The sequence below is a fragment of the Macaca nemestrina genome, chromosome 17, assembly GCF_043159975.1.
Source record: "Macaca nemestrina isolate mMacNem1 chromosome 17, mMacNem.hap1, whole genome shotgun sequence".
Lineage (NCBI taxonomy): Eukaryota > Metazoa > Chordata > Mammalia > Primates > Cercopithecidae > Macaca > Macaca nemestrina.
In genome coordinates, this window is record NC_092141.1 from 1,001,589 (window position 1) to 2,025,756 (window position 1,024,168).

At 52.7% G+C, this 1,024,168-nt stretch overlaps 22 protein-coding genes, 7 long non-coding RNA genes, 1 other non-coding gene and 1 pseudogene across 67 annotated transcripts; 13 read left to right on the forward strand and 18 right to left on the reverse strand.

Moving 5' to 3' along the window:
- The first annotated feature begins 2,302 nt into the window (after positions 1–2,302).
- On the forward strand, positions 2,303–11,820 carry TLCD3A (TLC domain containing 3A). Its single transcript, XM_071082076.1, has 5 exons — positions 2,303–2,493; positions 2,822–2,905; positions 7,466–7,667; positions 10,149–10,244; positions 10,753–11,820. Exons 1-5 carry the CDS (start codon positions 2,372–2,374, stop codon positions 11,020–11,022), a joined length of 774 nt encoding a protein of 257 aa, XP_070938177.1. The 5' UTR covers positions 2,303–2,371; the 3' UTR covers positions 11,023–11,820.
- A 2,530-nt stretch (positions 11,821–14,350) lies between these two features.
- On the reverse strand, positions 14,351–21,226 carry LOC105471526 (gem nuclear organelle associated protein 4). Its single transcript, XM_011724026.2, has 2 exons — positions 21,098–21,226; positions 14,351–17,767 (listed from the first exon to the last, which is right to left on the reverse strand). Exons 1-2 carry the CDS (start codon positions 21,105–21,107, stop codon positions 14,601–14,603), a joined length of 3,177 nt encoding a protein of 1,058 aa, XP_011722328.1. The 5' UTR covers positions 21,108–21,226; the 3' UTR covers positions 14,351–14,600.
- Positions 21,227–21,241: 15 nt separating this feature from the next.
- On the forward strand, positions 21,242–22,398 carry LOC105471531 (diazepam-binding inhibitor-like 5). Of its 2 annotated transcripts, none has more exons than XM_011724037.2 (2): positions 21,242–21,339; positions 21,668–22,398. In XM_011724037.2, exon 2 carries the CDS (start codon positions 21,856–21,858, stop codon positions 22,294–22,296), a length of 441 nt encoding a protein of 146 aa, XP_011722339.1. In that variant the 5' UTR covers positions 21,242–21,339; positions 21,668–21,855; the 3' UTR covers positions 22,297–22,398. The 2 variants fall into 2 exon arrangements, with proteins under 2 accessions (XP_011722339.1, XP_070938178.1); XM_071082077.1 differs by having other exon boundaries at positions 21,274–21,339; positions 21,824–22,398.
- A 909-nt stretch (positions 22,399–23,307) lies between these two features.
- Positions 23,308–48,940, reverse strand: LOC105471540 (glyoxalase domain containing 4). 4 transcript variants are annotated; one of them, XM_071082072.1, is made up of 9 exons: positions 48,807–48,940; positions 45,111–45,160; positions 43,409–43,529; positions 42,305–42,449; positions 37,865–38,001; positions 36,661–36,747; positions 36,283–36,396; positions 36,108–36,194; positions 23,308–29,000 (listed from the first exon to the last, which is right to left on the reverse strand). In XM_071082072.1, exons 1-9 carry the CDS (start codon positions 48,894–48,896, stop codon positions 28,935–28,937), a joined length of 897 nt encoding a protein of 298 aa, XP_070938173.1. In that variant the 5' UTR covers positions 48,897–48,940; the 3' UTR covers positions 23,308–28,934. The 4 variants fall into 4 exon arrangements, with proteins under 4 accessions (XP_070938173.1, XP_070938175.1, XP_070938174.1 ...); XM_071082074.1 differs by lacking the exon at positions 45,111–45,160 and adding an exon at positions 45,038–45,077 and having other exon boundaries at positions 48,807–48,933; XM_071082073.1 differs by having other exon boundaries at positions 45,038–45,160; positions 48,807–48,920.
- A 52-nt stretch (positions 48,941–48,992) lies between these two features.
- Positions 48,993–59,985, forward strand: LOC105471536 (mitochondrial rRNA methyltransferase 3). 2 transcript variants are annotated; one of them, XM_071082071.1, is made up of 4 exons: positions 48,993–49,332; positions 49,719–49,963; positions 54,256–54,423; positions 57,748–59,985. In XM_071082071.1, exons 1-4 carry the CDS (start codon positions 49,019–49,021, stop codon positions 58,281–58,283), a joined length of 1,263 nt encoding a protein of 420 aa, XP_070938172.1. In that variant the 5' UTR covers positions 48,993–49,018; the 3' UTR covers positions 58,284–59,985. The 2 variants fall into 2 exon arrangements, with proteins under 2 accessions (XP_070938172.1, XP_024645566.1); XM_024789798.2 differs by lacking the exon at positions 49,719–49,963.
- Positions 59,986–66,847: 6,862 nt separating this feature from the next.
- LOC105474269 (nucleoredoxin) lies at positions 66,848–239,933 on the reverse strand. Of its 5 annotated transcripts, XM_071082082.1 has the most exons (9): positions 127,014–127,201; positions 126,824–126,860; positions 90,114–90,231; positions 86,843–86,976; positions 85,230–85,330; positions 83,074–83,180; positions 71,857–72,036; positions 70,374–70,498; positions 66,848–67,213 (listed from the first exon to the last, which is right to left on the reverse strand). In XM_071082082.1, exons 1-9 carry the CDS (start codon positions 127,034–127,036, stop codon positions 67,031–67,033), a joined length of 1,008 nt encoding a protein of 335 aa, XP_070938183.1. In that variant the 5' UTR covers positions 127,037–127,201; the 3' UTR covers positions 66,848–67,030. The 5 variants fall into 5 exon arrangements, with proteins under 5 accessions (XP_070938183.1, XP_070938181.1, XP_070938186.1 ...); XM_071082080.1 differs by lacking the exons at positions 126,824–126,860; positions 127,014–127,201 and adding an exon at positions 239,510–239,933; XM_071082085.1 differs by lacking the exons at positions 126,824–126,860; positions 127,014–127,201 and adding an exon at positions 140,902–140,989.
- LOC139359413 (uncharacterized) lies at positions 130,748–140,952 on the forward strand. The gene is made up of 3 exons (XR_011615307.1): positions 130,748–131,201; positions 131,666–131,920; positions 140,870–140,952. It is a non-coding gene; the product is annotated as an uncharacterized lncRNA (long non-coding RNA).
- A 15,323-nt stretch (positions 239,934–255,256) lies between the features above and the next one.
- On the forward strand, positions 255,257–262,466 carry LOC105471548 (translocase of inner mitochondrial membrane 22). The gene is made up of 4 exons (XM_011724068.3): positions 255,257–255,741; positions 258,777–258,973; positions 259,853–259,925; positions 261,383–262,466. The coding sequence occupies exons 1-4, from the start codon at positions 255,504–255,506 to the stop codon at positions 261,457–261,459; spliced, it is 585 nt and encodes a 194-aa protein (XP_011722370.1). The 5' UTR covers positions 255,257–255,503; the 3' UTR covers positions 261,460–262,466.
- Positions 262,467–263,871: 1,405 nt separating this feature from the next.
- Positions 263,872–494,967, reverse strand: LOC105471552 (ABR activator of RhoGEF and GTPase). 8 transcript variants are annotated; one of them, XM_011724082.3, is made up of 23 exons: positions 494,068–494,959; positions 386,182–386,366; positions 361,005–361,103; positions 352,508–352,693; positions 344,325–344,432; positions 339,940–340,000; positions 334,327–334,379; positions 333,217–333,357; positions 330,050–330,171; positions 323,687–323,852; positions 318,326–318,448; positions 317,262–317,337; positions 316,315–316,419; positions 315,290–315,364; positions 309,663–309,760; positions 309,089–309,220; positions 273,226–273,285; positions 272,815–272,924; positions 272,028–272,167; positions 270,946–271,080; positions 269,896–270,001; positions 267,505–267,652; positions 263,872–266,712 (listed from the first exon to the last, which is right to left on the reverse strand). In XM_011724082.3, exons 1-23 carry the CDS (start codon positions 494,942–494,944, stop codon positions 266,623–266,625), a joined length of 3,396 nt encoding a protein of 1,131 aa, XP_011722384.3. In that variant the 5' UTR covers positions 494,945–494,959; the 3' UTR covers positions 263,872–266,622. The 8 variants fall into 8 exon arrangements, with proteins under 8 accessions (XP_011722384.3, XP_011722404.1, XP_011722386.1 ...); XM_011724102.3 differs by lacking the exon at positions 494,068–494,959 and adding an exon at positions 450,356–450,808; XM_011724084.3 differs by lacking the exon at positions 494,068–494,959 and adding an exon at positions 442,467–442,744.
- Positions 341,367–342,556, forward strand: LOC139359412 (uncharacterized). Its single transcript, XR_011615306.1, has 3 exons — positions 341,367–341,489; positions 341,797–342,044; positions 342,436–342,556. It is a non-coding gene; the product is annotated as an uncharacterized lncRNA (long non-coding RNA).
- A 16,674-nt stretch (positions 494,968–511,641) lies between the features above and the next one.
- On the reverse strand, positions 511,642–523,972 carry LOC139359312 (uncharacterized). The gene is made up of 3 exons (XR_011615241.1): positions 523,668–523,972; positions 521,543–521,839; positions 511,642–512,324 (listed from the first exon to the last, which is right to left on the reverse strand). It is a non-coding gene; the product is annotated as an uncharacterized lncRNA (long non-coding RNA).
- Positions 523,973–526,970: 2,998 nt separating this feature from the next.
- LOC105471593 (uncharacterized) lies at positions 526,971–566,827 on the reverse strand. Of its 2 annotated transcripts, XR_011615308.1 has the most exons (4): positions 566,730–566,827; positions 558,290–558,393; positions 529,499–529,634; positions 526,971–527,481 (listed from the first exon to the last, which is right to left on the reverse strand). It is a non-coding gene; the product is annotated as an uncharacterized lncRNA (long non-coding RNA). The 2 variants fall into 2 exon arrangements; XR_981243.2 differs by lacking the exon at positions 566,730–566,827 and having other exon boundaries at positions 558,290–558,486.
- LOC105471589 (basic helix-loop-helix family member a9) lies at positions 534,626–536,248 on the forward strand. The gene has a single exon (XM_011724137.2). It carries the CDS (start codon positions 534,806–534,808, stop codon positions 535,511–535,513), a length of 708 nt encoding a protein of 235 aa, XP_011722439.1. The 5' UTR covers positions 534,626–534,805; the 3' UTR covers positions 535,514–536,248.
- LOC139359313 (small ribosomal subunit protein uS8-like) lies at positions 538,022–538,469 on the forward strand (annotated as a pseudogene).
- Positions 544,783–565,073, forward strand: TRARG1 (trafficking regulator of GLUT4 (SLC2A4) 1). Its single transcript, XM_011724129.2, has 3 exons — positions 544,783–545,546; positions 561,301–561,433; positions 562,398–565,073. Exons 1-3 carry the CDS (start codon positions 545,160–545,162, stop codon positions 562,409–562,411), a joined length of 534 nt encoding a protein of 177 aa, XP_011722431.1. The 5' UTR covers positions 544,783–545,159; the 3' UTR covers positions 562,412–565,073.
- Positions 566,828–600,534: 33,707 nt separating the features above from the next.
- LOC105471598 (tyrosine 3-monooxygenase/tryptophan 5-monooxygenase activation protein epsilon) lies at positions 600,535–659,192 on the reverse strand. Of its 3 annotated transcripts, none has more exons than XM_011724154.2 (7): positions 659,016–659,192; positions 624,887–624,919; positions 620,625–620,824; positions 616,368–616,474; positions 615,441–615,647; positions 610,228–610,364; positions 600,535–601,510 (listed from the first exon to the last, which is right to left on the reverse strand). In XM_011724154.2, exons 3-7 carry the CDS (start codon positions 620,820–620,822, stop codon positions 601,458–601,460), a joined length of 702 nt encoding a protein of 233 aa, XP_011722456.1. In that variant the 5' UTR covers positions 620,823–620,824; positions 624,887–624,919; positions 659,016–659,192; the 3' UTR covers positions 600,535–601,457. The 3 variants fall into 3 exon arrangements, with proteins under 3 accessions (XP_011722456.1, XP_011722448.1, XP_011722449.1); XM_011724147.3 differs by lacking the exon at positions 624,887–624,919 and adding an exon at positions 604,307–604,353 and having other exon boundaries at positions 601,364–601,510; XM_011724146.2 differs by lacking the exon at positions 624,887–624,919.
- A 21,488-nt stretch (positions 659,193–680,680) lies between these two features.
- Positions 680,681–715,474, reverse strand: LOC105471621 (CRK proto-oncogene, adaptor protein). Of its 2 annotated transcripts, none has more exons than XM_011724203.3 (3): positions 715,118–715,474; positions 697,151–697,516; positions 680,681–683,465 (listed from the first exon to the last, which is right to left on the reverse strand). In XM_011724203.3, exons 1-3 carry the CDS (start codon positions 715,356–715,358, stop codon positions 683,458–683,460), a joined length of 615 nt encoding a protein of 204 aa, XP_011722505.1. In that variant the 5' UTR covers positions 715,359–715,474; the 3' UTR covers positions 680,681–683,457. The 2 variants fall into 2 exon arrangements, with proteins under 2 accessions (XP_011722505.1, XP_011722495.1); XM_011724193.3 differs by having other exon boundaries at positions 696,981–697,516.
- On the reverse strand, positions 705,154–715,105 carry LOC139359414 (uncharacterized). Its single transcript, XR_011615309.1, has 2 exons — positions 714,598–715,105; positions 705,154–712,530 (listed from the first exon to the last, which is right to left on the reverse strand). It is a non-coding gene; the product is annotated as an uncharacterized lncRNA (long non-coding RNA).
- A 9,280-nt stretch (positions 715,475–724,754) lies between the features above and the next one.
- Positions 724,755–757,014, reverse strand: LOC105471616 (myosin IC). Of its 4 annotated transcripts, XR_011615310.1 has the most exons (34): positions 756,913–757,014; positions 756,207–756,528; positions 747,917–748,072; positions 747,382–747,497; positions 746,623–746,821; positions 746,292–746,372; positions 744,265–744,444; positions 744,087–744,185; positions 743,129–743,242; positions 742,967–743,038; positions 742,334–742,453; positions 742,131–742,213; positions 741,812–741,917; positions 741,618–741,698; positions 741,233–741,324; positions 737,723–737,817; positions 737,599–737,645; positions 737,398–737,478; positions 734,316–734,421; positions 734,100–734,217; positions 733,412–733,525; positions 733,260–733,336; positions 732,811–732,879; positions 732,625–732,709; positions 732,366–732,525; positions 731,699–731,782; positions 729,579–729,672; positions 729,429–729,484; positions 729,119–729,254; positions 728,970–729,040; positions 728,549–728,646; positions 727,996–728,095; positions 725,560–726,429; positions 724,755–725,347 (listed from the first exon to the last, which is right to left on the reverse strand). XR_011615310.1 is itself a non-coding variant. In XM_071082086.1 (33 exons), exons 2-33 carry the CDS (start codon positions 756,279–756,281, stop codon positions 726,403–726,405), a joined length of 3,192 nt encoding a protein of 1,063 aa, XP_070938187.1. In that variant the 5' UTR covers positions 756,282–756,528; positions 756,913–757,014; the 3' UTR covers positions 724,755–726,402. The 4 variants fall into 4 exon arrangements, 3 of the variants coding, with proteins under 3 accessions (XP_070938187.1, XP_070938189.1, XP_070938188.1); XM_071082086.1 differs by having other exon boundaries at positions 724,755–726,429; XM_071082088.1 differs by lacking the exons at positions 756,207–756,528; positions 756,913–757,014 and adding an exon at positions 755,409–755,485 and having other exon boundaries at positions 724,755–726,429.
- Positions 757,015–757,187: 173 nt separating this feature from the next.
- LOC139359415 (uncharacterized) lies at positions 757,188–762,397 on the forward strand. The gene is made up of 2 exons (XR_011615311.1): positions 757,188–757,402; positions 757,783–762,397. It is a non-coding gene; the product is annotated as an uncharacterized lncRNA (long non-coding RNA).
- On the reverse strand, positions 758,350–781,334 carry LOC105471610 (inositol polyphosphate-5-phosphatase K). Of its 2 annotated transcripts, XM_011724164.3 has the most exons (12): positions 780,866–781,334; positions 777,915–778,022; positions 777,496–777,604; positions 772,817–772,933; positions 772,260–772,435; positions 771,599–771,710; positions 770,761–770,870; positions 761,730–761,916; positions 760,462–760,599; positions 760,119–760,202; positions 759,805–759,909; positions 758,350–759,628 (listed from the first exon to the last, which is right to left on the reverse strand). In XM_011724164.3, the coding sequence occupies exons 1-12, from the start codon at positions 780,907–780,909 to the stop codon at positions 759,572–759,574; spliced, it is 1,347 nt and encodes a 448-aa protein (XP_011722466.2). In that variant the 5' UTR covers positions 780,910–781,334; the 3' UTR covers positions 758,350–759,571. The 2 variants fall into 2 exon arrangements, with proteins under 2 accessions (XP_011722466.2, XP_011722476.2); XM_011724174.3 differs by lacking the exon at positions 780,866–781,334 and having other exon boundaries at positions 777,496–777,597.
- A 1-nt stretch (position 781,335) lies between these two features.
- LOC105471636 (uncharacterized) lies at positions 781,336–789,364 on the forward strand. The gene is made up of 2 exons (XR_981302.3): positions 781,336–781,496; positions 782,097–789,364. It is a non-coding gene; the product is annotated as an uncharacterized lncRNA (long non-coding RNA).
- LOC105471629 (phosphatidylinositol transfer protein alpha) lies at positions 784,577–825,926 on the reverse strand. Its single transcript, XM_071082089.1, has 12 exons — positions 825,772–825,926; positions 821,774–821,804; positions 815,977–816,122; positions 811,600–811,691; positions 805,866–805,873; positions 804,377–804,451; positions 802,018–802,101; positions 800,147–800,224; positions 799,891–800,001; positions 798,974–799,096; positions 786,225–786,292; positions 784,577–784,900 (listed from the first exon to the last, which is right to left on the reverse strand). Exons 1-11 carry the CDS (start codon positions 825,789–825,791, stop codon positions 786,248–786,250), a joined length of 813 nt encoding a protein of 270 aa, XP_070938190.1. The 5' UTR covers positions 825,792–825,926; the 3' UTR covers positions 784,577–784,900; positions 786,225–786,247.
- A 13,202-nt stretch (positions 825,927–839,128) lies between these two features.
- LOC105471638 (solute carrier family 43 member 2) lies at positions 839,129–896,323 on the reverse strand. Of its 4 annotated transcripts, XM_071082091.1 has the most exons (15): positions 896,111–896,323; positions 895,711–895,917; positions 884,598–884,805; positions 882,934–882,989; positions 881,120–881,196; positions 860,419–860,511; positions 858,662–858,795; positions 858,371–858,573; positions 857,896–858,042; positions 853,472–853,483; positions 850,875–851,013; positions 847,092–847,224; positions 843,003–843,076; positions 841,358–841,481; positions 839,129–840,514 (listed from the first exon to the last, which is right to left on the reverse strand). In XM_071082091.1, exons 2-15 carry the CDS (start codon positions 895,868–895,870, stop codon positions 840,353–840,355), a joined length of 1,722 nt encoding a protein of 573 aa, XP_070938192.1. In that variant the 5' UTR covers positions 895,871–895,917; positions 896,111–896,323; the 3' UTR covers positions 839,129–840,352. The 4 variants fall into 4 exon arrangements, with proteins under 4 accessions (XP_070938192.1, XP_070938193.1, XP_070938195.1 ...); XM_071082092.1 differs by lacking the exon at positions 853,472–853,483; XM_071082094.1 differs by lacking the exons at positions 895,711–895,917; positions 896,111–896,323 and adding an exon at positions 889,416–889,967.
- LOC112425336 (small nucleolar RNA U13) lies at positions 884,225–884,328 on the reverse strand. The gene has a single exon (XR_003016405.1). It is a non-coding gene; the product is annotated as a small nucleolar RNA U13 (small nucleolar RNA).
- Positions 896,324–902,294: 5,971 nt separating the features above from the next.
- Positions 902,295–915,139, reverse strand: LOC105471654 (scavenger receptor class F member 1). Of its 2 annotated transcripts, none has more exons than XM_011724238.3 (11): positions 914,922–915,139; positions 914,537–914,598; positions 914,195–914,296; positions 912,813–913,338; positions 910,491–910,709; positions 909,954–910,082; positions 909,683–909,786; positions 908,834–908,954; positions 906,864–906,985; positions 906,632–906,778; positions 902,295–905,179 (listed from the first exon to the last, which is right to left on the reverse strand). In XM_011724238.3, exons 1-11 carry the CDS (start codon positions 915,137–915,139, stop codon positions 904,320–904,322), a joined length of 2,610 nt encoding a protein of 869 aa, XP_011722540.2. In that variant the 3' UTR covers positions 902,295–904,319. The 2 variants fall into 2 exon arrangements, with proteins under 2 accessions (XP_011722540.2, XP_070938191.1); XM_071082090.1 differs by having other exon boundaries at positions 904,937–905,179; positions 906,632–906,741.
- Positions 915,140–915,762: 623 nt separating this feature from the next.
- RIL (Rab interacting lysosomal protein) lies at positions 915,763–919,333 on the reverse strand. Its single transcript, XM_011724224.3, has 8 exons — positions 918,840–919,333; positions 918,675–918,768; positions 918,465–918,571; positions 918,099–918,335; positions 917,648–917,790; positions 917,152–917,274; positions 916,234–916,317; positions 915,763–915,947 (listed from the first exon to the last, which is right to left on the reverse strand). The coding sequence occupies exons 1-8, from the start codon at positions 919,059–919,061 to the stop codon at positions 915,770–915,772; spliced, it is 1,188 nt and encodes a 395-aa protein (XP_011722526.1). The 5' UTR covers positions 919,062–919,333; the 3' UTR covers positions 915,763–915,769.
- A 611-nt stretch (positions 919,334–919,944) lies between these two features.
- On the reverse strand, positions 919,945–957,159 carry LOC105471666 (pre-mRNA processing factor 8). Its single transcript, XM_011724309.2, has 43 exons — positions 957,071–957,159; positions 956,761–956,871; positions 955,838–956,006; positions 954,408–954,572; positions 954,102–954,320; positions 953,760–953,972; positions 953,219–953,344; positions 953,016–953,121; positions 951,901–952,091; positions 951,591–951,710; positions 951,318–951,507; positions 951,054–951,173; positions 950,810–950,944; positions 949,524–949,653; positions 948,934–949,130; positions 948,465–948,671; positions 948,167–948,330; positions 947,889–948,015; positions 947,583–947,775; positions 947,116–947,303; positions 946,407–946,645; positions 946,025–946,171; positions 945,637–945,847; positions 945,324–945,440; positions 931,961–932,208; positions 931,667–931,846; positions 931,324–931,459; positions 931,054–931,223; positions 930,759–930,888; positions 930,489–930,635; positions 930,147–930,307; positions 929,669–929,860; positions 928,866–929,103; positions 928,598–928,726; positions 926,884–926,997; positions 926,631–926,804; positions 925,271–925,464; positions 923,380–923,619; positions 923,143–923,284; positions 920,970–921,110; positions 920,731–920,870; positions 920,425–920,627; positions 919,945–920,273 (listed from the first exon to the last, which is right to left on the reverse strand). The coding sequence occupies exons 2-43, from the start codon at positions 956,858–956,860 to the stop codon at positions 920,119–920,121; spliced, it is 7,008 nt and encodes a 2,335-aa protein (XP_011722611.1). The 5' UTR covers positions 956,861–956,871; positions 957,071–957,159; the 3' UTR covers positions 919,945–920,118.
- Positions 957,160–968,017: 10,858 nt separating this feature from the next.
- On the reverse strand, positions 968,018–979,255 carry LOC105471656 (TLC domain containing 2). 5 transcript variants are annotated; one of them, XM_071082095.1, is made up of 8 exons: positions 979,125–979,255; positions 978,195–978,337; positions 976,419–976,501; positions 975,904–976,062; positions 972,149–974,975; positions 971,891–971,973; positions 971,571–971,653; positions 968,018–970,356 (listed from the first exon to the last, which is right to left on the reverse strand). In XM_071082095.1, the coding sequence occupies exons 5-8, from the start codon at positions 972,322–972,324 to the stop codon at positions 969,751–969,753; spliced, it is 948 nt and encodes a 315-aa protein (XP_070938196.1). In that variant the 5' UTR covers positions 972,325–974,975; positions 975,904–976,062; positions 976,419–976,501; positions 978,195–978,337; positions 979,125–979,255; the 3' UTR covers positions 968,018–969,750. The 5 variants fall into 5 exon arrangements, with proteins under 5 accessions (XP_070938196.1, XP_011722574.1, XP_011722564.1 ...); XM_011724272.3 differs by having other exon boundaries at positions 972,149–975,122; positions 979,125–979,254; XM_011724262.3 differs by having other exon boundaries at positions 972,149–975,538; positions 979,125–979,254.
- Positions 979,256–988,304: 9,049 nt separating this feature from the next.
- LOC105471668 (WD repeat domain 81) lies at positions 988,305–1,003,614 on the forward strand. Of its 5 annotated transcripts, XM_071082098.1 has the most exons (11): positions 990,393–990,600; positions 991,599–992,235; positions 993,680–993,787; positions 994,058–994,248; positions 994,371–994,561; positions 995,291–995,456; positions 995,824–995,989; positions 996,682–997,371; positions 1,000,190–1,000,335; positions 1,000,657–1,000,836; positions 1,002,393–1,003,614. In XM_071082098.1, the coding sequence occupies exons 1-11, from the start codon at positions 990,544–990,546 to the stop codon at positions 1,002,711–1,002,713; spliced, it is 2,853 nt and encodes a 950-aa protein (XP_070938199.1). In that variant the 5' UTR covers positions 990,393–990,543; the 3' UTR covers positions 1,002,714–1,003,614. The 5 variants fall into 5 exon arrangements, 4 of the variants coding, with proteins under 4 accessions (XP_070938197.1, XP_070938198.1, XP_011722627.2 ...); XM_071082096.1 differs by having other exon boundaries at positions 988,305–992,235; XR_011615312.1 differs by lacking the exon at positions 1,002,393–1,003,614 and having other exon boundaries at positions 988,305–992,235; positions 996,682–997,385; positions 1,000,657–1,000,788.
- Positions 1,003,615–1,005,100: 1,486 nt separating this feature from the next.
- Positions 1,005,101–1,018,633, forward strand: LOC105471679 (serpin family F member 2). Of its 2 annotated transcripts, XM_011724347.3 has the most exons (11): positions 1,005,177–1,005,204; positions 1,005,315–1,005,374; positions 1,007,234–1,007,300; positions 1,007,416–1,007,454; positions 1,007,572–1,007,634; positions 1,007,944–1,008,145; positions 1,009,273–1,009,416; positions 1,009,563–1,009,766; positions 1,010,620–1,010,762; positions 1,015,314–1,015,518; positions 1,017,487–1,018,633. In XM_011724347.3, exons 2-11 carry the CDS (start codon positions 1,005,367–1,005,369, stop codon positions 1,017,897–1,017,899), a joined length of 1,488 nt encoding a protein of 495 aa, XP_011722649.1. In that variant the 5' UTR covers positions 1,005,177–1,005,204; positions 1,005,315–1,005,366; the 3' UTR covers positions 1,017,900–1,018,633. The 2 variants fall into 2 exon arrangements, with proteins under 2 accessions (XP_011722660.1, XP_011722649.1); XM_011724358.3 differs by lacking the exon at positions 1,005,315–1,005,374 and having other exon boundaries at positions 1,005,101–1,005,204.
- Positions 1,018,634–1,024,168: the final 5,535 nt, after the last annotated feature.

Here is a 1,024,168-nt window from a genome sequence, read left to right on the forward strand (position 1 = left end):
TTAGTAGAGATGGGGTTTCACTGTGTTAGCCAGGATGGTCTCGATCTCCTGACCTTGTGATCCGACTGCCTTGGCCTCCCAAAGTGCTGGATTACAGGAGTCAGCTACCGCACCCGGCCTTTACTTGCTATTTTCTATACATGAAACACGTGTTTTGTTTTCAATTCATAAAGATGCCTTACAAGCTGTACAAACAACTTCTTGTGTGGGGGGAGACTGGTTCCCACCACTTCAAAGTGTGAAAATACTCAGTGCCAAGGTGCTGCTCCCTTTAAGGAGGGAAGGCAGGGAGGACTTGTAACCACCTGTCACTCTCTGGAAACGCTGGCACTGGAGGTCACTGTGATAAACGCTTAAGAAAGAGACAGTGGACTTCATAGGGTCGTTTTCCTGGAGAGAATGGAGAGTTCACAGGTAGCTGGTTTCGTCCACAAGCAAAGTGAAAATATGGAGAGCGCTGCATTTGTCAGGTACCTTGGGACCAAACTGAAGTGGCTTTCTCCTTTCTCTGAGCATGTCAGCAGTGAATCTGGGAGTTAGAGATGTTGCCCTAAGTGGATGAAGTTTGAGGCTTTTCTTGAGGCTGTCTGCCACCTTCCCGTTGGCTAAGTCCCTTTTCTTAACCACATATGGGAAGATGTTAGAGGCTACATTCATTCCAAAAGGTCACAACCTAATAACCGATACTACCGCTAAAGGAAAACTGTCTTTTAAACCTGAGAAACCTCTTCAGACTCCATAACAAATGAACCCAAATTGAAAAAAAAACAAGTGCTCACTCTACACCAGTTCCTGCATCACTAACTGCCATGTTAAAGTAATTTAACTGGCATCTAACAGAAATCATCTGCCACTGTGTAAAAGTCCTAGACTGGTAAGAATCTAGAGCTTTAAAGAGCTCGTAATCCAACCTCCCTGTCATTTCACAGACCAGCAAATCGTGGCCTAGAGAGCCGAGGCCAGCTGTTCCGAAGTCCTCGTATGGGATTTTGGTCAGCATTTTGCATGACGGTGATCTGAGGAGACCCGTCACACCTCTTCATTTGTAGTAACATAAATGAACTGTATTTCCCACCCCCTACATTTGTTAGCTGAGGAAGATACAGACCAAAGCAAAATAAAGCTGGAAGTTCCTAAAGGAGAGAAGCCAATGATACTGAAATTACTGTCCTCATCCATGTGATTGGTGCTTGGCACGAATGAAATATATTACAATTCATTCAAGTTTAGACGCCTGTCCCGATAACTTATTTTTATTTTTATTTCTATTTTTTTGATACAAGAGTCCTGCTCTGTCGCCCAGGCTGGAGTGCAGTGGCCTGATCTCGGCTCACTGCAAGCTCCGCCTCCCGGGTTCAAGTGATTCTCCTGCCTCAGCCTCCTGCATAGCTGGGACTACAGACGTGCACCACCACGCCCGGCTAATTTTGTACTTTTAGCAGAGACGGGGTTTCACCATGTTGGTCAGGCTGGTCTCGAACTCCTGACGTCAAGTTATCCGCCTGCCTCAGCCTCTCCAAGTGCTGGGGTTACAGGCGTGAGCCACCGCGCCCGGCCCCGATCCTTTTAAAAAATGACACGTTGAGAACAACAGCACAGCCACTGAGTCTCTGGATGGTGTCTCCGGAGAGATCCACGGCCGAGGGGCAGTAGAAGCCGCAGCCTCCGCAGTCGGCCTCCTGGTGCAGGTGGAGAGGGGGCTGCAGGCCCTGGACCTCCGGCTTTCTGAGACCCCCCGGGGCAGCTGCGGCCGCTGGAGGGGCCGGGAAAGGAATCGTGGCGGGACGGGAAGAGGCCACATCCTGAAGACTCCCCCCGAGAAGCACCAGGGCTTGGCGGACGAGGCCGCCTCCCTCCCTCCTTTCCCGAGGGCTCGCCCCACCCCGGCGGGGGCTCCTACCTGGCTTCCTCGGCCGCGCGCCCACCCCGCCCCTCCGCCCGGGGCCGGCCAGGAGAGCAGGTCGGGGAGGGGCGCGTCGGGTGACGGAACAGAAGCCGGGGAGCCGCGGCCCTTCCCGCCTCCGCCTCGGCCCCGCGGCCGCTCGGGAGGGAGCGGCGGACTCGGAACTCGCGCGCGCCGCGGCCCCGGCCGGAGCCACCGCCTCGGTCCCGCCCCCGCCTCCGCCTCCGCCTCCGCCCGCCGGGGACGCCGGGGAACCCTCGGGGCCCAGGGACAGCGAGAGACCCCGCCCCGCCCTATCGCGGCCGCCAGGCCTGGTCACGCGCAGAGCCGCGCCGCGGGATCGGGGCCAGCGCCGGGCGGAGGCGGGACGGGGACGGGGCGGAGGGTAGAAACGCGCGGCCGGGCCGGGGCGCGCCGAGCCGAACCCAGCCACGCGGCGCCAGCGAGGCGGCCGGACCCGCAGCCCCGATGCTGCTGACGCTGGCCTGGGGCGCGCTCTTCTTCCCGGGGCTCTTCGCGCTCTGCACCTGGGCGCTGCGCCGCTCCCGGCCCGGATGGAGCCGCACCGACTGCGTGATGATCAGCACCAGGTACCGGCGCCGCCGAGACGCCCCCGAGGCCCGGGCCGCTGCCCGCCCCGCCCCGCCCGGCTGCGGGGCCCAGGGCGGAAAAGGGGGGCGGCAGGAAGCCGGGGGGCTGCTCCCTCCGGGGCGCGGCGGCCCGAGCTACCGAAGCCCCTCCGCGTCCTCCCCTGGCGGGAGCGGGGCCGGGGCGGGCGGGAGTGGCCGGTGAGTCTCTGGAGCCCGCTCCCCACGTCTGCCGGCGGCGGGGGAGAGTCAGGGCGAGGGGCTGGGCTGGGCTCTCGGCGGTCCTCGGACGGGACTGAGCGCGCGCTGTTTTCCTCTCCGCCCGCGCTAGGCTGGTTTCCTCGGTGCACGCCGTGCTGGCCACCGGCTCGGGGATCGTCATCATTCGCTCCTGCGACGACGTGATCACCGGCAGGTAAGAGCCCGGGCCAGGGGCTTGTTGCAAATGTCACCTTTCAGTGGCTCTTTCTCACACGCGCGCTTAGATAGCTGACTAATGGGAAAAGCTGGCTGCACAATGGGCTCCTTCTTCCTCTCCGGAGTCTTCGAGCACCCCCAGCTTAGGAGAAAGTCCGCGGAAATGAGAGAGGACGACAGAGGCGGAGTCTGATTTCAGGTGGTGTGAGCGGACAGCGTGGGCCAGGGATCCAGGTCCTTCACGAAAGAGAGAAGCGTGGAAGCATTTGCGACTTGGGAGTATGGCTTCTGATTCTTGTGGCTGGTTTCACTGGGTTCCCACTCTGAAGCATCATTGGCTAATACACGTCCAGGGTGGTTAGCAGAGCCCCCCCATGGACAGGAACAAACCCACCTCCCCTTTCCATGCAAACGCCGCTCTCGTTTTTCCTGCAAATTTGCTAAAGGGTATCGAGAGGCTCCCAGCGCTTAGAACACGGGTATGTCTGTTAGAGCTCAGTCCACAGGCAGGTCAGGAAATGTGCACCTAGTTGCAGTTCCAGTGAAACAAATCATAAATTAAGACCAGAATAGTCTGCTTTGTACAATATTTAGACCTGGGCAATGGTGGTGCTTTTATTTTTTTATTTTAATTCTTTTTTCCCCCACCGGTCTTGCTAGAATCACACTCACTTTCTCCCAAGTTAAAGGACCACAGTCGGACGTGCAGGAAAGTTGAACGGCCTTTCCAGGCCCTGCTCTCCTGTGGGCTGTGCCAAGTCCTGCTTCTCATCTGCTGAGACTGGACTGCGAGGGGCCTGAGCAGGCCGTCTGTTTCATTCTAGCCTGCAGTCTTACTTGGGATCAATCCTGCTGTCATGATTTTTGTGCTTTTCTTCTGCCTTTTTCTTTTTTTTTTTTTGAGACGGAGTCTTACTCTGTCACCCAGGCTGGAGTGCAGTGGCGCAATCTGGGCTCACTGCAAGCTCCGCCTCCCAGGTTCACCCCATTCTCCTGCCTCAGCCTCCCGAGTAGCTGGGACTACAGGCACCCGCCGCCACACCCGGCTAATTTTTTTGTATTTTTAGTACAGACGGGGTTTCACCATGTTAGCCAGGATGGTCTCGATCTCCTGACCTCGTGATCCGGCTGTCTCGGCCTCCCACAGTGCTGGGATTACAGGCGTGAACCACTGCGCGCCACCTCTTCTGCCTTTTTAAAACAAAACTGGCTATTGGTGATGAATAGTAGATGCAAAGAGAAGATAGACCAAGTGAGGTTGATTGTAGACACCAGAGGTTAATATTTGCGTGGCTGGGTTCAACTTTTTTTTTTTTTTTTTTTTTAAAGACAGGGTCTCACTATGTTGCCCAGGCTGGTCTTGAACTCCTGGGCTCAAGTCATTTTTCTGCCTCACCCTCACAAAGTGCTGGGGTTACAGGCGTGAGCCACCACACCCAGCACGTTTTTATTTTTTTCCCGTGGAGACAGGGTCTCTGTTGCCCAGGCTGAGGTGCAGTGGCATGATCATAGCTGACCGTAGTCTTGAACTCCTGGGTTCAAGCCACCCTTTTTCCTTAGCCTCCCAAGCTTGGACTACAGGTACACACTACTATGCCTGGCTTTTTTTTTTTTTTTTTTTTTTTTTGTAGACAGGGGTCTCCCTATGTTGCCCAGGCTGGTCTTGAACTCCTGGCCTCCAAAGATCCTCCTGCCTGGGCTGCCCAAAGTGTTGGGATTATAGGCGTGAGCCACTGCGCCCGGCCAGAAAAGCCCTTTCAGGGTTCATATACCATACACTAAATATTTTTCTATTATGTGCCTTCTCATTTTATGTCTTCATATAGAATGTGATTAGATAGGAGGAGTTATCTATAAATTCCCCCAAATTATAGGCAGAATGTGGTATGGGGCCAAGGATTTAGTCAGATTCTTAAAGGGGTTCAGACCCCTAAAATGGCTAGGTCACAGCTCCAGGTTGTTTTCTCAATTTAAGTACTTAATTCAGATAGTACTTTGTTGTTTTTAGATGGGGTCTCGCTCTGTCACCCAGGCTGGTCTGGAACTCCTGGGTTCAAGCCGTTCTCACACTTAGGCCTCCCAAAGTGCAGGGATCATAGGTGTGAGCCACCATGCCCAGCCTGTATAGTACCTTTTAACATTTAAAAGGACTCCCCCTCCCCTGCTTTTTTTTTTTTTAATTGAGATGGAGTCTCTGTCACTCAGGCTGGAGTGCAGGGGCACACCCTTGGTTCACTGCAAACTCCACCTCCTAGGTTCAAGCAATTCTCCTGCCTCAGCCTCCTGAGTAGCTAGGATTACAGGCATGTGCCACCATGTCTGGTTAATTTTTGTATATTTAGTAAAGCCATGTTGGCCAGGCTGGTCTCGAACTCCTGATCTCAGATGATCCGCCCGCCTTGGCCTCCCAAAATGCTGGGATTACTGGCATGAGCCACGGTGCCTGGCCGACTTTCCCACATTTAATTATGTAATCTTCACTGCAACTTTGACAGGTAAAGACAAGGATTATCATCTTCATTTTACAAAGAAAGTTAAATCACAGGCTGGTGGTGGTTAAGATTATAATCTAGATCTCTTGCTCATAAATCTTCAGAGGAGTCTACCCATGAGTCACAGTTCCAGATCTCATCTCTGAATTGGTGAAAATATGAAAACCTTAGGTTCCCTTCAAGGGGAGAGGCCAGTTATATTTCAGCTAAAATTTTAGTAGCTGTTTGTAGGTATTTTACTTGAAACAGCTTCAAGAAAACACCTGAGACCATAGATGGGCACTGGAATAAGTACTGCATCTTTTTAGTCACATGGAACCTGGCTAGGTCAGGTGCAGTGGCTCATGCCTGTAATCCCAACAATTTGGGAGGCTGAGGCGTCAGGAGCTTGAGACCAGCCCAGCCAACATGGTGAATCCCCCATCTCTACTTAAAAATAAAAAAAAAAAAGAAACTAGCCGGATGTGGTGGCAGGTGCCTCTAATCCCAACTACTCATTTGAACCCGCAAGTCGGAGGTTGCAGTGAGCTGAGATTGCGCCACTACATCCAGCCTGGGCAACAGAGCGAGATTTTGTCTCAAAAAAACAAACAAACAAAAAAGGAGCCTGGCTAATAAATTCACCTACAAGTGTGTCATACTTGCCATTACTTGCTTGCCTGATTTGTTTATGCATTATTTACGCTGTGGTAAGTGTGGAGTTGCTCGAGCAGAAATTCAGATGGTGCCTCTGTGGACTGTATTTCCAATGTTGCAGTTCAGTGGACTGGCTCTGTCCGAAATCAGAGACAAAGTTAATACAGATTTGAGGGCCCTTGGCTTACAATTTAGAATCTCTGGGGACTGGAGCTCTTAACAAGCACTGCAGGTGATTCTGATGTTCAGGTAGCTTGAGAACCATACAACTGAATGATCTTCTACCTAACCCGTGGATGTGCATCAAACATTCGCTGACCAAGTGAATGGAATCCTTGGATAGTACGTGATTTCGTTTAGATGTTTCTTCACAGAAAACATCTGTGGAATGCTTCTTTATCATTGGGAACCACGTGGTATGAATTGTAGAGACTTCCCTTCTAATCTGCTCTAGGACAGTGATCAACTATTATTTCCATTCAGCAAATAATGATTCAGCCCCTTTGGACAAGTAAATGGGAAAACTGTCTTTTGACCTAGCCTCTCTCCTGGTACCTAACTGCCATAATGTGGCCCTTGAGCTTCAGGCTTATTTCCAGACCTGCTTTTTTTGGTTTTGTTTTTTGAGACAGCGTCTCACTCTGTTGCCCAGGCTAGAGTGCAGGGGCACGATCTCAGCTCACTGCAACCTCTGCCTCCCAGGTTCAAGCGATTTTCCTGCCTCAGCCTCCTGAGTAGCTGGGATTACAGGTGCGTGTCACCATGCCTGGCTAATTTTTGTATTTTTAGTAGAGACGGGGTTTCACCATGTTGGTCAGGTGGGTCTTGAACTGCTGACCTCGTGATCCACCCGCCTCAGCCTCCCAAAGTGCTGGGATTACAGGTTTGAGCCACCGCGCCCGGCTAGCTCTAGAATTGTAAAGAAAATGGCCAGGGTTGCCTCCCAGAAACTCCGTAGAGTGGGGTTACATGCAGACACAAAACTCACAGGTTCCAGGATTTAAGTCAGTAAACCCCCAACTGTTGAGCAACTAAGGAGTTAAACCAGAAATATTGGATTTGTGATTTGGGACACTTTCCAAACCAGCTTCTTGCGGGGGCTATTGATTTATTTGTATATCTATCTATATCAAAATCAGTTTTATCACAAAATGCCAGAGCATGTATTACAAATTAGTAGCTAAGTCAGGCAAGTAGTGACAGCAAGCTGCTTAAACAGGTGGGCTGAGTGAATGCCTGCTTTTTGCCTTTGACACTCATGAATCAGCCCTGAAACGGAAAGTGGTCTGCTCTCCGTGTTTATCAGTTGCAACATCTTCACTGTAAAGTATTTGGAGTAATAATAGCTGATCAAGCACCAAGCTTGGCTGTGAGCCTTCGTAATGGATATCCACAATGATTTCACGGGCCATTCATATGCTTTCTTTCAGGCACTGGCTTGCCCGGGAGTATGTGTGGTTTCTGATTCCATACATGATCTATGACTCATACGCCATGTACCTCTGTGATTGGTGCCGAACCAGAGACCAGAACCGTGGGCCCTCCCTCACGCTTCGAAACTTCCTAAGTCGAAACCGCCTCATGATCACACATCATGCGGTCATTCTCTTTGTCCTTGTGCCAGTCGCACAGGTATGGCCTTCCAGGACAGCAGACCAGCAGCTGGGTTGAGCTGGATGTCTTTATTTATTTATTTATTTATTTATTTATTTATTTTTGAGACGGAGTCTCACTCTGTTGCCCAGGCTGGAGTGCAGTGGCACTGTCTCGGCTCACTGCAACCTCCACCTCCCAGGTTCAAGTGATTCTCCTGCCTCAGCCTCCTGAGTAGCTGGGATTACAGGTGCCCACCACCATGCCCGGCTTTTTGTATTTTTAGTAGAGATGGGGTTTTGCCATATTGGCCAGGCTGGTTTCAAACTCCTAACCTCAAATGATCCACCCACCTCAGCCTCCCAAAGTTCTGGGATTACAGGCATGAGCCACCACGCCTGGCCTGAGCTGGACATCTTGACCGTTACTTAGGAGTCGGGATTGCCCCTCTTTTCTTTCCCACTCATAGGCACCCATTCTCCTTGTGCCTGCTGCTTCAGCAGCCACCTCCCCCAGGTGAACAGTGGAGGAACACCATTATGTGTGAAACGCTCGTGATCCTCCTCACCAACATCAACATCCTTTTTGTTTTTCTGAGACAGGGTTTCACTCTGTCACCCAGGGTGGGGTGCAGTTGTGCGATCACAGCTCACTGTAGCCTCAAACTACTGGCCTCAAGTGATCCTCGTACCTCTGCTTCCCAGGTAGCTGAGAACACAGGCACACGCCACCATGTCCAGCTAATTCCTGTAATTTCTGTAGGGGTTTCTCCATGTTGCCCAGGCTGGTCTCAAACTCTGGGGACTCAATTGATCCTCCTGCCTTGGCCTCCCAAAGTGCTGGGATTACAGGCATGAGCCACTGCCCCTGGCCCCAGCATTCTTTTTAACAAACCCCCAGCCCTCTGTGATGCCCTAGTGTTTGTCAGAGGTTCTATCCTTAGTTCAATACAAGATAAAAATGACATAAAATACAAATATAATACAAAGCAACACAACAGTGCCAGAGAGCACTGTGTGGATTATTCTGACGTCACAAAACACAGATTCTCAAAACAAATATCCTACTAATTTCTCCCCAGATCCATTTCCCCATAAAAGCCCACCCAACAAGGAAAAGCAATGGGAAAGCTGAGGGGAAACTCCTGGTTCTTGAATGCCTGCCAGGGGGAAGGCATGCGTTTTATTTTTTATTATTTATTCATTTATTTATTTATTCATTTTTTGAGATGGCATTTTGCTCTTGTTGCCCAGGCTGGAGCAAGATTGCAATGGTGCAATCTTGGCTCACTGAAACCTCTGCCTCCCGGGTTCAAGTGATTCTCCTGCCTCGGCCTTTTGAGTAGCTGGGTTTACAGGTGCACGCCGCCATGCCTAGCTAATTTTTTTAGTTTTAGTAGAGACAGGGTTTCACCATGTTGGTCAGGCTGGTTTCGAACTCCTGACCTCAAGTGATCCACCCGCCTCAGCCTCCCAAAGTGGCTGGGATTACAGGCGTGAGCAACTACTCCTGGCCGGCATGTTTTATTTATTTATTATTTTTTAAATAAAGAGATGGGGTCTCCTTATGATGCCCGGGCTGATCTGGAACTCCTGGGCTCAAGGGATCCTCCCATCTCGGTCTCCCAAAGTGCTGGGATTATAGGCATGAGCCACTGCACCCTGCCAGGCATGTGATTTAAAAGTTCATAGCTTGCTAAATATTAGAAACTATTAGCTATAGATGAAGAAATGGGGGCTCTAAGAGTATTCTTATATCACTCAGTGGTACTAAGTGGCAGAGCTGATATTTTACCATGCTTATTGCTTTCTTGAAAAAGGAGGCTGGGCGAGGTGGCTCACGCCTGTAATCCCAGTCAGAAGTTTGAGACCAGCCTGGCCAACATGGTGAAACCCCATCTCTACTAAAAATACAAAAATTAGCCGGGCATGATGATGTGCATCTGTAGTTCCAAGTACTCAGGAGGCTGAAGTGGGAGAATCATTTGAACCCAGGAGGCAGAGGTTGCAGTGAGCTGAGATCATACCATTGCACTCCAGCCTGGGCAACAAGAGCAAAACTCTGTCTCAAAAATAAACAAACAAACAAATACATAAAAAGAAAGAGGTAACGTGCACTAAATTCTTTAAGAAGTCTCTGGGACCTACCATCTAGGAACCAGAACATCTAGGGTGCTTTCAGACCCTAACATCTAGCCCAGGACCTGGCACATTTTGTTGAACCGAACAGGCTGAGTGTCTTGGCATGACTCAGTTCGATACACAAAAGTAGGCTGCAGCGTTCCTTCCGGCTGTCATCAAAATTCAGAGCTTGGTGTGTGATGCCATCATCCTGTCTGAATTTGCCTCTGGATCCTAGGGCTTGGACCATCAAAGTGCTGGTGCCACGGAAGCCGCGGGACAGTAACTGGGTCTGCCCTTGCCCTTCACGGTTACCCTTTTCAATAGCCCCCGCTGGAATTTTCCTTCTGGTGGTTTCTTAACCTCCACTTACTTCCCCTTTTCGTTTTGTCATCTGCAGAGCCTTCGGGGAGACCTCGGGGATTTCTTTGTTGGCTGCATCTTCATGGCAGAACTGAGCACTCCATTTGTGTCACTGGGCAGGGTTCTGATTCAGGCATGTATGAATGAAATGGCAGGAGTGTGGGAGGGAGTGGATTCTGCTTTTCCTTCAGAGATGGTAGGTGTGGAGAAATCCCTAATGCCAGGAAGAGTGGGATGGGAGATCCTTCAACAGCCTTACAGGTCGGCTGGTCATCTCAGCCAATGGGGATGAAATTGTAGGTTTGATCTAAGTTTGATACAGTTCATTCTATCTTTTCCCTGGTCACATACTTCAATCCATGGTTTCTATACTCCTGTTAGCTGGGTGGCCTGGGTCAAATTCAACATCACTATTGGGGAAAATGAGGTTATCTGTACATATCAGTATGATAGTGTTCAAGAATGTCTTCTCCAAGTGTTAGAAAACTAGACAAACATCTGGGCGCCAGGGAATCTGACAGCCGAGGTCTTGATGAGCACCTGCACCTGCATGGCTTTCACTGTGGTGGGACTTGGACCAGTCGCTCCCTGATGCCCAGCTTCTTAGGGACCTTACCTTTTTCCTTCCTCTTCTTTTGCAGCTAAAGCAGCAGCACACCCTTCTGTACAAGGTGAATGGAATCCTCACACTGGCCACCTTCTTTTGCTGTCGGATCCTTCTCTTCCCCTTCATGTACTGGTCCTATGGCCGCCAGCAGGGACTAAGCCTGCTCCAAGTACCCTTCAGCATCCCCTTCTACTGCAACATGGCCAATGCCTTCCTCATAGCTCCTCAGCTCTACTGGTTCTGTCTGCTGTGCAGGAAGGCAGTCCGGCTCTTTGACACTCCCCAAGCCAAAAAGGATGGCTAAATGCTCCTGGGAGTCGGGCGCAGCCTCACACCAGCTGCCTCCTCCACTCAGCATTCCATGGACCGAATTGTGCCCTGGGTGGCCTCAGACTTTTGGGTACTGATAAGCAGATGGATTTGAGTTTTTCTAAAGAATATTCGTATTACCTCCTTCTTCTAACTTGCCCTATTTGCAAAAGCACTTTTGTAGTAACAACTATTGAGTCCTGTCAGACCTCCACGGACAGCAAAGTGGTTTTAATGCAAGCCCAAGGATCCTTTGGGTCTTATCTCAAGAGCTCTGGGAGGTGGAAGCATGGGGTGTGATCGGTGGACCAGGGTGATAAGCGTCTGCGCATCTGCCTGTCCCTATATCGGCAGCTACCTACCTTTCCAACCACTCAGGGCAGTACCCACGGCACTGGGCCCACAGAAGCAAGTAATGTCTTCTTGTGACATTGGCCTGGGACAATCACTGTGGGTAGGTAGTTTTTGATCGTTTACTAGATAACCCATTGGTTCTTTGCATCATCCTCTCATCCATGGGTCAGAGTTGACCGACTTCCAATCAGAAGTCTCACGGGTGGGGCTGGGGGTGGGGGCAGGCAGGAGGCAAGGATGGGAGCCTGAGTAGATAGTGTGGCCAAAAGGCCAGCACAACCTTTGCAAGCTGACTTGGTAAGTCTGACAGTGTCAAACTTGTGAGCTTACTGCAGTCAGTCACAGATACTGTTCTTTTTAACACACTCCTTCATGCCCAGCTTTCCCCATATCCACATGCAGAGGACATGCTCATAAAAACTACACGGGCAACATGAAATGAAGGCTCTGGTAGATGTTTACTGGGTAACCCCACTCTATGACACCGTCCTTTTCATGTGATGTGAAAACCAACTTCTGTACTCCAAACCACAAAATGTGTCATCTAGACTGCAGAATACTTGAGTACTCAGCCTCCTGATACGCCAGAGCTTGTGGTCCAAGGCCCATTCCTGTGTGAGTGTCCTGCCATTTAGCCACAGAAGGCTGCAGAGCGAGAGGGCAGCCAGCCTGGCCAGAGGCTGTCCTGTGGACCGACACCTGCACCCCCTTCTGCAAGCAGGATTTTCTGGTGCCAACACTCATCATTCCCTATCAACTAGGATGGGTTTGAGACTGTGCTACCATGTGTTCTCAAGTGGTAGTTTAAAAAGTGGATTTTTAAAGTGCCTTTTAATTAGTTGTGAATGTCTAAAGGACTGAATGATCTGTCTCATTTTGACTGTTTAGTCTTTAATGGGTGCCATTTAAAGAACAAAACGCTTATTTTTTAATTGTCTTTTTTTTGTTTTTTAAACTATCAGTGTATCTTTAAGTCACCCTTATGGTGATTAAATTGCACTAACATTCCCAACTTATTCTCATTTGTGAAATACATCGATATCAGTTTCCTGTAAGAATCATCCTGTGACCCAACCTGACCGGCTGCTGTGTGCTGTAGCTCCATGTCTATGTCCATGTAACTAGCAGAGGGGTGTGTTGTGAGTGCTGTCAGCCTCCAGAAAGGTCTAGCTCACACCTTACGCAAACCTATTTGTGTGGTTCATGGTCCCAATAATACACTGAAGGTTCCCAGAGTTCAAGCGTATAGTGGTCACATGTAACTTGAGACCCTTTCTTCCTAAGAATTGGGAGAGTGGAAGCCCGATTATTGGTCAAGGAGCCAAGCCTACTTTACCTGAGGAGAGAACCTGAGTGATGCCCCACTGGGAAGGAGGGTGTGGATATGAAGGTAGTGATGGGACATACTCTTTTCCCCCTGTTCATCTCACACAATAAAAATTTCCCTAGCCAATTCTGTTTCCTCATACCTCAAACACCTTAAACTCATTTTTTTTTTTTTCTTTTTGTAGAGACAGGTTATCTTGGTTGCCCAGGCTGGTCTCAAGCTCCTGGCAAGTGATCCTCGGGCCTCAGCCTCCCAAAACACTGGGATTATTATAGGTGTGAGTGACCATGTCTAGCCCACTCTCAATTTTTTTTTTTTTTTGAGACAGGGTCTCACTCTGTCACCAAGGCTGGCATGCAGTGGTGTGATCTCAGCTTACTGCAGCCTCTACCTCCCAGGATCAAGTGATCCTCCTGCTTTAGCCTCCTGAGAAGCTGGGACTACAGTTGTGTGTCACCACACCCAGCTAATTTTTGTTTTTGTTTTTTTTTTTGAAGAGACAGGGCCTTCATATGTTGGCTGGTCTCAAGTGATCCTCCCACCTCAGCCTCCCAGTGTTGGGATTACAGGTGTGAGCCAACGCACCCGGCCCAAACTCATTTTTTACATTCCTGCACACGTCATTCCCTTATCCAAACCATTCATTCATCCAAACTTCGACAGCCCCTCCTAAGGCAGAAGCTAATGTGACTCATCCATTCAGCACATCTCCGCTGGGTTTGCCAGGTCTCGTCTTCACAGTAGCCCCTTTGCGGGTGACTGAATAGATGGAGTCAAGACTTGGCCGGGCGCGGTGGCTCAAGCCTGTAATCCCAGCACTTTGGGAGGCCGAGACGGGCGGATCACGAGGTCAGGAGTTCGAGACCATCCTGGCTAACACGGTGAAACCCTGTCTCTACTAAAAAATACAAAAAACTAGCCGGGCGAGGTGGCGGGCGCCTGTAGTCCCGGCTACTCGGGAGGCTGAGGCAGGAGAATGGCGTAAAAACCCGGGAGGCAGAGCTTGCAGTGAGCTGAGATCCGGCCACTGCACTCCAGCCTGGGCGACACAGCGAAACTCCGTCTCAAAAAAAAAAAAAAAAAAAAGAGATATATAAAAAAAAGACTGTATGGGAGGTGAGTGGGAGTGCTTATTGTCCCAGCTACTCAGGAGGCTGAGGTGGGAGATCACTTGAGGCCAGGGGTTCAAAGCCAGCCTGAGCAACAGACTGTACACACTCCTCAATTCAGAGGGGACCCATTTTCTTGAGGTCATTAACCTAGCCCCTCGCTGCTGAGTTTATCTTGGTCCTCCAATCCTCTCACTTTAGAATTGTGCAGGCCTCTCGGGCACAGCAATCTCATGGCCAGAGGCAGAACCAGGGCTGGACTGGATTATTTTCCAAGCTGCTGTCTTTTCCAAGATACCTCAAGAAAAAACATTAAAAGACGAAAGAACTCTTGAAGGAGGTTATACGTACCCTGTACTGCTTTTTCCACTCACATGGTTTCAACTTTGGGCTTATTTGCCAAAATCTAGCATGGAAAAGTCCAGTTATGAACATGTTCCTCCTGGCTGCATTTGATCTTGAAGACACTAAACCCAATTTCAGAGCATACTTAATCCTGGGCTATTGCTGAGGCCGACTTAGAAGAGACAAAGTGAGATGCAAAAGAGGAGAATTTTTATGATAGTTTGTACGTTATAAATACCCAACAAACTATTTTCTGTACACCATTATTGCCATGACTTTTTGGGGACAGTTTCACGTAACCGTCAAGTCCAGGCTGCTCGAGTCTGGCCTCTGCAGACCCGCCATGTTGAGGCCCAGATTTTCTGCTCCCCCTGTGCAGGTGAGAAGCTATTGATCTTCTGCAGACCCGCCATGTTGGGGCCCAGCTCCCCTCGCAGGTCAGAAGCTGTTCATCTTCTGCAACAGGGTTTGGCGCCGTTCTTCCGGGCTGATGCCCTCAGCAATGGACTTTAAGAAGCGCTGCTCGTGCGCCCTCTGGAGCAAGGAGCTGACAGAAGGGTTGGTCTTGCTCAGAGTCTCATAGCAGGTGAGGGTTTCCAAGGCTAAAACGTAGAGTGGCTCACAGACCTCCGGGTGGAGCATGGCCATGATATGCAGAGCATGGCAGAACACCTGGGTGTAAACGAACAGGGCTTCCTGGGTCAGGTCCTGCTCTGGTCCTTGGGCCCAAGGGCCAGCTGACTGTATCAGCCTGACTGAGTCCAGCAGGCGGGTCAGACTGCCACAGAGGAGTTTGACCACATGGTTCCAGCCCTCCAGAGGAAGCCAATTATGACAGCTCTGGCTGCAGAGAAACTGGAAAGTCCTCAGGAAGAGTACGGAGAGTTGCAGCTCCTGGGCAAACGGCTTCAGGTTGAGCAGGGGAACAAACTGAATATATTCCAGGCTATACGGGACATGGAGAAGCTGCTTCTCCAGCAGTCTCCTGGTCAGCTGGTGAAGGCGCTGCCACTCCTGAGGGCTGCACCAAGGCATGACTTGTACCAGGGCCACCAGAAAGCCTTTGCTGAACAGTCTGACCTCCTCAGGATTGCCCACGTCCACCACCAAGAGAGACAGCATCCTCTCTGAGATGCCACTGGAGACACAGCAGCACTCCATCCAGGCCAGGAGCCCCGTGCCGGCTCCGTAGCCTGAGTGGGCCTGGGAGGTCCACTCATCTTCCGAAAGCTTACAGATCTCAAAAAGTGTGGCTGGCACTTCACACTTGAAGTGCCCCTCAAAGAAGTTCTTCAGCCTCAGGCCCACAGTCCAGTCCAGCTGTTCTAACTTGCGGTGGAGCCAGGACAGGGACTTCACCCAGGCGTCCGGGGAGAAGGTCTCGGCATTGGCTGATACGATTTCACACAGGAGCTCCAGGATATGGATTGCCAGATCCTTCCTATCCAAAGAGAGGCACCGCTTCTCCTTGGGGAGCTGCCAGTATTTGCTGAAGCCATCCAAGAGCTGGCACAAGCTGAAGAGGAGTGGAAACGGGGAGCAGGTCTGGAGCCAGTACTCCTCTCGGCACGTGTCTGCTTCTAGAGTCTGGATGAAGATCTTCAGACTGAGGTCTACTTCTTCAACATCTAACCTCAAGAAAGGCAGGACAAACTCCCTCAGCACCTCCTCTGGCTCAAGAAGAGCAGCTACTGGAATCCCCTGGGGCTTCACGGGATGCATCAGGCAGTTCAGGAGCTCTAAAAATTGCTTTTCTTCCTTGGGTGTAGAGAACTTCATCCAGACGGTTTCTTTGAGGCATGACACCATGAACGTGGCAGATGAATTGGGACTCTGCTCTTCCACGAACCGAAGGGCAGGGAAGGCAGTGAGAATCTGGGCCAGGAACTTGTGGGCGCCAAGATTGACCACAGCCAGGCTGCACATTTTCTTCACCGTGACTTCCGGGTGCACTATGATCAGGCGGGCCACGGAGGCCACAGCTTTCGCCAAGCCCTGTTCGGAGGCACTCTGAGTGAGCTGGTTAAAAGTCGTATTGAGGTCTTCCTGAAAACCTTCCACATAAGCCAGCAACTTTTCAGAGAGGCCCTTTCGCCCCCAGGAATGCAGGATACCTGCAAGGACTTTATTTTTATCTGGCAGGGAGAGGTCTGCGTAACATTCCAGGACCAGGTGGATCACCTGCCGGATCTGAGACTCGGGGACGGCCCTGTCAGTTGTGCTGACGTCTATCACTGTTTCCAGCAGCCTCAACACCAAGTCTGGCTCTCGGAAGAGGGCCCTGTTACTCCCCAGGCAGGCTACCCACTCCTCTGAGAAGGCCCACTTCTTCTCAGAAGCAAAAATGTGGCACACTTCCATATGACGGTCCATCTTCTGCTGGATGACGGCCATGGCAATGGAAGCTGTGATGTCCTCCAAGGCCCTGTTCTTCAGCACCGTGCTCGTTTTCCTCAGGAAGTCCCTGACACACTCCGCCAGCTCAGAGACCACCTGCCTCTCCTCCTTGGACAGGCTGGTGCGGTTCAGGTAGAGCGTTGCGTTCTGGCTGAAGGAAGTTAGACTGTCGCATAGCCTGTAGCTGTCATAACTTGTCCCCTGGCTGCTTCGGAGCACGGCCTGCAGCTCCTCCCCCCACTCCCGCAGCAGGCGGTGCAGGAACTCGCAGCCCACGAAAATGGTTTCACTGGGGAGTTTGGCCAGTGAGGTCAGGCTGACATCCCGTTCTGCCTCCTTCACCTTCTCTGCCAGCGCCTGCTGGTGGTAGGGGTTCTGGGTGTCCGAGTTCCACACGGAGATCACGGTGGCCAGTTTGTCCAGATACATGGTTGCAGACACCTCCTGGGGGTCGTCCTCCATCAGCGCAAACACGGTCAGCATGTCAGCCAGGTTGGCCAGCGCACAGCACCTTCTCCCCGGGCCCAGGATCTGACTTTGGATCTGCGTCAGCCCGCGGAGCAGCATGGACAACAGGGGCATGGTGGGGCACACGTCTGGGTCTGACCTAAGCCTCTTTGGAGGATGGGGAAACTCATCTAAGGCAGGCAGGTACTTATGGGCCATTGAACTAAACTGGGAGAGCAGGGGGTCCTGCGGGTGACCCTTGTGCTTCATCATCTCCCACCAGACGTCCAGGAAGAAGGCCACGTCTTCAGAAGAAGTGTCAACGGTCACGTGCTCCAGAAAGCGCTCTAGTTCTGCATGGCGGATGGTGGTGGGCAGGGCCATCAGGAGCTGGATAAAGAGTCCAGAAGCTTCCAGGGATTTGAGCAGCTCAAAGAGGACAGTGTGGTTGATGGTGGGGATCATGTTGCCCACCGAGAAGAACAGGTCTTCCTGCCACCGTGTCTCCGTGTCGGAGGGGGTCACAGGGTGCGGCTGCAGAACCTTGGCCCAGATGATAATCAGGGCTTTCTTCTTCCAGGCAAAGGGCTGGGAGTGTGCTGCGGCCGAGGAGATCTCCCTTAAGGCCTCCACGATGGGGCGTCCAACACGTTCCCAGTCAGACTTTGTCAATTCTGCCAGTGCCTTGGGGCGGAACAGCTGCTCGGCCAGCAAGAAGCCTCCATGCAGAATAGTCATTTCTTCACAGATGTTCAAGGGCCCTGCACGTAGACAAGCCAAATAAGACAGTGTAGTGAAAATGTTTCCAGATGGCCACTGCTGTTAGTAGGTGGTCATGGTTAGAGATGACAAGGGTTTTAAATGACATCAGCGGAAGGGGAGAAGGGATGGCTACAAGAGCCACTGCAGAGCTGGAGTCAGAAGGACCTGGCCGAGGAATCCAGAATGGCTTCCGAGCTCTCCAGCCTGGGAACCGGGTGGCGTCACATATAGGGAATGCTGGAGAATCAGAACAGGTGTGAGGAAAGATGAGTTCAGCTTTGGTTATCGAGGTACAGACGTCCTCCAGCAATGGAAATGCTGGGTGGAAGTTCAGGAGGGAAGTCAGCTGGGAAATGTGATTCTGAGAGTTATCTGCCCAGAGGGATCACTGGAACCAAGACGTGAATGAGATCCTTCAGGAAAAGTGTGTGAAAAGAAAAAGCTGGGCTGCTGAGGCCAGACCCTCCAGCAAAGGGTGGGCCAGCAGAGGATGTGGGGAGAGGGGTTTAGAAATAGCAGGAAGGCAAACTACAGGGGCCACTGAGCATGTACCATAGGACATGACAGCTGAGCTTCTCATGACAGATGAAGGGGGCATAGCCACAGGGTAATGGGCACACAAGCAATCACACAGTCACAGGGTAATGGGCACAGAAGCAATCACACAGCCACAGGGTAATGGGCACAGAAGCAATCACACAGCCACAGGGTAATGGGCACAGAAGCAGTCATACAGCCACAGGGTAAAGGGCACAGAGCAATCACACAGCCACAGGGTAACGGGCACAGAAGCAATCACACAGCCACAGGGTAACGGGCACACAAGCAATCAGACAGCCACGGGCACACAGCAATCACACAGCCACAGAGTAATGGGCACAGAGCAATCACACAGCCACAGGGTAATGGGCACAGAGCAATCACACAGCCACAGGGTAATGGGCACAGAGCAATCACACAGCCATGGAGTAATGGGCACAGAAGGAATCAGACAAGCCCTGCCTTCACCCTTTACAACCTTGCCTTGGGAACAGGCCTCAAACATTCTTCTACCTTTCAGGGAAACAGTCCACCCCACAGCTCCTTCTGGTCAAAAACAAGCTACTCATGGCCCTGCTCTGTGGGAGAAACCAGGGAGTAGATACAGAAAATACTGTGCTAGATTAAGCCTTCCTTCAGGGAACTAACGATTGACACAGACTTACCATGGAAAGCATCTTGGGATGTTTAATCAGACATGGGTTTAAATCCTAGCTCAGCCATTTAAAAACAATGTGATTCTGGCCACGTGCAGTGGCTAGCACTTGTAATCCCAGCTACTTGGCGGGGCTGAGGCAGGTGGATCCCTGAGGCCAGGAGTTCAAGACTAGCTGGGGTAACATAATGAGACCCTCCCTCCATCTCCAAAAAAAAAAAAAAAAAAAAAGGATGTGATCTTGGTCAAGTTGCTTCTCCAAGCCTTCCTTCTGCATATGTGGGGATAATACAGACTTCATGTTATAACTTTGAGGATCATGTGATACATACCAGTCAAGCCCTTTCTAGTGGGTTGGTATTGCTATCTCCTGACCCCATCTCCCCAGGACGCTATGATAGATAAATACAGCTACAATAAGAATCGGGTTACAGAGTCTAGTTAGGTACTCAGTAAATGTTGGTTTCCCCAAACCTTTTCATAGTTGGCAGGACCAGAATCTTGTCACTATTCTTTGCCTCCCCCAGCTCAGAAACATCAAAGGATGTAGGCCTTTATCAGGCATGTTTCCTTTGGCCTAGAAACTAAAACGAGGGTACAAATACTGCTTCCTATTCCTCATTCCTGAGGCCTCTCCCCTCTCCTAGGATTGAGAGATGCTACTCCCTCCTCAGTCTCTCATGCCCACGAGAGCTCATATTCCCCATTTTCCCAGGCCAGACACCAGCAGAGAAAACACTGACTCCAGGAAACTAAGGACCATCTTACCCTTCCCACCATTTATGAGAGCAGCAGCAGGACAAGGGTTCAGCACTATGTAACCCACTTGTGGAGGCAATCCATCTCAGCTCACAGTGGCTGAGTCTGACTCCCAGGGAAGGTCAGACTGCAGAGGGGACCTCTCTGGGGGTTACGGCCCTTCTTTCTGGCTCAGGAGGCTCTCACAGGGTCCCAAAATATGGTCCCTCCTGACGCTGTAAATTTTATTTTATTGCATTATTGGATTAGCTGAGCAGATGTTTGGCCCTCAACACCTGCCTTCCAGGCGCAGTAAGTACCCACAGTTTGAAGTAGTAAGTCAGTTACTAGCTGGAAAACACTCCGGTGCTTCATCACGGATGGTTAACTAGTGCTTACCAGAGCCCGCTTCTAAGGTTTATTATGCGCCTACTCCATGCCAGGCACGGTGCTAGGTGGTGCACATGTAAGATCTCTTCGATTCACAACCACCTTTTGAGGACTATTATTCCCGTTTTAGAGAAGAAGACACTGAGGCGCAGAAACGATTTGCTGAGGGTGCCCCCGCCTGAATGTGGTGGGGCTGGGAAGCAATTACGGCTAAGGGGCTCCAAGCCCTAAGAGCTCTGCCATACCGCTCCTGAAGAGCTCTCTGGGGGCGGGGAACAGACCATTTCCCCCCAGCCTACTACTGCTGACACATCTCGGGGTGCCTCACCCCCAGCTCTCCCAGAACAGCCTCCTGGTCTTAGCAGCCTGTGTCGAGGCTTAGCAGGGAGCTCCTAGTTCCAGGGTTCCCCCCTCCCAGACCTTGCAAGATTCTGAATCAGGACGCACGCAGGTTCAGAAAGTGACACCTCAGGAACACAGCCGCCCCAACCGCGGTGTGACCCGCGCAGCCCTGCACGGGACACTGTACCTCGGCGATCTCCATGAAAAGTCGCCCAACACTCAGTGGGGAGACACACTGCCATTCCCCCAGCTCTGTCGATGAGGAAACCTGATGAGCGTAAGACACTTGGAGCGTAAGACGCTTGCTCAAGAACGCAGTTGCCGTTCAGGAAATGAGGCCGCCGGGGCACCCGGGGGTGCTCGGAGAAAGCCCGTTTCTCAAAGCACGTGCGCTAGCCCCGGGCCCCGGGCGTTTCCAGGGGCTCTCACTTTACGTCTGCTCGGTGTTTTCCCGCGGAGTGGGCAAGACACGGCCCAACGCGCAGCGGGACCCGGACCACCCCCGTCAAGGCCACCCGGGGACCCCCAGACCCGCCCCGACGTGGTGGACGCTTTGGCCCGGGCCCAAGCGAGCGTGCGCGGCAGGAGGAGACGCGACGGGGCGGCACCGTCCCGGTGGCGCATCGCGGGACGCAGCCCGGGGCTGAGGAGACGCGACACCCACCTAGGTCCATGGCGGCGACGCCGGCGGCCGAGCGGGGCTAACGCCCCCTCTACTCCGAGAACGCGAACGCGGCGCGGGACGCACAGCACAATGGACGGCGCAGGCGCCACGGCGGCGGCGCTCAGGCCCCGCCCACAACCCCGCCCCGCCCACAGTCTCCCCTGCGCACGCGCAGTCCTCACGAACGAGCGCGCCAAGCGCACAGCGCCGCCCTCCGGCAGAGGCCTCCCACCCACCCTCAGGTACCAGGCGTCGCTCCCCAGACCCTTCCGCACCGTCCCCTGCCCGGGCCCGCTTCCGGGGTCTCAGCGGGTCCGGCTCGCGAGTCCCCGGCCCCGCATTCACCCTCACCCGGTAACCCCGGGCGTGCCCCGCACACAGCTCACCGCCACCGAGCGCCTCCCGCGGGCCGCCCACTACCCAGCGCGGCCGCACCGCGCGAGGCTTGCACTCCCACGCGTCCCGTCCGCCCCCCACACAGTCCCTCAACGCGCTCCTGCCGCGCGGCGCCGCCCCCTTCAGACAGCAGCGGCCGGATCCTAGACGCTTTTGACGGCTGTTCCTCCCCAGAAAATGCACCGTGTGAGCCCAAACGTGGTGGGGTGGCGCCAGTACGCGGGACCCCGAGCTTGCAGCCTGTGCTTGAGGAAACACAAACATCGTGTGCCTGCCTGCGTTCCCCCCTGAGATCGAGTAGTAACCGCCATGCCAACTCTCCACCTCCAGCTTCGAGCACCAGGCACCGCCTCCACCCCCTCATGTGCCAAGTGGAGTTCGAGCTGGCGCGCGCGGCCCTCAAGCAGCTGAAGGGTCCTGTGAGCGATCCGGAGAAGCTGCTGATCTACGGCCTCTACAAACAGGCCACCCAGGGCGACTGCGGCATCCCCGCCCCTCCGGCCTCAGACGTGAAGGCCAGGGCCAAGTGGGAGGCTTGGAGCGCGAACAAAGGGGTGTCCAAGATGGACGCCATGAGGAGCTACGCGGCCAAAGTGGAGGAGCTGAAGAAGAAGGAAGTGGGGGGCAGGGAGCGCGAACAAAGGGGTGTCCAAGATGGACGCCGTGAGGAGCTAGGCGGCCAGAGTGAGGAGCTGAAGAAGGAAGTGGGCGGCATGGAGCGCGAACAAAGGGGTGTCCAAGATGGACGCCATGAGGGGCTACGCGGCCAGAGTGAGGAGGTGAAGGAGGAGGAGGCTGGCTGAGGGCTCCTCGGGAATGGAAAGGGCTTCTTAGACCTTGATGGCTGAAACGTCCTGAAACTGTCGCAAGCTTAGCCGAGACATCAATAAATCACTTAAACTGCGTGAGAGTGACCGACTGCTGTTGGAACAGAGGAACTGGAGGAACTCGGTGACTGAGTGCTGGGGAGGCGTCCAAATACACAGACTGGCTTTTTGTATGGTTTTGGGTGGAGTTCCCAGCCCTCCTATTACAAGAGCGTATGTAGGTATTTGGCAGGAGAGAGGGGCACAGTGTGCTGTGGAAACGCCCAAGATCTGAGGGCAGGAGACCATTCTCCAGTGACGGCCTCTTGGGAGGCTGAGGCCCCAGCCCCTTTTCTCTTCAAGACGGATTCACTAATACCCCAACACCACAGAGGGGAGCGGGACTCTGTCCTAAACACTAAAGTCCAAAAGCCCCCACTGGAACACAGGGCCTACCAAGTTCATGTTTTGAGGGAGACCAAGCTTTCCGTGATGATAGTGCGGTGAAACAATTGATGGGTCAGAACACAGCAGCTGAGAAACAATGGAGCAGATGCTGTCAAAATCCCAGCCCCAGAAAGGCTCACCTAAGGCCGGGCAACCCAAATGTTCTCGGGACTGTTCGTACTTAACCCTGGTTTCTGCTTAGGGGATGTTGGTGGGACAATATGCATATGGATGTCTATGTGAGATTTGCTGCAAGAGCACAACACAGCCCTTGACCTATGCAAGTGCCAGAGTGTCTGAACCCAGCTTCTACTCCTGTTAATGATCACGGGGGCCTCAAGGCACAACCATTGTGCATGGCAGCTGGAGTATGGAATAGTGAATGGTATCCAGAGAGGCAGGTCTACAGTGGCATATGGGATTTCCTGGTACTTCTTCCTTAATAGAAACTATTTTCACAGATCATGACATCAGGTCAGCTCCAGTTCTCATTGGGACCAATAAAACAATAGAAGCAACAACCATAAAGACTTAAGAGGACAAAGGAAACAGACCTCACTGTGTGTCTTCAAGATCTGTTCACATAGTTGCAGGAAGTTGTTATAGACAAAGTACATTACTAAAAAATGAAGCCCACCCAGGACATCACAGCGATGAAAGAACTATTTCTGGTAACTGGACCAGGCGAGAGCTACACTGGAGAAGAGCAGTGCTGCCCTCTCTTCTTTGGTGAATGTTATGAAGACGTTCTGATGCACTTCAGATCATGATTCATGTTAAATGTAAATAGTAAAAATAATACATCATGTTCCAAAATGTGGTGACAATTTAGAAGCTGTCTTTATAGCCAGAACACTCTGTAAATCACAGAACCTAGAAAGTAAAAATGTGCCATAATTAGGATAGCAGAAAGTAACAGTAAGATAAAGTTTTTAAAAAGAGAGAAAAATAAGGATTTATCTAGTTGTATTTGCTTACGAAGGGGTTACCTATAGGATGCAGGGAAAATGGGATTGATGGGCATGGGGTATACTGTGAAAGGAAAATAAAATCTTGGGACCAAATTCACTAAGCCAAAGGGAAAAGTTAAGGTTGGAAATTGAGTCATGGAACATGCAAAAAACTTTTCCTTTTGTTCCTAAACAGATAAGCTATAAGACAGAAGGCCACATATCTCCCCAGGTGGTCTCCCTCACCCGACAATATAAATTAACAGCTTATCTTCATAGGTAAGGGACAAAGACAACACCAGAAACCATCCCTCACCAGCCCTGAGACAAAACGTAGATGTACTGAGCTGAATGCCTAACTGTTCCTCTGCCCGCTGCTTTCACTGTAACATGTAGATTTGGTGAGCGCTAAATATAGATTTACTGAGCTGAATGCATAACTGACTGTTCCTCTGCCTGCTCCTTTCACTGTAACACATAGATTTGGTGAGCACTAAATGTAGATTCACTGAGCTGAATGCATAAATGACTGTTCCTCTGCCCACTCCTTTCACTGTAACATGTAGAGTTGGTGAGTGCTAAATGTAGATTCACTGAGCTGAATGCATAACTGTTCCTCTGCCTGCTCCTTTCACTGTAACATGTAGATTTGGTGAGTGCTAAATGTAGATTCACTGAGTTGAATGCATAACTGTTCCTCTGCCCACTCCTTTCACTGTAACATGTAGATTTGGTGAGTGCTAAATGTAGATTCACTGAGCTGAATGCATAACTGTTCCTCTGCCCACTCCTTTCACTGTGACGTAGATTTGGTGAGCGCTAAATGTAGATTCACTGAGCTGAATGCATAAGTGTTCCTCTACCCCCTCCTTTCACTATGACATGTAGATTTGGTGAGCGCTAATCAAAGCCTCACAAGAATGTAACCACTTATCTCCCTACCTACCCTCCTTTATTTTTCCTTTCCCTCTTCCCTCCCTTCCTGCTCTTTCCCTTTTAAATACTTGTTAGGAATAACGCTCAAAATCCTAAGGAAATTGAACAGTCAAACAAAGGATTCTTAGCAAAGCAATTTTACTTCTGCGCAGAGGGGTGCCTCGTTGGCCAGTTGCCATGAGAGCACACCTGAACAAAGGGGCACGAGAGCCTTTATTCCTGACACAAGTCCTGCCCCTGTACCTTTTTCCATTGGCTGGGGTCGGGTCGTACAATCTAAACTAATCCCACTTGGCTAAACACTTGATTTTTTTAGATAGGGTGGGCACGTAAAAGAAAGTGGAAAGGAAGGGGAAGGGGTGTCTGTAATGAGCTAGAAAGTTAGTCCTCTTTCCAAATAAGGAAAGGAATGTGAGCTGGCACTGATAACACTTGGTACTGTGGCATGCCTGGGCATCTAACAAAGGAAAAAAGGATAAAAATGGGGGGTACTAAGAATTAAAGAATAAAATATTGATCAGATTATTTGAAGAAAAACCTCATCATATCCCACATACTAAAGCCCTAAAAATCTTCTTTGGAAAGAGTGTGGGCCACAGATCTGTTGTTGTGTCTCCTTCTCAGGCACATCTTCAACCTTGGCAAAATAAACCTCTAAATGGGCAAGACTTGTCTCAGACACTTATCTGGTTTAAAATACCTTTTCATATTGTTTTGATTTTTGAACCATGTGACTCTATTGCTTTATATAAAGAGGATGAAGCAAGGGCACTTCTTTATTGATCATTAAAGTCAGAGTAAATTTACTATTGATTTCGCCTAAGGTAAGGGTAAGACCTCTTAGAACAAACAGGGAAACTTCTCAACTCTTACCCTGAATTTCAACAGACACATTGGAGGTCTCCGGAAAACTCTGGCTGCTAAATCACAGCGGCACTGAGTGGCAGGTGAGATAGCCAGAAAGTCACATGAAGGAGCACTGAACATCCCTGGGTTAATTCCGGTAACATGTCAGACAGACATGGACTTCAGACACTCCTGCAGGCTAACTAGGAGAGCTCTGGCAACACAGCCATTCTAAATCTTTCTGGAGATTTAACTCAAGGTACACTTGTATTTACATGTAAGCTCCATAACCCCACAATTCAAAAAAACAACTCTGGAGAAGCTGAAGAACTTTCCAGCTTCATCTGTTTAAAACACCAGCTTGCAGCCTGAGCAACACAGTGAGAGTGTCTCCACAAAAAATCAAACAATTAGCTGGGTGTGGTAGCACGTGGCTGTGGTCCCAGCTATTCAGGAGGCTGAGGTGGGAGGATCTCTTGAGCCTGAGAGGTCAAGGCTGCAGACAGCCATGATGAAGCCACTGCATTCCACCCTGGGTGACAGAGCAATGTCTCAAAACCAAAAACAAAACACCAGCTTGGGCAAAGCTATCTTTCTTATATCCTCATTTTCTAATTGATCACATCCCCCAGATGTGGGAAAGTAATAACTTTAGTTTAAAATTAGTTTTTGCAGATCTAATGAATATCTAAATAATATACATATATTTTTGAAACGGAGTCTTGCTCTTGTTCCCCAGGCTGGAGTGCAATGGTGTGATCTCGGCTCACCACAACCTCCACCTCCCGGGTTCAAGGGATTCTCCTGCCTTGGTCTGCTGAGTAGCTGAGATTACAGGCGTGCGCCACCACACCTCATTTTGTATTTTTAGTAGAGATGGGGTTTCTCCATGTTGGTCAGGCTGGTCTCGAGCTCCCATCTAATTTTGTACTTTTAGTAGAGATGGGGTTTCTCCATGTTGGTCAGGCTGGTCTCGAGCTCCCAACCTCAGGTGATCCACCTGCCTCAGCCTCCCAAAGTGCTGGAATTACAGGCATGAGCCACTGCACCTGGCCTAAATAATAATTTTTAAAAATTACTGTTTTTTGGTTTAGAATTACTTAGCTGAACTGTGCAGAAGCAAGCTTCTGGATTCCTTGATAAAAAGCCAAAGTTGTAGGCTCAAGAGCTTTAGGATGAATAAAATGTTTGAAAAAAACACAACAGGACGAGGCAGGCTGATCACCTGAGGTCAGAAGTTCAAGACCAGCCTGACGAACATGGAGAAACCCCGTCTCTACTAAAAATACAAAAATTAGCCAGGCGTGGTGGCACATGCCTGTAATCCCAGCTACTCAGGACGCTGAGGCAGGAGAATCGCTTGAACCCAGGAGGCGGAGGTTGCGGTGAGCCGAGGTTGTGCCACTGCACTCCAGCCTGGGTGACGAGTGAAACTCTGTCTCAAAAATAAAGAAAAACAAAAACAAAATGCAACAACGCAAAAGACATGACAAGCGATGAAATAAATAAAAGGAGGCAGATCTCCTAAAGCGAAAATGTCCCGTGCAGACACACAGCGCTATCTTGCACCCTGCATGGTGCCCACTATCATGCACAGTTGTATATTTAGGAGAAAAATGTTTTGGTACGCAAAATACAAGATAAGCAGATAAAAGGGAAACCAGTGTCTGTCATTCAGTCATTCAGTACTTACATAAATCACTTCTTTTACTACAACAAACTTCGAGGGCCACATTATAGCGGTCCAATACACTGGGAAAAGGCGTTGCTTTTCACGAGGACAATATTACTAGAGATGAACATTAAAAATTACTTAATCTAATAGGAAATAGGAAAATTAACATACATTCTAAAGAGAAGCAGAAGTTTATCTGGTTATTCAAAGTTCATATAATAATTTCCACATGTATTAAAAAAAAAAAGCCGGGCACAGTGGCTCACGCCTGTAATCCCAGCACTTTGGGAGGCTGAAGTGGGTGGATCACCTGAGGTCGGGAGTTCGAGACCAGCCTAACCAACGTGGAGAAACCCCGTCTCTACTAAAAATACAAAATTAACCAGACGTGGCGGCGCATGCCTGTAGTCCCAGCTACTTGGGAGGCTGAGGCAGGAGAATCAATCGAACTCAGGAGGCGGAGGTTGCAGTGAGCCAAGATTGCGCCATTGCACTGCAGCCTGGGCAACAAGAGTGAAACTCTGTCTCAAAAAAAAAAAAAAGAACCAATTACCTAGAGGAGGGCCATATATAACTTGGTTTGCTTTGAAACTCAAGATTGCTTCCCCAGGATACAGAATTTAAGCTGAATGAAAAGCTGTAGAGCTGGATGATAATTTCTTTCTCTCAGTGAAGGTATAATAGTATCACACCTATAAGAAGATAAGCTGAAACGCAACCAAAATTTCCATGCCCCGCGCCCTGCCAGTAAGGGAGGACAGCAGAGGTTATGATTTACAAGTAATTCTATGTATGTTCTTTTGGAACCAGGATCCTCTGAGGCAATTCCTTCCAATCTCCTAAGTTTATTTTTAAAAATCCGAACCTGGCCACCACTTTAAATGATGAGACTTAGGGACTGGTGTAACAGCTTGATTTTGGAAGCTTACTTTAAAAAAAAAAAAATTTAATTATTCGATGAATACCCAATATAATTCCATTTCGAGTGATTAAAACCTATTTGTTACATAGAACCAAACAAAACTACAAGAAAACATTTTTAAAACCTTTTTTTCAGGCTGATGAAATTGTTTAATCTATTTTAAAGAAATCTCACATGATGTTCTGTGGGGATTAAAAATATACACAAAAAAATAAAACAAAACAAAAAATATATATATACAGAAAGAAACTTGCACAGAGCCAGGTGTGCAGCAACGTCACACACTCATTCCTTTCTGTTTCCTCTGGATGCTCAAAATGTAAAAGCAAGAAAGATGGGGATGTTAACCAAACCTTTTGGCCCAAGGAATAAAATTTCTTTAAAAAATTTAAAATGTCAAAACCTGCCAGAGATAGCAGAACAGCCTATCATTATCAGGTGCTGGGAATGGCACCATGACAAGCCATTAATTTGGACTGACTTGAACAGCTGCTCTCATAAAATCCGCATGATTCAGAGTTAACCCTAACCATCTGCAATCCCAACCAAAGTCATGTTTCATGCTGCTGTCCTAGTCTGGACAATCATCTGTCACTAATCGAACACAGTTATATACAGAATGTGCAGTCCCAGCAATACTGTAGATTATAGCAGGCGTTCTCTACCTGCACTCATGATTGGATTTCATTTCTAAAATACATCAGAGCTTTCAAAGGTTGAAATACACAGATCTGCACTACCCAAGCCTCCTTGCCTCTAGGGGAAACAAATCAGAAGAACATTTATCAGGAACTGACACGTCAGGCCTCACAGGTGCTGGGCAGGAATCACAGAGGCTTGCTCTGCATCACGTCTTCCATTAACCTGAAGCTTTGGGTTTATTGTGTTTAGCAAACCACTCATCACTTTTATCTGCTGCCATTGCCTGTAAAATAGAAAGAGAATAAACATTGACTCCAAGTCTGAAAAACAAAAGATATAGCCCACTTTATACCTCACTGTACTGACCACAGTAAAAAAATTAACATTAAAAAAAAGGACCCAACCCAACCCCCCGCTCCAAAAAAAAGAAAAGAGAAATAAAATTTTTTGTTAACATTTAAAGAGTATTAATCCAGTACAGAGTATTATGTTCAGTGAGGCAAGAGATACTGGTGAGTAATGAGCCACTGGGGACCCTCACTCTGCCAAGTCAAGGGCAAAGCCTGTAGCTAGGAAGTGTGGCTGGAGGGCCAACTAGACCAGGGACCCTCAGGCCAGGCAGTAGGATCTCTGGTAAAAGAGAAAGTGCTGCCTCTCCACTCACAGCATCTGGGCAGATACTCAGGAATCTTTAGTATCACGAAACTCAGTCTGATAGTGAGGTCAAACATGAAACTCTATGTGATGTTTTAGTGATGAAGCGTGGAATGATTCCTTTTTCATAAGTCTCCTCCCAGCCTACTCTTCTGATGTTGGTTCTGTTTAGTTTGGGCATCTTAATTAAAAAGGAAGCCTTGAGCCGTGCCCAGTGGTCACACCTATAGTCATAGCCACTTGGAGGCTGAGGCCAGAGGATCACTTGAGTTCAGAAATTCGAGTTCAGCCTGGGTAACAGAGTGAGACCCTGTCTCATATATATACATAAAGACACAAATAAAAATACGTAAGTAAGTAGAAAGCCTTAACAATTTTTGGTTCCACAAGCATCCCTTTAGTTGTTTAGCAAGAACAAACATTCATTTACTTAGTCAAAAAGAGCTAGGTACCATGCTGGGTTCAGGGGTGTCAGCAGAGACAGCTGGAAGCTTCGAGGAGTGTACAGAACAGCTGAGAACTCAGATATGGAAACAAGTATTTTGCATGACAGAGTGTGTGTACACATGTGTGTGTCCTGAAGCATCTGCTATAATATCTACCTCAGCAGGAAGTCACAAGATGAGTGGGCAATTGAAAATGAAGAAACAAATATATTTATTATTTAGAAACAGTAAAGGTGAAAGTGGCTGTCCTAGGAAGCCTAACTCAGAGATGGACCGTTTCATTTCTAAAATATCTTAGTACTATCTGATTTATTATCTTAATGAAAGTAAGTATTTAAAAATCAAATATACGCTTTAAAAAACCACAGCTCACAAATATGCACGTTTCTGTCTTTTAGGAGCCATAAAAAGTGGGAGGAAAGAACAACTAAATGATTTGGAGAACCTAAGAAAGCTTTTTTTTTTTTTTTTTTTTGAGACGGAGTTTCGGTCTTATCACCCAGGCTGGAGTGCAATGGTGCAATCTTGGCTCACTGCAACCTCCGCCTTCTGGGTTCAAGCGATTCTCCTGCCTCAGCCTCCCAAGTAGCTGGGATTACAGGCATACGCCACCATGCCCGGCTAATTTTTTGTATTTAGTAGAGACAGGATTTCACCATATTGGTCAGGCTGGTCTGGGACCCCTGACCTCAGGTGAGCCACCCGCCTTGGTCCCCCAAAGTGCTGGGATTGCAGGCGTGAGTCACCACACCTGGCCGAACCTAAGAAAGCTTTTAAGTACTGAAGGACAATTAAAAGGAGGGGGGAAAAACCCTTTGGCTTGGATGCAAGAAGATGTATCTTAGCTAATGCAACAGTTCAGTGGGACTGGAATGGGGATGGGTTAGGGGACTTAGGGAGGGAGGCAGGACAGAAGGTCAGAGGGTAGAGAATGTCCAAGTATGTCACATGCTCTGTCACAGAGTTTGAAATTTATCTGAGGCAAGAGAGAGCTATCAGATTAAACAGTTTTAAAAATGACTGGATATTTGCTTTGGGACAGACCGTAAGGTGACAACAAGGCCTTTCAAAGGGAAAGCTGAAAGGCAGAAGAAATTTCAGAGGTAGAACTCACAGCTCTTGGTGACTAACAGCTAAAGTAATTTAAGGATGAGGAGAAATAATGTTCAAAAGTGACTGTCTGTAAATCTAAAACGTCTATTAAATGTTAAAAAACAAAACATAACAAAATAACACCAAAACCGGCTCCGAGGATTCCAGTGGGAACAAGCAGGATCACAGATATGCTGTCTTGTCCAGGGAGGGAGCAGGGCAGAGAGGAAGAAAAAGGACTGACGGTAAAGCCTGAAAGGCATCCGTCCAGGCCCTGCCTGCTCCCACTCAGTGTGTGGTCCTCAGGGGTGAGGGGGAATGACTTCATCACCATCCAAGCCCTTACCTGCCACTTGGTGTATGGTATTCAAGGGTGAGGGCCAATGACTTAATCATGTTTAGTCTCGGTTTCCTCATTTGCAAAGGCTGATGCTATCAACCTTGCAGGTTATGGTATGAATCAGAGCATGTATATAAAGCACTTAAGGCTGGGTGTAATCCCAGCACTTTGGGAGGCAGGCGGGCAGATCACCTGAGGTCAAGAGTTCGAGACCAGCTTGGCCAACATGGTGAAACGCTCTCTCTACTAAAAATACAAAAACTAGCTGGACATGGTGGCGCACGCATGTAATCCCAGCTACTTGGGAATCCCAGCTACTCTCCTGAGGCAGGAGAATCACCTGAACCCGGGAGGCGGAGGCTGCAGTGAGCTGAGATCACGCCACTGCACTCTAGCCTGGGCAACAGGTGAGACTCCGTCTCAAAATAAATAAATAAATAAAAACAAGGCACTTAAGAATGTATTGATAGGCCGGGCGCGGTGGCTCAAGCCTGTAATCCCAGCACTTTGGGAGGCCGAGATGGGCGGATCACGAGGTCAGGAGATCGAGACCATGCTGGCTAACACGGTGAAACCCCGTCTCTACTAAAAAATACAAAAAATTAGCCGGGCGAGGTGGCGGGCGCCTGTAGTCCCAGCTACTTGGGAGGCTGAGGCAGGAGAATGGCGTGAACCCAGGAGGCGGAGCTTGCAGTGAGCTGAGATCCGGCCACTGCACTCCAGCCTGGGTGACACAGCGAGACTCCATCTCAAAAAAAAAAAAAAAGAATGTATTGATATAGTAGCATTTATTTCTTTTTATTTTTATTTATTTATATATTTTTACTATAAATAGAGAGTTTATCTGGGCCAACCTTGAAGACGGCAACCCAGGAACATAGATTGAGGTTTCCAGAATCTACACTCCCAAGTAGCCTTTATTTAATATTACTGGAAGAGGAATGGATTTGAGGTAAGATGAGTTATAGACACGCTGAGTTTGATACATGGTGGGTTTCCTAAGTGAAGAGCTTCTCGGGATGTAACGTTGGTCTGGACAGAAAAAGTACTACACATAAGAAAAAAAGTTCATAAGCTGGACTTCACCAAAACAAAAAATTCCTGGTCTTCAAAAACTCAATTAATGGCTGGGAAAAATACTTGCATTTGCAAGTGATGAAGGAACGATGAGAAACTACGGTACAGAGTGGAGGTAAGAGTCACGTAAGGGTCGGCCATACTCTCTTCGGTTGTGCATATTTGGAATTTTTCAAAGGAATGACTCTTCTTCATCGAGGTAAGAGTCACATAAGGATCTGTTGTACTCTCTTCGGTTCTGCATATTTGGAACTTTTCATCGTGAAATATTAAGTTATTTAAAAATGGACAAAAGACTTGAACATAAAATTCACAAAAAGAAGTAAATGGCTAATAAGCACATGAAAAGCTGCTCAACATCATTGAAATATCCCTGCAGTCATCAGGGAAATAAAAATTAAACCTTTGTGGGGCTGAGCTGGAAGGATCACTGGAGTCCAGCCTGGGCAACACAGCAAGAATCTGTCTCTACAAACATAAAAAACATTAGCTGGGCATAGTGGTGCACCTGTAGCCCTAGCTATGTGGGTGGCTGAGGCGGAAGGATCACTTGATTGCACCAATTAAACCATTTCACATGTGCTAGAACAGGTAAAAAAAACCACAAAAAGCAAAATAAGTGTTGGTGAGAATGAAGAACAACTGGACCTATCAGACAAACGATGGTCCTATTACTTTCAATGACTGACTGACACTTTCTTATAAGGTAAAAGCAATTCTACTCCCAGATATTTACTCAAGAGAAATGAAACATTTATCTATCTACAACAAGATTTACACAAGAATGTTCATGGCAGTCTTCCTTAGATAAAAAATCTAGAAATAAACCGAATGTCCACCACTGGAAGAATGAATGAGCAAACTGTTATATTCATAAAATTGAGTATCCATCAGCAATAAAAAAAAAAAAAAAAAAAAAAAAAAAACACAAAAAACGGCACCAAGCTGTGATATGCAGTTACACGGCAGAATCTCAAAACCACGTTGAGCAAAAGAAGCCAGGCACAAGAGAATACCGAATGATCCCATTTGTATGAAGTCCAAGAACGAGCTCACCTACAGTGACAGAAGTCAGAATAGTGGCTGATCTGGGAGATGAGGGTGCCAACTCACTGGAAGTGGGCATGAGGGAACTTCCTGGGAAAATGGTGTGTATTTTGAGTAATGGTTGTATGAGTAAACACAACTGTCAAAACACATTGAAATTCTACCTAAATTATGCCTCATCAACAACCACCACTTGTCTGAGCTCAGGAAGGAGTTAAAAACTAGAAGTGAGGAAGCTGGAGCAAGGATGACGGTTAAGTTCAGAGCAGGGGTAAGCAGAGTCGCAGGTAAGCCCTCACCAGAGCAGAGGAAGAATGCAGAGTGGGAAAAATGGCACAGCAGGGCTACAGGTAAAAAACACTTTGGGATGAGACACAGAAAGAGGTGCCCGTGTCTGAGGAGAAACTGTCAGGGAGATGAAAACGGCAGGATGGCTGGGTGCAGTGGCTCACGCCTGTAATCCCAGTCCTTTGGGAGGCCGAGGCGGGCGGATCACCTGAGGTCAGGAGTTCAAGACCAGCCTGACCAACATTGTGAAACCCCATCTCTACTAAAAATACAAAAATTAACCAGGCGTGGTGGTGCGTGCCTGTAGTCCCAGCTACCAGTTACTCAGGAGGCTGAGGCAGGAGAATTGCTTGAATCTGGGAGGCAGAGGTTGCAGTGAGCTGAGATCGCGTCACTGCACTCCACCCTGGGCGACAGAGCAAGACTCCGTCTCAAAAAAAAAGAAAAAGAAAATGTCAGGATCGCCAGGGAGCAGGAGTTCATCAGTGCTATGGAAGAGTGAGCAGAGGCTGGGCGCGGTGGCTCACATCTGTAATCCCAGCACTTTGGGAGGCCAAGATGGATCAATCGATTGAGCCCAAGAAGTTCGAAACCAGCCTGGGCAACATGGTGAAACCCCATCTCTACAAAAAATACAAAAATTAGCTAAGCGTGCTGGCACACGCCTGTGGTTCCAGCTACGCGGGAGGCTGAGGTGGGAGGATCACTTGAGCGTAGGAGGCGGAGGCTGCAGTGAGCTGAGATCGTGCCACCGCACTACAGCCTGGGTGACAGAGACCCCGTTTTAAAAAAATAAAATGGGCCCAGGTGCAGTGGCTCACGCCTGTAATCCCAGCACTTTGGGAGGCCAAGGCAGGCGGATCGCCTGAGGTTAGGAGTTCGAGACCATCCCGGCCAACACGTTGAAGCCTCGTCTCTACTAAAAATACAAAAATTAGCCAGGTGTGGTGGCATGTGCCTGTAATCCCAGCTACTCGGGAGGCTGAGACAGGAGAATCGCTTGATCCCAGGAGGTGGAGGTTGCAGTGAGCCAAGATCGCACCACTACACTCCAGTCTAGGTGACAGAGCAAGAATCCATCTCAAAAAACAAAATGAAATGGGCTAGGCGCAGTGTCTCACACCTGTAATCCCAGCACTTAAGGAGGCTGAGGTGGGTGGATCACTTGAGGCTACGAGTTTGAGACCAGCCTGGCCAACCTGGCAAAACCCTGTCTCTACTAATACAAAAATTAGCCAGCATGATGGCGGGCGCCTGTAGTTCCAGCTCCTCGGGAGGCCGAGGCAGGAGACTCGCTTGACCCTGGGAGGTGGAGGTTGCAGTGAGCTGAGACTGCGCCATTGCATTCCAGCCTGGGCGACAGAGCTAGACTCCATCTCAAAAAATTTAATTAATTAATTAAATTAAATTAAGAGCGAGGAGAAAGAGTCTGGCAAATTTGTCAGCTGAGAGGATGACTGAGATTCTATCTTCCTTCAGAATAAAATGTATAAAGACTATTTTCTATACATTTCCTGCTTTAACGTTAATTGTGCATCTACTATTATGTAATTTGCCAAGCTCTATAAACTATAACAAGCTGATGAGATAGACACTCTTATTTTCTGAAATTTTTGGATGAGAAGACTAAAGTTCAAAGAATTTAAGTAAACTGTTTAAGGTCAGTCACATAGTTCTATGACCGAACCAAGAAAGACAGATCTGTTCCTTTAATCATTCAACAAAGTATTTGCAGAACGTCTAGTACACGCCAGGTATGTGCTAGGAGCCAGGATCCGAAAACTACTTGGAATGCTTCTGAATTACTGAGTTTGATGAGAATCTAAAAGTAGTTGCTATATTTGGCAAGAAACAAAAGCACTTCACCAAGTAACGAGAGCCAGTGCACAACAGACTGAAGTGAAAACGGGAGGCGAGAAAGAGAAACAGTGCGCACTCATAGTTTCAGAAGAAGAAATCTGGAGAGGACGTAGAAAAGGGAAACAGTGCGCACTCAGGTTTTCAGAAGAATCTGGAGAGGAGATATTGGGTCAGTAAAAGGTTTTTAAAGGATGGGAGCTTTCAGCGCCTGTTTGCATGCTGGCGAGAATAACTCACTAGAAAAAAGAGACGGACGCTGCAGAATGGAGAAGAGATGATCAAAGGAGCTGCAGAGCTGAGGGGGATGGGATGGAGGCATCTCCATGCAGAGAGCAGAATAAGGACGGATCCAGCAGCACTGCTTCCAGGGCAGTCTGAGGTTGTGGCAAGGCACAAATGCCGAGTCTAGACGAGCGGTCTCCACAGGTGACAGTGAAGACATCAGTCCTTGGCTCAGGTCAACCCAACAGTGAAAGGACGTGGTTCTGACAGTAAGAACCTGGACCCTGTTGCGTAGGCCCTCCCACACACACTTAATGCCACCCCCTCAGGCCCATGGTGACACAAATGTGGAAATGACACTCACATCATCCAACAATTTGCTTCCCTCTGGATCCACCTTAGAAAGTTCTCGAAATGCTTCATCCCCAACAAAGCAAATTTCATGTCCGTCCTACACCAATAAAGAGAAAAGACACCTGCCAAAGACATCCTTGAAGAAACCCCTGGTCCAGCCTGCCCCCTGCCTGAGGAATACTTACAGGGTCGGCCAGAATGACCACCTGTACTGTTGCTTTCCCTGGGGTGTCCAGGCTCACCAGGGGAGTCAGAATCTTCTGGTTCTCCCTTTTCATCAAGTCTTCTAAGTCTGGCAACTTGAGGAAAACAAAGGGGCAACGTGAGCCAGGGGTCACACACTACTCAGGACACGGCCCTCGTCAGCCCTAGAGGAGTATCAGACACCAGAAAGAACCAAGGCGCCGTGTGTTTGAATTTACTATCTCAGCTGCTCTTCAAACAACTGCTGACCTTGATACTAAAGCCACAGTCAAAAGGACCTCGAGAAGGGAAGGCCAAGGTTCTTAGCTGGGCTGAACGAGCTAGTCGCAGAGCTCAAACAATCTGGTATCAAGCATTACCTCTTTCTGGGGGCAAGAGAAGGCAATTCTTCCAAAAGCTGCTGCGTGCTCCACCGCACCCTTGACGCCCTGGAGCTCCAGCTTACACTGAAATAGGAAAGGGGGTTATTTTTTGGAACAGGTTCTACATTACATGTACGTGGTAGAAAAATTCAAACAGTATATACAAAAGGAATAAAGTAATAACTAAGGCTCTAGCCTACTCTCACCCCGGAGACAACTAGTAAGCAGTTTCCTGTGTATCCTTCTAGAAGCACTGCATGTGCACGCACCTATCTTTTTTTTACACAAATGGTAGCATAATTTACAAATTATTCTGTTCCTTGTTTTTCTCCACTTAATGTCACCATATCGATACATAAAGATTTGCCTCAATCTCTTTGCTAGCTACGTAGTAATCCATTCCACGAATGAACCATAAATTACTGAAGTATGTCTCTAATCTATAGGACACTGAAATTCTTACGTGTTGTGATTACAAACAATGCTGCAACAGACAACCGTGCACACACTTCTGTGTGCCTCTGTGTGCTGAGAACATGTGTAAATAATTCCTAGGAGTAGAATTGCAGGGTCAAAGGGCAAGAACTACATCGTGCTCAAATGCTGGGTTATTAGCAAAAGAAGATGAAAAAGATCTTGTATTAAATCCATTCAAAGGGCCGGGCGCGGTGGCTCACACCTGTAATCCCAGCACTTTGGGAGACTGAGGAGGGCGGATCACGAGGTCAGGAGATCGAGACCATCCTGGCTAACACGGTGAAACCCCGTCTCTACTAAAAATACAAAAAACTAGCCGGGCGAGGTGGCGGGCGCCTGTAGTCCCAGCTACTCGGGAGGCTGAGGCAGGAGAATGGCGTGAACCCGGGAGGCGGAGCTTGCAGTGAGCCGAGATCGCGCCGGGCGACAGAGCGAGACTCCATCTCAAAAAAAAAAAAAAAAAATCCATTCAATCTCTTTGATTAAGCAATTCCACTTCTGAAGAGATATATCCCCAAATATAAACAAGGTAATATCTGGGTGGTGAGGTTATCACTTATTTTCATTTTCTGCTTATCTATCTAAATATTGAATCACTGTGAAGAAACTATGGGAACAACCTTCATGTTAACCTCATTCATATAGGTTATAAGCCATTTATAAGCTTCATTTATAAGCCAAATTCAAAGTAACAGGTTAGTTATTCTTCTCCAAGATTGTTCACCTGGTTATCAGCATAGCCCAGCAAAGCCCTTTGCTTTTCTTCATCTTTTTCATAAATTTTCATTCCCAGTAGATCACACCAGTAGTTCAAGGACTTGTGAAGATCAGACACTGCTAGAGTTACTTTTAATACAGGATCTGTTGGGTGATAAAGCAGGAACAGACAGATCAATTTAATGGAATAAAACAGAAAGACCAAAACATGCTCATGAATACATACAAATTCAGTTTATGTTAAGAAAGGGATTTTAAGCCAGTATGAAGTCAGGTGCGGTGGCCCATGCCTGTAATCCCAGCACTTTGGAAGACTGAGGCAGGAGGACTGCACGAGCCTAGGAATTCAAGACCAGCCCAGGCAACACAGTGAGACCTCACCTGGACGAAAAATTTTTAAAAATTGGCTGGGCGCAGTGGCTCAGCTCACGCCTGTAATCCCAGCACTTTGGGAGGCCAAGGCAGGTGGATCCCCTGAGGTCAGGAGTTCGACACCAGCCTGGCCAACATGGCGAAACCCTGTCTCTACTGAAAATACAAAAAAAAATTAGCTGGGTGTAGTGGCGCATGCCTGTAATCCCACCTGCTTGGGAGGCTGAGACAGGAGAATCGCTTGAACCTGGGAGGCAGAGGTTGCAGTGAGCCGAGATGGCACCACTGCACTCCAGTCTGGGAGACAAGAGCAAAGTTCTGTCTCAAAAAAAAAAAAAAAAAAAAAAAAAATTAGGCTTGGTGGCTCATGTCTGTATTCCCAGCCACTTGAAAGGCTAAAGCAGGAGGATCACTTGAGCCCAGGAGGTCGAGGCTGCAGTGAGCCAAGACTGCACTACTGCACTCCAGCCTGGGCGACAGAGTGAGATCCTGTCTCCAAAAACAAAAAAAAAGACACTATGAAAAGCCTAATTATTCAATGGATGGCACTAAGAAGACTGGCTAGTCATTTGGTAAGAAAAACTTACAATCTTTGAAATAAATGACAAAATACATTCCTGATGGGTTAAAAAAATAAGTTTAAAAAACGAAATCATGAAAATACTAGATATAGATGATTATTTATACAATTTTGAGTAGAGGAAGATTTTTCTTTAAACCTGACACCAAAGATAGAAAAACTATGATGAAAAAAATTCTGCTACGCAAATTACACAAAATGGAAAACTAGACAACAAACAAAAAAAGGAATTACAATCAAAACCAGAGTACATAACACAGTAGGGGGAAAAACTGCAATAGATTGGACAAAAAGTCCTTAATATGTAAATCACCTGTAAATATTAATAGGAAAAGAATGAACATGCTAGAAAAATAGGCAAAAGGCACAAAGCAATAATCCACAGAAGAAGGAATTAGAATGCTCAATTAACATATGAAAAAATATTCAACCTGACCCCCCTAAAAAACAAAGACATTAGAATTCACATAAAATCTTTTGTTATCTAATGTGCAAATAATGTTAAAAGTTGGCAGTGTTAACTCTATTAGTGTAGAGGGGAAAATCACAATCTTACAATACTAGTAAAGTGTAAATTAGTACATTTCTGGGCAATAATTTGTCAGACTGTACCAAAAGCTTTAAAAAATGTTCCTTGCTTTTGAAAGAACAAGTCAATTTTCAGCCACTCAAAGGTAATTGTGGATGTATGACGGGCTTTTACCACCAAGACATTCATCAGTATTGCTTAGAACGACAAAACACTAGGAACGACATAAATATCCAACAACAGAGAATTGTTTATCTTCCTACAATGTAATAATACAATGGAATTCCTATAAAAGGATATGAAGAAATGTATACACTTAATTATATATATGTATTTTTGACGAAAGATTAGAAAGATATACTCTAAAACGTCAGCCGTGGTTCTCTCTGGATATATGGGTGTGTGTGTTTTTTTCGGCTTATCTGCTTGTCGAAGGAAGAAACTTGATTATTTTGTAAAAAGAATAAAAGTCATATTGAAACACCTACTGTTATTGGAAACTTTTCACATTTAAAGTGACTTTCTAAAGAGCTGTTCCATGTCTCCATCTGACTATGATACATTCATTACATTTTTCTTTCGTTTTTCACCTCCTTAGTCCTGTTTGTTAGAACAGCAATACTGTGACTAAGACGCTGTTTCTCACAAGTGCCTCCGCCTGGCAGGCTCCATTTTTCTCCTTTCCATTTACTTCAAAATCAACAAATCCCAGTTGACTTGGAGCCTGAAGGGACGCAGGACAGGAAGTTAACAAGTGGATGAAGCTGCACAGAAGTAATTCAGAGGAAAGATGAATGCCAGCCAGACAGAAGGTCTGACCACAACCAACCAGAAACGCCCAAAGGGATTTCCATTCCAAAGGACAAAAGCATCTTAGCACCGTGGAGCTCTCTATTATTTTAAGTACTGACATATCACTAAGGCTGGAGAAAAAAAATGGATGGTGGAGCTAGTTGCAAGAGTTAAGTTTTAAAGTCAGCAAAGGATCAATCACCTATCAACAAAAAAACACCATAAACACCCTTTAAATCACCAGTGAAGTAGAGAAACACCATCTCTCCACAAGTCCCACGCAGCCAAGTCTAGCCTCCCACACTGAACGGACTGATCTTTCTTTTGCTGAGCACCAGATGATAAACAAGGAGCATTCAACATCCTACGCAGACTCAGCAGGGGGGCACCGGGGACAGGAGGCCGACCAGTGGAAGAAGAATTTCCAGGACTCCTTTCTAAGGCCCACTTGCGGTCATACGTTCACCAAGTGAGACAGTGGGCACAAGTGCCTTTGCCATTCGCCAGCATTTTCCCCGTTTTTGCTTTTGTTTTGGCAGGGCAGGTAGGTGAATTTGCAGGCATTAAATACAAAATGAAACACTGATGAGGCTGTCTCTGCAGCCAACAAAACAAACCCTGCAAAGTTTCCTTCTTGTTCTGTGTGGCAGTCAGCGAGGGGGATCCTCACTTCCACGCCATCCCTCGCCGAGCACCGACCCTAAAGTTTGGGACCTCAGCTCCAGAGGCTAAATGGTTTGGGGATGATCCTATTTCTCTTGCCAGTGATTGGTTTCGGAGCAGGCACAGTATATCAGATCTGACCAGGAAGTTTGCTGGAAGATTCTAGGAAAGTTTTTCTTCTACTCTTAAAAAGAAAGCAAGCCAGGCGCGGTGGCTCACGCCTGTAATCCCAGCACTTTGGGAGGCCAAGGCGGGTGGATCACGAGGTCAGGAGATTGAGAGTATCCTGGCCAACACGGTGAAACCCCGTCTCTACTAAAAATACAAAAAATTAGCCGGGCGTGGTGGTGAGCGCCTGTAGTACCAGCTACTCGGGAGGCTGAGGCAGGAGAATCACTTGAACCTGGGAGGCGGAGGTTGCAGTGAGCCGAGATTGCGCCACTGCACTCCAGCCTGCGCGACAGAGCAAGACTCCATCTCAAAAAAAAAAAAAAAAAGAAGAAAGCAAAAAGGGCCGGGCATGGTGGCTCACGCCTGTCACCCCAACATTTTGGGAAGCTGAGGCAGACGGATCAAGTGAGGTCAGAAGTTCGAGACCAGCCTGGTCAACATGGTGAAACCTTGTCTCTACTAAAAATACAAAAATTAGCTGGGCGTGGTGGCGTTTGCCTGTAATCTCAGCTACTGGAAAGGCTGAGGCAGGAGAATCGCTTGAACCTGGGAGGTAGAGGTTGCAGTGAGCCGAGATTGTGCCACTGCACCCCAGCCTGGGCACTTGGCGACAGAGCAAGATTCTGTCTCAAAAAAAATAATAATTTTTAAAAAGTAATAAAAATACAAAAAAAAAAAAAAAAAAAAAAAAGCTGGGCGTAGTGGCAGGCGCCTGTAATCCCAGCTACTTGGGAGGCTGAGGAAGGAGAACTGCTTGAACCCAGAGGGCAGAGGTTGCAGTGAGCAGAGATCATGCCACTGCACTCCAGCCAGAGCGACAGAGTCTCAAAAAAAAAAAAAAAAAAGCAAAAAGAAGTCAGCATCTCCTCTCCTACCAGATAGGCATGTGGGAGCATGTGGCCCTGCCTGCTCCTGGCAGCCCTCCTGCAACCTTGAGGGGACCAGCTCTAGGAGAGGCACCTGCAGAGAACAACAGAACGTAGAAAGAGAAAAATGTGGCGAGCTGGCGAATCATCTAACCTTGAAATCTTCCCCAGCTATAGAACGCCTGCTCTGTGAGCTAAAACATTCCATAACTGTTCAATGTAGTTGGGTTTTCTGTTATTTACAGATGAAAGACTCACAAATCAATAAATTACCAGTAGAACAGAACCAGTCTAGATCCCCTATTGCTATGTATTAAAGTTCTGATATGAGAATATAATTTCTCCGGTAACAGGTAAAAGCATTGGCTGGGGAAGACACGTCACGTGAACACAGAAAAAAGACAGGCGGCCCTCACTCTCCTTTCCTCAAAGATGCCTTTAGACAGAGGCTTTTTCTGGTTCTGGTATAATTACCTGACTGAGGCAGACTGCGATTCTGCAAATAGAACTTATATCCTCCTGGGGCCTCGGTTTCAAAAACACCTTCTGCGACTTCCGTCAGGGGCCACTCCAGCTTCCTGGCGTTGCTGACAGCCTGGCTAGAAGCGAGCGTGATTCCCTAAAACAAACCACAGTACATCCAAGTACATGATCACAACAGATATTTTACAGAACAAGACAATGAGCCCAACCCCTACTGCCTACTGCCTTTAGGTAAAATCACCTAAGATTAACTGGCATCCAACATTTTATTCTAGCGATTTAAAAACAGGTTTTCAATGTTTTATCCCACAAACATTCAGATCTTCATGAATAATAGGACAGAAATTGAAATGCCAGTGAAGTCGGATTCATTTAACACCAAAGATAACCTCTTCTAATTCTAAAGATCTAGCCAGAGAAATCTTGATGCTACCTGGGTCTGCCAGCTAGCTACCTATTTAAGGTGAACTGTTCTTGCTTTTTTAACAAACAAACAAACAAAACAAAAATAAGCAAACTCTCAAGGTTTCCTTACATTTAATCAAAGTGTCTAGAAATGGACACCTATGCTTTCTGATAAGACCAGCCTTGTTTCTAGCTTCGATTATTATAATGGCCTCTCTGCCTCCAGTCTTGTAAATCCATTATCCACTCTGCAGCCAAAGTAAACTTTCCAAAACGCATCCTACAGTCTACCCCCAGAGAGCAGCCAGCCTTGTTTTCCCTTTGCTCAAAGTCCTCCAATGGCTCATTTCTCTCGGATGACTTATGGTCTAGGAGGCCCCCTACAGTCTTACCCCATGGCACTGCTGACCCCATTCTTACCACGTCCCCTCTCATTCTCTGTTCCAGCCACACTGGCTTCCTTATACCTCCTTGAACACTCCAGATGTTACCTGAGGGCTCTTGCACAGGCTATTCGCTGCCTGGAATGCTCGTCCCCCGGATACCCACATGGCTAACTCCCTGACCTCTTTTGAGCCTCTGCTCAAATGTTATCTCTTCACTCACACGCACCCTCAACACCCTACTCAAATTTACAACCAGCTACCTACCCCCAGCCAAAAATCCACTAGAAAAAAAAACAGTATTTACCATAAAGTCATTGCCAAGCTTGTAGTCTCTGATGCCGTAATTGTAAGTCAGTTCTGCAACAAAATGATCGTCCTCAGGCCCAAATCCCACCATTGTTTTACTCCATTTCCCATCATAAGGCCTAGAAAATAAAAGTAAATGAACTAAGTGACCACAGACAAATCGGCCTCAGGCCACCCCCAGAGAACTACTGGGCACAGAGAAATGAGCAGTCCTGTCTGGTCCTAAAAGTTCTCTTAAGGATGAGATGACTTCAGATGGTGCAGAAAGCAGCTGTGGGCAGTACTCATGGGACCCTACAACAAGCTCCTAAGACTATCTATTCAGCATCTACTTGAAGGAAAGATTTGTTCACCTTTTCTGTAAAGCAAGGAACAGAATCCTAAAGACAGTTCTCCAACTGACCTGTTATTTCCTTGACTATCAATCAACAAGTATGGACTTGGACTGTTCCAACTTGTCATGGTACTAAGATTAAGAGATGGCCAGGCGCAGTGGCTCAGGCCTGTAATCCCAGCACTTTGGGAGGCCGAGGCAGGAGGATCACCTGAGATCAGGAGTTCAAGAGCAGCCTGGCCAACATGGTGAAACCCCATCTCTACTAAAAATACAAAAATTAGCTGGGTATGGTGGCACGTGCCTGCAGTCCCACGTACTAGGGAGGCTGAGGGAGGAGAACTGCTTGAACCCGGGAGACAGAGGTTGCAGTGAGCCAGGATAATGACCCTGTACTCTCACCTGGGTGACAGAGTAAGACTGTCTCAAAAAAAACAAAGACATTAGAAGCTGCTGCTTCATCCAGAGCATGTATTTGCATTTGTGGCATAATATGCAACATATCTGGTCACTGTCCCCGGTTCCTCTGGAATTTCCTGACGGGAACATATTTTGTTATTCACAATGAGCCCCTTTCGGTCACACCTGAGTTTATGCTAATGAGGAGACTTAGAGTGGGACCTCTACATAGACTCAGGATGGGGCTGGTCACCAGAAAGACAAATGATTAGAGGACTGGAACTTTCAGTCCCACCCACCAACCTCTGGGAAGGAAAGGGATGGAGACTGGGCTCTATTAGGCTTGAACAACGAGACTTGATGAGCTTCGGGGATGCTGAACGCATGCAGGTGCTGGATCGGAGCCTGCCCCGGAACAGCACGGAAGCGCCGCGGCCCCGGAACAGCACGGAAGCGCCACCGCCCCAGAACAGCACAGAAGCGCTGCGGCCGCTCCCCATGCCCTGTCCTGTGTATCTCTTCTGTCCAGTCGTTTCTAACTCGTACCCTTTATAATAAACCAGTAAATGCAAGTGTTTCCAGCGTTTCCCTTCGTTCCATGGGCCACTGCAGTAGATTATCAATCGGATTAAATAACAGGACAGCCGGCTGGTATTAAGAGAACTGGAGAATTGCTTCACGTGCCACAAGTGTTGTATGAGAGTGCAGAGAAAACAGAATATGTGTTCCCGACATTCCTAAAGTCGCCTCCACAATTTATTGCCTCCTGAATTAATTCCACTGCTTTATACTCACTATGAGGGTGCAGAGAAACAGAGTATGTGTTCCCCATGTTCCTGGAGTTGCCTCCGCAACTTACTGCCTCCTTAATTAATTCCACTGCTTTATACTCACGTTGAGAAACTGTCTTCTGTTATCCGGGTGTAGTCAGAACCTAAAGAAGATTTTAAGAAACAAGGTATCATACCCATTGCAGGCGGCTTTGCAGCCTTCTTCAAATTCCTCATGCCGCAAGACCTGGTGTGAGATTTAGAATAAATTGTGAAGTGTTACTCGTACTGTTCACAGCATCTTTAGCACAAACTAAAATGTCAAAACACAGATATTATCATTTGTAAGCTTTACCTGTAAAAGAACAAAAGCAAATGAGCTTTATACTTCTCCCAGGATAGAAGCAGTAGAAGCAAGAACAGTTTGACACCAAGGGTCGGGCTACCAAATCAGTTGTGAAATCTATTCAGATTGGTAAGCAGTGCTATGCAGTGGGAAAAAGTGCAGCCTTCAGCATTAAAGAAGTCTGATTTGGACCAGGCACAGTGGCTTACATCTGTAATACCAGCACTTTCAGAGATCAAGGCAGGTGGATCGCCTGAGGTCAGGAGTTCAAGATCAACCTGGCAAACATGGTGAAACCCCATCTCAACTGAAAATACAAAAATTAGCCAGGCGAGGTGGCATGTGCCTGTGATCCCAGCTATTCAGGAGGCTGAGGCAGGAGAATCACTTGGACCCATGAGGCGGAGGTTGCAGTGAGCAGAGATCACGCCACTGCACTCCAGCCTGGGTGATGAACAAAACTCCATTTCAAAATGAATTTAAAAAAAGGACGGGCTCTGTGGCTCATGCCTGTCATCCCAGCACTTTGGAAGGCTGAGGTGGGCGGATCACCTGAGTTGGGAGTTCGAGACCAGCCTGGCCAACACAGTGAAACCCCGTCTCTACTAAAAATACAAAATTAGCCAGGCATGGTCGTGGGCGTTTGTAATCCCAGCTACTCAGGAGGCTCAGGTAGAAGAATTGCTTGAACACGGGAGGCAGAGATTGCAGTGAGCTGAGACTGCACCATTACACTCCAGCCTGGGTGACAAGAGCAAAACTCAATCTCAAAAAAAAAAAAAAGCAAAGAGTCTGATTTGGAATTCCGTCATTTAGTAGTTGTGTAACTCTGAGCAAGTTAGAATCTGAGTCTCAGTCTCCTAACATGTGATGGGAATGGAAGTTATTAAAGCATCTCACAGAACCCTGCACACAGCAGGCTCTCGATGTGTTGGCTTTAGTCTTCCTTTTTGATTTCCACAGCTCCTGCCAGTTCAAGTTCCCAATGCTCTGCTCAGACTATTAAAAATCATCCTTATTGATATCCTTCCTTAATACCACCATAAAAGTACACATCTAAAGCACACAGCTCTGATCCCATCACTGCCCTGTTTAAGAACGTAAGTGAGGCCGGGCGCGGTGGCTCAAGCCTGTAATCCCAGCACTTTGGGAGGCCGAGACGGGCAGATCACGAGGTCAGGAGATCGAGACCATCCTGGCTAACATGGTGAAACCCTGTCTCTACTAAAAAATACAAAAAACTAGCCGGGCGAGGTGGCGGCGCCTGTAGTCCCAGCTACTCGGGAGGCTGAGGCAGGAGAATGGCGTAAACCCGGAAGGCGGAGCTTGCAGTGAGCTGAGATCCAGCCACTGCACTCCAGCCTGGGCGACAGAGCAAGACTCTGCCTCAAAAAAAAAAAAAAAAAAAAAAAAAGAATGTAAGTGAGCTCCCTTCTTACTGAAGCATAAAATCCAAATTCTTTAGCATAGCATTCAAGATACTATTAGAAGCAATGCCGACCTGTCCATCCTGATATCCCATCTCCTCAACTTCAACTAAGCAACCTCAACTAAAGGCACATAAAACCAGTGGCTTCGCAAACATGTAACATCACTGCACTGGCTCTTTAGTGTTACTATGTAGCTCCCCCTCTAATCTATCTGTGGATATCCCAACTTTAGAAGTCAACTCGAATCCTGGCTAACATGGTGAAACCCCGTCTCTACTAAAAATACGAAAAAAAAAAAAATGAGCCAGGAGTGGTGGCGGCCGCCTGTGGTCCCACCTACTGGGGAGGCTGAGGCAGGAGAATGGCATGAACTCCGGAGGCAGAGATCGCGCCACTACACTCCAGCCTGGGTGGCAGAGCGAGACTCTGTCTCAAAAAAAAAAAAGTCAACTCAAATACAAGGTCTACAGGAATTATTTCCTCATCACCCAGGTTGGAAAAACCTCTCCTTTTGTATTTTCATAATAGTTGCTAATACTTACATAATGTACTATCATCTATATGTTAAATACTATACATATAATAAGGTGTTTAATCTTTTTTTTTTGAGAGGGAGTTTTGCTTTTGTCGCCCAGGCTGGAATACAATGGCGCGATCTCGGCTCACTGCAACCTCTGCCTCCCAGGTACAAGCAATTCTCCTGCCTCAGCCTCCTGAGTAGCTGGGATTACAGGTGTGCGCCACCACGCTCGGGTAATTTTTGTATTTTTAGTAGAGACAAGGTTTCACCATGTTGGCCACGCTGGTGTCCAACTCCTGACCTCCAGCGATGCGCGCCTCGGCCTCCCAAAGTGCTGGGATTACAGGTGTGAGGCACCGCGCCGGGCACATGTTTAGTCTTTACAGCAACCTTTTGATCAACGAAGAAATACTAACAAGGGACAGCTCTGTGGTTTCTGCTATCGAAAGTTTTGTGGTTTTTCACTATCAAATTCTGACTTCCATTACCATCACCTACGTACAAATCCAGTTCCAACTCCCACCCCAACCCAGGCCATGAGCTCTAATGGAGAGTATCCATCAGGGTCATTTGAACCTTTGTTGCCAAAACTCAATGTAGTACCCTAAAAATAGCAGATGGAGTCTCGCTCTGTCACCCAGGCTGGAGTGCAGTGGCGCGATCTCGGCTCACTGCAAGCTCCGTCTCCAGGGTTCACGCCATTCTCCTGCCTCAGCCTCCCGAGTAGCTGGGACTACAGGCACCCACCACCTTGCCCGGCTAATGTTTTGTATTTTTAGTAGAGACAGGGTTTCACCGTGTTAGCCAGGATGGTCTCAATCCCCTGACCTTGTGATCCGCCCGCCTCAGCCTCCCAAAGTGCTGGGATTACAGGCGTGAGCCACTGCGCCCGGCAAAACAGCAGATATTTTAAAAATGATCTGACGAATTCAGACCCCCGTCTGCCGCACCGTCTCCACACTAAACCGCGCTCTTGCACCTTTCAAGTCTTCCTTACTGGTGTGCTCCCTACCTCCCCGGCTTATCGAAAGAGGTCCCCCAAACCCCGTTCCCCAACCGAGTCCTGCAGTAACAGCTTCTCAGGACCGGGGAGAGACTGCTTCTAGGTGCTGTTGCAAAGGGGATGGGTTGCGAGTTGGAGCCCAGATTCAGAGACTGAGTACCCGAGTGGAGCCACTCCGACCAGCCCTGACAGAAGCAGAACTCTGAATATGCTGGTTTTACCTACATCAAAGGCTCCAAACCGGAAAAGACAAATATTAACTGGAAAGCATTATATGTCATTTTGTGTATTTACCGTCTTTTCCGGTAGACAGTAAGCTCCACAAGGGCGGGGCTCAATAAACATCTACGAGTGACTTAAACGAAAGGACGTGCTGGGCACACCGCGGGGACTAATCGCGTTAGGCCCCTCCCCAAGGCCTATGATCCCCACCGGCAACTCGCCGCTCCCGAAGCTGAATTCCGCGCAGGGCCCAAGGTCGGGCACCCTCCGGCTGAGGTTCACGACACACCCATCTTCCCCTCCCTCCGCCAGGGCCGGCTCGGGGGCCCGTTCCCGCCTCGCGCGCCAGCCCCAGTCGAACCCGGCCTGCACCTTCATCCCCAGGACGTCCCGATAGAAACGCGCCGTCTGGAAGCGGTTTCCCACTTTGAACACGAAGTGCAGAGCTCTGCGAGCAGCCATGACTCCCGCGCACGCAGCCGTCACGCGCACGGTACCGCCCCGCCCACGACGGGCGCCCCGGGCCGTGACGTCACTGGCCGCCGACGGCGCGCCTTGGTGACGCAGCCCGGGTCTCAGAGAAGATGGCGGCGCTGGTGAGACGCTCGAGGTTTGTCGTGCGGCCGCTGCTGCAGGTGGTGCAGGCTTGGGACCTTGACGCGAGGCGCTGGGTCCGGGCGCTGCGGCGGAGCGCAGTGAAAGTGGTGTTTCCTTCCGGAGAGATGGTGGAACGGAAGCGCGCTCCCGGGAAGCAGCCACGCAAGGCAGCATCTGAGGCCAGTGCCCAGGAGCAACGAGAGAAATCACCGCTTGAGGAGTCCACATCCCACGCTCCCAGCACCTGGGAAGAGTCTGGGCTTCGCTACGATAAAGCTTATCCCGGGGACAGGAGGCTGAGGTGATGTGGGTCTTGAAGCCTGTCGAATGTTCTCGTTTCCCTTCCCGCCTCACAGCGGAGCCTTAACCTCCTCCGGATGGAGGACTTCTTCCAGTACAGCCCGCTGGCTTTTGTATTATGCACAGAGGGCCGAATAGTGCCTTTGGAATTAGCTTCTGTTTCCCCTCAGCTCTTTGTTGTTGTTTTTGTTTCACCATGTTGGTCAGCCTGGTCTCGAACTCCTGACCTCAGGTGATCCGCCCGCCTCGGCCTCCCAAAGTGCTGGAATGACAGGCGTGAGCCACCGCGCCCGGCCCTCTCCTTGGCTCTTTATTTCTGTTACAACTAAGCGTGTCTTAGTAACAAGGATGTTGATAGTTACCTGTTTTTTTTATTTCCATCTACAGCAGTGTAATGACAATAGTAAAGTCCAGGCCGTTTCGGGAAAAACAAGGGAAGATCCTGCTGGAAGGTCGCAGGCTCATTACGGACGCTCTCAAGGCTGGAGCTGTGCCAAAAATGTTCTTCTTTAGCCGTCTAGAATACCTAAAGGCGCTGCCAGTCGATAAGCTGAAAGGTGTCAGCCTCATTAAGGTGAAATTTGAGGATATCAAGGATTGGTCCAACCTCGTAACACCACAAGGAATAATGGGTCAGTGATTATTACACAGTGTATCTTTTTTTTTTTTTTGTCTTGCTCTGTCACCCAGGCTGGAGTGCAATGGCGCAATCTCGGCCCACTGCAACCTTCGCCTCTCAGGTTCAAGGGATTCTCCTGCCTCAGCCTCCCGAGTAGCTGAGACTACGGGCATGCACCACCACGCCTGGCTAATTTTTGTATTTTTAGTAGAGATGGGGTTTCACCATGTTGGCCAGGCTGGTGTCGAACTCCTGACCTCAGGTGATCCTCCTGCCTCTGCCTCCTAAAGTGCTGGCATTAAAGCATGAGCCACTGTGCCCAGCCTTACACAGTGTATCTTAAGGTGTGGAGACCTAGGATTAATTTCTCATACTTGTCTTAGGACAGCAGATTTCATTGAAATGAAATTCAAAATGTTACAATTAGAAAAACATAATTCTCAAACCTGTGTATCTCAGAATATTTTCAATGGAAATTGAAACCCGTTTTTCACTATCATTTGTGTTGTGGCTCTTTATAATCTCTAGGAAGAACCACTATTCCTCAAACCTTGTATTTTTTAGATTACGTCTTCAACTTTTTATGTCAGATTAAAACTTAAGAAAATGTTTACTAAAAGAGTTAGCCCTTCATTTCTGCAAAAACTCTGCTGATGTGGTGATCACTGTTAATAAATTCCTTATTCTAGAAGCAGATCTAAGAAGTGAGGTATAAGCCATAATATACTGCCCTGTTTAGCCCAATAAACGGAGAACCTTGTCTTCTAGTCTGTTTCTTCATTTGGCTGAATCTAACTTAATCTTACTTAATGTCGATTAGCAATTACAAAGTATTTGGTCTAAATATGAGAAGATAAGTTTTTCATACGTTTTTGACATTGGAGTTTTATTTAAGATATGAAAACTGAATCCTTGAACTGGGGACCATCTCTTGTTTCTGTAATCCAGTGAGTCACAGGGATCTGTGCCTCTACAATCAGAACTCTTAGATCCTAGGATGGGGACTTGGATTACTAAAGTACCTGGAATTACTCATGCTAAGTAACCATATTCTCACTAGAAACAGCCCTCTAATCCACACTCGATGCTTCAGTGAACATGTCATTCATTTTTACTGAGCTTGTCACTTTGGGCACGTGTGCTAACAGTGGCCATCCCATCTTGAACTTCATCATTATACCTGCTTTCATCATTTCCTGGCTTTATAATTTTTATATTATTTAGCTTATCCTTATGTTACTATATTTTAGATTTGAGGGCAAGGAATAAGGGAGAAATGGATAGGAACTGGCAGCACCTGTCAGGCTTTAGACAGACACTCTGCAGAATCCAGTGACGTAAGTAGGGTCTCTGTATGGTGGGTTCTTATCACCACAGACATTCAAGTAGAAGTAAAGGACTTCTAAGATCCCCTGCCCTACTGAATGGCTTGTGGCCATCTGTGACTCGGAAGTGGAGGCTCTCTCACAGCACACAGACGCCTAATACCCTTCCGTTGCCTTCAGTGGTGGGTAGGCTTTTTACCTGCACTGTCTTTAGAAAGAATCCTAAATCTTTGATTGTATCATGTTTCAGTACAAGTACTACTTCATCTCCTGACTTCAGTCAGTAGCCCATTTATTGGAGCAATTATATATGACAAAATACTAGTAAGATTCAAAAAATCTGTACAGTCCCTTGGGAGCTGACTACAAAGGGTTTGAATATTTGGTAATGATACATAAAGAGTTTAAGGTAGTGCTTGGCCTAAAAAAAAATGTTTACTAAAAGATTTATCTTTTACTAAATGTTTACTAAAAGGTTATCATTATCACCTCTACCAGGAAACATGGTGATTCAAAAAGAAACCTGTGGATATGTGATACATCCATGTGAATACTTTCGTCTATACCACAGAAATCTCATGTGCTCTAAAGCCATTTTAATACTGTTATTAGCCCTTTTCCAGTTTTTCTCTTTTCCCATAAATTCTTTCCATAAAACTTTAGAGATTATTATAATGTAGAGATTATTATAATGCAGATTAGATAATGTAGATTATTATATAATGTATATATAATTTTATAATATGGAGATTAAATAGAGAATTTTCCACTAAGAAGGCCACTTGGGGTTTTCATTTTCCCAGATAGTCCCAGACTCCATTTTACTCTTTTGTATCAGACTGAGGACAGAGAGGTCACGGGTAAGTGGCTGTACCCATTCTAAAGCTCCCAGGCTTCTGTACCTCCAGCGTGAGGCCTTACAAGTGACTCAAGCGTTCACTGCACCCACAGCCCCTTTGTTTTGCAGAGTATGTCCCTAAGACAGTGCTTCCAAGCCAGTGTATTTGAAAAAGGGGTCGTTACTTTGATGCGTTCAAGTTTTGAAATTCAGATTTTTTCCTAGGAATGTACTTTTAATTTTAAAATGTGTGATAAAGGTCGGATAAATCAGAGTATAGCAGGCTAATAATTGTTTTTTAAATATTTAAGTTAAACCTACAAACTGTTTCTTAAAAGCCTACCTGGTAGGAAGATGGGCACAGGTTATAGAAACGAGACAGTTAAGGGAGCACAGGAACTCACTGAAGAAGGTCGCAATAGGTCAGTAAGGTGTTTAGCTTCTCTAGTAATCAGGGAAAAGGCAAGTTAAAATAATGGCATGCCGTTTTTCCTGTCACACTGGGAAAAATGGAAACAAGTGATAGATCCTCTGTTGAGAAGGGTTTGGGCTGGAAAACAGGTTTTGTTTTGTTTTTCGTTTTTGTATTTTTATTAGAGACGGGGGTTTCACCATGTTGTTCAGGCTGGTCTCGAACTCCTGACCTTGTGATCCGCCCACCTCAGCTTCCCAAAGTGCTGGGATTTTAGGCGTGAGCCACTGCGCCCGGCCAGAAGCAGATATTTATGAGTTCCTGATGTGAATAAACGGAAAGAGCCCGTGTGAACGTTCAGAGTGCACACACATCATTTGTCCATTTCACTCAAGGTATTTATGCTAGAGAAATTTTTAGACACATGGACAGACAGTCCTACGGGGATGCCCATTGCAGCATTATTTGTAACAGAGAAAAATTCAAATAATTTAACAGTCCATAGGGGAAGAGCAAAATGAACTGAGGTACATTCATACTACAAAACAGAGGCCGGGTGCGGTAGCTCACCCTGTCATCCCAGCAGTTCGGGAGGCTGAGGCGGGCGGATCACCTGAGGTCAGGATTTTGAGACCAGCCTGGCCAACATGGCGAAACCCCGTCTCTATTAAAAATACAAAAAATCAGCCGGGTGTGGTTGCGGGTCTCTGTAATCCAGCTACTTGGGAGGCTGAGAGGCAGGAGAATTGCTTAATTCTCCAGGAGGCACAGGTTGCAGTGAGCCAACATTACACCATTGTATTCCAGCCTGGGTGACAGAGTGAGAGAATGAGACTCTGTCTCAAAAAAAAAAAAAAAGCCTACAGCAGTTAAAGGAAAAAAGTAGCGTCAAACATACTGACGTGGTAAGTTCAAGATATGTTGTTACGTAAAATAGGTTACAGAATAATACAGAGTATGACACCTAATGTAAAAGAAATACATTTATATATGGACAGGTGTGCGTATATATAGGTAGATGCATAGAACAAGTTCTAAAAGGATGCACTCCAGTATAATTGAGGGGAGGAGAGTGGTAATGGTAGAATTTTATGTTGTTTGAATTTTGCCAATCAGAATGTATTGGTGTTTTTATTTTTTTTAGAGGGAGTCTCAGTGTGTTGCCCTCAGCCTCCCAAGTAGCTGGGACTAGAGGCACGCGCCACCACGCTCGGCTAATCTTTGTATTTTTATTAGAGACAAGGTTTTGCCATGTTGGCCAGGCTGGTCTCGAACTCCTGACCTCAGGTGATCCACCTGCCTTGGCCTCCCAAAGTGTTGGGATTATAGGCGTGAGCCACTGCACCTGGCCCGTAGTCATGTATTTTTATGTAACTAAGACCATATAAAGATTGATAAGTAAATGAAAAGTCAGACTATTCCCCGTGCCCACACCAGGCAAGTAAACCATCTGTTTTGTCTCCTCAGGGATTTTTGCCAAGCCGGACCATGTCCATGTTAAGTTGGCATCTGTCTCAGGAATTTTTGCCAAACCTGACCATGTTAAGGTGGCATCTGTTTTGTCTCCTCAGGGATTTTTGCCAAGCCGGACCATGTTAAGATGGCATCTGTTTTGTCTCCTCAGGGATTTTTGCCAAACCTGACCATGTTAAGGTGGCATCTGTTTTGTCTCCTCAGGGATTTTTGCCAAGCCGGACCATGTTAAGATGGCATCTGTTTTGTCTCCTCAGGGATTTTTGCCAAGCCGGACCATGTTAAGATGGCATATCCAAAGACTCAGCTTCAGCATTCACTGCCTTTATCATTGATTTGTGACAATCTCCGTGACCCTGGGAACCTGGGGACAATTCTGAGATCCGCAGCTGGGGCAGGCTGCAGCAAAGTGCTACTCACCAAAGGTAAGAGCATCCAAGGCTGGGCGCGGTGGCTCCCACCTGTAATCCAGCCCTTTGGGAGGCCGAGGCAGGAGGGTCACTCGAGCCCAGGAGTTCAGGACCATCCTGGGCAACAGAGTGAGACCTCGTCTCTACAAAAAAAAATTAAAATTGGCTGGGTGTGGTGGGGTGTGCCTGTAGTCCCAGCAACTTGGGAGGCTGAGGTGGGAGGATTGCTTGAGCCTGGGATGTCGAGGCTGCAGCGAGCTCACCACTACACTCCAGCCTGGGCGACACAGTGAGACTCCCTCTCAAAAAAAAAAAAAAAAAAAAAAACAGGTGGATTAGTAGGTCTTTTTTTTTTTTTTTTTTTTTGAGACGGAGTCTTGCTCTGTCACCCAGGCTGGAGTGCAGTGGCCGGATCTCAGCTCACTGCAAGCTCTGCCTCCCGGGTTTACGCCATTCTCCTGCCTCAGCCTCCCGAGTAGCTGGGACTACAGGCGCCCGCCACCGCGCCCGGCTAGTTTTTTGTATTTTTAGTAGAGACGGGGTTTCACCGTGTTAGCCAGGATGGTCTCGATCTCCTGACCTCGTGATCCGCCTGCCTCGGCCTCCCAAAGTGCTGGGATTACAGGCTTGAGCCACCGCGCCCGGCCAGTAGGTCTTTTTTTTAAAAGAAATGGGGTCTCACTATGTTGCCTGGGCTGGTGTTGAACTGGCTGTGGCTCAAGCAGTCCTCGTGCCTCAGTCTCCCAAAGCACTGGAATTACAGGCATGAGCAACCATGCCCAGCCAGGTTCGGCCATTGTTAGGTGAGCTAGGGCTCTGGGCAGGCAGACACGGGTTGGATCTTGGTCTGCCTTCACTAGCTCTGGTCCCTGAGCAGTAGTCCCTGAAGTTCAGCTTCCTCATTGGTGAAGTGGGAGGAATAACAATCTCCCTGGTCATTGTGAGGATTGAGTGAGATGATGCACATAAGGTACTTCAACCTTACCTGGCACACAAGTAATTCAGTAAATGTTGATTCTGTTTTTAAAAAATTATGTTTTTTGTAGAGACAGGGTCTTGCTCTGCTGCCCAGGCTGATCTCAAACTCCTAAGCTCAAGGGATCCTCCTGCCTCAGACTCGCAAAGTGCTGAGATTATAGGCGTGAGCTGCCATACCCAGCCAATGTTTATTATCTTTTAAAATTATCATGAAACCTGCTAGGAATGAGGTCAGAAGCTCTGAATCCTAATGTCATCGTGATCCGTTTCCCTTAGTTTCCCTTAGCCTCAGCGTGGGTCACATGCCCCACACACAAATCCACCTCGTTACACTTCTGTCTCTCATCATCAGAAATGGGGATTAATCGGCTTGGCTCTAAACAGACTTGCCTGACAGCTGGGGCATGCCTAAAATGTCTGTTACACCTTGGGGGCGAGAGGACAGAGAGTACCATTCATCAGAAACACTCCAGCCACCATTAAAAGTAAACTAATAGTGGCACCCGTTGTTGAGACTTGCCTGAATTGCTGCTCGCACCTCTTTCTCATCACGCCTTGCTAGAGTACGTTTCTGTGCCATGTGAGAGCTACGTGCTGGGGTTCCGTGACGAGTACCCTGCTTACTCGCCCCGTTATTTAGTGCTCTGATAGCTATTGTGGGATTTGGAAATAAATCTAAATAATCCAAGCAGTGTGGTTTTCACACTGACACTGATGGCTGGTGTGTAAGAAATGGGGAAAGAAAGGAAATACTTGGTGTGGTGCCCGTATCCAGGACATGAGGATGACGGGAGGAGCCTCGCCTTTCCCTTCTCCCCTCCAGGTAGAGGGGTCAGCCTGGGCCGCTCCTCTCACACATGTGGGCCCATCTCTGGTTTCCTGCAGGGAGAGGGAAAGGAAAGCCGTGGTTGGGGGTGCAGGCGCTGTTACATCCTCTGTGTCTTATTCTCCTTTTAAAATCTGGTTTGCCTGGTTCGTCTATCCTGAGGTTTGACAAATGAACTTTTAAAATAACTCGTCAGGAGAAGACTTGCGCTAACAAATTGTGCGGGGGAGGGTGGGAGGTGATGCAGTCCCTGTGAGGCCCCACCCTGGGCTGCTCTCCAGCCCGCCTGTGGTGAGGGGCAGGCCCTGGCAAAGGCCAGGCTGAGGCTGCTGCCGGGGTGGCCTCTTGCCTCATTTCCTCTCTAGGGCTTTCCCTGCTCCAGTGCAGACTGAACGTTGAAGCCCGGTGGGTCTTGATGAAACACAGATCTGATTCTGGCACTGCTTTGCTTAAGATACCCCAATGGCATGATACTGTCTTCAGATAAAATGCCAAACTCCTCAGCTTCCCATAGGCGGCCTCCTCCGTGTTGGCCAGCCCACCTCCCACCTCCTGTGCTGCCACAGCCCCAGCGCTGATTGGCCAGCTCACTGGACACCACACCCCCCACCCACTGATTGGCCCGCTCACCTCCTGTGCCGCCACACCCCCCACCCACTGATTGGCCCGCTCACCTCCTGTGCCGCCCCAGCCCCAGCACTGATTGGCCGGCTCACCTCCTGTGCCACCACACCCCTACCCACTGATTGGCCGGCTCACCTCCTGTGCCGCCACAGCCCCACCCACTGATTGGCCAGCTCACCTCCTGTGCCACCACACCCCCCACCCGCTGATTGGCCCGCTCACCTCCTGTGCCGCCACAGCCCCAGCACTGATTGGCCGGCTCACCTCCTGCGCCACCACACCCCCACCCACTGATTGGCCAGTTCACCTCCTGCACTGCCACAGCCCCAGCGCTCATTGGCCGGCTCACCTCCTGTGCCACCAAAGCCCCATTGCTGATTGGCAGACTCACCTTGCTCACAGTCCTTAGGCTGCGCCACTCTCCCACTTCTTCTAGCCCTGTCATCTGCCTGGGCCTTTCTCTTCGTGTCATAGTCTTTTAGATGGTTTTTCTCATTGCCCTGCTTTGTCCATGGGTTTTCTATGACTGTGTTGGTGCTTCTTTTACATCAGTTACTGATACTGTAGTCATCTGTTTAAGATACTCACCCAGGGCCACCACCCACTACACTGTGTGTTCCTTGGGGTTGGGGACTTTAATTCTCTCTGCATCTTCTGTGCAGTGTCTGGCACGTGTGTATGGGAGATGTTGAAAGGATAGAGAAAATATTTTCAGCACTAGCAGGAATGACTCCTGTAGTCACTTTGCTGGATGCTGTCACAGTCAGAGAGGCAGAAGGTCCCAGCTCTCAAGAAAGCTATCGTAGAATAACTTCATCTCCTGATCCAAAATTAATCTGACTTACTGCACAGTCCCCTGGTCTGGGAAGATTTGTAACATCTTGATTGTATCCTGTCTTTTTATTTTCCAGGCTGTGTGGATCCCTGGGAGCCCAAAGTGCTCCGGGCGGGTATGGGCGCACATTTCCAGGTGCCCATTATCAATAATCTGGAGTGGGAAACCGTGCCCAATTACCTGCCCCCTGACACCCGGGTCTATGTGGCTGACAACTGTGGCCTTTATGCCCAGGCTCAGATGTCTAATAAAGCCAGTGACCACGGCTGGGTGTCTAACCAACGGTTGCTGAAGTTTCAGAAGTATGAAGAAGAGGAAGATGTAGAAACGGGAGCCAGTCAAGATTGGCTGCCTGATGTTGAGGTTCAGAGTTACGACTCGGACTGGACAGAGGCGCCGGCAGCTGTGGTGATTGGCGGGGAGACCGACGGCGTGAGCCTGGAGTCCCTGCAGCTGGCCGAGAGCACTGGTGGCAAGAGGCTGCTGATCCCCGTTGTGCCTGGTGTGGACAGCCTCAACTCGGCCATGGCGGCAAGCATCCTGCTTTTCGAAGGGAAACGACAGCTGCGGGGGAGGGCGGAGCACTTGAGCAGGGACAGGAGTCACCACTGAGAAGGACGCAGAAGTGACTCCTGCTTCAGGACGTCTCCAGCTCCTGCTACACCAGCACACGGGTTGGAGGCTGGCAGAGTCAGTGACTATGGCCCCCATGTTCAGGGGGCAGGTGTGATGTGTCACACAGTTACGGGAAAAATAAGAACTTCCTCAGAAAGAACAGGTCCAAATTCTTCCCATCGCGTCACTAATTTCAAGGTTCTATCTTTTTTCTCTTGGTGACCCACGTGGCTCTGTGTGTTTTTAAAAATTGTCCACCAGGAAGCACTTCGTGCCCAGAAAGTTCCTGAAGCATCAACCTGGGCAGGGAGGCGTCCACTCCACCAGCTGGTGGGTGTTTGCGATCATCAAGCACCAGTTACAGGTCATAGCCACGTCACTCACAGATGATTGTTGGTCGGTGGAAAATAAACTATGAGCAGCGGATTACGTTAAACAGTTGTTTTGTGTGGTTGGTGTGTCACAGTACCTGTCACGTTTGGCCTGGTAACGAGGACGTGGCTAAGGGAATACCAGGAAGCTGAGGGCTAAACTGTTGGCATCCAGTAGCTCTGCTCTGGGCTCAGATGATCTGTCTTTGAGATTGTTCATGCCTTCACTGAGCCACTGTTTATGTATCCATAGAAATGGCTTAATTTAACAGGCTGTGTCAGACCTTGGCACCTCTGCAGATATCTTTTTGAGGATTTTTGCAGAGACGGAAGTCTATGCAGAAAACTGAATTTCAAAATCTGCAGCCTTACCCTGCATTTGTCATGAAAGTGTCACTGTTTCCTGGTTCCCTGTGTTAGCACTACTTACGTCTCACCCCCCGATGTTTAGAGGCCAAGGTTCTGAGGATGAACGCCCACAACACAGCGGCAGGACCCTTCTGTTCTCTCAGCCCCTCCAGGGACCAGGGCAAGCTGCATCTTTACCTACCAGCGGCCAAACCAGGATGAAGCCAGGGCAGGTGCTTCAGGGCAGGTGCTGATGCTGGTCACTGTATCTATATGGAACTGTGGGGACGGGGTGGGTGGGGGGAGTATGGGACTCACTTTAAGCACTGCTTTTGCGGCCACACACAACATGGTTGGAGTTGAGACCACCACCAGACGTGCTTCTCCACACCCTTCTGCCCAGCGGCTCCCGTAACGGTTTGGATTCTTTGGGAGCCCCTCAGCTGCTCACTCCAGGGAGGTCAAGTGTGTCGCTGGTGTGCCCAGGAGAAACCATGCCCCCCACCCCTTCTTTTCTACTCCCCCAACTTCCTGGTAAAACTTCCTCATGGGAGAACCAAATGACTAAGCATGGTTCACGTGCCAGGGGGGCAGGGTGGGATGCTCTGGCATGTTCCAGGGGACGGTGTTTGCAGGGACAGCGTCCTCCCAGGCTGACATTTGAATATTTGAGCATCTGCTCTGGGGCCCCGCTGTGGTCTGGGCCTCCCCAGAGCTGCACATGCAAGTGGCTGCCCGCAACACTGCTCACAAAGGCTAGAGCAGAGGACAGGCGGACAGGCGGCCTGGAGAACGCAAATTCATCCCATTCCAGTCTCCCCAGACACCTCAGGAAAGTGCTCAAGAAGCAGGAGTCAGGAAAAGGAAGCTCACATCTTTCTAGCCTAAAACCAATCTCCTGGGATTTGTTCCCTGGGTTATACTCCCGCTGACTCTTGTTACAAAATAACAGTGAAAGAATAAACCATGTATTTACCTTGTCCTTGTTTAGAAAAAGCAATGTAAACACTGGAAAGTAATTTTTTTTTTTTTGAGACGGAGTCTCGCTCTGTCGCCCAGGCTGGAGTGCAGTGGCACGATCTCAGCTCACTGTAAGCTCTGCCCCTCAGGTTCACGCCGTTCTCCTGCCTCAGCCTCCCGAGTAGCTGGGACTACAGGCACCTGCCACCTCGCCCGGCTAATTTTTTGTACTTTTAAGTAATGAAAGCGTTTCACCATGTTGGCCAGGATGGTCTTGATCTCCTGACCTCGTGATCCACCCGCCTCAGCCTTCCAAAGTGCTGGGATTACAGGCGTGAGCCGCCGCGCCCGGCCTACACTGACAAGTAATTCGAAGCCCGTTTTATCCTGGGTGTAAGAGGGAAAGAAATTTACATCCCATTGCTTTAGAGTCCGTGGCTTATATGCAGTGCCTTAAGTTCACTTCATATACGCATGGGTATAATTTAGGAGGGACAAGGGAGGGTGCAGGAGGGAGGCAAATTGTCCTTTCTTCAGTGAATCCAGAGGAGCAGATGGTGGTTATTTGCTGAGTGATTTTGGAAAATCACTACCTTGAATCCTCAGTTTTGAGGCCGACATTCGTTCTGTCACCATTTCCCCAGTAAACGGGAATAAAAAACGAGCAACATTTCACAAGAAAAACACTGCTTGGCCGAGAGACAAACATCGTCGGGATGTTGGCCGCGCTCCCGCGCCATTGTGTGGCCGCGAAGCTGCCACAGTGGCGTCTGCCAGGAGGTGGCAGGCGAAGCCTCCAAAACCACCCCAGTGCTGAAGGGCGGGGCTGCGATTTTTTTCCTGGATTTCAGTGGTTGAAAAGGGAGGAAAGGACGATGGAGTGAAGTCTCCCTCCACCAGAGAGCATTTTGCTGTGCGTGCTCCCGGGTGTTAAAGGTGGAGACCCATCCGGATTGTCCCACATGACTCAGAAGAAAGAACCTGGAGTACAGGAAGACATGGAACAAAAACGGAGGCCAAAGAGGACCAACGGGAAACAGCAGGAAAAACCAGCACAACTTTCCTCTGACTGGAGCCTCTGAGAAAGCAACTCTGGGCAAAGCGCAGATGTCCAGATGTGCCTGGAGCTCACGCTGGGCGCCCCCCGGCTGGCCCTGCAGTTCCTGCTTCGGGGCAGAGGGTGCTGAAATCACTCCCCTCGCCCCAGCCGCTGGCTCCTGGCTGGGAGCCTGGTCATGAAGGTCCAGAGGAGAAACAGACCTCGGGGGACCCCCCCACCGCTTGCCCCGGGGTTGGCAGCAACCCCAGATGTCCGCACCAGCCACGCCGGGCCAGACTTAGCCCCACTTTTGCCATTCTGCCGCACACAGCCCAGACACACACCCCATCCAAGGCTCCAGAGCTTTGCACTGAAAATCACCAGCTGCACTGCAGGGCCTGGGGCCGCCCTCTTGACCAAGCCACCTCTCCCTCAGGAGCAGACCTGACAGGCTCACCTGCTTTTAAGAAAACACGTTGCCACCTTAAAAATTCCATGATTGTGCTTCCTCTATTTTCTTTCTTTCCTTTTTTTTTTCAGATGGGGTTTTGCCATGTTGCCTAGGCTAGTCTTGAACTCCCGGCCTCAAGCTGTCCTTCTGCTTCAGCCTCCAAAGTGCTGGGAGGACAGGCGTGAGCCACTGCACCGGCCCCGCTTCCTGTTTTCATCAGTGCAGTGAGTGCACACACGTAATAAGCTAGGGGCCAAGTTAATGGATGGGCTGGTTTATTGCTCAGGATGACTGAAGTCTCTGAACAACGGAACCACGTTACATTCGAGCAGCTGAGACAGAGGCTGAAGCCAAGTCCTCCCGATGCTCAGGAAGCCTGGCTGATGCTCTGCGGCTGAGTGACGGAGAATCCGGAATGGCTGATGGATGGGTCAGTTCTGTTCTCACCACACCCCCAAGTATCTGGCTTCCTGGACTGCTGTGTAGGGAACACCCACTTCTTTCCGTTGAAGCCTGAGTTGTTATGGGCCATAACCAAGGGTGCTGCTTCCTCAAAATGCAAGAAGTGGGCTGGACGCGGTGGCTCACGCCTGTAATCCCAGCACTTTGGGAGACCAAGGCGGGCAGATCACGAGGTCAGAAGTTCGAGACCATCTTGGCTAACGCAGTGACACCCCGTCTCTACTAAAAATACAAGAAAATTAGCCGGGCGTGGTGGCGGGTGCCTGTAATCCCAGCTACTCGGGAGGATGAGGCAGGAGAATTGCTTGAACGCGGGAGGCGGAGGTTGCAGTGAGCCAGATCACACCACTGCACTCCAGCCCGGGTGACAAGAGTAAAACTCTTGTCTCAAAAAAAAAAAAAAAAAAAAAATTGCAGGAAGGGAACAGGGAACACGGTTGGGGACGGAGGAGCCTCAGCCTCCCTTCCCTGCTCCTCTGAGACGCCAAGGGCGGGGTGTGCTGACTACAAGCTGAGTGGCTCTTCCCTGACGGGGACAGGATTTCCACGTCCTCTGACATTCGAGATTGATTTTTTTGGCCCTCCCTACTGTATCCTAGTTCTAGCACACGTGGGTGGCTTCCTCATGTGTGTGAGGCCTGAGCACCCAGGAATCCAGACTGCCATCTCTGCCTCTGGACTGCACACTGGCCTGCAGACCTGGGACAGAGGCTTTCGCGAGTTGTGTGTTATTTAACAGAAACCCAGCAGTTCCACCCAAAACTCCAAACACATTCTCAGGCTTGGGAAGTATCTCAAAGCACCAAGGGGGTGAGACACATGCCTAGAAAAATGACAGTAAGCATACTTACCTGTCTTCATGCGCCCACATACAAGGTGCACCTAGAATAGCCTTGTTATGTTCCCAACACCAACGAAGCTAATGATCAACAGCTATTTGTTCCCAAATAATTTTCCCTTGAGCAGCCGCAGCCTGGAGGAAGCAGGTGTGTGCTCTCGTCTGTCGGCGGCAGCAGTGAGGGGTGGCGCTAAGTGCCCACTTCTCTCATTCAGCTGCTTCGGGGAAAACTGGAAAGATCCTTTGAGCTCATGGCCCCCTGCTCAGTCCTTGGGTCCCAAAGCTGCCCCCAGAGAGAAGCTGCAGGAGGCATCCTGAACCTACGGGCCTGTGTGCCCAGCCACCCACAGCGTGTACAACAGCGGCCTTCTAGTCCTAGCAGGCACCATTCATGGGCCTGCCCGGGGCAAGGGCACTGTGAACAGCGTGTGCCCTCACTCAGGGCCCTCCCGGCACCACGCTTCCCGGCGTGCAGGGTCCCGACGCGTGTGCCCTCACTCAAGGTCGTCCCAGCACCACGCTTCCCAGTGTGCAGGGTTCCTACGCGTGTGCCCTCACTCAAGGCCCTCCCGGCACCACACTTCCTGGTGTGCAGGGTCCCGACACCTGTGCCCTCTCACACATTGCGTTTTCTCCCTAAGCTGCACCGTGCAGCACCGTGTTAGGTCCCGCGGATCTGCTCCTGGGCCACATCTGGCTCCGTCTGTATTGTTGCTGAATTCAGTTTGCTGTCCTAGAACAAGGCAGCAGGAGGGGAGAACAGCTTTTCAGTGTCTTTAATTAGGCAATAGGAAAAAACAAAGTCTGGCTGAAAATTACTATTAGAAGCTTGGCCGACGCCAACACAGTACTGTCTCCCTGTATTCTGGTAAGTGATGGCCGATGATTTCAAGGACGTACCAAGGGGCGAAAAGCAAGAGCGGGAGGTCACCGCTCTCTGGAAAAGAAGCTGGTTTTCATCTGCCATGCCTGCCCGTCCCAAACATGCCCTTTTCCCTTTTTTAAATTTTGTTTTTCCCAATCAGGAATTCAATGTGGAAAACATACCCTTTTTCTTAAACAGATCTTTAATGCTGGGAGACAGGTTAAAAAAAAAACAGGTCATGTGCAGTGGCTCAGGCCTGTAATCCCAGCACTTTGGGAGGCTGAGGCGGGCGGATCACGAGGGCAGGAAATCGAGACCATCCTGGCTAACATGGTGAAACCCCATCTCTACTAAAAATACAAAAAACTAGCCGGGCGAGGTGGCGGGCACCTGTAGTCCCAGCTACTCGGGAGGCTGAGGCAGGAGAATCGCTTGAACCCGGGAGGCAGAGCTTGCAGTGAGCTGAGATCCGGCCACTGCACTCCAGCCTGGGCGACAGAGTGAGACTCCGTCTCAATAATAAAAAAAAAAACCACCCTCATCTCTGTTGTGAGAACGAGCAGATGGGATCTGGAAGTCACTGTGGTGAACACACACTTGGGAACCCCAGGGTGGCGTTTTCACAGCCCCCGGCCTCTACCTGCAGGGCCTGGTTTTCCTGGCTGCTGGAGGAAGCCCTTGAATATGCCACAGCTGGTGCTGAACCTGCTTCCAATTAACAGCGGGAGTCTGGCGGGACTGTGGAGCCGCCTGGTGGGGATTATCACGCCCCCGCTTCGCCGGAACCAGTGACCTTTACGACCTCTCCCTGTCCATCCGACACTCAGAAGCGATTCTTCCCGAACGTTTCCCGCAGAGTCGTCACCGTATAAACCTGAACCTTTGGAGTAAAACTTCCCCGGGGATCTTAAGGAAGCTACAAATCCACTCTAAAAGGGGAATTCTGGTGTCGAGAATCCAGGTGCAATGACTAAGGGCAACCCCCTCGCTGGACTTGGTTCCTTCTGCCCTAAAGGTAGAAGGAACTAAGAGAACCTACCTTTCCTCCGAGGCCATCACGATACAGGGCACGGACAGAAATCCTGCCATCTCCCACATTCAGGTCAGCCACATTCATCCCACCCACCCCGACCTCTAAGGGAGACACTGGCAGGGTTCCCAGAGAAGCCCTGAGCCCTGGGACGAGCTGGGATTAAGGGGCTCCCACACTTGCCCCATTCTTCACAAGGAGACCTGTGCATGATTCCTCCTGATTTCCCAACCAGCTTTCTCAGACTTCAGAGGACTCGGCTCCCCTGGAGGGAGGAAATGGGCAAGAATGTTCACAACAAGGTACATGATCTGAGGATTCGCCCTCCGTCCAGGGCCAAGTCGAACCAGGAGAGACGGTGGCCAGCGCTCCAGGAGGGACCTGCCTCTGCCACTGTCACCCAGATGAGCTTCCCAGTCAAACCAGGAGCGATGGTGGCCAGGGCCCCAGGAGGGACCTGCCTCTGCCCCTGTCACTCAGATGAGCTTCCTGGCTGCTGGAAACCAGGAAGATGCGATGGATGCTACATCCTGGGGGTCTCAGAACTCCTGGGACACAGCTCCCAGCTACCAGGTGTCCTCCGCTGCCCACCCCGATAGACCACAGCACAAAAAACTTTTGTTATTAAGGACAGCAAAGGCCCAGCGGTGGGTAAGGTCCAGAGATGCCTGCTTTATTTCCTACTGGGTGATCGCATTTCAGGCTGGTAACGTCACATAACGTCTAATCGCCAACTCGCTGTACGTCTCTGAACTACAAATCAACAATCCAATTCAGCAAGGAACAACAGTGTCAACAGCTCATGAGGGGGTGGGGACTGGGTTTTCCACATCAGTGGTCTTGGTTGGCAGAGTGCCGAGTGGGGCCAAGGGTAAGGCCCAGGGCGGTTTCAAGTCCCTGACACCTGAGTGAGCCAGGCTCAAAGGCTCGGCCGAAGCCGTCCGTCCCCAGTCCTGAGAACAGAGTTGTTTGTTTCTCTCTCGGTGGTCAAGTCAGCCCAAGTAAGAGGCCAACAACCTACCTGGGCCTAGCAAAGGCGATACAAGGTCCACTCGTGGCTGACACGCCCTCCACCCTCACTCCACCCTAGGGCACAGCTCTTTCTGCTGGTGCTTAGGAAAAGGCGAGGCTTCTGGTAATTTCTCATCTTTGTAGTTCTGCTTTGAAAAGCGGGCTGGGTGCAGTGGCTCACGCCTGTAATCCCAGCACTTTGGGAGGCCAAGGCGGGTGGATCACCTGAGGTCAGGAGTTTGAGACCAGCCTGACCAACATGGTGAAACCCCGTCTCTACTAAAAATACAAAAATTAGCCAGGTCCAGTGGCGCTCGCCTGTGATCCCAGGTACTCCAGAGACTGAGGCAGAAGAATCACTCGAACCTTGGGGGCGGAGGTTGCAGTGAGCCGAGATCATGCCACTGCCCTCCAGCCTGGGCGACAGAGCAAGACTCCATCTCAAAAGAAAAAAGGCAATGGCAGGCGTGATCAAATGTGGGCGTGGGCACCTCACCAGAGATCGGGGCCTCGGGCACAGAGCTGGGTGGAGTCAGAGGTCTGTGCTGGTTCAGAGGTGCTCCTCCTAGGACTCAGGGCTAAGTTTCTTGGGAAGATGCCCAAAGAGAAGGATTCGTTATCAGAATTCCAAGATGGTGGGAGCTCTTTGTATGAGCAGGCAGAGCTTCAAGGTCAAGGAAGAAAAGAATGAGGAGCTCTCATCAGGAGGCGGGAGCTCCATAAAAATTAGCCGTTACTATACGAACCATTACCTTCGCTACATTTTTTTTTCTCACCCAAAAAACCTCCACAAGCTTCCTTTTGCGTTTGGAGATCCCCTGCCCAAGAACACACGAGTGGGCTGCTTTTCTCTCAGACCGAGAAAGACCGTGTCGCTTAGAAAAGGATGTTCTCACCGCAGCTCTAAGCTGAGGCCCACTGAGGCTCAGGCCCTTTCTCAGCTCTGCCTCCACACAGGTGTCCCCCGGAGGTTCCCCTCTGGCCGTCCGGGGCTCTGTGGGTGCCGATGCCCGAGTCCCAGCCCGAGCGGGGGCCACTGGCCCTCCACGCTCACTCTGCCCTGGAACACCCTGGCAAATCTTTCACCAAAAGCAAGTGACTTTGCGAGAGTGACGCAGCCCCCACTCTGGCCGGGCCATGCCCCCAGCCACCCCACGCTCCCAAACACGGTGGATTCTGCCGCTGCTGGATTCCGCACCCCAGGGCGCTGGCTGAGGAGTTTAATGCAGAAACAAGGCACCACAGAGAGGCTGGACACTTGGGTGGTGTGATTCGGGGCACGCTGGGTAAGTCCGAGGGCGGAGGGAAGGAGGGGGAGGAGGAGGAGAAGGCTGAGTTTTAAATAACGTCTCAGGAGGCCGGAGCCACGCTAGATGGGCTCCGGTTTGAGCTTCTCTGCTAGGAAGTCATTCACAAAGGCCTCCACGATGGCGGGGGTGATCTCCTCCACGTCCATCACGTACTTGGCCCGGGCCGACATGTCCAGGATGGTGAGCAAAGGGGCTGCTTCAGGCAGGTTGGTGTAATCTCGCAGGGAGTCAGTCATGTCATCCTGAAGTCGTCAGGAGGGAGAGAAAACCAAGACGGTTTAAAGAAAGGAGCGGGAGGGGTCCCTGGGCCCAGTCTCCCCAGGTGTGGTAGCTCCGGGGGCTCCCGGCACGGACATGGGAAGCAGGGAACCCTGCCCTGCCTTCGGGAGGAACGAGCTGCTTTGTAAAATTCTCTCTTGGCATCCGCCCCCCGAAACCACTAGGTACGTAATCTGTATTTAATCATTTATGTATTTATTACCGTGAACGCCATTTTCACACGTCCTCAGCATTTTAGAAATGTCATGTCCTTTTTTTGTTTTTAAGATGAAGTCTGGCTGGGCGCGGTGGCTCAAGCCTGTAATCCCAGCACTTTGGGAGGCCGAGACGGGCGGATCATGAGGTCAGGAGATCGAGACCATCCTGGCTAATACGGTGAAACCCCGTCTCTACTAAAAAATACAAAAAACTAGCCGGGCGAAGTGGCGGGCGCCTGTAGTCCCAGCTACTCGGGAGGCTGAGGCAGGAGAATGGCGTGAACCCGAGAGGAGGAGCTTGCAGTGAGCTGAGATCTGGCCACTGCACTCCAGCCTGGGTGACAGAGCAAGACTCCGTCTCAAAAAAAAAAAAAAAAAAAAAAAAAAAAGAAGTCTTCCTCTGTCGCCCAGACTGGAGTGCAGTGGCCAGATCTCAGCTCACTGCAACCTCCACTTCCTGGGTTTAAGCGATTCTCCTGCCTTGGCCTCCTGAGTAGCTGGGACTACAAGCACCCACCACCACGCCCGGCTAATTTTTTACATTTTTAGTAGAGATGGGGTTTCACCATGTTGGCCAGGCTGGTCTCGAACTCCTGACCTCAGGTGATCCACCCACCTTGGCCTCCCAAAGTGCTGGGATTATAGGCATGAGCCACCGCACCCGGCCTAGAAATGCCATAGCCTCCGATTGTTTATTCTTGTAACCAACTGTCAATGATTTGCGGCCCCACTGTGGGTTATCTGAGGCCAATCTGGACTTCAGCTCTGGAATGTGTTTTTTTTTTTTTTTTTTTTTGAGACGGAGTCTCGCTCTGTCACCCAGGCTGGAGTGCCGTGGCCGGATCTCAGCTCACTGCAAGCTCCGCCTCCCGGGTTCACGCCATTCTCCTGCCTCAGCCTCCCGAGTAGCTGGGACTACAGGCGCCCGCCACCTCGCCCGGCTAGTTTTTTGTATTTTTTAGTAGAGACGGGGTTTCACCGTGTTAGCCAGGATGGTCTCGATCTCCTGACCTCGTGATCCACCCGTCTCGGCCTCCCAAAGTGCTGGGATTACAGGCTTGAGCCACCGCGCCCGGCCTGGAATGTTTTTGAACAGAGACAGCTCACTGTGCTCCCACCGCCCGCCCCCGCCGTGGTTTTGGGCAGGATGCACAGCCAGCCAGTTCACAAGACAGGGCCACCTGAACCCTGTGGAAGCTGACACTGCCTCACTGCTTATCTGAGAAGGAAGCTGGTACTCGATCCTACATTCCCAGCAGCTGTCCTGGTGAATTTCCCTTATGTCAGATACAGCCTCACGCAGATACCAAGGCGAACACAGAAATCCAAAGACAAGGAGAAACGATTTGTAAGGGAGCTACTTTTTTTTTTTTGGGAGCTAGAATCTCTTTCTGTCGCCCCAGCTGGAGTGCAGTGAGGCAATCGTAGCTCACTGCAGCCTCCATCTCCTGGGCTCAAGCGATCCTCCCTCCTCAGCCTCCTGAGTAGCTGGGACTCCAAGCAGGCAGCACCATGCCGGGCTAATTTGTATATATTTTTTGGAGACACAAAGCCCAGCCCAGCCAGGCGTGAGCCAGCGAACAGCCTCGGAGGAGCCCCTGGTCCACTCTGAACCTCGCCTCCCTCCCCTGTGAAACAGGACGGCGACTGTGTTCCCAGCCAGAGAGCCAGGGCCTAAGGAGACAGCCCAGGTGAAATACGCGGACCGGCCTGGTGTACAGAAACCTGCAGATGCTCCTTCCAGGCCTGACGCCTCTCAAGGCCGCCCCGCCCGTGCCGGGCCCTTGCAGTGCTGCAGCCATCTTTTCTCAGAGCCATTCTGCAGGGCTCAGAGTTCCCGCGTGTGGCGCAGCCTCCGGGGTTGGGCTTGGTGTGCAGTGGCTGCGGCCGCCCCAGGCAGAGCCTGCGAGCCTCTTTGTTCCCCTCCACCCCCGGGGCTGAGCAGGTGACCGGAGCCGCCTGGGAGGGACGCAGGGGCTGGGCAGGGCCAGCTGCTGAGTCTGGCGATGATGGGTGGTGCAGGGTGTCTGGCGGCCGCTGCCGCCTGCCTCCTCCGTGCCTCTCCTGGGATCCGAACACAGCGTGAAATCAGCACAGGGCTCTGACCAACCGGAGGTACAGATGGGTGGACAGAGGGCAGGGGGTGAGGGCGGCCTCCAAAAGTGTTTGTCGGTCGGTGGGTGCGGTGGGAGGGGAGGCGGCGGCGCAGGGGTGAGGTGCGGAGGGGAGGGGAGGGGAAGGGAGGCAGCAGCGCAGGCGTGGAGGAGACTCCCGGCTGGAGGAACTCAAGAACGAGAGCCTGCACCTGCGCTGAGTCGCGGAGACGCCTGTCTGCAGGGTGCAGGGCGCAGGGTCCCACGCCCCGGATAATGGGGCACCTGCGGGAGGGCGCTCTGCTGAGAGCCCCACTTTCTCAGCCTGTGAAGTCTCCTGCTCGGTCCAGCCCTGCGGGAGACCTCGAAGGGGCAGCCTCGGTGAAACAGACGGGGCGCGGCAGCGATTTCCAACCTCAGCACTGACCGGCCGGCTGGGTGACCGCAGGTGCACGTGGTAGCCCCAGCCAGGACCCCCCTGATGAGATCGGCCCACTGCGGCCGGCGCGGAGGCAGGAACCCAGCGTTTTGTAAAGCCGCAAGGGCCTGGTCGTGACCCAGCCCCGAGGGAGTGGGTGGGGATCGCTCCGGCCCCGGCCCCTCTCCCTGGAAGCAGCTCCCGGCTCTTCCCCTGCGGACCTGAGGCTGCGGAGCGAGGACAAGAGGAAGCAGCAGGGGAGGAAACGGTTTCCCACGGCGAATGGCCACCTCTTCTTGCCACGTTTGTCTGTGGCCTGTCTCAGGAGCACAGGCAGCCCTGGGGCCAGGATCCCTCATGCGCCCGAAGTCCCAGCTGATCCAGCCCTGGGGGCCCAGCCTCTCCCCGCACTCACCTCCCCAGCGACGAAGAACAGAAGCGGCGCCTCCTCCTCTTTGGCTTTGTACTTGGCAATGATTTTCTCGGCTATTGGCTGAATCAGCTGCTTGGCTGCCTCGGACTCTCCGTCATCCTCAGAATCTGTGATTGGCATCGGGGGGAGAAAGAGATGGGGAGGAACACTGGCTTGTCAAATAGAGCGGCACCCGCTGAGGGGGCCTGAGCTGCAGAAACGCCCACCTGAGCGGCCCCTGAATGGAAATGAACTTCCTGCACACACGTCCCAGCAGCAAAGCTCCCAGAGCTCTCCTGCACCAGGCTCGCCCACCCCACCCAGTAGCTCTGGGGCCCCAGACAAGAGAGTCTCGCCTGCACCAGGCTCACCACGGGGAACCCACCCCACCGAGTAGCTCTGGGGCCCCAGGCAGACACTTTCCACTGAATTCCTCACAAACCCGCCCGCGAGGCTGAGCTTCCCCTAAGCCAGGACCTGAGGCGCCTGCTAGTTTCTCTCAGCCACAGAATGAGAAGCCACAACCTCGGACCTCCGACTTCCTAGTGAAACTGGTGGTGAGGGGGAGGGGGTGAGGACTGTGGTCTGGCGGTCAGTGGCTTTTTTGTTGTTGTTTTTTTGAGACAGAGCCTCTCTCTGTTGCCCAGGCTGGAGTGCAGTGGTGCCATATGGGCTCACTACAACCTCTGTGTCCCGGGTTCAAGTGATTCTCCTGCCTCAGCCTCCCAAGTAGCTGGGATTACAGACACGTGCCACTGCGCCTGGCTAATTTTTGTATTTTTAGTAGAGACAGGGTTTCACCATTTTGGTCAGCCTGGTCTTGAACTCCTGACCCCAGGTGATCCACCCACCTTGACCTCCCAAAATGCTGGGATTACAGGCGTGAGCCACCACACCCAGCCTCATACGGTAATTCTGAGTTGTTGGAGGGGAGCCCTAAGTCCAAGGCAGAGGACCAGGTTTTGCAAAAGGAACCAGGGCCATCCCACCAGACTGCAGGGAGCCTGTTTCCTCCTGGCCCAGCTGGGCATTCACCCTCGGAGCACAGATTGGGTGAGACGGGAGATCGGGAGGTGCAGGCGAGGACAGAGGAGCCAGGGCAGCCACGGGGTGGGAGCAGCTCACCCGAGCACACAGCACCGGCAGAAGCAGCCTCGGTGAGCCTCGGCCAGAGGGGCCAGCCCCCGGCAGCTGTGTGTGCGCGACCCGCCCCTTTCCAACAATGGGTCTGCGCATGGGGTCCCCAGGGCATCCTCCGCCTGACCTGTTCTGCCCAGCCGGCAGCTGGGGAGCAGCTAGGAGGGAAAGTGCAGCTGCAGCTCCCACAAGGCCATGAATAAATCATCGGGGTCAAAAGCAAGGCTCCGGGGAGAGACAAAGGCCCAGGCTTGCACTGCTAGTGACAGAGAAGCTGCAGGGACAGGCTCCTCCCAAGTGAGGCCTCTCCTGTCCCGCCCCCACCCGGGCCCCCCCGTGAGCTTCATACCTACAAAAAGGACGAGGCAGGGGCCCTCGTTGAGCTGCGTGGCGTTGGAGTCGGAGAGCTCCAGCACGGGTTTGGGGTGCCAGGGGAACTCCCGGCAGTCCTCGTCGTTCAGCACCTCCACCCGCCCCTGCCGCGTGATCACCTCGCCCTGCGGGTCCAGCACGATGAGCGTGGGGATGCCTGAGGGGAAGAGGGGGTGCTTGGCCACTGGCCTGGGAGATGCAGGCCCTGCCTGGCAGGAGGCTTGCGGAGTCCAGCCGGGGTCCCACCCACCACGGAGGAGCCCACCAAGGACCTGGTACAGGCTCACAATGAGGAGTCCAGGTCTGAAGTCACAAAACCTGGGGAGAATCCAGGCCTGGCCAGGGGGAGCCATGGAGCCCGCTCGGGTGGGCCTGTAACCTGTCACCTTCACATTTCGGGGCCTCAGCGTCCTCAGCTGCAACCTGATGAGGGTGGTGTTGTTCCTACCTTATTTCTGCTATGGAAAGATCAATGAGTTCACGCGGTTAAAGATCTTACACAGTTTGGGAGGCTGAGGTGGACGGATCACTTGAGGTCAGGAGTTCGAGACCATCCTGGCCAACATGGTGAAACCCCGTCTCTACTAAAAATACAAAAACTAGCTGGGCGTGGTGGTGCGCGCCTGTCATCCCAGCCACTCGGGAGGCTGAGGCAGGAGAATTGCTCGAACTTGGGAGGCAGAGGTTGCAGTGAGCCAAGATTGCAACACTGCCCTCCAGCCTGGGTGACAGAGCGAGACTCCGTCTCTAAATAAATAAATAAGAACTTAGCACAGGGTCTTGGCACATCGGAGCGATCGCTCACTGCTGGCCTCCCAAAGACACAGAAGAACCTCCCCGGCCGCAGGGGGTCAAACGCGGAACAGGCGGTGCAGTGACCACACGGTGCACGTGCTGTGGCCACCGATGCGATGCGAGAGGAGGGGCCCTCGCCCGGCCACAGTGAGCGCAGGGCCAGTGAGGGAAGGAACCTGAGGCTGGCTGCACAGAGAGGACGACAGCTGACTGCAGCCTCTGCCGTCTGCACCCCAGCCCCCCTCCCTCCCCAGGGCTGGGGAAGAAAAGTCACGGAAAGCTTTCCTGCAAACCACAGGCAACCCCAACCAAAAAGCCTTCAACGAAAACTCAGAGAAATCCCCATGGTGGTCACAGCTGCACGTGGGTTTTCTGCGTCTCGGTTCTTTCCAGCCCACTCCCCGCAGCCTGTCCTCCAGCCAGGGCTGTGCACCCCCAGCCGCGGCCCACAGAGTCGGCCTGGGCCCCACCCTTCGGGCCCTTTGTCTCTCCATTGGCAGCCGCTCCCCCCACACACCCTGCAAGTTCCAGACGCCTCTCCTCCTGGGCTGCCCAGAGCCTGAATTTTATGTGAAAGCCAGAGCAATTTAATATTTATAGATTCCCAAGTATTCGGTCAGTAATTTGCTCCGCTGACATTTTCCTTCCCTGTCGGGGGGATGCGGAGGTACCAGACACACGGCCCTCGTGTTTCGTACCCTGCTGCGGCCACCGGCACAACGGGCGTGCCTGCCTCCGAAAGGAATCAATGAATCCATTATGTTCACACCTATGAGACGAAGTGGCTAATGTTTCAGGGAGCAGGTCCACAGAGAATGGGCTCTCGAGGACGGCCACTCCGACGTCTCACACACACACACACACACACACACGCAAGCACAAGCACGCGCACACACACGCACACACACAAAGCACAAGCACGCGCACACACACGCAGTCGGCTCTCGCTGGGGCTCCTTGGATGTGCTCAGCGTGGACAGCGCCCCTGAGGAGCTGCGTGTGCTGCCACACAAGAGACCCGGGCATTTCCAGCCACGTCCTCACGGCTGCATTTTATCCCCCGAGGCCGGGGTCCACACCAGCTGTGTCCATCCACGAGGCTCGGGGGCTGGTCTCGAGACAGCGGCCCAGAAGAAACCGGGTCCGGGGGCCGCCACAGGGACAGCTGGCTGCACAGGAGCCCCTCCCGTCACCACACGCCCTTCCCAAAGTCCCCCCAGCAAGGTCCTTCCCCAGAGTTGGTGTTTCTGAGATCGGGCAGTGACGAGCACGGGGTAAACCAGAGCCCCTGCTGCCGCGATAAGCCCCGCGGCCGGCCCGCGTGTGCCCCGGCGTGGGACCCCTGCTGCCACAACAAGCCCCGCGGCCGGCCCGCGTGTGCCCCAGCGTGGGATGCTGAGTGGGTCTGTGGAAGAGAAGCAGGCATGGGGGATGGAGAGGGAGGAGAAGCCAGTCTGAAGGCAAAGCTGCGCACTTCCCGGCCCAGCGCCTGGGGCTCTCCGAGGGCCTCCTCCAAGGGGCCTTCTTCGTGACCCTGGCTGCAGCCTCTTCTGAGTCCATGCCTGTGGGGCCCAGGACGGCAGGGCGAGGACACGGAGCCCCGACCTGGCTGCTGAGGGGCACTCAGCGGCTTCCCCCGAGGAACGGTTCCACCAGATCACGCCTAAGAGCCTAAGACGAAGTGTGCAGGGACGGACCGTGTTGGCCTGTGTGACTGCATAAGCAGAAACCAGCTTGGGCCCAAGGACCACTCGTTCTTGGCACCTGCACGGGGGAAACCATCCGCATCTGCTGTGCCAGGCCGCCTCCCCCTCCACTGGTCCTGATGAGCTTGGCCTACAGCCCCGACGAGTACGTACCCTCCAAAGATGAACCAGGGGCGGGAAACGGAACTGGCTTCTGCGGCGCGTCTGCCCGGTGCTGGCACGGCGCAGACAGCTACTCCTCATCACAGACGAGGCGGGCAGTACCGGGATCCCCCTTACAGATGGTCAGGTGCCCCCCAAGGTCACCCAGCCAGGCAGTGGTTACACTGGGGACAGGAACCCCGATCTACCTGTTGCAGAAGCTGCTGCTCTTTGCCAGGCCATGGACGCTGCTGGGGTTCTCACAGCACCTGGGATGGGGACTGTCTTCACCAGGGCAGGGGAAGGCCTGTGCCTGCAGCTTTCTGCACCGCCCACCTCCCTGTGCTCCTGGGGGAGAAGGCTGAGACCACAGTCACCTCTTTCCTTTCTCCCCCTTCACACACTCTCTGTTCCACCAGCCCTTGAAGCATGTTCTCCGAAATACAGGTTGTTTGTTTGTTTGTTTGTTTGTTAGACGGAGTCTCGCTCTGTTGCCCAGGCTGGAGTGCAATGGCGCAATCTCAGCTCACTGCAGCCTCCACCTCCCACGTTCAGGCAATTCTCCTGCCTCAGCCTCCCGAGTAGCTGGGACTACAGGTGCGCACCCCAACACGCGGCTAATTTTTAGTAGAGATGGGGTTTCGCCATGTTGGCCAGGATGGTCTCAAACTCACCACCTTAGGTGACCCATCTGCCTCGGCCTCCCGAAGTGCTGGGATTACAGGCGTGAGCCGCCGCGCCCGGCCCGAAATACAGACTTCCAACGAGACAGCACAGTGAAGCTTCTAATGGACTGAATTTCAGTGCTGGGATTACAGGCGTCAGCCGCCGCGCCCGGCCCGAAACACAGACTTCCAAGGAGAAAGCAGGGCGAAGCCTCTAACCGGAGATTCACAGGGAACCAGGCCCACAGGGCGCCTCCGGAGGGAACCAAAAAGGAACAGCTCGTCGCTGCTTTGCCTGAACTTGTTTCCCTGCGTGGGTGGCTGGGGCGCTTGGGGGAAAGTACAGCTGGGACTCCAGGGAGGATCCAGGCAACTCAATTCCCTGTTTTATTTTTTATTTATTTATTTTTTTTGAGACAGAGTCTCGCTCTGTTGCCCGGGCTGGAGTGCAGTGGCATGATCTTGGCTCACTGCAAGCTCCGCCCCCCGGGTTCAAGTGATTCTCCTGCCTCAGCCTTCCAAATAGCTGGGACTACAGGCGCACGCCACCACGCCGGGCTAATTTTTTCTATTTTCAGTAGAGATGGGGTTTCACCATATTGTCCAGGCTGGTCTCAAACTCCTGACCTCAGGTGATCCGCCCACCTCAGCCTAACTGCTGGGATAACAGGCATGAACCACCGTGTCCAGCCGCTGTAAAATACTTTTTAGCAGAGTACCTGGTGTATTGATATTGTAAGTATTCCATAAGTATTGGCTATTATTATAAATCAGTTTTGTATACTGATTTCGCCATGGTTTCGAAACATGGTTTCGCCATGTTGGCCAGGCTGGTCTCAAACTCCTGACCAAGTGATCCGCCCGCCTTGGCCTCCCAAAGTGCTGGGATTACAGGCGTGAACCACCACGCCCGGCCATTATATTCTTTTAATCATCCCTAAACTGATTATTTGGCTCGTGAGAAGGCAGAGGTATGGAAAACTGGGCGCTTGCTCTAGTGAGACCAAGAGTCCTCTGTGCCGGGCTGGAGGAAGTTATAGCTAAAGCAGCCGAGAGCAGAGACGCCGTCAAGACCGCAGTGAGGGCTGCGGCAACAGTGTGGTGTCTGCCAAGGGTGGGGCTGGCGCACTTTTGCATCCCCCACCCCAAGCTACACTCCTGGGCTTGGAACACGGACTCTAGGTTCCTAGAGAGGGCTCGGCCCCGAGTCCCCAGCTCTGCGACATGAGCAGAGCCCACAGACCCCTTTCACCATCTCCCTCAAAACACACAGAGGGGTAAACTGCAGACTCTCCTCTCTGAGGAGGAGCCGACTTGCAAGTATTTAAAACTATCTCAAAGCCAGGTGCACCGAGACTGTCCCACGGTTTAGCCTGGTGCCTTTTCCGCTGCCAATGGGACAGGGAGTTTGGAAGGAGGTGGGGGCTGGGGCAAGGAAGCTGAAGGGGTCCAGGACCCTGGGAGGCAGAGAGGAGCGGGCAGGGCTGAGACGCAGCCTTCTCTGCATCTGGATGACAACGTGACCGGAGGCAGCCAGGACGAATGCCCGAAAGATTGCCAGGAGCTGGGAGGAGCAGTGGAAGGAAAAGCAGGTCCTAGAACAGAAAGAGCTGGTGAGGACGCACCAGCAGGCAAACTATTAAGTGATCATGAAAACGGTCCTTACGAAGACCGCAGCGACGTGGCAAATGTTTGCGCCACACTGTTTAGTAAACACCGCGGAGTGCACAGTGCCGTGTGTACGTTACGAGTCTGTGAGTGCGTACGCAGGTGGGCAGGAACCAAAGCAGACTCAGAAGTGAGAACGGCTGTGCTGCTGAGGCAGGAATGTAGGTGGGACGACAGCGAGATATCTATGGCTAGTTAGGGTTTCTTTAACGGCATCCTATTTAGCGCATTAATATCAAATGAAAATCAGAACTGAAGGGCCGTGGGGGTGAGGGGGGATGACAAACACCAACCAATGCCTGGGATCTATTGCTCGGACCCTTCCGTTCCTCCCTCCTCCTGGCTCCCCAAAAACATTCCCCTGCTTAGAGAGTTAAGGAAAGGAGCCGGGCGCGGTGGCTCCCGCCTGTAATCCCAGCACTTTGGGAGGCCGAGGCGGGCGGATCACCTGAGGTCAGGAGTTCGAGACCAGCCTGACCAACACGATGAAATCCCATCTCTACTAAAAATACAAAAATTAGCCAGGTGTGGTGGTGCATGCCTGTAATTCCAGCTACTCGGGAGGCTGAGACAGGAGAATCGCTTGAACCCGGGAGGCGGAGGTTGCAGTGAGCCGAGATCGCGCCATTGCACTCCAGCCTGGGCGACACAGCGAGACTCTGTCTCAAAAAAAAAAAAAAAAAAATTAAGCAAAACACATAAGAAAGAACAGCAAAGCCGCTCTGCAGGTCATGAGGTAGCCCCTCTTCTCATTGAAACATACAGTCTCCAAATGTTTCATTTTTATATAAACAGATTCTGCCTCAAATCCATTTTTTTGAAAGGGACAAAGGAAGAGAGTCCAGAAGGGAATGGGATGAAGAAGGAGGGAAGCGGAAGAGGAAGAAAGCAAAGGAGGGGGAGAAGTCGGAACGGGAGGAGGCGGCACAGGAGGGAAGGAGGAAAACAGAGGAGAGGATTCGAGGCTGGAGGAGAAAAGGGCTCTCACCCCCGCCGCCCGCCAGCCACCTCTGGCTGCTCCCGCGTCTGCTCCAGGCCCTGCACAGCCCTCAGGCCGTCTGCCCTCCCCGAAGGTCGGGGCAAGGGAGCCAAACCAGCCAGCACCCCTGGCCTAAGAGAGAAAGGGCTGTAAGTCTCCCTGCAAAGAGTGCCGTGCTCTCTCGCGGCCGAGGATTCCTCAGACAACTGCTAACAGGGTCTGTCTTTTGCAAGGTGTGTCGACAACGCTCTCCTTAGAAAAGGAATTTTCAGCAGCGCCCACGGCTACACATTCCCCAGGCCGCGTAAAGCTCTGGGAGGGGAGGACCCAACACTCTGGAAGCCAGTTATTCCCACGAGACGAGGAGGTAGGGGGACGCCGAATGCCAGGTCCTTGGTGAGCTCGGTGGTCCTGTGGAGACGGGTCACACAGCCCAGCTCAGCCTGGGGCACCGAAGGCAGCCAGCAGCCAGCCTGTTGGCAGCAGGGGGACTTTTGGCCAGGCCGGCCTGGGGGGCAAACTCATCATCAAGGCCACGGCAGAGGCTGCCACCCTGTGAGACGGGCAGCTCAAGGGTACAGCATCGAGGCCCCAATTCCCCCACCCGTACCGCCCCCCAGATGCCTCAAAACACTGGCAGCATTTGGCAGGCCTCCTTCACTCAGCAGGTGATTCTTAAAACCCCAAGATGCTTGCAGGACCTCGGGTTGCTGGGTTGCCCATTTCTGCTTTTTTTTATTTTGGAGACAGAGTCTCGCTCTGTCGCCCAGGCTGGAGTGCAATGGCACGATCTCGGCTCACTGCAAGCTCCGCCTCCCGGGTTCAAGCGTTTCTCCTGCCTCAGCCTCCCGAGTAGCTGGAATTACAGGTGCCTGCCACTGTGCCCGGCTAATTTTTGTATTTTTAGTAGAGATGGGGTTTCATCATGTTCACCAGACTAGTCTTGAACTCCTGACCTCGTGATCCACCCGCCTCGGCCTCCCGAAGTGCTGGGATTACAGGCGTGAGCCACCACGCGTGGCCTGGGTTGCCCATTTTCACCAGAGCCTGTCAGGAGAACACTCTGCCCTTATGTGACTCAATCCACAAAATGACCAGCAGTTTAAGCCACTGCCCCAGTGTGAGTCCAAGGACGGGCCAGGCGGAGGCAGCTCCCTTTGGTGATGGCAGGGGAGGCACCTGGCACTGCTCTGTGGAAGCAGCTTCATCCAGACTCTTCAGAGGGAGAGAAACAAGTGAGACAGGACTGAGACCCCAGGGCACAGAGTCTAAGAGGGAGCAGGACGTCCCCAGAGATGGCCCCACAGGATGTGCAGACCAGACACTCCAACAGCCAGGACCCTGCAGAGCGAGTGTGAGTGTGTGCGAGTCTGTGTGTGCGAGTGTGCATGTGTGTGAGCGTGGGGGGTGTGTGTGTAGGTGTGTGTGTGCATGTGTAGGTGTGTGAGTATAGGTGTGTGTGTGTGCCCGTGTGAGTGTAGGTATGTGAGAGTATGAGTGTGTGTGAATGTGTGAGCGTGTGTGTGTGCATGTACGGGTGTTCACATACCTAGAACACGTCCATTGAATGAGACTGGAAGCCGTAACCACGGAATCATACAAAAGCTCAGAAGTACTCAGAATTCAATAAAAAATACTGGTCACAGTTTTGTGATGCTACGAAGCTTATGAAGGAACGCACAGTTCCTTCAAGTTCAAAGGTGTTTCGGCCCAGTCTGGCCACATTTAAATATCCTCAGAGGCAAAGAAAGGCCAACTCCCATCGAGGGATGGTGCGGTCTCGGGAGGGCTGCCGGCTGCTGAGACCAGAGAGAAAGGGACGGTGTGGTCTCGGGAAGGCTGCTGGCTGCTGAGACCAGAAAGAAGCCAGAACGGATATACCAGTGAAACCAGGGCTGAGCGAGAGGCTCTGAAGGAGAAACAGCCCCCGGCTTGGAGGGCAAGGACAGGGCACCACAAACAGGCCATCGACGCAGACTGAATGCCGGATGTGGGGCTCAGCCCAACCTCAAGGCACTGAGAAGACGCTTCCTAAATGATAACCCTGGAATGATATAATGATTTCCTTCATACGTGAGCATCTTTCAAACCTAGGAAGATCTGGAATTAAGTTTAGAAATATGAATCAAACTCGTGCCACTGACGTTTTGTGTGTCAGTAAGTGCAATTTGAATAAAACCAAATTCACTTGGGAGGCTGAGGCAGGAGAATGGCGTGAACCCGGGAGGCGGAGCTTGCAGTGAGCCGAGATCACGCCACTGCACTCCAGCCTGGGAGACACAGCGAGACTCCGTCTCAAAAAAAAAAAAAAAAAAAAAAAAACAAATTCAGTATTTGTTTTTGTTTAAGAGGCTATGGCCGGCCGGGCGCGGTGGCTCACGCCTGTAATCCCAGCACTTTGGGAGGCTGAGGCAGGCGGATCACCTGAGGTCAGGAGTTTGAGACCAGCCTGCCCAACATGGTGAAACCCCGTCTCTACTAAAAATACAAAAATTAGCCAGGTGTGGTGGCAGGTACTTGTAATCCCAGATACTTGGGAGGCTGAGGCAAGAGGATCGCTTGAACTCGGGAGGCAGAGGTTACAGTGAGCAGAGATTGTGCCAATGTACTCCAGCCTCCAGGTGACAGCAAGACTCTATCTCAAAAAAAAAAAAAAAAAAAAAGCTGGGCACAGTGGCTCACGCCTATCATCGCAGCACTTTGGGAGGCTCAGATGGGTGGATCACCTGAGGTCAGGAGTTCGAGACCAGCCTGGACAACATGGTAAAACCCCATCTCTACTAAAAATACAAAAATCAGCCCAACGTGGTAGCATGCACCTGTAATCCCAGCTACTCAGGAGGCTGAGGCAGGAGAATCGCTAAAACCCGGGAGGCAGAGGTTGCAGTAAGCTGAGGTCGTACCACTGCATTCCAGCCTGGGCAACAGAGCAAGACTCCGTCTCAAAAAACAAAAGGACAGGACCTTAGAAAGCAGGGATCTTGGGGCCGGGTGCTGTGGCTTATGCCTGTAATCCCAGCACTTTGGGAGGCCGAGGCGGGCGGATCATGAGGCGGGCAGATCACGAGGTCAGGAGATCAAGACCATCCTGGCTAACTCAGTGAAACCCCGTCTCTACTAAAAATACACACAAAAAAAATTAGCTGGGCGTGGTGGCGGGCACTGTAGTCCCAGCTACTCGGGAGGCTGAGGCAGAAGAATGGCATGAACCTGGGAGGCGGAGCTTGCAGTGAGCCGAGATCGCGCCACTGCACTCCAGCCTGGGCAACAGAGCGAGACTCTGTCTCAAAAAAAAAAAAGAAAAAGAAAGTAGGGATCTTGGAAGGCCAAGGCAGGAGGATTGCTTAGGCCAGGAGTGCGAGATCAGCCTATGCAACACAGTGAGACCCTGTCACTACAAAGTCTTTAAAAATCAGCTGGCGTGGTAGAAGGCTGAGGTGGGAGGATGGCTTGAGCCCAGGAGTTGGAGGTTGCAGTGAGCCGTGATTGCGCCATTGCACTCCATCCTGGGTGACGACTGAGACCAAAAGGGAAAAAACGTAGAGATGATACCGCTACCAAGAAAGAGGAACCGGGGCGGGAGACACACAGACTTCCTGAGTTATGGAACCCAAGGATGAAAGAGGGATGCTTCAGGGCAGAAGAGCGGCACTGAGGGAATTCGGGGCAGCCGTCGTGTTCCCTCTAACGCAGGCCTGCTGAGGAGAGAGGCTGGAAGAGGAGCAGGGAAAAAGGATGAGAAGCCAATAGTGAGGGGTGCGATGGTCATGGGACCTCTGCCAGCCCCACCTCCACATCCCCCAACAGCTCTGCTCCCGGGGGGCCACAAAGGCCTATTCTTGGCGATTCTGCCCCAGAACAGGCTTTGGGTTTTCTTCTGTTTTGGCGGTTGGAGGCAGTGGGATGCAGTGACTCTGCCCGAACTTGTACTTGTGAGAACAGTGCTGCTGACCGGTGAGATCAACACGAAACGCTGCCCAGGAAGTAACAACTCCAGAAACCAGACTCCTCCGGCACGCGGGCCGCACACTCCCCGTCACCCAGAAATGACAGTGAGCAGGCGACAGTCAGGGACAGGGACAGTGCGGGGGTGGGAGGGGCAGAAGCTGCCCAGACCACATCCTCTCCCACAGGCAGGGCCATCTGAGGCCTGACATCGCGGCCATCTGAGGCCTGACATCGGGCAGTGCAGCCCCAAGCCCGTCTGCGGCCCTGACACGGCGCGTGCTCAATGTGTACATCAGAAGTATCAGTGAACAGGCCGGGTGCGGCGGCTCACGCCTGTAATCCCAGCACTTTGGGAGGCTGAGGCAGGAGGATCACCTGAGGTCAGGAGTTCAAGACCAGCCTGACCAATTTGGTGAAACTTTATCTCTACTAAAAATACAAAAATTAGCCAGGTGTGGTGGCAGATGCCTGTAATCCTAGTTACTGGGGAGGTCGAGGCAGGAGAATCGCTTGAACCTGGGAAGGCGGAGGCTGCAGTGAGCCGAGATCACGCCATTGCACTACAGCCTAGGCAACAGAGCAAGACTCTGTCTCAAAAAAAAAAAAAAAAAAAAAAAAATTTAAAGAAGTACCAGTGAATGACCTGCCTCTGGGATTTCTCTTTCAGTCTAGCTTACATGTCACTACCGCATTGATCTCCCCTTAATCAAATGGCCACGTCATTTGGGAGGCTGTGCTCTGTGTCCCAATCATATCAGAATCCACACGCTGGGCAGTGAGAAGCAGCTGTCTTACTAAGACAGTATTTAGTATGATTATTATTTTTTGAGATGGAGTCTCCCTCTGTCGCCCAGGCAGGAGTGCAATGATGTGATCTCGGCTCTCTGCAACCTCCACCTCCCGGGTTCAAGCGATTCTCCTGCCTCCGCCTCCCGAGTAGCTGGGACTACAGGCACCCACCACCACGCCCGGCTAATTTTTGTATTTTTAGTAGAGACGGGGTTTCTCCATGTTGTCCAGACTGGTCTCGAATTCCTGACCTCAGGTGATCTGCCTGCCTCAGCCTCCCAAAGTGCTGGGATTACAGGTGTGAGCTGCCGCGCCCAGACTGGCAATACTTATTTTTAAAAAATGGATTAGAATTCACACCAGGAAAATTCTACGCTGCGGAGAAACATGAGAGGAACATGACTATTCATGGAAATAATGATGCCTTTCTTCTTAAACGAAAGCCAAAGACATGGTGGGCCCGGGCGAGCAGGTTTCCAGGAGCCGGGGCCTAGAGCACCTACCTTGGATTCCGTACAGCCGGTTGAGGCGTGACCGCCGGGCCTCGTCAGTGTAGGGGACGGCGAGCCAGGGCATCTCACTGAAGTACTGTTTGAAGGACTCCTCCGACCTGCAGAGAGACATACGCGGTGAGCACAGCTCAGCGTCCCCACTGCACCGCCGCCAAATCCTCCCACCTCTGCCGAGTTCTGCCCAGGGATTCGGCGGAAGCTGGGGTTTCCAGCCACTGTGCTTCTCAGGCAACTGGCTGTGGGAGTGTGTTATTCTGCCCAGGCTGGGGTCCGCCAAGAAGCAAATGCCTCCACACAGCAGGCGGGTCCCAGCTCAGACGCCAGCCCACTTCGGCTGCTCCCATCTGAGCAACGTAACTCAAGTCCAGCTTTCCATTTCTCAGCACAGACAGGTCTTTCCTGCCTCAGGAGCTTCGGTGTGCACAGTCACTGCACACCTGTGGGAGTTCTAACCTGTGCACAGAACAGTGACTTCTACGGGGCCACAAATTTAAACCAACCATATACCTTTGATTCCACATGTAAAAAACTCTAGGAAAGGCACATCTACTCAAGCGGCAGAAATGGATCAGGGGTTTCCTGGGGCTGGGTTTATGGGAGGAGACGGACCCAAGGAACCTACAGAGTGATGAAAACGTTTTGGGTGTTGTCTGTGGTGATGGTGGTTACATGGTACGTACATTGGTCAGCTGAACTGTGTACCTTAAATGCATGCATTTTATAATGTATACATTACGCTTCAATAAAGTCGATGCTTAAAAATTTTTTAAAGTAATTGTGGCCAGGCACAGTGGCTCACACCTGCAATTCCAGCACTTTGGGAGGCCAAGGCGGGCAGATCACGAAGTCAGGAGATCGAGACCATCCTGACTAACATGGTGAAACACCAGCTGTACTAAAAATATAAAAAAATTAGCCGGGCATGGTGGCGGGCGCCTGTAGTCCCAGCTGCTCGGGAGGCTGAGACAGGAGAATGGCGGGAACCCGGGAGGCGGAGCTTGCAGTGAGCCAAGATCGCGCCACTGCACTCCAGCCTGGGCGACAGAGCGAGACTCCGTCTCAAAAAAAAAAAAAAAAAAAAAAAAAGACTGTGGCCGGGCACAGTGGCTCACACCCGTAATCCCAGCACTTTGGGAGGCCGAGGCGGGCGGATTACTTAAGCTCTAGAGTTCATGACCAGCCTGGGCAACATGGCAAAAGCCCATCTCTACGAAAAACACAAAAATTAGCCCGGTGTGGTGGCGGGTGCCTGTCATCCCAGCTGCTCAGGGGTTGAGGTGGGAGGATCACTTGAACCCGGGAGGAGGAGCTTGCAGTGAGCTGAGATCCGGCCACTGCACTCCAGCCTGGGTGACAGAGCGAGACTCCGTCTCAAAAACAACAAAAAATCCCTGGCTGCTGCCCCTGGAACGGCTTCATGCTGAGATGGGGACTGTGACACGGCAGGTACAACAGTGTGCGAAGCGCCCTCCGTGTGCCGGCATCTCGGATCCTTTTGTGGACACGAACGTAAGCGGCAGAGGCCCCTGGTGACTCAGTCTCAACTGGGGCGGGAGTTTCGAGGTGAAGGAGGTTCCCTGATAAGTGAGGCCTTAGAGAAGGTAAGAAGCAGAGGAACCTGAAGCTCAGAGGAGCTGACTGACTCCGGGGAGAATGTCTGTTTTGTGATTCCTTATCCGTGTGCATCCGTGTGTATCCGTGTGCATTCAAATAGCACCAGACACAGCGCATGGCCAGAGCTGAGAAAACAGCCATCCGGCCCGGGGCGGTGGCTCACGCCTGTAATCCCAGCACTTTGGGAGGCCGAGGTGGGCAGATCACGAGGTCAAGAGTTTGAGACCATCCTGGCCAACATGATGAAATCCCATCTCTACTAAAAATACAAAAATTAGCCGGGCATGGTGGCGGGCGCCTGTAGTCCCAGCTACTTGAAAGGCTGAGGCCGGAGAACCACTCGATCCTATTTGGGAGGATGAGGCAGGAGAATCGCTTGAACCCAGGAGGTGGAGGTTGCAGGAAGTCGAGATCCAGCCACTGTACTCCAGCCTGGGTGACAGAGTGAGACTCCATCTCAGGAAAAAAAAAAAAAAAAAAAGGATGTCAGCTACCTACAGAAAAGGGGCCCAGCACTTCACGGCACAACTGACCTGTCTGCACTAACGAAGATGATCTCGAAGCTCTGGCCGGCCTCCTTGATCTTCCGGTAGGACTCCACCAGGACCCGGGTGAGGCTTCGGCAGGGCGGACACTGAAAGACAGGACAGCAAGACCTGCTGGGTGACGCTGCTTCTCCACTACCCAGTCACTCACCCTCCGAGGCCGGGTTAGCAGGACTCAAGCAGGATTGGGACAGCAAAATCCTGTTCATGAAACGGGTGGAAATGAGTTGGGTGTGGTGGCTACTGGGGAGGCTGAGGCCGGTAGATCGCGTGAGCCCAGGAATTTGAGGCCAGCCTGGGCAACACAGCAAGACCTAGTCCCCTGAATGAATGAGGCAAAACTAAATTTGCCTTTTTTTTTTTTTTTTTTTTGAGACGGAGTCTCGCTCTGTCGCCCAGGCTGGAGTGCAGTGGCCGGATCTTGGCTCACTGCAAGCTCCGCCTCCCGGGTTCACGCCATTCTCCTGCCTCAGCCTCCCGAGTAGCTGGGACTACAGGCGCCCGCCACCTCACCCGGCTAGTTTTTTTGTATTTTTTAGTAGAGGCGGGGTTTCATCATGTTAGCCAGGATGGTCTTGATCTCCTGACCTCGTGATCCGCCCATCTCTGCCTCCCAAAGTGCTGGAATTACAAGCTTGAGCCACCGCGCCCGGCCTAAATTTGCCTTTCTTAAGGGTGAGCATCCGGCACAAGCACCCGCATCGTCCCTATGCAGGGCGCACGCAGGTAGCATGAACTCATCCGCGTGGATTGAGAGAAATATCCAGGCCGGGTGCTGTGGCTCATGCCCGCACTTTGGGAGGCCAAGGTGGGCGGATCACCTGAGGTCAGGAGTTCGAGACCAGCCTGACCAACATGGAGAAACTCCGTCTCTACTAAAAAAAAAAAATTAGCCGGGCATGGTGGTGCATGCCTGTAATCCCAGCTACTTGAAAGGCCGAAGCCGGAGAATCACTTGAATCTGGGAGGCGGAAGGTACAGTGAGCTGCACTCCAGTGGTACACCACTGCACTCCAGCCTGGGCGACAGAGCAAGACACTGTCTCCAAAAAACAAAACAAAACAAAACAAAAAAAAACAGAGGGCCAGGCATGATGGTTCACACCTGTAATCCCAGCACTTTGGGAGGCCGAGGTGGGAAGATCACCTGAGGTCAGGAGTTCGAGACCAGCCTGACCAACATGGCAAAACCCTGTCTCTATTAAAAATACAAAAATTAGCCAGGTGTGGTGGCGCATGCCTGTAATCCCAGCGACTTGGGACGCTGAGGCAGGAGAATCGCTTGAATCCAGGAGGCGGGAGGTTGCAGTGAACCAAGATCGCGCCACTGCACTCCAGCCTGGGCAACAGAGCAAAACTCTGTCTCAGGAAGAAAAAAAAAAAAAAAAGAGGACTATCGTTATAGATCAAAGAAGTCATTTCTTGCTGCTTTTTCCATTCATAATCACAAGCACTATTCAAGCAGGCCTCGCGCACAGGGAAAGACCACAGGGCCGGGAAATTCCTGCCTGGGCATCTCACCCCCAGACGCCAACCACAGCTGGGCTTGCTGGGCACGTCCCTGCTTCCTTCTGTCTGAGCCACAGGGGCCCAAACACTCACCCAGTGTGCGGAGAAGTAGACGCCCACGTGAGACCCCTCCAGGCTGCTGCTCTCCAGGGACTGCCCGTTATTTCGAAGTAAGGGCCCTGCAATGACTTCCCGGAAGGGTTTAGGCCCCCAGGGGAACTCCAGACCTGAAACAGACGGTAAAAGAGGGTTAAGACTCTTCTTGACGGCCTGGGACCCAGGAGGCCTCAGAGCGGCAGGCGTGACAACTTAATCATCAAACAGTGCTTGTAAACACACCCACAGCATCTGCAGGAAACACAGGAATCAAAGTACAACCAGTACCTGCCCTCCAGGCAATGGTTCCCAAACCTGGATGGTCACAAGGTCTGTCTTTCAGGGGCTTTTGAAACGTACGAATGCCCAGGCCACGTCCTGAGGCTGGAGACCGAGGAGCAACGCAAAGATGTACACGCAAAACGAACAGGTGCCCCAGGTAACTCTGACGAGGGGCTCATCGCCTTGGGGCCTCGGGAATCAATACCCAGGGTTGTGGATTATCCTGGGAATGATACCCAGGATTGTGGATTCAATCCCAGCCACCACATCCCAGTGGTCAGCTCTGACTGCATTTGGATGATTCAATCCCAGCCGCCATATCCCAGTGGCTGTCCGGTCTGATTGTATTTGGATGATTCAATCCCAGTCGCCACATCCCAGTGGTCAGCTCTGACTGCATTTGGATGATTCAATCCCAGCCGCCACATCCCAGTGGCTGTCAGGTCTGATTGTATTTGGATGATTCAATCCCAGCTGCCATATCCCAGTGGTCAGCTCTGACTGTATTTGGATGATTCAATCCCAGCCGCCACATCCCAGTGGCTGTCAGGTCTGATTGTATTTGGATGATTCAATCCCAGCCGCCATATCCCAGTGGTCTGCTCTGACTGTATTTGGATGATTCAATCCCAGCCGCCACATCCCAGTGGCTGTCAGGTCTGATTGTATTTGGATGATTCAATCCCAGCTGCCATATCCCAGTGGTCAGCTCTGACTGTATTTGGATGATTCAATCCCAGCCGCCATATCCCAGTGGTCAGCTCTGACTGTATTTGGATGATTCAATCCCAGCCGCCACATCCCAGTGGCTGTCAGGTCTGATTGTATTTGGATGATTCAATCCCAGCTGCCATATCCCAGTGGTCAGCTCTGACTGTATTTGGATGGATTCAATCCCAGCCGCCATATCCCAGTGGTCAGCTCTGACTGTATTTGGATGGATTCAATCCCAGCCGCCATATCCCAGTGGTCAGCTCTGACTGTATTTGGATGATTCAATCCCAGCCGCCACATCCCAGTGGCTGTCAGGTCTGATTGTATTTGGATGATTCAATCCCAGTCGCCATATCCCAGTGGTCAGCTCTGACTGTATTTGGATGATTCAATCCCAGCTGCCACATCCCAGTGGTCAGCTCTGACTGCATTTGGATGATTCAATCCCAGCCGCCACATCCCAGTGGCTGTCCGGTCTGATTGTATTTGGATGATTCAATCCCAGTCGCCATATCCCAGTGGTCAGCTCTGACTGTATTTGGATGATTCAATCCCAGCTGCCACATCCCAGTGGTCAGCTCTGACTGCATTTGGATGATTCAATCCCAGCCGCCACATCCCAGTGGCTGTCCGGTCTGATTGTATTTGGATGATTCAATCCCAGTCGCCATATCCCAGTGGTCAGCTCTGACTGCATTTGGATGATTCAATCCCAGCCGCCACATCCCAGTGGCTGTCAGCTCTGACTGTATTTGGATGATTCAATCCCAGCTGCCATATCCCAGTGGTCAGCTCTGACTGTATTTGGATGGATTCAATCCCAGCCGCCATATCCCAGTGGTCAGCTCTGACTGTATTTGGATGATTCAATCCCAGCCGCCACATCCCAGTGGCTGTCAGGTCTGATTGTATTCGGAATCAGCTTGGGAATTTAAAAATATCATGCTCCTGAGCCCCACGCCCAGAGATTCTGATTCGATGGCCCTTGATGGGCTCAGAGAACCAAGTGAGAATTTAAGTCTAATAAAAGGGTAAAACCCACCCAGCCCAGATGGTCCACGTTCTGAAGACACCTGAGCTCCGGGTAGGGGGAGTTGATAATATGCTTCCCGCTCAACTGCGGTGTTTTCTCACAGGGCGGTCCATGGACCCGCTGCCTCAAAGTCACCTGGCGGCCAGGGGCTGGGAAGGAGGAGCACAGGCTGGTTGAAAACGCAGGTGGTTGGGCCTCCCCGGAAACAAGAGGGATCCACAATGCTCTGGAGGTCGGGCTCAGGAATCCGCACGGGGGCCAGGCTCCACAGCTCAGCCCAGCGATCCCTGCACTTTGGGAGGCTGAGGTGGGCGGACTGCTTGAGCTCAAAAGTTTGAGACCAGCCTGGGCTGCCTAGAGAGACCCCATCTCTACAAATAATAAAACATTAGCTGGGTGTGACGGTGCACGTCCGTAGTCCCAGCTACGTGGGAGGGTGAGTTGAACTCAGGAGGTCGAGGCTGCAGTGAACCATGATCATGCCACAGCACTCGGCCTGGGCGAGAGAACAAGATACTGTCTCAAAAAAACAAGAAAAAAAAAGGAAAAGCTTCGCACTTGGTCCCACCATGCCCTGGTTTTTACTGAGGGCGATTCTTTGAAGGAGGTGGCGTGTCCACTGGGAAAACGTGTGAGCAGGGGCTGAATCGTCTCACTGGACGAAGTGAAGGGAGGAGATCTCCGGCCTGTTCTCACTGCCAGAGGGAAGGAGGCCACGGCGACGGCTCTGAGAGGGGGCCTGGAGGAGCACGGCCCACACGTGGCCAGCAAGACCAAGGCCTGCAGGGCGTGGCAGCTCCAAGCAACCAGGTGCACTCACCGCCAAGGCCAGGAGAGTGACGCGGGGGGCTGGGACTTCGCTATGTCATATTTTAAAGAGGAAAAACCCCACTCGGCCTGCCTCTCACCGTGAAGGGGCAGCTGCCACGGACGCAGCTCTAGAAGCCGGGGTCTGAGCTCTTCCTGCTTTCCCACAGCCTCCGCGGCCCTCCAGGCAGGGCTTCTTTTGGCCCATGAATGAAAGCTCCTAGGAGGGACATTCAGATCCCCGTAAAAATCTTAAAACCATATCCCAGGGAATACTATGATTTCACCAAGACGACATTCTCTAGCCACGTAAACCCACGTGTATCTATTTCACGAGGACTCTCTCTACCAGTGGGACGGCGATGAGGGTAGGGGCATGGAGGAGGAGGGGCTGGGTAATAAGAGGACCATATGCACGTGCTGAGGTTTTACCTTCTGGGTCATCTCGGATCACCAGCAGCCCGTTCCTGCACACAACCTTCCCGGTGGTGGCGTCGAGGAATATTAGCGATGGAATGTTGGAAATTCGGTATTTGTTCCAAAGTTTGAGCTGTATGAAGAAAAGTAAAAGAAGGTGGTTAAGTCCAGACCAGATTCATTGCAGAGTTCTTCTTGCAGAGTTCTTTTGAGCCCCTTAGGCCTGGAGGCTGGATGAACTGGCAAGCATTCAAGACACAGAAAAGAACAATGGATCCCAAGCAGGGCTGCTGGGCAAAGGGGCACGTTAACTACAATCCCACTGGCCCCCAGGGTCCGCACAGCGCAGGGGACTCTGAGGTGGAGGCTGACGGAAGACCACACTCATCCTGGAGCGTACGACCCTTTTACGTCTCTAAAAATCACGAAGATGAAGATGGATGTCGCATCTTCACGACACAATCAGACCACCAGGTGGTTAAGGAAGGAAGGGAAGATTTTCATGAGAGCCTCGCCACCCTGGCAGCAGGCAACAGTAGCCGCTCCCCGTGGCCCCTTCCCACCAAGAGAGAAGAGACGGGTTTTCCAATAGAAGGCCACGTAGTTACAATCTGCCCCCTCAGCCCTTCACCAGGTCCCTGCACTTGAAATATCACAGTCGTCGTTATGTTCCCTGCAAAGCACGAGGGAAGCAATGCCCAGAGTCAGCCCCAACCCTTGGCTCTCGGTGCCGCATAAAACCTGCTTCAGTCTATGGCAGATTCTTGAGGTTGGCTGTGCACACGGTCGGACATCCATGGTCTAAGACGAATGAAGCTGAGAACATGGAATGCAAAGCGCAGGACTGGAAGCCGAGTGTGGGTGGCCTCCTCTGTTCGCTCACTGCCGTCGGGGTGAACGCCATATGGGCAGGTGACTGGGTGCTCTAGAACTTCCCCGCCAAGCCCCAAAACCAACATAATTAAATGCGATGTTGGGGCTGGGCGCAGTGGCTCACGCCTGTAATCCCAGCACTTTGGGAGGCCAAGGCAGGAGGATCACCTGAGGTCAGGAGTTCAAGACCAACCTGGGCAACATGGTGAAACCCTGCCTCTACTTAAAATACAAAAATTAGCTGGGCGTGGTGGTGGGCGCCTGTAATCCCAGCTACTCAGGAAGATGAGGCGGGAGAATCGTTTGAACCTCGGAGGTGGAGGTTGCAGGGAGTTGAGATCGCGCCACTGCACTCCAGCCTGGGTGACAGAGCGAGACTCCGTCTCAAAAAAAGTAAATAAATGCATTGTTGAGCTAGCAATGTACCTCTAGAAAAGACAGAAACAGGGAAGCTGCAGGGTGCCCCACTGTTTAGGCCACTCAGCTGTGAGCTTCCCTGCTTGGGGCCTTGAGGGTCTCTGGAGGAAGCCTGGGCCTGTGGGCAGAACAGGGCAAGGATGTGTTGCAGGAAGGCAGGCGTGAGAAGGCAGCAGCAGAGAGAAGAACAGAGAGAAGAGGGCAGTCCGTGGCGGGACAAGGACTGTCCCGAGTCCCAGCCCAGGCAGTGAGGGGAGGGCAATGCTGGGCTTCCTTGTCTGTGGAGACCTGTATCTTGGCAGGAAGGGCTGTGGGACCCCACCCACCTCAAACTACCCTCAGTCTGCATGTTTTTCCCAGCCCCACCTTTCTGGGGGCTCACAGAACCAGCCCAGGACCTCACAACAAGAACAGTTCTGCACATTGTTTTTGCTTTTGTTTTTAAATGGAGTCTTGCTCTTCGCCCAGGCTGGAGTGCAATGGTTCTATCTCGGCTCACTGTAACCTCCACCTCCCGGGTTCAAGCGATTCTCCTGCCTCAGCCTCCTGAGTAGCTCGGATTATAGGCGTCCACTACCACGTCTGACTAGTTTTTGTATTTTTAGTAGAGACGGGTTTCGCCATGTTGGCCTGGCTGGTCTGGAACTCCTGACCTCAGGTGATCCTCCCGCCTTGGCCTCCCAAAGTGCTGAGATTACAGGTGTGAGCCACCGCGCCCAGACCCGGTTTTTGTTTTTTGTTTTTGTTTTTTTTTTTGAGACGGAGTCTCGCTCTGTCGCCCAGGCTGGAGTGCAGTGGCATGATCTCCACTCACTGCAAGCTCCGCCTCCCAGGTTCAAGCCATTCTCCTGCCTTAGCCTCCGGTATAGCTGGGACTACAGGTGTCTGCCACCGCGCCCGGCTAATTTTTGTATTTTTTTAGTAGAGACGGGGTTTCACCGTGTTAGCCAGGATGGTCTCGATCTCCTGACCTTGTGATCCACCCGTCTCGGCCTCCCAAAGTGCTGGGATTACAGGCGTGAGCCACCGCGCCCAGCCCAGACCCAGTTTTTAATGACCACAATTGCATCATGCCAGAGAAACTTGGTACAGAATTCAGATTAAACATCCTTAAGAGGTTCAACAACAGAACCAGACCATCCTGCCGCCGGGATCTGCTTCATAAGTTTGCTGTGCAAGGATTGAGCCAGGTTAATTTTTTTTTAAAAGGAAGATTAAAATGATGAGTTTTTCTGGTTTAAAAAGTAATTCTTGGAGGAAAAAAAATCATTGGAAAAAAGTTGGGAAACATAGCAAACCGCAAAAATTGAGATTAAAAATTACCCATGACTCACCACGTAGGAAAGCTTAGACCGTTTTATATTTCCACCAGTGGCAAATGAAGGAGCCCATGTCCTAGTGCCTTCACCAACATTATCACTGTCATCACTTTTTCCAGTCTGCTAGGGGGAAAAATGATGCCTCATTTTTGTTGCTTATCTGTTTTTTTTTGTTTTTTTGGCGGCGGGGGCAGGGGAGCAGACAGAGTCTCACTCTGTGGCCCAGGCTGGAGTACAGTGGTGAGATCTCAGCTCACTGCAACCGCCGCCTCCCAGGTTCAACCAATTCTCTGCCTCAGCCTCCCGAGCAGCTGGGATTACAGGCACCCGCCACCAGCCCGGCTAACTTTTCTGTTTTTAGTAGAGATGGGGTTTCACCACATTGGCCAGGCTGGTCTTGAACTCCTGACCTCAGGTGATCCGCCTGCCTCGGCCTCCCAAAGTGCTGGGATTACAGGCGTGAGCCACCACACTCAAGACGTTTTTTTTTTTTTGAGTTCTGGGATACACGTGCAGAATGTGCAGGTTTGTTACACAGGAAAACATGTGCCATGGCGGTTTTCTGCACACATCAACCCGTCATCTACATTAGGTATTTCTCCTAATGCTCTCCCTCCCCTTGCCCCCCACCTGCCAACAGGCCCCGGTGTGTGATGTTCCCCTCCCGGTGTCCATGTGTTCTCACTGTTCAACTCCCACTTATGAGTGAGAACATGCACTGTTTGGTTTTCTGTTCCTGTGTTAGTTTGCTGAGGATGATGGTTTCCAGCTTCATCCATGTCCCTTCAAAGGATACGAACTCATTCTTTCTTATGGCTGCATAATATTCCATGGTGTCTATATTCTTTCTTATGGTTGCATAGTATTCCATGCTGTCTATATTCTTTTTTATGGCTGCGTAGTATTCCATGGTGTATATGTGCCACATTTTCTTTATCCAGTCTATCATTAATGGGCATTTGGGTTGGTTCCAGGTCTTTGCTATTGTATATTTACTGCAATAAACATAAATGTGTATGTGTCTTTACAGAAGAGTGATTTATGATCCTTTGGGTATACACCCAGTAATGGGATTGTTGGCTCCAATGGTATTTCTGGTTCTAGATTCCTGGGGAATCACCACACTGTCTTCCGCAATGGTTGAACTAATTTACACTCCCATCGACAGTGTAAATGTTGCTTATCTTTGACTTACTGATGTGTAGGAGATATGCTGTTGTCAGCACATTGTGTTTTACCCCGCTATGTTTTATAGCTGGTAAGAGCTGAAAGTCATTCAAAAGAAAGCAACTGAGTACCTACTGTGTGCCAGGCTTGTTCTAAGCACAAGAGATTCAGGAAAGAGATGAGGCTGCTGCCCTGGTGGACTTCCTCCTCCAGTGGGAGAGACAGACAATAAATAAGAATATAAATAGGAACCTAATTTCAGACACTGGCAAGTAACAGAAAGACAACAGGGCGGGTAAGATCACGGCTGCGACTGGGAAGCTGGGACGGCGGCGTGGATTCTAGACGGGCATCTGGGAGGAATGACATTTGGGCACAGACCTCAGCAAGGAAACGGAACGAGCCACGGGCACGCTGCGGGAGGCCACCTGAGGCCCAGGAACCCGTGTGGAGGCTGGGGACTGACTGCGAAGGCCAGAGTAGACGGAGCCAGAGAGAACCAGGGGTGGCGGCTGTGATGAGGTCAGAGATCATCTTAAGATTTGTGAACCAGATCGTCAAGGCCCCGTGGATGATGGCAAAAGTAACAGGTCACAGGGAGTGAGGTGACCTGATTTACGGTTTAAAAGGCCATTTGGGGCTGGGTGCCGTGGCTCACGCCAGTAATCCCAACACTTTGGGAGGCTGAGGTGGGCAGGTCATTTGAGGTCAGGAGTTCGAGACCAGCCTGGTCAACATGGTGAAACCCGTCTCTACTAAAAATATAAAATTAGCCAGGTATGGTGGCGGGCACCTGTAATCCCAGCTACTCAGGAGCTGAGGCAGGAGAATCACTTGAACCCCGGAGGCGGAGGTTGCTGTGAGCCGAGATCGCGCCATTGCACTCCAGCCTGGGCGACAAGAGCAAAACCCCGTCTCAAAAAAAAAAAAACAAAACAAAGATCCTCTAATCTATGCTGATTGGGTTAATCCAGAAAAGAAACCTGAGAGAGAAACAGGAAAAAGGGTGAGACCTAGATCACAAACAGAAAAGGGCCAGGTTATAAAAACAGCCGACTTTTCAATGTAGTTACCCCTCGGCTGGGTGCAGTGGGTCACACCTGTAATCCCAGCACTTAGGGAGGCAGAGAGGGGTGGATCACCTGAGCTGAGGACTTCAAGACCAGCCTGGGCAACACAGTGAGACCCAGTTCTCCATTAAAAAAAACTCCACAAGTCTACAGTATGCAAGAGGATGTACACAGGTGATATGCAAAAACTATGCCATTTTATATCAGGGACTTGAGTATCAGTGTTGGGGGGAGGGTCCTGGAACCAGTCCTCCACAGATACTAAGGGACAACTTTATTTATTAATTATTATTATTATTGAGATGGAGTCTCGCTGTGTCATGCAGGCTGGAGCGCACTGGCACGATCTCGGCTCACTGCAACCTCCACCTTCCAGGTTCAAGTGATTCTCATGCTTCAGGCTCCTGAGTAGCTGGGATTACAGGCATGTGCCACCATGTCTGGCTAATTTTTGTATTTTTATTAGATAACACGTTTTACCCTGTTGGCCAGGCTGGTCTCAACTCCTGACCTCAGGTGATTCACCCGCCTCGGCCTCCCAAACTGCTGACCTACTGCACCTGGCCTTCCATAACTTTTTGACCAAAATTTTATCAGGAATGGATGGCTACTGATTATTCTTTGAACCTGTTATTTTTCATGAGTGTCCAGTCTAAGATTAAACTACCCTTGCCTTCTTAGAAGAAATCGTCCTTACATGTATTATTAAGGGATCACCAGGATCTTATGTTCCGTGGGGCTTGGGGCTCCCACAAGCAAATGCCACCTTGTAGCAGGAGTCTCTCTGTGGGTAGCTGGACTGTTGCCTGAAGTAAATTTCAGCCTGTGACCCTCAAATGTAAAGCTAGCAGATGAAACATGATTATAAGAGTGGTTTGCATTTAGGCACCTCTGTTACCCTTCAAATGTAAGCATGTGCTTTGCTCTTAGCCAGGAATTTTTTTTTTGAGACGGAGTCTCGCTCTGTTGCCCAGGCTGGAGTGCAGTGGTGCAATCTCAGCTCACTGCAAGCTCCACCTCCCGGGTTCACACCATTCTCCTGCCTCAGGCTCCCAAGTAGCTGGGACTACAGGAGCCCGCCACCACACCCAGCTACTTTTTTGTATTTTTTTTTTTTTTTTTTTTTTTTTTTTAGTAGAGACGGGGTTTCACCGTGTTAGCCAAGATGGTCACAATCTCTTGACCTCGTGATCCACCCGCCTCGGCCTCCCAAAGTGCTGGGATTACAGGCTTGAGCCACCGTGCCTGGCCTCAGGCAGGAATTTTTAAGGAAATGGTGGTGGGGTTTTGGCACCTGAACAGCCTCAACCCTCTAAATGCTCAGTGGAAATGATGCCATCTCCCAAACCCTGCCAGCTAAGGAAGAACCAGTTTCTTCTGAAACCCTTACGTGAGCCGAAGAGTTGTAACACCTCTCCCCGCCGCCCCGGTCTCCACAGACATGTCTTTTCTCTCTGGATGGTAAGAAACCGTATCTTCCCTCCCTCCCTAAGGATTCCCGTTCTCTTCTCACTGCATCTCAGGAGCATGGGGTCTCGGCTCGTGTTGGATCCTCTCATTGTTGGATCTTTGTTTCCACATAAAGACCCACACTGGGTTAGTGGGAAAAAAAAAATTTTTTTTCTAGACTCACATCTGACACCAAACAGTTATTTCTTTTCCTTTGTTTTTTTTGTTTGTTTGTTTGTTTGTTTTTTTGAGATGAAGTCTCGCTCTGTCTCCCAGGCTGGAGGGCAGTGGCTTGATCTCGGCTCACTGCAAGCTCCGCCTCCCAGGTTCACACCATTCTCCTGCCTCAGCCTCCTGAGTAGCTGGGACTACAGGTGCCCGCCACCACGCCCGGCTAATTTTTTGTATTTTTAGTAGTGATGGGATTTCACCGTGTTAGCCAGGATGGTCTCGATCTCCTGACCTCGTGATCCAGCTGCCTCGGCCTCCCAAAGTGAAGGGATTACAGGCGTGAGTCACCGCGTCCGGCTGAAAAGTTATTTCGTTTACAGACTAAGCCACCGTGGTCTAATTCTGTGGTGGTGATTTATTTAGCAACCCATGTCATTCATCAGTGAGCTGCATCTGTGGATGCTTCAGGCCACCCAAAGCACGAAGGTTACTCGGCTCTGAAACAGTGCGGTCGGCACAGGAGTCATCGTTCCGAAAACACGCGGATCAGAACGCGACCCTTCTGTCAGAGGCGTCGTCTAGGAGTGATTTATGGATTCTCTGACACGTCCCGGAAACTAAAAAAAGCTTCAGCTGAAAGAAATGATCACCAAGATGCAGGTCTGCACCCTTTCAAGTGTGAGGCTTGGCTCAAGGCCACCAAAGGTTTTCAAACAGGCCTCTGAAAACACTGGTTTCATAGTCATTTCTGGGTCACAGGTAGTTTTGAGGACAAAAGCTACAGATCTTTCAGCAGAGAAAAATGCACATCCACCAAAAAGTCAGTGTGTAATTTCAGACTCCACGAATCCCCCTGAAGCCTGTGAGTGGAACCTGTCTGATCACAGGAGGTCTACAGACCCCATATAGAGACCTCCCTGTGTTAAGAGTTCATGTCAGTGCACGTCTTGACTTTGATCAACTGAGAGAGATAAAATCCTGCTCCATCCGTATCCTGCTGCAAACATTTCCTCCAATGCAGTCAACATCTGCCGAAAACCTAAGATGACGTAACAGTGACTGGGTGATTAAAAACAAAAAAAATCTCACTCTCCCACTGCCATTGTGTTCCTAAACTCGGGCAGAGCTCACGCCTTCAGGATGGTGAACATCAGCGCCACCCAGGACCGAGAGAGCACATTGTCCTTTCTAAAAAAGCATTTCCCAGGGCCGGGCGCAGTGGCTCATGCCTGGAATCCCAGCACTTTGGCAGGCCGAGGCGGGCGGATCCCCTGAGGTCAGGAGCTCGAGACCAGCCTGGCCAACATGGTGAAACCCTGTTTCTACTAAAAACACAACAATTAGCTGGGCGTGGTGGCGGGCGTCGTAATCCCAGCTACTCTGGAGGCTGAGGCAGGAGAATCGCTTGAACCCAGGAGGTGGAGGTTGCAGTGAGTCGACAGCCTGGGCGACAGAGTGAGACTCTGTCTCAAAATATAAAAATAAAAAAATTAAAAAGCATTTCCCAGGGACGGGAGTGGTAGCTGACGCCTGTAATCCCAGCACTTTGGGAGGCCAGGGCAGGTGGATCACTTGAGGTCAGGAGTTCAAGACCAGCCTGACCAACACGGTAAAACCCGTCTCTACTAAAAATACAAAACTTAGCCGGGCGTGGTGGTGGCGGGCGCCTGTAATCCTAGCTACTCTACTTGGGAGTCTGAGGCAGGAGAATTGCTTGAACCCGGGAGGTTCCAGTGAGCCGAGATAACGCCGCTGCACTCCAGAGTGGGCGACAGAATAAGACTCTGTCTCAAAAAAAAAAAAAAAAAAAAAAGGAAGCAGGCTTCTAGCAGCTGGGCTTCCATCCTTGGCCCTGACGCCTGCTTAGATGTCAGTGGGTGACAGTCTCAGACTCTGGGCGGGTCATGCCCCTTCTCCAAGCCCAGCTCATCTCATAGGACGACTCCAAGGCTCACATGAAGCAGGGTCTGTGGGGGCTCTAACCTCTAAAACGCTGCACGCATGGAATATTTGGGTTCAATCTATCCTTATTTTTCCCCCTGTATCTCCTGAGTATCCACTTTGAAAATCATTTTCCTGGCCAGGTGCGGTGGCTCAAGCCTGTAATTCCAGCCCTTTGGGAGGTCAAGGCAGGCGGATCACAAAGTCAGGAGATCGAGACCATCCTGGCCAACATGGTGAAACCCCATCTCTACTTAAAAAAAAAAAAAAAATACAAAAAGTAGCTGGGTGCCTGTACTCCCAGACACTCGGGAGGCTGAGGCAGGAGAATGGTGTGAACCCGGGAGGCGGAGCTTGCAGTGAGCCAAGATCGCGCCGCTGCACTCCAGCCTGGGTGACAGAGCGAGACTCTGTTTTAAAAAAAAAGAAAAGAAAGAAAAAAGAAAGTCATTTTCCTGTCAACTTCATTTTAAAGTTAATCAATCAGCTGTATATCTAGATAGCAGGCTGTGTCGGAAACTACTTGGAGAAAGGAGGTTTTTCTTTCCATGGCACGTGGTATTCTTGCCATAAGCACCTGCTGCAAAACAGACAAGTTTTCTGGCCTGTTTCTATGTGATCTGTTTGCCTCCTCATCTCCATTTTCCCAGATTTTAAAGGGGCCTCTGGATTTTTTTTTTAACAGACTCTATGGATTTTGCTTTTGGTCTCTAAGAGAACTCTGACACCACATCTGATTCCGAAAGGAATTTCTACTTCATTTCACCTCCGGGCTTGGAAGGCTGCAGTGTGAAATACAGCAGAGCCTAGTATGAAAGACTGTGGAAGGGAGAAGGGGCTGAGTCAGGCAGTTCCCAGCAGCCTTTGAATCAGGAGGCAGGAGTGAGGGCAAGAGCTCACATTCCGCTGGACACTGGAGAAAAAAAGGCCAGTGGAGACTTATGCCCTTCAAAAGGGTTGTGCTGGGTGGGGCACAGTGGCTCACGCCTGTAATCCCAGCACTTTGGGGGGCCGAGGCGGGTAGATCGCTTGAGCCCAGGAGTTCAAGGCCAGCCTGGGCAACACAGCGAAACCCTGTCACTCCACAAAAAAATACAAAAATTAGCTGGGCGTGGTGGCCACTCCTGTAGCTCCAGCTACTTGAGAGGCTGAGGTAAGAGGATGCCTTGAGCACAGGAGGTTGAGGCTACATTGAGCTGTGATCATGTCACTGCTGCTCAGGATGAGTGATGGGGCGAGACCCTGTCTCAAAAGGGCTGCGCTATCCGGTATTGCAGCAGCTGGGAAAGAACAGATGACTTTACACCCAGTGTTCGTTCTGTCTAGAGATCATCCTGGCAACATATCCACCCAGGGTGCATTTTGTTAGTCTTGGTCTGTTGCCCGGGCTGGAGTGCAGTGCTGCGATCTCGGCTCACGGCAACCTCCACCTCCCGGGTTCAAACGATTGTCCTGCCCCAGCCTCCTGAGTAGCTGGGATTACAGGCACCCACCACCATGTCCGGCTAATTTTTGTATTTTTAGTAGAGACTTGAACCTCCTGACCTTGTGATCCACCCGCCTCGGCCTCCCAAAGTGCTGGGACTACAGGCGTTACAGGTGCCCGCCACCGCACATGGCCTAATTTTGTATTTTTAGTAGTGATGGGGTTTCACCATGTTGGCCAGGCTGGACTTGAACCTCCTGATCTCAAGTGACCTGCCTGCCTTGGCCTCCCAAAGTGCTGGGATTACAGGCTTGAGCCACCGTGCCTGGCTGATTTTTGTACTTTTAGTAGAGACAGGGTTTCACCATGTTGGCCAGGCTGGTCTTGAACTCCTGACCTCAGCCTCCCAAAGATCTGGGATGACAGGCGTGAGCACCGCGCCCAGCCCCGCGGTGCATTCTGATGGTCCCTGCTGAATGGTCTTCTACCACAGCCACCCAAAGGCCATGCAACACCAGTAGAAAACATCACAACAGGCTGGGCGCGGTGGCTCAAGCCTGTAATCCCAGCACTTTGGGAGGCCGAGGCTGGCAGATCACAAGGTCAGGAGATCAAGACCATCCTGGCTAACACGGTGAAACCCAGTCTCTACTAAAAAATAAAAAAAAAACTAGCCAGGCGAGGTGGCGGGCGCCTGTAGTCCCAGCTACTCAGGAGGCTGAGGCAGGAGAATGGCGTAAACCCAGGAGGCGGAGCTTGCAGTGAGCTGAGATCCGGCCACTGCACTCCAGCCTGGGGACAGAGCGAGACTCCGTCTCAAAAAAAAAAAAAAAGAAAAGAAAAGAAAACGTCACAACAAACCCCCAACGCCTACGACTCCACTGTTTATGATGAGTTCATCAAATTCAGAAGCCAGGCCACAGAGAACAAAGAAAAAAAAGAAAGAGGAGACAACATTAGCTCAACTTGGCAAAAATGGAAACGGATGACAAAGCGGGTTATCCAGTTACTTGAAAGTTCCCGCTGCTCCGCCTGGCAGTGGGTTCTGACGAAAAACTCCAAGGCTGTGGTTGGAACGATCCCAGGAATGCAGAGGCCAGAAACGCTTTTACAGTGACCCACAGAACAATGAAGCACGTATCAAAAGGGAACCGGGAAATGGTACAAATGCCAACGAGAAAGCCCAGCAAATCGGAAACACCAGTGGGATTCGTCAGCACCCACAGAGGCTGCAGGGAAGTGCAGCCTCGTGATTTCCGAGCAGTCCTGGTTCCTGAGAGCAGCACGGAATCTGCCCCTCGTGCTAAGGACTGGGTCTTGCTCCTGACTGGGGTCTCAGCTTTTCTTTCCAACAGCTGCTGCAAATCTGTGGGATCAAGGCAAAGCCAGAGCAGATGTAGGATCCATCAGCAAACTCCTTGGCCGGGTCAGCCAAGCCTTCTCGGCAGACGTCACCCCTGCCCTCCAGCTAAATGCCGACCACAATCAGAACCACCCTTTCTGTGGAGCTGCATTTGAAAACAGAGTCTGAAGTGTGCTCCCACCTTTCTCACCCCAGACGACCAAAGACCGGGATATACGCTGAGAGCAGGAATCCCCTTATCCCAGCCTCCGATGTCACACCAGGACAAACACTAGGGGTTCCTCAGCGCAGGCTCTGGCTCCAGCCACTCATCAGTGGGTGACTCTGGTCAGGAATCTCACCTTCTCTTGGTTTCCTCAGTTGCAAAATGCAGATAACAGAACCTACACCTCACTGAACGGTTGTGAAGATGAGTTACAGAGAGTGCTTAGCCTGGCCAAGATTAGGTATGAAATAAGTGTTCATTGCTTTCTGCGAAGGAACTGACACAGAGAATGGGTCTCATTCTGCTGCCCAGGCTGGAATGCAGTGGCGCAATCATGGCTCACTACGGCCTCCACTTCCCGGGCTCAAGCGATCCTCCCACCTCAGCCTCCCAGACTGTTGGGATTACAAGCGTGAGCCACCACACCTAGCTTAGCTGCTATTATTATTTTCTTGAGACAGAGTCTTGCTCCGTCGCCCAGGCTGGAGTGAGGCGGCACAATCATGGCTCACTGCAGCCTCCACCTCCCAGGCTCACGTGATCCTCCCACCTCAGCCTCCGAGTAGCTGGGACTATGGTCGCACACCACCGTGCCTCACTAATCTTTTGATGTTTTGTTGCAACAGGGTCTCGCTATGTGTCCCAGGCTGGTCTCAAACTCCTGAGCTCAAGCATTCTTCCCGTCTCAGCCTCCCACAGTGCTGGGGTTACAGGTGGAAGCTGCCTCACTCAGCCCCCACACCATCTTCTAAGTGCTCCAGCAGGACCTTGTCCTCATCCCCAGAGTTAAGGCCCAATCTTGGATCCCCTTGCTCCTGAGGCATGATTCCCAGTGTGTGATCTGGCCCATGACTGCAATTCTCGGAGCCGAGTATACCTGCTGGCCAAGAGCAGTGCTTGGGCACGTTACGTGTCCAATAAATGACAGAGGAACAACAAACGAACAGAAGGAAGGGAGAGAGGAACCACCGTCCTAGGGCAGCCAGACCGGATGCCTTCTAAGCAGTCAAGCTCAGCTACTTAAATGGCTTTTTCATGACCAAGGCTCCCCCTCATTCCTGGGGGGCCCAGAATGCTCCTGAAATGGCAGAGAAATGATTCGAATCCAGTGCTGGTGGGATGAGAGCTTCTCTCGCTTTGCCCGATGGTGCCTTAGATCCTACACCCTCCCCACCTCCTCATCCCACCTTCACCTGGAGCTGAGGCAGAGAACAGACCCGCCTGTGCCACTGAGGGAAAGGGGCAGGGGGTCCGGGCCAGGCTGACCCGAACCGTCACCAACCTATGAGAATTGCAAACCCTCCTGGCGGATCTGCCATTTTGAAGCTACGTTTTCAGCTGGTTTGCAGAGAGGACCCACGTATGCCCCATGGGTCGCAAGAGCGTGAGGTTCACAAAATAACGTATCCAATCTGCTCCCTGCAGACAAAGCCACAAGCACAGTATTTGCTGCACACCTTCTTTCTGGACTTCTCTGCCAAGCCAGGCGGCATTAAAATAAAAAGACTGGGTAGAAGCGGATTTAAAATTTATTCATTTCTCTAAATCTCAGAACAGTGAATTTTCTTTTTTTTTTTTTTTTTTGAGATGGATTCTCGCTCTGTCACCCAGGCTGGAGTGCAATGGCACCATCTCAGCTCACTGCAAGCTCTGCCTCTCGGGTTCAAGTGATTCTCCTGCCTCAGTCTCCCGAGCAGCTGGGATTACAGGCACCCGCCACCACGCCCAACTAATTTTTGTATTTTCAGTAGAGACGGGGTTTCACCATGTTGGCCAGGTTGGTCTCGAACTCCTGACCTCAGGTGATCCACCCAACTCGGCCTCCCCAAGTGCTGGGATTACAGGCATGAGCCACCACGCCTGGCCGTATCAGTGAGTTTTCTAACCAATTTACAGATGACCTAGCTGGGTTTTGCAACCCAACAGAGCTGAATCAGCTGTGACTTACAACCCTCTAATCGAAGTGCCACAGGGAAATGAAGGTGGTGAGACGCTGAGCGTGCTTTCGAAAACCTTACAGTTTAGAAGTGGAAAATGGTGAAAATGGTAAACGTTATGTTACATATATTTGGCCACAATATAAAAATAAGAACCTACAACTACATATGGCAGATCAGGCCAACTGCCAGGAGAAATGAGCAAAAAAAGGCCCAGGAGGAAGACTGGCTGCATTCGAGTTTACTAGAGCTGCCGGGAGGGCCCTGGATCTGCAGACATACTGAACTATCTCAAACATCCGCTCTGCAGTTACTTTCCTTCCAAATGGGGGCCGCTCCAAGAACTGACCATTCAGCGTTGACTTTGGTCCTCACCGGTCAGTGAAATCTTCAGTCCATACCTGTGTTTGCTGGAGGCCGCATGGGATAGAACAAATGGTGGAGAATGTGGTTCTGCAGCCAGACTGCCTGGGTTCAAATCCCCGCTCTGCTGTAAACCACGGGGGAACTCCGGCCTGCCACACCACCTCTCAGGGTGCCAGTCTCCCGCTGAGTAAAACGAGGACATTAACAACACTGCTTCATCCTGGTGCCGTGAGAACGAACTGGATTAAAGCACGTGCAGCACGGACAACACCGCTCGGTTCATAGTGAGTGTCGGGCCGGGTGCTGGGGCTCACGCCTGGAATCCCAGAACTTTGGGAGACCGAGGAGGGTGGGTCACCTGAGATCAGGAGTTCAAGACCAGTCTGGCCAACATGGTGAAACCCCATTTCTACTAATAATACAAAAATTAGCTGGGCATGGTGGTGGGCACCTGTAATCCCAGCTGCTCGGGGGCTGAGGCAGGAGAACTGCTTGAACCAGGGAAGCAGAGGTTGCAATGAGCCGAGATCACGCCACTGCACCCCAGCCTGGGCAACAAGAGTGAAACTCTGTCTCAAAAACTAAAAATAAAATAAAATAAAACACAGGAAGTGTTCAAATACATGCTAGAAATAATGAGGAGGTGTCTGAAAAGAATACTGCCAGTTGCACACCGTGGCTTACGCCTGTAACTTTCGCAGTTTGGGAGGCCAAGGAGGGCGGGTCACTTAAGCTCAGGAGTTCGAGACCCCTGGGCAACACAGTGAAACCCCATCTCTAAAAAATATTAGCCTGGCATGGTGGCACACGTCTGTAGTCCCAGCTACTCGGGAGGCTGAGGGAGGAGGATCACCTGAACCTGGTGTGGTTGAGGCTGCAGTGAACCATGATGGAGCCATCGCACTCCAGCCTGGCGACAGAGAGACCTTGTTTGGAAAAAAAAAAAAACAAAAAAAAACAAAAAAAAAACCCGGCTGGGCACGGTGGCTCACGCCTGTAATCCCAGCACTTTGGGAAGCCAAGGCTGGCGGATCACCTGAGGTCAGGAGTTTGAGACCAGCCTGGCCAACATGGTGAAACCCTGTCTCTACTAAAAATACAACAATTAGCTGGGCAAGAAGGCAGGTGCCTGTAATCCCAGCTACTCTGGAGGCTGAGGCAGGAGAATCACTTGAACCCGGGAGGCAGAGGTTGCAGTGAGCCGAGATCACGCCATTGGACTCCAGCCTGGGCTATAGAGCGAGACTCTGTCTCAAAAAAAAAAAAGAAAAAAGAGACAGAGAGAATACTACCATTTCTACTGGGCCATAAATGGAAAAGTATGATGTCCCCTGTAACCGCCATTTAGCATCCATGCCAGCAGCAGGCTCCCATTCTGGTGGAGGGAGAACGGGGAAGTGACTTACTGGGCCTCCTATCAATTTGGGAAACCTCCAGATAGAGGGACCAGGGGACGACCGTTCACAGGAAACGCCAGTTACTCTCAGCCTGGTGTGCAGACACTTCTTAAGTCTTAAAAGCCTCACTTCACCGGCAAGATACTCTTTTACGACAGAAATCGCTTTGCTGCTAGTGTGACAGGCAGAGGATCCCATCGGCTGCGTCCTCCTTTTCTCTCTCTCTCTAAGACATGTGTATCCATGGCAAGCCTGCTTCCATCTTAACCTGTTGCTCCAAAGTGCTGTCAAACACACAGACGACTCCCAGGATAAAGGACGGCACACCAGGCTTCTCTTACGTTGAATACAAAACAGCCACTGCCCCCTGCCCCAAGCCTTTCTCCAAGGGGACTGCTGTGCTCTGGCAGCCCCCACTCCTCCACGGCACGGCGGCGAGACGCACAGTGTGGGGTGAGAGCACGGGCACAGGAGCAGATGGCTTGGGTTTGAATCCCGGCTCTGCCACTTTGGGCAAATGACTAGTCTCCTCACACCTCACTCTCTTCAGCTGCAAAATGGTCTGGGGGGCACCTCCCTGCTAGTAACTGTGTGGACAGACGGTATGTGTGAAGGGCGTGGAAACATCCCTGGCTCACAGCACTCACACGTGAATACTTCTCACATGTGCCCTTCCAGATGCCATTTCAGAAAGTCCATGCCAGGGCAACGGGCCCCACGCGCGGCCCTCACACTGCAGGAGCGTCAAAGAGGCAGCACTGGACTAGACGGCGATGAGATCACCCTGGCGCCGCCAACCCTGCCAGGGCCGGGACCCAGAGCAGCCCAAGTACACACAGCACATCTCACACCGGCGAGCAGGTCCACCCTGACAAAGGAGAGGAAAAGCCCACAAGTGTCCATGTCCCAGCAGCGGCTCTGAGGGGGGCAAAGACAAACTGGATAAAAGCAGCAATCCTTCTGATTAAATCTGTTCTACATCCTTCCAATTACACCTGCTCTAGGCCACGTGCAACAGCTCACGTCTGTAATCCCAGCACTTTGGGGGCCCGAGGCGGGCGGATCACCTGAGGTCAGGAGTTCGAGGCCAGCCTGGCCAATGTGGTGAAACCCCGTCTCTACCAAAAAGGCGAAAATGAGCCAGGCGTGACGGCACACACCTGCAATCCCAGCTACTCAGGAGGCTGTGGCAGGAGAATTGCTTGAACCTGGGAGGCAGAGGTTGCAGTGAGCCGAGACCCGCCATTGCACTCCAGCCTGGGCAACAGAGTGAGGCTCCCTCTCAAAAACAAAACAAAAAACCTGCTCGACATCCTTCCAGTTAAACCCACCACTTCATCAAGGAGAGAAAGACATTTTCCAGGCTAGCACTGGTCTTTTTCAAAATGGGAGATGGCAGAATTTTATACAGAAACAGTCACTAGTTCTAACCAGAAAGCCCAGAGACAGGGGAGCCGCTGGTGTCCACGCAGGTGGAGCATGAGAGGCTAAGAAATGGAAACGCAGCGCTGCGCGTGGCCGGGAACCAGGTCCGGCTGTGGGCTGCAGTTCCGTGGTCCCGGGCGGGGGCGGGGGGGAGGTCACGTGGGTTACTGGGGAGGATGAAGGATGAATACGGGAAAGAGGCCACGTTTCACATGCAACCCACCTTCGAAGACACCAACCAGAGGCACAGACAGCACATCCCAAGACGCAGAGGCAGGGAAAGGGGGCCCATCTCCTCCTCCTTTCCAGGAGTCACTCTCCAGGCAACTTGGCTACTAAACAGGCAACTTGGCTACTAAACTTCCATTCAGAAAGCTGCACTTTCGGGCAGGGTGCAGTGGCTCACGCCGGTAATCCAGCACTTTGGGAGGCCGAGGAGGGTGGATCATTTGAGGTCAGGAGTTCGAGACCAGCCTGACAAACACGGAGAAACCCCGTCTCTACTAAAAATACAAAAATTAGCTGAGCGTGGTTACGCGCACCTGTAATCCCAGATATCTGGAAGGCTGGGGCAGGAGAACTGCTTGAACCTGGGAGGCGGAGGTTGCAGTGAGCCGAGATCGTGCCATTGCACTCCAGCCTGGTCAACAAGAGCAAAACTCCGTCTCAAAAGCTGCACCTTCAGACTGAATTCAATGAACAACAAATGAGTGAGGTAAAAATAACGGCCACAAACGAAGAGACAAACACACCGATGTTTACTTCCCACCCTTTGAAACATGCCCAACGCAAAATATTTAATGACGCGAGTCGGCTGCCGGCGTGGGGAGTCCAGCTCCCCGACACGGCGAACGCGATCTCATCTGTAACACCAATTAAGGAGGTTCATTTACTGTGCCGTTCGACTTCCTGCCGTCGTGGCTCCGCGAGCCAGAAGATGAGCAGTTAGCTGGGAGCACAAACGGCATATGGCTGCCAGGCTCTTTCTGGCCGGCACCACAGACGAGGGACAGGCTGTTTCCCCACGCTGCAGCTCCCGCAAGCTGACAGAAGGGATTTCCTGAAGCCCCATCTGGTATGAAACCCTCCACTGGGCAGAGTGGTTTGGAACAGCAAGCGGGTGGCTGGTAATAGCAGGCGAGGGCCATATGCTCTCAGGAGAGGAGATCTTAGGAAGCGGCTGGGAGTTTGCACAGGAGGGGGACGAGGAGCCAGCGTGGGTCTGGAGTCAGAGCGACCCCTGTCCCAGCGGCAGTCACTTCTAGTGGGCGATAGGGTTTCCTGGGCCTTGTGGATCTCTCTGCTGACATTACCAGGAAAGAGCTCAGACGTGCCACGCTCACTCTCAGTGGCACCTTTCGACGTGAATGTCGGGACCCTGACCTGCAGCCGTGTCTTTGGGAGATGCGCCAACACACCGGTGTCAACCCAGAATGTTAAGTTCATTCACAAAGAGAAACAAATCTGAACGTTTTCACTCCAGATCTTTCCAGAACCCGCGAGAAAGAGCAAGGAAGAAAGGAGGCAAAGGAATGAGGACTCTGTGGAGGGACAAGTGTCATTCCCTGTCGCTTTGGGAATCTGCTGCACAAACACACCTGTCCAGGCCATCGTGCATCCCGTCCTGCCCCTCCTTAGCTGGAAGGTGGCAGATGTCACCAGTTCACCCCAACCCCAGCCCATCCACTCCTGTGGCTCAGTACAAGCTCTGAGGCGATCGTGTGTGAAGGCCAATGAAAGGACTTTGCAATAGATACAAAAATATGGTAGGTTTCCACATACAAGGCTTCTTTTTTCTTTTTTTCTTTTTTTTTTTTTGAGATGGAGTCTTCTTCTGTCACCCAGGCTGGAGTGCGGTGGTGCGATCTTGACTCATGACAACCTCTGACTCCCAGGTGCAAGCGATTCTCCTGCCTCAGCCTCCTGAGGAGCTGGGATTACAGGCACCTGCCACCACGCACGGCTAATTTTGGTATTTTTAGTAGAGATGGGGTTTCACCATGTTGCCCAGGCTGATCTCAAACTCTTGACATTGGGATCCGCCTGCCTCAGGCTTCGAAAGTGCTGGCATTACAGGCGTGAACCACCGCACCCGGCCTGTTTTCTTTAAATTAAAAAATCCATGCCAAGATGCCATCTTTTAAATTGAAACAAAAATCCATGCCAAGAGGCCTGAAAACAGACCTGCCCCCAGGAGACAGGGTCAGTGCAGGTGCCCGAGGATAGGACACCAGGGCTCACCCCAGGACCCCAGAGCTCCAGGCTCTGATTTTCTAGTAATTTCCAACATAGCACTTGACTGACATGTCCAGGATGGACTCACTGCACGTGAGAGAACTCCTAGGACCAGCTGCTACAGTGAGAAGCTCCAGTGAGAAACGTGGATTCCATAAACTGTGGGAACACGGGAGGTGATCCACCAAATTGAGAGAGAGAGAGAATCCCACCGTTCTAGAATCCTACCGTCATCCTTACGGACTCAACATCTGAGAGAGAATTCCACCCTTCCATAATCCTACCGTCATCCTTATGGACTCAACAACTGAGAGAGAATTCCACCGTTCTAGAATCCTACCATCATCATCCTTACGGACTCAACATCTGAGAGAGAATTCCACCCTTCCAGAATCAAGGGACTCAACATCTGAGAAAGAATTCCACCCTTCTAGAATCCTACTGTCATCCTTATGGACTCAGCATCTGAGAGAGAATTCCCTGCTTCCAGAATCAAGAGACTCAACATGTGAGAGAGAATTCCACCCTTCCAGAATCCCACCATCATCCTTATGGGCTCAACATCTGAGAGAGAATTCCCCCCTTCTAGAATCCCACCGTCATCATCCTTAGGGACTCAGCATCCAAACACCATCTCACCTCTCCCTCATCAGACGAGGCCCTGCAGGGCCTCCATCTTAGGCCACGTTGTACCTTCAGGGCCTCACACGCGGCAGATACTCAGAAACTGGGGATGCTGATGACACTCAGCACTCAGGCCAATCAGATGGATGCCGACATGTGCTACCAGCTCCTCACATGTGACCTGGAGACACAGCATGAGCCACAGGCAGGCCGATATTCCACTTTCACACATTCGTCATGGCTCCTCAGCAGAAAAGAAACCAGGAAAATAGGCTCGGTGTGGCGTCTCCCGCCCGTCATCCCAGCACTTTGGGAGGCCGAGGAGGGCAGATCACCTGAGGTCAGAAGTTCGAGACCAGCCTGGCCAATGCGGCAAAACCCCATCTCTACTAAAAATACAAAAATTAGCCGGGTGTGGTGGCGCATGCCTGTAGTCCCAGCTACTTGGGAGGCTGAAGCAGGAGAATAGCTTGGAGGTGGGAGAATCGCTTGAAGCTGGGAGGCAGAGGTTGCAGTGAGCCGAGATCACACCACTGCACTCCAGCCTGGGCGACAGAGCGAGACTGCATCTCAAAAATAAATAAATAAATAAAGTTTTAAAAATTAGGTGTTAGGAATAACGCTCAAAATTTCAAGGAAATTGCCGGGCACAGTGGCTCATGCCTGTAATCCCAGCACTTTGGGAGGCCAAGGCGGGCGGATCACAAGGTCAGGAGTTCGAGACCAGCCTGGCCAAGACAGTGAAACTTCGTCTCTACTAAAATTACTAAAATAAGCCGGGTGTGGTGGCGGGCACCTATAATCCCAGCTACTTGGGAGGCTGAGGTAGGGAATTACTGAACGCGGGAGGCAGAGGTTGCAGTGAGCCAAGATCGTACCTCTGCCTGGCAACAGAGAGAAACTCTGTCTCAAAACAATAAAGATAAAAAATAAGGAAATTGAACACATGAACAAAGGATTTTCAGCAAAGCAAGTGTGTTTTTGCACAGAGGGGCGCCTCCTTGGCCAGTCGCCACAAGAGCGCACCTGAACAAAAAGGGGCACGAGAGCCTTTACTGTTGACGCAAGTCCTGCCTCTGTGCCCTTGTTTCATTGGCCAGTGTCGGGTCGTATAATATAAACTAATCCCAGTTGGCTAAACATTTGACTCTTTTTAGATAGGGTGGGCACATAAAAGAAAGTGGAGGGAAAGGGGAAGGGGTGTCTATAATGAGCCAGAAAGTTAAGTCTTTTTTTAAAATAAGGAGAGGAATGTGAGCTGGTATTAATAGCGCCTGGTACTGTGGCGTGCCTGGGTGTTTAACAAAGGCGAGAAGGGAAAAGGAGAAAAGTGGGGGGCGGGGGGAGGAAGGACTGTGAATTAAAGAATAAAAGATTGATCTGATTATTTGAAGAGAAACCTCATCATAGCCCACATAGGCAAATCGTCTCGAAACTTTCTGCGGCTTCTGGTAGACGAGGAATGTGACTGCGCAGCGCCTACCACCCCAAACGCTGTTATAAATCACAAGTCAGCAGGGTGAGCTTTTCCACATCCGCGCTGCACAATGAACAGAAGAGCAGGAAGTGTGGTTGGTGAGAACCACGGAGATGTTTATCATTTCGGCACCATCCGTACCTGTCCCCCCGCAGAGCCATCAGCACTGGGCACAGCTCCTGTCTCAATTTCCTATTTGATTGTTATTTCACCACGGCTTTCTTTTTCCCTTCTCGGCTGCATGGAAACCTCTGTTTCTTGGCAGAACTTTCTGAGTGCCCAGTTATAAACCCCTTGTTGACCATGTTCCTGCTTCAGGAAGTCCCCACTGAGCCCGGCCAAACGACAAGGAGAGGAAAGGAAACATTTACAATGATGTGAACAACTCCCAGCCTGGAAACAGAGATCAAAGGAAACAGTCAGAAGGGATGGTTCTGCATGGGGCCTGGCGCGTGAAGCCTCTCTCTAAATTAGCCCGGACTGGTCCACAGCCGTAACATCACCTCACCGGGAATCCGGCAAGCCAGGCACGTCCGCAGCTCGGCAAACAGCCTCAGCCCCACTGCCGCAGACCAGCCGCGTCCACAGCAAAAGGAATCGTGTCCAACACTAAGAAACTATGACCACCGGGTACCAAGATGCCTTTACACAGAAACAGACTGTGGCTCGCATTCATTCCCTCCACCAGCTCCTGAAATGAAAGGGTTCCGTTGCCCAGGGAAATAAGTAACAGCAGGGAGAGAGAGAGGGGGAGGTAAATTGTTTGGAAAGTAGAAGACAGGGTGGAAAAGATGAAATTCAAGACAGATGTGTGAGACCCACAGACATATGTCTTTGAATTTATGCATCCAAGTGATTCATGTAGAATAAGAAAAAACAGCTACAAGCCCAATATAGAAATAAATATAGGAGTAAATACAGAACAAAGTATCACCTTCCCCTCCTCTTCCAGACCACTGTCAATTCCCATCTCTCTTTCTGCTACATAAAGTTGTTACAAAACCAGCGAGTGAAGGATCGAAGATGAAACACTATTAATTAAGCAGAGTTTCTCTCTGGTCCCTGTCACCCTCAGGAGGATGTCAACCCCTGACAATTCATTTCCAGTTACTGAACGTTGATTTTCCTTTTTTTTTTTTTTTGAGATGGAATCCTGCCGTGTTGGCCAGGCTGGATTGCAATGGCACGATCTCCACTCACTGCAACCTCTGCCTCCTGGCTTCAAGCAGTTCTCCTACCTCAGCCTCCTGAGTATCTGGGATCATAGGCACCCATCACCACGCCTGGCTAATTTTTTTGTATTTTTAGTAGAGACAGGGTTTCTCCATGTTGGCCAGGCTGGTCTCGAACTCCTGACCTCAGGTGATCCGCCCACCTCAGCCTCCCAAAGTGTTGGCATTACGGGCGTGAGCCACTGCGCCTGGCTGATTTCTTGCCAATAAAAGGTACTGCTGCGACTCAAGACAAGCAGGATTTAAAAAACAGTGGCACTTGTAATGCCTGGCCATTCAGAAAAAATAAACCAGGAAATTTAGATGGGTGTTTCCATCAAAACACAAAAGTCCAAGGCTCTGGCCGGAAAGCCATTTTTACAACGCGGTATTCGTGTGTGTTGTTTTACTTCCAAACAACGAACTCCAAGGAGCCACCACACGACGGGTTCCAAATGCCGCCTACTGAGAGAAACGCAGGCGGCTCGCCTCCCCGGCCACTTTCTCTGTTTGAGGCTTCAGAAGCTAGTAAGAAAGTGGACAGCGGCAGGAACGGTCCTAGACGTCAGTCGCGTCAGACAGAGAGGCTGAAGCGTGGTCTGAGGACGATGGCCGGGGGTGCTGGAGATGACGGAGGTTTTCTGGATAGGCCAAGTGCCAGGTTTCAGCAGGATGTCTGTACCACTCATGTGCCTGGTCATTTTTCTTTTTTTTGTTTTTTGTTTTTTGGTTTTTTTTTTGAGACGGAGTCTCGCTCTGTCGCCCAGGCTGGAGTGCAGTGGCGCTATCTCGGCTCACTGCAAGCTCCGCCTCCTGGGTTCACGCCATTCTCCTGCCTCAGCCTCCCGAGTAGCTAGGACTATAGGCGCCCGCCACCTCGCCCGGCTAATTTTTTGTATTTTTAGTAGAGACGGGGTTTCATTGTGGTCTCGATCTCCTGACCTTGTGATCCGCCCGCCTCGGCCTCCCAAAGTGCTGGGATTACAGGCGTGAGCCACCGCGCCCGGCCTCATTTTTCATCAATAAACATGTATTGATCATCTCAAACCTACCAGGTATTTGTGCCAGACAGTATGGGGTCAGATCAAGACTAAGGTCTTCGCCTTTGAGAAAGGAAAGGAGCCTGTCTGGGTATGTAACAGGCCCCGGCTTCCTCTCTAGACCCTCCCCTGGGATGGCAGTCCCCGGCCCGCCCACACCCTTTGTTCCACGGGCTTCTGCCTTGGGCCACAGGTAATCGGGGTGGGTGTACACCCTTGATCTAACACCAATCACGCTCTCTCCTGGGAATTCAGAAACTGGACACAAAGATGGATTTACTAAGATCGGAGCTTCCCAGCTGGGCGCAGTAATCCAGCACTTTGGGAGGCTGAGACAGGTGGGTCACCTGAGGTCAGGAGTTCGAGACCAGCCTGGCCAACATGGTGAAATCCCATCTCTACTAAAAATACAAAATTAGCTGGGCGTGGTGGCACATGCCTGTAATCCCAGCTACTCAGGAGGCTGAGGCAGGAGAATCCCTTGAACCTGGGAGGCAGAGGATGCAGTGAGCTGGGATCACACTACTGCACTCCAGCCTGGGGGACAGAATGAGACTCCGTCTCAAAAAAAAAAAAAGATGGGAGCCTCCCAACCAGTGTGCTATGAGCAGGCTCCAGGAGGGCACCGCACTGACCCTCTCAGCCTCAGGGGCTGCTGGACTCCCTCCTCCTTCCCTCCACGTCCTCGTCCTCTGGCGGCCAGCTGCCTCGTCCCTTTATCTCCACAGACAAGCAATCATCATTTCCTAAAGGTGGCAGGATGCAGGGAAGGTAGAGGAGTGCTGAAGAGTTGACAATGGAGGTGAGAACCATAAACTCACATCAAGGGCAGGCAGGGGTCGCCTTGCTGGGCCAGGGACAGCAGACAGAAATGGAGCTGATACACAGGAGGACAGACGAGGGGCAGGAAAGACGCCAGAGTCAGAGAGAAGCGAACGAGAGAAGCTGCAGAGCCCCCAGGAGCCCAAGAGCGACCTGCTCCTGAACCCAGGCTGGTCCCCCACATCCCAGCTGGGTGCCGTCCTGCATCCGGACGCCCCTGCAATGAACAACTGTGTTCGGAGAGTCCAACCCAAACCACATAAGGCAGCTGGAGTCCATTTCTGCTCCTCGTAAACGACTCCTAACTAAGACAGGTACGTAGGTCTGTGTGTGTGGAGAGTCTGAGCACATCACTAAATCCTCACTGCTTAGGATGCCAGAAAAAGAAAAGCAGAATCACCCGACAGACGCGCTCAGCCCTTTCAAATCCCTTTCTCACGGATCATTCTTCTGTCTTCCCCCAGGAGCCCCGGGGCCCGAGGAGGAGACACCTGCTCCTGCTCCCATGAGATACGCAGAGGAAGGAGCAAGATGACGGCTTCAGACAAGAGAGCAGATGAGTTTCCTGGACCTCTTGCTCCCTGCAGCCAGCAGCCCATTTCTTAAGTGGGAGCCTAAGATACACAAAGGTCTCACATGTGTGTGGACACCAGAAAAGTCAGTCCACCGCTCCGACCTGTGGGTCCAAGGAAGTGGCCATGAGCAAACTCACAAACTTGCCAAGAAATGCCATTTTGTGAGTTCCCAAAGTAGGGCTCTTCCTCCAGGAAGGTTGTGCGAGCTCGCTGTCTCCAGCGGGCTTTGGGGGGGGGGAACCGGGACCTGAGTCAGGAGGGACGAAGGCGGGAGGTCTCCTCTGCAGACAAGATGAACGGCCACACGTCCCTCAGAGCACACTCCCGACACAGAATCACACACACGATATTCATAAGCAGGCACAGTATGTCCCCCAACTTTAGTTTTCAAAGGCAGTTCAGTGAGGGCCGTCGGCGGGCACTCCCCGGCCAGGTGTGTGGGCACCTTCCCATGCGCTGGTTGCAGACACCGCTGGTGCCACAGAACCAAGACGGGCAGAGGGTGGAGTTCCTGAGGCTGCAACGAGACTTGACTTTCTCCTCCAGAGCAGAAACATCCCAGTGAGTCAGACCCAGACGATGCCACGAAAATCACTTGCTTAGGAAACTTAAAACTGCTGAGGCCTTCGGAACAGAAACCACACACAAACAGCTTCTCCATCAGGAGCACGGCTTCCTGGGACAGGCTGACCGATTTATAGAGCACGATAATCCCGTCAACTTTCAGCAGAACCGAACTGCTAAACATCAACAAGTTCCAACCTGGTCTCCAGACCACCCAGAGGAAGGTCTGTGTCCAACGCTGGGGGATGCGGAGGGAAGCCGGGGTCCAGCAAGCCTGAGCTCCACTTTTCACTTGGCTACGGCTCCACCCAAAGTTCCCCGGTTGAAATGAAGATGCCAGGACAAAGAGCAGCACAAGCCTGCCTGCTCCCGGGGGCAGCCTTGGGCTGCAGAAGGGAGAGAAGATGCTTAGATAGCATGGGGGTGGGGGGGATGTGGAGGGGCTGAGGGGCTACAGAATGAATCTGAGGTCACTGTGTCCCCCGGTCACAAGAAAGGGCAGGTGGAAAGAGCAGGGTGGCAAAGTCAGCCAGGCTGGGAATGTCCCTTCACCTCTCCGAGAAGCTACTTCCGCTGTACACTGGGAGAAATCCTTGTGCTTGCCTCATGGGCTTGCTGTGAAGATGAAGCCAGATGTGAAACCCAGATGGCTGCTCCCAGCACCCAGTTTCCAAGCTCCAGCATCCACATGTATCATTTACAACGTGTGCCCTCCTCACCCAGACGCTTATTCACTTATTTTGCTTTGAGTAGACTCCTTTAAAAAAAAATCTATTTTGAAAGGAAACTTTATATTGCGATTGTAAGTAGAGAACCAGTACCACTCACCATAAATAGAGGCTAAGTGTCAAAATGAAAAGAACAAAGAACAAGCCACGATTACATGTGATCTGACTCACGCTGCCTGCGGAACGCTGAGGTCGGCTTTCTCTATGGAGGGAGATTAGCAGGTTTGCCAGTGGTTTAAAGATGGCGCCACAGCCAGACTTTCTCCTGATCTAACCAGAGACTTGAAATGGAGAGTGGAAAAAGTTGGAAAACGCTGTAGCTCAATTAGGGGCGCCAGTCTCAGGAACGGCCCTGCCACTGTAAGCCCTTAGGTCCTGTGCCAACGGAGGCAGCGGCGAGAAAAGGGATCAGGAATCCTGTGGCCCTGGCTTATCCCTGAATGCCGGCCAAGGCCCCGCAGCCTCTAGAAGGCTCTTGGCCAAGCAGCAATCCCTGCTGGCTTAGTCCCAGCTCTTCTGCCATCCAGGGGCATCCCGACGACACCTCCTCACAAGTCCCATCAACGAGAACCTGCCTTAGCCACAGCCTCAGTCTCAGCCACAGTCAGGGGCGTCTCCAGCAGGGAAACTCATCAAACCCCCCACTGACCAGGACGTGGGCCACAGGCTCCCTGGGACCCCTCGTGCCCACAGCTGGCGTCTTGCTCCCCAAACTCAACCCTGTTTTCTCTCTCCTTTCTACCTCCAGAAAAAGTCAGGACAGATTATGTAGACAGACTTGCCTCTGAATGTCCATACTGACATCTAGAAAATGTCAGGGGAGGGAAAAAAGAAACCCCAACACTTCCTTTCCTTTCCAGCTCCCAGAGCTCCGAGTTGGTGTCGGATTTGGATATGGGGCTCCTGGAAGCAGATGTCAAGCAGAAAGTAGGGTTGGGTGGGTGGAGCAGGGAGGCAGGACCCCTGTCTGCTCTCTGACTGGGTCCAGGTCTCCCTGCACGGTTGGGGTTATGCGTATGCCAAGCCTAACAAAGGAGGCCTAGAATTCCCTCCAGCACACGTTGCAAACTGGGAGGAAAGAGCTCCATCAGAAGTGTTTAATGCAGCATTTCCCCAGGACGCCCGTTTGCCCAGGATGCCTCAGAGTCTCAGGGAGTCATGCAGATTTCCAGGCCCCACCTCTGACCCACTGGATCTGACTCCCAGGGGGTGAGACCTAAAGTGGAAATTTTTTCTTTTTTTTTTTTTTTGAGACGGAGTTTCGCTCTGTCACCCAGGCTGGGGTGCAGTGACGCTATCTCGGCTCACTGCAAGCTCCGCCTCCCGGGTACCAGCGATTCTCCTGCCTCAGCCTCCTGAGTAGCTGGGACTACAGAAGCCCGCTACCACGCTGGGCTAAAAGTGTAAATGTTAAGAAAGTTCCCGGCCAGGCGCGGTGCCTCACGCCTGTAATCCCAGCACTTTGGGAGTCCGTGGATCACCTGAGGTCAGGAGTTTGAGACCAGCCTGGCCAACATGGCAAAACTCCATCCCTACTAAAAATACACAAATTAGCCAGGCGTGGTGGCGCACACCTGTAGTCCCAGCTACTCGGGAGGCTGAGGCAGGAGAATGGCGTGAACCCGGGAGGCGGAGGTTGCAGTGAGCCGAGATTGCGCCACTGCACTCCAGCCTGGGCGACAGAGCGAGACTCTGTCTAAAAAAAAAAAGAAAAGGAAAAAAGAGAAAAAGCTCCCAGGTAACTCAGGCCCACTGATGTCTCTTTCCCACGAGGTGTCCCCGTCTTTACTGTGTGTCCCTCGCCCTGGCTAACTCTTCCTCGCCCCGCAGACATCAGGTCAAACATCACGTCTTCGGGAGCCTTCTCTGCGCACTGCCTCCCTCCCAAGTTCGGACCAGGTGCCCTGTTACATGTCCAAGCCCTAGTACTCTTCCATTACAGTACTTCTCACTATTTTTATTACATATTTTTTAATTTTTTTTTCTTTTTTTTTTTTTGAGACGGAGTCTCGCTCTGCCGCCCAGGCTGGAGTGCAGTGGCCGGATCTCGGCTCACTGCAAGCTCCGCCTCCCGGGTTCACGCCATTCTCCTGCCTCAGCCTCCCAAGTAGCTGGGACTACAGGCGCCCGCCACCTCGCCCGGCTAAGTTTTTTGTATTTTTTAGTAGAGACGGGGTTTCACCGTGTTAGCCAGGATGGTCTCGATCTCCTGACCTCGTGATCCGCCCGTCTCGGCCTCCCAAAGTGCTGGGATTACAGGCTTGAGCCACCGCGCCCGGCCAATTTTTTTTTTTTCAAGACAGAGTCTTGCTCTGTAGCCCAGGCTGGAGGGCAGTGGCACGATCTCGGCTCACTGCAACCTCCACCTCCCGGGTTCAAGTGATTCTCCTGCCTCAGCCTCCCAAGTAGCTGGGATTACAGGCGCGTGCTACCACACCCGGCTAATTTTTGTATTTTTAGCAGACACGGGGTTTCACAATGTTGGCCAGGATGGTCTCCAACTCCTGACTTCGTGATCCGTGCGCCTCAGCCTCCCAAAGTGCTGGGATGACAGGCGTGGGCCCGAGCGCCCGGCCCATTTTCATTCTATAGTTGTGTGACTTGTTGAATCAGATGTGCCCCCCCCCGCCACTGGACTACAGAGCTTCATGAGGCCAGGGAGATACTTAGCTCACCCCGCTTCTGGCATCGTGCATGGCACAAAGTAGGCTTGCAGTAAAAATATCTGTGGATTAAACGAATGAATCTGGAATAGCTGTTTCTGATTCTCCCTTCCCACTGTACTTGCTCTTCTCTCTCAGGTTTTTTGGACACTTGAAAGCAGGTACTTCGGAGGAAAGATCCTGCCACTAGAATATTTTTTAGTTAGACAGATTTAAAATGATCCCACCTGCTCATTCGAGTGGAGTTTTAACAGTTTAAAATTTAGGCCGGGTGCGGCAGCTCACGCCCATAATCCCAGCACTTTGGGAGGCCGAGGCGGGTGGATCACGAGGTCAGGAGATCACAGACCATCCTGGCTAACACGGAGAAACCCCGTCTCTACTAAAAGATACAAAAAAAATTAGCCAAGTGTGCCGGCAGGCGTCTGTAGTCCCTGCTACTTGGGAGATCGCACCACTGCACTCCAGCCTGGGCGACAGAGCGAGACTCCGTCCCAAAAAAAAAAATTGGCGGCCGGGTGCGGTGGCTCACGCCTGTAATCCCACCACTTTGGGAGGCCAAGGAGGATGGATCACCTGAGGTCAGGAGTTCGAGACTATCCTGGTCAACATGGTGAAACCCCATCTCTACTAAAAATACAAAAATTAGCCAGGTGTGGTGGCTCATGCCTGTAATCCCAGCTACTCGGGAGGCTCAGGCAGGAGAATTGCTTGAAGCCGGGAGGCGGAGGTTGCAGTGAGCCAAGATTGTACCACCGTACTCCAGCCTGGGTGACAGAGCGAGACTCCGTCTCAGAAAGAGTTTAAAATTTTGCATATGGAAGCTGGGTGCATAGGCTCACACCTATCACACCTATGATCACACCTGTCACATCTGTCACACCTATAACCACAAGTGCTTTGGGAGGCCAAGGTGGGAGGGTCAACTAAGCACAAGAGTTTGAGACCAGCCTGGGCAACATAGTAAGACCCCATCTCTACAAAAAGGAAAACATTAGCTTGGTGTGGTGGAGCAAACCGGTGGTCCCAGATAACTCAGAGGCTGAGATAGGAGGATCACCTGAGCCCAGGAGTTTTTGAGGCTGCCGTGAGCTCTGATCATGCCACTGCATTCCAGCTTGAGTAACAGAGCAAGACATGATCTCAAATACATAAATAATTTTCATAGACTAACACAGAAGAAGAGAGGCGGCCTTTGAACCCCCCGGGTCTGAGAGAGCCCTAAGGGGTTCCAGGACAGCTTCGCTCAGGGTTACAAGCAGAAGGAAGTAAACATTTTCCACCCCGTCCAAGATATCTTCTTTGTGGCTAGTAAAAACTTGACTGCTCCCCAGGATCAAAGTGTGGGTAAAATTTCCCCCAGATTTTTCTCTTACCTTCTATTCATGAATAGGTTTGTTGAAAAGTTTTGTTTGAAATTCACAGAACTCTCTCTGAAAATATGCCCCAGAAGGAAGCAGCCCTCCCATTCTCCAGCAAGGACAGGCAAGGCCCCATCTGATCCACCAGTTCTGGCAGCCAAATACCCACACATGTTTAGCTCTGCCATGGGATATGTAGAATAAATTAAGTTTAGGGGAAAAAATCATAAAACAAGCCTCTGAGTCTAAAGACTCTGTGTACCTTGGCAGGAGGAATGTGTGCGTTACAACAAACCCCGTCCAGTGTGCCAGAGAACTCAATCAAAACCAGCAGAAAATGATTCCTGTCGTATGAGACGGCAAGTCCACAGCCGGTCCCTGTGGGAGATGAAGATAAGAGGGTCTAATCTAGGCCGGGCGCAGTGGCTCACACCTGTAATCCCAGCACTTTGGGAGGCCTAGGCAGGCAGACCACAAGGTCAAGAGATCAAGACCATCCTGGCTAACATGGTGAAACCCCGTCTCTACTAAAAATACAAAAATTAGCCGGGCATGGTGGCGGGCTCCTGTAACCCCAGCTACTCGGGAGGCTGAGGCAAGAGAATCGCTTGAACCTGGGAGGTGGAGGTTGCAGTGAGCCGAGGTCGCGCCATTGCACTCCAGCCTGGCAACAAAGTGAGACACCATCTCAAAAAAAAGAGGGTCCAATCTCTCCTTGCATTTGCCAAAATTCTTTTGCTTCATGGCTGAGGACAGAAAAAGCCTACAACTCTGAGTAAGAGGAGACGGACGTTCTAAAGTCAAAGCCTCTGCAAACACAGAACAAACTCCACAGGAAAAGCTGCCTACTGAGGTCTTTACCTCTGGGACTCCGGCTGGATGCTTCTGCGAGGAGATGAGTGTTAAGTCACTGCAGGGCATGCTTTAGAACGGGAGTCTGTGGGTAAAGTAGTCTTTATCCTGGTCTTTATCACTGGTCTTGCTAAGTACTTGTCTTTTTTTTTTTTTTTTTTTTTTTTTTTTGTTGAGACAGAGTCTCGCTTTGTCGCCCAGACTGGAGTGCAGTGGCCGGATCTCAGCTCACTGCAAGCTCCGCCTCCCGGGTTCACGCCATTCTCCTGCCTCAGCCTCCCGAGTAGCTGGGACTACAGACGCCCGCCACCTCGCCCGGCTAGGTTTTTGTATTTTTTTAGTAGAGACGGGGTTTCACCGTGTTAGCCAGGATGGTCTCGATCTCCTGACCTTGTGATCCGCCCGTCTCGGCCTCCCAAAGTGCTGGGATTACAGGCTTGAGCCACCGCGCCCGGCCTCTTTTTTTCTTTTCTTTTTTTTTTTTCTTCTTTGAGACAAGAGTCTCCCTCTGTCACCCAGGCTGGAGTGCAGTGGTGTGATCTCGGCTCACCGCAACCTCCGCCTCCCGGGTTCAAGTGAGTCTCCTGCCTCTGTCTCCTGAGTAGCTGAGATTACAGGTGCCTGCCACCACGCCCAGCTAATTTCCTATTTTTAGTAGAGACGGGGTTTCTCCATGTTGGCCAGGCTGGTCTCGAACTCCTGACCTCACATGATCCTCCCACCTCAGCCTCCCAAACTGCTGGGATTACAGGCATGAGCCACCACATCTAGCCTAAATCTGAATTTTTAAAATGAATATATTTAAAGAAAAATGTAAGTGAATGGCAGTATAGCTGGTATTCTGACATGAAAGAACCACAAAGGTGATACTGAATGGCTGAGTTATAGAAAACAGCCCTATGGTGAAAAGCCCAGGCTTCTCTTTCTATCCCACAGCTAGCCAAGGGCAGGCAGGGGCCAATTTTCTGGGTTTCTTGACTCTACTTTGAAGGCTCTCTGGCCTGATAAGAATGGATTCCATCCACCAAGGAGGAACTGACAAAATGATTTACTATTGGAAGGATCTGGTTCAAAGGCCATGGCACCTCCAGTGTCTGGGAGAGTATCTTTACCAAAAAAACTTGCCACTCAAGAAACGGAGCAAGTTATTCCAGGAAATACTTTCAGATCCAGTTTCCCGTCCAGCTATGGTTTGAAAATGAGGCCTCCTCAGTCGGAGCCCACAACCATATTTCACGGACCCCCGGAGATGTGTTTATCCACGTTGACCAAGAGTTCAAAGCGGTCGTTTGGAAGTGGAATAAAGAGTCTCTCTCTAAATTCACCAAAGGAGTTACGACCAGAAACGCTGGAGAGGTTCCGACTGAGGTCATCCGGAGTTTAGGGAAATTTTTGGTTTGGGTTTTCTCCTAGTTTTAATTGCTTATAAAAGCTCCTTAATGTCAAGTAAAGAACAACAACAACAAATGTGAAAAGTTAACTTCCCCAAGATGTTTATTCAAAAGAAAAAAAAATGGTTTCCAGCAACCCTTATGCAGGAGGAAGGGGATTAAGACTAGATAATCTTGTATGAAAAGGAAAGGGAAACGCAAACTACTCAAATACAAAACAGCAGCTGCACGGACGGGCGGGCCTGCCAGAGAACCAACTCATCTCCTCCGTCACGATCCCTTGCACGGATCCCAGATCTGCTCGGGGGACACCACCGTCAGCTCCACTCATTAGCTCCACTCCCGTCAAACGCCATTCAATGGCCCATCCAAACCTAACTCAGGCTGCTTCCTCCTCTCTGAAAGGCCTGGCCCTCAGATCGTTCGTTGCAAACACCCCTTCCCTTTCCTCCTCTCTGAAAGGCCTGGCCCTCAGGTCGTTCCAGACACCCCTTCCCTATCCTCCACGGGGTACTTTGCCTTTTCACAGATGACTAAACGACAGACAAAACTGAGCAAATTAACAGAGTGAAGGACGAGCAGGACTTCAATCTGTTCTAACATGTTTCCTCTGGTCACAGCTGATCCTGAGAACCAGAACCTCAGACCCTTCCTGTGTAAGCATCAAGAGAAGGGCCCAAGACAGAGAGATGTGGATCACTTTTGCAGTAAGGAAGTTAGAAAGGGTGAGTCAGAAACTAAGGAACACACTCACTTCTGGCGATGAAAGTGAGCCTTCTCTTTGTATATTATTTTATATGGTTTTAAGTTTAAAAAAATATTTATTATTATTATTCTTTAAGACAGAGTCTTGCTCTGTTGCCTAAGCTGGAGGGCAGTGGCCTGATCTCATCTCACTGCAACCTCCGCCTCCCAGGTTCAAGCGATTCTCCTGCCTCAACCTCCTGAGTAGCTGGGATTACAGGCGCACGCCACCACGCCCGGCTAATTTTTCATAAAGACGAGGTTTCGCCATCTTGGCCAGGCTGGTCTGGAACTCCCGACCTCAGGTGATCCGCCCACCTTGGCCTCCCAAAGTGCTGGGAACACAGGCATGAGCCACTGCACCAGGCCTATATATTTTTGACTTTTGAACCTCGTAAACATTTACTGACTAAAAGAATAAAATCAAGTAAAAAGTAGGAGCAAACAGCAAATCCTAAAGTTTAATAGGAACAGAAACATGTGACCCTAACTCTAATAATAATTATTAGCTACCTAGAGAAAAAGGCAAATAATTCCAGTGGCCTTTGGATCTAGCTCTCTGACTACTCCTCCTTACTTGGATGTGGTCTAAGGACAAAAAGAACTGAAAAGAAAGTTTGAACCTGACTCGTTAGGATGACTGCTGGCCATGATTATGGAGGCTGCAAATCTGTAAACCAGGTTATCAATCACGGTGGGACGAGAGGAACACAGACACAGACTGGGGAAGTAAGGAAGGGCCCTGGGTGGCTGCCTCTGAGTGCGACGTATCAGTATCAACTCAAGATTTGAAAACACATTTAAATTTCTCAGTTTTTTGTTTTGGTTTGTTTTTGTTTCAGACACAGTTTCACTCTGTCACCTAGGCTGGAATGCAGTGGCACCATCTCGGCTCACTGCAACCTCCACAGCCTGGGTTCAAGTGATTTGTGTGGCTTGGCCTCCTGAGTAGCTGGGGTTACAAACAAGTGTCACTATGCTCAGCTAATTTTTGTATTTTTAGTAGAGACGGGGTTTCACCATGTTGGCCAGGCTGGTCTTGAACTCCTGTACTCAGGTGATCCGCCCACCTCAGCCTCCCAAAGTGTTGGGATTACAGGCGTGAGCCTCCGTGCCTGACCGTTCTTTGCTCTTTAGCAGTGAGAGGCCCAGCAAGGAACGTACTTCATGCCCAGATGTTGGTGTCTAAGGACCATCCCTCCACCAAAGGGAAGGAGGGTTTCTCAGAGGAAGAGCTGATTCCAAGACTAGGGGAGGGAGAGGCCAAGCTGAGCCTGAACGTCTCACTGAGTGCCAGAAAAGCAAGCAAATGCTTACAGGATGCTGGGAACATGTTGAAAGACTCAAGAACCATCTTGAAAAGACTCCCACTTACCAAATTTGGGATACAGTAAAAAATAGTGAAATTAATAAGCTACAGTTATAGAATTTTTTTTTTAAAATCCATGAGTCTGAAATAATACTAAAAAATGGAGTGGGAGAACATGAGAGGCTCTTTTTTGTTTGTTTGTTTTAAACTGAGATAGAGTCTTGCTCTGTCGCCCAGGCTGGAGTGCAGTGGCACAATCTCAGCTCACTGCAACCTCTGCCTCCTGGGCTCAAGCAGTTCTCTCACCTCAGCCTCCCAAGTAGCTGGGATTACAGGCGTGAACCACCATGCTTGGCTAGTTTTTTGTATTTTTGGTGGAGACGGGGTTTCACCATGTTTCCCAGGCTGGTCTTGAACTCCAGAGCTCAAGCGATCCACCAGCTTCCCAAAGTGCTGGGATTACAGGCGTGAGCCATGGTGCTCATGCAATGAGGGGCTCTTCGTCAAGGAATGTGAGGTAATAAATGTAGAAGAAGTGACAATTTAAAGCCCAGAATTCTGCAATAATCAGTGTAAAAACAGATTCAGGAGGCCAGGCACGGTGGCTCACACCTGTAATCCCAGTGCTTTGGGAGGCCGGGGTGGGAGGCTCCCTTGAGACCAGGAATTCAGGATCAGCTTCAGCAATATGGTAAGACTCCATCTCAAAAACACAAAAATAAAAATAAAACTTAGCTGGGTGTGGTGGCACATGCCTGTAGTCCCAGCTACTCAGGAAGCTGAGGAAGGAGGATCGCCTGAATCCAGGAGTTAGAGGCTACAGTGAGCTATGATTGTGCCACTGCAACCCAGTTTGGGTGATGGGGTGAGACCCTGTCCCTTAAAACAAATAAAACAGCCGGGAGCGGTGGCTCACGCCTGTAATCCCAGCACTTTGGGAGGCCGAGATGGGCGGATCAACAAAACCCCATCTCTACTAAAAATACAAAATTAGCCAGGCGTGGTGCCGGGCGCCTGTAATCCCAGCTACTCGGGAGGCTGAGGCAGGGGAATCACTTGAACCCAGGAGGCGGAGGTTGCAGTGGGCCAAGAACGCACCACTGTACTCCAGCCTGGGCAACAGAGAAAAACTCCATCTCAAAAAAAAAAAAAAAAAAAAAAAAAAACAAACCAGATTCATGAAAGAATCATCACCTATCAGTGGACATGAAGCCACTGGGTGACAAGTTGCTGGGAAGAGAACATTCCTACGGTCCTAAAGTCTCACACACTTACTGCTCGTTAGTTACAAAGGAGAAAATACCTGCACAAAGTCGAGCGATCTGGCAGACATCAGCTCGACCCAATGCTTAACCTCAGCATCATCAACAGGACGGAACTATTATGTGGCTCCTGCTGAGATGCAATAGGAGCTCTGCAGCATTCCTGCCAGAAATGTTTGGCCTGGATCTAATCACGAGGGAACCATTTGACAAATTCAGACTCTGGAAAATTCTGCAGGACAGTGGACCTATGCTCCTCACGTATCAACGCTACATTTCTTGGGTATGATAAGAGTATTGTTGCTATGAAGGCAACACCCTTGTTTTTAGGAGATAATGAAGGTTTAGGAATGAAATATGATAAATATAATCTATTTTCAAATACAGTTACCCCATGTATACTCGGGGGATTGGTTCCGGGACCCACACGTATTCCAAAATCTGCACGTACTGAAGTCCCACAGTCAGCCCTGCAGAACCTGAGTGTAGGAAAAACCAGCCTCTGCATACATAAGTTTCACATCCTACGAATACTGTTCTGTTTTGCTTTGTTTTTTTTGAGACAGAGTCTCGCTCTGTTGCCCAGGCTGGAGAGCAGTGGCGCAATCTCTGCTAACTGCAAGCTCCGCCTCCCGGGTTCAAGCGGTTCTCCTGCCTCAGCCTCCGGAGTAGCTGGGACTACAGGCACCTGCCGCCACGCCCAGACAATTTTTTGTATTTTTAGTAGAGACGGGGTTTCACCGTATGAGCCAGGGTGGTCTCGATCTCCTGACCTCGTGATCCGCCTGCCTCGGCCTCCAAAAGTGCTAGGATTCCAGCACTGTGCTCGGCCATGTTTTGTTTTCAGACAGGGTCTCGCTCTGTCCCTCCGGATGGAGAGCAGTGGTACAATCACATCTCACTGCCGCCTCGACCTCCCTGGCTCAAGCGATCCTCCGGACTCAGCCTCCCGAGTAGCTGGGACCACAGGTGCAGGCCTCCATGCCCAGCTAATTTTCAATATTATTTGTAGAGATGGGGGTCTCTCTATGTTGCCCACACAGGTCTTAAACTCCGAGGCTGACGCAATCCTCCTGCCTCAGCCTCCCAAAGAGCTGGGATTACAGGCGTGAGCCTCTGCACCTGGCTGACACTGTATTTTTGATTCACGATTGGTTGAAAAACGCCTACATAGACGCTGACCCGTGCAGTTCAAACCCATGTCAATCAAGGGTCAACTGTCCTTCAGGGAAAAACTACACCCGCTGTTTACCCAGAGGCAGAGGTTCCGCCAGGCTCGGACCGTGTGTTCCCCAGTCAGCGGCGGCGAAGCCTGGGAACCGAGGGAGGCGGCGTGGTTACCGTCGTTCGGTTCCGGGGAAGGGACGCGTCCACCGTTGCTTGGTTCCGGTTCCGGTTGCTCAGTTCCGGTGAACGGACATGTGGATCGTTGCTCGGTTCCGGTTGCTCGGTTCCGGTGAAGGGACGCGTCCACCGTTGCTGGGTTCCGGTTCCGGTTGCTCGGTTCCCGTGAAGGGATGCGGTTACTGTCGCTCGGTTCCGGTGAACGGACATGTTTACCCTCGCTCGGCTCTGGTTCCTCGGTTCCGGTGAAGGGACGCGGTTCCGTTTCCTCGGTCCCGGTGAAGGGACGCGGTTACCCTCGCTGGGTTGCGGTGAACAGACATGTTGACCGTTGCTCGGTTCCGGTTGCTCAGTTCCGGTGAACAGACATGTTGACCGTCGCTCGGTTCCGGTTCCGGTCGCTCAGTTCCGGTGAAGGGCACAGGATGGGCGTCGTGCTGCTTGTCCTCCACTTTTCTGTAGGTCTGGAATTCCCCACGATGAAAAGCGGGGAGTGGGGAGAGTAAGTCTGAATCCATCTCCGCCTGAGGGAGTCAAAACCAGGGCGCTTCCAAGTGTTGACTCTTAGATTTGCCGAAGCGTGGGGGGCGCCAGCTTAGACCCCTCTGTGTTCCCGAGGTCCGTGTACCCCCGGACGAGACACCAGCCCTAATGGTGTCACGTCAGGAGGGCGGACTGTACGGAAAGAAACAGAATCCAGGAACAAAGTGGGCTCTGCCCGTGACAGGCTGTTTCTCCCCATAAACATCGGTGAGACCAACATGAGTGTGAGGCTTTGCAGGAACTTGCCCTGCATTCCCCTTCCCTCCCCAGATAATTCTCTGGTCTAACATCTCAGAAGGCTTTTGACCAGACTTCCACCCTGAGATCCTTTCCAACCTGATTATAACAGAAACCATCATGCCCCGTCGCTCGCGCTGAGGCTCCTCTAATTAACAGACCTCTAAGGCATGTGTTCGGCATTAAAGGGGCAGAGGATGGTAAAGTTAAGGAAGCTGCTTCAAATCTCCTGAAAACGGAGGCTATCCGGGCGCTGTTCCGTCAGTCTGCTGCCCAGGGAAGGGCCGGATGCCCCGAACCCTTCTCTCTCATTCGACATGGATGAAAAGATAATCCAGAAACGAAAGGGTGCATTCTGGAATTGACCGCCTGCTTAAGCTATCCTGGAGGTTGGGCTCCTGGATCTTGAAACTTGAACCACGCCTGGTTTTACGTAAAATTAGGAGATGGGACTAAACAGATCATCTCCTCCACATTGATTGAATAGAGGAGAAAAGCACAGCTCCCGGAAGTCATCTTTCTTGCTCGATATCGTCCCTCTCCCTGTACTCCCTCAGTGGCAATGCATTGACTGATATCCTCTGTATTAGGCAGCAATGTTTTCTGGGCAAGGGAAACTACTGGTATTTCAGGCTGGCTGTCAAAAGCTGGAGTTACACTTTTTCCTTTTTTTTTTTTTTTTTGAGACAGAGTCTCCCTCTGTCACCCAGGCTGGAGTGCAATGGTGTGATCTTGGCTGACTGCAACCTCCGCCTTCAGGCCATTCAAGCAATTCTCCTGCCTCAGCCTCCTGAGTAGCTGGGATTACAGGCATACACCACCACTCCCAACTAATTTTGTATTTTTAGTAGAGACGGAATTTCTCCATGTTGGTCAGGCTGATCTCGAACTCCTCACCTCAGGTGATCTGCCCGCCTCAGCCTCCCAAAAGTGCTGGGATTACAGGCATGAGTCACCACGCCCGGCTGAGTTACACATTTTCTATAAAGCAATGACACTCTCTCCCCTACAAGAAGGACCTTGGCAATGTCTACAGAAGTTAATAATGTCTGTTATTCTTTGGCTTAGCAATTCCAATTCACAGATATGCATGTGTGAAGTGTGCAAAGACAGATGTGCAGCAATGTTGCTGGGCGCGGTGGCTCACGCCTGTAATCCCAACACTTAGGGAGGCCAAGGTGGGCAGATCACGAGGTCAGGATTTTGAGACCAGCCTGACCAACATGGAGAAACCCCATCTCTACTAATACTACGAAATTGGCCGGGCGTGGTGGCACATGCCTGTAATCCCAGCTACTCGGGAGGCTGAGGCAGGAGACTCGCTTGAACCCGTGAGGCGGAGCTTGCAGTGAGCCGAGACACGTGCCACTGTACTCCAGCCTGGGCGACAGAGCAAGACTCTAGCTCAAAAAAAAAAAAAAAAAAAAAGTATGTGCAACAATGTTTATCATAGTATTATTATTTGCAACAGCAAAAGAAGGAAGGAGTGAAATACCCATTTATTGGGCAGTGGGCAAGTAAATTACCCTCTATACAGTAGAATACAATGCTGTTACTGCAACAATTAAAGCAGGTCGGCCTATGCCGATAGGAAAAGACTGGCAAGATATTAGATGTTTTTTTTAAATCAAAGGTTTCTTTTGTAAATAGGACAGACAATACCGGTCACATACATGTATAAATGCATAGAGGATATTTCAGAGGGATGTATATAAGAAACTTAAAGCTGGGCACAGTGGCTCACGCCTATAATCCCAGCACTTTGAGAGGCCAAGGCAGGAGTATCACCTACACTCAGGAGTTCAAGATCAGCCTAGGCAACATGGTGAAACGCCATCTCTACAAAAAATATAAAAGTTGGTGGTGGGCGTCTGTAGTCCCAGGTACTCGGGAGGCTGAGGTAGGAGAACCCTTGTACCCAGGAGACGGAGTACGCAGTGGCTGACAGAGACCCTGTCTCGACAGATAAATGAAACTTAAGACAGATTACAGCTGAGTTGTCCCTCAGTCATATCCTTCAGTGCCACGTAACTGTTTTAAGTCCGTGCGTGGAATTCTGGTTTTATAATGAAAGAAAAAGTCCTGGCCACCTCTGACATTGTTCAGTTTCAGCCCAGACCCTAGCGAGCAAAGCCTTTTTAACTGAATCGGCAATTAAACGGCTAGATGTGAACTAATCTGGTTTGCGATCTGAAAATACATATTCTTAGTGAAACAAATGATTTGAGTATGGGTCAGGGCAAGGCCAATATTCAAATACTGCAAACCCTCCGCTGGTGCCAGCCTCAGGCTGGAGTCAGAATGTGTGAGTGGAAACAGCTCCCAGGAAAGAAAACTGATGCCAGCGTGGTCAGCACGTTCTCGGGGTTCTCCAGGGAATTCTTGCCAGTCCCTTAAGGTTATGCTCTGAGTAGGGCTTCCCCAGCTACCAAAACATGCTTGCCTGTTGTTGAAGGAGAAGTTCAGCAAAACTGTGCAGCTAAATGACACGAAAAGATTTTTCTCAGAGCCTGGGAGAACAGTAGTTTGGCCCTCCGAAGAATCCCAAACTTGTGGTTAATAAGAGTAAAATAGTTGAACACGTGGAGGATTGAAAAGTCTAAACAGGCCGGGCGCAGTGGCTCACACCTGTAATCCCAGCACTTTTGGGGGCCAAGGCAGGTGGACACCTGAGGTCAGGAGTTTGAGACCAGCCTGGCCAACATGGCAAGACCCCATCTCTACTAAAAAATACAAAAATTAGCCAGGTGTGGTGGTGGGAGCCTGTAATCGCAGCTACTCGGGAGGCTGAGGCACAAGAATTGCTTGAAGCCAGTAGGTGGAGGCTACAGTAAGCCCCCAGAGTGAGACTCCGTCTCAAAAAAATAAAGTCTAAACAAATGACTTAGCAGGCAATTACCTTGCAAAGTACGTACACAAGCTGCTCAGATGTAAGTGGGGGTCCTGTGTGGTTGATTTGCCTTGTTATTAATGACCTTCAGAGTGACAGGAGTACGACCTCTTCTGGGGACACAGTGGGGACGTGTGTTGTGCTCTGGCAGAGCTTGTGCGGCGTCCCATGCATCATCTCCTGGCTGGACACCGGCAAGAGCTCCAGAGTCATCTCCCTCCCTCCATTCTTGAGGCTGCTTCCCTGGAAACCATTCCCCGGAATTCACCTCTCCTCCAGCCTTCGCATGTGGGATTCCCTCTATCCGATCCGTCCTTCCCCGGAATTCACCTCTCCTCCGGCCTTCACACGTGGGATTCCCTCTATCCGATCTGTCCTTCCCAGCAATGTTTATCTGACGCCAGCTCCTTGATGAGACTTGATGAGAATCACTGGGAAACTCCCTGACCGTATCTCCCTTGAACTCTCATCCAGCCAGCAGGGTGAGGGAGCTCCTCCTCGGCTCTCACCGGCGGACTTAACGCCTTCGCCGTCCCCAGGCGCAGAAACTACCTTCTCTACATCATGATCACCCCAGTGCCAGCACTGACCCCGGGCCGGACCTGCCATCCCGCCTGTGTCTGTACGACAAGGAAATGAGCAGAGAAAGGAAAATGTCCAGATGCACAAAAAGGAAACCTCGGAAATCACTGCAGCCAGAGAAAGGTAGGAAAACACGGAGGCCGAGTGCTGGAGCTTCCCAGGGCCCAGGGTGGAAGGTCTCCCAGGATTTCTGTCACTGCAGACGCCAGGCAGCGGCTGGCGAGGATTCCGCCCGAGCCTCCTGCCTTTATTAAGTCCCACCCTCCACACAGACGAACCTCTAGACCTGGGTGAACCCCATCGACCAGACAGTTCCTTCTCTCTCATCTCATATCCTGCCTCCTGTTCGTTACTTCCCAGCACAGATCTGTTTCTCTGTAAAGGGCAGGCAGCCTTACACACCCCGGGTTACATCAAAGGCCAGAACGGCTTAAGAGGGCCGTCCAGAACAGGCTGCTGACACCGACCCGAGAGTGATCCAGCTTCTGACTCACCAGGCCCCAGCTCATGCTCTCTGATCCAGGCGCTCAGGCAGGCGACTTTAGGTCTCAGGGGGCTGCCTGACACATCTCTGCTCCGACCAACAGGGGCAGGAACCTGCACAGATTCCGAGGTGGAAGAAGGAAGGTCTCTAAGGTTCCTGAGCTGCAAACGGGACCATTTTGGCAAAAGCTCCTGCGTCCCTGTTCACATCCACATACTTTAAGTATTACTTCTGCAGCATTTAGACTTAATACTTGAGAAAGACACTGTAAGACTCGTTGGCATGTGTAGCTTTCGATGAGATCACCTAGGGAGCCCTCCCCACCAGGGAAAGACTCCTCATTACAGAGTCCAGCTCGGTAAGTTCCCCAGAGAAGTGAGTGGGGGGAGGGGGATGTGGTCAGTCGTAAAATCTTGACGCTCGTCCCCTACTCTTCTGTGTTCCATGGACAGTTAATGGCTACGTCCTGCCAATTCTCCTCCAGGCCTCTCTGGAAACCAGTTCTTCGCCTCTGATCTCAGTTAAGAACCACTGACCTGGCCGGGCGCGGTTGCTCACGCCTGTAATCCCAGCACTTTGGGAGGCCGAGGCAGGCGGATCACGAGGTCAGGAGATCGAGACCATCCTGGCTAACACGGTGAAACCCCGTCTCTACTAAAAATACAAAAAAATTAGTCGGGCGTGGTGGCGGCGCCTGTGGTCCCAGCTACTCGGGAGGCTGAGGCAGGAGAATGGCGTGAACCCGGGAGGCGGAGCTTGCAGTGAGCTGAGATCCAGCCACTGCACTCCAGCCTGGGTGACAAAGCAAGACTCTGTCTCAAAAAAAAAAAAAAAAAAAAAGACCCGCTGACCTGCTGCCCAGAGGGACAGGTGGCCTGCAGGAGCTCTCCTGGTTAGGAAGGAAGGGATGGTGCCGGGGGCTTGCTTTTGCCTTAAGCCAGTAGAGTTTTCAACTAGGGAGTGGTTGTGCTTCCCAGGGGCCATTTAGCAATGCCTGGGGATGCCCTTGGCTGTCACACTGGGGAGTGGAGTGTTGCAGAAGCCAGGATGCTGTTCACATTCTACCATGCACAGAACAGCTCCTCCCGCAGCAAAGAAGTACCTGGCTCAGAATGTCAACAGGGCCAAGAAAGCCCACACTAAGCTGCTCCCGGAATTATTCCAGTCTCCATTTGGCCCCCAGTCACTTTCTGATTCCAGTTCTCCAACCCAGGCACGGAGGTAGTGGATTAGAGAAGCAAAGGGAAAGTTAATCCAGCAAGATTCTGGTTCTGTGTGTTACTAATGGGGAAAGCACCTTGAATGTACCGTGTGACGCAGAAGATTCATGAGCCTGAATCGTCTCACCGTTATTACGTGATCAGAGTGAGGAGGCCTAAGGGAACATCACAGGATGGGAAGGGCCAGGTTGAATGAAAAATCCTGGCTGAGTTCAGTGGCTCAGGCCTGTAATCCTAGCACAGCCAAGGAGGGAGGATTGCTTGAGTCCAGGAGTTCGAGACCAGCCTGGACAATGTACCGAGACCCTTTTACAAAAAAAAACAAAAATAAAAAAAATAATAATAATTAGCCAGGTGTGGGGACACGTGCCTGTAGTCCCAGCTACGTGAGAGGCTAAGGTGGGAAGACTGCTTGAGCCTGGAAGGCAGAGGTTCCAGTGAGCCCAGATTGTGCTACTGCATTCAAGCCTGGGCAACACAGTGAGACTCTGTCTGAAAAAAAAAAAAAAAAGAATCTTATCCACCCCACCCAGTCTTTCTTTCTGAGCAAATGGTTTGGAATCTCTCACATTTCTGGTGCTATATGCTTTTATTTATTTATTTTTATTATTTTTTTTTTTTTGAGACAGAGTCTCGCTCTATTGCCCAGGCTGGAGTGCAGTGGCGCGATCTCGGCTCACTGCAAGCTCCGCCTCCCGGGTTCACGCCATTCTCCTGCCTCAGCCTCCGGAGTAGCTGGGACTACAGGCGCCGCCATCACACCCAGCTGATTTTTGTATTTTTAGTAGAGACGGGGTTTCACCATGTTCACCAGGATGGTCTCGATCTCCTGACCTCATGATCTGCCCGCCTCGGCCTCCCGAAGTGCTGGGACTATAGGTGTGAGCCACCGCACCCAACTAATTTTTGTATTTTTAGTAGAGACGGGGTTTCACCATGTTGGCCAGGCTGGTCTCGAACTCCTGACCTCATGATATGCCTGCCTTGGCCTCCCAAAGTGCTGGGTACAGGTGTGAGTCACCGCACCCGGCTGCATTTGCTTTTGATAAGTTTCCCTGAATGGAAAATGTTGATGTCACACTAGCTAATTGGGAATGACATGTTTTATCCAGCCCTGATCCAGCTATGCTGTTATGATGAACACTTACTAGTGGCTCCCAAGCTTGTAAAATGCTTTCATGAACCACATTATCACAAAGCATCTGTAGCACTATTTGCTTTATTTCCTAGGAAGCTTGGGGGTGAGGGATTGGGGGAGGAATTATCAACATTTGGACAAGCCCAGAGAAGTATGTTATGCGTGGAATTTCAGACACCATGTGTCCTGTGGCAAAAATAAAAATAAAAAATGAAAAAGTTGAGGACTGTGGTTCTGAAACAGGATGAGGAAGAAGGACCTGAAGCCATAAATGGAAGAACCAGGGATGATGGAGAGTTCCCGCACTGAGTCCCGGCCTTTCTGCCAAGCTGCCAAATGCTCAGTGGCTGGGATGCTGAACACGTGAATCAAAGGTGGGAGGAGGGAGGGGGTGGGGGGAGAGAGAAGGAGAGACATCAAAGACAAGGGGGGGAGAGAGAGAGGGAGAGAGACAGACATCAAAGACAATGGGGGGGAGAGAGAGACAGACATCAAAGACAAGGAGAGAGAGAGAGAGAGAAACACATCAAAGACAAGGAGAGAAAGAAACACATCATTCAAAGACAAGGAGAGAGAGAGAGAGAGAAACACATCAAAGACAAGGAGAGAAAGAAACACATCATTCAAAGACAAGGAGAGAGAGAGACAGAGAGAAACACATCAAAGACAGAGGAGGAACATGTCAATCAAAGACAAGGAGAGGGAGAAGAAGAGGGAGAGGGAGAAGAAGAGGAGACCAGTCTCATTTTGTTGCTCAGGGGGTCTCAAACTCCCGGCTTCAAGCTGTCCTCCTGCCCCAGCCTCCCAAAGTGCTGGGATTACAGGTGTTGGCTACTTTTAAAAACTTTTTAGGCCGGGTGAGGTGGCTCACGCTTGTGATCCCAGCACTTTGGGAGGTCGAGGTGGGTGGATCACGAGGTCAGGAGATCAAGACCATCCTGGCTATCAGGCTGAAACCCCGTCTCTACTAAAAATACAAAATTAGCCATGCATGGCGGCATGCACCTGTAATCCCACCTACCTGGGAGACTGAGGCTGGAGAATCGCTTGAACCCGGGGGGCAGAGGTTGCAGTGAGCCAAGACCGCGCCACTGCACTCCAGCCTGGGCGACAGAGCGAGAATCCATCTCAAAAAAAAAAAGAAAAAGAAAAAAAGGAAGGAAAGAAGGAGGGAAGGAGGGAGGGAGGGAGGGAGGGTGGGAGGGAGGGAGGGAGGGAGGGAGGGAGGAAGGAAGGAAGGAAGGAAGGAAGGAAGGAAGGAAGGAAGGAAGGAAGGAAGGAAGGAAGGAAGGAGAAGGAAGGAAGGAAGGGGAAGGAAGGAAAAGGAAGGAAATACAGGTGCCCAGAAAGAAAGGCAGGCTCCCAAAGTGAATACTAAGACACTCAATATCACACGTTGTCAAAAAATCTATTGAAATTTTCAGGTGACAGAGGGACTTAAGAACAACGGTGCTCAAGGAAGTCAACACAGGCCACGACGCACAGGACTCCCAATTTGGCTCAGGATCACATCCCTATCAGGGTCATTTAGAACACGCCAGGCATCCTTTGCTCTAAGCGTGTTTCATGTACGTCTCCCCATCAATGAAGAAAGCACCTGGAGAGTAGGAAGCAAGAGTTATGGACTCTGAAATTCTGTCTTAAGCCCAGGAATCAATCTCAGTGGGCTGGGAACTCAGTAGCACCGACTGTTAGTATCATTTGCTGGTAACTACTTTCACACCACAATAGCATCTTCATTCCTCATTTATACGGAAAACTCCTTGTGGTTCCCTTTGTGGCACCAGCTCCCAGCACATTCTGTGTCATCCAAATTAATTCTTGGCCAGGTATAGTATCTCACGCCTGTAATCCCAGCACATTGGGAGGCCGAGGTGGGTGGATCACCTGAGGTCAAGAGTTCCAGACCAGCCTGGCCAATATGTTGAAACCCCGTCTCTATCAAAAATACAAAAAATTAGCTGGGCATGGTGGCGGGCACCTGTAGTTCCAGCTGCTTGGGAGGCTGAGGCAGGAGAACTGCTTGAACCTGGGAGAAGGAGGTTGCAGTGAGCTGAGATTGCGCCACTGCACTCCAGCCTGGGTGACAAAGTGAAACTCCATCTCGAAAACAAACAAAAAAGTAATTCTTAATATATTAAACAAACATGCACTAAACAACTATGTGAACAGCGACTGTGTTTTTCAAACAGCTGCATTTACCAGCCATTACTGGATTCCTTCTGTGTGTGAAGCCCTGTGCTAAACTCTGGGAACAGAAAGACAACTGATACATGAGTCTTTCTTTCCTTTAAGGAAGCCCCAGTCCCATACGGAAGACAGACACGTACATAAACTATTAGGATGCAGGAAAATACAAGTGCGATAATACTGGCACATATAGGAAATCGGTGAAGATGCTTAGAACAATGTCTGGGGCACACACTCAGTGCTTTATAATAGAGGAAATCGGCGAAGATGTTAGAACAACGTCTGGGGCACACACTCAGTGCTTTATAACAGAGGAAATCGGCGAAGATGTTAGAACAACGTCTGGGGCACACACTCAGTGCTTTATAACAGAGGAAATCGGCGAAGATGTTAGAACAACGTCTGGGGCACACACTCAGTGCTTTATAACAGAGGAAATCGGCGAAGATGTTAGAACAACGTCTGGGGCACACACTCAGTGCTTTATAACAGAGGAAATCGGCGAAGATGTTAGAACAACGTCTGGGGCACACACTCAGTGCTTTATAACAGAGGAAATCGGCGAAGATGTTAGAACAACGTCTGGGGCACACACTCAGTGCTTTATAACAGAGGAAATCGGCGAAGATGTTAGAACAACGTCTGGGGCACACACTCAGTGCTTTATAACAGAGGAAATCGGCGAAGATGTTAGAACAACGTCTGGGGCACACACTCAGTGCTTTATAATAGAGGAAATCGGCGAAGATGTTAGAACAATGTCTGGGGCACACACTCAGTGCTTTATAATAGAGGAAATCGGCGAAGATGTTAGAACAATGTCTGGGGCACACACTCAGTGCTTTATAATAGAGGAAATCGGCGAAGATGTTAGAACAATGTCTGGGGCACACACTCAGTGCTTTATAATAGAGGAAATCGGTGAAGATGTTAGAACAATGTCTGGGGCACACACTCATGCTTTATAACCTTGCGAGTTAGAGCGACTGAAGAGGAAGGAAACCACAGCATCTGAGCTGCTCTGTGAGGAATGAACTGGATTTCACCGGGCAGGCCAGGAGTGGGATGGGGGAGGCATCCAAGAAAACAGCAAGAGACAGGCAGAGCCCAGTACAAGTTTTTCCACTCGGTCAACTACAAAGCTCTGAGGGCTGCTAGGGAGAGCACGGGAGCTGTGGGAGAGGGTGAGGCTGGAGCCCTGTGGGCTAACAAATAGGGCTCTAACTCCTGACATTGTGGCCACAAACTATTAGAAATGAGGCCAGACCTGGAAGCCCTGGGGACACAGTCTGGAAGGGGAAACAGACAAGAGCTAACCAGAATACAGGCAATGGCACCAAACAGAGATCTGCAGTGACCACTCACAGTGCGGTGGAAGGCTTCTTAGAGGAGGTAACATTTTGAAAAGACAACGTGTACAGCTTACATTAGTACACAACCTCATCGGAGAGAGAAGAAGGGAAGGGAACCCCAGGAGCAGGAGCCATCATGCTCAAAGGTTCCAAGGTTTGGCGATGGGCGATGTCTTTGGGGACCCTGGGAGTCGAGCAGTGTGGCTAAGCAAAGCCTGCAAAGGTGAAGGTGCTAGAAGGCCAGGTGGGGATTGGGGGCGGGGCTTGGGTGGGGCTTGGGGCGGGGGTGGCCTTGAAGCCCACCCCAGGGAGTTTGGGTTGGATCCACCCGTAATGACGGCTGGCCCACACGGCAGTGACGTGAACAACTGGTACCGTAGATAGGTTGTTCTGGGAGCCGTGGAGACAGGGTGAGCCTGGAAATTGGTGGACTCATTAAGGGGCTAGTGAAACAACAGTGCCCCACCTGATTAAATCCAGTGAATGGGGGAATGAGAATGCCAAGGCTGCAGCTTGAACAGATGCGTCATTGAGACCCTATTCACAACCAGAGCCTAAAACAACATGTAGAGCCAGTTAAAAGCTCTCATATGTGTTTAAAGAACACATTAATGAAAGAATGGGTAGACGGGCGGGGTGCGGTGGCTCACGCCCGTAATCCCAGTACTTTGGGAGGCCGAGGTGGGTGGATCATGAATGAGGTCAGGAGTTCGAGATCAGCTTGGCCCACATGATGAAACCCCATCTCAACTAAAAATAACAAAATTAGCCGGGCGTGGTGGCGGGGTGCCTGTAATCCCAGCTACTGGGGAGGCTGAGGCAGGACAATCACTTGAACCTGGGAGGTGGAGGTTGCAGTGAGCCAAGATCGCACCATTGCACTCCAGCCTGGGCAACAAGAGAGAAACTCTGTCTCAAAAAAAAAAAAAGAAAAAGAAAAAAGTAGACAGAAAGAGAAAGAGAAGGAGAGAACAAAGAGGAAGAAAAACTGGTGAAAAGTAGGGAAAGGAATCTCAGCTTTTTTGTTTTGGTTTTTTTTTTTTTTTTTTGAGACAGAGTCTCACTCTATCACCCAGCCTGGAGTGCAGTGGCATGATCTCGGCTCACTGCAGCCTCCGTCTCCCAGGTTCAAGCGATTCTCCTGCCTCAGTCTCCCAAGTAGCTCAGATTATAGGCGTCCACCACGCCAGGCTAATTTTTCAAGTTTTAGAAAAGACAGGGTCTCACCATGTTGGCCAGGCTGGTCTTGAACTCCTGACCTCAAATGATCCACTCACCTCAGCCTCCCAAAGTGCTGGGATTACAGGCGTGAGCCACTGCGTCCGACCAGAGTCTGGTTTTAAACCTGTGGAGCTACAGTTCTCTGGCAAGCAGGGAAAGGACAACTCGTGGACTGATGAGTAGGAGGGTCTAACACGAAGGCCTCTTGGGGACCCGCTGGGGGTTGGCGGGCGTCACCTTTCTGCATCCTGGGAGGAGAGCTGGTGGGAGGAGCTTTTCGGCAGGTGTCTCTTTCTAGCCTACGGCAAGGGGCAGCAACAAAAGACAGTTCAGAAGAGAGAACGTGGCTAAGTATGTGCGTTTCAAGCCAAAGGATTCTAGAAACTTCTGTCACAGGTATGGAATCCAACCACAGGGCCCACAGGTACGGAATCCAACCACAATGCCCATGTGGTGAAGCCACTGCGCTGGTTCAAGCAGAAAGAGACGAACAAAATGACACTGAGCCCAGTTCATCCTGAAAGCAGAACCTCTGAGCCGTGTGGTTAAGAATGGAAATTCCAATTTTAGTCCAAGCAAATCTTCTGATGTATCAAGTTCGAGGGTGAGGTTTCATTAAAGGAATTTAAAATAAAAAAGTGAGATCACAGCAAATTTTTTAAAATGATTGTTTCAGTAAAGGGAAAAAAGGTCTTTATCCTTATTCAGGGCATAATTCCTGATCCTGGTCCCTGGAGACAACACCCACCCTTGGGCAAATCATTCCTGGGGACGGAGGAGGGAGGGAACGTCTCTTTATTTCCTTGTATATAAAATACAAGAACTAAATAACTTGGATTAACGACCAGGGCTGGGGTTTATGATAAGACTGTGATTAGGACCACATAAAAGGAGAAAACGTCTTAATAAGAACTGCTTTGTGGCCGGTTTGAGCCTTTCTTAGTAAACTAATGTTACAATTTTCCTGGAGAGAAAATCTTGGAAATGACCCATTTCCCCAACAGGACATCATTTCCTGTAATTCACATGTGGTCAAGTTAAAAAAGATCGTTTGAACCTAGCTTAGCCAGACCAGGGAGAACATTAAAAATAAGTGTTTATTTTTCTGATTAAAGCCAAACAATGAGACTCAAAACAGGCCACAGAAAACCCACAGAACCTTCCAAGTTCCCCTGAGCTGACACATCGAAGGACATCTACTCACAGGGGAAAGCAGCAGGGGTACCGGCCTTCTCCTACGGGGCAGGGCTGGAGATCTGTCAGTCAAATTCCTTGTCCATATTTAGGAGCAGAGCTTCCTTTCGGCCAAAAGAGTAAGTTGACTGTGAAGGACAGATACTTCCAGGCAGACACTAAATACAGCAGTTGGTGTGATAACAGGACAGATGAAAATGGAAGGTCTCCTCTGAGAATCCCACAGCCTGGGCCAGGGCTCCAAGGGGCTGACTGGCTCCTGTGGTTCAAATCTCTGCAAACGTCTTCCTCCCTCCTACCCCATCTACGGCAGATAGCTGAGCCCTGGCCAGGGCCCCGGGAGCGGACACTCAACAAGCAGATATGAACAGACACTTCCAGAAAGTAGACAGGTGGACAGCCAATAAGAATATGCAAAGGTGTCATCAAGGAAATGTAAATCAAAACTATTTCACACTGACTAGAATGGCAAAAGTGAAGAAAGACCCACAATATTAAATGCTGGTGAGGACATGGAGCAAGGGTGACTCTCGCACACCGCTGCTGGGGACGTAAATGGTGCAAAACTTTGTTGTTCTTGTTGTTTGAGACAGGGTCTCACTGTTACCCAGACTGGAGTGCAGTGGTGCGATCTCAGCTTGCTGCAGCCTCAACACCCCAGCTTCCCGGGTAGAGCTGGGATTACAGACACACACCACCACACTCTAAAATTTTCTGTTGAGATGGGGTTTCCCCTTGTTGCTCAGGCTAGTCTCAAGCTCCTGGGCTCAAGCAATCTGCCTGCCTTGGCCTCCCAAAGTGCTGGGATTACAGGCGTGAGCCACCGTGCCTGGTCAGTATAACCACTTTGAAGAACTGTTTGGTCCGTCTTATGAAGGTGAAAGTACATTTACCCGATAATCTCCTCAGTATTCTACTGCCCAGTATTCCTACTTATCAGTATTTACCCAAGATAATTTTTTTAAGTCCATAAAAATGTTTGTTTATAACAGCCTTCCCGCACCCCAAACTGACAACAACTCACATCCATCGTTGGAAGAACGGAAACACTGTGACAAGATGCTCATCCAAGAGGACACTTCTCAGCAATAAGAAGGAACAAACTGATCTACGCAGAAACAAGGATAAGCCTCACAATGATGCTGAGCAAATGAAGCCTGACACCGAATAACACTGACTGTGTGATTCCATTTCCATGACGTTCTACAGGCAACACTAAATTACAGCCACAGAAAACCAAGGCGACGGGTGGGAGGGGGAGTTCCCGGAGAGGCCCAGCAGGGAGACTCTGCAGGGAGATGGAAACGTTCTGGGTCTTGTTTGGATAATTGCTCATATCGGTATAACAGTTGTTCAAACACATTGAGCTGGGTACTTAAGAGCCATGAATTTTATTGTATTAAATTAAACCTAAAAAAAACAAACCTCATATCAAAAAGAGAGAGAAAAAACATAATTTGTCTTCATCTCCTCTAGAGCCAGGTAACCAAGAATTCCACCGTGAGCACAGGGTGCTGCCTCCTGAGCACGGCCACCTTCCCACAAGTGACCACCTCCCCTCCCTCCCTCCCTGCCTTTCTCTGCCATGGTTCCCTGTCACCATGAATGGAACCAACTGCCCTCCACTCAGTGTCCCAAAATCAGAAACCTGGCAGCCCTTTCACATGCTTCTCTCTTCCTCACGTCTGCTCAGTTCCTAGACAGTTCCTGAATGAGGCGGAGTCCTTCCCGGTCTCCACCCCAACTGCCTCAATGGCAGGGGTTTCTTTTGTTTGTTTTGTTTTGGTTTTGAGACGCAGTCTCTCTCTGTTGCCCAGGCTGGAGTGCAGTGGCGTGATCTCATCTCACTGCAACCTCTGTCTCCTGGGTTCAAGCAATTCTCCTGCTTGGGCCATCCAAGTAGCTGGGATTACAGACGTGAGCCACCATGCCTGGCTAATTTTTGTATTTTTAGTGGACACGGGGTTTCACCATGTTGGCCAGGCTGGTCTGGAACTCCTGACCTCAGGTGATCTGTTCACCTCGGCCTCCCAAAGTGCTGGGATTACAGGCGTGAGCCCCTATCTCTACTAAAAGATAAAAATAAAACTTGGGGCCGGGCATGGTGGCTCACGCCTGTAATCCCAGCACTTTGGGAGGCCGAGGCGGGTAGATCACGAGGTCAGGAGTTCAAGACCAGACTGGCCAACATAGTGAAACCTTGTCTCTACTAAAAATACAGAAATTAGCTGGGCATGGTGGCGGGTGCCTGTAATTCCAGCTATTCAGGAAGCTGAGGCAGGAGAATTGCTTGAAGCTGGGAGGCGGAGGTTGCAGTGAGACGAGATCTCGCTACTGCACTCCAGCCTGGGTGACAGAGCCAAGACTCCATCTCAAAAATAAATAAATAAATAAATAAATAAATAAATAAATAAAAATAAATAAAACTTGGCTGTGTAGGCCGGGCACAGTGGCTCACGCCTGTAATCCCAGCACTTTGGGAGGCCAAGGGGGGTGGATCACGAGGTCAGGAGATCGACACCATCCTGGCTAACACGGTGAAACCCCGTCTCTACTAAAAATACAAAAAACTAGCCGGGCGAGGTGGCGGGCGCCTGTGGTCCCAGCAACTTGGGAGGCTGAGGCAGGAGAACGGCGTGAACCCGGGAGGCGGAGCTTGCAGTGAGCTGAGATCGCGCCACCGCACTCCAGCCTGGGTGACAGAGCGAGACTCCGTCTCAAAAAAAAAAACAAAAAAAACTTGGCTGTGTGTAGTGGCGTGCACCTGGAGGCCTGGCTACTTGGGAGGCTACACCTGGCCAACTTCGTATTTTTGAATAGTAAGGAAAAAAAAAACACACCAGGGCCTTGTTTCCTATGTCTCCTGCCCATTCCTTCTCTCTCCACAACAACTAACTCGGAGCAACAGGGTCAATCAGGCCAGGAAGGGAACGGCGGGGGGAAGACGATGCTGACGCTCTCTTACTAAATCTTAGTTTCTGAGACATGGAAACCCCTGTTCACAGAGGCCCCTCTTTTCTCCCCCCACCCCGCCCCCGTCGAGAACCCCCAGCAGAAGCTGCTCACTGGCTGTTGTCAAAGTAGCCCTTTGTTCTTGGAGTTGAACCAGCACAGGCCTCAAATTTCCATCCACAGCTCCAAACCCCTCCCACATCACCTCCACGACCTCAGGCTAAGGAAAGAAAGAAGCTGGCCAAAAACATCCCAGGCTAAGAAGCCAAAGCTCCTCCCAAGAGAGATGACCTCGGAGCCTCCGGTCTCCTCTCCATGAAGCCAGGTTGGTGCTGGGAGGGCAGAAATGCCCAGAAAGAAAAGCACCGAGGAAGGCTCACAGGACAAGGACTTCAAGGGTCACGGTCCCATATCGTACAGAAGTGGGGGGCAGCAAAGACGCAAGATCTAAAGACAGACTTGCAGGCCCAGGCATGGTGCTCACGCCTGTAATCCCAATCAGTGTGGGAGGCCCAGGTGTGCGGATGACCAGAGGTCAGCAGTTTGAAGCCAGCCTGAGCAACATATGCAGCCCCTTCTCTACCAAAAGATAAAAAAACGTGGCTGTGTGTAGTGGGCCGTGTGCAGCGGGCCCTCTGTAGTGGGCCCTGTGTGGGCTGTGGGTAGCGGGCCCTGTGCAGCGGGCCCTGTGCAGCGGGCCGTGTGTAGCGGGCTCTGTGTAGCTGGCCATGAGTAGCGGGCCGTGGGCAGCAGGCCGTGTGCAGCGGGCCCTGTGTAGCGGGAGGTGTGCAGCGGGCTCTGTGTAGCGGGCCATGTGTAGTGGGCTCTGCTCTGTGTAGGGGGCCTGGGCAGCCGGCCGTGTGTAGTGGGCTCTGCTCTGTGTAGGGGGCCGTGTGCAGCGGGCTCTGTGTAGCGGGCCATGTGTAGTGGGCTCTGCTCTGTGTAGCGGCCGTGTATAGCGGGCGGTGTGTAGCAGGCTCTGTGCAGTGGGCCCTGTGTAGTGGGCCCTGTGTAGTGGCGTGCACTTGGAGTCCTAGCTACTTGGGGGGCTGAAGTGGGAGGATCCCTTGAACACAGAAGTTTGAGGTGACAGTGAGCTATGATTGCACCACTGGACTCCAGCCTGGGCAACACAGCGAGACCCTGTCTCTAAAAAACAATAATAATGTCAAAAAACAGAGAGATCAGGGGAACTGCGGATGATGATGGCAAGGCATCGCCAGAGCGAGTCAGGGAAGCGTGTCTGGCACTGTCCAGGGGAAGGACAACACTCTGATGGCCACAGGAGAAGGGCAGCTGGGCTGGGGACAGGCTGGGACGGATCCTCCTCCATTCTCTCCCCATCCACCTGACTTTCTAGAACACCTTCTGGGCCCTCGTTTGCTTCTCTAGCCACCCAGCAGGGAAGTGCCGTGTCTTGAATGGGGAACCCAAATGTTCAGAAACTAGAACAGGGATGGATGGTCCCTCAGGAATTAATAAGCAAACTGGAGCTGAAGACTGATCCCAAGTGTCTCAACAGCTTTGGATGTCCCAATAAAACATGTTTCTAGAATGTGAACAGTTTTGAAACATCTGTATTCCAATCACCAATCCAGAACTTGGGGGCCAAAGAAAGTGTGGGTTTTCTCCCAAACAAAGATTTAGCTGAGGACACAGCAGAATGACTCAGGTGTGAATGAAAGAAGAGTCTGGCCTGAGGCATCCTGTGACCCTGCCATCTCTCTTAGGGAGAAGAGGGACATCTAAGGCCAAGCGGAGCTGAGTCAGGCCTCCTGGGTGGGATGAGACGGTATGAGAGAGAGGTCCAGGAAAGGGTCTCGTTCAGACTGACATGTCCCATCATCGGTCAAGGTTTGGATGGAGACTAATAAGACTTAAGATGCGTGGCCGGGCACGGTGGCTCACACCTGTCATCCCAGCACTTTGGGAGGCCGAGGCGGGCAGATCACAAGGTCAGAAGTTCGAGACCAGCCTGGTCAACACGGTGAAACCCCATCTCTACTAAAAATATAAAAATTAGCTGGGCGTGGTGCAGGCACCTGTCATCCCAGCTACTCGGGAGGCTGAGGCAGGAGAATCACTTGAATCCGGGAGGCGGAGTTTGCAATGAGCTGAGATTGCACCACTGCACTCCAGCTTGGGCGACAAGAGTGAGACGCTGTCTCAAAAAAAAAAAAAGAAAAAAGAAAAAAAGAATCAGAAGAGTTCAGGATTTCATCGTCCGTCTCCTACGTCTAGTCTTTCATTTCTCACAATCGTTTCTTAGCCAGGAATCACTTCTTCAAGTAAATGGCTGCTTCCTTTTCTTTGTGCACATGCACCCCTCTAAAGAAAGGCTCCATGCCCACCTGGGGCTGTGCTACTCGCTTTTAATGCTCCTTAGAAAATTCTCTACAAAGGCTCCAAACGCAGCTCAAAACCCTGGCATGGAACCACAAGAAAGGCACAGAGAGGCAGGGGCGAGGTGGGGCCCATCAGAAACCGAAGGCTGTGTGTTAGGATCCACCCCATTCTGACCGCGGTGCCGGGTCCCCCACCGAAGCAGCTCTCAGGTCCCAAGTGTTAGCAGCATGGATTTCAGTCAGGAAAACTACGCAAGGATATGTTCTTAGACAGAATCTCTCCAACATTATTCTTGGCTCTGCTGACATAGTTTTGGCTTTAAAAAATCAATAAATTAAGCAAGCAGAAGGTTCTCTAACATCCAGGCTGGACTAAAGGGTTTTGCTCTTACTGAGCCAAAGGGAATACTTAGTCCAAGAGACGTAAGACAAATTCTGCTGGATACCTGACACTCGCTCATGATTCTTCCCTGCAAGGCCAGCAGCACACAGCGAGGCTTCCCTCCATTAGAGCCAACACTGTCGGCCGGTGCGGGGGCTCACGCGGGGAATCCCAGCACTTTGGGAGGCTGAGGCAGGTGGATCACTTGAGGTCAGGAGTTCGAGACCAGCCTGGTCAATATGGTGAAACCCCGTCTTTACTAAACATACAACAATTAGCCAGGTGTCGTAGCACACGCCTGTAATCCCAGCTACTTGGGAGGCTGAGGCAGGAGAACTGCATGAGTCCAGGACTTCAAGACCAGTCTGGGCAGCACAGTAAGAACCCGTCTCTATAAAATAAAATTTAAAAGGTCAGGCACGGTGGCTCACACCTATAATCTCAGCACTTCAGGAGGCCAAGGCAGGTGGATCACCTGAGCTCAGGAGTTCGAGGCCAGCCTGGCCAACATGGTAAAACCCTGTCTTTATTAAAAGTACAAAATTAGCCAGGTGTGGTGGCGCACGCCTGTAACCCAGCTACTCGGGAGGCTGAGGCAGGAGAATCATTTGAGTCCAGGACTTCAAGACCAGTCTGGGCAACATAGCAAGAATGCGTCTCTATAAAATAAAATTTAAAAGGCCGGGCACAGTGGCTCACGCCTGTAATCCCAGCACTTTGGGAGGCTGAGCAGGTGGATCACCTGAGGTCAGGAGTTTGAGACCAGCCTGGCCAACATGGTGAAACCCTGTCTCCACTAAAAATACAAAAATTAGCCAGGCATGGTGGTACACACCTATAATCTCAGCTACTTGGGAGGCTGAGGCAGGAGAATCCCTTGAACCCGGGAGGTGGAGGTTGCAGTGAGCCAAGATCGTGTCACTGCACTTCAGCCTGGGCGAGAGAGCGAGACTCCGTCTCTAAAAAATATATATATAATAACAATAATACCTCTCACTGGATGGTTGGAATTCCAACCTAACGCAAAAAGAGGAAGGCTTTGATCTCATTCTATTGTTTATCCTAACATTTTTGCCTGACAATCTGGATAAAACAAACTTTTATTTTATTTTTTATTTATTTATTTTTTCAGACCCAGGCTGGAGTGCATTGGTGCGATCATGGCTGCGCCTCAACCTCCCGGGCTCAAGCAATCCGCCCACCTCTGCCTCCCAAGTAGCTGGGATTACAAGGCATGCACCACCACACTTGGCTAATTTTTGTAATTTTTTTTTTTCTGTAGAGATGGGGTCTCGCCATGTTGCCCAGGCTGGTCTCAAACTCCTGGCCTCAACCAATCCACCCGCCTCAACCTTCCAAAGTGCTGGGATTACAGGCGTGAGCCGCCGCGCCCGGCCTCCATCTTTTATCTGGTGGGAGCTCCGTAAATCCATGCTAGCTGACCGGCCAGTCCTCTCCCAGGCAAGTGGCCACAGCGACGAAGGTTTGATGGAGGTGCAGGGGGAGGATGTGTGGACAACGTACAGTCACAAGGCAGTGTCCGATTCCGTGAGCATGACTGGGGAAGCTGCCGTTCAAAAGCTCTTGTCACCAAAGTCAAGAATACCTTCTTCTGCACCACATTCTCGGAGACTTTGCAAATCCCGGGCACTTTCAGGCCTTCGCTCCCTCCTCTAAAACCCCACAGCTTACTCCGCCCCAGAGGCCAAGAAAAGAATCCATTTTATTTGTCAGAACTAGCCATAAGGTAAACAAATACAAAGAAAGCGTGTACTCGCCAATTAGACAGGAACGCAGGCTTCTGGCGGCGGCATGACCCCGTTTTTCTGCTCACTCCACGCCAGTGAACCACCGCCACTGAGCTGGCCCCTGTGGCTTGAGGGGGAAAAAAGAAAAAGGCTTTCCACGTGTTTCTACACGCCTTTCCACCTCCTTTTTCCTAAGAAAAAAGCAGAATTCCATTTCACCCAATTCCCATTCGATGGAAAAGAAGAACAGAGCGGCGAGGACGTGGGTTTCAGTGTCACAGAGGCCTGAGTTTCAACCCTTGGTTCCATGACAAGCCATTAGCCATGAGGTTCATCAAGTCCACCGGACCTCTCCAAGCCTCAGCTCCCTCGTGTGTAGAACAGAGAGGTCTGGAACTGCCACACAGGTCACGGATGAGAAGCGTGCCCGGTACAGCACACGCTCAGGAGTGTTCCTGTTCCTCAACTTGGGTTCCTACAACACGGAGGGAGTGCAGGTACCACACAGGGTACAGAGAGGGACAGACGCCAGGGTTTAAGGCACTTCTAATGCAATAAAAAGGAAAATCTGTATCTTACAGCAGGACTAAGTTCCACAAAATTAGTTTTAATGTATAATCCTTATTTCTTTGAGACAGGATCTGGCTCTGTTACTCAGGCTGGAGTGCAGTGGTGTAAGCACAGCTCACTGCAGACTTGACATCCTGGGTTCAAGCGATCCTTCCACCTCAGCCTCCTGAGTAGCTGGGACCACAGGCGTGCACCACAAAATTACCACTCCCGGCTAATTTTAAAAATTATTCTGTAGAGATGGGATCTCACTGTGTTACCCAGTCTGGCAGAGAAATCCTAGGCTCAAAGGATCTGGCCACCTTGGCCTCCCAAAGTCCTGGGATGACAGACATGAGCCACCACACCTGGTCTCAGCAAGGTTTTTTTTTTCTCCTTTTTTTTTTTTATTATTATACTTTATGTTCTAGGGTACATGTGCACAATGTGCAGGTTTGTTACATATGTCTACATGTGCCATGCTGGTGTGCTGTACCCATTAACTCATCATTTACATTAGGTATCTCTCCTAATGCTCTCCTTCCCAAGGTTTTTTGACTTCAAGAAAACGAGGGTGCTCTTAGGTCTTCAGACAACTGCTATTATCAATCACAGCAAAAAATAAAATTAAAAAAAAATACAGCTGGGATGTGAGAGGACTTTCTAGATGCATCGGAACTTACATAAAGATTGACAGAGGACAGACACCGTGGCTCGCACCTGTAATCCCAGCACTTTGGGAGGCCAAGGCAGGTGGATCACCTGAAGTCAGAAGTTCAAGACCAGCCTGGCCAACATGGAGAAACCCCGAATCTACTAAAAATACAAAAATTAGCTGGACATGGTGGCGGGCACCTGTAATCCCAACTGCCCAGGAGGCTGAGGCAGGAGAATTGCTTGAACCCGGGAGGTGGAGGTTGCTGTGAGCTGAGCTCGCACCACTGCACCCCAGCCTGGGCGACGAGAGCAAAACTCCATCTCAAAAAAAAAAAAAAAAAAAAAAAGATTGATGGAGCCACTTGAAACATCTGACTCAGAAGAAACAAGAAGCAGAATGCTGGGGGTTCTAAGCCTCAGTGCACAAAGAGAAAGAGACTAAGGTTTGTGGTTAACAGATGGATTGTGGTTAGGCAACAGGTTCAAATCTCAGCTTCACCACCTGCCAGCTATGTGACACTTGGCTTCTCAGGAGGATTAAATGAGAAGATAGAGCAGGAAGCCCAGCGCCTGCACATGCCATGTGCTTAATAAGTGACGAAGTTACTTTTGTTGCAACATACTGAAAAGCTCTAAGCCCTGATACATGTAGTGATTCTGCATGGGAGCCAAAAAGAGCATAGGAAGGTAGAAATGAATGAGAAATGCAGAGAGACTGGCCGGTCATGGTGGTTCACACCTTTCATCCTAGCACTTTGGGAAGCCAAGGCAGGTGGATCACCTGAGGTCAGGAGTTCAAGACCAGCCTGGCCAACATGGCAAAACCCTGTCTCCACTAAAATACAAACAATTAGCCAGGAGTAGTGGCGTGCGCCTGTAATCCCAGCTACTTGAGAGGCTGAGGCAGGAGAATCGCTTGAACCCAGGAGGTGGAAGTTGCAGTGAGTCCAGATTGTGCCACTGCACTCCAGCCTGAGCAACACAGCAAGACTGTGAAAAGAAAGAAAAGAGAAAGAGAGAGAGAGAGAGAGAGAGAGAGAGAGAGAGAGAGAGAGAGTGAGAGAGAGAGAGAAAGAAGGAGAAGGAGAAGGAGAAGAGAAGGCAAGGGAAGGGAAAAGCAAGGAAAGAAAGAAAGAAAAATGCAGACAGATTAATTCTTGGCTGCTGCAGAATGCAAAATGAGGATAGACACCCAAGTTTCAAGTTTAAGGCTGTGGGTATTTTGGAGCCTGGTGAAAAGCAAAGCACTGCCACGTTTTCCCTTCGCTCCCCTGACCTGCCATAGATCACGTACCCCCACTCACAAAGAGCACACACCCAGTGTCCCATCCCTCTCACCGGGATGGAGAAAGACGCCCAAATCCCAAGGTCCAAACTTCTGAAAAAACTGAATTCAACACAACAAAAGCCAACACTTCATGGGTAAAGGATCTTAATTAAACAGTGTCAAGCATGCCAACGTGAACTCTGTGTTTGGACCTACTCATTATGAAATAAACTTAAGAACAAATCCCATCTAAGAACAGGAAAAAAACCCAGCAACTCTCATGCACATCAAATGCTGTTCTCAATGATCCTTTTCCCTCCGAACGTCACAAAGTGCCAGCAGGTGGGAGATAATTAAAGTTTGAATAAAATTTGTTTTACATGCCTCAGTTTGAACACTGTTGCTCCGCAAAGCTTTCCCGCTCCAGCCCAAACATGCACCCACAAAGAAAGAGTTTTTTCTTTTTTTTTTTTTTTCTTTTCTTTTTTTTTTTAGACGGCGTCTTGCTCTGCCACCCAGGCTGGAGTGCGGTGGCGTGATCTCGGCTCACTGCAAGCTCCGCCTCCCGGGTTCACACCATTCTCCTGCCTCAGTCTCCTGAGTAGCTGGGATTACAGGCGCCGCCACCACGCCCGGCTAATTTTTTGTATTTTTAGTAGATACGGGGTTTCACCGTGTTGGCCAGGATGGTTTTGATCTCCTGACCTCATGATCTGCCCGCCTCAGCCTCCCAAAGTGCTGGGATTACAGGCGTGAGCCACGGCGCCTAGACAAGAGTTTTTTCAAAATAATATCTTTTCTGGATTTTTCTGGTTACATCTGGGGCTTTATGACTTCAGACAGATAGGGTGGAGGAGGTAATTTATGAAAAGGAACATCGCTCTTGATCCATATTTACATTCCATAAGGGAGTGAATTTGGCTTTTGGATTCTCCTCCCAGGCCTCTCAGGGGAATAGAATCCTTGCTCCTATTTGATGAGATTTATGGGGCAATGAGGTCTGTGGGGCTGATGCTACGCCACCTGCTTCACGAATACGGCCCCTCCATTTGCAAAGTGCTGACTTGGAACATTTGTATTTTTCCCTTACAAATCTATCTATCTATCTGTCTGTCTATCTGTCTGTCTGTCCATCCATCCATCTCACTCTGTTGCCCAGGCTGTTACGCAGTGACACGATCACAGCTCACTGCAACCTTGACTTCCTGAGCTCAGGCGATCCTCCTCAGCCTCCCGAATGGCTGGGAACACAGCTGTGTGCCACCATGCCCAGTTAATTTTTTGTAGAAATGAGGTCTCATTGTATTGCTGAGGCTGGTCTCAAACTCCTGAGCTCAAGCGATCCTCCCACCTTGGCCTCCCAAAGCGCTGGGATTACAGGCATGAGCCACTGCGTCCGGCCTCAATCTCTCATCTTTATAAGGAGTCATCTTATGGCTTTCCATCCCATTCACACACACTTAGCATCCATATCTGCCTTTAATAAAAGGTCATAATACAGCCCTGGCATCACAAAAGCTAACCAGAGAACACTGAGGAGATCAGCTCATGAAGATGCTCTGTCTACAATGAGACTAGGACAACTGTCTTCAGAAAAGGAAACTGAGGCAGTGAGCGGCTACGATGCTTCGACACAGGGGACCTCAATCCAAGACTTGGCACTTTTAGTTCCATCACAGGTGCATCAGGGACCGCACTTAGTTAGGGAGTAACCTAAGCTAACCCCACCATGCACACCCCAACAAGGAGCCTAAGCTAACCCCACCATGCACAGCCCAACAAGGAGCCTAACCTAACCCCACCACGCACAGCCCAACAAGGAGCCTAAGCTAACCCCACCATGCACAGCCCAACAAGGAACCTAAGCTAACCCCACCATACACAGCCCAACAAGGAGCCTAAGCTAACCCCACTATGCACAACCCAGCAAAGATCCTGACCTAACCCCACCATGCACAACCCAACAACGAGCCTAAGCTAACCCCACCATGCACAGCCCAACAAGGAACCTAAGCTAACCCCACCACACACAGCCCAACAAGGAGCCTAAGCTAACCCTACCATGCACAACCCAACAAGGAACCTAAGCTAACCCCACCATGCACAACCCAACAAGGAACCTAAGCTAACCCCACCATGCACAACCCAACAAGGAGCCTAAGCTAACCCCACCATGCACAGCCCAACAACGAGCCTAAGCTAACCCCACCATGCACAGCCCAACAAGGAACCTAAGCTAACCCCACCACACACAGCCCAACAAGGAGCCTAAGCTAACCCTACCATGCACAACCCAACAAGGAACCTAAGCTAACCCCACCATGCACAACCCAACAAGGAACCTAAGCTAACCCCACCATGCACAACCCAACAAGGAGCCTAAGCTAACCCCACCATGCACAGCCCAACAACGAGCCTAAGCTAACCCCACCATGCACAGCCCAACAAGGAACCTAAGCTAACCCCACCACGCACAGCCCAACAAGGAACGGAAGCAAACCCCACCACGCACAGCCCAACAAGGAACCTAAGCTAACCCCACCATGCACAACCCAACAAGGAACGGAAGCAAACCCCACCACGCACAGCCCAACAAGGAACCTAAGCTAACCCCACCATGCACAGCCTAACAATTAGAATTTAGGGCATTTTAATTGGACTGAGACCTCAGGGTTTGAATTTAAGAAGGTGAGAGTTACAGGAATGTGTGTGTAGGGATTATGGCTGGAACGCCGCCTCTCACTTACAGTTGACCGTCTTCTCAGGACTCTCCAAATCCACCTGGTATCTCTCTCCTCCTGCACTGCCACGTCACCCTCATCCAAACACCAGCTCTCCAGCACTGGAGCCTCACAAGCTCCATTCCCACCCACAAGACACTCACAAACGCACCTGGCAAGTCAGTGTCTGTATAGCAGGTCTCACGGTCTCACCACTGCTGACACTTTGCTGGGAAGGGGCGGGTCGGGGGGGGCTGTTTTGCACATTGTAGAATGTTCATTGGTGTCCCAGGAAATGCCAGTAATGCCCGCTTAGTGACGATCGAAAACGGTGCCAGAAGCCCAGGAGACTTTGAGAGCAGTGAAACGACTCTGTCTGATCCCATTCTGAGGGATGCCTGTCATTCATTATGCATTCACCAAAATAGTGTCCAACATGTGGATGCATGTCATTCGTGATGCATTCATCAAAACAAACAGTGCCCAACACAGCAATAAACCCTAAGATAAGCTATGAACTTCAGTTAATAACAATGTATCCATACCAGCCCCGCAGTTGTAACGAATGTAGTGCACGAATGCAAGATGGTAACAACAGCAGGAATACCCGGAGGGCAACGGAGGGGTATCTGTGAACTCTGTACTTCCTACTCAGTTTTTCTGAAAACCTAAAACTGTTCTATGAAACAAAGTCTATCAATTAAAAATTAAAAGTCTCCAGACATTTGCCTATGTCCCTAAAGGGCAAAGCTGTTCGCTTGGCTGCTGCAGAGGGGAGGAATACACCGATGCAGCCCAAGTCCCCAGCAGGGCAACACTCTGGTTACTTTCACGAGTCAATCAGTGCAGTTGTGTCAGGCCACGTTCCTGGAGGGAGGCTGGAAAAGGTGAGCTTTCTGAGCCTGCGTGCGTGGGTTATGGAGACTCCTCTGGCGGATAATCTTACTAGGGGAGAAAGCATGGAACCCAGTCTCAGGAAACCCCAGGCAGAGGCTAGAGAGAGGGGCCTAATCCTTCCGTCCCAGCTTCAAAGACAGCACCTTGGTCGCTATATTCAGTCTGGTAAGAACGCCCTCCTTGGTTTTTCGTTTTTCAAAAATTATCTCCATCGCTCAGTAGCCTGAGATAGCAATGGAAAGAAGGCCTGGCCTTCAAAAAAGCCAGAAGCAGCATCTCAACGCCCGGAACCTGGGGGTCCTGCCGGGGGCAGCCTCTGCAGCTCTGCTGCTGGTGTCTGCAGGCACGGGCGGAGACATGATGGAGGTGCCCCGGTCCCGAGCTTTGCTAAGCTGGCTGCTAAAATACCTACTTCCAGCTGAATGCATAATTGAGATGTGACTGCGTCAGGTTTAAATCCACCTGGCTTTAGCCATTTGCACGGCCGAAACGTGGGTACACCCAGGTCCCCGCCGGCGGCCATCGCAATTTCCCTGGAATCCTGGCTCTCCCTGATTGCCTTTCTCTCTCATCCCTTCCTTTCACCCCTTCTCTCTCTTTTTTTTTTTTTTTGAGACTGAGTCTCGCTCTGTCACCCAGGCTGGAGTGCAGTGGCGCAATCTCGGCTCACTGCAATCTCCACCTCCCAAGTTCAAGTGATTCTCCTGCCTTAGCCTCCTAAGTAGCTGAGATTACAGGCACCTGCTACCATGCCCAGTTAATTTTTGTATTTTTAGTAGAGACAGGGTTTCGCCATGTTGCTCAGGCTGGTCTCGAACTCCTGACCTCAAGTGATCTGCCTGCCTCAGCCTCCCAACGTGCTAGGACTACAGGCGTGAACCATTGCACCCGGCCCACCCCTTCTCTTTACAGTTCATCTTCTCTAATGGAGAGAGGAAGAAAAGAGGGAACCCAAAGAAGCAAGAAAATGAGAGATGATCACACATAAACGACCATGGGGACTGGGGCCATGGTAAAGCTAGGTATGGGGACAAACAGAATTCAGTAACCTTCTAAAGCTGCTACAATAATACTTTCCAGGTTAAAAAGACCTAATCTTTCCCAACATCGTAAATTCTTCTCAATAATGTAATATCTTCCAAGGTGAATCTTATAATAAAATGGGCTTTACAAAGCGTTGACGGGCTGGGGGCAGTGGCTCACACCTGTAATCCCAATGCTTTGGGAGGCTGAGGTGGGGAGGATTATTTGAGGCCAAGAGTTCAAGACCAGCCTGGGCAACATAGCAAGGCTCTATCTCTACGAAAAAATTAAACAGGCTGGGCACAGTGGCTCATGCCTGTAATCCCAGCACTTTGGGAGGCTGAGGCAGGTGGATCACCTGAGGTCGGGAATTAAAGACCAGCCTGACCAACAAGGAGAAACCCTGTCCCTACTAAAAATACAAAAAATTAGCCGGGTATGGTGGCGCATGCCTGTAATTCTAGCTACTTGGGAGGCTGAGGCAGGAGAATCACTTGAACCCAGGAGGCGGAGGTTGCGGTGAGCCGAGATTGTGTCGTTGCACTCCAGCCTGGGCAACAAGAGCGAAACTCCGTCTCTAAATAAATAAATACATACATAAATACATAAATAAATAAATAAGCAAGGCATGGTGGCGTGTGCCTGTCGTCCTAACTACTTGGGAGGCAGAGGTGGATTATTTTGAGTGCAGGAGTTTGAAGTGACAATGAGCTATGATCATGCCACGGCACACCAGCCTGGGCAACACAGCAAGACCCTGTGTCTAAAAGACAAGAATAATAATTTTTTTAAAAAGTAGAACTGTTCCCATACCTCTCCGTGTTCGTGGGAGGATTAAGCTGGCTCATGTATATACGGCACTTAACATGTTGCCTCACACACCGTACAAACTTACCAGACGTTTTTAACTATTGTATTTGTGTTTCCACTTCACTTTAAACTAAAATATAAACACTTATTAAACTATCCAGCTCTCCCACTTCTCATCTTGCTAACCCCAGCCCAGGGAAGTTTTTGTGGAATTGACAGACGACATCTGTTTTTCCAGAGTTGTTTCTGGTAATAGAACCTTCTCCTCGAGTTCAAAACTTCCCTGAATTCTCCACCAAGAGACACTTGAGCCTCTGTAGCTCTCAAAGATGCTAAAATGGACCACGCGGTCCTGACCACCCACCTCTGGCCACTCAACAAACTCACCCTACTTCTCAGTTCCTATCACACACAATATTCTTTTTCTTCTTTTTTCCCAAGCCAGTCCCCTCCTAGGCCTGTTTCGACGACGCCTCTCCTAGGAAAGGCCCTGCGGCAGATACCGGTTCTGTAATGGAAACTCCGGCGTGCCTAACAATAGTGCCACCGTCACACACACGTGAGCTTTCATGACCGCCAGGGACTAGCAACCCACGGCTGCCGTGCCCAGGAAATACTTTTTCCTGGGGTGAAAGAAAACGACGTTCAGCTCCTGGCAGGTCCCAGGCAAGTCCGAGCCAGGCTCACGGGGATGGAGAATGCTCTGTCCTGGGAAAGGGAGGCAGAGGTAAGGGCTGCTCCCACCCTCCAGCGACCCAGATGGGAAAGGCAGTTGGGTGAGAATCAACACGACAGCGGAGACGCGAGGCTTCTTCCCAGCGTCGCTGAAACAAAGCCACTGCAGCTGCCCCTCACTGCTTACAGGACAATCAATTAGTAAGACGGATCTCATGATTAATAGAAAACTCAATTTCTTCTTGAAAGCCTGTTCTAGGGTGGGGTGCATCCTTATCACATCAGTCAGATGTCAAAAGGCAATCACGTAAATTGAACAAGGGAAGGAAAATGCCAGACGGCCTCATTGACGTCCGGCATCTTCCGCTATTATTGAAAGGAAATTGAGAAATTACAGACAGTACCGCCTATTAGCTTCAATGCCCTGTCCCAGGGCGATCCGCAAAGATTTCCTCGCTGTGCTGTCAAGTCTGGGTTAATTGAATTCTCAGTCCAGCAGTTTTTTTTTTTTTCTTTTCTTTTCTTTTTGAGATGGAATCTCGCTCTGCTGCCCAGGCTGGAGCGCACTGGCGTGATCTTGGCTCACTGCAACCTCTGCCTCCCGGGTTCACGCAATTCTCCACAATGTCTCACACCTGTAATCCCAGCACCCTGCCTGGAACACCTTTGATTCCATCTTCACCTACTAACTCCTACTCTGCTGTCAGGAACTCGTCCGGACGCCACCTCCTCGGAGAAACTCCTCTGAGGCCAGGCGCAATGTCTCACACCTGTAATCCCAGCACTTTGGGAGGCCAAGGTGGGAGGATCACTTGAGGCCAGGAGTTCAAGACCAGGCTAGGTAAGATGGAGAAATCTCATCTTTACAAAAACACAAAAATTAGCCAGGCCGGTACTACATGCCTGTAGTTCCAAGCTGAGGTGGGAGGATTGCTTGAACCCGGGAGGTCGAGGCTGCAGTGAGCCATGATGGGGTCCAGCCTGGGTGACACAACAGACCCTGTCTCAAAAAAACAAAACAAAAAAACTACCCCAGAGTCATTTCCTCCTATCCCCTCTCCCCAGAAAAGGACAGGGCTGGGATTCTGCCTCTGGGCATGCTTTTCTTTTCCTTTTCTTTTCTTTTTTTTTTTTTTTTTGAGACAGAGTCTCGTTCTGTGGCCCAGGCTGGAGTGCAACGGCACGATCTCAGTTCACTGCAAGCTCCGCCTCCTGGGTTCAAGCGATTCTCCTGCCTCAGCCTCCCAAGTAGCTGGAACTACAGGCACCTGCCACCACGCCCGGATAATTTTTGTATTTTCAGTAGAGATGGGGTTTCACCATGTTGCTCAGGCTAGTCTCAAACTCCTGACCTCAGGTGATCCAGCCGCCTCAGCCTCCCAAAGTGCTGGGATTACAGGCCTCAGTGAGCCACGGCGCCTGGCCTGTGCATGCTTTTCTTACAGCACCTTCTATGTTAACAGTATTGGAACTGTCTCCTTACTTCGCTTAATACTCCATCTATCCATCCATTAATTCCACAAATATTGACATGCTGGGTACAAAAAATAAGACCCTGAGAGAGACACCTGGATGCCTGCTCTCCTGGGCTCATATTCTCGTGAGGGTGGACGATCAATAAGCAACAAAAATCAACAAAAGATCGCAGATATTAGTGAGAGTTGCAAAGAAGACACAGCTTGCTTCTCTCTCCCGCAAGGAGACTTAGCTCCTTGAGGGCAAAGCCTGATTCATTCATGACTGTATCTTCAGGAATTGGCACTGAGCCTTAAAAAACAAAACCAAGGATTCCACACTTTTCTCCTTTCTCTCCTCTCTGTTACGGAGATTTAAGTACAGCCTTTCTTTCCTGGGAGATAATAAAATAAGCTTCCTGAAGGGAGGATCTTGCCCAGCTGATAAATTTTACAAGCCGGGGGCAGTGGTGCACACATGTAGTCCCAGCTACTAGGGAGGACGAGGCAGGAGGATCACTTGAGCCCAGGAGTTCGAGGCTGCAGTGAGCCGTGATCATGTCATCGCAACCCAGTCTGAGTAACAGAGCGAGACTCTGTCTCTAAATTAATTATTTTTACAAAAGAAGTCAAAGGGCTTTGTTAAAGTAAATGATATCCTCAAGCTACAGAGTGTAACACTAAAACTTTTCTGAGGGCCAGGCGAGCCTGTAATCCCAGCACTGTGGGAGGCTGAGGCGGGCAGATCACCTGAGGTCAGGAGTTCGAGACCAGCCTGACCAACATGGAGAAATCCAGTCTCTACTAAAAATACAAAAATTAGCCAGGCGTGGTGGCTGGTGCCTGTAATCCCAGCTACTCAGGAGGCTGAGGCAGGAGAATCACTTGAACCTAGAGGCAGAGGTTGCAGTGAGCCAAGATTGTGCCATTGTACTCCATCCTGGGCAACAGAGCAAAACTCCGTCTCAAAACAAAAAAACAAAACAAAACAAAAAAACCCAGAAACTTTTCTGAAGATATAGCCAAAAAGCTTGTGAAGAGAGAGAGTATTTTATAGATGGAGAAATGGAGGCCTGGAAATGGTGACGTGCCCAAGGCCACAATGCCAGGAACCTGGAGCTGACCATCTGGCTTCGGAGCCCACTCTCTTCGCCACCAGACTCCCAGCTCTCGCAGGAACAGAGGGGCACAAGGCAGGTACAAATGTCAGGAGGAAATCTCTTCCCTCCCAGGAGGCTGGTGGCAAACCATGGCTGGCATCAGGACCCTCCCTGGGTGGGAAGGGAGGGTGGTGAGTTTATTTACAAGCAAAATGAATCTGCTGGTTCAAGGAGAAGAAACATGAATGATATTAGTTTTTCAAATTCTTACCACTGGGACCGGCCCTAAACTTTAGCACTTTATTGGAAAGCCAAAAACCACTCAAAAGCTAATGCCTACAGAGAAGACGGCCAAAAAAAATGTACCTTTTTTTCTCTCTTCATGAAAAGAAAGTTTTTTAATATTTAAAAGCTCAGGATTATTCTGCAGAGATGTTAAAAATGACCCAGTCTGCAGGGCTGGAAGCATCTTCTGGGAGGTAGGAGAGTTTTGAGAGAAAAGTGTGGACTTTATGAAAAGAGAGATCTGCATTCTTTTTTTTTTTTTGATGGAGTTTAGCTGTTGTTGCCCAGGCTGGAGTGCAGTGGCGCCATCTCAGCTCACTGCAACTTCCGCTTCCCGGGTTCAAGCGATACTCCTGCCTCAGCCTCCCGAGTACCTGGGATTACAGGTGCACACCACCATGCCTGGCTAATTTTTGTATATTTAGCAAAAACGGGGTTTCACTATGTTGGCCAAGCTGGTCTCGAACTCCTGACCTCAAGTGATCCATCCACCGCGGCCTCCCAAAGTGCTGGGATTACAGGCATGAGCCACCGCACCTGGCCCTAATTTTTGCATTTTTAGTAGCGACAGGGTTTCACTATGTTGGCCAGGCTGGTCTCGAACTCCTGGCCTTGTGATCTGTGCACCTTGGCCTCCCGAAGTGCTGGGATTATAGGAGTGAGCCATGGTGCCTGGCCTGACATTTCTGCATTCTCATTTGTATCCGGTAAACCCCTCTGAGCCTGGACATCACCCTCTGCAACATGTAGGGATCTGTGGGGGGGACACAATCTCTACATGAAATGGAGTAACAGTATCTGGCACAAAGGCGGACACTGAATCAATGCCAGCTCCTTTCCTCTCCGCAGTTTATTCCGGGGAAGAACCTTGGCCTGGGAAACAGCAGACCTGGTCCAACTCCCGGGCTCTGCCCAGACCCCAAGTGACTCAAATGCTTCAGCTGCCCTGACCTCTGCTTCCTCGTTAGTCAAATGAAAAGCACGGGAGTCATGGAATTCAAGGACGCCTCCCACATGAAAACCAGGGCAGTGAATTCAAACAAAGCACTCAATCGAAATCTAAATTGATGGCATTCTGTCCCAAAAACACAGCCTGAAAGTCTCCCCTCAGCTTGCTGTCTTGTTTTTTTTTTTTTGTTTTGTTTTTTGTTTTTTGTTTTTGGAGACAGGGTCTCGCTCTGTCGTCCAAGTTGGAGTGCAGTGGCGCAATCTCGGCTCACTGTAACCTCCACTTCCCGGGTTCAAGCTATTCTCCTGCCTCAGCCTCCTGAGTAGCTGGGATTACAGGCGCCCACCATCACACCTGGCTAATTTTTGTATTTTTAGTAGAGATGGGGTTCACCATGTTGGCCAGGCTGGTCTCCAACTCCTGACCTCAGGTGATCCACCCGCCTCGGCCTCCCGAAGTACTGGGATTGCAGGTGTGAGCCACCGCGCCCGGCCTCAGCTTGCTGTTTAAACGTGGTCTCATGCAGAGCCATCTGCCTATGAGCTGGACAACGACACGGTCCAGGGTTCCAGCCCTCCAGGGTCATCTCCCAAAAATACCCTCGGGTGTTTGTCCCCGCTGGTGAGTCAGGACTGAACCTGATACCAGGGAACATTGTTGCTACTATCTGGGCATCTCTCACCAGTTCCATTATTCACTGCTCCCACTTACACCCGGGACCCACATCCACAGTCCACTCCAGACATAAGCCAACACTCACTCTGGCATTCTTAGAAACTGTTCAGGTAACAGAAAAAAACTTTTTAACTTCCAGTGTCAACCTCTGAGATCGGTGAGGTTGATACTTCGAGCAGAAGGCATGAGAATGTCTTTCTGAACCTGAAAATCACGGTGAAGGTCCTCGGGATATCTACATCGAGGCAGAAACAGATTTATTAGGGAGAATGCAGTGCAAAAAAAATACAGCACAAGAAAAGATGCTGCCTCACTGGGCTGTCCTGCCCTGTCCCCTCCTACAAAGGGCGAGCAGAGAAAGCTATTTAAAGGCAACTGTCACTCAGTGGCAATGCCACTGGCTTTTCCAGGACTTGTTTTCTTCCCTCCAAACCTGTTTACAAAGGAGACGTGAGGAAGAGGGAAGAGTCACAGGGAAGAAGCACCAGTACAGCCCCTCGCATCACTCCATCCACCACCCTGGCACCCGCAAAATTTTATCACAGTGTCACCCTCCCATCATTCCATCCACCACTCTGGTACCCACACTATTTTAACACAATAGCCCCTCCCATCATTCTTTTTTTTTTTTCTTTTTTTTTTAAAAAAAAAAAAAAGATCGACTTTCGCTCTTGTTATCCAGGCTAGAGGGCAATGGCGCGATCTCGGCTCACTGCAACCTCCGCCTCCCGGGTTCAAGTGATTCTCCTGCCTCAGCTTCTCGAGTCGCTGGGATACACCAGCACGCCTGGCTAATTTTTTATAATTTTAGTAGAGACGGGTTTTCTCCATGTTGAGGATGGTCTCGAACTCCCAACCTCAGGTGATCTGCCCGCCTCGGCCTCCCAAAGTGCTGGGATTACAGGCGTGAGCCACTGCACCTGGCCTCCCCTCCCATCATTTCATCAAAAACCCTGGTACCCACAGTATTTGAACACAATGTATAACTAATAACAACAACAATAAAAGCAGCAAACAGGTATGAGGTGCTTACCTCTTCAGCTCTGCTACAAGCTTTTTTGTTTTTGTTTTTGTGACAGAGTCTCACTCTGTCACCCAGGCTGGAGTGCAGTGGTGCAGTCTCGGCTCAATGCAACCTCCGCCTCCTGTGTTCAAGCGATTCTCCTGCCTCAGCCTCCCGAGTAGCTGGGACTACAGGCGCCTGCCACCACGCCGTCTTTGTTTTTTGATCTATGCTTTCGTTTTTCTTTTTTTGAGACAGGGTCTCGCTCTGTCGCCCAGGCTGGAGTGCAGTGGTATGATCACAGCTCACCACAAGCTCTGCTTCCCAGGCTCAAGCAGATCCTCCCACCTCAGCCTCCTGAGTAGCTGGGACTACAGGCGTGGGCCACCACGCCCAGCTAATTTTAAAATTTTTTGTAAAGACAGTGTTTTGCCTTGTTGCACAGGCTGGCCTCAGACTCCTGGGCTCAAGTGATCCTCCTGCCTCAGCCTCCCAAAGTGCTGGGATTACAGGCGTGAGCCAGCCCACCCAGCCTCTGCTACAAGTTCTGCACACACTGGCTCACTTAGTACCCACGAGAACTCTTTGAGTTATTATTATCCCCATTTTCCAGATAGAAGACTGAGGTTCAGAGAGGCTAAGGAGCCTGCCGGAAGTCATACAACCTACCACAGCCAAAGGGCCTAACGTCTGCCTTCATTCAGGGTAGACCAAATCCCCCCTGGGATGACCCCCTCCGAAGCCAGCCTCACCCCCCACGGAGAGATTCCTAAGAAAATTCACACTCCTTTGTCTGTGGCAAAAAGTCACTAGTCTGTGGACAAGGAGGAGTTAAGGCTACCTTTGTAGACTTAGAACCAAGTTTTCTCAGTTTTGTGGGCTGAAGTCAGACTTGTAGCATTAACTTTACTGTAAGTTTTTTTGGAGGTGATTCATGTAGAATTCCTGCCAAGAATTTTAATAATTAGACTGAATTAGGCCAAACTCTGTCTGTACACGCCTCACAGCATCGACTGCACTGAGTTACCCTGCAGCCCCAGCAGAGCCTGGGGAAGGACAGGCCCAGCTGGACTTCCAAACCTCTCAGGTTATAAGCGGGGCTTGTTGTGAAGAGCGGGACCTGCGGGCTACCCGGGACATCGGCCTCCATCTGACTGACCGGCCCCAGTTTTACGGTGCCCCGTGGCCACTAAGGACAAAAGGAAGAGACGCACACGTTGGAAAAAGCTTATAAAAGAAGAGCCTTTGCCAGCGGTTTCCTTTCCGAGGGCTGTAAAGTCTCTCTCTGATGTGATTGTCAGCCTTTCCCCCCCAGCCCCGCTCTGACCCAACACATTCCCATCCGTAACAGGAACTCACCCACCTGGCAGTAATTTTTCGTTTGTTTGTTTATTTTTGAGACAGAGCCTCCCTCCGTCTCCCGGGCTGCAGCGCAGGCTGGAGTGCAGGGGCACGATCTCAGCTCACTGCAACCTCTCCCTCCCGGGTTCGAGCAATTCTCCTGCCTCAGCCTCCTCAGTAGCTGGGATTACAGGTACGCGCAACCACACCCAGCTCATCTTTGTATTTTTAGTAAAGATGGGGTTTCACCATGTTGGCCAGGCTGGTCTCGAACTCCTGACCTCAGGTGATCCGCCCACCTCAGCCTCCCAAAGTGCTGGGATCACAGGCATGAGCCACCGTGCCCAGCTCGTGGCAGTATTTTTTATGGGTAAGAGAAGAACACACATCTTTACTCCTCACCCTTAGAGAAGCAGAATCTGTATGGCGGGGGGACATGTGGGGTTCGGAAAAGCCCCCTGAAAGGTGTGTTTCCCGTCCTCCTCTCCTCTTCACACACGAGTGCGCATGCCACATTCACACTCCACACCCACAACCACGGATCTAACACACAGTCCCCAAACATACACTCTGCCAGTGAATCAAGACTTCCCTGGAAGGCTATGTCATTAAAATCACAGGAATTATATTGAAATTCTATGATAGGCCAGGTGTGGTGGCTCACACCTGTAATCCCAGCATTTTAGAAGGCCGAAGCAGGAAGACTGCTTGAGCCCCAGAGTTCGAGACCAGCTGGGCGACACAGCAAGACCCTGTCTCTAAACGTGTGTGTGTGTGTGTGTGTATATATATATGCCAGGCATGGTAATACACACACATAGTTCCAGCTACTCAGGAGATCCCTCGAGCCCAAGAGTTAAGACGCTGCAGTGAGCTACGAACGCACCACCGCACTCCAGTCCAGGTGACAGAACGAGACCCTGTCAGTTAAAAATTTAAAAAGTGAAATAAAGAATGTATAAGTTTCTTAAAGCAGTCTTCAAAACAGAAAGGGAAGTTTAAGGCAACTTGCTCCCCCAAAATGGAGGGGTGCCCTCACAGGCTAGAACGTAGTAAAATATGAGACATGTTACTGATACAAGACAGAAATCATGCTATTGCAAACCACAGAAAATAGTTCTAGGCCAGTGCTATTCAACAGAAATACAATGTGAGCCACATGTATCATCTTAAATTTCTTCACAGTAAAAGGTAAAAAGGGCTGGGCGTGGTGGCTCACACTTGTCATCCCAGCACTTTGAGAGGCTGAGGCGGGAGGACTACTTGAGCCCAGGAGTTTGAGACCAGCCTGGGCAACAAAGCGAGACCCCATCTCCACAAAAAAAATTTAAAAATTAGCTGGGCATGGTGGCATGTGCCTGTGGTCCCAGCTACTCAGGAGGCTGAGTTGGGAGGATCACGGGAGTCCAGGAGGCAGAAGCTGCAGTGAGCCACGATTGTGCCATTGTACTCCAGCCTGGGCTACAGAGTGAGACCTTGTCTCAAAAAAAAAAAAAAAAAAAAAGGTAAAAAGGTACAGGTGGAGTTAATCTTAATGTATTTTAACCCAATACATCTGAAATATGATCATTTTGACATGTAATCAATATAAACGAATAATCGGACATATTACATTCCTTTCATCGTATCTGGGTCTCGGGGGCCTGGTGCACTTTATACCTTCAGCACCTCTCAGTGCAGACTTGCCTCGTTCTCAGGTACCTGCTTCGAAGCGTGAGAAGCTAGCGGCAGCCCCTGGGCCACACAGCTCTGGGAAGTGATACTGTACAGTTAAGAAGGGTCCAGAGTTCTACTTACTTCTAAACTGTGTATTTTTGAAGGACTGGCCTGGAATTAATAAATATTATGTTTTTTTTAATTTTTTTTTAAAGAAAAATGTTTTCAGTTCCCACCTGCCTGTTTCCTACTTAAACAGCTCTGGGCACGTCACTTAACCTTCTTGAGCTTGAGCATCACAAAACTCAAACGAAGGTGAAAAACCTCCAAACAACTTCCCACAGGGCCGTTTCGAGGCTCATGTATTATAATGCAGATGGAGAGTTTTGGGGTTTTTTAGTTTTTGTTGTTTTTTTCTTTTGAGAGAGAGTCTCACTCTGTTGCCCAGGCTGGAGTGCAGTGGTGCAATCTTGGCTTACTGCAAGCTCTGCCTCCCGGGTTCAAGCGATTCTCCTGCCTCAGCCTCCCTAGTAGCTGGGGCTGCAGGCACCCGCCACCACCCCCAGCCAACTTTTTTTTTTTTTTAAGTGGAAATGGGGTTTCATTATGTTGGCCAGGCTGGTCTCGAACTCCTGACCTCAGGTGATCCGCCTGCCTCAGCCTCCCAACGTGCTGGGATTACAGGTGTGAGCCACCGCGCCTGGCCAGCAAGTATTCTGTGTACTCCTATGCAAACGCCAATTATTGCTATTCCAGTTACTTTAAGAGACTAGATCATCCTCAAACATGAGTAGCATTCTTTTCTTTGGTCTATAAACATTTTGCAGACACCTGTCCGTCCTTCCCAGAGGCACAAAAACGTGAGAAACACACATCAACAATCCCCTAGTACAGTTACCATATCGGAAGCTGTAAACCCACTTTACAAGAAAAATCTCATCCCAATTTCCACGTGATTTTTTTTTGGAGGGTTATCTCCAAGATAATTAATTAGACTAGTAAACAAAGATGGAGAAAAACATCTGTCCTCACCCAACCCAACTTACCTTGTTCCCTTTCCTGTAGCCTCTGCGAATTTAGGTGATCGCTTCCTGCAATATTTTAGGATTGTGAAGAGAAGTGATGTCTCAATACTACTTTTTTTTTTTTTTTTTTTTTTGAGACGGAGTCTCGCTCTGTCGCCCAGGCTGGAGTGCAGTGGCCGGATCTCAGCTCACTGCAAGCTCCGCCTCCCGGGTTCACGCCATTCTCCTGCCTCAGCCTCCCGAGTAGCTGGGACTACAGGCGCCCGCCACCTCGCCCGCCTAGTTTTTTGTATTTTTTTTCAGTAGAGACGGGGTTTCACCGTGTTAGCCAGGATGGTCTCGATCTCCTGACCTCGTGATCCGCCCGTCTCGGCCTCCCAAAGTGCTGGGATTACAGGCTTGAGCCACCGCACCTGGCCAATTTTTGTATTTTTAATAGAGACGGGGTTTCACCGTGTTGGCCAGGCTGGTCTTGAACTCCTGACCTGAGGTGATCCTCCCGCCTCAGCCTCCCAAAGTGCTGACATTATAGGTGTGAAACCACTGTGCCCGGCCTGGAATACGGTCAGATTTGGTGGGCCCGGCCTGGAATATGGTGATGTTTAGCGGGCGATTTATCCACGGATTGGTCCTTTTTTCAGATGTCAGATCTGCAGGATTCTCAGGTGGACATGGGCATGTCTTCAGACACTGCAACTTTCATAAACGGCCACAAAATCTAACAGATGGCAGAAAACGAGGGAAGTGCGTTCTGTCCTCTCAAAACCACTTGTATCTGTCTTTGTTGGCTTCACGCATGAACTGCCAAACTGGACACTCGGTGGCCCAGGCTCGCGGCCGAACCATGTAACGGGCTCAGCAGCGCTGTCCCTGAACCTGGGAGCTCTCAGTTCGATCTCCCACAGTACCCCCAAGTCTCCCTCTCTAGAGACACCTGTGGTCCTGTTCAGAGGCATTCCCGCTTTCGGACCTAAAGGTTCCAAGAAAGAAAGAGTCCCAATGTTCTGAAGCAGAACAGAACAGAACCATAATAACCTTTTCTGTCTTAACGGGGTGTTCCCCAGAGACGGTGCGCAGGAGGGGTGTGCTCTAAAGGAACAACAATTTCCTCAATCCTGACCCCTGATTTTTCTCCTCTAGTCTCTAATTGGGTTACTTCAAAAACCCATGTTCTGGTGGAGCGTGGTGACTCACGCCTGTAATCCCGGCACTTTGGGAGGCCAAGGCAGGCGGATCACAAGGTCAGGAGTTCAAGACCAGCCTGGCCAACACGGTGAAACCCTGTCTCTATTAAAAATACAAAAATTAGCCAGGCGTGGTGGCGGGCGCCTGAAATCCCAGCTGCTCGGGAGGCTGTGGCAAGGAAATCCCTCGAACCCGGGAGGCCGAGCTTGCAGTGAGCTGAGATCCGGCCACTGCACACCAGCCTGGGCGACAGAGCGAGACTCCGTCTCAAAGGAAACAAAAGAAAAAACCCATGTTCTACTTTTTTGGACTGAAGCCACTATGGTTACACCACATAGTCCACGGCAGTGGTTCCCAAACACGTACCAAAGGCCCCCTGAAGAGCGCTTCAGGGTTTCCTCAAAGGTCCTTCCATCCAATGAGCACCAACAACTGTCCTCAGACCAAAACTTCAGAACTACAGGTGCCATTAGGTGTAGGATCCATGAAACCTTTGCCTCATGTTTTAAACACCAAAAACCACAACCAGCACTTTTAATAACACACTCCCTGCCAGCAATCTGCCCTAGTGAAACGAGAAGAACACATCTCAAAATCTTCCTTTAAGTGACAGAATAATGAAGATTAAACGAGAAACATCTTTGGTTTTGTTTTTCACTTTTAATCTCCTAAGGCATTGCAAAATCTGAAATTACAAACGCTTATAAATTTAAACATTACACAACCACTGCTCGGCAAGAAAGAGATTTTATATTTACTCTTCAGTGGTACCAAACAGAGGAATAGCATACCCTTAGAATAAAGTGTCAGTGTCACATTTGGACAGACCTGCCCTGATGAGAAAAACAAGCCGCCAAAAACCTGGTCTGACATGAGACTCTTCACAAAAGACAGCACTTCTTTACTTCTGCTGGAGTTTTGCAAGGGATGAAAAATAGACCTTTGATGAGCTTGTGTTCCAAAGGAAACGAATCTTTTTCTTTTTCTTTCTTTTTTTTTTTTTTTTGAGATGTAGTCTCACACTGCCGCCCAGGCTGGAGTGCAGTGGCGCGATCTCGGCTCACTGCAAGCTCCACCTCCCGGGTTCATGCCATTCTCCTGCTTCAGCCTCCCAAGTAGCTGGGACTACAGGCGCCGGCCACCGCGCCCGGCTAATTTTTTGTATTTTTAGTAGAGACGGGGTTTTACCATGTTAGGCAGGATAGTCTCGATCTCCCGACCTCGTGATCTGCTCGCCTCGGCCTTGGTCCCAAAGTGCTGGGATGACAGGCGTGAGCCACCGCGCCCGGCCGGGAAATTAATCTTAAGCAACTAATGTGAGTGATGCCTCCGAAGTGGACTAATGGGAAACAGCGTGCGATAGAGGACACGTATCTTAAAAAACATTGGCGAGCGATACCCCCTTTCATATCTACATCTATCCACTATGGATCTCACGAAAGAATCATGAAATACTTCTAACATAAAGGCAGTTTATTTGCCAAGAGAACAATCTTAAATCTCCTAAAAGTTCCATCCAGTTCTAGGTGGAAACAACATGCTACACCTTCTAAATCCAATAACATATGACTCAAATTCTAATCTTGGCCGGGCCCGGCAGCTCATGCCTGTAATCCCAGCACTTTGGGAGGCTGAGGCAGGCAGATCACCTGAGGCCAGGAGTTGGAGACCAGCTCGGCCAACATGGCGAAACGCCATCTACTAAAAATACAAAAATCAGCCAGGCATGGTGGTGTGCGCCTGTAATACCCGCTACTCAGGAGGCTGAGGCAGGAGAATCGCTTGAACCCGGGAGGTGGAGGTTGCAGTGAGCCAAGATCGTGCCACTGCACTCCAGCCTGGGCAACAAGAGCGAAACTCCATCTCAAAAAATAAATAAATAAATAAATTCTGATCTTTATAAGTGGCATAGACAGATAAAATGTTTTCCAAATGCTGTAGGATATATATTTTCTAAAGCTCTCAATGCATAATATTGTCTGGAGCGGTTTTTTTTTTTATTTGTTTTTTAAAAGAATTTATCATCCGTTCCAAGTTAGAGTTCACTTGCGCTGAGAACTGATGATGTTTTTAAAAAAAACAACATACTTTCTACACACAGCATTATTGCTCCAGTGAGTTAATGCCAACAAATGTGCTCAGTATCGTTTCCAGATTCTTCAAGTAACCGTACTCCCCGGAGTGGTCAACCCAGTCCCATCTGTCCTTGATTACTGAATTTGCAGTCACTGGCGAGTTCAAAATGACTTTTCCACAGCGAAGATGGAAGCACACCTGGGCGGCGGAATGCGGGATGTGGGCTCAGCTCACAGACCTTCTCACGCAGGGATCTGACAGGCAGCAGCAGAAAGGAATTCCCTCCCCGCGAGGAGGCTTGGGAAGGACAGTCTCCATATTCTGGGAGACTCTGGACTTTAAGGAAGATTCCTTCCTGCTCTAGCTTATCTGTTTTTAGCTTTTTTTTTTTTTTTAAGTATCTTTTGCTGATTAACTCCACTCTGCCTATTCTCTCAAAGGACTCCAAGTTCCCACAGTACATATGTATCCAATTTTATTGCTTTGCACTTGATATATGGCTTTGTAACTGCTCAAGGCATATTTTTGTGAACATTATGTTTCTGTCTCCCATACTCTACTCTAAGCTTCTTAACAACAAAAATCATGCCCTGCCCTCCTTGGGATTTTTAACTATGACTGCATTAAATCTATAAATTAATTTGTTTTAAATGACATCTTTACAATATTTCATATTTCTAGCCAGGAACAGTCTGTTTCTCCATCAATGTAGGTCTTTTTGTGAGAGGGAGTCACGCTCTGTCGCCCAGGCTGGAGTGCAGTGGTGCGATCTCGGTTCACGGCAAGCTCCACCTCCCAGGTTCAAGCGATTTTCCTGCCTCAGCCTCCCGAGTAGCTGAGACTACAGACACCCAACCAGGCCCCGATAATTTTTTTTGTAGTTTCAGTACAGACGGGATTTCACCGTGTTAGCCAGGATGGTCTAGATCTCCTGACTTTGTGATTCACTTGCCTCGGCCTCCCAAAGTGCTGGGATTACAGGCGCCGCCACCACGCCCGGCTAATTTTTGTATTTTTAGTAGAGATGAGGTTTCACCGTGTTAGCCAGGATGGTCTTGATCTCCTGACCTCGTGATCCGCCCACCTCAGCCTCCCAAAGTGCTAGGGTTACAGGTGTGACTCACTGGGCCTGGCCTTTTTTTAATGTCTAACCAAAGTTTCATAGTTTTCTCCAACTATAAAAACAAAATATGCACATGATAACAAATTTCACGAGTCTTCCTCCCCAGATCCCAGTCTGGCCTCTCAGGTAATCCCCTCAGTTAAGTAACTTCCAGATGATATTCATGCATATACTTTTTTTGTTTGTTTGTTTCGCTCTGTTGCCCAGGCTGGAGTGCAGTGACATGATCTCGGCTCACTGCAACCTCCACCTCCTGTGTCAGGCTGGTCTCAAACCTCAAGTGATCTGCCCGCCTCTGCGTCCCAAAGTGCTGGGATTACAGGCGTGAGCCACCGGGTCCGGCCCAAATACGTATTTATATAAACATGAATATCATCCTCCCCCATGCCCCGTTTTTAAAAAGCTGGGCAGGTTATTAATTTATTGCCTCTCAGCTGGCAAAGGAAAAACAGTTAAGGGGTGCAGGTTCATTTTCACAGATCAGGCAACAAAGGTTGAATATGAAACCAAGGGACAAACTGATAACCAGCACAGAAGCTAAATAAAAGCACAACACACACAGTACAAACCAGAAATCTGTGAAATGACTGCACAGGATTCCATGGGATAGATATACCGTAATTTACCAACCTGTCTTCCACTCAGACACTTTGACATGGTAACTGTAAATATTGCTACAGTGCACATCTCCATACAGACATCTTGGTTCACACAGTCATCCCTCAGTGTCGGCCTGGGCTTGGCATTGGTTCCAGGAACTCCCTTGCAGATGCAAGTCCCACCGTCAGCCCTGAGGAACCCAGTATATGAAACATCAGTCCTCGGTTAGGCGCGGTGGCTCACGCCTGTGATCCCAGCACTTTGGAGGCTGAGGCGGGAGGACGGCTTGAGCCCAGGACTTTGACACCAGCCGAGGCAATAATGTAGTGACAGCTCATCTCTACAAAAACTAAAAAAATTAGCCAGGCCTGGTGGTGTGCACCTGTAGTCCCAGCTATCTGGGAGGCTGAGGCAAGAAGATCACTTAAACTCAGGAGATGGAGGCTGCAGTGAGCCGAGAACATGCCACTGAACTCCAGCTGGGGCAACAGAGTGAGACCCTACCTCAAAAAAAAAAAAAAAAAGGAAAAAAGAAAAGTCAACCCTCTGTATAGGGTTCCACATCCTGCAAATACTGGCTTTTGTTTTTTGTGTGTTTCTGAGATGGAGTCCCACTCTGTCGCCCAGGCTGGAGTGCAGTGGTATGATCTCAGCTCACTGCAAGCTCCGCCTCCTGGGTTCACGCCATTCTCCTGCCTCAGCCTCCCAAGTAGCTGGGATTACAGGCACCTGCCACCACGCCCGGCTAATTTTTTTATTTTTAGCAGAGATGAGGTTTTGCTGTGTTGGCCAGGCTGGTCTCAAACTCCTAACATCAGGTGATCCGCCCGCCTCAGCCTCCCAAAGTGCTGGGATTATAAGCGTGAGCCACCGTGCCTGGCCCAATACTCTATTTTTTATTCACATTTGGTTGAAAAATATCTGTGTACAAATGGATCAGTGTAGTTCAAGCCCATGTTGTTTGAGGGTCAACTGTATTTGTAAGATCTGTTGAGAAATTCCTAGAAATTGGACTGACAGGTCAAAGAGTACACACATTTTTAACTCTGAGTGGCATTGCTGAAGACATCACATCAGTTTACACTCCCCTAACCAGGCGGGAGAGCCCCGTCCACACCCTTGCCAACACTGTACGTTATTAAATGTTCCTTTCGCCCGTCTAATAATCACGTATTTCATCAGTTGTACTTCTTTAATTGCAGGTGGAATCAGGCATCTTTTCATGTTTATATTTCTTTCTCTGTTCAAATTCTTTACCCAAATTGATTTTAAAAGCTCTTTATGCATTAAGAAAAAAAACAGGCCAGTGAGTGGCGGCTCACACCTGTAATCCCAGCATTAAGATTACATTTGGGAGGCTGAGGTGGGTGTATCACCTGAGGTCAGGAGTTCAAGACCAGCCTGGCCAACACAGTGTAACACCACCTCTACTAAAAATACAAAAATTAGTCGGGTGTGGTGGTGCACGCCTGTAATCCCAGCTACTCAGGAGGCTGAGGCAGGAGAATTGCTTGAACCCAGGAGGCGGAGGCGGCAGTGAGCCAAGATGGCGCCACTGCGCTCCAGCCTGGGTGACAGAGGGAGAAAAGGACGGAAAAAAGAAAGAAAGAAAAGAAAAATAGCCCTTTTCTCTGTCATATATGTTGGAAATATCTTTTCTCAGCCTAGGGTTTATCATTTGATCGGGTGTCTGGTATTTTGGACCATATAGAAGTTTTATATTACAGTCATCTCTTTTATAGTCACCAATAAAATCTAGATTAATTCTCTGAACATAAATAGAAACTAACTTCCCATCAGGAAAAGTAAAATTGATCAGAAAAATTCATGAGTCACAAAAAATCCTTCCCCTGATTTTGTAAAATCTGGAAAAGCAAACAGCTGATCACCAAACCACTGCCAACTCCCAAAAGACGGAACTCATCCACAGGGCACCCACACAGCCCGGGATGGCCCATTTTCTCCTTGAGTCTGAAAACACCATTCGCTGGTCAGTTTTCCAGAGTCTGGAAACCCTCTTTGCCTCTAGCAAGCGATGCACTGGCTTAGCTGTTTCAACACAGAAGCGATCACAGATGAAGACGCCGGCCCTGCCCACAGCAGAGATTCCTCAACACAACAGCCAGTGCGTGCGACAGGCTGAGAAAGGAGAGTCGGTCAGTTTCCCAGAGACATCACCGCGCAACAGAGACTAAAACAGGATAAGAAGGCAGGTTCTCCACCTACCCCCCACGTCCCCAGGCAATGCAGAGACCAGGAATGTTCTCAGAGGACTTTTCTCTCCTGGCACCTGTTCATTCTTATCCTTGCAGTAAAAGAGCAGACAAAAATGAAGCAGAAAAAAAAAATGTTTAAACAATTGCCCTTTCCACCTACACTGGCAGAAAGTCACTTACTTAAGCGCAAGGACATTCATGTAATGCCGTGTCCTCCCAAACTCGGGGAAGATTTTTATTTTATTATTTATTTTTATTTTTATTTTTGAGACAGAGTCTTGCCCTATGGCCTAGGCTAGAGTGCGGTAGCACAATCTCAGTTCACTGCAAGCTCCGCCTCCTGGGTTCAAGTGATTCTCCAGCCTCAGCCTCCCAAGTAGCTGGACTACAGGTGCCCGCCACCACACCTGGCTAATTTCTGTATCTTTAATAGAGACGGGGTTTCACCATGTTGGCCAGGCTGGTCTCAAACTCCTGACCTCAGGTGATCCACCTGCCTCAGCCTCTCAAAGTGCTAGGATTACAGACGCCTGTCACCACGCCTGGCTAATTTTTGTATTTTTAATAGAGACGGGGTTACGCCATGTTGGCCAGGCTGGTCCTGAACTCCTGACCTCAGGTGATTCGCCTGCCTCAGCCTCCCAAAGTGCTGGGATTACAGGTGCCCGCCACCACGCCCAGCTAATTTTTGTATTTTTTTAGTAGAAACAGGGTTTTACCATGTTGGCTAGGCTGGTCTCGAACTCCTGATCTCAGGTGATCCACCCACCTCAGCCTCCCAAAGGGCTGGGATTACAGGCACGAGCTGCCACACCAGGCCAGAAGGAAGATTTTTTTAAGGCGAGAAGTATGCAATGAGACAGTAGAGGCAAGGTCAAAGGCAAACACCGAGGTTTGTCATTGGTAGCGCAAGCGAGGTTCCTAGAGGAGACAGGAATATACACAATTCAAACAACATATACAAAATGCTACCTTGTGCTAAGCATCGAACCAAGTGGAGACAAAGATGAGCAGCAGAGACTTGCTTCTGACCTTTAAGGAGCCCACAGTCCACTGAGTGAGGTAATTAACTCAGCAAGCGATTTAATAGAGAGAGAACCATGATGTGGGAAGCAAGACTGTTCAGTGTCAGGGAGGCGAAGCCAGATTTGGGGAACCAGGGCTTCCTGGAGGATCTGATGAGTGCATGGAATCAACAGCACAGGCAGAAAAAAAGAAAGCGAGATGAGTTTTCCTAAAATATTAAAGGGAGTGAAATCGCAGAAAGAACCTTGTACTGGAAAAATTTCAGAGTTGATTTTTTTTTTTTTTGGACAAAGTCTCACTCAGCCGCCAGGCTGGAGTGCAGCGGTGCAATCTCGGCTCACGGCAACCTCCGCCTCTCGATTCAAGAGATTCTCCTGCCTCAGCCTCCCAAGTAGCTGGGAATACAGGTGCCTGCCACTATACCCAGCTAATTTTTTGTATTTTTAGTAGAGACGGGGTTTCACCATGTTGACCAGGCTGGCCTCGAACTTCTGACCTCGTGATTTGCCCACCTCGGCCTCCCAAAGTGCTGGGATTACAGGCGTAAGCCGCCGCGCTCGGCCAGTTGAGAATAAGTGGGATTATGATTAGGACGGCCTCTAGGAATTCTTTCTCTCTTTCTTTCTGAGACAGAGTCTCACTCTGTCGCCCCGGCTGGAGTCATCTCGGCTCACTGCACCCTCCACCTCCTGGGCTCAGACAATCCTTCTGCCTCAGCCTCCCAAGTAGCTGGGACTACAGGAGTGTGCCATCACACCCAGCTAATTTTTTTTTTTTTTTTTGAGACGGAGTCTCACGCTGTTGCCCAGGCTGGAGTGCAGTGGCGCGATCTCGGCTCACTGCAAGCTCCGCCTCCTGGGTTCACGCCATTCTCCTGCCTCAGCCTCCTGAGTAGCTGGGACTACAGGCGCCCGCCACCGCGCCCGGCTAATTTTTTGTATTTTTAGTAGAGACGGGGTTTCACTGTGGTCTCGATCTCCTGACCTTGTGATCCGCCCACCTCGGCCTCCCAAAGTGCTGGGATTACAGGCTTGAGCCACCGCGCCCGGCCACACCCAGCTAATTTTTGTATTTTTTTTGTAAAGACTAGGTTTTGCCATGTTGCCCAGACTGGTCTCAAATTCTTGGGCTCAGGCAATCAACCTGCCTCAGTCTCCCAAAGTGCTGGGATTACAGGCATGAGCCACCACACCTGGCCTCTAGGAAATTATTTCTAAGAAAGGAATAAAAGTGAGAATGAATGAGTACATAGTGTAAGGCTTCCTAGCTCTGGTGCAGGAGGAGAGAAAGTAAATAACAAGGATACCCTAGGGCTGGAAACTTGGCATGGCAATAAACCAACAAGGCAGAGACCAGTTAGTGCACAACCACTTATGGGGTCAGAGCTGGAGCTTCCAGGTGAAGCGTCCCCTAAAATGGGCGGCCACTTACACGGTCAGAGCAGGAACTTGCAGCTGCTCCCCCTCTCCCAGTTCTTTGTCCTTATCCCTAGAGTTTTGGTCTCCCAGCAATCGGGTCTGTGTTATTCGTATGCTCAATTTTAAGCCACATTTGGAAAAGGCACTTCTTGAAAGCAAAGATAGAGAGAAAAACACTGGAGCTCTTAAGAGCGCCTGTCTGGCTGCCAAGCCATTGTTCTAGTCAAATGTCGACTGAAAAGGGAGACGCAGAAGGATGACTGTATTTGAACTGCTTCCAAGGAAAAGCAACCTCCAGCAAAACTCCAGGCCCACTTTGCTAGAAATCCTGGCACGTCGGCAACAGAAATGGAAGCAGAAAACTGCGTCTTTCAGAAAGCAGAGTATCAAGCAGGAAAAGCCACAAGGAGTGAGGTGCTGTGAGGTTCCCGTGGTGCAGGATCCATTTTATCCTTTCTACTTCTTCCTGCGGAAAATGAAATTATTTAAAACACAATTTTCCCTTGCAGGGGGGCCTTCTGGAAAAGAGTCAAGGTCAAACCCCTTGTTTTTTATTTTATTTTATTGAACTTTAAGTTCTAGGGTACATGTGCACAATGTACAGGTTTGTTACACATGTATACATGTGCCATGTTGGTGTGCTGCACCCATTAACTCGTCATTTACATTAGGTGTATCTCCTAATGCTCTCCCTCCCCCCTCAAACCCTTGTTTTACGTAAAATTAATATATGACATTTCAAAGTTACCGAACTAAAAAAAGGAAAATAAATATAAATACATTCCAAAACTTTAAAATTAAGGAGATTTCAGACAGTCCCTCCTGGTAAAATGTGAAATTGCACCCCAGCTGCAGTAGCTACTGTAAATATCCAAGGAACCAAAGTTTTAAGTGTTTGAGGATCCCAGGGATCCCTGCAAAGTACTCAGGATTTTAACATTAAGCTCACAAATTACAGCAGCTGGCTGGGCACGGGGGCCCACACCTGTAATCCAAGCACTTTGGGAGGCCAAGGTGGATGGATCACCTGAGGTCTCTACTAAAAATACAAAAAACTAGCCAGGCGTGGTGGTGCACGCCTGTAATCCCAGCTAGTTGGGAGGATGAGGCAGGGGAATCGCTTGAACCCGGGAGGTGGAGGTTGCAGTGAGCCGAGGTCAAGCCATTGCACTCCAGCCTGGGCAACAGAGTGAAACTTCATCTCGAAAAAAAATTACAGCAGCCAACAGGCCTCTAGGTCGGTCACCGCCCTAACCTCTTCCTTGTACATTTTCAAACCACATTGAAGGTGGGTATTTTTGGTCTTTATCTTCATTCATTAATCACATTATCAGACACTCCCTGCGTGTCCTGTTCTGTTATACATGTTGGAGCTACAAAACAAACGTCAGCTTTGCCTCCGACAAGATTCCCTGTTCCTACGTGAACCAAGGAATGAGATGTTCCACGCCTGGGCTCCTATCTTTTTTTTTTTTTTCTTTTTTTGAGATGGCGTCTCGCTCTGTTGCCCAGGCTGGAGTGCAGTGGCACGATCTCGGCTTCCTGCAAGCTCTGCCTCCCGGGTTCAAGCGATTCTCCTGCCTCAGCCTCCCGAGAAGCTGGGACTACAGGCATCCACTACCACACTCGGCTAATTTTTTGTATTTTTAGTAGAGATGGGATTTCACCATGTTGGCCAGGCTGGTCTTGATCTCTTGACCTCGTGATCCACCCACCTTGGCCTCTGAAAGTGCTGGGATTACAGGTGTGAGCCGCTGCTCACATCTTCACTCATGAACCTAAACTCACACCACAGTACCACGCTGTCATCTGTGGCAACCGCGCCAGCTCCTCCTGTTCCTTCTGGACCTGTTGTCCCCACCCTTTGATCACGCCACCGTCTCATTTCTGACCTGTCTTCACTTCCCATGTTTTATCTCCACCCACTCTTTGAACTTAGCACTAGTGTCTACGGGCTCAACTCCCAGCTCTCCCACAAGGACGTGGCTCAGACACACGTCACCATCTCAACCCAATTTAGGCCACCCACTGCAGGCGAGCTTCCCCACCCAATCCGAGCTCCTAGACGGACACCCCAGGTTCCAGCCCTACAAGAGGTGCGTACAATCTCATCACTGGCACAACAGGCGGGCGTGGCTCCCACTGCCCAGGAAGGCCTCGCAGAGGAGGGGACAACAAGGGCGTCTCGGAGGAAAAGCGGACGGGAGAAGGGGGGACTCCCGTTCCAAACAAAGGGGACGGCGTGCTGGTGAAGAATGTGGTCTGTATTCAGTTTTGTTGACAAGAACCCCTAATGGATAATAATAAAATGTTTACTGAGCTCCTACTTTATGGAAGACACATGGCCCAGGGCCGGGCCTGGCATATCACAAGGCCTCAGTCCGTATTTGCGGCATAAAAGGAAATCTCAGTTTCATTTTTAAAAGTTGTGTGTCTAAGTCAGAAAATAACTCGTAACACGATCCTACTAGGAAGATGGGCTAAAAACAAACAAACAAACCAAAGAAACACCAGAACACTCAGTATCGCCTCTCCCAGAACAAGAACTTTTTCCTCCTGCAATCAAACAATCACAAGGAAGGCTGTGCCGGGCCTGGCCATTGTGCCAGAAACAGCCTCAGAACCCTGGGCCCAAAGGGGTCTGGTCTTGATTAAAGTTATTTTCCTTTGTAATGTTCAGTTTGGAGGGAAAAGGAGGGAGGGTCAGAAGGAAACGGGAGGAGGGCACAATCCATCAGCGAGTTTCATCTCCTTCGTGAAGTGGATTCAGGGAGCCCGTCACTCCCATTCCCATTCGGCTCCTGAGCCAAGAACTCACTTCCATTCCAGCTACGTTTTGTCTTAATTTCTTGACTTAAAAAGGGTTTGGTTGAGGCCGGGCGCGGTGGCTCATGCCTGTAATCCCAGAAACTGAGGCTGAGGCAGGCGGTCACCTGAGGTCAAGAGTTCGGGGCCAGCCTGGCCAACACGGTGAAACCGTCTTCTACTAAAAATACAAAAAATGGCCGGGCGCGGTGGCTCAAGCCTGTAATCCCAGCACTTTGGGAGGCCGAGGCGGGTGGATCACCTGAGCTCAGGAGTTCGAGACTAGCCTGGCCAACATGGTGAAACCCCGTCTCTACTAAAAATACAAAAATTAGCTGGGCATGGTGGCAGGCGCCTGTAATCCCAGCTACTCGGGAGGCTGAGACAGGAGAGCTGCTTGAACCCGGGAGGCGGGGGTTGCAGTGAGCTGAGATCATGCCCCTGCACTCCAGCCTGGATGACAGAGCAAGAATCCATCTCAAAAAAAAAAAAAAAAATTCTGATACAATTATTCCAATTAAACAGCTTTTATCACAAGGCTCTGTCAATGCAGAGTGATCCTTCCTTAATTTAAGATGCTAGTAAACATGCTATTGTGACATGATGAAAAAGCCAGCACAACCAGAAAATAAAGTGGCAATATTGTGAGGACGCAGTCAAATCGCTTCCTACAGCGCCAACTCATATCGTGGGTTACGGAACCTACGTCACCCTGGAATCCCTGCATGCATCCCATTTAGCCCTCAGATGCTGGCTCTGGTTCGAGGTGGGGAGAGAGGGACAACATCAGTCAACACTTACCAGGCAGTCCGTGGCTTCGGAGCAACAACTGGAAAGTAATACTGGAACGCAATCCAGAAAAGACAACTGGGGCAGAGCAGTCTGGGCACAAAACACCTGGAAATGCTGTCCCTTAGATCATTCACTCTTGGCCGACCACGCTGGTACGCGACCTTCTCTGGCTACACTTCCCTCTCGTCACCTTACACACTGGTACTCACTAACTCCCAGACCATGGCAGAAAATGTACCTTCCATCTCTCTCTGCCTCAGCCCTCATCACCCGTCCAGAGCAACGACCCAATTCCCCGGCCTCCTCCACGTGAGGACCTCCACCTCCTCAACTCTCTTCGAGCCACCACGCCTCGCAAACGTTTGTATTTTTGGTAGAGATAAGGATTCGCCATGTTGCCCAGGCTGGTTTTGAACTCCCAGGCTCAAGCAATCAGCCCGTCTCAGCCTCCCAAAGTGCTGGGATGACAAGCAGGAGCCATCACGCCCGGCTAACATTCTGAATCTTTAACACCCAAACACCCCCAAATCCAACATTACAAACTTATCAATGCTGCCTCCTGTCATCTCCCCCTGCCCCCAGTTCCACTTTGACCGGGAGGAATCTGGCAATGTCAACATCATGTGGTTGTTCAAATTCAGCCAAGGGGACCGACGACGTGCCCATGTGGCTGTCCTCCCAGCCCAGAGCACCTGGGGATACCTGGGCCCTCCTGTCACCCCACAAGGCCACACTGGCCTTGGGGATGCCGAGCCTGCCTGGAAGGTATCCTACACGCTGACCCTAATTCCTCCAGCGCTCCTCTCCCAGGGTTCCGCTCCCTCCCCGAGTGACCAGCCCTCACCAGCTCACTCCAGCTCTGCAGCGTTCTCCCAGGCTCTGGACCCTGACCCAGGTTCACTCATCATCCATAGGCCCTAGCCCAGGGTCGGGCTCATCAACTGTACCCTCGCTGGCAGCACCCAGGACGTTCTCAATGAGGTCTTGATTTATACCGCCTTGCCAATCACCCTCAAAAGCACCGGAAGATTCCACCGTTCAGAAAGCCTTTTTTTTTTTTTTTTTTTTTTAAACTTTGAGACAGAGTCTCGCTCTGTCACCCAGGCTGGGGCGCAATGGTGGGATCTCGGCTCACTGCAACCTCCACCTCCTGGGTTCAAGTGATTCTCCTGCCTCAGCCTCCCGAGTAGCTGGGACTACAGGCGCCCGCCACCACTCCCGGCTAATTTTTGTAATTTTAGTAGAGACGGGGTTTTGCCACGTTAGCCAGGCTGGTCTCGAACTCCTGACCTCAAGTGATCCTCCCACCTTGGCCCCCAAAAGTGCTGGGATCATAGGTGTGAGCCACCGCGCCCGGCCTGTGTGTGACCTTTATATGTTTCTTAAACTCGTTGTGACTCAGTTTTCTCATTTGTAAAATAAAGATAAGAGCACCTATACCACAGATTTGTAGTGAGAGTTAGACAGGACGGCATTTGGAGCAGCGCCTGCCACACACACAGGAGCCCTTTCCTTCGCTCACTCCTTCCTCTTCCTCTTCCTCCACCTCCAGGGTCAAATCTTTACCACTCAAAAGATAACTGTTTATCCCCAGGCAACCACTGTGTTCCTCTGGCTCAGCCCCAAGCTCCCTGACTCACCACAGCCGCCTCCTCCCCTGGCTCACTCTCCACACTCACAAGCCGGCTCTCAGCAGGGCCACCAGACACCCAGGAGAACCTGCCGTCTTGTTCCAGTCCACACCACCCCTGAAACTGCCGCTTTCCATCTCTTCCTCGAAACGCTTCCCGCACCTCCCCTGGGCCCTTGGCATCTGTGGCTTGTCCTCAGTCCCCTACGCCAGCCCCTCTGCCTGCCCCTAAGTGCTGGGGGTGCTGGTTCCACTCTTGGCTTTCTCCTCCTCTCCCCAAGATGAGACCATCTGCTCCGGCACGCGGGACAACGCCTGGGAGGCCAGGTTCTCTCCTTCACTGCCCACCGGCCGCTCTTCTGGGCTGTATCTGCCCGCGGTCTCACCTGTATCCCAAGGGAACCTCAAACTCAACATTTCTAAAATTGAGGTTACTGCCTTCCTCCAACATGCTTCTCCCTCTGTATTTCTTATACAGCCTGAAGACATGGCTGTCGACCCAGCTCCCCACATCTACTCTTTGGTGGTAGACTGGATAAGGGACATCATTCTAAGAAACACTTTTCAGCGGGTATCTGTGACTCTGTCGGTCAACAGATATGGGTTAGCCCTGTATTCAGGGACATGGCTTAAGAGCGTTAAGAATCGGCTGGGCGCCGTGGCTCATGTCTGTAATCCCAACGCTCTGGGAGGCTGAGGCAGGAGGATCACTTGAGGTCAGGAGTTTGAGACCAGCCTGACCAACATGGTAAAACCCCGTCTCTAAAAATACAAAAATTAGCCAGGCGTGGTGGGGGGCACCTGTAGTCCCAGCTACTTGGGAGGCTGAGGCAGGAGGATTGCTTGAACCTGGGAGGCAGAGGTTGCAGTGAGCTGAGATTGTGCCACTGCACTCCAGCCTGGGTGACAAGAGCAAAACTCCATCTCAAAAAAAGAAAAAAAAAAAAGTGTAAGAACCATTAGTTGGAAATAGGATGGGGCCACAAATTAAATCTAAGGGTACATTCCAAAATCGAGAGCTTAACAAAAGACCCAGTTAGCTTGAGATATAGAACCAGGAGGTGCTCAAATCTGGGGCTGAGAGCCAGAAAGACGTCAGAAGGCGAGAAGGGCCCAGCCAGGACTCCACTCTGTGTTCTCACAAGGTGCTGTGTGTGGCTCCCAGTGCCTGAGCCGGGAGCCTGAAAAGTCTTCATCTCCTCCCTACTTCTCACTTCAACTCGACTTACTCACCTCCCAAGTTCTCCCAGACTCTGTCTCCTGTCTCACCTTCCTTCACAGCATTATCCACGAGTTCAGGACTTCTCTCTGCCTTAGGAACCACAACGCGGCCGGGGCAGTGGCTCACACCTGGAATCCCAAGACTTTGGGAGGCCAAGGCAGGAGGATGGCTTGAGCCCAGGAGTTTGAGACCAGCCTGGGCAACATGACGAGACCCCCACTCTACAAAGAAAAAATCAGCCAGGCGCAGTGGCGTGTGCCTGTAGTCCTAGCTACTCAGGAGGCTGAGGGGGGAGGATCACCTGAGCCAGGAGGTGGAGCCTGCAGTGAGCCGAGATGGTACCAGTGCACTCCAGCCTAGGTGACAGAGTAAGACCCTGTCGCAAAAACAGAAACAAAAAACCCCACAGGAACCACAACCCTGAGTCTCTCATCATTAATCTTTCTAAACCACAGCTGCAACCATTTATCTGCTCTAGACCTTCCGATGGCTCCTGGCTACTATCAGGAACCAGTTTAAGCTCTTCTGGCTTCAACATCTAGCCCCCGCCTACCTTTCCAGCTTCTGTCTGACATCACTCGGCTACAGCAAACGACATCACTCGGCCAACGCAGATGACATCACTCAGCCACAGCAGACGGCATCACTCGGCCACGACAGATGACATCACTCGGCCACGACAGATGACATCACTCAGCCACAGCAGACGGCATCACTCGGCCACGACAGATGACATCACTCGGCCACCGGAGATGACGTCACTCGGCCCCAACAGATGGCATCACTCGGCCACAACAAATCACCAGGACTCTGCCCACCTGCCACGCTCTGGCCCTCACCCACCACACAGGCTATGTCTTCTGTCCGGACCCTTCTTGCTTGCCTGGCCCCCCCTGCAGCCAACTGTGACCACCCCTTGCCTTACGATGCAGGCGAATGTCTCATCAGCGGTGGGGCTTCCTCCTCAGGAGAGGACTGTTCCTTTCTCCAGGCATTAGTCTTTACTACAACACCTCCAGGCAGGGCCCTTGTCTTATTCATTCTGTTTATATCCGCCGGGGTGCCACTCCAGTGTTTCGCACAGGAAAATAACCACGTGGTGAGTGCTCAGCCCTCCCAGGCACCATCTCATTTAACCACAAGAACTCTGAGACAGGTGCCAATGATCTCCCCCTAACCGCTGGCTGAGTCTGGTCCGTCCCTCAAAACGTATTTCTGTTTTTGTTGTTTGACAGAGTCTCGCTCTGTCGCCCAGGCTGGAGTGCAGTGGCTCAATGTCGGCTCCCTGCAACCTCCGCCTGCCAGATCCAAGCAATTCTGATGCCTCAGCTTCCCAAGTAGCTGGGATTACAGGTCCATACCATCACGCCCAGCTGATTTTTTTATTTTTAGTAGAGAAAGGGTTTCACCATGTTGGCCAGGCTGGTCTTGCACTCCTGAGCTCAGGTGATCCACCCGCCTCGGCCTCCCAAAGTGCTGGGATGACAGGCATGAGCCACCGCGCCAGGCCTCAATATATATTTCTGAATACACTGGTGCTTTCCTTTGTGAATGGTTGTAGCTCTTCAGCCTTGCAGGAGACTCTCGAAAAGGCCAGGGCTGTTAAAGAGACAAGAGAGCCTGGTCGTTCCCAAGCATAAACCCTTGAAATACCTCAGAAGCTCCTCCCAAGAGGTTCTCGGGTTTCTGTATGGAGAAGCTTAATACATCCCAAGCCTCTGCTGCCACCACCCAGAAGGCAGGTGTCTTCATTACTGGGGCCTACAATGCGAATGAATCCTTCATAGTCTGGTTAAGGCAGAGAACTCTGCTCACAAAATCCTCAGAATTCCACCAATTAAAAGCTCATCTGGGGCCGGGCATGGAGGCTCATACCTGTAATCTCAGCACTTTGGGAGGCTGATGCGGGTGGATCACTTGAGGTCAGGAGTTTGAGTCCAGCCTGGCCATGGTGAAACCCCGTCTCCACAAAAACACAAAAATTAGCCGGGCGTGGTGGCAGGCACCTGTAGTCCCAGCTACTCGGGAGGCTGAGGCAGGAGAATCACTTGAAGCTAGGAGGCAGAGGTTGCAGCGGGCTGAGATCGCACCACTGCACTCCAGCCTGGGTGACAGAGTGAGACTCCATCTCAAGAAAAAAAAGGAGGAAAAAAAAAAGGTAAAAACCGCAATTACTTGTGCACCAACTTAAAGCAAGACCCCACTCTACACAAAAAAATTTTTAGATTAGTCAGGTGTGTTGGCACATTCCTGTGGTCCTGGCTACCCTGGAGGCTGAGACGGGAGGACTGCTTGAGCACGTCTAGGCTGCAGTGAGCTGTGATTATAGCACTGCACTCCAGCCTGGGCAACATAGCGAGACTGTGTCTCAAAAACAAAAAATTTTTTTGAATTAATTGTTAAAATAAGGGCCATCCCTTCTAAGCAAAAATCGGAAAACGTAATGTTCAACAACATATCCATGTATTCACTGTCTGCAGACCTGCCACGTGCCGGACACCGCTTCCAGCGTCGGGACAGGTCCTCACGGTGTTTACGCTCTTGTAAGAAAAGAGACATCAAATATCCCCAAAACATATATAATGAGAAACTTTGAGAAGCAGCATAAAAGAAATAGATGGGATACAATGAGAGTGCGTTTGATACCAGAAGGACGACCTCATATGGGTCAGGAATGATGAAACATCAAGCAATAGCGAAAATGAAACACTCGGTGATATTTGACGAGGGAGGAGAATATTCGTGAGACAGTTACAATCGGTATAGCTAAACCCCACTTTTGTATTTTTTTAAGTATATTTTACAGAGAAAAGGAAAGACATACAAATAAAGTGTAAAATGTTAGCAACGGGGAGATTTCTGATTTCTATATTCTTGTTCTTCTCTGTAGTTTTCAAATTCTCAAAAAGATTTTTTTTTTTGAGACAGGTCTCACTCTGTTGTCCAGGCTGCCATGTGGTGGCGTGATTCTGGGCTCAAGGGATCTTCCCACCTCCGTCTCCTGAGTAGCTGGCAACACAGGTGTGTATCACCAAATCCAACTAACTTTTTATTTTATTTATTTGGGACAGCTATTTATTTATTTAAGACAGAGTCTCGCTCTGTCGCCCAGGCTGGAGTGCAGTGGTGCAATCTCCATTCACTGCAACCTCCACCTCCTGGGTTCAAGCGATTCTCCTGCCTCAGCCTCCCAAGTAACTGGGATTACAGGCACACACCACCATACTCAGCTAATTTCTATATTTTTAGTAGAGACGGGGTTTCACCGTGTTAGCCAGGTTGGTCTCGAACTCCTGACCTCAGGTGATTCAGCTGCCTCGGCCTCCCAAGGTGCTAGAATTACAGACGTGAGCCACCCGCTTGGCCTCATTTTTGCTCTTTGGTAGAGACGAGGTCTCACTTTGTTACCCAGGCTGGTCTCCGACTCCTAGGCTCAAGTGTTCCTCTGGCCTCAGCCTCCCAAAATGCTGGGATTCCAGGGGTGAGCCACTGAGCTATGTCCATGTAAAACATCTAATGTTACTTGTGTAATAATCTTTGCGTCGGTGAAAGCCTCGCTTGATTTTTTTTTTTTTTTTTTTTTTTTGAGATGGAGTCTCACTCTTATGGCCCAGGTTGGAGTGCAGTGGTGCGATCTCAGCTCCCCACAACCTCCGCCTCCTGGGTTCAAGTGATTCTCCTGCCTCAGCCTCCCGAGTAGCTGGGATGACAGGCGTGAGCCACCACGCCCGGCTAATTTTGTATTTTTAGTAGAGACGGGGTTTCACCATGTTGGCCAGGCTGGCCTTCGACTCCCAACCTCAGGTGATCCACCCACCTAGGCCTCCCAAAGTGCTGGGATTACAGGCATGAGCCACTGCGCCCGGCTGATTTTCGATTTTTTATGTGATAGAATATACATAACAGAAAATGTACATTTCAAGTGTGCTCCGGTGGACTGTCCCACGGCATTAGACGCACCCACACTGTTCTGCAACCATCGCCACCATCTGTCTCCAGAACTTTTCATCTTCCCAAACTGAAATCCCGTCCTCGTTAAAGACTAACTCCGTTCCGTTCCCCTGCTCCCCACCTCCAGCCCTTGCCAGCACCAAGCCTCATTTGATTTTAAAATGCAAACATTCAAAGACCAAGCCCCATTCACACCTTCGGTGTAAATTACTTTCATCTGCGAAACTCCCCTCACTCAGAAAGGAATGCCCAGGTACAGGCAGGAAGTACAGTTAGACGGAGCTGGAGACGGGCCTGGGTGGCAATTTGGGATGGGGGTTGGGGAGAAGAGATTTTACAAGCCAGATGGGAAGGCAAAGTAACTATTTGCTTTGAGGTTTTTGGCCCAGGGCCTTGGGAGCAGCCAGTGGATTCAGGTGAAAGAACGAGCCACCAAAAGCCTCTGCGTCTCTCTCGGTTCAAGGCTGATTGTCTCAGGCTGCTCAGAGGCACCAAAGGAGGGGGCAGGGAGGAAGAAGGAAGGGTGGTAAGAAGGAGATACAGAGATTTGTCAAGAATGAGGCCTCCCAGAAAGCAAACCTAGGAATACTCTTGATGGCTGGTCACACTGCACCTGCCTGAACAAGTCCAGTGACGGGTACAAGGAAGCCCCAACATTCTGGAGAAGTATATCCAGGCAGCTTCGGAAACCCCCAACCCAGGAACACAGAGGAGGCTGGAGAGGTTTCTGGCTTTTTCCTGACTGATTGATTGACTGAGACAGAGTTTGGCTCTTATCGCCTGGGCTGGAGTGCAATGGCATGATCTTGGCTCACTGTGACCTCCACCTCCCGGGTTCAAGCGATTCTCCTGCCTCAGCCTCCCGAGTAGTTGGGATTCCAGGCACACGCCACCACACCCGGCTAATTTTATATTTTTAGTAGAGATGGGGTTTCGCTATGTTGGCCGAGATGCTCTCAAACTCCTGACCTCAGGTGATCTGCCCACCTCAGTCTCCCAAAGTGCTGGGATGACAGTAGTAAGCCACTGCGCCCAGCTCCGATTATTTTGGTTGTTGTTATTGTTAACGTTTCTACAACCCCCCGTTCAACTTTCTCTAAAACCGTCTCACTCATACAAACGTCGTCCTGGTTCAAGCAACTGCTAAGACGCTCGTGAACGTCCCAGTTCCCCAAGAAGTACATGGTGGCTTCCTCCCAGCACAGCAAAAAGTCATCATTCTAGTCTTTGGTTTATCCAAAACTCCCTTTCTCTGGCTAACAGCTATCACTTCTTTAGATAATCTTTGCTTTTTCTTCCCTGATACCATGAATAGTAGCAGCTGACGCTCTTTGCAAAAGAGCCATTTTTCACAAAGAAAGTTTTAATGACTTCAGAGTTGCAACTGGGCTGCAATTCAAATCCATGTCTTAGCAAAATTATGACCTGTCAGGAACCTTTGGGGTGGATGAAAGCTCTCAAGACTCAAGACGATGTTAGATCTGCACATTCTCAGCGTCTACTGTCTCTGTCTCGATTTTTCTCCTCCTTCCCTCTTTTAAGAGATGGGTCTCAGGCCGGGCGCGGTGGCTCAAGCCTGTAATCCCAGCACTTTGGGAGGCCGAGACGGGCGGATCACGAGGTCAGGAGATCGAGACCATCCTGGCTAACACGGTGAAACCCCGTCTCTACTAAAAAATACAAAAAACTAGCCAGGCGAGGTGGCGGGCGCCTGTAGTCCCAGCTACTCAGGAGGCTGAGGCAGGAGAATGGCGTAAACCCGGAAGGTGGGGCTTGCGGTGAGCTGAGATCCGGCCACTGTACTCCAGCCTGGGCGACACAGCGAGACTCCGTCTCAAAAAAAAAAAAAAAAAAAAAAGAGAGATGGGTCTCACTGTCACCCAGGCGGTAAGGCAGTGACTGTCAATGACTCACTGCAGCCTCAACCTCCTGGGCTCAAGCAATCCTCCCACTCTAGCCCTCCAAGTAGCCAGGACTACAGGCGTGCACCACTACACCCGGCTAATTTTTTTTATTTTTTTGTAAAGACAGGGTCTTGTCATGTTGCCCAGGCTGGTCTCGAACTCCTGGGCTCAAGCGATCCTCCCGCCTCAGCCTCCCAACGCTAGGATTACAGGCATGAGCCACTGTGCCCGGCTCTCCTTCTGTCGTTATTAACAGGAGTATCCTACATAGTCTTTTTTCTTTCTTTCTTTCTTTTTTTTTTTTTGAGACAAGGTCTGGCTCTGTCACCCAGGCTGGAGTGCAGTGGTGCAATCTCGATTCACCGCAGCCTCGGCTTCCCGGGCTAAAACCATCCTCCCAGTTCAGCCTTCCGAGTAGCTGAGACCACAGGCGTGCATCACCACGTCGGCTCATTTTTGTGTGTTTTGTAGAGATAGGGTTTCGTCATGTTGCCCAGGCTGCTCCAACTCCTGAGCTCAAGTGATCTGCCCGCCTTGGCCTCCCAAAGAGCTGGGATTCCAGGCGTGAGCCAACGTGTCTGGCCATCCCACACATTCTTGGGATTTGTAGAACAAGGTTCTAGGTAATGAAAGAGTCTGGGGATAAACATTTTTGCCCATCTCCCATCCAACGCAGCCAAGAAAACTGTTTATAACAACCCTAGGAGGTGAGTTGGTGATCCGATGGGAGGCTGGAAGGAGGATAGAAAAGGGAGGTAAAAGAAGCAAAAGTAAGGCCGGGTGCGGTGGCTCACACCTGTAATCCCAGCAATTTGGGAGGCCAAGGCGGGCAGATCACGAGGTCAGGAGATTGAGACCATCCTGGCTAACATGGTGAAACCCCGTCTCTACTAAAAGTACAAAAAATTAGCCGGGTGTGGTGGTGGGCGCCTGTAGTCCCAGCTACTTGTGAAGCTGAGGCAGGAGAATCTCTTGAACCCGGGAGGCAGAGCTTGCAGTGAGCCAAGATCGTGCCACTGCACTCTAGCCTGGGCAACAGAGCGAGACTCTGTCTCAGAAAAAAAAAAAAAGAAAAGAAAGGGGAGGTAAAAGAAGCAAAATTAGGACCCAGCGCGGTGGCTCACACCTGGAATCCCAGCACTTTGGGAGGCCAGGGCAGGCAGATCACTTGAGCCCAGGAGTTCCAGACCAGCCTGGGCAACAAGGTGAAACCCCATCTCCACAAAAAATAAAATAGCCAGGCGTGGTGGTGCACACCTGTGGTCCCAGCTACTCAGGAGACTGAGGCAGGGGGTTGCAGTGAGCCCAGATGGCACCACTGCACTCCAGCCTGGGTGACGGAAGTAAAACCTTGTCTCAAAAAAAGAACAGGAAGCAAAAGTAGCCAGGATGGTTTGAGGGAGGAGCAGGAGGAGGCGGGCTCCGTGGGAGACAGCATAACCAGTCAGACAGCACTGGCTCTCAGAGGCAGAGAACAAAAGGGACGGGCTTAGAGGGAGAAGTGAAGCCCATTTCAAAAGAACTCCTAGAGACAGCCGTGCCCACTCGCCCCCTCACCAGCTTTTCTTTAATTACCAAGTCTGCACGTCATGTTCCTCATGCCACCTGGACTCTCACCAACCCCAGCTGCTTGTGTTAACAAAGTCCACATCTCTGAGAATCTGGGCTGGTGGTCATTAGCAAAGAGAGGCGAGGATAAACATCCTAGATAAAGGGAAACCACAGACTGTAAACTTGAAGAGGACTCTGGCCAAGAATCTGGAGGAGTTACTTAATCCACAGGGTTGTGGTCAGGGACTAATGAGAATGCAGATGAAGGTGTTTTGCAAAGAAAGTGAGTCATTACGAAAGCTGATGGATGAGCAGAGTCTGCAAAGCCGGGGTCTCAGCCACAGCACCACCTCTTTCAAAAGCGACATCCAGCTAACTTCACGTCTCATTCCAAAGGGTGGCAGTTTGGGAAGCGTGCTCTGCCAAGAACATCTGACTTCATCACAAAAGTATTCAATCAGATTCCTATGAAGTCCTTGTGGACAAGACCGAGATTCACAGGCTGGATAAAGTGAACTGGTAACTGGCCACGACCACACCCCTGAAGCTTGGATTACCGGATACTACGAACCTAGAGGGAAGTTTCTCACTGCGTTCTAAAAGGATCCATTCCGGCTACGTTCATCTCAACATTATCTTTAATTCTCTTGAAAAAGTACTGGAAGGCCGGGCGCAGTGGCTCACGCCTGTAATCCCAGCACTTTGGGAAGTTGAGGCAGGCGGACCACCTAAGGTCAGGAGTTCGAGACCAGCCTGGACAACATGGTGAAACCCCATCTCTACTAAAAAGACAAAAATTAGCTGGGGGTGGTGGCAGGCGCCTGTAAACCCAGCTACTTGGGAGGCTGAGGCAGGAGAAATGCTTGAACCCGGGAGGCGGAGGTTGCAGTGAGCTGAGATCACACCACTGCGCTCCAGCCTGGGTGACGGAGTAAGACTCTGTCTCAAAAAATAATTAAGTAAATAAAAGATATTGAAGAATATCGCTCACATGTGCAGATATCAAGAAGACTAGGAGATGAGCAAATGGCCTGAATGCTAACATCAGCTGTATAAATGCAATACTCATCATAACTTTTAGGAACTGTTTGCAATTCACACTTAATTCCCAGAGTAAAGCAGAGGCCTTAAATTGGTGAACGGCTTATGTGCTTTGGCTTCCCCAATGTTAAGAAAAATTTTAACTGGCTAACAGCATGTAAAACTTAACTGGCTTCACATAAAAACCCAGATTGTTAGCTTGAAAAGTCAGAAAAGCTGGCAACGTTGGCCCTCATTACAGCAACAAGCAGCTGGAGGTGAGCCCTGGCTTTCCTCGAGGGCTGGCTGCAGCCCTCCACTCTGTCCCCCACCGCCACCTGGCCCGGGCCACTCACTTCACCTGCCTGGCCCTCTATCGGCATTTAAGTTGGTGACTCCTGCAGGAAAATTCTGGTTCAAGTTATTAAATGTGTCCAATTAGTTACACATTTCATTTGACTGTGCACAAAACTGCAGCTCAGTCTTCACTTACAGCTTTTGCAAGTTTAGCTCCTGTAGCAAGATCCAACATTGGATCACAGCTTCACAACGACAATCTGTCTATAAAGAACATTCCAGTTTTCCAGTGTGCCCTCCTACCTTCTGGTTTATTCCATCTTCCCAATGTTCCAGGAAGGTTGGGCTTATTGTACATAATAGAAGGGAGATCAACCAGCTAGCAGGAACCAAAAGCAGGATTTCAACCCGGGACTTGGGTTCAATCTGAGTCTAGCGTTTCCCACCATACATACCACGCGTCCCCCAATCCCTGGAGGCGGCTCTGATTCCAGACTGACCCAACCGGAGGAGGTTCAAATCCAGACTGCAAAGCAGCTGGGCTGCTCTGGAAAGAGAGTTTGGAATCCTTGCTTCACTTCCGTTTTTAATCTTCTTTAAAAAATTGTGGAGTAGGGCCGGGCGCGGTGGCTCAAGCCTGTAATCCCAGCACTTTGGGAGGCCGAGACGGGTGGATCACGAGGTCAGGATATTGAGACCATCCTGGCTAACATGGTGAAACCCCGTCTCTACTAAAAAATACAAAAAACTAGCCAGGCAAGGTGGCGGGCGCCTGTAGTCCCAGCTACTCGGGAGGCTGAGGCAGGAGAATGGCATAAACCCGGGAAGCGGAGCTTGCAGTGAGCTGAGATCCGGCCACTGCACTCCAGCCTGGGTGACAGAGCGAGACTCCGTCTCAAAAAAAAAAAAAAAAAAAAAAAAAAATACTGGAGTAGCGTTTAATCCAAAAACAGCTGATTCCCATTTACACGTAACCTGTGTTGAACTCACATACTAAATTTTAAAGCTCTGCTCTTGAAAATGCAGTTTGCCCTTTAAGATCTCCTTGGTAACACATCTAACTGGTATCTGAGCTATAGAAAAAAAAAAAAAAAAAAAAAAACTTTGGAACCAATCAATGATCGGGGTTAGAATAGAATCCAACTCAGGAAAGTACCGAAGGAAAGTTCCAGAACAACAGCTGGGTACCCAACCCAGAGAACCACCTGTCTGGAATGGAGGAGGACGGGTAAATCCCAGGAAAGGGGACTCTCCAAGTTAAAAAGAGGACTCAGGCCGGGTGCAGTGGCTCACACCTGTAATCCTAGCACTCTGGGAGACTGAGGCAGGCAGATCACCGTGAGGTCAAGAGTTTGAAACCAGCCTGGCCAACATGGTGAAAGCCCATTTTACTAACAATACTAAAATTAGCCGGTGTGATGGCGGGTACCTCTAATCCCAGCTAGGGCAGGAGAATCACTTGAACCCGTGAGGCGAGGTTGCAGTGAGTTGAGATCGTGCCTTTACACTCCAGCCTGGGTGACAGAGCAAAAAAAAACTTTCCATCTCAAAAAAAAAAAAAAAAAAGGGAGGGACTCAATAAACTACCCAATTGGATTGAGACTTCTGGGGACTGAGATAACACAAGGAGGAAAAAGGGAGTTAGAAACGTCAGGAATAAATGAAAAGCTGTGAAAAAATGTCATCATAACATACCACCTGAACTCGCTGCAAACAGTATTTCCAGACACAACAATGCCCCTATTGATCTTCAACCACACACAAAGCATGAATCGCGGTGACACAACACAATGTACATACGAACAACCTTGACAAAGCAAAAGGTACAAAAAATAGGAAGGGAGTGCAGGAGACATGATGGGCAGGATAGAGAGACACCAACATTCCCAAAGTCTTACGGAAGGACAAAGATTAAAGGCATAAACATGTTATTAAATGCTAAAAGTGCAACCAGGAAAACTGTAAATGGTGATATATCAAGAGGACAAAAAAAACTGAGTTTGCTTTTTTTTTTTTGAGATGGAGCCTCGCTCTGTCGCCCAGGTTGGAGTGCAGGGGCATGATCTCAGCTCACTGCAACCTCCACCTCCCAGGTTCACGCCATTCTCCTGTCTTAGCCTCCCCAGTAGCTGGGATTACAGGTGTGCACCACCACGCCCAGCTAATTTTGTATTTTTAGTAAAGATGGGGTTTCACCATGTTGGTCAGGCTGGTCTCGAACTCCTGACCTCAGGTGATCCGCCTGCCTAGGCCTCCCAAAGTGCTGGGATTACAGGCATGAGCCACTGAGACTGGCTGGTGAGTTTGCTTTTAAGGGAGCTAAATCGATCTGTAGCCTAGCAGAAAAGCAACACATAATGTTGAAGTTTGCTGGGTGTGGTGTTGTGCGGCTGTAGTCCCAATGACACAGGAGGCTGAGGTGGGAGAATTGCTTGAGCCTAGGAAGTCGAGGCTGCAATGAGCTGAGATGACACCACTGCACTCCAGCTTGGGCAACAGAGGGAGACTCCATCTCAAAAAAAAAAAAAAAATTAGCCAGGTATGGTGGTGGGTGCCTGTAATCCCAGCTACTGGAGAGGCTGAGGCAGAAGAATTGTTTGAACCCGGGAGACGGAGGTTGTAGTGAGCCAAAATTGCACCATTGCACTCCAGCTTGGTGACAGAGCGAGGCCCTCTCTCCAAAAAAAAGAAAAAAGAAAGATAACTTCATATAATAAGCTTATGTATACTACTTTTGTTTTAGCCATAAGCATATGTTATTTACTTAAAAAAATATTTTCGGGCCGGGCGCGGTGGCTCAAGCCTGTAATCCCAGCACTTTGGGAGGCCGAGACGGGCGGATCACGAGGTCAGGAGATCGAGACCATCCTGGCGAACACGGTGAAACCCCGTCTCTACTAAAAAAAAAATACAAAAAACTAGCCGGGCGAGGTGGCGGGCGCCTGTAGTCCCAGCTACACAGGAGGCTGAGGCAGGAGAATGGCGTAAACCCGGGAGGCGGAGCTTGCAGTGAGCTGAGATCCGGCCACTGCGCTCCAGCCCCGGCGACAGAGCGAGACTCCGTCTCAAAAAAAAAAAAAAAAATTTTCTGCTGGGCACGGTGGCTCACGCCTGTAATCCCAGCACTTTGGGGGTCCGAGGCAGGCGGATCACTTGAGGCCAGGAGATCAAGACCATCCTGGCCAACATGATGAAACCCCGTCTCTACTAAAAATACAAAAATTAGCCAGGTGTGGTGGTGGGTGTCTGTAATCCCACCTACTGGGGAGGCTGAGGCAGGAGAATCGCTTGAACCTGGGAGACGGAGGTTGTAATGAGCTGAGATTGCGCCACTGCACTCCAGCCTGGGTGACACAGTGAGAACCTGTCTCAAAAATAAAATAAAATGAACAATTTTAAAAATGTTTAATTATCTGGAAGCCTGGAAAAAACGTTAAGGCAAAGTTGATCTGAAAAGTCTGTCTACCTGCCCAGCTACCCCAAACCGGTCTTGTTTTGGTCCTGGGCAGAGGTTCTTCAGCTCTGATCCCTGGACATACGGTTTCTGGGTCGCCTGGGAACGTTGCTGGAACTGCAATCTACTGGGCCCCAGCCTGGACCTACCAAGTCAAAAGTTCTGGGATGGGGCCCAGGAACCTGCATTTAACAAGCCATCCAGGTTATTCTCCAGTTTGGAAACCACAGGTCTTCAGCAAAACAAAACTCTGATGCAGCTTTTGGTGCTGTCATCCTGTCCTCAGCTAGAACATTAAGGCAGCTTCAGGTGAAGGCCTGAGCCCCTCCCAAGAAAACACGGGCATTTTAAAGGATCTCCAGGGCTAGTGTCCTCAGGTTCTGGGCCCCCGGCCTGTGTGAGCTCTAGTGGGGTGAGCAGCAAGGACCCATCATAGGAAGAGGCTTCTGAGAGGCATCGACTTGCCATCAGTGGGCAGCGAGTGGGCCGTGTGATCCCTGGACAAGCAGCTGAGTGGGTGGGGAGTGTCTTGTGGCAGCCGGCTTTGCATAAGTCATCTGTGTCCGCTACCACGCCCGGCTAATTTCTGTATTTTTAGTAGAGATGAGGTTTCTCCATGTTGGCCAGGCTGGTCTGGAATTCCTGACCTCAGGTAATCCGCCCGCCTCGGCCTCCCACAGTGCTGGGATTCCAGGCGTGAGCCCCCGCGCCCAGCCCAGACCAGCCCGTCCTCTTGAACCTGCTCAGTTTCAGTCTTCATGACCACTTGTAATATCCCTTCCCACTAACATCAAAGGTTGCGGCCTGAAGCTCCTAAGTGGGCGGAAAAAGTCCCAAAAGGTTCCAGGATGCAAGATCGTTCTGGTGCCACGAGGACCAAGAAACGATACAATCAACCACAGAATGGAAAACTCTTGTTTTTCTGATGTGATTCTGTACTCCAGATTTGCAGTCACCACTTACAGACGCCAACGTCCGCCTCTAAAACACAGAACCATCTAACTGGTGCCAGGCAGCTGAAGACGAAGGTGAGGACTTTGGGAAAAGAGCGTGGCCAAAAGAGAAAATCTGATTAGTAGAAAGATATGCAGCCAAGAAGTCAATTAAATGAACGTTCACAGAGAAAGCACTCGAGACAGGAGGGGGAGAGACTCCGGGCGCACATCGCGACAGGGACAGAAAAGCTCTCAGATGGGGATGGGGGAAGGGGAAGAACTGGTTTTCTAATATTAGATTCACCACATGTTCGCTTCCCAAATCCCAGCCAAAACCAGGGCCCCTTGACTCTGTTGAGTCCAGGCCGCCTTCTGCTTGGATACACACTTTCCGCACCAGGACTCTGCGAGGCAAATCCCACCCCTCTCAACTCCCCACTACAACACCAAAGGACTCCCACGGCTTATCTTGAAACTACCCCTTTCATCTTTGGCCTCCCACTAACTTAAAACAAGGCATTAAAAACACACTCAAGACCCCTCCAGTAAATCCATACCCGTATTATTCACGAAGCACTAACTAGAAAGCTGTTTATCCTGAAATCTACGTGGTCAGCTTTAGAAAATGTGCCTTCGTTGAAGCTGGTTTTTATAAAATAAATAAAAAGCCTCCACAAATACCAGAACACTTTATCAATTTGGACTGAATTCACAGATTCCAATACAAGCAGCCAAGGTCCTCAAGCCTCAAGCACAAACATCCCTTGCCTTTTATTAATTGAAAAACAAACAGGAGGGGAAACGGGTGGCATGCCTCGCAACGTGGTTTAAAACAAATGACGTGATGTTCTCCAACTTCAGTTAATTTTTAAAAAGGCATTTTATTTTTCACTTTATGATTACAAAAGTCATACATTCAGATTATGGGGAAATTTAGAAAGTACAATAAGAAGAAAACTTACTTCTGGAAGAGAAGTATAGAAAGGCACTTCTGGAAAAGACACTGAATTGGTGACTTAACAGTCAAGAAAATCCCAAGTCTGGCCAAATTCCAAACCAAATTCTCGGCCGGACACGGTGGCTCACGCCTGTCATCCTAGCACTTTGGGAGGCCGAGGCGGGCAGATCACCTGAGGTCAGGAGTTCGAGACCAGCCTGGCCAACATAGTGAAACCCCATCTCTACTAAAAATACAAAAATTAGCCGGGCGTGGTGATGCAAGCCTGTAATCCCAGCACTTCGGGGGGCCAAGGTGGGCGGATCGCCTGAGGTCAGGAGTTCGAGACCAGCCTGGTCAACATGGCAAAACCCTGTCTCTACAAAAAATACAAAAATTAGCCGGGCATGGTGGCGTGTGCCTGTAATCCCAGCTACTCAGGAGGCTGAGGCAGGAGAATCACTTGAACCCGGGAGGCGGAGGCTGCAGTGAGCCGAGATCGCGCCATTTCACTCCAGCCTGGGCGACAGAACAAGATACCATCTCAAAAAAAAAAAAAAGAAAGAAAGAAAGAACATTCTTTTAGCCCAATCCCAAGAGGACTGTCTGGACAGAGCCTTCACTTGCTGTGACCCATCACTGCATCATTTTGCTCTTCATTTATTTATTTATTTTATTGCTTTTTGAGGTGGAGTCTCACCCTGTCTCCCAGGCTGGAGTGCAATGGCGCGATCTTGGCTCACTGCAGCCTCCACCTCCCAGGTTCAAGTGATTCTCCTGCCTCAGCCTCCTGAGTAGCTGGGATCACAGGTGCACACCACCACGTCTGGCTAACTTTTTGTAATTTTAGTGGAGACGGGTTTTCACCATGTTGGTCAGGCTGGCCTTGAACTCCTAGCCTCAGGTGATCCACTCACTTTGGCTTCCCGAAGTGCTGGGATGATAGGCGTGAGTCCCGCACCTGGTCTTGCTATGCTTTTTAAACAGCCACAGGACTCTGCTCCAATTCCTTTGTATCCGGGAATCCTCTGGCACAAAACCCCCACCTCCCATATCAGGCGGTCTGTGAGAGCCAGAAATCCCCCCCACTGAAGAACACTGGGCAGCGGGAGGTTTCCACCGGGTCACGGCCCGCGGGGCAAGGAGATGCTGAAAGGTCTGGCAAGACACTTCAGGATCCAGCTTTAGGATGTGTTGCCGGCTGCAACAAACAAGCGCTCTGATCGATGAGCTCTGAGCTCACTCATTCCACATGTTTACCGAGCGCCTACTGTGCCTGAGCTCCGCAGAACACGCCCAGGAATAACAGAAGGAGCTTGCTCTGAGAGCTGGGAGAGCCTGCTCTTCATGGGGGTATTGACTGTTGCCGTCCTGCAAAACAAAGCCACCTTTCATAACACGCCACTAGATACCGTGCCAGCCACATTCTCGCCTGGAACAAAACCTGCAGCCTAGGCTGGGCGTGGTGGCTCACGCCTGTAATCTCAGCACTTTGGGAGGCTGAGATGGGTGGATCGCCTGAGGTCGGGAATTCAAGATCAGCCTGACCAACATGGTGAAATCTCATCTCTACTGAAAATACCAAATTAGCCGGGCGTGGTGGCGCATGCCTGTAATCCCAGCTAACTCAGGAGGCTGAGGCAGGAGAATCGCTTGAAACCGGGAGGCAGAGGTTGCAGTGAGCCGAGATCACGCCACTGCCCTCCAGCCTGGGTGACAGATTGAGACTCCATCTCAAAAACAAACAAACAAAACACCTGCAGCTCTTGCTGGTGCTTTCATCGATTGTCCTCCAAAGGATGGCTGGAGTGTGTCCCTCTCACCAACAGGCCACTCGATTCAAGCTACGGACTCAAGACACGCCGTCAGGCTCTACATGTACAGCCTGGAGGAAACAACTGCTGTCGTTAGACCAGAAATGTCCCCTGAGACAAAGCCTTCGGTTTTGCTTTGTGTTCTTCTCCCACGGGGGTAGAAGGGCTGCCCTCCCTGTGGGGCACTGCAGCGACAGGTGCCCTGGTGAGTGAGCAGGGTGAGGTGGTGAGTGTGCACGATGCACAACCCGGCCAACATCTGCCCAGGTCAAGCCCCTCCTGTGAGTGCACAGGCCGCGTGCTGCCACCGCCCGGCTCAACGATGCCCTCCTTCCACACCTTCTGGTCCCCAGAAGTGACCTGAAAGCAGGGTTCTGCTGTGGAAAAACTGGATGTGGAGGAAGTGCAGGAGAGAAGGGCGAGGTGTGTCGGCCTGCCTCAGGTCTGGGGTGCCCAATTCTGGCTGTGCAAACAGTGAGGATAAAAAGGATGCTACGGGGCCGGGTGCGGTGGCTCAAGCCTGTAATCCCAGCACTTTGGGAGGCCGAGACGGGCGGATCACGAGGTCAGGAGATCGAGACCATCCTGGCTAACACGGTGAAACCCCGTCTCTACTAAAAAATACAAAAAAAAAAAAAAAACTAGCCGGGCGAGGTGGCGGGCGCCTGTAGTCCCAGCTACTCGGGAGGCTGAGGCAGGAGAATGGTGTAAACCCGGGAGGCGGAGCTTGCAGTGAGCTGAGATCCGGCCACTGCACTCCAGCCTGGGCGACAGAGCCAGACTCCGTCTCAAAAAAAAAAAAAAGGATGCTACGGGCCAGGCGCAGTGGTTCACGCCTGTAATCCCAGCACTTTGGGAGGCCGAGACGGGCGGATCACGAGGTCAGGAGATCGAGACCGTCTTGGCTAACCTGGTGAAACCCCGTCTCTACTAAAAAATACAAAAAATTAGCCGGGCGAGGTGGCGGGCGCCTGTGGTCCCAGCTACTCGGGAGGCTGAGGCAGGAGAATGGTGTAAACCTGGGAGGTGGAGCTTGCGGGGAGCTGAGATCCGGCCACTGCACTCCAGCCTGGGAGACAGTGAGACTCCGTCTCAAAAGACGTCTGGCTAAAATGGGGCATCAGAGCTGTCGGCTGCACCAGTTTTCAGAATCCGTGGATTTTAACGGATTTCTTTCTAACTTGCAGATACATACGAGATACTTTACAAAGGCATTACAGTTAAGTCGTGTTTCCCCACAGAAACTCACCCTTACAGAAAAAGTTAAAATGACATAAAACTGGGAGTGTCCCAGAAAAGGCAGGGCTGTATTCACCATCACACCTACTGATAGAAAAGAGACAGAAAGGCCAGGTACGGTGGCTCACGCCTATAACCCCAGCACTTTGGGAGGCTGAGGCGGGAGGATCAGCTTGAACCCAGGAGGAGGAGGTTGCAGTGGGCCAAGACTGCACAACTGCCTTCCAGCCTGGATGACACAGTGAGACTTTGCTGCAGCCTTTGCCTCCCGGGCTCAAGCGATCCTCCCACCTCAGTGTCCTGAGTAGCTGGGATTACAGGCGCCCACAACAATGCCCGGCTGATTTTTTGTATTTTTAGTAGAGACAGGGTTTCACCATGTTGGCCAGGCTGGTCTCAAACTCCTGACCTCAGGTGATCCACCTGCCTCAGCCTCCCGAAGTGCTGGGTGCATTTTTTCTTAAGGAAGAGAAAGGAGGGCAGGGGGCAAGGTGCAGGGCAAAAAAGAAGAGCCCAGGTGTCCAAGAGGGAAGCAGCCAGAGGAAACGGAAGGAATCAGCTTCCAACAGGGACCCACAAGCTTGCTTGAGAACTCAGGACACAAGGAACATGCTGGAGAACTCAGGACATAAGGAACACACCTGGAGAACTCAGGACATAAGGAACACGCCTGGAGAACTCAGGACACAAGGAACATGTTGGAGAACTCAGGACACGAGGAACACACCTGGAAAACTCAGGACACAAGGAACACAGCTGGAGAACTCAGGACAGAAGGAACATACCTGGAGAACTCAGGACACAAGGAACATGCTGGGGAACTCGGGACACAAGGAACACACCTGGAGAACTCAGGACAGAAGGAACACACCTGGAGAACTCAGGACACAAGGAACACACCTGGAGAACTCAGGACACAAGGAACACACCTGGAGAACTCAGGACAGAAGGAACATACCTGGAGAACTCAGGACACAAGGAACATGCTGGGGAACTCGGGACACAAGGAACACACCTGGAGAACTCAGGACACGAGGAACATGCTGGAGAACTCAGGACATGAGGAACATGCTGGAGAACTCAGGACACAAGGAACACACCTGGAGAACTCAGGACATGAGGAACATGCTGGAGAACTCAGGACACAAGGAACACACCTGGAGAACTCAGGACACAAGGAACACACCTGGAGAACTCAGGACATGAGGAACATGCTGGAGAACTCAGGACACAAGAAACACACCTGGAGAACTCAGGACACAAGGAACACACCTGGAGAACTCAGGACATAAGGAACATGCTGGAGAACTCAGGACACAAGGAACATGCTGGAGAACTCAGGACACAAGGAACACACCTGGAGAACTCAGGACATGAGGAACATGCTGGAGAACTCAGGACACAAGAAACACACCTGGAGAACTCAGGACACGAGGAACATGCTGGAGAACTCAGGACACAAGCAACACACCTGGAGAAGTCAGGACACGAGGAACACACCTGGAGAACTCAGGACATGAGGAACACACCTGGAGAAATGGCTCTGCAGTGATCACTCCACAGTGAGAACCAAAGGGGCAGCTTCAGGGAAAACAGGTGGGGAGGGCGAAAAGGGTGGAAAAGTCGAAACTCTCCATTGTGGAGAGGAACGCACACTTCTCCAGGACTACTGCTGGTTCAAGCTCATTTCCTTCAGAACACACCCCCAAAGTTCCTGGGGTCCCCCCACCACCCTCCCTAACACATACACACTCCAATTTCACTCTTCTCTGAGCAGATTCCAGGGAGTATCCTGGAGACAGACATCAAAGGCATTCGAGCCGGCAGCTCACAACAGGTCACGCTGTCTGGGGGACGCTGGGAACCACGTGAAAAGCGGAGAATTCACGGGGCGTTCGATTATTACTATTTTTTAAGGCGCTCAGAAATGTCCTTCGTTTCAGTTTTACTTTAAGGACAGCTACGTCTGGGGGAATGGCTTTGAAGTCACGTAGCCCAGAGCAGCGCTCAACAGCCACGAGGGAAGAAAAACGCTGCACCCAGCGGAAAGGCCTCCGGAGCCACGGGACACAGGGGCCGTCACTAAAGAAGAACTCAGAAGGTTTCTGACGGTACAAGGACGGGAAGGGAAAGGGTGGCTGCAGCTGGGACCACATTTGAAAACCCACCAAGGCCAGCCTTGCAATGGCCTCCTGCACAGCAGCAGCAAACACACAGAGGTTAAGGGTCAGAGGCCCCGGGAGAACCCCGTGAACCCCTATTGGGAGGGGCCGGGGCCAGAGGACAAAAGAGGCCGGAGAGGAATAAGCCTTTCACTTGGGCTGTTTTGCTGCTCCAGAAAGCAGTTTTTGAAAAGCATGGGATGATGGAAAGGCCCAGGGCTGCGGTGAGATCTAGAGCAGGAGGCAAGAGCTTGCCCCGAGGTGACGTGCGGGTGAGCTGGCCACAAACACACCTCACAGCTACTGCGAAGGCCCAGCCAAAGAAAGGTCCCGAGCCTGGCTGGGCACGGTGGCTCACACCTGTAATCCCAACGCTTTGGGAGGCCGAGGTAGGCGGATCACGAGGTCAGGAGTTCGAGACCAGCCTGGCCAACATGGCAAAACCCAGTCTCTACTAATTACATACAAAAATTAGCCGGGCGTGGTGGCGGGTGCCTGTAATCCCAGCTACTTGGGAGGCTGAGGCAGGACAATCACTTGAACCCGTGAGATGGAGGCTGCAGTGAGCTGAGATCGCACCATAGCACTCCAGCCCAAGGTGACAGAGTGAGATGCTGTCTCAAAAAACAAAACAAAACAAAAAAGAAAAAGAAAAGAAAGAAAACAGACAAAATTAAAAGAAAAATGATGAAAAAGAAGATAAAATTAAGAATAGAACAGGCCAAGCCAGGCATGGTGGCTCATGTCTGTAATCCCAGCACTTTGGAAGGCTGAGGCGGATGGATCAGTTGAGGTCAGGGGTTCAAGACGAGCCATGGCCAACATGGCGAAACCCTGTCTCTACTAAAATTAGCTGGGTGTGGTGGCGGGCGCTTGTAATCCCAGCTCCATGGGAGGCTGAGGCAGGAGAATTCCTTGAGCCTGGGAGGCAGAGGCTGCAGTAAGCCAAGATCTCACCACTGCACTCCAGCCTAGGCAACAAGGGTGAGACTCCATCTCAAAAAATAAGAAAGAAAGAAAAGAACAGATGAAAGGAAAATAAGAGCTAAAAATATAACAGAATATTTGAGCTAGCAATTCTTCCTCTAGGAATTTACCCTAAGAGAACACCAAAGATGTGCAGAGACATGAATATAAAAACAAGTTTATAACAGCACTGGTTATTCCAGCAAAATTTGGAAATATGATTTCCCATCATAGGAAACTATTAAGTATGGTACATATACACATAGAGACAGACAGACAGACAGACACACAGATAGATGTAGATATAGCAAAATACCACATAGCTATTAGAAATCAGCTTTTTTGTTTTGTTTTGTTTTGTTTTGTTTGAGACGGAGTTTCACTCTGTCACCCAGGCTGGAGTGCAATGGCACAATCTTGGCTCACTGCAATCTCTGCCTCCCAGGTTCAAGTGATTCTCCTGCCTCAGCCTCCCGAGTAGCTGGGATTACAGGTGCACGCCACCACACCCGGCTAATTTTTGTATTTTTAGTAGAGATGGGGTTTCACCATATCGCCCAGGCTGGTCTCAAACTCCTGACCTCAGGTGATCCACCCGCCTCGGCCTCCCAAAGTGCTGGGATGACAGGTGTGAGCCACCATGCCTGGCCATAGATCATCTTTTTAAAGAATACCTTCTTACATGAGAATACACTCAAAATACATCCTAATTGTGTAAGACACACATGTACGTGACTATATAGAAAAAGATAAGGCTGCCTGGTGATGTCAGAAATCGATGCTTCTAGCTAGGGGGTCTGCAGGAGACTGACCCCCCAATGCTTTTTTTGTATTCAATGATCCAATATTATTTTTTTAAAAATACAATTTGTAGGCATGAGTACCACGTCACGGGTCCTGCAGTGGGGAAGGCAGAGTACATTCAACTCCCACTTCCAGTATTACCTTTCTTTTTCTTACTTTTTTTGCTGTCGTCTAGGCTGGAGTGCAGTGGCATGATTATAGCTCACTGTGGCCTCAAACTCCTGGGATCGAGTGATCCTCCCACCTCAGCCTCCTGAGTAGCCGGGACCACAGGCACAGGCCACCACGCCCAGCTAATTTTTGTATTTTTTTGGTAGAGATGGTGGGCAGAGGCTTACTATGTTCCCCAGGCTGGTCTCAAACTCCTGGCCTCAAGTGATCCTCTCACCTCTGCCTCCCAAAGTGCTGGGATTATAGGCATGAGCCACTGTGCCCAGCTTCAATATTACTTTTTTTTTCTTTTTTTGTCTCTTTTCCCCCCTTTTTGTGGATTATAGGGTCTCACTATGTTGCCTAGGCAGGTCTCAAACTCCTGGGCTCAAGCTATCTTCCCATCTCTGTCTCCTTAAGTGCTGGGATTATGGGCGTGAGCCATCGCACCTGGCCTCAATATTACTTTTAAAAGAGGAAACTATCCCAATAGATGTTTTGGTAAAAAGAAGGAAAAAGTGCCTTGGGCAACTTCAAAATGCAAGGTCTCTGTTAAAAATCAATTCCACTGAGGTCAGAAGCCCCTAACGAAGACATCACCCAGACCCTTTCACCACTCAGGACCAGGTATCGACAGCTTGCCTCATTTCACAACAGCCCAGCGGGCTTTGCAGGATCCTTAAAAACAAGATTCCAGGGCACAGCCATGAATTTGTGGCATACCTCCCTGGATTTACCGTGGGGTGACCAAGCACTAGACCCTCCTCCCTTCCCTGCACCAACATACTTCATCGTTTTAAAACAACCGTCAGTTTCCTAAGGTAAATATTAAGGTTAGCTCCTGGGCAGGCATCATCATTCTCTCTCTGGACTAAGATGTTTGTGAACTTTAAATCTATCAACTGAGGTGCTTGTCCTGCATGAAGTTACCCAGTGAACAACCGACTCCCAGCTCTGTATGAACTACCCAAATTCAAGGGCCTCCAGAGAAAGGTCACCAACAGGGAAAGGAGGCTCCACGGAGATCGACTGGCCAGAGGATTCTAAGATCACAGAGGGAAGCCGCAAAGGAAGCCCAGAGAGGCCCTCAGTGATGACCTCAAGCACGTCCTTTCCCCACATGCTGTAACTTTCTAAGTTACTCGGCCCAGTCTCAAGATACTGAAAATAAGTAATACCTGGTCAGTAAGTCACATCCTTCTTCAAAAGAATATTACTGGGCCGGGCACAGTGGCTCAAGCCTGTAATCCCAGCAGTTCGGGAGGCTGAGGTGGATGGATCACTTGAGGCCAGGAGTTCAAGACCAGCCTGGCCAACATGGTGAAACCCTGTCTCTACTAAAACTATAAAAGTTAGCCGGGCATGGTGGTGCATGCCTGTAATCCCAGCTGCCACTCGGGCGGCTGAGACAGGAGAATTGCTTGAACCTAGGAGGTGGAGGCTGCAGTGAGCCGAGGTCATGCCACTGAACTCCAGCCTGAGTGACAGAGCACGACTCCGTCCCTAAAAAATAAAAAAAATAAAAAAAATGGTTAAGAGAGTAAATTATGTTACATATATTCTACCACAATTTTTTAAATAATGTTTTTTACAAGTTGTTTAACTCAACAATCCTTCTCCTAAAAAAAAAAATAATAATAATTGGCCAGGCATGGTGGCTCACACCTGTAATCTCAGCACTTTGGGAGGTGGAGGTGGAGGCGGGTGGATCACGAGGTCAGGAGTTCAAGACCAGCCTGGCCAACATGATGAAACCCCATCTCTACTAAAAACACAAAAAATTAGCTGGTGGTGGTGGTGGGCGCCTATAATCCCAGCTACTCGGGAGACTGAGACAGGAGAATTGTTTGAATCCAGGAGGCAGAGGTTGCAGTGAGCTGAGATCACGCCATTGCACTCCAGCCTGGGCCATAAGAGTGAAACTCTGTCTCGGAAAAAAAAGAAAAAAGAAAAAAGAAATTGCCAGCTATGTAGCCTGTTTATTAAGCTTCCATAATGAAAGCTTCCAATCCAGGTGACTCGTGTTCCTCTCTCGTCCATACTGGCCCCCAACTCCAAGATCAAACACACTTCTCTGACTTCAAAGCTGCAGGTTTCTGCAGGTCTATACCCCCGTCCTAGGACTGTCTCCAGCTGGAGCTGTTTTCCCAGTGGGCTGCAGAGGCCTCACGCTGTGTTCGCCAAGCGTGAGGCTCCCTCTCACCTGCTCACTTTCGGGTTCGGAGTCACAGGAGGACTCTCTCAGCGGAGCAGATGGCAAAGGGGCAAATGTACGGTAGATTCTGTTTGTTTATTTGCGGCAAATAGCTCTGAAGGACCAGCCCTTTTTTTCTCTCATCTCTGGCAAATCATTCAGTTCCGAAAAAGTTCCTCGGCCAGCAAGCCAGCCGGTAGGAGGAGGGCGGGGAGAGAACCGGAAAGGGAAGGAAACCCCTTCCTCATCTCCACCTCAGAAACACTGAGCTTTGTTTTGGGATTCCAGTGAGTTTGTATCCCTCACTCTTGGAAATTAAACCGGTAAAAAAAATCCAGAAAAACTTGGGCAGAGGTCAAAAACGGTTAAACTGCGGCCAGTGGGGTCAGTGTTTTCTTTCCAGCAAGGGCTGCACTGGGGAAAATTTAAAAACCAAAAATAACAAACCCCCTACCAACGGTGAAACACACTGAGAGGAGAAAATTGAGTACGTCGTGGAAATGGATTTTTCTAAAATGGGGTCAGATGCCCAAAGGGCTCCACAGGGGAGAATTCTCACAGGGCTGCCTCGGTCAACAACAACACGCCAGGCAAACGCATGGAAGATGGTGGAAAGCAAGTATTTCTCTTTTCTTATTTTTTATTTTTGAGATAGAGTCTCGCTGTGTCACCCAGGCTGGAGTGCAGTGGTGTGATCTCGGCTCACTGCGACCTCCGCCTCCTGGGTTCAAGCGATTCTCCTGCCTCAGCCTCCCGAGTGGCTGGGATGACAGGCACCTGCCACCACACCCAGCTTATTCTTGTATATTTAGTAGAGACGAGGCTTCACCATGTTGGCCGGGCTGGTCTGGAACTCCAGACCTCAAGTGCCCTGCCTCAGCCTCTCAAAGTGCTGGGATTACAGGTGTGAGCCACCGTGCCCGGCCCATTTAGCTGACTTTGCACAGTTATGGACGACGGGGCTCTGGGCCCACAGGTTCTAGATCTGTGGGTCTGACTAACTGCACGTCCACTGAGTTCACACCGGGAACCTCCCCAAAATGCTCCTTCTCTCCTCCACTGCGGGCCCCGAGGCAAGTCCTCCCCACCCCTCGCAGACCTTCTCCGGGAGTCCGCGGTTCACCTCGAGACATCTTCTATGCCCACCTGCACAGCCAAAACACCCGCACAGCCAAACACATCTCTTTCCTCTTCTTCATTGCTTCCCTGACCCAGGTAGGGCCTTTTCTCTGTAAGCAGGACTGTAGACTCCCAGAAAACCACAGGCTCCACACTCCCCAATGCTCCTGGTGCCTCCCTGTGCAAAACCTCCACAGCTGCCCCACAGACCACCAGGTACAAACAGAGCACAGTGTTGGAAGATGCTGCCCTAGTGGTAGCCGTTAAAGCCAAAATCACCAGCCGATGCGGTGGCTCATACCTGTAACCCCAGCACTGTGGGAGGCCGAGGCAGGCAGATCACCTGAGGTCGGGAGTTCAAGACCAGCCTGGCCAACATGGTGAAACGCCATCTCTACAAAACTTATCCTGGCATGACAGCGGGCGCCTGTAATCCCAGCTACTCAGAGGCTGAGGTTGGGAGAATGGCGTGAACCCGGGAGGCAGAGCTTGCTGTGAGCTGAGATCGCGCCACTGCACTCCAGCCTGGGTGAGAGAGCGAGACTCCATCTCAAAAAAAAAAGGCAAAATCACCAAGATGGCTAAGGGACAAATGTAGGGTAGATTTTGTCTTTGGTCAAACAGCCCAAAGGCCAAAGTGGGTTCTTCAACGGTCATTTGGCTCACACAATGTTTCCATCCTGATGAGCTGACAACACTTAGAAAAGAGATTTCACATCTTGTAAAACTGTGGACGGTTTCGACCCAGGGCGTATCTGGCTGTGCACCCCAGCCTGGCTGCTCCCTTGAGAGGAAGGACCCCTCGCCGGTTTGCCCCAGGCCCACCACTCCCCACGACCTCCCGAACCACACCCACACCAGAGTATGGCCTCCAAGTGGGTCTTAAAAACAACCTTGGGGAACAGATAAGAGCTTCCCAGATGACAGAGTTAGATGTTAAACATCGCAAAGTCGGCCGGGCACGGTGGCTCAAGCCTGTAATCCCAGCACTTTGGGAGGCCGAGACGGGCGGATCACGAGGTCAGGAGATCGAGACCATCCTGGCTAACACAGCGAAACCCCGTCTCTACTAAAAAATACAAAAAACTAGCCGAGCGAAGTGGCGGGCGCCTGTAGTCCCAGCTACTCGGGAAGGCTGAGGCAGGAGAATGGCGTAAACCCGGGAGGCAGAGCTTGCAGTGAGCTGAGATCCGGCCACTGCACTCCAGCCTGGGCGACAGAGCGAGACTCCGTCTCAAAAAAAAAAAAAAAAAAAAAATCGCAAAGTCAAAGTCAGTAGATATTAAATGTATGATTGTTTTCATATCTTTAGCCCCAAAATAATACATGTTCCGTGGAAAGGCCTAAAGGCAGGCCCAATGCCTGGGGAGCTTCCACTGCTTCTCTCTCTCCTGAATCCAGAGTATTCTGCCCTTCACAGAAATACGGATCGTTCAGAGATAACCAGCCAATCAGGCGTGCGTTTAGGTTAGGCCCCAGCAAACCACAGGCTGCCAGCAAACCACAGGCTGGAAACTGGGAATGTCCTCAGGGTCCTGGGACCTTGGCTGTTTTCACCCTGTTGGCCACACAAAGGCTCTTTCTTGGCTGCCAGAGACCCTCCCTGGGGTAGAGAGGGCGAGGGAGGGAGGGAGACAGAGAGAGAGAGAGAGAGTTGGGGGAGCTGGGTAACTAAAAGACAAGGAGTTGATGTATTCCAGGCACTTGAAAGTTCAGAAGGCTATCTCTGCTCTTTTTTTTTTTTTTTTTTTTTGAGACAGAGTCTCGTTTAGTCGCCCAGGCTGGAGTGCAATGGCGTGATCTCAGCTCACTGCAAGCTCCACCTCCCGGGTTCAGGCGATTCTCCTGCCTCAGCCTCCCGAGTAGCTGGGACTACAGGCGCCCGCTACCACGCCTGGTTAATTTTTTGTATTTTTAGTAGAGACGGGGTTTCACCGTGTTAGCCAGGATGGTCTCGATCTCCTGATCTCGTGATCCGCCCACCTCGGCCTCCCAAAGTGCTAGGATTACAGGCGTGAGCCACCGCGCCCGGCCAAAGGCTGTCTCTTCTAATTACTGAGGTTTTAGAACCATTTTCCTAAACTCTCCCTCTTGCAAGAGCCTGTAGTCAAGTGTGCTGAAGGCCTGAGTCCGAGTTATCATCTCCACTAACGCCCTGGCTGAGAAGTTCCCACCAAAAGACAGCAGCGACATATGCTTCCCAAACGTCTGAACACCACACTCCCCGCCAGCCTCAGCGCCTTGCAGGGAAAAAGAATCAGCTCTGGAGGGATGATCCCCGCGGCGAACTTGGCCAGCACATCTCCGCATCGCTGGGCCTCAGTGTCCTCACCTGGAAAAAGGGGGTGATCACGCCAACGTCACAGGGTCCTTGGGAGAATGAAATGAGGCAATGCCTAGAAGGTGTCTCCACGGCAGTCCCCGGCACGGGGAAGTCGCAGCCTTCTGTGGCAGCCTTGGCTGGTTATCAGGCAGTTCAGCACAGCTCCAGGGCCAGAGCACAGATCCTGGTTCAGCCACATATCAGCAGCACAACCGGGACAGCCAGTTGGCCCCATGGTGCGTCCTCCAGGGGCCGTGTGAGGAAAGACGGTACACACCAGGTACACACCAGCACTCGGGGCCCAGCACGGGCCCCCCACTCAGTGAAAACCATCCTCTCGCTCTCAGGCTTGTCATGATCATGCACTGGCAGCGTCCCCCTCAGTGATGAACCCCGTTCCAGATGACAAAGTACCAGTGACCCACGGGCAGCCATGGCTGAAAAACAGTCACAGGAATCACCATCAGGCCCCTCGAGGTCACAGGCTGATGGGGACACGCAGACGCTGATGTGAGATGGGCTCCGTGTGAATGAGGCTAAGACATTCACTTTCCTAAACATCACGGGCAGACATAATGGGGATACACAGGCATTGAGCTGATTTTACAGTTACGCACAACGGGCCCTCTGTACCCACAGGTTCTACATCCACGGATTCGACCAACCCCAAATCAAAACTATTCAGGGCTGGGCGTGGTGGGTCACACCTGTAATCCCAGCAATGCAGGAGGCCGAGGCGGGCAGATCACTTGAGGCCAGGAGTTCAAGACCAGACTGGCCACCAAGGGGAAACCCCATCTCAACTAAAAATACAAAAATTAGCCAGGTGTGCTGGTGTGTGCCTGTAATCCAAGCCACTCAGGAGGCTGAGGCAGGGAAATCACTTGAACCCAGGAGGCAGAGCTTGCAGTGAGCCGACATGCTGCCACTGCACTCCAGCCAGGGCAACAGAGTGAGGCTCCCTCTCAAAAAAAAAAAAAAAAAAAGGGGGCCGGGCATGGCGGCTCATGCCTGTAACCCCAGCACTTTGGGAGGCCAAGGCGAGCAGACTGCCTGAGCTCAGGAGTTCGAGACCAGTCTGGGCAACACAGTGAAACTCCCTTGCTACTGAAATACAAAAGAAAGAAAAAAAATAGCCAGATGTGGCAGCATGCGTCTATAGTCCCAGCTACTTGGGAGGCTCGGTGCCCTTCTCCCTCCCCTCACGGACTCGGCGCCCTTCTCCGTCCCCTCAGAGAACTCGGCGCCCTTCTCCCTCCCCTCAGAGAACTCGGTGCCCTTCTCCGTCCCCTCACAGACTCTGCTCCGTCCCCTCACAGATTGGGGCCCTTATCCATCCCCTCAGAGACTCCGCGCCCTTCTCCCTCCCCTCAGAGAACTCGGCGCCCCGCTCCGTCCCCTCAGAGACTGGGGCCCTGTGAATCCACACCCATGGGTCACAGCAGGGAATCTTTTAACCAGCACAAGAGCAAGAGAAGGAATTCAGAGCAGTAAAGCTGGTGCCTGTTCACCCTTTCCCCTCCAGGCAGGAAAGAATCAAGGAAGAATTTCAGAATCTTTTTCTACAAGAAAGGGATTCTGTGGAGGAAGGGAGTGGGACAGAGATGAAGAAGTTTAGGGTTTGCTATTTTAAGCTCAAAATAAATCCTGATGAGAAAGGATGTGAAGGCTTGGTTTTATTTTTACGATCTTATCCAAGGCAAGGAACTATATCTGGTGTTCAGGGGTGGGTGGGGTGTAAACGGCCAGGCTAACAATCATTTCATCCCCGCTCCGTTCCCAAAAGCAAAGCCAGAGCTCGGCATGTGCTTCTAGAACCTTCTATATCTGGCATTCAGGGGTGGGTGGGGTGCAAAATGGCCAGACTAGCAAAGTCATTTCCTCCCCTGTCCGTTCCCCAAAAGCAAAGCCAGAGCTCAGCACGTGCTTCTAGAATTTTACAATCTTGAATTACGGCTTCCAAAGAACTCAGATTCCACTATAAGGAGGCTCAGAGGACACCACTGAGTGGACGGACGTGAGCAGGACCACAAAGACAAACCAGCGGGACACACGACACCGTTCCCAAGATGTTAGCAGGGGAAAGAGTCGGACGAAATGGTGAAGCATTTGGCACAAGACGACCAACAAACGACACACCAAACCAGCAAAGACAGCTCGGTAAGAAAGACACCTTCCTTCCCAAATCTACTTTAGGACCTATTGCTGTCAACTCTGACTTTCTGGAAGTCTAACTGGTACGAGGTCCAATCCTCACTCGCTTACGAAACAAAATCAGACAAAACCAGGTAGAACCCTGTACTGTGCATAATAAAAAGCACTTCCTTGAGACAGCCAAAGAAGTCCCTTAAAAAATCGTTACCTGGGCCGGGCGCGGTGACTCACGCCTGTAATCCCAGCACTTTGGGAGGCCGAGGTGGATGGGTCAGGAGATAGAGACCATCCTGGCTAACACGGTGAAACCCGGTCTCTACTAAAAATACACAAAACTAGCCGGGCGTGGTGGCGGGCGCCTGTAGTCCCAGCTACTCGGGAGGCTGAGGCAGGAGAATGGCGTGAACCCGGGAGGCGGAGCTTGCAGTGAGCTGAGATCGCGCCACTGCACTCCAACCTGGGCAACAGAGTAAGACTCCATCTGAAAAAAAAAAAAAAAAAAACAACCACCTCCTCTCCTCCAAGAAGCCTCTTTACCTATTCTAAGATTTACTTGGCCAGGCGCAGTGGCTCACACCTGTAATCTCAGCACTTTGGGAGACCGAGGTGGGAGGACGATCTGAGGTTCAGAGTTGGAGACCAGCCTGACCAACATGGTGAAACCCCATCTCTACTTAAAAAAAAAAAAAATTAGCTGGGTGTGGTAGCAGGCGCCTGTAGTCCCAGCTACTCGTGAGGCCGAGGCACAAGAATTGCTTGAACCCGGGAGGCGGAGGTTGCAGTGAGCCGAGATTACACCACTGCACTCCAGCCTGGATGACAGAGCCAGACTCTGTCTCAAAAAAAAAAACTGAACAGCTTATCTTTAGAACTTTCTTTTTTTTTTTTTTTTTTTTGAGACGGAGTCTCGCTGTGTCGCCCAGGTTGGAGTACAGTGGCCGGATCTCGGCTCACTGCAAGCTCCGCCTCCCGGGTTCACGCCATTCTCCTGCCTCAGCCTCCGAGTAGCTGGGACTACAGGCGCCCGCCACCACGCCCAGCTAGTTTTTTGTATTTTTAGTAGAGACGGGGTTTCACCATATTAGCCAGGATGGTCTCGATCTCCTGACCTCGTGATCCGCCCGTCTCGGCCTCCCAAAGTGCTGGGATTACAGGCGTGAGCCACCGCGCCCGGCCATCTTTAGAACTTTCTAACACACCCACAGCTGGAGGCCAGTGTTGTAACCATCTCAGGAGGCACTAGATGGCAATTCTGCTGCCTGTTCTCTGTTGAGACGCTGATGCTCTTTCTGCAGACACGAGGTGGTTAAAGCCAGGGTCTTTTTCGATCAATACATTTTAAAAATGTGAACGGGGGTGGGGCGGGGGGCGGGAGGGTCTGTCAGCTGTGGGGAGATAAACCTCCTGCTCCAGGCGCTCTCTGGCAGAGGCTGGCAAGCCCCACTTCCATGTATGGAAGTGAATGAAAGCCGTAAAACCTCAGGCATGAGTCTGGGCAGGGCTGGAGGTGGGGGCCGGCATTCCTCCCAGCAGGGCCAGCCCCAGAGTGGCAGGCGGCAGAAACCTTTGCCTGGGGTCCCATGGGTATTTCCCTGGGAGAGCCACAGGGGCAGAGGGGACGGGAGGCAGGAAAGCAATGGGCACGGCACACTCAGTAGATGGAAGGCACCCGGGAAGCGGAGCTCAGCCTCCCCGAAAATGCACCAGAGCCTGAGTCCTGGAAACCAGGGCCACGCAGCCCCGGCCTGCCCTGACCTCAGTCCCCTGGAATGCAGAATTCTCCACAGTCCACCATCCATCACCACCGCTCCCTCATGGCCAGCGCTGAAAGAAGGGGCGTTTCCATTTTGTGGGGGGGGGGTGGTTGTGGTTTTTGTGGTCTGAGAAACTCATGAGTTACCCACCTCCTGCCAGGGCAAGGCCAGGGGTTGCAAACAATTTAGGTCACACTGTGGGGGCTGGAGTCAGACAGACCAAGGTTGGAACCCAGCAGGTACCACGGACGACAGGTCCCTGCTGCCCTTGTGGCTCTCCCACCGAAATACCCACAGAACCCCAGGCGAAGGTTCCTGCTGCCCGTCCCTCTGGGAGGAATGCGGCCAGCAGAGCCAGGACCTACTTCTCCTTCATGGAAGATACAATGAGATAAGACATGAAAAATGCCTAACAAGGTGGTCCTAGATGGGTCCTAGGCACCCCGTTTTACAGATGTGAATACTGAGGCCAGAGCCATGAAGACCACTTCAAGGTGGTCCCTGGAATCCAGTGAGGGGCTCAGCCCACAGAATTCATGACTGATGATCATTATAATGGAACCCTCCAGCTCAGGGAATGTCTGAGTAGCTCCCTGAAGTCCAAACGGAAGACTATGATCCTTGGGAGGCCGAGGTGGGTGGATCACCTGAGGTCAGGAGTTCGAAACCTGCCTGGCTAACACGGCAAAACCCTATCTCTACTAAAAACACAAACATTAGCCAGTCGTGGTGGTGGGTGTCTGTAATCCCAGCTACTCGGGAGGCTGAGGCAGGAGAATCGCTTGAACCTGGGAGGTGGAGTTTGCAGTGAGCTGAGATCGCGCCACTGCATTCCTGCCTGGGTGACAGAGCAGGACTCCGTCTCCAAAACGAAAGAAATGCTTCCCACTCCTAAGTTTCGGAATACCTAAATTATCTCTCAAGTCAGGTGGCAGGTCTGACACAGCAGCCTCCCTTCCAAATTCTCCAGGCTTAGGCCAAGCACGTGTCCGGGGATGTCTTGCACCAACTTTTTGTTTTTCTTCTACTCCAGCATATTTGACCTCCCTGCTCAGGTTCCAGTGACTTCCTCAAAGCAATAGGCCCGATTCCCATGACCCTAGGCCCCAGGGCTGAGTGCCAGGGGCTCAGGTCACAGCTGTCCCTCAACACCACTCGGGAAGGGGGCTAACTGCCTGGACAGGCCCCAGGATAACGAGCCTCCTCTCCTTCCCTGATGGCCCAACAGGAAAAAATACTGTGACTGCCAAGTCATCCGAATGGAATTGCTCTTCACCAGTCAGGGGCCGCAGCAGCCTAGACTCCCAGATTGAAGCACCTGGCCCTATGTAAATTCCTTTCTTTACATTGCACATATTTCAGCGCTGGTAATCCCCCTCTTAAGAGCTCTGAGCTGTTGTCCAGTGAGGTAACATGTTTGTTTTTTCAGCCCTGAGTTACAGCCACTTGAGGCTTTCCACATAGGAGGTCTGTCCCGCGTCCCAGGCCTGACCCCAGCCCTTCCACAGGGAAATGGTTCTGCTGTCAGGAACGAGCTCCCGGGATGGAGAATGTTTTCTTCTAGAGGCTGGGATACGTAAACTTACACGGGAAAGATGGGCCTGTGGTATTTCCCTCTTTTCAGCACGCTCATCTCTTTTCTTCTTTTTTTTCTTTTCTTTTTTCCTGAGACAGAGTCTCGCTCTGCCACCCAGGCTAGAATGCAGTGCCACGATCTTGGCTCACTGCAAGCTCCACCTCCCAGGTTCAAGCCATTCTCCTGCCTCAGCCTCCTGAGCAGCTGGGATTACAGGTGCCCATCACCACACCTGGCTAATTTTTTATTTTTTAGTAGAGGCGGGGTTTCATCATGTTGGCCAGGTTGGTCTCGAACTCCTGACCTCAGGTGATTCGCCCGCCTGGGCCTCCCAAAGTGCTGGGATTACAGGCGTGAGCCACTGCGCCTGGCCTCATCTCTTTTCTAAGAGCAAAACTTGGCAATGTCTGACAGGCACTGGTGGAACTTCTTTTAAAGGCTACCAGGAAAACTGCCAAGAAATATGACTGGCCCAGCCGAGCATGGTGGCTCACGCCTGTAATCCCAGCACTTTGGGAGGCCGAGGAAGGGGAATCACAAGGTCAGGAGATTGAGACCATCCTGGCTAACATGGTGAAACCCTGTCTCTACTAAAAAATACAAAACAGTTAGCTGGGCATGGTGGCAGGCGCCTGTAGTCCTAGCTACTCGGAAGGCTGAGGCAGGAGAATGGCGTGAACCCGGGAGGCGGAGATTGCAGTGAGCGGAGATTGCGCCACTGCACTCCAGCCTGGGTGACAGAGCGAGACTCCGTCTCAAAAAAAAAAAAAAAAAGACTGGCCCAGCCATATGGAGGCTGAGAATCTGGAGGCTGGTCCACCATCTGACCGCCCCCTCCCTAGGCCTCAGTTTCCCCATCTGTCAAAGAAGACGGTGGCCACATAATCCACCCCCAACCCCGTCCTTTCCAGGGTATCATTCAGTGACCGCGTTGCTCAATATTTTGTAATAAGGGCATTTAACTATGATAACAGCACCAACAAACACTGAGACTCACCTTTCTGCTTTGGAGTTCCAAACCTCTTCCCGCCGGAATCCCGCCAAGCCTTCAACTCTCCGTCCAAACCATTCATTCCTTCTTTCAATAAACACGGTGCCAAGTGTGTACCGATAAGAGGTGCCAAATGTGTTAAGTATGAAGGACACGAGAGGAAAGACAGCTTCTCTGCCCTCAGGAAACCGTCGGGTCTCATGGAAAAGAACAGTGGTCACCATCTTCTGGCCTTTTCCTCTGTGCCCAGTGCTATGTTAAGGGCTTTTCATTTTCATTTATTTATTTTGAGATGGAGTTTCACTCTTGTCGCCCAGGCTGGAGGGCAACGGCGTGACCTCGGCTCACCGCAACCTCCACCTCCCGGGTTCCAGCCATTCTCCTGCCTCAGCCTCCAGAGTAGCTGGGATTACAGGCACCCACCACCACGCCTGGCTAATTTTTTGTATGTTTAGTAGAGACGGGGTTTCACCGTGTTGGCCAGGCTGGTCTCAAACTCCTGACCTCCAGTGATCCACCCGCCTCAGGCTCCCACAGTGCTGGGATGACAGGCCCGACCAAGGGCTTTTTATATCAGTCATCGTCTTAAACCTCCACTGCCACCCGACAAGGTGGGCACTGCTATCGTTCCCGCCTTACAGATGAGGAAGCGGAGGTTAAAGTAACTTGCCTAAGGTCTCAAAGCTGGAGAGTGGATCGGAACCAGGTCATCTAGGAAAGACACTGGCCCCTCCATTCTCAGAGCTCCCGGGGGCAACTCCAGCCCCTTTCAGAACCAACCCCATGGTCATCACCCAGAAAAAACTCTAAATTTATATGTATATATATTTCATGCCTTATCGCTCCAGCTAAATTATAAATGCCTTTGAGAGAAGGGACTCAGTCATTTATTTCTCTGCATCCTGTCACTGCCCGAGGCCAGTGAGATGCTCAGAAAACATGTGATTGGCAGAGGCCTGGCGGAGCCGAGACGAGGCAACAAACGTGCAAAGGAGATTCGTAATATGAGCACAGACTACCTAAAACAAGCGTCCTCATCCCTGTCACCACTCCCCTCCCCCAACACTACACCATGTGGAAAACGCCTAGAGGAATTTCTTCCTCTATTTAACAAACAGAAACCAGGAACCCCCGAGATCTTCTTTGCGCTCTAAGGAAGCTTACAGAAATACAGAAAATGCATTTCTGGGCCTGGAGCGGTGGCTCACTCCTGTCATCCCAGCACTTTGGGAGGCCGAAGCAGGTGGATCACGAGGTCAGGAATACAAGACCAGCCTGGCCAAGATGGTGAAACATCGTCTCTACTAAAAATACAAAAATTACCTGGGGGTGGTGGCACATGCCTGTAATCCCAGCTACTCAGGAGGCTGAGGCTGGAGAATTGCTTGAACACGGGAGGTGGAGGTTGCAGTGAGCCGAGAACAAGCCATTTCCCTCCAGCCTGGGCGACAGAGCGAGACTCCATCTCAAAAAAAAAAAAAAAAAAGCATTTCTGCAAGCTGGCCCAGCAGAAGCTTCTTTGGTTTGAACGTGGCCTCCTTGGTCAAAAGAACCTGTCTCCTATCCTGTCAAGGTCAAATCTCCTTGATACACCTGTTTCCTGTCTTGTGGCATGTCTGGAACCCAGACTCTCTTTCTCATGCCAAGCCCAGACCCGAGAGGCAGCTCTCACCTTGCAAACAGCTCACTGCAGGCAGCGTCTCAGTCTTCACACAGAAATCGTACCCCCACCTCAGCATCGCCTAGAATGTATGTTCCTGAGGATCTGCCCAGGGAACCTTTGTTTTCCTCACAGAATGTGAAAATGTTTCCACGGACCACGGGCAGCCTCCATCACTCGTCCGTTTCCAAACATGCATCTTCTTGTTCCATCCTATACTTAGACGCCTCGGCGGGATCAAATGAGCCCTCCCCGTCTCAACTTTCCCCTTCCTTCCCACACGGTTATTTATATCTGGAGGATCTCTCTTTCTTAGTCCACTGGACTACCCTCCCCCTCGTTTGAAAAGGTCACTTGCACGTTCTTCTTTCCAGAAGGCTTTTCTTGCAGGAGGTGGCTGCCAGCTGGTCCTTTCCCTGGGTGCCTCTGCCCAACAAGACACGAGGGTGAGCAAGGTGACTCGTCCACCGAAAATGCGAATGTGCTGACGGGGGCAGACCCTACACTAAAGCACGGCCTTCAAAACCTCACTGCAGCCAGGCGTGGGGGCTCACGCCTGTCATCCCAGTGCTTGGGGAGGCTGAAACAGGAGGATGGCTTGAGGCCAGGCGTTCAAAACCAGCCTGGGCAACACAGCAAGACTCCATCTCTACAAAAATTATTCTTAAAAATCAGCTGGGGAGTGCCGGGCATGGTGGCTCACCAACATGGTGAAACCCCATCTCTACTAAAACTACAAAAATTAGCCGGGCGTGGTGGTGCATGTCTGTAGTTCCAGCTACTCGGGAGGCTGAGGCGGCAGAATCGCTTGAATCTGGGAGGCAGAGGTTGCGGTGAGCTGAGATTGCACCACTGCACTCCATCCCAGGCAACAAAGCGAGACTCCCTCTCAAAAAAAAAAAAAATTAGCTGGGGAGGTGGTGAGCTCCTGTAGTCTCAGCTTCTCAGGGTGCTGAGGTGGGAGGATCGCTTGAGCCCAGGAGGTCAAGGATGCGGTGAGTCATGATCACACTACGGTGCTCCAGCCTAGGTAACAGCCGGAGACCCTGTCTTTAAAAAAGAAACACACACACACACACACACACACACACACACACACACACACACACACGATACGAGTTCTTTCATCTTGCAAGAAAGAATAATGTGGACACGCACGGAGCCGAGGGGCATGGTGGCCGCGGTGTGGTCGCGGATGAGGTTCATCAAGGGAGGTGTGGCTGGAGGCGCTGTCTACCTGATACAGGACCAGGAGCTGCTGGGGCCCAGCAACGAGAGCCGGGCACCCCACAGAAGGCTGGAGAGGTGGTTCCCCCACCACGCTCCAGTTAAGCCAGTATGTGAGTCAGCAGACAGGCCTGCGGATACCTCAGCTCCCAGCCCCTCCGAAGACTTCCTTTCCCCTCCGTGACTCCTGGAATGCAGGCATCAGCACAGCGACTTCAGCTCTGTCAGCCCCTCTGAGCCCGCGAGTAATGCCAGCACTTTGGGAGGCTGAGGCAGGTGGATCACCTGAGATCAGAAGTTCCAGACCAGCCTGGCCAATGTGGTAAAACCCCTTCTCTACTAAAAATACAAAAATTAGCCAGGTGTAGTGGCGCGTGCCTGCCACTCGGGAGGCTTGAGCCCGGGAGGCGGAGCTTGCAGTGAGCTGAGATCATGCCATTGCACTCCAGCCTGGGCAACAGAGTGAGACTCCGTCTCAAGAAGAAAAGAAAGGAAAGAAAGAAAGAGAGAGAGAGAAAGAGAGAGAGGCCGGGTGCGGTGGCTCAAGCCTGTAATCCCAGCACTTTGGGAGGCCGAGACGGGCGGATCACGAGGTCAGGAGATCGAGACCATCCTGGCTAACCCGGTGAAACCCCGCCTCTACTAAAAAATACAAAAAACTAGCCAGGCGACGTGGTGGGCACCTGTAGTCCCAGCTACTCGGGAGGCTGAGGCAGGAGAATGGCGTAAACCCGGGAGGCGGCGCTTGCAGTGAGCTGAGATGCGGCCACTGTGCTCCAGGCTGGGCGACAGAGCGAGACACCGTCTCAAAAAAAAAAAAGAGAGAGAGAGAGAAAGAGAGAAAGAAAGGAAGAAAGGAAGAAGGAAAGAAGGAAAGAAAGAAAGAAAGCTATTCAACAAGATAGTAAGTATTGTAATTTACTTAACCCTTCCATGATTATTAACATTTAGGGGATTTCCAGGGTCTCACTAGGATACGCAGCTGTAAGGAATCCCTTCAGGAGGGCAAGGTAAAATGAGGTAAGCATCTTAACAGTTCTGTCCTAACCTACAGGATGTACATTTAATCTGCATTTATGACTAATTCGATCATATTCTCACTTCTGAACTGACATTAATTCCCTTTCCCTTCTTAAATAAAGTCCTCTCTTGGCCGGGCGCGGTGGCTCACGCCTGTAATCCCAGCACTTTGGGAGGCCGAGGCGGGCGGATCACAAGGTCAGGAGATCGAGACCACGGTGAAACCCCGTCTCTACTAAAAATACAAAAAATTAGCCGGGCGCGGTGGCGGGCGCCTGTAGTCCCAGCTACTCAGGAGGCTGAGGCAGGAGAATGGCGTAAACCCAGGAGGCGGAGCTTGCAGTGAGCCGAGATCGCGCCACTGCACTCCAGCCTGGGCGACAGAGCGAGACTCCGTCTCAAAAATAAATAAATAAATAAATAAAGTCCTCTCTTAAGGCTCACTGAATCTTTGAAAGTTTACCTTTCATAATTTGTACTATTTATTTATCTAATTAATTAACATCCCCGTAGCAACCCTTTGACTTTTCTTAAGCCACTTGCTTACATGAACTTATAACCCAGCGAATTATAAATTTTCTCAGTGGCCTCATAAAGAAGAAAATAAGGAACATTAGCCAGGCGCAGTGGCTCACGCCTGTCATCCCACCACTTCGGGAGGCCGAGGCGGGTGGATCACCTGAGGTCAGGAGTTCAAGACCTTCCCGACCAACGTGGTGAAACCCTGTCTCTACTAAAAATACAAAAATTAGCCGGGCCTGGTGGCACGTGCCTGTAATCCCAGATACTCGCGAGGCTGAGGCAGGAGAATTTCTTGAATCCGGGAGGCAGAGGCTGCAGTGAGCCGAGATCATGTCATTGCACTCCAGCCTGGACAACGAAGCAAGACTCTGTCTCAAAAACAAAACAAAAAAAAAAAAAAAAGAAGAAGAAGAAGGAACATTCAGGAAAAGGGGGAAAAGTTGTGTGTAATATTAGGTGAGAAGACTTTTGACATCATATTTATACACCCTTCTCAAAGTAATAAATGCATTCCTGAGACACCGCAGGTGAGTTTTCCAAAGCAGAGGCAATCACAGGTTGAACGCCCCTTAGGAGCTCACAATCTAAAACAACTAGGCATATTGCCTAATAAAATGAAGATCCTTCTGCAATAAAAAGAATATTCCCAGCCGGGCACGGTGACTCATGCCTGTAATCCCAAGACTTGGAAGGTAGAAGCAGGTGGATCACTTGAGCCCAGGAGTTCGGAGATCAAGCTGGACAACATGGTAAAACCCTGTCTCTACCAAAAATACAAAAATTAGCCAGTCTCATAACCCCGTCTCAAAATAAATAAATAAATATTAGATTTTTAAAATTTTAATTAGGCCGGGTGCGGTGGGTAATCCCAGCACTTTGGGAGGCCAAGGCGGGTGGATCATGAGGTCAGGAGATCGAGATCATCCTGGCTAACATGGTGAAACCCCGTCTCTACTAAAAAAAAAAAAAATACAAAAAATTCACCACCCGGGCGTGGTGGCGGCGCCTGTAGTCTCAGCTACTCAGGAGGCTGAGACAGGAGAATGGCGTGAACCTGGGAGGCGGAGCTTGCAGTGAGCAGAGATTGCACCACTGCACTCCAGCCTGGGCAACAGAGCAAGACTCCATCTCAAAAAAAAAAAAAATTTTTTTTAATTGTCCCTGAATTTACCTATTTCATAACTTTGGATTTAAGGTGTGGTGGGTTTTCTAAAAATACAGTAAGTAAAATACTGAAGTAAGTAAAAAAATCTATATTAAACATGAGTTGCCTAATACTAGTCCCCCACAAAAGCCACAGCATAATACAAGTGCCTAGTGTAGGGGCTTTTGTCCCCATATACATCTGAATACGCTTGGAAGCGAAGACTGACAGCCTCAGAGAATGAGCCTCTCCGTTTATCCAAACGGCCAAACGGCAGAGCCCAGTGGGGGGGGGTCTCACAGACACCTTCTCACTGCTTTCCATCAGTCCTCGAGGGGCCCCTCTCTAAGGACGGGGAAGCGGCTTTCAAAGGCCTCCTTCGCCTGCTGTATTTAGGGGGCACATCAGCCTGAGACATTTTCCTTCTAAGGAGAGCGGTGGTTTGAGGGATTCGTTCCTTGTCTCTAACTGCGTTGGGTTCATTAAACAAAGGCAGACATCATACAAGGTTATCAGACAGGCATGCACGGACACTTTTAGCCTCTACTCACCTGACACAGAAAAGCAGCACCTGTCAGGTTAGCCAAGGATGTAAGCAAGGCCCATTTAAAAGGCTTGATTTAAAAAAAAAAAAAAAGGTACAGGTACTGGGACACACACACACCTTTCATTATATTTGAATTTTTTTTTTTTTTAACGTACTGCCCTTCTAGAAAATAACAGTTAATTTAAAATGATAAATCTGGGCTGGGCGCAGTGGCTCACATATGTAATCCCACCACTTCGGGAGGCTGAAGCAGGCGGATCGCTTGAGGACAGGAGTTTGAGACCAGCTTGGGCAAAATAGTGAAACCCACCTCTACAAAAAATAAAAACATTAGCCAGGTGTGGGGGGACACACCCGGAGTTCCCACTACTTGCTACTCAGGAGGCTGAGGTGGGAGGGTCGCTTGAAACAGAAGGCGGAGGCTGCAGTGAGCGAAGATCGCACCACTGCACTCCAGCCTGGGTAACAGAACAAGACTCTGTCTCAGGGAAAAAAGAACAAAAAGGAAAAAATAAAAATAAAAATAAAATGCTAAATCGATGTGTGCAAAAAACCGTTTAAGCATATGTCTTTTCGAATGCAGTATATGCCTATTCTTTTTCTGGAAAAACATACAAGACGCCACTAACAGTGATATTATCTTTGGAAAGAGGATTATTGCTACAGTTAAAAAACAAAATGCTGGGCCAGGCGCGGTGGCTCACGCCTGTCATCCCAGCACTTCGGGAGGCCGAGGCGGGCGGATCACGAGGTCAGGAGATCGAGACCATCCTGGCTAACACGGTGAAACCCCGTCTCTACTAAAAAATACAAAAAATTAGCCGGGTGAGGCGGCGGGCGCCTGTAGTCCCAGCTACTCGGGAGGCTGAGGCAGGAGAATGGCCTGAACCCGGGAGGCAGAGCTTGCAGTGAGCTGAGATGGTGCCGCTGCACTCCAGCCTGGGCGACAGAGCGAGACTCCGTCTCAAACAAAAACAACAAAAACAAAAACTGCTGGCTCTCCCTTGCAGATGGAAAACAGTGAATACGGAGAAACACGGGGTATGCAGCCATGCTGAGCAGAGGAATATAAATGGCTTTTTAATGTAAACAGTCAGCAGGAAAGCCATAATTTGTGCTGTACATACAGAGACAGATAAATCCCCGTCTCCTCATGAACACATACTGTGTTTTGTTCTAGGGATCTCTGTTTGCCTGGTAACTATTGGCTCAGCCGCAGAACAGATTCAGACGATCTCAGAAAAAAATGTCACTAATTTATTCACGGGAAAGAAGGGCTTCAAAAAGCGCTAATTGAAATGACGAGTGAATGGGGGCAGCACACCAGCATGGCACATGTATACGTATGTAACAAACCTGCACGTTGTGCACATGTCCCCTAGAACATAAAGTATAATAATAATTTAAAAAAGAAAAAAAAAAGTGCTTCAGAAAGAGAGTATTCCACCTCAGTCTCTGCCAATTAATACTTTCTGCAAATCCAAACGAGAGAGAATATGTCCATGTATTAAGTAGTATTTTATTCATAAGAACATTTGTAAAAAGCTGAAAACGACGCATCCAAGGGTTAAAGCCAGGGACTTTCTGCAAAGTTAGGAAACTGATTTCCCCCCAGGAAAATGTTGGAAGGCATTTAATTCCAATTCACCCTCACGCCTACATTTGAAATGTTAGAATCCTTAGGTGCCAAACTGCAATGTATAGAACAGATTTGTGTGTAACTTCAGGTGGCCAGATACACTCGTGTACGAAAACAAATCTATTTCCAAGTAAGGTAAAATTCGCAAAATAAACGGACTGATTCACCCTAAAATATTAAGAAAAACAAATCTGTCTGCACAAGGACACTGGGCTGCTTTGTAGCTAGTGGCTGTCTGTGGATAATTTTGAAACAAAATGCCACACTTAATTAGCCAGCGGGATTCGCATCCTGTGTGTGATGGAGAGAATGGCATTAAGAAAAAGACTCCCTCAGGCTCCATTAGCGCCCTGATGAGATGATGGGGGAAGAGGGGTGGTAGGAAGAGGGCAGGGTACTCAGGATTAACACACGGCCTTCAGCAAGTGCAAGCTCTGGGCCATTTGGACAAATGGGGGATCTCAACTGCACACTGACTACTGGGCGTATCTAGTCCGCTATTCCCACAGGGTCCTTCCTCTGCAGGAAACAATTGCACTCACACTCCACACATACCCAGCGGATAGAGCAGTTCTCAGATTACATCCAAGAGGGAGAACATGTCCATGATTTCTTGACCAGCAACCCACCGATGGAGGCAGTCTCGATTTTCGAAAGGGCAAAAGCGGGAGATTCTGCAGATGGCAGAGAGCTGAACTCGACATCAGCCCTTCCACAGACCTTCCAGCTTCCTTTAGTTATCACACACACACTTAGGAAAAGAAGGGATCTGTTAGAAGCAAGCACGCATTCACCAAACACGCGTCATTTCAGACTATCTTTCCTTGAAAACTATCGATAGGAACGATCTAAGTGGTAACAAGCTGTCTGTGACGGCCTCCTACCACAGCACACTGACCACACAGAGGAGTGTGGGCTGAATCAAAATCCAATCAGGGCAAGTTTGGAATCGGCTGGATTTGAAGACGGTTGAGCCACTGATTAACAGACTCCTACCAGTCTGGAGAAGGTGTCTAGCGGCGTAGCCCCCGACTCTATCCCCAGACTCAGGCTAATCAACACTTTTTTTTTTTTTTTTTGAGACGGAGTCTCACTCTGTCGCCTAGGCTGGAGTGCAGTGGCGCAATCTTGGCTCGTAGCAAGCTCCGCCTCCCGGGTTCATGCCATTCTCCTGCCTCAGCCTCCCAAGTAGCTGGGACTACAGGCGCCAGCAACCTCACCAGGCTAGTTTTTTGTACTTTTAGTAGAGATGGGTTTTCTCCGTGTTAGCCAGGATGGTCTCCATCTCATGACCACGTGATCCGCCCGACTTGGCCTCCCAAAGTGCTGGGATTACAGGCTTGAGCCACCGCACCCAGCCCTAATCAACATTTTTATCAACTGCTTGTATAAATAAGGGTCTAGCAGGGAACATATAACACAAAGCTAGGAAGGGGCTCTGATTACTGTGGGTGACCACATCAGCATAAAAAAGACTTCGACAGACTATAAAAACTGATCAAATCTAAAAAACTGATTCTTAAAAATGATGGATAAAAGACTGTGGATTCTATTCTTGTCCATTCAGGGATACAATGGTTAAAAATAAAAAAATAAAAAAAAGACCTTGGTGTTCTGGTTGACAAAAAGATCAGTGAGATGCGCTTGTCAGAAAAGCAAATGCAGGCTGGGCGCAGTGGCTCACAGCTGTAATCCCAGCACTTTGGGAGGCTGAGGCAGGTGCATCACCTGAGGTCAGGAGTTCGAGGCCAGCCTAACCAACACGGGAAACCCCGTCTCTACTAAAAATACAAAAATTAGCAGGGCATGGTGGCGGGCGCCTGTAATCCCAGCTACTCAGGAGGCTGAGGCAGGAGAATCACTTGAACCCAGGAGGCAGAGGTTGCAGTGAGCCAAGACTGTGCCACTGCACTCCAGCCTGGGTGACAAGAGCAAAACTCCATCTCAAAAAACAAAGAGGCTGGGCGCGGTGACTCATGCCTGCAATCCCAGCACTTTGGGAGGCCGAGACAGGCAGATCGCAAGGTCAGGAGATTGAGACCATCCTGGTTAACATGGTGAAACCCCGTCTCTACTAAAAATACAAAAAATTAGCCGGGCGCGGTTGTGGGCGCCTGTAGTCCCAGCTACTCAGGAGGCTGAGGCAGGAGAATGGCGGGAACCCGGGAGGCGGAGCTTGCAGTGAGCCGAGATCGCGCCACTGCACTCCAGCCTGGGCGACAGAGCGAGACTCCGTCTCAAAAAAAAAAAAAGGAAAGCGAATGCGACGAGATCTCGCGGCGTGGTAACAGAGGTCTAGAGAAGACCCAGACAAGCCTGTCTCACCCGCAGCATGCGGGACGCACGTGGCCCAGGACGGCTCTGAATGGGACCCAAAACAAATTTGCAAACTTTTTTTTTTTTTTTTTTTTTTTTTTTGAGACAGAGTCTTGCTCTGTGCTCCAGGCTGGAGTGCAGTGGCGCGATCTCGGCTCACTGCAAGCTCCGCCCCCCCGGGTTCACGCCATTCTCCCGCCTCAGCCTCCCGAGTAGCTGGGACTACAGGCGCCCACCACCTCGCCCGGCTAATTTTCTTGTATTTTTAGTAGAGACGGGGTTTCACCGTGTTAGCCAGGATGGTCTCGATCTCCTGACCTCGTGATCCGCCCGTCTCGGCCTCCCAAAGTGCTGGGATTACAGGCTTGAGCCACCGCGCCCGGCCTGCAAACTTTCTTAAAACATTATGAGATTTTTTTGCTATTTGTTTGTTTAGCTCATCAGCTGTTACTAGTGTTAGCATTTCTTTTTTTTTTTTCTTTTGAGACAGAGTTTTGCTCTTGTCGCCCAGGCTGGAGTGCAGTGGTGCGATCTCAGCTCACTGCAACCTCCGCCTCCCAGGTTCAAGTGATTCTCCTGCCTCAGGCTCCCGAGTAGCTGGGATTACAGGCATGCACCACCACGCCCAGCTCATTTTGTATTTTTAGTAAAGATGGGGCTTCTCCATGTTGGCCAGGCTGGTCTCGAACTCCTGACCTCAGGTGATCCGTCCACCTTGGCCTCCCAAAGTGCTGGGATGACAGGCGTGAGCCACCGCGCCCGGCAGGTGTTCGCATATTTTATGTGTGGCCCAAGACAATTCCTCTTCTTCCAACGTGACCCACGGAAACCAAAAGATTGGGCAACAAAGGAGGTGGGGCAACCAGCTGGAGTCTGCGTTCAGGTGGGGGGATGACTGTTGAGGGCAGTGGGGGGGGCAGACAAACTTGGAGGGTGCTTGGATATGAATGGCCTGGGTCGGGGGGGAATGTGAACCCATGTCGCAGGAGAAATGCTCCAAGGACCAGGGGACTCTCACTGGGGAGACAGAAGAGTTGTCTGCAGTTCTTCAGGGCCCAGAAGTCCCCTGGGAGAGGACGGCTGACGTCAGAACGGACTTCCTCAGGAGACGGTGTGTTAGGGTCACCGGAAACACCCCACATGGAGAGGGTGACCGCGGGCGGCCCCACAGAGAGGGTGACCGGGGGCGGGCCCCACACAGAGAAAGTGACCGGGGGCGGCCCCGCAGAGAGGGTGACCGGGGGCGGCCCCACAGAGAGGGTGACCGGGGGCGGCCCCCGCAGAGAGGGTGACCGGGGGCGGGCCACGCAGAGAGGGTGACCGGGGGCGGCCCACGCAGAGAGGGTGACCGGGGGCGGGCCCACAGAGAGGGTGACCGGGGGCGGCCCCACAGAGAGGGTGACCGGGGGCAGCCCACAGAGAGGGTGACCGGGGGCGGCCCACACAGAGAGAGTGACCGGGGGCGGGCCCACAGAGAGGGTGACCGGGGGCGGCCCCACAGAGAGGGTGACCGGGGGCGGCCCACACAGAGAGGGTGACCGGGGGCGGGCCCACAGAGAGGGTGACCGGGGGCGGCCCCACAGAGAGGGTGACCGGGGGCGGCCCACAGAGAGGGTGACCGGGGATGACCACACAGAGAAGGTGACAGTGGGAACCACACTCCCTCAGTAACACACTCTGATTTTTCTTGATGAGCCCCCCACAGTCCCCGGACCTGAGGCTCAGTCCACCTGGCTTGGGACCCCAGCCTCCGGCTACACAAGTGTGGACACAAGTCAGGCTTGGCCCTTTAGTATTTACACATCCCGGCCATAGTGACCAGTTACGGGATCAAGGGCGTCCATGCCGGACTCCTGCTGCTGGGAGTCTGGGAGGACAGGAAGCCGACTCAGAACTGCGGGCGGCCCTCAGGCCACTAGAAGATAAGGAGCAGCCTGCCAGAGGCCAGGGCCCAGAGACAATCGGGGCTGGGAGAGGGGGAGGGCCCACAGACAATCAGGGCTGGGAGAGGGGCCCCAAGACGGCTTCTGTGCCACCCGGGCCTAAAGCTGACTTATATCTGGGCCTCTCACCCACAGGAAACTGGACCCTTCTGAACCCAGGGGTCGATATTCTACACACCTAGATAAGGCAGAAAACAGGGCTCAGAAAAGTTTAGGAATGTGGCAAGGAGGTAGATCCAGGGACAGAAGAAATTTAAATGGGTAAGAACAACAAATAAATTACAAGGAAAAGCAGGGAAGGGAAACTATAGGTTAAAAGAGGCTTAAGGGATACAGCTACCAAATGTAATGGGCAGACTTTTTTTGGATTCAAACAAACCAACTGTAATCCCAGCACTTTGGGAGGCCGAGGCAGGCGGATCACGAGGTCAGGAGATCGAGACCATCCTGGCTAACACCGTGAAAGCCCGTCTCTACCAAAAATACAAAAAGAAATCAGCCGGGCGTGGTCGTGGGTGCCTATAGTCCCAGCTATTCTGGAGGCTAAGCCAGGAGAATGGCATGAACCTAGGAGGCGGAGCTTGCAGTGAGCCATGATCATGCCACTGCACTCCAGCCTGGGCGACAGAGTAAGACTCCGTCTCAAAAAAAAAAAAAACCAATTAGGAGACAATCAGGAAAATGTGAATACTAACCAGATATCTGCTGAAACTAAAGAACTGCTGGATTTCTTAGGTGTGATATTGTGGCTATGTTTTTTAAGGGTTACTTAGTGAAATGCTTATGAAGGAAATGAGATGATGGCTGGGACTGTCTTCAAGATCATTGAGGGGGTTGGGGGAGCAGCGGTTGTCCATGCGTTGACGACTGTTGAACAGGGGAGGACATGTGGGGATTCACTGTACTGCTTTCTCTACCTGCGTGATACTTAAAGTTTTCCAAAATAAATAATAGCAAGAGACATATGCACAGACCAGTATCTCCCCCTGGCCTCTCCCAGCTCAAAAGAGTACGGGATCCATTCAGTAAAACTGAACACCTGATCAAAGAGATGGTCTAGAATTACACCCATATGCAAAGACAGGCAAATGCAGCGGGGCGTGGTGGTACACACCTGCAGTCCCAGCTATGCAGGAGGCTGAGGTGGGAGGATTGCCTGGGCCCAGAAGGTCAAGGCTGCAGCAAGCTCTGACTGTGCCACTGCACTCCAGCCTGGGCAACAGAGCAAGACCGCTCTCATACAAACAAGCAAACAATCAAAGACACAGATGTCACCAAATCAACAACTGACAGATAATTATTGTCCTAGTAGGAAAACAAAGAGAGGCCAGGCACGGTGGCTCACGCCTGTAATCCCAGCACTCTGAGAGGCTGAGGCAGATGGATCACTTGAGGTCAGGATTTCAAGACCAGCCTGGTCAAGATGGTGAAACCCTGTCTCTACTAAAAATACAAAACTAGCCAGGCGTGGTGGTAGGCACCTGTAATCCCAGCTACTCAGGAGGCTGAGGCAGAAGAATCACTCGAACCTAAGAGGCAGAGGTCGCAGTGAGCTGAGATCGTGCCTCTGCACTCCAGCCTGGGCCACAGAGGGAGACACGGTATCCAAAAAAAAAAAGGAAAAAAGAAAAAAAATAAGAAAAGAAAAGTAAAAGAAAAGAGAAGAAAGAAAAGACACAAAAAAATGAAGAGAAACCAGGTTCTGCTATAGTCTCTAGATACAAATAAATAACTAGGTGCTTTGGAATGGGGGAGGGGTACAAAGAGGTAACAAGGCTGAATTCCTCTCTCCTATAATCCAAATAATCATAAAATGTGGAATGAATCCCAAAGTGCCTGGGGTAAACATTTAAACGGCACCGCTATGCACCAGGCACTATCCTGAGTACTCTCCGATATTACCTCATTCAGTACGATATTACCTCATTCAGTACTTAACAACCACCCTAAGAGGCTGGTACCATTATCTCCATTTTACTCACCAGGAAACCAGAGACACAGAAATTCTGTAACTGGCCCCAAAGTCACACTCCCGGAAAGAGCCAAGTTGCAAACCCAGGAAACCTGGATCTGGATTTCCAGTCTCTATTCTCCATCTACCATGCAACAGACCTTTAATACTCACCTATCATAACGGAGTATTTTTGAAGGATCATGGCTATAAACAATTTTTACGATTGCAATCAAGAACATGCCCAGAGCTAGAAAACACTGCACTCACAGCAACAGTCGTGCCTGTTCGGGACACAGTGTGATTTTTCCCTATAGCACGAGGTCCCACCTGATCTTCAGATTTCACATCAAAACCTGAAAAATGAGTAACAGATGAGGCAGCTGTGCCGTGAGCCACCACGATCAAAGGAAAACCGTCTTGACCTGATCACGTTTAACGAGAGAAAGAGCAACGCCTTCTGATTTTAAACAGACTAAAACCATTCAGATTTTTATCTGATTTTAAACAGACTAAATCCATTCAGATATTGACCAAAAAAAGACACAGAAAAAAACTGTAGAACTGATGCATCTGCATGAAATTCTCCCCCCAGGAAAACAAAGAGAAAACCCTATCCCTAGGACAGCAGAACTCACCACACCCTGTTTCGTGACTCTTCAACAAGGATCTGAGATAAAACCGTCCTTAACTGTAGAAACAGTATCTGAATTTACCTGTCATTGGTGCCTGTACTGAAAGACCCTGGGGAGCAGGGGGAGAGGCTGACGGGTTTGACAGAAGGGAGCGACGAAGTTAAGCTTACACTGTTTTTTTTTTTTTTTTTTTTTTTTGAGACGGAGTCTGGCTCTGTCGCCCAGGCTGGAGTGCAGTGGCCGGATCTCAGCTCACTGCAAGCTCCGCCTCCCGGGTTCACGCCATTCTCCTGCCTCAGCCTCCCGAGTAGCTGGGACTACAGGCGCCCGCCACCTCGCCCGGCTAGTTTTTTGTATTTTTAGTAGAGACGGGGTTTCACCATATTAGCCAGGATGGTCTCGATCTCCTGACCTCGTGATCCGCCCGTCTCGGCCTCCCAAAGTGCTGGGATTACAGGCTTGAGCCACCGCGCCCGGCCCTACACTGTTTTTTTTTTTTTAAAGGATTTTCTGATGTCGTTCACACAAAAATACATTGTGTATCTGGTCCGAGAGTTATGACCGGCAAGCCGCAGAAAATTTACGTTTGCTTTTAATCACGGAGGCCCCAGAACAAAAGTTTCCATGACGGGTTTCACTCCCGGGTAACGGCAGTGGGGCTTCTGCCTGGTCGTGGAGCAGAAAGCACATGTTTGAGATTTCACTGGAAGTTGGAACAGCAGTTTCTGCAAACCTCATAAAAGAGAGGACTGATTTAGTCCTAGGATCTCGGCAGGATACCTGAAGTTCAATTTTGTCTCTGAACAAAAAGCACTAGACCAGCCCGTAGGCTTTGCATGGGATGAAGGGGGAGTTGGGGGCACTTTACTGGCGCAACTAAAAAAAAAAAAAAAAAAGTCCAAATCGTTAAAAAGGCCCTTAGAAAAAAAAAACACCACCATGGAAAAAGGCAGCAAGAGAGCAGAGGTTCTCGCTCTCCTGACTTCCAAGCAACCAGCGAATGTTTCAAGCCGTTCAACTACCTCTATCTTATTTCAGAGCGGTCCCTGCACACCTAGAGGAAGAAAAAGCCATCTGAAGAGAGCTTGCAGCTCCTCCTCCTCCATGCAGAACGTTTGATGTCAATATTTTTTAAGGTACAATTTCATGAACAGAAAGGACCAAGTTGAATTTAAGGGAGTTCAGCCAAGTTCTTTCATCCAACACTGCGACCCTGATCTAATAATCGGTTCTCTTTGCTTCGATTCTCCAACTCTAACGTACTTTGAAAAGTCAAAACGGTGAATATCTATTAATTCCTAGTTGCTGGAAGATGTAATATGCATGCATTCTGAGTTCTTTGGAAGAAAGATGCTAGAGAAATGCAAACGATGAAATATTAAAGCGTGGCATGATAGGTCTGCAGATAAGAGACTTTTTTTTTTTTGAGATGGAGTTTCGCTCTTGTTCCCCAGGCTGGAGTGCAGTGGTGTGATCTCAGCTCAACACAACCTCCGCCTGCCGGGTTCAAGTGATTCTCCTGCCTCAGTCTCCTGAGTAGCTGGGATTATAGGCATGCACCACCACACCCGGCTAATTTTGTATTTTTAGTAGAGACGGGGTTTCTCCATGTTGGTCAGGCTGTTCTCGAACTCCCAACCTCAGGTGATCCGCCCACCTCGGCTTCCCACAGTGCTGGGATTACAGGCGTGAGCCACTGCGACAGGCCGAGCCTCTTTTAATGGGCTCAGATATTTGACATTTCCAAAATGAAGAGTCAAGCTTCTTCCTATTTTTGAGCACGGCATCACAGGGCAATCCAGCTGCACAAGAGGCTGCTGGGATTCGCCCAGCTGGGACATCCATTTGCTCATTTAAGTCCTCTTTAAAACACTCATTAAGAAACAAAAACAGACAAGGCACGTTGGCTCACATCTGTAATCCCAGCACTTTGGGAGGCCGAGGCGGGCGGATCACGAGGTCAGGAGATCAAGACCATCCTGGCTAACACGGTGAAACCCCGTGTCTACTAAAAATACAAAAAAACTAGCCGGGCGAGGTGGCGGCGCCTGTAGTCCCAGCTACTCGGGAGGCTGAGGCAGGAGAATGGCGTGAACCCAGGAGGCGGAGCTTGCAGTGAGCTGAGATCGAACCACTGCACTCCAGCCTGGGCGACAGAGCGAGACCCCATTTAAAAAAAAAAAATTTAAAAATATAGAGAAACGCGATCTTACTGTGTTGCCTAAGCTGGTCTCAAAGTACTGGGCTCAAGCCATCTTCCCGCCTCCAAAAAGAAAAGCGGTATTTCAGAAATGTGTGCACAGGCTCTGCCGAAGCTCCTAGAAGCATCCCACTTAGAGCGAAAAGAGAGACTGGAAAGTTCCCAGAGCAGGGACACCAGGATGGCAGGGAGAAGCTCCACACTCAGGAGGGAAGACAGAACATGTAAGTCCCAGAAATGCGAGTCCAGATGAGGCTGCAGGAGGGGCAGGGACTGGGCTCTAGGTTAGGACAAGACCACAAAGCTGTGAAGGACCCACTCAATGATTCTCCCACTGGAGAAAGGCATGGTGAGGGTTGCGTTTCTGAGCTTGTCATTCCTTTCTGGAAACAGTCTGTGCTGCTCAAGGTGGAGTCTGAAGGCTGGTGCCCCACAGGACAGCGGCAGCCAAGCTTGTGATCGACAGGTTCATCGTGTTGACCAGGACAGAGACCAGTCTGTCGGGTGTCCACTCACATGGCTCAAGGAGCATATCAGTCAAATGCAGCAGAGCCACGTATCCATGTGGGACCAGTTAGAAATTAAACAAACAGCCAGGCGCAGTGGCTCACGCCTGTAATCCCAGCACTTTGGGAGGCCGAGGCGGGCAGATCATGAGGTCAAGAGTTCGAGACCAGCCTGGCCAATATGGTGAAAACCTGTCTCTAATAAAACTATAAACATTGGCCAGGCACGGTGGCTCACGCCTGTAATCCCAGCACTGTGGGAGGCCAAGGCAGGCAGATCACCTGAGATAGGGAGTTGGAGACCAGCCTGACCAACATGGAGAAACCCTGTCTCTACTAAAAACACAAAATTAGCCAGGCATGGGGGCAGGCACCTGTATTCCCAGCTAGTCAGGAGGCTGAGGCAGGAGAATCACTTGAACCCAGAAGGTGGAGGTTGCAGTGGGCTGAGATGGTGCCATTGCACTCCAGCCTGGGCAACAAGAGCAAAACTCCATCTCAAAAAATAAATAAATAAAAATTAGCCGGGCATGGTGGCAGGCGCCTGTAATCCCAGCTACTCGGGAGGCTGAGGCAGGAGAATCACTTGAACCCGGGAGGCGGAGGTTGCGGTGAGCTGAGATTGACTGCACTCCAGCCTGGCAGAGTGAGACTCCGTCTGGAAAAAAAAAAAGAAAAAAAGAAAAGAAAACACATCCTATGCCAAGCCTGTGCTCTCCTGGCCAAAATGAAATCAGGCAGGAAGGATCCCACCTAGTTCAGAACAGCAGGAGCTGGAGCCCTGGAACCCTGATCCCCATCAGGAAAAAGGAAGGAAGATCCCCAAGGGACTTGTTCAGCCCCGACCCCAGCTGTGCACAAAGCCTGCTTTCTCAAACATGTCCACACATGATGACAAGCCTTCCCAACAAAAGGTAGGAGTTGTTTAAAAAGTAGAATAAAATCAGTGACCCTAACTTCTAGGGCTTGCCTCTGTGCTTTGGCTCACATTCCAACCTGGATCAGAAGACAAATCGATTAGCAGGAGCTGTGGACGGCTACTCAGAGGCAGGCCTGAGCTGCTCACTGGGAGATGAGTAGTAAACCTGCAATGCCTACATGTCTGAGCAAACCTATCCTGCAGCATTCCAGAGCTGGGACGGGAGGCAGGCCCATGCTAGAGGTGGGGCTTCTGCGGCTCCAGAGACGGGTACCCTCCATTTCCCACGCGAAACAGCAGTCTTTCAACCTCTATGTAGCCCAGAGTTAAGCACACAGGGTCAGCGGAAGACATACCTAACAGCTTTGGGAAACCACAAAATGATTGCTTTGTACATAATTTCTCTCAAGAAGAGTGCCTGATCATCTTTAGGTTACAAGGGTAACTTAATAGTAACTTAAATCTTTCCCAGGGTCAGACGTGGTGGCTCATGCCTGAAATCCCAGCACTTTGGGAGGCCGAGGTGGGCGGATCACGAGGTCAGGAGATCGAGACCATCCTGGCTAACATGGTGAAACCCCGTCTGTACTAAAAATACAAAAAATTAGCCGGGCGTGGTGGCGGGCGCCTGCAGTCCCAGCTACTCAGGAGGTTGAGGCAGGAGAACGGCGTGAACCCGGGAGGCGGAACTTGCAGTGAGCCGAGATCACACCACTGCACTCCAGCCTGGGGGACTCCGTCTCAAAAAAAAATCTTTCCCAGGCTCCGCTGCTCAGCGGCAACCTGGAACATCATTGGCCGATATAAATACAGAGTTCAGTAAGTGTCAGTAACTTCCCAGGACTTATTATTCCACATCATTTGCTTTTGTTGTTTCAATCTTCTAGGTCTTTCTTCCCAGTTATAATCTCTTGTGGGGCAATTTTTTTTATTTAATTTTTTTTTTCTTCCAAGACGGAGTCTCGCTCTGTCACCCAGGCTGGAGTGCAGTGGCGCCATCTCAGCTCGCTGCAAACTCCACCTCCCGGGTTCAAGCGATTCTCCTGCCTCAGCCTCCAGAGTAGCTGGGACAACAGGCACCCGCCACCACGCCCGGCTAATTTTTTGTATTTTTAGTAGCGTTGGGAGTTACACCATGTTGGCCAGGCTGGTCTTGAACTCCTGACCTCAACTGACCCACCCACCTCAGCCTCCCGAAGTGCTGGGATGACAGGTGTGAGCCACGGTGCCCGGCCATTGTAGGGCAATTTTTTTGACTCCTTCATCAAATCCCCCTGTATGCTTGTAAAAGTCATTGGTTTGAAAAGTTTAAAAATACACCTCCTAACAGTTTAGCAGTTCTGTAATGTGATAGATTCCAAAGGCTCAAGCTATGAAATGAATGACTAAACTTCATGATCATTTATCTAAAAACAACAATAGTTAGCATGTATTGAGCACTCACTCTACGCCAGGCATGTGTGTGTCATCTCACAGAGCCTTTACAACAATAAGGCAGGTGCTATTATCCTGTCCCTTTTACAAACGGAAAAGGAACCTGGGGCACAGAGATGTACAGCACCTTGCACAAGGACACACAGCTAATACACGGCAGAGCCAGGGCGTGAACTCAAGCAGAAGAATAAAATAATCTATATTTTTAGTCATATATTAGACTGCCTTATTATACAGAAAAAAATGAGATTTAAAAATATATTACAAATAATGGAACAAGAAAAAGCCTCTCAAGGAACACTGCTCTTATTACTTTATTTTTATTTATTTATTTAAGACACGGTCTTGCTCTGTTGTCCAGGCTGGAGCGTAGTGACACAAACATGGCTCACTGCAGCCTCTGCCTCCTGGGTTTAAGCAATCCTCCTGCCTCAGTCTCCTGAGTAGCTGGGACCACAGGTACACACCACCATGACCAGCTGATTGTTATTTTTTGTAGAGACAATGTTTCACCATGTTGCCCAAGCTGGTCTCAAACTCCTAGGCTCAAATGATCCCCCCACCTTGGCCTCCCACAGTGCTGGATTACAGGTGCGAGCCATCACACCTGGCTTGTTCCTTAATTGGACTCTTGTCCTTTATTACCAATAGATTGGCTCAAGTCCTAGAAACACAGTCACCAGTGGGAGCCTATCCTGTCTGGTCCGGGCTTCTGATGAAGAAGGCAGAAAATCCCCATTTTCAAAACTGTACCTTTTTGCCATCTTTTCCCACCTTGAAAGTGAATACAAAGAGAAGATACAGTGTGTCATAGAAACTGTTCTCTTCCTGGCTGCAGTGTTTGGATTCAAGGAAGAGTGGCAGAACTGGAGTTCTAAGACTGTTGAGGTTGCTACCAAATCCTGTCCCACCCATAGGGTCAAAGGGATTCAGGTCAGTTCTCAGCCAAGCTTCTCATTTAGTCTGAACTGAAAGAAGCAGAGCACCAGAGACTCCACTTCTCCTGGCTGGAGCAGGCTGACCAGGGATACTGGACCAGGGTCCCTGACTCTGCAGGCTTTCTCCTCCCCATCGCCATGCAGGAAGTCCTGGGGCCACACCAGAGCCTCACAAAACTGTCCAGAGGAAGCCAGTGGTCTGCACCCTTGGATGTCAGTGCACCCACACTGACCGTATGTTTATGATCAGGCATCCAGCTCAGACAAAGCTGAGCTCTGCGGCTTTAAACCCAAAACCAGTGCTCACTTCTACAAGGCCAGAGTGGGTCCCAGAGACGGACCTCTCCAGTCTTGACGAGTGAGTAACATACTAATCCAAAGGGACAGACCAAATCCCCAAAGTCCAAATTTCACCACCTCCCGACTATCGATCACATTCTTTCTCCCTAGAAATCTGAAAAACATCTACCAACCTTCTTATTAAAACAAGTCCAACTGCCTTAACTTCAGGATTATAGATTTGCTGATAAAATTGTTTGTATAAATGCAAAGTTCTATTACCATCTAATTACAATTTCTGCACAGATATATAATACTGTGTGTTTTGGAAGCTGAAATAGTATGTGTTTTGGAAGCCAAAAAAATTAAGCTTCAGGCTGGGAGCAGTGGCTCACGCCTGCAATCCCAGCACTTTGGAAGGCCGAGGCGGGCAGACCACGAGGTCAGGAGACCGAGACCATCCTGGCTAACACAGTGAAACCGCGTCTCTACTAAAAATACAAAAAAAATTAGCCAGGCGTGGTGGCGGGTGCCTGTAGTCCCAGCTACTCGGGAGGCTGAGGCAGGAGAATGGCATAAACCCGGGAGGCAGAGGTTGCAGTGAGCCTAGATTGAGCCACTGCAGTCCAGCCTGGGCGACAGAGCGAGACTCTGTCTCAAAATAAATAAATAAATAAATAAATAAGCTTCAATTACTTTTGTGCCTACCACAACAACAGGCAGAAACAGGAAAATTCTGTATAAAGAATTTTTTTTTAATTTTTTCCTTTTTTTTTTTTTTTTTTTGGTGTTTTCTCACAGTTCCAGTCAACGTGAGAGGAACCAGGCAAAATGCAGGCTTAACATATATGGTCATCCCCGGGCTTTTTTACTATATAAAGGAGAAATTAATAAAAGAAGAAAAGAAATACCACACAGCATTTTCTTTCCCCACCACAATTTTTCAATTTTCTTTAGAGAAATGCCAGCCAATAACTAATCAGAACCATACCCTTTGTTATCCCAATGGGAAGAAGTATACGCATGGGTTTAAAGAACAAATGTTAATGAGAACTTTAAAAAAAATTAGCAATCTGGAACTTCGGTTTCCCTTCAGTGTAAAACAAAATTCCCTTCTCTAGATCTATTTTTATAGTTGGTGAAACAACGTGGACAGGGTCCATCAAGAAGACGTGTTCACCCATCCAGTACCCTCGGCTGGCAGAACTCTGGCTCTTCACTTGTTCTGATGGTGAAATTAGCATCATTAGCTCACAGGCTTCTGAGCACCCTAACTTCAAATGAGACAAAAACTCAGTTACAGAAAAGGTATTTGTTCCACATCTCTTTGGTTTCAAGAGGGAAAATAATTCCTTTTTTTTTTTTTTTTTTGGCTCACGCTGGGGTGCAATGGCACGAACTCAGCTCACCACAACCTCCACCTCCCGGGTTCAAGCGATTCTCCTGCCTCACCCTCCCTAGTAGCTGGGATTACAGGCAGGAGCCACCACGCCCGGCTAATTTTGTATTTTTGGTAGAGACGGGGTTTCTCCATGTTGGTCAGGCTGGTCTCAAACTCCCGACCTCAGGTGATCCACCCGCCTGGGTCTCCCAAAGTGCTGGGATAACAGGCGTGAGCCACCCGGCCCGGCAATAATTCCTTTTAAAGTCAGTACGTAGCTTTTGTAATTTCCTAGAGTATGTTTTCCATAAGAAGGACAGCTGCAGTCTTTTTACCTGGTATATATTCCTGAGAATAAGAATGTTTCTGGGGTCAGATCTTGAGTGGTTTGTTCATGACCAAGGGCAGAAACTGCTTCCTTGAAAACTGGACTGGATTTAGAGAATAAAGTACAGGATGTAAGTCAGAAAAACTCTGGGCAAAAAAATAAATGTTTAAGATGCTAACGCACCAGGGTTTGGGCATGTCCAGCACTCTGAACTGTATTTTCAAATGAGTCTGTCCTGTGTCATCCAGGTTCGGAGGAATCAGCAGGTCCAGGCTGGGGCCGCAGAATACTTTTTGTCACTCAAAGAGCCTGTCCAGGGTACAAGAGAGCCACCCATGGCCCGTGTCTATCAAATATTCTCCTTTCTCGGAAAAAGCTCCAAGCATTTGCAAAACATCTGTTTGCCCCATATTTTTACTATCCAAAAAATGTATTTCCTCTTCAGTAAAAAACACAACAATAGGCTGTTAAGCCGGTAACATTTTACCATAATTCTATGTTTTCAAAAGCTAGAAATCATTTGTATTGCCGGATAAGGACATTATTTTAAGTAGACTTTAGTCTACAACAGAAACTTGCCATAACAATGAACATCTTTTTTGGTAAATCACTTTCCGAACATTATTTCTCCACGAACGTATCACAAAAACCACCACCAAGGAAAACAAAGGATTCTTGTATTTTGAATCAAAAAGTACTGGCCATGCATATTCATACTATATCAAGCATGTCAATCAAAATGGGCAAAATAACCTAAAAAGCGGTAAAAATGCCAACTCTTGCCTCTGAGTGGTTAGTGAACCTATGTTTTCCCAACGTTAAATTTACAAACTGCATCGCATCAACTGTATTTCATACTTTAAATCCCAAATCTCTACCTCACACCGCTTTGGGATGGATGATTTACTCAAGACATTTGGGGTCACAGTATAAGCCTTTTGCTCCCACCAAACCTAAATCATGCTTCTCAACAAGATTCTGTACATATAAAAGGAACACGTGGCACGCCTCGCCATGCTCCCCAGAGGAAACTAAACGCCCCCAGAATAGCCCTTCTGTCCACTCCAGAAGCAGGCTTTCCTCAAAAAAGGGAAGGGGGCTGGATTCACACGTTGCATCAGATCCACTCACGAAGCAACAGCGCTCCAAAACTTTTTCTGACTCCATTCATTAGAAAATGTCCTGGATGTGCCGTATTATAAGAGACAGACATCCTCACCCAAGGGACACACTCAGAAACCCAAACTCATCTCGACAGCAAACTGGGAGGCACGAGAAGTTGACAGCAAAGTATCCATTTCCCCAAGTCCTCCTTCCAGTCAATGTGCATCGACGGGGTCAGCTCAGCCCTCAATTCGAAGATCGCCGGGACCACAGGGGCCACCACGCAGCTGAGCTCTGCACGGCCCGGGCTGTTCCCGCGCCCGGGAGGCGTCTGGGGAGGAGGCTGGACCACCAGACAATGCAGAGCTCCCCGGTGGCCGCGAACTCGGCCTGGGGCGGGGGAGACGGAGCCGTGAGCGCCCTTCTCGGCCACAGCCACGGCCACGGTCACCGGCCGCCTCTCCTGACCTGGGCCTCGGCCCCCAGGTCCCCGGTCCCCGGGGAAAGCAGGTTTCTCCCGGAAAGAAAGGAAACGTGCTGGTTTGGGCACCACAGGCGGGGGGCGCGCGCCCTCCCCTCCCCTCCCCACTGTGGGAATCCACGGGGGTCGGCGGCGGAAGCAGGAAGGGGCCCCTCCCGGCGCCTCCGCTCGGGGGTGAAGGGGTCGCAGCCGCCCCCACCCGAGGCTCCCGGCGCGTAAGGACGGAGGGGCTCGAGCCGGGGTCCCAGGGGCCGAGGCGGGTCCAACTTTCCAGGCCGGGCGCAGCGCAGCACCCGAGCCAGAGAGAGGTCCTGGGATGGGGGTGCGGGCTCAGCGCGGAGCGGGAGGGGCAGAGGAGGGGACGGCGGGGTGGGGGGGGGCAGTGGGGTGGGGGGTGGGGAGAGGACAGTGGGTTGGGGGACGGGGGTGCAGGAGTCAGTGGGGCGGGGGGCGGGCAGGGGGACAACGGGTTTGGGGGAGGGCAGGGTAAGGGGGTGGGGGGGGCAGGGGTAAGGGGGTGTGGGCGGGCAGGGGCCGGCGACGCCCGCGCCGCTCACCTTCCTGTGCTTCTCCTTGTAGGGCAGCGCCAGCCACGGCATGTCCCGCACGAAGTCCTGCCACTGCCGCTGGTCCTGGTCCGAGGACACGAAGACGATCTCCAGGCGCCGCCGCGGCTCGGGCTCCGCCGCCGCCCCGGCCCCCGCCCCCGGCCCCGGCCCGGCCGCCGCGTCCCCCCGCAGGCGCCCGTAGAAGGCGGCCAGGCTGGCGCTGAGCTGCGCGCAGGGGGCGCTGAGGCTGCAGCCGAAGTAGAGACCCAGCAGCGAGATGCCGCGGGCGCCCAGCGAGTGCACGTCCACCTCCTCGCCGCCGCCCGTCACCAGCTTCTCGCCGAGCAGCTCCTCCAGGAAGCCCGACATCCTGGCCCACCGCAGGGCGGTCGGGCGGCTGCGACCCCGCTCCACGGTCCGCGCGGAGGCAGCAGGCGGCGGCGGCGGCGGCGGCGAGCGCTGGAGGAGCGGAGCCCCGCCCACCAGGGCCGCCCACGCCACGCCCCCCCGCCCGCGCCACGCCCCCTCAGAGGCCCTCGTCACGCCCCCTCCGCCCGCTCTCGCCACGCCCCCTCCGCCCGCTCTCGCCACGCCCCCTCCGCCCGCTCTCGCCGCGCCCCTCCACGCTCGCCACGCCCCCTTTGCGGCCGGCCGGGCCCGAGCTCTCTGCCTAGGCGGGGTCCGCAGCTGCCGGCCGCGGTGTGCGGGGTCACCGCTTGGGTGAGAAGCCGGACCCGAAACGCTGCACTCTCCCTGGAAAGCCCGGAGCTGAAGTGAAGAAAGGAGAAGGACCCGCTGAGCCAGCGCTTTCCCGGGCTGCAGCCCGGCCCGCATTTTCTCTCCACTCCCGGATTCTAAATTCCCTCCAGACCTTCTCCAGGGATCCCGCCCCCTCCCCGCGGAGCTCCTCACCCCCTTCCTGTTCCTCCCGGGCCTTTCCCCACTCCTCTCCCTGCACGAAGCCTGACCCTTAGGCCGCTCCGGGCCCCACTGACCCTAAGATGCTTCTAGAACCCGCCGTGCTCACTGCATCAGGTCGGGCCTGGCTGGACACTGACTCTTCTGTGTGTTTCAAGCTGTTCTAAGGGGGCCGAGGACGCTTCTGGTGGGGTCCGGTTAGGGTGCCAGGTCGCAGTGTGGGATTTCCGTCCAGGGGTCGCCAGGGCCACTGCCCCCAGCGAATCTGTCTTCCAGCCCCACAAATGGATGCAGAGGACGCCACGGGGCCTCCAGACCCACGCTGGCCGCGCTCCTGAATCCGCTCCATCCTTATGGCAAGTCTATGGATAGTTGAGAACATTTCGAGAGATTTTTTTTTCCCTGCCAGCTGGCAGGATACTCCCCGATGCTTAGGGAGAAACTGGATTAAACAGGTGGTCTGGGCCGGGCGCGGTGTAATCCCAGCACTTTGGGAGGCCAAGGTGGGTGGATCACAAGGTCAGGAGTTCGAGACTAGCCTAGCCAATATGGTGAAATCCCCGCCTCTACTAAAAATACAAAAAATAGCCGGGCGTGGTGGCGCACACCTGTAATCCCAGCTACTCGGGAGGCTGAGGCAGGAGAATCGCTTGAACCCGGGAGGCGGAGGCCGCAGTGAGCTGAGATGGCGCCACTGCACTCCAGCCTGGAGGACAGATGGAGACTCCGTCTCAAAACAAAGCAAAACAAAACAAACAAACAAAAAACAGGTGGTCCGTGGCGAGTCCTCGGGCCACCCAGCGCCTCCCCCCAACCCAATCCACAGGCGAACGAAGCAGGTGCAGATCCGAGCCCATCCACAATAACAGGCCGCCAGTGTGGATCAGCTACTAACGACTCAGCGAAAGCAAAATAATAAAAGCTGAAAACCCGCCCCTCAGAGCTTCCACCGCGCTTTAGAGAGTATTTCCCGGGTATCCATCGCCACCTAATGGAAAGAGTGAAAAATGAGGCCGAACAAACTCCATCTGTGAAAAGACACTGCCGGGACACCAGGCACAATGCTTTTATTTTACAGCAGCTCTCCACATATACAAATGGCAGGACGCTTTGCGGGAGCTAATTTAAACCTCAGAATATAACTTCAAGCTTTTGGCACAAAACATACGCGTTCACATCGAAGGTTCTCCGTTTTTCTAGGGTAGAAGAAGGAATGGTGCAGGGTTGCAGCTCGGTGAAATGTTACCATATAAAACAGGTGGGAGAGGTGCAGATGAGAGCAGAAAGTGGATTGGTGTCTCTACCAGTTATATCCACTTCCTTAGTCACCTGATAGTATTGCTCATGACACAGGTAAGATCTTTTAGATGGAGCACCGCCTTCCAGCACGCTAGAATCCTACTGTAAAGTCGAATTCCACCTTAATTCTTAGGAGACTGTCATGCTGAAAGTACGTGCCACTCTAGGGACAATATTATTCTAAAACACAGCATCACTTTTTAGTGAAATCTTTTTTTTTTTTTTTTTTTTTGAGACAGAGTCTTACTCTGCTGCCCAGGCTGGCGTGCAGTGGCACGATCTCAGCTTACTGCAACCTCCACCTACCGGATTCAAGTGATTCTCCTGCCTCAGCCTCCCAAGTAGCTGGGATTACAGGCATGCACCACCTCCCAAGTAGCTCTGATTACCGGCATGCACCGACTAATTTTTTGTATTTTTAATAGAGACGGGGTTTTCACCATATTGGCCAGGCTGGTCTCAAACTCCTGGCCTGAAGTGATCCGCCCGCCTCAGCCTCCCAAAGTTCTGGGATTACAGGCATAAGCCACCGCCCAGCCTTGGTGAAAACATTTAAAGCTACTCGTATCATATATATTAAGTTATTAGGCCGGGCGCGGTGGCTCACGCCTGTAATCCCAGCACTCTGGGAGGCCGAGGTGGGCAGATCACGAGGTCAGGAGATCGAGACCATCCTGGCTAACACGGTGAAACCCTGTCTCTACTAAAAATACAAAAAATTAGCCGGGCATGGTAGCGGGCGCCTGTAGTCCCAGCTACTCAGGAAGCTGAGGCAGGAGAATGGCGTGAACCCAGGAGGTGGAGTTTGCAGTGAGTGGAAATCACGCCACTGCACTCCAGCTGGGAAACGGAGCAAGACTCCGTCTAACATATATATGTTTTATATATATTTATATATTTGTTATATATTTATATATATTTGTATATATTTATATTTTTATATATTTATATATTTTTAATATATTTATATATATATATAAAGTTACTAGACATCATTTAAAATCCTGTAAATGGTTACAGTGTTTTATCATCTTATCCAAATCCTATCTGAAAAGCCTATACATTGGGTACATGGGTTAGGCACTACTGAAAGAGTGTTAGAGTCCTACACTCCGACACTTTCAAAATTATGAAAACTAAAGAAATATAAAAGGGTTATCAGCATTTACATGCCATGGCAGCCAAAGGGCAAGGTATTTGGTACGGAAGCCGGTGAAGAGGGAATTTGGAGGACTGCAAATATTGCAACTATTAGAGTATTAACTTTGGTATACTTGGTGCAAGTCTGACATAAAGGGGAGGTTTGTTCCGTTTTTTACTTTTCTTATTTTACAGGAAAGCACTTTCCACTGGACTGTGTCCAAACCAGCATCTGGCACCTGGGGAAGGGAGGGTTCAAACACACTGCACATGAAATATAAATAAAAGTTAGAGAATTGTGGATGCGGCAGGCCTTGGTTAGAAGCCAAATATCACAGCTGCCTTTTAAAGGGGTGTGGAAAGAGGGGATTTGCAATGGAAACGATCCCAGAATCATAATTGTAGTGGGTGTTACAAGAAGCCCAAGGAGAGTCATTTGGCATCCTATGAAGAATTAGCCAGTGTGCTCTCGGTTACAAAAATCTCTCTCTGTGTATGTGGTTCACTTAAGGAGAATGTCCCCACTGGTGTTTAGCTAGCGATGTTACATGAATTGACTTGGCTATTCTGAAAACGATTGTTTTAAAATATGTATAAATGAGCCTCAACATGTATCGCACTCTGCAGAACATATTACAGAGTTTTCTCTTCAGAAATTGCATTAGAAGGCACAGGAAGTCACACAAAATACACACAGCACAAATATATACTTGTCACTTTTAAGATGCATAAATCACAGTCTTTGCTCTTTAGAAACAGTAGCACACGTGATGTAGGCCGGGTGCGGTGGCTCACACCTGTAATGCCAGCACTTTGGGAGGCCGAGGGGGGGGGTGGATCACCTGAGGTCGGGAGTTCGAGACCAGCCTGAGCAACATGGCGAAACCCCATCTCTACTAAAAATAAAAAAATTAGCTGGGTATGGTTGCATGCACCCATGGTCCCAGCTACTCAGGAGGCTGAGGTGGGAGGATCACCTAAGCCCGGGAGGTCAAGGCTTTCAGTGAGCTGTGACTGTGTCACTGTACTCCAGATTGGGTGACAGAGTAAGACCCTGTCTCAAAAAAAAAAAAAAGAAAAATTAGCTGGCATGGTGGCATATGCCTGTAGTCCTAGCTACTCAGGAGGCTGAGGTGGGAGAATCGATTGAGCCCAGGAGGTTGAGGCTGCAGTGAGCCGTGATTGTGCCACTTCACTCCAGCTTGGGCGACAGAGTAAGACCCTGTTTTTTAAAAAAAATACTACTACTAATAATAATAATTGGCCAGGTGTGGTGGCTCACGCCTGGAATCCCAGCACTTTGGGAGGCTGAGGCGAGTGGATCACAAGGTCAGGAGACTGAGACCATCCTGGCTAACACGGTGAAACCGCGTCTCTACTAAAAATACAAAAAACCAGGCATGGTAGTGGGCGCCTGTAGTCCCAGCTACTTGGGAGGCTGAGGCAGGAGAATGGCGTGAACCCGGGAGGCGGAGCTTGCAGTGAGCTGAGCTATTCTCCTGCCTCAGCCTCATGAGTAGCTGGGACTACAGGTGCCCGCCACCACGCCCAGCTAATTTTTTGTATTTTTAGTAGAGACGGGGTTTCACCATGTTGGCCAGGCTAGTCTCAAACTCCTGACCTCAGGTGATCCACTCGCCTAAGCCTCCCAAAGTGCTGGGATTCCAGGCGTGAGCCACCGCGCCCGGCCTGAGATACCAGTTTTATTGCTGTAGTCTAGAACCAAACTTGCAATGTCTTGAGGTATGCCTGTATATAAACACACAGAAACGTATTCATAACCAAACAAGTAGGAAATATTCATGAACATTCTAGCCCGTGTTTTTGTAACTGGCCATGGGTTGTGGCTGGTATTTAAAATGACCTTTCACTATCCATTCTGTATTCCCTTTGCTTTCAGAAAGCACCTCAGCTGGCTGGGGGTCTTTTCCTGGTGGGTGACCCAAACCTTCATTCCCGAAAGGTCTGGGCCCTTGGTAGTCCTGCCTGGATTGAATCATTGTGGTTTTTCCATTACCCTAAATCACAGACCATGGTCTACTAGGACACCCTGAGGGGCCTCCTCTATTCCAGACGTATTCTTGCTCCCCTCAATTGTGGACTTGTGGTCCAATCTAGGATCAGTCACCCCAGCCAGCACAGTAACTCTCTTATCTGCCTGCTGATTCAGAGGCTGTGGGAGGCCAAACAGGCCCAGCAGAAGTCCTCACTTCGAGTTCAGTGCCACCATTGTTGGGTCTCCTGGGGAAAACATTCCTCCATTTGGAAATACGACTCCTAGGCCAGCAGAGCACGAGGTCATGGGAACAGGAAGCAAACGTCTTGCTGCGAGGTCACTAGGGGTACTAGGGACTGGTGCCACTCTCATTGCCACCCCTTGATTCCCAGACCCATGAATCCTAGCTGTGGGAGAAACAGTACCCTACACTCAGTTCTGACTCGGAGCATATACTGCCTCCTGGAGAATTCTGGCCCAGCCCTGCAAGGCACTGCCCCCGAGCTGGTGCTGTACTGGAGTCTTCAAAAGGCCATTCCACCATCCTATCAAACCAGCTGCTTCAAGATGGTCGGCAACATGGTCGTACCGGTGAATTCCACGAGCACGGGCTCGTTACCATACTCTCTTTGCCGTGAAGTGAGTTCCTTGGTCAGAAGCAGTGCAGTGTGGCATACCGTGACAGTGGATACGGCATTCTGTGAGTCCACGGACGCTAGTTTTGGCAGGAACGTGACGTGCAGGGAAGGCTAATTCCAATCTAGAGTAAGTGTCTATTCCAGTGAGGACAAAATGCTGCCCCTTCCGTGATAGAAGTGATGCAGTGTCATCAACCTGTCACCAGGTTGCTGGCTGATCACCCCAGGGAATGGGGTCACCAGGTCGGTGGCCAATCTCACCCCAGGGAATCGGGTCACCGGGTTGCTGGCTGATCACCCCAGGGATCAATGGCCCCATGTCGGGGGCTCAGGGTTGGTCTCTGTTGCTGGCAGATGGGGCATTCAGCAGTGGCTGTAGCCAGGATGGCCACAGTGAGTCAAAGTCTGTGCTGTGAGCCCATGAATAACTTTTATCCCTGCCCTCATGGCCACTTTGTTCATGAGCCCACTGGGCACCACCCATGGTGTCGGGGGCGAGAGGCGGAGCAGCACCCGGAGCACGGGTCATCCTGTCGCTTGATGATTCAGACCCTTCCCTGGTGAGGCCACCCTTTGACAAGCATTTACACGGGACACAAGTATCTTCATGGTTTGTGCCCACATACCTCTTCTCTCAGTTCCCTGGGTTTCCTTGTCACCAAATTTCCAGTCATGTTCCTTCCAAGTCCCTGACTCTCCAGGCAAATCATTGGCTACAGTCCGTGAATCGGTGTATGCTCTCACGTCCGGCCATTTCTCCTTCCAAGCACAACTAACAACCAGGTGCACTGCACCAACATCTGCCCACCAGGAGGATCTGCCTCTGCCACTGCCCTTCAGGGACATCCAAGGAAGAGGCTGGAGGGCAGCTGCTCAGTTTTGGGCGGAGCCTGCACGTGGTATAGAACCATCCACAGACTGGGACGTGAGTCTTCACTTTCTCTGTCATGGGGGACTCTCCATGACGCTAGAGGTGCTGGGACAGGGGAGGCAGGGTGGAGTTGCGGGAGTGGGAACCAAAGGCCTTTGAAGCTGCTTCTTCATCTAACTTCCCGGTGCCTTCAGGGCCTGCTTGGGCCCGGTCACGTGTATACCATCTTCATTAGATGGTGAAGCACCCTGCCGCTGCACACACCCAACCTTACGGCTTGATGGGTCAGAGAACCTCCAGTTCACGACGGGCAGCTCAGGCCACATGGTAACTCCGTGGCCCGTGGCTAAGCATCAGTCTCCCAGAAGGCCCAGGAGCAGACCAGAAGCTGTGTCTCAAAAGGAGAGCACTGTCCACAGGATGACAGAGCTTTGTTCCAAAATCCTATAGGCTTGATCTGATTCACCTGTAGGGCCTGCCAAAGGCTGCAGACAGCATCCCTGTCTGCCACGGTCTCGTCAAGCACCACTGGACCGGCTGGATCACGTGGCCCACGTGGAGAGCAGCTTGCATCGCAGTTAGAACCTGCTGCAATGCCGTCTCTCGCTCTGGTCCCTCTTAAAGCTCACTCTGTATCAGGTCACTCTATAACTAGGTCAGGCTAACACACCCAAATGAGGATTGTGTTGTCTTTAAATATCTGGATACTCAATGGCCCAGTCAAGTTGACACATACAGTTACCCATCACACACACTGACATGAGGTATCTTTTTTTTTTTTTTTTTTTTTTTTTTTTTTGTGAGACGGAGTCTTGCTCTGTCACCCAGGCTGGAGTGCAGTGGCCGGATCTCAGCTCACTGCAAGCTCCGCCTCCCGGGTTCACGCCATTCTCCTGCCTCAGCCTCCCGAGTAGCTGGGACTACAGGCGCCACCACCTCGCCCGGCTAGTTTTTTGTATTTTTTAGTAGAGACGGGGTTTCACCGTGTTAGCCAGGATGGTCTCGATCTCCTGACCTCGTGATCCGCCTGTCTCGGCCTCCCAAAGTGCTGGGATTACAGGCTTGAGCCACTGCGCCCGGCCGACATGAGGTATCTTTAAGATGTAGCACAAGAGAAAGAAAGGTGCAGAAGAGGTAGGAAATACTAAGCTATGACTTGTCTGTTTTTTTTTTTTTTAAGAAACAGGGTCTTAGGCCGGGCACGGTGGCTCAAGCCTGTAATCCCAGCACTTTGGGAGGCCAAGACGGGCGGATCACGAGGTCAAGAGATCAAGACCATCCTGGCTGACACGGTGAAACCCCGTCTCTACTAAAAAATACAAAAAACTAGCCGGGCAAGGTGGCGGGCGCCTGTAGTCCCAGCTACTCGGGAGGCTGAGGCAGGAGAATGGCGTGAATCCGGGAGGCGGAGCTTGAGATCCGGCCACTGCACTCCCGCCTGGGCGGCAGAGCGAGACTCGTCTCAAAAAAAAAAACAAAAAACAAAGAAAACAAACAAACAAACAAAAAAAAGAAACAGGGTCTTGGCCAGGCACAGTGGCTCACGCCTATAATCCTAGCACTTTGGGAGGCCGAGGCGGGCGGATCACGAGGTCAAGAGATCAAGACCATCCTGGCCAACATGGTGAAACCCTATCTCTATTAAAAATACAAAAATTAGCCGGGTGTGGTGGTGGACGCCTGTAATTCCAGCTACTCAGGAGACTGAGGCAGGAGAATCGCTTGAAGCCGGGAGGCAGATGTTGCAGTGAGCCAAGATCTCGCCACTGCACTCCAGCCTGGCGACACAGTGAGACTCCATCTTAAAAAAAAAAAAGGGGGGGGGGGAAGAAATGGGGTCTTACTCTATCTCCCAGGCTGGGGTATAGTGATATGATCATGGCTCACTGCAGCCTCCAACTCCTGGGCTCAAGTGATCCTCTCACCTCAGCCTCCCGGGTAGCTGGAACTACAGGTGCACTTCACCATGCCTGGATAATTTTTTTTTTTTTTTTTTTAGAGACAGAGGTCTCACTATGCTGCCCAGGCTGGTCTTGAACTCCTGGCTTCAAGTGATCCTCCCAGCTTGGCCTTCTGAAGTGCAGGGATCACAGGCATGAGCCACTGCACCCGGCCCCATTTGTAATTCTTTTAAGTGGTGAAAAACATGTGTACACACACACACGCACACACACAAATATAATGCTTACATATGCATGAAATAGATCTGGAAAGACATTGAAGGAATAGTAGCAGGTTGCTTGGGGAAGGGAATTGGAAGACTAGAAATAGATGCGAGAAAAATATGGAAGGTATGATTTTAGTCCAAAACTAGTTTTTGAATTTTTGAATAAGAACTTATTCAAAGGATAAGCTACTGTAAGTGCAGAACGAAATATTTAAAATACAGCAGGACAACTCTGAATGAAAGAGAAAAATTATCTCACACAGGAAAAATCAAATTCCATCATAACAAAGCTGTTATTTCTACAAAATGTTAGCAGAAAACGAACATTTGGATGATAGACGTTTTCTCAGTCCAGTTCATTCAGGAAATAATTGATTCCACAAAATCTGAATCAAAATGGATGCAAACGAAAAATTTATCCCATTTACTTGGGAGTTGCCTGTAAAAGATTTCACTTGCAGATTAATGCTGTATTAACAATTTTTTTTTTTTTTTTTTTTTTTTTTTTTTTGAGACGGAGTCTCACTCTGCCACCCAGGTTGGAGTGCAGTGGCACGATCTCGGCTCACTACAACCTCTGCCTCCCGCATTCAAGCGATTCTCCTGCCTTTCTAGTAGCTGGGATTACAGGTGTGTACCGCCACGCCTGGCTAATTTTTGCATTTTTAGTAGAGACAGGGTTTCACCATGTTGGCCAGGCTGGTCTTGAACTCCTGACCTCAGGTGATCCGCCTACCTCGGCCTCCCAAAGTGCTGGAATTACAGGCGTGAGCCACTGCGCCCGGCCTGTATTACAAGTTTTAATGTCTGTTTTATATTTTCCTTTTTAAAAAGTTCGTATTTTGTGACAGATCCACTAATAAAGGAAATTACTTGATAGAGAAGTACATAAAGCAGAATATGGAGGTGAGATCTGACAAGGATCAAGATGAAGAAAGAGCTATGGCAGACGTGTGGTGCAGATCTTTCTGGCACCAACTTGACCTGTAACTGTGGGAAGCCACCATTATTTATTATTCTTTCTATTATTCCTTTTATCCCTTAGCAAAGCAGGACAAGTCTGGTGTCTGGGTTTTTTTTTTTTTCTTTTTCGAGATAGTTCTCACTCTGTCACCCAGGCTGGAGTGCAATGGTACGATGATGGCTCACTGAAGCCTCGAGCTCCTGGGCTCAAACAATCCTCCCACCTCAGCCTCCCAAGTAGCTGGGACTACAGGCACCTGTCACCATGCCCAGCTAATTTTTTTTTTTTTTTTTCTTTTTGAGATGGAGTCTCGCTCTGTCTCCCAGGCTGGAGTGCAGTGGCCGGATCTCAGCTCACTGCAAGCTCCACCTCCCGGGACACGCCATTCTCCGGCCTCAGCCTCCCGAGTAGCTGGGACTACAGGCGCCCGCCACCACGCCCAGCTAATTTTTTGTATTTTTTAGTAGAGACAGGGTTTCACCGTGTTAGCCAGGATGGTCTCGATCTTCTGACCTCATGATCTGCTCCCCTTGGCCTCCCAAAGTGCTGGGATTACAGGTGTGAGCCACCGCGCCCGGCCTAATTTTTGTATTTTTTTGTAGAGACACAGTCTCACTATGTGACCAAGGCTGGTCTCGAACTCCTGGGTTCAAGTGATCCTCCTGCCTTACCTTCCAAAGTGCTGGGATTACAGGCATGAGCCACCATGCCTGGCCATTAGTCTCCACTTCCTAAACAAGTTTCCTAACTCTTTTCTGACTTCCTTGTAGAAGCGTAAGGTGCTAGAGAAAACATTATGCATTTTTCTATCTGCTTCCAACACTTTTCAGATCAGATCTGAGGATTATAACTTGTTCCTACGTGGGGCACGGTGGCTCACGCCAGTAATCCCAGTACTTTGGGAGGCCGAGACAGGCAGATCACTTGAGGTCAGGAGTTCAAGACCATCCTGGCCAACATGGTGAAACCCTGTCTCTACTAAAAATACAAAAATTAGCCAAGCCTGCTGGCACATGCCTGTAATCCCAGCTACTTGGGAGGCTGAGGCAGGAGAATTGCTTGAACCCGGGAGGCAGAGTTTGCAGTGAGCCGAGATCTCACCATTGCACTACAGCTTCAGTGAAGAAGCAAGACTCTGTCTCAAAAAAAACAAAACAAAAACAAAAACAAAAACCCGCTAAACTTGGACAGAAGCACCTATGTCTTCCTGGGCACAAGTTGTAAAAGCAACACATTGAGTTCAGATTTTCTCCTGGCATGAAGCAAAATTCAGAGCAGGGAGCACGATCACAGTCCTGTGTGGGAAGATCATTCTGTGAATCGTTTGGAGAAGAGCAAGGTAAGAGTCCCAAAACCAGTTAAGAGCCTATTAATTAAAAGGCCGGGTGCAGTGGCTCACGCCTGTAATCCCAGCACTTTGGGAGGCTGAGGTGGCAGGATTGCTTGAGCCCAGGAGTTTAAGACCAGTCTGGGCAATAGAGTAAGAACTAGTTTCTATAAAAAAGGGTTTTAAAAATTAGCCTAGCATGGTAGCACACGCCCATGGTCCCAGCTACTTGGGGGAGCTGAGGTAGGAGGATTCCTTGAGCCCAGGAGGTCGAGGCTGCAGTGAGCCGTGATGGTGCCACTGCACTCCAGTTTGGGCCGTAAAGACCTTGTCTCAGAAAAAAAGAGGCTCACAGAAGACATTACTTCCAATTAGATTAATCAGAAAAGGTAAGTTTTGAAGGGCAGGAATCTTTTAAAGACAGAACTGAGGGGCATGGGTAGAGTGTTGTGAGAAGAAAAAAGAATTACTAGCAAAAGTTCACAAGGGTCTGAGCGCAGTGGCTCACGCCTGTAATCCCAGCACTTTGGGAGGCTGCGGCGGGCAGATCACCTGAGGTCAGGAGTTCAAGAGCAGCCCGGCCAACAGGGTGAAACTCTGTCTCTACTAAAAATATAAAAAATTAGCTGGGCATGGTGGCTCACGCCCGTAGCTGGGGTTGGGAGCCTGAGGCAGGAGAATCACTTAAAGCTGGGAGGTGGAGGTTGCAGTGAGCCGAGATCACACCATTGCACTCCAGCCTGGGCGACAGAGCGAGAGTCCATCTCAGAAAAAAGAAAAAAAAAAAATGTGGTCCCCAACCAGCAGTAGCATCACCTGGGAAATCCAAAATGTACACACCCACCTCAGACCTTAGTCAGAAACTAACTCTGCACTCAGCAGCTTAACCACCTGGTTCTCAGTGATGGTTTGGGGCAGTCTCAGGGACCTGCAGGAAGCCCAGCCCTCGCCTGGCCAATACTCTATTTATGAAGATGAACAGACGATGCTGTTACATGACCTTCACTGTGGAGACAGAAGGCGGGGACCGATGGTGCTCAGGGCTGGGCCTGGGGGACTCCATCCGGAGCCTAGGGTGCTGTTTATCGCTGGCTGCCCATGGGACCCCACGACTCATGGCTGGAGGCCCCACGCCCCCTGCCTTGTTTCCATCTGCTGCAGCCAGCAGCGTCAAGCCTTATCCCATCTGTCACACCAGCCCAGACAATAAATGTCCTCTTGTGGGGAAAGTGACTTCAGAGAGAAAAGCTAAGAGCCACTCCACCCCCACATGAGCCTGTGCAGCTGTCTGGTCTCCATTGTTGCCGGGTGGGGTATTCCATCCTGATCTAGGGCAACGTGTCCCAAAAGTATGGCTTCCAGTAAGGCTCATTAGGTCCCACCCATTTCTTCTCTAGGTACCCAAAGACCCCCCCCCCCCCAACTTTTTTTTTTTGAGATGGAGTCTCGCTCTGTCTCCAGGCTGGAGTGCAGTGGTGCCATCTCGGCTCACTGCAGCCTCCGCCTCGTGGGTTCAAGCGATTCTCCTCCCTCAGCCTCCCGAGTAGCTGGGACTACAGGTGTGCGGCCACCATGCCCAGCTAATTTTTGTATTTTTAGTAGAGATGGGGTTTCACCATGTTGGCCAGGCTGGTCTCTATCTTTTGACCTTGTGACCCGCCCGCTTCAGCCTCCCAAAGTGCTGGAATGACAGGCGTGAGCCCCCACGCCCGGCCGATGTCCTTAAGAGGACACTTCACTTCCTCTTACAACTCACACATATCTGTGAGGCTCCTGGGCTACAGAAGACCCCAGTCCTTTCGCAGCTCTTGATGGAAATTGTGTTTCAGCCCTCTGAATAAAACGACCACTGTTTACTTAGAGGAATCTTTTTTTTCTTTTGGACAGGGTCTGGTTCCATTACCATGCTGGAGTACAGTGGCACGATCATGACCCACTGCAGTCCCAACCTTCCAGACTCAAGCAATTTTCCTGCCTCAGCCTCCCGAAGTGCTGGGATTACAGGTGGGAGCCACCATGCCCAGCAAAGGAATCTTTTTTGATCAACATCTTCTGAGAGCCCGTGGCCCAAGTAAGCAGATGCTTGCTACGGCACTGCCTTCGGGCCATTAGCAAAAAGTGGGCTTAAATGCCCAGAGGTGTTCTCAGGCCACATTTTGTTCATACCAGGAGTGCACAATGATGCCAAAGTGTTAGCATTCTTGGGACTGAAAACCTCCCTCCAACGTCCCCTAGGATTTTCCTGGATACGACCAGAAATCCATTCCCAATTTCCCTGCCTCCAGGCCCCGATTCTGGATTCCTCAAAGAGGAGAACGTGTTCTTGGTTCCCAAAATATGCTTGCAGTGCAGTGGTATAACGGCAAATGTTTAACAACAATAACAAAAAGGCCCTAACTGGCCAGGAGCGGTGACTCTCGCCTGCAATCCCAGCACTTTGGGAGGCCAAGGTGGGTGGATCACCTGAGATCAGGAGTTCAAGACCAGCCTGACCAACATGGTGAAACCCCGTCTCTACTAAAAATACAAAAATTAGCCAGACATGGTGGCGCGTGCCTGTAATCCCCGCTACTCAGTAGGCTGAGGCAGGAGAATCGCTCAAATCTGGGAGGTGAAGGTTGCAGTGAGCCGAGATTGCACCACGGCACTCCAACCTGGGTGACAAGAGCAAGACTGTGTCTCAAAAGAATAATTTTAAAAATTAAGGCAATACGGCCGGGCGCGGTGGCTCAAGCCTGTAATCCCAGCACTTTGGGAGGCCGAGACGGGCGGATCACGAGGTCAGGAGATCGAGACCATCCTGGCTAATACAGTGAAACCCCGTCTCTACTAAAAAAATACAAAAAAAACTAGCCGGGCGAGGTGGCGGGCGCCTGTAGTCCCAGCTACTCGGGAGGCTGAGGCAGGAGAATGGCGTGAACCCGGGAGGCGGAGCTTGCAGTGAGCTGAGATCCCGCCACTGCACTCCAGCCTGGGCGACAGAGCGAGACTTCGTCTCAAAAAAAAAAAAAAAAAAATTAAGGCAATACATTATCAGGAGTTTTTGAGCTGGTTAAGTACAGTTATTATTAAACATTACATTCTTGGCTCATGCCTGTTGTCCCAGCACTTTGGGAGGCCGAGGGGGGTGGATCATGAGGTCAGGAGTTCAAGACCAGCCTGGCAAACATGGTGAAATCCCATCTCTACTAAAAATATAAAAATTAGCCGGGTGTGGTGGCAGGTCCCTGTAATCCCAGCTACTGGGGAGCCTGAGGCAGAGAACTGTTTGAACCCAGGAGGTGGAGGTTGCAGTGAGCCGAGATTGTGCCACGGCACTCCAGCCTGGGTGACAGAGCAAGACTCTGTCTCAAAAGAATAATTTTTAAAAGTAAGGCAATAAATTATCAGTTTTTTAGCTGATTGTTAAGCATAGTTGTTATTAAAAATTACATTTTATACATTTATAATCAAATTACACTAAAAACAGGTAATGTGTGCTCAAAACTCACCACCTCCTAAAAGTTTTACTACACCGTACTCCTATCTATGCTGTTGAGGTTATTTCCATAGATTGTATCTGTGTGATAGAAACATTGTCTAACCACATACTGCTGTGAGTCTTCCCAATTCTGACTGATGACCTCGCTTGGTAGTTTGAAATCAGCCACTATGGGGATATTGACACCACTCAAGTCAGCAAATGCTATAAGTTAGGATTTTTTTTTTTTTTTTTTTAGACCGAGTCTTGCTCTTGTCGCCCAGGCTGGAGCAGGACGGCGCGATCTTGGCTCACTGCAACCTCCACCTCCCGGGTTTAAGTGATTCTCCTGTCTCAGCCTCCCAAGTAACTGAGATTACAGGCGCCTGCCACCATCTGGCTAATTTTTGTATTTTTAGTAGAGACGGGGTCTCCTGCCTCAGCCTCTCAAGTAGCTGGGAATACAGGCGTGCACCACCATGCCCAGCTAATTTTTTTTTTTTTTTTTTTTTTTTTAGTAGAGACGGGGTTTCACCATGTTGGTCAGGCTGGTCTCGAACTCCTGACCTCATGATCCACCGCTCTCGGCTCCCAAAGTGCTGGAAGACAGGCGTGAGCCCCCGCGCCCGGTCCAAGCATTTCCAGCACACGTTCACGCGTGTCTACAAAGCGTCCAGCCCTCACCGCACCTTCCGGGACCACAGGATTTAACGCCTCCTCGCCCGATGACAGCAGGAGGCGGAAAGAGCAGCGAGAATGCTCGCGCGCCCCCTCCCGGCGATCCGGAGCACGGCAGCCCCGGAGCGCGCGGCCGCTCCTCGCTCCCCTCAGCAGCGCGTAGGAGCCCCGCGCGGGGCCGAGACGCGAGAGCACGCGCAACGCTTCCTGGGAAATGTAGTTGGATGTCGGATTGGAACTACAAATCTCTGTACTCACCGCGCTGCAGCCCCGACCGTGTGGGCGCTTTCTGGTGAATCTGAATCTCGTTTGTCTGTGACATGGGGAAAGCTGTTCAAGCCCAATTCCATTTTCACAAGAGGCTTTCTTTTTGGAAACACGATAGCGCTGTCGCTGATGCGCGCACGACGTCTCTTGCGGCCGCGGCTTCCTCTTGCTGCGAATCTGCCGTTACAGACGGTGGCTAGTGTCAGGGCTCGCAGCGTGACGCTTGTCGAATCTGCTGCGGGGGAAAGGACGCGAGGGTTGCTTGGGCAGCGACTGTCATGGCGGCGGCCGCCTCCAATCCCGGGGCTTCGGCCCCTGAGGCAGCGGGTTCCGCCGAAGCTCCGCTGCAGTACAGCCTTCTCCTGCAGTACCTGGTGGGTGACAAGCGTCAGCCCCGGCTCCTGGAGCCTGGGAGCCTGGGCGGGATCCCAAGTCCAGCCAAGAGTGAGGAGCAGAAGATGATCGAGAAGGTGATGGAAAGCTGTGCCTTCAAGGCTGCGCTGGCCTGCGTGGGAGGTGAGGCCGGGCGAGTGGGATGCTTGGGAGGCTGAGGGCCTGGACGGCAGTGGGGATCTCTGCAGAGAAGACCACGCGCCTGGGAGGCGAGGGACTGCGGGCCTTGACCTTGACCACACCCCCACCTCGTTCCGTGAACGTCACCTCTCCTGCCCCCTCAGCTCAGCTTTCTTGATGAAAATTGCATCAGAAAATTGCTGTGGTTGGGGCCTAAAAGTTATTACATGACATCCTGGCTCACACGGTGAAACCCTGTTTCTACTAAAAATATAAAAAATTAGGCCGGGCGCGGTGGCTCAAGCCTGTAATCCCAGCACTTTGGGAGGCCGAGACGGGCGGATCACGAGGTCAGGAGATCGAGACCATCCTGGTTAACACGGTGAAACCCCGTCTCTACTAAAAAATACAAAAAACCAGCCGGCCGAGGTGGCGGACGCCTGTAGTCCCAGCTACTCGGGAGGTGGAGGCAGGAGAATGGCGTGAACCCGGGAGGCGGAGCTTGCAGTGAGCTGAGATCCGGCCACTGCACTCCAGCCTGGGTGACAGCGCGAGACTCCGTCTCAAAAAAAAAAAAAAATTAGCCGGGCATGGTGGTGGGCGCCTGTAGTCCCAGCTATTCGGGAGGCTGAGGCAGGAGAATCGCTTGAGCCCAGGAGGCGGAAGTGGCAGTGAGCCGAGATCGCGCCATTGCACTCCAGCGTGGGCGACAGAGCGAGACTCCATCTCGAAAAGAAAAAAGTGATTACATGGGTGACTTCATTCATCCGTTCATTCCCTTGAATTCGCTCATTCTCTTAAATCCTTCAACAAATCGTTCCTAAGCAACTATCACGTGCCAGGAGAGAGAGACAAGAGCCTGGTCTTCACGGGGCCTATGTGGAGAAGAATGTCGAGCAGGAACTCTGCAGAGGAATGATGCAGACATATGGAAATGCACATGCAGACGGCGCTAGGGCAGCGGTTGCTTGAGGTTTGGAAAACTGAAAGACCACTGTGACTAGACAGCAGCCAGCAAGGAGAGACGAAGTCTGCACTTGTCCTTCTACGTTTCCCTTAAGCTTTTTGGAGATTTGAGAATGTACGGTATTCCTTCTGTGTGCAGGGTAAATAGGTTGGCTACATTTGCAGATGAGTTTAAGTCTCACTGAGAATGAAAGACATTTAAGAAATGAATGTAGTGAGAATGTCAATGAAAACAAGTGAAGTAGGAAGAAAGGTCTTTTGTTGTTGTTGAGTAAGACCATAGGTGAGACTGGAGCTGCGTCTTGAAGGATTGAGAAAATACAGGTAGGCAGAGTGGGTGCGGTGGCTCATTCCTGTATAATCCCAGCTCTTTGGGAGGCTGAGGCAGGTGGATCGCTTGATCCCAGGAGTTCAAGACCAGCCTGGCCAATATAGCGAAACCCCATCTCTACGAAAAATACAAAAATTAGCTGGTATGCACCTGAGAGCCCAGCTACTCGGGAGCCTGAGGCAGGAGGATCTCTTGAGCCCAGATGGTTGAGGCTGCAGTGAGCTGTGATTGAGTTACCGCACTCCAGCCTGGGTGACAGAGCAAGATCCTGTCTCAAAAAAAAAAAAAAAAAAAAAAAGGACTGGGCACATGGCTCATGCCTGTAATCCCAACACTTTGGGAGGCCAAGGCAGCCGGATCATGAGGTCAAGAGGTCAAGACCATCCTAGCCAACATGGTGAAACCCCGTCTCTACTAAAAATACAAAAATTAGCTGGGCATGGTGGTGTGTGCCTGTAATCCCAGCTACTCGGGAGGCTGAGGCAGAAGAATGGCTTGAAACCAGGAGGTGGAGGTTGCAGTGAGCCGAGATCACGCCATTGCACTCCAGCCTGGCAACAGAGACTCCATCTCAAAAAAAAAAGGAAGAAAATACACTTAGGCAAAGGAGAAATGTTATTTCAAGTTTGGGGTTGAGTCGGGAGGAGATTTGGGCGTTTCGCTTACAGGCATTAGGACAGTAGTTGATGTTTTTTTACAAAGAGTAACAAGAGGTAATGAACATGGTGAATTAGGATAGAGTCTGGTGAAGGCAAGAAAAATCTGTAGATGAGAAGGCCAGAGAGGAAGTTTGCGAGACTGAAGCTTCATGAGGGCATGGACTGGGTGTTTGCTCCTCACTCCGCCTGACCCTAATAAATCACTGATAGAGTTGTTGAAAGGATGAATGGGGTCTTCATAGTGCTCCACAGTTGAAGTGATGAAGGCCCCGGACTGGGGTGGTAATTGTGGACGTAGGCAGGGATGGACTTGACTTGCAAAAGTAGGATGAAAGATTTTGCCGTGTTTCATGACTGACTGGTTATAGGAGGAAGTAAAGAAGCCGTCAGAGGTGCTCCTAGTGTTTGGAGATGGCATGACTGGAAGGAAGGAGCTGTAGGCAGGAAAGTCTGGAGGGGAGGTGCCCCTGATTGTATTGAACTCATATTGACCATGAAGCCATGAGAGGGCATCCACATGGACATGTCCAGCAGGCTCAGGAAGGTCAGATGTGGAAAACAGTGTGGGATTTGCCATTAGGTAGCTGTGTGGCCTTGGGAGAAGTTGCTTAACCTCTCTGAGCCTCAGTTTATCTATAGAAAGGAGAGGCTAATAGCATCTGTCTCACTGGATTATTGTGAAGAATGAATGAAGCTGTGGCGTATCTGGCATGTGGTGCTCAGTAAAGCATTACTGTGAATGTCACAGTGGCCAAGAGAGTGATTTGCAAAGTGGATAGCTGAACTTGAGGGTGACTAGTTTACATATGAGAGTGTAGAGAGAATAAGAGGGTTAAAGATGGAATCTTGAGAAATGTTAGGGAAGGGAAGAAGAAATCCTAGAGGAGACAGAGAAGATGATGTCAGTCAGACAGACCCTGGATTGTGCAAAACTCTCCACCAGGCAAGTGGAGAGTTTGAGTGGCAAGAGGGGGGTGTCCTTTGCACCAGTGGTTATCCAAAAGTATGGCCCTTCCAGGATGATCCCAATACAGTAATCCAGAAAACATGCCAAAGACACCTTCATCTGTGTTTGCTTCTAGGATTTGTCTTAGGAGGTGCATTTGGGGTGTTTACCGCTGGCATCGATACGAACGTGGGCTTTGACCCGAAGGATCCTTACCGTACACCGACTGCGAAAGAAGTTCTGAAAGACATGGGGCAGAGAGGAATGTCCTATGCCAAAAATTTTGCCATTGTGGGAGCCATGTTTTCTTGTACTGAGTGTTTGGTAGAATCTGTAAGTGTCTCTGCCTTCTGAGAAATCCTTGCTGGGGCCACCATTTCATGACTTTTAAAGAGAAACTGCTCTTTAAAAGTTATTTGAAAGTTGTTACTAGAAAGCAGATCAGAAGCATCAGATACGTTCTAGGTTGAACTTCCATAAAATAGTCTCTAATGCAGACTTTGTGTGTGTTTACAGTATGGGCTTGCATTATATTTTACTTTTTGTAGGCTAGAAGGTAGCTAATGATTTTTTTTTTTTTTTTTTTTTTTTTTTTGAGTCGGAGTCTCCCTCTGCCGCCCAGGCTGGAGTGCAGTGGCCGGATCTCAGCTCACTGCAAGCTCCGCCTCCCGGGTTCACGCCATTCTCCTGCCTCAGCCTCCTGAGTAGCTGGGACTACAGGCGTCTGCCACTGCGCCCGGCTAGTTTTTTGTATTTTTTAGTAGAGACGGGGTTTCACCGTGTTAGCCAGGATGGTCTCGATCTCCTGACCTCGTGATCCGCCCGTCTCGGCCTCCCAAAGTGCTGGGATTACAGGCTTGAGCCACCGCGCCCGGCCGCTAATGATTTTAAACATGAGACTTACTGGAGAGCCCCTTGAAGAAATTTTGATTACATTTCAAATGCTGGACTTGGTTTCAGCACTCCGGTGCCACCTGCAGGAAGCATCTATGAACACATACTATATATATACACACGTATATATACACACAGTATGTATATATACATATATACACACACACACGCTGTATACTTATGAACTGTATCTTTGAGAAAGATTAGGTTTCCTTTGGGTAGGGACTGAATGAGCTAACTAGCAACCCTGGGTATTCTTCCTTAATGGTCCCGCTTGGCTTGTTTCTTTGGCTCTAACATGTACTTCTCCGCCCACAGTACCGGGGAAAATCGGATTGGAAGAACAGTGTCATTAGTGGCTGCATCACTGGAGGAGCCATTGGTTTCAGAGGTTAGTAAACGGCTCTCGAATGCTTTTCCTTTGTGGCCTTGGACAACGTGCTGAGGTTGTCATTTCCAAACACACGAGTGTTCCAGGGACACTTGATCTTCTTCCCCTCTGACAAATAAATCATGTTTGTTTCTGTGTTAACTCGGGTTTGGAAACTCGCTAGGATCTAGATTAGGGTTTCTCATTGTTGGCACTATTGACATTTTCGACCAGATGAGTCTTTGCTGGGATTGGGTCTGTTTTGTGCATTCTGAGATGTTTAGCAGTACCCCCGGCCTCTACCCACGAGATGCAAGCAGCATCCCTGTCAGTTGTAACTTTTTTTTTTTAAAGAGACCGAATCTCACTCTGTTGCCCAGGCTGGAGTGCAGTGGCATGATGTTGGCTCACTGCAACCTCCACCTCCTGGGTTCAGGTGATTCCCCTACCTCAGCCTTCCAGGTAGCTGGGATTACAGGCACCTGCCACCACGCTCGGCTAATGTTTTTTTTTTTTTTTTGGTATTTTTTTAGTAGAGACCGGATTTCACCTGGTCTCAAACTCCTGACCTCGTGATCTGCCTGCCTCAGCCTCCCAAAGTGCTGGGATTACAGGCGTGAGCCACCACATGTGGCCAACATTTTTCTCAATAATTCTAGACAATTGTCTGTTTTAATTCTAGATAGAAATTATAACAGTAATATCTTTCTGCCCTCAGGGATTCTGATTTTTACCCATTGAATGCTAAGTACAGATATTCTAGAAATATTAGATTATCAGCTCTAAAAAAAAAAAAAAAAGAGGAAAAAAAAAACAATTTGCTGCCACTTCTCCCTGTTGGCATGTCCGTTCAGAGTGTGGGGGAGGGCCTTGGTGACTTGACTTTCCTAGAAGCATCAGTGTTTTATCACTGGGCCACTTTCCATCTGTCATGCCCTGACTTACCCAGAGCAAAAAGCTGGTTTTCTCATCTTCTGAGGGACAGGATGATTTGCTGTCATGAAACTGGTTTTGCTCCTCAGGCACCATTAATGACTGACCAAGTAACTTCTCTGCCGGTCGTCCCATGGCTCAGCTATGCCAGGGCCTCTCTGAGAAGCTCTGCTGTCTCAAGGACTGCTTTGATCACCTTCCCAGGAACTTATTCCATAAACAAACCAGGGTCAAGGCCATATGCTTTCATTTGATTCCAAGGGCTGCTTCTCTTAACCAGTTTCCTGCCTGTGAGGGGCTGTTTCCCTAAGACTAGAAATACCCTTTGAAGGAGAAAAGCTAAACAAATGTAGTTAGATAAAGCACACTGGGTTAGATCACATACACTGCTTCACTGATGTCTTCCGGAGCGGTGATCGCTTGAATGACTCGCGGTGCTTAAGCTTGTTTCATGGCACCTGAGGGTGTGCAGACTTTCCGCGAGTGCCTCCTCAGCCAGCAGGTGTCACTCACCACAGGTCGTGTTCTTTCTGTTTGTTTGACAGCTGGCTTAAAGGCTGGGGCCATTGGTTGTGGAGGTTTTGCTGCTTTCTCTGCTGCGATTGATTATTACCTCCGGTGAGAATAACTGCCCGTGGGGAAGGACGATGCCAGCTCTCCAGAGTGAGCCCAGGCTGCTCTCTGGAGGACAGTGTCCGGACCACACCAGGGCCTGGCTTCAGGGCCTGAAGACATTCGTTTCCCCTCGTGTCACTGGTATTCTGAGGGAGCTGCCTGGCTTCTCTGCCTCCAGCCTTCGGGGAGCCACACTTGGCTGCTCCTGGACTCCAGCCAACCTTCACAGAGGACGTCCCATGCCGGATTCTCTCAGAGCAGATCGGGAGACAGGATGTTGACATATAGGAATTCAGCTCCACAAAGCTTCAGGCCTGACCACAGCTGGCCCTCTAGGTTGTTTGGTGTTGTGGGCACAGAGGTGGCAGTGTCTCTACAGGCACCCGGGAAGCTGTTCTACTTTGGAACTCCGTGCAACTATCCGTCTCGAATACCAGGGCAGGGCAAGGCGGACGGATGCCGTCCAACCAATTATCTCGTTTTGTGTTCTGCCATCCTTTTTTTAAAAAAAATACACCCCCACCCCCCGCCACACACACCTTACAGTTCAAAAGGTTGGTTTATTTCTATTTTCAAATTCCCTAATTCTAAAAACAGTGCCAGGTGGCCCAGAGATACCATCTGAAGGGAAAGAATGGCAAAGCTCCGAGGAGGCTGGGGATGGGGAGGCTGAGGCAGGGTTGCTAGAGAACTGTCACCCTCACCAAGATTGTTACATCTGCCAGGGCCTGCCTCAAGAAGCCCAGCCCAGCCTCTTCCTGGGATGCACTGAAATCCCATCCATGAACTCGTTGGGCCTCCTGTGCTGGCCAAGAGGCACGCACTGGCTTCACAGCGTGACTGCTGGACCAGGCTGAGCTCGAGGTCACACGTGAAGGGCCCTGCTGTGGTCATCTTGGTGACTCGGTCACAGCAGCTACTGGCCAAGATCAGACGTCGCTGAGGGGCAGTTCACCACCACCCTCGTTCTCCAGTGTCAGGGACGTGTTTTAACATGTCGTGTTTTCCACTTGACCTTGTGGTATTTTTCTTGGACTAGTTGTGTGCCATGGGTTTAAAAACAAAAAAAAAAAAGCCGTCTACAGTTGGGCTTCAGCACTGCTGCTGCTTTACCCTGGTGCTCTGCGGGGGAGATGGCACTGATGGAGTCAGGCCTTTGCTCTTGGGAGAGGCACAGGCAGGTAGCCTGGTGGGGGCCACACAATTCTGGGCCCCTTCAGCCAGTGGTAACGAGTCTCCTTTTTCCTATAATACAGTTAATTCCTCTGCCCTTTCTTTTTCTGCCTCCTTCCTCATCTGCCCCGTCTTCTAGCCCACACACTCTTAACCAGAGTTCAGACTCAGCTTACATGGCCTGGTGGCCCGAGTGTGTGTGTGTACACATGAGTGATGTCAAACCCAGCTGGTAACACCTTCCTTGGGTCATGTTTGCCATTTCCTTGGAATATGAGCTCCTGCTCAAGGCTCATGTCCTTTTACGGTGAATTCTATATGATGCCCCTCCCAGTCTCCCAGCTAGGAGGCTTCATCACTACGAGGCCAGTTGGAGCATTCCCTAGAGCTCAGAACAAACTGTTTCCTCTACTGTCCCTGAATACAGGACACCTGCAGGCACTCTGAAGCAAGGGCAGACACTTCTACCTGGTACCTGTCAAAGTCCTAGGAGGCCTGGGATCTTCCATCTTTCAGTCTAGCACATGGGAGCAAATGCAAGAAATGCTGCCTGGAAAGATGAGCTCCAGGGCTGTCAGTAGCCATCGGTTCCGTAAGCCGAGCACTGTCCACACCGCCTATTCGCTCGAGAGATGAATCGTTTCCTGTTTTAGATGGCTGGGGAGCCAGTATGAGCTCATAAACCAAACAGCAATTTTCAGAGACATCTGTTCCTGATCTTCAGAATAAACTCAGTGTCCAGTTGCTTCGGCTGGTGGGAGCCGATATTCATGCCACTGGTTCACCCAAAGGGAGGGTAGGCCCTCGGAGACCCAGCTTCTCTGACAAGCAGATCAGACCAAAAGGCTGCCTCAAAGATGTGCCACTTGGAAGGAAAGTGTAGAGAAGCGTTTACATCAAAGAAGATGCTTCCTCTCCAGTGGACAACGTCATGCCACTTTCAAGGCACACCAATGGCCAGGTCCCGGGTGGGACATTTGTACTGTAGCAGCACATGGCAAAGGTGAGCCAGAAGCAGCCTGGATGCTGGCCGATCCGGAGGCCTTTCTGAAGAGCAAGGAGAGGGCTCAAGCCCACCTCCCCGCAGCTCTGCCCCAGCCCCCATGGGCCACAGGGAGGCTCAAGGGGAGTGAATTAGGTAAACAGATTCCTGGAAACTCGCATCTGGATGCAGCTGGAAGAGTTAAATATTTAGATTGGTGGCTTCCCTGGACCACTGCGAACACAAACATCCACACACCAGGGCTGAGTTTTGTGCAAATGTTGGGGCTTTGCCTTTTTTATTAACATTTTCCTCTCACGTGGTTTACATCAATTTATAATAATCTACATAAGTTGAAACAGAACATAGACAAAAAAATATATCCTTACCAACTTATTAAAGTCAGATATTCATGACAGGTCCCATCCTACCTGTGTATCAGCAGAAACTGGCAGCCATCAGCCATTGCCCAGCAAGGACAGGCAGACCGGGGTTCCTTAGCCTGACTCCTGCTGGGCACAGTGACTGGAGCTTCCAGGCTGCACAGTCCCTGCTCACAGGAGAACCCTTAGCGTGACTCCTGCCAGATGCAGTGACTGGAGGTCCCGGGCTGCACGGTCCCGGCTCCTGACTCCTGCGAGGTGCAGTGACTGGAGGTCCCGGGCTGCACGGTCCCGGCTCCTGACTCCTGCGAGGTGCAGTGACTGGAGGTCCCGGGCTGCACGGTCCCTGGCTCCTGACTCCTGCGAGGTGCAGTGACTGGAGGTCCCGGGCTGCACGGTCCCGGCTCACAGGAGACCCCGCTGGGTGTTTGCTTGGTGCAGTTTAGTACAGGTCGGGCACCTGACCCTCCCCGCTCTGGGGGTGGGATTTATAAATATGAGCCTTTGCGTTTCTCAGCCTTTGCAGCCTTCCCGTAGCCTGTTCTCATATTGCCTCAGCAAGCTTGGGGCCATGGGGCTCCCTGAGGCTGAGATGCAAAGGTGCCCACTCCGGGCCGTGACTCACTCTGCCCCTTCCTGTCCATCGCTTTGGAAGCAAGCAGGAGCCTTCTGTGCCACACACCGACACTCGGATGCCAGGCAGGGACCTCAGGAAGGGCCAGGCGCTGGGTCTTTAGACTCAAGTTCGCTGCCTGTTCCACGGAGCACGGGCTCCTTACAGGCAGCTGATGATCAGGACTTCTTCCTCTTGGGCATGTCTCCTCCGTGCACAGAATATTTACTGTTCTGCCCAAGGCAACAGGAGTAAATGGGATCCAAAAGGGCTGTGCCCCTCACTGAGCAAGTGCTACAGTGTTAGGGCCAGCACACCCTTCTTTCAGACTCAGCCCTGAGCACAAGAATGGGAACTGAGCTCCCCAGTCCTGAGGGCCCAGAAACGACGCTCTGCCACACAGAAGAGCCAGCAGCTTAACTGTGGCTGTAACTCAAGCCCCTGGAGCCAAGTGTGCTCTCCTAGGCTGAAGGCCCGAGGCTGGCAGCCACAGCTCGTATGGGAAACTGCCGTGGGAACACACCTCACTCCTTCCTAGGAAGTCTCCAAGTTGGGAATGGAAGCTTCGGGTCCCTACTCCCTGGTGGGTGCCTACAGCACCAACAAGGAGGCCCCAGCAGAACCCAGCCCCGAGAGGCAGCTGTCTGACTCCCCACAACTTCTGGAGTTCCCAGCGTTTACCCAAAAGGCTGCGTCCAGAAGCTGGGGTGGCAGCACAATGGCTGGCCACCGCGGGCCTGTGCCTTTCCTTCCCAGGTCCTGAAGGACCCGTGGCAGTGCTTGGCTGTGGAGAGTGTGTAAAATCTAAGGCAAGAGTACCACGAGGTCCTGCGGTGCCAGGGACCTCCTGGCTGCAACCTGCCTGCCTGGACACCTGCTTCAGCCACATCAGTCACCCTCCAGGAAGCCTGGCCCCACTCGAAAAGCCCCCACAACTTGCTCCTAAGAGCTGTCCCGCCCGCGACCCGGGACACGCTGCGTGTGCATTCCTCCCCCGTTCAGCCCGTCCCCACCTGAGACCCGGGACACCCAGCGCTGCTTGTGCATTCCTCCCCACTTGAGCCCTTGGTGTTTTCTCAGCAGGCTGACTGCCTCCTCCCCCACTCTCTCCTGACCCTCTGGCTATCTCAATAGCAGGTCACTTGTGAGTCTTTACACTCAAAGGAAATAGAACAGCAGGGAAGGGAACTGAAAAGCAGTAGAAGAAACAGTCAGAGATGCCTCACTGATAGGCAGGAGGCTGAACAGGTAAACCCCAGAAGTGGAGATTCCCAAACGGAAAATTCCAGAAATGGGTGCTCCAGCTCTGTGCTAAGCTGGGGACGAGTGTGAGTGTATGTCCTTGTCCAGCATTTGCACAGGCAGCAAGGCAAAGCAGGTGTGCTCCCAAAAGCGGAGGTCGAGGAGAGGCCGGCAGCGGCAAACGGCAGCACCCAACAGGCCACCGCTGTCCCCGCCACCCGGGGCCTCTTCAGAGCTTTCAAGGTGATGGAGCGAAGACCGAGGGTGCACATGCATGCAGGCAGGCCAGGAAGGAAGAGCGGGTGGAGGAAGACAGGGGAGGCTGCCAGGAGACCGCCATCTGGGAGCAGGGCCAAGAGAGAAGCTGGCAGCAGTTACACAGCGCAAAATAAAAGGCCTTGGGCTGGACTCAGGAGGAAAGAAAGTACTGGAGGAAATGAAGGAACAAAGCAGGCTGTCTGTGTGCCCACGCCGGGCCGGTCACTACCTTTTCCGCATGACAAGTGTACATGAAACAATTCCCGAACAGCACGGAGCATCAGACACAACTAGAGGTACGGAGGGCAGGAGGTGGGAGGCGGTGGTGAGGCTGGGGCTGGGCAGCCGGCTTTGTACAAGGTGGCACAAAAGACGACGCATTCCAGTTCTTGGAAGCTGGCTTCCCTCGAGTCTGGAGCGCTGGGTTTGGGAGTTTTCTATTGCAGTCTTTCAAGTCTGGGCTGGGCCCCGGGCTGGAGGGGCTGGCTCCACCCCTCCCCGCAGCCACCCTGCCTCGGGCTACACGTCGGTGGAGAAGTACAGCGTGTTCCGCTTGAGTTCTGCGAAGGAAATGGGGGGGTGCTGCAGGTAGTAGAGGAGGACCTGGACCTGTGGGGAGACAGGAAGGCAGAGGCTGGGCTCCCTGGCCTCGGCCGTGCGCGAAGACGTGGTCCTTGCTGGCTCCAGCCTGTGTTGCCCCTCCCACTCCCTAGACTGGCTCCGGCCACCCCCCCTTCCTGGGCAGTCCAGGTGTTTGCCTTTCTGCAGCCGTGGAAGGCGCTACAGGACAGAGGGTTGCGGGGACCCGGGGCCGCTTCCCCAACCTGGCCATAGGCTTCCGCTCTGTCCTGAGGCGGCCACAGTCTGACCCCCGCTCTGGGTCTTGCAGGAATCCCAGGGAGGCCTCCTGCCCTTGGAAGCAACCTCAGAGCTTCCATGTGTGAGGACAAGGACCCAGCATCTCCCCCACCCCCGGGCTTGCTTTCTGAGACCGAGGCCCTCCTGAGAATGCAGCCGGCATCTGGGACAGACATTCTCTGGGCCCTGGTCTAGGTTCACGCATTTGTTTTGGCCTGGGAGGGGCAGAAGTGTCTGCAGTCCTGCCTCCCTGGTGACACCCCACAGCCCATCAACCGAGCTTCCCATGAGGGAAGAGGCGTGGAGACTGAGCTGTTCTCTCTCCTCCTGAGGGGGCTTGTCTCACCCTCTGCCAGCCATGGGCCTGGGCGGTGCTGGGGGGCCGGGGTACCTATGCCATGACGTCATGGGACCAGAGTCACCCTCTGCCAGCCACGGGCCTGGGCGGTGCTGGGGGGCCGGGGTACCTGTGCCATGACGTCGTGAGACCAGAGTCACCCTCTGCCAGCCACGGGCCTGGGCGGTGCTGGGGGGCCAGGGTACCTGTGCCATGACGTCGTGAGACCAGATGTCGGCAGCCGAGGTGACGTGTGCTTTGCTCTCCACTTCTGAGGGTCTCAGTAACGTGGGTCCAAACACGGTAGCCAGGTTGTGAAGTGACATTTTGTTGATGGGCTCCTTCTCGGCAACCCTAAAAAGGAGATTTCGGGGAAGAAAGAAGCCCTTTCTCCGCGGCCACTCGGACGCCGGGACACTCGGCCCTCGCTGTAGGAGCTCCTGAACGACTCCTGGACGGGGGTCACCATCTCCCTCTCCTAGGAGTGGGGACCTCCCCCGGGGGAAGGGGACTCATCCAGGAGAGCAGGGCCCAGCCAGGTGCCGGGTTCTGTGCTGACATCTCCAGCTGCTGGGCCCTCCCGAACTGACGGTGAACTGCCAGAGCCAGGGAGCCACAGAGGCCAACCCCAGCTCCCTGGCCTGAGAGCAAGTGCTGCTCTAAAAACTTCCCCTGTACCAGCTCACACTCGAGGCAGTCCTTTGAGGTGAGTACGATTATCATTATCCCCATTGTTTAGATGAAGAAACCCAAGTAAGGAGGGGGTAAGTGACTTGCCCAAGGTCACACAGCTAGCAAGTGGTAGAGCTGGGATCTGAACGCAGGTGGCTGCCTCCAGGACCTATGCTCTTAACCGCTCTGTCACTTACTCCTGTGCTAAGTGGTCCAAAGGAAGAGTCAACCTGGGTGAGGCAGGGGAGAAAGGTAGGCAGGGCCTGGAGCCCAGCAGGAGTCCTTAGCTAGACCTGGGGCTCTGCCAGCTGTGCTGGGCCAGGAGCAACCCTACTTCCAGATGAGCCAGGGACTGCCCCCATGCCTTTCCGGTCCATCTCGTGGGACCCAGGGCTGCCCCGTGCCTCTCCGGAAGGAAGGGTCTGCCTTGTGGGACCCAGGGCTGCCCCCTGTGCCTCTCCGTCTGCATCGTGGGACTCAGGGCTGTCCTCCCTCCGGATCCCCCCCTGCTTCTCTTGCTCAACAGGCCAGATGCTCTGCGATGCTTCCCTGGGGTAACAGCAGGAGCTGCCATCAGGGCTGGTGTCCAGGCAGGCCCAGGGTCAGCAAACACATCAGAAGGGCTCTGGTTCTCCTTCAGTCTCAGAAAATGTTTCTGGGCTGAGACCCACCCAGCCTAAGCAGCGCCTCTCACCCCTCTCCATACCATCATTCCCACCCTCCAGGCAGGAGCTGTGGCCGCGCCTGCTTTGGAAACAGGCAAACAAACACTGTGATGCCAACAGGCAGCTGTGCAGCGGGGCCAGCCCCTCACCACACACGCGCACACGGCCCAGCCAGGGGCCCAGATGTGGGAACAGACTGTGCCCAGTTCCCAGGGTGGAAGTCGAATGAATTTTCCCTTCTCACTCCTCCCCACAAGGCTTGCCAAACGCTTTCGGAATTGGTCAGGGCTCTAGTCCTGGCCAAACCAGAGGAAAAATGTTTCATGATGGGAAAAACAAGACACCAGCCCCGGGCGCATCCAGGTCTCCGCTGGCTCTCCCGAGCCTGGCCCGGCTGAGCTGCAGCAGGGGGCCTGGCCCTGAGTTGGGGCTGAGCTCAGGGAGGAACTGTTCTGCAGAGCAGTCTGAGGGGCTCCCTGGTCCTGGCGTGCAGGTGGGTTAAAGGGATGCCCAGGGACCACCTCCCCACACAAGCCTGAGGACCTCTTCAGGGCCACTTTCAGTTCTAAACTTTGCTATGGGTACAACCAACTTTAGCCACTCTTGGTTGGACCTGTCTAGAAAGGGTGGTGGGAGGGCAAGAAAGGTCTGAATTTAGGATCTGGAAGTTGAGGGCTCTAAGGACAGATCTGCTACTAACCCAAGCAAGTCTCCGCCTGGTGTGGGGACTCAGTTTCCCTATGTCAAGTGAGGTGTGGGCCAAGACCAGTGCGTTTCACCTGTTTTGACTGTGGCCCACAATACAGCCCGTTGTAACAGTCCACACGCCTCCAGGTAACTGAACAGCAGCACCTGCACTCAAGGCTTGCAGTGTATCCTACTGCTGTCCGTTCCCCACTTCATTCAGAAAAGGCTACACCGGTTAAATGAACCACCAGTAGGTCAGGACTCACTGATTATAAAACCTGCCTACAGTCCTAATACTATCTGTTCTCCATTCACTTACAGAAGGCTGAATGGACTCAGTGAACCACTGGTAGGTCAAGGACCCACTGATTATAAAACCTGCCTGCAGTCCTGAGCATTCTGTGGTCAATATTTGAGGTTACTACTCGTTACGGGACCCAAATATTTCTCAACACAGAAAAACGTGAGTGCAAGAACTTGGAGAGCAAACTCTCACCCCCCACAGACAGCCCAACAGAGGCAGCGCCCACGCGGAGGGACTGAGGAGGTGGGGCCGGGGCCCCTCCCTGTTACCTTTTCAAGTGTTCCAGCAGGAAGAGGAAGGTGATGAGGTTGGGGTCGGGCAGGGAACGGAGCAAGTGCATCATGCAGTTTTCCTTGGCAGCAGGGTCTGACAGGGCTGCGGGAGAGAAGGGCCAGTGTGGCGTTCAGCTCCAGGGGCTTCCCACCAGAGCCCCTGTGGTCATGAGGCTGTGGGCCCCTGCAGGAGACCCCAGGCTTCCAGGCGTTTGGGAAGCAGATCCCACAGGGGAGGGCCTCGTGTCTGGGTGGGCTATTAGCAGCTGCTTCCTTCAGGAGGCCTCACCATGACTGGTGACTCAGCCAGGAGGCCGGCTGGTGGGAGCAGACCCCCTTCCTGCAGCCGACTGCATGGGCCTGGGCGCTGGGGCATCCCGGGTCTCCTAATAGGACACCCCCTGGTCTGTGTGGCTAAAGATGAAGCCAGTAGGCACATATCCTGCCAGTGGTGGATTCTGTTTCTCAGCCCTCTCTGCTGCTGGCGTGTGGGTGTGAGCAACCTTCTGCTGGGGGCTGAAGCTCTGGTCTGCCCCAGGAGAAGAAAAGGCTGAAGGGATGCCCTTGGGGCTGGGTTTGGCCCAGGTGGGTGGAGGCAGAAGGCCTGCTGGCCGGGGCCCTCAGCAGAGGTGACAGGACGGTGTGTGGTCTCGCTGGAAGGCTCAGCACAACCAGTCTCAAGTACCCTCTGGCTTGAACCAGCCTCCTCCTCGGCTCTGGAATGCCAGCCTCTGGCCACTCGCCTCAGGGCAGTCTGCCCTGGATGCTCGAGCTTTCGAGCAAGAGGCCAATGTCCAAATAGGAAGCAGAGGGGGCTGCCCATGGGGACATCAGGGGCAAGAGGCAGGCCAGAAAGGGCCCGGTGTCTGCACCAGGTCCTAGCAGGCCACACCTCACCCTCGGGCCCCTCAGCCACAGGCCCCAGTGCACTGGAAAGGTCAGCCAGCAGAGGAAGCCACAGCTATTTCTCCTGCTGATTACTTCTCCGGGCAGGGAGTCCTGGCTCAGTCCGGCCCAGCCGAGCCCTAGGAGCCCTCGGGGCCTCACCGATGCCCTCCATGAAGGCTGGGTAGAGTCGGTCCGTGAGGAGGGGCTCAGGCAGTTCCCGGAAGTAGAGCTTGAGCGTGCCGGCGATGGCATTGATGTCCATGTCGCTCAGCATCAGCAGGATGTCCTTGTTATCTGCAGGGGTGGGGCCGAGGTCAGGCAGCCTTAGCTGGGCCGGCGGCCCTGTTCCATGCCCCCACCCACTCCATCTCTGGTTCTGGTCTGCCCCGGAAAGGCAGGACATAGAGAATGCCCACAGGTGTCTGTGGGTCGGGGTCGGGGGAACGGGGAGACAGCCTGGGGCCATCTGCTGTGGCTGCTCGGGAGAGGGTGTCTGGGGAGTGAAATTCATCACCCAGAGTTCACAGCCACATTCATACCGTGCGGCCTGCACCTGCCTTCCAACGGGAACCTCCCCATCGCTAAGCCCGTCTGGAAGGCACTGCACGCTTTCCACACGTAAAAGCACGTTCCCACAAAGCCTCAGTTTCTAGGCTGCACAGAGGAGCCAAGGCCAGCAAGTTCCCAGGCCCCAGCCGGTCCCCCACTCCAGGCTCCCCACAGATTCATCCCGCCTGGTCAGCGCAGGTTTCTTGACAATTGGGTGTGTGGTTGCTGCAGCATGAACCAGCAGGAGCAGGAAGGAGAAACCAGAAAGGTCAGGCCTCACCATGGTGGACTATGCAGAGGCAGAGCTGCCCCGGCGGGGACTTGGGGCCCTGGGGACAGCAGTGCAGGCTCAAAGCTCTTTCCCCGCGATTCACTAGGCACCCAGGAACTAGCAAGAAAGCCAGCCACGCAGACTCTGGTTAGATCTGAGTTTAAGTCCAGAACCAAAACCCACAAGCTGGGTCATCCTGGGCAAGCAAGTCGGCCCTTCTGAGTTTCTGCAGTTCCTTCCCTGCAGCAACGGACAAGAGATTCGCAGGGAGCGGATTACGTGAGAAAACGCAGAAAAAGCACCTGCCACAGGGACTCTGAAGCAGACCAAGGCTCCTCTCCAGGAAGGCTCCTGGTTCTCCCGAGCTCTCCCGTCCATCCCACCAGCCTGCACCCACCCCGGCTGGGCCTTCCAGACTCACTGGCATCGAAGACGGCCTTGAGCGCCTGGATGTCCGTGGCCACGCCTGATATCCGGTAGATGCCAACCTCCTCGATGCCCCTCTTCTCCACCTCCTCCACGCACTGCCGGACGATGTAGGGCACCTTGGAGCGTTCCCGCCTGGGGTGGGGCGTGAGGATGGGTGGAGGGCGGCCCCCATGACAGCTCTCCCGTAGCAACCCCCACCCAGCACACCCGCCCCCGGAGAGCTTCTAGCATTTGGAATGGAGAGACAGGGCAGGGGGGCGGGGAGGGCAAGAAAAGGGCAGAGAAAGAGGCCACCGCACCCCACCCTAGCCTGCCCACCCGCGGCCTGCCTGCGGAGGGGCCGCGAATGACGTGGGCAGGAGAAGGTTTGGGAACTTGAGACGGTCAGGCCGAGACTCTAGGGAAAGAACGCCCCCCAGATTCAGACGCTTGTAGGAGGCCCGGAAGGCAGCCCACACGAGGAGGTGGGTCAGGCCTGAGACAAGGGGTTGGGGTGGCGATGAACTGGGGGATGCATGCCCTTTCCCGAGGGGCAGCCAGTCCCCGTTGGTGCCGAGCCCAAACGTGGGCCCCCGGCTGACAGAGCTTCCCGCTTATTACGAGGAACAGACGATCTGGGATCTCACAAGACACCTTCCAGCATTTCAGTGCCGGCTCACGTGCTTCTAAAGCGACTGATTAGGTGCCAGGATGGGCCTAGGCGGGGAGGGCCGGGGGCCCAGGTTGGTGGGGACCAGGGGCACCGACGCCAGGACTGGGAGACCGGAGGCAGCACCTACTTGGTCACCACGCTGATCTTCACACCGAAGACACCGGTCTGCTTTTTGGACGGGGTCCTCTTCAGGCTCATATCTCGGCTGGTGAATTTCATGGAAAATTCCACTTTGATCTGGTTGGGGGGTGAGGCACGTACAAGTTCCCCAGGGCGTGAGTGCCCAAGGAATGCCCCCAAAACACAGGGGTCCCCTCCCCAAGACTGCAAGCGAGGGCTGGCTCACACCCAGGGCTCCCTCAACACCTGCAGGACGGCAGCGGGCAGGGTGTGGGCAGGAGGGGAGGGGGGCTGGGCTGCAGGGAGGTCCAGGCGGCACAGCAGCCCCAGGAGCGGCCAGAGGGCCGGGCTGCCCACCCGCTGCACAGATGTTCCACCTCCCGGCTCACCCGGTTGATGGTTCCCATCCCCGGCTCACCCCGTTCATCTCAATCACGTCTGTGTGCCAGTTCTTGGTCTCCACAGTTTGTGGGTCCAGCTACAGAGAGAGAATGTGGGTGAGGGAGGTGCCCACTCGGAGGCCAAGCCAGAGCTCTCCCCGTGGGTCAGCACTGCTAAGAGCCAGCGACACAGTCAGGAAGGCGATGTGAGCAGCTGGGATAAGCTGATGTTTACCTGGAAATCAACCCTTCGGGGGGCCCTAGCCCCCAGGCCCCTGTGGCCGCTGTGAGGGAGGCGGGGCACACCGTTAGGCACTCCTGCCCGTAACACCTTATTCACTCGTGACTGCCAGCCCGGGATATGCGTATTATTACCCCATTTCACAGATGCAGAAACTGAGGTGCACAAAAGGTAAGCACCTGATTAGGAGGTGCTGGAGCCCATCAGGAGGGAACCGGCCTATCCGAGTCAGGAGCCCATGCTCAGGAGGCCGCCTGGGTTTGAATCCCGGCAAGTTTTAAACTAAGCCTCAGTTTTTCCATCTGCACACGGGAGCCAGCAACAGAACCTGCCTCCCTGGGATTGCTGTGAAGATTCAGGGAGGCAACTTGGGTCGAGCCGTCAGCTCCCAAATAAGCAAATCCTCCACAGGGGAAGTCCCCAGGCTTGGGCTGGAGCCCAGGGAGGTGCGGACCCTCCCTGGGTCAGGGGAGGTCAGAGGCACCCCTCACACAGGACTGTTTCACGTTCTGTTTCTGTAACTCGGGGACTGCCTTCAAGCCTGTCTGCCTGTGCACCTGTGAACTAATTCTGAGCAAATATGCACCCTGGCACATTCTAAAGTCAACATCTGAACATTTCCAAGTTTAAATAGTTGCAAAGAGTATGATTTCCAGAATCATGTCAATATTGCCATCCTAAAATAAAAGTGTTACATCGTTCCTTCCCATGGATTCAGTGGGATCTAAATACCCCAGCGACGTGATACCCGCACTCATCCATTTAAAAACTACACAAGGCCAGGTGCAGTGGCTCATGCCTGTAATCCCAGCACTTTGGGAGGCTGAGGCAGGCAGATCACGAGGTCAGGAGATCGAGACCATCCTGGCTAACACAGTGAAACCCCGTCTCTACTAAAAATACAAAAAATTAGCCGGCGTGGTGGAGGAGGCCTGTAATCTCAGCTTTTCGGGAAGCTGAGGCAGGAGAATGGCGTGAACCCGGGAGGTGGGGCTTGCAGTGAGCAGAGATCCGGCCACTGCACTCCAGCCTTGGGCGATAGAGCGAGACTCCGTCTCAAAAAAAAAAAAAAAAAAAAAAAAACCTACATGAACAAGCTCTTCTTTCCCTCACAGAGCTCCTGGATCTTCTCTCCTTGAATTTGTTTCCATTCCACTTCTCCTAAAGAATGTTGTCCTAGTTTATATTTTTATATTTTCAAGTCCTTTATTCACCATTATATTTTACTTCCACAAAAAAATCTGTATACATTGAAAACAAAAATTTCCAGAGATCACAAGGTTCCAAATATTCAAAATATATTCAGGATTAGTTAGTACCATGATTGGCAGTAGACAATCAAAAAGATGGCCAGGCATGGTGGCTCACGCCTGTAATCCCAGCACTTTGGGAGGCTGAGGTGGGTGGATCACCTGAGCTCAGGAGTTCGAGACCAGTCTGGCCAACATGGCAAAACCCTGTCTCTACTAAAAGTACAATAATTAGCCAGGTGTGGTGGCAGGCACTGTAGTCCAAGCTACTACTTGGGAGGCTGAGATGGGAGAATCGCTTGAACCCGGGAGATGGAGGTTGCAGTGAGCCAAGATCGAACCACTGCACTCCAGCCTGGGTGGCAGAGTGAGACCCTGTCTCAAAAAATAAAATAAAATAAAATAAGCCTACACATTATACATTTTATTTATTTTTTTCAGACAGAGTTTTGCTCTTGTTGCCCAGGCTGAAGTGCAATGGCGTGATCTCGGCTCACAGCAACCTCTGCCTCCCAGGTTCAAGCGATTCTCCTGCCTCAGCCTCCCAAGTAGCTGGAATTACAGGTGCCTGCCACCACGCCTGGCTAAATTTTTTGTCTTTTTAGCAGAGACAGGGTTTCTCCATATTGGTCAGGATGATCTCGAACTCCTGACCTCAGGTGATTCACCCGCCTTGGCCTCCCAAAGTGCTGGGATTACAGGCGTGAACCACCGCGCCCGGCCTAATTATACATTTTCATAAATATTAAGTAGTAAAGTAACTTTTTGGTGGAATTCTCTCTCAATGAGATGGGCGGAACATTTTTTGTTTTAGTTCACGTATCTATATGTTATTTTTTGCTAGAGTGAAATGAGGTTCAGCATCAATTCTGTTCATGTTTCTGGTTTTGTTGTAAAACATGCAGGTGCAGTGGCTTCCAGCTACAGGATCGCTTGAGCCCAGGAGTTCGAGACCAACCTGGGCAACGTAGGACCATGTCTCTAAAATGAGCAAAAAAGATGTGAACAATGAAACATTTTGTTCACATAAAGAAGTAGATGAGGTCAAAAAGAGTCTTATCACAGCCATGTTACACCATTCTTTAACCTCTTTCCATGCTATCCGCCTTAAATCGCATATATATCTATCACTGAAAACTACTTGAAATGATCTCTCAGTTGAAAATGAAGTCCTCCATCAGTTTTGTGGAAGGCAAAGAACTGGATACCACCTGACTTTTGAAAAGTTGTAAGTGGCCACTAGAGTCTTTTACTTTCTAAGCACCAACCCCAGCGTTTTTTTTGTTTTGTTTTGTTTTGTTTTTTTTTTTTTTTTTGAGAGAGTCTTGCTCTGTCTCCCAGGCTGGAGTGCAGTGGTGCAGTCTTAGCTCACTGCAACCTCTGCCTCCGGGGTTCAAGCGATTCTCCTGCCTCAGCCTCCCGAGTAGCTGGGATTACAGGTGCACGCCACCACACCCGGCTAATTTTGTATATGTAGTGGAGATGGGGTTTCACCATGTTGGCCAGGCTGGTCTTGAGCTGCTGACCTCAGGTGATCTGCCCGCCTCGGCCTCCCAAAGTGCTGGGATTATGCTGTGACCCGCTGTGCCTGGCCACTACCCCAACATTTCTAAAAGCCCCTCTGTTCCTCACCCAGGAGGTCTGGGCACCCTGGGCCCAGCCCCCACAGCGAGCCTCGGCCTCTTCTCTGCAGAGGACAGGATGGCGAGATGCCGGCTCTCGGGCAGATGGGCTTTCTGGCAACAGCACCTATGTGGCAGCTGAGGATCTGCAAACTGATTTCCTTAAAACTCTCCTGCCCACGTCACCCTCAGAACGTCTCTGTGCACTCTGAGGTGTGTGCGTGCCACGGTTTCAACACTGTTGCTATAACAGGCCACTGTCATCACGGAAAGGAAACTGGATCTGGGTCAGCCTTGGGCTTCCTGCCGCTCGATGTAGGTCCTTCCCACATCTTCTATCACCCACACACCGGCTGGGGACAGGTGGTACCCAAGCCTCCGACGGGGTCTGGGTCTGCACTTGGCTTGCCCTGAGCCCTGCATTTGGGGCCAGCGGTGGCCCAGGCCCGGTCTTTGGCTGTTCCCTGCCCAGAGGAGAGATGGACCCAGAACAGGAGACAGAAAAAGTCAGGCACGTGCAGAGAACCAAGCGCCCCTCGGGGAGAACCACTGCTCCGAGCACCTCTTCACACACGGGAGGTGTGAGGCCGCCACCTGTCCGGCTGGAGGCAAGGGTCCTACAGGGTCTCAAAAGAAGCCCCAGTTCTGGCCTCGCTTTCCCAAAACCTCTCTCCCCTCTACACTGCTTTTGTTCTTTGCAGACCCTCCTGGAGCACACAGGCTGTCCTCGTAGTTCCTTCATCTCATCTGGACACGGGGCCGGGCCTGGGTCTGTCCCCAGCTCTGTCCCCCAGCAGTGGCCACACAGGGTGGAGGGATCAAATGCTCTTTGTCAACTGAGATGCTACCCTTAAGAGAAACATTCTGGAACGGCCATGCCCTCTTACATTTCTTTCTTTTTTGAGACGGAGTTTCGCTCTTGTTGCCCAGGCTGGAGTGCAATGGTGCGATCTTGGCTCACCGCAACCTCTCAGGTTCAACCAATTCTTCTGCCTCAGCCTCCCAAGTAGCTGGGACTATAGGCGCGCACCACCACACCAGGCTAATTTTTGTATTTTTTAGTAGAGACAGGGTTTCGCCATGTTGGCCGGGCTGGTTGCAGACTCCTGACCTCAATGATCCACCCACCTTGGCCTCCCAAAGTGCTGGGATTACAGGCACCTGCCACCACGCCTGGCCAATTTTTGTATTTTTAGTAGAGATGGGGTTTCACCATGTTGCCCAGGCTGGTCCTGAACTCCTGACCTCAGGTGGTCCGCCCGCCTTGGCCTCCCAAAGTGCTGGGATGACAGGTGTGAGCCACTGCGCCCGGCCTGTATTTATTTATTTTTCTAGAGATGTGGTCTCGCTATGTCGTCCAGGCTGCTATCTTGTCCGGGGCTCGAGTGACCCTCCTGCCTCGGCCTCCTGAAGAGCTGGCATTACAGGCGTGCACCACTGTGCAGGTTCTCATTTTTTAATTGGCACGTTAAAGTTTTACGTATTTGTGGGGCACAGTTTGACGTTTTGGGACCACCCCTTCTGGAGGCAGGTCTCTCCACACATCAGCATAAGCCTCAGGCCAATTCCAGGGCACCTGGTCGGATTCACCCAGAGCCCCTCCTCGGCCCCAGCTTCCCACGACCGGGTGCTTCCTGGCAGCTTCTGCAGGAAGCTGAGCCAAGGGTCCTTCCCGAGTCTCAGAGGGGGACCTGGACACAGCCTGGTGGAGGCAGTGTGCAGCATTCAGAGGCTGATCCGAGTCTTCCATTCAACCGTGTGCACTCGGGCAAGGCCTTTCACCTCCGTGAACTTCGATTTCCTCGTGGAGGCGTCCACACCTGCCTCACAGGGTTGTTACGGAAAAGAGTGAGAGCAACGGACGTATCTTGAGCCTTTCCTGCAAGTCTGACACTGACGAATCCTCTACACACAGCATCTCCGTTCATCATCATAGCAAACGTGTGCGGTTTAAGCTCTCGTGGCTGCTCCCGTCTCACAGATGAGGACGCTGCGGCTTAACGAGAGCAAGGAATTTACCCAGAGAACATCTAGGAAGTGAGAGCTGGGGTTCAAAATCAAGGCCCCCAGCATCCTCTCTGCTGAAACTGCAGTGTGTGTGAAGTCCATGACTGGCAGCTGCTGAAACTGCTGCTTCCTCAGAAAGCGACATCGGGCCTCCCGGTGTGTGTCCCGACCTGGTGGGCAAGACCTGGGTGCTGGGAGGGCACCTCCAGTACAGCCCTCCCACCGCCTCACGCCTGTCACTCCCGCTCCAGCTGCCAGGTTCAACCCTGTGTTCTCCTGGGAGCATCTGACCCAGGACTGCAACTCCTGATGCTAAGGCCCAGTTCTTGCCTCACCTCCTCCAGAGAGCCTTCTTGGAGAGCCCCAGGTCACGGTGGGAACCTCTGGGTCCTCTCTGCCTTCCTGCTCCGCTAAGATCTGCCCCTCTGCAGCCTCCCGGGCTATACCTGCTGCTGTCTCACACACTCCAGCCCCTTCTGAGGCCAGGCCTGGGTCACGGGCACTTTCCTAAGCTGCAAACCCCTGAACCCCAGCCATCTTCCCAGTGCCTGCTGCAGGAGTGGCCCTGGTATCCTCTCAGAGAGGCCTGCCTGGCCCCACGGCACCCTGACCACGACACTCTGTCTCCCGGGAGGCCATCAGCCTCCAGAAACCAAGTCTATTTCAGGATATCATTTAAACACAGAGGGAGAGAGGCAGAGGGACAGGGTACATTTTCCAGAGAAATGCTGCTGCCCAAAACTGCGCCGGCTATTTATAACTCCTGGGAAATGTGGACTCTGCTATTTCCTGATGAGATTAGCACCAGGGTGGAGGGGCTGGCCCCTGGGACGTTGGTGGATGGGACACCTGACTGCTCACCCTCTGGTCCCAGCAGTCACCATGTGCCATCCATGGGCCCAGGGGAGCAGGTACCTGGGGGATGTCCGATCACCTGAAGCAGGGAGACAGAGGGAGCTTGTGAAGGGCTAGGCTGGGAAGACCACCAAGGGCACATGAGCACTGGGGCCTCCCCAAGGTGGGCCACAGGAGGGAGACAGAAATAGGCCGCAAAACATCATGGAGCCAAAGGCCGGACGAACGACTGGGCCGGGGCAGACGAGGGAGCCAGGGGTGGATGGCTTAGGGGTAGATGAATGGGCCATGGGCAGATGGCCAGGCAAGGGGTAGACAACTGAGCCAGGGGCGGACGACTGGGCCAGGGGCAGACAAGTAGGCCAGGCGCAGACAACTGGGCCGCACATGGTCACTGAGAGCAGCTCAACTATTTTCTTCTTTTTTTTTTTTTTGAGACGGAGTCTCACTCTGTTGCCCAGGCTGGAGTGCAGTGGCGCGATCTCGGCTCACTGCAACTTCTACCTCTGGGTTTGAGCGATTCTCCTTCCTCAGCCTCCCGAGTAGCTGGGACTACAGTCACGAGCCACCACACCCGGCTAATTTTTGTATTTTTAGTAGAGACGGGGTTTCACCATGTTAGCCAGGCTGGTCTCCAACTCCTAACCTCAGGTGATCCGCCCACCTCAGCCTCCCAAAGTGCTGGGACTCCAGGCGTGAGCCGCCACGTCTGGCCAACTATTTTCTTTTTGTCTGGGCACTTAGCCATGGTCAAATCATGACTGCGCATTCAGACCTCTCCCAAAGAGAAACGCTGACCCTGGGGACTCATGTCCAGGAGACCACCGGGTCCCCTGTGATAAACACCCAGCAGGCAGGGGCACCAGGTTGAAGTGGGGCTCCGTCACCTCCGAGGGGCAGGAGTGAAGACCTGAAGGTGGGCGTGGATTCTCCACCAAGAATCCCAGAGGTGGCTGGGGGAGGTCACCTCGCCTTTCTGGACTGAAACGACCTCACGTTTGGGGCAGGAATCAGCAAAGTGGCCTCGCAGCAGGGAGCGGATTCAAGGCTCCAGGGCAGAGGGTGCTCTACGCACACCTGAGTGTCGTCCAGAGCTGAGTTTCAGGAACATCCTGGGGATGCCCCTGAGGGTCTCAGCCCTTCCCCCTGGCCCACCTCTCACCCCCTGGGGCAGGTGACCCCATTTCTCCCGCCACTGCCTGGAGGGTTGCTCCCGGCCAGCGCCATTCTCGGATTCAGGGGCAGGCTCCCTCCAGTCTCCACTCCTACTCCCTCGGAGGTGGCGGAGGCCCCATTCCAACCCGGTGCCCCTGCCTGCCGGGCCATGCTCTCCACTCCAGCAGGCAGCTCGCCCCAAAGTCTTTGGTAGGTTTCCGCCACCTCCCCTCCCCCAAGCCCTCACCCAGAGCCCTTTAATCCGCAGCGAGAGGCTCTACCCAAGGCAGGTGGAACTTAGAACTGGCCACGGGGGGGTCTCAGTGGAGGAGGAGGCAGAGGTCCCAAGCGGCCTTCAGTAGACGTCACTCGGGATGTGATTCAGGGGCTCACTGGACGATGGGAACCTGAAGACCACATTCGCCAGGGCCCCAAGGGCTCCCAGACCTCCACCTCCTTCCTGAAAGCTGCTTCCCTCAGGAGCCCACTCAGTCACTCCCACCGCCCAGGGTCAACCCCCCGAGGAGCCCTGCTTCCTGGGCACAACCCTGCCCTTCCTCTCACAGCTGGCGCTCCTCTACCCTCCGCCCTCTGAGCCCTGGCATCCCAGAAGGTGGGAGGGCTTCCCTCAGAGGGGGTTGCAGAGGTTCATAAAAAAAAGTGCTTCTTCGGCCAGGTGCAGTGGCTCACGCCTGTAATCCCAGCACTTTGGGAGGCCGAGGCGGGCCTCGCCTGAGGTCAGGAGTTCGAGACCAGCCTGGCAAACATGGTGAAATACCATCTCTACTAAAAATACAAATATTAGCTGGGCGTGGAGGCAGGCACCTGTAATCTCAGCTACTTGGGAGGCTGAGGCAGGAGAGTGGCGTGAACCTGGGAGCTGGAGGTTGCAGTGAGCCACGATCGCGCCACTGCACTCCAGCCGGGGTGACAGCGAGACTTTGTCTCGGGGGGAAAAAAGAAATGCTTCTTTACAACAAAGGTGGGTGAATCTGCTTCTCGTGAGAGGTGGGACAGGAACGCTAGAAAATTATCCCCGCCGGGCGCGGTGGCTCACGCCTGTGATCCCAGCACTGTGGGAGGCCGAGGCGGGCAGATCACCTGAGGTCAGGAGTTCGAGACCAGCCTGGCCAACATGGCGAAACCCCGTCTCTACTAAAAATACAAAATTAGCCAGAAATCGCTTGAACCCGGGAGGCAGAGGGTGCAGTGAGCCAAGATAGTGCAACTGCACTCTAGCCTGGGCAACAGAGCAAGACTCTGTCTCAAAAAAAAAAAAAAAAAAAAGAAAAGAAAAGGATTCCCGAAGGACCTCAGTGAAAGACGTACCCAGACCAGGAACCACGTGGAAGGTGGAACTGTGGCATTTCACGCCTGCCCTGGAGGGGCTGTGGAACCCAGGCCCTGAGCCAGACATCGGGTCTGAGGGTGGGCACGTTTCCTGTGGCTCCCAGGCCAGCGGCCACGGTGGCAGCCCGGGCTGGCTTTCCCCTGCCCTCCCCCAAGGGCAGCCCCACACTCAGGGCTGGGTCCCCTTGGGACACCGAAGCCGGCCTGTCATTGGGGCAGACCACAGGCGTGAGAGGCACGGCAGGGCTGGCAAGCTGGCAACGGGGGAGACGGGAGCTGCCAAAAGCCTGGCTCTCCTCCCTCGAGGAGGCGCCGGAGGATTCCGTCAACGTGGCTGCTCCGAGAGAGGGGCAGGGCAGAGAGGGAGGGGCTGCCGTGACCTACCCCTGGCTTCCAGCTCAGCAGCTGGGTGGGGGACACCGGGTCGGGCTCCAGAAACTCTCCCCACATCTTCCCATGGCCTGGCATCCCCACTACTAGGCCAGGCAGGCTCCGCCTCTCCAGCCCTCACCCTGCAGGGCCAGCCAGGCTCCCTTGCAGCCAAGGTGCCCTGCAGCCAAGGTGTGGCCGCCTGCCACACCCAGGCCAGCCACAGATAGGCGAGGGCTGACACTGTGTCCCAGGGCCTCCGCTTGCCTCCCCTCCGACACCCCAGAACATCTAAGTTCCCCGAGCCTCATGGAAGGAAGGGGTTTAGCAGCTCTGAACGAGGCTTTTGTTGAAGCCAGGTTAGCCTCTCAGCACCCGCGGCAACCTGCCTTCGCCACCGTCCACTCCAGCGCCTCTGCCTGCCCCACGTCCACCCAGGACCTCTGCCTTCACCAGCGTCCACTCCAGCGCCTCTGCCTGCCCCACGTCCACCCAGGACCTCTACCTTTCCTGGTGCCCCTCCAGCACCTCTGCCTGCCCCAGTACCCACTTCGCTTTCAGCCCCCAGGCTGGGCATGGCTGACCTTGAGGAGAAGCAGAAAAAACCCAAACCTGGGCTGCTCTTGGAGGCCCCACAGCCAGGCACATCTCCCCCGGCAGCCTGGGGCTCTGTCTTCCTCAGGGCCAGCCTACCCCACCACGGCCTCCCCACACAGGCAGGCTGGAGGTTTCAGCTCAGAACTGGGCTGCAAATACCAACCAGGAAGCTGGCCCTGCCCCCGCCCAGGGCAGGCCGGGGATGCCAGGGTAGCAAGGGTAGGGGCAGCGGGGCCCTCTTGAGAAAAGGAACAGACCAGGGCGAAAGCAATACAGAGGCGGCCTCAGCAGCCCCTCCTGAAAGGAAAGGGGCTCCCTCAGAGGTCAAAGTCCAAGATGAAAGGCCTGCTGTGGTCCTGACCAGGAAGATTCATGCTGGCGGCCATGGGAAGGCCGAGGACCTGTCAGACCTCCACGGGCTCCAAAGCCTAGCGCTGGACCTGGGGTGGTTAAGAAGCATCAACAGGGCGGGGCGCGGCGGTTCACACCTGTAATCCCATCACTGTGGGAGGCCGAGGCGGGAGGATCACCTGAGGTCAGGAGTTCGAGACCAGCCTGACCAACGTGGAGAAACCCTGTCTCTACTAAAAATACAAAATTAGCTGGGTGTGGTGACACACACCTGTAATCCCAGCTACTCGGGAGGCTGAGGCAGGAGAATTGCTTGAACCCGGGAGGCAGAGGTTGCAGTGAGCCGAGATTGTGCCATTGTATCCAGCCTGGGCGACAGAGCGAGACTCCATCTCAAAAAAAAAAAAAAAAAAAAAAAAAGAGCATCAACTGCCTTCTCTGAAACCGGCTTCACCCTCCCTGCCCAGGCCAGGTGGGCGTGGAGCTTACTGCCAGGGACATGAGGGTCACCAGCAATTCCAGGGCCCAGGCGGGCTCTGAGCGGCCCCTCCCAGGCCTCGCTTTGCTCCGAGTCTCACGTTCAGTGGCATCATCGAGAAGAACTGCTGTGCCTGTTGCTATGCACACATGCCAGGCTGGGCACCACACTGATGCCTGATGGGCAGGAGCCCAGCATCTCCAGACTCCCCCATTCAGGGCATGTAGCCCAACCCCAACCGGCCACGGAAAGGAGGACACCACGGGTGAGAGCTTGCGCTGGGGCTGAGCTGCTGGGTCTGAGTGCTGTCCCTCGGCTAAGCCACTCATGTGACCTCATCTGGGTCACTCTCTGAGCCTCATTCCTCACATATAAAACAGTCCGGGCCAGGTACGGTGGCTCCTGCCTGTAATCCAGCACTGTGGGAGGCTGAGGCAGGTGGATCCATTGAAGCCAGAAGTTCACCATCAGCCTGCACAACATGGTGAAACCTCGTCTTTAGAAAAAAATACAAAAACTAGCCAGTCATGTTGGTACATGCCTGTAGACCCGGGTACCTGGGAGGCTGAGGTGGGAGGATTGCTTGAGCTCGGGAGATGGAGGCTGCAGTGAGCTGAGATGGTGCCACTGCACTCCAGCCTGAGCGAGAGAGTGAGACTCCCTCTAAAAAAACAAAAAAATTAAAAATGTAAAAATTCGAAACACATTTAGGCCGGGTGCGGTGGCTCATGTCTGTGATCCCAGCACTTTGGGAGGCCAAGGCAGGTGGATCACCTGAGGTCAGGAATTTGAGACCAGCCTGGCCAACATGGTGAAACCTCGACTCTACTAAAAATACAAAAATCAGCCGGCTATGGTGGCGTGTGCCTGTAATCCCAGCTACTCAGGAGGCTGAGGCAGGAGAATCGCTTGAACTCAGGAGCCAGAGGTTGCAATGAGCTGAGATTGCGCCACTGCCCTCCAGCCTGGCAACAGAGCAAGACTCTGTCTCAAAACAACAACAACAAAGAACCCAAACAAACAAACAAACAAAACAGTGTGGATAATAACAGCACCTCGTAGGCGTCACCTCACTTGCGTCACAGGCTAAGAATGATGCCTCGTACTCAGTACATGTTCAAAACATATCATCGCCACAAAACATATCACCACCACAAAACATACCATCGCCACAAAACTGTGCTTGAACTCCCCGTGGCTTCCCGCCGCATTCGGATTAAAGGCCGAGCTCCCTGTCCTGAACCGCAGGGCCCCACATCGCCTGGCTGCCGTCCCCTGACCCTGCGTAATGCCCTACGCTGTCCCCGCTGCTCCCTTCTGCCTCTGAACACACCTGTCTCGGGGTGTGCACCTTGCTGGTTCTTTGGCCTGAAATGCACTGTCCCCAGTTTTTACAGCTGAATTCTTCTTGTCATTTAAATCTTCGTTCAAAAGTGGTCATCTCAAGCCAGGCGTCCCCCTGTCACTCTCTACTGTGTTACCCAGTTGTGTTTATTTTCTTCACAGCACTCGTCTGACCTGCAAGGATCTCACTTGCTGATGGACTCCTCCTGCAGACCGGGTCTCGTCTGTCTCGGGTGCCTGTGTCCCTAGCTCCTGCAGGCCCAGCACGTGGGAGGTGCTCCAGCAACACTCACAGGCCAGAGGAACCACCTGGGGCTTGGGGGAAGGAGGTGACAATGGCTCCCTGCCAGGGTTGCTTCAGGACAGGGGTCCGGAAGCCCTGCGTTCCCACTAAACCCCCTGCTCCTGTGTTCATTGAATGGCTGGCGTTGGCCCAGGGGCAGCCCTGTGACAGACTCTCCCAGGGTGCTCAGGGTTTAAGGTTTAGGACTAGGAATCTTGAGACATGGCCAAGATCATCACATGAACTGGATTCTAGGAGATCACCCTGTTCTGCTCCTTCACTGAGCTGATAGCAGAGAACCAGAGAGGTAAAGGGATGTACTCACGGGCACACAGCAGTTAAGTAGCAGACCAAGACAAGAAAAATGGAAAACCGTGACTCCCACCAGCCTGGCCGCCCTGTCTTCTCTGGCACCTTGTGCCACAGGAGCCTGAGGGCTGGGGACCCCGGAGGCCTCCCCGAGCACAGCCACGGCGTCCAGGCATCGGATGGGAAGGGTGCTGCGGATGTCACGGCTCTGGCTGTGTCCGTCATCGGTGCCAGCCCCGGCTGGGGTCACGGTTCAGGATAGAGATCCCTCCAGATTCCCGCTCAGGAGCTAGTTCCACTGTCTTGAAGCGGGGCCATGGGGATCCTGGGGCCTCCTGGCCTCTCTGCAGAAGCCCTAGAGCAGCTCCATGGGCCCTTCCCGCCTCTCTAGGGCCCATCCTGGAGGGCCCAGTGTCTTCGGCTCACTGGATCCAGGGCTGATGCTGGGTTTCTCCCGGGGGTGGGGCAGGCAGGTCACAGGCACAGGGGACTGTCTGTTCCTCGAAGGTGCCAGGGGGCCGTCAGGACACAAACATCTTCCTGCCCCAGCATGATTTCACAGGGGAAAGGAGGCCAAAAAATAGCACCTGTCGACCACTTCCCAACCACCTGGGCAGTCAGCGAGGCCACTCAGCAGAGAGCCAGGTCTTTCCAGCATCAATACCCTGTGACACCCGGCAGCTCCCCCAAACCCACAGCTGCAGCTCCCCCAAACCCACAGCTGCAGCTCCCCCAAACCCACAGCTGCAGCTCCCCCAAACCCACAGCTGCAGCTCCCCCAAACCCACACCTGCAGGCTTCTGGGCTCCTTCCCAAATGTCTGGGGCCTCCCTGCCTCTGGGTACTACGGCAACACTGGGCTCGGGCAGCTCTGGCCTCTGAGGAACCCCCTCGGTTGGCATGTTCTGCTCTCCCTGGTCCAGAGCCATCCAAAAGCTGGGGCACCACGCCCAGCACCGCTGGCTGGCCAAGCTGTGGGCTGCAGGGAGGCTGGGGAGGACCAGCGCCCTTCTACCCTCCCCAGGTACCAAGAGCAGCACCTTGCCAAGTTCACTCCGAGCAGGGTTCCCGCCTTGGTGTCCACAGCCCCGTCTGAAGTCACACACAGTGTGTGCATGGCGTGGCTCTGTGTCTGGGCGGCCTCCAGAACCTTCATCAGATTCTCAGAGTCCAGGGTTCCTCCTCTGTGGACTCAAGCAGGCCTCTTAGGAGCCGGCCTGGCAGACAGGTCAGGAGAGTACTCATGAGGCCCCAGCAGTGAGGTCGTCCCCCTCAGGGGTGGGTAAGTGCTGTGGAAATGAGGGAGGCTCACCCGACCCCACTGCCAACCTGCCAGTCAGCCTGGCTGCAGTCAGGACCCACACAGAGGCCCAGGAAGAAATGGGCTGGTGCAGGGGCCTCCAGCTCTCGGGGGGAGGCACCACTGTAGACCCCTGTCTGTGGCTGAGGGGTCACTATAGGGGGGTGTGTGTGAACAGAGAACACACACGATGAAGCTTGCTTCCCAGCAGAAAACAAGAAAGGGCGGTGGGCAGCTGGGCTAGGCCAGACTTCTACTGCAGAAGACTGCAAGATCTTTCCCAACGCCCAGACTGGATTATAAAAAAAGTAAATGAGCCCAAGATAAATCTGTATCTTGTACCCAGCACTTGTGTACCCTCAATGGCCAAGTAAGTGGCAGAGTGAACCTCGGGCGTGAACGTGGTATGCACACCTGGTGCCGTCAGGAAGGAATAAACAATAGGCTCTGAGAGGGGGGGGTTTGTCCTACGGTGGAGACCAAGCTGACAAAGAAAGGGACCCTGTTTTTCTCCACCCCCGAGACTGAGTCTCGCTCTGTCATCCAGGCTGCAGTGCAGTGGGGCGATCTCGGCTCAATGCAACCTCCGCCTCGCAGGTTCAAGCGATTCTCCTGCCTCAGCCTCCCAAGCAACTGGGATTACAGGTACCTGCCTCCATGCCCGGTTAATTTTTTTTTTTTTTTTTTGTACTTTTAGCAGACACGGGGTTTCACCATGTTGGCCAGGCTGGTCTCGAGCTCCTGACCTCAGGTAATCCACCCACCTCAGCCTCCCAAAGTGCTGGGATTACAGGCATCTGCCACCACACCCGGCTAATTTTTGCATTTTTAGTTGAGACAGGGTTTCGCCATGTTGGCCAGGCTGGTCTCAAACTCCTGACCTCAGGTGATCCAAGAAAGGGACCTTCTTCTAAGACCATCGAGAGCCTGAAGCTTCCCCAAATGGCCCAAGGGGACTCTCCACCCCACCCCTCCTCGGTAACACCTCTGATCCTCTCTGAAGCAAAGGCAGCAGCTCCCACCACAGAACACGGGACTCACTGTGGGGCTCAGCAGTGCTGGCGTCCAGCTTAAGAGGAGCTCTTTGGAGGTAGGGAATTCTCGGAACCACATGGCTGTGCCTCCAGGCAGAGACAAGGTTACCTGAAGCTGCCCTCAATCTCCTCCTCAGACCCTGCCAGCTCAGCCTGAGTCCCCACCCCCGGCCAGCATCTGGCCTGGTCTGGGTCAGGAGCATATTGGTCTTGTTGCTACATAAGGGCTCAACCTCCCCCACAGATAAGTGCTTCTGGACCAGCCTCCCTTCAGGCCCTCTGAGCCTCCTCATGGCTCCCACAAGGGGATGCTGCAGGGGTGGGGGGTTCCTCCTTCAGCCCCTTCCCCTCCAAAGCTCAACCGAGAATCCAGAAGAGGGAAGGACCGGAGGGAAAGCAAGGCACCAGGCCTGGTCTACTTGAGTGTGATTTGAGGCAAAAAAAAAAAAAAGAAAAGTAGAAACGCCAAGTTCAATACCGACAGCCCTGGCTGAACCCACAAACCCAGATGCCACGTGTCTCCCGGCTAAATGCTCGCACAACAAGCTGACTGCCAAGTCGGGCTGGAATGAGGCTTCGGCCCCTGAACTCTCTCCTCTGGGGACAAGAACGGCCCAACCACGGGGACCCCCACTGGCACCCAAAGGAGCCTCCGTGAGTGTCCCTGCCTCCTCTCCCCCAGAAACCAGAGGCCCTGCACTATTTAAAGGCTCAGTTCTAACGAGACCTTTCCATATGAACAGATTCTTCAGTCCCAGCCCTGGATGAGTCACACCCCCGCCTCTAGCCTTTAATGAATCTTCAGGTCCGTGCAAGCAGGAGGGCCACGGCTGTTTCTCGCACCCGCAGCATCACTCAGGGCAAAGTTAATGAGGAGTTAATGAGGCGACCCCTCCTGCCAGGCTAAGCAGTACCAGGTGCCCTTCCCTTACCCCACCGAAACGAAACGGCCTAATCCCAGCCCCTCGGCCCAACTGTGAAGCTAGCTCAGGAAAACACCAGGTTAATGTGGCCGAGGACAGAAAGCAAGAGGCTGGCAGGCCCGGCCCCCCAACCCTGCTGCTCACCCGCCGGCCTGCGCACAGCGAGGTGGGAAGCACAGGGCAGACGTCCCTCTGTCCACCACAGCGCTGACCCCCATTTCCATGACACGGACACACTGTGCCACACAGCACGGTGAGAGGGCTGAATCGCTCGTCACACAGAGCAGCCCAGGGCCAGGGCCACCCTGAGCTACGCTGATGCCAACCCGCTCGTCAGCTCAGCAGCCCGGTGTCTGCCTGGCCGCCGTCCCTGCCCAGAGATCCCCATCAGACACGGAGCCACCAGACACTGCCGGGGCAAACCCAGCTGAGGAATTCCTGAAGGGGCTTCTCAGTTCTGCCGGCCACAAAATGCACAGGGAAAGAACTGAAAGTCTGGGACCCTCTGCCCACCAGGCACCTCCTCAAAGGGGCAGGTAAACTGGAAGCACCCTGTTTGGCTGGCACTGGACCCGGAACCTGCCAGGTCAGTTTCTTGCCAACTCAGGTTTGGGGATGGATAGTGAGCTCTGGGCTCGTGTCTGCTGGCCTCAGCAGGGGCTAGGGAGGGGATGAGTCCATGCTGTCGGGCACAGACAGCTGCCTCAGCAGAGGGGCTCTGGCAGCAGCTGGGACCAGCAGAGCTCTGCTAGCCTGGTCCTCAGGGAGGCTGAAGGTGACACAGGGGCCAGTGCAGGACAGCTCAAGTTGCTGCCCTGCCCAGCACTTTCCAGAGCTGATGTCACCTCTGGGAGGTCAAGTATGCCCCACGGCAGGAGCTGAAACGAAACGAGGGGCCAGTGAGCCCAAGATCACCTCGTCCTGGCCAATGCCAGGAGCCCCAATGCCGGCTGGCAGTAAGAGCCTGCAGAGAGGGTCCTGTGAGCCTCAGGGGATCTCAGACCTCCACCGCCGACTGGCCAAGCCCTCCCTTGTGGCTCTCTTGAGGGATGGGTCCAGCCCTGGCCAGCCGGGACTGGCACCCTGGGACCAGATTTGATCTGCAGTTATCGAGCGCTTCCTGTGTGCTGGGCGCTGGGCGCTGGGTCTGGCTCTTCCTCAGATGCCCAATGCCAGGGCCCCAAGCCAGCCCCAAGGCAGCCTGCCCAGCTGCAGGACAGTCGGCTTCTATCTCAGATTTTAATCCCAACTCAGGTCTGGGGCTGCAGGGGCACCGGCGGTCTGCCCTGGCACGGCTTGATCTGAGCTGCCTGCTGGGTCAAGAACCCCCTGGCACACCGACTGAACGCCTGGTGTCCGGCGGGCACTGAGCCCGCAGTCAGCTGGGTGGTCCCTGAAGGGAAGCCTGGAGCCCCCGGACCCGGCAGCATCCCCCCACGCACAACCCTGCCAGAGGAAACCTCACACGGTCGGCGCCCCTCAGCAAAGGGGCAGCCAGCAAGGCCCGCTGAACACGGGAGTCAGGTTGAGGATGAACAGGGCAGACCCAGAGGCAGGCGTCTCCCCGTTGCCTGTATGCGCTCCCTGCCTGGAAAGCAGAGTCCACCTGCCGAGAAGAAACCTCCCTTCTCCCGAGACAGGGGCAGAGGCCGGAGCGCCAGGGTCTGGGTGGGGCGGCCCCAGGCGTTCCCCATCAAGTTCAAGCCACTGAGAGCGACGCGCACAGATTCCGCTCTGCCCGGGGACTCCACGGAGGGGATGGGAGCGGGAAAGGCGAGCGGGGGACCCGGCAGCCCCCGCAGCCCCCTCGGCCCCCGCGAGCCTCCCGAGCCCCCCCGGACCCTCCAGCCCCCGCGGGCACCTTGTTTCGGAGCAGCTTGTTGCGCACGCGGCCCCAGAGCCGGGCGCCGGTGTTGCGGGGGCGCTCGCTCCCTGACTCCTCCAGCTCCAGGGGTTCGCGCCCCGCCTTTGAGCTGCAGCCGGGCTGGGGCAGGACGTCGGTCATGCCGGGGGACCGGGACGTGGCGCTGGAGAGAAGGCGCCTGCGGAGCGCTCAGCCCCGGCCGCCAGTCCCGCTAGTTCGCCTAGTCCCGCCGGCTTTCCCCGCGCTCCCCTCCCTCCCTGCGCTCCCCTCGGTCCCTCCCTCCCGCCCTCTGCGTACCTCCTCCCTCCTCCGCGTCACTCCTCCCTCCTCCGCATCCCTCCCTCCCCGCCCTCCCCGAGGCTGCACCCGGGCTGAGCGCCGCCTCCCCGCCCCTCCGCAGCTCCAACCCCGGGTCTCACCCCTGGCAAGGGCGCTGCTCCTCCCCGACCCCGCGGCCCTCCCTCCACGGAGGCCACCCCACGAAATAAAGTTTACACAAGCCCCACACCCCAGTCCGTCCCCGCTGGGTCCCCGCGGAGGGGCCACCAGGTGCCAGAGCCAGGCGGGGGCTGCATTTTGGCCACAAACAGCGGCCCCCCCCCCCAAAAGACTCTCACTACCCTGCGGTCGCACTTCCCCACCCCCAACTTCTGCCCCAGGCACCTTCCTCAGAACCAGCTTAGTGATGGGGCCAGACACTTGTGGACGAGCACTCACAAGCCTCCTCAGGTGAGAAATTTAAGGATAAAGGAGACCTCTAGTGTGGGAATCTCAGTGGGAAGCGGGACACGAGCAAAAGCCCGAAATGACATGGGTCACAGATGTCCAGCCAGAGACGCCTCTCGAGGGGTCACTTTGAACCGTGGCCCTTCGCACCTCACCAAAAAAGATTTCTGCTGCCAGGGGCAGGGGACACCACGGGTAGCCCACCCGCGTCTGTACTGGGCGCCGAGGACACCACGGGCAGCCACCCGCGTCTGTGCTGGGCGCCTTGAGAGAAGAGCTTGTTCTTCACCCTCAAGTTAGTGAACTTTCTAACTGCAGACGAGGACAGGAATTACGTCTCCAAGTAACAGGACAAGTTAGAGTATGGTGTTCAGAGAAAAGGGAAAGGCTGAATCCCAAAAGGTTAACTATGCAAAACCCAGGGGTATCTGGGACTCAGACCTCTGCAGACCGCCGCTCGGCGCAGAAAGGAAACCCGTATTTGCACCGTGGCAACCACAAACCAGGTCTTTCAAATGCCCAACTGCCTGTGAGCCTCATTTTTTTTTTTTTTTTTTTTTTTTTGAGACGGAGTCTTGCTCTGTCGCCCAGGCTGGGGTGCAGTGGCCGGATCTCAGCTCACTGCAAACTCCACCTCCCGGGTTTACGCCATTCTCCTGCCTCAGCCTCCTGAGTAGCTGGGACTACAGGCGCCTGCCACCTCGCCCGGCTAGTTTTTTGTATTTTTTTAGTAGAGACGGGGTTTCACCGTGTCAGCCAGGATGGTCTCGATCTCCTGACCTCGTGATCCGCCCACCTCGGCCTCCCAAAGTGCTGGTGATCCGCCCGCCTCGGTCTCCCAAAGTTACAGGCTTGAGCCGCCGCGCCCGGCTGAGCCTCACATTTTTGTGATGTTGGTGTTACTGCCCTGTTTTAGAGAGGTGAGGACAGAGGGTCAGGAGTTCCAGTTCTGGCCAGGGTTACACAGTGCCAAGTGAGGACGAAGAGGTCCCCCAAAAGCCCTTGGTGCTCACAAGCACTGTGCCTTACTCAAGTATGGATGATGCTTTGGAGTCAGGAAAAAGAGCTGGGTCAGGACATCTCTTGGTTGACCCCAAGGCAGGTGGGTCAGAGTCCAGAGACAAGCCCTCGGCATCTGGCGTCAATGGTCAGGCAGATGTCAGGATTTCTCTCGGAGGCCTTAGTGTTTTTTGAGAAATGGGCGGCTTCCCGGCATAGACAGCTGTAGTCAGAGCTGCCCTTCATGGAAGGCTGGCATGGACCAGGCACGATGGATGACGTCACTTAATCCCTCCCAACTTTATGAAGTCAGTTCCAGCATCCCCACTTTACCTTTGAGGAAACGAAGGGCTCTGACAAGCTGAGCTATGTGTCCAAGGCCAGGACAAGCCAGAACACAAACGGAGGTCTGGCTAACTCCAAAGCCCACACCCCTGTCACTTACTGTGATGCTCTAGTGTGGCAGGATCTGGCCCTGTACTGCCTTCTGCCCGGCTGGTGGAGGGGACTCCTGGGTGTCCTGCCTAGTCCTGCTAGGCTAGAACCAGGCCTGGGTCTTCACTGTCCCTGCAGGGGCAGCCAGACCAGCTCTGCTTCTTCCCGGCTCACACGTCCCACCGACTCCCGGACAGTGCACACGGAGCCTCCTCACACCTGAGCTGCTAAGTGGGAGCTGAGCCACAAGCGCCTCGCCAGCACCTCCTGAGGGGGAGGTAGAGAGACGGATGGAGGTAGGAACATGCCTGTGTCCACTAACTAAGGCCTGAGTCACCCTTCCCCCCACTCCTTCGCCTGCCCCTTCCAGGGCTCCAGGAGGACCCAGGCAGCCCCTTCACACAGCCACAGAACCATCTCCTCCACCACAGAACCATCTCCTCCACCATAGAACCATCTCCTCCACCACAGAACCATCTCCTCCACCATAGAACCATCTCCTCCACCACAGAACCATCTCCTCCAGGAAGGCTCTGCTCACTCCTCAGGCCTGCTTGGTCCCACTCATGTCATTCTTTTTTTTTTTTTTTGAGACGGAGTCTCGCTCCATCACCCAGGCTGGAGTGCAGTGGTGCAATCTCGGCTCCAGCCTCCGCCTCCCCGGCTCAAGCAATTCTCCTGCCTCAGCCTCCCGAGTAGCTGGGACTACACGCACCCGCCACCACACCTGGCTAATTTTTGTATTTTTAGTAGAGACGGGGTTTCACCGTGTTGGCCAGGATGGTCTCAATCTCGTGACCTCGTGATCCGCCTACCTCAGCCTCCCAAAGTGCTGGGATTACAGGTGTGAGCCACTGTGCCCGGCCCCCGTCATGTCACACTAGAGGCAGTGACTGAGGGCCTGTCTGCGTGTCCGACCCTGGGGTGAGGGTTAAGACATCACAAAGACGAATCAAAAGCCAGTGCTTAACAAAGCTGCAGTCGAAAGAGCAGAGATGCGGGAGAGCAGAGATGATGTGGGAGAGCAGATGCGGGAGAGCAGAGATGATGTGGGAGAGCAGAGATGATGTGAGAGAGCAGAGATGCGGGAGAGCAGAGATGCAGGAGAGCAGAGATGATGCGGGAGAGCAGAGATGCGGGAGAGCAGAGATGATGCGGGAGAGCAGAGATGCGGGAGAGCAGAGATGATGTGGGAGAGCAGAGATGCGGGAGAGCAGAGATGATGCGGGAGAGCAGAGATGCGGGAGAGCAGAGATGATGCGGGAGAGCAGAGATGATGTGAGAGCAGAGATGCGGGAGAGCAGAGATGATGCGGGAGAGCAGAGATGATGTGAGAGCAGAGATGCGGGAGAGCAGAGATGATGCGGGAGAGCAGAGATGTGGGAGAGCAGAGATGATGTGGGAGAGCAGAGATGATGTGGGAGAGCAGAGATGATGTGAGAGAGCAGAGATGCGGGAGAGCAGAGATGTGCACCAGCAGGAGGCAGACAGGCATGTGTGCATTTGGCTCAGGTCGCTGTGCACCTACCAGGCGCCACGCCCAGATGGACAAAGCCCTCACAAAATCCCATATTACGGCCTCAGAACAGGACAGACAAAATACCACGCATGTCGAGAGACACAATTTCCAGCTGGAGGGAACCGGGGAAGGCTTCCTGGAGGAGAGGGGTCGGTGTGGGGCCCTCGGGGCTGTGGGGAAAGGCCATCCACCCTCGTTGGGACCCAGCTTTACTCAACCTCCCTCCAGCAAATGTGCAATGGCTGTTGTGTAACTGGTTGGTAAGGTGCCATTATAACTGCTCGTCACGTTTGCGCTGCAGTGCTCCTGGTGCCGTGACTTAACTTTGGAACCGGCCCCTCACTGGCTCCGTGTGGTCCCCTTCCCTCGGGCTGGGTCCCACGCCACAGGGTGCAGACTGCGAGAATGCGTGCCCCTCCCTGCCACCGGGTGTGTGGGAGAAGGGGGCAGTGTAAATCCCGTTCCCAAAGCCCGACACTCATCTGTCTCAGGAACCACAGGCTCAATACTTGTCTGGATAAAACAAGCTCAGATTGGATGCACGATGGCCAGCTGGTCTCCATGGTGATAGAAGTACCTTCGCAGATGGGTAGCCGAGCTGGGAGTCTTCCCCGGAGACGCTCATCTTTCCCTTCCTCCCTCTGGACTGGGGGCTTGCTCTGGGGACGGCACAGACTTGCCTTCTCTCCCCCAAGCCCGACTCATCGTTTCCTGGAGTCCATGGTCTTGGGTAGAAGAGGATCCATGCAAGACAAATGTCCCCAGCACAAGCAGAAGTCTGAAATCTAGTCCCTACAGCCCACCACAGACCCCTCCTCATCTCTGCTGGGCTCGGTTCAGACTGTCCCAACTACCGGGGAAGTGGCCATACTGCTTCCTCCACACCCCTTCCATCCAGCCACACCTGCTCCCCTCCACCCCTTCCATCCCTCACCTGCTCCCCTCCACCCCTTCCATCCCTCACCTGCTCCCCACCACCCCTTCCATCCCCTCACCTGCTCCCCACCCCTTCCATCCCCTCACCTGCTCCCCACCCCTTCCATCCCCAACACCTGCTCCCCTCCACCCCTTCCATCCAGCCACACCTGCTCCCCACCCCTTCCATCCCCCACACCTGCTCCCCACCCCTTCCATCCCCTCACCTGCTCCCCACCACCCCTTCCATCCCCTCACCTGCTCCCCACTCCTTCCATCCCCTCACCTGCTCCCCACCCCTTCCATCCGCCTCACCTGCTCCCCACCCCTTCCATCCCCTCACCTGCTCCCCCACCCCTTCCATCCCCTCACCTGCTCCCCACCACCCCTTCCATCCCCTCACCTGCTCCCCACCCCTTCCATCCAGCCACACCTGCTCCCCACCCCTTCCATCCCCTCACCTGCTCCCCACTCCTTCCATCCCCTCACCTGCTCCCCACCCCTTCCATCCGCCTCACCTGCTCCCCACCCCTTCCATCCCCCTCATCTGCTCCCCCACCCCGTCCATCCCCTCACCTGCTCCCCACCCCTTCCATCCCCCTCACCTGCTCTCCACCCCTTCCATCCCCTCACCTGCTCCCCCACCCCTTCCATCCCCCTCATCTGCTCCCCCACCCTTTCCATCCCCCTCACCTGCTCCCCACCCCTTCCATCCCTTCACCTGCTCCCCAACCCTTCCATCCAGCCACACCTGCTCCCCACCCCTTCCATCCCCTCACCTGCTCCCCCACCCCTTCCATCCCCTCACCTGCTCCCCCACCCCTTCCATCCAGCCACACCTGCTCCCCCACCCCTTCCATCCCCTCACCTGCTCCCCACCCCTTCCATCCCCCACACCTGCTCCCCCACCCCTTCCATCCGCCTCACCTGCTCCCCCCACCCCTTCCATCCCCCACACCTGCTCCCCCACCCCTTCCATCCCCCACACCTGCTCCCCCACCCCTTCCATCCACCTCACCTGCTCCCCCCACCCCTTCCATCCCCCACACCTGCTCCCCACCCCTTCCATCCCCTCACCTGCTCCCCACCCCTTCCATCCCCCACATCTGCTCCCCCACCCCTTCCATCCCCTACACCTGCTCCCCTCCAGCCCTTCCATCCCCCACACCTGCTCCCCCGCCCCTTCCATCCCCCACACCTGCTCCCCCCACCCCTTCCGTCCCCACACCTGCTCCCCCAGGCCTTCCATCCCCCACATCTGCTCCCCCATCCCTTCCATCCCCTACACCTGCTCCCCCAGTCCTTCCATCCCCCACATCTGCTTCCCCACCCCTTCCATCCCCACACCTCCTCCCTCACCCCTTTCATCCCCCACATCTGCTCCCTCACCCCTTCCATCCCCCACACCTCCTCCCCCACCCCTTCCATCCCCCACACCTGGCAGAGCCCTCCTCAGATGAACTACAAGACTCCCCTGGTGGGATAAACAGAGCCTGGGTGGTAAAAGACCCCCACGAACAGATGTCACTGCCTTTGGAATTAAAAACATTCCTAGTGGACCATCCCATCCTCCCTCAGCCCCTCCCCAGACTCTCTGCCAGGGGAATGAGGGGGGCTGTCCCTGGGGAGACGTGGGTGGGACCCGGCGTTATGCCTAGGGCGGGGGTCATGCTACCCAGCACAGCCGCGATTGAGGTAAAATCAGGTTAAGGTGATCAGCAGCAGCATCAACGAGGAAAAAAGGTCAACAGGGAATAACACACGTCCAGCACCGTGTGGGCGGGAGGGGCAAGGACTGCGGTGGGGCTGCCTTGGTGACAGCTGGGGGTGGGGACGGCTTCCAGGCAAATCCTCCAGCCTGTGAGCACCAGGAGGAAGGCTCTGCCTCAGAACCTAGAAATGCAGCTGCCGCTTTTCCAGAGTGACCTCCTTTTTCCCACCAGAACGACGCTCATCTCCCCCAGCCCACACTAGAACCCTGATTCCCTGTCCTCTCTCTTAGCGCAAATGACTCCAGAAGAGGGGGTTTCTGAGCAGCCAGCTAGCCCAAGGCCACAAGCACCCCAGTGGGGATAGCGTGGGAACCAGCTGTGGTGGGGAGAGCCCCAAGAGGCCACCCAGAGAGTTCAGAGCCCAAGAGGAGCCTGGCACCCTTGGGGACGGGCAGTGAGGGGGATGTGGCTCAGGTCTGCCAAGAATACTCCCTCTCTCAGCCCCAGGGCTCATGGCACCCGGTGGGCATCAAAGGAGCAGAGCTGGGAGGCAAGAAGGTGCTGGAGAAGAGTGGGGCAGGCCCGAGGCTTTGGGGGCTGCAGAGAGCCTGCCAGTGGGTCCTGCCCAAAGACAGGCACAGGCTCCAGGCTGAGAGAGAGACAAGCAGGCTGTGCATGGGAGCCCGGAGTGCCCAGCGCCCATGCAGAGGGCATGCAGGATGGCACGTTCTGGGGACAGCTGTGGGGGAGTGGGGACGGGAGTGTCCCCCTAACTCGGTGGCTCTGTGGTCACTGCATTCTTACTGTGTGTTCTGACCGTTTCCTGTACTGACCCTAACCAAAACCTACGGACTGGAAGACCAAGTGTCTTCCCAGCATGAGACACTGAGACTCACTCACTCTAGGTCTTTCTCCCCACCGGTCGGATACCTCTGGGTATCTGCAATGCTCAGAGCCTGCATTCGGCCCAGGGACAGGAGTCACCCAGCAGCCAATGGCAGAGCAGAGCCTAGGAACTACATTTCCTTCTATCCATCCATCCATCCAGGTGGGGCTGGGAGAGGGGTCCTAGGTAGGCTCAAGGTTAAAGATAGGCACAGTGTAAGGAAGAAGGCAGTCAGGATGAAAGCGAGTTGCTCCACGGCCCAGACCTAGGCCTGCCCAAGGTAACCTGCTGTCCTCCCAACTCCCCAAAGGCCTGCGTCGGCTCACAGGGCAGTCCCGAGTACGTGCTGCTTCTCACACAGCTCTAGCCTCCCTCTGCCTACATCAGGCTGGTGTCACCAGGGCGCTCGCTGGTTCTAGATGCAGAGGACAGACTGAAACAGCCCAAGAGCTTGTCTGCTGCAGGAGAAGTGTCCTGACAACCCGTTCCTGGCAACCCCTAGCGATTCTCACAGCACATTTAGTCACAGAAAAGAGTGAAAAATGCATTTGAGCCTTTGGGAACATCTTGCTTATCTAGAACAAAACCCACCGGGGGACCGAGTGGGCAGGGCGTGGCCCCTCAGTGTGCTGTCCCTGCCACAGAAGGCCCCCTGGGCTGCTTGCCTGCTCCTCCTCCCGAGAAGGACGGGGTGTGGCCGGGTCTCCCAGCACAGCCGGACATGGCAGCCTGAGGCAGGAGGGGCTGAGACCTGAAGGTGGGATGGGGTCGGCTGAGCCTCCCTGTTCTTTCTTCATCCTGGATTCCCGAACACCTCCCTTCCACCCAAGCTCCGAGCTCACGGTGGCCAGAAGCAGGCCCTGGGAGCCAGGGACCTATGGACTCAACAGCCACATTTTTCTCTCTGGGTTCAGTTTCCACAGCTGTCAAATCAGGAGCTCGGAACAGACAAACGGTCTCCGGTGACATTTCTTTTCTGCTGAGGATGCGCCCCTGCCTTTATTTCCAAATGAAATTTTATGCCAAAGTCTCCCTGCCCACCTCGTCCGATAAAAGCAGAAGCAGAGAGAGCAGGGGCCCTGGCTGAAGAGGGGATGTGGGGCCCACCTGTTCACACCTGCTTTTCCACCACCCCTCACCTGCCTTGGGGCTCACGTCCCTCCCGGGAATTCCCAAGCCCCACAGGCAGAATCTGAGGCACACCCCACCGCCCTGCCCTCCTTTCAGGCATCTACAGCTCAGACCTTAGGTTCTGTGCCTGGGCCGCCAGCAGCCTCCAGCAGCCCCTACAGGCAGTTCTCCCAAGGGCCTCGCTCTCCCACGAGGTGGGGGATGTGTGGGGGTGAGAGAGATTAGGGCCTTTGTGAGGACGCCTCCGGGTCAGACGTTGAACCTGCAGCTCATGTCTTGTCTCCACTTCTCTCCCTGCTTTGGGAAACTCGGGGCTTTTGCTCTGTGGCTGTGGGTTCGCCTCGGCAGCCTCGCAAGGGAACAGCGCCTGTCTAGTCGGTCAGGCGGGCCTGTCTAAGTCGTCTTGCATCTCCAGTCACGCTATGGTCTTTCCTGAAGGCAGGGCACCTCAGCCTTGCCTCCAACGGCGTGAACACGCTGTGCCCAGCCCTCCCTGCCCCAGCCCAAGGCTGCAGGCTGCACTGGGGCTTAGACCCTCAGCCAGCACCACCACTGTCCATGGCAAGGCAGGGGCTGGCCATGAGGGGCTGCTGTGAGTCTGTGGTGGTCGCAGGCTTGAGAGAGGCCAGCAGAGCCTACCCTAAAGGTGACCCCCGCTCAGCATTCATCTGCAGCCTCAGCCCTAACTCTAGGAATTCTCTAGCAACCCTTCGGTGGTGTCCTTCTCTCGAAGCTTTCAGAAAACACGGAAAGTGGGACAACCCTGGGGCTGATTCTTTGGATTCCGAGGAGGAAGCAGTAGCCTCCGCCTGCAGGGAGGAGCCGGGGAGCCATCTATGTCTTCGGCTCTTGCCTCAGCGAGTTTACTGAACGCCCACAGACCCAAGACGACACTCTCTGAAGGGGCACCCGAGGTTGGCCAGCTGAGATCAAACCCGGGTCCTGTGCCTCTGAGTCTGGGAGCCCGGCACCCACCTGGGTCCTGTGCCTCTGAGTCTGGGAGCCCGGCACCCACCCGGGTCCTGTGTCTCTCACTCTGGGAGCCCGGCACCCACCCGGGTCCTGTGTCTCTCACTCTGGGAGCCCGGCACCCACCCGGGTCCTGTGTCTCTCAGTCTGGGAGCCCGGCACCCACCCGGGTCCTGTGCCTCTCAGTCTGGGAGCCCGGCACCCACCCGGGTCCTGTGCCTCTCAGTCTGGGAGCCCGGCACCCACCCGGGTCCTGTGCCTCTGAGTCTGGGAGCCCGGCACCCACCCGGGTCCTGTGCCTCTGAGTCTGGGAGCCCGGCACCCAGAGCTGAGAACACCTTTGTTTTGGTTTGTCTGGATGTTCTCAGGGCCTGACTGCATTGGCTCCTGAGGTCCTGTCTGGACCGGCTTCTCTGCGTGGTGCCCGCCCCTCAGAGGTGGGTCAGGGGGAGCGGGCGCCTGGCCTGCCTGACGAGGTGGCACTTCCCAGGGGTGGAGGGGAGCGGGCGGAGCCGACTGACGCCTCCATCTGTTTCCCGTTGGATGCTTCCTGCCCAGAATCCACTGGGCAGAGACCAGGCTCCCAAAATCAGGAACACCTGGGCGATGGGGGCGGCCAAGCAGGGCTGACGAGAGAGGTTTGTGCCCCATGTTTGGAAAAGCTTTCGATGGCAGGGCAGGCATTCTCGAGGGACCCTGCCCCTGACTTCCGCCACCCAGGACAGGCTCTGCCGCCCACTCTCCAAGGAGAACCAGGCGTCCAGACCTGCCTTGAAGAGGGACAGCAGGTGGGAGTCTGGGCTGGAGAACAAATGTGCGTGAAACAGCTGGGGCGGGCGGGGCCAGAGCAGTACAATGGCTGCAGTCAGGGGGCCCTGGGAGGAAGTGGAGAGTGAGGGGGAAGTAGAACCAGGCCTGGGGCTCAGCCTCCCGGGTCCCCATGTGCCTGGGGAACTGGCATAGGGGTGGGGGTGGCGGCAGAGGGAGGAGCCCCACGCGGGCCAGCTGTGAGGGCAGCACTCCTACGCCAGGAGCCGACGCGCAGCCTGACATGCGCTCCTGGCCTTGGTGGGCACCGACGTGGGACTGATCTTCCAGGGAGAGGCCACTCCAGTGTCCCAGGACAGGGAGCTACGGGGGCTGTGAGGGCCACAACAGGGGTTGGGGACAGGCGAGGTGGAACCAAAGGGAAAGCCCTGTCTTCCTTCCCAGTTGAACGAAGGCCAGGGCCAGGGGCCCAGCTGTGGTCAGTGTGGTCCATGCATGACGCCTGGAAGGATGAACGGGGGAAGGCACTGAGGACCCCCATTGAGGGACGTGGATCGTCTGCCTGGGAGGGGTCCCAGGACCACCCGTGAAGAACGAGGGGGCTGGAGTGGGAAGGGGCTCTGGGCTAAGATTCCGGGGTCCCCAGGATGCGCAGGACCCCCAGGCAGAGTTGAACGGGGCCAGAGGGAGGGAAGTGGGGCAGGGGAGCCCTTGCCTCCTGCCCCAGCGGGCTCCGGCCCCACGTTCGCTGCAAGCTTCCTCGTGCTCTGCAGAGTAATTGAAACCAGAAGCTGCTCCCCAGCCGCTGACAAAGGCCCCTTGTTCCCGACTACACCAGGCCAAGCTCAGAGCTGCCGCGCCGGGTCATGGTAGGGAAACCTCAGGCCAGCAGGCGGTGAGGGCCCCAACCTTGACTTCCCCGCCCCTACTCTGAGGTTGATTCAGCAAGGCCCAGTCTGACCCCATTAGCTTAAGAAATAATGCTGCCTCGGCCAGCCAAAGGCCCCGACCCAGGGGACCACTTGTAGGTGACAGCCTTTAGGAGGGGGCTGCTGGACAAGTGACACCCAGAACCACTGGAGGGGGGTGGGGGACAGGGTGCCCGAACCTGCCAGCTGAAGGCAAACCAGTACTGACTCCATCCCAGGCCCTGGGTCCAGGGTTTCATGGACCCTCATATTCAGTCCTCGTTACAGCCCATCTGACAGGTCAGGAAGCTGCGGCTCAGAAAGGCAAAGGTACTCACTCTGTTCTCCCAACTAATGACGGAGAAAGGTAGACTCAGCCCCACAAGATCCATCTGGCCTCAAAACCCTGGCAATACTGGCTGAATGATCCAAGTTCTCACTTTCCTTTTTTTGAGACAGAGCCTCGCTCTGTAGCCCAGGCTGCAATGTAATGGCACAATCTCAGCTCACCGCAACCTCCACCTCCCGGGTCCTGGTTCAAACAATTCTCCCGCCTCAGCCTCCCAAGTAGCTGGGATAACGGAAGCCCGCCATCATGCCTGGCTAATTTTTTTTTTAATTTTTAGTAGAGATGGGGTTTCACCTGTTAGCCAGGCTGGTCTCATCTCCTGACCTCATGATCCACCCACCTCGGCCTCCCAAAGTGCTGGGATTACAGGCGTGAGCCACTGTGCCTGGCCTAAGTTCTCTTGTTTTCTTTACCAGATGGTGAGGTCCTGGTCATTCTTGGTACCCACAGCCCAGGGCCTGCCATTCAGAAGATGTATCATAAACAGAAACAAGTGAGTCAACTCGTGAAAAGTGTGGACATGCATGTCACAGCACCGACTGGCTCTTCCAGATACGTGAGATCCTTTAAGCTAGTGCTGAAGGTGGAGTAGGAATAGTTATCCCCATTGGATCAATAAAGAAATTTGGCCGGGCGCGGTGGCTCCAACCTTTAATCCCAGCACTTTGGGAGGCTAAGGCGGGCGGATCATGAGGCCAGGAGATCAAGACCATCCTGGCCAACACGGTGAAACCCTGTCTCTACTAAAAACACAAAAATCAGCCAGGTGTGGTGGCGGGCGCCTGTAATCCCAGCTACTCGGGAGGCTGAGGCAGGAGAATTGCTTGAACCCGGGAGGCGGAGGTTGCAGTGAGCCAAGATCACGCCACTATACTCCAGCCTGGGCTACAGAGCGAGACTCCGTCTTAAAAAAAAAAAAAAAAAGAATAGAAAGAAAGAGGGTGTAGACACCATCGGATTTGCCAATCTGGGCTTTGTGAGCCATTCCCAGTCCCAAAGCAGGGGACTGGCCTTCATGACCTCCTCAGAGTGTCAGTTCTAATATCTCTAATCTCTCTCAAGCTTCCAGCTGGCAGGTCAAGAATGTCAAAGAAACTACCTCTTCCTGCCACTCCTCCCGTCAGACACAGGCTCCAAGCTTTGGAAAGGAAAAGGAGGAAGGGGAAGGACCCCATCAGGCCCAAACTCTGCCGTCGGGGGTGAGGGTGAGCCACCGCCCCCAAACTCTGCCATCGGGGGTGAGGGTGAGCCACCGCCCCCAAACTCTGCCGTCGGGGGTGAGGGTGAGCCGGGGCCCCAGCATCAAGGCGTTGGAGCTTCCTTCTTGGCCTAGAACCTGCCCCTCCCACCACAGGGTCTTCAGTGCTGCTGTGCCCAGGGAGGGCGGCCCTGGCAGGCACGTGGGGAAGTGCAGCTGCCTCCCAGGCACAGGCAGCAGAGGTGGAGTGTGGGGTGAGGGCTGTCCGCAGCCTGCGGCGAGCGAGCGAGGGAAGGATGAAGCAGGGCCGGGGAGCAGGCAGGGGGTGCAGAGGGCCCCTCGGGTTTAAGTAGCTCCTTGGTCTCAGACCCTTCTCCAGTCTGGGGACTGTGGCAGAAACTTAGCTGTGGGGCCCCAAGGGAAAGCTCTTTCCTCAGAGCCAGCCAGCCAAGAAGGGCCGGACCCTGGGAATATGCTAATCAGCTTGCGGGTAGGTCGCTCCAACGGCAAGGCTGGAAATAGAGTAGGATAAACAGACTGGAGTCCCCTGGGACCAGGAACCAGGGCAGACTACGTGGGGGGCAGGGGCAAGAGCCGGGCGGTGGGGGGCTCCCTGCTAAGCGGACTGGGATGGCGTCCCTGAGTCTGGGGCCCTCGTTCACCCACTAACAAGCTCTGTGACTGCGGCTGTCTCGCTCACCCTTGCTGGTGTCCATTTCCTTCTCTCCAAAAAACAGGATTGTATGAAATGCCCTCTAAGATTTCTTCCAGGCCAGGCGCGGTGGCTCATGCCTGTAGTCCCAGCACTTTGGGAGGCCGAGGCGGGCAGATCGCCTTAGCTCAGGAGATCGAGACCAGCCTGGTCAACATGGTGAAACCCCGTCTCTACTAATAATATAAAAATTAGCCAGGTATGGTCGTGGGCACCTGTAATCCCAGCTACTCGGGACGCTGGGGCAGGAGAATCGCTTGAACCTGGGAGGCAGAGGTTGCAGTGAGCTGAGATCGCGCCATTGCACTCCAGCCTGGGCAAGAGAGAGAGACCCCATCTCAAAGAAAAAAAAAAAGACTTCTTCCGGCCAAAACCCCACGAATCCTCTCCTTTTATTCATTCCTTCTACTGGCGTTGCTCACAGCTCCCGCGCCACCCCTGCTGAGGCTCCTGAATTTCCTGGGACCCTCCCTTCACATTCCTTCCTCCCTGGAATGCCCACCCTACTCCTTTCTGGAGATGCAGAGCCTGCCCACCTTGCTAGAATAACACAGAGCCTTAGCATAGCAACTGCGCTGGCCGTTTTATACAACGATTTCTATAAACAATATAAACTACTTTTAACAAAGTCTCCAAAAAGGTGCTTAGGAAGACTCCATACAGCCCTAGAAAAAGAGGAGGTTTATAATAATCCGTGAAAATATACAGACAGACAATCCAGGCCCTGATTAAATCTCTATAAAAATGTGTATACCTCGAGAAGGGAAAAGGCACAGAATAAATTGGCTGCTTTGGAGGAGTGGGAGTAGGGATGGTTTCTGATTATGCTTCAAGTCTCTTTGCTTCTACTACAATTTTCTTTCTCATACAAACACTGCTTCCGGAATTAAAAAACCCAGGGCTGCCAAATCACTCTCGTTCCACCTCCTCCTTGAAGCCTCCCTAATTCCAGCCCAGGGTGACCCTTCTGCCTTCGAATTCCTGCGGGACAATCTTCCGTCTTCTTACGGCAGGAGGCAGCGGGGCATCTAGAAATGGGCTCTGCAGCCAGCTGCCCGCCCTGGCTCACTCCTGGGCACATGGCCTTGGCCGGGCTCCTCAGCCCCAGCTTCCTCGTCTTTCTAGCTGTGATGCCATTCCTCTCCCACAGGGTCCTGAGAAGATCCCCTGAGACAGCAGACGGAAGCATTTAGCACCGTGCTGGGCTCGTCCTGGGCTCCCAATGTGTGCACGGCTATTGTGACTGGCATCTTGCGTTCTTCTCACTGGAGAACATGGATCAACAGACTTCTTTCCAATCTGACAGTGGGTCCCTTGAGGCCAGGACCCTGCACCTGCGGAGCTGGGACCTCACAGATCACACTAAGTGCCCCTCCTCCTCTTTTCTTTTCTTTCCCAGACAGAATCTCACTCTGTCTCACCCAGGCTGGAGGGCAATGGAGCAGTCTCGGCTCACTGCAACCTCCACCTCCCAGGTTCAAGTGATTCTCCTGCCTCAGCCTCCCAAGTAGCTGGGATTACAGGTGCCCGCCACCACGCCTGGCTAATTTTTGTATTTTTAGTAGAGAGGGGGTTTCGCCATGTTGGCCAGGCTGGTTTCGAACTCCTGACCTCAGGTGATCCCCTGGCCCTGGCCTCCCGAAGTGCTGGGATTACAGGCACACACCACCATACCCGGCTAATTTTTGTATTTCTAGTAGAGACGGAGTTTCGCCATATTGGCCAGACGGATCTCAAACTTCCGACCTCGTAATTCGCCCGCCTTGGCCTCCCAAAGTGCTGGGATTATAGGCGTGAGCCATACACCCAGCTAATTTTTGTATTTTTAGTAGAAACAGGGTTTCGCTATGTTGACCAGGGCGGGGGGTGTCAAACACCCGACCTCGTAATCCGCCCACCTCGGGCTCCCAAAGTGCTGGGATTATGGATCATGCCCAGCCACCAGGCCCAGCTAATTTTTGTATTTTTAGTAGGAACGGGGTTTCGCCATGTTGGCCAGGCTGGTCTCGAACTCCCGCCCTTGTGATCTGCCCACCGCCTCCTGCTCTTTCCCACGTGTGCTCCTCTCCTTCCTCCCAGGGGCACCAGGCACAAGTGTCCCCTGCCCCGGGGACTCCAAAACAAAGGAGGCTTGCCTTATGCCATAAAGCAGCACCTCAGCTGCCTCTCCAGGCCACCAGCCACGCCACGGCCCTCTGCTGGGCTGGGGGATTTGTCGACAAAGGCCTGAGACGTGGGGCCACTGCACAGAGAAGGGAGCATGGCCTTCCCCACATACCGTACGCAGAGGTGGCCTGACCAAGGTACTTAACCTCAGTACCCCAGTGTCCTCATCTGTAAAATGGGGCACAGGGACTGTCATTCTCCCTGGAGGACCACGACAAGGATCACACGAGGAAATGACGTTCGGGAAGTGGCCTCCGGGAGCACGAGTGCTGGACACACACCGGTGACGCGTGCTGCCATCTGTCTGTCACTAAATGCTGCCCCCACCCCAGCCCGCCGCTCCGACTCCTGCCCCACTGCCCCAACAGGCGACCCAGAGTGGGGGCCTCATCACAGCAGCAAACGCCTGCGCTTAGGCCGTAAGGCCCTTGCTTTCTCTGGATGGGCTGGTGGGAGGGGGCCTAGAGAGAAGTGGGGGCCCCAGAGGCAGCCCTCCTCCTCCTCCTGCCTTTCCTTCAGGCCCTGTGAATATCCCTGAGGGCTGGACCCTATCTCAAAGCCACCTCCGACTATGTCCTCAGCGCCTGCTGGGGGTCAGCAAAACGGCATTCCAGAGGCCAGTGCCAGTTCCCTTCCTTAGATGCGTGGCTGGAGGGGAGGCAGGGACAAGCTGTGGGGACAGACTGTTCCATGACTCCGTGGGGCCCAGGTTCGTGGGAACAGCTCTGTTTCGACTCTTCTCCCAGCCTGGCCATCCGCAGTGGCTCTGAGGGCAGTCACAGGCGAGACTTTCTGAGCCACGCCCCCGGGGGATGCCTTCCCCATCGGAGCAAGCTGGTGAGATGGTTCTGCGGCGGAGGGCCAGGGCCGGGCCTTGGCACGCTGAGTGCTGGGGGACTTCAAAGGCCTCCAGGGGACGCTGGCTCTGAACTGCCCGCTCACAGACCCAGGTCAGCTGGCAGCAGGAAGGTTTGTGTTTCTTTTAATATCAACTCCCAGGCATTTAACATTCCTCGAAGCTTAAACACAAAAACATTTCCCTTACCAGACTCTGCCTTCTGCTTTGCCAAACGTAACCTGGCTTCCTCCCTCCCCCACGGCCTCCATCTGCTCCCGTCTCCAAGAGGCTTGCAGTGACTGACGGTGTGTTTCTCCCGGGGCTTGTGCAGCTGAGTGAGAAGGAGGGAGGCGACGGGGCTGAAGTCCAGGTGAGGGAATGTGTCCTCGGGCCCTGGAGGCTGAGTTCTCAAGGGGCTGGGGCTCGCCGTGCCCACAGAACTGAGTGAGAAGGAGGGAGGCGATGGGGCTGAAGTCCAGGTGGGGGAATGTGTCCTCGGGCCCTGGAGGCTGAGTTCTCGAGGGGCTGGGGCCCGCCGTGCCCACAGAGCTGGCTGCCTGGCACACCCCCATAACTCTTCCTTTCCACAGACACCAGTGGCCCAGGGAGTGTGGCGTGGCGGCCACTCTTGTCTCTTGCCTGGGCGTCTCCCGGGGCTGGACGAGCCAGCCCAGAACCCCTCCGTGCCTGTCCCAGGATGGGGCTCTCACCCCTTATCCCTGCAGAGAGCAGGTCCCAGGGACTGAATCTCTAGAGCCCATTTTCCAAATAACGAAGGACTGGCTGGCAGTTGCCTGGCAGCCCTGTCTCCCTGGCGACGAGTACTGAGAAGCAGGGTGCCGGCCCCACAGCATCTTTGGAAAGAGACGTGTTTAGAACACGGAGTGTATGCGGCGGAGGCCAGGCCCCTCCATGTGGGGTCCCTGGTTCAAACACTGGAGCCTGAGGCGGGGCGGGGAGTGGGAGACCCACACGGCTCCCCGGGGGCAATGCTACCAAGGACCTGCAGGTAAGAGCCAGACACCCAACTCGGTGGCCCTGACAATATATCAGAGAACAAACGCTTCCTGCTAAAAAGCATCATTCAGCCCCCTGTTGTAGACGGAGCCATCACGGCCTGCGCCTGGAACACGTCCAGGGCTACCGTTAAGAAGCCCAGCGCACCCAACGCCCGAGGCTCAATCCTAGTACGTGTTAGTTACTGTCTCCCTTCATTTCATGATCACAGGATCTACCCCCAAACCAGACCCCTTGCGGGACAGTGAGAGGCTACCTGAGGGGCCAGATGGGAGTGTGAATCCACCACGCCACGCCTTTCCCGCTCCCAAGCCTAGTTCTCTTAATAGCCTGGTCAATAGCAGCCATCTTCAAAACTGGCAGAATGTTTCAGAGACACGCGCAGCACACACAAAGGCCCTTTTCCTACCTATGTTTGTAGGGAGCCAAAAGCACAGTTGAGGTATAAATGCTCTTTTTTTTTTTTTTTTTTTTTAGAGACAGGGTCTCACTCTATCACCCAGGCGCGATCTCGGCTCACTGCGACCTCCGCCTCCCAGGTTCAAGCGATTCTCCTACCTCAGCCTCCTGAGTAGCTGTGACTACAGGTGCACGCCACCACGCCCGGCTAATTTCTGTGTTTTTAGTAGAGATGGGGTTTCACCATGTTGGTCAGGCTGGTCTTGAACTCCTGACCTCGTGATCCACCTGCCTTGGCCGCCCAAAGTGCTGGGATTACAGGCATGAGCCACTGCACCCAGTGGCATAAACGCCCTTAACCTGAGGTGCAGCCTCTACTAACACCCAAGTTCCCACCCGAAACCTCAGGCTCCCAACACAGCTGAGTAAGGTCCAGCCACCCCAGCAACAGGTCAGAGACCACCCCCGGCCCCCGAGCCAACCAGACGGCCCCTAAGTCCTTCGGGCAGAACAGCAAACGCCTGGTCCGTGTGCCTCCCTCCGGCCCCCGTCAACGGCAGACACTGCTCCTCACACACAGCATTCCTCCCCCCGTTCGCCGACGCAGCCTCAGAATCCTTCTCACTACGGCGTTCCGCGAAAAAGCCACCCGTAGACTAAAGCTGGGGTGTGAAAACAAAGCTGGCTGCTTCCATCTCGCAGAAGCGCGGATGACCCACCTGAGACGCCAGGCACACACCTGGGCTTCCGAGGCCACACCAAGCGGCCACCTCTAGCAGGGGAGAACCACCTCCTGAGGAACTTTCCTCCAACCAGCTTGGAACCAAAATCACCAAAGAGCAGGCTCCTTGACCAGGACTCCTTTTCAACTGGAACCGCCTCCCGGAGGCTCCCCAGCCTTGCCGTGGCACCCTGGCCTCACCTGGATCTGCCCTTTGCCCATGATCTTGTCCACGATCTCGTTGTTGTCCTTGTTGACCTTGGTCTTGTCATAGCACTTCTCATAGCACAGGATCCTCAGGGACTGGGAACCCTCCAGCTCGATCTCAAACTCCTGGGGAAAGATGGGACAAAGGGCCCTGAACCTCCGAAGCTGGGAGGCCTGGCTTTCCGGCAGGTGCGGGCCCCTCAGCTCCGCAAGGAGGACTGAGTAAGCACGGCCCACAAGGAACACGTCAGATTTTCTGGAGCTCCGAGAGGCCTCCCGTCGCCGATGGAGTCTGGGGCCTGAGCTGACGGCGCAGGGTCTGACACCCAGACACACACCGTGATCAGAAACCACAGAAGCAGGGGGCAGAAAGGGGGGCACAGGCAGAGCTGGTCTGACCAATGGGCCTGGCCGTCCCCAGCAGACAGGCCATGGGCATGGGGCAGTGGCGGCACACTCAGGGCGGTGGGGGCACACTCAGGGCGGTGGGGGCACACTCAGGGCGGTGGGGGCACACTCAGTGGCAAACTCGAGGGTCCCTGCAGAGACACCAGCCCCTGCCACTCACCTCATCCCACTTGGGCTCCGCTGTGTCCCGGAACACCCTGGTTTTGGCTTTGCTGACAAAATAGCCGAAGGAATCCACCTCCAGGGTACAGTACAGGTCTGTGGGGAAGGACAGACGGAGATACCGTATGAGTGGGGCCAGGGTGGGGCCGGTGGGGCAGCGCTCAGGATGGAGGGGGACATCACATCTGTCCTTTCCAACATCCTTGAGGACGGCACCTTGGCTCTCGCCTCCCTGAAGCTTTGGACCATCTGGCTCCTCCTGTTTCCCTGCCCCCTTCTTAGGGGCTCTGTCCTCCCTACCTCAGCCCACTCCACACTGCCCTCCCTACCTCAGCCCAGCCCACGCTCTGCCCTCCCCACCTCAGCCCAGCCCACGCTCTGCCCTCCCCACCTCAGCCCAGCCCACGCTCTGCCCTCCCCACCTCAGCCCAGCCCACGCTCTGCCCTCCCCACCTCAGCCCAGCCCACGCTCTGCCCTTCCCACCTCAGCCCAGCCCACGCTCTGCCCTCCCCACCTCAGCCCATCCCACGCTCTGCCCTCCTCACCTCGGCCCAACCCACACTCTGGCCTCCTCCTCCCTCTAAAGGGCCCTCAACTGTGCTGTGTCTGCATCTTCCTCACCATGGAGACGTTACCACAAACTCTTCACTGAGCACCCTGGTGCCACCTCTCCCCATAACACTGGTGCCCAGGTCTCAACAGTGGCATTTCTGGGGTGGGAGGTGCTGGAGGCGTTTAGCAACTTGCCTCTGGGTCCTGAATGCTCGGAGCAACCCCCCCAAGCCCAGGGTGCTATGGTTTCCTCTGCTGCACTTAACATAAACCAAAGGGATCTGCTCTACCCGTGCGTCCCTAGTCTCTCTCCCCCCACGACATAAACACCACACTGGAGAAGCCTGAGTTTTCTTGCCCGCCGGTGCACCCGCAGTACCAAGAACAGGCCTGGGAACCCAGCAAGCACACGGCGAATGAGGGTCTGACCACCACCAAGTGCTCCAGGTAACAAGGCGGTGGGAGGCTGGGGCGGGACGGCAGGGCCAGGGGCGTTCCCCGGCATTTCCATCTTGAACCCTGGCCTTCAGGCTGAAAATCTATCCCGGGACACAACTGCTGAGGCCACAGCACCGGCCCGGACCCCAGGCCCTCTGCAAACCCACAGCCCCACTGGGCTCAGACCCCGGCAGTCCTCCCACCTCCAGGGAGATGCCGAGGTTGTTCCCAGGGTACCGGAGGCCGTGAGGGGGGGCCTTTGGGGCACCACCGCCAACTCTCTGCAGCGTGAATCAAGGCAGAGGTCAGAGTGCGGGCAGACGGTGCAGGTGGCTTACTCCGCTTGGCTCCCGGAGCTGCCCAGCTGGGCTGTTCTCCATCAGAACAGCTTCCCTGGCCGGGCACAGTAGCTCATGCCTATAAATCTCAGCACTTTGGGAGGCCGAGGTGGGCAGATCACCGGAGGACAGGAGTTTCAGACCAGCCTGGCCAACACAGTGAAACCCCGTCTCTACTAAAAATACAAAAATTAGCCAGGTGTGGTGACGTGTGCCTGTAATCCCAGCTACTCAGGAGGCTGAGGCAGGAGAATCTCTTGAACCCGGGAGGTAGAGGTTGCAGTGAGCCAAGATCTCGCCACTGCAGCCTGGAAGACAGAGCGAGACTGTCTCAAAAACAAGAATGGCTTTCCCACAGAAAGGAGAGTGCAGCTGCCCCAAGAAGCCTCCAGCTGGAGCAACAGAAAGGAGACCCAGGTGGGCATCAGAACACACGGAACGTGGGTGCGGCGGATTCGCAGGCGAACAACACGGAGGCGCTGAGCACCCCGGCCCGGGCCAGGCCAGGGAGGGGGTCTGTGTGTCTGAGACGGGCCGTGAAGTGCTGTCCTCATCGACTGATGTCAGTGTGAGCAAACCCTCCTTGAGGGGCTGGGGGACGGCTCACAGGGTCAGAGCGAGGGTTTAGAAGGGGCTGGGGATGGCTCACAGGGTCAGAGCGAGGGTTTCGGAAGGGGAAGGGGACGGCTCACAGGGTCAGAGCGAGGGTTTAGAAGGGGCTGGGGACGGCTCACAGGTTCGGAGCGAGGGTTCCGGAAGGGGCTGGGGACGGCTCACAGGGTCAGAGCGAGGGTTTAGAAGGGGCTGGGGACGGCTCACAGGGTCAGAGCAGGGTTTGGAAGGGGCTGGGGACGGCTCACAGGGTCGGAGCGAGGGTTCCGGAAGGGGCTGGGGACAGCTCACAGGGTCAGAGCGAGGGTTCCAGAAGGGGATGGGGACGGCTCACAGGGTCAGAGCGAGGGTTCCAGAAGGGGATGGGGACGGCTCACAGGGTCAGAGCAGGGTTTGGAAGGGGCTGGGGACGGCTCACAGGGTCAGAGCAGGGTTTGGAAGGGGCTGGGGACGGCTCACAGGGTCAGAGCGAGGGTTCCGGAAGGGGAAGGGGACGGCTCACAGGGTCAGAGCAGGGTTTGGAAGGGGCTGGGGACGGCTCACAGGGTCAGAGCAGGGTTTGGAAGGGGCTGGGGACGGCTCACAGGGTCAGAGCGAGGGTTCCAGAGTCAGACCATCTGGGCCACACCCCGGCTCTGCACAAACCACCTCACTTCCCTCCCCGGGTTCCCTGTCTGCAGAGCAGGAACAGTCATGGTGCCTACACCCTGGGCCTGCCTGTCCTGAGGTCCTGAGGTTACCACCGCTGAAGACACAGGGCCTCACCTCTGAGTGAGAACAGACGTGTGAGTGGGTCAGGGGCGGCGGGGGAGAAGGGAGTGAGGATAATCTGGGGGTAAGGAGAGATTTGGGAGCAGCTCAGCCCGGCTCTGACACCCGCCCCTGACACCCGCTCAGGCTGGAGGAAGAACGCCTGCTCCACGCCACGGGCCTGGCTCCCTGAGGTGAGGACCTCCCAGCCAGCGGGAAGCAGGAGAGGGAGGAGGGGTGGCATCTGGTGGCCGCGGAGTGGAGGCGCCTGGTCCACACACGGGTGGGACGGTCCTACGGAGCTCACTAGCCAGAAGCTTCTGAGCAGCAGCCCCCAGAAGGGGGGTCTGTGGGTTTGGAGAGAGTTCAGGAAGCTTCCACGTTAACAAGCAGCCCGAGTGGCCGTGTGGGGGTCCTGGCCAGACTTCAAGAACTGCCCTAAAGGGAAGAGGTCGGGCTCTGGTGCCGGAAGACGTGGATTCTGCTGCACCACCAGCTACTGCCTGACCCCAGGAAGGAACCTGGAGCCCCTCCGAGCCTCAGTGTCCTTGTGTGTAAAATGGGGATGGTTTCCGTGACCTCGGCAGGACGCCGGAGGCTCAGAGCGGGCCAGAGACTGAGAGGCTTTGAACACGCCACGGGCTTTGACCATGTGAGTATGTCCACACGCCGGCCACGGTCTCATCTTCTCCAGGTGCACGGCAGGTGCTGTGTAAATTAACAACTTCATTCCACATTTCTGAGCTCCTGTTCACGCCGGGGTAAAGGAGACCCAGTTCCCGCCCTCAGAGAACTCAGTGGGAGGCAAATTGTAAGTGACAAAACAGCACGACAGGTGCGACAGGTGCTATAACCGGCTTGCCCTGAGCGGGATGGGGGCACGAAGAAGGGAGGCCAGTTCGCCCCAGGAACTCAGGGAGGCTTCCTGGGAAAGGCAGAGGGCCCACAGTGTCACCTCTGTGTGGGGCGCTGCAGGGAAGGGGCGAGGGCAGACCCCACCTGCCAGTGAGGAGCAGGGAGTGGGAAGGGAGCCAGGAGCCCGGGGTTTCTGATCCTCTGTGATGTTAAGTCTTTTCTCCTCTCTGTAACTCAGTTACCTCCTCTGGCAAATAGGTAGAAACTATCAGCTGTCTAACTGACTCACAAATTCCCATGCGGGTAACAAGTAGAGAAAAAGTGCAACAAAGTCGGGCACGGGGGCTCACACCTGTCATCCCAGCACTGCGGGAGCTGGGCATGGTAGCAGGCACCTGTAATCCCAGCTACTCAGGAGGCTGAGGCAGGAGAATCGCTTGAACCCAGGAGGCAGAGGTTGCAGTGAGCCGAGAGCGCACCACTGCACTCCAGCCTGGGGGTCAGAGTGAGACTCTGTCTCAAAAATATAAAATTAAATTAAATTTTAAAAGTGCAGGCTGGGCGCGGTGGCTCAAGCCTGTAATCCCAGCACTTTGGGAGGCCGAGACGGGCAGATCACGAGGTCAGGAGATCGAGACCATCCCGGCTAACACAGTGAAGCCCCGTCTCTACTAAAAATACAACAACTTAGCCGGGCGAGGTGGCGGGCGCCTGTAGTCCCAGCTACTCGGGAGGCTGAGGCAGGAGAATGGCGTGAACCCGGGAGGCGGAGCTTGCAGTGAGCTGAGATCCGGCCACTGCACTCCAGCCTGGGTGACAGAGCGAGACTCCGTCTCAAAAAAAAAAAAAAAAAAAAAAAAAAACAAAGTGCAACCAGACTGGGCACAGCAGCTCACACCTATAATCTCAGCACTTTGAGAGGCTGAGGTGGGAGGATGGCTTGAGCCTAGGAGTTCAAGACCAGCCTGGGCAACATAATAAGAACCTGTCTCTACAAAAAAAATTTTTTTTTAATTAAAAAAGAAGTGCAATCGTACTTTGTGAAACACTAAAAACAGATTTAGTACGACGAATCTACAAATAGAGGAGACAAGAGGGAACGCTGCACACACACCATCATATCCGAGCCTGCTCTCCTGTCAAAATTCACAAGCGTGATTGGCTTTTAGTGGAGGCCCAGAGAGGTTAAGAAACTTGCCCAAGGTCACACAGCTTGTCATAGGCAGATATGAAGTTGGAGTCCACGTGTTTGTTGCCCTCGGTTTCTTTTTTTTTTTTTTGAGAAGGATTCTTGCTCTGTCGCCCAGGCTGGAGTTCAGTGGTGCGATCTCAGCTCACAGCAACCTCCGCCTCCTGGGTTCAAGGGATTCTCCGGCCTCAGCCTCCCAAGTAGCTGGGACTACAGCTGCCCACTACCATGCCTGGCTTTTTTTTTTTTTTTTTTTTTTTTTTTTTGAGACGGAGTCTTGCTCTGTCGCCCAGGCTGGAGTGCAGTGGCCGGATCTCAGCTCACTGCAAGCTCCGCCTCCCGGGTTTACACCATTCTCCTGCCTCAGCCTCCCGAGTAGCTGGGACTACAGGCGCCCGCCACCTCGCCCGGCTAGTTTTTTGTATTTTTTAGTAGAGACGGGGTTTCACCGAATTAGCCAGGATGGTCTTGTTCTTCTGACCTCGTGATCCGCCCGTCTCAGCCTCCTAAAGTGCTGGGATAACAGGCTTGAGCCACCGCACCCGGCCTGTATTTTTAGTAGAGACAGAATTTCACCATGTTGGCCTGGATGGTCTCGAACTCCTGACCTCAGGTGATCTGCCCACCTGGGCCTCCCAAAGCGCTGGGATTACAGGCGGGAGCCGCCGCGCCCGGCCCCTAGGTTTCAGGCAGCTTCAGGGAGGGCTTGAGAAAGAGGACTTTGGAGACAAAGGGCAAGTGTGACTTCCCTGCCACGAGGAGCTGGTTTCTGGCCTTCAGGGGAATACCCCATGCCTAAAGGCGCGCTGGCAGGCCCCCATCCTGGGCAGAGCAGAGCAGTGCGGGATCCACAATGGCCCACCCAACCTCGTCCTGGCTAGGGCACTTACTGGCTGATTGCTTAAATCCCTTGGCAGAGTGGACGATGACATGAAGGAAGCCATAGAGTCCTGGAGACTCGTCGTCTGCAAGAGAGAAAAGCCCCCAGGGCAGAGGGTGGTCAGCGGGTCCCTCGGCCTCCACCCCAGGCCGGCGGGAGGCAGATGGGGGATGAGACTCAGCTGAGTCTTGGTCCAACATCACCACCTGGTGGCCAGATGAAAAAGTTTCCGAAGGCCACTGCTTCCTCGGATGTGAGCTGCCCAGGGGAGGGCTGGAGGGTCCTTCTCTCCTCCACTCAGCCTGGGGGTGTCCAGCACACCCACCATCCTGGCCCAGGGACTTAGTACCATTCCCCATGGCTACGGTCCCTCCCTCCGAATCCTGCCTATCCTGGCAGTGAAAACTGACCGATATGAGAAATCATTCTGCTAATGGCAGAGAGAAGGCCCAGCTCTGCCCCCGCTTGGGACACAGGGGTCCCTAGATGCCCCTCCTATGACGAGGAAAGCTTGCCTTCAGAACCCCGTTCACAAAGTGAACCCTTTTCCAGCACACAGGCAGCGAGAACCCACCCACTCTGGTCAGTTCCCAGCCCTGATCACAGCTCCCCACTGCTCGAAACCGCCCCCAGACTCCTGGACTTACGGGATGAACTCCAAACTCCCTGGCTGGGCATTTGAGGCCTTTCAAGAGCTGGTCCCTGGAAACTTCCAGCCTCATTTCCCATACACCGTTTTATCCACCGGCTCCACTCTCTCATGAATATATTAACAGCACAATCTCAGTGCACCAGGGTGCCAGTTCTCCCAAGCCAGACAGAGCGGCCCGAGGAAAAGCCCAGGTCATCTGGAAACTCAGGAGACAGTCGCCCCTACCCAGGCTCTCTGTGTCCCTGGCCAGTGAACAGTCTCAGCACAGCCGAGCAGGGATCAGCCATTTACAGCTACGTGTCTGCCTGGGTCCTTATGGGAAGCCGGCCATGCTCTGGGGGCTGGGACCTGCCGGTTGGGCAACCTCAGGTTCCCAAGCTTACCGTCTTTATTGCTGGTGACAGGAATGTTGTGTACAGTCCTAAGCTTGAAACAGGATCCTGTGAGCACCTGGAGCTCCACTGAGCTCAGGACAAAGGCCTGGAGATCTGGAGGGAGAGCCGAGAGAGAAGGGAGCGTGGGCACTGGTCCACTAGGACCCTCTGCTCTTCCCTGGGGGCTGCAGGAAGACGGCCTAATCCCTGGGGCAGAGTTGGTCCCTGCGAGGGAGGGGGAAGGATTTGTGGACACAGGGGGATGGGTATAGGTGCTGTCAGAGGGGTCAGAGTAGGAGAATCTGACTGAAGAGGTTTGCGTGTGTGCGTGCGTGTGTGTGTGTGTGTGTGATGTATGTGTTTTGGTTTTGTTTTTTGAGAATAAGTCTCGCTCTGCTGCCCACGCTGGAGTACAGTGCTGTGATCTCAGCTCACTGCAGCCTCCGCCTCCTGGGTTCAAGGGATTCTCCTGCTTCAGCCTCCTGAGTAGCTGGGATTACAGGTGCCCGCTACCACACCCGGCTAATTTTTGTGTTTTTAGTAGATGGGGTTTCACCATGTTGCCCAGGCTGATCTCAAACTCCTGACTGGGATTACAGGCGTGAGCCACCGCACCCAGCCTGTGTGGTGTGTATGTAGTGTGTGTGTGTGTGTGTGTGTGTGTGTGTGTGTATGTGTGTGAGAGAGAGAAAGAGAAAAAGAGGGGCAGAGAGAAAAAGAGAAAGCCCAGGCTGGGCCCTGGGTCCAGTCCCAGGACTAAATCATCATGTCTTTAAGCCAATCACTTAGATTCTTCGGGTCTCAATATACAACATCCTTAAATGCCCATCCCCGGCACCTTTGAGGGTGACTGTGAGGGCCAAAGACGTGATACTGGACACGAAATACTTAGAAATACAAAAGGCCCATCATTGCCACAGACATATTCGGGGAGTGCGGAAGGGGCAGGAATTTACCCTTCTTCTGTAGTTTCTGAATTGCTTCTCTCCACTCTGACCTCTCGTAGTCCGAGGACAGTAGGAACAGGTAACTCTGAAGAGAGACGAGAATGCAGTGGGTGACCACAGTCAGGCCAAACGTATTCCCAGATACTGGGGACCCCACCAAAGCTCCTTCTTTTTTTTTTTTTTTTTTTTGAGATGGAGTCTCGCTCTGTCGCCCAGGCTGGAGTGCAGTGGCCGGATCTCAGCTCACTGCAAGCTCCACCTCCCGGGTTCACGCCATTCTCCTGCCTCAGCCTCCCGAGTAGCTGGGACTACAGGCGCCCGCCACCTCGCCCGGCTAGTTTTTTGTATTTTTTAGTAGAGACGGGGTTTCACTGTGTTAGCCAGGATGGTCTCGATCTCCTGACCTCGTGATCCACCTGCCTCGGCCTCCCAAAGTGCTGGGATTACAGGCTTGAGCCACCGCGCCCGGCCGCTCCTTCTTTTTTTTTGAGACAGAGTTTCACTCGTTACCCAGGCTCGAGTGCAGTGGCACAATCTCGGCTCACTGCAACCTCCGCCTCCCAGGCCCAAGCGATTCTCCTGCCTCGGCCTCCCGAGTAACTGAGATTACAGGTGTGCGCCACCACGCCCGGCTAATTTTTGCTATTTTTAGTAGAGACAGGGTTTTGCCATGTTGGCCAGGCTGGTCTCAAGCTCCTGACCTCAGGTGATCCGCCCGCCTCGGCCTCCCAAAGTGCTGGGATTACAGGCGTGAGCCACCGCACCCGGCCCAAAGCTCCTCCTTATCCCGGCACGGCTGACCTTGGAGAAGGAGGCAGCTGGGGGTGTGTGGGTGAAGGGGAAGCTCCTTCCTGGAAAGCCAAGTGACAGGAGCAGCCGTGCCAGGGACGGCCAGCAGAGGGCACTCATTCCACACAAGTGGGGAGAGTGAGTCAACAGCTGGAGCCACAGCAGCCTCCTTAAGAAGAGGGGCCCGAGTTTCTGGTTCCTACAGGTTGGGGCCAGGAGCCATAGACTAGGCCGCTCTGGACTAAGGAAGGGGCTGTCTTGGTCTCAACCCCACCCTTCCTGACCTTTCCATTCCGATTGTGGATCCTGAACGGGATTGTGGGGGAGTTGAGCAGCAGCAGGAACTCATTCTCAAACATCTTCTTCTTCAGGCGCTCGATGGCCCGGCTCTGGCCTTTGTTGGCTTTCTGTAGGACGTGGGGACACAGAGGGTTTCGCTCACACTCGGGCCTTTCTCACAAGCAGCACTAAGCACGACACTCCGCTGTGTGTTAATCGTGCTCTTTACATTTTCCGTATTTCATGATGTTTTGACATCTTGTGGCAGGAGAGGCGGGTACCGGGGTGAGTAACTGCTCCCCCGCAGGGCTCGCTAATTTCTAAGACTGTCAGTGACGCCCTGTGAGCACAGCTGTCATTCACACACCCACTGATCCAGAGCCCATGTCCCCAGCTACCTTCTCTACCCGACGCTCACTCACCAAGCCAGCATCTCTACCCCACGTCACCCAGGGCCGGGGACCAGGTCACTAGAGACCACCCCTCTAGCCCAGGGCTGCCAACGTAACAGAAGCCAGCCAGTGCCAAGCCCTTTCCCTGCTCTGCCCTGTTTCTCCACGGAAAAGTTGTGGCCACACTTTCCTTCCACTCCTGCCTCCTGCTCAAAGCTGGCGCCTCCCCATGTGGCCCTGGGCGGGGTGCTATGCCTCCTTCTCTTGGGAACCCTAAATAACACAAATATTACAGCAGCATTAGCCTCTCTGGACTGTCACTCTGTTGCCTCCACACATTCAATTCCGGGCACAACAGAGACAACTGCTTAGGAAAACCTCAGACACCTTTCAGCCTGAAGCTCCGCCTGCCAGCCTGGCACCGAGGCCCCCACAGCAGGGTTCTGGCCCCCCTGTCCCGCGGACAACCCACCCGGCCCCCTCAGCTCAGCCTCCCTCCCTCACCAGCCATTCATCCTCTGTGGGCAGAGCCTGCTCCCTCAGTGTTCCCAGTTTCTGTCTATTTCATAAAGGATCCTCTCCCTTTTATTAACCGCGATTATGCTTCAAGTCTCAGCGTGCAAGGCCATCCTCAAGCTCCTAAGTTAGAATTCATCTCTGGAGCGTTTTGTTCTTTTAACCCACTGGACTGGCAAAATTGTAACGAATGTTCCCAGCCAGTGTTGTGACACTGTGGGGGACCGTCACCCTCACACACCGCGGGGGGAATGCCATCGGTCACAGCTTTTTCAGACATAAGCCTGACAATGAAGGGCACACTCACTCTGCCCTGACCCTCCCCCCGGAGGGGATCTACTGCAGAGACGCACACGCGCAGCGGTGTTTACTGTCGACCCGCCTGCTAACAGCGAAGAATCAGAAACTATCCAAATATCCAGAAACATCTGCATGCAGTCAAGCGACAGAGCGGGATGCAGTTGTTAAAAAGAATGTGATGCCGCCGGGTGCAGTGGCTCACGCCTGAAATCCCAGCACTTTGGGAGGCCGAGGTGGGCGGATCGTTTGAGGTCAGGAGTTCGAGACCAGCCTGGCCAACATGGTGTAACCCCGTATCTACTAAGAATGCAAAAACTACCGGGCGCGGTGGCGGGCGCCTGTAGTCCCAGCTACTCGGGAGGCTGAGGCAGGAGAGTCGCTTGAACCCGGGAGGTGGAAGTTCCAGTGAGCCAAAATCTCACCAGTGCACTCCAGCCTGGGTGACAGAGCGAGATTCCATCTCAAAAAGAATCTGATACATCCAAAGGGCTCAAAGACCCACCGTGGGGTGAAATGCTGAAGTTGCAAAACAGCACGTGTAGTCTAGTCTCATTGTACACACACGTGCGCACACAAACACACACACACAGGTGCACACCAGTATAAGCAAAGAAGAGTTCAGAAGAACACACCTCCAGCTGTTAGCAATGGGAGGTGGGTGGCGACCAGCTTTACCCTGTACATGCTGGTACTATGAGCATTTCTCCTTATAACAAGCCAGTATTACACTGGTGATTAGAAAAAACACGAAAGTTTTAAAAATTATTATTAAAAGGACAAGGCCGGGTGCAGTGGCTCACGCCTGTAATCCCAGCACTTTGGGAGGCCAAGGCAGGTGGATCACAAAGTCAGGAGTTCGAGACCAGCCTGACTGACACGGTGAAACCCCGTCTCTACTAAAAACACAAAAACTTAGCCGGGCATGGTGGCGTGCACCTGTAGTCCCAGCTACTTGGGAGGCTGAGGCAGGAGAATTGCTTGAACCCGGGAGGCAGAGGTTGCAGTGAGCCGAGATTATGCTACTGCACTCCAATGTGGGTGACAGAGTGAGAATCTGTCTCAAAAAAAAAAAAAAAAAAAAAAAGAACAAATCACTGCTTCTTCCATGACTCAGAGGACGGCACCTGTGCCTCTCTAGTGACTCACCACATGTGCCACGCTCTGTGGTCAGCAAGGGGCGTATCTGCTTCCTCCACTGGACAGGGATATCCATGAGGCACCCGGCGCACCCCAGGCACTGCAGCCAGTGGGGCTCAGTGAGTGTTGACTTGACTGGGCGTAAGGCCACGTCTGCACAGCTGGGGCAACAGCGGGGGCAGGAAGCCTGCTGACTCCCGGGCGGGTGAGAAACCGGCACACAGGATGCTCCTGGGCGGGGACTGTGGGCAGGGCCCAGCGGTTCAGGAGGGGGACAGCTGTGCTGGTGAGGGAGCTCCCTCTGGGCAGATGTACCCCCATCCTAGGACATCCCTGGCCCTGAACACTCCTGGGTTATAATGGTGATCTTTCTTTCCCCTGTTCAAAGAGAGATGCTTGAGTTGAAAGAATCCTTAGAGAGGCCATCTGGTCATGTTTTCTTCAATAATTGTTTGTTTATTAAGTACCTTTTTTTTTTTTTTTTTTGAGATGGAGTCTCACTCACTCTGTTGCCCAGGCTGGAGTGTAGTGGCGCGATCTCGGCTCACTGCAACCTCCACCTCCCGGGTTCACACAGTTCTCCTGCCTCAGCCTCCCAAGTGGCTGGGATTACAGGCGCCCACCACCACACCCAGCTAAATTTTGTACTTTTCGTAGAGAAGGGCCTTCACCATGTTGGCCAGGATGGTCTTGAACTTCTAGCCTCAAGTGATCCACCTGCCATGGCCTCCCAAAGTGCTGGGATTACTGGCGTGAGCCACCGTGCTGGGCCCTAAGTACCTATTTTTTACGTGTTAAGTATTAGGAACATAAAACAGAAGAAAACAGCGCTGTCAGTGGAGTTCACATTCTACTGGGGAAGAGAAGAGGCTGACAATGCAATTATAATTCAGTAGCATTTAAGCAAAGCCACAGGTAAACAAAAAGCCACAGGATCTGGGGACAGGGCACCCAATGCAGACTGTGGTGGCCGTGGGTGTCAGAGAAGCTTCCCAGGGGCGGTGAGGCCTAAGCTGAACCTGAGAGGTGAGGAAAAGAGACCAGACTGACCAAACCGCTCCACGCCCTTCCTCCACTCCAGGCCCTTCCTCAGCTCCAGGCCCTTCCTCCGCTCCCTGGGAGGCTCCTCTTGCGGTGCCTTCCTCTAAACACTGTTGTTGTGTGAACTGAAGGCTTTAAAATGTTCCTCTAAACACTGTTATGATGTGAACTGAGGGCTTTACATGTTCCTCTAAACACTGTTGTTATGTGAACTGAGGGCTTTACATGTTCCTCTGAACACTGTTGTTGTGTGAACTGAGGGCTATGCATGTTCCTCTAAACACTGTTGTTGTTATGTGAACTGAGGGCTTTACATGTTCCTCTAAACACTGTTGTTGTTATGTGAACTGAAGGCTTTACATGTTCCTCTAAACACTGTTGTTACGTAAACTGAGGGCTTTACATGTTCCTCTAAACACTGTTGTTGTTATGTGAACTGAGGGCTTTACATGTTCCTCTGAACACTGTTGTTGTGTGAACTGAGGGCTATGCATGTTCCTCTAAATAGCACTTTGGCTGCATCTATGCACACTGGTATGTAGTACACTCATTTCCAGGCAGCTCTAAACAGTTTGCAGTTCCCATTTTGAATTTTGATTTCCTCTTTACCTTGTCAGTTTGAACTTTCCAAACCAATATTCTTTTTTTTTTTTTTTTTTTAGACAGAGTCTTACTCTGTTGCTCAGGCTGGAGTGCAGCGGCGCAATCTCAGCACACGGCAACCTCTGCCTCCCAGGTTCAAGCAATTCTCCTGTCTCAGCCTCTTGAGTAGCTGGGATTACAGGCGCAAGCCACCACATCCGGCTAATTTTGTATTTTCAGTAGAGATGGGGTTTCACCATGTTGGCCAGACCAGTCTCGAACTCCTGACCTCAGGTGACCTGCCTGCCTGGGCCTCCTAAAGTGCTGGGATTACAGGCGTGATCCACCACACCTGGAAAATTTTGTATTTTTAGTAGAGATGGGGTTTTACCATATTGGCCAGACTGATCTCGAATGCCTGACCTCAGGTGATCCACCCGCCTCAGCCTCCCAAAGTTCTGGGATTACAGGTGTGAGCCACTGCGCCCAGGCTGACCAATTTTCTTGTTCACTTCTAATTTTACTCCACTGTGGTCTGTGAACATGACTTGTATGCTATCAACTTTTAGAAAAATGTTGAGATTTCCTTAGTGGCCTGTTATAGGATAAATGTGAATGTTGCACACATGTGTGACAACAATCTCAGTTTTCTGTCAGGGCACAAGCTTCTTGGCATTTTTACGCCAAGCGTGTTAATTGTGGCATTCAGGTTCTCTCTCTCCTTATTTATTTGCCTACTTGATCTGTCAGTTTCTGAGAGGCCTCTCAGGTCTTTTTCCTTGCACAGGTCCTGCTTTTCCTTACAAAAGCCTCCTTTTTCTTCTCTTGCTTCCCCAACCCCCCTGCCTTTTTTTTTTTTTTTTTTTTAAATACAGAATCTCACTCTATTGCCCAGGCTAGAGTGCAATGGCATGATCTTGGCTGACTGCAACCTCCACCTCCCGGGTTGAAGCCATTCTCCTGCCTCAGCCTCCCAAGTAGCTGAGATTACAGGCGCCCACCACCATGCCCAGCTAATTTTTGTACTTTTAGTAGAGACAGGGTTTCGCCATGTTGGCCAGGCTGGTCTCAAACTCCTGGCCTCAGGTGATCCACCTGCCTCGGCCTCCCAAAGTGCTGGGATTACAAGTGTAAGCCACTGCGCCTGGCTGCTTGCTTCCCCTTTCTATCGTGTTCAACATGCACTGCTTTCCAGGGCACTCTCCATGTTAGCCCCACGAAATCCTGAGCACTGACCCCCTCGATCTGCTTGGAGCTACTGTAGTTGGGGTCTTTCCCCTAGTAACTACACACTCAAGGCTCCCTCTCAAACTCTCAAACCTTACAACTTCCCGCCTCCACCTCCCCCAGCACAGCTGGCTCAAAGGGCCCCAGGCTCAGATACCAAGCTCTGCTCACCTCCTTCTGGATTTCACTCTTGAGGGCAGAGATCTTCATCTTCATGTCCTCCAGCTCATGGTCTGGGAAGGGGTGCACCTGGGGGCTGGCCTCAGATTCCTCGGGGGACGGAAACACCAGGTCGGCCAGGGGAATGTACCACTTACAGTCATACTGCTGGTGCTTCCTGCAAATGAGCCAAAGGGAGCCATGAGCTAGAGAGAGCCTGGCTCTTCCAGCCTCAACTCCTGGGTCCAGAACCACAGAACCACTGACAGGGGTTGACTGAGAACTTGCCAGAAGCAAGAACGATCCCTGCTCCTGAGAAGCCTGACTAGGAAACACACACGTGGAGCACATGGAGTGATGAGAGCTGGGTTCTGGGGTCTGTCCCGCCTGCAGGGAGCAACTCCACCCCATCACCTTACCAGGCTTCTGGCCTAGACGATTCATGTTGTCAAACATCCCAAACCACTTGGGTATCAAGAAGAGCAAAGCCCTCCTGGCTGGGCTCACATTTTCCTATTCCCCACCCCACACTCCTCCCTCCCTTCTAGACTATCCACGTTCAATATCCTTCAGGCTAGCAATGGAATACAGGTGTTATTCCGAATGCCAACTCTTATCAAGAGAGGTCACATGGGTCAACACTGGGTGGAGGATTACAAAGCCACATCCAAGTCTAGCAAGAAAGCGTGCTCTGGTTGATTAGTAATGTCTGCCATGGCAAAGGATGACAGGCAGAGGCATGTGTGATTAGCAATGTCTGCCGCGGCAAAGGACAACAGGCAGAGGCATGTGTGCTTATTATTGCCATCTCTGCCTCAGAACAATCTCAAACATGATCTAGTTCCAGGGAGTCATGTCCTTTATTATTATTTTTTAATTATTTTTATTTTGTGAGATGGAGTTTCGCTTTTGTCGCCCAGGCTGGAGTGCAATGGGGCGATCTCCACTCACTCCAACCTCTGCCTCCAGGGTTCAAGCAATTCTCCTACCTCAGCCTCCCGAGTAGCTGGGATTATAGCCGCCCGCCATCACACCCAGCTAATTTTTGTACTTTCAGTAGAGACGGAGTTTCGCCATGTCAGCCAGGTTGGTCTCGAACTCCTGACCCCAGGTGATCCACCCGCCTTGGCCTCTCAAAGTGCTGAGATTACAGGTGTGAGCCACTGCGCCCAGCCAGTCATCCCTTTATTGAAGTTCATAATAATCGATCCTTCCCCTAAGACTTAGATTTGCACTTCTCATTCTGACCCAAGTGTTGTGGTGGGTGCATGGCCTGCTACCCCTGTGCCGTACTTGGGGGCACAGCCAGCCAGGGAGGGCTGAAGGGGAGAGGCAGGATAGCCTGGTAGTAAACACACTAGCTTTGGCATCCCATAGACATGGGTTTGAATCCAGACTGTCGCTTCTCAGCTGGGAGAAGGGGTGTGCTTGGCACGTCGTAGGTGATCAGTAAGTGTGGGTGGAAGAATGTGTGAATGAACGCGGAATGAGCCTCTCTGCTCAAGGCACAGAGCCGACCCACATTATCGGGTAGAGAGGAGGAGGCACAAAGGAGCTTTTGCACGTTAGCTTGGGGTTCCAATCCCACCTGTGCCTCTAGCTGTGCAAGCTTGGGCAGCTTATTTACCTTCTCCAAGGCTCTTCTCTCATCTACGATAAGGGAACAACAGTCACTACTTTGTGGAGTTGTTGGGAGGACTAAAAATCATGTATTCAAAGGATGTGTCACAGCACCTGGCATGGCCTAAACCCTCAATAAATAGTAGCAGGAGACGTGGTGAATATTCACAGCACTGCAGTTAGCAGAAATTCAGAGATGTCTAATAAAAAGAGAATGCTCAAGTAAACGATTGCACATCCACTGGTAACCATGCAGGAAAGTAAAAGGATGATTATGAAGATGAGGCAGCAACAGGGAAACTGCTTATGACACGAAATAGAAACAGCAGAGCCCCAAATTGGCTATTCGCTGTGATTATAACTGTGTGAAGAAACATGAGAACATTTAAAAACAGGGAAGGAAGCAGCGCGGCAGGAGGCAGACCTCATGCTTCAGTGGGGAACGGGGTTTCCTCCAATGTCCTTATATTATCTTTATAATTAAAAACATGACTTATTTTCAAACAAAAAAAAAGGCTATGTGGTGAAATTAGGTTAATTAATACAGTTTTTAAAAGGAAAAATCCGGCTGGGCATGGTGGCTCACGCCTGTAATCCCAGCACTTTGGGAGGCCAAGGCGGGCAGATCACCTGAGGTCAGGAGTTCGAGACCAGCCTGGCTGACACGGCAAAACCCCGTCTCTACTAAAAATGCAAAACTTAGCCAGGTGAGGTGGCGTGCACCTGTAATCCCAGCTACTCAGGAGGCTGAGGCAGGAGAATCACTTGAACCCGGGAGGTGGAGGTTGCAGTGAGCCAAGATCACACCACTGCACTCCAGCCTGAGCAACAGAGCAAGACCCTGTCTCAAAAGAAAAAAAAACCCACAAAGTTGCTGAAGCCTCCATGGGGGGCAGGGTCCGGCCCCCTTCCCCCAGCCCATGTCCCTGGACTCACACTCAACACGCAAAGGTCCAGCTCCCTCCCCTGGCCCGTGTCCCTGGACTCGCACACTCACCCTGCAGAGGTCCGGCCCCCTCCCCCAGCCCGTGTCCCTGGACTCACACTCACCCTACAGAGGTCCGATCCCTCCCCCAGCCCCGTGTCCCTGGACTCACACTCACCCTACAGAGGTCCGATCCCTCCCCCAGCCCCGTGTCCCCGGACTCACACTCACCCCGCAGAGGTCCGGCCCCCTCCCCCACCCCATGTCCCCGGACTCGCACTCACCCCGCAGAGGTCCGGCCCCCTCCCCCACCCCATGTCCCCGGACTCGCACTCACCCCACAGAGGTCCGGCCCCCTAACCCTCCCCGTGTCCCCGGACTCGCACTCACCCCGCAGAGGTCCGGCCCCCTCCCCGTGTCCCCGGACTCGCACTCACCCCGCAGAGGTCCGGCCCCCTCCCCCACCCCATGTCCCCGAACTCGCACTCACCCCACAGAGGTCCGGCCCCCTAACCCTCCCCGTGTCCCCGGACTCGCACTCACCCCGCAGAGGTCCGGCCCCCTCCCCGTGTCCCCGGACTCGCACTCACCCCACAGAGGTCCGGCCCCCTCCCCGTGTCCCCGGACTCGCACTCACCCCGCAGAGGTCCGGCCCCCTCCCCCACCCCATGTCCCCGGACTCGCACTCACCCCGCAGAGGTCCGGCCCCCTCCCCGTGTCCCCGGACTCGCACTCACCCCGCAGAGGTCCGGCCCCTCCCCCTCCCCGTGTCCCCGGACTCACACTCACCCCGCAGAGGTCCGGCCCCCTCCCCCCTCCCCGTGTCCCCGGACTCGCACTCACCCCGCAGAGGTCCGGCCCCCTAACCCTCCCCGTGTCCCCGGACTCGCACTCACCCCGCAGAGGTCCGGCCCCCTCCCCCACCCCATGTCCCCGGACTCGCACTCACCCCGCAGAGGTCCGGCCCCCTCCCCCACCCCATGTCCCCGGACTCGCACTCACCCCACAGAGGTCCGGCCCCCTAACCCTCCCCGTGTCCCCGGACTCGCACTCACCCCGCAGAGGTCCGGCCCCCTCCCCGTGTCCCCGGACTCGCACTCACCCCGCAGAGGTCCGGCCCCCTCCCCGTGTCCCCGGACTCGCACTCACCCCGCAGAGGTCCGGCCCCCTCCCCCACCCCATGTCCCCGAACTCGCACTCACCCCACAGAGGTCCGGCCCCCTAACCCTCCCCGTGTCCCCGGACTCGCACTCACCCCGCAGAGGTCCGGCCCCCTCCCCGTGTCCCCGGACTCGCACTCACCCCGCAGAGGTCCGGCCCCCTCCCCGTGTCCCCGGACTCGCACTCACCCCGCAGAGGTCCGGCCCCTCCCCCTCCCCGTGTCCCCGGACTCACACTCACCCCGCAGAGGTCCGGCCCCCTCCCCCACCCCATGTCCCTGGACTCGCACTCACCCCGCAGAGGTCCGGCCCCCTCCCCCTCCCCGTGTCCCCGGACTCGCACTCACCCCGCAGAGGTCCGGCCCCCTCCCCCTCCCCGTGTCCCCGGACTCGCACTCACCCCACAGAGGTCCGGCCCCCTCCCCCACCCCATGTCCCCGGACTCGCACTCACCCCGCAGAGGTCCGGCCCCCTCCCCCACCCCATGTCCCCGGACTCGCACTCACCCCGCAGAGGTCCGGCCCCCTAACCCTCCCCGTGTCCCCGGACTCGCACTCACCCCGCAGAGGTCCGGCCCCCTCCCCTCCCCCATGTCCCCGAACTCGCACTCACCCCACAGAGGTCCGGCCCCCTAACCCTCCCCGTGTCCCCGGACTCGCACTCACCCCGCAAAGGTCCGGCCCCCTCCCCGTGTCCCCGGACTCGCACTCACCCCGCAGAGGTCCGGCCCCCTCCCCGTGTCCCCGGACTCGCACTCACCCCGCAGAGGTCCGGCCCCCTCCCCCACCCCATGTCCCCGGACTCGCACTCACCCCGCAGAGGTCCGGCCCCCTCCCCGTGTCCCCGGACTCGCACTCACCCCGCAGAGGTCCGGCCCCTCCCCCTCCCCGTGTCCCCGGACTCACACTCACCCCGCAGAGGTCCGGCCCCCTCCCCCACCCCATGTCCCTGGACTCGCACTCACCCCGCAGAGGTCCGGCCCCTCCCCCTCCCCGTGTCCCCGGACTCACACTCACCCCGCAGAGGTCCGGCCCCCTCCCCCTCCCCATGTCCCCGGACTCGCACTCACCCCGCAGAGGTCCGGCCCCCTCCCCGTGTCCCCGGACTCGCACTCACCCCGCAGAGGTCCGGCCCCCTCCCCGTGTCCCCGGACTCGCACTCACCCCGCAGAGGTCCGGCCCCCTCCCCCACCCCATGTCCCCGGACTCGCACTCACCCCGCAGAGGTCCGGCCCCCTCCCCGTGTCCCCGGACTCGCACTCACCCCGCAGAGGTCCGGCCCCTCCCCCTCCCCGTGTCCCCGGACTCACACTCACCCCGCAGAGGTCCGGCCCCCTCCCCCACCCCATGTCCCTGGACTCGCACTCACCCCGCAGAGGTCCGGCCCCTCCCCCTCCCCGTGTCCCCGGACTCACACTCACCCCGCAGAGGTCCGGCCCCCTCCCCCTCCCCATGTCCCTGGACTCGCACTCACCCCACAGAGGTCCGGCCCCCACCCCGTGTCCCCGGACTCGCACTCACCCCACAGAGGTCCGGCCCCCTCCGGCCCCCTCCCCCACCCCGTGTCCCCGGACTCGCACTCACCCCACAGAGGTCCGGCCCCCTCCCCCTCCCCGTGTCCCCGGACTCGCACTCACCCCGCAGAGGTCCGGCCCCCTCCCCGTGTCCCCGGCCTCGCACTCACCCCGCAGAGGTCCGGCCCCCTCCCCCTCCCCGTGTCCCCGGCCTCGCACTCACCCCGCAGAGGTCCGGCCCCCTCCCCCTCCCCGTGTCCCCGGACTCGCACTCACCCCGCAGAGGTCCGGCCCCTCCCCCTCCCCATGTCCCCGGACTCGCACTCACCCCGCAGAGGTCCGGCCCCTCCCCGTGTCCCCGGACTCGCACTCACCCCGCAGAGGTCCGGCCCCCTAACCCTCCCCGTGTCCCCGGACTCGCACTCACCCCGCAGAGGTCCGGCCCCCTCCCCCTCCCCATGTCCCCGGACTCGCACTCACCCCGCAGAGGTCCGGCCCCTCCCCGTGTCCCCGGACTCGCACTCACCCCGCAGAGGTCCGGCCCCCTAACCCTCCCCGTGTCCCCGGACTCGCACTCACCCCGCAGAGGTCCGGCCCCTCCCCCACCCCGTGTCCCCGGACTCGCACTCACCCCGCAGAGGTCCGGCCCCTCCCCCTCCCCGTGTCCCCGGACTCGCACTCACCCCGCAGAGGTCCGGCCTCCTCCCCCACCCCGTGTCCCCGGACTCGCACTCACCCCGCAGAGGTCCGGCCCCCTCCCCCTCCCCGTGTCCCCGGACTCGCACTCACCCCGCAGAGGTCCGGCCTCCTCCCCCACCCCGTGTCCCCGGACTCGCACTCACCCCGCAGAGGTCCGGCCCCTCCCCCTCCCCGTGTCCCCGGACTCGCACTCACCCCGCAGAGGTCCGGCCTCCTCCCCCACCCCGTGTCCCCGGACTCGCACTCACCCCGCAGAGGTCCGGCCCCCTCCCCTCCCCATGTCCCCGGACTCGCACTCACCCCGCAGAGGTCCGGCCCCCTCCCCCTCCCCGTGTCCCCGGACTCGCACTCACCCCGCAGAGGTCCGGCCCCCTAACCCTCCCCGTGTCCCCGGACTCGCACTCACCCCGCAGAGGTCCGGCCCCTCCCCCTCCCCGTGTCCCCGGACTCGCACTCACCCCGCAGAAGTCTTCTTCAGCTTGGCACACAGTAGGACATCTGTAAAGAGGAAGACATGCCGCAGCTTCCGGGAGCTCTCCGACACTTCCACCAGGAAGCCGTCCTTCACCAGCTGTCGTGTCTGAGGGAGATGGCAGACCCCAGCCTGCTCAGAGGGGAGTGCGGCCGAGGGCCGAGCCTGCATGCGGGGGCACGGCCAGCCAGGGAGGGCTGAACCGAGGGGCGGCATAGCCTGTAACCCCTTAACCAAGGTGGGTCAAGCACTGCCTTCGGAGTCACACGGATGTGGGTTTGGATCCCGACAGGCTTCTCAGCTGTGATCTCAGGCGGCTCCCTGACCTCTCTGAATCCCAGTTCACCTGCTGTAAAGTGCGGATGATGATGTCTGCCTCCTAAGGTGACTCATCGAGATGGTGCGTGTACAACAGCACAGTGCCTGGCACATCAAGTGTGCGCAACGCATGGGGCTCTCCGCAGCTACCCCTGGTGCCCCCTGTCCAGGACAACCTGGTTTCTCCACCCTGGGGCACGTACATCCCCGCTTGCAATCCCTCCTGACCGCGGCAGAGAACTTCATCTAGTTCCGGCTCAACCGAGAGCTGAGACCCGCTCAGGCCTGTCGGCGCTACTCCTCCCTGGCTTCTCTAGCCCCCCCGGGGACGAGACCTGGGTGGTCCAGCCTGGGGCTGCAGCCGTGTCCAGAGGGGACCTGCAGCCAACTCTAACTCGGGCTCTGGGTGGTTTCTGCTCCACGTGGGATTTCAAGAGTTTCCAACCCCCGCTCAGAGCCAGGAGGCCGTCCCCATCTGTCCCAGCCTTTCCTATATGATACGCGGTGTGACCTACGTCTGCTGTAACATGTAGGTGAGCGTATTCAAAGTATACAATTAAGATGACCGAGGCCAGACGCGGTGGCTCATGCCTGTCATCCCAGCACTTTGGGAGGCCGAGGCGGGCAGATCACCTGAGGTCAGGAGTTCGAGACCAGCCTGGCCAACATGGTAAAACCCTATCTCTAGTAAAAATACAAAAATTAGCTGGGCATGGTGACACCTGCCTGTAATTCCAGCTAGGAGTTTGGGAGGCTGAGGCAGGAGATTTGCTTGAACCCAGAGGGTGGAGGTTGCAGTGAGCTGAGATTGCGCCATTGCACCCCAGCCTGGGCAACACAGTGAGACTCAGTCTCAAAAAAAAAAAGATGACCATTGGCCGGGCGTGGTGGCTCACGCCTGTAATCCCAACACTTTGGGAGGCTGAGGCGGGTGGATCATGAGGTCAGGAGATCGAGACCATCCTGGCTAACACGGTGAAACCCCATCTCTACTAAAAATACAAAAAATTAGCTGGGCGTGGTGGCGGGCGCCTGTAGTCCCAGCTACTCAGGAGGCTGAGGCAGGAGAATGGCATGAACCCGGGAGGTGGAGCTTGCAGTGAGCCGAGATCGCGCCACTGCACTCCAGCTTGGGCGACAGAGCGAGACTCCGTCAAAAAAAAAGAAAAAAAGATGACCGAAAACTGAGGGTACGCTAAGGCTGAGCCCTCTGGAGATTTTTCAGATATCCCCAGAGTAAAACACACGAGGGCATCCCCGGACGCTGCACACCAGCCCCAGGAGCTGCAGAGGATCGGCTCTCTGCCCAGTGGACACTCTCCAGGCCTGTCCCTCACCACTTTCTCCCCAGGAGAACCTGGGGGCTCGTAAACAGACCAGAGGAGCAGAAACCCCGTCAGCCTCACTCCTAATGGCCTCCCCCGGACAGGAAGCCTTTCACCTGTGCCCAGATGCCAACCCAAGAGGGCAACCGTCCCTCTCATGCTTCCTGGTACTCCCCTCACTGGGCCGTCCCCACCCTTCCACCAAGAAGGGCCCCCGGGGAATGGCTGTCCCACATGCAGGTGCCCGCTGGACATTCCAGCACCCTGGACGGCCTCTGTCACCTCCAGCACCAGCTTTTCCTGCTGCGGGCTCCCCCCAAGCTACTGCTCGTGCAGGCCCAGCTGAAGCAGCTCCAAGCTCCTGCTCCCTTCGCTTCCCAGGGGACGCTGACAGCATCACACTGGCAGAGGGAGGTGTCTGCATTCAAGAACCAGGCACCCAGAGGCCGGCTTCCCCGGCATGGGGGAGAACGCATGGAGCCTCCAGACAGCCCCAGGCGAGGAATCCAGCTCTGATACCTGGGGCTGAAAGACCATGTGGTGAACCTGGAGAGACTCCCCGGCCTCACGTTCTTCTTCTGGCTCACTGGATTGTTATTATTGAGACGGCGTCTCACTCTGTCGCCAAGGCTAGAGTGCAGTGGTGCGATCTTGGCTCACTGTAACCTCCGCCTCCCAAGTTCAAGCAATTCTCCTGCCTCAGCCTCCTGGGTAGCTGGGATTACAGGCACGCACCACCATGCCCGGCTAATTTTTGTATTTTTAGTAAAGACGGGGCTTTGTTGGCCAGGCTGGTCTCGAACTCCTGATCTCAAGTGATCCACCCACCTCGGCCTCCCAAAGTGCTGGGATTACAGGTGTGAGCCACCGCGCCCAGCCTCCCTAGATTATTATGAGGATTAATGACACACTGGACTTAAAATCTCTCAGCCTAGGGCCTGGAATGCTGCAGGTCATCAGGGTGACCAAGGACTGAAGACCTCTCCTTGGCTGGGAATGGCAAATCAGGGCTGGAGAGGCATGGGGCGCCCAGCACCACCTGTGTGTGAGAGAAGGGGACGAGGGATCTGCCGCCCGTGCGTGAGAGAAGGGGACGAGGGATCTGCCGCCCGTGCGTGAGAGAAGGGGACGAGGGATCTGCCGCCCGTGCGTGAGAGAAGGGGACGAGGGATCTGCCGCCCGTGCGTGAGAGAAGGGGACGAGGGATCTGCCGCCCGTGCGTGAGAGAAGGGGACGAGGGATCTGCCGCCCGTGCGTGAGAGAAGGGGACGAGGGATCTGCCGCCCGTGCGTGAGAGAAGGGGACGAGCGATCTGCCGCCCGTGCGTGAGAGAAGGGGACGAGGGATCTGCCGCCCGTGCGTGAGAGAAGGGGATGAGGGATCTGCCGCCCGTGCGTGAGAGAAGGGGACGAGCGATCTGCCGCCCATGTGTGAGAGAAGGGGACGAGGGGTCTGGCCCACCCCAGACTTCTCAGCCTGGGTGAGGGGCCGTGCTGGGCCCTGAGCTCACCTCCCCCTTGGGTGTTGTGACTGCAGTCCGGCGGGGGTCGATGTCCTCGTTGATGCTGGACAGGAAGTTCTGGGAGATGCGGAGAGCATCCTGCAGCAGTGGGTAGTCAGGGTGGTCCACAGGTGTGTGCTTCAGCAGGTCCTGGGAAGGGTGAGGCAGTGAGTTGAGGGGAGCGGCTCTGGGGCCCGATGTGTGGCCACAGGGGAGTGCTCAGTCCCCACCCAAAGAATCCAAAGGATGGGCACTCAGGGACCCACCTAATTCCTGAAAAATCTGAACTACAAATCAGAGTCAGGCGGGGTGCAGTGGCTCATGCCTGAAATCCCAGTACTTTGGGAGGCCGAGGCGGGAGGATCACTTGAGATCAGGAGTTCGAGACCAGCCTGGGCAACACGGTGAAACCCCATCTCTAGTAAAAATATAAAAATTAGCTGGGCGAGGTGGCGGGCACCTATAGTCCCAGCTACTTGGGAGGCTGAGGCAGGAGAATCGCCTGAACCTGGGAGGCGGAGCTTGCAGTGAGCTGAGATCGTGCCACTGCACTCCAGCCTGGGTGACAGTAAAAATAAAAACCAAAAAAAATAAAAAGAAAAAGAAGAGCCAGTGCAGCAGGTGGAGGGCCCTGGCTGCTCCCTCTTCTCCCAGTTACAGTCATTATTCTTTCCCCAGTGGGGAAGCCAGGTGGAGGCTCATCCCCCTGAGCAGCTGGGAGAGAAACCGAAGGCCAGGTGGAGGCTCATCCCCCTGAGCAGCTGGGAGAGAAACCGAAGGCCAGGTGGAGGCTCATTCCCTGAACAGCTGGGAGAGAAACCCGTGTCCGCCCTGCAGCTGCTCCAAGGATGCTGGAGACCAGGAGGCAGCGGGTGGGGAAGCAGGAAGTGCCTGCCTCCCGGGGAGCACCTGGCCAGTGTCAAGCTTAGTAGCCAAGCTGTATTCAGGCCCTGGCCTGGTGGCATGGATACTACAGGCCAGAAAGGCATCCTCCGGGCCTAGGGACCCCTGATTCCCCACGTGGGCTGTTCTCAGTGACTCCAGCACCCTCTCACCCCAGACTCAGTCTTCCACCGCACTCCTAAGCCCTCTCTGGCCATTCAGGGGCTTGACACTTACGTGTAGGACTAAGGTGCTCCGAGTGACCCGGTCAATGGGCTTGTAGAGCAGAGCTGTTTGGGAGATAGGGAGGAGGAGGAAGAGGATGATGGACAAGGGCAACCCAGCACCCCAGAGACCAGCGTCGTCCCCCACCCGCCTGCTTCCCATGTGAACACCCCTCGCAGGATGCCAGAGTGAGCCCACGGCAGCCCCCACCTCTGCTCTCACTCCCCAGGCAGACCAAGCAGCGGACACTGCCCTGGCAGCCCCAGCTCCCTCTCCAGCCCTGCCTCCTCTCCAATCAGATGTGGCTTCCTCGAGAGCCACGTGCCCCCCGCAAGGCCTGTCCTGGCCTCACGTGGCTCAAGGCAGATGCTCCCCTGGACCCCCAGCCCTGAATCACACAGCTCCACCCAGCGACACCCTGCAGAGTCCAGCACACCTGCCACACGCAGGACCCCAGAATCACACAGCTCCACCCAGCCACGCCCTGCAGAGTCCAGCACACCTGCCACACGCAGGACCCCAGAACAGGGAACGAGACATTCTGTGTTTCTAAGAAGGGCAGCTCTCCAGACCTTATCATTCTCAGGCTCCTGCAGCTGAAGGCTGGGCACAGACAGCTGGGATTGGCATGCCTCACTGTGACCCACAGGACTGGCCTCATCTCTCAGAGGAAAGACCCCTCCCCACATCCTCAAACCCCAGAGCAAGCACAGGAAGGCTGGAGGCCAGGGAGGCTGGAGGCAGGGAGGCTGGAGGCCAGGGAGGCAGGGAGGCTGGAGGCCAGGGAGGCTGGAGGTCAGGGAGGCCGGAGGTCAGGGAGGCTGGAGGCCAGAGGCAGGGAGGCTGGAGGCCAGGGAGGTCGGAGGCAGGGAGGCCGGAGGCCAGGGAGGCCGGAGGCAGGGAGGCTGGAGGCAGGGAGGCTGGAGGCCAGGGAGGCTGGCCTGATCTCCACAAAAAGGCTCTGCTCCCCGAGGCTAGCCTGGTCAACACAGTGAAACCCTGTCTCTACTAAAAACACAAGAAGTAGCCAGGCATGGTGGCACACACCTATAATCCCAGCTACTTGGGAGGCTGAGGCAGGAGAGTCACTTGAACCCGGGAGGCGGAGATGATAGCGAACCAAGATCGCGCCACTGCACTCCAGCCTGGGCAACAACAGCGAAACTCCGTCTCAAAAAAAAAAAAAGAAGAAAAGAAAGGCTGTGCTCTCAACACGTGGCAGCCCGAGGGGCAAAGTTTTCCTGAAGCAACTCAAGTTAGGCCTCACATATGAGAGCCCCAAAGAGGCTGGGAGAACCCAGGCAAGACCAGTCCAGGACCCCAAGAGCCACACCCTCCACAACCCAGACACCAAGTGAGGATGGCTGGGATTCAGCAGGGACAGGTGGAGGTGGCAGCTGGTGGATCAACACTTCCCAACGCCCTTCCTGCACGCAGCTGTGCCTGCCCTCCCAGCAGGAGGCTCAGCTTCAGTTCTGCACCTGGATGCTGTCCCTGGGGTCAGGACCTTGGGCCTCCTGCCGCAGGGGCAGTGAGAGAGGCATGGTGTTCATCTAGGAAGAAGGATCCCAGACTGGGTGTCCCATAGGACCAGGATGTGACAGGTCCCAGCGTGAACATGCATGCCCTAGCCGGGCCCCAAACCCAAGAGTTCTCCACAGCCTGAGATATAAATATCCCGTGCGCGGCTAAGCAGACACTTCAGGGAGCAATCTGCAGGCTGTGAAGAAAACGCAGCCTCAGCAGGGGCCACCAGCCTAATGTGCAGTCCAAGCTTGGCTGCCCATCAGAATGACTAGGGGAGCTGTTAAAAGATACAGATGCCTGCCCCCAGCCCCATCAACTCAACCCAAATCTCCGCAAGACCACACGGGGCATGAGCATTTTTAAAAAGCTTCTTTACTGATTTGAATGTATAATAGTAGTTAAAAACCACTGCTTTGTATTTTATGTATTTTAATTTTTAAAAAAATAGAGAGATGAGGGGCCGGGTGCAGTGGCTCATGCCTGTAATCCCAGCACTTTGGGAGGCCGAAGCGGGTGAGTCACTTGAGGTCAGGAGTTCAGGAACAGCCTGGCCAACATGGCAAAAACCCGTCTCTACTAAAAAAAAAATTAGCAGGGCCTGGTGGCAGGTGCTTATAATCCCAGCTACTTGGGAAGCTGAGGCAAGGGAATCTCTTGAATCCGGGAGGCGGAAGTTGCAGTGAGCTGAGGTCGTGCCACTGCACTCCAGCCTGGCAACAGAGCGAGACAGGAAGGAAGAAAGTAGGGAGGGAGGGAAAGAAGGAAGGAAGGAAGGGACGGAGGGAGGGAAGGAGGAAAAGAAGGAAGGAAGGAAGGAAGGAAGGAAGGAAGGAAGGAAGGAAGGAAGGAAGGAAGGAAGGAAGGAAGGGAGGGAGGGAGGGAGGGAGGGAGGGAGGGAGGGAGGACAGCGAGCGACAAGGTCTCACTATGTTGCTGGTCTTGAACTCCTGGCCTCAAGCAATCCTCCTGCCTCAGTTTGCCAAAATGTTGGGATTGCAGACATGAGCCACCATACCCGGCCAACCACTGGTTTACGTAAATACACTTCACATGACACATCTGTAGCCCTTTCTTATCTAGCAATTTCCAGAGACCCTCCCCATGGGCCATGGAAGCTTGAAGGAACGAGGCCAGTCTTGGAGTGTCCTGGGGCACTGAGGGTACAGCCCAGGTCCTCGCTCAGGTGGGTCCATTTCTGAGGCTGTTTAAGGCACCCACCTGTGGCTCAGCCCATCTTCGGGAAAAAATCACACTCGAGAATCCCAGAGACCCAAAAGAAAGCACAAGCTCAGCAGACACCTGCCGGAGTGGGCCCCAGAGTGGCAGCTCCACAGAAAGCTGACACTGCATTATTGGCTCCCCGCAGCCCTCTCCTGGGTCCCAGGAGGAAGAGGTTTCTGACTAAGCTCAGAGGTCTGCACACATGGCAGGTTGGGTTTCAGAGGGGTTATTAATATGCCTGTGGTCACCTCCAGAGTCCACCTGAGCAGGGCTGCGGAATGAGCCCCGGGAGGGCGGCCAGGAGGACAGGTGCACAGGGAGGGGGCGCTGGGACGACGTCAGATACAGAGGGAACCGGGGGAGCAAGAGCGGCCCTGAAGTTTGTGCTCCCCACGGCCCCTGCACGCCAGGGTCCCCTGAGAACTCAGGGGGAGGCGCTCGCTCTGGCCCTTCCCCGTCCCCAGGCTCCGGCAGGCTGGCCTGCTTCCTGCCCGGCCTCACCCACTCTCCCCACCCCTCTCCACTGACTTGGGCGGCAAGCTGGCCTCGCTCTAGTTTGCTGGGTACTCGCTGTGTGCCCAGGGTACTGAGTTCACTGCTTTGCTCACATTATTTCCTGTGATTAAAGAGGGAGGAAATTCTCACTAGCCCCATTTTACAGACAAGACAACTGAGGCCAGAGACGTTCTGTGGCTTGTTCCCCATCACCAAGCTACAAGTGGTGGGAGCTGGGCTTTGAACGCAGATCCACTCATGCTCCTGGCTTTGAGCTGCCCCTTCCTCAGGGGAGGGCAGCACCTGTAAAATCTCAATGACCCACGGGGAGGGTTCTTGGGAAGAGTGACCAGGACGGGGTGAGCCCCCTCCTCACAAGCTGGCCCTTTCACTCCTCATTCCCCACTTTGAAGCTGACTTCAACAACAGTATCACGGAGACCGAAGCAGTGTGAACTCCAGGTCCCGGGTCGAAGCTTCCTTGTGGGGAAGAGAGAGGAAGCCAAGGCTACATTTCCTTTTCAGGGAGGCAGAGTCGAGACCTGACCAACCCCTAGGCCAGATCAAAAAGACCATTTCGCCTCCGATCGCTGACCAGGCCAATTTCAAGCGAGAACAGGGTTCCCGCGGCCATCCTGCCGGGCCGCAGGAGAAAGGCTGCCTCAGAGCTTGCTTCCCTCAAGAGGGTCCCGAGAAGATCAAGGGACAGTGGCCCCATACAGCCCCTCCACCATGGCCGCCTCTGGGAAGGAGCCCAGGAAACCTACCGTCTCTCCTCTGCAAGCTGCCACCCCCCTCACGTCAGCCTTCGACAAGGAGCTCCAAGGAGCTCCGGGTTACCAGGGAGATAGGAAGGGAAAGTGACTGAGAAGGGGGCAGAGCCGAAACACCTGCTGGGAAGGAAGAGGAAGGTCCTAAAACCAGCCGCCCGCTGCTCCCACAGACTCTGGCCTGGGAGCCACATGTGCCCGCCCCACTGCCTGCCACAGGGCACCCCTTGGCACGCCTTGCCTCTTGGGGCAGGGTCCACAGGCTTCTGCACATCTTCCTGCCTGGGCCGGCTTCATCCTCCTATGACCAACAGTCGTGCTGATGACATGCACCTGTCCCGGGACCTCCCCCATCCCCCCCAGCCAGCTTCGGGAGCTGCAAGGAGGATGGTCTGGGTTCCTTCCACCGAAAGGTGGGGTGTGTGTGACCTTCACAAAGCAGCTTGCCACACCCCCTCTCTCGCTGGCACTGCTGACCTGCCTTCCACAGTTAAGGACCCAGACCTCGGCTCCGGTGTCTTTCATAGCTGAAAACAAACCTCTCAGCTCCTTCCTGCTCCCGCAGCCCCTCCGTGTCCTCCGCCTGCTGCTCCGAGAGCTGGCAGCATGTGCACTGGAGCACACAATACCCTGCCGCCCAGCCTCCGCTCCTCTCTCCAGAAACAAAGAAACTCCCAACTTCTCCCTCCGGCTCACACTGGCGCCCTGTCGGCTGGCAACGCCACCATCCGGACCATCAACACCCATGGCCATGCTGTGCCTGGCCCCCACGGACCCTCTCCCTGGCCTCAGGGCTACTACATCTGCGGGCACAGCTCCTCGCCGTCTCTCCCTAACAGCCCCTCCAGGAAGTTCTCTCACACTAGCCCACCAATTCCCCGCCGATCCTCGGGGGCACCTGGCCCTCCAGCCTGGTCCTTCCATTTGCAAACGGCCCTGCCCTGAGCAGCCCCCAGGTTTCAACTCTAGGCTGGACGCCGGCGGAAACGAAGGGGGAATTCAGGACCAGCCACTTGCCCGCCCTCCTTCCCTGTGGCCCTCAAACCTCGCCAGACACATTTGAGCCCACTCCAGCTGGCCCCCAGAGGTGGGAGGGTCTGCCGCCTCCCACAGCGGGCACCTGGGTTACCATAGGTGCAGTTACAGCAGAAGCGAATAATGAGGAGAATCTCCATGGCAGCCTCTGTCTCCGCAGCGGGAGCGTGCAGCCATCGCTCCAGGCTCCCCGGCGCCCACCAGCAGCCCGGCCACTCAGCCCCCTTGCTGATGCCGCGGCACAGACTCCAGCATCGAGCAGCCGCTTCCGAGAGCTCTTCCAGCAAGAGGGAGGGGAGGGAGGCGCGTGGCGAGGAGAGGAGGGAAGGGGAAGGGGAGGAGGGGCGGGGAGGGAGGGACCCAGCGGCCTGCTGGCATCCTGAAGAGGAGCACGTTTGTAGCTGGCTGGCTGCCTGGGCACGAGGCTGGAGTCCTCGCGTGCGCGCACACACTCACGCGCGCTCACACTCACGCGCGCTCACACACGCGCACACGGGGGAAGGGCGCTGCGTTCATGCAGCCCGTCGCCCACACAGCCAAAGGCAGGTGCCGGTAATCCAGCCCGCTCCCCGAGGTACCTTCCATGGTGACGGACGTGTGGCTGTCCTTGGAGTCCTTGGGACCTTTCACTTTGAGTTCCTGCCAGAGGGAGGAGAGGAGTCACGGCCTGCTCCGTCCCTCACCGCCCCCAGCCCCTACCGTGAGCCTGGCAGGTAGGGGGGCTGTGAGACTCGGGATGCAAGGATGAGAACAGAGGCTGGGCGTGGTGGCTCACGCCTGTCATCCCAGCACTTTGGGAGGCTGAGGCAGGTGGATCAACTGAGGTCCAGAGTTCGAGACCAGCCTGGCCAACATGGTGAAACCCCGTCTCTACTAATAATACAAAAGTTAGCCAGGTGTGGTGGCACAAGCCTGTAGTCCCAGCTACTCGGGAGGCTGAGGCAGGAGAATCGCTTGAACCCGGGAGGCGGAGGTTGCAGTGAGCTGAGATCGCACCACTGCACTCCAGCCTGGGCAACAGAGTGAGATTCCGTCTTAAAAAAAAAAAAAAAAAAAAAGAGAACAGAGACAAAGGAGCCCCACAGCCATTGGCTGCCTCTGCAACCCCAATCCCCCGCACCGCACCTGTGAACTCCTGGAGCCTGGTGGAGTCCAGTGGCTGGGGTGTGGGCAAGAAGGAAGGGACTCCAGGTCCCAGAGATGAGAGGGGCTGGCAGGGAGCCCCATGATTACAGGAAACCCATCTCAGGAACCCCAACTCAGGAACCCTACACATCGGCCAAGGACAGACAGGGTTTGAGCTGACCAGCGCCAGGTACTCCAGCAGCTCTTTCGGGCATCAGCAACCCGTGAGGTAGGAAGGAGGGGTCCCACACGCCTGCGCAGTGGAAGCAGGGAAGTGGTGGATCTGTGGCAGAGACGCGGAGCTCCCCAGGACAGTGAGCTGCATCCTGCCCCCGTCAGAGAGCACTCAGCTCCCAGCACCCCCGACACTCCCCACCCACCACTGCCTGTGCTGGGGGCCCGAGAGGAAGCTTCGAGGGAGGAAGAGCCAATGCCACTCCTGGACCCCAAGCCAGGCGACAGGCAGTGAGTACTGGAAACAGACCCCAGGAATGACTTGTCTGCTCCGAGCCTCATCCTCCTCCTTTAGAGAGGTTCCAGCCCCGGCTTCTGCTAGCAGGACAGTGCAGCCTGCAACCGGAGCTGTAATGCCATCCTCACTTGGCAGACCGTGCACACGGAGCCTCAAAGAGGGGTGTGGGGGGGAAGGCAGGGGGCAAGGTGAGGCCAAGGTCAGGGGCTCAGGTGATGTCACCTGCTCAGCCTACAGGGAAGGAAGCGCCCAGACAGTAGGAACTTCCTACTTTGTCTCAAGCTGTTTCCAGACAGAGAAAACTCCCAGAGACTGAGCTTGGGTGCGTGTGTATTTTGGGGGGCGGGGGGTGGGGTTACTCAGCATCCCTAGGCTGTGTCTCTGGCTGGTGCCTGGATTCCCAGATTTCGGGACTTTTTCCTCACGCCCCCCTCCGGTGAAGCCCAGGGGTGTGAAATCACTCCTGCTGCAGAAGGAGCCCAATTGCAGTAATTAAGTGGCAGCACCAGCAGGAAGCAAGGACGTCATCGAGTGAGTCAGGATGAGAAGCCACCTGGCAGAAAGCCAGGGGCCTGGCTCTGCCCTCTGGGGTGGGCAGGCTTTGAGGGGCTTACGGTTGGGTGTGGGGGTTTCTGCCTATGCACAGGGAACAGGCAGTCAGCCCAGGCCAAGAGAAGACCCCACACCCCCTGCACCATATCTGACCCTGGGTTCTTGGGCAGCCTTGGCAGGGCTGCTCTGAACACAGACCAGAGGAGTCCAGGTAGTTCCCGGGTGGGGCTGGAAACCGCGAAGGAAGCACCCTTTCTCCAGCCCCTTTCATTTGTATTTTTAATAGAGATGGGGTTTCACCATGTTGCCCAGGCCGGTCTCAAACTCCTGGATTCAAGCCAATCTCCCGCCTCGGCCTCCCAAAGTGCTGGGATTACAGGCGTGAGCCACTGCACCCGGCCTCTCCAGCCTCTTGACTCCATGGAGAGGGACTTCCCCAGCCTGCACTTTGTCCTCCCAGGCAGAGGGTGACTCATCTGCTCCATGGGTCTGGGAGAAGAAACTGTGGTCAGCCGTCCTCTCTCTGCACACTGGGTGAGAGGCATGGGCTCTGTCCTCATTGTTGGGGTGGGGGGGCCTGTGGTTTCCTACTCCTGCAAGGGACTCAATAGATACTTTCTCTCAGACAGGGTCTCGTGCTGTCGCCAGACTGGAGTGCAGTGGTGCGATCTCAGCTCACTGCAACCTCCACCTCTCGGGTTCAAGTGATTCTCCTGTCTCAGCCTCCCAAGTAGCTGGGATTACAGGTGTACGCCACCACGCCTGGCTCATTTTTGTATTTTTAGTAGAGACGGGATTTTGCCACGTTGGCCAGGCTGGTCTCAAACTCCTGACCTCTGGTAATCCGCCTGCCTCGGCCTCCCAAAGTGCTGGGATTACAGGTGTGAGCCACCGCGCCCGGCCTCAACAGATAATTTCATTCCAGAGGTGAACTGCCAGCAAGCTCACTGTGGCTGCAGATACAAATCCACATTTTCCAAGCTGCATTTTAACAGTGATGAAGCCGACATGTTCATCTCCACCTGTCAGCTCCTCTACTGCCTCTCGGTGGATTCCAAACGTGGGTATCGCCCGTCACCCTTGAAGTTTCAGGAAAACGATCCTGCATTTCCCCAACTCTTCTAGTGTTAGAGTTGAGATGGGGACACAAAGGGCCAAGAGGGGCCTTTAAGGCAGGACTCCCAAAACTGCAGAAGCCTCTCCCCCTTTCTAGGATGGAGGTTCTCTTTTCCTGAACTGGGGGCTGTTCCTGCAAGGCCAGTGCTTTAGGGGTGTCACTGAGGTCTTTCTGGACAAAGGGAGGAACTGGGCTCTGTCCTGAAGGATCCTAAGCAACCGTCCCCTCCATGCCAGTTGATGGCAGATGTGACTGCACCTCTGCCCTGCAGAGGAGTGCAGGAGGAAGGCTGGACCACAGGGGCAGAAGCACGCGTGTTCCCGGCCAGGGAGTGCGGGAGAAAGGCTGAAGCATGCATGTTCTGGGCCAGGAAGGCTGGACCACAGGGGCAGAAGCATGCGTGTTCCCGGCCAGGGAAGTGCGGGAGAAAGGCTGAAGCATGCGTGTTCTGGGCCAGGAAGGCTGGACCACAGGGGCAGAAGCACGCGTGTTCCCGGCCAGGGAGTGCGGGAGAAAGGCTGAAGCACGCGTGTTCTGGGCCAGGAAGGCTGGACCACAGGGGCAGGAGCACGTGTGTTCCCGGCCAAGGAGTGCGGGAGGAAGGCTGGGCTGCAGGGGCAGGAGCACGCGTGTTCTGGGCCAGGAAGGCTGGGCCACAGGAACACGTGTGCTTCCAGACGGGGAGTGCGGGAGGAAGACTGGGCCACAGGAGCAGAAGCACGCGTGTTCCCGGCCAGGGATTCCACATAAGCGGCTCTTGCCCTCTGTGTTTACGGGATTGTAGTCTTGCTAGAGCTGGCAACACCCTTAAAAGACGACCTATAGTCCGAATTTCCTTAAGTATTCCCTATCATAAAAATCACCCAGAAGCTTGTTCAAATACAGAATCTTGGGCCCCACCCAAAGACTTCCGAATCAGAAACTCCAGGGAAGGTGCCTGAAAAATCTGTGTTTTAAACAGTGCCCCAGTGATTCTTACCAAGCAAGGTTAGGATTAGCTGGCCACGCCGGGCTCAGTGGCTCACACCTGTAACGTCAGCACTTCGGGAGGCTGAGACGGGCAGATCACCCGAGTCTGAGACCAACCTGGCCAACACGGCAAAACCTCATCTCTACTAAAAATACAAAAATTAGCCGGGCATGGTGGTGGGCACCTGTAATCCCAGCTACTTGGGAGGTTGAGGCAGGAGAATCACTTGAACCCAGGGGGTGGAGATTGTAGTGAACTGAGATTGCACCACTGCACTCCAGCCTGGGTGACAGAGCAAGACTCTGTCTTAGGAAAAAAAAAAAAAAAAAAAAAAAAAAAAAAGGATTATCTGGCCAAGTCTAAACCCCTCATTCTACAGCACAGGAAATAAAAGCCAAGAGGGGGGACGTGACTTGCTCAAGGTCACTACAGTGTGGTGTGGGAGAACACTGCCTTGATTTTTTTGTTTGTTTGTTTGTTTTTTTGCCTCCCCTGTCCCTCTCTCTAACCTGAAAAAGAATAATAAAAAAATAAATAAAATAGATCATTCTCTATTAAGAGGGAAAATGTCAGGTGCAGGAAAGCAAATATCAGGCTAAGTGTTACCCATTACAGTAACCACTTCACCGACGGGCAAGCGAGGGAGGGGAGACCCAAGGGCTGCAGGGCTCTGAGCAGCCTCCAAAACCCTGTGTCCGTCAGGGAGGCTGTGCAGGGAGCTGCCTACCTCTGAGATCTTCTGGAACTGGTTGTTGGACTGGCTGCACTTCTCGGCTGTCTCCAGAGCGACTTTATAGTTATCCACAAATGCTTTGTACACGCCGAGCTGGCTGGCCTGCAGGGAGGAGTCAGGGAACAGAGGGAGAGGAGGGTGGGAGGGGAGAGGATTAATGAATGGATGAAAGCTTCAGAGTACCTGGAGCTCCCGTGCACTGAAAACCTCTCACTCAGCTCCAGAGGGCTCGCTGGGAACTCCGGGAAACGCAGGGATGAACATATTACAGTGCCCCTTTGAACTGGACAGTTTCCATGGAAACCAGCTCAGCCAATAAGGTTCACCAGGGGGTCTGGGGTTGGGGAGACCAGGCTAGCGCCTTTGTCGGCCTGCTGGAAATTCAACTCCTCACAGCATCCAGCTTTCCTCAGCACCATCAAGGTCTCCCAGGGTTTGAAATCCCTTAATGTCTCATACTTCCTTCACATCCGGGAATTAGCTGGAGCAGGGAGAGAGGGGTGTGTGTGTGTGTGCTGGGTGGAGCTGGCACATGTGGCCTGCTCAGGCCTCCCTCCCCATGTGGAGCATGGCGCACAGCATTTAAAGGTGCGGTCTTGGCCGGGTGTGGTGGCTCACGCCTGTAATCCCAGCACTTTGGGAGGCCTGAGGTCAGGAGTTCCAGACCAGCCTGGCCAACATAGTGAAACCCTCTCTCTACTAAAAATACAAAAATTAGCCAGGCGTGGTGGTGCGTGCCTGTAATCCCAGCCACTCAGGAGGCTGCAGTAGGAGAATCACTTGAACCTGGGAGGCCTTTCACTTTTTTTTTTTTTTTTTTTTTTTTTACCTCCCCTGTTGCTCTCTCTAACCTGAAAGAGAATAATAAAAAAATAAAATAAAATAGATCATCTTCTATTAAGAGGGAAAATGTCAGTTGCAGGAAAGCAAATATCAGGCTAAGTGTTACCCATTACAGTAACCACTTCACCGACGGGCAAGCGAGGGAGGGGAGATCGCGTCACTGCACTGAAGCCTGGGTGACAGAGTAAGACTCCGTCTCAAAAACAAAACAAAACAACAAATGAAGGTGCTGTCTTTCCATGTCCCTTGGCCTCAAGGCCCCGTCCTCGCCTCTCCCACCTCCTCTACCTCCAAGGAGCCAAAGCCCCAGCCTCAGTACACGTTGCCTGTCACTCAGAATCTAACACAAAGCTTTTCCTGAGTCACAACCACATACAGCCTTGCCTCCTCTGAGAGGCAGGGCAGATCCCATCGCCCCTTTCTGCAAAAGGGGAAACCGAGGCTCCGTAAGTCAATTCCCCAAATATTTATGGAAAGCCTTCACTGTGCTGTGTATACACACTTCCTCTCAAGGGACCAAAAGGGTAGCAATTCAAATTAAAACCTTCATGAGATATTTTATGCTTATCAGAAGGGTCAAAATTTAAAAGTCTAATTGACAGCAAGGGCTGGCAAGCATATGTGGAAATTTAAACTCATTGTTTTTTTTTGACACGGAGTTTTGCTCTTGTTGCCCAGGCTGGAGTTCAGTGACAGGATCTCGGCTCGCCACAACCTCCGCCTCCCGAGTTCAAGCGATTCTCTTGCCTTAGCCTCCTGAGTAGCTGGGATTACAGGTATGCGCCACCACCATACCCGGCTAGTTTTGTATTTTTAGTAGAGACAGTGTTTCTCCATGTTGGCCAGGCTGGTCTCGAACTCCTGACCTCAGGTGATCCGCCTGCCTCAGCCTCCCAAAGTGCTGGGATGACAGACGTGAGCCACCGCGCCCGGCCAATTTAAACTCTTACAGACTACTTGGGGGAGTGTAAATTAGTACAATTATTTGGAGAGCAATTTGTTAATAACTAATAAAGCTGAAAATAGGCCAGGCCTATTTTCAGTTGAACTAATAAAGCTGAGAATAGGCACAGCCATCTACTGCTTAGCAAATCCACTTCTACATACAAACCGCAGAGCTGTATTGTTCAGTACAGCAGCCACCAGCTATGTGAGGCTGCCAAGCTACCTGAGACAGGGTCGGTTCACACTGAGATGTGCCAGACATGTAAAACACACAGGGGGTTCCAAAGGCTTAGTATGTGAAAGAGAATGTAAACTACCTCGTTAATTTTTAAATACTGATTACACACGTTGAAATAATATTTGGATCTGCGGGAATAAATAAAAGATATTCTCAAAATTAATTTCACCTGCCTATTTTTACTTATAAAAATGTGGGTATTAGGGGCCAGGCGCGGTGGCTCACACCTGTAATCCCAGCACTTTGGGAGGCTGAGGCGGACAGATCACCTGAAGTTGGGAGTTCAAGACCAGCCTGGCCAAAATGGTGAAACTCCGTCTCTACTAAAGATACAAAATTAGCCGGGCGTGGTGGCGGGCGTCTATAGTCCCAGCTACGCCGGAGGTCAAGGCAGGAAAATCACTTGAACACAGCAGGTGGAGGTTGCAATGAGCCCAGATTGCATCGCTGCACTCCAGCCTGGGCGACAAGAGCAAGACTCTGTCTCAAAAAAAACAAAAAAAAGGTGGGTATTAGAAAATGTGAAATGACGTATGTGGCTCATAAGCTATTTCCATTAGACAGCAGCGCTCTGGAACAAATGGCCTGTGTGTGCCCCAGGGGACTCAGGGGTGTTCACCGCCTCACTCTTCCTCCTCGTAGAGGAGGGACTGGAAACAAATGCTCACACACGGGGGAAGCCGCACGCACAGCCATGAACGTGGATGCACCAGATTCACACATAGCATTGCTGACAAGCTCCAAAGCGGACATGGATTGAACTGTGACATAATACACGTGTATACTGATACACTTTTTTTCCTGAGATGGAGCCTTGCTCTGTCACCAGGCTGGAGTGCAGTGGCGCGATCTTGGCTCACTGCAACCTCTGCCTCCTGGGTTTCAAGCAATTCCCTGCCTCAGCCTCCCGAGTAACTGGGACTACAGGCGCCCGCCACCACACCCAGCTAATTTTTGTATTTTTAGTAGAGATGGGGTTTCGTCATATTGGTCAGGCTGGTCTTGAACTCCTGACCTCAGGTAATCGCCCACCTTGGGCTCCCCAAGTGCTGGGATTATGGGCTTGAGCCACCATGCCTGGCCTTACATACATTTTTAAAGTACATGCAGTTGGGAGCTGTGGTACACATACCTAAAGCCCTGGCTACTTGGGAGACTGAGGTGGGAGGATCACTTGAGCCCAGGAGTTCAAGTCCAGCCTGGACAACATAGCAAGACCTTTTTTTGTTTTTAAAGTACAGGCCACCCAAAATATAGATATGTAGTAAGCACACAAACTGCAGTCTGGAAGACTGTCCACCAAATTCACGCCAGTAGCTGCTTCAAAAGGGAGGAGGAAGGGAGGGGAGATTCCACCTTAACGTGTGACGCTGTATTTTCTTCATCAGAAGGTTTTGCTGTGTTATTCTCCGGAGTTTCTGGTTTAAATGTTTTTCAATACAGTAGCAACGGGGATACAGCTGCTGCCTGGCCTCCTCAGGGGCCTCGCTTCCCACCAAGGTGCTGGGGGAAGTGGGCTGCTGTGGACCCCAACCCCGGACCACCTGCTTTCTGCAGGATCCTCATGTTCCCCGAGGACCCAGAGAGGCTGAGGTGGGGATGGGGGCGGAGGTAGGGGTCGGGGTGGAGGTAGGGGTGGGGGTGGAGGTAGGGGTGGGGGCAGGCTGGCCGCAGCATCGGCTGAGCCTGGAACCTCCCAGGACAGAGGCAGAACCCTTTGAGGAAGCTGGTGGGGCAAAGGAGTGGGGAGAATCTGGAAAAGCCAGAGAGGGGAGAGAGAGTGGGGATGCTTGGGGTGACGCCAAGGCCAGAGGCATTTAGGTCTCAGCTGCAGAAGGGCCAGACTTTAAAAAGGGGGGGACGTGGCTGGACTTTAAAAGGGGGCGGGGCTGGAAGGGAGGGCGTTTATTTTGCTTTCCAGGGAGTACTGAGGCCCGGCCCATCAGTGCCCACGCTACAGAAGATGTGCTAGACAGCGGCTTCCTAAGCCAAAATCAAATCGCCAAGATTCTTCCAGGAAAGGGCCCCTCTTGTCCCCTTTCCCACGAGAAGAAGCAAGCCTGGAGGCCCAGGTTGGCACACCACCCTCCCAGGAGCCAGCTGTGCGGAGGTCTGAGTCCAGGGTTACGGTCACCCCAGGCTGTAGGGCCCAAGGCCTGGTTTGGCAGGTACATTAACTGGGAAGTGCAGGTTGCTTGGAAACAGCAGCCTGGCACTGGAGTGATCTCACAAAACAAACAGCAGAGATGCTAATTCGCTTCTCTCAGTAACGAATAATCAAATACCCAGAGACTTCGGCTGAAAATAAACCACCTCCAGATGCCAGGCCTGACCTGGCTCCACCCGGGTCCTCCCAGGCCTGCAGCCCCAGCGGCCTCAGGCATCAGTTCCCAATGCTGGGGAGGGAAGGTGGTGGGTAGTAGATTCATGGCCAGGCCTGTGGAGCTGGGACCAGAAGAGGGGACAGCCAGGTCCACGTGACAAAGATAAACTGTGACAGCGTTTCCAACAACCCTGGGCTTGCTCTCTTCTACTCCTGAGGGATGAGGAGAGGATGCCCCCCAGGCCACTCGGCTCAGGCGAGCAGGCAGTGATGACAGGTGTTCATCATCCCTGAATGGGAGGAAGCAGGTGGATCTGCTAGAACCAGAGTGTGGCATTCCCTTGAAAGGATACCTTCTGGGGTGCCTCTTCCCGATTTAATAATAATAATAATAATAGCACTGATGATAATGACTAGTTACTAAGTACTTATTAATTTATGATGCTCCAGGCCCTGTTCCAAGCACTTTTCCTTTTTATTTTATTACATTTCTTTTTTTGAGACAGAGTCTTGCTCTTGTTGCCCAGGCTGGTGTGGAGTAGCACAATCTCGGCTCACTGTAACCTCTGCCTCCTGAGTTCAAGCAATTCTCCCACCTCAGCCTCCCGAGGCTGGAGGATCACAGATGTGCGTTATCACGCCTGGCTAATTTTTGTATTTTTAGTAGAGACAGAGTTTCACCATGTTGGCCAGGCTGGTCTTGAACTCCTGACTTCAGGTGATCTGCCCACCTTGGCCACCCAAAATGCTGGGATTATAGGCGTAAGCCCCTGCCCCAAGCCTATTCCTTTTTTTTTTTTTTTTGAGACGGAGTCTCAGTCTGTCGCCCAAGCTGGAGTGCAGTGGCGCAATCTCAGCTCACTGCAACCTCCACCTCCCAGGTTCAAGCGATTCTCCCACCTCAGCCTCCTGAGTAACTGAGACTACAGGCGCCTGCCACCAGGCCCGGCTAATTTTTTTGTATTTTGAGTAGAGACGGGGTTCCACCACGTAGGCCAGGCTGGTCTCGAACTACTGACCTCATGATCCACCCGCCTCGGCCTCCCAAAATGCTGGGATTACAGGCGTGAGCCACCGCGCCCGGTCAGGCCTATTCTATTTCTTTGTAGAGCCAGGGTCTTGCTATGTTGCCCAGGCTGGGCTTGAACTCTAAGCCTCAAGTGATCCTCCGGCCTCAGCCTCCCAAAATGCTGGGATTACGGGTATCAGCCACCACACTCAGCTCCATGCACTTTTCAGATATTAACTCCTCAGAATCACCCAATGAGGGAAACACTATCACTATCCTCATTTTTACAGATGAGGAAGCTGATGCAGAGCGGTTGGGTAAGTTGCCCAGGTGCAGGTTTAATCTGGCAGAGCTGGGATTCAAGCCTACTTTGTGATCTGGCTCTAGAAGCTGTGCTTGAGAAACAGGGCTCTCAGGACAGAAACCTCGGGGCCTGTGACGTCTCCCTCGATGCCCCTCCGGGTTCTCCCCAGGCCCAGTGGTCAAGGTCACGGTGCATTCACTCATTCATGGAGCGACCACTGGGCTGGTTCTGGGGGTCTAAGAAGAAAATGCAGGCCAGGCGCGGTGGCTCACGCCTGTAATCCCAGCACTTTGGGAGGCTGAGGCGGGTGGATCGCCTGAGGTCAGGAGTTCAAGACCAGCCTGGCCAACGTGGCGAAACCCTGTCTCTACTAAATCTACAAAAATTAGCTGGGCGTGGTGGCAGGTACCTGTAATCCCAAGGACTTGGGAGGCTGAGGCAGGAGAATGGTGTGAACCCAGGAGACGGAGCTTGTAGTGAGCCGAGATCGCACCACTGCACTCCAGCCTGGGCGACACAGTGGGACTCTGACTCAACAAAAGAAAGTCAGCCCGTCCTCCCGGAGCTCGCTGTGGTTCGGGGGAGTCAGGCAGTCACCCGTGCTCACTACGGGGACTGGCACGAGGCCTGCATCTGGGGGCCTGGAAAGCCTTCACGGAGAAGGTCCCTTCTAAGCTGGGAGCTGACCAGGGGAAGCCAGAGGAGAGGGCGAAGGACATTTCAGGCAGGTGGGGCCTCGAGTACGAAGAGTTAAGAAAGCGCCTGCCCTGGGAACTGAGAACAGAAAGTCCAGAGTCAGGAAGCACAGAGGTGCGGGGAGGAAGCTGCCAAGGCCAGGGCTGGACACAGGTCAGTGTGCAAAGGGTCTCTCGAGCCATTCCTCGGAGCCTGGCCTTCATCCGAGGGCTGTGGGGAGCCACTGAAGGGGCTGTCAGGGTTTTCAGTGACTCTCTCCCCTCTAAGGAGAGGTGGGGGGGGAGGGGAGTGGGCCTGGAGGCAGGAGCCAGGAGCCACAAAGGAGGACACACAGCTGTCCAGGTGAGGGCCATGGGTGGCCAAGAAAAGGAAAAGGCAGCGGTGAGCAATGGCCAAAAAGTGGACTCCACAGGACAGGTGGGGGGAGGGGGGCAGCAAGAACGAGTCTGAAGCACTCACTGAGATAAAGGCAGGAAGCGGAGCAGGTAACTTCAGAGACAAGGAGCTCAGCTGTGAACACACTCGGCTGGAAGCCCTAGGCATGTCCAAGCAGGAGAATCTTCTCCAGTGTGAGAAAGGCAAAGCCCTGTCCATTCAGCCCAACAGGGCAGAGGAGGAGGAGACGGCCTCCAGCCACTCACACCCAGAGAACAGGGCGGTGGAGGAGAAGAAGGTCCTCTGGCCACTCACACCCAGAGAAGAACCGCGGCCTGGACCTCCAGTCTCCCTCTTGCCTGCTGGGCTGTCAGACATTACGTAGGAGAGCTGGGGAGGGGGCTCCATGGGTCTGACCTGGGGGTCCTCCAGGGGACACAGCCAGAGATGGGGCAGAGCTGGGGGAGAGGGTGTCACAGAAACACAGGGAACCAGAAGACTCCGTGAGCATTTTCCAACACGAAATCCGCATGTTAACCCACCGCTCCTGCCACTCCCAACCCTGCAATGCTGGGCAGGGCTGGGCTTTAGTGCTTTCTGCTCTTGGGACCTCAGGAGAGGATCACTGGCTGATGGGTCCAACTGCTTCCTTTTACAGAGGCAGCACTGAGATGCAGTGAATCCCTGAGGTCTCAGGGGAGCAGTCCTCGTGCCCCCAACCCGGCAGGTGCCCCTCTGTTCACTGAGGGACAGGAGACTAGAAGCCCAGCAAGGAGCCTCCATTCCAGGGCTGGTTCCACGGAGCACCCTCCGGGAGAGAGACGGAGCACCCTCGGAGAGAGAGATGGTGCTCCCACAGAAACACCCATCCACCCGGCCCGTCTCCACCAGCCCTAGAAGTATCTATCCACCCGGCCCGTCTCCACCAGCCCTAGAAGTATCTATCCACACAGCCCGTCTCCACCAGCCCTAGAAGTATCTATCCACCCGGCCCGTCTCCACCACCCCTAGAAGTATCTATCCACCCGGCCCGTCTCCACCAGCCCTAGAAGTACCCATCCACCCAGCCCGTCTCCACCAGCCCTAGAAGTATCTATCCACCCGGCCCGTCTCCACCACCCCTAGAAGTATCTATCCACACAGCCCGTCTCCACCAGCCCTAGAAGTATCTATCCACCCAGCCCGTCTCCACCACCCCTAGAAATATCTATCCACACAGCCCGTCTCCACCAGCCCTAGAAGCTCCCAAGGCTGCACCGGGGAGGCCTAGAGTCAAGGCACCGGCCCTGGGTGCCCCATTAACACACAGGCCCAGGCTTTCCTCCAGAACTCGGAGACGACTCAGACCTTCAAGGAGTCCAAGAGGGCTGCCCCGTCCTCTCCCTCAACACTCTCGGCTCCGCTGAGGCCCCGCGTGAGGACCCTCCATCACTGGGGGACTCACCAGCTTCTGGAAGAGGTGGCCCATGGTGACCTGGCTGTCCCACTGTTGCACCTTGGGGCACAGGTTGTCGTAGAACTCCTTGTGGATCTCGTAGATGTCCTGGATCTTGTAGAAGATGGTCTCGATCTGCTGGATGGTGAGCACGGGCTGGGAGGTGGTGGCAGTGGCCTTCAGGGGTTTCATGGGCTGGGAGAAAGACGGGAAGAAAGAGCAGAGGTCGGGGTAAATAAACCAGAGTGTCGGCAGGCCCCGAGGCCGATCATTAGTCCTTCCCGCTGCCCAAGTCCTGCCCAGACAAGGCCGCCAAAGGCAGGGCAGTGAAACGAGCTTTGTATCAAGGAGCCACTGCCACAGGCCCCAACAAGCCACACACTGAACGGCAGGAACCTGGCCCGGCAGCTCTGCCAGGCCCGAGGGGTGGTGCCGGGGCTCACTCCCCTACCACGCACCTGAACTCAGCAGCGGCCTGTACTGGGTTAACAGGATCCACGTCTTTCTTCCACAATATCCTGTGCCCCGAGTCATAAGCTCCTTGTCACACTTCAGTGGAAGGGAGGGTTGACTGGGAACTCAAGCCCATAGCTGTTTCCTTACAAGAAACAGAACGTGGTTCTGGGACTCAGAGGGTAGGGACCCGAAGTTACTCAAGACCAGTCTTGGCCTCAATGATACTCCAAGTTCCCGTCACTTGGCATAGGGAAAGAGATGGGGGTTCGCGTGTCTCCCACTGCATCCCACTCCCGTGGTAGACATGCTAAGCGACCGTGGTGGTCCTTCCCACAGCGCATGGCAGGGGTCTCCAGTCTCAGACTCTTTCTGAACGCCTGCCTGTCTATACCAAGATGCTCCAGGCCCTGCCAGTGTAGACGGTGAGATGGCAGACAACAGAGACCAACCCCCAGCACCCAAGCTGACGCCATCACCTTCCAGCCCAGCGGCGGGACTGTGGGATAATGGGATGTGCAGGCATTTCCTCAGTGTGGTTCTCTGCATTTTATAAATCACCTATAATGAGTAAATAAGAATAATCAGAAAAAAAAAAAAAAAAAAAAACAGAGATGCCCAGGCTGTACTGCAAAGGCCACTGCAGGAGACAGGGCCTGATAACCAGCTGTACAGGGAAGGCGTGGCAGGGAAGGGCAGGGCGGCCAGGAGGACAGCAGCCATGTTGGATTCTGTTGATGTTCTTTACCTACCGAAGGCCACGTGGAAAGAGGCTTAGACTTGGCCGGGCGCAGTGGCTCACACCTGTCATCCCAGCACTTTGGGAGGCCAGGAGTTCGAGACAAGTGAGCCTGACCAACATGGTGAAACCCTGTCTCTACTAAAACTACAAAAATTAGCCAGGCGTGGTGACACGCACCTGTAGTCCCAGCTACTCGGGAGGCTGAGGCAGGATAATTGCTTGAACCTGGGAGGCAGAGGTTGCAGTGAGTCAAGATCGTGCCACTGTGCTCCAGCCTGGGCAGCAGAGCAAGAGTCTGTCTCCAAAAACGAAAAAAGAGGCTTAGACTTGGCCGGGCGCGGTGGCTCATGCCTGTCATCCCAGTAATTTGGGAGGCCAATGCGGGTGGATCACCTGAGGCCAGGTGTTTGAGACCAGCCTGACCAACATGGTGAAACCCAATCTCTACTAAAACTACAAAAATTAGCCGGGCATGGTGGCAGCCACCTGTAATCCCAGCTACTTAGGAGGCTGAGGCAGGAGAATCGCTTAAACTCAGGAGGCAGAGGTTGCAGTGAGCCGAGATTGCGCCACTGCACTCCAGCCTGGGCGACAGAGCGAGACTGTCTCCAAAAACAAAAAAGAGTCTTAGACTTAGTCTGGGTTGCTCTGCAGACCCAGGAACAGTGGGGAAAAGTTATGGGGTGAGATTTGGGCTCACGAGAGCCGTCCCCCATAGGATTAAGTAGCGAGCTTTCCGACAAGAGAAGTATTCTAGCAGACAATGGGTGACTCCACTGCTGAAAATGCTGCACTGAAGGGAACACCAAAGCCATCGCCAGCTCCCTCTGGAGCCATCACCAGCTCCAGCCAACCACGGCAAGCTCCCGGTCCAGCCTCACTCCAGCCTCACATCTGATGACGTCTCATCTACTCATTCACATCACCTCACTCTGATGGAGGCAGAACTCACATTCGCTGGAAGAATTCTCATCTACTCAGACACCCAGATGGTGCTCTGCCTTCTGGCTCCCTCATCCTCCGAGCTCTAAAAAGCCCAGATGCAACAATCCACGCAGGACAGAGCAGGCCCCTCCTTCTGACTGTTGCCATGCTAGAACCAGTGGCCTCTCAGCATCCGGTCCTTGCTAGGCAAACGCATGGGGTTCAACCTGGTGCAGGCCAGGCAGCGTGGGCTTCAGTCCCAGCTCTGCTGTGGACACATCACTCAGGGTCCCCGGGCTTCCTGTCACCAGCAGACTCGTTTGTGAAACTGGGATAATACGGCCATGCGCTACCTACTGACATTCCGGTCAGTGCACACATGACCATGGTCCCAGACTGCATTTTTGTTTTGTTTTGTTTTTTTTGTTTTGACACAGAGTCTCACTCTGTCACCCAGGCTGGAGTGCAGTGAAGCAATCTCAGCTCACTGCAACCTCCGCCTCCCAAGTTCGAGCAATTATCCCACCTCAGCCTCCCGAGTAGTAGCTGGGATCACAGGCATGCGTTATCATGCCCGGCAATTTTCTGTAGTTTTAGTAGAGACGGGGTTTCACCATATTGGTCAGCCTGGTCTCGAACTCCTGACCTCAAGTGATCCACCTGCCTCAGCCTCTTGAAGTGTTGGGATGACGGGCGTGAGCTACCACCCCCAGCTGAGACCTTTATAATCCAGTTGGGTGAAATGGACCAATACAGATAAAATGACTATGGACAATGTGACTGACTGTGCACACCAACCATGTGGTTCCAAAGTTGTGCTGGAGCAGCCTGGAGGGCTGCATGGAGGAGGAAGCCATACCAGGGCCTTGGAGAGCTCAGCAGGTGGAGGAGTAGGGGGGTAGGGAGGCATCCCAGACAGGGGAACAGAAGGCACTGGGGGGCAGGAGCAAGGGAAGAGTGTCCCCCCAAGTCCAGGTGGGTGAGCTGAAAGCTTTGGGGACTTCCCACCCTCCATGAGGGACATGGAGTTTCAGGATTGACATAGTCCTAAGAGTTGATCCTTTTCACCTCGACGCAGGACCCCACAGAGGAGCCCATGTCGCCACAAAGTCCCCAAATCCATGAATTCTTGTCCCTGCCTTGGTGCAGTCCCCACTGAGGAGGGAACAGGGAAGCAGGAAGGCCAAGGAGACAGGATTTCTCAGAAGCCGCCGAGGACGTGCTCGTCTGCCACCCACGCAAAGACAAGACACAGTGGTTCTGCTTCCTTCTAAACTTCCCACCCTGTCTGCAAAAGGGGAAGAAATGGACGCTCACCCACAGCCAGTCACAAGGACGGGGCCTGTGTTTGGGGCATCAGATGGTTCTCATGACACAATGGGGACCTTGGCTCTTACTTCTGATTTCACTTGGTGGGAGGGGACAGGGCTGGGTGTGTGTCCTTTGCTGGCCAGGACCCTTGAGGCCGTTATTTTTCTCTGGTGAAGTCCCACATGGGCTCGGGGCAGGAGGGTGGACTGAAAGCCACGGTGACCCACACTGAGCTTTGGCACGGCACAGCCGTTCTGCCAAAGTGCTAGCACACCACTCAGGCACCCCCTCCTCCCCAGTCCTGCTACAGAGGCAAGGGCAGGCCCCGGCTCTCCATTTCACCATGAGAGTTCTCGGAGAGGACCCCGAGTGACCTCCACCCTGGCTCCCAGCCCAGCTGCTTCTCAGGAAGACGGGCCTGGGCCGGTTCTCACTTGCCAGTGGGACTTCACACAGCCGTTTGTCTGCTGTCCCACAGCGACTGGCCTTTCGAAATAGGGGAAAGAAATGTACCCACTTCCTCCGCCTCCTGCCCCAGAAGGCCTGGCATGCTTGCTGCCACGCCACCCTAGTTACTCGTCACTGGAGCCCAGGGAGGAAGGCGTCATTCACCTGTTTTACAGATAAAGAGGCTGCGATACAGGGTGGCTATGAGCCCCAACGCATGGCCAGGACAGTCCACCCCAGGAGGGCCAGTCGTGGCCAGCAGTGGGAGGGGCTGTGGGGAGTGGCCTCACCCTGTGGCCCTGGCATAGCAAGACGCAGTTCCCAAGCTCAGTTCCCAGCGTCAAGGAGATCCAGAATTTCAATGCATTTGGCGTCGTCTTTTTTCCTTCACCCCCTGCCTCGGCCCAGGCTCCCAGGCTTTCCCTGTAATCAGAGCCCACCAGGAAGCAGGAGGGCCCCAGAAGACGACCCCCACCAGCAACCCAGAGGCCAGGACGGAGGCCTCTGTGCGGAGGCTCGTCTGCCCTGTGTGTGCACACGGTTTTAGGTACACACACCCAGCCCTCTGACTATCAGGAAGCGTTCAGCTGAAAGCAAACAGGCCGGGGCAGAGCGGTGGGAATGGGGTCAGGAGTGGGAAAGCGAGCGTGGAGGGGATGAATGTTCTTCTCCTTCGGGCTGGCCCCTTTGTGAGGCCGCCCCGAACAGCAGGTTTAGCTTCCTCCTTGCTGAGGGGTGGGGAGGGTGTGGGGGTTCCCAGCTCAGGGAGGAGATGGGGGAGGGCGTGATTCTTTCGCTCTGAGGTTTTCTTCTGAGGCTGTGGCTGTGGAAGGTCCCACTCCTGCTTCCTGAGCCCTCCTGCCACAGACCTGGCCTCCCAGCAAGTTCCTCCGTCGCTCCCTCTGGCCCCTGCTCAAGAAAGAGCCAAGCAGGGGCCCAGGAGGAGAGAGCTGGAGAAGCGGGGGGACCTGCCCCGGGCACATCAGGAAGGGGGCCCCTACCCCACAGATTCTGCCTTTGGGGCATGAGCTGTTAGAAAGGCAGGGCAGGGAAGGAAGGGCTCTCGGTCTTGGCCCAGGGGAAGAGGCTCGCGGATGGCAGGTGGGATCTAAGGGTGTCGTGTCTGATGGGGACGGGCGCCACTCCCTCCTTCAGGGAAAAGGTGTGTTGTGGCAGGAACCAATAAGCCCTAACCTGTTTCCTCTCCTGGCACTGGAGAAATCAACAGTATCAACGAACACTCAGGCTATGTTCTGAGAGCTTTATGTGCTGGGCGCAGTGGCTCACGCCTGTAATCTCAGCACTTTGGGAGGCCGAGGTGGGAGGATCACATGAGGTCAGGAGTTCAAGACCAGCCTGGCCAAGATGGTGAAACCCCATCTCTACTAAAAATACAAAAATTAGCTGGGTGTGGGGGTGGGCGCCTGTAATCCCAGCTAATTGGGAGGCCGAGGCAGGAAATCTCTTGAACCCAAGAGGTGGAGGTTACAGTAAGCCAAGACTGTGCCACTGCACTCCAGCCTGGGCAACAGAGCAAAACTCCGTCTCAAAAATAATAATAATAACTCTGTGTATAAATTCCTTTAATCCTCACAACGACCCCATGAAAAGCATACTATTCATATACCCTGTTTGCAGATGGAAAAACTGAGGCACAAAGGCTCATTCACCTGCTGAAAGCCTGGAGCCAGTATGGCCAGGCAGTCTGGATCCTTTGTCTGAACTCCTTTCAAATATACATCCTGTTAGTCAGGACAACTATGTTCCTTTTTGGCACAGCAATTCATGGTTTCAAAGACGAGTTTCACGAGTGTCTGACGGTGGTCTCTTTGCCTGTCCTCCTTTCTTCCACTAACATTTGAGTGTCTTAAGTACTCAACACTGTACGAGGTCCTGAAAGGACCACCCGATCTTCTCAACCCCATGGAAAGAGACAGAAAAACTGGCATCACTCTCATCTTGAGATCCAGAAACGGAGGCTCAGGGAATTTATGTATAGCTCACCCAAAGACAGCAGTTTTCTTTTGTTTTTGTTTTGTTGTGTTTTGTTTTGTTTTTGAGACAGTCTCGCTCTGTTGCCCAGGCTGGAGTGCAGGGGCGTGATCTCGGCTCACTGCAAGCTCCGCCTCCCAGGTTCCCGCCATTCTCCTGCCTCAGCCTCCCGAGTAGCTGGGACTACAGGTGCCCGCCACCACGTCTGGCTCATTTTCTGTATTTTTAGTAGAGACGGGGTTTCACCGTGTTAGCCAGGATGGTCTCGATCTCCTGACCTCGTGATCCTCCCGCCTCAGCCTCCCAAAGTGCTGGGATTACAGGCGTGAGCCACCGCGCCTGGCCAAAGCCAGCAGTTTTCAAACCCACAACAGGTACAAGACACCATGGGCCCAGCAATTACATATATATTCACAGGCACACAGACAACAAACTGAAAGTTCCCTCACTTATCTTTCCTGTGTATGATGCATACTGGTATGTTTTCATTGGTTTAAAATGAAACCAATGCTGTCCCAACCCACTGTACTGGTTTCACAACCCACTGTAATGATTTCACAATGCACTGACGGGCTGAGAGGCACAGTCTGAGAAACGGTGCAATACGCCTGCTATTCATGGCAGGGCCACGTCTTGCCCCAGCTCTGGCCCCAGACCAGGACCCTCAGCTACCTGCCACACTGCCCCTCACTTGGAAAACAGCTCCGTGTATAGAGATAAACTCCCGGAGATATGGGACACATTCAGCCTGGCGTGTGGCAAAGCAGCTGCACATTCCTTTTTTTCTTTTCTTTTCTTTTTTTTGGAGACAGAGTTTCACTCTTGTTGCCCAAACTGGAGTGCAGTGGCATGATCTTGGCTCACTGCAACCTCCGCCTCCCGGGTTTAAGCGATTCTCCTGCCTCAGCCTCCCTGAGTAGCTGGGATTACATGCACCCACCACCGCACCTGGCTAATTTTTTGTATTTTTAGTAGAGATGGGGCTTCACCATGTTGGCTGGGTTGGTCTCGAACTCCTGACCTCAGGTGATCCACGCGCCTCAGCCTGCCAAAGTGCTGGGATTAGAGGTGTGAGCGACTGTGCCCGGCCTTTCTTGAGACAGGGTTTCACTCCCGTTGTCCAGTCTGGAGTACACTGGCACACTTTTAGCTCACTATGACCTTCGCCCCCCGCTTCAAGCGATTCTCATGCCTCAGCCTCCTGAGTAACTGGGATTACAGGCATGCACTACCATGCCTGGCTCTTCTTTTGTATTTCTAGTAGAGACAAGGTTTCACCACATTGGCCAGGCTGGTCTCGAACTCCCGTCCTCAACAGATCTGCGCACCTCGGGCTCCCAAAGTGCTGGGATTACAGGCATTGAGCCACCACACCCGGCCTGCATCTGCACATTCACACAGTCTTTCCTGGGTAATATAAATGTCAAGTCCTCTGGGACACTGACAGCATCTCAGGGTTGACATGTGACAGCACCTCACGTCATGGCAAGTACTTAAATGTGTATCTTAGAATTCTTGTTAAGAATGAGCTTCCACAGATCCACACTTCTGAGTCTCCCTTCTCTGACAATTACCTTATGTCTCAGGCTGCGAAACACCCAGAGAAAGAACCTGACACGCCACGATCACTCGGCATAATATCCAGACGCATCTCAGGAGTGCTTTCTCCCAAGGCAAAACCACCGCACATCTGTGTCATACTTTTATCTTCCGAAAACATGTTCATATTCCCCTCCCAATCGGATTCTCACAACAATGCCTCCCTCCGGGAGGGAAACTGAGGCATGTTACCGAGGGCTGAGCTTGGCCTGATGCCTCAGAGCTGTGCTGCCTCTCCAAAGAACACAGACAGGCCAGGCGTGGGGGCTCACGCCTGTCATCCCAGCACTTTGGGAGGCTGAGGCAGGCGGATCACCTGAGGTCAGGAGTTTGAGACCAGCCTGGCCAACATGGTGAAATCCCGTCTCTACTAAATACAAAAATTAGTCGGGCGTGGTGGCACGCACCTGCAATTCCAGCCACTAGGGAGGCTTAGGCAGGAGAATCACTTGAACCCAGGAGGCAGAGGTTGCAGTGAGCCAAGATTGCGCCACTACACTCCAGCCTGGGCGACAAGAGCAAAACTCTGTCTCAAAAACAAACAAACAAACAAACAACAAACACAGCCTGCCACCTCATATTTCCTGACACTTGGCCTCAGGATGGTGTTAATGGTTCCCTCACCCAGGGAGGTAGAAGGACGTGGACCCAAGATGGCAAAGACTTCTTAACTGGATGGACTGGGAGTGACTGTCCGGAGCACAGTGGAGGAGTCGCTTGGCCGTCGCCCGGGCAGAGCACCGTGATGGGTTAGCAATGCCCTATGCCACGGTGGTGGATGACAGGTGTGTCTGCCACCCCTAACCCGGGTGTGCTTCTTCTCCTGCCTTTTGAGAGCTGGAGCTGAGCGGCATGGGCCCTTTCTGGCAATGACCTGGGCTGCCTGATCCCCAGCTAGACGCAGAGCAGCTGCACTCTGTCCACAGGGAGGGACGGGCACAGGTCCTCTTTCCTCTCCAACTCCAAAAGCAGCTTCAGAGCATGACATCATCCGCCACGCGGGGGAACAGAAGGCCCCAGAGCAGGGACTGTACTCACCAGCAATAGGGCTTCCAGCTGGTTAATGTAGATCTCTTCGCTGGCCAAGAACCCCGAGAGAACCAGCTTCCTCATCTCCAGGCCTTTCCCTGCTTCCACCTGCACAAAAGCAAAGCACAGGCAACAGCTCATGAGCAAGGAGGCCAAAATCCTGAGTGGACTGTCTGTTTCCCTACCCTTCTCCCTCTTTTTTTTTTGAGACGGAGTCTCGCTCTGTCACCCAGGCTGGAGTGAGGTGGCATGATCTTGGCTCACTGCAACCTCCGCCTCCCGGGTTCAAGCGATTCTCCTGCCTCAGCCTCCTGAGTAGCTGGGACTACAGGCGCCCACCACCATGCCCAGATAATTTTTGTATTTTTAGTAGAGATGGGGTTTCACCATGTTGGCCAGGATGGTCTCAAACTCCTGATCTCAGGTGATCCACCCACCTTAGCCTCCCAAAGTGCTGGGATTACAGGCGTGAGCCACCACGCCCAGCCACCCTTGTCCCTTTCCCCTTAAGTGACACTTTCATACGAGATAAAAGTCAAATACTATGATAAAAAAATATATATAAAACATGCAGAAATACAAAAGGGAAAACAATCACCCATATTCCTCCTGTAACATCTTGTTTTGCTTCGCTCAATCTATTTTCCACATTTCCCCATTTGATATTCATCGATTCATCCACCTGTCAACCAAGTCAACCTTCTCACGGTGAGCAAGACACAAGGACCTGCCCCAGGTCTGCTGGGCAGTTTAATGTGCGGTGCGGGGACAAGGATGTTCAGGAGGGAAAATCAGAATCATGACTGAGGCAGGGCATGGTCACAAGGCAGGGCACAGCAGGGGCCAGAATCTAAGTCTGGGGGGTAGAGAGGGGTCCCAGAGGAAGTGACAGACAAACCAAGAGAAGTGTGGGTAGAGAGAACTGAATGGAAGGGCCCCAGCCTTGAGACCTCCCAGCTACACTTCTGTCCTTATCCTCTTGTCCTTGGGGTTCCATCCCATATCAGAAGGCCGGCTGTGAGCCCCTCAGCCTTACACCGCCCCACCCCGCACACTCGCTGCAGCACTCCCTGGTCACCTCACTGTGCCAGGAACAGACCCAAAGTGGCCTTCTCCTCCCTCCAGAACTGCTGCTCCTTAGCGTGGTCACACACCATTGAACGTTGGATGTCCACCAACTAGCACAGTGCCTGGCACAGAGAAAGTACCCCCAAAGTTCTCCTCAGTGAAAAAACATACATAGTAATTCTTCTCAGCCAGGACCCCCAAGAGTCATTCCTGGGCCCCTCTTCCTTCTCTCTCCTTTCCCTCTGCCACACTGAGCCCCCAAGCCCTTCCATGCTTGCTGTTCATCTCCCCCAAGCCCTTCCACACTTCCCAGCTCATCTGTTGCCTCCCGTTCCCTCTGTCCCACCCCTCCCCTCTCCTGTGGTTGAGGCCCCCTGCATCTCACTCTGTCGCCTGGGTTCTCCGAATCGACTTCTCCTCCCTCTCTTCCTCTCTCCTCCTGCCTTTCCCACGTACCAGAGCTGGATTCATCTTCTAAGAGTGCCGCCTTGCCCGAGGCTTACCAAGGACCGAGTATGAAGACTGCAAAATGTGAATACTTAGGAATTCCATTGCGCTATGTGTCCATTTATTTATTCATTCAATAAATATTTACTGAATGTCCACCAGGCCCTATAGATACCATGGGAAACAGACAGTGGCCCCTGTTCTCACGTGGCTTAGAATCTAGTGGGAAAGACATGTGAAAAACAAACAAGTAAAGATTCGGCCCTAGACTGGGACATGAGGCCCACCATATCCCTTATGAGACACCTTCAGGGGCCCAGGTGCCCGTCCCTACCCTTCCAGTCCTTCCCACAGCCAGGAGACCGCTCGGTCTTCCCACATGCAGGAGAACCAGCTTCCTCATTTTCAAAGGCCTCTAGCTTTCGGTTCTTTCTGTACCTGCTGCTTAAAATGCCATCTTTCCGCAAGGCATCATGGCCACAGAAGGGGAATGAGAGAGTCAGAGACAGGGTAGTGGTGAGGGACGGCTTGGAAGATGCTACACTGGTAGGTTTGAAGACAGAGGATGGGGCCATGAGCTAAGGAATGCAGGGAGCCTTTGGAGGCTGGAAATGGCAACAAAATGAATTCATTCCCCTAGAGCAGGGGCGTCCGATCTTTTGGTTCCCCTGAGCCACACTGGAAGAAGAAGAATTGTCTCGGGCCACACATAAAATACAGTAACACTAACGACCGCTGATGAACTAAAAGAAAATAACAGGTTTTAAGAGTTTACAAATTTGTGTCAGGCCACACTCAAAGCAGTCCTGGGACGCGTGGCCATAGGCTGGACAAGCTTGCCCTAGAGCTTCCAGAAGCAATGCAGCCCTGGAGATCCTTTTTATTTTAATTAATCTATTTATTTATGTATTTATATACTGAGACAAAGTCACGCTCTGTCGCCCAGGCCGGAGTGCAATGGCATGATCTCGGTTCACTGCAACCTCTGCCTCCCAAGTTCAAGCGATTCTCCTGCCTCAGCCTCCCAAGTAGCTGGGATTACAGGCGCCCACCATCACACCCACTAATTTTTGTATTTTTAGTAGAAACAGGGTTTCACTATATTGGCCAGGCTGGTCTCAAACTCCTGACCTCAGGTGATCGCCCGTCTCGGCCTCCCGAAGTGCTGGGATTACAGGCATGGGCCACGGTGTCGGGCAGAGATCCTTTTTAGATTTCTGTATAATAGAATAAATTTGTGTTGTTTTAAGCCCTTAAGTTTGTGGCAATTTGTTTCAGCAGCATTAGAAAAGCAATACAGACCCCATGCTTTAGGAAAGGGCAATAGTTACTTATTGGCAGCTTCACAAATACCAGGAACTGTGCTTAGCACTCATCAGAGTCTCAAAAACTTGGCAAGTGTTATCAACTTCCTGAGGCACAGAGAGAGTCGGGACTGTCAGAGGCCTGCAGAGCCTGCAGCACACGAACCCCTGGGGGACAAGATCAGAGCCTGGAACAGCCCCCAGCCCCAGCCCCTCCAGGTCAGACCCTCGGGGGTCTTCCTGCTGCTTCCCAGCCTTGACACATGGGGACTCATCCCCGGTGCTGGGGGCTAGCACCCCTCTGTTCCCGGCCTCAGGATCTGCCTGAGGGTTTAGCAAATGCCCTGTAGAGGAAGTCACTTGGATACACTATGAGCTTTAACTGTAGAGCTGTTTGGACTCGGATGGGGGGAAGAATGGGATCTGCAGCCCCATCCACAAATAAGCTTCACCCCCTCCCCCAGCATACGCGTAGACCCCAGAGCCCCGTAATCGCCCATTTCTGCTAGATCCTCCCCTCAAGACTTCCATTCACCGTCCAGTCTTGAAAGGCTGGTTCTGATGGGAAGACAGCTCAGGAGACCCTCCCTCAAAAGGCAACGAAGAGTCAGCCCCAAGAGCCCCCGCTCCGGGCCCTGTTCACACTGCAGTTTCGGCTGGGATGGGAGCAAAGGCGTTGGAGAGCTCACGGATGGGAAATCGGCCTCTCGGCGCACTTGGCTAATGGGAGACCGGTTGCTCAGTCACCACCAAAGAAAGGCCTTTTCCATTCCCATCTTTTCCAGCTTTCCTCAGTTCAGAGCCCTGAGGAAATTCACCATCGTTTCTTTTTTTTTTTTTGAGACGGAGTCTCGCTCTGCCGCCCAGGCTGGAGTGCGGTGGCCGGATCTCAGCTCACTGCAAGCTCCGCCTCCCGGGTTCATGCCATTCTCCTGCCTCAGCCTCCCGAGTAGCTGGGACTACAGGCGCCGCCACCTCGCCCGGCTAGTTTTTTGTATTTTTAGTAGAGACGGGGTTTCACTGTGTCAGCCAGGATGGTCTCGATCTCCTGACCTCGTGATCCGCCCGTCTCGGCCTCCCAAAGTGCTGGGATTACAGGCTTGAGCCACCGCGCCCGGCCTAACCATCGTTTCTTCAGTCTTTGTGGGGCGACTGTTGTCTCATCGAAGCCCAGGCTCACCACTCACTCACCCACTCCCACCGGGAGCACGAAGGTGAAGCAGATCATCTCCCCCCCAGGGAGCACTTCAGAGGTGCCCACGTGCCCAGAATGCGCCAGAGTCAGCTCTCTGAAGAGTTTCAGGTCCCACAGCCTCTGCCACGCTGCCTGCCAGTCTCCAGCACCGGGAAGCGGCCTGTCCTCACTTCCTCCCAGCCAGAACTGACGAAATGCAGCCTCGGTGGGTTCGTTTATCCTCAGCATCCTGCACCTGCACAATGTGCTAGGCTGACGGTGTGGCAGCTCGAAGCCGCCAAACCAAAGACGTCAGGTCACTCTGGGAGGGACAGTGTCTAGAGATAAGGTGTGGCCAGCTCAGGCCTGGTCTTCCACAGAGTTTAGAAGCTAAATAAAGCCTCCAAACGTCTGGTTCCAGGACAAGCGAAGACACAATCTCTCCAGGAGCGCCGACCTCCAAGACAACAAGCAGGGCTCTCTGCCTGTGACTCAAGGCTACAGGGCACGCAGCAAGGGTGCAAGGGTCTGAGCCTTCACAGATGGCAGAATTTAGTCCACAGGCCACAGCTGGCTGCCAGGAGTACCCAGCAGGATCTGCTCAGAGTAGATGCCACTGGGCCTGGGGGTGGGGGGTGGCCGTGCCTGGGGCTTATGCCGACACCAAGCATCAACCTCAGGACAACTGGCCCATCTCAGTCTCAGGACAGCTGAGGCAGTGCAGAGACATGGAGAGGTCCTCTCCTCTCCCAGCGCTAGGCACTGAGAAAGTCTCTTTCAGCTGCTTCCTGGGCAGAATTTAGAACAGAGAAGACAGGGTCGACTGCTGGGGGACAAAGACCGAATTCCAGAGGCTCCTCTCTCCTGAAGGGTGGATTCCCGTGTTCTGGGCTCCCTGGTGCTCTCTGAAGTCTCAGGCAGGCGCCATGGGGCACACGCAGTGTTTTGAAATTTCGGTTGCTCATATCCCACCCTTAAAATTTTGCCATACTCACATACCACCACCTGCACTGTTCTTTACTCAAGACTGTTCTTTACAATAACTTTTTTTTTTTTTTTTTGAGACAGAGTCTCACTCTGTCATCCAGGCTGGAGTACAGTGGCACCATCTCGGCTCACTGCAACCTTCACCTCCCAGGTTCAAGCGATTCTCCTGCTTCAGCCTCCCGAGTAGTTGGGATTACAGGCGTGCACCACCACGCCCACATAATTTTTGTGTTTTTAGTAGAGACGGGGTTTCACCATGTTGGGCAGGCTGGTCTTGAACTCCTGACCTCGTGATCCGCCCGCCTTGGCCTCCCAAAGTGCTGGGATTACAGGCATGAGCCACCGCGCTCCAGAACTGACTTGTAAAAAGCAGTCTTATCCTACACATAATTGAAATTGTAAGAAAAATGCACAGGTCATATTTTTTCTAATATACATTAAAATATCTACTTAACTATTAAAATGCAACATACAGATTGAGGTGCCACCGATCATCTCTCAAATCACCACATGTGGGGCCTGTATTTAGAAAAACATCCAAATGGGGGATACAGGCATGATGTGGAGGCAGAAGAGACCTGCTCAGGTGAAACAGAAACAGAGATGCTTCAGATGATCCATTAAAAACTGGCACAGGATTGGGCTGGGCTCAGTGGCTCACACCTGTAATCCCAGCACTTCGGGAGGCCAAGGTGGGCAGATCGCTTTAGCCCAAGAGTTAGAGACCAGCGTGGGCAACACGGTGAAACCCTGTCTCTACAAAAATACAAAAATTAGCCCAACGTGGTGGCATGTGCCTGTAGTGAGGGGGAGGCTGAGGTGGGAAGATTGATTGAGTCTGGGAGGTAGAGGCCGCAGTGAGCCGTGATTGTGCCACCGCACTCCACCCTGGGTGACAGAGTGAGACTCTGTATCAAAAGAAAAAAAAAAATGGCACAGAAAAACACCTAAAGGGTTAATCTGCATTACCAAAGGGTTTTTATTCCTGACAAATAAGTTCCTTAAAATAGCACCTTCTACCAGGCCCCTGTCACAACCCTACCTATCTTTAAATAGAATGGCATGAAACATTTTTGGAAAGCATATGCCATTTTACAGATGGAACGTGACACTGCTATCAGTATTTGCATTATCAGTTTTATACATCAGTAACTCTTCAAAGGTCAGTCTGGGCTGAGATACGCAGCAACCTCCAGCTATAGCTTTGGAGAAAACTGAGGCCAACTTCGCCTCTGCCCCCCAGGAAGATGAAGCGTCTTGGAAATTACACTGTAAACAGGACTGATTTCTGGGCCTGGCACTTGGGCACATGCTTAGGACGCAACTGCTGCTTCAGGTAAGTACTCCTAAAGTAAAGTAATAGCAAAGAGAATTGCCTTGGATTCCTACCAGCTTCCAGGGAGGGGTGTGCCAAGACCGTCCGCAGCCCAGGAGTGTATCATCCAGAAATGACCCTTGGCCTGCAGGTGCACACATACACACACACATACACGTACACGTACATGTACACGTACACGTACACATACACACACACATACATATACGCACGCGCACACACACACACGCACATACATACACATACGCATACTCATACACACATACACACACATACACACACACATACACATACACACACACACACACTCATACACATACACATACACACACACACATACATACACATACACATACGTACGCACATACACGTGGACACATTCAGGCCATCCCCAACTACAACTCTGCTAGAAGTGGTCCCTTCTCCCCTGAATTTGGTGCCCTTTTATCAGTACTCTTCTCACAGCCCTGACCTTTTTTTTTTTTTTTTTTTTTTTTTGAGACTGAGTCTCACTCTGTCGCCCAAGCTGCAGTGCAATGGCGCGATCTCAGCTCACTGCAACCTCTGCCTCCCGCGTTCAAGCGATTCTCCTGCCTCAGCCTCCCAAGCAACTGGGATTACAGACGCCCGCCACCACGACCAGCTAATTTTTGTATTTTTAATAGAGATATGGTTTCACTACATTGGTCAGGCTGGTCTCGAACTCCTGTCCTCAGGTGATCCGCCCCCCTCAGCCTCCCAAAGTGCTGGGATTACAGGCGTGAGCCACCGCACCCGGCTCACCCTGACTACTTCTGTACTCTATTCCTACTCCCTGTACCTGCCCCTTGCTCTGAATGCCTTGTGAGGGAGAATCACACCTTGTTCCTCTGGTCATCTCTACATCTCTGAATAGCACCCAACCTGAGCATGTTTGTTGAGTGAATCCACGAGCTTTCTTCCCACCGCTCTGTAGCCACCTTGCTTGTCTTCTCCCTCTGAGGCCAATGTCGGTAGAGGAGGGAGGAACTCTAGGTGTTCAGGATGAGGCAGGGAGCCTGGAACTCCTCAGCATTCAAGAAAGGTCCCCTTCCCCCATTCTGGCAACAAAGTAGAGAGGAAGACCCCATCCAGGTGCTCATGAGGACCCACGAGGAGCAGTGTTTCTCGGTGTGATACGTGCTCAGGCTCTCTCGGCATCTGTAGGCCACCGCAGTAGGACACCTCTGAGACGGAGCGAGGCTGGGAACCTGGTACACCCTTCATGGGCCCCAGTGGGCCTCACACATTCTGCAGACTCTCACTGGCACCAGCCCCACACCAAGCACTGTGCAGTGTTCAGCAACGAATAGGACACGGTCCTCGTCCTCAAGGAGAACGGGACATAACCATGGAGGCAAATGTCTAGAGTTCTGAGCAGAACGAAACGTGGGCTTAGCTGAGGCATATGCCAGGGTCCGGCAGAAGGGGAGGTCCAGGAGGCAGCCTCTCAGGGGGCCCACATCTGTGCTGGGGGCTTTCCAGAGAAGGCCCATGAGGGCCACACACCTGCCACCCCAGCATTGCTACTCCCAGCCCGACTCCTGGTTCACGAGCAGACTTTCCTACGCTGTTCCTACTGGGGAGGCTGGTCAGACCCTGAAGTGCAGAGGCCTCCCTGAGCCTACCCAGAGACGTGACTTACCCCCACGGCCCTACGCCAGCACCAGCTCAGAGAACACGGGGTGGGGTGCCAGCCACTGCCAGCCTCCCTACAGCTCCGCTCCCCACCCAGGCCTGCAGCCACCGCTCCACCCAGACTCCACACATCAGCCATCTACCGTGGTTCTGCATCTATTTTTACCTCCACTGGCTCCTCCTCAGAGCCACACTGTAGAGTGGGTGGGGCAGGACTGTGATCCCCACCTTCTGTGAGGGTCAGGGAGGCCCAGGGAGGCTCAGGGACAGCCTCCTGTCCCCAGCAATGCTCTCTGCACATGCCTCCTAGGCCCCGCAGATGGGCACTCGGTTAGGCAGCCTTGCTTAGCAGCAAACTCCCTGAAATGCATCCTCACTGGGCCTCCTTTCTTGACACAGAACAAGACAGCAGTTGAGCAAAAGGCTGAGGTTGAAGCTCTGAGAGGTGTGTCCAGGCCAGAGAAAGGAAGACCGCTGTGGTGTGCCGGGCCAGACTCAGAGCCGGCGTGGTTCCGGGGCCGCCCTGCTCCTCAACGGGATTCTGGCCACCACTGCCGTCCAGTTCTACCGGGAGGCAACCTCTCCCACAGGACAGGGGCACTGCTGCAGAGGACGCCCTCAGCCCCAGAGCGCGTGGGCCAGGGCCCAGCAGATGCTCCCTGCCTATCCCCCCGCCAAGAAGCGCACCTGCCCACCTGGCTGGAGCCTCCAAGCCAGCTGTTCCCTGCCCCGCTTCAGCTGACCCAGTGCTTTTCCTTCAAGGAAGCTCAGTGACCTCTGGCTCTTGCCCTTTGCAAACACTCTCTTGCCTCAGCTCAGAGGCACCGAGTCCCGTCTCCTGGCTGGGAAGAGGGTGGCCCCTCTCTTGCGGTTGCTGTGGAAACAGGAGATTCCTGCCCACCGCCTCCCGGGAGGCAGCAGCTGACGCCCGCCAGGTGACTCCTGGCACAGCCGCCCTGAGCTGGGCTGACCTGGAGGGGGCGGCAGCCACTCCCCCGAGGACACCGGTCGGGGAGGCAGGCCCACCCCTCTCCCCCGGGAACAGCAGCCGGGGCCGGGACCCTCACGGACTCCGCCGGGGGCTTCCACACGGCCGCGCGCTCTGCGCCCCCATCAGCCATTTCTCCCGCGCACCTTCGGCAGCGCCGGCCCGGCCCCCCCCAGCGCCCAGGGCGTGTCACGCTCCCACCTTCACAGCCACCAGGAAGGGGGACCCTGAGCCGGGGCTGGTCGGGGTTCCCAGCTCGCACTCCTCCAGGAGAAACACATCTTCGTCCTCCAGAACCTTGTCCAGCAAGCCTATCGCCTCCTCTTCCTCCTCCATGGCAGCCGGAGCCCGCGGAGGGCAGACAGGAAGCGGGGTCCACGCAGCGGCGGCGGGAGGAGGGAGGAGGGAGGAGACGGGCGGGGCGGGGGGGGGCAGGTCTACACCCGCGCGCCCGGCCTGGGGCTCCCGACCCGGGGCTGCATCCCGGACCTAGTCCGCCCCGCTCCGCCGCCGTCTCACGCGTCCTCGCCCGGCGAAAGGGGGAGCAAGGCCCGGGCAGCCCCTGACGCCGTTCCCGGCCCGTGACGGAGGCGAACCCGCGGCGCAGCGGAGCCCGGCGCCCTCCTCCGTGTCCCGCCCGGCCCCGCTCCCGGCCCCGCAGAGCCCGCCCTTCCCGGCCTCCAGGGCTCGCGCTCGCTCGGAACACACAGGAAACGTGCGTCGCGAGGTGGAGCCGCCAGTCCTCTGGGGTTGCGGGGCCGCGGCTGGCGGAGGCTTCTGCGGCGGAGGAGGAGCGAGGAGGCCGCGGCCGGGCCGGGGTGGGGTAGGGGGGAGGCCGCTTCCCAGACGCAGCTTCATTCCCCGCGCGCGGCCGAGCCGGGAGCCCGGCGGGCAGGGGCGACCCCCAGAGCCACCCCGGGGTCCCATGCGCCGGAGCCCCCTTCCGGAGGGGAGGTCCCGGCCCTCCCAGAAGCCACAGCCGCGTCTCGGCCGCCGCAGGACGAGCCAGGCTTTGCAACAGACAGGCCTGACCTGCTCCGCAGCAGGAGAGCGGCGCCACCAGGGTCCTGCTCACGGGCGATGGGCGCCCCACTCAGGGACCAGGACCCTCTCCTCCGAGCAGCCCCCAACTCACGGGTGCTGAGACCAGTACCCCCACCTCCTCCGAGCAGCCCCCTACTCACAGACCAGCCCCCCTACTCACACTGCTGAGACCAGCACCCCCACCTCCCCCAAGCACCCCCCCACTGACAGGCACTGCTGAGACCAGGACCCCAACCTCCTCCAAGCACCCCCCACTCACAGACCAGCCCCCCTACTCACGCTGCTGAGACCAGGACCTCCACCTCCTCTGAGCAGCTCCCCTGGACTTACAGGCACTGCTGAGACCAGCACCCCCACCTCCTCCGAGCACCCCCCACTCACAGACCAGCCCCCCGCCACTCACAGATGCTACTGACACCAGGACCCCCACCTCCTCCAAGCACCCCCCACTCACAGGCACTGCAGAGACCAGGACCTCCACCTCCTCCAAGTACCCCCCACTCACAGACCACGAGTACCTCCACTCACAGACCAACCCCCCTACTCACGCTGCTCAGACCAGGACCCCCGCCTCCTCCTAGCAGCCCCCACTCACAGGCACTGCAGAGACCAGGACCCCAACCTCCTCTGAGCAGCTCCCCCTGACTCCCAGGCACTGCTGAGACCAGCACCCCCAGCTCCTCCAAGCAGACCCCCCAGCTCCCCCACCCCAGGGAGCCAGCCTGCGAGGGGAAGGCACACACAACCCAGGACAGGCACCATTGTTGGCCCTGCCCACTCCCAGCCAGCTTCCCCTGGCTTCTCCAATGGTTGCAGAACCCCCAACTGTGCAGGGAGTGAGGCCACATTTGGTCCCAGCCCTAGTTCCTGGATGCGCATACATCTCCTTCCATGCGGGGAGGAGTCCGGGGGAGGCCCTGGGAAAAGCTCTTTTACAACCCAACAATGGAGCAAAGGTTGCAAACAGCACCCATGAGGGTGCGGGTGAGGCCAGCCGGTGAAGCGAGCCAGGTAGGGCTGGATGAAACCACCACTCACTCCAGCTGATGGCTGCTGGAGGAAACGCAGGCTCACGGCTGCCTGATCTCTGTTCAAAATAAGCTAAACTCTGGCTTAATAACAGGAACGCTCCCGATTTTAAAACGATGACAATTTACATTTTAAAACAACATGGTGCCGTCTAAATGAACCACACCTGTGGCCCGAGTTCGGCCCACAGTCCTCCACTCCCCCAGAATTCTTCAGAAGATCTGGGCTCTAGGTGGGGCTTGTGCAATTCCATTAGCAGCGGAGAAGCTGCCCTCTCTGGAGAGAGGCTCCATCCTGTTTCCAGAGCTAAAATACAGAGCGAGGGATTGGGGGTAAGCCCTTGGGGGACCCCAGGGCTAACAGCCTTTGGTCAGAGAACTGCCACCAGGATTCAGCAGAGACACACCCCCACCCCACCCCACCCCACCCATCTCCTTCCAGCCCCTGGTTTTCCCCTGTCCCTGCCTGGCTGGGTTATAAATAGCCAGGGCGCATCTGAACAGCCCTTTCAGCCACAATTCCTCATTTGGTTTGGGCGGGTGAGGCTGGGGCCAGGGCTTGGGAACGACCAGGCCTGGCATTCCCCAGGGCACAAGTATGCCAGCTCAGGGCCTGGTGCCACAGTTTCTTCTGTCTCCCGCCCGGCGGGCTCCAAGTGCATGGCATGGGCTGCCCACACGGGTCAGACCTGCAGGCGACACGAAGAAGGGCCTAAAACCCCACAGGCCCCTGCTGTGTTCCTTCCTCCACCCAAGAGGCCATGAGGTGCCCCTGGAAGTCCGCCAGGATATCCCCATCCCCGTTCCCCATGCCTCCACGCGGCATGGTGAGACTGACGCCCACTTCTTCCCGAAATCCCTGAACCCCACACAAGTGGCTCCCTGAGTATCCAGGGCCTCTCTACTCCACCCTGTCCCCGGTGGCTGGAAATTCCAGTGAGTAACTAGAGTGCCCCTCCATCAGACACAGACTCCACTCACAGGCCCTTGGTGCCCCCCCTGGAGGGGAAGTGACTCACCTCGTTCCCTCCCCTTCCCTTACAAACGCCCCGAGCCAGCCCTGGACCTGAGGTCCACACTCTGTCTGCCTCAGCCTGGCTCCTAATGTTCTCCAGAGAAGCAGGCTGCTTCAAAGGCCCCCAAAACGGTTTATCCCAAAGCCAGAGGCCTCCCTCTCCAACTCCTTGGCCTCTGCAGTCCAGAGTTTCTCCAAGCCCTCAGCTGCCCTGTTGATGCAGGTGTTGTCCCGACCACTCTCTGGTGTAGGCTGACCCTTCATTCTCCCGCCGCCTCTACATGTGGACACTCCTGCTTGAGCCCAGCCTCAGCCCTCTGCTCCCTTCCCCCGAAGACGCATGCCTTCTCCCTTCCAGGCCAATGGCAGCCCGCTGCCAGCTCCAGCCCCTGTGTCTTGCTGGGCTCTCGGTCTAGCACCTGCCCTGGCCACTGGGTCTCCTCACTTGGAAGCCCCAGCAACAGCCCTTCTACTCCACACGTCCCAACCAAACGACCCTTCCTCCTCCTGAAACAGCTTCCCCCTCTGGGTTTCCACTTCTGTTAGTGCGGCCGCCAACTTGCGAGTCTTCCTTCCCTCAACCCCCACATCCCTTTGACCGAGTCCTTCGGTTCTTCCTTCTTTTCCTTTGCCAAAGCCACCACCCCACCAAGGTTTACAGCCTCTTACACCCACATGACCACACATACTTCCCCGCTTTCGCTCCTGATCTTGTCTGTCCATCTGTCTGTTCATTCCTTCATACCCAGAAGAGTCCTGGCATGACACACATACAAGGCTGGGAGACGGGGCCCTTGCCGTTCGCAGGTTCTCGATCTGTCTGGGGTGAGGACGTGTGAACGCACGAGGCAGTGTTCTCGTTTACCAGCCGCCTGGGGACGGAGGACAGAGGCACTAACGCTGCCTGAGAGTGGAAGCTTCACAGGATGGTGGTTTCTGAGCAGCGTTTGGAAATAGGGAAGGGTTTCCAGGCAAAGAAGAGAAGGCCCAAAAGGAAAGGGTTAAGCAGCTTCAGCAACCCGGGTGCAGTGGCACACCTGAAATCTCAGGTACTCAGGAGGATGAGGCGGGAGGATCGTTTGAGCTCGAGTTGGAGGCTGCAATGAGCTATGTTCACACCACTGCACTTCAGCCTAGGCAACAGAGCCAGACTCTGTCTTGAGGAAGGGAGGAAGGAAGGTAGGTTAAGAAGCACTGCTTGCTACAGGACAGAAGATGAACTTGGAGAAGTGGCCTAAACAGCACCATGGAGGGTGAGGGGCATGAACTCCCCCAAGGGCAACGAATGGGGCACCCACGGAAACTTATATTTTTTAGACAGGGTCTTGTTCTGTCACCCAGGCTGGAGTTCAGTGGCACAAACATGGCTCACTGCAGCCTTGACCTCCTGGGCTCACGCGATCCTCCCACCTGAGCCTCCTGAGCAGCTGGGACCACAAGTACACACCACACCCAGCTAATGTTTGAAATCTTTTGCAGCCACTGAGATATCTGACACCATCAAATCTAAATCTCAGTCTCCAAAGGCTCACTCCCCACAGCCAGCCTTCCCCCACACCCACTCTCCATTCCCTCCTTCCCTGACCCAATCAGCAGGCATTTACTAACCACCTGCTGTGCACGAGGCACTGTGCTGGCATTCGGAATGTAGCCACGGACAGGGACACCCGTGCCTACCCTAGTGGACCTGACAGTCTTGGGGACAGACTGACCTGGTGACTGACTCCCAAGGCAGTGTCAAGGGACGGGCAGGGCCATCCTGGGGAGGGGAGCAGTGTCAGAACTCTGCTCAGCTGAGGGGCCACTTTCCTGGAAAGGGTAACAGGGAAACACCTATTGCCATTTTTTTTTTTTTTTTTGAGATGGAGCGTCGCTCTGTCACCCAGGCTGGAGTGCAGTGGTGCAGTCTCGGCTCACTGCAACCTCTGCCTCCTCGGTTCCACCCATTCTTTTGCCTCAGCCTCCCAAGGCACAATGACATGAATTTAGGCTGGCTGATTCATGCATTCATTCAGCTAATATTTACTGAGCCCGCCACCATGCCCGGCTAATTTTTGTATTTTCAGTAGAGACAGGATTTCATCCTGTTGGCCGGGCTTGTCTTGAACCCCTGACCTCAGGTGATCCACCCGCCTCGGCCTCCTAAAGTGCTGGGATTACGGGTGTGAGCCATGGCGTCTGGCCCACTGCTTATTTTTAGATTCGACTTTTAACGTCACCTCCTCCAGGGAGCCTCCCGTGACTCCCCTGTTGGCCACGTCAGATGTGCCTGCTGGTGCCCTCAGACCCCACTCTACGTTCCCAATCGTGGCACTTCTTTTTTAACTTCTTTATTTTCCTGTTACATCACTAACAATTCTAACTCTGTAGACACACATAATATAGAAAGAGAAAGTCTCCTCTGGTTGCCTCTGACAGAGGGAACCTCTAGGAGTTAGTTATACATTTCTGTCCACAAATAAACTGTACATATAGGCCAGGTGCAGTGGCTCATGCCTGAAATCCCAACACTTTGGGAGGCCAAGGCAGGAAGATCACTCAAGCCCAGGAGTTTGAGACCAGCTGGGCAACAGGGCAAGACCTCATCTCTACAAAAATTTTTAAAAATGGTTAGCTGAGGCCGGGCGCGGTGGCTCAAGCCTGTAATCCCAGCACTTTGGGAGGCCGAGACGGGCGGATCACGAGGTCAGGAGATCGAGACCATCCTGGCTAACACGGTGAAACCCCGTCTCTATTAAGAAATACAAAAAACTAGCCGGGCGAGGTGGCGGGCGCCTGTAGTCCCAGCTACTCGGGAGGCTGAGGCCGGAGAATGGCGTAAACCCGGGAGGCGGAGCTTGCAGTGAGCTGAGATCCGGCCACTGCACTCCAGCCTGGGTGACAGAGCGAGACTCCGTCTCAAAAAAAAAAAAAAAAAAAAAAAAAAAAAAAATGGTTAGCTGAGTGTGGTGGCGTGCTCTTGTGCTCCGGTCCCAGCTTCTTGGAAGGCTGAGGCAGGAGGACTGCTTGGGCCAGGATGTTGAGGCTGCAGTGAACTGTGTTTGTGCTACTGTGTTCCCGACTGGGCAACAGAGAAAGACCCTGTCTCCAAAAAAAAAAAAAGAAAATTTGACCGTGCTCAGTGGCTCACGCCTTTAGTCCCGCACTCTGAGAGGCCGAAGCAGGCAGATCACCTGAAGTCAGAAGTTCGTGACCAGCCTGGTCTACATGGTAAAACCCTGTCTCTACTAAAAATACAAAAATTAACCAGGAGTGGTGGCACAGGCCTGTAATCCCAGCTACTCTGAAGGCTGAGGCACAAGAGTTACTTGAACCCAGGAGGCAGTGGTTGCAATGAGCTGAGATCACACCACTGCACTCTAGTCTGGGCCACAGAGCAAGACTCTGTCTCAAAAAAGGAAAAAAAAAAAATTATGGCCAGGCGCGGTGGCTCACGCCTGTAATCCCAGGGAGGCCGAGGCAGGCAGATCACCTGAGGTCAGGAGTTCGAGACCAGCCTGGCCAACTTGATGAAACCCCGTCTCTACTAAACATACAAAAATTAGCTGGGCGTGGTGGTGGGTGCCTGTAATCCCAGCTACTTGGGAGGCTGAGGCAGGAGAATGAACCCAGGAAGCAGAAGCTGCAGTGAGCCGAGATCATGTCATTGCACTCCAGCCTGGGTGACAGAGAGAGATTCTGTCTCAAAAACAAAATTAAAAAAGAAAAAAAGCAGTGGTTAGAGGTGCCAGTGGGGCTGTGGGACAGACAGGAGAGAGGCTGTGAGGCACAATGACGTGAGTTTAGTCTGCCTGGTTCATACATTCATTCAGCTAATACTGAGCACCCACTGTGTGCCAGGCACAGTTCTAGGCACCAGAGAGCACAATGAGCAAAAGTTTTGTTACAAAACGGACAAAATCTCTCTCTTGTGGGAGTTCACATTCTAGCAGGGAGTTGGTCCTGAGGCCACAGAGGCAGGCAGGGGGTCCAGGGGTCAGGTCAGACAAGGACTTGACAGCTATGCAAAGGGTTTGGGGTGGGCCCTATGGGCAAAGGGAAGGGGGGCCCTATGGGCAAAGGGAAGGGGGGCCCTATGGGCAAAGGGAAGGGGGGCCCTATGGGCAAATGGAAGGGGGGCCCTATAGGGAAGGGGGGCCCTATAGGCAAAGGGAAGGTGCTGAAGGATTTCAGGCCAGGTGTGACAGGACATTTGTCCTGCATCCCTCCCAGTGACATCAGATGACTCTTTCTAAAACACTGCTCACTCTGTGCCCAGCAGGAAGCCACCAAGCCAGCCCAAACAAGGGCGGTGGGGCCCCAGCCGATGACTCACCCATCTCACTGTTGACAGTCACCTCTCAAAGGGCCTGGCACGTTCTCACTTCCAGGCCTTTAACAGCGGCAGGTCCTCGGCTTGAAGCACTTTCTCCCGCCTCTCTGCTTTTCCCTGGCTCTCCCAACTTTCCTGGCAGAAACTCAAGCCCCACCTCCAGATTGTATGAAGATCAGTAGCTCTTCCGCCAATGGGAACCGACGCCAAAGGGTAGGTGCCAGGGCAGGTGCAGCCACTAACTACAGCCACAGATGGAACCAGATTAGTCACCTTCCAGATCACCTTGCTCCTCCCTCTGCCTCCTCTTTCTCTGTTCTAGTACAAGTCACTCCAAAATCATATACAGAGTTCAACTACATAAAGCTAATGTTGGCCAGGCGCGGTGGCTCACGCCTGGAATCCCAGCACTTTGGGAGGCTGAGGCGGGCAGATCACCTGAAGCAGGAGATCGAGACCAGCCTGGCCAACATGGTGAAACCCGTCTCTATTAAAAATACAAAAATTAGCCAGGCACGGTGGCAGGTGCCTGTAATCCCAGCTACTCGGGAGGCTGAGGCAGGAGAATGAACCCAGGAAGTGGAAGCTGCAGTGAGCTGAGATCATGTCATTGTACTCCAGTCTGGGTGACAGACGGAGACTCCGTCTCAAAAAAATGAAATACATAGGCCGGGTGAGGTGGCTCACGCCTGTAATCCCAGCACTTTGGGAGGCTGAGGCAGGCAGATTACCTGAGGTTGGGAGTTCAAGACCAGCCTGGCAAACTTGGTAAAAACCCCGTCTCTACTAAAAATACAAAATTAGCCAGGTGTGGTGGCGGGCGCCTGTAATCCCAGCTGAGGCAGGAGAATTGCTTCAATCTGGGAGGCAGAGGTTGCAGTGAGCCGAGATCGTGCCACTGCACTCCAGCCGGACAACAGAGTGAGACTCCATCTCAAACAAACAAACAAATAAATAAAGTAAAACAAAATAAAGCTAATGTTGAGACGCCGGTACACGACACTGTTTATACAGTGAAACAAACAAACAAACGATACTTCCCTGCACCCTGGGTCCGAGCCCCAGCTCCGCCTCTTGTCAACTGCGTGACCTGGGCACGTCATCTAGGCTCCCTGTGCCTCCGTTTCCTCATCTGCAGAATGGGGGTAATTTTGGCACCAACGCTAGGGCTGCTAGCCCGGAGACGACTTCAGATGGGGCATGAGAGCTGTGGGATGAGCCAGGTCAGCCAGGTGTGGTTCATCAGGGAAGCGTAACAGTATGGAGAGGTGAGGAAGAAACCAGCCAGGTGTGAATGGGGGAGGGCCAGAGAGGACGAGGGAGCCAGCGATGACAGGACCGAGGGTCACAACCAAGGCACTAGTCTACCTACTTCCGACTCACGTCCTTCCCAACTGGGACAAGCCCAAGAGCCACCCTGAGCCTCCTGTCTTCATCTACCAAACGGGCGCAGCCCCATGGCTGGAGGACTTGGGTGGCAGGGAAGCCCCTGGGCTCCTAGCACAGCACCTGGCGCATGGGAGGGTTCAGCTCGTGTCCTCTTTGCAGCAGGGACCCAAGATCCAGGAAAGGGAGAAATGCAGGGCCCGGCTGCTTGGGGGTGGAGGTTGAAACTCGAGGAGTCCCTGACTCTGCCATGGGCGTCCCTCACCCACCTAACCCAGGTCCGGAGCAGTCAGGAGGGAGTGGAGCAGGCACCATCTCAGGAGTTCCTGGCTCCCATGCCGCTTCTTCACTCACCTAGCAGCAACCTCGAATTCCAACCCCAAGCCTTTAGAAGAGACCAAGAAAGGGAAGAGGAGGCTGCAGTTCTTCCCAGCGTTAACCCTGAGCCTGAGTTCTTCCCAGCATTTTTGCCTGAGTCTGAGTTCTTCCCAGCATTATTGCTGAGCCTGAGTTCTTCCCAGCCCTGAGCCTGAGTCCTTCCCAGTGTTATCCCTGAGCCTGAGTTCTTCCCAGCATTTTTGCCTGAGTCTGAGTTCTTCCCAGCATTATTGCTGAGCCTGAGTTCTTCCCAGCCCTGAGCCTGAGTCCTTCCCAGTGTTATCCCTGAGTCTGAGTTCTTCCCAGCATTATTGCTGAGCCTGAGTTCTTCCCAGCGTTATTGCTGAGCCTGAGTTCTTCCCAGCCCTGAGTCTGAGTTCTTCCCAGCATTATCCCTGAGCCTGAGTTCTTCCCAGCATTATCCCTGAGCCTGAGTTCTTCCCAGCATTATCCCTGACACTGAGTTCTTCCCAGCGTTATCCCTGAGCCTGAGTTCTTCCCAGCATTATTCCTGAGACTGAGTTCTTCCCAGCATTATCTCTGAGCCTGAATTTTTCCCAGCATTATGGCCTGAGCCTGAGTTCTTCCCAGTGTTATGCCTGAGCCTGAGTACTTCCCAGTATTATCCCTGAGCCTGAGTTCTTCCCAGTGATGTCCCTGAGCCTGAGTTCTTCCCAGCATTATCCCTGAGGCTGAGTTCTTCCCAGCATTACCCCTGAGCCTGCGTTCTTCCCAGCATTATCCCTGAGCCTGAGTTCTTCCCAGCGTTATCCCTGAGCCTGAGTTCTTCCAGCATTATTGCCTGAGCCTTAGTTCTTTCCAGTGTTATCGCTGAGCCTGAGTTCTTCCTAGCATTATCCCTGAGCCTGAGTTCTTCCCAGCATCATCCCTGAGCCTGAGTTCTTCCTAGTGTTAACCCTGAGCCTGAGTTCTTCCCAACATTATTGCCTGAGCCTGAGTTATTCCTAGCATTATCCCTGAGCCTGAGTTCTTCCTAGTGTTAACCCTGAGCCTGAGTTCTTCCCAGTGTTATTACCTGAGCCTGAGTTTTTCCCAACATTATTGCCTGAGCCTGAGTTCTTCCCAGCCCTGAGCCTGAGTTATTCCCAGCGTTATCCCTGAGTTCTTCCCAATATTATTCCTGAGCCTGAGTTCTTCCCAGCCCTGAGCCTGGGTTCTTTCCAGTGCTATCCCTGAGCCTGAGTTCTTCCCAGCATTAACCCTGAGCCTGAGTTCTTCCCAGGACTATTGCCTGAGCTGAGTTCTTCCCAGCATTGTCCCTGAGCCTGAGTTCTTCCCAGCGTTAACCCTGAGCCTGAGTTCTTCTCAGCATTATTGCCTGAGCCTTCCTTTGCTCCTCCCTTCCTCCTGACTGAACATCCCAGAACTACTTGGTTCCATTCCACAAATACAAGTTAGAACCCCTAGGTGCCGAGAAGCTTCCATTGGGGGCCACAGAGATGATCAGGGATTAAGGTCCTGATCTCACAGGGCAGATGCACCCCACAAGTGAACATGCACATCTTCCGAACTGCAATGGGGTCAGTGGTGGGGTGGGTGTGAAAGCTTCACAAGGGAGGGCGTGTGAGCGGGACCTGGCAGCACTGTGCAGACTCTGGCATCACAGAAACCCAAGTCTCAATAATGCTCTGGCCCCACTGGCTGCATGGTCTTGGACAAACAATAATAATATTAATAGTTATTATTAAGAGATGGGGTCTTGCTCTGTCACCCAGGTGAGGGTACAATGGCTATTCACAGGCGTGATCCTAGCACCTTTCAGCCTCCAACTCCTGGGCTCAAGCGAGCCTCCTGCCTCAGTTTCCCACATAGATGGGATTATGGGAGTGAACCACCATGCCCAGCTAATCTTAGCTTCTCTGAGCCTCAGTTTTCGCACCTGTAATGTGGAGATGGTTACAGCACCTACTTCAAAGAGTTGTTGAGGGTCTTAAATGAAACCACGCACATAAAAGGTTCCGGACAAGCCTCTTTAAGCAGCTGTGATGAGGAGGAGGAGGAAGAGGATGATAGGGACAATTATGATGTTTTTTTCCTTTTTTTTCTTTTTCTCTTGAGATGGCATCTCACTCTGTTCCCCAGGCTGCTGGAGTGCAATGGCGCAATCTCAGCTCACTGCAACCTCCTCCCCTATTGGGTTCCAGCAATTCTCCTGCCTCAGTCTCCCAAGTAGCTGGGATTACTAGTGGATGGCACCTGCCACCACACCCAGCTAATTTTGTGTGTGTGATTTTACTAGAGACGGGGTTTCGCCATGTTGGCCAGGATGGTGTTAAACTCCTGACCTCAGGTGATCCACCCACCTCGGCCTCCCAAAGTGCTGGGATGACAGGTGTGAGCCACCACGCCCGGCTACTGGTGAGGATTTCAATTCACCTCCACCCTTATCTTTGGGTCCTCCTGCAGGCTAGAGTCTAAACCTGTTTCAATTTTACACTGACAAAGCATTCTACCAAACACCATCTCACAGAAACCTCACAACAGCTGTGAGGTTTGAGCCGTGTGAGGTCAGGAGGGAGGAAATTCTCACTGCCTTCACTCTACAGATGAGCAAACTGCAGCTCCGGGGAGGGAGTGGTGAGTGACACTCCTCAGGCCGCACAGCGAGACAGCAGTAGAGCGGGGACAAAACCCAGTTCTTCTCTCTGCCTTGTGGCCCCTTTTTACTGAGCTTCCCAGGAGGGGAGACAGAGGAGTCTGTGGCCTGTGGGGCGTCAGATTTTCTGGAACACCATGGTCCTGGCTTAGGAATCTACATCTCCACTTGTAGCTGAGATGAGTCCCGGCCCTTCCTTCTCAGAGTGAATCCGGGCACTCTCAGCTGAATGGAGCCACCAGTGGTCTATGGGCCTGGCCCTGCCGTGCTACCCTGCTCAGCCTGGACCTGGGCAGGGTTTGTGGGATACAGCTTCAGGTGTCACCCTAATACCTCTGTGGGGTGCATGTCTTGGGGACACAAACAAAGACAAAGGCAGAGAGCAAGGCTGTGGGAGGGCGTGTTGGAGAGAGAGGAGCATATGCCCTGTCAACACCGCAGAGACCCAGCCTCACCCGGGGCCACCCCACGTGGCAGAAAGGAGGTTGACTGCAAAAGCAGTTTCGGTCATTGTGCAGCCGATATTGATCAGACTCGGTCTTTGCAATGCTCTTGGTCCCCCAGCCCTCTAAACCCGGTGAGAAAGGTCTCGAGGGCCCTGGTGGCCAAGGGCTGTGCATTTCGGTGAGCCAGGCCTGACGCTGCAGGCCTCCCCTAATGCTGAGATTCCGCAGCACCTTCCTGCAGCTGCCCACAGTGGGGCCTCCTCCCCACTACCTTTCAGGGGAGTTAGAGCTATTTAGAGACAAGAAAACTGAGGCTCAGCGGTATGAGGACACTTGCCCAGTGTCTCACAGCTTAAAGAGTAGCAGATTTTCGGCCGGGCGCGGTGGCTCAAGCCTGTAATCCCAGCACTTTGGGAGGCCGAGACGGGCGGATCACGAGGTCAGGAGTTCGAGACCATCCTGGCTAACACGGTGAAACCCCGTCTCTACTAAAAAATACAAAAAACTAGCCGGGCGAGGTGGTGGGCGCCTGTAGTCCCGGCTACTCGGGAGGCTGAGGCAGGAGAATGGCGTAAAAACCCGGGAGGCAGAGCTTGCAGTGAGCTGAGATCCGGCCACTGCACTCCACCCTGGGCGACACAGCGAGACTCCGTCTCAAAAAAAAAAAAAAAAAAAAAAGAGTAGCAGATTTTCTTTCTCTTCTCTTTTCTTTTGAGATGGAGTCTCACTTTGTCACCCAGGCTGGAATGCAGTGGCAAGATCTTGGCTCGCTGCAACTTCCGCCTCCCAGGTTCAAGCGATTCTCCCACCTCAGCCTCCTGAGTAGCTAGGATTACAGGCGCCTGCCACCACACCTGGCTAATTTTTGTATTTTTAGTAGAGATGGGGTTTCACCATGTCGGCCAGGCTGGTCTTGAACTCCTGACCTAAGGTAATCTGGCCACCTCAGTCTCCCAGAGTGCTGGGATTCCAGGCGTGAGCCACCGCGCCCAGCCTGAGAGCAGTAGATTTTCATCTGTGCAAAGCTTAACTGCTTTCCATCCTGGGCAGCTAAGAGAGTAACAGTGTGATACTTCATTTTCTAGGTCAACTTGACTAGGCCACAAGGTGCCCAGATGTTTGTCCACACATTAATCCGGACATATTTGTGAGGCGTTTGGGATGAGGTTGATTATTTGTATTGAGTAGAACAGAGTCCTCCCCAGTGTGGCTGGGCCTCATCCAATCCACCGAACACCCGAATCAACAAAAAGGTAGAATAAGAGGAAGCTCCTCTTGCCTGACTCCTTGGGTGTGGACTGGGATGCTGGCCTCCTCCAGCCTCTGGGCTCGGACTGAAACACTGGCCCTTCTTGAGCCTCGAGTCCACTGGCTTTGGAGCTGGAATTTACATCGCTGGCTCTCCTAGCTCTCAGGTCTTTGGACTTGGACTGGAACTAATATTGGCTGTCCTGGGTCTCCAGCAATTGACTGCAGGGATTAGAACCTCTAAGCCTCCATAATCACCTGCATCAATTCCTTCTAATACATTTCTTCGTATGTAGATGATATAGATATAAACACACACACCCTATTGGTTTTGTTTCTCTAGAGAACACTGACGAACACAAAGACTCAACCCTGGGCTTCCCGTTGGCTGCATGTTTGGGCGTGGAAGGCTCAGCGACAAGGCCGTGCCAGAAGCCGGATATCTGAATATCTAGAACAATTGTCTGATTTGGTCCAGAAGTCCTCCCTGTTCCCAAGGCCCCAGCAGGAAGCCTGGTAGGGGAGGGGACCTGTTTGGCCAAATAAGTACAGCCAAGTCGCAGAAACCTGGGTCTTTTATTAGCAATATTTTAAACCAAAACATCCCCAACCAAGCACTCAGGAAGCGGCGTCAGTGGCCTCCAGGCACCCTGTGTAAACAGCAATACTTGCAGAGTCCACTAGGTGGGGCCAGTGACCCAGCGGAAAGCGCAGACAAGCTGCCCCAGGAGGGAAGGCAGGTGCCCGGGAGAGGACCTGTGCCGGGACCATCCCCAGGCTGGACACGTGCTCCCCACCTCTGCCTTGCGTGGCTTCCAGCCGACAGTGTAAACATCAAACCTGAGAACCACAAGCACTTTAGGGGGCAGTCACTCCAGCATCTCTGGATATCAGGGCCCTCCAGCCAAGTGGGTCCCTCGTGAGCCACCAAGCAAGATGCACAGCCACTAAGTCAAGTTCTGTCCCGAAGCCGCAGAGCGCCAGGCGGGGGCATCTGTGCGTGACGCCCGTGATCTGTCTCCCGAGAGAAGGCACCTGCCAGCACCAAAGAATCGGAAAATCGACAGACACCGACGCCAGCCGTGGTGGTCACGTGACGAGGACATGGCACGGGGACAGGGAGCAAAGAGGGAGGCGGCGCGAGGACAGGCAGCGGCAAAGACCCTGGCCCCACACCGGGATCCCACAGCATCTTCCTGCAGCTTCTCACCGTGGGGTGGGAGCCGAGTCCCCCGGGCGGGGCTCTGAGCCCTGCTGTGGTGAGAGCTGAAGGCAGAGATGGGAGCAAGTCTTCTTCTTGCTCTCCCCTGGTTGGCCCCCGTTCACATCCCTAAACATCTGCTCTGCCCCCTTGGGTTACTATTTGTACCCTGAGCCCAATGCCTCCAAAGGACCAGGGCAAGAAACCTGCCCCTGCAGGTCTGAGATGCTCGTCTCTAACCCGCTCCCCGTCTTAGGGCAGGGCAAAAACACCCCAGAATGTCAGCTGTGGGGGGCCCAACACCGACCAACCCCCTCGCCGGCCCCTCTGCCTCCCACCTGCCTGCCCCCTGCCAGCCCTTCCCAAACGTGCATGGCTGGGCTGCCGCGAAACTCTGCCTCGGCCTCTGTTGCCATGGCAACAATGTGGCTTCCCCCAAGTGGGAAGCCCGTTGCCAAGGCCCCTGTTGCCAAAGGCTATAACAGCCACCCCGGTGTGTGAAGAGGGGGTGAGAGCTCCGTGGGGGGGGTGGAGGGTGGCCAGGGAGGCTGGCGAGGGAAGGAGTAGGGGGGTTCTCAAGAATGGGAGCGTTCAGGTGGCCTCAGCTGGAGTAGGGGGCACTAGCCCCTGGAGGAGGAAGAGGCAGCCCGTGGCATCTCAGCGATTGCTCCTCTGGGGACGTCGGAAGGCAGAACAGAGACCCCCCCACAAAACGTGCCTGGATGAGCCTCATCAAGCAAGGATGGGGCACTCCCACCGCCCCCTGCAACACACACCCCTGACCAGAGGACCCGCTTGGATTCTCCCCAGCTTCAGGCAAACAACCCCCTAGAATCTCTGTTTTGCTCGTTCATGTGTCTCTGATGCACACACACAAGCTGCACCCAGACAGCGTCAGTCCCTGTCGCCAGGAACACGTTAATGACAAGGACTGCAAACCCTCCACAGTTTCTATCCCTGGCCTGTCTCAGAGCACATACTTAATATTCCTTCTACAACGCTTCTCTCCGGAGCAGAGCTCTCGTCTCTGTCAACAAGGAGAGGTGGACGCCATCAGAGTTGATTCCCTTCCAAAGTGAACAGAGGAGGGCTGGAGGGGCAGCTCATTGCACCCACAGGGAGCGCCAGGCCCAGGCTGGCTTTGCAGGGGCAGCATCCGAATACCTGGAGCCCACGGGCCACGCATGTAGCCACTGCCCAGCCTGGGTGCAGAGGGGAGGAGAGCCTAGTTCTCTCCTGGGTCCTCTTGAGGAAAGGGGCTAACGGGGGAAAGCTGAAAGAGGCAGAGAGGGGTCTGGGAGGCCTAGGGAGCAGATGGCTACTAGGGGGTAAGAGACAGGGGTGGCAGCATTGGCAAAGCAGGTGGGGAGGGGAGCCTGAGCCTGAGAGGGGCCCAGGGCCAGGACGAGATGACAAGGCACCAAGAACGGCCAGGTCCAAATGTCTCCAGTCCCAATCTCTCGAGACCAACCCAAGCAGGGCCTGGCCCACGACGCCCAGCCCTTCCCGTCACCCCTCCCCAAACCCAGAAGGAAAAGCCGGTGTACCTACCCCAGGAGCCAGCCCCTCAGGTGGAGTCGGGGAGACGCCATCCCCCCCGCCCTGGCTGCGGGCGCTGAGCTGCGGGGACATGGTGGGCGACTCGTCGATGTACGGCATGGTCTCTGAGCCCTCCGGGGGCCCCTTCTGCTCCTCATTCCCCTCTCCGTCGTACTCGTCTGTCCCGTAGCTGAAGTCTGAGACAAGGAACAAGAAAGGCCACTGAGAATCCTCCACCAGAGCTGCCAGGGACTGGTAGCGCAGTGGGCGCCGGCGGCGGCCCCCGGCTGCCATGGCCCCGGCCGCACCATCCACACCTGGCCCAGACGGGGGCTGTGAGGGGCCTGGGCCTGGTGAGGGGCCGGGGAGAACCAGCAGGCACTAGGCTCTGCACGCTCCGGGGCTGCTGGGAGGCGGGGAGGAGCGGCTCTGCTGTTGCTACCCGTTGAAGAGCATGTCAGCCGCGTATTTCAAGCTGCTGTTTTCTTTGCCTTCTGCCTAATTCCAAGTGTAAAAATTAACAGTGGGAGCAGGAGGCAGGACGCTTCCAACTCTCCTATCTGAGTCACCATTTTGCTTTTTATAGGGAATAAGGAGGTGGGGGGGGGCCGGGCGATGTCACTTCCTGTGGCCCTCCTCCTTGGGTACCATTTGTACTGAGCCCACTCCCTCCAGGGGTCCAGGGCAGGTTCTGGGGTGTGGGAGGGGAGCCCTCCGTCCTCAGAACAAGGCCCTGCATGGAGGACGGAACCCAAGGCAGCAGGGCGTGGGCGAGGAGGCTGTGCCCAGGCCTGGCAGGGACAGGGGCTCACAGCAGACTCCTTGGAGCCAGCACTTATTTCTATCACCCCAACATGGGCTTCCTTCAGAGGAGGAGGGAAGAAAAGGCAACCGGGAAGTTCAGTCCCGTTAACCCCCCAGGGCTGCCAGCACCACACGGGCTCCAAAGTCCAGGCACGGAGCCCACCCACCCTGGGACGGGAGGCTGAGCCCGTGCAGCGAGGGGGGTGTGCAGGGCAGCAGCTCAGGGCTTCATACTTTCCGAAAGGGTTACGAGGGTGGCCTCGGAAAGGCCCCTGCGTCCAGCCCCACCAGCAAGGCTGCAGGAGACACCCTCCCACAAACCGGCCCCTGCCCGTTGACCTGTTTGCTTCCCCAGCCCTGACCCGCCACAACCGGGAATGGAGAACGCGACAGTGTTGCTTCCAGGGGCCGTGGTGGACCTCCTTGGGTGGGGCCGCCAGCGGGGGGATGGACACCCCTGTCACACTCGGACAGGGGTTAAGACTCAGCACTTGTGCAGGCCAGCGGGAGCCGGCACCACAGTGTGTCCTGGAGACACGAACATCACCGTGCCGGCAGCCTTGGGGCCAGCGGGAGCTTCCTACACACTGGACTGCCCAGTGGCGGCATCTGCTTGCTAAACACTCCCCAGGTATCTTCCAGGCGCGACTCCCTGGCCAGGCATCTTCGAATCTTGTGCAGTGTGATGGGGGAGGCTGGCTGAGCCTGCCCTGCCATCTGCCCAGACATCCTTTCCTCCAGGTCGCCCTCCCTATGGCACCTGGCCCCCTGGCACCTTAGTGAATCCTGCCCCTTTGTCCTTGAGCCCCTGGGGTAGGAGGTGGGCGTCTCAGTCATCACTGTGCACCAGCATCCACGACCCCACCTGTGGCAGCTCTCAGGAAAGTGTGTGCAGCGAATGAATGGGCAGAGGATCGCACCATCTGTCTCAGGTCTGAGGCTTCAGCCAAGTCCCGGCCAGCCAAGTTCTCCACGGGGGCCCCAGCTCCTCCCTCTGCTGTCACAACACCCCAGCCCACAGGCAACCAGCAGCCGGAGAATGGTGTCAACAGGTCACCAGGATGCCTGGCCACAGCCATGCTCTGCCCAATCTGGCCTTTTGGCAGCCAAGCGCTTCCCCCAGGCTCGCTGCACCTGCTTCTGTCGGCTGCCTCTCCTCGTCCCTGAGCCAATGCCCCATTCAGCTGCCAGGGGACATGGACTAGTTTTTTCCCTAGACAGGCTTGTGTATGAAGAACCACAGGACCCAGAGATACCTACTAGTGAGATGTGTGTACACCACACACCCGGGCAGGACCCAGGACGCCCTCCTACTGAGATATGTGTACACCACACACCTGGGACATAAGGCCCAGTGCCCTGGAGGCCATGACACCTGTGTCTGTGGCTGGCGGGATGTGAACTGACTCTGGTCCTTCCAGGGGGAGGAGGAGGAGGAAGCTGGGTGCACAGCACCACCCAGCTGGCCTGAGTCTGGCTCCGAGAGGGGTCTGGCCGTTTGGTGAGACCCCCTCACTCTGGAGAAGCACAGGAGGGGATGGAGGGCAGCCTCCCACTGGCCCCTCCCTCCTGCCTCCTCCTCTCCAGAAGGCTCCAGGCTGCCCTGTTAGTGCCTGGAGTTAAGGACAAGGAAAATAAGGAATAGTAGACCCCGGCCTTGCCCACAGTTTAGATTCCAGCCGACCAAGCACACTCTTCTGTACGCTGACCAGTTCCCAGGGGTCACAGCAATGGAACGCACACACTTGGGAGATTGTCCAAGAGCACGGGGGGAAGGGACGGCAGGGAAGGCGGCTGAAGGTCTCTCTGCCCGTCTCCCCATGGGCACAGTTCCTCCTGATCAGAGCAGAGGACCCCTGGCCCTGCTATCTCCTGCTCCTTCCAGCCTGGATGTTTCTGGGGAGGCAGTTCTTTCTTTCGCCCATTTACATACAATTGCTGAAGGTCACAGGATCTGAATCCAGGTCTCAAATGCCCTCCCTTTCCCTCTGAATCTCACTCCAGAGAAGTCCTCTTCCATATCCCTCCTCGTTAAGGGGGGCTGACCATGGAGCTGAACACGGGGGGCCTGAGGACGGGGTCTGGCAGGGGGGAGGCCCAGGGGCAGCAAAAGTGCTTGGTCTGCGAACATTTCCAGGGCCTTCCCCTTTCATTTCTGCCCCCATAAAACCGTAAGAGCCCAGGAGACGCCAACCAGGAAAAGGGGTACAGAAAAGATGGGGAAACCAATCCTCAGAGAAGGCCCTGGGGGAGGAAGATGGGGACCTAACTGAGCACAGGCTTCAGTCTCCAACGGCCACAGGTGGGTACGCTGAGCAGACAGTGGCTTGCGCACCAGATCTCAAAAAAGAAGAAAAGGCAGACAAGGCTGCTGGCAGCCAATACCATTTCCCCGCCGACTAACAGAGATCCTACTGTATTCGGAGTGGCAGTGCACCCAGCGGCTAGTTCAAAGACACCTTTCCTGATGGTGTGAGCCATATGATTATGTTCTGGCCCACGAGATGTTACATGGATACGTGTGGAACTTGGAGGAAGCTGCTGAAAGAGACTGATTTAGCGAAAAGGTACACTACCCACGCTGCCCTTGTTCCTCCTTCTGTTGCTGGTTTGGAGAGTTGATGGGATGGCTGGAGCCCCAGCAGCCATCCTGAACCATGAGGTGAGCTGAGGATAGAAGCCAGCACTGAAGACGGCTGAGCAGAAAGCTGGGAGTCCAGGTCACTGATGGCACAGTGGAGCCCACCCCAGGATGGTCTACCTCTGAACGTTTTTACAGAAAAGAAAGAAAAAATGCCAATGCTATTTAAGCCTCTGTTACTTGGTTTTTCTATTATCCGAAGTCAAACCTAAGGTGATTTTTCCCTGACGACCCCACTTTGGTGCTTTTCCTGTGACTGTCGCTGTTCCTTCTCAGGCTCCTTGGCGAAATCTTCTTTCTCTACCTATCCCTTAAAAATTGCTGTTCCTGGCCGGGCGCGGTGGCTCATGCCTGTAATCCCAGCACTTTGAGAGGCCGAGGAGGGCGGATCACAAGGTCAGGAGATCGAGACCATCCTGGCTAACGCGGTGAAACCCCGTCTCTGCTAAAAACATAAAAAAATTAACCGGGCGTGGTGGCGGGCACCTGTAGTCCCAGCTACTCGGGAGGCTGAGGCAGGAGAATGGCGTGAACCCGGGAGGCAGAGTTTGCAGTGAGCCGAGATCACACCACCGCACTCCAGCCTGAATGACAGAGCGAGACTCCGTCTCAAAAAAAAAAAAAAAAATTTGCTGTTCCCATGGAGGGGAACATCACACACTGGGGCCTGTTGGAGGGTGCAGGGCAAGGGGAGGGAGAGAATTAGGACAAATACCTAATGCATGTGGGGCTTAAAACCTAGATGATGACACCCCACAAGGTATGCCCAGACTCTAATTCCTGGGACCTGGGAACATGACCTTACTTGGAAAAAAATTCTTTGTAGATGTGATTAAATTAAGGATCTCAAGATGAGATAGATCATCACCGATTAACCAGTGGGTCCTAAATCCAATGCTGTGTCCCTATGGAAAGAGAAAGGGGCAGACACAGACAGAGGAGACGACAGAGACAGGGTTTGGAGTGGGGCTGCCACCAACCAAGGAATGCCTGGAGCCACCAGACACTGGGAGAGGGAGTAAGTGAGAACTCTGCCCCGGCAGCCTGGGAAGGGGCCACCGCCTGCCTGGCTGGGACTTTGATTTCAGATTTCTGGTCTTCAGACTGCGAGAACATCAATTTCTGTTGTTTTAAGCCATCAAGTTCATGGCAATCTCTAATGGCAGCACTAAGACACAAATGCAGCGCCTGACATGCACACAGCTCCCCCCTCTTTGCACATGCTGCTCCTGTGCCTAGAAAACCCTCCTTGCTGGGCACGGTGGCTCACGCCTGTCATCCCAGCACTATGATGTGGGGCATCCTCCGAGGCAGGAGGATCACGTGAGGCCAGGAGTTTGAAACCAGCCTGGCCACACAGGGAGACCCTGTGTCTATGAACACACACACACACACACACACACACACACACACACACACACACACACACACACACACACATATCCCTCCTTACCCCTTGTCCACCTGATGAAATCCTGTTTTGTCCTCAAATCTGCCTCATCTGTGCCCTCTCTTAGGAACTTTCCTATGTTCTGCATATTACGACAATACTTGAATACTGAAAGCACTTTTTTTTTTTTTTGAGATAGTCTCGCTGTCACCCAGGCTGGAGTGCAGTGGCGCGATCTCAGCTCACTGCAACCTCCGCCTGCCAGGTTCAAGCCATTTTCCCGTCTCAGCCTCCTGAATAGCTGGGATTACAGGAATGTACCACCACGCCCGGCTAATTTTTGTATTTTTAGTAGAGACAGGGTTTCTCCACGTTGGTCAGGCTGGTCTCCAACTCCTGACCTCGTGATCCACCCGCCTTGGCCTCCCAAAGTGCTGGGATTACAGGCGTGAGCCACCGCGCCCGGCCAATAAAGCACTTTTACAAGCCAATGAGAAAAGATAAAAACCCCAAGTTTCTAAATGTGTAAGAGAAATGAACAGAAAACTAAAAAGAGAACTACAAATATTCAGAGTGCATTAAAAAGAATGTTAACCTCATTTGTCATCAAAGAAAATGTAAAGTTCTATGTAGTTTTCACTGTTCGTATCAAACTGGCAAGGATTTTAAGATAATAATGACAATATCCATAGTTGTCAGGGCACAGGTACTCGCAGAAACTCTTGGAGACTGCCTATAACTGGCACAACTTTTCTAGAGTCAATCTGGTAACTGGTATCAAGAGGTTTAGTGGTTGGTACAAGCTTTACACCCAGCGTAATAAGATTATGATCTATGATACTAGTTATAAATGAACATAAAAATAAAGTTATAAGTCACAGGGCTGTTTGTGTGAAATATTAAAAACAACTTGAATTACAGGATTGGTTGAGTCAATTATGGTTTTTCTACAAGAAGGGCTGCTATATAGCATTAAAAACCATATGGATGATGAATAGTATCTTATCAAGTGCAAAAAGATTAATAACGGTAATGTACAGTGTGTTACAATGTCTGAAAAAAGTAAAAATATATGTGCATAGGAAAAAGGCTGGAAGGCTACAACACAAAATTATTAGAGCATTCTGATTCTGGAAATTTATAAAAAATGAATATACGGTCTCTGCTCTCTAGGGCATGGCAGACACCCAACACCCTCCTTCCCTTCATCCTTGCCTACTCTACCCTCATTTTCTAGAAGTGGCAACAGCCCAGTCCCAGGCAAGGTACCCCCTTTCTCTGCCTCTCTTATAACCAGGAATGGCCGCCCTACACCATTCTGGCCAGTGAGACCCAAGTGAAGCATTCTGGGGCCTCTGGCAAGGCCCTGCCTCTGATGATGACAAAGGGACTTTTTGCCTTGAACTCATAGGGGATGACTGGAGTTACAGCGGCTTTACCGCTGCCACAGGAAGAGGTCAAGAAAGAACAGAGGCCGGGCGGGTGGCTCACGCTTGTCATCCCAGCAATCCGGGGGGCCGAGGCGGGCAGATCACCTGAGGTCAGGAGTTCGAGACCAGCCTGGGCAAGATGGTAAAACCCCATCTCTACAAAAAACTACAAAAATTAGCGGCGCGGTGGCTCACACCTGTAATCTCAGCACTTTGGGAGGCCAAGGCGGGTGGATCACCTGAGATTAGAAGTTTGAGACCAGCCTGGTCAACATGGTGAAACCCCGTCTCTACTAAAAATACAAAAATTAGCCAGGTATGGTGGCGGGTGCCTGTAATCCCAGCTACTCAAGAGGCTGAGGTAGGAGAGTCGCTTGAACCCAGGAGGCGGAGGTTGCAGTGAGCTGAGATCGTGGCACTGCACTCCAGCCTGGGTGACAGAACGAGACTCCATCTCAAAAAATAAAAATTAATTAATTAAATGAAATTAAATAAATACACAAAAGAAAGAACAGAGCCATTTCCCTCATGCTGTTCAGCTACTAAGCCACACTAGGAAGAGCTCGTCTCATTTCGTGCTAATGCGAAATGTAAGTCCCTAGACATTAGGCTTTCTGCTGCTTGAAATGAACACATTTCCAAATAATATCCAGGAAAGGTAGTCCAATCAGCAATCACATCTCCGAGATACTATGACAGAGGCCTCGAAGGCCCGGCGAGGCAGGGGGAGGGAGTGGGCAACACTCGGGGCGAGGAGGTGGCTGAAGAGGCTTCGGTGCCACGCTAAGGAAGACAGTTCATTGCTGTGGCTGAGGGCAGGGACCCCGCGGTCCGGCAGCGGAGGTTCCAGCCCACGCTCTGGCACTTCCTAACCTCTCTGTGCCTCTGAAGAGTGCCTGGCACAGGGCGGCTGCTCCTACATGGATACGGGTTTAATAAATGCGTGTGAAACGGGGGACGACACAGGATCGAGCGCACGGGCCGCTGGGGGCGTTAAACTGGATAACACGCGTAAGGCACTTAGCACACAGGAAGCACCCGATCCATCTCAGCTGCTATTATTAATGTTATTAATTGGATCTTGAAAGCTGTGTGGGTGCCAGGCGGGTGGGGGACAGGAGCAGAGTTTCAGGCAGTGAGAGGAGGCTTGGCAGTGGCACACAGTAGGAAACAGCAGGGCCCCTGGAGGGGACTATAAATAGCTGGGAGGGCTAGAACACAGTGAGCGGAGGGGGAGAGGGCCGTGCTGGAGAGGAGGCAGGGACCTGCTCCTGAGAGCCTCGTGGGCTGAGCCGAGAGCTGCTCAGGACTCAGTGAGGACGGGGGACCTGGCCCATGACCCTCTACAGGCTCTTGTTGGCCACATCATTGCTGAATATTGCTAACTTTATTTTTTATTCTTTTTCTTTTCTTTCTTTTTTTTGAGATAGAGTTTCACTCGTCACCCAAGCTGGAGTGACACCCTCCAGCCCGTCGCAAGGGTGATACAAAGGCTGATTGTAGGTGATAAACTTATTTTCTGTCCAAGAATTGAGGATGGGAGTGAGAGAGGGAAGAGCAGCTGAGGGAGCCCAGCCCTGACCATTATTCCACCAAAGCAGCATCAAAAGTCCTCAAAGAGGCCGGGTGCAGTGGCTCACACTTGTAATCCCAGCACTTTGGGAGGCTGGAGCGGGCAGATCACCTGAGGTAGGAGTTTGAGACCAGCCTGGTCAACACGGTAAAAGCCCGACTATTAAAAATACAAAAATCAGCCGGGCATGGTGGCAGGTGCCTGTCCATAATCCCAGCTATTCGGGAGGCTGAGGCAGGAGAATCACTTGAACCCGGGAGGTGGAGGTTGCAGTGAGGCAAGATTGTGCCACTGCACTCCAGCCTGGGCGACAGAGCAAAGCTCTGTCTCAAAAAAATAAAGTCAGGTGGCCGGGCGCAGTGGCTCAAGCCTGTAATCCCAGCACTTTGGGAGGCCGAGACGGGCGGATCACGAGGTCAGGAGATCGAGACCATCCTAGCGAACACGGTGAAACCCCGTCTCTACTAAAAAGTACAAAAAAACTAGCCGGGCGAGGTGGCGGGCGCCTGTAGTCCCAGCTACTCGGGAGGCTGAGGCAGGAGAATGGCGTGAACCCGGGAGGCGGAGCTTGCAGTGAGCTGAGATCCGGCCACTACACTCCAGCCTGGGTAACAGAGCGAGACTCCATCTCAAAAAAATAAAAAATAAAAATAAAATAAAGTCAGGTAATGTGATTTCTCCAGTTTTGTTATTTTTGCTTTGGTTCCATATACATTTTAGCATTTTTTTCCATTTCTGTAAAGAATACCATCGTTTGAGCATTCTTCTTAAAGTCCCTGGGATATTCAGAATGTTCAGTGAGCACTGGTTTAAAGTCACCCCCTGCCTTGGCCCCTAAGAAGAGAGTCAGCCTGTCCTTCTGTCCTTTGAAGCTTCGAAGCCAGGCATGGACGGCTTTTCTAGGATGAAAGTCCTACATACGTCTTCTTCCAATAGACGGCTGTTTTGTCTACATTGAAAACCTGATGTTTTGTTTTTGTTTTGTTTTGTTGTTGTTATTGTTTGCGATAGAGTCTGCTCTGTTGCCCAGGCTGGAGTGCAGTGGCGTGATCTCGGCTCACTGCAATCTGCCTCCCAGGTTCAAGTGATTCTCCTGCCTCAGCCTCCTGAGTAGATGGGATTACAGGTGTGCGCCGCCAGGCCTGGCTGATTTTTGTATTTTTAGTAAAGATGGGGGTTTCACCATGTTGGCCAGGCTGGTCTTGAACTCCTGACCTCAAGTGATCCACCCACCTTGGCCTCCCACAGTGCTGGGATTACAGGCGTGAACCACCATCAGATTTAGGCGCCTGGCCAAAAATCTGGTGTTTAGTGCAGTGACCTTCCTTTACGGTCTTTGCTAGATCTTCTGGACAACTGGCCGCAGCTTCTCCATCCGTACCTGCTGCTTCACTTTGCCCTTTCCTGTTATGAAGGCAGCTTCTTTCTTGACCCCTCATGAACAAATCCCCCTCATGAACAAATCTCTGCCAGCTTCAAACTTTCCTCTGCAACGTCCTCACCTCTCTCAGCCTTCACAGACTTGAAGAGCGCGAGGGCCTTGCTCTGGATTGGGCTTCGGCTCAAGGGAGTGCCGTGGCTGGTTCGATCTTCTATCCGACCCTCAAACTGTCTCCATATCAGCAAAGGGGCTGTTTCTTATCACTCCTGTGTTCACTGGAGGAGCACCTTCAATTCCTTCAAACACTCTTCCTGTGCGTTCACAACTTGGCTAACTGGTACAAGAGGCTCCGCTTCCAGCCTGTCTTGGCTTTCAACAAGCCTTCCTCACTACACTGAACCTCCCTCCCTCCCTCCCTCCCTTCCTTTTTCTTTCTTTTCTTTCTTCCTTCCTTCCTTCCCTTCCTTCCTTTCTTTCTTCCCTCCCTTTCTTCCTTTCTTCCTTTCTTCCTTTCTTCCTTCCTTCCCTCCCTCCCTCCCTCCCTCTCTCTCTCTCTCTCTCTTTCTTTCTTTCTTTGTTTTTTCAAACAGTCTCACTCTGTCACCCAGGCTGGAGTGCAGTGCTGCGATCTCGGCTCACTGTAACCTCCACCTCCAGAGTTCAAGCAATTCTCCTGCCTCAGCCTCCCAAGTAGCTGGGACTACAGGCACACACCAGCACACCAGGCTAATTTTTTCTTTTTTTTTTTTTTTTTTTGAGACGGAGTCTCACTCTGTCGCCGAGGCTGGAGTGCAGTAGCGCGATCTCGGCTCATTGCAAGCTCTGCCTCCCGGGTTCATGCCATTCTCCTGCCTCAGCCTCCCAAGTAGCTGGGACTACAGGTGCCCGCCACCACGCCCGGCTATTTTTTTGTACTTTTTAGTAGAGAGGGGATTTCACTGTGTTAGCCAGGATGGTCTCGATCTCCTGACCTTGTGAGCCGCCCGCCTCGGCCTCCCAAAGTGCTGGGATTACAGGCATGAGCCACCGCGCCCGACCTTTTTTTTTTTTTAAAGTAGAGATGGGGTTTTACCATGTTGGCCAGGTTGGTCTCGAACTCCTGACCTCAGGTGATCCACATGCCTCAGCCTCCCAAAGTGCTGGGATTACACGCGTGAGCCACCACGTCCAGCTCTAAACTACTTTTGCATCAGCCTAAATACAAAGCTCAAGAACAGGCAAAAACAAATGGATGGTGATAGAAGTCCATGGCAGTGGTTGTCTGGGGGTGGACGATGGGGACGGGGAGTGTTGGCTGGGAAGGGGCAGGAGGTAACTTTCTGGGACACTGAGGATGTCCCATATCTTGATCTGGGTGTTAGTTACACAAGCAGATCTATGGCAATGTTCACCAAGCTCTATGCTTAAGACTGGTGCACTTGAAAAGGTTTTGTTTGTTTGTTTGTTGTTGTTGTTGTTGTTGTTTTTGAGACGGAGTCTCGCTTTGTCGCCCAGGCTAGAGTGCAGTGGCCGGATCTCAGCTCACTGCAAGCTCCGCCTCCTGGGTTCACGCCATTCTCCTGTCTCAGCCTCCGAGTAGCTGGGACTACAGGCGCCCGCCACCTCGCCCAGCTAATTTTTTGTATTTTTAGTAGAGACGGGGTTTCACCGTGTTAGCCAGGATGGTCTCGATCTCCCGACCTCGTGATCTGGCCGCCTCGGCCTCCCAAAGTGCTGGGATTACAGGCGTGAGCCACCGCGCCCGGCCTGTTTGTTTGTTTTTTAGAGACAGAGTCTCACTCTGTTGCCCAGGCTGGAGTGCAGTGGCGCAAACATAGCTCATTGCAGCCTCGAACTCCTGGGCGCAGACGATCCCCCTGCCTCAGCCTCCCAAGTAGCTGGGACCACAGGCGTGCACCACCATGCCTGGCTGATTCAAACAAGTTTTTGTAGACACAGGGTCTTGCTATGTTGCCCGGGCTGGTCTTAGACTCCTGGCCTCAAACAATCCTCCACCGTGGCCTCCCAAAGTGCTGGGATCGTAGGCATGAGCCACCACGCTCTGCCCGAAAAACGTCCTAAAAATTTAAAATCTAAGTTGTACTGTTGCGGGAAACTGAGGACCGGAGAGACCGATATGGAGAAGAGAAGGACTGTTTATTTTAGGTACGCACCAGCTCAGTGGATTTGCATCTGTAAAGCTAAGCACTGAATAAAGACAGAGTGGGGTTTTTATAAGCAGACTTAACAATAGTAAAACAAAAGCAGTTAATCATATAGTGATTGTGGCCTTGTGGCCTTGTAGCTTCGTCAAAAGAAAAACAAGGACTGGCTAAATCCAGACATTTGTAAAGCACAGTTATGCTTAAGAAGCCAGGGAAAGGAGTAACAGTAAAGGAATTTTTCTTTTTTCCTTCAACCTTGCTCTAAAAGGCAGGTGTGTGGAGCCCATTTCTTTAGCCTTGGCTTCGTAACCAGCGTTATCTTATAACTGTCCTTAAAGTGAGCTTGCTAGGCAGAAAAAAAAAAAAATTGATTTTTGGCCGGGCGCGGTGGCTCAAGCCTGTAATCCCAGCACTTTGGGAGGCCGAGACGGGCGGATCACAAGGTCAGGAGATCGAGACCATCCTGGCTAACACGGTGAAACGCCGTCTCTACTAAAAATACAAAAAACTAGCCGGGCAAGGTGGCGGGCGCCTGTAGTCCCAGCTACGAGGGAGGCTGAGGCAGGAGAATGGTGTGAACCTGGGAGGCGGAGCTTGCAGTGAGCTGAGATCCGGACACTGCACTCTAGCCTGGGTGACAAAGCGAGACTCCATCTCAAAAAAAAAAAAAAATTGATTTTTGTTTGTTTGTTTTTGAGACAGAGTCTCGCTCTGCCACCCAGGCTGGAGTGCAGTAGCGCAATCTCGGCTCACTGCAAGCTCCGCCTCCCAGGTTCACGCCATTCTCCTGCCTCAGCCTCCGGAGTAGCTGGGACCACAGGTGTGCGCCACCACACCCGGCTAATTTTTTTTGTATTTTTAGTAGAGAGGGGGTTTCACCATGTTAGCCAAGATGGTCTCAATCTCCTGACCTCGTGATCCACCCGCCTCGGCCTCCCAGAGTGCTAGGATTCCAGGCGTGAGCCACGGTGCCCAGCCTGTTTTTTCTTTTTAACCCTTGCCTTGTCTGTTACTTTTCTTGGCATAAATAAATACGTATTTATTTTTAAATGTCTGCCTCAGCACCATTATAATTCATTTACAATGGAGTAAATGAAAGCACAGGGAGAGAAGTTACTAGCCCAAGATTTCACGGCGGTCAGGTGGGCAACCAGAGGGACCCAGGTCATCTGACTCCACAACCCGGCTCTTAAACTGTTATAATACGTAGGACTTGTACAAATACCAAAAACGAAGTGGGTGGGCTGCCCTCAAGGGTTCACGTGGAAGAAACAAACAGTCACAGGGCGTGAGGAAGGAAAAGGTCCATTTGCAGCAGGGTCTCAGCATGCAGGACGGGGGCAGGACACAAGAGGTTGGCCCTGACGAATAGACTGGTACCACTGAAGCCAAGCTCTGGAGGGGTCAGACTGCGGAGGGCCTGGAACATCGTCCTGAAGAGCCCGATGTCACGCACACTGGGAGCCACGGACGTCCGATGTCACGCACACTGGGAGCCACGGACGTCCGATTTCGCGCACACTGGGAGCCACGGACGTCCGATTTCACGCACACTGGGAGCCACGGACGTCCGATTTCACGCACACTGGGAGCCACGGACGTCCGATTTCACGCACACTGGGAGCCATGGACACCAAAATGGCAAGGTGACTTCAGAGATGACTGCAGGAAAACGAAGCTGACCGTGGTGCATGAGATGAGTGGAACGGGACAAACCGTCCCTCCACGGGCTACCATGGTCAAAGGTGACCATGGTAGGAACCAAGGGCAAAGTCTAGCGATGGGAGAGTTGACTGGAAATGAGGCCACAGGAGGTCCTCTGGGCTTGAAGGACTGAGTGATGGACAGGAACGGGGAGCTGGTTCCTGGGGAACAGACCCTAAGTCCAGGTGGAGACATGTCTGGACTGAGAAGACTCATGGTCATCCCTGTCAGAAGATCCAACGGGCAGCCAGACAACAGAGTCTGGACCATAGGTGTGGATCTGGGAGGCCCACAACCCTGAACCAGGGAACCGGCCAGCAGAAGCGTGGCTGCCACTTCCTGGGTGCCACTTGTACCAGATCAACCTGTCTGGGGCAATTTTAGCAGGGATGGTGGCTCAGATACAAAATCTACCACCTCACCTACAGCAATAAGGCCATTATCTTCTACTGCACTTATTTGTTCATTTATTTATTTATTTTTGGAGACAAAGTCTCAATCTGTCACCCAGGCTGGAGTGCAGTGGTGTGATCTTGGCTCACGGCAACCTCCACCTCCTGGGTTCAAGCAATTCTCCTGACTCAGCCTCCCGAGTAGCTGGGATTACAGGCACGCACCACCATGCCCGGATAATTTTTGTATTTTTAGTAGAGACGGGGTTTCACCACGTTGGCCAGGCTGGTCTTCAACTCCTGACCTCAGGTGATCTGCCCACCTCAGCCTCCCAAAGTGGTGGGATGACAGATACGGGCCACCGTGCCCAGCCAATCTTCTACTGCACTTGGAGACAGAGGTTGCAGTGAGCTGAGATCTCACCATGGCACTCCAGCCTGGGAGACAGAGTGAGACTCTGTCTCAAAAAAAAAAGATGAGGATAACGATACCATGTCACAGGGTGGCTGTGAGAATGACATTAAATAACATGATGTAGGTTAAAGAACTGGGCACAGAATCAGGGCAGAAGGGTCCTCGGGAGAGGTCGGCTGAAGCCGAGTGGGTGTCGTAGGGAACAGGAGAGTGGACATCTTCAGGGTCCAGGTGACCCCAGCTGATCCAGGAGATATGTAATACCTTCGGGGGCCCCTCAGTCAGGGCCTGGCTCCAAGGGGAGGAATCCTGGAAACCAGCATCTTTCCTACAGGACGAGCCACCTCCTTCTCAGGGCCCCCCCTCTTTGATTGATGGAGCAGAGGCTGAGGAGCCGGGACAGCTCAGTTGTCAAGGGCAGAGGCTTTGGAATCAGACTCGGGTTCCATTCCCGAGATTAGTACTTCCTAGCCATGTGACCTTGGGCAAGCTACTTAACCATTCAGAGCCTCGGTTTTCTCATCTCTAAAATGGGGATAAAAACAAGATATACACCTCATGAAGCTTTTGTGAGGTTGCAGTGAGAAAATACATGCCATGCAAGGCACCGGACCCAAAGCTGGTGCCAACTAAATGGCAGCTGTTATTATTATTCCCGTGCTGTCCTTCCTGAGTACCAAGAACCCTCAGGGACCTCCCAGCCCTTAAAAAGCAAACCAGAGCTCTGGTAATTTGCAATGAGTTAAGGCTACAGCAAACGTTTTGTCAGCGAACTCTGCTGTTCATCAGTCAGCCTCCATCATTCAGCACAGGCTGGTGGAGTATCACTGTCTCCCACGCTAGAGTGCAATGGCACAATCTCAGCTCACTGTAACCTCCACCTCCCAGGTTCACGCCATTCTCCTGCCTCAGCCTCCCACGTAGTTGGGATTACAGGCGCCCGCCACCATGCTCGGCTAATTTTGTATTTTTAGTAGAGACGGGGTTTCACCATGTTGGTCAGGCTGGTCTCAAACTCCTGACCTCAGGTGATCCGCCCGCCTCAAACTCCCAAAGTGCTGGGATTACAGGCGTGAGCCACCAGGCCCGGCCAGTTTATGACTTGAATCCTAAGACACCTGTTCCAATCTTCACTGCACACTGGAATCCCTGGGGAGTTGGGAAGCTCTCTGGCTCCTACCCGAGATTCCTACTGAATTGGTATGGAATGGCCCGGGCATCAGGCCTGTTAAAAGTTCCCCAGGTGACTCTAATGTATAGGAAGGCCAAGAGTCACCAGGATCAGACAAGGACCCTGAAGTTAGCGTCTTTACAGCCAAACGGAACTAAGACTCTCGCCGGGTGCAGTGGCTCAGGCCTGTCATCCCAGCACTTTGGAAGGCCGAGGTGGGTGGATCACCTGAAGTCAAGAGTTCGAGACCATCCTGGCCAACATGGAGAAACCCCGTCTCTACTAAAAATACAAAAATTAGCCAGGCGTGGTGGCAGACGTCTGTAGTCCCTGCTACTCGGGAGGCTGAGGCAGGAGAATCGCTTGAACCCGGAAGGTGGAGGTTGCAGTGAGCTGAGATCATGCCATTGTACTGCAGCCTGGGCGACAACAGCGAAACTCCATCGCAAAAAAAAAAAAAAGACTCTGAGGCAGCCTGTGAAGCCACCAGCCAGGCGCATGATCAGCTCAGTCAGCACCGGGAGGAAGCCTGCTTGGAAGAGGCAGGGCTTGACCTAAGTCTTGGGGACTGTGGGATTCGCCTGGGAAGAGAAGAGACGGACGGAAAGGGCTTTGCTCTGATTGTGAACCACGGACAGGTAGGGGTGGGGTGGGGGAATGGCCCCTGTCTCATTTACTCAGGGCCCTCGGCCTGGCCTGTAGCAGCCACTGGGAGCACAGATGGCCCCACCGTCACCCCGAGGCCTGGAGCCCCTCATTAGCCCAGAAAAGCGGCAACTGGATGCCAGGCAGAGGCCGTGAGGCAGCTCATTCCTGGAGGCCGGGCAGAGGTCATGGGCAGCTCATTCTTGGGGAGGCAGCTCATTCTTGGGGGGGCAGCTCATTCCTGGGGGGCAGCTGCCGTTGCAGGAGTGGTTTGCTCCGGCTCTGGGAACAGACTCGAGGTCCCCCATGGGCGGGCGGCATGGCCTCTCCGGTTGTCATGGAGACGAAATCCAATCATCTACGTCCAAGATCCCTGGAAGAGGGAGGCAGAGACCGTAGCCTCCTGGAGAAGTGGCCGCCTGGAGAAGCTGAGGGCTCCACAGCCTGAGACAAAGGAATCACAGGTCTTGCACATCAGGGGCAGAGGCTGAGGACCAGGGTATCAGCGTGGCCAGCAGCCCTGGGCAGAGAAGGGCATGTGGCTTCACCAGTCTCCAGCTCTTGGGGATGGATGGGACATGCTGAGTATTATCTGCACGGTGTTTTACACGGTGAGCCCACGACCGGCATCTCATTTCATCCTCACAGCCCAGGGAGGTTGTCAAAGTAGCTATGAATGGCCCCCTTTGACATGGGGAAAACTGAGGCTTCTGGGTCTCATCCAAGGCCACCTGGCTGAGAAACAACTGAGCCACACTGAAGCTGCTCTTTGGACCACAGCCATTGTTTGCTGTGATTTGACAAAATCCCCCATCTAGACAGAGGGAACTAAAATTCCTCATCTTTCTGTGGGAAAGACAGTTACGTGCCCACCGAACACAGAGTAACGATATTGCAGAAGGGCCGTATAACCTTACCGTGATACCACGAAAGCTGACGGCATGTGGACGCAAGCATCAGCCATTCAACAAACATCTCCTAAGCTATCACACAACAGATGCAGTGGTGGGCACAGACTCCAGCACCCCCAGGTCCGTTATGAGTCGCCCATGGAAAGGCAACGGGATTCAATGAGGCGGGCACGGGGCCAGGAGGCAGATCTGGGTCCTGCGTCAACCTAATCTCTAGGAACTGCCACTTCCTTATCTGTAAAATGGGCAAGACACGGCTGCTCTGCCCAGTTCACAGGGCTGCCCCCTGTGGAGCGACAAGAGATAGCAAATAAAAAGAGCATTTCACAAACAATAAAGCATTCAGTCAATCAGGCAAAAAAAAAAAAAAAAAAAAAAGGGTGGGGGCCAGCCTCAGTGGCTCACACCTGCAATCCCAGCACTTTGGGAGGTTGAGGTGGGTGGATCACCTGAGGTCAGGAGTTCAAGACCAGCCTGGCCAACATGGTGAAGCCTGTCTCTACTAAAAATACAAAAATGAGGGCCGGGTGCGGTGGCTCGACCTTTAGGAGGCCAGGGCGGACGGATCACCTGAGGTCAGGAGTTCGAGACCAACATGGTAAAACCCCGTCTCTACTAAAAATACAAAAATTAGCCGGTTGTGGTGGCGGGCACCTGTAATTCTAGCTACTCAGGAGGCTGTGGCAGGAGATTGACTTGAACCCGGGAGGTGGAGGTTGCAGGGAGCCCAGATGGCACCACGGCACTCCAGCCTAGGCGACAGAGTGGGACTGTCTCAAAAAAAAGAAAAAAAAAAAAAAAGGAAAAAGGAAAAAAAGAAAGAAAAGAAATCCTCTACAAAGAAAGCAAGTCTGGGATATTCTGTCTTCCCCGCGAGGTGGTGGCCCTCTTCTGCTCACTGCCTGTTGTCTGTGGCACCCGGGACAGGACTCACGCACAGCCGATACTCAGTAACTGCTGGCTGAGTGATACGATCTCCTAATAATCCTCCTCATCTCTTCCCATAACAACCAATTCAATTATTTAGGGTCTGGGGGCCAGGAGGTCCTTCTGATAAATCCCATAGGAGTTCTAACCCTCATTAGAGTTAACAGCTTTAGCCCACTTCCTGCTTCCCCTCCGAACCTCCTCAAGAATTGATAACAAGTAATAATCCTGGGCTGATTTGATTTAAGGCTCTGCTCTTCCTCCTGTCTTCGCCAGTGGGAAATGCCACTCAGCCTCAGAGCTGCAGAAGGGGGACGGCCAGGAGGTGATGACCTGGGAGGACCTTTCAATCCAACGGTGCTCCCGCCTGGGATGGCCTCCTCAGAACCCCCCTCCCATCTACAGCTTTGTAAGTCCTTAGGGTATTTATGAAATATTAAATGACAAGCCAGTGCTGAGAAGTAGGAAGAGGCAATTCAGAGAACAGACAAGTAATGCCAGGTCCAGAGAGGCCAGCGAGATTCTCAAAGCAGTCCTGAAGGGTGGCAGCAGCCAGGACCAGGATGCACCACCCCTGCCTTCCACCCCAGGGCGCCTTTCAATCCCAGAGCCACACAGCTCCGGGCTCCTGCCCCTGTCCACAGAAGTCGCCCAAGCGTCCATGTGCACATCGTCACACGTACACCTGCAGAAGCAGCCGCACCTCTGCCCAGTGCTGCTGGGTGGCCACACTCACAGGCCTTCGGCTCAGAATGCTGGCTCTCCACCCAGAGCCTTCCGGACCTTAAACATAATTCTACTATTGAACTGGGCTGTCAGAGTGCCTCAGAAGTCACCTCCTTCTCCCCATTCCCAGCTCTAGAGCACCGGTGACTGTGACTTCCGATGTCTCATGTCACTCATGGAGGGCAGGTAAGAGGACGTGCCCAGGTTAGCCTCTTCCTTGGACATTCGACATCACCGTTCCTCCAGAGTGGTGCAAAGCGAGGTGTGCACGGAGCTGGGGAAGGGGAAAAGCCCGGCCAGCTTGTCTCTGCTTGTTTCTATCCACGCAGGCACATGCAGACAGACAGACAGACAGACAGACACACACACACACACACATATCACCTCCTTGTGGCCCTGCCACCTCTGGCCTCCTTGTGGCCCTGCCACCTCTGGCCCCCACACTCCATTCAGCCCCCAGCCTCTCTGCTGCCATAAGCACCCTCCTACCAGCAAGTACAGCCATCACTTGGAGGGTGTGACCCTGCTCTCTGGCTTCCCCAGAGGTGAAATGGAATGACAGGATTGCTGTGGGGATTCCATGAGATGACGTCTGTAAATAGCTCAGCACAGCATGGGGTACATGAAGATGATGATGATTCTGCCACTTCTCCTAGAAGTCAGCGACACCCAAGTCCCTTCAGTGCCCAGACACCTGCCACCACTGCCACCACTGCCACATGCCACCACTGCCACCACTGCCACATGACACCACAGCCACTTGCCACCACTGCCACATGCCACCACTGCCACCGGGCCACCACTCTGCCACTGCCACTACTACCACCACTGCCATCATACCACCACTACCGCCACTACCACCAAGCCACCACTGCTGTCACTGCCACCACTGCCACCACTGCCACCAGGCCACCACTGCCACCAGGCCACCACTGCCACCACTACCACCGCTGCCACTATGCCACCACTGCCACTATGCCACCACTGCCCTAGCCACAGAGCAGGCTCCTCAAGGGCCTTCATCCTTCACATAAGCCATTTGCTGCTATGTGGTCAACACGACCAGTGCCCAGCAATATCTCCATCCTCCTATCTTTCTGAGCACATGGAAGGCTGTACTGTCTGGCCCCTTGGCAGTCCCTGGACAGGGCCAGGTGATCAGTCCTGGCTAACAAAATGTAAGTGGATGTGACAGGTTTCATTTCATGGCTAAACAGTGGAAAATTACACACAGCTTTTTCTCCTCCCCCTGTGACCCTTGGAGGCCACACATTCCAAATGGTGCCATCTCCATAGGCTGGATTCCTGCATGACCACAGGGAGCAGAGACCCCTGTCTACCAGGACCACTGTGAGCAAGCAGCAGCCTTGCTTGTGTTAAGTGATGAGGATTTCAGCAGTAATTTGTGGGGTTTTTTTTGTTTTTTTTTTTGACACGGAGTCTCACTCTGTCGCCCAGGCTGGAGTGCAGTAGCACAATCTCGGCTCACTGCAACCTCCGCCTTCTAGGTTCAAGTGATTCCCCTGCCTCAGCCTCCTGAGTAGTTGGAATTACAGTCACCCACTACCACACCCGGCTAATTTTTATATTTTCAGTAGAGATGGGATTGCCCCATGTTGGCCAGGCTGGTCTCAAACTCCTGACCTTGTGATCCGCCCAGCCTCGGCCTCCCAAAGAGCTGGGATTACAGGTGTGAGCCACCGCGCCCGGCCTTCAGCATTAGTTTGGTTCTACGGCATGACCGGCTACCCTAACACCCTGCTCCCACTCAGCCCTTCCATGTAGGCTCAGCAGACCAACCCCAGCCTCATGGAAGCTTCACACATGCTTCCCAACACAGCGTCTGACAGTCCTTTCTCCTAACCCCACCCACGCCAGCCTCATGGCAGGCTGCAGCTGCCCTTTCCCTATTCAGGAGAGAACCAGAAACCCAGCACCCTCTTCTGGGGAAAGACGGGAGAGCAAGGTGGAATGTCTTCCGCCAGTAGGTAACTGCCAGGAGCACCAACGGCTCAGTGTTGGGTAGAAGCGGCACCCGAGGGCCACGCCTTCCCGGCCAGCATGATGACCCACCCACTCCCCCCCAGGCTGATCAGTGGGCCCACCCCACAGTAAGCTTCAAGGATGGCCTGCTTGCTGCTGATGAGTGAAGTAACCCCAAAAGTCATCACCCACGTTCCTAACAGCATTATTCACAATCGCCAAGAGGCAGAAGCATCCCAAGTGTCTATGGGTGGATGAATAGATACACAAAACGTGGCCTTTACATAAAACGGAGTATTATTCAGCCTTACAAAAGTAAGGATATTCGGACACAGCCCAGTTCTGACACAGGCAAACCTTGGGGGCGTTAGACTACGTGAAAGAGGCTGGTCACAAAAAGGCAAATACCGTATGATTCCCCTCGGACGAGGTGCTTAGAGCAGTCAGATTCATCAAGACAGAAAGTGGGAGGGTGGTGGCCAGGAGCTGGGGGCTGGAGAAACGGGGAGTTGTTGTTTAATATGGGGTCCCCAGCCCTCCGGGCATGGACCGGCACCAGTCCGTGGCCTGCTGGGGACCAGGCTGCACAGCTGGAGGTGAGCGGCAGGCGAGCGAGCATTACCCCCTCTGCCCCACTTCCCGTCAGAGCAGCAGCGGCATCAGGTTCTCATAGGAGCGCGAGCCCTGTTGTGATCTGCGCGTGCGAGGGTTCACAGTTCCATCCCGAGAGCGCTCCCCACCCTTCCCCGGTCCGTGGAAAAACTGTCTTCCACGAAGCCGGGTCCAAAAAGGTTGGGGAGCGCTGGTTTCATAGATGCAGAGTCTCCGTTTAGCCAGGTGAGAGTTCCGGGTGCTGATGGCTGCACTGCAGCGTGAACGTGCCTCAGGCCACCTATGTGTATACTGGATGGCAAATTTTAGGCATGTGTATTTTGCCATAATTTTTTTTCTTTTTTTTTTGAGATGGAGTCTCGCTCTGTCGCCCAGGTTGGAGTGCAGTAGCACAATCTCGGCTCACTGCAACCTCCACCTCCCGGGTTCACGCCATTCTCCTGCCTCAGCCTCCTGAGTAGCTGGGACTACAGCTGCCCATCACCACGCCCAGCTAAATTTTTATATTTTTATAGAGAGACGGTTTCACCGTGTTAGCCAGGATGGTCTCGATCTCCTGACCTCGTGATCCACCCGCCTCAGCCTCCCAAAGTGCTGGGATTACAGGCGTGAACGACCACGCCCAGCCTATTTTGCCATAATTTAAAAAAATAGAATAAAATCTAAATTAAAAAAAAAAAAGTAGACAGGAAAGGAGTAATACCGGGGACAGAGACCCCTGCATGGGTACTGACAGGAGGCCAGGGGGCTGAACCAGGCCTGGAGTCCACCCAGCTTCTAAAGAGGGGTTGGGAGTTACCTTCTGAATTACAAAGGCAGATCCCACCTCCAGAGCTCATTTCTGGTTTTGGTTTTTGTTTTTGAGACAGAATCTCACTCTTGTTGCCCAAGCTGGAGTGCAGTGGCACGATCTCAGCTCATGGCAACTTCCACCTCCCTGGTTCAAGCGATTCTCCTGTCTCAGCCTCCAGAGTAGCTGGGATTACAGTTGTGCACCACCACACTCAGCTAATTTTTGTATTTTTAGTAGAGATGGGGTTCCACCATGTCGTCCGGGCTGGTCTCGAACTCCTGACCTCAGGTGATCTGCCCGCCTTGGCCTCCCAAAGTGCTGGGGTTACAGGCATGAGCCACTGCGCCCGGCCCAGAGCTCATTTCTGTTTTGCTGCCAACTCCCTGGCACAAGACAAGCTCAGCTCGACCCTAGGTAGGGGCTGCCGGGCACCTGTCAGCTCTAAATGCCAGGAGCCAGGCTCTCCATGTTCCAATCCCAGTTTTAGCTATGTGACCTGGGGCAACTTGCTTCACCTCTCTGTGCCTTAGTGTCCTCATTTATAAAATGAAGATAATAACAATAACACCACCATTCCATAGAGCGTTTGTGACAGTTACATGAGTTCAGGCGAAGTTCTAAGAACAGGGCCTGGCACGTGGTATAACGTTAGTGGCTGTTATTGTCATCACCGATGTTGTCACTGCTATTGTCACTGTTGTTATGATTTCTCCCCACAGTCCCGACCTGGGAGAGACACCGAAAGGAAGGCCAGCTTGTTCGGTGTCTTCTCAAGGGCTGACACACTTCTCAAAGTGCTGAGATTACAGGCATGAGCCACCGCGCCCAGCTGTGTCAGAATTCTTTTTGTAAACCACCTGACAGAGCTCATCATCTTGCTGAAGACAACAGAGCGCTTGGCCCAGCCAGTGCAAGGCCTGCGTTCAGATCTCCTCTCTCATCTTTTGCCTACAATGGGAAAGGAGGTACAAAGTCTATGTCCGGGGTGTGCTGATCACTTGCTGTGTGCTGGGCGTTGCAGCAGACACTGTCCTGTATGATTCCACCCCGAAGAGGTGCTTAGAGCAGTCAGATGCAGCAAGACAGAAAGTAGGAGGGTGGTCGCCAGGAGCTGCAAGCAGCGGCACCTGTGTGGGCAACACACGGGTTGCCCAAGCGCCAAGAGAGGCCCAGGAGGACGGGCCCCAGGCATGGCAAGCACACTGCCCACTCTCACTCCTCCGGCGGCCGCCGTCCACTCCCAGCCCTAGATCTGAGCCCCTTCCTGGGAGTCCAGGGCCCTTCGGCAAGGGTGGGTGAGCGATCCCGGTACACGGTCTGCAGTAACATCCTCCACAGCTCTAAACCAGAGGCAACAGGGCACCCCAGCTGCTGGGAACCACACAAGCAGGGAGGGACGAAGGGAGCAGCATCACACACACAGACGCCGGACTCCCTAGGTTCCGCAAACCCAGCCATCAACACACAGAGGCCCACGAGCCCGGCCGGTCCTGAGCCTCCCTCCCTCGCTGAGCTATTGGTGCATGTATGTGTGCATATATATACACACGTGCAAACACACACTCCTGGGGGCGAGGAGGTCACACAAGCAACTTCCCGTCACCTTTCTAAAAGGTAAGAGTGGAGGCATGAGAACATTCTGGTTCAGAGCTCATGCTCTGCAGCCAGACTGTCTGGGCCCGAATCCCAGGCTCCACCCCTTACCAGCTGCGTGACCTTGGGCAAGTCATGTAACCTCTCCGTACCTCTGTTTTCCCTTCAAAATGGAATAACAATAGCACCCAAGTTCACAGGGTTTCATGACGATTAAATAAGTAAATATCAAAGGGCCGGGTGCAGTGGCTCAAGCCTGTAATCCCAGCACTTTGGGAGGCTGAGACGGGCAGATCACAAGGTCAGGAGATCGAGACCATCCTGGCTAACATGGTGAAACTCCATCTCTACTAAAAAAATACAAAAAATTAGCCGGGCGAGGTGGCAGGTGCCTGTAGGCCCCGCTACTCGGGAGGCTGAGGCAGGAGAATGGCATGAACCCGGGAGGCGGAGCTTGCAGTGAGCTGAGATCCGGCCACTGCACTCCAGCATGGGCGACAGAGCGAGACTCTGTCTCAAAAAATAAATAAATAATAAGAAATTTAAAAAAAAATCAAAGGACACTGAAGAGAGTTATTAGTTACTATTGCCACACCTCAGAAGCTCAGCAAGTCAGATCTTACGACTGCCAGGCTCTGGCAGAAGCCCTGGTTCCCCTCTGGTTCTACGTCTTATTTCCCTGGACCAGTTCCCTAAAGCCCTCTCTGCTGAGAACTCACCTGACAATTCATCCCAATTCCTAGAGGGATTAGGTTTTTTGCCCCTAGATTCTTGCCCCAAGCAAAAATCCCAAGCTCAGTTCCTGCACCCAGGCTGGGCTTGGTCAGTGCCCGGCCCTGCCCTCTGCAACTGCTTCCTGGGTATTCCTGTTCACAGGTGGCACCCTGAATGCCCCCAACTCTCTCGTTCCCGCTGTTTAGAAACCGCAAAGGGCCTGGGCCAGCCACTCCCCACCTCGAAGCCGTGTTCTTCCCTGCGGAGAGACTGTCATGGTTTTTCCCCAGGGGACGTACAGTGTGTTTCTTCGCAGGACATCCTAAGAATGCCTGATTCTGGGATAGCTGACATCCTAAAGAGCCCTGGACGTGAAGCCCAAGGATTTAGGTTTAACTCCTTTTGGGCAGCTCACTTCAGCTCTCTGGCTGCCCGATCCTGCTCTTCTGCAAAACAGGAACAGCACTGCCTACATCCAGGTGAGGGAAAGGATACAATAAAAAGGACAGAGGCCGGGCGCAGTGGCTCATGCCTGTAATCCCAGCACTTTGGGAGGCCGAGGCAGGCGGATCATGAGGTCAAGAGATGGAGACCATCCTGGCTAATACGGTGAAACCCCATCTCTACTAAAATATAGAAAAAATTACCCAGCTGTGGTGGTGGGCGCCTGTAGTCCCAGCTACTCGCGAGGCTGAGGCAGAAGAATGGTGTGAACTTGGAGCTTGCAGTGAGCCAAGATTGCACCACTGCACTCCAGCCTGGGCGACAGAGTGAGACTCCGTCTCAAAAGAAAAAAAAAAAGACAGGACAGGCCGGGCTGGTGGCTCATGCCTGTAATCCCAGCACTTTGGGAGGCCAAGGTGGGTGGATCACCTGAGGTCAGGAGTTCAAGACCAGCCCGGCCAACATAGTGAAACCCCATCTCTACCAACAATACAAAATTAGCCAGGCGTGGTGGTGCATGCCTGTAGTCCCAGCTACTGGGGCTGAGGCAGGAGAATCACTTAAACCAATGAGCCGAGATTGCACCATTGCACTCCAGCCTGGGCAACAAGAGGAGAAACTCCATTAAAAAAAAAAATTCGGATGCAGCCTGGGCAGGTTTAATAAGCTGGGATCCAGAGCAGCCCTCTGTTCCAGGAGATGGGGTACAGTCTGGACCCCTCTCCTGATCCATCATCAGGTTTACTTGGTCAAATCCCCACCATACCCCTTCCCTCAGAACTAGGCAGAAGGACCAAGGAAGGCCCCCTGACACCACATGGGCCTGGCATGGTCCCCTGTGTCCCTAAGTCATACTCCCTAGCCTGGTCAATGCCTAGACGGCTTTTGGGACCATGCCCATCATGCCCCCCAGCAGATGGCACACCCGTGGGAGGGCTGGGGTCCAGGCACACCCGTGGGAGGGCTGGGGTCCAGGCACACCCGTGGGAGGGCTGGGGTCCAGGCACACCCGTGGGAGGGCTGGGGTCCAGGACACCCGTGGGAGGGCTGGGGTCCAGGTCTACCGAACCTGTCAGCCTGTCACACACATCACAAGGTGAGAAAACCTCGCCTGGCAACCATCTCATCCTTCTCACTGGTTTGAAGCCTGGTGGTCACCATAGCAACAGGCTCCCGCTCCAGCCTGCCAGGCGGGGCTGATGCAATTCTCGGCACTGAGCAGCTCCAACTCAGCTCACACGGCTCTGCTCCCACTTGGGGGCGGGCACGTGGGAGGACCAACGACGAGGGAGGAGGCGGGCACACAGCCCACAGAAACCTCAGCTTCCCCCAGTTCTGCTCCGAGGACTGGGTCTAAGGGACGAGGGTCAGGAAGTGAGCAGCAGGTTCACCTCCCACGCCCCTCATGACACTGGTGTCCCTGCCGCAGCTGCCACTTCTGGGAGAGTCATCTCTAAGGCCTCAGGGGACCTGGGGGAGTGGGAGACAGGCTATACCATGGCGTCTCCACCACCACACGGTCCCCTCCCCGCCTGCACCCCACCAGCTGGGCACCCCCACTTCCCAGGGCCCACAGGCAGCCCGGCCCTTAGGAATTCAACAGGTGTGGCTCACGGCTCCCCGTCCCATGGGGCTGCCTGCTCTGGTAGCACTGAAGTGCTCATAAAGCCCAGAATCCCCCGGCACGCCAAAGCACCTCCATGGTGCCGGCAAGCCCCCTCCTCCCAGCTTTCCGTCCTACTCCGCAGGGGTCTCTGGCTGCCCTGGGGAGTGTCACCTCCTCTGCACGGAAGGCACACCAGCCGAGAGCCCGTTCAAGCATCCACATCCTCCTGTCTCATGGAACGAGCACGCAGAAAGGACGGGGGTCACTTCGTCCCGCCTGCCCACCCACCCCCCATGCACGGCGGACACAGGGAAGGAAGCCACAGGACGAGAGCCTGGCAACACCATGTCCTCCAGGCTCTGGCGCCTGCCCATGGATGCAGCGTTCGCCCTCCCAAGGCCAGTGTCCTGGTGAAGATGCTGCTAGTGCCAAGAATGCTTTCCATCCTGCAGGCCCTGCTCCCTTCCCCATTCCAGCAGCCACTTCCCACCCTGCGTTCCCTCCTACCTGGCCCTCACCAAGGCATCCACCCAATCCCAGCCAGGCCTCAGCACAAACAGGGCCTGTTCTGGGACCGTGCGCCCTGCCAGGAGGCTGCGCCAGGAGGAGGGAAGCAGTCTCTGTGGGTTCCTTCCCGGGCGTCCTGGGGGCCAGTCAGTCACGCTGGGCCCTCCCCGTGGTCACCCCGGCTCCTGCGGGAAGTAATTACCTCTGAGGCCACTTGAGAGGTGTTCAGCTCTGGGATGTCCCAGCAACAGGTACTAAGGGAGCCTCCAGGACGACCACAGCAGATGGGCAGAGGAAAACTGTCAGGCTGAGGGTAGCTTTCCAGACACACAGATCCACGGAGTCACTCTGAGTGAGTCGAGAAAGAAACCCACATACCCATGGTCGACGGACTGTCAACAAGCACGCCAAGACCCTTCCATGGGGAAAAGAATCTTTTCACCAAAGGTGCTGGGACAACTGGATTGCCGCATGTAAAAGTTGAACTTTTTACTTTGTACCATGTGCAAAAATTAACTCTAAATGGATCAAAGACCTAAATGTAACAGCTAAAGCTAAACAACATGTAGAAGAAAACCTGGGGGTAGATCTTCGTGGCCTTGGACTTGGCAAAGGATTCTTAAATAGGACACCAAAAGCACAAGCAACAGAGTAAACGGGTAAAACCGCAAGTCATCAATGAACGCTTTGGTGCTTCAAAGGACACCATCAAGAAAGTGAAAAGACAGTTTGCAGAAGGGAAGAAAATATTTGCAAATCATATATCTGATAAGAAACATACCTAGACTATATTTTAAAAATCTTGCAACTCAACGATAAAAAGACATCTAGGCCGGCCACGGTGGCTCACACCTGCAATCCCAGCACTTTGGGAGGCCGAGGCGGGCGGATCACAAGGTCAGGAGTTTGAGACCAGCGTAACCAACATGGCAAAACCCTGTCTCTACTAAAAATACAAAAATTAGCCAGGCATGGTGGTGGGTACCTGTAATCCCAGCTACTCGGGAGGCCGAAGCAAGAGAATCTCTTGAACCCAGAAGGCGGAGGTTGCCGTGAGCCAAGATAGCACCATTGCACTCCAGCCTGGGCGACAGAGCAAGGCTTTGTGTCAGAAAAAAAAAAAAAAAAAAGACATCTAACCCAACTAAAAACTAGGCAAAGGATCTGAATAGATATTTCACCAAGGAAGATGAAGGCAGAACCTCCTTCATTCAATTGGCAGATTTCCAGTGTACATGGATTATGTACCAGGCACTGTGGTAGGTAACAGCAACATAGCTGGGAGGCAAAGCAAACTCAGCCTCTGCCCTCAGGAGGCTCACATGAGATGAACAGATAATAAACACATCTAGTATACGCCCAGCACCTAGATTAGCTCACTTCACCCTTACAATAAAGCAGGTACTCCTAGAATTCCCATCTTATCGATGAGGAAACTGAAGCACAGAGAGGTTAAGTAACCAGCCCAAGGTCACACAGCCAGTAAGTTGTCTGACCAAGATTCACATTCACATTCAGGCCTGTCTGCTCTAGAGCCTATGTTCTGAACCATTACATAATATTGTCCATTATCTGAAGTGATTCAGGCCAGGCACAGTGGTGCAGCCTGTAATCCGAGCACATTGGGAAGTTGAGGTGGGAGGCTCACTTTGAGGCCAGGAGTTTGAGACCAGCCTGGGCAACAGAGTGAGACCCCCATCTCTACAAAAAATAAAAAATAAATTAGCAGGGCACAGTGGTGCATGCCGGTAGTCCTAGCTACTGGGAGACTGAGGCCGGAGGATCACTTGAGCCCAGGAGTTTGAGGCTGCAGTGAGCTATGATCATGCCATTGCACTTTAGCCTGGATGACAGAGGGAGACTGTCTCTTAAAAAGTGATCAGGGATCTGCTTAAGGGAGGTGATGGTGACATGGGTTTAAACGTTTTCATCATGCAAGGAAAAAAGGAAGGGGGACTCACAGAGGCACACGGCCAAGAATCAGGGTAGGGTCTGGGAGTGCCAAGGGGTTAAAAGCTAAGCTACAGGTGGGACGACAGGGCCGGGCGAGGGACAAGCTGGAGAGGCCAACAAGGGCAGACCACAGAGGCCCAGAGCCTGCACCAGGTAGCAGGACTCCTCAGAGTGAGGGAGAGCCACGGAAGGATTTTAAGCTGGAGGGAGGCTCTCTCTGATTTTTGCTTGGGGAAGCTGTAAGGTGGCTGAGAGTGGGTGCGAAGAGAGGGGTGGTTCTGGCTGACCAGCTGTGGAGGGTTGGAAAGAGATGGTGACCTAGTGCCTGGGGAAAATCCCCTGCCACCCTCCTTTTCTCCTTGGCATTCATGTCTGTAATAAGAACAGGATGGAGACTGGGCGTGGTGACTCACACCTGTCATCCCAGCACTTTGGGAGGCTGAGGCAGGTGGATCACCTGAGCGCGGGAGTTCGAGACCAGCCTGACCAACATGGAGAAACCCTGTTTCTACTAAAAATGCAAAAATTAGCCAGGCTGGTAGCGGGTGCCTATGCTCCCAGCTACTCTGGAGGCTGAGGCAGGAAAATCGCTTCAACCTGGGAGGTGCAGGTTGCAGTGAGCGAAGATTGCGCCACTGCACTCCAGCCTGGGGGAAAGAGTAAAATTCCGTCTCAAAAAAAAAAAAAAAAAAAAAAAGGATAGGGTGGCAGGTGGGTGAGTGACCAGATCCTGCTGGCCATCAGGGACAGGAGAGGTGCTCCCTGTGGGACGCTGTGTCCTGGTGCCCAGGTGGCCTCAAGTTCAACTCCAACACTGCGATCCTCAACGGGGGCGCCGTGGGCACCCACATTCAGAAACGCATGCCCACCAGCCTATACCAGAGAGCAGACGGGGGTCTAAGGAGCACACGCCGGGGGGAAAAGCGCGGGGAGACGGGTGTCTGAGGAGCACACGCCGGGGGGAAAAGCGCGGGAGACGGGTGTCTGAGGAGCACTCGCCCTGGGGAAGAGACGGGTGTCTGAGGAGCACACGCCGCGGGGAAGAGACGGGTGTCTGAGGAGCACACACTGCGGGGAAGAGCGCAGGGTGACGGGTGTCTGAGGAGCACAGGCCGCGGGGAAGAGACGGGTGTCTGAGGAGGACACGCCGCGGGGAAGAGCGCAGGCCTCCGGCTGCAGGGGACTCATGAGGAGCCATTCCGAAGACTGAGCCTTTGCTGAGAGGGAACCTGGGGCCAGGTGGCTGCTCCCTTCACATGGGCAACAGTGTCCAGTGAGAAAATAAACCTCTTTTCATGTGAGGGGGAAAAAAAAAAAAAAAAAAAGGCCTCTCCTGAATTCCTGGCTGGGTAGCCAGGTAGACGGCAGAGCAAAATGCTGTACTAAAAGTTTTATGTGGCTGGGCGCAGTGGTTCACGCCTGTAATGCCAGCACTTTGGGAGGCCGAGGTGGAAGGATCACCTGAGGCCAGGAGTTCAAGATCAGCCTGGCCAACACGGTGAAACCTCATCTCTACTAAAAATACAAAAATTAGCCAGACGTGGTGGCGTGCACCTGTAATCCCAGCTACCCGGGAGGCTGAGGCAGGAGAATTACGTGAACCTGGAAGGTGGAGGTTGCACTCCAGCGTGGGTGACAGAGCAAGACTCGGTCTCATAAAGAAAAAAAGCTTTATGTGCATTATCTTATGTAATCCTCTTAACAATTACATGGTGAGTAGTGAGTTCTATTATTATCCCCATTTCATAGAGGAGTAAACTGAAGCACAGGGAGATGAACTAACTTGCTCATAGTCACATAGTTAATGGTGAAACTGGGATCTGAATACAGGCAGCCTGAGAAGCGGCTCTTCCGTCCACCTCCAGCCTCCTTTTAGCCGAGTGTTTTGACCCCATTTGAACACAGTCACTGTGTCCAGGGATACCAGCGAAGAATTAGATCAATGTCAGGCTATGACGCACAGGCAGCCTCAGCAGTAACAACGGTCCACACACATACATGATAAGTTAACTCACTGCAGCCTCACACCGCGCCGGGAGGCAGGCACTAATATTATCCCAATTTAATATAATATAATTTTATATTATATTATATATATATTATAAATATTTTATATATATTATATATTTTTTATATATATATTATAATTTAATATAATCCCAATAAGGAAACTGAAGCTCAGAGAGGTCACATGACTGACCCAAGGCCACACAGCTGCTGAGTGGCAAAGCTTGGAACCCAGGCAGTCTGGTCTCAGACACTACCCTCTCTCTTGCTACTAAGTCAGTTATGCTACAGCACACATACTTTTTTTTTCTTTGAGATGAAGTCTTATTCTGTCGCCCAGGCTGGAGTGCAGAGGTGCGATCTCAGCTCACTACAACCTCCACCTCCCAGGTTCAAGTGATTCTCTGCCTCAGCCTCCCGAATAGCTGGGATTACAGGTGCCTGCCACCACGCCCGGCTAATTTTTATACTTTTAGTAGAGACGGGGTCTCACCATGTTGGCCAGGCTGGTCTTGAACTCCTGACCTCAGGTGATCTGCCTGCCTCTGCCTCCCAAAGTGCTGGGATTATAAGCGAGAGCTGCTGCGCCCGGCCTCAGTGCACACAGTTCTAACTTGCCTAGGAGGCTGGTCCCCCAGGCCACAGGCCATGAGAAGCAGCAACTACAAGAGAAAAGCCGCTGCTGGAACATGCCCAGCAGAGCAGGGGGAAGCCAACGATCCCGGCAGATGAAGGACAGGAACCAGCAGGTACGGTGCTCTCATGCCAATGCGTGTGCGGGCAGACAGCCCGGCGGGAGCAGCAGGACCATGGCCTGAGCCTGCCTGCCAGGCACAGAACCACAGGGGCACCAGGCAGACCCACGAGGGGGTGCACTCGGCCCCGTATCATTCACGCTGCAGGTCAGTCTCGGAATGGATCGTGCAGTTTGGTAGGTCACCCTCTGGAACGGATTGAAAAGGATTATCTCGCCTAATAAGGGCAGGTATTACTTTATAAGGCTTATTTCAAGCGTGCGTGTGTATGTGTGTGTGTGTGCAGATGTACATATTGTGCCAAGTTGCAGTGTGAAATGATTTTCCCACTATGGATTCTGTCCCAACAGGTGGAAGTAGCGTGACCACCCCTGAGTAAGTCGCTGTTTATTCCTGCAATGGAATTCCAGGCAGCTTTGACCATGCACAGTTTAGAGCTACAGGCAGAAGCGACGATGAACCTCAAAACATACATCTAACCAGAAATCAGCAGGTCACAGAAACATACTTACAATGTGATTCTTCTTCTTTTTATTCTTTTTTTACATTTGCATTTATTTATGTATCTATGTATTTATTAATTTATTTATTTTGACGTAGAGATGGAGTTTCTCCATGTTGCCCAGGCTGGTCTCAAACTCCTGGGCTCAGGCAATCCAGCTGCTTCAGCCTCCCAGAGTGCTGGGATTACAGGTGTGAACCACTGCGCCCAGCCATCTCATTCGTCTTTAATAAACCAAACCCAGACGTTGTATGTGCTGTTTCACATATATGGTACCTTACACATATAACACAGAAAACGGCTGGGTGCGGTGGCTCACGCCTGTAATCCCAGCACTTCGGGAGGCCGAGAAGGGTGGATCACCTGAGGTCAGGAGTTCAAGACCAGCCTGGCCAACATAGTGAAACCTCGTCTGTACAACAAATGCAAAAATTAGCTGGGCATGGTGGCAGGCACCTGTAATCCCAGCTACTCAGGAGGCTGAGGTAGGAGAATTGTTTGAACCTGGGAGGTGGAGGTTGCAGTGAGCCAAGATCGCACCACTGCACTCCAGCCTGGGTGACAGAGTGAGACTCCATCTCAAAAAAAAAAAAAGGAATCAAAAGTGTGTAGGGCTAGTCCAACCCTTACGTTTTACAGCTGAGGACACAGAGGGCTGGCCTGGGAGTAGCAGAGCTAGAATAAAAACCCAGATTTCCTGCCTCCCAGTGCAGCAAAAGCCACCATTGTAACCATGGCCCAGAATTACCCAGAGAAGGCTGAAGCCTGTTCAGACTACAGGGAGCCTGTTTGGGACTCACAGTCCTCTGGCGATCAGCAGAGACTCTTCATGCTTTTGTGCCCTAGACCCACAGCAGCCTGGTGAAGCCAAGGGATCCTTCTCTGAAGAATGTTTTGAAATGCATAAAACTAAACTATGCAGGATGACAAAGGAAACCAACTATATTAAAATACTGTCCTAGTCATAGAAACTCTCAGGAGTCCAAGAGAAGTAAGAATGCATTACTCACACACAGGAGAAGAAAGAATGCAGTACTCACACACAGGAGAAGTAAGTATGTGGTATTCACAGGACAAGTAAGAATGCGGGAAGAAGTAAGAATGCGGTACTCACACACAAGAGAAGAATGCGGTACTCACACACAGGAGAAGAATGCGGGCAGAAGTAAGAATGCAGTCCTCACCACACAAGAGAAGTAAGAATGCGGTACTCACACACAAGAGAAGAATGCGGTACACACACAGGAGAAGGAAGAATGCGGTACTCACACACAAGAGAAGAAAGAGGTACTCACATACAAGAGAAGTAAGAATGCGGTACTCACACACAAGAGAAGAATGCGGTACTCACACACAGAAGTAAGAATGCGGTATTCACACACAAGAGAATAATGCAGTACTCACACACAGAAGTAAGAATGCAGTACTCACACACAGGAGAAGAATGCGGGGAGAAGTAAGAATGCGGTCCTCACCACACAAGAGAAGTAAGAATGCGGTACTCACACACAAAAGAAGAATGCGGTACTCACATACAAGAGAAGTAAGTATGAGGTACTCACACACAAGAGAAGAATGCGGTACTCACACACAGAAGTAACAATGCGGTACTCACACACAGGAGAAGTAAGAATGTGGTACTCACACTCGGGAAGCACTCAGTAAAAGCCAGCAACACTTACTAGCGTTCACCCTCAGAATCCCTTCCACGTCCTTGGTTGTGGGTCAGTGATGCTGAGGAGGGAGGCCCAGGGACCCATGCCTTTGAGTCAGACCCGTGGGAGCCCCTCCAGGGCCTGGTCTCGGCTGAGGGATAAGGGATGCTGGCCCTGAACTGCAGGCCTCACGCGTGATGCTGCCACGGCAGAGGCAGGTGCCTTCTTGAGAGAACAGGTCACTCAGGGCTGAGAGGAGAGGGACCCACAGCAGGCCCTGCCTGGAGACAGGGAGGAAGGACGCAGGAGGAAACGCTAACACCAACAGGAGCAGAGCCCTGGGGTCTAGGACTGCTGTACCGCTCCTCTCTGGTACAAGATTCAAGAATTACTTGAACCCAGGAGGTGAAGGCTGCAGTGAGCTGAGATGACATCACTGCACTCCAGCCTAGGCGACAAAACAAGACTCCGTTTCAAAAACAAAACACGAACAAAAAAAAACCCTCCCCCGACACACACAAAAGGACTAACACATCCTCTTATGGGCCAGGCACTCACACATTATTTAAGCAAAGTTCGTCAAATGTTAGCTCTGCAACTGCACAGTCAGTAGGAATTACACCCCAAACACAGATGAGGAAACGCTCAAAGATGCAACAGCTTCATCGAATCAGCACTGACTCCTACGTCTCTCTGACTCTAAGGAGAACTGAATTCCAACAAACGTCCATTCGTTCATTCTTCATCCATTCACTCACTCACCAGACACTTCTCACGTTTCAGGCACTGCTCTGGGAGCCAGGGGTATGACAGAGCGGTAAACAGACCAAAGGTCTGCCCTGTGGAGCCACCTTCATGCAACAGCCACACACGGAGCGCGTACGAGGCTCTGGGGAAGGAGGCGGCACAGATGACTCAGACAGGGCTGCCCCGGAGGAGCTCACATTCAGGTTAATGGAGGTGTTGCCATTCTCTGTTGAAGAAGTGGGGGAGGACAGATGTAGCACATCTGAGCACATATTCTACCGTGAATTATTAACACTTTTCACAGAGTCCACGCTCCACAAAGGGAACTTCAGCGATATGGAAATCTCCCAAGGTGGGACGCCCATGGGGTGGAGGTAACGTCACTCCATTGAGACGTTGCTCTCTGGCTCCCCCACCTCCGGGAGTGCTGCAGACGGTGCCTGGGCTGAGAGAAGGGGGCAGGTGTCGCTGGACCGCCCTGCCTTCTAAATATCTATGTGGATTCCCGCTCCAGGGACACCATCCCTTCTCAGGGACACAAGGTTGGGGCGCCCGAGTCTCATCTGCCTCCCGGCACCTATCCTGGGAAGGTTTTGCAGGGAACCCCCGTCACCCATAAGTCTGGCCTTTTTTTTTTTTTTAAAGACAAGCTCTCACTCCTTTGCCCAGGCCAGAGTGCAGAATGTGATCACAGCTCACTGTAACTTCAAACTCCTGGGCTCACAAGATCCTCCCACCTCAGCCTCCCAAGTAGCTAAGACTCTCGGGGCATTCCACCACACCTGGCTAATTTTTTAAAATTTTTTTGTAGAGACAGGGTCTTGATACGTTGCCAAGACTGGTCTTGAACTCTTAGTCTCAAGCAATCCTCCCACCTCTACCTCCCTCCCAAAGTGCTAAGATTACAGGTGTGAGCCACCGTGCCTGGTCAAAGGCACTCTTTTTTTTTTTTTTTTTTTTGAGATGAGGTCTCGCTCTGTAGCCCAGGCTGGAGTGCAATGGTGTGATCTTGGCTCACTGCAACCTCCGTCTCCAGGGTTCAAGCAATTATCCTGCCTCAGCTTCCCCAGTAGCTAGGATTACAGGTGTGCACCACCAAGCTCGGCTAATTTTTGTATTTTTAGTAGAGATGAGGTTTCACCATGTTGGCCAGGCTGGTCTCAAACTCCTAACCTCAAGTGATCCGCCCGCCTCAGCCTCCCAAAGTGCTGGGATGACAGGTGTGAGCTACTGTGCCTGGCCAGACGTCATTCCTTTTATAGCTGGGCTGAAGGCACCTGTTAGGTCCTCTTCCACCCCCTGCACCACTAGCTAACGGTAATCATAGCACCCATTCCCATGGAAGCCCCAAACCAGCCCAGGAGATACATTTCACTGCGGAGGCTCATTAAATGACTCTCCCAGTGCTGCACGGACTGGGACTCTGGGATTCAAATCCAGGCTCTGCCATGTTGCAATTTCTCTTTCCTTTGCCGACACATCCTCCAGAGGTTAGAGACTCCCAGCAGAAGTGAGGATGTTAAAAGACTCACTTTGTGGTGAGGACCCAGTGAGTGTTTATCAAGAGTAACAATCATCCCTTACTCTGGTAGAGAACAGTGCCATGAACACACATCACCAGCATCCAGCTTCTTAGCTGATTTTTACAACAGTCCCAGGACATACGTGGAGCAGGCGTTTATAGCCCTCACTTTGCAGACAGGAGAGACTCAGCAAGAACAGTTGCACCTGGACACAGCCTAGTTTCCTGGCATGTGCCCCTCCGGATCCCCTCTCCCTGCTTCTCCATCCTCTTTTCCACCCCAGCAGGAGATGAGAGGAAGGCAAGGGCATGAGGCTGGGATGCGGTGCCCCCAGCTCCCCACTGTGGGCCACCCGGGCTGTGCACACTCCTGCACAGAAGCCCTCACTACATGGCCTCTGCCTCCAGATCTAGGACACAGACCCTCCCCTCACCCCGCCCACATTTCCGTCACAGCTCTCCTCACACTCCCAGCCTGAGTGTGGCATCTGCTTCCTGACGGGCCCTAATGGATGCGGCAGCCAGCAGTTCAAAGTCTGGGAACTCCGGTCTCTTGACGGATGAACCAGGGCCTCTCCAGACCCCACAACAAACATCACTGAGTAGTCTCTTGGGGACTTGCGGGGAGGGACAGGGAGAAAAGGAAGACGGGAAGGAACTGGAAGGAGCTGGTAGCAGAAACAACAAGCAAAGCTCCTGCATCTCAGATTTCTCTGAATTAACCCGAGTTGACCTTAGGAGAATGGAAAAAGATCCTAATGCTGAGAAGCTGGGCCTGGGGGAGGCCCACGGTGGGAACAAAAGTGGAGAGAACTCGGAATGTAGGTTCCGGGCCAAGTGAGGCTGCTGGTGCTACCTAGGAGTGTTTTGCTCACAAGCTGAGAGGAGGACCTGGGCACCCTTGTAGCAATGGGCATTTCCACACTGCTGCTCCTGGAAGGGGCCTGGGGCGAGGACAGGTGAGCAGCTGATGGCTGGAGGGGGAGGTTGCAGGCACCTGATGCCCAGCTTGCCGTCTCGAGGAGCCAGCCAAGACTCTGGGAAAGGGAGGTGCCACCTGTTGGTTCTGAGACCCTCTTTCCCATGTGTTCCCCATGGCCTAAGTACCCAAGGTTGGTGCTGGGACTTAGGGTTTCTGTCACGCACTGGCCTCCAGCCTCGCCTCCACCAGAAGCACATCGCCGGGCTGCACGGCCAAACCCTGGGTGGTGGAGAAGAGCAAAGAGGAGGGCTCTTCTCAGCGGGTGGGGCAGCGGGACGTGGGTTTCCCTCCTTCTGCTTTTAGATATTTTCCTAATCCTCATTAGCTCCATGCGTTCATTTTACAAAAGGGAGAAAATCCTATCCGGGAGAATAATGAAGATTTTCAAGGAGAAGGGAGACATCACATTGGACCACAATTCTTTGTGAATCAGTTAGGTCTGCAATGGACTGGGAATTAGGATTTGCAGGCAGGGAGATCAATAGGGCCTGGAAGCCGGCCTGTTAGGGATGCTGGCATCAGGGATGTTCGCAGTAAACACTCAGGATACACTGGGGTTGTCTGCACCTGGGACAGGCTGGCACGTGACCAATGTCTCCATAACAGTCATGGGGTGGCGGACAGGAAGGTATAAAGCCCACATGAGCTCCACATGCCTGGCTGGGCCCTCTCTCTCTGCAAGGATCTCAGAGGAACAGAAGTCACACCTCCCCCTCAGGTGATACAGGCTGGGGAGATAATGCTGCATTATCACCTGCTTTGTGAAACCATCCCTGTGGGTTTCCAGGTCCTTGACCTTAAAGAAACTATGCAGCCAGGCGCGGGGGCTCACACCTGTAATCCCAGCACTTTGAAAGGCTAGGCCGTGCACACTGGCTCACACCTGTCATCCCAGCACTTTGAAAGGCTATGGCGGGAGGAGTGCTTGAGCCCAGGAGTTTGAGACCAGCCTGGGCAGCAAAGTGAGACCCCATTTTTACAAACAATCAAAAAATAGCTGGATGTGGTAATGGGTACCAAGCTACGTGGGAAAGTGAAGTTGGAGGATGGCTTGAGCTGAGGAGGTCGAGGCTGCAGTGAGCTGTGATCATACCACTGCACTGCAGCCTGGGTGACAGAAAGGCACCTTGCCTCAAAAAAAAAAAAAAAGAAGAAGAAAAGAAAAAACTATACATGCTTTGATTGTAGGAGACAGCAAGCAAGCCTGAAGTGCAGGGTTCTCACTAAGAACATTAACATTGGCCAGTCAGGAGTTCGAGACCAGCCTGGCCAACACAGTGAAACCCTGTCTCTACTAAAAACACAAAAAATTGGCTGGGCACAGGGGCTCACGCCTGTAATTCCAGCACTTTTGGAGGCTGAGGCAGGCGGATCACGAGGTCAGGAGTTTGAGGCCAGCCTGGCCAATATGGTGAAACCCCGTCTCTATTAAAAATACAAAAATTAGCTGGGTATGGTGGCGGGTGCCTCTAGTCCCAGCTACTTGGGAGGCTGAGGCAGGAGAATCCTTGAACCCGGGAGGCAGAGGTTGCAGTGAGCCGAGATCGGGCCACTGCACTCCAGCCTGGGCGACAGAAAAAGACTCTGTCTCAAAAAAAAAAAAAGGCCGGGTGCGGTGGCTCACGCCTGTAATCCCAGCACTTTGGGAGGCCAAGGTGGGCAGATCACGAGGTCAGGAGATCGAGACCATCCTGGCTAACACGGTGAAACCCCATCTCTACTAAAAATACAAAAAAAAAAAATTAGCCGGGTGTGGTGGCAGGCGCCTATAGTCCCAGCTACACGGGAGGCTGAGGCAGGAGAATGGCGTGAACCTGGGGGGCGGAGCTTGCAGTGAGCCGAGATCGCACCACTGCACTCCAGCCTGGGCGACAGAGTGATACTTCATCTCAAAAAAAAAAAAAATTAATGAGGCTCCATTATTCTGTGCCTCAGTGTTCTCCCCTGTAAACTGGAGATGATAAGTATCTTCTTCATAGACTTTGTGAAGAATAAGGGAGTTAATACAGACAAAGGGCTTGCAACAGTGTGGGACACACAGCAAGTGCTAGGCTAACGTTAGCTGTGATCACTGGCCACTCTCCATCAATCGCACCATGATTTTTTGTGTGGACTCTGTATCGACTCTGTATCGACTCTGTAAAAGCAAAATCTCAAATGTTTCTGTGACAATGCCATAGACACTTTTCTTCAGCTTGGCCTCTGGAAGCCAGGGAGTGGCACAAAAGAGAGAAGCAAGTAACAAGATGAGCAAGGAGGATCAGGGTGGGACCCTGGCAAAGTGCCACACGTAGCACTGAATCTAGATGCAGGGACACCAGATAAAATGCAAGACGCCCCGTGAACACGAAGGTCAGGTGAGCAACAGATAAGCTTTCCGTCTACTATATCCCAAGTTTTGTATGGGATATACTTTCTTTTCTTTCTCTGAGACAGGGTCTCACTCTGTTGCCCAGGCTGGACTACAGAGGCATGATCTCGGCTCACTGCAGCCTCGACTTCCCCAGCTCAAGCCATCCTCCCACCTCAGACTCCCTAGGAGCTGGGACTACAGGCGTGAGCCACCCCTCCCAGCTAATTTTTTGTATTATTATTAGAGACAAGTTCTCACTATGTTGCCCAGGCTGGTCCCGAGCTCCTGGCCTCAAGTGATCCTCCTGCCTCAGCCTCCCAATATGCCCAACCATATGGGATATACTTATACTTAAAAATTATTCATTGTTTATCTAAAATTCTAATGTAACTGGGCATCCTTATTTTTATTTGCTGAAACACTCAGCAACCCTTTCAGTGTGGTTGGTAAGGTTGTTCCCACTCTAAAGGTGAGAAAAACAAAGCTCACTAGAGCATAAGTAACTTGCCGGAGGTCACAGGCCAAGCAGGTGTTCAAAGACCAAGATCCCGGCCTGCAGAGGTACCTCCGCCCACCTGAGCAACAGGCCTGGGGCCAGAGAACTGGGCCCTGGAGCACCTTCCCACAATCCAAAAATGCCCCTCAGTCCCTGGAGGGGAGCCTGTGACCCGGAGGAGCCATTTTCTCCCTGGAAGAGGGAGCTCCCCACAAGCCAGTGCCGGGGGAAGGCCTCCTGCAGGTGGGTGGCCGGAAGGAGGTGCGGGAGAGGGCCGCAGTCAGTCAGGGTGGCACCCACAGCGCTTCCAGGAGCCGCCCCTGCCTGGCGCTGGGACCCGGAGGGAAAACGTCCAGGAGAAAACTCAGGAAGCTCCAGAGGAAACCCTTCAGGAAGTCCTGAAATAGTTCCACAGCCCAGAGTGAAAACTTTTTTTTTTTTTCCTGAGATGAAGTTTTGCTCTTGTTGCCTGGGCTGGAGTGCAATGGCGCGATCTCAGCTCACTGCAACCTCCTCCTCCCGGGTTCAAGTGATTCTCCTGTCTGAGCTTCCAGAGTAGCTGGAATTACAGGCTCCCATCACCAGGCCCAGCTAATTTTTGTATTTTTTAGTAGAGAGAGGGTTTCACCATGTTGGTTGGGCTGGTCTCGAACTCCTGACCTCAGGTGATCTGCCCACCTCGGCCTCCCAAAATACTGGGATTACAGGCATGAGCCAGAAAACTTTCAAGTGAGAGCAGCCCTGAGGGTGCCATGGTCTCTCAGTCCAGGGCATAGACCCCAGTGCCCGGCAACTCTGCCCGGCTCTCAGGGCCCCCTCCCCAGAGCCCATGCAGATGGCCTCAGCCCCCCGGAGTGCTGCACCCACCCTTCCCAGCGCGGTCCCACCTCTGCTCTCCCAGAGACCATGCAGATGGCCTCAGCCCCTGCCCCCCAGGGTGCCCGCACCCACCCTCCCCAGCACAGTCCCCACCTCCACTCTCCCAGAGCCCACGCAGATGGCCTCAGCCCCCCGGAGTACCCACACCCACCCTCCCCAGCACAGTCCCACCTCCGCTCTCCCAGAGCCCGAGGTGGAGTTTCACTTCGGTCATTCTCAGCTCTATTTTTACTCAGAGGTGATAAGGAACGCCAAACGTTCAAAGCAGGACAGCCAAGTCGCCTGACTCCACGAGGCTGCAGGGCTGAGCTTTTCTGTGCACAAGGACAGGGGAGGGCTGCGGCCCCGTGGAGGGCTTCTCTCCAGGGCCAAGAGTCTAGGTCCAGTGCCCAGTCCCCGGTCCTGACACTCAAGCAGGTGACATTCAGCCTCCTCTTGACCTGGCTAAGAAAGGCCAACAGCATCCCCAGGCAGAGGAACAGCATGTGCAAAAGGCACCAAACTATGAATGGGAGAGCGTGGTATGCCTGGGAAACCGGGAGAGGCTCAGTGTGGCCGGAGGCCCGGGGGTGTGGTAGTGGGGCCAGGAGGGGAGGCTGCGGCTGGAGATGGTTGGAGCCAGTCTCTGAAAAGGCTCCCACGTTGTGCTAAGGAGTTTAGAGTTTATCCTGCAGGAAGGAGGGAGCTACGAAGGCTTGGAGGGCAGATGCTACGGGTGCCTGGTTCTTTCCACCCAGTGTGGGCAGCACAGGCCTCACCCGGGGCTTGCTAGAAATACAGAATCCAGGCCGGGCGCAGTGGCTCACGCCTGTAATCCCAGCACTTTGGGAGGCTGAGGTGGGCAAATCACCTGAGGTCAGGAGTTCAAGACCAGCCTGACCAACACGGTGAAACCCTGTCTCTACTAAAAATACAAAAAAAAAAATAGCCGGGCATGGTAGCACGCACCTGTAATCCCAGCTACTCGGGAGGCTGAGGCAGGAGAATCACTTGAACTGGGAGGAGGAGGCTGCAGTGAGAGCTGAGATCGTGACACTGCACTCCAGCCCAGGTGACAGAGCCAGACTCCGTCTCAAAAACAACAAACAAACAAACAAACAAAAGGAAGAAAGAAATGCAGAATCCAAGGCTCCGGACCTGCCAAATCAGAACCTGCATTTGCATCATGGCGGACCTTCCCCAGGGGCTGGGGGACCCCATGATACCCAAGTGATTCATCTTCTCTGGTGAGGCAAAGCCCTGAGCTCTGGCTGGGCGGAGAGAGAGGCCACTGGTTGGATGTCTCCAGTATCCCCTTCTGATGGCCCTTCTTCCCTCCTAACACCCACCTCCACCTCCTGCTTGGATCCTCCCTGCTCCAAGACTCTCCGGGGCATCCCAAGTGCTGGATCCAGGGACCCAGAGACCCAGTGCGCTTCCTCTCTTCATAGCCACCTCCAACCCCAGCCAACCACAAAGCAGCATCTCCCAGGGTTTCACCTGCTGGGTGTTATGGGGAAGGGAGAACCACCATGGTGAAGGCTCGGTCCCCTGAGCAGAGGGCGCGAGCTGAGATTTTCAGACATGCAGAGGCCTGGGCCCCAACCTGGGGTCTCATGCCCCAGACCCTGGCATTGGGCACTTCTGGCAAAGAACACAGGCTGAGGCATCCAGACAGATCTGTGTTGTGTGACCTCTGGGAAGTCTTGGGGAAGCATGAAACAGGATAAAAACGGCTAAGAACTCAGCAGGTGGCTGGAGGCTAAATGGGATACTGTTAGCAAAGCGCACAGGACAACGTCTGGCATCCTATCACGGCAGCCTTTGTTATTATCCTTCGTGTCTTTAAGGAGTTGAGGGTCTGGCAGAGAAGAGATGACAACTGCCATGAAACACTGCACGGGTAAACACTAGAAAGCAATATGGTATCGGCCGGGCACAGTGGCTCACGCCTGTCATCCCAGCACTTTGGGAGGCCAAGGTGGGTGGATCACTTGAAGTCAGGAGTTCAAAATCAGCCTTGCCAACATGGTGAAACCCCGTCTCCACTAAAAATACAAAAATTAGCCGAGCGTGGTGGCGCACACCTGTAATCCCAGCTACTCGGGAGGCTGAGGCAGGAGAATCACTAACTGGCAGGCAGAGGTAGGAGTAAGCCGAGAGGTTGTGGAGATTGCACCGTTGCACTCCAGCCTGGGCAACAAGAGTGAGACTCTGTCTCAAAAAAAAGATAAGAAAGTACTAAGTGGGCCAGGCGCGGTGGCTCAAGCCTGTAATCCCAGCACTTTGGGAGGCCGAGACGGGCAGCTCACGAGGTCAGGAGATCAAGACCATCCTGGCTAACACGGTGAAACCCCGTCTCTACTAAAATTACAAAACACTAGCTGGGCGAGGTGGCGGGTGCCTGTAGTCCCAGCTACACGGGAGGCTGAGTCAGGAGAATGGCGTAAACCTGGGAGGCGGAGCTTGCAGTGAGCTGAGATCCAGCCACTGCACTCCAGCCCGGGCGACAGAGCATGACTCCGTCTCAAAAAAAAAAAAGAAAGTACTAAGTGATGTGAGCCAGAACAAGCAGCATTAGGGATCTCACTAAGACCAGTGCTCGAATCAGGCCTGGAGGGCTTCCTGGAGATGGTGGTAGCTGAGTTGAGGCTTGAAGCTGGTTAGGAGATCCTTGGAGCACAAAGGTTTGCAGGAAAGTGAGGGGCCTTACTGGCTAGAGAACGGGCACTGTGCTGGGAAACTGGAATGGATAACAAGAGGCTCCCCCAGTCTGGACTGAATATGGCAGGAAAGGCGATACCCCACTGAACCCACGGAAGGAGAGAAAATGGGTTTAGCTCAGCCACAGGCAATTAGAAAGGGAACAAGCTCCTTAACTCAGGGAGGGGCTTGACAACAGACACTGCAGGCACCCCCGATAAGGGCCTGGCTGTGCTGGCAGTTGACCGGCTGCGGCAGGGCCGTCCGGCTAGAAGCAGCAGCTCTCCTGACAGCCAATGTGTGTTCCATCCTCTCTTGCCAGAGAGCAGGAGACCGAATGAGCTCCTGCCTTTGGTTTCTGAAGATTCTACACCCAAGCATGGCACGTGGGGCCCCAGCTCATCCAGGCCTCCCAAGGGGGAACATGGGTCAGGAGCTGCCACGAGGTCTGCAAAATGCCTGCTGGCCTCGACCAAGTCAAGGTGGCTGTTCCACGCAGCTGGGTGGACGCTAGCTGGTCTCTCAGGACCCTCCCCGTGACGCACTCACAAAGTAACTACCAAGGCTTTCTGCTCCATTAACACCAAAGCTGGCCCTGCAGGGGAAAGAGGAGGTAGGGAGGACGTGGGTTTGTCTAGACAGAGGCATTAGCAAAGTCAGAGGATGACTGAGCTTCTGCTACACAGGAAGAGGGTGAGCAGAGGAGTGCAGAGGAGACCTCGTGTGTCCCCCCCATGGTGCCTCCCATGGCAGAAGTCACCAGCAGAGGCCAAGAACAATGGCCATCCCCCTTCTTATCCTTCAAATCAGGGTAACAACCTTTCATAGGTTTAGTGTGAAGATGAAACGAGATCACAAACGTGAGAACACTCGCTCGACGGTGGCACCCATGAAGTGTCCAATCAATTGCTGTTACTTTTATTCCTATTGGGAAACGGGCTCAAAAGATCTGTGTCAGGGGTTGCCTTTCATCTGGCCAGAATCCAGAGCTACAGAAGGGTCTGGCTTGATTTGAAGTCCCAGCCAACGGGGGCTCTGCTAAGGTGTAAGCCCCCCAGACACAGGCTTCCCCCCAGGCGGCTGGCCTCTCTGCGGGGGACTCTCTGGGCTCGAGGGCGGTCATGGGTGTGGGACTGGGTCTGGAGGGTCTGCACCACCCCGTCATTAATATGCTGCACGCGGGAGAGTTCAAACACAGCAGCTGGCTCTGCAGCCCAGCAGGCCCTGGGCCTCAGCAAAGGACCTCGGTGCTCAGTGGCCTGATTTACGGCTGAGGGCTCTCTTTATTCTCCTTTCGAAACTGTGGAGGTGGATTTTAAAAGGCTGGAGAGCAAGGCCAGCACGATTGGGCTCTGCCAAATCCCCATGTCCTTGCCCCTGGCCTCGCTCTAGAAACTGGGCACCGGCCCTGCTCCATCCCAAATGCCAAAGTCTATTCTCACTCTCCCTTTCTCTGTGTTTGTGTTTGTGTTGGGGGTGTGTGTTTGTGTTTGTGTGTGTTTGTGTGTGGGGGGGTGTGTTTGTGTATGTTAACAATCAGCATTTCTTGCCAATAATCCCAGGAACGTGGTAACGCAGGCACGTGGGTAACACAGGCACATGGATAATGCAGGCAGGTGGGTAATGCGGGCATGTGGGTAATGCAGGCATGTGGGTAATGCAGGTACGTGGGTAATGCAGGTACGTGGGTAATGCAGGCACGTGGGTAATGCAGGCATGTGGGTAATGCAGGCATGTGGGTAATGCAGGTACGTGGGTAACGCAGGTACGTGGGTAATGATGCAGGCACGTGGGTGATGCAGGCAGCTGGGTAATGCAGGCATGTGGGTAATGCAGGCACGTGGGTAATGCAGGCAGGTGGGTAATGCGGGCACGTGGGTAATGATGCAGGCACGTGGGTAATGATGCAGGCACATGGGTAATGATGCAGGCACGTGGGTAATGCAGGTACGTGGGTAACGCAGGCACGTGGGTAACGCAGGTACATGGGTAATGCAGGCAGGTGGGTAATGCGGGCACATGGGTAATGCAGGCACGTGGGTAATGCAGGCATGTGGGTAATGCAGGTACGTGGGTAACACAGGCACATGGATAATGCAGGCAGGTGGGTAATGCAGGCACGTGGGTAATGATGCAGGCATGTGGGTAATGCAGGCACGTGGGTAATGATGCAGGCACGTGGGTAATGCAGGTACGTGGGTAACACAGGCACAGGAATAATGCAGGCAGGTGGGTAACACGGGCATGTGGGTAACACGGGCATGTGGGTAATGCAGGCACGTGGGTAATGCGGGCACGTGGGTAATGATGCAGGCAGGTGGGTAATGCAGGCACGTGGGTAATGACACAGGCACGTGGGTAACGCAGGCACGTGGGTAACGCGGGCACGTGGGTAACGCGGGCAGGTGGGTAACGCGGGCAGGTGGCTAACGCGGGCAGGTGGGTAATGCGGGCAGGTGGGTAATGAGGGCACGTGGGTAATGATGCAGGCACGTGGGTAATGCGGGCAGGTGGGTAATGCGGGCACGTGGGTAATGATGCAGGCACGTGGGTAATGCGGGCAGGTGGGTAATGCGGGCACGTGGGTAATGATGCAGGCACGTGGGTAATGCGGGCAGGTGGGTAATGCGGGCACGTGGGTAATGCGGGCACGTGGGTAATGATGCAGGCACGTGGGTAATGATGCAGGCACGTGGGTAATGCAGGCAGGTGGGTAATGCAGGCAGGTGGGTAATGCGGGCACGTGGGTAATGATGCAGGCACGTGGGTAATGCGGGCAGGTGGGTAATGCGGGCAGGTGGGTAATGCGGGCACGTGGGTAATGCGGGCACGTGGGTAATGATGCAGGCACGTGGGTAATGCAGGCAGGTGGGTAATGCGGGCACGTGGGCTCCAAGTGCCCATGAGGACATTTCCTTAGGCTCATCCCTCTAGGAAGAGGCAGCCCCGTTGGTGGATGCTCCCAGTGCTTCCAGGATACCTGGGGGCAGAGGGCTGTCTCCTCATATCATGGGGGGTCGGGGGCAAGATGCAGCCTTCACAACTGTCTTTCTAGCTAGAGAAATGAACCCAGATCCATCAACCTCAGTGAAATATCAGCGTCAAGGAGCCTCCACTGGCACCACTGTGAAGGGTAAGAATGTGGGAGACAGAGCACAGTTTAGAGCGGGGCCAACCTAGTGCACAATTCCTGGCTTGTAGTCTGTGACCTTGAATTAATTAACTTAGTTTATTTTGAGATGGAGTCTCACTCTGTCGCCCAGGCTGGAGTGCAATGGTGTGATCTTGGTTCACTGCAACCTCCGCCTCCCAGGTTCAAGCAACTCTCCTGCCTCAGCCTCCTGAGTAGCTGAGATTATAGGCGCCCACCACTATGCCTGGCTAATTTTTGTATTTTTAGTAGAGACAGGGTTTCACCATGTTGGCCAGGCTGGTCTCCAACTCCTGACCTCAGGTGATCCACCCACCTCAGCCTCCCAAAGTGCTGGGATTACAGGCGTGAGCCACTGTGCCCAGCCTGTCTCTTCCATTCTTTCTAGACCAAATTAGAAACTAATTTCTATGAACCCAGCAGGACTGATGGACTTTCTTTACACTGGGCCCCAGGATCCTGGGAGACTCAAGGATGAGGTTTCCATGTCCCTCTACAGAGCCCAGACACAGTTCCCAAAGAGGGCCCCATGGGCGCCATTGCACAGAACAACTCCAGGGGGCATCCTTGCATAGCACACACTGTCACCCTGACCCCACAATTCCCAGAGGGGTCTTTCTCCTAAAACGTCGCCTTCAAGGGAGAGACTCATTCAAAAAGATGACATATGGGTTGTTAGGCCCAAGGTAGTGCACACCGAACGGAGTAACCACAAGTGAGGAAGTCAATTGCGGCTGCGAGGAGTAGATGCTCCCAGTTAGAGAAATAACTGGCTTAATTACACCGCGTCTTTGGTCCCCATAATCTCGACCCATTAAACCTTTGCTGCTGCCCAGGAGCGGATGCCCAAGAGGAAGGGGTTAGCCCAGAACACTCACAGAAGCAGCCCTTCAATCCCACGAAGGTAATGATGGTCACATCCTTCCCCAACAGCCCCGAGTAAACCCATAGATCCCTGGTCAATACCGGGCTTCCCTAGGCAGCACCAGCTCCACCGATGCCCCTGGGGAGGCCAACAGCCACGCTGCCCAGAGTGACAAGGACTCTGAGCTCCCTTGGCTCTGGTTTACCTGAGGCCTCCCAGCCACCCAAGCCTTTCTGGAGACCTTGCTCACCTTAGGCAAAATGCCCTATCACATCTGCCATGTCCACCTGTGACCTAGAGGCATACGAAGGCATCAGAGGTGAGGGCAGGGACAAGAAGGAGGGGAGTGAGGCTGGGCGCGGCTCATGCCTGTAATTCCAGAAATCTGAGAGGCTGAGGCAGGCAGATCACCTGAGGTCGGGAGTTCGAGACCAACCTGATCAACATGGATAAATCCCATCTCTACTAAAAATACAAAATTAGCTGGGCATGGTGGTACATGCCTATAATCCCAGCTAGTCGGGAGGCTGAGGCAGGAGAATTGCTTGAACCCGGGAGGCAGAGGTTGCAGTGGGCCGAGATCATGCCATTGCACTCCAACCTGGGCAACAAGAGTGAATCTCCATCTCAAAAACAGAAGAAAGAGGGGAGCGGCACCCAATCAATCAATCAGGTCACCATAGAGCCCACCCCATCTGGCCCCATCTACTGAAGCCCAGGCTGACTCTGACATTTTCCGTCTGGCCGGTAAACCCAGATTCATCTTTTGCTCTGGTGTGTGGGGAGGAAGGAAGGGCAGGAGGAGGATGCAGGATAAAGCCTGGATGAGAAAACTGAGTGAGAGGCCCCAGTCAGGTCTCGATCCGGGGACAGAGAACCTGCTGCCCCATCCACAAGTAGTCACGGCCTCAGCTGGTTCAAAGGACTCTTTGCCAAATGCCGAGGCAGGGGTAGGACTGGGCATTATCTTCAGCCTCCAAATGGGGGTGCCTTCCATAGCCTGCCTATTGCCCTGATTTCTTTCTCCCTCCCCGCTTCACAAGGTCTGGGTCAGGTTCTCCTTAAGCTTCAGGGACCAGTGGAACATTCCCACTGCCTCCCAGCATCACCATGTCCCCAACTGACCATATCTTGCCCTAAGAAACGCAAGCTACTCCCGGGCCAGGAGCGGTGGCTCACGCCTGAAATCCCAGCACCCCAACACATCACCTCAGCCCACACCCCAAACATCACCTCAGCCCAACCCCCACACATGACCTCAGCCCACACCCCAAACATCACCTCAGTCCACCCCCAACACATCACCTCAGCCCACACCCCAAACATCACCTCAGTCCAACCCCCACACATGACCTCAGCCCACCCCACATCACCTCAGCCCACCCCACACAATTCACCTCAGACCACGCCCCCATATCACCTCAGTCCACCCCACACATCACCTCAGTCCAACCCCCATCACCTCAGTCCACCCCCTACACATCACCTCAGCCCACCCCACACACCAGATCAGCCCACCCCCCACACATCACCTCAGCCCACCCCACACACATCACCTCAGTCCACCCCCCATACATCACCTCAGCCCACCCCACACACATCACCTCAGCCCACCCCCCACACATCACCTCAGCCCATCCCCCACACATCACCTCAGCCCACCCCACACATCAGCTCAGCCCACCCCCCCACACATCACCTCAGCCCACCCCACACATCAGCTCAGCCCACCCCCCACACATCACCTCAGCCCACCCCCAACACATCACCTCAGCCCACCCACACATCACCTCAGCCCACCCCACACATCACCTCAGCCCACCCCACACATCACCTCAGCCCACCCCCCACACATCACCTCAGCCCACCCACACATCACCTCAGCCCACCCCCCACACATCACCTCAGCCCAACCCACACATCACCTCAGCCCACCCCCCACACATCACCTCAGCCCACCCCCCACACATCACCTCAGCCCAACCCACACATCACCTCAGCCCACCCCACACATCACCTCAGTCCACCACCCCCATCACCTCAGCTCACCCCCCACACATCACCTCAGTCCACCCCACACATCACCTCAGCCCACCCCACACATCACCTCAGCCCACCCCCCACACATCACCTCAGTCCACCACCCCCATCACCTCAGCCCACCCCCCACACATCACCTCAGCCCACCCCACACTCCCATCACCTCAGCCCACCCCACACACATCACCTCAGCCCACCCCACACATCACCTCAGCCCCACCCCACACACATCACCTCAGCCCAACCCACACATCACCTCAGCCCACCCCACACATCACCTCAGCCCACCCCACACATCACCTCAGCCCACCCCACACACATCACCTCAGCCCACCCCACACATCACCTCAGCCCACCCCACACATCACCTCAGCCCAACCCACACATCACCTCAGTCCACCCCACACATCACCTCAGCCCACCCCACACATCACCTCAGCCCACCCCACACATCACCTCAGCCCACCCCACACATCACCTCAGCCCACCCCACACATCACCTCAGCCCACCCCACACACATCACCTCAGCCCACCCCACACATCACCTCAGCCCACCCCACACATCACCTCAGCCCAACCCACACATCACCTCAGCCCACCCCACACATCACCTCAGCCCACCCCACACATCACCTCAGCCCACCCCACACATCACCTCAGCCCACCCCACACATCACCTCAGCCCACCCCACACATCACCTCAGCCCACCCCACACATCACCTCAGCCCACCCCACACACATCACCTCAGTCCACCCCACACATCACCTCAGTCCACCCCACACACATCACCTCAGCCCACCCCCCACACATCACCTCAGCCCACCCCCCACACATCACCTCAGCCCACCCCACACTCCCATCACCTCAGCCCAACCCACACATCACCTCAGCCCACCCCCCACACATCACCTCAGCCCACCCCACACATCACCTCAGCCCACCCCACACTCCCATCACCTCAGCCCAACCCACACATCACCTCAGCCCACCCCACACACATCACCGTCACCTGCCACCACCAAGGGCCTGGCAGGGTCAGCGGGTGCGGGGTTGTCTTGAAGCTGCCTGCCCTCCGTTTGCCCCAAAGGGCTCGAGCTGAGCCAAACAGCTGCCGCAAACACTGGCGGCGAAGTCTTCCAATCACACACCCTAGCAAAGCACAAGACTCCCTTGGGGGTCTCTGACTCCACTACAAGCGACTACAACGACCAGATCCACACACCAGGAAGCTCGTGAACGGGCCAGCGAACAGGTTTCAGCTAACAGGGATTTCTGCTGGGGGAGGAGCTCAAGGAGCCAAGAACTTGAGTTTTCTTTTCCTGCCCATACTCAGGCAACCAAAACCTATGGAGGGCCTGTGCAGGAGCCGCTGGGGAGGCGCCGCCTCAAAGCTGGTCCAATACCGTTCCTGCCAGTCCTCTTGCCACATTCCCTGCCCCTTCCTAAGTCACGTGCCAGCCTTTCCCAGTCCCTCAAGGCTTTCCCGGATGAAGAGCGGATGAGCCAGACAGCTGAGCAGCTCAACAGCACTCCTCACCTTCAAAGCACTTTATACATATGAATTAATCCACACAACACCCATGAGAGCCGTCATGCCCTCCCTCAGAGGAACGGGCACAAGGAAGGTACCGGAATCGTCCCAGAAAGCAGATCGTACCTCAGACAGAGAACAAGTCTTCCATCCTACCCCAAGAGTGAGGCAGAGCCTCCTCACCATTCCCCATCTTCCAGCCTCCCAGCAGCATCTTCCAGCCAATTCTCCACAAATTTCCTTCCTTTTCCCAAAGAACAACAGTAGCAACAATCACGACCACAAAAACTTCAGTTTCTCTGAGTAGATGACTTAATTCTTCTGTCAGCCCCACCTCTGAGACTCCAGCAGCCATGACGATTATGGGCCGGTGTTGACAAAAAGGAATAAATTACTGGGCTATTCAGAGAACATGTGAACATCCGCCAGCAGGCGCTCACTAGCACACGTGGAGTGGTCTGATACGGCCACGAGAACTGAGCTGCTTTGATCAAACGCACACAGGCTGTCAGTCAAGTGGCTTGGTCCCTGGTGTAGGAAACGTAGGGCTCAGATGAGAAACTGAGGCAGGCTCATGATCACCTGGACACAGGCTTGCATCCCCACTGCCCCAGATACTTTCCTGGCCCATGGATGAGGCACTGAGTCTATAAAGGGCAAGAAAATACCAAAAGAGACTGAAATCACCCTTGGAAATGTTGCTTGGGGTAAGAGAAGTGAGCTCCAAAAGGCAGGCTCTAGTAACAACAGATGGTCACGTTCTGCCTTCCATGAGGGCCAAGTCACTGCAGGCTCTTGCTTGGCTCAGTAGGGAAGGTATGTTTGAGACCAGGACTAAATTACTTGGGACCAAATGGAGGCTGAAATGGAAAAGGGAGAGGCTTTAAATGTAGCCTTTGCCTCTCCTCTAAATAAATCCTAAACCCAAATATAAAGATTTTCCATTTGAAGAGGTGCCAGATAATCAACCTGCCTGGGGCACACGTATGTCTTAATCCAGATCTGCTTGGAGAATCCCAGGGACAGAGACAGTTTCAGAGCACAGCTCCGCCCCCATTTTGGGCTACTCCGCAGAACTTAATTTAATCCAATCTAATCCCACGGGATTGGGAAAATAAAAAATAAAATAAAAACAAAGAGAAGATGGTAAGTGTTTAGTGGAAAGGGTGGTAAAAGACATAGAGGGCTTATAACCAAGAAAACATGGCAGGGCGCAGTGGCTCATGTCTGTAATCCCAGCACTTTGGGAAGCCAAGGCAGGTGGATCACCTGAGGTCGGGAGTTGGAGACCAGACTGGCCAACAAGGTCCCATCTCTACTAAAAATACAAAAATTAGCCGGGCGTGGTGGCGGGCTCCTCTAATCCCAGCTACTCAGGAAGCTGAGGCAAGATAATCGCTTGAACCAGGGAGGTGGAGGTTGCAGTGAGCCGAGATCGTGCCACTGCACTCCAGCCTGGGAGAGACAGCGAGACTCTGTCTCAAAAAAAAACAAAAACAAAAGAAAAAGCCTCAGAGAGAGCATCACACCAGCCCCAGGGAGAGAATCTAGGTAAGGTACTGAGGGGTGAAACTGACATTGCTACATTAATGCAGGCAAATGAGTGGTGCAGACACAGGAACTGGGGGATGTCTGAAACCATCTGTCACTCCACAGGCAAAGGACTCTGCTCCCATCAGTCCCAGAGTCCCTGGTAGCAGGGATCCAACCCTTCTCCTTGAGTCAGACAAATCACACTTACCCCAGCCCTTCAGTACTTCTACCATAGGAGAGATGGGGCGTTTGCTGCCCACCCTTCATCAAACGACCACCAAACCTGTGATGGAAGTGGGCACACTCCTCCTGGCAAAACCAGAAAGAATGAACTGCCAACCCCAAAGGCAAGAAGTGTGTGAGGGGAGGGGCGGGCTGGCTGGCAGGCTGGTACCTTAGGAGCAGAGAGTCACCAGCCTCAGTGAGCTCAGACAGAGCCTCCGCTGTCCTTGCTTGGGCTCCAGGCCCAGCCCCCAGGTCCTACAAGAGGCACAGGGCCAGGTTGGGGTCAGATCCATTGAAGCCATTTACTCTGCCAGACCGTTTCAGGGAGAACTCTGCCAAAGAGGACTGTAGAGAATGGTGCCCCCCGTTCCGTGACATTCCAAGGCCTTGAATCAACTCAGACATACCCAGGGGGCACTCAGGGTCCTCCTCATTATTCTAGGGTACAATCTGAATTCCAGCTCAGCTATTTGTTACTTATGTGATCTTAGGTATATGATTTGTGCTAACTGAGCCTCTCTTTCCTAATCTGTAAGAGTTGCAGAGTTGTGAGGTTTGGAGAAAATGGATAGAAAGTGCCTAGCACAGGGCAGGCGCAGTGGCTCACGCCTGTAATCCCAGCACTTTGGGAGGACAAGGTGGGAAGATGACCTGAGGTCAGGAGTTCAAGACCAGCCTGACCAATACGGTGAAACTCTATCTCTACTAAAACTACAAAAATTGGCTGGGTTGTGGTGGTGCACACATGTAATCCCAGCTACTCAGGAGGCTGAGGTTGGGGAATTGCTTGAATCCAGGAAGCAGAGGTTGCAGTGAGCTGAGATCGCACCACTGCACTCCAGCCTGGGCAAAGAGGGAGACCCTGTCTCAGAAAAGAAAGAGAGAAAGAGAGAGAGAGAGAGAAAGAGAGAAAAAGAGAGAGAGACAGGAAGGAAGGAAGGAAGGAAGGAAGGAAGGAAGGAAGGAAGGAAGGAAGGAAGGAAGGAAGGAAGGAGGGAGGGAGGGAGGGAGGGAGGGAGGGAGGGAGGGAGGGAGGGAGGGAGGCAGGGAGGGAGGGGGAGGAAGGAGGGAGGGAGGGAGGGAGGGGGGAGGGAGGGAGGGAGGGAGGGAGGGAGGGAGCGAGAGAAAGTGCCCATCCCAGTGCCTGCCATTCAGCAGGTGCTCTGGAAATGCTATTATCATTGTCACCAGGAACAATGCTCAGAGAGGGGAAGGCAGGGAACCTCTACCACTGAGTCATTCCCATCTCAAAGTCACACTGCCGCCCTACGCCCTGAGTATACCACCTTTACAGTTCCCTATGGATCTGGCTTTTGTGGAGATTTGTCACCCAGGACTGCGAGCCTGGTAAGCAAACAGCTTCCTGAGAAGCAGAGGAACTTCCTCTGGGAGCCACAAAACCATACTGCCAGGCAAATGACAGCCCGGGTATTTGTTTTAATTTAGGCTCTTGTCAAGAGGAAAGTTGATGGCTAACAGCCCAAACATGACTGCACAGCACCTCCCCAGGAAGCCTCCTGCTACAGCTCTCCAATAAGATGTTCAGAAGTGGGAGGCAGGGACTCCTCACACTGCAGCCATATCAGCGCCCCCTCCCACCCACCATCCAGGCCACCCCAGGAGCCGCCCAGAGGCCAGGGCAGCAGCAGGAGGGTCGACAGCCCAGGTGCCAGTCTGCCTGAATCAGGGCTGCCCAACAGAGCCCCCTAAGAGGCCTTGGCCTAATTCCCTTTTCTGGCATTCCTCTGGTCAGGAATTTGTAAGGTGGCCTCAAGCAATTTTGCTTTTTTGCTCCAGGCATGGGGGAAAGAGGGTGGGCTATGGAAGCCTTGGAAATGATCAGGTCAGGGGAGTCTTCCTCTGCCACAGAGAAAGCTAGAGACAGGTTTCCATAGGATTCCACACTTCAGGAAACAGGGAAACAAGAACTGGGTTTTGCAAAGAGCCAGAAATACTCAGGAACCTAAGCACATGTGAATCTGAGGCATTGTTATGACGGCTGTTTGCAAGCTGTTTGCAAGCGCACAGCTAAGACAGGGTCACTAATCCTGCCTTCGGGTCAGGAGCTGATCTGCACCGGCGCTCTGAACAGATGTGTGCCCCCATTCATGCAGACACACGTGCACACACATGCCACACAGCCGTGGGCCGTGACCTTCACCCAACGACGCTGGCCTCTGCAGGGGAAGGAGCAGATGGAGCGGCGGCACTTGGCACAGGACCCACACCCAGGGGATCCGGCTTTGCCCCTTTGATGTTGAGAAACCAAAGCAGAATGAACCATCACAAGGACAGCTCCTGGGGGGAGGAGAGGAAGGAACCTGGGATGGAGGAGGAGGCGGGTGGAGAAGATACAGGGAATGACCTGGACCCAAGGGGATGCTGAGGTCAGAGGTTAAATGTTGGATACCACAGAGCCTCCAGGGTAAGACTCTGGGGTTCGAGGCATCACCCTTTTCTACTCCTCCCACCCTCCCCCATATGACTTATCAAGGAACTCTAGCTGGGATGACGCTTAAAAATGCCCTTGTTGGCCGGGCACGGTGGCTCATGCCTGTAATCTCAGCACTTTGGGAGGACAAGGCCGGTAGATTACCTGAGGTCAGGAGTTCGAGACCATCCTGACCTCATGGTGAAACCCCGTCTCTAGTAAAAATACAAAAAATTAGCCAGATATGGTGGTGGGTTCCTGTAATCCCAGCTACTCGGGTGGCTGAGGCAGAAGAATCACTTGATCCCAGGAGACAGAGGCTGCAGTGAGCCAGGATCCTCCACTGCACTCTAGTCTGGGTGACAGAGCCAGACTCCGTTTCAAAATAAATAAATAAATAAATAAATAAATAAATAAATAAATAAAATAAAACAAATGCTCCTGTTCTATGGCATCCAGTGCCTAGAATCAGGCTGAACCAGGCTCCACCTGGCCCCACCCGCCTCCCCCAACTCCTGCCTGGAAGATGAGCTGAGAGAGTGGGAGGGTCCCACTCATGTGGGCCTTAGGAAGGGTGAAATCCACTATGTAAGCCCAGGAGGACCATCTTCCTAATCCCTGAGCGCATCCAGCGAAGGTGTCTCAGGGAGGGGTGGAGAGAAGGGGCGGTGCCATTCTAGCACCCGCGAAAGGTGCGGTGGTGGGGTGGGGGGGTGGCTCTCCGATCGCCCCAAGCCCCCCCATTACCCGTGATCAGTTATGTGTCCCCTGGGGCCACGCAAGACCAATCACATGACCCAGGCAGATTTGGGAGCGAGGGGGTGGAGAACTCGAGAAGGTTTATTTTTTTTTTTTCCCTTCTGAGGGTGGTGGTGATGATGAGGGTGGGGGTGGTGATGAGGCTGGCAGGAAAGACTGCTGAGCCCGGGATTTTCAGCTCCCACATCCAAAGGGCCCCCGCGGATATCTGCACCCATCGTCTCCCCTCCCACTCGATCCCACCCCTGCCCCAAACCCCCGGGCCCCGAACCCCACACAGCCCCAGTGCCCCTGGGTGGCAAACTTGGGTGCCAACGACTTTCTCAAAATGGCTTTTAGGCTTCAGCCTGGACAGAGAAGCTGCTGGTCCGGGGGCGGGGGCAGCACCCTGAAGGGTCTCCCTCACCCAAGGCTCGCAGAGGCCAGATTCACAACAGGTGGGAAGGGGGGTACAGCTCTCGGCTCGGTCAGCCCACGGTCCCCGCCCCCGGCCCGCGGGAATCCGCTCTGGGGACCCCCGCCCGCGCCCCCAGGACCAGCCTGGCGCCTGGGTCCCGACCCTGATGCTGATTCCCACCCCGACCCCAATCCGGACCCCGATCCCGCACCCGCCCGCGTCCCCCAGACCAGTCCGGCGCCTGAGGTCCCAACCCCGATCCTGGGGTCCCGACCTCGATCCTGGGGTCCCGCCCCCGCTCCGCCCCCACCCGGCGCACGTACTGCTGTAGAGGGTGTCGATCCAGGACAGGCGCGGCAGGCCCCGGTGGCTGAGCGGCTCCATCCCGCGGCGGCGGCTCGGTCAGATCCGAAACCCGACCCTCATCGCGCAACAAAGGAGGGAGGGCGGGCGTGAGCCGGGGGAGGCCGAAGTTGCGAGCGCGGCGGGGCGAGGAGGCCTGGAACCAGGTCCCCGGGAGGAGCGCGCAGCGGCCGGGGCGGGGGCGAGGGCGGGGCGGGCGCCCCCAAAACCCTCCCGAACCCTCCCGGCCCCTGCGGCCGCGCGGAGCTCAGCTGCGGATCCTGGAGCCGACGAGCAACTTCGCGGGGGGCGGGGCGTGGGCGGGGCTTCGGGGCGGGGCGTGGGCGGGGCGGGGCTTTGCGGCGGGGGGGCAGGGCGGGACCAATCTCCTCGAGGCTCCGCCCCCCCGCAGGACGCCCCCGGCCGGGCTAACGGGGCAGCGGGGCTCTGGCACCGGGCGAAGAGGGGCCGCGGGGATCTCGGGGGTCTCCGGGCGGCGGCGCAGACCCAGGCCCCCCTCGCCCCCTCTGCGCCGGGCTCAGCAGGATCCTGGCGACCCGCAGACCAGGTGCGGTGGGGGGCCCGGGCGCCGCAGGGGTGACATCACCTCCCGCCCGGGATCTCCAAGCGCGGCTTCGGGGGCGGGAACCACGGCCGGGCCCCTCCCCAGCCAGACCCGCTGCGGCACCCACGAGGTGAACGTCCTGCGCGCCGCGGAGGCGCCTCTCTCCTCCCGAACCTAACCCAGCTCGTCCCTTTCCACACCCCTGACCTCAGAGCGCGGCCGTTCCCGCCACACATGGAGGGGGGCGGCTGGAGACACTGGAGGGCCGAAGTCCCGGGGCCGTGGGGCCAGGACAGTCCCACATGTGCCCCTGCTGGGCGGAGGACAAACTGGAGCCAGGAGAAGCACCAGGGGCTCCACGTGTTCCCCTCCAGGACCCCTTCTGGGGACCCCGAATCCTGTTTGCATCATCACCTACAAATGGTGGGAAGTCGGGTTAAGACGCCTGAGTACAGAACGTTTAGAGACGAAATTCCCTCTAACGAAGACCCCCTCGCCCAAGGGCAGTGAAGAGATTGGGGGCCCCATGCCTGTCTCCCGTGGGCTGGTTCTGTGGCAGCCATGGCAGCTTCCACATAGACCTCTTTGGGCCAAGTGACCCTGCAGCAGGGAAGGAGGGGAGGAGAGTCAGGCCAGCGGGGTCCAGGGCAGTGAGGCTGAAGCCCCTTCCTGAACCCAGGGGAAGGGAAGCAGTGGGGACCACCCAGGGTGCCCGGTACCCCAGAGTAACAGTTTAGATCCCGAAGCTGTCCCCACCCCACCCCATCCCCAGGCAGCTTAAGGGGAAAACCTTCTTGGAGCCCAGCCCTACAGAGGCCCACCAGGAAGGCTAAGTCAGCCTGGCCTTTGCCGGGCCCGGGTGTGGTCAGCACCTGCAGAACGCTGGAGGGGCGTGGGGGTCGGTCCTCGTCACTCCAAACAGACACACACATATCTACTTCTTAAGGGGAGAAGCAGCTCCTCCCCCAGGATGCTGAGAGGAAGCCCCATAAGCGGCTCGAGCAGAGGCCTCTGCAGCTGCCCCTGGGGAGATGGGGGTCACCCATTCATCACAGGCTGGGGAGCCCCTGGGAGACGCAGGGGATGATGCTCTGGGTGGGGAAGCCTCTACAGGTGGCTGCCCGGCACAAGTGGTTTTCAATATTATCAGCCCCTCCCTGCGTCCCCTGGGCTCCCCCCGCCCCAATCCTCCTGGTCAGGCACCAGCGCTGTCTCTTGCCGCCCCTCCCTACAGCTGTCACCCTCCCACCGTCCCTGACTGGCACACAGGATTGGGAGGGCCAAGCAGGCACCTGGAGCTTGGCAGGGAGGGGGCGTGCATCTCCAATGAGATGCTCCAGAAATAGAGCTTCGGCATGGGAAGGGAACGAGCAGGCTCTCGGAGGACCACGAGGCTGGAGGAGCCATGAGGGGCCAAGGGCGTCTCTTCTTCCCACATGGAACACTCAGAAGACAGCCCAGAAGAAAGGTGGAAACAGGGGCGTGAGCTGCCGCCACCAGGAGCCACCAGCCCAGGAGGCAGCAGTACAGTCCCCTCCTCAAAACAACAACAACCAAGACAGCCCGGGCCCTCTCCCCACACTGCGGGGTTTTCCTGATGGCCACATCCGGCGCTGACTGTGAAGGAGCCATGGATGTATGCTTCTGTGTGAGTCACATACATTTGCGTACATTTTACATTTTTATCTACAAAGGCTTGAACAAGCTATTTTCAGCATCCTCCAAGCTAAAATGTGGCAGTTGCTTTCCTTCGCATTGCCATAGTTTGCTTTTTTCTGTCTACATTCTGTCCAATCCTGGCACTCTCGGACCTTCCACTCCACAGCACGATAGAGGGTAGAGGGAGAGACAAATCTTGAGGGCTCTAGGGAGGAAAACTTCTAATAACACACACAGAATGCCTACTGTGTGCCCGGCTTAGTGCTTCGTTCACTAGCGTGATCTCACTGTGAATGTCACTGTTATCTCTGTTTTCTCCATTTTCCAGGTGAGAAAACCGAGGTCCTGAGCAGCTGAGTAACCCACCCAGAGAGCAAGTGAGGACTGGGACTTGAACCCTGGCAGTCTGTTCATGCTCTTTTTTTTTTTTTTTTTTTTTTTAGATGGAGTCTCACTCTGTTGCCCAGGCTGGAGTGCAGTGGCGAGATCTCGGCTCACTGCAACCTCTGCTTCCCAGGTTCACACCATTCTCCTGCCTCAGCCTCCTGAGTAGCTGCTACTACAGGCGCCCACCACCACACCTGGCTAATTTTTGTATTTTTAATAGAGACAGGGTTTCACCTTGTTAGTCAGGATAGTCTCGATCTCCTGACCTCGTGATCCACCCGCCTCGGCCTCCCAAAGTGCTGTGATTACAGGCGTAAGCCACTGCGCCCGGCCTGTTCATCCTCTTAAACACCACGCACGCTGCCTCCACGGCCAGCTAACTGCGGATCACCGGGTAATGAAGGTTCTGAGAAATCTCTGCGGGTCTATGGGGTTAGAGACCACCCTCTGGGAAACCCTGTCAACCCGCTTCCATCTCCAGACGTCTGTCTCAGACAACGTGGCTGGGGAAAGGGCAGACACTTCGAGATTCCCCTGATGCCTTTGTTGGATGGCTTCCAGTAGATGTTAACACCACACGGCCAGATGCTAACCTCGGCCCTACAGACAAGCGTGTGAGCCTTTGAGCACCACAGTGATTTGGGATGGGAACAGAAACCTCCACATCCCTGGCACTGAGGAGTTGGGGAGATGCAACATCACGCACTGGGAAGGAAGGAGTTAAAGAGTCCTTCTCAGCCCGGGCACTGTGGCTCACGCCTGTAATCCCAGCACTTTGGGAGGCCAAGGCGGGCGGATCACGAGGTCAGAAGATCGAGACCATCCTGGCTAACCTGGTGAAACCCCATCTCTACTAAAAATACAAAAAATTAGCCGGGTGAGGTGGCGGGCGCCTGTAGTCCCAGCTACTTGGGAGGCTGAGGCAGGAGAATGGCGTAAACCCGGGAGGCGGAGCTTGCAGTGAGCCGAGATCACGCCACTGCACTCCAGCCTGGGCGACAGAGCGAGACTCCGTCTCAAAAAAAAAAAAAGAGTCCCCGTCTGGGCTTTGCCAAAGATGATGCTACCCTGAAGTGCTCTTAACCGCAGCCATCAACCCCAATCTGTCAGAGCAGCGGGGAGCTGTGGTAGACAGACCTTCCTGATTCAGCTAAATGTGGACCAGCCAGTGCTCCCCAAGGCACTGAACCCCCACCTATCACGCTGCCTCCTCCAGACCCCTTCTCTAACCATTCCCCAGATAGTCCATGGGGCCAGTGCTCTCCACCCTCCTCCGCCCTCCCTCCAGCCTGTGCACTCAGACTGTCTGCGGCTCTCCAGCCCCGGGGTGACCTGCCTGCTTCTGCCTCATCACTGGACTTAAAGGGAATTTCATGGTTAGTTGCACTGCCAGGAGCACTGGGTTCATGATGAGGGGCTGAGTGGGAAGAAGGTACATCCCATTTTCAAGGCCATTTGCCCTGCTCCTAATTCCCAAGCATGTGCTACTCATGGCCTCTCCAACAAGCAACTCTTGCTTCTACCAATCACTTGACCAAGAGGGAAAAAAGGGGACGGTCCCTAGAACCAAAACTGGGTATCTCCACTTTTCCTCCCTTCTCATGTTAGCAGCTCAGCTCCACTGCACACGACAGAAAGGCCCCAGGAGTCTCTGCTTCCTTGATCACCCAGAGGTCAGCACTGATGACAAAAATATGTTCCCATGCAGGGGCCATGCAGGGAGCCCCGGTGCGTGCAGAGGCTGGATGCACAGTGGGTGGGAGGGAGTGGGTCCCTCTACATAAAAATGAAAAACCAAAACCAAAAATAGACTTTGATGACCAAACCACCAAGAGTTTGGCCCTCAATGGCCCATCAGCTCCTTAAAAGCCGGACTGGCCGGGCACAGTGGCTCACACCCATAATCCCAGCACTTTGGGAGGCCGACCCAGGCAGATAGCCTGAGGTCAGGAGTTTGAGACCAGCCTGGCCAGCCTGGTGAAACCCTGCCTCTACTAAAAATACAAAAATTAGCTGGGCGTGGTGGCATGTGCCTGTAATCCCAGCAGTGAGCCAAGATCGCACCACTGCACTCCAGCCTGGGTGACAGAGTGAGACTCCCTCTCAAAAAAAAAGCCGGGGCTAGACACAGTGGCTCACACCTGTAATCCCAGCACTTTGGGAGGCCGAGGCGGGCAGATCACAAAAAATCAGCCGGGCATGGTGGCGGGCGCCTGTAGTCCCAGCTACTCGGGAGGCTGAGGCAAGAGAATGGCATGAACCCGGGAGATGGAAGCTGCAGTGAGCCGAGATCGCACCACTGCACTCCAGCCTGGGCGACAGAGTGAGACTCTCTCTCAAAAAAAACAAAAGCCGGGGCTGGGCACAGTGGCTCACGCCTGTAATCCCAGCACTTTGGGAGGCCAAGGTGGGTGGATCACGAGGTCAGGAGATGAGACCATCCTGGCTAACACGGGGAAACTCTGTACTAAATACACAAAAAATTAGCCGGGCGCGGTGGCTCACACCTGTAGTCCCAGCACTTCAGGAGGCCGAAGTGGGCGGATCACGAGGTCAGGAGATGAGATCATCCTGGCTAACACGGGGAAACCCCATCTCTACTAAAACTACAAAAAATTAGCCGGGCGAGGTGGCGGGTGCCGGTAGTCCCAGCTACTCGGGAGGCTGAGGCAGGAGAATGGCGTGAACCTGGGAGGCGGAGCTTGCAGTGAGCCGAGACGGTGCCACTGCACTCCAGCCTGGGTGACAGAGCAAGACTCTGTCTCAAAAAAGATAAATAAATAAATAAATAAGCCAGGATTGCACCTTCCTCACTGGGCAGACCCAGTGCTCGGCGCAGGGGGTGAACAAGGCTCAGGTAGACTCCCAACGCAGCTATGACTGCACTGTGCCTCCAGATCAGCTTTCTGCCGAAAGCCCAGCAGATAAGCATTCAATAATGCACATTGAACAAATAAAATTAATGACAGCTAACAGCTATGGAGTGCTTTTTTTTATTTATTTATTTTTTGACAAAGTCTTGCTCTGTCACCCAGTCTGGAGTGCAGTGCGTTATCACAGCTCACTGCAGCCTCGAACTCCTGGGTTCAAGCAGATCCTCCTGGCTCACCCTCCCAAAGTGCTGGGATTATAGGTGTGAGCCACCGTGCCTGGTCTATTGAGTGGTTCTTAAGTGCCAGGCACTGCTCTATCTGCTTTACATAGTTTATTTCACCTAATCCTTACAATAAGCCAATTTACTATTATCTCCATTTCACAGAGGACAAAATTGAGGTGCAGAGAGGCTAAGCCACTGACTAACTAGCAGATGGCGATGCTTGGAAACGAACTAAGCCTGAATCTGGGGTTCCCATGGGTAATCTCTGCATTGAGCGACAATTACTGAATGAAGGAACGAACAGGATGAAGTTAAACTCAGGGAGGAAGAAATCAGAGCTACACGAGGGAGGCACGCAGCGTTACTTCAGAACCCTCCCAAGGCCACTGATGATAAAGTAGGAAGAGAACTGGTTTCCCAAGAAAACCGTATCTACTACAGCAGGCCAGATGACCATGGAGACAAGCTGAACAAAGTCCAGTGACAATCTCCCAAATGCCAGTCCCGGCAAAACCCCATTTCATTGATGCCTCTGGCCAATCTCAAGAATTTCCAGCCTCAGTGTTCACATCTGTAGACAGTGTGCGCCCAGGGCCAGGCACGGTGGCTCACGTCTGTAATCCCAGCACTTTGGGAGGCCGAGGCCAGCGGGTCACCTGAGGTCAGGAGTTCAAGACTAGCCTGGCCAACATGGTGAAACCCCGTCTCTACTAAAAATACAAAAATTAGCTGGGCATGGTGGTGGGCACCTGTAATCCCAGCTACTTGGGAGGCTGAAGCAGGAGAAATGCTTGAACCCAGGAGGCAGAGCTTGCAGTGAGCTGAGATCTCACCACTGCACTCCAGCCTGGGCGACAGAGTGAGACTCCGTCTCATGGGAAAAAAAAAAAAAAAAAAAGTGTGCCCAGGTGGATCAAGAAGATGACCTCCCGGCAGACTATAAACTCTCCTGGCAGATCCTGGGGAGGCCTGTTTGCCACGCTTTGCTCCATTTCCATTTCCTTGGTACAGTAAAGCAGCATATTCTTCTTTTTTTTTTTTTTTTTCTTTTCAGACAGAGTCTTGTTGCCTGGCCGGAGTGCAGTGGCACAATCTTGCCTCACTGAAACCTCCGCCTTCCAGGTTCAAGCGGTTCCCCTGCCTCAGCCTCCCGAGTAGCTGGGATTACAGATGCCCGCCACCACGCCCAGCTAATTTTTTGTATTTTTAGTAGAGATGGGGTTTTGCCATGTTGGCCAGGCTGGTCTCGAACTCCCAACCTCAGGTGATCTGCCCGCCTCAGCCTCCCAAAGAGCTGGGATTACAGGCGTGAGCCACTGCACCCGGGCAGCATTTACTATTCTTTTTTTTTTTTTTTTTTTTTTTTGAGACGGAGTCTCGCTCTGTTGCCCAGGCTGGAGTGCAGTGGCCGGATCTCAGCTCACTGCAAGCTCCGCCTCCCGGGTTCACGCCATTCTCCGGCCTCAGCCTCCAGAGTAGCTGGGACTACAGGCGCCCGCCACCTCGCCCGGCTAGTTTTTTTGTATTTCTTAATAGAGACGGGGTTTCATCTCAGCTCAGCATTTACTATTCTAAGATTCATTCTCAGCCCTCTAGTCTGGGGAAAGAAAATTCCCCAGGCCTCCATAGCGTCATCTCTAAGGGCGAAGGCTCAGCCTAGGAGTCTGTCTTTTGCCCTCTTCTCCCCTGCCCTCCGCTCAGCCTCCTGGCTTTTCCGGTAGCCAGTGAGACCTACAGGCAACAGAGGTGAACTGAAAGCCCTTCCCAGTTAGTCATTTCTCCACCGAAGTTTTGTGTCAGCTTGAGTCATGGGAAGACCTGCTCCCCCTCTCGCTGCCTCTCTAGGCATCACTGCAGGATAAGGCACAGTGACATCAGGTCCTTGCAGCTGTGACACTCCCCACACGCCCCCACACACTTCCCAGGGGCCGAGTTGAAGCCCCGTTCCCACGGCCAGGGGCCACAGCAAGTGCAGAATCGTGGACAGAGCCGCTGGCTTAGATTACGCACCCCCCGAGCCACAGTTTTAGGAGGGTCTCTCACCAAGCCCCAGCTCACATGGCCCTCACTTGACATGGCTCAGATGACACCACCCAGAGGTCAACAGCAGAGTTTTCCGAGGGCTGGACAGCAGGGCCTGGAGTCCCCTCCTCATTACTTACCACCAAGTCCCCATCAGCATTCAGAAAGATGCCAGCAGAAGAGAGGGTGGCTTCTCTAAGGCTCCAAACCCAGAGATTCAGTTCTGGGGCTCCAATCTCCTTAGCCCCAAGGGAAGCAAGAACACGTCCAGCTGGGGTCAGCGCTCACGCGCTGGCCCTCTGCCCTCCTGTGGTCACCACGGCCCCGAAGCTGGCCGTGCTCCTTGCTCGTTCAGCCAGAATTCTGCAGACGCATCCCAGGCCTACGCTGCTGTGCCAGGACCTCGGACACCACCCACCAGGCTGGCCCTGTCCCCATCAGGCCCAGGAGTGGGTGCAGGAGCTCAGGGCAGGCCGTCAAGGAGACGGGCTCCGAGAGTCAGAGGCTCACCATTCAGCAAGGCGAGGGCAAAGGAACCTCAGAGCCTAGCCAGGGGCGCCTGCCATCAGTGGAGCCTGGCTCTGGGACTGCCAGTCAGGCCGTGTGTGCTGTGTCTTTAAGGACCAGGCCTCTTTAAGGCAAGTTCCCTCTGCAGTCCAGTCCTGCCTCTGCCCGTCCTGCGGCAGACAGTGGGGTGCTCCCCAGCGCCATCTGGTGGCCGCATAGCAGCACCTCGGCCACCGGAGGCTTCCTGCCAAGCGGCCCGCAAGTGCCTGGACAACAATCTCCAGCTTGGACACGGGGCTGCAGGCTGCTGGTGGGAACACAGCTGGGAGAGTCAGGAGGAACTCCGTCCAGGCAGGAGAGAGCAGAAGCCCCCAGGAGTGACATGGGGAGAATGACTATCCCGCCGGACAAAACCTTCGCTAAAACACCTTCAAATGTGCCCGGTGTGGCAGCTCACGCCTGTAATCCCAGCACTTTGGGAGGCCGATGTGGGCGGATCAGCTGAGGTCAGGAGTTCGAGACCGGCCTGGCCAACATAGTGAAACCCCATCTCTACTAAAAAAATTACAAAAAGTAGCCGGGCATGGTGGCGGGCACCTGTAATCCCAGCTACTCTGGAGGCTGAGGCAGGAGAATCGCTTGAACCCGGGAGGCTGAGGTTGCAGTAAGCCGAGATCGTGCCACTGCACTCTAGTCTGGGCATGATAGAGTGAGGCTTCCTCTAAAATAAAATAAAATAAAATAAAATATTCTTAAATTGGGCCGGGCACAGAGGCTCACGCCTATAATCCCAGCACTTTGGGAGGCCAAGGAAGGCGGATCACTTGAGGCCAGGAGTTCAAGACCAGCCTGGCTAACATGGTGAAACCCTGTCTCTACTAAAAATACAAAATTAGGGCTGGGCGCATTGGCTCAAGCCTGTAATCCCAGCACTTTGGGAGGCTGAGACGGGCGGATCACAAGGTCAGGAGATCGAGACCATCCTGGCTAACACGGTGAAACCCCGTCTCTACTAAAAATACAAAAAACTAGCTGGGCGAGGTGGCGGGCACCTGTAGTCCCAGCTACTCGGGAGGCTGAGGCAGGAGAATGGCGTAAACCCGGGAGGCGGAGCTTGCAGTGAGCTGAGATCCGGCCACTGCACTCCAGCCCAGGCGACAGAGCGAGACTCCGTCTCAAAAAAAAAAAAAAAAAAACAAAAAAAACAAAATTAACCAGGCGTGGTGGCGGGCACCTGTAGTCCCAGCTACTCAAGAGACTGAGGCAGGAGAATCGCTTGAGCCTAGGAGATCAAGGCTTCAGTGAGCTGAGATCGTACCACTAACACCCCAACCTGGGAGATAGAGCGAGACCCTGTCTCAAAAAAACAAATAAGTCGATAAAAATAACAACGTGCGGGAGCATTTGAAGAGGTCACAATAGGCCGGCCGCCGTGGCTCACACCTGTAATCCCAGCTCTTTGGGAGGCCGAAGCAGGTGGATCACAAGGTCAAGAGATCAAGACCATCCTGGCTAACACGGTGAAACTCCATCTCTTCTAAAAATACAAAAACATTAGCCGGGTGTGGTGGCGGGCACCTGTAGTCCCAGCTACTCGGGAGGCTGAGGCAGGAGAATCACTTGAACCCACTGGGAGGAGCTTGCAGTGAGCTGAGATTGCGCCACTGCACTCCAGCCTGGGCGACAGAGTGAGACTCTGTCTCAAAAAAAACAAAGAGGTCATAATAACTAGGGGTCGCTACTACCCTTCAAAAGGCAGAAGCCAGAAATGTTAAAATGTCCTGCAGGACTTGCTCTCAAGAACATCTGTCATAAATGCCAACAGCATTGAGAACTCTACCCGGTTGGGGAAAACGGAGGATGGCGGATGGCAAGCTCTCACCCCACCCCCAGCTGGTCATCCTTCCCCATCACACTGCTTTGGATGTCCTTCCTAACTAAATTTCACCTTCACAAACTTAGGGGTGGAGGGAGGGGGCAGTCTGACCCAGCCACCTTCACAAGGGAAGCCGGTGCCTCTGGCTGCCTCTCCCAGAAGCCAGACACACACACCGCACCGGGTTCTCTTAGGCTGAGCTGCACCCAGGACATGCAAATTTTCCATAAGGCACTTTCGGGTTCTGATCGTGAAACCTCGTGACTCCTAATTTCCTCTTCCCCAAGCTCTTGGCGCCTCGTCCCGAGCTGGTCAGTTCAGTCTCATGAACACACAGGCTGGTGCCAGGAGCTGGCACGAGAAACGAGCACACATGACCCGTGTTCTCCCGAAAGGAGAGTGAAGAAGGGTGAGACTCCGGCCACAGTGGCCACATTTTGGCTGGGTCCGTTGGTTGGAGCCGTCCCAGGCTCACGAGACTGACATCAAAGATATGAAGATTAATTAGAGGAAAGAGTTTCCCAGCGTCTCATAGCAACTAAAGAATTGCTCTAAAACATCCTAAAACACGTGGCATGTCATTCCTCTTACTAAGAGCTGTCTATGGCTTCCTTTTTTTTTTTTTTTTTTTTTTTGAGACGGTGTCTCTGTCGCCCAGGCTGGAGTGAGTGGCGCGATCTCAGCTCACTACAAGCTCCGCCTCCCGGGTACGCGCCATTATCCTGCCTCAACCTCCCAAGTAGCTGGGACTACAGGCGTCCGCCACCATGCCCGGCTAATTTTTTGTATTTTTAGTAGAGACGGGGTTTCACCATGTTAGCCAGGATGGTCTCGATCTCCTGACCTCATAATCCGCCCTCCTCAACCTTCCAAAGTGCTGGGATTACAGGCGTGAGCCACCGCACCCGGCCTTTTTTTTTTTTTTTTTTTTAAGATGGAGTCTTGCTCTTGTGCCCCAGGCTGGGGTGTAATGGTGCAATCTCGGCGGCTCACTGCAACCTCCACCTCCCAGGTTCAAGCAATTCTCCTGCCTCAGCCTCCCGAGTCACTGCTGTCAGGATAGAGACCCACACATCCTTTTGGTGGACTAAGGGCCCTGTGGCCAGTCCTCTGCACCCCTTTCAGCTTCATCTGGCACATTCTACTCCTTGCTGTCTTCTACTTTTTCCTGTCTCGGAACTTTTGCATAGGTTGGTATCTCTGGCGAAAATGCTCTGCCCCCACTCTGCCTGGGTAACTCCTACTCACCCTTCTGGTCTTAACTTAAATATCTCGTCTTCCAGGGAGCTTTCCCTACCCACCAGACCAGGAAGGCCTGCGTCGCTCCCTCCTTCTCAATGCTCAGTACTCTTGTAAACGTTCCATGCCTGTCTCTCCTGCTAGACTGAGGTCTCTGGGAGGATAGGAACCACGTCTCCGTTATTCACTGTAACCCCAGGACCTTGCACAAATAGTTTCAGTGAATGAATGAGCAAATGTGAATGAACGAACAAGTATATTCCTGGTCACAAACAGCCCGGAATGAGGCAGTACAGATGTTCCAGCCAGCCCAACTCCACCGACTGGAAGAAAACTGTTTGGCTGGTTGAGATACCACATCCAGAATGACCACCCTCTCTGGAAAGACGCGAAGAACGAACAACCGGCCCCTAGAACGGGGTTTGGAGTGGGAGAATTGCTGTTCCAATTAGTTCTCTAACTGCTCATGAAAAACCCTAGCTGAAAATTCCCGAGTGCACAGGGCTGCCTTGCTCAGCAGCCAGTACTGGAGGCTGTGCTCCTTTTCATCCAATCAGGCTCCAACATGGAAACGGCATAGAAACCCAGAAATCATGCAGCCCACTAAGGGAACTTCGGTCTCAATTCTCAGAGTCCTTCTCCGAGGCCTGTTCCAAATTTGCAATAAAACTTGTTTTTAGGCCGGGCACGGTGGCTCACGCCTGTAATCCAAGCACTTTGGGAGGCCAAGGCAGGTGGATCACCTGAGGTCAGGAGTTCGAGACCAGCCTGGCCAACATGGTGAAACCCCATCTCTACTAAAAATACAAAAATTAGCCAGGCGTGGTTGTGGGTGCCTGTAATCCCAGCCACTCAGGAGACTGAGGCAGGAGGATCGCTGAACCCAGGCGGCGGAGGTGGAGGTTGCAGTGAGCCGAGATCATGCCACTGCACTCCAGCCTGGGCAACAGAGTGAGACTCCATCTCAAAAAAACACACACACAAAAACTTGTGTTTGGGGGAGGGAGCCTGGGAAGAAAGCAGTTTCTGGGTACGTGCCCGTCCCGTCTCCCCTCGCCGTCTGTCGGGGTTCCGAGAAGGAAGATGCCCGTTGCTCACGGTATGCTTACCCCTCTGCCCCACGGCGCTGCAGGCTGATGCTGTGACTCACCAACTCCCAGGGATGACTTGATGCACCTCCGACCCGACAGATGGGAAATCTGGCTTTCAGTTCAATGGGGAGAAATAGGATAGAAACGGATTCCGGGCCTTCACACTCCCGAGGGGCTGGCCTGAGCGAGTCTGCAGGGCCTGACAGACAGGGCTCGGGCAACACTTCTGCAGGTGCAGACTGCGCTGGGTGACGGTGACCAGCACGCCGACCCGAGGGTCCTGCAAAGCGCGGCACCGGACTCCTGGTCTGCTGGGGGCCTGTGCACGGAAAGGAGGACGGCTCCTTTCCATGTTCCCATCACCAGAGCAAATAAACAAACAAAACAACCAATGTCAAATCAAGATCCGGTTCTTGGGCCTTGAGTTTGTAAAGATCCAGAAAGTCATCCCACCAGACAGGGGTTAGTCCACCAAGCTTCCCACCAGCTTTTCACCGCTGCCTAGTAACGATGTTCTGGATGTTCTGGCATTTTTCTTTTCTTTTCTTTTCTATTTATTTATTTATTTATGTATTTATTTATTTATTTATGAGACAGAATCTCCCTCTGTTGCCCAGGCTGAAGTCTAGTGGTGCAGTCTCAGCTCACTGCAACCTCCGCCTCCCGGGTTCAAGTGATTCTCCTGCCTCAGCCTCCTGAGTAGCTGGGATTACAGGTATGTGCCACCATGACCAGCTAATTTTTTTTTTTTTTTTTTTTTTTTTGGGGACGGAGTCTTGCTCTGTCGTCCAGGCTGGAGTGCAGTGGCCGGATCTCAGCTCACTGCAAGCTCCGCCTCCCGGGTTCACGCCATTCTCCTGCCTCAGCCTCCCGAGTAGCTGGGATTACAGGCGCCCGTCACCTCACCAGGCTAGTTTTTTGTATTTTTAGTAGAGACAGGGTTTCACCATGTTAGCCAGGATGGTCTTGATCTCCTGACCTCGTGATCCGCCCGTCTCAGCCTCCCAAAGTGCTGGGATTACACGCTTGAGCTACCGCGCCCGGCCAATTTTTGTATTTTTAGTAGAGACAGGGTTTCACCATGTTGGTCAGGCGGGTCTCAAAACTCCTGACCTCAGGTGATCCACCCGCCTCAGCCTCCCAGAGTGCTGGGATCACAGGCATGAGCGCCCAGCCTGTTCTGGCATATTTAACAGTGTCAGGGTTCTTCTCTCTCCTGAAATGAGGGGCCTGGTGAAAGGAGTAGGGGTGTGGAAGAAGAACAGAGGGTAATATAGAAATGATGCTGCAAACACTTCCATGCGCTTACTGTGCCCAGGCTGCCCTAAGGACTTTGCATGTATTAAATCACGTCACTGTCACAGTGCCACACGACCGCTCCAGGAGCCACACATTAGCCCCTCAACACCCCGATGCCTCTCTCCAACAGAAGGGAAGGAACGCTCAGCCGCGCACAGCCTGAATCTAGCTGCTGGCTCTGCCACTCACTTGCTGTGTGACTCTGAAGAGCTGCCTTTCCCCGTCTGTCCCTTGATTTCCTCACCTCAACATGAAGAGAGGTAAGTCCCCGGCAGCAGGTAATAACGGAGGGGGGAATCTTTCCGCTTTCCCATCCTTCAGTTCCTATATTCCCGGAAGTTTAATGGGTTTTCAGAGCTAGAAAAGTTGTATTATTATTATTATTTTGTAGAGCCAGAGTCTCACTATGTTACCCAGGCTGGTCTCGAACTCCTAGGCTCAAGCAATCCTCCTGCCTCATCCTCCCAAAGCGCTGGGAGTACAGGCATGAGCCACTGCACCCTGCAGAAAAGTTACTTATTATTTCATTGAATATTCCCTGAGCCCTACTGTATAAGCCAGAGTTCCTTTTCCCAGGTTGCTTATGATAATGGACTTCGGACATATCCAGAAATCACAAAGAGGGAAAGCAGAGAGAGAGGTCTGGACAGTGAGTTATGGAGGGGGTAGGAGGGAAGCACCACTTCAAACTGAATTGATGACTAAATGCTTCTAGAAAGAATGTGGACCGGCCACGGTGGCTCACGCCTATTATCCCAGCACTTTGGGAGGCCAAGGTGGGCAGATCACCTGAGGCCAGGAGTTCAAGACCAGCTTGGCCAACATGGTGAAACCCCGTCTCTACTAAAAATACAAAAAATTAGCTGGGCGTGGTGGAAGGCACCTGTAATCCCAGCACTTTGGGAGGCTGAGGTGGGCGGATCACCTGAGGTCAGAAGTTCGAGACCAGCCTCGCCAACATGGTGAAACCCTCTCTCTACTAAAAATAGAACATTAGTGGGGTATGGTGGTGGGCGCCTATAATCCAGCTACTGGGGAGGCTGAGGCAGGAGAATCGCTTGAACCCAGGAGGTAGAGGCTGTAGTGAGCTGAGATGGCGCCATTGCACTCCTGCCTGTGCAACAAGAGCAAAACTTGTCTCAAAAAAAACAAAAAACAAAAAATTGCACAGAGACCGACGTGGGAATAGAGTGAAGAGCTAGAATGGATGACTGTGGAGAAGGTTCTTTTGGGAACTGGGGGCGAATATAGAAACTGCTACTAATCTAATGTGTGGCCTCAGCATGAATCCAGGAAAACAACAGAATTAGCAGCTTTTCTTGGATCCACCTTAAAGAGAAGCCTTTCTGGGACACCCCCTCCCCCTCAATACACACAAGGATTCAGGACTCCCCCTCCTCTCCTGGCGAGTTCGCTGAAAGCCCTTCGGCCGATGTGTCCCGAGCATCACCAGCATTTACGTTCTAGGCACAGGTTAAACACGTAACCTTCACTCTTCGCAAGCGGCCTCTCTGTGTGGAAGCCACAGTCACAACGCCCACTTTACAGAAGAGGTTCAAGCTCACACTTCTAGCGAGTCAAGTTCACACCCTGGTCTGGCTCGGTCCAGAGCAACTGTACCTGGCCGCCAGTCCTGAAGCTTCAGGAAAGCCTCCTGACCGGATGCCCCCTGACATTCACTCACAAAGAGCTCGGTTTCCAGCAGGCCAGGCAGCACTGGCACCTGCTGCTAAGTCAAGTACATCAGTGCAGCCTTTTTGTTTTTGTTTTTGAGATAGAGTCTCGTTCTATTCCCCAGGCTGGAGTGTGGAGTGCAGTGGTGTGATCTCAGCTCACTGCAACCTCCACCTCCCAGGTTCAAGCGATTCTCCTGCCTCAGCCTCCTGAGTAGCTGGGATTACAGGCGCCCGCCACTGTGACCAGCTAATTTTTTGTATTTTTAGTGGAGACAGTGTTTCACCATGTTAGCCAGGATGCTCTCGATCTCCTGACCTTGTGATCTGCCCGCCTCAGCCTCCCAAAGTGCTGGGATTACAGGTGTGAGCCACTGCGCCTGGCCAGTGCAGCTCTTTTTTTTTTTTTTTTTTTTTTGAGACAGAGTCTCGCTCTGCCGCCCAGGCTGGAGTGCAGTGGCCGGATCTCAGCTCACTGCAAGCTCCGCCTCCCGGGTTCACGCCATTCTCCTGCCTCAGCCTCCGGAGTAGCTGGGACTACAGGCGCCCGCCACCGCGCCCGGCTAGTTTTTTGTATTTTTTAGTAGAGACGGGGTTTCACCGTGTTAGCCAGGATGGTCTCGATCTCCTGACCTCGTGATCCGCCCATCTCGGCCTCCCACAGTGCTGGGATTACAGGTGTTAGCCACCGCGCCTGGCCAGTGCAGCTCTTAAAGCTACTCTCCAGGGAAAGTGGCAAAGGAAGGAAGACACGAAGATGAATTTCCATTGTCTTTCTCCTCAACTGAAATCTGACAAGCTTCTGGGTCTTTTGACTCCTCCTTGAACGTGAGGTCTGTACCTGGAGGATCTCTGGTGGCAAGGGTATTTTCTTTCTTCTTCTTTTTCTTTATTTATATTTTTATTGATTGATTGAGTGAGACAGAGTCTCATTCTGTCACCCAGGCTGGAGTGCAATGGCACGATCTTGGCTCACTGCAACCTCCGCCTCTCAGGTTCAAGTGATTCTCTTGCCTCAGCCTCCCAAGCAGCTGGGATTACAGGTACACACCACCACGGCCAGCTATTTTTGTTTGTTTGTTTTGCTTTGTATTTTTAGTAGAGAGGGGTTTCACCATGTTGGCCAAGCTGGTCTCAACTCCTGACCTCGGGTGATCCGCCTGCCTCGACTTCTCAAAGTGCTGGGATTACAGGCGTGAGCCCCGTGCCTGGCCGAGATCCACCTTCCTAAGTAAGGACACTGCGCTGCTCAGAAACCTTCCCAAACGCTCCAGGAATCCCAGCTCCCCTGCAGTGCTCCCGGGCAGACGCATCCTGCAACACTCCCGAGGGTGTCGGATCTTGGAGGCATCTCTTTCTTCAAGGCAGCCCCCAGCCCTGCCCAGCCCAGGCTTGGCTGAGTATCGCAAGGAGAACTGTAAGGAGAGTCACTCCTATTTCAGAGCCTCTGGGAACAGGCCCTGATCTCCTGCTGTGGGGCAGAGAGGGTTCGGCTGGCGGCTCTGAGCGGAAGCCACCTCCACTTAATGCCGGAGGGAATGATCTCAAACCTCCGTCTCTGGGCAGGGTCAGCCCCATGCCCGGTCTGTGTTCTGACAGGTTGGAGACAGAAAGACACCATCCCTCCGGATCCTGACCATTCTGAAGCCTCGAGCTCCAGGAGCCTCCTGGGATCTTAGCCACGGCTCTGGTGAAACCTCACCCTAATCCCCTTCTCGTGGCCCCCAGTCTTCTAGACACTCATTGCTCAATCCCCTGCATGAGTTATTTTCCCAGTTGCCGTTTCTGTCTGATTGTGAAATTTTCTTTCCTCCAAAAAGCCACATGCCTATCACATGAGGGGCATGCCGGGCCCCCAGCAGAGAGGGGGAGGGTGCTGGGAAGTCTCCTTTCCTGGACCCCGGGCTGGTCCCCGGAGTCGGGGAGTGGCTCCCCACTCCTCCCTATAGCCAACATCCCAGGGAGCTTTGGGTCACACTGGGGGGAAGATCAGCGCTCACCCAAATCAGATCGTGACTTGGTTTTCCCCAGAGAGCAGCACCTACGGTGCCTCCACCTAAGACCTAGCTGGAGCTGGGCTCCTCAGACCCCTGGCTCTGGGGGCGAATATACCCCGCTGACCGCCAGATCAAAGCCACACTGCAGGCTGCTGAGACAGGAACATTGCTGCTGCTGCTGCTGCTGCGTCCGGCTGGCCACGGCCCCACACTGGGGGTTAGTTCTTTGGGGGCCCTAAAGAAGAGCTGAGCTGTTGCCTTCTGGACGTAAAGGAGCTGCTTTTGCAAAACAGACTGTATTTGCTCCCTGCCACAACTAACCAGAAATGAGGAAGCCACCACAGAGAAGCCTCCCTAGTCTCTGGGGCTCCGGGTTCTGTCTGCTCCCCCTCCCAGAGACCACACACGAGGATGTACACGCAGGCCACATTTCCTTCCAGGCCCAGAAAGAACCTCGACTTCCTGCAAAGACCACGAACCCCAACGTCAGTACACGTGGCTCATTACCCAAGGCCGAGCTGCTGCTGATTTTTAGTGTGACTTTCAGGACCAAAAAGGAAGAGGTTCTGTCTGGCCAAGGAGAGCATGGCCTGAGACACCAAGAGACAGCAGCTTCCCATCTGGCCTGCCTGATTCTGCAATCAAAGCTGCCTGCTTCCGGCGGGGCGCAGTGGCTCACGCCTGTAATCCCAGCACTTCGGGAGGCTGAGGCTGGTGGATCACCTGAGGTCAGGAGTTCAAGACCAGCCTGGCCAACATGGCGAAATCCCGTCTCTACTCAAAATACAAAATTAGCCAGGCATGGTGGCGTGCGCCTGTAATCCCAGCTACTTGGTTTTTTGTTTTTGTTTCTGAGATGGAGTCTCGCTCTGTCGCCCAGGCTGCAGTTCAATGGCGTGATCTTGGCTCACTGAAAGCTCTGCCTCCCGGGTTCCCGCCAGTCTCCTGCCTCAGCCTTCAACTACAGGCGCCGCCACCACGCCCGGCTAATTTTTTTTTTTTTTTTTTTTTTTGTATTTTCAATAGAGACGGGCTTTCACTGTGTTAGCCAGGATGGTTTTGATCTCCTGACTTCGTGATCCTCGAAGTGCTAGGCCAATCGGCCTCGGCCTCCCAAAGTGCTAGGATTACAGGCGTAAGCCACCTTGCCTGGCCAATCCCCGCTACTTGGGAGGTTGAGGTAGGAGAATCGCTTGAACCTGGGAGGCAGAGGTTGCAGTGAGCCGAGATGGTGCCATCGCACTCCAGGCCTGGGCAACACAGCAAGACTGACTCAAAAAAAAAAAAGAAAAGAAAAAAATGGTGCCCAGTTCCAAGGACGAGGCACTATCTCCTCCCAGACCTTCATGCCTCTGAGGGAGCTGGGGAAGGTGTGAAAACTTTGCTCAGGGGAGGTCAGGGTCCTAAGTGCCTGGTTCTGGAAAACAAAACGTCTCCCTGGCTCTGTAGGTGCCAGGGAAGACTGGGGGACACAGAGGCAGTGAGCCAAAGCCCCGCTAGGAAGATCACCCAGGCTGCTGGCTCGGAAGCCACACTGCCATTAACACGCAGCAGGGGCCCATTTGTACACACGTCATAGACCACCAAGAGGCCACATGGAAGGTACGAGGCACACAGGCTGTTGGGGTTTTTGTTTTCTGGTTATTTTGAAACAGGGTCTTGCTCTGGTGCCTAGGCTGGAGTGCAGTGGTGCAATCATGGCTCACTGTAGCCGGTGAGATTTTCTTTTTGGGTGGGGCGATGGGGAGATGGAGTTTCACTCTTGTTGCCCGGGCAGGAGTGCAGCGGTGCCATCTCAGCTCACTACAGCCTCTGCCTCCCGGGTTCAAGCAGTTCTCCTGCCTTAGCCTCCTGGGTAGCCAGGATTACAGGCGCCTTCCACCACGCCCGGCTAATTTTTGCAATTTTAGTAGAGACAGGGTTTCACCATGTTGGCCAGGTTGGTCTTGAACTCCTGACCTCAGGTGATCCGCCCGCCTCAGCTGCGCAAAGTACTGGGATTATGTGCGTGAGCCACAGCACCTGACCCATTTTTTTTAACTGTAAGTTTATTCAGTTTTTTTTTCTGTCGTAAGTCATAAAGCCAGAATTTTAAAAACTTTTAGACCATAAGAGTAAAATGTGACCCATAAAATACACCACCCCAATCAGCATTTTCCAGCGTTTTTTGAGTTCTTTATAAAGTTTTTTTTTTGTTTTGTTTTTTTTTTTGAGACGGAGTCTCGCTCTGTCGCCCAGGCTGGAGTGCAGTGGCATGATCTCGGCTCACTGCAAGCTCCGCCTCCCGGGTTCACGCCATTCTCCTGCCTCAGCCTCCTGAGTAGCTGGGACTACAGGCGCCCACAACCGCGCCCGGCTAATTTTTTGTATTTTTAGTAGAGACGGGGTTTCACCGTGGTCTCGATCTCCTGACCTTGTGATCCGCCCGCCTCGGCCTCCCAAAGTGCTGGGATTACAGGCGTGAGCCACCGCGCCCGGCCATAAAGTTTTATAGTTAGCCTTCCTATCTGGCCGGGAAGCCACACTATCCCTATCCAAGGGCACCCTCAGATTCAACCAACCACAGATCAAAAATATTTGGGGGGAAAACAATAAAAAAAACCTACAAAAATAAAAAATACAAATAATACAGTGTAACAACCACATAGCATTTACAATGTATTAGGTATTAAAAATAATCTAGGAGCCGGGTGCGGTGGCTCAAGCCTGTAATCCCAGCACTTTGGGAGGCTGAGACGGGCGGATCACAATGTCAGGAGATTGAGACCATCCTGGCTAACACGGTGAAACCCCATCTCTACTAAAAAATACAAAAAGCTAGCCGGGCGAGGTGGCGGGCGCCTGTAGTCCCAGCTACTCGGGAGGCTGAGGCAGGAGAATGGCGTGAACCCGGGAGGCGGAGCTTGCAGTGAGCTGAGATCCGGCCACTGCACTCCAGCCCGGGTGACAGAGCGAGACTCCAAAAAAAAAAAAAAAAAAAAATCTAGGCCGGGCGTGGTGGCTCACACCTGTAATCCCAGCACTTTGGGAGGCCGAGGTGGGCGGATCACAAGGTCAGCAGATCGAGACCATCCTGGCTAACTCGGTGAAACCCCGTCTCTACTAAAAATACAAAAAAATTAGCCGAGATTGTGCCACTGCACTCCAGCCTGGGCAACAGAGCCAGACTCCGTCTCAAAAAAAACAAAACAAAATAATAATCTAGAGATAAGTTAAAGTATATTGGGGGGGCAGGCATGGTGACTCGCGCCTGTAATCCCAACACTTTGGGAGGATCACTTAAAGCCAGGAGTTCAAGACCAGCCCAGGCAACAGAGCAAGACCCTGTCTCTATTAAAAAAACATTTTAAAAAATAAAGTATATGGGAGATGCAATTAGGTTACATGTAAATACTACAGCACCTTGTATAAGAGACTTGGGCGTCCTGGGATTTTGGTATCTGTGAGGGGTCCTGGGGCCAATCCCCCATGGAAATGGAGGCACAGGTGTAATTGGAGTAGCTCTCCAGACTGTGCCCAGGAATTTCTCAGCCTGATCTCTGGCCAGTCCAGCTTCATTTTCTCCCCTTGTCCCGTGACATCAAGTAGAACAAGTTTCGCCTACATGAGCTATGACCTCGCTTTACTCGGGGCCTCCGTGGTACAAACACAAAGATGGATTCCCTTGTGGAAACTCTGGCACGTCATCCCAGTTTGTTCATGGTGCACGATGTCTCCGGTTACTTCAGGGAGAGAGGAACATGACCTGGGTTGTCAGCACCGTCCAGGGACACCAGAGATAAAACCTCATCTATAACGTCCCCAGTAACAAGCTGAGAATTGCTCCTGACAACGTCCTGGGGCTCTTCCTTCCTCTGGGCCGGGCTACAGCTTAGAGACTGGGAGAAAGTCTTGAGGCTGGCCAGGGCTACCCATCTGCCTCAGGAGGGCCTGTGTTCGTGTCATCCGCCTTTCAGCAATGGAAACTAAGGAGGATGGGGGGACGGAAGTACAGGAAGACTTGTAAAGAGAAAGTTTGATTTGCATTCAGGGCCCAAGCCCCAAACCCTGATAGGAACAAAACGAGCAGGGGAGCAGCTGCAGGGACTTTGGTCCCCCTCAGGCAGACGCATCACTCAAGACTGTTCACATCAGCAATAGCTACACGGGGCCAGTGTCCACGCGGCTGCTGCTCCGGGCGCAAAGCATAATGGTTTAGGTCAGGATGTGGGTTCTACAGACAGAACAGACCCGGTTCAAGGCCAGGTGTCATGACGTATTGAACCTCTCTGAGCTTCAGTCTCTTCAGTAATGATGGTAACTGCTTTTAACTGAGATTGTTAAGGGGACCGTGAATAGAAGATCATGAATAGAAGACAACCAGCACAGCGTCGGGTCCCTCATTAGCACTCATGCAGTATTAGCTATCATCATGATGCTGGCTGACTTTTATGTGAGCCTGTATAAAATGGGTACACACACACACACACAACACCTCTCTCCCGAGGGTAAAAACAAGACAAAAAGAGAAACAGGCCCCCTGAAGAGAAGACAGCAAGCCGATACTGTGCATTGTGTGAAGGTCACCAAAGCAAAACCACATGCTTTGTTTTCTGGGGGTGTCTCATTGTCATTGTAGAGGTAGCTTACTAGTGCTTCTTAAAAAGCCAAAGCAACGCTATCCTTCATAAGTGTGTTCCTCCCATACTTTGCTATTCAAGAGCAGCTAGATGAAGAAAAAGAAGGTCCATCTAGAAAAACATAATCCCTTCACCTCATTTTATTTATTTATTTTTCGAGACGGAGTCTGGCTCTGTTGCCCAGGCTGGGGTCCAGTGGCACAGTCTCAGCTCACTGCAAGCTCAGCCTCCCGGGTTCACGCCATTCTCCTGTCTCAGCCTCGTGAATAGCTGGGATTACAGGCGCCCCCCACCATGCCCAGCTAATTTTTTGTATTTTTAGTAGAGAGGGGGTTTCACCATGTTAGCCAGGATGGTCTTGATCTCCTGACATCTTGATCCACCCGCCTCGGCCTCCTAAAGTGCTGGGATTACAGGTGCGAGCCACCGCGCCCGGCCAGTATCAACTTTTGTAATATCCAAAAAGAAACTATAATGTTCTTATTTCTTTGTAAAATTTAAATAGAGACAAGGTCTCACTGTGTTGCTCAGGCTGGTCTCCAACTCCTGGGCTCAAGTAGTCCTCCTGCCTCAGACTCCCAGAGTGCTAGGATTACAGGTGTGAGCCACCACACCCAGCCTAAACTTTTTTAAGAAATAGGATTTTCTGGCTGGGCATGGCGGTTCATGCCTATAATACCAGCACTTTACGAGGCCAAGGTGGGTAGAACACTTGAGGTCAAGAGTTTGAGACCAGCCTGGTCAACATGGTAAAACCCCGTCTCTGCTAAAAATACAAAAATCAGCCAGGCATGCTGGCAGGTGCTTGTAGTCCCAGCTACTTGGGAAGATGCAGCAGGAGAATTGCTTGAACTCAGGAGGCAGAGCTTGCAGTGAGCTGAGATCTCACCACTGCACTACAGCCTGGGTGACAGAGTGAGACTCCACCTCGAAAAAAAAGAAAAAAGAAATAGAATTTTCTCCAAGGTACCAATGTAGAGCCTTCTTCTAGAGCAAAAGGGAAACTGAGGTCTGAAGACTCTATGTGTCCAAGTGTGTTCGAAACAAAAAAATATATGACTAATTGTATGTTAAAATTTTAAACATTGGGCCAGGCGCATTGGCTCAAGCCTGTAATCCCAGCACTTTGGGAGGCTGAGGTGGGTGGATCACGAGGTCAGGAGATAGAGACCATCCTGGCTAACACAGTGAAACCCTGTCTCTACTAAAAAATAAAAAAAAACTAGCCGGTAGAGGTGGCAGGCACCTGTAGTCCCAGCTACTCAGGAGGCTGAGGCAGGAGAATGATGTGAACCTGGGAGGCGGAGCTTGCAGTGAGCCAAGATCCAGCCACTGCACTCCAGCTGGGCAACAGAGGGAGACTCCGTCTCAAAAAAAAAAAAAAAAAAAAAAAAAAAAAATTTAGACATTGACTTGTCCTGAGTAGACATTAAATCAAAACGTTTTAAAGAAATAAAGAAAAAATTGGCCGGGCGCGGTGGCTCAAGCCTGTAATCCCAGCACTTTGGGAGGCCGAGGCGGGCGGATCACAAGGTCAGGAGATCAAGACCACAGTGAAACCCCGTCTCTACTAAAAATACAAAAAAATTAGCCGGGCGCGGTGGCGGGCGCCTGTAGTCCCAGCTACTCAGGAGGCTGAGGCAGGAGAATGGCGGGAACCCGGGAGGCGGAGCTTGCAGTGAGCCGAGATCGCGCCACTGCACTCCAGCCTGGGCAACAGCGTGAGACTCCGTCTCAAAAAAAAAAAAAAAAAAAAAAAGAAATAAAAAATTTTCTCAAAGTCAGAAATGAGCCTGTATCCATACACACATACACACACACACACACACACATCTATACATCTATGCAATAAATTAGGACATAGCTGAGCATTATAACACGGGCATGCTGGGATCCAGAAGAACTTCTGGATCTGTCACCCAGGCCAAAGTGCAATGGCGTTATCTCGGCTCATTGCAACCTCTGCCACCTGGGTTCAAATGATTCTCCTGCCTCAGCCTCTCAAGTACCTGGGATTACAGGCGCGCACCACCACGCCTGGCGAATTTTTGTATTTTTAGCTGAGATGGGTTTTCCCCATGTTGGCCAGGCTGGTCTCCAACTCCCGACCTCAGATTATCCACCCCCTTCGGCCTCCCAACTAGCTGGGATTACAGGCGCCCACCACCACGCCTGGCTAATTTTTGTGTTTTTAGTAGAGACGCGGTTTCATCATGTTGGCCAGGCTGGTCTCGAACTCCTGACCTCAGGTGATCCGCCCACCTCGGCCTCCCAAAGTGCTGGGATGACAGGCGTGAGCCACCGCGCCCGGCCCCATTCCTTTTAACAGGTCTTCCATTCGCCGGTGTGAGCAGACCATCCCGGGGCGGCCCCTTGGAAGGGGCTTCGGATCCACCCCGGCTTCCGCCCAGTCCTCAGGGGGCGTGGCCTGGCCCGTGGGGGCGGAGCCTGCGCGGCGGGGCCTGTGAGGGCGGGACCTGCGGGGCGGAGCCGCCGGTCCTGGTCACGTGACGATGCCGCGTTATTTAAACCGCGGGTCACCGGTTTAAATAACGCAGTTTGGTTTAAACCGCAGTTCGGGAATCCCTGAGTCGCCGCCCGCAGCCGCTGCGAGGAGCCCGGCGAGGGTTCGGCCTCCGTTTCTGAAGTTTAGGCGGGAGCTGCGATGCAGACGCCTTCAGGGCCCGGGCCTGAAGGCGGATGGTACCCTCCAGGCGTGTCTACACCCTCGGAACCTCGCGGGGCCAAGGGGGCCCGGGCGCTTTCTCCGCCTGGGGAGGGACCCGCCAGGGGGTGTGGCGTGAGTGTGTGTCCCGCCAGGACGTTCCGGTGGCGCCGCCTGACGCGGGAGGAGAAACCAGCTTCAGTTCCTCATCTGGACTTAACATAAATCCTTGGCTCAAAGTGCTTTCGTGTCCGGGCCTCGGTGCCGGGTCCACAGGGGAAATCCCTGGAGTCGAGGGGAGGGCGCGAGAAACCACCGACCCCCCCGGCCCAGGGGCCAGCCCAGCCCACTCCTCCCGGCTTCTCCCTCATCTCTGCCTGGGCCCCGCAGAAGCCACCGCCAGGGGCATCTTAGTCCCTAGCGCCTGAAACCACGCCTGGGGGCATTTAAAGACTTAATGTGGGCTGGGCGCAATGGCTCAGGCCTGTCATCCCAGCACTTTGGGAGGACCAGCCAGGCGGATCACCTGAGATCAAGAGTTCGAGACCAGCATGGCCAACGTGGTGAAACCCCGTCTCTACTAAACATACAAAAAATTATCTGGGCGTGGTGGCGTGCGCCTGTAATCCCAGCTACTCGGGAGGCTGAGGCAAGAGAATCGCTTGAACCCAGTAGGTAGAGGTTGCAGTGAGCCGAGATTGCACCACTGCACTCCAGCCTGGGTGACAGAGCAAGACTGCGTCTCAAAAAACAAAAACAACAAATGAGAAGCATGGGTTCAAACTACAGTCCTGAGCCATATGACCTGAAAGGACCACATATGCAAAGGGGGTCCGGAAGATTACAATCCTGCATTTTTACTGTACCTTTTGTATGCTTAGACTTGTTCAGATACAGAAATATTTTCCATTGTGTTACAACTGCCTATAGTATTCAGTATAGTGGCCTGCTATACAGGTTCATACCTAGGAGCAATCAGCTATCTATATCATAGAGCCCAGGTACATAGTAGGCTATATACCATTGAGCCTACTATGTACCTGGGCTGTATGTTACTATTTAGGTTTGTGTAAAATATACAGCCGGGTGATTTTTGTATTTAGTTTGTCTAAAATATACTATGATGCTCGCACAACAGTGAAATCATCTACACATTTCTCAGAACCTATTTCTTTTTTATCTTTTTTTCTTTTTTTTGAGATGGAGTCTCCCTCTGTCACCCAGGCTGGAGTGCAATGTCATGATCTCGGCTCATTGCAACCTCCACCTCGGGTTCAAGTGATTCTCCTGTCTCAGCCTCCCAAGTAGTTGGGATAACAGGGGCGTGCCACCACGCCCGGCTAATTTTTGTATTTTTAGTAGACATGAGATTTCACCATGTCGGCCAGGCAACTCTCGAACTCCTGACCTCAGGTGATCTGCCCGCCTCGGCCTCCCAAAGTGCTGGGATTGCAGGCCTGAGCCACCGCGCCCGGTTTTATCCCCATTATTAAGAGACTGTAATTAGCTCTGGGCCCTTTGGCACATTACCCAATATTCTTAGGCCTTAGTTTTCTCATACATCAAATGGGGCTTAAGACAAACCTCTCTGGTTGTGAGAATAAATGAAACAAATGAGATACAAATACTTCCAAGCATGCCCTGAAAGGCCTGAGAATGTATCATCTGTAAACAGACTGTTCTACAGGCTCCTTCTGGAGAGAGGGCGGTGGGGGGGGGTGGGGGTGGGGGGAGGTGACAGGACATGCAGGCTTCATTTCCAAGATTCAGTAGCGTTTGAATTTTTTCTATTGAAAATGCACTAGAGCCGGGCACGGTGGCTCACGCCTGTAATCCCAGCACTTTGGGAGGCCTAGGTGGGCGGATCACGAGGTCAGGAGATTGAGACCATCCTGGCTAACACCAGGAAACCCCATCTCTACTAAAAATACAAAAAATTAGCTGGGCGTGGTGACAGGTACCTGCAGTCCCAGCTACTCAGGAGGCTGAGGCAGGAGAATGGGGTGAACCCAGTGGGCAGAGCTTGCAGTGAGCCAAGATTGCGCCACCGCACTCCAGCCTGGGCGACAGAGCAAGAGACTCAGTCTCAAAAAAAAAAGAAAAAGAAAATGCATTGGCTGGGTACAGTGGCTCACGTCTATAATCCCAGAACTTTGGGAGGCCAAGGCAGGAGGACAGCTTGACCCAGGAGTTTGAGACCAGCCTGGACAACATAGTAAGACTTCATCTCTACAAAATATAAAAATTGGCCAGGCGCGGTGGCTCACATCTGTAATCCCAGCACTCTGGGAGGCCGAGGTGGGCAGATAACGAAGTCAAGAGATGGAGACCAGCCGGGCGTGGTGGCTCACGCCTGTAATCCCAGCACTTTGGGAGGCCAAGGCTAAAAATACGAAAGTAGCTGGGAGTGGTGGCGCATGCCTATAATCCCAGCTACTCGGGAGGCTGAAGCAGGAGAATTGCTTGAACCCGGGAGGCAGAAGTTGTGGTGAGCCAGTGAGCTGAGACGCGCCAGTACACTCCAGCCTGGGCAGTAAGGGCAACAAAAGCGAAACTCCGTCTCAAAAAAAAAGAGAAGTAGGGGAAGAAAGGAAACCGTTGGAATCACAGACCTTATGACTATAATTCCTTGCACAGCCTCTCTTAGAAGATCAGCAACTTTGTTTTTTGTTTGTTTGTTGTTTTGTTTTTGAGACAGAGTCTCACTCTGTCGCCAAGGCTGGAGTGCACGGGTGCGATCTTGGCTCACTGCAGCCTCTACCTCCTGGGTTCAAGGGATTCTCCTGCCTCAGCCTTCCAAGTAGCTGAGACTACAGGCGCCCACCACCACACCCACCTAATTTTTGTATTTTTAGTAGAGATGGGGTTTCACCATGTTGGCCAGGCTGGTCTCAAACTCCTGACCTCAGGTGATCCACCCGCCTCGGCCTCCCAAAGTGCTGGGATTACAGGCAGGAGCCACCATGTCCGGCCAGATCAACCACTTTTGGGACACTGATATCAGAGATGGCCTCCCTGCTCTTGTCTAGGAATGAGGGTGTAGCAGACCCACAGTTATGAGGATTTATAAAAGAGAAGTTGCTCGATCCCCAGATGAGTCCCTGGGGAGAAAAGAAATGATGGATACTAGAACTTGTTCCTCCTGGCCTTCCCGGGCAACTGACACACGGGAGGCAGCTCTGTCTGTGACCTGAAGGAACTGGGTGTCAGGAGCAGCAACGAGGGGCACCCCAGTGTGAAGTGCCCTCAGCCAGGCTTAGCACTGAGGAATTGACATTCTCCTCTGCAGGAACAGTGGCAGCCTGTGCTGCGTCTCCATCGGGTGATTCCCACACCATCATTGCATGCCAGGGTCACCTGTCAGCCTGTGAAGACCCAGTCTCAGAGCCACATCTGCGGCAGAGAAGTCCTTGCTGCTAATGAGATTCGAGTTCTCATGCTAACGTCGTGGTAGAGGAGTGCTGACCACTGCTCACTTTTTGACTCTGTAAGGGGGAGGTTCAGAGAGAGCTGCTGGCCGGGCGCCGTGGCTCACACCTATTATCCAGCACTTTGGGAGGCCGAGGTGGGCGGATCACAAGATCAGGAGATTGAGACCATCCTGGCTAACCTGGTGAAACCCCATCTCTACTAAAAATACAATACTAGCCGGGTGTGGTGGCGGGCACCTGTAGTGCCAGCTACTCGGGAGGCTGAGGCAGGAGAATGGCGTGAACCTGGGAGGCGGAGCTTGCAGTGAGCCAAGATCGCACCACTGCACTCCAGCCGGGGCGACAGAGCGAGACTCCGTCACAAAAAAAAAAAAAAAAAAAAAAAAAAAAAAGGCCTGTTTTGTGCCTGGTAAGTCGGTTAAAAGACACCAAGCGGCTGGGCGCAGTGGCTCAAGCCTGTAATCCGAGCACTTTGGGAGGCCAAGACGGGCAGATCACGAGGTCAGGAGATCAAGACCATCCCGGCTAACCCAGTGAAACCCTGTCTCTACTGAAAAATACAAAAAACTAGCTGGGCGAGGTGGCGGGCGCCTGTAGTCCCAGCTACTCGGGAGGCTGAGGCAGGAGAATGGCGTGAACCCAGGAGGCGGAGCTTGCAGTGAGCTGAGATCCGGCCACTGCACTCCAGCCTGGGCAACAGAGCGAGACTCTGTCTCAAAAAAAAAAAAAAAAAGACGCCAAGCATTTAGTATGAGTCTCTCTTGTACATACCTGTATGTAGTGAATACCTGTTTACTAGCCTAGTACCACAGTTACACTGAAGGCTCCTGGAGCAGAATTTTGAACTCTTCCCCTTGGGTCACCGCTCGGCTCAATTCAGGTGCCAGTAAAGTTTGCTTTCATGGTGCCTGTATCCCTTTCTTCCAGATGGCGTTTATGGGAGCCTGGAATTAATAGAGTTTATGGGAGCCTGGAATTTATGGTCATAAAATCAGACATACAAAGTTTTACTCTCTGCACCTGCGTTGAAATGGGTGAAATGGGTGGTGTTTTACTGTATGCATCCTTCTCTTTTAAGCTTTTTTTTTTTTTGAGACAGAGTCTTACTCTGTCCTTCAGGATGGAGTGCAGTGGTGTGATCTCGGCTTACTGCAACCTCCACCTCCTGGGTTCAAGCCATTCTCCTGCCTCAGCCTCCCGAGTAGCTGGGATTACAGGTGTGCACCACCACACCCGGATAATTTTTGTATTTTTACTAGAGACAGGGTTTCGCCATGTTGGCCAGGCTGGTCTCAAACTCCTGGCCTCAGGTGATTCACTCCCAGTGAGCCACCAGGCTCAGCCAAAGTTTGCTTGAATGGTGCCTGAACCCCCCTCTTCCAGAAGGAGTTTACAGTAGCCCAGAACTGACCTCTCGTGGTCCTAAAATCAGACATACGATGCCTTACTCTCTGGACCTGCTTTGAAGTGGGTGGTGTTTTTTTTTTGTTGTTTGTTTGTTTGTTTGTTTTTTTGAGACGGAGTCTCGCTCTGTCACCCAGGCTGGAGTGCGGTGGCCGGATCTCAGCTCATTGCAGGCTCCGCCTCCCGGGTTCAGGCCATTCTCCTGCCTCAGCCTCCCGAGGGTGGTGTTTTATTGTCCACATCCTTCTCTCTCAACCTTCTAAGACCTGGTGACATGGACACTCTACACACACATGAGTTACACGTACATATAGATAATTATACTATTTTGTTGACCTTTTTCATTGAGCAGTTTGGAGGTATAATCACTCTACGCTTTCCGCAGCAATTCTTTTTTTTGTTTTGTTTTGTTTTTTGTTTTTTTGAGACGGAGTCTCGCTCTGTCGCCCAGGCTGGAGTGCAGTGGCGCGATCTCGGCTCACTGCAAGCTCCGCCTCCTGGGTTTACGCCATTCTCCTGCCTCAGCCTCCTGAGTAGCTGGGACTACAGGCGCCCGCCACCGCGCCCAGCTAATTTTTTGTATTTTTAGTAGAGACGGGGTTTCACCGTGGTCTCGATCTCCTGACCTTGTGATCCGCCCGCCTCAGCCTCCCAAAGTGCTGGGATTACAGGCGTGAGCCACCGCGCCCGGCCTCCGCAGCAATTCTTTTAAGCACTGGAAAAAAAGTTGCATTTATCAAAGTCCAGCAGGTATCCCCAATTATTTACAAATTCAGCAAATTTACAAATCACAACAAAGCTGCCACGTGATCTCCACGATGATCTCTGCTCCTGAAGAAAACAGATGCATATGCCAAAGTGCCTTCAGAACAGCCAACAAACTAAAAAAAGAAAACACGTATTTTTCACGGCAAGGACACCTAAATTAGTAAAGCACTAAATTAGTGAAGGCTGATCTCTTAGAGAGAGAGGGAGAAAGAGGTAGAAAGTAACAGAACCTGGAGAGGGAGAAGCTCAGCCCAACTGTTCTGGGACTGCGGGGGCTTTCACCTGAGGAGAAAGTTCAGACCTAAGCCGGACGCGGCGGCTCACGCCTGTCATCCCAGCACTTCGGGAGGCTGAGGCGGGTGGATCACCTGAGGTCAGGAGTTTGAGACCAGCTTGGCCAACATGGTAAAACCCCGTCTCTACTAAAAATACAAAAACTAGCCGGGTGTGGTGGCACACGCCTGGAATCTCAGCTACTCAGGAGGCTGAGGCAGGAGAATCACTTGCACCCGGGAGGCGCAAGTTGCAGTGAGCCGAGATTGCACCACTGCACTCCAGCCCGGGTGACAGAGCAAGATTCCATCTGAAAAAAAAAATTAAGAATAAAAAATAAAAAGAAAGTTCTGAACCCACCCCAGTGCCCTCCTTCCCCAGAGTGTGGCAAGAGGAATGGATGTGGGTGAGCATTGAAAACCAGAACCTGACACCCTCAAACACCACGATGACTGGGGCAGAGAGAGGGTCACCTACAGGATTCAAACCCCAGCTGGCCGAGTGTTTTGAAACGGCAGATCTAATGGACTTCTCTGCACTATCGTCCACGTGTCACTCAGCTTCTCCACACTATCGTTCAGGTGTCACTCAGCTTCTCCGCACTATCGTCCAGGTGTCACTCAGCTTCTCCGCACTATCGTCCAGGTGTCACTCAGCTTCACTGCACTATCGTCCAGGTGTCACTCAGCTTCTCCGCACTATCGTCCAGGTGTCACTCAGCTTCTCCGCACTATTGTCCAGGTGTCACTCAGCTTCTCTGCACTATCGTCCAGGTGTCACTCAGCTTCACTGCACTATCGTCCAGGTGTCACTTAGCTTCTCCTTACTATTGTCCATGTGTCACTCAGCTTCTCCGCGCTATCGTCCACTTGTCACTCAGCTTCACTGCACTATCGTCCAGGTGTCACAGCTTCTCCGCACTATCGTCCAGGTGTCACTCAGCTTCTCCGCACTATCGTCCAGGTGTCACTCAGCTTCTCCGCACTATCGTCCAGGTGTCACTCAGCTTCTCTGCACTATCGTCCAGGTGTCACTCAGCTTCACTGCACTATCGTCCAGGTGTCACTCAGCTTCTCCTTACTATTGTCCATGTGTCACTCAGCTTCTCCGTGCTATCGTCCACTTGTCACTCAGCTTCACTGCACTATCGTCCAGGTGTCACTCAGCTTCACTGCACTATTGTCCAGGTGTCACTCAGCTTCACTGCACTATCGTCCAGGTGTCACTCAGCTTCACTGCACTATTGTCCAGGTGTCACTCAGCTTCACTGCACTATCGTCCAGGTGTCACTCAGCTTCTCCTTACTATCGTCCATGTGTCACTCAGCTTCTCCGCACTATCGTCCATTTGTCACTCAGCTTGTCCACACTAACGTCCAGGTATCACTCAGCTTTCTGCTGTTGTGTTTTCTCTCAAGCCAAAGATAACTTCGAGCTGCTTCCCCTCTCTCTGCTTCCTGGCTCCTAACACAAAAGGATTACTTTATTACTTTATCAACCAACTGGCAACTCCTTATCTAATCACACACAAACTCAAAGGGGCTTTTTCCTCCATGCTTTGCTTAGACAAACCTTAATCTCTTAAGTATAATGAGAACCATATTTTTGCATCCTTTTAATGTCAACCTGTGGAGTCAGATGGACGGAAAGGGCCCTATATTTTAAACGCACCAGATATTTACCACCTTTTATCAAGCACTTGGCAAAGCCTGCCAAACTCCGGGATGCTGGGCTGGCTGCTGATAAATCTCCTGAACTTATTAAAAATATAGATTCCTGGCTAGGCGTGGTGGCTCACACCTGTAATCCCAGCACTTTGGGAGGCTGAGGCGGATGGATCACAAGGTCAGGAGTTTGAGACCAGCCTGGCCAACGTGGTGAAACCTCATCTCTACTAAAAATACAAAAATTAGCCGGGCATGGTGGTGGGTGCCCATAGTCCCAGCTACTCAGAAGGCTAAGGCAGGAGAAGTGCTTGAGCCCAGGGAGGCGGAGGTTGCAGTGAGCAGAAATCTCTCCACTTCTTTCCAGCCTGGGTGACACAGTGAGACACTGTGTCCAAAAAAAAAAAAAAAAAAGGGAGAGATAAAAAGAGGTACTTGGAGAAAAGCTATATCTGGGATGGGGATTTGGACGCAAGAAATTTTTCACCCTTTTGCCAAACAGCTAAAGGAGTGTGAAATTTCCCCAACAAATCCTTGAACAGACAATTGGAGCTGCAGACCATCAGCGTCAACCCATCTCACCACCGCACAGAGCCTTCTCCAATGAACGGAGCTGCAGACCATCAGCGTCAACCCATCTCACCGCCGCACAGAGCCTTCTCCAATGAACGGAGCTGCAGACCATCAGAGTCAACCCATCTCAACGCCGCACAGAGCCTTCTCCAATGAACGGAGCTGCAGACCATCAGTGTCAACCCATCTCACCACCGCACAGAGCTTTTTCCAATGAACGGAGCTGCAGACCATCAGAGTCAACCCATCTCAACGCCGCACAGAGCCTTCTCCAATGAACGGAGCTGCAGACCATCAGGGTCAACCCATCTCACCGCCGCACAGAGCCTTCTCCAATGAACGGAGCTGCAGACCATCAGCGTCAACCCATCTCACCGCCGCACAGAGCCTTCTCCAGTGAACGGAGCTGCAGACCACCAGAGTCAACCCATCTCACCACCGCACAGAGCTTTTTCCAATGAACGGAGCTGCAGACCATCAGCGTCAACCCATCTCACCACTGCACAGAGCCTTCTCCAGTGAACGGAGCTGCAGACCACCAGAGTCAACCCATCTCACCGCCGCACAGAGCCTTCTCCAATGAACGGAGCTGCAGACCATCAGCATCAACCCATCTCACCACTGCACAGAGCCTTCTCCAGTGAACGGAGCTGCAGACCACCAGAGTCAACCCATCTCACCGCCGCACAGAGCCTTCTCCAGTGAATGGAGCTGCAGACCACCAGAGTCAACCCATCTCACCGCCGCACAGAGCCTTCTCCAATGAACGGAGCTGCAGACCATCAGCGTCAACCCATCTCACCGCCGCACAGAGCCTTCTCCAAGATGTGGCACTAAACAAGCTGCAGTCCAGAAATGAAAGCTGGCTATTTCCACTTTTCAGCTTCTAAAACCTCTTAATTTTGTAATATGCTCAGGGTGGGAGACAGCTCAGGTCAGAAAATGATGAGATGTGAAACTGCAGATTCTGTTTTTCTCCCAAACACGGTGCCTGCCATTAATTCACCTAAAGACCATGTTTTGAGACCAAACTAGCAAACTAAGGGGCGTCCAAAGAACAGGAAGATGGTCATAGTTTAGGTGACTAAGCACATATTATTTGGTGTGAATTAAGGCTGCAGAGCTTGAAGATCTTTTTCTTTTTTTTTTTTTTTTCTGAGACAGAGTCTCCCTCCTGTCACCCAGGTTGGAGTGCAGTGGCGTGATCTCAGCTCACTACAACCTCCGCCTCCCAGGTTCAAGCGATTCTCCTGCCTCAGCCTCCTGAGTAGCTGGGATTACAGGTGTGCGCCACTATGCCCAGCTAATTTTTGTATTTATTTTAGTAGAGATGGGGTTTCACCATGTTGGTCAGGCTGGTCTCAAAGTCCTGACCTCGTGATTCACCCGCCTCGGCCTCCCAAACTGCTAGGATTACAGGCGTGAGGCACCGCACCCGGCCAAAGATCACAGTCTTAACTCCTAAGTCCTTCTGTGCTAGCTTCTCAGAGATTGGACACACACTGTGCAAACATACTGTCCTTAACCCCACGGTGATTTCACTTCTTCAAAGATGACAGGCTCTGTGGTTCCAAAGAGACAAAACTGTTAAAACAAGGCAGTCTAAGACACTGTTTCTATTTTGGAGAGATGTGAAATGGTTTGTTTTTTGTTTTTTGAGATGGAGTCTCACCCTGTTGCCCAGGCTGGAGTTCAGTGGCGTGATCTCGGCTCACTGCAAGCTCCACCTCTTGGGTTCAAGTGATTCTCCTGCCTCAGCCTCCCAAGTAGCTGGGATTACAGGTGCCCGCCACCACGCCCAGCTAATTTTGTATTTTTAGGAGAGACGGGGTTTCACCATATTGGCCAGGCTGGTCTCAAACTCCTGACCTCAGGTGATCCACCTGCCTCGGCCTCCCCAAGTGCTGGGATTCCAGGCGTGAGCCACTGCGCCCGGCCTGAGATGTGAAATGTTATACAGGACTTGGACTTCCCCCCTCCACCCCCACCGCCTTAAACCTAAAGATTAGCTGTAACTTTAGGTCTCTTCAACCTAAAATGAATATTTATTTTGGCTATCATCAGTTTTGGAATCTATGATACTATACACACACACACACACACACACACACACATATATATATATATATATATTTCCTCTCCATGAGTAACCACTACCTCTGGAATGACTTAGACAAAATATTTAAATTATTCCATAAGAAGTTTAAATTACCCTAACAATGCTGACTGTCTACAGTTAACTCAATAGCAATTTAAAGGAATATAAAGGAGAGATTTAAGATTTGAGTATAAAAATTCTGATCCTGGCCATGTGCGGTGGCTCAGGCCTATAATCCCAGCACTTTGGGAGGCCAAGGCGGGTGGATCACCTGAGGTCAGGAGTTCAAGACCAGTTTGACCAACTTGGAGAAACCCCGTCTCTACTAAAAATACAAAATTAGCCGGGCATGGTAGCACATGCCTGTAATCCCAGCTACTAGGGAGGCTGAGGCAGGTGAATCACTTGAACCTGGGAGGCAGACGTTGCGGTGAGCTGAGATCGCACCATTGCACTCCAGACTGTCCACCTCAAAAAAAAAAAAAAATTCTGATTGTACATACTTTTTCCCCATAATGTGGCAGCTATTTCGGTGTATATAAGCTCAGTGGCCAAGTTCTATTTCTCTCCAAATAAAATCCTCAGACAAAAAAAGTATTGCTCTTGACCAGGTGGGGTGGCTCACGCCTATAGTTCCAGCACTTTAGGAGGTAGAGGCAGGCAGATTGCTAGAGTCCAGATGTTCAAGACCAGCCTGGGCAACATGGCAAAACCCCATTTCTACAAAAAATACAAAAATTAGGTAGGTGTGATGGTGTATGCCTGTAGTTCCAAGTACTCAGGAGGCTGAGGCAGGAGAATCACTTGAACCCCAGAGGCAGAGATTGTGGTGAGCCTAGAATTCCCCACTGCACTCCAGCCTGGACGACAGAGCAAGACCCTGTCTCAAAAGAATAGAAAAGGGGAGGGGAGGGGGAGGGGGAGGGGAGGGGGAGGGGAGGGGGAGGGGAGGGGGAGGGGAGGGGGGGAGGGGAGGGGGGAGGGGAGGGGGGGAGGGGAGGGGAGGGGGCAGAGAGGAGAGAGGAGAGAAGGAAGGAAACTGAACACCTAAATAGAACTTACTACGTGCCAGGCTCAGCCCTTACATCAACTTGCTTAGTTCTCACAAATCTGCGAGGCAGTTCCGGACGCTGTTATAACCGCCTGCTCCAAAGGAGGAAAGCGGGGCCCGCAGGGCTGTGTCATTCGCCTAGGGTCACGCGGGAGTGAGTGGCAGAGGCAGACGCAAACCCAGCTCCGAGTCTTCCTCCGTTCCCTGCACCAGACTCACTCCTCTCCCAGTGGAAGTGGAGAAAGGGGCCAGAGGAAAGCTGACGCCACCGGAAAAATCACGTCCAGCCTGAAGTGGCCCCTCGGCTCTGACTAACGCCTCCCGTACACATCGCCCATATTCCCATCTTTCAAGAAAAGCCAGAAATCCAGACTGCTAGGTAAAACCTCCTGGTTTTAAACGGATCCAATTTTGTTTTAACCCTCTGTAGCCCAAACAAAGCACATCAGACTGAACTTAGCCTGGGGCCGGCCACATGGCACCTGCTGTCAGAGCAGCTGTCTCTAGGGACGGCACTGTCCTCCGCCTGTCCAAAGGCCCTGGGGAATTCTGGGTCTTGTGGCCAAAGTCACCTCAATGAACGACAGCGTCCTCAGGCCCATTGATATGAATAATTAATTTCTGTGTGCCCACTGCCAGCCCACAAAGGTCACCAACAAGCGTGGCATTCAGGAAGCCACTCTGTGCCCTCTGAGACAATGAGGACAGGCGTGGGGGGATCTTAGGGGTGTTCAGTGAGCCTCATAATGAAGCCCAGCCTGGTGGGCTGTGCTCAGAGAGCCAGTGGATGCCGGCCCAGCCTGCTGCCTAGGCGGGGCCACAGAGCATCACAGAGGCTCATTAGAGACGGGACATACCGCGGCTTTCCCTGCTGTCAGCGGGAGTGGGCTCTGGATTCCTCAAGATACTTTAAAATAAAACAAAAAGGTGCAATTATGCAGCCAAACAGAAGGCGAGGCAGCTGCCTACAAAACGAGGCTTTCTCCGTAATAGGACCCCAACCCCAGCCCCACAGTGCGGTGGCCTCACCGTCCTCCCCAGGCTGCAGCTGTGACGTGTCCGTAATTGGATGCTTCATGCTTCGCTGCTCCAGCTCTTGGATTATTCAAATTGCAGGATTTCCAGTTTCAGTTAAGGTTATGACCAAGCAACGAGATGAGCAAGATACCATGTTTCACCTTGATAGTCTATTTCAGCGAGAGAAACGGCCAGACTAGTACCAGACTAGTAACGGTGGTGAAAATCATAAAATTAACCAACACATGCTGAGTGGTTACTACGTGTCTGGTCTGGTTCAAGGTATGTTGTATACATACTGATTGATTGATTTAACCTTCACACCAACTAAACCGGCTATTGATACTGTATTATCATCGCCCCCTAGTCTACAAATATAAAAACCGAGGCGCAAAAAGGTCGAGGAACTTGTTCAAGGTCATGTAGCAGTTAAGTCGCAGAGCTGTGATTTGAACCCAGGCAATGTGGCCCTAGACAGTGTGCTCTTATTTATTTTATTTTATTTGGTTTTTTTGAGATAGAGTCTCGCTGTGTGGCCCAGGCTGGAGTGCAGTGGCCGGATCTCAGCTCACTGCAAGCTCTGCCTCCCAGGTTCACGCCATTCTCCTGCCTCAGCCTCCCGAGTAGCTGGGACTACAAGCGCCTGCCACCTGGCCCGGCTAGTTTTTTTTGTATTTTTTAGTAGAGATGGGGTTTCACTGCGTTAGCCAGGATGTTCTCGATCTCCTGACCTCGTGATCCGCCCGTCTCGGCCTCCCAAAGTGCTGGGATTACAGGCTTGAGCCACTGCGCCCGGCCTTTATTTGGTTTTTTTGAGATAGAGTCTCGCTCTGTGGCCCAGGCTGGAGTGCAACGGCACGATCTCAGTTCACTGCAACCTCCACCTCCCAGGTTCAAGCGATTCTCCTGCCTCAGCCTCTCAAGTAGCTGGGATTACAGGCGCCTGCCACCACGCCTGGCTAATTTTTGTATTTTTAGTAGAGACGGGGTTTCACCATGTTGGCCAGGCTGCTCTTGAACTCCTGACCTCAGGTGATCTTCCCGCCTCGGCCTCCCAAAGTGCTGGCATTATAGTCACATGCTACGCCCAACTTATTTTTGTATTTTTAGTAGAGACGGGGTTTCACCATGTTGGCCAGGCTGGTCTTGAACTCCTGACCTCAAGTGATCCGCCACCTTGAACAGCATGCTCTTGATCACACCAGTAGCCGTTTTCATTTTTACAAAGCTCACCATATGCCAGACCCCGTGCTACATTATTTCATTTAATCTTTGCAACACCAAGTGAGGTACAATGATCCCCACTGTATAGAAAAGAAAACAGGTTTACAGACAGGTGAATTAATTTGGTTAAGGACACAAAATAACCAGTGGCTACAGCCTGGATCCAAACCCAGGTTCCTCTGATTCAAAGCCAGGATCTTAACCTTACTTGGTACATAGTCCCAGCTCATTTAACTTACTGGGGTCCATAAAATTTAGGTCTGTCTGGAAAATTATCTAGTCCAATCACCTTATTTTAAAGTGAAAAGCTATAGTCTGGAGAAGTTAACAGTTAGTGGTGAGCTGGAGTAGAGAATAACTTTGGCCCCAGAAAGAGCTGCATTCCAATCCTGGCTCTGTCCTTTGTGAGCTGTGTGACAAGTGACTCAATGTCTCTAGACTCGTTAGTATAGAATGAGAAGAATGATCCTTAGTCTTATGGGAACATACTGATTAAAGTATGTGTGTAAGCTACACTTCTCCACATTCAGCATGCCAAAACCATCTCATTATAGTCAGTTGTCCCCAGATTACAAATGGACGATTTCAAACTTTTGCTGATGAGTCTGTTCTTTATGATTTGAAATAATGCTGTAAGTGATGAGTAGGTCGCCAAGATGGCCCCCCAAGTCCAATTAACAAAGACCTTGGAAAACTGCAGCGTACTTCGAGACTTCTCTGAATTCCTCATACATTCCAAATGTGCAAAATCCCCAAGGAAATCACGTTTTTCAGAGAGCTGAGCAATCACAGCTTTGGGCCTTCTGCCCTCACAAATGCAGTTAATATACTACTAGGTCAGTAACATCAGGAACACAATAGGTTTGCATGGTTTTTAATTCTAGTATCCCTTTCTGTGTGTTTGTTTGAGATGGAGTCTCACTCTCTTGTCCAGGCTGGAGTGCAGTGGCACGATCTCGGCTCACTGCAACCTCTGCCTCCTGGGTTCAGGCAATTATCCTGCCTCAGCCTCTCGAGTAGCTGGGATTACAGGTGCACGACACCACGCCTGGATAATTTTTGTGTTTTTAGTAGAAATGGGGTTTCACCATGTTGACCAGCTGGTCTCAAACTCCTGAGCTCAAGTGATCCACCCACTTTGGCCTCCCAAAGTGCTGGGATTACAGGTGTGAGGCACCGTGCCCAGCCATGGCCTCACACACCTGGCACGTGGGTGACAAGGAGGATCCTTCTCACTACGTTAGTGATTTAATAATATTGGCCGGGCGCGGTGGCTCAAGCCTGTAATCCCAGCACTTTGGGAGGCCGAGGCAGGCGGATCACGAGGTCAGGAGATCAAGACCATCCTGGCTAACACAGTGAAACCCCACCTCTACTAAAAAATACAAAATACTAGCCGGGCGTGGTGGCAGGCGCCTGTAGTCCCAGCTATTTGGGAGGCTGAGGCAGGAGAATGGCGTGAACCCGGGAGGCGGAGGTTGCAGTGAGCTGAGATCCGGCCACTGCACTCCAGCCTGGGCGACAGAGCGAGACTCCATCTCAAAAAAAAATAAATAAATAAAATAATATTGCACCTCTAGCAATGGGGTCCTTATTTTCTCTTGCCATGGCTGGTTGTGTAGCAGGATGTGCCTATGTGGCCAGCCTCCCATTAAAGTCTCAGACTAATACAAAAATTAGCCAGGCATGGTGGCAGGTGCCTGTAATCCCAGCTACTCAGGAGGCTGAGGCAGAAGAATCGCCTGGACCTGGGAGGCAGAGGTTGCAGTGAGCCGAGATTGCACCACTGCACTCCAGCCTGGCGACACAGCGAGACTCTCTACAAAAAAAAAAAAAAAAAAAAAAAAGAGTCCTCAATTTGATCACATCTGCAGAGTTCCTTCTGCCATGTAATATAACATACACTTTCCAGGGATTAGGATGTGGACATGTTTAGGAGCCATTATGCTGCCTACCATAGCCATTGTGATAGAGGGTTTGCTGTTGTTTGCCAAACGCACTCCGAATTGAAACCTAACTAACTCCTGGCTCTACCTAGGGAAGGCGGGGAAGGCTTCACAGAGGAGGCAGCCTCCTAGCCAAGACCTGAGTTAATAGGACTCTGTCTGCCTCATGGACAACGTGGAGAGGGCATATCCATGGAAATGCTGAAAAATGAGTGTGCGAGGTAAGTTAGTTCAGAAACTATGAGCAGCTCAGCATTGCTGGGGAATCCAGTGTCTGCACTGGGGGAGGGTGAGATCACGGGTAGCCTGGCACATTTGCATCTAAGGAGCTCAGCTGTTACTGTGTAGGTGACAGAAAGCCATAGAAGAATGCCAGCAGGGGGTGCGTAATTGGACTTAGGGGCTAGATAAATCATTTAGATTTAATGTGGAACATAAAAGCTGGGAGCTGGAGGGAAAAGCCAGGAGGCAGAAGATTCGGTGATTGCAGTGGTTCAGATGAAGGATGATGACATGAGTGTCTAGATATTCTTTTGTTCTTTTTGTTGTTGTTTTTCTTTTTTTTGAGACAGAGTCTCACTCTGTCGCCCAGGCTGGAGTTTAGTGATGTGATCTTGACTCATTGCACCCTCTGCCTCCTGGGCTCAAGTCATTCTCCTCCCTCAGCCCCGAGTAGCTGGGATTACAGGCACCTGCCACATGCCCAGCTAATTTTTGTATTTTTAGTAGAGACAGGGTTTCACCATGATGGCCAGGCTGGTCTCGAACTCCTGACCTCATGATCCACTTGCCTTGGCCTCCGAAAGTGCTGGGATCACAGACATGAGCCACTGTGCCTGACCAACATAAATAATCTCTTAATAAAAATTAATTAATTTTTGGCCAGACACAGTGGCTCACATCTGTAATCCCAGTCCTTTGGGAGGCCAAGGCAGGCGGATCACCTGAGGTCAGGAGTTCGAGACCAGCCTGGCCAACATGGAGAAACCCCGTCTCTACTAAAAATACAAAATTAGCTGGGCGTGGTGGTGCATGCCTGTAATCGCAGCTGCTCGGGAGGCTGAGGCAGGAGAATCGCTTGAACCCGGGAGGCGGACGTTACAGTGAGCCGAGATTGCCCTACTGCACTCCAGTCTGGGCGACAGAGCAAGACTTCGTCCCCAGAAAAATAAAATAATTATTTTTTAAAACCAGGGAAAGAGCAATCCCACCACGCAGCACTAAGAGACCTTGGGTTGCTGGTGAACCAGTCAGAGCCGCAGTCTCCCCATCTGCACAATGATAATAGTAGCGCTCACTTCAGGAGGCTGTTCTGAAAACTAAAAGCGACAGTGTAGGTAAAGCACTGAACCTGGTGCCTTGCAGAGAGTAGATGCTAAAGATACTCTAGTTCCTTCCCACCTCTGTCTCTATAAAAATTTTAAAGTAATCATTTTGGCCGGGCGCGGTGGCTCAAGCCTGTAATCCCAGCACTTTGGGAGGCCGAGACGGGCGGATCACGAGGTCAGGAGATCGAGACCATCCTGGCTAACATGGTGAAACCCCGTCTCTACTAAAAATACAAAAACTAGCCGGGCGAGGTGGCGGGCGTCTGTGGTCCCAGCTACTCGGGAGGCTGAGGCAGGAGAATGGTGTAAACCCAGGAGGCGGAGCTTGCAGTGAGCTGAGATCCGGCCATTGCACTCCAGCCCGGGTGACAGAGCAAGACTCCGTCTCAAAAAAATAAATAAATAAATAAATAAATAAATAAATAAATAAATAAAGTAATCATTTTTCTCAGCAGTTGAAAAGTGCTCTCAAAAAAAAAAGAGGCCAGGCGCAGTGGCTCAAGCCTGTAATCCCAGCACTTTGGGAGGCTGAGGCGGGCGGATCATGAGGTCCAGAGATCGAGACCATCCTGGCTAACATGGTGAAACCCCGTCTCTACTAAAAATACAAAAAATTAGCCGGGCGTGGTGGCGGCGCCTGTAGTCCCAGCTACTCAGGAGGCTGAGGCAGGAGAATGGCGTGACCCCAGGAGGCAGAGGTTGCAGTGAGCGGAGATTGTGCCACTGCACTCCAGCCTGGGCGACAGAGCCAACAGAGCCTCTCGTCTCAAAAAAAAAAAAAAAAAAAAGAAAAACGCAACGTGAGGTCCGGGCAACCTCCCCTCAGACAGTGTTATCTCAGGCTGACTGTAGTGAGCATCAAATGGGAAGACAGGAGCAGGATCGATGCGGAAAGACGGCGGATTTACTCTGCAGCTACGCAGCGCCGAAATAACAGGAGAGATTCGCGTGGTGTGAATACAGCCACACAGAGCGGTGGTACAAAGGCAGGGATTTCTGTTTATGATTCTAGTACGGTAGACAGAGCCCAGTTTCCAAAACAGCCAAATCTGCCCCAACACCTGATGCCCCTGTGACTGCAACACAGCCCTGATGTTTGGAGACGATCCACTCTCCACCCTCCTTGCCACGGGTTCCTCAAAACGAGAACAAGCTAAAAACAAACCTTACACAACCAGAATTTTCCAGCACAGTAAACCAAGGCAGGGAATGTCTTTGTTTTCACTGAGCTTCTCATTCGTGACTATTCTAAAATCAACCAGGAACGTATCAAGTGCCGGCCATGAGCCCAGCCCTGTGAAAGATACTGTTGTGAGAGAGAAAAGGGATCTAAACGACGGTCTCTGCTTTCAAGGAGCCAACTAACCGCTTAGTCTGACAGCAACACTTCACAGTAAACACGTCAAAGGCTAGTGCCTTGTACAGGGCAGTGGGTCTGTTGTTATGTGTTCACTGGGTCAATAAATTAATAGATGGCATAATAATAAGACAATTGTGCCGTGTGGGCCCACTCTAAGAACCGCAAGATGGGCTGGAGTCGTTGGAAAAGGCTGTACCAGAGGCTGCTAGCTGCCTACGCAATATCAATTCTTCTATTTTTCCTTGTAACAGAGCCCCTATTTTACGTGAGGTGGCCGTATCCCCAGATAAAATACTACATTTCCCAGCCTCTCTTATAGCTCGAGGTGGCTAAGGAGAAACAGAAATTGTCAAGAGAGGTTCCCAGGAAAGTGCCTTAAAAGGGAGACCAACAGCCACCACTCACTCTTTTTTTTTTTTTTTTTTTTTTGAGACGGAGTCTCGCTCTGTCGCCCAGGCTGGAGTGCAGTGGCCGGATCTCAGCTCACTGCAAGCTCCGCCTCCCGGGTTCACGCCATTCTCCGGCCTCAGCCTCCCAAGTAGCTGGGACTACAGGCGCCGCCACCTCGCCCGGCTAGTTTTTTGTATTTTTTTTTTAGTAGAGACAGGGTTTCACCGTGTTAGCCAGGATGGTCTCGATCTCCTGACCTCGTGATCCGCCTGTCTCGGCTTCCCAAAGTGCTGGGATTACAGGCATGAGCCACCGCGCCCGGCCCACCACTCACTCTTACGCTGCATTTCCCATTCTTCTAATTCCTGCCTGAAACGTGAGCGTGATGGCCAGATCTCTAGCAGCTATTTCAGACCAGGAGGTGAGCTTGAGGACAGAGAAGCAGAAAGACTGAAAAACCTGCATTCCTGATGATCATGGAGTCACCATACTCTCGCCCGGACTGCTGGCTGCTGGAATTCCCTTACATGTGAGATAAATAAGCCTCTATCTTGTTTAAGTTACTTTATTTTTAGTTTTGTCATATACAGCAAACCCCTATCAACCAATCCCAGATTCCATGGAAAATCAGCCCTTAAAGGAAGGGTTGGTTTGGGGGCTGGTTTGGGGAAGTCGAGGTGGGAGGGCACTTCAAATGCCAGAAAGAGCACAGGAAAAGATGCCGGATGGAATGAGCATTGGCGGAAAGCATCTGCGTAGAAAACAGAAAATACGAAGCCAGACGGTGGCTTTGCAGACATCAGGAGAGACAGGGCTTGACGGGGGAAGCATCAGGAACCCCAGGGGACCTGGAAAGGTTGTCAGATCAAGGCAGGCAGATCAAGAGGTCAAGAGATGGAGACCATCCTGGCCAACACGGTGAAACCCCGTCTCCACTAAAATACAAAAATTAGCCGGGCGTGGTGGTGGGCACCTGTAATCCCAGCTACTTGGGAGGCTGAAGCAGGAGAAACGCTTGAACCCAGGAAGCGGAGGTTGCGATGAATCGAGATGGTGCCACTGCACTCCAACCTGGGCGACAAGGGTGAAACTCCGTCTCAAAAGAAAAAGAAAAGAAAAGAAAAGATACACAGTCAAATATTGAGCCAATTGCTTTGTGAATAGTCTCTTATCCAGAAGAAAAACAGATGGACCAGAGGAAAAGTTTCCAGACATGGCTGCATTTACTGCTTGTACAGGAGGAAGGAATTTTTTGTTTGTTTGTTTGTTTGTTTTGAGACGGAGTCTCGCTCTGTCTCCCAGGCTGGAGTGCAGTGGCCGGATCTCAGCTCACTGCAAGCTCCGCCTCCCGGGTCCACGCCATTCTCCTGCCTCAGCCTCCCGAGTAGCTGGGACTACAGGCGCCCGCCACCTCACCCGGCTAGTTTTTTTTTTTTTTTGTATTTTTTAGTAGAGACGGGGTTTCACCGTGTTAGCCAGGATGGTCTCGATCACCTGACCTCATGATCCGCCCGTCTCGGCCTCCCAAAGTGCTGGGATTACAGGCTTGAACCACTGCGCCCGGCCTGGAATTGTTCAACACTCACCCTCCACCCTTTGGGTGGCAGGTAACGCGTTCGTGAGGTGAAAACAGCGGCGGTTTAGGTTGGATGGAGGGAAGTACTGAAGAGCCCAGCAAACAGTGATGCAATATCAACTCGGGTTACAAAGGAATCAGCAAACCACCAGCTCATGTGTCTCAAATGGCATTTTTTTCTTTTGGAGACAAGGTCTCGCTTTGTCACCCAGGGCTGGAGTGCAGTGGCGCAATCTTGGCTCATTGCAACCTCTGCCTCCCGGGTTCAAGCGACTCTCCTGCCTCAGCCTCCCAAGTAGGTGGGACTGCAGGTACATGCCACTCTGCCCGGATAACTTTTGTATTTTTAGTAGAGATGGGATTTCACCATGTTGGCCAGGCTGGTCTCCAACTCCTGACCTCAGGTGATCCACCCACCTCGGCCTCCCAAAGTGCTGGGATTACAAGCGTGAGCCACTGTGCCCGGCCTCAAATGGCTTCTTAACATCTCTTCACAATAGGGATGAAAAAATGACTCTATCACAGCTAAAGCTGAAAATTCAGTCCTTCAAACGAAGTTACTCAGACACCACTGACCACAAGGAATTCTTCCTGGAGCAGCAATCTCATTAGTCACTGATGGGAAGGACAAAAAACCCATCAGGTTACAGATGAACCAGGTTACAGGTAACACGACTACCTAGTAGGAAATTCATTTCCCATAAAGATTAAAAATAAAAAGTGTCAGGGCCAGGTGTAGTGGCTCATGTCTGTAATCTCAGCACTTTTGGAGGCCAAGGAGCGAGGATTGCTTGAGCCCGGGAGTTCTAGACAAGCCTGGGCAACATAGTGAGACCCCGTCTCTACAAAAAAATTAAAAATTAGCCAGGCATGGTGGCATGTGCCTGTAGTTCCAGCTACGTGGGAGGCTGAGGTGGGAGGATTGCTTGAGCCTAGGAGGTGGAGGCTGCAGTGAGCCGTGTTCATGCCACTGCACTCCAGCCTGGGCAACAGAGTGAGACCCTGTCTTAAAAATAAAATAGGCCAGGCACAGTGGCTCATGCCTGTAATCCCAGCACTTTGAGAGGCCACGTCAGGCAGATCACCTGAGGTCAGGAGTTCAAGGCCAGCCTGGACAACATGGCGAAACCCCGTCTCTATTAAAAATACAAAAATTAACCAGGCGTGGTGGCGCATGCCTGTAATCTTACTCAGGGGGCTGAGGCTGGAGAATTGCTTGAACTCAGGAGGCAGAGGTTGCAGTGAGCCAAGATCTTGCCATTACACACCAGCCTGGGTGACAAGAGCAATACTCCATCTCAAAAAAATAAATAAAATAATATAAAAATTAGCCGGGCTTGGTGGCAGACACCTGTAATCTCAGCTACTCGGAGGACTCCCTCTCAAACAAACAAAAAAAACCATAACAAACAAAAAAACCGTAACAACACACACACACATACATAGACACGAATACCCTCCACGGTCACTCTACACCAGGTATTCTGAAGTCTTTAAATATTCTCTTGCACTTAATCTTCATAACTATCCTGAGAGGTAAGTACTAATATTTGAGGCGGTACAGCTTGGTGTTCGAAAGCATGGACTTGGAAGCCAGACTGCCTGGGTTCAAATCCTAAGTGCTACTTATAAGCTGGGTGACCGTGGGCAGGGTTATTTAAGTTCTCCAGGCCTGGAAATAACAACAGTACCTGTATTAGTCTGTTTCCACACTGCTGTAAAGAACTACCCGAGACTGGGTAATTTATAAAGGAAAGAGGTTTGATTGACTCACAGCTCCACATGGCTGGGGAAACTTACCATCACCGCGGAAGGCAAAGGAAAGGCAACCACCTTCTTCACAAGGCAGCAGGAGAGCGAGCCCGCGGGGATCTTCCAAATGCTTTACAACCACCACATCTCATGAGAACTCCCTGGCATTAGGACAACATCCTGGGGGAAACCGTCCCCATGATCCAGTGCCTCCCACCAAGTCCCTCCCTCAACACGTGGGGATGACACTTCGAGATGAGATTTGGGTGGGGACACAGAGCCAAACCCTATCGGTGCCTATCTCATGAAGGTGCTGTGTGGAATCAATGAATTAAAGCATATAAAGTGCTCAGAACAGGAGCTGGCAAAAGTAAGCCCTCAGGGTTAGCCATGTTTATTATTCCCATCTGACAGACAGAGACAGAGGCTTGGATGGGCCAGTGGCTGGCCGGTGGTCTCACACCTGGGCAGAGGCAGGCCTGACTTCACAGCACGTACCACCCAACACAGCTGATCCCAGCTCTGCCCGTCCCCCCGCTCCTCACCACACCAACACGGCCTGGTCTTTGTCTTTCTTCTGGAACAAGCAAGGCTGCAAGGTGCGAAAAGGAAGATACTAAACGAATTGGCAGACTAACTTATTTACACTCTGATGTTGCCATCATGCGTGGACAAAAAAGCCAAAATGTGTTTTGGCTTAGGAATCTGCCCCTCATCTAAAAGGAAATGACCCTTTTCAAAGGAGGCCCTTTTCACCTGCTTCTGGGCCTCTGTAGGTGAGGCCTCACGTGTTCTCTCTCTGAAACCCCGAGACAAAGGCAAAGCCTGGATTGCCCAGTAAAAACTGACCTTAAGGACCTCTGAATGCAGATAATGAGTGTGATTGCTGGTGGGGGCCAATCCAGCAAAAAGAGACTCATGAGCCAAGATGACCTCTGCCTTGAGTCCTGCCCTGCTGCCTGAAAGGTTCTAGAAAGAGTCAGAGCCTTACTGGGAGGGGGAAACATGCATCTTATTCATTTGTACTTTTCAGAGGCAGGGACTCGCTCTGTCGCCCAGGCTGGAGTGCGGTGGCACAATCATAGCTCACTGAAGTCTCGACCTCCTGGGTTCAAGTGATCCTCCCACTTCAGCCTCCTGAGTAGCTGGGACTATAGGTGCACACCACCACATCTGACTGACTTTCTTTTTTCTTAGAAATGGGGTCTCGCCGGGCGCGGTGGCTCACGCCTATAATCCCAGCACTTTGGGAGGCCAAGACGGGCAGATTACGAGGTCAGGAGATAGAGACAATCCTGGCTAACACGGTGAAACTCCGTCTCTACTCAAAATACAAAAAATTAGCCGGGCGCGGTGGTGGGCGCCTGTAGTCCCAGCTACTCAGGAGGCTGAGGCAGAATGGCGTGAACCCAGGAGGTGGAGCTTGCAGTGAGCCGAGATCGCGCCACTGCACTCCAGGCTGGGAGAGAGAGCGAGACTCCGTCTCAAAAAAAAAAAAAAAAGAAAGAAATCGGGTCTCACTCTATTGCCCAGGCTGGTTTCAAATTCCCAGCCTCAAGCAATCCCCCACCTCAGCCTCCCAAAGTGCTGGAATTACAGGTGTGAGCCATTGTACTCAGCCACAGGCATCACGGAAAACCAAATCATCTGTGATCCAGAACGACTGGGGAGTGGGAAGCTCTGAGGAAGCAACTCGGCCAGGCGCAGTGGCTCATGCCTGTAATCCCAGCATTTTGGGAGGCTGAGGCAGGTGGATCACCTGAGGTCAGGAGTTCAAGACCAGCCTGGCCAATATGGTAAAACCCCATCTCATGTAAAAAATACAAAGATTAGCTGGGCGTCGTGGCACATTCTTGTCATCCCAGCTACTCAGGAGGCTGAGGCGGGAGAATCACTTGAACCTAGGAGGCGGAGGTTGCAGTGAGCTGAGATGGCGCCACTGCCCTCCAGTCTGGGTGACAGAGCGGGACTCTGTCTAAAAAAAGAAAAAGAAAGAAAGAAAAAAGCAACAACTCAAAGAAAAATGACCTGTAGTAGTGGTTAATTAACATTTATGGGTGCTTACTATGTGCCAGGACCTGTCCAAAATCCTTTAGAAATATGATCCCATTTATTTATTGTGGCAATAGTAGGAGAGAAGAGGTGCTTGTTAGCCTCACTTTACAGATGAGGGACTCAGGCTCACAAAAGTCAAGTAACTTCTCCCAACGTCACGAAGGCAGTCTAGCTTCAGAAACACGGTTTTAATCCGTGTTTTCAAACCTTTATGTTCATCTCACAACAAGACATACATTCTACACCAGCTCCCAGCGTACCCACACACATCCGCATATAATCGAAACGGAGTCCAAAAACGGAATAATACTCGCCGTAGCCAACGCACTCATCCTTAGAGATAAAAACCCCTGCCGGCCTGGAGCCTGCATTTGACTGGAGGGAGACAGTGAATAAGATCCACACGCAAAGTTGTGGCATCCACGGTGGTAATTTTGGGAACGCTGTAGAGAAGAATGACGCAGCAAAGGACAAGGGTGGGCAAAGAAGACCTCCCGGGTGCTTCTGTTGCCGACTGCACTAATCTCAGTCAGCTGTTACCCACAGCGTGAAAACCCCTTCCCTTAATCCCTCTACTCTAGTGCCTCCCTATATGCTTGAAGGCTTTTTCTCCTAGATTGTGTGTGCACACATGTATGTGGCAGTGTGCACATGTATGTGCAGGTGTGTGTGCATGCATGTGGCAGTGTGCCGTGTATATACGTGTGCAGGTGTGTGTATATGTGTGCATGCAGGTATGTGGCACTGCACATGTATGTACATGTGCAGATGTGTGTGCATGCATGTACATGTGAAGGTGTGAATGTGTGCATGCATGTATGTGTTAGTGTGCACATGTATATATACATGTGCAGGTGTGTGTATGTGTGTGCATGTATGTTTGTGGCAGTGTACCAAGTGTATACGTGTGCAGGTGTATGTGTGTGCATGCATGTTTGTGGCAATGTAACGTGTATACGTGTGCAGGCATATGTGTAAGTGCATGTAAGTGGCAGTGTACCATGTGTATACATGTGCTGCTATGCACGTGTGTGCATGCATGTAACCATGTGCAGGTCCACCCCCCACTCACTTCCTCACTGAGGCATCTTTGGAGACAGAAGCAGAACCCAAACTTGTGACTGCAGTTTGCCACAGGAGCTTGCCCCGCAGAGGGGGCTGGAATGGGGCCTGAACTCTAGCCCAGGCATCGCTCGCCAATGCCATGAGTGCCAGACATGTGCCCGGCTCACGTCTGTAGTCCAGAGGAAGGAGACTCTTGTTATCATTGGTCCACCCAGACGGTGCCGATTCCTAACGTGCATCAAGGTACCCTGTGTGCTAGAGTGTTCTACGGGAGACAGGCGACGACTCACAGAAATAAAAATCACTCCCTGGGGAAAATCTAGTGTGCTGGGCACCCCAGGCAGGGTGATGGATGTGGGTCTGGGGGGAGATGGGATTGGAGCCAGCTCTGAAGCAGCTGGGGCCACTTGGGTAGCCTCCACCGGGGGCATTTGGAACTTGGCACTGGGGTGAAATCTTCAGGCTCTTCCCTTAAGGTAAAGGGATATATGAAAATGTTACCAGCATGGGCGGCAAGAGCATTGCCTATGGGAAACACAGCCAATATTTGCTAATGAATAAGTGTAATTGATCAAAACAGATGACTTGATGGACCTTCCAAATGTGCTTTTAGCAAAGTGGACAGTTTTTCATTCAAATGCAAACTCACCCAGATAAAATCTAATAATGGAGATTTTGAAACAATCCCAGCATCAATGATTTTTTTTTTCCTCCTTCACTGGGCAGGAAGGCATCTCAAATTCCTGGTTGCAGCTTCACCCAACCAGACACCACCAGTGTCCTGCTTTCCGCGTGGCTACGGAGACCCTCACAGTTCGCAGACACAGCAAGGGGCTCACAGGCCACTCCCATCCCTACCTGACCTCTCCTCCTCAGCCGCATTCCCACTCCCTGACCTAGGAAGAGCTCGGTGGACGCTCGGTGGAGCTCGGTGGAAGAGCTCGGTGATTCCAGGCAATCATTTATTCAGCCATTATTCATTGAGCTTTGACTGCCGCAAGGCACCGCGCGTACCACCAGAAGGGGGTTCAAAGATGACTAAGACCAGGCCCTGTCCTCAGAAAAGAGAGCAGATGTGAGGGGAGAGAGAGGCCAGGAGACGGGGTGAAGGTCTCCGCTCACCCCAACGAGCATTTAATCTTTCTGAGCTTCAGTTTCCTCTTTTTATCGAACGAAGACGCTGGACTAGACATGATCTCTGGGCACCAGGCCAGCTGGAAAACCAGACGGGCCTAAGCCTTTCCCTTCCTCTCATGCTCCTAGCCTCCTAGAAAGCCAAGAGGCCGGGCGCAGCCTTCTAAGAAGAAAACGAGTCCGCAAAGGGGGCTGGTGAGGGCCATGGACCTTCCCTGAAGTTTCCATGTGGCCCCAACACACAAAGCAGCCTGGAGAAGAGGAGTCTGAGTTCAGAAAATTGAGTGGAACGTTTGGCCTTCCACGGCTAGGAAAGCGGAGCTCAGAGGGACCGGGAATTTCCGGGAAACGGGAAGCCCCTGGAGTGTGTGCAGAGAGGGGTGACAGAGGGGTGACAGCATCGGGTGGTGCGAAGGAAGCTGGCGGGGGTCTGGCCGGAGGGATGGGGGGTGAGGGATGTCATGGCCAGAGCTGAAAGCCTGAGGCCTGGGTGCAGGCTCCTCCCATATGGGCCGGCCACACTCCCCATTCCATCAGCCCTGCCGCCGCCACAGGCTCGCTTTCATAGAGTCGCCCGAGCTTAACGTCGCTTTGCACGTTTTTTCTAAGTTCCACAAGTGGCTTTGGGGTAAACAGATGCAGCTCATCCTCCTTCCCGCCCGCTCCCCAGCCCCGAGCTTGAGGTTAAACAGGGCCACGGAGTCGGCCGGGGAGGGGGCCCTGCAGCCTGGGGTGGGGGGCGCGGCGGGGTCTAGCGGGGTCCGAGGGGGGCGCCCACCTGCGGAGAAGCCGTCCTCGCGGTCGGAGCTGTGCCGGCTGCCGTCGCTGTCTCTCTCCGGCGAGCTGTGACCGGGCGAGTCTCGCTCCGGCACCCGCAGGAACCTCTGGCGCCTCCACGGGGGGAGGTGCTCGCGCCTGGGGGGCTCCTCCGCGGCGAGGGGCGAGCCCGGGCGGTCCTTGGCCTCGGCCTCCCGCTGCTCCAGGTCGCGGGTCCCCCGCTGAGGCCGCCACCCCCCGGGGATCAGGTGCGTCCAGCGGTGGGGGCTGCAGGCGCGCCCCGGCCTCTCCGCCTCCTCGCGGGTCCCGAACCGGCAAGGGGCCGCCAGCCAGGGGCCGAGGACGAACTTCTCGTTGAAATCCACTATCTCGAAGTCGTGGTCGCTGCCGTCGCCCCCCTCGTCCGTGCCGGGAGCCGCGTGGGGGTCCCCGAGGGGCGCGTCGTCCTCCCGGGCCCGGAACCGCAGCTGCGGCTGCAGGAGCTGCTGGTGGACGGCGTCGGCCCAGCTCCTCCCCCCGCCCGCTTCTCCGGCCGCCCCGGGCCAGGCGGGCAGGTCCACGCGGGGAGACTCAGCCTCGGAGTCGGGGCGCTCGGGGTCCCCGCGGGGAGGCGCAGCCTCGGGGTCGGGGCGCTCGGGGTCCCCGCGGGGAGGCGCAGCCTCGGGGTCGGGGCGCTCGGGGTCCCCGGCCAGCGCGGCCTGCAGGAGGGAGGCTTTGAGCTGCTCCTCCGCCAGCACCTGTTGCAGCCGCTCCAGGTTGAGTCTGCAGCGCTCCAGCTCCCGCTCCGCGTCGCGCACCGACTCCAGCCTCGGGACCGGCACCTCCGCCCCGGGAAACTCGGCCCGCCAGCGCCGCTCGAACGCGCGGGGGTCCCACATGCCCCGAGCTCCGCCCGCGCCGACCCTTCCCCGCGGCCCCGAACAGACCAGAGGAAAAACCAAGTTTCCCCTTCCGCCCTCGCGCCTTTTCCCCTTCTTCTTCCTCTTCTTCCCCTCCTGGGTTTCGCCTCCCTGACGTCAGCGGCTCCTCGCGGCGGGGGCGGGCGCCTGGGGGATGAGAACCCGCCCCGGGCATCCCACAGCCAGCTCGGGCCGCGGAGCCGCCGGGGGAGGGCGGGAGCTGCGGGGCCTGGACTCGAGCCTTCCCCGCCGCGCGCTGCCGGCCCCGGACCCCGCCCGCCCCGCTCCCCCAGCGGCCCCGCTCCCCGCACCCGAGCGCGGGGCCCCGGACACCCTCCTGCCGGGTCGCGGGAAGACGTGGGGACTGAAGGCGATGTGGCTGGTGTCACCGCGGACCCGCGGGGTCGCCCTGCGCGGGGACTGATTGATTGATTGATTGATTGATTTTCCTTTTTTGAGGCCAGGTCTCGCTCTGTCGCCCAGGCTGGAGCACAGTGGCGAGATCATGCCTTAAACTAACTTGACAAAGAACACGGAGCAGTTTAATCCAAATCCGGGGGTAACGCTTTGGGGTTTTGTTGGCCCCTGTAAGCTTCCTTTTCCAGGGAAAAACACTCAAGGACGACGGCGCCAAGCGGCTCTGCGGGAGGCGCCCGGACCTCAAACCTGGACTCTCGGGGGACTGAGTCCAACCGTGGCTGCAGCGGCCGCGGCCTGGCGGAGGGCCCACGTGGGTGTCTACGAGGACCACCCCCCAGTCCACCTCCTCTTTGCCGCCTCAGATACTTCCCCTGGGGAGGACAAGAAACAGGAGCTGGAGAGGGGGCCTGGGGATGGCGGTGCCACGTGGCCCTGCCCTCCGCACCTGGCTGAGCAACGCTTTCCAGTTCTTCTCCGGGGTTGTGGGTGAAACCCCACCGCCTGCGAGGAGAGGCCCTGATAGCCACCTCGTGCTTTTGGAAAGAGGGGACGCCTTATCAATTCACGTTTTTATTCACCTTATCAATTCACCTTATCAATGATTCACGTTTCCTTCATTTTAAGCATGAAGAAATTGATCTAAGAGGCCGGACGCGGTGACTCATGTCTGTAATCCCAGCACTTTGGGAGGCCGAGGCGGGTGGATCACCTGAGGTCAGGAGTTCGAGACCAGCCTGGCCAACATGGTGAAATCCGTCTTTACAAAAATACAAAAATTAGCCGGGCATGGTGGCAGATGCCTGTAATCCGAGCTACTCGGGAGGCTGAGGCAAGAGAATTGCTTGAACCTGGGAGGCTGAGGTTGCAGTGAGCCGAGATCACGCCACTGCACTCCACCTGGGCGACAAGAGTGAGACTCCGTTTCAAAAAAACAGAAAAAAGAAACTGATCTAAGAGGCCAACTTGGCAGCTGGAAATTCTTCCTCCCCACAGCACCCTTTGGGGACTGGAGCTAAACTCAGCCACCTTCTCCGCAGCCCCCACCACCCACCCGGCTCTCACCTGAACCACGGGTACAGGCCGTCCTGCTCCCACTTTTCCAGCCCCTTAATTCATCCCTCAAGGCTACAAGGAAGATGTTTGTTAACCACATATGTGCCATGTGTTTGCTCCAAGCCCTTTCTTGGCTCCTGTCCCCTACAGGGTGGAGTCCAGAGTCCTTAGCATGACACAGGAAGTCCTCCCACATCTAGTCTCTGCCCACCTCTCTGCCTTCTTCCTATAATTTAGCTTTGCCAGCTCAAAGCCGGCCCCAAAGACCTCACACCCTTTTCTTCTTCCTTAGAACTTCTCATCTGTCCCTACACGCTCGCAAAAGTCCCCACTACCTGGGGACCTCCCCCTCTGATTTGTTTGTATCAGCATTGGATCTGGGGCCTGGCTTTTATCTTTGTTTGCCCTTGTTCCACCTTTTATTGTTTATTTTCCTGTAGAGAGGAGCTGGCTTCTCCACCTCATCTCAGTCCCTGAACCAGCAGGGGGCCACAAGCAAATGGAACAAATTTCAAATCCACCATCTCGACTGGGTGTGGTGGCTCACGCCTGTAATCCCAGCACTTCAGGAGGCCGAGGCAGATGGATGACCTGAGGTCAGGAGTTCAAGACCAGCCTGGCTAACATGATGAAATCCCATCTCTACTAAAAATACAAAAATTAGCTGGGCGTGGTGGCGGGTGCCTGTAATCTCAGCTACTCTCAAGGGAGGCTGAGACAGGAGAATGACTTGAACCCAAGAGGCGGAGGCTGCAGTGAGCCGAGATCACGCCATTGCACTCCAGCCTGGGTGACAGAGCGAGACTCTGTCTCAAAAAAAAAAAAAAAAAATTCCCCCAAAACCAAAACAAATCCACCATCTCAAAGTCATGGTCACTGCTGTTGCCCCGTCATCTCATGTTGCCCAGGCTCCTCTTGAACTCCTGGGCTCAAGCAGTCCACCCTCTCTCCCTCCCAAAGGCTGGGATTACCAGCATGAGCCACTGGAGCTGTTTCACCTGTAGGGCAGTGGCACATTTCCTGGACCCCCAAACTGCAGCCTGGACCCCCTGAGGAGGGAAGCCATCCTCCCTCCTCAGCCTGCGGAGTAGCTGGGACTACAGGCATGTGCCATCGTACCTGGCTATTTTTTTTTTTTTTTTGAGACGGAGTCTGGCTCTGTCGCCCAGGCTGGAGTGCAGTGGCCGGATCTCAGCTCACTGCAAGCTCCGCCTCCGGGGTTTACGCCATTCTCCTGCCTCAGCCTCCCGAGTAGCTGGGACTACAGGCGCCCACCACATCGCCCGGCTAGTTTTTTGTATTTTTTTTGAGACGGGGTTTCAACGTGTTAGCCAGGATGGTCTCGATCTCCTGACCTCGTGATCCGCCCATCTCGGCCTCCCAAAGTGCTGGGATTACAGGCTTGAGCCACCGCGCCCGGCCATATTTTTTTTTTTTAATTTTTCATAGAGATGGGGTGCTCACTGTGTTGCCCAGGCTGGTCTGGAACTCCTGGACTCAAGCAGTTGGCCTGCCCTGGCCTCCCGTGGGCATGAGCCACCATATTGGACTTCCCCTTATTATAGTTACTAGTGAGACCTTTTGTCTCCCTTCCTCTAAGAACCCCTCAAGTGCACAGATTTTTTTCATTTTTGTATTCCGGCTCCTTCTCGCAGAGTGTGGTATAGAGACGACTGATCATTGTTGAAGGAAAGAAATGAATAAATTGGCCGGGCGCGGTGGCTCACGCCTGTCATCCCAGCACTGTGGGAGGCCGAGGCGGGCGGATCACGAGGTCAGGAGATCGAGACCATCCTGGCTGACACGGTGAAACCCCGTCTCTACTAAAAATACAAAAAATTAGCCGGGCGCGGTTGTGGGCGCCTGTAGTCCCAGCTACTCGGGAGGCTGAGGCAGGAGAATGGCCTGAACCCGGGAGGCGGAGCTTGCAGTGAGCCGAGATCGCGCCACTGCACTCCAGCCTGGGCGACAGAGCGAGACTCCGTCTCAAAAAAAAAAAAAAAAAAAAAAAAAAAAAAGAAATGAATAAATTAATGAACAAACAGACAGATGCAGCAACCCCCACCCTTGCCTCCTGCTGGGCTTCTCCTGTCCTGAATCACTCCTGACTGGGGCACACTTGCTTCCAACATGTCAATTCCAAAAATTTCCTTTCTTGCCAAAGTCTGTGTTTACTCATTTTAGCCATACCCCTCTTCCTTGTTTTCTTTCTTTTTTTTTTTTTTAATTTGGTGTGCCATTGGCATGAATCATCCTAGTGTTTGTCTGCATGCCAGACTGCCATGGAGAAATGGATATGTTTTTTGTTATTATTGTTATTATTATTTTTTTTTAGATGGAGTCTCACTCTGTCCCCCAGGCTGGAGTGCAATCCCCACTCACTGCAACCTGCACCTCCCAGGTTCAAGTGACTCTCCTGCCTCAGCCTCCCGAGTGGCTGGGATTACAGGCGCGTGATACCACACCCAGCTAATTTTTATATTTTTAGTAGAGACAGGGTTTCGCCATGTTGACCAGCCTGGTCTTGAACTCCTGACCTCAGGTGACCCGCCCACCTCGGCCTCACAGAGTGCTGGGATTACAGGCATGAGCCACCGCGCCCCGCGGATGTATTTTGAAATACACTACTTTGGCTGGGTGCGGTGGCTCACACCTGTAATCCCAGCACTTTGGGAGGCCGAGGCAGGCGGATCACCCGAGGTCAGGGGTTCAAGACCAGCCTGGCCAACATGTTGAAACCCCGTCTCTACTAAAAATACCAAAAATTAGTCGGGTGTAGTGGTGGATGCTGTAATCCCAGCTACTCAGGAGGTTGAGACAGGAGAATTGCTTGAATCCGGGAGGCAGAGGTTGCAGTGAGCCGAGATTGCACCATCACGCTCCAGCCTGGGCAACAAGAGCGAAACTCCGTCTCAATAAATAAATAATAAAAATGAAATGCACTCATTTACTATTCCCCAGTTTGAGTGATTTCTCAGTCCTTCACCTACTTCCTCAACCCGCTTTCTCTCCCACCTTTGCTGCACACCCCAGCGGTCTTCACAATCTCCTTTGTCCACTGAGAAGGACTGAGAAGATTCCTTTGTCTATCGCCAGCCCGTGCCAGGGAGACTCCATCAAAGGGAGTCCGCAGACAGCTTGGCCTGTGTAAAGATTTTAGAATGGGAGAGGAAGAGCAGTCCAGAAGTGATGGACGACCCCAGGGAACAGCATATTGATTGGAAGCTGTTTCAATATGTATATTTCAATTCACCAAGAAAAAGAAAAATACAGGTTCCTAATAAGCATCCATTTCTGAATGTGTAAGTTCCCTGGGAGGAGAGTTTCCAGTCTGTCATTTAATTAAAGCCATGGTATGATTCTCTTCTGGCCCAAGGAAATCGTTACCAATACCACTAATTTTTTCCACAAGGATCAACAGAGCTGGAAACGCCAGCATCCATCTGTAAGCAGATCCCAGGAGCAGCCTTCATTGTCCCCAGCTGGTGGAGAGTTCAGCTTTATGACTTGGCTCTGGGCCCTCATGGGGACAGGGGTAGGGTGCTGACATTTATTGAATCCACACCTCTAGTTGCCATACATTTTTAATCTCATCTAATTCCTCACAACAACCCTGTGAAGAAGGTATTATTGTCGTCGCTTCAGACAGACAGAAACGGAAGGTCAAAGAGGTTAGAAGCCACACAGCTAGTCTGCTGGAATTTTTTTTTTTTTTTTTTTTTTTAAGAGACAGGGTAGGCCGGGCGCAGTGGCTCACGCCTGTAATCCCAGCACTTTGGGAGGCCGAGACAGGTGGATCACGAGGTCAGGAGATCAAGACCATCCTGGCTAACACAGTGAAACCCCGTCTCTACTACAAAATACAAAAAACTAGCCGGGCGTGGTGGCGGGCGCCTATAGTCCCAGCTACTCGGGAGGCTGAGACAGGAGAATGGCGTGAACCTGGGAGGCGGAGCTCGCAGTGAGCCGAGATCCGGCCACTGCACTCCAGCCTGGGTGACAGAGCGAGACTCCGTCTCAAAAAAAAAAAAAAAAAAAAAAAGAGACAGGGTAGGCCTGGCGCAGTGGCTCATGCCTGGAATCCCAGCACTTTGGGAGGCCGAGGCAAGTGGATCACCTGAGGTCAGGAGTTCGAGAGTAGCCTGGCCAACATGGTGAAACCCCATCTCTACTAAAAATACAAAAATTAGCCAGGTGTGGTGGCAGGCGCCTGTAATCCCAGCTACTCAGTTGAGGTGGGAGGCTGAGGTGGGAGGAACGCTTGAACCCAGGAGGCGGAGGTTGCAGTAAGCAGAGATCGTGCCACCGTACTCCAGTCTGGGTGACAGAGTGAGACTCCATCTTGAAAAAAAAAAAGAAAAGAAAAAGAGACAAGGTCTCACTCTGCCACCCAGGCTGGAGTGCAGTGGTGCTATCACAGCTCACTGCAGCCTCGACCTCCAGTACTCAAGCCATCCTACCACCCCAATCTCCCAAGCACACACCACCATACCCGGCGTGTTTTTTTGTTTTTTTGGGTTTTTTTTTGCGACAGGGTCTCCTTATGTTCCCCAGGCTGGTCTTGAAAACCTGGGCTCAAGTGATCTTCCTGCCTCAGCCTCCCAAAGTGTTGGGATTACAGGCATGAGTCACCGTGCTCAGCCTGCTGGATTCTGTAGTCCCGCAGCTTTGTAAGAGCTTGGTCCAGGTGCATCTGTCAGTGGCATTTCTTTATTTAATAAACATTTCTTGAGCACCCACTAGGTCCCAGGGCCTGGCAAATTAAGTTTTTTTTTTTTTTTTTTTTTTTTTTTTTTTTTTGAGACAGAGTCTCGCTCTGTCACCCAGGCTGGAGTGCAGTGGCCGGATTTCAGCTCACTGCAAGCTCCGCCTCCCGGGTTCACGCCATTCTCCTGCCTCAGCCTCCGGAGTAGCTGGGACTACAGGCGCCCGCCACCTCGCCCGGCTAGTTTTTTTTTTTTTTTTTGTATTTTTTAGTAGAGACGGGGTTTCACCGGGTTAGCCAGGATGGTCTCGATCTCCTGACCTTGTGATCCGCCCGTCTCGGCCTCCCAAAGTGCTGAGATTACAGGCTTGAGCCACCGCGCCCGGCCAAATTAAGTTTAAACTTTGTTTTTGGTTTATTTTTTTGAGACAGGGTCTTGCTGGAGAGCAGTGGCACAATCTTGGCTCACTGCAGCCAACATCCTGGGCCCAAGGGATTCTCCCACCTCCGCCTCCTGAGTAGCTGGGACCACAGGTGCATGCCACCAAGCCTGGCTAATTTTTTGTATTTTTTGTAGAGACAGGGTCCCACCATGTTTCCCAGGCTTGAACTTCTGGGCTCAAGCCATTTGCCCGCCTTGTCCTCCCAAAGTGTTAGGATCACAGGTATGAGCCATGGCGCCTGGCAAGTTTAAGCTTTGTAGCCTGGCATATCAGACCTGTTGAAATGGGTCCCCTGACCCCAGCTGACATTTCCAACCCCATTTCCTGAATTTCCCCAGCCTGCTACACCCACTCAGCACCCAACACAAGTGGCCTCTGGAGCAGATGTATTTCATGTCCCGTGCCACCTCCCATTGGCCTATCTTGGGTGTCTGCAGTGGACAGTCCTTGGGGGCTGCTGGGTTCTCACCTTGAGCGCCACCTCCCACACTGCTCTCTACTTCTCTGCCTTAGGGCTTCTGTCAAAGTCACAAAGCTCTCAAGAACGGCCAAGATAGGGGACAGGATATTAACAGCCCCAGAGCCATGGCCAATTAACACTGGCTGGACCAAGGCCAGTGGAAATAGAGGTTGGTTAATAAACAGCCCCTGGCTGCTATCTCTGGAGGGTTTTTTTTTTTCTTTCAGACGGAGTCTCGAAGTCTCACTCTGTCACCCAGGCTGGAGTGCAGTGGCGCCGTCTCAGCTCACTGTAACCTCCGCCTCTTGGGTTCAAGCAATTCTCCTGCCTCAGCCTCCCCAGTAGCTGGGATTACAGGCACCCACCACAATGGCCGGCTAACTTTTGTATTTTTAGTAGAGATGGGGTTTCACCATGTTGGACAGGCTGGTCTCGAACTCCTGACCTCGTGATTCACCCACCTCAGCCTCCCAAAGTGCTGGGATTACAGGCGTGAGACACTGCACCCTGACAGGAACCCAGTTTTCTAGAACTTTTGTCACTACAGTCTTGCCTTTTCTAGAAATTACTTTTTTTTATTTTTATTTTTTAGACAGGCTCTCACTCCATCTCCCAGGCCAGAGTGCTGTGGCGCAACCACAGGTCATTACAACCTCGACCTCCCAGGCTCAAGTGGTCCCCCCTCCTCAGCCTTCCAAGTAGCTGGGATCACAGCACAGGCCACCACATGTGGTGTTTTTTGTTGGTTTTTTTTTTTTTTTTTTTTTTTTGTAGAGATCAGGTCTCACTCTGTTGCCTAGGCTGGTCTCAAACTCCTGGGCTCAAGCGATCCTCCCACCTTAGCCTCCCAAAGTGCTGGGATTACAGGTGTGAACCACCGCGCCCGGCCCCCCCTTCCTAGAATCTTGTATGAAAGAATGTAGTCTTGGTGTTGGACTGCTGAAACTTAGCCCAGGGTTTCCGAGTTTGATCTGCACTGTTGTGTGTTTACATATCTTTCCTTCCTTCCCTTCCCCCAGGGTCGGAAATAGGCATTTGAACATACTAGGTGGAGACAGGCATTCAGCCTTCATTCTAATGCCGTGCCAAAAGTGTTATCATCATCATTTTGCAGATAAACAAGCGTGGTTTGATGAGATTAAGACAGTCATTCAGGGCCGGGCTCAGTGGCTGACGCCTATAATCCCAGCACTTTGGGAGGCCGAGGCGGGCGGATCACCTCAGGTCAGGAGTAAGACCAGCCTGGCCAACAAGGTGAAACCCCCTCTTCACTACAAATAAAAAGTACAAAATACAAAAATCAGCCAGGCGTGGTGGCAGGTGCCTGTAATCCCATCTACTCGGGAGGCTGAGGCAGGAGAATACTTGAACCCAGGAGGCAGAGCTTGCAGTGAGCCGAGATCGCACCATTGCACTCCAGCCTGGGCAACAAGAGCAAATCTCCGTCTCGAAAAAAATAAGATAGTTATTCAAGTTTACATAATTCATTCGTTTTCATTGTGGAGGAATATTCCATTGTCTGAATACACCCCCATTTGTTTATCCTCCAGTTGATAGATATTTGAGTTGTCTCTGTGTGGACATATGTTTTCATTTATATTCCCCACAAAAAATAAATATAAATGGTATTGCTGGGTTGTAAGGAAACCGTACGTTTAACTTTTAAAGATATTACCATATAACGTTTTCCAAAGTGTCTGTACTATTTTTTTTTTTTTGTATTTTTTAAAATTTTTTTGGTATTTTTAGTAGAGACAGGGTTTTGCCATGTTGGCCAGGCTGGTCTCAAACCCCTGACCTCAGGTGATTCACCCACCTCGGCCTCCCAAAGTGTTGGGATTACAGGTGTGAGCCGCCGCATCGTTTTCCATGATTAACAGCAATGTGTGTGCATCTCATTGTTCTATGTGCATGTCAACAGTTGGTGGTGTCAGTTTTTTAACTTTAGCCACTTTAGTGGGTATATAATGCTATCTTGTTGTGGTTTAATTTGATTATTAATGATGTACAACATCTTTTCATGTACTTATTGACCATTTGCATATTTTCTTTTGTGAAATGTTTGTGAAATCTTTTGTCCATTTTTTATTGGATATCCTTTTAGAGTTGAGTTGTAATAGTCCTTTTTTTATTTTTATATTTTTTGAGACAAGGTCTTGAGATCTGTTGCCCAGGTTGGTCTGGAACTCCTGGGCTCAAGTAATCCTCCCACCTCAGCCTCCCAAGTAGCTGGGACTACATGCCTGGCTATGTTTGTTTTTTTTCTTTCTTTCTTTTTTCTTGTAGAGACAGGGTTTCCCTATGTTTCCCAGGCTGGTCTTGAACTCCTGGGCTTAAGTGATCCTCCCTCCTTGGCCTCCCAAAGTGTTGGGATTACAGACATGAGTCAGTATGCTCTAGTTTGTTTTTTTGTTTGTTTATTTGTTTGAGATAAGTTCTTGCTGTGTCACCCAGGCTGGAGTACAGTGGCACCATCTCAGCTTGCTACAACATCTGTCTGAGACTCAAGCGATCCTTCCACCTCAGCCTCTCGAGTAGCTGGGATTACAGGCACATACCACCACACACGGCTAATTTCTGTATTTTTTGTAGAGACCAGGTTTCACCATGTTGTTCAGGCTGGTCTCAAACTGCTAGACTCAAGTGATCCACCTGCCTCAGCTCCCAAAGTGCTAGGATTATAGGCCTGAACCATTGCACCTGGCCTAATTCTTTATATTATTTATTCATGCTCTTTGTCAGATATAGATAGATAGATGGATGGATGGATGGATGGATTTTTTTTTTTTTTTTTTTTTTTTTTTTTTTTTTTTTGAGACTGTCGCCCAGACTGGAGCAACAGTCTGGAGGGCAGTGGCACGATCTTGGCTCACTTCAACCTCCGCCGCCCAGGTTCAATGATTCTCCTGCCTCATTCAGCCTCCTGAGTAGCTGGGATTACAGGTGTGTGCCACCACGCCCAGCTTGTTTTGTATTTTTGGTAGAGATGGGGTTTTACCATGTTGGCCAGGCTGGTCTCAATCTCCTAACTTCAGGTGATCCTCATACCTGGGCCTCCCAAAGTGCTGGGATTACAGGCATGAGCCACGGCACCCGGCCAGATATATTTTTTGCAGATAATTTTCTCCCAGTTTGTGGCTTGGCTTCTCATTTTATCTGTGATTCTGAATAGTAAATGGTTTTTATTTCGATGAAGCAGCTTTTATTAATTTGTTAATAGTTTGAGCTTCTTGTGTTCTGTTTAAGAAATCTTGGCCTGGCGCGGTGCCTCACGCCTGTAATCTCAGCACTTTGGGAGGCCGAGGAGGGTGGATCACGAGGTCAGGAGTTCGAGACCAGCCTGGCCAACATGGTGAAACCCCGTCTCTATTAAAAAACAAAAAAGGCCCGGCGCGGTGGCTCAAGCCTGTAATCCCAGCACTTTGGGAGGCCGAGACGGGCGGATCACGAGGTAAGGAGTTCGAGACCATCCTGGCTAACACGGTGAAACCCCGTCTCTACTAAAAAATACAAAAAACTAGCCGGGCGAGGTGGCGGGCGCCTGTAGTCCCGGCTACTCGGGAGGCTGAGGCAGGAGAATGGCGTAAAAACCCGGGAGGCAGAGCTTGCAGTGAGCTGAGATCCGGCCACTGCACTCCAGCCTGGGCGACACAGCGAGACTCCGTCTCAAAAAAAAAAAAAAGAAAAAAAATTAGCTGGGACTGGTGGCACGCTCCTGTAGTCCCAGCTACTCAGGAGGCTGAGGCAGAAGAATCGCTTGAACCCAGGAGGCAGAAGTTGCAGTGAGCCGAGATCGCACCACTGCACTCCAGCCTGAGTGACAGAGCGAGACTCCTTCTCAAAAATAAAATAAAATAAATAAAAATACAAAAATTAGCCAGGCGCAGTGGCAATTGCCTGTAATCCCAGCTACTCGGGAGGTTGAGGTGGGAGAATGACATGAACCCGGGAGGCGGAGCTTACAGTGAGCTGAGATTGGGCCACTGTACTCCAGCCAGGGTGACAGAGCGAGACTCTGTCTCAAAAAAAAAAAGAAAGAGAGAAAAGAAAATAAATCTTTGCCTAACCCAATATCACAAAAATTTCCCTTATGTTTTATTCTAGGAATTTAATAGTTTTAGAATTTATGTGTAGGTCTGTAATTTTCACTTTCAGTTAGCTTGGGGGTATGGTATCCAATAGGGGTAGAAGGCTTTTTTTTTTGCTTGTTTTCCACGTGGATATCCAGTTGTTTCAGGACCATTTAGTAAGAAGGCTATAACGTCCATAACCCCAGCACTTTGGGAGGCCAAGGTGGGCAGATCACTTCAGATCAGGAGTTCAAGACCAGCCTAGCCAACATGGTGAAACCCCGTTTCTACTAAAAATACAAAAATTAACCGGACATGGTGGCACATGCCTGTAATCCCAGCAACTTGGGAGGCTGAGGCAGGAGAATCACTTGAATCCGGGAGGCGGAGGTTACGGTGAGCTGACATCACACCAGCGTACTCCAGCCTGGGCAACCAAGCAAGACTTCATCTTAAAAAAAAAAAAAGGCCGGGCGCGGTGGCTCAAGCCTGTAATCCCAGCACTTTGGGAGGCCGAGATGGGCGGATCACAAGGTCAGGAGATCGAGACCATCCTGGCTAACCGGGTGAAACCCCGTCTCTACTAAAAAATACAAAAAAAAAACTAGCCGGGCGTGGTGGCAGGCGCCTGTAGTCCCAGCTGCTTGGGAGGCTGAGGCAGGAGAATGGTGTGAACCCGAAAGGTGGAGCTTGCAGTGAGCTGAGATCCAGCCACTGCACTCCAGTTTGGGCGACAGAGCAAGACTCCGTCTCAAAAAAAAAAAAAAAAAAAAAAATTATTTGGCCATAAAAGTGTGGATCTATTTCTGGACCTTGTTCTGTTTCACGTATATGTCTGTCCTCATGACAACGTCACACTGCCGTGATGACTAAAGTTTTTGGATTTTTTTTTTTTTTGAGAAAGAGTCTCGCTCTTGTTGCCCAGGCTGGAGTGCAGTGGTACAATCTCTGCTCACTGCAATCTGCGCTTCCTGGGTTCAAGTGATTCTCCTGCCTCAGACTCCCCAGTAGCTGGGATTACAGGCGCCCGCCACCATGCCTGGCTAATTTTTTTTTGTATTTTAGTAGAAACGGGGTTTCACCATGTTGGCCAGGCTGGTCTCGAACTCCTGACCTCATGATCCACCCTCCCCAGCCTCCCAAAGTGCTGGGATTACAGACGTGAGCCACGGCGCCCAGCCTGTTTTGGTTTTTGAGACAGAGTCTCATTCTGTCTCCCAGGTTGGAGTGCAGTGGCTTGATCTCGGCTCACGGCAACCTCTGCCTCCCAGGTTCAAGTGATTCTCCTGCCTCAGCCTCTCAAGTAGCTGGAACTACAGGCGCCCACCACCACTCCGGGCTTATTTTTGTTTTTTTGGTTTTTTGTTTTGAGACAGAATCTCGCTCTGTTGCCCAGGCTGGAGTGCAATGGTGCAATCTTGGCTCACTGCAACCTCTACTCCCAGGTTCAAGCAATTCTCCTGTCTCAGCCTCCTGAGTAGCTGGTATTACAGGTGTGCACCACCATGCCCGGCTAATTTTTGTATTTTTAGTAGACATGGGGTTTCACCCTGTTGGCCAGGCTGGTCTGGAACTCCTGGCCTCTTGCGATCCGTCCACCTCGACCTCCCAAAGTGCTGGGATTACAGGCGTGACCCACCGCGCCCGGCCGTGTCCAGGATTTTGTGTGGACATGTTTTCTATTTTCTGTTTCTGCTTAGGAGCAAAATTGCTGGCTCGTATGGTCTTACTCTGCATTTCGCTTATCAGAGAACTGTCCGACTGTTTCCGAAATGTCTACGTCATTTTACCTTCCTGGTGTATACGGGCTCCAACTGCTCCACATTCTTTCCCACACTAGCTTGCATTTTTTGTATCATAGCCATCCCAGTGCGTGTGAAGTGGTCTCTCATTGTTGTTTCTCTGGTTTTTGTTTCCTTTTGGGGTTTTTTTTTTTTTTTTGAGATGGAGTCTTGCTCTGTCATCCAGGCTGGAGTGCAGTGGCTCAATCTCAGCTCACCGCAAACTGCCTCCTGGGTTGAAGTGATTCTCCTGCCTCTGCCTCCTGAGTAGCGGGGATTACAGGCACCAACCACCAGGCCCAGCTAATTTTTGTATTTTTAGTGGAGACGGAGTTTCACCATGTTGGTCAGGCTGGTCTCAAACTCCTGACCTTGTGATCTGCCTGCCTCAGCCTCCCAAAGTGGTGGGATTACAGGGGTGAGCCACCGCACCCGGCCTTGTTTTGTTTTCGAGATAGAGTCTTGCTCTGTCACCCAGACTGGTGTGCAGTGGCACAATTGTGGCTCACTGCAGCTTCAAGCACCGGTACTCAAGTGATCCTCCCACCTCAGCCTCCTGAGTAGCTAGGACCACAAGCGCATGCCACCACACTCAGCCAATTATTTTTTTAACTGTCTTGTAGAGACGAGATCTCACTATGCTGCCAGGACTCGTCTCAAAGTCTGGGCTCAAGCTGTGTTCCCACCTCAGCCTCCCAAAGTGCTGGGATTACCGGCGTGAGCCACCGCACCCAGCCTCATCGTGGTTTTGATTTATTTGCCTTTCCCTAATAATTAATGGCGAGCGTATTTTCACGTTCTTGAAATCACCTTTCCAAAATTACGACTGAGACAGTGGAAGATCTAACCTGACCAACTCCGTCTTGCTCCTAACCTCCAAGCTGTCCTTGTTCATTCCTGGGTGTAGCCTGAGCTAACTTTGGGAGAGACTTCATTTATAGTTTATAGTTTAGACAAAGATGGTAACAGCCCTTTCCCAAACAAACCTCCTTCTTCCCTGGGGACTAGACTGCCTTTGTAGGACTAACTTTAGCCCCAAGATTAGAAATTTTTTTTTTTTTTTTTTTTTTTTTTTTTTTTTTTTTTTGAGACGGAGTCTCGCTCTGTCGCCCAGGCTGGAGTGCAGTGGCGCGATCTCGGCTCACTGCAAGCTCCGCCTCCCGGGTTCACGCCATTCTCCTGCCTCAGCCTCCCGAGCAGCTGGGACTACAGGCGCCCACAACCGCGCCCGGCTAATTTTTTGTATTTTTAGTAGAGACGGGGTTTCACCGTGGTCTCGATCTCCTGACCTTGTGATCCGCCCGCCTCGGCCTCCCAAAGTGCTGGCATTACAGGCGTGAGCCACCGCGCCCGGCCCCAAGATTAGAAATTATGGTTTAGGGGCCATGCAGCTGGAGGCTACCAGATTCCAACCCACCCTAAACTGCTCCTAAGACCAGTGCTTGAGATATTTTGGAAACCCTGCCCTTTATGAATCAGCTGACACCACCCAGATCGATAAACTGGTTCCTCTGATCTTGTGGCCTCCACCCAGGAACTGACTGAGGGCAAGACACAGTTTTGACTTCCTATGATTTCATCCCTGACCAATCAACACTCCTGGCTCACAGGCTTCCCCCACCCGCCACGTTATCCTTAAAAACTCTGCTCCCCTGGCCAGGCGCGGTGGCTCACGCCTGTAGTCCCAGCACTCTGGAAGGCTGAGGTGGGCGGATCACCCAAGGTCGGGAGTTCAAGGAGTTCAAGGTCGGGAGACCAACATGGTGAAACTCCCCTCTCTACTAAAAATACAAAAATTACCTGTGCGTGGTGGCTGGCACCTGTAGTCCCAGCTACACAGGAGGCTGAGGAAGCAGAATTGCTTGAACCTGGGAGGCAGAGGCAGAGGTTGCAGTGAGCCGAGATCGTGCCACTGCACTCCAGCCTGGGGGACAGGACGCTCACTCTGTCTCAACATAAATAAATAAATAAATAAATAAATAAATAAATAAATAAAAACTCTGCTCCCCTGGCCAAGTACAGTGGCTCACGCCTGTAATCCCAGCACTTTCGGAGGCTGAGGCGGGCAGATCACAAGGTCAGGAGATCAAGACCATCCCGGCTAACACGGTGAAACCCTGTCTCTACTAAAAATACAAAAATAATTAGCCGGGCATGGTGGTGGGCGCCTGTAGTCCCGGTTACGCGGGAGGCTGAGGCAGGAGAATGGCGTGAACCTGGGAGGCGGAGCTTGCAGTGAGCCGAGATCACACCACTGCACTCCAGCCTGGGCAACGAAGCGAGACTCTGTCTCAAAAAAAAAAAAAAAATCGCTCTGCTCCCCAATTCCCCAGTGCTCACAGAGACTGACTAGAGTAATAATAGAACTCCGGTCTCGCGCACAGCCAGCTCTGCGTGAATTACTTTCTCTATTGCGATCCCCAATCTTGATGAGCCCACCGTGTCTGGGCAGTGGGCAGGCTGAACTCCTTAGGCAGTTACATTCCCACTGGGCATCTATATATTTTCTTTAGAGAACTGTCTATTCAAATACTTTTTTTTTTTTTTTTTGAGACGGAGTCTCGCTCTGTCGCCCAGGCTGGAGTGCAGTGGCCGGATCTCAGCTCACTGCAAGCTCCGCCCCGCTGGTTCACGCCATTCTCCTGCCTCAGCCTCCCGAGTAGCTGGGACTATAGGCACCCGCCACCTCGCCCGGCTAGTTTTTTGTATTTTTTAGTAGAGACAGGGTTTCACCGTGTTAGCCAGGATGGTCTCGATCTCCTGACCTCGTGATCCGCCCGTCTGGGCCTCCCAAAGTGCTGGGATTACAGGCGTGAGCCACCGCGCCCGGCCTCAAATTCTTAACCCAATTTTTAGTTGCATTGTTTGCCTTTCTTTTGTTGAGTTTTAAGAGTTTTCATATGTTCTAGATATTGGACCCCTTTTTTTTTTTTTTGAGACAGAGTCTTGCTCTGTTGCCCAGGCTGGAACACAGTGGCACAATCTCAGCTTGCTGCAGCCTCCGTCTCCTGGGTTCAAGAGGTTCTCCTGCCTCAGTCTCCCAAGTAGCTGGGACTATAGGCGTGTGCCACCACACTCGGCTAACTTTTGTATTTTTAGTAGAGATAGAGTTTCACCATGTTTGTCAGGCTGGTCTCGAACTCCTGACCTCATGATCCACCCACCTTGGCCTCCCAAAGTGCTGGGATTACAGGCATGAGCTACTGCACCTGCCCGGCTTTTTTTTTTTTTTTTTTTTTTTGAGACGGAGTCTCGCTCTGTCGCCCAGGCTGGAGTGCAGTGGCCGGATCTCAGCTCACTGCAAGCTCCGCCTCCCGGGTTTATGCCATTCTCCTGCCTCAGCCTCCCGAATAGCTGGGACTACAGGCGCCCGCCACCTCGCCCGGCTAGTTTTTTGTATTTTTTAGTAGAGACGGGGTTTCACCGTGTTAGCCAGGATGGTCTCGATCTCCTGACCTCGTGATCCGCCCGTCTCGGCCTCCCAAAGTGCTGGGATTACAGGCTTGAGCCACCGCGCCCGGCCTTTTTTTTTTTTTGAGATGGAGTTTCGCTCTGTCGCCCAGGCTGGAGTGCAATGCCTCAGTCTTGGCTCACTGAAACGTCCGCCTCCCAGGTTCAAGTGATTCTCCTGCCTCAGCCTCCTGAGTAGCTGGGATTATAGGCATGCACCACCACACCTGGCTAATTTTTTGTAATTTTATTTTATTTTATTTTATTTTATTTTTTTTATTTATTTTATTTTTTTTTTTTGAGACGGAGTCTCGCTCTGTCGCCCAGGCTGGAGTGCAGTGGCCGGATCTCAGCTCACTGCAAGCTCCGCCTCCCGGGTTCACGCCATTCTCCTGCCTCAGCCTCCCGAGTAGCTGGGACTACAGGCGCCCGCCACCTCGCCCGGCTAGTTTTTTTGTATTTTGTAGTAGAGACGGGGTTTCACCGTGTTAGCCAGGATGGTCTCGATCTCCTGACCTCATGATCCGCCCGTCTCGGCCTCCCAAAGTGCTGGGATTACAGGCTTGAGCCACCGCGCCCGGCCATTTTTTGTAATTTTAGTAGAGACAGAGTTTCACCATTTTGGCCAGGCTGGTTTTGAACTCCTAACCTCGTGATCCACCCGCCTCAGCCTCCCAAAGTGCTGGGATTACAGGCGTGAGCCGCTGCGCCCAGCCCTCCTACCTTTTGTTCTGTTTTATTTATGTCTTCCACGGCATTGCTGTTTTTGAGGATTCCATGCCAGTCATCAGGGAGAGCATCCTGCGTAATCTGGACCCATCTGATGTTTCCCCGTAATTCGATCCAGCTTGAGCGTTTTGGCAGATGCTGGTGTGTGCTTCACATGGCATCGTAGCATGACATTTTCTAATTACTGCAGAATGGGGTCCGTTTGCTTGTCAGGCTGCCAGGGCTCTGCCGATTCCACGCCTCTCTTTCTAGAAATAAGCAAGGAAAGGTCTCATGTGCAACTTGTTTTTCACATTTTGTAAATTACAAAAGCAATAAGGGCTTGTGAAAGAAAACTGGAAGAATCTAGAATTATATAAGATAAAAAACGAACATCTCAGCTGGGGTGACAGAGCAAGGCTCCATCTCAAAAAAAAAAAAAAGAGTGAACATCTGTCCCCATTCTGGCACCTCTCCCTGGGGGAACTCTGTCCAATTTGGTGGTTCTCCAACTGGAACTTAAAGAGAGGGCAGGTGCGGTGGCTCACACCTGTAATTCCAGCACTTCGGAAGGCCAAGGCGGGCAAATCACAAGGTCAGGAGGTTGAGACCATCCTGGCTAACACAGTGAAACCCTGTCTCTACTAAAAATACAAAAAACTAGCCGGGCGAGGTAGCAGGTGCCTGTAGTCCCAGCTACTCGGGAGGCTGAGGCAGGAGAATGGCGTGAACCCGGGAGGCGGAGCTTGCAGTGAGCTGAGATCCGGCCACTGCACTCCAGCCTGGGCGACAGAGCGAGACTCCGTCTCAAAAAAAAAAAAAAGAGAGAGAGAGAGACTGACTGACTGAGAGAGACTTGCTCTGGCTAATTTTTTATTTTTTGTAGAGACAAGGTCTTGCTATGTTACCCAGGCTGGTCTTGAACTCCTGGCTTCAAGTGATCCTCCTGCTTCAGCATCCCAAAGTGCTGGGATTACAGGTGTGAGCCACCATGCCCAGCCCCCAACTTATTTATTTTGAGACAGAGTTTCGATCTGTCACCCAGGCTGGAGTGCAGTGGTTCACTCATTGCTCACTGAAGCCTCAACCTCCTGGACTCAAGGGACTCTCCCACTTCAGCCCCCCTAGTAGCTGGGACTACACATGTGCAACACCAAGTCTGGCTAATGTTTTTTGTTAAGTTTTTTTTGTGTGTTTTTTTGGTAGTTTCAGTTTTTGTTTGTTTCACCATGTTGCCCAGGCTGGTCTTGAACCCCTGGGCTCAAATGATCCACCCCACTCAGCCTCCCAAAGTGCTGGGATTACAGGTGTGAGCCACCGCACCCGGCTTCTCTTTTTTTTTTTTTTTTTTTTTTTTTTTTGAGATGGAGTCTTGCTCTGTTGCCCAGGCTGGAGTGCAGTGGCACAGTCTTGGCCAACATGGTGAAACCCCATCTCTACTAAAAATACAAAAATTAGCCGGGCCCAGTGGCATGCACCTATAATCTCAGCTACTCAGGAGGCTGAGACAGGAGAATCACTTGAACCCTGGAGGCAGAGGCTGCACCACCACGCCTGACTAATTTTTAGAAGTTTTAGTAGAGACAGGGTTTCACCTTCTTAGCCAGGATGGTCTCATTCTCTTTTAAACTAATCACTGCTGCCAGTGGCACTGCTGTAAGTCAACTAGCATCTGTCCCTGGAGCTGAGGGCGGGGGGTTAACTGTACCTAAACCACATGGCTGAGACCCCGGGAAGCGTTAATTTCCCCATGAGAAATCACAGCCTTGCTGGCAAGAAAAAAGGAACCGGCAAACAAAAATGTCTGTTCTGGGTTGACGTAAGGACCCTTACAGAACTCTCTGCGGGTGCGGTGGCTCACGCCTGTAATCCCAGCGCTATGGGAGGGCCGAGGCAGGAGGATTGCTTGAGCCCAGGAGTTCCAGACCAGCAACTGTAATACCAGGTCCTCGGAAGGCTGAGGTGGGAGGATCACGTGAGCCCAGGAGTTTGAGGCTTTTATTTATTTATTTATTTATTTTTATTTATTTATTTATTTTTTTGAGACGGAGTCTCGCTCTGCCGCCCAGGCTGGAGTGCAGTGGCCGGATCTCAGCTCACTGCAAGCTCCGCCTCCCGGGTTTTACGCTATTCTCCTGCCTCAGCCTCCCGAGTAGCTGGGACTACAGGCACCCGCCACCACGCCCGGCTAGTTTTTTTTGTATTTTTAGTAGAGACGGGGTTTCACTGTGTTAGCCAGGATGGTCTCGATCTCCTGACCTCGTGATCCGCCCGTCTCGGCCTCCCAAAGTGCTGGGATTACAGGCTTGAGCCACCGCGCCCGGCCGGCTTTTTTTTTTTTTTTTTTTTTTTTTTTTTTTAAGAGGGAGTTTCGCTCTTGTTGCCCAGGCTGGAATGCAATGGTGCGATCTCCACTCACTGCAACCTCTCCCTCCCGGGTTCAAGCGATTCTCCTGCCTCAGTCTCCGGAGTAGCTGGGATTACAAACGCCCGCAACCCCGCCCGGCTAATTTTTGTATTTTTAGTAGAGCCAGGGTTTCTCCACGTGAGCCAGGATGGTCTCGAACGCCTAACCTCAGGTGATCTCCCCGCCTCGGCCTCCCAAAGTGCTGGAATTAGAGGTGTGAGCCACCACACTTGGACCATCTGTTTAAGTCTTTTGCCCATTTTTCTCTTGGGCTGTTAATTTTTTTCTTATCCATGTGTAGGAATTCTTTAAATACCAGAGAACTTAGCTTTTTGCCTGTGCTGTGAGTTGAAAATATTTTTCCAAACTTGTCATTTATCATTTGACTTTGCTTATTGCGTTAGTCCATTTTGTGCTGTTGTAACAGAATACCTGAGACTGGGAAATGCATAATTAACAGATAATGCAGGCCGGGCGCGGTGGCTCAAGCCTGTAATCCCAGCACTTTGGGAGGCCGAGACGGGCGGATCATGAGGTCAGGAGATCGAGACCATCCTGGCTAACACGGTGAAACCCCGTCTCTACTACAAAATACAAAAAAACTAGCCGGGCGAGGTGGCGGGCGCCTGTAGTCCCAGCTACTCGGGAGGCTGAGGCAGGAGAATGGCGTGAACCCGGGAGGCGGAGCTTGCAGTGAGCTGAGATCCGGCCACTGCACTCCAGCCTGGGTGACGGAGCGAGACTCCGTCTCAAAAAAAAAAAAACAAAAAAAAAACCAGATAATGCACTGGCTCACAGTTCCGGAGAGCAAAAGGCAGCGGCAGGCCTGGTGAGGTGAGGGCCGGGTCTCTGCTTCCCAGCGGAGCCTTGAAAGTTGCGTCATCCAGGGAGGGGGCGTGTTACTCACACGGCAGAGGGCGGAGGGGTAGCCAGCAACAGGCGCCCAGACGCACCCTTTTATACGATGATGGCATTAAACTAACTACTAACTACACATGAGGGCCAAGCCCTTTTATAAGATGAGGGCGAAGCCCCTCCCGGCCTAATCACCTCTTAAAGGTCCCACCTCCTAACACTGTTACAGGCCGGGCGCGGTGGCTCACGCCTGGAATCCCAGCACTTTGGGAGGCCAAGACGGGCGGATCACGAGGTCAGGAGATCGAGACCATCCTGGCTAACACAATGAAACCCCGTCTCTACTAAAAATACAAAAAAACTAGCCGGGCGAGGTGGCGGCGCCTGTAGTCCCAGCTACTCGGGAGGCTGAGGCAGGAGAATAGTGTGAACCCGGGAGGCGGAGCTTGCAGTGAGCCGAGATAGCGCCACTGTACTCCAGCCTGGGCGACAGAGCGAGACTCCGTCTCAAAAAAAAAATAAATAAATAAATAAATAAAATAAATTTGACATTTGCTCATCAGAAGACAATTCCGATTCTGGGCTTCTTATCTGTGCTGTTCTCCCCCCACAGCTTTGAGACGGCTGCCTGGCTTTGATTACTCCTAGAGTGGAGTGAATGTGATTATTAAGCATAAGAATGAAAGCAAGATAGGGAGACGGAGCATCAGATCCACACTCAGATTTTGCAAAATCAAAACAACAGTTCCAACAGAAGCTGTAACTATGTTTTAGAACAACGTGCTATTTATTAATGGGCTATTTTCTCATCTTCCCTTCTGGGAAAGCTCACTCAGAGAAACCCTAACACACAACCAAAAAGCCTCTGGTTACAAGTGACCTGTGCAAGGTGTTCTGTTTTCAAAGGAAGGGGTTTCAGAATCAGAGAGGATGGAAGACATCTGAATCGGAACTCACCCCCGCACCCTAACCCTGGGAAAGAGGGAGGGGATCCAGATTACTGCCAGCCAGGCGCGGTGGCTCATGCCTGTCATCCCAGCACTTTGGGAGGCCAAGACGGGCAGATCACCTGAGGTCAGGAGTTCGAGACCAGCCTGGTCAACATGTTGAAACCCCATCTCTACTAAAAACACAAAAACTAGCCGGGCGTGGTGGCGGGCGCCTGTAGTCCCAGCTACTCGGGAGGCTGAGGCAAGAGAATCGCTTGAACCTGGGAGGCAGAGGTTGCAGTGAGCTGAGAGCTCACTATTGCACTCCAGCCTGAGCAACAGAGCGAGACTCCTTCTCAAAAAAAAAAAAAAAAAAAAAAAAAAAAAAAGAGAGAGAGAGAGAATATTAGCTCCTCCGTGTTCCTCCAAAAGGCAGAAACTAAATCCCCAAGGGGCAAATCTACCAAGGCTGATCCACTCCCCACCACATTGCCCTACTCCAACCCCACCACCCTCAACCATCCTCCCTGCCTTCCAGTGGAATTAGGAACGGAACAGAACTCCATCGCACCCAATCTTGGTTACCCACTGATTTAATCTGATTCCCACTCTGAGGAGAAAGTATATGAATTATTATAAACCCATCTGTTCCCTCTCTTTTCTGCAAAGACAAGGACCCGGGGCTGGGTAATAATACTGATGGCATTACTAGAGGTCTCTAGCTCACTGGTGTCTCCCTCCCCCCTTCCCCCAACAGCGCATAATTTGAAGATTTTCTTTAAAAAAAAAAAAAAAAAAAAAGACCTTAACACCCCCAACTAATGTTTTCCGAACAGTAATAATTATAAATTCCAAACAAAAACGTAGCGGCATGTGTCTGTGTGTGCGTCTCTTCCAGGCTTTTCATTTCAATAGATCTGCTAATTAAAAGCTATAATTTAACAAATAATGACCTAACCATCTCACTTTGAAATCAAACAAAAACCTACCACTAAAATGTTGGACTAGATAAAGATAATGAATCCGGGTGCAATTCACACTCCGGCTGGGCCCAGGCTGGCCCCCTTCCAGCAACGGGCCTGCGCTGTGATTAGCAGAAATAGCTTTTCCAGCCATTTGGAGCAAACTCACTACAGGGAGGACAAGTGAGCAATTTAGGAGTCTAAGAGTCTTTTTGGACCCACTCCCACTGCTGATGGAGCATTTATCTCTCCCCTGCCCTCCTTCATTGACACTTGGTCAATTTCATTTTCTCCCCGGCCCTCTTTGGCCCCTGGGGGAGATAGTTATTTCTTAAGTAACAAGCCGGAAGGATTTGTGGAAAGAAAAACTAGCAGCGAAGCCAGGTGAAGATGCCCACTGAATCCGGCATCCTAAATGTTTGATAAAATAATAAATGATGGGCCGGGCGCGGTGGCTCACGCCTGTAATCCCAGCACTTTGGGAGGCCGAGACGGGCAGATCACGAGGTCAGGAGATCCAGACCAGCCTGGCTAACATGGTGAAACCCCGTCTCTACTAAAAATACAAAAAAATCAGCCAGGCATGGTGGTGGGCGCTTGTGGTCCCAGCTACACGGGAGGCTGAGGCAGAATGGCGTGAACCCGGGAGGCGGAGCTTGCAGTGAGTGGAGATCGCGCCACTGCACTCCAGCCTGGGCGACAGAGAGACTCCATCTCAAAAAAATAAATTAATTAAAAATTAAAAAAATAAATAAATAATGGGCCGGGTGCGGTGGCTCACGCCTGTCATCCCAGCACTTCGGGAGGCCGAGGTGAAAGGATCACCTGAGGTCAGAAGTTCGAGACCAGCCTTTCCAACATGGTGAAACGCTGTCTCTACTAAAAATACAAACATTAGCCAGGCGTGGTGGCGTGCGCCTGTAATCCCAGATACTCGAGAGGCTGAGGCAGGAGAATCTCTCTTTTTTGAGCCGGAGTCTCGCTCAGTCTCCCAGGCTAGAGTGCAATGGTACGATGTCGGCTCACTACAACCTCCGCCTCCCAGGTTCAAGTGATTCTCCTGCCTCAGCCTCCCGAGTAGCTGGGATTACAGGTGTGTGCCACCATGCGTGGCTGCTTTTTTTTTTTTTTTTTTTTTTTTAAATAGAGACAGGGTTTCATCATGTTGATCAGGCTGGTCTCAAACCCCTGACCTCAAGTGATCTACCCGCCTCCGCCTCCCAAAGTGCTGGGATTACAGGCGTGAGCCACCGCGCCCGGCCAAGAACTGCTTGAACCCGGGAGGTGGAGGTTGCAGTAAGCCGAGATCGTGCCATTGCACTCCAGCCTGGCGACAGAACAAGACTCTGTCTCAAAAAAAAATATTTTTAATGTAAAAAACAATGAAATGATAAAATAAGCAATGAAAGCAAGATTGTTTCCCACCTACTGCAGCCCTTCCCTGAGCTGGGAATTGGGCACCTGTGCCAGGTTAAACATAGCCCGGTGTTCTGGAACCTTTCCCGCAGCACCAGCTCACACCAGTCTGCGGAGAGGCTGCCCAGCTCCTGCACAGGAAACGCTCGCGCTCCGTGGGAGGAGCCTTCAAACACCGCCCCTTCCTGGAGTCCCGGCGGGAACTGGAGAGAACTGGGGACTCTGGGAAAGCGCTGCGGTGCAGCAAAGAGCTCCCCGCGGAGCTGAGGCAGAAAGACCGGGCGCTGGCTGAAGCCCCAGGAGAACCCAGAGCTTCCACACGTCGGACCTGTCTGCAGGCGCAGGGAGGAGGCGCCTCCGGGTGTGCAGAGGTCACACGGCCACCCGAGGACCTCGGCCTAATCCTGCCTTGAAATCTTAAATCCCAATGTCCGGCGGGCGCGGTGGCTCACGCCTGTAATCCCAGCACTTTGGGGGGCCGAGGCGAGTGGATCACAAGGTCAGGAGTTCGAGACCAGCCTGGCCAATGTGGCAAAACCCCATCTCTACTAAAAATTCGACCGGGCGCAGTGGCTCACGCCTGTAATCCCAGCACTTTGGGAGGCTGAGGTGGAAGGATCACCTGAGGTCAGGAGTTCAAGACCAGCCTGGCCAACATGGTGAAATCCCATCTCTACTGAAAATACAAACATTAGCCGGGCATGGTGGCAGTCACCTGTAGTCCCAGCTACGCAGGAGGCTGAGGCAGGAGAATCGCTTGAACCCGGGAGGCAGAGGTTGCAGTGAGCTGAGATCGCGCCACTGCACTCCAGCCTGGGCAACAGAGCGAGAGTCTGTCTCAAAATAATAATAATAATAACAATAATAATACAAAAAAATTAGCCAGGCGTGTTGGTGGTCGGTCGCCTGTAATCCCAGCTACTTGGGAGGCTGAGGCAAGAGAATTGCTTGAGTCCAAGAGGCAGAGGTTGCAGTGAGCCGAGACTGCACCATTGCACTCCAGCCTGAGCGACAAGAGCAAAACTCCATCTCAAAAAAGAAAATTAAATACATAAATAATAAAGCTTTGCTAATCCCATTTAATGATGTGGGATTTGGGTTTTCAAAGGCTGCTATTTCATAGATGAACACATTGACATAATCCCAAATCTTTAGAGCAAAAGTATCAAATGTCAATTTTTTGCGTCACCAGCCTGACTAGCAGTGACCCGAGACAGGCTTTCACAGCTGGGCTGCCAAAGACGCGTCTACTAATTGATTTTATAGAATCTGTGTCATCACTAATTGGGAATATTCGTATTTCAAAAGAGGCAGAGTAGGCCGGGCGCGGTGGCTCAAGCCTGTAATCCCAGCACTTTGGGAGGCCGAGACGGGCGGATCACGAGGTCAGGAGATCAAGACCATCCTGGCTAACATGGTGAAACCCCTTCTCTACTAAAAATACAAAAACTAGCCAGGCGAGGTGGCGGGCGTCTGTGGTCCCAGCTACTCGGGAGGCTGAGGCAGGAGAATGGTGTAAACCCAGGAGGCGGAGCTTGCAGTGAGCTGAGATCCGGCCACTGCACTCCAGCCTGGGCGACAGAGCGAGACTCCGTCTCAAAAAAAAAAAAAAAAAAAAAAGAGGCAGAGTTCAAGTTCAAGCCATTCTTCCTCTCCTTCTTTTGACTAAGAAGGGACTGGTTCAGGACAGAATTCCACCTTGTTTATCTCTGCATCTTCCAAGCACCTCACAGTCCTTATAAAGATCAAGGCGGCCGGGCGTGGTGGCTCACACCTGTAATCCCAGCACTTTGGGAGGCCGAGGTGGGCGGATCACAAGGTCAGGAGATCGAGACCATGGTGAAACCCCGTCTCTACTAAAAATAGAAAAAAAAAAAAAATTAGCCGGGCGCAGGGGCGGGCGCCTGTAGTCCCAGCTACTCGGGAGGCTGAGGCAGGAGAATGGCGTGAACCCGGGAGGCGGAGCTTGCAGTGAGCCGAGATTGCGCCACTGCACTCCAGCCTGGGCGACAGAGCGAGACTCCGTCTCAAAAAAAAAAAAAAAAAAAAAAAAGATCAAGGCGGGGTGGGGGGACGCGTGGTGGGTCACGCCTGTAATCCCGCCACTTTGGGAGGCTGAAGTGAGTGGACTGCTCGAGCCCAGGAGTTCGAGACCAGCCTGGACAACATGGTGAGCCCTGTCTTTACAAAAAACACAAAAATTACCCAGGCGTGGTGGCAGGTGCCTGTGGTCCCAGCTACTCATGAGGCTGAGGTGGGAGGACTGCTTGAACCCAGGAGGCAGAGGTGACAGTGAGCTGTGATCACGCCATTGCACTCTAGCCTGGGCGGCAGAGTCAGATCCTGTCTCAAAAAGAAAGAAAAAGGGCCGGGTGTAGTGGCTCACACCTGTAATTCCAGCACTTTGGGAGGCCGAAGTGGGTAGATCACTTGAGGTCAGGAGTTCAAGACCAGCCTGGCCAACATGGTGAAACCCCGTCTCTACTAAAAACACAAAAATTAGCCGGGTGTGGTGGCCGGCACCTGTAATCCCAGCTACTCAGGAGGTAGAGGCGGGAGAATTGCTTGAACCTGGGAGGTGGAGCTTGCAGTGAGCCGAGATGGCGCCACTGCACTGCAGCCTGGGTGACAGAGCGAGACTCTGCCTCCAAAAAAAAAAAGAAAAGAAAGGAAGAGAAAATAAAAGATCAAGCCTGACAATCATGATATATGCATTAAATGGACTCTGACCATCCGTATTCCTTGGGACTCCTCACATTGCCATTGCAAACAACAGCTAAAGTAACAGGTCAATACACTGTTTCAATAATAAAGAGAGTATTTTGACCCATGTAACTGAAGAGTTTGGGGATAGATCTTTAGGCGTGGTGAGATCTAGTATTCAAACAATGTGACCAAGAGCCTGGTTTTTCTCTTACCGCATTTCCCGGCTCTCTTTTCTTGCTGCAAATGGCTGCATTCTCTGACCTGTTCCCATCTTCACGGTTGCCTGATGAAGACGGTCATTTCCCAGAGCTAGAGCCATGCTCATGTATGTCCAGCAGGTGCGAGTCTATTCAGGCAATTTCCACAAAGGAGGTATTTCATTCCTGGCAGCTCCAGCAAACATCTCTGGGCATCTTATTGGCTCTGACTGGCAACTGCCCGTCCCTGAACCATGTGCTGTGGCCAAGAGGGGAGTCTCCGATAGGCTTACGCCGATCCCGTTCAGAGTGCTGAGGACAAAGGAGTGGAGACGCTCCAACAGAAAAGGGAGATTTTTTTTTCTTCCTTTTTGGTTTTTTCTCTTTTTTTAGACAGGGTCTCACTGTCGCCCGGGCTGGAGTGCAGTGGTGCGATCTCAGCTCACTGCAACCTCCACCTCCCGGGTTCAAGCGATTCTCCTGCCTCGGCTTCCCAAGTAGCTGGGATTACAGGTGTCTGCCGCAATGCCCAGCTAAGTTTTGTATTTTTAGTAGAGACGGGGTTTCACCATGTTGGCCAGGCTGGTCTCGAACTGCTGACCTCAGGTGATCCGCCCGCCTTGGCCTCCCAGAGTGCTGGGATTACAGGCGTGAACCACCGCACCCGGCCAAGAGAGATCACTTTAGTGAGAGAAGGAAGGGTGGATGCCAGGAAAACAAGCAGAAATGCAAACCACACCGGCGGGCTCCTGGTGGGTGGAGGTGCTGGGTGGGAGCAGTTTCCTTTCTGGCTTCTCTCTCAGGGCTCTCACTGCAGCAGCTTCAACGGTGAGAGCTGGAGGCCACACAGCCGGGGCCCATCCGGCTGTGTGTCGGTGGGGGCAGGGGGACAACGGCTGATGCCCTGTGCTCACCAGTCCACCCCTCACCAAGCTGCCCCGGCTGCCCAGCACTTCCTTCTTCCTTTCCCTCACCTGCCAGACTCCTGTCTCTGAGGCAGTTCTAGTCTCTTTGATCATGTTCAGCTGCCTCAATTGCATGCACATGAGGGAAATTTTTCTGATTCCTTGTAGGCCTGAAACCCCCTTTTTATTTTTGCTTTTTAGAGACTGAGTCTCGCTTTGTCGCCCAGACTAGAGTACAGTGACACGATCTTTGCTCACTGCGGCCTCAAACTCCTGGGCTCAAGGGATCCTCCCACCTCAACCTCCTGAGTAGCTGGGACTACAGGTGCATACCACCACACACAGCTAATTTTTTAATTTTTTGTAGAGACAGGGTTTCTTAATAATGATGTGTCAGTATGGATTAATTAATTGTAATAAATGTACTACAGTCATGTGATATGTTAATAACAAGGAAATGGGTTCAGGGTATATGGGGGACTCTTGGTATTAGCTTCTCACTTTTTCTGTCCATCTTTTTTCTTTCTTTCTCTTTTGAGGCAGTTTCACTGTTGTCCCCCAGGCTGGAGTGCAATGACACAGTCTCCACTGAGTGCAAGCTCCGCCTCCTGGGTTCAAGTGATTCTCCTGCCTCAGCCTCCCAAGTAGCTGGGATTACAGGCACCCACCACCACACCTGGCTAATTTTTGTATTTTTAGTAAAGACAGGGTTTCACCATGTTGGCCAGGCTGGTCTCGAACTCGTGACCTCAGGTGATCCACCTGCCTCAGGGTCCCAAAGTGCTGGGATTACAGGCAGGAGCCACTGCACTCGGCCTAATTTTTCTGTACCTCTAAAATCATTCTAAAAAATAATGTTCATTAAAGCATGAAAAATGGGCGGTCGGTCACAGCAATTCACAAGGTCAGGAGTTCGAGACCAGCATGGCCAACATGGTGAAATCCTGTCTCTACTAAAAATACAAAAATTAGCCAGGCGTGGTGGTGCACGTTTGTAATCCCAGCTACTCGGGAGGCTGAGGTGGGAGGATTGCTTGAGCCCAGGAGGTCAAGGCTGCAGTGAGCTGTGATTATGCTACTGCCCCTCAGCCTGAGTGACAGAATAAGACCATGTCTCAAAAAAAAAAAAAACAAAAATGAAAACCAGAAACAGAACCCCCCCCCCCCACAAAAACCCTTGAAAAATCAAAAAGCAACTGGAGAGAGGGAATAATAGCTAGCGGCTCAAAGTGTACCTTCTGTGAGGATGAGACTGGAGATGCTTCCCCGCTCCCCGCCCCAGCAACAGGGTTATCTTCAGACGGCAGGAGGAGAGGACGTGCAAGCGGGTGAGACAGATCTCTCTGTGGCAGGAAGCTGAGGGTTCACACCTGTTGGCCTCAATTTTTCCTGAGACAGGAGAGGTGGGCTGTGTGCAATGAAACTGTGGGTTGCAAGCGATGAAGACTTGGAGATCCCCCAAGAGAAGCGCAGGAGAAACCTGACCAGGGCAAAAGAGCAGTTTCCTCTCCCAGCACTGATGAGAAGAGATAAAACTTCAGTTTGTGCAGGGGCTGCCCCAGGTGGACAGCATCAAGCAGCAGGGCCTTAGCCCAACTAGAGGCCTGAATTAAGCGCTTCATGGGGTTCCATTTTTTTTTTTTTTTTTTTTTTTTTTTTTTGAGATGACAGAGTCTTGCTCTGTCCCCCAGGCTGGAGTGCAGTGATATGATCTGGGCTCACTGCAACCTCCACCTCCCAGGTTCAAGCGATTCTCCTGCCTCAGCCTAGAGTGGCTGGGATTACAGGCGCACGCCACCACGCCCGGCTAATTTTTGTATTCTTAGTAGAGACGGGGATTTCACCATGTTGGCCAGGCTGGTCTCGAACTCCGGACCTCAAGGGATACGCGCCCGCCCAGGCCTCCCAAAGTGCTAGGATTACAGCCGTGAGCCGCGCGCCCGGCCTGGAGTTCCACTTTTTGACCAGAAGAGGGCGCCGGGATTCCACGTTTGTTCTTCACGCCCCACGTTTCTCTTTCCAAAGTTGCTGAGGTTTGGATTTCGGAGTAAAAAGTTCCCTTCTGAGTTCGCCACAGTGATGGCGGGAGGCGGTGGGAGGGTCGGCGAGGGCCTTGCTCCTTCGCTTGTTCACCCCGGTGGGGAGCCAGGGAGAAGAGTGTGGGAACTGGATGAAGATGTCGGCGGAACGGTCACCCGGAAACGGGAACGCGGCTCTGAACGTTGGAAGAGAAGCTGCAGCTGGAAAGAGACATTTGACCTTGAAGGAGTTGTCGGAAGAAGAGGAGCCGATCAAAAGAGGCGGAAAAGGAGTGAGTGGGGAGAGATGCCAGGGAGAGGAGCCCAGTGCCCGCCGGGCAGGTGGCTCGGCCTGTAGTCCCAGCGCTTTGCCAGGCGAGGCGCGCGGAGTTCGAGACCAGCCTGGCCGACAAAGTGAGCCCCACCCACCCCCATCTCTACGGAAATAAAATATAAAAATAAATTAGCCGGGCGCGGTGGCTCACGCCTGTCATCCCAGCACTTTGGGACCAAGGCCGAGGCGGGCGGATCGCGAGGTCAGGAGATCGAGACCATCCTGGCGAACACGGTGAAACCCCGTCTCTACTAAAAATACAAAAAAATGAGCCGGGCGCGGTGGCGGCGCCTGTAGTCCCAGCTACTCGGGAGGCTGAGGCAGGAGAATGGCGCGAACCCGGGAGGCGGAGCTTGCGGTGAGCTGAGATCCGGCCACTGCACCCCAGCCTGGGCGGCAGAGCGAGACTCCGTCTCAAAAAAAGAAAAAAAATTAAGTAAATAAAGTAATTGAGAACGGAAGCTTTGCAGTCCAGGAGAACTTACTGAGACTCAGTTTTCTCATCTGGAAACGGGGCGACGGATAACAAGGACCGTGCAGAATCCCCCCACGCGGGCGCCCCCGGCTCAGAGCCCGGTCCTGGGAGGCTGGAGCCGAGGGAAGCGCCAGGAGCGGGGTCTGCAGCCCCGGCGCCTCCCGCGACCCCCACTTGCCGCGGGATTCAGGCGGGTGGCGACCCCCGAGTCCCTCCCCTGGGGCGCCTCCCGACGCGTCCCGGCCCCGGTCTTAGCTCGTAAATCTCCTTCACACAGAGACCCATAAATCAGGGGCCGGCGGAGGGACCCCCCAGCTCCCTGCCCCCGCCCCACTCCTGGAGAGGCGGGGGGCGCAGGAAGCCCCTGGGATGGGGGCCGTGGCTTGTTAATTACAGGTCGTGGGGCCTGATTTATGGGGGGCGGGCCGCGTGCTGCGCGGGGGCTGGGCATGTCTGGGGAAGCCCAGACGGGTTCCAGGAGGCCTGAGGGGCTCCTAAGTTCTTAGGGCCTTGTTGAAAGGACAGTCTGGAGAGTCATCCACCATAACATGTTCCTACGTAAATAAAATATAAACGTAGTAATACGCATGGCTAACGCAATGGAGACAGTGTGTGCCCAGCTGTGCTAAACACTGTATCAACTCACCAAATAGTTACTGAATGCCTATTGGGTGCCAGGAATCTTGCGTGTATATATATTATCTGCTGAATGTCACCAGGCAGCTCTGAAAGTCGTTATGGTTCCCATTTTGCAGATGGAGAAATCAAAAGAGAAGTGATTGATTTGTCCAAGTTCCCTTGACTAGTGAGTAGTGGGTTCAGGAATCGTACACCTCGACTCTGTCCTCCAAGCTTAACCTGCTTGGACTAGGTTATTTTACCACCTGCTTCGCTGGCTTCCTGCTCCACCCATGAGCTGCCTGACATTGAGCAAGTGTCTTAGCCTCTCTGAGCCTCAGTTCTCCTCAGGAATAAAAGAGCATTCTGCCCTACCTAACACACAAGGAGTTAGGAGGATCCAATTTAAAGGAAATTTATGAAAGTGCTTTAAAAATTCTCTCAAGTTCTACATGAGGCTGGGCATGGTGGCTCACGCCTGTAATCCCAACACTTTGGGAGGCTGAGGCGGGTGGATCACAAGGTCAGGAGTTTGAGACCAGCCTGGGCAACATGATGAAATCCCATCTCTACTAAAAATACAAAAATTAGGTGAGACAGGTGGTTCACACCTGTAATCCCAGCTACTTGGGAGGCTGAGGCAGGAGAATCGCTCGAACCCGGGAGGTGGAGGTTGCAGTGAGCCGAGATCACACCATTACACTCCAGCCTGGGAAAAAAAAGAAAATTCTATATGAAAGAGTATTAGGCCGGGCGCAGTGGCTCACGCCTGTAATCCCAGCACTTTGGGAGGCCCAGGCGGGTGGATCACGAGGTCAGAAGTTTGACACCAGCCTGACCAACATGGTGAAACTCTGTCCCTACTAAAAATATAAACATGAGCCAGGCATGATGGCGTGTGCCTGTAGTCCCAGCTATTCAGGAGGCTGAGGCAGGAGAATCGCTTGAACCCGGGAAGCGGAGGTTGCAGTGAGTGGAGATTGCACCACTCTCCAGCCTGAGTGACAGAGCGAGACACCGTCTCAAAAAAAAAAAAAGAGTATTAGTTTAAGGTGACTTTAGGTACTGTAATGGATAAATCCCCAAATCTCAGTGGCTTAAACATGAAGATTTATTTCCTGCTCATGGAGTCTCATGTGGTGTCTCTGGTCAGGCAGTATTCCTGGGCAGCTCTCCTCCTGCCACGATGAGGGCCCCAGACTTCTTCCTCTTGTCTTCAGTTTGTGGCCCCCACGGCTGGCCTAGGGGACCTGAAGCCTGCAGGACGGGACATGGAGGCTGCACAGGTATTGGAGGGAAGTTCGTATGGGTGGGCCTGCAAGTGGCACGCATCAGTCCTGCTCACAGTCACCGGAGAACTCAGTCAACTGCAGGAAAGCCTGGGAATGGAAGAACTGCTGCATTCATTACATCTTGCCGAGTAACAGACGACCTCAAAACCGACTGCTTTAAAACAACCATAAACATGTGTTAGTTCAGTTTCTGTGGGTCAGGGTTTTAGGAGCGACCTTCCTGGGTGGTTCCCTCCTCTTCTTGTTCATGACGGAGGATGCATGTGAGTCCTAGAGCTCCTGCAGCCCTTTTGCCACTATGAGGTAAGCCACCTTGAGAAAGAAAATATGAGTTAGGCACGGTGACTCACACCTGTAATCCCAGCACGGTGGGAGGCCAAGGCGGGTGGATCACGAGGTCAGGAGTTCAAGACCAGCCTGGCCAACATGGTAAAATCTAAAAATACAAAACTTAGCCGGGTATGGTGGCACGTGCCTGTAATCCCAGGAACTTGGGAGGCTGAGGCAGAATTGCTTAACCCTGGGAGGCGGAGATTGCAGTGAGCTGAAATCCTGGCCACTGCACTCCAGCCTGGGCAACAACAGAGCAAGACTCCGTCTCAGAGAAAAAAAAAAAAGCGAGAAAGAAAATACGGAGAAGAGATATGAAATAATCACAGAAGAAGAGTTATAGACCAGGCGAAAGGATAATCAAATTCCTGTGGAAGTGTAAAGAGCCAAGAACACCCAAGAGAATTCTGAAAGTGAAAAACAAGCCAGGCGCGATGGTTCATGCCTGTAATCTCAGCACTTTGGGAGGCCGAAGCAGGCAGACCACAAGGTCAGGAGATCGAGACCATCCTGGCTAACACAGTGAAACCCCATCTCTACTAAAAATGCAAAAAATTAGCTGGGGGTGGTGGTGGGCGCCTGTAGTCCCAGCTACTTGGGAGGCTGAGGCAGGAGAATGGTGTGAACCCGGGAGGAGGAGCTTGCAAAGAGCCGAAATCGCGCCACTGCACTCCAGCCTGGGCGACAGAACGAGACTCCGTCTCAAAAAAAAAAAAAAGAAAAAGAAAACCGAGAGTGCAAGATTGCCTAGCCAGATAGGCATTACCCAGAAATGGTTGGAGGTGGCATGGCGGATATGTGGCATTACAAATCACTGGAGGCAGGGTGAACAGGTCACCAAAAGGAGTTGGAAAGATTGGTAACTGGGTTCCAAGGATGACAATAATAATTAAAGCAATAATAATACTGGCAATAGGAATGTAGTAATGGATGCCATTTATTGACACCTACAAAGTGTTAGAAATATACTTTTTTTTTTTTTTTTTTTGAGGCAGGGTGTCACTGTGACCCAGGCTAGAGTGCAGTAGCTCAATCATGGCTCACTGAAGCCTCCACTTCTCGGGCTCTAGCTGGGACCACAGGGACGTGCCACCATGCCCAGCTAGTTTATTTATTTATTTTTTTTTAGAGACAGGATCTTGCTGTGTTGCCCAGGCTGGTCTGGAACTCCTGGCCTCAAGCAATCCTCCTGCCTTGGCCTCCCAAAGTGCTGGGATGACAGGTAGGAGCCACCATGTCTGACCAGAAGTCTACTTTTCGCTTCTCCACAAGGGAGGTGTCATCTTTTTTCCTTTTTTTTTTTTTGAACACAGTCTCGCTCTGTCGCCCAGGCGGTGCGATCTCAGCTCACTGCAAGCTCCGCCTCCTAGGTTCAAGCAGGTAATACCTGTCTGCCTCAGCCTCCCAAGTAGCTGGGATTACAGGTGCACACCACCAGGCCCGGCTAATGTTTTGTATTTTTAGTAGAGATGGGGTTTCACCTTGTTGGTCAGGCTGGTCTCAAACTCCTGACCTCATTATCTGCCCTCCTAAGCCTCCCAAAGTGCTGGGATTACAGGCACAAGCCACTGTGCCCGGCCTATAATTCCTCTTAAACAGATGAGAAAGCCGAACCTCAGGAGGGTAGCGAAGATCTCTTGAGCCCACACATGGCTCTCAGCCTCTTGGGCACCAGGTAGGAACCGTTTTTCCTCCCAGTAACAGAGCCCTTTCCTGAGAGCTCCCAGCCTTCAGCAGCCCTGGGCCTGGGAGGCGGAGCTTGCTGTCCACACCAAGCCAGCACCCACCTACCTACCCCCCTACACCCGCTCCCAACTCCCCCACACCCCCTCCACCCCTGCCCTGGCCCGGACCTGGAATTCCTTCTCCAGACTGACTCTGGGGCAGACCTAAGGCTGATTAGACCCCAGCTAAAAGCACAGAGGCCTCTTTGTCATTTCTTTAATGAGAAGCCAATCGCCAGGTCATTAGTGGGTGGAGGTGATGAGCAGTTTGGTACCGGGGTGGGAGGGAGGAGAATGCTCTTGCTTCTCTGGATGATTTACAGATGCGGTGGACATGCTGGCTGGGGAAAGGAGCAGAGGGTAGAAGAGGAGAAAGTTGATATTCACAGAGTTCCTTCTGGGAGCCAGGCCCTGCACCGAGAACATAAAAACATGGTATTTCATTTAATCCTACAGCAAACTTGATGAAGCAGTACCACTGCATACCCCATTTTACAGACAAGGAAACGGAGGCTCAAAGACGTGAAGCATCTTGGCCAAGGCTACACAGCTAGTAAATGATGAGCTTATTCCAGAACCTACACAACACTCTGCTGTTCAGTGTTACAGGCAGGGCTGGGGTAACTGCAGGTGAAGAGCCAAGCAATATTCCAGCATTAGAGCAAGAAAGAACAAGCTGTCGGCAGGTGCTGGATTGGGGGACGCTGCTCTGTGGGCTGAGAGTGGCAGCAGCAGAGAGGACCAAATGTGTGCATGAGCTTGTTAGAAAGAAACCCTGGGGTATTGAGTATGTTCTCCAGAAAAAGGATAATAATAACAATAACTAATTATTAACTTTTTTTTTTTGAGATGGAGTCTCACTCTGTCAACCAGGCTGGAATGCAGTGGCATAATCTCAGCTCACTGCAACCTCTACCTCCCCGGTTCAAGCGATTCTCCTGCCTCCTGACAGCCATCCTGGTCAACCTCTCTGACTCCCAAGTCAATCCCAGCTTCAAGAGGTGCAGCAGGTAACTTAACCTCTCTGACCCTCACTTTCTTAATCTGTGAAATGGATTGGTAACTGCCTCATAAGAGAGCTGTGAGCATTAAATGACACCATGCACAGAAAGCCCTTAGGACGGTACCTGGCACATTGTGGGCACTTAATAATTAGTTATTATCTGCCAGGCATGGTGGCTCATGCCTGTAATCCTGGCACTTTGGGAGGCTGAGGTGGGTGGATCACGAGGTCAGGAGATCAAGACCATCCTGGCTAACACGGTGAAACCCCGTCTCTACTAAAAATACAAAAAATTACCCGGGTGTGGTGGCGGGCGCCTGTAGTCCCAGCTACTTGGGAGGCTGAGGCAGGAGAATGGCTTGAACCCGAGAGGCGGAGCTTGCAGTGAGCCGAGATTGTGCCTGGGTGACAGAGGGAGACTCCATCTCAAAAAAAAAAAAAAAAATTATTATTATTGGCCAGGTGCGGTGGCTCACGCCTATAATCCCAGCACTGTGGGAGGCCAAGGTGGGTGGATCACCTGAGGTCAGGAGTTCGAAACAAGCCTGACCAATATGGTGAAACCCCGTCTCTACTAAAAATACAAAAAATTAGCCGGGCGTGGTGGTGGGCGCCTGTAATCCCAGCTACTCGGGAGGCTGAGGCAGGAGAATCGCTTGCCTGGGGACGTAGAGGTTGCAGTGAGCCGAGATAGCGTCACTGCACTGCAGCCTGGGCAATAGAGTGAGACTCTGTCTCAAAAAAAAAAAAAAAAGCAAAAAAGTCTGGGAAATTAAGGTTGGGAAACTCATAAGAATTACAGGAACCTGGGCAGCTAGACCCACGGCCAAGCCAGGAACCTCCTCTAGATGCCAGTGTGGGACGTGGAGGGCCACCGGCCCTGGCACTGGCGCCGTGATTTCTCCACTGTTACCTGTTTGTTTCTTTGGGACATCACTCCAGATTCAAGTCAGGCAGTCAAGTGCCTGGACTGGTGTCTGTCCCAGTTACCAGAAATCTCTGCCACGCAGAGCCCCACCACGGAGGCTCCCTTCTCCTCAGACAGGTAGGCTGTTCAAATGCGGCATAGGAAACAGTGATAACAAAAACATTCACCACGGTGGACGCCTGCAGTCACAGCTACTCGGGAGGCTGAGGCAGGAGAATCACTTAAACCCGGGAGGCGGAGGTTGCAGTGAGCTGAGATTGCGCCACCGCACTCCAGCCTAGGCGGCAGAGTGAGACACCGTCTCAAAAAACAAAAATCACTGGTCGTGGGTGTCCTGGGTCCAAGGTGACCATATGCCCTGGCTTTCTTGTCCCCATGTCCATGGTTGGAACTTTGTAGAGAGCGTCTGAACTAAGGCTTCTGCTCTTAAAGGAGGATATGGAGATGACACCCCTTTTTGTCATCTGCGTTATCCCATTGGCACCCCACATGTCAATTCTATTTTCCAAACAGGTGTTGACTCCATGCCCTTCTCTCACCGTCGCCTGCATAGCTCAGGCCCCCCCCTTCCTCCAGGATCTTTGCTTCCTAAGTAGAATTTGTCTTAACATTCATTATCCACACTGCTCAAAGAGCTCTAGCGGAAATTCAAATACAACTGTCATTCCTCAGTTTAATAACCTTTTGCGGTACCCAGCTGCCTACAGGATGAAAAGCTTTTGGCAGGACGCCTGGTGATCTCCAACCTTGTCTCCCATCACGCCCTGGCCTCATATTTGGTGGTTTGGCAAAGTCACTTTCCTGTATTTTCCGCATCATCCTGTGACGGTTTACACTTCCAGGGCCTGGCACCTGCTGTTCCCTGTCTGTTTCCTGTCTGCTTGGCAAACTGCTATTCATCCTTTGAAATCCAGTTCAGGGCCGGCGCGGTGGCTCACGCCTGGAATCCCAGCACTGTGGGTGGCCGAGGCGGACGGATCACTTAAGGCCAGGAGGAGTTGGAGACCATCCTGGCCAACATGGTGAAACCCCGTCTCTAGTAAAAATACAAAAAATAGCTGGGCATGATGGTGGGTGCCTGTAATCCCAGCTACTCGGGAGGCTGAGGCAGGAGAATCGCTTGAACCTGGGAGGTGGAGGCTGCAGTGAGCCGAGATCGCGCCACTGCACTCCAGCCTGGGCCACAGAGCGAGACTCCGTTTCAAAAAAAAAAAAGAAAAACAGAAACGTTGTTGAATGAATGCATGAAGGGGCAGAGGCTGAAATTGCGCCCCTACGTCTCCCACACTGGGCCGCGTGTGGGTCGCCCGGGAGAGGAGGAGGCTCAGGGCTTCCTGGGACCCGCTCTCTGGAGGGGGAGGGTTCCAGGCCCCCGTGGGCGGCTCCCGGACTTTCTCTCCCGGGCGTTCTGTCCTCCCTCGGGGAGCGGCGCCGGAACTTGCGGAGGAAGAGCCGGAACTTTTGAACCCCAGGCCCCGCCCGGCGCTAATAGGCACCTTCGCGGCCGCCGGCGGAGCCGCCCGACCCTAAATCACGCCGCCCCGCCCGCCCGCCGCCTCCTCCCGCCCTGGCCGAGAACTCGCGCTCCCGGGCACGGGCAGGTGCCGCGGAAATGCCGGGGCCGCCGCTCGCTTTGAAGTCGGCCGCGCCCCGCAGCGCCCGGGAGTCCCGGGTTCCAGGAGGGGGCGCTTCTCCCGGGTCCTCGGGGTTTTCACGTGGGGCCGTTTCCTGACCTGCGCGGGGAAGGGCGGGAGCGGCCGGGAAACGCGCGCTGCGTGGGCATTTTCTTTGCTTTTACTTACCTTGTTTTTTGTTTGTTTTTGAGACGGAATCTCCCTCTGTCGCCCAAGCTGGAGTGCAGTGGTGCTATCTTGGCTCACTGCAACCTCCGGTTCCCGGGTTCAAGCCATTCTCCTGCCTCAGCCTCCCGAGTAGCTGGGACTACAGGCGCCGCCACCACGCCCGGCTAATTTTTGTATTTTCTTAGAGACGGGGCTTCACCATGTTGGCCAGGATGGTCTTGAACTCCCGACCTCAAGTGATCCGCCTACCTCGGCCTCCCAAAGTACTGGAATTACAGGCGTGAGCCACTGCGCCCGGCCTCTAGCTGCTTTATAATTCCACATATATTGCAGATTTGGGGGAAATAGAACCCGGGAAATGCAGATGTCCTTAGGATGGTTTCATCCTACTGGGCAAGGCAGACAATCACAGAAGTAAATACATACACTGTGCTTCCTAATGCCTTGTTATTTTCTTCTATGGAGACATTCAGTTTGAAATAATGGGGTTACTGGCAACGCTCTCTTGGCGAGATGGATGTGAACCACACACCCATTCCAATGCCACAGGCCTTGGCATTTTGGAGGCATTTGGGTTGTGACTGGGAATGAGTGGCCCTCAGGTACTCCAAATAACTCAGCTGTGGATGCCGGAAATCCCACTGGGGGTCTTTCTCTGGGAATAAACATCTTTTTTCTGAGACCCTCTTTCAAATGCAAATCCCTGGGGGAAGAGGAGAGAGGCTGCTCATTGAGTTCATAACCTGGCAGAGCTGTGTCACGAGATAGGGCTGCCCGAGGGCTCTGGACCCCAAAGATACCCCTGATGGGGACCCAGGGCTGCAAAGGGATCTTCCCCTTCACCCTCTGCTGCCGACTCAGCCCAGCTCTGTCTGCAGAAGGGGAGTCAAAGGGCAGTGGAGGGAGAGTCAGGCCCAACCAAAACCCGAACCCCAATTGCCGCCAGCCGCACTCCATAGCTGAAAAAGCCGGAAGCTCTGGGCCAGCCTTACCTGCAGGGCCCTGCCCCTCCCATATGAGCCCTGCTGGCACACTCGTGCTTTTCCCAATGACATCTCTGTGGTTGCCCACAGGACTTGACAAGACCTTTCAAGGTTTGTTGTTGTTGTTATGAGATGGACTCTCGCTCTGTGGCCCAGGCTGGAGTGCAGTGGTGGGATCTCTGCTCACTGCAACCTCCGGCTTCCGGGTTCAAGCCAGCCTCCTGCCTCAGCCTCCCGAGTAGCTAGGATTACAGGCACCCACCACCACGCCCGGCTAATTTTTGTGTTTTTAGTACAGACGGGGTTTTATATACCCTGTTGGCCAGGCTGGTCTCGAACTACTGAACTCAAGTGATCCACCCGCCTCGGCCTCCCAAAGTGCTGGGATGACAGGCGTGAGCCGGCACCCAGCCCTCTGCCACTCTTTATTTCTATCAGCTTTCCTGCTAGAAGCCAAACTTAGTACCGTATCTGGGAGTGGGGAGGAAGAATGTGGAACCCAGACACCCCACAGCAGCCCCGGAGCGAGGCAGGGCAAGGTCCCCCGTGCAGCGTGGCCGGGCTGCCGTCTGGTCCCCGCTTACAAGAACCTGCAAGCTTCCCTCCTCGCTTTCCTTCTTCCCCTCGGTTCCTCCCTCGCCGACCTACCTGGAGGCCGGTAATAATGCAGGAGGAGGGAGATGGATGGATGGGAGGGCGGGGCGCCGCGTGGTGCCATAAAGCCCAGCTGGAGGGGGCCTGTCTCGGGAGTGTCCAGCCCCAGGAGCCGGGGACCGTCCGCGTAGCGAGCCGGGGCCGGGGCAGGGGGCAGACGGCAAAGGGCAGAGGGCCGGGACTGGGGCAGAGGGTGAGGGCCCGGGGAGGCCATGCTGCGGGGCGAGCCAGGACTAGGCCTCAAGGCGCGGAAGGGGGCTGAAGGCTCTGCGGAGGACTTGGGGGGCCCCTGCCCCGAGCCCGGGGGTGATTTGGGGGTGCTGGGGGCGAACGGCGCTTCCCCTGGCCAGGGCGAGGCAGAAGAGCCGGCTGGGAGGAGGCGCGCGCGGCCAGTGCGGTCCAAGGCGCGGCGCATGGCGGCCAACGTGCGGGAGCGCAAGCGCATCCTGGACTACAATGAGGCCTTCAACGCGCTGCGCCGGGCGCTGCGGCACGACCTGGGCGGCAAGAGGCTCTCCAAGATCGCCACGCTGCGCAGAGCCATCCACCGCATCGCCGCGCTCTCCCTGGTCCTGCGCGCCAGCCCCGCGCCCCGCGAGCCCTGCGGACACCTGGAGTGCCACGGCCCAGCTGCGCGCGGGGACACCGGAGACACAGGCGCCAGCCCCCGGACGCCTGCAGGGCCCAGCCTCGCACGCCCAGACGCCGCCCACCCCTCGGTGCCGTCTGCGCCCCGCTGTGCCTCGTGCCCCCCGCACGCGCCCCCGGGACGGCCCAGCGCGGTGGCCGAGGGGCCGGGCCTAACCCAGGCCTCCTGGGGAAGCTGGCGCCGCTGTCCGGGGCCTTCCTCTGCCGGGCTGCCTCCCTGGCCGCGGGGCTACCTGCGAGCCGCTCCCAGGATGGGCCACCCGCGCTCCTGACCAGCCTCGAGGCACCAGCGGGGCTGGAGGGAGGCCGTGCTGGCAGCTGGACTACAAAAGCCGGGACTGCAAAGGCGTCCTGGACAAGAGCAGAACTGGACGGGCTGAGACCTGGCGTGAAAGAGACGCGGCCTCCCTAGAGACAAGGAGCTCTGGGGCCTGAGGCTGCCCCCCACATCCCAGCCTGGGCCAGAGAGAAGGAGCTCCAGGGCCTGGGGCTGCGCCCCCGCATCCCAACCTGGGGAGGCATTTCCCAGAAAGGCTCAGGATCCTGAGCTCATCTTGGACTCGAACTCGTCTTGGAGCCACCTTCGCAGCCCTGCGCCTCCGAGCCCTGTGTGCTCTCGCTGCTTTTAGGAGAGTGAGGGCTTTGGGGCAGCAGGTGTGGGAGCGTGGGAGTGCGGGTGGGGCCTGCTGTGGTCTCGTGGGCACATGAGTGCGGAGTCCCCTTCCCCTGCCTGCGCTGCTGCCCAAGCCTGGTCCGGGAGAGGCAGCAGCAGCAGACAAATAAAAAGAAAAAACTCATTTCTGTCCGATACCACGACTCCAGTGGGCCCAGTGGCCCAGGGTGGCAGTAACGCCTGAGGGCCCCGGGCTCGCCTTGGAACGCTGGGCGGGGCCTAAGGCCCACAGGTCGGCGCCTGGGGGAACTCGTTCATAGCAAGACCCCAGGTGTGGCTGAGCACTGTGGGGGCCCAAGGGGAGGAAAAAGACATCCAGAGACCCCCTCCCTGCGTCCCCTGGGGTGGGAGAGGGCATGATCAGGAGAGGGGTCAAGGGGGCCTGGGAGGGTAGGGATGCGGTCAGCCCCGTCTCTGGACCTGCCTGGAGTGAACCACAGCGAAGGGAGAGTCTGGCCGGGTCTCAGGGAAGGAGGCCAAGGGCAGGGCTGAGGATTGGAGGCCTGTGAGTCCTGCGTGCATGTACCTCGAGCGACAGGCAGGAAGAACTCCCAGGGAACTGTGGCCCAGGGCCCCCATGATGAGGGGCCGACTTGGAACCCAGGAAGGATTCTGGGGAGGGGGTTGAGTGAGGGCAAAGGGGCCTCAGGTCAAGCTGGCTGAGCGAGTGAGAGGCACAGCCAGCTGCCCCGGGAGTTTTGTCCAGAGAGCTGACCTGCGTCTGAGACGAGCTGGTGTCTGGCCCGGATCAGGCTAAGGGTCTAATGCGGCAGGGGCTGCCTGCTAGGCCAGAGCCCAGAGGTGCTGGGGGAGAGCTGGGCTCTTGCCAACAGGAGAGGGAAGGGTTCTCCACAGCAGAGTGGGGATCCCACAGAAGCTAGAGAAACGCCATTAGGCATAAACCCAGGGAGAGTTTCCCAGAGCACGTGGGGTGAGGCCCACCACTACAATTAAAAATGCCTGTGCTGTCTGCAAACCCCAGCCCTGGCTGGCACGCTCGGCATCCTGTCCCCAGCCACAGCCCTTAGGGTTCCCAATTGCACAGGAAGGCATGGCACAGACCACGGGAAGGCTTTGACTCTACTCAGCGGGGACGTGGGGTCTAGCCAGGAGCAGCAACACGTGAGATGCTGGCCCCAGCCCTGCCCGCCGAGCCCCACAGTGCCACGGGCTGCCAGTGGGAAGGAAAGAGCCAGGCCTGCCCCAGTCCAGCCCCTGCTCAGCCGCCTCTCTCAGCCTCTAGTTCCTCCCCTCTGACATGAATAATGATTCCAGGGTGGCTGTGAGGATTGTAAGTGGTTCGTAAAGGACTGTTTCTGGCACACAGAAGGTGTTCAAGGTGTTCACAAGCTGTAACTGTTTGTGTACTATTAGGATCTTATGAGAAACCAGCTTGGACAAGGCTGTAGCCGTGTTTCAGCCTCAGGTATTTATCATCTGGAAACATGATACAAGGACCAGCAAGTCCTGCTTTCCTAAATTCCAGGACTGAAAGAAAGAAGGGGGCCGGGCACGGTGGTTCACCCCTGTAATCCCAGCACTTTGGGAGGCCGAGACGGGTGGATCACCTGAGGTCAGGAGTTTGAAACCAGCCTGGCCAATGTGGTGAAACCCCATCTCTACTAAAAATACAAAAATTAGCTGGGTGTAGTAGCGCACACGCCTGTAATCCCAGCTACTCAGGAGGATGAGGCATGAGAATTGCTTGAGCCCGGGAGGCAGAGGTTGCAGTGAGCCAAGATTGTGCCACTGCACTCTAGCCTGGCCGACAGAGTGAGACTCTCTCAAAAAAAAAAAAAAAGAGGCCGGGCGCAGTGGCTCAAGCCTGTAATCCCAGCACTTTGGGAGGCCGAGACGGGCGGATCACGAGGTCGGGAGATCGAGACCATCCTGGCGAACACGGTGAAACCCCGTCTCTACTAAAAAGTACAAAAAACTAGCCGGGCGAGGTGGCGGGCGCCTGTAGTCCCAGCTACTCGGGAGGCTGAGGCAGGAGAATGGCGTGAACCCGGGAGGCGGAGCTTGCAGTGAGCTGAGATCCGGCCACTGCACTCCAGCCTGAGCGACAGAGTGAGACTCCGTCTCAAAAAAAAAAAAAAAGCTTTCCGCCATCTTTCCGCGCCGCCACAATGGTGCGCATGAATGTCCTGGCTGATGCTCTCAAGAGCATCAACAATGCCGAAAAAGAGAGGCAAACGCCAGGTGCTTATTAGGCCGTGCTCCAAAGTCATCGTCCGGTTTCTCACTGTGATGATGAAGCATGGTTACATTGGCGAATTTGAAATCATTGATGATCACAGAGCTGGGAAAGTTGTTGTGAACCTTACAGGCAGGCTAAACAAGTGTGGAGTGATCAGCCCCAGATTTGATGTGCAACTCAAAGATCTAGAAAAATGGCAGAATAATCTGCTTCCATCCCGCCAGTTTGGTTTCATTGGACTGACAACCTCAGCTGGCATCATGGACCATGAAGAAGCAAGAAGAAAACACACAGGAGGGAAAATCCTGGGATTCTTTTTCTAGGGATGTAATACGTACATTTACAAATAAAATGCCTCATGGAAAAAAAAAAAAAAGAAAGAAAGAAAAGAAAAGAAAGAAGTAAGGGTTCTACTCCCCCACCCTGTCACGCTCTCAGCCTGGAAATAGCAAGGACACCCCTGCAGGCAGAATCCTGGCGCGGCAGCCCCATGAGTTCCGTGGGAGGGATGTCACAGTTCTGGACTCCGTCTCCTCACTGACCAGCTGAGTGATCTTGGGCCAATCACCTGGCGGCTTTGAGCCTCGGTGTTCCTATCTGTAAACGGGCTAGAATAAGTACTTACATCATAGGCTGTTTTGGAGACTAAATGGGACGATGAATTTAACGCACTAGCATAGTGCTTGGCCTATATAAACACTCACTGAGTGGAGGCTGTTCAGACATACTCAGTTCATAAGGTTGTTACAAGGAGAGAATGCATGGGAAGCTGTTTTATAAACTGTAAAGTCCAGGACACACTGGCTGCTATCATGGTTTTTCCAGGGCTGTGTGTTTGGGTGCACACGTTGTGTGTTTGCGTGCTGATATGTATTTGCCTAGGATTCTGAGTTTGTGATATGTACATATTTTGTGTGTGTTTATATAGATGTGTGGCTGCTTGGATATTTGCGTGGGTATCCCTATACGTTATCAACCTGAGAGGTGCTTCCTCATCTCTCTGATGCCACAGGGGATCCTGGGCCTGAGTAGCCTTAGTTATGTACTGTTTAGGTTTTCTGGAACCCTTGCTTGATTTTTCTGTCTGCTTCCCAAGATCATATCCATTCTCCAAGATGACTGATATGTGGTGAAGAAAAGATTTTGTGATTATTAAAAAATGGTGGTTATGGCCGAGCACAGTGGCTCAAGCCTGTAATTCCAGCACTTTGGGAGGCCGAAGCGGGCGGACCACGAGGTCAGGAGATCGAGACCATCCTGGCTGACACAGTGAAACCCCGTATCTACTAAAAATACAAAAAATTAGCCATGCATGGTGGCGGATGCCTGTAGTTTCAGCTACTTGGGAGGCTGAGGCAGGAAAATGACGTGAACTTGGGAGGCAGAGCTTGCAGTGAGCCGAGATCGCACCACTGCACTCTAGCCTGGGCGACAGAGTGAGACTCTGTCTCAAAAAATAAATAAATAAATAAAAATAATTGTGGTTATCCATTGAGATCACAGGATTTGCCCAAATATTGTTTAAAAGGCACAATGATAGGCATGAAATGCATAGAAAAAGGAAAATGCCAGAAAGGAAAGAGACAGGTGTAAGACAGAGCCACTAAGTCATGGCTCACTGTAGCCTTGACCTCCTGGGCTCAGGTGATCCTCCCACCTCAGTCTTCCTAGCAGCTGAGAATACAGGCGTGTGCCACCATGCCAGCTAATTTTTGTATTTTTTGTGAAGATGGGGTTTTGCCATGTTGCCCAGGCTGGTCTCAAACACGTGGGCTCAAGTGATCCTCCTGCCTTTGTCTCCCAAAGTGCTGGCATTACAAGTGTGAGGGGCCTGGCCTTAATTTTCTTTCTTTGTTTTTGAAATGGAGTCTCTCTGTCGCCCAGGCTGGAGTGCAGTGGTGTGATCTTGGCTCACTGCAAGCTCTGCCTCCTGGGTTCACGCCCTTCTCCTGCCTCAGCCTCCTAAGTAGCTGGGACTACAGGCGCCCACCACCACGCCCGGCTAATTTTTTTTTCTTTTTTTTTTTTGTATTTTTAGTAGAGATGGGGTTTCACCGTGTTAGCCAGGATGGTCTTGATCTCCTGACCTCGTGATCCACCCGCCTTGGCCTCCCAAAGTGCTGGGATTACAGGCGTGAGCCACCGCGCCTGACCAGATTTTCATTAGATTCTTCATCATTGTTTTTTAAAAAGGTGAAAAATTAGGCCCGGCCAACATGGTGAAACCGGCTGCAGCTGGTCCAGCTGTTGCAGGAAATTGGACCAGGATTCCCAGATCTTTATGTTAAAAGTCTGAAACTCCAATTTTTTATAAAGACAGGGGTCTTGTTCCATTGCTGAGGCTGGAGTACAGTCACGGCTCACTGCAACCTCAGACTTCTGGACTCAAGTGATCCTCCCAAACAGTGGGGAATACAAGTGCCTGGCTTGAAACCCCAATTTTAAATATGAAATAAAGTGTTTAAAAATCATGTGTTGAGGCCAGGCGCGGTGGCTCAAGCCTGTCATCTCAGCACTTTGGGAGGCCAAGGTGGGCAGATCCCCTGAGTTCAGACGTTTGAGACCAGCCTGGCCAACATGGTGAAACCCCATCTCTCCTAAAAGTACAAAAATTGGCCGGGCGTGGTGGCAGGTGCTTGTAATCCCAGCTGCTCAGGAGACTGAGACAGGAGAATAGCTTGAAACCGGGAGGTGAAGGTTGCAGTGAGCCGAGATAGCACCACCGCACTCCAGCCTCGGCAACAATGGGGAGACTCCATCTCAAAAAAAAAAAAAAAAGTTGAATCAACACTGTGCCAGCCAAACCCACCTTGTGTGATGAATACAGCCCACAGGACTTCACGTACGACCTAAGTGAGAAGCTGCCTGGAGCACCTGCAGACTGGAGCGGGCCCTGGGCAGCTGGCTGCGCTCACAGCGGGGACCCCAAATCCGCTGCTGCCTCCCTCTTGCTCGCTCCACTCTGGTCATTCCCCTCATCACTACCTGCCACTAGGTGGCGCTGAGAATCCAGCATCCTACGCGGGCGGAACGAACGGGTCCCTAATTCCCCCCACCCCAGCCGTCCAGGCAGCCTCGTGCCAGGGACTACTCTGGGGACTTCTTAGTTATTTCTTTCCTCCTTTCATGCAATCAAAAATTTAACATATAGCCAGGCGCGGTGGCTCACACCTGTAATCCCAGCACTTTGGGAGGCTGAGGCAGGCGGATCACCTGAAGTCAGGGGTTCGAGACCAGCCTGGCCAACATGGCGAAACCCTGTCTCTACTAAAAATACAAAAATTAGCCAGACGTGGTGGTGGATGCCTGTAATCCCAGCTACCCAGGAGGCTGAGGCAGGAGAATCGCTTGAACCCGGGAGACAGAGGTTGCAGTGAGCCAAGATCACACCACTGTACTCCAGCCTGGGCAACAGAGCAAGACTCTGTCTCAAAAAAAAAAAGGGGGGGGTCTTGTTCTGTTGTGTAGAGGTGTGATTATGGCTCACTGCAACGTCAAACTGCTGGATTCAAGTGATCCTCCTGAACAGCAGGGACTGTAAGTGCCTGACTTGAAACCCCAATTTTTTTTTTTTTTTTTTGAGACAAAGTCTCATTCTGTCACCCAGGTGAGACTGTCTCAAAAAAAAAAAAAAAACCCATTAAATTTTCGACTAGGCACATTTTTAAAACAGAAGAAATCAATAATGTTGATTTTAATAATTTTTTTTTTTTTTTTTTTTTTTTGAGACAGAGTTTCGCTCTGTCGCCCAGGCTGGAGTGCAGTGGCCGGATCTCAGTTCACTGCAAGCTCGGCCTCCCGGGTTTACGCCATTCTCCTGCCTCAGCCTCCCGAGTAGCTGGGACTACAGGCGCCCGCCACCTCGCCCAGCTAGTTTTTTTTTTGTATTTTTTTAGTAGAGACGGGGTTTCACCGGGTTAGCCAGGATGGTCTCGATCTGCTGACCTCGTGATCCGCCCGTCTCGGCCTCCCAAAGTGCTGGGATTACAGGCTTGAGCCACCGCGCCCGGCCTAATAATGTTTTATTTAACCCAATATATCCAAAATATTATCCTTTCAATATGTAATCAATAAAAGTATTAATGAGACATTTTACATTTTTTGTGTGTTTGGACCCAGTCTTCGACGTCTTGTATTTTACACCCACAGCACATCTCAACTTGGATGAGTCACATTTCAAGGGCTCGGAAGCCACATGTGGCTAGGGGCTACTGAATTGGGCTGGGCAGCTGTCGTCCCTCCACCCGGGCGTCAGCTCCTAGGCTGTACCATGGAATTCTGCCCAACTGGATACTGGCTTGGAGCCTCAGGGGTCTCAGGACCCACCTAGCCACCCTGTGCAGGAGCTTTCCTGTTATACAGGATTATCATCTTTCTGGACGCTCCTGAGCAGGGGAGCCCAGCTCGTTCCCAGGCCCCACACCTGGCCTCCCTGAGGACTGACAGGAGGACGAGGCAGCTCCCCAAGGTCTTCATCTTGCAAATAACGATGGGTTTCCTTTAAAAATTCTTTTTTTCTTTTTTTGTTTTGAGACAGAGTCTCACTCTGTCACCCAGGCTGGAGTGCAGTGGCGCAATCTCTACTCACTGCAAGCTCCACCTCCTGGGTTCACACTATTCTCCTGCTTCAGCCTCCTGAGTAGCTGGGACTACAGGCGCCCACCACCACGCCCAACTAATTTTTGTATTTCTAGTAGAGACGGGGTTTCACCGTGTTGGCCAGGATGGTCTCGATCTCTTGACCTCTTGATCTGCCTGCCTTGGCCTCCCAAAGGGCAGTGATTACAGGCATGAGCCACTATGCCTGGCCTGAGCAAAATTCGTAATATAGTCATATTTATGAAACCTGAAAAGTTGTCCCAAAGCCACAAATATTGTTTTTGTTTGTTTGGTTTTTGAGACGGAGTCTCGCTCTGTCGCCCAGGCTGGAGTGCAGTGGTGCAATCTCAGCTCACTGCAACCTCCGCTGCCTCCCAGGTTCAAGTGATTCTCTTGCCTCAGCCTCCTGAGTAGCTGTGGTTACATGCACCGGCCACCATGCCTAGCTAATTTTTGTATTTTTAGTAGAGACGGGGTTTCACCATGTTGGCCAGGCTGGTCTCGAACTCCTGACCTCAAGTGATCCACCTGCCTCAGCCTCCCAAAGTGCTGGGATTACAGGTGTGAGTCACCACGCCCGGCTGAATTTTCAAATCTTATTCATTTCCAGGTGTCCTTTCAGCCCCATATCTCCCATTTGAGCAGCACGATCTTGGGTCACTGCAGCCTTGACCTCCCAGGCTCAAGCCATTCTCCTACCTCAGCCTCCCAAGTGGCCGGGATTACAGGTGTGCACCACCACGCCCACCTAATTTTTGTATTTTTTTGTAGAGATGGGAATTTTCCATGTTGCCCAGGCTGGTCTCAAACTCCTGGGCTAAAGCAATCCTCCTGCCTCGGCCTCCCAAAATGCTGGGCTTATAGGCATGAGCCATGGCACCCCGCCTGATTGTAGGATTTTAAACTATTTCATGCAACCACTTTCTTTTTTTTTTTTTTTTTTTTTTTGAGACGGAGTCTCGCTCTGTCTCCCAGGCTGGAGTGCAGTGGCCGGATCTCAGCTCACTGCAAGCTCCGCCTCCCGGGTTCACGCCATTCTCCTGCCTCAGCCTCCCGAGTAGCTGGGACTACAGGCGCCCGCCACCTCGCCCGGCTAGTTTTTTGTATTTTTTAGTAGAGACGGGGTTTCACCATGTTAGCCAGGATGGTCTCGATCTCCTGACCTCGTGATCCGCCCGTCTCGGCCTCCCAAAGTGCTGGGATTACAGGCTTGAGCCACCGCGCCCGGCCCAACCACTTTCAAACCACACACACACATCCCTGGTGGCTCCAGGTCACACTTGTAAAACCATGTAAGGAGAGGCGTCAGGGATATAGAGAGAAAGAGATGCCGAGGATAGAGAAGAAGGCAGAGACAGAGGGAGAAAACCTCAGAGAGAACAAAGACGCAGAGGAGAATCCAAGAGGACAAACAGCCTGAGGCCCTTCCGAGCTGGCATCTTCCCAAAACGGCTGGGACCTAGCGGCTCTTAACACCACAGAGTCGCTCTGATGGGCATGAGGCGGACCCAACACTCCCCCTTATCCTCTTCCCCACCTGGTGGTGAGCTACATAGAAACCCTTTCATGGGGCCCTGCTGGTCCAGGCAGGATCCAGGGGCTGCCCTGGTGCTCACACCTCCCCTTCCCTTCTGGAGTCGGGAGCCAGGCTTTGGCCTGGATGCTCCTAGCGGTTGGGGGTCAGGGGCTGGGTGGGATGCAAGAGGGGGTCTAGGATCTAGCATTTCCCAGCAGAGACGAAGAAGTACAGGCTTGCTTTGGAAGCAGCAGCAGAGGGCTCAGTTCCTAGGACAGCTGAAGACACACCCCGTGGGGCCCGGTGCGTCTTTCTCCCCATCCAGAGCCCCGCCCTGAAGAGCATGGCCCTGAAGCTGCAACAGAAACCGGAGGCTGGCTCAGGTCCCTCTGGGCTGGGCTGGGCTGGGCCGGGCTGGGCAGGGCAGAGCTGGGCTGGGCTGGGCTGGGCTGGAGCAAAATGCTGCCAGGGTAGTTCTCTGGGGAGAGGGGAATTGAAAAGGAAAAGCATCACCAAGGAGGGGGAGAGGGAGGGAGGCCGTGTGGTGCACACACACACACACACACACACAGCCTCCCTGAGAAGAGGCGCATTCCCCTCTCTGCTCTCTGAGATTTCTGTTGCTTCCCTGCCCATCTGTGCTCTCAGCAGCACCAGCAAAGTTGGCCTCAAACTTGAACGAAGCTGCAGGCTCCAGCATCTTTCTGGGAGCGCCGCAGGGGCAGCAGGCAGGCCACAGCCTCTGAACTCAGCTGGCCTTGAGAAGCCCAGCCCAACCCTTCCAGCACCCAGCCCGCCCTCCGTCGCCTGAGGGACGCCTCTGCCCCCGACCTGGAGGCCCTCAGTCAGGGCTGGGCAATGGTGCACTGAGGTCCCTCCAGAGTCCCTTGTCCCAGCCTGGAGCTGCAGCCGTGCAAGGCCCAGGCCCACATGGCCAATCTTGTGCAGCTCGAGCTTCCTTCAGCACAGGAGCCAGGCTCCACCGCACCCCTGGACCTGCCGGAGATGGAGAAACTCCTCACCAAGGCAGAGGACAAGGAAGACAAGGCCCTCAATCTGTCCAAGACCCTCGCGGGGCCTCTGGACCTGGAGCAGAATGGCCACGGTCTGCCCTTCAAGGCCATCTCCGAGGGGCACCTGGAGGCCCCACTGCCTCGGTCCCCCTCCCGGGCCAGCTCAAGGAGGGCGTCCTCCGTCGCCACCACCTCCTATGCCCAAGACCAAGAAGCCCCCAGAGATTACCTCATCCTGGCCATCGTCTCCTGCTTCTGCCCCGTCTGGCCCCTCAACCTCATCCCCCTCATCATTTCCATCATGGTAAGTGCTGCTCTTTGTTCCAGGGGCAGGGGCTGGGCCCAGGGCTGTGTGTCCCCCGGGCAGGCACCAAACACACTGCCCAGGGTGTGGAGAAGAGACACCTGGGAGTGGGGGGCTTGAGGAAGATTCCTTTCCTCGCTGGCCTCCTCCTTCCCCTTCAAGAGGGGCCCTGGGGCCGGGAGAGCTCCCGTTCTGTTCTCTCATCTCCGCTTCTGGGCATCAGAGCTTGACTTTGTGCCTATGGCTGCTGGGGAGGGGCACTCAGGGAGCTGCCTGGTGGTACATCCCTCAGGGCAGAAAGATACCCAGCTGGGGGTCTTACTGTTTTAGGAGGGACGGGCGGTTCCAAAGAGTCATCACCGAGTAGGGCTGTCTCAGCAGAGGTTGCACCAGACGGGGATCCCAGGGCCCCGTGTGTCCTCCCAGGCCACCTGGACATGCTCCCAGCCTCTGCCAGCTCCGGTTTCCAAGAGTCACAGCGGCTTCCCTGCAGTGGGCTGAGGGCTCCGGGGCCAGGTTCCCCCGAGGGGCGTACAAAGCGGGGAGAGCTGGCAGGCTGCTCCTCCCCAGGCGTGGAGCTCCCTCCGGAGCCCTCTGCACCTCCTCAGCTGGGCTGATTTCAGCCTCCGTCTTCACGGCAGGGGAGGTCTGGGTCACAAGTGAAAACTGTGAGAGCCAGAGGGCATGGCCTGCCATGCCCAGGAAGGGGCATGTGGCCGGGTCTTCACGTCTATGGGGTTTTGAATGGTCTTAGACTGTATCCAACCCAAGCCATTTGGGTAGAGCTACTTATAAAGGATTTCATAGAAAATGTCAGCAGATATTGGCAAGTGACTTTTGAAGTCGAGGAAGAAGAGAGAGTTATGAAAGGGCGGGGAGAGGGAGAAGCAGGGCCCAGCAATGATTTCAGAGTGAGGTCAGGGGCAGGGGGCAGAAAACTGCTGGCCCAGGCTGGTCAGGGCCAGAGGACTGGTGGGGGGTGGGGGGCAGGCAGCTCTCCCAAGAGGGACTCCCTGCAGCGTCACCATCACCGAACCCCCAGGAGCTGTCCTCTGAGAAAGCTCCTATTTCTTCAAACAACTCTGTCTACTTCAGTGAGGCCCAGCCTCCCACCAGGGAAGCCTTCCGCATCCCACCAAAGCTAGTACCACATTTCAGGACATCAGGGGGCCCTGGAGGGACTTGGCATGGGCTCTGGAAGCAGGGCTGGGCAGGGGCCTTCCGGGCAGCTCTCTGTGATGCCTGCTGTACCTGGGGACTGCTTACAGGTAGAGCCAGGACCCAGGGGTGCAGCCAGTGTCTCTGGGCAGGGCCCACCTCTTGGTTACAGGGAAAGGCCTCAGGAGGGGAGACCAGATTTGGGGAGGGAGCCACCCAAGGGCTCAGGAGAAAACAGCTGCTGGAATCCATCTCCAGGTAGGGTGGCAGGGTGCAGGCTGGGCAGGACCTGCCTCTGTCAAAGGGAGCCTAAGTCTAAGGCGAGAAGACCACAGAAACCTGCCCCCGTGCGTTTCTACTTTTTTTTTTTTTTTTTTTTCCCAAGACAGAGTCTTGCTCTGTCACCCAGGCTGGAGTGCAATGGTGCGATCTTGGCTAACTACAACCTCTGCCTCCCAGGTTCGAGCAATTATCTTGCCTCAGCCTCCTGAGTAGCGGGGATTACAGGCACCCGCCACTACACCTGGCTAATTTTTGTATTTTTAGTAGAGACGGGGTTTTACCACTTTGGCCAGGCTGGTCTTGAACTCCTGACCTCATGATCTGCCCACCTTGGCCTCCCAAAGTGCTGGGATTACAGGTGTGAGCCACTGAACCTGGCCTGTTTCTACATTCTTTAAAGGTTTTGTTTTGTTTTGTTTTGTTTGAGACGGAGTCTCGCTCTGTCGCCCCAGCTGGAATGCAATGATGCGATCTCGGCTCACTGCAAGCTCCGCCTCCCAGGTTCATGCAATTCTCCTGCCTCAGCCTCCCAAGTAGCTGGCATTACAGGCGCCCGTCTCTGTGCCCGGCTAATTTTTGTATTTTTAGTAGAGATGGGGTTTTGCCATGTTGGCCAGGCTGGTCTCAAACTCCTGACCTCAGGGAATCCTCCCATCTCGGCTTTGCAAGGTGCTGGGATTACAGGCATGAGTCCACCACACTCGGCCCATTTTACGGTTTTTGAGTCAGGTCTGATGAATACTGGGCTGGACACAAGGAATACAGTGCTGACCAGACACCGTTGCCAATTCCCCAGAGCCTCCAGTCCTGCGGGGAGGAAGTATTTTTTTTTTTTTTTTTTTTGAGACGGAGTCTCGCTCTCTCACCCAGGCTGGAGTGCAGTGGCCGGATCTCAGCTCACTGCAAGCTCCGCCTCCCGGGTTCACGCCATTCTCCTGCCTCAGCCTCCCGAGTAGCTGGGACTACAGGCGCCTGCCACCTCGCCCGGCTAAGTTTTTGTATTTTTAATAGAGACGGGGTTTCACTGTGTTAGCCAGGATGGTCTCGATCTCCTGACCTCGTGATCCGCCCGTCTCGGCCTCCCAAAGTGCTGGGATTACAGGCTTGAGCCACCGCGCCCGGCCTTTTTTTTTTTTTTTTTTTTTTTTTGAGACAGAGTCTAGCTCTGTCGCCCAGGCTGGAGTGCAGTGGCCAGATCTCGGCTCACTGCAAGCTCCGCCTCCCGGGTTTATGCCATTCTCCTGCCTCAGCCTCCCCAGTAGCTGGGACTACAGGCGTCTGCCACCTCGCCTGGCTAGTTTTTCATATTTTTTAGTAGAGAAGGTGTTTCACCGTGTTAGCCAGGATGGTCTCGATCTCCTGACCTCGTGATCCACCCGTCTCGGCCTCCCAAAGTGCTGGGATTACAGGCTTGAGCCACCGCACCCGGCCGGGAAGGAACTCTTAAACAGATTCTTACGACATATTTCAAGAAGCACCCATGCTAGACATAAACTTAAGGTAATTAGCTGGGAAAGTCATTCAAACGGCTCTTCTCCCCAGCATTCCTGTCTGCAAAATGGGCATAACCGTAATGCCTGCACGAGAGAGCCGTGAGGGGGTGAAATGAGACGGGCCACACCCAGGGCTTCAGAACAACACCGGGAGGGTGTGGGGCTCTGACAGGGAAAGGGTATGGTTTTTTGGGGTTTTTTGTTATGTTTTGTTTTGTTTTTGAGACAAGTCTCGCTCTGTTACCCTGGTTGGAGTGCAGTGCCACAATCTCGGCTCACTGCAAGCTCTGCCTCCAGGGTTCACGCAATTCTCCTGCCTCAGCCTCCCAAGTAGCTGGGACTACAGGCGCCCGCCAACTCGCCCGGCTAATTTTTTGTATTTTTAGTAGAGACGGGGTTTCACCGTGTTAGCCAGGATGGTCTCAATCTCCTGACCTTGTGATCCGCCCGCCTCAGCCCCCAAAGCGCTGGGATTACAAGCTTGAGCCACCACGCCCGGCTCACCCAGGGTGATGGCAGCGGGGAGCCTCCCGGGGGAGGTGGGAAGGCATCATGGTGTTTTAGAAATGGCTTTATTGAGATATAACTTGGCCAGGTGCAGTGGCTCACGCCTGTAATCCCAGCACTCTGGGAGGCCAAGGCGGGTGGATCACGAGGTCAGGAGATCAAGACCATCCTGGCAAACACAGTGAAACCCCATCTCTACTAAAAAATACAAAAAATTACCTGCGCGTGATGGCGGGTGCCTGTAGTCCCAGCTACTCGGGAGGCTGAGGCAGGAGAATGGCGTGAACCTGGGAGGCAGAGCTTGCAGTGAGCCGAGATCATGCCACTGCACTCCAGCCTGGGCGACAGAGTGAGACTCCGTCTCAAAAAAAAAAAAAAAGAGATATAACTCACATACCATACAATGCACCCATCTAAAGTGTATTCACAGACAGGTGCAACCACAGCCACAGTCAATTTGGAACATTTGCCTCATATCCAAAAGAAACCCTGTACCCTGGCCGGGCGTAGTGGCTCATGCCTGTAATCCCAGCACTTTGGGAGGCCGAGGCGGGTGGATCACCTGAGGTCAGGAGTTCAAGACTAGCCTGGCCAGTATGGTGCAACCCCATCTCTACTAAAAATACAAAAAATGTAGCCAGGCGTGGTGGCGGGTGCCTGCAATCCCAGCTACTTGGGAGGCTGAGGCAGGAGAAACACTTGAACCCGGGAGGCAGAGGTTGTAGTGAGCAGAGATCCAGCCACTGCACTGCAGCCTAAGTGACAGAGTGAGACTCCATCTCAAAAAAAATAAAAGAAAGAAACCCTGTCCCCTTTAGCCATCACCCTCCATCCCTGACCCTCCCAGCCCCAAACAACCACTCATCTCCTCTCTGTTTCTCTAGATCTGCCTATTCTGGACATTAAATGATAAATGGAATCATACAGTACGAGGCCTTGTGTTCCTGGCCTCGTTCGCTTTGCATAACGTCTTCAAGCATCATCTCTGCCTTGGCAGCACGTCGTAGGCTTTGCAGCCGAGAGGAGTGTGGTTGGATCTCCATTTTGGTGGATCAGTCTGGGGCAGGGTGAGAGGAGGGGATGAGGCTGGATATTTAGCAGAGGGGACCCTTGTAGGAATGCAAGCGAGAGGCCAAGAGGCCGGGCCCAGGGCCAGGGACAGAGACAGAGGGGCTCTGACACCCTCTCAGAGTTGGATGCACTGACCATTTATTCATTCAGTCGACCTGAATGGCAACTTGCTTGTGTTGAGGGAACTAAGTAGCAGAGGACAGTCAGGGCCCCGTGAATGAATGTGCCTCTTTTATGAACCAGGCACTGTGTTGACATTTGGGAAGCAGATGGATCGGATAAGTAGACAGTCTGGCTGACATGGCAGAGGGCTGCAAGGGTGTTGCGGGAGAGGGAGGCGGCAGGGACTTGCTCTAGGAATTTAAGTTCTGGCCAGGTGCGATGGCTCATGCCTGTAATCCCAGCACTTTGGGAGGCCAAGGCGGGTGGATCACTTGAGGTCAGGAGTTCAAGACCAGCCTGGCCAACATGGTGAAACCCTGTTTCTTTTAAAAATACAAAAAATTAGCCAAGCGTGGTGGCACATGCCTATAATCCCAGCTACTCAAGAGGCTGAGGCAGAAGAATCACTTAAACCTGGGCAGCAGAGGTTGTAGTGAGCCAAGATCATGTGACCGCACTCCAGCCTGGGCAATAGAGCAAGAGTCCATCTCAAAAAATTAAAGAGGGCTGGGTTCGGTGGCTCACGCCTGCAATCCCAGCACTTTGGGAGGCCAAGGTGGGCGGATCATGATGTCAGGAGTTCAAGACCAGCCTGGCCAACATGGTGAAACTCCATCTCTACTAAAAATACAAAAATTAGCCGGGCGTGGTAGCGTGCGCCTGTAATCCCAGCTACTCCGGAGGCTGAGGCAGGAGAATTACTTGAACTGGGACCCAGGAGGCAGAGGCAGAGGTTACAGTGAGCCAAGATTGCACCACTGCACTCCAGCCTGGGCTACAGAGCAAGACTCTGTCTCAAAAAGGGAAGGCGCCGGGCACGGTGGCTCACGCCTGTAATCCCAGCTCTCAGGGAGGCAGAGGCAGGAGGATAGCTTGAGCCCAGGAGTTCGAGACCTGCCTGGGTAATATAGCGAGACCCCATTCTCCACAAAAAAAAAAGGAAAAAAATAAAATAAAATAAGCGCAACTCCCCTTAAAAAGGGAAGGGAAGGGAAGGGATGGGGAGGAGAGGGGAGGGGAGGGGAGGAGATGGGAGTAGAGGGGAGGGAGAAACTGGAGCCACATGAGAGATGTGGAGTCTCTAACATCTAGAGAGGGGCTGAGGGGAGTGGACAGAAAAACGTTTTGAAAAGGAGATTCCAGGAGGTGGAAGGAAATCTAGGAAAGAGGGAGAGACGCCCAGGGAGGAGAGAGTCTGAAGGAGGGAGGAGCCAGCTCTGAGGCAGCTCAGGTTCAGTGAGCATGGAGGCATCCACTGCCTTGGCCACACGTAGATCCCTGATGACTGGGAGATGGAAGGGCCTCGGCAAAATGCAGAGGGATGATTGATGAGCTGAGGTCTGGGAAGCAGTGAAGAGATGGGATCCAGAGCCCAGGAAAAAGATGCCCCGTCCCTGGGAGCTTGAAGGAGAGGCTGTGAGGGCAGAGGCAGATGGAACTGCTCAGAGCGAAGGGGCTAGCTCACGCTGTGTGCCCTCCAGGCCTCCAGGGATGTGGGCCCAAGGTCATTTGCTGAGAACTAGGGGCCTAGTGGCAGCAGGGAGAGGAGGTGACCAGGCACAGACAGGTCAATGGCCCGAGGCCTCTGCTGAGGCTGGAGACCACGGATGTGAGATGTTGTTATCAGCCTGTGGTGTGTTATCGGTCTGTGGGGGTGTTGTTATCAGCCTGTGGTGTGTTATCGGTCTGTGGGGGTGTTGTTATCAGCCTGTGGTGTGTTATCGGTCTGTGGGGGTGTTGTTATCAGCCTGTGAGGTATTATCAGCCTGTGGGGTGTTGTTATTAGCCCGTGGGTTGTTGTTATCGGCTTGCGGGGTGTTATCGGCCTGCAGGGTGTTTTCAGCCTGTGGGGTGTTGTTATCAGCCTGTGGGGTGTTATCAGCCTATGGAGTGTTGTTATTGGCCTGTGAGGTGTTGTTTTCTGCCTGTGGACTGTTGTTATTGATCTGTGGGGTGTTATCGGCCTGTGGGGTATTGTTATCAGACAGGGGGGTGTTGTTTTTGGCCCATGAGGTATTGTTGTCGGCCTGTGGGGTGTTGTTCTCGGCCTGTGGGGTGTTGTTCTCAGCCTGTGGGGTGTTGTTGTCAGCCTGTGGGGTGTTATCAGCCTGTGGGGTGTTGTTGGCCTATGGGGTGGTGTTGTCAGCCTGTGGGGTGTTATCAGCCTGTGGGGTGTTGTCGGCCTGTGGGGTGTTATCAGCCTGTGGGGTGTTGTTGGCCTATGGGGTGGTGTTGTCAGCCCGTGGGGTGTTATCAGCCTGTGGGGTGTTGTTGTCGGCCTGTGGGGGTGTTGTTGGCGGCCTGTGGGGTGTTGTTATCAGCCTGCGGGGTGTTGTTGGCCTGTGGGGTGGTGTTGTCAGCCTGTGGGGTGTTATCAGCCTGTGGGGTGTTGTTGGCGGCCTGTGGGGTGTTGTTATCAGCCTGTGGGGTGTTGTTGGCGGCCTGTGGGGTGTTGTTGTCGGCCTGTGGGGGTGTTGTCGGCCTGTGGGGTGTTGTTGTCAGCCTGTGGGGTGTTATCAGCCTGTGGGGTGTTGTTGGCGGCCTGTGGGGTGTTGTTATCAGCCTGTGGGGTGTTGTTGTCGGCCTGTGGGGTGTTGTTGTTGGCCATCCACATGTGATTTGCTCCAGCTGTAGGTGCAGGTTCCCAGACATGCGTATCGGGTCACCCCAAGGCTGAGGATGGCAGAGCTGCCGTGAGAGCAGGGCCAGGTGGCGAGGAAGACGCTGGCGAGGTGGCTGAGGTGACACACTGAAGGGTTGGGCTGGGGTGGGAGGGAGCAGGACCAGGGAGACGGTGATAAACTTGGAAGAGAAAAGCGGCCACAGGCTCAGAGAAGACAAAGGGCATGAGAGGGTGAGAGGGAAGTTAGGAGTTGAGTTTCAAAGCAGGAGTCGGGTCGGGGGATGGCAAAGGGGTGGAGTGTAGTTGTGGAAATGAATTTCTAAAGGGAAAAATCAGCAGCCAGGGAGGAGGGAGTTGAGGGAGCCCAGTGCTGAGGGCTAATATCACTAATATTCACTGAGTACCTACTACATGTTAGGGACCGTTCCAAACTCTTTTTTTGTTGTGTTGTTTTTAAGACAGAGCCTCACTCTGTCACCCAGGCTGGAGTGCAATAGTGCGATCTCAGCTCACTGCAACCTCCACCTCCCAGGCTCAAGTGATTCTCCTGCTTCAACCTTTCAAGTAGCCAGGCCTACAGGCACATGCCATCAAGCCTGGCTGATATTTGTATTTTCAGTAGAGACGACGTTTCACCATGTTGGCCAGGCTGGTCTTGAACTCTTGCCCTCAGGTGATCTGCCCATTTCAGCCTCCCACAGTGCTGGGATTACCGGCGTGAGCCACCGCACCCAGCCCTCTCATCCAATTTCTAAGAACAAGATTGCCCTCCCCACTCTGTCCACAGGCCGTCCCTGAGCTCTAGTCCAGACCTCAGCCTCCCTCTGCTGCCGGGGGGCATCATAGCACCCATCACTCGGTCTCATGCCCCTTCCCTCTCTGCGGCTCTCCTCCTTTCCCATCTGAAAGAAACCCCTTTTGTCCACCCAGTTGTATTTGCTCTGCCATCACCCTCTTCGCATCCACAGGTGAGCTCCTAAGAGCTGCCTCCGAGACATGCTGTCTGAGCTTCTTCATCCCCCCCCAGGCTCCTTATCCCCCCACGGGCTCCTCATCCCCACAACTGGCTCATCCCCCACAGGCGGCTCATCCCCCACGGGCCCCTCATCCCCCACAGGCTCCTCATCCCCCCGCGGGCTCCTCATCCCTCCGCGGGCCCCTCATCCCCCCACCGGCCCCCATCCCCCCGCGCGTTCCTCCTCCCCCACCGGCCCCTCCTCCACCCTCGGGCTCCTCCTCCCCCACCGGCCCCTCCTCCCCCCACGGGCCCCTCATCCCCCCACGGGCTCCTTTGAAACCCTCCTGCCAAGGGTAAGCACGACCCAGCATTGCCAATAGTTTGATATTTCGTCCTTATCTTGCTTGACCTATGCGGGACAGGGCACTGTCAGCCACTCCCTGCTTCTTTCCCATCTTGCACTTCCCAATTGCTGCCCTCCCGCCCTCTCCCGCTCCTCCTCAGGCTCCCTTCCAGCCTTCTTTTCCCCAGCACCCCCTTTATTTATGAGTCAGTGTTCCCCACAGTCCTGTCTTTCCATCTGCCCCGCCCACAGTCCTGTCTGTCTTTCCATCTGCCCCGCCCACAGTCCTGTCTGTCTTTCCATCTGCCCCGCCCACAGTCCTGTCTGTCTTTCCATCTGCCCCGCCCACAGGCCTGTCTGTCTTTCCATCTGCCCCGCCCACAAGCCTGTCTGTCTTTCCATCTGCCCCGCCCACAGGCCTGTCTGTCTTTCCATCTGCCCCGCCCACAGGCCTGTCTGTCTTCCCATCTGCCCCGCCCACAGGCCTGTCTGTCTTTCCATCTGCCCCGCCCACAGGCCTGTCTGTCTGTCCATCTGCCCCGGGATGGCCTCAGCTGCATCCCTGTGTGACGACTCCTGCACAATGAGGCCGGTTTTTCCAAGTACAGCTACACCCCGTGGCACTCCCCACCTCTGCCCAAATCCAAGCCCGAACACTGCACGGCCCTCTTCCTGGTTTCCAGCTGGAGGAAGGGCACCTCCACTCATCCTGCACCCAAGCCGGGAACCCTGGAATCCTTCGAGTCCCGTTCCTCCTCCACCCTCCATCTCACCTTTCACCAAAACCCATGGATTCTACCTTCAGAACTTCTCAAATCTGAACTCTTTTTCAATCCTCTACTTCGTTCCAGTCTTTGAAACTGTCTGCTCCCAATCTCCAGCCCATACTCTACAGAGTAGTCAGAAAGATCATTCCTAAAATGAAAATCTGATCCTGTCCCCACTTCATATCCTTCATTGGCTCCCTGTACCTGCAGGACAAAATCCTGACTCCCTTATGGGACCGTCAGGCCCTTTTTGTTTGTTTGTTCCTTTGTTTTTGAGACGGAGTCTCGCTCTGTCACCTGGGCTGGAGTGCTGTGGTGAGATCTGGGCTCACTGCAACCTCTGCCTCCCAGGGTCACGCCATTCTCCTGCCTCAGCCTCCCAAGTAGCTGGGACTACGGGCACCGCCACCACGCCTGGCTAATTTTTTGTATTTTTAGTGGAGACGGGGTTTCACCATGTTAGCCAGGATGGTCTCGATCTCCTGACCTCGTGATCCATCCGCCTCGGCCTCCCAGAGTGCTGGGATTACGGGTGTGAGCCACCACGCCCCACTTTTTTTTTTGTTTTGTTTTGAGACAGAGTCTCGCTCTGTTGCCAAGCCTGGAGCACGTGGCATAATCTCGGCTCACTGCGGCCTTCGCCTCCCAGGCTCAAGCGATCCTCCTGCCTCAGCCTCCCGAGTAGCTGGAGCTCCAGACACACGCCACCACGCCCAGCTAATTTTTGTATTTTTTGTACAGATGGGGTTTTGCCATGTTTCCCAGGCTGGTCTTGAACTCCTGACCTCAAGCAATCTGCCCACCTTGGCCTCCCACAGTGCTGAGATTACAGGCATGCGCCACTGCTCCTGGCCCAGGGCCCTTGTTGATCTGGCGTTTTCCCCCTCCCCAGTAGCTTCTTGTACCACATCCACATCATGGTCTGTGCTCTGCCCCCATCTCTTCGTCTATGAAATGGACTAATCACAATCCCTGCCTCGTTGGAGTGTTAGGAAGGTGATACGGCTTGGCTGTGTCCCCACCCAAATCTCATCCTGAATTGTAGTTCCCACAATCCCCTCGTGTCCTGGGAGGGACCCAGTGGAGGTCACTGAATCCTGGGGCAGTTACCCCCATGTGTTGCTCTCGTGATAGTGAGTTCTCATGAGATCTGGTGGATTTTTTTTTTTTTCCTGAGACAGAGTTCTGCTCTTGTTGCCCAGGCTGGAGTGCAGTGGCACGGTCTTGGCTCACTGCAACCTCCGCCTCACAGGTTCAAGCGATTTTCCTGCCTCAGCCTCCCGAGTAGCTGGGATTACAGGCAGGTGCCACCACGCCCAGCTCATTTTTTGTATTTTTAGTAGAGACAGGGTTTTTCCATCTTGGTCAGTCTGGTCTCGAACTCCTGACCTCAGGTGATCCGCCCACCTCAGCCATGCAATGGTGCAATCTCAGCTCCCTGCAACCTCCGCCTCCCGGGTTCAAGTAATTCTCCTGCTTCAGTCTCCTGAGTAGCTGGGATTATAGGCACCTGCTACCACACCCGGCTCATTTTTGTATTTTGAGTGGAGACAGGGTTTTGCCATGTGGGCCAGGCTGGTCTTGAACTCCCGATTTCAGGTGATCCACCCACTTCGGCCTCCCAAAGTGCTGGGCTTACAGGCATGAGCCACCGCACCAGCCAATGTGATGGTTTTATAAGGGACTTTCCCCTTTTGTTCAACACTTTTCCTTCCTGCCACCATGTGAAGAAGGACGTGTTTACCACCCCTTCTGCCATGATTGTAAGTTTCCTGAGCCTCTCCAGCCATGCTGAACTGTGAGTCAGTTAAACCTCTTTCCTTTATGAATTACCCAGTCTAGGGTATGTCTTTATTAGCAACATGAGAGCAGACTAATGCAGAGGATGAATTGCTCTAATGGGTGGCAGCATTTAGCATTGTTCCCAGCACGAGATATATGTTCCAAGAGTGCCAGGGTTTATTATTCCTCTGGCAGAGCTGGAGGAATCTTGGTGGGCTTCACAGAGGAGGTGGCCTTGGAGCCACCCCTTAAAGGATGGAGGGATTTGGACACGTGGCGTTTTGGAGAAGCAGGAGAAATAGCCAGAACGAAGCCCTGTGGAGGTCGGCACTCGAACCTCGAGCAACTCAGATCGGCTGGGCCCAGTGGTTGTGGAAGAAAATAGTGGAGGATGAAACAGGAAATGTAGGCCAGGCGCAGTGGCTCATGCCTGTAATCCCAGCACTTTGGAAGGCTGGGATCACCGAGGTCGGGAGTTCAAGACCAGCCTGACCAACATAGTGAAACCCTGTTGCTACTAAAAAAGCAAAATTATGGCCGGGCGCGGTGGCTCAAGCCTGTAATCCCAGCACTTTGGGAGGCCGAGACGGGCGGATCACGAGGTCAGGAGATCGAGACCATCCTGGCTAACACAGTGAAACCCCGTCTCTACTAAAAATACAAAAAAAACTTAGCCGGGCGAGGTGGCAGGCGCCTGTAGTCCCAGCTACTCGGGAGGCTGAGGCAGGAGAATGGCGTAAACCCGGGAAGCGGAGCTTGCAGTGAGCTGAGATCCGGCCACTGCACTCCAGCCTGGGTGACAGAGCGAGACTCCGTCTCAAAAAAAAAAAAAAAAAAAAAGCAAAATTAGCCGGGCATGGTAGATGCTATAATCTCAGCTACTTGGGAGGCTGAGGCAGGAGAAATGCTTGAACCCGGGAGGCGGAGGTCGTGGTGAGCCGAGATCTCGCCATTGCACTGCAGCCTGGGCAACAAGAGCCAAACTCCATCTCAAACAAATACACACACACAGGAAATGTAAAGCTGGCCTGCATTTGGACTTTGTTCTGTGGAAGACCCTGAGCAGCTGGGATTACCTCAGCCACCATCATCCCACTGAACCTTCACAACAGCTCCCGACTCATCTTCCTGTGATCCCCACGCTGCAGGCAAAACGGTGTTTTGGAAATCTGTATCCAGTCCTATCATTCCAGACTCACGTCCTACACCGGTCCCTACTGCTCATGGTGTAAGGACCATTCTCCTGGTGCTGCTCGAGCCCGGCCTGGCCTGGCCCTGCCCACCTCTGCAGCCTCGCCCTCCTCCCTCCATCAGCCCCAGCCACGCTGACCTCCGTCCAGTCCCTCCTACCTCCTCAGTCAGCGACTGTTTTTTGAACAGCTACACATTTGCCATGCAGCACCTTCGTACATGGCTGCTCTCTCCGCCTGGGATACTCCTCCTTCCTTTGGAAACAATCGAATTCTTGCTCATCCTTCTCCACATCTCAGCTGAAATGTCCTTCCTCCAGGAAGTCTTCCCCAGTTCTCCCCTTTCACGAGCTCTCCTGGTACCACGTGCCTCTCCATTGTCATGCTACCCACAGTTGCATTTTTACCTTTCTTTGTGTGATCACAAACGCGGCCAGTGGGCTGGAAGTTCTGTGACAACAGGAACCGGATGCTTCTCCATGCCGCTGCATCCCGAGGCCTCGCATAGTGCCTGGTATAAATACAGACAGTGTGAATCGGGGGCATGAGCCTGGTATAAGTCCAGACAGTGTGAATCAGGGCATGAGCCTGGTATAAGTACAGTGTTAATCAGGGCATGAGCCTGGTATAAATATACACAGTGTGAATCGGGGTCATGAGCCTGGTATACATACAGTGTGAATCGGAGGTATGTGCCTGGTATAAATACAGTGTGAATTGGGGACGTGGGGAAAGGGTGAGGAAGAACAGAGACTGGTGCTGGGGGGATCTTTGAGAGGAAAGAGGCCAGGCACAGTGGCTTGCACCTGTAATCCCAGCACTTTAGGAGGCCGAGGACGGATCACCTGAGGTCAGGAGTTCGAGACCAGCCTGGCCAAAATGGTGAAACCCCATCTCTTCTAAAAATACAAAAATTAGCCGGGCGTGGTGGCGGGCGCCTGTAGTCTCAGCTACTCAGGAGGCTGAGGCAGGAGAATGGCATGACCCCGGGAGGTGGAGCTTGTGGTGAGCCAAGATCATGCCACTGCACTCCAACCTAGGCGACAGAGCAAGACTCTGTCTCAAAAAAAAAAAAAAAAAGAAAAAAAGAAAGAAGCATAAAAAGCTGCTCAACAGGCCGGGCACAGTGGCTCACGCCTGTAATCCCAGCACTTTGGGAGGCTGAGGTGGGCAGATCACGAAGTCAGAAGATCGAGACCATCCTGGCTAACACAGTGAAACCCCATCTCTACTAAAAATAACAAAAAATTAGCTGGGTGCGTTGGCAGGTGCCTGTAGTCCCAGCTACTCGGGAGGCTGAGGCAGGAGGATGGCGTGAACCCGGGAGGTGGAGCTTGCAGTGAGCCAAGATTGCACCACTGCACTCCAGCCTGGGCGACAGAGCAAGACTCCATCAAAAAAAAAAAAAAAAAAAAAAAAAAAAGCTGCTCAACTGTCACAGACAGGTTTATTTCAGAGAGTAAACCGGAGAGGGGCTTCTGGCCAATTCTGGTCAGGACTGTTCTCTCTTACAGACTAAGGATATTTAAGGGTTTTGGAAGCTGGGGGCTTATCACAGGTTTGGAATGTTTCTACGTGAGGAAAAGTTGACCGTGGGCTGGAACGTCTCTGGTCGGAGGGGAGGTGTCTCAGGGTTGGCATGTTTCTGATTGGAGAGGGGTTCATCTCGGGGTTGGCATGTTTCTGGTTATGCTGACATTAGCCATTAGGCTGATGTTTTGGGGCTGGATTTAGGCGGTTTTTTAATCAAGGGAGACTTAGAGTTTGTTCAAGATAGTGATGCTCCTGCTTTATCACAGAGGGCAGAGGAGTCATCATGGAGAGGGAGGAGCTCAGGCCTGGGCAAGGAGGAGGAGAGACACAAGGCATAGGTTGAGTTTGGTGATGTTGCGGGTTGAGTGTGATGATATCACACTGTCCCGGACGGAGCTTGGAATGAAATGCGGGGCTGGGTGGAGGTTGGTTAGAATTCTGAGCACTGAAGAGAACAGGACCCCAGGAGGCCACCTGCAGAGAGAGAACAGAGAGACGAAGGGGCAGGGCTCTGAGGTTCAGTTTCTTCCTCAGGGAGGTGCGGCTGCATTGCCAAACCCCCAGGGTGACTGAGGCTAAATGAAGTAATCTAGGTACAGACTTTAGCAAGCTGCCTGGCGTGAAGTAAACTCATCATCATCTTCGTCATCATCTTCATCATACTTAACCGCATTTCCATGTTGAACTCAGGAGCCTCAAATAATCAGAAAATAAAATAACAAAGAGACTTCCCTGAGACCCTGAAACCAGCCACACCATCAGAGAACTCCTGCGTGTGCCTGTTCTAGGGAGGCAGGGACACAGGACCCTTAGAGACGCTTGGCCCCACCTCCTACCAAGTCACCCCAGGACCCTCCTAGGACCTCTGTCCTCACCCTCATCCGTTTTCACTAGGTTCAGGAAGAACAGAGCTCACTGAGAAGGAGTGATACATACAACGGGGCCCCTAGGAAGCCACATGTGGCCCCACCCAGTCCTGGTCTCCCCAGGCAAGCATGAGGCGTTTCATGCTTTTGTGTGATCAGGAAAGTGGGCTCGATTGAACAAGGATGTGGTTCTTGGGTGGGAAATGGAGGCTGTGAAGACAGTTTTTTTTTTTTTTTTTTTTTGAGAGAGTCTTGCTCTGTCACCCAGGCTGGAGTGCAGTGGCACGATCTTGGCTCACTTCAAGCTTCGCCTCCCAGGTTCATGCCATCCTCCTGCCTCAGCCTCCCGAGTAGCTGGGACTACAGGCGCCGCCACCATGCCCAGCTAATTTTTGTATTTTTAGTAGATACGGGGTTTCACCATGTTGGCCAGGATGGTCTGGAACTCCTGACCTTGTGATCCACCCGCCTCAGCCTCTCCAAGTGCTGGGATTACAGGTGTGAGCCGCTGCACCCGGCCAACAATGTCTCTTTTTATGGCAATGGGGGTGGAGGGTGCTCACGGGGGACAGGAGGCCGGTGTGTCGGCTGTAGGAAGAGCCCAGGGGCTGTCTTTGATCCCAGTGCCTCTGCAGAAGTGAGCCTTGCGCTGGAGTCCGGGGGGCCTGGCCTGGCTGTTCTTGCCAGTTGGCCTGGAGCTGGTCCACTTTCTCAGGCCCTCAGTCTCTAGCCTCCCACCTGCCACCGCCGCCCCCTCCACCACCACCCTGAGAAGCGCCAGGCTTTCTGGTTCTGCTCCCAGCTGTCCCCAGCCAGTAAGGGACAGGCGTGGTTAGGGGTCAGCACAAGAGGCCCCGGCCACTTCTCCAGGGGGAACCCTCTTTCTCTCCCCTAGAGTGTGGGCTGGCATGGGGACAGGATGGAGGCCCAGGCTCAGGACCACCCCAGGGCTGCCTGCTGAGGCCCATGAAGCTGACAGGCTTCCCGGTTCCCGGGGTCTCTCCACGCTCTCTCCACAGTCTCGAAGTAGCATGCAACAGGGCAACGTGGACGGCGCCCGGAGGCTGGGCCGCCTGGCTCGGCTGCTTAGCGTCACCCTCATCGTCATGGGCATTGTCATCATCACGGTGGCCGTGACCGTCAACTTCACAGGTGAAACCCAGCTCCTTGGAGAGGAGGGGGCCAGCTTGCCCGGTGGGAGGACTGCGCAAGGGTGTACCCAGCCTCAGAGACAGAGGTGGTGGGTTGGGGGAAGGAGAAGGGACGGTGGGGGCCCCGGCCTTATCTTCCCACTCCAGAAAAGTGACCAGTTCCCAGCAGGGACCGGCCGAGCAGGGAGGGGCTAGCAGGCTTGTCTGATGCCTGGAGAGTGAATCAATGGCAAGGGTGTGGAAAGTGCACAGCCTCAGAGTCAGCGGCCAGGAGCTCCAGCCTCAGCTCTGATGGGCCTGGGACCGGGCCGGTTCCTGACTAGCTAAGCCTCAGTGTTTGATGGTATCAAGTGGCAGGAAAGAGCCTTCAGCACAGAGGCTTTTGTAAGCATCACCCCAGATAACGGATGTGACTGTGCTTTGTAAACACTAAAATCCCCGCACAGCCAGCCGGGGAACCCCAGAAGCAAGCAGTGTATATGGTAGAATTCAATTTTTATACTTTTAGGAGAGATGGGGTTTCACCACGTTGGCCAGGCAGGTCTCGAACTCCTGACCTCAAGGGATCCGCCTGCCTCGGTCTCCCAAAGTGCTGGGATTACAGGCGTGCGCCACCAGGCCGGCCAGAGTGGCACACATTTTAATCAGTCCAGTAACTAAGCAGGGAAAGAAGTGTCAATAGTTACCTAGCGAAAGTCTCAGGACTGATTCAGATTGGCTCAGTTAGGGTTGCATGCCCACCTCTAACCCAGTGCCCACCTCTGAGCCGGTCCCGAGGCCGCAGTCTTCTTATTGGCAGGCGTTCAGTTTCTCCAAGAACCCCAAAACAAAGAGGTCCCCAATCCTTAGCCTTATCCCTATTACCATTTCCCACTGGGAACCAGAAACCCAAATCCTCCAATCAGGGACCTGAAGAGCCAGGGTTCTGAGCCCTGTTCTGCCTTATCTGTTTTTTTTCTTTACAGTTCAGAAGAAATAAACTTAACCAGGGAGCTGGGCTAGCAGAGGCCGGCCCTGGCCATCAGGAGACCTCTGACCCACACATCCCACACACCGCGGGAGGCCGGGGTGGTGACTGTCAAGCATTCCCCTGTCCCCAAGTTCTAAAAGCACAAACTCAGAGGGAAACCCCCCAGTCACCCATTGTCAGCCGCCATCCGACGGGAAAGCCTGGAGAGAGGAAGGAAAGCTCAGCGAACCCGACGGGTGACGTGGTTTACTCTCCTGGGTGTGTCCTGGGATTTCAACCCCAGCACTCTGGCTTGTTTCTCGTTCGCACAATTTCCCGGGTTCTACCAAAGAGCGAAACTGCCAGGATGAGGAAAAAACCCAGCCCCACAAACGAGACACACGCCGGCCGGGAGAGACGCAGCAGAGTTCCTTCATGTCTGTGGACCAGGAGCAAAGACGTGGGGCCTCATCTTTTGTATTTTTCTCAAGCGGGGAGAGAACAGACTGTTTGCATGCTTCGTGTCACACGCCTGCTGCGATCCCAGCCGGGGCCCCAAGCACAGAGGTGGAGCTGTGCTCAGCACAGGCCCGGGACACCCCCGCCACCCGCCGCAGGACCTGTGGGGGTGCAGCTCCCGGGAAGGAGGCAACCGCCTCACTTGACATCCTCTGCTGCAAGGTGATGGTGCCGAGAGGCAGGCGTGTCTGTGAAGACAGGTGCTGGGACGGTGTGACCCGCATGCCTCTTCCCAAACCTGTCAGCTTCGGAAGCATCTCTAGAGGACTCTGGTCCCAGGATGTCTCCCAGGACAAGCCAGTCTGCCTGTTCCTACTTCTGCTGTAGCCCGGGGCACCGACCAGACCTGGCCAAGGTCAGTCAGTGGGGAGGGCCGAGGTCTGAGCTCTCGTCCTGCCGTGGCCTCCGCAATGGCCTGGGATGCGAGCTCGGGGCCCCGGTGGTGTGTCTCAAGTGGTGGTTTCAGGCCTCCAGCCCAGCCCTATGCTCTGCGCTTGGCCCTGGGCCCCTGGCCATCCACAAACAGCCGGGGCCTTCCCTGGAGGAGGTTTTGGGACCATTCCTGGGGGACTTCCCAAGGGGTCCCAGGCTGTCAGGGGCGTTTGTGCCACCTGCAAGGGCGTGGGCCAGAGTTTTTATGGGGGTCTGTTTGACAGTCCTGAGACCGAGGGAAGGGCCCCATCTGCAGAGTAGGGGGACCAGGTTTGGGAATATACTTGCATGCACAGAGCCTGGGGCCTGGATGCCACGGCCTGTCTTAGGACCTAATGGGATCCCCGAAAGGAGCCAAGCGGGGTCCTCGGCCTCTTCCCCCATCCCAGGCCCATGATTTTCCCTAGACTTCTCCCTGGCCCAGGCTCCAGCCACAGGCACCTCTCCTGCCCCCGCCTACCCCCCCCCCACCGACTGCAGCTCCCGGGCCTTGGAGAGGGGAGCTCCAGGCTGTCCTGCCCTAGGAGGCCCCACCTCACAACCAGAGTCAACGCCTTCATGGGAAGGGTTCCCAGCCACAGTCAGGCTGGCCCAAGGCTGTTGAAGTCAGCATCCTTTGTGCCCCATCAGGACCCTCCTGCCTCCTCTCCAGGGCCCTTGTTCATCTCCCCACCCTCCTCAGAGGCCCAGGGTCAGCACAGAGGTTCTGTCTGCAGGGAGGGGCCCTGGGTCTATGCACAGCTGGAGCTCTGAGCCTTCCAGAGCCCGTGAGACTGCTGCAGGGCAGGGGTGAAGGGCTCAGGGGTGCCAGGTTGGTCCTTTGGAGCTGGTGTTCCTACGTCCGTCCCCCACCTGCAGAATAAACTCCAGCCTCTCCTGGTCATACAGAAGGGACTGGTTGGGTTTGCTTAATGGGATCTTTGAGGCCAAAACCGATGCCCCTATTTGTGGGGGAAGGGTGTGAGCACTGAGTCTTTGTGTCACTCGTGAAGTCACGTGACACGGGGGAGACGTGAGGTCGATGGAACTGGCCCCGCACGGGCTCTGGAAGGAGATGATGCATGGGTGTTTTCCCGGCAGGCCCCCGGGGTCCTCAGCCTCAGCAACCCAGGGAGAGGAGAGAAACGAACCGATGGTTGAGGGACTGTCACGGGAGGAACACGATACCCGAAGGGACTCTAGGTGCCCTCGGAGCGCACACATGCCCAGACCTTTTCACACCCGCACAAACAGGCTCCGCCATGCACTCCTCCACACACACACACACACGCTTGTTCACACTCAGAACCCAGGACAGCCCACAGGCCCTGCTTAGGGGAAGCCACTGCAGATGCCCCAGGAATGGGCACAGCCAGGGCGCTCTTCCAGGCAGGCGAGGATGACTTGAGAGTTTCCTCGGGCGCCAGGGACAGAGCTCAGACGCCCCCGAGGTGTGTGGAGGAGGCGGAGGCCCGCAGAGCAGAGAGCAGGAGGAGAGCTCGGGCCCTGGAGGAGAAAGCCATTCTGGACGCCAGGGGACCTGGACGGAGGGTCCCCCAGCCCCTGCCCCACACCACCTGGACGCCGGAGGGGTCAGTGGCCCTGCTGACCTGCATGAACACAGTGGCCCGGCTTAAGGCACTAACCCAGCCTCTCCCTGTGTCCCACAGGGAGTAGCAAGACCCACCCCTCACACTGCCTACACCAGTGACACCGCTGTGTGTCTTCGCATGGAAAGAAATAAACCTGAATGTGCATGCTCGCCTCCGGCCTGTTTGTGCTGCGGCGGTCAAGGGGGTTCCAAACAATAAGGGGGTGAGCAGTCCACTCCGCCTGTGGCCCCAGGGTCAGGCTGAGGCTGGGCACCGGGAACCTGGCACACTCCGTGGCCAACTCGAGGCATTCCTCTGGGCAAGTCACTTGTCCCCTCCAGGACTCAGTTTGTCCAACTGTAAAATAGGTGGTAATGCCAGTCCCATCTCCCTTTAGTCCTTTCTGCATAGATCTCAGGCATGGAGAGAAGAGGGCAGGCAAGAGTTCGAGACCAGCCTGCAACATAATGAGACTCTGTCTCTACAAAACATTTAAAAATCAGCCAGGCGTGGTGGTGTACACCCGTGGTCCCAGCTGCTCAGGAGGCTGAGGTGGGAGGATCGCTTGAGCCAGAGAAGTTGGAGCTGCAGTGAGCCGAGCCATGTCCCTGCTCCTGGCTCCCAGACCTCCTGGGACAGTCCCTACACCACCAGGTTCCCCTCCCTGCTGGCCTCACTACTGAGACACTCTCTGGCTGCCTAGAGCGCTTCCTTTAGATCAGAGTCACATGGTCCAGGAAGGCCGTCCCACATGTCTGCATCAACAGGGTTCAGTACGGGGCCTGGCATGTAGCAGGTGCTGAGGCCAAGTCTGTAGAAGGAAGGAGGCAGGGCCCCAGCCACCAGGAGCCTCCGGGTTGCAGGTTTCCTGTGAGTGAAAGCTCCTTCCATCCAGACTGGAGGCCACAGCACCGCTTCCTGCATGCCAGGTGCCGGGCTCCCTGCTCTGCTGGAATTACCTCATTTAATCCTCACAACGCTTCCACGAGGGATCCTCCCCTTTTCCTGACTCAGAGAGATCCAGGGGCTTAGCCAAGGTCATACAGTCAGGAGCCAGCCAGGGGCTTAGCTGAGGTCATACAGTCAGGAGCCAGTGGAGCAGGACAGTCCCCGAGAAGCATGCTGTGGTGAGAGGGGCCTCTCCAGCTCTGCCGAGGGAGTTGACCGTTTCCACATCCTATAACTGCTGCCAGCACTTTGGGAGGCTGAGGTGGGCAGATCACCTGAGACCACAAGTTTGAGACCAGCCTGACCAATATGTTGAAGCTGACAAGCTTCAAAATAAACATTGATTGAACTGAAAGATATGATATACATGTATACTTACACTTTTTTTTTTGAGATGGAGTTTCGCTCTTGTTGCCCAGGCTGGAGTGCAATGGCGCGATCTCAGCTCACTGCAACCTCCGCCTTCCCAGGTTCAAGCGATTCTCCTGCCTCAGCCTCCCAAGTAGCTGGGATTATAGGCACCCACCACCACGTTGGCTAAATTTTGTATTTTTAGAGATGGGGTTTCACCATGTTGACCAGGCTGGTCTCGAACTTCTGACCTCACGCCGCCCAAAGTGCTGAGATTACAGGCATGAGCCACTGCGCCCAGCCATCTGGAGGTCATTAAGGTGAAATGCCACCAGTGTAATGTCAGCAACTTAGCCACACTCAGGTGAGCCGGCCCCTTCTACACACCCTCTGTCCGCGACAGCCACGCCCTTTTACAGCAGGCATGGGGGCCTGAAGTTTCTTTGGGATCATTTGTCAGACACTGATTTCAGGAGTTTAAAAGCAGGTTGGGAAGAGAACATGAAAGGGGAAAGTGAGGCTCTCACCGTGCAGAGGCTTCCGTGGCAGACGCTGTGCTTCTGGGACCCGGGGGCTCTGGCTCCCTGTCTGTAAACAGGGCTGTGGGAGGCCCGACAGAGAGCAGGACACACAAAAGGCCGCGTCCTGGGGCTCAGCAGGCAGCTCCTCCCATCCCACAATCTGGGAGGCTCTGGGCACCCCAGGCTGACCGTGATGTTCTGATCTCCTCCAGGCCCAGCCCTACCTCACCTCCTTCCCGTTCCTTGATGCAAAACAGGAGACAGCCCTGTGTCCAGGAACCAGCAGCGCCTGGCCCGGTCCCAGGCCTTTCACGCATTGGCTGTGTGACCTCGGGCAGCTCCGGGCCTCCCTCTGGACCTCAGTCTCCCTGTGTAAAGGAGGGACTCAGCCCGGAGCAGGCTTTTCAAGCCTGGCCACACACTGGAATCACCTGAGATGTTTAAAAAAATCCTCCTACCGGCCAGGCACAGTGGCTCACACCTGCAATCCCAGCATTTTGGGAGGCCGAGGCAAGTGGATCACCTGAGGTCAGGAGTTTGCAATTAGTCTGGCCAACATGGTGAAACGCCGTCTTCTGCTAAAAATACAAAAATCAGCCGAGCGCGGTGGCGGGCGCCTGTAATCCCAGCTACTCCGGAGGCTGAGGCAGGAGAATCGCTTGAATCCAGGAGGTGGAGGTTGCAGTGAGCTGAGATCGCACCACTGCACTCCAGCCTGGGTGACAGAGTGAGACTCTGTCTCAAAAAAAATTAAAAATAAAAAATTTTAAAAATCCTGCTACCTGGGTGCCACTGCTAGTGAATCTGGCTTAATTGGTCTGGGTGCGGCTTGCACACCAGAGTTTCTTTTTTTTTTTTTTTTTTTTTTTTTTGAGACGGAGTCTCCCTCTGCCGCCCAGGCTGGAGTACAGTGGCTGGATCTCGGCTCACTGCAAGCTCCGCCTCCCGGGTTCACGCCATTCTCCTGCCTCAGCCTCCCGAGTAGCTGGGACTACAGGTGCCCGCCACCTCGCCCGGCTACTTTTTTTGTATTTTTTAGTAGAGATGGGTTTCACCGTGTTAGCCAGGATGGTCTCCATCTCCTGACCTCGTGATCCGCCTGTCTCGGCCTCCCAAAGTGCTGAGATTACAAGCTTGAGCCACTGCGCCCGCCCACACACCAGAGTTTTAAAAGCCTTCCAGGTGATCACCGTGAACACTCAATGCTGGGCCCCACCAGTCTGGACTCTAGAGGCTGTTGCTACTCAAAGTGTGGTCCCCGGACCATTAGCATGGACATCACCTGGAGCTGTCAGAAAACTCAGGCCACACCCTGGCCTCAATCAATCAGAATCAGCCCTTTCACAAGATGCTCAGGTGCTCTGTATGCAATTTAAAGTTGGACTAGGCCGGGGCGGTCGCCAGCCTGTAATCCCAGCACTTCAGGAGGCCGAGGCGGGCCGATCACAAGGTCAGGAGTTCAAAACCAGCCTGGCCAATATGGTGAAACCCCGTCTCTACTAAAAATACATAAATTAGCCGGGCATGGTGGTGGGTGCCTGTAGTCCCAGCTACTCAGGAGGTTGAGGCAGGAGAAGCACTTGAACCCGGGAGGCAGAAGTTGCAGTGAGCCGAGATCGAGCCACTGCACTCCAGCCTGGGTGACAGAGCGAGACTTCATGTCAAAAATATAAATAAATAAATAGTGGACCAGCTCTGATCAGATGCCTGAGGCAGCTTCCGCTCTCAGTGTTCCTTGGGGGGCTGCTTTCCTGCAGTCCCAGAAAGGCAGAGCCATGGAGCTGAGAGGCACTCACAGGCTTGACCCCTGCCAGTGGGGCCCTTATCTCACCTCTAAAAATAACCCCCCTCCCTCTCTCTCTTCCTTTCTTTCTTCATCCTAGAATTTATTGTAACAAACTGAGAACATCTAGGCAGTACCGAGAAACTAAGAGGATAAGAGAAACCCCAGATAAGTTTGGGGGGGTCTCACAGCAGAAGAGGCTTGCACCCCACGTCCAGCGTGGTCACAGCGAGGCTGTGGCCCAGGTGGAAAAAATGACCTTTGTGTGGGTGGGAGGAAGTTGAAGGGGCAGGGTGGGCATGGCTCAAAAGTGCAATTCTGGGGGATGTTGGAACCTTCTAGAACCTTCCCAGGGTTGGAGGACAGCCAAGTGGATGTCTCAGAGCTGCTTGGATGGAAACTTCTACTCACAACTAAAATTAACACCCTGGGTTCTCCTGGGTCTCCACCCCAACTCTAGGCCTGGAGGAAGTGGGAGAAGGCAGGGATCCCGGGACGCTGTGAGGCCTCTCGCACCCCAGTCCCGGGGCCGGAATTCCGGCTCCCAGAGTTGGCCCAGGTTCACATGCTGCCTTTGTGCTGACCGCAAAATGGGCCCTCCTAGACAGAAAAACCATGAAAACTGCAAAAGGCTCTCCTTCCTGGGATGTTTGCGGCCGGGTGCCCAGCCTGGTGTGCTGAGCGTAGCTGGATTTCAGAGGTCCCGGGCACCGCCCGAGCAGGACACAGTCTGCGAGGCCGTCCTGGACAGGCCTGCCCACTGTGCCCGGCTGGGGTCCTTTCCCGGAGGTGGCAGCCCAGCCGGTCAGCTGGAACCGGGGCCCAGCCAGGGCTTCTGCTCCTGCATTATTGATCTGCTGCCTGGTCGTGGGTATGAATAATTCATCAGAGCGAGGAAGCACAGAAGGTTGCGAGCTGAGGTGCAGCCTGGCTCCTCCCCGCCTCGCCCCTCAGGGTTGACTCCTCTGCTTAATGTGCTTCTGTGGGGGAGACCGTACTGAATCTCAAGCTTCTCCTCCCGCCCACAGAGCAGGCCCAGGAAAGGCCTCCCAGAGTCAGGCAGCCTGAGTTCAAATGCTGAATCCTTAAGCATCTTTTTTTTTTTCCCCCCCCGGGGACGGAGTCTCACTCTATCGCCAGGCTGGAGTGCAGTGGCACGATCTCGGGTCACTGCAAGCTCTGCCTCCTGGGTTCACGCAATTCCCCTGCCTCAGCCTCCCCAGTAGTTGGGACTACAGGCGCCCACCAGCATGCCCAGCTAATTTTTTTCTTTTTTTTTTTTGTATTTTTAGTAGAGACGGGGTTTCACCATATTGGCCAGGCTGGTCTTGAACTCCTGACCTCAGGTGATCCACCCTCTTCAGCCTCCCTAAGTGCTGGGATGACAGCTGTGAGCCAGGGTGCCCCACCCTCCAACTTCTTTGAGCCTCCACCTCCTCATTGGTCAAATGGAAACAGTGTATCAGGTGGGTCGTGTTTACAGTGAGAAGAAGCTGGCCTGGTCCTGAACAGGAGTTCCCTAAACAGGAGTAGATGCTGTTGCTGATATTGTTTATAATAAACAGCTTCTTTCACTGTTGCCAAGGTCTTGGGAAGGGGAGATTGCTGGGTACCTGACCCTCCTGCTTAGGGTGGAAGTGGCCAGAGCTTCAGGGAAGAGGGTGTGAACCAGGGGGGGTGATGCCCCATCTGGGGTGTCTCTGGGTGGAGCTGCCAGGGAGGGGCAGGGGTGGAGGTAGGAAGATATCAAAACAATGATCCAGAATTGCCGGGTGCGGTGGCTCACACCTGTCCTCCCAGCACTTTGGGAGGCCAAGGTGGGCAGATCACAAGGTCCGGAGATGGAGAACATCCTGGCCAACGTGGCGAAACGCCGTCTCTACTAAAAATACAAAATTAGCCAGGCGTGGTGGCACATGGCTATAATCCCAGCTACTCGGGAGGCTGAGGCGGGAGAATCGCTTGAACCTGGGAGGCGGAGGTTGTAATGAGCAGAGATTGCACCATTGTACTCCAGCCTGGGCAACAGAGCGAGGCTCCGTCTCAAAAAAAAAAAAAGAAAAAAGAAAAATGTGACTGGTTGTGACCAATTCGTTGTAAACACCACTGCACTGGACCAGCAGGTTCCCTTTCCAGGAGTTCCTGTCCAGTGATTCTGCTTTCTATTCTTTGACCACGACTGTACCTCATACAACCTCCGCTAGCTGCCGAGGAGGCTGGGAAATTCCCTCCTTTCAGCTGAGCACACGGATGCCCCAAGGAAAAACCACAGTTCTGTTAGGAAGAGAATGGATACCGTGGGGCAGTCAGCGTTTCAACTAGATGTGGACTATGGAGGTATCAGCTAATCAAGAATAAGGTACTGAGTTACAGTTGGTTTACTGAATGAAGGGTTGTTGAATGCTTACTATGTAGCAGACACTGCTGTGTTTTGGGAACTTTTAGTGCCTGGAGAGAATAAACAAATGGATACATCATTACAATGTGTGATACTGACTAGGAAGTTTCTGTGAAAGTATGTGATGGAGGGAATCAGGGAAGCTCTGCCTGAGGGCGTGGGCCAGGTGTGGAAGGGGTGAAGGTGACCAGTCGGAGCCAGGCCGATGGCAGGCGTCGGTCAGGGCCAGGAGGGCAAGTGCTGGGCTCATCACATGCAAGGTCAGGAAAGCATCGACTTGTGACCATTCGGTGATTAATCCCTTCCAGCAGGTAGATTAATGACAGTGGTGGCATTGATTGATGACTCATTCCCTATGATAAACACCATTAAAAGAAGAAGGGGGCCGGGCGCAGTGGCTCATGCCTGCAATCCCAGCACTTTGGGAGCCCGAGGCGGGCGGATCACGAGGTCAGAAGATCGAGACCATCCTGGCTAACACGGTGAAACCCCGTCTCTACTAAAAATACAAAAAATTAGCCAGGCGTGGTGGCGGGCGCCTGTAGTCCCAGCTACTCAGGAGGCTGAGGCAGGAGAATGGCGTGAACCCAGGAGGCGGAGGTTGCAGTGAGCCGAGATCGCGCCACTGCACTCCAGCCTGGGCGATGGAGTGAGACTCCGTCTCAAAAAAGAAAAGAAGAAGAAGAGGAAGAAGAAGGAGGCCGGGAGTGGTGGCTCAGGCCTGTAATCCCAGTCTTTGGGAGGCTGAGGAGGGAGGATCGCTTGGGCCTGGGAGGAGGAGGTTACAGTGAGCCATGATTGCACCACTGAACTCCAGCCTGGGCGACAGAGCAAGACCCTGTCCTAAAAAAGAAAAGAAGAAAAAGAAAGGGAGAAAAATCAAATCATTCGTATCTTAGAAACAAGCGTGGACTCCAATTCAGTCCAGTCCTCCAAGCTGTTACTGAAAACTCCCACGAGGGAGCGGGCATGAGGGGCGGGCACGGCAGGCAGGAAAAGGAGCTCCTGCAGCCTCCAGGAAGGTGTGGGTGGCAGCCGTCAGCTGGACGCACAGTGGCAGCCTCAACAGGGGACGAGGAGGCAGAGTGACACATCTCAGCCCTGGAGATGGCAAAAGGGGTTCTCTAGAGAAGGGCTCTGTCATCAGACAGATCAGGAACACGGTGAATTACATCGAGCTGAATGGCACGTGACAGTAAGATTTCTCAGAGACCTTCATACACCCACGTGCACCATGTACCTCCAAGAAAGGGTGGATTATGCATTATTTCCTAAATTCGGTGGGTTGCCAAGCCCCTTCTTTGAGAAACATTTTCTTCCAAAGCTACCTTTTAGATTTGCAAACCCAAGCATTTCCCTGTTATTAAAAACTCTGTGTACAAAAAAATTATCTGTAAACATCTTTTTAAGACGGCTATATGGCCGGGCGCGGTGGCTCAAGCCTGTAATCCCAGCACTTTGGGAGGCCGAGACGGGCGGATCACGAGGTCAGGAGTTCGAGACCATCCTGGCTAACACGGTGAAACCCCGTCTCTACTAAAAAATACAAAAAACTAGCCGGGCGAGGTGGTGGGCGCCTGTAGTCCCGGCTACTCGGGAGGCTGAGGCAGGAGAATGGCGTAAAAACCCGGGAGGCGGAGCTTGCAGTGAGCTGAGATCCGGCCACTGCACTCCACCCTGGGCGACATAGCGAGACTCCGTCTCAAAAAAAAAAAAAAAAAAAAAGACGGCTATATAATGCACATAAATGATAGCTTCTTTATTTACTTATCATTTCTCCTATTGCCAGGCATTAAGGTATCTAGTTTCTCTCCCATTTTTTTCCTGCCTGTAATTTTTGATGATGTTAGTGTTTTGAGATGGAGTTTCGCCCTTGCCCAGGCTGGAGTGCAATGACAAGATCTCGGCTCACCGTAGCCTCCACCTCCCGGGTTCAAGCGATTCTCCTACCTCAGCCTCCCAAGTAGCTGGGTCTACAGGCATGCACCACCACGCCCGGCTAATTTTTGTATTTTCAGTAGAGATGGGTTTTTGCCATGTTGTCCAGGCTGGTCTTGAACTCCTGACCTCAGGTGATCTGCCCACCTCAGCCTCCCAAAGTCCTGGGATTACTGGCGTGAGCCACTGCGCCCGCTCCCTACTTATAATTTAAACACAGGGCTTAGGCACTAGGGGAGTGAATTCCAAAGGTGCTTCAAAAGCAGCCCTTGCTGTGGAGGCCCCACTGGGTCCACCGTCTCTTGAGCCAGGGTGAAGAAGACAGGCTGGGCCTTGCCTCCTCGCTGGGTCAGCTGACTGGGTCGCCATGGCAACCACCCAGGCCTGGAAGAGGGAGGGTGCCCCTGGGATGGGGCTAGACGTGGAAGCCCCAGGGCCAGCTGGCTGGGAGCCTGGGACACTGGGACTGACGGGATGGCTGGGGGACCCCCTGGGAATGGGGGCTAAACTGCCTTTGGAGAGTGCCAGGTGAACACGGGTCTCAGCCAGAAGCCTCAGACAGAGCCCCTTCCCTTCCTGGTTAGCCATTTGGAGGATGGGTGGCTGTAGCGAGATGTCCTGTGAAGAGGCACCACGGATGCTGGAAAATCTGGGTAATGGGATTGAACATGATCTAATAATAAGCCAGTGTGAATTGCTCTCACCCGTAAAACCAGACCCCCACAGTCTTCCCAGAACTCATCCATCTGTTGGGGACTTTGGGAAGTCCCAGCCTCCAATCTGCTCTCTGTCCCATTGGGAATTCTCCCCTCCCTGGTGGGAAGGCTCTCACCTCCCCAGTGGGGACGCTCCCACCCCCTCAGTGGGAATGTTCTCCCCTCCCCAGTGAGAACGCTCCCGCCCCCTCAGTGGGAATGTTCTCCCCTCCCCAGTGAGAATGCTCCCTGGTGCAACGGGCAGATTGGAGGCTGGGTCACCAGAAGCGAAGCAGATGAGCCCTCGTTCCTGCCTTCGTATGTGCTGGTGTTTTCAAAGTTTCCCCACTTGTTTTTTCACTGGACAGATGCTTTTCTTCCACAAATTTCTCAATTTGGTTTGAATTTTATGTTCCTCAAGCAAGTGGCGAGAGGGTGCCCTTGTGCACAGTTGACTATCAGGAGAAGGTGTTTCTGGGTGAGAGGAGACCCTGGTCTTCTTGGGACACTCCCAGGAATGTATGAGCAAGACTATGGTGCAAGGACCAGTCCCAGAGGCCCCTGTCTGATGCTGCAATGCTTGTCCTGACTCTGTAGGGCAACCATTGTCCACAAGAACTTCCTGTGCTCCCCGGCCCATGTCAGATTCACTTTTTTTGTTTGTTTCTTCCTCCAAGATGGAGTCTCGCTCTGTCACCCACGCTGGGGTGCAGGGGCGCAATCTCGGCTCACTGCAACCTTTGCCTCCCGGGTTCAAGCGATTCTCCTGCCTCAGCCTCCTGAGTAGCTGGGACTGCAGGCGTGTGCACCACCACGCCTGGCTAATTTTTGTATTTTTAGTAGAGATAGGGTCTCAAACTAAAGGGCTGGTCTCAAACTCCTGACCTCATGATCTGCCCACCTCAGCCTCCCAAAGTGCTGGGATTACAGGCGTGAGCCACCACGCCTGGCTGAGATTCACTCTTTAAACGTATTTAAAACAAAACATTATGCTTGCCCTGACTATAGGGCAACCATCTTCCGCAGGAATTTTCTGTGCTCCCCAGTCCATGTGAGATTCACTCTTTAAACTTATTTAAAACAAAACAGAAAAGCCATCTAAGTTCTCTGCACCAAACTGATACCAGCCATCGCTCCTGGCTGGGGTAGTCGCTGTGGGACTGGAGGTGTGAAAGGCAGTCTCCAGGTTTTATCCCACGTACCTTGTATCTTTGGAACCTTACACCAAGCATTTATAGATGTATTACCTTTATCATTTATAATTTAATTTAAAAAATAGGAATGTCTGAAGGAGGACAGATGATTCCCTGTAATCCATTAGCTGAAGCAATCAATGTGAAGAGTTGAACATTTTTCTTCCGGGCTTTTAAAAACGAATTTGTGAGATACAGCAACAGCCTTTTTATAATAGAAGGCTGTACTAAGTGGCCTTTGCATGGAAGCCAGACTTTGAGGGGCTTTTAAATAGGAGACCCCTTCTGTCTCCCACAAACCTGCCTCCTTAAGATGCATCAGCCTCACCTGACTGAAACGACACCTAAAACGCAGTGCAGCCTGAGCTGCTGGAGGGGCTGGAAGCCCGTGGAAGCTCCCTCTCCCCGGCCGGGCGCGGTGGCTCACGCCTGGAATCCCAGCACTTTGGGAGACTGAGGCGGGCGGATCACGAGGTCAACAAATCAAGACCATCCTGGCCAACATGGTGAAACCCCGTCTCTACTAAAAATATAAAAATTAGCCGGGCGGGCCGGGCGCGGTGGCTCAAGCCTGTAATCCCAGCACTTTGGGAGGCCGAGACGGGCGGATCACGAGGTCAGGAGATCGAGACCATCCTGGCTAACACGGTGAAACCCCGTCTCTACTAAAAAATACAAAAAACTAGCCGGGCGAGGTGGCGGGCGCCTGTAGTCCCAGCGACTCCAGAGGCTGAGGCAGGAGAATGGCGTGAACCTGGGAGGCAGAGCTTGCAGTGAGCTGAGATCCGGCCACTGCACTCCAGCCTGGACGGCAGAGCGAGACTCCGTCTCAAAAAAAAAAAAAAAAAAAAAAGAAAATTAGCCGGGCGCGGTGGCGGGTGCCTGTAGTCCCAGCTATTTGGGAGGCTGAGGCAGGGGGATGGCTTGAATCCGGGAAGCGGAGGTTGCAGTGAGCCGAGATCACGCCACTGCACTCTGGCCTGGTGACAGAGCGAGACTCCATCTCAAAAAAAAAAAAAAAAAAAGGCTTTTCCCCTCCCTCCTTTGGATTTGGTTCTTGCTCTTGGCCCTCGCCCTGGAGCTGGATGCTTTCGCCCGGCTCTTGCTTCCAGCATCTCCTTTGCAATCAGCCTGCCCTCCCCGTGGCCCACTTGGAGGCAGGGCTGCGGGCCCCAGCCTGGCCAGTGGGGAAAATGGATGCCTCTACCTCCTCTTTCCCTACTGAGGTCAGAGCCCCTTTGCGACCTCCTTTGCCATTCGGGGGCCTGTGGCTGCACAAGCTATCCAGTGAAGAGGCACCACAGATGCTGGAAAATCCAGGTAATGGGATTGAACCCGGCTCTAAGAACTGCCCAGTGTGATTTGCTCTCACCCCTAAAACCAGACCCCACAGTCTTCCCAGAACTCATCCACCTGTTGGGGGCTTTGGGAAGTCCCAGGGCCCCGAGGTCTCAGGGCACAGAGGGCCCAGGCTTGGCTCCCTCTGGTCGTTAGCCGGTAACACACATTCCAGGGTTTACAGACGTTCCCCGGAGAGGGGAACACGAGGCTCCAGGCAGGCCCGGCTGCCCTCCCAGGGGAACCCAGCTGGAGGAACTCATGTTTTCATCATGGCCCTTGGGAGCAGCTTAAACAGGCAGGAGGTAAACACACCCCAGGCGACCAAGATACGGCTCCCTGCACAGGGGGTTTAATTATAAGAGCAACATGATAGACAGCACAGAAAGAAGGGGAAGGGACGGGAAAACCTCTCAGGGCCCACGGCCTCCACATTCCCACCGCCTGGCCGTGAACCTTCTCCCTCCTGGGTGACCTCCCTCAGGGGTCTGGAGTGGGTTCTTCCTTCTTAATTTCATTCCAATTGCAAAATTAATACAACATCATTGCAGCAAACTTGGAAAATGCAAAAAGCCTTAAGAGGAAAATTTCTCCAAATCCCATAGTCCAGCCACTCTCTTTCACATTAAGTGGCTTTTTTTTTTTTTTTTTTTTTTTTGAGACGGAATCTGGCTTTGTCATCCAGGCTGGAGTGCAGTGGCATGATCTTGGGTCACTGCAACCTCCACCTCCCGGGTTCAAGTGATTCTCCTGCCTTAGCCCCCTAAGTAACTGGAATTACAAGCACTCACCACTGGGCCCGGCTAATTTTTATACTTTTAGTAGAGATGGGGTTTCACCATGTTGGCCAGGCTGGTCTCGAACTCCTGGCCTCAAGTGATCCACCCGCCTCAGCCTCCCAAAGTGCTGGGATTACAGGCGTGAGCTGCCCACCCAGCCCCTGGGGTTGGTTTGTGTAGAAGTGAGAACTTGCTCAGAAGCTCACAGCTGGTCAGAGTGGAATTAGAATGGGAACCACATATTTAATAATAAAAGCTTCATCTTTTAGAAAAAGATCAAATCAGAAATATGGGTTACATTTGTAAAAGGCTTTCAATTAAAAAGAGGCTGTGAAGCACATCTCCGGAGGCCTAAAAGTCCTTTTCATTTGGATATTGTTTTATCAAAAGCCCTAGTTTGTGCTGATAGGAAAATGAATTTCACAAGATTGAATCCAACAAAAAGCTTTGGCTAGCTGATTAATTAGGTGAGTCACGGGTCTCCTGGGAGTTTAAAGTCAGGGGTTTAAAGACCCTATGAAAATACATAGGAAGCTGGGCACAGTGGCTCACACCTGTAATCCCAACACTTTGGGAGGCCGAGGCGGGTGGATCACCTGAGGTCAGGAGTTTGAGACGAGCCTGGCCAACGTGGTGAAACCTGTCTCTACTAAAAATACAAAATTAGCCGGATGTGGTGGTGGGTGCCTGTAATTCCAGCTACTCGGGAGGCTGAGGCAGGAAAATTGCTTGAACCCGGGAGGCAGAGGTTGCAATGAGCTGAGATCGCCCCATTGCACTCCAGCCTGGACAAAAACAGTGAAACTCCATTAAAAAAAAAAAAGAAGAAAGAAAGAAAGAAAAAAGAAAACACATAGAAGTTAGTAATAGTTCACCAGTCTGTCTATCACTTCAGATAAACTGGGCCAGGCACAGTGGCTCACACCTGTAATCCCAGAACTTTGGGAGGCCAAGGCAGGAGGATCACTTGAGCCTCGGAGTTTGAGACCAGCCTGGGGAACCCAGGGAAATCCCTTCTCTACAAAAAATGCAGCAAAAAATATTAACCAAGCATAGTGGTGCACACCTGTAGTCCCAGCTACTTAGGAAGCTGAGGCGGGAGATTCCTTTGAGTCCAGGAGGTGGAGGCTACAGAGAGCCGTGATTGTGCCATTGCACTCCAGCCTGGGTGACAGAGCAAGACCCTGTCTCAAAAAATATGTATAAAAACATTAAAAGAATAAAAAATAAGGCCGGGCGCGGTGGCTCACGCCTGTAATCCCAGCACTTTGGGAGGCCGAGGTGCGCGGATCACAAGGTCAGGAGATTGAGACCATCCTGGCTAACACGGTGAAACCCCATCTCTACTAAAAATATAAAAACTTAGCCAGGCATGGTGGCGGGTGCCTGTAGTCCCAGCTACTCAGGAGGCTGAGGCAGGAGAATGGCGTGAACCGGGGAGGCAGAGCTTGCAGTGAGCCGAGATCGCACCACTGTACTCCAGCCTGGGTGACAGCGAGACCCTGTCTCAAAAAATATGTAAAAATATTAAAAGAATAATAAAGGGGCCGGGCGCGGTGGCTCAAGCCTGTAATCCCAGCACTTTGGGAGGCCGAGGCGGGCGGATCACAAGGTCAGGAGATCGAGACCACAGTGAAACCCCATCTCTACTAAAAATACAAAAAATTAGCCGGGCGCGGTGGCGGGCGCCTGTAGTCCCAGCTACTCAGGAGGCTGAGGCAGGAGAATGGCGGGAACCCGGGAGGCGGAGCTTGCAGTGAGCCGAGATGGCGCCACTGCACTCCAGCCTGGGCGACAGCGTGAGACTCCGTCTCAAAAAAAAAAAAAAAAAAAAAAAAAAAAAGAATAATAAAGGACAGACAGGCTGGGCACAGACTAATTAAATCCACAGTAAGTACTGTATTTTTATTTTCACCAAAAATCTTATCCCCAGTGCTAATTTTCTGGGGGAAAACCACAAGCTACACTGTTCTACTCTCAGAAGCTCCGTTTTGCTCTCACATTCAGCTCTCTCTCTCTCTCTTTTTTTTTTTTTTTTTTTTTGAGATAGATTCTCGCTCTGTTGCCCAGGCTGCAGTGCAGTGGCCCGATCTCTGCTCACGGCAACCTCCATCTCCAAGGTTCAAGCGATTCTCCTGCCTCAGCCTCCCGAGTAGCTGGGACTACAGGCATGAGCCACCACACTCGGCTAATTTTTTGTATTTTTAGTAGAGATGGGGGTTTCGCCATGTTGGTCAGGCTGGTCTCAAACTCCCAACCTCAGCTGATTGACCCGCCTCGGCCTCCCAAAGTGCTGGGATTACAGGTGTGAGCCGCCGCACCCGGCCCACCTTTTGGCTATTGTAAATAATGCTGCTGTGAACATGGGCACACAGATATCTTTTTGAGATCCTGCTTTCAATTCTTTTGGGCATATACCCAGAAGCGGAATTGCTGGATCATATGGTAATTCTATTTTTAACTTTTTGAGGACTTGCCTTACTGTTTCCCATAGTGATTGCAGTATTCTGCATTCCAGCCAACGGTGCACAAGGGTTCAAATGCCTCAGCATCCTCACCAACACTATTTATTTATTTATCATTCATTTATTTTTTGAGATGGAGTCTCACTCTGTCGCCCAGGCTAAAATGCAGTGGTACAATCTCAGCTCACTTCAACCTCCCCCTCCCCAGAGTCAAGTGATTCTCCTGCCTCAGCCTCCTGAGTAGCTGGGGTTACAGGCGTCCGCCATCACACCTGGCTGATTTTTGTACTTTTAGTAGAGATGGGGTTTCACCATGTTAGCCAGGCTGGCCTCGAACTCCTGACCTCAGGTGATACGCACGCCTCGGCCTCCCAAAGAGTTGGGATTACAGGCGTGAGCCACGGCGCCCGGTCAACACTTTTTTTTTTTTTTTTTTTTTTCTTTGAGACACAATCTTGCTCTGTTTCTTGGGCTGGAGGGCAGTGACGTGATCATGGCTCCCCGTGGCCTCGACCTCCTGGGCTCAAGCGATCCTCCCACCTCAGCCCTCTGAGTCTCTGGGACCACAGTTACATGCCACCACACCTGACTAATTTTTTATTATTTGTAGAGACGGGGTCTCCTTCTGTTTCCCAGGCTCAAGTTCCTGGGCTCAAATCATCTGCCTACCTTGGCCTCCCAAAGTGCTAGGATTACAGGCGTTAGCCACTGTGCCCAGCCTCTGTTTTGTTTTTTGATGGCAGCCATTCTGACGGGTATGAGGTATAAACCTACAGTTTTATATCCTGCTCACTGTCCCCAATAACAGGGAGGATAAAAATGCAATGGACATATGGACATTGATCAGACAGGCATCAGCATCTGCCAATAACAGACACTGAAATATTGACAGGACCAAAATAAATGGAGGGAAATATCAAGACATGAACTCGAAGATTCAATATTCTAAACACGTTCATTCTCCTCCAATTGATCTATATATTTAGTGTAATGCCAATCAAAATCCAGCAAGTTTTTCTTGGAAGCGGACAAAGTGATTCTACAATTTATATAAAAAAGCAAAGGACCAGCCAGGCTCAGGGGCTCACGCTGTAATCTCAGCACTTTGGGAGGCAGAAGTGGGCAGATCACCTGAGGCCAGGAGTTCCAGACCAGCCTGGCCAAGATGATGAATCCTCCCCATCTCTACTAAAAATACAAAAATTAGCCGGGCGTGGTGGTGCACGCCCCTAAGCCCAGCTACTCGGGAGGCTGAGGCAGGAGAATTGCTTGAACCCGGGAGGCGGAGGTTGCAGTGGGCCGAGATCACACCACTGCACTCCAGCCTGGGCGAAAGAGCGAGACTCCATCTTGGAAAAGATAAAAAAAAATGCAAAGGAGCAAGAATAGCCAAGATAACCTTGGGGAAAAAGAACAAATCCGCAGGACCTATTACCAGGTATCAGGACTTACTGTAAAATTACAGTAATTAAGATAGAGTGGTATTTTCTCAAGGATAGAAAAATAGACCAATGGAAAAGAATGAAACATCCAGAAGATTCTGCTACCTAGACAACAGCTTCATTCATGACAAAGTGGGTGCCTCAGTACAGTAAGAAAGGATGAGGTCGGACACCGTGGCTCACGCCTGTAATCCCAGCAATTTGGGAGGCTGAGGCAGGTGGATTGCCTGAGGTCAGGAGTTCAAGACCAGACTGGCCAACATGGTGAAACCCTGTCTCTACTAAAAGTACAAAAATTGGCCAGGCATGGTAGCACACGTCTGTAGTCCCAGCCACTAGGGAGGCTGAGGCTGGAGAATCGCTTGAACCCGGGAGGCGGAGCTTTCAGTGAGCCGAGATCATGCCACTGCACTCCAGCGTGGGTGACAGAGCAAGACTCTGTTTCAAAAAAAAAAAAAAAGGATGACCTTGTCGTAGGGTGCTGGATCAATTTTTTTTTTTTTTTTTTTTTTTTGAGACGGAGTCTCGCTCTGTCGCCCAGGCTGGAGTGCAGTGGCTGGATCTTGGCTCACTGCAAGCTCCGCCTCCCGGGTTTAGGCCATTCTCCTGCCTCAGCCTCCTGTGTAGCTGGGACTACAGGCGCCCGCTACCTCGCCCGGCTAGTTTTTTGTATTTTTTAGTAGAGACGGGGTTTCACTGTGTTAGCCAGGATGGTCTTGATCTCCTGACCTCGTGATCCGCCCGTCTCGGCCTCCCAAAGTGCTGGGATTACAGGCTTGAGCCACCGCGCCCAGCCGGTGCTGGATCAATTGTATATCCATATGGAAAAATGAATCTTGACCCCTGCCTCAAATTATACATGATAATTAGTTGCAGAATATTTATAGTTCTAAATTGAAAAGCAAAATAATACAGCTTCTAGAAAAAAAAACACCGGGGGCCGGGCGCGGTGGCTCATGCCTGTAATCCCAGCACTTTGGGAAGCCGAGACGGGTGGATCACGAGGTCAGGAGATCGAGACCATCCTGGCGAACACGGTGAAACCCCGTCTCTACTAAAAAATACAAAAAACTAGCTGGGCGAGGTGGCGGGCGCCTGTAGTCCCAGCTACTTGGGAGGCTGAGGCAGGAGAATGGCGTGAACCTGGGAGGCGGAGCTTGCAGTGAGCTGAGATCCGGCCACTGTACTCCAGCCTGGGCCACAGAGCCAGACTCCGCCTCAAAAAAAAAAAACAACACCCGGGACTATCTTCATGGCAGTGGGGGCAGGCAAAGATTCCTTAACAGGATACAAAACACTGCCCACAAAGGAAAAACATGGATAAATTGGGTTACATTAAAATTCATAACTTATATTTATCAAAACCACCATTAAGAAAGTAGAATGACAAAGGCCGAGTGTGGTGGCTCACGCCTGTAATCCCAGCACTTTGGGAGGCCGAGGCGGGCGGATCACAAGGTCAGGAGATCGAGACCACGGTGAAACCCCGCCTCTACTAAAAATACAAAAAACTAGCCGGGCGTGGTGGCGGGCGCCTGTAGTCTCAGCTACTCGGGAAGCTGAGGCAGGAGAATGGCAGGAACCCAGGAGGCGGAGCTTGCAGTGAGCCGAGATCGCGCCACTGCACTCCAGCCAGGGGGAAAGAGCGAGACTCCATCTCCAAAAAAAAAAAAAAAGAAAGTAGAATGACAAAGGCCGAGTGTGGTGGCTCACGCCTGTAATCCCAGCACTTTGGGAGGCCAAGGCGAGCAGATCACCTGAGGTCCGGAATTCGAGACCAGCCTGGCCAACACGGTGAAACCCCATCTTTACTAAAACACAAAAACTTAGCTGGGCATGGTGGCGGGTGCCTGTAATCCCAGCTGCTCGGGAGGCTGAGGCAAGAGAATTGCTTGAACCCAGGGGACGGAGGTTGCAGGGAGCTGAGATTGCACAGCCTGGGCAACAGAGCAAGACTCCATCTCAAAAAAGAGAGAGAGGCCGGGCACGGTGGCTCAAGCCTGTAATCCCAGCACTTTGGGAGGCCGAGGCGGGTGGATCACGAGGTCAGGAGATCGAGACTATCCTGGCTAACATGGTGAAACCCCGTCTCTACTAAAAATACAAAAAACTAGCCGGGCGTGGTGGCGGGCGCCTGTAGTCTCAGCTACTTGGGAGGCTGAGGCGGGAGAATGGCGTGAACCCGGGAGGCGGAGCTTGCAGTGAGCCGAGATCACGCCACTGCACTCCAGCCTGGGAGACACAGCGAGACTCCGTCTCAAAAAAAAAAAAAAAAAAAGAGAGAGAGAGAGAATAACCGAGTAAAACATGGGTGTTTGTAGAGTGTGCCACTACGAAATAGTGGTTCTCCACATTTGGCCTGCATCAGAACCACTGGGAAGCTGGTTAAAACGATGGCTGGGTTCTACCTGTCTGTCCACACAGAACATAGCTTGCATGTCCCCCACTTAGCTGCCTTTATCAAAGTTAAAGATGTTAAAGACCTCTGGAATGTTCTCTCCTCTCCCACATCAGTGAGGGGGAACAAAAGAGGCCCAGTTTCTGGCTATTAGGACAAACCCAAGGATCTCTCTTATGTCAGGTCAGCTGACTTTGCTGATATGAGCATTTTCTCACATAACCCTGACATTAGAGCATAATTATGGTAGCCATCCTTATCGCCACTTTACGGAGGAGGAATTGACCACCAGCTGGGTTAACTGCAAAGTCACGCTGCTGGGCTAAAGCAGAAATGACATTCAAGCCCACATCTCTGATCTGGGTCTGATGCTCCCTCCTCCATAGCCAGCTGCCTCCCACAGTGTCAGGCATGCTCTTCCCTCCTCTCTACCCATGCAGGAACTACCAAGCTCCAGGTCCAAGACCAGCCTGACCAACGCGGCAAAACCCCATCTCTACCAAAAATACCAAAAAATTTGCCAGGCGTGGTGGCAGATGCCTGTAATCCCAGTATAATTATGGTAGCCGTCTGAGGCCCCCTTTCTCCAGAAAGCAAATACGGTCACTCAAAGCTAGATGTTTTTGCTTGATGTGAATATTCTATTGTTTAGCTACGTGATGTGCTTCTGGATGTTAAAAGCTCAGTTCTGAACTGTCTCCTTAGGCAGCAGCTGTTTCTGTGGCTAATTGGCTGTCTGGGGAGGCAGATGCAGCAGCAGCAATAAAATACTGATCTTTCAGCCAAGACACTTAGAAAGAGCCGGGATACCCTGTTCCTCCATGAATCAGCTTTTTTTTTTTTTTTTTTGAGACGGAGTCTCGCTCTGTCGCCCAGGCTGGAGTGCAGTGGCGCGATCTCGGCTCACTGTAACCTCCATCTCCCGGATTCAAGTGATTCTCCCACGTCAGCCTCCCGAGTAGCTGGGACTACAGGTGCTCGCCACCGCACCCATCTAATTTTTTTTTTTGCATTTTTAGTAGAGACAGGGTTTCACCGTGTTAGCCAGGATGGTCTCGATCTCCTGACCTTTGATCCACCCGCCTCAGCCTCCGAAGGTGCTGGGATTACAGGCGTGAGCCACCGCGCCCAGCCAATTTTTTTTATTTTTAGTAAAAACAGGGTTTCACCATGTTGGTCAGGCTCCAATTCCTGACTTCAGTTAATCCACTCGCCTCGGCCTGCCGAAGTGCGGGGATCACAGGCGTGAGCCACTGCACCCGGCCGCATCAGCATTTTTGAAACACCTGCTTATGACTTTGGCAGAACCCGATGGGAGGTATAGATTCTTCTATAGTGCTGGTGGTCTGAAGCTATTCAGCACCAAGGCCAGTGACCCAAACCCCAAGGAGGCTAAGAAGCCAGACGCGGTGGCTCACGCCTGTAATCCCCGCACTTTGGGAGGCCGAGGCGGGTGGATCACCTGAGGTTGGGAGTTCGACACCAGCTTGACCAACATGACGAAACCCGTCTCTACTAAAAATACAAAAAAATTAGCTGGGCGTGGTGGCGGGCGCCTGTAGTCTCAGCTACTCGGGAGGCTGAGGCAGGAGAATCACTTGAACCCAGGAGGCAGAAGTTGCAGTGGGCCGAGATCGCATCACTGCACTCCAGCCTGGGCGACAGAGTGAGACTCCGTCTCAAAAAAAAAACAAAAAAAAAGCCATAAAGCAGAAATTCTCAACCCCGGCTGCAGATTGGAAGAGCTTAAACACACACACACACACACACACACACACACACACGGAACATGTGTCTGGGTTCCACCTTAGTCTAATTGGATCAAAACTGGATCAACAGCACTCTGGAAGTAGATTCCGGCATTGCTGCTGCTGTTTTTAAAGCCCCGCTTTTGCAGGTGATGCTAATATGTTAAAAGGATTGCGCATGCCTGCAGTAATGGACTGACAAACAGGAGGTGGAGTGTTCCAAAGAACAGGTAGCACCGTGGGAACCATGAGACTTTGAGTCTAAAAGGAACCTTGCAAAGGTCGTCATCCGCCTCCTCCGCCCTGCTTCCGGGGTCATCTGCCGCCTCCGCTCTGCTTCCGGGGTCATCTGCCGCCTCCATGCTGCTTACCTGAAAACTATTCTTGGCACGCTCTGAAGGGGTGACTGTACCCTCCACTCCGGGGTCGTCTCGCTTGGCTTCTCTTCTTTTTGTATCCACAAGTTCAAGAAATAGCCCAGACATTCTGCTCAGCAAATTGGAGCACTCGACGGGGCTCAGTTCATAAAACACACACACACACACTCACACTCAGAAGCCACAAGTCTGCAGATATCACAGCAGTCTGGCAGTTGGAGACTGTATCCTGCTTTCAAGATTTTTTAAAAGAAAAATCAAGTGTTGCTTGGTTATTTTAATGCGATAAAAATTGGAAACCACTTTACAGTTAAAAATAGGATGTTGGCTATCTTTGAAAAGTTAATTAATCAGGGGTTGGGCGTCTGCATAATAAAATTCAATGCAGCCATTACAAAGTATGCTTCATATGAAAGTTTAATGACACGAGAAGCTATGCATGCTGTTACATGAAAAATGGATGTACCATATGATCCCAATTAAAAAAAAATGCTTGTTTTTAGACATGTAAAACAAAAATATGCAGTGTTAACAGCTATTATAGCATATTAGGGAAACATAATTTTTATTTTCCTTGTATTTTTTTATTTTTCTATTTGATCCTTTTTTTTTTTTTTTTTTTTTTTTGAGACAGAGCCTCACTCTTGTCACCCAGGCTGGAGTGCAATGGCACGATCTTGGCTCACTGCAACCTTTGCATCCCGCATTCGAGCGATTCTTCTGCCTCAGCCTCCCAAGTAGCTGGGATCACAGGTGCCTGCCACCATGCCTGGCTAATTTTTGTATTTTTAGTAGAGACAGGGTTTCACCATGTTGGCCAGGTTGGTCTCGAACTCCTGACCTCAAATGATCCACCCACCTCGGCCTCCCAAAGTGCTGGGATTACAGGCGTGTGCCACCGCACCCGGCCTCGATCCATATTTTCTATAATAAACACACATTGATTTTGTCAGAAAAAAATGTAATAAAAAATGCTTAGATGCTGAACCAGTGAATTGATCCATAAAAATTTGCCATTTTCAACAGAAGATTGGTGGGAGCTGGGCTACAATAAAATTTCATACCATAATCAAAGACATTCAAATAATAACAGTATAGATTCTTCCCTGGAATAAACAACTTTTTTTTTTTTTTGAGACAGAGTCTCGCTCTGTTGCCCAGGCTGGAGTGCAGTGGCGTGATCTCTCCACTCACTGCAAGTTCCGCCTCCCGGGTTTATGCCATTCTCCTGCCTCAGCCTCCCCAGTAGCTGGGACTACAGGCGCCCGCCACCACGCCCGGCTAAGTTTTTGTATTTTTTAGTAAAGTCGGGGTTTCACCCTGTTAGCCAGGATGGGTGGACCTCGTGATCCACCCGCCTTGGCCTCTCAAAGTGCTGAGATAAAGGCGTGAGCCACCGCGCCCAGCCATAAACAATTTCTTTAAGGCAAATGTCCACATTTCCTTGGAGTTAAATATTAATCTGATAGAACTCAGCCTAGGAGATGAAATTTAGTTTATGTGAAATTTTTATGAACTAATAAATGGGCTGGATCAAACAGCAGGACCAGAATAGAGTCACAAAGAAGTCTTACAAGATTAAGCATTTACTGTGAATTCTCCATTGCTTTCTTAAAAGGGTATGAACTTGGATGAGGCACTTACCTACCTCACGTCTATGGCACGGCACCTACACGCCTGCACCGTGTCCCGGGTGGGAAGCGGCGCTGGAAGCAGAAAGTGGCTGTGAGAAGGGAAATTAGCAAGACCCTCATCCAAGGCGAACTGGGAGAGCCACTCTTGGGTTCTCTTTGCATAGGTCACCTTCAGCAGGAAGTTTAAAAGCCGGAACCATATTCAGTTAAATATAAATATCAAGTCGTGCTTGATGGGGCTTCAGAGGAGCCAAGGCCCAGATGCCATAGTTGCCAACTGTGCACCACCATAAATGATTGAATATAACCCAAGGTACAGGGCTCACACTCCATTAATGGTTCAGTGCTCCCGTCTCCTACCAAAGTGGAGCTTCTGAAGTGTTCATGGCGAAACAGAACAGTCTCCATCTGTCCATTAAGAAACATGCTTTCAGTACTGATGTTTTCAAAGCAACCTATTTCTCTGATGAAAAATATAATTCAAATGATTTAAAAATGCAATCTGGGCTGGGCATGGTGGCTCATGCTTGAAATCCCAGCACTTTGGGAGGCCGAGGCAGGAGGATCACTTGAGGTCAGGAGTTCGAGACCAGCCTGGCCAACATGGCGAAACCCCGTCTCTACTAAAAATACAAAAATTAGCCTGGTTTGGCCAGGTGTGGTGGCTCACGCCTGTAATCCCAGCACTTTGGGAGGCCGAGGCGGGTGGATCATGAGGTCAGGAGATCGACACCATCCTGGCTAACATGGTGAAACCCCGTCTCTACTAAAAATACAAAAAATTAGCCGGGCGTGGTGGCGGGCACCTGTAGTCCCCGCTACTCGGGAGGCTGAGGCAGGAGAATGGCATGGACCCGGGAGGCAGAAGCTGCAGTGAGCCGAGATCGCGCCACTGCACTCCAGCCTGGGCAGCAGAGCGAGACTCTGTCTCAAAATAAATAAATAAATAAATATCCAAAATTAGCTGGGCGTGGTGGCACATGCCTGTAATCCCAGCTACTCAGGAGGCTGAGGCAGGAGAATCGCCTGAACCCAGGAGGTGGAGGTTGTAGTGAGCCAAGATCCTGCCATTGCACTCCAGCCTGGGCAACAAGAACAAAACTCCATCTCAAAAAAACAAAAACAAAACAAAAAAAACCAGGGGTGAGCCACCATGCTCTTGTGTGTTTTAGGTCTAATGTATGAAGCAAAGTGCTGGCCAGACATCTCATGGGTTAACGCACCACCACACATGGTCACAAACAGCAGGGAGCTGCACCATATCCTTGAACAGAGCGATGAGATGACAGGTTGCATGCTGCTGAGGAAGATAAGGCGGCAGCTCTGTGCAGGGTGGGTTGAGGGGGGTTACACGAGAGGCAGGGCACCGGCTCAGAGGTGGCTAGCACTGAGTCAGGTCGAAAACAACGGGACCCCAGCCAGCAGAGCACGCAACAGAGGATAGAACGGGAAACGGAGAGGACGCGAGGGCCTGTTCCAGGGTGAAAAACACACACTGCCATATTCATTTAGTAAAAAGTTGTCACTTTTTGGGAAAGGATTTTTTTTGTGTTTTTTGTTTTTGTTTTTTGAGATGGAGTCTTGCTCTATTACTCAGGTTGGAGTGCAGTCGTGTGATCTTAGCTCGCTGAGACCTCCGCCTCCCGGGTTCAAGTGATTCTCCAGCCTCAGCCTCCTGAGTAGCTGGAACTACAGGCGTGCGCCACCATGTCCGGCTAATTTGTTGTTGTTGTTGTTGTATTTTTAGTAGAGACAGGGTTTCTCCATGTTGGTCAGGCTGGTCTCGAACTCCCAACCTCAGGTGATCTGCTTGCCTCGGCCTCCCAAAATGTTGGGATTACAGGCGTGAGCTACCACGCCTGGCCTGGAAACGATTGTTTAAACCAAACCTTTTTTGGCACTAAGATAAAAATGGCTACCAACCATATTTGCCTGTTCTCACGTAAGCTATAAGTAATTTCTGTAAAAGACTGGATGTTTGAAAATTTCTAGAAAAAAATGCACTAGTGGCCGGGCGCGGTGGCTCAAGCCTGTAATCCCAGCACTTTGGGAGGCCGAGACGGGTGGATCACGAGGTCAGGAGATCGAGACCATCCTGGCTAACACGGTGAAACCCCGTCTCTACTAAAATACAAAAAAAATTAGCCGGGCGAGGTGGCGGGCGCCTGTAGTCCCAGCTACTCGGGAGGCTGAGGCAGGAGAATGGCGTGAACCCGGGAGGCGGGGCTTGCAGTGAGCTGAGATCCGGCCACTGCACTCCAGCCTGGGCAACAGAGCGAGACTCCGTCTCAAAAAAAAAAAAAAAAAGAAAAAAAGAAAAAAATGCACTAGTTAAGAGACAGTGGCTGTTTGCAAAAGATTTATCTCTCAAGGAGGGAAACCGAATACCACAGACCAGGACAACAGATTAAAAGATAATTTTGGAGGGTGAAGAAAACATCACCAAGTGATCTCTGGTCTTCCTCCAAGCAGAAAGACTTTCCAGCATCCTACTGTCTCATCTCTTCCGTGTCGTCAGAGGGTTAACGATGAAACGAGCTTTGCAAGCTGAGCAGCTCTGCCAAGGTGGGAAATCTTTGCCAAGCTGAGCGGAAATCACCAGGCAAAGGTGCATTCCTTCCTTTCTGTCCCACGCCAGTCACACAAATCTGTGTCTTTAGGAGGAAGAGGCCTGTTTTTGTGCCAGTTTTTGACTTAGAGAAACAAAAGAAAATGTCCTGATAGCAAATATCTTTAGCGAGATTCTCCAGTCACCTGTTTATCGACTTCTTGGTGTCTCTGCCATCAGAGGAGAGTGTGTCAGGACAGAGCCTCAGATCCCTTGCCATGAAAGGGAACATCAGCCAGACATGGTGGTTCACGCCTGTAATCCCAGCACTTCGGGAGGCTGAGGTGGGCGGATCACAAGGTCAGGAGTTCAAGACCAGCCTGGCCAATATGGTGAAACCCCATCTCTACTAAAACTACAAAAATTAGCTAGGCACAGTGGCAGGCACCTGTAATCCGAGCTACTCGGGAGGCTGAGGCAGAAGAATCACTTGAACCCAGGCAGCAGAGGTTTGCAGTGAGCCAAGATTACACCATTGCACTCCAGCTTGGGCGATAGAGGGAGACTCTGCCTCAAAAAATAAAAAAAAAATTAAAAAGCATACTTAATAATCATAGATTTCATCAGAATAGTGAGTTTATCTGGAAATTTATATCAAATGCTTAGATTTAGAATCTGTAGTTATTGAGAAACTACTGTAGTAGCAAAAAGTACTTAGCACTTACTGTGTGCTGGGCACTGATCCAATCATTATCTATACAAATCCCCACTTTTTTTTTGAGATGGGGTCTCGCTCTGTCACCCAGGCTGGAGTGCAGTGGCGCAATCTCAGCTCACTGCAGCCTCCGCCCTGGGATTCAAGCAATTCTCCTGCCTCATCCTCCTGAGTAGCTGGGATTACAGGTGCACGCAACCACGCCTAATTTTTGTATTTTTAGTAGAAACGGGGTTTCTCCATATTGGTCAGGCTGGTCTCGAACCCCTGACCTAAGGTGATCCACCCGCCTCGGCCTCCCAAAGTGCTGGGATTACGGGCGTGAGCCACCACACCCAGCCACTAGAAGAGTTTTAATACACGGGTTATGGAGTAATGAAATGGTTCACTCTTTTCAGCATCAAATCATCTTTTCAAAGTAAACTGCTGCATTTCTTTTTTTTCTTTTTTTCTTTTTTTTTTTTTGAGACGGAGTCTCGCTCTGTGGCCCAGGCTGGAGTGCAGTGGCCGGATCTCAGCTCACTGCACGCTCCGCCTCCCGGGTTCACGCCATTCTCCTGCCTCAGCCTCCCGAGTAGCTGGGACTACAGGCGTCCGCCGCCTCGCCCGGCTAAGTTTTTTTTTGTATTTTTTAGTAGAGACGGGGTTTCACTGGGTTAGCCAGGATAGTCTCGATCTCCTGACCTCGTGATCCGCCCGTCTCGGCCTCCCAAAGTGCTGGGATTACAGGCTTGAGCCACCGCGCCCGGCCAACTGCTGCATTTCTAACTGCTGCTTCTTGAGGCAATAAATATAAAAACACAGTGCCATCTCATCTTTATTCTGTGCTACTAGGCGATGCCATCTCTTCAAAGTGGCTGTGTTCCCCAAGAATGTATTAATGTAATTTGGGACGCAATGCAAAATACTTTGTATGGTGGTCTTGATCAAACACAAAAAGCAGCTGCGAAGCTGTGACCGCTGCAAGCGACACATACCCTGGGAGAGGGCGCCCCCTGGTGGGAATCAGTAACACCAACAGATTCAGACACACCAGCTCCAACGTGGGGAGCACCCAGGCAGAAATTCTCAACAGGTCTTGCCCTGTCTGTGTTCTGATTTCAACAGCTTTGACTGATTGACTGATTGATTGACTGATTGAGACGGAGTCTCACTCTGTCCCCCAAGCTGGAGTGCTGTGGCGCGATCTCAGCTCACTGCAACCTCCACTTCCCGGGTTCAAGTGATTCTCCTGCCTCAGCCTCCCGAGTAGCTGGGATTACAGGCGCCCACCACCATGCCCGGCTCACTGTTTGTATTTTTAGTACAGACGGGGTTTCACCATGTTGGTCAGGCTGGTCTCAAACTCCTGACCTCAATTGATCCACCTGCCTCAGCCTCCCAAAGTGCTGGGATTCCAGGTGTGAGCCACCACGCCCGGCCTTGCAATTCCTTTTCTAATGAAAAAAGTCACTAGGAGAATAAAATAAATTTGCATGGATAAAGCACTTTCTATAAAAACATCATAAAAGGTTTGTTACACAAGTAAATGAATTAATAAACACGGAAAACCACATAATACACATACATTCAATAACACCTACTTTCAAAGGTGGTCATGTTCTTTCAAAAATAGTTCAGTCCTTCCGTTGTTTGCTCCAGACCCACTTTTACGTGACCCAGGACAAAAAAGAACAATTTAAAACATTTTTGGCAGAGAATACAAAATCAGATTAAGTGACAGACCTAGTGATGCTGAGAATACGTGAATTGAGCCGCTTCACAGTTTTGAAAGAACGGAGTGCACAATCCTTTTCATTCCCCTCTAAAAATGATATCTGTTAAAAAGAGATAAATATTAATGCCTCTCTATTTGGGGCCTAACAGTTTACTATGTTTTTCACCAAAATGACATTCTGAAACAAACAAAGGATCTTACTTTTCCTTTGTCTATTATCCCTGATATCTTCATTTCCTCCAAGTGGAAGTAAAACTTAGAAGTGATAATTCGCTGGGTGAGCTGGCGGGCGCCTGTAGTCCCAGTTACTGGGGAGGCTGAGGCAGGAGAATGGCATGAACCTAGGAGGCGGAGCTTGCAGTGAGCTGAGATCGCACCACTGCACTCCAGCCTGGGCGACAGAGCCAGACTCAGTCTCAAAAAAAAAAAAAAAAAAAAGCAGGAGTGATTTAGTATCTGGTACATGGGGTAGGAAAGCTGTTGAAATGGAGTGTTTTTCCCTCACAGTAGAAAACGCAGGCCACCAACCGAAGCCTAAAGACACTGAAATCAAGCCAACAAGTTTTTTGTTTTTTGTTTTTTTTTTTTAAGACAGCGTCTTGCTCTGTCGCCCAGGCTGGAGTGGAGTGCAGTGACATGATCTCAGCTCACTGCAGCCTCTGCCTCCCAGGTTCACGCGATTCTCCTGTCTCAGCCTCCCAAGTAGCTGGGTTTACGGGTATGCGCCACCATGCCTGGCTAATTTTTGTAGTTTTAGTAGAGACGGGGTTTCACTATATTGGCCAGGCTGGTCTTGAACTCCTGACCTCGTGATGCCTGTAATCCCAGCACTCTGGTAGGCCAAGGTAGGTGGGTCACCTGAGGTCAGGAGTTCGAGACCAGTATGGACAACGTGATGAAACCCCATCTCTACTAAAACCACAAAATTATCCAGCCGTGGTGGCAGGCGCCTGTAATCTCAGCTACTTGGTAGGCTGAGGTGGGAGAATCGCTTGAACCCGGGAGGTGGAGGTTGCAGTGAGCTGAGATTGCGCCATTGCACTCCAGCCTGGGTGACTAGAGCGAAACTCGATCTCAAAAAAAAAAAAAAAGAGGCTGAGATGGGAGGATCATTTGAGCCCAGGAGTTTAAGGCTGCAGTGAACTATTACCATGCTACTGCATGACCACCAGAGTGATAGAGTGAGACCCTGTCTCTTTGGGTGGGGGGGGGGACAAAACTGACCATATCCAACGTCAGTGAAGATGTGGAGTAGCTGGAACTCTCATGTCCAGCTGATAGGACCGTAAAATAGTACAACTCATTTAAAAAACTGTTTTGCGGCCAGGCGTGGTGGCTCATGCCTGTCATCCCAGCACTTTGGGAGGCTGAGGCAGGCGGATCACAAGGTCAGGAGATCGAGACCATCCTGGCTAACATGGTGAAACCCTGTCTCTACTAAAAATACAAAAAAATTAGCCAGGCGTGGTGGCAGGTGCTTGTAGTCCCAGCTACTCCGGAGGCTAAGGCAGGAGAATGGCATGAACCTGGGAGGCAGAGCTTGCAGTGAGCCGAGATTGCGCCACTGCACTCCAGCCTGGGCGACAGAGGGAGACTCCGTCTCAAAAAAAAAAAACCAAAAAAAAAAAAAAATCTGTTTTGCAGTTATCTACTGTAATGTCTGATGACCCAGTCAGTCACCTTCCTACTTATAAATGCATACATGTATCTACCAAAACGCATGTCCAAGAATATCTGTAACGTTATTTGTAACATCCAAAACATGAAAATACTCCAATGTCCATCCACAGAACAGTGGTATACAATTGCCACAGAATACGACATAGCTAAGTATCACAATGACATGGATTCATACAACCAACACGCTGAGAGATGAAACTCCAGAAAATACTGTATGATTCCATTTATACCAAATTCAGAAACTACCACAAAGTTGATACTCGATTCCATTTTGGGGGTGAGTCAATGATCAGAGGGGATCTTAACGGGGTCTTACAGGATGCTGGTCCTGTTCTAGTTCTTGATGTGGGCGGTGGTAAAATGGTGCATTCCCTTTGTCAAAATGCATTAAGCTATTTTTAATGGTTTATGTTTTTATGTTACACTGGAGTAAAAGTTTACTTTAAAAATACAGCAACATGGCCGGGCGCGGTGGCTCAAGCCTGTAATCCCAGCACTTTGGGAGGCCGAGACGGGCGGATCACGAGGTCAGGAGTTCGAGACCATCCTGGCTAACACGGTGAAACCCCGTCTCTACTAAAAAATACAAAAAACTAGCCGGGCGCGGTGGCGGGCGCCTGTAGTCCCAACTACTCGGGAGGCTGAGGCAGGAGAATGGCGTGAACCCGGGAGGCGGAGCTTGCAGTGAGCTGAGATCCGGCCACTGCACTCCAGCCTGGGCGGCAGAGCGAGACTCCGTCTCAAAAAAAAAAAAAAAAAAAAAATACAGCAACAGCATACAAGAGCGTTTCTCGGCTGGGCGTGGCGGCTCACACCTATAATCCCAGCACTTTGGGAGGCCGAGGCGGGTGGATCACCTGAGGTCGGGAGTTCGAGACCAGCCTGACCAACATGGAGAAACCCCGTCTTACTAAAAATACAAAAAATTAGCCGGGTGTGGTGGCGCTCGCCTGTAGTCCCAGCTACTCGGATGGCTGAGGCAGGAGAATTGCTTGAACCTGGGAGGCGGAGTTTGCAGTAAGCCGAGATTGTGCCACTGCACTCCAGCGCGGGCAACAAGCGCAAAACTCTGTCTCAAGAAAAAAAAAAGAAGATTTCTGTACATCCTCACCATAACAGGATATAATATAAATCTAATTACTGCAATTAAAGCAGGTGAAACTGACATCTTATCTCCTGTTTTGGCTTACATCTCCTTAATGACAAACAAGATAAAACCTCTTTAGGGTTGTTTGTTCCTGGAATTTTTTTTTTTTTTTTTTTTGGAGACAGTCTCGCTCTGTCGCTCAGGCTGGAGTGCAGTGGTGCAATCTCGGTTCACTGCAACCTCCGCCTCCCAGGTTCACGCCATTCTCCTGCCTCAGCCTCCCGAGTAGCTGGGACTACAGGCGCCCACAACCGCGCCCTGCTAATGTTTTGTATTTTTAGTAGAGACAGGGTTTCACCTGTTAGCCAGGATGGTGTCGATCTGCTGACCTCGTGATCCTCCTGCCTCGGCCTCCCAAAGTGCTGGGATTCCAGGCGTGAGCCACCGCGCCCTTTTGGCATTTGTCTAAATGCCAAAGACAAAATCTTTGTGAAGACCCAGGAACAAGCACTCACCATGGGGCAGAAGCACGAGAGCCAACAAATGCCCAGAGTCGCGGCATGACTGGAACGCGTGGCTGGTGGCTCTCATGAGGGAAGAAAACGCCCGGACGTAACTGACGCTGCCCGGGTTGTGTGATTAGACGCTCTTAGACGTTCTTAAATCCAGTTGTGTGAGAAACAAGCGTCAAAAAGCAAGGGATTTACAAAAAATAACAACTTTCCGGCCAGGTGCAGCAGCTCACGTCTGTAATCCCAGCATGTTGGGAGGCTGAGGCGGACGGATTGCTTAAGCCCAGGAGTTTGAGACCAGCCTAGGGAACATGGTGAAACCCCGTCTCTACAAAAAACACAGAAATTAGCCAAACGCGGTGGGGCACGCCTGTGGTGCCAGCAACTTGGGAGGCTGAAGCAGGAGGATGTCTGGAACCCAGGATGCTGAGGTCACACTGAGCTGTGATCATGCCACTGCACTGCAGCCTGGGTGACAGAGCAAGACCCTGTCTCAAATACAAATAAAAAAATAACTTTCTGTCTCCCCTTATACACAGCAGGCCGGTTACCTCCTGTCCAGCACGGTGAGCTGGTGCTATGAGGGCTGACCCAGGCTCTGCCCCAAAGCAGGAGCTGAGAACGTTTCCTAGAAGGCAGGCACACTGGAAATGTCTCCCCCAAAAGCAGCTACAAATGAATGTGACCTTAAGGTATTAAGGCTTTGGTTCTCTAGAAAACTGTTACGGCTCTTAGGCAACCCGACAACTCATAAGCATTGTTCTCCACGTGGACGGTGGCGCTACTTGTCCAAGGTAAAGTATCTTATATTGGAATGAAGTATTGATCCAATTGTAAAATTTTTTCTTGAAAATTTCCAAATTAAGCTAAATTTTTTTTTTTTTTCTTTTTTTTGAGACAGAGTCTCGCTGTGTCTCCCAGGCTGGAGTGCAGTGGCGTGATCTCGGCTCACTGCAAGCTCCGCCTCCCGGGTTCACGCCATTCTCCCGCCTCAGCCTCCCAAGTAGCTGGGACTACAGGCGCCCGCCACCGTGCCCGGCTAATTTTTTGTATTTTTAGTAGAGACGGGGTTTCACCATGTTAGCCAGGATAGTCTTGATCTTCTCACCTCGTGATCCACCCGCCTCGGCCTCCCAAAGTGCTGGGATTACAGGCTTGAGCCACCGCGCCCGGCCTAAGCTAAATTTAAAAAACAAAAATTGCCAAAACCTTAACCTACAAAATAAACTTTTTGGACAGTAGCCACCTGAGCTCTAAATAATGGTATCATTTATATTTCAATTCTAATACACTGGTGAATATGCATATTGCAGCTTTTCCAAGACACGTATTAATTATAAAACATATACTGACCTTGAAAATGTGGCCGGGAGCGGTGGCTCACACCTGTAATCCCAGCACTTTGGGAGGCGGAGGCGGGCGGATCACGAGGTCAGGAGATCGAGACCATCCTGGCTAACATGGTGAAACCCCATCTCTACTAAAAAATACCAAAAAATTAGCCGGGCGTGGTGGTGGGCGCCTGTAGTCCCAGCGACTCCAGAGGCTGAGGCAGGAGAATGGCATGAACCTGGGAGGCAGAGCTTGCAGTGAACTGAGATCACGCCACTGCACTCCAGCCTGGGCAACAGAACAAGACTCCGTCTCATAAACAACAACAACAAAAAAGTTTAAATACTTTAAATGATCATTTTAGAATATATTAATAAGGGGGAATATAGTATTTCGAGAAAACAGTTTTAATGAAGAGCAAAGGTAGTATGGCCTAATGGGACTCTTCAGTGATACAGATGAAGTGAATTCTGTATTTGAATCATCAGCTGTACAGCTGTCAGCAAGTTCCTTAAGTACTTCCCATTCAGCTTTCCATCTGCAAAAACGCAGGCAGCAGCTCACCTGATTACTCTTGAGCACTTACGTGCTAGATTCCAGACATTGCTGAGTAATGAGCACAGTGCCTGGTGCAAAGCTGATACTCAGTGTTAGCAAAATTATTATTTGATTTTGAGACAGTCTCTCGCTCTGCCGCTCAGGCTGGAGTGCACTGGCACGATCTCGGCTCACTGCAAGCTCCGCCTCCCAGGTTCACACCATTCTCCTGCCCCAGCCTCCCCAGTAGCTGGGACTACGGGCAGCCGACACCACGCCCGGCTAATTTTTTGTATTTTTAGTAGAGGCGGGGTTTCACCTGTTAGCCAGGATCGTCTCAATCTCTTGACCTTGTGATCCGCCCACCTCGGCCTCCCAAAGTGCTGGGATTACAGGCGTGAGCCACCGTGCCCGGCCAATGTTAGCAAAATATTAACAGTATCAATTACAATCCTACGAACTCAAAGAAACAGGATAAAACAACACAGGGCTTGGTTTTCCTGATCAGGTTGGATCTGGCAGCATTCCCATTTCCTCTCGCGGTGCTCACAAAGGCTTCCTTTAATGACACATTCTAGGATTTCACCAGTTTTCCATGAACTACTGTTACAATTTTCAAAAGAAAACAGGGTTCACACCTTTATCCCGATTTTTCAGCAAGCCCACTCTATTGTCCTAGGATCAGGAAGCAGCTAATTTGAGATTTATGAGGCTCAAGGCATTGTCTGGGACAGGGGTCAATTAAATGTCTCCATCTATTCCATCAGTTTCCCCTTTCAGTGATGGACGTTCATCCCCATCTTCCTGTAGGACCCAAATGTAACTGTGCAGACGACATGCTGCTCTGGGCACCCACCTGGAACAGAGCATGTACACAAACCCACTTACTGTCGCTCCTAACATTGTAGGAAAGCTTTGGGTTTTTCTTTTCCAAGGCAAAGTACTGAGATGTGTAATCAAAACACTAATTAGCTACGTTCAAGTTGTATTTAAGTTAACTGATCCTCAAAGGGACTCAAATCAAGAGCAGAAACTTCTGGGGCAGTTCCCTTTCCAGCCCACAAATAAAGGAACTGGGAGTGACACTGTCCTCACAGCGCGACGGCACCTTCTGCAGGTTTCCCTGGCTGCCTTTCAATTTTTTTTTTTTTTTTTTTTCTTTGCTGAGACGGAGTCCTGCTCTTACTGCCCAGGCTGGAGTGCAGAGGCGCGATCTCGGCTCACTGCAACCTCCGCCTTCAGTTTTCAAGCGATTCTCCCGCCTCAGCCTCCCAAGTCGCCGCAATTACAGGCATGCACCACCACGTCCAGCTAATTTTGTTGTATTTTAGTAGAGACAGGATTTCACCATGTTGGCCAGGCTGGTCTCCATCTGCTTACCTTGTGATTCACCCGCCTTGGCCTCCCAAAGTGCTGGGATTACAGGGATGAGCCACCGCACCCGGCCTTTCAATTTTTGATAGGGATCTTTTTTTTTTGATAGAGTCTCGCTGTCGCCCACGCTGGAGCGCAGTGATGCGATCTTGGCTCACTGCAACCTCCGCCTCCCAGAATGAAGCGAGTCTCCTACCTCAGCCTACCGAGTAGCTGGGAGTACAGGCTCGTGCCACCACCGCCAGCTAATTTTTGTATTTTTAGTCGAGACGGGGTTTCACAACGTTGGCCAGGATGGTCTCCATCTCTTGACCTCATGATCCACTTGCCTCAGCCTCCCAAAGTGCTGGGATTACAGCAGTGAGGCACCGGCGCCCGGCCGACAAGGATCTTTCTTATAAACCTGTACCAATCACCTCTTTCCTACCTACCTTTTTAAGTTTCTCTGAGTGGTAGGTTCTGTTTTTTCACCTTGCAAAAATCGCCACACCTTTGAAAATGCTCATGCATCTTGAAACTGCTGACAGTCTTAAGAAACCCTTTCACAAAGCAAAAATCATGTGAACCAACTTGGGACAGTTGTATCATTTGGTATTGCCTCCTTACAAGATAAACAGCAGAGCCACCTCCATTAAGCATGTTTTCATAACGAACACCCATTACATGTGCTCATCTGAGCTCTGCGAGTCCGTTCATGCATTAGTGTTCAGTGTGGTGGCAGCAAATCCCTGCATCTCACGAGTGGCTTCTTTACTCTCCAACAGACTTGACAAATTCCTTGGATTTTGACCTGTAGCAGGTGTGCTGGAAGCAAGAACAAATCAACTTGAAAGCTTCTTGGAGGTTGCTCCAGATAGATAGCAGTATATGATTATATTCAATGGTCTCCCTATCTCTCGGAAAAGCAACTCACAAAAACATGTTTATTCTCATTGCCAGCACTCACTAAACACAACTAGGATATCACTAATCTGTTCATTTCCTAAATCTCTGCTACTAAGAGTTTAAGCTGAGAGTAAATTTGCTTTTTTTTTTTTTTTTTTTTTTTTTTTGAGACGGAGTCTCGCTCTGTCACCCAGGCTGGAGTGCAGTGGCCAGATCTCAGCTCACTGCAAGCTCCGCCTCCCGGGTTTACGCCATTCTCCGGCCTCAGCCTCCCGAGTAGCTGGGACTACAGGCGCCTGCCACCTCGCCTGGCTAGTTTTTTGTATTTCTTAATAGAGACGGGGTTTCACCGTGTTAGCCAGGATGGTCTCGATCTCCTGACCTCGTGATCCGCCCGTCTCGGCCTCCCAAAGTGCTGGGATTACAGGCTTGAGCCACCGCGCCCGGCCAAATTTGCAGTCTTAACATCCAATTTTAGAAGACTAGTGTGAGGAGGAAGCATTTATCAACTCAAAAGTGTTTACTGACACAAGGAATCTAGAAACGTACCTTCCAGATATATACAAATATTTAAGCAGAAACTGTTGCAAGGGTATTTACTGCAGCACCTGCCCAAAAGTAGCAAACTGATCTTGACAAACATCAGGTATACATCAGTGTTACAGTCAGAATGAGGCACATCTAAATGCCTAACATAAAAAGATCTACAGTAACTAGGTATCTACACACACTGATGTATAAATGTTAATGGAAAGAAGCTTCTTAGAGGGAGTGTTTCTGGGAAAGAAGACTGCTACACTGCTGTCTACAACGTGTGCATGGATTACTAACAAAGGATTGACTAGTTCTCCACTACCGCCACTGGCCTCTGGAGGAAGAGGGCACACAGTTTTACCTCTAAGAATTATTGTAAGACATTCAGCCTTATTTGGTTGTACAAAATACTACGCTTAATGATCCATAATTACACCTTGTACTACTCAGGTTGTACTTTAATGATTAAAATAAATACCCTGTTGCTGCCTGGTCTGGAGGACAAGACACGCCATCAGCTGACTCAGTGTTCTTCACAACTAGGATACAGGCAAATTTTTTCCAAAATATACATCTTTGGGAAGCAAACAAATTATTTATGGAAGAAAAAAGGAGGAATGTTTCACATTCAGGCAAACATAATACTGTCAGTGTGCTTGGACTAGAGATTTTATTTTAGAAGTATAAAGGATGGAGGCGCGATGATATTTGGCATTTTTAATTTAGGTTTGTTTTATTTAAGTTTAATGTTAATTCCATGCTGTGTTTCAGTAAGAACAATACAGATTCTGTATCTGTGGCTCCAGTCAGATATCCAGTAGTACAAATTAGCTTCAAGTTACACATACTGAACAAAAGAGGTTGAGCGAGCGAAGGAGGGGAGGAGTGAGGGGAAGGAGGTAGGGGGAGGGGGAAGGAGAAGAAACAAAGAATTGAACAGGCATGCAGGCTTTTCCATACCACCTTCAACGCTAACCTGCTTCAGTGGGAGAGTAAAGTAGGCAAGAATGAGCAGCCACGGATTGTTGAACTGTTACCAGCACCATGCTTTTCAGCAACATTTCAGCAGAGTTTGAAACATTTTTTTACAGCAAAACCATTACAACAAACTCCCTCCCCAAACAACCTTTAACCATCTCAAGCTAACACCCAATTACTTTCAAACACTGGTATACAATACAGTTTAAACAATTAGAAAACTGATACCACTTATGCCTCTATAGTGTGATTAGCCTCTCTTAGATGCTTGCATCACCTAGAAGTCTAATGGCTTTCAAATGTGATTTCCATTTCTAATGGTGACCGTGCCACATCTGGCACGGAGACGACACAGTAATGCTGAAAAAGCCTCTCTGCAGTCCTGTTAGTGTCTTAAAGAACCTAAAAGCTGGGACCAGTAAAATCCACAGAAATTCACTCTTGCCTTTAAGAACTTTTGAAAACTGTTTTAAAAAAAAAAAAAAAACCAAAAAAAAAAAAAAACCCCAACAGGGCAGGAACTTAAATTCTGAGACCAAATGTAAAAGTCAGATTTGGTGGTTCTCAGTGACAATGGGGACTTTCCAAGGGGTGGGATGGGGAGGAGGGGGTGGTCAGAGATGGTTTCTCTTGTTGGCTTTTATGTCTCACTGATTTTCGTCTTCCACGTCCTGCAGCGCTTCTTTATTCTGCTCTTCACCTGTTAAAAAAAGAAAAAAAGTTAAATTATTTCGTACTGACTACATTAGGCTATGGTAGCCACAAACAAAGGTGTCATTCCAAGCATAAAGACTCCTTCTATTTGCTACGATTGGTATTAAACACAGGCAAAGGAATTCTATCATTCTTGACACCTGAGATGCCTAAGCCAAGAAGGGATTATGGTCCTGAAAGTATTTATTGGTCAACAGAATGAAAAAACTGATGCACAGTACAACTCAATGCTTTTATGCTAAACAAGCTCTTAAAGTAGACAGCCAAGGAAACCATCTTACTAGAATGACGTTCAAGCTTTCACATAAATCTTGGGTCAAAACACTCTTTCTCAATAACCTCACCTCTTCAAGAATCAAAGAGTATTTTGCAAACTTTTTGCAAAATCTAATTTACCCACAAGCTAATTTTCAGAAATGATTCAAAACAGTTCACTGAGCAATAAACTGTTCTCAAGAAGTTCTACAGTATTTTATTGTGGGGTTCTGCTGTTATGAGTATTTCACCTTTTGTATCTTGGCCAGATACACCAAACTATAATCAGATTCTACTGCGGAGTAAAACACAGCATGCTCAAAGTAAATCAGACCACTGAGGTTATTAAAGAACGGCATTTGGACCACTTCACTCATGCTATTTGTCTTTCGCCTTTAAACAGGGTGATTACCGGAAGGAGTTTCAACTGCACTATGACATGCAATAGAAAGCCAGCCTATTGGTTGGAGGTGTCTACCTATTAGTATGCATTAAACAAGTCAGCCGAAATAAAGAAGCATGCAGGCTTTTCTCTTAAAAATGATGTAACAGGTAAAAGTTACATTCACTTGTACTTAATAAAACCCACTTACAATTCCTACATACTTAACTAGTTTGAATCAAAATAAATGAAAAATCGGCCGGACGCGGTGGCTCAAGCCTGTAATCCCAGCACTTTGGGAGGCCGAGACGGGCGGATCACGAGGTCAGGAGATCGAGACCATCCTGGCTAATACGGTGAAACCCCGTCTCTACTAAAAAATACAAAAAACTAGCCGGGCGAAGTGGCGGGTGCCTGTAGTCCCAGCTACACGGGAGGCTGAGGCAGGAGAATGGCGTGAACCCGAGAGGAGGAGCTTGCAGTGAGCTGAGATCCAGCCACTGCACTCCAGCCTGGGTGACAGAGCAAGACTCCGTCTCAAAATAAATAAATAAATAAATAAATAAATAAATAAATGAAAAATCAACCCAAGAATCATAAACGTTCAGATGACCATCCATTCATAATGCTTGTTAAATTATTTAAATAGGATGGACAAACACCACCAAACTAGCTGCCTACAAACATGAAGCATTTACACTGAGGACAGCTTTGAAACAGCCTAAAAGATCTCAAAGTGATAAATGTCACAGCATTAAAGTTTCAGTGAAGACAGTTTTAAAATCTCTTCTGTGATGGAAATGTTTGACATTGATGTGTGACTTCAAAAAAAAAAAAAAAAAAAAAAAAAAACACGTAAGCCTGAGCAACACAGTGAAGCCCTGTCTCTACAAAAAATAAAAATAAGGCCGAGTGTGGTGGCTCATGTCTGCAATTCCAGGACTTTGGGAGGTCAAGGCAGGCAAATCATCAGGTCAGGAGATCAAGACCATCCTGGCTAACATGGTGAATCCCCATCGCTACTGAAAAAATAATACAAAAAATTAGCCAGGCATGGTGGCACATGCCTGTAATCGCAGCTACTTGGAAGGCTGAGGCATGAGAATCGCTCGAACCCAGGAGGCGGAGGTTGCAGTGAGTCAAGATCACGCCACTGCACTCCAGCCTGGGTGACAGAGTGAGACTCTAGTCTTCAAAAAAAAAAAAAAAAAAAAACTAAAAGTAGTATGTATGCTGGGAATGGGACCACATGTCTATAGTCCCAGTACTTGGGGGGCTGAGGTGGGGGGAGTTACAGTCTTCAGTGAGCTTTGAAGTCACTGCACTCCAGGCTGGGTGGCAAAGCAAGACCCTGTCTTTAAAAAATTTAAAAAACTGGCCAGGCATGGTGGCTCACGCCTATAATTTCAGCACTTCTGGAGGCCGAGGTGGGTGGATCACCTGAGGTTGGGAGTTTGAGACCAGCCTGGCCAACATGGAGAAACCCCGTCTCTTACTAAAAATACAAAAAATTAGCTGGGCGTGGTGGCGCATGCCTGTAATCCCAGCTACTCGGGAGGCTGAGGCAGGAGAATGGCTTGAACCCGGGAGGCGGAGGTTGCAGTGAGCCGAGATCGCGCCCCTGCACTCCAGCCTGGGTAACAAGAGCGAAACTCTGTCTCAAAAAAGTGTAAAAAATTAAAAAACTACTTAAGATACATGAAGATCTTTAATTCATAATACAGAAAAAAACATGCAAAGGCAAAAAAAAAATTGCTTAGGGATGAAAGAACTGATGGATACCCAACTGTTCTTCAAAGGACAGTAATGTATTCAAATGCAGGAAACATGACAGGAACATTCACTCTCGTTAACAGCAAATCACTGCCAAAATATCGTTAACACACAACACTAGAACACAACTCGCTCGTAAGCAACCATGAGATGTGCCAGAAGTTCCAAGTAACTTTGGCGTAAAAATGTCACTGTCATATACATCACACCCAACCACAGTAGGCAGGAGGAGCAGGCCAGAAAAGGCTTAGGTCAGCGCCCTGGAAAGTGGAACAGGCAGAGTCTGTAAGCAACAGGACGATCATACACAGGCATGATTAGTGAAGAACCAAAACTGAAAGCAGAATTCATTGTGCCATGAACATGACTTACAAAGTAGAGTTTTTAGGAAAGGAAGAGTTGGGCTTTCCTTTAGGAATCTATATTGCAAGGAAAAAGGGAGGGAGAACAATCATATGATAGCAACATTACAAGAAAAATAAACCAACAGAGCAGGACAAAGGAAAACATCAATGACATAGGAGCCAGACTTGGGTCTTTTTACTGCGTGTAAACTTCACTCTAAGAAACAATCTGTCTCCTCCTCCCTTGTACTCTGCGAAGGGTGTACTAGCCTCTTGAAAGGCATACAGATACTAGGGGAGAAAGGATTCCCTGGATATGTTTCTTTGCCCAGTGTATCTACATTCTGGAGGGAGAGGAACAGGCAGAGAGAACACATATTTCCTATCCATGGATTCGTATATGAAATAGTCCTCTCATCACAGGGTAAAGGGACTAAAATCACTTGAGAAAAAGCAATGATCCCTCCCTTTAAAGAAATTATGTTCCAACATGCTGGGACAGACATTAATATATTCTAAAGTTAAAAGACATAAAGACCCTGTCTCTTTAAAAAAAAAAAAAAAAACTCTAAATAATTCTTAAACTAAATGCAAAGTCACATCCTAGTAAACTGCCAATTTCATGACGATTCTCCTATAATCACCATGGAACCCAAGTCACAGAAGTAGTATTTTATTTCGTGAGATGAAGTTTTATGTTGCCCAAGTTGGTGTCCAACTCCTGGGCTCAAGTGATCCTTCTGCCTCACAGTGCCACACAGCTAAAATTACAGGCAGGCACCATTGCAGTTTCAAAACCTATTTATTTATTTATTTATTTATTTTTTGAGACAGAGTCTCCTCTGTCGCCCAGGCTGGAGTGCAGTGGCCGGATCTCAGCTCACTGCAAGCTCCGCCTCCCGGGTTCACGCCATTCTCCTGCCTCAGCCTCCCGAGTAGCTGGGACTACAGGCGCCCGCCATCTCGCCCGGCTAGTTCAAAACCAATTTATTAAAAAATGCAATACTAGGCCAGGTGCGGTGGCTCAGGCCTATAATCCCAGGACTTTGGGAAGCCGAGGCAGGTGGATCACGAGGTTAGGAGATTGAGACCATCCTGGGTAACAAGGTGAAACCCTGTCTCTACTAAAAATACAAAAAAATTAGGCATGGTGGCGGGTACCTGTAGTACCTGTAGTCCCAGCAACTCAGGGAGGCTGAGGCAGGAGAATCTTGTGAACCCGGGAGGTGGGGGTTGCAGTGAGCAGAAATCACGCCACTGCACTCCACCCTGGGCGACAGAGTGACACTCCGTCTCAAAAAAAAAAAGAAAAAAGTAAATACTCTATTTTTTGACAAATTCAACTTCTCAAACTGATGAAAAATTTCTCTGTACCCACAAATATTTGTGTATTCAGTTTGTTAGTTGTACCAGAACGTCAGCAGACAACCTGAATTTTTCACTGTTGAACCATTTCATGACTGGGAACATTATATAAATAAAAATATTTCATTTAATAAAAACTAATTGTGAAAATTAGTCTGCTTAACCAAATTTAATCAACTGATTTACAGACCCAGTAAGGAACGGAATGCAAATTAATTTCACTGAATTTTTTTTTTTTTTTTTTTTTTGAGACAGAGTCTTGTTCTGTTGCCAGGGCTGGAGTGCAGGATCTCGGCTCATTGTAAGCTCCGCCTCCTGGGTTCACATCATTCTCCTGCCTCAGCTTCCCGAGTAGCTGGGACTACAGGCGCCCGCACCACACCCGGCTAATTTTTTTGTATTTTTAGTAGAGACAGGGTTTCACCGTGTTAGCCAGGATGGTCTCAATCTCCTGACCTCCTGATCTGCCCACCTCGGCCTCCCAAAGTGCTGGGATTACAGGCGTGAGCCATCACGCCCAGCCGAATTTCACTAGATTTTTTAAAACTGCGAAGTTATTACCCCTTTTTGGATGAAGTTTCTCTCTTGTTGCCCAGGCTGGTGTGCAATGGTGTGATCTCAGCTCATCGCAACCTCCAACTCCCAGGCTCAATCGATTCTCCTGCCTCAGCCTCCCCAGTAGCTAGGATTACAGACATGCGACACCATGCCTAGCTCATTTTGTATTTTTAGTAGAGATGGGGTTTCTCTATGTTGGTCAGGCAGGTCTCGAACTCCCGATCTCAGGTGATCCGCCTGCCTTGGCCTCCCAAAGTGCTGGGATTATAGGCGTGAGCCACTGCGCTTGAATGTATTACCCTATTTTAAGATGATCCAGGCCGGGCGCGGTGGCTCAAGCCTGTAATCCCAGCACTTTGGGAGGTCGAGACGGGCGGATCACGAGGTCAGGAGATCGAGACCATCCTGGCTGACACGGTGAAACCCCGTCTCTACTAAAAAAAATACAAAAAATTAGCCGGGTGAGGTGGCGGGCGCCTGTAGTCCCAGCTACTCGGGAGGCTGAGGCAGGAGAATGGCGTGAACCCGGGAGGCGGAGCTTGCAGTGAGCTGAGATCCGGCCACTGCACTCCAGCCTGGGTGACAGCGCGAGACTCCGTCTCAAAAAAAAAAAAAAAAAAAAAAAAAAAGATGATCCATTTCCTAAAACTGTACTCGACAACCAAGAATAAGGGATATCGTTAGTTCTGTATGTAGACTGACAGGTAGTCTACTTTCATTAATCAACTCTTGGTTATCAGTGATAATGAGCTACAGAACCACTACTAACTATAAACCATTTAATTTTGTAATCCAGGACCTGGTCATGAGCTGGCATCAAATGTATTGTTTTGAGATGGGAGTTTTGCTCTTGTTGCCCAGGCTGGAGTGTAATGGAGCGATCTTGGCTCACCGCAACCTCTGGCTCCCGGGTTCAAGTGATTCTCCTGCCTCAGCCTCCTGAGTAGCTGGGATTACAGGTGCCCACCACCACGCCTGGCTAATTTTTGTATTTTTAGTAGAGACGGGGTTTCTCCATGTTGGTCAGGCTGATCTCGAACTCCCGACTTCAGGTGATCCGTCCACTTCGGCCTCCCAAAGTGCTGGGATTACAGGTATGAGCTACTGTGCCTGGCAATGTTTTTATTTAAAAAAAAAAAAAAATGAAAATGGCCAGGCACGGTGGCTCACAGGGAGACTCCGCATCACAAAACAAACCAAAACAAACCAAAAAATGAGCCGGGCGCGCTGGCTCACACCTGTAATCCCAGCGCTTTGGGAGGCCGAGATGGGTAGATCATGAGGTCAGGAGTTTGAGACCAGCCTGGCCAACATAACATAGTAAAACCCTGTCTCTATTAAAAATACAAAAAATTAGCTAGGCGTGGTGGCGGATACCTGCAGTCCCAGCTACTAGGGAGGATGAGGCAGAAGAATCACTTGAACCTGGGAGGCAGAGGTTGCAGTGAGCTGAGACAGCACCATTGCACTCTGGCCTAGGCAACAAAAGCAAAATTCCGTCTCAAAAAAAAAATAAATAAATAAAAATAAACAAATAAATAATAAAATACACATACACACACACACACATTCAAGTCAAGTCACCTTTATTACTTTTTATTACTTTTACTCTCAAACACACATCCCCAGGGGTGAGAGGGTATCATTTCCTCAAGTCAATCCCGCTTCCCAAACTCTCCACGTGCTTTCCCTCCATCAACAGGCAGAGAGATGCTAGTATCTGAGCTGGGGATGACTGTTAGGAGTCCACAGCTGTTTGGCCATTCTTCTTCATAGTTGTTAAAACAATTTTTTTCCCTTAAGAGATTGCACCTCGTTCAGTCATCCAAGTTAGAATGCAGTGGCGCAATCAAGGCTCACTGCAGCCTCAAGATCCCCCAACCTCACTGGATTTTTTTTTTTTTTTTTTTGAGATAAAGTCTTGCTCTATGAAGCCTCGCTCTGTCTCCCAGGCCAGAGTGCAGTGGCGTGATCTCAGCTCACCGCAACCTCCACCTCCTGTGTTCAAGCAATGCTCCTGCCTCAGCCTCCCAAGTAGCTGGGGTTACAGGCACATAGCACTGCGCCCGGCCTTTTTCTTTTCTTTTTTTTAAAGACAGGGTCTTACTATGTTGCCCAGGCTGGTCTTGAACTCCTAGGCTCAGGCATCATCCCACCTTGGCCTCCCAAGTCCTGGGATTACAGACATGAGCCACCGCAACCAGAGTGGGATAGATTTTCAAGCTGGAAGCCACTTGTTCAGAGTTGGTAAATTGTTTCTGAGTTCCAAGGACTGGGAGTAGCAGCCTGAAATGCTGCGCTGGGAAGTGGTCCGTGGCTCCATCTGGCACTATTGCAAGCGTGTAAGTAAGTCCTATGTATATGAGTATCTCATGCCAGTCCCGATCTAGTCAAATCCTAAACATTTCCTAGAGCTAGGAAGCATTAAAAGCTGAGTCTCACTTTAGTACCATAACCCAAAAGTCACAAATCTGATTTGATCCTTTCAGAGAAAAGACACATACGTGCCCACTTTCAGAAGCGTTTTCAAAAAGTGTAACACTTCCAAAGACAATACAGCAGGTCGATTTCCCCAACAGACACTACAGATAGCCTCAAGCAACGCGACATATGTTTCAGTCTAAGAAACTTTTTTTTTTTTTTTTTTGAGATGGAGTCTCCCCTCTGTCACCCAGGCTGGAGTGCAATGGCACGATCTCAGTTAATTGCAACCTCCGCCTCCTGGGTTTAAGCAATTCTCCAGCCTCAGCCTCCTGAGTAGCTGGGACTGACTACAGGCGCCCGCCAACACACCTGTTCTATTTTTAGTAGAGACAGGGGTTTCACTGTGTTGGCCAGGATGATCTCGATCTCCTGACCTCGTGATCCGCCGGTCTCGGCCTCCCAAAGTGCTGGGATTCCAGGCCTGAGCCTCCGCGCCCAGCCCAGCTTAAGAAACATGCTTAAAGGAATCGCAGCTAAAACTGACAACAGACTTTGTTTCCAACCTCCTACCAGCACCAGCACCACCAAATGTAAAACTATCTTGTAATGTAATGCTCATATCACACTAATTTGTCTTCTTCTCCACCCCTGTTCAACAATCTACCATGGATAATAATGATTCTCTAGAGAGAGAGAATTAAATTTCCTTTAAAATCAACAAACGTTAACAAATTTGGGCTTCTGTATTTAAAGTAAACATTAACACACACTCAGCATCACAATTAAGTTTAGTAAAATACTCTAGCTAAATTGTTTGCAATGAAAACCTCTTAAAAGTAACAACAGCCGGGCACAGTGGCTCACGCCTGTAATCCCAGCACTTTGAGAGGCTGAAGCAGGCGGAACACCTGTGGTCAGGAGTTCAAGACCAGCCTGACCAACATGACGAAATCCCGTCTCTACTAAAAATACAAAAATTAGGTGGACATGATAGCGGGTGCCTGTAACCCCAGTTACTCCGGAAGGCTGAGGCAGGAGAATCGCTTGAACCTGGGAGGCAGAGCTTGCAGTGAGCCGAGATTATGCTACTGCACTCCAGCCGGGGTGTTGCAGCGAGACTCCATCTCAAAAAAAAAAAAAAAAAAAAAAAAAAAAAAAAAAAAAAAGACCCAAGGGCCAACATACAATTTCTCTGCTGAACCCCAGAGGTAAATAGGAAATTAGTTCCCTTTTAGATAAAAAATTTCAACAAAGAGAAAAACTTCATAAATACCTATTGATACCATCTGGATTTAAATACAGTTAACTTCAGCCCCCTAAAATTGAATCCGGACGAAGATAAAATAAACTACTTGCTTTCCACTTTTCCTTTCCTCAACCTTTGAAACAGTGTAAAGGAAGACTTAAACTAAGTTCCCCAAAATGGAACTCGGTACTTTAGCACCATTTCCTATAAAGGCAATAATTAAAATTTCATAGAGAGCAGGCAGTGAGTCTAAATTGTAGCTTGATGTAAAGATATGCCAAGGAATGTCTACAGAGAGTAAAAACAAATCCTGCAACTGAAAGAGGTGCCTCTTTTACTTCCTAGTGTTTGCTTACCGTCACCCTGCATGTCTGAAGTCCATAGTGTCAGATTATCACGTAACAACTGCATGATAAGTGTAGAGTCCTTATAGCTTTCTTCACTCAGCGTATCCAGTTCTGCAATTGCATCATCGAAAGCTGCTTTTGCCAACCTAAAGGTATTTAAATAAATGTATTATAAAAATTAAATCCAAAATCAGAATTAGAAAAGACATGCTAGACATCAATCTCTTCTTCAGTTATTCCAGTGTGTAATAGTGACAATGATACAAAGAAAAAGCAAATACAATAAAAATTAACTTAAAGGTATGTGGAGCACTACTATTTTTTCTTTTTTTGAGATGGAGTCTTGCTCTGTCGCCCAGGCTGGAGTGCAGTGGCGCGATCTGCAGAGGCGCGGCCTCCCAAAGTGCTGGGATTACAGGAGTGAGCCGCCGTGCCCGGCCAAGTTTTTTTTTTAAGAGATTCGTTATGTTGCCCAGGCTGGACCTGAACTCCTGCGTTCAAGCAATCTTCCCACCTTAGCCTCTTGAGTGGCTGGGACCAATGGTACAAACCACCCCCCCCAGATATTTAACAAAGTATTAATGCAAAAAGAAAATCTTGGACAATACCTCAAAGTTTAATAAAATTTAATTTCACATTAATGGAGGCAGGGAAGCAAAGAAACTAAAAGGCAACACAGAAGCCACGGAAATGTGGTCATGTAAGCCTTTTACAGTTTTAAAAGAAAATCCACACCTACTGAATACTGTGTACTATGCCCAAGAAATGATACCAGATACCAATAGAAAAAAAAAAAGAGAGACATAATCTAAGTCCACAATCACCTTAAAACTTTAGAAATGGAGGATGGACAAATGTGTAACTATTTTAAAAGAAGGAGGAGGCTGGGTGTGGTGGCTCACGCCTGTAATCAGCACACTTTGGGTGGCCAATGCGCGCGGGCAGATCACTTGAGGCCAGGAGTTCAAGACCAGCCGGGCCACCATGGCAAAACCTATTAAAAACACAAAAAATTAGCCAAGTATGGTGGTGTATGTCTACAGTCCCAGCTACTCAGGAGGCTGAGGCAGGAGAATTCCTTGAACCCGGGAGGCGGAGGTTGCAGTGAGCTGAAATTGTGCCACTGCACTCCAGCCTGGACAAAAAAGAACCAAAAAAAAAAAAAAAAGAAGACGAAGACTCAAGTGCTACTCTAAAGTATCTCAGGGACCCAGGAGGAGCAATTAATGGGAAGGTCAAATTTGAGCTAACCTTAATGGATCAGGAGAAAGCAAAAAGAACACACTTCAAGTTTAAGCAAAAGCATGAGCAAAGGCATGGAAGTGACTTAAAACTGGAGCTACACGTGGGACAGCTAGACTGGAGTCTGACAAGGAAAGGTGCAACCACCAGTATCAGTTAAACAGCCAAAGCTTCTTCAGTTATGACCCCTATCCTGGACAAACTCAACTAGCCATTTAGAATATTTTTAGATTGGCTGAGTGCAGTGGCTCACGCCTGTAATCCCAGCACTCTGGGAGGCTGAGGTGGGTGGATCACCTGAGGTCAGGAGTTCGAGACCAGCTTGACCAATATGGTGAAATCCCGTCTCTACTAAAAATGCAAAAAAAAAAAAAAAATCAGTTGAGCACAGTGAAGCATGCCTGTAATAGTCAACGTTAAAGTTCTAATGTATAAGTTAATCTACTTTCCTCAATCTCTGAAAGGCTTTCACTTAAAAAACCTACTTGGCTTAAGCAGTGGTCCTCGACAAACCAAAAAAAAAAAACACACAAAAAGCAAAAGAGTGGCCGGGCGCGGTGGCTCAAGCCTGTAATCCCAGCACTTTGGGAGGCCGAGACGGGCGGATCACGAGGTCAGGAGATCGAGACCATCCTGGCTAACACAATGAAACCCCGTCTCCACTAAAAATACAAAAAAATTAGCCGGGCGTGGTGGCGGCGCCTGTAGTCCCAGCTACTCGGGAGGCTGAGGCAGGAGAATGGCGGGAACCCGGGAGGCGGAGCTTGCAGTGAGCCGAGATCGCGCCACTGCACTCCAGCCTGGGCGACAGAGCGAGACTCCGCCTCAAAAAAAAAAAAAAAAAAAAAAAAAAAAAAAAAAAAAGCAAAAGAGGCCTGGCATGGTGGCTCACGTCTGTAATCCCAGCACTTTGGGAGGTCAAGGCAGGCAGATCACGAGATCAGGAGATCAAGACCATCCAGGCTAACACGGTGAAACCCCGTCTCTACTGAAAATATAAAAAAATTAGCCAGGCTTGGTGGCAGGTGCCTGTAGTACCAGCCACTCGGGAGGCTGAGGCAGGAGAATGGCGGGAACCCAGGAGGCGGAGCTTGCAGTGAGCCGAGATCGCGCCACTGCACTCCAGCCTGGACAACAGAGCAAGACTTCATCGAAAAAAAAAAAGCAAAAAACAACCATTTTGCTACTGCAATATTTACTGTAAAAATTTAAAAGAGGCCGGGTGCAGTGGCTCACGCCTGTAATCTCAGTACTTGGGGAGGCTGAGGTGACCGGATCACTTAAGCTGAGGTCAAGAGTAGCCTGGCCAACATGGTGAAACCCCGTCTCTACATAAAAATACAAAAATCAGCCGGGTATGGTGGTGGGCATCTATAATCCCAGATACTTGGGAGGCTGAGGCAGGAGAATCGCTTGAAACCGGGAGGCAGAGATTGCAGTGAGCCAAGATTGTGCCACTGCACTCCAGCCTGGGCAACAGTGACAGGCTCTGCTTCAAAAAAAACAAAAACAACAACAACAACAACAACAAAACCAACAAAACAAACAAAAAACGAAAAGAAAAGAAAAAGCCAGGTATGGTGGCATCCTCCTCTAGTGACAGCTACTTGGGAGGCTCAGGTACGCGGATCAGCTGAGCTCAGGAAGCCATGGCTGCAGTGAGCTATGAGTGCACAACTGCAGAGACGGAACAAGATCCTGTCTGGGGGAAAAAAAAAAAAAGGTACACACAGAATTTTCAGTCCCAATTCCACCTCAAGGTGAAGTTAAATACAAGGACTGAAGCAAATACTTAATGCATCCATGTTCACAGCAGCACTGTACTCACCACAGAAAAAGGGTGGAAAGATACCCACTGACCACTCAAAGTTTAATGACTAAACAATGTGTCAAAACACGTAAAATGAATTGTGTGAATTCAGTCACGGAAAGGACTGAAGCTCTGATTGATGCTTTTACATGGATAAAAACATGATGCTAGATGAAATAAAAACAGCCACAAAAGGACAAATATTATATAATCCCACTTACATGAGGTATCTAGAATGGGCGCAAAATTCATAATGACAAAGTAAAATAAAAGTTACTAGCAGGTGGGCAGAGGGGAAATGAAGTTATTGTTTGTTTAATGGCTGTAATTTGCTTTGTGTGGGGTGAAGAAAAAGTTTTCAAATAAATAGTGGTGATTACACAACACTGTCAAGGTATTTGGTGCCACTAAATTGTGTGTGTGTGTGCGCGCGCGTGTGTATTTTTTGAAACAAAGTCTTGCTTTGTCGCCCAGGCTAGAGTGTACTGGTGTAATCAAGGCTCACTGCAACCTCTGCCTTCTGGGTTCAAACGATTCTCCTGTCTCAGCCTCCCGAGTAGCTGGGATTACAGGCATGCACCACCATACCCAGCTAATTTTGTATTCTTAGTAGAGACAGAGTTTTGCCATATTGGTCAGGTTGGTTTCGAACTCCTGATCTCAGGTGATCCACCCGCCTCAGCCTCCCAAAGTGCTGGGATTACAGGTGTGAGCCACCGCGCCGAGGCTATCACAACTTTTTAAAAGTAAAAAGCTATGTACATACAAATATTCCTTACATTTGTATCTACATTATCAAAACCTGGGAACAAGCTGAAGTATAAATGGGGGAACAGTGTAACACACATTAGTAAGACTGAAACTTGTTTATGCTAAAACAGAAAACATAAAATTATGTTTTCGACGAGAGTAACTATTTTTTTTTTTTTTTTTTTTTGAGACGGAGTCTCACGCTGTTGCCCAGGCTGGAGTGCAGTGGCGCGATCTCGGCTCACTGCAAGCTCCGCCTCCCGGGTTCCCGCCATTCTCCTGCCTCAGCCTCCTGAGTAGCTGGGACTACAGGCGCCCGCCACTGCGCCCGGCTAATTTTTTGTATTTTTAGTAGAGACGGGGTTTCACTGTGGTCTCGATCTCCTGACCTTGTGATCCGCCCGCCTCGGCCTCCCAAAGTGCTGGGATTACAGGCTTGAGCCACCGCGCCCGGCCTGAGAGTAACTATTAAAAACATGCCCATAAAGACAGAAAACTGGCTGGGTGTGGTGGCTCACGCTTGTACTTTCAACACTTTGGGAGGCCAAGGCAGGCAGATCACTTGAGGTCAGGAGTTCCAGACCAGCCTAGCCAACACGGTGAAACCCTGTCTCTACTAAAAACACAAAAAAAGTTAGATGGGCATGTTGGCAGGCCCCTGTAACTCCAGTAACTCAGGAGGCTGAGGCAGAAGAATCACTTGAACCCAGGAGGTGGAGGTTGCAGTGATCTGAGATGGCGTCACTGCACTCTAGCCTGGAAGACAAAGTGAGACATGGTCTCAAATTTTAAAAAAAGACTGAAAACTAATATATAAAATTAAAATAATTCTATCTTATAATTCCTCTCATTTCCTTCCTCTACTCATTTTTTTTTTTTTTTTTTTTTGAGACAGAGTCTCGCTCTGTCACCCAGACTGGAGTGCAGTGGCCGGATCTCAGCTCACTGCAAGCTCCACCTCCTGGGTTTACGCCATTCTCCTGCCTCAGCCTCCCGAGTAGCTGGGACTACAGGCACCTGCCACCTTGCCCGGCTAAGTTTTGTATTTTTAGTAGAGACGGGGTTTCACTGTGTTAGCCAGGATGGTCTCGATCTCCTGACCTCGTGATCCGCCCATCTCGGCCTCCCAAAGTGCTGGGATTACAGGCTTGAGCCACCGCGCCCGGCCCTTCCTCTACTCATTTTAACACGTTAGATTTCAATCTACCAAAATATCCCACATAAAAATACTTACCCTGACTGTTACGCTAGTGGGTTGAGATAGGTCTGTTTTAATACTATCCAAAGTAGTTTCAGTAAGAGTCAAAAGAATCAATACGCAGCCAAGTCTACAAAGGCAGGCCCAAGAAACAATACGGAAAATCCAAATAGCTACCCCTTAACTTTCAAGCTGAGAGCTTTTTTCTTCCCCACAACTTACCTGCAGGCACGGTCAGGGGAATTAAGAATTTCGTAGTAGAATACGGAAAAATTGAGAGCAAGACCTAAGCGAATAGGATGCGTTGGTGGAAGTTCTGTCATTGCAATATCACTAGCAGCTTTATAAGCCACTAGGCTGTTCTCTGCAGCCTCCTTCCTGTCATTTCCTGTGGCAAATTCTGCCAGATACCTGTGGTAGTCCCCTTTCCTAAAACAAAACCAAAATTAAAAAAAAAAAAATTTTAAACCAGGAATGACGATTTTTAAAGGAAAATAAGCTAAAATTGTTCTATATTATATAAAATATGCGACAAAAATATATGTAACAATTAGCAGGTATACTTCAATAATTTTAAATACCCTCAGGAATAATTGGCTTCCTTTTGTGTTTTTCCTTAGACATTTCATATTACCAAATATAAGCAAAAATCCCAAGGAAATTAACTGAGGAGCCTCTAAAAATTAACAAAATTATCACCTAATAAACCAGAATTAAGCAAGTGGTTCCAAGGAATGGCATGACTGTTTATTAAAAATAAAATAAAATTTCTATATAAAACACTAAGCACTGTGAAATGTATGCCGCTTGGGGGAAGGGAATGGGATAGGTCTCACAAAAACAAAGAATATAAAATAAGCAAAAGCTGGGAACAATCTGAAGTATAAATGGGAGAACAGTTTAACACACATTAGTAAGACTGAAACTTGTTTATGCTAAAACAGAAAATATAAAATTATGTTTTCTATGAGTAACTATTAAAAATTTTACATTTTTATAATAGTCCATCTTTTTATTCCAATATTAACTATCCTTCTAACATTGAACAATTATTCTTAAATAAAAGTTGAAAACCCACATAGAAAAAAGTTGTAATTCTAAAAGGACCAACTTTCAATCTTACATTTTCCCTTCTAGTATAGAACCTACATTTTATAATAGAAAACCTTGGACTCGCCAGTGTTAGCTGCTGGAATGAGGTGTTTGTCCAGTACATCCAGAATGTCACAACAGATTAACTTTAGCTCAGTCTCAACCTGAAAAAATAAAAATAAATTTTTTTAAAAATCTGATTAAGTCTAGAAATTCTACAAATTATTACACATTCTATCTCTGGTTTTTAGGAGGAGAGCTTAGTATTAAAAAGAATTAATAACCACCTCCCAACTCCCTTCTTCCTTCTTGACACAAAAGCAGAGAAAAGCTGCCTCTAGGTTATAAAAAGCATCTTTTCCTTTCTGCATGCTATTGTTACATACACACATGCAGGCGCACATACGCCAGCCCCCACACTCCCTTCTCAGTCCAGTTACAGAATTACCAATGACTAAAACACTGATGCTTCTTGATAAATGCTGGTCAATTACATGAATTAACTTCTTCCACAAGGTAGCAATGTAAACACATTGTTCTAAGATCAACTTAAAAGAATGTAGTAAGCAGAGCTAGGATTTGAACTCAGGCCAGTTGCAAGGGACAAAATCAAAATTTAAACCCAGGCAGTTTGCCTTCAGCACTCACATTCCTAACAGTCACCAGGCAATTCCTTAAATGGCAGAGATCTGTAACTAGTTAAGACACCAAAAACCTATCTACCAAAGTAGCTATTGCCACCATCTCTATCCACTGACAATGCTGAACGCGTACACCCCCTCTGGACGCACATCCCCAGCTTGCTTCCTATTTGCTATTAACTCATGCACTATTGCTGAACCTTTCGTTCCTCTCCATGCCCCCGGAACCTCCGTTTCACTGTAAAACATTCTCTCACTTTTTCTTCTATAATCACATCCTTATCCCAAGCAAAATCATTTTCTGAATAAACCACCGCCCTGACGGCTTTTCCAACAGAGACTGGTCTAGGAGAAGGAAGATTTCTAAGTTCTCCTAGCTCCTTGCACAGTCAATGACTGCTCTCCTATTACTCCAAATCCTTCCTCCTCACAAGCTGATATTCTACATTCTATTTCTCAGCTTCTGTCTTCAGTAGATCTCTACACCCTTCTCCCAGATTCATTCAATGTCTACAGCAAACCCATCCGATACCTGAGATCACACCAAGGTATGGTGTGGCCGTGTTCCATTCGACAAGCTCTCTACTCCAAGACTTCCACTTGTCCACACCCATGACCGCGCTGCCCTATACTAGCAGTCTGAACTGTAACACTCCACTCTGGGCCCATGGCTTCCTTTTTCAGTTCCTCTTCTCTTGTAATTTCTATTTATGGACTCATCAAGACACCTGGACTCTTTTACTTTTTCTTTCTTTGATTCAGAGTTTCGCACTCGTTGCCAAGGCTGGATGGGGTGTAGTGGCTCGATCTTGGCTCACTGCAACCTCCGCCTCCTGGGTTCAAGCGATTCTCCTGTCTCAGCCTCCTGAACAGCTGGGATTACAGGCACGTGCCACCATGCCTGGCTAATTTTTGTATTTTTAGTAGAGACGGGGTTTCACCATGTTGGTCAGGCTGCTCTCGAACTCCTGACCTCAGGTGTGACCCACCCACCTTGGCCTCCCAAAGTGCTGGGGTTACAGGCATGAGCCACCACGCCTTGCCACTTTTTCTTTTTTAATGCATGTATCTCATCTAAGACATCAGACTCTTGAGCTTTTTACATCTTCTCCCACTTTATCAGTTGCTGTCTTTGATTCCCACTTCCCTTTCCCAGGCAGCCAAAATCCCACAGAAATCCCACAGTGGAGCTCCTGGGCTTCTTTCTTTAGCACTTTCAACTTCCTCACCTCCTCCTTCCACTGGGACACTCAACTTGTCTATTGACCAACCAAATTCTTTGACCCAACATATTTCAGGGTAATGGTTAACACATCAACCCCAGCTTACAATTTTATTTTTAGAGACAGGGTCTCACTTTTTGCCCACTACTGGGCTTAAGCGATCCTCCTGCCTCTGTCTTCCCCAAGTGCTGGGGTTACAGCCACGAGACACCACACCCGGCCCCAGCTCACAACTTTCTAAGTGACCTCAGGTATGTTAAACACTCAAAATCCTGGCTTGTGCATTCGTAGGTTGGGATAATACCTCCCCCTTCCAGTGCTATTTTAAAGATTTCACGTACTACCTTACACAAATACATATAACAAAAATATTTCTCTACTCAGGACAGTGCCCAGTACAGCTGGCGAGTCAGTAACTGTGGTTCCCCCACCTTTCCCTCTCCCAACCAAGCTCACTTTCCACCTGCCCTGTAATTCTCTTCCTTGTTCTCGTTCATGCGTTACGTGCCTGTCTCTTCCACTAAATCAGTTTCTCACCAGCAGCACTAATGGAGTTTGCTGTGGGGCCGTGCTGCGCACAGTAGAATGGTTAGCAGCATCCCGTCTCCACCCCACTAGATGCTAGCAGCACCCTCTAAGTGACAAAAGTATCTCTAGACATTGTCAAATGTCCTCTGAAGGACAAAAGCACCTCTAATTGAAAACTGCTGCATTAGAGTGATGGCTATACAACTTTTTTAACAAGACCTACAATAAGAAACATTTTATATATGCATCTACACACACAGTATGTAAAATAACTTCATTAAATAATCCTTATGCTTACAGTGTTCCACTCTGATATGTTCTGTTCTGTTGAAAAAACTAGGCCAGGTGTGGTGCCTCACACCTCTAATCCCAGCACTTTGGGAGGCCTAGACTGGCAGATCACCTGAGGTCAGAAGTTCCAGACCAGCCTGGCGAACATGGTGAAACCCCATCTCTACTAAAAATACAAAAATTTACCAGTTGTGGTGGCAGGCACCGGTAATCCCAGCTACTTAGGAGGCTGAGGCAGGAGAATCACTTGAACACGGGAGGCAGACGTTATAATGAGCTGAGATCACACCACTGCACTCCAGTCTGGGCAACAAGGGCGAAACTTCCTCTTTAAAAAAAGAAAAAAAAAAGGGCCGGGCACGATGGCTCAAGCCTATAATCCCAGCACTTTGGGAGGCCGAGACGGGTGGATCACAAGGTCAGGAGATCGAGATCATCCTGGCTAACACGGTGAAACCCTGTCTCTACTAAAAAACACAAAAAACTAGCCGGGCGAGGTGGGGGGCGTCTGTAGTCCCAGCTACTCAGGAGGTTGAGGCAAGAGAATGGCGTGAACCTGGGAGGCGGAGCTTGCAGTGAGCTGAGATCTGGCCACTGCACTCCAGCCTGGGCGACGGAGCGAGACTTCGCCTCAAAAAAAAAAGAAAAAGAAAAAAGGCCAGCCACGGTGGCTCACACCTATAATCCCAGCACTTTGGAAGGCCGAGGCGGGCGGATCACAAGGTCAGGAAATCGAGACCATCCTGGCTAACATGGTGAAACCCCGTGTCTGCTAAAAATACAAAAAATTAACCGGGTGTGGTGGCTGGCACAGTAGTCCCAGCTACTGCGGAGGCTGAGGCAGGAGAATGGCGTGAACCCGGGAGGCGGAGCTTGCAGTGAGTGGAGATCGTGCCACTGCACTCCAGCCTGGGTGACAAGGCGAGTCTGGGGGGGCCGGGGGGAAGAGGAATGAGACAAATTAACCCAATATATTTGGTGTGTGTGTGTGTGTGTTTTTGTTTTTGTTTTTGAGACAGAGCCTTACTCTGTCACCCAGGCAGGAGTGCAGTGGCACGATCTCGGCTCACTGCAAGCTCCCCCTCTCGGGTTCACGCCATTCTCCTGCCTCAGCCTCCAGAGTAGCTGGGACTACAGGCGCCTGACACCACGCCCGGCTAATTTTTTCTATTTTTAGTAGAGACGGGGTTTCACCATGTTAGCCAGGATGGTCTGGATCTCCTGACCTCGTGATCCGCCCGCCTCGGCCTCCCAGAGTGCTGGGATTACAGGAATGAGCCACCATGCCCAGCCAACCCACCGTATGTTTTAAAAAACAGTCATCATTTTGCTTGAAAATACAACAGTTCCCCCTTACCCAAGAGGCATCCATTCTGAGACCAGCCAGTGGATGTGCTGAAACCATGAATAATACCAAATCTGATATAGACTATGTTTTGTCCTATACATACATAGCCATGGGAAAGTTTAACTTATAAACTAGGCACAAAGATTAATAACGGAAACATTATAACATACTGTAATGTAAGTTATATGAATGCAGTCTCCTTCTCTCTCAAAACCTCTTAGTGTACCGTCCTACAGGTAACTCAAACTGTGCATAAGGGGGGACGACGGCACAGCAATCTCACCATTTGCCGATATTCCCGAATCATTTTTAGCTTGTCTTCTCCTCCCTTGTTTTCTTCTTTCTGTTCAATGCTGCTGATTATTCTCCAGGAGGCTCTTCTAGCTCCAATCACATTCTTATATGCAACAGATAGGAGGTTTCTTTCTTCAACTGTCAGCTCCACATCCATCCCTGCTACTTTCTTCATTGACTCCACCATTTCTGCATGGGAAAAGGAAAAGTCAGATCTTACAAACTGGAAGTTTTCTTAACATATCCCATTCAAAGTAGGTTTTTTTCTGTCAAGCTACTGGAAAAAAAATTTTTCAACAAAAATAATTTCATAATCATCAAAACTAGTATGAGTAAAAAGCCAAAAACATGTAAAGGAAACCAAACTAAGAGCCAATGCAAAGACTCTAGAATGTAAGTTCTATGGAATCAGGAAGACTTCATATACTATCTAATACAATTTAGTGTGGTCTGAAAGCACCTCTCTAATTAGGCATACCTAACCATTTTCCAGCCAAAAAAAGGGGAAAAAAAAGCCGCCAGTTTAAGAGAAAGATTAAGAATTTACAGATGCTAAAACGTATTGTCTTACAAATAAATAGTATTTCCAAAAAAACAAGAGAAGGGGCAATTTGTTCATACAGCAAAAATGTACAGAGTGTATGGTTGGCCACCAACAGACTTTGGATGTTTTCTATCCTTCCTCGTATGAAGCTCCTTCTGGTGAAACTTCTGATGACTCCTATTTGTTACCACTAGGTGGCGAGCAAAGAAAGGGGCCCAGAGAAGCCTTGGGATCTATCGCAAGCATAGGGAAATACAGCTAACAGCGTGTGAATGCAAAGCGCAACAGCACAAGAAATAGTAACTGAATGAATACATTAACAGAAACTTATTTTGATGCTGTATTACCACGTGGCTCTCCAACATTACCCACGTTTGAATCTTTGGTGATGAGACTCAAGAATCTGCATTTTAGGCCAGTAGTAGTGGCTCATACCCCTAGCACTTTGGGAACTGAGGCAGGAGAATCACTTGAGCTCAGGAGTTCGAGACCAGCCAGGGCAACACGGTCAGACCCTGTCTCTAAAAAATTAAAATAGAGGCTGGACATGCTGGTAGTCCCAGCACTTTGGCAGGCCGAGGTGGGCGCATTACGAGGTCAAGAGATAGAGACTATTCTGGCCAACATGGTGAAACACCGTCTTTACAAAAAATACATAAAAATTAGCTGGGCGTGGTGATGCGCACCTGTACTCCCAGGTACTCCAGAGACTGAGACAGGAGAATCGCTTGAACCTGGGAGGTGGAGATTGCAGTGAGCCAACACTGTGCTACTGCACTCCAGCCTGGCAACAGATGGAGACTCCACCTCAAAATTAATTAATTAATTAAAATAGGCTGGATGCAGTGGCTTACGCCTATAATCCCAGAACTGTGGGAGGCCAAGGTGGGCAGATCACTTGAGGTCACGAATTCAAGACCAGCCTGACCAATGTGCACACCACCACAATCCCAGCTACTTGGGAAGCTGAGGCAGCAGAATAGCTTGAACCCAGGAGGCAGAGATTGCAGTGAGCTGAGATCGCGCCACTGTATTGCCACTCGGGGCAACATAGCAAGACTCGTGTCAAAAAAACAACAACAACAAAAATTATCTGCATTTAAATAAGCATCCTTAGCATTCATTAACACCCTAAGCATAAGTATACTTTAACAGGTATAAAGAGATGGTGACTTCATAAAACACTACTAAATTGGGTGGGCACAGTGGCTCAAGCCTGTAATCTCAGCACTTTGGGAGGCCAAGTCTGATGGATCGCCTGAGGTCAGGAATTCGAGAACAGCCTGGCCAACACGGTGAAACCCCGTCTCTACTAAAAATACAAAAATTAGCTGGGCATGGTGGTGTACGCTTGTAATCCCAGCTACCATGGAGGTTGAGGCAGGAGAATTGCTTGAACCTGAGAGGCAGACGCTGCAGTGAACTGAGATCACGCCACCGCACTCCAGCCTGGGTGACAGAGCGAGACTCCGTATCCAAAAAAAAAAAAAAAAACCAAAACACAAAACAAAAACCAAAACACTACTAAATTAAGGGGAGTGTACCTAATGTATCCAGGAACATATGTTTCAAAAATTAATCCTTGGGCCGGGCGCGGTGGCTCAAGCCTGTAATCCCAGCACTTTGGGAGGCCGAGACGGGCGGATCACGAGGTCAGGAGATCGAGACCATCCTGGCTAACACAGTGAAACCCCGTCTCTACTAAAAAATACAAAAAACTAGCCAGGCGAGGTGGCGGGCGCCTGTAGTCCCAGCTACACAGGAGGCTGAGGCAGGAGAACGGCGTAAACCCGGGAGGCGGAGCTTGCAGTGAGCTAAGATCCGGCCACTGCACTCTAGCCCGGGAGACAGAGCGAGACTCCGTCTCAAAAAAAAAAAAAAAAAAAAAAAAGAAAAAGAAAAAATTAGCCGGACGTGGTGGCACATGCCTGTAATTCCAGCTACTCAAGAGGCTAGGGCAGGAGAATCACTTGAACTCGGGAGGCGGAGGTTGCAGTGAGTGGAGATTGCGCCACTGCACTCCAGTCTGGGCAACAAGAGCAAAACTCCACCTCAAAAAAAAAGAAAAGCAAAAATACAAAAAATAGCTGGGCACGGTGGCAGGCGCCTGTAGTGCCAGCTACTCAGGAGGGTGAGGCAGGGGAATGGCTTGAACCCCAGAGACAGAGCTTGCAGTGAGCTGAGATCGCACCATTGCACTCCAGCCTGGGCAAGAGTGAGATTCTGTCTCCAAAAACACAAAATTTTACAATATGGTAATAAGACCACTCATTAATTCATTTGTAGGAGTCTGAAAGCATTCATTTAAAACATGCCCAATTTTGTTTTCTAAACCATAGTCATGAAACAGGCTAAATTTAGAAGCAGCGGACTAAGTAATCTCACCTCCACACTAGTTTAATTCTCAAAAATCAGCAAGTCAAGTATAACTCAGAGGTAAGCCTGTAATTAAACTTTCGTGTTTTTTTTTGTTTGTCTGTTTGTTTGTTTGAGACGGAGTCTGCTCTGTCGCCCAGGCTAGAGTGCAGTGGCACGATCTCGGTTCACTGCAAGTTCTGCCTCCTGGGTTCACACCATTCTCCTGCCTCAGCCTCCCGAGTAGCTGGGACTACAGGCGCCCACCACCACGCCCGGCTAATTTTTTGTATTTTTAGTAGAGACGGGGTTTCACCGTGTTAATCAGGATAGTCTCGATCTCCTGATCTCGAGATCCGCCTGCCTCAGCCTCCCAATGTGCTGGGATTGTAGGAGTGAGCCACCGCGCCCAGCCAATTAAACTTTCTAAACTGATTGCAAAGTAAATCTTAATCCAGCTACACAAAAACAGTACCATTAATTCTTTTAATTTTAAGGCTTTACAATATTCTATACAGAAAAACTACGCACAGATGTCCAATACTACCAAAAATTTAACAGTTACATATCTCGAATATTATTCCACATGATTTCATTTTCTTCAAATTTCTGTGCTTTACAAATTTTCAACAATGAAGACTTAGTATTTTTATAATGCAAGGGGAAATATAACACTCAGTGATGCTCTACTGTTTCAGATTCAAGCATAAATGCCTTCATTTTAGATATAAACAAAACAATGCACAGACTGGTAAAATTATAGAAGCAACAGTTAGTTATCCCTTTAATAATACCTTTATTTATATATAATTCGCCTACCGTAACAATTCACCCATTTAAAGTGTACCATTTGGCCGGGAGCAGGGGTGAGCCCCTGTGATCCCAGCACTTTTGGGAGGTCAAGGTGGGTGGATCACGAGGTCAGGAGATCAGGAACAGCCTGGCCAACATGGTAAAACCCCATCTCTACTAAAAATACAAAAATTAGCTGGGCATGGTGGCGGGTGCCTGTAGCCGCAGCTAATCAGGAGGCTGAGGCAAGAGATTTGCTTGAACCCGGGAGGCGGAGGTTGCAGTGAGCCGAGATGGCGCCACTGCACTACAGCCTGGGCGACAGAGAGAGGCTCTGTCTCCAAAAAATAAATACATAAACTCTTCCATTCAATGGTTTTTAGTATATTCACAGAACTCTGCAATCATCATAATTTTAGATTTTCATCACTTCAAAAAGAAAGGCCCGAACCCCACTAACGATCACTTCCCATGTACCCGAACCCCAGCCCAAGGCAACCACGATCTACTTTCCGCCTCTACACACTTGTCTCTTATGCACATTTCAGGTGTGGGCATACCTTGGAAGATACTGCGGGTTCAGTTCCAGAGCACTGCAAAAAAAAAATATTGCAATAAAGCAAGTCACATGAAATTTTGTGTTTCCCAGTGCATAGAAAAGTTATGTTTAAACTACACTGTAATCTATTAAGTGTACAACAGCATTATGTCTAAACAATGTACATATCTTAATTTAAAAACACCTTATTGCTAAAAAATGCTAATGCTCTTCTGAGCCTTCAGCAAGTGATAATATTTTGCTGTTGGAAGGTTTTGCCTTGATGTTGATGGCTACTGACTGATTAGGGTGACAGTGCTGAAGGTTGGAGTGGCCGCAGCAAGACAATGAAGTCTGCCATGTTGATGGACTTTTCCTTTCCTGCATGATTTCTTTGTAGCATCTGATGCTGCTGGACAGCATTTACCCACAAAAAAAAACTTTTTTGTTTTTTTTTTTTCTTGAGACAGAGTCTTGCTCTGTTGCCCAGGCAGTGGCACTATCTCAGCTCACGGCAGCCTCTGCCTCCAGGGTTCAAGCAATTCTCCTGCCTCAGCCTCCTGAGTAGCTGAGACTACAAGCGGGCGCCACCATGCCCGGCTAACTTTTCTATTTTTAGTAGAGACGGGGTTTCAGCATGTTGGTGAGGCTGGTCTTAAACTCCTGACCTCAGGTGATCTGCCCACCTGCTGTGTTAACAGGCACAAAAACAACATTGCAGGTCGGGCGTGGTGGCTCATGAGGTCAGGAGTCCAAGACCAGCCTGGACAAGGTAGTGAAACCCCATCTCTATTTAAAAAAAAAAAAACCTTGCTCTCCTTATACAACTTCATCAGAGCTCCGGGTGACCAAGAACAGTGTGTGAGTGTGAGAGAAAGAATTGTATGGTGTGTGTGTTTTGAAACAGTCTCACTCTGTCACCCAAGATGATACAGTGGCACCATCTCAGCTCACTACAGCCTCAACCTTCCCAGCTCAAGCAATGCTCCTATCTCAGCCTCCTGCGTAGCTGGGACTACAGAGGTGTACACCATTATACCCAGCTAATTTTTATTATTTTTTGTAAAGACAGGGTTTTGCCATGTTCCTCAGGCTGGTCTTGAATTCTTATGCTCAAGTGCCCCACCCACCTCAGCCTCCCATAGTGCTGGGATTACAGTTGTGCACCACTGTACCCAGCCTCGGGGCATTTTCAATGTGCAGTAATATATTGAAGGTAGTTTTTTTTTTTCTGAGTACTAAGTTTCAACAGTGGGCTTAAGATATTCAGAAAACCATGCTGTAGGCCGGGCGCGGTGGCTCAAGCCTGTAATCCCAGCACTTTGGGAGGCCGAGACGGGCGGATCACGAGGTTAGGAGATGGAGACCATCCTGGCGAACACCGTGAAACCCCGTCTCTACTAAAAAAAATACAAAAAACTAGCCGGGCGTGGTGGCGGCGCCTGTAGTCCCAGCTACTCGGGAGGCTGAGTCAGGAGAATGGCGGGAACCCGGGGGGGCGGAGCTTGCAGTGAGCTGAGATCCGGCCACTGCACTCCAGCCCGGGGGACAGAGCCAGACTCCGTCTCAAAAAAAAAAAAAAAAAAAACCATGCTGTAAACAGAAGTGCTGTCTTCCAGGCTGTGCTGTTCCATTTATAAACCAGGCAGAGTAAATTTAGCATAATTCTTAAAGAGGCCTCGAATTTTTGAAACGGTCAATGAGCACCGGTTTCAATTTAAAGTCACCAGCTGCATCAGCCCCTAACTGCATCAGCCTGTCCTAGCCAGACACACTGACTTCTCTCTAGCTACGAAAAGTCCTAGACAGCATTTTCTTCTAATACAAGGGCTGTTTTGTCTACACTGAAAATCTATTTGGTGTGGTCACCATCAATAATCTTAGCTAAATATTCTGCATAATTAGATGCAGCATCTACATTAGCACCTGCTACTTGACCCTGTACTTTTTTTTTTTTTTTTGAGACAGAGTCTCACTTTGTCGCTAAGGCTGGAGTGCTGTCACAACGTCTCAGTTCACTGCAACCTCCACCTCCTGGGTTGAAGCGATTCTCCTGCCTCCGTTTCCCAAGTAGCTGGGATTACAGGTGTCTGCCACCACGCCCAGCTAATTTTTTGTATTTTTTAGTAGAGGCAGGGTTTCACCATGTTGGTCAGGATGGTCTTTAACTCCTCACCTCGTGATCTGCCCACCTCGGCCTCCCAAAGTGCTGGGATGACAGGCGTGAGCCACTGCGCTCAGCCAACCTTGTACTTTTTAAGTAATGGAGATGGCGTCTTTCCTTAAACCTCATGAACCAACTTCTGCTAGCTTCCAGCTTTACATCTGTAGCTTTCACACCTCTCTCAGCTTTCTTAAATTTGAAGAGAGTTGGAGGGTTAGTCTGAATGAGGCTTTGACTTAAAGGAATAGTGTGGCAGTTCTGATCTTCTATTCAGACCACTAAAACTTTCTGTCAGCAAGAAGGCTGTTTTGCTTTCATCACTGCTGTGTTCACTGGAGTAGCACTTTTTAATTTCCTTGAAGAACGTCTCCCTTGCATTCACAACTGTGGTGCAAGAGGACCAGCTTTCAGACCATTATCTCGGCTTTTAAGGTAGCCTTCCTTACTCAGCTTAATCGTTTCCACCTAAAGTGAGAGACTGGGACTTTTCCTTTCCCTTAAACACTTAGAAGCAATTGCAGGGTTGTTAATTGGCCTAATTTAAATATTGTTGTGTTTCAGGTAATAGGTAACCCTAAGGGGAGGCAGAGAGACAAGGAGTCAGAACACAAACAAGAGGTCATGCCTATAATCCCAATATTTGGGAGGCCGAAGGGAGGAAGATCATTTGAGCCTAGGAGTTCAAGATCAGCCTGGGCAACAGGTGAGACCCCATCTCTACAAAAAACACAAAAACTAGCCAGGCATGGTGACGTGTGCCTGTCGTCCCAGCTTCTCAGGAGGCTGAGGCAGGAGGATTGCTTCATCCCAGGAGGTCAAGGCTGCAGTGAGCCATGATAACAAGACTGTAGCCTGGTGACAGAGTGAGACCCTGTCTCAAAAAATCAATAGTAAAAGAATACAGGCGGCCGGGCGCGGTGGCTCAAGCCTGTAATCCCAGCACTTTGGGAGGCCGAGACGGGTGGATCACGACGTCAGGAGATCGAGACCATCCCGGCTAACAGGGTGAAACCCCGTCTCTACTAAAAAATACAAAAAAAAGCTAGCCGGGCGAGGTGGCGGGCGCCTGTAGTCCCAGCTACTCGGGAGGCTGAGGCAGGAGAATGGCGGGAACCCGGGAGCCGGAGCTTGCAGTGAGCTGAGATCCCGCCACTGCACTCCAGCCTGGGCGACAGAGCGAGACTCCCTCTCAAAAAAAAAAAAAAAGAATACAGGCCGGGTGTGGTGGCTCATGCTGTAATCCCAGCACTTTGGGAGGCTGAGGCAGGCAGATCACATGAGGTCAGGAATTCGAGACCACCCTCACCAACATGGAGAAACCCCGTCTCTACTAAAAATTCAAAAAAATAGCCAGGCGTGGTGGTGCATGCCTGTAATCCCAGCTACTCAGGAGGCTAAGGCAGGAGAATCGTTGAACTCAGGAGGCGGAAACTGCAGTGAGCTGAGATCGCACCACTGCACTCTAACCTGAGCAACAAGAGTGAAACTCTGTCTCAAAAAACAAACAAAAAGGAATACACACATCAATTAATTTCCCTCAGTTCATGGATCCCCAGAACAATTACAATAGTAACGTCAAAGATTACTGATCACAGATAACCACTACAACATATAATGAAAAGTTTGAGGCTGGGCGTCGTGGCTCACACCTGTAATCTCAGCGCTTTAGGAGGGCCAAGAAGGGTGGATCATGAGGTCAGGAGATCGAGACCATCCTGGCTAACACGGAGAAACCCTGTCTCTACTAAATAATACAAAAAAAAATTAGCCACGCGTGGTGGTGGGCGCCTGCAGTCCCAGCTACTCGGGAGGCTGAGGCAGGAGAATGGCGTGAACCCGGGAAGCGGAACTTGCAGTGAGTAGAGACTGTGCCACTGCGCTCCAGCCTGGGTAACAGAGCAAGACTCCATTTCAAAAAAAAAAACAAGTGTAAAATACTGCACAAGCTACCAAAACAGTGACACAGAGTGAGCACCTGTGTTGGAAAATGGCACCAACAGACTTGCTCAAAGCAGGTTCCAGAAACCTTCCGTTTTGTAAAAATGTAGTATCTGTGAAGTAAAATAAACAAGGTGAGCCTATGAACAGAACCTACAGTATGGAGCCTGCTGTGACTGGCTTCTTTCCCATAGCATGGTCTCAAGGTTCACACCTAGTGTAGCCTGGCATCAGTACTTCACCTATTGTATGGATATACCATGATTTAAAAATCCATTCATTAAGCCGGGGCGGTGGCTCACGCCATCTCAGAAATCTGGGAGGCGGTTGCATTACCTGAGGTCAGGAGTTCAGGAACAGCCTGGCCAAAACATGACAAAACCCCGTCTCCACTAAAAATACAAAAATGAGCCTGCCATGACGGCGCATGTCTGTAATCCCAGCTACTCGGGAGGCAGAAGCAGGAGAATCACTTGAGCCCAGGAGGTGGAGACTGCAGTGAGCCGAGATCACGCCACTGCAGGTCAGCCTAGGCAACAGAGTGAGACTGTCTTGTCTCCAAAAGAAAAACAAAAAGTAAGAAAAAAAAAAAGGCGGGGCACAGTGGCTCACACCTGTAATCCAAGCACTCTGGGAGGCCGAGGCAGGCAGATCACGAGGTCAAGAGATCGAGACCAGTCTGGCCAACACATGGTGAAACCCTGTCTCTACTAAAGAAACAAAAATTAGCCGAGTGTGGTGGCACACGCCTGTAGTCCCGGCTACTCAGGAGGCTGAGGCAGGAGAATTGCTTGAACACAGGAGGCAGAGGTTGCAGTGACCCGAGATCGCGCCACTCAACTCCAGCCTGGCAAAAGAGCAAGACTTGGTCTCGGAGCGGGGGGATCCATTCATCAGTTAATGAACGTTTGGGTTGTTTCCACTTTTGGACTATTATAAACAATGCTGCTACGAACAGTCTTGACATTTTTGTATGAATATACGCTTTCAGTTCCCTTGAGTACACACCTAGGAGGAACTTGAGGATCACATAGTAACTAGCTTTTTGAGGAAGGACATCCCAAACTTTTCTACGGGAGCGGCACCATTTTTACACTCCCACCAGCAACGCAGGATTCTAATCTGGCTGCATCCTCAGGAACATCTGTTAGTTACGCTTTAAACTAGTCATCCTAGTGGGTGTGAAGCTGTATTTCCTTGTGGTTTTGATTTGCATTTCCTTGATAGCTAATAGTGTTGAACATCTTTTCATGTGCTTATGAGCCTTTTGTGTGTTCTCTGAAGAAGTATCTATTCAAACATTTTGCCAAATATTTAATTATTTGTCTTTTCATTACTGGTTTGTAGGAGTTGTTCATTTTTTAAATCCCACCGACTCCTCTACCCCAACCCCCGCTACTCATCCCTTAAGGTAGCAGATTAAGGAACAGAAGTAGCATGAGTCAGGAGACACTTATTGCTTCAAGAGACAGGGTCTCACTCACTACATTGCCCTGGCTGTATGTAGTGAAGAGGCTATTCACAGGCCCATGATCATAACGAACTATGTAGCCTTAAACTCCTGGCCTCAAGTGATCCTCCCACCTGAGCCTCCCAAGTAACTGGGACTACAGGTGCGCACCACCCAGCACACTACTCCTTCAGGAGTAAGAAAGGTTAACTTCTCAATCTCTCCAAACATTCTACGACCAGTGCTTTGTACCAGTTCGCACAAATAATGACTACAATGACACACTCTCCTAATATCACTGTCATCTTTGTCCTTTTAACACCAGTAACAGAAACATAATACTAATGATAATGTACCCCAAAACTATATAGAAAAAGCTGATTTATCCAAAACTCTAGACTGACTACACCCTTCAGCCCTCCCTCAGTAGAGGATGAACTCCAACCATTATATTCACATAAAGGTCCTCAACACAATTAGCACTTCCTGAAGTCACCTTTGCAGCAAGTATTTTATCACTGGGATGTAGGCATTTTGGGGGTGGGGGAAGGCTGTCACGTGCTTGCAGCAGGTGTGATCAAAACTTATGAACCAGAAAACCGAAATGGTCGAAACCACTTCTTTTGGATCCACAGGCAGTTTTGCTACAGTAAGTTTGAGTAACAAAATCGAATTTCTGCAACTTTTCATGATTTGGGGACAATGGGTGGGTGATTAAAATCACCACTCTGAAGAACATAATCCTCACAAGTTAATTAAACATGGTTAAGTCTGTTTAGTTCCAGGGAAGTTTCCCTTCATTGTATGGTAATAGCCTAGACACAGATCCACCTCGAGGAACCAGCCTGTGTCTGGGACACCCATAATCTGTTGCTGCCAGTAGAGTCAGAGAAGTTTTTTACCTTGACTTGTTAACTGAGGTTTGGTTTTTGATTGTGTTCTTTCAAGTATTTATGCATTCATTCAACAAAGTAATTCACAAATAAAACACCCCATGCTAAACTAAGCACTGTTCCAAATGCTTCGCTGTATTAATGCACTTAATATTCTAAATAGACCTCTGAAGTAGGTACCAATATTATCCCATTTTAGAATATCTCCATATATTGAAGAACATAAAGGTTAAACTGATTCCAGATCACAAAGCCAATGGACTACAATTCAGGGGGTCGGACTTGAGCTGCGCTTTAATCATATTGCCTCAGATTTGAATATGTATTTGAATGCATCTGTACGAGGATCCTTTTATTTGCTTCTGTAACAACAGAGGGAAAATAACTGGTTTCAGTGACTCTACCAGAAAGACAAATTTCATATATTAAAATGTGGTTTAGACCCAGGCATGGTGGCGTCTGCCTACAGTCCGACCTACCTGCAGAGCAAGAGGCTTGAGAGGTTCAAAGCCAACGTAGGCAACATAGCGAGACACAGTTTCAACAATAATTTAAAAATAAAATGTGGGGCCAGGAACGGTGGCTCACACCTGTAATCCCAGCACTTTGGGAGGCCGAGACGGGCGGATCACCTGAGGTCGGGAGTTCGAGACCAGCCTGACCAACATGGAGAACTCCGTCTCTACTAAAAGTACAAAATTAGCCAGATGTGGTGGCGCATGCCTGTAATCCCAGCTATTCGGGTGGCTGAGGCAGGAAAATCACTTGAACCCGAAGGCGGAGGTTGCAGTGAGCCAAGATTTCACCACTGCACTCCTGCCTTGGCAACAAGAGCAAATCTCTGTCGAAAGAAAGAAAGACAGAAAGACAGAGAGAGAGAAAGAAAAGACAGAACAGAAAGACAGACAGAAAAAGACAGAAAGAGGCAGAAAGAAAGAAAAGAAAAGAGGTTTGTTCCCACTTAAAACACATTTCTTTTTCCACCTAGAGGTTCACCCCTCTCCCAAAAAAAGCTTTTTATATTCTTTTCCCTTTTCTTTTTTTTTGAGACGGAGTCTCGCTCTGTCGCCCAGGCTGGAGTGCAGTGGCCAGATCTCAGATCACTGCAAGCTCCGTCTCCCAGGTTTACGCCATGCTCCTGCCTCAGTCTCCCGAGTAGCCGGGACTGCAGGCGCCCGCCACCTCGCCTGGCTATTTTTTTTTTTATTTTTTAGTAGAGACGGGATTTCACCATGGTCTCAATCTCCTGACCTCATGATCCGCCCGTCTCGGCCTCCCAAAGTGCTGCGATTATAGGCTTGAACTACCGCGCCTGGCTATATTCTTTTCTCTTAAAGAGACAGGAGTCTCTGTATGTTGCCCAGGCTGGTCTCCAGCAATCCTCCCACTTCAGCCTCCTGAATACAAAAAGCTTACTTTCATACCTCTAGTATCTTTACATCAACATCCCAGTAAACTTGATATTCCCAAGACTGTCCCTGCCTAGTAGTAAAACAAGTCTCCACTGAGCTTCAACAGTTTCTGACAAACACAGAGTACAAAATCATAAAAGGAGCAGGTCTCCCCCATCAGGCTGACACGTCACAAGACACAATTTACAGCTTCTAATGAAATTCAGGGTCAGGAAAAAAAAACAACTGTTCAGAATCTGTCATGGGAAAAACGAGCAGGTTCTGTACTGGCTGACAGGATTAATGGACCTCTTACCAAAGCATACAGGGTCATAACCCTAAGTTTTTTTTGTTTTGTTTTGAGATAAAGTCTCATTCTGTTGCCCAGGCTGAAGTGCAATCTCGCTGCAACCTCCATCTCCAAGGTTCAAGTGATTCTCCTGCCCCAGCCTCCCTGGTAGTTGGGACTACAGGTGCCCGCCACTGTGCCCGGCTAATTTTTGTATTTTTAGTAGAGACAGGGTTTCACCATGTTGGCCAGGCTGGTCTCAAACTCCTGACCTCAGGTAATCCACCTGACTCGGCCTCCCTAGGTGGTGGGATTACATGCGTGGGTTACCACACCCGGCCTTAATCCTGATTTTAAAGGCAGAAAAATTAAGCTGAGAGGATTGCTCCTAAACTCACACAATGGTAAAACCCAAACAAACCCAGACAATCTAAGAGCCTGAACTTTTAACCATCAAACTTCAATGACTTTGCAATCAAAGTGCTCACAGAAACAAATTATTCAGCTCAAGAACAGTAAAAGAAATCACACCCAAGGGAAGAAAAGGGCATAGCATCAGGCATTGACATAAAAAAGTTCTGCCAGAACCGAGAATGTGGCTCACACCTGTGTCCCAGCCACTCCAGAGGCTGAGACAGGAGGATCGCTTGAGCCCAGGAGTCCGAGGCTACAGTGAGCTATGATCACGCCACTGCACTCCACCCTGGGCAACAGAGCAAGACTTTGTCTCTCAAAAAGAAACAGTTCGGTCATTTAGGTTCTGGAAAGGTCCTGAGCTTGCTTTATATAAAGGCTAATCAATTAGCCAATGACCTTTCCTTTCTCCTAGCAAACATCACCCCTCTGGATCACACTCAAATGTCTTACTACGTAAAGACTTCCTGGCTGGAAGCAGTGGCTCACGCCTGTAATCCCAGCACTCTGGGAGGCTGAGGTGGACCACCTGAGGTCAGGAGTTCGAGACTGGCCTGGTCAACATGGTGAAACTCCATCTCTATTAAAAATACAAAAATTAGCTAGGCGTGGTGGCAGGTGCCTATTATCCCAACTACTTGGGAGGCTGAGGCAGGAGAAGTGCTTGAACCCGGGAGGCAGAGCTCGCAGTGAGCCGAGATTGCATCATTGCACTCCAGCTTGGGCAACAGAGGCAAGACTCCATCTCAAAATAAAAGCCTCAAATTGTTTTGATGGTTTGGCAGGGGTAGTATGCAAGTCTGTTGGGGAAACACTTACAAGGTACTACTTTCTAAGGAATTTACATTGTGGATATTTACTTAAAAAGGAGTCATCGCAGGAAATATATGACTAGATTTACACATGCGAAGCAATCTTCAATTGGATACTTCTGACACCATGAAATAACTGAGGACATTTCTGCAGAAGGCCGACATGAGAATGCCCAGGAATTGTGGAGCTTTCAAATAACCTGATTAAGCTTGGACAGCCTCCAAGGAATGAGTAAAATTAAGCAAAAGCTGGACAATCACTAAACACAGTCAATTCACAGATAATTCAATGACAATCAACATTCTGCCTTACCTTTTTTTTTCGAGACAGAGTCTCGCTCTGTGGCCCAGGCTGGAGTGCAGTGGCGAAGTCTCGGCTCACTGCAAGCTCCGCCTCCCAGGTTCACTCCATTCTTCTGCCTCAGCCTCTGAGTCTCTGGGACTACAGGCGCCCGCCACCACACCCGGCTAATTTTTTTTTTTTTTTTTTGTATTTTTAGTAGAGATGGGGTTTCACTGTGTTAGCCAGGATGGTCTTGATCTCCTGACCTCGTGATCCGCCTGCCTCAGCCCCCCCAAAGCGCTGGGATTCCAGGCCTGAGGCCCTGCACCCGGCCCACCTTACTGATTTCTAAAAGGTCCCAATATTTTGTTAGTGCACGAGAACTCTCCTCTTAACTATTCAGAAATATAAAGGTGGAGCAAAACTTTTTCTAAAACAATTATCACGCACTTTATCACACCGACAAATAATCTGGGAGGCATCAGTTCTGTACTATAAAGAATGTCTAAAAAACCTGATTCAGACAATTTTAGGAGCAACACTACTAGTTTACCATAAAAGAAATTCAGTATGGGCCAAGGACGGCGGCTCACGCCTGTAATCCCAGCACTTTGGGAGGCCAAGGTGGGTGGATTATCTGAGGTTAGGAGCTCAGGACCAGCCTGGCCAACATGGTGAAACCCTGTCTCTACTAAAAATACAAAACATTAGTCAGGTATGGTGGCACACACCTGTGATCCCAGCTACTTAGGAGGCTGAGGCAGGAGAATCACTTGAACCTGGGAGGCAGAGGAAGTTGCAATGAACCAAGGTCATGCCATTCCATTGCACTTCAGCCTGGCGACAAGAGCAAAACTGTCTCAAAAAAAAAAAAAAAAGGCCGGGCGCGGTGGCTCTAGCCTGTAATCCCAGCACTTTGGGAGGCTGAGGCGGGTGGATTATCTGAGGTTAGGAGCTCAGGACCAGCCTGGCCAACATGGTGAAACCCTGTCTCTACTAAAAATACAAAACATTAGTCAGGTATGGTGGCACACACCTGTGATCCCAGCTACTTAGGAGGCTGAGGCAGGAGAATCACTTGAACCTGGGAGGCAGAGGAAGTTGCAATGAACCAAGGTCATGCCATTCCATTGCACTTCAGCCTGGCGACAAGAGCAAAACTGTCTCAAAAAAAAAAAAAAAAAAAAAAAGGCCAGGCGCGGTGGCTCAAGCCTGTAATCCCAGCACTTTGGGAGGCCGAGGCGGGCGGATCACAAGGTCAGGAGATCGAGACCACAGTGAAACCCCGTCTCTACTAAAAATACAAAAAATTAGCCGGGCGCGGTGGCGGGCGCCTGTAGTCCCAGCTACTCAGGAGGCTGAGGCAGGAGAATGGCAGGAACCCGGGAGGCAGAGCTTGCAGTGAGCCGAGATCGCGCCACTGCACTCCAGCCTGGGCAACAGCGTGAGACTCCGTCTCAAAAAAAAAAAAAAAAAAAAAAAATCAGTATGATCCCCAAGAAAGTTACAAAACATTCTCAGATGGCTAACCTGACTTATATTGGTTTTTAAACATTAAATCTCTGCCCAAATTTGGCAATTTTATCATAATTAATTCGGCTGCTTGAAGCCTGTTCAAAGTTTGCGATGCCATCACTTTAAGGTTGACTATACTCATGTCAGTGTGCTTCCAAATCACCTAAGAGCTCTATGGGATGTTAAGACACACTTCAGATTTTACATGGCCTCGTGCCTGTAATCCCAACACTTCGGGAGACTGAAGTGGGCGGACTGCTTGAGCTGAGGAGTCTGATCAGTCTGGGGAACACAGCAAAACTCCATCTCTACTAAAAATACAAAAAATTAGCCAAGCATGGGGCACACACCTTAGTACCAGCTACTCTGGAGGCTGAGGTGGGTGGATCACCTAAGCCCAGGAAGTCAAGGCTGCAATGAGCTGTGATCACACCACTGCACTCCAGCCTGGGCAAAGACAGCAAGACTCTGCCTCAAAAGATTTCATATATGCAAAACTTACAAATTATCAAGTACACTAATTCTAATAGTAAATAACATGTAAAGAATCTAAGAATGTAACAAAATGTCAAATCTGTAGCTTGAGGAGTCTTAAGTCATATTTTCTTAGAAAAATAAAATTCAAGAAGAGTAATCACTAGCTCTATTCAACTAAGACAAGCAAAAGGCTGGGATGTATCCTGGGTGTGTTACAATGAGTTATGAAGGAAGGAGTAACCTGAGGTAAACAGTTGGACAAGATTTAGGAAACACTCTTGGAACGTGTTTTAATTTAAGTTAAGATATAAACTGTAAAATGGGCCGGGCGCGGTGGCTCAAGCCTGTAATCCTAGCACTTTGGGAGGCCGAGATGGGCGGATCATGAGGTCAGGAGATCGAGACCATCCTGGCTAACACGGTGAAACCCCGTCTCTATTAAGAAATACAAAAAACTAGCCGGGCGAGGTGGCGGGCGCCTGTAGTTCCAGCTACTCGGGAGGCTGAGGCCGGAGAATGGCGTCAACCCGGGAGGCGGAGCTTGCAGTGAGCTGAGATCCGGCCACTGCACTCCAGCTTGGGCGACAGAGCGAGACTCCGTCTCAAAAAAAAAAAAAAAAAAAAAAAAAAAAAAGATATAAACTGTAAAATGAACAGGATTAGATGACATGTAAATTATACTTTGTGTTCAGGACTGTGAAAGAACCAGGATGCTGTAAACAAAATAATGCAAGTACTAAAAAGCTTCTCTGAAGAGGCCCTATTCTAACCTAGTAACTTTTGACTCTTCTTCTGGTACCCACACCACCTGCACTTTTATTAGACAAAAATGACACACACTTTGGGAAACAGCACAGGAACGTACCACCACAGCACAGAAAACACCAGTTACAGCAAAAAAGATTCAGACTAGAACACTAGACTTTTTTTTTTTTTTTTTGAGACAGTCTCACTCTGTCACCCAGACTGGAGTGCAGTGGTGCGATCTTAGCTCACTGCAAACCTCTGCCTCCTGGGTTCAAGAGTCTCCGGCGTCAGCCTCTCAAGTAGCTGGGACTACAGACGCATGCTACCGTGCCCAGTTAAATTTAGTGTTTTTAGCAGAGGCGAGGTTTTACCAGGCTACTCTCGAACTCATGACCTCAAGTAATCTGCCTGCCTCGGCCTCCCAAAGTGCTGGGATTACAGGCGTGAGCCACCACACCCAGCCCAGACTAGATTTCCATTTCTGCTTATTCATATGCTATTTGACCTCAAGTACGCCACTTAATCTCTAGGAGCTTGTTCCTCACTCATAACAAGGAGGATATCCAGCCCTGAGTTATGAGAGTTTAAAATGAGATTGTAGAATAAATTGTCTGGCATATAATATGAATTCAATTATATGTTTAATTTCTTTTCTTTGCCTCACTTCCAAGATTAAATAACAAAAAAAAAAACCCAAGAATCCAGACGGGTGGGGGTGTTAATGTGCCTGATATAAGAGCGAGCTAAACAAAGAACACAGAGTTTAGAATCTAAGTCTAATAAAGCCTTTTGTAGAATATGGCTCCATTTATTCTAACCCAGATTTTCCATTCTTACATCTCACATATTTAATCCCATATCTGTGCCTTTGGTAACATAACCTCACTCTCCCAACATCCAAATCTTACCCCCCAATTAATGTCTCATCTACTACTCAAGTTTTCCCCAACTACTACAGCACACAATCCCTTATTCCCCTTCTCTACAATGCCTCTATCATACAAGCTGGCAATCATCGTTTCTAGCCACAGCTTGCCTGATTAGACTGTAGCTCTTCCATAGTAGGTATTGTAAGTAATCATTTATTACTCACAAGGGGAAAGTTGTTCCCAATACACGCCAAATAAATACGTATTGATTAAATAGTCCAAGAGGCTGGGCGCAGTGGCTCACGCCTGTAATTCCAGCACTTTGGGAGGCCAACAATCACCTGAAGTCAGGAGTTACAGATTGGCCTGGCCAACATGGCAAAACCCCACCTCTACTAAAAATACAAAAATTAGTCTGGGTGTGATGGCTCACGCCTGTAATCACAGCACTTTTGGAGGCTGAGGCGGGCAGATCACCTGAGGTCGGGAGTTCGAGACCAGCCTGACCAACAGAGAGACACCCCATCTCTACTAAAAATACAAAATCAGCTGGGTGTGGCGGCGCATGCCTGTAATACCAGCTACTCTGGGGGCTGAGGCAGGAGAATTGCTTGATCCCGGGAGGACGAGGTTTCCACGAGCTGAGATCACGCAACTGCACTACAACAAGAGCAAAACTCCATTTCAAAAAAATACAAGTGGAAAAACTGTATTTCACAAATTGTTGTTTATTTATTTTATTTTCTTTTTTTTTTTTTTTTTTTTTTTTTTTTTTTTTTTTTTTTTTTGAGACGGAGTCTCGCTCTGTCACCCAGGCTGGAGTGCAGTGGCCGGATCTCAGCTCACTGCAAGCTCCGCCTCCCGGGTTTATGCCATTCTCCTGCCTCAGCCTCCCGAGTAGCTGGGACTACAGGCGCTCGCCACCTCGCCCGGCTAAGTTTTTGTATTTTTAGTAGAGACGGGGTTTCACCGTGTTAGCCAGGATGGTCTCGATCTCCTGACCTCGTGATCCGCCCGTCTCGGCCTCCCAAAGTGCTGGGATTACAGGCTTGAGCCACCGCGCCCGGCCTATTTATTTTATTTTCTGAGACAGAGTCTTGGTCTGTTACCCAGGTTGGAGTGCAGTGGCGCAGTTTCGGCTCCCAGCAACCTCCACCTCCCAGGTTCAAGCAATTCTCCTGCCTCCACCCCCACCAGTAGCTGGGATTACAGGCACGTGCCACCACGCCAGGCTAGTTTTTGTATTTTTAGTAGAGACGGGGTTTCGCCATGTTGACCAGGCTGGTCTTGAACTCCTGACCTCAGGTGATCCACCCGCCTCAGCCTCCCAAAACACTAGGATTAAAGGCATGAACCACCGCACCCTGCCCTTGTTTAAAATTTTTTTTTTTTTTTTTTTTTTTTTTTTTTTTTTTTTTGAGACGGAGTCTCGCTCTGTCGCCCAGGCTGGAGTGCAGTGGCCGGATCTCAGCTCACTGCAAGCTCCGCCTCCGGGGTTTACGCCATTCTCCTGCCTCAGCCTCCCGAGTAGCTGGGACTACAGGCGCCCGCCATCTCGCCCGGCTAGTTTTTTGTATTTTTTAGTAGAGACGGGGTTTCGCCGTGTTAGCCAGGATGGTCTCGATCTCCTGACCTCGTGATCCACCCGTCTCGGCCTCCCAAAGTGCTGGGGATTACAGGCTTGAGCCACCGCGCCCGGCCTAAATTTTTTAAAACACAAGTTTTTAGTTAAATTTTGTGCTGCACATTTGTAAGCTGCCAATATTATATACAGTTAATAAACCTTTTCAGAAAACAGAAACAGGCCGGGCGCGGTGGCTCAAGCCTGTAATCCCAGCACTTTGGGAGGCCGAGACGGGCGGATCACAAGGTCAGGAGATCGAGACCATCCTGGCTAACCCGGTGAAACCCTGTCTCTACTAAAAAATACAAAAAACTAGCCGGGCGAGGTGGCGGGCGCCTGTAGTCCCAGCTACTGGGGAGGCTGAGGAAGGAGAATGGCGTGAACCCGGGAGGCGGAGCTTGCAGTGAGCTGAGATCCGGCCACTGCATTCCAGCCTGGGCGACAGAGCGAGACTCCGTCTCAAAAAAAAAAAAAAAAAAAAAAAAAGAAGAAGAAAACAGAAACAGTATTCCTGTAATCTCCGCACTTTGGGAGGCTAAGGTGGGAAAATTTCTTGAGCCCAAGAGTTCAAGACCGGCCTGGGCAATCTGGCAAGACCCTATCTCTTCATACATTCAAAAAATTAGCCGAAGAGGGACAGGCACAGTCGTTCATGCCTGGAATCCAAGCACTCTGGGAGGCTGAGGCAGGTGGATCACAAGGTAAGGAGTTCAAGACCAACCTGGCCAACATGGTGAGACACCGCCTCCACTAAAAATACAAAACAATTAGCCATGCGTGAAGCAGGCGCCTGTAATCCCAGATACTCGGGAGGCTGAGGCAGAGAACTGTTTGAACCCAGGAGGCGAAGGCCGCAGTGAGCCAAAATCCAGCCACTGCTCTCCATCCTTGGAGAAAGAGTGAGACCCTGTTTAAAAAAAAAAAAAAAAAAAAAAAAAAATTTGGCAAGCACGGTGGGCACACCTGTAGTCCCAGCTACTCAGGACACAGAAGTGGGAGGATCATTTGAGCCCAGGACGTAAAGGCTGCAGTGAGGTGTGTTTGCTACTGCACACCAGCTTGGGCAACAGTGAGACCACATCTCAAAACAATAAGAGTACACATGTAAAAAGATTTATATTTGGCCGGGCACGGTGGCTCACGCCTGTAATCCCAACACTTTGGGAGGCCGAGTCGGGCAGATCACGAGGTCAGGAGATCAAGACCATCCTAGCTAACATGGTGAAACCCCGCCTCTACTGAAAATATAAAAAATGGCCGGGCGCGGTGGCTCAAGCCTGTAATCCCAGCACTTTGGGAGGCCGAGACGGGTGGATCACGAGGTCAGGAGATCGAGACCATCCTGGCTGACACGGTGAAACCCCGTCTCTACTAAAATACAAAAAACTAGCCGGGCGAGGTGGCGGGCGCCTGTAGTCCCAGCTACTCGGGAGGCTGAGGCAGGAGAATGGCGTAAACCCTGGAGGCGGAGCTTGCAGTGAGCTGAGATCCGGCCACTGCACTCCAGCCTGGGCGACAGAGCGAGACTCCGTCTCAAAAAAAAAAAAAAAAGATTTATGCTCATTTACTAACAAATCCCACTTCTCATAATTAGTAAACAATTCAAATTACAAAAAATTACATTTTGGATATAAATAGTTCACTGCAGTGTCAATACAAAATAGTATTAGATATGTTAGTCAATAAAAACATTCACAAGCAGTTCATAATGTAAGATAAATATTCACGTAATATTCAGTCAGATATAAATATGCATCTATGTAACATAATGAAATGGTAAACAAAACACCTGCACAGAAAGTACCAGGTCCTCGGGAGGCTGAGGCAGGAGAATGGCGTGAACCCGGGAGGCGGAGCTTGCAGTGAGCTGAAATCCGGCCACTGCACTCCAGCCTGGGCGACAGAGCGAGACTTGGTCTCAAAAAAAAAATAAAAATAATAAATAAAATAAAGATAACATTAGACCTGGTGCAGTGGCTCACGCCTGTAATCCCAGCACTTTGGGAGGCCGAGGTGGGCAGATCATGAAGTCCAGAGTTCAAGATCATCCAGTCCAGAGTTCGAGATCATCCTGGCTAACATAGTGAAATCCCGTCTCTAGTAAAAATACAAAAAATTAGCCGGGCATGGTGACAGGTGCCTGTAGTCCCAGCTACTCGGGAGGCTGAGGCAGGAGAATGGCGTGAACCCGAGAGGCAGAGTTGTAGTGAGCTGAGATCGCGCCACTGCACTCCAGCCTGGGCAACAGAGCAAGACTCTGTCTCCAAAAAAAAAAAAAAAAAAAAAAAAAAAAAGATAACACTATTCAGAGAGAAGCTAAGCCAAAAGACTGCTACAATCCCAGCATTTTAGGAAGCCAAGGTAGGAGGACTGCTTGAGCCCAGCTGAGAGACTAGCCTGGGCAACAACATAGAGAGACTCAGTCTCCACAAAAAAGGGGGGGGGGGGGGAAGCCCCAAGCAGTTTGGACTGATGTTTACACATAAGAAATACTGAAGCGGAAGGAGTACCACTTTTGCAGCCAGCCTACAAGAAACACCAAAGTGGAAGGAGTATCAGTTTTGCAGGGCACCAGCCTTGGCAGAATACCAGTGACATTTCAAATTTGTCACTTCTCCTCAAGTACTTGATCCGTACCTGTAAAATGGGTAGTACTTTGCATGGTTGTTTGGATGACAAGTGAGAGAAATAGCCAATAAACAGTAGATGGTATTATTACTACAGGGTTTTATCATCAAAATGAAACACTTTAAAGAGGTTTTTCAATTTGTTAGTGCCATTTTACGCCAGTAGTCAGTGAAGAAAACACTGAGCTTTCTACAGTCTTTAATATGCGACCCCCAACACCTGATACTACTGTACGCTGCATACAGCAGACACCATTGTTGTTAACTAATTCAATTACACATAGGAACAGAGTAACTCTGAAGCAATTATATATTCACTAGAATATATAGTCCTTGAAGAGATCTTCTGTCTATTTTGTTCACTGATGAATACCAAGTGTCTCAAGTGTCTAGAACAGTGCCTGGTACATAGTTGGCATTCAATAAGTATTTGTCAAATGAGTTTGGGAATTTGTTTTCTAATACTTTAATACCTTGATTAAGGTTTTTCAAAAAAAATAATCTTGACACTCAAGGATGTCAAGATTCCTCTTCATATGCCGGCCTAAACAGAGGTACCTCTCCTCACTCTAAAACTACATGAGCCAGGCAAGATGGCTCACACCTGCAATCTCAGCTCTTTGGAAGGCCAAGGCGGGCCGATCACCTGAGGCCAGGAGTTTGAGATCGGCCTGGCCAACACGGTGAAACTCCCGTCTCCACTAAAGAAAAGACAAAAATTGGCCGGGCGCGGTGGCTCAAGCCTGTAATCCCAGCACTTTGGGAGGCCAAGGCGGGCGGATCACGAGGTCAGGAGATCGAGACCATCCTGGCTAACACGGTGAAATCCCGTCTCTACTAAAAAAAAACACAAAAAACTAGCTGGGCGAGGTGGCGGGCGCCTGTAGTCCCAGCTACTCGGGAGGCTGAGGCAGGAGAATGGCGTGAACCCGGGAGGCGGAGCTTGCAGTGAGCTGAGATCCGGCCACTGCACTGCAGCCTGGGTGACAGAGCGGGACTCTGTCTCTCAAAAAAAAAAAAGACAAGACAAAAATTAGCTGGGCATGGTGACGGGTGCCTGTGATGCCAGCTACTCAGGAGGCTGAGGCAGAAGAATCGCTTGAACCAAGGAGGGGGAGGCTGCAGTGAGCCAAGATCGCGCCACTGCACTCCAGTCTGGGCAAGAGAGTGAGACTCCGTCTCAAAAGAAAAAAGGAAAAGAGTAAAACATGAATTGTTTAACCTTCTATGGAACTTTAAGACTTCTTTCCAAATCAGCTTCTGCTAGATTAAAAAGAAAAACAAGACAATCTTTTACCAAGATTCTACAATTTTGACTGCAAAAGGTACTTTTCCCTTCGGTCTCAATATTTAGGGTAGGGTTGTGCTCACTTTGGCAGCAGATACACTAAAGTTGGAATGATACAAAGATTAAAAAACAAAAATAAAAATCAGTCCACATTCTAAAACTGGAATGACACAAAGATTAAAAAACAAAAATAAAAATATTGGGGATAGGGGAGTAATCCCCTAGTCCACCAGAATGGGAGATTCCTCCTCTCAATTTATGAGGATACTCCCTCGTAAACACATTTGGCTGCAGCAGAACCAAAGAGGTGAAGGTCCAGTGAAAGCCGAGGTGGAAAATAAGAGGCTGGAAAGATCAATGACCTAAAACACTAAGTACAGGAAAAAGAGGTAGATCAAAGTCTAAATCTTTTTATGGAATTAGAAAAGACACTGAAACAAAAAATACTTTAAAATTCTGTTTTGGAATACTCAGGAAGAAAACCACCATAAATAACCCTTGGGTCCAATTCAGTTTAGAAGAAGGATTAACTATCCATTCAGATTTTTAATAGGTTTGACTTGTTTTCTCAAGTCGCTGAGAGTGGTAAGGATTTTTTTTGGGGGGGGGGCATGGGCGGGGACAGAGTCTTGTCTTACTCTGTTTCCCAGGCTGGACTGCAGAGGCACAATCTCGGCTCTCTGCAGTCTCTACCTTCTGAGTTCAAGCGATTCTCCCGCCTCAGTCTCCTGAGTAGCTGGGATTACAGGCACACGCCACTACCACTTGGGACCGGCTAATTTTTGTTTTGTTTTGTTTTTGTAGAGAGGAGGTTTCACCCTGTTGGTCAGGCTGGTCTCCAACTCCTGACCTCGTGATCCGCCCGCCTCAGCCTTCCAAACTGCTAGGATTACAGGCGTGAGCCACCACACCCAGCCTTTTTTTCTTTTTTTTTAATAGAAACGGGGTGTTGCAATGTTGCTCAGGCTGGTCTCAAACTCCTGGCCTCACATGACCCTCCCACCTTGGCCTCCAAAAGTAATGAGATTACAGGTACCTCAATTCTTTGATGAGCTAAGAAACCCTCACCAAAATTTCAATACTTTAATAATATATTTTAATGTTTCTTAAGCAGTATATTCTGCATAAAGTATTTCATACTCATGAATGTGTTTCTAAAAATCTACAAAAACTGTCATAACTATCATACAACAATAACAATTATTTTCTGGTCAAATAATGTTCTTGAAAATTTCATGGTAATCCTATCATAAATCTTAACTAATTATTTTACAATTAAACCTATTACAATCAAATACAAGTCATCAATTCCACTAAATCTTTCTTCTTTCCTTTTTGGGACAGGGTCTCACTGTGTCACCCAGGAGGGAGTGCAGCGGTCTTATCATGGCTCACTGCACCTCGACCTTCCGGGCTCAAGCCAGACCTCTTACCACCTTAGTCTCCTAAGTAGCTGAGACTACAGGTGCATGCCACTAGGCCAAGTCAATTTTGTTTCTTTTTGTAGAAACAGGGTCTCACTTTGTTACCCAGGCTGGTCTCAAACTTTTGGGCTTAAGGGATCTTCCTGCCTCTGCCTCCCAAAGTATTGGAATTACAGGGATTATGAGCCACTGCACCTGGCCCCTACTAACACTAAAATTTTTTTTTTTTTTTTGAGACGGAGTTTCACTCTCGTTGCCCAGGCTGGAGTGCAATGGCATGATCTCGGCTCACTGCAACCTCCGCCTCCCAGGTTCAAGCGGTTCTCCTGCCTCAGCCTCCCAAGTAGCTGGGATTACAGGCGCCTGCCACCATATCTGGCTAATTTTGTATTTTTAGTATAGATGGGATTTCTCCGTGTTGGTCAGGCTGGTCTTGAACTCCCGACCTCGGGTGATCGGCCCAACTCGGCCTCCCAAAGTGCTGGGATTACAGGCGTGAGCCACCGCGCCCAGCCTACACTTTCATACTACAGAAGCTTTCATCCCAAATTCAGACAAAAGGTGTTACATTTGCTAAAGAGAAATAATCTCTTATTAATCTAAATTTAATACCAAAACAACTATATACCAGCTTAACATGACAAAATTATTATTTGGGAATAATTTGGACGACCTTTACTTTGGATATGCAAATTTACAGATGTAAGATTAAGGATTTTGAGAATATTTCTTTGTGCAGATCTTACATAAGAACTAAGCCCAGGCCGGGCACGGTGGCTCAAGCCTGTAATCCCAGCACTTTGGGAGGCCGAGACGGGCGGATCACGAGGCCAGGAGATCGAGAGACGATCCCGGCTAACACGGTGAAACCCCGTCTCTACTAAAAAATACAAAAAAAACTAGCCGGGCGAGGTGGCGGGCGCCTGTAGTCCCAGCTACTCGGGAGGCTGAGGCAGGAGAATGGCGTAAACCCGGGAGGCGGAGCTTGCAGTGAGCTGAGATCCGGCCACTGCACTCCAGCCTGGGTGACAGAGCAAGACTCCGTCTCCAAAAAAAAAAAAAAAAAAAAAAAAAAAAGAACTAAGCCCAGCAGAGTACACTTGCTAAGAATAACTCAAAAAGGTAGGTTATCATCTCCTAATATAATCCTAGCACAGCAGTAACAAAAACACTTATCTGACCTTTCACGTTAGAAAAGAATGTTTCACAATAAATAGTACTGACAAGTATTACACTTTCACAGCCACCCTGTAAATTAGTAGGCAAGAGAGACATCACTAATCCCCATTCCAAAGATAAGGAACCCAGAGATTCCTGTGCATTCTGGGATGGCAGATAAACCACATCTGCCAAATTATGAAATACCGTCCTAACTCTTACAGTAATGCGTCTCCTTCAAACTTTAGATATGAAGAGTTGAACATATTTCATATTGCTTTAGCTCGACAAAATCCTGATCCGATCACAAATCAAGCTACCAACAACAGATCTGTCCAGCTACTATGATAAATTGTTGAAAGGGCAATAAATTCAAGATTAAAATTTCAAAAGACATAAGCCAGGATCACGGTCATATGGTCTGAACTACACAGTCTGGCGTTCTGAACAGAACAGTTGTAACAAGATACGGGTGAGTCTTTAAATTTTTATGTGGGTATTTGGTTTGAAAGAGACTTGCAAAAATTAAAAAAAAAAAAAGTATGTGGGGAAAGCTCTGAGCTTAGGACACTGCTACCAACACCTTGGTCTATTATATTTTTAAACACAGGACTGGCTCAAGGTAGCCATAAGAAAACCAACACACTAGGTGTTGACACCATCAGAGGATTTGGAATACCAGCAAACTCTATTTTCAGCAACTACCACATCCTTAACTAGAACGTTCCCATTTGTGGAGGAGGGAGCTAGAGGAGGAAATTTTCACTTTTCCTTTGACTTATGTTCTGCCAAATGCTAACTTCATTTGGAAAAAAATGAAATTCAACCTTCTAGAGATTTAGATCGAAGATATCTCTGTGATAAAAGGTTGGACAAAGTTTGGGAAACTTTTCTATGAGTCTAAATGAGAAAATCTAGTAACAAATGGCCTTAAGTAGGGTGACCACAAGGTAAGTTTGTTGCCCAGGACAATCCCAGTTTATGCCTGCTGTTCTAGCTTATGAATTAGTACGTCTTTTCAAGATGTACTCATTTGGATGTTAAATTACGGTGACTTTAATTATTACTTGCTACAATTTAATAAATTTAAATGAACATCTGAAATTGTTCTCAGGGCCATGATTAGCATTAACATTTAGTCAGAGCACAACCCATGAAGTTCTGCTGGCAACCCAATTCATCAATTTGGATATATCAATACCTAAATATATCAAGCTGGCCAGGCGCAGTGGTTCATGCCTGTAATCCCTGCACTTTGGGGAGGCCAAAATGGGAGGATCGCTGGAACCCAGGAGTTACTGGACAACACAGTGGGATCCCGTCTCTACCAAAAAAATATTTTTTTAATTAGCCGGTCATCATCCTGGCTAACACGGTGAAACCCCGTCTCTACTAAAAATACAAAAAACTAGCCGGGCGAGGTGGCGGGCGCCTGTAGTCCCAGCTACTCCGGAGGCTGAGGCAGGAGAATGGCGTAAACTCGGGAGGCGGAGCTTGCAGTGAGCTGAGATCCGGCCACTGCACTCCAGCCCGGGCTACAGAGCAAGACTCCGTCTCAAAAAAAAAAAAAAAAAAAAAAAAAAAATTAGCCGGTCATGGTAGTACCAGCTACTTGATGGGAGAATCACATGAGCTCAGGAGTCCAAGATCAGCCTGGGCAATCTGCTGGGACCAGGCCTCTATCAAAAAAAATTTTTTTTATCAGCCATGGTGGCTCACGCCTGTAATCCCAAAACTTTGGGAGGCTGAGGCACATGAATCTTGAGCTACGGAGTTCAAGACCAGTCTGGGCAACATGGCAAAATCCTGTCTCTACAAAAACTAGCCAGAAGTGGTGGTATACTTCTGTAGTCCCAGCTACTAGGGATGCTGAGGTGCCCAGGGGGTCGAAGCTGCAGTGAGTCATAACTGTGACACTGCATCCCAGCCTGAGGAATACAGTGAGATCTTGTCTCTGGTTTGGCGGGGGGGGGGGGGGGGGCGGGGGGAAAAAGTTATTTTAAATTACCCAGGTATTGTGGTGCACAGCTGTGGGCCCAGCTACGTGGGAGACTGAGATGGGATGAGCGTTTGGGCCTGGGAGGTTGAGGATGCAGTGAATCGTTACTGCACCAATGCAATCCAAGCCTGGCCAACAGAACAAGACCTTGTCTCAAAAGAGTATATGTCTCTCTCTCAAACTGTTAACCAACCATTTCAAAAGTAGTAGTGAAAATAGCCCTTTTTCTTGCTGCTCTTTGCTACTCCTTAATGGATTCCATTTGACAGCTATCTAGCCAACTACCTGGAACAACATTTGTGAATCACATGCCAACCTTTGTCCCTCCTAAAAGTTGTATGACTGTATCTGGCCGAGTGCAGTGGCTCATGCCTGTGATCCCAGCACTTTGGGAGGCTGAGGCGGGAGGACTACCTAAGGTCAGGAGTTGAAGACCAGCCTGGCCAACGTGGTGAAACTCCGTCTCTACTAAAAATACAAAATTAGCCGGGCATGAAGGCCCAAGTCTGTAGTCTCAGCTACTCGGCAGGCCGAGGCAGGAGAATCACTTGGGCCCAGGAGGTGGAGGCTGCAGTGAGCCAAGATCGCACCACTGCACTCCAGCCTGGATGACAACCAAAATCCATCTCAAACAAAAAAAAAAGTTGTATGACTACATCACTAACCTAGCAACTTAACAGCATTCAGTAAGACAAAGGTAGCCTGAGGTGGTGGCTCACGTCTATAATCCCAGCACTTTGGGAGGCCAAGTTTGACAGACTGCTTGAGTCCAGGAGTTCCAAGAACAGCCTGGGCAACAGCGGCGAAACCCTAGACTTAAAAAAAAAAAAAAAAAAAAAGCCAGGCGTGGTGGCTCACGCCTGTAATCCCAGCACTTTGGGAGGCCGAGGCGGGCGGATCACCTGAGGTCAGGAGTTCGAGACCAGCCTCAACATGGAGAAACCCCGTCTCTACTAAAAATACAAAATTAGCCAGGTGTGGTGGTGTATGCCTGTAATCCCAGCTACTCCGGAGGCTGAGGCAGGAGAACTGCTTAAACCTGGGAGGCGGAGGTTGTGGTGAGCTAAGATCGCATCACTGAACTCCAGCCTGGGCAACAAGAGCAAAACTCCGTTTCAAAAAAAAAAAAAAAAAGGCCAGGAGCGGTGGCTCACACCTGTAATCCTAGCACTTCGGGCGTCCGAGGTGGGAGGATTGCCTGAGCTCAGGAGATTGAGACCAGCCTGGGCAACATGGTAAAACCCCGTCTCTACTAAAATACAAAAGAAATAAGCCGGGCGTCATGGATCACGCCACTGCACTCCAGCACTCCAGCCTGGGTGACAGAGCAAGACTCCACCTCTCCAAGTAAATACATAAATTAATTAAATTAAATTTTTTAAAAAAAACAGCTACTTGGGAGACTGAGGTGGGGAAATCACATGACACTGGAAGGCAGAGGCTGCAGTGAGCCAAGATCGCACCACTGCACTACAGCCTGGGTGACAGAGTAAGACCTTGCCTCAAAAAAAAAAAAAAAAAAGACAGCCAGGCACGGTGGCTCAAGCCTGTAATCCCAGCACTTTGGGAGGCCGAGGCGGGTGGATCATGAGGTCAGGAGATAGAGACCATCCTGGCTAACACGGTGAAACCCCGTCTCTACTAAAAAATACAAAAAAACTAGCCGGGAGAGGTGGCAGGCACCTGTAGTCCCAGCTACTCAGGAGGCTGAGGCAGGAAAATGGCGTAAACCCAGGAGGCGGAGCTTGCAGTGAGCTGAGATCCAGCCACGGCACTCCAGCCTGGGCAACAGAGGGCGACTCCGTCTCAAAAAAAAAAAACAAACAAAAAAAAAGATAAAAGTGAGAGGGGAAAATAGTTTAAAGCTACTTTACAGAAATGCATAGCATCAGCCATATTCCAGCACAGACATTATGATAAAACATGGGGCTTTTCTTTTCTTGAGACAGGATCTCCCTCTGTGGCCCAGGCTGGAGTACAACGGCGCCATCTGGGTTCACTGCAACCTCCACCTCCCGGGTTCAAGCGATTCTCCCACCTCAACCTCCTCAGTAGCTGGGACTAAAGGCACAAGCCACCACAGCCAGCTAATTTTTGTATTTTTAGAACAGACTGCGTTTCACCATACTGGTCAGGTTGGTCTCAAACTCTTGACCTCAGGTGATCTGCCCGCCTCAGCTTCCCAAAGTGCTGGGATTACAGGGGTGAGCCACAGCACTCGGCTGGAGATTTTTTGGTTTTTTCCTTTTGCTTAAAGAGGTGACATCTATCTACAATAAATCCTGTTTTTTAAGAACCTGTATGTGAATAAACATTCTGAGAGTACCTAAACTTCCCCTCATTTTAATTTCACTGTGGCTTAAAAGTGAAAAGACTGTCTACAATTCACCATGGATATTACTCATCATAAACATCAAGATGTGAAGTAATTGCTATTAGAATTGTTAAAGAAGTATACCGTACTCACCCCCTACTCCCCTAAAAGGCACCACCTTACTTAAACAGAGGTCTTTTTTGAGAGGCTAAGAAGAATAAGTGTACCGGTCTAAAGGTGAGCAGACACTAAGTTCTGGCTTTATCATTTAATACCTGATTAGCCATATGATCACAGAAAAATCTCTCTCAAATTCACTTTATTGAACCAGAAAATGGGAGTAACACTTTACCTGCTTCAATCTGGTTATATAAATTAAAAACTTTCGTCAACGTGGTCTGTGAACTGTGAGGTACATAATATCATATACATATATGTATATAACATTTACATACATGTATGTTACATATATGTAATGTATGTAAAGTTTAGGCCAAGGGCAGTGGCTCACACCTGTAATCCCAGCACTTTGGGAGGCCAAGGTGGGAGTCCAGGAATTCAAGACCAGCCTGGGCAATACAGACACCCCATCTCTACAAAAAACACAAAAATTAGGCAGGCACAGTAGTCCCAGTTACTCGGGAAGCTGAGGCAGGAGAGTCACTTAAACCCAGGCAGTCGAGCCTGCAGTGAGCTATAATAGCGACACTGCACTTCAACCTGGATCACAAAGCAAGACCCTGTCTCAAAAAAAAAAAAAAAAAAAAAAAAGCTTAAAATTTAGCGTTCCCATAAATAGATACACCTAATATGTACCCATTAAAAAAATTAAAAATTTAGGCCAGGTGCAATGGCTCACACCTGTAATGCTAGCCCTTTGGGAGGCCAAGGCGGGCAGGATCACCTGAGGTCAAGAGTTAAGAGACCAGCCTGGCCAATATGGTGAAACCCCATCTCTACTAAAAATACAAAAATTAGCCAGGTGCGATGGCGGGCGCCTGTAGTCTCAGCTACTCGGGAGGCAGAGGCAGAATTGCTTGAACCCAGGAGGCAGAGGCTGCAGTGAGCCAAGATCGTCCCACTATACCCAATCTAGGTGACAGAGCGAGATTCTGTCTCAAAAAAATTAATAAAAACAAAAATGTAGCCTTTATGCTTCTCATTACTGGTGGTGTACAGTGTTCTTGAAATATAAAGAAAAAATATGCCTGCAGTTATCAGTCAGCCTTAGAGTCGTCCAAATCGGGCCAGGTGCGGTGGCTCACGTCTGTAATCCCAACACTTTGGGAAGCCGAGGCTGGCAGATTATGAGGTTAGCAGTTCGAGACCAACCTGGCCAACACGGTGCAGCCCCATCTCTACTGCAAATACAAAAATTAGCCAGGCATGGTGACAGGCGCCTGTAATCCCAGCTACTCAGGAAGCTGAGAGAAGAGAATCGCTTCGCTTGAACCCGGGAGGCAGAGGTTGCAGTGAGCCGAGACTGTGCCACTGCACTACAGCTTGGGCAACAGACAAAGACTTCATCTAAAACAAAAAACAATAAAAAAACAAAGAAAGAAAAAAAACCTCGCCGGGCGAGGTGGCTCACGCCTGTAATTCCAACACTTTGGGAGGCCGAGGCGGGCAGATCACCTAAGGTCAGGAGTTTAAGACCAGCCTGTCAAACATGGTAAAATCCCGTCTCTACTAAAAACAACAAAAACTGGCTAGGCGCGGGGGCTCACACCTGTAATCCCAGCAGTTTGGGAGGCCACGGTGGACAAATCACCTGAGGTCAGGAGATCAAGACCATCCTGGCCAACAGGGTGAAACCCCGTCTCTACTAAAAATACGAAAAATTACCTGGGTGTGGTGGTACGTGCCTGCAGTCCCAGCTACTTGGGAGGCTGAGCCAGAATTGCTTGAACCCAGGAGGCAGAGGTTGTAGTGAGCCAAGTCCACGCCACTGCACTCCAGATTATCTGCATGCCAGATTACTGGCGTGCACCTGTCATCTCAGCTATTCGGGAAGCTGAGGCAGGAGAATCGCTTGAACCCGGGAGGCGGAGGTTGTAGTGAGCCAAGTCCACGCCATTGCACTCCAGCCTGGATGACAGAGTGAGACTCCATCTCAAAAAAAAAAAAAAAAAAAAAAAAAAAGAACCTAAAAATACAAAAATTAGCCAGGGCCGGGCGCGGTGGCTCAAGCCTGTAATTCCCAGCACTTTGGGAGGCTGAGATGGGTGGATCACGAGGTCAGGAGATCGAGACCATCCTGGCTAACACGGTGAAACCCCGTCTCTACTAAAAAATACAAAAAACTAGCCAGGAGAGGTGGTGGGCGCCTGTAGTCTCAGCTACTCGAGAGGCTAAGGCAGGAGAATGGCGTGAACCTGGGAGGCGGAGCTTGCAGTGAGCTGAGATCCGGCCACTGCACTCCAGCCTGGGTGACAGGGCGAGACTCCGTCTCAAAAAAAAAAAAATTAGCCAGGTTGCGTGCACCTGTAATCTCAGTTATTCAGGAGGCTGAGGTAGGAGAATCACTTGAACCCGGGAGGCGGAGGTTGCAGTGACCCAAGATGGCACCACTGCACTCCAGCATGGGAGACAGAGACTCCATCTCAAAAAAAAAAAAAAATCAATGCTTTCAGATCAGCTGGATCAAGTATTTAAAACATATTTATTTATAAATGAAATATATTAATCTATGGGGCTGAAATTTCACTTGGTATATACCAGGTTAAAGGCAAGGAATTTTAAAAATATCTCCTACTCCTTTGACCAAGCTATAAAACAGTTATGAAAACTCTATTTGCATGGCCTTTCAATGCGTCTGTACCTACTGACTACAAAATCTTGCTGTTTTAATACCTGCCGTGTTATTTCCCATATTGTAAAAGCTCAAATTGAAATCTTTTCAAAGAAAGGTGACAAGGCTGGCAGCATATCCACAGTAGTTAAAAATTTACCCTTCACTGCAAATTGCAGGAATTCTTGATTTCATATATCGCAAACTTGTGAGAGACAACCAAATACAATATGCCAGATATATACAATTTTACAAAAACACCTAAAGGATACACAAAAGAGCATCTGTTTTAAATACACAGGCTAAGTACTACCTGTAAAAGGGATTCTTTTTTTTTCTTTTTTCTTTTTTGAGACAAAGTCTCGCTCTGTTGCCTGGGCTGGAGTGCTATGGTGCAATCTTGGCTCACTGCAACCTCCGCCTCCTGGGTTCAAGTGATTCTCCTTGCCTCGGCCTCCCAAGCAGCTGGGATTACAGGTGACCGCTACTACTCCCAGCTAGTTTTTTTGTGTGTTTTTAGTGGAGACAGGGTTTCACTATGTTGGTCAGGCTGGTCTTGAACTCCTGACCTTGTGATCCACCTGTCTTCGCCTCCCAAAGGGCTGGGATTAGAGGTGCAAGACACTGTGACCGGCCATAGAAGGGATTTTTTTTTTTTTTTTTTTTGAGACAGAGTCTCGCTCTGTTGCCCAGGCTGGAGTGCAGTGGCGCAATCTCGGCTCACTGAAAGCTCCGCCTCCCAGGTTCCCGCCATTCTCCTGCCTCACCCTCCCAAATAGCTGGGACTACAAGCGCCCGCCAAAATGCCCAGCTACTTTTTTGTGTTTTCAGTAGAGACGTGGTTTCACCGTGTTAGCCGGGATGGTCTCGATCTCCTGGCCTTGTGATCCGCGTGCCTCAGCCTCCCAAAGTGCTGGGATTACAGGCGTGAGCCACTGCGCCCGGCCAGAAGGGATTTTTAACACATTACCCAGTTCTGCCTATGCATTTAAGAAGGAGAAAAACTTGGCCGGGCGCGGTGGCTCAAGCCTGTAATCCCAGCACTTTGGGAGGCCGAGACGGGCGGATCACAAGGTCAGGAGATCGAGACCATCCTGGCTAACACGGTGAAACCCCGTCTCTACTAAAAAATACAAAAACCTAGCCGGGGGAGGTGGCGGGCATCTGTAGTCCCAGCTACTCGGGAGGCTGAGGCAGGAGAATGGCGTGAACCCGGGAGGCGGAGCTTGCAGTGAGCTGAGATCCGGCCACTGCACTCCAGTCTGGGCGACAAAGCGAGACTCTGTCTCAACAAAAAAAAAAAAAAAAAAAATAGAAGGAGAAAAACTTTATTCCATAAAGTTACTCCATTAACTGAAATGGCAATGGAAAATTACTGGCCTACAGTCAAAGAATGGGTAATCTAAATGCTTCTAAACTTATTAACAAAGTTAATTTACTACTACCTACTTTTTCCCTAACAAGACCATAGTTTTTAAAAAGTTCATTCCGCACATGCTCCCTTCCCTATTCTTCACTAACCAGCAGAATAAGCTAGCTAGAGGTGAGGCTCTGGTGTTTTAAAAGGACAGCTCTCAGCGGGCTTGGTGGCTCACGCCTGTAATCCCAGCACTTTGGGAGGCTGAGGCAGGCGGATCACCTGAGGTCAGGAGTTCGAGATCAACCTCGTCAACATGGCAAAACCCCACCTCTACTAAAAATACAAAATTAGCCGGGTATAGTGGCAGGCACCTGTAATCTTGGAGTTGAAGCAGGAGAATCGCTTGAACCCAGGAGGTGGAGGTTGCAGTGAGCCAAGATCGTGCTATTGCACTCCAGCCTGGGCAGCAAGAGCAAGACTCCACCTCAAAAAAAAAAGACAGCTCTCAGCCGGTTGCAGTGGCTCAGGCCTGTAATGTCAGCACTTTGGGAGGCCGACGTGGGCTGATCACCTAAGGTTGGGAGTTCAAGACCAGCCTCACCAACATGGAGAAACTCTGTCTCTACTAAAAAAAAAAAACAAAAAAAAAAAACAAAATTAGTCTGGCATGGTGTAGTCCCAGCTACTCGGGAGGGTGAGGCAGGAGAATCGCTTGAACCCGGGAGGCGGAGGGAAAAAAAAAGCTCTCAAGTAAATAACACAACAGATGCATTCCTACTGAATCCAACATGACCATCAAAACTTCACCCTACCTTCCATGGAGCCAATTTGACAGGGAAGACACAAAACCAACAACTGCTCCACAAGCCCAAATGTAGTTTATGTTGCCCCTCTGCTCCCCCAAAACGGGGAAACTATTCATTTTTCCCCTCTACATTCCCCATTTTTTGTTGTTGTTGTTGCCCTGGCTGGACTGCAATGGCGTGATCTTGGCTCACTGCAATCTCGGCCTCCCAGGTTCAAGTGATTCTCCTGCCTCCGCCTCTCAAGTAGCTGGGATTACAGGCACCCACCACCCCCAGAGATTTTTGTATCTTTAGTAGAGATGGGGTTTCTCCATGTTGGTAAGGCTGGTCTTGAACTTTTGACCTCAGGTGATCTGCCCGCCTTGGCCTCAGACTTCCAAAGTACTGGGATTATAGGCGTGAGCCACCGCACCTAGCCTCACTTTCTTTCTTTTTTTTTTTTTTTTTATCTTTGGAGACAAGAGTCTCGCTCTGTCGCCCAGGCTGTAGTGTAATGCCACAATCTTGGCTCACTACAACCTTCACCTCCTGGGTTCAAGTGATTCTCCCACCTCAACCTCCTCAGTAGCTATGCACAGATAATTTGTTGGCCAGGCTGGTCTTAAACTCCCAACCTCAGGTGATCCACCCGCCTTGATCTCCCAACGTGCTGGATTACAGGCGTGAGCCACTGCGCCGGGCCTATTCCCCACTTTTTTGTACTAATTCATATATACTATTCATTTTATATTAATTCATATACATTCTCAAACAATATTTGAGAAATATTAAGAAATAATGGACTTGCTTAATACGGTTTCAAAGGATGTAAAAACGATTCCTTAGACTACTGGCTTGTTAAAGTGATGAGATGCTAGATTTAATCCTCACCTCCTGGCCCCAAACTTACATATTTCCTGTGACATAAAAGTGTCCTTTTCCTGAATACAGCTTAGCTCTTCCTCCCGTACCATTAAATAATCCATATAAATTGATTCCAACGCCCCAGGATAGAATTAAATGAGGGTACATGTAAGTTTAGGCATTAATTCAACACAGCAAGCAAAATAAAATAGGCCTACTGCAGTTAACAGAAAGATAAAAGAGCAGCTGGAAAACCAGCATTTGGGTACAAGTATCCAACAAAGAAATCCTGCTAATATACTGTCTTACCTTCTTCCACCACCGACACCTGCTAAATTCTGTTTGGTGACCAGGACTCCGGCAACACTTCGTCCCAGAAACAAAAAAATATTGCACTCAATAAAGGAATGGACACAGGCAGAGGACACAGGTAGAAATTCCTGGTGTCTGTCTCCTCCTCCTCCTCTCCTTTCTACTGAATCCCTACCATATGCCCCAAGTCACAGGAATAGCTCCTCACCTTGCAGATTCTATTTCCTTACCCCTTTAGATCCTGAAGGGGACACCTAACATTAACAACTGTAAGGATGTGGCTTTATCAGAGTCCTATGTTCAATAACCAGTAAGGGCTCTGGTCAGAAATCTTCACCACTCACATCAAAAATATAATTATCACTAACCTGTCATTTAATTGGAAACTACAATCATAAGCTTTCAAATCGGTTTTTAAAAGGAGCTTTCAAAAAAAAGACCTTCCCTCACATCCTTTCTAGTTATCACAGCAAGTTTACTCAGAGCTCCAATGCCCACAAAACAGAAAGCATTCAAGTATAATTTGTTTCCTCCCAAGAACACTAATAGATGAAGAGGGGAACATCTGGAGATGAGGAGCGGAGGAGGAGACTTCCAATACAAGCACATCTTTATCTGTTTGATTTTTAAACACTGAAATAAAGACAAAGCTGACCTTGAGCTGTACTTCCCCATCTAATCCCCCTCCCTCTCCCAACAGGAATCTTGTTCAATACAAATAGCAATTTAACAATTTACAAGACGAAATTTAGTTTAGTATTATTCCAAATTTGACTTCTAGAGGCCTTGTCTTATTTTCAAATCCCTGAATCCTCGTTTCTGATAAGGGGGAGTAGCCCTGAGGTTATTCACATGACTAAATCTGCATTTCCAGGAAAGCAACGGCCCTACATAACATTTTGAAATACAGGTAGCTTAATCAGGAAAAATCTAAGGATCAAAGATACTTGATTCCAACCATGTCTCATCCCACCCTACCACACAAAAGCATTAAAACCACAGGACCCACATACATGACTTTTCCTTTAATACTACAGTATCGCACAATTATAAATGTGAGGGTATTTCAAAAGGTGGACTGGGAGGGAGGACTAAGAATAAACTTCCTGACAATGACTAGACAGACACAATGGATATTTCGATAAAGTTATGAAAAAGGACTGGAGAACCCGTTATGGGCAAAGGAACAACGAACAAAGAGGAACTACTAAAATTTCTACATAAACCCATTTATTTGAAATGGAAAAAAAGAAAGCAACAGGATCTCCAACCTTCATAACTCAAAAACCCCAGCCTCAGCCGAGTGCCTGGAATAGGTTAAGCTGCCCCACGAAGTACAGACCAGCATTCCGAGCCTGCAGAGTCAACCAAAATACAGTGACTGAACACTAGTGGAAATAACTTTATTTCAACAGGTCTTTCCATGTGTCATGATGGTGCGCACAAACTGTAAAGTCATCGTTTTTACAAACGGGTGGACTGAGGCTCGGGCCCTACAAAGGCTCGAACTCTCAGAGTCGTGGCCTCCTGGTCTCCTGCTTCTACCCATCAGAACCCACTGGTGATGCAGTCAGAGAACGGTGACAGGAATTTCGAGGTCTCCCGTTTTAAGTCTGAGGAAAGGGGCAGGCGGCGAGGAGGAAAAGCCCCAAACCCCCTCACTACGAGGTGCCGGCCCACGGGAGAGAAACCCGATCGCAGCATCGGCGCCCGCCACCGCCCCAGACGAACCGCAGTGATTCCCGCTCACCCCTCTCCCCCCACCATCACCCGGGACTGTCCCCCGCCTCAGGCCTGAGGAAGCCCATCGCTCTGAAGGCTTCTCCTTTGTGAGACTCCACGGCCGCCGCCCCACACGGGGCCTCCGGGGAAAAGCCACCGCCCCCACCCGCCATATTTCCCTGAAAGGCGCCCGCGCTACAGCTCCCGGCCTCCGCTCTCTCCCATGTGGCGGGTGCTGCTTCCCCCGTCACCGCACCCAATTGTTCTCCACATCCCAAGACCGTCCCAGAAGCTCCCCTGAGGGCTGCTCGTTCGGAGACAGCACCCGCCATCTCCTCCCCCTCCCCCGCCCCGAGACTCGCCCTCCCCCCAGCCGCCATTTTACAACCAACTCCTCCACCCCATCTCCCCGGCCTCCCGGCCCGCGAGTTGTTTGCAGTTAAGGACGGCGAAGGGGTCACATTCCAAGGCATACAGCCTCCCATTGCCCCGGGAGCTCCCAGGCCATTTCCTGCTTCCCGAACCCAAGCCCCCGGGCCAGGCTCGCAGACGATGCCGCCATTTTGTCTCCTGTTCCCGGCCTCTGTGGGCGGCGGCAGAGGGTCCGAGAATTCCAGCCCCCCGCTGCCCCCCCAACTCACCGTCGTATCGCTCAGCCTGCTCGGCCAGCTTCGCCTGGTACACCAGATCCTCTCGATCATCCATAGCGGCAGCGGCTCCGGCAGGGTCTGCGCGACGGATGGAAGCGGATAGTGTCTCCGACTCTCTCAGCCTCTCGCTCCGCGTCCGGGCAGCAAAAATGGCGGCGCCTCAATCCGGGACTTCCGCCTGCGCACGCGGACAACTGCTCAGCTCTATGGCAACCGCTCCCTGGCAACTGGCGCGGGGGGCGGGTCCTGGAACTCGGCGCCCGAAGAGGCTGGAACCAGCGCGGGAGACGCCCCTCCTCCGTCGGCTCAGCGGGCGCCGGAGCCCAGAGGCGGGAACTGCGACTGCTGAGAGGGAGCGGCCCCCGAGGAACGGGAAGGGCTGAGGCGGGGCCGGCCGGGACTGCTCCTGAAAAAAGCCGGCGGGAGACCTGGGCCCGAGGCCCGACCTGCGGAAGAGAACGACGGAGGCGCTAACGGTTTCTGTCATGGCAGGTCTTCCTCCCCGAAAGCAGCGTCTGTCACTACCATGTCCTGGTTTCCTTTTGTGTTTTTGTTTTTTTTTTGAGACGGAGTTTCGCTCTTGTTCCCCAGGCGGGAGTGCAGTGGTGCGAACTCGGCTCAACACAACGTCTGCCTCCCGGGTTCAAGTGATTCTCCTGCCTCAGCCTCCCGAGTAGCTGGGATTCCAGGCGCCCGCCACCAAGCCCAGCTACCTTTTGTATTTTTAATAGAGACGGGGTTTCACCATGTTGGTCAGGCTGGTCTCGAACTCCCGACTTCAAGGTGATCCGCCCACCTCGGCCTCCCAAAGCGCTGGGATTACAGGAGTGAGCCACCGCGCCCGGCCCGCGTCCTGGGTTTCTCCGCCACTCCTGGTCATGGGCCTATTTCAGACACTTTTACACTCAGGGTAACGAACTGGGCCCTGGCCGGGCGCAGTGGCTCACACCTGTAACCCCAGCACCTTGGGAGGCCAAGGCGGGCGGATCACAAGGTCAGGAGTTCGAGACCAGCCTGGCCAACATAGTGAAACCCCGTCTCTACTAAAAATACAAAAAATTACCTGGTCGTGGTGGTACATGGTTGTAATCCCAGCTACTCAGGAGGCTAAGTCAGGAGAATCTCTTGAACCCGGGAGGCAGAGGTTACAGTGAGCTGAGATTCCCCCCATTGCACTCCAGCCCAGGCGACAGTGCGAGACTGTCTCAAAAGAAAAAAAAAATATATATATATACACAAAAATTCGCTGGGTGTGGTGGTGCACACCTGTAATCCCAGCTACTTGGGAGGCTGAGGCAGGAGGATCTCTTGAACCAGGGAGTCGGAGGGTGCAGTGAACCAAGATCACACCATTGCACACCAGCCTGGGCAACAAGAGCACAACTCCATCTCAAAAAAAAAAAAGAACTGGGTCCTGTTGTAGTCAGGGACAGGGGAGCTCCAGTTGTCACGCATCAACTTTCCCCTCACACTGATCTTTTTCTTCTCCTCCTATTTAACCTTTTTTCCTCCCTAGGCCCACCATGAATAGGAGCAGGGAATTTGTTAGATGAGGATGGTGTGGAGTACAGGGTACAGAAGAGTTGGACCAAGATCAAATTAAGATTGTGGAGGCAGGAATAACTCAGTGAACATTGCTTCGGTGCCTGGCACTTGGGAGGCCCATGCAGAAGGATGACTTGAGCCCAGGAGTTTGAGACCAGCCTGGGCAACATAGTAAGACCTCATGTCTACAAAAACCTTTTATTTTTATTTTTTTGAGTCGGCATCTCCATCTGTTGCCCAGGCTGGAGTGTAGTGCTGCTATCTCAGCTCACTGCAACCTCCACCTCCTGGGATCAAGCGATTCTCCTGCCTCAGCCTCCTGAGTAGCTGGGACTACAGGCACGTGCCACCACGCCCAGCTAATTTTTTGTGTTTTTAGTAGAGATGGGGTTTCACTGTGTTAGCCAGGATGGTCTCGATCTCCAGACCTCGTGATCTGCCCGCCTAGGCCTCCCAAAGTGCTAGGATTACAGGTGTGAGCCACCGCGCCCGGCCATATCTTAGCAGTTTCAGAGGCTGAAGCAGGAGGATCTCCTGAGTCCAAGAGGTTGAGGCTGCAGTGAATTGTGATTGCACCAGTGTTCACCAGCCTGGGTAACAGAGCGAGACCCTGTCTCAAAAAATAAAGTGGGGATAGGGAGGGATCTTGCCATGTTGCACAGACTGGTCTTAAACTGAGCTCAAGCAATCCCACCTTGGCCTCCCGAGTAGCTGGGAGACTACAGGCTTGCACCAACATACCCAACTTTGCATCTTATTTTTTTTTTTTTTTTTTTTTTTTTTGAGACGGAGTCTCGCTCTGTCGCCCAGGCTGGAGTGCAGTGACGCAATCTCGGCTCACTGCAAGCTCCGCCTCCCGGGTTCACGCCATTCTCCTGCCTCAGCCTCCCGAGTAGCTGGGACTACAGGCGCCCGCCCCTGCGCCCGGCTAATTTTTTCTATTTTTAGTAGAGACGGGGTTTCACCATGGTCTCGATCTCCTGACCTTGTGATCCGCCCACCTCGGCCTCCCAAAGTGCTGGGATTACAGGCGTGAGCCACCACGCCCGGCCCTTTGCATCTTATTTTGTGGCCAAGGGAGCTGTATGATTTTGCATGGAGAATGACACCATCATAGTTATATTTCAGAAATATTAACAAATATTCCATAGCAATGATTAAAGAGGAGGATAACCAAAGATAATAGATGGGAGCAATGAAAATAGAAAGGAAAGGATAAATAGGAATGGCACTATAGAAGGAAGCCACAGGTAGCTGATCAGATTGCAGCTTTTTTTTTTTTGAGATGGAGTCTCGCTCTGTGGCCCAGGCTGGAGTGCAGTGGCACGATCTTGACTCACTGCAACTTCTGTCTTCCGGGTTCGAGCGATTCTCCTGTCTCAGTCCCCCGAGTAGCTGGAATTACAGGCGTGCACAACTGCCCAGCTAATTTTCGTATTTTTAGTAGAGACAGGGTTTCACCATATTGGCCAGGCTGGTCTCGAACTCCTGGCCTCAGGTGATCCACCCGCCTCGGCCTCCCAAAGAGTTGGGATTACAGGCCGGGCACGGTGGCTCACGCCTGTAATCCCAGCACTTTGGGAGGCCGAGGCAGGCAGATCACAAGGTCAGGAGATCGAGACCATGGTGAAACCCCGTCTCTACTAAAAATACAAAAAATTAGCCGGGCGCGGTTGTGGGCGCCTGTAGTCCCAGCTACTCGGGAGGCTGAGGCAGGAGAATGGCGTGAACCCGGGAGGCAGAGCTTGCAGTGAGCTGAGATTGCACCACTGCACTCCAGCCTGGGCAACAGAGCGAGACTCCGTCTCAAAAAAAAAAAAAAAAGTTGGGATTACAGGTGTGAGTCACCGCTCCAGGCCCAGATTGGAGATCTTATAATAAAAATTGACTTTCCATCTCCACCCTGAGAATATTAACAAAAAATGGGAATGCTAGGAACACTTGCTGACGGAATGCAGAGAAAGACAAAGTTCCTTTTAGCACATGTTGGTTCAGAGGATCAGGGATCCTCAGGTAGATCCTTAGGTACCCAAGGATCACCCAGGTACAAATGACCACAAAGGAGTTGTAAAAGGGGACATGCATCCCAAATAGAAGGGAAGCTGTTGGCCGGGCTTGGTGGCTCACGCCTATAATCCCACCACTTAGGGAGGCCAAGGCGGGCGGATAACAAGATCAGGTGTTCGAGACCAGCCTGACCAAAATGCTGAAACCCTGTATCTACTAAAAATACAAAAATTAGCCGGGCGCGCTGGCACGCAGCTGTAATCCCAGCTACTTAGGAGGCTGAGGCCAGACAATCACTTGAACCTGGGAGGCAGAGGTTGTGGTGAACCGAGATTGCACCACCGCACTCCAGCCTGGGCGACAGAGTGAGACTCTGTATCAAAAAAAAAAAAAGAAAAAGAATAAAGGGGGTGTCAGTTGAATTAAATTCTGCAGAAACATAAGATTAGCACTGAGGGAAAGCCATTGGATATTGCGATTAGGTCATTAGTGACCTTCAAGAGGCGTTTCAAAATGGTGTTGGAAGCCGACTGCGTTTGGTGGAAGCTCAGGGAAGCCGAGAAAGTGGAACTGGTAAGTGTAGGGGTCTCCTGAGAGGAGCAGTGAAGACAGACAGGTAATTTGACAGCAATGAGTGGCCAACAGGGGTGGGCAAATTACGGATTTGGTCAACACGTTCACAAAACGCTACCTACAAAGACAGCTGTGCTGCCAGGTTGACTGCAGGGCTGCCGTGCACATGCCGCTGTCTGTGCTAGGGAAAGCAGCTTTCTGTCGTCGCTTTCTCAAAGCAGCTTCTGCACAGCGTCTCCCTAGACCCGCTGAAATCTCTCCAAAAGTGCCTCTTCCTAAGTAACTGCTGAGACGGCAGAAATCCTACACGTAGATTGCTTCTGTGACTGTACTGCCTGTTCTCGCAATACACGGAACTAACGGGCAGACCTTGTTGATAGGGCACCAAAAATATACACAGAAACATTTTGATGTCGCATTTGGGATTATAAACAGATCTAAAACATCCTGGTGCTGCACAGAGGTGGCTGTCGTGATACGGTCCTGCGCTCTTCACTGCTGTTCCCTGCTGCTGCGGCAATAGATCCTGCACGTGCTATTGAAAGTCCTTTGAAACAATCTCCAGGTCATTAGGTCGCAGCCCCAAGTGTAAGTCTCCCTGCCTGACTGAAAATTTGCTTTAATAAGAAACAAGAACTCACTTCGTCCGTCCGGAGAGCCCCTGGATACGTGGCCGTCTACTAAGCACTATAGAAGGAAATAAGATGTTACAAAAATATCATTAACCGTGTTTGGTGGCTCACACCTGTACTCCCAGCACTTTGGGAATCTGAGGCGAGCGGATCACCTGAAGTCAGGAGTTTGAGACCAGTCTGGCCAACATAGTGAAACCCTGTCTCTACTAAAAATGCACAAAAAATTAGCCGGGTATGGTGGCAGGTGCCTGTAATCCCAGCTACTCAGGAGGCTGAGGCAGAAGAATCGCTTGAACCTGGGAGGTGGAGGTTGCAGTGATCTGAGATTGCGCCATTGCACTCCAGCCTGGGCAATAGAACGAGACTCCATCTCAAAAATAAATAAAATAAAAAAATATAAAAATTAGCTGGACATGATGGCAGCACACCTACAGTCCCAGCTACTCGGGAGGCTGAGGCAGGAGAATCACTTGAAGCTGGGGGGAGGAGGTTGCAGTGAGCCAAGATCACACCACTGCACTCCAGCCTGGGTGACAGGGCAAAACTCTGTCTCAAAAAAAAAAAAAAAAGAAAAGAAAAAAATCAATAGACTTAATGGCATTAAAAAAAAAAAAAAAAAAAAAAAGCCCAGGCTCAGCACAGTGGCTCATGCCTGAAATCCCAGCACTCTAGGAGGCTAAAGTGGGAGGATCACTTGAGACCATGATTTGAAGACCAGCCTGGGCAACATAGTGAAACCCCCGTCTCTACAAAAAATTAGTGTGGTGGCATGCACCTATACTCCCAGCTACTCGGGAGGCTATAGTGGGAGGATCACTTGAGGCCAGGAGGTGGAGGCTGCAGGGAGCCATGATAACAGCACTGCACTCCAGCATGGCCAACAGGGCCAGACTATGTCTTGAAAAAAAAAAAGAAAAAGAACAGAGTAAAAAGAAAAATAATCTATGCAGGCTTGGTGGCTCATGCCTGTAACGCCAACACTTCAGGAGGCTTAGGTGGGGGACTCTCTTACGCCCAGGAGCTTGCGACCAGCGTGGGCAGCGCACTGAGACCTTGTCTTTACTACAAATACAAAACTTAACTGGGCACGGCTGTGTGTGCTTGTAGTCCCAGCTACTTGAGAGACTGAGGAGGAAGAATTGCTTGAGCCCAAGAGTTGGAGTTTGCAGTGGGACTTGATGACACCCCTTTACTCCAGCCTGGGTGAGACAGACTGTGTCTCAAAAAAACAAAACAGGCCAGGCACAGTGGCTCACGCCTGTAATCCCAGCACTTTAGGAGGCCAAGGCGGGCAGATCACGAAGTCAGGAGACCAAGACTAGCATGGTCAACATAGTGAAACCCCGTCTCTATTAAAAATACAAAAATTATCTGGGCGTGGTGGCGCGTGTCTGTAATCCCAGCTACTCGGAAGGCTGAGGCAGGAGAATTGCTTGAACGAGGGAGTCGGAGGTTGCAGTGAGCTGAGATTGAGCCAACTGCACTCCAGCCTGGATGACAGATCAAGACCCCATGTCAAAAAAAAAAAAAAAAATTCCATATCTAAAGTGATTTGAAATGACATGTTTATTATGTTTCAAATTTTCCTATGTCTGGTTTTAGAATCTTTCTATTCAGTTCCACTGATCTGTTTGTTCTTATGTCGATAAGATTTTAAATATAATGCCATTATAGTACGTTTTTATGTATGATTAAATATTTTTTTCTTCAAAATTTCACTCATTTTTGTACTTTTACTCTCCTAGATGAACTTTAGAATAAACTTGATGGCCGGGCGCGGTGGCTCACGCCTGTAATCCCAGCACTTTGGGAGGCCGAGGCGGGCGGATCACGAGGTCAGGAGATCGAGACCATCCTGGCTAACATGGTGAAACCCCGTCTCTACTAAAAATGCAAAAAATTAGCCGGGCGAGGCGGCAGGCGCCTGTAGTCCCAACTACTCGGGAGGCTGAGGCAGGAGAATGGCGTGAACCCGGGAGGCGGAGCTTGCAGTGAGCCAAGATCGCGCCACTGCACTCCAGCCCCGGCGACAGAGCGAGACACCGTCTCAAAAAAAAAATAATAATAATAATAATAAACTTGAAAAGTTCTCTCAAGACCCATGTAGATTTTTTGGGGGACTGTTCTGAATTTATAGATTAATTAAAATAAAATTGGAAAATTTTTTTTTTCTTTTTTTTTTGAGACGGAGTCTCGCTCTGTTGCCCAGGCTGGAGTGCAGTGGCCGGATCTCAGCTCACTGCAAGCTCCACCTCCCGGGTTTTACACCATTCTCCTGCCTCAGCCTCCCGAGTAGCTGGGACTACAGGCACCCGCCACCTCGCCCGGCTAGTTTTTTGTATTTTTTTAGTAGAGACGGGGTTTCACTGTGTTAGCCAGGATGGTCTCGATCTCCTGACCTCGTGATCCGCCCGTCTCGGCCTCCCAAAGTGCTGGGATTACAGGCTTGAGCCACCGCGCCCAGCCTTCTTTTCTTTTTTCTGAGACAGTTTTGCTCTTGTTGCCCAGGCTGGAGTGCAGTGGCACAATCTCGGCTCACTGCAACTTCTGCCTCCCAGGTTCAAGTGATTCTCCTGCCCCAGCCTCCCAAGTAGCTGGGGCTACAGGAATGTGCCACATGCCTGGCTATTTTCTTGCATTTAGTAGAGATGGGATTTCGCCATGTTGGCCAGACTAGTCTCTAACTCCTGACCTCACGTAATACACCCACCTCGCCCTCCCAAAGTCCTGGGATGACAGACGTGAGCCACTGCACCCGGCCCAAGAATTGGAGATATGTTCAAAAATGAGTTTTCTCAGGAAAATTCTCCAATTTTATTCCAATCTCCTTGTTGAAATGATTTTTTTTTTTTTTTTTTTTTTTTTGGAGACAGCCTCACTCTGTCACCCAGGCTGGAGTGCAGTGGCACAATCTTTGCTCGCTGCAACCTCTGCCTCCGGGTTCAAACGATTCTCCTTCTTCAGCCTCCTGAGTAGCTGGGACTACAGGTGTGTGCCACCACACCTGGCTAATATTTTATTTTTAGTAGAAAGGGGCTTTCACCATGTTGGCTAGACTAGTCTTGAACTCCTGACCTCAGGTAATCTGCCTGCCTCAGCCTCCCAAAGTGCTTGGATTACAGGCGTGAGCCACCACGCCTGGCCTGAAATGAATTTAAATACAATTGTATAGTTAAATGTATAGAGATCTCACATATTTCTTTTTCTTTTTTTTTTTTTTGAGATGGAGTCTCGCCCTGTCGCCCAGGCTGGAGTGCAGTGGCATGATCTGGGCTCACTGCAAGCTCCGCCTCCTGGGTTCACGCTGTTCTCCTGCCTCAGCCTCCCCAGCAACTGGGACTACAGGCACCCGCCACCATGCCCGGCTAATGTTTTTTTGTATTTTTAGTAGAGGCAGGGTTTCACTGTTTTAGTCAGGATGGTCTCGATCACCTGACCTCGTGATCCGCCCGCCTCCGCCTTCCAAAGTGCTGGAATTACAGGCGTGAGCCACCGCGCCCAGCCTCTCACATATTTCTAATTCGTTTTGTTCCCAATTATTTAGGAGGCTATTGATGTTATAAATGGGCTCTCCCCCTATTTTATATTTCTGATTGAGCTATACTTCCACTGATACATATAAAAATCCTTTTTTTTTGGTATAGATGGGGTTTTGCCCTGTTGATCTGTCTGGTCTCAAATGCCTGGGCTCAATGATCTTCCAGCCTCAGCCTCCCAAAGTGCTGAGATTACAGGCATGAACGACTGTGCCCAGCCCCAAATCAATGATTTTTGATAGTTATCTTGTACCCAACTGCCTTACTGAACTGTCTTATTAGTTCTTTTTTTTTTTTTGAGACGGAGTCTCACTCTGTTGCCCAGGCTGGAGTGCAGTGGCGCAATCTCGGCTCACTGCAACCTCCGCCTCCCGGGTTCGTGCCATTCTCCTGCCTCAGCCTCCTGAGTAACTGGGACTACAGGCGCCCGCCACCACGTCCAGCTATTTTTTTGTATTTTTAGTAGAGACAGGGTTTCACCATGTTAGCCAGGATGGTCTCGATCTCCTGACCTCGTGATCCGCCCGCCTCGGCCTCCCAAAGTGCTGGGATTCCAGGCGTAAGCCACCGCACCCAGCCCTGATAAATAATTTTTATCAAGTTAAGGAGATCCTTCTAATTCTAATTTGGTGAGAGAGTTTTTTAAAAATGAGCTTTCAGGCCGGGCTGAATTTGCTTTATTTCATTATTGTCTTTTTCCATGTTCCAACATTCTTAGTTTTATTTATTTATTCATTTAAATTTATTTATTTTTTAAATTTATTTACTTACTTATTTTTGAGACGGGGTCTTGTTCTGTCACCAGGCTGGAGTCCAATGGCGCAATCTTGGCTCACTGCAACCTCCACCTGCTGGGTTCAAGCGATTCTCCTGCCTCAGCCTCCTGAGTAGCTGGGCCTACAGGCACGCGCCACCATGCCCAGCTAATTTTTTGTATTTTTAGTAGAGATGGGGTTTCTCCGTGTTGGTCAGGCTGGTCTCGAATTCCTGACCTCAGGTGATCCTCCTACCTTAGACTCCCAAAGTGCTGGGATTACAGGCCTGAGCCACCATGCCCGGCCTAATTTATTTACTTTTTGAGACAGAGTCTCATTCTGTTGCCCAAGCTGGAGTGCAGTGGCACAATGTTGGCTCACCACAACCTCCACCTCCTGGGTTCAAGCGATTCTCCTTCCTCAACCTCCCAAGTAGCTGGGATTACAGGCGCCCACCACCATGCCTGGCTAATTTTGGTAGTTTAGAAGAGATGGGGTTTCGGCTGGGCGCGGTGGCTCAAGCCTGTAATCCCAGCACTTTGGGAGGCCGAGACGGGTGGATCACGAGGTCAGGAGATCGAGACCATCCTGGCTAACACAGTGAAACCCCGTCTCTACTAAAAAATACAAAAAAAAAAAAACTAGCCGGGCGAGGTGGCGGGCGCCTGTAGTCCCAGCTACTCCGGAGGCTGAGGCAGGAGAATGGCCTGAACCCGGGAGGCGGAGCTTGCAGTGAGCTGAGATCCGGCCACTGCACTCCAGCAAGGGGGACAGAGTGAGACTCCGTCTCAAAAAAAAAAAAAAAAAAAAAAAAAAAAAAGAAGAGATGGGGTTTCATCACATTGGTCAGGCTGGTCTGGAACTCCTGACCTCAAGTGATCCACCTGCCTCAGCCTCCCAAATTCATGGGATTACAGGCGTGAGCCACCGCACCTGGCCTCTATTTTTTTTTTTTTTTTTTTTTTGAGACGGAGTCTCGCTGTGTCGCCCAGGCTGGAGTGCAGTGGCCGGATCTCAGCTCACTGCAAGCTCTGCCTCCTGGGTTTTTACGCCATTCTCCTGCCTCAGCCTCCTGAGTAGCCGGGACTACAGGCGCCCGCCACCTCGCCCGGCTAGTTTTTTGTATTTTTTAGTAGAGACGGGGTTTCACCGTGTTAGCCAGGATGGTCTCGAACTCCTGACCTCGTGATCCGCCCGTCTCGGCCTCCCAAAGTGCTGGGATTACAGGCTTGAGCCACCGCGCCCGGCCTATTTGATTTTTTAGACACAAATGTCTTGCTATTTTGCAGTCTGGACTCAAACTCCTGGGCTCAAGTGATCCTCTCGATGAGTGAAAGAAAGAAGGAAAAAAACATGAAATGCAGCTCAACAGTTAAAGACGGATTTGTTTTAGAGAAAATAAACCTGAGAGGGGCTTCTGGCTGACTTCAGTCAAGAGTGCTTACTCTTACAGACTGAGTATATATTGGTTTTAGGGTGAGGGGGCTTATTACAAGCTGGGAATGTTTGTGTGTGTGTAAGTTTCATGGCAGGGTTGGAATGTCTTGGGTGGAGAGGGTTATCTCGGGGCTAACATGTCTCTGGTCAGGAAGGAGTGTGGAATGTTTCTGTTCGGAAATGTTATTCGTGGTTTATGGTCATACTAACCTTAGCCATTAGGTTGATGCCCTGTGGGTTTAGGCGGTTTTTTTTTTTTTTTTTTGAGACGGAGTCTCGCTCTGTCGCCCAGCCCAGGCTGGAGTGCAGTGGCGCGATCTCGGCTCACTGCAAGCTCCGCCTCCCGGGTTCACGCCATTCTCCTGCCTCAGCCTCCCGAGTAGCTGGGACTACAGGCGCCCACAACCGCGCCCGGCTAATTTTTTTTTGTATTTTTAGTAGAGACGGGGTTTCACCGTGGTCTCGATCTCCTGACCTTGTGATCCGCCCGCCTCGGCCTCCCAAAGTGCTGGGATTACAGGCGTGAGCCACCGCGCCCGGCCATGTTTTTTGTTTGTCTGTCTTTGAGATGGAGTCACGCTCTGTCGCCCAGGCTGGAGTGCAGTGGTGCGATCTCGGCTCACTGCAACCTCCGCCACCCAGGTTCACACCATTCTCCTGCCTCAGCCTCCTAAGTAGCTGGGACTACAGGCGCCCACCACCACACCTGGCTACTTTTTTGTATTTTTAGTAGAGACGAGGTTTCTCCATGTTGGTCAGGCTGGTCTCAAACTCCTGACCTGAGGTGATCCACCCACCTTGGCTTCCCAAAGTGCTGGGATTACAGACGTGAGCCACCGCACCCGGACATTTTATTTTTCACATCATGTATGAAAAGACGACGACTCTGGGCTGTTTGTCATGTAAAATATCTCACACTCTGGACTTGGGTTTTTTTTTGTTGTTATTTGTTTTGAGACAGGGGTGTGTCGCTCTGTCGCCCAGGCTGGAGTGCAGTGGCGCAATCTCGGCTCACTGCAACCTCCGCCTCCCGGGTTCAAGCCATTCATCTGAACTCAGCCTCCCCAGTAGCTGGGATTACAGCCACCTGCCACCACACCCAGGTAATTTTTGTATTTTCAGGAGACACAAGGTTTCACCTTATTAGCCAGGATGGTCTCCATCTCCTGACCTCGTGATTACATGTGTGAGCCACCGCACCTGGCCTTCTGGACTTGTTTCTTTGCTTTCTTGCGATGCTATTTAAATTATTTCCTATTCCTTAAATATTTTTTCTTTTTTTTTTTGGCCAGAATACCTCAGAGGTGGTGCTTGCTGCAAGCTTCCTTTCTTTGGTCTTATTGTGCTAAGACTGACAAGTGACAATATTTAAAGAATATGTTTGTTGGGGCCAGGCACAGTGGCTCATGCCTGTAACCCTGGCACTTTGGGAGACTGAGGTGGGCAGATCACCCCAAGTCAGGAATTCGAGACCAGCTGGGTCAACATGGTGAAACCTCACCTCTAGACAGAGCGAGACTCCGTCTCAAAAAAACAAAACAAAATAAAAAGAGTATGTTCACTGAGATACAATTTCCACACCATAAATTCACCTATTTTGAGCAATAATTCAATGAGTTTTAGTATATGACTGAGTTACCCAGCCATCACCACCGTCTGATTTTAGAGCATTCCTGTCATACTAAAATCAAACTTTGTGCCCGTTTACAATCAATCTCCATTCCTACTCCCAGCCAGAGGCAACCCCTAATCTATTTCCTATCTCTATAGAGTTGCCTTTTAATAGAAACAAACCAGACTTTGTGTGCTTTGTTTTTCTGGTGACTTCTGAATTCAATTTAGACATATTAACCTGAGTCTTTGTTGTTTTTCCTTGCTCTCGTTTCTCTCAATTCCTCAATGATTTATTCTGATCCATTAATAAGAGCTGTGTCTGGCTGGGTGCAGTGGCTCACGCCTGGAATCCCAGCACTTTGGGAGGCCGAGGCGGGCGGATCACGAGGTCAGGAGATAAGAGACCATCCTGGCTAACACGGTGAAACCCCGTCTCGACTAAAAATACACAAAAAAATTAGCCAGGCGTGGTGGTGGGCGCCTGTAGTCCCAGCTACTTGGAAGGCTGAGGCAGGAGAATGGCATGAACCAGGGAGGCGGAGGTTGCAGTGAGCCAAGATTGTGCCACTACGCTCCAGTCTGGGTGACAGAGCGAGACTCCGACTCAAAAAAACCACAAAAAACGGCCGGGCGCGGTGGCTCACGCCTGTAATCCCAGCACTTTGGGAGGCCGAGGCGGGTGGATCACAAGGTCAGGAGATCGAGACCATGCTGGCTAACACTGTGAAACCCCGTCTCTACTAAAAATGCAAAAAATTAGCCGGGCGAGGCGGCGGGCGCCTGTAGTCCCAGCTACTCGGGAGGCTGAGGCAGGAGAATGGCGTGAACCTGGGAGGCGGAGCTTGCAGTGAGCCGAGATCGCGCCACTGCACTCCAGCCTGGGCGACTAAGCGAGACTCTGTCTCAAAAAAAAAAAAAAAAAAAACCACAAAAAACAAAACTGTGTCTTTAGTTTTGTGCTTACTTCATTTTGCTGCTTTACGTGCCTTATGCCCTTGCATATTCTTTAGTAACCAGCTCTGTGCTTTCATTTGAATATCAGGGCCCTGTTGGCTCATAGGGAACTTCTGTGGGACATTAAAAAAGGTATCCCTGCCAAAGAAGTGCCCTCGTTTGATTTAAAAATGATGATCCTGCCGGGCACAGTGGCTCACGCCTGTAATCCCAGCACTTTGGGAGGCTGAGGCAGGTGGATTAACTGAGCTTAGAAGTTCAAGACCAGCCTAAGCAACATGGTGAAATCCCATCTCTACTAAAAATACAAAAAATAGTCAGGCGTGGTGGCAGGTACCTGTAGTCCCAGCTACTCAGGAGGCTGAGGCAGGAAAATCGCTTGATCCCAGGAGGCGGAAGTTGCAGTGAGCCAAGATTGTGCCACTGCACTCCAGCCTGGGCGATAGAGTGAAACTCTGTCTCACGAGAAAAGACTTCCCAGCAGTAAGGGAGGCTGAGGCAGGAGGATTGATTGAGCTCAGGAGTTCTAGACCAAGCTGGCCAACATGATGAAATCCCCATCTCTATAAAAAATACAAAAATTAACTGGACGTAGTGCGCACCTATAGTTCCCACTAATCACGAGGTTAAGGTGCGAGGATAATTTGAGCCCAGAGGTCGAGGCTGCAGTGAGCTGTGACTATGCCACTGCACTGAAGCCTGGGTGACAAAATGAGACCTTGTCTCAAAGCTAAACAAACAAAACTAAACAAAAATGATGATCCTGCAAGCAGACAAAGCCTGCCTGAATTTGGGCTGGCCTCCTGACTTGCTTTGATCAAGAGAATGCAGGGCAATTCGGCGGCTGCACCATCTGGGAAGCGAGGAGCACCTCTGCCCGGCACCTGTGCAACCCTCCAGGTGTGAAGTGGCAGCCTTGTGTGTGATCTTTCTGCCCTCCCCAAGTCTGCATTTTTTTTTTTTTTTTTTTTTTTTTTGTTGTTGTTGAGACAGAGTCTCGCTTTGTCGCCCAGACTGGAGTGCAGTGGCCGGATCTCAGCTCACTGCAAGCTCCGCCTCCCGGGTTCACGCCATTCTCCTGCCTCAGCCTCCCGAGTAGCTGGGACTACAGACGCCCGCCACCTCGTCCGGCTAGGTTTTTGTATTTTTTAGTAGAGACGGGGTTTCACCGTGTTAGCCAGGATGGTCTCGATCTCCTGACCTTGTGATCCGCCCGTCTCGGCCTCCCAAAGTGCTGGGATTACAGGCTTGAGCCACCGCGCCCGGCCTGCATTTTTTTTTTTTTGAGACGGAGTCTCACTCTGTTGCCCAGGCTGGAGTGCAGTGGCGCGATCTCGGTTCACTGCAACCTCCACCTCCCGGGTTCACACCATTCTCCTACCTCAGCCTCCCGAGTAGCTGGGACCACAGGCATCCGCCACCACGCCCGGCTGCTAATTTTTTTATATTTTTAGTAGAGATGGGGTTTCGCCATGTTAGCCAGGATGATCTTCATCTCCTGACCTTGTGATCCCCGCCTTGGCCTCCCAAAGTGCTGGGATTACAGGTGTGACCCACTGCGCCCGGCCCCAATTTTGCATTTTTGACAATAAAGTTTACTTTTAAATTAAAAGATTTAAATTGGAGAAGATTTAAAAAAAAAAGAATGCAGGAGGGACTGACATTGTGTCAATTCCACGGCTACATCTTAAGAGACCTAGTGTAATACCTGCTCTCTTGGAACCCTGCCAATAGCCACCAGTCCAGGCTGCCCTGCTGTAGGATGGGAGACCACACGAAGCAAAGATAAACTGTGTCAGCTGAGGGCCATCCAAGACCAGCCAGTCCCCGCCAATCAGCAGCTGACGTCATCCATGAGTGAAACTGGCCAAGACCTGGAGAACTGCCCCACTAAGCCCAACCCCAGCTGCTGACCTGTGTAATTATGACTAAGTGACTGTTGTTTTAAGCCACTAAGGATTGGCATGGTTTACTTTGCAGCAAAAGCTAACTGATATACTTTTATTTTTTTGTGACAGTCTTGTTGTGATGCTCAGGCTGGAGTGAAATGGTGCAATCTCGGTTCACTGCAACCTCTGCTTCAGGGGTCCCAGTGATTCTCCTGCCTCAGTCTCTCGAGTAGCTAGGATTACAGGCATGCGCCACCATGCCCAGCTAATTTTTTTTTTGAGACGGAGTCTTGCTCTTTCGCCTAGGCTGGAGTGCGATGGTGCGATCTTGGCTCACTGCAACCTCCACCTCCTGGGTTCAAGGAATTCTCCTGTCTCAGCCTCCCAAGTAGCTGGGATTACAGGTGCCTGCCACTAGGCCCAGCTAGTTTTTGTATTTTTAGTAGAGACAAGGTTTCACCATGTTAGCCAGACTGGTCTGGAACTCCTGACCTCAAGTGATCTGCCCATCTTGGCTTCCCAAAGTGCTAGGATTACAGGTGTGAGCCACCGTGGCTGGCCTTAATTTTTATATTTTTATTAGACATGGGGTTTCACCATGTTGGCCAGGCTAGTCTCGAACTCCCAATCTCAGGTGATCTGCCCATGTCGGCCTCCCAAAGTGCTAGGGTTACAGGGGTGAGCCACTGTGCCCAGCCCCACGTGGCTTTTGATGACCTAGCCCACCTATCGTGTTTTCATTCTTTGGTTCAGAATACAACCCCTGGGTATCTGCTGTGTCCAACAGGACTGGGTGTTGGGAATACAACAATTTAATGGCCGCGGCCTTGTGATGGACACACTCATGGGCAATCTCAGTTCAGTGTGAGGTCATGGCAGTAAGTGCATGTTAGCAAGACAGGACACAGGGCAAGCACCTAATCCAAATTCGGACATTAGATAAGACTGATGTTTGAAAATGAGATAGAGTTACAGTGTCCAAAAGCCCAGAGGAGAGAGCAGGTGGGTCAGGTAAAGACAGGGCAAGAAATTCAGTGTGGCTAGAGCCCAGAGCACTGGAGGGAGAGTGAGGAACATGAGGCTGGGAAGGAAAGGAGCTGGAACATGAAGAGCTCTGTTTCCCTTTGCAGGGAGTTGAGACACTGGCTGAAGGAGAATATAATCTAATAGGAGATGATATAAAAGCTCACAGGGGCTGCAATGTGGAGGATGGACTGGAAGGGCCAAAACTCGTGACAAGGAGCCCAGTTAGGCGGCTGTTGAGGTCATCTAGGAGAGAGGCGCTGGCAGTTTGAACTAGGGGAGCAGCAGTGGGGAGGGAGGGAAGTGAACTGTGTAAGACTGAGAACTTGGTAAATTAAGAGCGAGAAGAGGAGAGGATTGTCTCCAGAGTTGTGGCCTGGCCAATGGTGATAGACACTGAGATAGGCAAGTTGAACGAGGAGCAAATGGGGAACGTGATCATCCATTTGTTTTTATTTTTGAGATAGGGTCTCACCCTGTTGCCCAGGGTGGAGTGCAATGGTGTGATCGCAGCTCACTGTATCCTCTACCTCCCGGGTTCAAGCAGTTCTCTGCCTCAGCCTCCCGACTGGCTGGGATTACAGGTGCCTGCCACCATGCCCAGCTAATTATTTTGTATTTTTAGTAGAGATGGAGTTTCAGCATTTTGGCCAGGCTGGTTTTGAACTCCTGACCTCGTGATCCAACCGCCTCAGCCTCTCAAAGTGCTGGGATTACAGGTGTGAGCCACCACGCCTGGCCTTTTTTTTTTTTTGAGACAGAGTGGCGGGCGCCTGTAATCCCAGCTACTTAGGACAGTGAGGCAGAAGAATCCCTTTAATCTGGGAGGTGAAGGTTGTGGCGAGCTGAGATGGCACCATTGCACTCCAGGCTGGGTGACAGAGCAAGACTCCATCTCAAAAAAAAAAAAAAAAGGAAAAAAAAAACACCCACCACATTCATTCCTTTTTTCTAAATATCATAGTTTTTTTTTGCTTATTGGCTTTTTTTTTTTTTTTGAGATGGAGTCTCGCTCTGTCACCCAGGCTGGAGTGCAGTGGCGCGATCTCAGCTCACGGCAAGCTCCGCCTCCCACGTAGCTGGGACTACAGGCGCCCACCACCACGCAGGGCTAATTTTTTTTTTTTTTTTTTTGAGACGGAGTCTCGCTCTGTCGCCCAGGCTGGAGTGCAGTGGCGCGATCTCGGCTCACTGCAACCTCCGCCTCCCGGGTTCCCGCCATTCTCCTGCCTCAGCCTCCTGAGTAGCTGGGACTACAGGCGCCCGCCACCGCGCCCGGCTAATTTTTTGTATTTTTAGTAGAGACGGGGTTTCACTGTGGTCTCGATCTCCTGACCTTGTGATCCGCCCGCCTCGGCCTCCCAAAGTGCTGGGATTACAGGCTTGAGCCACCGTGCCCGGCCATGCAGGGCTAATTTTTTGTATTTTTAGTAGAGACGGGGTTTCACTGTGTCAGCCAGGATGGTCTCGATCTTCTGACCTCATGATCTGCCCACCTCAGCCTCAAAGTGCTAGGATTACAGGTGTGAGCCATCGAGCCTGGCCACTTGTTTGCTTTTTGAGACGGAGTCTGGCTGTGTCACCCAGGACGGAGTGCAGTGGCATGGCCTTGGTTCACTGCAACCTCTGCCTCCCAGGTTCAAGCAAGTCTCCCATCTCAGCCTCCTGAGTAGCTGAGATTACAGGCGCCTGCCACCACGCCTGGCTAATTCTGTACTTATTTATTTTTGAGACAGAGTCTCACTCTGTTGCCCAGGCTGGAGTGCAATGGTGCGATCTCCTCACTGCAATGTCTGCCTCGCGGTTAAAGTGCTTCTCCTGCTTCAGCCTCCCGACTAGCTGGGAATACAGGCGCCTGCCACCACGCCCGGCTAATTTTTTTATTTTTAGTAGAGACGGGGTTTCTCCATGCTGGCCAGGCTGGTCTTGAACCCCCAACCTCTGGCGATCCGCCCACCGCACCCCACCTGCTCTGTTGTTGAGCTTCACTTCTACATGGCTGGTTCTTTTCTGCCCTCTACCTGATCTCCCATTTCATAGTCTTCAGAACATGGGTGGCAGGCCGGGCGCGGTGGCTCACGCCTGTAATCCCAGCACTTTGGGAGGCCGAGGCGGGCGGATCACAAGGTCAGGAGATCGAGACCACGGTGAAACCCCGTCTCTACTAAAAATACAAAAAATTAGCCGGGCGCGGTGGCGGGCGCCTGTAGTCCCAGCTACTCAGGAGGCTGAGGCAGGAGAATGGCGTAAACCCAGGAGGCGGAGCTTGCAGTGAGCCGAGATCGCGCCACTGCACTCCAGCCTGGGAGACAGAGCGAGACTCCGTCTCAAAAAACAAACAAACAAACAGAACATGGGTGGCAACAGCACGCCAAATCCTTCGCCTCCCCCTGTCAAACTTAGCAGGGTTAATGGTTATTTTCATTTTCTTCTATACCGGCCCCCTTTCGTTTTCATACCTGTAAGAGGAAAAGAATTTAACCTGGAAGTCAAGGTCACAAAATATGACAGGTGGTATGACTACATAAACACACACACCATTCCACAGGTTTGTTTCAGACAGGGTCTCACCCTGTCGTTCATGCTGGAGTGAAGTGGCACAATCTCACTGCACCGTCAGCTTCTTGGGTTCAACCAATTCTTCTGACTCAGCCTCGTAAGTGGCTGGGATTACAGGCGCATGCCACCACACCCAGCTAATTTTTTTTTGTATTTTTAGCAGAGACAGGGTTTCACCATGTGGGCCAGGCTGGTTTCGAACCCCTGATCTCATGATTCGACTGCCTAGGCCTCCCAAGTGCTAGGATTAAAGGCACAAGCCACGGTACCCGCCCTGCTTTCAGGCCTTTATATGATTCTTATGGTCCCCTCAAATCAGTATTTTATGACTGATACTCATGGAGACCCTTAAAAATATCATCAGGCCAGAGGCCGGGCCCGGTGGGTGGTTCACGCGTGTAATCCCAGCACGTTAGGAGGCCGAGGCAGGTGGATCACCTGAGGTCAGGAGTTCAAGACCAGCCTGGCCAACATGGTGAAATCCCGTCTCTACTAAAAATAGAAAAATTAGCCAGGCCTGGTGGCAGGCACCTGTAATCCCAGCTACTCGGGAGGCTGAGGCAGGAGAATCACTTGAACCTGGGAGGCGAGGTTGCAGCGAGCTGCGATCGTGCCACTGCACTCCAGCCTGGGGCACAAGAGCAAAACTTCGTCTTAAAAAAAGAAAAAAAAAAAAAAAAAAAGCTCAGGAGGCCAAACGCGGTGGCTCACACCTGTAATTCCAGCACTTTAGGAGGCCAAGGCAGGTGGATCACCTGAGGTCAGGAGGTTCGAGACCAGCCTGTCCAAAACGGCGAAACCCTATCTCTACTAAAAAGACAAAAATTAGCCAGGTATGGTGGCACATTCCTGTAATCCCAGCTACTCAGGAGGGTGAAGCTACTCAGCAGGGTGAGGCAGGAGAATCACTTGAACCCAGGAGGAAGAGGTTGCAACCAGCTGAGATAGCACCATAGGACTCCAGCCTGTGCAACAAGACTGAAACTGTCTTAAAAAAAAAAAAAAAAAAGCCGGGCGCGGTGGCTCAAGCCTGTAATCCCAGCACTTTGGGAGGCCGAGACGGGCGGATCACGAGGTCAGGAGATCGAGACCATCCTGGCTAACACGGTGAAACCCCGTCTCTACTAAAAATACAAGAAAATTAGCCGGGCGAGGTGACGGCGCCTGTAGTCCCAGCTACGCGGGAGGCTGAGGCAGGAGAATGGCATGAACCCGGGAGGCGGAGCTTGCAGTGAGCTGAGATCGCGCCACTGCACTCCAGCCTGGGGCACAGAGCAAGACTCCATGTCAAAAAAAAAAAAAAAAAAAAAAAGGCCAGGCACGGTGGCTCTCCCCTGTAATCCTAGCACTTTGGGAGGCTGAGGCATCACCTGAGGTTGGGAGTTCCAGATCAGCCGGACCAACATGGAGAAATCCCATTTCTACTAAAAATACAAAATTAGTTGGGCATGGTGGCTCACGCCTGTAGTCCCAGCTACTCGGGAGGCTGATGCAGGAGAACTACTTGAACCCGGGAGGTGGAGGTTGCAGTGAGCCGAGATCGCGCCATTGCACTCCAGCCTGGGCAACAAGAGTGAAATTCCATCTCAAACAAACAAACAAAAAAATCTGTATCTATATATCTATTGATTAATCCCATCCTTTTTTTTTTTGAGATGGAGTCTCACTCCGTCACCAAGGCTGGAGTGCAGTGGTGCGATCTTGGCTCACTGCAATCTCCACTTCCCAGGTTCAAGTAATTCACCTGCCTCAGCCTCCTGAGTAGCTGTGATTACAGGCACACGTCACTACACCTGGCTAATGTTTGTATTTTATTGATTGAGACAGTCTCGCTGTTGCCCAGGCTGGAGTACAGCGGTGCCATCTCAGCTCACTGCAACCTCTGCCTCCCGGGTTCAAACGGTTCTCTTGCCTCAGCCTCCCATGTAGCTGGGACTACAGGTGCGTGCCACCACGACTGGCTAATTTTTCGTATTTTTACTAGAGATAGGGTTTCACTGCGTTAGCCAGGATGGTCATATCTCCTGATCTTGTGATCCACCCACCTCAGCCTCCCAAATTGGTGGGATTACAGGAGTGAGCCACCATGCCCACCCAGATTTTTGTATTTTTAGTAAAGACGGGGTTTCACTATGTTGGCCAGGCTGGTCTTGAACTCCTGACCTTCTGATCTGACCGCCCCTGCTCACCGGCCTCCCAAGGTTCTGGGATTACCAGGCATGAGCCACCACGCCCGGCCTATTCCCATCTTTAAGCACCCATAGAGCTTGTAAAATTGTTTCTCTAATTACACGACTGTAGGCTGCTGAAGGCACAAACCTCCTATTGCCTAAGCGTAAAGATTTACCTCTTGCTGGGCGTGGTGGTGGCTCACACCTGTAATCTCAGCACTTGAGGAGGCGGAAGCAGGTGGATCACCTGAGGTGAGGCATTCGAGACCAGCCTGGCTAACATGGTGAAACCCCATTTCTACCAAAAATACAAAAAATTAGCTGGGCGTGGTGGTGCATGCCTGTAACCCCAGCTACTCGGGAGGCTGAGGTAGGAGAACTGCTTGAACCTGGGAGGCAGAAGTTGCAGTGGGCCGAGATCGCGTCACTGCACCCCAGCTTAGGCCACAAGAGCGAAACTTTGTCTCAAAAAAAAAAAAGAAAAAAAAAAGGGCCGGGTGCGGTGGCTCTCGCCTGTAATCCCAGCACTTTGGGAGGCTGAGGCGGGTGGATCATGAGGTCAGGAGATTGAGACCATCCTGGCTAACACAGTGAAACCCCGTCTCTACTAAAAATACAAAATAAATTAGCTAGGCATGGTGGTGGGTACCTGCAGTCTCAGCTACTCGGGAGGATGAGGCAGGAGAATGTCGTGAACCCAGGAGGCGGAGGTTGCAGTGAGCCGAGATCGCACCACTGCACTCCAGCTTGGGCAACAGAGCGAGACTCCGTCTCAAAAAAAAAAAAAAGATTCAGCTCTTTTGTGAAAAATATTCAAAGATTCCTTTTTCCAAAACATCAGCAAGCCAAACATTTGGCCATATGTTTATTTGCTATGTAAACTATAAACACATACAATACATGCTACGAAACACAGTTTTTTAAAATTTAACTGTCAAGAAAGTGTATAGTGTTATAATACAATGGCACATGTTTATATTTTATTTCAAATTGGTTTGCTTATCACCTATTTCAAACCATTAATAGTGAAATGTTACTTGTGGATAATTAAAAATTATCTATTTGCATTATTAACAATAAACAATTCCAACAAATTAATAAGAATTAACCATGTCAAATATTAGTATTCCAAAAACGGGATTTGCAGAAATGATTATATAAAATATAGCAGCCAATTTCAGTTTACTTTGCCAATAGGATTTCAGCATTTGCTTTTTTTGGGAAGACATAAGACATCCTTTGATTTCTTGAGGTGCATTAACTGCCACACCCAACAGCCAAATCCAGGCCAGCGGTTCATGGAACGGCTCTGGACCACCGATCACTGAGGAATCCTTAGGACTTGAGTAGCGCTGCATGTTCCACTGATATTACATATGATGAAAAGAGACATTACAAGCCAATATCAAAGTCAAAGGAAAAGAAAATAGGAACATTCAGATCATTTGCGACAAGGTTTTTCTACAAATATTTTAGATGCCATCTTTCAGGAAAACAAGATTTAATGTGTATCTGGATTTTACAGTATCTATGTTCTAACTGAAAATTTAACAAAGCAGTCAGATGGAATTACATCTAGGATTACAAACCTGTTCATTCAACACTACTGAGCACCCACTCTGTGCACAGCACTGTGCTAATCTTTTCCAAGTTGAGTTTAATGTCTTTATCAAGCATGACCTTAGTGTGAGGTAAAAATACATTAAATTAGCGTCAACTCATTAGTCTGCTTGTGGTCATGTATGGAATCCCGGGCCAGCTGGCTTCCCTGTGCCACGTCACCAGTTTCTCAGTCTCCTCATTCACTCAGACAAATACGTGCACACTGTGTGTTAGGCAATGTGCCAGTCACTCAGATACCACAATCTGGTATAGGTTCAAAGAATGCAAATTGATCATATTAACCTATGCAGAACAATTAGAAAGGTAGATTATTTTTCCAAAATGAGGTCCAAAGCAAACTAGAAGGTGTTTCTACTGGTCATACCACACCACAGACCGGTAAGTGCCTTTATAGACTGGGAACTAACTTGGAAGTCTCATGCTGTAGTCTAAATAGCCTAGATCATTTTTGGTCTCATAAGTCTATTTTTTGGAGCACCTGACCCCATATAAATCATTCCATACTTAAATCGATTGGTAAACTAAACCTGAACATAAAAAGAGCCAAAAGTGAAGGCAGTTTATAATGTAATGTACTTCAACAGCATTACTCTCCTCATGAGAAATGAATAATACATCAGTAATTCAGGATTGGTTCAACATTTTTTTTTTTTTTTTTGAGACAGAGTCTCGCCCTATCACCCAGGCTGGAGTGCAGTGGTGCTATCTCGGCTCACTGCAACCTCCACCTCCCAGGTTCAAGCAATTCTCCTGCCTCAGCCTCCCAAGTAGCTGGGATTACAGGCGCGCACCACCACGCCCAGCTAATTTTTTGTATCTTTAGTAGAGATAGGGATTCACCATGTTGGCCAGGCTGGTCTCGAACTCCTGACCTCGTGATCCACCCGCCTCGGCCTCCCAAAGTGCTGGGATTACAGGCGTGAGCTACCGCCCAGCCAGTTCAACATTTTTCAAAGCACTAACCCTACCCCAAACTCATGTAATACTAACTTGACTTTTATACAAGTTGCACAGAATGCAGAGGGCAGAATTTGGCCCCAAAACCTTCCACAGAATATTAGAGGTGATTGGTCCTTCCACTCTGAGTAGAACCTAAGAATTCCAAGAGTCTCCTAATAGGATACTGGCCTTCAGGAGAAATGGCCCTGCTGGATCCCATCAGTTAGGACTCTAGTTAACTGCTGTAGAAGGGTGACCTACTATGACCCTTTAGGGGAAGGCAGAGAGCTGGGAGACTGGCTGTCCACTTAGTGAATCCAACACTGGCTTAAAGCTATGCACTGAATAAAGTGCTCGGTACATTCTGCTTCTCACCTGGAATGAAAATACACACTTATCCTAGGAATTAACCTACTTACAGGTTTGGGGGACAAGAATGTCAAGGGCTAAAAGAATCCCAAGAAGAAGTATGAAGCATCGACTAGGAAGGAACAAATGCTTCTAGTAGTGTTCTTAGAATTCTTAGGATCTGAAATGTCAGAATGAGTCATATGCTGGTCATGCTCCATACAATGAAAGCAGTCCTGCTTGATACTATTCACACAGTGCATTACTTCCCGGGGGTGGAAGGGAACAGTCTGTCGCCATTTGATAGTATGGTTCCAGAATGAAAACAAAACCACTGAATAAATCAGGGTAAGCAGTGTGTAATACTCCTTCCTGTCCATCGGTTTTCCACAGGGTGATTTGCATTGCCTGAGAGAAAGGAGGCAAGATACCTATCCCTTCTGATACACACAGGCACGGCCACTACCTCCTCCAATTGCCAATTTCAGAAGCTAACACACGAGCCCTCCAGTTCGTACCCTGAATATGGTACAGAAGACTAGGAATGGAGTAGTTCAGTCTAAAAAAAGATCACAGGTAACAGAATGCTTATATAAACTAGACTGCTTTTGACATCTGTAAGAAAACTGTATAGATGGCAGCTGGAAAAAAAAAAAAGATTGTTCCCATCTGTCAGCAAAACTGTTGAGCTATACTCAGCTGAAGTCCTCATCGGGATTCTGTTGATCCAGCAGACGGACATGTGTGAATGGGAAGTGACCTCGTTTGCCATTACACTCCCCTTCCCACTGACCACTCACATTAATCTTCGTAACCTTTACCAGCTCACCGACCTGCAGGAGGAGAATAAGGAGAGCACTTTATTTCCAGTTAGGAATGCAGCTGCACAACTCCGTTCTCTGGTCAGCACACCCTGCCCATGTGATTGCTCTAGGGATGTGACAGAAATGGCCCCTTGCTGCCTCCCCAGCCCCAGCCACCAGACTGATTCCTTGTGGTTAATGCAGGCAGAAGGAAGAAGTGTTTTTAGCAGTGCAGAAAAATAGAGAATACAGAAAGTAAAAAAGGATCCCAGATAATGATACTTTTTGATTAAAAAAGAAAAGTGGTAATTATTGGAAATCTCAAGTGTCTCTGAACAAGCAATCCCAACTTCAGTGAGTGAGCTAGTATTCCCTTTCTTTGTACTCACTACCCTCGGCTTTCTACCTGCTCCGCAGACCCTGTCCGAGGAGAAGCAACCTTCTCCCCTCTTTTTTTGTGTTTTTTCTTTTTTTTTGAGATGGAGTCTTGCTCTCTTGCCCAGGCTGGAGTGCAATGGCATGATCTCAGCTCAATGCAACCTCTGCCTCCCAGGTTCAAGCAATTCTCCTGCCTCAGCCTCCAGAGTAGCTGGGACTACAGGTGCCCGCCACTATGCCCAGCTAATTTTTGTATTTTTAGTAGAGATGGAGTTTCACCATTTTGGCCAGGCTGGTTTTGAACTCCTGACCTCGTGATCCACCCGCCTTGGCCTCCCAAAGTGCTGGGATTACAGGCGTGAGCCACGGTGCCCGGCCACCTTCTCCCATCTTTAGCGTCCGGCAGCAGCACAGTCCCCCAGCCCACTCGCACACATGTCCTGGTCTATTACCGCTTGCACAGCAGAAACTGATCATGGCAAGCACAGGTCACTTGGTCCTAGAAAATCAAGTGTTCCCATCACCTCCTGACCAAGGCAAGCCTTTTCCCGTAGGGGCAGGTAGAGGCCCAAACTCCAAATCCAATGAGCTCTCAGAAAACCCCCACCTCATTAAGCAAGCTCTACTTGACAAGCCACTGCCTGCCCAGCCCCCCAGTCCCACCATTCGACAGACCTTGCTGCTCCCTCAATGCTGCTGATTACCTGATCATTACCCAGTGAGGGGCCAAAAAAACCAACTATGGCTGGGCACAGTGGCTCACGCCTGCAATCCCAGCACTTGGTGAGCCTGACGCAGGTGGATGGATTGCTTCAGCTCAGAGTTTGAGACCAGCCTGAGTAACATGGTGAAACCCATCTCTACAAAAAATACAAACATTAGCTGGGTGTGGTGGTGGCCGCTCACAGTCCCAGCTACTCCGGAGGCTGAGGTGGGAGGATTGCTTGAGCCCAGGAGGCAGAGGTTGCAGTGAGCTGAGATCACACCACTCCATTCCAGCCTGGGCAATAGAGCCAGACCCTGCCTCAAAAAACAAAAACAAAAAACCCCCTGTATTTCAGCATGTATTTACGAAATGTCTCGTTGCAAAATGAAATATAAAGTTGTTTTTTTGTTTCTTTTTTGAGACAGAGTCTCGCTCTGTCACCCAGGCTGGAGTGCAGTGGCGGGATCTCAGCTCACTACAAGCTCCGCCTCCTAGGTTCACGCCATTCTTCTGCCTCAGCCTCCCAAGCAGCTGGGACTACAGGTGCCCGCGACCACACCTGGATGCTATTTTTTAAATATTTTTAGTAAAGATGGGTTTCACCTTGTTAGCCAAGATGCTCTTGATCTCCTGACCTCGTGAGCCGCCCACCTTGGCCTCCCAAAGTGCTGGGATTACAGGCGTGAGCCACTGTACCCGGCCGAAATATAAAGTTTTAACAATCTATGATATATTTCTATCCTGCTATGAAACTTCAGAGGTCAGTCTGATGAATGGATTCACCCCATGGCAAAATGCTGAATGGTGAAATACAGCCTCAGATGCCATGCCACTGGACTAAAGAGTTTTATGACCATCCTTTAAGTATCAATATTTGAATTCTGGGCATACTCTGTTCATTTGGTTTTATTTTTTTTTTATTTTTTGAGACGGAGTCTCTCGCTCTGTCGCCCAGGCTGGAGTGCAGTGGCCGGATCTCAGCTCACTGCAAGCTCCGCCTCCCGGGTTCACGCCATTCTCCGGCCTCAGCCTCCCGAGTAGCTGGGACTACAGGCGCCCGACACCTCGCCCGGCTATTTTTTTTTTGTGTTTCTTAGTAGAGACGGGGTTTCACCGTGTTAGCCAGGATGGTCTCGATCTCCTGACCTCATGATCCGCCCATCTCGGCCTCCCAAAGTGCTGGGATTACAGGCTTGAGCCACCGCGCCCGGCTCATTTGGTTTTATTAAACCAACTACTATTTACTGAATTATTATACAGCAGAGGGCATTTTATATTTTATAACTTTATATTACATTAAAATATAATGTATTTTCCAATCCTCATAATCATCCTGCAATACAGGAACTGCTTTCATTTTACAAATCGAAAGACGGCAGTTTAGAGAAATGGCGTGATACACGTGCCACAGAGGCGGCAGTTAGTGACAGAGCTGGGAATTTGAGCCCAGAGCTATCCGGATCCAAAACCCATTTATGCTTTTTATCTTTTATTTTTTAGACAAGGTCTCACTCTGTCACTTAGGCTGGAGTGCAGTGACACCATCATGGCTCACTGCAGCCTGTAACTCTCGGGCTCAGGGGATCCTCCCACCTTAGCCTCCCGAGTAGCTGCGACTACAGGTGCACACCACCATGCCCAGCTAATGCCAGGCATGAGCCTCCGCACCATGTATGCATTTTATACAGTATCAGGAACTTTCAAATCATGCTCCTGGGGTTGTACTGGGTTCCCTAAAAACGTCCGCAGGCCATCTATTGACCAAAGCCCACGGAGGTCCAGCCGCAGGGCCTCATTTACAGATGGACAGCTGGCCTCCTGGCCCCTCTGCTGCCTCCTAAAGACCTCTCTAAAAATCACAGAGGCCTCAAGTCATTGTATGGGTCATAGGAAGCTGAGAAAATGAGGGACAGAAAGAAGGGGATAGAGAGACACATAAGATACAGAGGTTGAGAAAAAATAGCAGTGGGCTGGGTGCGGTGGCTCATGCCTGTAATCCCAGCACTGTGGGAAGCTGAGACGGGGGGATGGCTTGAGCCCAGGATTTTGAGAGCAGCCCTGGCAAAAGAGGGAGACCTTGTCTCTACAAAAATGTTAAAAAGCCAAGCGCGCTGGTGTGCGCCTGTGGTCCCAGTTACTTGGGAGGCTGAGGTAGAAGGTCACTTGAGCCTCCTGGGAGGTCGAGGCTGCCCTCTAGCCTGGGCAACAAGACCCTTTCTGCAAAAACAGAAAAAACCAAGCAGCTAAATCTGCCTGTGTCATGAAGATGAAGGCTGAGCACACGTGTGAAGGAAGGAGAGGAAGGGATGATGGTGCGCTATCCTTCCACACAGATAACAATCCTCACAGGCTGCTACCACCAGGGCTCTCACCGCACCTGGCCTGCCAGCAACTTCAGAATTCAAAGTTTCTCACATCTGGGCCGGGCGCGGTGGCTCACGCCTGTGATCCCAGCACTGTGGGAGGTCGAGGTGGGTGAATCACGAGGTCAGGAGTTCGAGACCAGCCTGGCCAAATTGGTGAAACCCCATCTCTACTAAAATGCAAAAATTAGCCAGACATGGTGGCGTGCGCCTATACTCCCAACTCCTTGGGAGGCTGAGGCAGAGAACAGCTTGAACCCAGGAAGCAGAGGTTGCAGTGAGCCGAGACTGTGTCACTGCACTCCAGCCTGGACAACAGAGCTACACTCTGTCTCAAAAAATAAAATAAATAAATAAATGAGCCAGGCATAGTGGTGTGCACCTGTAGTCCCAGCTACTCAAGAGGCTGACATGGGAGGACTGCTTGAGCCCGGGAGGTAGAGATTGCAGTGAGCCAAGATAGTACCACTGCACTCCAGCCAGGGCGACACAGCAAAACTCTCTTAAAAAAAAAAAAGGGTTCTGACATGCCCCAGCCCAGCCAGGCTAGGCAACAATAGCAAGACTGTGTCTCTTGAAAAAAAAAAAAAAAAAAAAAAAAAAAAAAATTAGTAAGGCATCATGGTGTGCAACTGTAGTTCCAGTTACTCAGGAGACTGAGGCAGGAGGACCCCTTAAGCCTGGGAGTTTGAGACTGTAGTGAGCTGAGTGCACCACTGCACCCCACCCTGGTGGAGAGAGCAAGATTCTGTCTCCAAAAAAAGGAGAAGCATCTTGGCTGGGCACGGTGGCTCACGCCTGTAATCCCAGCATTTTGGGAGGCTGAGGTGGGCAGATCACGAGGTCAGGAGATTGAGACCATCCTGGTTAACAGTGAAACTCCATCTCTACTAAACATACAAAAAAATTAGCCAGGCATGGTGGTGGGCACCTGTAGTCCCAGCTACTCGGGAGGCTGAGGTAGCAGAATGGCGTGAACCCGGGAAGTGGAGCTTGCAGTGAGCCGAGATCCCACCACTGCACTCCAGCCTGGGCAACAGAGTGAGACACCATCCCAAAAGAAAAAAAAAAGAATATGGTCTGATAACTTAAGGCCCGTCTTCTCCACTAACATCCCCAATATCTGCTATATCTGAATTCGTTATTTTACTCATATTGGAAACAAACACAGGAGGCCAGGCACGGTGGCTCATACCTGTAATCCCAACACTTTCGGAGGCTGACACAGGCACATCACTTGAGGACAGGAGTTCGAGACCAGCCTGGCCAACGTGGTGAAACTCTATCTCTACTAAAAATACAAAAATTGGCCAGGCATGATGGCTCATGCCTGTAATCCCAGCTACTAGGGAGGCTGAGGCAGGAGAATCGCTGGAACCCAGGAGGCAGAGGTTGCAGTGAGCCAAGATCACGCCATTGCACTCCAGCTTGGGCGACAGAGTAAGACTCCGTCTCAAAAAGAAAACACAGGCCCATGAGGGAGCGTCTGGAGCACTGGAAACGTTCTTTTGCCTGGATGGCTGTCACACAGGCACACATGGATGTAAACTCATCAAACTGGATCCCTGAGATTTTGTGGAAGGTGGCTCTTTAGGATATAGCCTTAAGTACACTATTCTATTTGAAAGCAAAATCTGTTTAAATACCTCAGTGTTGACCGGGCGCGGTGGCTCACGCCTGGAATCCCAGCACTTTTGGAGGCCAAGGTGGGCGGATCACCTGAGGTCGGGAGTTTGAGACCAGCCTGACCAACATGGAGAAACCCCATCCCTACTAAAAATACAACATTAGCCAGGCGTGGTGGCACATGCCTCTAATCCCAGCTACTCGCGAGGCTGAGGCAGGAGGATCGCTTGAACCTGGGAGGCGGAGGCTGCGGTGAGCCAAGATCGTGCCATTGCACTCCAGGCTGGGCAACAAGAGCGAAACTCTGTCTCAAAATAAATATATAAATACATATATACATACATACATACCTCAATGTTATATTGTCTTCATTCTTTTTCTGAGACAGACTCTCACTCAGTCACCCAGGCTGGAGTGCAGTGGCGCAATCTTGGCTCACTGCAACCTTCACCTGCCGGGTTCAAGCAATTCTCCTGCCTCAGCCTCCCAAGTAGCTGGTACGACAAGTGCGCACCATCGCGCCCAGCTAATTTTTTTTTTTTTTTTGTATTTTTAGTAGAGACGGGGTTTCACCATGCTGAGCAGGCTGGTCTCGAACTCCTGACCTCGTAATCCACCCACCTCAGCCTCCCAAAGTGCTAGGATTACAGGCATGAGCCACCACGCCCAGCCTATGTTGTCTTTATTCTTAAGCATCTAAAGTGTGGTCTCAAATCACATCCCACAGAGCTCTAAGAAGTGAAGGGTAGGTTCAAAAGTGGACCAGTCCCACCCCTTGCTGTTAACACAGAACGACACCAATTTCTCAAAATGTGGGGCAAAGCCTGCTGATGTGCCTTCAGATCTTTTCTTTTCTCTTTTTTTTTTTTTTTTTGAGACCTAGTCTGGCTCTGTCGCCCAGGCTGGAGTGCAGTGGCGCAATCTCTGCTCACTGCAAGCTCCGCCTCCCAGGTTCACGCCATTCTCTTGCCTCAGCTTCCCGAGTAGCTGGAACTACAGGTACCCGCCCGGCTCCAGATCTTTTCAGGATTTTTTTTTTTTGTAACGGAGTTTTTGCTCCTGTCACCCAGGATGGAGTGCAGTGGCACTATGTTGGCTCCACCTCCAGGATTCAAGTGATTCTCCTGCCTCAGCCTCCCGAGTAAGCTGGGACTACAGGCACCTCACCACACCCAGCTAATTTTTGCATTTTTAGTAGAGATGGGGTTTCACCATGGTGGTTCTTAGAATACCCAAATCCTTCCGGCATTCTTCCTCTGCCCTCCTCCAGCCAGAGTCGGCAGCCATCCCTTCCTCTAAACTGTTAAAGACCTAAGGCAGGCCGGGCGCGGTGGCTCAAGCCTGTAATCCCAGCACTTTGGGAGGCCAAGGCGGGCGGATCACGAGGTCAGGAGATCGAGACCACGGTGAAACCCCATCTCTACTAAAAATACAAAAAATTAGCCAGGCGCGGTGGCGGGCATCTGCAGTCCCAGCTACTCAGGAGGCTGAGGCAGGAGAATGGCATGAACCCGGGAGGCGGAGCTTGCAGTGAGCCGAGATTGCGCCATTGCACTCCAGCCTGGGCAACAGAGCGAGACTCCGTCTCAAAAAAAAAAAACAAAACAAACAAAAAAAAAACAGCCTAAGGCAGCGTCTGGCGCCACAGGAAGCCCTGGTCTCTAAATATCACCATAGTGCCTTTGGGACCTCAGGAGAATTTTCATGTGCTTTCAACATTTCAGGAGAAAGGCCCCAAAAAACACAAAGGGTTATTTAATTTTAGTAAGGTCTTCCTTGAGGTATTTTTACTTCAAGGCCATTTTGGTCAGGTTAATTAGCCCAACTGATTGCTTACAAATTTTATTCTTTATCCATTTAAAAATCAGAATCAGGCCAGGTGCAGTGGTTCACACCTGTAATCCCAGCACTTTGGGAGGTCGAGGTGGGTGAACTCCTGAGGTCAGGAATTCAAGACCAGCATGACCAACATTTTGAAATCCCATCTCTGTGAAAAATACAAAATTAGCCAGGCGTGGGGGCACACGACCATAATCCCAGCTACTCGGGAGGCTGAGGCAGGAGAATCACTTGAACCCAGTGCCTTTACACTCCAGCCTGGGCAACAAGTGCAAAACTCTTTCTCAAAAAACAGAAACAAAAACAAAAAAAGATTCATTTCAGTTATGGCATAGCCATTATCTCATCCCCCTATATTTGAATCTCTCTGCCAAGAACCTAATCAACTGTAAAGAAAAGATTTTTCTTTTTGGTTGTTTTTTCTTTCTTTCTTTTTTTTTTGAGATCAGGCTTTGCTCTAAGCGAGGGTGCCCAGTTGTGTAGCTCACTGTAGCCCCAAACTCCTGGGCTTGTGATTCCCCTATCTCAGCCTCCCAAGTAGTTGGGACTACAGGCACGTGCCATTGTACCTGGCTAATTTTGTACTTTTAATTTTGTAGAAATGGGGTCTTGCTTTGGAGTCTGAGCTGATCTTGAACTCTTGGCTTCAAGCAATCCTCCTCCTGCTTGGCCTCCCAAAGCACTGGGATTATAGGTGAGCCACTGCGTCTGGCCTCTTTTTTTTTTTTTTTTAAAGAGAGACAGAGTTTCACTGCATTGCTGGGCAAAGCCTCAAACTCCTGGGCTCAGCTGGGCAAGGAAGCTCATGCCTGTAATCCCAGTACTTTGGGAGGCCGAGTTGGGCGAATAACTTGAGGTCAGGAGTTGCAGACCAGCCTGTCCAGTATGGTGAAACCTGGTCGCCACTAAAAATACAAAAATTAGCTGAGCATGGTGGTGGGCACCTATAATCCCAGGTCCTCAGGAGCCTGAGGCACAAGGATCCGGGAGACGGAGTTTGCAATGAGCCAGAATTGTGCCACTGCTCTCCAGCCTGGGTGACCGAGCAATACACTGTCTCAAAAAGAAAAAAAAAACTCTGGGCTCAAGGGTTCCTCTGCCCTCAGTCTCCCAAGTAGCTGGGACTATAGCACATGCCACCATACCTGGTGTAAAAAAAATTTGGATTTTGATGTGGTTTTCCTCTGTAGGGTAGAACCAAGAGAATCTGGCCGGGCACGGTGGCTCACACCTGTAATCCCAGCACTTTTGAGGGCCGACGTGGGCAGCTCACCCGAGGTCAAGAGTTGGAGACCAGCCTGGCCAACATGATGAAACCCCATCTCTACTAAAAATACAAAAAAATTATGGCCGGGCGCAGTGGCTCAAGCCTGTAGTCCCAGCACTTTGGGAGGCCGAAACGGGTGGATCACGAGGTCAGAAGATCGAGACCATCCTGGCTAACACAGTGAAACCCCGTCTCTACTAAAAAATACAAAAAACTAGCCGGGCGAGGTGGTGGGCGCCTGTAGTCCCAGCTACTCGGGAGGCTGAGGCAGGAGAATGGCGTGAACCCAGGAGGCGGAGCTTGCAGTGAGCTGAGATCCGGCCACTGCACTCCAGCCTGGGCGACAGAGCGAGACTCCGTCTCAAAAAAAAAAAAAAAAAATTAGACGGACGCGGTGGCGTGCACCTGTAAATCCCAGCTACTCGGGAGGTTGAGGCAGGAAAATTGCTTGAAGCTGGGAGGCGGAGGTTGCAGTGAGCTGAGATTGAGCCACTGCACTCCAGCCTGGGTGACAAGAGGGAGCCTACATCTAAAAAAAAAAAAGGGCCAGGTGCGGTGGCTCATGCCTGTAATCCCAACACTTTGGGAGGCCAAGGTGGGCGGATCACGAGGTCAGGAGATTGATACCATCCTGGCTAACACGGTAAAACCCCGTCTCTACTAAAAATACAAAAAATTAGCCAGGCGTGGTAGCGGTCTCGTGTAATCCCAGCTACTTGGGAGGCTGACGCAGGAGAATGGCGTGAACCCGGGAGGCGGAGGTTGCAGTGAGCCGAGACTGTGCAACTGTACTCCAGCCTAGGTGACAGAGTGAGACTCCGTCTCAAAAAAAAAAAAAAAAAAAAAAAAAAAAAAAGAGAATCTATACATTAAAAATAGTTCTGATATGGTCCAAAGGTCTAATTTACACATAATTCCTTTCCCCAATAACATCTTGCCTCATACAAATCCCTACTAATTTATCCCTTAGAAGTCTGAAAGAAGGCCAGGCACGGTGGCTCACGCCTGTAATCCCAGCACTTTGAGAGGCCAAGGCGGGCGGACCATGAGGTCAGGAGATAGAGACCATCCTGGCTAACACAGTGAAACCCTGTCTCTACTAAAAATACAAAAAAAATTAGCCGGGTGTGGTGGCGGGCGCCTGTAGTCCCAGTTACTGGGGAGGCTGAGGCAGGAGAATGGCATGAACCCAGGAGGTGGAGCTTGCAGTGAGCCGAGATCACGCCACTGCACTCCAGCCTGGGCGACAGAGCGAGACTGTCTCAAAAAAAAAAAAAAAAAGAAAAAAGAAAAGAAAGAACAAAGAATGTAACATTGAGGTATTTAAACATAGATTTTACTATCAAGTAGAATGGTGGACTTAAGGCTATATCCTAAAGAACCACAATCCACAAAACACCTAGAAAAGTTGACTAAAATATAACAAGCATCCTTCTGTCTTTCCTTTTTGAGGAAGCAACTCCAGCTGTATCATGGAGTCACTGGTAAAGAAGACTCAACGTGGTTACTCCAGTTTCTTTGCTCCCAAGGAACGTAACGAACACTGGTCATTCCCTAATTCTATGTAGTGTTCAAGGCTAATCATGATCCTGGTGCAGTCAGATCTAGAATTAGTGCAGGAACAAAAGATTACCGAGCTGATCAGTGAGTTCCAGAGATAATAAGAATAAAACCAGAACCCAAATGGTTTTCATTTTTGGAATTCACTGTACAGGGGACATCACAGAACTCTGATTTTCTTTGCTGGTGCAAACCCAGGTGACCGCTTTTCTAGGTCCCTACTACCAACCAGAAGCACATCAATGACTGCAAACATTCCTTTCATCCAGACTTGCTTTCAGTGAGCTCGGGGCAGGACGCACACACAAATTCATATACACAACACAATGGAAAAGCAAGGAGAGAGAGGCAGTACATGCGCCTTGTCTTCCAACCTCCTGGGCTCAAGCAATTTCCTACCTCAGCCTCCCAAGCAGCTGAGACCACAGGTGCACACCACCATGCATGGCTTTTTTTTTTTTTTTTTTTTTTTTTTGAGACGGAGTTTCGCTCTTGTTGCCCAGGCTGAAGTGCTACGGCACCATCTCGGCTCACTGCAATCTCTGCCTCCCAGGCTCAAGTTATTCTCCTGTCTTAGCCTCCTAAGTAGCTGGCATTACAGGCACCCACCACCATGCCCCGCTAATTTTTGTATATTTAGTAGAGACAGGGTTTCATCATACCAGTCAGGCTGGTCTTAAACTCCTGATCTCAGGTGATCCACCCACCTCGGCCTCCCAAAATGCTAGGATTACAGGCGTGAGCCACCGCGCCTGGCATGTATGTTTTGTTTTTGTTTTTTGTTTTTAGATCACCTAATTTTTTAAAAAATTTTTTTGTGGAGACTGGGTCTCACCATGTTGCCCAGACTGATTACAAACACCTGGACTCAAGCAAGCCTCCCACCTCAGCCTCTGAAAGTGCTGGAATTACAGGTGTAAGTCACAGCACCTGGCCAAACATCCGCCTGTTGTTTTTGTAGCTTTATTGGAACATAGCAAGCTCATTTGTTGATTTGTTGTTTTTTTTTGTTTTTTTTTTTTTTTGAGACGGAGTCTCGCTGTGTCGCCCAGGCTGGAGTGCAGTAGCCGGATCTCAGCTCACTGCAAGCTCTGCCTCCCGGGTTTTTACGCCATTCTCCTGCCTCAGCCTCCCGAGTAGCCGGGACTACAGGCGCCCGCCACCTTGCCCGGCTAGTTTTTTGTATTTTTTAGTAGAGACGGGGTTTCACCGTGTTAGCCAGGATGGTCTCGAACTCCTGACCTCGTGATCCGCCCGTCTCGGCCTCCCAAAGTGCTGGGATTACAGGCTTGAGCCACCGCGCCCGGCCTCATTTGTTGTTTTATCTATGATTTCTTTCTTGCTACAATGGCAGAGTGGGGACACAGAATTTAAGGCCCTCAAAAACCTTCACAGAAAAGGTTTGCAGACCCCTGATCTAAGTAACAGGTAGTATATCTAGGGCCCATCAACAGTCTTTCAAATTGATGGAAACAAATGAGGACAATTCAGCCTTAACGATTCACCTGCATCAGCAACGGACTGAAACTGGCATAGGTGGAAAAGGGAGACAGGCCTTACCCTGGCTCTGGTGTGAGTCACAAAAGATCTCTAGCTCAACTGATAATGCCTGAAGCTAAGCTCCCCATCCCCTTGATAAGCAGTGATCACACACAGTACATACGTTTTAGCTCAACATAAAAACATTTCTAAAAATTGGCCAGGCACAACAGCTCACACCTGTAATCCCACCACTTTGGGAGGCCAAGGTGGTTGAATCACCTGAGGTCAGGAGTTCGAGACCAGCCTGGCCAACATGGTGAAATCCTGTCTCTACTAAAACTACAAAAATTATTCGGGCATGGTGGTGTGTGCTTGTAATCCCAGCTACTCAGGAGACTGAGGCAAGGGAATCGCTTGAACCTGGGAAGCGGAGATTGCACTGAGCCGAGATCATGCCACTATACTCCAGCCCATGCGATGGAGCGAGATTTCGTCTCAAAGAGAAAAAAAAAAATCCAAAAAAACCCAATACCCAAATCAAAAAGAAAAACTTACTAAAATCATAAACCAGTTTTCTACTCAAATCTTTATTTATAAGATTTGTGTTTCACAGCAGGTAGAAAAGCTCAACCATTTTTTTGAGCAGTAAAGCCTCTAATTAAGGCAGGCATGATAAAATCTCTTTGAGAAGGGAAATGCAAATAGAAGCAAAATTCATGTGATAACTGGTTTCTCCTGGGTCAGCTGGCTTGTTCCATGGTTTTTCTTTTTTTGAGACAGAGTCTCACTCTGTCACCCAGGCTGGAGGGCAGTGTCATCATCTCAGCTCACTGTAGCCAAGACCTTTCAGGCTCAGGTGATCCTCTCTCCTCAGCCTCCCGAGTAGCTAGGACCACGGGCATGTGCCACTAGGCCTGGCTAATTTTTTGTAGAGATGGCATTTTGCCATGCTGCCTAGGCCGGTCTCCAACTCCTGAGCTCAACTGATCTGTCCACCTCCGCCTCATAAGGTGCTGGGATTACAGGTACGAGCCAACACGCCCGGCGTTTGATCCATGTTTTCATACTTACTTCAACCCAGTGCTAACAAAGTCTGGAATAAATATCAAGAGTTACACCTAGTGACTCAGTAAGGCCAGAAAAAATAAAAAAGAGAGAGGAAAAAACAAGAAAATAAAAAAGAGTCAGATCCATCATACACACAGCACCATGCCAGATGTTACCGTCATCTCATCTCACCTCACAGGAAGACCTGAGGGTAGAAATCTATTTTCCTCCAAACAAAGAATGAGAACAAGAGGCAGTGATAACCCTGACAACACACATTCCGTTTCTCATTCAAGCCAGGACTGCAGGTGCATGCCACCACGCCTGGCCGTTTTTTTTTTTTTCCCCACTTTTTGTTTAAAAAGCTGAGGTCTCACTACATTTCCCAGACTGGTCTTGAACACCTGGTCTCAAGTGGTCCTCCTGCCTCAGCCTCCCAGAGCACTAGGATTACAAGTGTGAGCCACTGTGCCCAGTCTGTACTAGCTTTTACACTGAACCATCAGCTCTTCTGAAAAGAAAGGAACGGAGAAAGGAAGGAAGGAAGAAGGAAGGAAGGAGATAAAGGTGTGACTGAGAAACAAAGGAATAAAGGAATTAACACCATGTAATGGCTGGCCAGAAGGAAGTGGGCTACCGAAGGTATTTCACCAGTTAAGGCAAAAATTAACTCCTGAGGAAGAACTGGCTTCTTAAATGATTTAGAAAGACCCGTGCACCTGCCACTCCTCGGAATGAGGACTTCTGGGTGTGAGTCTCTTCACACCTCTACCATGCCTGCTTCCTCCCGGATTCTTACTCAATGAACACAATTAGTGGTAAGGAACTTCACGTCCCCTGAAGCAAAAACAAGTTTCTGCGGGAAAATTCCATTTAAGTGCTTTGATAGAGACCACTTATTACACTCAAATCCATCTGAACCCACCTTCTTTTAGACAACAACAAACAGAAAGCAAGAAAACAGATGAGGATGTGGATGAGGAAAAACATTTGAGGTGAATTCCTGTGAATTCAGGTGGTGTTATTAAAGCAGTCCAAGTGTGTTTAGTAGATCAATTAAGAACATTCAGTTATACAGTTTTAAGCTTACTCATTCCCAAACAGGTTTTCTATGAAAAAGAGAAAACCCAACATTAAATGCCAAAATCAGTGCTTAGCAGCTTTGCCATCTACAACATCCCAATGCTGCTGTAGTCAGCATTGCTACAAAGCTCTAAGAGGACCGAGAGGAGACCCTGCAGCAGATCTCTTCTTTCTACATTGTGCACGTTATGTACCTCCAAAGCCAAGGCTGTCTTGTCGTAGGCATTGGGGACTCGCTTCTGGATAACCCTGGCATATATGGGCCCATTCTGGAGGTTAGGGAGCGGAGTGTTGACGCTGGGTTGGGCATAGGGCCCAGGCTCCGGCCCACCCAGTGGCTGTGGGTGGGAACCCTCCTGGTTACCTCCAATCAGAGCCGATACTGAGGCGGAGGCAGGTCTATACTTCTCGACGTAAGGGACTGGAATCATCCCTCTCTTGCCTTCGCTGTCCTCCGCATTCCACCACTGCTCTTCAGGCTTGTCCCGGATTCTCAAGATGTCTCCTTTCTTAAAGGGAAGATCTTCCTCATCATTCCCATTAAAGTCAAAGAGGGCTCGCACATACTCCGCCTCCTCCTGCCTGAGAATCACTCCACTACCCTGCCTGGATCTGGAAACCGGTTCTATCAACGTTGTAGTGTCCAAATAGTGTATTTTGTAGAATTCCAGTAAAGCAGGCAATGAATCAAACTCTTGATCTCCTATTCGGAGTCTGGAGGGGCTCACCCCTGGAAAAAACAGAGCAGGCTGTTATTTAATGATGTACTATACTGGAAATTAAATACAGATTTTATTTTATTTTTTTTTAGAATTGGGATCTCACTGTATTACCCAGGCTGGTCTTGACCTCCAGGGTTCAAGTGATCCTCTCGCCACAAACTCCTGAGTAGCTGGGGCTATAGGAGGTCACCACTGTGTCTGGCCGAAATGGAGATTTCACGCCCCATATACATTTAGTCAAGATTTAACCAGAAAAAAAAAAACTCTAGAAAAAATAACCCTTCTCTTCACAGCATACCGACATCACATTTGGAAGCTGAACTATCCCCTGGGAAGAAAGATGCCCATCACTAGGGCCCCAGGGAAGGATCAGAAGGCCAAGAGACTAGGCTAGTCAGGACGCACTCTCATACTTGAATCAAAGACAGAGCGGCTTTCAGCGCATCCTCCAAACACATTCTGTCGCTGCCCTATTTACAGAGCAGTGTACGCCTCAAGGTTCTGTCGCCTCTTTTTCTGAGACCAAGTCTCACTCTGTCGCCCAGGCTGGAGTGCAGGGGCGCGATCTCAGCTCACTGCAACCTCCGCCTCCCAGGTTCAAGCGAAGCTCCTGTCTCAGCCTCCCGAACAGCTGGGATTCCAGACTCCCGTCACCACACCCAGCTTTTTTTTTTTTTTTTTTTGTATTTTTAGTAGAGATGGGGTTTCACCATGTTGGCCAGTCCTGATCTCAGGTAATCCATCCACCTCAGCCTTCCAAAGTGCTGAGATTACAGGCGTGAGCCAGTGCCCGGCCTGCATCTATTTTTCAATCTCAGGAAATGTAGCAAGCTCTCATTTTCCATGGGTCCCTGCTGATGTTCCAGAGGGTGGAGAGAGCTTAGTGTCTGCACTGAGCTCATACATTTTTCCCCTCCACATCTAGAATGTATAATTCCGAATAAAAAAAACTGTCTCTTTATTGTTATGGTTTTTGTTGTTGTTGAGACAGTCTCACTGTGCCGCTCAAGCTGGAGTGCAGTGGCACGATCACAGCTCACTGCAGCCTTGACCTTCCAGGCTCAAGCACTTAGGGAAGCTGAGGCAGGCGGATCCCCGGAGCTCAGGAGTTCAAGACCAGCCTGGCAACATGGTTGTCACTGCAAAAAATTTAAAAAATTAGCTGGGCATAGTGGCACACTTCTGTAGTCCCAGCTACTCGGGACACTCAGGTAGGAGGATGGCTTGAGCCTGGGAGGTCAAGGCTACAGTGAGCCATGATCATGCCAATGCACTCCAGCCTGGACAGTGAAGCAAGACTCTGTGTCAAACAAAAATAAAACAAAATGAATTTTGTTGGACCTGGTGCCTCACACCTTAATCCTAGAACTTTAGGAGGCTGAGGTGGGAGGATCGCTTGAATCCAGGATTTTCAGACCAGCGAAGACTTTCAACACAGCCAAGACTTCATCACTACAAAAATTATTAAAAATTAGCTGGGTTGGCCGAGCACAGTGGCTCACGCCTATAATCCCAGCACTCTAGGAGGCCAAGGCGGGCGGATCATGAGGTCTGGAGATAGAGACCATCCTGGCTAACACGGTGAAACCCCATCTCTACTAAAAATACAAAAAATTAGCCAGGCGCAGTGGCGGGCGCCTGTAGTCCCAGCTACACGGGAGGCTGAGGCAGGACAATGGCGTGAACCCGGGAGGTGGAGCTTGCAGTGAGCCGAGATCGTGCCACCGCACTCCAGTCTGGGCAAAAGAACGAGACTCCGTCTCAAAGAAAAAAAAAAAAAAAAAATTAGCTGGGCCTAGTGGTGCACGCCTGCAGTTGTAGTTACTCGGGAAGCTAAGGTGACAGATCGCTTGAGCCCAGGAGTTTGTGAGTACAGTGAGCCATGATCGCGCCAAAGCACTCCAGCCTGGATGACAGAGCAAGACATTGACTCTTAAAAAAAGAAAAACTAAGTAAGTGTGAAAAAAAAAAAAATGACTGGGCACAGTGGTTTCCGTCTGTAATCCCAGCACTTTGGGAGGCCAAGGCAGGAGGACTGCTTGAGGCCAGTAGTTCAAGACTAGCCTGGGCAATAAAGTGAGATCCCATCTCTTAAAAAAACAAGAAAATATTAGCCAGGCAAGGTGGTGCATGCCTGTTAGTCCCAGCTACTGGAGAAGCTGAGGTGAGAGAATCGCCTGAGAGCAGGTCAAGGCTCCAGTGAGTCGTGATCGTGCCACTGCATTCCGGCCTGGGCAACAAAGCAAGACTTTGTCTCAAAAAAAAAATCAAAACGAGTTTTGTGTTTTTGGCTTTGCGGTCATCTTGCGACCAGGTGGTCTGGCTCTGTCACCCAGGCGGGAGTGCAGTGGCGTGATCTTAGCTCACTACAATCTCTACCTCCTAGGCTGAAGCCATCCTCTTACCTCAGCCTCTGGAGTAGCTGGGACTACAAGCACGCATCACCATGCCCAACTCATTTTTTGTAGAGAAGGGATTTCGCCACGTTGCCCAAGCCAGTCTTGAATTCCTGAGCTCAAGTAATCCATCTGCCTTGGCCTCCCAAAGTGGTAGCATTACAGGTGTGAGCCACCACGCCTGGCCCAGGCTTTGTTTTTTGAGACAGAAGTCTCCCCGCTATGTGGCCCAGGCTGGTCTCAAACTGCTGGGCCCAGCGATCCTCTCACCTTAGTCTCCTGAGTATGTGTTTTTGTTATTTCTTTTTAGACAGGGTCTACCTCTGTTGTCCAAGCTGGAGTGCAGTGGTGTGATCATAGCTCACCACAGTCTTAAACTCCTAGGCTCAAGACATTCTCCCACCTCAGCCTTCTAAGTAGCTGGAACTAAAGGTGCAGATGGCATTGCACCCAGATGATTTTTTTTTTTTTTGAGATGGAGTCACACTGTCGCCCAGGCTGGAGTGCAGTGGCACAATCTTGGCTCACTGCAACTTCAGCCTCCTGGATTCAAGCAACTCTCCTGCCTCAGCCTCCCAAGTAGCTGGGACTACAGGCCCACGCCACCACACCTGGCTAATTTTTGTATTTTGTATCTTTAGTAGAGACGGGATTTTGCCATCTTGGCCAGGCTGGTCTGCAACTCCTGACCTCGTGATCCATCCACCTAGGCCTCTCAAAGGCGTGAGCCACTGTGCCCGGCCCTTCACCCAGCTGATTTTCAATTTTTTTTTTTTTTTTTTTTTTGAGACGGAGTCTCGCTCTGCCCCCCAGGCTGGAGTGCAGTGGCCGGATCTCAGCTCACTGCAAGCTCCGCCTCCCGGGTTCACGCCATTCTCCTGCCTCAGCCTCCCGAGTAGCTGGGACTACAGGCGCCCGCCACCTCGCCCGGCTAGTTTTTTTTCTGTATTTTTTAGTAGAGACGGGGTTTCACCGTGTTGGCCAGGATGGTCTCGATCTCCTGACCTCGTGATCCGCCCGTCTCGGCCTCCCAAAGTGCTGGGATTACAGGCTTGAGCCACCGCGCCCGGCCCAAATTTTTTAATAGAGACAGTGTCTTGCTTTACTGCCCAGGCTGCGGTTTTGTTTTTGTTTTCTGAGATAGGGTCTGGCTCTGTCGCCCAGGCTGGAGTGCAGTGGCATGATCTTGGCTCACTGAAATCTCCACTTCCTGGGCTCAAGCCATTCTTTCACCTCAGCCTCCGGAGTCGCTGGGACTACAGGTATGCATTACCACGCCCAGTTAATTTTTGTATTTTTTGTAGACATAGGGTTTCACCATGTTGCCCAGGCTGGTCTTGAACTCCTGAGCTCCAGACATCCACCTGCCTCTGCCTCCCCAAGTGCTGGGATTACAAGCGTAAGCCACCACGCCCGGCCTATTTTTTTAAATAATGGTGTTTTGCCATGTCGCCCAGGCAGGTCTTGATCTCCTGAGAACAATCTCGGCTCACTGCAGCCTCCACTTCCCAGGCTCTAGTGATCCTCCCACCTCAGCCTCCTGAGCAACTGGGATTATAGGCGCACACCACCACACCTGGCTAGTTTTTGTATTTTTTGTAGAGATGGGGTTTTGCTGTGTTGCCCAGGCTGGTCTTGAACTCCTGGGCTCAAGCAATCTGCGCACCTTGGCCTCCCAAAGTATTGAGATTACAGATGTGAGCCACTGCATCCAGCCTATTATTAATTTTAATTATTTGCTTATTGTTGGGATTTTTTTTGTGTGTGAAAGGGTCTCTTTATTTTTGAAGACGGAGTCTTGCTCTGTCATCCAGGTTGGAGTGCAGTGGCTGGATGTCCGCTCACTGCAACCTCCACCTTCTGAGTTCAAGCGATTCTCCTGCCTCAGCCCCCCAAGTAGCTGGGATTACAGGTGTGTGCCACCACGCCTGGCTAATTTTTGTAATTTCAGTTGAGACACAGTTCCACCACCAGGCTGGTCTCGAACTCCTGACCTCAAGTGTTCTGACGGCCTCAGCCTCCAAAAGTGCTGGGATGACAGGCGTGAGCCACCGAGCCTGGTATGTGACAGGGCCTCACTCTGCTGTCTAGGAGGCTGGCATGCAGTGGCACAATCGCAGTTCACTGCAACCTTTTTTTTTTTTTTGAGACAGAGTCTCGCTCTGTCGCCCAGGCTGGAGTGCAGTGGCGTGATCTCGGCTCACTGCAAGCTCCACCTCCCGGGTTCACACCATTCGCCTGCCTCAGCCTCCTGAGCAGCTGGAACTATACGTGCCCACCACCATGCCCGGCTAATCTTTTTTGTATTTTAGTAGAGACGGGGTTTCACCATGTTTGCCAGGATGGTCTCAATCTCCTGATCTCGTGATCCGCCTGCCTTGGCCTCCCAAAGTGCTGGAATTACAAGCGTGAGCCACTGAGCCTGGCTTTTTTTTGAGACGGACTCTTGCTCTGTTGCCCAGGCTGGAGTGCAGTGGCACAATCTTGGCTCACTGCAAGCTCTACCTCCCGGGCTCACGCCATTCTCCTGCCTTAGCCTCCCGAGCAGCTGGGACTACAGGCACCCGCCACCACGTCCAGCTTATTTTCTTTGTATTTTAGTAGAGAGGGGGTTTCACCATGTTTGCCAGGATGGTCTCAATCTCCTGACCTCGTGATCCGCCCGCCTGGGCCTCCCAAAGTGCTGGAATTACAGGCGTGAGCCACCGCACCCGGCCTTTTTTTTTTTTTTTTTTTTTTTTTGAGATAGACTCTTGCTCTGTTGCCCAGGCTGGAGTGCAGTGGTACGATCTTGGCTCACTGCAACCTCCCCATCCTGGGTTCAAGTGATTCTCCTGCCTCAGCCTCCCGAGTAACTGGGACTACAGGCGCCCGCCACCACACCCCAGTAATTTTTTGTATTTTTAGTAGAGATGAGGTTTCACCATGTTGGCAAGGCTGGTCTCAAACTCCTGACCTCAGGTGATCCCACCAACCTTGGCCTCCTAAAATGTTAGGATTACAGGCGTGAGCCACTGCGCCTGGCCGCACCCTCCACTTTCTGGGCTCAAGCAATTCTACAGTCTCAGCTTCCCAAACAGCTGGGGCTATAGGTACAAACCACCCACCAACACCCACCTAATATATATTTTTTAATTTTTACTTTTTTTTTTTGAGATGGAGTCTCACTCTGTTGCCCAGGCTGCAGTGCAGTGGCGCGATCGTGGCTCACTGCAAGCTCCGCCTCCCAGGTTCACTCCATTCTCCTGTCTCAGCCTCCCGAGTAGCTGGGACTATAGGTGCCCACCACCATGCCCGGCTAATTTTTTGTATTTTTAGCAGAGACGGGGTTTCACCATGTTAGCCAGCATGGTCTTAATCTCCTGACTTCATGATCCGCCCGCCTCAGCCTCCCAAAGTGCTGGGATTACAGGTGTGAGTCACCACGCCCAGCCTTTTTTTTTGTTTTTTAGATGGAGTCTCGTTCTGTTGCCCAGGCTGGAGTGCAGTGGTGCGATCTTGGCTCACTGCAAGCTCCACCTCCCGGGTTCACACCATTCTCCTGCCTCAGCCTCCTGAGCAGCTGGGACCACAGGCACCCGCCACCATGCCCGGCTAATTTTCTTTGTATTTTTAGTGGAGATGGGGTTTCACCATATTGGCCAGGCTGGTCTTGAACTCCCGACCTTGTGATCCGCCCGCCTCAGCCTCCCAAAGGGCTGGGATTACAGGCGTGAGCCACCACGTCCGGCCTATTTTTTTAAATAACGGGGTTTTGTCATGTCTCCCAGGCAGGTCTTGATCTCCTGAGCTCAAAGTAATCCTCTTCCCCCTTGGCCTCCCAAAGTGTTATGATTATAGGCATGAGCCACCTTGCCTGGCCTTGTTAATTTTGTTTTTTGTTTTTTTTTTTTTTGAGACGGAGTCTTGCTGTGTCTCCCAGGCTGGAGTGCAGTGGCGTGATCTCGGCTCACTGCAAGCTCCGCCTCCCGGGTTCACGCCATTCTCCCGCCTCAGCCTCCCAAGTAGCTGAGACTACAGGCGCCCGCCACCACGCCCGCCTAGTTTTTTGTATTTTTAGTAGAGACGGGGTTTCACCATGTTAGCCAGGATAGTCTCGATCTCCTGACCTCGTGATCCACCCGCCTCAGCCTCCCAAAGTGCTGGGATTACAGGCTTGAGCCACCGCGCCCGGCCGCCTTGTTAATTTTGAAAGGCAGGTTTTTGCTGCCCAGGATAAACTCCAGTAGCTATGCACAGACACCACCACTGCACACCGTGGCGTTATACTCCTGGCCCGGAGTCATCCTCCTGCTTTAGACTCCTGGGTAGCTGGGACTACAGGTGCGTACCACCACGACCAGCTAGAGACCTAATTATTTTGTTCAATGTTAGAAATATCCTAACACAGCGAGACCCTGTCTCTACTAAAAAAAAAAACAAAATACAAAGGCCAGGCAGGGTGGTGCACACCTTTAGTCCCAGCTACTTCGGAGGCTGAGGTGGGAGGATCGATTGGCCTGGGAGGCGGAGCCTGCAGTGAGTCAGGATTGTGCCACTGGCCTCCAGCCTGGGTAACAGAGCGAGAGCCTGTCTCTATTAAAAAAAGAAAAAAAGGCCGGGCGCGGTGGCTCAAGCCTGTAATCCCAGCACTTTGGGAGGCCGAGACGGGCGGATCACGAGGTCAGGAGATCGAGACCATCCTGGCTAACACCGTGAAACCCCGTCTCTACTAAAAATACAAAAAACTAGCCGGGCGAGGTGGCGGGCGCCTGTAGTCCCAGCTACTCGGGAGGCTGAGGCAGGAGAATGGCCTAAACCCGGGAGGCGGAGCTTGCAGTGAGCTGAGATCCGGCCACTGCACTCCAGCCCGGGCTACAGAGCAAGACTCCGTCTCAAAAAAAAAAAAAAAAAAGAAAAAGAAAAAAAAAAAAAGAAAAAAAGAAAAAAACCGCAATTCTTCCAGTATGATCAGAAAACATACATTTAAAATTCATTCCACTATTGGAGAGAGGTAAAAGACACAAGGTTAACTCTGGAAGCGAATGAAAAGTCCTGCGGGTAGAATTGTACTGATGAGCACTCTTTCCATCCAAACATGAGAGCGTCTGAAGGAGAGCCGCACACTTCCCACACTACCCAAAGTCCGCCTGTGGAATTCACGGCTGTCAGCTTAAAACAGTGAACAGCCCAGACTCCGGAATACTGGCTGTCTCTCCAATTTAAGACACTGAAAGGGGTGCGAGTGCCAGGACTGTCCTCTACGGCAAACGTTCCTCATGCACCGATAGAGGGTGATCGCAAACGTTCCGAGTACAGGACCAGGAAGACGATTTTCGTTAGGACTGTAGCAGGCATGGAGTGCTATATCCTGGAGATTCTCTTTACTGAGGAGGATCACTGCTGGAGAGTAATTCCTATTCAAGTCTGGCAGTCAAGGAGAGTCATGGCCACCTTGCCTATCACCATTAGGCGAATTCAGGATGATCTTTCAGGCCTATGGAGAAACTGTTAAGGACAGGGTCACTGTGAGCCTAGGGACCTACTGAGCACTGCCTGGTCAAGAAAACTCCAGGGCAGAGCGGTAGGGAGGCCACCTGAGCACTCACGGCTTAGAAATGTTCTGATCACACCTGGGTGGAGAAAAGCTCCCTTGGTAAGGTTTACCCAACTACATCCAAGGTGTTCCATTAGTTGTCTTTCTGGGACTTCTGGGACAGTGGTTGGCAGCTAAGTGCTCAGTAAGTGTTGCTAATGTTTTTATTTTTAGTAGAGATGGGGTTTCACCGTGTCAGCCAGGATGGTCTCGATCACTTGACCTCGTGATCCGCCTGCCTCGACCTCCCAAAATGCTGGGATGACAGGTGTGAGCCACCGCGCCCGGCCAGATATTGTTCTGAATGAGTGTAACTCTGAAGTGCTGGAAAGAAGCTAAACACAACGCCCTCCTAGACTGCAGAAGCTCAGAGGAGCTCACAGCACTGCTGGAGATACCCAGCAAGCACAGTGTGGTTGGTGAACAAGGAGAAAGCAGCACGTCTTAGGAAGACAACCTCCCCACCCAGCTCTCACCTTCACCTGGAGCTAAGTTCCTACACAAGACAGTTGCAGCAACAACACACTGTGTCCTGAGATACAAGAGAATCACCGTGAGCAACTATGACCATCCGTGAACACTTCCAAGGTACTGGCTCCACTCGAAGAAGGCAGGCAACCACCCCCTGCCACCCACTGTTATGGTTCCTCAGTCAGCACTGCAGGCCGACTGAAATGCATTTTGCGGGGAAGGAACACGTAAGACTACTAAGCCAAGTCCCTCTGAAAGATAAGTGAGAGAAAACGTGGCAGATCATCGGGCACAAAGGGAGGAAGCAGGTTCAATTCTCCTCTTGTTCAAATGCCACATAGTGTGAACTGGGCTCACTATGACTTTTTGTTTGGCAATCCCAACAGACACAGAAATGTAAGCAAAACGCCATGGAAAACCTTTGATGTACTTTACTTATATTTTTCTACTCTGACAATGTAATAATTTCACAGAGAAATGCCCGTTTCTGTGAACTGCTGGGGGCCATCAAGCTTCATTGATCCAAACTCCAGAAGGAAGGGAGGAGAACAGAACACACCTAAGTCCCAGATAAGCCCAAACCTCACCACAGTTGTGCGTTCCGGCTCCTTTTCTCTCTTTCCTCCCCTTCCAACCACAAACAGCCAAAGGCAGGAAACAGAAGGGCGGGAAAGGAAGGAGGCACAGTCAGCCAGTCTAGAGAACAGAAGCAATGACAGGATTCTCATAGCTATCCAGGACTTGGAAAACCTCAATGACTTGTTCTACATCACCTTGTGTTGGATTTTGAACGTGGAGTTAGGAATTCACACATACAGAAATAAAAATCAACGCAAGGAGGGGATTATCCTCTCTGCTTCTCCGTACCTGCTCAACCCGTTACTTCTAAGCCTGCTAAGCATTTCAAGCCTCAGGTTACGACCAGTTTTACAAGGCCACGGCCTCCGTGAAGGTTTCATGAAGAACACCTGAGGGCTCTGTGGGCTGAAATAGGCCCAATCACTTCTGACGCGGCTACCAGGATACCACGAGAGCACGACTGGATCATCTGCCTCTCCTTGATCTCACGGCACTTTCTCTCTTTTTTTTTTTTTTTTTTTTTTTTGAGATGGGGTCTCCCTCTGTTGCTCAGGCTGGAATGCACTGGTGTGATCTTGGCTCACTGCAACCTCCGCCTCCTGGGTTCCAGCAATTCTCCCTGCCTCAGCCTCCCAAGTAGCTGGGATTACAGGTGCCCGACACCACACCTGGCTAATTTTTGTATTGTTAAGAGAGACAGGGTTTTGCCATGTTGACTAGGCTGGTCTCAAACTCCTGACCTCAAGTGATCCGGCAGCCTCAGCTTCCCAAAGTGCTGGGATTACAGACATGAACCACCACACCTGGCCCTCTCTTTTCCCTTCATTCCTCAATTCCTGCTCCCTCCCTTCCTTCTTTGCCTATGGTATTCACAGGGGTTGCTTAGATAAATACCCACCAATACAAAACGCTAAAAAGGCCACTGGCTGGCCAGGCGCGGTGGCTGGTGCCTGTAATCCCAGCAATTTGGGAGGCTCAGGCAGGCAGATCACAAGGTCAGGAGATCAAGACCACTCTGGCTAACACGGTCTCTACTAAAAATACAAAAAATTAGCCAGGCGTGGCGGCAGGCGCCTGTAGTCCCAGTTACTTAGGCGGCTGAGGCAGGAGAATGGTGGGAACCCATGAGGCGGAGCTTGCGGTGAGCAGAGATCGCGCCACTGGATTCCAGCTTGGGTAAGAGTGAGAGTGTCTCCAAAAGAAAAAAAAAAAAAAAAAGGCAAGCCACTGCACTGGCTTCCATCTGAGAAGATATATGGCTTCCTAAGCAAATAGAATGTTGTAAAAATGGTGGGTATGCGGATGGTCCTTTGCAGGTTTGGTGCATTCTGGCTCCCATTTCCTAGCTGTCTGAGTTATCTAACTTCCGTATGCCTCACCCCAACTCTGCAAAATGAGGTCAAATACCCATCTAATAAAGTTCCTAAAAGTGGCTAGAGACTGGGCATGGTGGTTCAAGCCTGTAATCCCAGCACTTTGGGAGGCAGAGCCAGGCAGATCACCTGAGGTCAGGAGTTCAAGACCAGCCTGATCAACATGGTAAAAACCCACCTCTACTAAAAATGCAAAAATTAGTTGGGCGTGGTGTTGCACGCCTGTAGTCCCAGCTACTGGGGAGGCTGAGGCAGGAGAATTGCTTGAACCTGGGAGGCGAAGGTCGCAATGGGCCAAGAATACGCCATTGTACTCCAGCCTGGGTGACAGAGCAAGACACCATCTCAAAAAAAAAAAAAAAGTGGCTCATACATTATAGGTGCTCAATAAAAAGCAACCAATCCTCCAAATTCCTTCAGCAATTTTCAATTCACCCTCAAATCCAGAGCCCACCGGACTGTTTCCCAGAGAAAATTCCATAGGATCTCAAGATGCTTCTCAAAAGTTCTATGGTCAGGTAGGTGCAGTGGCTCACACCTGTAATCTCAGCACTTTGGGAGGCTGAGGCAGAAGGATCTCTTTATTTTTTCTGTTTTTTTTTTTTTTAATTGATTTATTAATCTTTTGGGAGAAATCTCTTGAGGCCAGGAGTGCAAGCCCCGCCTGGGTCATACAGTGAGGCTGTAGTGAGCAATGATGGAGCCACTGCACACCAGCCTGAGCAACAGGGCCATAGTGGGGGAAGGTTCTGCAGTCAAACAGGTGTGAAAACCAGCACCCTCTCTTGGAAACTCACAATTCACATGAGCACAGTAAATACTTGGGGAAGTCCTGCAATAAATAAACCTACTCCCTTCACCATGGAATTATTTTGGTTTAAAATCCATAAGTAGCTCTCACTGAAGTACTTCTCCAGAACCACTGGAGGCAAGGCCACTAAGACATCGAGAGTAAGACAAGAGAATCAGGTTTGTGAACTGCCAAGACAGATGAACAAATGAGAAGCAGAAGCTGAAGGTGTAAAAAGGCAGCAATGGGACTTCGGCAGTCTCACGCTACCTCCAGAGAAGAGGCGTGGCCCAGCTGCCAGCCTGGCCTGTAACTCTTCACTACCTTGAGGGGGTATCACAAACTATTAACACCCTAGCTTCTGTCCCACGCCTTGAAAATGAAGCAAGTTTTATGCCCTCCTCTACCCACTAGGGCAACAGGTAGAAGCCTTTGGGATGAGGAGGTAACAGGAAGCACCATCTTATTTCCATGTACTGAACCCGAGGTCCTTTCACACTTACAGATGCACCCCACCCAGGCACTTACTCCCTAAGACAAACTGTTTCACCAGCCCCTGCCGTCCACACCATGCTTCTGGAGCCTCTCAAAGATGAGAAGTTTTCCATTTTGCTTCAAAAGCCCCCACACCTCACAGTTATGTTATTAAAATTAATATATATAAAATGCTGATGGAGTACTGAATATGCCAGTACTTAGTATGGAATATCATTACAACCCTGAGGTCAGTATTACTATTTCCCTCCTTCACAGATGAGGAAACTGAAGCAGAGAAAAGTTAAACAATTTGCCCAAAGTTACACAAGTAGTAAGTGTAGGTAAGTAAGGTCCAAAGTCAGGCTGCACAGCTCAAGCTCCTAACGACACTCCTACCTCACACTCCTTCCGTTTTGTCAACCCGACGACTGGTCACCGTTTAGCTATTCCAAGAGGAAAAAACCAGTTTCTTGCAAGCATTCCAAGGAGGTCCATCTTGAAGCCCAACCTGCTAGAATGTGACCAGGAGACTTGACCAAGCCCTTCCCTATGACCCCAGGGAACTCCCAAGCTATGGCACCATAGGAAGCCGATGCAAGCTGAGAACAAGACAAGTTAAACACAGGTTCAACAGAAAAGGCTGAGAATCCCTGGCCCATTCTGTACCGATGCCTTTGAAAATAATACCCAGCTGGGCGCGGGGGCTCACGCCTGTAATCCTAACGCTTTGGGAGGCCAGGGCAGGCGGATCACTTGAGGTCAGGAAATCGAGACCAGCCTGGCCAACATGGTGAAACCCTGTCTCTACTAAAAATACAAAAAAATTAGCTGGGCATGGTGGCGTGTGCCTGTAGTCCCAGCTACTCGGGAGGCTGAGGCAGGAGAATGGCTTGAGCAGGGAGGGGGAGGTTGCAGTGAGCTGAGATCGCCCCACTGCACCCCAGCCTGGGCGACAGAGCAAGACTCCATCGCAAAAATAAAAAATAAAAGTAGTAACAATTTTAAAAAGCTTCTTCATCACTGACTTAAGATAGCAGATACGTATTGTCTGAACGATAAAGCCAGTGGCATGATCTCGGCGCACTGCAACCTCTGCCTCCGAGGTTCAAGCGATTCTTGTGCCTCAATCTCTCCAGTCGCTGGGATTACAGGCGCATGCCACCACGCCCTGCTAATTTTTGTATTTTTTAGGAGAGATGGGGTTTCACCATGTTGGCCAGGCTGGTCTCTAACTCCCGGCCTCAAATGATCTGCCTGCCTTGGCCTCCCAAAATGCTGGGATTGCAGGCGTGAGCCACCGCGCCCGGCCTCTTCTTGCCATTCTTTAATTCTGATCTTTAAAAAAACCTGGGTTGGATGCAGCTGTACATGCTGGAAGTCCCAGCTACTCAGAGCCTGAGTCAGGAGGACTGCCTGCCCCAAAGTTAAGGGCTGTAGTGTACTATGACTGTGCCTGTCAACAGCCACTGCACTCCAGTTTGAGCAACACGGTGGGGGAAAAAAAAAAACACAAGGCTAAGACAGGCAGATTACCTAAGGTCAGGAGTTCGAGACCAGCCTGGCCAACACGGTGAAACCTGTGTCTACCAAAAATACAAAAAAAAAAAAATTAGCCGGGCATGGTGGCGCATGCCTGTAATCCTAGCTACTCAGGAGGCTGAGGAAGGAGAATCACTTGACCCAGGGAAGGGGAGGTTTCAGTGAGCCGAGACTGCACCACTGCACTCTAGTAGCCTGGGGGACAACAAAAGCGAAACTCCATCCAAAAAAACAAAACAAAGTACTGAGGATATTGAGGATACAGACCTCCACATGCATTGCTGACATCCCAAAAGGACGCTGGTTCTGACAAGTGTAGCATAAAAGGGTCAGTTCTCAGGTCAGAACGCCTAGGTTCAACTTTGGAAAGTCATTTACTAGCTGTGTGACCTTAAGCAAGTAACTGAATCTGAGTGTTTCCTCCTGTATAAAATGGGAATATTTTAATAAATGGAGATCATATTACTTATCTCACCAGACTGTCCTAGACAGCAGGTGAAATAAGGCACATAAAGTACTCAAGCAAAGTACCTGGCACAGAATAACCAGTCAATAAACATTAGTTATTAATATTGTATACGCCTCTTTAAAATTCAAGAAATTTCTCTGTGTGACTTCAAAAGGACTTGGTGAGGGGGAGAACAAAGATTCAGTACTTAGCACTTGAGATTTGAGGTACAAAGCACTTAGCACTTGAGGTACAAAGTAATTCTGAGGTTATACAGACAGGCCGGGTGCGGTGGCTCAGGCCCAGCACTTTGGGAGGCCGAGGCGGGTGGATCATCAGAGTTCAGCAGTTCCAGACCAGCCTGGCCAACATGGCGAAACCCCATCTCTACTAAAAAATACAAAAATTAGCTGAGCATGGTGGTGGGCCTCTGTAATTCCAGCTACTCAGGAGGGTGAGGCAGGAGAATTGTTTGAACCTGGGAGACGGAGATTGCAGTGAGTCAGTATCACGCCATTGCACTCTGGCGTGGGAGACAAGAGTAAAAACTCTGCCTCGGCCGGGCGCGGTGGCTCAAGCCTGTAATCCCAGCACTTTGGGAGGCCGAGACGGGTGGATCACGAGGTCAGGAGATCGAGACCATCCTGGCTAACACGGTGAAACCCCGTCTCTATTAAGAAATACAAAAAACTAGCCGGGCGAGGCGGCGGGCGCCTGTAGTCCCAGCTACTTGGGAGGCTGAGGCTGGAGAATGGCGTGAACCCGGGAGGTGGAGCTTGCAGTGAGCTGAGATCCGGCCACTGCACTCCAGCCTGGGCGGCAGAGCCAGACTGTCTCAAAAAAAAAAAAAAAACAAAAACTCTGCCTCAAAAAACAAACAAACAAACAAACAAACAAGACAGCAACTGAGCCAGGCACAGTGGCTCACACCTGCAATTCCAGCACTTTGGGAGTCTGAAGCGGGAGGATCTCTTGAGACCAAGAATTTGAGACTAGCCTGGACAACACAGTGAAACCCCTCATCTCCACAAAAAAAAGTTAAACAGTTAACCAGGCATGGTGGATATGCCTGTAGTCCCAGCTGCTCAGGAGGCTAAAGTGGGAGGATGGCTTGAGCCTGGGAGGTCAAGGCTGCAGTGAGCTGTGTTCATGCCACTGCACTCCAGCTTGAGAGACAAAGGCCCTGTCTCAGAAGAGAGAAAAGACAGCAACTGAATCGTAGAAAATGGGGTACAATATGGCAGAATTATCACAACACTCGTGAATATTCCACACCCCATCCACAAACTTTGGCAATCTTCACCTTCTTTCCTGGGCCAAGGAACTGAGTTCTTATCTGTTTTGAAAAGGTGGTGCTCCATTATCCAAGTAAGGCTTGAGATATAAAAATCGTTATGCTAAGATGTGAAAAAATATCAAGCTAACAAACCTGCCGGCTGCCATTTTCAACTCTGGCAACCAACAAACACAAACAAAAGGCTGAAAAGTGAGTTTCAATAAGTTTGCCATCATGTTACTACATATAATGCAAAACCCCAGATACCATGCAGGTGGCATCAAAGTAGCATATATCTGGTTCAGGGCCAACACAGGTACATCAATATTCCCATCTCATAACACCATTAAACTGGCCAGAATGAGAAAGATCTACAATAATTTGTGAACTTATAGACCCCATACTCATTTTCTAAAAATAGTTATGTGTTGGGCTGGGTGTGGTGGCTCACACCTGTAATCCCAGCACTTTGGGAGGCTGAGGCGGGCGGATCACCTGAGGTCAGGAGTTCGAGACCAGCCTGGTCAACATGGTGAAACCCCATCTCTACTAAAAATACAAAAACTAGCCAGGCATGGTGGCGTGTGCCTGTAATCCCAGCTACTAGGGAGGCTGAAGCAAGAGAATCCTTTGAACCCACGACGTAGAGATTGCAGTGAGCTGAGATCACACCACTGAACTCCAGCCTGGGCAACAAAAGTGAAACTCCGCCTCAAACAAACAAAGCTGGGTGCGGTGGCTCACACCCGTAATCCCAGCACTTTGAGGGGGCAAAGGCGAGTGGATTACCTGAGGTCAGGAGTTCAAGACCCACCTGGTCAACCTGGTAAAACCCCATCTCTACTAAAAATACAAAAATTAGCTGGGCGTGGTGACAGGCACTGGTAATCCCAGCTACTTAGGAGGCTGAGGCAGGAGAATCACTTGAACCCAAAAGGCGGAGGTTGCAGTGAGCCAAGATGGCGCCACTGCACTCCAGCCTGGGTGACAGAGAGAGACTCTGTCTCAAAATAAATAAATAATAAATAAATAAATAAAATAAGAAAAAAATTGGTTATGTGTTGGCCAGGCACGGTGGCTCATACCTGTAATCCCAGCATTTTGGGAGGGTGGATCACCTGAGGTCAGGAGTTTGAGACCAGCCTGGCCAATCTGGTGAAATCTTGTCTCTACTAGAAATACAACATTAGCTGGTTGTGGTGGTGGGTGCCTGTAATCCCAGCTGCTCGGGAGACTGAGGCAGGAGAATCTTGAACCCGGGAGCCCCGGGGAGGTGGAGGTGGCCATGAGCCGAGATCGTGCTACTGCGCTCCAGCATGGGCGACAGAGCGAGACTCCGTCTCAGGAAAAAGTAAAATAAAAATTGGTATGTGTTAATAACAAAGAGACTGGCTATTCAATTCTCCATTTCTGGCCGGAACAAGTAAATCTAAATTAGAACGATCCTACAAGAGAAAGTCTACAGAGGATGGCTCAGGAGCTTCCTGATTCATAGGAGACTAGTCTGAACCCAGTCTCAGCGGCCAAGAAGAAACAGCTTCGACTTGGCAACAGTGTGAAGGCACGAGGACTCCTGATGCTGTTAAACAGGTACACATACAATGAGAACCCCAGAATTACTTCGTACCTCACAAATCTCCAGTACTAAGGGCATCTATCTATTCCCTTGAAACACTCCCAAATCAACTCCAACGGCATGGGAAAGACAGTCAATCTCAGGGATCTCTGGCAAGAAAAACCCAGCGCAGGTAATTTATGTTCTTGGCGTAGAGTCTGTTCCCAGCATCCAGGAAGACTCAGCCCGCAGCCCATCTTACTGAGCAAGGTCACGCCCTGAAGTACACACTGACAATGTTTAAGTCCAAGGAAAATGAAGCTCCAGTCACATCCAGGGAAGGGTCTGTTTCCACTGCCTCATTTCTGGTTTATTCTCTGGAATAAAATGTCTTTCCTCCACTAAACACTTTGAAAACCAGAACCCTCTACCGGCGGACAGTCTTCTGGACGCTTAGATCTCCTGCACGCAGCCAGGCATCGCCTTAAACTGGGTTGGGCTGGTCACTGAAGGCTTTCTTCTATCACTTAATTCACCACCTTCGTCCTCCACGGGGGAAGAGGACGGTACAAGGATTTTGGAAAAATGCCCAAGAAAGGAAAAAACTAACCGGTTTCCTGAGGGTGTCTCCATCCCTCCCGGCCAGTTTCTGGTGACTTCCTACCAAAGGCCACCAGGGGAGCACGGCCAAACCCGGCTCTCCAACACGGCAGGAAACGCTTCCAGCCCAAAAGCCACTTGTAGGATTATCGGATTCATTCTGGGCGCCGCTGCCAAGTGATGCCCCCGCAGTGCCAACATCTCCCTCAGCTCTTTGTCCCCACGTTGCCTTGCCCTGCCCTACCCTTGCGCCTGGCCCGGGAGCCAGCCCCACCCTGGGGCCGAAGCAGTTCCCCTTCCCCGGGGCTGCCCTTCCCAGGCACACCCCGGGGCCTCGGTCCGCGGCTCCTCCTCCCCCACACTCCTGTTCCCCGGGTGGGAATGAGCCCCAGCAGCCGGCGGGCCCCTGCCACGGTCACCCAGCCCTCTGCCCACGACCCCGAGGGTCCGCTCTCGAGGAGCAGCCAGCCGGGCTGGGAGCTCCGCGGCCCTCACCCCGCCCAGGGCCCCCCGTCCCGTCAGTCCCTCACCCGGCGGAGGTTGGGCGGGCGACGGCGGCACTGGCGGGCGCGGGCCGCTGCTGTTGATGATGTAGTGGGAGACGCGCGAGTTCTCAGAGACGCTGAGCACATAGTCCCCGGGGCTGGTGCTCGAGTCCCGCACCAGGAACACCCCGTGCCGCTGGCCCTGCAGCAGCGCCACCGCCTCCTGCCGACTCAACCGCCCCCAGTACCAGCTACTCCGCTCCTCCGAGTCGAAGTTGCCCGCCATGGCTGCCTCCGCGCCTAAACGCTGGGGTGCCGCCGCCGCGCGCGCCCCTCCGGCCCCCGGCGCCCGCCGCCCAGCGGACCGGCTCCGGTTTCAGCTTCACAGCAGCGCCCGAAATGGCGGCGGCAGCCGCGGGCCTTCCCCACCGGAAATGACGCGCTCCCTGCCCGAGGGAGGCTGCCGGGAAGGGGCCCGCGGCCCGCCATTGGGAGAAGGGCAAGGCGCCCTCGCTCGCGCACTGCGCATGCGGCCTCATGGGCGGTGCCGCCCTGCCCGGCCCGGGGCTGAGGGGGATGGGAGGCGGGGTCTAGGGCCCGGGGGCGGGGCCTCGCAGCCTCCCGCAGAGACGTGCGCCTGCGCCGCCGACCGCGCGGTGCTGCTTCAGGCTCGCGTTCCCGGACGGCCCGGGACTTCTAGGCGGCGGCTCCCAGACAGGATTGCAGGAGAAAAGACGCGTGTGGCCCTGGGGCCTCAGTTCTCGGCCAGGCTTCCTGGGATATCAGTCTGTTTCTCTTTTCTTTTTCTTTTTTTGTTTTTTCAGACGGTGTCTCTGTCGCCCAGGCTGGAGTGCAGTGCCGCGATCTCGGCTCACCGCAACCTCCGCCTCCCGCGTTCAAGCGATTCTCCTGCCTCCGCCTCCCAAGTAGCTGGGATTACAGGCGAGCGCCACCACGCCTGGCTAATTTTTGTATTTTTAGTAGAGACGGGGGTTTCACCATGTTGGCCAGGCTGGTCTCGAACTCCTGACCTCGGGTGATCCACCCGCCTCGGTCTCCCAAAGTGCTGGGATTACAGGCGAGAAACATCGCTCCCGGCCATGTCGGTCTGTTTCTTCTCGTTCCTCTAGCTTCTCCGCAGGCCGGCTGACGTTCTCATTTTCATTGATTCATTCAGGACATTGTTATTGACACTCCACCTGCACTGCGGGTGCAAAGGTGATGGAGGCTGGGCCCTGCACTCCTCAAACTCACACACCAGTGAGAGGAACCAGGAAACTGCATGACAAAAGGATGACAAATGCTGACAAGCGCTATCATGGGAAACGGACATGAACACAGAGCAGAGCCCCCCTCCATCCAGTCTGCGGAGTAATCCAAGAGGGCTTCCCAGAGGAGGTAGCATGTGTTGACTGCTGAATGACAAAAGGGGAAGGACATTCAAAGCAAAGGGAGCAGAGTGTGCCAAGCCACGTGAAGTACAGAGTTCTCCTCTCTTTTGAGGCTTTGGGGTCACCTGCCCAGATACTTCTAAACACTAAATTGTAGCCAGGGGCATCTCCTACTTTCACTGCCGTCATGGTCACTCTGGACTGTGTTCCGATGAGTGGCTTGCTCGCTGGTGCCCTTTCGTCTGGTTGCCTCTAATTTCACTGCAAACAGCTCCCACTGAGTTTTCTAAAATACAGATCTGGCCGGGCACGGTGGCTCACGCCTGTAATCCCAACACTTTGGGAGGCTGAGGCAGGCGGATCACCTGAGGTCAGGAGATGGAGACCATCCTGGCTAACACGGTGAAACCGCGTCTCTACTAATACAAAAATTAGCTGGGCGTGATAGTGGCTGCCTGTAATCCCAGCTACTCAGGAAGATGAGGCAGGAGAATTGCTTGAACCCGGGAGACAGAGGTTGCAGTGAGCTGAGACCCCACCATTACACTCCAGCCTGGGCGACAGAGGGAGATCCTGTCTCAAAAAAGTATATATGTATACAAATCTGAATGTGTTGCTACCTCGTGTAAAACGTTTAACAGTCTTCAGGTGTTCAAACTCCCAGGTTAGCTCAGAGCATAAAATTGAGCCATAGTCTCTCTTTTTTTTTCAGATGGATTCTTGCTCTGACGCCCAGGCTGGAGTGCAGTGGTGCGATCACAGCTCACTGCAACCGCCACCTCCCGGGGTTCAAGTGATTCTCCCTGCCTTAGCCTCCCAAGTAGCTGGGACTACAGGCTCCTGCCACCACGCCCAGCTAATAATGTTCGTATTTTTGGTCGAGACGAGGTTTCACCCTGTTAGCCAGGATGGTCTCCATCTCCCGACCTCGTGATCCGCCCACCTCGGCCTCCCAGAGTGCTGGGATTACAGGCAAGAGCCACTGTGCCTGGCCTGGAATGCTCTTCTACCCACTTTGGAGTCTCAAATTCAAATGTCTTCCCTTTCTTTTTGTTTTTGTTTTTTGAGATGGAGTCTCGCTCTGTCACCCAGGCTGGAGTGCAGTGGTGCCATCTTGGCTCACTGCAAGCTCCACCTCCTGGGTTCACGCCATTCTCCTGCCTCAGCCTCCCCAATAGCTGGGACTACAGGCGCCCGCCACCATGCCCGGCTAATGTTTTTTGTATTTTTTTTTTTTTTAGTAGAGATGGGGTTTCACCGTGTTGGCTAGGATGGTCTCCATCTGCTGACGTCGTGATCCGCCCTCCTCGGCCTCCCAAATTGCTGGGATTACAGGCGTGAGCCACTGCGCCCGGCCCGAATGTCTCCCCTTTCTTAACCACCCTATCACTCCCTCTCCATCAACAGCAATACGTCCAAATTATTCCCATGACAGCTCTTACCCATTTTACTGTAATTTTTCATTTGTAGTTCTGTGTATGTCCTTAAAGTCCAAGCAGCTAGTCTACGAGGTACTCCATAAGCATTTCAGGACCACTAACATTTATTCAGAGATGACCGTCTGCCAGGCACTGTGCTGACTGCCTTCATATGCATCATCTCATTTAATCCTCTCAACCACCTTCTTTGACAAGTATCCCCATCATACAGAAGAGAAAACTGAAGCTCAGAGAGTTTAAGTAACGTGTACAGAGATACACGTTGGCACAGTGAGGAGCTAGGGTTCAAATCCTGGAAGGAGAGACAGTATGGTCACTCTGCTGTACCCTCAAATTTCTGAGATAGGAAGTGGGAGGAAGGGGTGGCAGGAATCTACATTTTAAAAAAGCAGGCCGGGCGCGGTGGCTCAAGCCTGTAATCCCAGCACTTTGGGAGGCCGAGACGGGCGGATCACGAGGTCAGGAGATCGAGACCATCCTGGCTAATACGGTGAAACCCCGTCTCTACTAAAAAATACAAAAAACGAGCCAGGCGAGGTGTCGGGCGCCTGTAGTCCCAGCTACCCTGGAGGCTGAGGCAGGAGAATGGCCTGAACCCAGGAGGCGGAGCTTGCAGTGAGCCGAGATCCGGCCACTGCACTCCAGCCTGGGCGACAGAGCGAGGCTCCATCTAAAAAAAAAAAAGCAGTCAGGCAGGGCGCAGTGGCTCACGCCTGTAATCCCAGCAATTTGGGAGGCCGAGGCGGGCGGATCACAAGGTCAGGAGATCGAGACCATCCTGGCCAACACGGTGAAACCCCGTCTCTACTAAAAATACAAAAAATTAGCCGGGCGTGGTGGCGGCGCCTGTAGTCCCAGCTACTCCTGAGGCTGAGGCAGGAGAATAGCGTGAACCCAGGAGGCAGAGCTTGCAGTGATCCCAGATTGCGCCACTGCACTCCAGCCTGGGTGACAGAGTGAGACTCTGTCTCAAAAAAAAAAAAAAAAAAAAAAAGCAGTCAGCTGTGGATTCTGGTCTAATGGATAACACAGCCCTTCTGGACTCACCTACACACCCTTAGGCCTGCTCTGGGGAAGTGGGGGTGGGGGCCTGGGAGGGACAAGGGCACTTTTCCTGCTGTAGGTGACTCATCGTGACCCTGGCTTAGTCACAGCCTGGCACTGTGAACCAGCAGAAGCAGCCATGCCAGTGTGAATTCTGGCTGGTCTGTGAGCTCTGGACCTGACCCAGAGACCGCCTGTTCCAAAGCAGTCCCTCTAAGATCCCTCCCTAGGGCACATGGAAATTACAAGAAAAAGATTTTTTTTTGGTTTTTCGGGACAGAGTTTCGCTCCTGTTGCCCAGGCTGGAGTGCAATGGCACGATCTCGGCTCACCGCAACCTCTGCCTCCTGAGTTCAAGAGATTCTCCTGCCTCAGCCTCCCGAGTAGCTGGAATTACAGGCATGCACCACCATGCCCGTATAATTTTTTGTATTTTTTTTTTTTTTTTTTTTTTTTTTTGAGACGGAGTCTCACGCTGTTGCCCAGGCTGGAGTGCAGTGGCGCGATCTCGGCTCACTGCAAGCTCCGCCTCCCGGGTTCCCGCCATTCTCCTGCCTCAGCCTCCTGAGTAGCTGGGACTACAGGCGCCCGCCACCACGCCCGGCTAATTTTTTGTATTTTTAGTAGAGACGGGGTTTCACTGTGGTCTCGATCTCCTGACCTTGTGATCCGCCCGCCTCGGCCTCCCAAAGTGCTGGGATTACAGGCTTGAGCCACCGCGCCCGGCCAATTTTTTGTATTTTTAGTAGAGACGGGGTTTCTTCATGTTGGTCAGGCTGATCTCGAACTCCCGACCTCAGATGATTCGCCTGCCTCAGCCTCCCAAAGTGCTGGGATTACAGGCATGAGCCACTGTGCCCAACCGAAAAAGAATTTTTTTTTTTTTTTTTTTTTTTTTTTTTTTTTTTTGAGACGAAGTCTTGCTCTGTAGCCCGGGCTGGAGTGCAGTGGCCGAATCTCAGCTCACTGCAAGCTCCGCCTCCCGGGTTCCCGCCATTCTCCTGTCTCAGCCTCCGGAGTAGCTGGGACTACAGGCGCCCGCCACCTCGCCCGGCTAGTTTTTTGTATTTTTAGTAGAGACGGGGTTTCACGGTGTTAGCCAGGATGGTCTCGATCTCCTGACCTCGTGATCCGCCCGTCTCGGCCTCCCAAAGTGCTGGGATTACAGGCTTGAGCCACCGCGCCCGGCAAAAGAATTTTTTTTTAAGGAGAATAGGCCAGTACTTTGGGAAGCAAAGGTGGGTGAATCATTTGAAGTCAGGAGTTTGAGACCAGTCTGGCCAACTGGGTAAACACCATTTCTATCAAAAATACAAAAATTAGCCAGGCGTGGCGGGCACCTGTGGTCCCAGCTACTAGGGAGGCTGAGGCAGGAGAATCGCTTGAACCCAGGAGGCGGAGGTTGCAGTGAGCCAAGATCGTGCCACTGCACTTCAGCCTGGGGGACAGAGAAAGACTCTGTCTCAAGGGGAAAAAAAAAAAAGGAGAAGGAGGAAGAAATCATAACTAAGCTGGAAAATAAAGAGATAAGTGGCCGGGCGCGGTGGCTCACGCCTGTAATCCCAGCACTTTGGGAGGCCGAGACGGGCGGATCATGAGGTCAGGAGATCGAGACCATCCTGGCTAACACGGTGAAATGCCGTCTCTACTAAAAATACAAAAAACGGCCGGGCGCGGTGGCTCAAGCCTGTAATCCCAGCACTTTGGGAGGCCGAGACGGGCGGATCACGAGGTCAGGAGATCAAGACCATCCTGGCTAACACGGTGAAACCCCGTCTCTACTAAAAAATACAAAAAAAAACTAGCCGGGCGAGGTGGCAGGCGCCTGTAGTCCCAGCTACTCGGGAGGCTGAGGCAGGAGAATGGCATGAACCCGGGAGGCGGAGCTTGCAGTGAGCTGAGATCCAGCCACTGCACTCCAGCTTGGGCGACAGAGCGAGACTCCGTCTCAAAAAAAAAAAAAAAAAAAAACTAGCCGGGTGTGGTGGCGGGCGCCTGTAGTCCCAGCTACTGGGGAGGCTGAGGCAGGAGAATGGCGAGAACCGGGGAGGCGGAGCTTGCAGTGAGCCGAGATCGTGCCACCGCACCACTCCAGCCTGGGCGACTGAGCAAGACTCCGTCTCAAAAAAAACTAATAATAATAAGCAAGAAGGGAAGACCCAGCCATCAGCCGCCACTCAAGCGTGTCTTCCCTCCTTGTAGACCCAGGAGAATCCAAAACTTCAGACTCCAACAGCATGGGAACGGGAGTGACCCTTGGGACAATGGGCGCGCAAGCCCACCCCTCTCTCCTTTCTTTTCTCATCCTCCTCCATCCCCTTCAAACGTACGGATTTGCAGCTACAATGGTGGCTTTCGCCCTCTGATAAGCCTGAGACCTGCCCTACGAAGAAAGTGACCTCCTTGCTTAGGCGACGTTTCTGGTGTGTATTGGGGCCGGGGGAAGCAGAGAAGGGAGGGTCCTGGAAGGAGGCTCTGAAGCAGAGGTGAAGCAGGGAGAGAATGGAAGGCTGCTCATTCCAGCAGAAAAATCCACCCAAATCCTCCCCTCCCAACTTTCCTGACTAAAGAAAGGCATTCCTTCTTTCAGCAATGGGGAAGAAACTGGAGCTCGACAACCTGCTTGCCTGCCTGGTGCCGTCCCCTGAAGCCGCCAGAGCCGCATCATATGGTCATGACACTGCCCGAGGCTGGGTACCATGTAAACGGCTCACTCTGAAGTTGGGCTACTTATTCCTACTTTTCCTTAGAAAAAACATAAAGCAGGCAGTAAGAAAATTTCTTTCTGGCTGGGCACGGTGGCTCACGTCTGTAATCCCAGCACTTTGGGAGGCTGAGGCGGGCGGATCACGAGGTCAGGATATCGAGACCATCCTGGCTAACACGGTGAAACCCTGTCTCTACTAAAAATACAAAAAATTAGCCGGGCGTGGTGGCGGCGCCTGTAGTCCCAGCTACTCGGGAGGCTGAGGCAGGAGAATGGCTTGAACCCGGGAGGCGGAGCTTGCAGTGAGCCGAGATCGCGCCACCGCATTCCAGCCCGGGCGACGGAGCGAGACTCCATCTAAAAAAAATAAATAGGCTGGGCGCGGTGACTCAAGCCTGTAATCCCAGCACTTTGGGAGGCCGAGACGGGCAGATCACGAGGTCAGGAGATCGAGACCATCCTGGCTAACACGGTGAAACCCCGTCTCTACTAGAAAATACAAAAAACTAGCCGGGCAAGGTGGCAGGCGCCTGTAGTCCCAGCTACTCGGGAGGCTGAGGCAGGAGAATGGCGTGAACCCGGGAGGCAGAGCTTGTAGTGAGCTGAGATTGGGCCACTGCACTCCAGCCTGGGCGACAGAGCGAGACTCTGTCTCAAAAAATAAATAAATAAATAAATAAATAAATAAATAAATAAATAAAAAGAAAGGTCAGAGCTGTCCGGGCACAGTGGCTCATGCCTGTCATCCCATCACTTTGGGATGACCATGTTGAGATCGCGCCACTGCACTCCAGCCTGGGCAACAGAGACTGTCACAAAAAAAAAAAAAAAAGGTGGATGCCTGTGTAACGTCTGCGATGTCACTCTCACATGCATTCTGGTTTGCTAGAGAAAGGAATGTTGACCCAGTTATAAAGCATTGTAATTGCACTTAATACCTATCTTATCTATCTGCTTCTCGGAGCCACTGTTACTGCGGATAAAGCAAACGAATACTTGTAGTGCTTTCATTTTTCCTTGGGAAAATTAATTGTGGGAAGAGGCATCAAAATTTAGGTGTGTAAACAGGATCGTGTCAAGCCCAAAATGTCACACGTTGTGTGGTATCTTCATTGTTTGAGAACCTCCACCCTGGGTTACAAATCAAAGCTCCTCAAGCAGCTGGGCTGACCCCGGGGCTAAACCTGTTCTTGTCTCTAAGCCCCACGTGCACTGTTCCCTCCACCCACAGCCCGCCGCCCTCTTAGAAAAACTCACAGCCATCTGCTGATGAGCTCCGCGGCAGCAGCTTGAAGCTCTCGTTCCTTTTTTTTTTTTTTTTTGAGGCGGAGTCTCGCTCTGTCGCCCAGGCTGGAGTGCAGTGGTGCGATCTCGGCTCACTGCAAGCTCCGCCTCCCGGGTTCCCGCCATTCTCCTGCCTCAGCCTCCCGAGTAGCTGGGACTACAGGCGCCGCCACCACGCCCGGCTAATTTTTTGTATTTTTAGTAGAGATGGGGTTTCACTGTGTTAGCCAGGATGGTCTCGATCTCCTGACCTCATGATCCGCCCGTCTCGGCCTCCCAAAGTGTTGGGATTACAGGCTTGAGCCACCTTTTTTTTTTTTTTTTTTGAGACGGAGTCTCGCTCTGTCGCCCAGGCTGGAGGACAGTGGCATAATCTTGGCTCACCGCAACCTCTGCCTTCCGGGTTTAAGGGATTCTCCTGCCTCAGTCTCCTGAGCAGCTGGGATTACGGGTGCTCGCCACCATGCCTGGCTAATTTTGTATTTTTAGTAGAGACGGGGTTTCACCATGTTGGCCAGGCTGGTCTTGAACTCCTGACCTCAGGTGATCCACCCGCCTCGGCCTCCCAACGTGCTGGGACTACAGGTGTGAGCCACCGCACCCGGCCCACTCATTCTCTTTCTTGTGGAGGCAACACTGATTTCATTTTGGGGAGTCATCTCCCACTCTTGGTCCTGTGGTTTCCGGTGTGGTTCATGTAGCTGTCTCCAGGGCAGGCACCTGATCCAGGCCTGATGAATCAGAATCTACTCCTCTCCCTCACTACAGTGACTGGGTCGGGGTGGATACCTCATTCAAGTTGCTGCACTGAGAATCCGCTCTGAGACTTTCACATTTTGGTAAAGAGGCACTTCCTCTTTCTTTCTTTTTTTTTTTTTTGAGACGGAGTCTCACTCTGTCGCCCAGGCTGCAGTGCAGTGTCGAGATCTTGGCTCATTGCAAGCTCCGCCTCCCGGGTTCACGCCATTCTCCTGCCTCAGCCTCCCGAGTATCTGGGACTACAGGCGCCCGCCACCGCGCCCGGCTAGTTTTTTGTATTTTTGGTAGAGACAGGGTTTCACTATGTTAGTCAGGATGGTCTCGATCTCCTGACCTCGCGATCCGCCGGCCTCGGACTCCCAAAGTGCTGGAATTACAGGCTTGATCCACCGCGCCCGGCCGGCACTTCCTCTCTCTGCCTCCAGTGCTGAACTGACAGATGAAAACCTGGAGCTGTGGGTGCCTCTGTGGGTGGCTGTTGCTGCCACCCCACCTCCAGGTGAGAGTCTGCTTGGGAAAGAAGCCACCGTAGAGGAAGGTTGAGCCAGGTGATGGCTCCAGACACATTCCTGACCGTGTGTGAGCACCTGGAAGCAGCCCTACCCCGGGACTAAGGTGCTAATGCTCATAAATGCCATTTGTTTTGGCCCAAGCCAGTTTGGACTGGGTTTGTCACTTGCAACAGAATTTGAACGAGAGGTGGCCGGGCACGGTGGCTCACGCCTGTCATCCCAGCACTTTGGGAGGCCGAGGCGGGAGGATCGCCTGTCAGGAGTTCAAGACCAGCCTGGCCAACATGGTGAAACCCCGTCTCTACTAAAAATACAAAAATTAGCCGGGTGTGGTGGCGCACACCTGTAGTCTCAGCTACTCAGGAGGCTGAGGCAGAAGAATCACTTGAACCCGGGAGGCGGAGGTTGCAGTCAGCCAAGATTGTGCCACTGCACTCCAGCCTGGGTGACAAGAGCGAGACCGTCTCAAAAACAACCTGCAACATGAGACCCTTGGTTGCCTCCCAGGGGCCCTCCTCGTTTCCTAATACTGACAAGGAGACCACGTTGGCAAACACATATTGCTTTATTTAGTGTTTCTCTGGATTGCAGAAGTGTCAGCAGTGGGCTGAGACCCCCAGAAGGGCACAGAGGCAGCTGGGCAGCCCCCAGACCCTTGAGGGTAGGGGTGGGGAGAAGCAGCAGAAAGAGGTGGTACCCCTGCCGCTCCCCCCAAGGCCAGCCCTTCCCCGTGCTCCCATGCCAGGGAGGGGTCAGGGGCCAGAAAAGGCCCTACATCCTTGAGTGGGGCCCAAGTGTGCAGGCAAGCTGTCCGTCATCCTAAGGCCTGGACTCAGGCAGAGGCGCTTTTCCCACCTGGCAGCCCCCAGGGCTGATTGCTGGTCAAGGAGCCAACTCTGCTGTCAAGACATGACTGGGTTTTATGGGGCTCCCGGTCCCTGGGAGTGGCAGTGAGGCACTCTGAGGAAGGGCTGCCGTCCTGGTTTTGTGGCAACCTGCCGTATGACCGCGGGCAAGTGCCTTCTCCTGTTTGGGCATCTGTCTTCTGCTCTAACATGAAGGGGTTGAGCTGGATGATCTCCCAGTCTTCCAACTTCTATGGCCTAAGACGTCCTTCCTCACTCCAGCATGGCCTGAGACTGCGATGATGAGGACAGGAAAAGGGCATTTTTTTTTTTTTTTTTTTTTTGAGACGGAGTCTCGCTCTGTTGCCCAGGCTGGAGAGCAATGGTATAATCTTGGCTCACTGCAACCTCCACTTCCCGGGTTCAAGCGATTCTCCGCCTCAGCCTCCCGAGTAGCTGGGATTACAGGCGTGCACCACCATGCCCAGGTAATTTTGTATTTTTACTAGAGACGGAGTTTCTTCACGTAGGTCAGGCTGGTCTCGAACTCCTAACCTCAGGTGATCAGCCCACCTTGGCCTCCTAGAGTGCTGGGGTTACAGGCGTGAGCCACCGTGCCCGGCCTAAAAGAACATTCTTAAGGCAGGAAGAAGAGGGCAGGCAAGCGTGGTCTCAGCCCGCAGATGGAAGTCAGAGTGGGCTGCAAAAGGTGCAGATGGGCAGGCAGGGAGACAGGTAGACAGACAAGGTGCCAAGGGAATCAGGAGGAGAGGTGGCCTGGCCAGCGAAGAGGGCACCAGAGCCCAGCCCACCCCACCTCTCAGCTACGTTCCTCGCCCTGCTGGGGTCAGGGAAAACACACCCATGTGTCCTCGGGTGGGAAATGGCTTTTTTTAAAAAATAGTTTCCTATAAAGCATCAAAAAAAACCTCAGAGAAACCCTCAGCAAAAGTTCCCTTCTCTCAAACATTTGGCATCGGCAGTAGGGCTGGCATGGCTCGCTCTGGCCCTGGCTTTGCTATTGCTGTGGCCCGGCCTGGCCCACTCCTGGGGTAGCTCCTGGCCCCTGCTGCTCCCTCAAGAGAGGGATGGGCAGGAGGTGGGAGACGGCAGGGGGGCTTTGGGGCGTCCCTGGGTCCCCGTCTGAGGGATGGGCAGGAGGTGGGAGACGGCAGGGGGGCTTTGGGGCATCCCTGGGTCCCCGTCTGAGGGATGGGCAGGAGGTGGGAGACGGCAGGGGGGGCTTCGGGGCGTCCCCGGATCCCTGTCTGGAAGTTTGACTCTTTGGTAATTGGGAGGGGAGGACAGAAGCAAAGCGCTGGGAGCTGGGAGTCCAGTGAGCGCCTCTATCACCGGGAATTCAGCCTGGGAGCGACCTGCGGGGCAAAGACATCAAGTGGTGAGGGGGAGACGGGGGGCCCCGGGTCGGGGGCAGAGAGACACCCAAGTGGTGAGGGGGAGACGGGGACCCTGGCACTCAGGCTTTTTTATCCTTTTAATGGAGAGTGGGGTCTCACTATATTGCCCAGTCTGGTCTTGAACTCCTGGGCTCAAGCTATCCTCCCACCTCTGCTTCCCTAAGGGTTGGGATTACAGGCGTGAGCCACCGCACCCAGCCCCAGCGCTTACATTCACGCGTTTGAGGCAGGCAGGAGTGGTGAGGGCCTAGTGGTCTCCATCCTGGAGACTCGGACCTGACTCCCACAGGAATGCCCACCATCCTGGCCAGGGTGAGCCTCTCCTCCCTCCTGGCACCCCCCAATCATCCCGTATCTTCCCTGCATTACCGTGCTGCCTTTTTTTTTTTTTGAGACAGGGTCTCATTTTGTCACCCGGGCTGGAATGCAGCAGTGAGATCTTGGGTCTCACTGGAGCCTCAGCCTCCTGGGCTCAAGCGATCCTCCCACCTCAGGCTCCTGAGCAACTGGGAGTACAGGCGCCCGCCACCACACCTGGCTAACTTTTTTGTGTATATATATATTTCTGGAGACAGCGTTTTGTTCTTGTTGCCCAGCCTGGAGTGCAGTGGCACAATCTCAGCTCAACGCAACCTCCACCTCCCAGGTTCAAGTGTCTCTCCTGCCTCAGCCTCCCGAGTAGCTGGGATTACAGGCATGCGTCACCATGCCCTGCTAATTTTGTATTTTTAGTAGAGACGGGGTTTCTCCATGTTGGTCAGGCTGGTTTCGAACTCCTGACCTCAGGTGATCTGCCCGCCTTGGCCTCCCAAAGTGCTGGGATCACAGGTGTGAGCCACCGCACCTGGCCTTTTTTTTTTTTTTGAGATGGCATCTCACTCTGTTCCCCAGGCTGGAGTGCAGTGGCATGATTTCAGCTCACTGCAATCTCTACCTCCTGGGTTCAAGCAATTCTCCTGCCTCAGCCCCACTACTAGCTGGTATTACAGGCACACACCACCACGCCCAGCTAATTTTTGTATTTTTAGTAGAGTCGGGGTTTCATCATGTTGGCCAGGCTGGTCTCGAATGCCTGACCTCAGGTGATCCGCCCTCCTGGGCCTCCCAAAGTGCTGGGATTACAGGTGTGAGCCACTGCACCCGGCTTTTGTATTTTTTTAGTAGATGGGTTTCACCATGTTGGTCAAGCTGGTCTCAAACTCCTGGCCTCAGGTGATCCGCCCGCCCCGGCCTCCCACAGTGCTGAGATCACAGGCGTGGGCCCCTGGCCTCAGGTGATCCGCCCGCCTCAGCATCCCACAGTGCTGGGATCACAGGCGTGGGCCCCGCGCTGCCACCTTTACAACTTTCTGCACTGAGGGGCGCGAACGGCCCCTCTCTCCGGCCCTCATGGGTGGGCCAGCGGATGGAAGAAGTGGTATGATGGCCTCTGGATTAAGGCCCATGGTGAGGTGCCCGGACTCTGCCCAGCACAGCCAAGGAAGGCACAGCCAGGCCATGAGCGGGAAAGCAGACCCCACTCACCACAGCCAGGTGCCCGTTCTTGGCCTTGGTGATGAGCAGCTCCGAGCCGGGGGTGAAGTCGATGGTACCATCCCTGCCGGGGCCCCCTGCAAACGTGATGCTGGGGGAACGGGGTGGGTGAGGGTTTTTCCATGGAGACAGACCCCCAACTCTAAGGTGGGCCCCCGCTCTGTTCCTGGATGCCCACACAGCCCCCCTCCACCCCCCACCCTGTCCCCGGGTGCCCACACAACCCCTGTCCACCCCCCACCCTGTCCCCGGGTGCCCACACAACCCCCTCTCCACCCCCCACCCTGTCCCCGGGTGCCCACACAGCCCCCTCTCCACCCACCAACCTGTCCCCGGGTGCCCACACAGCCCCCTCACCACCCCCCACCCTGTCCCCGGGTGCCCACACAGCCCCCTCACCACCCCCGCCCTGTCCCCGGGTGCCCACACAGCCCCTTCACCACCCCCACCCTGTCCCGGGGTGCTCACACAGCCCCCTCACCACCCCCCACCCTGTCCCCGGGTGCCCACACAGCCCCCTCACCACTCCCGGCCCGCATCTCACCTGCCCTGGTTGATGTTGACGTTGTTCACACGGTCGGCACTGATGGCTGTCTTGGTCAGCGTCTCAATCACATGGTCACTCTGCAGCACCACATCTCCCTGGGGGGCCAGGAAGGAGGGATCAGGCCCTGGCCAGAACTCGAGGACCCTCTGCCTCACCTCCCCATCCACTCCTCACTCCCTATCCACCCCCTGCCCCCATCCACCCCCCAACTCCTCCCCATCCAGCACCCCATTCACCCCCAATCCCCCCTACCCCCTCATCCCATCCATCCCCCCACCTCCCCATCCACCCCCACGCCCCCTCCCCCCCCACCTCCTCATCCACCCCCACACCCCCTCCCCCCCACCTCCTCATCCACCCCCACCTCCCCCTCCCCCCCATTACTCCCCAATCCACCTCCCCATCCATGAAAGGGCACCTTTTGCTTATTGTCTTCACGCTGTACATGAAGCACAAACAGACTGTCGCTCAGGCTGCTCACGGAGATTCCTGAAGGGAGAGGGCAAAGGTCAGAGGTCAAGTGTCAAAGCAGGGACCCTCCCCCTGCAGCCCTGGACCCTGGCTGACCGGTCAGGTTGGCGTAATCAATCCTCTGCTTAACTTTGGCGTCCTCCACGATGACCACGGCGTTGGGCGTAAGCAGCAGCTGCCGGGAGCGAGGCTTGTAGCCCTTGCGGTCATATTTCACGACAGGCACAGCATACTGGGGACAGAGGCCAGGCTGAAGGGGCTTGGGGAGAAGCTCCCAAGGCTCCGCCTGTACCCTGACCTGCCTCCAGCTCCTGGGCAGCAGAACCGCGCTGCCGGACTCAGGGCTGCAGGCAGGCTCTTACCTGAATGGGCTCAGATGGACTCAGGGTTGAGGGCAGGCTCTTACCTGAATGGGCTCAGAGCCCAGGGCCTGAAGCACTCGGGAGCTGATCTCGTCTGCACCTGCAACCCAGATGGCAGGGAGGGAGGTCAGAGGAGGCAACAGGGGACCAGGACAATGACGAAAGGTCTGAGTGCTGGAAAGTCAAGGGCTCACCAAGCCGAGTGCTAATGAAGAGTCTGGGCACACTCTGAGGGTAATTATCCTTCTTGCCCTTGAAGATCTCACTAGCCACGGCCTTCTGCTGCAGCTAAGGAGACAAGAGGGGTGAGGAGAGTATCACGGTGGGGGATACTATCTTGGGGGGCAGAGCCAGCCTTAGGACCTGAGACAGCCTCCCTCACCTGCTTGCTGGTCCCCCTCTTGCTCAGCACCAGGAGGTTGAGCCCTGCCCCCCACACTCCCATCAACCCACCACTTCCTGACCCTCTGCCGCCACCAAACACTCCCCAGCGGTGTCATGAAGGCACTGCCGGGTTTTGAAACTAGCCTTTGGCCGGGCGCGGTGGCTCAAGCCTGTAATCCCAGCACTTTGGGAGGCCGAGACGGGTGGATCACGAAGTCAGGAGATCGAGACCATCCTGGCAAACACAGTGAAACCCCGTCTCTACTAAAACTACAAAAAACTAGCCGGGCGAGGTGGCGGCGCCTGTAGTCCCAGCTACTCGGGAGGCTGAGGCAGGAGAATGGCGTAAACCCGGGAGGCGGAGCTTGCAGTGAGCTGAGATTCGGCCACTGCACTCCAGCCTGGGCGACAGAGCGAGACTCCGTCTCAAAAAAAAAAAAAAAAAAAAAAGAAACTAGCCTTTGTAATGTTTCCCCACCCCATCAGGCCCTGGTGGCCCTGAGACTCAGCTCCAGCTTGGGGTCTTCTAAGTAGCAGATCACTAATACTCAAGGTTACTAGAGGTTATCTATGCTGGGTGGGTGTTTTAGAATCATCCAGTACTGAGTTGGCAAAAACACAGCACATCAACCAATGCCTGTAATGAGGGCAAACATCACCAATCCATCCAAGTGAAGATGCAGACTTTTTTTTTTTTTTTTTGAGACGGAGTCTGGCTCTGTCACCCAGGCTGGAGTGCAGTGGCGCGATCTCGGCTCACTGCAAGCTCCGCCTCCCGGGTTTACGCCATTCTCCTGCCTCAGCCTCCCGAGTAGCTGGGTCTACAGGCGCCCACCACCTCGCCCGGCTAGTTTTTTGTATTTTTTAGTAGAGACGGGGTTTCACCGTGTTAGCCAGGATGGCCTCGATCTCCTGACCTCGTGATCCGCCCGTCTCGGCCTCCCAAAGTGCTGGGATTACAGGCTTGAGCCACCGCGCCCGGCAGATGCAGACTTTTCAACACAGGGTTCTGAGCAGTCTCTACCAATCAAGGGCAGTTGGCCCACAAGGTGACCCCTATTGGCCACCCCAAATGTACTCCAGCGTCCACTTCCTACACAAGGCCCAGCAGGGCCTGGCATCCAACTGAGGTCGCCAGTAGAGCGGGGTAAATACAGTAGACCGAAGAAACGACAGCAGACAGGGGTAAATACAGCAGACAGGGGTAAATACAGCAGACAGGGGTAAATACAGCAGACAGGGGTAAATACAGCAGACAGGCTTAAATACGGCAGACAGGCGTAAATACGGCAGACAGGGGTAAATACGGCACACAGAGGTAAATATGGCAGACAGGCGTAAGTACGGCAGACGGGTAAATACGGCAGACGGGTAAATACGGTAGGCGGGGTAAATATGGTAAACCGAGGTAAATACGATAGACGGGGTAAATATGATAGACGAGGTAAATACGATAGACGGGGTAAATACGGTAGACGGGGGTAAATACGATAGACGGGGTAAATACGATAGACGGGGTAAATACCATAGACGAGGTAAATACGGGGTAAATATGGTAGGCTGAGGTAAATACGGTAGATGAGGGTAAATACGGTAGGCAGGATAAATACGGTAGATCAAAGTAAATACGACAGAAGCGATAAATACGGTAGGCCGAGATAATATGGTAGGCAGAGTAAATACGATAAGCCGAGATAAATAAGGAAGGCAGGGTAAATACGGTAGACCAGGGTAAATACGATAGACGAGGTAGAGTAGACCGGGGTAAATACGGTAGACTGGGGTAAATAGAATAGACCAGGGTAAATACAGTAGGCGGGGTAAATACGGTAGACCAGGGTAAATGCCCCTCTAGGCCGACACTCTCTGAGGAATGCCTGCGGTTCCCTGACTCCACTTCCTCATCCTCACCCAGCACCACTCTCCGTACCTGCTGCTTCCACTCAGGGCTGATGCTCCGGCAGTATTTCCACACCATGTTCTTTATGCACAGCTCCCGCAGAAGCTCTGAGGCCTGAAGGGAAGAGTGAGGTCAGAGCTCCTGGACACCCTGGGCCCTTCCCTCTGAAGACATCGAACATATGTTACCCCAGCCTTTGGATAAGCAAAGCCCCCTCCATCTGGACGATGCTTCCACTCCTGAGTCAAGAGACCTTACTCAGCAGGGCGCGGTGGTTCACACCTATAATCCCAGCACTTCGGGAGGCCGAGGTGGGTGGATCACCCGAGGTCAGGAGTTCAAGACCAGCCAGGCCAACATGGTGAAACCATATCTCTACTAAAAATTAAAAAATTAGCTGGGCGTAGTGGCAGGTGCCTGTAATCCCAGCAACTTGGGAGGCTGAGGCAGGAGAATCACTTGAACCCGGGAGGCAAAGGTTGCAGGGAGCCAAGATCGCGCCACTCCCTGGGCGACAGTGTGAGACTCCATCTCAAAAAAAAAAAAAAAAAAAAAAGAGAAACCTTACTTTTCACTGCCCAGCTCTGGTCCGGGCCCTCCGTGAGCCCCTCCCTGACCGATCCTTTGGCTCCAAGAAATCAGACCCTTCTGCTGGGTACTTTGATGGTCCCTAACTTGGCAGGGGGTGCCCACAGACCTCACGCAGGGCAGGTGGGGGTGTGGGCCAGGAGGTGTCCAGGACATTCCGGGGCAGCTGCCGCCGCAGGTTTAGCAAAAAAGAGGTGCGCACGTGGTCCAGGAAGAAGGCATTCTCGGGGCAACGGGGGGCGTGGCGCAGGATGAAGCCTCGGATGAGCCTGGGGTCGGGGGCCAGACAGGGTTGAGGGCGAGGAGGCTGGTGGTGAACCCCCCACACGCCCTGCTCTGCAGCCCCCACAAGGCACCCTGGTGCTCACCGCCGGATGGTCTGCGCTGCCCACTTCCTCTTGGTTGCCTTCCTCCGGCCCAGCGTTCCACGCCACCACGACTGGATGCAGATGGCTGTCGTGGAGACCACAGATGGCTGACCTCCATCTTCTTACCATGGTGGCCTCCCCTGGCCCCAGACCCCGCCCCTCCTGAAAACCCATGGGCCCACGAACCTGATCGCTTCACCCGGAGGAATTTCTGCCGCCAGTGAAAGCCCCTCCAGGCAGCTTGGATCTTGGTGGCTGCAGTTGGGAAAGAAAGGCAATTGGCCAGAGCGCGGGGAGCCAGCTGGGAGCCTGGTGCCGTCTGCACTCCATGAGTGGCATGAATGGGACAGTGGCCGAAGGAGCCAGCGAGCAGCAGAGTAGTGAAGAAGAATGAATGTGGGGACTGCCCGGAGAAGGGGGGGCAGTGGGTGCGATGGCGGGCGTGAGGCTGGAGCTGGTAGGGAGGGGGTTCCAAGTCGACTAGTGGACTCCCTGGAGGAGCACTCCCTGGAGCTGGGTGTGGGGCTGGAGCCGGTAGGGAGGGGCGGACTCCCTGGAGAAGGAGCCCAAGGGAGTGACTTCCCTGCTTCCCGGAACAGACCCTGTGCGGCAGGAAAGGTGGGCTTCTCTCTCACCTAGGCTCTGCCGCCGGACCTCCAGGGCATCCTCTGTGGCAAACAGGGTCTTGGGGAAGCGGATGAAGATCTTGGTCCTGGGAAAGCAGCAGTGATCAGCCTGGGGTTGCCACCCCTATTCCCCGCAGGCACCTGGCATGGGCACTACTCACCTGCCCATCTTGTACTCTTCTGGCTTGTAGCCCAGGTGCCGGACCAGCACAGCCACCCCATCCTGCGGCCGTCCTGCCCACGTGGGCCACGTCTCTGGGCACAGTGACTTGTACCTGGGGATAGGAGGGGCAGGAATGCACGCGGTCCCCACCCACCCCAGTTAGCAGCCTGCTCTGGGCACCCACTGGGTGCTCCCATTGACTCGTTCACAGCTCGCAGGAGGCTCACTCGGTCACTGCCCCCATTTTAAAGATGAGGAAACCGTTCTTATCTACCTAAGGCCAAGTAACTAGGAAGTGGCAGAGATGAAATTCACACCTTTTGGCCCCCCAGACCCCCGACTCAGAAGAACCACAAAGCCGCTCCACCCTTTCTGAGCCGCTTGGAAGCTGCCCTACAAGGCTTGCTACCGCCTGCCCCTGATGCCCGGCACGTGGACATAGGCCTCCTGTACCCCTGAGCGGGCGCTCCCGGAGGGCACGGCCAGGGGAGCCGGTCGTTCTGTCCACCCAGCTTGATGTCAGGTCTGCAGCACCAAAGGTTCCTAGCACGAGGCCCCCAGCAGCCCAGGACCTCCACGTCCACATTTCTAAAATGGGGCTGAGAACCCCTGTCTGCCCTCATGGGACCTAGGGGCTCCTACCCTCCCACTCCCCTTCCTCGGCACCAAGCCGGACCTGCCCCTACCTTTGCAGGAAAGCTTCGTATTTGCGGCGATAGGCAAAGCCGGCTCTGCGCACGCGCAGGTTCTCCATCAGCCCCAGGTACTTCACCTGGTGCCGGATCAGCACCTCATCAAAGCGGCCTGGGGGAGGGGGAGAGCCACGGTCAGCGGGCTGGCGCTGACAGTCTGTCAATTGCAGGGGAGGCCCGGCCCCTAAGTCCCCCGTGGGAGGGGCCTACCGGGCTGTTTGGCATCATTAGGCTTGATGCAGCGGACGTAGGCGGGCTCCTTGGACTGCAGGATCTCCACCAGCTGCAGGAGGCTCATCTTGAACTGGGTGGCGACCTGGAGAGCAGAGAGGCATGGAAAGTTGGCCGGAGCTGGGCTAAAGCTGCTGACCCCAGCAGCGAGTACCCCACTCCTCCGGCTAGTGACGCAAGCAACAGCCCCTGATTCGGCCTGGCCCTTATTCCTCCCACCGCACATTCCTCACCGCAGAGGAGGGGGCCAGACTCCACCCTTACCCTCGGCTGGGCGAGGGACCGTAGTCTCCGAGCCTCACTCCAGTCTAAAACTCCTGCTCAGGTCTCCCAGCAACCTCAATGCTACACCTCCCATTAGTGACCCTTCTTTTTCTTTCTAGAACTTCAGGGCTGCGTTCCTGAACAGCGTGTCCCATGCTACACATTCAGCTATTATCTGGGTACGCTGCTCTGCAGGATCTGGAAGGATCTCAGGCCTGGCGAAGGAACACACTCCTTAGCAAAGACTCACAATTCCGTGTGGTCCGAGAGTAGCAGGTGTGTGCCTGGGGGTTCTGAGAGCCCCACAAAGGGACAGCTCATCCAGTCTGAGGGGTAGGGAGCACCAGGAGGCGTCTTCTAGAAATGACGCTGGCTGAGCTTTAAAGGGTAAGGAGGGGCGGCTGCAGTGGCTCACGCTTGCAGCAGTGGCTACAGGGAAAGACTGAGGGGAAGCTGCTAAGTACTCCGGCAAGATCCACTGGCTGGAGGAGGGGGACAAGGAGAAAAAAGAACTAAGGGGCCGGGTGCGGTGGCTCACGCCTGTAATCCCAGCACTTTGGGAGGCCGAGGCGGGCGGATCACCTGAGGTCGTGAGTTCAAGATCGCCTGGCCAACACGGTGAAACCCCCGCTCTACAAAAGTTAGCTGGGCATGATGGCAGGTGCCTGTAATCCCAGCTACTTGGGAGGCTGAGGCAAGATAATTAAGTGAACCTCCCACCTGAGCCTGGGAAGCGGAGGTTGCAGTGAGCCCAGATTGCGCCACTGCACTCCAGCCTGGGCGACAGAGCGAGACTCCGTTTCAAAACAAAAAAAGAGCCGGGCGCGGTGGCTCACGCCTGTAATCCCAGCACTTTGGGAGGCCGAGGCGGGCGGATCACAAGGTCAGGAGATCGAGACCACGGTGAAACCCCATCTCTACTAAAAATACAAAAAATTAGCCGGGCGCGGTTGTGGGCGCCTGTAGTCCCAGCTACTCGGGAGGCTGAGGCAGGAGAATGGCGTGAACCCGGGAGGCGGAGCTTGCAGTGAGCCGAGATCGCACCACTGCACTCCAGCCTGGGCGACAGAGCGAGACTCCATCTCAAAAAAAAAAAAAAAAAAGAACCAGGGATGACACCCAAGTTTCTGGCTTGGGAGACTGGGCTAGTGATCCCTGTCCTGAGTTAGGGAGAGAAGGAGAAAGTCTGGAGGGGGAGACCAAGGGCCCGTTTGTTACAGACCAGTGGGGTCTAGGGTGCCCGGGGCCATCTAGGGGAAGAGGATGAGATAAGTGAGTCTGTGGCTTGTGGGAGAGGCCTAGGCGGGAGGGTGTGCAGGCATCCACAGCAGGGAGACGCTAGGGCCAGGAGTATGTGGGCACTTAAGGAGAGGGTGGGGCAGACAGCAGCAGCGGGCAGGGGCCCAGGGAGCCAGACCTTGGGCGGCATGATGCCTGCATGCCCTCCCTGCTAGGCAGTCTGGCTTCCACCTCCCTATGGACCCAATGACCTCACTCTTCTGGGGCTCCCTCTTCTTGCCAAGCCCAACAGCCGTACCTCTGCCCCCAGCTCGCTGGAGCTCTCCCTGCACCTGGCACCCTGGCCATGCCTGCCTTTCCCGGTCCTTCTCCTTGATGCCATGGCTTTCCCGCTCACCTCCTGGCCTTTTTAGACTCTGTGTCTGGATTGGACCCTGACTATAGGTTCATCTGACATTCCCAAGTCATCTCCAATGCCTCCTCCTCCAGGGAGCCTTCCCAACCCCTCACCCCTTCCGCCCTGTCAGGCCGTTTGCTGTTCCCTCTTTTTTTTTTTTTTGAGGTGGAGTCTTGCTCTGTCGCCCAGGCTGGAGTGCAGTGGCCGAATCTCAGCTCACTGCAAGCTCCACCTCCCGGGTTCACGCCATTCTCCTGCCTCAGCCTCCCGAGTAGCTGGGACTACAGGCGCCCGCCACCTCGCCCGGCTAGTTTTTTGTACTTTTTAGTAGAGACGGGGTTTCACCGTGTTAACCAGGATGGTCTCGATCTCCTGACCTCGTGATCCACCCGTCTCGGCCTCCCAAAGTGCTGGGATTACAGGCTTGAGCCACCGCGCCCGGCCGCTGTTCCCTCTTCTAAGTTTGCAAAGCACCCTGTGCACGTTGCTGCAGGCACGCCCACTCATTCTGGTACCTCAGTGCCTGGCAGCGTCTGCTATAAATGTCTGCTGAGTGGGTGGACACATGACAGCAGCCACACAGAGGCAGCTGTCAACACAGGGACACCCACAGAGACAGAGGTACACACGGATTCCCCTACAGACACAGCCCACACTTAAGACACATGGCTCCACTCTAGACACAGCACACACACACACACAAGTAGGCAAACAGGGATGGGCTCGGTGGCTTACACCGGTAACCCTAACACTTTGGGAGGCCGAGGCAGGTGTTTCACCTGAGGTCAGGAGTTTGAGACCAGCCTGGCCAACATGGTGAAACCCCATCTCTACTAAAAATACAAAAAATTAGCCGGGTGTGGTGGCAGGCACCTGTAATCCCAGCTACTTAGGAGGATGAGGCAGGAGAATCGCTTGAACCCGGTAGGTGGAGGTTGTAGTGAGCCAAGATTGCGCCACTGCACTCCAGCAAGGCTCTGTCTCAAAAAAAAAAAAAAGTAGGCAAAGAGGCACCTAAGGCAGCCCCCTACAGACACCTGCATATGTGCACACAGGCTCCAACACACGTTCACACGCACGCTGCCAGCTCCCAGGCTCACGCAGGCCCTCATGCATGTTGGGGTGCACACACCCCTGTGCCCGGTCCCGCCACCTCCTCACCGTCTCTGGCCGCTTCTTGTCACTGAGCTCGCTCCGGTCGAAGCACTGGCTCATAATGGGATTCTTCGAGCTACACATGGTCTGTGTGGGCAGAGCCGGGGTCAGGGAGGGGCACAGGGACAGGCAGGACAGGCTCCTGGACACAGGTGCAGAGCTGTGGGCTACCACCACCCCCACGCCAGCCTCCCGGGTCCTCCTCACCTCCTTAAGGTTCCGGAAGAGAAGGTCATTGTTTTTGTCCAGAAACCCTGGGAGGGGAGAGCAGGTGTGAGGTGAGACAGCCTCCCTGCAGGCCCCGGTGGGGACACAGCCCCAGAACCCTCACCTGTCACGCTGTAAGTCACCTCCCCAGCGTAGTGCAGAAGGCGGAATTCCCCTCGGCCCAGAGATTTCCGGGTCCGCTGGTCAGCCAGCTTGTGCCTGGGGGTGATGGGGTGGAAGCTGCAGATGGCCGGCCTGAACCAAGCCCTCTGCCTGCTGAAGGGGCTTCAGGAACAGGAACCAGCCACCTAAAGAGCAGGCACACCCCAGGCCGGGCGCGGTGGCTCACGGCTGTAACCCCAGCAGTTTGGGAGGCCGAGGCGGGCGGATCACAAGGTCAGTAGTTCGAGACCAGCCTGGCCAATATGGTGAAACCCCGTCTCTACTAAAAACACAAAAATTAGCCAGGCATGGTGGTGGGCACCTGTAGTCCCAGCTACTTAGGAGGCTGAGGAAGGAGAATCGCTTGAACCTGGGAGGTGGAGGTTGCAGTGAGCCAAGACTGAGCCACTATACTCCAGCCTGCGTGACAGACCAAGATTCCGTCTCAAAAAAAAAAAAAAAAAAAAAAAAGAGCAGGCACACCCCAGGGCTGGGTCACTGAGGCAGGCCAGGCAGAGCCAGTGGCCTCCCTGCTCAGAGCAGACCACAGAGGCTCAGAGAGGTAGATGGCCCTGGTCGGGGCCACACAGTGCCAGGACTGGGAACTTCGCCATCTGACGGCCAGCGCACGCTGCAGGGAGGGCAACTCGCGTTGCTTCCGGCTGCTGCGGGCTCTGCTCAGAAGGCGGTGGTTAGCTGCCCACTACTTCTCAGAACGGAATCTGCCGCCCCAAGAGAGCACTAAAGTCTTAGGCATGTTTATACCCTTTGGCCCACTTGCTACTTTTAAGAACTATTTCAAGCAGCTAACCAGAGATACAAAGATGGAAGGCACGAGATGTCTGTGGCAGCCTTGTGATTCCAGCAGAAACCCGGTGGCTGGCCAGGGGCCCCGAAGAGCTGGCTGAGAGAGGGGAGTATCTGTGGGTCAGAGCCACTCCAGGAAGAGTTTTGAGGAAAATTTTCTGTTTGATGATACAGGAAAATGTGCAGTATATAGCATTACCCTGAGCCTTATACACAAGAAGTTCTTGTCTATGAAAAAAATGCATAGAAAAAGGCAGGAGGGAAAGGCAGGAGGGAAATGCCTCACACGGTTATCAGCCGTGGCCTTTGGGCAACAGAATCACAGGTGGCTTTTGCGTACAGTCCAACTTAGCGCTAATGAGCAATATTATTTTTATAATCAGAAACAAGTTTTTAGTATTTATTATTTAACGAATCAGGCAGCCCCTAAACCAGAACAGATTCAGAGAGACTCCCAGAAACAAGTTTTTTTTTATTTGAGATGGAGTCTGGCTCTGTCATCCAGGCTGGAGTGCAGTGGCGTGATCTCAGCTGACTGCAACCTCCACCTCCCAGGTTCAAGCGATTTCCCTGGCTCCCGAGTAGCTGGAATTACAGGTGCCCACTACCAGGCCTGGCTAATTTTTGTAGTTTTAATAGAGACGGGGTTTCGCCATGTTGGCCAGGCTGGTCTTAAACTCCTGGCCTCAGGTGATCCGCCCGCCTCTGCCTCCCACAGTGTTGGGATGACAGGCGTGAGCCACTGTGCCCATCCAGAAACAAATTTTCAATATCTTTTTTTTTGTTGTTGTTGTTGAGACGGAGTCTCGCTCTGTCGCCCGGGCTGGAGTGCAGTGGCTGGATCTCAGCTCACTGCAAGCTCCACCTCCCGCGTTCACGCCATTCTCCTGCCTCAGCCTCCCGAGTAGCTGGGACTACAGGCGCCGCCACCTCGCCTGGCTAGTTTTTTGGTTTTTTTCAGTAGAGACGGGGTTTCAACATGTTAGCCAGGATGGTCTCGATCTCCTGACTTTGTGATCCGCCCGTCTCGGCCTCCCAAAGTGCTGGGATTACAGGCATGAGCCACCGCGCCCGGCCTCAGTATCTTATTATGCAAAAAATACTCATGGATTTGGCATTCAGCAGCCCTGGGACTGACCCCAGCTCGGCAACCTAGATGAGAGGTAACTTCGGGGAAGTGCCTCTGCCTCTTGGAGTCTCAGTGAGAAAACACCAAGAACCCCTCCAGGAGCGGCCGCAGGAGAAGCTACGACATGCACAGCACACGTGAGACCGCGCTGGACAGAGGCACTTACTCCTGTTCCCACCTCGCCCCACCTCAGGGGATTCCTTCAATAAAAAGCAGTTTCCAAATAAGGAAAAATCTCAGCAAGGTTCTTTTATTTATTTATTTTTTGAGACAGAGTCACGCACTTTGGCCCAGGCTGAAGTGCAGTGGCGCGATCTCAGCTCACTGCAAGCTCCGCCTCCCAGGCTCAGGCCATTCTCCTGCCTCAGCCTCCCGAGTAGCTGGGACTACAGGTGCCCGCCACCTCGCCCGGCTAGTTTTTTGTATTTTTTTTAGTAGAGACGGGGGTTTCACCGTGTTAGCCAGGATGGTCTCGATCTCCTGACCTCATGATTTGCTTGCCTCGGCCTCCTAAAGTGCTGGAATTACAGGCATGAGCCACTAAGCCTGGCCTAGCAAGTTTCATTCTCAAAAAAGAACAGGGGCTGGGCGCGTGTGGCTCAAGCCTGTAATCCCAGCACTTTGGGAGGCCGAGACGGGCAGATCACGAGGTCAGGAGATTGAGACCATCCTGGCTAACATGGTGAAACCCCATCTCTACTAAAAAATACAAAAAACTAGCGGGGCGAGGGTGCCTGTAGTCCCAGCTACTCGGGAGGCTGAGGCAGGAGAATGGTGTAAACCCGGGAGGTGGAGCTTGCAGTGAGCTGAGATCCGGCCACTGCACCCCAGCCTGGGCGACAGAGCAAGACTCCGTCTCAAAAAAAAAAAAAAAAAAAAAAAAAAAGAACAGGGAGGAAGCCAGGCTACTAGCATCTTTCTTTCTTTTTTTTTGGGTCGAAGTCTCGCTCTTGTCACCCAGGCTGGAGTGCAATGGTGAGATCTCAACTCACTGCACCCTCCACCTCCCGGGTTCAAGCGATTCTCCTGCCTCAGCCTCCCAAGTAGCTGGGATTACAGGTGCCTGCCACCACACCCAGCTAACTTTTGTATTTTTAGTATAGACGGGGTTTCACCATGTTGGCCAGGCTGATCTTGAACTCTTGACCTCAAATGATCCACCCACCTTGGCCTCCCCAAAGTGCTGGGATTATAGGTGTGACTTACCACGCCCAGCTGTTTTTTTTACTTTTTGAGATAGGCTCTTGCTCTGTAGCCCAGGCTGGAGTGCAGTGGGTTGATCCTAGCTCACTGCAGCCTCAAAACTGCAGGGCTAGTGATGCTCTCGCCCCAGCCTTCTGCACAGATGGGACTCCAGGTGTGTGTCAGCGTGCCTGGCTAAGCTTCTTAGTTTCTGGACACACATGAGGGGTCCTTAACTCAGCACTTGGTCACCTCCTTGTGGCTGGTGTTTTGGGATCGGGGAGGGACTCCCGCACTCTGCAGGTTCTGCCACAAGTGAGTCCTCGCCCCCAGCAGCCCCGCGGCCCCACTCACGTCAGGAAGTGTGGATGGTGCTTGACCGTGTCCTCCAGTTTCTCTAGGAAGGTCAGGTCCGTGGCCTCCCCGGGGCGCAGACACTCCTCATCCTGGGGGGTGTGGCACAGGGGGAGGGACATATGGGGGAGGGGCCAGAGAGCATAGAGGATTGGGGTCACCATGCTGGGAGGCTCAGACACAGGGGAGGGGGCAGATCACTGGGAGCCTCCATAGAGCTTCCGACCGGGGCGGCGCCTCCCTCCATCCGCCATTCACAGCCCTGCCCTGTCTCTACTCAGCCCCAGACTCTGGCCCTCTGTGGACCAGCCTGGAGAGAACGGAGAACGGGGACATCCTCCCACCCAGCCTCCAGCACGAGGCCTTGGAGGCACAGAGGACTCACCAAAATCGAGATGATGCCCTTAAACTTCTCCTCCACCAGATCACAGATGATCTTGTTGTTGAAATACTGGACGGGCTCCCACTGAGGGGCAGAAGGGAAGGCAGGCATCACCGTGGGGTCCTGGCATCCTCTCCCAGGGGCCCCGATGCCCAGGCTCCCCATGGCCCAGAGAGTGCCCTCAGGCTTGCACACACCGCGATGCCCTCTGCCTCGTACTCCTCCTGCTCCGACTTGAGCGTGAGCTCGATGAAGAGCTGCTGCAGCTTCTCGTTGCAGTAATTGATGCAGAACTGCTCAAAGCTGCAAGGAAGGAGAAGCGTCCACAGTGGCTCAGTGGGGACATAGGACCAGCAGAGGGGAAAGGCTGGACGAGGCCCCTGAGCATAGGAGGTGAGACACAGAGCCAGTCCCCTGCTGGCTGGGGAGTCACGGGGCAGGAATGAGAGGCTGGGGGACAGAAGAGAGGGAGCAGGACAGGAGCCTGGGAGGAGACGGGGGAAACGTGGCACTGACCTGTTATGCTGAAACACTTCGAAGCCATAAATATCCAGGAGCCCGAGAACCGTGGTACTCCGCCAGCTGGGGCTCTCCGCATCCTAGGGCAGTCATTCAACCGAAGGCGTGGGCCCCTGCGTGTGCCAGCCCCACCCCGCAGCCCCCCGCCCCACTGATGGCCCTCCCTCCTGCCTCGGGAGCAGTGTGGAGTGAGCCCTCACCTTGGAGGCCAGCGACCTGTTGATCTTCCCCACGAGCCAGGTAAAAGTGCGGCTGTACACAGCCTTGGCGAGAGCGTCTCGCGCATAGGCGGCCTGCTCCAGGTTCAGCGGGCTCAGGAGCTGTGGGGGCAGCGTGAGGCAAGGAGATGAATGCCACACAGCTCTTGCATCCCACCTGCCCCCAGGCTCAGGCAGACCAGGAAGCCGCCACCACTCTGCACGCCCAGCTCCAGCGAGCCTGCGGTGTGGGGAGGGGTGCTGGTAGTGGGACCTCAGGGAGGACAGGTGGCCGCCCCAGTGGGAAGGTGGTAGAGGGACAGGTCTGAGTAGCTGGGATGACAGGCGCCCACCACCACACCCGGCTAATTTTTGCATTTTAGTAGAGATGGGGTTTCACCATGTTGGCCAGGATGGTCTCGAACTCCTGACCTCAGGTGACCCACCCTACCTCAGCCTCCCCAAGTGCTGGGGTTACAAGTATGAGCCACTGTGCCTGGCTCTCTGCTTCCCTGAGCAGCCTTCCTTCCATCCCTCCAGCACTGCTGAGGGGACCAGGCAAAGGGGAGTGATGGGAGTAGGGGCTGCTTTGGAACACCTGCCCCTCCACACCCGAGGGCAAAGGCCCGGCCTCACCTCCTCCCCCTTGGCGATGATCTTCCTGTGTGTCAGGGCTTCTCGCAGCGTCGAGCCTTCCACGCTGAGGAGCTGCCAAGGGCAGGCAAGGATGTGGTGAGGGCGCACCCCCAGCCCCCACCCCCGCTGTCCTTCCCTTACCCTCTGCCCGCCCCTGCTCACCCTGGTCAGATACTTCAGTTGGTTCTCGGTGGTGACCTGGGCGTTGCTCTCCTCGTCGGCAGCAAAGTGGATGTTACCCAAATGCAGGACGCTGGCCACGATGCTCAGCAGGTCCTGGGGAGCAGGCCGGGGGCAGGAGTGGGTGAGAGGGGCCAGAGAGCCCCAAGAGGGCAAGTAGCGGATGGCCATGCAGGGGTGGGTGGTGAAGTGTCTGAGAGGAGAAGGGGCTGGAAGTGGGAATGGGTGTTAAAGGTGGAAGGTGATTCTGGGGGTGGGCCAGGCACAGTGGCTCACGCCTGTAATCCCAGCGCTTTGGGAGGCCGAGGCGGGCAGATCATCTGAGGTCAGGAGTTCACGACCAGCCTGGCCAACATGGCGAGGCCCCATCTTTGCTAAAGATACAAAAATTAGCTAGGTGTGGTGGCAGGTGTCTGTAATCCCAGCTACTCAGGAGGTTGAGGCACGAGAATCACTTGAACCTGGGAGGCAGGTGTTGCAGTGAGGTCAGATCGCGCCATTGCACTCCTGCCTAGGCAAAAGAGCGAGACTCCATCTCAAAAAAAAAAAAAAAAAAAAAAAAAGGAGCCGGGCGTGTTGGTTCATGCCTGTGATCCCAGCATTTTCAGAGACTGAGGCAGGTGGATCACCTGAGGTTGGGAGTTCGAGACCAGCCTGACCAACATGGAGAAACCCCGTCTCTACTAAAAATACAAAAAATTAGCCAGGCGTGGTGGCCACCTGTAATCCCAGCTACTTGGGAGCCTGAGTCAGGAGAATCGATTGAACCTGGGAAGCGGAGGTTGCAGTGAGCCGAAATTGCACCACTGTACTCCAGTCTGGGTAACAAGAATAAAACTCTATCTCAAAAACAAAACAAAACAAAACAAAACCAACAACAAAAGAAGGAAGTTTTGGGGGTGTGAGAGGAGGAAAGGGAGGGTCCTGGAAAAGGCCTCACCTCCACTTCATCCTCAGTGAAATCGATGACTGTCAGAGCCTTCCTGACCACCTTCCAGTCACTCTTGTCGTTGATGGAGGAGACTTTGGCACACTGGCCCTAGAGGAAGAGCACGGCTGGGTTAGAGCCCTGGCCACAGATCCCTGGGTGGCACCTGCCCTGCCTGCCAGCCACTCACCTTCACCAGGTACAGGTAGCTCTGGGGGTTCCGTTCCAAGCCCAGCCTGCGAAGAGTCTCCTCCTCACCCCCCTCCAGCAGCTGGTAGAAGACGTGGAAGTTCCGCTCCCCGTGATTCTGGTGCACCACTCGTGACTTTTCCAGGAGGTAACTGAGGATATGGCCACCCACGGGGGCACCCTGTGGGCAGGGCAGGGCATAGGCCTGGTCGGGGGAGTGGGAACAGAGCCATCTGCCCGTCTTCTCCCCTGACTCATGGTCTTGGGCAGCCAGACCTGGGCGCCAATTCCAGTCCTGCCACTAGCTGTGTGGGCTCAGGCACGCCACCCACGCTGGACTCAGTTACTTCATCTAGGAAATGGGGAGATTCAACTCCATCCACCTGGCGGCTCCACCTGGATGCCTGACAAGCATCGCAAATTCAGCAGGCCTGAAACGGAACACTGGACCTTCCCCCTCTTCAAACGAGCTCCTTCCTGCTAGTGTCCGCCCATCGTGGTCAGTGGTGAGTACATCCTTCTCGTTCAAGCCAAGGCCCTGGCAGTCGTCCTGCAAGCCTGTTTTTCTTCCATACCCTACATCCAATCAGGCAGCCGATCCTGCTGCCTTAACTTTTAAAACATCCAGAATCCAATCACTGCACCACACTGGTCTGAGCCACCGTCACCTGTCACCTACACGATGACATCAGCCTCCTAACCGGTTTCCCTGCTTAGCCTGGTTCCCCCACCATCTATTCATCTACTCCCAATCTCCCAGTGAAGCAGCCAAAGTCTTTTTTTTATTTTTGGAGACAGGGTCTTGCTCTTTCACTCAGGCTGGAGTTTTTCACTGCAGCCTCAACCTCCCAGGGCTAGGCTGGAGTGCAGTGGTGAGATCTCAGCTCACTACAACCTCCGACTCCCAGGTTCAAGTGTTTCTCCTGCCTCAGCCTCCTGAGTAGCTGGGACAACAGGTGCCTGCCACCACGCCTGGCTAATTTTTGTATTTTCAGTAGAGACGGGGTTTCACCATGTTGGCCAGGCTGGTCTTGAACTCCCAACCTCACGTGATCCACCTGCCCCAGCCTCCCAACGTGCTAAGATTACAGGCGTGAGCCACCTCACCCAGCCCAATGACTCCCCTTCTACTCAGAGTTTTTAAAAAAAGGCCAGGCGCGGTGGCTCACACCTGTAATCCCAGCACTTTGGGAGGCCGAGATGGGTGAAACCCCGTGTCTGCTAAAAATACAAAAAATTAGCCAGGCGTGGTGGCGGGCGCCTGTAGTCCCAGCTACTCGGGAGGCTGAGGCAGGAAAATGGCGTGAATCTGGGAGGCGGAGCTTGCAGTGAGCTGAGATCCTGCCACTGCACTCCAGCCTGGGCGACAGAGTGAGACTCCGTCTCAAAAAAACAAAACAAAACAAAACAAAGGTTCTTGCAATGACCCAAAAGGGCCTGCACCATGTGGCCTTTCTCTGTTCTCAGGCCCCTGCTCTCTTCTCTGGCCGCTGTGGCCTCCGTGCTGTCCTGGAACACTTCCAGGACCCTCGTATCTCAGGGCTTTTGTCCTGGCCCTTCCCGCTGCTTGGACAGGCACCTGCACAGCCTGCTTCTTCGTCTCCATCAAGCCATTATTTTTTATTTTTTCTAGAGACAGGGTCTCACTCCGTCGCCCACGCTGGAGTACAGTGGTGTGATCACAGCGTAGGGTAACCCTGGACTCCTGGCCTCAAGCGATCCTCCTGCTTCAGCCTCCAGAGTAGCTGGGACAACGGACATGTGCCACCCCACCCAGCTGTCACTTTAAAATGCCACTGTCTCAGTGGGGCCTACCCTAATACGACCACACCTGCCCCCCACTCCTTACTGCGTTGTATTTTCTGCCACAGCCTCAATTTCCCTGTTTATTGTTTATCACCCTGCAAGGCAGGAGTTTTGTTTGCTTTGTTTTACTACTGGAATTCCAGCACCTGGAATAGTCCCTGGTACCTAGTAGGTGCTTAACCTACTGAATGGGAATCCTCTCGACACACACATCCATGGTACCTTGAAGTCAAACTGCACATCCATGTACTTCCCGAACCTGCTGGAGTTATCGTTTCGGAGGGTCTTGGCATTTCCAAAGGCCTAGGAGTGGACGGGGGTATGAGAGACACCTGGCACTCTCCTCCTGCCCTCCCCACCCCGCTATGTAGCTACTGCTGCCCCTCCCCTCCCGCACTGGGCTTCTCTCCCGGCCCCTCCCCTCCCGCACTGGCCTCCTCTCCCGGCCCCTCCCCTCCCGCACTGGCCTCCTCTCCCGGCCCCTCCCCTCCCGCACTGGCCTTCTCTCCCGGCCCCTCCCCTCCCGCACTGGCCTCCTCTCTGGGCCCCTCACCTCCAGCACTGGGTTGCTCTGCAGCAGCCGGTCTCGCACAGCACCTCCGCGCTCGGGGGCTGGGCAGGTCTCTGCATAGAACTGTAGCAGCCTCTTGGTGGCCTCGGTCTTGCCTGCCCCACTCTCCCCAGAGATCATCACTGCCTGGTCCCGACGCTCTGTACGCAGTGCTCGGTATACAGTGTCGGCCACGGCAAACCTGGGGCAGAGGCTCGTCAGGGAGTTCCGGGGGGGGGGCAAGCGGAGCCCCACAGGGAGTCCCGCTCCCACGTCTGGGTGGCGTCCTCTCGTGAGTGGAAGTCTAATACACCCTTGAGGATGTATTGAGGATGGGGACTGGGGGTCCCTCGCAGGTGTGGGCCATGGGAGATCTGTCACAGCTGAGAATGGGCGTCACTGCCAGTGGGAAGACTGAGATGATCTCACAGGTGGGAGTCTGGAGGTCACTTAGGTGGAGGCTGGAGTCACTCATAGGTAGGGTTGGGGGGGTCTTCGCAGGTGGGGTTCAGAAGTCACTAAGATTGGGGGGCCACTCCCAGTTGGGGAACAAGTCATGGGTGTGAGGTGGGGTATGGACTGAGTCCCACCCAGATGGAGTTGAGTTGTGACACTCATCTCTGGTCACTCAGGGGTGAGAAACTGTGGGATTCCTCACAGCTGTGGCGCAGGAGGTCAGGATCATTTTAGAGTAAGGGTTGGGTGGGGGTCACTTCAGATGGAGACAGAGGGGTCGCTCCCAGAGGGGCTGGGGTCACTCACAGATGAGGGGGCACTTCATAGAAGCTGACGCCACGGTAACGCTCCATGTGCTGCCGGCTGTAGATCTGCAGGTCCCGGTAGGGGTTGACAGAGACCAGGACGGGGCCAATGTAGGTCTGGGGTTGGGGGAAGAGGGTCAAAAGTTGATCCCGGGCCTGGTGCGATGGCTCACGCCTGTAATCCCAGCACTTTGGGAGGCCGAGGCAGGCGGGTCACCTGAGGTTGGGAGTTCGAGACCAGCCTGACCAATATGGGGAAACCCCATCTCTACTAAAAATACAAAATTAGCCGGGCGTGGTGGCACATGCCTGTAGTCCCAGCTACTCGGGAGGCTGAGGCAGAATTGCTTGAACCGGGGAGGCGGAGGTTGCAGTGAGCCAAGATTGCGCCACTGCACTCCAGCCTGGGCGACAAGAGTGAAACTCCGTCTCAAACAACAAAAACAAGTTTATCCTGGTGACCCCTGGTGTCTCCTTCCCCTCTGCCCTGTGTCTGTGACCCCAGCACCCCTGCCATCTCCCCGCAAGGGCCTCACATAAATGAGGTTCTCCCGAAACCGCCGCCGCAGGTTCTCGATAAAGGCGGCCTCGCTGGTGAAGTTCTCCAGCAGCACGAAATCCTGCACCCCCACCCGGTCACGGGCAGTCAGCGCACTCTCCATGGTCACCCGAACCCCGTCACTGCCCAGGGCCTGCAGAGAATGGGCCACAGAAGAGGGTCAGAGTCATGGGGGACCAGGCAAGGCCACTTCTCCTCCACCGCGCCTGTGGGACTGAGAGGGAACGCAGGGGCTTGTGGACTCAGGGCTGGACATGGGACATGAGCCTGATGGGTGCGGAAGGCCTGGGTGTGGAGGGCCTGGGTTTGGAGGGTCTGGGTGTGGTGGGCAGGGTGCAGAAAGCCGGGTGTGGAGGGCCTGGGTCCGGGTGTCGCAGCACAGGGATCACCGAGGCTGCGGGCACAGAACAGAGACCACATGAAGCACTTGGGTCCCGGTGTGTACACAGGGCACGGACGCACGCAGGACCAGAGGGCAGAATCTGGGAGGTGCCGGTTTTGGGTGTAGAAAGGAGCGGGTCACAAGAAGGAACTCCTTGAAATAGCAGAAAGACTGCTCTGTGGAGCTTGGACCAAGCCCCTCCTCTCTCTGGGCTGCTTCCTCCTCAAGGAGGAGGAGTTAGACCAGGTGACCTCAGGTCCCTTAGCTCTGAGCCACGTGTGACAGGTGCTTTGGAGGACAAATGGCTCAGGGTCAATTCTGCAGGCAGAGTGGGGCCGTCTCTCCCATCGGGACCCACCCACATCTCCACAGGTAGAGCGTCTCGCACCAAGGAAGAGGTTACTCCCAGACTACACCAGAGGGGTTCCCCCGGAGAGCCTCCCACCCCAGCTGGGCTCAGCCACCCACTCCAGAAGGGGGGGCCTCCCTCGCATGGCTGGGGCCACTCCCTTTCCTCCAGCTGCCGAACTCCCCAGGCGCCTCCTCCACTGAGTCCTGAGAAGCCTCAGGGGATGGGGGGTTTACCATGGAAAGCCCAGCTGCCTCTGGGTCCCACTGGAGGGCTCAGCAAGACCCTCGCCCCACAACCAGGGCTGAGATGGATCCCCCTCCAAACAGGGTCTCAGGGCTCCAGAAAACGGACACCCAGAGTATCCAGGGTCAGAGAAGAACAAGGTGGTGGTGACTGGGGGTGGATCCCAAAGGGGCCGCCGGGTGTCCTCTGACCACAAAAGGCCCAGATTCCTGGCCTGGGGCGTCACTCCGGGCCGGGCCGGGGGCCGGGGGCCTGCCCCTCCCAGGCTTGTCCTCCCCGCCCCGCTCCAATCCCGCGCCCAAGCGGCTGCCAAATCCGGCCGCGGTCCCCGCCCCCTCGCCCTCGGGTCAGGGGTCTCCGCGTTCTCAGGCGTCCCCGGCAGCTCCTCGTCCGGCCCCCCGGGTCCGAGCGTCCCGCGCGGCCCTCCCCGCCTCGGCCTCCTCCCCCTGCAACTTCCCGGGACGTTTTTCCACACGGAATTCCTGGGCCGCGCCCGCTTCCTGGCGAGGCCGAGGCGACGCCGCGAGGCGGGGAGGGGCGCCCGGGACCCTCCGCCCCGCCCTGCCCTGCCGCCCCCCGGCTCACCGACGCCCGGTAGCGCATCCTGCCCCGCCGGCCTGGCGACCGCTGTGCTGCCCGCGCTCTGGGTCCCGGGCTCGGCGGCGGCGGCGGCGGCGTCAGCGAGGGAGGGCCCGCCCCCCGCACCGCCCCCACCAGGGCCCCTGAAGCGCGGGGCTTCCCCGGCCTCCCTCGCCTCCCGCGCGGCCGGGCTGGGGTCCCCGCCAGGTGGGGTTGGTGGAGGTGGGGGTGTCGGGGGGGGGGTCCGCGGGCGGGGCCGGGGGCGGGCGGGGCGGGCTCCGCCTGAGTCAGGTTTTCCAGGAGGGACGCCGTTGGTTCCAGGGTGGAGCCCGGAACCCGCGCGGCCGCCGCGTCTACACCGACCCGGAACTCACTTCCGGGCCTGGGACGACACTCCGCGGCGGGCTCGGGTTCTGGGCGGGCACCGAGGCCTGCGGGTCCCAGAGGAAGCGGGATTTCCCTCCCCCAACCCCCGAACTCGAGTCCCGGGAAAGTTAAAAATAGAACCAATGTCCAAATACGGCCGGCGCGCCTGGCGGGCGGAGCGTTCTCCGTGCGGGACGCCGTCCACCCACACGCGCCGGGGCCTGGCCGGAGCCTCGAACCCAGGAAGATCTTGGTTTTCCTCGTCAGCACGGAGCGCGTGCCCCAGGGACAGGGACGGCCACCGGGTGCCCTGGCTGAGCGCGCGGAGTCCCCGGCACCTCTGGAGGGCTCAGTTCCCCCCTCTGGGAAATTCGCATATCCCCGCCCACGGCATTTGGGGCCCACAGCCTCTCCCCACCCGAGGCACCCCACTCGCCTCTGGGCCCGGGCCTCCTCCCTCTCCTTTTTTTTCTTTTTTTTTTGAGACAGAGTCGCGCTAGCTCCCACGTTGGAGTTCAGTGGCGCGATCTCGGCTCACTGCAACCTACGCCTCCCGGGTTTAGCGATTCTCCTGCCTCAGCCTCCCGAGTAGCTGGGATTACAGGCACCCGCCACCACACTCGGCTAATTTTTGTATTTTTGGTAGACACGGGGTTTCATCATGTTGGCCAGGCTGGTCTCGAACTCCTGACCTCAAGTGATCCACCCGCCTCGGCCTCCCAAAGTGCTGGGATGACAGGCGTGAGCCACCGCGCTCGGCCCATCTTCCTCCCTGCTTTGAAGGGGACCTCTCTCGTCTCTCCGGATCTCCGGGACGCCCCCCAACCCCGAACCGGCCTTGGCAGCCCCGCCCTTGCTGGGCTCTGCGGGCACCACACTCCCTCGCCTGGGGCAAACCTTGGCTCAGATCCCACCGCGGGCAGGGGCGGAGACGTCTAGAGCCAGCAAAAGCTGGTGCTTCCTCGCGGTGGGACTCTGAGCTAGTCACTTAACGTTTCGGCTTCTGTTCCTCATCCCCAACATGAGGTTAACACAGGCCTAGAAGGGCCGTTGGGTGGCCTGAGATAGAGCGCGAAGGCATCTCCCAGACCGCTCTAGACCCCGCTTCCCACACCCACCGCCTTCCCTCGGCCGGACGCTCATTCCTCACTTGCTTGCGGGCAGAGGCCTACTGAGAGTCAGGCCCTGGGCCACGCTTCCGATCCGGTGAGGAGAGCCTCAGGCGCGTCTACAGGCACCTGCCTGTCCTACCAACGCAACGGCAGACACAGACTCGCCCTGGGGGGGTGGGCAGAGCCGGGACCCAAAGCCCCAGCGCCCCACCCCCAGCTCGCGGACGCCGCTCCCTGGGGAGAGGGCGAGGCTGCGGCAGGTGCGGGCTGGATCCTCGCGGGGAAGGCTAGTTACTGCAACAACAGCCCGGCCGGAGCGGCGGCCCCGGGGACCCCAAGCGGGGGCGCCAGCTGGTGGGGGCAGGGGAGCGGGGAAGGGGAAATGGGGGCGTCTCGGGCAGAGGCGGGGGAGGGCGGGAGGAGGCGCCCGCTGCGGTGCCCCCAGGTTTAAAATCCAGAGGGAGGGCCAGGCGCGGTGGCTCACGCCTGTAATCCCAGCGCTTTGGGAGGCCGAGGGAGGCGGATCATCAGAGTTTAGGAGTTCGAGACCAGCCTGGCCACATTGGCGAAACCCCGTCTCTACTAAAAAATACAAAAATTAGCTGAGCGTGGTGGTGGGCGCCTGTAATCCCAGCTATTCGGGAGGCTGAGGCACGAGAATCGCTGGAACTCGGGAGACGGAGGTTGCAGTGAGCGAGATCACACCACTGCATGCCAGCCTGGGCGACAGAGCGAAACTCCGTCTCCAAACAAAACAAAACAAGAAAAATCTAGAGGGAGCAAGGAGGGGACCCAGCCTCCAGCCCGCCCAGGGGTGGGGAGTGCCTTAGAAGACGGGGCAAAGGGTCCAGAGAGCCCCTGCCGGAAGCTCAGCTCCCTCCCTGCCCGGCGAGGCGTGGGGGACCCGGGTCGGGGGCGTGGCCGGAGCCTGCGGAGGCGCGGCCAGAGGGGCGGAGCCTCGCGGCCGCAGTGTTCGCCCCGCCCCTCCACGTCACGCGGTTGGAATGAGGGGAATCCGCGCGCGGAGGGGTCGGGCCCGCTTCTTCCAGATCCCCGGCCGCGCCGCCGCATTCCCGGGATGCCCGCTGGCGCCCCCGCAGCCACCGCCCGGCGGCGGAAGGAGGGGGCATCGCCGCCGCTCGCGCGCCCCAGGGCGGCTCCAGCCCTGGCAACCCCGGGCCTGCCCCGCCTCACTGGACGGAAGCGCGATCCCCGGGCAGGGAGGGAAGCGGAGAACCGGGCTGGGAAAGACGCCGCGGCTGAGGCTGCAGCGCCAGGCGCCTCCTGCGTTCTCCGCGCTTTTTTAGGTTCCTCCCTTCAGTGCCCCCAGCCAAGCCATAAGGTCTGTATGATCACTCCAGCGCAGAAGAAATCGAGGCTGGGCAGGTGACTTTGTGCAAGGTCTCAAGAGGAGTGGGACTGGAACCCAGGCACTCGAACGCCTTACCGCGGGGCTGCCCTGAGCCTCTTTGTGCGTTATCAGGGCTATCAGGGCTGAGACCTTCAGTGAGTGACACGGTACAGGCCCCTGTCGGTGTCGTGTGATTCTATTATGTCACATGTGGGCCTTAGGAGTGGGCCAGGGCTCTGGGCCTAGAGGTTCCCTGCAGGCCATGGCCCCTGAGTGACCTAGGAGACTTCTTCCCCAAGGCTGCCTCTGGGTCTTCTCCCACCTGGGGAGGCGTTTACTGGAACCACAGGGGATGGGGTGGCCCAGCACACCCGGGCTATCTTGTGCCCTTCGGATCCTATAGGCCAGGTGCCTACAAGCCTGACTTCTGGGGACAGCGGGAACCTCATGTTCCCCCAGCCTATGGGCACACAGATCTTGCCGTGGGGTAGGGGTGTTGGGGGCTGGGAGGAGGTGTCATCTGAGGCACCCAGGACTGCTGCTATAAACCGATGTCCACCGAGCCCCTGAGGCAGCAGAAAGACCGTCTCATGGTGGCACAGTGCTGGGTGGCACAGTGCTGGGCAGCACAGAGCAGGGACTCAACTTCTATTTATTAAACAAATCTTAGATCTGAGCCTGGCTGCCCACCAAGGACCATTCCAGGCCTCAGGGAACTGTTGTGAAGGGAAATGGGGAGGAGAAAGTGGTGACTTAGGGTCTCTACCCTGATTGCTCACAGGGCCTCAGTCAAGGACTGTCCATTCTAGCTTCACAACCATGGGCCTTCGGCTGCCAGACACCTCTGCCTGGGGGGTCCAGCGAACGTGAACAGAGGCAAGGTGCAGTGAGTGGCTCACGCCTGTAACCCCAGAACTTTGAGAGGCTGAGGCAGGAGGATCTCTTGAGGTCAGGAGTTCAAGACCAGCCTGGGCCGCATAGTAGTGAGACTCCTGCCTCTAGAAAAATTTTTTTAAAAAATTAGCCAGGCATGGTGCTGTGTGCCTGTGGTCCCAGTTACTCGGAAGGCTAAGGTGGGAGGATCGCTTGAGCCCAGGAGGTTGAGGCTGCAGTGAGCCGTGATGGTGCTACTGCACTCCAGCCTGGGTGCCCCAGAACACCCGGTGTCAAACAAACAAACAAAACAATAAACCCATAACATGTTAACATAAATTTGTATAGGGGAAAAAAAGTAAACGGCCCAGGAGCAGTGGCTCACACCTGTAATCCCAACACTTTGGGAGGCCAAGGCAGGCAGATCACTTGAGGTCAGGAGTTCCAGACCAGCCTGGCCAACATGGTGAAACCCTGTCTCAACTAAAAATACAAAAATTAGCAGGGTGTGGTGGCGCACGCTTGTAATCCCAGCTACTTAGGACACTGAGACAGGAGAGAATCGCTCGAACCTAGGAGGCAGAGGGTGCAGTGAGCTGAGATCGCCCCACTGCACTCCAGACTGAGTGACAGAGCAAGACTCTGTCTCAATAAATACATAAATAAATAAACAAACAGGGCCTTTGACCCCTAACCTGTACTCCCTGTTCAATGTCTTTGTAGAGAGAAGGGTGGCACTTTAAGCTGGTCATCACAGCCTGGCATTAACAGGCCTGCTCTCCTCCCTCCACTCCTCACACCAAGTAGTCACAACCTGCTAAAACCTCACCTCCAGGCCGGGCGAGGTGGCTCATGCCTGTAATCCCAGCACTTTGGTAGGCCTAGGTGGGCGGATCACGAGGTCAAGAGATTGAGACCATTCTGGTTAACACGTTGAAACCCCTTCTCTACTAAAAATAAAAAAAAATTAGCTGGGCGTTGTGGCACGCGCCTGTAATCCCAGCTACTCGGGAGGCAGAGGCAGGAGAATAGCTTGAACCCAGGAGGCAGAGGTTGCAGTGAGCTGAGATGGCACCACTGCATTCCATCCTGGGTGACAGCGAGACTCCTTCTTAAAACAAAACACACCAACAACAAAAACATAAAACAAAAACTTCACCTCCATCACTGCTCCTTACTTGGGCCAAGACAGCAGCCTCCTAACTGGACGCCTTGCCTTCCTCCTACCAATCCATTTCCCCTCGGGCAATACAAATCAAAGCAACACCTCATGTTCACAGAGTGAAGGTTTAGGGCACCCTCCATGTGCCAGGCCCATGATTCACACCCACTGCTGCTTACCGGGACCCTGCCTATGAACTCCCGAGACACCCCTGCTGTCCTCAGTTTACCCCACTGCTCCTGCATTCCGGTGTGCCAGGTGGCCCGCTCCAGTCCCCTCTGTCCCCACCCCTCCCCTCCCACCCACAACACGCAGCCAGGAGGAGCCTTCGCACCGTCGCCAGCCAGTCCAAGCTTCAGTGCTTGCACCTGCGGCTTCCCCAGCCCGGGGCACCCTCCTTGCCCACCTCACGAAGACTAGGCTCAGGTGTCACCTCCTCCAGAACCCCTGCCTGATTCTCCCGAACACGCCGCGTCTCCTTATCGCACCCCGCAGGAGTCAGCTGTTTCCCTGTCAGTCCCTCCCAGGAGACGGCTCCCACTCCCTACACCCAGCGAGGCACACGGTGGGGCTCAGTCACCCCTTCCCGGCCCCCTGGACGAATGAATGAATCTCAAAGGCAGGAGTGTGCGCGGGAGGCCGGAGCGTGAGGACCGAGCGCCGCGTGGCCAGCCTCATTCTCCGGCCACACTCGGGGCGCGCTGGGCCCCAGGGGCGGAGAACGGGAAGGGGCGGGTTCAGGCGGCTTCTCCGGAACCCAGAGGCAGAGCAGGGCTGCGGGCGGGGCCCGAAGGGCGCGCGGGGTCCTGGGTCCTGCAGCCCAGGCCGCTCTTCCCCGCCTCCCGCTCCCCGCAGGTAAATCTAAGTCTCCACCAGGCTGCGCCGGCGCCTCCGGGTCCTGGGACCCCCGCACGGGTCCCCCCGGCCGCTCTTCTGCCCCAGCGATCCCCGGCCGTGACCCCCGCTTCGCGCACTGCGGCTCCCGGCCCGGCCGCCCGCTCCCCACACCCGCCCCCCGCGGCCGCCGTCCCCGCGCCCCGAGTACCCACCGGCTTGGCTCTTCCGGCGCGGGCGGGGGCCGGGCTGGGCGGCGTGGCGGGCTCGAGGATCCGCGGCCCGGGCGCACTCTCCCCGCCCAGGGCCCGCCGGGGGCCGGGCCGCAGCCTGTCGTCATCCCGGGCAGGGCGCGCACCCTCCGGCCCCGCCCCACCCCAGCCCGGCCGCGTCCGCGAAGCCTGGATGCGGGCGGCCGCCGCCTCGGCCGGTTCCCGGGGCAGCCGCGTCCGGCCACAGCGAACACGCGCGCGCCCCTCCGGCCGAAGACCCGGCTACCCGCCGCGGTGCTGGGGGCGCGGGGGCGCCTGACTTTATCCCTCCTCCGGGCCCTTTGCATCTCCAGCTCCTTCCCTGCGGGCCGGGTCAGGGCCGCGCTCCCCGGTTTCCACCCACCCATGTCCCTTCACCCACCTCCCACACCGTCCTCCTGTTCTGAGTCTTGGGAGGTCCCAGCCCGGCGGACTGGAGAGGAGCTTCCATGCCCTCATCCTTCGACCTCACAGCAGCCGGCACTTGCCTTTTGTGCCCAGTATTCACAGTTCTGCCCACTGAGGTTCAGGAAGCTGGAGGAGTCAAGCCCAGACCTCCACTTCCAAAAATCCTGCTGCTGGTGGCGCTTACATCCTTACTTTTCCACTCACCCGGTCTTGTTCAGTCTGTGCTGGCCCCATCCAAGGATTGGAACCCCTCCCCCTCTGCTCACCTCTTGCCCTAGGGCTCTGCTTGAGAGGGGCTGCCCGGCCCTGGGGAGATACTCCACCCTCCTCCCAGCCCCGAGCATCCCAGCTTACAAGCTTGCAGGGCCTGTGGGGATGAACCACGCGGATGATCTCCCCGGTGGGTACCAGCTCCACTTGCAGCGCCATTCCGCCCTGCGGAGAGCCAGCGCCCTGGGCACTGGGGCCTGTGAGCAAAAGCTGCTGCCCACTGGCCGGCTCTGACCGCTCCAGGAGCCAGGAACCTATGGCCTAACGCCGGGATGGCCACTTGGTTCTGCTTCAACTCCAGCCCCAGGGGATGTGGCTGGTCCAGCGCCTCAGGACACAGCTGGAGCCGTCCAGGTCTGATTGGGAGGCCTCTTGGCCCGGATGGTTGGAGCAGGAAGAGGAGGGGCTGGTGATGGAGGAAATGCCTGTTGTCCCAGGTAACCAGAGGAGCCCATGCAGCCACCCACGGGGGACCCTGGGCTCCAGGTCAAAGGGTAGGACGCCTTTCCCCTTCCCCCGCCACCCCCCAGCAGCTCTATGGCTGGGCCCCTCCTCCTGCCACTCTCTGGTACCAGCTAAAGCACAGGGCCCACTCCCCAAACCAGAAGGCATGCCCTCCCCTAGGCCAAGAGGACCCCTCAGTGCGCACTGCCTTTCCTGCACATCCCCTCAATGGGCCGTCCCCCACAGCAGGTGAGCCCCCACCATGAGTTTGAGTGGCCAGGGCTGCTGGGGGCTGGTCGTGCTGGGCATAGGGCGTTGTCCCACTGGGAGAAGACTCTTGTCTTACCCTCCTCCGAGCCTCAGAGCTTGTGAGGTGAGTTCCTGGGTTCCCTGGGTGTGGCAACCTCTAGCTCTGTTCATCCTTGCATTTCGACAGTACCCCCAGGTGACCCCCCACCCCTGACGTTCCTGCTTTTCTATTTTTACTGCTGCTAAATCACAGCTGACACTTTCCTGGCCTGAGACTGAGCCCTCCGGTCTCCAGCCATTCCTTAGAGGAAGTCAGAACAGGGAAGTGGATAGGGGAACAGACCTTTCCAGAGGGAGAGGCTGGCATAGGAAGGGCGTGGGCGTGTGCTGGCACCGACAGCCCCATAGGCAGGGGCCTTCCCCTCGGCACCCTTCTGTCTCCCCACAGCTTCCCCCGCCCCGGAAAGGCTAGCAAGCCCTCCTTCCTTCCTCCAGGAAGCACATCTATCCAGGGCAGGCTCATCCCCAGCGGCCACACAATGGCCCTTATCAGCCGTGGAGCCAGGCGTAGACCCAGTGCACACCAGGTCTCACTCATTTCCTGTTTCCACCCAGTGGGTCGGGGTGGACCCAGAGCGGCCATATCCTGACTGGGGCCCAGAAGACGGAGAGCACCCCCGCTTCCCCTTTCCGCCTCTCAATCACTGCTGGGCTCACCCCTCCCTCACAGGAGGCAGGGTGTGTGGGGGCCTCAGTTCACCACGGGGGAGGTGAGCATGTGGGGGGACCCCTGGGTCAAGCCCCAGGGCTGCATTAATCTGAACGGGGAGGCGGGTCTAGCGCGATCTACTTTTTGCAATGGTTCTCCCACAATAATCTTGAGAATAGGGACATCATCTGTATTTTCAGACTACTGAGACCGCTCTGCGGGTGGGTTCAGATCCCTTTCCTGTTCCTGGTCCTGCAGGAAACCACAGGTGCCTGGAACTTTGAAGAGACTGCACCACTTCTCTGAGCCTTGGCTTTGCTGTCTGCCCAACGAAGGGTGCCAGACGGCAACCCTCCCGATGGCTGTGTGTGTGAGAAGGAACAGGCGGGCAGGTGAGGGCTTTGGAGGTCCCTAGGTGTATGTGCTGGGGGCAGGCATAGATTACCGTGGGGGAAAATTCAGCAAGAAGGGTGTGAGAAGTGGGGCAGAAAGAGAAGATGGTGACATTCTGGACCGGTTAACGCAGGAAGAAGGCTCCACACCCAGGGTATGCGGGGCAGCGGGTCAGGAGGGATGAACGAGAGCTCATTCGACTTAGCAGAGTCCATGAAGCCGCCACTGGCATAGACGGCATGCTCCACCTGGTTAGCGCCCCAGAGGCTCACCATTCTGGAACCTCATCCTAGCCCCAATCCTGGCCACTTCTGCAAATCTCAGACACAGAAGTCTAGTTGGGATCCCAGGGCCCCTGTTCCTGGAGTCTACAGCGAGTCCCAGGCCCACCACTGTACCCCCCACCCCCCAATCATCAGTCACACACAAGTGTAAAAGCCACGCTTCTAATTACCCCTGCACAATGTAACAGTCACAAAACAGCCAGCCATGGCCTGCCGGAAGTCAGGGGACAGTTCTTCATACAGAGGCTTGAGGGGGAGAGTAAGCAACACAGAGCAGCTGGAGTGACCCTCAGTCTCAGGACACAGGATGGCAGGACAAGCACTGAGCAGGCTCCCAGAGGTGTCTTCTTCTGGGAAAAGGGCTGCCGAGTGACCACGGCAGGAGGCAAGTGGTGGATGTGGGGACAGACCATGTCCACAAAGCCTCTAGAGAGTGCTCTCTGAAGACCCCCAGGGCCAGATCCTCCAAAATGTCTTGAGCTGGTTCTCCCTTCTGCCTGCCCCCACTTTGAGGTCCTGGGGGGTCCAGAGGGGGGCTGTCGTCAATGACTCTTGACAAGGGTGGTGCATATGCACCTAACCTGACGAGGACCACCCTGGAAAACTCTGTGGCCACAGCTCCTTGACCACCTGTCACCCCTTCCTCAGCCGGCAGGGCGGAGGCATGGGACTCAAGCTACCAGCAGAAGCGAACCTAGATCCTTCCCAGTTCTCTCTGTTCAGGCTCTGGAACTTCCTGGGTCAGACTCCACGCCGTGGGTAGAGAGGAAGGTTGTGCTGGCCGAAGGACCCTCATCAGCCTCCTCACAACCATGACGTAAGAGCCTGGCCAGAGGGGTCAGACTGCTTTTGCTGAGAGCAGGAATCCAGACCCTCTGTTCACTCCTCCCGGGACAAGCTATGAGATGCCAAGACTCCTGGAAACCAGCACTGCTTGCACCAGTCTATGTAGCCTGTACGAATGTGAGCATCTCCCCGCCCAGACAGCCTGAGGCCCAGGACGGCACGACAAGAATGCAGGCCTGTGCCAAATGGGGCATGTGCCTGGCGGGACTACTTGGGCTAGACTAGAAGAGGGGGTAGGAATCCAGAAATAAGACGCAGAACTGTCCCCAGGTCTTCGCTGTTGATGCACTAGCTGGTTTCACTCACATCTCAGCAACAAAAACCTGTATTTAAGTGGCTAATTCCAGAGATGAGTAGTGGAGAGAGCAAAGGAGTCTGGCTAGAGCTCACTCTGGGAGGCGTATGCGGAGGACACTTGGCTGTCTCTTCAGGGGGTCAGGCTGGGCCCCCAGCACTCCTGGCAGTCGAAAGGCAGAGCTGGCTGCCAGCTCTGGCCGCCTCCTGGGATTCACTCCCATCCTGGCTCAGATCTGTGGCTGTGCTTCACCCAGTGGGTCCTCCCTCAAGGAGCCAGGCGGGATCTGCAGGGGTAAAGCAGGTGGTGGAAGTGGAGAGTGGGCCTTCCTCTGCTTTCCATCACCCCATTCCTCCACTGCAGCGGCTCCTCACGTACAGGCTGGCCCCAGGCCTGGGCCTCAGGGAACCGACGATGGGCTCAAGCCCTCCCGCTCCCGCTTCCCTCACCAGCATCACTTACCTGGAAGGGTCTGCTTATCCCCACCACAGAACGCAGACTGTTGCTGTAGTAACAGAGGAGAAACTCATCTTCAGTTGCAGGGATATTGCTGATGTCGATGTAAACCTGGAGGGGGAGGGGGATGGACAGGACTGGGGTCAGTTCCAGGGCTCTGGGCTCCACCCAGCTCGGAGTGACAAGTTATCCAGCACCCTGTTCCTCCCATGAGACAGGAGTGCTGAGGCGGAGCCCAGCTCGGAGTGACAAGTTATCCAGCACCCTGTTCCTTCCAGGAGACAGGAGTGCTGAGGCAGGCCCGCCTGCTGGTGACGTACCTGGTTCAGGTTGTCGCTGCAGGAGACCTGGCTGTCCCCAACCCAGGCGTAGGACACGTAGTCATTAATGTCCCGCAGCCCCACCTGTGAGGGGGAGTCAGGCCATCAGTGGTCAGGGAGGACATGGGATGCTAGGCAAGTCCTAAGGAGAAGAGTCTCACCGCTGGGCCTGGCTACTGTACTGTACGCCTCCCCGCTGCCCTTCCCTGCCAGCCCTTAGCTACAGAAGAACCGCTGGGGTGGACGAGGGTGTTTGTCAGCATCTGCCCAGCTCCCAGGAGCCCTCGGGAAGGACGAACTGGGGGCCGTTGCTGATGGACTCCCTGCCTTGCCACCACATCACCTTGTACAGTCCAATCCAGTCCCACGGGCTGCTGGGGAAGTCCAAGGTTGACGAGTAGCTGACCATCATGTCATTCTCCACGGTCCACAGGTCCTCGGGCATCAGGACAATCAGCGGAGCAGACACCAATGGCTTCAGCTAGACACGGGGGTGGGAGGGGCTGAATCATTCCCTCCTCTGAGGCCAAGTGTTCCTCACTGTGCCCTTCCAACATAGCGGGGAAGGTGGGGCACCCAGAGGGGGTGGGCACAGGACTCCGCTGGGCTGCTCCAGCGGGCTTTGGCTGGCCAGCAGGAAAGAGGGCCATACACCAGTCAGGAGGGTGGCCGGCCCTGTCAGGGAATGGCGGGGGTAGGAATGGCAGAGAGCAGAGGCTCGGCTGAGAGGCTTAAGGAGGTGGCCAGGCAGCTGCTGTCAGGCCTCCTGGGTATCTGACCCAAAGCCCCACATGGGGGCTGCTCTGGTGAGAACAGCTGTGAATGTGCAAGAACACAACAGAGAAACCAGTGTGGGCCGGGCATGGTGGCTCACGCCCATAATCCCAACAGTTTGGGAGGATCACTTGAGCCCAGGAGCTCGAGACCAGCCTGGGCAACATGGTGAAACCCTGCGTCTACAAACAATACAAAACGTAGCCAGGCGTGGTGGCACCTGCAGTCCCGTTACCAGGGAGGCTGAGGTGGAAGGATCGATCACTTGAGCCCAGGAGGTGGAGGCTGCAGTGAGCTGTGATGCCACCACTGTATTCCAACCTGGACGGCAGAACGAGAGACACGCACGCACGCACGCACACGCACACGCACACACACGCACACGCACACGCACGCCGGTAAACCTGTATGAACATGTGAAGGCTGACAGGCAGCAGCCTGAAGGAGGCCAGCACCTTGGTCGTTTAGACAGCAAGATACAAGGACGCAGGGGTGGAGGGAGCTCCCATTGCAACTTGATCCAGATAGGTTTAGGACAAATAAAAGAAGTCCTACTTCTCACATTGGGTAATAAGCCTAATGGAACTCATTAGCCCCAAGGGAGAATACCCAAAGGAAATGGAAACCTTTTCACAAAGGGTTTGAACACGTTTTTGACAGAGCCACCAACGGCTCCTAAGAGGAGCTGGGATATCTGACCTGGCAGGAAAGGCAATCATGGCCTCCACAGGTCTCCCCTGGGGGACTGGCTGACATTCGAATCCAGGGATGGAGGGCCTGGGGATGTGGCCAGCATAGCTACTCCTCTGGCAAGTATCAGGCAGCCTGGAAGTTCACCTCCAAGTCGAAAGTGCCGGTGACAGGCTTATGGTCGCTGATGCTGTACACCATGTGGCTGCTGTAGCTCCTCAGAGACAGGGAGAAGTCTGGGGCCGGCAGTCTGGGAGTGTCGGGGCCAGCCTGGGGCTGCCGTTTCAGCCTCCACAGGATGCGATCGGTCCACGCAGGCTTGCGTTTTTTCTCACTGCGGGGGCAGGAGGCAGAAAGAGGAGGGATGGGGAGAGAAGAAAGGTTGGCATAAGAGCAGCAAGGAGCCCACGAGAGCTTGCTGGAGCCCCAAACTCCAGCACCCACTGGCAGCCACAGACCCCAGGCCAGAGCCGGAGGGAGCATGGCAGCAGGCAGGAAGGTGCCCAACAGAATCCAAGGTATGCCGGCCCTTGTCAGACTTAGCCAGGACCCTCTGTATGTTCAGCTTATGTTTTTAGGGTCAGATTGTGACTCAAACATTTCATTTCATTTGCTCTTTTTTGAGCAAATGCAGCAGTGGATCAAAGCAGCTGACGTCTGGGATTCTGAGACTGGACAGACCTGAGCTTGAATCTGACTGCCCTGCATACTAGAAGGATACCTCAGGAAAGGGAAGGGAAGCACGTAGGAAATGCTTACCAGACGATGCCTGTGATCTGGACTGTTACCATACCTTTTTTTTTTTTTTTTTTTTTTTAAAGAGACAAGGTCTTGCTGTGTCATCCAGGCTGGAGTGCAGTGGTGCCATCCCAGCTTACTGTAGCCTCAAACTACTGGGCTCAAGCAATACACCTCACCCTCCTGAGTGGCTGGGACTCTAGGTGCGTGGCACCATGCCTAGCGAATTTTTAAACAGTTTTTTGTAAACACAGTGTGTTTCCCAGGCTAGTTTTGAACTGCTGGCCTCAAATGATCTTCCCATCTCAGCCTTCCAAAACGTTGGGATTAGAAGGCATGGGCCACTGTGCCTGGGTATATCATGCTCTCTTTACAAGTAGAGACACAGACTGAGCTCAGAAGGGAAGCACCTTTCCCAAAGTCACAAGCTATTAACTGGTGGAGTCAGGATACAGGGCCAGCCAGCACGACTACAGAGCACGTGCTCTTTTTTTTTTTTTTTTTTTTGAGACGGAGTCTCGCTCTGTCGCCCAGGCTGGAGTGCAGTGGCCGGATCTCAGCTCACTGCAAGCTCCGCCTCCCGGGTTCACGCCATTCTCCTGCCTCAGCCTCCCGAGTAGCTGGGACTACAGGTGCCCACCACCTCGCCCGGCTAGTTTTTTGTATTTTTTAGTAGAGACGGGGTTTCACTGTGTTAGCCAGGATGGTCTCGATCTCCTGACCTCGTGATCCGCCCGTCTCGGCCTCCCAAAGTGCTGGGATTACAGGCTTGAGCCACCGCGCCCGGCCGAGCATGTGCTCTTAACCACCAAACTAACCTCTTCAGGCCTCAGCTTCCTCGTCTGCCAATGGAGGGAGTAACAGTAGTTGCTGCAAAGGGTTGCTGAGATGACTAAATGAGATCAAGTACATAAAATGTTTAGCACACTGGTTGGTGCAAAATGAGCTCCCCATGCACACTGGCCTTTATGATTTCCTCTTAAGAGTCGACTGAGGCCGGGTGTGGTGGCTCACGCCTGTAATCCCACCACTTTGGGAGGCTGAGGCAGGCGGATCATGAGGTCAGGAGATCGAGACCATCCTGGCCAACATGGTGAAACGCTGTCTCTACTAAAAGTACAAACATTAGCCAGGCATGGTGGCGGGTGCCTGTAATCCCAGCTACTCGGGAGGCTGAGGCAGGAGAATCGCTTGAACCTGGGAGGTGGAGGTTGCAGTGAGCCGAGATCGCAGCACTGCACTCCAGCCTGAGCAACAGAGCGAGACTCTGTCTCCAAATAAAAGAAAAGTTGACTGAGAGACCTCCCACCGGGGTTTGGAAGAGGTCATACAGCTCTGGAGACAAAATGCATTCCTCCTCTAGGTAACTGAAGTTGACCAAAGAAAAGTCTCTGACCCGTAATCCAGCCTTCCCAAGCGACTACTGGGGCAGTTTCAGCTTGGCCCGGTAGCCCTGAGTTCTGGAGGTGGGCTGCGTGTGTGGTAGGGGGAGCAGGACAGCTGCTGTTTCTGGGTTCCTCCCCCTTGGTGGACAATCCCCTTTCTTGAATGAGCCCAGAATAAAACAGCCTGATTGGGTCAATCAATAAATCTGTAGACAGGGTCTCACATGTCACCTCATCTACTGATCTATCCACAGGGCCTCACTGTGTTGCCCAGGCTGAGTGCGGGGGCACAATCCTAACTCACTGCAGCTTCACACGCCTGTGCTTCAAGCAACCCTCCCAGCTCCGCCTCCTGACCAGCTGGGACCACAGGCGTGTGCCAGGGCACCTGGCTATTTTAGAACCTTTAAGGTGTCTTCACTGCCTCCAGAATAAAGTTTAAGTCCCCAAGTGGGGCTTTCAAGGGGCTCAGGAGTCTGACCACCCCCATCCTTCATCTCACACCACTTCCCCACACCCACTCCACCTTGCTGACTTTCTCAAGCCTCTGGACCTTTGCTTTTGTGGTACTTGCTGCCTGGAACACCGTTCTTCACCAGGGAGAGGCCTCTGCCAAAGCCATCCCGGACCTCATCTTTTTGCTTTTGAAGCATTTTATACCAGTATTATACGATTACACTATATTGCAATTTTCTGTTTCCCACTCAGCACGTCACTTAGTGTGTGAGCCCTGAAGGCAAGGACTTGGCTGTTGGAGTGTCCTGTGTATCCCCAGCATTCACACAGATCCTGGCACACAGGTACTCAATAACCAGGTACACTTACTAAAAACCCAAGCTCAAGCTTGTCCCTCAAAAATGCCCATCTAATGTTTACAGCTCCATATACTCGCAATCAGTTGGAAACACTATTGTTGTCTCCTCTTTTATTCAACTACAATTTTTTTTTTTTTTTTTTGAGACGGAGTCTCACTCTGTCACCCAGACTGGAGTGCAGTGGCGCACTCACTGCAACCTCTGCCTCCCGGATTCAAGTGATTCTCCTGTCTCAGCCTCCCAAGTATCTGGGATTACAGGCATGCACCACCACGCCCGGCTAATTTTTGTATTTTTAGTAAACTGGGTTTCACCATGCTGGCCAGGCTGGTATTGAACTCCTGACGTCATGATCCGCCCACCTTGGCCTCCCAAAGTGCTGGGATGACAGGCATGCGCCACCGCGCCCGGCCATGCGCAACTATGGCATTTCACCATGTTGGTCAGGCTGGTCTCCGACTCTGGTCTTCAGGTGATCCATCCACCATGGCCTCCCAAAGTGTGGGGATGACAGGCGTAGGCCACCGCGCCCGGCCTATTCAACTGCTATTTTATATAAATGTTCCCAATGTACTGCTGTCCCTTCAACAGTAAGAGTTAAGTACTCTAGCAACTGAGGAGACTGGCGTCGTGGTGAGCTCAGCCTTTAGAATCAGGGACCAGTTGGGGGAAGATTCTGTCCTGTTAATTAAGAGCTGTATGCCCCTGGGCAAGTGACTTCATTTCTTTAAGCCTCAGTTTCTTCAACTGTTCAGATGGGGTGATAACAGTACTTACTTCAAAGAGCAACAACGAAATTAAAGGGTGTCAAGGGAGTGGTCGAGAAGCGGGAACTCTGACTAACCCTGGTCTGCTTGTTGGATCCTTGGGTCGTTTCCAACCTTTCACTCTTCTAAGGAGTGTTCAGAGGGCACTGGAATGTGGTATTCCCATCCCAGAGACTACAGACACTGCGTCCCTCAATCTGCCTTGGACACCAGGTGCCTAGCAATGCTTCCAACTTGGTAATGGGGCTGGGTGTGGTGGCTCATGCCTGTAATCCTAGCACTTTGGGAGGCTGAGACAGGCGGATCACAAGGTCAGGAGTTCAAGACCAGCCTGGCCAACATGGTGAAACCCCATCTCTACTAAACACACACACACACACACACACTAGCTGGGTGTGGTGGCGGGCGCCTGTAATCCCAGCTACACGGGAGGCTGAAGCAGGAGAATCGCTTGAACCTGGGAAGCGGTTTCAGTGAGCCGAGATTGCACTGTTGCATTCTAGCCTGGGCAACAGAGCAAGGCTCTGTCTCAAAAAAACAAAACAAAACAAAACAAAAATTGGCCGGGCACAGTGGCTCACGCCTGTAGTCCCAGCACTTTGGGAGGCTGAGGCGGGTGGATCACAAGATCACGAGTTCGAGACCAGCCTGGACAACATGGCGAAACCCCCATCTCTACTGAAAATACAAAAAAAAATTAGCTGGGCGTGGCGGCGTAACTCCAGCTACTCAGGAGGCTGAGACATGAGAATTCCTTGAACCTGGGAAGCGGAGGTTTCAGTGAGCCAAGATCGCACTGTTGAATTTCAGCCTGGGAAACAGGGCAAGACTCCCTCTCGAAAACAAACAAAGGGCCGGGCATGGTGGCTGACTCCTGTAATCCCAGCACTTTGGGAGGCCGAGGCGGGCGGATCACGTCCGGAGATCGAAACCATCCTGGCTAGCACGGTGAAACCGCATCTCTACTAAAAATACAAAAATTAGCTGGGCGTGGTAGCGGGCGCCTATAGTCCCAGATACTCAGGAGGCTGACGCAGGAGAACGGCGTGAACCCAGGAAGCGGAGCTTGCAGTGAGCTGAAATCTCACCACTGCACTCCAGCCTGGGCAACGGAGCGAGACTCCGTCTCAAACAAACAAAAAAACTGGGTAATGAACCACACGAATGCACCTTCTTTTTTTTTTTTTTTTTTGAGACGGAGTCTCACTCTGTCACCCAGGCTGGAGTGCAGTGGTGAGATTTCAGCTCATTGCAAGCTCCGCCTCCCAGGTTTACGCCATTCTCCTGCCTCAGCCTCCCGAGTAGCTGGGACTACAGGCGCCCGCCACCTCGCCCGGGTAGTTTTTTTTTTGTATTTTTTAGTAGAGATGGGGTTTCACCGTGTTAGCCAGGATGGTCTCGATCTCCTGACCTCGTGATCCGCCCGCCTCGGCCTCCCAAACTGCTGGGATTACAGGCTTGAGCCGCCGCCGCGCCCGGCGGACATTCTTTCAAAGCATTCTCCCTCCCTTACTTCCCTGTGATGGTTGGGAGCCCACGTTTGCTGTCATGTAAGGATCCTCCCCAAGTCCTGACCACAGCCTGTCTTTCCTTCCTCCTCACGACTCTCAGCTCGCCCCCACCCTCCTTTCTTCCTTTTCCTTGCCATGGCCAGGCTGATCACTGGGGACCTGTATTGTTCATTCTTTTTTTTTTTTTTTTCTGGGACGGAGTCTCGCGGTGTTGCCCAGGCTGGAGTGCAGTGGCACGATCTCAGCTCACTGCAAGCTCCGCCTCCCGGGTTTAGGCCATTCTCCTGCCTCAGCTTCCTGGGTAGCTGGGACTACAGGCGCCCGCCACCACGCCCAGCTAATTTTTTGTATTTTTAGTAGATACGGGGTTTCACCGTGTTAGCCAGGATGGTCTCAATCTCCTGACCTCGTGATCCACCCCTCTCGGCCTCCCAAAGTGCTGGGATTACAGGCGTGAGCCACCGCACCTGGCCACGTGGTCTTTGAAAAGAATTTTGTAGGGGGAGGGGTCTCTCTATCATGGTGATACCCCACCTCCACTAAAAATACAAAAAATTAGCCAGGCATGGTGGCGGGTGCCTGGCTAATTTTTTGTATTTTTAGCAGAGATGGGGTATCACCAGCTATTCAGGAGGCTGAGGCAGGACAATCACTTGAACCCGGGAGGCAGAGGTTGCACCGAGCCAAGATCATGCCGTTACACTCCAGCCTGGGCAACAAGAGGGAAACTCTGTCTGGAAAAAATAAAACAGTTTGGGCTCATAGTGGCAACTGTAACAAAACTCCAGTGTAATCCGGGACTTTAGCAGGATTCCCACCCTGCCCTCAGCCCTTTCGCCCTCCCCTATAAGGGAGCTAGCCTCTCATTACATCTTGGCTTGGGAACACTGTAGTCGCTGGCCCAGCACACTCATGCTCGGTCACTTCATCAGACCGGCCCCTGCAGGTGCCTCTGGTAAGTGTGCTGTCTGACTGGAAAGCCTGCCCTCTGCTTTCTGCCAAACTCTGTGCTTCCTTCAAGATACTCTCCTGACAGGAAGTCTGACAGGCCTCTCCTAGCGTTAGCTGTCCGCCTCCTTAACATTTGCTCCAACCTTCTGCACGCAGTTCTGGAAACCTTCTACTGACTAACTCCCGGACTTGGTAACATATGCCAGGCACTGTGCTACTCCCAGGGATGGTCCTAAATCAGATCGTCTCTGCTCTCTGGGCCATCACAGTACAGTAAGAAAGGTACACTGTTGCTTAAAAGGTACAGTGTTGCTTAAAAGCAACACTGAGAGCATGGCGTGCGCGAGGCTGGGAGCGGCACAGGGCAGGAAAGGAACTCTCAGTGAGATGGGGGAAGGCGTCCTAGGAAAAGTGATGTCTCAACTGGGTTTTCAAGGATAAAATAACAGTTTCATTAGATAGGAATGTCTCTGCCCCAGGTGGGCTCAGGCCCTGCTCACTGCAGGAACTCCCAGCTGCCTCTGGACCCTGGCCCCAGCCAGGAGTATTTCAGTTACCATGTCCCCTGTTCTTGCCCGGACATTCTTGCATTTCCTGGGCTCCAGCCAAAGGGAAGTACTGAAGGCTCATGAGTCGACAGACACAGATATGAGTTCCAATCCTCATGCAGTGATGAAGTCTATTGCTCCTTACTTATATATTCTTTGAGACTCAGTTGCCTTCTGTGTAAACAGTCAATAGTGACACTGTCTACCTAAAGAGGACATGGTAAGAACTGACACAGGCAAAGCCTGGGTGCACGCCTGCCCGCCAATCACGGTGAGCTGTTATTTAGAAATAGGTGTGTGCCTCCTCCTTAGCAGGAGTCTGCCTTCCTCACCGTGCCATCCTTTTTGCTGTTGCTGGCAAGGATGACCATGAATCCTGACGCACAATGGGCTTGACGAAAGCACTGTGGGCTATAGATTCAGAGATCAGTCTGAGCCCCAGCTCTGCCACTCACTGGGTGAGCTCCCTGGGGAAGTCCTTGAACTTCTCCAAAGCTCACTACCCTTTTAGACCCTGTCAACTCCAGCCCAGACCCAGCTTTTCCAACAAACTTCAGTCTCCTGGAGACCTCTCTGGCACAGGGCTGGGAGAAGGGGCCACCTGGCCGTAGGGCCTGCCAGCACCTCTCTTCCTGCTGGCAAGTGTTTAAAGAGGAATTTTTTTTTTTTTTTTTTTTGAGACAGGGTTGCCCAGCTGGAGTGCAGTGGGTCAATCTCAGCTCACTGCAGCCTTTAACTCCTGGGCTCAAGTGATCCTCCTGCCTCAGCTTTCCTGAGTAGTTGGGACTACAGGCATATCCCACTCAGCTGATTTTTAAATTTTTGTAGAGATAGGGTCTAACCATGTTGCCCAGGTGGGTCTTGAACTCCTGGCTTCAAGCAACCTCTCCCCACCCAAGGCCCCAGCCTGTCCTTACAGCTCCCACCATGACTCTCGTTTCTAATGGATGGCTGCAGAGACTGGCAGTCTCCCTGCAGCTGTCGGTCTGGGCCGGTCAGCCTGTCGCAGCCTGGCCTCTTACCTCCTTTCCTGCCTGCTCTGTTGCCCAGGGTGGGTCCCGTCCCCAGCGTCCGCTGCCTCCTCTTGTCTGGACGGCCCTGCTCACAACCCTACCCTGTCTTGCTCCACACTGCTCAGTCAGCTCCCTCTTTCCCCCTTTCCTTGGCAAGGATATTTTGGCTTTGCTGTACCACTTCCAGAACCAAGCTTGAGTTCTACCTCTTGTCCTGCACTGGCTAAATCCCAAAGGCCTGGGCTGCCCTGCTGGCACCTCCCGCCTCCCTCACAGACACACTCCCGCTCGGAGAATGAACGAGCCGCTCCCGCTGGGACAAAGACCCTCATGACATGTAAGGGGCTCTTCCTTTCTTCAAAGAGATGAGGGTCCTTGCCCCAAACTGGGTCAGGGACATGTTGCCAGAAGTTCTTTCTCAGGTTTTGATGGTTACTTGGCCCCTTCTCAGCTTCTTATAAAGGTTTTTAGTAAATCTATGATGGGAAGACATGAATCTATTTATTTTATAATTATTTTTTTGAGACAGAGTCTTGCCTGTCACCCAGACTGGAGTGCAGTGGTGAGATCTCGGCTCACTGCAACCTCCGCCTCCCGGGTTCAAGCGATTCTCCTGCCTCAGCCTCTTGAGTAGCTGGGATTACAGGCGCACGCTACCATATCCGGCTAATTTTTGAAGTTTTAGTAGAGATGGGGTTTCACCATGTTGGTCAGGCTGGTCTGGAACTCCTGACCTTAAGTGATCCACCTGCCTTGGCCTCCCAAAGTGCTGGGATTACAGACGTGGGCTACCACGCCCAGCCGGCATGAATCTAAAAGTCACAATAGCAGTTCTCTCCCATGGTTACTCGGTGCCAGCCTTCTTCAATCCTCAGCCTCATGAGGTGTCTGCTGTGTCATCCACACTTTATAGATGACAAAACGAGGCCTGACACTTTGTCTAAAGTCAGACAGAGCTGTGCTTTTAACCACCAGACTCATGATCTCACTGATCCTGATGAAATTCTCTACCCACTACTTCACCTACTCACACAGAACCTGACCCACGTACGGGCTGGGGCAGGGGTCCTTAATACCAGTAACTGGTTGGCCCAAGCTTTCTGCCCTGTTTGGGGACCAGAAGGTCTGGGGTTTCCAGAAGCTGACGTGCAGTCCCTCCTAGGTCAGGAGGCGGCTGCTCCACCCTCTCCTCTAGTTCTACCTGTAACACCCCCACCCCCCACACACCTCTCCTGCCTTTGCCGGCACTGGCGTTACCTCCCACTCTCGCTGAGATCTGGGATGGCTCCCCCAGTCAGTGCCTCATGAAGTGGACAGGAGGCGCCACTCTGGAGAGGAGATGGCTACACGGCTTCCCGGCCCCTAACACTTCTATTCTGAGACAGTGCCCATGCCAGCAGGGCCAATGTAACCTGACTTCTTAGACCTTCTGGCCCCGCTTCCTCCTCACCTGGTGTCATAGTCGTTGGAGTTCCTATCAAACTTGTAGGTGGGTGGGAAGAGCAGGCGGCCCTCCTGGAACTCCCGGAGCAGTGGATCATGTTTCTTGGCAATGCTGAGCTGCAGACAAAGTCACAGTCCCCGTCTCCCTCTAGACTTGACCCAATGGCCCAGTACCACACTCCATTCAAGGGATCAGCACATGCCGTCACAAATGGGGCAAGAGTCAAGCAATGCCACTCCACTGCCCCACTGCCCCAGTGACTACTCACAGCCCACCCCCACCAGAGAGCAGGTGAATCCTTTCAGAAACATTACCAAGGCCTAGGGGAGGCAGCTGTCTGCCGTTTCCCAGTCCTTGGACTGCAGGGACCCGACTTGGAAATCCATCTCTAGTGGAGGTCACTAGCACACATGTGTCAGAGGGGAAGCTGGGGGAGCCAGGGTCCTCCAAAGGGTCATCTCACCCTCCGGGAGGGAAACGAGGCTGGGGATGGGAAAGACAGACGACAGGGATACGATGGGCTGATGCGTGGTGGCACCTGGTGCAAAGCCCTTCTGGTTCCCTATTCTTCTTCTTTTTTAAATAATTCATTTCATGCTCTGCATCTGGCTCCCTATTCTAAAGCACACCCAGGGGCTGTTACCCTGGCTCTTCTATGTGAAGATCAGGAACCGGCAGGCGTGGCTGCCTCACCCCTGGACGCGAAGCCCTGCTAGACAGCCTCCCCCACCAGACCTGGGCAAAGGAAAACAGCGGCGAGGGCATCTAGCAACAGTCTGCACAGCTCACATGGCTCCCACCGTGGGCCCAGATCACCCCCTGGGGCCCTCCCTTCACTTGATACCTGGTCCTTCTCCCACAGGCCACTGTAGCACCGATTTTTAATGGATTCCCGAACAAAGTGCAACCCAAAGTCCTCGATCCGAAAGTTCATGTCTCCAAACCAGATAATGAGGCTTCAGAAAAAAAGGAGGGCAGCCTGAGGATTTGTGATAAAGTCAGGGAAAGGAGATCACCAGGTGGCTCAGCCTGCTCAACCCAAGGGCTGCGGGGGCACAGAAAGCCCGAGGGGCAGGTGAGGCACCAGGGCACACGTGGGTCCTCTGGAACTGTTCTCATGGCTCCTAAACCACCATTCAAACCAAAGAGACCCACCAAAGAGCCTGCTCTGGCAAACACAGAGCGGGCTGTGGCCCTTGCTTCCTCTCCTCAACTGGTCACAAGGAAAGGCTGAGAAGCCCTCCTGGTGACCTCAGGAACCTCAAGGGCTTTGACCTGTTCCCAAGTGTTCAGGGTTTCTAGGCAGGACAGAGGGGCTGGAGGAAGGGGCCCCCAGGCAGGCAAAGCGAGGGGAGACAGCAGATGGGCACCAGGGAAGGGGCAGGGAGAGGGTGGGAGCCAGAACACTGACTGACACTGGCTGGGGAACCGTGACGGGGCAGAGGACGCTGGCTTGGGTTAGCGTGGGGCAGAGGGCGGGGAACAGTCTGCAGAACCAGGCTCACTCGTGATCCAGGATGTTGGGGATGTCTCGCCCCTCACAATTCTGCATCTCCAGGATCCGGTCAAAGTGCTCCAGCCGCTGGTAATTGTTGGAAATGTGGGGAGGCAGGTGGCAGTTGATGATGCTGACATAGTAGCCATAAAGCTTCAGGCAGATGTTGACCCCACCTTTGTTCCCCTGGTGGAGCAGGTCAACAGAAGAGTGGGAAGCTACTCTGGGTTGGACCACCCCTCTTTCCACATCCTAGACCTGAGGGGAGACAGTCTCACTTCCCCCAGGGTCTCCCATGGACAGCAACTAAGCTTCCCAGGGTGACGTCTCCATGCACAGAGCCCAGCTCGCGCACCTGGCCTCAGGGATAGCAAGCCCACTGTGAGGCAAAAGAACAAACATGCACTGGGCTGGACAGAGAACCAAGATTCCTTTCACTTCCTTTTTCTTTTGCCCAGCACCACAGTTCCCAGCCCTTCCCAGCTCAACACTCGGACAACAGCTCGCCCTTACCCAGTACCCAAACACCCTTCCCAGCTCATGACTCGGAGAACAGCTCGTCCTTACCCAGTACCCAAACAGGCCAGTGGGGGTGGATTTAGTCGACAGAATCTGGATATAGGGCAAATGCTGATACTTGGCAAAGACCAGTAAGAGAATCCCCTGCATACGGACATGGGAGACCTGCAGGAGAGAGAGGGTAAAGGTCGCTCATTAAACCACAGAGGCCAAGTGCATCCCTTCCAAGCCCCGTGCTAGGGACACTAGAGAGCCCTCAGCTACATGCAGTGTCCTGCCCCAGGGTCTACGATATCCCAGTTTGAATCTCAGAGTTTCAAGCCTTTCATTCTTCTCCTCAGCTGCCAAATGATACATGCTGGGGGCTGAGGTTTTAGATTCTGCTCCTAGGCCTGGGGGTGGTGGGGAGAGAAGATAAGGCTGCCAGGGCAGCCTGCCATGAGGAGAGCACCAACTCTTCAGTTACTGCCCCATGGATGCCTAGTCCTCTCTCAGAGATGCTATCCTGAGATCCTCTGGGTACCCTTAGGCTGCAACCCTGGGTTGCTAGGGCCTCAAAGAGGAAAGAGGACAGCAGCTAAGGATACTGGCTTTGAAGTTAGATCTGGATTCAAACCACGGCTCTGATTCTTAGTATATGACATTGAGGAAGTTTCTCAGTGTATTTTCTCATTGATAAAGCAGGAATCTATCTCATAGACGCTGTGGGGATTATCTGAAAGCTATTATTTTTTGGTTTAAGCATTTTTTTTTAAAATTTTTTAATTTTTTATTTTTTTTGAGACGGAGTCTCACTCTGTCACCCAGGCTGGAGTCCAGTGGCACGATCTCTTCTCACTGCAAGCTCCGCCTCCCGGGTTCACGCCATTCTTCTGCCTCAGCCTCCCGAGTAGCTGGGACTACAGGCGCCCACCACCACACCCGGCTAAGTTTTTGTATTTTTAATAGAGATGGGGTTTCACCGTGTTAGCCAGGATGGTCTCGATCTCCTGACCTCGTGATCCGCCCACCTCAGCCTCCCAAATTGCTAGGATCATAGGCGTGAGCCACTGCGCCAGGCCAAGCATTCTTAAAAGTAAAGGAAGGAACATGAGAGGTTTCCAGGGTGCTGGAAATGCTCTTCTTTATCCCCTTCCCTCCCTCCCTCCCTGGGAATGTTCTTTGTCCACCGTCTGCCCCCATTTCTCCCTCTTAGAGACATGATTTCGCTTTGTCTACCAGGCTGGAGTGTAGTGGTGCAATCACGGCTCGCTGCAGCCTTGACATCCTCGGCTCAGGCAATCCTCCCACCTCAGCCTCCTGAGTAGCTGGGACCACAGATGCGCACCACCATGCCCGGCTATTTTTGTTTGTTTTGTAGAGACAGGGTCTTGCCATGTTGCCCAGGGTGGTCTTGAACTCCTGGGTTCAAGCAATCTGCCTGCCTCTGTAATCCCAGTGTTGGGATTACCGGCGTGAGCCACCACGTCCAGTCTGCTCTTTATCTAGATGTGGCTGATGGTAACATGGGTATGTGTAAAAATCCATCAAAGTGTACACTGAATTTCTACATGTTTTTCTGTGTACATTATAGCTCAGTGAAAAGAAAATAAGAAAATGTTTTCCCCAAACCCCGTAACTATATACCGCGTGCAGCTGGGTGTCCATGAAGGCAATACCCAGGGAATGCCAGTGGGTAAGGACACAGGCTCACAGGCTGGGGAGCAGAGCGAACATCAGCTCAAGATGCCCACAGGCTGGGGAGAAGAGCGGACATCAGCTCAAGATGCCCATAGGCTGGGGAGAAGAGCGAACAGCAGCTCAAATGCCTCCTCTCTCATTTACTCCTGTCAACCCTGCAAGGAATCACTGTCCCTGTTTTGCAGATGAGGGACTAAGATTTAGGGAGGCTAAGGGACCAGGAGGGCTACCTGTATTGTAAAACAACAGCAAGGGGCTAGGACTGCCAAGATCCCTGCTATCTGCAGCTGCCAAAGGTGGGGTGGGAATGGGCCGCAGCCAGTAGCTCTCCCTCTCAGGTTCAGGCTGGCTACCACCAGCACCCGAGTCGCTGTTTCCGGAGAATGAAGTGTGGAGGCCAAGGAGGAAATCCCCGGGTGGGGAGCGTGTACTGGGGCCTTCCAGGAATTATGAAACTTGATCCTGTAGGCCACGAGCCCTAGCAGAGCGGAGTCAAAGCAGGGGGAACCTCAAACCCAGCACTGGGCAAGGGAGGCATGAGAACTTCAGGTTGGCCAGAGGTTGCTACAGACGTGTCCTCAAGCCGACCATCCTCCCCAGTCTTCTCTCTCTCCCACCCAAGCACACAGGACAACAGGGATGGAGGACGGGCTGGACCATGAGGGGCTGACTCCCAGGGTCAGGACTGAAGCAAGGGGACTGATAAAGACTCAGGAAAAGTTTCAGCTTAATCCCCACCCACAGAGCAGTTTTAGGCCACTGGGTTCCACCACAAAGACACTGGCTCACTTTGTGAAGGAGCAGCAGGAAAGTGGGGGTGGGGAGGGCGGGGTGGGGGCAGGACAGAGTCAGACTGGGAGAAAGGGTGGGGCTGTGGGAAAAGCAGGAGAGTTCTAGGGAAAGTTCTAGTTGGAGGAAATGAAGTAGGAGGAGCAAAGAAAGGACTAGCAGGAGGTGGCTGGGGGCCCTGGAGCAGTGGAAGGGGGTCAGCCCTTCTCAGTCTATAGCTGGCAAATGCACACCTAAGAAGAGGCTTACACGGAGCTCACCCATCCACCCTGATTGTTGGCTGGGGAAAGAAGGGCATCCGTTTTGGGTGCCAGGCCCTCAGGCTGGCCTCCCAATCTCAGCCGGCCACATGGGTAGAAAGAGCTGTGTCTCTGCCACAAGCTGAGCTAATTTCCTTGGCTCAATTCCATCCTACCAACCTCTGCCAGTCCGCCAAGAAGCAAGGAGGCCTGCAGTCTTGCGAAGGGAGTGGCGGGTGAGAGAGAAGTGGTTCTGTCCTCTGTAAGGATCTAGCTCCCCATCTACAGAAGGAGGCCTCTGGGCTTGATGTGGAGGGAACCAAGGACTCTCGCTGGCATTTTCTATCCGCAGGAGCTCTAAACCTTAGATTCTTTCCTCCCCATTCTGCTCCCCCTCCAAAGGATACACGGCTCTTGCCCCAGTACCCCCAGGCAAACTAGGCTGACTGAATTCATTCTGAAAAAGGAGTCATCCGGGAAAGGGGAAAGAGGGAATTCTGGTATTTTTTTTTTTTTTTTTTTTTGAGACAGAGTCTCGCTCTGTCGCCCAGGCTGGAGTGCAGTGGCCGGATCTCAGCTCACTGCAAGCTCCACCTCCCGGGTTCACGCCATTCTCCGGCCTCAGCCTCCCGAGTAGCTGGGACTACAGGCGCCTGCCACCTCGCCCGGCTAGTTTTTTGTATTTTTTAGTAGAGACGGGGTTTCACCGTATTAGCCAGGATGGTCTTGATCTCCTGACCTCGTGATCCACCCGTCTCGGCCTCCCAAAGTGCTGGGATTACAGGCTTGAGCCACCGCGCCCGGCCTGAATTCTGGTATTTCTAAGCAGCTGTACACCAGGTGCTGTGAATGGGAGGGTTTCATCCCTCAGGTGTGCAGGGCAGAAACAAGGTGAAGATCCAGCAACCTAGGGCCTTCCTGTGGACTTTCCTACGGTCTAAAGACACCGCAGAGTATACTGCTCCCTCAGACTAAGAACTTTTACCCACCACACCTGACTCCCCTCTCCTAACTTCTGGACCCTCAGAATCTGACGTGCACGTCCCGTACGACCTGAGGATACCCTATGACACCAGCAGGCTAGCCATGTCTAAGATCTGTCAGTCTTAGAGTTCACCAGCATAGCAATAAAGTATTAGTAGTTAAGAACTTGGGTGATAAAGTTTGAAAGACCTGGATCCAAATCCCAGATAGTGCATGTGACTTCTGAGCCATGGTTTTCTCTGTAAAATACCTCTATTTCTTTTTTTTTTTTTTTTTTTTTTTTTGAGACGGAGTCTCGCTCTGTCGCCCAGGCTGGAGTGCAGTGGCCGGATCTCCGCTCACTGCAAGCTCCGCCTCCCGGGTTCACGCCATTCTCCTGTCTCAGCCTCCTGAGTAGCTGGGACTACAGGCGCCCGCCACCTCGCCCGGCTAGTTTTTTGTATTTTTTAGTAGAGACGGGGTTTCACCGTGTTAGCCAGGATGGTCTCGATCTCCTGACCTAGTGATCCGCCCGTCTCGGCCTCCCAAAGTGCTGGGATTACAGGCTTGAGCCACCGCGCCCGGCCAAAATACCTCTATTTCAACACACTTGTTACGATTTTAAAATAACATATATAATATAAAGAGCTACTTATGATGTTTAACACCAAGTAAGCGCTTGATAAATGACAGCAGTATTATTACACTCAGAGACTTCAGGACGGGCATTTGAGTAGAGACTGGTGGCTGGGGCGGGGGCCAGTACCGAGGTGTTCACAAGCCCTGCTGCACCTCCCCTCAGAATCTTTCCAAGCTGAAACATATGCAGGTGTTAACCCAACCCCTGGAGACTCAGCTCAGCTCCACCTCCCTCAGAAAGGCGAAAGCAGGCAGGAGCCCCAGGGGTCCAGGTGCAAGTGAGGTTTAGCCCTTTAAACAAATGGGAAACAGCATGAAAGGCTAAGTAGGAGTAAGAGGAACACATCAGACCAAACAAGCGGGGTCAGTGCAGACGTGAAAACACAGTTGTCGATTGCCCACGAACTGGCAAGTTACCTTGACGAAGCTCAGAGGGGAAAGCACATCCATGAGGAAACTGCTCCATGAGTCATTAAAGGCAGCATCGGAAAGGAGGCTTATGATCCCAGAGTTCAGTTCCTGCAAACTGACCATGCCAGCTCAGAGGCTTGGCCCCTGGCCTCCAGGCTACTTCCCCTGCCACAGATATTTAACACCGTGTTCACAGACTTTCCAGCCCTGAGTTCTGACGGCCATGAGGTCTCCCTCCCCTGCCGGCTGATCTCCAGCCCCCTTTGCCGTTGCTGACCCAGGATCAGAAACATGGGACTGTCCCTGGAGCAGGCTGAAAGCTCCCGGCCTTCAGACTCCAAAGCGGAGGAGGGCAGGTCACAGTGGTTCCCACAGGGAAACCCGGGACTGGTCAGGGAAGGGCGAAGGAGCCTGCAGATACCTACCCAATGACATATATGTCAAGATTCAGGTTCTGGTTGTTCAGCTGAAGCAGGTCACTGAGATCTAGAGGGGGCGCTGCTGAGGCCACGTTCCAAGTCACGACATGTATGCTGTGGAAGGGAAGCAGAGGGAAGTCATGGAGGAAGGAGAGTAAGAGAGTGCACGGGGTCGGCCAGTCATGGAGGAAGGAGGATAAGAGAGTGCACAGGGTCGGCTGGGCACGTGGCTCACGCTTGTCATCCCAGCACTTTGGGAGGCCGAGGCGGGCAGATCACCTGGGGTCAGGAGTTCGAGACAAGCCTGGCCAACATGGTGAAACCCTGTCTCTACTAAAAGTACAAATATTAGCCCAGCATGGTGGCAGGCACCTGTAATCCCAGCTACTCAGGAGGCTGAGGCAGGAGAATCACTTGAACCTGGGAGGCGGAGGTTGCAGTGAGCCGAGATCGTGCCACTGCACTCCAGCCTGGGTGACAAAATGAGACTCTGTCTCAAAAGGAAAAAAAAAAAAAAAAAGATAGTGCATGGGGTCTAGGCCTGCTCATGTCACCACAATCCGCCACACTCATGATGGAAATGCGGGTTTCTGCGCTAGTGGAGGGAATGGGGATACTGAACCATCAGCTGTCTGTCCTCACCTTTCTCGGCTGAAGCAGGAAATCCCCACCCTGGACTGGGTCCTCCATGCAGGCTCACAGCCGCCCACACCTGGCAGCACTGGTGCTGCTGATATAGCAGAGTTGCCAAAGGGAGCCCAAGACTTTCAGGTCAGGCTAGGGAAGGGTTAGGGGGCTGAACTGCCAGGAATATATTAATTCCATCAGCTCCTCCAGCCACCCACACACCTCTGTGATCATCTAGGGCTCAGTCAGCAACTTCCCATCCCTACTTCTCACCCCAAGTGTTCCTAAGACCACCAGGAAGATCCTGGGGGTTCAGATTTGACCTTGTGATAGGCCTCAGCACTACAAGAGCAGAGGAATTTAAAAAATAAAAGAGATAACACCACCATATTCCCTTCCTCTCTCCTCCCTAGCAGATCCCAGGAAGAAACCAATTTTGCCAAGCACTTCAGAGAGCCTTTTTTTTTTTTTTGAGACAGTCTCACCCTGTTGCCCAGACTAGAGTGGAGTGGGACGATCTCGGCTCACTGCAGCCTCCGCTTCCCAGGTTCAAGCGATTCTCCCGCCTCAACCTCCCAAGTAGCTGGGATTACAGGTGTGTGCCACCACACCTGGATAATTTTTGTATTTTTAGTAGAGACAGGGTTTCACCATGTCGGCCAGGCTGGTCTTGAACTCCTGATCTCAGGTGATCTGCCCGTCTCAGCCTCTCAAAGTGCTGGGATTACAGGCCTGAGTCACCGCGCCCGGCCAAGGAGTTTTTAAGTAACAGGTTTCTTGATATCTCTCTTAAGAGTCAATGCTCTACGTCTGTGTAGGATTCCGTGAAAAATAAAAAGGACTCTCTCGGGAAAAGTCATCAGTTGGATAACATTTTCCACCTCAGCTTACAAGTCTTAGGGAAGCAAGAAAACTAGATCAGGGGCCTCAATGACAGGGGATCCAGTCAGAGGCTCAGAGGAAGGAGAGACCTACAGATGTCTTTACAAAACAGTCAGTCACAGCAGCTCTTCAAGAAGCCCCAGACTTGGCCGGGCGCGGTGGCTCAAGCCTGTAATCCCAGCACTTTGGGACGCCGAGGCGGGCGGATCACAAGGTCAGGAGATCGAGACCACGGTGAAACCCCGTCTCTACTAAAAATACAAAAAATTAGCCGGGCGCGGTGGCGGGCGCCTGTAGTCCCAGCTACTCAGGAGGCTGAGGCAGGAGAATGGCGTAAACCCGGGAGGCGGAGCTTGCAGTGAGCCGAGATCGCGCCACCGCACTCCAGCCTGGGCGACAGAGCGAGACTCCGTCTCAAAAAAAAAAAAAAACAAAAAAGAAACCCCAGACTGTGCGCTACGCAGAGCACGCAGGAGCTGCAGACCCTGCAGAGACCAGGAACAGCCTGGCCTGAGTCCTAGGCACACGATGAGGCGCACCTGCAGCAGCTGGAGATCTGGAATGGCAGAGGGTACAGGGGGACGGGAGAAAAGAGCAGATGACGCCAAAACATCTCTTCTCCAACAGACCCTGTTCTTAGAGGTCGACGTTCTCAAAGGCACTTCCAGAAATTCTTGGCCAGTTTAAAGCAACTTCCTGTCCCTCCCTGTTAGCATAAACAACACTGTACAGAAACCACCTGCCCAGGCACTCAGCCTGAGATCGTGTGCTTCATTTGTTTACGATCTCCCCCTGCTGTCCGACAGAGGCTTAAGGAACAAAAGATCTTTTGCTCAGAGACTTATTTTCTCAGACTCACTCTAAGAGGATGGAGAGCAAAAGTCCGGATTTCTTGTTCCCACTCTCAAATCCGACGATTAGCAGCAAATCCAGGCATCGTGACTTACACTAAGTGGGCGATTAGCCTTGTTCCCCGAGAAAGAGCAGGCAAGAGACCAGGCTAAGTCACTTCACTAAAGGATCTTATCTCAATCTGATTTCGGGTTCCCGGGGATCACCATGGGATCAGGCAGACCTCCTGATGTATGTGCTGATGAGAAGCAGGAACAAGATTTCTAACCTAGAGCTGAAAGGTGACGGCCTCGTTATGTCTTTAACCTCAAACAACCCAACACGGCTGTCCTCTCCACAAAGCAACCGGGACACCTGCTTGCGCCCCAGTGGGAACGAGCTTGGCAGCCTCGGCTTAGAGGGGGCGCGAGGCTCGGGCCCAACGCAGCCCACCTGACACAGGCGTGGGACAAGGTGGTAGCGCCCCTGAACCAAAGGCAGTCATGGAGGTCTGGTGCCTTGTCTCCCGGTCTGCGTCCACCCCCAGCCCGCAGCCCGAGGGGGTCGGCGGCAGCGATGCCCCGAGCAGGCCTCCTCTGCCGCCAGCGTCTCCTCACCTGAGCCTCCTGCCCTTCGGCCCGCTCAGCTTCCGCGAGCTCATGGCCGCCGTCGTCCCCGCGCGCTGGTCCGGCAGGTTCGCGTCTCCCGGCCAGCGGGTCCCGGCTAGAGTAGCCCTGCCGGCTGTCGCGGGCTGTTTTTCTTCCGGACTCCGACCTTCCGCCCCGGCTTCCGTCAGAGACGGGCCAGGGGCGCACGCCGGGCTCTGGGTGGTGCGGTTCGCAGGAGGAGGCGGGACTCTCCCACGAGCGCAAGGCTGCGAGAGGCTGAGCCAAGACGGGATCGCGGACGTCAGGGGGGGCGTGTCGGGCCTGTCATCAGCGCACGACGCCACAGTACCCCAGACGACGCGGGGTGCGCGGCCGCCGCCAGACCCGGCCCAGCCCGCGCCCGCCGTCCGCGGCTCCCAGCGTGCCCCGCGCCAGGGTCCGTTTTCCGGCGGAAGTTGTCGCTTCGCCGCCGCCTCCTCTGCCCCACTCGCGAGGCATCCGAGAACCCCGTCCTTGTGTTGTCTTCGCCCCGGCTCCCCGCCGTCCAGAGACCCAGGGGGTAAACGAGGGTCGCGGGTGGCGACACGCAGCCTAGCCACTGTCCCGCCTGGGATCCGGCCTCCCCGCCCCCCAGCTGCAGGTAATCTCCCCGTTCCCGTGGCGCTCACGCCTCCGTTCTCCACGCCCACTTCCAGGCGGCTTTCTGCCCCAAACTGATTGGATTACCTATGGCATAGAGGACGTTTGGGGATTCCTGGACTCCTGGAAAATTAGCCGTCAATAAATGAAACGCAGGCCGGGCACGGTGGCTCCCGCCTGTCATCCCAGCACTTTGGGAGGCCGAGGCGGGCGGATCACTTGAGGTCAGGAGTTCGACACCAGCCTGGCCAACATGGTGAAACCCCGTCTCTGCTAAAAATACAAAAGTTAGCTGGGCTTGATGGCGCGCGCCTGTTAATTCCAGCTACTAGAGAGGCCGAGGCAGGAGAATCGCCTGAACCCGGGAGGCGGAAGTTGCAGTGAGCCGAGATTGCGCCACGGTACGCCAGCTTGCGGGACAGCGAGATTTCGTCTCAAAAAAAAGCCGAGATGGGATTTCACCATGTTGGTCAGGCTGGTCTGGAACTCCTGACCGCAGGTGATCCGCCCGCCTCGGCCTTCTAAAGTGCTGTGATTATAGGTGTGACCCACCGCGCCCGGCCTAGAACTACTTTAAATAAATGTTTTGCTTGTTTGGTAGGGTGGATAAAGAGGAAGATGTGAAGAGGAGGCAGACAAAAGCAAAAGGAAATCCTGTCAGTAGGAAATGGTCAAATTACAGTTCAGATGTGCAATGTTTGCATAAGTAAACTGACAAGGGAAATTTTCAGACACATCTTGGTACCTCTTCCTAATCTTGCCCTGGTAAAATGGGGGTTATCAGTGCAAGTTTGAGGATATATACAGTTGGAAAATGGACATCACCAAACTGGACTCCAGAAAGCTCTGTCTAGGATTTTATTAGACTGCTTTTTTCTCAATATACCTGTATTGGAAGATTGAGACAAAAAGGCACAAACTCACATTAAATAAACAAGGTAATCTAATCAATTCTACAAAGTGTAGTTTGTAAAAGAAGTAGCACTAGGAACCAACCAAAGTAAGTCAGGGAGTCCCAGCAGGGACTGTAAAAGGAGAACTTGGGAAGCTATACACATGTCCACGATACTGACCCTGTCCCAGACCTCTCTGCATGAGAAGGCCAGAGCCCAGCACCCCTCCTACAGAGGCACTGCTGCTTCTGTTGGGGCTGTGACCCTGGAATTCTAATGGAAGCAGCTGGTCTGAAGTGGCATGGCACACACTCAGGTACTACCCCTGGAGCTGAGCCTTTATCATAAGTCCCTCTGAGTGCTAGTGAGTTTGGGGCCGGGGGCGGGGGGCGTTGACGAGGAAAGGGGGTACTTAAAAGAAGCCCACACTGTGGCCCAGCAGCAACACCATCCATGGGGATGGAGCAGACCAGGGACATCCTCCTTTGTTTGTATGGGCTGGAGTTCCAGATCCAGGCTGGCCTTAGCTCATAATGGATGCTTTTCAACTGGGGCAACAGGTGGAGGTGGGAGGAGCCCTCGTTAGGGCTAAAGTGATATGTGTCGGTCTCAAGAACCAAAAGAAGGAGACTAACAGCTGCTGACCCTCAGACCACGTAAACAACTGTCTGCCTAGAATGTTAGTTTGTCTGTTTCGAGATAAGCCACATCTGGACTTGCCCTAGTTGATGAATGAAGAAGGGACATCTTTAAGTACAAATACAATTAATAGCTAATACAGAGCTTACAGGAAAACATTTACATTTTTCTCCAGTAGGAATGCCTCTTCTCCAACTTTCCAAGTCAGATAAATGCTACCAGCAGTTGAGATGCTACCCAGCTGCATTACTAAAGACCCCTCAAGGTGAGGAGACTCACACAGAGGAAGGTGTCTGTAACAAGACATCTGGTTCCAAAGGGACCTCATGAAGGTCAGAGCTAACCATGCTGGGGGTCTGAGTCTGTCCACCCTTGCCCCAGGAGGGCCACAGGGAAGCAGCCATCAGGATGGCACAGGTGCAATCCTGTGAGACACTCCCTTATTGCACTTAGAAATGAGTAAGGCAAACAAACTTGACAAAAACAGGATACATTCTCCCACCCACTTCTTGCTTCCCAAAGATTTGGTCTCTCATTAGCAGATGCACCCAGGCTAGCGTGGGCTGGGATCATGGCACACTTAGGCCAGCGTGCTTCACAAGGTTTGGGGACTGTCAGGTGACACTACAGCTCTCTCAGATTCTCCCACTAAGAGGCAAACTCAGGCTCTGCCAAGTTGTAGGAAGCTGTGAACACTGGGCAGCATCTATTCCCCTGGAGCCTGGACTTCCTCACCAGCCTACTTTGGTCGGGTTCTGTACTATGATCACTACTTGCTTTGGATTTTCCAGGACAGAACTCAACATGGGGGTAGGACGGGCTAAGTTCTTGATCCCCAAATTCCTTTCCGGCAACTGGAGACGAGGGAACATGTTCTGCTGGAAAAAGCTTTTTGCATGCTCATATTGTGCAGCATGAAAGATCAGGACTCTTGTGTCCTAACCAGCCTCAAAGACAGAGGACAGGGACCTAAGAAAGCACAGAGAAAAGAGGATTATTGCTGAGTGGCAGCACCAGCCCCAAAGGGAAGAGGAGGAGCGGGGACGTACAGAGCTCCTCGGGGTCGGACAGTTGGCATCTAGGGGGCGACTCAATTCTAGGGGCCACATTCTAGGAGAATTCCCTCCAAGTGGAGAGTTGACTGGGGGTGATTTTGTAGGTTCTGCAGAGAGATTCAGAGTGGGCAACAGGAGGGCCAAGAAGCCACAGGTGTTTCTAAGAATAGTAACTAGAGATTCAGTGATTGGGGCAGTTATTCATATTTGTTAAATTTTCTTAAATAGAGACTGGCTGGGCCTTGGGTACCTCCATAGTGCTAGAGTGCCCTAACGATGGGTTACTGGGAGCAGAAGTCAGAGCTGCAAAACCACATTGCTATTTTGTGGAAGTGGGGGGGTGGGGGAAACACTGTATCTTTAGCTCATCCCCTCTCCCCACATGAGCACTCAAAATTGCAAAGATCTGCCCAGGAAGCAAAATACCTCAGTTTATCCAAGGTTGAGAACAAATGAACTTAAATCATTTAAATCACCACATCACAAAAGGCAGCTATTTGAAAGACTGAAAATGTCACTTGGAAATAAAGGCTGGGGGCACACACAGAAATGGGTCAGAACACAATGGAGAGAGACGGAGGAGCTGTAAATACAGCAGCCTACACGCCACGTATCAGAGGAGCAGGCTCCTGCACACGCGGGCTCTGTAACATCAGACGGTCTATTTGTTCACAATATTAAAGGGCATCTAGAATTAGCTACAGTAAGGGATCGAAAGTTGCCTGAAGAATGGGCACAGAACGGCTGCGTCCGAAGATGGCCTGTCACTTGGGAGGATGGAGCTGCTGGGCCTTCCTGTTGACCACTGTCTTGCAAAACTAGAAGAAAAATAAAAGTATTAAGGAAGCAAGAGGAGAAAACAGAAACACTGTAAATCATCCTGAAAAGGAGGAGGAATGCCAGTGGGTGGGTGGGGAAGGGAGTGGGGAGGGCACTGAGGCCTGAGCAGTGATTGAGAAGCTGGCATCACAGCAGTCCACCTAATTCCACCCTCCTGCCCCCCAGAAGCTGCTTTAGGAACATGGGGCAGGGAGAGTAGGCAGGGCCTGGCATCACTGCTGGTGAGACCCTGGCCCTCCTTACCCTCTTAGTGTTAAGAGGCCAGTTTTTATTTGCGAAAATGATTTTCTCTCTGAGCCTAATTGGGAGCAGAGCCAGGTTTTTCATTCAATGATTAGACTGCTGTGAGCTGCTGGAATCCCATGACTCGGGTGGTGTACAGGGCACTGGGAAACCAGCACTGAGAGCTAATGGAAGGAAGAGGCTTGGGGAAGAGTGACAGCATGAAACAAGGGGCCCCCACTCTGGCCCTGTGACCTGGGCAGAAACACCCTCCCAGCATCTGAAAGATGCCACCTCTGATGAGGGCAGCTTAGTGTGGGATCGGGGGTATAAAGAGGAAGGAAATGAAAAACCAGACACAACAGTGGGTTCTAACAAAAGCTGTCTGGCCAGCAAGTTTTCCAAGGGGGAAGGGCAGGTAATGGCAGCTTTTGGGAGCTAGGAACTGGCGCTGGCATGGGAGGGCCAGGAGTGCCCAGCATGACAGCTGCAACTTGAGATGGATCAAGGTGCTATGTCCACCACCCTCCCTGTCCATGTCTCTATCTGGGTGGTTCTTTGGAAAACATCCCTGAAATGTCCCAATAGCCATAATCTCTTCTAGAGGAAGCAGAGAGCTGTTGAGCATGGCAACCATCATGACTAGAAGGAAGGAGGAATAGGTTTTCTGACTCCATAGTGAGCTGCTGAGGCCTCGAAACCCAAACTGATTTTAGCGTCTGTGACATGCACAGTGAGAAATGTGGCACGCGCAGTGAGAAATGTGGCACGCGCAGTGAGAAATGTGGCACGCGCAGTGAGAAATGTGGCACGCGCAGTGAGAAATGTGGCACGCGCAGTGAGAAATGTGACGCGCGCAGTGAGAAATGTGGCACGCGCAGTGAGAAATGTGGCACGCGCAGTGAGAAATGTACACACAGTGAGAAATGTGACACGCGCAGTGAGAAATGTGGCACGCGCAGTGAGAAATGTACGCACAGTGAGAAATGTGACACGCGCAGTGAGAAATGTGACACGCGCAGTGAGAAATGTGACACGCGCAGTGAGAAATGTACGCACAGTGAGAAATGTGGTACGTACAGTGCAGAGGGGGAAGGGTGGCTTTAGTCATCTGCTGTCATTCCTTTCACTGGGTCCTTTTGTCTCATCTGGAAAAGAAAAAGCAGGAAAAATGGAAGGCTCCTGCTGCTGATGGAACTCCCGCCTTCTCAGTCCTGCCCATCAGTGGGGTGGGTCGTATTTTGTGTACAAAGCAAGACACTGAAGGACAGAATTCTATGTATGGACTTGAAGCCATACATTTCCAGTCTGTCGCTGGCCTCACTATCCATGATTTCTAGTTCTCTTCCTTGTGTCACGGTGTTTGAAGCACTTTTTTTTTTTGGTAGAGAGGTGTGTGTGTGTGAGGGTCTTCCTATGTTTACCACGCTGGTCTTGGACTCCTGGCCTCATGCAGTCCTCTGCCTCAACCTCCCAAAGTGCTGGGATTACAGCACAGGTGTGAGCCACACTTTGCCCCTCTCTGTTTCATTCACTTATTCATTCAAGAAATACTTACGAAACATCTTTTTGTGTGTGTGTGTGAGGAGTCTTGCTCTGTTGCCCAGTCTGGAGTGCAGTGGCGCAATGTTGGCTCACTACAACCTCTGCCTCCCAGATTCAAGCGATTCTCCTACCTCAGCCTCCCGAGTAGCTGAGATTACAGGTGTGCCCCACCACGCCCAGCTAATTTTTGTATTTTTGGTGGAGACGGGGTTTCACCATGTTGGCCAGGCTGATCTTGAACTCCTGACCTCAAGCGATCTGCCTGCCTCAGCCTCCCAAAGTGCTTGGATTACAGGCGTGAGCCACCGCATGCAGCCTCAGTGAGGCATCTCTTTAGTGCAAGGAACTTCCAGAGCTGGGGATCTTTAGCTGTGAACTAAACAGATCAGTTCTCTCCTCAAGGAGCTCATATTCTGGGGCAGGGTGGGCAGAGAACAAACATTCATCTATCAGCTGGGACTATGGGCTCCTCGGATAGAGACCGACCGTGGGTAAGTGCTATTTTAGGTAGTTACGGAAGCCTGTAAGCGAGGTTTGAGACGAAACCTGAAAGAAGAGGGAGAAAATCCCGTGGTTCTCCAGGAGAGGAGCGCTCCTCGCAGAGGAACAGAACTTCCCTTTCCTGACCTGTTTAAAGGTGGGCACAATGTGGTGTCAGAACTAGGCACAAGGATGCAGAGGTAGAAAGTGCAGGGGCAGGTCTCAGATCCACAGACGTGCGAGGCTGCTGGAAAACGGGATGGGGGCTTCTCTGGAAGCACCAAGTGGTCCCTGTCACTGGCAGGCAGAAGCAGACATCACTTACTGGGGATGCTGTAGACGTGATCTCCCTAAAATCAGTTCTGACGTGAAAACTCTATCCTATGTGAAGAATGTCAGTAACATAAGTATTTCTTCACTATCCATTAGTTTTCTGCTCAACTTTTGTTCTTTATAATGTTCAACAAATTTTGAGCACCTAAGAGCACAGCCCCTAGAATCAAACTCCCTGGACTATATTCTGTTTGGTTTGAGACAGGGTCTGGCTCTGTTGCCCAGGATGGAGTGCAGTGGCGCAATCACGGCTCATGACAGCCTCGACCCCCCTGGCTCAAGTGATCCTCCTGCCTCAGCATCCCAAGAAGCTGGGACTATAGGCATGTGCCACCATGCCCGGCTGATTTTTTTTTTTTTTTTGAGACACAGTCTCACTCTGTTGCCAGGCTGGAGGGCAGTGGTGTGATCTCAGCTCACCGCAATCTCTGCCTCCCGGGTTCAAGCGATTCCCCTGCCTCAGCCTCCCCAGCAGCTGGGACTATAGGCACACACCACCACGCCCGGCTAATTTTTTTTTTGTATTTTAGTAGAGACGGGGTTTCACCATGTTGGTCAGGATGATCTCAATCTCCTGACCTCATGATCCGCCTGCCTCGGCCTCCCAAAGTGCTGGGATTACAGGCGTGAGCCACCGCGCCCGGCTGCCTGGCTGATTTTTAATTTTTATTTTTTTGGTGTGTGTGAGGACAGGGTCTCATTGTGTTGCCCAGGCTGGTCTCGAACCCCTGGGCGTAAGTATTCCTCCTGCCTCGGCCTCCCAAAGTGCTGGGATTACAGGTGTGAGCCACTGCGCCTGGCCTGGATTGTATTCTGACTCTATCACTAATTGTAAGTTACTGCACTGCTCTCTAAGCCTCAGTTTTTTTCTTTTTCTTTTTTTTTGAGACGGAGTCTTGTTCTGTCGCCCAGGCTGGAGTGCAGTGGTGTGATCTTGGCTCACTGCAAGCTCCGCATCCTGGATTCACGCCATTCTCCTGCCTCAGCCTCCCAAAGTAGCTGGGACTATAGGCGCCCACCACCACGCCTGGCTAATTTTTTGTATTTTTAGTAGAGACGGGGTTTCACCATGTTAGCCAGGATGGTCTTGATCTCCTGACCTTGTGATCTGCCCACCTCGGCCTCCCAAAGTGCTGGGATTACAGGCATGAGCCCCCACGCCCGGTCTTTTTTTTTTTTTTTTTTTTTTTGAGACAGGGTCTCACTGTGTCACTCGGGCTGGAGTGCAGTGATGCGATCACCATGCCAGGCTAATTTTTGTATTTTTTGTAGAGATGGAGTTTCACCATGTTGCCCACGCTAGTCTCACACTCCTGGACTCCAGCAGTCCGCCCACCTCAGCCTCCCAAAGTGCTCGGATTACAGGTTTGAGCCACTGTGTCTGGCCTAAGCCCCAATTTCCATAATAATAAAATAGAGATAAAAGTACATGGGGTTGTGATGAAGATTAAGATCTTCGGCTGATTGCAGTCAGGAGTTCAAGACCAGCCTGGTTAGCGTGGTGAAACCTCGTCTCTACTAAAAATACAAAAAAAATTATCTGGGCATTGTGGCAGGCGCCTGTAATCCCAGCTACTTGGGAGGCTGAGGCAGGAGAATTGTTTGAACCCGGGAGGCAGAGGTTGCAGTGAGCTGAGATTGCACCATTGCACTCCAGCCTGGGCGACAGGGTGAGACTCCATCTCAAAAAAGAACAAAACAAAAATTTCAGGTACTTAGCATAGCAGACTGCTTGACATGGAGTATGCATTCAGTATTTGGGACCTATTGTAGAGATAAAAAATTATTTGAGATGCTGTTCCAAATGTTATTTATGTTACATAATAAAAAATTATTATTATTGTTATTTTTGAGACAGTCTCGCTCTGTTGCCCAGGCTGGAGTGCAGTGGTGTGATCTCAGCTCACTGCAACCTCTGCCTCCTGGGTTCGAGTGATTCTCCTGCCTCAGCCTCCCGAGTAGCTGGGATTACAGGCGAGCGCCACCACGCCTGGCTAATTTTTGTATTTTTAGTAGAGACGGGGTTTCACCATGTTGGTCAGGCTGGTCTCGAATGTCTGACCTCGTGATCCGCCTGCCTCGGCCTCCCAAAGTGCTGGGATTACAAATGTGAGCCACCGTGCCCGGCCAATAAAAAATTATTTGAGCCGGGCGCGGTGGCTCACGCCTGTAATCCCAGCATTTTGGGAGGCCGAGGCGGGCGGATCACAAGGTCAGGAGATCGAGACCACGGTGAAACCCCGTCTCTACTAAAAATAGAAAAAACTAGCCGGGCGCGGTGGCGGGCGCCTGTAGTCCCAGCTACTCGGGAGGCTGAGGCAGGAGAATGGCGTGAACCCGGGAGGCGGAGCTTGCAGTGAGCCGAGATCGCGCCACTGCACTCCAGCCTGGGCGACAGAGCGAGACTCCGTCTCAAAAAAAAACAAAACAAAAAAACAAACAAACAAAAAAAATTATTTGAGACCCCGTTTAAATGTTATTTATGTTACTCTTTCGTTCCAGACACTGTCCCGTAGCAAAGGAGATGCTGTATAGAAGCTCTGAAGAACCTGGAACTTTAAGCCATAGCCCACTTCAGAATTGTGTTCTAGTCACTGAAAGTTTAATACTGCCACATTTTGTGGAGATTCTATCTCTGGCAGTAGTTCTCCACTGGAAAATATATATATTTTTTGAGACAGGATCTCACTCTGTCGCTCTGTCACCCAGGATAGAGTGCAGTGGTGTGATCTCAGCTCACTGCACCCCCCACCTCCCAGGTTCAAGCGATTCTCCTGCCTCAGCCTCCCAAGTAGCTGGGATTACAGGCATGCGCGACCACGCCTGGCTAATTTTCTGTTTTTAGTAGAGACGGGGTTTCTCCATGTTGGCCAGGCTGCTCTTGAACTCCCAACCTCAGGTGATCCGTCTGCCTTGGCCTCCCAAAGTGCTGGGATTACAGGCGTGAGCCACCACACATGGCCAGCTTGTCATATTTTTAAAAGACAACCCTGTGATATTAGATTGGAATTAGATGCATTTGTGTGAACATGATATATGATGCAGATACGGAAATAACTATAGATGTACAAGTCCCCTAGCTCTATCCTATGAGAAGGTCTGACTGGGAGCTGCAATACCCCAGTGGAAATAGGCACACCCAGCACCCAGATCCCATTTCCAAACACCCTCTCTACTATACGGAAGCAGGGCTCCTTGAAGATGTGGCCAGTTACAGAGCTGGGTCATGAAAAAACAAGACAAACCCAGAGCACCTTGTGCTTCAAGGGGACAGCAGTAACCTCACTGGTACCTGGACGGAAAGACACAGAATAGGATAAAAAGAACACAGTCTGTGACATTTGGGCTTCAGATACGCCAGTGGGGTCTAATTGTGCAGAAATATCAACAAATCCACATTGAAAGATGTTCTACAAAATTGTACTATTGTTTTGAAAGATGTTACCATTGGCAAAAACTGGGTAAAGGGTACGTAGATCTTTCCACATTATTTTTTATAACTGCAAGTGAATCTCAATCATTTCAAAATAAAAGGTTTGGTGCAGAAATGAAGCTGGCTGGGTGTGTTGGCCCACGCCTACAATCCCAACACTCTGGGAGGCTGAGGTGGAAGCATCACTTGTGGCTGGGAGTTTGAGACCAGCCTGGACAACATAGCAAGATCCTGTCTCTACAAAAATTTTAAAAATTTAAAAAATTAGGTAGGCGTGGTGGCCTGCACCTGTAGTCCCAGCTACCTGGGAGGCTGAGGTGGGTGTATCACTTGAATCCAAGCATTTCAGGCTGCCATACTCCAGCCTAGGCAACAGTGTGAGACCCTGTCTTATTCTGTCACCCAGGGTGGAGTGCAACGGCGTGATCTTGGCTCACTACAATTTCCGCCTCCTGGGTTCATGCGATTCTCCTGTCTCAGCCTCCTGAGAAGCTAAGATTACAGGCGCCTGCCACCACACCTGGCTGATTTTTGTATTTTTAGCAGAGACGGGGTTTCTCCATGTGGGCCAGGCTGGTCTTAAACTCCTGACCTCAGGTATCAGCCCGCCTCGGCCTCCCAAAGTGCTGGAATTACAGGCTTGAGCCGCCATGCCCAGCCTAAACTGTATTTAAAAAGCACACAGGGCCAGGAATAGTGGCTCATGATGGTAATCCCAGCACTTTGGGAAACCAAGGTGGGAGGATCATTTGAGACCAGTAATTCAAGATCAGCCTGAGCAACATATTGAGATCTTGTCTCTATGAAAATAAAAAAATCAGGTGGAGTGGTAGGCACCTGAAGTCCTAGCTACTTAGGAGCTTAACGTGGGAGGATCACTTGAGCCCAGAAGTTGAAGGCTGCAGTGAGCTATGATCACAGCACTGCACTCTAGCCTAGGCCACAGAGCGAGACTATCTCTCTGTTTTTTTCTTTAAAAAAAAAAAAAAAAAAGAAAGAAAACAAAGCTATTCCCACAATTGGGGATGTTGGCTGATGTTCCAGATGGTCTGCCATCACTGCCAGGAGGTTGGAGGGAATTAAGACTCCATGAGGGGCTGGGTGCGATGGCTCACGCCTGTCATCCCAGCATTTTGGGAGGCCGAGGCAGGCGGATCACCTGAGGTTAAGAGTTCAAGACCGTCCTGGCCAACATGGTGAAACTCCGTCTCTAGTAAAAATACAAAAATTAGCCAGGCGTGGTGGTGCGCACCTGTAATCCCAGTTACTCGGGAGGCTGAGGCAGGAGAATCCCTTGAACCTGGGATGTGGAGCTTGCAGTAAGCTGAGACTGCACCACTACACTCCAGCGTGGGTGACAAAGCAAGACTCCGTCTCAAAAACAAAAAGAGACTCCATGAGGGCAGTGCCATCCTTCACATACACGGATCCTGCAGCCTCTGCAACTCCTATGAAAGTTTTAGAGGCTGGGCGCAGTGGCTCACACCTGTAATCCTAACACTTCGGAAGGCCGAGGCAGGTGGACTGCCTGAGCTCAGGAGTTCGAGACCAGTCTGGGCACCACGGTGAAACCCGTCTCTACTAAAATACAAAAAATTAGACAGGCGTGGCAGCGTGTGCCTGTAGTCCTAGCTACTTGGGAGGCTGAGGCAGGAGAATTGCTAGCACCTGGGAGGTGGAGGTTGCAGTGAGCCGAGATTGTGCCAGTGCACTCCAGCCTGGTGCCACTCCACTCCAGCCTGGGCAACAGACCGAGGTTCTGTCTCAAAAAAAAAAAAAAAAAAAGGAAGTTTTAGGTTCTTGGCTGGGCACGATGGCTCACACCTGTAATCCTAGCACCTTGGGAGGCTGAGACGGGCAGAGCACCTGAGCTCAGGAGTTCGAGACCAGCCCAGGCAACATGGCGAAACCTTGTCTCTACTAAATATACAAAAATTAGCCGGGTGTGGTGGCGTGCACTTGTAGTCCCAGCTACTCGGGAGGCTGTGGCATGAGAATTGCCTGAACCAGGGAGGCAGAGGCTGCAGTAAGCAAGATCGCACCACTGCACTCCAGCCTGGGTGACATAGAGAGACTCTGTTTCAAAAGAAAAAAAAAAAAGGAAAGTTTTCTTAAAAATTTTTAAGTGAATTCTCTTTTCTGAGTCTCATTATCTAAAGAGTTAATGGCCAAAGGCCCAAGAGGTTCTTCTTCAGTGAATTATAAAATGTCCTTAATTTCTGTGAGCCACAGTTTATCTGTAAAATGAAACTAATACCTGTGTATAGGTTGCCATGAAAATTGGGTGATGTAATATATGTGAACCTCTTAGCATACATGATAGGCACACAGGAAGTCCTCAATACATGTTAGCCTCTATTACTAATACAAACATTTTTATTACTACCATATTTGGGAGACAGTGAGTTCCCCATTACAGGCAGTAATCACGCATAGGCTGGTGGGGAAGCTGCAGAGAGGACTCAAGCACGGAACATATCATTGGACCAAATGACCTTTAAGATACCTCCTTCCAGTTTTCAGAATATGGGCCTCTGAAGAGAGCAAGAGCTTGGGAAAGGGAGAAAAAAGGCAAGGTGGGGAGAAAGAGACAGAAACTGCTTTCCTACAAGCACATTAGTTCCAGAAATTTTTTCTTTTTAGGGCAAAGAACTAATCTCTTGATCCCTTGCTTCCCAAATCTTTAAGCCTCATTCAAGAATGGTGGGTCCACCACACAGGGACTAGAGTTACAGCAGTGGTGGCTGTGGCCTTACAGTGACCCTTCATCACTCACAAACAGAATCTGCCTGCACTAGACAACTGTGTATTGCCGTAGAGACTAACAGTCACAATTCCTATTGCAAATGTGCAGTTAATCACGGCCCACGAAAGACAGGCATCTATCTCTATTCCTCCCCCAAACCCTATGACATGACAGTAAAGGAATTTAAAAAGATAAAAACTATGAAGGCAACAAGAACAGAGGACACCACAGCAGGTAAGAGCCAGTTAACAACCTTCTGGGAGACAGAAAAAGGACAGAAGAGTCAGTAGCTAATTTGCAGAGCAGCAGAAGCTTAACTTAAATGCCTGGAGAATGGGAAGCCAAGAAGGAGCTGCAGGTTCTGCAAAGGCTCAGGTACGGAAGCACCAGGTCCCGCTGCAGGTGGGAGTACCAGGTGTGGCTGAAAACTGACTGGTGACTTGTTTCAAAGTCCAAATGGAGAATGGTTAGGACCTGGTGTTCCTTCTCCTGCTCTGGAAGTCAAGCAACCACTCTGCTTCCCTTCACAGCAAAAGCCAGGAGGTTCAGTCTCAAGCACTGAGAGAACCCTGACGTCAGGACCCCAGGTGCTGCTAGCGGGAAGGCGGGCAACAAGCAGAATATGAGGGGATTAAAGTTAAAGCCAACCAATGGCACAATGAGCCCACTGGGACCCTTCCCCAGTGTGGCCTCCAGAATGCCGGCTGCCTGCCTGTCTCCCCCAGCAAGAGAACAGGGGCGCCCTCTCTAGGGAAAGTGAGAAGCCTCCATGAAAAAAAGACTCCAAGTCCTGAGGTAGAGGTTCCCCCGCCCACTGTAACTACCGAGTACCCTGCGGTAGAGGTTCCCCCACCCACTGTGACTACCGAGTGCGCTGAGATAGAGGTTCCCCCACCCACTGTGACTACCGAGTGCGCTGAGATAGAGGTTCCCCCGCCCACTGTGACTACCGAGTACCCTGAGGTAGAGGTTCCCCCGCCCGCTGTGACTACCGAGTGTGCTGAGATAGAGGTTCCCCCACCCACTGTGACTACCGAGTGCGCTGAGATAGAGGTTCCCCCGCCCACTGTGACTACCCAGTGTGCTGAGATAGAGGTTCCCCCGCCCACTGTGACTACCGAGTACCCTGAGGTAGAGGTTCCCCCGCCCGCTGTGACTACCGAGTACCGTACCTGAGGTAGAGGTTCCCCCGCCCGCTGTGACTACCGAGTACCCTGAGGTAGAGGTTCCCCCGCCCGCTGTGACTACCGAGTGTGCTGAGATAGAGGTTCCCCCGCCCACTGTGACTACCGAGTGCGCTGAGATAGAGGTTCCCCCGCCCACTGTGACTACCCAGTGTGCTGAGATAGAGGTTCCCCCGCCCACTGTGACTACCGAGTACCCTGAGGTAGAGGTTCCCCCGCCCGCTGTGACTACCGAGTACCGTACCTGAGGTAGAGGTTCCCCCGCCCGCTGTGACTACCGAGTACCCTGAGGTAGAGGTTCCCCCACCCGCTGTGACTACCGAGTACCCTGATGTAGAGGTTCCCCCCACTGTAACTACAGAGTACACTGAGGTAGAGGTTCCCCCGCCCACTGTAACTACCCAGTACCCTTCGGTGAAGCCCACCCACTGATTTGAGGAAAGCCCCTCACATGAAACAGAATCCAACACTGCTACTTCAGAAAAGGAAGAGAAAGGAGAAAAGATGTATTAATAAAGAACACAGAATAAATGCTTAAAAATAATTAACAGGAGAGAGAGAAGTTAACATTGGAAAAAAATCTCCCAGAAAGCAGGCCGGGTGCAGTGGCTCACGGCTGTAATCCCAGCACTTTGGGAGGCCGAGGTGGATGGTTCACCTAAGCGGGGGTGTTCAAGACCAGCCGGGCCAACATAGCAAAACCCTATCTCTACTAAAAAGGCAAAAATCAGCTGGGTGTGGTGGTACATGCCTGTATTCCCAGCTACTCGGGAGGCTGAGGCTGGAGAATCACTTGAACCTGGGAGGCAGAGGTTGCAGTGAGTTGATATCGCGCCACTGCATTCCAGCCTGGGCGACAGAGCCAGACTCTGTCTCAAAAACAAAAAACAAACAAACAACAACTCCCAAAAAGCAGACTAAAAAGGAGAGAAAAAACAGAAAAAATTGGGAAGTCAATTCACAGGGTCCAATGTCTGGCTAATAAAAATTCTAGAAAGCAAACAAAACAGGAAAGAAAATTATTACATAAATAATACAAAAACATTTTCCAGAACTGAAGAGATCTTTTGATTTAAAGAGGCCACTAAGGCCAAGCGCCATGGCTCACACCTTTAACCCCAGCAGTTTGGGAGGCTGAGGCCGGCGGATCACCTGAACTCAGGAGTTTGAGACCAGCTTGGCCAACATGGTAAAAACCCCGTCTCTACTAAAAATACAAATATTAGCTGGGCGTGGTGGTGTGCGCCTGTAATCCCAGCTACTCGGGAGGCTGAGGCAGAAGAATCACTCGAACCCGGGAGGCAGAGGTTGCAGTGAGCCAAGATTGTGCCACTGCACTCCAGCCTGGGCGACAGAGCACGGCTCCGTCTCAAAAAATAAAAACAAAATAAATAAAGAGCCCGCCAAGTCAGAGCAAAATAAATGAACGGAGCAACCCTACCACATTATTATGCAGTGCATATCACACACCAGCCAAGCAGACCATCCATGTAAAGACTCAACCCTGGCCGGGCGCAGTGGCTCACGCCTGTAATCCCAGCACTTTGGGAGGCCGAGACGGGCGGATCACGAGGTCAGGAGATCGAGACCATCCTGGCTAACACGGTGAAACCCCATCTCTACTAAAAAATACAAAAAACTAGCTGGGCGAGGTGGCGGGCGCCTGTAGTCCCAGCTACTCGGGAGGCTGAGGCAGGAGAATGGCGTGAACCCGGGAGGCGGAGCTTGCAGTGAGCTGAGATCCGGCCACCGCACTCCAGCCTGGGTGACAGAGCGAGACTCCGTCTCAAAAAAAAAATAAATAAAAATAAAAAAATAAAGACTCAACCCTAAGGATATAGATCATTGTCCTTCAACATACTGGGGGGGCCAAGGGTTAGTTCCAGGAGCCCCACATATACCAAAATCTGTGTGTACTCAAGTCCCCCGATTAAGTGCGGAATCAGCGCATGAAAAGTTGGCCTTCTGCGTATGTGGGCTTCACATTCCATGAACACTATATTTTTTATCTGTATTTGGTTTACAATAATCCACCTATAAGTGGACCTGCGCAGTTCAAAGCCATGTTGTTTCAGGGTCAAATGTACACATAAAAACTAAGCTAGCAAAAAGAAGGGAGGCAATTATTAATTTGTTTTTAGAAAACAAAAAATTGTACACAAAGGGAATTAAAATCAGAGTAGACTATAGGGCTCACTGGGAAAAAGAATGACATCATCATAATGTAAACACCAAGTAATGAATTAGCCAAATATGGTGATAGTGAAGGATGGAGAGGGGATGTGTGTGAATGGTGGGTGGGTAAGAGAGCTAAATCTTCCATAGGAAGAAGTCAACAGTTAACACCTAAAGTGAAGAAATTCAGAACTAAGAGCAAGCTGGGCACAGTGGCTCACACCTGTAATCCCAACACTTTGGGAGGCCAAGATGGGAGGATCGCTTAAGCCCAGGAGTTCAAGACCAGCGTGGGCAACAAAGTGAGACCACGTCTCTACAAAAAATTTTTTTTTTTTTTTTTTTTTTGAGACGGAGTCTCGCGCTGTCACCCCGGCTGGAGTGCAGTGGCCGGATCTCAGCTCACTGCAAGCTCCGCCTCCCGGGTTCACGCCATTCTCCTGCCTCAGCCTCCTGAGTAGCTGGGACTACAGGCGTCCGCCACCTCGCCCGGCTAGTTTTTTGTATTTTTTTTTTAGTAGAGACGGGGTTTCACCATGTTAACCAGGATGGTCTCGATCTCCTGACCTCATGATCCGCCCGTCTCGGCCTCCCAAAGTGCTGGGATTACAGGCTTGAGCCACCGCGCCCGGCCTCTACAAAAAATTTTTAAAAATTAGGCAGCGTCGTGGCACACACCTACGGTCCCAGCTCCTCAGGGGATTGAAGTGGGAGGACTGCTTAAGTCCATGAGGTTGAGGCTGCAGTGAGCTGTGATAATGTCACTGCACTCCAGCTTGGGCAACAGAGCAAGACCCTGTCTCAAAAAATAATAAGAATCATAATTAAAAGGATTGGCTGGGTGTGGTGGCTCACGCCTGTAATCCCAGCACTTTGGGAGGCCGAGGTGGTGGATCATGAGGTCAGGAGATCGCGATCATCCTGGCTAACATGGTGAAACCCCGTCTCTACTAGAAATACAAAAAATTATACTGGGCATGGTGGCGGGCGCCTGTAGACCCACCTGGGGCAAGGAGGGAGAAGTGATGGCAGTTCTTATGAAACAGAACTTCCCGCCTTATTATATTTTTAGCTCCAAGAGGCAGGAGGGCTCAAAATTGCATTTAGAGGGAAGAGTACAGGGGATGATTAAGAGCTGTGGTTCTGGGGTCAGAGAGTCCTGAGCTCTTACTCTGACCATAACACCTACAAGACAGTGTGACCCAGGGCACAGCAGCATTAAGCTCTCAGAGCCTCCACTTCCTCATCTGAGGGTGGGGAGAGCAGCAGCGCCTCCTCACGGGGTATCGTGAAGACTGCAAGACGTTGTACGTAAAAGCCCTGAGAATGGTGCACAGCACACAGTGAGCGCTTGAATGTTACTGACTGACAATCTCCTCTGAGTGGGCCTCTCAGGGAAGCGTCAGCATCTCCAAAGGAGGTATGAGGAGCACTGGGTCCTCCTTCTGCGATCCATGCCAAGGCCAAAAAAAGGAAAGCAAAAGCTCCCAGCTCTGACAGCTCACAACGACCGTAGAGAGCCACCAGCGGTCAGCTCCTGCGTACGCTGCGGCTGTCCTCTGTGTAATGTGCATGGTATTCATGGGTCACCCAGCCTGCCTCCTCCCAGGGTCACCTCCAGCTCTGCAGCCCCTCATGCTCTTCCCCACCAGGCTCTGAAGCATCACTGTAGCAGCTGTGTTACCCACTTGGCATTCGGCACATACTGCCGTATTTGTCTCTGTGAATACGCCAAGACTTCAACTCAATTGTCAATTCAAGAGCACAGGCTGTTTTCTTCCATATAGTGCCCACGTATTGCCCAGCAGGATACCTTCCCCGCAGCAGACACTGACGTGTTCCCAGAACTACAGGATGGTGCTCTCAGGGAAGTGCCCAGCAAAACAGTCTCCTTAATCTTCATGCGTTTATCTAATTGAGAGCCTCCACTTACTTCATCCAGCTGTCTCTTTGTCTCTTCTTCCATCCTTCGAATGTCGTCCATGGTCAGGTCAACCCACTTATCAAGCCAACAGAACAGCTGCCTGTGGAAGTTTGTAAACAGACGCCTCTCTTGCTATGTAGAAAAGAGGGAACCACGTTAGAACGCAGGAGGCGAAGGCCGCTGCCACAGCCCTTCCCCCCATGCACTCCACACAGATACCCACACTAGACTGGGGACGGGAGGAGGAGTGATGCCCGGCTGGTTATCTGGGTCAGCCATGGGTCAAGGACCTTTGTCTTCCTGTGTCTAACAGGTATGGCTTCACATAGGAGGGAGCCCCCAAGAAAGAAGGACGCCTACCTCACGCTAGGCCCTCTGCCCAAAGCACTAGCCAGACAGCAGCCCATGAACTCCTAGGCAAGCCAAGGGCCCCAAACAACTGCCACATTTCTTCCTGTCTCTGGCGTCTAATGCCAGATGAAAACTGGCCAGCGGCTATGAAATGTGGCGCAAGTGGGGCTCAAACACGTCGGAGGATTAAAAGGCTATAAAACTCCTTAGATCTGCCCAGCAGAGTAATTCAGGGCACTGGCCAATCTGGCTCACAGTACCTCTTGCCTTTTAGCTGCAAGAAAAGGAAGACTGAGTTTTATTTGTAGGTCAGTCATAGCAAGTCCCTTCCTGTGGCCTTCTTTGGCCTTGGTTTCCTTCCCTGTCACATGTGGTGCCCCTGGAAGGACAGCATTAAACCGTAAGACACTTAAGTGCAAGGGAAAGTGCACATCTGGGAAGCCAAACTGTGAGGTGTGCTCATGCTGGCAACCCTGCCATGAGGTCACATGGGCTGGGCCATGGTCTTCAGTTGGGCCAAACACCCCCCACCGCACACACGCAGTCACTGGGAAGGCCTCAGCCGAGCTACTCACCTTATGGATAAAGTTTTCCACTTTGTTCTGCAGGCCCCACCACTTGAACTTGACAGTCACCAGTTTGTACGCACACATATACGGGCAGTCCTTCTGGTTTACAAGTTCTTGCTGCATTAGAAACATACCCACGGGTAGGCAAGTAACTACGGGCAGACCTCAGGCCGTCCCAGCTCACCCCAGCCATTCCCCTCCTCCACAGGGACGGCTCACCCACACGCGGCCCAGCCCCCTGGCAGTGGGGTGTGAATGGTACCTTCCAGTTGGGGCCCAAGGGTCCTCGGCCTGTTTTGTTAGATTTAAATTTTGCTGGGTCTTCCTCTGCCTTGTAATCCTGAGAGAAAATGTGGAAGTGGGGTTGGAGGGGAGTGGGAGAGGCAGCGAGAGATGGGGAGAACAGATTTTTCATTAGCATTCACTTCATACCAGATCTTGATGCTGATGGCGCAAAGCAAATATGGGAAAATGTTACAAACAAGATGTAGAACTGTTTACATTAGCCTCGGAGGAGAGTTCTCTGTGATTTTCTCTGACAGGGTTTGTTTTCCATTTTGCCAGTGTGAAGGTCTCACCAGACTGTCTGAGCAGGCCCATATTTACAGTCTTGAAGACAGAGAATTTCAACCTGGGGTGAGCAGCCAAATCACCAGGGAAGACTTTTTAAAAATGTAGATTTTTGAGTCGCTCCAACTAGAACCCAGTGACTGAGAATATCTGCAGGTGAGGGTAGCACAGATCTGTTTTTTGTTTTTTTAAATCTCTGCAAGACTAAAACACAGCCAGCACTCAGAATAACCAGGTGTCCTTCCTTAACTCTCCCAGTGCCATCTCCTCTGGCTTGTTTCACAAAGTCAGTACTGGAAATATTTACTGTATGGAACCCGTCCACTACTGGGGAGTCTCACTTCACAGATTTCTAATGCAGTCAATTTCCTGTGTTAATTAAACCACAACAGAAGTTCAAATTTCAGCTGTCCCTCTGTGTGGGCTCGGGAAATACAAACTCATAGCATCTACTTAACAAAAATAACAAAGATAATAAATTTCTCTCTCTCATAAAGTATTTCCCAAAGCTGAGAAGGTTTGTTTTTTTTTTCTGAGACGGAGTCTCGCTCTGTCGCCCAGGCTGGAGTGAGTGGCGCGATCTCGGCTCACTGCAAGCTCCGCCTCCCGGGTTCCCGCCATTCTCCTGCCTCAGCCTCCCGAGTAGCTGGGATTACAGGCGCCCGCCACCACGCCAGGCTGATTTTTGTACTTTTATTAGAGACGGGGCTTCACCGTGTTGGCCAGGCTGGTCTTGAACTCCTGACCTCAGATGATCGGGCACCTTGGCCTTCCAAAGTGCCGGGACTACAGGCGTGAGCCACCGCGCCCGGCCCCAAAATATCTTAAGTGCAGAGTGACCACAGGAAAGACGTATCACACCCCTGGGATACCAAGAGCAAACATGCATTCGAGTTACATTCCTGCCTTTTAATCCCAACAGGGCCTCTGCCTAGTAAGAATGGTAATGAATGAGGAGGAATCTAACCCCCTCATTCCATGAGCAAACACTTCCTGGGTGCAAAACAGTGAGCAAGCAAGACCTGGTCCCTCTTCTGACCAAGGTCATGGTCCAGCAGCGGACTGTCCTAACACACACTGCTGCAATGTGTGTTACTCTGAAAAGCTACTACCCACTTCTTGAGGGCAGAGGACCTGTCTTTCCATACATTCTGCATTCCTCACCTGGAACCCAGAGATCCTGACAATATTCCACAACACAGTAGGCAGGAAATAAATGTTTTTTAATTACTGAGTTGGAAAAATAAATTTGAGAACTGGTGCTCTGATTTTTCAGGCTAAGCATCATTTTAGCGGGGCAAAATACTCTAGCTACAGCACCTACTAAGTCCAGTAATAATTTTCGGAGGCCAAACAGGGCACATAAATTTGGGCCACTAATTTTCTGGTGGTATCCCCAACTCAAGACAAGACGACTCCTAATACTCACTTTTAAAAATAAAACAAACAATACACATCAGAATTTCCTTTTGTGCCAAGTTCGGTATGGTTTCCTGGTTTCTCTAACATTGAGAAGTCATTTCTGCATCTCAAAGGCCACCCACATCTTTAAACAGATCCTACCTTGCTAAGCACTTGGCTTCGATCTGCAATGTCTATATATATGGCTTCCACATGTTTCCACGTCTCAGGCTCCAGCTTATGCACCTGCGGGAACAAGTGGGTCACCACTATGCAGTTTTTGTCAGCTATCAAATACCCTTTAGGGAGAACGGACACCTAGAAACTGCCATTCCCACAGCCGCAGATGTAAGATTCCTACTGGTAAGTAATTATATAATTACATACAAAATCATCCAAAGAAATGGGAGAATGGATTTTTTTTTTTTTTTTTTTAAGAGACGGGGTCTCATCATGTTTCTCAGGCAGTGGCTATTCACAGGAGTGACCACAGCACACTCCGGCATGAACCCCTGGCCCGAGTGATCCTCCTGCCTCAGCCTCATGCCTGGGCCCGAGTGATCCTCCTGCCTCAGCCTCATGCCTGGGCCCGAGTGATCCTCCTGCCTCAGCCTCATGCCTGGGCCCGAGTGATCCTCATGCCTGGGCCCGAGTGATCCTCCTGTCTCTGTCTCCTGAGGAACTGGGACTACAGGTGCGCAGCACTGCACCCAGCTGGATGTTTTGTTTGTTTGTCTAAGATGGAGTCTTGTTGCGACGCCCAGGCTGGAGTGCAGTGGTGCGATCTTGGCTCACTGCAACCTCCGCCTCCTGGGCTCAAGCGATTCTCCTACCTCAGTCTCCCAAATAGCTGGGATTACAGGCACCCGCCACCACACCCGGCTAATTTTTGTATTTTTAGTAGACATGGGGTTTCACCATACTGGACAGGCTGGTCTCAAACTCCTGACCTCAAGTGTCCCGCCCGCCTCGGCCTCCCATCCCCCGCCCAGCCCCTGCTGAATTTTAAGTAGACATGACTGAGAACGAATGCTCTGACTGTTCAGGCTAAACGTCACTTCTACAGGTCAAAGTGCTTTCCGGGTGTTCACGGTGCCCACACCATTTCCACATGTTCCCCGCTGTAAAGACTGTAAACCCTTCCAGAGATGGTGCCTGCTTAGCAACATGCTGATAATTCGGATCAGGCTGTACACGCACATAATACAAAATTATGACACAAATTCAAAATGGACAAAAGGATACAATAGAGAGTAACCAGAGTAATTCCTCCTCTTGCTTGTCCCCAGCCCTCACTCTAGTAACAGCCACCTCTAAGAGATCCTACATGCAAACATCCACGTGCGTGGACTTTGATTTTAATATGAAGGGCGGAATGCATACACACTGTTTCATAACTTCCATTCTTTTTTTTTTTTTTTTTTTTTTTTTTTTTTTTTGAGGCGGAGTCTTGCTCAGTCACCCAGGCTGGAGTACAGTGGCCAGATCTCGGCTCACTGCAAGCTCCGCCTCCCGGGTTCTCGCCATTCTCCTGCCTCAGCCTCCCGAGTAGCTGGGACCACAGGTGCCGCCACTACGCCCGGCTAGTTTTTTGTATTTTTAGTAGAGACGGGGTTTCACCGTGTTAGACAGGATGGTCTCGATCTCCCGACCTCGTGATCCGCCCGTCTCAGCCTCCCAAAGTGCTGGGATTACAGGCTTGAGCCACCGCGCCCGGCCATAACTTCCATTCTTAACTAAACAGTAAACCTGAAGACTGCTCCCTACTGGTTTTTTCATGGCTGCAAGGATGTCACTATTTGGCTGCACCACAATTCATTTAACGTTGTCCTACTAACGGGCTCTTACGTTGTTTTTTGTTTTTGGAGACAGGGTGTCTGTCACTCTGTTGCCCAGGCTGGAGTGCAGTGGTGCAGTCACAGCTCACTGCGGCCTTGACTTTCTGGCCTCAAATGATCCTCCAGCCTCGGCCTCCAGAGTAGCTGGGACCACAGGCACATACCACCACGCCCAGCTAATTTTTTTTTTTTTTTTTGGTACAGACAGAGTCTTGTTATGTTGCCCAGTACGGTCTTACATTGTTTTAAATCTTTGGCTACACAAAGAAGACTGCAATGAGTCTCCTTGTACATATGTTATTTCACACGTGTGAAAATAACTATCTGATCAACTCCCAGGCATGGAAATGCTAAAGGACAGGTGTATTTTTACATCTGGGGAGTTACTGCAAACTGTACTCTATAGAAAACTGTAATTTTGGTCTTTTAAAAATACAGCTCCCGTGTGCCAGGAAGTGCACCAATCCAAGCAGCACAAGAAGCCTCATGAAAAGTTCTGGAGATCACATTTTGCAAATGAGAGACACAGCAATCCCATGCTGGTAAGACAGGTCTAGGCAGAGGCCACCGCCTTCCTGGCCAGGCAAAAGAGGACCACAGCGAGGACTCCGTGGGAGCGATGGAGAAGCTACAAGGCAGAGACTCGAGACCTCACCCTGGGGCTCTTGGGAACTACTACTCACGTTCTCCAGCGTGCCAAGATCTGGTTTGTGCCAGGTTTCAATTTTAATCAGAAAGTCTTCTTTCATGTACTCATTCTGGAAGAAGGAAAAAAAAATACATGAAAGTCACAGGTTCACAGTTGAGAGTAACCATCTCCCATTACTGGAGATGGGCATTAATGGATCATGGGCAGCTGGGAGATTCCAGCCTTCTAGTAACAGTAACTTGACTGGGAGCACATGACACACTAGGCATGCATGATTCCCACATTCCCAGGCATTCAATCCCCACCCCAGCCTGAGAGCTCTGTGGAATCACCCTCATTTGACAGATGAGGAAAGTGAAGTTCAAAGAGGTTAGGTGATTTAACCAAAGTCACAGAGATCGGGCTGGGCATGGTGGCTCACGCCTGTAATCTCAGCACTTTGGGAGGCCAAGGCGGGTGTATCATTTGAGGTCACGAGATCGAGACCAGTCTGGCCAACATCGTGAAACCTGTCTCTACTAAAAATTCAAAAACTATCCACGTGTGGTGGTAGGTGCCTGCAATCCCAGCTACTCAGGACGCTGAGGCAGGAGAATCGCCTGAACCCAGGAGGCAGAGGCTGCAGGGAGCTGAGATTGCACCACTGCATTCCAGCCTAGGTAACAGCAAGACTCTGTTTTAAAAAAAAAAAAAAAAAAAGTCACAGAGATCATGACAGAGTTGGGCCTCAAAACAGGTTTGTCTGACCTCAAAAATCCATGCATTTAGCCACTCTAGCATACTTCAGTGTGCCAAGTGCTGATGGGTAGTAAGTCGTGTGGAAAGGGCACAGGAAGACTTCCTAACCCATCAAAGATACTGACCACAGCCCCCTTCCCGCCAACTAGCCTGTGGCTGAGACCTTCAGTTCTCTTCTCAGTAACTCAACCCTTCAAGCTAATTATTGCCTCCCTCCCTTCCTGCCTCTTAAAAATTGGAACTTCTCAAAGGAGACACACATTAACCCATTAACTCCTCAGCAGGACCCAGTTTCCCAGAGACAGCCAGTGTTTACCGGCAGGTACAGGGCACTCAGATGGGTGTGCTGAATAGCTGGGGGTGGGCAATGACAGAGGGGATGGCTGTGGAAGAAAAACCCTGCTGACGTCACGATTTTGCCAAGGGTCAGTGCTCAGTGGGGTCAACAGATGCACAGATGGGAAAGGGATGTCGGTCAAGTCAGCTGAATGGAGATCTCTCCACAACCTTGAAAAGGTGTGACCTGGGGAGGGACGGCCTCGAGCTACTGTGTACAAGTCAGACTCACAGCCAGGGTGCACCTGATGGAGCCACAGGCCAATGCAGCCTAAAGCAGGTCATCATGCCAGTTAACAGGTTCCTTGTTAGTCCATTGACAGGACTGAGCCTCAGCAACTCCAAACATCAGCCACAGGAAAGAATACCCGAGACCAGCAGTGCGGTCACGTTTCTCTCTCCTGTTCTTACACGTCATCTACAGTTCCGGCCCCCTCGCCAGTACTTACTGTGATAACTGCTCCCAGGCAAGGACATGGAAAGAAGAGAGAAAAAGATTAATGAGGATGCAGAAACATCTGCCCCCCCCACAGGGAGGATGAATGGCAGAGTTCTTCACTCCCTGTGGCTTATTCCACAGTCACCTCCAAGCCCCAGGGAGTCAGAAATACCTTAACGCACCAACCCACAAATTTCACTCAGACAAATGTCCCAAAAAACCAAATAGGGAATTTAATTAAAGCGACGCCACCATGGGCTTCCTGGGATTCTTCTTGGCAGGACACTGACAGGGACCAGCTCTGACCAGGGGAGGTGCCGCAACCCATCACTCTCGCATCAGAGCATTCCCAGGCGCCTCCCACCTCCACCCCAGCCTCTACCTCCCGGGGCCCAGAGCGGGGGGGCTTGGGGCCAGGCACTGTCTCTGCCTCCTGCACCCTTCCCCTCGCTGTAATCGAACCTCCCAGGCACGGCACTCCTGCTCATTGTAATGGGAACCCCTTAGAAAGATGGCTCAATTATTTATCAGAGAAAATGACTGCAGCTCTCATGTCACTGGGGAGCGGACTAGCTGCTCCTGAGACTGCCTGGTTCATTCAGTACCCTCTGAATTTAGGAGCTATGTCCATTTCTGCTGGCTGCCCACTGCCATGTTTGTAGAGGATGCGGGGCTAATAAACTCCATAACTGAAATGAAGGTTACCCCTGAGCACAAAATGAGGCAAAGTTGAAATATAAAGAATAAGAGCCATCCGTAAACCCGGGAGGCGGAGCTTGCAGTGAGCTGAGATTCGGCCACTGCACTCCAGCCTGGGCGACAGAGCGAGACTCCATCTCAAAAAAAAAAAAGGAAAAAAAAAAAAAAAGAATAAGAGCCATCATGTACAGAAATAACCCAAAAGACTGTAACTTCCCCAACCCAACGAAAGACACTTAGAAGGAAGCACCAGATTCAGATCACAACCGAAAGGCCTCCACTGAAGTCGCCGCCTGTGAGCAGCTTCAAGAAAACCACGTTAGAACAAAAAAGGAAATGACGGGTACAGTATCTCGTCGGCAGAAACTCTGCTGTGCCCCGGTGGGCCCGGGAGCCCCAGCCCGCGCATGCGGCATCTCTGGCAGCGCCATCCCTGGAGTGGGGGCAGCAGTGCCAGGCTGGCCTGGTCTGATGACACCAGCCATTAAACTCCTCCGGCTGAGCACCTCTTCTGAATCCACCTCCCCTGAGAAAGCCTCTCCTGGTCTGGCCTCTCCGAGACGTGCTCATCAACGGACCAGGACTCTGCTCACTCAGCCAAGGTGACGTTCTTCGCCATGCACTGGTGTTCTGATTGTAATTTGGTTTCTCATGTAGAAGAATCCACAAGGAGAGAATGCCCTGATCATCAAATGGGATGCCCGGTTTCGGTAGTCATTCTGCATTTTAGTGTAACTTCACGGATTGGCGCTGGGGTTTTTATACATTTGTCTTTGTGAGACCATGAGACACATCCACTCAGTTCTGACAAACTGGCTTTCCGAATCCATGAGGGTGACAGCCCTTGCTCACCTTTTCATGCCAACTTCGGTGACCAAACAATCCTCCCCAAACCTTCTCCAGGCCTCCCAGGCCCTCAAACACCTCTGGATTCCAGTATTCCCTGTTGTGCAAACTGTAACCCGAGGTACACAGAAAAGCCGCAGGAAATCCTTTGCAGTGGGAGAGCAGGGATTTCCAAATAAGACTAATAAGGCATTTTAAAAGCATGGCAGGGGCCGGGCGCAGTGGCTCAAGCCTGTAATCCCAGCACTTTGGGAGGCCGAGATGGGCGGATCACAAGGTCAGGAGATCGAGACCATCCTGGCGAACACGGTGAAACCCCGTCTCTACTAAAAAGTACAAAAAAAAAAAAAACTAGCCGGGAGAGGTGGCGGGCGCCTGTAGTCCCAGCTACTTGGGAGGCTGAGGCAGGAGAATGCCGTGAACCCAGGAGGCGGAGCTTGCAGTGAGCCGAGATCCGGCCACTGCACTCCAGCCTACGCGACAGAGTGAGACTCCGTCTCAAAAAAAAAAAAAAAAAAAAGCATGGCAGGGCCACGTGCAGTGGCTCACGCCTGTAATCCCAGCACTTTGGGAGGCCGAGGCGGGCAGATCACCTGACGTCAGGAGATCGAGACCAGCCTGGCCAACATAGTGAAACCCCGTCTCTACTAAAAATACAAAAATTAGCAGGGCGTGGTGGCGCATGCCTGTAATCCCAGCTACTCGGGAGACTGAGGCAGGAGAATTGCTTAAACCCAGGAGGCAGAGGCTGCAGGGAGCTGAGATTGCACCGCTGTACTCCAGCCTGGGTGACAGAGCAAGACTCAGAGCAAGACTCTGTCTCAAAAAATAAAAAAGTTTAAAATAAATAAATAAAAGCATGGCTTAGCGATACTGCATCCAGCCGAGGGCTATGGTTCCAGGAAGGGATGGAAGGAGAAACAAACTTTCTCTTCCTTTTCCCACTTTCAATTATTCACAGACCAACTCCTATCTTACCCTCTCCTCACTTCCAACCCATCAGCTTCAACGGAAAAACAGAGAGGGAAACAAGCTAAGAACAGCAAGAGCTGATCATTACCAGAGCGTCCCAATCTGTCTGCATTCCACTCAGAGTAAGGAAGAGCCTTCCAAAAGCCATGGGGCATTTTACTTCATGCTCCTCCATCTATCTTCCTTCAAACTTGGATCTACTGAGGCCAAGCTAAGATGTCTGAACTAATAACCTCTCTCCCATCAGCCCCAAGGTAACTGGAAGGTAGCCTTCCTTGCCTATTTCTACCTCTTGTTTTAAAAGAGAAAGTGTCTAACTAAACAGATCTAAGATCCAACATGTCCATTCTGTGTGAAGGTGTATCCTGAACAGGAGGCCAGTACCCACTGAGGAAACCAACCTTCCTTCCCCTACTCCCTGTCTCCATGAAATAGTTAGAAATTATATTTTTCCAGAGGAGCTCCAGTGGCGCAATCGGTAAGCGCAGGGTACTGATACAGAAATTACGTTTTTCTTTTTCTTTTGGCCAAGGATCAATATATGAACTATCACTTAATGTGCAGAAAAATGCCCATGTCAGCTGCAACTCTCCCCAGAATTACACAGAGAACGGGGCATCTCTCAGTTGGCACAAGCTGTGTACCCAGAACCCTGCCCCAGGCAGGGAGACGTCCACACTATCCGTTTGCCTCGTTTATGCCAAGTTGGCTAAGGTTCTTACAACGCATGCTCACTGCGACTCTCTCAGACACTAAGAAAATCCACCTTTGGCCCTAGACCAGACACACCCAGCCACACTGCATACTTTTTTTTTTCTTAGACAGAGTTTTGCTCTTGTTGCCCAAGCTGGTGTGGAATGGCACGATCTCGGCTCGCTGTAACCTCTGCCTCCCGGGTTCAAGTGATTCTCCTGCCTCAGACTCCCGCGTAGCTGGGATTACAGGCACACACCACCATGCCCAGATAATTTTTTATTTTTAGTAGAAACGGGGTTTCACCAGGTTAGCCATGCCGGTCTTGAACTCCTGACCTCAAGTGATCTGCCCACCTCAGCCTCCCAAAGTGCTAGGATTACAGACGTGAGCCACCGCACCTGGCCCTGTCTTTTAAGAACATGTGTGCGTGCCTCATTTCCAAGAATCTAACTTCCGGCCCGGTGCTTAGGGAGTGGGGAGGGCTGCATTTCAGCTACAGCAAGAAAACTCTAAGGGTTACACATCCCAGACCCGACCAACGACCGCGCATCTCCTGATACAAGGTCCTTAAACCTGTGTGGGGCCACCGAGGGTTGGAAAGAGCAATGACCCCGTGTTCTGGATTGCAGTCATTCCCAAAGTCCACAGGATAAGGGTGACGTGCACCACGTAAGGATCACAGACTCATCAGACTGTAGGGAGTGCCAGGTGCCAACAAAGAAAGCAAGTGAAGGACGACAGGTCAGCAGAGGCTGCAGGGAGGACACCGCAGCCCAACACTGTCTGTACCCACACATGGAGGCTGGCGGGAGGAAAGGTCACCCACCTCACATACAAGTGCCAGGGGACCTCTTGGGACTCCCCAGGGTTATAAATCAGTACCAGCCTAAGCTGCCTCCCCGGTTCACGTGATTCTCCTGCCTCAGACTCCCAAGTAGTCTGAGTCTGTTGAGGCCTAAGCCCTCCCAACAGGTCTAGTCCTAGTTGGCCCTGGAAACCTAGGAATCTTGGAAAGCTAAGAATCTGAATCATCCAAATAAATCCAAGAATGTCTGGACTAGAATAGAAAGTTCTCTGTGGAGGTTCAAATCTTTCCTTTCCAGAAACTCTATGCAGGAGACTGGTCAAGATTAAGAAAATAATTCCACCCTATCCTCAACTACAGAACATGCTGTTTCAGCAGAAGCCACAGTTCATTCATATGATGGAATACTATGCAGTTATTATAAATAAAAAATATAAAAAAAACCCAACAAATACCAGACACCTTAGTGACGGGGAAAATGTTCTCTATTCACTGAAGAAAAATGAGAAACTTAGGTCAGGCACGGTGGCTCATGCCTGTAATGCCACACTTTGGGAGGCCAAGGTGGGAGGATCGCTTGAGCCCAGGAATTTAAGACCAGCCTGGGCAACATGGTGAGATCCCATCTCTACAAACAAACAAACAAACAAAAAAACTAGCCGGACATGATGGTACACGCCCATAGTCCCAGCTATTTGGGAGGTTGAGGCAGAAGGATCACTTGAGCCTGGGAGGTTAAGGCTGCAGTAAGCTGTGGTTGCGCCACTGGACACCAGCCTGGACAACAGAGTGAGACAAAAAAAGTAATTAAAAAATTAGTAATCATATTAGTAATCCCAGCACTTTGGGAGGCTGAGGCGGGTGGATCACTTGAAGTCAGGAGTTCGAGACCAGCCTGGCCAACATGGTGAAAACCCATCTCTACTAAAAATACAAAAATTAGCTGGGCATGGTGGCGGGCGCCTGTAATCCCAGCTACTTGTATGGCTGAGGCACGAGAATCGCTTGAACCCAGGAGGCGGAGGAGGCTGCGGTGAGCTGAGATTGTGCCATTGCTCTTCAGCCTGTGTGACAGAGCCAGGCTCCACCTCAAAAAAAAAAAAAAAAATTAGTAATGATCTAAAATTTGTCTAGAAAATGTGTCTGGGTCGGGTACAGTGGCTCACATCTGTAATCCCAGCACTTTGGGAGGGCAAGGTGGGCGGATCACCTGAGGTCAGGAGTGCAAGACCAACCTAGGCTCCATCTCTACTAAAATACAAAAAAATTAGCCAGGTGTGGTGGCATGCGCCTGTAGTCCCAGCTACTTGGGAGGCTGAGGCAGCAGAAATGCTTGAACCCAGGAGCCAGAGGTTGCAGTGAGCCAAGATCACGCCACTGCACTCCAGCCTGGGCGACAGAGTGAGACTTCATCTCCAAAAAAAATGAACAAATAAAAAAAAACAAAAATGACTAGAAAAATATACTAAAATCTTATAATGAATAACAACAATCAAAATTATTACAGCATCCCCAAGTGAGAGATTGGCTGTATGCTCTCAGGCCATGACGACTGCTGCTTCCCACCCGGCTGTCCACCACGTTGTGCTGGACACAGCACTGCTACCCACCAAAGCCTGAAGGGGCCCCAGCCTGACCCTTTCCCTGACCTCATCTGGAACATGCAGGTGGGACACAGAGCCCTGCTGCTCCCCCGTCCGGCCGATGTGGCCACATCTGCACTCACCGGTTCTGCAATAAGGGTAGGCATTCCACGCTTTCTCGTGTATATTCAGGGCTCCCTCTGGGGCCAGCATTCGAACAAACGTGGGTACTTTGCTATAGTGGGGAAAAAAAGGATTATAAATAGAGATGGAAGAGAGAAAGGAGACAAGAGGCTTTTCAGATCCAGCTTCCTCATGGGGAGTTGACAAGCAAGTTTCCATGAGATGAGCAGGTTACTGGTAGGAGTGAGAAGTTACCTGTCAGAGCCTGACACCCCACCTTGGCTGGCTCCTAACACGTACCCACAACGTGCCCCATCAGCCACCAGAAACAGAACCGCACAGGAGACCCCAGGCTACCTGCTGTGGCTTATCACCCATTCCGTCAACACTACACATTTTTCCAGAGGTCGCTGGGCCCACGGCATTATACTACAAGGTGTGCGAAAAACATACAAAGGAGATGCCTCCAAGCATGAACCAGTCTGGGTTTACGGGCCAGCGTGACTGGCTGACTAACTTGGGTATAGGATCCAGGATTATCTGATCTGCTTTCATCAGCTCTGAGAGGCCAGGAGGGCCTCAGACCCATTTGTCTCCCAGGACAAAATATTTTCTTCTACTCAATTCTTTTTTTTTCTTCTTCTTCTTTTTTTTTTTTTGTTTGATACAGAGTCCCCTTCCGTCGCCCAGCCTGGGGGGCAGTGGCGCGATCTTGGCTCACTGCGAGCTCTGCCTCCCGGATTCAAGCGATTCTCCTGCCTCAGCCTCCTGAGTTGCTGGGATTACAGGCACGTGCCACTATGCCCAGCTAATTTCTGTATCTTTAGTAGAGAAAGGGTTTCACCATGTTGGCCAGGCTGGTCTTGAACTCCTGACCTTGTGATCCACCCACTTCAGCCTCCCAACATGCTGGGATTACAGGCGTGAGCCACCATGCCCAGCCTCTTCTACTCAATTCTTATCTCAGGTTACAGAACAACATGTACAGTATAAGCCCCGCCCTGCCCTTCCCCCCCTTTTTTTTCTGGTGGGTGTGTGATTTGACGTACTAGGAAAACATTTAGAATTTTTTTTTTTTTTTTTTTTGAGACAGAGTCTCGCTCTGTCGCCCAGGCTGGAGTGCAGTGGTGCAATCTCAGCTCACTGCAAGCTCTGCCCCCTGGGTTCAAGCAATTCTCCTGCCTCAGCCTCCCGAGTAACGGGGACTACAGGCACCTGCCACCATACCCGGCTAATTTTTCACCATGTTAGCCAGGATGGTCTCAATCTCCTGACCTTGTGATCTGCCTGCTTCGGCCTCCCAAAGTGCTGGGATTACAGGCGGGAGCCACTGCGCCTGGCCTAGAAAAAATTTTTTAAATTAAAATGAAAATGGTATATATATTCCTTTACCTTTTTTTTTTTTTTTTGAGACAGAGTCTCACTCTATCGCCAATCTGGAGGGCAGTGGCGCATGCTCAGCTCATTGCAATCTCTGCCTCCTAGGTTCCAGCAATTCTCCTGCCTCAGTCTCCTAAGTAGCTGGGACTGCAGGCATGTGCCACCACGCCCAGCTAATTTTTGTATTTTTAGTAAAGACGGGGTTTTGTCACGTTAGACAGGCTGGTCTCGAACTCCTGACCTCAGGCAGTCTGCCCGCCTCAGCCTCCTACAGTGCTGGGATTACAGGCGTGAGTCACCGTGCCCGGCCGTCCTTGGTTTCTAACGGATAATCTATCCAGTCTTTGGCAAGCTCTGGCAACCTCATCAGCTTTAGTGCCTCAGGCCTAAGACAGAGTGAACTAGAGCAAACAGCTAACCTGGAGCACTTGGGGCGACCTCTGTGATTCATGAACTCACTGCCATCCCAATTCAGGCCAGTATTTCTAGGTCTAGGCATGGGGACACACAGAGAAACAAACAGATGTGGCTCCCACCCTCAAGGAGTTTCTGGTCTACTGGGGCGTGTAACTAGACAAGGCCAAGCACAACACGGTAAGTTCATGCCATAATGGGGTGGGCACAGGGCCCTGGGCGGCAGAGTGCTGTGAGAACATAAGGAGGGACACGCAGTGCACCGGGCAGGCTCTGCAGGGAAAGTCAGGATGAACCAATGCATGGAACAGAGAGTGGGGCTAAGGTAAGAGACAGAAAGGGGTGGGGTGGGAAAAGCTGGAGAAAAGAGAGAGAAGTTTCAAGTAACCTGTGCAGTACAAGGTGGGGAGTTCAAGGAGACACTTGAAGCTGGATCCTAAAAGAATTTTGTTTTTTTTGAGACAGGGTCTCACTCTGTCGCCCAGGCTGGAGTGCGGTGGTGTGATCATGGCTCACTGGCAGCCTTGACTTCCTGGACTCAGGTGATCCTCCCACTTCAGTGTCCCAAGTAGCTGGGACTACAGGTGGACACCACTATGCCTGGCTCATTTTTGTATTTTCTGGTAGAGACAGGGTCTTGCTATGTTGCCCAGGCTGGCTAAAAGGTCCTGTAAGCTATGTCAGAGAGCATGGACTTCATCGCGAAGGCAAAGGGAAGCCGTCGGTAGTTGTGGCGCTGGGAGTGACAGACCATCCAGACTGAACACTTGAAGCAGTGCGGAGAACTGGAAGGCAGGGAGACTCAGTAGAAGCTGCTGTAGTAATCCAGGCAAGAGAAGGCAAGGAAGGGACATGTTCGAGACACTAAGGAGATGGAGTCAGCAGGACTTGATGTGATATGAAGGACGAGCGCGTGTGTGTGTGTGTGTGTGTGTGTGTGTGTGTGTGTGTGTGTGGTGGGGGGCGGGCTCTCTTTTCTGATTTGGGCAGCTAGATGGCTGATACAGTAAAGTTTCTCTTGTCACCATGGGAAGAGGTAGTGGCAGCAGTCACTGCTGGCCTTTTCTTTCTTTTTTTTTCAGAAGACAGGCAGGATTTCACTCTGTGGCCCAGGCTAGAGTGCAGTGGTGTGACCATGGCTCACTGTGGCCTTGACCTCCTGGGCTCAGATGATCCTCCCACCTCAGCCTCCTGAGTAGATGGGATTACAGGCACCTGCCACCACACCTGGCTAATTTTGTTTATTTTTTGTAGAGACGGGGTCTCGCTATGTTGCCCAGGCTGGTCTCAAAACTCCTGAACTCAAATGATCTGCCCGCCTTGGCCTCACAAAGTGCTGGGATTACAAGTGTGAGTCCCCGAAGAGCCCAGCCAGGTCCTACCTTTTATATGGAGAGACCTCGTCTCTGTCACTTTGGTTGGACCAACTTAGTCTTGAGGAAACAACTGGCCCCTTCTACCTAAAATACCAATTCACCATCTCTCTTCAAAATTCTCTTTAAGAAATACAAACACCAGAGGAGGAGCAATAGGAGACATGGAGAAAAAGTGTGCTGGCAAGGAGACTGAGTGATGGCGAGGTTCCTCCCCACTGCACAGCACTGCTCTCCTCGCACCCCGGCACTGAGGTCCTGGACCCTCTGGAGTTAGTACTCTGACACCATTAAAGTGACAGACCACAGTGAAGTGGGGCTTTGACCAAATGAAAGTCAACTGATTTCAGTTCAGTTCAGAGACTAGAAATTAAGATCCAGGTTTCAGTTTCACAGCAGTGTGGATGGACTTAATGTCACTGAACTGTATACTTAAAAATGGTCACAATGGTGAATTTTATGTTATGTGTACTTTATCACAATTTTTAAAAAGACTCAGGTTTCCCTTCTCCAGTTCTGGATAGCTGCTAAAACGAGCTTGGTTTGGCTTCCATTCAAGCTGATGTATGATTAACATCATCAATGCCCTTTGGGTCTGCTCATCGTTTCCTGAAGTATTACTCTTTTGGTTAGGGATTCAGCAAATTTGTATAGTTTGATATGGATTCCAGTACACAAATCAGTTCAAGCTTCATTAAATACTCATGCCTTTGATCCAAAGAGAGGTACCAAAATTTCTCTGGTAACCGATTTCACATTATCAGAATTTAAAATCCTACCAGCCCAGCAACTCTAGGAATTCAGTTTTAGGAATATTTGCTGAAGATCTGCATATACAAGGCCATCAGAAGATTTACACAGAAGGAGTTTTACTGGATTATGTAGGCATCTGGAAATGACTGACACACGCATCAGGAGAGGAGGGTTAGACAACCTGCAGCACATCTGTACCCTGTGACACTGTGAATCCTATGTGGACTTCAGAGACTGAGGCAGACAGAACAGGCCGAGAGAGGCAGCCATGATAAGTAACAAAACAGAAGAGTATATTCCCATCTATATAAATGTGAGTATAACATTTACATAGTCAGTATATAACTACTAACATTAGTTGTTAAGCTACAACAATTAGTATAAGCCCATCTATATAAAACAATACAGGAAGTAACACTCATTTACACACACACACACACGAAAGCCAGCATCCAGCCCGCTGCCCGCGCTGCGTACCTCTGCAGGTGGTAGATCTTGTGTGTGTACTGGCCTTTCTCACCGTCCTTCTCATAGGGCTCGTTCACCAGGACCTCCACGCCTTCACCACCACCCGTTTCGTTTTTACTGGCCTCAGCCACAGAATACAGCTGCCCTACTTGATACTAAAGGAACAGAGACAGATGTTATTCTCAACACAGACTCTTCTCAATGGTGACACATAATCCAGCTGCCAGTAAGTGTCTAATTGGATCACCCTGGGGTCTCCTCATGCAGGAGCTCACTCTGGAGTTTCCCATCAGGCCTTGCCCAAATCCACCCAAAGCAACAGAGAGTGCTGCTCCATGGCCCCTCCTGACCCATCAGACATGTTTATTTCATCCTTCTCATTTTCACATCATCCATCAGGGTTTATTTTTATTTATTTATTTTTTTTGGTAGAGACAGGGTCTTGCTATGTTGCTCAGGCTGGTCTCAAACTCCTGGTCTCAAGCCATCCTCCCACCTTCGCCTCCCAAAGTGCTGACATTATAAGCAGGAGCCACTGTTCCCAGTCAATCCGTCAGGATTTAAAGAGGCAGGTGAATCTACTTAACCTCACACCACCATGCAGAAAACAGATTACAGAGTCCAAAGGAGCTTTTGTGCTGAACCTGCTTCTGGTATTAAGACCCTGGAAGATCTGGGTTGGTTGCTAGAAATCACTTTATCTCACTCATTTAAATAGATCCTAAGACATGATTTCTTGTCAAAGAAAGGTGCTCAGCGCTCTGTGAAATCCACAACCTCAATGGTAAAACTGGCTCATCTACTTGCTTCTTCTCCAGTGTTAGGCCTCTCCTCACCCCGCAAGTAGCTCTTTCAGGCAATGAAACCTCTTGACACTTTCCAGATTCCTGGTGGGGCCGAAGCAAGTATTCCTCCTTCCCACATTAGATATCACAGATTCCTGCCCCACAGTCTGTGCCAGCTGGGTACACCCTCTGTGTTGGCACTTACTACACGGCAAAAGCCTAGTTTTCCTTTATTTGGGTCACATGCCACCCTATCAAGTCACCAGTCAACATGATTGGCCTCCTCTGACCCTGTCAGGATGGCTGTGTTAGGGCCAAGGACCTAGGCAGTGCCCGGACTCAGTCCTTCTGCCCTCTCCTCTGAGAAGCCGTCCAGAGGAGAAAACAAGGTGAAAAGAAAATGAACAGCAACATTTGACGCAGGAAGTTATATCTACACCAACAGATGTGTCTTTCCTACCACAGCCCTATCAGGCGTGACAGCTTAGGGAGTGTGAGACAAAGGGAATAAGCTACGGGATGACCCCACATGCTGGGGGGGGTGCGGGGAGGGACAAAGGGTTTCCTCGAGCTCTACGCCCTCTCCCCCCAACTCCTGGTACCCCTGGGGGGAAGGCCAGGGTGTTTCTCTCTCTCTTTTTTTTTTGTTTAGACAGAGTCTTGCTCTGTCGCCAGGCTGGAGTGCAGTGGTGCGATCTCGGCTCATGGCAACCTCCACCTCCAGGGTTCAAGCGATTCTCCTGCCTCAGCCTCCCAAGTAGCTGGGATTACAGGCACCGGGTTTTTCTCTCTTTGAGATTAAAAAGAAAGGATGTATCTCTAGGCAGCTGCCACTTAAATCACTGCCTGCAACAGCAAGGAATAGAGGCAGCTTCCAGAGCTGCTTCGCCTCAAACCTGGAAACCTGCTCTACCAGGCAGCTTCCTAAGCACTGCAGGGACATTTCCGGGCAAAATCTGGAAGGTGAAGCAGGGGACCAGGACAATTCACTGCTCACCAAAAGGCTGAAAGAGCCCTAACTTTCAAAGCAAAATTCCAGAACAAAATGCCATGAAAAGGGGCAAGCAACCAAGGCTCAGTTAAATCCATAAAGAGGAACATTTGGGTGAAAGCCAGTCACCTCGACCTTGCTAATCCTAAGCTGCATCAGTGCTGCCTCAATGCCCCCTGGAGCCCCAAGCTGTCCCTGTGCCTTTCCAAGTCCACCACCTAGCTAGGCACACATGAAAACCCGTCAAGGGGGTCAGGGCTTGGCTGAGCCAGGGGTGCCTAAGAAGGAGCAGAAACTCCGTTTCAGAGAAGAGTCGTAAGAACATCTAACCACTGACTCAGCAATTCTAAAGGACAGGCGGGGGAGAGGGCCTGGTGGAGGGGACGAGGTTCCCGGCTAGTGGTGCCACTTGGGAAGGGGGCCCCCAGGCAGAGACTCATCGCCTTGGTTTCTCTTCAGCTGCCGGAATCAGAGGGCAGGTTCTAAGAGGATCAGCCTGTTGGCTGGCATCTTCCCCCTTTAATCTCTCTTGATATTCTGATCCTTTAATCCCAATGAGACAAGTGAAGGCAGTTTTGTAAATCTAAAGGGGTAAGGAAGACTGGCCTGCACAAGCCACAAGTGAAGGGCGCTTTTCACGTTACAGAGTTCCTTTTGGCACAGCTGCTCTGCCCCCCGGGAAAGCAGTCAGACTCAGATGGGGCGGAGATAGGAGGAGTGGGGGGGTCAGATCATTAAATCAGATTTTAAAAAACTCCAAGAAGACTGGGGCTGCAGCCTCCTCAGACCTACGATGATGTTCCTTGCTCTTGAGATTTGTTCGCTTGTCCCAAAGAACTAAGTCATTCAACTAAGAAAAACAGAGACTCCACCACTTTGGCACTCTGGGAGGGGGAGCCCAGTGGGTGGGCCCGAAATACGATATGAAACATGTCATAAACAACAGTGCAGCACTGGTCCCACCAACATGGCCCTGTCAGGCTGGCTACCAGAGGGAGAATGGTGCCACGAATCTCTGGAAACAAGAAGTAAAGCAGCCGGTTGACCTGCGCCAGGAAGCATTGGTGGACACACGCACGTCACACAGCCAGGGCATTCTCGCTCTGCTGCACAATGCCTGGACACTCAGTGTTAGACCAAAGGCTCTGGCCACCCAGAAGCTAATTCTGCCCCCAAAACACTGCTGCAGGCCATCAGAATGATTACACAGGCATGACCTTCTCTTTCTCTTTCTTCACTTTTCCCCCTAAATCAGAAAACTGCAAGGGCCTCAAGTCATGGCCTCCAATTTAGGAAGCGAATCCACCAGCCACATGGCACTGAGCTGTTCCCATAGGAATTGTGAGTCAGGATGGAGTTATTGACAAAGACTCTGAGAAGGTTGATCATGGCCAGGCGTGGTGGCTCACGCCTGTAATCCCAGCACTTTGGGAGGCCAAGGCGGGCGGATCATGAGGTCAGGAGATTGAGACCATCCTGGCTAACACGGTGAAACCCCAGCTCTACTAAAAATACAAAAAAAACTAGCCGGGCAAGGTGGCGGTGCCTGTAGTCCCAGCTACTTGGGAGGCTGAGGCAGAAGAATGGCATGAACCCGGGAGGCGGAGCTTGCAGTGAGCCGAGATCGCGCCACTGCACTCCAGCCTGGGCGACAGAGGGAGACTCCGTCTCAAAAAAAAAAAAAAGGTTGATCACGACTTGTTTCTTCCTCAGCCTTCCCCTCCAAGATTTTTCTAATCCTCTGAAACTAAGTTCTGCTTCAACCCTACCCAGGCCACGTGGTACTTTCTCGTCAATGGTTTCCTGCTGAGAATGGGCTGACCACCGCCAGGCAGACAGCTGAATCCTGATCAGCATTCACTTCCCAAACTTCTGCTCAGACTTCAGGCTCTGACTACCCAACTCTGCCCCACCACTTCCTCAATGCTGCAGAAAAACCATCACAAGCGAAAACCCGCCAGCTGTGGATGCTGTCAAGGTGGAGGTTCCCCTTTCCTTCCAGTCTTGGCCCCACCATCAGCCATCAGTGTCAGGCCCTTCAGCCTCACTCCAAGAGCAGCCCCAGGGGCTCCAGGACAGGCTGGCCCTCCTTGGTCTGCAGCCCTTTGTTCCATCAAGAAACTCCCTATCAAAGGATCCATTTCACCCCAATCACCCCGCCGAGGAAATCCCGAGTTCCTAACGATCAGGGTGGGATCGTTAGGATGTGCAGGGTGTGCAGCAGGGAGGATGTCACTAGACACCTCCCCAAGAGCTGAGTGTGAGGGCGAGGGACATGCTGGGCTTTCCTGCTTGGCCTTCTGGTTTGGAAAATCATTGCTTGCTATTTTTAATAAAGACAGCACAGGCTGGGTGAAGTGGCTGACGTCTGTAATCCCAGCACTCTGGGAGGCTGAGGCAGGAGGACTGCTTGAGGCAAGACCAGCCTGGACAACACAGTGAGACTCTATCTCCACTATTTAAAAGAAATATTATAAGGTAAAAAAAATAAAGACAGCATGGCCAAAGCAGGTGGGTTAACAAGACCCTTTCCAAGCCAATACCTATTAGCCCAGGCACCTGGTTCTCAGGCCCCAGTGCCGACAGGGATCAGAGCCACCTACCCAGTCATTCCCTCATTTTCCCAGATTCCCAGGTTCCCCAGTCTCGTTTCTCTTTTCTGCCCTTCCCAGAACCCCCAGATCATGGTCAGGGCCCACCTCTGGCCCCTCCCCGGATCCCCACAGCTCTTATCGGATATGTAGCCCACCCGTGGAGGCAATCCTCTAAAGGGCCAATGTCTGCCCACCCCTCTCGGGGGCCAACAAGCCTGGATGTCTGTCTCAGCTAAATGTGCTGCAGGCTCTGTTGGCCTGATTTCATTTTTCAAAGGTCCAGTTCATATTTGGAACAGAGTGGAAGTTATCACAGGAGCTTCATGCTGACACTGCAGGAAAGAGAGACGAAGCCCAGTGACTGGAGGCACTATACTGACTGATGAACCTCACCCAAACTCGAGTTTAACTGGAAGCTGGGGTGGGGTGGGCTGTGCCAGGAGAGGAGAGTGGAAGAAGCTCAGGGAAAGAGTGAGACAAGGGAGGTTCCGTGACAGTTTTCTGTTGTCCAAGAGACTGACTCTGAGTCAGCATGGCCTATGAACCTTCTTACAGCAAATCCTGCTGCCAGATCCCCACATACAAGGATGTCAGACCCAGGAACTATAAAAGGACAGAGGGCAAGTCAAGTCTATTTGTTATTCCCTGCCCTTTGTAAAAGGAGGGTTCTGTGTCTTGGTCTTTCCAGCAGTGACCCATCGTGACTAGGGAGGGCCTCAAGAGATTTCCTGCCCTGCTGGTTTGCTGCACAACTAGAAAGAGCCACACACACTTGCCAGCTGAGTCATGGAGGTCCCAGAAATGCATACACTTGATCCCATCAATAATGTGTCCCCGCCTGGGTGCGGTGGCTCACGCCTGGAATCCCAGCACTTTGGGAGGCTGAGGCGGGCGGATCACTTGAGGTCGGGAGTTCGAGACCAGCCTGGCCAACATGGTGAAAGCCCATCTCTATTAAAAATACAAAAATTAGCCAGGTGTGGTGGTACACACCTGTAATCCCAGCAACTTGGGAGGCTGAGGCAGGAGAACTGCTTGAATCCAGGAGGCAGAGGTTGCAGTGAACCGAGATCACACCACTACACTGCAGCCTAGGAGACAGAGCGAGACTCCGTCTCAAAACAACAACAACAACAACAACAAAAAAACATGTCCCCAAACATGCCCAGCCCCAGCAGATAAAAGGGGCTGGTTTAGTCTCTACTCAGAGTCATCCAGCATACCAACAGCTAGGGGCAGGTTGCACACAGTTGCCCAGATATTAAAATTAAGTGCCATTTTTCAACTGAAAGTGGCACCAGGAAAATTCACGTTGAAATCTTTATGTTAGAACAAATAAGAAAACTACATAAAGAGGATGACCACTCAGAGCCCAACTTAGTCAATGGTCACAAACAGTTACACACAACTATGGACTAGAAAGAAAGAGGACTTACCTCATCTACGGACACAGGCAGGATTACTCGACTATAAGAAAGGAAAAAGAGAGTATCAACTTTAGGCTGTGCAATCTGCTGGAGGCTCTTTAAAGCATCATCCTAAAACAGTCAGCATTCTATTGTGTAAGACACTAAACTCGGGTGACGCGGTGACCCCCCCCAGTCAGCATTCTATTGTGTAAGACACTAAACTCATGATGAAACCTCCCCACCCCGCCCGCACAGAATGGCCCTCTGAGCGCTCTGAGGACAGGACCCTCTGTGCCTCGGAAGCCTCCCAGTTAGAACCCTGCGATTCAGTCCAAACCTGTCCTCCCCCAGCTACTTCCCAGGCCTCCACCTCACATGGAGCTGGACACATGGATGATTAACTTCACCCAAACTTGCCAACGAGGACCTGCCAGTGAGTCTAGCAAGACAGGTTAACACAGGAGGACCTACCACAGCGAGGATTCAGACCCAAAGAAGAGGCCCTGGGGACTTACATTGCTGTGGATCCAACCTCCCAAGAACAGCCCTCCGGGGAAAGGCCAGGAAGGGACCAAGCCCCTTGAAGCCTTAATCACCCTAAGAACACACACCAGGCGCCTGCTCGGGGCCGGATATTACAATCCAAGCTGCCACCACAAGGCCACCAAGAGGGCATTCAACTTATGTCCTAACCTCCAGGAGCTGTCCAAAGGAATCCCAATTTATCATTTCCTTTTCTTCTTCTCCAACTCAATGACCACCAATTGCTGGAGATGCCACCAATGACCTGCTGGAGAAGCCACGGCCGGCAAAGTCTTCACCGGGTCACAACCCCACAGAGGTGCTAGGGCTAGCAGCACTTCTCCGGGTGCCTTGCATTTGAAATGCAGGCCAACAGCCAACTCCCAGTTCAAAGCTGTGAGGCGGGAGAGCTAAGACAAAAACTCTTGGTTTTACCCATACAAGTCAAGCCAGTTCCCAAGCTTAGATGCTCGGTCCCCAGACCCTTGCTGGAGCCCTCTGAGTCCTTTTGTGTCTGGCATGTGTAGTGAAGCATGAGCTGCTGTGCCTTCCGCACGCAGTGGGTTCACCACTCAGGCTCCTTGCTCCAGGCTGGTAAACAGCTATTTTCTAGTTCCACAAAGGTCTCCCAGGAAGCAAGAAGGACACAGAGGAGTCTGAGGAAAACATCACATTAAAGGCAAGGCACCAAGCATGAAAGTAGCAGGAAAAACAAAATGGGCTCCAAATCTTTACTGCCTGCTAACAACTCCCTTCCTCCTGAGCCACTCAATAACGTGAATCCTCCAGTTTACTGGATGCGGCCACCGAGGCTCCCCTCCCATTAGACAAAGCCAGCGGTGCAGAAAAATACTCCCGACTTGGAGGCCGGAATTTCCGCACCCTCGGAAGAAACTTCCTAGAAAACAATAAGCCTTTTATCTTCAAGAACAGCAGTCAAAATCACACCCGAGAGTTAGCAGCAATCAAATTAAATAGTAGAATCCTGTCAGAAGTGGTGTTGGAAAAATCAACAGGGGCAACCTGCAGACACTGGGTGGGAACCAAGTCTCACTCAGAAGAGAGTGACATGGGCCAATTCCTGACGGGATGCGCTGAGGCTGCTGGCAGGACAGCTGCACACTCAGACACTGCCCCCTTGCTCCTCGGGAACAAAACCACGACGGCAGCAATCGGGTACAATTCCAAAGGACGGGGCCACAGAGGAACTGCCGGGCTGGGCCTGGAGCAGGGCTCACTCTAACGTGACCTTCACTCGCACCCTTTCCAGAGGCTGCAGCGCTGCAGCCACAGCCAAGTGTCTCGGATGCCCCTGCTCCTCCCCTGGCCCCTGCCCAGGGATGCACGCACACGGCACAAGTCGGGCAGGAAGGAAACGCAGATGCCAGGCAGGCTCTGCATCTCCGGCACCTTGGACTTTTCCCTCGCAGGCTTCAAGGGGAGGAGAACAAAGAAGGGGAAAGGAATGCCTCTCTTCAAACCTCACTCAGATCTCTTCTGAAGGTCCCTTCCTTTCCCTGCCTGACCTTCATTTCAAAACCACAGATTTCTACAGATTCTAGGATTCATCTGGGAACAGAAAAACAAATCAGAAGGTGGGAAAAGCCTGTCAGTCTGGGCACTGAAGATTAAAACCCAAAGCGTACCACGTTCTCCTGTTGGCATCCTAAAGGTCTTCCTTCTCACCACGAAAAGCTCCGAACCCTGGCTGAATTCACATCAGACTGGATGTCAAGAAACAGAGCGGGTGAGGCCTCAAAATAACGTTCTTCAGATGAGGTGTTCAGCTGGGATGCCATGTGGGTCTCGGCTCCCTCTGTTACCCAAACTCCACTCTGTGCCCTAAATGTCCTAAGCACCTCCAAGGAGCCAGCATGGTGGGGATGGTCAAAGTGCCTTGGCTGACAAAGTGGAAAGAGCCCTGTGCACGCCTGCCTGGCTGCCGAGAGCACCCCACAAGTTGCTCTCTTTGGCCATCTCCCACTCCTGGGGCTTCTGGCCCTATGCTGCCCGCGTGCCTTCCCTCCAGGAAAGCAGTTTCACTGTAAATTCTGTGCACACACGTGCGCACGCACACGCACACGCACACACAGATACGTACACACACATCCAATCTCTCCTCTCAGGGAGGAAAAACATCCTGTGATGTTTACTTGGAACCCTGAGCTTCTACAATGGGTCATCTGGTACTTGAAAGATTTAGTACGCCAAACATCTCCACCTGTCCCCTGGTCCCCGGGATTTCAGGAGCAAACCCGTCATCCTGCAACTCCTTCCAGATGTCACCAGTTTCCGCCAAACATCTCCACCTGTCCCCCCAGTCCCCGGGATTTCAGGAGCAAACCCATCATCCTGCAACTCCTTCCAGATGTCACCAGTTTCCCACGTACCCCTCTTCACTACTCAAGAACTCCGCACCCCCTTTACCATCTCTCCCCAGTTCACAGCTTCATGGACCCCTCAATTCCTCAAAGAATTCCCTCTTTGCACCAAGACTGAGAATCCCCTAGAAACAAGCTGGCCCTGGGTCTCCCCCATCTCCAACAACAGGGATACTCATCCACAAACATACTCTCTTTCCGGGCCAGCCTCGACCCTGGTAACTTCCTGGCCGCCTACCCAACATTTTCTGGCCTCCTCGCCCAAGTGTCCCCAAAGTCCCAAGCAGTCATCCCAAGCTTGTTCCAAAAGCCTCCTCTTCTGCACCCGCTGCCTGAGCACCACGGTCACTCGGGCCCCCAACTCAGTCCCTTCTGCTTTATCTCCTCTGACCGTTCCCCTGTCGCCCGAGCAGGGCGCTGACTTCCTAGTCCTCCTCCTGCGTCCAATTACCACCACCCCTCACCCGATGCCTAAGACGGCCGCTCCTCCCCCTCCCCATCCCGACTCCATCCCGGAGCCTCTGACCCACCCACCCGGCTCTCCGTGTGGACTGTTCGGCCCTCCACCCCTCCCCACCGCCCTGCCTGCCCCGGTGCGCCTCTTCCTCGGCCCGCGCAGGGCGACCCCACAGCCCTCCCAGCGCTCGGCGACCCCTCGGCCTCCCCCAGTCCCGGGCCGGCGCTCCCTGCCCTGACCCCGTCTCGGGCCCGGCCTGGCCCTCGCTGTCCCCTGCCTCTCCTCGGGTCCACTTGGGCCTCCGAGCCCCCTGGGCCGCCTCAGGAGCCGTCCGCCCCGGTCGCTCCTCCGTGCCCGTGGGCCCCTCCACGCCCCGACCGCCCGTCCCTGCCCCGTGGGCCCCGGCTCAGATGCCGAACGTCCCGGCCGCCCGTCCATGCCCCGGTTGCTCCTCCACGTCCCGGCCGCCCTCCGTGCCCCGTGGGCCCCGCCTCAGGTGCCGCCCGCCCCGGATCCCCTCCGTCCCCGCTGGGCCCGCCTCAGGCGACCCCCGTCCCCGCCGCCCCTCCGTCCATCCGGGCCCTGCGTCCCCCGCCGCGCCGTCGCCCCGGCGGTCGTCCCCACCCTCCCTCCTCCCCGCTTCCGCACGGCCGCCGGACACTCACTACTCCTTGAGCAGCACCATGTCGCTTCGCGGCTCGGTGGCTGCCCGTGGCCCGCCCGGCCTCCCGCCCGCTGCCCGCCGGCCGCTCTCCCCGTGGCCCGGCCCGGCCCGGCTGCCTGTGCGCCTTCGTCGTGGTCTGCTCCGTCCCCGCCGCCCTCGCCGCGCCGGCTCCTGCCGCCCCGGCCTCGTCGCCTCTCGCGCCGCTGCCGACGCCGCCCGGAGCTCCGGTTCCGCAGCGCCGCGCGGGGGCGGGGCGTCTCTGCGGCAACCAGAGCGTCACACGCCGCGGTGCGCGCTGACGTCACGCGGGGCGGAGCCTTCCCGGGCCCGCCCTCCCGTCCTTAAATGGGCCGCGGCGCCGGCGTCGGTTCCGAGGTGGCGCACCTTGGCGAGGGCCAGGCCCGGCAGGAGACGGAGCGGACTTTGCGGTGTCCGTCAGCGCCCTCGGTGTGAACCGCCACGGATGCACGCGGGTGCTGGCTGAGGGGCCTCCCCGGTTGAGGGAATTGAGACCCAGGAAAAGGTTGTGTCAAAAAATATTAATAGCCGCGCGCGGTGGCAGACGCCTGTAATCCCAGCATTTTGGGAGGCTGAGGCAGGTGGATCATGAGGTCAAGAGATCGATACCATCCTGGCCAACATGGTGAAACCCCGTCTGTACTAAAAATACAAAAACTAGGCCGGGCGCGGTGGCTCAAGCCTGTAATCCCAGCACTTTGGGAGGCCGAGACGGGCGGATCACGAGGTCAGGAGATCGAGACCATCCTGGCGAACACCGTGAAACCCCATCTCTACTAAAAAATACAAAAAACTAGCCGGGCGAGGTGGCGGGCGCCTGTAGTCCCAGCTACTCGGGAGGCTGAGGCAGGAGAATGGCGTAAACCTGGGAGGCGGAGCTTGCAGTGAGCTGAGATCCGGCCACTGCACTCCAGCCCGCGCTACAGAGCGAGACTCCGTCTCAAAAAAAAATAATAAAAAAAATACAAAAACTAGCCGGGCGTGGTGGCGGGCGCCTGTAATCCCGGCTACTCGGGAGGCTGAGGCAGGAGAATTGCTTGAACCCGGGAGGCGGAGGTTGCAGTGAGCCGAGATCACGCCTGGGGGACAAAAGTGAGACTTCGTCTCCAAAAAAAAAAAAAAAAAAGAGAAAAGAAAAGGGCTGTGAGGCCAGGCGCGGCGGCTCATGCGTGTAATCCCAGGCACACCATGCCTGTAATGCAGCACTCAGGCGGGCGCATCACCTGAGGTCAGGAGTTCGAGACCAGCCTGACCAACATGGCAAAACCCCGTCTCTACTAAAAGTACAAAAATTAGCCGGGCGCGGTGGCAGGCGCCTGTAATCCCAGCTGCTTGGGAGGATGAGGCGGGAGAATAACTTGAACGTGGGAAGCGGAGGTTGCGGTGAGCCGAGATCGCACCATCGCACTCCAGCTGGGGCGACAGAGCGAAACTCTGCCTCAAAAAAAAAAAAAAAGAGAATGAAAAGGGCTGTGAGAGGTGAGGCACAGGCTTAGCGGCATTACACAGGAGGGGCACCTAATTGAGCGTCAGGGATGTAGTCAGGGAAGGCTTCCCGGAGGAAGAGATTATCAGCTCTGCAGAGGGCTTCGGAGAAGAGGATAGCAGGCAGAGTGAATGCAAAGGCTGGAGGCAAGCGGGAGAGCATGTGCATTTGGAGAACTGACTAGTGAGTGGAACAGAACATTTCAGGGCTGAGCAGCTCAATAGGGGAGGGTTCCTGGTGGGTGATGATAAGGTATTTGGAGTCCACCCTAAGGGTGATGGGGGGGGCATATAAGGGCTCTGAGCAGTGACATAAGCGGGTGTCCTGGGCAAAGGCTCACTCTAGTGGTTGGGTGGACAGAGGGGATGGAGTGCCAGAGCGGAGGCAGGGAGACTGGTGAGGAAGCTGCTGCAGATGTCCAGGTGGACTAGGACATTGGGAGGGAAGAAATGGAAGGGATGGATTCAGGAGCAACTCAGAAGGTAAACTCCATGAGACTTGTTGACTCATTGGCTGAGAGGAGAGAAAACCACCCAGGTTTCTGGCCTGGGAGCCGGGGTGGACGGTACTGTCTTCTCTGAGAACACAGGCAAGACAGGCTGGCATGGGTGCAGGTAATGCCTCCAGTGCTGGACTCACACTCAGCGCAGGATGCAGAGGGGCATCCAGGGGAGATGGTGAACGGCTGCCCAAGACAGGGACTTGGGAAGGGAGGGTGGAACAGCTGGCCATGTTGCTATCAGGATGCGACTGGCGCCCCGGGTCTGCCCCGTGCCCCGAGCACTGCACCTACTTATCAGATCCTAGAGTGGGGGCCGGGCTGGTGCCTCACAACTGGAACCCTAACACTTTGGGAGGCTGGGGTGGCCGAATCACTTGAGACCAGGAGTTTGAGACCAGTCTGGCCAACACGGTAAAACCCCATCTCTACCAAAACAAAAATTAGCTCAGTGTGGTGGCGTGCACCTGTAGTCTCAGCTACTCGGGAGGGTGAGGCAGGAGAATCACTTGAACCCTGGAGGCAGAGGTTGCAGTGAGCCGAGATCACGTCACCACACTCCAGCCTTGTCGACAGAGCAAGACTCTGTCTCAAAAAAAAAAAAACAAGCTGACCTTAGGCTGGGCGCGGAGGCTTACGCCTGTCATCCCAACACTTTGGGAGGCTGAGGCGGGCAGATCATGAGGTCAGGAGATCGAGACCATCCTGGCTAACACGGTGAAACCCTGTCTCTATTAAAAATACACCAAAAAAATTAGCTGGGCATGGTTGCGGGCGCCTGTAGTCCCAGCTACTCGGGGGAGGCTGAGGCAGGAGAATGGCGTGAACTCGGGAGGCGGAGCTTGCAGTGAGCCGAGATCAAGCCACTTCACTCCAGCCTGGGCAACAGAGCAAGACTCCATCTCAGAAAAAAAAAAAAAAGTCGACCTTGGACATCATGTCATCTTACCCTTCCAGGTTACAGCGCACGTTCTAGAAATATGCATATTTCTTACAAATGCACAATGCCAGGGCCGGGGGCGGTGGCTCACGCCTGGAATCCCAGCACTTTGGGAAGCCAAGGTACAGATCACAAGGTCAGGAGATCGAGACCATCCTGGCTAACACGGTGAAACCCCGTCTCTACTAAAAACACAAAAAAATTAGCCGGGCGAGGTGGCGGGTGCCTGTAGTCCCAGCTACTCGGGAGGCTGAGGCAGGAGAATGGCGTGAACCCAGGAGGCGGAGCTTACAGTGAGCCAAGATCGCGCCACTGCACTCCAGCCTGGGCGACAGAGCGAGACTCTGTCCCAGAAAAAAAAAAAAAAATGCATAATGCCATTGTCATACTTAACAAAATAAATAATGATTTCCCGATACTGTCTCATCCCCAGTTCATATTCTAATTTCCTTGCTAATCTAAAAAATGCTATAGTTTCCTTTAGAGAAGTTCAGTATCCAGGCGAGGTCCGTGTATTTTGTTTTTCATATTTTATTTTGAGTTATGTTTTTTCCATCTCTTCCAGTAGCAAGTTTGCTGCAGGTGTCCATAGGGGTTAGAGGCAGGGTCACACCACTGTCCAGCTATGCCCCATGGTGAGCCAACAGTCCCGCCCCGGAGGCAGACTCCCACTGCCCTGGAGTCCCAGGCCTCCACTTCCTACCTCTGTGACCTTGTGCAAGTGACTTCACCTCTCTGTGTCTCAGCGTCTTCACTTGGAAAACAGGAAACATGCCGGTACCCGTGTCATGGGGCTGCTGAGCCTCCTTGGATGAGGCAATGAACATAAAGCAGCTTTGTGCAGTGAGTGGCATATTTCCTTATTATTATTATTATTATTGAGAAAAAGGTGTTGTGAACAAGGAGGGATGGACACTCCCGCCTCTCAAAACTACCTCTAGGCTGGTCACAGTCCGCACACCTGTAATCCCACCACTTTGGGAGGCCGAGGTGGGTGGATCACTTGAGGTCAGGAGTTCGAGACCAGCCTGGCCAACATGGTGAAACCCCGTTTCTACTAAAAATACACAAATTAGCCAGGCATGGTGGTGCGCGCCGATAGTCCCAGCTCCTTGGGAGGCTGAGGCAGGAGAATCCTTTGATCCTGGGATGCAGAGGTTGCAGTGAGCCGAGATCCCGCTACTGCACTCCAGCCTGGGGGATAGAGCAAGACTCTGTCTCAAAAACAAAACAAAACAAAACAAAAAAACCTACTTGTGCGTTTCTGCACGCTCCAGGCTTACCAGAGGAAAGAAACAAGCAGCTTTCCAGTGCCGTGGATCTCTCTCTGTCTCTCTGTCTCTCTCTCTGTGTCTGCCTCACTCCCTCTCTCTGTCCTGTCTCTCTCTCTCAAGCTCCCTCTCTCTTCCTGTCTCTCGTGTCCCTTTTATATCTCTCTGTCTCTCACTTGTGTCTCTCTGTCTGTCCCAGGCTATCTGTCTCTGGACCTCTGTCTCCCTGTCTCATTCTCTCTCTGTTCTCTGTCCCTTCCTCCACACCTCTGTCTCCCTTTAAGACTGCTGTCTCACCTCCGTGGGCTCTGCATTTCTGCCTCACTTTACCTCCCTTCCTGTCTGTCCTCTTTGGGCCTTTCCCTCCCCCTCTCTACCACTTCCTGTGGTCTCAGTCTTTGTTTTTCTCTTTTTTGAGATGGAGTCTCCCTCTGTTGCCCATGCTGGAGTGCAGTGGTGCGATCTCGGCTCACTGCAACCTTCACCTCCCGGGGTTCAAGTGATTCTCTTGCCTCAGCCTCCCAAGTAGCTGGGACTACAGGCACCCGCCACCACGCCCAGCTAATTTTTGCATTTTTTGTGGAGATGGGGTTTCACCACGTTGGCCAGGATGGTCTCAATCTCCTGACCTTGTGATCCTCCCACCTCAGCCTCCCAAAGTGCTGGGATTACAGGCATGAGCCACTGTGCCTGGCCAATTTTTTTTTTTTTTTTTGTAGAGACAAGGTCTCATTATGTTGCCCAGGCTTGTTTCAACCTGCTGGGTCCAAATGATCCTCCTGGCTTGGCCTCCCAAATTGTTGGGATTATAGATGTGAGCCACAAGGCCCTGTATTTCCTCCTATCTTTGCAGCTATCTCCTTTCCCTAGTGTCTGCTGTCTGTGTTCTATCGCAGTCTGTTTCTCTCACTCCTTCATCTTTGTTTTTTTGTTTTTTGTTTTCTTGTTTTTTGATATGGAGTTTCACTCTTGTTCCCCAGGCTGGAGTGCAATGGTGCGATATCGGCTCACTGCAAACTCTGCCTCCCAGGTTCAAGCGATTCTCCTGCCTCAGCCTCCCGAGTAACTGGGATTACAAGCACCTGCCACCACGCCTGGATAATTTTTTGTATTTTTAGTAGAGATGGGATTTCGCCATGTTGGCCAGGCTGGCCTCTAACTCCTGGGCTGCAGTGATCTGCCCACCTCAGCCTCCCAAACTGCTGGGATTACAGGCGTGAGCCAACACGCCCGGCCACTCTTTCATCTTTGTGTCTGTGGATCTCGCGGTTCCAGTCCCCAGTGTGGTTTCTCCTGGCTGGTTGGCCCTTGTTACTGCGTCGGTTATCGCCAGCCCTGTAACCCATCTCTGGGTATCTTGGGGAGACTGTATTTCACTGTTTCCATCTTCTGTTCTGCTCTTCTCCTAGCCTCTGTCTTAGTCTATTTTAGCTTCTTTTCTGTTTATTTCTGTCTCTATCTCTCACTCTTTTTAAACTTCATCCCCCAAATATTTATTGAGCAGCTATTCCATGCCAGGCACGATTCTAGGCACTGGGGATAGAGTGGGGACCAAGGCAGAGCGTGCGCCAGACTTCGAAAAATGTTTTTTTCTAGTGGAGAGACAGACGGCAGGCAAAACAGAGAAGCATGTGACCATGGCTGCCCGGCTCATCCCACGGGGCAGGGAAGTGTTGGCCAGGCCAGTATGGACGACATAGCAAGACCACATCTCTACAAAAAAATTTTTTTTTTTTTTTTTTTTTTTTTTGAGACGGAGTCTCGCTCTGTCGCCCAGGCTGGAGTGCAGTGGCCAGATCTCAGCTCACTGCAAGCTCCGCCTCCCGGGTTCCCGCCATACTCCTGCCTCAGCCTCCCGAGTAGCCGGGACTACAGGCGCCCGCCACCTCGCCTGGCTAGTTTTTTTATTTATTTTTTATTTTTTAGTAGAGACGGGGTTTCACCGTATTAGCCAGGATGGTCTCGATCTCCTGACCTCGTGATCCGCCCGTCTCGGCCTCCCAAAGTGCTGGGATTACAGGCTTGAGCCACCGCGCCCGGCCTACAAAAAAATTTTTTAAAAATTAGCCGGGTGTGGCCCGGCGCAGTGGCTCACGCCTGTAATCCCAGCACTTTGGGAGGCCGAGGCGGGCAGATCACGAGGTCAGGAAATCGAGACCATCCTGGCTAACACGGTAAAACCCCATCTCTACTACAAATACAAAAAAATTAGCCGGGCCTGGTGGCAGGCACCTGTAATCCCAGCTACTCAGGAGGCTGAGGGCAGGAGAAAGCCGTGAACCCACGAGGCAGAGCTTGCAGTGAGCCGAGATCGCACCACTGCGCTCCAGCCTGGGCGACAGAAAAAACAAATTAGCCAGGCATGGTGGCGTGCACCTGTAGTCCCAGCTACTCAGGAGGCTGAGGTGGGACGGTCACCTGAGCCTGGGAGTTCTAGGTAGGGTGAGCTATGATCATGCCACTGCACCCCAGACTGGGCGACAGAGCGAGACTCTGACTCAAAAAAAAAAAAAGAAAAAGAAAATGGGGATATTTTGTATAAAATTCAGTCGTTCCAGTTGCTTTTCTTTTCTTTTCTTTTTTTTTTTTTTTTGAGACAGAATCTCGCTCTGTTGCCCAGGCTGGAGTGCAGTGGCACGATCTCGGCTCACTGCAAGCTCCGCCTCCCGGGTTCAAGCAATTCTCTTGCCTCAGCATCGCGAGTAGCTGGGACTACAGGTGCCTGCCACCACACTTGGCTAATTTTTTGTATTTTTGTAGAGACGGAGTTTCACCATGTTGGCCAGGATAGTCTCGATCTCCTGACCTCGTGATCTGCCCACCTCGGCCTCCCAAAGTGCCAGGATTACAGGCTTGAGCCACCGCACCTGGCCTCCAGTTTCTTTTGGGGAAAAAAAAAAAGTCAGATCTGGCAACATTTGGCTGATTCCACATGAAAATAATCGGTTGGAGCTTTGTCACAGCTTTCCCTGTAGATGGGGTTGCAACTTCCAGGCCCCCCCAACCCCCTTAAGGTCCTTGTATGTTCCCAACATGGAGGTCAAGGTCTGACTGCCCTGTGTCATTGCAGAGCTAATGCTGTGGCTCTGCTTTCTTTCCTTTTTTGAGACAGGGTCTTGCTCTGTTGCCCAGGCTGGAGTACAATGGTGTGATCCCATCTCACTGCAACCTCCGCTTCCCGGGTTCAAGTGATTCACCTGCCTCAGCCTCCCGAGTAGCTGGGACTACAGGTGCGTACCACAACGCCTGGCTACTTTTTGTGTTTTAGTAGAGACAGGGTTTCACCATGTTGGTCAGGCTGGTCTCGAACTCCTGACTTCAGGTGATCCAAGGAGGCTTTCTTTATAAGCAGAATTCACCAGCAGCCTTGGCCTTCCCACCCAACAGGCCCGTTGCTCTGCCCTCCCACACTCCTTCAAATGGCTGTGCAGATCAACCAGCAAATGCAGCCTGGGAGGGGTGAGGCTCAGGAACGCATCCCAGTCAAGGGACAGGGAACCTGGGCACCAGACAAGAGTCGAGAAATGTGTGTTTTAGGGAGAAGGAGACACAGGAGCCAAGGAGGAAGCCGCTCGCAGTCATTCTCAGCATACGTTTATTGAGTGCTTACTGTGTGCCAGGAAGTAAGCCAGGTGCTAGAAACAGCAAAGGAGCAGGGAAGAGGCGAGTCCGCTGCTGGGTTGACCCTGGTTAATATAAGGTACGGATTAACCCTTCGGGCTCCCTTCTGAGGGCCTGGGCCAGGTCTTGGGGCCGCTCCTGCCTAGGTGTTCTTTCTAGCAACGGAAAGGGATTCATCGAGGTAAGACCCTTCCCCTCTCCTCCATTCAGGCAGAGGCACACAGGCAAGCTCCTACACACTCCTCCAAACGTGTACACACCCTGACATGCCCGGATGCATCTCGTACTTAGACACACACACACACACACACACACACATACACACACACACACAGAGGCACGGTCACGCAGTTGTATGAGGACGCAGCGTACAGGTGCCGCCTACGTGACCATGCCTCGAGTTGCCCCACTCAGCAGAAACGTCACTCCGCAGAAACCTGTCTACCAGCGATCGATTATCTCGAGCAGCTATTTGGCCAAGTCTTACCAAAATGTGAAATCCACAAAAGAAAAGTGAAGAAGAGGAGTTTCTTAAGGCTTTGCTCAGAGAGGGCTTCGGAGAAGGGCGGGGTCAGCCGATACAGACCTTACTTTTCTTTTTTTTTTTTTAAATATGGAATCTCGCTGTGTCCCCCAGACTGGAGTGCAGTGGCGGGATCTCGGCTCACTGCAAGCTCCGCCTCCCAAGTTCAAGCGATTCTCCTGCCTCAGCCTCCCGATTGGCTGGGACTACAGGCGTCCACCACCACGCCTGGCTAATTTTTGTATTTTTAGTAGAGATGAGGTTTCACCATGTTGGTCAGGCTGGTCTCGAACTCCTGACCTCGGGTGATCCACCCACCTTCGGCCTCCCAAAGCGCTGGGATTACAGGCATGAGCCACCGCGCCCCGCCCAGACCTTACTTTCTTGACTTGGCCACAAGTCTGTCCTGCTCAGAGCTGCCTAAAGTGGCTCTCCTGTTCTATGGGCTTGGGTGCAGGGTGGTGGCCCTTTCCTGGTCCCAGCTGCCTTCTTCCTGGGCACTGAAAATGATGCTACCATTGTTAAGTGCCAGGCGTCACACCGTGGGGTTCTTCCCTGCGTATCCACGTATCCACGCCACACCACGCAGGCATTCTTTCCTCCCTTTTGCAGGCGATGGCACCGAAGTTCAAGACTTGCCCAGGGCCACCAAGACAGTCCTCTAGCCTTTGGTCCTCCCTCCTTGCCTCCTCGGCGTGGGGTGGTGGAGCCTTGGTCTGAGAAGGGTCGAGGTCTGGGCGCTGCCAGTGGCCCTGGCTCAGCCTCAGAACTGCCCGGGAGGGGGAGGATGGCTAACTTAAGGAGGACAGGCAGAGGCTTCGTGCCGGCAGGGAGAGGGCTGAGCTGCGGCGGGCCACTCAGGTGGAGGGTGCTACACTTCCTTCAGTGGCCTTCAGGAAGCTCTGTCCTCACCCAGGGATTGGGGTGAGTCAGGGCATGGGGAAACAGGCTTACAGAGCCCACCTGCTCACCCTGACCACCCCACCCCAGGGGGCCCCAGGCTCCTAACTCTCAGAATCCCACAGTCCGTATTGGCGGAAGATGGGCTGGCACCCTTGAGTTGGGCCCCTGGTCGTTGGCACAGATAAGGGGAGCTGCTGCTGAAGGAGCCCCGACGGCTGATCCTGTGGAGGCTTCTCAGAGCTCCTGGCAGGAGCCCCTCACCGTAGGAGGCCCACAGCACGTCCCCAGCCCCTCCCAGCTGCATATCGGCTCACATTCACGCGGCTGCCACACAAGTGCGTAGGAAACTCCACTTGGCTGAACGTGTTTGTGCTGCTGTCTGGGACAGTCTTACGCACATAAGCCCAATACTGGATGTCCCACCATTTTCAGCCCTGGGGCCTATGGCAAAGTGACACCTTCCTCGGCGTACACCGCACGGGGCCATGACAAGGACGGTGTAAAGGCAAGTACTGACCAGGACGACGCTGGGTGCAAGAGGGGACGGGCACAGAACAAAACAGAAAGGATCCACGAGGGCCTGCAAACATGTCTTTGGCCCCAATGAGGGTTGGGACCTTGTGTATAGGTCCAGGCAGCGGGAGCTGCAGACAGAGGCCTACAGGGCTTGGAGAAGGCTGACTACAAAGAAATGCCTAGACCCCAGAGTCTAGTGAGGAGAGGGGCTTGGGGCAGTGTTCCCTCAGCAGATCCAGCCCCCCTCCTCACTGATCAAAACCCCAAGGGCAGGGAGCCCTTCCTGCTCCTTCCCACCGGAGCCTGGAGGATGAGGGGAGATGGGAGGCCCGGCCACTGGTGCCTGCTCCTTTGGTCAGCTGCCATCCCTTCCCCATCACAGGGTACTTGTCTTGCTGTTGGGGTCACGAGGGAATTGCTCCCCCAAGTACCCATCAGCCTCCAGGGCCCAGATGATTCCACGCAGTAGTTCTCACCCGCCTCCTCTGAGAAAGCTCTTGGCTCCCAGAAACAGAAACCACGCCCGGGCCTGCTCCCCTTCCTTGGGCCGTGGCCCCCCTGCCACAGAGGCCCCCCCGCCACAGAGGACCCCCTGCCACAGAGGCCCCCCCGCCAGAGGTCCCCCCGCCACAGAGGTCCCCCGCCACAGAGGCCCCCCGGCCAGAGGTCCCCCCGCCACAGAGGTCCCCCCGCCACAGAGGCCCCCCCTGCCACAGAGGTCCCCCCGCCACAGAGGCCCCCCCTGCCACAGAGGTCCCCCCGCCACAGAGGTCCCCCCGCCACAGAGGTCCCCCTGCCACAGAGGCCCCCCCTGCCACAGAGGCCCCCCCCGCCACAGAGGCCCCCCCTGCCACAGAGGCCCCCCCGCCAGAGGTCCCTCCGCCACAGAGGTCCCCCGGCCAGAGGTCCCCCCTGCCACAGAGGTCCCCCTGCCACAGAGGTCCCCCCTGCCACAGAGGTCCCCCTGCCACAGAGGTCCCCCCTGCCACAGAGGTCCCCCTGCCACAGACGTCCGCCCTGCCACAGAGGCCCCCCTGCCACAGAGGCCCCCCCTGCCACAGAGGTCCCCCCGCCACAGAGGTCCCCCTGCCACAGACGTCTGCCCTGCCACAGAGGCCCCCCCTGCCACAGAGGCCCCCCTGCCACAGAGGCCCCCCCAGCCACAGAGGCCCCCCCGCCACAGAGGCCCCCCCGCCAGAGGTCCCCCTGCCACAGAGGCCCCCCTGACACAGAGGCCTGGTGGCCCCTGAGCTCCGAGTGGAATGTCCCGGTCTAGAGTGCCCTGGCTGCTCCAGTGACTTAAGACCCATATGTGAATCCTGGCTCCATCGCTCTAGGCCTCGTTTTTCAGTTGTAAAGCAGGGATGATCGAATCTATTTAACTCCTAGATTGTTATCAAGTCAAGGGCAACAATAGGAAAACATGTCACCTGTCAGCTCCACACAAGGTAAAGTAGGATGGGTGGCCCCTGACTAGGGGCTGGGGGTGCAGGGGGCACCCGACCCATCTGGCCAGCCACAGCCTCTGTACCCTGCTCCCACTTTCAGGCCTCAGTCCCCAAGCACTGCTGGCCCTGGACTGTTTTCCCCACTCAATTCTGATTTCTCAGTGCCTGCTTCTTCCCAGTAAGTGCCACACCCTGAGGGTGGGTGGGAGAGTGAGGCACCAGTGCCCGCTTTGGCTGGGACTGGACACTGCTGGGGACAGCACAGGCCACATCTTCCCCATCTCAAGACTGGCTTTTTGGCCGGGCGCGGTGGCTCATGCCTGTTATCTGGGCACTTTGGGAGGCTGAGGTGGGAGAATTGCTTCAGCCCAGGAGTTCCAGACTAGCCTGGGCAAAATAGCAAGAACTTGTCTTTATGAAAAAGAAAGAACAAAAATTAGCCAGGCATGGTGGCACACACTTACAGCCCGGGATACTGAGGAGGCCGAGGTGGGACGATCCCTCGAGCCCATGAGTCGGAGGCTGCAGTGAGCTATCAGTGGCACCACTGCCCTCCAGCCTGGGTGGCAGAGCAAGACTCCAACTCAACAACAAAAACAAGGGCAGCCTTTTCCCAGCTGGCGGCACCCTGGCTAGTTAGGGTTTCCCCGAATCTGCACTCCTGTTTGATGGCGGGTCTCAAATGCTGGGAGGCAGCAGAGTCACTGGTCAGCGGCAAGACCTGGAGTCTCCATTTGGAACCAGCAGCCAGGAGTCTCTGCTGGGGGTAATGGAGGAGCCGCACGTGGAGGCTGGTGGCTGTGGTGGTTTGAGCCGTCCCTCAGCAGCGCAGCACACCTGCTCCTGGGGAGCCACTGGGCTCAAGAGTGTTTGGAAAGTGCTGTCAGTGCTGGCTGTAAGGAAACAGGCTTGACTTTAATTCAGCCTTTCCCAAATTTCACTATAACACTTTCTTGAAAATTAGAATAACCGGCCGGGCGCGGTGGCTCAAGCCTGTAATCCCAGCACTTTGGGAGGCCGAGGCAGGCGGATCACGAGGTCAGGAGATTGAGACCATCCCGGCGAACACGGTGAAACCCCGTCTCTACTAAAAATACAAAAAAATTAGCCGGGCATGGTGGTGGGCGCCTGTAGTCCCAGCTTCTAGGGAGGCTGAGGCAGGAGAATGGCGTAAACCCGGGAGGCGGTGGAGCTTGTAGTGAGCGGAGATCACGCCACTGCACTCCCGCCGGGGCGACAGAGCAAGACTGTCTCAAAAAAAAAAAAGAAAATTAGAATAACCACTAACATCACAAAACGAGTGTTCTCAGGAGTGGACATGTTGATCTAGTTCTCTTTTTTTTTTTGAGATGGAGTCTCGCTCTGTTGCCCAGGTTGGAGTGCAATGGTGCAATCTCAACTCACCGCAACCTCCGTCTCCCCAGTTCAAGCGATTCTCCTGCCTCAGCCTCTCGAGTAGCTGGGATTATAGGCGCACACCACCACGCCCGATTAATTTTGTATTTTTAGTAGAGATGGGGTTTATCCATGTTGGTAAAGATGGTCTCGTACTCCTGACCTCGGGTGATCCACCCGCCTCGGCCTCCCAAAGTGCTGGGATTATAGGCGTGAGCCATCACACCCAGCCTTTTTTTAAACATTTGAGTGAACTAAAGCCTAGGAGATGTGTGTTCCAGGCACCCAAGCTGTTAATGAGGAGATTGAATGTGGCCTGGACCTGCCCTTTCTTCTCCTCCTTTCATCCCCCTCCCCCCTGCCCACATCCTGAACTGCTCTGAGCCTGCAGCTCTCCTGGGCTCCCCCTACCTCCTGAACACAGCGGGAATCTTCAGGGTTGTGGAAGGGCGTAGGGATGGAAAGCGACCAGGATTCGCCTGTTTGGCTGGGAAAATCGGCAGAGAGGGTGGCTCACGCTTCTAAGGTGTCTGCACAAGCCCAGTTTGTCTTGGGGTGGCGGAGTAAGGTCTTTTCCTGGCCCACGGTCCCTCCCGAGTCAGCAGTCCCCCAGAGAGACGAAGAGCAGCTGGGCACGGCTGGAGCTGGTCGGTGGCAGAGAATCTTGTCCTGCCTTTTCTTCTCAAGCTCAAAATAGGCACATGCAGCTATTAACTGATATGCTAGAAGGGGCATCCCTTACCAGGAGGAAAATGGATTTATTGCTTTATAAAAAAGAAGTCTGGTAAAACTGAAGAGAAAATAACTAAAAATCCAAACATCAACTCACCCCTCTAAGCACGCCCAGGAGGTCTCAAGACACACTTCTGGGGGCAGTCAAGGTGGGTGGGTTGGTGGGCCAGGCGGACAGGCCTCCCCCCTGCATCAGCGCCAGGGCCCTGCGCAGCCTGCCGGCAGGGGGTGCTGTGGGCCTGTGGCCTTGGACAAGCTCCTGGCCCTGCACCAGGATGGCTCCTGGGCGCTGGCCCAGCCTGCAGGCCTGGCGGCTCCCGCCTGGTCAGTGGGGATGAGGGCTAACTCCTAGAGCCCACCCCGACCCCATACACCCCTTGGACCCACCCACATCCCCACCCTGACCTGCACCTCCGTGTCTGCTGGCCACAGCCTTGCGTCCACCCCCACAAAAGCAGCTGTGTGTATGTAGGGGGTGCCCTGGCGGCGGTCCTCAAATTCCCTTCAGGTGGCAGACAGGAACGAGGGTGGCAGTGGAAACGTGTCCCCGGCGTAGGCCCTGGGGGAGGAGGCAAGGGGCCACTGGCGACCCTTGTCCACCCAGCCCACTAAACGCTCCCCGGGGTGTAAGCTAGGTGGGGCTTCTCCACCGGCCTCCAAGGGGTGGACAGGCCGTGGACAGGCAACGGGGGGCTGGAATTACAAAGGAGTTAGCACCAACAACAGGAAGCGGGTCCTTCCTTCCTCAGGCAGCCTCAGACTGGCCGGGGAGGGGGTGAGGGGCCAGGCGCGGGCGAGACAGTGCAAGCCTTTGTCCTCAGGCAGGTGTGGCCGTGGCATGCAGCCGAGGGGCAGGTGGCAGGCAGTGGATGGCAGCCCCCTCTGCTTTGGCAAGAGGCAGAATCCAGACACTGGTGGGAGAGCGCCCGCCTGCCGGGTGTCCCTGGCTCCTCCTGCAGGCACCACAGAGACCCCAGGCCCCGGGTCCCTGGAGGGGGCGGCAGAGCAAAGTCAGGGCAGCCCCTGCATTCAGCATCAGAAAACTCGCATGTCCTGGGCCCTCTCCCGTCCTTCCACCACAGAGCTCCGAGGCAGGGCCCCGGGAGGGAGCGTGAACTCCAGCACGGAGATGGCGAGGGTCCTGGGGGTGCGTGGGGTACTCTGGAGGGGCAGGACAGGGGTCAGTCACTGAAGCACAGGCAGGAGACCGCAGTTCCGAGGCGGCAGCCGCTACACAAAGGCCTCCTGGTTGGACGAGCCGTTGATCTTGAGGAAGAGTTTGTCGTCCTCCTGCCTCTGCTGCAGCTGCCGCTCCAGCTGCCGCCGGTAGCAGATCAGGTAGAGTGGGAGGCAGAAGCCCAGCAGGCTGAGGACGAGCAGCCCCACGTTCACCTGGGGAGGCAGGGAGGCCGGCATCACAGGGCTGAGGCTGCAGACCCACCCTCCTCCGGGTCTGGGAAAGGGGAGGTCACGGGGTGGAGCGGGAACGAAACAGGAAGGCCCAGGAGGTCCCAGGGCCCGTCATTCCGTATTCCAGCGTCCCAGTGCCCAGCTCTTCACAGGCCACGTGGCCGTCCTCGGGGCCTGGGCCCCCAGGGAACACGGGCTGATCTGAACCTTCGGGCTTGGAACAAGTTCCTGGTACCTGGTGAGGAATCCCGGCCCTTGCAGGGGTGGGGCAGGAACAGGAACTCTGTTTTTTTTGTTGGTTTTTTTTTTTTGTTTTTTTGAGACAAAGTCTCGCTCTGTCATCATCCAGGCTGGAGTGCAGTGGCGCAATCTCGGCTCACTGCAATCTCCGCCTCCTGGGTTCAAGTGATTCTCCTGTCTTAGCCTCTCGAGTAGATGGGATTACAGGCACCTGTCACCACACCTGGCTAATTTTTGTATTTTTAGTAGAGACCTGGTTTCACCATGTTGGCCGGGCTGGTCTCGAACTCCTGACCTCAAGTGATCCTCCCGCCTCGGCCTCTCAAAGAGCTGGGATTACAGGTGTGAGCCACCGCGCCCGGCCCAGGAACTCTGTTCTGTTTACCCCCAAATCAGGTCCAGAGAGGACACATTCCTTCTCCTGCCTGGCTGCCATTCACAAAGGGACTCTTAACCGATCCTAACCAACGCTCCCAAATCGCCTGTCCTCAGGGCCCTGAAGCCCCCCCCAAGTGGTACCTTGCAGCTCACAGTTAGCAGAAGGGGGCAGGTACCCATGACCCATCATCCCCCGACCCCTCTTACCCACAGAGGGTCTCCCTGGAGGGGACCCATCATGGCCAGAAACAGCGGCTGCTGCAGGAGGGCGAAGAGCGCGCTGATCAGAGACTGCAGTCCCGTGAGGCTGCCGAACTGGGTGGAGGGGTACCTGCCGGGCAAGCAACAGCTCACAGCCGTCCTCCCTCCTGGGCTCTGCTTGCCCCAGGTGTCTGGTGACCCCGGGCTGCACCGTTGGTGCCAGAGAAGGGTGGGGTGCCAGCCCTTGGATTCCTTCCTGCTGGGCAGTTCTTTTTTTTCTTTTTTTTGAGATGGAGTCTTGCATTGACGCTGAGGCTGGAGGGCAGTGGTGTGATCTCGGCTCACTGCAAGCTCCACCTCCCTGGTTCAAACAATTCTCCTGCCTCAGACTCCCTAGTAGCTAGGATTACAGGCGCCCGCCACCACACCCAGCTCATTTTTTGTATTTTTAGTAGAGACAGGGTTTCACTATGTTGGCCAGGCTAGTCTTGAACTCCTGACCTCGTGATCTGCCTGCCTTGGCCTCTCAAAGTGCTGGGATTACAGGCGTGAGCCACTGCACCCGGCCCTGCTGGGCAGTTCTGCAGTGTTTCTCTTTGGGACCAGCCCCAGGCCCCAGACTCTGGGGAGGGCCCACCCCACTGAGCTGTGCCTGGGACCTCTGGGTGTCTGGCTGAGCTGAGTGGAAAGCGTGGTGCCAGCAGGGACCTGCGGTTTGGGAAACAGGCCCAGAGAGGAGCGTGGAGGCTGGGCTTGGCTCCTCAGTGCCCTCGTCCAGAGGAGCATTGAGTAATCACGGAAACTCAGCACCACAGATCCTGCCCCCTCCCTCAGACCCTGCCAGGGCAGCCACAGCTTCCTCCAGTCCTGGGGAGGGGCAGGTGGAGGGCAAGCGGAGCTGGGATGGCCCCAGGGGCTGTTACGGGAATCGGGAGCGAGTTCCGGGCTAAATCTTAGCACACGTCGGGCTCTGCTGGTGCAGAGGTGGGAAAGGAATCCCAGCAAGGAATGAGCTGGACCCACGTCAGAGACTGTGGATGGTGGTGTTTGACTTTCAGTTTTGGGGTCAAGGCCTGAGCCAGAGAAGGAGGAACCACTGTGGTTCCTTATGTTTCTGGGGCTTCTTGGAAAAAGGTACAGGTTTCATTTTAACCAGGGCTGGAGAAAGCTATGGCCGGAACTGGGTGCACTGAGGCTCTGGATGGAGCCCATCTGGTGCATTCTGGACTCAATGACCCCTGTTGCTGCCCGTGATGAGGGCCATTTGAACTTCAGCATTTAGTTTCAGGCAGCTAGAACCTACCCATCCATCCCAGTGAGCAGCCAGGGCCAGCCCCAGGACTCGGCTGTAGTGGCACCTGAGGCCATAATAAGCTGCACAGCTGCCTGACCCTGGCTGGGGGAACTGACTTCGTGTTGAATGCCAAGGCTTGTGGGCACCCAACTGTCTGCCCACTGACCCGCCTCCCACGAGGTATGGCCTTTCCCCGACACACCCAGCAGAAACCCTGGTTACCTGTCCCCTGATGCAGGAAGATGAGCCCTTCTGGGACAGGCTGACCCTGCCTCAGAGTCTCAGTCCCACCAGCAACCTCCCCCGGCCATTCCCACACCCTCGCCCACCAGGCCACCTGCAGCTTCCAGGACTTACACGGCAGCGTACAGGCCCCCGACAGCGGAGTGGATGAAGCCTCGCACGATTGTGTGCAGGATGAAGGAGAGGATCTGGGGGAGGGAAAGGAGGCTGTGAGCAGAAGGCCTTAAGGGATGCTCACCTCAGCCCCCACCCTCCAATTCCTGGGGGCCCTCACCCCAGGGGCAGTGTCAGCTTGGAGCTGGATCAACCCACCCTCCAGAGCCAATCGTGAATTTTCAGAAATTTTGCAAAAGCCAGTCGTTAACAGTCATTTTTTGTTTGTTTTGTTTTGTTTTGAGAAGAAGTCTTGCTCTGTCACCCAGGCTGAAGTGCGGTGATGTGATCTTGGCTCACTGCAAGCTCGGCCTCCTGGGTTCAAGCGATTCTCCTGCCTCAGCCTCCCGAGTAGCTGGGATTACAGGCGCCCGCCACCACGTCCGGCTAATTTTTGTATTTTTTAAGTAGAGACGGGGTTTCACCATGTTGGCCCAGCTGGTCTCAAACTCATGACCTTGTCATCCGCCTGCCTCAGCCTCCCAAAGTGCTGGGACACCGCGCCTGGCCTAACACAGTCATTATTATTATTTTTTTTGTTGTTGTTGTTGAGACAGAGTCTCGCTTTGTCGCCCAGACTGGAGTGCAGTGGCCGGATCTCAGCTCACTGCAAGCTCCGCCTCCCGGGTTCACGCCATTCTCCTGCCTCAGCCTCCCGAGTAGCTGGGACTACAGACGCCCGCCACCTCGCCCGGCTAGGTTTTTGTATTTTTTAGTAGAGACGGGGTTTCACCGTGTTAGCCAGGATGGTCTCCATCTCCTGACCTTGTGATCCGCCCGTCTCGGCCTCCCAAAGTGCTGGGATTACAGGCTTGAGCCACTGCGCCCGGCCAACACAGTCATTATTAAAAATTAAATTATAGGCCGGGCAACGTGGCTCATGCCTGTAATCCCAGCACTTTGGAAGGCCGAGGAGGTGGATCACCTGAGGTCAGGAGTTCGAAACCAGCCTGGCCAACATGGCGAAACACTGTCTCTACTAAAAATACAAAAAATTAGCTGGGCGTGGTGGCAGGCACCTGTAATCTCAGCTACTTAGGAAGCTGAGGCAGGAGAATTGCTTGAACCAAGATGTGGAGGTTGCAGTGAGCTGAGATCACGGCATTGCACTCCAGCCTGGGTGACAGAGCGAGACTCTGTCTCAAAAAACAGATAATAATAAAAAATAATAAAAATTACATTATAAGCCAAGAGCGGCTCACACCTGTAATCCCAGCACTTTAGGAGGCCGAGATGGGTGGATCATTTAAGGTCAGGAGTTCAAGATCAGCCTGGCCAACATGGTGAAACCCCATCTCTACTAAAAATACAAAAATTAGCCGGGTGTGGTGGCAGACACCTGTATTCCCAGCTACTCGGGAGGCTGAGGCAAGAGAATCGCTTGAACCCAGGGGGTGGAAGTTGTGGTGAGCTGAGATCACGCCACTGCACTCCAGCCTGGATGACAGAGATAGACTCTGTCTCAAAACAAACAAACAAACCAAAAAAAAAATTAAATTACATAAATTTATGACTAAATAAATAAATTATATTAAAATAAAGGTAATGAATATCCAAAATTCTGAAAACTCATCACTTCTTGGCCTGGTGCGATGGCTCACGCCTGTAATCCCCACACTTTGGGAGACCTGGGAGGATCGTTTGAGCCCAGGAGTTCCAGACAATTTGGTTTTGTTTTGAGATAGAGTCTTGCTCTATAACCCAGGCTGGAGTGCAGTGGCGTGATCTCGGCTCATTGCAACCTCCATCTCCCGGGTTCAAACGATTCTCCTGCCTCAGCCTCCCGAGTAGTTGGGATTACAGGCGCGTGCCACCACACCCTGCTCATTTTTTTGTTTTTTTTGAGACAAGGTCTCACTCCAGTTACCCAGACTGGAGTCTGGAGTGCACGGGTGCAATCTCAGTTCACTGCAGCCTCAACTTCCCGGGGTGCAGTGAGCGAGCCGAGATCCTCCCACCTCAGCCTCCTGAGTAGCTGGGACTACAGGTGCACGTCCCAACACCTGGCTAATTTTTATTTTTAGTAGAGACAGGGTGTCGCCATATTTCCCAGGCTGGTCCCTAGTAAAGTTCCGTCGCTGTCTGTGGGAGGGTCCCTGCCCAGGAAGGCTGCTGCTGGCAGGCTTCGCAAGCTCTGAGAGGCACTTTTTAATGATCCCTGGCCGGCACAAGAGCCGTCCTCTTGGCCACCAGGTCCCTGTGGTTGCCTTGTCTTCTGTACACAGCCCTGCCATCCCGCTCAGCAGCCAGGACCTGTTCCCAGGAATGTGGGTGGTGGAGGGGCAGGGACTGCTCTCTGCAGTGTTGAAAGAGGGCTGTGTGCGCGCGCGCGCGCGCGCGCACACACACACACACACACACACACACACACACACACACACACGCTGTGCAGGCCTCTCCACCTCAAATGCCTTGTTGCCTTTTTACAACTTTTCTTGCAGCGAGAACTACGTAAAACAAAAAGGTGACTGTCCCCACTGAGCACCGCCCCTTGATTGGACAAGGTGGTTAGGGCAAAGGTCTGCCAGTCTTGCAGAAAAAGCGGCCCAGGAGGCTAGGGAGGGGCCGGAGGGATGCAGCACCCCCCGGGGCCGGCACGAATGTTGCACGGCCCACTGCGCTCTGCACACCCAGTGTCAGCACGTACACACAACCGTGCTGGGCACAACTGGGTGTTCAGCGTGCCTCGAGGCCACTTGTAAAAAGGGAGGGACTCTTACTTCCCTCCTGGACTTGACCCGAGATACCATCTGGACTCGGGCTACCCCTCTCTGGAAGCAAGAGCATCCCTTGCATCCCTCCACCATTTGTATATTTAGGGATTTGGCCAAAACCTACTGCTGGGCCACTTTCACAGACCAGTGGGTGGAGCCAGGCAGGTGACAAGGTCCACCTTCCTCAAAATCTCTGTCGAAAATCAGGTTTCAGAAGCCTCAAAAGTTTGGCAAAAAAATTCAGATTCTTTTTTTTTTTTTTGAGACAAGAGTCTCACTCTGTCGCCCAGGCTGGAGTGCCGTGGCGCAATCTCGACTCACTGCAAGCTCCACTTCCCGGATTCAAGCAATTCTTCTGCCTCAGCCTCCTGAGTAGCTGGTATTGCAGGCATGTGCTACCACGCCCGGCTAATTTTTGTAATTTTAGTAGAGATGGGGTTTCACTGTGTTGGCCAGGATGGTCTTGAACTCCTGACCTCGTGATCTGCCCACTTCGGCCTCCCAAAGTGTTTTTTTTCTTTTTTTGAGACCGAGTCTCGTTGTGTCGCCCAGGCTGGAGTGCAGTGGCCGGATCTCAGCTCACTGCAAGCTCCGCCTCCCAGGTTTACGCCATTCTCCTGCCTCAGCCTCCCGAGTAGCTGGGACTACAGGCGTCCGCCACCTCGCCCGGCTAGTTTTTTGTATTTTTTTTTTTTTTTTTTTTTTTTTGAGACGGAGTCTTGCTCTGTCACCCAGGCTGGAGTGCAGTGGCCGGATCTCAGCTCACTGCAAGCTCCGCCTCCCGGATTTACGCCGTTCTCCTGCCTCAGCCTCCCGAGTAGCTGGGACTACAGGCGCCCGCCACCTCGCCCGGCTAGTTTTTTTGTATTTTTTAGTAGAGACGGGGTTTCGCCGTGTTAGCCGGGATCGTCTCTCGATCTCCTGGCCTCGTGATCTGCCCGTCTCGGCCTCCCAAAGTGCTGGGATTACAGGCTTGAGCCACCGCGCCCGGGCAGTTTTTTGTATTTTTTAGTAGAGACGGGGTTTCACCGTGTTAGCCAGGATGGTCTCGATCTCCTGACCTCTTGATCCGCCCATCTAGGCCTCCCAAAGTGCTGGGATTACAGGCTTGAGCCACCGCGCCCGGCCCCACCCGCTTTGTTGATGGCTTCCATGAAACATTACACACTTTGGAGCCTTTACATGTCTGTTCTTACTGCCTCACGCCCCACCGCCCTCTCTCACTCCCCACCGCCCTCTCTCACTCCCCACCGGCCTCTCGCACTTGCCACCGGCCTCTCGCACGCCCCACCAGCCTCTCGCACTCCCCACTGGCCTCTCTCGCCCCCACACCCACCTGGAGAGGCAGGTTGGGAATGAGGCAGGTCACCCCAAAGCCCACAAGCAGCAGGTTGGTGAAGGCGAAGGCCCGCATGGCATTGGTGATCTTCTGGATCTGCCGGTCCCGCTTCTTCTTTTTCTTCTCGCCTCTGTGGAGACAGAACGTGCAGGGGTGGGAGGCCTCCCAGGAGGAAGCCGGGGGCTTCTGAGAAGTCAGGTCTCAACAGACAGCATGTGAACTGGCTCAAGACTCAGAAGCCACCAGGCACATTTTAGGGACTGTGTTGGGGCTGGACCAGCACTACGGACACTCCCCCAGCCCTTCTCGATGGAGCGCTGAGTGTGAATCTCAGAGGGGGGTCTCGGGTGCGAGAAGATGGCCATCCATACGCTGCAATGCTCTGTGAAGGCTAAGATGACGCGGAGAGAAGTAGCAGCGTGTGCCTGAGCTGGCACATGGCAAAGCCCCACTTCACCATTGGCTTCAAGTTCTCCCAAATCTTGCAGGACGCTGATAATAAGCCAGATATAAGCCAAATAGGGGAGTGAATGGATTTCCCCTTGTGGGGACAGGAGAGGGTAGAGGGGAAGCGAGCAGGCAGCAGATGGAACCAGAGTGGACACAAATAACCTCTTGGCTGCAGGACCTGACCTAGATAGCAGAGCACTCTCCGTTTTTTTTTTTGTTGTTTTGTTTTGTTTTGTCCTTTGTGTTTTTTTTTTTTTTGAGATGGAGTCTCACTCCATCACCCAGGCTGGAGTACAGTGGCGCGATCTCAGCTTACTGGAACCTCTGCCTCCCGGGTTCAAGCAATTCTCCTGCCTCAGCCTCCCGAGTAGCTGGGATTACAGGTGCCTGCCACCACGCCCAGCTAATTTTTGCATTTTTAGTAGAGATGAGGTTTCACCATGTTGGCCAGGATGGTCTTGATCTCCTGACCTTGTGATCTGCCTGCCTCGGCCTCCCAAAGTGCTGGGATTACAGGCGCCCGCCACCACGCCCAGCTAATTTTTGCATTTTTAGTAGAGATGGGGTTTCACCATGTTAGCCAGGATGGTCTCGATCTCCTAACCTTGTGATCTGCCCGCCTCGGCCTCCCAAAGTGCTGGGATTACAGGCATGAGCCACTGCACCCAGCCAAGCACCCTCTGTAATTATCTCTTGTGAATGAATGATTGCCGATCCCAGCCTCACACCCACGCAGACACCCCGGATGATCCAAGAACAGACCCCAGGTGCTCACAGATGCGCAGGGAGTCCCAGGCCCACCACGTCCTAACTGTGCGGCCCCAGGCAAACTACTGCAACTCCCAGTCTCAGCTCCTTCATCTGTGAAATGGGTATAACACTGGTCCCCCCTTCGCCGTGCTGTTGGGAGGCTTCACTGAGATACTGTGCATGGAGTGCTCAACAGAGTGTCTCATGCAATAAACCGTAGCTGATTATATTAAAGTGAGCCATAGAAAACAGCATTTGGCCGGGCACAGTGGCTCACACCTGGAATCCCAGAACTTTGGGAGGCTGAGGCGGGCAGATCACAAGGTCAGGAGATCGAGACCATCCTGGCTAACACGGTGAAACTCCGTCTCTACTGAAAAATACAAAAAACTAGCCAGGTGAGGCGGTGGGCGCCTGTAGTCCCAGCTACTCGGGAGGCTGAGGCAGGAGAATGGTGTAAACCTGGGAGGCGGAGCTTGCAGTGAGCTGAGATGCGGCCACTGCACTCCAGCCTGGGTGACACAGCGAGACTCCATCTCAAAAAAAAAAAAAAAAAAAAAATTAAAAAATAAATTAGCCTGGCATGGTGGCGGGCACCTGTAGTCCCAGCTACGCAGGAGGCTGAGGCAGAAGAATGGCATAAACCCGGAAGGCAGAGCTTACAGTGAGCCAAGATCCTGCCACTGCACTCCAGCCTGGGCGACAGAGTGAGACGAGACTCCGTCTCAAAAAAAAAAAGAAAGAAAGAAAAAAAGAAAATAGCGTTTATCTCATCCTCTGATATTGGAGCCCAACCCTTACATAAAGTAGGACTCCAGTACCTTGTTTAATCTTCGCAATCATGAACAACTCTATTAACACATAATATGGTTACAGCAACTGACTACTCAAGGTGACTGGGATAAACCTTGCAGGCAGAGAACAAAGGGCTGCTGGGCTGCTCAGTTGAATGGAATGAATGAAAGTCACCATCTGAGCTGGGTGCAGTGCCTCAGGCCTGTAATCCCAGCACTTTAGGAGGCTTTAAGATGGTGTAGCCACTGCCAAGGGGTGGAGGGAGGGCAGTCTGCTCTCCATTGTCCGCACACTTTCACCTGTGTCTCTTTTTCTTCCATCTTACTCAATGCTTTTTTTTTTTTCTTTTTGAGACGGAGTCTCGCTCTGTCGCCCAGGCTGGAGTGCAGTGGCGCCATCTCAGCTCACTGCAAGCTCCGCCTCCTGGGTTCAAGCAATTCTCCTGCCTCAGCCTCCCGAGTAGCTGGGACCACAGGCGCCCACTACCACACCTAGCTAATTTTTTGTATTTTTAGTAGAGATGGGTTTTTACCATGTTGGCCAGGCTGGTCTTGAACTCCTGACCTCAGGTGATCCACCCCCCCTCGGCCTCTCAAAGTGCTGGGATGACAAGTGTGAGCCACTGTGCTCGGCCCTCAATGCTTCTTAAACTTTTTTAAAGAGACATGGTCTTGCTTTGCCACCCAGACTCGAGTGCAGCAGCACGATCATGGTTCACTGAAGCCTCAAACTGGGCTCAAGCAGTCCTGCTGCCTCTGCCACCTGAAGAGCTGGGACAACAGACACATGCCACCATGGCCCAGCTGATTTTTAAAGTTTTTTTTTTTTTTTTTTTTTTTTTTGAGACGGAGTCTCGCTCTGTCACCCAGGCTGGAGTGCAGTGGCCGGATCTCAGCTCACTGCAAGCTCCGCCTCCCGGGTTCACGCCATTCTCCTGCCTCAGCCTCCCGAGTAGCTGGGACTACAGGTGCCCGCCACCTTGCCCGGCTAGTTTTTTGTATTTTTTAGTAGAGACGGGGTTTCACCGTGTTAACCAGGATGGTCTTGATCTCCTGACCTCGTGATCCGCCCGTCTTGGCCTCCCAAAGTGCTGGGATTACAGGCTTGAGCCACCGCGCCCGGCCAAGTTTTTTTTTTTTTTTGAGACACCGTCTCACTTTGTCGCCCAGGCTGGAGTGCAATGGTGCAATCACAGCTCACTGCAGCCTCGACCTCCCCAGGCTCAGGCGATCCTCTCACATCAGCCTCCCGAGTAGCTGGGACTACAGGTGCGCACCACCACACCTGGCTCATTTTTGTATTTTTTGGTGGAAACAGGGTTTCACCATGTTGTCCAGGCTGGTCACTAACTCCTGGGCTCAAGCAATTCACTCACCTCAACCTTCCAAAGTGTTGGTATTATAGGCATAAACCACCATCCCTGGCCAATTTTTAAATTTTGTGTAGAGACGGGAGGCTGGCCATGTTTCCCAGGCTGGTCTCGAACTCCTGGCCTCAAGTGATCTTCTACCCCAGCCTTTCAAAGTGCTGGGATTACAGGCATGAGTCACCGCACCTGGCCTCAAACTTTAGCATTTCCATAGAATTCCAAAGAATTTCCATAAAGAGGGGAGCAGTTTGAACGCACGCTGAGCTGAATGAGTGAGTCTCTGGAAGGACTTGGGGAGGAGCTGGAGTGCATCCTCTCTCCCTCTGACCCGCCCACCCTGTGCCTGACATGCAGTTCTGGGGTCTTTCTGCAGGGGCTGCGGGCTGGGAGCCGGGGCACCGGCCCTGCCTACGCACTGGTTGGCGTCTTTCTCCTCGGGTTCCTCGGAAGTGTCTTCACACTCCTTCAGCCTCCAGTCCATGATGTAGCCAATGACGGGGGCCGTCAGCAGGCACAGCAGCTGGAGCACGCCAAAGATGGAGGTGTAGAGGCCAACTGCGGAAGAAGGCGCTAGGTCACAGGGACGCCCGGCAGACAGCCCTGGGGCAGGGACTAGGCACCGGCTGGGAAGGGGCTGGTACCCACAGGCTCTTCTGAGGTCTGCCCCGGAACCCCCTTCACTGTGGGTCTTGCAGGGAGCCCGGAGACCTCAACTCTGAAGTCGAGGCTGGAGCACGGGGTAGGTCACCTTCTTCTCAGCTCCAAATCCCCTGCTTGTTTCTAAGAAACAGCTAATGAAACCCAGAGTGTCACAATGGCCTTCCCAGAGCTCCCGGAAGTCGCTATGACTTGGGAACTACTGTGACGGAGGCTTTCTAAGTGATGGGCTGTCAGTTTCTGCCTCTAGAAATAGCCCAGAATGGCCGGGCACGGTGGCTCACGCCTGTAATCCCAGCACTTTGGGAGGCCGAGACAGGTGGATCACGAGGTCAGGAGTTCGAGACCAGCCTGGCCAACATGGTGAAACCCCGTCTCTACTAAAAATACAAAAATTAGCCAGGCATGGTGGCGCATGTCTGTAACCCCAGCTACTCAGGAGGCTGAGGCAGGAGAATCGCTTGAACCTGGGAGGTGGAGGTTGCAGTGAACCAAGATCGCGCCACTGCACTCCACCCTGGGCAACAGAGCAAGACTCCATCTCAAACAGAAAGAGAGAAAGAGAGAGAGAGAGAGAAAGAAAGAAAGAAAGAAGAAGAAAGAAAGAAAGAAAGAAAGAAAGAAAGAAAGAAAGAAAGAGGGAAGGAAGGAAGGAAAGAGGGAAGGAAGGAAGGAAGGAAGGAGAAAGAAATAAAGAAAGAAAGAAAAGAGAAAGAAAGAGGGAAGGAAGGAAGGAAAGAGGGAAGGAAGGAAGGAAAGAGGGAAGGAAGGAAGGAAGGAGAAAGAAATAAAGAAAGAAAGAAGAGAAAGAAAGAAAGAGAAAGAAAGAAAGAAAGAGGGAAGGAAGGAAGAAAAGAGGGAAGGAAGGAAGGAAGGAGAAAGAAATAAAGAAAGAAAGAAGAGAAAGAAAGAAAGAGAAAGAAAGAAAGAAAGAAAGAAAGAGGGAAGGAAGGAAGGAAGGAAAGAGAAAGAAATAAAGAAAGAAAGAAGAGAAAGAAAGAAAGAGAAAGAAAGAAAGAAAGAGGGAAGGAAGGAAGGAAAGAGGGAAGGAAGGAAGGAAGGAAGGAGAAAGAAATAAAGAAAGAAAGAAGAGAAAGAAAGAAAGAAAGAAAGACAGAAGGAAGGAAGGAAAGAGGGAAGGAAGGAAGGAGAAAGAAATAAAGAAAGAAAGAAGAGAAAGAAAGAAAGAAAGAAAGAAAGAGGGAAGGAAGGAAGGAAAGAGGGAAGGAAGGAAGGAGAAAGAAATAAAGAAAGAAAGAAGAGAAAGAAAGAGAAAGAAAGAAAGAGGGAAGGAAGGAAGGAAAGAGGGAAGGAAGGAAGGAAAGAGGGAAGGAAGGAAGGAGAAAGAAAGAAAGAAAGAAGAGAAAGAAAGAAAGAGAAAGAAAGAAAGAAAGAGGGAAGGAAGGAAGGAAAGAGGGAAGGAAGGAAGGAAGGAGAAAGAAATAAAGAAAGAAAGAAGAGAAAGAAAGAAAGAGAAAGAAAGAAAGAAAGAGGGAAGGAAGGAAGGAAAGAGGGAAGGAAGGAAGGAAAGAGGGAAGGAAGGAAGGAAGGAGAAAGAAAGAAAGAAAGAAGAGAAAGAAAGAAAGAGAAAGAAAGAAAGAAAGAGGGAAGGAAGGAAGGAAAGAGGGAAGGAAGGAAGGAAGGAAGGAAGGAAGGAGAAAGAAATAAAGAAAGAAAGAAGAGAAAGAAAGAAAGAAAGAGGGAAGGAAGGAAGGAAAGAGGGAAGGAAGGAAGGAAAGAGGGAAGGAAGGAAGGAAGGAGAAAGAAAGAAAGAAAGAAGAGAAAGAAAGAAAGAGAAAGAAAGAAAGAAAGAGGGAAGGAAGGAAGGAAAGAGGGAAGGAAGGAAGGAGAAAGAAATAAAGAAAGAAAGAAGAGAAAGAAAGAAAGAGAAAGAAAGAAAGAAAGAAAGAGGAAGGAAGGAAGGAAAGAGGGAAGGAAGGAAGGAAGGAGAAAGAAATAAAGAAAGAAGAGAAAGAAAGAAAGAAAGAAAGAAAGAAAGAAAGAAAGAAAGAAAGAAAGAAAGAAAGAGGGAAGGAAGGAAGGAAAGAGGGAAGGAAGGAAGGAAGGAGAAAGAAAGAAAGAAAGAAAGAGAGAGAGAAAGATAGATTGCAGAAAGGCACCACTCACGGGGCTCTGACGTCAGAGCTTCCATATTCAAAGACTTAAAATTATGGTGGATTTTCCAGGGAAGCAGATGGGGAATGTTGATTGCGCCACCTTTATCCCGTGGCTCTAGCCAGGAGGCGTGTTTGGAGCTTGAGGCGAGGAGCTTCTGGGTTGAACAGAGACTGGCTAGGAAGGGACATCACAGCATTTCCCGATTCCCTGACAATCCCCATCGCCACCCCCTGCTTACCCGTGGCCATCACTGCATCAAGAAAGCAAAAGTGAAAAAGCAGAAAGAAGAGAGGTTAGTGGCAGAAATCTCAGTGCTACAGAGCGATGGAGAGAGGAGACAGGCTCACTCTACGCCCAGCACGCACTGCGTTTCCCGCACTGCGTCTCCCGCACTGCGTTTCCCACCAAGCATGACTCAGGGTGCTCAGGGGAGGCAGAGCTGCAGCTAGGCCTCTGGGAGTGGACTCGGGACAGGGCCCAGCCCGGGCCCCTGCTGACATTCTCCTGTCTGCTGGCGCCAAGTCACAGGTAGGCTGGTGAATCAGGCCTGTGACGTTGGCAGGTAGCGTGACGGGGAAGTGGCGGGCGTGCGGAAGGCCTGGTGCAATCCGGGTCCCTGCCACCACACTGCCTGCGGGAAGTGGCTGTGTCACAGCCACCTCCTGCTGTGCTCAGAGAGAGGGAAAGGTCAAAGAACTCGCCCCAGACACCCGGCCAAGGCATCTGACACCATGGGTCTCCTCCAGATGGCCAGAGCTGGTCTCCCTTCCACTCCAAGAAGCAGGGACCATGCCTGGGTCTGCTCCCCTTCCTTGGGCCATGGCCCCCCTTCCACAGAGGCCTGGTGGCCCCTGAGCTGCTGCTCTGAGTGGAATGTCTAGAGGCCCTTGGCTGATCCAGTGACTTAAGACCCATATGTGAGTCCTGGCTCTGACCCTGAACAAGTTAATCCATCATTCTAGGCCTCGTTTTTCAGTTGTATCTGACGATAGTATCTATCATAAATGATGATGTAAACAGATGATCGTATCTATTTAACTACTAGATTGTTATCAAGTCAAGGACAACAACAGGAAAACATTTCACCTGTCAACTCTGTACAAAGGCAGGGTAGGATGGGTGGCCCCTGACTAGAGGGTAGGGGTGCAGGGGGCACCCAATCCATCTGGCCAGCCACAGCCTCTGTACCCTGCTCCCATTTTCAGGCCTCAGTCCCCAAGAACTATTGGCCCTGGACTGTCTTCCCCTCTCAGTTCTGGTTTCTCAATGCTTCTTCCCAGTAAGTGCTACACTCTGAGGGTGGGTGGGAGAGTGAGGCAGCACTGCCTACTTTGGCTGGGCCTGGGCACTGCTGGGGACAGCACAGGCCACGTCTTCCCCATCTCAAGACTGCATTTTTGGCCGGGCGCGGTGGCTCAGGCCTATAATCCCAGCTCTTTGGGAGGCTGAGGCAGGTGGATCACTTGAGGTCAGGACTTTGAGACCAGCCTGACCAACATGGTGAAACCCTGTCTCTACTAAAAATACAAAAATTAGCTGGGCTTGGTGGTGCATGCCTGTAACCCCAGTCACTTGGGAGGCTGAGGCAGGAGAATCACTTGAACCCAGGAGGCGGAGGTTGCAGTGAGCCTAGATCACACCACTGTGCTCCAGCCTGGGTGACAAGAGTGAAAATCTGTCTCAAAAAAAAAAAACAAAACAAAACTGTATTTTTGGCTGGGCCTTGTGGCTCACACCTATAATCTCAGTACTTTGGGAGGCTGAGGTGGGACAATTGCTTGAGCCCAGGAGTTTGAGATCAGCTTGGGCAAAATAGTGAGACCTCGTCTTTATGGGGAAAAAAAAAAAAAATTAGCCAGGCATGGTGGCACACACAGACACTGAGGAGGCCGGGGTGGGATGATCCCTCGGGTCCATGAGTCGGAGGCTGCAGTGAGCTATCAGTGGCACCACTGCCCTCCAGCCTGGGTGGCAGAGCAAGACCCTAAATCAAAAAAAAAGAAAAAAGAAAAGGCGGCCTTTTCCCAGCTGGCAGCCCCCTGGCTAGTTAGGGTTTCCCCTGTTTGATGCACTCCTGTTTGATGGCGGGTCTCAAACGCTGGGAGGCAGCAGAGTCACCGCTCAGCGGCAAGACCTGGAGTCTCCATTTGGAACCAGCAGCCGGGAGCCTCTGCTGTGGGTGGTCGTGGGGCCATACACGGAGGTGATGGCTCTGGTGGTTCGAGCCGGGACGGCACACTCGTTCCTAGGGAGCCGCACAGTTCCTGACTGTGCGGAAAGTGACTCGGACTCTGCGGCCGCCTCTCGGCCACAGCTGGGGCTATGGGTGTTGGGTGTAACAGGTCGCAGGAGGAGGATGGGGAAAACCAGTGCTTCATCTGCCACAGACCGATCTGCCTGGCCTGACTTCCTCTACTTCTCGAAATTGACTTTTTGAACATGGGAAGCAGTTGGAAAAATTCCCCTTGGGCAGCAACAGATTTCTCAGCGAGTTTGAGTGAAAGACGCTGCAGCAGCAGGGAGAGGCGCCTTTCGAGGGCCAGGGACCGGCTCTCTCGGCACTCCGGGGTTTCCACCACTCCAGAGCTGCGTGCTCATCAGGCCGGGCGTGGGGGTTTCGCCTGTAATCCCAGCACTTTGGGGGAGGATCCCTTGAGCCCAGGAGTTCAAGACCAACCTGGGCAACAGAGCAAGACCCCATCTCTGCAAAAAATTTAAAAATTAGCTGGGCGGCTGGGCGCGGTGGCTCAAGCCTGTAATCCCAGCACTTTGGGAGGCCGAGACGGGCGGATCACGAGGTCAGGAGATCGAGACTATCCTGGCTAACACGGTGAAATCCCGTCTCTACTAAAAAATACAAAAAACTAGCCGGGCGAGGTGGCGGGCGCCTGTGGTCCCAGCTACTCGGGAGGCTGAGGCAGGAGAGTGGCGTAAACCCGGGAGGTGGAGCTTGCAGTGAGCTGAGATCCGGCCACTGCACTCCAGCCTGGGCGACAGAGCAAGACTCCGTCTCAAAAAAAAAAAAAAAAAAAAAAAAAAAAAATTAGCTGGGCGCGGTGGCACGCACCTGGGAAGCCCTAAGAGGCCAAGGCTGCAGTGTTCGCACCACTGCCCTCCAGCCGAAGCAACGCAGGAAGAGACCCTGTCTCAAAAAGACAAGGAAGAAAAAGACATGATAGATCAGGGTTCCCCAAAGTGTGTTCCACAGATTTTTTTTTTTTTGAGACGGAGTCTCGCTCTGTCGCCCAGGCTGGAGTGCAGTGGTGCAATCTCAGCTCACTGGCTCACTGCAGCCTCCGCCTCCCCGGTTCAAGCGATTCTCCTGCCTTAGCCTCCTGAGTGGCTGGGATTGCAGGTGCCCCCCACCACGCCTGGCTAATTTTTGTATTTTTAGTAGAGACGGGGTTTCACCATATTGGCCAGCCTGGTCTTGAACTCCTGACCTCATGATCCACTTGCCTCAGCCTCCAAAAGTGCTAAGATTACAGGCATGAGCCACCACGCCCAGCCGAGACTCCCATTTTCTTTTTTTTTTTTTTTTTTTTTTGAGACAGAGTCTCGCTCTGTCGCCCAGGCTGGAGTGCAGTGGCACAATCTCGGCTCACTGCAAGCTCCGCCTCCCGGGTTCACGCCATTCTCCTGCCTCAGCCTCCCGAGTAGCTGGGACTACAGGCGCCCGCCACCGCGCCCGGCTAATTTTTTGTATTTTTAGTAGAAACGGGGTTTCACCGTGGTCTCGATCTCCTGACCTTGTGATCCGCCTGCCTTGGCCTCCCAAAGTGCTGGGATTACAGGCGTGAGCCACCGCGCCCGGCCGAGACTCCCATTTTCACAGTAGAACTGGCCCTTATCTGGTTCCCTTTGCTATCTTTTCCTTTTGTTAAAGCTGGATTTCTCATCTCCTAAAAACCTGATAACTGCTTCTTCACAAGGCCTAGGGGATCTTCACCTTGATAAAAACAAGCAAACCCTGGGGAAAAGTTGCACGCCAAGGAGGCTGGGGATGACTAAGGCTGACTCAGCTCAGGCCGTGGGGGGAAGTTCTGACTTTCTCCGTAGAATCAAAACCTCTCATCAGCGGAAGACCTGTGTTGTTTGGAAAAGTGGAGTGTGGGTTATCAGCTGTGTTTGCTGGAGCTGACAAGCCTCAACCAACCACAGGCTCCAAGGAAGCCTCTGCCCCGCCCCGTTTCGTGGTGGATGCAGAGCCCAGTGTGGGCCCGTTGCCCCAACGTCTCCCCCACGTCCTGACCTCGACGTGCAGGGTGTCCACGCACCCACCGTGCCACTCTCTGGGAGGACTTCGGGCTTGACCTGCCGTCTTTCAGCCACGCTCAGGTGGAGGGTTCTGTTCCGTTTTCGTTTATAGACACACACGGCAACCCTCCCCCTCAGGCGCTGGAAAACACACCCCCCACCCCCCACACCCAGGCAGCTATTTTGGTCCTTCCCTCCCTCCTGGACCAGGAAACCCTGATGGGGACACGAAGGAACAGTTGGGGCTGGCTGTGATGAAACAGCTCTGACAGGCAGACGGTGCCTGGGATGCGGCCTTTCCGTGGCCCTGCTGGCCTGGCTCAGCTGAACACATTCTGGCCGGTGGCCAGCGGGCTGGGCTCAGGCCGGGGAGGGACAGTGACCGAGGCTGCCCGGGGCGCCCACCTGTCTTCTGGTCGCCGCTGACCAGGAACTTGAGGATGTTGTTCATGGCGCCCATGTAGAAGATGAGCCGCAGCTGCGTGACGCACATGGTGACGAGGCTGAGCAGCAGGATAGGGCTGAACACGCTGTGCATGAAGGAGGGGGCCGCTGTGGGGAGAGGGTGCGGGGCTCAGGGCCGGGGCTCACTGTCCCCACCACGGGGGCCGTGCAGGTCCCTCCACACTGGAGGCCCGGAGGGGGCCCCTCAGGACAGGCCGGGCCTGGTGAGGGTGACGGGGTTGGTGCTGCACTGGGGATGCCTCGTGTGTGAAATCGGTTAGGTAAATCCCTTTCCCTCCCCCAAGCCTTCCGGAGCGCCTCTGCAGGACAGGGCGGGCAGGGCCGCCTCCCCTTTTGGGGTGAGGTGGGAACGGGGTGAGCCGACACCCACGGAGCACTCCCTGCCCGTCGCCCGGCTGCGGTCTAAGGAGGGTACCTGCGGCGTCAGGCTGGCACTTCACCTCCAGGTCGACGGTGGACAGGCACAGCTTGTGGCCCTCCTGCAGCGCCACCTGCTCCTTGGCACTCCTCATGGAGCTGCCCACGCTCAGGCGCCGGCCCACCGTGGTCACCTGCTTGTAGAACTGCTTCCCTGTGATCTTGTGGTCAAAGCCCAGCCAGCTGAACTTGATCTTCACCCTGGGGTCCCAGGAGAGTGTCTGAGGGTGCTGCCCGGGGCCCCGGCTGGGGGGCGGGGGGCAGGTGGGACGGGGGCACCGCTACTTACGAGTAGTCCATGTCCTCCGGGCCCGGGAAGGGCTCCAGGGGCCAGTTAAAGAAGCAGTTGAGGAAAACCAGCCCGGAACAGCCGGCCCAGACCACGAGGATGATGATGAAGGAGACACCAGCATCGTAGATGAGCTAGCGGGCACCGCGGGGACAGGGTGGGGTCGAGAAGGGGCAGAGTTAGCTCAGGGAGGCCAGAGCCGTGGCAGGCAGGAGCATCTGGCCGCCCCTGCTGTCCCTGCGCTGAGCCGTGTGAGGAGGCACAGCCCTGCCAGCCTGGGCGTTGGGGCATCAGGCACCCGCCTTCCAGTCCTCCCACCGTGCCTGCCCTGCTGGTTATCTGTACCTGGCGTGTCATTAGCCCCCCAACGTGGAGGCCTTCCTGACCCCCTCACCACGATCACAGCACGTCTCGAAGGCTCAGAGTGATCAGCCCGGCAGAGGGGACGGTGCTTCTGGTCCATCAGCTTGTCTGGCGTTAGTGGGTGGGGCTCCCTGAAGGCAAGAGCCTTCCAGAATCATCCACTGACACTTCCCCAGTGCCCTTGAGAGCTCACATGGCAGAGGCCAAAGAAATGCTCAAGGAGGCCGGGCGCGGTGGCTCACGCCTGTCATCCCAGCACTTTGGGAGGCTGAGGTGGGAAGATCATGAGGTCAAGAGTTCGAGACCAGCCTGACCAAAATGGCGAAACCCTGTGTCTACTAAAAATACAAAAATTAGGCACGGTGGCTCACACCTGTAATCCCAGCACTTTGGGAGGCCAAGGTGGGCAGATCATGAGATCAAGAGTTCGAGACCAGCCTGACCAACATGGTGAAACCCTATCTCTACTAAAAATACAAAAATTAGCCAGGTGTGGCAGTGGTCGCCTGTAGTCCCAGCTACTTGGGGGGCTGAGGCAGGAGAATCACTTGAACCCAGGAGGCAGAGGTTGCAGTGAGCCGAGATTGCGCCACTGCACTCCAGCCTGGGCGACAGAGCGAGACTCTGTCCCCCACCAAAAAAGGAGGAGGAGGAGGAACTTTTGGGATCCTCCCCACTCCAGGGGCGTGAGAATCTCTGCAAGTCTATAAGACGGCTGGCCCCAGAGTCCCAGCGCCCACCACTTCAATGCCCAGGTGGCCAGCCCACACCGTGACCCCCTCTCCTCGCCAGCAGCATTCCCACACACACCCCTGAGGAACGGGGCTTTTACTTAGTGTGAGGGCCAGAGGTGGGAGAAGCCCCTACGGGGCCCTGGCAGAGCCACAGGGTCTGGGGAACTCGGGCTGATGGACTGTGAGGTGTTTGCTTCGTCCTGACCCTATGTGACTTCCACAGGCTCAAAATCCTGCCTAGGAGGGAAACAGCTGAACCACTTGGCCAAGAGCAGTGCTTTGGCTGGCGGGGAGTAATGGCACAATAACAGCAGGCTGGGGGCGGGGGAGCCAGGGGAGCACGGGGAGACAAGGAAGATGGAGGAGACGGGGGCTGGACTCACAACTGGAGACAAACTCACCCACTGCCCTTTCCCTGCCCCAGCCCAGAAGTGCAAAGGCACCCGCAGCAGATCCTGCAGCCACATGCGTGAATCCTGTCCCCTGAGGCCCCGCGGTTTACAGCTCTCGCTCCTGTGATGCCCAGGTGCATCCTGCCCGGGTGGGGGTGGTGAAGAGGGGCCACCCCCGGTGCCCACAATTGCCTCTCTCTTCAGAGAGGGCGGAATTAGCCTGGAGCAGGCCTCTGCACAGACACCAGTGCAAATTACACGTGCTCACCTTGATTCCTGGAAAGGTGACTGCCGAGGAAGCGTAGGACCCAATCATCAAGGCTATAAACGTGGACCGAAGGTCGCCGAACATGTTGGGCAACTGAGAGATAAAAAGCAGAGAAACCTCGGTGGGGAGGATGCACCGGGGAAGGGGAGGAGGAGGGGACAGAGAACTAGGCCCCATCAGGCCTCTTCTTCACCTGCCCCTTCCTGTGTGACTCACAGGGACATTAGTTCAGGGGCAATGATCGCTCACTGAAGGTTTCTCTTTCCTGGACTGAGGCTGATGAGGGCGAGGAGGGAGGTACCGCAGAATACAAGCAGTTGTCTGACTTTCCGGCTGCCAACCCTCCCCATCTCGCTGCTCCTGGCAGAGCCCAGGAGCCTTCCTGTCTTTTCAGGGTAACAGAGATGCCAGAGAACAAAGTTATGAGCCTCAGGCAGGCCTCAAAGGGAGAAAGCCTGTTAAAAATAAGAATCTATTTGGGGATAATAGCGTCATTTTATAAATAAAAATATCAGCATCCCAGAAAGACCAGATGTCAGCAAAAACTGCTTTTGGTTTGGAGAGGGTAGGTTTTTGGAAGATGTCAATCAGAATTCTACAGTTCTCTTCGGTCTGAGGATGAAGCTGGCCCAGGATTCCTGCTTCTGAATTTCTTTTCTTTTCTTTGTTTTGAGATGGGGTTTCACCTTTGTCGCCCAGGCTGGAGTGCAGTGGCGTGAGCTCGGCTCATTGCAACCTCCGCCTCCCTGGTTCAAGCGATTCTCCTGCCTCAGCCTCCCGAATAGCTGAGATTAGAGATGCCCACCCCCATACCTGGCTAATTTTTGTATTTTTAGTAGAGACGGGGTTTCACCACGTTGGCCAGGCTGGTCTCAAGTGATCCACCCGCCTTGGCCTCCCAAAATGCTGGGACTACAGGCGTGAGCCACCGTGCCCGGCCTCTTGCTTCTGAATTTCTCAGTGCAAGCAGGGGATTCTCTTCCCACAGGATGTTTTACCCTAGCAGTTAGCATCCGAGAAGGCCAACGGGAAGAAAGGCCCGGGCTCTCTTCCCAATGAAGCTACTCTCAGTATCTCACATCAGCTCATTCTGGGTACAGGGCAAGAGGGGGCCCACCTGAATAGGACTTCAAGGCTAACTTGCTGATTCTACACAAATCCAGGCCGAGGGCAAACCACATCCTCCCAGAGAGGCACAGCTCCTCTAACCTCAGGAGAGAGCACACTGTGTAGCAAAGCTTTCCTGTCCGCACCCAGCGTCCCTGGCCGTGGGAGCTGCTCTCTGGATAGCTACGCAACCTATTCCATTGAATTCAGGCTGCTTATGGGGACTTAATCTACGTCTCCCCCAACCCTCCCCACTACTCCCCATTTGTCTTGAATCTTTTTTTCTTTCTTTCTTTCTTTTTTTTTTTTTTTGAGACAGAGTCTCGCTCTGTCGCCCAGGCTGGAGTGCAGTGGCCAGATCTCGGCTCACTGCAAGCTCCGCCTCCCGGGTTCAAGCAATTCTCTTGCCTCAGCCTCCCGAGTTGCTGGGACTACAGGCGTGAGACACCATGCCCAGCTAATTTTTTTTTTTTTTTTTTTTTTGAGACGGAGTCTCGCTCTGTCGCCCAGGCTGGAGTGCAGTGGCCGCATCTCAGCTCACTGCAAGCTCCGCCTCCCGGGTCTACGCCATTCTCCTGCCTCAGCCTCCCGAGTAGCTGGGACTACAGGCGCCCACCACTGTGCCTGGCTAATTTTTCTGCATTTTCAGTAGAGCCGGGGTTTCACCGTGTTGGCCAGGATGGTCTCGATCTCCTGACCTCGTGATCCGCCTGCCTCGGCCTCCCAAAGTGCTGGGATTACAGGCTTGAGCCACTGCGCCCACCCACCATTTTTTTTTTGGATGCAGTCTCGCTCTGTCTCCCAAGCTGGGGTGCAGTGGCGCGATCTCAGCTCACTGCAACCTCTGTCTCCTGGGTTCACGCGATTCTCCTGCCTCAGCCTCCCAAGCGGCACCTCCCATTGCAGGTATGAGACACCGTGCTCAGCTAATTTTTGAAATAACCAATTTTTTAAATGGGCAAAGGGACTGAATAGACATTTCTCCAAAGAAGATACACAAATAGCCAATAAGCATATGAAAAGATGCTCAACACCATTAATCATAGTGAAATGCAAATCAAAGCCACAATGAGACACCATTTGATACCCATTAGGGTATGAAAAGTCATAGTGAGGCCGGCGCCGTGGCTCACGCCTGTCATCCCAGCACCGGGCGGCCGAGGCGGGTGGATCACAGGGTCAGGAGTTCCAGACCAGCCTGGGGAACATAATGAGACCCCGTCTCTACCAAAAATACAAAAACTTAGCGAGGTGGAACATGCCTGTAATCCCAGCTACTCGAGAGGCTGAGGCAGGAAAATCGCTTGAACCTGGATGGTGGAGGTTGCAGTGAGCCGAGATCGCGCCACTGCACTCCAGCCTGGGCAACAGAGCAAGACTCCGTTTAAAAAAAAAGAGGCCGGGGGCCGGGCGCAGTGGCTCACACCTGTAATCTCAGCACTTTGGCTGAGGCGGGTGGATCACGAGGTCAGGAGATCGAGACCACCCTGGCTAACACGGTGAAACCCCGTCTCTACTAAAAATACAAAAAATTAGCCGGGCGTGGTGGCGGGCGCCTGTAGTCCCCAGCTACTCGAGAGGCTGAGGCAGGAGAATGGCGTGAACCCAGGAGGCGGAATTGCAGTGAGCCGAGATTGCGCCACTGCACTCCAGTCTGGGTGACAGAGCGAGGCTCCATCCCCCCCTCCCAAAAAAAAAAAACAAAAACAAACAAAAAAAAGAGGCCGGGCGCGGTGACTCACACCTGTAATCCCAGCACTTTGGGAGGCCGAGGCTGGCGGATCACGAGGTCAGGAGTTCCAGACCAGCCTGGCCAACACAGTGAAACCCCGTCTCTATTAATACAAAAATTATCCAGGAATGGTGACGGGCGCCTGTAGTCCTAGCTACTCTGGAGGCTGAGGTGGAAGAATTGCTTGAACCCGGGTGGTGGAGGTTGCAGTGAGCCAAGATTGTGCCACTGCACTCCAGCCTGGGCGACAGAGCAAGACTCAAAAAAAAAAAAAAAAAAAGAAAAAGAAATCAGGCCGGGCGTGGTGGCTCATGCTTATAATCTCAGCACTTTGGGAGGCCGAGGTGGGTGGATCACATGAGGTCAGGAGTTCAAGACCAGCCTGGCCAACATGGTGAAACCCCATCTCTACAAAAATGCAAAAATCAGCTTGGCGGCCGGGCGCGGTGGCTCAAGCCTGTAATCCCAGCACTTTGGGAGGCCGAGACGGGCGGATCACGAGGTCAGGAGATCGAGACCATCCTGGCTAACACGGTGAAACCCCGTCTCCACTAAAAAATACAAAAAACTAGCCGGGTGAGGTGGCGGGCGCCTGTAGTCCCAGCTACACAGGAGGCTGAGGCAGGAGAATGGCGTAAACCCGGGAGGTGGAGCTTGCAGTGAGCTGAGATTGTGCCACTGCACTCCAGCCCGGGCGACAGAGTGAGACTCCGTCTCAAAAAAAAAAAAAAAAAAAAAAAAAATTAGCTTGGCATAATGGCGGGCACCTGTAATGCCAGCTACTTGGGAGGTTGAATCATTTGAACCTGGGAGGCGGAACTTGCAGTAAGTCAAGATCTTGCCACTGCACTCTACCCTGGGCAACAGAGTGAGACTACATCTCAAAGAAAAAGAAGAAGAAATGAAAAGAAATCCCTTCCCACAGAAGACAAAAGAAATGTGATGTGCTCACATGTGCCCAGGCACACCCGGGTAAGCAATCTTACTGTCGGTACCGGCTTCCCAGGAATGCTGCGGTTCAAAGGCCATGCCTCAGTTCCCAAGCTCACATATTTGGGCTGCTTCGTTACAAATTCAGCGAGGCAGCAGCGTAGCAAAGGCATCTCCGTGGCCATATCTACCCCAGGGAGAATCCAGATATTTGTTCTGCTTATGTGGAAGGAGAGAAGTGTTCCTGCCTGGCATCCACCCCAGCCAGGGCAAAGAAAGAAAGAAAGAAAGAAAAGAAAGAAAAGAAAAGAAAGAGAGAAGGAAAGAGAAAGAGGAAGGAAGGAAGGAAGGAAGGAAGGAAGGAAGGAAGGAAGGAAGGAAGGAAGGAAGGAAAAGAGAGAGAGAGAGAAAGAAAGAAAAAAGAAAGAAAGAAAGAAAGAAAGAAAGAAAGAAAGAAAGAAAGAAAGAAAGAAAGAAAGAAAGAAAGAAAGAAAGAAAGAAAGAGAGAGAGAGAGGCCGGGCGTGGTGGCTCACACCTATAATCACAACACTTTGGGAGGCCGAGGCAGGCGGATCGTGAGGTCAGGAGTTCGAGACCAGCTTGGCCAACACAGTGAAACCCTGTCTCTACTAGAAATACAAAAATTAGCCGGCATGGTGGTGGGTGCCTGTAGTCCCAGCTACTCAGGAGGAGGCTGAGACAGGAGAATCGCTTGAACTCAGGAGGTGGAGGTTGCAGCGAGCCGAGATCGCGCCACTGCACTCCAGCCTGGGCGACAGAACGAGATTCTGTCTCCAAAAAAGAAAGAGAAGGGCCCAAAGAAGGCTTGGAACCCAACCAGAAGGGCAGACGGAAGCCCAGAGCCTGGCTCCCTTGGTGCAGGGTTAGGTGAGGTTAACACGTGGGTTGCTGCAGTCACCTTTGGGCAAAAAGAGTGTCTCAAACTTTTCAACAGAGCTGGAGAATGTTCTGGAAAAGCAGAGAGCTTGCTAGCTAGGCATTTTCCTTCTACCTTTTTAATCACAAGCCTGCCTTAACCCTAACCTAGGCTACAGACCAACAGCGCCACAGGGGTCTGGGGTGACCATGTGGCCCTGCCTGGTCTTCCGGAGTCTTTTCTCCAACACTAGATCCAGGATGGGGAAGAGCAGACCTGGGGAAGAGGCCGACTCTCCACCTGTCCATGGATGAGGCCCTTGCCCTCAGTCCTGGACAGGGCAGGGGCCTCCCAGCCGCTCCCTTTGATGCCCTGCCTCTTGCCGCCTGGAACATTCTTACCAGCACCAAGAAAATTCTTCCCAACATGTTATTCTGGTCCGCAGGGCCATTCCTTAGGGGAGTAGAGTGCCTAGGGGAACCACACTAGGTAGCCTTCAAACCAACACCAACACCTTGTATTTTTAATTATGATCTTTTCCTTAGAACAGCAATGCCTGGGCTGGGTGCGGTGCCTCACGCCTGTAATCTCAACACTTTGGGAGGCCGAGGTGGGCGGCGAGATCGAGACCATCTGGCCAACATTGTATTTTTTCTATTTAAAATACAAAAAATTAGCTGGGTGTGGTGGCGGGCGCCTGTAGTCCCAGGTACTCGGGAGGCTGAAGCAGGAGGATTGCTTAAACCCAGGAGGTGGAGGTTGCAGTGAGCTAAGATCGTGGATGGTGCCACTGCACTCCAGCCTGGTGACAGAGCGAGACTCTGTCTCAAAAAAAAAAAAAAAAAAAAGAAAGAAAGAAAGAAGGAAAAGAAAATAAAAAAGAAAGGAAAAGTAATGCATGTCCATTGCAAAATGTTTGGAGCAAAGTATAAAAAGAATAAAGTAAAAATCACCCTGAGGTCAGACGCAGTGGCTCACATCTATAATCCTAGCACTTTAGGAGGCAAGTGGATCACTTGAGGCCAGGAGTTCAAGACCAGCCTGGCCCAACATGGTGAAACCCCGTCTCTACCAAAAATACAGAAAATTAGCCGGGCGTGGTGGTGCATGCCTGTAATCCCAGCTACTCCAGAGGCTGAGGCAGCAGAATTGCTTGAACCTGGGAGATAGAGGTTGCAATGAGCAGAGATTGAGCCACTGCACTCCAGCCTGGGCAACACAGTTAGATTCCGTCTCAAAAAAACAAAAAGCTTTTACTAATGATTTTCAACATTTTCCTACAACTTAAAAAATCATTTGACTGGGCGTGGTGGCTCACGCCTGTAATCCCAGCACTTTAGGAGGCCAAGGCGGGCGGATCACGAGGTCAGGAGATCGAGACCATCCTGGCTAACACAGTGAAACCCCATCTCTACTAAAATACAAAAAATTAGCTGGATGTGTGGCGGGCACCTGTAGTCCCAGCTACTGGGAAGGCTGAGGCAGGAGAATGGCGTGAACCCAGGAGATGGAGCTTGTAGTGAGCCGAGATTGTGCCATTGCACTCTAGCCCGGGCGACAGAGCGAGACTCCATCTCAAAAAAAAAAAAAAAAAAAAAGAGGCCGGGCACGGTGGCTCAAGCCTGTAATCCCAGCACTTTGGGAGACCAAGATGGGCGGATCACGAGGTCAGGAGATTGAGACCATCCTGGCTAACATGGTGAAACTCCGTCTCTACTAAAAAATACAAAAAAACTAGCTGGGCGAGGTGGCGGGCGCCTGTAGTCCCAGCTACTCGGGAGGCTGAGGCAGGAGAATGGCGTAAACCCGGGAGGCGGAGCTTGCAGTGAGCTAAGATCCGGCCACTGCACTCCAGTCTGGGCAACAGAGCGAGACTCCGTCTCAAAAAAAAAAAAAAAAAAAAAGGAAAGAAAGAACATTATTTATATTTGTCCTTTTTATCTATGGCGATATTAATCTTTCTTTCTTTGCTTTTTTTTTTTTTTAGAGTAAACTATATATTAATTGAATATATACATATATATTTTTTGAGAGATGGAGTCTCACTCTGTCACCCAGGCTAGAGTGCAGTGATGCAATCTCGGCTTACTGCAATCTCCGCCTCCCGGGTCCAAGCGATTCTCTTGCCTCAGCCTCCCGAGTAGCTGGGACTACAGGTGCATGCCAGGACACCTGGCTAATTTTTGTATTTTTAGTAGAGACAGAGTTTAGCCATGTTGGCCAGGCTGGTCTCAAACTCTTTTTTTTTTTTTTTTTTTTTTTTTTTTTAGACGGAGTCTCACGCTGTTGCCCAGGCTGGAGTGCAGTGGCGCGATCTCGGCTCACTGCAAGCTCCGCCTCCCGGGTTCCCGCCATTCTCCTGCCTCAGCCTCCTGAGTAGCTGGGACTACAGGCGCCCGCCACCGCGCCCGGCTAATTTTTTGTATTTTTAGTAGAGACGGGGTTTCACTGTGGTCTCGATCTCCTGACCTTGTGATCCGCCCGCCTCGGCCTCCCAAAGTGCTGGGATTACAGGCTTGAGCCACCGCGCCCGGCCTGGTCTCAAACTCTTGACCTCAAGTGATCCGCCCGCCTTGGCCTCCCAAAATGCTGAGATTACAGGCGTGAGCCACCGTGCCCTTCCAATATTTCATTTAACATAATTTCTTTTTTTTTTTTTTTTTTTTTTTTTTGAGACGGAGTCTCGCTCTGTCGCCCAGGCTGGAGTGCAGTGGCGCAATCTCGGCTCACTGCAAGCTCCGCCTCCCGGGTTCACGCCATTCTCCTGCCTCAGCCTCCCGAGGAGCTGGGACTACAGGCGCCTGCCCCTGCGCCCGGCTAATTTTTTCTATTTTTAGTAGAGACGGGGTTTCACCATGGTCTCGATCTCCTGATCTTGTGATCCGCCCACCTCAGCCTCCCAAAGTGCTGGGATTACAGGCGTGAGCCACCACGCCCGGCCACATAATTTCAAAGTAGGTTTGTGCTCTAAGATGAGCAAAAGAACAGACATTTTAAATCTCATAAGAGATTTTTTTTTTTCTTTCCTTTTTTTTTTTTGAGACAGGGACTGGCTCTGTCATCCAGGCTGGAGTGTAATAGTGTGATTTTGGCTCACTGCAACCTCTGCCTCCCAGGTTCAAGTGATTCTCCTGCCTCAGCCTCCCAGCAGCTGGGATGGATTACAGGTGCCTGCCATGACACCCAGCTAATTTTTGTATTTTTAGTAGAGACGGGGTTTCACCATGTTGGTCAGGCTGGTCTCGAACTCCTGACCTCAAGCGATCTGCCCCCCTCGGCCTCCCAAAGTGCTGGGATGACAGGCGTGAGCCACCACGTCCAGACCTTTTTTTTTTTTTTTTTTTCCACACTGTTCCTCTGAGTGAGGAATGAGGTTTCCGGGCCCTCAGTGTTGACAACTAACATTTTACCCTTGAGATTTTACCTAGAGATAAAGAAAGAAAAGATAACATCACTATACAAGAATCGCGTTGCATATTTGCTGCCTCTGTAGGGCTGGTGTGGTAATGACTGATTTTCCACCTCTCCCAGTTTGGTGGTTTTATTTATTTATTTATTTATTTAAGTAAAATGTCAGAAATGCAGAAATGCTGCACTTATTTCTCTTAAGACATTGAAAATAGTGGAAGTTTGCTGATTTTTAATTCTTCTTAGGTCCAAGCTGGAACTAGACTGTTACCAAAGGGGTCTGTTCAACATGCTAATTCCAGGCTGGGGGACCATCAGCAAACTGCAGTTAAACCTGTGGGCATGCATCTTCCAGAGTGGCAGAATCTCATTCCCATATGCCCGCCAAGGCTCCAGCTGTAGCTGTGAAAACCCAAATGTTTCCTGGATCCCGAGACAGCTAATAAGCACTCAGGACTGCTGAAGAGAGCTCCACAGCCAGAGACGCACATGGCCTGCTTCACACAGCCGACAACCCCACCGGAAACAACCAGTGCTGGCAGCCAAGGCCAAACCAGTGCAAAGGCGCTACTGAGCCAGAGTCCTGCACCGACACTACCCCAGACGTGACCGTCCTACCGAAGGTCCAAACCAGTGCAAAGGCGCTATTGAGCCAGAGTCCTGCACCGACACTACCCCAGACGTGACCGTCCTACCGAAGGTCCAAACCAGTGCAAAGGCGCTACTGAGCCAGAGTCCTGCACCGACACTACCCCAGACGTGACCGTCCTACCGAAGGTCCAAACCAGTGCAAAGCCGCTACTGAGCCAGAGTCCTGCACCGACACTACTCCAGACGTGACCGCCCTACCGAAGGTCCAAACCAGTGCAAAGGCGCTATTGAGCCAGAGTCCTGCACCGACACTACCCCAGGTGTCACCGCCCTACCGAAGGTCCAAACCAGTGCAAAGGCGCTACTGAGCCAGAGTCCTGCACCGACACTACCCCAGGTGTCACCGTCCTACCGAAGGTCCAAACCAGTGCAAAGGCGCTATTGAGCCAGAGTCCTGCACCGACACTACCCCAGGTGTCACCGCCCTACCGAAGGTCCAAACCAGTGCAAAGCCGCTACTGAGCCAGAGTCCTGCACCGACACTACCCCAGACGTGACCGTCCTACCGAAGGTCCAAACCAGTGCAAAGCTGCTACTGAGCCAGAGTCCTGCACCGACACTACCCCAGACGTGACCGTCCTACCGAAGGTCCAAACCAGTGCAAAGGCACTACTGAGCCAGAGTCCTGCACTGACACTACCCCAGAGGTGACCACCCTACCGAAGGGCCAAACCAGTGCAAACGTGCTATGGAGCCAGAGTCCTGCACCTAGAGTACCCCAGGCATGTGCCGCCCTCCTGAAGGTCCGCGCGGGTCGACGAGGGTGCACAAGTTGCGGAGGGCTGCGCAGCAAGGTCTCCTTCGGCTTTCGTTGTTTTAATTCTTTTATTTCTATAGAGACAGGGTCTCACTCTATTGCCCAGGCTGCGTGAACTCCTGGACTCAAGCAATCCTTCCACCTCAGCTTCCCAAAGTGCGACGATTATTGGCACGAGCCACTGCACCCGGCCAATCTTTGTATATTGATTTTGTGAAAGCTCTTTATGTATTAAAGACATTCACAGGCAGGGTGCAGTGGCTCCCACCTGTAATCCCAGCACTTTGAGAGGCCGAGGCGGGTGGATCACCTGAGGTCAGGGGTTCGAGACCAGCCTGGCCAACATGATGAACCCTCGTCTTTACTAAAAATAAAAAAATTAGCCGGGCGTGGTGGCAGGTGCCTGTAATCCCAGCTTCTTGGGAGGCTGAGGCAGAAAAATCGTTGAACCCCAGAGGCAGAGGTTGCAGTGAGCCGAGATCGTGCCACTGCATTCGAGCCTGGGTGACAGAGCGAGACTCTGTCTCAAAAAATAATAAAAATAAAATAAAGATATTCACAGTTCTCTATACTATGAATACATTTTCCTAGTTTGTCACTTAACTTCTTAATTCATGGTATTTTGTTTTGTTTTGTTTTTTGAGATGGAGTTTCGCTCTTGTTGCCGAGGCTGGAGTGCAATGACGCAAACTCAGCTCACTGCAACCTCCACCTCCTGGGTTCACGTGATTCTCCTGCCTCAGCCTGCCGAGTAGCTGGGATTACAGGCACGTGCCACCATGTCTGGCTAATTTTTGTGTTTTTAGTAGAGACAGGGTTTCACCATGTCGGCCAGGCTGGTCTCAAACTCCTGACCTCAGGTGATCTACCTGCCGTGGCCTCCCAAAGTGCTGGGATTATAGGCGTGAGCCACCATGCCTAGCCGAGGGTTTTAAAGATCATAAATAGGGTATTAACAATAGTTGCTATTATATGTGTTATGACTTAATCATAAGGAAAATCTTCTGATCAGGCTGTTCCTGGGCACAGTCAATGAGGGAAGTGTCCTCTGGCAGGCACCACAGCTTTGGGAGGAAGAAAAGGAAGCCAACTACAGGATAAAACACAAATTAGTATTCCCCTTTAAATAGATAATTAGTGTCACAGAGACAGCCTTTCTTCTCCCGTACTTGTTATTCTATTGTGGCCACACATTGACTGCTGTCAGGATGTTTACGCTTTGGGTTTCACTGGTCAAGGTCATCCTTCAGGTTCTCTTCAGAGAGATTTCATTTGACACAAATGCTAGGTACTCCCTAAAAGCTGAAACACACTTTTGACCACCTATTTAAAAACTTTTATTGGTCAAAAAACACCATGAGGCCGGGCGCGGTGGCTCACACCTGTAATCCCAGCACTTTGGGAGGTCAAGGGAGGTGGATCACCTGAGGTCAGGAGTTCAAGACCAGCCTGGCCAACATGGTGAAACCCCCGTCTCTACTAAAAATACAAAAAATTAGCCGGGCGAGGTGGTGGGCGCCTATAATCCCAGCTACTCGGCAGGCTGAGGCAGGAGAATGGCTTGAACCCGGGAGGCGGAGCTTGCAGTGAGTTGAGATCGCGCCATTGCACTCCAGCCTGGGCAGCAAGAGTGAAACTCTGCCTCAAAAACAAAAACAAAAACAAAAAAAACTTAAAGATTAGAAAAGTCAAGGGACTCCCCCAAGCTAGTAATGGTCAAACTGGGGATTCAAGCCAGGCCAAGTCTCTGTGCGTAGCCCCAGACCACGCTGCCTCTCTGGAGCCTCCTGTGGTCCCGATCAATACACACTTCAGTTTGGATCCCACGGCTTTTACATGTGCCTTATTAAGATCCAATCTGCACCCTTCAACTAGAGGTTTATTTTTCTTTTATTTATTTATTTATTTATTTATTTATTTATTTATTTGAGACGGAGTCTCGCTCTGTCACCCAGGCTGGAGTGCAGTGGCGTGATCTTGGCTTACTGCAAGCTCCACCTCCCGGGTTCCTGCCATTCTCCTGCCTCAGCCTCCTGAGTAGCTGGGACTACAGGCGCCCGCCACCGTGCCCAGCTAATTTTTTTTGTATTTTTAGTAGAGATGGGGTTTCACCATGTTAGCCAGGATGGTCTCGATCTCCTGACCTCATGATCTGCCCGTCTTGGTCTCCCAAAGTGCTGGGATTACAGACGTGAGCCACCGTGGCCAGCCTCCTTATTTATTTTTTGAGACAGAGTCTTGCTCTGTCGCCCAGGCTAGAGTGCAATGGCACGATCTCAGCTCAATGCAAACTCCACCTCCCTGGTTCAAGCGATTCTCCTGCCTCAGCCTCCCAAGTAGCTGGGATTACAGGCACCTGCCACCATGCCCAGCTAATTTTTAAAATATTTTTAGTAGAGACGGGGTTTCACCATGTTGGCCAGGCTGGTCTCGAACTCCTGACTTCAGGTGATCCACCCACCTCGGCCTCCCAAAGGCTGGGATTACAGGCGTGAGCCACCGCGCCAGTCATTTTCTAAAATTTGTTTTTTAGAGATGAGGTCATGCTATATTGCCCAGGCTGGAGCGCAGTGGCTCTTCACAAGCGTGATCCCTCTACTGAACAGCAGGACACTTTTGACCTGCTCTGTTTCTGACCTGGGCCGGTTCAGCCCTCCTTAGGCAACCTGGTGGTCCCCCACCCCCCGGAGGTCACCATACTGATGCTGAACTTAGCAGAAACATCTCATCAACACAGCACAGAACTCCTCGGCTCAACTGATCTGCCCACCTCATCCTCCTGAGTAGCTGAGACGACGGGGGATGCCACCGTGCCCAGATCTGCCCACCTCATCCTCCTGAGTAGCTGAGATGACAGGGGATGCCACCGTGCCCAGATCTGCCCACCTCATCCTCCTGAGTAGCTGAGACAACGGAGGGATGCCACCATGCCCAGATCTGCCCACCTCATCCTCCTGAGTAGCTGAGATGACAGAGGGATGCCACCATGCCGAGATCTGCCCACCTCATCCTCCTGAGTAGCTGAGACAATGGGGGATGCCACTGTGCCCAGATCTGCCCACCTCATCCTCCTGAGTAGCTGAGACAACGGAGGGATGCCACCATGCCCAGATCTGCCCACCTCATCCTCCTGAGTAGCTGAGATGACAGAGGGATGCCACCATGCCGAGATCTGCCCACCTCATCCTCCTGAGTAGCTGAGACAATGGGGGATGCCACTGTGCCCAGATCTGCCCACCTCATCCTCCTGAGTAGCTGAGACAACGGAGGGATGCCACCATGCTGAGATCTGCCCATGTCATCCTCTTGAGTAGCTGAGATGACGGGGGGATGCCACCGTGCCCAGATCTGCCCACCTCATCCTCCTGAGTAGCTGAGATGACAGGTGGATGCCACCATGCCCAGTCCCCATCTAGAGATTTCTTACATTCCTTCTGAAGCTCCTTTTACACCCATCTGCCCCCTGCCCTCACCTCCTGCTGGCCACCTTCGGCTGACCTCCCCATGGTCCAGCGCCACAGTATCGAGTGGGCTGGCATTTCCCGTGGACTCCCGTGGGTCATCCTCACATCTGGATCACTCCCCACATTTCCCCTCTCGCTCACTTGCTCCCCAGCTTCCCTGCCTCTGCCGGTCTCAGCTGCGCATAATGGCTATTCGGAAGCTGGAAGCTGCAGTGCCAGTGAGGACTGAGCGCTGAGCAGAACGCTAGTGCGGGCCTCGAGGGCTGGCGGAGGGGAAGCGGGAAGCCAGAGCTGTGCTGCAATGAGATGCCGGGGAAGACAGGCAGCAGACGCTGTTTCCTGACTCACCACCACACTCACAGGTGGGAGAGCAAGCCCCGCTTCCAGCCCTCGGGTGCTTCCCACTGCCCCCTTGCCGCCTCCGCGCGGGTCAGAGCTGGAGTGGGCGGCACCTGTCCTGCCGGCCCGGGCTGCACGGCCTCCATGCGGCCTCACTCACAAAGGGAAGCCCGTGACTCTCTCTCAGCCCCCTGGCTGCTGCATAAACAGGCTGGACTGTGTGACCTTCCCAGACAGGAAAACAGCGGCTGCAGGCAGCCCCTCCCCTGGCATTCTGGCCATAGAGCATGGTCACCGGACAGGAGTGCCCGGAGGGCCAAGGCCCTGGGACAGTGCGGACGGGGGAGCTTCTCTAAGATGCTGGACGTACATGCCTTTTGGCCCAGGGCAGGCCATGGCATTGCAGGCAGGCAGAAACAAGGGGCCACGGTGGCACCCCAGGCCCTGACTTTCTACATCCACGGCCTCCCGAGTCCTCCCTGGCCTGCAGGAGGCTGGGGGGCTGAGCGGTGGGTGGGGACTGGCATTCTGGCCCTTGGGTCCCTTCTAGAGGGAGCCTTGCCCTCAGGTGGCTGGGATACATACCCAGACTTCTGTACAACCTGCACAGGCCAGGATCCCGGAACAGGTGGACTCGGCCAGGCTGGGCTGTTTCCTACCCACAGCAACCAGGCATCTCCAAGCACACGCTGCCCAGAAGGTCCTTGTGCTCACCTTTCTGCTTCAGTGCTGAAGGGAGAGGAAGGGCATATGCTCCCCTCCCCCCGCCACCTCCCGTGCCTTCCCAGCCAGGTCCAGCCCTGCCAGTGCCACTGGCCTTTCTGTCCAGCCCTGAACGCGGTCACATGCTGCAGCGAATTCATGAGACAGAACCCTCAGATGGCAAATTCTCCCCAAACCAACAGCAAGCAGCTGACTGCCTAAGCTTCCCCAAGGCACGGGCCAGAAACAGAGGAAGGTGGGGAGGCAGAACAGGCACTGGGCACTGGCAAGTCCGGCTCCCCAGGTACTTAGACCCTCCAGAGCCGGCCGGGGGGCACCGCGGGACCCTCTCCTGGCTGCAGAAGCGGGATCTACTGAGCCGGGGCGCTAAACTCCTGTCCCTCTCTGGGGGCACCTGCCGCCCTGCCCTCCTCGCCAGGATCTGAAGAGGGATCCTCTTCACTTCCCTCAGATCCCAACTCCCATGAAATCATGTCTTCCTCAGGTTTAAAGTCAGACTTGAAGAAATCAAAAGGGGAAAGCCACAGAGAAATGTTTCATCAGGGAGCCTGGCAACATTTTGAAACCTCCTTTTCCGTGTGGTTTCTGCTCAGAACTCCCCGTCCCACCCACGGACACAGGGGTCAGCGTAATGGAGTGGAAATGGCAGGTTCACAATTTTGGCCGCAGCTGCTGCCATCTCTAAGCAACCCAGGCTCTGGGTTGGAGGGTGGCAACCCAAAGATGCGGCCTCAGCTGCCGGCCGTGTTTGTGCTGCAGCCGATGAAGCGAGCGCAAAGGGCCGTACGAACGTGAGGCGTTGAGCAAACATGGAGAGTGCCATCCAGATGTCCCGCGGGAGGCTGTGGCTCCACACCATGGGGAGTGCTCTGCCCCCGAGGAGTGACCTGGCGTCCGCCCTCCATGGATGCTACATGGTGGCCCAGGCCCCGTGCCGCAGGGCCCTGGGAGAGCCTGCACTGGCTACTGGGCAGCCTACGGACATGAGAGCCACCCTTGCCCCTCAAAGCCTCCACTTGGGAAGGAAAAGCCACCACGGGGGCCGACTTCTTGGGCCCTGGAAGGAGGGCTCGCGGCCGTCTCCTCCTGGACTATGAGGAAAAGGCGTGTGCCCACTTGGAGCCCCCTCTCCACCAGCGGGGGTAACAGCTCGCAGCCCCTGGTCATCGGTATTTAGACCAGAGCCCACGCAGCACAGAGCCCCCTGGGACCCAGGAAGTCCCCAAATTAAGGCTTCCATGGCAACGCCATCCCCCTGATTCTTAGGTTATCACAGAGCTATTATCCACGGCCCCAACATGGTTGTTGAAGATTGGAGGTAGAAATTCCTTTTTTGGGCCGGGCGCGGTGGCTCAAGCCTGTAATCCCAGCACTTTGGGAGGCCGAGACGGGCGGATCACGAGGTCAGGAGATCGAGACCATCCTGGCTAATATGGTGAAACCCCATCTCTACTAAAAATACAAAAAACTAGCCGGGCGAGGTGGCGGGCGCCTCTAGTCCCAGCTACTCGGGAGGCTGAGGCAGGAGAATGGCGTAAACCCGGGAGGCGGAGCTTGCAGTGAGCTGAGATCCGGCCACTGCACGCCAGCCTGGGCGACAAAGCGAGACTCCGTCTCAAAAAAAAAAAAAAAAAAAAAAAAATTCCTTTTTTGTTGTTGTTGTTGTTGAGACGGAGTCTCGCTCTGTCACCCAGGCTGGAGTGCGGTGGCGCGATCTCGGCTCACTGCAAGCTCCGCCTCCCGGGTTCACGCCATTCTCCTGCCTCAGCCTCCTGAGCAGCTGGGACTACAGGCGCCCGCCACCTCACCTGGCTAATTTTTTCTGCATTTTTAGTAGAGATGGGGTTTCACCAGGTTAACCAGGATGGTCTCGATCCCCTGACCTCGTGATCCGCCCGCCCCGGCCTCCCAAAGTGCTGGGATTACAGGCTTGAGCTGCCGCGCCCGGCCGGAGTTAGAAATTCCTAAAGGCGACCCTGGAGACTCCTTTGTCCCCAAAATTAGAACATGGGTGGGAGACACACACAGAAAGTGCCATTGTGCCCCGAGCTTGGCGTCTCCGGGAGCCCATGCCGACAGTTCTGCTTTCCAAAGGCCTGGGTTGTCTCGGAATGAGATTCCGCTCTGCTCAGCAGAAGCCCTGCTCAGCCCAAGGGGGTTGCTCAACTGTTTCGGCCTGTCCTCCCTGACCTCATTTCCCTCTCGGGGTCTGTTCTCAAGGAGCCGGCACTGGAGCCCTCATCAGAGGCCTCACGGGACAGGGGAATGCCCACGGAGCTCCCTCCAGCCCTGGGGGAGGGGGAAAGAGACGACTTAGAAGGAGGGCTGGCCCCGCAGCCAGAGGGTGTGGGTGTGAAGGGTGGGTGTCAGCACATGCCCTCAGATGAGGAACAGTGACGTAGCAGCTTCTTGGGGCCTCTAGACCGAGGGTTGGCAAACTTTTTCCATAAAGGGCCAGACAGTAGACTTTTTTTTTTTTGAGTCAGAGTCTCGCTCTGTCACCCAGGCTGGAGTGCAGTGGTACAATCTCAGCTCCCTGCCACCTCCGCCTCCCGGGTTCAAGCGATTCTCCTGCCTCAGCCTCCTGAGTAGCTGGGATTACAGGCACCCGCCACCACGTCTGGCTAATTTTCGCATTTTTAGTGGAGACGAGGTTTCACCATGTTGGCCAGGCTGGTCTCAAACTCATGAGCTCAGGTGATCCACCCGCCTTCAGCCTCCCAAAGTGCTGGGATTACAGGCGTGAGCTACTGTGCCTGGCCTTTACAAGCCATATGGTCTCTGTCACAACTGCGTAACTCTCCTGCTATAGCACAAAAGCAGCCACAGACAGGAGCAAACAGGCACAGCTCTGCCCCATGAAGCTTTGTTTACAAAAACAGGCGGTGGTATGGGTTTGGCCTAGCAATGGTGGTTTGCTGACCCCTGCTCTAGCTGAAAAAATGAAAACCCTGAAGAACAAACCAGCAGCCTCCCTTAGACAGACCTCTCATAGCCAAACACTTTAAATGGTGATCAGGTCACTCTCTTGCCTGGTCACTATCTAGCCTGTGTAGCTTTTTGTCTCCAGTGGGAGAGCGAAGAGTGAATAGAAACGCTCCTGCCACAGTGGTTTGTGTGGGTTTTTTTTTTTTTTTCTTTTCTTTTTTTTTTTTGAGACGGAGTCTTGCTCTGTAGCCCAGGCTGGAGTGCAGTGGCCGGATCTCAGCTCACTGCAAGCTCCGCCTCCCGGGTTCACGCCATTCTCCTGCCTCAGCCTCCCAAGTAGCTGGGACTACAGGCGCTGCCACCACCCCCGGCTATTTTTTTGTATTTCTTAGTAGAGACGGGGTTTCACCGTGTTAGCCAGGATGGTCTCGATCTCCTGACCTCGTGATCCGCCCATCTCGGCCTCCCAAAGTGCTGGGATTACAGGCTTGAGCCACTGCGCCCGGCCTTTTTTTTCTTTTTTTTTTTTTTTTTTTGAGATGGAGTCTTGCGCTGTGGCCCAGGCTGGAGTGCAGTGACCGGATCTCGGCTCACTGCAAGCTCCGCCTCCCGGGTTCACGCCATTCTCCTGCCTCAGCCTCCCGAGTAGCTGGGACTACAGGCGCCTGCCACCTCGCCCGGCTAGGTTTTTTTTTGTATTTTTCAGTAGAGACGGGGTTTCACCGTGTTAGCCAGGATGGTCTCGATCTCCTGACCTCGTGATCCGCCCGTCTCGGCCTCCCAAAGTGCTGGGATTACAGGCTTGAGCCACCGCGCCCGGCCTTTTTTTCTTTTTGAGATGGAATCTGACTCTGCCACCCAGGCTGGAGTGCAGTGGTGCGATCTCAGCTCACTGCAACCTCTGCCTCCCGGGTTCAAGCAATTCTCCCGCCTCAGCCTCCCGAGTAGCTGGAATTACAGGTGCCCACCACCATCCCAGGCTAATTTTTGTATGTTTAGTACAGATGGGGTTTCACCATGTTGGCCAGGCGGGTCTTGAACTCCTGGCCTCAGGTGATCCACCTGCCTCGGCCTCCCAAAGTGCTGGGATTACAGGCGTGAGTCACCGCGCCTGGCCACCACAATGGTTTTTAGCCTTCACACGGACCTGCCAGAGGCCAGTGAAAGTAATGGACCCTCCCCTCCAGAAAGACACAGCTGAGAGCGGCACCTACACACGATTTGTTGGCACGGAATTTCAAGGGTGTGCACAGCCCTCCTGAAACTTATTCAGGGACCATGTAGAGACCTGAAAACCCCAGGGTAAGATCTCTTGCTCACTCGGGAACAACACTAGTTTCTCTGTATTTGAAAGAGCTCTTACAAGTCACTAAATACTAATAATAATAAAATCAAGAGCACTGTAGAAAAATAGACAAATGGGGGCCGGGCGCGGTGGCTCACGCCTATAATCCCAGCACTTTGGGAGGCCGAGGCGGGCGGATCACAAGGTCAGGAGATCGAGACCACGGTGAAACCCCGTCTCTACTAAAAATACAAAAAATTAGCCGGGCGCGGTTGTGGGCGCCTGTAGTCCCAGCTACTCGGGAGGCTGAGGCAGGAGAATGGCGTGAACCCGGGAGGCGGAGCTTGCAGTGAGCCGAGATCGCGCCACTGCACTCCAGCCTGGGCTGGGCGACAGAGCGAGACTCCGTCTCAAAAAAAAAAAAAAAAAAAAAAAGAATAACGCTGGTATATGCAGATCTTTTAAATAATGAAGAAACATATTTCAAACTGAAGACAGGCTTATAGAATTTTTTTTTTTTTGAGGCAGAGTCTCACTCTGTCACCCAGGCTGGAGTGCAGTGGCGCGATCTCGGCTCCCGGCAAGCTCTGCCTCCCAGGTTCACGCCATTCTCCTGCCTCAGCCTCCCCAGTAGCTGGGACTACAGGCGCCGCCACCACACCCCGCTAGTTTTTTTGTATTTTTTTTAGTAGAGACGGAGTTTCACCATGTTAGCCAGGATGGTCTCGATCTCCTGACCTCGTGATCCGCCCGTCTCGGCCTCCCAAAGTGCTGGGATTACAGGCTTGAGCCACCGTGCCCGGCCCTTTTTTTTTTTTTTTTTTTAAGCGGAGTTTTGATCTTGTTGCCCAGGCTGGGGTGCAATGCCGCGGTCTCGGCTCACCGCAACCTCTACCGTCCAGGTTCAAGCGATTCTCCTGCCTCAGTCTCGCCCCTTTTTTTTTTTTTTTTTTTTTGAGACGGAGTCTCACGCTGTCGCCCAGGCTGGAGTGCAGTGGCGCGATCTCGGCTCACTGCAAGCTCCGCCTCCCGGGTTCACGCCATTCTCCTGCCTCAGCCTCCTGAGTAGCTGGGACTACAGGCGCCCACAACCGCGCCCGGCTAATTTTTTGTATTTTTAGTAGAGATGGGGTTGCACTGTGGTCTCGATCTCCTGACCTTGTGATCCGCCCGCCTCGGCCTCCCAAAGTGCTGGGATTACAGGCTTGAGCCACCGCGCCCGGCCGTCTCGCCCCTTTTTTGACTTTCTTTCAACCCCACCTTCCTTCTGCCTCCCCCACATCAAGCAGCAGCACATTTTGTGATTTCCGGAGGCTTCCAACAAGGGGGTGCTCAGTACCCCGAGGAAACATCTCGCCCAGGCGACTGTCTGTGCCTGGGCACGGAGGAAAACAAGAGGAGGAGAAGCCCAGGTGTTCCCCTGCGTTTTCCATCTGGCTCTGGGCAAAGGCAAAGTTTGGGGCAGTTCCATGGGAGGCTGGCGTTCAGGCTGCCACGAGCCGAAGCTCCCAGAGACCCTGATGACAGCTGCCGAGGAAAACAGGAAAAGAAAGTGGGCGGCAGGCCGGGCGCGGTGGCTCACGCCTGTAATCCCAGCACTTTGGGAGGCCGAGACGGGCGGATCACGAGGTCAGGAGATCGAGACCATCCTGGCTAACACGATGAAACCCCGTCTCTACTAAAAATACAAAAAATTAGCCGGGCAAGGCGGCGGGCGCCTGTAGTCCCAGCTACTCAGGAGGCTGAGGCAGGAGAATGGCCTGAACCCGGGAGGCGGAGCTTGCAGTGAGCTGAGATCCGGCCACTGCACTCCAGCCTGGGTGACAGAGCGAGACTCCATCTCAAAAAAAAAAAAAAAAAAAAAAAAAAAAAGAAAGTGGGTGGCAGTGTTTTGTCTTCCTGCCTTCCTCGGGCACATGGCTACTGAGCTGCTTCCTCAGCGTCAAAGCCCAGGTCAGAAGGCAGGGAATGTCCGCCGGGTGCGGTGGCTCACGCGGGTCATCCCAGCACTTTGGGAGGCCGAGGCGGGTGGATCACCTGAGGTCAGGAGTTCGAGACCAGCCTGACCAACATGGAGAAACCCCGTCTGTACTAAAAATACAAAAATTAGCCAGGCGTGGTGGCGGGCGCCCATAGTCCCAGCTACTCGGGAGGCTGAGGCAGGAGAATCGCTTGAACGTGGGAGGCAGAGGTTGCAGCGAGCTGAGATCACGCCACTGCACTCCAGCCTGGGCGACAGAGCAAGACTTCGTCTCAGAAACAAAAAAAACAAAAAGGCAAGGGATTGTGAGAGCCACGCCCTGCTGCCTGTAGGGACCTCAGCCAAGGAGGCCCTGCCAGGCTCTGCTGCCAGGACACCTCATCCATAGCCCCTTTACAGTTTGGGACACCCAGGCACACGCAGGCACATGGAAGGCAAGGACACAGAAACCAGTCAAAGCAGCCTCAAATTTAGAAGCGGATTACTGAACTGCAGAGCTTTAAAAAGTCCGTACTCACTGTTAATGAGGTGAAGGTCATACACATCCCACCAAAGCCATTCAGAGCCAGGGCAATGAAGATGAGCACGGAGAGAGCTATAGGGAAACGGAAAGCTCATGAGTGGAAACCCCAGCCGAGCTCCCGGGAAGCCGAGACCGGCCCAGAGTCCTGGGCGGTGCAGGCTCCCAGTAAATCCAGTAAATGCAGGCCGGGGTTAGTACCTGACATCTGGGGAGTGGAAGTGACCCTTTCTCACCCCCTCCTCTGCCTACTTCTTTTTCTTTTTTCTTTTTTAATTGAGATGGAGTTTTGCTCTTGTCACCCAGGGTGGAGTGTAGTGGCACCATCTTGGCTCACTGCAACCTCTGACTCCCGGGTTCAAGTGATTCTCCTCCCTCAGCCTCCCAAGTAGCTGGGATTACAGGCATGCACCACCATGCCCGGCTAATTTTTGTATGTCACGCCATGTTGGCCAGGCTGGTCTCGAACTCCTGGCCTCAGGTGATCTCCCCGTCTTAGCCTCCCAAAGTGCTAAGATTACAGGCGTGAGCCAGCACGCCCGGCCTCCTCTTGCCTATTTCACAGAGCTTGGGCTCTTGCAAAAGGTGCACACCTATCTTCTTTTCTCCAATTAATAGTAGCAGTGTCCAGGCAGTGACTCACGCCTAGAAATCCAACACTTCGGAAGGCTGAAGCAGGAGAATTGCTTGAGCCCAGGGGTTCTAGAACAGCCGGGAGGCCGGGCACAGTGGCTCATGCCTGTAATCCCAGCACTTTGGGAGGCCAAGGCAGGCGCATCACCTGAGGTCAGGAGTTCAAGACCAGCCTGACCAACATGGAGAAACCCCATCTCTACTAAAAATACAAAATTAGCCGGGCGTGGTGGCGCATGCCTGTAATCCCAGCTACTCCAGAGGCTGAGGTAGGAGAATGGCTTGAACCTGGGAGGCGGAGGTTGCTGTGAGCCGAGATGGCGCCATTGCACTCCAGCCTGGGAAACAAGAGCAAAACTCGCTTCAAAAAAAAAAGAACAGCCCAGGCAACAAAGTGAGACCTCGCCTCTAAAAAAAAAAAAAAAATTAAAAATTAGCCAGGTGTGGGTGTGCGTGCCTGCAGTCCCAGCTACTCTGGAGGCTGAAGTGGGACGATCACTTGAGCCCGGGAGGTCCAGGATGCAGTAAGCTGTGACTGCACCACGGCACTCCAGCCTGGGTGACAGAGAGAGACCCTGTCTCTAAAACAAAACAAAACAAAACAACAACAAAAACAAACATTAGCAGCAAGCAGGAGGCCTAAAGAAGCTACTTCACCAAAATCAAAAGTATAGGTTCCTGAAAATCAGTAGATGAGCCTGGCTAAGATTTTGGTGAAACTCAAGTCCTTTTTCGGTGTTTGCGCTACAAGTCCTTAAAACAATGGCTCCACCGGAACAGGGTTGTGGACCAGGTGGCTTCTAAGCCATCCTTCATGCTTTGGCCCACGCTGCCTGGAGGGGACTCGGCTCGTGACTTCTGTACACACCGAGGACCGGGCCCCTGCAGCCGGCCTGCTTTTTAGAACTTGCCTCTCGGGTTGGCATCAGTGAAGGACTGGCTTGGTTTGGTGATGAGGTGGAAGTTGCTCATACCCTGGACTCCTGTCCACGGTGGCTGCTCTCTGATCCCCCCGTCCGTTTGAGATAAGTAACTGAGTAGAGGCCTAACAGGTGTCCCCTCTAACTTGAGCAGCGAACAGCAGGCCCAGGACAGTGTCCAAGAGCAGGTGGGCCTGGGAGCAGCTCGGGGCACTCTTTCCCCAGTCCCTGACGAAAGATGAAGGAAGGGCACACTCACTGTTTGGGTTACTGGCTCCATATGCAATCAGCAAGCAGGAAACCGCGAAGCAGGCGCTAAAACCAAGCAGAAACAGAATGTTATTGACCATTATGACTTTATTCCGTGTTATTGTTTTTTTTTGTTGTTTTCAGTTTTTCTTGAGACGGAGCCGCTCGCTCTGTCTCCCAGGCTGGAGTGCAGTGGCGCGATCTCGGCTCACTGCAAGCTCCGCCTCCCAGGTTCACGCCATTCTCCCGCCTCAGCCTCCCGAGTATCTGGGACTACAGGTGCCCACCACCACACCTGGCTAACTTTTGTATTTTTAGTAGAGACGGGGTTTCACCCTGTTAGCCAGGATGGTCTTGATCTCCTGACCTTGTGATCCGCCCACCTCGGCCTCCCAAAGTGCTGGGATTACAGGTGTAAGCCACTGCGCCTGGCCTTTTTCTGGTTTTTCTTGAGACGGAGCCTCGCTCTGTCGCCCAGGCTGGAGTGCAATGGCGCGATCTTGGCTCACTGCAAGCTCTGCCTCCCAGGTTCAAGCATTTCTCCTGCCTTAGTCTCCTGAGTAGCTGGGATATTACAGGTGCGTGCCACCACACCTGGCTAATTTTTGTATTTTTAGTGGAGACGGAGTTTTGCCATGTTGGCCAGGCTGGTCTCGAACTCCTGGCCTCAGGTGATCCGCCCACCTCTGCCTCCCAAAATGCTGGGATTATAGGCATGAGCCACCATGGCCAGCCCATTTTCATTTTTGTGTATGTATTATAAAGCACATTAAGAATGCCATAGGAGGCTGGGAGCCACTGCACTCCAGCTGCAGTTGCTTGAGCAACAAGAGCAAAACTCCATCTCAAAAGAAAAAAAAAAGAATGGCATAGGGGCCGGGCACAATGGTTCACGCCTATAATCCCAGCGCTTTGGGAGGCCGAGACGGGTGGATCACCTGAGGCCAGGAGTTCGAAACCAGCCTGGCCAACATGGTAAAACCCTGTCTCTATTAAAAATACAAAAATTAGCTGGGTATGGTGGCAGGCACCTGTAATCCCAGCTACTCGAGAGGGTGAGACAGGAGAATTGCTTGAACTGCGGAGGCAGAGGTTGCGGTGAGCCAAGATCATGCCGCTACACTCCAGCCTGGGTGACAGAGCAAGACTCTATCTTGAAAAAAAAAAAAAAAGGCACAGATATACATCATTTAGAATTCGATGTGCTTATTATATTGGGGGTACGTGTTGAAAATATTTTTTCTGGTGGAGGTATAAGGTCAAACGGGCTGTAGAAACCAGTGTTTTGTTTTTTTTTTTCTCATCAGATGAATACTGTGCCAGCCTCGTAAGAAGGTTTGAGGGAAGCATGTCTCACACATGAGAGTGAAACCCCAATTATTACGCTTATGAACTACAAAGGGATCAGAAACCCATGTTTTTAGTGACAAGCAACTCCAGATCCCCCAGGCGGCCTGGAGCCTGGTGCTTTTCTTATTGAGTACTGGAGCGTGGCGAGGACCACAGTACCTGCTGATTCGGTGGCGGATGGGGAAGGAACTCCATTCTGGATGGGCCTTCAGGGAGCTCCACAGTATACCTGATAGCAGGTATGACCAGGATACCCTTCCATGGGGAACTCAGCCCAGGGGGTCCACCTGCCCACTCCCTGCTCCCCAAGGGACCCGCACTGACCTGCCCAGCAGCCTGAGCTTCCTTGGGCCATACTTGTCCATGACGATACCCAGGGGTAGGGTGATGGCACTGAGCAGAAAGGAGCCCACGGTGAAGGCCAAATTTAGCATCTCGTCCTGGGCCTGGCAGCTGAGCCAGCCGTTCATCCAGCTCACCTCCTCGTGCCCCGGCTCTGCTGTGCTGCCCACTGTGCCATTGGTGACATTCTCTGTGTGAAGAGGGAAGGAAACCCTGACCTCGGGGTCAAGACAGGGATTCCCAAAGATCAGAGGGGCAGGTGCCCATTCGGAGTGCCCCACTGGGAATGCCAGGGCTGGCTGGGGGCCTCTCGAGGGCTCAGGCTACCCCACAGCGGGCTTGGATGGCCATTTGGCTCAAGTCCCCTGGAGTGAAAACAGGTTCTTAACTTTTGAGGGGTAACTTTTGTGGACCCTTTTAAGAATCCAATAAAGACCTCCCCAGAAAATGCACACCAAAGTTTATCCACAGTTTCAGGAGCTTCACGTGTCCCTTGAAGAGCAACGAAGCCCAGGCTGAGAGTCCCATCCGCCACCCTTGAACAGCAGACCTCAGGGTCCCGCCCTGGCTGTGCGGCCCCAGGCTGGTGAGAACCGGCTCACGGCAGCTGTGTCCACGGGGACAGACTGAAGCCAGCATGGAGGCAGACCCCAGACCACTTGGGAAGGAGAAGCACCGGCCTCATCCCGATAGCCTAGTTCTCGTCTGTCAGTGTGCGGAGACTGGGGCGCCTCCTTCGATGGGAAGTCCAGCTGCCTTCTCAAACGTGGGACGGATGCCGCTTTCTCACCTTCTCCCCCTGATATTTTCTTTGTCTTTCTTTTTTTGTCTTTTCTTTTTTTTTTGAGACGGAGTCTCACTCTGTTGCCCAGGCTGGAGTGTAGTAGCATGACCTCGGCTCACTGCAACCTCCGCCTCCTGGGTTCAAGCAATTCTCTTGCCTCAGCCTCCCGAGTAGCTGGGACTACAGGCGCCCGACACCACGCCCAGCTAATTTTTTTGTATTTTTTTTAGTAGAGACGGGGTTTCACCATGTTAGCCAGGATGGTCTCGATCTCCTGACCTCGTGATCTGCCTGCCTCGGCCTCCCAAAGTGCTGGGATTACAGGCATGAACCATCGCGCCCAGCCTCTTTTTTTTTTTTTTTTGAGACGGAGTCTCACTCTGTTGCCCAGGCTGGAGTGTAGTAGCATGATCTCGGCTCACTGCAACCTCCGCCTCCTGGGTTCAAGCAATTCTCCTGCCTCAGCCTCCCGAGTAGCTGAGATTACAGGCACATGCCACCACACCTGGCTAATTTTTGTATTTTTAGTAGAGACAGGGTTTCACCATGTTGCCCAGGCTGGTCTCAAACTCCTGACCTCAGGTGATCCCCCCACCTCTGCCTCCCAAAGTGCTGGGATTACAGGTGTGAGCTGCCGCGCCCGGCCGAGATGCACCTTTCTTATTTTCCTTGCCGGGGTCATTGTGATGCCATCCCGTGACCTCGCTGGGTGCTGCGTCTGGTGTGTCTGCCACACCCAGCCCTTAATGGCCCCCTCCAAAGTCCACCCAGCACCAAAACAACACAAAAAGGCAGAGAAAAGTGCTGTGGCAGCTGAACACCGGAGGGTGGAGTACGGGCTGGGAACGTGGCTGAGGAGCTCTCCTGGCCGGGACTGCTAGTTAAGAGATGCTGACTAATCCTGCAGAAAACAGGAGCCGACTTTGATTAGACGCGAGGTCACACTGGGAGAGTCAAGGAAACGCTTTTCTTCCGATAACTGCCTGCCTTCCAGTTGCAGCCCTCCGGCGCCAGGGCTGTAGAGCTGAGGTTTGCAAAGGCTTGCTCAGGCCTCTCGGGGCTCCTCCAAGGTCACTGGAAAGGATGCACACGGGTGGAATCACGCCTCATGCCAATGTGTGACCAGGGAGGCTCGCCGGGGCCGTGTGGATGAAGAGCGTGGAACTGGAATCTGGCTTCGAGCTTCCTGTTTTGGTTCCTCCACTTTCTTTTTTTTTTTTTTTTTTTTGAGACGGAGTCTCGCTGTGTCTCCCAGGTTGGAGTGCAGTGGCGTGATCTCGGCTCACTGCAAGCTCCGCCTCCCGGGTTCACGCCATTCTCCCGCCTCAGCCTCCCAAGTAGCTGAGACTACAGGCGCCCGCCACCACGCCCGGCTAGTTTTTTTTTTTTTGTATTTTTTTTAGTAGAGACAGGGTTTCACCATGTTAGCCAGGATAGTCTCGATCTCCTGACCTCGTGATCCACCCGTCTCGGCCTCCCAAAGTGCTGGGATTACAGGCTTGAGCCACCGCGCCCGGCCGGTTCCTCCACTTTCTACCTGCATCACCTTGCTCTAGCTCAGTTTCCTTGTCTATAAAATGGACACCCTAGAATAATAAGATCCACCTCCTAGAGTTTGGGGGAAGATCAATGAGAAAATCCGGAAAACTTTCTGGAGCTCACCCAGGCATAGAAAGCACTCAACAGCGCATCGCTGCCAGTTGCTGCTGTTCTAGTGGCTATGATGATCATGGCTGCTACTGGAGGCTCCGGATGGGAATCAGGGCACGACCGGCTGGCACACAGCCGGACGCAGTGGCTGCACACGGGGAGCACAGTCCCGTCAGCGTGTGCGGAAGCACAAAGACACGTCTAATCCCCCACTGGGCTGTGAGCCCTGAGAGGCAGGGTCTGCATTGTGGTCACTTCTGTGTCCCCAGCATCTCACCCAGGTCTTGGCCTACAATAGCTGTTTACGGAATGAATAGAAGCAAGAGGGCCAGGTGTGGGGGCTCACGCCTGTAATCCCAACACTTTAGGAGGCAGAGGCGGGTGGATCACCTGAGGTCAGGAGTTCAACACCAGCCTGGCCAACATGGTGAAGCCCCGTCTCTACTAAAAATACAAAAATTAGCCGGGCGTGGTGGTGGGTGCCTGTCATCCCAGCTACTCAGGAGGCTGAGGCAAGCAAATCATTGAAGCTGGGGGACAGAGGTTGCAGTGAGCCAAGATCACACCATTGCACCCCAGCCTGGGCAAAAGAGTGAGACTCCATCTCAAAACAACAACAACAACAACAAACAAACAAAAAAACAGAATCAGGCCAGGCGCAGTGGCTCAGTCTGTAACCCCAGCCCTTTGGGAGGCCAAGACGTGTGGCTCACCTGAGGTCAGGAGTTTGAGACCAGCCTGGCCAACACGGTGAAACCCCGTCTCTACTAAAAATACAAAAATTAGCCGGGCGTGGTGGCGGACGCCTGTAATCTCAGGTACTCGGGAGGCTGAGGCAGGAGAATCGCTTGAACCCGGGAGGCGGAGGTTGCGGTGAGCCGAGATCGTGCCACTGCACTCCAGCCTGGGCCACAGAGTGAGACTCTGTCTCCAAACAAACAAACAACAACCAAAAAGTCTTAAATTGATTAGAGATCTGGTCACCCCTTTAACTACATAGGGGAGAGGCAAGGTCAGGGGAGAGGCAAGGGTATCTGTCCTTCCCATCTTTTACCCTGCAGCCACGACACACAGGGGCAAGGACCTTGCACTCTAGACCACCAGCCTTCTCCCCTTAAACAAATCCCTGCCGCTGGGGCCACCAGGCCCTCTGCCCGGCCGCTTGCCTCCAGGCAGTCCTGTCCAGCAACAGATGCACCTGGGGCGGGGGAAGTGAGCGGCTTCCCCTTCTGCTTGGGGAGAGTCTCCCTGCTGCTGGAGGGAATGAAGCCCTTGGTGAGCCCAGAAGCTCTGTTGACAGTAAACAGCAGCACCACGTCACCGCTCCAGCAGATGCCTAAACACAGACACACCCAGGCTGTTCCCCTCCCTCTGCTCCCACCTGGGCCACTGTGGCCCAGGAGAGAGACAAACAGATTAAGTGCCGTGGCCCAGGAAGTGCCACGGCGTGGGGCGGTCCTCTGCTCCCAGCCTAGAGCTTGACCCCGGGCCAGCCTGCTCTGCTCATTCCCGGCCAGCCTGCTCTGCTCCTCACCTGCACCTGTTTATGAAATGGACGCCTCCTCAGGGGCGGCCAGAAGTGGCCCAGCCCAGGCCGGACAGAGAAGGTGAACAGAGAAGACAGGCAAGAGTTGGTGTGGCCAGTGAGTGCCCAGAACAGGAACAGGGCTGCTTAGGAGGAGACCCAGGGCCAGGGCGGAGGAACCCTGTTCAGCCTCGCTCACAGGAGACGCACAAGATCTTCACAGAGGAATCAGGGAGAAAAGAGGGTGCTGTGGCTCTCTCGGGCTCCCCCAAGTCAAATAGGAGTCTCCCCACACCCCGGGAGACAAAGGGAGGGGGCCTCCAAGATGATGCTTGAGGGGGCCAAGGAGTACCTGGCTTGAGGTTCCCTCTAAATTCCTGAGCTTCCCCCTTCCCTGACTGGCTGCTTTCTGAGCCCCCCGCTCCAGGGTGCGGGCCCCTGGACAGCCCACCGATGGCCCCTGCCCAGGATCTCCCGGCTCTTAAATCCTTAGTCTATCCGGCAACAGGAAGCAGCATCTCAGTCCTCAGTCCAGCAGGGGAGATATAGGTGAGAGGTCAGTTCAGACACAGAGCAAACAACAGACAGGAGGGCACGGACAGGCAGAGGCCGTCCTGGGCTGACCAGAGCCTGGCCCCCGAGCAGTGGGCCCAGCAGCGGCTGCCATGTGCACAGTGCCAGTGTGTGCCAGCTGCCACGCTCAGTGGGTGTGCCCACGCCCACCCCATATTCCCCATGAGGATACTGTGAGAGTGTCCCTGAGGGCTGCTCAGAGTGGGGAAGTCACTTGCCGAAGGTCTCATGACTCCAGGGTGTCAGACCCCGAAGCTCCCGCTCTTACCCTTCGAGCTATGCCGAGGCTGGTCTGCCTGGGTTAGAGGCTCATATCCCAGGGAGGAAATGCTGAGAGAATAGAGCCAGGAAAAGGCTGCCCCTGGTGTCGGCAACACTAGGAGGCCCTGAGTACCGCTTGGTGAGAACGGAACTAAGACTGTCCCACGAGGTCCCTGAGAGCCAGCCTAAGCTGGATGGACCTTCACGGACACCAGAAGCCAGGGGTGGCCAGCGGATGTCTGTGAGGGAAATGAGGTCACGAACCAAGGAGGGAGGCTGGGGCGGTGGGAAGAGCCAAGGCCGCCAGCTCTTCTCTGAGACGCATCCTGAGGCTGCCGGCTCCAGCCTTTAAACCTTCTTACCCATTGCTATGGAATTTTTAAAATTCCAAATAAACTGGGGGAAAAGTTTAAAAGTCACATTTACAGCAATAAACGTGAAAGGCTGGATTTAAGAAAGCTATCCAGTGGGTGTGGTGGCTCACGCCTGTAATCCCAGCACTTTGGGAGGCCGAGGCGGGCGGATCACCCGAGGTCAGGAGTTCGAGACCAGCCTGGCCAACATGGTGAAACCCTGTCTCTACTAAAAATACAAAAATTAGCCGGGTGTGGTAGTGGGTGCCTGTAATCCCAGCTATTTGGGAGGCTGAGGCAGGAGAATCACTTGAACCTGGGAGATGGAGGTTTCGGTGAGCTGAGCTCGCGCCACTGCACTCCAGCCTGGGCGACAGAGTGAGACTCCATCTCAAAAAAAAAAATAAAATGAAATACAAATACAAAAAACTAGCCGGGCATGGTGGCAGGCACCTGTAATCCCAGCTACTTGGGAGGCTGAGGCAGGAGAATTGCTTTAATTCTGCCGAGAGGCAGAGGTCGCAGTGAGCTGAGACTGCGCCACTGCACTCCAGCCTGGCGACAAGAGTGAAACTCCATCCCCCACTCCCCGTCCCCCCAAAAAAAAGAGGTGCTCGAGGCAGCAGAGAAGTCTCCTGTCCACATCTGCAGCTTCACTCAGCCCATGGGGACCAAGCCTGGCCCTGCTTCCCCAAGGTGGGCGGCAGCCCCTCTGCCCTCGCAGCAACCTGTATGCCAGGGTGAGCTCGCAGCGACCTCGGTGCCAGGGTGAGAGGCTCTCTCCCGCCACCACAGGCGGAGCAACTGCAGCAGTCAGGAGCATACAACTGGGGTCAGCCTTCATGCCCATGGTCAGACCGTGAGTGACCTCCTCGGGCAGAGGCCGTGACGACTTCTGGTTTCTGTGCCATCCAAACATACCCAGCATGGGGCAAGCCCTCAACGATTCACACGAGGCTCTAACAGGGGAACTGGATCGTCACCCTCCTCTACCTCCCTGACTTCCTCCTGCCTTGGGAATAAAATTCACTTTCCCCGGCCGGGCGCGGTGGCTCAAGCCTGTAATCCCAGCACTTTGGGAGGCCGAGGCGGGCGGATCACAAGGTCAGGAGATCGAGACCACGGTGAAACCCCGTCTCTACTAAAAATACAAAAAATTAGCCGGGCGCGGTTGTGGGCGCCTGTAGTCCCAGCTACTCGGGAGGCTGAGGCAGGAGAATGGCGTGAACCCGGGAGGCGGAGCTTGCAGTGAGCCGAGATCGCGCCACTGCACTCCAGCCTGGGCGACAGAGCGAGACTCCGTCTCAAAAAAAAAAAAAAAAAAAAAATTCACTTTCCCCAAATGGACTCCCAGGCCCTGCAGGCCCAGTCCCTTCCCACTTCTCTCCTCTCCTCCAGGGTGTACCCTCCTCTCCTGACTCACCCCTCTTCAACCTCCAGGCTTCAGCCTGAACCCCAGAGAGGCCCTCCCACCCAGCAGGAGCCAGATCTCCGCAGCTATTCTGGCTCTTTCTTGGGGGCCCGGCTACCACCTGGAATTACACAGGTTACACAGGTGTGCGTGTGATGACTTGTTTGCTCTGGGTCCCCAGCACCGCACCTTCGTCAATGTTTACTGAATGTTTAGGTTACAAGAAAGAGGGGATTAACTATGCACATGTAGGCCTGGAGCAGTGGCTCACGCCTATAATCCCAGCAATGTGGGAGCCCGAGGCGGGTGGATCGACTGAGCCCAGGAGTTTAAGACTAGCCTGGGCAACATGGTGAAACCCCCATCTCTACAAAACATTTAAAAATTAACTGGGTGTGGTGGCTCACACCTGTAGTCCCAGCACTTTGGGAGGCTGAGGTCGGCAGGTCACTTGAGCCCAGGAGTTTTGAGACCAGCCTGAGCAACATGGTGAAACACTTATCTCTACAAAAAATTTGACCAGGCACAGTGGCTCACACCTGTAATCCCAGTGCTCTGGGAGGCCAAGGCGGGTGGATCACCTGAGGTCAGGAGTTCGAGAACAGCCTGACCAATATAGTAAAACCATATCTCTACGAAAAAATACAAAAATTAGCCAGGTGTGGTGGCAGTCACCTGTAGTCCCAGCTACTTGGGAGGCTGAGACAGGAGAATCGCTTGAAACTGTGAGGCAGAGGTTGGAGTGAGCCAAGATCGCGCCACTGCACTCCAGCCTGGCAACAGAGTGAGACTCTGTCTCAAAAAAATAATAATAAATAAATAAAAAACTAACCAGGGCTGGGCGTGGTGGTTCACACCTGTCATCCCAGCACTTTGGGAGGCCGAGGTGAGTGGATCACCTGAGGTCAGGAGTCCGAGACCAGCCTGGTCAACATGGTGAAACCCCATCTCCACTAAAAATACAAAAATTAGCTGGGCATGGTGGTGGGCACCTGTAGTCCCAGAAACAAAAACAAAAATCTAACTGGGTATGATGGCTCACACATGTAGGCCCAGCACTTTGGAAGGCTGAGGCAGGAGGATCGCTTGAGCCCAGGAGTTTGAGATCAGCCTAGGCAACATGGCGAGACCCTGTCTCTACAAAAAAATACAAAAATTAGCTGAGTAGGGTGGCGCACACTTGTAGTCCCAGCTACTCAGGAGGCTGAGGTGGGAGGATTGCTTGAGCCCAGGAGTTAAGGCTGCAGTGAGCTGTGATCGCACCACTACATTCCGGCTTGGGCAACAGAGCAAGACCCTGTCTCAAATAAAAAAAACCATCCACAGGTAGCCGCAGCCCCCCAAGCTGACCCTGACCCTGTTGAAGTGGGGGCTACTGGATAACAGAGAAAATGAAGAAAGGGCCCAGGCGTGGGCGGTCACACTGCCATCCCAGAGGCCAAGAGGACACAGCTCTGGGAAGCCCCATGCTTCTTGGACTGAACACCCAATTGGTCTCCTGCCCTCACCAGGGGGACGAGGGAGGCATCCGGCAGCCAACACCTGGAGGATATTGTGCAAAACCCATCACCAACTTCCTGCACCCAGGTCCCCAAACCCAGCCTGCCACCTCTCCCAGCAGGCAAGGAAGAACGAACGGAGGGGCAGCCGAGAAATGAGCCGTTTCCTTCCCCCTGCCACCTCCCGAGGCTGGAACCCAACACCACGTCTGTGACCAGATTCTGGCTGGAGTCCTGAGAAAGAGTTCTAAGAATCTTTCAACAGGTTCAGGCATATTTTCTTTTTTTTTTTTTTTTTTTTTTTTTTTGAGACGGAGTCTCACTCTGTCACCCAGGCTGGAGTGCAGTGGCCAGATCTCAGCTCACTGCAAGCTCCGTCAGGCAAATTTTCTTTAGAGAACAAACCACAGCATCGTCCTAGAGCGACACGAAGCTGAGAAATTTGCATCTCATCAGCCGGACACGGCTCAGCCTTTCACAAGTCTAATTCAATACATTCAAAAAATGGCCTCACTGCTTCTCTGCAATTCAGCCATGCACCAAGTTTGAAAATATCAGACCGAAGCCGAAACCTTCACCCTAACTTCACCAGGCACTCCCAGACAAGCAACGTGTGGAGATTTCTGGCCTGAAAGAAAACTGGTTATGTGGACTCCAAGAATCAAGGAGCAGTGCGGCCAGAGAGATAAGCTGTGTGCAATCAGCAGGCTTCCCGCCCGGGACGCGGGCTCAGCAGGTTTGCCAGATAATCAGAAAAACCAAAATTAGAAGCAGGAGCAAAAGCACGGATAAGAAGTTGATGTTCAACCCACAATCCTGACCCTTCACCTTCACTTTGGTTTAGAGGAGCAACTTGTCAAGTCTGCCCAGGGCTTAAAACACTAACTCAGCACCACACTGGCACAATCTCTGGGACTCCTCCCACTTAGACAGAGGAAGAAGCCAAGGTTGAGGCAGGAATGAAGGGACCAGACCCAACTCTGCCAAAACCATACTATCAATTAAATCCGTGGACAGTCTATGAAAAAAAAAAAAAAAACCCACCTAGAATCCGACCTTCCCGACACCATGGTGGGTGGAAAAAAAAAAACACACACCTGCCACAACAGTTCTCTGGTCTGGGTGAGACACTAAAAGCTTTCTCTGAGGCCAGGTGCTGTGGCCCACACCTGTAATCCCAGCACTTTGGGAGGCCAAGGCAGGTGGATCACGAGGTCAGGAGATCAAGACCATCCTGGCGAACATGGTGAAACCCCGTCTCTACTAAAAATACAAAAAAAATTATCTGGGCGAGGTGGCGGGCTCCTGTAGTCCCAGCTACTTGGGAGGCTGAGACAGGAGAATGGCGTGAACCCGGGAGGCAGAGCTTGCAGTGAGCCAAGATTGTGCCACTGCACTCCAGCCTGGGCGACAGAGCGAGACTCCACTCAAAAAAAAAAAAAAAAAAAAAAAAGCTTTATCTGAGGATGATGACTTTTTTTTCTGCTTTTTTTTTTTTTTTTTTTTTAAACCCTGTGTCCAGCCTGAAAGAGCCCACAAGAGAGGGAAGCAGGGAGGGTCACGATCTCTAAGGGAGGAGAGGAAAGGAGAAGCAGCAGCAAACACTCCAACCTGTGCCTTTCCAGCACTGGCATTAATCTCCTAACATCTCTCGGGCAACGCAGAAAGCTTGTTCAGGGAACAAGGTCTGACTCTTCCCAACTCCCAAGATTTCTTGCTGATGTGGGGAAAGGCCTGCCAAGAACCCTTAGGCTGTTAGGAAATATTTTTGAGTGGCTAAAGGCTAAAGGTTAGTTATTAATGATATACTTTCTGTCCTCTCCCCGCGGCCTCTGCATTCTCCTGCTTTCTCCTGCCCTGAATCTCTCCAGCTAAGCCTCCCTCCCTAGAGACTGGGACACACAGGAATCTCCAGGGCAGATCAGAGAAGGGAAACAGGGAGGCTTCCACAAAGGATTACACCCAGCATGAGCTGGTCCAAAGCTTTCTCTTCCTGCAAAGAGCTCTAGAAAGAAAAGGCCTGCTGCTGGGGACTCAGGAAGTCAAACCTGGGCTACCTCCATCTATGGGCACTGGAGCACCAGCGAGAGAGATTATGTGAGCTCAGCTATTATCAGTTACCGTTAGGATCAAGGAGGAGACAGAGGGAAACACTGCCTGTTAAGGTTGCCTAGGAAGGAGGGTAGGAAGCTAGAGGCTGGGGGCTGCCGTGGCCCTCCTGTGGGGCTGAACCTACTGCCCTGTAGTAATCAGGATCCTCCAACAAGGTATGAAGGTGTGAAGGGGTGTGTGTGTTGGATGGTGCAGACGTCATGCAGAGAAGCATCCTCAGCCTGCCTTCAGCAATTCCAGTGGCGAGGCAAAGAGGAGAGGACACGCCTAGCATCACTTCCATCAACGTTCCCTTCTCCTCTTCCCCTTCCTTCATCCTCACGGGGTTGGAAAGCCACGGAGATGTCCTCAGAGCCCCTGTCGGGAAATGCCCTTTGGAGAATCACAAGGCAGCAAAAATAGACAAGAAATTGTGTCCAGCAAGCACTTAGGAGACTCCACAACGGCCTGAGGAACGTCTAGATTCTAGATGAACCCTCCCTGGGCTGGAGGCAAGGCCACTTCCTCTCCTGCTGCACCCCCGCCCCTAAATCAGGAGTTCCTCTTTCTCACAAGCAGAGAGCAACATGTTTACTACCAGCCAAGCTATGTTCCAGGAGCGGGGAGGAGAGGAGAGGAGTCCAGCAATGTTCCTAGGGGGTGGAAGGAACACCCTGGACAGCAGGTGGGGCTCTGGGTGGATGGCAGGCCCAGGCTCTGAGGCCTTGCGCAAGACAGAAGATGGCTCTGAACCTCGATGTCTTCATCCACAAAACAGGGGCAATGACAAGTATCCGGCAGGGCTGGGTGAGGATCAGATGGGCCTTTGGATACCCGAGCGGCACTGGGCAATGCAGTGCTGTGGCATGCGAGGTCTTCACCCCCATCCCGCCCCCTCCCAAAGCCCCGGCTCCAGGAGCCCCCCGCAGCCCCAGGCGCCTGTCTCACCTGGCTTGGTACACAGGTAGGAGTAAAAGCCCTCCGACTTGAGCATGATGAGCAGCGAGCCCCAGCCCAGGAGGACTGCCGAGAAGAGGAGGTTCTCCAGCACGGCCGTGCAGGCCATCCACCAGCGGCGGCGATGGGCAGTGGCCAGGGTGGGCGCCATGGTGCGGCGCGGCGCGGCTCCGGGCTCCGACTCCGGCTCTGCACCACCTGCTCACAGACCTCGGCGTCAGCGGCCGGCCCTGCCCAGCCCCTGCGGCCGCCCCCCAGCTGCCCCGGCCGCTGCCGCAGAGCTCCGGACTGTCACTCCTCCCCGGCCGCGGGGGCCGGTGCGCGCTGCAGAGGAGGCGAACCCCAGCCCTGCCCGGACCTGGGCCACCCCGACCCCGCGGCCGGCTCGTACCGCTGCCCTCCGCTACGACAGAGCCGCCCTGGCCAGGCAGGGAGACGTCTCCTGCAGCTCACTCCAAGGTAAACTGAGGCATGGAGGCAAGAAGAGGCTAACGCATGCTGAGGGCCGTGGAACTAGTCCTGGCCTGCAGCAGGACTGACATCGCCTGGGGCCAGCATGGAACGCAGCGTAAGGTGGGCAGGGGCAGATCCGGGGGCTGCCTCTCCCAGGAACCCTGACAGGTGCCCTCCCGCCCGCGCCCGAGACCCTTCCCCAGAGCTGGTTTCTTCAACCACAAGATCAGCGCCCAGAGCTACGGAACGGCCCGCCCCGGCGCGCTCATTGGCCGGACGGCGCAGGAACTGCCGCGCCATTGGCCGCCGTCTAGGTCGCTAGGCGCTGCGGCCACGCGAACCCGGCGTGGGAGACGAGAAGCCGGTTCAAACCGGCGGCGCGAGCCAGCCCGCGACCCCCATCCCGGGCGTTCCCCCGGCAACCCGCCCGTTTCCATGGCTTTGGAGCCCCGCGCCTCCATCCCCAGCCCGCATCTGTTCGTCATCTCTTTCCTGCAGGCCCCTCATCGCTCCGTCTCTCTCCTCTTATTCCCATGTTTTCTCCCTGCGCCCCTTCGGCGGGCGCTTCTGCCCCCGCGCCCTCGCCCCGGCCGCGACCCTCGGCTCCAGCTCACCCGGCTCCTCCGGCGTGTGTCGGGCCCGCCCGTCGCCTTTTCTGCCCTCTTTTATTCCAGCCCTTTTATTCCGACCCCAAGAAGAAAACACTGCCGCCCGCTGATTGGCTGAGCGGGGCTGGAAACAGGCGTCGGCCAATCAGCAGCCAGCCCCCCGCCCGCCCCGCCGCGAGCAGAAGCCGGTTCCGGCCGGACTCTGAGACAAACAAGAGAGATGGGGGGCGGGAGGGGCCGGGGCGCTGCGGGCTCTGCCGCCTTCAACTTGACCGAGTCACGGCGCGGCCGGGAATCCCCGGCGACATCGCCCCGCGACCTCTCCAACGCCCTGACCCTGTGAGGCTGGGGCTCCGGCTCCGCGTCCCGGACCCCCGCGGACTCCCCCGCGAAGCCGCCGGGCCACCAGCGCCCCCAGCTGGGCTCTCCCGCGGCCGCCCCGCCGTCCCCAGCTGCCCCCTCCGCGCGGGTCACCACGCCCAGATGCGCCGGCTCCGCACTGTGGTTCCGCTCTCGAATCCCCACCCCGCTTTCTCCCCACGAAGCGCCGCCGTCCCCGCCGCCTCGGGCTTTGGGTCCTGGTTCCTCGCTCCCCCGCCCCGGTGGTTCCCGTCCCGGCGTATTCGGGGTCTGGGATCCCGGACCCGGTCCAGCCGTGGCGCCCCCTGCTGATGCACCGACCGGGTGCCGTCTGCCCGGTCCCTGGAAGTTGGCCCTTGGAAACCTGCAAGGGGATTTGGGGCTGGTCTGTCCCGTCCTAGGATGGGGTCTCCTGAGGTTCCCCCATCAGACTGACCTTTCTCCGCCCGTGTTCACGCACTGCTCGGTCCCCCGGGGACCCTCCACCCTTGATGGTCATCTGGGAGCTCCCTGCCCGCGGCGAGCCCCACCCCCCACCTTCACCCCGTTCCACCCACGTCCACCGGCTCGTACAAGCCTGCGAGGGTTCGAGGGGGCTCCGGGTCCCCGTCTGATAAGCCCGGGCTCCGAAAGCTCAGCTGCCCGTCTTCGTCCCCCAGATCCGAGGCACTAGCCCGAGCTCGGAAGACCGTCTGCCCCAGAATCTGCTTGGTCTCCCTGGCTCGTTCCGGGGGGCTGGCTTAGCACCCCAGGACTGCCGCGCGGTGTTCTCATCTGGAATCCCAGCGGTTTGGGAGGCTAAGGTCGGAGGGCCACTTAGGGCTAGGAGTTCGAGACCAGCCTGGGCAGCATGGTGAGACCCGTCTCTACCAAAATAAAAAAATAACCAAAAATAGCCGGGCGCGTTGTTTCACGCCTGTGATCCCAGCACTTTGGGAGGCCGAGGCGGGTGGATCACGAGGTCAGGAGTTCGAGACCAGCCTGGCCAACATGGTGAAACCGGGTCTCTACTGAAATGCAAAAACTAGCTGGGTGTGGTGGTGCACGCCTGTAATCCTGCTACTGGGGAGGCTGAGGCAGGAGAATGGCTTGAACCCAGGAGACGGAGGTTGCAGTGAGCCGATTGTGCCACTGCACTCCAACCTGGGTGACAGAGCAAGACTCCATCTCAAAAAAAAATAAAAAATAAAAAATAAAATTAAACAAAACCCCACCACCACCGCAGGGCTGTGGGAGCCCCAGACGCCTCGCTCTACTTGCCCCAGTCCGAGTGTGCCCCTACTGTCCAGAATCCGCCCAGGCCACCTGGCGAGGGCAGCCTCCCCCAGACAAGGCTTGGTGCTGTCAGCCTGCTGGGGGGCGGCTCCAGCTGGTAACCTACCCCGTTCCTCACCCTGTGAACCCTTCCCACTCACAAGGTTTCAACTGCCATCTGAAAAATCTCTTCCTTCACCCTTTCCTCCTCTTTGAGCAGCCTGAGGGCACTCTGGGGCTCAAACACATCTCAAATATCCCCCAGAACTGTCCTCCCCATTTTCTCTCAGATAACCACACTACTGTCTACTGAAGTTAGATACCAAGAACCATCTCTTTTTTTCTTTTCCTTTTTTTTTGAGACAAGATCTTAGGCACCCAGACTGCTGGAGTGTGGTGGCGTGATCATAGCTCACTGCAGCCTTGACCTCCTGGGCTTAGGTGATCCTCCTGCCTCAGCCTCCCAAGTAGCTGGGACCACAGGTGCGTGCTACCACGCTTGGCTAACTTTTGTATTTTTTGTAGAGATAGGGTCTTGCCCTGTTGCCCAGGCTGGTCTCAAAGTCCTGGGCTCAAGTGATCCTCCCACCTCGGCCTCCCAAAGTGCGGGGATTACAGGCATGACTCACAGCGCCCTGCTGAGAACCATCCTTTTAACAGACATTTGTTAGGCAGTCGCCGTGATTCTGCCTCTCCCTCAACCCATCCCCATCACACTGATACACCTGTATCTCCTACATATTTACCTAATCGGTCCATCTGTGCCCTTAGGCCCGGAACTGCTGTGGTTGAGCCACCTTCAAATTTCAGCTCCTCAAATCCAGCCCCCATCTCATCCCAGGGCACTAAGGGAAATGTAAATGTGACCTCTGCCAAAATTCTTCAAAAACTATTATTTGTAAAACAGGATAAAGTTCCAGTTCCTGGCTGGGCATGGTGGTTCACGCCTGTAATTTCAGCACTTTGGGAGGCTGAGGTCAGAAGTTAAAGACCAGCCTGGCCAACATGGTGAAACCCTGTCTCTACTAAAAGTACAAAAATGGCTGGGCGCGGTGGCTCACACCTGTAATCCCAGCACTTTGGGAGGCCGAGGCGGGTGGATCACGAGGTCAGGAGTTCAAGACCAGCATGGCCAGGCTGGGCGCAGTGGCTCATGCCTGTAATCCTAGCATTTTGGGAGGCTGAGGCGGGTGGATCACGAGGTCAGGAGTTCAAGATCAGCATGGCCAGGCTGGGTGCAGTGGCTCATACCTGTAATCCTAGCACTTTGGGAGGCTGAGGCAGGTGGATCATGAGGTCAGGAGTTTGATACCAGCTTGGCCAAGATGGTGAATCCCTGTCTCTACTAAAGATACAAAAAATAAGGTGGGCGTGGTGGCGCACACCTGTAGTTCCAGCTACTCTGGAGGCTGAGGCAGGAGAATCACTTGAACCCGGGAGGTGGAGGTTGCAGTGAGCCAAGATTGTGCCATTGCACTCCAGCCTGGGCAACAAGAGCGAAACTTCATCTGAAAAAAAAAAAAGATCTGGGTGATGTGGCACCCGCCTGTAACCCCAGCTACCCAGGAGGCTGAGGCAGGAGAACTGCTTGAGCCAGGGAGACAGAGGTTGCGGTGAGCAGAGATTGTGCCACTGCACTCCAGCATGGGCAACAAAGCGAGACTCTGTCTCAAAAAAATAAATAAACAAAATTTTAAAGTTCCAGTTCCCCAATTTGACCCACGCAGGCTCCTCCGTCTCCCTGTCTCTGGAGGACATCTGACCTGCCTGGTCCCAGAAGTTCCAATCACATGGCCTGTGGTTTCTGCACCTGCTGTTCTCCTCTAGCTCTCGACAGAGCCTCATTTTGGACAGCACCTCCTCTGGGAAGCCTTCCCTAACCACTCCCCATTAATAATGTTCACTTTATTTGTCCACTGCCGGCATTGTTTTATAATTAGCTATTCATCTGTTGGTCTTCCTCTCCAATTGACTATGAACTCTTTGGGGGCAGAACGGTGTCTTCTTCAACTTTGTATAACCAGCCCTTGATAGAGGAGCAAGCACAAAGCAGGTGCACAATATGAGTTTGTGGAATGAAAACATGAACTCATGAAAAGGGGCAAGAGGCCAGGCGTGGTGGCTCACACCTGGAATCCCAGCACTTTGGGAGGCCGAGGCGGGTGGATCACCTGAGGTCAGGAGTTCGAGACCAGCCTGGCCAACATGGTGAAGCCCCATCTCTACAAAAAGTACAAAAATTACCTGGGCGTGATGGTGGGTGCCTATAATCCCAGCTACTCAGGAGGCTGAGGCACAAGAATGGCTTGAATCTGGGAGGCGGAGGTTGCAGAGAGCCAAGACACAAAAGAAACTCAACCTTAGAATACGCATAGAAATTTAAATTGTAATGAGATATAATTGTTGATGGTTAAACACAAAAACAAATTTTTTTTGAGAGAGTCTCACTCTGTCGCCCAGGCTGCAGTGCAGTGGCACAATCTCGGCTCATTGCAAGCTCCACCTCCCGGGTTCACGCCATTCTCCTGCCTCAGCCTCCCGAGTAGCTGGGACTACAGGCACGCACCACCACACCCAGCTAATTTTTTTGTATTTTTAGTAGAGACAGGTTTCACCGTGTTCGCCAGGATGGTCTCGATCTCCTGACCTCGTGATCTGCCCGCCTCGGCCTCCCAGGCGTGAGCCACCGCGCCTGGCCAAAAAAAATTTATATATACTTTTTAGAAGCTTTAGTGGCTGGGCACAGTGGCTCACGCCTGTCATCCCAGCACTTTGGGAGGCCAAGGTGGGCAGATTTTCTGAGGTCAGAAAGACCAACCTGGCCAACATGGCGAAACCCCGTCTCTACTAAAAATACAAAAAATTAGCTGGACGTGGTGGCACACACCTGTAGTCCTGGCTACTTGAGAGGCTGAGGCAGGATAATTGCTTGAACCCAGGAGGCGGAGGTTGCAGTGAGCCGAGATTGTGCCATTGTACTTGTACTCTAGCCTGGGCAACAGAAAGATACTTCATCTCAAAAAAAAAAAAGAAGCTTTAGCATGTGTTACTTTATTTTTACCAAGGTGGAATAAGGAGATACCCTTTTTTATCTGATCAGATTGAGTGTAGGGACATGGATTCCCCCATAATTTGTGAGAATATACAAATCCAGGCAACATTTTTGGAGACAATTTGGAGTGAGTACAGAAGTGTCTAACTCCCTTACCCTACAACTCAACAGCCCTGCTTCTAGGAATCTATTTGATAGAAAAACTTGCACAAATGTAAAAATAAATATGGGGCCGGGCGCGGTGGCTCACGCCTGTAATCCCAGCACTTTGGGAGGCTGAGGTGGGTGGATCAGCTGAGGTCGGGACCAGCCTGACCAACATGGAGAAACCCCGTCTCTACTGAAAATACAAAATTAACTGGGCGTGGTGTCAGGTGCCTGTAATCCCAGCTACTCAGGAGGCTGAGGCAGGAGAATCGCTTGAACCCAGGAGGCGGAGGTTGCAATGAGCTGAGATTGTGCCATTGCACTCCAGCCTGGGCAACAAGATTGAAACTCTGTCTCAAAAAATAAATAAATATGAACAAAGTTGTATGCTATGTCATTGTTTATTGTATCAAAACAGATCAGAACAACCCAACCATCCATTGGCAGGGGAATGATTTAAATAGTTGTGCTAGATGGAATCTCATGTAGTCATTTTTTTTAATAAAGAGAGGTGGCTTGGCCGGGCGCGGTGGCTCAAGACTGTAATCCCAGCACTTTGGGAGGCCGAGACGGGCGGATCACGAGGTCAGGAGATCGAGACCATCCTGGCTAACACGGTGAAACCCCGTCTCTACTGAAAATACGAAAAACTAGCTGGGCGAGGTGGCGGGCGCCTGTAGTCCCAGCTACTCGGGAGGCTGAGGCAGGAGAATGGCGTAAACCTGGGAGGCGGAGCTTGCAGTGAGCTGCGATCCGGTCACTGCACTGCAGCCTGGGCGACAGAGCGAGACTCAGTCTCAAAAAAAAAAAAAAAAAAAAAAGAGAGGTGGCTTTATTTTATGGACATTGAACTATATCCAGGATATATTGTTAAGTAGAAAAGCAAGTTGAGGCCGGCCGCGGTGGCTCACGCCTGTAATCCCAGCACTTCAGGAGACCAAGGTGGGTCAGGAGTTCGAGACCTACCTGGCCAACATGGTGAAACCCCGTCTCTACTAAGAATACAAAAATTAGCCAGGCGTGGTGACATGCACCTGTAATCACAGCTACTCAGGAGACTGAGGCAAGAGAATCACTTGAACCTGGGAGGCAGAGGTTGCAGTGAGCCGAGATTGTACCATTGCACTCCAGCCTGGGCAACAGAGCAAGACCCCATCTCTAAAAAAAAAAAAAAAAGCAGCTGAGAACAGTATGCTAACTATGCTAAAATTTTGTTTTTGTTTAAAATATTTGTTGACAGGTACACAGAAAAACATCTGAAAGAAAGCACCCAATTGTTGATGAGATTGTCTGAGCGCTGGGATAAAAGGAGCTGCCCCTGGCCAGGCGTGGTGGCTCATGCCCATAATTCCAACACTCTGGGAGGCCCAGGCGGTGGAGCCCTTGAGGTTGGGAGTTCAAGACCGGCCTGGCCAACATGGTGAAACCCTGTCTCCACCAAAAAATACAAAAATTAGCCGGGCGTGGTGGCGGGTGCTTGTAATCCCAGCTACTCCGGAGGCTGAGGCAGGAGAATTGCTTGAACCCGGGAGGCAGAGGTTGCAGTGAGCCGAGATCATGCCACTGCACTCCAGTCTGGGTGACAGAGTAAGACTCCATCTTAAAGAAATAAATAAAGCATGGGGGGAGCTGCCCCTTTTCTTTTCTGACTAGGTAATATGTGAGCAAAGAATTCAAACAAGACCAAAAAGCTGCCAGGCAAAAGCAGATTCTACCTTCTCTCCTTTAGATTCAGACCTACAGATGCTTCTGGAGAGAAGGGAAATCTGCGGTTTACTTTATACGTGTCTGTAATGTTAGCACTTTTTATTTTTTTAACAAAGATCATTGCTTTTTATTATACTTTATTAAATTCTATCTACTAACAAAAGTAAAAAAGAGTGTTCACTGTAGAAAATTTGCAAACCATACAAAAGTTTCAGAAGAAAATAAATATCACCTACAATCTCACCTTCCAGAGGAAAATACCAGTTAGTGCCTTTCCCTTGAATCTGTTTTTATGCACATACATCCTTTTTACAAAGTTCATAGGCCGGGCACGGTGGCTCATGTCTGTCATCCCAGCACTTTGGGAGGCCGAGGCAGATGGATCACGAGGTCAGGAGATCGAGACCATCCTGGCTAACATGGTGAAACCCCATCTCTACTAAAAATAAAAAAAAAAATTAGCCGGGCGTGGTGGTGGGCACCTGTAGTCCCAGCTACTTGGGAGGCTGAGGCAGGAGAACGGTGTGAACCCGGCAGGCGGAGCTTACAGTGAGCCAAGACTGCGCCACTGCACTCCAGCCTGGGGGACAGAGCGAGACTCTGTCTCAAAAAAACAAAACAAAACAAAACAAACCACAACAACAAAAAGAAATATTTGTTTAGCCAATCTTTTATCAGCAAACGTGTAGGTTGTCATTTCAGAAAAATGTTTTGCACATGAAAGAAAGAATAGCCCTTACGAGGCACACAGGGTCCAGGACAGCACAGGAGAAGTCCCTGCAGTTAACCCTTCCTGACCCCATCCTGCAGGGTCTCTGCCCAGGCCTTCCAGGACCCCTCTGGGAGCACCACCAGGGCCCTGGGCCACCTGGCCCGGAAGCCTTGCCTTTTCCCTGTGGAGGGGCAGAGGCTCTGGTCTGTCTGTCTGGGCCCTGGGATCATTTTCCAGCACACAACACAGTCCAGTCCATGGAAGCTCTGATCCCATCCAGTCTCCTCACTCCCCAAATTCAAGGTCATCAGGGTTCTGGTGGCCTGGAGATGGGTACAACATTCTCATACTCAGGTTCCTCCTGCCTTTCCTCTTCAGCCTGCTTCTGAGGATCCTGTTTCGGGAAGCCAGCCCCAGAGATTGGCTCCTGGGCCCTCCCTGAACTCTCCGTGCCTGCCCCCAGCCCCTGGGCCACTTCCTCTGGTCTGACTGCCATAGGCCCTGTGGCCCCAGGAAGCCCAGCTTTTGGGGCTGAGTTGGGGCTCTGGCTGACAGAGCCAGAGGCCAGGCCAGGGCTGCCCTTTTTCCGATTCAGGGCCTGGCGTGGAGGCTTAGAGATGGCCCTCTTGACCTTGGGTTCTGCCTGGCCTTTCTGAAAGCCACCAAAATGGCGGAAGACAGAGCGGACAGGGCCTTCAGATCCCCGGGGCGTCCCCACCAGCATGTAGACCGTGGTCACAGGGCCTGAGCTCTCCTGGACACTGCCCTCAATGGCTTCCACGTGCTCAGCCACTGTCCGGCCACCAAGTGGGGGCCGTCGGTGGCCAGTGGCTGAATCTCCTGGACTGGCAGCCGCAGGAAGGGCCTCATCTGTTTCTGCTTCCTCCAGGCCTGTGGACTCTTCGGCTTCCCGGCCCTCAGGACCTGATTGTGCCCCCCGGGAGAGCCTCTTGGGCTTTCGGAGCGGGCTGGAGAGCTCCCCTGAGCCTCGGCGACTCTGTGGTGCAAACTTGGTACCTTCGGCAAAGGAGACCGATGGCCGCTTGGCCCGAGCTAGACTGGAGGTGCGCGGGATGGCGAATGGCGTGGAGGCGTCCTCAGGGGGCGGGAAAGCACCTCCAGCCAGGCTGGCCTCTGACGACTCTGCCTGGGCCACAGGGACCATCCCTGGCAGAGGAGACAGAAGAGCTTGGTTGGAGCTGAACTGGCCACCACAATGCATCCTACCCACAGCTCAGTATCTTCCAGGAGGCCTCAAAAATAGGGCAAGGAAGAGGGCAAGGAAGTGGAGAGAGGCAGAAGGACCAATTCAGGTAGACACTGTTACTTCTTTTTTTTTTTTTTTTTTTTTTTTTTTTTTGAGACGGAGTCTCGCTCTGTCGCCCAGGTTGGAGTGCAGTGGCCGGATCTCAGCTCACTGCAAGCTCCGCCTCCCAGGTTTACGCCATTCTCCTGCCTCAGCCTCCCGAGTAGCTGGGACTACAGGCGCCCGCAACCTCGCCCGGCTAGGTTTTTTTTGTATTTTTTAGTAGAGACGGGGTTTCACGGTGTTAGCCAGGATGGTCTCGATCTCCTGCCCTCGTGATCCGCCCGTCTCGGCCTCCCAAAGTGCTGGGATTACAGGCTTGAGCCACCGCGCCCGGCCGACACTGTTACTTCTACACTCTTTTTTTTTTTAAATTTTTGTAGAGATGGGGTCTCACTATGTTGGCCAGGCTGGTATCAAACCCCTGGCCTCAGGCAATCCTCCTGCCTCCGCCTCCCAAAGTGCTGGGATCACAGGTGTGAATCACCACACCTGGTCTCTATACTCTTTTCTCACCACCTCTCCCTACTTTGAAATACTGTCACACTCTAACCAAGCTAAAACTATTTTGATGTCACCGAGCCACATCCCTCTCACCTCTGGGCCTTTGTGTATGCTGTTCCATCTTCCTAAAACACCATTCCCTCCCCTCCCTGACTTTCACTTGGTTAACTCCTACTGATTCTGCTAGACTCAACTGGGATACCACACACATCTTCCCTGACCCCAGTCACCCCACCATGGCTAGCGAATGAGCCCCTCCTTGTATGTCCCCCATGGAGACACATATCACTGTGTCCTGTCATTGTCAGACTGCCCATCTGACTCTAAGCTTGGTGAGGATAGGAATCTGTCTTGTTATCTCTTGCATCCCTGGAGCCAAGAACAGTGACTAACACAGAATGGGCCCTTAATAACTGTTTGCCGGCCGGGCGCGGAGGCTCACGCCTGTGATCCCAGCACTTCCGGAGGCTGAGGCGGGCGGATCACGAGGTCAGGAGATCGAGATCATCTTGGCCAACGTGCTGAAACCCGGTCTCTACTAAAATAGGAAAATGAGCCAGACGTGGTGGCGGGCACCTGTAATCCCAGCTACTTGGGAGGCTGAGGCAGGGGAATCACTTGAACCCGGGAGGCGGAGGTTGCAGTGAGCGGAGATTGCACCACTGGACTCCAGTCTGGCGACAGAGCAAGACCCAGTCTCAATAAATAAATAAATAAATAAATAAATAATAACTGTTCGCTGGGGGACTACAGAGGGAGTTGTGGGGGGCAGGGCTGCTCAGGGGCTATGTGGGCTGTTGGGGGGCTACCTTCGTGGGGTGGCACACAGTAGGCGGGAACCTCATCTGCCTCTGCAGACTCAGGATCGGATGAGAAGGAGTCATCAGAGGCCCAGCCGGCAGAGGGTGGCTCGATGAAGCTGTGGTTGAAGGGGACCTCCGGGTCGTGATGTGAAACTGTAGAGACTCCAGATCAGGCGCCTGCGGGACCTGATGCAAAGCCTTGTCCAATCCCAGACCGCAGCCCCCAGCGCCCACTGACCTGTCACCCAGGGTAGCTTGTGGGAGCTGAGGGAACCGCAGGGCAGTGTGGAGCCTAAGCTGGTCAGTGTTCCCCAGACCTGCATCTTCATCCTGGACACGGTAGCTCTATCTCTTGCTGGCCTGAGTGAGGAGGGCAGGGACAGTGGTCAGTACATAAGACCCAAGGTGACCTGGGTCACCTTGGCAGGGTGTGACAGGGTGACGACCTCTACTTCAGTGACTCTCTGTTGACTGCAGAATAAAATCCAAACGATTGAGCCCAAGATTCAGGCCTGCCACAGAACCAAGTGTGACTCTAGAGTCAGACAGCCCTGAGTAACAACTCTGGCTCAGACTTCACCTCCCTGGGCCTCAGTTTCCACATCTGTAAAACAGATCCTGTCTGCCTATCTATCTATCTATCTGTCTGTCTGTCTGTCTATCTATCTATCTATCTAATCTGCAGGACCTGGCAGAGTATCAAGCGTTTTGTGGGGGCTTTTCCAAAATGCAGCTCTTTGTTATTATCATCCTAGCTGAGCCCCAGCTCACCTGTCTCTCTCTCTCTCTCTCTATTTTTGAGATAGAGTCTCGCTCTTGTTGCCCAGGCTGGAGTGCAATGGTGCAATCTTGGCTCACTGCAACCTCTGCCTCCCAGGTTCAAGCGATTCTCCTGCCTTAGCCCGCTGAGTAGCTGGGATTACAGGCACCCACCACCATGCCCAGCTAATTTTGTATTTTTAGTAGAGATGGGGTTTCACCATGTTGGCTAGGCTGGTCTCGAACTCCTGACCTCAGGTGATCTGCCTGCCTCGGCCTCCCAAAGTGCTGGGATTACAGGTGTGAGCCACTGTGCCTGGCCCACCTGTCTCAAATGACACCCCCTCCAGGAAGCCTTCCCTTGTTCCCACTCTGCTCTGCCCCCACATGGGGAGGAGGCTGCTCCACTCTTCACCGTCCCTCCAACAGCCTTTGCACCTGTCCTTGTGTCCCTGTGAGGGGCTTCTTGCCACCGTGGGCTCTATGCCCTGGGCCAGTGGCAACTGTCTCTGCTCATCTGTGAATGCCACACAAGCACAGAGGAGGACGTGCTGGAGGACTAGGGCAGGAACTAGCAAGAGAGCACCAGACAAAGAGTCCAAAAAGGCGGAGAGGGGCTTCCTGTGTGCCAATAACCAACTGGATCACCTCGGGCCTCCGTGTCCTCTGGGAATTGAGGACAATAATCCTCCTGGCCCCACATTCCCTGTTCCAAACCTCCAGGCTGTTGTGAGTCTCACAGAAGCCTGGAGTGTGAAGAGGTTTCATAAAGGAACAAAGCTCTGCGTAAGCCCCTCTGTGGCGGGCCCCACCAGCCCAACCCTCCCTCCGCTCTCTGCCTCCCAGGAAGCTACATTCTCTGCTAACCCACTGCACAGACATTCATGTCACTTTCCTTTGCGGGGCATCTGAGGCCTGGTCTCTTTCCCTCCTGGCCCAGAGCTGGGCTGCTCCTGCCGTGGTCCCAGTCCTCCTCCTCTGGTCCCTGCCGGTGTCAGCTCTCTGCCTCCCGCTGCAGGCTCCAGTTTGCCAGCCCGGTGCCCATGCAACTCAGAAACTTACTCATCGAAGGTTTCCAAGGAGGGCAGGCAGCTGACCCGGTGTCTCCAGTGTCTCCAGGCCACAGTCACTGCCAACTACCTCCATCACCTCTGACCCACGTGGGCAACAAGGCCAGCTCTCCCCACCCCATCACCTCTGACCTATGTGGGTGATAAGGTCAGCCCTCCCCACCCCATCACCTCTGACCTATGTGGGTGACAAGGCCAGCTCTCCCCACCCCATCACCTCTGACCTATGTGGGTGATAAGGTCAGCTCTCCCCACCCCATCACCTCTGACCTATGTGGGTGATGAGGCCAGCCTTCCCCACCCGGAAAGGAAACCAGATGCCTCCCTGCTCCCACCCCATGGCCTGAGCTGTGTGGGGAAGGGACGGGCTAGTGTTCACCTGTCCTTGAGGTCTGACCGGGTGGCCCAGCAGCAGCAGGCACAGCAGGCGAGGCCCAGGAACAGCAGCAGCAGAGGCACAAGGCTGCTTGCGATAAGGGTGGCGTCCCGACTGCGAGAGCCTGGGGGAGCCGGAGATGGGGGATATTCAGGCCTTCCTGTCTCCTACACATCCTGTCTTTGCTCTGAGTTGCCTGCTACCCAGAAGCTTCTTCGTGGGGGTCTCTCCTGCCTCCGGGCAGCCTCTCTGCTGGCGCGTCCCCTTCCGCAGGGTCTGTGGCCCATTCCACAGATTCTTGCCCCTGAGGCCCTGTCAGTGTCCAACCACCCTGCTGCGCATTTCATGGCTCTAGCCTGGTTTCGCAGGGGGCCAGGGCTCTGTCACATCTTCAGGGAGCCCCAGAGCATCCACACAGAGCTCAGGTATAAAGAATGTTTCTGGACCGGGTGCAGTGGCTCATGCCTGTGATCCCAGCACTTTGGGTGGCAGAGGCAGGCAGACCACCTGAGGTCAGGAGTTCGAGACCAGCCTGGCCAACATGGTGAAACCCTGTCTCTACTAAAAATACAAAAATTAACCCGGCGTGGTGGCGGGCACCTGTAATCCCAGCTGCTCGAGAGGCTGAGGTGGGAGAATGGCTTGAACCCTGGAGGCGGAGGTTACAGTGAGCTGAGATCGTGCCACTGCACTCCAGCCTGGGGGACAGAGCAAGACTCCATCTCAAGAGAAAAAAAAAAAAGAATGTCTCTAAAGTGGCCCAGACTCCCTGGTGAGGAACTGGCCCTGGAGCCCGTGTGAAGGGCCCGCCTTTCCCTGGCTACTGCACCCTGCAGCCTTCTTCCACCTTACCCGGCTGGCAGGACCCGGAGACAGGGTCGCAGGGTCCCTCTGGGCATTCACAGGGAACTGAGCAGTTGTTTCCATGGAAGCCGGCCGGGCAGGAGGTGTTGCAGCTGTGGAGTGACATGGAGAGGCGGGCTGAGGGCTGCGTGAAGGGAGGGACAGGCAGGAAACAGGGAGGGAGATTTCCGGGCACTGTCCAGGCAAGTTGAGGAAACGCTGCACAGAGGCCTGACCTAGGCCCCTGGTACTCTCCTGCCCCCAGGACCCCCGTCCTCACCTGGGCCCCCAGTAGCCGGCACTGCAGACACATTCCCCTGTCACAGCGTCACAGGCCCCCTGAACACAGGTGGGGCAGGTGGAGCCGCAGTCTTCCCCGAAGGTGCCAGTGGGGCAGGGGTCTTCACACCTGGGGTGAGGCAAGACTCGGGGAAGGGGAGAGCAAGGCAGGCCTGGCCCCCACCGTGGGGCCCCACCTGTCCACTCCAGGCTCCTGGACTCAAGGACCCAACTGGCCACGCCTTAGCAGTGAAGCTCGGGTGTAAATAGGGCCTTGAACTTGGGGCCGAATCCAGCAGCTGACAGACTACAAGTCCCCAGAGGGGGAGGAGGGCAGGAAGCCTCAGAGGGGAGGGAGCTGGGATCCTGCCCAGGTACCCCCAGAACTCATTGCTCTCCCCAACTCTTCAACAGGAGGGAGGCCCCTGGGACTGCATGAACCTGTGTGTCAGGGAGGGGTGGTGCCCTCAGAGAGAGCCGCTGAGGTGAGGGTCCTGGGGGGAGGTGCACCCCACCCTGAACAGAATGGTGCGCTCACCTGGGCCCCAGCCAGCCAGGGTCACAGCGCTGACAGTGGCCGGTATCTGGCTGACAGACCTCCCCACGTCGGCAGTGAGAGCACTGCTGTCCGCAGCTCTCGCCAAAGGTGCCAGGCAGGCAGGGCTGTTGGCACTGGGTTCCGTTCCAGCCCGGCTCGCAGGACTCACAGCTCCCTGTGTCTGGAGAGCACGGCTCATTGTGCTTGCAGTGGCCACAGCTGGGAAGAGAAGGGCTTTGTGGGAGCAGTGGGGGTGGATGGATGGAGCACCCACCCCTTCCAACCCCTGTACTCCACGCAGGCCTTCGGGGGCCCTGGAGAGTGTTCGGGTCCCACCTGGGTCACTCAGGCAGGTTTGCGCCTCAGTTTCCCCACGTTGTACAATGAAGACAAATGAGGGCTCTTACAGGAGGATCCCATCCCTTTCCTTCGAAGCGTCTACTCTGTGACCATCTTTCCCTGGGTCCCAGGGTCAGCAGGAGGCAGCAGCCCAGCCAGGGCAGCCACGTCACCACCAAGCTCTGAGTCCCATCTGCCAGGTCTGCCAGGTCTTCCCTCCTGCCCTTTCCCTTTTCTTCCTTTCACACTGAGCGACCCCGAGGTCTGGCATGAATGGAACTCAGTAGTGTCTTCTACTCCATCACATGAAATAAAAAAATGTAAAGTGTTTTCACTCAGGGGTCCCCAAACCCTGGGCCATGGACTGGTACTAGTCCATGGCCTGTTAGGAACCAGGCAGCAGCATAGAGATGAGCAGCGGGGGAGCCTGACCGCCTGAACTCTCCTGCCAGCCAGATCAGTGGCAGCCTTAGGTTCTCATAGGAGCGCCAATCCTATTGTGAACTGATCACGGCAGGGTCCTGGTTCCACGCTCTTTATGAGGATCTAATGCCTGATAATCTGTCACTGTCTCCCATCATCCCCAGATGGGACCATCTAGCTGTGGGAGAATAAGCTCAGGGCTGCCACTGATTCTATATTATAGTGAGTCATATAATTATTTCATTATAGATTACAGTATGATAATAGAAAAATTGCCACGAAACCTGTCCCTGGTGCCAAAAGGTTGGAGACCACTGTTGTCACCAATATAATTTCACATTTGCCATATCTTAGTTTCCCATTGATGCTTAACAGTTACTTGAAGTTTCTCCCTCAGATGCTCAACTATCTGGGATCATATACTTGGGTCAGATCCATTAGTAGGGGAGAAGAAGGGGAGTTTATAAAAGCCATTTAGCTGATCTGGACCAGCATTTTTATTTTTTTTTTATTTTATTATTATTTTCTTTGAGACGGAGTCTCGCTGTGTCACCCAGGCTGGAGTGTGATGGTGTGATCTCGGCTCACTGCAACCTTCTCCTCCCGAGTTCAAGTGATTCTCCTGCCTCAGCCTCCCAAGTAGCTGGGATTACAGGCGCCCACCACCACGCCCGGCTAATTTTTGTATTTTTAGTAGAGATGGAGTTTCACCAGGTTGGTCAGTCTGGTCTCAAACTCCTGACCTCAGGTGATCCGCCCGCCTCAGCCTCCCAAAGTGCTGGGATTACCGGTGTGAGCCACTGCGCCCATCCAGGGGTGAAATTTCTTATGGTGAGTGCAGCTGGTCAAAGTTTGAAAGTCACTGAGTCCTAAAGGGACCTTGCCCAGGACCTTTGGTCACTCTATCCACTCATCTATACATATGGCTTGCTAGCAGTGCTAGTATAGCAATTTTTTGCACAGCAGTAAACGATGAAATGAGCAGGCAGGGCTGGACCTGGGTAACAAAGGGTTTTTAAAGTTCTTGTTTCGTTTTGTTTGAGAGGGAGTCTCATACCCGGTGGAGTGCAGTGGTGCGACCTCGGCTCACTGCAACCTCCGCCTCCCCGGCTCAAGCGATTCTCCTGCCTCAGCCTACCGAGTACCTGGGACTACAGGCGTGGCCAGGCTAATTTTTGTGTTTTTAGTAGAGACGAGGTTTCACCATGTTGGCCAGGATGGTCTCAAACTCCTGACCTCAGGTGATGCGCCCGCCTCAGCCTCTCAGAAGTGCTGGGATTACAGGTGTGAACCACCGCGCCTAGACCTCTTTTCCCCTTTCTCGTCCCTCTGCTTCGTACGTTTTTTGAGGGGAGCACCGCAAAGCCCTGATCCCTCCTCCCGGCGCCCGGCCCCGGCCACCTGACTCCGCCCCGCCCACCTGTGTGCATCCCGCCCCCGCCCCGCCCCCGCCCCGCCCACTCACCCGCTCCGCCCCGCCCGCTCACCTGTGTGCGCCCCGCCCCCGCCCCGCCCCCGCCCCCGCCCCGCCCACTCACCCGCTCCGCCCCGCCCGCTCACCTGTGTGCGCACTGCACCCCATGGCTACCAGCTGGGCAAGGCAGCTCGCAGCGCGCTCCGCGGAAGCCGGGCGGGCAGGTGCACTGGCCGGAGGCGGCACTGCAGCGGCCCCGCACACACTCGCACTGCTGCCGGCACTCGGGACCCCACCAGCCCGGCCGGCAGGCGCAGCGGCCCGAGTCCTGGTCGCACGGGGAGCCGTGGCAGGTGCAGCGGAAACTGCAGCGGCGCCCCCACCAGCCCGGCTTGCACACGCAGGCGCCCGTGGCCTGCTCGCAGCGCGCCGCCTCGGGCTTGCACTGGCACGGGCGGTGGCACGTGGGCGACCACCAGCCCGGCTCGCAGCGGCACACGCCGGTCGCGGGGTCGCAGCGCCCGTGGGGGCCGCAGGTGCACGGGAACTCGCAGTGGGCGCCCCAGCGGTGGGCCTGGCACTGGCACGCGCCCGTGGCTGGCTCACACTGGCCGTGAGGGTGGCAGGGGCAGTTCTCACGGCAGTCGGGGCCCCAGTACTGGCCCGGGCAGCCTGCAGGGATGGGTACGGGAGGGGTCAGCGGGCTCAGGGCCGCGCGCGGACCCTTACCCTGCGTCCCCTTACGCAAGGAAAAGGGGCACGGGGCCCATCCTCCAAGAGCCGGGGACAGACCCTCGGAACATCCGGCAGCCTGTCCTGGGCAACACTCACTTCCTGCTCCGCTCTGACCTACAGAAAACCCTTAGCCATTAGTGGGAGGCCCAGCCTCCCATTTCACATTCAGAACACACTCAGAGATCCTGAGTGGGCAGTGGACTTGCCCAGAGTGCGGCACCGAGGTGGGTGGGCCTTCCTCCATGGCTGCTCCTCCCTGCTGAGGTGGATCCCTGCTGGGCTGGAGCAGAGAGAGCTTCCTCCCGATCTCAGTCCTGGATGCTGCCCGCCAGGGTGCAGGTTAAGCCACCTTTCCCCTAGTGATTCCTTGATTCCTGGTGCCCATCCTCTGGCTTCCCAACCCCTTTCCCTTCCCTCTCTTTCTGCCAGAAAGGGCAGACAGCCGAGTGGGGGGCCTCCTTCCATCCACTGCCCATGTATAAGGCGTATGTGGGAAAGAGAAGGAATATACTCATTTTGCAATGAACGGGAATCACAGGTTTTCTGAGAAGTGGAAGAGGAAGATGCGCAGGTGGGCAGGGCTTTGTGGATACGGGTGAAAACCCAGTGACTCAGGCCATCTCCTAGGAGTGTGTGTCACTTCCTGTCTCTGGACCGCGATTCCTCAGTGAAGCTGGGAGGGATCCTGGCCCTGCTGTCCTGAGGCTACATGGCTACCTGCCTTGCCCGCCCCCACACCACTGTCCCCGTACCCAGCTCTGCCCAGCAACTTCATCCAGCCCTTGAGACTCACGGGAGCTGCAGTAGGCCCCAAAGAATCCAGGTTTGCATCGACAGAGGCCTGGCTTCACACACACCTCATCTTTCTGGCAGGCATCCGGCCCCTCACAGATGGCTGAAAGACACCCCACCCAGGTTGGAAAGACAGGAGCAGGACCAGGGGACACCCCTGCCCTCTCACTGGCTCCTGGGGCCATGCCTCCTCAAGAGGTGCCCCTTCAGGCCTGGGGGGTGTCACAGGAGAAACCCTGGCTCCTGGTGTCAGGAAGGGCAGGCCCGGGAGGGTAGGAAGGAAGGGCTATCGCTGGGCTACGGCTTCCCTTCTCCTTGGCTGAGGGTCTGTCCGGCTACTCACGGATGGTGCATTCTTGATCCTTCTGCCTCCAGCCTGCGCAGCACTGCAGCTCAGCAGAGGGGCTGTGAGGCAAAAAGGGGTCAGCTGGACAAGGCGGGGGGGTGCAGCCTAGCCCCGAGCAAGGTGGATCACTGTCTCTGGCTGAGGTGGAGGAGGCTGGTTTAGCCTTAGCTAGGGAGGCCTAGCAGATCTTTACGGCTCGGGTCCCCAGCCCCTCCCCTCTCCTTCCCTGGCCCTTCCACCATCTGCCCTGGCTAGCCACTACCTGCCAGGCCGCCATCAGCAGCCCTTCCTTCCAGCCCAAGCCCCCTTCCTAGTCTCCTCCTTCCCCTAAAGGCCTCAACACCGGTTCAACCACCCGCCATCAGACTCCCACGAGACCCACCTGCTGGCCACACAGACGTGCTGCCCATTGGGGTCCAGCTCAGACCCCTGAGTCCCCCGAGTCCAGAGCAGCAGCAGCGGGAGCAGCAGTCCCAGCCCCATGGCAGCCGGCGCGGTGGGAGGGCTCGGGTTCATCTGGCCCCCACAGCTCCCAACCCCCTCCTTGCTTCCTCTCAGGGCTTTTCCTGAGGAAACCAGGCCGGAGGGGCGGGCTGCCATGAGGTACCTCCCTGAGAGGGAGGGGGTGGCTGGAAAGACTGACACTCAAAAAAAGAAAGGAAAAAGAAGGCAATGGCAGGGCTGAGTGGCCTCGGCCTGGAAGGGCCAGAAGGATGAAGTTGCAGGTCTCTGGGTGCCGGGGCCAGGGAAGCGGGTGGAGTGAGGGTGGGAGTCAGGGCTTTCCATCAAGCCACACTCCCAAAGCAAGGCCCGAGCTTCAAGAAGCCAACCCCGCTCTAAGTGACTGAGCAAGGAGACCCACGAGGACCCCTCAGCCTGCCTCTGCTCCTGGCAGGGTTGGGAGGCGGGACAGACATGGACAGACAGGCGAGGAACAGTTTCTGCATATTACGGGCAGTTCTTTATTACATGAGCTCAGGCTGTCTGCACAAAGCCCTGGGAGCTAGGCAGTCAGCTCTCATTTCGTGGATGGGGAAACTGAGACTCAGAGAGGCACTCTTATATCTGGCCCCAGAGGCTTGGTACAGAGACGTAGAGAGGGAGGTGGGCTGAGCCCCCATCCTGCCCTGGTACAGGCCAGGATTGGGGCAGACCCCTGGCGAGGGCTGCGAAGGCGGGAGCCCTGTCCTCATTTGAGGCCACACATCCATCCACAGCTAGACCCCTAAGTCAGGCCTCCGGGGCGGCTGAGGCCCCCAGACAAAGGTGTTCGTGGAGGGCAGAACAGGGCGGATCAGGAGCTGGGGACTGTGGTTGGGCCTCCTCTTCTCCCCCTAGCTTGCTGGGTGCGGGGCTGTCGGTCTCATCCTCAGGGGATTCGGCTTTACCCCGATACCATAGGCCAAAGCTGGAGAGAGACAGCCGGAAGTACTTTCAGCCAGGAAGCCAGAGAGGTCAAGGATATGGATGAGGGCAGGGGGTGGTGAGAAAAGGGGAGAGGGGGAAGAAAGGGCAGTCTGAGGGAGTGGGAAGGTGATGGGGGCCTGGGCCAGAGAAGCAGGAGGGGAGGATGTGCTTAGAGCCAAGGACAGCAGGGTGACAGGCAGAGAAGCAGGAAAGGGGATCCTGAGAAGAACCATCCAGGGCCCTTCCTCCCTCCCCATATTCTTGTCCTTCCCCTTCCCCCAACATACAAACTCTGTATTTTGGACTCCGGGGGTGGGGGATGGTCTCCCTTATCATCGGAGAGCAGGAGCCATGAGCCATCCTCATCGTCACTGAGACAGAGGAGAGAGGAGACATGAGGGTCATTGATCAAGGCCCTGAGGGACAACAGGAATCCAGCAGGGGGGACGGAGGCACTGCAGGGCCCCCGGGGCTGGAGAGAAGGCAACCCTGGGGAGATGCAGCATGTTGGGGCTTTAATTTGTATTTTTTATTTTTAGACAGAGTCTCACTGTCACAGGCTGGAGTACAGTGGCGCGATCTCAGCTCCCTGCAACCTCTGCCTCCCAGGTTCAAGTGATTCTCCTGCCTCAGCCTCCTGAGTAGCTGGGATTACAGGCACCTGCCACCACGCCCGGCTAATTTTTGTATTTTTAGTAGAGACAAGGTTTCACCATGTTGTCCAGGCTGGTCTCGAATTCCTGACCTCAGGTGATCTGCCTACCTCAGCCTCTCAAAGTGCTGGGATTACAGGCGTGAGCCACCGCGCCCGGCCGAGGCTTTATTTTATAGCTTGACACACAGCAGGCCCTGACACAGCCACGGCTACCGTTTCACCCCCGTAAGAACAAACAGACCCAGCCAAGGCAGGAACCTGAAGAATGAATGTGGAGAGGTAGCACTGGCAGAATGGACGGCAGGAAAGGTAAGGGGAATGGTGAAATCCAGGGAGAAGAGCCCAGGCCGGACAGTGGCCACGGGACACAACCAGACCAGGTCAGCAGGTCCTAGAAGCGGCCAGGCTAGGGAGGCTCAAGGGGTGACCAGGTTGGGGTGATAGCCTCCGTCTGAGACAATGGACTCAGAGGGTGCCCAGGCTGAGTCATCAGGCTCAGCAGAATGAGGGAGGGAGGCCTGGCTCAGTGGGAATGCAGGCAGGGACCTACCTGCTCTCTGCTTCCTCTGGTGTCCCTAACATCTTGGCCTTGATTTTCTTCCGCTGCTTCCGGACAGCCACCTTCATGGCCTCAAGCAGAAGGCCGGGGACCCGGTGGTCTGTGAGCAGCTCCCTACAGAAGAGGGCAGGAAGGGAGAAAGCTGTGGGGATGCCAGCCATGGGGATGCCAGCCGCAGGCCTCACTCCTGGTACCTGTGCATGCGGCTCCTCCCTGAACACCTGAAGCGCTCTGCCTTGCTGACACCCTCAGACCTGAGCTTCGGTGGCCCCATGGCCCCTCTAGGAGAGTTTCCCTGGCTCCTGCAGCTGCGACCCTTTGCACTATCCCTCTCCCCTGTCTGGATGATATTGCAGAGGGAAGGGGCTGTGCAATTCATGTCCTCCCAGTTCCCAGCGCAGGCCTGGCACATGTCACTGTGGACATGTCAATGACTGGAGAATGAGGTGGGGTGATCGGAGGCCCCCCGGCTTCCCAGCGCTCTCACCGCTGGAAGTAGGCCAGCTCCTCCTTGAGCAGGAACACTTTGGCTTTGAGTTCATTCCGCTCCTGAAGGATCTGCTCAAACTCCTCCCGACTGAAGCACTGCCCTGCCTCCGAGGGGCGCCCCAGCTGCTGCGCAGCCTCCGCCTTTGGAAGGACAGGCATGGTCAGAGGGTCGCCTCCGCTGGCGTTCCCTCCCCCCGCTCCAGGGCCATCATGGGAATGCTAGAGGAAGTGACGGGCAGGGAGACTTGGGGGACAAGGGTGCCCCAACAGATAACAGAGCAGTGCTCCTGCTGAGAGCAGGGGCCGAGGCCGGCCGGGGGCGCAGATCTGTCTGCCACCTCCCCGCTTCCTGGCGGACCTGCTGTGCAGCATGCAAACCTTGCCCGAGCGCCCACCGAGCGCTGGACGCTGAGTCCTGGGCTGGGTCCTTGCCCTCATGCGGCACTCACCGGGTCCTCAGATGCGCCTGCGCCGGCGGTCATCCATTCGGGCTCCTGCACGTGCTGGTGCCCGGGAGCCCCGGCCTGCCCCTGCGCTCCCTCTTTAGCTGGCGGGGTCGCGGCTTCGCCAAGCTGCTGGCGCTCCCTCTCGCGGTCCTGCGCGGCGCGCAGCTGGATCTGCACGGCCGCCAGTTTGTGCCGCAGCTCAGCATTCACCAGCAGGAGGCGCTGCAGCTGCTCCTGCAACTGGGAGCGGAGCAAACGGTGGGGTGGGCGGGGCACCGAGGGCCCGCGGAGCCCCGCCCCGTGCCTGCCTCGCTCCGCCCCCCACGCTCCGCCCCCGGAGCCCCCGCCCCGCCCACATCTTGCCCTCACCGCCTCGGTCTCCTGGCCTCGCTGCCGCAGGTCGCGGTTGTGCGCACGGAGTTCGTCCCGCTGTCGGTCCGTCACCTCCTTGAGCTGCCGCAGCAGCGCGCGCTCCTCTGAGGAAGGGGCGTTCTTAGCGGCGGCACGTAGGCCCGCGGGAGGGAGAGGAGGACCCGAGCCGGTCGCCACCCGCCCTGCCCTGGCCGGAGCTGGGCTCACCCTGTGGCCCCGCGCGCAGCTCCCTGCGGAGGCGCTCGTTCTCCTCCCGCAGCCGCCGCAGCTCCTGCTCCGCCTGCTGCGCCGACACCTGCAGCTGGGGAGACCCGGGTCTCAGGCTTCGGCCCTGCCGGCCCCGCGGGTGGCGAGGGGAGCGCCGTGACTCACCGAGTCTGGGGCGGGCCCCACGGCAGCCTGTTCCAAGAGCTCCAGCGCCCGCACCACTAGCGGCACCAGCCCTGCCGCCGCCTCCGGCCCGAAACGGCGCGCCAGCTCCTGCAGCTCAGTGCCCAGGGCCCCGGCTAGATGGTACACAAGCTCCGCGGCCGTTCCCGACCCCGCGGTCTCCCGAGACCCCCAGCCAGGCGCCACTGCCCTTCTGGGCTCCATGTCCCCCAAAGGCTTAGGGCTGCGACCCCTCCACCCTCAACTGAGACGGGGAAAAGCCAAACAGTTCCGCCCCAGGAAGCCTTTAGGGCTGTGTGGGCGGGGTAGAAGCGAGAAGGGTGGGGAGGAACGAGGGAGAAGGCGTGGGGAAGGGAGATAGTGTCCTAGGTCCCCTGGGCCCTGTCCCTTCCATGCCCAAGGTCACAGGAAACAGGACAGCCAACTTCCAGCCAGACGTCCAAGAGCTGAGGCTCAGGGCTGCAAGTGGTCACTTTAGTGGAGCCCTCCCCACAGGCCCAGTCCAGGCTCCGCCCCGTGTGTGGAGTCATGGGGCCAACTTGGCAGCGGGGCACTCCAGGCGAAAGGTGACAGGTAGGCAGCCAGTCACTGGCCTCCGCCCGGCTGTACACCAGCTGTCTGCCTGTGTGCTTGTTTTCCTGACCAGGAGTGACACAGAAAGCTTAAAGGGCTGGGCTGGACACCACAGCCGCTCAGCGCAAGCCAGAGTTCCTAGACTGGGAAAGGTCAACTGCTCCCAGAACTGTGGAAAGGAGGCGAGGGCTTCCAAGTACTGTTTTGTAGAGAAAGCAGCAAATGTGGTCAAGGCAGCGGAGTGTGAAAGCCCAGCCCCGCCTCAGGTCTCCACTGAGTCCAGGGGCTATCTACCCCAAAGCCCTGAATAGGAAGATGGCCTCATACTCCCCCTTCACAGCGAGCCCAGCATCTTGCTGTAAACCGCTCCAGTCCAGTCACACCTGGGGCTGGCTTGGAGGCGGTGCAGGCTGCATGAGGCAGGAGCCCTGTTAACTCTGGCTGTTTCCTTCTCCTGTTAGACCTAAATCCAGAATTTGGGTTCGGGGGGAAAAAAAACAAACAGCCCCTGAACTCCTATTTATACAAAATTTATTATTATATTTTATTCAGGATGACAAGCCATCAGGAGGTCAACAACACAACAAGCACAGACAGAGGGAGAGGCCAAGCTGCTGAATGTCAGCGGCCTGTCTGGAGGGGCTGAGGCTCCAGCCTCAGGAGGCTGAAGCTGGAGGCAGGGAAACAGCTAGGCATAGAGGTCCTCCCGGTCCGCAGAGTAAACCTCCCCCTCCTGCAGGAGGGCGAAGTTGAGGAAGTGGGAAGGCCTGTGCACCTCGTGGTAGAACTCTTTGGGGTTCGCCAGCTGCAGCTCGTATTTCATGTTGGGGTCATGCCGAACACCTTCGGGGAGAAGGAAACAGCCAGCGTCAACAGGGCTCCCGCCTCATGCAGCCGGCACCACCTCCAAGCCAGCCAGGCCCCAAGTGTGACGGGCGATGGCCTCACCTTATCACTACTGCTATCCCCACGTCCCCAGGCTCCTCCCACTTACCCATAAAGTTGTAGTTCCACGAGGACTGGGCAGGGACCATGAAGAAGCCAAGGAAGCGGTCCGACAGCAACATCTGGACCCTCTCATAGTGTGAAGGCAGGTAGCCCTTGGGGTTGTTGCCCTTGTCTGTGTTCTGGCGGCCCCATTCGTAGCCACTGGGGGTCAGCTTGTAGGCCGTCAGTGTACAGGAGCCTGGTGTGAAGCTGGGCGAGGGACGAGGACGGAGTAACAGCTCAGGTCACTATTCTGGGCCCTGGCCTGCAATCCCTGCCCCATCATACTTCCTCCCAAGGAGCCCAGGCCCACCTGCACGTGATGATAATGGTCTTCTCGCCATCCCAAGATGGGTTGTCAGCCATGATCTTGGCATGGGTGGTGACATCCTGGGGTGATAATTGCGGGGACTCATTGGGCTGAGTGTGGATCCAACCTAAGGGTTCCATCTCCTATAGGTAAAGAGGAGTACAGAGCTCTTCAGAATCCCATCTGCAGACAGGAATCGCACCAGCTTTTCCACATTCCCAGGCTCCATCACCTTCCATTACCTTGAGGTACTCATGCTGGGGCAGCTGGCCAGGCAGGTGCACGGTCTGGTGAGTGCCCCACTGTGGCACCATCACGATGCAGCGTATCTCCTTCACCTGGGGGTTATCTGGTGGGCTCACCCCATACAGGTATCCTGCAATCTGGAGACAAAGGGGTCAGGAACCAAAACTCTTCTTAGTACCAGCTCAGAGGTGGAGCTGCCAGCCCTGTTTGCCTGCCTTCCCCCAAGAACGAGGACAGCTTCTTAAAACATGATCAGAACCCCCGTATCAGAATCCGCTGCGGTGCTTGTTCAAAATGTTAAACGTGGACCTCATCTCGGACTTCCCACATCAGGACCTCCTGCGTGGGGTCCAGGAATCTGCACTGCTCACAAGCTCCCCAGCTGATTATTAAGTATAGCATTCATAAGCAAATGAGCATACAAACCTCCAGCTCAGTGTATTTTCACAAACTGAGAACATCTGGAAATCCAGCACTTGGTGCTATTTTAAATTTTACATTATCACCAAGTAAGAGGATCTGTTTACTATAAACTCACCCACACAGGATATTAACAGTCTTCTCAAATTTGCCAACCTGACAGCCACTAATAGTGGGTTTTTTTTTTTTTGAGGCGGAGTCTCGCTCTGTCGCCTAGGCTGGAGTGCAGTGGCGCGATCTCGGCTCACTGCAAGCTCCGCCTCCCGGGTTCCCGCCATTCTCCTGCCTCAGCCTCCCGAGTAGCTGGGACTACAGGCGCCGCCACCACGCCCGGCTAATTTTTTGTATTTTTAGTAGAGACGGGGTTTCACTGTATTAGCCAGGATGGTCTCGATCTCCTGACCTCGTGATCCGCCCGTCTCGGCCTCCCAAAGTGCTGGGATTACAGGCTTGAGCCACCGTGCCCGGCAATAGTGGGTTTTTTTGAGATGGAGTCTCACTCTGTTGGCAAGGCTGGAGCGCAGTGGTGTGATCTCAGCTCACTACAACCTCCACCTCCTGGGTTCAAGCAATTCTGCGTCAGCCTCCTGAGTAGCTGGGACTACAGGCACATGCCACCACGCCCTGCTAATTTTCATATATTTCATAGAGACAGGGTTCTGCCATGTTGGCCACGCTGGTCTTGAACTCCTGACCTCAAGTGATCCACCGGCCTCGGCCCAAAATGATGTTTTATAAACTATGAATATCCCTGATACACTAGTAAAGTTATGCATCTTTTCTCTTTTTTGAAGCAGGGTATCACTCTGTCACCCAGGTTAGCATGCAGTGACATGATCTCAGCTCACTACACTCACCACTCTCCAGGATCAGGTGATCTTCCCACCTCAGGCTCCTGAGTAGCTGAGATTACAGGTGTGGGCCACCATGCCTAGCTAGTTTCTTAATTTTTTTGTAGAGACAGCATTTCATCATGTTGCCCAGGTTGGTCTCGAACTCCTGGGCTCAAAAGATCTGCCCACTTCAGCCTCCCACAATGCTGGGATTAGTCATGAGCCAGTTCACCCCGCCTGGAGTGCAGTGGTCATCAATGCTCACTGCTTTGGTTCAAGCAACCTCAGCCTCCTGAGTAGATGGGACTACAGGCAAAGGTTTTTTTTTTTTTTTTTTAGATGGAGTCTTCCTCTGTTGCCTAGACTGGAGTGCAGTGACGCGATCTTGGCTCACTGCAATCTCCCCCACCTGGGTTCAAGCAATTCTCCTGTCTCAGCCTCCCTAGTAGCTGCAACTACAGGCGCATGCCACCATGCCTGGCTAATTTTTTGCATTTTTAGTAGAGACGGGGTTTCACCATATTGGTCAGGCTGGTCTTGAGCTCCTGACCTCAGGTGATCCACCACCTCGGCCTCCCAAAGTGCTGGGATTACAGGCATTAGCCACTGTGCCCAGCCTAGTGTTGGGATTACAGGCGTGAGCCACCATGCACATCTGGTCAGGAATTTGTTTCTGACCATATCTATTCTCTTCCAAATACTATCAGGTTAATACTACATTTACTACCTTCTCTCAGCTGCCACAGCTTTTGCTATCTCATGGGGCCAAAACCCGCCTCGTTGTTTTGGCTATCCTTGCATAATTACTCATCCATGAATCTTGAAACCAGCATCTCAAGTTCTAGACAATCTCAGGTCGGTGTTTTAGGCACAAAATGTGTTGGGCACACACTGTGGCCTGAGTCCACTTACTCACTTGGGCCCGAAGGTCAGATATGCAGATGAACTTTTTAAGCACATTCTTGGGAAGGATGTAGGTGTAGCCAGTCTCCTTGATGTCATCAGATGAAACATAGATGTGATTGGTCCTTAGGTGCAGGTTGGCAGCAGAGATGGCCCTAAAAACGTGTAGGGAGTGTCAGCATCGCTCAGCCCAGCACCTTAGGTAGTGCAGCCGGCCTTTCCATCCCCACCCTCTTGCCCCTCACAGTACCTGACCCTCCACTCAGTTTTGGATGAGAAAGTCTGGGTCTCATAGTTGCTGGTGGTGGAGGTGATGATCTCATCGCCATGCTTGTTGACAGTGCGAGTCTGTGTTGCCGTGAGCTGCGACTGTTCCTTGGTCTGCTTCTCGATCTCAGCAATCTGCTGCCGCTGCTGTGACGGTGCCGAGATCTCCATACCCAGGATGATGTCTCGAATTTCCGATTGGGTCAGTGATGCCACATTCACACTGTGGGGACGGTGTGGGTTATATTAAAAGGATCCCTTCCCCTTGGTCACTTCTGCCTCAATGGAAAGGGTGTAACTTGGTAGGACAGGGCAGCCTATACTCACGCCCCAGACAATCCACAAGAGCTGCTTCTACAGGAAGTGTGAAACGGAGGCGTACTAACACTTCCAAGATTCGTCAGATCCAAGCGGGACAGCACACGGCGTGTGCACCTTGCCACTGTTTAGCATCCATACACCCCACGCTTCCCTGACCAAAACAATGCTCTGGCACGGAACACTTCTCAGAAATGGAAACCCCAGAAACCCTACAATACTGGTTCTTAATCAGAGGTGGTATTGTCAGTCACCCTATGAATAGTTTGGGTTGCCACGATGACAGGGAGGGAGACGAGGAGAGGAAGGGGTGTGTGTGTGTGTGTGTGTTGGTAGCAGTGTCAGATACTTAGGGTCTCGGATGTTCAAACTTCTTACCATGTATGGACAGTAAAGAAATGCCCTGTTCAAAATGGCAACAGTGAGAAACAACGGCCTAGAGTCAGAATGAAGCCCTAAAACACAGACGCTTCTCATACTATTGAAAGACACTGGCCGGGCGCGGTGGCTCAAGCCTGTAATCCCAGCACTTTGGGAGGCTGAGGCGGGCAGATCACGAGGTCAGGAGATCGAGACCATCCTGGCTAACACAGTGAAACCCCATCACTACTAAAAATACAAAAACATTAGCCGGGCGAGGTGGCGGCGCCTATACTCCCAGCTACTTGGGAGGCTGAGACAGGAGAATGGCGTGAACCCGGGAGGCGGAGCCTGCAGTGAGCCGAGATCTGACCACTGCACTCCAGCCTGGGCGACAGAGCGAGACTCCGTCTCAAAAAAAAACAAAAAAAACAAACAAAAAGAAAGACACTGCTGTATCTCTCTTCTATGAGACTGTCAGATAATTTCTTTCCTTGTTTTCAAGATAGGGTCTTGCTCTGTCACTCAGGCGGGAGTACAGTGGCATAATCATGGCTCACTGCAGCTTCAAACTCCCGGGCTCAAGCAAGCCTCTTGCCTCAGCCTCCATGAAGCTGGCACTATAGGCGTGCACCACCACACCTGTTTTAAATTTTTTCTTTTGTAGAGATAGGGTCAGTCTCTTTTGTTGATCAGGCTGGTTTCAACTCCTGGCTCATGCAATCCTCCCACCTCGGCCTCCCAAAGTGCTGGTATTACTAGCATGAGCACTCAAGCCCAGCCAAGACAAGATAATTTATTGATAAACTTTTCTTTTTTTGTTTGAGACAGAGTCTCACTCTTGTCACCCAGGCTGGAGTGCAGTGGCGCAATCTTGGCTCACTGCAACATCCGCCCTCAAGGTTCAAGCAATTCTCCTGCCTCAGCCTCCCAAGTAGCTGGGATCACAGGCGAGTGCCACCACACCTGGCTAATTTTTGTATTTTTAGTAGAGACGGGGTTTTACCATGTTGGCCAGGATGGTTTCAAACTCCTGACCTCAAATGATCTACCCACCTCAGCCTCCCAAAGTGCTGGGATTACAGGCATGCGCCACTGTACCTGGCCTTCTTGAGAAACTTGTAAGCCTAAATGCTTCCAAACCCCAGAAAACCATATACAGACCTCCTATCTGTGTCCCCACCAGCACTGCTCACTTGTTTTTCTTGCCGTAGTCAGCCAAGATCAGATCCTTGAGCTGCACCTCGACCTTGATCCACTCTTCATCAGTCAGAGTGGGCCAGATGTGGTGTGGTTCTGTAATAGTAGTCTTGTCTGGCTTCAGGATCACTTTTGCCCGGTCATTGTTTACATGTAGGGCACGCAGAATCAGGATGAGACGGGAGAAGGCCTAGGAAAAGATTTGGAAGAGTGAGGTAGGTCAGCTGCTTGAGGCTCTCCCACTTTAATCCTAACCTTTCATGAAACCCAAATTTTTTTTTTTTTTTTTTTTTTTGAGACGGAGTCTCGCTCTGTCGCTCAGGCTGGGGTGCAGTGGTACAATCTCAGCTCACTGCAAGCTCCATCTCCCGGGTTCATGCCATTCTCTTGCCTCAGCCTTTGGAGTAGCTGGGATTACAGGCACCTGCCAGCACGCCTGGCTAATTTTTTGTATTTTTAGTAGAGATGGAGTTTCACCCTGTTAGCCAGGATGGTCTCAATCTCCTGACCTCGTGATCCACCCACCTCGGCCTCCCAAAGTATTGGGATTACAGGCGTGAGCCATCGCGCCTGGCCTTTTTTATTTATTTTTCTTGAGACAGTCTCACTCTGTCGCCCAGGCTGGAGTGCAATGGTACCATCTCGACTCATGCAACCTCTGCCTCCTGGGTTCTGGTGATTCTGGTGCCTCAGCCTCCCAAGTAGCTGGGACTACAGGCACGTCCCACCACACCCGGCTAATTTTTTTTTGTATTTTTAGTAGAGATGGGGTCTCGTCATATTGGCCAGCCTGGTCTCAAACTCCTGACCTCAGGTGATTCACCCACCTCAGCCTCCCAAAGTGCTGGGATTACAGGTGTGAGCCACTGCGCCCAGCCCCAAGAGTTGATTTTTTTTTTTTTTTTTTTGAGACGGAGTCTCGCTCTGCCGCCCAGGCTGGAGTGCAGTGGCCGGATCTCAGCTCACTGCAAGCTCCGCCTCCCGGGTTCACGCCGTTCTCCTGCCTCAGCCTCCCGAGTAGTTGGGACTACAGGCGCCCGCCACCGCGCCCGGCTAGTTTTTTCTATCTTTTAGTAGAGACGGGGTTTCACCGTGTTAGCCAGGATGGTCTCGATCTCCTGACCTCGTGATCCGCCCGTCTCGGCCTCCCAAAGTGCTGGGATTACAGGCTTGAGCCACCACGCCCGGCCAAGAGTTGATTTTTAACTTTAAGGTCTTAAACCCTCATGACAGTCAAGAGTTCCCACCCAATCTATAGGCTAAAAATGTGAAAACGGAAAAAACCTAAGACACAGGAAAAATCCTGACCCTAAACCTGCTCCTCCTCCAGCAATCTTCTCTTCCCGAGGTTCATACCGTGTAAGATGAAATAGTCTTGAGCCAGTCATCGTAGAGGTTGAAGAGAACCATCTGGGGCTCAGTGGCTTTAAGGATGAGATCCCCAAACTTTTCCACCTTGAGACACGCCTGGAAAGGGAGTTGGAGCTCCGATCCTTTGATGACAATATTGGGGAAGTCCAGTAAGTGCACCTAAGACAAGATCAAGTCCAAGATGAGAAACGGCCTAAAGGTCTCAGTTTCTTTTCTTCTACCCCACCCACCCTCTTACCTCCAGTGGGTCCAGCATGCCCTTCCTGGTGACAATGATCTGCTTGGGCTGTTCCTCCACAGGCAGAGATCGGATCAGGGCGGCCACCTCCTCAGCTGTCTTCCACTTAGCCAACTTAAAAGCAAGAGAGAAGAAAATGGAAATTTAGTCTCTACCCTCCTAGATCAACTAGAACAGAATATCCTAGTTTTGAAATAATCCAACTATGTTTCTACTGAACGCTGGTGTTAAATGTTAGGCACTTAGAAGGTAGAAGAGTATCAAACGGCCGTGTCCAATGACCAGGCTGACGGCCCCTTTCAACAAGACAATACCACACGCTGACACGAGTATGTGCTAAACCATATACTGCATTACGGAGTTCAGGAGCAAAATAAATTAAGGCTACTAGGATCAGAAAAAAGCTGCACAAAAAAACGTGTCTTAAGGAGGGACTGTGATTAACAGAGCAAAGGGGAGTTCATTCTAGAAAGAAAAATACGAGCAAAACACAGATGTGGAGATGAGCATCGGGGTTTGGGCTACTAAGATCCTGGACTGACTGTAAGATGAAATATGCTATAAATGTAAAGGAAGAGAAACTGGCTGGACAGATACAGCCCAGCCAGATGTTGAATGTCTAGGAAGCTAAAGAAGAGTTAATTCAGCAAGAGTTCTGAGGTAGAGAAGAGACTGAGTCAAAGTGGATGTTTCAAGAATAAGTGTTGCCTTTAGAAAAATGATTTTTTATTTTTTATTTTTTTTTTTTTTGAGACGGAGTCTCTCGCTTTGTCACCCGGGCTGGAGTGCAGTGGCCGGATCTCAGCTCACTGCAAGCTCCGCCTCCCGGGTTTACACCATTCTCCTGCCTCAGCCTCCCGAGTAGCTGGGACTACAGGCGCCCGCCACCTCGCCCGGCTAGTTTTTTGTATTTTTTAGTAGAGACGGGGTTTCACCGGGTTAGCCAGGATGGTCTCGATCTCCTGACCTCGTGATCCACCCGTCTCGGCCTCCCAAAGTGCTGGGATTACAGGCTTGAGCCACCGCGCCCGGCCAAATAATTTTTTTTTTTTTTTTTTTGAGACGGAGTCTTGCTCTGTCACCCAGGCTGGAGTGCAGTGGCACGATCTCGGCTCACTGCAAACTCCACGCGCCCGGCCTAGAAAAATGATTTTTGATAGCCCTGTTCAAGAAAGGTTAGAAATTCAGGAAACAAGGCCGGGCGCGGTGGCTCAAGCCTGTAATCCCAGCACTTTGGGAGGCCGAGACGGGCGGATCACGAGGTCAGGAGATCGAGACCATCCTGGCTAACACGGTGAAACCCCATCTCTACTAAAAAATACAAAAAACTAGCCGGGCGAGGTGGCGGCGCCTGTAGTCCCAGCTACTCGGGAGGCTGAGGCAGGAGAATGGCGTAAACCCGGGAGGTGGAGCTTGCAGTGAGCTGAGATCTGGCCACTGTACTCCAGCCTGGGTGACAGAGCAAGACTCCGTCTCAAAAAAAAAAAAAAAAAAAAAAGAAAAAGAAATTCAGGAAACAGACCAGCTGGAAGGGAACGAAGCACCTCATATACTCTTGGACCTCCCACAGAATACTTCCCAAGGAATTTAGGGGATAAGTCCAAATGAGATGTTCTCAGCCTTTCATCTAACAAACCAGTAAATACTACCCAGTCCACCCCAAGAATAAGAGGCACCATGGTTCTATGGCCTCTTCATCTTTAAACCTGCTCACCTGCCCCAAACGCTTCTGTCCCGCCCACACAGATGTGTGGATTATCTTGAGGAACAGCTGCCCTGTGCGTGGGTTGAAGATGAAGATGGCTCCGTTGATGGGCTTGGTTGTCAAATTCCCTTCAAAGGTCTAGAGAAGGACCGCATTTGTTAGCATGGCCTACACATCACCACCCTGCCTCCTTCCCAGCATATGTACACACTGAGCCCATTACCCTCCCACAGCCCTGTACAGAGTCCCGCACCCATACACTGCTGGTAACACTCACCTTGTGAATAGTCACTCTGTAGACGTTGGTGTCATCCACAAACCAGATAATCTGGTTGGAGAAGAGCTCACCATAGTTCTGAGAAGATAAATAAGGCTCAGTGGGCTCAGATGAATACAGCTGTAACCCCTTGCGGATCCGTTCACGTAACACGTACAGGGCAGGGTTTGCCTTCATGATCTTGGCCATGGCCTGCTGGATGAGGGGCTTGCTGCCTGGGAACCAGTTTCCATAGGCACTGGGAAGGTAAAAGGGTCAAGAAAAGTTAAGACCAGGCTGATAGCCCCAGAAGCAAGACAAACTGCAACTCTACGGAGGAAGAAAGACTGTTGGCCAGGCTGACAACACTCTGCTCATGTGTACATACAGGCTGGAGAAGAGAATCAGTGACCCACAGGAGGAATGGGCCACTTCCTCTCACTCAGGTGAAGTAAAAAAGTATGACTACATTAAAGTATGGGGCTAATGGAAAATACATGGATTGTGTGTGTGTGTGTGTGACAAGAGTCTCGCACAGGCTGGAGTGCAGTGGCACAATCTCGGCTCACTGCAACCTCCGCTTCCTGGGTTCAAGCAATTCTCCCAACTCAGCCTTCCGAGAAGCTGGGACTACAGGTGCGGACCACCACGTCCAGCTAATTTTTTGTATTTTAGTAGAGATGGGATTTCACCATGTTGCCCAGACTGGTCTCAAACTCCCAAGCTCAGGCAATCTGCCCACCTCGGCCTCCCAAAATGCTGGGATCACAGGTATGAGCCACTGCGCCTGGCCTGAAAATACATGGTTCTGAGCCTCAACTCACCTGTGCAAGTTATAGGCCAGGTCGATGGCAATGAGTACACCTGTGGGCGAAGGGTAGATACTCATGTTGTCCGTGGTGTAGTCCAGGAACTTGGCCCGGGCGTAGCGCTCAATGTCGTGGGAATCATAGTCCCCCCAGCGCAACTGGATGTCAATCCAGTATTTCTGGGTGGTGGTGCTGTCCATCACATCCCTGAAGATGAAGAGGGTTCAAGCTTCTAGGAACCCATGGGCATAACCAATGCCCCCAGAACCACTTAAATCCCAACACCATCCCACCCACTCCACCAACTTGTTCCAGATCAGCAAGACCCCAGAGAATCAGCAGCTCTGACTAAGGGTGTTGATAGGCTCCAGGGGTAGCACTGGCTCCAAGTTTGAAACAAAGGCAGACAGGGACAATTCCTAAAGTTGCAGTGCTAGAAGAACAGGAAAACTAAAGTTCCTGGCTGCCCAGGGCTGGGTCCTGAGGCACTTACTTGGAGTCAGCCAGCAATGAGGGCCGGGAGACGTTCCACTTATAGGAGGCAAAGAGCAGGATATCTGCACAGGAAGAGTTCATCTTATACGACTTTCGGGGATGGATTGTCTCCTTTTGTACTGTCTCAATTTCCAGTGCATCGAGTTCCTGGTCAAACACCTGAAGGAAAAGATGGAGACATTAAGACTTGTTAAGGAAGCCCAATTAAAATCAGAGTTTGTAGAATACGATAATGAGGCAATAGGAGTCTCATCCTCAGAGCTTCCAGGGTGGATCTCCCATATGCAAAAGGGCAAGCTGAGTCGACTCTCTAGCACCCTCTCCCTCGATTCCAGCCCACCTGACACAAGTCCATAACGATGCTCTCATGGATCTTCTGCCACAAGTGAGCTCGGAAGATCTGGATGAGAGAGATCTTCAGCGTGGGGATCTTGCCGTGCATGAAGATACCCGTCAGGTCTAGCTGCACCTGAAAGCCTACGTATACCTGCCAGGAAAACGACAATGGGACATTAGAGATCGAGAGACTCGGGTGCTCATGACATAACCAAGGCAAGAAGAAACAACTATTTTTAGCTTCCTATCTCCAGTGTCTATCAATCACACTCACATTGGCTCGATTGATGGTTGGGGACCACCAGAGGGTGAATCTACGATTGGGAATCTGGTTCAATCCTGATCGCTGAGCATTAGTTAGCTTCTTCCACTTCATAGACTCCTCAAAGCCACTGGCCTTCTCCCTGGGGAGCAAGAGATACAGGTGAGGTGATATCCTGCCATCTCCCAGCACACTGCTGACCTCCTGGAGGTGGCTGTCTGGGGGACACCACAGGAAATCACAGAGGTGCACAAGAGATGAGCTCAAAGGGTTGTGACAGGTCCTTCTAAGAGAGGAGAATCCTCACCAGAAAAGCCCCTCCCAGGTAGGGAAGTAAGTGCCCTTAAAGAGTGTGTGTTCCAGAATGCCTTCCACACCGCCCAGGGCCTGGATCATGTCTGTACGGTAGTTGTTCAGGTTCCAGAGCTTCCCATCATGCCGCTGGTGTGTCCACCAGAATGGATTCTGCTTCAAAACCTAGATAGGAAGGCAGGCACGGTCAAGCTTCTGGGTGCCCCAGTTTCTGGGATAGTCATGGGTTTTCCTGATTCAGGGAAAATCTCCTCCCTCCACATACCTGATACTGCTTAAAGTCAGTTCTGACACGCCAGCCCTTATCATAAGCCAGTGTGTGCCGGTCCTTCTGGAAGAGGGTATTGATTCGTGGAATGCCACGATCCCATGAATCTTCTAGGTCTTCCAAAGTCAGGCGTCTTCCAAAAAAAGAAAGATTCAAGTCAAAACGCAATCTCACATGAGGAGCTCAGCACTCCTTCCTGGCCAAAAATAATTAGGGTCAGTAGAACCAGCCTTCTCACCTCCATAAAACCATGGCATGCTCTGACCCTGAACTCCACACACAGTCCAAAGGCCACCACCTGCCCCTGCCCCAGGGTTGGCATGCCCTCCTAGATGCCCACCTGTTCTGAGCAATGGCCTCTTGCCTCTTGAGTGCGTATTCAGCCCAGACCCGCTGAGAATCAATGAACTCGCTCTCCCACGGTTGTATGTAGCGGTACAAGTTGGGAATCAGCTGGTCTTCTTCATGGCTCATTCCTGAACGAAAGTGTGTGATACCTACATCTGTCTGCTTGGACCACCTGTTTGGGGTACAACCAAGATTAAAGAAAAAATAAAGCCTAAAACTAAAGAAACACCCACTTCCCTCAGGGCCTAAGCAACAGGCTTTAGAAATATGTTTAACCGGGCTGTACCTGAGGTCGGACTGGGGGATGAGCACATGGCCCATTGAGAGCATGCCAAGTCCACCCAGCTCCTTAGGGGTGTAGAACACAACTGGGGGGAACCGACTTGGCATCTTGGAGTTGAGTCCGATCTTGATGCGTGTCTGGATCTTGTTCTCACACTTTACCAGTAAGTCCAAGAGCTCCTGGGTGTTCACCACAGCCTCCCGAAAGTATGTCATAAGGCCAATCAGAGCTGTATTCCACTTATTCACAATCTAAAGACAGTAGGAAAAAAAGTCAATTACAGATGAGCCAGGGCGGGGAGGGGGGAGACTACTTACTTGATCCAGTTATTTTATCTCTACTACTCAAGAAAGATTTGAGTTCAACATCATTAGTCACTAGGGAAATAGAAAGCAAAATCACAATGAGGCTGGGCGCAGTGGCTCACGCCTATAATCCCAGCACTTTGGGAGGCCAAGGTGGGAGGACTGCTTGAGCCCAGGAGTTGGGAGACCAGCCTGGCCAACATGGCAAAACCCCGTCTCTACTAAAAATACAAAAATTAGCCGGGTGTGGTGGCAGGTGCCTGTAATCCCAGCTACTCAGGAGGCTGAGGCAGGAGAATCACTTGAACCCAGGAGGCAAGAGGTTGCAGTGAGCTGAGATCGCACCACTGCACTCCAGCCTGGGAGACAGAGCGAGACTCTGTCTCAAAAAAAAAAAAAAAAGAAAAGAAGGCCGGGCGCGGTGGCTCAAGCCTGTAATCCCAGCACTTTGGGAGGCCGAGACGGGTGGATCACGAGGTCAGGAGATCGAGACCATCCTGGCTAACACGGTGAAACCCCGTCTCTACTAAGAAATGGGAACAAAAAACTAGCCGGGCGAGGTGGCGGGCGCCTGTAGTCCCAGCTACTCAGGAGGCTGAGGCCGGAGAATGGCGTGAACCTGGGAGGCGGAGCTTGCAGTGAGCGGAGATCCGGCCACTGCACTCCAGCCTGGGCGACAGAGCGAGACTCCGTCTCAAAAAAAAAAAAAAAAAAAAAAAAAAAAAGAAAAGAAAAAGCACACCAGATGGAGCTATACAAAGTAGTGAAGAACACCAGAAATAGAAATAGTATGTGGGTAAAATGCAAAAAATATTTTTTCTCATTTTGCAATTTCTATAAAAGATAAAGGCTGTTCAAAGCAAAAAGAGTAACAAAGTATTATAGCACTTATAATACATGTACAACTAAAATGTTATGACAAAAATACTACTAAGAGTGGGAGTGGAAGTTAAAGTGTATTATTCTAAGGTTCTTGTACTATATGTTAAGCGATCCGTAGTAGACTAATGGTCACAGTAGATCATGATAAGTGAAGGATGTATACTGTAAATCTTAGAGCAAATAAGAAGGAAAAAGCCATGTAGCCAAATAAGTGAAGAGTGGAGATAAAGTCATAAAATAACTAAATTCAGAAGAAGGCATGACAAGAGAAAAACAGAAAAAATAAATTAAAAAAAAATAAGATGATAGATTTAAACTGACCTAATTGCCACATTGATGGTTACATTAACCTTAATTGAGGTATTCAAACCATTTGTAAAGCAAACATTGTCAAACTGGATTTAAATAAAAACGCCGGGCTCGGTGGTTCACACCTGTAATCCCAGCACTTTGGGAGACCAAGGCGGGCCTCGGGGTCAGGAGTTCGAAACCAGCCTGGCCAGCATGGTGAAACCCCGTCTCTACTAAAAATACGAAAATTAGCTGGGCATGGTGGCAGGCGCCTGTAGACTCAGTTACTTGGGAGGCTGAGGTAGGAGAATCACTTGAACTTGGGAGGCAGAGGTTGCAGTGAGCCAAGATCACGCCACTACACTCCAGCCTGGGCGACAAAGGCAGAGACTCCATCTCAAAAACAACAACAACAAAAAGATCCAACTATATGCTGTTGATAGGAAATAAACTTTAATTACAAAGACACAGATTAACAGTAAAAAGATGGAAAAATACACCCATGTAAACACAAAACAAAGCTGGAGTGGCACTACTGATGTTAAAACAAAGACTTCAGACCATGGAATACTATCAGGAATACAGAGGGATATTTGATACGATAAAGGAGTCAACTCGTTCAGAAGACCTAATAATCCTAAATACATTATATAACTAATAACAGAATCTAAAAAATGATGGACCTGAAAGAAAATAAACTCACAGCTGTAACTGGAGTTTTCTCTCTGTTTTTGGAGACAGGGTCTTGCTCTGTTGCCCAGGCTGGAGTGCAATGGCACCATCTCCACTCATTGCAGCCTCCACCTCCCAGGCTCAAGAGACTCTCCCACCTCAGCCTCCCAAGTAGCTGGGACTACAGGCATGTACCACCACACCAGCTAATTTCTGTATTTTTTTGTAGAGATGGGGTTTCACTATGTTGCCCAGGCTGGTCTTGATCGAACTCCTGTGCTCAAGCCATCCACCAGCCTCAGCCTCCCAAACTGCTGAGATTACTAGAGATTTCTAATACTCCTCAGTAACTGATAGAAGTATACAAAAACTATCACTAAGAATATAGAAGACTTGAGCAATGTAACCAATTGACTGAACCTAACATTTGTACAATACTCAACCTAACAATAGCAGAATACAGATTAACAGATCTTTTCCAGCACACATGGGACAGGCACCACGATAGACTGTATGCTAGGACATCAAAAAGTCAGCCTCTGCCAGGCATGGTGGTTCACACTTGTAATCTCAGCATCCCAGCACTTTGGGAGGCCGAGGCGGGAGGATCACAAGGTCAGGAGATCGAGACCATCCTGGCTAACACAGTGAAACCCCATCAAAAAAAAAAAAAAAAAAAAAAAAAAAAAAGCCAGGCGTGGTGGTGGCGCCTATAGTCCCAGCTACTCGGGAGGCTGAGGCAGGACAATGGCCTGAACCCGGGAGGCAGAGCTTGCAGTGAGCCGAGATCACGCCATTGCACTCCAGCCTGCGCGACAGAGCAAGACTCCATCTCAAAAAAAAAAAAAGAAAAAAAAAGTCAGCCTCAGCCAGATGCAGTAGCTCATGCCCATAATCCTAACTCTTTGGAAAGCTAAGGCGGGAGGATCGCTTGAGCCCAGGAGTTTGAGACCAGCCTAGGCAAGAATGAGACCCCACCTCTAAATTAATTAATTATTTTTTAAAAAAATTTTGGGCCGGGCGCGGTGGCTCAAGCCTGTAATCCTAGCACTTTGGGAGGCCAAAACGGGCGGATCACGAGGTCAGGAGATAGAGACCATCCTGGCTAACACGGTGAAACCCCGTCTCTACTAAAAAAAAAAAAAAAAAAAAAAAAATTTTGATACATTTTTAAAAACTAATATCATATAGAACATGTTTCCTAATCATCATGGAATCAAAGTAGAAACTAATAAGGGAAACCTCCAAATATGTAAACGGCATAATTCAAAACCTCAGGTGAAATATGAACTCATAAGGGAAATTAGAATATACTTTTCATGGGCTGGGCATGGTGGCTCATGCCTGCAATCCCAGCACTTTGGGAGGCTGAGGTGGGTGGATCATGAGGTCAGGGGTTCGAAAAGCTCAATAAAACAAGACAGCAAACCACAAAATATCAAATGATATAGTCAAGACTTTAAGGCAAAAAATGTCTTCTGAATAATTATTGAGGTGAAAGTACGTTGGCTGGAGTTACCATAGTAATATGCTTTGAGCAAATAGTATTCAGACAAGCAAGGAGAAAGGACTGCAGGTGAGATAACAGCTTAAACCCTAATACGAAAGTGAGACTGAGCATCTCACATGTCCACAGGATGAGACAACCGGGCAGATCTACAGAAAGGAGGGGGCCGGGCGCGGTGTTTCACGCTTGTAATCCCGGCACTTTGGGAGGCCGAGACGGGCGGATCATAAGGTGAGGAGTTCAACACCAGCCTCACCAACATGGTGAAACCCCATCTCTACTAAAAACACAAAAATTAGCCAGGCATGGTGGCAGGCACCTGTAATCTCAGCTACTCAGGAGGCTGAGGCAGGATTTTTACTTAAACCCGGGAGGCGGAGGTTGCAGTGAGCAGAAATTATGCCACTACACTCCAGCCTGGGCGACAGAGCAAGACTCCATCTCAAAGAAAAAGGAGGGCCAGGGGCCAGGATGGGCTAGATATTGCAGTAAAGGCAAGTGGACAATTCCCATTAGGTTTAGTAAATTCCCTGACTGCACTTGGAATTGCTATGTGTGTAACGGAACACAGTACTTCTGTTGTAGTTAACAGTGCTCTATCCCAGAACGGAAGGAAGCATAAATTCCTGAGAAGTCCAGTGTTCCTTTACTAAATAGCAGAAATTCCTGGGGGATAAGAGGTAGGAAGGAAAATAATATTTATTCAGGTCTACATGTACTAGGTACCATGGTAAGAAATTTATATACATTATACCTCTTAAGTCTTCATTAAAAAAACAAGTTATAGAACTTGCCCATGACATAGCCTTTTTTTTTTTTTTTTTTTAGATGGAGTCTCACTCTGTCGCCCAGGCTGGAGTGCAGTGGCCGGATCTCAGCTCACTGCAAGCTCCGCCTCCCAGGTTTATGCCATTCTCCTGCCTCAGCCTCCCGAGTAGCTGGGACTACAGGCGCCTGCCAGCTCGCCCGGCTAGTTTTTTTGTGTTTTTTAGTAGAGATGGCGTTTCACCGTGTTAGCCGGGATGGTCTCGATCTCCTGACCTCGTGATCCGCCCATCTCGGCCTCCCAAAGTGCTGGGATTACAGGCTTGAGCCACTGCGCCCAGCCTCTTTTTTTTTTTTTTTGAGATGGAGTCTCACTTTGTCACCCAGGCTGGAGTGCAGTGGCACGATCTCAGCTCACTACAACCTCCACCTCCGGGGTTCTAGTTATTCTCCTGCCTCAGCCTCCCGAGTAGCTGGGATCACAGGCACATGCCACCATGCCCAGCTAATTTTTGTATTTTTTTTTTTTTTTTTGAGACGGAGTCTCACTGTGTCTCCCAGGCTGGAGTGCAGTGGCGTGATCTCGGCTCACTGCAAGCTCCGCCTCCCAGGTTCCCGCCATTCTCCCGCCTCAGCCTCCCAAGTAGCTGAGACTACAGGCGCCCGCCACCACGCCCGGCTAGTTTTTTGTATTTTTAGTAGAGACGGGGTTTCACCATGTTAGCCAGGATGGTCTCGATCTCCTGACCTCGTGATCCTCCCGTCTCGGCCTCCCAAAGTGCTGGGATTACAGGCTTGAGCCACCGCGCCCGGCCTAATTTTTGTATTTTTAGTAGAGATGGGTTTCACCATATTGGTCAGGCTCGTCTTGAATTCCTGACCTCGTGATCCGCCTGCCTCGGCCTCCCAAAGTACTGGGATTGTAGGCGTGAGCCACCGTGCATAGCCAATATAGCTTTTTAAACATATTTTTAAAATCTATCTTAATTTATATTATTTATTTATTTATTTATTTTTTGAGAGACAGTCTCTCTCTGTTGCCCAGGCGGGAGTGCAGTGGCATGTTCTCGGCTCACTGCAATCTCTGTCTCCCAGGTTCAAGCAATTCTTCTGCCTCAGCCTCTCAAGTGGCTGGGACTACAGGTGCACACCACTACACCATGCTAATTTTTGTATTTTTAGTAAAGACGGACTTTCACCATATTGGCCAGGCTGGTCTCGAACTCCTGACCTCGTGATCCACCCACCTTGGCCTCCCAAAGTGCTGGGATTACAGACGGGAGCCACCGTGCCCAGCCTATTTATTTATTTTTAAATATAAATAGGATCTTGCTATGTTGCCTAAGCTGGTCTCGAATTCCTGAGCTCAAGCAGTCCTCCCACCTCGGCCTCCAAAAGTGCTGGGATTGCAGGCATAAGCCACCGTGCCCAGCTTTATCAAGCAATTTATCAAGTAGTATGGTTCACTAAATACCCTATTTCATTTAATTCTCACAAAAGCCGTCTGAGCTAGGTCTTATCAGTATCCCTATTTTACAGATGAGGGAATTGAGGCCCAACATGGGCAATTGTCCCAAGATCCCAACTAGTAACATGACAAAGGTATGATGTGAACCCACCTGACTCCAGAGCCTGTGCTAGAGCCAACCGCTTCCTCAGCCTCTCACCTTCCTCCACTCCCCACCCTCCCTCCACTCCTCACCCTCTCACCCTCCTCCACTCCTCACCCTGTCACCCTCCTCCACTCCTCACCCTCTCACCCTCCTCCACTCCTCACCCTGTCACCCTCCTCCACTCCTCACCTCTCACCCTCCTCCACTCCTCACCCTCTCACCCTCCTCCACTCCTCACCCTCTCACCCTCCTCCACTCCTCACCCTCTCACCCTCCTCCACTCCTCACCCTCTCACCCTCCTCCACTCCTCACCCTCTCACCCTCCTCCACTCCTCACCCTCCTCCACTCACCTCCTCCACTCCTCACCCTCTCACCCTCCTCCACTCCTCACCCTCCTCCACTCCTCACCCTCTCACCCTCCTCCACTCCTCACCCTCTCACCCTCCTCCACTCCTCACCCTCCTCCACTCCTCATCCTCCTCCACTCCTCACCCTCTCACCCTCCTCCACTCCTCACCCTCTCACCCTCCTCCACTCCTCACCCTCCTCCACTCCTCACCCTCCTCCACTCCTCACCCTCTCACCCTCCTCCACTCCTCACCCTCTCACCCTCCTCCACTCCTCACCCTCTCACCCTCCTCCACTCCTCACCCTCTCACCCTCCTCCACTCCTCACCCTCTCACCCTCCTCCACTCCTCACCCTCTCACCCTCCTCCACTCCTCACCCTCTCACCCTCCTCCACTCCTCACCCTCTCACCCTCCTCCACTCCTCACCCTCTCACCCTCCTCCACTCCTCACCCTCTCACCCTCCTCCACTCCTCACCCTCCTCCACTCCTCACCCTCTCACCCTCCTCCACTCCTCACCCTCTCACCCTCCTCCACTCCTCACCCTCCTCCACTCCTCACCCTCCTCCACTCCTCACCCTCCTCCACTCCTCATCCTCCTCCACTCCTCACCCTCTCACCCTCCTCCACTCCTCACCCTCTCACCCTCCTCCACTCCTCACCCTCTCACCCTCCTCCACTCCTCACCCTCTCACCCTCCTCCACTCCTCACCCTCTCACCCTCCTCCACTCCTCACCCTCTCACCCTCCTCCACTCCTCACCCTCTCACCCTCCTCCACTCCTCACCCTCTCACCCTCCTCCACTCCTCACCCTCTCACCCTCCTCCACTCCTCACCCTCTCACCCTCCTCCACTCCTCACCCTCTCACCCTCCTCCACTCCTCACCCTCTCACCCTCCTCCACTCCTCACCCTCTCACCCTCCTCCACTCCTCACCCTCTCACCCTCCTCCACTCCTCACCCTCTCACCCTCCTCCACTCCTCACCCTCTCACCCTCCTCCACTCCTCACCGTCTCACCCTCCTCTACTCCTCACCCTCTCACCCTCCTCCACTCCTCACCCTCCTCCACTCCTCACCCTCCTCCACTCCTCACCCTCTCACCCTCCTCCACTCTTCACCCTCTCAGCACTCCTCCACTCCTCACCCTCTCACCCTCCTCCACTCCTCACCCTCTCACCCTCCTCCACTCCTCACCCTCACCCTCCTCCACTCCTCACCCTCTCACCTCCCTCCACTCCTCACCCTCTCACCCTCCTCCACTCCTCACCCTCTCACCCTCCTCCACTCCTCAGCCTCTCACCCTCCTCCATTCCTCACCGTCTCACCCTCCTCCACTCCTCAGCCTCTCAGCACTCCTCCACTCACCCTCTCACCCTCCTCCACTCCTCACCCTCTCACCCTCCTCCACTCCTCACCCTCTCACCCTCCTCCACTCCTCACCCTCTCACCCTCCTCCACTCCTCACCCTCTCACCCTCCTCACCCTCCTCCACTCCTCAGCCTCTCAGCACTCCTCCACTCCTCAGCCTCTAACTTCTTATATAGTTCCCTGATCCCTACAATTCTTTCCAGGCCAATGGCCTTTTCTGCTCTCTCTTCTCTCCCCTATTCCAGGATCCCAGTGGGGTCCAGCACTCTTTTTTTTTTTTTTGAGACGGAGTCTTGCTCTGTCGCCCAGGCTGGAGTGCAGTGGCGTGATCTCAGTTCACTGCAAGCTCCGCTTCCCGGGATCACGCCATTCTCCTGCCTCAGCCTCCCAGGTGCCCGCCACCACACCCGGGTAATTTTTTGTATTTTTAGTAGAGACAGAGTTTCACCACGTTAGCCAGGACGGTCTCGATCTCCTGACCTTGTGATCCACCCGCCTCGGCCTCCCAAAGTGCTGGGATTCCAGGCGTGAGCCACCACGCTCAGCTGGGTCCTGCACTCTTGATTCCCTTGCACCCAATCCTTTACCACTCCACAACTGTCTTCTAACAAAACTCTATTCCTTAATCACCAGTATAATCTATCCACCTTCTCCATCCCTGTCACTGCGTAACTAAGTGATTCTGGGAAAAACAAATGCTTACTTAGAGCTGTCTGCCCAAAACCCACCTGAGCTCTCAACACGCCTTCCAGTCTCTGTTTCTTCAGCAATCATCATACCCTAACACCATCAAATTCACGACACACAACTCTCCCCTCACTCCAGCCCAACTGAAGCTGAAAAACTCAAACTCCTGTTACAGCTTCCCACTAACCTCCTCTATATCCAGACCACTTTCCTGTTAGGTTCAGAGGATTTGTCTTCTGCTTGCTCTTCATTCTATCCCTAGTGAGACCCTCTGCACCTCTGCGCATCAATTACCTACTGTTCTTTTTTTCTTTTCCTCGAGACGGAGTCTTGCTCTGTTGCCGAGGCTGGAGTGCAGTGGCACGATCTTGGCTCACTGTAACCTCCACCTCTCAGGTTTAAGCAATTCTCCTGCCTCAGCCTCCCACGCAGCTGAGATTACAGGTACCCGCCACCACGCCCAGCCAATTTTTTTATTTTTTTTTTTTTTGAGACGGAGTCTTTGCTCTGTCACCCAGGCTGGGGTGCAGTGGCGCGAACTCGGCTCACTACAAGCTCCGCCTCCTGGGTTTACGCCATTCTCCAACCTCAGCCTCCCGAGTAGCTGGGACTACAGGCGCCCGCCACCTCGCCCGGCTAGTTTTCTTTGTACTTTTAGTAGAGACGGGGTTTCACCGTGTTAGCCAGGATGGTCTCGATCTCCTGACCTTGTGATCCGCCCGTCTCGGCCTCCCAAAGTGCTGGGATTACAGGCTTGAGCCACCGCGCCCGGCCCTAATTTTTTTATTTTTAGTAGAGATGGGGTTTCACCATATTGGCCAGGCTGGTCTTGAACTCCTTACTTGGTGATCCGCCCACCTCGGCCTCCCAAAGTGCTGGGATTACAGGTGGGAGCCACTGCGTCCGGCCAGTTACCACACTTTTCTATTGTACACTGAACTGCTACTGGGCTCCTTAATTAAAACATACTCAGGTCACTGCCATTCAAACACCTGCATTGACTTACAGCTCCCGCTAGGTGGCATCTGATGTCCTTCCTTCTCTTCAACTGGCAAACAGACTGTCCTTGCTGTCTCCACTCACTCACTTTCCATGAAGCCTCACCCACTGCCATCTGGCTTCCATCCCTACTATTTCTGTAACAGCTCCTGCTAAGGTCACCAATGACGTCCTAACTGCCAAATCCAATGGCTACTTTTCAGTTCTTATCTAACTGCCAAATCCAATGGCTACTTTTCAGTCCTTATCTAACCCAATGCTCTTAGGCAACTGACACTGCTAAGCATCCACCCCATTTCTGGACACATGTTCCTGAAGGCCTTGGTTCCAAGACCCAGCACTCTCCCACAGGTTCTGGCCACACTTAATCTCGGTATTCCCCACAGTTCCAAATCTGTCCCTCTCCTCTTCTCACTCTACACTGTCCCTGGGTGATGTCACTCATTCTTGAGCTTTCAACCTTGTACTGATAGACTCCTAAATCTACATCTTTGATCCAGACCTATCCTCCATGCTTCTTCAGATTGCTACTCACCTCGGAACCCCTAAGTTATCCCTGACTGCTCTTCCCTTTCTAGTTTCATTTCTCTCTGGAATGTCAAACTCATACTTTTTAAATCAAATCTCACAGATCATCAATTAAAGAGGCACCACTAAGGTAGCGGGGGAATCTACACATACGTGTATACATGTACTTAAATACGTATCTTGGAACTGAAGAAATATGGTATAAACAGACGCCTGCTGGACACCTCCATCTAAATGTTCTCAGAACTTCCAACTTTATATATCCTCAACTAGATTTTTCTATCTTCTGTCCTAAACCTGCTCTTGTTCATGTAGTCTTCCAGTTGGTGGCACTAACATCCACCTAGTCACCCATGCCAACATCTGCACATCATTTTTCACTTTTCTTTCAGCATCCCATGACCACAAAGTTCTGCTGATTTTACCTGCTAACTTCTTATCAAACCTGTTCCCCTCTTCCTACCTCTACTTTCACTGCTCTCATCATTTTTACTGATTTATATATTTTTCTGGAGACAGAGTCTCACCCCATTGTCAGGGTGGAGTGCAGTGGTAGGATCTCAGCTCACTGCAACCTCTGTCTCCTGGGTTCAAGCGATTCTCCTGCCTCAGCCTCCTGTGTAGCTGGGATTACAGGCATGCACCACAACGCCTGGCTAATTTTCATATTTTAAGTAGAGAAGGGGTTTCCCCATGTTGGTCAGGCTGGTCTCAAACTCCTGACCTCAGGTGATCCAACCGCCTGGGCCTCCCAAAGTGCTGGGATTACAGGCGTGAGCCCCTGCACCCGGCCTGCTCTCATCTTTTTTTTTTTTTGAGACGGAGTCTTGCTGTGTCACCCAGGCTGGAGTGCAGTGGCGTGATCTCGGCTCACTGTAAGCTCCGCCTCCCGGGTTCACACCATTCTCCTGCCTCAGCCTCCTGAGGAGCTGGGACTACAGGTGCCCGCCACCACGCCCAGCTAATTTTTCGTATTTTTTAGTAGAGACGGGGTTTCACTGTGTTAGCCAGGATGGTCTCAATCTCCTGACCTCAGGTGATCCGCCCACCTCGGCCTCCCAAAGTGCTGGGATTACAGGCACGACCATGGCACCCGGCCGCTCTCATCATTTTTATCTGGACTTCTTCAGTGGTCCCCAAACATGGTCACTCATCCTATCCTTTCAGGTCCATCTTTCTCACAGCTGCAAGAGTGAATCATCTAACACAGAAATCGGACAAAGTCTACATCTGTAATGTGGGAAGTTAAAAAAAAAAAAAAAAAAGGAAAACAAATCTGACAAAGTCACTCTGTGTTTAAGACCCTTACATAATTCTTCCTAAGGTGTGCAATGCCCTCTATGATATGGCTCTCCACTATTTATCCAGCCTCATCTCTTAACATTCCCAATTCCACAGTTTACTCCAACAAACCTTGAACTTTCCTTAGTCCCATGTACACCAAGCTAGTTATATCGCCACACTTCTGGCTAAAGGAACGCCCTCCCTCACCTGCCTCATCACATGCTACTTCTTTCAGGAATCCTTTCCTCCTCCACTTCCAAGCTGGGCTAGAGCAATCATTAACTCTGGTGCTCTCGCAGATTCCCAGACACAGGTTAATCTAAAACCCAAATGCTCAAAAAGCTGAAACGTTTTGAGTCCCAACATTCTGAGCACCAACATGATGCTCAAGGAAAATGCTCATTGGTGCATTTTAGATTTTGGATTAGGGACGCTGAACCTGTAAGTATAACGAAAATATTTCGAGGCTGGGCATGGCGGCTCACACCTATAAGCCAGCACTATGAGAGGCTAAGGCAGGAGGACTACTTGAACCCAAGGAGTTTGAGACCAGCCTGGACAAGAGAGTGAGATCCCAGCTCTACAAAAAATTTAAAAATCAGGCCGGGCGCAGTGGCTCACGCCTGTAATCCCAGTACTTTGGGAGGCTGAGGTGGGCGGATCACAAGGTCAGCAGACAGAGACCATCCTGGCTAACAAGGTGAAACCCCGTCTCTACTAAAAAAAATACAAAAAATTAGCTGGGCGTGGTGTAAGGCGCCTGTAGTCCCAGCTACTCGGGAGGCTGAGGCAGGAGAATGGTGTGAACCTGGGAGGCGGAGCTTGCAGTGAGCCGAGATCGCACCACTGCACTCCAGCCTAGGTGACAGAGCAAGACTCCATCTCAAAAAAAAAAAAAAAAAATATTTTAAATTAGCCAGGCATGGTGGAGTATGCACCTGTGGTCCCAGATACTTGGGAAGCTGAGGTGTGACAATCACTTGAGCTGCAGTGAGCTACGATAGCACCACTGCACTTCAACCTAAGTGACAGAGTGAGACCCTGTCTGTAATAATAATAATGAAAATATTAAAAAAAAAAAAACCCTGAAATCCAAAACATTTCTGGTCCTAAGAATTTTGGATAAAGGAAACTCAACCATAATGCAATAGTTCTAAAACATAATAGAACGTATCCTTAACAAAAGACTTACTAAAAAACAGAAAACATTCTGTGCATGTAAATGCTACACATTTTGAGATGTGAACGTTCAAATACAAGAAAAATGTTATAGTTAACAGTTACTCTAATGGAAACCAGAGTGAGGTAACTTTTTTTTTTTTTCTTTGGAGATAGAGTTCTTGCTCTGTTGCCCAGGCTGGAGTGCAATGGTAAGATCTCCGCTCACAGCAACCTCTGCCTCCTGGATTCAAGCGATTCTCCTGCCTCAGCCTCCTAAGTAGCTGGGATTACAGGTACCTGCCACCAGGTCAGGCTAATTTTTGTATTTTTAGCAGAACTAATTTTTGTATTTTCACGTCAGCCAGGCTGGTCTCAAACTCTTGACCTCAGGTGATCCACCAGCCTCGGCCTCCCAAAGTGCTGGGATTACAGGCATGAGCCACTGTGCCTGGCCAAGGTAACTTTTTAAATCTTGTGAAAACTTCAATATACATAGTTCGAAATTCCTCAGATTTTTCTTTCTCAATTCCAGTTGCCTTCAGCTGGGCCTCTAAAGGTAAGTGAAGGAGAAACAAACTCTGAGATGCCTACGAGAGCTGCTTTTTCACAGGTTCTCTATGCTACTGGTTAACATAATTTAGACAAGCCCCTAAGAAAGTGCAAAAATAATGTTTTTCTGTTCAAAATAATAAATCCAACTTTTACTGTTGCCTTAATTTAGAATCATCACAACTCCGTAAGAAGGAGACTGCAGAATTCCTACAAGGAATTCTCAGAAAATAACTATAAAGTGACCTGACACTGTAAGCCGCTACTGCACAGAGCATGGAAACTGGCACACTAAGCAAAGTGGAGAAGGAAGGAGAAGCCATCAGGGGAAGTGAAAGGGATGTGAGATGAGCAGAGGACAGCAGAGGACAAGAGGGAAGCTGGGGATGACGGCCTTGTACCTTGGTGAAGGTGGTGGAGCCAGAGGCCATGAGAATTTGACGCACACGGTTGTGGAAGCGCTGCATTGACTCATCATCCACACGCAGGAAACACTGAGCTGTGCGCTCCTTAGTAACCTAAACCACAAAGTCAAGGTTACTTTGTCTGAGGAACTCCCATAGAAGCAAGAGCCAACTGTGTTCACCACTAAGCCTTTCCACCCAACAAGGCTCCGGTGACTGACAAGGACAAGGGATGCCCGTGTTCCTGGCTCCCACTCACCCAGCAAGCGCAGGCGCACTCATGTCACTCCCAGCCCCTCCCAGGCTGTACCTCATTCTGCAGGTTCCAGACCCCGTCCTTGTGGGTGAACTCCTCATAGCTGGTGCGACACTTCGGCAGGATGCGGCACTCGAAGCCACACATGTTGAACAGCAGGTTGGGGTTGTCCTTGCTGTACACAGACACGAAGCTGTTCTCCCACTGAACTGTCGTCACCGACCGTGGCAAGCGGTTCTTGATGTCCCAGAACACTGCCCGGCCTCTGCCCAGAGAACCGTATGGTCACATCAGTTTCTCGGAAGGAACTTCCCTTCAAAGGCCAACTGATGATATCCTGCCACAGCCACACGTCTCCCACCCAGGACACAGCCTCAGGTATGCCCTCTCTGGGCCCTTAGCCTATGTCCTTCCAGCTCACACAGCCCCAGCCTGGACTCACAAGTTAACATCATGTTTCATGAGGCGCATGCGGGCATCTCGGGGCCAGCACTTCTTGTTATTATAGCCAACGATGTTTTCATTGTTGGGGTCAGGGTGCTCTGTCAGGTAACGCTGAATCAGGTCCCGAGCTTCATCTGCTGTGAACCTACACCAGACCAAGTACACCGCTGAGGCCCTAATACACTTGAGATCTGGGACCCCACGGGTCCTCCAGCTCCACAGACGGAGACCCCACCCCATCCTACCCCCACCCTCCCCGGGCTTCATTCCATTTTAAAGCCCCAACAGCAGTTAAGTCAACTCAGCTACAATAGCTGATTTCAGAGGCAAAGCATATGCCTCAGTACCCTGCAAGGCTAGGAATCCAGGTAAGCCCTCACCTGAAAAAAATATGGATGCGATCAATGTATCTGCAGAAGAGACGGATGGGGTGGGCAGCCTCAGTGGCTATGTCCTGAAAACTGAGAAAGTCATTTGGCATCTGAGGGGGCCCAGCCATCTCACTGGCTCGGTGCAAACCCAATACAAGCAAGTCCATCACCAGGCCATAATACTGCACGATAAACGAGGCAAACTGCAGGCCTCTGATAATCCCATATGAATTCGTATGGTTCATGTCCTAGAAAGAAAGAATGACAATTCTTAACAACCTGAGCCATGTCCCAGGATTCTCCAGGGTCAACCTCTTTTGTTCTCCCCTCAGCAAATTCTATTCCCCCGGCTCCCCTCCAAGGTGGAGTTATGCTCAGTCCCTCAGGCTGGAGTGCAGTGGCGCAATCTCAGCTCACTGCAACCTCCGCCTCCTGGGTTCAAGTGATTCTCCCGCCTCAGTCTCCCAAGTAGCTGGGATTACAGGCACCCACCACACTCAACTAATTTTTGTATTTTTTTAAGTAGAAACAGGGTTTCACCATGTTGGCCAGACTGGTCTCCACCTTCTGACCTTGTGATCCAACCGCCTCAGCCTCCCAAAGTGCTGGGATTACAGGCGTGAACCATTGCACTCGGCCTCCCCCGCAGCAAATTTTGAGTCAGTGGGCCAGACAACCATTCCACACACAACTTCGTGCTACTGTGCCTGAGACATACCTTATAGTTGATGACGACATTGTTCTTGGCTGTCATGTAGTCAGCTATGTTGTGGTCCACGATGAGGCGCAGCAGCCTATTGAGCAGGGTCAAGTCGATCTTCTCATACATCTTCTCAAAGCGGGACTCCAGCATGACATTGCACTCGCCTTCACTTGTCTCCCACACGTCCTGCAGGTTATTGATGCCTGAGGAGTAGCAAGGCAGGTCTCCAGCAGGTTAGAAATCCTCTTTCAGGACTAGCCCCACAGTAACTATCGTCACCTTCCACAACCAATCCCACTACCATTCCACGTAGTCATCCGGATTGCTTTAACTATGGGCTTTCCTCAGTTTAACAGGAACACTACTTCCTTTTACTACCATGCATCAGGAGAGTAAACCAATCATGCTGCCCAGATGAGAATTTTGACACAGAACTAAATTCATCCCCCATTCCTCACAGGGCAATCTCAGGAAAGTTCTACCTTGGCACCACTTGTAAACAAGCAGTGGAGGTGGTTCTGTGTCAGCAGGCTTAATCCAGGGTGGGAACAGGCGGCGCTTGTCGGCTTCATACCACAGGTATTGGTCCAGGTAGGCATCAGTTATCTTCTCCAGTGGCTCTACGTCGTATACTGGAACCAGGTGGCTATAGAGATCCATGAACTCAATGCCCACCTGTGGTACAAGGAGGCTGGTTCACACCAATCACCTGAGGCAACCTGCTACCTTTGGTTCTACCAAGAATGAAAGGCAGAACCAAAAAGAAAACTTGGGAGGCTCTCACTCACCTCTTTGAAGGCTCTCTGTGTGAGGAGGTGACGCTTGATGCGGGACAGCGCCTCGTGGGGGTTATCGTAGGCCTGCTCAATCAGACCCAGCTCCTCCCTCTGTGACTGGTTCAACCGAGACTTCACACTGATAAGGCAATGGGAACGGTGAATGGGAAAACCAGGAGGAAGTAAACCCAGAAGAGACTGGGGCTACACCTTCTTTCTTTGGACTCTGAGGGTGATGCTATTCCCTGCTGTCACCTTCCCAGCAGGAACCTATCTACCCTAATACTCACCTATAAGCTTCCTTGAGCCGCTCCAATGCCAAGATGAGCAACTTGGTGTCATGCTTATAGGAGAGTGGGGGGAATGGGATGGGTGAGAACCTGCGGCTTTCCAACCAATGCACTGTGGTGGTATATACTGCCACTGCTTCCTCCGCCGTGATGTAAGGCCCGTCCTGCAAGGTGGACATGAAATTAGCCTCCCGCTATAGCCCGCTCCCCCGAGAACAAGGTTCAGTCACAACTCTGCAGTCCTCCCTCATGCCCACTCCCCGACCGCTCACAGCCAGCCCAGCCTACTCTGCCCAACCTTCAGGTAGTTGTGCTGCCGCTCCTGTTCTGCCTTCAGATACAGCCGGGTGAGGCGGCCCAGGTTCTTTTTACACACAGTCTTGTCCACAGTGGCCCCTCGGCGGATCCGTTCTCGGTTGTAGTGGGCAGTGTTGGTCCACCAGTCAGCCTTGGCCTTCACATATCGAAGGATCATATTCTCTATGGGCGTTGGCAGTCCAGGGACCTAAAAGTCCAAAAGCACAATCAAGCCGGGATAAAGCAGGTGCTGCGGTGCACACCTGTAGTCCCGGCTACTCAGGAGGCTGAGGAGGACTGCTCAAGCTCAGGAGCTTGAGCTTGAGGCCAGCCTAAGCAACACAGCAAGCACCTCTCTAAAAGAGAAAAGAAAAGAGGTGGGAGCCAGATAGGCCCTTCATGAGTCCCAGAGTGGTGATCCTGACCTAAAGACGATGTTCACCCCTCCAAGGAAATGCAGAGACGCCCACCTTCCAGGGAATGTTGGCTTTCCAGCAGCGCCAGGCCTCACTGAGGTGCTGGAGGATTGTGCGGGCCTTGTTCTGTTTGATCCCCTCAGGCATCATGTCCAGAATATCATGCATCACAGCTGCCCGCAGCTCCAGGTCGAAATGTGACTCCACTCGCTGTTTTGTTACTGTCTTTGCCACCCCCTTTGAGTGTCGACCTAGAAGTAGAGTATCCCAAGGGGATTACAAGCATGATTCCTTGCTTTCAGTAAGGGTCTCTACCTTCATGTCCCTCACTTATTATGGTCACAATAAAATTAGGTATTAACAAAGCGTCCATGTGCCCAGCATATGCAAAAAGATGAGCTACCTTAAACATTCACAACTACGCTTCTGAAGAATGTCCACTCCTGCAAGTGCATGATTGCCTCTCAAGGCCCCAGAAGGAAGCCCAAGAAATAGAAAACTAGGTCAGACTCATTTTGAGAACTGAACCTAAAGGCAATCCAGTAGGAAGGGGTGCTCATACAAGAGCAGGGAATAGACTCAGACAACGAGAGGTAGCTTTGAAGCAGTAACAGGAGAAGTTGGACACAGAGAAAACCACTCACCTTCAAACTGCCGGGCCAGGAGGTTGCCCAGCCATCGCTCCAACAAAGGGGTAATGCCACGCATGAAAAACAGCCAGACTCGCCAACCAGCAGCCCAAAAGCCACAGCCAGGACCCTTCCCTACAGGGCCCTATAATCCCAAGCAGAAGTTAAGAACACAAGTTAGCAATGCATTTAAACAGCAACAAAAACCTGGGCAGAGGTGGGGCATATATGTATAATATACATACAGGCCGGGCGCGGTGGCTCAAGCCTGTAATCCCAGCACTTTGGGAGGCCGAGACGGGCGGATCACGAGGTCAGGAGATCGAGACCATCCTGGCTAACACGGTGAAACCCCGTCTCTACTAAAAAATACAAAAAACTAGCCGGGCGAGGTGGCGGGCCCCTGTAGTCCCAGCTACTCGGGAGGCTGAGGCAGGAGAATGGTGTAAACCCGGGAGGCGGAGCTTGCAGTGAGCCGAGATCGCGCCACTGCACTCCAGCCTGGGTGACAGAGCCAGACTCCGTCTCAAAAAAAAAAAAAAATACATACAGACAAATATATGGATGGCAGTAGAGGAGTAAAAAGAAAAAAACAACTCTGGGTCCTCAACATCTAAACAACATCTAAAACAAAAGGGTAAATGAGAAACCTTAAGGCAAAAACCAGGAACTAAGACTGCCCATGTGAATTTAAAGGGGCAGTAAGGATACACTCATAGCTGGTCTCCAAATAGGTCCCTGGAAAGAGCCCTGTCTACATGTATAAATGAAAAAAGATGTGAGAAAGTAAGTCCAGTAAGGCTGCGTACAGTGGCTCACGCTGGTAATCCCAGCACTTTGGGAGACCAAGGAGGGTGGATCACCTGAGGTCAAGAGTTCAAGACCAGCCTGGCTAACATAGTGAAACCCCATCTCTACTAAAAATTCAAAAATTAGCCAAGCATGGTGGTGCGCGCCTGTAGTCCCAGCTACTCGGGAGGCTGAAGCAGGAGAATCGCTTGAACCGGGAGGCAGAGATTGTGGTGAGCCGAGATCGTGCCATTGCATTCCCCCGGGGCAACAGAGCAAGACAGTCTCAAAAAAAAAATAGATAAATAAAAATTAAAAAAAAAAAAAAAAGCTAGATTACAGGTGGCGGGCACCTGTAATCCCAGCTGCTCGGGAGGCTGAGGCAGGAGAATTGCTTGAACCCAGGAGGCAGAGGCTGCAGTGAGCTGAGATCGTGCCATTGCACTCCAGCCTGAGCGACAAGAGTAAGACTCTGTCTCAAAGAAAGCAAGTCAGTAGAGTCAGGGTCTCACCGTGTTGAAACGATAATAGATGAGATGCTTCAGGTCCTTGCACATGCGAATCTGTCTCATCAGCTTGTATTTGTATCGATACATGCCCGTCAACTGCCCAACATGGGCAAATATATACTGCAATCCATCCGCCAGCTGCAAGACAATTGCCCTGTCAGACCTGGACCTTAAAACAGCTCCACGGTCAGCACAGGCTTCCTCCAGCCTCCTCACCCAGGCAGGGGTTGGGAATACCTAACCTCACCTGGAAGGCATCCACATTGCCCAGCCGATACTGCACGTGACTATCCACCACCAGCTTAGTCAAACGCAGAACTTCCCGACACAGGTGGAAAGCATTCCCAAAACGCGATTTCTTTCTTTCCTGGAGAAGATGCAAAAAAAAAAACCAAAAAGAACGAACATGAATGAGCAACAGACCCAACTGGATGTCTGCCTTCGTCAGCAGCCAGAGCAAAACAGCTGTCCGCCCTGACACCCCGGAGGCCCCTCGGGACCAGTGCAGCACCTTGGTGGTGAGCGTTTTCACGGGCTTGAGGTTGAAGTTGTAGTCCAGGTGCAGGTAGTTGAGGTTTTTGCGGTGAATGAGGAGGTTGAGCATGTTATAGCCCTGGCGGCAAACCTGGAGCCCAACCTCCACCCAGTCCAGCTTTGTGGACTGAAAGAATTTGGTGGCTTTGAAGGAGCGGAACAGATACCTGAGGTGGGAACATGGAGAGTGAGAGTCAGCCTACTGATATCTCTGGAACCAAAGTCTGCACAGGGCCCCAGGGCGCCTCACCTCTTCTTCTGAGCCTTCGGAGGCCGGTGCTTCAGGGCATTCAGCACGTAGTACTTAAGCAGCTTCTGGTAGGAGACCCTCACTTTCACAGGCTGCCCGGCAGGACAGTGCTCCCGATACCTGGGAAAATAAGCCCACCAGAGTTCAGCCATCGCTTCTTCCAGGCACTCTGCTAAAGAATGCAAGCCTTGGGTTGTCTGCCACTTTTATGGAAACAAGAATTTTTAAGAAAGGCTACACGCCCACCTAGTTGGAGTCTTTTCTCCTATATATCCACTATTGTTCCCCCTGCCCCAGGGAGAAACCTTACCAGTTCTTGACAAGTGGAATGTCCAGGGCCCGACGGGTGCGACCAGAGCGTAGGTTGAAGGGCCGTGGGGCCCAGAGCAGGGCAATGCCATTGGCTGTATTGTCTGTATAGAGGGGTGTGTCCTTCAGGAAGGGCTCCACAAACTCCGGGAGCTCAAATTCCTCATCATCATCCGGCAACGGTTCCTGGCTCTGAAAAAGGAATCCCTCTAAGGGTTTAGTTCCTGTTGAACTAGGCACAGACTTAAGAGGGAAATTATCTGGGGCCAAGCACAAAGCCTGTATCTGCCATGGAAACTGGGCTGTCTGACAGAAGCAGCCCTGAAGTGCCAGCGCAAAGGAAACCAAGGGAGCAAAGAACAAGACAGGGCCACCAGGAAAGCAGGTGTCACTTCTCACACCTCAACTGGCTCACCAACAGAAAGCCTCCCAACAGAGCCCCAACACCACAGCAGACAACACTGCAATCACCTCCCACCCAAGCTCCAAACACTGGGCTTGGACACAACGGAACACAAATGAACATCGAAAACATTATGGTGAGCTTAAGAAGCCAGTCACTGAAGACTACATAGTGTATGATTCTGTTTCATTCTATCATATGAAATGTGTAGAATAGGCAAATCTACAGACAGAAAGTAGATTAGTGGTTGTGTAAGAAAGTTGGGGAGAAATGAAGAGTAACTGCTAAGGGTTTCTTTCTCAAGTAATGAAAATATTCTCAAATTGCATGTCATGAGAGTTGGGACAACTCTAAGAATAAGCTAAAAACCACCAAATTACACACTTTAAATGGGTAACTTGTATAGTATGTTAACTACATCTCAATATAAAGACTAAAACAAACAAATATAATAGAGACAGACCAGGACAGATTATCTAAAGCACCCAACAGGAGAATCATAAAGTCCAGAAGGATAATCACAGAAACCAGGATTATACCAACGACGTGTTTTAAGGCAAATGCTAAATTCTCAAACTCGCTTATAGCTCAAGGGGAATACTTAGCAAGACGGAAAACACGTCTCCCTCCATTTGAGTGTTCAGTAACGTTTCAGCCAACCTCAGGCATTTCTCCTAGAACTGCTGAGGGAAAGTGTCCCTTCCCTTCCTCACCTTGACCGAGTGCCTGTGGGAGATTGGGTTGATCAAAGGGTCAAAGTAGAAAGCTGGCAAATCAGGATCCTCAGTTTTGATGAATACAACGTTGGGAGTATGGTACCTAAAACGAAAGGAAGAGTCAGCCAAAGTTTTCCTGCCCTGGCACAACCTAAATACCAGCCTTCTCCTTTCCAACTGTTGTGTTCCAGGTCTCTTACCAGGTGAGGTGGACATGGTGTGGAAGATTGTTGTACAGGTAAGGAAAAGCAATCTTGTATTCAGTGCGGATAGGCTGCCGGATGATAATCTTGTTAATATCATTGAATTCATTCCAGTCTTCATCCCTAGGGTGCAATATCAAGAATAAGCAGACTTTTTTTTTTTGAGACAGGGTCTCACTCTATCACCCAAGCTGGAATGCAATGGCATGATCATGGTTCACTGCAGCTGCGACCTCCTGGGCTCAGACAATCCTCCCACAGCTCAGCCTCCCAAGTAACTGAGACTACAGGAAGCTGCGAGTGCCACAACACCCGGCAAAACTTTGGTAAAGATAGGGTTCTGCCATGTTGCCCAGGCTGGGCTCAAACTTTTGGGCTCAAGCAATCCTCCTGCCTCAGCTTCCCAATGTGCTGGGATTACAGCATGAGCCACTACACCTGGCGCAGACTAATTTGGAAGTTATATCAGGACTTTAAGGATCAAGATTACATTTTATCCAACTCAAAACGTCTAAAATTCGTAATCTCTCCAACTCACTGTAGGTTGATGTCTCGAACAAGAGGTTCAAATTTGGGGCCTCCAGGAATGGCCATATTGAGTGCCTTGGATGTAAAGAAGGCCTTCAAATCAAACAGGTAGAAGTAGTTGTCATCCACCAAGTCTGTCAGGAGCTGATTAGCCAGGCGGTAGAGAGTCGACATCATAGGTAGTGTGAACTGCCAGCGCTGGTAAGTGGAGCCATTTACATACCTAGGGTAGAAAATGAAAGGCCCACCTCAAGTAAGCAGCTAGACAAACCATACCACCTACTGATCTCCCAGGACTCCCTCTGGGTTTCCGGAACTCCTCCCAGGAGTAGCATCTCCATCTATCACTCACTTCCTGCTGTCCCTCAATGGCTGGTGGTCATAGAACCAGTCCAACACAGGGGCGTCCTCCTCAGGGTCCAGCTCTAGCTGAATGGCCTCCAGTGGCTCAACATCTAGGATGTTGTCAGCATAGTCCAAGGGCGGCTCCTCATCATCAAAAGGGGGAAAACGCATCCTCTTGAAATGCCTCCTATCTCTTTTTTCTCGGCGCATCATAATCCACATTGACCTAGAAGGCAAGAACATCACACAACCATTTCTACCCACTGCCCCCAACCACCACCACCACTGCCCACCATATTTCAGCCTTTCTCACCCCCACTGGGAGATGTAGACAGGTTCAATAACCCAGGGAATCTCATTGACGAAGGAAATGGCTCCAGTGATGTGGTACAGCACAGGCACATCCCGAATCTGCTCCCAAGGCATAGGCATGTTCTCCAGGAGTTTGAGGACTGCGTGGGGCATGTACTTTAGGGCACTGGCACATTAGAAAAAGAGAAGGCTATTAGAAATGACGAGGTGTTCTGCTACCTGTCCCATGCAGAGAAGCCACATGTTCATGTTCCACAGTAAATCCTACCTTACAATCCAAACTCCCAGACTTAGCCCATAGGCCCTTCCTAACCAGAAACCCTGCCTCTCCCTCTCCAACTTCATCTTGCAGCACTCTTCTTTTTTTTTTTTTTGAGACGGAGTCTCGCTCTGTCGCCCAAGCTGGAGTGCAGTGGCCGGATCTCAGCTCACTGCAAGCTCCGCCGCCCGAGTTTACACCATTCTCCTGCCTCAGCCTCCCGAGTAGCTGGGACTACAGGCGCCCGCCACCTCGCCCGGCTAGTTTTTTTTTTGGTATTTTTTAGTAGAGACGGGGTTTCACCGTGTTAGCCAGGATGGTCTTGATCTCCTGACCTCGTGATCCGCCCATCTCGGCCTCCCAAAGTGCTGGGATTACAGGCTTGAGCCACCGCGCCCGGCCTCAGCACTCTTCTTAAATGTCATAGTCCCACAATGCTGGTATCAGCTCCTCTAAATCAACAGCTATCCCTCTGGAGACAGCTTTGCGGCTGTCTCACATCCTATTCCCTCAGTATCTTCTCATAAATCATAATAAAGTATTCACCATACTTCACTATCACCAGTTGTCTCATGTCTGTCATGCCACTAGACTGCACGCTGCAGAAAGGCGGAGATTGTTACCCTCTGCTCGCTACTATACCCCAAGCAGCCAGCACAGTTCTCAAACTATTTTTTGAAATAAACAAAACTTCCAGTTCATTACACGGCAAACGTTTTTGTGTCCAAATAGAGCAGGAATCTGCTAAGACATCTGTACCTGTACCCACCCAGTTTACAGCCACAGAAAAACAGCAGTAGGGATACCTCTGAAATTAAATACCCTAAACACAGAATTCAGGTCCCTGAGGAGTGACAGGCTGCCACTATGCACAGTATCCCACTCTGGGCTTCAAACAGCTCAACGACATGGATATCTTATGACAGCATCAACAGGACAAATTAAAGTCCCAGGCCCAGATCAGGAACAGAAGGGAAACAGACTGCATAAGTGGAAGATGTAGAAATTATCAGAGACTCCTACTGGTTTTCTCCTTTCTCTTATATCCACCAAGATGAGCTGTCAAAGCAGCGTCCTGTTCCAAAATGACAGAGCATCTATCCAAGACTGTGGGACAGGGAAAAGGGAAAAGAACCAAATTCCAAATGAAGTTATTTCAGGATGTTCCTTACCCCAAGTAAACCCTTTTGTCATGGCGGAACTTTCTGTTGGTCATGTCTCCATGGTCTCGAATGATCTTCCTGACATGTTCCGGGGGCATGTCTTCCTTCTGGGCATCCACAAACCCAAACTTCCGCTTTTCTGCATAGCGCTTCGCCTGCAATTGCTGCCATTTTCGGGCTACAAAGGCACCTCAGTTTAAAGGACTGCACACCCTCAGCCTAATCCTCTTCACCTCTTGCCCTAGGGTAAGCTCCTGTCAGTGAGTGTGACAGAGGAGCAGGCATCCAGCAGGAAGCAACACTCCTTGCCAATTCCCTTACCACTTTATATTTTTCCCTTCATCACATTTATTACTATCTGACTTTTTTTTTTTTTTTCAGACGTTGTTTTGCTCTGTTACCCAGGTTGGAGGGCAATGGAGCGATCTCGGCTCACTACAACCTCCGCCTCCCGGGTTCAAGCCATTCACCTGCCTCAGCCTCCCCAGTAGCTGGGATTATAGACACGCGCCACCACACACGACTAATTTTTGTATTTTTAGTAGAGATGGGGTTTCACAATGTTGGCCAGGCTGGTCTCGAACTCCTGACCTCAGGTGATCCGCCCGCCTGGGTCTCCCAAAGTGCTGGGATCACAGGTGTGAGCCACTGCGCCCGGCCTGACATTTTTATTACAGATCCTCAAGGTTTTGTTACTGTCTATCTCTCCCGCTGTAATTTAAACCCCGTAAGGACAGGAATTTTGTCTCCATCACTACTGGATCAGCGCTTGCAGATAACACGCGCTTAAAATGACTTGATAAAAAGTTAAATGGGGCTAACAAGGGAGTTGTCACCTCGGGAGCTGCCCAAACGGGGAGGGTCCCCAGCCACCTGCGCGCGCGAACACCCGCCCCGCCTCCGGCTCGCGCGCCGCTCCACACTCGACTCACCTTTCTCCTGCAGCTTCTCCTCCGACATGTAGTCCGGTAGCGGGGCTAGAGGGCCGGGCACCGGGTTACCCGGCCCTCGGTAAGGAAATACTCCGGCCATACCCGGAGAATCTGGACAGCGGCGGGACAGAAAAATTCACTAACCACAGGCCCGGGCCCACAAGAAGCGCAGCAGAAAGGCGTCCCGGGACCCCGGCCTGCAATCCCGCCACACTGAGTGCATCCAGCCCCGCCCGGCCGAACCCCTTCGGTCACTCAGCCCGACCCGACCACGCCTCCCGCAGCCCGGCCTTAAACGCCTGCCACGCACCCCACAACCCCTCACACAGGAGGCCGCTTTCTCCGCAGCGCAATGGCGGCCAGTGTGCGTCCGCTCCGCGTTCCCAGCGCCGGAAAGTGCGCAACCCGACTTCAGCAGTTGATCCAATCGGCGCCGAGGTGCTCAGATGGATTGGTAAGATGGCCAATTAGAGTGGAACACTGCGCCGAGGAGGCGGGCCCACAGGCGGAAAGGCTTTGAATACAAGGGGGTGTGGTCGGGGAAGCCCCGCCTCCCACGTTTCCGATGCTGTTCCTGAGGCCCCCGACAGACCTCAGCGTGTGATAGGCTCCCGGAGTCGCCCTGCGAGAGACCGGTCTGGAAGCTTTTAAAAAATTTGCCAAGATTGCGCATTGTACGATGTCTGTTGTCATCAATGTATACGTGCAATGCAGTACTAGCTCCAGGACGGTCATTTGTTCATGCATTCATTCTTTTTTTTTTTTTTTTTTTTTTTTGAGACGGAGTCTCACTCTGTCGCCCAGGCTGGAGTGCAGTGGCCGGATCTCAGCTCACTGCAAGCTCCGCCTCCCGGGTTCACGCCATTCTCCTGCCTCAGCCTCCCAAGTAGCTGGGACTACAGGCGCCCGCCGCCTCGCCCGGCTAGTTTTTTGTATTTTTTAGTAGAGACGGGGTTTCACCGGGTTAGCCAGGATGGTCTCGATCTCCTGACCTTGTGATCCTCCCGTCTCGGCCTCCCAAAGTGCTGGGATTACAGGCTTGAGCCACCGCGCCCGGCCGCATTCATTCATTTAACCATTCTTTATTGAGTGCCCACTGTCTACCGAGGACGAGGGATAAAGCAGGAAAAAAGACAACCAGTAGGGTTCACAGGGGAGCAGAAAGAATCAAGCCCATGGGGGGGGGCGGTAGCTCACGCCTGGAATCGCAGCCCTTTGGGAGGTTGAGGCGGGCGGATCGCTTACGGCCAGGAGTCCAAGGCCAGCCTGGCCAACATGGTGAAACCGCGTCTCTACTAAAAGTACAAAAATTAGCTGGGCGTGGTGGCATGCACCTGTAGTTCCAGCTACTCGGGAGGCTGAGACAGGAGAATCGCTTGAACCCGGGAGGCGGAGGTTGCGGTGAGCCGAGATCGCGCCACTGAACTCCAGCCTGGGTTACAGAGCGAGACTCCGTCTCGGAAAAAACAAACAAACAAAAAGTCTGAAATTCCCACCAAGTTTATTGGGTAGGATGCAGAGGAATTGTAACCCATACAGCCCCTCAATCTAGTTGAGAATTTACAAATCAAAGTGAAATAATTAGAAAAAAAAAATGCAAAGGATGTCAATGTGCTTTCAGAACGGTAAAAATTTTAAAACAATTCCTTTTGTTTTCTTTTTCAGACAGGGTCTTACTCTGTTGCCCAGACTGGAGTGCAATGGTGCGATCTCGGTTCACCACAACCTCCACCTCCCAGGCTCAAGCGATTCCCCTGCCTCAGCCTCCAGAGTAGCTGGATTACAGGCAGGTGCCACTACTGCTAGCTAATTTTTGTATTTTTAGTAGAGACAGCGTTTCACTATGTTGGCCAGGCTGGTCTCAAACTCCTGACCTCACGAAATCCTTCTGACTCGGCCCTCCCAAAGTGCCGGGATTACAGGCGTGAGCCACCATGCCCGGCCTAAAAACTATTTTTAATGCAATGGGGAGTTTGGGCAAGGGCTGGCTAAGTAACTTATCCAGGCATACATACTCAGCTAGTCTGTAGCACAGCCAGAATCAGAATCGAGGTCTTTGGTTTGGTTCAGGGCGCTTTCCTATACACTGTTTTGCCTCTTTCTTTATAGACAGGCCACAGAATGGAGAAATTTCAAGGTAGAAAGGTAGGAGTCGGCTGACAACTAAACATCCATCAAGTCAGATACATTGCCTCTGGAGTGATATTTATAAGTCAGGCTGTTTCCATTTGAAAGGCAGACTTCTATTTGTCAAGTATTGATTTCTGCACTCTTCAGGAATGCAGTAATTGTGGAGGGCAGAGGTGCATTTCAGCTTTCCTCTGTAGACATGAACATCAATTAGCTTGGTACTGTGGAACATATTCTGCTTTTTTTTTTTTTTTTTTTTTTGAGACGGAATCTGACTCTGTCGCCCAGACTGGAGTGCAGTGGCACGATCTCGGCTCTCTGCAACCTCCACCTCCCAGGTTCAAGTGATTCTCCTGCCTCAGCCTCCTGAGTAGCTGGGATTACAGGCACTTGCCACCATGCCCAGCTAATTTTTTGTATTTTTAGTAGAGATGGGGTTTTACCATGTTAGCCAGGATGGTCTCCATCCCTTGACCTCATGATCTGCCCAGCTCGGCCTCCCAAAGTGCTGGGATTACAGGCGTGAGCCACTGCGCCCGGTTGGTAGTAAATACTGTCTTTGGCTGAAGCCTTGCCCCTTACTGTAGCCTGCCAATCTGTGCCCTTAAGAGGACTCCCTCATCTCCCAAACCTTCACTGGTTGGCATTGCTAATCCTGGGGCCTGAGAGGCTGGCACGGAAGCTCTCTCTGCCCCAGATGCCAGGTCAGGGCATTGCTAGAAGAGGATAGAGAAGCCTGCAGCACTGGAGTACCACAAATTCCTGCTGCACTGACGCAGGCCAGTCCTGCTACCTATTCACTCGCTCCCCTTAGCAGCTTGTCCAAACATTGTTTTCTTCAAACTCCTGCCCTTCCTTCCCCAACCCCAACTGTGTGGAATCCAAATATTTCCACCTTAACAGCAAACAGGAGTGGGGTGCTGGGGAGATGGAGGAGATGGGGGAGGGAAACAGGGGAACCATCTAGGGCTGCTGCCGTAGTATTTCATTGAAATATATTGAATCTGGCCGGGCGCGGTGGCTCAAGCCTGTAATCCCAGCACTTTGGGAGGCCGAGAGGGGCGGATCACGAGGTCATGAGATCGAGACTATCCTGGCTAACACGGTGAAACCCCGTCTCTACTAAAAAATACAAAAAAAACTAGCCGGGCATGGTGGCGGGCGCCTGTAGTCCCAGCTACTTGGGAGGCTGAGGCAGGAGAATGGCGTGAACCCGGGAGGCGGAGCTTGCAGTGAGCTGAGATCACGCCACTGCACTCCAGCCTGGGAGACACAGCGAGACTCCGTCTCAAAAAAAAAAAAAAAAAGAAATATATTGAATCTAAAAATTCATATGAGGTCGGCTGCAGTGGGTTCACGCCATTCTCCTGCCTCAGCCTCCCGAGTAGCTGGAATTACAGGTGTCTGCCACCACACCCATCTAATTTTTTGTATTTTTAGTAGAGACGGGGTTTCACTGTGTTAGCCAGGATGGTCTCAATCTCCTGACCTTGCAATCCGCCCGCCTTGGCCTCCCAAAGTGCTGGGATTACAGGCATGAGCCACCACGCCCAGCCTCCTGTCTCTATTTAAAAAAAAAATTTATCTGGGTGTACTGATGCATGTCTGTAATCCCACCTACTCAGGAGGCTAAGGCAGGAGGATTGCCTGAGCCCAAGAGTCAGGAGTTGGAGGCTGCAGTGAGCTATGATTGCACCACTGTACTCCAGCCTGGGTGACAGGGTGAGACCCTGTCTCAAAACATATAAACAAAAACAAAAGATAAGATGAACCTCTGTTGTGTGAGGTTAAATGGGATAATGTATACAAGGTGCCTGATGGCCAGGTGTAGTGGCTCACACCTGTAATCCCAGCACTTTGTGAGGCCAAGTAAGGCGAATCACAAGGTCAGGAGTTCGAGACCAGCCTGGTCAACATGGTGAAACCCTGTCTCTACTGAAAACACAAAAAATTAGCCGGGCATAGCTGGGCACAGTGGCTCACGCTGTAATTCCAGCACTTTGGGAGGCTGAGGCGGGTGGATCACGAGGTCAGGAGATCAAGACCATCCTGTTTAACACAGTGAAACCCCATCTCTACTAAAAATACAAAAAATTAGCTGGGCGTGGTGGCAGACACCTGTAGTCCCAGCTACTTGGGAGGGTGAGGCCAGAGAATGGTGTGAACCCGGGAGGCGGAGCTTGCAGTGAGCTGAGATTGCGCACTGCACTCCAGCCTGGGTGACAGAGCAAGATTCCTCTCAAAAAAAAAAAAAAATTAGCTGGGCATGGGTGGGTGCCTGTAATCCCAGCTACTTGGGAGACTGAGGCAGGAGAATCGCTTGAAACCGTAAGGCAGAGGTTGCAGTGAGCTGAGATTGTGCCACTGCACTTCAGCCTCAGGGACAAGATGCGAGACTCCGTCTCATAAATAAATAAATAAATAAATAAATAAATAAATAAATGGTGCCTGACAAATGTTCAGCCAGGGATGCTCCTAAATAAACATTTCATCTCAACACAAGAGCTCCTCTCAAAAGAGTAACTTCCCTTATGTAGCTTCTTGCAAAATGAGGACTTCTAATTTGCAGCCCAACAAAATCCAGATTTTATGTGATAAAATTTTGGCAGGTCAGTTATGAAGTTTTCTGTTTAATTTTCTTGTTGATTGAGGATTAATTTGGCTACAAGATTCTTTTGGTTTCAACCTTTGGCACTGAAAATCATTCTAAACTCTCTGAATCCGACTGGATGTAATGGCTCACGCCTGTAATCCCAACATTTTGGGAGGCCAAGGTGGGCGGATCACTTGAGGTTAGCAGTTCAAGACCAGCCTGGCCAACACAGTGAAACCCTGTCTCTACTAAAAATACAAAACTTAGCCAGGTGTGGTGGCACATGCCTGTAGTCCCAGCTACTCGGAAGGCTGAGGCAGGAGCATCTCTTGAACTTGGGAGGTGGAGGCTGCAGCGAGCTGAGATCGACCCACCGCACTCTACCCTGGGTGAAAGAGTGACAGCTTGTCTCAAAAAAAAAAAACAAACAAAAAAAACCAAAACAGCCAGGTGCGGTGGCTCATGCCTGTAATCCCAGCACTCTGGGAGGCTGAGGAGGACAGATCACAAGGTCAGGAAATCAAGACCATCCTGGCTAACACGGTAAAACCCATCTCTACTAAAAATACAAAAAAATTAGCCGGGCGTGGTGGCAGGCACCTGTAGTCCCAGCTACTCGGGAGGCTGAGGCAGGAGAATGATGTGAACCTGGGAGGCGGAGCTTGCAGTGAGCCAAGATCACACCACTACACTCCAGCCTGGGCAACAGACGGAGACTCTGTCTCAAAAAAACAAAACAAAACAAACAAAAACAAAAGGCCGGGCGCGGTGGCTCAAGCCTGTAATCCCAGCACTTTGGGAGGCCGAGACGGGCGGATCATGAGTTCAGGAGATCGAGACCATCCTGGCTAACACGGTGAAACCCCGTCTCTACTAAAATACAAAAAAAATTAGCCGGGCGAGGTGGCGGGCGCCTGTACTCCCAGCTACTCGGGAGGCTGAGGCAGGAGAATGGCGTGAACCCGGGAGGTGGGGCTTGCAGTGAGCTGAGATCTGGCCACTGCACTCCAGCCTGGGCAACAGAGCTAGACTGTGTCTCAAAAAAAAAAAAAAAAAAAAGAACCACAACAACAAAAAACACCTGTCTGAATCCACTCTCTTGCTCTAAGTTCATTCTACTGAATACATTGTGTTTGCTTATTTATTTATTTATTTATGTATTTTTATTTTAGAGAAAGGGTCTTGTTCTGTCACCCAGGCTGGAATGCAGTGGCCCGATTATGGCTCACTGCAGCCTTGACCACCTAGGTTCAAGTGATCATATCACTTCAGCCTCCAAAATAGCTGGTACTATAGGCTTGTGCTACCACACCTGGCTAATTTTAAAAGAAATTTTGTAGGCCGGGCGCGGTGGCTCAAGCCTGTAATCCCAGCACTTTCGGAGGCCGAGACGGGCGGATCACGAGGTCAGGAGATCGAGACCATCCTGGCTAACACAGTGAAACCCCGTCTCTACTAAAAATACAAAAACTTAGCCGGGCGAGGTGGCGGGCGCCTGTAGTCCCAGCTACTCGGGAGGCTGAGGCAGGAGAATGGCGTGAACCCGGGAGGCGGAGCTTGCAGTGAGCTGAGATCCGGCCACTGCACTCCAGCCTGGGTGACAGAGCGAGACTCCGTCTCAAAAAAAAAAAAAAAGAAATTTTGTAAAGATGAGGTTTTGCTATGTTACCCAGGCCAGTCTTGACCTCCTGAGCCCATGCCTCAGCCTCCCTGGAATTAGAGGAATGAACCACCTCGCCTGACCCTGGATTTGCTTTTTTTTTTTTTTGAGACACAGTCTTGCTCTGTTGCCCAGGCTAGAGTGCAGTGGCATGATCTCGGCTCACTGTAACCTCCACCTTCTGAGTTCAAATGATTCTCCTGCCTCAGCCTCCCAAGTAGCTGGCATTACAGGCGCCTGCCACCATGCCCAGCTAATTTTTGTATTTTTAGTAGAGATGGGGTTTTGCCATGTTGGCCAGGCTGGTCTCGAACTCCTGACCTCAAGTGATCCGCCAGCCTCAGCCTCCCACAGTGCTGGGATTACAGGCATGAGCCACTGAGCCCAGCCAGGATTTGCTTTTTGATTGTAGAGGGTATCAGGACACGTCAGGATGGAAACCTTCCCAAGGCAAAGCCTCCACAATCTAGCATTGAATTGTAAATCAGGACACCATTGGAGCCAAAAAGTAACTCCAAGTAACCAGGCTCATAAGAGATTGATGCAATTAATGCAATTACTTGCATAGCAATTTATTAATTTATAATCAGGGTAGTGTTTCAAGGCCATAAAATATCAATGTATCCCATCCAGAAAAACCCCTTCCCTCTCCTGGAGGACAAAGAAATCATTAGCAAGTCGCTTGGTAGGCGTGGAGTCTGTCTTGAGGACCATTTTCCTGGGCCACGGTGAGGTCTGACAAAGCACCATTCTGCTAGCCAGCCTCCTACCAAATGTAGCATCTGGCAACCTCTGCATTTTTTTTTTTTAACCTCTGCATTTTGGAACTTCCTTTTCTTAGGGTCTTAATTGACAATTCTTCTTTGATTGACATCATTTTTATGTAGCCCACACTCCAATTCTCTGCCTACTTACTCCATTGTGATCACAAATCCAGTCCTGCCTTCCTCACGTTTCACTGGTAGGAATCTGTGTGTGGTCCTAAATTCTTCCTGCCTGCCCCAACTGGGAGCTCATCTCACTCTTCCTGTATGGGCTTGACTAGTTAATCCGCAGAAACAGCCATGTTTCCCTAATGGTCAAGTTCTTGGGCGCCCTTTGTAGATACTACCAAGTATTACCAAGAGGGACACTCGCTCAAACCATCACAAATGGATACCAGTGGCCAAAGAAAAGGTGTATGACTTAGAATCAGTTCATATCAACCTCAACACGTATTTAAAGAATAGATTCTTCACATGAGTTTGTCACATTTATTTTTCTTTAAAAACTCAAGGCAGGCCGGGCGCGGTGGCTCAAGCCTGTAATCCCGGCACTTTGGGAGGCCGAGGCGGGCGGATCACAAGGTCAGGAGATCAAGACCATCCTGGCTAACAAGGTGAAACCCCGTCTCTACTAAAAAAATTAAAAAAATTGGCGTGGCAAAACAGGTGTGGTGTCAGGCGCCTGTAGTCCCAGCTACTCGGGAGGCTGAGGCAGAAGAATGGTGTGAACCCAGGAGGCGGAGCTTGCAGTGAGCTGAGATCACGCCACTGCACTCCAGCCTGGGCGGCAGAATGAGATTCCAACCAAAAAAAAAAAAACTCAAGGCAGGTAACATTTTTGTTCATCAAGGCATTCAGTTAAGATGGCAAATTAAGTTTTGTAGATATTACTTTTTTTTTTACTTAAAAATTTTTTTTTGACCGGCATGTTGGCTTACACCTATAACCCCAGTAGTTTGGGAGCCCAAGGCAGGCGGATCACCTGAGGTCAGGAGTTTGAGACCAGCCTGGCCAATATGGTGAAACCCCGTCTCTACTAAAAATACAAAAACTGGCCAGGTGTGGTGATGGGTACCTATAATCCCAGCTCCTAGGGAGGCTGAGGCAGGAGAATCGCTTGAGTCCACGAGACAGACTTTGCAGTGAGCCAGGATGTGCCACTGCATTCCAGCCTGGGCGACAAGAATGAAACTCTGTCTCAAAAAAAAAATAAAAAGGAAAAGAAAGAAAAAAGAAAGTAACTTTTTTTTTTTTTGTAGAGAGGAGGTCTCAATATGTTGCCCAGACTGGACTTGAACTCCTCAGCTCAATCACTCCTCCTACCTCGGCCTCCCAATGTGCTGGGATTACAGGCATGAGCCACCATGTCCAGCCAGCAAAGATATGACTTCTAAAAGTACAGACTCTGACAAAATTCTACATTGTTTCTCTAGCTCACTACCTATACCTTCGCCTCTTGGGTTTTTATCTAATTACATTTAAATACTCTGCTCTTATTTTCTGCTTGTGTTTAGCTCCTTCCGACTGTGATTTCCTCAGTCTCGATTCGTTATTTTCATCCTTTGCACCTGTTTTTACGACTCTATGATGGAGACTTCTCACAATCCCTCTCATTTTTTTTTTCACACCTGGTATTTCTTTTTCTTCTCTCTTCATCTCTGGGTTCCTGCCTCTTCTTTGTTCTTCCTTTGGATATTCAATTTTTTTTTTTGACATGGAGTCTCACTCTGTCACCCCTGCTAGAGTGCAATGGCACGATCTCCACTCACAACAACCTCGGCCTCCCAGGTTCAAACGATTCTCCTGCCTCAGCCTCCTGAGTAGCTGGGATTACAGGCACCTGCCACCACGCCCGGCTAATTTTTGTACTTTTAGTAGAGACGAGGTTTCACTATGTTGGCCAGGCTGGTCTCGAACTCCTGACCTCAGGTGATCCGCCTGCCTCAGCCTCCCAAAGTGCTGGGATGACAGGCGTGAGCCACCATGCCCAGCCTGGATACTTATTTTTATTTATTTATTTATTTATTTTTTTGAGATGGAGTCTCGCTCTGTCGCCCAGGCTGGAGTGCAGTGGCCAGATGTCAGCTCACTGCAAGCTCCGCCTCCCAGGTTCCCGCCATTCTCCTGCCTCAGCCTCCCGAGTAGCTGGGACTACAGGCGCCGCCACCACCCCCGGCTAGTTTTTTGTATACTTTTAGTAAAGACAGGGTTTCACTGTGTTAGCCAGGATGGTCTCGATCTCCTGACTTCGTGATCCGCCTGTCTCGGCCTCCCAAAGTGCTGGGATTACAGGCTTGGGCCACCGTGCCCGGCTGGCCTGGATATTTAAATCATTCTGCGCCCTCCTCCTTTTTTTCTCTCTGTGATTCTCTTTGTCAGCTCCTTTGCCTATATTTGCATCTCAGTTGACACCCCTGATTCTGACTCGTCCTTACCTTCCTACCAGTCTCTGCTGACCGGTTACTGTCAGCCTGTGTCATTAGGTTTGCATTGCAGCTGTTTGTCCTTTGTCTTTCTGCCTGCCTCCAAGTCCCCGTATCTCCTGGTCTCTTCCGTCGGTGAATCTTCCCACTGACTGCCTCCTCCGCCTTCTGCTCTTCCGCTTCTCAGCTCCCCGGACTCATCCCCCCTCTTCTCTGTGCCCACCTCTCCTCTTGCTCTTCTGATCTCTCTATCTGCCAGTATTTCCTCCATCGCTCCTGAGCCTGGGTGTTCCTCCTTGTCACTCACTCTATTTCCTTTATTTTCTTTTGAGACGGAGTCTCGCTCTGTCGCCCAGGCTGGAGTGCAGTGGCCGGATCTCAGCTCACTGCAAGCTCCGCCTCCCGGGTTCACGCCATTCTCCTGCCTCAGCCTCCCGAGTAGCTGGGACTACAGGCGCCCGCCACCTCGCCCGGCTAATTTTTTATATTTTTGTAAAGACTGGGTCTCACCGTGTTAGCCAGGATGGTCTCGATCTCCTGACCTCGTGATCCGCCTGCCTCGGCCTCCCAAAGTGCTGGGATTACAGGCATGAGCCACTGCGCCCGGCCCTTTTTTTTTTTTTTTTTTCTGACACAGAGTCTGGCTCTGTCGCCCAGGCTGGAGTGCAGTGGCCTTAGCTCACTGCAAGCTCCGCTTCCCGGGTTCCTGCCTTTCTTCTGCCTCAGCCTCCTGAGTAGCTGGGACTACAGGCACCTGCCAGCATGCCCGGCTAATATTTTGCATTTTCAGTAGAGACAGGGTTTCACCGTGTTAGTCAGGATGGTCTGGATCTCCCGACCTCGTGATCCACCCGCCTCGGCCTCCCAAAGTGTTGGGATTACAGGCGTGAGCCACCGTGCCGGGCTGACTCACTCTAGTTCACTGTCTAGACTCTGGGTGCCTTTCAGCCTTGGGGTCTCTTCTTGTTGGCCTTTATTTCTATTTTTCTGGTCCTTTTTGTTTATAACCATTTTATCAGTTCTCTGACGTTGGTGTCTCTCAGGATCTATGACAGCCTTTCTCCATATTTCTGCTAAGGCCTGTCTCTTTTGCCCTCCATCCCTTTTTGCCTCTGTCACCTCTATGCGAATAATCCTTCTGTCTTTCTATCTGTCGCTCAATCTATGTATGTCTGTCTCTGTCATTCTTTGTGTCTTTCTGTACTTCCGCTTCTTAGCAAGGTTTTTTTGAAGACAATCTTCCTGTCTCTTGCTTTTGCTCATGTACCTTTTCTGTGGATGGCTAAGGGTTGCCTCTCTCAGTTCATTGTTTAGTAGAACAGCCTTAATCTGCTCGGCACTTCCCATCACCTGGATGTTCTGGGAAGGAAGCGGTCTTGTTCAACAGAAAAAAAAAACACAGCAGCAGCACTTTGGGAGGCCGAGACGGGCGGATCACGAGGTCAGGAGATCGAGACCATCCTGGCTAACACGGTGAAACCCCGTCTCTACTAAAAAAAATACAAAAAACTAGCCGGGCGTGGTGGCTGCGCCTGTAGTTCCAGCTGCTCGGGAGGCTGAGGCAGGAGAATGGCGTGAACCCAGGAGGCGGAGCTTGCAGTGAGCTGACATCTGGCCACTGCACTCCAGCCTGGGTGACAGAGCGAGACTCCGTCTCAAAAAAAAAAAAAAAAAAAAAACACAGCAGAAGCAACAGGGAGGAAGAGCTTATGAATGAATCTCAGAAAAGGTCCAGCTCTTCCTTTTTTTTTTTTCTTTTGAGACGGAGTCTCACTCTGTTGCCCAGGCTGGAGTGTAGTGGCACGATCTCGGCTCACTGCAGCCTCTGCCTCCTGGGTTCAAGCGATTTTCCTGCCTCAGCCTCCCGAGTAGCTGGGATTACAGGTATCTGGCTAATTTTTGTATTTTTAGTAGAGACAGGGTTTCACCATGTTTACCAGTCTGGTCTTGAACTCCTGACCTCAGGTGATCCTCCCATCTCGGCCTCCCAAAGTGCTGGGATTACAGGCGTGAGCCACCACGCCCGGCCAGAAGGCCAGCTATTCCTTTATCCTCCTGCAGCCTTCTCTCACACGCTCTGCCTCTGCCCTCATTCTTCCACGAAAGCCTGGGCCTGGGAAAACTCTGTACTGGGCACCCAAGTGGGTGCTTGAGTTCCTTCTGTGATTCTGGACTTCAGTGCCATCCTAAGAAGACAGACTTAGCCCTGTGTTCATTCCTCTAATAATCCGAATTGTCTTTGAAAAGTCAAAAGAGGCCAGGTACGGTGGCTCACGTCTGTAATCCCAGCACTTTGGGAGGCTGAGGTGGGTGGATCACTTGAGTGCAAAAGTTTGAGACCAGCCTGGGCAACATGGCAAAACCTGGTCTCTATAAGAAAACACCAAAATTAGCCTGGTGCAGTGGCGTGCACCTGTAGTCCTAGCTACTTGGGAGGCTAAGCTGGGAGGCAGGAGTATTGCTTGAGCCTGGGAGGCAGAGATTCCAGTGAGCCAAGATCAAGTCCTACACGCCGTCCTGGGCGACAGAGCAAGAACTTGTCTCAAAAAAAAAAAAAAAAAAAAAAAAGAAAAAAAAAAAAGAAAAAAAAAACGAAAAGTAAAAAGACACCAAAAAAATTAAAAAATTTAAAAAAATTAAAAGGACACAGTAGGACCAGGGTTAAGCAGAAAAACAGGAGTGTGTGCCGGGCGTAGTGGCTCATATCTATAATCCCAGCACTCTGGGAGGCCGAGGCAGGTGGATCACTTGAGGTCAGGAGTTCAAGACCAGCCTGGGCAACATGGTGAAACCTCTCCACCAAAAAATACAAAAATTAGCGGGTCTTGATGGTGCATGCCTGTAGTCCCAGCTACTTGGGAGACTAAGGCAGGAGAATCACTTGAACCCAGGAGGCTGAGGTTGCAGTGAGCTGGAATCGTGCCACTACACTCCAGCCTGGGTGACAGAGTGAGATGCTATCTCATAAAAAAATAAAAAAGAAAAAAAAAAGAAAGAAAAACAGGAGTGTGGCTTTGAGAACCAGAAATATTAGCAGCAATTGCTGTGGCCCAGGTTCTGTCTCTTGGCAACTATCACGTCCATCTCTGCCGGGACAGATAGCACCTCCTCTACCTTCCTCCCCCTGCCAGAATTTGGTTATAGGTGAGATCTCTTTTCTCTGTCCCTACTCGCCCCATACCAGATCTCTCTGATCCTAGTGGGACTTCACCTTCCCCGACATGTCCCTGGGTTAAAGCAAAGAGCTTCTGTCTCCACTGGCAGTTTCTTCCAGCTGCTTGCCTCCTGCCACCCTTTACTGACAGATCTGGCTGTACTTCTTGAGTTTATTTGCTGGAAAGGGCACTCATCTGATGACGGATTTCAGTAAACAGAAACCCAGGTTCCCACCTATCCAACATCAGCTATTCTTCTTAGATCCTAGCAAGGGGAAGGGATGTGAGTTAGCTGGAAGAGAAACCGAGATGCTGATGAGCCAGTCTGGCCCTCACCCCGATGGGGGACTGTGCATGGAAGACCCTCATCTCCTTGTCCTGGCCCCACCTCCCCCAGCGAGGGGCCCATGGCTTCTCTGTAGTCTTTCAGGCTGAGAGTGGAATTGTCCCTGGTGACAGGTCCATCGTCACGATGTGTCCTGGTCCCCCTGGTTTTCTCGTGCCCGGGGCTGGGTGGATGGGGTCGAGACTGCAGGACATCATTGACCAGAATGCGGATCCCCAATATGATGCTCATGACGCCCACAGTGACCAGCCCAATTCCACCCAGGGTGACCAGAGCAAGAGGAACCTGGTGGCGCTGCCGGAATAGCCACAGACTCATCCACCCCAGCGGGACCAGGCGGAAGAGGGCCAGGGTGGCCAAGGAGGCCCAGCTGGTCACGCTGAAGGCCAGGGATGGGGCCTGGCGAGAGAGCAACAGCAGCTTCCGCAGGTGCAAGCAGGCAGAGTTCAACTCCAGGAGCAGAGACACCATGGAGAAGCCCACGTAGTGGCCAGACAGAACAGCGGTGCTGAGGCAGCTCACCACCTGGGAGCCAGGGTCACAGGTCAGAGGACCCCCCACAACCTGCCAGCCATCATGTCCCAATAACCCAGGCCTTAAGAGAGGCTTCCACGCACTCTGTGGGACTCCCCAAACACCTGACCTTTATGCTTTTACCTTTATCCTGGGGCCCTGAGCAGCCTTGAAACAACCCTTCCATAGATGGAGCCAGGATTGGCCCAGGGAGGGGCTGTCTCATCCCCTAACACCCCTTTAACTTCCCATTCCTGGGCTTTCTTTTCTTTCTTTCTTTCTTTTTTTTTTTTTTTTTTTGAGACAGAGTCTCACTCTGTCACCAGGCTGGAGTGCAGTGGTGTGATCTTGGCTCACTGCAACCTCCGCTTCCCTGGTTCAAGAGATTCTCCTGCCTCAGCTTCCTGAGTAGCTGGGACTACAGGCGTGCACCACCACACCCAGCTAATTTTTGTATTTTTAGTAGAGACGGGGTTTCACTATATTAGTCAGGATGGTCTCAATCTCCTGACCTCGTGATCCACCTGCCTCGGCCTCCCAAAGTTCTGGGATTGCAGACGTGAGCCACTACACCTGGCCTAGGGCTTTCATACCGCATACCCACACCCTATACTAGGGCACCCCCTTTTCAGAAAAGCTCCATATTCCACATTTCCGTGATCAACTGCACACCTGTGGGGGGACCCGAACTCCTTAGGCTCACATGGTAGGTGCCCTTGGATGGTGGGTGTCTGGACTCCCCAGCTGTGGCCAGCAGCCACCTCCTCCCCCTAACTCAGCCTAAGACTGGGGAGCCAAGCACCAGCTGGGGGCAGAGACTCTGTGGGAAATGATAGGATAGAAAAATGAAGAGAGGGCCAGGGGCGGTGGCTCATGCCTGTAACCCCGTCACTTTGGGAGGCCGAAGTGGGTGGATCACCTGAGGTCAGAATTTCGAGACCAGCCTGGCCAACATAGAGAAACCCCATCTTTAGTAAAAATATAAAAATTACTTGGGTGTGGTGGTGGGTGCCTGTAATTCTAGCTACATGGGAGGCTGAGGGAGGAGAATTGCTTGAACCCCGGAGGCGAAGGCTGCAGTGAGCCGAGGCTGAACCACTGGACTCCAAATTGGGTGACAGAGTGAGACTCTGTCTCAAAAAAAAGAAGAAAGAGGAGAGACTGGGAAGCTCAAGTTGGACAGGGCTCCCTCCTCCCTCCTGTCTGGCTTCTCCCCTCAGTCTCACCACCAAATGATGACAGAGAAGATCCCAGGTCTTGCCCAAGGTCTGGTTCCGCAGCAGGTCAGCTCCGTCTGCCAGGAAGTAACCTGTGGGCATGGGGGTAGAGGTTAGGCTGCTTCAGGGCCTGGGCAGCTTAGAGAGGATTTCCAGCTCCCCCCTCCCCGCCCTGCCCCGCCCCTCTCCCAGTTCTTAGGTTTCCCTTGGTAAAAGCTTCAGGAACGTTTAACCCCCACGAGGGAGGGGAATGGACCTCGAAGGACAGCAGAAGCTGCCCCCCGCAACCCCCCGTCGCCCCACCGGCCCAGCCTTCCCTGCAGACTTACCCACAGACACGGCCACCAGCACCAGGGCCCAGCTCGGGTGGCCATGGATGGGGTCGGCGGCCATCTGAGGGTGCAGTGACAGGCTGGGGTATGGAGGGGGAAGGGAGGGGCATGGTTAGCCTCTCCAGGCCCTGACCCCGCTCTCTCTGTGGGCGCCCCCACGCCAGTCTCAACTCTGGAGACGCCCGCCGGGTCTCCCGGCCTCAGCCTCCCACCCCTCGCCCTCGCCCGGTGCGCCTCGAACCCCCAAGCCCGCACCCGAGCAGTGCCCCGGCCCCCGAGAGCAGGCTGTGCGCCAGGGAGACGCAGAGGTTCCGCCACTGCCAGCGGTCCCGGGCGGCCAATTCCGGCGTGGGCAGCCGCCGCAGCCCCCAGTGCAGCCCTCGGAACGCAAGGAAGGAGGCGCCGGCCACCAGGAGCCCCGGGGGCGCCATGGCCGGGCAGCGGTTGGGGGGGCGGGGGGTCCAAGTCTGTCCGCTTGGTGCCCGCACTCTCGGCCAGGACTGGAACCCGCTTTCCTGCAGGGCTGGGCCCCCGGCTCCCCTCCCCGCCCCGCCTTCGAAATCCGCAGGAACTTTTCCCTGCTCGTCCACGCCCCATCCCTCGGCTGCGCGGTGATTGGAGCAGCCGCGGGGCCACCACCCCCGGAGCCTTGGCCACCGATCGCGTCCCGCCCCATCCAGGGGAGCGGTTCGGGGGCTCCGGACCCTGGAGCTCGGGGGGCCTCCAGGATGTTCACCAATAGGGTTCCTCCCCAGCTCCAGGCGTCCTGAAGCGCTGGAGTTGCAGACCTGGGTCTCCAGTCTAACCTCACCTGACACTCCCGGGCCCCGCCCGCGAACCTCGACCTCCTCCTCCAGCTCCAGAGCCTTTCACCTACTGAGCGTCACCGCCACACCCTGGAAGGCAGAGGCCAGCGCAGCCCACACGTGCCTGCCCGAGTCTCGCCGCCGCCCCCACTTCCCTCCCAGCATCCGTGGTGGGGAGGGGGCGCCCCACTTTCTTGGAGCCACCCCTTCTGCCTCCTGAGGTTTCCAGGCCTTTAACATATCCCAGAAAACCTGTAATTCCAGCAGTTCTGCTCCCCGCTTCCACAACCCCCAGGAGCCCCCATGTTGGAGAAGCGACGCACTGGGCCCCGCCCTGACCCCTAGCATTGTTTTTGGCCCTACAGAGGAGCCTCATTAAGAAGACGAGGCAAAAGGGAATCGCTGGCCGCCGGTCTTGAAAAGCACCCCCCTTCCCCAAAGGCCTGGTACCTGTTGGGTAGGTAGGGTATCTAACAATCCAAGGACAAGGAAAGGTAACACAGGGTCCCTTCAAGGCTGGGACAGAGTCAGAAGAGAAAAACAGATCTGTCCTGCTCTCAGTAGCAGGGCTGTTAAGATTCTAGAACCCTCCAGCCTTAAGAGGAAAAGTCTCCCCCAGCCCCTCACCACCTGAAGAGCCCCAGGTTTGTACTGCTTTCCTTCCACCTTACTCCACTCCACACCTCTTCAGCTAGCAGTCAGCCAGCAATTCAGAGCTGTTTCCTGCAGCCTGAGAGGAAGGATTCCAGCTACTTCAAAGAATTAAGTTCATAGACGAAGAGGCATCCCAACCAAACCTTCTCACCAAAAAGCTGAGGTCTTCCCTTCATTCTTCTACCCCCACTTCTCCAAAGGTTTAAATAATAACACCAATCTCTTAAATTATATTTATTATAGGAAAGCAATACACAATTAATGTAGAAAATTTGGAAATTACAGAAAAACTAAAGATGAAAATTTCAGTGACTTTGTTCCACCATCCAAAGATAACCACTAAACATTTTTTAGCATGCCTTTCGTCTTTTTTATCTGCTCTACGTATACAAGTATACACCCATACTTTAAAAGACAAAATTGAGATCACATAACATGCACTATTTTTACAACCTTTTAATATTCAAGGAGTATTTTTCTTTCAGTCAGATGTTCTTTTACATGACTTTTAATGTCTGTGCAGTACCCCACCATCTGGATGGAGATACAATAATTTCCCTAAGCAAAATCCCCTACTGCAAACTTTCATTACAGCAGAAAAGGAATGAATTCCCAACCAAACCATTGCTTCCCATTTTTCTCCATTGCAAACCTGGGATGAACATCTTATCACTAACTAAATCCTTAATTATTTTCTTAGGATAAATTCCCAAAGATAGAATTCATAGGTCAAAGGACGTGGAGCATTTAGGCTACATGACACATATTACCCAACCGCCATCCAGGAAGCCTGCACCGATGTATACGATGTATACTCCCAAGCGCAATATATGGCAATGTCATCTCAATAGTCTCTTTGCCAATATTGGGTCTTATTTTTTTCTGTTATGGTTTGCTAAGGGAAAAATGCTTTCAGCTCTATTTGCCTTTCTTTAATTACTAATGAAGCATACATTTTTTTCATGGTTTTATCCATTCCGATTTCTTTTATGAATTTCCTGTGTATGTCCTTTCGCAGATGGCTCTTGGTCCTTGAGGCTGCTTACATAAACATTGCAGGCTGGGCGGAGGTGGAAGTAGGGCGGTGAAGCCACAGGGCACTGCACTATGGTGCCACATCTTGGAGGCAGAAAGCCTGGAGAGAAATGGCGATCAAAGGAGGAGAGGGCTGGAGGCTTGCCGTCGATGGAGGCTGGCTGTCCTCCCTCCTTTTGGGGTGCTCCTGGCCTTTATGGGCTCCTCTGTTGGATGCCCAGGTAGGACCCTGTGCTCTCCAGGCCTGGTCCTTCACTGGTCTCCGCATTTCCAGGCTCCCTTTCCTCACCTCTGCTCCATGATGGGTGAAGATGGCAGAGGCACATGCGAGGGCTGGAGGGAGACGCTGTGGCCAGTGAAGCAAGAAGAAAGGACGGAGGCAGTGTCCAGGAACAGAGTGACCTTTGTTGCAGCCTATGCGTCTATCCCCTCCTCTCTACCACTGTCCCACTCAGCTTGGCTGCAGAAGGGCAGGGTTCCACAGTCTACTCTTCTCCACATCCTTGAGTTTTTCACAAGCGGAGGATAAGATACAGCTCCCTGCACATCTCCTCCCACCAAATCGAACAGACAGCTTCCTGTAGCCGCTGGGTGAGAATGGATCAGGGCTGGAGGGGGCAGGTTTACACTGCCTGATATCCAGAAGGAGGTCACATCCCACAACCCACCTCCCCTGCTTGCTGCAGGGGAGAATTTCCCGTCTGCACAGGCCTGAGCTGGGGATCACACACCACCTTGGAAAGCAAAGTGAGGAAAGAAACAGGGCAGCGGCAGTTAGAATCCCACCAAGGGGCTGCTGTCCTGCTTTGGATATCAGGGGAAGCCTTGGGCCACCCTTGCATGGGGGGACATCGTGGAGAGGCGAGCTCCTCCTAGCTCCTTGCATTGGTCTAACTCTAACCCCCTCCTCCAGCTTCCCATTACCCCGCCCAGCTCCTGGGTGATGGTGTCAGGGATGGGGGAGGGACAACAGCTTATGTGAAAAGTGTGTGTTCCCACCCACAGCGGCGCGAGAGCCCAGGTGGGCTTCTGACTCCCTCACGTACACTCATCTGTCTGGCTGCCCATCTCACAGGTGGCGAAACTGAGACAGGAGGCCTAAGGGTCTCAGACACAGGTAAGCGGCCAGGAATCGAGAGTCTGGGCCAGCCTAAGGAAATGCAGGGAAAAATAAGAGCAGAGGGATGATCCTCGCACCCGGGTTCAGTGTCACTTTTCCTGGAAGAGTGAACTTACTTTCGGACCTCATCTGGAAAGGCCAGTGGGGAAGAATGAGAGACACGGAAGGAGGGTCAAGAAGGAAGTTGGGGAGACAGAGTGTTCTCTCCACTTCTTCCCACTGTCACACAAAGACCAACTAACCTGGGCTTGTTTGAGCCTTCTACTCCTCAATTCAGCCAGTGTCTCTAATCTAAAACCGCTCCTTGCTGGGCCAATCTGGGCAAAGGCTCTCCAGCTTTCCCAAAACGTATCATCAACCCTGCTGTTCGGACCTTCCCAGCCCATTTCTGTCACCTTCCAGATGATGGGGAAAGCAGCTCCTCCTCCTCCTCGAAGCAAGGGGCAGAGGGCAACAGTTCTTCAACTGGCAGCTTTAGCTGGGTCAGGACATAAAGCTTGCCACTGAAGAACTACTGCGGCTCAGCCAGGTGAGGGTGTGAGAGGAACAGGCTCCTAGGGGAAAGGGAGGGAAAATGGGAAAGATCTGAGCAGGGCATGTTGCTGCCACGCTGACCCACTCACTGGCCATCAGGGTCCTGCCCCAGTAGACCTTTGAGATTCTAATGAAGGGTTGCAGCTCTGATGTGGGCCTGCAGAAGCTGTTAGCCTCAGTGAGCAGCAAGAGGCAGCTGTAAACAGACTTCCCTTACTCTTCTTTCCAGAACTGGAGTCTAGAGAAACCCAGTCCTGCTCTCAGCCACCCCTGCCCTAGCAGCCCCCGGGGGCCCAGCCTCCTCAGCATTCAGACAGGGCAGAGTCCGAGACCCTGGACACACCCCACCAGCACGCAGGTACTAGAAGTGTGGTACCTCAGGTCCAGAAATAGGAGTTCAGTCATCAGCCCAAATGACTTGTTCCCAGGGAGTTCAGCTGGAAGGAGAGTTCTGGGGGCCTGGATTGGGGAAGAGTGAGGAAGGGAGGAGGCCTAGCGTTTGAAAGAAGGTCAGCAGAGGCCCCGGGGCTGTGAGGGGCGGACAGGGGACCACAGGCTGGAGAGGAGGGAGGTGTGGGCAGGGTGGCTGGGGCTGTGAGAGGCGGGCAGGGGACCACAGGCTGGAGGGGAGGGAGGTATGAGCAGGGTGGCTGGGCAGCTTCCCCAGGACTCTCGGATGCCAGGCATTCCGCTTGCGCATTCCGGGTACATCTGGTATGAATTCCAGGCTGTCTGCCGGCCCCTCCATGTCTGAACTTTGTTCCAAGTTCCAAGCCCCGCCCCCACAGTTCCAACGCATGAATCAGCAGGAAAAGCCGGGCCCTGCAGCATGGCCCAGGGAGGGGGCTGGGGGCGTGGCAGGCTCGGGGGATGTGAGCTGGGGAGGGCGGGTCTCTGCTGACACTCAGTCCAAGGGCATGGCCCACGCCAGGCTGAGGGGCCAAGGCGGTCTTGCCTTGGAATTTCTATACTCAGAGGGTAAGAAAGATTGGCGGATACGGGGTGCGGTTCAAATTCCGAAACCCTCTTGGGAGGCATGAACTTTGTGTATCTTCCTTCCCCTGGGTGACCAGTCCAACTCCGTCCGACCTTCCTCTGTCTGAGATAGCTCTGTTCAACTCAGAGGAGTCAGCAGCTGCTGAGAGTCTATGCCAAGCAGGTGCCCTTGGCTGCAGGGCGGGGTGGGCCCAGGGCACTGACCCTCTGACCAGCTGCTCCATCAACCCTCTGGCACTCTGACAGCTCCTAGCCCAGTCTGACAGCCAGGATGACAGGCCAAAGGAGTTGGAGGCTGGAACCAGGGCCGGAGGGAGGTGGGGGCGACAGCCTCGCCGGAGGCCATGGGGAGGGGCCAAGAGTTGGCCGGGAGGTGGGGAGAGAGGGAGCCCAGTGATGACTAACCCAGGCGCCCCACCCAGCCAGCCGGCTTCCCAGGCAGTCAGGGCCAGGCCTGGGCTAGGGGCCTCACAACCGGACAGGCTGGGGGGAGGTGCAGAGGTGACCTTCTCTCGGCCCAAGACGGCCAGTTAGTCTGGGGAGGGGGGGTTAGAGTTTCCAGGCCCTCCTCTTGCCCTCTTTCCCCCGCCCAACCGCGGTGAAACCCTAACCTTTGGGTTGCATAAGGCCCCGGCACCGCCGCCCCCTACTCCTCTCCCCTCCCCCCTTACATAACATCCCCTGGAGGGAACGAGAGGAGGGGCCGGCCCGCCCAGCGACCCCTTCCCTGCCAGGGAGCTGAACTGGCGCTGAACTGGCTCTGACCCAGTGAACGCCGACAGAGGCAAAGCACCTCCCCGCCGCCCGCTCGGGGGGTCCAGAACCTCCCCAGGCTAGATGGCCGGCCCCTGTATCCTCAGACCGCGGGCCGCCGGGTGAGCCGCCCCCGGCCCTCCGGCCCTCCGGCCCCTCGGCTCCCCCAACCCCGCCACTCCGCCAGCCCTTCCGCCACGACTCCCGTCCCGGACTCTTTCCTCAGAGCTCCTGACACACTAACCCGGCCAGTCCAGGCCCCTCTTCCCGAAGCGCCCCTGCCCCCGCCGCCCCCTCTCTCCTCCCCGGAAGGGCAGGGTGTGGCCGCCCGGACCCCACTTTCACCCTCCATCCCGTTACCGCGGTTCCCCGCTGCGTGACCGGATGGCCAGCTCACACCCACCTGGTGCTGGGTGTGGGGGTTGCTGCGCAGAGGGGAGCAAATCACTGCGTCCTCTCCCCACGGCCGGCGGCGCTGTCTCTTCACGGCGCCCAGCACACACCGGCTCCAGGCTCCGATCAGCTGGCGGCGTCGTGACGCACGAGCTGCGAATGCACCGCCCGGGGCCAATCACCGCCCACTGCTGGGCAACGTGGCCACGCCTACCCGGGGGCGCCGGGGCCTCGCCCTGGTCCCGCCTCTCCAGGCGCCCTGGCTCTGATTGGCAAGGAGGCCACCCTTTTGCCGGGCGGAATTGCACCAAGCCCCGCCCACCCACTCACGAGCCGGCCAATAGATGGAAAGGCGTGGCCCAGCCTTTCGCGTCAGCGACCCGCTTAGAAAAGCGCTAAGTCAAACGAGAGTCCTAAAGAGCAGGCGAAAGTCACGGCGTCTGCGTTTGCAATGCATGCTGGTCCGTGTAGTTCTCAGCCCGACACCCTCCTTCCCAGAACCCAGTGCGCTCTGTGAGTTGGCATTTTTAAACTGAGCTCGGAATCCGGCCCAGGGAAGTCCTTAAAGGGCGACAGCCCCTCCTTGTTGGAGCCGTGAGTGCTTCTTTTAGACATCTCCCAAACTGACTGGCCGGCCTCGGCGGGACGCTGTAGCTCTTTAAGGAAAGGTGGCGCGGACCAAGGAGCAGGAGTGGACAGAGCGTCAGCCCCCAGGGTAGCAGAGGCTGCCGCTGGAGAGCTATCGAGGCCTTTTGGAGGAGGGAGGATGCTCACCTCGCCCAGCCCAGCTTTCACTGGAGAGACCCAGCCCACTCCTCCTGGGGGCCCTTCCTAACCAGAGGAGGCTTTTTTCTGGGATGTCTCTTCCCAGTCCCAGAAGAGCCCCCAGAGCCTCCCAAGAGGTAGCTTTCTAACAATAGATTCATAGCACAGTCCTCACCTTCGGGTACAGGGAGGGCTTCTGGTCAGAAATTAGGGGATGGGCCATGCCAAAGTGCAAATGGTCAGCAATCGCATCCTCTGATTAACCCCCATTCAGTCCCGCCCTCCAAAGCTCTTCACTGACTCAGGCCTACTTAGGGAAGAGATTTCGAAGGTGGAGACCAATGAGCAGACTGCTCCTTCCCCAGGGGCCAATCAGAGTCTCGATGAGCGGGGGAAGGGCAAAAACTGAAATGAACCCAATGACTTGGCAAAAGCTGTTGGTCGGCTTTTTTAAAGGGGCAAGCCTACCCCACCTTATCACTCCGCGCAAGCCCCAGAAAGAGGAACATGTAGACTGAAATCCATGCCTTTTCCTTCAGCTCCAAATAAGGGCTGAGAGTAACTGAGCAGGAGAGACGAGCCTGGAGGGTGAGATCCTTCCCTCTGTTAAATACGCTCTCCATCAGGTAATTGATAAAGTTCCTTGGAGCTCCAGAATTCTGAGCCTGCGTTCAGGACATTGCGCCTTTAAGGAAACTTCCTGCCTTGCGCCCCAGTAACAGCTGATTGTTGGAAAGTGTGACCTCAGGGGACGAATCAGCTGTTACCACATCCTCCTCCTTGCTTACCCTCCTCCATCCCCCTATCCACCCCCATGGGTGGTGAAGGAAAGAACATGGGGGATGTGATTGTATGATCTTTCTTTTCCCCTATCACTCCAAGACTGTCTACCCCCAACCCCAACCCGAACCCCGCTCTACTCCTTAGTTCTTCAGAGGCTCTGGGCTTGGAAAGAGGTATTTCCTGTTAGCATAGTCAATTCAGACTCTCTGGTCTAGATCCTCCCTGGTCTAGGGGGAGGCCATTATTGGGGTGGTCCAGAATGGTGGCTGGCACCGGGGAGGGTATAGTGAACCCGAGGACCAAGCCTGGGGAGGAGGAATGGCTATGGGAAGCAAACTTGCAGTTCAGAACGCTGTTTCCCAGGCCAGCCGCCCCCTACTTCCTACTCAAGTTGCCCTATTCCTCCGTGGGCTGATAGGATCTTCCTGGTTTTGCCCATTTACTCCATTTATTTTATTTATTTATTTATTTAGAGACGGAGTCTCGCTCTGTCGCCCAGGCTGGAGTGCAGTGGCGCAATCTCGGCTCACTGCAAGCTCCACCTCCTGGGTTCACGCCATTCTCCTGCCTCAGTCTCCCAAGTAGCTGGGACTACAGGTGCCCGCCACCACGCCCGGCCCCAAGTAGCTGGGACTACCGGTGCCCGCCACCACGCCCGGCTAATTTTTTTGTATTTTTAGTAGAGACGGGGTTTCACCGTGTTAGCCAGGATGGTCTCGATCTCCTGATCTCGTGATCCACCCACCTTGGCCTTCCAAAGTGCTGGGATTACAGGCGTGAGCCACCGCGCCCGGCCTATTTTATTATTATTATTATTATTATTATTATTTTTGAGACAGTCTCGTTCTGTTGCCCAGGCTGGAGTGCAGTGACGCTGTCTCGGCTCACTGCAACCTCCACCTCCCGGGTTCAAGCGATTCTCCTCCTTCAGCCTCCCGAGTAGCTGGGACTACAGGCACACACCACCACTCCCGGCTAATTTTTGTATTTTTAGTAGAGATAGGGTTTCACCATGTTGGCCAGGCTGGTCTCGAACTCCTGACCTCAGGTGATCCACCTGCCTTAGCCTCCCAAAGTGCTGGGATTACAGGTGTAAGCCACTGTGCCCTGCCACATTCACTCCACTTCTAACTGTTCTCAGCTGCCACCTGGTCCCTGGGCCACTCCATTTTTGGCTTTCAGCAGTGCCCTGCCCACATGGCCACCCCCCACAGCAAGGGTCCTAATTGCTCAAGGGCTGCAGGTGGGACATGTTGGCCCCAAAAGCCAGCATCTTTGGCTGGGAAGTGCTGCAGGAATACCCAGGTAAATATTTTGCCCCGATCCTGCGTTGGGAGTCAGGGTCACTCCAGGACAAGCTTAGTGTGAAGTCCTAAGGACTGACTTGGCAAGGCAGGGAGAAATTGAGCAGGGCCCTGGCCAAACGTGGAAGAAAACGAAGCCTCACCAGCGGCCCTTATTCTCCATTATCCCCAGCATAGAAATCCCATCCCTTTCCCGCTCACGGCCCTTGGGGTGACCCTTTTCCATTTTGTTCTGAACACTGACCCCACCCCCAAGGCCAGAAGCACAGGCTTTGAGTCCAGGGTTTCTCCACCTCAGCACCCACTGGCATTTGAAGTAGAATAATTTCTTGTGGGAGGGCTACTGGGTGCACAGTAGGACATTTACGTGGTCCCTGGCCTCTGTCCTAGATGTCAGTGGCAACATCACCCATCCCCAGCTCCCAGTTTTGACAGCCAAAAGTATCTCCAGACGTTACCAAATGTCTCCTAGGGGCCAAAATCTCCTCCAGCTGAGAACTACTGAGTTAGACACACTTAGATTCAAATTCCAGCTCTTACTAGCTGTGAAATTGTTACAGATAATTTTCCCTCATCTACAACATATGGTGAATAAGGAATTCAAGGTTTGTTGTAGGGATTTCACCAATTAAAAATTTTTTAAAAATTCAAAATTTGGCCAGGTGCAGTGGCTGATACCTGTAATCCCAGCACTTTGGGAGGCCGAAGCAGGTGGATCACTTTGAGCCCAGGAGTTCAAGACCAGCCTGGGCAACATGGCAAGACCCTGTCTCTTAAAAAAATAAATAAAAAATAAAAAATGGCCCAGCGAGGTGGCTCACACCTATAATCATAGCACTTTGGGAGGCTGAAGCAGGCAGACTGCTTGAGCTCAGGAGTTTGAGACCAGCCTGGGCAACATGGTGAAACCCTAGCTCTACCCAAAATACAAAAAATTAGCCAGGTGTGGTGGTGCACATCTGTGGTCCCAGCTACTCAGGAGGCCGATGCAGAGGTTGCAGTGAGCCAAGATAGCGCCACTGCACTCCAGCCTAGGTGACAGAATGTGACTCCATCTCAAAAAAAAGAAAAAAGACGAAAAACAAATTTAATTAGAAAACACCTAGCATAGTACCTGCCACACTGGTCCGCAGTTGGTGCACTAAATGGTGGAGCTTCCTTTACTTTTCTCCCTGCCAGATTAGCAAGAACTGGCCACACTCAACATGGGCTGACTGCTCGGGCAGCTGCAGCCTCTGTCCCTGACTATCCAAGACATGACCTCTGGAAACCCAATACTGAGGCTGGCCAAGGGGAGTGGCTAATTTGGTCTGAGATTCCCCAAAGCCCAAAGGTGCTTGCGTTGGGATCCAGGGAAAACGCTTACCCGGGGCAGTGAGAGGGAAATTCGGAAGAGAAGAAAGCTGTTACAGACTTGACTTCTGAAGATGTAGCCTGAAGTTCGCTGCATCAGAATTGCCTGGGGTACTTGTTAAAAATTTAGATGCCTGGGTCTCACTCCAGACTACTGAATTAGAATTATGCCCTAAAGGGCCGGGCACGGTGGCTCACGCCTGTAATTCCAGCACTTTGGGAGGCTGAGGCAGGTGGATCATCTGAGGTCAGGAATTCAAGACCAGCCTGGTCAACACGTGAAACCCCGTCTCCACTAAAAATACAAAAGTTAGCCAAGCGCCTGTAATCCCAGGCACTTGGGAGGCTGAGGCAGGAGAATTGCTCGAACCTGGGAGGCGGAGCTTGCAGTGAGCCAAGATAGTGCAATCGCACTCCAGCCTGGGCAACAGAGTGAGACTCCGTCTCAAAAAAAAAAAAAAAAGAATTACGCTCTAAAGTTTGAAAACTACTGCCCTAGGGCTCAGATCGGGCCACAGTTTGATGCCCCAGGAATCCCAGTGCACCAGTTCCCAATATTGCAAGGATATCTCTATTCTAGGGAGGAAAGGAGAATTTCAAGAGGTAAAATCAGGTACACGCAAGGTCACTGCTGCAGTGTAACCCCAGTACCGCTAGAGGGCAGGGCACACACAGACTTGCAGACGGTAAAAGTAGTGCCTGCTAAATCTAGGTAAACTGAGACCAGCGCAAAGAACAGGTGGACCCAGCCAGCTCTATTGGTACTAAGAAGCAAGCACCACCTCCTGACCATCAAAACATATCTTCTGATTTCAGGTATTTATATCAAAGTTGGGGCTGGGCACTGTGGCTCACGACTGCAATCCCAGCTCTACTAAAAATATGAAACTTAGCTGGGCGTGGTGGCAGGCACCTGTAATCCCAGCTGCTTGGGAGGCTGTGGCAAGAGAATCACTTGAACCTGGGGGGTGGAGGTTGCAGTGAGCTGAGATCATGCCACTGCACTCTGCTCTGTTGCTCAGCTGGAGTGCAATGGTGCAGTCTCGGCTCACTGCAACCTCCGCCTCCCAGGTTCAAGCAGCTCTCCTGACTCAGACTCCCAAGTAGCTGGGATTACAAGCATTTGCTGTCATGCCCGGCTAATTATATTTTTGTAGAGATGGGGTTTCACCATGTTGTCCAGGCTGGTCTCGAACTCCCAACCTCAGGTGATCTGCCCACCTCAGCCTCTCAAAGTGCTAGGATTACAGACATGAGCCATCGCGCCCAGCCGAGAATGCTGGTTTTAGAATCAGACAGGCTTGGATGTGAATCCTGGCTCTATTGCTTCTTAGCTTCTTACATGACCTTGAGCAAGTTACCTACGGTAGTCAGTTACCTTCCTTATCCTAAACTGGGCATAAAAATATCTTCTTAAGGTGGGCATGATGGCTCACGCCTGTAATCCCATCACTTTGGGAGGCCAAGGCAGGCAGATCACCTGAGGTCGGAAGTTCGAGACCAGCCGGACCAACATGGAGAAACCCCATCTCTACTAAAAAAATGCAAAAAAATTAGCTGGGCATGGTGGAGCATGCCTGTAATCTCAGCTACTCAGGAGGCTGAGGCAGGAGAATTGCTTGAACCCGGGAGGCGGAGGTAGTGGTGAGCCAAGATGGCGCCTTTGCACTCCAGCCTGGGCGACAAGAGTGAAACTTCATCTTAAAAAAAAAAAAAAAAAAAAAATTAGCTCGGCATGGTGACACTGCCTGTAGTCCCAGCTACTTGGGAGGCTAAGGTGGAAGGATCACCTGAGCCTGGGGAGGTCAAGGCTGCAGTCAGCTGTGATCAAATCACTGCACTGCAGCCTGGGTGACAGAGTGAGACCCTGTGTCAAAAAAATAATAAAAAAATTGGCCAGACACTGTGGCTCCCTGTATCCTAGCACTTTGGGAGGCCGAGATGGGCAGATTGCTTGAGCCCAGGTGTTCAAGACCAGCCTGGGAAACATGGCAAAACCCTGCCGCTACAAAAATACAAAAAATTAGCTGGATGTGGTGGTATGTACCTGTAGTCGCAGCTACTCAGGAGGCTGAGGTGGGAAGTTCACCTGAGCCTGGAAGGTCGAGGCTGTAGGGAGCTGAGATCATACTACCGCCCTCTAGCCTGGGCAACAGAGTGAGAGACTCTGTCTTAAAAAAAACAGGCCGGGCGCGGTGGCTCAAGCCTGTAATCCCAGCACTTTGGGAGGCCGAGGCGGGCGGATCACAAGGTCAGGAGATCGAGACCACAGTGAAACCCCGTCTCTACTAAAAAAAAAAATACAAAAAATTAGCCGGGCGCGGTGGTGGGCGCCTGTAGTCCCAGCTACTCAGGAGGCTGAGGCAGGAGAATGGCGGGAACCCGGGAGGTGGAGCTTGCAGTGAGCCGAGATCGCGCCACTGCACTCCAGCCTGGGCAACAGCGTGAGACTCCATCTCAAAAACAAAACAAAAAAAAAAAAATCTTCTTAAAAGGGTGGCGACGATTCCACAAAACAGGGTATGCAAAATGCTTAACAGGTGACTAGCTCCTGTTCATGCTCCACACATGTTAGTTGTAAGTTATTACTGCCCAAGGTCATATGACCAAGCACATGAGAGGTTCCAGCTGCCCTTCAAGAAAGAGGAGACAGATGAAATCAGATCATGGCTGAGACATTTCTGTTTACTCTTTCTCTCTCTTTTTTTTTTTTTTTTTTTTTGAGATGGAATCTCACTTTGTTGCCCAGGTTGGAGTGCATTGGCATGCGATCTTGGCTCACTGCAACCTCTGCCTCCTGGGTTCAAGTGATTCTCCTGCATCAGCTTCCCAAGTAGCTGGGATTATAGGTGCCCGCCACCACACCTGGTTAATTTGTATATTTTAGTAGAGACGGGGTTTCTCCATGTTGGTCAGGCTGGTCTCAAACTCCTGACCTCAGGTGATCTGCCCACTTTGGCCTCCCAAAGTGCTGAGTTACAGGCATGAGCCACTGCACCTGGCCCTCCTATTTTCTCTCCTATCAGGCCTAGTTTTCTTTTTTCTTCTTTTTTTTTTTTTTTTTTTTGAGACAGAGTCTCGCTCTGTCGCCCGGGCTGGAGTGCAGTGGCCGGATCTCAGCTCACTGCAAGCTCCGCCTCCCGGGTTCACGCCATTCTCCTGCCTCAGCCTCCCGAGTAGCTGGGACTACAGGCGCCCACCACCGCGCCCGGCTAATTTTTTGTATTTTTTAGTAGAGACGGGGTTTCACCGTGTTAACCAGGATGGTCTCGATCTCCTGACCTCGTGATCTGCCCGTCTCGGCCTCCCAAAGTGCTGGGATTACAGGCTTGAGCCACCGCGCCCGGCCTCTTTTTTCTTTTTTCTTTTTTTTTTTGAGACGGAGCCTCGCTCTGCCACCCAGACTGGAGTGCAGTGGCAGGATCTCAGCTCACTGCAACCTCTGCCTCCAGGGTTCAAACAATTCTCTCCTGCTTCAGCCTCCTGAGTGGCTGGGTTTACAGGCGCCCACTGCCACACCCAGCTAATTTTTTTGTATTTTTAGTAGAGATGGGATTTCCCCAAGTTGGCCGGGCTGGTCTTGAACTCCTGACCTCGTGATCCACCCGTCTCGGCCTCCCAAAGTGCTGGGATTACAGGCGTGAGCCACCGCGCCCGGCCAAAGCCTAGTTTTCCTAAGTGCCTTTATGGGACCGTCACACCTGTACACCAAGCTCCTTGAAGGGGCAAACTCTTCCAGGGCGGTGGCTCAAGCCTGTAATCGCGGCACTTTGGGAGGCCGAGATGGGCGGATCATGAGGTCAGGAGATTGAAACCATCCTGGCTAACACAGTGAAACCCCGTCTCGCCGGGCGCGGTGGCTCACGCCTGTAATCCCAGCACTTTGGGAGGCCGAGGCGGGCGGATCACAAGGTCAGGAGATCGAGACCACGGTGAAACCCCGTCTCTACTAAAAATACAAAAAAAAATTAGCCGGGCGCGGTTGTGGGCGCCTGTAGTCCCAGCTACTCGGGAGGCTGAGGCAGGAGAATGGCGTGAACCCGGGAGGCGGAGCTTGCAGTGAGCCGAGATTGCGCCACTGCACTCCAGCCTGGGCGACAGAGCGAGACTCCGTCTCAAAAAAAAAAAAAAAAAAAAGAAACCCCGTCTCTACTAAAAAATACAAAAAAACTAGCTGGGCATGGTGGCGGGCGCCTGTAGTCCTACCTACTCGGGAGGCTGAGGCAGGAGAATGGCGTAAACCCAGGAGGCAGAGCTTGCAGTGAGCGGAGATCCGGCCACTGCACTCCAGCCTGGGGGACAGAGCAAGACTCCGTCTCAAAAAAAAAAAAAAAAAAAAAAAAGAGGCAAACTCTCTCTGAAGAGGGAGACAAAAGAAACAGGGCCAGTGGTTTCACTGTGGACAAAGGTCTGTCTGTCCAGCAGATGAGTCAGAACTAAGACCCCTTGAAGGAATCAGGTCGTTTTGGTGCCAGCTGTCTGGTTTCTATTCCCTTCCCTGTGCCGCACCCTTCCCCCAGCCATCTGGAAGGCTCTGACCACAGCTGGCAGGCTCTGTGGTACCGCAAAGGCCAATCTTCAACAGGAAGTCTTGGGGGAACATGTCTTCCCCAGAACACCAGGCCTCTGGGCCTGGGCCACTTCTCTCCCTCAGACGGCCCAGGGCTTGGTTTTGTTTTTATTTTATTTATTTATTTATTTTTATTTGTTTATTTATTTATTTATTTATTTATTGATGGAGTCTCGCTCTGTCGCCCAGGCTGGAGTGCAGTGGCGCGATCTCGGCTCACTGCAAGCTCCACCTCCTGGGTTCACGCCATTCTCCTGCCTCAGCCTCCCGAGTAGCTGGGACTACAGGCACCCGCCATCACGCCCAGCTAATTTTTTGTGTTTTTAGTAGACACGGGGTTTCACCCTGTTAGCCAGGATGGTCTCAATCTCCTGACCTTATGATCCGCCCACCTCGGCCTCCCAAAGTGCTGGCATTACAGACAGGCATGAGCCACTGGGCCTGGCCAGTTTTGTTTTTTAAAAGGCCGTGAGAGGTCTGTCAGGAGGGAGTGCTCCGGGGCAGAAAGAAGTCTGGCACCAGCTTCTAAGTCTCCATTCCGCCAAGCGGACAAGCTTCTCTGGCGGTTCTCCGTTATCACTTGTAAAATATAAACAGTAATAACTGTCCTCCCTCCCTCACAGTGTGTTGTGAGGGCCAAATGGAATGTGACTGCTGAAGTACTTTGGCAAATTAAAAAGCTCCTTCCTATGGAAGGCGGCGTGGAGGCGCCGAAGGGATTTGATGTCAAAAGTCCCAGTTCTGGCCGGATGCGGTGGCTTACGCCTGTCATCCCAGCACCTTGGGAGGCCCAGACGGGTGGATCACGAGGCCAGGAGTTCGAGATCAGCCTGGCCAACATGGCGAAACCCCGTCTGTACCAAAAAATACAAACATTAGCCGGGCGTGGTGGCGGGCGCCTGTCGTCCCAGCTACTCAGGAGGCTGAGGCAGGAGAATCGCTTGAACCCAGGATGCGGAGGTTGCGGTGAGCCGAGATCGCGCCATTGCACTCCAGCCTGGGCGACAGAGGGAGACTCCATCTCAAAAAAAAAAAAAAAAAGTCCCAGTTCTGCCCCGGGCTGTGGCTGGCACTTTCGTAGAGGCTGGCATCTCTGGGCAGAGCCTCCCGGACCCGCGCGCTGGTGCGTGCTGGAGGGAGCAGGCAGGGGTGGGGAGGTCGGCATCGCCCTCCGCCGGGCCCGGCTGGAGCTGGCTGGAGACCCTTCCAGCCCCGGGAGGAGGCGGGGCCGGGACCGAGCCAGAGCGGAGCAGCGGGAGGGAGGGCGCGGAGGCCGCGGGGCAGGAAGCCGGGTCCCGCCCGGGCCTCCGGAGCCACGTGCGCTTGTTTCCGTGCTGGGGCGATCACGTGACCCGCGTCAGCTGACCCGTCACGGTGGAGCCCGGTGCTCGCGCCCGGCAGCCTCTGCCCCGCCGCGCCCGGAGCGCAGGACCCGCGGAGGGGTAAGCGCCCCCCACGCCCGCCTCTTCGCCGCCGCCGGCTCCCCGCGGCCGCCTCCGCCCCAGCCCCTGCCCCGCGCCCATCCCAGCCCCGCCGGCCTGGCACCCCGGAAGCCGTCGCCTGCAGGGTCGTGGCCGGGCTCAGCCCCGCGCTGCCCCCGGGCGGCCTGGAGGAGATGGCCCAGGGCAGCGGGGGGCGGGCAGGCGCTCTCAGCACCCCGGCGGGGGGCTGGCACCCGCCCCCGAGCCCAGACATGCAGGAGCTGCTCCGGAGCGTGGAGAGGGACCTGAGCATCGATCCCAGGCAGCTGGCTCCGGCCCCGGGGGGCACCCACGTGGTGGCCCTAGTGCCTGCGCGCTGGCTGGCCGGCCTCCGCGATCGCCGGCTGCCCCCGGGACCCTGTCCCCGCGCAGAGGGCCTGGGAGAAGCGGAAGTCAGGACTCTGCTGCAGCGCTCTGTGCAGAGGCTGCCTGCCGGCTGGACGCGCGTGGAGGTGCATGGGCTGCGGAAGCGGAGACTGTCCTACCCTCTGGGCGGGGGCCTGCCCTTTGAGGAGGGGTCCTGCGGCCCTGAGACGCTCACTCGCTTCATGCAGGAGGTTGCCGCCCAGAATTATCGCAACCTGTGGCGCCATGCATACCACACTTACGGGCAGCCGTATAGTCACAGCCCTGCCCCCTCAGCTGTCCCTGCCTTGGACTCAGTACGGCAGGCTCTGCAGAGGGTCTATGGTTGCCCCTTCCTGCCGGTGGGCGAAACTCCCCAATGCCCATCATATGCCAGAGAAGGCCCCTGTCCCCCTCGGGGCACCCCTGCTTGTCCTAGTCTTCTACGGGCTGAGGCCTTGCTGGAGTCGCCGGAGATGCTGTATGTGGTACACCCTTACGTGCAGTTCTCCCTCCATGACGTGGTCACCTTCAGCCCTGCCAAGCTGACCAACAGCCAGGCCAAGGTGCTGTTCATTCTCTTCCGCGTGCTGAGGGCCATGGATGCCTGTCACCGCCAGGGACTGGCGTGCGGGGCCCTGTCTTTGCATCACGTCGCTGTGGATGAGAAGCTTTGCAGCGAGCTGCGACTGGACCTGAGTGCTTATGAGAGGCCCGAGGAGGACGAGAATGAAGAGGCCCCAGTGGCAAGGGATGAGGCGGGCATTGTGTCTCAAGGGGAGCAGGGAGGGCAACCTGGGCAACCCACTGGCCAGGAGGAACTTCGGGGCCTTGTGCTAGATTGGGTGCACGGCCGCATCAGCAACTTCCACTACCTCATGCAGCTGAATCGGTTGGCAGGTCGGCGGCAGGGGGACCCCAACTACCACCCCGTGCTGCCCTGGGTGGTGGACTTCACTACGCCGCGTGGGCGCTTCCGAGACCTGCGCAAGTCCAAGTTCCGCCTCAACAAGGGAGATAAACAACTGGACTTCACCTACGAGATGACGCGGCAGGCATTCGTGGCAGGCGGGGCGGGCGGCGGGGAACCCCCTCACGTGCCTCACCACATCTCAGACGTGCTCTCCGACATCACCTACTACGTGTACAAGGCTCGGCGCACGCCTCGGTCGGTGCTGTGCGGCCACGTCCGCGCACAGTGGGAGCCCCATGAGTACCCCGCCAGCATGGAGCGGATGCAGAACTGGACCCCCGATGAGTGTATCCCGGAGTTCTACACCGATCCTTCTATCTTCCGCTCCATCCACCCTGACATGCCTGACCTGGACGTGCCAGCCTGGTGCAGCTCCAGCCAGGAGTTCGTGGCTGCCCACCGAGCCCTGCTGGAGAGCCGCGAGGTGTCCCGGGACCTGCACCATTGGATCGACCTCACGTTTGGCTATAAACTCCAGGGCAAGGAGGCAGTCAAAGAGAAGAATGTGTGTCTGCACCTAGTGGACGCCCACACTCACCTGGCCAGCTACGGGGTGGTGCAGCTCTTCGATCAGCCACACCCCCAGCGCCTGGCTGGGGCTCCTGCCCTTCCCCCTGAGCCTCCCCTCATCCCCAAGCTGTTGGTCCAGACCATCCAGGAGACCACAGGCCGGGAGGACTTCACGGAAAACCTGGGACAGCTTCCAAATGAAGTGGGCCGGCCAGTTTTAGAAGCCACTCCCTGTGAGGCTAGCTGGACCAGAGACAGGCCGGTGGCAGGAGAAGATGACTTGGAACAGGCCACAGAAGCTCTGGATTCCATTTCCCTTGCTGGGAAAGCAGGTGACCAGCTGGGCTCCTTCTCCAGTCAAGCGTCCCCTGGCCTTCTGTCTTTCTCAGCCTCCCGTCCAGGCCGCAGGAATAAGGCTGCTGGGGCAGACCCTGGGGAGGGCGAGGAGGGGAGGATTCTTCTTCCCGAGGGCTTCAATCCCGTGCAGGCCCTGGAGGAGCTGGAAAAAACGGGCAACTTCTTGGCCAAAGGCCTAGGGGGCCTGTTGGAGGTGCCTGAGCAGCCCCGGGTCCAGCCGGCTGTGCCACTGCAGTGCCTGCTTCACAGGGACATGCAGGCGTTGGGTGTCCTGTTGGCGGAGATGGTGTTTGCCACCAGGGTGCGGACGCTGCAGCCCGATGCACCTTTGTGGGTACGCTTCGAGGCCGTCCGGGGGCTCTGCACACGCCACCCCAAGGAGGTCCCGGTGTCTTTGCAGCCCGTGCTGGACACACTCCTGCAGCTGAGTGGCCCCAAAGTCCCCATGGGAGCAGAGAGGAGCACGCTGGACCAACTGTTTGAGTACAGGCCTGTCTCCCAGGGCCTGCCCCCACCCTGCCCAAGCCAGCTTCTCAGCCCCTTCAGCTCCGTGGTTCCCTTCCCGCCCTACTTCCCGGCGCTGTACAGATTCATCCTCCTGTACCAGGCAAGGCGCGTGGAGGACGAGGCCCAGGGGCGCGAGCTGGTGTTTGCCCTGTGGCAGCAGCTGGGCGCAGTGCTGAAGGACATCACCCCCGAGGGCCTGGAGATCCTGCTGCCCTTCGTGCTGTCACTTATGTCCGAGGAGCACACGGCTGTGTACACTGCCTGGTATCTGTTTGAACCTGTTGCCAAGGCACTGGGCCCCAAAAATGCCAATAAGTACCTCCTGAAGCCTCTCATTGGTGCCTACGAGAGCCCCTGCCAGCTACACGGCCGCTTCTACCTGTACACGGACTGCTTTGTGGCCCAGCTGATGGTGCGGCTGGGCCTGCAGGCCTTTCTCACTCACCTGCTGCCCCATGTCCTGCAGGTGCTGGCGGGCGCGGAGGCCTCCCAGGAGGAGAGCAAGGACCTGGTAGGGGCTGCCGAGGAGGAGGAGAGCGGGCTGCCCGGGGCCGGGCCTGGCTCCTGTGCTTTTGGGGAGGAGATTCCCATGGATGGGGAGCCTCCTGCCTCCTCGGGCCTGGGGCTGCCAGACTACACATCTGGCGTCAGCTTCCACGACCAGGCTGACCTCCCTGAGACAGAGGACTTCCAGGCCGGGCTTTATGTAACTGAGTCTCCCCAGCCCCAGGAGGCTGAGGCTGTGAGCCTGGGCCGGCTGAGTGACAAGAGCAGCACCAGTGAGACCTCCCTGGGTGAGGAGCGGGCTCCAGACGAGGGGGGTGCCCCCGTGGACAAGAGCAGCCTTCGATCAGGCGACAGCAGCCAGGACTTGAAGCAAAGCGAGGGCTCCGAGGAGGAAGAGGAGGAGGAGGACGGCTGCCTGGGGCTAGAGGAGGAGGAGGGGGAGCAGGAGGAGGTCACCGGAGCATCTGAGCTCACTCTGTCTGACACGGTGCTGTCCATGGAGACGGTTGTGGCCGGCGGCAGTGGGGGAGATGGGGAAGAAGAGGAGGAGCCACTGTCTGAGCAGTCAGAGGGCAAAGAACAGAAGATCCTCCTTGGTAAGCTGCCAGGTCTGGGAGGTGTTGGTCAAAAACACCTCCTGCTTCTCCCTGCACACTTGCAGAGCACCTGCTCTGTGCCAAGCAGTGGATCGAGCCAGGGCCACCTGCAACACAGATGTGGGTTTGCCTTCACAGAACTCACACCCAGCAGACAAGATGCTGCAGTGTAGACGGTCTTAAGCAAGTGTATTATGTTAGTGCGATAAAGAACACGGCTGCGTTCCTAGGAGGGAGTGGAACATGGAGCTTTTCAGGGGCGCCGTGGCTCACGCCTCTAATCCCAGCACTTCAGGAGGCCAAGGCAGGCAGATCACCTGAGGTCAGGAGTTCGAGACCAGCCTGGCCAACATGGTGAAACCCCGTCTCTACTAAAAATACAAAAATTAGCCAGGCGTGGTGGCAGGCACCTGTAATCCCAGCTACTTGGGAGACTGAGGCAGGAGAATGGCTTGAACCCGGGAGGCAGAGGTTGCAGTGAGCCGAGACTGCGCCACTGCACTGCAGCCTGGGCAACAGAGCGAGACTCTGTCTCAAAAAAGAAAAAAAAAAGGTGCTTTTACATCTAGTTTTCAAGGGTCAGAGCAGGCTTCCTTAAAAGCAGAGACAGTTGAGGTTCAGGTAGGAGTAGGAAGGAGGTAGGCAAAAATGGGCAAAAAGAAAGTCTGAAGGCTGAGGGAATAGCGTGTGTGAGGCTCTGAGGCTGTCATGTTCCATTAAAGAAGAGAAGCAGGGGGCTGGGCGCGGTGGCTCACACCTGTAATCCCAGCACGTTGGGAGGCCGAGGCGGGTGGATCAAAATGTTAGGAGATCGAGACCATCCTGGCCAATATGGTGAAACCCCATCTCTACTAAAAATACAAAAAATTAGCCGAGCATGGTGGCGGGTGCCTATCATCCCAGCTACTCGGGAGGCTGAGACAGGAGAATCACTTGACCCTGGAGGTTTAAGGAGAAGAGTCAGGGTGGTGGAAGGTGGAGGTTGCATTGCAGTGAGCTGAGATCGCGCCATTGCACTCCAGCCTGGGCGACAGAGCGAGACTCCGTCTCAAAAAAAAAAAAAAAAGAAGAAAAGCAGGGAACAGCCATTATGGGGAGACCGAGGGAGTGGAGGGAAGAGAGGCCAGAAGGGAGGTGGCCAGGGCCGGGCCAGGCCTCGTTAAGGAGCTTCAGAAGACCCACGGGCAGGCTAACTTCCTGCAGGTCGTGCCTGTGGAGAGGAGCCTGGAGCAGCCAGAGTCCCACAGGCCAGGGCCTAGGTACCTCTGCCACTGTTACGTGGAGGGGGATGGTGTGGGACAGCCGGCCTGGGCTGGGCTCTTGGCGGAGCTGCAGCCGAAGGTGGTTGAGTGGGGTGCCGTGGGGTGGGGTGCCGTGGGGTGGGGTGGGAGGGGTCGTGAACTCATGTTATCTGAGGAGCTCAGGGCCTGCTCCCACCCCACAGATACAGCCTGCAAGATGGTCCGCTGGCTGTCTGCCAAGCTCGGCCCCACAGTGGCTTCTCGCCACGTGGCCGGGAACCTGCTCCGCCTGCTGACGTCTTGTTATGTTGGTAAGGAGGCTTGTGGTCGGTGCTGGAGATGAGGGTTTCTCCCAGGCCCTCTGCCTAGCTTAAGCCCTCTCCAGCGGGGATCCTTCCCACCCCTAGCTCAAATCACCCACCGGCCAGGTGCTGGGTCCCAGTCTGTAAGCGCCAGCAATTGGGTAGGGCCGGGCTGGTCCCCAGGCTAGAGTGAGCTCAAGCAGCCAGTACAGCCCTGCAGGGTCAGGCTCCCCCCGGCCCTCCACTGGCGACTCAGGACTGCTGGCCCTTCCTTGGTAGGACCCACTCGGCAGCAGTTCACGGTGAGCAGTGGCGAGAGCCCTCCGCTGAGTGCTGGCAACATCTACCAGAAGAGGCCGGTCCTGGGCGACATCGTGTCAGGGCCGGTGCTCAGCTGCCTCCTCCACATCGCCCACCTGTATGGGGAGCCCGTCCTCACCTACCAGTACCTGCCCTACATCAGCTACCTGGTCAGTCGCTGGTTTGGCAGACCCGGGGCTGGGAAGGCTGAGGACCTGAGGGCCGGCCCGGGGTCTCTGGGTGCCAGGGGGTCCCTGGGGCTGCCAGGCCCTCATCTGCTGGGTGGTTCTAGGTGGCCCCAGGGAGTGCCTCAGGCCCCAGCCGACTGAACAGCCGTAAGGAGGCAGGGCTGCTGGCCGCAGTGACATTGACTCAGAAGATCATCGTGTATCTCTCAGACACCACGCTCATGGACATCCTGCCCCGGATCAGCCATGAGGTCCTGCTGCCCGTGCTCAGCTTCCTCACCTCCCTCGTCACGGGGTAGGACTCCGCCCCAGCCGCTGTAGGGGGACCAGCCCAGCGGAGGGGCTGCCCAGGAGGGGCTGGGAAGCTCAGGGGAGAGGACGTAACGCTGGGCTGGGTGTCAAGGGTCCTGATTTTGATCCCCGCTATTTAACCCTGAGCAAGCCACACCCTTTTCCTGTGCCTCAGTTTCCTCATCTGGTTTGGACCAGTTGGTCTTGGAGCTCCTTTCATTTAAAGCTTTTGATATGACCGGGTGTGGTGGCTATGCCTGTAATCCCAGCGCTTTGAGAGGCCAAGACGGGAAGATTGCTTGAGCCCAGGAGTTCAAGACCAGCCTGGGCAACAAAATGAGACCTCATCTCTAAAAATATATATAAAGGCTGGGCCTGGTGTCTCACGCCTGTAATCCCAGCACTTTGGGAGGCCGAGGCGGGTGGATCATGAGGGTCAGGAGTTCGAGACCGGCCTGGCCAATATGGCAAAACCCCATCTCTACTAAAAATACAAAAAAAATTAGCCAGATATGGTGGCTCATCCCTGTAGTCCCAGCTACTCGAGAGACTGAGGCAAGATAATCACTTGAACCTAGGAGGCAGATGTTGCAGTGAGCCGAGGTCGCACCACTGCACTCCAGCCTCGGTGACAGAGCAAGACTCCGTCTCAATAAAAATAACTGAAGCTTTTGATAGATTCTGGTCAAGTCCTGCAGAACCGGGGACTGGAGCTCATGAGCTCTGTTTCCAGGTTCCCAAGTGGGGCCCAGGCCCGGACTATCTTGTGTGTGAAAACCATCAGCCTCATCGCCCTCATCTGCCTGCGCATCGGACAGGAGATGGTCCAGCAGCACCTGAGCGAGCCTGTGGCCACCTTCTTCCAGATCTTCTCTCAGCTGCATGAGCTTCGGCAACAGGTGGGCAGATCTGCGGGGCCAGGGCAGGCCGGGGCGGGGGCTGTGGACCCGGCTGACCTCCCGGGCGTCTCGCTCACAGGATCTGAAGCTGGATCCCGAGGGCCTCAGCAAGGGCCAGGGCGGGCTGGGGTGGGGGCTGTGGACCCGGCTGACCTCCCGGGCGTCTCGCTCACAGGATCTGAAGCTGGATCCCGAGGGCCTCGGCGAGGGCCAGGGCGGGCTGGGGTGGGGGCTGTGGACCCGGCTGACCTCCCGGGCGTCTCGCTCACAGGATCTGAAGCTGGATCCCGAGGGCCTTGGCGAGGGCCAGGGCGGGCTGGGGTGGGGGCGGTGGACCCGGCTGACCCCCTGGGCGTCTCGCTCACAGGATCTGAAGCTGGACCCCGCGGGCCGTGGTGAGGACCAGCTGCCACAGGTGGTCTTCTCTGATGGGCAGCAGCGGCCCGTGGACCCTGCCCTGCTGGACGAGCTGCAGAAGGTGTTCACCCTGGAGATGGCGTACACAATCTACGTGCCCTTCTCCTGCCTGTTGGGTACTGCCCCATCACGTTCCCCGTCACAGCCTTCGTGGCTGTCTCCTCCCTTGGGAGGCCCCATTCTCTGCCCTTGCCCCAGTGTCAGCAGTAGGTTCTAAGCAGTTTTTTTGGGTGAAAGCAAAGGGATTTGGCCTCAGACCCGTACCTCCAAGGTGACATACAAACAGGGACTGAGCAGTAGCCAGCAAGAGAGGCCCAGGAGCTGGCCTGTAGCATCCCTGGGGAAGGCAGGAGAGTCAGGGCGGTGGACTGGCTGTCTGCAGGAGCTGAGAGGGAAGGAGAGGCCTCCTGTTTACGAAGCTTCCCCTCTGGGCCCTGCATGGTGCTGTGCTAATCGTTTCAGCGTGTCATCTCCCTGCAGAGGACAGACAGCCCTGTGGTGACACGTGTTATCATCCCGCCACTGAAATCTAAGCCTTTGGGAGGCCAGGGCACCACCTGTCTTGTTCCGTATTCTATTCCTAGTGCCCAGCACGGCACAGCACATATAGAAGACGCTCATGTGTACATCACAACGGAATGAATGCACATTTCACCGGGGAGGAAACTGAGGCTCAGAGACAGAGTTACTTGCCCAGAGTTGCAGAGCCAGTTCCTGCCCCGTCTTCTGTGGCTCCCGAGTCCTTGGATGGGTGATAGCAGCCGCCTGCCATCTTCCCTGTCTCAGGACCTCTCCCACTCCCATCCAGGTGACATCATCCGGAAAATCATCCCCAACCACGAGCTGGTTGGGGAGCTGGCGGGGCTGTACTTGGAGAGTGTCAGCCCGAGCAGTCGCAACCCTGCCAGCATGGAGCCCACCGTGCCCAGCACCGGCCCCGAGTGGGACCCCCAGGGTGGGGGCTGCCCTCAGGATGACGGCCACTCGGGGACCTTTGGGAGCGTCCTGGTGGGGAATCGCATTCAGATCCCTAATGACTCTCGGCCTGAGACCCCCGGACTGCTGGGCCCCATCTCGGGGGTGGGTGGCGGGGGCCTGGGCGGCGGGAGCGAGGACAACGCCCTGAAGCAGGAGCTGCCGCGGAGCGCCCACGGGCTGAGCGGAAACTGGCTGGCGTACTGGCAGTACGAGATCGGCGTGAGCCAGCAGGACGCCCACTTTCACTTCCACCAGATCCGCCTGCAGAGCTTCCCGGGCCACTCGGGGGCCGTCAAGTGTGTGGCCCCCCTGAGCAGCGAGGACTTCTTCCTGAGCGGCAGCAAGGATCGAACCGTGCGCCTCTGGCCGCTGTACAACTACGGCGATGGGACCAGCGAGACGGCCCCCCGTCTCGTCTACACCCAGCACCGCAAAAGCGTCTTCTTCGTGGGCCAGCTCGAGGCCCCGCAGCACGTGGTGAGCTGTGACGGGGCTGTGCACGTCTGGGACCCCTTCACAGGTGAGCGGGCCCAGGTGAGGCCTGTTCTGTTCCTGCTCCTGTGCCCGCCAGGCCTCTGGGAAGGGGCCCGAGGGTGGGGCTGCAATGCTGCGGAGTCTGGGGAGACCCAGAGAGGCCACCGAGAAGAGCAGTTAGGGTTTCTAACCTGTTAGACTTGAGTCTGAACTGGCTCCACCAGCTCACTTCCCTTGAGCAAGTTCCTGCTGCTGGAAGCATCTGTTTTCCCATCGATAAACAAAATCAGCAAAACAGGCTTAGACGATAACATGTGGGAAGGCCGGGCGCGGTGGCTCAAGCCTGTAATCCCAGCACTTTGGGAGGCCGAGGTGGGTGGATCATGAGGAGGCCAGGAGTTGGAGACCATCCTGGCCAATATGGTGAAACCCTGTCTCTACTAAAAATACAAAAATTGGCCGGGTGTGGTGGTGGGCGCCTGTAGTCCCAACTACACAGGAGGCTGAGGCAGGAGAATGGCGTGAACCCGGGTGGCAGAGGTTGCAGTGAGCCGAGATCACACCACTGCACTCCAGCCTGGGCGACAGAGCGTGACTCTGTCTCAAAAAAATAAAAATAAAGGCCGGGCGCGGTGGCTCAAGCCTGTAATCCCAGCACTTTGGGAGGCCGAGACGGGCGGATCACGAGGTCAGGAGATCGAGACCATCCTGGCTAACACGGTGAAACCCCGTCTCTATTAAGAAATACAAAAAACTAGCCGGGCGAGGTGGCGGGCGCCTGTAGTCCCAGCTACTCGGGAGGCTGAGGCCGGAGAATGGCGTAAACCCGGGAGGCGGAGCTTGCAGTGAGCTGAGATCCGGCCACAGCACTCCAGCCTGGGTGACAGAGCGAGACTCCGTCTCAAAAAAAATAAAATAAAATAAAATAAAATAAAATAAAATAAAATAAAATAAAAAAGGGCCGGGCGCGGTGGCTCACGCCTGTAATCCCAGCACTTTGGGAGGCCAAGGCGGGCGGATCACGAGGTCAGGAGATCGAGACCATCCTGGTTAACACGGTGAAACCCCGTCTGTACTAAAAATATAAAAAAATTAGCCGGGCGAGGTGGCGGGCGCCTGTAGTCCCAGCTACTCGGGAGGTTGAGGCAGGAGAATGGTGTGAATCTGGGAGGCGGAGCCTGCAGTGAGCCCAGATCGCGCCACTCACTCCAGCCTGGGCGACAGAGCGAGACTCCATCTCAAAAAAAAGAAAAAGAGAAGAAGAGAATACACGAATACATGTAGGGTTTTGGCTTCATGTGTAGCAGATGATATTTGGCCAATGGTTGCTTATGTTTTGGCATCACCATAGGGAGAAATATGGTTAAAAGGGGGAAAGAGATGGTGTCGGGGAAGACAGAGGGAGGGGCATTGGGTCAGCAGTGCTGTGCAGACAGAGGAGGTTGCTTTGGGGACGGGAGCCTGGACGGGCCATGGAAGCAGGAAGGTGGGAGAGTCAAGAAACATCTTTTTTTTTTTTTCCTTGAGACAGAGTCTCGCTCTGTCGCCCAGGCTGGAGTGCAGTGGCGCAATCTCGGCTCACTGCAAGCTCCGCCTCCCGGGTTCATGCCATTCTCCTGCCTCAGCCTCCTGAGTAGCTGGGACTACAGGTGCCCGCCACCATGCCCAGCTAATTTTTGCATTTTTAGTAGAGACGGGGTTTCACCGTGTTAGCCAGGATGGTCTCGATCTCCTGACCTCGTGATCCGCCCGCCTCGGCCTCCCAAAGTGTTGGGATTACAGGCGTGAGCCACCACACTGGGCCAAGAAACATCTTTAGGCTGGACATGGTGTCTCACACCTGTAATCTTAGCACTTTGGGAGGCGGGGAGTTGGAGACCATCCTGGCCAACATGGCGAAACCCCGTCTCTACCAAAAATACAAAAAAATTAGCTGGGCGTGGTGGCGGGCGCCTGTAATCCCAGCTAGTCAGGAGGCTGAGGTGGGAGAATCGCTTGAACCTGGGAGGTGTAGGTTGCAGTGAGCCCAGACGCGCCACTGCACTCCAGCCTGGGTGAGATCACACCACTGCACTCCAGCCTGGGCGACAGAGCAAGACTCCGTCTCAAAAAAAAAGAAACATCTTTAGCATTTTCTTTTCTTTTCTTTTTTTTTTTTTTTTTGAGACGGAGTCTCGCTCTGTCGCCCAGGCTGGAGTGCAGTGGCCAGATCCCAGCTCACTGCAAGCTCCGCCTCCCGGGTTCCCGCCATTCTCCTGCCTCAGCCTCCCAAGTAGCTGGGACCACAGGCGCCGCCACCTCGCCCGGCTAATTTTTTGTGTTTTTAGTAGAGACGGGGTTTCGCCGTGTTAGCCAGGATGGTCTCGATCTCCTGACCTTGTGATCCACCCGTCTCGGCCTCCCAAAGTGCTGGGATTACAGGCTTGAGCCACCGCGCCCGGCCCAAATGTTTTTTTTTTTTTTTGAGACGGAGTCTCACGCTGTTGCCCAGGCTGGAGTGCAGTGGCGCGATCTCGGCTCACTGCAAGCTCCACCTCCCGGGTTTACGCCATTCTCCTGCCTCAGCCTCCTGAGTAGCTGGGACTACAGGCGCCCGCGACCGCGCCCGGCTAATTTTTTGTATTTTTAGTAGAGACGGGGTTTCACCGTGGTCTCGATCTCCTGACCTTGTGATCCGCCCGCCTCGGCCTCCCAAAGTGCTGGGATTACAGGCGTTAGCCACCACGCCCGGCCTTATCTTTAGCATTTTCTAAGGATCCCTGGGGGACGGGAGGCAGCTGTGTGGTGAGTTGGGGGATTAGAAGCTCCCAGGGCTCGTCCATCAGCTGCTGCGACCCCAGATCCACTGTGACTTTCCTTCCCAGGGAAGACCCTTCGCACGGTGGAGCCGCCGGACAGCCGGGTGCCTCTGACCGCGGTGGCTGTCATGCCCGCCCCCCACACCAGCATCACCATGGCCAGCTCTGACTCTACCCTGCGCTTTGTGGACTGCAGGAAGCCGGGTCTGCAGGTCAGGGGGGTCCAGTGCCCTGAGCACTCGCCTGGTTCTCTGGGGACCTGGCAGGGAGGAGAGACTCCCCCAAAACAGAAAGCCAGGATGTCGTTCTGGGGCGCTAGTTAGTTTCTCTTTGGTGCTAGATCACCCGAAGCCACACACCCTGTGGGGCAGTACTCTGGCCTGTGATGGGGGTGGGGTTCTGGGCTTTTCATGCCCCTTGATGAGGGTCAGAGGCTCAGGCCTTCCTGCCGTGGGGGCTTGGGTGGGGGACAGGGCCTTGGGGAGCGCAGGATGGGAAGGTGGTGCCTCAGCTCAGCCGCCCTCTCCCTGCAGCACGAGTTCCGGCTGGGCGGTGGGCTGAACCCGGGGCTTGTCCGCGCCCTGGCTGTCAGCCCTAGTGGCCGTAGCGTCGTGGCCGGCTTCTCCTCGGGCTTCATGGTGCTCCTGGACACCCGCACAGGCCTGGTTCTGCGAGGCTGGCCAGCCCACGAGGGGGACATTCTGCAGATCAAGGTGACAGGCCAGGTCCCCCTCCCCTTGCTATGCGGCCCCCGCCCGTGTCCAGCCATCACCCCTGCTTAGGGCCTGCCTGCCCAGGGACAGGCTCGAGCTGGTCTGTCTTATATACCTGGTCCAGGACTGATGGGCAGGGAGGGTGGCCCTCCTGGGCCAACTTGGGAGCCAGTCGCACTGCAGGGGCCTCAGCAGGAGGCAGGCCATGGGGGCGGGAGCCACGGGGCAGGGTTGACCCTGTTGCTCATGGAGATGTTCTAATGAGTAACCCTTGTCCATATTTGTCTTGCTTGGAGGATCAGGGGTCAGGTCCTGTCCGTGACCCAGTTCAGGTTAAATAAAGCTCAGCTGGGAGGCTGTTTACTGCCCGCGGACCACTGAGCAGAGTCCATGGTCCTGCTGGGCTGCCCTGGCGGGGGCAGGAGCAGGCCTGGGCTTGGGGATCCTGCCCCCTCTCCTTCCCCTCCCCTCCCTCCATTCTCAGTCACAGGCCTCAGGGAGCTGCTCAGAGAGGCCCAGGAGGGGAAGAACAGGGCTACGTGTGGGAGGATTTCTGCAGGCAGCTGGACTTTCCTCCCCGTCTTGGCTGGAGGCCAGGAGTCCTGCATTACCCTGCTGAGAGCAGGCCGTTACTGGCTCCCTCCAGAGCCCCAGGGAACCCTGAGCTCGAGTTACCCTAAATTCTAACTTTCCAAGAAAGTATCAGGAGAGCTCTGGGGTCGGCCCGGGTGTGAATTCCGTCTCTGCTGCTTACGGGCCCCATGACCTTGGTATGGTTACTTCACTTCTCTGAGCCTCGCTTTTCCTCTCTGTGAAATGGGGACAATGGCAGCATCCACCGCATAGGGTTGTTATGAAGGTCAAGGTTGTCACGTGCACGCCTGGCACCATGCCTATGGGTCGTTCTCAACTTAGTGATGACTGGGTTACGGATGCTGAGTGTATTAAAATGAAACAGGCCGGGTGCGGTAGCTCAAGCCTGTAATCCCAGCACTTTGGGAGGCCGAGACGGGCGGATCACGAGGTCAGGAGATCGAGACCATCCTGACTAACGCGGTGAAACCCCGTCTCTACTAAAAAATACAAAAAACTAGCCGGAGGCCGGGCGCGGTGGCTCAAGCCTGTAATCCCAGCACTTTGGGAGGCCGAGACGGGTGGATCACAAGGTCAGGAGATCGAGACCATCCTGGCTAACATGGTGAAACCCCATCTCTACTAAAAAATACAAAAAACTAGCCGGGCGAGGTGGCGGGCGCCTGTAGTCCCAGCTACTCGGGAGGCTGAGGCAGGAGAATGGCGTGAGCCTGGGAGGCGGAGCTTGCAGTGAGCTGATATCCGGCCACTGCACTCCAGCCTGGGTGACAGAGCAAGACTCTGTCTCAAAAAAAAAAAAAATGAAACATGAATATGGTGTGTGTGGGAGGGTGGTGGTCTGTCACCCACCCAGGACGGCCTGTCTCCCTGGAGAGACTGCGGAGGGAACTGGGGAGGCCTTGGGGCTCAAGGGTATGCGGAAGGTCCCAGGACCCTGCTGAGACTCTCCTCTCCCGGGACAGGCGGTGGAGGGCAGCGTCCTGGTCAGCTCCTCCTCTGACCATTCCTTGACCGTCTGGAAGGAGCTGGAGCAGAAACCCACCCATCACTATAAGTCAGCGTCCGACCCCATCCACACCTTTGACCTGTATGGCAGCGAGGCGGTCACCGGCACTGTGTCCAACAAGATTGGCGTCTGCTCCCTGCTTGAGCCGCCCTCCCAGGCCACCACGAAGCTGAGCTCTGAGAACTTCCGCGGCACGCTCACCAGCCTGGCCCTGCTGCCCACCAAACGCCACCTCCTGCTGGGCTCAGACAACGGGGTTATCCGCCTCCTGGCATAGGCTGAGGCAGGAGCTGGCCGGGCAAGGGTGGGAAGACATCTGTGGGAGCGTGTCTGCTCACCCTGTTCCCCGAGCAGCAGCTGCCTCCCCGGAGGCCCTGGGTCCCACGCCCTGGGTGCCCACATGTCCTGCCAACTAGGGCCTCCAACTGGAGTGGGGGAGTCCCGGCCCTTAAATCACCAGAGCCACCAAGCCTGCCAGAGGAGTCTCATTCATGACTTGGGGACGCACTGCTCCTAGCAAGCAGGAAGTAAGAGCAGGAAGAAGCATTGCTACCTTCACTTCTCCCCAGCTCTGCCCTCTGGGTCCACATGAGGACAGGGAGGCTCGGGAAGGGGAAGGGAGACTGGCCCTGCCCAGCCGGTCTCTAGCCCCTCACCCCACACTGGGCTCTCTCTGCCCTGTCCCTCTAGGACAGGGAATCTGGCCTGGTCCAGAGCACTGATGGTGCTTGGATTCCAGCCTAAGGGAGGCTGGCCATGGTCCAGGAGTTAAGGGCCTGGGTCTGGGGTTTAAGTGGCCACCCACCCAGGCCCTGGCCAGTGTGGGACCAGGAGGGGAAGGAAGAAAGAGGCTAGGAGCAGGGGAGAGAAGGTGCACTTGGCCAGTGGTGCCTGCCCGGAGTGAGCCCATGCCTTGCCTGCCTACCCCTAACTACAGTGTTTGTGCCTTGAGCTGAGGGGGCAGCCTCTGGGCCCTGAACCCCTGCTGGGGCTCCACGACCCTGAGCGAAGGGGTGAGAAGAATCATCTCTGCACCTCGGGTCTCTGCCAGAGGAAGACTTAAGCATCCCTGCAGCCTCACCTTCTAGACGGAGATGAGGTCCAGGGGTTGGCCCTTGCTGCCTCCTCACAATTTGCAATAGATGTAAATAGGACCAATAAATCCTTTGGAAGAGCCATGGGGCAAACTGAGGCTTGTCTTTTTTTTTTTTTTCAATAGAGATGGAGGGTCACTATGTTGCCCAAGCTGGTCTCCAACGGCTGGGCTCAAGTGATCCTCCCGCCTCAGCCTCCCAAAGTATTGGGATTACAGGTGTGAGCCACCGCTCCCGGCCTGAGGCTTATCTTGCTGGTGGTGTCAGGGTGGGGAAAGTTGAGACCCAGCAGTTTCCAGGACAGTGAGGTGGGAAGCAGCCCGATGCAGGGCAGTGAAGAGCAGGTATGAAGGTGGGAAGCGGCCCGATGCAGGGCAGTGAACAGGTGTGAGGGTGGGAAGCGGCCCGATGCAGGGCAGTGAACAGGTGTGAGGGTGGGAAGCGGCCCGATGCAGGGCAGTGAACAGGTGTGAGGGTGGGAAGCGGCCCGATGCAGGGCAGTGAACAGGTGTGAGGGTGGGAAGCGGCCCGATGCAGGGCAGTGAACAGGTGTGAGGGTGGGAAGCGGCCCGATGCAGGGCAGTGAACAGGTGTGAGGGTGGGAAGCGGCCCGATGCAGGGCAGTGAACAGGTGTGAGGGTGGGAAGCGGCCCGATGCGGGGCAGTGAACAGGTGTGAGGGTGGGAAGCGGCCTGATGCAGGGCAGTGAAGAGCAGGTGTGAAGGTGGGAAGCGGCCTGATGCAGGGCAGTGAACAGGTGTGAGGGTGGGAAGCGGCCTGATGCAGGGCAGTGAAGAGCAGGTGTGAAGGTGGGAAGCGGCCTGATGCAGGGCAGTGAACAGGTGTGAGGGTGGGAAGCGGCCCGATGCAGGGCAGTGAAGAGCAGGTGTGAAGGTGGGAAGGAACCTGATCTTTGCACGGGCTGCCAGGCTTCTAGTTCACACAGCCCCGGGCCAGTTTCCAGAACCCTCGCGCTTGGGTAGGGGAAAGAGACATTGCTCTGGAGTGGCAGGACGGTGGGACAGGCCGAGTCCCTCTCATCTCTCCTCCCTTACCCCTGCCTTCCGGGCAGCCACCCCGGATCCTGCGCTTGTGAGGTTGGGGGTGAGCTTCCTATCCTGGGCTCTCTGCACAGGCTCTTGTGGCTTCCCCTTTCCTCCCCGGGGAGAAGAAAGGACAATGGAAGTGAGAATCTGGATGTGACTCAGCCCAGCTCTGTGTCCTTGGGCAGGTCACAGGGCCTCTCTGAGCCTGGCTGAACCAGGGATAATCCACACCTCGTGGGGTCTCTGGAAGGCTTAACACAGTGCTAGATTCCTGTGCCTTCTGGATCCGCTCTCTTGGCTAGCCAGATCCAGTCTCTTCACCTCTCTCCTCGTGAACTTCCTCTTTCCAGGCTCAGGGGGGACCCAAATATAGGGGGCTCTGTGTGGCCGCCTCAGGGTTAGACGCCCTGGTGGGAAAGGGGCTTCTGGCTTCAAGGTCAATGTTTAACCGGATGTGCGTGTCAATATTTACCAGAAGAGAAGGCAACCTGAACAGGGGTTGGCTGAGAGTAAAGGTCCTGGTGGGAGGGGAGGGGTGGGCTGGGCTGGCTGGAGCCCGGGCGGAGTGTGGGGAGCACCCAAGTGGGACCAGAGGAACATCGTGTGTGGCAGCAAGGAGCCCGCAGAGGTACGAGGGGAGGGACGGCTCGGCCTGCTCCTTGGGCGGGAGAGGAGGGAGCTGCCTCCCTGGCTGAGGGGTCTGGGCTGGATTTATTCAGGAGGCCTGTCACTCCCCAGCCTCCTCTGGGACTTGGAAAAACTGGAGCCTGTTCTTGGCAGGAAGATTCTAATGCCCAGGTCGGAGTCGGGGCCCCGGCCAAGGGCTCTTGTGTGGGATGGGGGTGGGGCCGGGGGTGACCGAAGGATCCTCCAGAAGGGTTGGCCCTGAGATGGGGGTGGGCTGGGGGTAGACTGTGAGACCTCCTCTGACTTATCCTCCTGAGACCGACACCTGCCCTTCCCAGTGCCAGCATGAGGCAGAGTGCAGGTCGAGGCCTGTGATTCTCCTAAATGCAGGGGTGTCTCTGGCCAGAGTCATTCACTGGGCTCCCCTGCTGGGTCAAAAGGCAGCTCTCTGGCCACCTCGCCACCCCTCCTGAGACCTCAGGGCCTCACAGGTATGTCCAGCCTTGTGGGCAAGACCTGACCAGCCTGAGAAAGACGGGCTAAATGGACGCAGCAGGCTGGGTAGGAGCTCTGGGCTGGGAGCCGTGTGCTGGAGGCTTCAGGGCAGGCTTCCAGGAAGAGGTGGCCTTGAGCCGAGCTGAGCCGGGGGAGTGCCAAGCATCGTACTCAGGGTTTACAAAGACGGGCTTATTTATTTATTTATTTATTTTATTATTATTATTTTTTTGAGATGGAGTCTCGCTCTGTTGCCCAGGCTGGAGTGCAGTGGCCGGATCTCGGCTCACTGCAAGCTCCGCCTCCCGGGTTCACGCCATTCTCCTGCCTCAGCCTCCCGAGTAGCTGGGACTACAGGCGCCCGCCACCGCGCCCGGCTAATTTTTTGTATTTTTTTAGTAGAGACGGGGTTGCACCGTGGTCTTGATCTCCTGACCTTGTGATCCGCGCGCTTCGGCCTCCCAAAGTGCTGGGATTACAGGCGTGAGCCACCGCGCCCGGCCTTATTTATTTTTTTGACACAGAGTCTTGCTCTGTTGCCCAGGCTGGAGTGCAGTGGCGTGATCTCGGCTCACGACAACCTCCGCCTCCCGGGTTCAAGCGATTCTCTGCCTCAGCCTCTGAGTAACTGGGATTACAGGCGCCCGCCGCCACACCTGGCTACTTTTTGTGTTTTTAGTAGAGATGAGGTCTCATCACGTTGGCCAGGCTGATCCACCTGCCCTCGGCCTCCCAAAGTGCTGGGATTACAGGCGTGAGCCACTGTGCCTGGCCACAAAGATGGTCACGCCTGTAATCCCAGCATTTGGGAGAAGGCTGAAGTGGGCGGATCGCCTGAGGTCGGGAGTTTGAGACCAGCCTAACACGGAGAGACCTCGTTTTTACTAAAAAATACAAAATTAGCCGGGCGTGGTGGCACACGCCTGTAATCCCAGCTACTCGGGAGGCTGAAGCAGGAGAATCCCTTGAACCCAGGAGCTGGAGGTTGCGGTGAGCCCAGATTGTGACATTACACTCCAGCCTGGGCAACAAGAGCGAAACTCCATCTCAAAAAACAAACAAAAATACCCCCAAAAGACGGTCTTATTTTGGTCCTCACCATGCATGTGAGAGGAATAAGGGACTTGTGCCACCGTTTTACAAGGTAAGGCCAAGCCCGGCAGAGTTACGGGAAGTGCCAAGGTTCTTTGGCAAGAGGCAGCCTGGGTGCAGATGCAGACCTGACTCACAGCTCAGGGCCTTGAAGAATGAGAACATTTTGTTTTGGTATTTCCCTCCTATTCACCAAAACGCCCTCAGTGCATGCAATATGAAACACCGAAACTAAACAGGGGGAAGAAGCCGGGGGGGATGTCCCAGCCCCAGGAGCGGCAGCCGTTGTTCCTGTGTTTGGGGTCTGCTCTGATCCTGGAGCCTGCTTCTTCCCCTTGGCAATCGTGACCCAGGACTTGGTGGTATCTGTGATGGCGTGGGTAGGAGTCCCTGGCGGGCGTGGGGACGTGAGACGGGAACAGAGCTTTCTGTCCCTGCCACAGGAACATGGCGCTGTTCTGGGGGCTCCTGGTGCTCAGCTGGTCCTGCCTGCAAGGTCCCCTCTCCGTGGTGAGGCTGGGCTGAAGTCGAGGTGGGGTGGGCTGGAGGGGGAAGAAGAGGGACGTTGGCGTGGAGGGAGGGCTTGGCTCCGAGGGGCCTCCTATCCTCACCCCTTTCTCCACAGTTCTCCCCTGTGAGCGCCATGGAGCCCTTGGGCTGGCAGGTACTGGGGAGCGAGGAGCCTGTGACTGGGTGGAAGGCCCGGGGGGTCTCACCGGTGGCTTGGGCAGGGTGGGGGACCTGTGGGAAGGGTCGCTCTCCATCTGCTTCCTTTCTGCAGCTAACTAGTGGGCCAAACCAGGAGAAGGTGCCCCCACTTACTCTCCTCAAGTTGGGCAACCAGGTACAACCAGGTGGGGCTGGGGAAGAGTGGGCGGGGCCCGAGGGAGGAGGGCCCATCGGCAGGGGTCGGGAGCAGGGGCGCGTGGTGAGGCTGAGGCTCTGGAGTGCAGAGGCCAGAAGGGAGAGGGCGGGAAGGACCGATGGTGGGCGCCAGGCCCCAGAACGCCAGTGCCCTCTGCCTGCCGCTCCCTCTCCCCTGGGGCTGGGACAAGGCCCTGCTGTCCTCAGGCACGGGGGCTGTGACAAGACCTTCAACACAGAACCTGGAGCTGACCGCTTGACCTCCCTGACCCCTGATCTGTCCCTGCAGGAGCCTGGCGGCCAGACTGCCCTGAAGAGTCTCCCAGGAATCTGCAGCAGAGACCCCACCCCCGAGCAGACCCGCAGGCTGGCCCAGGCCATGATGGCCTTCACTGCCGACCTGTTCTCCCTGGTGGCTCAAACGTCCACCTGCCCCAACCTCATCCTGTCACCTCTGAGTGTGGCCCTGGCGCTGTCTCACCTGGCACTAGGTACCCTGGCACCACTTGTCCAGACCAAGAGAGCTGGGAGGCCAGTAGGAACTCAGTACTCAGTGGTTCTCCGTGGTGGTTCCTCCACCAGGGTCACGTGGCTATTTGGTAAAAATGCAGATTCCTAGGCCGGGTGTGGTGGCTCATGCCTGTAATCCCAGCACTTTGGGAGGCTGAGGCGGGCGGATCACGAGGTCAGGAGTTTAAGACCAGCCTGGCCAACATGGTGAAACCCCGTCTCTACTAAAAATACAAAAAAAGTTAGCCGGACGTGGTGGCAGGTGCCTGTAATCCCAGCTACTCGGGAGGCTGAGGCAGAGAATTGCTTGAACCTGCGAGACGGAGCTTACAGTGAGCCGAGATCATGCTACTGTACTGCAGCCTGGGCAACAGAGCGAGATTCCATCTCAACAACAACAATAACAACAACAAATGCAGATTCCTGGGCCCCCACCTGTCCGTCTGTGTGAATCAGGTCTCAGGGACTGGGCTGGGGAATCTGCTTATTTACAAGTCCTCCTGCTTTTTTTTTTTTTTTTTTTGAGACAGAGCCTTGCTCTGTCGCCCAGGCTGGAGTGCAGTGGTGCGATCTCGGTTCACTACAACCTCCGCCTCCTGGGTTCAAGCCATTCTCCTGCCTCAGCCTCCCGAATAGCTGGGATCACAGGCACCAGCCACCGTGCCCAGCTAATTTTCGTATTTTTAATAGAGACGGGGGTTTCACCATGTTGGCCAGGTTGGTCTCGAACTCTCGACCTCCGGTGATCCACCCACTTTTGCCTCCCAAAGCGCTGGGATTACAGGCGTGAGCCGCTGTGCTTGGCCCGTCCTGGCGATTCCTATGCAAATGTTTGACAAGTTTGATAGCTGTACTCTTTCCCACTGTGCTGGAGGGTCTCTCTCTGGGAAATGGAAGCCCAGAGAGGGAAGGCAACTTGCGTGAGGTGAGGTCACCCAGCCTGTCAGCCACAGCGGGGAGAGTCACGCAGAGCAGATCCGTGGCTGTGGAAGGACGGCGTGTGATCCCGTGGATGTGCTCGCCATGGGCATCCAGGAGGGACTGGAGTGGGCAGTGGGGGTGAGTAAGGACCCGGCGGCTGGGCCTTAGCCTGTGCGGTGCCCTCCAGGTGCTCAGAACCACACGCTGCAGAGGCTGCAACAGGTGCTGCACGCAGGCTCAGGGCCCTGCCTACCCCATCTGCTGAGCCGCCTCTGCCAGAACATGGGCCCCGGGGCCTTCCGACTGGCTGCCAGGATGTACCTGCAGAAAGGTAGGCACTGACGGCAGGGAGCTCCCTCAGTCCCGCCCGGGGTGGAGGAGGGTGAGAGAGAGGGGCTGGGCCTCTGGTAGCCAGTGGGAGCGTGGCTGGCTGTGGAGCCTTGAGCCCTGGGAACAGCTTGTACTCCCTCCATGCAGGATTTCCCATCAAAGAAGATTTCCTGGAACAGTCTGAACGGCTATTTGGGGCAAAGCCCGTGAGCCTGACGGGAAAGCAGGAAGATGACCTGGCAAACATCAACCAATGGGTGAAGGAGGCCACGGAGGGGAAGATTCCGGAGTTCCTCTCTGAGCTACCGGAAGACACCGTGTTGCTTCTCCTCAACGCCATCCACTTCCAGGGTGCGCTCCTCCTCCTCTCAGATCCCCCGCCCTGTAGGCTGAGCTGGGACCTGCAGGCCTTTTTGTTTTTTTGAGACAAGTCTCGCTCCGTCGCCCAGGCTGGAGCACAGTGGCGTGATCTCGGCTCCCTGCAACCTCCGCCTCCCGGGTTCAAGCGATTCTCCTGGCTCAGCCTCCTGAGTAACTGGGATGACAGGTGCCCGACACCACGCCCAGCTAATTTTTGGATTTTAGTAGAGACAGGGTTTCACTGTGTTGGCCAGGCTGGCCTTGAACTCCTGACCTCAGGTGATCTGCCCACTTCGGCCTCCCAACGTGCTGGGGTTACAGGCGTGAGCCCCCGTGCCCGGCCATGCAGGCTTTGTTCTGAGGGTCTCCTTTGTTCCTCAGTCTGGGCCATGAGGCAGGCGGCTGTCTGGGTCTGGTGGGGACGGGTACCCAGGAGCCAGATGAGTTGTTCTAGAGAGAATACCCTGGGAACCAATGGTCTGAAAAGATCCAGGAGGAGGTTCCTAGGAGAATTGCAGGGATCGGGGAAAACACAAGCCCAGATTTCAAAAATGCTACGGGAAAGAGACATTATATCAATTGGATGCCAACGGGCATTCCCTGGGGTCTTGGCCTCCTCCGCTCTCTCATCCTTGAATGGATTCTGGGTGGGATGGGCAATGGGCTGGGGGTGCAGAGACCAAGCTGGTCCCCATCGACGTGACCCCTGCCCTCTGCCCCAAGCCAGTCCCCATCGACATGACCCCTGCCCTCTGCCCCAAGCTGGTCCCCGTCGACGTGACCCCTGCCCTCTGCCCTAAGCTGGTCCCCGTCGACGTGACCCCTGCCCTCTGCTTGGTTTCAGGTTTCTGGAGGAGCAAGTTTGACCCGAGCCTCACCCAGAGAGACTCCTTCCACCTGGACGAGCAGTTCACGGTGCCCGTGGAAATGATGCAAGCCCGCACGTATCCTCTGCGCTGGTTCATGCTGGAGCAGCCCGAGATCCAGGTCACTCTTGGTTGTCCAGCAGGCTGGGCCTGAGGCTGGGAGGTGGGGAAGGCAGTGGACAGGCTGTGGAGCAGGCACAGGGATGGGTGGAGGGTGTCTCGCCTTCTTTGCCGCCACGTCCCCTAGGCAGGCAGTTGCAAAAGGTCCCTCGATCCCCCCTCCTACCCGGCAGGAGAACTGAGGCTTCAGGCTCTTTGAGGTTCAGTAATTCAGTGAAAATGTAGTGGGCATTTGCTGTGTGCCAGATACTGTTCTAAGCACTAGGGTTTTTTTGGAGCATGTGGGAGGCCAGGTCTCTGCTCTTAGGAGGGAGGATACACAGTGCAACAGTGAATGGACATCAGCACAGGAATTCCAGACCGTGGGAAGTGCTGTGGAGGGAAAGCTGAAAAAGAAGGTGATTTTGGCCGGGCCTGGTGGCTCACGCCTGCAATCCCAGCACTTTGGGAGGCCCAGGCGGGTGGATAATATGGTCAGGAGTTCAAGACCAGCCTGGCCAAGATGTGAAACCCTGTTTCTACTAAAAATACAAAAATTAGCTGGGCATGGTGGCAGGCGCCTGTAATCCCAGCTACTCTGGAAGCTGAGGCGTGAGAATCACTTGAACCCAGGAGGTGGAGGCTGCAGTGGGCTGAGATTGTGCCACTGCACTCCAGCCTGGGAAACACATTGAGACTCTGATCTGCTCACCTCAGTCTCCCTAAATGCTGGGATTACAGGCGTGAGCCACCATGCCTGGCCTTATTTAGGCATTTTAGAGTGGTAAGGGTGAATTCTGTGAGGAGGGGGCATTGGATTGAGACTCAGGTGACCATTGGTGATAAGGGTTTATTACAAGGGCCCATGGACTTTGGGGCAGCACAGGGACCACCCCACGGCCATGTAGCCACTCAGGGTCTCCGCAGCCCCCAGCCTGGGAGAGTCCACTGGGCCCTCATACAGTGCTCCTTAGAAGGGAGGATCTGGGCCGGGCGCGGTGGCTCAAGCCTGTAATCCCAGCACTTTGGGAGGCCGAGGCGGGTGGATCACGAGGTCAGGAGATCGAGACTATCCTGGCTAACATGGTGAAACCCCGTCTCTACTAAAAATACAAAAAACTAGCCGGGCGTGGTGGCAGGCGCCTGTAGTCTCAGCTACTTGGGAGGCTGAGGCGGGAGAATGGCGTGAACCCGGGAGGCGGAGCTTGCAGTGAGCCGAGATCACGCCACTGCACTCCAGCCTGGGAGACACAGCGAGACTCCGTCTCAAAAAAAAAAAAAAAAAAAAAAAAAAAAAAAAAAAAGAAGGGAGGATCTGATTGGATTGGATTTCTTAGCATCCTGCATGAAACATTCCGATTGGACAAACTTCCCTTTTTTTTTTTTTTGAGACAGAGTCTCGCTGTGTCACCCACGCTGGAGTGCAGTGGCTCGATCTCTGCTCATTGCAGCCTCTGCCTCCCGGGTTCAAGCCATTCTCCTACCTCAACCTCTCGAGTAGCTGGGACTATAGGCATGTGCCACCATGCCTGGCTAATTTTTTTTTTTTTGAGACAGAGTCTTGCTCTGTCGCCCAGGCTGGAGTGCAGTGGTATGATCTCGGCTCACTGCAAGCTCCTCCTCCCGGGTTCCTGCCATTCTCCTGCCTCAGCCTCCCGAGTAGCTGGGACTACAGGTGCCCACAACCGCGCCCGGCTAATTTTTTTTGTATTTTTTTTTTTTAGTAGAGACGGGGTTTCACCGTGGTCTCGATCTCCTGACCTTGTGATCCGCCCGCCTTGGCCTCCCAAAGTGCTGCGATTACAGGCGTGAGCCACCGCGCCCGGCCTGTTTTGTTTTTTTTGAGACAGAGTTTCACTCTGTCATCCGGGCTGGAGTGCAGTAGTGTGATCTCAGCTCACTGCAGCCTCTGCCTCCCAGGTTCAAGCGATTCTCCTGCCTCAGCCTCCTGAGTAGCTGGGACCACAGGCGCCCGCCACCATGCCCAGCTAATTTTTGCATTTTTAGTACAGATGGGGTTTCACCATATTGGCCAGGATAGTCTTCATATCCTGACCTCGTGATCTACCCACCTGGGCCTCCCAAAGTGCTAGGATTATAGGCGTGAGCCACGGCATCCAGCCAATTTTTGTAATTTTTTTTTTTGTAGAGACTGGTTTCACCATGTTGGCCAGGCTGGTTTCAGGATCAAACTCCTGACCACAAGTGATCCGCCTGCCTCAGCCTCCGAAAGTGCTGGGATTACAGGCGTGAGCCACTGCGCCCAGCTCTGATTGGATAAAATTCCGCGCCAGGCTGTCTCAGGTGTGGCCTCCCTTGCTTCTAGCTGGAATGTGGTCCCCTTGGCCTGGGCATTGATCCCTGGGCCAGACAGCTGTGGCTGAGATGGCTATGTTTGTTAGTTTCACAAGGCAAGTGTGACACAGAGCACAGCCACTTGTGCAGGAAGGAGCCGGAAGCCACTTGGGCAGCCCTGCTGGGAGGGGGCTGTGGGCAAGGCCGGCCGGAGTGCGTCCTGGCTTCCCGGCAGCTCACTCTGAAAGGCCAGTCTGATCCACCTCCCCAGAGGTTTCCCTTTCCTGCTTCCCCTTTCCTCCAGGCTGTGTCCTGCACACTCCTCCGTCATCCTTTGTCTCCTTTCCTTGGGCCTCCTCAGCCTTTCTTGTCCTCAGGCCCTCTACAGACCCATACAGCCAGAACCCAGGTCTTATCCTCCCACGGGCAGGGGTTCTCCACACAGGCACTCTGCCTGGAACCCAAGGAGTCACAACTGCAGGAGGCCCTCGAGCCCTGTGGTGTCCACACTGCTTTTGCTGCAGAATCCCTTCAAATGAAATCTTAATGGCCGGGTGCGGTGGCTCACGCCTGTAATCCCAGCATTTTGGGAGGCTGAGGCAGGTGGATCACCTGAGGTCTGGAGTTTGAGACCAGCCTGGCCCAACATGGTGAAACTCCATCTCTACAAAAAATACAAAAATCGGCCAGGTGAGATGGTGGGCGCCTGTAGTCCCAGCTACGTGGGAGGCTGAGGCAGGAGAATCACTTGAACCCGGGTGGCAGAGGTTACAGTGAGCTGAGGTCACGCCATTGTACTCCAGCCTGGGCAATAAGAATCAAACTCTGTCTCAAAAAAAAAAAGAAAAAGAAAAAAGACGCCGGGTGCATTGGCTCATGCCTGTAATCCCAGCACTTTGAGAGGCCGATGCAGGTGGATTACGAGGTCAGGAGATCGAGACCATCCTGGCTAACATGGTGAAATCCTGTCTCTACTAAAAATGCCAAAAAAATTAGCCGGGCATGGTGGCGGGTGCCTGTAGTCCCAGCTACTTGGGAGGCTGAGGCGGGAGAATGGCATGAACCTGGGAGGTGGTGGTTGCAGTGAGCCGAGATCGCGCCATTACACACCAGCCTGGGCGAGAGAGCAAGACTCCGTCTCAAAAAATAAAAAGAAAAGAAAAAAAGGCCGGGCGCGGTGGCTCAAGCCTGTAATCCCAGCACTTTGGGAGGCCGAGGCGGGTGGATCACGAGGTCAGGAGATCGAGACTATCCTGGCTAACACGGTGAAACCCCGTCTCTACTAAAAATACAAAAAAAATTAGCCGGGCGTGGTAGCGGGTGCCTGTAGTCCCAGCTACTTGGGAGGCTGAGTCGGGAGAATGGCGTGAACCCAGGGGGCAGAGCTTGCAGTGAGCTGAGATCGCGCCACTGCACTCCAGCCTGGGAGACACAGCGAGACTCCGTCTCAAAAAAAAAAAAAAAAAAAGAAAAGAAAAAAAATAACTCTTAAGCCAAATCACAATATATATACACAGCTGGCAAAGTCACAAGAGGGAGGTGAGGGAGGGTGGGGAGGACATTACTCTGTGGTGACTCACCCACAGAACCCAGGTGTGGTGTGACAGCCAGTGACCCTGTCTGTGGTACATCTGGAGAAGCTGAGACAAGAACAGGCGATTCCTTACGCCAGGTCACAGGGCCAGCTGGTAGCAGGTGAAGAGAGAGAAAACCAGCAGGTATTGAGCACTGTCCATGACAGCGACACTGCTGGAAAGTATTTTTTTGAGACGGATTTCACTCTTGTTCACAGGCTGGAGGGCAGTGACGTGATCTCGGCTCACTGCAACCTCCGCCTCCCAGGTTCAAGTGATTCTCCTGCCTCAGCCTCTGGAGTAGCTGGGATTACAGGCGCCTGCCACCATGCCCAGCTAGTTGTTGTATTTTTAGTAGAGATGGGGTTTTGCTATGTTGGCCAGGCTGGTCTGGAACTCCTGACCTCAGGTGATCCGCCTGCCTCGGCCTCCCAAAGTGCTGGGATGACAGGCGTGAGCCACCGCGCCCGGCCACACTGCTAGAAACTTTGAAAGCATCTCATTCGGTTACGTGTCCGCCTGCAGTGGGAGAGGTAGTGTGACTCCACCCCTCAGTGAGGACGTGGAGGAGCAGCGGGGTCAGGCACACGCCTGGCAGGATGGCCCGCAGCTCCAGCATCTGCCTCAGGAGCATGTGCTGGCCCCGTCCCCACTTAGCTTCGGGGCTTTCTGGTCCTCATGCTCTTCCCTTCCCTTTTCCGTAGGTGGCTCATTTTCCCTTTAAGAACAACATGAGCTTTGTGGTCCTTGTACCCACCCACTTTGAATGGAACGTGTCCCAGGTACTGGCCAACCTGAGTTGGGACACCCTGTACCCACCTTCGGTGTGGGAGAGGCCCACCAAGGTCCGGCTGCCTAAGCTGTATCTGAAACACCAAATGGACCTGATGGCCACCCTCAGCCGGCTGGGTAAGGAGGAGGGTGCGGGCCAGCCCCCGAGGTCAGGCTGGGCAGGGCGGGTGAGGAGGAAGCCTCCGGCTGGCAGTGGAGCTGAGTCAGGGCTGCCCTGTGTCCTGCTCTTTTCCAGGGCTTCGAGAGGGGGAGAGGGTTGAATATGAGCCCCTGGACCCTCTGTCCTGGTGCAAGTTGGGGTGGCCTGGAGAATGGGGATCTGCTTTGCTGCCCAAGACTTGCACTGCAAGGAGAGTCTGGGTAGAGAGCCGGGGGTGGCATGTGAGCCTCGCCGGCTCCCCTGGAACGGGAAGGAGGAAAAGCTGGGGTGTCACACTGTTAAAGAAATGCTGGGTGGGGTGGCTTATGCCCGCAATCCTGGCACGTTGGGAAGCTGAAGTGGGTGGATTGCTTGAGCGCGGGAGTTCGAGACCAGCCTGTGCAACACGGTGAAACTCCGTCTCTACAAAAAATACAAAAATTAGCTGGGTGTGGTGATGATACTGGGGAGACTGAGGTGGGAGGACCTCTTGAACCCAGGCGGCTGACGCTGCAGTGAGCCGTAATTGTGCCACCGCACTCCAGCCTCAGCAACGGAACTGAGACCATGTCTCAAAAATAAAAATAAAGGCCGGGCACGGTGGCTCACACCCGTAATCCTAGAATTTTGGGAGGCCAAAGCGGGTGGATCACCTGAAGTCAGGAGTTCCAGACCAGCCTGGCCAACATGGTGAAAACCCGTCTCCACTAAAGATACAAAAATTATCCGGCATGGTGGCGCGTGCCTCTAATCCCAGCTACTTGGGAGGCTGAGGCAGGAGAATCGCTTGAACCAGGGAGGAAGAGGTTGCAGCGAGCCAAGGTCGTGCCACTGCACTCCAGCCTGGACAACAGCGTGAGACTCCATCTCAAAAAAAAAAAAAATTATAGGCCGGGCGCGGTGGCTCAAGCCTGTAATCCCAGCACTTTGGAAGGCCGAGACGGGTGGATCACAAGGTCAGGAGATCGAGACCATCCTGGCTAACACGGTGAAACCCCGTCTCTACTAAAAAATACAAAAAACTAGCCAGGCGAGGTGGCAGGCGCCTGTAGTCCCAGCTACTCGGGAGGCTGAGGCAGGAGAATGGCGTAAACCCGGGAGGCGGAGCTTGCAGTGAGCTGAGATCTGGCCACCGCACTCCAGCCTGGGCGACCGAGCTAGACTCCGTCTCAAAAAAAAAAAAAAAAAAAGAGACTCCATCTCAAAAAAAAAAAAAATTATAGGCCGGGCGCGGTGGCTCAAGCCTGTAATCCCAGCACTTTGGGAGGCCGAGACGGGTGGATCACGAGGTCGGGAGATTGAGACCATCCTGGCTAACATGGTGAAACCCCATCTCTACTAAAAAATACAAAAAACTAGCCGGGCGAGGTGGCGGGCGCCTGTAGTCCCAGCTACTGGGGAGGCTGAGGCAGGAGAATGGCGGGAACCCGGGGGGCGGAGCTTGCAGTGAGCTGAGATCCTGCCACTGCACTCCAGCCTGGGCGGCAGAGCGAGACTCCGTCTCAAAAAAAAAAAATAATAATAATAACTAAAATAAATAAATAAAGCATCTATCCTTCAGCCGTTTGCTAAGCAGCTGCTGTATGCCAGGTACTGCACCAGGCACTGGGAGCCGACCCTGTGCAAACAGCTGAGTCCAGTGGGGTGGGCAGATGAGCAATCACATACTTACAAGAGCATAAGCGATAAGACAGAGAGGGCTTCTCTCCAGCTCACCCAGGAGAACACTGAAAATGTGCCTAGGCTGGACTTTAGAGCTGGGGATCAGGGAAGGCTTCCTGGAGGAGGTGATGTTTAAGTTGAGACTTGGAAATCAAACAGGAATGAAGCAGGGATCTATGAGTTCAAGGTGTGCCCTGGCCAGGATCTCAGATACCCTCCCAAGCAGCTCCAGGAGCCTGTGGGGCCAAGGGCAGCTCTGACCAGCCATCTCCGGCCCTGGGCAGGCCTGCAGGAGCTGTTCCAGGCCCCAGACCTGCGCGGGATCTCTGAGCAGAGCCTGGTGGTGTCCGGCGTGCAGCATCAGTCCACCCTGGAGCTCAGCGAGGTCGGCGTGGAGGCGGCGGCGGCCACCAGCATCGCCATGTCCCGCATGTCCCTGTCCTCCTTCAGCGTGAACCGCCCCTTCCTCTTCTTCATCTTTGAGGACACCACAGGCCTTCCCCTCTTTGTGGGCAGCGTGAGGAACCCCAACCCCAGCGCACCACGGGAGCTCAAGGAGCAGCAGGATTCCCCGGGAGACAAGGACTTCCTCCACAGCCTGAAAGCCGGCCCCCGCGGAGACAAGCTCTTCGGCCCTGACTTGAAACTTGCGCCCCCCTTGGAGGAGGATTACCCTGAGCTTGGCAGCCCTAAGTGAGGGGCCATAGCTGTGGCATCCAGAGTCCCTGCCTGGACCAGCCTCTCCACTCATGTGACTCTTTCCAACCTGCTTTGTGGCACTCGGGCAGGGGCCGGGGGGCTGTCTGAGAGAGGCCATTCTTTCCCAACATCTCTTGGGGAGTTTAGGGCGTGGGGGGTGGGTGGTTGGGCGGAGGGCAGGCATCGGGGAGCCGGGAGCCTGACCCTCATCTTTCTTCCAAATGGGCTCAGAGGGTGTCCTGTGCCGGGGCCTGGGCAGGAGGGAGGTGCTTCTAGTTCTGCCAGGAGACAGGTTAGCTGCTCCCCACGTCAGCTGGGACATCCCTACTTTTGTTTACCAGAGAGAAAGGGAGGGAGAGAGGGCCGCCTTTGGACTTGTCCCGGGACACCGAGGCTAGGGCGGGGAGAGGCGGGCCCTGGTAGTGGCCCCGGAAGGACAGCGTTGTCCTCAGCCCCGCGTGGAACTCGCGTCTGGCACAGCCTGACCGCGGCCTAACCTGCTGAGAGCCCATCAGCCTCCATCCCACCCCCAGGGCCTTGTCATCCCAGGCTTCCCATGGCTCCTCGAGATCCCAACACTGCCAGCATCTCCCTTCCTTCCTCTCTCCTGTCTCCCTCCTCTGCCCGGGAGCTCAGGAGCCGAGGCAGGGAAGGGTCCTATGGGCTCCTTAAGGCTCTTTTGTAAGGTTTTTGTAGTGATTTTTATGCCACCTGAATAAACAATGAATGGGCCTGGCTGGTTTGATGTCACCATTCTGGGCATGGGTGGGGACAAGCGAGGATGGTGGGGAAGGAGGGGAGGCGGCTGCAGGGCGGACTGTGCTGAGGAACCCTAGGCCCAGCAGGGCGGCAGCCCGCACAGTGCCACGTTTGGCCTCTGGCCGCTCGACAGGCATTCTTCTCCACATGGTCCCCTCTGACCTCGCCAGCCCTCCCCCGGGACACCTCCACGCCAGCCTGCCTCTGCTCCTGGCCTCTTCTTCTCTCTATGCCTCAGGCAGCCGGCAACAAGGGCGGCTCAGAATAGCGCCAGCCTCCTGGTTTGGGAGAAGAACTGGCAATTAGGGAGTTTGCGGAGCTTCTAATTACACGCCAGCCCCTCTGCCAGGAGCTGGCGCCCGCCAGCCGGGGGCAGGCTGCCGGGAGTACCCGGCTCCAGCTGGAGACAGTCAGTGCCTGAGGATTTGGGGGAAGCAGGTGGGGAAACCTTGGCACAGGGCTGACACCTTCCTCTGTGCCAGAGCCCAGGAGCTGGGGCAGCGTGGGTGGGCACGCTTCCCTGCTGGGGGTGCAGGGTGTCCACGTGGCAGCGGCCACCTGGAGCCCTAATGTGCAGTGGTTAAGAGCAAGTGCCTGAAGGTCAGAGAGAGGCCTGGCATGGAATCTGGCTTCTTGCAGACAAGCAGTGTGGAGAGACAGATGATTAATCACCAAAGAGAAATACGTTGTATGTCCGAGGATACGCTGCCGGAAGAGCGATGGTGAAAGTGAAGTAGGGAAGGGGCAGGGCTGGGAGGAAAAGCCTCGTGAGAAGCTGAGACGGGAGCAGGGCCTTGAAGGGGATGAAGGAGGGCACTACGGAGGGGCTGGCGAAGCGTGGCCTGGCCGAGGAACGGCATGGGCAGAGGTCCTGCCGAGGAGCTCAAGACAGGCGGGATGGTGGGGCTGGAGTGGAGAGAGTGAGCGGGAGGAGGAGGAGGAGTCAGAGAAGAGCTCAGGACAGATCCTTTAGGCTCTAGGGACACGATAAACACTGTGGTTTTTGTCTTGTCAAGTCTGTCCTTTTTATTTTTTTTGAAAAAGTCTCGCTCTGTAGCCCAGGCTGGAGTGCAGCAGTGTGATCTCGGCTCACTGCAATCTCTGCCTCCTGGGTCCAAACAATTCTCCTGCCTCAGCCTCCGGAGTAGCCAGGATTACAAGTGCCCACTATCGGCCGGGCGCGGTGGCTCAAGCCTGTAATCCCAGCACTTTGGGAGGCCGAGACAGGCGGATCATGAGGTCAGGAGATCAAGACCATCCTGGCTAACACGGTGAAACCCCGTCTCTACTAAAAAATACAAAAAAGTAGCCGGGCGAGGTGGCGGGCGCCTGTAGTCCCAGCTACTTGGGAGGCTGAGGCAGGAGAATGGCATAAACCTGGGAGGCGGAGCTTGCAGTGAGCTGAGATCCAGCCACTGCACTCCAGCCTGGGTGACAGAGCGAGACTCCGTGTCAAAAAAAAAACAAAAAAAAAAACCAAAAAAAACAAGTGCCTACTACCGCACCCGGCTAATTTTTGTATTTTAGTAGAGACCAGGTTTCACCATGTTGGCCAAGCTGGTCTTGAACTCCTGACCTCAGGTGATCCGCCCGCCTCGGCCTCCCAAAGTGGTGTGAGCCATTGCGCCCTGCAATGCTTGTCAAGTCTTTCTCAGCATTCCCCTCCTCTCCACTGCAGCTCCCAGCGCCCCGGCCTGGGCCTCATCTTCACTTCCTGGGATCCCTGACATTGCCTGCTAGGCCCTCCCTGTCTCTGGTCTGGCTGCCTTCACTGTAACCTCCACCCAGCAGGTGCCTCTTCAGCACCTCCTGTCAACCCAGCAGCACACCAAGCCCTGGGGATGCAGCAACGAACAGGCAGATGCTGCACTCCAGCCTGGGTGACAGAGCGAGACTCCACCTCAAAACAAGAAGGACCAGATGCAGAAAACAGGAGATGTACTAGGAATGAAATTGGAGAGATTTTGCGATACTGAGTAACTGTAGGGAGGCCTTTTCCAGGGGCCATTTCGCTGAGAGACAGATGGTATGAAGACCTGACCGTTCAGAAACAGGGGAAGAGGCAGCCGCCTGGGCAAAGGCCTTTGGGGCAGGAAAAATCCTGGATCACTAGAGAAGCAGAAAGATGGCCAGCGTGACCAGCGCGTGACAAAGTCAGAGAGAACCGGGAAGATGGAGCTGGAGACGCAGGCGGGGCCGGATCACGAGGGTCCTCGCAGACCACAGCAAGGGTTTGGATTTTTTTCCAAGCAGAAACGAAGCTGCTGAAGGGGGTTTTCCTTTACAATTTTTAGTTGAAATATAATCTGCAAAGTACACAAGTCTTAACTATTTGTAAGCTTAATGACTGTTTCCATGAACCAAATACTGCTGTGCAACCATCACCGGCTCAAGAAATAGAACCTTCTGCTGACTGCCAGTAACACAGTGGCTCGGCGCAGAAACAGAACTCTTCTGACTTCCCGTAACATACGGTTTTTTTATTCTGTTTTGTTTTGTTTTGTTTTGTTTTTAAGAGGCAAGGTCTGTAATCCCAGCACTGTGGGAGGCCGAGACGGGCGGATCACGAGGTTAGGAGATCGAGACCATCCTGGCTGACACGGTGAAACCCCGTCTCTACTAAAAAAAAAATACAAAAAACTAGCCGGGCGAGGTGGCGGGTGCCTGTAGTCCCAGCTACTCGGGAGGCTGAGGCAGGAGAATGGCGCAAACCCGGGAGGCGGAGCTTGCAGTGAGCTGAGATCCGGCCACTGCACTCCAGCCTGGGTGACAAAGCGAGACTCTGTCTCAACAACAACAACAACAACAACAAAAAAAAAAAAAAAAGAGGCAAGGTCTGGCTCTGTCGCCCAGGCTGGATGGAGTGTAGTGGTGCGATCACAGTTCACGGCAGCCTTGACATCCTGGGCTCAAGCAATCTTCCTGCCTTGGCCTCCCAAATGTAGGGATTATAGGCATGAGCCACTGTGCTTGGCATTTATTCATCTTTCATGTCAAGCAGGCAATTGAATATTTGATCAGGGATAGAATTGTCTTTTTGGGGGTACACAGATGCATTTAATGTCATGGAACTGGGCCGGGCGCAGTGGCTCACACCTGTAATCCCAGCACCGTGGGAGGCCGAGGAGGGTGGATTATAAGGTCAGGAGTTTGAGACCATCCGGGTCAACATGGTGAAACCCCGTCTCTACTAAAAATACAAAAATGTAGCCAGGTGTGGTGTGCGTGCCTGTAGTCCCAGCTACTCGGGGAGGCTGAGGCAGGAGAATTGATTGAACCAGGGAGGCAGAGGTTGTAGTGAACCGAGATCATGCCATGTGCTCCAGCCTGGTTGACATGAGTGAGACTCCGTCTCAAAAATAAACAAAAAAGCCGAGAGCAGTGACTCACACCTGTAATCCTAGCACTTTGGGAAGCCAAGCCAGGCGGATCACGAGGTCAGGAGATCAAGACCATCCTGGCTAACACGGTGAAACCCCGTCTCTACTAAAAATACGAAAAATTAGCCGGGCGAGGTGGCGGGCGCCTGTAGTCCCAGTCACTCAGGAGGCTGAGACAGGAGAATAGCGTGAACCCGGGAGGCGGAGGTTGCAGTGAGCCAAGATCGCGCCACTGCACTCCAGCCTGGGCGACAGAGTCAGACTCCGTCTCAAAATAAATAAATAAATAAAACAAAAAAACAGTCACGGAACTGATGGAAATTGCCTAAGGGGAGATGTAGAAGAAAAGAGGTCCCAGGATCGCCAGCAGAGGAGGCAGAAAAGGTAAGGTGTGTGAGGTGGCAGAAAAAGGGGAGAGTGTGGACAGTGAGGGCTTCAAGAAGGAGGAACTCTCTACTGCCCCCTGCCAAGGACGGAGGTGTCCACTGCCAGTTGACACGAGGTCACCCATGAACTTGGTGACAGGAATTTCAGTGGAGAAGTGGGCACAGACACAAGCCTGGGGTTGGAGGAAATGGGAGCCGAGGCAGCATAGACATTAGAGGAAGCTGCTCCTATCAGAGCGGCTCTGAGGGAGCACCGAGAAATGGGCAGTGGCTTTAGGGGATGTGGTGTCAAGGAAGTGTCTCTTAAAGAAGTGGGGGGTCAGGTGCGGTGGCTCACGCCTGTAATCCCAGCACTTTGGGAGGCCGAGGCAGGCAGATCATGAGGTCAGGAGATCAAGACCATCCTGTCCAACATGGTGAAACCCCCGTCTCTAGTAAAAATACAAAAAAGTTTCTGGGTGTGGTGGCTCACGCCTGTAATCCCAGCACTTTGGGAGGCTGAGGCGGGCAGATCACTTGAGGTCAGGAGTTCGAGACCAGCCTGGCCAACATGGTGAACCATCATCTCTAATGAAAATACAAAAATTAGCCAGGAGTAGTGGCACGTGCCTGTAATCCCAGCTACTCAGGAGGCTGAGGCAGGAGAATCACTTGAATCCGGGAGGCAGAGGTAGCAGTGAGCCAAGATGGTGCCTTTGCACTCTAGCCTGGGAGACAGAGCAAGACTCCATCTCAAAAAAAAAAAAAAAAAGAAAGCGCAGAATGGAGGATGTTTGAAGGCTGAGGAAGGATCCTTGAGGGCCGGACACGCTGACCCTGCAGGAGAGGACACATTCTTCTCACAGGGGTCGGACAAAAGAGAAATCTTTATAATTGATGATTTTTTTTTTTTTTTTTTTGAGACGGAGTCTCGCTCTGTCACCCAGGCTGGAGTGCAGTGGCCGGATCTCAGCTCACTGCAAGCTCCGCCTCCCGGGTTCACGCCATTCTCCTGCCTCAGCCTCCTGAGTAGCTGGGACTACAGGCGCCTGCCACCTCACCCGGCTAAGTTTTTGTATTTTTAGTAGAGACGGGGTTTCACTGTGTTACCCAGGATGGTCTTGATCTCCTGACCTCGTGATCCGCCCGTCTCGGCCTCCCAAAGTGCTGGGATTATAGGCTTGAGCCACCGCGCCCGGCCAAATTCGTGAACTTTCTTAAAACATTATGAGATTGTTTTGAGATTTTGCTTTGTTTTGCTTTTTGTTTTTTTTTTTAGCTCATCAGGTATCATTAATGTTAGTGTATTTTATGTGTGGTCCAGGACAATTCTTCTTCCAGGGTGTCTCAGGGGAGCCAAAAGATTGGACACCCCGCCATAAAAATGAAAAGACAAGCCTCACACTGGGAGAAAATATTTGCAACACAGAAAACTGACAAAGACGATTCCTAGCTGCAATCCAGAGAGGACTCAATCAACGAGAAAAAGAAAAACAGCAGAAAAACAGGCCCAGGTAGTTCACACAAGGAGAATCCTAAGTGGCCAAGAAACTATGAAAATACCTTTTATCCTCACTAGTAATCAAGGAAATGCAAATTAAAACCATAAGGACAGGACATCTATTTCACGCTCATCAGATTGGCAAAATTTAAATGTCTGACAATATGCCAAGCATTGGTGAGGATATAAACAACGAATCTAGCTGGGCGTGCTTGTGCGTGCCTGTAATCCCAGCTACTCGGGAGGCTGAGGCAGGAGAACT

Bases quoted from the DNA above. Each gene is read 5' to 3' on its own strand.
- TLCD3A (XM_071082076.1), top strand. From the start codon at position 2,372: ATGCTGCTGACGCTGGCCTGGGGCGCGCTCTTCTTCCCGGGGCTCTTC. The intron at 2,494-2,821 runs GTACCGGCGCCG...CGCCCGCGCTAG, and splicing joins TGCGTGATGATCAGCACCAG to GCTGGTTTCCTCGGTGCACG. The intron at 10,245-10,752 runs GCATGTATGAAT...CTTCTTTTGCAG, and splicing joins TGGGCAGGGTTCTGATTCAG to CTAAAGCAGCAGCACACCCT.
- LOC105471531 (XM_011724037.2), top strand. From the start codon at position 21,856: ATGTGCCAAGTGGAGTTCGAGCTGGCGCGCGCGGCCCTCAAGCAGCTG.
- LOC105471540 (XM_071082075.1), bottom strand. From the start codon at position 48,896: ATGGCTGCTCGCAGAGCTCTGCACTTCGTGTTCAAAGTGGGAAACCGC. The intron at 45,161-48,806 runs GTGCAGGCCGGG...ATCTCACACCAG, and splicing joins GGGACGTCCTGGGGATGAAG to GTCTTGCGGCATGAGGAATT. The intron at 36,195-36,282 runs GTAAGTATTCCT...TTATTGGTGTAG, and splicing joins TGGTCATTCTGGCCGACCCT to GACGGACATGAAATTTGCTT.
- LOC105471536 (XM_071082071.1), top strand. From the start codon at position 49,019: ATGGCGGCGCTGGTGAGACGCTCGAGGTTTGTCGTGCGGCCGCTGCTG. The intron at 49,333-49,718 runs GTGATGTGGGTC...TTCCATCTACAG, and splicing joins CCCGGGGACAGGAGGCTGAG to CAGTGTAATGACAATAGTAA. The intron at 49,964-54,255 runs GTCAGTGATTAT...TTGTCTCCTCAG, and splicing joins AACACCACAAGGAATAATGG to GGATTTTTGCCAAGCCGGAC.
- LOC105474269 (XM_071082080.1), bottom strand. From the start codon at position 239,869: ATGTCGGGCTTCCTGGAGGAGCTGCTCGGCGAGAAGCTGGTGACGGGC. The intron at 85,331-86,842 runs GTGAGTGTTTGG...CCTGTCTTTCAG, and splicing joins TCTACTTCTCCGCACACTGG to TGTCCGCCCTGCCGAAGCCT. The intron at 70,499-71,856 runs GTATGAAGCTCA...TGCCAATCACAG, and splicing joins CTGCCTCGTCCTTTTTGTAG to ATTCTGAGGATGACGGAGAG.
- LOC105471548 (XM_011724068.3), top strand. From the start codon at position 255,504: ATGGCGGCGGCCGCCTCCAATCCCGGGGCTTCGGCCCCTGAGGCAGCG. The intron at 255,742-258,776 runs GTGAGGCCGGGC...GTTTGCTTCTAG, and splicing joins TGCGCTGGCCTGCGTGGGAG to GATTTGTCTTAGGAGGTGCA. The intron at 259,926-261,382 runs GTTAGTAAACGG...TTTGTTTGACAG, and splicing joins AGGAGCCATTGGTTTCAGAG to CTGGCTTAAAGGCTGGGGCC.
- LOC105471552 (XM_011724082.3), bottom strand. From the start codon at position 494,944: ATGTGGGACCCCCGCGCGTTCGAGCGGCGCTGGCGGGCCGAGTTTCCC. The intron at 386,367-494,067 runs GTGGGCGCCCCC...TCCTTGTCTCAG, and splicing joins CGAGGACGGCTTCTCCGCAG to ACTTCAGCTACGGGACAGAC. The intron at 317,338-318,325 runs GTCAGGAAGGGT...GTCTCTCTTCAG, and splicing joins TCCACAATCGGAATGGAAAG to AGTTACCTGTTCCTACTGTC.
- LOC105471589 (XM_011724137.2), top strand. From the start codon at position 534,806: ATGCTGCGGGGCGAGCCAGGACTAGGCCTCAAGGCGCGGAAGGGGGCT.
- TRARG1 (XM_011724129.2), top strand. From the start codon at position 545,160: ATGGCCAATCTTGTGCAGCTCGAGCTTCCTTCAGCACAGGAGCCAGGC. The intron at 545,547-561,300 runs GTAAGTGCTGCT...CTCTCTCCACAG, and splicing joins CCCTCATCATTTCCATCATG to TCTCGAAGTAGCATGCAACA.
- LOC105471598 (XM_011724146.2), bottom strand. From the start codon at position 659,079: ATGGATGATCGAGAGGATCTGGTGTACCAGGCGAAGCTGGCCGAGCAG. The intron at 620,825-659,015 runs GTGAGTTGGGGG...TTTCCCATGCAG, and splicing joins GCAGGCTGAGCGATACGACG to AAATGGTGGAGTCAATGAAG. The intron at 615,648-616,367 runs GTAGGTTCTATA...GTTTTGTTTTAG, and splicing joins AAGGTTTTCTATTATAAAAT to GAAAGGGGACTACCACAGGT.
- LOC105471621 (XM_011724193.3), bottom strand. From the start codon at position 715,358: ATGGCGGGCAACTTCGACTCGGAGGAGCGGAGTAGCTGGTACTGGGGG. The intron at 697,517-715,117 runs GTGAGGGACTGA...TGTTTTTTCCAG, and splicing joins GCCCGCCCAACCTCCGCCGG to GGGTGAGCCCCTCCAGACTC. The intron at 683,466-696,980 runs GTACATAACGTG...CTCCTCCTGCAG, and splicing joins AGACAGCCTTGGCTTTGGAG to GTCGGTGAGCTGGTAAAGGT.
- LOC105471616 (XM_071082086.1), bottom strand. From the start codon at position 756,281: ATGGCGCTGCAAGTGGAGCTGGTACCCACCGGGGAGATCATCCGCGTG. The intron at 742,214-742,333 runs GTGAGGGCTCAC...TGACTGCCCTAG, and splicing joins ACAGGTCGCTGGCCTCCAAG to GATGCGGAGAGCCCCAGCTG. The intron at 728,096-728,548 runs GTGAGATGCGGG...CCGTTCCCCCAG, and splicing joins GTCAACATCAACCAGGGCAG to CATCACGTTTGCAGGGGGCC.
- LOC105471610 (XM_011724164.3), bottom strand. From the start codon at position 780,909: ATGAGCTCGCGGAAGCTGAGCGGGCCGAAGGGCAGGAGGCTCAG. The intron at 778,023-780,865 runs GTGAGGAGACGC...TCCCTTCCACAG, and splicing joins CCGAAGGGCAGGAGGCTCAG to CATACATGTCGTGACTTGGA. The intron at 759,629-759,804 runs GTAAGTGATGCT...TTACCCCTGCAG, and splicing joins GGATAAGCAGACCCTTCCAG to ATCCCGCCTGGCTCCTTGAG.
- LOC105471629 (XM_071082089.1), bottom strand. From the start codon at position 825,791: ATGGTGCTGCTCAAGGAGTA. The intron at 800,225-802,017 runs GTAGGATCTGTT...ATTTTCTCTCAG, and splicing joins GAAGCCAAGTGCTTAGCAAG to GATTACAAGGCAGAGGAAGA. The intron at 786,293-798,973 runs GTAAGTGGAGGC...TTTCTTTTCCAG, and splicing joins CAAAGAGACAGCTGGATGAA to ATGAGACAAAAGGACCCAGT.
- LOC105471638 (XM_071082091.1), bottom strand. From the start codon at position 895,870: ATGGCGCCCACCCTGGCCACTGCCCATCGCCGCCGCTGGTGGATGGCC. The intron at 860,512-881,119 runs GTGAGTACGGAC...TTTATCTCTCAG, and splicing joins TGACCTTCACCTCATTAACA to TTGCCCAACATGTTCGGCGA. The intron at 847,225-850,874 runs GTGCGTAGGCAG...CTGTCTCCACAG, and splicing joins GAGGAGAAAGACGCCAACCA to AGGCGAGAAGAAAAAGAAGA.
- LOC105471654 (XM_011724238.3), bottom strand. From the start codon at position 915,139: ATGGCAGCCCGCCCCTCCGGCCTGGTTTCCTCAGGAAAAGCCCTGAGA. The intron at 913,339-914,194 runs GTGAGTCTCAAG...CCATCCCTGCAG, and splicing joins TGGGGCCTACTGCAGCTCCC to GCTGCCCGGGCCAGTACTGG. The intron at 908,955-909,682 runs GTAAGGTGGAAG...CGGCTCCCCCAG, and splicing joins CTCCGGGTCCTGCCAGCCGG to GCTCTCGCAGTCGGGACGCC.
- RIL (XM_011724224.3), bottom strand. From the start codon at position 919,061: ATGGAGCCCAGAAGGGCAGTGGCGCCTGGCTGGGGGTCTCGGGAGACC. The intron at 917,791-918,098 runs GTGAGTGCCGCA...GTCCTTCCAAAG, and splicing joins CAGGCGCATCTGAGGACCCG to GCGGAGGCTGCGCAGCAGCT. The intron at 917,275-917,647 runs GTGAGAGCGCTG...CCTCTTCTGTAG, and splicing joins GAGCTGGCCTACTTCCAGCG to GGAGCTGCTCACAGACCACC.
- LOC105471666 (XM_011724309.2), bottom strand. From the start codon at position 956,860: ATGGCCGGAGTATTTCCTTACCGAGGGCCGGGTAACCCGGTGCCCGGC. The intron at 948,672-948,933 runs GTGGGCGTCTCT...TTGGACTTTTAG, and splicing joins AAGCCAACATTCCCTGGAAG to GTCCCTGGACTGCCAACGCC. The intron at 929,104-929,668 runs GTGAGTTGAGGC...TTACCTTCCCAG, and splicing joins CTGGCCTATAACTTGCACAG to TGCCTATGGAAACTGGTTCC.
- LOC105471656 (XM_011724292.3), bottom strand. From the start codon at position 972,324: ATGGCGCCCCCGGGGCTCCTGGTGGCCGGCGCCTCCTTCCTTGCGTTC. The intron at 971,654-971,890 runs GTAAGTCTGCAG...CCATGCCCACAG, and splicing joins GCTGGTGGCCGTGTCTGTGG to GTTACTTCCTGGCAGACGGA. The intron at 970,357-971,570 runs GTGAGACTGAGG...CCTGGCTCCCAG, and splicing joins TTCTCTGTCATCATTTGGTG to GTGGTGAGCTGCCTCAGCAC.
- LOC105471668 (XM_071082096.1), top strand. From the start codon at position 988,575: ATGGCCCAGGGCAGCGGGGGGCGGGCAGGCGCTCTCAGCACCCCGGCG. The intron at 995,990-996,681 runs GTACTGCCCCAT...ACTCCCATCCAG, and splicing joins GCCCTTCTCCTGCCTGTTGG to GTGACATCATCCGGAAAATC. The intron at 1,000,336-1,000,656 runs GTCAGGGGGGTC...CTCTCCCTGCAG, and splicing joins GCAGGAAGCCGGGTCTGCAG to CACGAGTTCCGGCTGGGCGG.
- LOC105471679 (XM_011724347.3), top strand. The intron at 1,007,455-1,007,571 runs GTACTGGGGAGC...TCCTTTCTGCAG, and splicing joins TGGAGCCCTTGGGCTGGCAG to CTAACTAGTGGGCCAAACCA. The intron at 1,009,767-1,010,619 runs GTGCGCTCCTCC...GCTTGGTTTCAG, and splicing joins CAACGCCATCCACTTCCAGG to GTTTCTGGAGGAGCAAGTTT.